This window comes from Pelodiscus sinensis, chromosome 2 (genome assembly GCF_049634645.1).
Source record: "Pelodiscus sinensis isolate JC-2024 chromosome 2, ASM4963464v1, whole genome shotgun sequence".
Lineage (NCBI taxonomy): Eukaryota > Metazoa > Chordata > Testudines > Trionychidae > Pelodiscus > Pelodiscus sinensis.
The window spans coordinates 103,769,924-104,923,356 of record NC_134712.1 but is presented as its reverse complement, the minus strand read 5'-3'; the positions used below and the strand labels follow the sequence as shown (position 1 = coordinate 104,923,356).

General features: G+C 42.0%; 4 protein-coding genes and 2 long non-coding RNA genes across 20 annotated transcripts; 4 read left to right on the top strand and 2 right to left on the bottom strand.

Moving 5' to 3' along the window:
• Positions 1-8,582: 8,582 nt before the first annotated feature.
• LOC142826759 (uncharacterized) lies at positions 8,583-12,297 on the bottom strand. Its single transcript, XR_012900991.1, has 3 exons — positions 10,428-12,297; positions 9,857-9,972; positions 8,583-8,745 (listed from the first exon to the last, which is right to left on the bottom strand). It is a non-coding gene; the product is annotated as an uncharacterized LOC142826759 (long non-coding RNA).
• Positions 12,298-232,499: 220,202 nt separating this feature from the next.
• Positions 232,500-236,190, top strand: ID4 (inhibitor of DNA binding 4). Its single transcript, XM_014572943.3, has 3 exons — positions 232,500-233,184; positions 234,169-234,227; positions 234,788-236,190. Exons 1-2 carry the CDS (start codon positions 232,765-232,767, stop codon positions 234,211-234,213), a joined length of 465 nt encoding a protein of 154 aa, XP_014428429.2. The 5' UTR covers positions 232,500-232,764; the 3' UTR covers positions 234,214-234,227; positions 234,788-236,190.
• Positions 236,191-240,602: 4,412 nt separating this feature from the next.
• Positions 240,603-247,513, top strand: LOC112545571 (uncharacterized). Its single transcript, XR_003089085.2, has 3 exons — positions 240,603-241,247; positions 246,272-246,426; positions 247,153-247,513. It is a non-coding gene; the product is annotated as an uncharacterized LOC112545571 (long non-coding RNA).
• Positions 247,514-405,360: 157,847 nt separating this feature from the next.
• MBOAT1 (membrane bound glycerophospholipid O-acyltransferase 1) lies at positions 405,361-490,916 on the bottom strand. The gene is made up of 13 exons (XM_006121826.3): positions 490,386-490,916; positions 451,047-451,192; positions 450,310-450,387; positions 444,760-444,855; positions 433,058-433,113; positions 432,249-432,303; positions 429,275-429,458; positions 427,218-427,410; positions 420,817-420,920; positions 416,398-416,462; positions 414,300-414,432; positions 411,245-411,396; positions 405,361-405,827 (listed from the first exon to the last, which is right to left on the bottom strand). The coding sequence occupies exons 1-13, from the start codon at positions 490,680-490,682 to the stop codon at positions 405,692-405,694; spliced, it is 1,695 nt and encodes a 564-aa protein (XP_006121888.2). The 5' UTR covers positions 490,683-490,916; the 3' UTR covers positions 405,361-405,691.
• A 27,412-nt stretch (positions 490,917-518,328) lies between these two features.
• Positions 518,329-573,936, top strand: E2F3 (E2F transcription factor 3). Of its 3 annotated transcripts, none has more exons than XM_075921167.1 (7): positions 518,329-518,916; positions 562,852-562,963; positions 567,788-568,007; positions 568,303-568,463; positions 569,647-569,759; positions 569,938-570,073; positions 571,650-573,936. In XM_075921167.1, exons 1-7 carry the CDS (start codon positions 518,620-518,622, stop codon positions 571,913-571,915), a joined length of 1,305 nt encoding a protein of 434 aa, XP_075777282.1. In that variant the 5' UTR covers positions 518,329-518,619; the 3' UTR covers positions 571,916-573,936. The 3 variants fall into 3 exon arrangements, with proteins under 3 accessions (XP_075777282.1, XP_075777281.1, XP_075777283.1); XM_075921166.1 differs by having other exon boundaries at positions 518,330-518,916; positions 569,935-570,073; XM_075921168.1 differs by lacking the exon at positions 518,329-518,916 and adding an exon at positions 519,245-519,680 and having other exon boundaries at positions 569,935-570,073.
• Positions 573,937-578,561: 4,625 nt separating this feature from the next.
• Positions 578,562-1,151,312, top strand: CDKAL1 (CDKAL1 threonylcarbamoyladenosine tRNA methylthiotransferase). Of its 13 annotated transcripts, none has more exons than XM_075921160.1 (18): positions 578,562-578,720; positions 581,050-581,093; positions 585,453-585,566; positions 591,061-591,249; positions 601,258-601,370; positions 694,194-694,278; positions 761,799-761,895; positions 772,747-772,795; positions 789,491-789,611; positions 804,883-804,986; positions 900,555-900,721; positions 943,293-943,438; positions 992,903-993,083; positions 1,018,475-1,018,537; positions 1,107,567-1,107,650; positions 1,110,593-1,110,757; positions 1,125,556-1,125,617; positions 1,149,766-1,150,039. In XM_075921160.1, exons 4-18 carry the CDS (start codon positions 591,071-591,073, stop codon positions 1,149,794-1,149,796), a joined length of 1,647 nt encoding a protein of 548 aa, XP_075777275.1. In that variant the 5' UTR covers positions 578,562-578,720; positions 581,050-581,093; positions 585,453-585,566; positions 591,061-591,070; the 3' UTR covers positions 1,149,797-1,150,039. The 13 variants fall into 13 exon arrangements, with proteins under 13 accessions (XP_075777275.1, XP_075777276.1, XP_075777277.1 ...); XM_075921161.1 differs by lacking the exon at positions 1,149,766-1,150,039 and adding an exon at positions 1,128,832-1,128,847; XM_075921162.1 differs by lacking the exon at positions 1,149,766-1,150,039 and having other exon boundaries at positions 1,125,544-1,125,570.
• Positions 1,151,313-1,153,433: the final 2,121 nt, after the last annotated feature.

Genomic DNA, 1,153,433 nt, shown 5'->3' with positions numbered 1-1,153,433 from the left:
CTAGACGGATCTTTGGTCTGACCCAGTATGGCCGCTCTTATGTTCTTTTGCACATATTCAGTCTGCCAGCTTCTTTTTTCAGTCATCTAGGCACTTTTCAAATAAGATAGGCTACCAGTACTCTTTGCTCAGAGTATCATCCTTAAAAGTCTTCTCCCACTCCTCATTCACACCTCTTATAAAAATCTGTCATGGCACCTACCAGACGAAAGCTAACAATATATAACAATACTCTATCAAGATGTGTACAAGTCTTAGTGAGTGATTACGTGATAGCCCTCCAACCCTTTGTTCCTTCCTCCACATGCAAGGTGGAGTGTGTATGTCTGTTTATAACCCACAGTTGTCAAGCCACATCTAAACTTAGGCCCTGATCACACAATTGGATCCCAACGGTTGAACCTTTGTGCCTACATGGAGTCCCACTGATGACAAGGAAGCTCTGCATCTGTGTTAGTGTTCACAAGAAGGACTGGCTCAGGCCTTCAGTCTCCATGTTAGGAAAAGGAAAATGTTTTTATTTATTTTGGTGCGAGGCCTAGTATGTTTTAGGGCTTTCATAACAAATGAACAACTGTGCTCCTACAGCTTTTTTAGTCTTTGACCTTTTGCAGATTTGTCCCTATTGGAAGATAGTTTTGGGCCAAGAATCCAATGGAAATTTCTGTCTCTCTACACTCAGCAGAGGTATGAGCCCAGGAGCACTTGCATTCAGATCAGGCTCACAGGGCAGCAACAGTCAAGCAAAGGCTGGGACTTGTTCTGTTCTTTAATTGTCATCTCAGAGGCAAAGCACATGAAAAAGTAACTTCAAGCAGATATTCGGATGTCTTCTAGAGTGCACCAGTTATGGCTCACTTAGTTTCCCACCCTGTTGTCCCTGCTCCCATCACAAGACCTCTTCTTATGACATCCAGCCACAATTACTCTTTTATAAATAGCACAGTGTCAAAAACTCTCTGAGCCCCGAGGCTGAAATGATATTTCCTTTGAAAAGGAAAATTCACAGCTACTTTACTCATTTTTACCATGACCACAGAGCAGGAATGCAACCGAGATCTAGAATTGTCCCATCCAGAGGAAGGACCTCAGTCATAACCTACTACTGTGTGGCACATAGTCATGTTAAGTAATCCAGGTCTGAAATAGTATCCATTTGATAGCAAGGTCTTGCTGGTTTTATACCTACAACATTGTTGTGTAAAGAAAAGGAAGGTCAAATAGCTTAACGAAAAATCTTTTGAGACGACGGTGTCGCCACCTGAATTTGAACCTCAGGCCCTGGAACTCTTATAGGACAAAAGAACCCTAAACAAATTAATGATTGTTTATTAATGTATGGATTATATTCATTGCTAGGTGGAAACAGTGCTGTCAGATAGGTAGGTGTAAATGGCTCAAAATGGCTGGATAATTTAAAAACTGGAAAGTAAGAAATAATGAATTGTAGTGACCAGGCAATATTCTAAACAAAAAAGACCTGGGCCTTGGTTCCCTACCACCCCTCCTGGACTGGAGCTGCAAGCACTGGTTCATAGCAATATGGGAAGCTCCACATACTGTCCTCACCTGTGGGCACTGCCCCGACAGGCTAGAAATCGTGGTCAATGGGAGCTGCAAGGGCAACACCTGAAGGCAAGGGCAGTATGTGGGCCACAGGAATGTGCAGGAATGGCACCTGCCTTAGTCCTTATGCACCACTGAACAGAAGTCACCTGAAGTAAGCACCCCACACACTAATCTTCTGCCTCAGCCCACTCCAGCACCCTAACTCCCCCACTCCTGACTCATATCTTAACCCCTGCCTAAACCTACCCCAGCACTCCAAACCCCTTGGCCCCAGCCTGGAGTCCCCTCCTGAACCCCAAACCCTTTATCCCTAGCCCCACCTATAAGCCCACCCCCCAGTCAGAGCCCTCATGCCCTCCAGCACCCCAACCCTCTGCTCCAGCCTGGAGCTCCCGCCTACATCCTGACCCCTCCTTTTTGGCCCACCTCCTCCGGTCCCCCTCTCCGGTAGCCCCTGTGCTGGGCTGCGTTTGAATAAAAACCAGGCTGCTCCCTGTCCCCTCTGCCTCCTTCCCCTCCCAGGCAACCCCTTGTACTGGACTGCTTTGAATATAAGCAGAGGCAGCTCCCTATCCCCTCTATCCCCCCCTCTCAGGCAGCCCTCCCTGGTGCTGGACTGCTTTGCGTAAAAGCAGCACCTCACTTGTCACCTCCACCCTTCTCCTCCGCCTGGTAACTCTGGCTGCTTGGCTGCTCTTCAGAGTACAAGAGGTAGGAACTATCCATAAAACAGAGAATGATCTGAGAATGAGACTCGGCTAAGCTGGTGCTGAAGCTTGCTTTCCACCCCTGCTTATCAGACATTGCTTTGGTGCAGAAACAAAAATAAATTAATAAAATATGCAGAAGGATTTCAATCCTCAATCTTTCCTCAGAGCTGAATCGCACCAGCTTTGATGAAAGGCAAAGCAAATTGCCTGAAAGATTTGAGATATGTAAAGAGAACTGAAATAATAGGGTAATAGGGAACAACACATGCACAAAAAGTGTTCAGAAGTGAGCCCATTAGATAACATTTAGCCAGTGGTCAAAAACAATTCAAAACCTATATTCCAACTGCCCAGCCCAATTCCTGCCAGCTCTGGCCCCTGTGGTGTCTAATTTTCCATTTCCTGGACACCACAGTACAAATCACCAATGGAAAATTAGACACCACTCTCTACAGGAAACCCACTGACTCATACAGTTACCTACATGCCTCCAGCTCCCATCCAAAACACACCATACGCTCCATCGTCTATAGCCAAGCCCTTCGATACAACCGCATCTGCTCTAATCCCACTGACAGAGACCAGAAGCTTCAGGATCTCTACAAAGTATTTATAAACCTCAACTACCCACCTGGAGAAATAAAAAAGCAAATTGAAAGAGCCAGACAAATACCTAGAAACCATCTACTTCAAGACAGACCCAAGAAAACCAACAATAGAACACCACTTGTCATCACCTACAACCCCCAACTTAAACCTGTCCAACACATTATCAATAAACTACAGCCTATACTGGAACAGGATATTAAACCCCGAGAGGCTCTGGGAGACAGACCCATAGTCTCCTATAGACAACCACCTAACATCAAGATGATTCTTACCAACAACCAGAGGACATACCACACTAATACCAACCCTGGTACCTTCCCTTGCAACAAACCCCGTTGCCAGCTTTGTCCACATATTCACTCTGCTGGTACCATTATTAGACCTAACCAAGTGAGTTATAAGATCAAGAACACATATTCCTGCTCATCCAGAAATATAATTTATGCTATCATGTGCCGAAAGTGTCCGTCTGCTATGTACATTGGACAAACGTCTCAAACGCTTCGCCAAAGAATCAATGCCCACAAAACAGATATTAGACAGGATCACAAAGAGAAAACAGTTTCTTGCCACTTCAACCAGAAAGGGCATTGTCTCAACGACTTGATTACCTGCATCCTGCTTCAAAGACCTTTTAAGACTTCACTTGAAAGAGAATCCCCTGAACTGACATCCATGCTTAAATTCGACACTTTATGCCTAAGATTAAACAAAGACATTAATTATCTTACCCATTACAAAGATAGCTTCCTCAGTTATCACCTCTAATATCATTAGCTCACAGACATTTACCTCCCCCCCGCATTCCCCTTCTGTTCTGAAATTTGATTTGTCCTTTTCATATGTTTCTTTTTTTTTATTATTGTATCCTTTGGTATGTATGGTTGTGACAATTTTCTTCCACTATTTGATCTGAGGAAGTGGGTCTGGTCCACGAAAGCTCATCACCTAATAAACCATCTTGTTAGTCTTTAAAGTGCTACATAGTCCTGTTTTTCATAGGTAATCTGTAAGTCTGAATACCTGAGCCAGTCTTTGTTCCAGGCCGGTTTTTGCTGCTAATTGCAATGAGGGACAGCTGTTCACCAGGCTAGGAAATCCGAAGGATGGTGTTAGCCAATTATCTTGGTGTTTTACTAGGCACTAGATGGTGACAGCATCTTTGGACATTGGGAGTATGTGAAAAACTTCAGATTCTGTGCTACTTGCTGAACAAAAGAAAGATAGTTTCACTTCTGAACTCCAAGAGCCTTGAGGCACAAGAATATGGCACATGCTATAGCAAGATGCCCTGAACCACATGTATTCAGTTCATTGGAACAGACAGTAGCATTTTAAGTTTCTTTTTCAATACATAACTAGTTTTGTCCTCACGAATTACAAAAGCTGTAAGAACACATGCTGAAGCCAATTTCTTGACATCATGCACACATGCTTAATGTAGCATTAAATCTGACAAGCGCGAGAAAAATATCTTTATTTCACAACAAAAAACGATGCTACTTTTAACTGTGCTATAACTTCTTAGGTATAAGTAGATACCTTTAAAAATTCCTATTCCCAAGAATACGGTCTTTGCACAGTATAATGCTAATTTCCACTTGCTGATTACTTCATTTTTCATTCCAAAGGATCTTAAATTGCTTTCCGAACTTTATATGCAATATATTATCCCTTTTTTAAAAGTCCATGTATAAATCAAAATGGAATGAACTTCACCCGCGCTACTTTTGTGTGTGTTTTCTGCAAATATATTTTAATGGATATGTTTTCTGGCAGGACTATTTGCAGAAATAGTGAATGATATGTGAATATTAGGGAATGTTTCTGGAAAACAAATTTTGAACTTGCACACATGAGCATATACCCTGGAATCTTGATCCTAAGAACTATGTTTATCCAATCCAAGCTAACCAACAGAGCTTAAACTCTGGCTCCTAAATAATCAGAACATGCTGCTCGAGAACAATTTCCAAACCAACATTCAATTTCAAATCATGAATAAATTCATGAAAACCATAAACTGCTAAGAGACAATCCAAGAACTGAAAAAGGGGATAAATTTATCGAACAGATTATTCCCTACAAATGATTCGCTGAGAGAACAAGTGATTTAAGCATTAATAAAATTGTATAATATAGTTTAAATAATATAAGCACTAAACTCTGGGTAAATGTGAACAATCCCAATAGAAATTTTACCTTTGCCCCTTGAGCTCTTATAAGTTGGAAATCCTCACTCAGACATACAAATGTTAAATCCACTTTCTATGAATCCACAGAAAAAACGAGGCGTTCTATAGCACCTTAAAGGCTAACAGATTTATTTGACCAAAAGCTTATTGTCTGTTAGTCTTTAAGGTGCCACGGGAATCCTTGTTTTTTTTTGCAGAGACAAACTAACACGGCTACCCCTCTGATATACATCCACAGGTACAGTCTAGAAATGTGTGCTGACATAACCTGCACTGCTTTATGTCTGTGATCTGTGGGAGACCTCCACTGTGTATTCTGAGGACAGAGATTAAAGGCTGCTTTTCTTTGGATAATGTTGGAACTAGCTAAAAAGAAAAAAAAAAAGCCTTTCCTGGATGCTGAGCTTGCGAAGGAGCACACACTGGAAAAGTTGGAGCAGCTTTTTGCCGGAGATAACAACAGAGATGATGTTGTGAACCATATAAAGCAAGTCCCCCTGTCTGATTGCATGGCAGGGCACAGACTGGAGGTTATTTACGAGGATTGTTTGTCAGCTCTGCTTTCCAATTTAAAAAATGCCCAATACATGTCTCTTACATTGGCCAAATCAAGCAATTTAAGTGACACTGCTTGACTATCACAGTTTGTTAGATTTTATAATGGTGAAGTTGTCAAGGAAAAATTTTTGGTGCTTACTACCATTAGAAACCTGCACCACAGGAGAGATCTTTTTTGAGAAGGTAAAAGACATTTTTGGAGAAAAAAAATAGATTGCCAAAAGTATACTTGCTTGTTATGGACAGAGGTCTCTCTGTGCCTGGGAAAGAAGGGCTTTGCTTCATGTTTGGTAGTGATACACCCTTCATTAAAAGCACACCACTATATCATTTACCAAACTGTCCTGTGCAGTAAATTGTCTGGGGACTTGAAAAAAACAATGAGCATGTGATGAGATTAGTGAACTACATACACTCAACTTCTAGCTGACGACATTATCTTTTCATGTGACATTTCAGCCAAATACAGTGACCTGTTGCAACGCAATGATGTTTGCTGATTAAGCAAGAGGCGTGAGTTAGAGAGGCTTTGTATGCTTGAAAAAGAAATAGACTTTCTTTCTACAACAAGACCAACACGGCTGGAATGATGAATGATGCCCCCTATATGGGTACGTCTAGACTACAGGCTTTTGTCGACAGAAGTTTTGTCGACAGATACTGTCGACAAAGCTTCTGTCGACAAAGAGCGTCTAGACTACATTCAGTTCTGTCGACAAAGCAAGCTACTTTGTAGACAAAACCCTGTATTCTAGACACAACCCTAGATGCAATAACACCTTCTGTCGACAGAACTCTGTCGAGAGAAGGCGTTATGCCTCGTAAAATGAGGTTTACCAGCGTCGACAAAACTGCTGAGTTCTGTCGACGTTATGTCGACAGAATTCAGCGGTAGTGTAGACACAGGTATAGTTTTGTCGACAAAAGTCCACTTTTGTCGACAAAACTCTGTAGTCTAGACACACCCTATGTCAGAGGTAGTTTTTCTGTGTAGTATTATTGGTCACCTGAATTCCCTTAACTTGGAGCTCCAAGCCCACACTAGTAGTGTCAGGGATCTGTTTGAAAAAATGTGTGCCTGTCAAAGGAATCCTGGAATTTTTCAGTTAAGCTGGGCCAGAAAGACTTTGCACTGTCTGCATGTTGTGACTACTCATGAAACTTCGATGAAAAAAAAATTCAAGAATTCCTAAACAATCTGGTCAAAAAAATTAAAATACTATTTGAGAATTTTAAAATTCCAAAGGATTTGCTTTTGTTTATGATCTGTTTGTTGTCTCTGCTGACAGACCTCACTCTGCTGAAGCAAGGAGCATTCTTGATTCAACTGATGAAGGAGTCTTTCAGTTATAAATTGAAACAGAGGTCTTGAAGGCAAAATTCAGAGAAGTGAGCCTTTGTGTTTCCTGGACTTCAAATGCTGACCAGTTTCAAAATAATCAGAATCTCGCCATGTATCTTTTAATGATATTGAAAGATGCGCATCTGGGTTTTCTACCATTAACATTATAGAAAAACAATATACCACAATCACAGGAAGGAGGGGCATATTCACCAGTGCATATACCTTGCCCAAACCTCTCTGTTCACAAAGTTTGGTAGAGATTGTCTCCTGTTAGAGGTGGCTACAAATACAGGAATAATGTTGATTTATAAACTTTGTTAAAAGATCAAAACATCAATACTTATGCTATAATCAATGTCTTTATCTACTGGCAACGGAAATTGTTTTGTTTTTTTATTTTGTCAGCATTTGTCAGCAAATGGTCCACCTCTTGTCGTAAAATTCTCAAATAGGGCACCACATAGATCTATCACCACCCTAAGACATAAGGACAGTAGAAAGACGTCACTTAGCTGTTGTTGGAGTTATAAGATATCCAAGAAAAGTGAGACTATCTCTGAAAAAGTAAAACCCAAACCAAACAAAAGCACCAACTCCTTCTGAAATTTCAGAAATCCAAAATGTCTTGTATTGATATAGGGTGTCCCTGCTACACGTCCAAGATATATTCCAAAAAATGTAGATGTATAGCGAAACAACATAAAATGGGAAATGCTTTTTCCCACAGCTGACTTCCATTTGAGCGAATTGTTTTTTTTTGTTTGTTTTTTTTTGCATGATGTAAGAGTGGGGAATTGGAAGACTTATAATGTAACAGTTCCTACAAGTGTCAACGATGTTAGTGTAGAACTGACATATACTGAGGCAACATATAGTGGGGACACCCTGTATTCTCAAACCACTCAACATATTCTGCTATGAACAGGGAAAACACATAAGGAGTATAATCATTCGTGTCAGCGGGAGGCCACGCTGAAGCACTACGGGCCTCCAGAGTCTGGGGCCTCAGGTCTGGGTGCAGGCCAAATCTCAGTTCTAGAGGCCTCGCCCTTATGCCGGGCGAGGCAACAAACAAACAGTTGAGCAGTCTCTGATAACCCAGGAGACAGTCTAGAGGCCACGCCCTCGTTCAGGACGGGGCGGTAAATAAATAATCAAACAGTTTTGAATAAGCCAGTTGGCAGTCTATACGCCCTGGCCCTGAGGCAGGGCACGGCAACAAACAGTCTGGCAAACAGGTAAATAGTCCACAAGGTTTAAAGGCACCGACGTATGTGCAGGCGGGGCCAGGCGTTGGGTCTCCTTGTTGGCAGAGAGCCAACAAGTGCAAGGATTTTGCCCCACAGCGGGAACCTGTCACCCAAGGGAAAGAGTGGCAGGGGGGACATAGGCCCGCCCACTCTACTGCATCCCAGCCCAGGGCCCTAATAGTGGCGGCGCCACGGCCACTGGACTGGCGGAGCTCCAAGCGGTAACACGCCGTCTGGGTCTCTGGGTCAGTGGGACTCCAAGATGCAATACACTGCCCAGCTGACCTCCATGTCTTCAGCCTCCCTGGGGTCGGCTGTCCCTGGGCCACTTCCCTGTTTCCCTTGGGGGGCCTACCTGACTCAGGTGCTGCTCCTCGGTGTCGGCTGTGGTCGGCAGCACCGGCAGCATGTCCATAGGCTCAGGGTCTTGTGCAAGTAAGGGTCCAGGAGGTCCAGCCCACTCGGCTGGGCCTAGCAAGGATGATGAACCCCAAAATCAACTTAGCTGTCTGACACAAGATATCAAAGATGCCTTTGAGAAAGCTAAGGAAGTTAGTGCTCTTATGGCAGAGCTTTCAACTCAGTATCACACTGGTTGGCACGGGGAGCTGACTGCCAAGTTGTTGCAGACTATTCCCGGTAAGCTCCTGATATGGTTTATCGTGAAAATGATAATGAATCAGAGCTTCATCTTGTAAGCTAGAGAAAGTCAGCCAGCTTAGGCATCTTCATAATGGACTCCTGCAAGGAGCAGTTCTAGCTCCTTTCCTTTTTGACATACATACTTATGGCCTACCAACAACTGAAGGCCAATAAGTGCTTATGTGGATGACATTTGTTTTGCTGATGTGATAACTGTCTACACAGTACTGAAGGGTAACACAGCCAGGCCATGGGATGCTCTAGCCACATTGTAAATCTCCACTGACAAAAGTAAGCAAATCTAAGAAAGTGGCCACAACTTTACATCTGAACAACCGCTTGGCCAATCAGCCCATTGCAACCTGTACTGAGGCTCAATCAATCCCTTCGTAGCCACTTAATTAAGAATCATACTGGACCGGAATCTAACATACCAGCTCCATCTACAAAACTCCAATAAACAGATTACCTCTCACACTGCCTTGATCCAGAAGCAAGTCTCTATGAACCTCAGTCCTGTCACCACAGAATATTTTTCTGTCATTTGGAGCCAAAGTCAGCACACACGACTCATTGATTCAGATCTGAAAATAGCTGCCTGTATCATTGGCTACATATTAACATCTAATGTATATGTGCTGGTTCATATTGCTCCCCCCGAGTGTTCCCTCTAAGCTGAGGGGCAGCACAGCTGCACAGGTGATTAATCAGCCCCACCCAGTCAGAGGCTCAAGGCTCTGTGCATGGAGCTGGCTGACTGGGCCGGGCTGATTTATCATCTGTGAAGCTGTGCTGCCCCGCAGGTTAGAGGGAACACTGCTCCCTCAGAACTTCTACAAGATGCCATCACCCTGAAAAATGCATGCAGGACTATGGGAGATGAAAACAACCTGCTGTACACAAGTCTGTCAATTATTCCAACAGGTGCATATAAACAACACTCTCTTCCCACACCCAGAAGAAAACTCCTATACCTACCGTTCCTGCTGGCTTGCCACAACCGACTCTGCTCCATCCTTTTGCCACAGACATCCATGCATTCGCATCCCGTGCTGCCTATCCAGTGCTAGTCTCAGATGACAGTGTGACAGCAACTGTGAGTCAGAGAGACAGGCAGGCTGATGAACTTCATAACCTTTTACTTACACCTAGCAGTTTGCAACCTGTGAGGCAGATCCTGGACTAGACTTAACAGGCAGATGGGTAGAACAGCTAGAATTGCTGCCACAATGCAGAAATTTGGCTTAGCCCAATGTTCACAGTATGACTGCGAGACAGTGGAGGAGGAGTGCATAATTAGAAGACTGGAGGGTGGGGGCAACACTTTGCTTCCCTGGATGTAACAGCTAGATGGCTGATTAACCAAAATATAAAGTTGTGAAGACAATGATGACTCAGAAGTGAAGTATAAAGAGATGTAATTTACACATTAGTAAGTATAAAAAATCTGCAAGACTAAGATACATTGGCTTAGATATGTTCACAGGCTGGAAGAAGATTTAAGGAAGTGTAAGTTAAAAAGAAGTGTGGGGGCTATTTTAAGATGTACCTGTTAGATGCTTATTGTATCCTGTTCATGCTTGTCTGGCTACAAACCCCCTCTTCCAGCCCCATGGCAAGCTGGACTGTATTCTCAGTTACCTAAATAGTGGATTTATAAAGTTAATGGAGATACTTTGGATTTGCACCAAAGGAACTGAGATCTGAATTCAGCTCTTATACTCCCAGGTATTTTCTTTGATGCTCTTCCATCCAAGCACTGGGCAGATTTGACTCTTTCTGCTTAGCTTGAAAGATGTGGTCATAGATGTTACCATTACATGTATTTACAAAAGTTCATAAAATGTATAAGAAGAATATTCTACATGATGTTGGTTCATTCTCCTGGAAATTCCATAGGCAGTGTTCTGTATGAATAGCATGACATATTACCCTTTGAACTTTGTTACTGGATGGAAGGCTGATTGAATGTGACTGGTTCTTCTGGCACAATAAGCTACCAGAGAACATACCTGATTAAGTATTCAGTGAAGCAGAATTGCTTGTTATTGACGACATAAATAATATGAATGGCTGTAAAGGGTAACAAGTGACCACTGGAGTCTGAATCACGTGACAGGGTTACTAACTTTTTAAGCCTGATATAACCCTAATCCATATCAGGTGACTAAGACCATCAAATCAAATTCAGTCTCTTACCAGTCACACCTTTTGTTAAATAAAGGAGAGGGTGATTATGCTGTACCTGAAAGAGAATAGGAAACAGACACTCTTTCATCTCATACTGTGCAATATAGAACAAGGTTTGAAAATGGAGGAGAAAGATTGCTGCACACTAATAAGAGAGAAAGAGAAGGGCACTAATATATAAGATCTGTGTGAGAATTCCTGCTGACAAACAATCATACTAAACAGGTATATAGGACAATAGAAACACAAGAACAGACAAGTCAGGGAGCTTAAATTAATAACTTTGCTAGACACTAAAAATCCTGGTCTTAATTAAAACACTGGATTTATGGCTTATTACAATAATTTGTTACCTACTAATCCCTTCCTTTTGTCCTTTGAGTACAGGGATGTTAACAAGATGCTTCACCTTGACTGTTCCCTTAGAATATGCACTAGCTACTTATGCTAAACTATTGGTTTGATCTTGTATTTAACTGAGACACTTTGAGTACCTTTCCCAGTGTAGAAAATAGCTCTGTGTAATTTAAAAGCTTGTTGGTGGGAAAAACATAAGTTGGTCCAATGAAGGATAGTATTTCCCCCACCTTGTCTCACTAGAAAAGTGTGTCAGAATCCTTCTAGGCATATTCTGTATGAGTGAAATTAAATTAACAAAAAATTTGAGATGAAGACATTAACTCCCTGTACAGAAGAAATGTAGCTAGTGATGGCTTATTATTTAGACTTTGATTCTATAACCACTATGCAAGGAGAACTGCCATTAGTTGCTAGTAATGTAGTCAATATTAATAGCTGAACATACCAGATCAGTATTTTTAAATGTTCCCCTTTTATCTACAGGGAGTATCACATGCTCAACTAGAATGAAGGCTACAACTGAGACAAACAACCACCTCTTTATACGCGAAACACAATCTAATTAACCACCAGGGATACTGAATTGGTTTGTGCCACAGAATGATTAAAATACCTGCAACTTTAAAAGGAGGCGTGACAGGGTTACTTTCTCCACCCTCCAAACAGGCTGGATGCTTTCAAGTTTAGAAGCACCACTGTCATTCATTAGGTTCCCCTCCACACGTGCATCAGAACAGCAGCACACAAGTAGACAGGAACTCCTGCTCTAGCCCACTCTCACAGGACAGAGAGGGGAAGATCTCCTCATCCTGAGACACTGTGTTGATTCTTTGGCCCCTGCAAGACTTCTCCTTCATTTCCTTCCTCATAGACTCATAGACTTTAAGGTCAGAAGGGACCATTATGATCATATAGTCTGACCCCTTGCACAATGCAGGCCACAGAATCTCACCCACCCACTACTCACCTATATCTCAGATATTGAAGTCCTCAAACAATGGTTTAAAGACCCCAAGATGCAGAGAATCCTTTCGCAAGTGACCCGTGCCCCATGCTACAGAGGAAGGCAAAAAACCTCCAAGGCCTCTGCCAATCTACTCTTGAGGAAAATTCCTTCCCGACCCCAAATATGGCGATCAGCTGAACTCTGAGCATGTGGGCAAAACTCACCAACCTGACACCCAGAAAAAAGTTCTCTATAGTAACTCCTATCATCCTTCCATTGGCCTATTTACCACTGATAGTGAAAGGTCAATTAATTGCCAAGATCATGTTATCTCATCAAACCATCCCCTTCATAAACCCATCTAGCTTAATCTTGAAGCCAGTTAGGTGTTTTGCCCCCACTACTTCCCTTGGAAGGCCGTTCCAGAACCTCACTCCTCTGATGGTTAGAAACCTTCACCTAATTTCAAGTCTAAACTTCCTAATAGCCAGTTTATATCCATTTGTTCTTGTGTCCACATTGGTACTGAGCTTAAATAATTCCTCTCCCTCCCTGGCATTTATCTCTCTATTATATTTAAAGAGAGCAATCATGTCTCCCCTCAGCCAAGTTCCTTGAGTCTCCTTTCATAAGACAGGTTTTCCATTCCTCAGATCATCCTAGTGGCCCTTCTTTGTACCTGTTCCAGTTTGAATTCATCCTTCTTAAACGTGGGAAACCAGAACTGCACATAGTATTCCAAATGGGGTCTCACCAATGCCTTATATAACGGCACTAACACCTCCTTACGTCTACTGGAAATACCTTGCCTAATGCATCCCAAAACCGTATTAGCCTTTTTCACAGCCATGTCACATTGGTGGCTCATAGTCTTGCTGTGATCAACCAGGACTTCCTGTCTGTAACTGTTCCCAGTTGATGGGTTGCTTGCTCTCTTCAGCTCAGCCACCTCCTGCCTAATTAAGCACTGAGCATCCATCTCCCAATTAAGTCCACTCTGGGTTGAGAATGGGGAGTAACTAGGACTTTGATGACTAGAGTGCTGGGCTAGCTCTGGACCCCTAGCACTCTGTCAAAGGAGGGACAAATGAATTTCCTTTTACTGCAGTAGATGTGGGAGGAGGGGGATCAAGATGACAGGAATAACTATGCAAGTATAGCACAGAAAAAGCACTGTGGAAGAAAATGTATTTAGGCCAACTACATATCATGAAACTCTCTTCTGGCGCATTAGCTCCATTTTACTGTACAGCTGCATTGGTTGAAACTAGAACACCCAACTTGGCTGCAGAGATCATGGAGAACTGGCTGTGTGCAGGGACAGCCAGCTGAACAGAAATCAAAGGGACGATTTTGGTGGCTTTTAGAGAGAATTTAATTTGCGCGAGCTTCACTGAACTCTGCAATTGTTGTGGACCCCTCACCACCGACCTCAGTGGACTGAAGACGAAGAAAGGACTGTGACATTGGCAACTGTGGGGTAGCCAAGCACACTGCAGTGACTCGTCTCTCTGCTCTCCTGGTCTGCTATGCTCTGATGTGTATCTAGCACAACAACACCCTTGTCTGTCCACAAGCATAAGAGGAGGTAGAAATGATACTACTAGACCAAATCTTGCAACCTTTATAGGCAAAACTCTGATTGAATCTGAGTTTTGATGGAGGATGGCAGCATTTCACCCACTTAATTATTGATATAGTACCTGAAATCTTCAAAGCTCAGACCTTAACAAAAGGAAACTGCAAATACATAGGCATATACCAACGAATCAGAATAAGCATACCATTATTTTGGCAGACTCTCTGTAATCCATGCTTTTTAAATACTGGATCAGATGAGAGCCCAGTGATCAAAGGGGTAGCAGTCAGGCAGACTATTGGGCAATCACTAATACGGATTTCATAAAGTTCCTGTGCACCTACTTTGAAACAATGTGGCCTACAGTTCAGAATTCAGAATCTATGAGAATAAGCTCCCAAAAAGTCAAAAGTGTATCTTTCCTATCTGGACTGCGTGAAGTTGCAAAATGAAATATTCTTCTAGCACCTCAGCTCTTCTATTGCTGGCCTCAGCCAGAAACTAGACAAGCAGAAACATGCAAAAACAATTATAATAGGGAGTGAAGAGGGTGGGGGGGGACTTAGCTAAACATTTAGGCTATGTCGACACTGCAGGCTTTTTGCACAAGAACTGTTTTGCACAAGAGTTCTTGTGCAAAAGATCTCGCACAAGAGTGCGTCGACACTGATGTGTGCTTTTGCACAAGAGATGTGCTTTTGCGCAAGAGCGTCCATGGCAGTGTGGATACTCTCTTGTGCAAGAAAGCTCTGAAGTCACACAGCCTTCTTGCGCAAGAGCTCTTGCACAAGAGGGCTTATTCCTCATGGGGAGAGAAATAACTCTTGCCCAAGAAGCCCTCTCTTCCAATGGTTTGCTGTAAATTTACTTGGGCAAGAACACACAGTGTAGACGCTCCGCAAGTTTTTGCACAAGAACAAGTGTTCTTGCACAAAAAGCTTGCAGTGTAGGCGTAGCCTTAGTAAACTTCAGCAAGGTCCATCTGTAGTGGATGGACTCATTTCTGTAAGACAGGGAGTCAATCCTAGGGGACAGACCACTGGGCTGGGACTCCTGACACCTGGGTTCTATATCTGGCACTGGGTGACCTGGGGCAAGTCATTTTGCTTCCAAGTAGTCAGTTTCCCAGTCTATAATATGGGTATAATGATAACACCTTCTTCCTAAAGACTCTGAGAATTAGTATAAACAAGAGTTAAGTATTTATTAATTATTAATTTATTATTATTATTATTATTATTATTATTATTGTGAACCACCAGGTTGTCAGAGTATTGTGGTTATCTTGTCAGATCTGACCATTATCTCCTATGCTGCGATAATACATTTTTCCAACGAATTGGTTAAAACAACGTGAAATGTTGAACTATGTAGATAAATAAATACATGTTAGAGAACAATTGAGCATCACTGAAGCATGGGGAATGGGTGCATTTTCCAGTGTTTCTCTTAAAAACAGGTTTCCGGAGTGTTAATACACCTGGCTATGCCAGGGAGAGTTGGTACTGTGGGTATTTTTCATGCATAAAATCTGAAGCATAAATTCAGCACACAGAAGTAAATGTAGGTGGGTTTTTTTCATGTCTACCCTTTATGTGGTTCTGTTAAGATGTCCAGTTATTGGAACAACAAGTGCAGCCAGTTAGTATCCATTATCGTAGTCCAAAAAATTAGACAGAGTTTATGCCAGCACAGGATTTACTCACAAGCACATTTTTGAACCTGAACCATTTTGAGACAGACTCAGGAAGCTAGGTAACAGTAAAGATAAGGTTTAGTCCTCTCGTTCTTTCATAAAGCGTGTATTATGTCTTTAGTTCTCCCATCTTTCTCTCCTCTAGCACATTCTGGAAATTGTACATTCTGGACCCTAAGCTACAGAAACTCCCTAGGAACAAACTTACAAATAAAAATTGGGGGAAGTATCTGCACTACTAGAAAAACAACACACTTCTAATTCAGAATAATCATAATAAAAGGTGAAAGTCACTTTCCATCCATCACTTGAGTCCAATAACAAAATCTTCCAAACTTTACCAGTCTCCTTTGTCCCACACGTCTACTAATACCAGAAGAGACAAGAATGGATGTAGACAGTGGAGCAGTTCCTATTACCATAGGCACTCCATCATCACTTTCAGTGGCATCAATGTCCTCTGGTCCAAGGTGAAAACCAGACTCATTCCTAATTGTCCTTCATGTGCCAGGTGAATCATACCATACACTTGGAACTGTAGGTACAACATAAGGTCAGTTTCCCCAATCTATTAATTACAAGGGACAGCTCATGTAATATGTGTCTATGTGGTTGCAAATGTTCTAGAATCATTGTCTTGTAAGGCCACGTGTTAGCTATTCAAGTCTTTATGCCCAAAAGTACTTTATCTTCTCTACCACATGGATGATGCAGAGGCCCACCCAAATGGCATCCATTTAAATGACAACAAACCTTTTGGAATGATGAAAGCTGTGTACTTTCGAGATTCTTTTATTAAAAACACCTAGTTGTAAACTGAAGATAAATCAACGCTCATACTTATTCTTGCCTGCTTCAAGGTGAACAGCATTTCATTGACATTGTGTGGTGGATGAAAGTTCATAAAAATGTTGGAGTTTAGATCTCTCACGCTCACACATTAGTCCAAGTCCATACTGGCACAGAAAACTGATGCAAGATATGCTACTCCAGCTACACAAATTAAGTAGCTGGACTCAATGTACCTTGCACTGATTTTCTGGGACAGCTTCATGGTGAGAAGTCAATAAGAGAAACTCTCCTGTTGCCGTCTCTTACTCCTCACAAATGCAAGGAGTTCTGGAGTTGATGGGGTGGCCTCCGAGTTTAACTGAGAGGGTCCTTACTAGACCCCATAAATCAAATGCCGGAAGATTGACTTCCACAGTGTTGATCTTCCCAGAAGTCACAACATGCCTTTAGGCTTCCTAGCGAGAACAGGAGAAATCCATTCTGATGAATCAATCTGTTCAATAATATCTGCTCTGAATAGTTTCAGAATCTCCTCAACAGTTATCTCAGTGACACTGGTACATTTCACAGTTTAGTCTATACAGGTATTACATTGGGGTTTTAGATGTATATTTTATGCAACATCTGTAATACCAGTGAAAACATCTGGGAGTCAGAGACAACTCCTGATTGTAGTCTACTTTCAATTTACAGGATAGGTTCTGTACTATTAGAATCTAATATTGTCTTTGATGATTCCATCCTAAAATAGAAAGTCCCCTTGTGCTATCTCTATTTTTTCCCTTGGGCAATACTACCTTATGACTTGAGGGAAACTGTAAAATAGCCATTGATTGGGATAGGAGATCCACCATACCTTCTAAGATAGGTGTCTGGGGGATCCAAATCAGTTTGGGAGATGGCAAATAGTGTTGAGTTGGTTGGGAATTATAGTGCAAGGCAAACCAGAATCTGCTAACATGATTTCCTGGGATAGGCAGGAAGCACATCAGGGGTGGAACTTGCGTCATGGTAATAATGTGGAAGCAAGCTGAAGACATCTGATGAACTGAGCAAGAAGAATCAGCTGGTTAGAAATTCTGCTTACAAAAAATGGCTGGTTGGCCCTGGGGCTACTATGTTTGTGATGCAGCTGGGATACTCAGAACAGCAGAAGAACGTGCCAGCTGGGAAAAAAGAGCACTATGAGAAAAGAGATATTGCTCCTTTAAATGTCTCTTCTCAGCAAGGTGCAGTTGCAGATAGCAGCAGGCATTCAGGCTGTGAAGCCTCCCTGGGGCAGCAACAGCAGGTCACAGCAGCAGGAATCATGAAGCACTTGGGTTAGTTAGGTATCTGTCTCTCTGCAGTTCTTTTATACTCAGCAACAATTCATTTTGTACTGAACCGCTTGAGGAAGACTCAGGTAGCTTGATAACAGCAAAGGTAAAATGTATTCCTCTCACATTTTCACACTTTCCTTCTCTTCACTCTCCCTTCTCTCACCACCCTGGCACATTCTGGAGATTGTAGTACCTGGATCCAATGCTACAGAAAAAAACATACAAATACAATTTGGAGTAGTGCTCTCTGCACCTAGCTAGATACAACATATCTCCTTAGAAATGCTAGTTAATTGTTTTCAAAATAAACAAAATGTGTCAGAACCAGATAATCCCTGAGGAATGAAAGTGTAAAAAAAATAACATTTTAAGAAGATGGGCATTGTTGTCCTTGATCACACCATTGGTCCATCAAATCCACTCCAGTATCCGGTCTCTGGCAGCGGCAAGTATGGGGTGCTTCCAAAAACAAAGTTCAAGCATATCCCCACTAGTGGAAAGATTTGGGGTAGTATGCCTCTTAAGCTGGTCTTTATTCCTAAAAGTCTGAGACTGGTAAAAACCCTTCTCAAAGTTGTTAACATTAACTGCTGCAATGCTGAATATTCTTGTAATCCAGAAAAATGTGCTGTCCCTATTATAATCCTGTTAAATCCTTGGCCTCAATAGCATCCTGCAGCAATACAGTTTCACAGCCAAATTACAAGTTTCTCTAACTACTGTTACTCAACTCAATAATAATGCAATATGACAAGCAGAGAGTAAGGAAGCATAAGCAGGTTAAACGTTTCCTTTAACATAAATGACTTCCTATCAGAAATGAATGCTGTGTGACTTACACCGTACCTAACGCTTAAATAATGTATTGGTATGGTATCTGTCATTATGTGGCACTGTTATTACACAGGCTTCCAATGCTCAAGAGTGCAGTAAGCTAAGGAAATTCTGTTCTTTCCGGTTTTAGAAACAAAATGCTCAGATTTGGGATCTGAATATTACCCGAGTGACATGTTCCCCACAATATAAATTGTGTCAGTCCAATAATGGGCCAAATATGCTCATCATTGGTTGAAAGTGAGCCCTGGTCTACAACCATGTCAGGATAACTACATTGCGCAGGTTGGGAAAAATCCACACCTCTAAGCAACACCAACTCCAAGTGTAGGCAGCGCTATGTCAACGGGAGGACTCCTTTTGTCAGAATAACAACTGTCTTGCAGGGAAGAGGAGTCCCTGTGCCAATGAGAGAAGCTCTCCAGTAGCATTGGGAGTGTCTTGACTAAGTGCTATAGCAGAGCAGCTGCAGCATCTCCAATGACATCTCTACAAGACTGTAAGCAGAGACAGTCCCTGAGATTAGATATATTAAAATTTCCACCAGAAAGAGAAGTGTTTGAAGCTAGTATTAACAAGACAAAATAAGAGTGGTGATAGGATATACTGTACAGCAACCTGCTGCCCCCCACCATCTGATTATGGGCTGTGAGACATTTTGCTGATGTTGACAGTCTGTAAGCAGAGCCATTCACAATTCCCTGTGGTTCACCATTCCCAGCCAATAGGAGCTGCGGAGAGTGGCGGCCAGCATGTCCTCATGGCCTCTTCTTCTGCAGGCACTGCCCCCACAGCACTCATAGGCCAGGCACAGTGAACGGTGGCCACTGAGAGCTGTGAGTGGCTGTGCCTGCAGATGGTCAACATCAGCAAAATGTCTCATGGGCCACAATCAGATTACCCTGATGGGCTGCATTCGGCCCATGGACTGCAGACTGCCCGTCACTGGCATAGTATCACTATAATTAGACCTCCAGAGTGAAGTTTTCAGTGGGTGCACATAGACTTGTAATAAAATTATACACACAACTGTGCTCTTAAATGAATGCTCATTTACTGAAATAGCACTTACATTTATACACCCCATCCAAAGACCCATCATATGTACAGATGCAAGGACTGTACATATGAACAAGTCACATGCACAACTTACATAAGAAACACAATTGCACTAACATTTGTGCATAGAGGTTTTGGACCACCTTGTTTCAAAATGTAGCTCAAAACGAAAAGCTGTGCACAGTAGAGGTGATGAAACATAGTCCATATGGAAAATGTTTATTTGATTGCAGGTTTGCAATCACCATTGTCTCACAGACGGTTAAAAGCAACGAATCCACTTTGATGTTAGTTTAAAGCTTGCTGCAGAGACTCTGGTGGGCTGTCTGCATAGAAACATCCTCTGCAAACATTATCCGCTCCCTTCAGAAAGCTCCTTTTATACGGGAGACAGGATTGTTTTGCGCTGCCACTACCAACTCTCTCTAACTACAAACAAGTCTCATTTATTAAACAGGCGATTTGAAACCTGGACAGCTTGGGAAAGAGTCTAACTCCCATCAGCATGCTGCCTACACCAACATTATAAAAAAAAAATAGCCCAACCATAGATCAACATTATTGATGATACACAGGAACGGCCTCCATATGTATCTCTGGGCTTGTTTTGAACAGCAGAGTTTGACTCAAAAATAGACCATGGCACAATCTATGCCGTCAAATATTCTTTTTTACCTTTAATAAAATAAAAATAGTAACTAAATCCTAATCTTCCAGGGGATGTTTATGTGTAAACTGAAGAGAATAATGGAAGTGATATGTTGGGCAAATAATTCCTGACATGGCAGAGATTTAGAAAATTACTATACTGATAGCTGAGCTGAGTTTGCAAAACTGCAGATAAGACACCTCCGTTTAAGTATGCATGTGTAGTTTTGCTGATCTGGGCTCATGATTAGGTCTCGGGGAAAGTTTGAAAAGGACAAAATTGGTAAAAAAGAATGAAGTGGAAGAAACAGGATAAATTAAACATGCAGAAAGGTTCAAGAAGAATTAAAATAACATGTGTAAATAGAAGAGAACACTGAGTAAGACAATGGTTGTATCATTCAGACAAAGCAGCAATGTGAGCAGAGCAGTGCAAAAACTTGCAATTTAAAAAAAAAAAATCCTGAATCAGGACTAATGCTCAAGAGAACAGGGTGTGATCAGGAGGTTGTTCAGGGAATTCAGACAACTACTCACTACTGTGGCAGAAGAAGCTACGCTTGCCTATGTTACAGTGGAAAAACTTGAGTTTTAGGTGAGAGACAGACATGTGGAGATTGTTTTAAAATTATGATTTATCATATGTGTTCTTTCTACAGTTAAAATAAGAACTTTAGGTTGAAGAAAGTTGTCTATTCATCACTGGTCAGTCTTCTGAAGGGAAGAAAAAGGTACCAAATCCAGCTGGACCTGCTAGATAACCTTGCTTGATACACAGGGTACTGCAGCCCAGAGCACAATCTAAATGTGGGAGAATGGCAGAATTCCACCGCAGAAAGGTCAAGACACAAGGCCTGACACCTGAGGCAGTATCCTCAGAGAGACCAGCTGCAGTTAACCCTGCCATTGGGATGGCAGCTTATAATTTAATATATAACATTTTATAATGCCTAAGGCTATGTCTGCGCAGCAGTCAGAATAACAGACATTATTCCAAAGTAACATAGTGTGTGTCTACACTGCCAGCATTCATTTAGAAGAATGTCGAGCTGGGGGACTTCTTACTCTGACTCCTGTAACCCTCATTTCACTAGGAGTAAGGGATGTCAAAGGAAGAGTGTTCTTCCTTCAACTTCCCGCTGCGCAGACAGCACCAAAAGCCGAAATAAGCTATTTCAACTTCCGCGACCCAATTGACATAGCTCAAGTTTCATTGCTTATTCCGACTTTAGCCCTGCTGTGTCGACATGCCCTAAGAAAGAGCAAGATTGGTCCTCTGGTTAAATACCAGACTGGGAATCAGTAGATGTAGGGTTAGATCCTACCTCTGCCACAGACTTCTTGTGTGATGGTGGGCCTCAGTTTCCTAAACTCTAAAATAGAAGTAGTAATTTCGCACCTCCCAAGGGAGCTGTGAGATTAAATTCACTAACCTTTTCAGGTGTCCGGACACTGCTATGACATGAACGTAATACAAGCCTATTAACAGAGTTGATATATAATATGCAATATTTCAACCCTTCTTAAAAACTGGAAAATTGCTCTGCCATGTCACAATTTCCCAGGAGATGACCCCACTAAATGTTTATGTTGCTTCCTTAGAGCTCTTCAAAGTTTCCACCTTTTTAGTTGAGTATCTGTGGAACTGACTCCCATATCCCCAAGCTTTGGGATATGCAGCATGCCAACCTTCTTGCCTGTTCAAAGAAATGCATCCACAACGCTCTAATTCTCCAACAGCCAGTGTGGCCAACTCTTGCCATTTTATCACTAGTCTCATGTTATTTGATTTTTTTCTCTTAAATTCCTGGCTTCCAGTGTGGGGTTATTATACAGAATTCCCAGCTTTTATTTTTTTAAAGTTTCAAATCTTCATGATTGCAGAGAATAACTTACAAAGCATAAACCTTAAAGACTCACAAATTAGATGGCAAATAAAAAGCATCTAATGTTTCTTTTTAAAAAATCTTGGAATGTGTAAGCCAATTAATGGGGGGGAACATTTGGTGCTGACAATACTGAACTCCTCTGGCTTTCTGTTTGTCCAAACAGGAACCAGTTCCAGTATGACTTCCTGTTTTAAAAACTCTCCATGAACTTGCTCCCACCCATCTGATGAACTCTGTCCCTTCGTACTCAGCTAGCACTAGCTTCCTTTCTGTCTCTTCACACATTCCTAGGTCTGTTGTTGAAAACGCTCTCTTCTGCTCACTTGCCTGCCTGTATCTTTCTACCTCATCTGCTCTCCATCTTTCCCTATGTTTGCATGTAACTTAATCTGAAAATATCTCTTTTCCCCCTAGGTTATGTCTGGACTGCAAGCTTCTTTCGAAAGAGAGCATCCACACATCAAAACCGGATCAAAAAAGCAATCTACTTTTTTGAAAGAGAGAGTCCAGACAGCATGGACGCTCTCTCGAAAGAAAGCCCTGATTGCTATTCACAGAATGGCCTGCAGGGCACCTGTGCTTTGTTCGATTGCCACTTCTTTCAAAAAATGTCCCTGTTCTGTATCCACACGCGCCTTTTTTCAAAAGAGCTCTTTCAAAAAAGGTGTTCTTCCTCGTCATTTGAGGGTTGCCAATGTCGAAAAAAACCCTGCGTTCTTTCTATTTAATTTCAAAAGAAAGCAATTGCAGTGTGGATGCAGGTGAAGTTTTTTTGAAAAAAGGGCAGGTTTTTTTTTTAAATGTAGTCTAGACATACCCCTAGTGTTTGCATCTCTTAATTTTCCTTTCTCCTCCTACCCCACACTAGTATTTGTTATTTGCCTTTGTAAGATTATTGTTCAACTCTGGAAAGCATTTGGGGACACTTTGTATGAAGGAAGCTATTTTAAAAGGTCTATTATCTAATCGGTACACTGGAATACAGTAGAAAGACACAATAGTGAGAATAGAGAAAACGAAGAAGCAAAGAAAACAACTATAGATACATTTTCATGCTTCCAGAAAATGCTGCTGTAATATCTTCTTCCATTGACAAAATGTCATCAGAAACAAACTTGCAGTATGGGGAAGTAAAAGGTTGGCAGCTCTACTTTGTTAAAAATACTGGACTTTAAACTCCCAACTGAATACTGCTTTGTTTAGCAGCTGAATGAAACCCAGGAAACATTCAATGATGGCAGGTTCCGTATTATTTTACATGCTAACCTGCAAATAATGTATTTTAACTCTAGCAAGTTTAAAATTGTGTGCTGGCTATCTGAAACACCTCCTTGTGGAAACTCAGTGCAGATCAGGCCCAAAACAATAGATTGTTAAGACTGTAGGTGGTGCAGACAGCGTGGAATCTGTAGGATTTGTTAGCAAACAAATATCTGAACTAGCCAGAAAAACATAGGATTGCCTGATGGTTTAACCAAAAATACAGAACACCTCCCCTCCCGCCTCCTCCCAAAAAAACAGAAAAAAATGCTGTTGAGGAAAAAAAAAGGGGGAGACCAAAGTTGTCGAGCAAACTTGTTTTTCTGCTCCAGCCACAAGACAAAACCCTGCGGAACCAGGTAAGTGGGGGTGGGGGCGGGGGGGCGGGTGGGAGGGCATCCGGGAGGGTCTGGCGGGAGTTCCAGGGGGAGGAGTCTGGGATCTGGGCCTGGTTGCTGAGTGTGTGGTAGGGTAGCCAGATGTCCGGTATTTTCACCTCCTGGCAGGGAAAAAAATCAGAAAATACCGGACGCTTTAAGTGTCCGGTATTTTCTGAATTTCTATACCAGACAGGAGATGAAAATACCAGACTGTCCAGGTCAATGCTGGACACCTGGCAACCCTAGAAAGACTCAGTTCATCTACATAAATGTGACATTGGTAGCCAGCTGGTGGTTGGAAGCAGGCTCAGATATTTGGAGAACCATCAAACAAAAGGTCTGATATAGGTTCTGTTACTTCTAGATTTAAGGCTGACAACCCAGAACATGGTGCAAGGCTTTACACTACTCTCGTTTAATAAGCTTTTTTGAACGGCCATAGTAGAGACGGCAGTGTGGCCACCCAAAGACAGACTGGACTGGATGTCTGTTGCAATGGCGCCCATGCTCCCCCAGGGTGCTATGGCAACATAGAAAGCTCTGTGCAGTTCCTGTTATTCTAAGCCAGTGCTTGGTGTGACTTTTCTGATCACGAATCCCTGCTATCCAATGAATCGGGTGTCTAGTGCTTGCCTTCTTTCCCTCATCCCATTTCTCCTGTCTATACAGGCAAGAGCACTTCCTGTATAAAGGGGCTGTGGAGGCAGCTGTGCATTCCTGTGGTGAAAGTGGATTACAGTCATTTCACTGACTTCTTGGAAACAGTGTGCATTTGAACAGCCTTAGGGAATATAAAAGCTGTGCACCGGCTCATCTCTAAACTGAACTGGGCCCAAAGGTCAAAGAAAATAGCCTGCAAGTAATTATCAAAATCCTCTAAACACAGGCGTCTGACTGGTGGTGAATATATATCAGAAGCATTTATTCCTTTCCATCTTCCCTAGAAAAAAGATAATGATAATAAACAGCCAATAATCATCAAAATTAATTATTTGGCAAAAAGAAAGTTATTTTTAAAAATAAAAATAAAAATGCTACATTGTTTTCTGACCTGACTCATGCAGTCTTATTGGAATTATTGTTTGCTACTTCCTTCATTGTTAGGTTTATATATTTTATTTGTAATCAGACAAGTCAATTGTATACATTTAGATACTCTAACTCAAAAAAACCACCAGAACAAATCATTAACTGAGTGCATAGTTAATAGCTTAAGAATATAAAGCATAATATATTGCAAAAGCAATGATAGAAAGAAAAAGATTTAGAGCATGGAACTATTACAACTAGTTTTGAGAGAGCTTGGTGTGAAATCAAGCAGAAAATGATCATTCCACGACTATAAATACCAAGCACTAAAACCAAAACAAAGTCTCTCACATTGTGAAAATCCATAAATTAAAAAAAAAACCTTCCCCAAAAGCATTTTAGGAGAAAGTATTTAATGTGGCTATAAAGTAAAGAATTTGTTTTCTTTATATTAAGTGTAGCTTTGATTGAATCGGTAGAATTAAACACTAATGTTATTGTAAGTAAAACACAAAGAACTGGAATTTGTGTTTGGCATGTAATCAAGAAATAAGTGAGTCACGAAGTCTAAAGATGTGATATGCCTTTATATGGCTTAGTTAGGGTTACTTTTGATACACTGTAAAATGAAAGTATTCCTTACGCAAAGAAACAAAAATCTTTCCTCTTTAAAAACACACAAAGAGAAAGGTCCACACTAGTGATCTGTATACATAAACTCTTTTTACAAGTACAAACAGATTAACATATGTAACACATTTTAGATTGGGGTCAACATTTTGGATGGGCAAGTCTGACTGGTAATTAAGTTCTCAAAAGTTTAATGTAAGAATATATCTCATTTTATGTAGCTTTTTAGAATGAATCAGTTAAAAATGATAGCATGTCTCTAAAACGTGTTGAGAAACTGACAGAACACAACTGGAGAGGGGCAAAAAGCATGTGCCACTACTCACAATTTTACTGTGACTCATTTTATATCATGCTTTAGTTTTCATGAGCTGGGGCATTAAGTAACGATGACACAAAAATCACAGCTTTCATTTAACAGCAATGGTTGCAAAGAAAATCTGGGAAACATTACCCAAGTGCCCCTGGAAAGTTTCAAAAACTGAAAAAGAAGGAAACAGAACTACTAATTTTCCATTTGTAAAGTCTCATGATTTTTAAGCTAATCTCATGCTTTTGGGGGGCCTGATTCATGATTTTTATGGTTTAGGGTTGGCAGTACTGAAACCTATACCAAAAAGAGGAAGCAATAGCAACAGAATTGAATTATCCAATGATCAGATCCAGTGTGGTGATGAGCACAGTCTTTTCCTGTTGAAGGGAACAACAGCTGGGGGCGCTCAGCCGCTTGTAAAGTTGGGCACCAACAATTTACACTGGTAACACTGTACTGACCTTAGCATAACAGCAGCTCACAAATTCCAGATTGTTGAGCCTTTGGAACAGATCCAGTTTAATCTCAGCCATCTAGCCCTCTCCCAAGCCTTGATTCTCATGCAGACATGGGATCATTTGTTCCACCTAAGTAGCAGGATTGAAGCCTTCCTTTGTCAACCACACAGTGTCTAGACTGCCGCGTTGTGCCGGATCAGCTGTGGCGGCCATGTTTATTTTAATGAAGTGGGGATTATTTAAATTCCCGCTTCTTTGACTATGCCGAATAAACTAATTTACATGGCTCCGTCGATGGAGCCATGTAGTCTAGACACACCCTCTGGGTAGTACAGAGGGCTAGCTGCCCCACCCCATCTTCCCAAGGCCCCACCCCTTCCAGGAGAATGAGGTCCTCTTCCCCTCCCCCTTCCCTCCTGCAGCTTGCCCAGGGGCCCGCAGAGGCTGCTGGTGCCCCTGAAGTATAGCATCCAAAGATCAGGTAAAACAAGGACTAGAGCACTAACCACCAAGTTGTAGGTTATTTGGATGATGAAATACTTAAGCAAGCCTAGATATGCGCACATACTATAAATATACATAGAAGTAATCAGGCAGCTAACCAGCTAGATCTCAGAACATTCAACATTTGATAGATCCAGTTTAACACCCAAAAATGACCTGCCTTTTCGGCATTCATGATTAACTCCATTAGCAGGAAGAGAGGGAATTAGAGAGAGGAAGCCAAGAACCATTAAGGAACTAAGATGAAAGAGGAGCTAAAACAGAAAACAAGCATTTTGAGTTTGAGTTGAAGACTTATACTCAGTCTAATGGAACCATCTTTGAACTCGGTTCTAATAATAGACAAGTTGTGATGGATTAGGAGTGGCATACGTAAACAAACATATAATTGTGTTGTACCTACTCTTTGTGGTGTCCTGGTGTTCACATTCATTTTTCATTGCTAGGCATCCAGCAGCTACATTTTTGCTTCAAAAGGAACATTGTCTGCAGCTGTTGGCACTAATTATAATTTGAAATGTAAGTGACAAGGATGTATTGGTGGAAAGCTTGTTGTTAAGACAGTTTGGGTTTGGTGGTGCTATATATGGAGCTTTAGGCATCGAGGTGGATTGTTGTGATGTTGTGAAATCAAACTGATGCTTGAGAAGTCTGGGCAGAGCATGACAGATAATTAAACTATTTTTCTGTTCGATTTAAGGGAGTTGTATCTGACTGTGTTCTCAGTGCAGATAAGTGTAAATGATGGAAAAACAATGAAGTGTCCTGTGGCATCATAAAGACTAACAGATTTATGTGGGCATAAGCTTTTATAGGTCAAAATCACTTTGTCAGATGCATTCAAATGATGTAAATGATGTAATGTATTCAATGAAACATCTTTTCCTCATACAGCTCTAATGCTGAAATAAAATATAATCAAGCCAGGGTGTCCCAGACTACAAACAACAACAACAACAACAAAAAGTTTTGTTTTGTCTTGTTTAAATAGAATAAGTGGAGGAAGGAAAGTGGACCACTCAGGGTTATGAATATTTCTGCTTCTGGTGACCTGATAAAATCCACCTTTTGTAGTGACGAAACTCTTTTTGCTAAGATTTATGAAGACTTGAATTCCTGTTAAAATTCCCTTCAGCAGAAAGGCCACTTCTAGTATTTGATCTGATTTAATCCTTCAGCAACAGCCACTTTCATATCTCTACAATCTGGAGCCTTTCTTCCAAGAGTGCTGGCAGTGGTGGTGATGACGACAGTGGTTATTTTTTTATATCTCTATACACCTGCCTGTTAGGAACTGGATGGAGACCAACTGATTTGCATGAGCCAATAAACTATCATCTGAAGACTCAAATCGATGACCAAGGGAAAAACGGAACCTATTGTGAGTCTCCTGAGCCTTCCAGACAAACAAGAGCTATTTAACACAGGCAACAATTTGCTTTATGTTTATCAGGACCGGAATCACTTAGTCGTGCCACTACCTAAAAAAACGTGCATTCAAACATCATCAGTTTAGCTGTAGTACTATTAACTAAAATTGACAGAATGTAATATAGTCTCATATATAGTGTTGTGCACACCAACTTACTCAAGATATCCACTGGCAAGTAAAGGTGATAAGATATTAGGTATGAGAATATAATTAAACAGATTAGATTAGATCAGTGTTTCTCAAAGTGGTCCATGGACCGACTCTGAGAAAGCTGCTACCGGTTTGTTTACTTACTGCCTCTGCAGCCACGAAGCCTTGCAGCTCCCATTGGCTGTGGTTTGCCATTTGCAGCCAATGGGAGGTGCAGGAAGCAGCGTGGCCTGGGCCGCTGTATCCCGCAGCTCCCCTTGGCCGCAAATGGTGAACCACAGCCAATGGGAACCACAATGTTCCATGGCTGCAGAGGCAGTAAGTAAACAAACCAGAGTGGCCTAGTCGCAGCTTTCTCAGAGTGGGTCCACAGATGACTGAGAAATACTGGATTAGATCAATCCCACCAGAGCTTGAAAAATTCACTGATCCACTTAAGTATGGCAAGTAGGCAGCTTTTCCAGATGACAGGCTTCAACTTCAGCAAAATTTTATCTTTTATTGAAAAAAGACCCACCACCACCTGCCAAAATACCCTGGTTGTAAAGAGAACATTCCACATGTGAACCGATAAAGTGCTGGCTTCGTTAATGTATAAATGCCTCTGCTGCCACTGACAACTTTGGGTTGATCTCTGAACTGCAAGTCCCAAACTCTTGTTGGTATAGTCCCCACCTGTATTAGGTCTCAGAGCAATGGGAGTGGCACAAGAATCCCAGCTGATGTAACGTACATACTGAGTAGTTGAAAGAAGCTGTAAGAAAGAGTGCACTAAAACTGAGGAGACCTACAGTAACTTAGGCACATCTATACTCACCTGCAGATTGATGCTCCAGAGATCGATCTTCTGGTGTTCATTTTAGTGGATCTAGTAAGGACCCACTAAATCTGATGCTGAGGGCACCCCCATTGGCGCCAGGACTCCTACTCTTCATGAGGAGTAAGGAAAGTTGACAGGAGCATTTCTCCTGTCGATCTCTCACAGGAGGGATGGTGTGAAACTTTGAATCAAGATATATCGACTCCCGCTGGAGTTATATATCTTGATTCGAACTTATCCCCTAGTATAGATGTGGCCTTATGTACTCTTAAACCCTAGTAGTTGAAAACTCCCATTTGACTGCCAGTCCACGCTAATCTATTGGGGCATTTATACCATGTTCACCACAGTGGATTCTGGCCTGTTGACTAATAGCTATTCAGTATGTAAGTTCTACTAGCTAGAATTCTTTACATTTACTCATTTTAATATAAGGGTATAATTAGGCTTCAGGGAGTCTAACTCACACAGTGTCTCTGGATTTGGCCCAGTATATTTAAGCTACTAGTTAAAAATATCTAAATACTTAACACATGCATAACTTCACCTTGGTATTCCCTAGAATTCTCTCCATGCCCTAAAGAATACTGATGTTTCAATAGATCCAGAAGTTCATATTTCCTTGGATGAGGAAGATAGGTCTGATCCCCCTGCAGGTAATCCAGTTAAGAGTAGGAATAGTAATGGCATATCACTTTAATGACAGGCACAGAAGCACAGGACAAACAGACATTTCAACACTCTTGCCTAGGGATCCTGCCCTCAACACATATATTTGATGCTCATACATGGTCTCTTGGCTGCTTCTAGTCCTTCCCATCTGTTGGGATGGCATTACGCCAGCTGACAAGGTAGCATGCCAGCTTTGCTAACACAAATGTGCCATATAAAGATAGAGTATTTTAGATGTACTTCATAATTCTCTAAGTCGAGCTTCTTATGAAGAAAGTTCCTATCCATCTCCTTAGCCCCATTCTACAGGAAATATTTTACAATTGATCTTTCCTGTTTGTCATTTGTGAACAAATGAAAATTGAACGCAACATCGATGGGTGTTCAAGGTTGCCATACAAGGCAGGTGGTATTGTAGCAGACACCGTGGCAGGGCTATTAAAAGTCCACAGAAGATCATGACCCAAAGAAATCTAGAGGTGGGGGACAGGTAGTTTTCCTTCCAAATATGCACAATTGTTGCAAAAGGTTTTTCCTTTGTTTGTTCTGCTTTGCTTCCCTCCTTAACATTTAATAGCAGCTCTTATCATAAGACACAACTGAGGTTTTCCAAAATATATTTACAATAAAACTCCAATTGTCCGGCATCCAGTGGTCCGGCGCTCCCGATAGTCCGACACCAACTGGAACCCGGAAGTGCTCCAGCCAGCCGGACAATTGGAGCTGCTGGCGGGAAATGGCGCCGTGAGGGGTGAACCCTCTGTCATTTTGCAGGAAGCCGAGGGAAGCCTCGTGCCACTGCTGAGAGTTTCGGAGAGGGGAGCGGGCTCCCCATCCCCCAGACTGTAGTAGTTATCACCGAGCAGGGGAGTGAGGGGCGGCAGCAGCTGCTCTGCTCCGCCACTTGTCCACCACTCGCCAGTTTCAGCAGCAGCAGTGGCGGACAAGTAGCGGAGCAGAGCAGCTGGGGTGCTGACGGGTTGGTCCCGCAGTGCTGCCCCTTATCGCTGAGCAGGGGGGTAACTACTGCAGTCTGGGGAGTGGGGAGCCTGCTCCCCTCTTGGAAACTCTCGGCGGCGGCACGGGGCTTCCCCCGGCCTTCCTGCAAAACAGCGGAGGGTTCGCCCCTCGCCACACTGTCCCCCACCGGAGTACCTCCCAATACTCTGCATATCCAATAATCCGGCACCACCTAGGTTCCAAAGGTGCCAGATTATCGGAAGTCTACTGTATTAGCTTATTAAATAGAACAGTGATTGCTACTATTGGAATAAGAACATACAGTCCCTCAAAATCCTGCAGTTCCTATCGCGTTTCTACAAATCTCAGTGTAGAATCAGTGCACATGCACAGTGTTATAAACTTTGATATTTTTGTCCTCTAAAGGTCAAGATTTTTTTTCTTCTAGTAAACTAATTTTGAACAACTCTGTAAAAATCTACATTTTTAGAATGTGTGGATTTTCCATGCTTAAACATTATATTCTCAGCTCTTAAAATCAATAACCATGTACAGGGTGTCAAAACATATTTTAGGAATGAATCCATCCTATCCATTGCTCCGTGTGACATTATGTACTGTAAAACCACTAAAATCAAGGGGTGAACCAATTCAAAGTAGTCTAAACGGTAAAGTTTAAACACAAGGTCTGTATCTAGACTGGCCACTTGAATTTCCGCAAGAACACTGACGATCTCATGTAAGATTGTCAGTGTTCTTGCGGAAATGCTATGCTGCTCCCGTTCGGGTAAAAGCCCTCTTGCGCAAATGCTTTTGCGCAAGAGGGCCAGTGTAGACAATGAGTTATTGTTTTGCACAAAAATGGCATGATCACGAAAATGGCGATCGGGGCTTTCTTGCGCAAAGCCGTGTCTAGATTGGCATGGACGCTTTTCCGCAAAAAGTGCTTTTGTGGAAAAGCATCCGTGCCAATCTAGACACTCTTTTCCGCAAATGCTTTTAATGGAAAAACTTTTCCGTTAAAAGCATTTGCGGAAAATCATGCCAGTCTAGACATAGCCAAGTTGTGTGTTTAGACTGTAAGGAGTGTATTTGGCCAAAACTATATTTCACAGAAAAATGAGAATTTGCACAACAAATATCCCTGAGACGAGGTCAGAACACAGAGAAGAAATCAAATAGTATAAACAAAATTTAGTTCTAAATAGAAGTACTGCAGTATAGATTATCAACCCATTGGGTGAACATTATCCCATCTTAAACCAGAGCCTGGATAGGAAAGGCAGACACAAGAATAGACATGTATGTTCTCTTTTCAAGAGTAGAAAACTATGACAGTACTGTCAACCTGACTCTGAGCACCTTTTCCTGTTTCTTCTCGCAACCCATGCTCTGTTTACTGATTAGTACATCATTAGTATGGACCACCTGTTGTGTATTGGCATAAGTGATTGTTTTTACATTCCATAGCACTCTGGTGAGATACTGAAAAGAGAACAGTGTCGGACCCTCACAGCAGCTCAGCTATGCAAGCTGATTCTCCTTTATTCCTGTGTGTTTATGGAGTTCCCAAAAGCTTTCCATCAGCACTAGACAGTGAGTCTTCATCATTTTCTAATGCTTGGAAGTTGTTTTCAGGAGATTGTGCCCTCTGGAGGATTAGTTTTTGTGACCTGAACAGGTGGGGAGGGTGGGTGTTTTAACAGAACGCTATACTCCCCTTACTCTCCCATCTGCCTGGGTCACTCAGATGGCACTCTGTTCCAGATATTGGCACAAAATAAAATTGGGCCCCGCTAAAGCCAGGCTCCGCTAAAGTCAGGCAATGCTGCATGCTTTTCAACCCCAGAAGCCTAAAACAAGCAGTTGTCATCAACTACACACACACACACATACCCCTCATATGTCTGGGATTTTATTTCACTTAATGTCCCAGGAAGGGACTAGACGCTCCAGTCATTCCATGAAGCAAAGTACAGAGAACACGTGCGCATGGGCATGTAGAGCTGGGAAAGGTTTCTGGGACTTATCGCCAAGTTGAAGGTAATCATCTGTTGAAAGGTAATTCAGATAAACAAAATATTCAGCCAATGTGACCAAAGAACTCCATACATTTTTGGTTTGAAAAGGTTCTGTCAGTTGGCTGAACCCAATCAGAAATGACCCCCTAGAAATTTTTATTCCAAATTCTTCTCACTTTTTAATAACCTTTCACTGCACCTTCCAAAAGACAACAGGTTTCATTAAGCCAGCTATCACAACACCAATTTCTCTTCAGACACCAATTTATTTTGATCTTTCAAGAGAAAAATAAATGAAATCAGTCGTTTTGGTTTAGAGAGTGTACAGGGACAAATACTTGATTGGCGTCGCACACCAGTGTGCAAGTCACCAGAACACTCTTGTAGAACAGAACATTTTCCCTGAAGTGTATACATGGATTGACTTTTTTGGGAGGGGTGAAGGGAGGGTGGAATGAACGATACTCTGTAAAATACCAGAGAGAAAAATGTCAGACATACATTGCATAGCAATCGAGGGCTAATGAAGATCCAGGTATTAAATCAATTAAGTAGTATCAAAAGCTACCTAATCATCAAGGAACAAAATTGGCACCACAATATGTAGTGAGTATGGGAAAGCCTAATTTACTAAACATACCCTGCAGTCACATAATTGCATGTAATTTTACCAGCATAATTAACTAATTTAATTACCACTTCTCAAGTGCATCAATTATTGACATTACAGAGTTTTCAGACAGCAGAATTACTGTGTGGTGCATTCAGAGAATGCAAAATGCTTTGTACGCCTATTTTCCAGTCATAGTCAACAACAGAGAGGGAATGTGAACAGCAAAAAGAAAAAAAAATTAAGTGAATCACACAGAGCACAGCTTGGTGGCCAGGTTTAAAAACTGAAACAGAAACCAGTCTGTTTATATAAGACTGAAATGTCAGACAATTGGGCGAAGGTGAAGATTCAAGCAACAAAACTGAACAAGAAACTAGGACAAGAAACTAAGAAACTAAGATAGTGGCTATGGCTGAGTTTCTATAGCTACCACTGTTCTAGCAGAAGTCAGATCAGTAAGTGATGGGCACTGCCAACTCTGCTAGCCACTCTCCCTGGAATTCTACTAACAGAGGGCCTGCCCCTGCAGTGAGATCAGGCAGACAGCCACATGGGTTCAGAGATCCATCCGCACAGAGCTCCAGCCAAGATCAAAGTCAAAGACAGGCCCAAGCTTTTGGGTCCAACTCTAAAGTTCTCCAAACTCAGCCATTTGCATCCTGGACTTTGGATCAAGCCCATCCTATCTTGTAATTATAGAAACACCCAATATAAAAAGATGAAAGAGGACCACATCGTATTAATTAACAATTGAATGTTGTAGCATGGGATCATTATTTCAACATGATAAAACACTCTATATGGACACACAATATGCAAATCTTTGCTCAACCCTGTTGTGTTTGAACGACGAGTTTTTCAAAGTCAAGTGAGATGTCAGCGTCTGCTCCCTGTGGAGTCCTAAGAGACAGCACCAGTTTAAAAAAAAAATGGGCAGCGTCAGTAAAAATTATGCCCTGTGTCAGTAAATTTGTTAACAGGGTGGATGGAAGCCATGGGAGCTGTGGTGCGATTTTCTTTTCAGATTGCCCTCTTGTACTTGACCTTTGCACAGCTGTTTCACAGTAGCTGGAGATGGCTGAACTGTGAAATAGTGATTAGGAGAGAGGGGCATTTTAATGAGACAATGCAACCTAGAACAAGGAGATGAGAGAAGAGGGCATTCTCTCTCGTGTGCCATCTGAGATCTTTAAAAGCCTGTCACGTGAAAATTGCCCGTTTTAAACCTCATTCCAACATTTAATTACCTTTTAAAATAGAAATAAAAGCTTCTAGGGAATTTGTTCTCACTGCTCTTTTGAATGAGTGCACAGGGATGTTAAAAGTTTAAAATAGGTAATTCAACTACATAACAAGTCTGCAAGAAACCTGAAACACATTAGAATTAAGAAAGTGCACACGAAGTGCCAGATCCAGCAGAAGCTGTATGCAGACTCAGTAGAATCCTCCTCCAGTCCAGAGTCTCAATAATCTACTTAGATCCATTTAGGCACAGACTGCCCCCTGTCAGACGGAGCCACAGAGGCAGAATTCCTTCTGAAGTTCTCTGTTGTACAGAAGTGCAGCTGCTGCTATTACACCCTTTCACGGATGTGACAAACTCTCTCTGTACACGCAGCTAGCTCTGCTGACTGCTGTGCTTAGGTATGGGACCATGGCCCTGCCTCTGCCTGCCCCCTTTGAGGTATCTTGCACATAGGTCCCCATTCACGAAAGCATTTCAGCACTTTAGTTTAAAGTCAAGCACATGACTGTGTTGTCCTGAATCAGAGCAGAGGAAAGAACAGTCTTGTGCTCCAAAAAGAACACAAAGGATGTGACTGTACCCAGGAGTATGGTAGAGTGCTCTTTGCACCTTCGCCCCCTGTATGCACCATGGAGCAGTCGGGCACAATATAGACACCATCTGGGGAGAGGATTTGTGCCTGTGGTGTAGAAGATGTAGAGAGATTTCCCGGACCCTGCCATACAAGTTCATGTTGATATATCAAGTTTTTTAAAAAATGCCAACACCATATTTTTATAATAGCAAACAAAGTGTTTTTTCCTGGTTCAACCAAACAAATAGTACTTTTCACACTGCTCATCGGCTATTCATTCTCTGTGCATTCGCTGCCTCTCTCCCCCATTACAACAACCAACCAGAGGTGCTCAAACTAAACGTGTTGCGGGTGAGGTAGCAGCCCTGGTTTGAAGTGGTGCTTCATTATGCACAGGGTTTACTGTTTGGTGCAATGACTCTGAACTCCCCAATTATACAGATTGTTCCAATGCCCTTGTAAACAACCTTCATTATGCAACCAAGGTATGAGATAGCTGAGCCCGGGAGACACTGGGCCAAAAGCACACGTGTTATAAGGAGTGGTGAAAGGCAGAGACCAGTAAGCTGAGTAAGGGTATGTCTACACTACAGAGGTTATTTTGGAAAAACAGCCGTTTTTCCGAAAAAACTTCAATTACGTCCACACTGCAATTGCGTTCTTCCGAAAAAAATTCGAAAGAACAGAGGGTTCTTTACATTGGTAAACCTCTTTTTACAAGGAAGAAGCCTTTTTCTGAAAGAGCTCTTTCGGAAAAAGGCGTGTGTGGACGAGGAAGAGGGAGTTCTTTCACAAGACGAGGAAAGAGGAAAAAGCACAGGTGCCCTGGTGGCCACTCCGTCCATAGTAATCACAGCTGAAATGTGAGATAGCGTCTATTCAGTGTGGATGCTCTCTTTTGAAAAAGCAGAAAGCCCTTGCACAAAAATGGTGGCTCATTAGGTATGCAAATGAGGCATGGCAATATTCACCGCTTTGCCTCATTTGCATATTTTCTTGTGCAAGAGAATGCAGTATAGACGTAGCCATAGATTATAATAGAGAATGACTGAGAAGCACGTAGATATGCAGTCACAAATGCTATAGAAAATCCAGCATTAGACAAATAACCTCCCAATAGGATTTTTTAAAACCAGTCTATTGAATTCTATAATAGAGGCACAACTTATTAAAATTCTTTACAATGGCCCAAAACTCAAGAGAAAAGTTATGACTGTCTATTATATTCACTACAACTTTCCCATAAAGGGATGGTGAGATTCTTTATCGGTCTATAATTATCCTCCTTGCACACTGTAGTTGACACTTTTTCCTATGACTTTTAGACCAGGTTTATGCTCAAAAGTTAAATTTGGCCCACTTATGTCACTCAAGGGAATTAAAAATCCCTACCCTCGAGCAACAAAGTTAAATTGATTTAACTTCTGGCCTAGACAGTGCTAGGAGGAGGCAAGGTCTTCCATTGACCTAGCTGCTGCCTCTTAAGGAGGTGGAATAAGTATTCTGAAAGAAGAGCCCCTTTCGTCACTATGGAAAGTGAATATCTTGAAGTGCAGCTGCACATTGCAGAAGAACAGATCAAATCAAATGCAGAACAGCTCATCAGAAACACTTGTCACGGAACTCTCTTGGACTAGGAATTGGTCAAATCAGCTTGCAAAGAGTAAGACAGGTCTCAGATGTTTTCACATTCTGCCCCTTGAGTCCTCAAAGCAAGTTGCCCTTTCTCCCTGCCCTCTGCCTCTTCTAGTTCTGATTGTATTGGATAAATCCTTCTTCCAAAGCCCACTTACACTTTTGGTAGGGCCTAGGAACTGCAGTGGTCTTTCTCTGGTGAGCTTTACTGGATTTAATGGAAATCTCACACTCTTCCCGCTTAGGGAATTCCCCAGCAGACTGGTCACTTTTTGCCAACACCACACCAGACTGGTCACTATCTGCGGTATTTAGGCTTAATTACACATTTCCTATGACAAATGACACTGATTTTTTTCACTGTTCTGTGTGTGCACCTTGCAGATGCTTGGACATCCATGCACACATAACTACAACTCAATTAGAACTTCACTGTAACTGGGGAGAGCTCTGCAAGGATAGCAAAGCACTGCAGGATCGCTACATGGCCCCAGATAAACCCTGCTGGTTAGAACAAGATGCCCGGGGGCGGGGGGCAAGAAGGAAAGTGTTGCCATGTGTACCTTATTGCTTCTCCTGAAGGGGGGAGTGTGTGCACATGCTTCTGCCAGCTGTAGGCCTAGCTCTGACTCCTAACCAGAATATTATGTCCTTAGAGCCATGATGGTCAACAGTGCTCACCCTAAGTGCTCAACCCCACCTAAGCATTTGCTTAAATCTGTGCTATCCAACATGCTAGCCACTAGTCACATGTGGCTATTTGGCTGGTTGAGAGTGGTGAGTTGGCTTGAACAATGTGGCTACTTGGTTGAGTGTGGCTAGTTCACTACTGCTTCAGAGCTGGTTGGACACCACAGGCTTAAATGCTAGATATACAACTTACCTGCTACCACATGTGTGATGGGGCGTTGGGGGTCCCCCGTCTCCTGCACCCCGAAATGGCACAAACAGACTGCACCAGCCGGTGGAATAGAGGACGTTTATTGCCTCTCCAGGATACAGCACAGCACAGATGTAATCTGGTCCCAGAACTGGGCTAGGATGCCTCAGGCCCCCTTGAGATGGGGGAGACTGGGCCCCTAAACTCCAGCCCCTTTTCCTAGGCTGTCTCCTCCATGCTCCCAGACCACCACTAAACTCACTCTCCTCCAGCCCTGCCCCCCAGCCCGGGCAGCCTCCACCTTCCTTTGTTCCTCTCCATAGGGGGTATCTGGTTCAACCAGTTTGGCATCACCTTTACATAGTGCGGTTTTCCCTGCTGGGTCTTGCTCCAGACAGCAGAGGTCACCACAGCCCAGCAAGTACCCCCACTACAGCCCCGCAAGTACCCCCACTACGTCACAACATGAAAGTGCTGCAGGACTCTTCCTCCCACCCATGAAGCGCAAGGCAGGATTTGGCCCAAACCATACGAGTGGTTAACAGTTCACTGGTGAGCAGGATAACAAAAAGTAACCTGGGCTTCTTTCAATCTCTTCTAAAGAGCAAGGGGTCTTCAAAATGTAACTGCTACCCGCTCACTAGGACAGTGCAGCCGAGTATGACAGGGAATAGCACACTGCCCAACACACAAGTCTGCAATACACAGTAAGTCACAGGAAGAGACAATATTGGGCTTGCGAGCACTGGCAAAGTCTTTCAGCTAACCCAAGCAACTGCAGCACTCCCAGGACAATAAGCATGAAGGACTAGCTAATTTTTTCAGTTGCAAGGGTTAAGTGATGGCTCAAAAGAGTGCACTATTTCAAAATAGATTAGAAATAAGTATCTTATTTTGAGTTTAGGATGCTGTGTAGATGCACCCTAAGATTGCTACCCATCCATTTATGGCTTCTCTGTCCAAATGCCATTTAGCATTTCTAAGTGCTCAGTTTTCAACTGGACAGTCCAGTTAAAACGGAAACCTGGCAGTGTCTAGTCAGATGTACTGACTGGACACCAAGAGGTCAGTTACTGCAGGACAGGGGTGCTGGATCATTAGACAGCACCAGCCCTTGCTCAGCTGGGACTAACTCCAACCTGCAGTCAGGTGCCTTGTCAGGCTGCAGTAGTTCCTATCCCAGCCTGTGAACAGAGACAGCGCCCAGCTGGGATGGGGGAGGGAGGTGGAGACTCTCCAGCGAGTGATGGGGGTAAAAGGAAGAGGAGCAAGCAATGAGGGTGAGGCCTCAAAGGAAAAGACAGGGAAGGGGTGGAGCCTCAAGGGAAGAAGTAAGTCCACAAGGGTCCCAGGACCAGCAATTAAGGTATGTCTAGACTACATGCCTCTGCCAACAGAGGCATGTAAAATAGGCTTCCTGACATAGGCAATGAAACGGGGTTTTAAATTTCCCTGGCTTCATTAAATAAAAATGGCCGCCGCACTGTGCCGGCTCAGCTGATCGTCGGCACAGTGCGGCAGTCAAGACGTGGATCGGTTGACAGGGAATTCCTTTGTCGACCACTCCTGTAAACCTCGTTTCACGAGGCATAAGGGAGCGATCGACAAAGGCGTACCCTGTCAACCGATCCGCGTCTCGACTGTCGCGCTGTGCCGACAATCAGCTGAGCCAGCACAGTGCGGCGGCCATTTTTATTTTAATGAAGCCAGGGATATTTAAATCTCGACTTCATTGACTATGTCGGGTAGTCTAATTTACATGCCTCTGACGACAGAGGCACGTAGTCTAGACATACCCTTAGAGAGGTGGTAACCCTATTTCAGATCCATCTGTATGTAACTTCTGCCTGGTTGGAAGCAGAAGCTCTGGCTGTACCTCTACCTGCCTAGCCTAGGAAAGTTCTCAGTGTAGCCCTCTGAATGGGCCAGAGGACAAAGCCTTTACTTTAATCACCATCTCCCAATTCAGACCCTAAAACTACAGGATGCTTTTGTTCTGTCTTTACTCTCTCTTTTTTTTTTTTAATCCTAGTACTGTAGTTTGCTTTAAAAATGAGCTTTATCTGGCTTTGGCTGAGAAAGTCACAACAAAATCGGCTTTCCCCTTATCCTGTTCTCAAAGTATTTGCTGACTAATGTGGCTCATGGAGAGGCTTTGGCCCTACAGGCTTGGGATCACTGTATTTGATTTCCATTCCTTCTCCCTTACAAAGATGGGGGAGCAGGATGCAGAATTTTTTCCAAAGATGCAGGTGCTCTGTGCAGTGTTGCTAGAGGACGGGCAATATTGGCAGGACCCTCTAACCACAGGTACACCACAGAACACCTTGGCTCACAAACCTACTGCCGGAGAGACCAGCTGCAGGAGAAACAGGCTGCTTCTTGTACGCTAGTCCAGACATTTCCTTTTCACTACCAATTAGCTGCCCACACCACCGAACGCTTATCAGCTACGTCAAAGAATTCATTCCTCACAAACATACTGTATGGCAGATAACATCTCAGCTGCATCAGATTTTCTAATTAAATGTGTGGGGGTGGAGGAGGAAACAAAGCACAGAGAACATTTGGATTTTTGCTAATACTTGGTACTTTAAACTGAAATATGGATGCCATTAGCAATTTGCAGTGTGCTAGGCTGCAAATTGGCTGGGGGCTTCCAATCCACTTTGCCCGTATCTCGCTCCGGTCACATGGAAGGAAGCACTCCACATCTAGAATCTCCTTCACTGACAATGTCAGAGAACAGCCCACAGACGACAGAAAAGTTGCTCTCATTTTGATACCTCCAGTCTCCTGCAAAGATTTTAAAGAGACCAAAAAATGGAGAGATATTGATTCTTGTAATAAATATTGCTTTAAAAACAAAAACCCAGGGGAAATATGAGAAATTAAATCCAGTCAAGTAATAAGCTACACCAGTGGTCCCAACCTGTGGTCCGCAGACCCCTGGTGATCCATGATGGTACTGCATGGGGTCCATGGAAAGTTTAAAAATAAGGATCAGGCCCATTGGGGTGGGTCCAATCCTTACTTTTCTTTTCTTTTTTCTCCCCAGGGAGGGAAGTCGGTGACATTTTAATAGATTGAAAAGGGGTCTGTATGCTCAAAAAGGTTGGGAACCACTGAGTTTTGTTCAGTTCCCAGTCTGATTATGGGAATCAAATGGAGACAGAGATAAGCACCTAACTCTCAATAAGCCATTTACTGGATGAATTTAGCTTCTTCATCTCATGGAACTTCCATGAGCAGGTCACAATTCCTTCAAGTTTTTCTAGAAGCTTTCAACTAATTGTAGAGCAGGGATGGAGAACCGAAGGCCTGGGGGCCGGATGCAGCCCCTGGCTTGCCTGGATCCGGCCCCCAAGGCTTGGGGCTCCCCCGACCTGCATTGGGGAGCCCACACTGATGCTCCAGCTTCCCCTGCCATCCCACTATGGGGCTGGAGCACACACACACACAAATATACTAGCCTGTGCCACCCTAGACTCAGGTGGGCCAGGAGAATCTGGGGAGCGTCTTTCTCCTCAGTTGGGGGCCACATCAGTGAGGGGGGGGTTGGTTGGTTGGTTGGTTTTTTGGGTGTTTTTGCTTCTCATTTGTGTGTGGCGCCCTACTGATTTTTCTGTAGGTCTGTGTTCCCCACCCCTGGTGTAAAGCAACATTTTTTTAACTCTGTTCACTGTCCAATAATTATTATTCTGTTGGGTAATTGAGAGGAGTCCTCTGGTATTATTTCTGTTTCCAGAATGAATGAGTGCACAAACACTTCTGGTATAGATAATTGTGCACGCAGATTTAAAACGTAGCTCCTGAAAAGGCATGTACATCTTTCAAATTTGCTTTCAAATATTTGTGCTGCAAAACTTGATTGCTGGAAAGTTCGCAGAAAGCAAAGACAGAGGACAGGACCATGGATGATGGAAATCAATTAAAAATCTGAATATTTGCAGAAGATTTTGTCCAGTTGTAGCTTGAACATTATGCTGAACTGTAAGAAATGCAATCAAGGCAATCTATGTATTGCTTACATTATACGCCAGATCCTTAGCTCATGTAAATCATTGTAGCTCTCTTGACATTAACAGCTATGTTAATTGCTCAGGCCCAGGGTCCTTAGATTGTAAACTCTTCTGTACTGAGCCTTAGATGTTTCTTATGTCTATACGTCTCAATGAAAACTGATTATACTACATAAATATTAACTAATTGTCATCTTCTCCCACTCTTTCAGTATCATTTCTGTTGAATTTATTTTGGCGCTGATCACTTATTGTTTTGCTGTTAGATGTAGGAGCTCTGGCATGCACTGCTATTTATTATCTTTTTAAAAAAATATGTTAATATTTAACTAATTTGTTTGCATTTGCATACCATTATGTATGTGATGAAAAGAAAATCAACCAGGAGCTGTTAAAAACCTAACCCATGCTCATTAATCTTTTGCCATCTCGGGACTTCCAGCGTTGTGTTCTGTATTACAGCACCGGCTTTCTAAACAGCAGTGGATTTGTAAAGCAAACTTCCCACGACACTGTCATCCAAACACGGAATTGGTTCTATTGCCTCCTCCTGCTGTTGTGATCATCTCATTTTTCGTCTCTCTCTTCAGCCTCCTCTTGGATGCACTCCAGTATCCAGAGATATACACAGGTGGTGCTTAGAATCTGCAGAAGTCTCACATTAAGCTTCAGGATATGTATTTTTCCCAACTCCGGCTGTCAGTTTGCATAGCTTCCTGGGTGGCAGAAGCAGCAAAAAACATGCCTTTTAAGAGCCAGAATACTGCTAGGATCCTCTTAGATGCTGTTTTCCTTTGAATCTTCTTTGATTCTCAGAAATTAAGGCTTTGGGAGTCAAACCCTACACCATTTCTTTGTTAGATCTGTGGTTGAGAGTAATCAGCGGTAAAATATAGATAGTTCCAAAAATCTTTTTTTTTTTTTTTTTTTTACTATAGAAGTGTGCGTTCGGAGTGTAAAGCCACTGATCTGTCAGCACCACAGACTTTGGGCAATTTACATGTTAGCAATGGGTATGGAAGTATCACTCAATCTAGCAGTCCACTGAACCACCCAATCCAAAGGACAATCAGGCCACACGCAAAAGTCTGGCAAAGGGATCAGCCACAGTACTTCCCATCCATTGTCCTGAACTAGCCCTGTATGGATGGTTTCCATGACCCTCTCTCTTTGTTGCCCGCTAACACTATTGAAGGAAAGAGTAAAGGAGTTAGAAAACCTTATGTAATTATAGGGGCTAGAGGGATCCCATCCTTTTCTTGTCAGATAGACAGGGCAGTCTAGAGGAATGATCGATGGGTTGAAAGTAAAGAATTCCTACGTTTTAATCTTGGCCCTACTCATGACTTTCTGTGTGGCTTTGAGCAAGTTATCACACCCTTCTGTTACAGACTCCCCATGTGGATAATGGAGATAATGATAGTTATCTATGTACATCACAGAGTAGTTGTGAGGATTAAGAACAGCCCTTTGAACATTGTGCTATAAAAGTGCTAAGCAATTTTACAATTACTTTGTCTTATGAGGCTCTTTTCTAACACAAAATGTGAAAGGTACTTTCTCCCTGCTCCTGCCCCATGAAAGTCCACTATTCTCCCTTTGGATAAAAGCCCTATTTAGAGCAGCTCATAAGAATGATGTTTTCAGACAGTCTCCATAAGGTTTCCCAGGCTGCCTGTCATTCATGCAAAGGGGGAAAATAGGTCCCATTCCCCAGCAGACCTGCGGAGTACGAGAGTATCCAGAAGACCCCATCTGGTGAGGCAGGTTTTTTTCCCCCAGAAAAGGTGTCTTAGGGTGCATCTACACAGCACCTTAAACTCAAAATAAGATATGCAATTTGCATGGTGCAAATTGCGTATTTTATTTCAAATCTATTTTGAAATGTCGTGTGTCTACATGGTGCCAAATTTCAAAATAACACGCTATTTCGAGCTATCCCTTATCCCTCCATGTCAAGGGATGCTGAAATAGCACGCCCGTTATTTCAAAAAATATTTTGAAATAAGGGGCAGCTTGTGTAGATGCGGGGTAGCTATTTCAGGTTACCTCTGGTATCCCGAAATAGCCGTGCAGTGTGGATGCACCCCTAGTTTTCATGGCTGCAGAGTTCTGATGGATCCAGAGTCCATGCAAGATTCCACACAATGAACACAGATGAGACTACTTCAGAAACTGGGAACCAAGCCCCTATTGACTGGCATGTAGGACTGGTTATGCCATACTCCTGTATGTTGAATGAACCAGGTCTTTGTTGCAAACAAAGAAAATTCTTTAAAAACATGCACTTTTGTTTTCTTTCCTTCTCAAAAAAATTTTGCAGTATGACCCCAACCTGTTATGCTGAGGGGTGTGAAAAGGCAGAGGTGGTGGGACGGGGAGGTTGCAGCTCAGAATCTCCACCCTAAAAATAGTTCCAGAACCACTGTTTGCCCACACATCTTAACACATCATCCCTTCTCTTTAACCCTTGCACTGGCTTCCCATACTCTGTTACATTAATTTAAAGCTTCTTCATTTAAGAGCCTCTCTAATTATCTAGCCTCATTCTTTTCATATCGCCTTCCCATGCGCTCTGTGATGCCCGCATTCATGTTGTCTTTACCACATCTCCTCACAACCACCTTTGTTTCTTCTTGCACTCATGGCTCTTGCTTCCTGTGCTGTTCCACACGGCCACAGTCCTCTCTTCTTAAATCCCCCTGAAAAGCCAATTCTCACATGCCAAAGGGAAAGTCACCAGCTCCGTGTGGTACTTATGTAGTCTATCAATTTACCTCATTACATACATTCTTGTGCCGTCACGCTGTACTTCAACCAAGTTATCTCATCGATGCTATTCCTGTCCAACTACACACCTCATTTAGCCACATTTAGAATTAGTGTGTAAGCTCCTCAGGGTAAGGATTACGTCTCATTTCTCCTGCACTCCTGCCTAGCACATTTTTGGACAGTGTTAAAATAATAAGTACTCTTTTCTTTTATTTGCATACACACAAATACACAAAGAAAGAATTAATTAACCAGAATGAGTCATTCATGTTTGGTACGATTGAATATATGAGTTTTAGCCTAAAACCTCAACTCTACCAAAAAATGCATTACACTTTCAGGGTAATATTTTCACATGTGGTTCTTCTTTTTATTTGGCATACCACTTTGTCATTCATTTTTGTCTTTCCTTATGGAGATCAAAATGCTTGGCATTAAAGAAAGCTCTAATCTGGGGGAGTAAATTTAGACTAGTTTTCACAGTGGGAAAAGAAAAAAAAAGTCTCTGCAATCCAGTATAAAGGGCACCAATATCTTATCACCCTTTGTGTTAAGTGTGCTACTTATGCTTACCTCATCTGCGTTTAATAGGTTGCCTTCATTCTCCCTCCACAGAGCTACAGATTCTCATGTTAAACAAGGGAGTTCTTGACAGCTTCTCCTTCCCCAGGGCAAGATTGCTCAACTAACAATAACTAAGATACCTTTTGACAAGTGAAGCTAAGAGCTGGTAAAGCTTAGTCAATCTCCATCAGCCTGGATGGCACTGTTACATCTGAAACTGAAAGAAACTCTCCTAGATGCCAAAATACACTTGCCATTATCATAGAAAATATACAAAATCCAGTGCAAAGGCAAAATGAATGCAAAAGCAGCAATCATAGCGATCAGTTGAAGGGAAAAATACTTTTTCAACTACAATTGTGGCTGAAACCCATAAATTAGATGACTGAAGTAATAAGACACGTGAAATGGCTTTTAAGTCCACTACCAGCTCTGTGCAATAAATTTCAAATGACATCCAGGCTTTTAGTGGACGGGATGATTTATTGCTGTCTGCAGGAAGAGAGCTTTCATGGATTATCTCTAAAGTGGCAAAACTCCATTCTGAATTTTTCAAAATTAGTGCAGCTCATGAATGTTACTGACAAGCGAGCCCAAGAATCCTTTCAAAAAAAAGACTTCTAACAAAGATAGTGCACGTACTTTGCAATATCCACATGCAGCGATAGCCAAGGGGTACTAGTCTTTTATTTGTTTCTAGAGAAAAGCTTGGTTCAGATCGATGTTTCTTCACCTGGGCTTCCAGTGGCCAGCTGTATTTTACTGGTAAATATTTTAAGGAAGTGATACTCAACCAGGGATTCTCAAGTTCTGTGTAGCAATGTGGCAGAACACATGACGCTCTTGCAAAGTCTACACAATGGATTTCTTTCATGGCACTGGGTCTCAGGAATGGAGTGTTGATTACAGAAGTGCTCCCCATTCTAGTGGGCCCTAAGTAACAAGCTGGAGTCGGTAAGTGATATGATACCTCTCCTTTCAAGCTTTCAGAAATGGATGAGATGGGAGAGACACTAAGGAACATACCCTATTGTCTCTCTAGATAGGAGGAATTAAGGGAGTGGGGAGGGGAGAGGTGTGTCCCAAATGGAGTCACAGAGAACCAAACAATAAGTATAGTGCTTCACTAGGATTGCCAGGTGTCCGGTATTGAACCAGAAAGTCCGGTATTTGGAATTTGTCTCTGGTATTTTCTAATTAAGGAAGTTATTCTGCTTTTCCCGGGCCTGCCTCAGCGCCTGACAGAAGTCCGCTTGGGACACACGGAAATTAAAAGAGGCTGGCGATTGCATTTTGGCGTGAGCTCCCGAATCCCACAATGCCCCCACCCCTCCAGTTTTCTTGGTCACTCAGTGGCGCTTTTTTTTGCTCAACAAATTTCTATCCAGTATTTTTTTAAACCATCTGGCAACCCTATGCTTCATACATCTGGATGTTGTAATGCCAGAGCTATGGCATTGCATCACAGTGACGGCAGGATGTTTCACCCTGTTTACTTTGATCCACTTCCAAAGCGATGCCCAAGTTCAAATTTGCATATTACCTTTCCCTGTTAAAAATAGTAATTAGTGCCTGACACGCCTCCAAATGGGCACTCACATTTCATACCATCATAGACTGTTATTCGCATTCTGAGAAATATTGGTTGTCGCACAGGAAAGACACTTCTGAAGTGCAGGAAGGGAAAAACTGAGGATAAGAGCACCTTCCATCCTGATAAAACAATGGCTTACACATGACAAAAGCTGATATAAGCAACACTCCAGTGAGACCACTACCTGGCCTATTTGCGAAGAGGTGAGTCTAAATCAGGGGGTGGGCAAAGAGGCCTCTGTGCACCGGATGTCACCTGACAAGTGGGTGGATTCTGCCTGCAGACACCCTGCCACGCCCCCGGCGCCAACCCAATCAGAGCCTGGGGGCAGGAAGAGCACGCAAAGTCTCTCACTCCCTGCCACCGCTTTGCAAGTGCCACGTGCCCCTTGCAGGGTGGGGGCAGGGAGCAAGAGACTTCACACACTTCTCCTGCCCCCAAGCCCTGATTGGCCTGGTGGTGGGGGAGCATGCGAAGTCTCCTTCTGCCTTGCAAGGGGGCGGATGCCTAGAGGGAACTGCCAGTTGTTCAGAACAGCTGACAGTTCTCTCTACGTGGAGGGGGCAGAAGCAAAGTCTACACATGCTCCCCCACCCGTAGGCCAATCAGGGTTTATGGGAGGGGGAGCATGGAAGAGTCCTGGCCCCGCCCCTTCCACCAGAGGCCCCACCCCCCTTCTGGGGCACCCTGGGGCCACTTTAAAAATTAGTGAATTGGTCCGCATCTAAAATTATTGCTCACCCCTGGTCTGAATGCATGCATCGTTGCCTTTGTTAATTTCTACAGCAATAGCTTTTAAGTTAGAACACTCTATAACTATGTCTATACTACCAGATTATTTCGAAACAGTAACTCACCAGAGTAGACGTGCCCTATATGAATTAATAAAATCTTTACAGGTATAAAATAAATAGAGTAGCTTACATTTCTGTAGCTCCTTTCATCCAGAATATTCCCAAAGCATATTTCAGAGTAGAGAGAGATGCCCTTGCACCATTGTTTAGGGCAGAAAGTGAAGATTAATGTCACGTCCAATTAAATTACTGAGGAAATATATGCCAGTAAAATTTAATTATCCAAGTTGGAATTTGATGAGGACACAGAGACTACCACTTCTATTTTTAGATGCAAAGCCTGCCACATGATCTTCAGTGACCACAAATGGACGTGGCCTTGATTTGACACCTGTGCCAAAACAGTACCCGCTACTCCTATGATAAGACACTAATTCAGAACAGGCAGTCCCCGACTTACGCGGATCCGACTTATGTCGGATCCGCACTTACGAACGGGGCTCTCTCGCCCCGGAGGTCGAGGTGGCGGATTGCTACCTGCAAGCTCCGGGGCGAGAAAGCCCCGTTCGTAAGCTGCTCTGGTGCCCCTGGTCTGCTGGAGACCGTCTCCAGCAGACCAGGGGCACCGGGCGGGTTCCCGCGCTTCTGAGGCTTTGCCAGAGCAAAGCCTCAGAAGCGCGGGGAACCGCCGCTGCTGCCGCTCCAGTCCCGGTGCCTGTGGTCTGCTGGGGACCGTCCCCAGCAGACCACAGGCACCGGGACTGAAGCAGCAGCCGCGGGGGGGGTCCCGTGCCTCTGAGACTTTGCCAGAGCAAAGCCTCAGAGGTGCGGCACCCCGCTGCGGCTCTGCTCCTGGTGTCCCTGGTCTGCTGGGGGGGGGGGGGGGCGCGGCTAGTGTGCCCCCCCCCCCCAGCAGACCAGGCTTTTGTTTTGGACCCTGGAGCAGAGCAGCTGGGGTGCTGCCGATTGGTCCTGCAGAGCCGCTCTGGGCACTACTGGACCAACCCAGCAGCACCCCAGCTGCTCTGCCCCAGGTCCTGATTCAGCCGCTGCTGGTCAGTTTCAGCAGTGGCTGAATCAGGACGCCTGGGGCAGAGCAGCTGGGGTGCTGCTGGGTTGGTCCAGTAGCGCCGAGGAGCGGTGCTACTGGAGCAACCCAGCAGCACCCCAGCTGCTCTGCCCCAGGCGTCCCCAAGTCAGCCGCTGCTGAAACTTACCAGCGCTGACTACAGGAAGCCCGAGGCAGAGTTGCTCTGCCCCGGGCTTCCTGAAATCAGCCGCTGATCAGTTTCAGCAGCAGCTGACTTGGGGAAGCTTGGGGTTCTTAAGTTGAATCTGTATGTAAGTCAGAACTGGCGGTCAGTTTCAGCAGCAGCGGCTGAATCTGGACGCCAGTTCCGACTTACATACAGATTCAACTTAAGAACAAACCTACAGTCCCTATCTTGTACGTAACCCGGGGACTGCCTGTACTGAGTCAGTAGGAAGAACATCACACTGACCCATCCTCCTGACTTCCTATAGCCCCTATACAGTTTACTACCCAGCCCCAATCTTGCTTAATTTATAAAGTAATAGGGCAAGACCACAGGCAATGGTGAGATGGCTGCAGAAATGTGAATGGAAACTTGTTTTTTAACTGAATTATATCCCACTTTTAAAAAGTAAACTGAAAATTAATAACAACAGCAAAACCACCTTGCTGGTATGAGGCATTTTTTATTAGCTGTTCCCAAAGTGCTTTACAAAGGAGATCAGTATCATTATCCTCTTATTTACCAAAGCACAGAGAGATTAAATGATTTTTTACAGGTTTTCCAGTAGGACAGCAGCATAGCCAGGAATATAACCCAGGTTTCCTAAGTCCCAATCCAGTACCTGCCCCATTAAATACAGTAAGGGATTCTCAAAAAATAATTCACATTCTGGTAGTGGTAAAACAATGCCAGGACTAGAAGGTGATCCAATATAAAAGAGACCTTTGAATTCGACATAGGATTTTTACACTTTCTCTAATTATATTCCAGTGAAACCATTTTTCTTTCCCCCAACCCATCACCAAATCTCTCTAAGCCTGACTTGCTTTGCCCCCAGTAGCACAATCCACACAAACACACTAGGGCTCACTCAAATGATGGCAAATTGCATCATAAATATGGGCCCCAATATTTAGGGCAAAATAACATGTTCTCTCATCAGATTAATGAATACATGTTTATAAATAGTCACACTTCTGTGTAGGACCCATCTCTAGTCCTATATGGTTCATTGCTAGACTGCAGAAAGCATGCAACACAAGATTTACTTTTGCTGCATAAACAAATCTTACGCGTTTGGATATCAAACGATCACTATACAGTCAGTAGCTTGAATACTTCAAGTGTGTTTTCCCCTGGACTGAGACTGCAAGAAATTATTTTTAGTCCCTTAAGCCCCTATTGATCCCACCAGTGATACCAGCCATGAGCACTCATTTGTTCCTTTCTCCCTCCTCAGCGTGCTCTTCATTCTTTCTTCCACACATTCCAGCCATGGACCACACTCCTGGAACAGATCGGCAGTGTCACTACCCTCTCCTCAAGACCCATTTCTCTTCTGTGAGGCCTACAAGAAGCTAAACAACCAATGAAAGATTAGACAGACAGACAGACAGATAGATGGATCCCTTGTAACCTTTTTCACCCCTGCCTGTGGGTGGGTTTCATGCAGGTGAATATCAGATAACTATATGAAGAGATCTGTGCTGGCTAATCAGAAATTTTCAAATACAGCAGAAACATGCACAACTTGCTTGTCTAATCAAAGAGGGTGTTAATGAACGATAGGCAGAGAGATGGAGAAAGTACCTGCTTTAAAGCTTTGGGTGCATTGTTCTGACTATTTATTTAGTTGGTCTGGTAACTAAAGCACATAATATTATTTCCTTTAATGTTATTCATCTAGTCTGAATGTTCCCCAGCAGAACACAGGAGATTAATGTATGAAAAGATCCATCTTTTAGGGATACCCAGAGAAACTAATTGTTACGATTTATTTTTGTAGAGGTCTTGCTACACAGATTTAAATCTGCAAAACTTATTAACAAAATTCGTACCCACCATCTTATTCTGTGGGTAGGACTGCAGTTGCAGAAATATTACTGCAAGCAGACAATGGAGGCTGTTTTGTTTGACACATGCGTAGAACTCCTTTTACAATTAATAGGAGCTATGCCTGCTCCAAAAGGAAAACTATACCTCAAAGTCTGCGATAAATCAGTCAGATGTGATCTAGTCTATGTAAAATGCACTGCCAAGGCTGATTAAATGAGCAGCATGGTGCTCTTTCAATAGTACATCAATGCCTTTCAGCACATAGGCATAGACACACAGCCCTTAGCTCCAGATAAAGGAAAATCCTGACTTACATTTTCAGTCACCAGAAGAATTCATTGTAAAACATTAAAAGAGAGAAGAGGCATCTTTTCCCATTCCAGCAGGTTGTTAGTAATGTGACTGTGTAAAGCTCAGCTGTAGTGAGTTTTACATGCACTTGGTGTGTCATTTTGAAATGCTTTTTCGAAGGAGCCTGGGTTACAGTGTAGTGCTATCATTCATTTTTAATAAAGATAAAAAGTACTTTAAAAATAAGAAGGGGCTCTTTCTGCATGCCATTATTTCCCCCAACAAAAATTATACTTGGTTAAGGTTGCTCAAATGCAACCTTGAAGTTCTGTAAAGTTCAATCAAAGAAAAAGTCAAGACAGTATCCAGCTGAGGTTACATTCACATCCAGACCAACCTTAATTTATAGGTCTGGCCACCCAATCATCATAACGGACAATCCACATGCACCTCACAGACTTTGCTACCACTAACTTATCATCCTTCCCAGCCACGCACCATGCACACATCCATACAGTGTCTCCCCATCTCTCAGGGTACATCTACACTACAGAGAAGATCGACAGCGGCAGCTTCGAAGCTGCTGCTGTCGATCGTGCAGGGTTTGAATTAGTGGGTCTTGTGAAGACAGCTAATTCGAACAGAGAGGGGCACTCCAGTCAATGCCAGTAGTCCTGCTTCCATGAGGAGTAAGGGAAGTCGAAGGGAAAGTGTTCTTTGACTTCCTGCAGTGTGGACAGCGCCAAAAGTCAAGTTAAGGTACTTTGACTTCAACTACACCATTAACATAGCTGAAGTTGTGTATCTTAATTCAACCTTATCCCATAGTGTAGATGTACCCTATTTAGAGCGTGATCATTAAAAGTATTAGTTTGAAAAACCTCCTGTTCTTCTGCTTCATCAGAGCAGAGCTCCCCCTCTAGTAAACAATGGAAAATTCACCAATGGCAAAGTTCAGAGTTCCATCTTTAAGGGAAGTTTCTGTCTCTTTCCCCTGTCCTCACCACCTTCCACAGCTTCTGCTGTTAAAGTCTGGGACACAGGGGATAAAGGAAAAAGGGAAACTTGCAAACAAGCTCCCCTGACAAAAGGGAGTTCTAAGCATCAGGACTAAGGTAGCGTGTGTTTGACAAACATCGCCCACCCCCTACTTTACCGAAGGGGATGCTCTGCTCTGACAAGCCAAAGGAGCGTTTTCTGACAATGACTCTTGGCAAACTTTACCATGGACTCAGCTGGCTAGGGATGGGCATATAGTTATCTATAGCAATAGGCTGGCTGAAAGTCGCTACACAAGGGCTACGTCTACACTGGCATGATTCTCCAGAAATGCTTTTAACGGAAAAGTTTTCCGTTAAAAGCATTTTCGGAAAAGAGCATCTAGATTGGCAGGACGCTTTTCCAGAAAAGCACTTTGTGCGGAAAAGCGTCCGTGGCCAATCTAGACGCGCTTTTCTGCAAAAAAGCCCCGATTGCCATTTTCGCGATTGGGGCTTTTTTGCAGAAAAGAAATCTCTGCTGTCTACACTGGCCCTTTTGTGCAAAAGTCTTTCGGAAAAAGACTTTTGCCCGAATGGGAGCAGCATAGTATTTCCGCAAAAGTACTGACAATCTTACATGAGATCGTCAGTGCTTTTGCGGAAATTCAAGCGGCCAGTGTAGACAGCTGGCAAGTTTTTCCGCAAAAGCAGATGATTGTGCGGAAAAACTTGCCAGTCTAGACACAGCCAAGGAGTACAGGTAGAGAGTCAGCCTGCAGACAAGAAGGCTGCATCAGATAATGGATCTGCATCATTCCACCAGATAATCTTGGAAGAATTCCCTTAACTTACCCTGAATAAGAGAAATGTGTTTCATCTGAAAATTTCAAGAGTGCAGTATTTTTGGGATATTATCACAGGTTCTGTGTACATGTGGAAGAAAGAGAATTTGAGAATTGATTGGGACTGTGTTTAACTAGAGGGTATTACAGAAATGAGAGCAAGTCAGAGCAAAATTTCAAGAGGGAACATTGCATTTTTGTACGTTATTTCTGAAAAAGTTAGCAAATATTACACCCTAGAAAATGCAATTGTCCCTTGAAAAAATACTCTACCAGATTCAGAGATGAATTTCCATCACTAAAAGATTAAAAGAAGGATTTAGTCCCATAAGTGGAAATTGCAATTCAGCCTCCACTACAAAGTTGCTATCAATGCCTCCGTAATTCAAATGCTTTACATTAAGTCTCTAGGAAACAGATAACAGGCAGGGCTGCTGTTAGGCATATACAGCACACACAGAAGCTCAAGGCAATAATAAATTTGGGGTGCCAGACTGGGGCCCAAAATTTAGTGGTGTCCTACGCTACATATGCATATGCAGTGCCCTAGCCCCAGTCTCCCTACTCCACCCATGCTCACCAGGTGGCAGCAAGTGGTGTGAGCTGGAGAACTCAGGAAGAGCGGGGGATGACCAGGCAGTCAACAGCTGGAGAGGAGTGGCGAATTCCCCTTCAAAGCCCAACTTCTCTCCAGCCAACAGCTTGGCAGATCGCTGCTCTTCCTGACTCTGTGTGATGGGGGTGCATCGGTGCTGGGCTGAATAGGGCACCAGCACTGGTAGGAATGGCTGTGGTAGCAAGCAATACCCAAGACACAGTTGCATTATTTTTAACTATTGTGGCAAGGGTTGCTCTTTTCCTGGCCAGTATTTGGGCCAGCAGCCTCCCTCCTTTGCCAGGGTTTGGGGCTTGCAACTGGTTTCTGGGATAGGGGGCCCAACCACCGCTTGTGAGACTCCCTCCCATGCTGTTTCTAGCTCTATTACTACTATAGCTTTGTCTCAAACTTTTGCTCTCTGTCTCTTCTCTCCGCTACCTCTCCTTCCAGCCTCTCACTCTCTCCCCCACCTTCTAACTGGGTAGGCTTTTAAAGGCCTCCAGCAGGTCTGAAGTGGAGTCAGCTGGCCCCAATCTGCCTGGGCCAGCTCCCCGCCAGCTGCTCCTAATTGCCCTGCAGCCCTCTGCCCCTAATTAGCAGGCCTTTTGCCCTTTTTGGGGCTGCCTTTTCCCCACTCTATAGCAGCCCTCTGGCCTGGCCTTGTCACACTATACAATGTGCCCTTCACACAACACCAAATCTGCATGTCCTTTTGTATTCAAATATCCTTGAAAGAAAACACATTTGTTCAGAAGTAAAGTGGGTCTCAACAGTGAAGAAAAGGTGCAACAAGTAAAAAAAATATATATTTAAAACCAAACCAAACCTGACAACTCTAAAAATAAAGCCTACTCACATGAGAAGTACCTCTTTACAGCCAAAGTCGCATGCTTCAATTTATTTGACCAAACAATTAGCCAAGGTTTGCAAACACTGTAAGAAAGTAGACTGAGAGTTTCTTGCATGATCAAGCCCAAAATGGACAAGCCATGAATTACTGCAAACTCTAGGGCTATGTCTAGACTGGCATGATTTTCCGCAAATGCTTTTAACGGAAAAGTTTTCCATTAAAAGCATTTGCAGAAAAGAGCGTCTAGATTGGCATGGATACTTTTCCACAAAAGCACTTTTTGCGGAAAAGCGTCCGTGCCAATCTAGACGTGCTTTTGTGCAAAAAAGCCCTGATCGCCATTTTCGCGATCGGGGCTTTTTTTGCGCAAAACAAATCTGAGCTGTCTACACTGGCCCTTTTGCGCAAAAGCTTTTGCGCAAAAGGACATTTGCCCGAATGGGAGCAGCATAGTATTTCCGCAAGAAGCACTGATTTCTTAAATGAGATCGTCAGTGTTCTTGCGGAAATTCAAACGGCCAGTGTAGACAGCTGGCAAGTTTTTCTGCAAAAGGGTTACATCTAGACTGGCATGATTTTGCAGAAATACTTTTAATGGAAAAGTTTTTCCGTTAAAAGTATTTCCGCAAAAGAGCATCTAGATTGGCAAGGATGCTTTTGCTCAAAAAGTGCTTTTGCGCAAAAGCATCCATGCCAATATTGACGTGCTTTTGCGCAAGAAAGCTCCGATGGCCATTTTAGCCATCGGGCTTTCTTGCACAAAAAATTAAGGTGTCTGTCTACACTGGCCCTCTTGCACAAGTATTCTTGCACAAGAGGGCTTATCCCTGAGCGGGAGCATGAAAGTATTTGCGCAAGAAGCACTGATTTTGTACATTATGAAGTCAGTGCTCTTGCGCAAATTCAAGCGGCCAGTGTAGAATAAGGAAAACAAATGAATTAGTATGGTACAAGAGAAGGTGTAGCTAGGAGTAATGGCGTGGAATTAAGGGGAGGAAAAGTTAGGTTGAATCACCAGAACAAACATCCTGAGAGTAAGGTCTGTGAGCTGGGGAAATAATCTCCCAAGGGAACTAGATGGGAAAGGCCTATCACATGGAACAATTTTGTTCAGACTCTGCTGTGATGAGTGCATTAGAAAAGGGACCACCCTCAAAGCTAACCTGGACAAAAGCACTGGCACATATATTGTAAAGAGCAATACTCCCTTTGACTTTGGATCAAGCCCTGAATGACCATTTTTAGAAAACGAATTGGGAAACGCAAGGGGGGGAAAGGACAGCGAGCAGCAAGAGGAACCCAACTCCTTTTATATGAAGCAACAAGTCTATTTTCCATCGTGCAAATTAAATATTGAAAATCTGTCAGAGCTGGTTAAGTGGCATCCATGGTTAACTCTATTTTCTCTGTTCAAAGAGGTTTAGGTTCCATTTGCAGATTCAGGGTCTTTGTTTCTCATGAGCCTAACTCAAGCGACCACTGAAGACACAAGAAAGACTCCATTGATGTAAATCAAAATTGGCCCCAGTAGAAACTAGAAAAGGAAAGGAGCAATCAAGAGCCTCCTATTACTCTTCATTAACTCCATTCAGTTTTGGAGAAAAGGTGGTGGCCTCCACAGCATCAGATCCAGCTTTCTTTGCCTAAAGAATGGTCATGTAACACAGAGGCTTGATCAAAATGGTGCACGTCAAAGAGGAAGAATTAGGAACCTATGTTGGTTTGGGGGACAGTGACTAGAGCCCTGCAAATCCGCAGCTCTCTGCTCTATATCCTCAGATGCCCTGACTCACGGATAAGGATGCCTGGAGACAATTTTTGTGGGCTGCAGCTCAGATGCAGATACAGCGTTTGTGTCCACATGGAGTGCCACAGCACACGCTCACCGGAACGGAGTGGCTGTCACTAAGCCCTCCGGCTCCAGCTCAGCTCTCTGAATCATACAGCAGTGGCAAGAGCTGGCTGGTGATTCTAGGAGTTGTAGCCCATAGCTTTCTTGGCCAGAAGAGGTCAATAGCAACTCCCAGAAAGCAGCACAACAGTGTACTCCTGAACAGTACCCCAAGTGCTGCATGTGATAGAGCTGCTGCAGCTGCCTCAGGGGCTGTGTCTAGACTGCCCTTCTCTGTCAACAGAGAGATGTAGATTAGGCACATCGAAATTGCTCATGAAGCAGGGATTTAAATACCCCACACTTCATTAGCATAAACATGGCCACCACATTTTTTTCGAAATGGAGCTTTTTCAAAAAAAACCTGACTCTAGACATGGATCTGTCGAAAATAAACCCTTTTTTGACAGATCCTGTATTCCTCAAAAAATGAGGTTTACAGGGTCTGTTGGAAAAGGGTTTATTTTTGACAGATCCGCATCTAGACTGCTGTTTTTTTCGAAAAAGCTCAGTTTTGAAAAAAGCGGTGGCCATATTTATGCTAATGAAGTGCGGGATATTTAAATCCCTGCTTCATTAGCAATTTCGATGTGTCTAATCTACACCTCTTTGTTGACAGAGAGGTGTAGTCTAGACATTGCCAGGTTGTCCAACTCCCCTCACTGGGAGGTCAGTGCTGCTCACAAGGCCACAGGACGGTACCTCTCTGCCTAGACCAGGGAAGGAGGTATGGTAGGGGCAGATCAGGTGTTGGGACTCAGGAGATCTCTGGGAATAAGTGGGGGGCAACTCAGAGTTCAGCTTAGCCCTGCATCACCACTGTGTGATAACCTGAGAAGCTGTTAGTAAAGCCCTCCAAATCTGTGGATATCTACAGATATCCATATTTGTGGAAGCAGATCCCTGCAGATAGTTGTGGATTACATGGAGATACAAATTTTTGTATCCATTCAGGGCTCTAGCACTGACCCTCACAAAAATGAAATCTTAGATTAAGAGCTCCTACCTCCACCCTTCATCAGTCTTGTCCCAGAAAGGGATACTTATCTTTGATGAATTCAAACAGAAGAGCAACAACAGCAGCATAGAGGCCAGTAGACTACAACCACCTTTCTAGTCATGCACTATGTTCACAATCCAAAGTTTGTCACACATCCCATTTTACTTAGTATTCCATTCTAGGGGGAATCCACGCGCCAGACGGCAAATTACCTTGACCTACAGCATAAGAAAAATAGGCCATTTTTCAAATATCCCACCAAATACAAGCATAATAAAATTCAAGAACCCAGTCCACAGGAAAGTAACAATACTCACCGGCTGTACATTAAAAAGACAAAGATAACCCTCAAGAATAAAACACAATGAAAAAACAGAATCCTGGCTGAAGGTGATAAACACAATTATGGATGGTAAAACCAGAATACAATAAAAGCTATTGTGGGATGTGCCAGTTAATCAAATATTTTAGTTAACTGTGAGTTAAATTTTACCATTGGAATACCAATTTTCAAAGAATTAGAATACAATCAAATGAAAGAAGTATAAAATAGAATACAGGTACTCAGAAATCCTGTAGTAGTACTGCACAGAGTGATCGGTTTCTTGAAGCACTTATATGTAAAGAGGTAAAGTTTTCTATATAAGAGGTTATCTCCTGACATTACAAATCACTATGGGTAGTGCATGGTGTACAGCCAGCTAACTAAAAATACACTTAACACTAAAACATTACTGAACATAATTTCATCTTTCTTTGATGATTCAGAAGGCACTTCGGGATCTTGCAGTGCTTCAGACTCATCGTTATCAACATCAATTATCACTGTAGATGTAGAAGGTGTAGAAGATTGGGCTGAAACTATATTGACATTCTGACACATCTCAGTAACTACTTCTTCGGATAAATCCCTGATTTCAGCTTGCCTAATTGTCTTCTCCCTCTTCTGCAAAAAAGCAGAGTGCAGAATGTGCAATTACACAACATGCTGGATAGTATACTAGTCCTGGATACTAGATGGAAGACTTGTATTGTAACCAGAAATGCTGATTAATTGAACGTTCTGGTTAATTGAGCACCAGATAACAGATATTTTACTGTATTATCTAATCACACAATGCTGTCTCAGTTTTCCAAGCACCCAAAAATCAGCATCCTATTCCAAATGAAAGCAACTCATATCAGCATATTCACTGCTACACAGTCATAAACTGAAGGTTTTTAGACTTGACTGAAAAAATTAAAACTAAGTTTCACAAGCTGAAGTTCAAGATGTCATATATTTCAGAAAAGAATAAAATCTTACCGGTTGTTTTGCATTAGATTAAAAAAAAAATCCACCATAGATATTATGCCATATATATTAGTGCTGTTAAGCAATTTAAAAAATTGTGATTAATCAATTGATCAAAAAATAATCATGATTAACTGTGCTGTTAAATAATAATCGAATACTATTATTTAAATATTTTATATGTTTTCTACATTTTCAAATATATTGATTTCAATTACAACACAGAATACAAAGTGTACAGTGCTCACTTTATATTATTTTTATTACAAATACTTGCACTGTAAAACCAAAAGAAAAATTCATGTAATACAAGAACTTTATCATAAAAGTGCAAATGACAAATGTAGATTTTTGTGTTACATAAGTAAATAAAAAAAATGTAAAGCGCTAACACCTACAAGACCACTCAGTCCTATTTCAGCCAATTACTCAGACAAATAAGATTGGTTACCATTTGAAGGAGATAATGCTGCTAAATTTGAAGAAGATAATGCTGCCCACTTCTTGTTTACGACACCTGAAAGTGAGAATAGATATTCACATGGCAGTTTTGTAGTTGGCGATGCAAGATATTCAAATGCCAGATGCATGTGTCCTTTAATGCTTTAATCACCATTTCAGAAGACATGCATCCATGCTGAAGACGGGTTCTGCTCAATAATGCTCCAAAGCAGAGCAGACTGATACATGTTCATTTTCATCATCTGATCTAGATGCCACCAACAGAAGGTTAATTTTCTCTTTTTGGTGGCTTAGGTTCTGTAGTTTCCACATAAGAGTGTTGCTTTTTTAAGACTTCTTAAAGCATACTCCACCTTGTCCCTCTCGGATTTTGGCTGGCACTTCAGATTCTTAAACTTTGGGTTGAGAGCTATAGCTATTTTTAGAAATGTCATATTGGTAACGTCTTTGGGTTTTGTCAAATCTGCTGTGAAAGTGTTCTTAAAACACGTGTTGGATTATCATCCAAGATTGCAATAACATGAACTATATGGCAGAATGCAAGTAAAATACACCAGGAGATACACAATTTTCCCTGAAGGAGTTCAGTCACAAATGAAATTAGCATATTATTTTTAATGAGCATCAGTAGCATGGAAGCATGTCCTCTAGAATGGTGGCTGAAGCATGAAGAGGAATATAAATGTTTAGCACATGGGTTCATAAATACCTTGCAATGCTGGCTACAACAGTGTCATGCAAACACCTGTTCTCACTTTCAGGTGACATAAATAAAAACAGGTAGCCTTGTCTCCCATCAATGTAAATAAACTTTTTTTGTTTTAGTCATTAGCTAAACAAGAAATAGGACTGAGTGGACTTGTAGGCTCTAAAGTTTTACATCTGGTTTAATGAAGTTATATAACAAAACCCATACATTTGTAAGTTATGCTTTCAGGATAAAGAGATTGCACCACAGTACTTGTAAGAGGTGAATTGACAAATATTATTTCTTTTGCTTTTCTTTGTTTTTACAGTGCAAATATTTTAATACAAAATATAAAATGAGTACTATACACTTTGTATTCTCTGCTGTAATATAGAAACGTATCTAAAATATTTAATAAATTTCAATGGGTATTCTATTGTTTAATTGTGCAATTAATTGTGATTAATTTTGAGTTAATTGAGTGAGTTAACAGTGATTAAATCAACAGCCCTAATTGCTATACACTGTATTTATCATTATTTTGTAATTAGTGAATCAGTCCTAATACAGCAGCAATGGAAAAAGAGATGTGCAATGTAACAAGAAGGGTCACGTATGGGTAGGATATTTCCAGTAGCTCCAATTGAGTTATTAGCAATTGCTTTTTCATTCCACTGAAGCCTCAAAACTGCATTGTTTTGGAGAGCTAGAAGAGGAAAGTTATGTGATAAAGGTATCTACTATGTGCTGCAAAGTAAGTTTTTGACTAGGATTAGGGCTACTTTTAACTTATACAACCTTGGACCTTATTCTGGCTTCTCAACATAAATTAGATTAATTTAGACCCCTTAACATGATGACAGAGTGGTTATAATTAGGTTTAAGTAAATCTGAGTGTAAGGGAGTCCAAACCTAGCTTAAAGGGGCCTAACCTCCAACTCCACCCTTAAATTTCACCTAATGTTTCAAGACATGTTTGCACAGTGATATCAATATCTTCAACAATACAATTTAATGGACAAAACAATGTCAGTGTGACTGTTGACTGTTTTTGTCTTGATGGATGAAGGTCTATAAGAAACTGAAAGCAACTGTAGCATCGCATCGTTTTTGATGTGATTTACATTAGCCAAGACATCAGAAGCAAGTCATTTTAGCCAACAGAGATGTAAGAAGTGTCCAGATAGGTTATGTCTTAATGAAGGAATACACTTTTGAAATGAAAATCCTATTGAATATCTTTGAATGACATTGAGTGACCCTTCCTTGGCTTTTAACAAGAAAAAGGAAGGCACAGTAACTGATTTCTTTGCTTCCATTTATTTAACAGCTAACCCTGCAGCTGGAGAAAACTATTGACATTTTTCTCTATTTGAACTTGTTTAGTTTGGCCTTAGTATTAAATGGATTTATTTCATTTTTCCATAAAGAGCTCCTGCACCATGTGATTTAATACCAGGAGGCTTTCTGAAAGGGGAGGAGTGGCCTCAGGCTTTGTCTACACTTTCCAGGAGATCAGCGCTATGGTGCTCAATCTCCCAGGGATTGATTTAGCTGGTCTAGTAGAGATCCACTAAATTGACCACTGATTGTGCACGTCTCAACTCCAGTACTCCAGCCAGTCGAGAAGAGGAAGACGAGTTGAAGGCAGAGTTTCTCCCATCAACCCCCACAGTGGGAATACTGCGGCAATCAAACTAAGGTATGTCAACTCCAGGCACTCTATTCACATAGCTGGAGTTGCGTACCTTAGTTTGACATTGCTTCCTAGTGTAGACTTGGCCTCAGACACAAAGAACTAGTTGTGCTTCCACTGAGTGGAACCCCAGAGGAAGGTTCCCTGTAAGCTATGTGTCCGTGTGGGCACGCAGCCCTTTTCTGAGCTCTCCACACAGGCAGGGAGCTCAGCTGATCACCTGGGGATGGGGCGGTGGGGCACTCGCCTTCTCAGAGGAACAGAAGCAACAGCAGCTGCTGCTGCTGATGCCTGCTATAAATGGAGAAGCTGGTTTCAGCCTCTACTCTGGGGCTGGGTAAAAGATGATCTGCAGACTGGATCCAGCTACTAGTGTCTCAGTTGGCTCCCCCTCGCCCTCCCGGCACTCAGGAAAACCGGGCACAGGGCCACGTGTGTGTCTGTGATTGATGAGAGCCTGCAGGGAGGGGGACAGGCTTCTCATGCTGTCCCCACCCCCAGTAGTTCCCATTGGCTGGTTTCAGCCAATAGCAGCTGCCTGTTTACAGAACAGGCAGCATGTGACATGCCCCTCCTCCCTCACCCCCAGGCTCATACCATTTAGTTTAAAGCAATAAACATGGTTCCTGCAACTCCCCTGAGCACTGTCAGGGGCTGGAAAGCAGGGACCCTAGCTAAGGAACCAGCTGGGCTGCTGGCTTGGAGTCAGATAAGGTCTTCCAGCCAGAGCCTGTCTCCTGCACCCAGCCCCACCCTCTCTCTGTCCCCCTTCTGCCCTCCTACCCCATGTAACCCAAACCTTCTGCGCCCCTGATCCAGCCTCCATACACCTTCCCAGACACTACACCCCCTCCTACACCTCTCCTCAGGTCACAATCCCCTCTCAGACCTTGCCCCCCAAACTGCTATCCCTGGTCACGGCCCAAATCCCTGCACCCCTGCCCCAGGTCACAACCCCCTCCCAGACCCTCATTTTTTTAGGAGTAATGTTAGTTCGAACCAAGGGGTTTGGGTCGAACTAACGCGTCCCAGCGCACACTTCCTGGTTCAAATCAGCAGTTGAGTGGAGTAACGCACCGGCGAGATCATGCTAATGAAGCGCAGGATAATTAAATCCCCGCTTCATTAGCAATTAGCTTCATTAGGGAGCAAATGTAGACATGCCCTCTGTTATAAAGGATGATGATACATGTACTCCAAGGTCTCAGAGGAATAGCCGTGTTAGTCTGAAATGGAAGAAAAAAAAAAACCCTTAAAAATAAACAATGGTCCTGTAGCACCTTAGACTAACAAAAATATATAAATAGTATCATGAGCTTTCATGGGCACAACCACTTCTTCAGCCAAGAGTAGTGTTAATTTCTTTTTATTTGATTTCATATTAAATAATCATAAGCATTGGTCCTTGTTAATTATCCCTTGTTTTAACATATTTTCTTCCATGCCTATGGACTATTTAAAATATATATTTACATCTATGATTTTTGTTTGTACTGGTGAGTGCACATCCACACACTTCCTCAATATTGGAATATTCCTCAGTCATGGAAAGTGTCTGCTTTCCTCTAAATAAAAATAAAAATAGGTTGGAACAATGAAAACCTGAAGCTCAAATTTCAGCTGAAAACCAAAATTTCAGCATTTCAACACAGTCAAATTTTCTCACTGAAATTTTTCATTAAAATGAAAAAAAATTCTTATTTTCAGCAAATTCTCCAAAGGAAAACAAGTTTCTGACCATCTCTTACGACATGACCCATATACCCAATCAATCCAAGATCCAAGTTTCAGATATCTAATGCTTTCAAAGAGCTAGTCTCGTGAAGCCACTGTAGTAAAAATTATTTACTCAAGTTATTATGTGAATACTTTTGATTAAAACATCAGTTAAATAAAAATGTAAACTGTTACTGAAATTTGGCAAACAGAGGAGAAAAAAATTAACCAAATTTGCTAAAGATTATTCTCCAATCTACAAGGACCTATATATGCAGAAGATTTTAAAGCATACCTATGCAATAACTTCAGTTTCACATGATTAATATGAGGAAAAGATTAAGGCTTGCTAAAACTGAAAGTGACAAAATTGCATGGGGTAGAATGATCAGGCTTCCAAAAGGGTGCTACAATTAATGAAGTTTTCAGAAGTCTTTCTTTTTCTTTTATATATATATAACTTTTGCCTATATATACAAATATGTATAGATATTTACATGTCAAGGATGTACTTTAATTTCTAACTGTGGCACCCACAATCCCTCTTATATTTTTCACTGATGTCCGTATATACAATCCACAATCAAAGCTACTGAGAAGGAGATGCTGAGGCATAACTCAAACTTAAAACTTGAAGTTTCTAGTGTACCAGTGATAAAACCATGTATTTCTTAAATGATAAAACTTTATGGTAACCTTATATCCCATAGCACAATGGTATCAAAAAAAGAAGATGCTGGCTCTCACAAAACTGAAGTACACATTTTTTTCCTACCAATCTAACGATATCTATTTAGGAATCACTCTAGAGAACACTCCTGGTTTGGATGGAGTTATATCAGTGTAAAGGTGTTTATTGCCATAAAGCATATTTCCATAAATGTACTGAAATAATGACAATACAAGCTCTTTTATATGACAATAACTGTGTCCACACAGGAAATTACACTGGTTTACCTATAGTGGTTTCTAAATGAAAACATTTAAATCAATACAAAAAACTTTTCAGACAAGCTCTGAGGCAGTATTGGGAGAACCTGAAGTGGGCAGGTGACTAGGCATTAGGCAGCTCAACAAATAATTTCAATTATAACTAACATCTAAAAACTGTCATATGGGAGGTCATATGGCTAAGACAAAGGGCTCCAAGATTGACTATACCCCATGCTTCTATTCTGGAGTTTCTCTTAAGCAGGTCTGCCTATAACTTACTTTGGGAAAGTGCATAGTGAAAACATTAAATGCTAGGATGTGAAAGTGCAGCATGCAAAACTTAGTTTTTAAAACTTCCATCCAAGTTATTCAGTACACTGACCTTTCAAATAAGAGGGCACTCACTGTAATATGGCTGCTTGTAAAGCCATATCATGACCAATAAGACATCCAGGTTATTTGCTGTTGACCAGACAAAATCCTACTGAACTCAGTCATCCTAGCATCTAGGTCAGTCTCTTAGGAGTAATAAAAAGCAGACACATACTAGATCCTCTGATCAGCTTTAAAAAAAAAAAAGAAGAAGGTTAACGGTTTGGATTCCTAGTGTAAATCCACTTTTTCTAGCATTCAGATTAAGCAATGTAGAGCAACTCAGGTATTTTTTAGCACCGCTGATTTCGTCAAGCACTTTACAAATGGATAATAGTGTTATGGGTTTGGTTAAACCTTGAGACTAGTGGATGTAACAGTGCCCTTCATTTGGAAAAACAAAGAAACCATTACATTGCTTTATGTAACCACACAGCTGAAACAATAGCAGCCCCCAACCAAAACACAAGCACTTCATCACCCAAAACAAAAGAGCATGCAAAGCGTATGTGAGTGGAGAGGTTTCACTAGCTATTGTTTTCGCAGATGTATACACAAGACAGAAAGTAGCAGCAAAAACCCACCACAATACAGATATGGAACAGAATGGGAAGGACACAGTCTGGACAAACTCTGGGGGAGGAAGGGCCTTGAGAAAAGTCTCAAGAAAGCAAGCTTTTTGGACTTAATTGTGCTGGCTGATAGAGTCAAACTGTGAGTAAAGAAATTGCGTCATGTTTAGGGAATCAGGAGTTTATATATTCTTTATAAATCAACAGGATTGCATCAAAGAGATACCTGACTCCTACATTCAGGTCTCCTAACGAAAACAAGACCCCAAATGTTGGCTAAATTCACGAGTCAAAAGTATGAACAATAATAGCCATTGTATCAATCAACCACACATTAAGAGAATGTGAAGTTGTGAAAAAATTAAACACTATAGGTAAGCACACTTGCACACCCAGCTCTGCCCTTCTGGTGTGTATACATTACATTATATCTTTTAATTACACCTCACCAACTATAATTACTGCAAAGCCTTCACTTCATTTGCCTTAGGCCCTCCAGACTGTGCACTGATTGAGAAATGGGTTCTACAGAAGTAAGGGTATGTCTACACTACAGCACTAATTTGAACTAACTTAATTCGAATTAGTTAATTCGAACTAAGCTAATTCGAATTAGTGCATCTAGACCTAAAAACTAGTTCGAATTAGCATTTTGCTAATTCGAACTAGCATATCCACATTGAGTGGACCCTGAACCGAGGTTAAGGATAGCCGGAAGTAGTGCTTGCAGGGCATCAGATTAGGACTTAGAGTGTGGAGCTGCTGTCTCAGGCTAGCCGAGGGCTGTGCTTAAAGGGACCCAACCCCTACGCCGGACAGACAGTTCTCAGGGGTTCCCTGCTTGCAAAGCAGTCCTGGCTTGGAGTGCCCTGAGTGCCCACACTCGGCACATCACAGCACTCGGCCATCAGCCCGGCTGCAATTGCCGCAGGCTGCCATCCGGGGGGGGGGTCAATTGGGGGGCTGCAGGAGAGCTTCCACCCCGAGGAGCCCGCAGAGCCACCCCAGTCCTCCCCATTGGGGGCTCGTACCCCATTCCTCCCTCACGCCCTTCCACTTACCCCTCCCTAGCCCCCTTCCTGATGTACAAAATAAAGAACATGTGTGCTCATAAATAGAAACTCTCTTTATTGAACAAAACTCAGGGAGACTGGGAAAAGGAGGTGGGAGGGGGAAGAGAGAGGGTGGGAGAGGGGAGGGCAACTAAAATGATCAGGGGTTTGGAACAGGTCCCATATGAAGAGAGGCTAAAGAGAGTGGGACTTTTCAGCTTAGAAAATAGGAGACGGAGGGGGAATATGATAGAGGTCTATAAAAGCATGAGTGGTGTGAAGAGGGTGCATAAAGAAAAGTTCTTCATTAGTTCCCATAATAGAAGGACTAGAGGACACCAAATGAAATGAATGGGTAGCAGGCTTCAAACTAATAACAGAAAGTTCTTTTTCACAAAGCAAAAGAACTGTGGAACAAAGTCAACCTGTGGAACTCCTTGCTGCAGGAGGCTGTGAAGGCTAGAACTTTAACAGAGTTTAAAGAGAAGTTAGATAAATTCATGGAGGTTGGGTCCATGGAGTGCTATTAGCCAAGGGATAGAAATGGTGTCCCTGGCCTCTGTTTGTGGAAGGGTGGAGATGGATGGCACGAGACAAATGGCTTGGTCATTGTCTTCGGTCCATCCCCTCCAGGGTACCTAGTGTTGGCTGCTGTCGACAGACAGGCTACTGGGCTAGATGGACCTTTGGTCTGACCCAGGACGGCCATTCTAAGCTCAGGGCTCAGGGTCGGGGGTCTCAGTGGACCACCTTGATTTTCATGCACACCTGCTCCTGGGTGACCAGGCTGGCAGCTATCCTGCCCTAGATGGCGACTTTCCTGTGCCTAGTGCGGAGGTCATGGATGAGGTCCACGATGTCCGCACTAGACCAGGCGGGCGCCCGCCTCTTGCGGACCCGGGCTCCCAGGAGCCGCCAGCCTGGTCCCGGGAAGAGGGGGAGGGCTGGGTGGCAGCGGGTGGCTGGCTCAAGCCATGCCAGATGCAGGGTCTGCTGGCTGGGTGCTGGCAGCCTTGCACCTGGCACGGGCACCGTAGCCAGCCCATGCCCCTTTAAGGGCTCCGGGGCCAGGAGGAGGCCAGAAGAGTTTCCCTGGTGTTGGCCAGAGTGGCCACCAGGGAAAGCTGGGGAGGGCTAGCCTCCCACTAGTTTGAATTAAGTGGCTACACATCCCTTAATTCGAACTGCTTAATTCGAACTAGGCGTTAGTCCTCGTAGAATGAGGTTTACCTAGTTCGAATTAAGCGCTCCGCTAGTTCGAATTAAGTTCGAACTAGCGGTTTGTATGTGTAGCGCCTATCAAAGTTAATTCGAACTAACATCTGTTAGTTCGAATTAACTTTGTAGTGTAGACATACCCTAATAGTATCTGATAACATAAAAGACTATTGTAACTTGTGAACAATGGGACATGTGATGCGTTTTGCCTTCCACACCACATTTTCTGACTTTGGAGTGCTCCCATGCTGCATCCCTAACAGTGTCTTTGGGTACTTTTTAAACTGAATTTGTCGAGTCCACTTAAAAAAATGATCACTAGCACAAATGAAGTAAGAGTTAGATCGAGTCCTAAAAGAGGGTGAAAACAGCTGTTGCTGGGCTCTTCTGCTTTTTCAAGTGGGTCCTTTTGCATGCCTTCACAGAGAGTGGGCTGGATGATCCACTTGGAGTGGCTGGTCTCCTTTTCATATGGGGACCCTCCAGGCACAGATGTTGAAAAAATTATACCCCGCAAGCTTGAGGAAAGAGGCCACATTGCTTGACCCCACTAATAGATTTTTCTTGTAAATGTTTGACATGTTTCAGCTTCAGTGCGCATATGCATTTACACAATTGAAGATGGATCTTGCATTCATTCCTGTCATGGATAGAAAAAGGAGCAGTTGCAGGACTGCCCCCTTCTTTCTCCCTACATTTGCTGAGAAAAGTTCAGATTGGGACCAGATCCTGCACAGGCTCAGGTCCTATGAAAGTGACTGACACCATAACCTTTTGCTGCAATTCCATCTTAGCCCCCACATACTTGAAACAGTGCAATCAACAGCATATGAAAAGGGCCATGCAATTTGGTCAAATGTTGCAGGCTTTCTGGTAGTTCTTACAATAGGTTACAATACAGTATCAGGACATTCCCAATTAAGATGTGGCAGATACAGGTTTAGTCTATCAATACAAATATGCTGAGTTCAGACTCCTTGGCTGTGTACTACTTGCAAGAGATCCTCCGGAATAGGGCTTTATTCCGGAGGATCGCGCCAGTCTGGACGCTTTTCTCCGGCTTATCTCCAAGCCGGAAAAAAGCGGCGGCCATGAAAATGCAAATGCCGTGGGGGATATTTAAATCCCCCGCGGATTTGCCTCTTCCAAAGTGCTACATTTGCATGCCTATTCCGTAATAGGGGCCAATGTAGACGTAGCCCCAATGTTTATTTTTGCAAGATTAGAACCATAATAATATAGAAAAAAACAGCCTGTTTGTGAATAGCAAACCAGATACCTGAAGCAATGAGTATGATAATGGCTAATACTGAAGGTCATTAGCACTCAGCAACATTATTCACACACCAAAGTGCTGATTTATGGACATTTAAATCAATGATACTTACAATTTATAACAACAAGCCTTTCATTTTTCTTAACTAGAAAACGCAATTCAGAAATGCTCAGATCCTTCTCCCACACCCAGCCTTATACCATGAATTATTTAATTTCTCAGTTCCCTTTAGCGCCTTTAAAAAAAAAACAAATCACTAGTTTTATTCCAGTTTGACAGCTATATCGTACTGTATTTTTTCCCAAAGCCTTCATGCAGTTCTTGACGTAAAAGCTTAGCTTTTTGTCAACAACTGTTATTCCAAATAAAAAACAGCATGGGTTTTGTCAATATCAGTCTTACTCCATTAAATTTTCACTTCATAGTTCACAAAATGGCTATTTCTAGAATACACTCCATGTTATTTCATAGAGAAGATTGCTTCTGCAGTATATATCCATATAAGTCTTCACTCTCATCAACAAAACAAGTCGCTTGCAGCAGCCACACATCAACAGAACTTCTTCAAGCCTGTGACTGTTGCTTTTTCATAATTATATTTTATAATCCTCCTTTACACACGAGAGCACAATTCACTTCCTTCTACAATGCATTAGCATCCTCTTCAAATCCATTAGCGGTATCACAAGCTTCACAGCATCATTCCCTCTTCAAAATATTTCATTATTAAGTTGCTGTACTGCAAGCTGAAGACTATGAATATTTAAGTGTACTATATGTACCATGTCAGGGAAATCAATCCTACTCTTTTACGACATTGGCAACATTTTAAAAGCTGCTTTGTGCTTTCTTAAATATATATAACTGGCACAGCCGTACACAATACTTTGAACTATAAAGTTTAGCAAGACTTTGCAATGATGACATTGCAATTTCGCCCTTAATATTGAGAACTGTGGTGTCCCAGCACCTCCCACGATCAGACGTATGGTGGGACAAAATGGTATTACCATGAGATCTGAGAAGAGCATACTCTCAATATAATGACATCTTGTGACAATATTATGAAATTCTCCATGTCTCTAATGCAGCCCAGAAATGGACTGATTTATATCCTTTGCAGTCATATTCGCAAACCTATTTCAAAACCCTCAAGATACATAACTTGAATTAGTTTCTAAACACACATAATGATCACTGCTCTGAACATTTTCATTTGTGATATTACCTGCATTCATTTAAAATGAATGGGGCAGAAGCACTCGGAGTTGCACTGACCATGGGTTCCCTGCTGAGAACTAGTCCCAGATTACCCAAGTTCCACGAGGTCATAGGTAGCCCCTGAAGCCATTTCCAATGGATTATCACAGATCTCCCCCTAGGGCCCTTCTGTGGAAGGTGTGATCAAGTCCATTAGATTATTCAAATACAAAATGTTCTGAACAACATAAATAGGGGGGGAGGTAGAGTTGGCCCCTATTAATATAGCACAACATAATGGCTCAATCTTGTAAACATTTACTACAGAACAGAGTGCCTATTACTTCCAGATCCAGTCCCATTTTGGAACAGGGGACTACATTTGGTAGTCAACACTACTCAAGTAGTAAGTGTGTTCAAATCAGGCCCTAGTATTTCTTCCTAAGAAAGGGCAACATTCCTCTTCAGGTTTGCAAGCATGAATCCAAATCCAGACTTTCCCCAGTAAATTGCTTGGGAAAATTTACTGTGATAAATGTCAGGCCCTTTCACTGATGATTACTGAAAGGGAGAAGAAGAAACTAATACAGTGCTTTTGTCATCAAGAATGTGCTTCCCAATAACCATGAAGAACAGCTCATATCACCCACTATGAAAGCCTCTCTACACTATTTCCCATGTTTTCTGCATTGGTGCCCTTACAAATCCATATCAAGATGGAAGCCTTAACAGGAGCATTAATATTCTTAGTTACTATTAATAATAATCTGTTTGAAGGAATAGCTTCTCCTTCCCATCTCCCCAGGATGAAGACAAGAACTTCTCATAGGAACTGTCATTATTCAACCCCTAACATGTTACACAAAAACAAGATGTGGGTGGAGAGTTAGAAGCAGTGGAGACTTTGGTTGTTTATAGCATTGAGTTCTCAAATCCTTCTTAAGAGGTAGCGTGAGAGCCAGGTGACTTTTCAGAGTTTTAGTGCAAGGACTATTATGCTCATTTGGTTTTTACTGATCTGTATGGAATACAGTATACACAGTGCCTTCATACATGCTAATGACTAGTACTCTGTTCACAAAAGAACACCTGTTACTTTTATTTCCCTAATGTTTTTCTTTTATTTACAAACAACCTGCACCATGAGAAGAACTAACTCACCATAGTTTAAAGTGTACAGTCAATATAAGTAATAAGTCAGACAAGATACAGTCTGACAAAACTCCTACTGATTTCAAGGGGAAATTGGCCAGTTAGGCCAATGCTGAATTTAGTTCATATAACACTCAATAGACTGTGTTTCATAATTTCTTAATGCTGCAAGAAGGGGCAACATATTGGAACATCATTTTGCATTTAGCTTTGATCCTTTCATTCTTTGAGGATCTCTTTGCTCTTTATAAAAGCCAGTGAAATAAGCTTCACACCATTGTTTTAGGGTATATATTAACCACATATCACAGAGCAGGAAAACGGGCATGAAATCATTAAAATCACTTTCCCTAAGTCACTACAAGTCAGTTTTAGAGCTGGACGTGGAAGTCAGACATTCTGACACCTTCACCGCCATTTTAACCCATAAATAATACTTTCTCACTACTTTTGTACATTATTATTCCTAAAAAAACTGCAGTAGAATTCTAGCTAGAATTTAAATAATTTTAAATAAAATCGTGCCTGGATCTACGAATTCTTCTTTTGTTTACATTGTAATGCATTTATTTTTATACATATACTCTCCTGTTCTTGTTGCTAAGCACGTGAGCCATATTACTCTGTGACAATTTGCACAATAACTTTTGATAATGACCACAGGTCATGAAAACAGAATTAAAACACATGACACATTGTGCACTTCTCTTTTTCAGGGGAAGTTTTTAGGAATGCAGTAAAATCATGCGCTTTCTGACAGAAATACATATCTTATATTCTATCTTGTAGGCTGAAAAAAAAATTAATTTGTGTGAGACAGCTCAATGGGGTGGGTAGATATTTTAAGTTCCTATCCCTCGGTGACACTCCATAACAGGCAGCAGAACAGTTCCTTTTTCAAAGGTTTAGCACATCCACAGGTCCCTTGTATACTCTCGCTCTCGCTACATTCTGTTTTGCTTGTGGACTCGCCTCAATCTCTCCTTGTAGTCTGGCATGTGCTAAAAGGGGCCTCTTCTTTTTTTTTTACAGATTCGCCACCAGTCATTGTCTGCACCCTGCTGTCCCTCCTCCATTATTGTATTTCCTGTTTTGTTCGATAGCGCTGCTTGGCGATCTACTACAGCAGCTCCCCGAGTTACGAACAAGTTACAGACCAACACTTGGTCCGTAACTCAAAGTGTTTGTAACTCAGATCCCATAGAGTTACATGGTGACTGCTGTTCGTAAGCGCGGATCGCCGTTCGTAACTCAGATCCGCATTTACGACTGCTTTGGTCGTAAGTGCAGATGGTCGTAAGTGGAGATGGTTGTAACTCGGGGAGTGGCTGTACATTCAAATTGGTTCATATTAATAGGCTGTGTCTAAACTGGCAAGTTTTTCTGCTTTTGCGGAAAAACTTGCCAGCTGTCTACACTGGCTGCTTGAATTTGCGCAAGAACACTGACGATCTCATGTAAGATTGTCAGTGTTCTTGCAGAAATACTATGCTGCTCCCATTCGGGCAAAAGCCCTCTTGCACAAATGCTTTTTCACAAGAGGGCCAGTGTAGACAACACGTAGCCATAGAATACAGGAAGTCACTTGTCAATCAAAATGTTTCCCATTTCCAAACTAATCCTGAAAACGGATTCTTAAACATTTCAAATGAGTTTGAAATTTGGAATAAAATTCTCTCTATCCCACAATGCAGAATTTCCACTCATTCAACATATAAAACAAGTGATGTTAGGTGATGAACGGTCTAAAAGTTAGCACTCTAGACAGGATATCAGGAGACCTGGGTCCTATACCCAGTTTTACTCTTGACCTGCTGCTTGGTTGGCTTGACTAACTGTTAGAGCAGATCACTTCACTCTCTGCTTTGCCCAGCATACCCTTTGACTGTCTTGTGTAGACTGTAAGCTCTTCAGAGCAGGGACTGTCTTTTACTGTGGGCACGTCTAGACTACATGGCTCCATCGATGGAGCCATGTAAAGTAGTTTACTCAGCATAGTCAAAGAAGCGGGGATTTAAATAATCCCTGCTTCGTTAAAATAAAAATGGCTGCCGCGTTGTGCCAACGATCAGCTGATCCGGCACAGCGCAGCAGTCTAGGCGCAGCGCGGTCGACAAGGGAAGCCTTTGTCAACTGCTCCGATATGCAGGGGCAGATGACCATTTTGCGGGGCTCCGGGCAGCACAATTACGCAGGGCCCCCTTTGCCATGGCGCATGCGTGGTGGCGCCACGGCGCATGCACGGGGCTTCTTGAAGCGCCAGGCCCGAGGCAACCACCCCGCTTGCCCTGCCCTATATCCACCCCTGCCGATATGCCTCATGAAAGTAGGTTTACCGGAGTGGTCGACAAAGGCTTCCCTTGTCGACCACGCCATATCTAGACTGCCGCGCTGTGCTGGATCAGCTGATCATCAGCACAGCGCAGTGGCCATTTTTATTTTAATGAAGCGGGGATTATTTAAATCCCCGCTTCTTTGACTATGCCAAGTAAACTATTTTACATGGCTCCGTTGACAAAGCCATGTAGTCTAGACATACCCTGTATGTTTATTCAGTGCCTACCAGATGCTGGGTGGGGCATGTAGGCACTACTCTAATGCAAATAATATAAAGAAAGTACAACCCTAACTGTCCATGGGAAAGAAAGAATGAACTTTGACAGATGAAAGAACATCTTTTCTCCCCATGTATTTCAGGACAGGAGAGGTGTGGGATAGCAGAATTCGCATTGGTTTGGAAGTAGTAATTATAAAGTTCTAGTTCTTGCTCTTTAATAAAGAGGCTTTTATAAATCATTTAACTTCTATTTCCATTTGAAAAATAGGAATAATACATATTTGTAGAGGTGTTGGCAGGGGTGACATGTGGGAGGTGGAGGAGCCAGCCGCCAGCCAGCAGCCAGCAGAGGGACTAGCACGGACGTAGGGGCAGCGCCTGCAACAGGGGTCTGGTCCCTCTCCCACACTCACCAGCAGCGGTGGGAAAAAGCATTGCTCCAAGGGAGGGGGCAGGACCACTCTAGCACTCCCAGAGTGTGTCTAGACTACAGAGTTTTGTCGACAAAAGTGGACTTTTGTCGACAAAACTATACCTGCGTCTACACTACCGCTGAGTTCTGTCGACATAACGTCGACAGAACTCAGCAATTTTGTCGACGCTGGTAAACCTCATTTTACGAGGCATAACGCCTTCTGTCGACAGAGTTTCTGTCGACAGAAGGTGTTATTGCATGTAAACTGTCCTTTGCGTCTACACTACCATGTCGACAAAGCAGCTTGCTTTGTCGACAGAACTGAATGTCGTGTAGACGCTCTTTGTCGACAGAAGTTTTGTCGACAGTATCTGTCGACAAAACTTCTGTCGACAAAAGCCTGTAGTCTAGACGTACCCCCAGGTGGGAAGTGGAGCGATATGGTGGCTGGGGAAGCAAAGTAGCAGGACCTCCTTGTTCTGCTTTCTCCCGCTGGTGCCAGGGAGTGCACAAGGAGGGCAGTCCCCTGGGCCGCCTTGGTTGAGGGAAGAGGCAGGGTGGGGGTGGAGAAAGAGCAGGGAAGAGATGGGAAGACAGTGGTGTAAGGGCTGAGAAAAGTGAAGCCTGGGTGGAGGTGGATTGCCCCGGCCCTTCCCCAGGCTGGGGGGGAGTGGTCATGTGGCTGGTGGTCTCCTGCATTCCCTCTTGACCAGCTGCCTCTGGGTGTTGGGATGATCATACAAACAGTGTTTGTAAAGCTCTTTGAAGATTAAGAGAGCTATGCAAGAGTTCAATGCATCTTCTAGTGCTTATTTTCAATCAACCATGGTGATGATATCAAAGCATTTTTATAGCTGACCGCTGAGCACTAAAGAGATATTTCTAGACACAGATTTTCAAAGGTTCTTGTCAGCACTGCATGGACTAACTGACTAAGAGGCCTGAGATTCAATGAAAGTCAAAGGAACTTAGGAGCCCAAGCACTTAAATCACTTTTGAAAAATGAGATTTTGGACCATATTTTTAAAGGCATTTGAAGTGCCTACCTCTCATTGAAGGCAATGGGCCTCTAGGCACTAGTGTAATGAAAAACAAGAGTAAACCGAAAATATTCGAGGAGTGTGTCTAACAGAGTCCATGAAAATGTATTACCATAGAACAGTGGTTTTAACCTGTGATCCATGGACCCCTGGGGAGTCGGTAAACTATGTCTAAGATTTACAAAGGAGCCACGCCTCCATTTGAAAACTGTTAGGGGTCTGCAAATGAAATGGAGTTGAAACCCACTGCCTTAAAAATGCAGTCTCTGATGCTCTAAGAAAAATACAAGGTGCAGGGAGGATGGGAAATGTAACTCTTTTCTAAATGAAATCACAAACCATGTCAAATCATAACTGTAGAAAATGGTAGTGAACACATTTATACCACATTTGCAATGAAAAGTTAAACATTTATAAACCATATTTTGCATGATGAAAAAATCTGGTAAAGAAGAAATGAAAAAGAAAATACAGCCGTCTTCCTCCTCTTCACTTGCCCTTCACTTCTCTTTCTATAAAATAACAAAGCAAAAAACAGGAACTATCAAGTCAAGAAATCCTACATAATAACTGAAGATTTAAGACAGATTATTATTTCTCTTGTAAACATCTGGGTTTAAGGACATATGTTCAATCCAAAATTACTATTCAAAGCTGCCTCATCATATCATCTGAACTTAATTGACACCATAGAATCTATCTACACCAGGGCTGAGCAAGATACAGCCCAACTGCAATATATAACAGGAATTTAAAGGGCTCACAACTCATGGCTGCTGTCCGGCGTTTCTAAGACAATTTAAAATGCTTGAGGCTCCAGCCATTGCCAAGGTAGCACCAGCAACCGGGAGCCACAAGCCCTTTAAATAGAATCCTGCTGTTTGAGCCTCCTCCTGGAAATATGGTGGCACCCGCAGCAGAACATAAATAGTTAGTGGCCAGATGCAGTCTGGGGCCAGATCAAACTGTTAGGTGGGCCAAATCCAGTGGGGACCCTTTGTTGCCCAGCCCTGCAATAGATAGTGACATAATTCCAATAATAAGAAATGTGCAGCCCTGACAGCTTACCCAACTTCATGGAGTGACCCTTGGTGAAAATTATTGCCCACCCCGATCTATATACAACTAGCAGAAATAATCCAGGTGGACTAATTTTCAGTGGGTTTGTTTATTATGTGTACTGCATTTATCAGTGAGATGAATCAATAAGCGTGAAGTACATTGGACTTTGTAGGATTAATATAGAGTAAGTGCCTTGAGCCTAACTGCAAAATAGACACATGATTGCATGCTTCTACTCCTTCCTCAGTTAAGTGCTGAAAAAACAAGTAGTCCTGTAGCACTTTATAGACTAACATATAGCTTGAATAGTAATATTGTGTTGAACATGTTATGTCCTTAAATACAGATGTTTACAAGAGAAATAATAATCTGTCTTAAATCTTCAATTATTATGTAGGATTACTTGACTTGATAGTTCTTATATACAGGGCTCGACAAACGGCTGAATCTACTCGCCTGTGGCAAGTAGATTTCAGTCGGTCGCTCCAGTTGCCCCATGCGCAGTACCAGTCTGGCGCATGCGCAGTGCAGGGCTGGCGAAAAGCTTTTGCCAGCATTTGTCAAGCCCTGCTTATATATATTTCAGACAAGTACTGAAGTGGGTTTTGCCCACAAAAACTCCTGATACATTATATATATTTTTGTTTGTTTCTAAGGTACAACAGGACTACTCTTTGTTTTTAAAGTTACAGACTAACAGGGCTACGCTCCTGAGACTTATAAGTGCTGAAAAAGTCCTCTCTTTTTGCAGAGCTTTAATGACAAAAAATGCAATTGTGAATGCTACATACGTAGTTTATCTGATAAAATTCTAAAGCAGTGCCTAAAGATTTTAGGCCTGATAAAAAAGACCAATGAATTAGATGGGAGTTTCTCCACTGACTTCAATGGGCTTTGTAGCAAGACCTTAATGGGGGACTACATTAAGATGAACTGCTTTCAAATTGTAGCCCGTATGGCTATAATCTATGAGGCATTAACTGACACAAAACTAAGAGCTGATTGATATGGGAATTAAACCATTCTTTTCAAATGACCATGTGTCAAACATAACCTTAGTAAATTTTAGGGGTTTCACTGGTCTAAGATTATGATCTTTTGTTACTTTGAAGTTTTAATTCAGTATATGAATGGAAAAAGATTACCAGTGCATTTAAGAGCATTATTCAATATTTGTGCATTGAAATAGTCTAAAAAATACAGAAAATTAACTTATCTTTGAAACAATGTATTGGAAAGTGTAAATAGAAAAAACACATGAAAATATCATTTAGGATATGTCTACACTACATGCATATTTAGAAATAAGCTATTCCTGAATAGTTATTTCAAAATAGTACATTTACACTGCAAGGAAGCCTCAAAATTAGTCTGAGGCAGACTTCCCTAATGTTGACATGCTATCTTGATTTAGAGCCCCAGGAGGCACTGGGGAGGAATAACTTAGAAGTGCCCTGATAAGGAGCTATTTTGAAATAGCAGCAGTGGAGCATCTACACATGCCTTATTTTGAAACAGCTATTTTGGAACACATGTTATTCTTCATAAAATGAAGTTTACAGGTTTCGTATTAAACCATCCATCATTTGGAAATTATTTTGAAATAACGGAATGGCCGTGTAGACGCTCATTGTTATTTCGAAATAACACTCATTATCTTGAAATAACAGTGCAGTGTAGACGCACCCTTACTAATTATAGTTGTGCCTTACAGTCTGATTTCAATGGTAAAGCTCCCATTGACTTCACTGGAAGGTAGTTTGTGTCTAGTCTTTTTAATTTCAATAAACCCTAGGATTTTGTGGCTTAGTACTATTTTGAAATTTTCAGAATTCATCACGAGAAAATTCAGAAATAGAGAAATGTTTAGAATTCATTAGAATTTTTAAAACAGAATACAATTAAGGTCAGATCATCCCCTCCTTGAGGATTAAACCCTCATGAGAAAACCTCTGTGATAATCCCCCTTCAAATAATAAATAGCAATAAGACTTTCTCTATACCCTAGAGAGGATAAGAGTATGCCAGGGAAAAGATAACACAACCCCAGGCTGTATTATTTTATCCAGCTAATGAACACACAATCAGTAGTGTGAAGAAATGCATTCTCCTCCCCCCGCCCTCCATAGCCCATTACATGAATCCCCAGAGCACCATTTCTGAGGTCAGGGGAAGGAGTGACAATGCCACGGTGGTAGCTCAGCTGCTTTCCACGCAATCAGGCCCTAAAAGTTATCACTCATTAATCCAGGCCAAAGTCACCAGAAGGTGAGTTGTGTGGGCAAACCATCAGGCAATGTAATGTGATGTTGACTCCCTAGGCCAGGTTTGACACTATAAAGTGTTTACAACAGCAATGTCATAGAAACCTGCATTATACTTGAGCCCGGCAACCCAAAATATACAGACTTTGGATTTCTCAACTTAGACATAATAATTAAATATTTAGGTAAATGAATAAATGAATAAAACTAGACTGATTTTCAAAGATATTCAGCAAACACAATGCCAAATGAAGTCAACAAACCCTGTAGGTGCTCCGCTTCCCTGAAAATAATGACACTCCTGTTCTCTGTGTGTGGTACACAATAGTTTAGTCCTCTGAAAGCTGTAATATTTTGGTGTAAATCTGGTTGTCGGTGGCCTGTGATATATAGGTCAGAATAAAAATCTATTTCTGGCAATAAAAAAGTCACTTTATGTGCTAAAAAAGGCGCGGTGATGAATATTGCCGTGCATCATTTGCAAACCTAATGAGCCACCATTTTGCGGAAGGGGCTTTTGCGCAAGAAGGAGCTGTCTACAATGCTTCTTCTTGAGCAAAAAACCACTCTTGCCAGGAGCCGTTCTTCCTGAAAATAAGCGGCAGAACAGCTCCTGCGCAAGAGGGGTTTTTTGCACAAGAAGGAACAGTGTAGACAGCTCCTTCTTGCGCAAAAGTCCCTTCCACAAAAATGGTGGCTCATCTGCATATCTTCTTGCACAACAATGCGCAGTGTAGACGTAGCCTAATTAGAGTTTAGATACCAAAGGATTGGCAACACAGTGATTATTGGGTATGTGGCTGATCCTTTGAGATCAGAAGCACCCTTTTGGTTAATTAAATTGGTTTTAAATACCTACTTATCATTAAGTCTGTTGAATCTAGGACTGGGATACCTAAGGAGGCCGCATTTCTGACTTCCTGTGAGCTAGTGTGGTGAGAGAGAAGTTGACTTTTGTTTTTGGTCTGGTATGTCTCATGGAAGAATAAGCAGCAGCTTTGGGCTGTGTTTGCCCTTTTTCTCGGCAGCTTGTCCTGAAGTTGATATTTTCAGATATGACTCAAGGAGGCATGGTACCAGTGGTGTATTTGGAAGGATTTGGCTCCAGTGGAGCTGTTTGGAATTGTGCCCTCGGTTCTGATTAGTCACATTAAGGGTGAATGGTGAATCAGAATCTTGAACTATTAAAGTAGTAAGGCCTCCATTGTTTTAACAGCCAATATTAGGGTATAGCATTCCTTTTACATGACAGAGTAATTCTGTTCAGACAAGGACAGCTTTTTATTTAGGAAGGCAATGGGATATGCATCTGTTACAGTATGTCTGTTACTATAGCCAGATAAAATCTTACAGTGCCATCCCTTTTGGGGACCAGGACTACAGGGGATGCCCATAAACTCAGATTCCTCAATTACTTCCAGGTTCAACATATTCTGTATCTCTGTGCAAATTGGCTCTTTCACCTTGCTAGCAGCTCTGTAAGAACTGGAAGGGAGGGTTGGATTTCTTTTGTGAGGATTTTATTGGACAGCAAGTGTGTTCTCCCTGGTTTGTTGGAAAACACCTTGTTGGATCTTTGGCACTGAGAACACCTCCTAACTTTTAGCTGGTATTAATTCTGTACAGATTTCAGTGCTTTCCAGAGTTGATCCCTCTCACATAAAACATCTTGGTCATGCCATAGTCATGTTGCAACAATATTTCTATGAAGAATATAAGGCGTAATGTCACAATGGGAATATTACTTGAGCTGATGTACAGGTTAACCAGCCTATGCTCTATTGAAAACTGTAAACATTGTAAACTGACACTTTAAATAGGCAGGGTTTTTCCTTGACTAGTCTGCAAGCTAAAGGACTCCTTAGGAAAGGAAACTAGATCTGGGCTTAGCAACAGTCAGTCTGCAGACAGACAGCCTAGAATAAGATGGGATGGAACTATGCCTCTGTTTCCGGCAGCAACCTGCTTTGTCTCTCTCTGTTGTGGGGTTCCTGAGAGTTTATCCATCTGAGTTCTAAGAAACGAAGTAGTGTTACATTGCAACCTTCCTGCAACCTTCCAGCAAAAGTATTTAATGATTTTATCTAACTTTTGTTTGCAGATTATGAAACATCACAGCCCATATCAGGAATTTTAGAAGGAGAACAGTTGAATCTGCAGGAGATAGTAAAAACATCCATGCAAGTTATTTTTAAATGCCGATTCCCTTATCATACGACAGCTAGCCCCAGAAAAATATTCAGAAAGTAATTCGTTATATAAGACTTGCTTCATTCACTTGTGCCTCAATGATTCACAAGCACTAAAGTCCTAAGCATATAAGAAGCTCTACATCACATATTCTATACAGATCTGTCAGGCAGGTGTAAATACGCAGTGCTGGTGAGAAATCCTATGGCTATCTATGACAGACACTTCAGCAGGCAGTGCTTCATCCTACGGTAGTGTTCCATGCCCCACTGATCAATTTTCAATCCTTAACACTGTATCAATGCCCAGTGTTATTCAGGTGCAATTAATTACTGCATTTTTCACATTGCAATGCAAATTTTGACCTTGACTTGTTCTGAAATGCATACAGTGGCCCATTAGGAATTTCTAACAGAGACTACCAAGTTAAAAAGTGGCCTTGCTTTAATGTTCTAGCACATGAGTCTATCAGCGATGTGCAGTCAGGCAGGCTTAAAAAGAAAAGCAGCAACATTTCTAACGGATGCTGCAATGAGCCCTCTGGGTTGTACCCTTGCTTATCCAAAAGTCACCATTTGAAAGGCCAACACCTTTTAGCAAATTTTGATTGTGCTATGTTTCTAAATATTTATTGCAAAACACTAAAAAAAGCGAAGGCCCAGGTATTCAAGAGGTAGGCACATATGATTCTGTACATATAGGGTGTGTCTATACTGCACCGTTATTTCGATAACTAGTGTTATTTCGAAATAACAATGTGAGCATTTAAACAGCCATTCCGTTATCGTGAAATAATTTTGAAATAATGGGTGGCTTATTCCGATATCTGTAAACCTCATTCTACAAGGAATAACTCCTATTCTGAAATACTTCTTTTGAAATAAGGCGTGTGTAGATGCTCCACTGTTGCTATTTTGAAATAACCCTGCACTAGGGCCATTCTAAATTATTCCTCCCCACTGCCTCCTATGTCTTTAAATCAAGATAGCACGTCTACATTAGGGAAGCCTACCTCAGACTAATTTGGAGGCTTTCCTGCAGTGTAGACATCCTATTTTGAAATAAACTATTCCGGAATAACTATTCTAGAATAGCTAATTTTGAAATAAGCATGCAGTGTAGACGTACCCATATTTGCATGCATCAAAATCTCACATTTGTTTCATATACATGTGGAAATACAAAAACGAAACCCCAAAGTATCTGCACACATCCCAATTGTGCATGCACAACCATTTGGATGCCTAACTCCTAATTTGTAAGCACACATTACATTTTTATTAAAAGAAGATAGGCACATATAAATGAGTGTATGCAGACTGGACTATTTGTAAGATAAGGCTTTCCTAAGGCTTTGTCTACAATTAGAAGTTTAAAGAGCAGCCATGGCAGCACTTTAAACTGAAAGTGTGACCCCGGCCATTGGAGATTTCTCACTCTATGTGAACCACTTCCATGAAGGGAGTAGCAAACAGCACTGGGAGCACAGCTCCTGGAACTGTAGCCTGATTCACACTAGTGCTTTACAGCGCTGTAATTTGCTGTGCTCAGTGGGGTGTTTTTTTAAACACCCCAGAGCTAGAAAGTTACAGCACAGTAAAGTGGCAGTGTAGACTTAGTCAAAGAGTCTAACAACAGTGATCCAGTATTCTGTAGTCCAGCCTGGATTATCCCCAGAATGTAGTGTCAAACTGCAAATGGACGGGGAACTACTTCTGCTGCACTTTATATAAGTTATTTTGATTTCAGTCATCTTCATCAGCTGCTCCAGATCAAAATGTCAGGGCAAGATTAGAAATGAAAATATTCTGATCCAAACCCAGCAGCAACCTCCATGCATGGTTTCAGTTTCCACTGGCTTTTTTGGTATGGAAACATTAGAATAGAAGAGCAAAAAATTCTGAAGGTGCACTAAAGAATTCTGCTACATGCTTGGTGATCACATGGGCACAAAAAACATTGGTGATGCCATCAGACTGACAGTGATAAACAAACTGAATAGACAGCTAAGCCACTTTACAACCTACCCAGCAATTGATCCAGTTGATGCTCATATGGAGGCCACATCCCTTTGGGGCTTGCCATGATGACTATTATGGCCCGTATGAATGAAATATTGTTGTGTGTACGGATCAGGCTGTTCAGAAATTCCAAACTCATGTTCTACTAATCCATGTACAATCAAAAGCATTGATTTTCCATTGATTATGAGGTGGGAAAATAAAAATGATGCATTCCATAGTTAAGTCCATTTGAAAAATTATAAATACATTAAAATATGCCTGATTAACATTATACCACTTGCACATGCTAAGACAGCAAGCTGGTTAATATTTTATTATTTATCTGATGAAGTTAACAAAAGAATTTAGTCAGAGTAGTGCCTTACACTGAATATTTCATCACCTACTTCATTGCAGAACACAGAGAAGATAACTTTTCCCTTTGGGAAAAATAAATATTAAAAGTGATTACTGATGGGAATCAAATTAATTTGGCAATTAGGTTAAATCCAACTGAAACCAACCAGAGTGAAAGCATGGAAAACATCATTGAGCTGAAACGTTCAGCCAACCCTATTCATTTACATGACGAAGCAGAAATGTTGATAGCAAAGCTTGTGTAACTCAGCCAGCAGAGGTTACATTAACACAGAAGAAAACACGGCTTTGTGCTTTTTTCTATAGTTAATTTGCAGTCTTCAGAAGCTGTCACTCTTTTGCCCAGCAGACAATATGATATACCTAAGGCTTTTCATTCTGACTTCTGATTTAAAGGTCTGTAACTTGTGCTGCAGACCTTAGCCTTGAAGCCAAGTGCAAATTAGCTTTAAATCAATGAAACTGATTAAAGCTTCATTGTTGCTGAGCCCTTAATAGGAGAAGAAGGGCAGGGGGGAGGAGACCCACTTGAACATAGCAAAGGACTTGCTTCTCTTAGCTTGGAACATATGTAATGCTTTTCAGCTCTACTTTACCCTGACAAAACCCTGAAGGGTTTAAAACTCTTTACCTCCTGACAGGATGGAGCCAAAATGCCAATTCAGTGAGAGAGAACAAGAATCAAAGATATTGCTGTGCTAGCACAGAAAGTAAAAGGTTTGCTTTTTTTTAAAAAAAGGAGAGGGGGAGGGAAATAGACATCAAAACATCTTGCCAGGATAGAATCAGGGAGCAAAGTTCCCACCCTGCTAAAGCAGAAGGGTTTTTTTCCCTTTTTAATACAGAAGTGCTTATTTGGAGAGAAAAGACTGTAACTTCCCTACAGACTATGAAGTAAATAATTTTTTTCACAGTGATTTGTTATCCAAACAAGCTACTTGCCTCCCTGGTCTCTTCACGTGGAATGCAGATGACATGCCAAAGTTACCTTAAAATGGTCTTTACAGCAGATAGAAGGTCTCTATTCTAGGAATTATTCATATCCCATGCATGCTAGACTAGCTTTCTTTTCAAATCTAGTGGTATTTAATATTACTTGTTTGATATGCAAAAAAGCTCTAGTAAATTGGGTTCTGTTTGATTGAGCATATGTCCTATAGGAGCTTAGAAAAGGTTAAAATATTAAAATAAGGATGTAATGCAGGGGTGCCAGAAGAGGGGATTCAAGGAACCATGGTCACATCACAACCATGGCCATAAGGGTGATTGACAGGGGAGAGGAATGAGGAAGAGGTGGCACAGGGATGAGATGAGCAGTGAGGGCTCTGGGGAAAGGATGGTGTGGAGGGAAGGGCCATGGTTTGGGCACAGGTGCCTCCACACACACCCCATTTAGGGAACTTCCACTGCTCCTTATGTTGCATCTAGAGTTGGCAGAAATACAGAATTTCTAGTTTACAGGAATTTATTTTGATTTTTCATAATTTGCTTTCAATCGAATTTGGAACAAAACCAATTTTTTTGCAATTTCCTACAAACTAGAAATTGAAAAAAAAATCAGAAACATCAACACACAGTATTTCCAAAAGGGAAAGTGCTCCCTAGGACACTTGTAAGGGAATAACTGAAATGGACACAAATCTTGTCAATTTCAGTCCGCAACTATCCAGACTCCTAGGGCATGTGTACACTACGGAAAAGATTGACTCTCCAGAGGTCGAACTTCTAGTATTCAATTTAGCAGGTCTACTGTAAACCCGCCTCCCCCCAAATCAAATGCTGAGGGCAGACCCAGCCGGCATTCTGTACTCTTCATTCTGCAAGGAGTAAGGGAGAGTGTGTGTGCCTGTCAGTCTCCCACAGTGTAGACCAGGAGTGGCCAAACCCTTAGGCTGTGTCTACACTGGCCCCTTCTTCAGAAGGGGCATGCTAATTTTGAACTTGGGAATAGGGAAATCCGCGGGGGATTTAAATAAACATGGCCGCCGCTTTTTTCCCGGCTTGGGGAAAAGCCGGAAAAAAGCGTCTAGCCTGGCGCAATCCTCCGGAATAAAGCCCTTTTCTGGAGGATCTACTTTCAAGTAGGAATAAGAGATCCTCCGGAAAAGGGCTTTATTCCGGAGGATCGCGCCAGTCTAGACGCTTTTTTCCGGCTATTCCCCAAGCCGGAAAAAAGCGGCGGACATGTTTATTTAAATCCCGCGGGGGATATTTAAATCCCCCGTGGATTTCCCTATTCCCAAGTTCAAAATTAGCATGGCCCTTCCGAAGAAGGGGCCAGTGTAGACACAGCCTTACAGATGAAGAGCCAAAATAGCGGTGGATACAGCACAAAGAGCTGAGGGAAAAGATGTTGAAAAAAAAAAAAAGAGCAGAGTAGGTATTGCCCTTTTAAGGTGGCCATTTTGAAGGAGACCATTTTTAAGTCTGCACCGGCATCCCATGCAGACAGAAACACAATGCTCCTTTCAGAGCTGCGAGCCGTGGGTACGGGAACTGCAATTTTTTCTTTGAAGAGCTGCATGTGGCTCGCAAGCCGCAGGTTGGTTACCCCTAGTGTAGACGCTGCAGCGGATTGTCTTAAGGCAAGCCAAATCCAGCTACGCATGTTGCATAGCTGGATGGTGTACCTTAAGCTGACCTGCCTGGTCTAGTGTAGAAGTAGGCCTAGAATCTACTATTCCCAGGCAGCCCTGCCATATGGGCCGCCCTGAGGTCAGGGATCCCAGGTCTTCCAAACAGTCAACACTAGGGCTACGTCTACACTGGCCCCTCTTCCGGAAGGGGCATGTAAATTTCACGAGTCGTCGTAGGGAAATCCGCGGGGGATTTAAATATCCCCCGCGGCATTTAAATAAAAATGTCCGCCGCTTTTTTCCGGCTTTTAAAAAAGCCGGAAAAGAACGTTTAGACTGGCCCCGATCCTCCGGAAAAAGTGCCCTTGAAGTAGGAATAAGACCCTCCGGAAAAGGGCACTTTTTCCAGAGGATCGGGGCCAGTCTAGACGCTCTTTTCTGGCTTTTTTAAAAGCCGGAAAAAAGCGGCGGACATTTTTATTTAAATGCCGCGGGGGATATTTAAATCCCCCGCGGATTTCCCTACGACGACTCGTGAAATTTACATGCCCCTTCCGGAAGAGGGGCCAGTGTAGACGTAGCCTAGAAGTCCCCAGTGTATCATAATAACTGGAGTTAGGCAGTCCATGATCCCTGGAGAGATACCATTTGAACAAAGAACATAGGGAAATAGGCAGAAGGCAACTCAGCCACCCTGACAGTAATGCTGAGGTATTAATAAAGTTCCCCTTGTTCAAACTTAACCTGTGCTCAGCTCCACATTTAGGGCACATCTATACTTACTGGAAGATCGATGCTCCGGAGGTCGATCATCTGGCATTTGTGTTAGAGGATTTAGTATACACTCATAAATTGAATGCTGAGGGCAGCTCCCGCCAGCATCCACGAACCGTCCTTTTTGCATAGCAGGAATAGCCTGCCTTAAGCCAGCCTACCAGGTTTCGTGTAGACCAGGCTGTAGTGAGTGAAACCTTGTGGCAGTATCTGAACTTTGATTTCTGTGCAGTGCTGCAGCTGGCAGCATGAACCATGGAACTTGGTCTGAAGACCTCTGGAGTCTCTGATTTTGCAGACACAAACCTAACCCAGCAAGGGAGCCAGTGGAAGTAAAAATCTGTTACTCTTTTTTACTCATGAAACAAGGTAGAGAGATCTGCAGCACTCTGAAGCTGTACCTGAAGCCTCACAACAGCTCTGCGAGCCCTGGGAACTATTGCTCTACAAAGCAGAACAAAAATGTGAAGTGTCACCAGTTTTTCAGTCAAGTCCAATCCACAGGGGAAGGAATGGACCCTTCTGTGTTACTGGGTTATGCAGATGGCTGCTACATGCAATCGGAGGACTTGAAGGACTCCCTGATTTGGAACAGGAAAGTCTGTAGCCTTTGGGATCACCACCTGCAGAAGTGGCTGTTTTGGTAACATTATTTCATGTTAGACAGGTGCTTGGACACAGGACATGAAATGGAAGCCTCAAGAGAAAGGATGAAAGCCCTTGTAGGCAGAAAACTCCCAGAAGGGAAGAGAAGGGAAGGGAAGGGAAGAGGTGGCCAGGGTTCCATACACATAGCAAGACAGCATAAACAGGTAAGAGAGAAGAGCCCAGCACCAGGAGAGCATAGCAAGGAACGTGGCAAGTTGAAGTATCTGTGCGCAAGAGCCAAGGAAGGTCTGAGAAAGATTCAGCCAGACTTGTACAAGAAGGGGATGGCACATCAGACAGATGAGGTGATGAGATCATAGAGAGGTATGAGATCATGCTTCTCTTCTGGAGTCAAAGAGCACATCAGGTTCAGGGTGTGAAGACAGGCGTGCAACCTAGAGGTTCAATACCATCCTCTAGGCATCCAAGAAACACCCTGTGAGGTTTCAGCTAGAGAGTCAGACCTTTTGCAGTGTGATTCCTCAGATGAATGAGACTTGAACACATCCACTACGAAGAGCAGATGCAATCTAATAAGGTATGAGGACATACTGTAGTGGGTAGGAATATGTGATATAGTAACTAACCCAAAAAATAACTGATGGTGCTAAATAAAATTTGTGGTGGTGGATCATATGCATCACATATCCTTCTTGGGGAATACAGCCCTAACAAGTTATGCATTTGATCAGAGTACAGAGTCCAAATTTTATTGCCTCAGTGAATGATGCAAAAGAGGGAATCCCAATAGAAACTGAGACAGTTTTTAAAAGAGTATGGAAATGTTTTCAAAGGTGACAGACAGAATGCCCTGAATGAAAACTGTGATTGGAAATAGACCCCGTAGTGGAACCTGTGTACTTATGAAGGAAAATCCCAGTGTTGCTATGTCTACCTAGTAATCTAGCAGTCAGACCACAGACATTTAGAGAGAGCTGTGGCCCATGCCCCTTCTTAGCATTCCAAAGAGATTGCAGCACATGTTGATGCACTTTCAGTAGTACCAGGAAGAGACCAGGATGATTATTAATCAATAAAGAATATATTCCCCACATCAGCAAATAGGGTAAGGAGGAGGTGCCTTTGCCACCACAATATTTCACCATGTTAACGGATTCAGTTTCCCAGCTTCAACAGCAAAGCTGATGGGAAAAAATCAAAGTTTTCTACCCAGAAAGCTAAAGGCAACAGAAGAAGACATCTAGCTATATGTAGTAAAGAGAGCCATGCTAGTAGTGTGATCAAAAGACAAAAGCCAAGTATAAATAGGAGAACCACCATATTTTCAAATTAAAGTTAGACAGGGTTCAATCAAAGGCTGCAAAATTATTGTCCTGTTCCCCCGCCTTCATTATCTAAGCACATGTTTTCACTTCCTGGAAGATCAATGCTGTGGCAGTTTATCTTCTGGAGTTCGATTTAGTTGGTCTAAATTGAACGCTGAGGGTTACACCCATCAGTTCCGGTACTCCTCCAATTATGAAAGTAAGGGAAGTTGACAGGAACATTTGCTGCCATTGACCTCCTCCTGTGGAGACAGTGCTGAAGTTCCAATTAAGGTATGTTGAATTACGGAGTTGAGTATCTTAACTCAAACTTCCTCTTAGGTATATATGTGGCGTAAGGAGGTTATGGGAAAAAAATACAGCCTCACACATGGGCATTGATGCCTGTCTTAGTTGGCTCAAAAGAACTTACTGTACGTAAATGAATACATAGTATTGCCAGTCATTTGATAACCATCAGTCAAATGAGCTGCCCACTCAGCCACAGGAAAGGATGGCAACAGACTTATTTACTTTTGAGGAAAATCAATAATAGGTCTTTACTCGAGTTTTTGGGAGGTCAATGTCTGACCTGATACAAGAAGTCAGTGATTGGCAAACAAACTGAGGGCCCATTTTAAGATATGGTATTCCAGACACTATATTCATAGACAACAGGCCTTAAGTTGCCTTAGATTTCAAGGAATTTGCACATAAATGGGAGGTTGACCAATACACTGCTTTCCAGCATACCCAGAGAAACAGCAAGGTGAAATCAGCTGTGAAAACAACCAAGACATTGTTACACCAGGCTGTCTCTTCTGATTCAACCCCCTTGTTAAACATTCTTAGCTGACAAGGTGCCAAAACAGTCCATCACAGTCACTGATGGGACAAATGACCATCACTCTGCTACCAATGAGGAAAGACCTGTTGCAGCTAGAAGGATGGCGAGAAAGGCAACACTGGAGAATAACAGGTCAGTCAACGATGTACCAGCCTTGGAGACAGGCACTCCTATAAGGATCCAGTCATTGAAGAAACACCAGAAGGAATGGACTAAAGGAGCTGGGATGGGGCAGTGGCATCCGGTTCATATGAGGTGACTGCAAGAGGCACAAATCTGAAGTAACAGAGGCACCTACACGCCAGCAGACATAACATCCAGAGAAAGTCCACAGAGATAAACATGTCACCACAGATTCATCTACAGGCCAACCCTACAGGGAAGGAGAAGAGTTCAGAGACTGATAGTTCGCTAGACTCCAAGACAAGTGTCAGAGAGACAGGAGACAAACCACCCAGAATGTTGTTGTCTATTGAGGAGGCCAAACCAGCACAAAGACTATGTAACCAACTGAGCCTCTGGTAAAAACAGACCTGCAACTGGGCTATGTGCTAGCAACCTCTGGCCATCAATTATTTGTGTTTGATGTCATTAATAGCAATGTTTGTAAAAATAGAGAAGCTGTAACACAATCAGTAGAACTGGAATCAGAAAGCCCATGTTCTCTGGAAGGACTGTTATTGAGGGGACACCCGAAAAACAGAACCCAGGCAGATAGGATGAAAACAGCTCAGACACATAGACAGAGGAGACCACAATGTTTAATAAAATTTATCTTGTTCAACTTAAACTGCACTAAGCTTTGCATATTATGATTGAAGCACCCATGATTTTCAGGTTCCCAGCTGTATGGAAGGTAATCTGGAGCCCTTGATATGACACTTCTGCTCTAGAGCTGTGGAATCTGGAAAACCTTGGGTCCCCAGTCCTGAGGCAGTCTGCAAGGCCAGGATGCCCAGGAGACACAGAACCTGGAATCCTGAACCACCTCTCAGTCTCCCAGCTGAGCTGGCAGGAAACCAGGTAGGTTTCTGTTAAAAACCAGTCTGTGATTCCACAAAAAGTTCATGGAACCCAAAACACTTCTGCAAAATATTACGGGTTCAACAAATTGACATTTTCCAATGAAACTCTTGTTTCATTAGAAAATTTCTGACTAGCTCTAGTAGCCTGATCTTCTTTCTCTATATTCTTGTCTCCCATAGGAGTTAAGGTGATCACGGTATTGCAAGATTGGACCCAGAGTGCAAGGAAAATTCTTAAACTCTTACATTTTTCAAACTCCTCCTCCATTCAAGCACATGATGTCATTGCTTCTTCCATACATGTAAATTACAACTTCTATGGAGTGCATCAGTACAGGAACTACATGATTTGAAGAGGAAATATTGGTAGCCTAATTCCCCTACTCCATACCAATTACTTCTTTCCAGGAACTCCAACTTGAAAATAATGCACACCTCCGATTTACTCCTTTAAAATGATCCTTTTAAGGAAATTATTATTACAATACAGACACTCTTAATCCAGCCACAAAATAAAATAGCCTTAGATCCACTAGCTTCAAAAGATTTCACTGTAGTTATTCCAATGATGAATTTGGCCCATGAGTACACATTAAAAACAGAGAGCAATGCTTTTTAAAAATACAGGGGTGGAGCAGGGAACAGTCTAAAGAGCCAGGGACACAGAGTAATGAACACAAGACTGAGAGCCCAACATTCTTGAAAGGATTAGACTGTCAAGAGTGACCAATTTTGGTTGCTATACAAGAGATCTCACCACAGGACCAGCTTTCAAAGGGTGCTGAGCATCTGCCCTCTGAAAGTTAGGCCCAATTAAGGGGTCTTAAACCGGGAACTAAAAAGTCAAAGACACACAAAACCATTAGTCTTTTTTGAAAATCTTGGCCTTGAACGCTAATTCCAGCTCTGATGCTGGTTTATTTTATGACCTGTGGTGAGTCCTTCCACTTCTGTACCTCAGTTTCCTCATATGGGATGAGATCATTCTTATCCTACTTCCATTTAGAAGAGGGCTGAGAGAATTGATCAGTGTGTAACATGCTTTGAAGATTAAAAATCAATATGTACCATATAAGTGCCTCTAGTTATTAACAACATGTTAAGGCAGGCATGAAATTATCTATACAATTCCATGTTTGAAAATCTGATTTTGGAGGGCATGGTGTGAGAGAAGAAGACCTTGTGGGATTTTAAGTAGCTGATTGGTTGTGGAAACATACTCCTATCTAGCACCATTTCACTTCTATTTTACTGACATATTTATTGCAAAATGATTCTGCACTAAATATCAGTTTATCTTCTGACTGCAAAGTGATAACTTAAAACCATAACAGGCCATGATATGCTCTTACAGGTCCTTACAAGAGGACTTTCTTTGTGAGCTTCTCACACTTGTTAAAAGTGCAGGCTCACCCACAACTGGGCATCCAAATATTAGAACTGGGAACTCAGCTCTCTCAGAATACAGTGTGCCAAATGCAGGATGCAGATTTCTGATCTTATCACATATACCTTGCAGATGGAAATCCTCCTAGAGATGTTATGTCATTACACATTGCCATACCATGCCAAAAATATGAATCTTTTGTTTCATTGACTCCATTAAAACTCACCTCTAGTGATTCAGAATAGAAGGGTAATTCATGGGTTTGGAATGTAGGAATTTAGTGACTTTAATGGAAACAACATTTTCATGATGGTTTTGGAGCTAGAAACCTTTCCTTGAGGAGTGTGAGCACTGAGTCTCCAAGCAGCAGTGAGGCAGGAAATAAATGATATTGCCAGACCACAAAGCAAGGAGCTAGTTGTGTGTGAAGCTCATGAAAATGATTGATTTAATAGCAATAATTCCAGGAGCTACTTCTTTCTTAGTAGTGAAAGCTCTACACTTGAGAGAGGAAAAAAGATGTGTTCGACACCCCTATTCAGTGTTCTACTCAGCCTAGTTTCACATCCCTGAGAATACACAAATAAGTCTGTAAACTGGACACATTTTAACACTTTGTAAAAAACAAAAATGCGTAGGTCAAGCCTTGAAACCATGTTGAGATGAAGCAGGAGTTAAAAAGGACAAAGACAGATCAATGCAAACAAGGACCAGTAACAAAGAATACATGGCAACATCACACCCATGGAGAAAAATTAGTGGGTACACAACCTCTCCCCCCCCCCCAGCAGCCAAGCTCTCCACTTCCCCAGTACCTCTCACCCACCAATGGATCCACTGATCAACTGCCCCTCCCCTCCCCAGCACCTCCTGACTGCCACAAAAAACTTTTTCACAGTGGCGCTGGAGAGAGGGGAGAGTGCGGATGGTGTGTGCTTCGGGTAAGGGTGGAAAGAGGTTGCAGCTTAGGGAAGGGGTGGAGCGGAGACAGGTCCTGAGGCAGAAGAGGGGGTTGAACATCTCTCTGACTAGAGGGGAAGTTGGCACCTATGCAAGGTAGAACTGCTCTTGGTATAAAGTGGATTTTCCAAGAGCAGCTCTTGCCGCTTATTGCTGGTTCATATAGTTTGCCTTTTATATTATAAAACCCGTATATTATAACCCGTATATTATAAAAATTGGCGTGCTTTGAAGCAGTTGTGTGTATAAGTTGCACAAAAAATGAATGCTTGTTATGTAACTGTTATTAGCAGACATTTCAAATTCCAGACAAGTTTTGTATTGCCACAAATTTAGAATAACTTTCCCTTCCAGACCAAGTGGAAGGAAGCCCTTGCAAAGATGGCTGTTTCCTGTTTGGGGCCACTTGGCACTTTTACTCCTCTCATGTGGGAGCTCTAGCCTGGATGTTCACTCTAGTTTATTCCTTTTTGTTTCTATCTGCACTGCTTATGTTGCATGGGACACAATTTTTCATACCTTTGTGAACTCTGCCATGTTGCTTTTGTTGCACAAATCTGTTTGCTTCCATGACTGGTATTTATTTCCCTGCCAAAGGACGGAAAGTATTTTGCCATTTCACCAGAGCTGTCAAACTTTTTCTAAATATTAACGTGATATTTGGAAGCCAAGCCATATAAATTAGGAATTTCTCTATTGGTAGAAATGGGATGAGCTAATCAAAATTTAGATTTGAACTATAATTTTAAATAATCGGTAGTGTGAACAGGTCTTGTGTACGGGCACTTTTTATGACTCTCTAAAAATTCTGTACCCACTAGGGGCTCTGAAAGAAATCCTTACCCAACAAAAGTTGCCAACAGGCTAAATTCTCAAGTCTTTGAGGCTACCAAAAATTCTCAAGTCTTAGCCCCTACCTAATGCTCTGTGGAAGTGAGCAGTTGATCAGACAACATGATTTGAGAGATATTTGCTGCTAGTGGCCAATTAAAACATCCCCAAATGAGAACAAAAGCACAGATTTTCACAGGACTAACTCTCAGATCACACCAAGTTGTGCTTGGCACAGGACTCAAAGACCTCATATTAGATCTAGTCAAAATCTGCTTAGCAAAGAGCCAAATGATGTCAAGATGGCTTCTGGTATAACTTTGAGTAACCTAAAGAGTCATTTCAGCAGATGGGTTCAAGCTGCCCTATTCCTGTCACCTCACTCCCAACCTACCCCTCAGTCCACCCAGAATATTCCCCAAAAGCTGGATGCATCTGCTCTACTATCCCCTTAGACCACTAGAGCAATGTAACGGGGTTAAAATATACCAGAGAATCTTTCCTATAAGAACAAAAATAGAAGTATTGTGCAAAGGATGGAAAGTCAGATAACTCCTTGTTAAAAGTCCCAAATAAGGCAACATTGTGGATTTTATTAAAACAAGCCAAGGTAACTAAACAAATGTTAAAGACATGGTACAATTCAGCCATTACTGAAAGTGACTGAACATTTCATCACCACAAATAAACAGAACAAACCTGCCACACAAATACCACCACTGTATCTTACATCTGGTCTTCAGAATGTCCAGAGTAATATGATTACAATACAATCAGGTAGAGTCGAGTCATCACAATGTACCATCAGGGGGGAAAAAAGTGGTCCAAACATGGGTATGGATATACACTTTTCAAACAGTCGCTTAGTCTGTGTCCATTCTAAAGGACACCATAAGTCTGTAAGGGTATGTCTACACTACAAAGTTAATTCGAACTAACAGTTCGAATTAACTTTCATAGCATCTATACATACAAACCACTAGTTTGAACTTAATTCGAACTAGCAGAGCGCTTAATTCGAACTAGGTAAACCTCATTCTACGAGGACTAATGCCTAGTTCGAATTAAGTGGTTCGAATTAAGGGCTGTGTAGCCACTTAATTCGAATTAGTTGGAGGCTAGCCCTTCCCAGCTTGCCCTGGTGGCCACTCTGGGACAAACCAGGGAAACTTTTCTGCCCCCCTCCCAGCCCCGGAGCCCTTAAAGGGGCACAGTCTAGCTATAGTGCTCATGCCAGATGCAAGCCTGCCAGCACCCAGCCAGCAGACCCTGCACCTGGCACGGCATGAGCCAGCCACCCGCTGCCACCCAGTCTTCCGCCTCTTCCCTGGACCAGCCTGGCAGCTCCCAGAAGCCTTCCCGGGCCCACAAGAGGCAGTTGCCTGCCTGGTCTAGTGCGGAGATCGTGGACCTCATCGAGGATTGGGGGGAGGCCTCCAACGTCCACAACCTCCACACTAGGCACAGGAATGCAGCTGTCTAGGGCAGGATAGCTGCCAGCCTGGCCACCAAAGGCCACATGCGAACCCAGGAGCAGGTCTGCATGAAAATCAAGTCGGTCCAGTGAGACCCCTAACCCTGAGCCCTGAGCTTAGAACATAAGAACATAAGAATGGCCGTACTGGATCAGACCAAAGGTCCGTCTAGCCCAGTAGCCTGTCTGCTGACAGCGGCCAGCACCAAGTACCCCAGAAGGGATGGACTGAAGACAATGATCCAGCGATTTGTCTCGTGCCATCCATCTCCAGCCTTCCAAAAACAGAGGCCGGGACACCGTTCCTACCCCCTGGCTAATAGCACTCCATGGACACAATCTCCATGAATTTATCTAACTTCTCTTTAAACTCTGTTATAGTTCTAGCGTTCACAGCCTCCTGTGGCAAGGAGTTCCACAGGTTGACTATGTGCTGTGTGAAGAAGAACTTTCACTTATTAGTTTGAAACCTACTGTCCATTCATTTCATCTGGTGTCCTCTAGTCCTTCAATTATGGGAACTAATGAAGAATTTTTCTTTATTCACCCTCTCCACACCACTTATGCTTTTACAGACCTCTATCATATCCCCCCTCAGTCTCCTCTTTTCTAAGCTGAAAAGTCACAGTCTCTTTAGCCTCTCTTCATATGGGACCTGTTCCAAACCCCTAATCATTTTAGCTGCGCTTTTCTGAACCCTTTCCAAGGCCAAAATATCTTTTTCGAGGTGAGGAGACCACATCTGTACACAGTACCGAAGATATGGCGTACCATGGTTTGATACTTCCCCTCTTCCTTCTTCCCCTGGCTTCCCCCTTCCAGCTCCCTCCTCCCAGGTTTCCCCTCCCCTCTTCCACCCTCTCTTTTCCCCTCTCCCACCTCCTTTTCCCAGTCTCCCCAGAGGATAATCCATTCCCCCCCCCCCCAGTTTTGTTAAATAAAGAGAGTTTCTATTTTTGAACATGTGTCCTTTATTTTTTACATCAGAAAGGGGGACTAGGGAGGGGTAAGTGGAAGGAGGTGAGAGAGGAATGGGGTACGAGCCCCTGATGGGGAGGACTTGGGTGGCTCTGCGGGCTCCTCGGAGTGGAAGCTCTCCTGCAGTGCCTCCTGGATCCTGACAGCCCCCCGATTGACCCTCCCCCCCCGGATGGCAGCCTGTGGCAAGTGAAGCCGGGCTGATGGCCGAGTGCTGTGATGTGCCGAGTGTGGGCATTCAGGGCATTCCAAGAAGGACTGCTTTGCTGTCCCTCATCGAGGTAGACAAGCAAGCGGGGAACCCTGAGAACTATCTGTCTGAGGTGGGGGTCGGGTCCCTTTAAGCACAGCCCTCGGCTAGCCTGAGGCAGCAGCTCCACGCTCTAAGTCCTAACCTGATGCCCTGCCGGCATTGGTTCCGGCAAGCCTTAACTTCGGCTCAGAGTCCACTCAATGTGGACATGCTATTTCGAATTAGCAAAACGCTAATTCGAATTAGTTTTTAGGTCTAGATGCACTAATTCGAATTAAGTTAGTTCGAATTAGTGCTGTAGTGTAGACATACCCTAAATCTGGTCTGCTTCCCAGTCCATGTTCTTTTTCACTATTTTGGTGCCACACAATGTACCAGCTAATTATGCATCCCATTGATCAATTTAGTAAATATTTACCACCAGCAAGGTCCTACCTAAAATTGGCAATGTCCAGATAGGATTTATCTTCAGTAAAACTCATGGGGATGGTGTTATACCATTTCCCACACATAACAAATTAGTTACATGCATAGATGGACTTTGAGTTCAGACTTTTATCCATTTAAAAATATGTATGTATTCCTCATTAACTATAAAATTTTAATCAGGGGTTCCACGTTTTCAGCTAAGGCCTGCTCTTGCACCCCCTGAAGTTAGGACAATTTTCCCAGTGGCCTTGCTAGGTGCAGAAGTCAGCCTCTAAGACCATGATGGCCAACCAGTTTTGAAGCAGTAGCCAATATAGCGGGTACTGCTATAGCGAGCTAGCCACACTCAACAACCCAAATAGCCACGTTGTTCAAGCCAACTAGTCATACTCAACTGGCCAAATAGCCACATGTGGCTAATGGCTAGCGTGTTGGACAGGATGGCTCTAAGAGATCACAGTTTATAGATCAGATACTGCACCCATTCCGGTCAAATGGAAAAATTCTCATTGAATTGTTTGGTCTTGACCATGCCCTGTGTATTCAAGCACAAAGAACTAGAGGAATGGGGATAAATAAATATTCCTCAACACTGCAACATTTAAGCTTCATATGTATCTGAAGATAGAAAAAGTTATTAACCTACCTGAGGCTGGTATTAGTTTTGCCTTATCCTTTTCCCCATTCCAGATAAAATTCACCTCTGTGCCAAAGGTTTGCACATGGTCTATGCACCACTTAAATCACATTTACAAACTCTAAATAGGGCATAAGTGAAATGTATGCAGTGCATAATCCTTTTGTCAGTGCTCGATTGTCTCTACAGCAGGGAATAAAATTCAGCTAAAATTCCTGTGAAATTATCTTTCTGTGTATCAAAATGTCCTAAATAGTCTGACCAAAACCAGGCACCTCTCACAAGACAGAAAATACACCGAGAATTCTCTTTTATTCCTTCTGGTTCCCATTTTATGGCCCTCATGTAATGGCCACTTTTCATGGCTCAGAGCAGCCCTTCTGCCAGAACAGCCAGCCATCGCCTGAAAATTAGGCCCTATGTTTAGGTGCTCATTGGAAAAGGGGTGATTTCACTGGAATTTATATTTGAGTTGTGATTTAACTAAGTGGCAAGGTGCTCGGACATTGTGTATAGAAAGACTCTGTTTCTGATTCTCAGCTGAAATAAAGAGAGGCTGTCATAACGTTTCTTACTCCATCTACATCCATGCAGCTGGCATAGCAACTGTACCAAGGGAAAGAGGCTGGAATTTCCCTGTGCACCAGCAATCCCTAGCTGCCATTACAGTTCCTTGGAGCCCCTGGCAGCTGGTGTAAGCTGCCCAGGATGGGGGGGATGGGGAGGGAGTGTAAAGATGGCTGTGGAACAGGACAGTCTGCTCCTTAAGGGTTAGGGAGCCTGAAGCCACCCAGCTCTGTTCAGTTCTCAGACCCACTGGGAAGGGAGAAAGTGTTTATAAAAATCAGCAACAGGCTCAGCTGAGAAGCATTGCAGATGGGAGATGGTTTCCTGTACTAGACCAAGGAGCCTACATTGAAGGCAACTGAGGCAAGGGTATGGCCTTCTTCCCATGCTGAGAGGCACAAGGGGAAACCCCAAGGTGGGCAGGGGGCTGCTTTTGATTTGATATTTTCCCTATGTTTTATATTTGAAAAATAAATGTGTGTCCTGAAAGAGACTTGGTGGTGCCAGGGAGTGAGTCCTTCCTAGGCTGGGGAGATAAACCAGCAGATTATAGGATCACAGCTACTTTTCAACATACGTTCTCTTGAGAATTGTGCTGTGTTCTCCTGGTCTACGGTAAAGATCTAGGCCTATGAATGAATTTGTTCCTTAACATGTTTTCTTTGGTAGCAAGACAGTGGGAAGACTAGAGGCCAAGGAGACAAGAGGGAAAGTATAATCAGATATTTTCTTATAAAGAAGTAGTAATCAAACAATTTGGCACACCTTCCTTAAGCAATACTGGCACTATGTGAGATGACCATATTAAAATTGGAACAAACTTAAAAAGATGTAAAATGGGTAACATGTCCTCATTCAATGGTCACCGTCAACTACCCCTAGCCTGAGGGGTTTTTTTAACTGTATTTAAAAAGTCTTAGGCAAACAGAAACGTTTTTTGTTTGTTATTTCTCTGAGGGGACTTCTCACACTTTGCCCTGCAGTGTTATCCCAAACACAACTATATGCTAGCACATCAAAACCAAAAAGTATAAATGACTAGAGAGAAAAAGATTCAAGTCAGAGTGAAATGCAAAATGTAATCAGCAAACACAACAAAAAGAAAATGAGTTTTAAAATTTTTCCTGTTTTAATGATTTGTAGTATTATTAACAGAAGACATTTTGACATTTTATATATAATTTCCTCTGTTAATAATATTTCATTTTATATAACATTGTATATATATATATATATATGTGTGTGTGTGTGTGTATATATATATATATATAGGCATTTTTATTGCTTGAAGCAGTGTTTTTCAACCTTTTTTATAAAGTACCATTTTTCAAAAAAAATTAGAAGTAACCCATTCCCCCCCAAAAAAAACTGTAAGTACCCTCAGTACCTACAGTTTTCAGACACAGAAATTTTTTTTCTACTATTGAAACACATTTGTTTAAACAACTTAATGATAGCCGAGCGGGCAATGAAATTTTGGGGTGTAAAAAGTACAAAAATAATAAAGCGCTGTAAAACTTAAACCAAAAATTTCAGTTTTCTCCAAATTTCAGTTGTGTTGATGTACCCCCAGACTTCTCTCAAGTACCCCTAAGGGTACTCGTACCACTGGTTGAGAAACACTGCTTTGAAGTGGTTCAAATCACTGATATCTAAAGTTACATTTCATACTGAATCTAATACATAAAGTTTTCTCTTTGCTTGTTTATTTTGACAATTTCCCTTTAAGTAAGAAAGCAGAGTGAATCAAAAGATGAGCTACTCTACTTTCAACACCAGCCTGGCTGGAATTTGGCTTTTCTGAATATAAGGTACAAGTACTTCAATCCACAAATATGGTTCATTTGATTTTTGAGGGCCTTATAATGGGGCAATTGCATTTTTCCCTCCTGGATAGTAAGTCTCACCGATGAAGAAGTCAGCATTAATTTATGCATGACTTAAGTCCTATATAAACCCTCAAAATTGGGTTGAAATCCAGATGTAAGCAGAACATGGACCTAGTGCTAGCCCTCTGCATATAGGTGAATTTCATTCATAGTACACGAAGCTGTTAAAAAAAAGCCAAATCAGGTTTATAAAGTTTCATCTCAAAATGTGGTTTCAGGATTGTTTTATTATACAGTATAGGATTTTCTGTCACCTATGTACAAACTTACTGACCCTCTGAACTTTAAGGGCTGGAACATATTTGCTGGGGCTCAGGGCTTCAGCCCCATTCCTGCTGAAACCCTGATGCTAGCAGGTATGCTCAACTGGGTTGAAGCTCCAAAGCTCCCATTCCCTGCCAGGTGGAAAACCATCCCTCCTCCATTCTGCTGCAAGACAGAGGGCTTCCCCCAAAAAACTGGTAAAGAGAAGGGGGACAGGGCTTTAAGAACCACACAGAGACATGTGGCTCATGAGTCATGGCAAGTCATTCCTGGAATGGGCTAAAGGGCAACTATCTTAATGTTAAGAAAATACCTCTGAGAAGTAGTAAATGGACTTTCAAACTATATTAGAAGAGACACAAATCACATTTATTAATGTAAGAGTCAATCATTTTGCTCATAGAAGAACCAATGGAAATACAGTATTTAATAAAAAATTTTTACTGTTTTTATTTTATTTTGTTAATATACTAAACACACCAATAGCTTTCTTCATCCAGTCTAGGGGAAAACATGGAAGCAGCTTCCATTTGCTTTGTAATGTTCAAAATTAGGAATTCTAAAACAAAACCATCAAGAAATGTCATGGTCTAAAATGGCCCAGGAAATGAGAAGTTGGCCTTGCTGTTGATAGCAAAATCCACACCCACACAAGAAAAGCAAAGAAATAATGGCACTTATTAAATTCATCAGGGCTTTTACTACTGAGAAACCTAAAAGGGTTATAATATGAATTGCAAGAAAAGTGCAATAAGCCATCTATTTGAAATTTGTTTTTCACATGCTTGGTGCAAAAAACAAGAGTTCTTGCAAGAAAGGTCAATCCACCCACACATTAATCTTCAATCAAGCAGTACTCTAAGAATCAAAATGTGATTGCAAATCTCTCACATGCCAAGATGAAGGTTTTTTTTAAAAAAAAAATTCAATCTATTACTACTAGCATTTTACATTCATTATGGTCAGGAGGTGAACAGAGCTGGTACTTGCTGATACTGAACGCCAGCACTGTCTTGATTTTATCATTACAGAACTAACACACAAAACCTGTATTCAAGTAATACGAAGGGACTCACTTACATCCACATTCATCTTTCACACCAACCTCAAGTGTGCAGGGGTAAAATAAATGAAAATCCCACTGTACTTCTTGTGTGCTGCTGCAAGCAAGGGCACAATGTAGGGATGCCAACTTTCTGACCAAACAAAACCATACACCCTTGCTCTACCCATTCTCAAAGGCCCCGCCATGTTCACTCCATCATCCCTTCTCGCATCACTTGCTCTCTTCCAACCTCACTCACTTGCCCATTTTCCCGAAGGTTGGGAAGAGTCCCTTTTCAACTGGGCATTCTGTCAAAAAATGGACACCTGGTCATCCTGCCCCAATGAGGGAGATTAGGGCAGAAAGACATTGAAAAAGATTGCCCTTGCTTTCACCAATTTAGTCAGACAAAGCATTACTTTAAGATGCATTTTGTATGTACTAGCTTGTTTTGTTTTTCTAAACTTAATCTGACAGAACAAAAGATCACAATAAAACTATAATCATTGACATATTAGGTCACGGCAAGCACATTACAGCCCGTGGCCTGTATCTGGCCTGCCAAACCTTTGGATCCAGCCTGCCATGATCCTCTGGGCCACCAATGTCCTACAGTAAAGTAGGACCCTCAGCCAGTGCCCTCACACCACTCAAAGCAGCTAGCTGCTAGGGCCATGTGCACCTTTACACTGTAGGCCCAATGCAGGGTGCTCTGTGTGGTGCTCTCAACCTCGATACAATCCTTGCAGCTCTCATTTGCCTGAAACTGGCCAATGGGAGCTGCTTGGGCTGTGCTTGCAGGCATGTGCTGCATATAAAGGCCCCCACCCACCCTCAAGGTGTGTGGCACAGAGAAGCACATGGTCCCAGCAGCTGGCTGCTTTCAGTGGCATGTGAGGGAGTGGCAGGCAAGGAGTATCCAGACACTGTGTCTAATTGTCCCACCCATGGGCAATTGCTTCACCCTTACTCTCATACAAATTATGTAAGCAACAGCGTGCAGCCACCCCTTGGGGATATGATTCTCCAAAAGGTCCAGCCTGACTTAAGGACAACTCCATCTCCCTTTCAGTCTGGCAAAGGCACATTCAATAACCATGCGGCATCGGCTTAGCCTGTTGTGGAACCATTCCTCACTGCTGTTGGATACTCCATGTAAGGCTTCATGAGCCAGGGCTGCAAGGGGTAGGCAGCGTCACCTAGGATCACTACTGGATTTTCCACACATCCCTCTAATTTTCTAGTCTGGAAAAAAAGTCCCAGCATGCAGCTTTCTGAACAGGCCACTGTTCCTGAAGATGCATGCATCATGCAACTTTTTAGACCACCCCGCATTTTTGTCTGTGAAATGCCCATTGTGATTCACAAGCACCGGAAGCACCTTGTAGAAGTACCCCTTACGACTGATGAACTATGAGGCAAGGAGAGGTAGTGCTATAATGGGAATATTTGTGCCATTGATTGCCCCTCTACATTTTGGAAAGCCTACGACAGCAAAGCCAGCCACTATGTCATCCACATTTCATGGAGTCACAGTCCTACAATGCAAAATCTGATTTATTGCCCTGCATACAAGTGCTGCCCTCACTGTTGACTTCCCCACTCCAAACCAATTTGCAACTGAACGGTAATAACTCGGAGTTGCTAGTTTCCACAAAGCAATGGCCAAGTGCTTCTCTCATTCGGGTGTCCTTTTGCTGCAGTTCAGGGGCCAGCTCAGCACACAGCTTCAGGAAGGTAGCTTTACTCATCCAAAAGTCCTGTACCCACTGCTCTTTATCCCACACCTGCATGACAATGTGATCCCGTCACAATGTTTTTGCTGAAATAATATGTTGCTTCTGTATTTCCTTGATGGGAGGAATTTTCTTCTTTGCAGACAGAGCACCACAGAGTCCAAATTATACTCAGAATAAAACCATGTGTGACAACTAGAAGACAGATTACCCTCTCCACTGAGAAGTCCACAGAAGAGGGACAAAGGGAACACCATCTGGTTCTCCTTGCAGTCTCCCACTGGCATGGGAAGTTCTGGTATGGGATGGGGAGGGGGGACTGAAGCACCTCCAGGTTTTGCACCTAGCTTCCCTACCCCTGCTGACCCTTCTCCAGCCTTAGGTCTCCAAGAAATGTCACAGAGATACATACTAGCAGGCTGTGCCCTGTGCCACACAGCCTACTCTGCAAGTAAAATTGGTCTAATTATCATTAAAGCACAGTAATGGAAGTTGTGAAATATTCTCCTTTCAGGTCTACTGCCAAGAAATTCTCTTTATATAAAAAAAAAGATAAACCACTTTCCTGCTAACATAGATTCAGTTACAAATGTGCTTATATTGCTATAGCTTGTTAGCAGTGGGAAGGGAAGCAAGCTATACCAGTGTACAGCACCTTTATACCTGTATAACTGCATTCATATGAGGGGTTATACCTTAGGGTAGTGGTTCCCAAGCTCAGGGGTCCACGAGGGCATTGCACGGGGTCTGTGAAAAAAAAAAAGATAAATAAAAATGATAATAGAAAATAAGTTTTAAATAAATTGCAAAGTTACAATCAATTATTATTTTTAAATTAAATATCTTCCAATAGTGTTATTAATTGCTGTCTTAAAATCTATGATGTGGCGCCTTTGTGTGACGAAACAATCGTGACAGTTAGAAACATACAAACGTTAGCCATTCATTCAACATGCATCTGTGGCTGAAATCAGGCTCGCTGAAGAGATAGGAGACTGATGAGCAGAGTGAAGCATCCACAAGTGGAACATCTAATCAAACACATATAAGTAAATGAAAAGTGAGAAAATGCTCCACTGCCTACTTTAAGTTTGGATTTACTTAGTCCAGCAGTGAGAATGAACAGTGACCAATGAGCGTCCTGTGCTACAAGGTGTTAGCAAATGAAAGCGTAAAACCAGCCAACCTTTGCTGCCACCTAACACAGAAGCATGGTAAATATAAGTCCAAGCCTCTTGATTTTTTTCAAAACAAGCTTACTGAGTTCAAGGAAAGTGAAAAGATTATGATGATGATGGTAATGGGTAGTGACCATACAAGGGCAATGGAGGCCTCCTACCAGGTAGCCCAACTACTAGCCAAGACGGGAAAGCCACACACAATAGGCAAAGAGAGAATATTACTGGCAGCCAAGACGAATGTAAATACAATGCTTGGGGAGAGGGCATGCAAACAAGTAAGTCTGATTCCACTGTCAAATAATACAGTTCAGTGCAGAATTGAGGAAATGGCCGAGAACACAAGGGAACAGTTGATGAATAGAGTTCTCCAGAGTCGCTTCTATGCAAATAGATGAAACAACTGACATTGCAAACCTGGCACAACTTCTTGTCTTTGTCAGGTATGAATACAATGGGGAGGTAAACGAGGACTTACTTTTTTGCAAACCACTACTCACACGCACAACTACAGAGGCAATTTTTGATATGCTGACCTGTTTTATTGTTGGGAATAATATTGACTTGAAAAATGCATTGGGGTTAGCACGCATGGGGCTCGTGCTATGACTGGTCAACACCATGGAGTTATATTACTCGTATTAAATCAGTCGCTCCATATTCAATAAGCATCCAACGTAGCATTCACAGGGAGGCCCTAGCCACTAAGAAAATCCCTGCCGACTTAAAGAGCGTATTGTATGAATCTGTGAGAGTTGTTAACCATATCAAGGCCCATCCTCTGAATTCAAGATTGTTTGCAGCTTTATGTGATGAGATGGGCAATGATCACCGTCAACTGCTGCTGCACAAGGAGGTCCGCTGGCTCTCCAAAGGGAAAGTACTGACACGTATTTCTGAGCTGTGAGACGAAGTGAGAATGTTTCTGATGGACACAAAGTTTGAGCTCACCCATTGCTTTCATGATTTGAACTGGTTTGATAAATTGGCTTACTTAGCTGATGTTATTGGTCATCTTAATGGTCTCAGCCTGAGTCTGCAGGGAAAAGCAGTGACACATTTTCAAGTTCAAGACAAAATGGAAGCAATGATAAAGAAATTAGAACTGTGGTCCAGTCAAATTGATCAGTCAAACTACGACTCATTTAGCAATTTTTCTGACTTTTTGATTACATTGGAAATGCAGCTCCTTGGCGATGTTAAACGTACAATCAGGGAGCATCTGCAAAGCCTGAAAACGCAGCTGCAAGAGTACGTTCCAGTTTCAGAGACCAAAAATGACTGGATTAGAAATCCCTTTGAATGTATTAACAGTGACACCCTTGCTAGTTTAACATCAAAAGAGCAAGACAGCCTAATCAAAATGTCTTGTGGCAATGCTTTAAAGCTGGTCGTCTAACAAAAGTTCCTCACTAAGTACTGGCTTCATGTCACCACCGAGTATCCATTGCTGTCCAACGGGGCTACACGATTCTGATTCTCTTTGCCACAACATATATGTGCGAAGCAGCTTTCTTGGTTCTTGTGGCAATAAAGACCAAATACCAGAATAGGCTTTGTGTTGAATCAGACCTACGACTGAGACTGTCATCGATCCAACCTGACATACAGTCTTTGAAGTCAATGAAACAACATCAGGGATCCTATTAGGTTAGCCAAAAGTTTATTATTTGTTGCTATGTAGACCCAATAGTTGTGGTAATTTGTTGTGATGTCAGAAATGAGTATGCATCATTTTAAAGGTTAATTATTTAATGTTTCCTTTTTCATTTAATTAAGTGTACATAGCAGCTAGAATTGGCTTTGATGGGGATCCACGAATGATTTGGGAGGGTAACTGGGAGTTTGCACTAGTGAAAAGGTTGGGAACTCCTGCCTTGGGGTATTTCTTTTTCTCAGTTAATGAATCTTTAGATACTTTATTACAGAATTAGCTACCAGTGTCTTTGATGTAAGATATGAAGGGCAAGTGACTAATCCTTTATGAGTGGGAGTAACCTGAATATTATCGTGGGTTTTGGTGTAAGAGACTAACCATCACAAAGGCAAGCTTTACTAGGTGGCAAGATAGACCAGAATACCCAAGGGACTATCTGTGACTCCATGGTTAGGTTGTTATAGAGCCTAAGTAGTTTACACTTGATACTCAGGTGGTGAAAACTAAATATAGAATTCATAGCCAGGTTAGGGTTTTGCCCTGCTTCTTAACAATCTGCCTTGAAGCTGAGCCATTTCCACACAGTTTAAAAGTGCCTCATTAATCCCATGATTTGTAGAGGCATGTTGTGAGTCTCAATTCATTACTATACGTAAAGCCCAATAAAAAGTACAAAATGATATTTTCCAAGATTCAAGAAATGATGGGAAGGAAGCTATGCCACAAAATACTCATCCCTGACAGAAAAGGGGGGGGGGGGAACCAAGAAGTGTTGTCTTCACTGACACTAGTAATCAAAGTTGTCAAGAGGACTAGGATTTTAGTTCTTAACTGCATGGAGCAAAGCATTGATAACAGACAGTTGAAAGGACACAGAACTTGGGATGATGAACTGGATGAAACCTCCGTGATGAGGCATTCCATATACTTTATGAAAATATGTTAATGAAAAGAATATGACATAACTCAGATATGCTTGATGCAAGATGGCTCATGTAACATATTGGAAAAGTTGTAATTTACGGAATATGACTATCCCATTTGTCTGCCTGTATCATTTTTGTAGATTAAGTTAGGAATATTCATCTGTGTATCTGTAATTTCATATTTGCTGCTTTGGGTTGCACCCACTGCAGATACTTCAGGTCCAAGAATGAATGGTAAAAGAGGTTAACCTTCCTGGGAACATGGGGTTCAGCCCATGAAGAATGGCTACAGACATGTGACCATGTCACCTGATACTAGAACTTTAATGAATTCTACAACTTTCTGTAAGAAACTGCTAGGGTATAGTAAGCTATACTCACCAACTCTGTTTTGCCAGGCAAACTTTCCCTGTTGGCCAGGCAAGGTCAGTCTCATCTGGATTCTGGCTCTTGCATGCCATGGTTGTGCAGAATAATCTTAGCAGTTTTGTCATTAAGCTGTGTTTTAGAGGTGAGTTATTTTTCTTCCAGATCTTTCCTTCTTATCCTTCTGTTCCTTCTCTGCTCATCTCCTTCTTGGACCCAACTTATATAGTGAAACTTGACTCCTGCTTAGCTATATCTTAGCCAATTATTTTACTAAAAAGTTACTAGCCAATTCTGAGAAAATCCTCTAACAAATTCATACTCCATCACCTTAATTAATTTACACCTAGCTAAATTAATTATGTAACAGGCAGACACAAGCAAAGAACCAGAAAGAAATCATAAAGACAAGCAATGGGTAAGTGGGAGGCCATAATGACAGAATAAAGAAATGAGTTTTTCACAATCCCAACTAGTCAGAAGTGATTACATATGAGACAAAATGCTATCAGAGTAAGGTTTTCTTAAACTGTCTTAAGATTTGTTTCTTTATCTGGTGATAGCGAGTACCATTAGGACAGGGTCTCCATCTTAAAAGCCTGATATTACATTGTTCTAAGGTAATTTAGATAGAATAGAAGGCTGTGACTTCCTGCTTCTCAGCTAATGGCTGCTGCTTTTTTTTAAAAAAATCTGGTTGCAGACAAAGGCCATAGGCCTTGCAGTATGACTACAGGAAAAAGGCCTAGTTTGGGGAGATAGAGGGAAGCAAAGGGCAGGAAAAGCTAGCACTAGACTTTGAGCACAAAGTGACCTTGGAAAAAGCTAGAGTGAGCTTTTAGATCTGGTGTTCCCTAGAAAAGCTTGGAGGCTGTAAACTAAGAAACCTTTGTTCTTTGGCCTTCCTTCGGTGTTCCGAGACACTTTGTATATCCCTTGTAAATAACCAAAATTGCATCAAAGAAAATACTAGTCTCCATCAGCTTCTGGAGCATCCCCAACTGGAACATCAACACAGGCCTAATGGCTAATTTTGACTAGCCATTCAGATCAAAACGGGGCAACATACATTTTATATACATGCATATTAATACATAATCCACAATTCTTCTGAGAGGAACAGAGAGAAAAGACAAAGGGGAAAAGATTGTTTTAAACAAGAAAAAGTGCCAAATTTGTAAGATGTTAAAATAATTCCCTCCAATTTTCTTTCAGTCTTTAAAAAAAGAGGAATATGTCAGAATGTTTCTGAAGAACTTACTTCTGGACATGTTAATCACAACACATTCAACAGCACGTTATTCAACACACACATATAAATCGCTAGTCACAGATTAGAATATGTGGTTTAAAACCCAACTCAAGAAACAAATCTACAATTAACCTCTTCGTGCCACGTATCATACACATTTTTTACTCAGAATTAAGCTCCCATTACATATCCTGTTAGCGAAGAAACAGGAGACTCAGGAGTGGTCAGAGTAAACGAACCTCTTTATTGTAGATTCTTGCTCTCTTTGGCCCCCCAACACAACATTCTGAGTGAGCAATGCTTTGGCACCCGTTACATGCCTTTATACATTTTAGTATATTAATTTACATGTTTATTACTACTTCCCCTAAATTTGTATGTAGTAATGTTAACTCCTATACAATGAATATTAATAGGCAGGTGATGAATATTATTATATCTGCCCCTGTTCACTGTTTACAGGATTTTTAGTTAGATCTGCCCTTTTCTACATTACATACTTCCTGAATTACCAGGTTACAGAGATTACAAAGGATGTGACCCTCAAAGTATTTTCACAGAACAAGTGAGATTAGACAAGAGATGAAACAAAGAAAACACTGTTCAGTGCAACTACAAGCTTATTTATTTTTCTAGGCTTCAAGAACGAAGGCAAGAGCATGTTTATACATCAGAAAGAACAATACCTGCTTTGGCCAGACCCTTTATTTATCTTTTTAGGCAGCAAGGACGAAGTGCAAAAAAACAAGTTCAAAGGACAATGCCTGCGCTGGCCAGACCCCTACCACTTTTGTATTGCCTTCCTGGACTCCTATTAATTCTTACATATTCCAACAATCCTAATCTAACATCACACCCCAACCTGTCCCAATCCTGACTCCCACAGATACCAGACATCCAGGCAACATTCTCTACCCCTCTACTAGGTCAGTCCTCCCATTATTCACTAGCATTCACCATCTCCCTCCTGCCATAATTTGAATACTACTGCCGGCCTTCTATTACCTGACAAGGGGATGTGCCTCGCCAACTGCCCAGTGAGCTTAACCCTCCAATCACTATTCATCAGACGTGAGAATGCTCCATCTAATCACCTCCCAAAACAAAACCATGTGTGAAGATGCAAACAAGATTGCAACTGTTTTATGATGACAATGATTGAATGTATTAATTTAATCTTGCCCCAGGAAAGAAGTCTATTTATTGTAAACAAAGAATTATCACAAAATAACTAACTCTGGGGGTAGATGGCATAATAACAGACTTGACTTTTAGATATAAGCTTACGGTTACTCTCCTAAACTTTTACATAGGCATCTAAATAAGTTGCTTTATTTTCAGAAGTGCTGAGTGATTTTGAAAAATCAAGCCATTTATTTACATGCCTAAATAAAGACACATGTTCATCTCTTTAAATATTGGTCTACTCTTTTATTTATAATTGTAGAAATCAGAAGAACAGATGTGACTCTACTAATCATTATACTACAATGAGCTGGAGAATTTAATATTTATTTGTATCAAAGCAGCCAGTTGGACAAATCTATCCACATAGAAAACTCCATGAAATCCATTGATTTAGGATATTCCTTCAGATTTTCTGTTGGGTTTTCCTATGTTTTGATTTTCCTATGTTTTGATTTGCTTGGGGCTTGCATTTAAGAGAAATTGTGTCTGTCCCTTCTTACTCTCTGGCTACGTCTAGACTGGCATGATTTTCCGCAAATGCTTTTAACGGAAAAGTTTTTCCGTTAAAAGCATTTGTGGAAAAGAGTGTCTAGATTGGCACAGACACTTTTGCGCAAAAGCACTTTTTGCGGAAAAGCGTCCGTGCCAATCTAGACGCAGTTTTGCGTAAGAAAGCCCCGATCGCCATTTTCGCCCTTTTGCGCAAAACAGTTCTCAGCTGTCTACACTGGCCCTCTTGCGCAAAAGCATTTGCGCAAGAGGGCTTTTTCCCAAACGGGAGAGTCATTATATTTGTGGAAGAACACTGACAATCTTACGTTAGATCGTCAGTGCTCTTGCGCAAATTCAAAGCGGCCACTGTAGACAGCTGACAGTTGCTTTTGCGGAAAAACTTGCCAGTCTAGACACAGCCTCTGAGTACTGAAACAAAGCACTAAGAATGGAATGAATGCCCCACAATTATTGTAATGGGTTGTTATCAGCAAAACCTAAACATCACAACTTGAATGCCAGCACACTTACCATTTCATTACTAACTGACAAACACCCAGAAAATCATAAACACACCGAAGACATGGGTGGAAAGCGACCTCAGGAGGTCATCCAGTTCAACTTCCTGCTCAAAGCAGGACCAATCCCAATTAAATCATCCCAGCCAGGGCTCTCTCAAGCCTGGCCTTAAGAACCTCACTAGGCATATCTTGTTCCCTCACCCTCTCCTCATAAGTCTTGTGCCCCAGCCCCCTAATCATTTTTGTTGCCCTCTGCTGGATTCTCTCCAATTGGCCCACATCCTTTCTGTAGTGGAGGGGTTCAAAACTGGATGCAATACTCCAGATGTCGCCTCATCAGTGATAAATACAGGGGAATAATTTCTTCCCTTAATCTGCTGGCAATGTTTCTACTTAAGCAGCCCAATATGCCATTAAACTTCGTGGCAACTGAGACACACTGTTGACTCATATCCCACTTCTTGTCTCCTGTAATCCCCAAATCCCTTTCTGCAGAACTGCCACTTAGCCAGTTGATCCCCAGCCTGTAGCAGTGCATGGGTTTCATCTGTCCTAAGTACAAGACTCTGTACTTGTCCTTGTTTAAACTCTGATTCTTTTTTTTTCTTGGCCCAATCCTCCAATTTGTCTGGGTCACTCTGGACTCTAGCCCTATCCTCCAGCACAGTGTTTCTCAACCAGTGGTACGAGTACTCTTAGGGGTACTTGAGAGAAGTCTGGGGGGTACGTCAACACAATTGAAATTTGGAGAAAATTGAGTTTTTGTTTTGAGTTTTACAGCGCTTTATTATTTTTGTATGTTTTAAACCCAAAAATTTCATCACCCACCCAGCTACAATTAAGTTGTTTAAACAAATGTGTTGCAATAGTAGGGGGGAAAAATGTGTGTACAGAAATTATTTTTTTTAAAAGGGGTACTTTATAAAAACAGGTTGGGAAACACTGTTCTAGCATATTTACTGCTCCCCCAGCATGGTGTCATCCATGAAGTTGCTGAGGGTGCAAACCAACCCATCATCCAGATCATTAATGAAGATTTTAAACAAAACTGTCCCCAGGACCAACCCTTAGCACCCCCGCTCATGCCGGTAGCCAACTAGACATTGAACCATTGATCATTACATGTTGAGTCCGATGATCTAGCCAGTCTTTTATCCACCTATAGACCATTCATCCAAGTCATACTTTCTTAACTTGCTGCCAAGAATACTGAGAGAGACCATAACAAAAGCTTTTCTAAAGTTAAGGTAAGTCACATCCACCGCTTGCTTCATATCCACAGAGCCAGTTATCTCATCACAGAAGGCAATTAAGTTGGTCAGGCATGACTTGCCCTTGGTAAATCCATGTTGACTGCTCCTGATCACCTTCCTCTCCTCCAACTGCTTCACAATGGATTCCTTCAGGATCTGCTCTATGATTTGCCTATGGACTGAGGTAAAGCTCCCTGGTCTAGTTTCCTAGATTCTCCTTCTTCCCTTTTTTAAAAGTGGGCACTACATTTGCCTTTTCACACTCATCTGGGATCTCCTCCAATCTCCACAAGTTTTCAAAAATAATGGCTAATGGCTCTGCAATCACATCAGCCAACTCTCTCTGCACTTTTAAATGCATTCGATTCCAGCTTTTCTAAATAGTCCTTAACCTGTTCTTTCTCTGCTAAAGGCTGCTTACGCCCGCCCTATATTGTGCTGCCCAGTGCAGCAGTTTGGGAGCTGAGCTTGTCTGTGAAGACCAAGGCAAAAAAAGCATTGAGTACTTCAGCTTTCTCCACATCATCTGTCACTAGGTTGCCTTCTCCATTCCGTAAGGATCCCACACTTTCCCTGAGTACGTTCTTGTTGCTAACATACCTGTAGAAACCTCTTGTTATCCTTCACATCCCTTACTAGCTGAAACTCCAACTGTACATTAGCCTTCCTGATTACTGCCCTGCATGCTCAATCAATATTTTATACTGCTCCCTAGTCATCTTTCATAGTTTCCACTTCTTGTAAGCTTCCTTTTTGTGTTTAAACTCACTAAAGATTTCTCTGTTAAGCCTAGCTGGTTGCCTGCCATATTTGCTTTTCTTACTGCACATCGGGAAGTTTTGTCCCTGCGTCCCCAATAAGCTTCTGTAAAATACAGCCATCTTTCCTGGACTTCTCCCTTCCCACCTCCCCAACATTAGCCTCCCAAGGGTTTCTGGACGTACTATATCTAGACTTTAGTAAGGCATTTGATACAGTCTTGCATGACCGTCTTATCAATGAACTAGGCAAATACAACTTAGATGGGGCTACTATAAGGTGGGTGCATAACTGGCTGAATAACTGTTCTCAGAGAGTAGTTATTAACGGTTCACAGTCATGCTGCAAAGGTACAACAAGAGGGGTTCCGCAGGGGTCTGTTTTGGGACCGGTTCCATTCAATATCTTCATCAACGATTTAAATACTGGCATAGAGATTACGCTTATTAAGTTTGCAGATGATACCAAGCTGGGAGGGGTTGCAACTGCTTTGGAGGATAGGGTCATAATTCAAAATAAACTGGACAAACTGGAGAAATGGTCTGAGGTAAACAGGATGAAATTTAATAAGGACACATGTAAAGTGCTCCACTTAAGAAGGAACAATCCATTTCACACATACAGAATGGGAAGTGACTGTCTAGGAAGGAGTACTGCAGAAAGGAATCTAGGGGTCATAGTGGACCACAAAATAAATATCAGTCAATAGAGTGATGCTGTAACAAAAAAAGCAAACATGATTCTGGGATGCATTAATAGGAGTGTTGTGAGCAAGACATGAGAAGTCATTCTTCCACTCTACTGTGCACTGATTAGGCCTCAACTGGAGTATTGTGTCCAGTGGTAGGCACCACATTTCAAGAAAGATGTGAAGAGATTGGAGAGGGTCCACAGAAGAGCAACACAAATGATTAAAGGTCTAGAAAACAAGAGCTATGAGGCATGGCTAGAGAAATTTGGCTTATTTAGTTTGGAAAAGAGAAGACTGAGAGGGGACATGATAGTGGTTTTCAGGGAAAAGGGGGGGCAGTTTTCTCCTTGGCCTCTGAGGATAGGACAAGAAGCAATGGGTTTAAACTGCAACAAGGGAGGTTTAGGTTGGACATTAGGAAAAACTTATCAGGGTGGTCAAACTCTGGAATAAATTTCCTAGGGGGGAGTGGAATCTCCATCTCTGGAGATATTTAAGAGCAGGTTAGATAGACATCTCTCAGGGATGATATGGACTGTGCTTGGTCCTGCAGTGAGGACAGGGGACTGGACTTGATGACCTCTTGAGGTCCCTTCCAGTTCTAGTATTCTATGATTCTATGTCCATCAGTTCCCTGAGGGAAACAGAAAAGTCAGCTTTTCTGAAGTCCAGGGTCTGTATTCTTCTGCTCTCCTTTCTTCCTTTTATCAGGAACCTAACCTCAACCATTTTATGGTTGCCCAGGTTGCCACCCACTTCTACTTTCCCTACCAATGCTTTCCTGTTTGTGAGCAACAGATCAAGAGGAGCATGACCCTAAACTGGTTCTTCTATCACTTGCAACTGGAAATTGTCCCCAGTACTCTCCAAAAACTTCCTGGGTTGTCTGTGCACTGCTGTATTGCTCTCCCAGAAGATGTCAGGATGACTGAAGTCCCTCAATTACATACAGTGCAAGTCCCTCACCTTTTCTCCCATTCATGAAGGACAGGAAGGTTTTGTACCCATCAATGACAACACTCCAGTCATGTGAGTTACCCCACCAAGTTTCTGATATTCCAATCACATCATAGTTTCTCGACTATGCCAGGACGTCCATATCTTTCCAGGCTTGTTTTCATGTACAGGCACTGAGAGAACTAGCCAATTGTCCTACTTTCTCTTTGTGAATCAGGAAGCTTCCCCCATTGCACCATCATCCTTGTGTTTCCTCCCAGTATCCCACTTCCCCACTTTCCTCGGGACTTAGGTCACCATCCCTGGAGAACCTAATTTAAAGGCCTTCTCACTAGGTTAGCAAGCCTGCCTGCAAAGGTGCTCTCTTCATTAGGTAGATCCCATCTCTTGCTAGCCATCCTTTTTTCTGGAACAACATCCCGTGGTCGAAGAATCCAAAACCCTCTCTCCACCACCACCTGCACAACCAAGCTTTTACCTCCTGTATTAATACAATCATGCGCCAGGTATCTCTCACATCCAGCTGCTGACTTCATTCAAATTAAAGTGCCATAGGAATACAGCTGCAGGTTTTATATGCAGAGATATTGTATCAAGGAGTCCAAATAGCCACTCCCCTGGTAAGTGACACATCTGCTTAATTGGGATGATTGACAGATCCATCAAGACTACAGACACTGGATAAATGAATAAGCATCAACAAATTCAGCCCTGGGCAACTCACACTAAAATCAATGGGAATTGCACCTGTTTATACCAAGGCAAAATCTGGCCCCTAATGATACCTCTAAGCTTGTCAGTTGTCAACAGGTGTAAACTGGAACAGGTTTGCTAACCACTTTCCCATTGTATTACTTCACTGTTTATTACTCTCTGTTTTCCCGGACTTCTGTGGCCACTACATGAATCAGACTTATCATTACTTTGTATATTGTTTATTTTAAAAGCAACTTATGCAAAAAATGCCATCAAAGCTAAACAGTAGAGTAAAAGAGGAAGATAGAGGTAAAGAGGCATCCTTGAAAAACCTGAAGTCAAATTGTACTGAGGAAAATGGAAAGGAGCATGAACTCTGGCAAGTCAAGTATAATTAGGAAGCCAAAACCAAAAACCAAAAAGAAGAATCCAAAAAGCTGCTAGCAGAAGATACAAACTTGAAGAAAGAAAGAAACAAAGAAAGAAAGAGAAACTATGCATATATGCACATCAGAAGCAGGAAGACTGCCAAACTATTAGTGGAGCTAAAGAAGCACTCCGTGAAAACAAGGTTGTTGCAGAGAAGCTAATTGAATTCTTTGCACCAGTCTTCACTGTAGAGGACATGAGAAAGTTTCTCAAGCATGAGCCATTCCTTTTAAGGAGACAAATTTGAGGAACTTGTCCTAGACTGAGGTGTCAATAGAGGAGGTTTGGAAACAAATAGATAAATTAACCAGTAATCAGTCACCAGATATTCACCCAAGACTTCGGAAGGAACTTCTAAGTGAAATTAGCAGAACTACTAGCTGCGGTTCCCAACTTGTGGTCCATGGACCCCTGGTGGTCTGCGATGGTACTGTAGGGGGTCCATGGAAAGTTGGGAGCTGAGAGGTTCCGTGATGGCAGCCAGAAAGTCCCTCGGCCCACAATGCTTCCCCAGGAGGCTGAGGGATGTGGCTCGGGAAGGAGCATGAGCTGAGGAATGTGCTTGCTGCAAGCACAGCTATATTGTTTGAGGGGGTCTATAAAATTTTAATAGATTGAAAAGGGGCCTGTAGGAGCCACTGACTTAAATGAACCTCTGTACCACACAACTGGAGTAGTATTGTAATGCACATTTCTAAATAAGGATCCAGAAGTGATCCTGGTAGTTACAGGTTGGTAAACCTAACTTAGATAGCAGGCAAATTCATTGACATTCTAATAAAGAACAGACTTATCAGATACATAGAGGAACACAATACATTGAGGAAGAGTCAACGTGACTTTTGTAAAGGGCAATCATGCCCTACTACTACATCGGAATTCTCTGAGGGTGTCAACAACCATGTGAACAAGGGTGATCCAGTGTGCTTGGACTTTCAGAAAGCCTTTGACATGGTCCCTCAACAAAGCTACTTAAACAGCAGTGTTGTCTTCAAGTCGTCATTAACAAGTCCAAGTCGAGTCTCAAGTCACTACAGTTCAAGTCTCAAGTTGAGTCTCGAGTCTTAATTTAAAAAATGTCAAGTCACTTTTGTACAAGCCATCAATATTGGCATTTTCGGACAATTTTTTCACCAAGTCGATTTAACAAAATTAGCAAGTCTCAAGTCAAGTCTCAAGTCACAAACAATAAACATGAGTTGAGTCTCAAGTTGAGTCACCTAGACAACTTAAGTTGGACTCGAGTTCAAGTCATGGGACTCGAGTCAACAACTCTGTTAAACAGTCATGGGATGAGAGAGATTTTGTCATGGATCATTACCTGGTTAAAAGATAAGAAACAAAGGGTAGAAATAAATGTTTTGTTTTCATAATGGAGAGAAGAAATAGTGGAGTCCTCCACAGATCTGCATTAGGACCAGTGCTGTTCAACACATTCATAAATTATCTAGAAAAGAGCAAGGAGTGAAATGCAAAAGTTCTCAGAAAATGCTAAATTCTTTAAGGATATGTCTACACTTGCAACCTAATTCGAAATAGGGCTGCAAATGTAGGCATTCAAAATTGCAAATCAAGCCCGGGATTTAAATAGCCCGTGCTTCATTTGCATGTTCCCGGCCGGACGCCATTTTTTAAATTGACAAGCTCGGAATAACTGCCTGCGTCTACACACGGCTGTGAAACGGGTGTTCGAAATAAAGCCCTAGTTCGAAATACCTGTTAAACATCGTTGCAGGAGGAATAACAGGTATTTCGAACTAGGGCTTTATTTCGAACACCCGTTTCACTGCCGCGTGTAGACGCAGGCAGTTATTCCGGGCTACTCAATTTCAAAAATGGTGTCCGGCTGGGAGTGTCTAAAATAGTTAAGTCCAAAGCAGACTGCAAAAAGTTATAGAAGGATCTCACAAACTTGCATGACAAAATGGCAGATGGGATTATGTTTTCCAATGTGCATTTGTAGGCCACCAGCACAAATGATCAGGGATAGGACTTCCATACAGGGTCAGAGTGAGAAGACTGGCTTTTTTCATCTTAGAAAACAGATGACTAATGGAAGGAGTGAAGGGGGATATGCTAGAGCAGTGGTTCTCTACGGCCGTGTCCACACTCAGGGGTTCTTTCGAAAAAAGTACCCTTTTTTCGAAAGAACTTCCCCTGCATCCAGACTCAAGCCGCGTTCTTTCGAAATTATTTCGAAAGAACGCGGCTTTTCTTTCAATGGCGGTAAACCTCGTTTCACGAGGAAGAACGCCTTCCTTCGAAAGTTCCTCTTTCGAAGGAAGGCGTTCTTCAATGTAAAGAGGCCGTCTTCGAAAGAGAGCATCCAGACTCGCTGGGTGCTCTCTTTCGAAAAAGCAGATTTCCTCTATCGAAAGATCCGCCTGCAGTCTAGACGCGATCTTTCGAAAGAGGCTCTTTCGAAAGATGCTTTCGAAAGAGCCTCTTTCGAAAGAAGCCTGCAGTCTAGACACAGCCTACCAGGGGTATGCAAACCCCTGCAGGGTATGCAGAGATATGCCAGGTGGTTTGTCAACTCATCTAGATATTCGCTTAGTTTTCCAATCGACTGCATTAAAAAAGCACTAGCAAACTCAGTGCAAACTAAAATTTCATACAACCACTGACTTTTTTATACTGCTTTATATAATGAAATGCAAGTACAGTATTTATATTCTAATTGATTTACTTTGTAGGTATATGACAAAAATGAGAAAGTAAGCAGCAGTTTTTAAGTGAGGTGTAATTTGGGGTATGCAAGACAAATCAGTCTCCTAAAAGGAGTTCAGTGATCTGGAAAGATTGAGAGCCACTGTGATAGCAGTCTAGAAAATTATGAATGATGTGGAGAAAGTGTGTAAGGGTTACCCCTTCACATCACACAATAAGCAGAAGTCACCTTATGAAATTAATAGGAAGCAGATTTAAAATAAACATAAGGAAGTACTCTTCCCCACAAACACACAGTGAACCCATGGAAAAAGTTGTCTGAGGATGTTGTGAAGGCCAGATGTATAACCAACTTAAAAAAACCTTAATTAGCTCATGGAGGATAGGTCCCATCAATGGTTGTTATTCAAGATTGTCAGGGACACAATCCCATTCTCTGGGTGTCTCAATCTGTGACTGCCAAAAGCTGGAACTGGACAACAGAATGAATCACTCAATAATTGCCCTGTTTTGTTTATTTTGTGACCCATCTGGCAATGACCACTGTCTGAAGACAGGATACTGGGCTAGATGAATCATAAGAATGGCTATTCTGGGCCAAACCTCTGTTCTTAATAAAAGTGAATACAGGTTAGGGACACATTGTACTATTAACTTTTGGTAGTCAGGGGTTGATTTATTCAACATGGGTCTGCTTCCACAAGAGTGGGCAAGTTGGCCCATCATTTAGGATGAGGACTGCACAGTAGTCAAGTATCATTTCAATTCTTAGCTAGATATCTGAGATACTTGCTACTCTCCTGATAGTTTAGGAAATGTAAATTAATAAGAGTGGCACTCCCATCCTCTGGTTTGTGGCATTCAAAATTTCCTACCGAATTTCAAAGGAGCAAAAGCAGTCTCTAGTAAATAAACAAAATACTTCTTGTATCTTACTACAGTGATAGTTTAAGGGGTGGGGAAAGTTTTTTGGGTTGGGGGCCACTAAGCCACAGAAGAATCAGTTGAAGGCCACACAAAAAAGTGCAAAGAAACAAAAACAAAAAAAAACCTCAACCCTCACTGACATGGCCCCAGACTGAGAAGGAGAAAGACACTCCCCACGTTCCCTCGCACACCAGACTCTTGAATGTCCCAGATTAATAGATTTTGTGTGCTCCATCCCTGCAGGAGGTTGGCGGAGGGGCAGGGGGCTAAAGCCCCAGAGCAGACACCTCAATACAGAGGAGGAGCACCAAGCCTCAGGGGCTGGATCCAGGCAAGCCAGCGGCTGCATCCAGCCCCTGGGCCTTAGGTTCCTCACCTCTGGAAGGGGATGTCCTTGGGTATGTCTAGGCTGATTAGGCAGGTCAACATTGCAAATGAGGCAGGGATTTAAATATCCCGCACCTAATTTGCATAAAAATGGCCACCACGTTTTGCCGAGTCAGCACTTTGTCCGCAAAAAGTGGCAGTCTAGAGGGGGATCTGTCGAGAAAGAAAGCCTTTTTCAACAGATCCCTTATACCTCCTGCCTCATTTGCAATGTTGACATGCCTAATCTGCATCCCTCTGCGGACAGAGGAATGCAGTCTAGACATACCCCTTGTGTCTGGAACATACATTTGGAATATCTAGCTTCCCTGAAACTAGTGATTCAAACCACGGTCATTTTTCATTGTGTTAAATTAATACTAAACAGGCTACTGATGACAAGATATTAAAAAAAAAACCCAGAGATCCTGTCTGATTTCTGTTGTTGAAATCCCATGATACATTTTATAAGAATAGCATTTGCCTAGTTATCTTTGGCCAGAATTGCATCATTCATGTGACAATGGACACTGATTGACAGCTATTGTTTTCTATCTCGGAACTGGCTGCAATTCATATATGTGACAAAGGACAAGATTTTCAAATTTGCCTAATTGATTTAAGTCAATGGGAACTGTGCATCGAAATCCCATAGGTGCTTTTGAAAGTCTCCCATGCAAAGTGCTGTGTGCTGAATGGCACTACGTAATGCACAATTTTAATTTGGCTTCAAGGTTGAGGCATATTGGCAGAACAAGAGTGGAGAAACATGCATGGCTGCTGTCCAGGCTGTACCAGTTCTAAACCTAAAATATAATATTTCCATCTCTAGAGCTGTCACTCTAGCATGCTTCACCAGCACAATTTCACTTAAATGAATTTTCTCACCTAAGCTACGTCTATACTGCACCCTTCTTCCGCAAAAGCTTATGCAAATGAAGCGTGGAGTAGAATATCTCTGCACTTCATTAGCATAATTAATTAGTGGCTGTTTTTGTGCAAGAGGCTTTGCGCAAAAAGGAGCTGTGTAGACGGCTCCTTTTTACACAAAACCCCCCTCTTGTGCAAGAGCCGTTCTTCCTCATTTTTTTCAGGAAGAACAGCTCTTGTGCAAGAGGAGGGTTTATGCAAAAAGGAGTCTACACAGGCTACAAAAAGGAGGCTACAAAGCCCCAAATTAATTATGCAAATGAAGTGCTGCGATATTCTACTCTGTGCTTCATCTGCATACGCTTTTGCGGTAGAAGGATGCAGTATAGACATAGCCTGAAAGAGAGAGAAATGGGAGGAGTGAGTAAACGAGAAAACAAGACTGAAAAAAATTCTCTTTGAAGGATTCTACCAAATGAGGAGGTTTCTCACCTGACACACTCATACCAGCTTTGAAGGAAAATCCACATGCACAATACTAGAGCTACATTGGCTTTGGCTAATTATGAAGGACTTGCTGAATGATCAAAAAAATCAAGGCGCTCAGGAGTCTCATTAAGCATCAAGATGCAATGGGGGAAAAATCACTAGTTTATTTCAGTAACACTTTAAAAAACATCATTATTCATAGAGTACAATTCCCTCCAACATTAGCTTACACAGTGATATAAATTGGTTTTCTTTGTGGTCTAAAATTGACTTGCAGTTCACTACTTAGAAAATAGCTAGTGAAAAGCCCTGGCCTCAGAGCTTTTGGACTGTGGACTCCTTTCATCATGTAAACAAATGCTTCAGATTTAAAGCTTTCCCATAATTGTTATGCTAACCTTGGAGCGAAACCTCTCCATTTGCATTTGAAGGAGCTAAATATTAGGCAGGAAAGAAAGTGCTCTTTTTAAAAGCATGAGAAAATGTTCCTTCCTTTTGGTCCTTAACCATCTGGGCAGGCACTGCTTCTCTCTCTCTCAGTCTCTCTCTCTGGCAAAGGCAGAAAAGAGGAAAAGGGGCAGGGATGGTGATAATCTGGCTGAAAGAGAATTAAGAAATTCCTTCAAAACATGAATGAATGGGACTTCCTATAGGGGAGGGGAAACTGTGTTCCGAGACGTAAGAGAGCAGGGAATAAGGGAGAAGGAGTGGAGACACAAATAAAACTATGGGCCAGTTGAGAAATGCAAGATGCAGTTTGTTGTAATTTTCTCCCAGGACATTCCAATGCTCAAAGCATGATTTCTTCATAGACTCCACACTTGAACCCTGAATCTAAGAACAAGTTAACATTTCTTATTTGGCTATTCTGAAGCTAAAGAAGTGTGTGGGTGAGAGTATACACGAACAAGTGTGCTATGTATACAGGTACACATAAGAAAAAGAGCATTCATGCCCATCCACATGCTCCTGGGAGAGGAGGCTATTGATTTCTGTATTATGGAAACACAAGGTTAAACTTAGTTGATCATTTTCAAAGTTCTTTTTTTTTTCTTATACAAAAAGGGGAGACAATGTTGCATTCACATTTACACCAAAGTTTTTAGACAATAAAAATAGGGACACATATCTCCCCTTCCAAAATACTCATTTTTCAACCAACTCTGCATGAGGTCCAGTTCACATATGACTAGGGTCTATTGATTTCTCAAGTATATTCATATAAAGACAAAGCAGAGTTCGGGGGTGGGGGAAGAGTTGAAATTAAAATGTTAACAAATGTAACTGGGGGAAAAAATTGACAACCTTCCTCAAATAATGTGGGTCAAATTTCTCTGCTGGCTTGAGACCTCATTGGAGTTATGCCAGTGAAGAATTTGGTGCTATATTTTTTAAGGTACTAAAGAAAGGCATCACAATACACTTGCTTCACAGCCAAAATTAATATAAATAACTGCACAAAATTACAAGGAAGCAATTCCAGTGAGGATTTCTAGCTCATCATAAGCCAGTTTATAATGTTACCAGAATCTCAGGATTTCTTTAATAATGTTTTCTTTTTTATTTTCAATAAAATATAAAACTTCAAGAACGATTTTATTAAAATAACTATCACCTTCTGTAGGAGACGATTTTTATTTTCCTATTTTACTCCAGTTTTCCCCATACTCCACTGCTTAGCAGCAAAATAAAGAGACACATTGATAGAAGGCCTCTGAGAAAACTCCCTGTGGCTACTGGAAACCCCAATAGCTACAAATACTCCATTAACATACCAGGAAATCCAGAGCATCAAACAGGTTGATTTGTATTAATCATCCTCTCGGTCTGGGCATACAAAATGAAATTCGGCCCTGTGCAGGGAGCCAAGCCAAGGTCTACATAGCATTTAAATCCCACTTGAACTCTAATGAGAAGGCTTGAGTGGGACATAAGTGATGCACAGATATGGGTTTGCACTCTACATAGGGGAGAAGGTTACCAACAGTGACAAGAAGATACCTGGATCTTGCCTAACCTTGTTTAATATATGAGGAGGGACACCACTCCAACCCTAAGGACAAAATTTAGCTGTTGGCATTGGAGTAAAATTCATTACTTTTTACACACACACGATTCTGACTAGATTTAACTGGCATACAGATTTCCCCTATTTATACACAAAATATAGGGAATTACATGATTTTACCCCTTTTTGGTGAGGAAATACAGGCAGTCCCTGGGTTACGTACAAGATAGGGACTGTAGATTTGTTCTTAAGTTGAATTTGTATGCAAGTTGGAACTGGTACATATTGTAGGGGAAACTCTAGCCAAACATTTCTCCAGAGCTCAGTTTTATTCTCCCACACCTCACTTCCCTCAGTCCTTTATTCTCAAGCTGAGGTGTCTGCTGAGAAAAGCCGCTCCGCGTCTCCCTGGTCTGCTGGGGGGGGGCTCTAGCTTCGTATCTCCCTGGTCTGCTGGGGGGAAGCAGCTAGTGCGGGGTTGCCTCACCCCGTTTGTAAGTAGGGATCCAAAGTAAGTCGGATCCATGTAACCCGGGGACTGCCTGTAATCCTTTCCAACACTCTCTATTAAACACATTATACTCCAGTATCAAGGTCTTCAATTCACCAGAAATTGCATTTAACCCCTGACACTCATGTGCATGATACTTTGAGGGTGATATCATTTATGAATATCATCTTATGTCTTGGATACAAATAAAGAGTACCAGATAGTGTCAAAATATCCACATTACTGATGCTCTTATCATTTGTTTCTTGCTAGTGGGATAAAGAATTTTGGATATGACAGCGTTGTAAAATTATTTCTTTTGGTCTCACACAAACTTTTACTAAGGCATAGGGGAGGGATGGGTGGAAATCAGATCATAATAGGTGGGAACTGTCACGTGGTTAACTGTCACGTGGTTGCAGCTGACAGGATCCAACTTAGAGACAGCTGGACTTTAGAAGTCAAAGGATTTGAGACCCCCAAACCTTACTATAGCTGGCTTGTTGGTTTCAGAGAATCAGCCTCCCCCCTGAAGTATGATACAGGAGTAGGCAATAAAATGGCAATGGTTCACCAGGATATATTTACCCACACCTCCACAGGTACAGGCAATCGCAGCTCCCGTTGGCCTGGAACAGCGATCCATGGCTAAAGGGAACTGCGATCCCCGTACCTGTGGAGGAGCAGTTAATACGTTGGTATGGGTCCCACCAGGGTCTAACCCTGGTGGACTGGATCCAGCCTACAGGCTGGTATTTGCCCACCCCTAGTATGAGAGGTCACCTTCCCTAGGGTTGATTCAAATCCCAGCAGAGACCTCCAAAAGGGTAGGTTTTTCCAAAGAGGTGGACTGTGTGACCTAATATGCATTTTCCATTTCTAACTTTAAACTGAATACTGCAGTTACACAGGAGTTTCTGTGCTTTTACTAGGGTAGATTTTATTGGTTAATAGAGGATCAAACCATGAGTTATTCTTGTGAAGAAGAAGGGGATAAGAACTTGTTTGCTCTCCCGTTCTGACCCTAACTATCTTATCCTTTCTCCCAGCTGTAAGGTGCGATAGGTGTAAGCTATCCATTTGGTTGCTAATAATACTTTTCTTTTTACAGGGTGGCTGTGTCTACTATTTGACAAAAGGGAAACAATTGAGCTTCTGAATCAAATTCAGCTTAGTGCTACTTCACTGGACATAATGTAATGGATCTATGGTTATGTCTATAGAGAAACCGTGGTCACAAGCCAAACTGCAAGGACCTTCAGTCCCAAAAACACAACCACGCAGAGTAGCTCATGCAATAAAGCGATGTCACTGTCACATGCAGCCCTCTTTGTGACCACAGGGTTTCCCAGCTGTTCCCTGGGGTACTGATTTAGAAGATGACCATAGTCTCCTCGATGCCACTGATGTTGTGACATCGGCAGTCACGGACTCTGTTTCCCTTAACGCTTGAGATCAGTTTCCCCCGATGCACTCACCAGCTGTTTACAAACCTAACGAGAGCCCAGTTTGGTTTCTCTTAACCTAAAGACATTGTTATGGTGGCTTTACAGAAACACCAAGAAATAAAAAATAGATAAAGCACAAACATGTTTCAATGAACATGTCATAGAGACTGACACCAAACATACAGAATATTGAAAAAAACTGGAGTTACAGCATGACTGACACTTGTCTAACCCAAAATTCTCTCTCTTCCTATCAACTCTATAAGGAAAGTCAATCAGAGAGAAATGTCCCTCTATGGAGAAGAAAGAGAGATGCTATCGATACAGCCCTAACCTTTAGGGTGTGTCTACACAGCAAAGCTATTTTGGAATAACTGCTGTTATTCTGAAATAACTATGCGAGCGTCCACACAGCAATTCTGTTATTTCGAAATAATTTCGAAATAACAGACAGCTTATTCTGACTTCTGTAAACCTCATTCTACGAAGAATAATGCCTATTCCGAAATAGCTATTTTGAAATAAGGCGTGTGTAGACGCTCCACTTCTGCTATTTCAAAATAGCCCCTCACCAGGACCATTCAAAGTTATTCCTCCTGGGGCTCTAAATCGAGATAGCACATCTACATTAGAGAAGCCTGCCTCGGACTAATTTTGAGGCTTCCCTGCGGTATAGATGTGCTATTTTGAAATAAGCGATTTCAGAATAACTATTCCAGAATAGCTTATTTCGAAATAATTGTGCAGTGTAGATGTAATTAGAGAACCGGCTTTTCTTGAAGAGATGCTTGCCTTTATACGACATGGTTCCTTCCTTTTAGATCAGCTTGTTAGCAGTGAGTTAAAGAATGTGTCAGGTTTCTGATACCAGCTTATTGTAGAATGTCTGTGGCTGTTCCCAAAACATGGGGCCATCTGAATAGGACTTACCTGGCATCACTCATTCCTCCATGTAGTCACTTCTGTATCATTAACAGTTGCAATTCAATCTCTTGTACAGTATGTCAGTGTTCAAACTGCCACAAGCACTTTCGTGAGGAGTAGCTTAAAAACAAGCAAATGGCAGCCAACATTTTCAAACATGGGTGCTTAGAATTAGACTCCTATGTCCATATTTATGCATCTACAGAAAAATATACTGATTTTCAGAGAAGCAGAGTAACCCCAGCTCCCACTGGAGTTAGTGGCAACTGCAGGTCCACCAATGGATGGGGGGAAGGGACAAAGGGGGGCAATTGCCGCCAGGCTCAGCAAGTCAGATGGGCCAGGGGCTCCCAACTGCTCCTGCTACTGAGGCAACAGCCATGGACAAACCCTTTAAATTGCTGCCAGAGCACCACTCTGCACAGGTCTGAGGGGTAGGAGGGAGGGGCAGCACCATGGTCCAAGCAGCTGCATTTACATACTGCCGTTGTATATGGATTTAGGGTTCTTACTTTGGACATCCAGGATAAAACTTTCAAAAATGCACCACCAACATAGGTTTGTAAATACTTGGCCCTAAAGATACATATAGATGCATAATAACATTTTCAAAAGTGTCTTGTTGCTAATCTTTATTTTTAGGTGCCTAAATACCTTTAATAATCTAGCCCTAAAGCTCTAAGGAGTGGACAACATTCAAGCTCCCAAGTCACTTTTAAAATTTTACCCTGTATCTTTAAGGTGCATTTACACAACCAATGAATGTAGACAGACGATAAATTGCATATTACATAGGTTGGATACTTTCTATCACAAGAATCTTCATTAGTTGTCTGGAGTATTTTAGTCACTAGCAGAAGAACATAATCATAATCTCTAAGGTTTGATTCCATCCAGTGATAGCGTGTGTGTACACATCTAACTACCCACCCACCCCGGGCACTGAACAGGATAAACACAAATAGATCTTTACAATGAGATATTGCCATAACAAAATACACACTATTCATTCTACCTCAGATGGCAGCAAATCCACCCAATGGTACGTCTTTTATCAACATTTCAGTTATACCGCCATATACAAGAGAAGCTGCAAATTATATCTGCATTTTCCATGTCTCAGGTTCAGGTCATGTTGTATTACATAACCTGGTCTGATTTTCCACATACACAATAAGGGTCCAAACGCAAAAAAATCAGTTTCTTTACTTTGAAGAGGGAGGCATAATATGTGCACAAGTAATGTAATAGCTGTCATTATGGTGAATTTACCATCATCAAATCCTTCAGAGAAACAGGCAGCATGGTCCAGCAATAGGATGCTATACCAGATATGTCAAGAAACCTAGGTTCTAGACTTGACTCTGCTACTGCCCTATTTGTCCTTGGGAAAGTCACTTTACCTCCGTATTCCCTTCTTCTCTCGTCTGTGTAGGCTGTAAGCTCTTTGGGACAGGGACTGTTTCTCATTAGGTATGTGTTCACACTCCCCATGATAGAAGTCTTAAGAAGGAGGGAGTAGTAATTAGGGAGCTAGTCTGGAGTTTGAAAGAGAACTTCATTCCCGGTCTATCTCAGACTTCAGGGGTGACTGTAAGTGTCTCTCTTGAACATTTTAGAGACAGCACAGAGAGGCTGTTTCTAAAACGCTGTTAATAGCACTTCCCTGCCTCACAAGGGTGTGAGAATAAATGCACTAAAATAATGCAAGTGGATCACATACTATGGAATTGGAGATAAAGTACCCCAAGACTGACTGATCATGCTTGAGACCTCTAGATGCCAATTTAATACAAGCAAAGTCTGGCCCCATTTGTCTCTAATTTCCACCCATTGTCTCAATTTCATTTGGTAGCCCTCAAATTAAATTGTTATGGTCCGTTTCATTAGCTGGCCAGTAGGTATAATAATATACATGAGCAGATATAGCATATAGTTGCCATCTCATTGAAGTAGTCAAAAATGTGGTGAATGGGAAGATGCAGTTAAACTTTATTCTGTGTGCAGAGGTTTTCTGGTTTATAATTTGTTGGCTAGAAATATTTTAGGAACGCATTCATCATTCCACCCAGTGAGTGCTCTAATCTTCCAAAGAGAGGCTTCCTTTCTACAAATCCCACTCTTTGCCAAGTCTGTGTTATAGGAATGATTTCTCTCACTCGCTCATACACACATACAGAGACACAAACATATCAGGACCTCGCCTATCATTTACAACAAAAACTCTAGGTGCTGTTTCCTCTGGATTTTCCATATGAATTATTGGTAAAGTTTGAGGGCAACATGTATTTTACAGGACAGGTTTTTTTTCCTGTTTTCCTCCCTTCTCTATCCACGTTGCTTGTTTCTACAAATGTAGATGAATGCCGCACAAAGCAAAGCCTTTTTGTGGTGATATGGTGTGTATATCATTGCATTAGCCATATTTATGAGGCTATAAGCAAATTACAGTTTGCATCATAGCTGTGAAGACAAATAGTAATGCAATCAGGTACCTTTCCAACCAGATGGAAATTTGCTAATGCAATAGGAAGTTGGTTATTAAATACAATGAATTTTGGTGTCAGGAAATGAAAACAGCCAGCACCACCAAGTGAAGGGGAAATGGTAAATTCAACACCAACCTCCTCTAAAGAAATATTTCTTATGTTTGGGGAAAAATGTCCATTTGTATCTGTTTCAGACAAGCTCCACCTGTTATTTTTTAAAAATCTGTGTTTTTTAATTAAAAATAAACCCCATGGTGGTTTGTTTTTTTTATATTGAAGAAACACTTCATGCAAAGCACAGAAAGTATTGGCTGTACCTTCTATGTATAACATGCTTAAAGTATTGAGAACTTCCTCAACAAAACCGGCATATAAAACCATCCCTCAAGCAATGATAGCACTAGGCTTTCGTGCATACATATCTGAAAGCCAAAAGAAGATCATGGAACAGAAAAATACCTACTGACATACAGCCAATATATTTAAAGGGACTCTCAGACCAATAACAAATATGTGCAATTGGCCTACCTTTAGCCCTTATGTATTAGGGGTGTATGAGCTGCAGACAGGAAGAGGGGTGAGAGACTGAACAGTGTATTTACTGGCATCCCCACTGTACTGAAACAAAACTTTCTCATGTTCAAACCCAGGAGAGATGCAGCACCTCTGAGCAAACAAACATTTCAACTGCTCTGCTGGTTACTTTAGTCTTGAACAGAGGCAGTACAGTGATCATTGATTGTGAAGCAGTGTTCAACCTGCGCCATTCCAAGTGCTTGGAGAGGCGAGGCGCAAAATTCTTAGGTATATTTATGGCTTTTCTCCCTAGGGAAATTGCACCAACTGGCAGTTAATTTTCAAACAATCTGTTGCATTCTATATGAAGAAAAGTTTGCTCTTTAGAAATATATTTTATGAGCCTCTGGTGAGTCATCTCTGGCAGAGATGATTAACCAGTTTAAAGAGAGGAGATGATCATAGTTGGAGGCAGGAAAATCATTTCAATGTGTTATTTAATTTGGAAGTAAAGTTTTGACAAGGGTTTCCCCAAGTGCCCGCTCCAGTACATCACTGAAAACAACAAACCGTTACAGCATGAATATTATTTTTAATATAATGAAATCAATCAGCCAAATCCTATTCACTACAACCACTACTATTTCCATTCTGTTTTCTCTTCTATTTATGTCCTTGATACCATGGTCAGAGTAGCTAAGAACCTAGGACTGTACAATGTATATTGTATGCTTTATTAAATGTTACACAGTTGATAAGCATTGAGGGTGAAATTCCAGCTCCATTGAAATCAATAGCCAATTCTTCCTTGAAATCAATGGAACAGGATTTTACCCTTGAAAACTGGCCTCTTTAATATGGTGTAATAGCATGAAATTATAATTTCAAAAATATATTTTCATCAGCACTATGACACAAGTTATAGGCACAGTGTGTTCGCCACCTCAGAAAAAAAATCAGAATATTGGGCTTTATTTTCTTTGTCCACCAAATATTTGTAAAATTGTTCCAGCACACACCATAGAGAGACACTGAGAAGTGCAACTATTACATGTTTGAAAAGTCCTGTAGGTGTCTGGATGAAAGCTACTATATATGCACCATGTCGCATGGCTCCATAAGTAAGTGTGCTCTGAATGGATGTTCTGCAATTTTTTAGTTCCATTTTGTCTTGAATATTGTTTGAAAAAGTTCCAGAATATCAACTTATCAACTGTGTAACATTTAATCTTCCCATGGTTGAATTTTCTAAAGGGTACATTTGGGTGTCAATGTTACAGTCTTGTGAAAATACTTCATTTAAAAAAAATCACTGTTGCCAGACTTTCAGACACTCAACTCTTTTTTGAACTTTTTCATTTATAAAGCCTGGCACACAGACGTCTAAGAATTCGTGTTTTTCACAAAGACTAGTGTCCTCCTCACAGTTCGTTGAAGATGACAGAACAACATGTGATTGACATCTGAGTGATGCAAAAAAATAAACACATCATTGTATTCAGCGGTTGGTTTTTTTTTGTTAAAAAAAAAGTGCCGGTATTCCAGGGGAAAAGTTGTTGACCAAAAAATGTTGAAAAAGAGAGATGCAGCCCCTTTAAGATATGCGGCCCAGCCGACTGTCAGACATTTGCATACAGAGGTGTCAGTATGCTCCGTTCTTTCTAGGTAAGCTCTGACTGACGGTGCCGGTACTGCGTTCTGGGCAGAACCGTCACAAAAAAAGCATTGATTGTATTTATGGAGGGCAAGGACCTTGATGAAAGCCCAGTTAAGGCATAATCACCCTGCAGAGGGCTGTAACTCCTAGATCAAGTGATTGCATGCAAATCTCAGCTTTCATTAGAGAGTTACTACCATCATATCTGCAAAGAAACCCAAGAAAAAGTGACCTAATGTAACCAAAGCAGAGATGTCAGCCGGTCATGGGGTGGTGAGTGAATGTGTCTTTACGGGAAGCTTGCTTCCAGCTCCTCCTCCTCTGCCTGAGACCATGCCCCTTCTGCCCCATCCTTCCTTGTCATAACATGGAGCACAACTGTGGCAGACATCCAGGGCAGATGAGTGGACGGATAGCGAAGCCAGCATACCCCCAATCTCAACGCTGGGCAGGCGGCACAGATCCAGCATGAGGAAAATGAGCAGCACAACACAATTCCTAATAGAATGTTAGGAATCATTTTTAAAATGGATAGAGAATAAGACAGAGACTTATTGCCGCAATATAAAGCCATGGTACGCCCATGAATAGGGATGTAATAGCTCAGTCCTGACTTGCAATGGGTCCAGAACCTACCCCTGCTGTGGCTCTGCATTTAAATTGTATTAGGAGCTAGGCAGGCATGCAGCCCAGCTCAATCCCAGCTTTTGCCAGGTCTGGGAGCTCAGACCTTCCCTGGACAGAAGCTGCTGCCACCCTGCACTGCTGCCTCTGTGTCAGAGGCAGCAGCACAGAGCGAAAGGCAGTTTGTCCGCAAAGGGAGCTGGTTTTTAAACTGGCTCCCCTCGTGGACCAGTTCCCGCCTGGCAACCCACGCTGCAGGGGGCTTCTTGGGAGTGGGGCCGGAGCACACTGGCTACTGTCCCCTCACGTCCCCGGGCACTATAGAATATTCGAGTAACCGATATGAATTCATGAAGTTAATCAACTATTCAATTAACCGATATTTAACATCCCTAATCTTGAATAGTACATACAGATGTGGTCGCCTCATCTCAAAAAAGGTATATTGGCATTGGAAAAGGTTCAGAAAAGGGCACCAAAAATTAGGGATTTGGAACGGCTCCCATATAATGAGAGATTAAAAACAAGGACTTTTCATCTTAGAAAAGAGGAGACTAAGGTGAGGTATGATCGTGACAGGTGTGGAAAAAGTGAATGAGGAAAAGTTATTTACTTGTTACAACAATATAAGAACTAGGGTCACCAAATGAAATTAATAGGCAGCAGGTTTAAAAGAAACAAAAGGAAGTTTTTCTTTACTCAGCACACAGTCAGCCTGTAGAACTCCTTGCCAACGGATGTGGTGAAGACTAGAACTTTAACAGGGTTCAAAGAGCTAGATTGATTCATGGAGGTTAGGTTCAACAGTGGCTATTAGTCAGGATAGGTAGGAATGGTGTCCCTAGCCTCTATTTATCTAGAAATGGATGACATGAATGTGCTCATGTGAGGATTACCTGCTATGTTTCCTCCCTTTGGGGCATCTGGCATTTGCCACTGTCAGCAGACAGGCTGCTGGGCTAGATGGACCTTTGGTCTGACCCAGTATGGCCATTCTTATATTCCTATGTTCTTACACAGTCCCAGCCCAGGGATCTTGTGCACATGGCAGCCACAAGCCTGCCTGCCCCAGCCTCTGGGCCACAAAGGGAACAGCAGGCAGAAGAGGACCTGTGGGTGGAATGTGGGTGAGGCTAAGTCAGGCTGTTTGCCTACGATACCAGCCTACGATACCACCCTGGGATCCACAGACAGCCTGAAACCACTGCACCAAAAGGTGTGAACACTCCATGCATCTCTGTGTGTATTGATTCCAAGGATCACTGCTCTCTGGGAACCTGCCATCACAGCCTCAGCAGAGGACCAGATGTGCTAGCACACCTGACCCACCTACTCAGCTATGTCACAATAGGTGGGGCCCTACTGATGATGCTACTTCTGTTTTTTTCCACTCCCTTCCCCCCCACCCAAGCTGCTCCTGAGAAAGAAACCAAAACTGATGCTTCCCAGCCATGGTGCAACTAGGGCCAGATGGCTAATTCAGCCCTGCTTATAAGACCAGTTAGAAGCATGAGACGAACCCCACAAAGATTTTGAACAAATCTTCAGCTTGCTCCAGCCCCTACAGGCACAGCTGTGACTTGATGTACCAAAGAACTGCATGTTCTACATCAAGGCAGAGTTATTAGTGTGGCTGGCCCCAGAAGTTTTGCAACTGCAAAGAGGAATGGAGGAGGTCCATATGATTTGGAAGGAAACAGGAAATTCTCCACGGGATTTCGACTGGGGAGGGGACACACAAAAGAGAGCCTCTTACTATCACGTGGCCCACTCTGTGCAAATAAATAAAACGTATGTTTTACTCAGCAACATTTTTATTAAGCTATAGTAAAAGGAACACTAGTATGTCATGACAGAAAAGTGCCATTCGTTCTGTTCTAGAGCCACAGTACAGCATGGCTGTGATGTCATAATAGCAATGGCACTGGAACAATTTCTAGGGTGGGGTGAGATGAGATGCACAACTCCCCCCCTTTCCCCATATGCTCCCCTCACTGCCTGAGGCTGGAGCCAGCTGGAGTTGGTTGCAAAGCCCTGACCACAGGACCAATGTTCAGGACCAGGGGCCTACAGCTGAGCCCTTGGATCTGGCGGCTGGGACCCTGGGTGGTAGTGGAGCCCCCAGAAACCTGGAACCTAGGCAGCAGCAGAGCCCTCAAGTGCAGGCTGGCAGCTGGGATCCCAGGTACAGGATGCAAAATCTACTTCCTGCACCTATGCATAACAATGGCATTCACTGTCAGCCACATTGTACAAAGAGCCTGTCCCTTCTTTACAAAAATATAGAAGGGAGCCATCAGTGGGCTACAGGGCTGTAGCTCTGCCTGCCCAACAGCCCCAGAGATGTCCCGGGGGGGAAGAGCCATGGCACACAAAACATAGCTGAGCTACCTCGTACTGCTAAGGGGGATGACAAGTTGTACTTCCCACCATGCTGTCCTAGCACCCGTGGGAGTCACTGTGCCTTTTAAAGGCACAGATCCACAATTTTCAAAACACTACACAACAATGGTGCATGCATTCATTGCATAGACCTGAATCAGGTACATAGGTGCCCCAATGCCCACAAGGTAGGCAAAATTGCTTGCAAAGTGTGTGTGTGTGTGTGTGTGTGCACGCGCACAGTTTATACAGCCTCTGCCCATGCAGGAGCAGTAGTAAAACAGTGAGTGCACTGCCCCTTTAGATCAAAACACTTCCAAAGGAACCATTGCATTGTACTTCTTTCTCCTTCTTAACATACTATGCCAGGTAGGAAGCATAATGCTGCCCTTTCTTAAACATTATTTAATTTCACTGTCTGGTTGTTATATTTTACTATAAACAGATGTGATTTCACTGTAGTTTAAAAAATATATTTTACATTTATTCTTGAACATGCCCATAAAACATCTAAATACTCTATTTCTGAGGTACAATAAACTGATTCAGTAGAGAGACTTCACCATTAGTGCCACTGAAAGACATACCAGTTTTGATTTAGGAGATGGCTGGTGAAAGTACGTTTTCACTAATGCTGGTTTCTTTGCTTCCAATTACAAAAGCAGCCAAAGATGCAATGATAAAGAAACCAGGAGCCAGTCTCTCATAGGTTAAACTTTTTCCCCATTTGTGATTATTAAAAGATGTAATTATCTAATAATAAAAAGAGTTGCTGCTAATTACTACAATCCTGAATAGATTTATTTCATCTTGTGCCACTTGAAAATTTGACATCATTCTTGGCTCCAGTATCATCCCTCCCCCCCTCCAATTACAGTCCCCTGGAAGAGTGAAAACAACAAGAGCCATTAAATGTGTCACAACACAGAGTGAAGGGAAGAAGTGCTAGAAGTGAAGGGTTTTCAAAGAAAGCAGAGGAAATCGTGCAGCACAATGAGTTCAGAATATGTTTTTTCTTCTCTCCCCCATCCCCTTTTTACGACCTAAGAACTGGCGCAAAAAGGGTGTGTTCTTTCAGGTTTATAGCCTTGACTAATGGAATTGCTCTAAATAACATTTTGATCTTGTAAGGTCACACAGAGTGCTATACCTTTCCTTTAATGATTCAGGTCTGGACCAAGCATTTCCCAGAATTGAGATGGTAATGAAGTCATTAGTTTCTTCCTACTTGAAGCTCTGGTTAGAAAGGGGAATTCTATGGGTAAAGTCTGAGTGGGCTTTTTTCATAAAGCTCATACCCAGCTGAGCTGTAACACCTGTTACATTTTCCCAGGAGCTTGAGATACAGAGCATTTCCAATCTATTTGCTCTTCTTCTTCTACACCACATTGACAAAAGCTGGAGAACGGTTTCTAAGGGAGTGATAATTGAAAATCTGGCTGGTGCAAATGTTAACTCAAGTCCCAAATAAGACATTGATTATTATTTCCTCATTGTTTTTCATAATGCAAGAAATGCAAAACTAAATTTAATCAATAGGTATTTAAGCCTCTCTCCCATCCCAATTAATTGCATTTTTATCCACACTATAAAAGAGGAAAGCCCAAAAACATCTATTTCACAATAATTCTTAGGTAACACCTTTTGATACTAGAAATATAGGTCACTGTTTAGTTCAGAGGCACAGAATCAAGTAAGTGATAATTAACCAGTAGAGTTAACAAGAATATATTATTCTGACAGGAATGCATTAATTTATAAAAGGGAAATGATAAGGAAAATAAAGTTTTCTATAAAAAAAATCTAAAAAAAAGAGAAATATTCATTGCTCAAATGAAGAGCCATAGAAACTCGTTAGAGAACTAAAGAAAATTTGGAAAATATAGTTCTAGATCTTCCATTGATTTTCTGTAATAGATATAGATGCAGCATAAACATATACACAATTTTAAAAAGACTCCCTTTGTCACAAATTACCCTAGGTCATCACTCTCACAAGCACATGTAAATTGTGCAGTAATCATAAATTCATACAAATACCACAGTAACCCATAGGCAACAACTGCCACATATCTTGCTATATCACCCCAGCTCTACCTCTTGCTAGATCTTCCAAAGTTAGTAGATGTGAAAGCTATGTTTTATAGAGCACCAACCCGAGAATGCTGGGCTCTTAAAGCATCTAGCCTTATACTACTACTGCTGAGGTCAGAAAGAACTTGAGCTGGAATTCCATCAGTTCAAGAAACAGGAAGCTGGTGGCAGAGTTATCTTAAGAGGGGGGCTCCTTGACTTTGGAACTTGCTCCCTGCATTATGCCATCATAGGCCAGTCTGATTGACCTTCAAGGCATGCAACAAAACTTATCCCAAAGCCCCAGTGAAAAGGTGAGAGAGTTGCTGAGGAAAGAGTGTTAGTTTAACCTTTTTTGCAGAAGGGTGACTAATGTTGTTGCTATATGCAGCTTTATATCTGAATCAAAAGGTCTTTTTCAAAATTACTAATTCAGTTACACCTCCTTGAAAACAACACGTTATCCTCAGAGCATCTAGAGTCAAAGCCAGAATCTCTATCACCTTGTGCAGTGGGCCATCATTTACATCTGTGAAAAGCAGTTGTAAAAATGCTGCCACATCAGAATTTGGCACAGGTGGAAATGCCTAATCAGGCACTTGGAATGGTACTGACGTTCTTGCACAACTAAGGAATCTACAGATAAGAAGCATCCAGGATAATGCAGCCTATTGCAAAAGCCAATCCTGCATTTGCAGGGAAATGGACTGGACAAAGTCATTTTCCATGTCTAATTTGTATAGTTCTATTATGTGTATGCATATACAACAACATCTCAGGGCTGTTTTAGAGACAGATGAAATGTTCATCACTGCAGTCTAAATTAAGGAAAACACAAACACAAATCTCAAGCTAGCTTGGTATTATTTATACTTATCTGAGCCTGTAATCCTTCCCTGGAACATTTTGCTTTACTAGATGGATGCAAATCATTAGACACAGAGTATAGATTGTGCAGTAATTACTCTTGATCCCTGGTCAAATCTACCCCCATATGATTGGGAGGAGCCACCATACCAATTGCAGGCAAGTATTCACAAAAATCAGCCTCTCCATAAAATTCCAGTTTCCAAATAAAACTACGTAAGTGTACATTTTTAATAAGTCTTCATACACAAAATCATTGTACCGAATTCTTCCCTCAGTTACATATATGTACAACCGATGGCAGATTTTGGCCTACCAGCCTGTGTAGGGATGTGAAGGACTAGTCGACTATCCGATAAGCAGATACTTATCAGATAGTCGACAGGATATTCAACTAGTTGCTTCCCTCCCCCCCTTGCTGCCTCTATCAGATATCAGATAGAGGCAGCAAGGGGGGAAAGAAGAGTGAGGACTTCAAAGTGGCAGCGTCGCTTGAAGCCTGGGGCCAGACCCTGGGCTCGATGCAGCGCTGCCGCTTTGAAAAGCCACGTGCAGCCCAAGGCCAGCTGGGGTGTCCCCAGGCTGCACGCAGCATTTCAAAGTGGCAGCACCATGTGGAGTCCGGGATCAGCTGGGGTAACTCCTCCAGTTACCCCAGGCTCTGTGAAGCACTTTCACCTTCACAGGCTCTGTGAAGCACTTTCACTTCAAAGGTGGAGGCGCCCTATCGACTAATCGAATAGTCAATTCAAAATGCATTGACTAATCAATTAGTCAATTACCCGATACTTACCATCCTTAGCCCTGTGTACTTTGGAAGGAAAACAATGTAGGAATTGAGATAGTATAAATTTGCTTTTTGGTTCCCACAGTTCCCTCTGCTCCCCCACTTTTGCAAGCTTTGTTCCCTCTAACCCACACCTCTGCTCCTCCAATAATTGTCTTCATGTTTTCTTCCACACTACTCTTTTGGCATGGAATACCTTGTTGAAACTAAGGGTATGTCTAAACTACAGTGGTTTTTTCGAAAAAAAGTGACTTTTAAAAAAAAAACTTCACGTGCATCAAAATTAAATCGAAAGAACACAGCAGTTTTTCGACAACAGTAAACCTCATTTTACGAGGAAGAATGCCTTTTTTCAAAAGAACTCTTTTGAAAAAAGATGTTCTTGACCGCAAACAGGGCTTTTTCGAAAGAGAGCATCCAGATTGCCTGGGTGCTCTCTTTTAAAAAGGGCAGGATTGCTTTTTCAAAAAAGTTGCGGTTGTCTAAATGATCTCTTTCAAAAGAAACTTTTTCAAAAGATTTTCGAAAAAGCTTCTTTCGAAAGAAGCATGTAGTCTAGACGTACGGTAACAGGACGCAAGGGGTTCTAAATCCTCCCTGCTTAGCAGACTCTACTAGAAATGCTGCAGTATCTAACCAACTAACAGTGATTTAGGAGGGGGCCGGTTGGGAATGGTTATCATGTATTTATTTAAATAGTGATTGCATGTTTCATTTTTCTCCAGTCTTCATCCATTACTTTTCCTCCCTCTCTCAGTTTTTGGGGTAGAGGCTGTGTCTAACCATGAGTTCAACTGTGGTAGTGGCATCAGTCCCAAGTAAGGTAAGCTGCATAGTTCCCAAGAGAAAACCAGGAACCAGCTCTCTGGGTTCTCAACTTTGCTCTGAGATGGGACAGAGCTGTAGTCTGTTTGGGCACGTCTACACAGCAGGGCAAAAGTTGAATTAAGCTGTGTAACTTCGGCCAAGTCGATTGCGTAGCTGAAATCGAAATAGCTTAAATCACCTTTTGGCACTGTCTACACCGGGGTGGCCAACCCACGGCTCGCGAGCCACATGTGGCTCTTCACCCCTGAAAGTGCGGCTCACGAAACCTCCCCCCTTTCATGGCTCACGAAGAAGCCCCGTGCACCCCTACAAATGGTCCCTGGCTCCCTATGCTCACCGGGTGCAGGGGAGCCATCCGGCATGGCAAAATGGCGGTGGCCGACGGGAGCCTGTTGTGGCCAAAAAGCCTAACCTGCAGTTTTTTTCTTTTTTTGCTCAACAATTCTGGTGCGGCTCTTTGCATTTTTTCCACCGCTATTTCGACTCTCTTCTTTTAATGGGTTGGCCACCCGTGGTCTACACAGCAGGAAGTGAAAGGAAGAACACTCTTCCTCTGATTTCCCTTAGGGTATGTCTACACTAGCCACCTAGTTCGAACTAGGGAGGCTAATGAGGGCGACCGAAATTGCTAATGAAGCACGGGATTTAAATATCCTGCGCTTGATTAGCATATTCCCGGCTGGTCACCATTTTGGAAACTGACTAGCCCGAAGTAACTGCCCGCGTCTACACGCAGCAGACAGACGGGATTCCGAGATAAATCCCTTAGTTCGAATTAACTGTTACTCCTCGTGGAATGAGGTTTAACAGTTAATTTGAACTAAGGGGTTTATCTCGGAATCCCGCCTCTCTGCTGCGAGTAGACGCAGGCAGTTACTTCGGGCTAGTCAGTTTCCAAAATGGCGACCGGCCAGGAATATGCTAATCAAGCGCAGGATATTTAAATCCCGTGCTTCATTAGCAATTTCGGTCGCCCTCATTAGCCTCCCTAGTTCAAACTAGGGGGCTAGTGTAGACATACCCTTACTCCTTATGAGATGAGGGCTACCCTGAGTCAGAATAAGAAGTCCTCCAGCTTGACATTATTTAGAAAGAAAGACTTGCTGTGTAGATGTGCCCCTCCAGCCCTATAACTGGCACAGATTCCTTCCTCCTCTATGCTAGCTCAGTCATGCTGGTTGGCACGTTGTGGAAAATGGAAACAAGCCTCCCTACATTCTTTGTCCATCTATACCAGAAGATAAGAAGCAGTCCTACACAGGCTGCTCTCCCTCCCACTCTCCTATTCCCAACATATGTTACCAACCCCTGCACAGGCATGAACAGCAGGTTGCAATGTGGCCTTTTGAACAACATCTAGCCCAGTCATAATAGAGAACAATAAGAATCTTCAAATTGAAAATATTAACATCATTGTATCTTACCTGTCTCCTCACTGACACCTCCCCCCCCCCCCCCCCCCAAAATAAACAGTCCTAAGAAGATTTCATAGTTCACTATCTGGAGTAAATATTATTTCTTTGCACTTGTCCCCCCAAAATAAGGAGGGCTCAACAGAAACAGCATCGGTGTCCTTTCATCCAATGTTCCCTCTAATCTTTTCCACCCATGTGTAGATTTTTTTCACCCATGTGCAGAATAAATTTTATGTGCACCGAGGCTTGTGTGAACACAAACCTAGCTGTGGGTGCACTGCTAATCAGCTGGGCAACATTTGAATCTCTCCTGAGCAGCCACACAAATGCACAGCTAACAGAGGACACTGGTCTCATTCTAACCCCATTATATTACAGAATTAGTAAAGAGCACAAATATCATTGGCTTCTGCTAGTTAGGGTTTATAAAAATGCATACTGTCTAATGTCACATTTTAATTTCATTATAACTTTTAAAAACAGTTATCGTTCAAGCTGATTATTATTATTACTATTATTATTATAGTAAAATTTTGTCTCTTGCCAAGGTTGCTTTCTTCCAGAAGTATGAGCAAAAAAATGGTTCAATTTTGAGAAAGAGCAAAACAGTTTTCCCCATTATAAAAAAATCTTTCTAATTTTTTTTAACAGATTACAGCTTTCTCAGCCTCCTCTTAAACACAGTACAACAGTAGTTACTTTCCAAACACATCACGTCCCTAGGGTTTGGCTTTATTATAAAAAACAAAAATAGTTTTCTGCCAAAGTTAAGCTGTACTTAAAGTCTTCCCATGGAACTGTTTAGTCCATACCCTAGAGCTTCTCTCCCTTTAAAGAACCACTTTCTCTCCTCCTAGTACGTCTAAAAGAGTTAATGAGTTAGGGTATGTCTACACTAGCTCGTTAGTTCGAGCTAGGTAGGCAAATGAGGGCAACTGGATTTGCAAATGAAGCCCGGAATTTAAATATCCTGGACTTCATTTGCATGTTCCCAGGCGCCGCCATTTTTAAATCCCCCGTAGTCCGAACTCCGTGCCCGCGTGTAGTTCCATGAGGAGTAACGGTAATTCGAATTAGGAGCTCTAATTCGAACTACCTACTCCGTGTTGCATGTAGCCGCAGGCACGGAGTTTGGACTAAGGGGATTTTAAAATGGTGGTGCCTGGGAACATGCAAATGAAGCCCGGGATATTTAAATCCCAGGCTTCATTTGCAACTCTGGTTGCCCTCATTTGCCTACCTAGCTCGAACTAATGAGCTAGTGTAGACATTCCCTTACTGGAGAGTTGTCGTACCCTACCTAACCCTCTCCCAACAGGATTAACACTAGCTAAAAGAGGTTACGGCTACACTGGGGGGGGGGGGGGGGAGAGGTTTCAGAGGACGTATGCAAATAGCGCTCATATTTGCATACCTTCTTCCATTTTTTTTCACCAGAAGAGGCATTTTCACCATTTGGCCCCATCTACACAGGGCCAAGTGTCGGAAAACCCTCCTCTTTTGAAAGCCCCCTTCTTCCTCATAAAATATGGTTTACAAGGACTTTCAAAAGAGGGTTTTTTTTCCGACATTTGGCCCTGTGTTCACAGGGCCAAATGGCAGAAAAGCCTCTTCCAGGAAAAAAAATGGAAGCAGGTATGCAAATGCGAGCACTATTTGCATACCTCTTCTGAACCCCCCCCCCCCCCCCCCCCCACAGTGTCGCCATACCCTGACTGGTGTATTTCAGGCAAGGCAGGTACTACTAACATGTTACACAGAGTAAGTCTACACTGAGAAGGTTTGACAACAAAAGTGTTGTCAACATGCAAAAGTGAAAACCACCCAAACTGGTTTTTCTGCCTCCTATTGTCGACATTTCATGGTGACTCTGCTAGCTCCCCTGATAGAGCAAAGCAATGTGGGTAAGTATCCCACAATGCAATGTTGTGAGAAGGCAGAGCTAATCCTGCACTTCTTGGGGATTCCCTCTGAGTTCTCCCCAGCATCCTAAGCTGCCAGGAGCAGCATCAGGAGAAGCTCTGTGAGCTCTCCATGCTGAGGTATGTCAAAGCAGGACAGCAGTGTCTCCAGCCTTCCCCTTGCAACAGCAATCTACCTGCTGCTATGTTTCTAACAGGGCAGAATGGGAGCATTCCAATGATTTGTTCTTTCTCAAATGGAGCTGCTCACTCAGCTGTCAGGTACTTCCCAGAGTTTTAAAGGGGGAGGAGCACATTCATGCAGGGTAGCAAAGATCACAAAACACTGAGCACAGTCATTAGGGCAGGCTTTGTGGGACACTGGCTAAAGCTAGTTCTCGCCACAAAACAAACAACAGAGTCCACACTGGCTCTTTGTCAACAATAAAGAGAGGGGAAAAGACAAAAGTCTCTCTCAAAGTTGGAAGGTTTTTTTCACCAGAACTGGATGTTTTTCCCTGACAAAAGTTGCATTGCGGTTTTTGGCACCAAAACATAGCAGTGTAGAAAAGGCCACAGTTTCACAGCCAAAATTCCCTATTGACAAATAATTAACATTTAATAAAGCATAAATCAGCCCTGTCCCAATCAGATTTGATTAAAGAAATCAGGAGATTTTGTTTAATAAGTTGTATGTTACTATAATTGTTCTGGTAAGGACTTTAGGATTTATGTTTTTCAAGCATTTCTCCATAACCTTGACAGTCTGAAAACTTTAGAAGCTTATTTTTTAAAAATAAAAGCTAAGATTCTCAAATAATCACATGACTCCAAGTGTTGTGGATTTAACAAAATCACCAGTTGTTTTCAGACTTGTGATAAGAGTCATGAGAGCTGATTGAAATGGATGGAGATCGAAACATGATATAGGAATACCTCTGAATGTACCAGGCAAATATGGTTTTGATATGACCAAATTATGATGCTCTGAATATGCCAACGATATGAATATGCCAAGAATATATAACACATTTTCACAAAACATGAATTGTGCAGCTAAGGAACAGTAAAGGAATGTGAAGTAGTTAGATAGTGCTACTACCCACACTGTAAGCTGTGAAGTGCCTTAGGAACTTCAGGGATTGGGAAGACAAAGGTCCAAATTATCATATAGGCTGCTAATTGTAGGTGCTCCCGTTTCTGACTACCTAGGCCTCATTTTCAGATGTGCTAAGTAATTCCAGTTCCCATTCACTGCAGTTGGAGTTGTGGGTACTCAGCACCTTACAAATCAGGTCCCAGTCTCTGAGGACGCATCTACACTGCACCGTTATTTTGAGATAACAATGTGAGTGTCTACACAGCCATTCCATTTCAAAATTATTTTGAAATAACAGACAAGTTATTCCCAAATCTATAAACCTCGCTGTACGAGGAATAACGCCTATTCCGAAATAGTTATTTCCAAATAAGGCGTGTGTAGACACTCCACTGCTGCTATTTCGAAATAGCCCCTCACTAGGGCCATTCTAAGTTATTCCTCCCCAGCGCCTCAATTGAAATAACACATCTACATTAGGAAAGCCTGCCTTGGACTAATTTTGAGGCTTCCCTGCAGTGTAGATGTGCTACTTCAAAATAAGCTATTTTGGAATAACTATTCCAGAATAGCTTCTTTTGAAATAAGCATGCTGTGTAGACATACCCTAAAAGTGGGAACTCAGAGGTTGTGCCACCCAAAGCCTCCCATTAAAGTTTTGGCCAGGAGCCCAGCTTTCAGACAAGTCAAGTCAGTGGGACCAGTGAGTAATGAGCCTCTCTGAAAATTAAGTCACATATGTCTCAACTGGGTACATTCAGGGGAGCTAACAGATCTGCCAAACACCTGGGCAAGACAGGTGGAGGGCTCGGGCTCCATGTTCACAAAAAGCGTGGGACCTCAGTGGGAAGGGACAGGACAGCAGTGCCCAGAGCACACTGCCCTCCCTCCCCCAGACAGCTCTTAGTGCTGCCCGGAGCATGCCACGCAGGGCTGCATTGAAGATTTAAAGGGCCCATGGCTCCAGCCCCCACCACTGCCGCAGTAGGAGGGACAGTGGCCAAAAGCCATGTGCCCTTTTGAATTGCTGGGCCCCAGGGTAACTGCCCTCTTCACCTTGCTCCCCCATCAGCAGTCGAAGATTAGGAATTACCCAAGATTAGGGACACTTTTAAAAAATACAGTACAAATCATTAGGCACCTAACCTGCTCAGATCTTTTTGAAAGTCCCATTAAGGTGCTTAGTCCTCATCTTCAGGTATCTCTATCTGGTTCATAGCTACTTGTGCAGGTGATGGGGTCCTTTGCTGAGCACTTCTTGAGAAGCATAGGACAGAGACTCCCTCCTATAGACACCTCAAAACCAACTGAATAGTGTGGTCTCATGGTATCTAATGCTAGCTTTCCACTCTGTGGTATTTACAACAGACCACAACATTTCTGGAGCCTGATACACTGAAACTCCTTTTTATGTTTTCTTCTTTATTCCCCTTTATCCTTTTCTTTTAAAGAGACTTAACATAATTCTTTTGTATGAAGTTTCCTAAGAGAAGTTATGGTGACAGTCAAGATTGAGGAAATTATAAAATGAATGTTGCGCACATTATATTAATTCCTCTATCAGACTGGAAATGTATAAGGAGCAGATTTAATTGAATTATCACATAATATTTTTCAAATAAAAACTCATATTATTCAAATTCCTCCAATAAGCTCACCCTGTGTTAGCTAAGAAAAAAAATTTAAAAATAAAAGGCTCAAACCTCAGCACAAAGAAGTGAATAAACTGAAGAGAGTTTACAGGAGAGCAACAAAAATAGGTTTAGAAGAAAAACACAAGGAAAGATTAAAAGAATTGAGGATCTGAAGAATGTGTGGCATGGGGCTCTGGCCAATTGTCCTGCTTGCTACCCCTTTATGTTGAACCATAATCATGGACTGGACCCTGTTGCACTAGATACTTCACCCAAAAATGCTTCCTATCCTAAAGAATCTGTAGTGTAGTTATGTGCCTATGTGACTGATATTACCATAGTACATGAGCCCCTCACTGTTTTTAGTGGATTTATCTTCACAAAATTCCTGTGAGGTAGGGAAGTGCTATGTCCCCATTTTACAGAGGCTCACAACTATTAAAATTGCCCAAGGTCACATGTGCAGGCTGTGACAGAACAGAGAATTGAAACCAGGTGTCCCAAGTTTCAAGCATGTACACTTACCCCATGATAGCTTAATAGTTTTGTGCTTCAGGATATTAGGAAATTCTTAATCAAGAGGAGAGGGGCTGTTAGTATGTTAAGTTAGCCATTAACTTGTGTTTTATCTTTTATTTCTTTTGAAACCAATCCTGGCTTTTATGCATCATTACTTTAAAACACTTAAAATCTGTATTTCCATAGTTAATACACCACTTATTATTTTATCTTGACCAGTATGTGGATTAAGTTGTGGAGGAAACTCCATTTGGGATAATAAGATGGTTGCATAACATTTTCCTTTGATAAATTACGGACTTTCTATGAGCCCGTTCTGTTCAGAAGGGTGTTGAGCAGTGCAAGATGCACATTTCTGGGGAGGGGAACAAGGCTGGGACTAGGAATTTGCAGATGTTGTCCTGTATGTAATTCATTAGCGATTGGTTTAAGCATCTATGTAGCATACCAATTTTGCATTCTGAAGGCTGTAGGAACAGGCCAGTAGCGGATGTTCTGACAGCAAAATAGTGGAAGACGCCCCACACTACAGAATTAAGGGGACACAGCCATGCAGTAGTCCAGATTGTACTCTGGGTAATGTCAAAGTAGGTGCAAGACCATAATGAAATAATAGTCATCAGTGGGGGAACTTATCTAGTGAGGTCCCAAACTGGTCAGTACTGGGTTGAAATGAAAATGAAATTCAATAGAGATAAGTGCAAAATCCTACATTTAGGAGGAAAAAATCAATTTTATAACTACAAAATGGGGAATACCTGGGGAGGTGGTAGTACTGCAGAAAAAGGATCTAGGAGAAGTAATGGGTCACAGATTGGATATAAGTGAACAATGTGATGCAGCAGTGAAAATGGGTGTACCAACAAGAGTGCTGTATGTAAGACACCAGAGGTTACGGTCTTGCTCGACTTGTCACTGGTGAAGCCACAGTTGTCCAGTTCTGGGTAACACAATTTATGAAATGTGGACAAATTGGAAAGATTCTAAAGAAGAGCAACAAAAAAAAAGGATAAAAGAGGTTTAGAAAACTTGATCCATGAGGAAAGGTGTAAAAAAACAGGCACATTTACTCTTGAAGGGTGTGTCTACATAGCAAAATTATTTTGGAATAATGGCCATTATTCCGAAATAATTATGTGAGCATCTACACAGCAATTCAGTTATTTCAAAATAATTTCGAAATAACAGACATCTTATTCTGACTTCAGTAAACCTCATTCTACAAAGAATAACGCCTATTCCAAAATAGCTATTTTGAAATAAGGCATGTGTAGACGCTCCACTTCTGCTATTTTGAAATAGCCCCTCACCAGGGCTATTCTAAGTTATTCCTCGTGGGGTTCTAAATCGAGATAGCATGTCTACATGAGGGAAGCCTGCCTCGGACTAATTTTGAGGCTTCCCTGAAAAGTAGACATGCTATTTCAAAATAAGTTATTTTGGAATAACTATTCTGGAATAGCTTATTCTGAAATAACTGTGCTGTGTAGAGGTAGCTGAAAAAAGATTGGGGAAGAACATGATAACAGTCTTGAAATATGTTAAGGGCTCTTACAAAGTAGATGATGATCAATTGTTTGCCATATCCACTGAAGGCAGGACAAGTAGCAACAGGCTTAATTTGTAGCAAGGTAGATTTTGGTTAGACATGGGGTTCCCAAACTTTTTGACACGGGGACCAGTAAATCCATTCACGAGCTTTTGGAGGACCTGTAAAATTCATTTGCATATTTGCATATTCAATAAGCAAATGATGAATATTCATATAAGTTGTTTCTGGTCCTCCCAAAGCCCCCAGTGCCAGCGTTAGCAAAGCTTTTGATACAGTCACCCACAATATTCTTGCCAGCAAGTTAAGGGAATATGGATTGGATAAATGGACTGTAAGATGGATAGAAAACTGGCTAGATCAGGGTTTCCCAAAATTTTTAATTTAGTTGGAACCCGGGTTTGTTTAGTACTGTTGTTTTCAGCCCAAAAATATAAACGCATATAAAAAAAAAGAATGAAAAATGAATAAATTTTCAATGTTTCACCCAGCTGCATCCTCTACTCAGCCTGGGTCAAGGCTTGGGGGACCCGGTGCCACATGAGCACTTCAGGAGGTGGGAGCAGGAGCAGACTGGGGATAGGGTATCTGGCTAAGAGGGAGGGTGCAAGGAAGGGTAGGGTTGCCAGGTGTCTGGTTTTGTACTAGACATTCCAGTATTTGAAGGTTTTGTCTGGGAAAGAAATTGAGAAATTACCAGACATATAAAATGCCTGGTATTTTCTAATTAGGTAAGTTTTATTATAATTAATAAAATTAATTAATTAGTCCTTAGCTGCCTGGCTGGTAGACGTGCTCACGCTGTCTGAGTGTGTCTACCTACCAGGCAGTTCGCAACTACTCCAGGGAGGGCATGTGGGAGGGGGAAGGGGGAAAAATGGAATCCCTGGCCAGACTCACTCATCTGCCACGGTCTGCAGGGTCTGCATGTGCCCAGGTTAGTCCCGCTCGCTGCCTTTCTCTTCCCGATCTCCCCAGTCCAGCCCTGCTGCCCCCATCCAGCTCTGCTTCCAGTGGCTGGTTCCCCCCGGCCACCCACCTATCTCCCCCAATCACCCCCGCCCCCACCAGCTCCACAGCCCCCATCCAGCCCTGCTTCCGGCAGCTGATTCTCCCATCCTCCTCCTCCTGATCTCCCCCGGCTAGCTCTCCCTCCCCCCGTGCAGCCCTGGTTCCGCCGCCTGCCCTCTCCGATCTCCGCAGCCAGACAGCCCTGCTTCCGCCGCCCGCCTGCCCAGATCTCTGCTGGACAGCCCGCTGCCCCCAGCCCTGCTTTGGCTGCCTGCCCGCCCGCCCGCCCCACTCTTCTCCCCTCCTGGCAGCCATGCTGAGACCCGGTATTTTTTTCCCGTGGCCCGGTACCGAGCCGCGGCCCATAGTTTGGGAAACGCTGGGTTAGACATTAAGGAAAACTTTTTATCCAGAAAGGAAGTTAGACTTTTAAATAGGCTTCTAAGGAGGTTGTAGAATCTCAAACATCAGCTGTTTTTAAGATTAGATAGGGCAACTTGTCAGCGATGGTCTTGGTAATAGTAATAGGGGTCTTGACTTGAAAACCTCTTGAAGGTCTGGAAGGAACCTCAGATCTATGATTTTATGCCGGAGTTAGATGAGATAAGCACTATGGTTTCTGGCCTGAGACCCTATTATTATCTGGGAGTTCATTTAGTCTCTACTTTGGCTCTTCCAAAGTCCTAGAAAAGAATTAGATGCACTAAAGGGAACAACCATATTCCACTTGAGATTTCCTAAGGCTCTGAGGAAAGATGTTCAGATTTTGGAAGTGCATGTAGTATATCTGCAGATTGAGGAATGATCTGGTAATGCTTGGCAGTACAGCCATGATGGGCCAGGCACCAAAGATTACAAAATGTGGAGGAGGGGAAAGTTTGATGGCAGGCCAAAAGAGCCACCATCCGCCCCCAAAAGAGCACAGTGAGGACATACACCGATGTTTCACATGTCCACATTCAAGTCAGCACTTTCAGCAACCAAAACAATACGCTACAGGGAAAAGGACGGGGAGAGAGACAGCAAAAGAGAGAGAGCGAGAGCAAGATTAGTTTTGGATGTCAGAGAAAGTAAAAACAGACATACATATACTTTTCCTATCCTCTTTCACACAGGTGAGAGGAAAAACAAATCTCCCTAAAGGAAAACAAAAGTCCCTTTTTTGTTCTGCTACAGTGCCCCAGGGAAGGGCCTCTAGTACACAGGCTTGCTTTTACAAATGCTTCCCTTTCCTTACATGGTTCTTTTAATACAAAAAAAATTCCACATTCCTCATTTGTTTAGCCTGAAATCCCCTGCATATTCCCACAAACTACTTCCTTTTCTCTCTTTTTAGCAAAACTCCCTCTCTTTTTAATGAAGAGAAGTTCAGAGAGTTTTTCCCATGAATAGATGGCAGGCACCTGGGAGTTATGAATTTTAAAGTGATCATTTTCTTTCAGCCATTCTGGACAATGGGGATCTCCTTTTGACTCACTTTCACAGCTTTGAGAGGCTCTCAGATCAGCCACATTCCAATCAGATTGGAGTCAGATCAGAGCTGTGCTGGACTGCGTCAAGGTCTCTCACAGAAAGACAAGGAGCAGATGGCCAACACTGAGCTCTCCTCCCCTTTTCAAAGTGCAATGGAAGGCAATGTGGGAAAGCATTCCCCCAGCATTGCCTATTGATTTCTGAATAGGACCACCACATGCCACCAGCCTGTAGGTATGAACCTCTGTTAACAGATGGTGAGATCATTATGAGCAATTAATTCCTTTAATGTATCAGTGGGAACATGTTGGAAAGGATGATGCAAGCACAGAATGAATAGTGAACTTCTTGCTGCTGGGGGAGAGAAGCAGCTACCTCGTGAAGGTTAGGAATATTCTTTCAGGAGCTTGTGTAACACACTGAGAACCAGAGATAGCTGTTCGGTCCACAGAAATGAAGCATGTATTTTATTAACTAATCATCCTGTTATGTGATTAACAGATTTCTTTCCAGATCATTCTTAGACACAAACAACTCAAAACAACAGGGGGGAAAAATCTAAGACTTTATACATGTGATAGGGAACATAGGAAGTTAGGACCAACAATTATGAGGGAACAAGGCTATAAATGTTTTATTACACATAATTTCACTTATGATGGTTATGAATTAACATAAAAAATTATTTTAAACACTATGTAACTCCACTATATATATATAGACTATTCATGCTAACTCTTAGCACTAAAAATATATGCATGCAAAATAAACCTTTCACTGTCTTGTCTGAAAGTTAAAAAAAACTTTTGATTGCATAAATTAAAGAAACTATCTACATGCAGAAAAAAACTACACAAACTAGTTATAAACAAAAATTCTGTCTTCATACAACAAACTGTGGTTTGATTACACTGAAATCCACATTGTTCGTCTCTTTAAAGACTGGGACATTTTAAATTTTTCCTCCTTTTTAATGTGTAAAAGAATTATTTAGACACAGAGGGTGCAACATAGATGGCTAGTTAATTTTTGTCTTTAAGATGATAGGAAAATGAACAGGAAATATAGGCAACTTATTCATATTTAAATTACACTTTTTACTTGTAATTAAGACACTCAAGTAGTGTCTCTGTTCATGAAATTTACATAAATGTACAATAGCTTGCCTAAGTGAACAGCAAATGGTAGTTAACCTTGAAGTGTATTATCTTAATTGAATAAAAGTGGCTATCGTTCAATATATTAAAACAGAGAGATAATATATCTTTACACTATTAAAACTATTTTATTTAAAAAATCTCCTTTTGAATGTCAAGATAGTCCACTGTTGCTTTTTCCTCTAGGTTTTTATTTATGCGGTAAGAGTAGTCCTTTAAAAAAATCATAGAACCATAGTGATGCATACATGTTTGCTGCTTTCTCCATATTTTTTGCAGTTAGTGTCAGTCTCACATTCTGGAAAGCATTGATAAGAATATCAGAATATTGAATCAAAATGTATAACTTGCTTGTTTGAGTTATTCCCTCCCCTTCTTCCTCCATCCTTACCGGACTTCTGTCGCTCCCTTCTCCCACTGTGTACCAGCTGAGAATCCCATTGCACAGCAAGTAATCTAGGTGGGAGAATATAGATTTTTGCATAGGTTAAATAGGAAAGCCACATTCCACCACTTTCGCATTTAAATCAGATTTACATGGGGTGTAAATCCCCTCAGAATAGACCCATTCACAAAGAGCTCAGAGTGTTCCCCTTTACAATGTTGATTACATTAAATCAGTAACAATCATGTTTTGGTAATTATATAGTTAAGGCAGGAGAATTGTGCAGCATATTTATATTTGCATGAAATAAGTTAATGAGGAGCCACCTGTGCCTTGTATCAGTTTACAAGAGAAAACAGGAAAACCCAGGTGTTCCAACAATATATCTGTAGGTTTTGTACATTAATTTGCAAACATTGAAACTAACATATTGTAGCTGAATGCAGCAACGCACACTTTAAAAGGACAATATTTTGGATTTTGTTTGGGGGGGTTAAAACCACAAAAGACTATAAGTCCCTTGGCTATCAAAAACAGTTGTAATTCGAGCTTCTCTCATTCTCACAATGTTCACCATTGTACCTTATGCCATATACATTGTACATGCTCCGCTCTAGCCCATACGGGTAGACAAGACGCATTCACACTGTGAATTACCATTTTTTCCCAGCATCTAGTGCTAGTCAAAGACTGCACAATAATAAACTAGCAGTTCCTTTGTCTGTTAAAACATTGTTCTTCATTACTACATAAAAAGCAAATGGCCTTTGTACACACGAAGAGTGGCACACAACTGCTCTGGAAGTAAGGGAAGGAATTTGTATCACAAGCTGACCACCTCATAGATACAGATGCCAGTCATCAATCTTTTTCCTCAGTAGCCCACCAATCTATGCCTTGGAAAAGAGTTCAGGCTTGCATATGTTGGTTATGAGAGTTAATGAAATAAGGGATTAGAAGGACTGCTTGCTTTCATGTCCCAGGGGAACACCCCAAAAGGTCTTAAAATCACTTCATCTGATTCCTTACTGATAACTGGGTAAAATGAGGCAAATCACACCAATTTAGTAAGTATAGTTATTCTAGCAATGTATCATACAAATGTATCATAAATTACCATTGCTTGGCTGGTTTTTATTGCAAAATAAATATAATTCCTTACCTGTTCTATTTAAGTTCTTATATCATGCAATCATTGTAGTACCAAAGCAGACAAGTTATGGACATATCAATCCCTGCAGAAGCAACTCTGGATTCCTCGCAAAATTTTTTTCACATGAATTGTTCTGTTTGAGAACCGAGTTTGTTCTCCTGTAGAACAGCCAGCAACACTGAAAAAACACATATTTTGGGGATCTGTAGAATCAGAAGGCCTCTACTTAGGGCCTTTTGCCTCTGCACTAGCTCTTAACTCCTTTTTGCACCCCTTCTGGGTCCTTGACAGCCTGGCTCTTGCAATATTTGTATTTACAGGGCCCTACCTTGCAAGCCTTGTAATGCCCCTAATAAGTGAGGGTATGTCTACACTACCCCGCTAGTTCGAACTAGCGGGGTAATGTAGGCATACCGCACTTGCAAATGAAGCCCGGGATTTGAATTTCCCGGGCTTCATTTGCATAAGCCGGCCGGCGCCATTTTTAAATGCCGGCTTGTTCGAACCCCGTGCCGCGCGGCTACACGCAGCACGGGCTAGATCAGGCATGTCCAAAGTCCGGCCCGCGGGCCAATTGCGGCCCGTGTTCCAGTTTAATACGGCCCCCCGGGTAATTTGGCAATATCTATCTTTTATGGCCCCCAACGAATCCATATGTATTGAGATGAATACATTGTAAAATCTCAGTTAATGTCAGTTGGTCTAAATCAGTTATAAATATATTTGGACACAACATGTATACTTGGTGTTTTGTTCCTGTTCATATTTTTTGAACTTAAAAGTTGACAGACAACCTTTATTACCAATAATATGTAATGTACTTTACAATGTTCCTGACATATATTTCAGCTTCCTGGATTTTTTTTTTCATCTGGCCTTCAGATATGAAAGGCAGAGAGTGATTTAACACCTGTTTAGATTTGTCATCCATGTGACGAAATGAAAAGTATGCCGTTTGCAATAAACTTTGCATAAAATAGTTAATTTGCATTTAATTTTAATGGTTCAAAGAATGTCAGGCAAAATGGTTGGCCCTCACACATGTTCACTTCATCAAATCTGGCCCTCTTTGAAAAAAGTTTGGACACCCCTGGGCTAGATAGTTCGAGCTAGCAAGCCATTCCGAACTATCTGTACGCCTCGTAGAACGAAGTGTACAGATAGTTCGGAATGGCTTGCTAGTTCGAACTATCTAGCCCGTGCCGCGTGTAGCCACGCGGCACGGGGTTCGAACAAGCCGGCATTTAAAAATGGCGCCGGCCGGCTTATGCAAATGAAGCCCGGGAAATTCAAATCCCGGGCTTCATTTGCAAGTGCGGTATGCCTACATTACCACCCTAGTTCGAACTAGGGTGGTAGTGTAGACATACCCTGAGGTGTTAGGGCAGACATCTTACCCTAGGGTAGCCCCTTGTGTCAAGGCTAATATGCCTCCTCACAGCCTAGTGCAGAACTGTGTGTACACCTCTACTTCAGTTTCCCCTAATAGCTTTTCAGTGAGATCAAGGCATTTTTTATATAGTTAACAATGCCCCCTTCTACCAAAATCCTTCTACCCAATGTCCTAGTTTGAGGGTGGAACAAGGGAAGGCAGAAGTTAAGTTTAGTCCATTCTCTCCATTTGAGTCTATCCATCTCCTTCTCCTCCATCCAGATGCCTTACCGGTGAGGTGCTCTTGACATGGGGACTGCCTTCTCACTGTCACTGGGAGAGGGGAGTGGTTCTGTCTTTAGAGTTCAGGATTCCTGCAAAGATCAAACCACTGCAACTCTTCTCCATAGAATATAGTTCCTCTGGGATCAGGCATGCCTGCTACCATCTGGTAATGTCCATCCAAGGCTCCCTAGGGTTTGAAACTCATAGCTCCTCCTTTTCAGTATCTCCTTCTTGGAGCAGCCTCTATACCTCTCCTTTACTGTTGAGCTCCTCCTCCAGCTTTCCTGAGAAGTCCCTTCCCTCAGGAGCCTCCTGTCTTCCGGGACCACCAATTGAGATCCCATAACTCTCTATAAGGCCCACTTATTCCTTGGCCTTGATACGAGACCTCTCTGCAGAGATGGGAATTAACTTTTGAATGACATATGCCACAATTTTCAATGTATAGTGCTCTAGAACAAGTTCATTTCTGATCTTTTGGTGATTCAGAATGCTCAGCTAATAAGACATAAGAGCCAAGATTTTTCATTGATGGGCTGCTGCTGTATAAGAGGCAGCAGCACAGGGCAATAGGCAGTCAGTCTGTAAGGAGAGCAGGTTTTTAAACTGGCTCCTCTTGCAGACCAGCTCTCGCCTTGCACCTGTGCTGCTGCCTCAGATAAGCAGCAGCCCCTGTCTGGGGGGTGGAGGTGGGTCCTGAGCTTCCAAACCCAGCACTAGCTGGAACTGAGTCAGTTCAAGAGCACATTGGCTGCAGGCTGTGCCCCCAGGGACTACAGAATAGTTGAATAACTGATAAGAATCCATGAGGTCAATCAGCTATTCAGTTAACTGATATTTAACATCCCTAGTAAGTACCATGCCTAATCTCTAGTCCTACCAGCAATATCCAGCTCTCAGCTCAATATTCTGAAGAATTTTGCCCTACTGAAAGTTTACCAGGTGGCAGAAGACATAGAAATACTTGGTATCAACCCAAAGCAAGTCCTCATGTCCAAACTTAAGATCTGAGTTTTCAATTCAAACTACTATAATGGACCAAATCCAAACTCAAATTCTAGGAAAGCTAAGATACACACCTCAATGACTAATGCTCAAGGTCAGGAATGCATGCATGTAGATTTTTGAAGCTGTTCATTATAAAGCTACAAAGTTCAGAGGTGGCTTTTGGATGCAGTGTTTTGGTTTGATACACAAGTTAAATATGGAATAGAAATCTCCCTCTTTCAGACTGCACATGAACAAAGGGTCTATGGAAAGAAAGAATGCTGAGTAAACTCGTCCTCTGTTGCTTACATGGTTCACTTCTACTCATTGCTCCACCAATGTTGCCTACAAAAAGACCTGCACAGTAGCTTTAACAAGCAAATTCAACCTCCCAATCATTGTCCATTACATCCAGCGCCAATCCAAACCAGGGAGAGTGAAGTAGTTATAACAGAAGAGTGGATGAGAACAAATGAAATTCCCTTTGTAAAAACCAAACAGAAAATCCAAATCATTAAGAGGATGATTTCTCTTCCGAGAATCTGTTTAAAGGGATACAATCAACTTGATTTTTAGATTATTTTTGCTTTAAGGTGTCAGAACCTACTAATTAAAAACAGTGTGTTACCATTTCATCTGCATACCAGGACTATGGAGCATGCACCTACTCGCACCTGATTTCCAAAAGGCGCATCTGAACAAAGCAACAGTAGAACAACAGCACATTGAGAAGGAAAAAGCATGCATTTGTCTAGAAGGCCTGCAGCTGTTAAGTTACCATTTTTCCAGGGTTGGCAGAACAACAGGAAGAGCCTGTGAACATGGGGTTTGGTCTTGACCTTTGAGTACCTACCTTCTGATCATGGTTGGACACTTTGCAGAAGGAAGGAAAGAATGGAAAGAGAAATTCAAATCACAGCCTGCAAGTAATATGTCATCTTTCAGCAAATTAATAGCAGCAGTAACAATTCCAAAATAAATCACTTTCTGTCTCATATCCTGCCCAGATGCAAATGACAACAAAACTTCCTCTCACCTTTATGCAGCATACATGAACGGTTTTCTTCTAAGCTACTTCCCTTTAGATTCTGTGAAGACATTCATTTCATTTTCAACATAAACAGCTATGACTATCCACTGGTGTGCTCTGATCACTCAGTTTCTATGCCAATGTCTATCTTTCTATGTATATGCCTGTGCTTCTCTTGTGAATGTACTAGTCCTTTTAATTTTTTTAATTAGAACCCTGCTCTGTTTACTAAAAACCAAAATATATGAGTACATTTCTCAATTAAACTAATTAGGGTAAAAAATGATAGTCTTGTTGGCATTGTTAAAGCCAATGACCCAGTCTATTAGTAATTAAAGTACATTGGAAGTTAACTTAATTTCAATCCCTCCAAAAAATGGAGAATGCATATCAGAATGTCTTTTTTGCTCTAGAACTGCCATTGCTGATACAGTGTCAAAGCCAGGGATTGCTGGAGAAAGGCAGAGAACTCTGTGAGCTTATTCTTACCCATATTACAAAAGTAGATTCTTTTATATCCCCTGACAGACAATGAAAGTGTGAATTTGGGGAGTGGAATGTTCTTCTCACGTTCATGGAAGGATATCTATATAGGGTACGTCTAGACTATATGCCTCTGTCACCACAGGCATGTAGATAAGGCTACCAGACATAGGAAAATGAAGCGGCGATTTAAATAATCGCCGCTTCATTTAAATTTACATGGCTGCCGCGCTCAGCTGACAAACAGCTGATTAGCTGACTCAGCGCGATAGTCTGGACGCGCGGGTGTCGACATCAAAGGTATATGTCGACCACCCAGGTATGCCTCTTGGGATGAGGTAAATACCTTTGATGTCGCCACCCGCGCGTCCAGACTATCACGCTGAGCCGACAAACAGCTAATCAGCTGTTTGTCGGCTCAGCGCAGCAGCCATGTAAATTTAAATGAAGCGGCGATTATTTAAATCACCGCTTCATTTTCCTATGCCTGGTAGCCTAATCTACATGCCTCTGGCGACAGAGGCATGTAGTCTAGACGTACCCAAAGTGCATACTGATATTAAATAACATCTTTATATTGAAATGCACAGGTATTGAAAGATTATTAACAAGCTCCTCTTCTTCACAAGCAGTGGTAACTTCAAACATGTTGCCTATCAAGACATGGGGTGAAATTGTAGCCCCACTGAAGTCGGTGGGAGTTTTGCTACTAACTTCAACTGGGCAAGGATTTCATCCTTGAAGTTTAGCTTCAGGCAGATGGATTTCTGAAGAAAGCTAAAGTTTTCAGCTTCCTAATAGCCTGCAATGCATTTAAATTCCACTGCAATTAAACTGATGGGAGACAAAACTGTAAAACCATTGATGTGAGAATGGCTAATGACTGCTGGTGCACTTGTACCAAGCATTGCTCTTATGTCTTTATAAGAAATAGTCTCTCTCTCTCTCTCTCTCTCTCTCTGTTTATATCACCTGGTCTGAACCAGTTATGCACATTCAGAATGAAAAAGCAAGATGAGCCAGGCACAAACCATGCAATGACTTTCTAGCTAACATCCTATTTGCTAGAGTTGAACCAATGGAAAATATCTCTCACAAAACTCTATGGCTACAGCTACATTGCAGCCTTTTTGCACAAGAACAGCTGTTCTTGCACAAAAACTTGCAGAGTGTCTACACTGCACGTGTGTTCTTGCACAAGTAAATTTACAGTAAAGCGTCAGAAAAGAGAGCTTCTTGCGCAAGAGTTATTCCTCTCCCCATGAGGAATAAGCCCTCTTGCACAAGAGCTCTTTGCTCAAGAAGGCAGTGTGGACGGGCAGTGTGGATGGCTAAAGTGGCCATCAGAGCTTTCTTGCACAAGAGAGCGTCCATACTGCCATGGACACTCTTGCACAAAAGCACATCTCTTGCGCAAAAACACATGGCAGTGTGGATGCGCTCTTGCGCAAGACCTTTTGTGCAAGAACTCTTGCGCAAAATAGTTCTTGTGCAAGAAGTCTGCAGTGTTGACGTAGCATACAGGTTTACTATTGCTTACCTGGCTGTGGTGTTCTTAAAATTAAACGTTGTGTAAAGCCTCAGCCCAGTACAGTATAATGTAAATGTAAGTTTCAGTATACTGTGAATGTAAGTTTTGTAACCTTTGGAGCTCTGTAACTTTCCATTTGTGAGAAAGAGGTCAGAAGGATTCTTGTGATTCAGCATGATCACACTGCTGCTCTTAGAAGTCACTAGAATATAGATTGTGTTATAAAGAAAATATGATGAATGATTAAGTTTGTACTAATAGAAGCTTTATATTGGAATAGATTGATACCTTTTGTATGGACAATTGTATCCCTTTTCCCATGTGCGAAATTATTGTGTAGTTCCTGGGGATGGAGGGTGAATGAGTTTGGAATGTGAGAGTTTGGAAAAGAGGCCATAAGACTCAACGGCATCAAGGTACCATAAATTGAGGCCCAAAACAAAGCAGACCAATGCAGGACATTATAGATAGCCCTGGACTGTTAAGGGCAAGCATCCCATTACAAACTAGACAGCCTTGAAATAATACTGGGAAAGAGGAACCAACATATTGATGTCAAAGTAAAGAATAACTCCCAAATAAACAGATGTTAAATAGAACGGTGATTGATTAAGAACTGACACAGCAAAATGTATAACTTGAATGGGAGAAAAGTCTTATAAAAGATGGGGGGTCTTGCGTGAATCTCCGGGTCTCGTCTTGTCAAGATTGGAGTGTCGGTCCGGACCGAGAGAAGACTCCGCTTCTCCTCTCGCAGTTAACTCGCCTGGCCAGTGAGTTAATGTAATCAACGGACTGGTAACTTTAAGAAAAAGCAAGATGGGGTTTGTTTCTTTGTTTGTATAAGTGCATGGATGTACGTGTGAGACCAAGTTCAATCCCTTTTCCATTTAATTCCACAGCAGCATTTAATAAAAGCAATATTACTGTAACCCTAGCTTGGTCTTTAGTGAAAATAAGGTAACATTAACTATTCAGGGTCAGCTGGGATATTCAGTTTTGGCTGCGTTGGAATGTGTGCGGTGTATATAGTTATGAGCCCATGATGTCCTTTTTTTTCACTGTATTGGAGTTTTAAATTTCTACGCTCTTTTCCTGTGTGAAGATTTCAGCAGCCATTTTGTTTTCTAGGTTCAATGAAGACTGTCAGAAAAGACATATTCTGTACTCTGTCCTGAAAACATTACTTTTATTCTCTCTTGTTCTGGTATTCTCCTAATCTAAAATAAAGGGTTTTCTTCCTGATTGAAAGCATACAATTACAAAGGGCTTTTTAATTAAGCAGATGAAGGCTGGAAGCTGAAACACATACAGACTTATAATAATGTATATATTTTAACGGGAAGGGCAGTTAACTGTTGGAACAACTTACCTACGAATATGGACCCAGATCTTCAAAGGTATATAGGCTCCTAACCTGTGTTCCCTCTAAGGCTGTGTCCAGACTCAGGGTTTTTTTCGAAAAAAGTAGCCTTTTTTCGAAAAAACTTCACCTGCGTCTAGACTGCAGCCACGTTCTTTCGAAATTAAATCGAAAGAACGCGGCTTTTCTTTCGACGGCGGTAAACCTCATTTCAGGAGGAAGAACGCCTTTTTTCGAAAGTGCTCTTTCGAAAAAAGGCATTCTTGAATGCCAACAGGGCTTTTTAGAAAGAGAGCATCCAGACTCACTCGCTGCTTTCTTTCGAAAAAGCGGCTTGCTTTTTCGAAAGTACTGCTTGCAGTCTAGACGCTCTTTTTCGAAAGAGGCTTGCAGTCTAGACATAGCCTTAGGGTATGTCTACACTACAGAGTTTTGTTGGAAAAATGGTAGTTTTTCCAACAAAACTTGAGGAACATCCACACTACAATTGCATTCTTCTGCAAGAAAATCAAAAGAACAGAGGGGTTTTTCCAGCACTGGTAATCCTCATTCTATGAGGAAGAAGTATTTTTGCGACAGAGTTCTTTCGGAAAAAGGCGTGTGTGGACAGTGAAGGAGGAGTTCTTTTGGAAGACAAGGAAAGAGAAAAAAGCACAGGTGCCCTGTTGGCCATTCCATCTATAGCAATCACAGCTTACATGCAAGAGAGCGTCAGTTCAGTCTGGATGCTCTCTTTCGAAAAAGCACATCGCTTTTCTGATGCACTTTTGCAGTGTGAACGCTCTCTTTCGGAAGAAGTTTTTTCAGAAGATCTCTTCTGAATAAAGCTTCTTCCAAAAGAAGCCTGTAGTCTAGACGTAGCATAAGTGTGCATCTTCACTGCACAGCTATTTTGAGATACCTCCAGTATCCCAAAATAGCTACCCTATGTCTACACAAGCCGCCTCATATTTAGAAATATTTTTCAAAATAACAGGCACGCTATTTCGCCATCCCAGTAAACCTCGTTGCATGAAGGATAAGGAATGTTTTGAAATAGTGCATTATTTTGAAATCTGGCACTATGTAGACATGCCAAATTTCAAAATAGCCTATTTTGAAATAAGATACACCTATTGAGCTACGCAAATTGTGTAACATATTTTGAGTTTAGGGTGTTGTGTAGACGCACCCTAGGGTTTTCCACCCATTACTGATGTGAGTTTTGTCTTGGGCACCAATATTGAGGTCATCTTGTTAAGATGAGTGCCACCCTGGCACCCACGTTATTAATAAATATGTAATTAAAATGTTATGGAAGACAGAATACTAAAACAAGGGATAATTAACAAGGGACATGTCTTTAAATGTTTATTTAATATGAAGTCAAATAAAAAGAAAATTAATACTGCACAGTTTTTAGTATAGATTAGCCTCAAGGCTGCTGTAAATCTACACTGTCCACAGTTCCATAGACATCATATGGAGGCCAAGAATAAGCACACTGCTCTAGTTTTTCTCACGAATGCCCCGATTCTAGGAGCTTAAGGGAGGGCACCACAGAGCCATTTCATAGGGTCTAAGCAAGACAGGGAGTCCCCTACTTATATTGGGATAAGACCCAAGTAGTTAAGTGAGATCATTGCATTTAGGGTACCTTTGTGCCACGGGAGTGCAAAATGGTTCTAGGGCATGAGAATCACGCCAATTATTCATTGTTTTATCTATATTGTGAGGCTTCTAAGGATACATAGAGCACTGTCAAATAATAAACAGTATTTGTAAATGCTGTTTTAGAAACTTTAACTGAAATTGCCTGACATTGGAGAATCTCTTTACATATAGTAGAATACTGGTAAGAGAATATCAGAGAGGTCATAATGTTTAAATAGTTGGTATGGCAGAATGTAATAATTTAAATTATATATTTAGGTATGTAGGCAAACTATAACCTCAGTTATTTTAAAATTTTGTGAATTCTAAACACTCTCATTTTACACTTTTTTTTTCTTCAGTTTGGGGGGGAAAAAACTTACATTTTCTTCATTATTCCTTTCACCTAATTTAAAACAAAACACAGAAAACCGAGATATTTTTCTGTTTAGAGGCAAAAATGAACGAATGATTCATCTAGTCTGGCATCCTGCCTCCGGCAGTGGCTAATACCAAATGATTAAGAAAAAGGTGAAAAATTGTCATCATACCTATGATCAAGGAAGTCCCCCAACATGAAAAGGGATATCAGTTGGTACAATTGTGTGAGCATAGAAGTTTCTGCTGGCAGAATTGGGGTCTAAGTAGCCCAGGAACAACCTCTAGCCCACTCACCACGCAGCTACAGCTCTAACCCCCCATGCAGCAACCCACCTGCCCACGGCCCCAACCCCGGGTAGCAGCAACCCACCCGCCCACAGCTCTGACCCCCGGCAGTAGCAACCCACCCGCCCACAGCTCTGACTCCTGGCAGCACCAGCCTACCCTCCCATGGCTCTGACTCCCGGTAGCAGCAACCCACCCACCACGTGGCCCCAGCTGTGGTAGAACCAAACCACTCACCTTCCAGCGTCAACAGGAAGGGGAATGATGCTGCATAGCTCTGTGAATGAGATGGGAGGACTTAGAATTTTTTGTGCCTGGCCACTCAGGCACGCACCTTAGAGGAAACATTGCTCCTAACCACCACTGATGTCAATTGGAAGTAAGGGTATGTCTATACTACCCCGCTAGTTCGAACTAGCGGAGTAATGTAGGCATACCGCACTTGCAAATGAAGCCCGGGATTTGAATTTCCCGGGCTTCATTTGCATAAGCCGGCCGGCGCCATTTTTAAATGCCGGCTTGTTCGAACCCCGTGCCGCGTGGCTACACGCGGCACGGGCTAGATAGTTCGAACTAGCAAGCCATTCCGAACTATCTGTACACCTCGTTCCCCGCGCGGCACGGGGTTCGAACAAGCCGGCATTTAAAAATGGCGCCGGCCGGCTTATGCAAATGAAGCCCGGGAAATTCAAATCCCGGGCTTCATTTGCAAGTGCGGTATGCCTACATTACCCTCCTAGTTCGAACTAGGGTGGTAGTGTAGACATACCCTAGGTGCTTAAACGCCTACTAAGATCTGGGCCATGGCAGATTCTCAGTCACTTAAAGTCTTTACAAATCAAGACTGGATGCCCTTCTAAACTTATGATCTTAGCAGTCAACTAGAAGTTTCAGGCTCAATGCAGTAATTAAATTATATTGTCCGTGTTATAGAAAAGGCCAGATCTTAAAATCTGTTTGCTCTTTAAAATGTGTGAAAATATAATATGGGAATGGAGCTCTCTCTGGTCTCCTGAATTCTAGTATATTAGCAGTTTACCAAATACCTGATGCCCCTTCCGAAGGAAGAATTATATTGAATGCATATTCTGAACTCATGTTAGGTTCCTTTGGAAACAGGAATGAGCCCTCTAGAGGACTGAATTTGATCCACAGGGTTTACTGCAGTGATCCTGCTCCTTTAACAAAAATAATTGATTATCTGCAATTTTTTAACATTGTTTAGAGTTCCAGTTCTTACAACATACGCACTGAAACTACACATTCAGGTTTCTGACTGAGGAACATTAGGTATTCTTCAGTAAGTCAAAGGCTCCATGAATGTCTGGAGGATTAGACCTGCTTAACTATTGATATGTCATGCATGCAAGCGCACCTGGCCGAAAGGTGAAACAGGTGCATGAGCTGCTTCACTGCTACAAAATAATACCCTATCTCCCGTCAAAAAAATAAATGCTCACATGTATTTGAAAATCAAAATCTTTTCATACAGAAAATAGTGAATTCACATTGAGTGGCATCTTATTAAAATCCTGTAATATACTATTGGGAATGGCAGATTTAAATGGTCTGTTTTATTGACATACATCTTCTATGGGGAAAATATGAACAGATACTTTAGAAATGTCTGTGATCTCCTGCTGGTGCAGTATTTAGTTTTCTTGTGTGTATACTATGCTAGTGTGCCTGCCATTATTATGGACATTGTTCTACGCTACCAGTTAAGTTTGCCATTAAGGTTCCATTATACATCTGATTTTGCCCACCCCACCCCAGCATCCCTTCTAAAAATCTATGCACAAAAAGTCACTGTACTTCAATGTTAGATTTGGGCCAAAGCAGAATTTTTCTACAAGATTTGAACTGCTGTTCCTGAATCATGACATCTTAAAACCAGAGGTGTTCACCAGCGAAGATGTCAGATACTGCATCAGATTGTTGTTGATTAAAGTCTACTTTCTGAAGTTATTGACTTGAATTTTAAACATGGCTGGGGATCCTCTTCTCCAGCATGTGGGGAAAAGCCAGGTGCTGTGCTCAGAAACTCCTATCTCGCCCCCCATGGGGTTCTGGCTCATGGATGGGGAAGATCGGGGTCAGAGGACACGAGGGAAGAGGCAGGATGGATGCGCCCCATGGCTGAGGACCAGGGCTGCATTCCCAGGGCTCCGCATCCACCCTGCCTCTTCCCCTTGAGTACATATCCCCCCAGTCTCTGCTCTGTCAATGCCGGCCTCTCTGCTACTACACGAGTGGAGCCCTGCAGATGGCATCAGCAGAAGGGCTGGCATTGACTGCAAGGCCTTGAGAGCACAAAGTTCCTATTAGAGGTGTTCAACATGTGAAGAGTCTCCATGGTTCTGGTTCATGATTCTTAATACTGGTAATATGTATGTATCAAACAATTTATAAATCCGGGTGGTGAACATTTTCTGTACTCTGTGTGCAAAGAAGGGAAGACGGTGAAGTGGCATTTCTAGGGGAAAGAGATAAAATAGGTTGGATGGCTTGTTTGAAAAGTGCAACCTTCAAACTTCATTTTCTTTAACTAGGTGTTGATGGTAGGACAGAGGAGGGTATGATTTTTTTTTTAATTCTAACATTTTAAAGGTACTTTGCTTGCAAACAACTGATATGTACTAGCAATATAACTTTGGTCTCAGATTTCTTTGTAGGGACTCAATGCAGACCTTTGAATGTGGATTCTTTGTAGGTTGTGGTTAATCAGAGGGCAAACAGTACAGTTTGTGAAAGATCAAGTAAACGTCAAGCAGGGTTGTCTGAGACTTTCACGGGACTTGTTTTTCCAATGTGCCTCTGCATGGAGGTCAAATGGACAGCTCAAGTCACCAGGGCATGTTTATTCTTCCAGGGTAAATTACATAATCTCTGTACACTTGATTGCAGGCTCCAGGATTTACATACATTATGCTTTTCTGTAGTTTACACTCTTGCTCTGTTCATGCAGAACAGGTATCTCTGGAGTATATTTCTGTAAGTTCCAGGTGCACTGGGTCATCTTCTGAGCCTTAATACCTGACCTACACTAAATGAATTTTAATAATGGTCTGATTTTTTTCCTTAATAATTTGATGTCTTCGATATATTTGGATGCGTGTTTTGTAGAAGAGGCTTCTCAAGCATCCAATCATGGGTACTCCCTCATCTGCCCATTCCCAGGCACATGACCTCTCTCCAGTTCCAAAGCACAGATTTAGAATGACAGATTCAAGCAAACTGGGAAAGGGGTTAAGGAACATTAATAAGACTTTTACTTTCACTTAGCATAACTCTCTTGTTCTGCGTTGATTTATCAATTCTTCTCCTACACCTCATGAGCCTACAGCTGCCAGGAGATGCTTTGTGGAGTACAAAACATACTTTTTCTCCCTGGACACACAGATTTAAATCTTGAAGCTGCTACCATATCTTTGAGAAGAGCAGGTATTCTGACTTCTGAAGTTGCTCACATACTTGTGTTTTTCTTCATGATAATGTATCCAGTATCTTGATTTCAGTGAGACTTTGCCACCGTAGGACTCTGGCAGTCTCATAAGCAAACTAGGGAAATGTGGACTTGACGGGGTGCATAACTGGTTGAAAGATCATACTGAAGGAACAGTCTTCAGTAGGGATGTAAAAACCTACTAAAATATTTAACTGCGGCTAGGGTTCTGCCAGCCAAGTTGCATGGGCGGTGGGGGCTGCTCCCACTGACCAGGCCTTCTGGTTACCCAGTAAGCATACCGGTAAGGGTTATGTTTACCAGATGACTGGTTAACTCTTTAAGCTTTTACATCCCTAGTTATCAGTGGTTCATTCTCAAAGTAGGAGGGTGTATATCTAGGGGGGTTCCACTGTTGTCAGTCCTGGGTCTAGTACCTAAGTTCCCTAAAAGCTTTGTGGCTGTGCAGTTATCTATCTAGTCCTGTGCAGGCCATGCAGGGCTGAAACATGGGGGAGCAGCTGGGTGAGGGCTGACCCATCCCCGCCTGCCTTCCATCTTGCCACAGCCAGGGCCGCTTGGTCCCATCTCTGCAGTGGCCTGGGCAGCACGGCTCAGCTCCAGTCCAACCCTACAGTGGCCCGGCCCCAGCCCAGCTCTGCTGTAGCCAGGGTAATGTGGACAGCCTGGCCCTGGCCTGCCTCTACAGTGGCTGAGGTCTGACCCTGGACTCCCTCCCCTCACTAAAGCCCAGCCCTGGATCCTCCCCTGCCATGGCCCAGCCCCAGACCTCCCTTGCCTCAGCTTGGTTGACTGTAGACCCCCCACCCCCACTCCACCTGCCACAGCCAGGACACATGCCATGGTGGGAGTGGCCAGGCCCCAGAGCTCCCTGGTCCTAAGCCCTCCCCCCCCCCCCCGAAATCCCTGTACCTCTCCCTTTGCCCCTACCACATCCCAGTTCCTGCACCCCCCAGCTAGAGCCCTTGTACAGCTAGGGTTGCCAACTCTCCCACACCTGAGATCATTTGCAGCAATGGCATTTGGTCCATCCGGTCCAACTGAATTGGCAATACTTATCCCAGTCCTGAGCTTCACATTGTCAGCCCTACTCCAGAGCCAGCACCCCCAGCCAGAGCCCTTGCACCCCAAACCTCTGCTCGAGACCTGGGCCCCCTCCTACATTCAGAACCTCTGGGCCCCACCCCCATCACATAAATTTTGTTATGTGCAACAATATGGAGGTGATGTGTCACACATCGCCTCCATATTGGGTGCACATAACAAAATTAATTCCGCTCAGGGGTGAGAAAAACTAGAGGGAACACTTTGTGGTATTCTTCGGTATATTTTCATTAATGACTTGAGTAATAAAGTGGAGAGTGAGCTTATAAAATTTGCAGCTATTGCCAGTCAGAGAGAGTTTATAAACTCTATGGAGGCCAGGATTAAAATTTAAAATGAACTTGACACATTAGAGAATTGGTCTGAATTCAACAAGATGAAATTCAATAAAGACAAGTGCAAAGTCCTATACTTAGGAAGAGTCAAAAATCAAATGCTCAACTACAAATAACTTGGTATGTGTTAGTACTGCTGGAAAGGATCTGGGTGTAATAATGAATCACTAAGGGTATATCTACACTTGCCCCCTAGTTCACCCCTAGTTTGAACTAGGGGGCAAGTGTAGACATACCCTAACTGAATATGAATGAGTGTAGGGAGCTGCAAAACACGCTAATATTCTGGGGTGTACTAACAGAAGAGTCATATTTAATACCCAGAAGGTAATTGTTCCACTCTACTTGACACTGGTGAGGTCTCAGTTGGACTGCTGTGTCCAATTCTCAGCATCACACTTTAGGGAAGGTGTGGACAAATTGGAGAGAGTCCAGAGGAGGGCAACAAAAATGATAAAAGGTTTTGACAACCTGACTTATGAGGAAAGGCTTAAAAACTGTGCAGGTGCATCTAGACTGGCAAGATTGGGCAAAAACTTGCCTGCTGTCTAAACTGGCCACTTGAATTTGCGCAAGAACACTGACTTTGTAATATACAAAATCAGTGCTTCTTGCGCAAATACTTTCACACTCCCGCTCAGGAAAAAGCCCTCTTGCGCAAGAATACTTGCTCAAGAGGGCCAGTGTAGACAGGGAAGAATTGTTTTGCGCAAAAAAGCCCCGATGGCTAAAATGGCGATCGGGGCTTTCTTGCGCAAAATCGCGTCTAGACTGGCCACGGATGCTTTTGCACAAAAGCACTTTTTGCACAAAAGCATCCTTGCCAGTCTAGATGCGCTTTTGCGAAAATACTTTTAATGGAAAAACTTTTCCGTTAAAAGTATTTCCGCAAAATCATGCCAGTCTAGACGTAGCCGGCATGTTTAGCCTTGGGAAAAGGAGACCTCATAACAATCTCCGAATCATAGAATCATAGGACTGGAAGGGACCTCGAGAGGTCATCGAGTCCAGCCCCCCGCCCTCAAGGCAGGGCCAAAGCTCTGTCTACTCCATCCCTGACAGATGTCTATCTAACCTGTTCTTAAATATCTCCAGAGAGGGAGATTCCACCACCTCCCTTGGCAATTTATTCCAATATTTGACCACCCTGACAGTTAGGAATTTTTTCCTAATGTCCAATCTAAACCTCCCCTGCTGCACTTTAAGCCCATTACTCCTTGTCCTGTCCTCAGAAACCAAGAGGAACAAATTTTCTCCTTCCTCCTTGTGACACCCTTTTAGATATTTGAAAACCGCTATCATGTCCCCCCTTAATCTTCTTTTTTCCAAACTAAACAAGCCCAGTTCATGAAGCCTGGCTTCATAGGTCATGTTCTCTAGACCTTTAATCATTCTTGTCGCTCTTCTCTGTACCCTTTCCAATTTCTCCACATCTTTCTTGAAATGTGGCGCCCAGAACTGGACACAGTACTCCAGCTGAGGCCTAACTAGTGCAGAGTAGAGCGGCAGAATGACTTCAAGAGTTTTGCTTACAACACACCTGTTGATACAACCTAGAATCATATTTGCTTTTTTTGCAGCAGCATCACACTGTTGACTCATATTCAACTTGTGGTCCACTATGACCCCTAGATCCCTTTCCGCCATGCTCCTTCCTAGACAGTCACTTCCCATCTTGTATGTATGGAACTGATTGTTCCTTCTTAAGTGGAAGGAAATACATTAAGGGCTGCTATAAAGAAGATTGTGATCCATTGTTCTCCATGTCCACTGAAGAAGATAGGTGTGATAGGGTGCTTTAGGTTAGAAATTAGGCAGAACTTCCTAACTGTGAGGCCTGGTCTTCACTAAGTGGAAGGTCGAATTAAAAGATGCAACTCTAGCTATGTTAATTATGTTACTGGAGTTGATGTATTTTAAATTGTGTTTCCGTGCTGTCCACACAGCAGGAGGCCGATGGGAGTAAACACTTGGGTTGGCTTCCCTCACTCATCGTGCTGAGCAGGAGTACCGGCACTGATGGGGCACCCTCTGTTTAATGGATCTTCACTGGAACCCACTAAATCAAACCCCGAAAGACTGACTGTGGCAGCGACGATCTTCCACGTAGTGTAGTTGTGCCTTCAGGGTAGTTAAGCTCTGGAATACGTTTCCAAGGGAGAATGTGGAAACCATCATTAGAGGCCTTGTCCAATCTGTTTTTAAAACACTTGCCAGGGATGATCTAGGTTGACTTGTTCCTGCCACAGTACAGAGGCTCTGGCCTTCATCACTTTGGGTATGTCTACCCAGCAACAAAAACTCCATACCTGGAGTTGAAGCAAGCTCACGCTGCTTGGGTTGAAGCCAGGGCTCTACGATCCTGGAGGTGGAAGGGTCTCAGAGCTTGGACTCCATCCCAAACCCACAAGTCTATGCAGCAATGAAATAGCCCTAGAGCCCAAATCCTCCAAGCCCAAGCCAGTTGGCACAGGCCAAGTGTGTGTTTTTCTTTGCTGAATACTATAGGCGTACCCCATGAGGTCTCTTCCACTCCTATAGTTCTGTGATTCCATAAGGTGAACTATGAGACACCAGCAATAGCTACCACCTACCTGAGCCTCTAATTTGTAATTTGTGGCCTGATATTGAAAAGTGCTGAGCAACAGCAATATCCATTGCAGCCTACTGACTTCTATCAGGCAGTTGCCAACATACAGAAACAAATAACCCTCGCCCACTAAGATGTTTTTTCTCCACACATTCAATTAACATTTCCTACTGAAATTTGAATTAGTGATTTTTCTTCAGTGAACTTATTGCATAAAAGGACTGAAATTTTATGTCAGATCACAGACAGCAATTATAGAAGCATTTCTGCCTCTCATAAAAACAAGCATTTGCTATGCTTACCATTTACCAAAAGGGAGATTATCTCCAGACCTCACCTTTCCAACCAGAAATGCAATTACTAAAACTGCAGCTGATATTTGTCATTAATAAATCCCCATATGTGCTGGGAACTGGTTACACAAACTGTCATAAATCCGGATGACAGATGGAAGGAGTGTTCTTGAGGATATTTAAATAAATTCTTAAACGTCAGGGGAATTGGATCTCTCGGAGGATTTGTAATGGAATATGGAGCTTTTCACCTTTAGGTCACTATTCAAATGCAGCCCGGCTCACTAGTAACTGACAGTGTTTGGATGAAATGATGCTTTCATTTACACCTGTACAACTGCGGTGACTTAAGCACACAGCATTTGGGCTATTACTCCAGTATGTGATGGCTATTTGGTAGCAGAAGTGAAATGAACAGTTCCTAGTGGACAAGGCACACACATTATAAGACTATTGGAAGCCTTGCGAGTTTCCAGAAAACTGAACAGAGATGTAAGTGTTCTCCCAATGGGGTACCTCGAAAAAGAGGGCTGACACACATTGGTGGGTGCAGTTCAAGATGCTCGCACTGCCTCTTCCCATTCTACAAAACAGCCAAGGGGGGGGGGGGGGAGAAGAGAAAGGAGGCAGTTACCCTTGGGGCCCAGCGATTCAAAGGGGTCCAGGCTGTTGCATAAAAAAGCCTCTGCCTGAGCTTACTTGATTTTACACATGTATTTTCTGAAACTACACTAACTGCAAGGTCTAAGGTCTTAAACTGCAACTCATTGTGATCTTTGTCAAACCCTGCAACTTGCTGTAATCTTTGTAACTCTCAGAAATTTACTATAAGCTGCAACTTTGTAATCTTTGTAACCAGGGCTCGCCGAACCGTGGCGAGCCCCGCTCGCCAGCCGCGCTGTCCAGCGATCTGCGCATGCACAGATCGCCTGAACCTGGCTCTTCCGGGTTACAATCTACTCGCCACGGGTGAGTATACTGTATTATTTGTCGAGCCCTGTTTGTAACTCTCAGCCACCTTGCTTGGAACTTGCTCTAATCTGCATTCTCTCCTGAGTGAATGGAGAGACAGAGTGAGAGTGTGAGTGTGAGTGTGTTTTTGGAGTTGCTAAAACTGGAGCACATGATGATGAGTGATCACAGACTGCTGCTTTTGCTGGATAAAGAGAAGTCTGGGCATGCTCCCTGATGATGAGGTGAATGAGTCACAAGAGCCATTCAGATACAATATAAGGAGAAGCGACAAGGAGTCCTGTGGCACCTTATAGACTAACAGATCTGATGAAGTAGGTCTTTGCCCATGAAAGCTTATGCTCCAATACATCTGTTAGGGTATGTCTACATTACCCTCCTAGTTCGAACTAGGAGGAGTAACGGTAGTTCGAACTAGGAAGCCTAGTTCGAGCTACCTAGTTCGTGCCCCGTGTAGCCGCGCTGCACGGGGTTCGAACGAGCGGGGTTTTAAAAATGGCGGCGCCCCGCTTATGCAAATGAAGCTCGGGAAATTCAAATCCCGGGCTTCATTTGCAAGTGCGGTATGCCTACATTACCCCGCTAGTTCGAACTAGCGGGGTAGTGTAGACATACCCTTAGTCTGTAAGGTGCCGCAGGACTCCTTGTAGCTTTTGCAGATCCAGACTAACACGGCTACCCCTCTGATACTATATAAGGAGAGGGAGCACATGTGAGACTCTCTCTCTTTCTTCCCTTGCTCCTGAGAAACAACTCTCTACAGCCAGTGTCTCTCCTCCTGACCAGCTTCCCCAGCAATGATGAGCAGACAGACCCTCCAGGATCTACATTCCTTGGCTCCTTCTGCAACCCATATGTCTGTGTAAGTGCCTGAGGGCAGGAATGAATGTGTGTGAATGAGTGAATGGGGGGGGGGGGGTGTTTGTGTGTGTGAGTGAGAGAGAGAGATAGCTTTGTGTCTTCTTTAGTTTAAACTTTTGGTGGCAGCTCTATCTTCTTTGGTTTAACCTTGTAGTACAAAGAGTGGAGTGCTAATTCCTCAAACAATAAACCAATACTAGTGTAACCCTGGGTGGTCTCCAGTGAGAATATTTTTGGGGTAACACAGGCTGCCAGCTGCTCCCTCTGCTACTGGGGCAGTGGTGGCGGCGGGAGTCCTGAGCCCTTTAAATCACTGCCATAAAACTACATAGCGCACTCTGGCAAACACTAAGGGAGAAATACACCTCATTTCAGGTGGCTCTGAGGCTGCTTGGGATGGGGGGCTGCCCCAGCCCCACTCCTTCTGCCTGGAAACGTCATCCGCCAGTACTGTCAAGCAGATCTGATTCATGAGCATGCTATTCAGATTTGTAAAAGGCAGAAGAGGGGAAACCAAAACAAAAAAGAGAAAAGAAATCTTTATATATGCAGGCTGTGTTTCTGAGGAAATCTTGAAGATCAAAGTTACAACTCAGCTGGACTAGTTGGGTAAAGGCACGAAAGATCAGAAGGCTAAAAACTGCACAACTGGAAGCTAAACTCGATTTATTCAGCAGCAATAGGGCTGGGAGGGGTACAGCAGCTTTTCAGTGTTTCACAATAGGGTCTCCTCTTTTTTCATTTTGCCTAATTATATAGCAACACTGGGAAACTATATGAGGACAGTAACTTCTCTCAATTAATTGTCTTTCAAAGCAAATCTGCAAAATTTTGTGATGATTTCCAAAGTAGGCTACTTGAAGAGTGAGGAATATAGTTCATGTCAGCATAACTGGCACATATAAAATAGTCTTAGGAATTTTGTCTAGTTCAGCTTTGCTTTATTAAAAAAACCTGCAACACCTGTTGGCTAAAACAACTTATGTGTTTTATTCATCTTCTTGATCAGCCTCTGGAAACCTGGCACTGACACTAAGATTATAGAAATTGGCTGAAGTTAACTTGCTTGGAGTTACCAGACTGTTTTCTTTGGGTAAGAAACAAGTTGAAAGCTATGTTTCAGGTCTGAAACATAGGAGCCCTATGCTAAAGGATTCTAGCAGAATTAACCTAAAAGTTTCCTGGAAGTCTTTGTGACAGGATTTAGAGATCTGGACATAAAGTGCTGGGAGCCTTTTAGTGAGAGGTAGAATGGAGGAAGAGTGAGTTGTTGAGTGGAGCAGACACTGTCTGCTGATAAAACCTGTCTCTATACTTACATTTGCTCGACAAAACTTTTGTCATTCATGGGTCCTTAACACTCCCCATCTCCCAGACAACAAAATTTAAGGGCAGCAAATTCTGCATGAACGTGAATGTTGCTTTGTTGGCAGGTGTGCTCTCCTAACTACCAAACAAAACCCACTCATTGGGGGTAGAAGTATTTTGTCAGAAAAAGTGTCAACATACAGCAATCACACAAGCTTTTAGTGACAGGGCTGTGTTGGCACAGCCTTGTCGCTAAAAGCCCTGTAGCATAGACACACCTGAAGTGTGGGTGGAGAAAGTGGCAAGATGGGTGGCTAGAGCCTTTAAGCACAAAATAGGTGAATGAAAGAAGCAAAAATGTTTCAGGTTTTAGTTAAACTGAATTTTAGGGTGACTCTGATCTGATCCAAATCTTCTGAGATTCATACATCACTAGACATCACATTCTTTAGTCCTCACACAGGAAAACATGTCAGTCTTGAACACCCATAAATGTTTGAGTGTTATATAATTTTTATGTCACAAGATTTATCCTTCATGAAGAAGAATTTCAGGGATAATTTTAAAACAAATATGAAGATTGGTCACTCACAATCTACCAGTTTAGTAAAAAAACCATAGAATTCCCAAGTCTGATAGCACTGACTGCCTACACACACACACACACACACACACACACACACACACACACACACACACACACACACACACACACACACACACACACACACACACACACACACACACACACCAGGAAATGCCTAGACAATCCAGTGCAGTGGTCCCCAGTGCGGTGCTTGCAGGTGTCATGGCGCCCGCCAGGGCATTTATGTGTGCCCGCGTAGTTGGGGTCGTGACGTGGGATGGCTGGGGGAGGATGGGCCGCATGCACTGCGGGGCCGAACTTGCACCATGACGGGGCGTGGGGAAGCGCTGGCGGCGGGAGAACCTGCCGGGGAGTGCGGGGGGGTTCACAGTCAAGATTATTACACAGAGGTTTGCATTTTACCCTGAATAAAACTCATTCTCTTTTAATCTCTAAATTAGACACCGTAGCTATTTAGAAGATTACAAAAATATGAAAAATGTAGTAAAATATTTGTAAAAAGATAAAATCCTCACTTTTCATATTTTCCTTGTTGTTTCACACTTTGTAGGCTTCCCTTCTGCACCAATTAAAACTTCACTTACATATATTCCGATTACATCTCAAATACAAGTCACTTTGAAATTCAACACATTCAGCATTTACAACAGTTATTTTGAAATTTACAGCAAAAAAATAAAATCCTCACTTTTCATATTTTCCTTGTTGTTTCACACTTTGTAGGCTTCCCTTCTGCACCAATTAAAACTTCTCTTACATATATTCCGATTACATCTCAAATACAAGTCACTTTGAAATTCAACACATTCAGCATTTGCAGCAGTTATTTTGAAATAGCGTCAAATTATTGTCAAGCCGGAGGACTTCTTACTCCGACTCCTGTAACCCTTTGCAATGGGTCCTATGTCAGCAGATGAGGCACCGCTGACTCCCTAGAGTGCCCACAAGTCCATGAGGCATGTCTTGGCCTTGGCCAAGGCAACAGTTTGTGAGGCCCAGCCCGGGGTGAGGGCGGGCGGATAGACACGGGGTTAATACAAACAGTCAACAGTTCACAATTTAAGGCACGGAGCATCAAGTCAGAGCAACAAGTGTCTATCACCAGCTGTCCAGCGATTAAAGCTCTGGCTGGGTCCCCTCAGAGCAGGGGGTCAGGTCTCCTCACTCTGGGACAGCCAACAAGTGCAGAGGGTTTTGCCCCATGGGAGGGACCTGCCACCCTACTCCACCACATCCTGGCCCAGGGCCCTGACAGTGGCAGATCCAGGCCATTACATGCTGACGAGGTCGAGGGGCAGAGGGGGTCCAGGCCACAACACACTGCCCACTCGACCTCCATGTCCTCAGCCACCCCAAGGTCAGCTATGCCTGGGCCACTTTCCAACCCTCCTCCCCCACGGGCCTACCCGATTCTGGCAATATTCCAGTGGATCCATGAGCGACAGCAGGGCTGGCAGGGTATCCATGGGCTCCAGTTCAGACAGCGCTCCAGGTGGGCCGTCCCAGTCATTGGTGCCCCTCAGGCCGGGGGCAGCGCGGCCGAGGCCTTCGCTGCGGGTGCCGGGGCCAGGTGTCTGCTCGACTGCCTGGCTCAGATTGAGCCCGTAGCTCTTATAGTCCCAGACCCACGCTCTGACTTCCTGTGGGCGGGGCTAGGTGTGGCTGGACCTGAGCACCAAGGAATTATATAAAGTGCTTCCTCTTCCAGGTCAATGGCCGGCCATGTTGCTGTCCCAGGCTCACTACACCCTCTCTGTACAAGGAATAAGGGAAGTCAGAGGAAGAGTGCTCTATTTCCAAATAAGTGCTGTGTAGATGCTCCCCTTTTCAAAATAAGCTATTTCTAAATAAAATACGCAGTTGAAGTAGCTCAATTTGTATAGCTTATTTCACATTAAGCCCTGCAGTGTAGATGCACCCAAAATAAGAGAAAATTATTGTTTTGTGCACAGGACCTCACGTATCCTCTAAAAAGGAGGGGGGAAGGGTGAAGCATATTTTAAATTTATTATGTGCTAATTTTTTATTCTGATCATAAGAAGAGCTCTGTCAGCAAAAAAGCTTGTCTTTCTTCACCAAGAAGTCCTTTCATGGATTGAGAACTAGTTAAAAGACAGGAAACAAAGGGTAAGAATAAATGGTAAATTTTCAGAATGGAGAGGGGTAATTAATGGTATTCCCCAAGGGTCAGTCCTCAGACCAATCCTATTCAACACATTCATAAATGATCTGGAGAAAGGAGTAAACAGTGAGATGGCAAAGTCTGCAGACGATACTAAACTGTTCAAGGTAGTTAAGACCAAAGCAGACTGTGAAGAACTTCAAAAAGATCTCACCAAACTAAGTGACTGGGCAACAAAATGGCAAATGAAATTTAATGTGGATAAATGTAAAGTAATGCGCATTGGAAAAAATAACCCCAACTATATATATATATAATATGATGGGGCTAATTTAGTTACAACTAATCAGAAAAGAGATCTTCAAGTCATCATGGATAGTTCTCTGAAGACGTCCACGCAGTGTGCAGCAGCAGTCAAAGAAGCAAACAGGATGTTAGGAATCATTAAAAAAGGGATAGAGAATATCTTATTGCCCTTATATAAATCCATGGTACACCCACATCTTGAATACTGCATGCAGATGTGGTCTCCTCATCTCTAAAAAGATATATTGGTATTAGAAAAGGTTCAAAGAAGGGCAACTAAAATGATTAGGGGTTTGGAACGGGTCCCATATGAGGAGAGATTAAAGAGACTGGGACTTTTCAGCTTGGAAGAGAGGAGACTAAGAGGGGATATGATAGAGGTACATAAAATCATGAGTGGTGTGGAGAAAGTGAATAAGCAAAAGTTATTTACTTGTTCCCATAATATAAGAACTAGGGGTCACCAAATGAAACTAATGGGCAGCAGGTTTAAAACAAATAAAAGGAAGTTCTTCTTCACACAGCGCACAGTCAATCTGTGGAACTCCTTGCCCGAGGAGGTTGTGAAGGCTAGGACTATAACAGGGTTTAAAAGAGAACTAGATAAATTAATGGAGGTTAAGTCCATTAATGGCTATTAGCAAGTATGGGTAAGGAATGGTGTCCCTAGCCTCTGTTTGTCAGAGGGTGGAGATGGATGGCAGGAGAGAGATCGCTTGATCAGTACCTGTTCGCTTCACTCCCTCTGGGACACCTGGCATTGGCCACTGTCGGCAGACAAGGTACTGGGCTGGATGGATCTTTGGTCTGACCCAGTATGGCCATTTTTATGTTCTTATGAGAACCACTGCCTGAGAGCATAATGGTTGTAGACCACCCTTCTTGCAGCCCTTGTCACAGGGGCATATTTGGACTAGGAGGTATGGCCAGACCTAATCAGGTACAAATTAAAGCAGCCCTGAGATAACTCTGACCTGTGCCTGGATCCAAAGTGGCATCTGCACAAGTCCACAGACTGTCCTGATGATGTGACAACACCTTTGCTCTTCCTTCTCCCTCAGAAGAAGCTTAGACAGATTTTGGGAATATTTAAATTCTTGTTTTTAATTATGTTTACTTTTCTTGCTATATATATAAAAAAACCATTTCCTGCAGGATGACAGAGTGACATCAGCACATCATTCTGCATCCCGCCTGCCTCGTCCCTCCTTTCCCCCCTCCCCTTTCCCCAGTACTCAGCTGCTTTCTTCCCCTCCTCCATTTCCCCTGTGGCTGGGGGGAGTGCACAGAGCCTGGAGAGTCCCAGAAGTGGCCTCTTCCCTCCCAGGCAGCTGGGGAGAGAGCACGGGGCTTGGCGAGGCCTCGCAGCAGCTCCCCTCCCCACAGGTGGCTGGAGACCCAAATCCCGCCCCCGCAGCCGGAGGAAGAGAGCAGGGCCAGCTACAGCTTTGGCCCAGCCCAACCCCCTGGTGACCGTAGGGAGAGAGAGCAGGGCCTGCCATAGCTTCAGCCCGGTCCAACCCCCAAGCAGCTGGGAGAGGGGAAGAGCAGGAGCTGGCCTGGCCTCATTGGGGCCAATCAGCTAAGGGAGATAGCCAGGTCAGGCTAGGGCTGCCACACCTCCGCCTATCCCTCCCCAGCAAGGGGGATTAGCAAGTGTAGCAAGCAAGGGGCACAGCCCGCTAATATAAAATTAAAATTACCTTTCTGTGGTATCATCTAGGAGAGGTGTAGTGAATTTTTTGTCATGGTCCAAATTTCTTGCTCAAGGTATAGTCACCATCTAGACTCCAGAGAAAATAAAGATTTTGGAGACAGTTCAAAAGTGTCTGGTGGTCCAGATTTGGCCTATGGTCCACCTGCTCTAGGGATAATGCATGGATTTTATCTTTCTTTAGAGAAGATACTTTTTGATGCCTAGCAAGGTTGACAGCATCGGTTATGTTCTCTGAGATCATACTGATCATTGGTAGACATGAGTAGGATCATGGGAGTTAATAAATGCATGTCCATATGGTGTCTGTCCAAAGGTGTTGGCTTTTTAGACAACTGGAATTGCTCCTTGGGAATAAATCAGTTGTACAGAAGAGTCAGATGCTATTTCACTCAAGCACAAGCAGACGGACTATTAATAGAGATAATTACTTTGCTACTTTTTAAACTAGTAGATGGAGAGGGAGAGAGAGACAGACAAAAGAGGTTCCCTAGGGCTAAAGACAATATTCTTACTTGCAATTTTTTACAGGAAAAATTAAGAATGAACAAACGAGGGAGGGAGTGAAAAGCAAGTGGTAGGTAAAAAGCTTAAAGTTACCAGGATATATAAAAGAGCTGCCAAATTAGATGCTATGTTATAATTAAAATATAACAAGAGGTTTGTCTTCATTACAGAACTTTACCATATCTGAACACAGTTGTGAAGAAGCACATTGGCTGAGATGATACAAATCACTTTGCAATGTGTGTAGTCCAGGACAAATTGTGTCCAGCAGTGTGTAAGGAAAGGGCTAACATGCAGATCCAAAACTGCGATCCACATTATGTCAGATAACTCAGTTCTTCACCATGGTATTCAAACATGGTCAAATGTGTTAATGTAGAGGCAGCCCAAATGATTGACCTACATGGGTACAGTGTTTATAAATGAGACCAAACAAATAAAGCAGCAGGGGAAAGTGTGGCAACATAACTGCAGAAGACGATTATGTCCACAACAATAATAATGGCATGTCTTTAGTTTACAGTAGAGTTTGGAGTAAGATTAAAGGCAAAAATGAAAGTAAGATTATCTTAAGAGAGGACAGACAGTGCAGCAGTTAGGGCACCAGCTTGGGATCCAGATTCAACTTTCCACTCTACCACAGACTTCCTGTATTTCCTTGGGCAAGTCACTTACTTGCTCTGTGCCTCAGTTCTCCATCTATAAAAATGGGAATAAAAACTACACCCCTCTCACATGTGTTGTGGGGAGGATAAAAACATTAAAGACTGTGCTTAGGTATGGTGGTAATGGAGTGGGGCCCTAAAAATAGCTATACCTGTGTAGGTAGCAGTGGGCAAACAAGATAAGGGCCAGCCTGCACCAAAATCTTTCTTCGGGAAGTTTCCTCCGCTTTGCTATGTGCTGTATCTGTATTTCCAGGTATTCTTCAGAAAGGAAGAGTGTCCAGTCCTCCCTTATGGCAAGGAGTCAATAGCAGAGACCAGCAGCCTCTTCGCTTCGCCGCACCCAATACACATTTTGTAGCATTCTGAGACCTTCTTGGTGCCAAAATACATTATACTTCTGAAACTCCCAAATACAAGTTTTCTCCTCTCTAGCCCATGAGAATTTACACAACGCTTATTGTGGCTTTGTTATTGGTAGAAAAATCAGTGAAACCACCAACTTAGCAGTAGCATGTTCCTTCCTCTCTGGTAGCAAGAAATGGCCAGAAGACTCATCACTACTTGGAAAACCCCTGGAAGGGCTGGTTTCTGGGTAAACCACAAGAGTAGACTATCTGGGAATAGCAGCTTATGGAGACAGAAGTTTAATAGCATTTCCTTCAGGTTACTTCAGTACAATATTAGAGTCTAAAAACTGGCTGCAGAGTCTAGTACATTTCAGATTCACATTGCTCCCTATTGCATCATGTATTTAGATTCCCACTTGTGGAGACTAACTACAGCAATATACACATGCTTCTAGGAGAAAGCTCACACACTCTCTCTCCCCCACCACACACACCCTCCAGATAACTTGACAAACGTTCTAACTGCACAATCATTGGAAGGGGTGAAGTTTCAGATTATTTCAAAATCTTAATTTAAAAAGATTTTTTCAATCAGTACAGATGTGATACAAAATATTTTGGTGAATTTTTATAATGCTGATTCTTAAATCTGAAAGCTGTATTGAGAGAAATAATTCTTCTCATATTTATATTCTTGGTCAGGAAACTAGAATTTAGTTTTCAATTCAATCTGCCTTCTGAGTTTCTCATGCAGGATTTATACTAGGAAAACACGGACTATATCATTACTTTGAACCCTCAACTGTGATCATCTATATAAGTTACAACAACAGAAGCATTCTTTGTGTTCTATGCAGGAAACACGTTCTGTTTGTAAAATGCGGGTGATTTCCTATGAACAATGCTGTTTATAAAAACACTGACATACTTTTCCATACATTCATCTCTTGACATGCCTCTCATCATACTATCCCCTTATCTTGTCTATGTAATGACAATCACAGCAGCATAACGATTCAAATATCTAGAGACCCTCAGAGTCAGCATATCAGAAATAATGTATGACTGCATTCATACATTACAAATCTGTGGCCCTCCCAACCCTGACAAATTGAATATATCACATGTTCATTAATATTATCTACACCATTTTAAAAGCTGCTAGCAAACTCATCTGCCATCTCTCTGTTCACAGTTACTTATAAACCTTTCACATACTATATGTCATGACTATTAAAAACCAAAGTACAAGTGTCAGGAAAATATTGCCATGAGTTACTTACAGACAAACATAAAAAGATCAAATAAAAATCCCTGCAGCAAGACCTGTATCCTGTATATCCAAAATCTTTCATATCTTACAGTCCTATTCTCCCGACAAAGAATTCAAGTAACTGAAGAACTCATCATAATACAATGATTTGGAAGAAGATTAGTCCTCTCTGAATTAGATAATATGTTTTCTGTTCCCACTTTCTCTGGAAAACCACGAGGGTCTAAAATATAAGTGCAGCAGGATGGGTTCACCCCCTCTTGGCTGCTTGTGTGTCCAGCACAAACTTTTGATGTGAACATGTAACAATCAACTACACAAGGGGTTTCAAGTATATGCTATTATCTAGTAAAACCTATACTAAGCAACCACTTTAAGAACAAACAGAAGGGGTCTACTGAGGAGGTAGTATTTTAAATAAAAGTGTCCTAGAATTTTATTTGAAATGCTGAATGATTAAATACTTTGTTGATTACAAAACGTATGATAGCATTTATAAAGCACTAAAAATAAAAATATTTAAAGTATAGATCTCTCTTGAAAAGTGACTTTGCAAAGATGGTGTGTACTTGGGATGTGAAGGACTAGTCAACTATATGATAAGCAAATGCTTACCGGATAGTCAACAGGATAGTCAACTGGTCACTTTCCCCTCTACCCTTGCTGCCTCTATCAGATAGAGGCAGCAAGGGGCAGGGGAGAAGAGGGGATACTTCAAAGTGGCAGAGCGACTTAAAGCCCAGGGCCAGACCCCAGGCTCCAGGAAGCACTGCCGCTTTGAAAAGCTGCATGCAGCCCGTGGCCAGCTGGGGTGTCCCCAAGCTCCACATGGCATTTCAAAGCGGCAGCACCGTGTGGAGACCAGATTCAGCTGGGGACTCCCCAGCTGACCCCAGCTCCATGCGGTGCTGCCGCTTTGAAACACTGTGGGGAGCTCTGCATCGGGCTCCTCGCAGTGTTTCAAAGCGGCAGCACCACACGGAGCCCAGGGTCGGCTGGGGAATCCCCAGTTGACCCCGGCCTCACACAGCGCTTTCGCCTTTGAAGTATAGCAACAGCCTTAGAGCTGTTGCTATACTTCAAAGGTGAGGATCCCTATCGACTAATCAGTCAATGAAAAATACATCAACTATTCTATTAGTCAATTATCCAATATTTAATATCCTTAGTGTGTAAGTTAAAAAATTGATATCTCACCTGCAAAGTAATCCATGGAAATCCGTATGCACACCCATGGATGCAGACACCCGTGGATATCTGCAGATTTGCAAGGTTCTATAAAATTTGTATCCACATCCATATCAGCAAAAATGAGCTGCTGATATCTGCATCCACATATGCAAATACTTGCAGATATAACATTGATGTCCTCGGACTTGCAAAGCTCTAGTAATGTGAAATCCTCTGATCACAGTAGCTTTCAATCATTTTTGTAACCTTTGCTTAAAACAGAGTTTTCCCCATCTTGCACATCACTGTAGCCCAACATAGGCTTGTTGCATCGGAGCAATTATTAATCTTCCAATTATTTCCTCAGTACCACCAATGCAAGCAACACTGCCTTCAGTGTCTGCATGGGTACTACTGGATGGAGCATAGCAGTTAGCCCTGTTGGCAGTACATACAATGGGTTAAATAAAAATCACAGCTCAAGCACTTGAAGTTGTGTTGGGCACAGCAGGCGCTATCAAGAGTAAAAAGCAGTGAAATCTTATTTGTCACTAATGTCAGCAACGGTGATTTTCAGCAAACACTTTCAGCAACAAGATGCCATTTTACACACTTTTCAGAGTAGACCCACACTTTATTAATCTAGACACCAATCTGTCTCGGAACTAGAACTTCTACTGTCTTGGATTTAATTCATGAGCATAATATTCAGGAACTTAACTTGCAATTGCTTCAAGTGCTCTTTCGTCTTGTTGACCAGCTTTAGCAGCAATTTGTAAAAAATGAGTGTCATTATAAGCTCATCATATGACTGGGGAATTGCTAACAAGCATTTTAGATAAGTAGTTTGATTTTAGTATACTTCTGGCAGAATGTTGCTCAAGCCACAAGTGATACTTTTAGAACAAAATTAAGGTTTATGTGGTAAACCCACATTACTAATAAATAATAGCTTTTAAAACAGAAAGAGTTGTAGTATTCTTCACTTTACTACACTATTGTTACATATTTCAAAGCCACTAAAACAGTCTAAGGAAAAGGGCTGAATTCACCCCACAGTTTTGTAGAGTGAGGCAATTGTGAATTTAAGGCAGCTTTCTGCTTCCCCGATGAAGAGACTGATAGGTGGCTGAATATGACAATGTAAGTTAGAGCAGCCTAGAGGCTGCTCTAACTTATGCCAACTGGAATATGTAATGATCTTGGGGTTCCTTAAACAAAACCAGTGAACGGGAAAGGAATAAACCTTTAACAAAACAAACTGGAGCACATCTCTAGTGACCTGCCATACACAGCTAGGCTGTATATGCCCTCAGAGAACAGCGCCACATTCCTATGTTCATAAAATTGTCCCTTATGAGAGAACATCTCTAAATTATATTTTTCTACGAAAGTATCTCTATAGAATAATGCCATCCACTAGTCCAGGATCAAAATGCATTCTAGCCCAGTCCCTTCTTGCGCTGGCACAACCCTTTGCCATCCCTTCCTGCCACCAATAGCTCGTGATGTAAAGTTGGCTCCTCTCTCCCTGCTCTTCCTACATTTAAAATGCAGAAGCACAGTGTTCCAGGACCTGGCACAAGCCAGGACTGCTCAGTTCCAGCTCCTGCGAGGTCTTGGACCACTGTGCCTCTGCCTCTCCTCCCGGCCCCCCACCATGGAGATGGTGCTAGGGGGAACCGGCTTTTTGCTAATACGGAGGCAGCAAGGGGTTGGGGGAGGGAAGCAAGTAGTGGCTTGACTAGTCGCTTACATCCCTAAGCAAAATGGCTCAGGAGTAATTATGTAATTAACAGTGAGTTTCCATTAGTACCTGGTGGTCTGTGGAAAGGTTTACATTGAGCCAGGTGGGCCACGGGCCAAAAAGTTTGAGAACCACTGCTCTATGGGGACAAAGATGTAGCTCAAAGTTGGAGCTGATACAAGAGCCCCAAAGGGAAACATTCTGCTTATCCGTTTGTGTATCTCTTTCATCCTGTACAAGAAAGCAATTGTCTATCGTGGTTATCTTTCACTTTGTTGTTTCAAAAGTGAGGAGCAATAACAGCACATGTTGATTTTTTTCTTTCTCACAAGAAACGGTAGCATTGCTTCACAATTTAAAACAGACACCTAACTTAAATCTTACTGGGAAAAGTTCAAGTATTGACTAAAAGTGTTTTGAAGATGTGAGTTTCAGTTAATAAATGGTATATGAATACATGACTTGACACCAGTCATCTAATTTTTCTATGACACATATATCTACTGAATCTTTGATACAATGTATGGCGATCACCAAATTAAATGTCCTGTGGTATGCATGAAATGAGGTGGTTCATCAGTGACAGGATTTCTATTTAACAACATACATTACTATCTTATAATTTGCTGCATTTTGGATTCCAACTTTGATCTAATTTTAGATTTACACAAGAGAAACTCCTGAATTTACAACAGAATAGGTGAGAGCAGGCCTTCTGTCCTCTCAGAACTATTTATGTGCTCAAATGTGCTTTTAAGGTATTAACTAGAAGACTGGACTAGGTGTAAGCCACACCATCACCAGTAATTCTAGGAGACATTCTACCAGAGCAAACACATGCAAGGAGCACACCCCCATTGCTACACTTTCTGGGTTGACTAGCATCATTATCCAAGAACAATCTTTCCACTTAGGGGAGCTACAAAGGCTGCAATTGTCTTTAACTCTTGCGCAGGAGGTAATACAAGAAGCTTTCAGATAAGAAAAGTAGTAACCTATCTGCTGCAATGCATACAGATATCCAGTGCTGCCTTCACTCACCTGGGTGAAAAAAGAATCTATTTCATTTCCCATAGTGCTCCACTAAGAGTTCTCCCATACTACAGATGGATGAAGCAGCTCATTCACATGGTTTGATCTCTATCTCCCATGCCTGAAACATTTGCTATCTGCATGATTTATTTACAACAGATACAAAGACCACAGCAAATTTACATCTGGATTCCTTGCAGCATTTCTGGAAGACTGGTATTTTTTCCACAGTTGGAATCCTGTCAGACTCTGAGGAACAACAAGCCACATTCATCTCCAATACAAATCAAATTTGGTTGTTCAGTGAGTTGTGATTCCTTATTTGTGCCGTGAATTTTAGTCCATTCTATGTTCAGTAGTGTCTTTTCGCTCTTAATATGTGGTGGTCTGTTAGTATTTTACTCTGGACAGGGCAAACAAGAAAAGCCTTTGCTGAGTAGAGAAAAGAGGGCTTTCTTATGAAATGTGGGACACATTCTATTCTTCACTCCAGTCTAATCTATCAAATGTGAGGGTGGGAAGCACACACAGCTAGAAGTAATGACAACATCAACATTCAAATGTTATTCTGGAGCTGTTAACAAAGCTGTTGTACATCACTCATTGAACTAACGGTCAGTGAATCATAAGCTAGTAAGGACAGCTATATACAACACTTCACTAAAGGGGGGAAATTCTGAGAAGCCTTTTGACTTGATGGAATGAAGGGTAGCCTTAGAAATTCTAGAAGAGAAGTAGTAAAAGAAACATATGTATTGCAAAAATCCTGAAATACAATTATATTAATATGTGAGTGACATTTAAGCTTGTCTGGAAAATGAAGTATGTTGAAGTATTTAGTCAGAAAAAGACACACTGGGTCTAGTTCTCTGTGGGTATGTTTACACTACAGAGGTGTTTTTTTTTTTTAAAAAAAACAGCCGTTTTTCTGGGAAAAAACTTCAATTATGTCCACACTGCAATCGCATTCTTTCAAAAGAAAAATCAAAAGAACAGAGGGGTTTTTCCGACATTGGTAACTCTCTTTCTGTGAGGAAGAAGCCTTTTTCTGAAAGAGCTCTTTTGGAAAAAGGAGTGTATGGACAGGGAAGAAGGAGTTCTTTTGAAAGAAGAGGAAAGAAGAAAAAGCACAGGTGCCCTGGTGGCCATTCTGCCCATAGTAATCACAGCTTACATGCAAGATAGCGTCCATTCAGTGTGGACGCTATCTTTCAAAAAAGCAAATCGCTTTTTCAATGCACTTTCGCAGTGTGGACACTCTCTTTCAGAAGAAGTTTTTTTCAGAAGATCTCTTCCGGAAAAGCTTCTTCCAAAAGAAGCCTGCAGTGTAGACATAGCTTAATATAATTATAAATCAAGAAAAGAAAGCAACTGAATGCTGATGCCAAGTAAGCAAGAAAAGGGAGTCAGGACCATTATCAGACCTTCTATTGGGAGGAGATAGTTGAAAACCGAAGATAGACAGAAAATCACAAAGCTAAACAGAAAGACTGAGCTACCTTATTGAGAAATACCTTGATGGTATTTCTCAAATCAGTAAAGACTCTAAATTTATAATCAGAGAAATGAACATGAAGAATAAGGAATGTGACCCAAAATGAAAATGCAAAAAATGAAAAATATTTAATGTAAATGTAGACAAAAAGATCAGTAGAGCAGAAAAGTAGAAATTAGTATGCAATAATCCAATATCCATTTTACACTGCTCAGAGAAAAAAAAAACTGTTAAGAAGTAAGCCAAATAAAATACACCTGCTTAAAGATAAAAATTGGGGGAGGGGGATGAAACTGACCAGCAGCACAAACAGTAAGTCATCAGCTTTTAAAAAATAGTGGGGGGTTTTCCAGAGGTGTCATAGGCATTCAGCAACAGGATGGTGAAAGTTGAATGTTTCGTACCACAGGGTAATAAATAACTTGCTGAAACATCAAACCAAGGTGAAGACATTCTTGAATTATATAAAAAAGCTGGAGGCAATGGACTGGTCGTGGCAAAAGATGACGTGAAGAAAATGAACTATGCAGAATATGGGTCAATGAGAATGATAACTGAAGCAAGAGATATGATGAGGTTGATCTTTTACCTTTTTTCATGGCTTACACACGTACATACGAATGCTAGAGGATACCATGTCTTCTGTGGAAAAAAGGAGAATGTGTTCTTTCGCTGTGTAGTATCCATTGATTTTTCACTGTCCAGCTCCTTCAATTTCATTGACTTAATATTATCCACCTTTAACTGGTGCATTGGAATACGTGGAGTAGATTATGTGAAGCACCTCACAGGAGACAAGCATAGGTGGGAGGGAACCACTTTTGCACCACTGAGTTGCTCTAACTTACAGTGACCTCTATGACAAATAGGACCAAGATACTACAGGGGGAGAGCACAAGGTCTGAACCCCCAAGCATAAGCAATTAAATCAAAAGCGACAAGGAGTCCTGTGGCACCTTATAGACTAACAGATGTATTGGAGCATAAACTTTCGTGGGCAAAGGCCCACTTCGTCAGATGCATGTAGTGGAAATTTTCTAGAGGCAGGTATAAATATGCAGGCCATAATAAGGCTAGATATAACAAGGTTAATTCAGTCAAGGAGGGTGAGGCCCACTTCTAGTAGCTGATGTGGAGGTGTGAATACCAAGAGAGGAGAAACTACTTTTGTAGTTAGCTAGTCAGTCACAGTCTTTGCTTAATCCTAAACTGGGGATGTCAAATTTGCAGGTGAACTGTAGCTCAGCAGTTTCTTTGAAGTCTGGTCTTGAAGTTTTTTTGCTGCAGGATGGCTACCTTTAAATCTGCTACTGTGTGTCCAAGGAGATAGAAGTGTTCTCGTACAGGTTTTTGTATATTGCCATTCCTAATATCTGATTTGTGTCCATTGATTCTTTTACTTAGGGACTGTCCAGTTTGGCCGATGTATATAGCAGAGGGGCATTGCTGGCACATCATGGCATATATTAAATTGGTAGATGTGCAGGTGAATGAACCAGAGCTGGACAGTGCAGCTGGCAAGCGGGGCTCGCTGTGGCTCGGCAAGCCCTGGTCATTGAGATATGGATAGTTCTGAGTTTATATATTTGTGTATATGTAGAGTTTTGCTCATGATTTGTGCTGCAACATTCATCTCTACCACACAGCTCGGCAATGAAATAGGCAGGCAGAGAGGGACTACTTGCCAAACAAATGAGACTAGCTCCAAGCACCTAGCATTATACAACCCAGGAAGAAACAATAGTGAAACATTAAAGTTAATAGAAATATACTAAAAGTTTAAAAAAAAACACACAGTCTTAGCAAACTGAGACAGGAGGGAGATAGTTTTTCCCATTCTGAATAACCATGCATTGTCATACCAGGAGAAAGAGAAGGGGATAAAACCAAAAAATGGTTTTTTTTAAAGCAGACTTGTGTCCAAGGGTCTGTCCTTCAAAGCCTAAGGGCCAGCATCCTGCAGAGACACTGCAAAGCACTTGATCCCCTGTAGGGAAACTATTAAAGGTAATAGGTAACTTGTATTTTAAAAGAGGAAATTATTTAATATATAAATGTCAAACTGAAGATGCAGATCATGTTTATTTCTTGTGTGTTTGCTTTGCTTCCTTTGCTAAGTTATTTGAGTCTGTGATTTTTCTGTTAAATAAACCTTTTGTTTACTTATGCCCCACACAGGCCTCAGTTGTGCAAACTGTGTGGAATATGTGTGCCAAAGTGAACTGATAACTGGAGACAGCTTTCTTTCTGTCTGGGGTGATGATATGGCCCCGCATGACCTTCTTATCAATAAACTAGGGAACTACAAAGTAGATGGGGCAACTATAAGGTTGGTGCATAACTGACTGGATAACTGTTCTCAGAGAGTACTTATTAATGGTTCACAGTCATGCTGGAAGGGCATAACAAGTGGGGTTCCGCAGGGATCTGTTTTGGGACCAGTTCTGTTCAATATCTTCTTCGACAATTTAGATATTGGCATAGAAAGTACTCTTATGAAGTTTGCAGATGATACCAACCCAGGACAGGTTGCAAGTGCTTTGGAGGATAGGGTCATAATTCAAAATGATCTGTACAAAATGCTCTGAGGTGAATAAGTTGAAGTTTAATGAGGACAAATGCACAGTACTCCACTTAGGAAGGAACAATCAATTTCACATACACAGAACAGGAAGTGACTGTCTAGGAAGGAGTATTGCAGAAATTGATCTAGGGGTTATAGTGGACTGCAAGCAAAATGAGGGTATGTCTACACTACCACCCTCGTTCGAACTAGGGTGGTAATGTAGGCAACTGGAGTTGCAAATGAAGCCTGGGATTTGAATTTCCCGGACTTCATTTGCATATTGCCGGGCGCCGCCATTTTTAAATGTCCGCTAGTGCGGACTCCGTGCCCCGCGGCTACATGCGGCACGGACTAGGTAGTTCGGATTAGGCTTCCTATTCCGAACTACCATTACTCCTTGTTCCATGGTAGCCTAATCTGAACTACCTAGTCCGTGCCGCGTGTAGCCGTGGGGCACGGAGTCCGCACTAGCGGACATTTAAAAATGGCGGCGCCCGGCAATATGCAAATGAAGCCCGAGAAATTCAAATCCCGGGCTTCATTTGCAACTGCGGTTGCCTACATTACCACCCTAGTTCGAACTAGGGTGGTAGTGTAGACATACCCTGAGTCAATATTGTGACACTGTTGAAAAAAAAAGCAAACATGATTCTGGGATGTATTAACAGGAGTGTTACAAGCAAAACATGAGAAGTCATTCTTCTGCTCTACTCTGCACTGATTAGGCCTCAGTTGGAGTATTGTGTCTAGTTCTGGGCACCACTTTTCAAGAAAGATGTGGAGAAATTGAAGATGGTCCAGAGAAGAGGAACAAAATGATTAAAGGTTTAGAAAACATGGCCTATAAGGGAAGACAGAAAGAACTGTGTTTGTTTAGTTTAGAAAAGAGGTGACTGAGAGGGGAGATTATATTAATTTTCAAGTATCTAAAAGGATGTTACACGGAGGAGAGAGAAAAATTGTTCTCCTTGGTCTCTGAGGATAGGACAAGAAGCAATGGGCTTAAACTGCAGCAAGGGAGATTTAGGTTGGACATTAGGGGTACGTCTAGACTACATGCCTCTGTAACCAGAGGCATGTAGATTAGGCTACCAGACATAGGAAAATGAAGCAGCGATTTAAATAATCGCCGCTTCATTTAAATTTACATGGCTGCCGCGCTGAGCCGACAAACAGCTGATCAGCTGTTTGTCGGCTCAGCACGATAGTCTGGACGCGCGGGTGTCAACATCAAAGGTATTTGTCGACCTCCCAGGTAAACCTCATCCCAGGAGGCATACCTGGGTGGTCGACAAATACCTTTGATGTCGACACCCGCGCGTCCAGACTATCACGCTGAGCCGACAAACAGCTGATCAGCTGTTTGTCAGCTCAGCGCAGCAGCCATGTAAATTTAAATGAAGCGGCGATTATTTAAATCGCCGCTTCATTTTCCTATGTCTGGTAGCCTAATCTACATGCCTCTGGCAACATAGGCATGTAGTCTAGACGTACCCTAGGAAAAACTTATTATCTGTCAGGGTGGTTAAACACTGCCTAGGGAGGTTGTGGAATCTCCATCATGGGAGATATTTAAGAACAAGTTAGATAGACACCTATCAGGGATGAACTAAATGGTGGTTAGTCCTGCTGTGAGGGCAGGGAACTAGACTTGACGACCTCTCGAGGTCTCTTCCAGTTCTACTATTCTATGCGTCTATGATTCTATGAACCAGAAGGGAAAAGTCGGAGGTTTTGTCGACACTGTATTGTTTTGTCATCAAAGCCTATCTTTTGGTAACAAAACAGTGAGAGCGTACACACTGCAATGGGGCTTTTGTCGCGAAAAATACAATTTCTGTGATAAAAAACTTTCACCCCATGGGTGACTTTTTCTTTTTCCCTTCCCTTGTTGTCAACAAAGAGCCAGTGTAGAATTTGCTGTTTTGTCAACAGAACTAGCTTCCGCCAGTATCCCACAATGCCTGCTATGATGGCTCTTCTCACCTTTGATCTCTGTTGCCCTGTAGACATGTGCCCCGCCCCTTTCAAAGCTCTGGGAAGTGTCAGACAGCTGAGTGAGCTGCTCCTTTTGTGGAGCAAACAAAGAGCAGATCATTGGACTGCTCCTGTTTTGTCCCCCGCGAGGAGCACAGCGGCAGGCAGGCTGCTGCTGCAGGGGAAGGGGGACAGACTGCTGTGCTGCTTTGACATTCTTCAGCCTGGAAAGCTCACAGAGCTACAAGGGAATCGCAAGAAGTGTGGGGATCAGTTCTGTCTTCCCACAATCCTGCACTGTGGGATGCTTACCCAGAGTGCATTGCTCACACTATCGATGATGCGCCCCTGATGTAGACATGACCTGTCGACAGAAGGAGCAAGTGTGAACACCTTCTGACAATTTTTGTTTTGTGGACTTTTGGGTGCTACTTTGTTGACAAAACTTGGTAGTATGGACATACCTCCAGTGTTTGGCAGTTACATATGCAGGCTAGACAGATTTGAGGACACACAGCACTGGAATAGCTGTTAAGTTCACCCTGAAAGGAGCAATTAGTATAGCCAATGATTATAGTTTATTGTTCATTTAATGCATGATTTTATAATTTACTGTTATGTTTATATATAATCATTGTATGCTATACAGAGTTGAGTTGTAGGATGATAGAAGATAACATTGATCAGTAGGTAGAGGGATTAACCATATGTTAGGTATCTAAGCAAGGATGAAGCCAAGGCCTATCAGCTGAGACCTGTAAAATATTAGCCTAGCCATATTCAGAGCTAAGAAATGGAGCTGACATAAGTAAGTGACCAAAGAATACCTTGATGCCCTAAGATGATGGGAAAAGAGGTACCAAGTGGTAATACTCGAGGGGGGGAATAAGCCAGAAAATTAATTTTAAACCATAAAAATGCTGTAAAGGCACATCTGTTTCCAGCATGTGTCTCAATCCCAGGATTCAGGTTTTACATCAGTGTAGAATAAAGAGAGCCTACACAACTTACAGAAATCAGGTACCCTAGGGACATCAGACCAATAAGGAAAAAAAGGGTTGACACTTTTATGGACATGTGCTTTTGTCTAGTAGATTTGGTGCGGAGTTAATCTACAGAAACTAAGCCACTCTGCACTAGAGAGGGAAAGATGGAAGGAAATAGCAAGAGAGGCACTGGACACCAATGGGCGTTGAGCCCATGGTTGTTGATGATGATGACTGAGACAAAGTTCCTTCACTGCCTTGATGGGCCCCGCACATTCAGGCGGATGTCTTGCCTCAGAGGCTCATGGCAGCCCTTGATTTAGGCACTTTCACTGGAGCACAAACTTGCTGTTTATTTAGCTACCCTTATCAAAGGCCACCTTGGGGAAAAAGAGAGGAGACTAAACCCCATAATCTCTGCTGCCCCTCTGAGAGGTTCAGAGACAGGGCAGATCCTTTTCCAAATTAGTCCTTCGTCTATAGTGCGTCACACTGTCCGAATCAACTCTCCTGAGGTAAACAGGGAGTTTGGCTTGGGGTGTGGGGGGGGGGGGGGGGAATTACCCAGGCCTACCCTCTACTCCAGGTTCCAGCCCAGGGATCCTGTGACAGAAATTTCCTGTAAAGTCCCCAGTATTAGCTACCTGACAGCTACGATTCCCTGGGCTACTTCCCCACAGCCGCTTCTAGTACCTTCCTTAGCACAGGCCCTTTCTCCTGATTCCTGATAGCGTTTGTACCTCCAGACCTTCTACAGCACCTTCTAACCCCCCAGCTCCTTACATTCAGTGAGCTACCAGCGGGGGAGTCTTTTTTTAACCAGTACTAACTAGTTCTTAAGTAGTTCCAGTTGTCCTGATCAGCCTGTCTTAACTGGTTCAAGAAACTTCCTGATTGACTTCAGGTCTCTCAATTGGCCTGTCCACCTTAATTGATTCTGGCAAGTTCCCGACTGTTCTGGATTAGCCCTTTTTATTTTACCCAGGGAAAGAAGATTTATTTAATCTGGAGCTAATATACTTGCCTTCTCTTACTGGCCTGTAACCATCTAGCCTGACCCTGTCACATTTTACACATTATAAAATGAGGGTGCCTAGAGCAGGAAAGTTGAGCTTCTTATGGGAAAATTCAGCAGGAACCATCCCTTTACTGATGATCAATCTATCAAAGACCCATCAGACCCTACCAGTACTGTTAAGGATGAAAGTACAACTATATTTGTAACTTGTGCGTAGTTCTGTATAGAATTTCTATAAGCTCTGTATCATAAATTTAATTGTACATTTTATCGAAGTTGTAAAACAGATAGACCTTGCACTTTGGAATGTATTTGTGCTTACTTTCCTTGGTCTTTATGTGTTCCTAGAGACTAACTCTAAAGCAAGCAGCAGAGGTTACTTTCATTCAGTTAATCTTGAAACAGTAGCCCCCAGAGCCTAACCCGTGGTGGTGTAATACCACATTACAAAAATTCATTTTCTACACTAGACTGTTGGAAACCAGGATGAGACCTTTCTGCTTGTAGGCTAGCTAGTAGTGTCAAAACAGTTTTAGTTAGTACAGACTAACATGGCTACCCCTCTAAGGCATCCAAAGATATAAGGCAGGTGGTGAGAACCCCTTATTGGTTTGTGTAATCCCCAAAATAGCACAACTATCCCTACAGCATATGGTAAACAATCTCCAAAAAAAATCAAAAGAGACAAATCTAAGGGCTTCAGAATTATTGGGGGTATACAGGTTAAACCTCTCTAATCCATGACTCTCTGGTCCGGCAACACCCATGGTCCAGTGTTTCTGGATGAGAGAGCTCTGATGGCTGAGAGTGGAGATTAGCCAGGAATCTGTCATCAGGGGAGCCAGTATCTGGGAGCCCCACCAAGGCTGGAAGTAGAGCTGGGCTGCTGGCAAGGGGGTGACAGCTGAGAGCCTGGCTGGGAGCAGAACTGCATAAAACATATTCAAATAACGCATATTCCTATTCAAAAACATAAAGAACATGGAGCTGCAATGTCAAAAGGCCCTTCACAGTTGCCTATCTAGATTGGAAGTATTTTACCTAGTGGGTGTCGCCCAGGTCTGAGCACATGTGAAACACATATATAATCAATACAGTATTCATGAATTCAGATACAAAAATGTCACATGCACACAAAAAAGATCATGTTCAGCAAATCCTAACTTTTCCAATGGCACTTTACATACCCTGCCTTGTACAAAATGCATCGTAATTATGCCATAATCACATAAGAATATCGCTATGAAGAATAAGGGGTGCAGTGTCACACTGGATCTCAGTAAGTACTCAACCATACAAAATAGGGACTAGTATTGTTGACAGCTAGAACTGAAAATGTAATGCAAAACATTGGTCCAAAGCCCCTATAGCCGCAATAATAAGAACGAAAAGAGAGGATGCCTGCATTCCTGTGGGAAAATAACATCCCCAAGATGCCAGGCAACCACAAAACATTCAATAAAATATGCTGAACGATTGCTGAAGTAAAAAAATAACATTCAGCAGCTTCACAGCAGACAGTAAAATACTTTTGTCTCCACAAAAAGTTACTAGACTTTTTAACACTTTTTTGCTTCTTATCACACTCCTCAACCTCCACCAGTAGCAAAGTTGCTATTCCCATAGAGTTAATATGGGAATATATTTCTTCATCTCTAATAATAATATATTGAGGTCCAATTAAGTAATAAGTAATTAATTACTTTTTTCAGGTGCTTGGATGCCATTAACCAAAATATAAGCTACTGTTATTTCAATGTACTGATTCTGTGACTGTTCATTTTGGCACTGATACTTTACTCATGTGAGTTGTTCTGCTGAAGGAAAGTATGTATGTTCAGGACCATGTGTGAGCCAAGAACTCTTCAATGTCAACTGGTAAGGAGGTTACAAGAATATCCTGATTCAAGTATATACATTCTGGTTCACCAAAGAATGTCATGTGAGGTCTTAAATGAAAGCCAGGGTCACACCTGTCATTGTTACTGTTGTGAAGTGTATGTATAGATACTATATAAGGAATGATGTATTAATACTGAAAATACCTTCTTTGGCTTTGTCTATACTGCCGCAACAGCGCTTCAAACTGAAAATGTGGCCACGGCAGGAGTGCTGGGAGAGAGCTCTCTCAGCAATGTATGTAAACTACTCCCACTAGGGGACTAGCTAACAGCACTGGAAGCATGGTCCCCAGCACTATAGCCTAGTTCATGCTGGCGCTTTATAGTGCTGTAACTTACATTCATGATAACAGAATCATAGAAATCAACATTGCAAAATGCTTTGGGTAAGATAATCTTCATTAAGCGGGAAGCTTAATAGTTAAGTTTAGTCTCTAGAAAGCATATTATGATTTTGATTTGCATACAGCCTTTTATTTCTGTTATTTCTATTCACTATCTCTTGAATCTTTGCTAATACTTTTTGTTTTCACTTTAAATATATCTAAGTGCTGTGAGATTAAGCTAGGTGCTGATCATGAGCAGAGTCAAACAGACTGATAGGTGGCCTGTTCCCTTGAAGACAACAAATCTGGTATTTCTGAGCATGTTCAGTAGATAGACGGTAGAACACTATAGGGAAATGCTTCAAAGGCACTCAGTGACTGGGGTGCATCTATTGTTAACCAACCAGAAAGAGACGGGGTTGGCATATAGCCCAGAAGAGAGGGCCTGGGTCACTAACAGGCTGGTAGTGTTGAGAAGCGCACACCCAGTTAAGCACAAGCAAGACTTCCTCCACTGAAAATGGGTTGGGGGGATGAACAAGGTGAGTCCCAGTCCTGGGTAACCTGAAAGAATCACACGGAGGGTCCAGTTTATTTCTTAATCTCTTCCTCCGAGTATATAAGAGACACAAAACTTAATTTATAATTCCTATTTTATTTACAATATTTAGGTCAAATCTTTGGCAAAACAGGCAAATTGTATTTTGGTTTCCACATTTAAACAGCTATGACTCTAATGGAAGTCTGGCTTCTTAGGTACGGATATGGCCCTCATTTCCACCACATCAGAGCACCACAGTCTTAAATGTACATATCCTTCCCTGTGAGATAGGGAAGTTCTCCCATCAGTCCCCTCCCTTCACATACCCCCCTGAGCATATCATACAACAGCATTCCTCTTAGGCTGTCCCAGGGCTGCAGCCTCTCGCTCTGGCCAGAATTAAGTAAAGGAGGCAGTGGTGGCTGTAACTTCCCCTGATTAGTGGGATGATCAGCCTTTCTGCCCCCAAGTCATACTTTCTGTAGTAGGGGAGTGACCAATCCCACACTGCTTTCTGGGGTTCCCTTATTCTAAATGTACTGGTGATAAGGGAATATTTTTCCTTTCAAAATTAGACCCAAGAATTTAAAACAGGCTGTCTTTGTTTAAGGCCAGCTCATCAGATTACAAATAATTTGCATGTATGTGCATCAAAATAGAACAGACTGAAATGGGCTCTCAGGGTGGTACAATTTTAAAAGCAACGGATAGCGGGTCAGTTTGGTTTACATCAGCATTTTTTAAAATCAGCAGGTATTGTTTGATTGTTTACGAGGACAGAATAAACATAGAAGTTAAAGGTTTATTAAAGAAGAATTGGGAGAAAGAGACCAGGTCAGGGATCCAAATGTTAGAGTCCCTAGAAAAAGAAAATGTATTAAACTGCAATGCCAATAGCGAGAAGCAAGCTTTAAGAGGCACTAATAGGAATTAAGGATTCTAACCAAGAGAAAGCAAAGCACCTGATCCTGCAACCTTCACTAACACATTATACACTATTATGTGAATGCATGTATGAGCATAGATGGCAGGATTGAGCCCAAACTCTATAGTGATCTTATCATTCGGCCCCAGTCACGTAGGACGAGCATTTCAGGGGGATAGGCCTTTACTATTTCAAACTCTCTTAAAATACTTGTAGTTCACCTGGACATCGTTGCATGTCCATTTTGAAGAGTTAAAGTCCTACATTTTATTTTTTAGCCTGATTATCATGCTGAGAGGTGAGATAGTTAGTTTTGTTTTTAAAAAGGACTATAGAAGCCAAATCCTCACATTAAAGGGCAAAATCTCCATTGACATCAATCATCCATCTTCCATTATGAGACCTGATTCTCCACTGCCATGCATCTTGTGTAATTATTTACATCTGTGCAAAGTGCATGAAAAATACTATTATGATTGGTACCCTTGGACTCCACAAGGTGCATGGTAGTAGAGAATCACATTTTCAGTGCTTTTAATTTGATCTGACCAAGGACGAAGGGCTAGCTTCTCTCCTCAGTGTCACTATGCAAGCCCATGAATGAATGTGGCATTGTATTAATGTAACAGGACAGAATATGAGTCTGATTGTAAAACTGTATGAGTTCATCTTTTTAAGGTAATAATAGGTTCAAAGTTTTACTAAAATAAGCACATGCAAGAGCAAAAGAACCTGCAGTCCCTTTAAAAAAACTTATTATGTAATAGATGTCATGACAATTACACAATCTACCCAATGAGCTAGCCGTTAATTTGCCGTGTACAGTGCAATACATTGATGTACGTTTCTTGCATGCATTAAGCAATAAACTTCTAAAACGCTTGTTCCCCCCAATATTTACCTTTATAATAGTAAAAATGACTGCAACATTTGGAATTTAGCAAATATATGTTTATAAGAACTTTGGAATTATAGGTACTTTAAATACCAAATCATACAGGACTGCCTTTTGGAACTATCTAATGAGACAAAGTGCTTTATAATATCAGAATAAAAGAAGCAGAAGAGTCCTTTTAAAATATGTTCAGTACCAAAATGCAGACAAAGTTCAAGTGATGAAGTTTAAAGCCAGAAGGAGTCACCAGATAATCTAGTCCAACTTCCTTAATATCACAGGCTGCCACCACCATCACTTAGCACCTTCCATACACTAAACTCAACAACTGAAATTAGGCCCAAGAATTACAGTCAATATGAGACCAGATTCCATTGTAACATGTTATTTGAAAATAAATTTATTTTTATGAGCTTGAAGTAAGCTAGTTTTTTTATGTAAATCTGTCATGAAACATCCTAGATGCTTCTTATCAGTGTCCATACTGCTGCTGCTATAATTCCTGCTCCCATTTCCACATTAAGAACCAAGTCCTACAGTTCTCACTCAGTTGTAACTTAGACAAATCTACCATGAGTTGGAGTTCTGCCTCAGTGAGAACTATAGCACCTAATCCAAAAATTACAGTGCAGGTTCCAATAAATCTCTGAGGAGAATAGGCAGCAGCAAAAAGGATAATTAGAGGATTGGTTTGTCCTTTGCTGTATTTGGTGAGCTGAGTTTCAGTGCTTTATAATAAGGATTAATGACCAGCTGGGGTTAATGGCCCTCAGCCACACCTCAGGCCATTAACTCCTCCCTACCAGTTATTAATCCCCAGGAAATGTCATGCACCTTTATCTTTATTGCTTAATCATAAACAGTGAGGGATGATCAACCAGTCAAATTCCAGGCATGGATGAATATTCTTTGTTCTGTATTGTTATGTTCAACATTGCACAATCTAGAATAAACTGTTTAGATGTATTCTCTTTAAGATCACAGAAGGAAAAGGAAATGTATTTATCTTGAGTAGAAAAAACATTTTGTTCATTAACATTCATATTCCTTCTTTATAATAATGCATGCCATTTATACCTTGTGGTGTCTGAACAACTTACGATGGTATTACACAAATCCATCAGGTAATCCAAATGTCATCAAATTTTGGGTTCTTCTCTCCTTTCTATCCCTGAATGGAGGCATGTAGTTTAGACGTACCCCCAATGTGAAAATTTGGTGTATCACAACTGAAAACTAGAGATCTAGCCTTATTGTAGTGATGTATAGAGCATTAATAAGCAATAGAGAATCACCAAACTGTAATTCAGTTCAGTGGCGCTGTGATAACCCTATGTTCAAAAGACTTGAACTTCCAACGTATAAATGTTTACATTCATTTTGACATTGAAAATATGTATGGTTGCTGCTATCTACACTTGGACTCAAAGAGCTACTTATTTTTAAAGTGTTGTTTCTGAAAGAGAACACATAGATAATACCAGCTATTAAAATGTTCCCACAAAACATACATAAGACAGGCAAGGGCAAGTTTTGTTATGACATCCAACTATTAAGCCTCCATTGTGATGTGGAGAGAGCACATCATCTAAGAGGAAACAAGCCCTTTAGCATTCATGCCCCATATAGCTTATGGTCATTATACTACACTTGTCTTCTGCAAATTAAGCTCCTGAGTAACCATGAAATATGAGCTAGAGGTGCTGGAACAATCTGTATAGTTAGGGTGCTGAAAGATCCTGAATCAAACTGTAAACTCTGTGTCTGATAGAAACCACTTCAAGCCAGGAGATGAACCAACCCTAGTCCCAGCACCTATGTAATGGGCTTGATGCAGGAATTATTGAGTGAATTTGTTTGTCTTATGTTGTACACAAGACAGACTAGATGGTCACTGTGGTCCTGTCTCACCTTAATGCCTAAAATCTGTAAAAAATACTACTCAGACAATAATACAAACAACTTTACTTTTATATAATTGTATTACTATTATTTATTGTTTTGTTTTTTTACATTGAGTGAATTTTGTGATGCATCCATCTGTCTCTTTGACAATGGACCGAGAGCACCAATTCCTTGAATATGCTACCAAAAAGACATATCATATAGCAGCAACATTTGGTCACTACTGTGCATAAGTCACCAGACCAATTAACTAAATTCAAATCAGGGACCTAGAGGAAGCATGTTCTAGAACAGTCACTCTCAACCATTCCAGTCTACTGTACTCCTTTCAGGAGTCTGCATTGTCTTAGCCCCAAGTTTCATTCCATTTAAAAATTACTTGCTTACAAAAATCAGACCTTAAAATACAGCACACTTTTACTGAAAATTTGCTTACTTTCTCATTTTTATCATATAAGTATAAAATAACAACTGGAATATTAAATATTGCCCTTACATTTCAGTACATAATATATAGAGCAGTATAAACAAGTCACTGTCTGTATGAAATTTTAGTTTGTACTGACTAAACTAATACTTCTTACGTAGCCTATTGTAAAACTAGGGAAATCCTCTAGATTAGTTGATGTAATTCCTGGAAGACCTCTTTGAACCCACAGGATTACCATACCCCTGGTTTAAAGCCACTGTGCTAGAAGCTACAGAAGAGAAATTTGAGGAATCAAGAACTCACACTTCTATTCCGATTCATATTACTGATTTGTGATTTCACCAGGTGCAGATCAATAAACCTCGCCATATCTCAGCTTCCCCATATGTAAAATATTAATAATTTTACCTACCTCAAAGGGATCTTGTGCAATTTCATTCATTAATGTTTGTGAAAAATTTTAGTTCCTTGGATTGAAGGCACTATATAGAACTAGCGAGGGAAAGGTTTCATTGCCCATTGCCAATTGCCAATTCCCTGAACTTCATAGCCCGACATCTTAACTTTTGTCTGGCTTTGTGTTTTTGAGGAATTCTGGAGATAACGCTGATAAATATGAAAAATACAGCACTAATAGAAAGCAATATTAGAAATCAGATACAAAAGTTTGTGATCATTTTAACCCCACAAATATGGATGTCTGCAGTTCTTCAGAACCTAACTTCCATTTTCAGTATAAATTTGTCTTCCTTACACACAGAGAAAAAGAAGGAAACTAATCAAATTCTTCTGAGTGTTTTCTCTGCTGTAATTTAGTGGTAAAACTGGCAGGTTGCCTAACCATGTCAAAAAGGGATATATTTGAAATGCTGTAACTATAAAATAACAAGGAAGCTTTTAGCCACATTCATGTAGAGGAGACTATGAAAATGTTTACTTGTAATGTGGTTAGCATATGAAAAGATTAATCTAACAGGAAAATACATTTTGAAGTTGTGAAATTGTCTTGCTTCATGTGTAAATATTTTATGTAAATAAAGCCAGATCTGAGACTCATGTAACATTTAGATATTTTTAAAACTAAAGGCATAGCAACAGAGTGCACATAACATTTTTCAGTAACACTCCTCTTACCCTGCTATCTACACTAACGCCTTTATGTGCTTACATTAGCTTCTACTCCAATAAAGATAGTGCCAGCAGTTCTGCTGGGGTAAGTCAACCACAATAGAAGACACTGAGCGAGAACAGGTGATTGTTCTTCTCAGTGGCTCTCACTGAAGACAATGATGAAAGGGAGTTGATGTCAATGGTTAGTATTAGCCAAGATGGCTTTGCTTGAGAGTATCACTGATGGCTGTTTGAGAATCTTGGGGTGAGTTTTGCCTACCAATTCCTTGAGTAGTCTTCTTTCTTGCCTCTTTGTTAACTAACCAGTTTGTTAGAATGTAAAAACCTATGTTCTTGAATATTGGGGCCTGATTCTTATTTATAAGGTCCTTTACATTGCCAGGGTTATGTAAATTGACCTTACTTTAAATGAAAATCAAGCTGCCTCTGTTTTGGTTTCATTTTTGTAACCTAGTTACAATTTGCTTTTATTATTTGAAGGTATTTGATATGTTGGATCCTTAAAGAAGACAGGAAACTTCCGGGAAGGCTCACAAAGGTACTGATCTATTTTCATGGTTGAGAGACAGCTCGGAGGCAGCTGTTATAACTAGCCATGCTTATGTAGCAGTGGCTTGCGCTTCTTATTGGTCCTCAATTGCTTTTTGTGGAAGGGTTGACACCTACCAAAGTGTGAAGAATCTTTAAAAATTGTATTGAAAGCCATGAACATCAAGTCAAGACACGAAGCAAACAGTGAGGCATTTACCACGTCTGTGTCTCAAACCTTGACTACATAGTCTGCTGCTTTGAACTCTGATCCTGTAGTCTTTAAACAATCTTGGAGAATATTGCTAAGGAAGATGATTATCTTCTTTTTGAAGTTAGATACCCATGTGGCTTAATGAATAAAGCACTGGCCGTAGACCTGGGTCACCTGGACTATATTCCCACCTCTACTTTTGGGTAAACTTAGGCAAATTAAGTAGATTGGATATTAGGAAAAAAATCCCTTCTGTGTAGTTAAGTACTGGAACAAATTACCTACGGGCATGGGTGTCTGGTTTGTAAGGCAGAGAGGCTCAGCCTACCCAAAACTGGAGCCATGCTGGCCCCACCCTGCCCCTCCCTGCCTCCAACTTCCTCGTGGGGTTGCTGTGGAACGTTTAGTGGGGTTCAGGCAGGTTCCAGGGCGGCTGGGAAGGCAGAGTAGCAGGAAGCCTTGAGGAGAACCTGCCCTGTACCTTCATGGAACAGACACAAAGCTCAAATTATAGTCACATAGGCTCTCCCTGCTGCTACTGCAGCAGCCTGCAATTCCATTCATCTCACCAGCTCCAGGAAGACTGCTAGCCCTGCTCTTCAGAGACTACCCCACCCAGCTTGCTGTGTCCCTGCTGCTGCTGCTGCTTGCCAGTTTCTTCTGCTCAGCCCTTCACCCCATCCAGTCGCCCCTTCCTTCACCTTGGCCCAGGGAGGGCAAAATGGGCTTCCTCCTTGCTGACCCCCTTCTCCTCCTTTGCACTCTCCCTGTTCAGTTGTCCTCCCCCCCCCCCCACACACACACACTTTGCTAGTGTGTGGAGTGATGGGGGGGTTGGTTTCACTTTCCCAGCCCAGCTGTGACTGAGCCTGCTACTGGGGGCTCTTCTCCCCTTGCTCTCTCCCCACACTCATTCCCGATGGTCCCCCCCCCCTTGCTAGTGTATGGAGTGGTGGGATGGGGGGGTTGCCTAGCACAACGAGCCCTGCAGAGGTAGCTGCCCAGCTCCCTCCCCTTCTTGTCCTCTGCCCACATGCTTCCTGTTTTCTGTGTCCTGCAGTGGAGTTGAGTAGGGAGGTGGGAATGAGGGAAGAGGGGGCTGAGGAGGTGGGGAGAAGAGAGAGTGGGGAAGGAATGGGGCGTGAGGGGATGGAGAAGAGAAGAAGATGAGGACTCAGGTAGGGGGTGGAGCAGGAGTCCACTCAACACCAGCTGTGGCTCCCTGGTTAAGCAGGCCCATCTAACTCTCAACCTTACAAGCCCTGCTCCCCTAAACCTGGACTCATCCAACAAGCTCCCCACACACAGACCCCCCACCCCACTGAGCCCCAGCAAGCTGTACCTGGACCCCACACCAAGTCCGTCCCCCCTCCTCAACTCTTCTACTGAACTCAACCGGAGTCCCGTTGCCCCTACACCAGAACCTCCCAATGAACCCTTGTACATCCAGATCTCCCACTGAGCCCCTCACACTCAGACTGCTCCCAACCCAGATCCCCCTACCTCCTCCACACTTGGCTCATCCTGGGCTGAACCTGCCCAGCCACATCTGGTATGCCTGGCACAGAGGGTCAGGGGCAGCCCTTATACTGTGTTAGGGTCAGGTGCAGCCTCACTGCCGAGTTCCTATACTGGGGGAAGCTGGAGTTTCAGGGTGATCTCCCCACCTCAATGCAGACAGTGGCCTGTGCTCTTCTCTGCTAGAAATGTAAAGATCAGGGGTTTTCTTAATGGCCTTCCTGTCGCAGACTTCCAGTATGACATTGGACCCATCATTTAGGCTTGGTCTTCAAGGGAGTTTTTCCACTGATTAAAAAAACCCACAGTGGTTAAAGAACTTAATTATCCTATGCCACAGTTTCTCCATCCAAAAAAAAGGGATAATAGTAATATTTGCTTGCCTCACAGGAGTTTGTGTAAATTCATTGGTTTTAGTTATGTGTTTTGATGTCGTCAGATGGAAGGTGCTGAAAAGTGCAATTTTGCAATGTGTTTTTTACAATTTCAAAATCTTTCTGTGTTATTCGCGCAGTAGCCACTGCTCCTGGATTACAGGAGAATTTCAATTTGGGACTTTATGGGATGATTCCTCCTTTCATTGTGTGATGCTGGAGCAATTTGCCAGAAGAGGCAGGTGTAGTGAGAGCAGGACTCCACCAGCCCTCCCCCATCATCACTTTTCAAAGGGCTAGTCAAAGATGCAGGTAGGCCAGCCAGCCTTATGCTGTGTGTGTGTGCAGCAGGGAGGGCTGGACCTTTGCTGGCCTGCAAGTGGAACTGTGCAGAACAATAAATAGCCAGGAAGAATGGATCCCCCTCCGCCTGGGTCAGAGGAGCCCTTCAGAGCTTTTCCACAGATAAGCAGATGCCTGAGGCAGGACAATTTTTTTTACTTGTTCAAATTCTTTGGTGGGTAAGAAAGAGGGAGGCACTTGATTGGGGAGGGCAGTAATCTTGAGCAGTGGGGACTTGAGGAGAAAGGGGTGTGAAGGGAAGAAAGGGGGAGCAGAGGGAGGAGGGACATGGTGGCGAGGATGAGAGAAGTTATTAGTAGGATAGGTCTCAACTCTTTTCAGTCTGAAATCTTTTCAGTGGTTGGAAGATTATGTTTGCCTGGTGAGAACAGGGCTGGGGATTTGGTTCCTTCACCCCTGGGTATACTGGGACTGCCAATCTGATCTATAAAGCTGTCACTATCATGCTGCCTCAGTGGGACATTTTACCTTCTTGGTTCTGGAGCTGAACGGGTACTATTATTGTTAAAGCAGCAACCAGCCTGTATTTTACTGGCACATGCCCTTTGGCAATGCTTACTGCTGTTGAAGCAATCAACATAGGAAGCCCTCAACTTGTTTGTGTGAAGAAGTGAAAGTGAGGTGGCAACTTTTGTGGTCTGATTCTAGTCATTTTCTTCCTGTCAGGGGACAAATGCCAGCTGAGGGCGAGGCCTGACACCTTGTTTGACTGTGTGAAGAAAGAACAGAGATTTCTCAATTAGCTTTAACTGGCGCTTGCCATTATGGGGTCCCCAGGATCAATGAGAGGAATTTGGAGCATTTGCAAGCTGCCTGCATATTAGCTATGAGGGTATATAATAAACCTGTGACTGACATTTCTTATTCCCAAATTTAGAGCTGTTAAATTGGTACCTTCTGCATATCTGGCACATGGTACAAAAAGTGCTCCATTTTATTGAGAAAGAAATTGCAGAAAAGTGGAGGGTTTTTTCAAAAATAATTTGCTTGGGTTCAAGGATCTGACTGGAAGGGGACAAGCACGCGCTGAACAGGAACACAGGATGTGCAGGGAAGAGAGGAGGGAGACAGTGGGAAGGGGTGGGGCCTGCACAGGGAAGGGATGGGGCTTAGGCTGGGAAGGGGGCAGGGCATAGGCTGGAAAGTTACTGCCTCCCCAGATGGAAGCTTCACCAACCGCCCATGCCTACAGGGGCTGTAGAATCTCAGACAATGGAGATTATTAAGAACAAGTGAGAGCTGGGCTGGGCAAAATATGGTCGGTGGGCTGGATTCAGCCCACCGAGCCAATGGATCCCGCCCATGGACACAGTGGGAAGCCCCAGGCAGGCTCCCCTGCATGCCCTTCAGACCCGCACACTGCTCAGAAAAGTGGCTGCCAGGCCGTTTCTCTGATCCTGGAAGGGACAGGGGAAAGCTTCAGGTGCTGCTCTCGCCCCCTGCACAATCCCACTGGCAGGTTTCTGACCAGAAACTGGCCAGTGGGAGCTGCCTGTTTGAAACACAGGCAGCACATGAAGCACCATGCTCTCTGCCCCTCCAGCTCAGTTATTCACACAAGCACATGGCCCTGCAGCCTTTGTAGGCAGGCAGGTAGGTAGACTGGCTGAGAAACATTTTAAGCTCTACAAGCATTTAGCTCGGCCGGCAAGCAGTCTGGTTGGGCTGCTGGCTAGTAAGTCTCCTGGCCAGAGCCTACCTCTGGCACCCCAGCTCCTCTCTTCCCCAACCCTTTGCCGCCAATTCAACATACCCAAGCACTCTGCCCCAATCTTGCCTCTTCTCAGATCTGGCACCCAAATCCCCTGCCCTAGATCACAATCCCCTCCTACCCTATGTCACAACCCTAACTCCTGCATCCCAGACCCCTGCCCTAAGTCTCAACCCTCTCCTGCCCTAGGTCACATTCAAAAATCCTGCACCCCAGTACCCTGCCCTACCCTGCACAATCCCCTCCTTCACCCAAACTCCCTCCCAGACCCCACTCCCCCTTCTGCAACCCAATTCCTTACCCCAAGCTCCCTTCTTCACCTAAACTCCATCCTAGATTCCACACCTCCTCCATGATATCATGGAAGAGTGCGGCCCTTGACCACTTTCCAAAATCTTGGAGTGCCCCCCCCATCAAAAATTATTGCCCACCCCTATGTTAGACAGACACCTGTCAAGAATGGCCTAGTAATTACTTAGCCCTGCACTGAATGCAGGGGACTGGATTACATGATCAACTGAGGTTCCTTCAAGTCCTTACACTTCCAAGATTCTATATGGCATCATATATATAGTAGCCCAGTGTCTGTGTGTCTGTCACGCTGATGTACACGGCCATGCCCCCTGGCCGTGTACGTCAGCGCCCCGCCCCCCTTCCCCTCGCTCCATGGCGGTTCGGGCCGCATGGCCCCCCGGACATCCCCCCCCCACCAGCGCTGCTTCCCTCCCCTCTTCCTCCGGCCACCCCCCTCATACTCCTTTCCAGCCCCACAGCCCCCAACCCCCCCCCAGCTCTGCTTTCCACACCCCTTCCGGCCAGCCCCACCCCCTTCCCCTCCCTGTGTGGTGCGCTGTGGCGCACTGCGCCGCTCCCAGCTGAGTGGTGCTCCCACCGGGCCCCGGCGGGGGAGTAAGCGGCCCCAGGCCCAGGTGGGTACCGCTCAGCTGGGCCTCGTGGGAGCAGCAGTCAGCTGGGCCGAGGGTGGCAAGTGGCTGTTTGGGGTCCGTGCTACCCATGCGGGAGCGCAGACCCCAAAGGGCCGCTTGCCACCGCTTGCTCCCCCACCGGAGCCCGGCGGGAGTGCCGCTTAGCTGGGAGCGGCGCAGCGCGCCACGGAGGAGGGGGGAAGGGAGGAAAGGAGGGCGGGGCACCACGCAGGTAGAGGAAGGGGGCGGGGCTGGCTGGAAGGGGGGTGGGAAGCAGAGCTGGGGGCGGATCGGGGGCTGTAGGGGAAGATGCAGGGGCCGGAGGAAGGGGGGAGGGAAGCAGCGCTGGCGAGGGGGTGTCCAGGGCGGCCGTGGAAGAGGGGGTGGGAAGCAGAGCTGGGGGGAATCGGGGGCCGTGGAGCTGGATGGGAGGAGGGGGGCAGGAAGCAGACCTGGCGGGGGGGGTGCAGCCACTGGCCGCAGCCGGACCCCAAAAGGCCGACTGCGGCCGGTTGCTCCCCCGCCGGGGCCCAGCTGAGCGCCGCTCAGATGGGCCTGGTGGGACAGGAAGGGGGTAGGGGGGCGCGGCTGTGTACATCACCGCCCCCCCCCTTTCTCCTCCTGCCGTGGCGCTGAGTGGTGCGCCCCTCAGCTGGGTCACTGCGGTAGAGGGGAGGGAGGGGCGGTGACGTAGACAGCCCCACCCCCTGGCCGTGTATGTCACCGCCCCGCCCCTCCTCCCCCGCGGCGGCCCGGCTGAGCGTGCAACACTCAGCCGAGCCACCACGGAGGGAGGGGAAGGGGGTGGAGCAGTGACATATACGGCCAGGGGATGGGGCCGTGTACGTCACCACCACCCTTCCCTTCCCACTGTGGCACTCAGTTGAGTGCTGCGCCCCTCAGCCGGGCCGCCTGGGGAGCCAGCAGCGCAAGGGGCCGTTTGGGCTCCCCTGCGGTGGGAGGGGAAGGAAGGGCGGTGACGTACACAGCCCCGCCCCCTGGCCATGTGCGTTCCCGCCCCCCTCCCTCGCGGCAGCCCGCCTGATCAGGCAGCACTCAGCCAAGCACCACGGCGGGAGGGAAGGGGAAGGGGAGAGACGGAGGGAAGAGAGAGGCAGGAGGAGGAGGAGGAGGAGGAGAAGAGAAAGGGAGAGTGAGAGGCAGGAGGGGTAGAAGAGAAAGAAAGAGAGGGACAGAGAGTCAGGAGGCGGAGAAGAGCTGAGAGAGAGGGGAGTAGGCAATAGGAGGGAGGGAGAGAGAGAGAGAGAGAGAGAGAGAGAGAGACAGCGCACTCAGGAGAGAAGACCTGAAAATCCCATCTTATGACGGGCTAATTGGCTAGTAATATAAAGAGTTTACCAGCCAGGTAAGATTTTATCAGAAGGATGTTACCAGAGCCACCTTTCCCTTTAAGTATTTTAAAAAAATAAAAGATCCAATATCCAAGTACACATTTAAATCAATTAAACTAAAGATCATTTTATTATAAAACAAATATTGAAATAATTTAAAATGAGGTAGTTTTTTTTCTAGATATCCAGTGCACTAAAGCAGCAGCCACTATTTATCTTTATGGAGGGTTTTTTATACTATACAGAATACCTATGATTCCACCTATGTTTCTATAAACATAACCATTAGGAAAGTTGTTACATATTTAATTTCATGCTCCACTCAGCATAAAGCAGTTGTGAGGCTGCCAGCCAGAGCAAATTAAGTAACCAGTTAGATAATTTCCTAGTTAATTGAAAGCAGGTAGTTTTTAAAAGTAATAATTGATTTTGCTTCTAATGAATGTGTAGCTATTTCTTCCTTTTTTACTCCTGTTTTTTAAAAAGATTGCACTCAGTCTCTGTAGAAAGCTGATGGCAGGCACATGGAGAACAGAACTGGAAAAATAATGTATATTTGCTGTTCATTATGGATTTAGAGTTGCAGCAGAACTATCACATGCATCATACAGAAGGAGTGTGTGGTGTTTTGAGATTGATCCTTTTACTGATAGGTCAATGCCTCATTCCTAACTGGCATCAGTAGTAGGGATGTAAGTAACTAGCACAAGCTTATTGGATCGTCGAGTAGTGACTTGACTAGTTGCTTCCCTCCTCTTGATACCTCTATTAGAGGCAGCAAGCCGGGGGAGCAGGAGCCGGTGCTGAGGGAGCCGACTTAAAAGCAGAGGAGGCAGAGACATCCTTGGGGACTGGGCACGAGCTGTGAATCAGCTGATTCCCAGCTCACGCCTGGTCCCCCTTGCTGGGCTTCAGCCTTTGAAATGTATTATTAAGAGCTGGACGGCCCAGGAGCTAACCCCGCTGCAGCTCCGCAGTTTCCCCCACTTATCAACTAATCGACTAGTCGATGGAAATTTCATCGACTAGTCAATACATTGATTAAATGCAATTTAACATCCCTAATCAGTAGTGACCTACCATCTGACCATCATTTAATGGTCTATGTAAAATAAGCAAGGAGTCTCACTCCAGTTCTCATAGAACAGGTAAGAAGCCATTACTGCAGCAACAGACAATGATTTGCCTATCTTGGGAGTCTCTGAAGAAGGAATACATTAGTCTGTTTCCTGCAATACCCTCTCAGCCGAAGGGTACATTTATATTGCAGCTGAAGGTGTGATTGCAGCTCAAATAGGCAGACCCAACACTAGCTTTAATCTAGCTACCACATCTAAAAATAGCAGTGAAGATGTAGCAGCATGGGCTACTGACACAAGTACATGCCCTGGGTTCCAGGCAGGCTTCTACAGCCAACTCTATCGTCCATGCTACCACCGTGTCTTCATTGCTATTTTTAGAAGTGCTAGTTTAAAGATAGCTGAAATCACACCTCTGACTGTGCTTTAAACATAGCTTTTGAAAGAGTGATTTCAGGACAGGGTTATGATACACTGGAATGGTGTTGTGGAGAAGCTTCCGTTGCCACTTGTATCTATTTGGTGGATTAAAAAAAAGAGTCTTCGTCTTCCAGGGCTGTCAAAACAGCATCTTTTACAGGCACTTAAATCATTTGGGGGAAAAATTAAAGAATAATTGTTCAGCTAAACTGTTTAAACAAAACTCATGTTCTGATCTAAAGAAATGAAAATGACTCTGTCCATCTTTTTTAACTTCTTTGAAAACTGACAAAAAGGAAAGCACATTCTGTACCTATAGAAAGTATTCACGCAAGCTTTTTATTAATAATTCCATGTTTTGACAAATGAACAGAAAACCCATGACTACTCAGATTCCAGACTTACTCATTTTAGACTGGCTTTTGCTTATTGCTGAGCACCCAGCAAGCCTGATTCACATACTCAGATGTAAATACGGAATAGTTCTCTAAAGTATATGGTGTAAAACTGGTTTGAGACCAGAACCAAGCTCATTATTTCCCAGGACCAAGCAGATGCGGAGGAGCATGGTTGGGACTCGGGTGTTTTTCTCACTGCGCCACACCAGGCGCTTACCAAGGAGCAGGGTGCATGTGCATGCTCTGACCCCACTTCCAGCTTAGTGCCTCGTGGGTTAGCATGGGACAATCACCAGTGCCCTGACCCCGCTTCTCTGTAGGAGCATGCCAACCCTGCTGTCTAGCGGGGCAGAGCAGGACAAGCATCCCAAGCACGCACACATATACATCGACACTCTCCTAAGAGCGAGGCACTATGAGACTGCTTGCTGCTGCCAAGGTGCAAATATGGATGTGGATACTTCTAAGGCAGGGAGCAGATTGCATGCACATTCTTTCCAGCAGATATGAATCAGATGCTGATCTACATTTTATAGTCATGTAGACTCTACTTCAATGGATGATCCTTTTATCTGTTGCTCTGACTCAGTTCCCATACAAGATCTATTTAGGGTAGGCCTAGGCAAAATACAGGCCGCAGGCCGAGTCTGGCTCAGCAAGCCACCAGATCCAGCCCATGGATGCTGTGGGGAGCCCCAGGCAGGCTCCCTGCTTGCCTTGCCCCACCCGCACATTGCTCAGAAACGCAGCTGCAGGGCAGTTTTTCTTTTAAAAAGAGGAAAGGGGAAACTTTAGGAGCTGTTCCCACCCCCAGCACAATCCCATTGGCCAGTTTCTGGCCAGAATCTGTTTCAATAACAGACCACCACAAAGAACAAGGGGCTCCAAAACACTTAGCTGCAGCCTGTGTGCAGGGGCAGGGCAGGGGTGTTCCCTCTAGTTTGCACAGCAGCACAGCTTCACAGGTGATTAATCAGCCCCACCCAGTCAGAGGTTCAGGGCTCTGTGCACAGAGCTGACTGATTGGGTGGGGCTGATCAATCACCTGTGAAGCTGTGCTGCCCCACAGCTTAGAGGGAACACTAGCACACAGGGAGGCTGATTCAGGAACGGCTGTTGGCTGGTAAGTCTTCTGTCCTGAGCCTGTCTCTGGCACCCCAGTCCCTCTGCCCCCTACTCCTACCTCCTACTCCACATACCCAAATCCTCTGCCCCCTCCTGTACCCATATCCCCTCCCAGATCTGGCACCCCAATCCCCTGCTTCAGAGCACAATCCCCTCCTGCCCTAGCTCACAATCCAAATCCCTGCTTCCCCCTCCTGTACCACAATTACATACAGTATGATGGGTGCTAATTTGGCTATGACACATCAGGAAAGAGATCTTGGCATTATCATGGATAGTTCTCTGAAAACTTCCACACAGTGTGCTGCGGCAGTCAAAAAGGCAAAAAGAATATTAGGAATTATTAAGAAAGGGATAGAAAATAAGACACAGAATATCTTACTGCCCCTGTATAAAACTATGGTACGCCCACATTTTGAATACTGTGTACAGATGTGGTCTCCTCACCTCAAAAAAGATATTTTGGCCTTAGAAAGGGTTCAGAAAAGGGCAACTAAAATGATTAGGGGTTTGGAACTGGTCCCATATGAAGAGAGGATAAAGCGACTGGGACTTTTCAGTTTAGAAAAGAGGAGACTGAGGGGGGATATGATAGCGGTCTATAAAATTCATGAGTGGTGTGGAGAGAGTGAATAAAGAAAAGTTATTTATTAGTTCTCATAATAGAAGAACTAGAGGACACCAAATGAAATGAATGGGTATCAAGTTTAAAACTAATAAAAGAACGTTCTTCTTCACACAGCACATAGGCAACCTGTGGAACTTCTCGCCAGAGGAGGCTGTGAAGGCTAGGACTATAACAGAGTTTAAAGAGAAACTAGATAATTTCATGGAGGTTAGGTCCATAAAAGGCTATGAGCCAGGGTGCCCCTGCTCTCTGTCAGAGGCTGGAGATCGATGGCACAAGACAAATCGCTTGATCATTGTCTTTGGTCCACCCCTTCTGGGGCACCTGGCGCAGTCCACTGTCAGCAGACAGGCTACTGGGCTAGACCTTTGGTCTGATCCAGTACGGCCATTCTTATGTTCCTATGTAATTCCCTACCCTAGGTCACAATCCAACCCTCAGCACTCTAGTCCAGTGCCCAAGGTCACAACTGCATCCTTAACCCAAACTCCCTCCCTTACACCCAAGCTCCCTTCTGCACCCAACCTTCATACCAGACTCTGCACCTCCTCCATTAATATCATGGAAGAGTGCAGAGCTTGATCACTTTCCAAATTCTTGGAGTGGCCTCCCCATCAAAAATTATTGCCCACCCCTGCTTTAGGGAGACAGTGGTCTTCCATTCTGATGACATATCTGGTTTACCTAAGTTGTGCATGCAGTAGCATTTCCTCAACGTTGATCATGTTTGCTCTCTCAAGGACCTTAATACTGGTCTCACTCTCCTGCCAGCGAATACTCACTATTGAGCAGAAGGAATGCATGTGAAATTGCTCAAGCTGTTTAATATGACATCTATAAAGAGACCATGTCTCAGATCCATATGGGAGAGATGTCAGAACCACTGCAGTGTAGATTTTCAATATGGTAGAGAGACAGATGTGTTGGTTATGGGCTTTTGTTCAGAACTGGCTAAGGGCCCATCTGCCTTTATTAATTCTGGAGGAAGTTTCCTTATCAAGGGAGCAGTCACTCAAGATGGTGCTTCCCAAATACTTGAATTGATCTACATTTTTCAGCTGTGTACCTTGGAATGAAGTGCTGCTTGGCGCAAGATCTCTGTCTACCCAGGACGGATGGTGAAAGTGAAGAGCTGGGATGCTTCACAAACTCTATCAGTGATGACTTAAAGGTCCTCTTGTCTATGAGCCACCAAGACGCAGTCATCTACAAAGAGTGCCTCTACGAGAAGCCTTTCCAGCATCTTAGTCTTACACTGAGTCTCTGAAAATCAAAAAGGGAGCCATTAAGTCAATAGCAGATGTATTTCCCCGGTCCAAATCTCTTGCAGCACGGCTATGGACACAGACAAAGAACAAGTTTACTTAACCTATAAATACCACCTTGAGAGTGAATTTGAATGTAGAATGATTCTTTGCAAGGACTTAACTGTGGCTATTTCTCCCACAAGCTTTAGACAGAAAAGGAGTAGTTAATGATGGCAAAAGTATAATTCTATATTAAGAGCTAATAAATCAGTCATAGAGAGTAGAAACAGGTATTCAAAAGATGTTCAAAGTTCCTTAGAAAAGGTTAGCTGATAAAAGTTACATGGAGGAGCAAAGTGAGATCTGAAGTTTAAAAGTTTCTGGGGAAAATAAGAAATAAAAATTCTAATCTCCTATCTTCCAAGAAAATGAATGTGCATTAGTCGTTAGTTATACCGAGCATCTCATTTCAAGACCAAACTGAAATTTAGGTAATATGACACTTTGATTCGGGGGGCAACGCAGGGGCTGAAGAAAGAGAAACAGCAGCACAGTCTTGATGCCTGATTCTGCACCACTGAAGTCAAAAGGAGTTTTGCCATACACTTCAATGAGTGCTGGATCAAGTGTCGGTGAATATAAAACCCCTTATACAGAGAACGGTGTACAACACTGTTTTTTTAAGTAGTTTCAGGAGACCACCCTGATCAGAAGAGGGGGAAATAATTCAGCAGAAAAAAATGCATTAAGAATCTTGGCAAAGGAGGACATCCAATCCAACTTTATGAATAAGCTAGCCTTTATAGGAATACATGAAACCCAGAGGAGCAGAGGTTAAGAAACAACTAGAGAAAATACAAAGCCTAGTGAAACTCCCAACCAAGCACAAAATCTTCAGCAAAGGATGAGCATGTTTACAGCCACTATGAGATGAGACTAATGCCAACTCTACACAACACATCTTTATCAGTATAACTGTGTGGCTCAGGAGTGTGAAAAATCCACACACACCTCTGAGTAATGTAATTGCACTGACCTAGTCGCCATTGTAGATAGCACTACATCAACAGCTTCTCCCATTGACATCTCATCTCTCATGGAGGTGGACTAACTATGCAAATAGCAGAAGCTCTCGTATAGGTGTAAAGGTGTCTTCACTAAAGCACTATACTGCACCAGTGCCACTGTACCTCTGTAGCACTGTACATGAAGACAAGCCCTAAGTGTTATCAAGGCTTTCATACCTTTGAATCTACTGATGTGGAACCAGAGCCCTTAAAATGTGAAAGAATTATAAAATGTGAAAAAACAGAGTGATATTACTGCTGATTTAACATAGAACTCATAGGCAGGCCACCCTTCATCAAATCATTGTGGCCACTCTATTTAACAATTTTAAATGGAGTGCCCACAAAATTCAAATGAAATACTACTACTTCTGAAAGAACAAACTCCTTATAAATCCTTGAGTGATGTACAAGATTATATTTAAGGACAGGTGTGAGTTAATAATACTAAGACACATATAAAATTATGCACTATGTGCAGTTCTTGTTGCTGGGTGGTTCTAAGTCTCAAATCATCTGCACTCAGCTCCTTTATGAATCAGTTCACAGGAAAAGAAGAGTGGGGCATGGGTGAAGAATAGATAGATCCATGAAGAAAAATCTTAAAACACAATATTAATCAACCATATAAGATGCCTGTTTACACAAACTTTGATCATCATTATTTACCTGTGCTTATTTGTGCAACAGTTTATACTCTACTGGAAAAGATTATGCCCCAAGTGGCTTATCCCACAGAGCTCTGCTGAAGAAAAGTGTTGAAAATCTCTGGCTGAGCATAGGCTGTCAGCTAGTTCCTGATCAATTAAATAGAGTTGCAGTATGAACATTATTTCCTTCCCTGAATGGGTGGGCCAGATCTGGTGGATGGCAGAAACGCAAGGAAAATAACCAGTGAATACATTATCCTGTGGAAGCTTATGTTTAAAAGTCACCTGGCCCCACAAATTACAACCTTGTTGGCAGTCTCAGCACAGGCCAAGGACTAAATGAGCCTAGAAACTGAATTACCCCTTTCACTCTTAGTCCATTTTGAACAGGATTGAGACACATAGGCATGTTGGTATAGGAAAGCTTATGCTGTTGCTGTATCTTTTCTATAGATAACTGGAGGGCTTCAGTTTCCAGAACAGCCAAGCCACTACATTTCATAGACACACAATTCACCCACACACAAATAGAGGTAAACAAAATGACACTGCGTAACTGTCTGAACCACATCAAGTATGATTCTCCTATCCAGCATGTGAATTTTTATGTATGCCTGCTTGCATTTAACACTCTTTCTTTGATGATATAATAGAAAATAGAAAAGTTTAAAGAGGCCTTTGAAAGACTATAAGGCCTTTGTATTCCTTTTTTCATTCTCTTTTTGGGTCAACAGTTAACATTTGTATATTTAGTATCACTGAAGCAAGGGGTCAGGTTTAAGGTAAGTTTCAAGGATTTTAGGTCAGTCCTGGCCAAAATACAGCCTGTGGGCCAGATCCAACCTGCCAAGCCACCAGATACAACCCATTGAGGCAGCAGGGAGCCCCAGGAAAGCCCCACAGCTTGCCCCTTAACCCTGTGTGCTGTGCACAAATGCACCTGCAGGGCTGGGCTCCGTTTCTGTTTTAAAAGTGGAGGGGGAGGAGGATGTTTAAGGAGCGACCACGCCCCCAGCACATTCCCATTGGCAGGTTTCTGACAGAAACCAGCCAATGGGAGCTGCTTGTAAGAATAACAGGCAGCTAAGAAGAACCACGCCCCTTCTCCTGGGCTCAGTTATTCATGAAGCACATGGCCAGGCAGGCAGGCTGGCTGGCTGGGAAACATTTTAAGCACTGCAGGCATGCTGGCTAGTTTGGCAGCTGATAAATAAGTCTCTTGGCCACAACCTGCTTCTGGCACCCCAGCCCTTTCCTACCTCAACTCTCTGCCTCGCCTTCCCTCCCCCCACACTCAACATACCCAAACCCTCTGTCCCCCTCTTACACTCTCCCAGATCTGGCACCCCAATCTTCTGCCCCAGATCACAATCCCCTCCTACCCTCGGTCAGATCACAAACCCCTGAACTCCAGTCCCCTGCCCTAGGTCACAACCGCCTGCTTCATCCCAACTCCCTCCCAGACTCCAGTCTCCCTCCTGCATCCCAGTCCCTAACCCAAGCTCCCTTCTGTACCCAACCTCCATTCCAGACCCTGCATCTCCTCCATTAATATCATGGAAGAGTGTGGCCCTTGACCACTTTCCAAAATCTTTGAGTGGCCCCCCCATCAAAAATTATTGCACACCCCTGATTTAGGTACAGTCAGATCTAGGATTTAGACCAGAAGAGCTGTTATGAGATTTTGGTTTAGAATTGGCTTCATGGTGATCTCCCAAAAATAGAGTCAAATTTGAACCAGAATCCCAAAGCATATCCAAAACTAAAACTATAGGGAAAAGTTCAGACACTGGGTCTTGCATTCAGCTCTCCATGAGCCTCCAAAGTTCAAAGATATTTGAATTTAAGGTTCTAAATTGGATCTCTGCCATTTTCTCAAGTCTATCTTATAAGTTTATATTACTAGACACTGAGTAACTCTGAGGCTGACTCATCTCTAATTCATGATGACACTGCCTTTTTACGATGGTGCAACTATTACACTATCATAATATGTGAAAATTTTCTCCATAGTCCCATCAGACAAAATTAAAATAATGGCAACCTATGTGAAAAGTAAGTTCTCTTCAGAGCAAGGAGTAGCATTCATCCCAACAAGTAGCCAGACACACTGAAATCATGAAGCTCATAAGCTAATCACTACGGATCTCCATGAAGAAAAGATACCTCCATCACTGCTTGTGGATCAAACCTGAAGCTCTTACATAAACACTAGCACAACCTAAAGTCTACAGAATTCTCAATCATACGCTTTCCTCCTTCCCCCCACCACATACACACATCAAGAATGAGAATGGACCAGAGAGGACCAACATATTGGCAGATCCTCCAACCCTGTCCTTGTCTACATCCAACATGTTCCATCAAATAGGCGTATGATAGCACCGCAGAAGACCTTGGAGAACCAAACTCTTTTCATCAGAGTAGTTGCACATCCCACATACAGCAACGCCAAATCTTTCCCTGCAAGCCCAATAAGCAAATGCCTTCTGCATCCTACAAAATTTGGGGCAAACATATTTTGAAATAAAAACACAACAACAAGGAGTCTTGTGAAACCTTAAACACTAACAAATGTATTGGGAAATATGCTTTCATAGACTGGAACCTTTGGTGGTGTCATTTGGTTAGATGTGTGGACAGAGTTGCAACGGGGTTTGTTACAGGAATCAGTTCCTGGGTTAGTGTTTCTGTTGTGTGGTGTGTAATTGCTGGTGAGTATTTGCTTCAGTTTGTGGGGACTATCTGTAAGGAATGATTGGCCTGTCTCTCAAGGTCTGTGAGAATGAGGAATTTATCTTCCAGGATAGGTTGTAGATTCTTGATGATGTGTTGGAGAGGCGTTAGCTGGAGGCTGAGGGATGCTGGCCAGAGGTATTTTGTTACTTTCCTTGTTGGGTCTGTCTTGTAATAGGTGACTTCTGGATACCTCTCTGGCTCTGTCAATCTATTTCTTCACTTATCCGAGTGGGTACTGTAGTTTTAAGAATGCTTGATAGAGATCCTGTAGCTGTTTGTCTGAAGGACAGGAGCAAATGTGATTGTGTTTTAGGGTTTGAATGTAAACTATGGGATTGTGTGATGTGTTCTGGAGGGAAGCTGGAGGTATGTAGGTAAATACAGAAGTTAGTAGGTTTACATATTCCAGACAAAGATGCATCACTGTTTATATCCTCTCGGGAGGATGGTATATCTGTGACCAACATTTATTTGCAGTGTAGTGGATCTCTTGTGTGGACTGACCCAGGCTGAGGTTGATAGTGGGGAGGAAACTGTTGAAATCCCAGTGGAATTCTTTAAGGGACTCCTTCCTGTAGGTCCAGATGATGATGATGATGATGTCTTTAGTGTAGTTTAAGTAGAGGAGAGGCACTTGAGGACAAGTGCTGAGGAATCATTCTTCTAAAAATGTTGGGTGTACTGTGGGGCCACGCGGGCACCCATGGCAGTGCCACTAACTTGAAATATAAATCATCCCCAAATCTGAAATGGTTTTTGATGAGGACAAAGTCACAAAGCTCAGCCACCAAGTGTGCTGTGGCATCATCAAGGATACTGTTCCTGGTGACTTGTGGTCCTTCTTTGTTTGGAATGTTTGTTCAGAGAGCTTCTACATCCATAATGGCCAGGCTGGTGTTTTCTGGAAGATCACCAATGGATTGTAGCTTTCTCAGAAAGTCAATAGTGTTTCAAAGATAGCTAGGAGGGCTGGTAGTGTAGGGTCTGAGGGGAGAGTCCACGTAGCCACATTTTGGGTGACAGTTACTAATAAACTTCTGGATAGCACTGTATTATCTGTCCTGAATGTGGGACAGCACCTAGCTGCCCTGCCGTATGGGCAAACTATGATTCGGAGTAACACTCTTCTCATTGCTCCTGAGAGGATATAATGGTGATGAATCTTTACCAGGCATATGTAATTTACTTCGTGTGCCAGCACAGGCTATGCTGGCCAACACACTGGGGGACAAAGCCAAAGCCACACCACATTCTGCCCCTCACACCCAGCTGGATGGAGGAAAAAGGATTCAGAGGCTTTGCAGAGCCTGCCTGGAAACCCATGATGTTAAAAGTAGGAGTGTCTTACATCCCTTACTCCCTTGCGTATGCATGTAGGGCTAGTGACAACCTAGCCCAAAATTAAATAATAAATAACTTTGGATTTATTGGCACTCAAGAATGCTTTATACTTTCACAAAAATGAACTAAAAATGCGTATCAGGATAAGACAAAGGTGCTTGAATACATTCCAGTTATCAGATGCATGAGATGTGAAACCCCGCTAATACAAACAATTCAAATTTAAAGAGAGAAAACCCTGAGCCTAGCTCAGACATTCACTCTAAGGTATCAGGGTGACTGTTTAACGTTACTGATGCCTGGGATGAGTGCACAGATCAGTAAAACAATCGTTTTAATGTCTAAGCATTCTTAAATGTAGCTATATTTTATATTTACATTAACAACCGTATCCTGCTCCTTGAAGATAACATAGCCTGTAGGCCATGCTACATTGTATTAAAGCATGTACTCATTGAAAATGACACACCCCATATTTGCTTTTCTGAGTGTTGCCATAATTACAATGTTGTAGCAAATGTTAGCTGTTTCTTAGTGGAAAACATAAGAAAGCCTTAAACATTCCTAACACACCAGATCTTGGCAGTGGAAGTGCTGAGTTCAAATGTGACTCCTGACACTGAGTGACATACATACTTCAGTTCCTGGAGAATGGTTTAGATTGCACTGAGTTACAATTGTTGCTGCCTGGCTATACATCACCATAGGCTACTATAGACCTTAATCTTGAAAGTACTTCCATAGGCACTGATCCAGCAAAGCACTTAAGCATTTAGCAGGTTTCCATATGAAGCTCTCCCCTGTAGAATAGACAACAGTAAAGGCTTGATCATGCACAGTGCAGGTGTCAAGTGCTGTACATTAAAAAAGCGCAAACTAAAAACGTGATGAATGGTACAGGGAGCAAGAGTGTTCCGTATAGAAATTTGCTAAATGGAAATGAAGTTGTTTAGCAGGAAGGGGAAAAGTAAACAATATCAGCTGCAACAGGTAAATACAAGGAGTTTGCTTTTGAATAAATGTTGAATCCTTGTGCTTAAACACAAAATAATGTGGAAAATATAATCATCATTATGCTTAGACCATTTATATAAGGTGCCAACTATGATAGACCAGTTCTTTCTAAAGAATTTGGTATCAATGTTATAAATTAAAGACACAAATGAGTTATTATAATCAAACTTAAATTGTCCATACTATTTTTAAAAGTAACATTTTGCCATGTTCCCATTTTGAGTCAAATGGAATGCAATTATATTTTTTGTAAAGAATTCTCATAGCTTTATTTACTATTGCCCATAACAAACAATTCCATTTGTAATTGTTTTTAGTTATCAAGTGTGAATCGTTAAATTCTAATGCAACAGGTAGCAACTGTTAAATTAAAAGAGTGGTTTTAGACAGCAGTCTGAATCCAATGCTGAGAGCATGGAAACATCTTGATTTGTTCCAGCTGCTGATCTGACATTGGTTCCTTATAATTTGGGAAAAATCACAGTTTTGCTGACTTGAACCTTTTAAAAAATGAAGCATCAGGCACCTAACATCAAGAGAGAGGTTTAAAAATCATGAGAATTTTAGCAATAGTATACTAGGGAGACTTTTCATTTGGGCCCTTGATTTTTGAATCTTAGGTTACAGTGACATCCAATTTACAAGCTTTTCTCCATAACCAGGAAGGCTAGAAAGCTACCTATTTTTCACATGAAAGCTATGGTTCTTAAGTAATCACGTGACTTCAAAAACCTGGGCTTCAACAGAAACACAAAATATCAAAAAAGATTAAATGAAATTGTGAAAGGTGGAAACACTGACATTTTGAAAAGGAGATTTTTCCAAAACTAACTACCTGAGTTTCCATTTAGATTTTACAAGTGTGGTCCAAAGCCTCTAAAGAGCCAGCAGCAGGTGCCTGACGCCAACTCCAAGGTTTTTGTGGTCCTCATTCACCTGGGTGCAACAGAGTCCAAACGTTTGGTGCAGCAGGAACAGCTCCATCTGTTCTCTACTCAGGCCATGGAGCTGTTATGGGAAGAGGGCCAACAATGGGCGGGAGCCAACAGAATCCAAGTAGCACAGGTGGCTTACGTTTTGATTTTGCAATGTTCATGCAGCACTGGGATCGGGATCGTACGTGTTGTGCTTCCTACACAAGGGCAACTAGCCCCAGCATCTATTTTCTTGCTAGGCTTGGGGCTAAAAGCTGGCAAGAACCCTCAGCCTCCAGAGATTCAAGCTTTTGCCTTGGCAGAACATTTTCACTAGAAAACACGCACCAGGCTGCATTTCCAAGGTGCTAGCAGAGCCCCATTCATCTGAATTATTATTATTATTATTAATTATTATTATTATTTATTGCTGCTGCAGAGACCTTTGCCTCGACTCACTCCTTTTCGCCTGACTAGGGCCACCAGATCCGACTCCGCCGCTGGGTGAAGTGGGAGAGGCGCAGCGCAGACACCACCCTAGGGGACTCAGAGCGCGCGCGCAGCCTCAAACCTTCCCACGAGCAGAGCGCGCGCCACCAGCGCCCAGTGGCCGCCGGCGGCCACAGAAGCCTCCTGTCGGCGCCTGCGCTGTGAGCCCGGCGCCGCTCGCTGTGTGCAGCTGGAAATCATTGTCCTGAGATTGGCGTCCGCGTTGCCACGACGACCGCCCTGGCGGCGCCAGCTGGGCCGCAGTGTGAATGGATGATGTCACGCGCTCGGCGCCGGCCAGTCTGGGCAGTCACAGCCAATGAATCAGCTGGGGAGCTAGAGGGGCGGGGGGAGAGTGTCGCGCGCAGAGTGCGCGGCGCGGGTTGGGGAGCCGCACGCGCTGCCCCGCTGCGTTCTCTGGCTGCTGCCAGCTTTCTCCCTGCCGCGGCGCAGCGCAGCTCCCTGTATGGTCCCGTCCCGTTCCCGCAGGGGCTCGCAACTGAGTCCTTTGGGACCCGCAAATTGCAAGCCCGTCGAGATGCCCCTCGCAGGAGGAATCGTTCCGTTGCGTATTTCAAATGAGCGCTTTGCTGTTTTGTATTGTGCTATTAATAGTCCAGCATCGGAGACTTCCCAGCGAAGGCAAATTTCTTTTTACCCCAGGAGCCTCTTGGATTCCTACTGAATTCCTGCTGAAGTCAGCGAACTACTTGACTCAGTAAAGAAATGCAGGATTGGGCACTAAAGTTTGAGCTGCACGTGTAAAAGCATTACTGACTGGGGTTTTCGGTTACAGCCACACAACCTCAGATCGGAATCGCAAACACATAACTGAGCATAACAGGCCCCTTGACAATTCCCCAGTCGTGTAGGTGTAGAGTGTGAACCTACCGAGCTACATCTGGAAGCTTGTGTGAATAGTCATGTGTGCCCCCTCAGTCTTAATGTGCTTGCACATTACCTGGTCCATTGTAATCAATACAAAATAATAAATAATAATTTGCCCTTACATTCACGTTGACCTCTGTTTATGGGTGAAGGAAGGAATCTCTCTCTATCCAATAGCTTCATTGTCTTGCCTTCATTCCCACAGATTAGTTACCCACACCCCCATGTTATTTTTCCCCATTTTAGGTTTTATTTTATATGTGGTGAATGGAGATTGATTTTTTTCCCCTCCTGGTTTATGGTACACTTCATGAAGTGATCACTATCATTTATTGCCCTATAACTCTGTTGCTGAAGTGCTGAGCAGCTGGGTGTTTTGTTCCAAACCAACCAACACTGTATTTTTGATTAATTTAAAACAATTTTCAAAGTATTTCACTCATGGAAGGAAGGATATTTTTCACTGTTTCAATGAGATTTTAAAATTAAGATTTTTAAACTTTATTATTTCAGATTGCCACAGTGTCAGAGCTCTGTTAGCAACAATGTGCACCCATCACTGAAAAAGTGGGAGAAACCCAAAGAAAAGCAAATAATTGATACACCTGGTTTTCAAAATGATATGCTGATTATATTCATTTAGGTAAATTCGGCAAACATGCACAACAGAATGCAACATACTGTTTATTTTGTTTTAGAATAACTTTCATCGCTAATTCTTATTATAATTCTTATTCTTTATGATGGGATACATTTTTAAAGGAACACTTTGCTATCTAGGTCCCTCATTAATCTCAGTCATTTTAGGGTGAGTACCCTAATGCAAAATTTCTGCTAGGTTTTTCATCAACAACAAGGAGACAAGGGCCTGGTCTACACACAAAGCTGCATTGGTTTTAGTCTTTGTCTACACTAGCATTTTCATCATTAAAACTTTTGTGCTTCAGGAGTGTGAGAACAGCCACTGGCCTGAACAACAAAAGTTTTAACACTGAAAAGCACCAATGTGGACAGCTCTTTGTCAGCCAAAGTTACACTCCTGGCGTCGACACTACTACCCCTAGTTGTTCCCCGTAAGCTGTGTGTTCACGCGGTCCCTCAGAAGAGATTCAGATGCCGTCCAGCTGATTAGTAGAGCGCCCACAGCAAGGTTTGTGTTTCTACTGGGGGTGCACATTCACACATGCTTTGGCACACATAAAAAAAAATATTCTGCACATGGATGGAAAAATCCACACATGGTGGGAAACGATTAGAGAGAATATTGTCAGAGGTGATTTTATTGTCACCAGGAGAGCTCTCTCTTGGCAATAAAGAAAGGATACACTGTGCACTTTACAATGGCACAACTGCAGCAGCACAGCCACACCACTGTAAGTTGTGCAGTGTAGACCTAACCTAGGGCAGGGGTGGTCAATAATTTTTTGCTGAGGGCCTCTTCAAAAATTTCTGAGGTGGCCACGGGCCAAACCAGAAGGGGTGGAGCCTTGAGCAGAAGGGGCGGAGCTGGGATACTTCCAGGTTTCCCACTCCCAGACCATGATTGGTCTGGGGGTGGCGGAGCGCCTTTACCCACCTGCTGCCCCTTTCTCCTAGGTGCCCATGCCCCTGGCTGGGAGGAGACTTCCCACACTCCCGTGCCCCCAGGCCAAGCGAGGCCTGGGGGTGGGGGAGCATGCGAATTTTCCTCTGCTCTATCCCCACCCTGCATGGTGCTTAAAAGTGCCACGTGCTTCTGGCAGGGCTGGAGGAGGAGGAGCGCCATGCAGAGCAGGAACAGAGCAGAGGAAACTTCACACACTCCCCTGCCCTCCTCCAGCCCTGTCAGCCAAGCGCTGTGTACTCCTGGCAGAGTGGAGGAAACTTTGCGCAGACCTTTTCTGCTGCGAGCTAGGACTCACCCACGGACAGGGGCTGCTGCTGCGGAACAGCCTCTGTCCGCAGCGGGCCATGGCAGCAAGGCAGTAGCACAGAAGGGGAGGGGCAGGCGGTACTATAGAACCAGTGATGGGGGAAACTGGCTTTCAAGCTGGCTCCTCCCGGTACCGGCTCCTGTCTGCCCCTCCCAGCCCCTGCTACCTCTGTAGGAGGCAGCAAGGGGGGCAGGCAGGTCCACAGAGCCAGCATGTGCAGCGAGCAGGCTTAAAAGCCAGCTTCCTTCATGCATCAGCTTTCACCTGCCCCCCTCACCATCCATACTGTTGCCTCTCTATCAGAGGCAGCACTATGGGTGTGGGGGGGCAGGCGGATGCAGTGCTCATGGGGAGCCAGCTTAAAATCAGCTCCACACGGGCACTAGCTCCTGCCTCCTTCCTCTTGCTGCCTCTGATACAGTAACTTCAGTAAATAGATTTAAGTACTTCAACTTCATCTATGTTATTCATGTAGTTGTAGATCAACAATCTGCAGTACTATACACCAGGTCTAAGAGGGATTATGAGCTGACTTAGTTAAACAAGTACAACTGTGTGTGGACACTCTTAATTCAGTTTAAACATAGTTTATAGCATTTAATGTATAAGCCTATTTTATATAAGGTTTAAGCCAATATAAGAATGGTTACGCTGGTGCAACTTCTGTTTGTATACAAAGACAAAGTTACAGACTTGAAGAGTTTGAAGTCTAAAAGGTGCAGATCCTGCAAACACTTATGCATGTGCTTAACCATGAATAGTATCAATGGTACTATGCACGTGGGTATTTGCAGGATGTGGGTCTGAGGAACTAATCCCGCAGACCCTTGCTTACCTGAGACCATTTGTGTGAGCAAGGTTTTTCAAGACTTAGGGTACGTCTACACTAGCCCCTCGTGGAATGAGGTTTACCACCTAATTCGATTTAGGGGCTTTATTCCAGAATCCCGTTTCACTGCCGTGTGTAGATGCGAGCAGTTACTTCGGGCTAATCAATTTTTAAAATGGCAACCGGCCAGGAACATGCAAATCAAGCATAGGATATTTAAATCCCGGGCTTGATTTGCAATTCCGGTCACCCTCATTAGCCTCCCTAGATCGATCTAAGGAGCTAGTAAGCAAGTAAGCAATTATGGCAAGTAAGCAATTATGTAAACATGATTTCTTTTAATGTGAGAATCAAGTTAGATTACACCAGGAGTCTTGGGTTTTGGGGGGTTTTTTCCCATTAGTGATCAATTTGAAACTTAAAACTAAATGTTTCGTTCATTCAATTTCTAAGGTTTAAAATCGCGTTGATATTTTAACAATGCCCTTTTTAGTGACTGTATTTAAGGAAAATTAATCAAAGCATAATAATTGACAGTCAGCTGTCTCCACCAGGTAACCACAATAAATGAAATAAACTCCTTCTGACGAAGGAGGGTGGAAATGTCCTGAGAAACTCACTTCTCATCTCCCTTTGACCATCACCTACTCTGGACTTCATACAGCCGTTTAATCCTATTCTCTCCCTAAAAGGTTTCTGGTCTCTGCATGATCCTGAGTTGTAGAGAACAAAGAGTGGTATGTGGTTCCCTCAAAGGTCAATCATTAACCTGCCCCAACAACAGTTTTAGGAAGATCAAGGCAATGAAGAAAAACTAAGAAAAAGCACTTTCACTTAGGAATGAATTGTTCAAATGCCCCTATACGCTGGATTTTATTCCCTTTCAGCTAAGCACTTTTTAGTTCCTGCACGTATTTATTTCTCATCAAGAATAATAGCAAGATTTGTTCTCACAGAGATTTGACCTTAAGTTTATTCTAGCCACAACACTGTAGACCATTCCATCAATTATAAATGCACTCATGTATAGAGCATTACTAGGCCAGCACAGTAATACTACCTTATTCTGAACACTTACCCTTATAAATAAATTAGGGACATATCTTTGTGAAATGCCAATGGGGGGAAACAACCACCATCACCTTGCTACTTAGAAGTCACTGTTTTTTAAAAGATAAAAGAAATAACATCACATGTCTTTTCCCTGTGGTTTGCAGTGTATGTGTAACAAAATATTGGATATGCCCTGGGTTAACTATCAATAAGATATTTATTTTCATTAGTTATTGATGACTTGATAGTTCACAAGTGACAGAGCAAAGTGGAGCCATAAGCAAGTTATGAAAGGTCATCAATAATAATTGGAAATAACTGATGTAATCAGAGTCTACACCATTGTGTGTTCTGTTCATGCAACTCCAGTTTTAGTTTCAACTGGCATAAATGGGCTTTTTAAAAATATGTTGTAATAACATAGGTCTCTAGCTGAAGCAAACAACTCTTAAGCAGTGTAGAGAGCAAGAAATAGACACTCACTTTATGAGGTATATTTTGTTACAATATAGGGAGATAATCGTTCATCTCTCTCCATATCAAAATGAACCTGTACAGTAAAGGAGAAAAAGGAATGACAATGTACATTACTAAAACATTAAACACCATAGGGAGTCCTGTCCAGAAACAAAATTCTGTATCGTCACCTGCATCTGTAAATATGAGCCACGGATATCTGCATCCACAGATATAAAATGGATATGCACAAATTTGCAGATTTCTAAATACAAAATTTGTATCTGTGTCTGAATCCAGAAAAATGAGCTGTGGATATCTGCATCCACCTGCAGATATAAAGTGGATATCCGCAGATTTGCAGAGCTCTACCTAACACCATATGTGCAAGAGCATTCATGAAAAGACACTAGGAGGACTGGAAGAATGAGGAGGTGATATTCAAGGTGTAAATAGAACCTAGTGTACTAATGAACTAGTGTATTAATGAACAAATAATTTACATTATACTATGAGGGATATTAATGTATCATATGTTTTCTTTGTTGAAAGAAGAAGAAAGCTCCTTGCAACAATGCAGACTCTACTGTCAAAGGAAACATGCTATGTGGACAGTGGGATACAATTAAGAGAAGACCTATAACCCGGTATTTCCTTGCTTTCAAAAGTGCTCTCTACAGTTTGGCTTAGAGGGCTATCACACTTAACCAAATTTAATCCCTTTTAAATTAAGGGTTGGTTTTTTGTTTTGTATTGTTTTTGTTTGTTTGGGTTTTGGAATGTATGTAAGAAAAATTAAAAAACTGTTCTCAAGTGCTCTTCAGATAATTACAGTTATTTTAAGTGATTAGCTTGAAACAGGCTAATTACTTAGTACAAACCAAGTACTTCTGCAAGCCATTACTCATATATGTATATTCAGGTAAGTAGTTCCATTAAATTAAAGAATTGCCCAACTAATGGTTTGGGCTGCTTCCTCCAGACAACCTCTCCATAGAAGCCAAACTCTCCATTGAGAGCTACTTTAAAGAATCAAAATATCAAGTTAATGGAGTGTAGGTATTGCTGAAACAACACATCATTTAACATTTTCCAGTGATTTAAAAATACTTATGCAGTGGAAATATTCACTGGTATTGAAAATACCTTTTAAATATATAGAGCTTTTAAATATTTAGATAAAGTTATTTTAAATACCAGTGAATATTTCCACTGCATAAGTATTTTTAAATCACCCGAAAGTGTTAAATGACATGTCATTTCAGCAATACCTACACTCCATTAACTTGATATTTTGATTCCCTAAAGTACTGATCTTGCTCTTTCTGGAAAGTAGGCAGTGTGAATATTGACATAGGCAATATGATTATTGACATCTTGTTCCTACATATAATTTAACAATAAGAAAATAAAGTCAACATTGTCAAATGGAGACAGTTTGTATATGGAGGGGGAGGGGGTTTAAGTGGCAAGGAAATTTCAAAAGTATCTTGAAACACATTACAAAATCCTTCATTTCAAAAGGGAAACCATTGAGAACTGTCTTGCATTTAAATTAAAATAACAGAATGCTTCTTCAAATCAGTGAAATTTGGTAAATGTATAAGTTAATTGTGAGGAATCTCAGTTCATAATCCTTATATCATCCTATGTTCTCGCCATACTCTGCTTTCTTTATTATCCCCGTTCTAACACTCCACAGTTGTAATGCACCACTTGATTTTAATCCACTCATTTTTCTACCTCTGCAGCACTCTCAGAGATTTTTATTTGACAATCCGATTGTCACTCCTTAATAAAACAGACCATATGAATGAAACTGTAATGGCAGACATTGAAACCAATGAGGTTGACTCTGCCTACATGAAAGACTCACTCTCTCTCTCTCTCTCTCTCTCTCTCTCTCTCTCTTACACACACACACACACACACACACACACACACACACGAAAGACTCTCTCTCTCTCTCTCACACACACACACACACACACACACACACACACACACAACCTCACACAAATGGGGGAAGTACAGGAGTCAGAACTTTCATGTGAACTGAATCTAGATTATGTATAGTGACCAGAGGACTAAACATTTCTACTAAATGCAAAACTTATATATTGTAGCTTTAGTAATTTCTTCACAAACTGTCTCCTCTATAGGATGGGAAAGAAGAAAGAGAGGGATAGAGATGTTTATTTCTATTTTGAAACACTTGGGAGATCTGCTTATACTATGGTGATGAGACTGTCAGTAGGTAAATACTTTAATAGGTTAATTTGTGCATCTGTTAGAACTGCACAATATGATCCATAAACATGATTAATAAGTGGGTTTGAAGATAAATTAAGAGTTTTTATTTTCCAAGACTTGACTTCCTAATTCTTCTCTTCTTCTCTTGCAGGTGACATCAATACATTTTAGAAATAACAAGCTGTAATCCCTACAGAGCTTTAAATATTAGTGAGGTCGTCCCTTGTTCAAGAGGAAGCAGAATCACAAATTCAGATCTTTGACAGGTAGATAAAATAATTTTATCCTATTTTGTTTTACTTCTTTGTGTTTGTAAGTCTACTAATATATTTTGTTTTAGGTTTACTATGGTTATTTTGTGTCCAACTACTGCAGGTGCATTGATAGCCAATTCATAACAACAGCTAAAATCATTGCACACTTGATTCAACTCACAGTGTGTAATATTTACCCTGCCTGCTTGAAGACAATATTATTTTAATTTCTGGAGATTTTTTTTATAGCTTGAACTTGGTTGCCTACACGGATAAAGCTGTACCTCTCCCATGATATTAGAGTCTGATACACGTGGTGTAGCTATGTCATATGCAGGTGAATATGTACATATCCAAGTACTTAACTAATGTGGAACTATTTGCTGATTCTTTCTATAGACTGATTAAATGTGTAATAAAACAAATCTTAATGCAAACCTATAACAAACATGAAAACAATATGAAACCATACCATGTTACCAATTTATAATCGAATCTTCCTATAGATTTGGTGAGGAGATCTGTTTTAAAAACGATACCATGATATAGCACATTGGCGTGGCATAACCCTACAAGAAATACCCAACTATTCTGTTCAATTCCTTTCCTCTCCCCTTCTTTTAAATTGAATCCCCAAAGTGTATCTGACATTTAGGCTTTGTTTTCTGTACCTTTTCTCAAAAAAAAGTATTTTGATGCTTTATGTTCTACAGATTTTAAGGAAATGTGTACACAATAGTATTGTTTAAATAAATCATGGACCTTCCAAACTAACATCTGTGCAATTATTAGACTAGTGTTCATTCTGTCACATGGAAGGACAAAAAGGGATCTGAGAAAAAGGGAAAGAGAGAAGAAACTAAAAGGAGAAACAAAATATATTACTCTCTCTCTCTCTCTGGATTTTTTTCTCCTCTCCATCCCAACAGCTCATCAGGAATCAACATTTTTAGTCATTTCAATGTATATCCAAAATTTTTCCCAAAAATTCAGCCTAAGGTAGAAAGCCAGCATTGTAAATTTGAGCCCAAATACCTAAAAGTTGGCAAAGTTATAAGCAACTGAAAACAGCATCTTATAATAGGAAGTATCAGGTACCTCTTAACAATAGGTGGTACTGGTAGCCCTACATATTTTTAAAAAATTGACTGTCTAAATATTATGCTGTGAAGGAAACTTCTGCTCACTGAAATGGTCACCCATATTGTACATATTCTGTACTTACCTGCAGAGGACAGAAACTGAAGGGAAAACACATGACAGGGTATATGGTATTTATAAGTTTAGACTGATACCTGTGATGAAGTAGGATGCTTTAAATTGAACAAATACCTCAACATCCAAAGCTTCTGTTGACTTTATTTTGTGTAATTTAAAGAGACATCTGGAGGTCAGAAACTTGCTGGAGATGGTGTTCCAAGGGTTTCTTCTCCTTGGAACATTTAAAACAAAAAACAAAAAAACCTGTCATTTGATGTATCATGGCCCATTCCATAGGCAAAAGACTTACTCATAAGAAGTAGTGTACTGAGCCATAAGGATGAGTCACCTTTCTGAAAGGATGGCAAAACAGTATCCAGAAAAGGGATGAATTCCATTTGACTTAAAAATTGCAGAAGTGGTGAACAATGGCACCGCAAAACATTGTCCTTCTCCTAATTCTATGGACTTTCACTGATCATACCTTGTGAGTGCAGGAGACAGCATGTCGTTCTTACCACTCAACAACATGGGGATGCAAGTGGATATATGCATGTAGAAATAATCATCCAGTAATCTTTTTTTTTTTCATTCCCTCACTCTCCCCATTTTTTTCCTTTTACCTCAGTATCAAAGGAGTCCCCTTTGCCGCCAACAGGGAATTAGCTGTGGGGTTTGGTGGGAGAACACGATACGCATTGTGTTATTATAAATGACATCACAACTAGCTAGATATTTTAATTGAAGTTAAATAACCAACATTATTGCCATTTAAGTGATAGCAATAATATGCAGTAATAGCACCACTGAGGGATCCGTTGCTATTATCCTGATAAGCCATAAACCATTCAGCGATTTATAATACTTTTTTAATGTTCAATGCTGTGAGGTGCTAAGTATTCTCAGCTCCTATTGAAGTCATTGGGAAATATAGGTTGCACAGGAGGTGCTCAGCTCCTTGCAGGATTGTGCACGTCAGGATAAAACTCATTATACCAATTATCAGCCTTATACAAACTAAGTCTAAACAATGTTTTGGATTTTAGAGACATTTAGAGAGCGTGTGTCCAGGAAAAAATTGAAAGATTAACTAAGCCACTTTTTAATGTTCTTAAGTAAGAATTGCATGATTTTCAAAAGCTATAGACCACAACGTCTTGTGTACAGATAGTATTTACTGTGTGTCTATATGGCTCCTTTGCTGTTTAAAAAAAAGTAAATGGGTTAAATTATTTAACTGTTACTGCACAGTATGTGCATAAATGTGAGTTTTTTTAATATTCTATATATGCTGCAAATATTTTCAATAGTATGTTGCAATCCAATCCAGCAATTGGTTCAAAGGCATAGTATTTTGTACAACAGACCTGTGTATTCAGTATGATCTCAGTGGAAATGTCTCATTATTTCTGTCCTTGATGTTCCTTGACACTGTATCAGGTCCTGAAGAGCCATGACCCAGACACACTGTCAATGCAAAGAGTTTATTTTTCTCTTGGAGTGAATCATATGTTCACATATTCAGAAATATGCAGCCAGATTCTGTTTGCTTTGCTCACGAGAGCAGTCTCACTGATTTAAATAGCTCCATTCACAAGGGGAAGATTAGCCAGTAACAATGTTTTCATTTTTAACTTGTTTTTATATTAAAAGCAAAAGAAACTGTTATAGTTAGTATTACTGATCTGACTTGAACCTAGACAGTCTCAGGCTATGTCTACACTACAGAGGTTTTTTTTTGGAAAATCAGCTGTTTTTCCAAATAAACTTCACTTACATCCACACTGCAATCATGTTCTTTAAAAAATTTTTTTGAAAGAACAGAGGGTTTTTCCGACATTGGTAAACCTCTTTCTACAAGGAAGAAGCCTTTTTCCAAAAGAGCTCTTTCAGAAAGGCTACGTCTACACTGGCCCCTTTTCCGAAAGGGGCATGCTAATTTTCAACTTCAGAATAGGGAAATCTGCGGGGGATTTAAATATCCCCCGCGGGATTTAAATAAAGATGTCCGCCGCTTTTTTCCGGCTTGGGGAAAAGCCGGAAAAAAGCATCTAGACTGGCCCGATAATCCGGAATAAAGCCCTATTCCGGAGGATCTCTTATTTCTACTTTGAATAAGAGATCCTCCGGAATAGGGCTTTATTCCGGAGTATCGGGCCAGTCTAGACGCTTTTTTCCGGCTTTTCCCCAAGCCGGAAAAAAAGCGGCGGACATCTTTATTTAAATCCCGCGGGGAATATTTAAATCCCCCGCGGATTTCCCTATTCTGAAGTTGAAAATTAGCATGCCCCTTTCGGAAAAGGGGCCAGTGTAGACATAGCCAAAAAGGCATGTGTGGACTGGGAAGATGGAGTTCTTTCAAAAGACGAGGAAAGAGGAAAAAGCACAGGTGCCCTGGTGGTCACTTCGTCTATAGTAATCACAGCTTAAATGCGAGATAGTGTCCATTCAGGGTGGATACTCTCTTTCAGAGGACATTTTTTCGGAAGACCTCTTCCGGAAAAGATTCTTCCGAAAGAAGCCTGTAGTCTAGACGTAGCCCCAGATAAGGTGATCACTTCAAGCAGGAAGTATCAAAAAACTCATAATAGTATGGCAAGAGTTGGTAACACTGGGAATTGGAATTCTGATGCACAGAGTAACACAGCCAGCAGAGGTGAACTCTTCCAACCCACCTAGAAGGGATCATACATTTTAAGATATCCAGAGGGGGTTTTATAAATCCATAATTGGTCTTGTTCAAAACAGGAGCAGTTAATGCCTATATATTCATATGCTAAAAAACATTGCTTTGAACAGGACTAAGTAATGGAAAGCAACTAATGACCTCTCTTTCTCTCATATGTTTTAATGGATAAAGAGTTTCACTATGCTCATCTCAGATTCCTAACAGATTGAGGTTCCCAATACACTACTAGAGCAATTTAATTAACTTCTGGGGCACATCCAATCTAAACAGAAAAAAAAAAAACATTGGACCCAGCCCTGTTCCCATTGAAGTCAATGGTACAACTGCCAATGACTTCAATGAGAGCAGAAGCAGGCCAATTGTTGACTGGGAACTGCTGCCTGCTTGCTTATCAATGCATGGCAGACTAACATGTATCATTAGTGTTAAAGGGAGTTTTACCAGAGGAAGTCTCTGAATATTTATGGGACAGGAGGGTTTTTTTTCACAGATTTATACTGATAGGTCAGCAATGGGAACACATAACATTTTCCTATACATTTTAGATGAATCCGTGACAATGCACAACACTCAATAGATACCTTTTGACTCCTGAGTTATATAAGTAGACTGATGAAGAAATAGAAACATAACATATCAACATATCATAGAATTCCAAAAATATTGATTAGTCTTTAAGACCCAAATCAGTCTGCATAGAATTTCAGTGATGCCACTGGGGCTTATTATATATACATCTGTTCACATCAGATCAGCTCCATAATTTCCCACAAATTTTCTATGAGGTCAAATCAGCTCTGATTATACACAAATAGACCAATTAAATTATATACTGTATCTAGTTTCACAGAGATTTTAATTAAGGTCCGATCAGCAAGATTTTAGACCACATACTTAACACTATCTACAGATCATTTTGTTAATTTTTAAAAAAAAAAACTTAATTCTGTCCATCTCATCAATAGTCTATGGAATAGGCAAGGTGTACATATACTCAAAGGGTCTTATTCTGATACACCTTTCACTGGTTTCACATTTTGAAACTCCATGAACTTAAGTGAAATTACTCCTGATTTTCATCAGTGTAATACATCAGGCCCTAAAATAACTGATGTCAAAGTGCCTGTCATGACGTGGTCACTGTTTAGTTTATTAATTTAGACCCAGTCCTACAAAGATTTACACAGGTGCTTAATTCTATGCACTGTAAGTAGCCCCATTGTGGACAAGTGCGTAAAGTTAAGAATCTGCATAAGTCTTTGCAAGAGTGGGGACATATATTGTACTTTTTAGAGAATGGAAAAGAGCTAAATATGCACCCTTTATACTGTTACGAAAATATTGTCCAATTCCTCCTCTCATCCAAAGTTCTAGGCTTCACTATTTCCCTCTGTATCCTTTGTACATCCCTCTGTGCATAGGTGTTATGGGGACATACATTCATCAATCACCATCAATTATGAATTTCGTTCCTTTTATTAGATGTTACTTATGGCCTTACAGCCCAGTTTGGTAGCCCTTGCTCATTCACGCAGCCAGTACATAGTTCTATTGAAATCACCCAAGCAGTACATGGGCAAGGAGTAAGGGTTGTTTATAAGAGTTGCAAGACTGTGCTTTTTATTGCTTATGCTAATGTTCAGTTCACCTGCATCTGTTCTGCATCCTCATGAGGAGTTAATAGAAAGTTTAAGCAAGGCATTATTAAATTAAAAGGCTGCAATCCACTACACAAGGACCTAAGTAGGACTCTGGAGTATGTGTCTGTTAATTTTAATGTGCTGTCTCAAAGTACAGAACTCTGGACATTTCTAGCATCATATTTAAAACATGATACATTTACTAATACGTGATCTGATGCATTAATGGACAAAATTAAGTTACAGGTATGAATTTTACATAAAATGGATTAATATTATATGTCATAGAGGAATTTTAAATACTCCATCTCCATAAATTTTTAATAGTTATGTGCTCTAATTTAACGTTCTACAGCAATTGCTTTTCTTGATCTCCTAGCCCCCCTTTGCACTCAAGTTTGGATTTTTTTTCTTTAAATCAACCTCTCTCAAAATACTCCATATGTCTAAGTGTACCGGAAGGGAAGCAGTGAATGGTTTTTAAAACATACATTGAACGAGGCTAGAAATTGCAAACAGCATCCCACCCCTGTCACTGGTAGAAATAGCTGATGATGATGATTAAGCACTCGGAAGAATAAATGGACAGCAAAAAAAAAAAAAGTGTGGACGGTACAATGACATTAATAGTCTCCTATTGCTTCTTGCAAGCTTCAGAGATAGATCAGAGGAGGGCATCATGCCACTGCTCCACAGCAGTAGGGAGTGCTCTGGGTTCCGATGGGAATGGCAGGATTCAGCAGCCTCATTCAGCAGAACAGTGAATTCCATTCGCATTCCCGCAGTTCTCCCTCACTAGGAACTTCTCTCTCCGTCTCCTCCTCCCTCCTCTCCCTTGGGTACAGCAGCAGTCTCCCCCCAACCCTAGACCTCCACAGCATTGACGGAATGGAGCGTCCACGCCATTGGCCAGAGCGGCGTTCCATGGAGGGAGGAGGCGGCAGTGATTGGCTAAGGCGCGGCGCTCTGCACCCCCTCCTCCCCTCGCCTTTGCACACATTTCCCCTCCCCCGCGCGCCTCTTGCCACCTCCTTTCCCCGGCCCCGGCAGCGCGAGCCCCGCCTGTCTGTACCCCGTGCTGCATATATATATAGGGCGGCGCTGCAGCCGGGCTGAGCAGAGGCGGCTCGGGCTGTCGTGGGAGCGAAGGGGAAGGGTAGTGAATGCCTAGCCTAGGTGGCGGGGTTTTCTTTGCACGGTCCGGCATCCCCTCTGGCAAAGCCCGGAGATTGTATCCAGAGACGGGCTGCCCCTCCTTGCTCGCGGTAGGAAGGGATCGCTGCTTTGGCTGAGCGCCGCTTGTTGCATCGCGGGCGGTACGCGGCGCGCCTCGGTGCCCGAGGGGAGCTCTCCCTGTGCACACCATGAAAGCGGTCAGTCCCGTCCGCCACCCCAGCAGGAAGGCGCAGGCTGGCTGCTGCGGCGGCGCTGGGGGAGGCGGCGGAGGAGGCGGCGGCGGCCAGCTGGCGCTGCGCTGCCTGGCCGAGCACGGCTGCAAGGGGGCCCCGTCGGGCGAGGAGCCGGCCTCGCTGTGCTTGCAGTGCGATATGAATGACTGTTACAGCCGGCTCAGGAAGCTCGTGCCCACCATCCCGCCCAACAAGAGGGTCAGCAAAGTGGAGATCCTGCAGCACGTCATCGACTACATCCTCGACCTGCAGCTGGCTCTGGAGACGCACCCGGCTCTGCTCCGGCAGCAGCAACAGCCGCCGCCGCCGCTGCACCCGGGGACCTGTCCCGCGGTCACGCCCCGGACTCCGCTTACAGCCCTTAACACCGACCCGGTAAGCGCCGTGCCTGGGCGAACGCGAGGCGCCGCTCCGGCCGGGCTAGCCCACGTTGGGCGGGCGGGTGCGCGCAGAGCACTGGCCACCCGGCTGGGGAATGCAGGACTCGTGCCGGGCGCTCCCTGCCGGGGTGTGGCCGGGGCAGCCCAGACTCCCTGCAGCCGCGGCCACGGACAGATCGTCCCGTTAGGCGCGGGAGGGGGGGGGGGGGACTCGGGGTGTGCGCGCTCCGCGGGGTGCCTTGGAGAGACCCGATCGCGCCCCACGGGCGTCAGTGGGAGCCTTGCTCTGGGGTGTAGTGCGAGCAGGATCTGGCCCTAGGCACGCACATATAGCCCCCAGGCGGCACACTTCTGTTGCACAATGCAGTCAGTGCGTGCGTGTGTGCACATTACACACCGCCCCCCAATACTGAGCTATGCGCGCGTGTGTGTAGACATAGACACACACGTATCCACTTGCTGTGTAGTTACAGCCTCTCAAGGGAGTACTGTCCAGTCCGTGTGCGCGCACCCAGGGGTGCGTACGATACTCATGTACACACTGGCGGGTACTATAGCTGGTATGGGGGCGTGTACACCTTTAACTATTTCAGTGCTGTATACATAACGTCTGGAGGAAGGAGCTTTCTTCTCCGGGATCCACCCTTAGCAGCAGATCCCGAAGGCCGGAAAGAAACCTGTGACTCTCCCAGCTGGAGAAACGTGGGCGATGGATGGGGGGTGGATGGGGCTGTCGGACTGTGACACAACCTGTCTGCCCGGACCACGCTGAGAATGTAGCCATCAGCTGGCGGGTGCCCTGATCCGTGTTCAGCAGGATTTTGCTGGCCCAGGCTGGCAGTCCTTGCTCTCCCTTGTGGAGTTTGTCACCTAGGTTGGTCTCTGTCCGTGTGTGTGTGCTCGAGACACAAGCACGGTTATCTTGGCCGAGGTAATTATTTACACCCTTTAAAAACAAACCTGGTCTTTTGTTGTGCAGGCTGGCGCTGTTAACAAGCAGGGGGACAGTATTTTGTGCCGCTGAACTGCACTGTCAAGGTGAGTCTCAGTTAATTATTGGGCATCAGAGAAAAGGCTGCATCTCTGCCACCTGTGGTATTTTAACACCAGTGCCCTTTGCACTGTACATGTTTCAGCTGAGCTCTTGTTTTAAACCGGGTTAGAGTCTTGCACATTCCTTCGGAGTTAATTTCTTCTTCATTAAATGCATGAATAATGTATTTATTCAAGAAGCACCAGAGCACCTCTGACCTGAGTGCACCTACATTTTTTTCTAAAGGAAGCTTCTTTTCCTAGCATTGAGACTGGCTTTCCTTTCTGTCTCATCTGGAGTACAGAAATAGGGTCTGGACTGAGTGAACAAGGTTCACAGGGAACCTATTTTATTATTATTTACCCCCCCTGTGTCAAGAGCTTACAACAACGGGGGCTTGCAGCTGTGTATTCCTCTGTTTGGCCTAGCATGGGAGCTCTGGTTGTTGTTTGACCTGGTTTGTTTTGGGTTGTTGATCAAGCATGTCTTGTGTTTTGTTGGTGGCGCCACTCAGTCTGGAGCAAAAACGGTTCACACACCCCCTCTATTCATTCCTCTTCCACAGGTGTGCAGCAGGCAGATCCAGAGCCAGAGGAGCAGAGAAAGACACATTAGAGAGGGAGGGGGAAAAGAAATATCAGCCATCAAATGAGAGGAAAAAATAATTCAACCCCAGAGTCCTTCCATGCTTCCTTCTGAGAGAGAACCTTTCACCGTTTTGCACGTTCATAGCATTTTAAACATGTCTTTTTTCTGTGCATTTTATATCAGATGTGAATTTTATGTTTATTTTGGCGGGAGGAGATTTAAACTTAAGCAGAAAAGTGTGACTCTTCTGTTGGATAAATCAAACTTTAGAAGTATAACTGTAAGGGACCGAGCAGCTGAATTTTGAAGCTTTACTAATTTACCAGAGCATTGTAGATATATTTGACATCTATTGTTTAAAATAGATGATTTTATTGGGGCCCAGGGAACTTTCTTCTCCCTGCAGGAATGTTACATATTGTATAGATAAATGGGTGACATTTCATACTGTGTATATATAGAGATGTTCTATAAGTGTAAGTGAGAAAAGTATATGCTTTAATAGACTACTGTAATTATAAAATATTTTTAATTAAATATTTTTTGTAAATATTATAAAGGTGTGTATGTTTTTTTTAATCTGTGGGAATATTTCTTTAGAACAATATTTACAGCTTGCATACAGAGCTGCTAATATGAAAATATCTTGACAGTGAAGGTTTTTGCCCAGTGTCTTTTTAGACTTGGAAGTTACAGCTATATAGCTAGTGGTCCTGCATGATTGCATGAGATGTCTAATTGCAAATAAACTTGTGCTGAGTCCATACAAATGTGTTTTCTTCAATCTAGATTAAAATGTTGGTAATTGTATTATACATTTTGAAACTACACTTTTGTCAATTAGGCACAAGGGTTTTTAGTGCATTATATACAAGTAGTGTTAAGACTGTTTTTTTACGGAAATTAGAAAAACAAATTCTATCTACTTTTTCATATTGAAGGCAATGCTTTACGTCTTTAATCAGCTTTTATAAAATCTGCTGTTGCATCAAAATCAAGAAACTTACTGTAGAACTTCATTTAACACCAAAAGGTTTATTGTCATAAATTTTCATTCTTCTAGCATATTACAGTAAAGTGAAAACAGTTCTCTGCTTGCAACCAAAGGGCAAACCATTAACAAATGAACAGTTATTGTTTCATCCAAAGAATATTAATATGGGATTGTAGAAAAGCACACAAGCAAAATCATTACGATCACTGATGTAAATCCATCTTAAAATGAACATAAGTAGACCAAAAATTGGATAACTGCATCAAGATTATTTTTCTAATACAAAATTACATTCATTTCATTGCAGCTATGTTACAGTTAAAATCCTGTTTAATCTCTGTGATGTGTAAATTTTACATGTGAACATTAAACTAGATTTACGTGTCTTTGTACTGTGATTCTTCTGCTTATTTCTTCAGTCCTCTACATTGATACAATTTCTTCACTTTCATATACATGTTGCTAAATGAATGAGTTCATTTTATAGCACTCTTTTCTACAATAAAGTTTTACAGTCTGTAAAGAAATGTCCAAGCTATGAGAAAGTTACACATTTTGTGTGATCAGTAGTTCATGCACCAGTGAGGTGGGATTTTCAGAGAGTGGGAGAATTAAGAAGGATTTAATTGGGTGCTTTGTAAATAGTTAGCCAACTGTGTGTGTAACATGGTCTGTTTGATTTAAAAAGTGGGAGGATTTGTTTTAGATTATACAAGTGTCAAAAGTGTTTGAGCCCAAGGGATTTTTTTTAATGTTAAATATTTATAAGGAAATGAACTGTTGTGCTGATTAGCTAACAACTAAAGTGGTAAAATGTTAACAAGATGCATAGTTTCTTAAAATACTTGCATTAAGAGCAAATAAGCCTAAAAATAGCAAACACTTTTCTGCAAACATGCCACTGCAAATCCAGTAACATCAATGAAGTTTCATATATGTAAAACTTGTTTAAGAAACAAGAAACACATTCTGAAACTTCCTCTAGCTTTGAGGATGTAATAGTGTTATTTTAATAAACTAAATACGAGTTCTTGTGATAGCAAGTAATGCTTCCTAGAAATAAAAGCTTTTAATGGTGTTTTCTTCAAATAATGCAATGAACGTAAGTAATAAAAACACTACTACCAGAATTTTGTACTGAAGTCTATTTCTCTTGTTAAAGAAAAAGGAAAATTGAAAAAAAACCCTGTCCCTTCCTCAAGGAGTTTTTTAAAAATATTATTTTTTGGTGGACAGAGCTGTTTTGTTGAATTATTAAAATTTGGCATTTATAGAGCCCACTTATTTTATCTTACCTAAGTTGACTTACGATTTGTGATTTCCCCCCTCACGCCCCCCCCCCCCCCCTCCCCGAAGTCAACAGACTTAATTTCAAGTAATACGTTTTGTTTATACCTGCTGTTGCGGAGTTTATGTTATTCTGATACTACATCGGGGTAGTAGAAAGGAAAAGCAAAACAAGCTCCTTAAAAAATATGAAACCATGTTGAAATGTTTGCACAAATGAGTTTGTTGGAAGACCTCTTGCTGGAATCCGTACCCTTGCATCTATTTAACAAGCTAGAATGCGCACGCTAGGTATCAAATTCTTCTGATACTGATTAAAGCAAATTCCCATAGATTTCAATGGAACAAGACTACAGCCATAGCTTTTTTAAATGCAACAGTTTAGATAATTTAGAAAATTAAATTCTTTTAATAGGCCATGAGAAATCTCATGTTGCTATATAAATATCTCTGACTGATTTAAAGGTTTCAATAAAATATTAAAAAGGAAAAAAAACCAGGAGATGCTGGTTTATTTCTTATGCTATGTGTGAAACCGTAAGCAAAGAAAACAGGTTGTTTATTGATTATTAACATGAGTACATACCCAACTATTGTTATTTTCCCTTATAAAGTTTATTTGTCACCATATTTAGCTTCTTAACTTTTATACAAACTATACATAGTTTCCCTTGTTCCAAATGACAATAAATATTAAAGGATTTTTAAAAATGTTTCCCAAAGTTAAACAGTTCCAAAATCATTTATTGAAGGGAGCCATTTTCTTGACAAAAGTTATAGTTGATCAGTGGAGTTGTTGTCAGATTAGAAATTGAGAATAGTGTGTTCTATTCCCTGCTCTGGAACAAGTTGTTGGCTAACCTCTCTATTTCAGTTTTCCACTTGTAATAGGTCTTTAATGATGTGTGCTTATCTTTGTAAAGCACATTGGGATGAATGGACAAAAGCTCTTAAATATTATTATTTAATTCATCTTGCTGCAAGACAAAAGTTTCAGATATGGGAGGAAATTAACTTTGGGCTGGTTATCAGGATCAGTTAATTGATTCCAGAATAGATTCTTAAGGGAAGTCACAAGACTTTGCTTCTTTGTTGCCTGAGATCAGTTAAAACTACATCAGACAAGGGTCTGGCAAATACATTGTAAGACAGGACAGATGAGGTGACTGAGTAGGTCTTTTCTATCCTTAACGTGTATAATGTCTATTGAATGTCAATGATTAATAGATATGTCATGCTATGTGTGTTTTTAGGTTAGATACAATATTAAAATTCTGATCACTTGGCAATTGCCAGAGATCCCTTTCCAATTTCATAAGAATGGGAGTGTTTACTGCAGTATTCTAGCCAAATTCATTCTGTTTATTAATTATTCTTTGCCATTTCATTTGTTTGCACTTCTGAAATTGTTGTGTGCTGTCGCTGTTAAATAGTTGAGGCATTTTAGTCATAGGAGAAAGGATTATAATACATTCCATAATTACTTAACAGGTGTGTTCTAATGCTATAGATTATGAAGAGTACTTTGAGATCATAGAATGAAAATCATCATGCAAACATAAATATTAGTTAACTATTTTTTCTTGAATGAATGAATGAATGAATGAATATCTGTGTGTATTTAAATTTTACTATTTTACCTACATCTTTATGGTATCAAAAATAGTGGTAAAATATATTTTAGTTACCATCTCATGGTTTGTTCTAAAGGAATCCAAACAACTTTACCTACATTATTGCCAAAGCAATATTACTCATCCTACTGTATAGTATTGTCCAAAACCACATGAGCTAAATTTATGCCTGATGTATAAATACAGATAAATTAACAGAGCTACTCTAGATTTGCACTGCTGAATCAATACTGTTTGGACCATTTAACTGAAAAAGATTCACAAATTCATTTGTGTATATAAAATGTGTTCCTAATTTGTGCTCTCATCTTACACTGAGTGGACCCACATTGTAATAAAGTCACAAGACATTTTAATTTTATAGATTTCTCCTCCATGCATAAAAAGCAAGAAGAGTTAAAAGACTGTCATTTGTGGATACTGCATTCTTACTGTTGCTCTTATGTTGTGCAGTATATACTGAAATCTCTTCTTGCAACCACAAAGATAAGAGTTACATACAGTTTCTAATCCATTGTACTGTTCTTAGATCCTGCAGTTCAGAGGTTCAAGAGGGTGATTTAAGGACAAAAGCCCCACGCTCCAACCAACATCACTGCACCCAATCCATAGGGCAGAATAGATCAAACCAGAGAAAAAGCAGTTTGGGGGGAGAAGGCTGCAATGTAGGATGCTGTCCTCCCACTCCCATGTATAATTAGCTGAATCCCTTCCTCAATAGAGCCATGCGGTGAGCAGAACACACGGACAGGAGCATTATCCTGTGAATGAACTCCACTAAGTGGAATGTTCCTATACCCCAAAATTATGGGCCTGATCCAAAGAGTATTCAAATCAAAGCTAGGAGTCCTGTTTCACTTAATGGGCTTTGGATCATATCCCGTGAGTTGCAAATTAATATTTTCCCCATCAAAGGTGGCACAGTGTGCAACAGCGTGCCATGCAGCCAATAGCAGCAAATTTAGCATGCCAGCTCTGTAGCTATGGTTAGGGGACAATGTGCAAGATGGCACCGCGAGGGGGCCCCCTCTTTTCAGCTGGCAATGATTGACAAAGTTAAGGAATTGTTGCATGGATACTTTACACTCCATGAGTCTTGTAGCTCTTCTGTCTGCTCATAACATACACAAAGAGAAGAAAAAATACATCAGCATAAGGAAAAACAATTCTGTGGCAACTTTTTACGAAGCCAGGAGGTGGCTGGTATTAGGGTCTTCTCTGCACTTTTTGGCTTGATAGGGGAAGATATAGTCCATAGGGCTTGTGTACACAAAGAATTACTAGCAGTTCTTCCCCCTGGTGGTCTAGGACCAATCCTAATAATGGTGGGAGAACTAGTGAAGGCCAGGAACAGAGCCCAGATTCTTGCTTTCTGTGACTATGTCTACACTGCAATTAAAAACCTGTGGCTTGACCGGGCCAGCTCACATGGGCTCACAGGGCTGTTTAATTGAGGTGTAGATGTTCAGGTTCAGGCTGCAGCCCACACTCTGGCCCCTCCCGCCTCGCAGGGTCTGAAAGCTCAGGCTCCAAGCCCAAGTCCAAACATCTACTCCACAGTTACACAGTCCCTAGTCTGAGCCCCACGGCCCCAAGTCAACTGGCATGGACCAACCATGGGGGGATAATTGCACTGTAGACATACCCTGAATTTCCTTGCTTTGATGGGTCAGAAAGACCCTTTGACACATTTGTCTGAATTAACCTCCCTTTCGCCTTGGGTTTCTTTTATTTTTTTTCCCAAAAAGAATGTGTTTATCAGCTGACATGATACACCAGTGCCTGATCAAAGCAAAATGCAGGACAATGTAGCTACATTGTCCTGCATTTTGCTTCAACTACCCCAGACTAACACGGCTACATTTCTATCACTGATCAAAGCAAAGCTTAGACAATTTTTACAGTGCATACCATTTATTTAAAGAAATGTAATGGTTCCTTGTGAATAGTATGTCATCTAAATAAGTATTTCAGTGACTTCTAACATGCATATTATGTACTCCATAGATCAATGGCCCCTTTGAAGCCGTTACACTTTATCTTGTAAATTCATATTTAGACTTTTTTAAAGTGTAGTATGTATTCAACAGGCTACAACTTCATTTGGAAAGAGTACAGTCTATCATTTAAATGTGTATTTACACCATTTAAAATAAATACCGTTCTATGTATTCAACAGATTGGAAGAGCTCCTCTCCAAACATTAAAAAGGAGAAAACTTTCAGATGCATCAGACTAAATCTATTTAACTTTTCGTTTCTTTTTCTTCAGAATTTTTTCCCCGTTGACACTGTATTTTGTACTGGCAGTGGAACTGACTGGCATTTGTGACATCATGTGTAAACACACTGATGTCAGAAATGCAGGGTTAGAGGCTAAATCAAACCCTTTGCTTCCAGAGGATATAGCAGATCCTGGCCTGGAGGGAGCAGAGTGCTGTATTCACATCAGCATCTTTCCCTTTCAGTGTGCTGAAGCCCCTACACAAGAGCTAACTGGAGAATGGGCTTCACATGTTCAAGGTATACAGAGGGCAGCATCACACCTGAGGGCAGCATTATGCTTGCCAGACCTGAGTAACGTTAGTAGCTAAGTTAATGATAACAGTATGAGTGCCAACTTACTACCTCCCCTCTGTTTTGGATGGGGGAAGGATGGGCACTCTGGAGCTAGTGGGGAAGCCCACTGAACTGGAGCTTTCAGAAACTATGGTGATATGGGGCTAGTTTGGCCTGAGAGGAGCCAAGAATCAGTGCACGGACCTAAGACCATCATGTTGATGACTTCATGCATATTCAAATATTAGAAAATAACATAGGGAGCCCACAGCTGTTCTGGGCCCCTGGGCAAGAGAGGGGGGCCCATCTCCATGAAGAGGCAGAGCCTTGGACTGAATGGGTGAAGCCAGGGCAATGAGAGTCTCTCAGAGCATCCCAGAGCACCCCATGCTACTCCTGTAGCGATTTAAAGGTCCTGGGGTTCCAGGTGCCAGAGCCCCCAGGACCTTTAGAATCACCAGGCCCTGGGACAAGTGTCCCCTTTGTCCCCCCTGTCAGCGGTGACTACATCAGGGGCTACATCTCCTCTTTCAAAGGGCTGGTTAGCAGTTCCACCTCAATGGAAGGATATATAAGGAACTGTGAGGGGAACTGAACAGTTTCCAGTTCCTTAAACATGAGAACCCCCTATAATAATAGGATCCTATAGCCTCAAAACAAGATGATGAAGGAGGCAAACCCGGGCTGAGGGAGATAAAGCCCAGGCCTACAACAACAGAGATGGGGATGGTAAAAATTACAGGCAAAGTAATTTACTTGTATGAATGTTCTGCTGCACTTACCCTATGTAAACAGTCCCACTTCTAGGTCTATTGTGTTAATTTCTACTAGCAAGCCATTCCGAACTATCTGTACACCTTGTTCCACGAAGCGCGGCACGGGGTTCGAACAAGCCGGCATTTAAAAATGGTGCCGGCCGGCTTATGCAAATGAAGCCCGGGAAATTCAAATCCTGGGCTTCATTTGCAAGTGCGGTATGACTACATTACCCCCCTAGTTCGAACTAGGGTGGTAGTGTAGACATACCCCTAGAAACTTCATCATTTGCTATAGATGAGCATAATAAAAACAACGAACAAGTTGTGATACATGTGTATGTCTATTTTCAAATCTTTCAAATTCAGCAGGTCAATTCAAGTCCTGAGCTAGACCTTCACCATCAGTAAGCTGTTAGCACAGAATTTTGCAAGACAGACTTGTTTTTCACTACAACAAAATATCTGATCCTGATAAATGTCTAAATGTTTTTTTGCACTATTGAAATTTAGTATGACATTTATTGCACATAAAATTTACGTCCTGCCTGGCTAAAAGTTTTGTATAAGTTGCAGATATGAGGACATTTTTAGAAAGATGTAAATCTCTGGCAAACTGGCGAGCACCAATATAGTACGCATTTTCCCATGAATGTGAGAAAATTAGTTTCCAATATACCCAATTCTGCAGTTCTTTCCGACTTTAGAATGCCTACCGACTTACGCCTGAATCCTCAAAGGTATTTAGGACCTAATTCCCATTGAAATAATGACACGTAGGTTACTAAATACCATACAGGATCTGAGCTTAGAGTTTGTTTCAATGCCCAAACAGCAGGAATCAGGGCCACCCCAGACTCCATCTCTTCCCCTCCTCTTACAGCCCCTGCTTTACCCCCAACTCTCCCCCGCTCCACCCTTCCCGTCTGCTTCCTGCCCCTGCTCTGCCACCTCCCACCCCCATTGCGCCCTTTCCACCATGTTCTCTCCCCCTGAGTGACATGACCTGGGGGGACTACCAGAGCAGATTGGCTCCAGCAGCAGGGGTAGCCCTCCCCGCTGCACTCACTGCAGTGGCGGGAAGTGGAACAACCTGGTCCCAGCCTGCTCTGCTTCCACAAGCCCAGCTCCTAGCTGCGTCATATGGGAAAGCAGAGCAGACTGGGGCCAGGTCGCTCTGCTTTCCTCCACCACGGCAACATGGAGAAGCCCAGCTGAGAGATGGCAGAGCAGAGCAAGCTGGGGCTGGGTGGCTGCACTTCCCATGGCTCCTGCTGCTGGTGGTGAATGCGTGGCTGGGCCCAACCCCTGCTGTCAGCATCAGGCTCCCTGATAATTCCCTATGCTGCTATGGGCCCTGCAGGGAAGCCCAAAGCACAGGGCCTGAGGTTGCCGCCCCTAAACCGTCCTATGTACATGATGGCTCTGGCAGGTGTCTCGCCATTTATTTAAATGGGGTTTCAATCCAGCCATTAAATGGGAAATCCAGACTATGTCTACACTATGGGGCTTTATCGGAAAAAGATACGCAAATTCCGCTCTGCAATTTGTGTACCTTTTTCCGATATTTTTTTCAGAAGAGGCTTTTCTGAAATTTGGCCCATCTACACTGGGCCAAATTTTGGAAAAAATCCCCTCTTTCAGAAAAGCCCTTCTTCCTCACGGGAGGAGGAAGACAGGGATGCCGAAAGAGCGTATCTGCTCTTTCCCAAAAAATGCAGAAGAGCAGACACGTTCCCTGGACATGGTGGAGACATAGCCCCAGAGGGGGTGATTAAATAGCAGGCTCTAAAGGTCTGGACAAAATCCTTCCTTTTTTGCTCATGCCCAGATTCTTATCTCTTTTTCACCATTTAAAATGGTGACACTCCATTAAAGCTTACTTGGATTTACACTGATAAATGGAAATCAAACTCTGAGTCACATTCCTTGCTCAGGTATAACTCCCAATAGAGTCACAAACTTTCGTTTAAGTAAAGATATCAGGATTGTTTGACCTCTATTTATTTTTATCTATTTATCTAGCATTACAATAATTCATTCTGGGTCAGATTTTACATGCAGCAGTGGTGACTCCGCTGATAAGCTACATCAAGAAGAAATGTAAAAGAAATAGAAGGATACAATCTGAGGTTTACTGGCTACTTTTCCGAGGAGTTAGGCTTCCAGTGACTTCAGTGGCTATTTGGATTAGACCCTAGAATGCTTTTCAAATAGGCATTCAACGATAAACACCCACATTTATATGGGCCTGACCTGAGGTACGTCTAGACTACAGGCTTTTGTCGACAGAAGTTTTGTCAACAGATACCGTCGACAAAGCGTCTGTCGACAAAGAGCGTCTAGACTACATCCAGTTCTGTAGACAAAACAAGCCGCTTTGTCGACATGACAGTGTAGACGCAAAGGACAGTGTAGATGCAATAATGCCTTCTGTTGACAGAACTCTGTCGACAAAAGGCATTATTCCTTGTAGAATGAGGTTTACAGCCATTGACAAAACTGCTGAGTTCTGTCGACATTCTGTCGACAGAACTCAGCAGCAGTGTAGGCGCAGGTATAGTTTTGTCAACAAAAGTCCACTTTTGTCGACAAAACCCTGTAGTCTAGACACACCCTTAGATATGCAAACACCCCAACGCACTTATGAAAGTTGGGAGTTGTGTTTGCATACTGCTACGAATGCATGTAAACCTCAACTGGAGTGTTTGCACTTGCTAGTCATGTGCATTTAAATGGCACCCTGTGACGGGGTGTACAGGGCGGGGGTTAACCCAGCCCTGAGGACTGAGAAAGCCACACCCCCTTTGCTTGAGCTGTATCGCTATAAAAGAGAGCAGCTCAGCTCAGCTGAGGCTGGCAGCCGGAGAGAGAGGACATGTATTGCCAGATCAGACAAACCGCAGCAACTACACAAATGCCGAGGTGCTACCATGCTAGCTGGAGGCCAGATGCTCCCAGAGACCGAATGGGTTCCAGAGGCAAGCAGGAGCCGCCAGAGCCCTGACAAAGCAGAGGAGAGGGAGATTCAGGATGAAGCTGAGACAACTGAAGCAGGAAACAGACCAGGGACAGCAACGGCTACATAGTGAGTGAGCCGAAGCTGGGGAATCAGCGTGTTTTCAACAGAGCTTTTCCCTGCTGACTCAGTGGCTAGAGAAAGCCACTAAGGTTACGTCTACGTTGCAATGCTATTTTGGGATACCTGAGTATCCCAAAATAGCTATACTGCATCTTAACAGCAAGCCTGTTATTTCGGGCTCACTATTCTGACATCCCTGTAAACCTCATTCCACAAGGAGTAAGGGATGTTTCAGAATAGCAGGTAATTTCAAAATTTGGTGCTGTGTTGACAGGGCCAAATTATGAAATAAGCTATTTTGAAATAAGATACGCAATTTGTATAGCTCAAATTGTGTATCTTATTTCAAGCTACGGTGCAGTGTAGACGCATCTTAACAGGGACCTGATCTGGGGTCCAGTACAGTGGGAGAGCCTGGACCCCCCCCGCTGGGGGATGTAAACCCTTCCATTACCTCCCATCCCTGAGAGGGGACCACATTACCCCACGAGTAGGGGTGAGCTATTGACTTGGACTATTGAACTGCGCTGCCCTGCAAACAGGGGCAAGGTAAAGACTGAGGCCATTGGGTCGCACTGCCCCACAAGGAGGGGTGAGTTATGGACTGGGACTATTGAACTATGCTGCCCTGCAAATAGAGGAGAGTTAGAGACTCTGACCATTGGCCACCCTGCTTCAGGGACTAAGAGTGGGGCTTCACAGACTTTGGTGGGTGGAGTTAGAGACATGGACTGGGGAGCAAAAGTGGAGAGTATGAGAGTGTCAGGAGTCAGCACCCTCACCCCACACTTGGTGGGGGGTTCTCCCCCTCCATGTTACATACCCATTTGGAAATCTGGCCAATGACGTAGATAACGAACATTTTTAAAGTTGTAATATTCTGTTTCCTTTCAGAAGAGCCATTTAGCGCTTGATTCTGCTCCTATTGAAGTCAATAGGCGTTTGGCCACTCATTCAATGGTAGCAGGATCAGCTTGTTAAATTATGTTAAGCTTAAATGCTAAATATAAACAGAGGTATCATCCTCTGTTTGCTTGGATTCACTGAAATATTACAACAAACACTTGTGTCTACATGGCAGGGTGAGGTTGTCTTTTATTCTGCTAGGGCCATCTCCATATTGAAACAAACCAAATTTTGTTTTTTTTCAGACAGGTGTGAGGAAACACCTGCAGAACTGGAAGTTGAATAGCACCTGGTTAACTTTTGTGGGTGGAGTGGGGGGCAAATCCTGCTTAACAAGGATGTCAAACTGATCTTTGTTCAACTCTTGCTAGAAGTATCTGTGGCAACAAACTGGAGACAGGTAAACAATCAGCTTCTGCTACCACTAGCTTTCAATTTACACGAGCTCACCACGAGCTCTTATTATATGAAAGGAAAGGGTGGACTTGGTGTCAACACAAGGCAATAGTAATATTATTTGAACAGGTGTGTAGGGTGTTGCTAAAGTAAGAGAATGGGAAAGTGGTGGGGAGCAGTTAGAACAGAGCAGTGCATGTAAGAACCAGAGTTCAACAACATTTATTATCAAACCAGTCATAGACAACTAAAAGCTTCACAATGAATGGGTCTGATTTAGCAAATGTGTTAAACCGCTTTTGTTGTTTTCATGCTCTCGGAATAGATCTCCTACAGACAAGAGACAAGAAAATGTGCACATTAAAACCGACATGAGCAGACCCACACACAGTTACTAAAAGCTAAGCTATCAGGGCACAGTTCTCCATCAACTTACACCAGTATCTCTCCATTGGCTTCTTTGAAGTCACTCCTTGACATCAGTTTAGGAAGAGCAAAATAAAGGTTGCCTGTGATAGGAGGGCACTGAATTTGGTGACTTCTAGGTCTGTTCCAGTCATAGGTCCTCAGTTCCTGTAATGGCCTTAGAATCTAATGTGACAGTCAGACAAACACTTTGATATTAAAATCAAGGGGATAATGGGATAGACATAGTATTGTGCATTATCTCTGTGTGTGAGATAATGGGACGGACATGTCAATCAGTGTCTTTGTTTTTTATTTTCAATAGTGATAGCGGGAGTTAAAGCTTATACTTCTTCGTGGACATTTTGGTGGTGCTTTCCATATCTGTCTCATCTGAGGACCAGTGTACTAAAAAGAACGAATTCTGCATTTTTTGCTCTTTACAAACTCCCACTGGTGTACACAAGAGCTTTGCCAGAGAAAGGACTGAAGGTTTATTATCATTGTTATCATTGCATTATTAATTGCTTATTCAATATGCATAGAAAGTTAATATTGAATATGTTATATTTGTCAGCAAGATACAGTATAATGTCTAACCACCCGTTTATTGTCCACAGAAAGAGTCAATATTAGCTTTGTTCACTGGAATCCGTTCCCAGTGTGTAGCATCTCGTAATGTTCAAATAAATGCACCTATGATATTTAAAAAAATCTCTAATGGAATATATCCTTTTAGCAAGAAAACTATATGCCACCACAGGGAATGAAAGCAGTAGAAATAATCTTCTGGAGTCTGCATTTTAAGGACCTACTGGTATCATTTGAGAAAAGATTAGCATGGCACGTCCTTTAGTGAAATATATGTGCCTCCATGATAGGGAGACAAAGGGAAAATATTTCTCTAGCAGGTTTTTGCAGAAGGGAAATCTGTTACGATTCACCAAGGAGAACAGTTAGAACAGGCTACAAAATAGTATTCAGCAGAGGATATAAATTACTTGAATATTTTACAGACAATTAGACAACCCGCCAGTCCATTTATAAAAGTGCTTAAGCTCTACTTTCAAGGCAACTGAAAGAGGTGCAAATTCTAAGTCAGGAAAGTTAGGTCTCTGTCCCATTCCCAACTGAATTCAGTAGCAAAATACTCATTAACTTCAATGAGTATCATGAGCATTTTCATAAAAAGCATCGCAGACCTATTGGCCTTTGCAAACACTAGCTTTATTATAATTAGAAATGAATTAATCTTTCAGGCTTCCATTTGTGTGGGCTGCTCAAAGCAGATCAGGTGAGATTAATTTGTAGGGACTGAACTGAGATCCCTGCAGATTTGCCTGGAGACACTCTACTAGATTCACCCCAGGCATTCAAACTGTGCTTTCCTAGAGCCACAAAGGCAGATACATGGTGGAGGATTTTATCCAAAGGAAGAGCAGGACTGTTTACCAATGGAACCCAACCAGTGAATCCCTGGGTTGCATGAATTCCTTCACAGATTCTCTAACAACTATTTACTGAAGATTATGAAGTTTCACCTCTTTAGGCTACAAATCCATCTGTCCAGATCCTCTGTCATTTAGTGAACGTTAATGCACATTTGAGGTCACACAAGAATCCTACTCCCACTTGATTTCAAACACCATTGATCACATCCCCAATTGTTACACTCATGAACAGAACGGTCAGAAAACTTGTATCCTCCTATGTACTGATTTGGTTCTATTCCATAGTAAATGTTTAGTGTTAAACCTGTTATTGGTTTAGGGTGTATATTTTAGAAATCCCTTCTCAGATGCATCAGATGTGCATCTTCATAGAGCAACATCTGTTATTTGCTAGATGCAAACAGAACAGCAAAATGGGTATTTGTACTGTCCTAGGTTCTTTTAACATTCCAAGCAAGCTGGCTGGTTAAGTGAAGCAAATACAGTGCTTAAAAAAACTATTATATTTTTGGAGAGCAATATTTTATTAAAAATTAAACATGAGGTAACTAGTTGAAATGCATCTGCCTTGTATAAACCCTCATTTTCTATGATCCAGTTCACACTTTAAACAAGACCCTTCCCTAATTTACCCTTCTTTATAAACAGTATGCATTTTTTTAAAAGGGCACAGTAAATATTCTTCTAACCCCTGTACAAATAGAAGGTAAGTGATGGCTGGTCACAAAGAAGTTGCTCTGCTTCAAAATATTCCAGGTTTTTAATTTAAAATTAGAATTTGTATTTTGCTTCCTTTTTGCACATCTGGTTTCTTCCCAGTGAAACTGGTACACTTCTTAGGACCATAGTGCAGGGGTAAGAATGAAAGGAGAGAAGGAAAATTAAATTAATATCAAAAATAGATTCTTTGGCCCTAACTCAGTAAAGTGCCTTAAGCCTATGCTTCAAATGAAGTCAATGGGACTAACGGCATGCTTTATTTAGGCACATGTTCAAGAAGCTTGTTGAGCTGAAGTCTTGACTTAGATTTCATAATTTTTCTTTAGAACAGTTTAACATTTCTTTTCAAATATCATGCCTACTTTTTGTATTTCAGTCCCTTCTTCGTTTGACTATTCTGAGACAATGCTAGACTTGGATTTATAGTCAGTTTAATATGTATGCAGTTAAATGAGAATTATGACTGTGCAACAAGGAGAAATTATATACTCTTCCCATGAAAACGAAGTGTTACATTTGCTAATATCAATGATCAGTTAATAGCCTTTATATGTAAATCTACCATTCTAGGAACAATTTCTTTCCACATTAAATTTAATCTTTCACAACATGATATGTGTATTTCAAAACTGGGGATTTTTTTCAGTATGACATTCTTCTACACACTTGGATTCTTATTTATTTCAAACAGCATAAGTAAAATGCTGCCCTCTTTTGAATTTAGGAATGCACTGCACCCATACATGGGAGTCTTTCCTAAGCCGTTGACTGGTAAGAGGATAATAGAGTATTTTTTTTTTGGGGGGGGGGGGGAGGATTTGATAGTGACAGCAAAGACAGTGTTATTGTTTTGTATTGCTAACTAGAACTAACATAGCATAATTGTTAGAGGACAGTAAATTCTCCAAAATATTGTTTTCCATTTATTTTTAAAATAGTTTATCTTAAAAACGGATCTGTTCCTCCATTCTGTAACACTGTTTTTTGCACCAGTGTGACATCTCTGATGCTGTAATGGAGGGGAGAAGCAGGCCCATTTTATGGGTCTTTACTCATATTACAATAGTTTTTCAGGCGATCTCTGTTCAATTCAAACTGATGTTTGCCATCTCTGGTGAAAGAATAACTTTATCTAGCAACTGGGGGAAACCAAATTTTTGCCTGATAAAATTTCCCTGCTGGAGCCCTTCAGTGGAAGGATGAGGATCAGGCTGAGGCTGGTCCTATCCTGATTCTGTTCTCCAGTGAGGAAAGAATTACGGTCCTTATTCTGCATTTATATTATGATAACTCCCAGAGAGCCCCTAAGCGTATTGAGGGCTCCATTGCCTACGATGCTGTAAAAACCAAAATGAAAATACAGCCCTTCCTTGAGCACTTCAGTGAGCAAGTGTAAAGAGAGATAGAGGGGAAATTCCACTGGAGCTTTGCTCAGCTCACTTCTTTTTTTTTCCAGTAATGGTGTTGAGGAAGTCACATGACTGTACACCCAACCACACATGCTACTTCGCTTTAGAAGAATGGACTCTAGGAGATGTGCAGAAATCTCTCTGCTTGTGGCAATGAGTGGAAAAGGCCACCACTTCATGTGTCATTGGAGGGGTGCATATTAGGAGGTACACAAAAGGCCAGCATCCAGAATGCCGGCACACAGAAGAAGAGAACCAATACATGTGGGGACCAGCTCTTATGTACAGAAAGGTCTATGAGCAACTGGGTGTTTGGTAAGAGGAGTGTGAAAGGGGATATGCATTACGGAGGAATGTTGGGCAAGAGGAGCATGTTTGGGGCAGGTGTCTCACAAGGGAGAGCAGCTGAACAGTGTTTTCACAGTCATGACAATGCTGTCTCAGAGGGTTACTTTTATTCATTATGATTTGTATTACAATGGCACTCAGAATCCCCAGTCCGGATTGGGGCCCCATTTTGCCGGCTACTGTACACACAGATTCTGCTTCACAAACACTGCAATCTAAAGAGACAAAGGTAGGGATAAGGAATACAATACATGCTCAGTGTGACTGGGCTGATAATAGGCATGCATCATATTAGTTACATTAGAGTCATATATACACATATCTGGAGGGGGAAGAGTTCACAATATTTATTTATATTGTTTTACAAGGTATTGGAGAAGAAAAGCTGTTCAATAGCAGCTTTCCTCCAAATACCTTCTAGAATAAGACAGATAGATAATGAGATGAACTGTGCAATGTGCACACACATATAAACCCATGGTGTGTAATCTGGCACATACAAAAATGCATGATGATTTAATAAAACAAAACAATGCATTATTGTTTCAATTGCACTTAATATAGAAATAAAAATACAATCATATTTTCATTTTCCTTGCTGTATGGTTGTTAGAAAGACCTGTAATGCCTATACAACCCTTATCTTCATTCTCTCCCTAAAAAATAATAGATCAGTCAGCTCTCTGATGCTGTTTTAATAATGCAATTTACAATTCATTGGTTACCAAGCACTAACAGTATAATTAATTTCACAGACCTTTTCTACAAATTTACATGGTCTAGCACAATAAGGAAGGAAGGTAGAAAAACAATCTTCTTTCCCACCATCCCATCAAAGTACCTGGGTCCTGCGCCATCTGGGTGGTTTGGCAGGCAGTTGTGTGTTCCTTTACGGGGGATGAGGTTTGATTTCCCAGTCTCTCCCTCACTCTCTCTCCACAGAGCTATATGTAACTCTGAGCCAACCAAGCCTGCAGCACTGTAGACATTGCTTTCAGTGTCCTGGGAAGAGACCTGATCACACCACATTAGTCTGGTGGCCAAATCACAGAGCTACATTAGCATCATTATTTCAACACACAGCTGTTTCACTCCTCCCGGATGCAAGACCACCCTGCTGGTCCCAAGATGTGTGTGGCAAACACTGGAGCACAAGCTGGGGTGAGGGAAGTGGAATTTTAAAAGATAAAAAGCAGGTTGCAACCATTCAGTTTCCCTGACCAATGCCCTCTTTTCAGAATCTGTGCCTGGGATAACAGAGATTCCCAGGGATACATGCCTTGCTTTGGTCAGGATCAACTGGTCAGTGGAGATTTGCCTTGGCCTCCATCAGAAAATCAAATCATCAAAAGGGAAGGAAAAGAATCTGGGAGCTAACAATATAAATGCTCTTTATTTCTCAGCAAAGTTAGTCTGTGAAACACCTTACAGTTATCTTTTTGCCATGAAGAAACATTTAAATGATTTACGCTTTCTCCTAACGATTAGTGAAACTTCGATCCTTGTGACATCCTGTCCATAGATGAGATTTTTTTTAAATCTATTTTTATATTTTCAGCATGTAAAAAGGCAGCCAGGAATTTAGCCATTATACAGTTCTTTGGAGCATGCATAAGCATCTGATGCTTGCTTTCATATGAGGCATATGCACCCATTCATATGATTGTTTATGGTCATGTACTCCACTCTATATTGTCAACCAAGCAGATTTTTCATTTATGGAATATGTAACGTGTCCCACTTTCTTTTAAAACAAATGTTGTGTTGTTGTTGTTGTTGTTTGTTAGTAAAATAATAATTTTGTGTAAGAAAAAAAGAAGGGGTTGTTTCTGAGGAGGAAGAGAGGAGCAAGGAACCATCAGATATCTGAGGATATAGGTCCCAATTCAAGAAGGTTCTGGAGCACATAAGTTGTCTTATTGAAGTCACATGCTTAAAGTTACACGCATGTTGTAGAACCTTGGGCAATCAAGGCCTTAGTTTCTTTCATTGCTGCCCTTTTATAACACCTAGCAAACAGTAACTATTTCTTCACTGACTGAAGACCACTATCAATTACAGCCATGAATATTTGGTTAGCACTTTGACAATATTTGGTTGTCACAAGCCTCTGTGATTTTTACAAGACATTAACTGTTACATGTGTCTCTTTCTCTAGCGTGCTATGGAATGCTCTGTCACCTAGCATACCGACTAGGTTTCCTGTCCGTCTCCTGATCAGTAACCTGCTCCAGGAGAGGCAGAGCTATGGGGCATAGCTACGGTGACCATATTTTCTGAACCAAAATTAGGGACACATTAGTCACACCCCCTAACCTCTGTTAACCACGCCCCTGGCCCTACTAGCCACGCCCCTGACCCCCATTAGCCACGCCTCTGGAGGTAACACTCGCAGGGTCAAGATGAATACATGAACAAGAGTAAAAGGTGTCATGTGACTCCCTCTAAGAACTTTTCCCACCATCCTCCTACCAACAGGGATGAGTTTGGTCCCCACCGAATCCCCCTCATGCAACTATCCTAGAATTGCATTAACCCGATTTGTGTCACAATAACTCGGGGTAGGAGAGGGAGTCTGGGAGAAGTGTTCCCTCTAAGAGTTTCCTCCCATGAGCAGAATGAATTTTGTGTTGTGCACCAGTACTGAGTTCATGTGGCTTGTTTGGATGTGTCACTGTGGCACCCAAGTTATTAATAAATATCTTATAAACCTCTACCTGTTCCCTCTGCTGCCCTGTCTCCTCCCCTTACTCCATCAGCTCCCCTGGTGCCTGCTGCCCCCCAACCCCTCACCCTCCTCTGCTGTCCTGACTCCTGACCTTCTCACTGCCCTCAGCCCTCATGGGACCTGCCCCCCTGCACCAGTCCTTCTCTTCCCCTTGTGCTCAGTCCTCCACTAACCCCACTCTGATCATGTGAGCTACCCCTCCTCATCCCCTCTCCTAACGTCTCCCTCTACAAACCTGCCCTGCCTCTCTCCTCTGGTTTTGGTCCCTCCCCTGCGGGTGTCTGCCCTTCTGCTTCACCCCCAGAATCCTCTGGCACCTGCAGCTTCCTTTACCCCTGCACCCTCCTCATTCCTCCCCCTTCCCTCACTGCCCCTGCTCCCCTTGCCCACTTTTTCCCCGATGCCCACCTCATCACCACCTCTGCCCCAGTTCCCCTCATGCCTCTCTGTGCCCTCACACATTGCTTGCTCCATCCCCGCCTTTCTTATGCCCACCCCTCCTTTCAACCCTTCTCCCAGCAACTCCCCCTCTCCTCTTTTGCCCCCAATGCCTCTCCCCTCTCCGCTCCCAGCATCACCCTGTATCCTCCAGCCTCCCACCCCCATTGACACCTCCTCTCCCGCCTCCTTCCCTTTTCCTCATTGTCTCCACTTGGCCCCCTGGCATTTGTCTCTCCTCCACCCTATCCTTTGGTGCCTTCCCCTTTCTTCTCCTGCCCTGCCCCCTCCCCTAAGCACAAGCCCCTTCCTCTTCCACTCTCTTTCCCCCTTGTTTTCCCCCTGCCCCTCTCCCACCTTTTGCCTTCCAGTTTGAAGAGCTGGAGTCTGTGGTAGGGCCCCAGAAGTCTCCGCAGCCCTAGCCCCAGCGGCTTCCAGGGCAGGACCGCTTGCCGGGCCTGGAGCTGGGCTGCCCATGGTGCTAATTTTAGTGCAGTCCCCGCACCAGCTTTGGCTCACATTAGCAGGAGCATGGGGGGTGGAGCCCCCACCCCTCATCCAGACTCGGCTTGCAGAGCAAGCGGCAAAGTGAGCGGGTCTGTGCACTGCCATTCCCTCAGCGGAGTGGGAAGGGGTAGGGGGAGAGAGGGCTGTGCAGAGAATGCACCAGCAGAGCCCAAACGTACCCCACTCTGCAGTGCTCCAGCCGGGCTCTGCACAGTCTTTGCCAGGACTCTGGAGGCAGCTCCCAGGAGCGGCTCACTGGCTCCAACCAGCGCCCCTCCCCTCCGGCAGTGGTGGCAGCTGCCTGTGGATGGAGAAGGTGGTGTGGCCAGGCTGGTGGCCGCACACGGTGGAGACAGTCCCTCAACGGGAGGGAAGGGCCACGGAAGCGGGGGGTGCCATTGGGCAGCACATGCTGCAGGTTGCTTGGCACTCCAGACACTGCGCGTCAACGGCAGTGGTCCTGGGTGCCCGTGCAAAGCAGCAAGGGAGCCGCTTACAATGCTGGGTGGAGGCAGGGCATTGCTGCTGCACCGTGCTATCACTGGGTGTCTGCGAGGATGTCCCGGAGGGGGCGGGGGGAAATGGCACTGCCATTTGTAGCCGGATCCCAACAGGTTTTCCGGGACGTTTGCTGCCTTTATTGGGACACCAGGACAGAACGCTTAAATCCGGGACTGTCCCGGAAAAAAAGGGATGTATGGTCACCGTAGCATAGCACATACCCCCTGAGCTAGATTCACAGAAGTACTTAGTTACCTATGAAATCCAAGAATCAGGCACCAGTGAGTGTCACAAGATCCCAATTCAACCTCCCCCAAACACTGTGGGCACTTAAACTTGCCTGGGGCCTAAACTTTTGCTGGCTTCCGTGAATCCCCTTCTGAGGCCTCTCTCTCCCCATTCATTGCATAGGGTGCCTGGATGCTGAACTCAGGCTTTGCAAATCCTGGTGATTTTTGTGGCACCTAAAAGTTAGATGTGGCCACATGCCATGGCACCATGACTACATTTCTTTGCAAAGCCCTGTAAGATTTAATGGCCTGATTTTCAGAGGTGCTGATTACCTTCATTGGATATCAGTGGAAGTTGAGGCTTCTCACCCTCTGAAAACCAGGCCCCAAAGCTATATATAAATTGCACCCAGATACTGCAGTGAAGAGCACCTCCTATCAGCTTGTAATAATTAAAAATGCTATCAATATTCATGGTTAATAATAAAAACCATGGTTAATGCTTAAAGCATCCTCGTAGGATGAGGCTTGTAAACCACACTCTGCAGTTCAGTTTATAGGGGATTAAAGTGAATCAGCCCTGCCATTTCACCTTGAGATTCTTAGAATTCCAGCCTTTAAAGACAATGTCCAACCTTCCCCTAACTCCCCAGCGACTTGTGCCATCCAAAAAGACTAGAGGGCAGGCCTACACTACTGCTTGCATTGAACTAAACTATGTTGCTCAGGGATGCGAAAAACCACCTCTCTGAGCAATGCAAGTTACAGCGACCTAAGTGCTGTCCACACCAGTGCTAGGTCAGTGAGAGATGCCCTTCCTCTCACATAGCTCTGCCTCTCCTGGAGCAGGGACAAATTATGCCACTGGGGGAGCTCTCTCCTATGAGCACAGAGTATCTTCACGAAATGTGCTACAGCTGCACCAATGTAGTGCTGTTAGTGTAGTCTAGCCCCCAGGCATCCAAGAAGAGAAGTGAGGGGTTATTGTGTGGAAGAGAGCAGGAAGGAGGTCAAGTTACAAGCAGTGTTTTCAAATTTCATAGCTCATAGACTTTAAAGCCAAAAGAGATCATCACTGATTATCTATTCTGACCTCCTGCATGCTTCAGGCATCACTGAAATATAGTGACCCTTGATACATTTGAGTAGATTCAAGGATCAAAGTAAATGTTTTGCATAACTCTGAATCTGCTATCTTTCCTTCCTTGCCCTGCCCTCATATGCATGTGTCTTTGCGTCATTTCTCCTTACAGTTAAACCACATACAAGTATTTTGCTTTGAATTAACTGGTGGCTCTTCCAAGATACATTCTATTAACCTTCTTTTTTTACCCTCTATATAAACTTCTCTCATACTCCCACAGACTTGACTGCAAAATCAAGACCCTTATGTGGAATCTATATTGAATTTCCAAGACTGAATCTATCTAATTCATCTGAAGGGCATTGTTAGTATAAAGTTATTTTTGTTTTCAGCATGATTGGCAATGTTGAAAAAAAAAGCAAAAGCATGTTTTAAAAGAGAAATTACAGGTGAAAATAATAAAAAACATCTTGGTTGAATAAAATTTTTGAAGTATTAGTGATGGAAATCTCATCTATCAGAAAAACACTGATTACATTCGACTTCTTTTTAGAGAGAAAAAATAGCTCTCCAGCAAATAAGTCTGCTTTTCATTTGCAATCTATCAGTTCTAGTGCTCTCTTATCCCTGGTCTACACTTGGGGATAAGTTTGAATTAAAATACGCAACTTCAGCTACATTAATTGCGTAGCTGAAGTCGAAGTATCTTAACTTGAATTTTGGCACCATTCACACTGCGGGAAGTCGAAGGAAGAACACTCTCCCTTCGACTTCTCTTCTCCCTTTGCCTTCCCTTACTCCTTGTAGAAGCAGGACTGCCAGCATCGACAAAAGCACCCTCTTAATTCAAATTAGCCACTAATTTAGTTCACTAGACCCGCTAATTCGAACCCCAGAAGATTGACTGTGGCTGCTTTGATCTTATCTGCAGTGTAGGCATGGCCTTACAGAGCTATGTCCTGCACGTGCAAAGAGATGGTAACCTCATAGGTTGGATGGTCACCGAAAATGCTTCAAAGACACACAAAAGCAGAATTTTGCCACATGCAATGTAAGTACTGATAACTTCAAAGACACAGCCAAGGACAGACTGAATGGAGAGTAACCGTTAAGACTGTAAATACTTGAAAGAAGACAGAGGCAACAAACAAAGATTTTAAAAAGGGGCCAAACATCATGCTAAGTGTACAGTAGAAGCCTGCATATTCTTCTATGACATCTGTTGCTCCTCATGAGTCAGGTTTCATAGTCACACGAAGAACACATGTGAGGCTGTGATGTCATCATCATATACAATGGACAGCGAGAATATGTACATTGCTATTATTAGGGCCAAAATGTTCTATCCTAAGTTTACCTCACAGGCACCTTCCACACAGTGATCTCATCCTTTTTTTGCAGAAGGGAAGGCTCAGCCAACTCTGCCCACTGCTCTTTTCCCTTCCAAATGCTACAAAGGACTCTCCGCAGGTTTTAAGGCCCATCTTGGGCTAGGAGGAGAAACAGAGTGAGTTGTTGGAGGAGACAGTGGGTCAGAATCATAGTCTAGGTAGATGCATCATCTCCATCTAGCTCTTTGAGATTTCCTTCACTATGAAACCCATCCAAAGGGTCTAAACTAAATGGCTCTATACTGTGCACAATATTCCCACTAAATACTAATATCCATACTCACTGCAGTATTACAGTAGAACATATATGCATTATATCAGCCACTGGAGCCATGATATCTTGCAGTTTCAAGAACCAAATGGAGGCCTGTAGAGAAAGTTTAAAGAGTTGAGCCAAGCATTACCACAAGTAAGCCAGGGAATTTTTAATTGGTTTATTTTTAGCCTTCACTTGCTTGTGCACACTGAACACATCTGCACACGTAGCACAAGACTCCACAGAAGGAATTCAAAGCAACCAAACGGCCTCCATGGTCAAGGAAACTATTATCATGTCATTTAACGATATGGTTGGCAAGCTTATCTAGTTTTGATTTTTCCAATGTAACTAACTGGTACGTTCAGTGATCAAGATAACCACAGCTGTAATCAAATGTGATCTAGAGCTTATTCACTGATCACAGCTGTGTAATTTCAGGTAACGTGCTTCTCTTGTTTAGTTTTGTTTAACATTGTTAAATATATAGTCAGACCATCTGCACAGTATTTTTTTAAATTGAAAATTACTACCATAACTTCCTTTTTATATATCAATAAACTAAACAGCAAAATTTCAAAGGGATCCTTCTCTACCAAATACTGAAGCAGAATGTTTGTCCCACGCCACACCATTGCCTAATTGCACACTAATTGGACAAAAGTGATTAAATATTTCAAGATCTTTACTAATTGCCTCTATTTTAGCTTTAAAATTTGCTTGCCACCAACAAATTTAATGACACTGGTGCCTAGTCATCAGCAAAAAGCCCAAGAGTTGCTCTTTAAAATGTACCTAGTCAGAATATTTACTGATTGTGCATTGTTGTTTCCAATGTAGCTTAATTAGAAATCCAATCAGTTCTCTAAGTCTAATTATACTTGATTTGTAGATTCAGACTATGATACGTAATGAAGCTAAGCAGCCAGCGATAAACGTGCTTGAAATGTAACAATTAGAGAAATATTTTAATACGTCTTACCATTTTAGAAACCCTGAGAAATATATGAGATCAAACACAAAAGGAAATGCAGAGATTTATGACACAATACATTTTTTTAAAAACACGTGTTCAGCGTTTCATCATGGAGTGATATAACTAATGTTAGTTTGGTACCACAAAACATTTCCCTTGTTAGTTAGGGAAAAACAGAAAAAAATAATGTGTAGTTTGTGTAGATTTAGAAATAAAAATGCTTGTCTGTAATTTGAGGTCCACATATTATAGGAATGGTTCCCCATAGGTTTTATCAGCATTATGCTTTAGATCAGGGATGGAGAACCCTAAGACCCAGGGGCCAGATGCAGCCCCCAGCTTGCCTGGATCTGGTCCTTGCGGCTTGGGTGTCCCTGCAGCATTGAAGAGCCCATGCCGGTGAAGGGTGGTTAGTTTGTTTGGTTTGATTTGGTTTGTTTGTTTCTCACTTGTCTGCAGCCCCTGACTGATTTTTCTATGGGTCAGTAGCCCCCAGCTCAAAAAAGGTGCCCCCCCATGTGCCTTAGATTATAGACCCTGATTTAGAGAAGGCTGCAAAGATTGAAGACAGCACCATCAATTAGTTAAATTCCAAAATTTCACCTGTTCTTAACTTGTTCAAATTTTATGAGAAGCATCTAAGGGCCAATCGCTCTCCTCTATTCTGAGCTATGTAGGGGAACAAACATGCACTAATGTTATTTTAGATCACAATCCTTCACTCAGATCCATACAGGTAGATCTTGTACTCAGCAGATCAAATTGCAAGATTAGGGCCTCCCATGGTCCGCTCTTTGGGGCTGGGATAACTTTTGGTTTGTGTATTGTACAGCACTAAATATATTAGATGTTTAACAAATAAGAACTATAACATTTTAAATATATATATATATATATATATATAATAGCAATAATCATCATGCTACATTGATCCAAAAGGTATAGAAGTTGGAGGAGAAGAACAGCATGCCACTGTATCCCAAAGCCCTCCGTATCCCATTTGCGTTTGAGACTGCTAGAGTTTTCACAGCTGGAACCAGGAAGTAGCAGCTCTGTGTGGCCTGCTCCCTTAGTGTTATTATGGAATTCCTCCGTGGATTTCCTCCCCGAAAATAAATTAATCATTTTATTTTCAGTTGCAACCTGTCTTCCTTTCCCTCCCTCTGGAGATAGGGCAGCTACAGACTTCACACCTAACGTATCACAGTCTCACACCTGAGACAGAGAACAAAGCTAGAAGGCAACCAGTCCACTAGTTGCCCTGAGTATAGCCAAGATTCCTTGCAAGGCCTGAATATTAGGTGGTCATGTCCTCTAATGCCTCCATGCCAGGCTGTGAATCCTTCCCTTCTGAAAGGCAAATGCCTTCAGTTTTCTACTGAGACTTTTCCACTTCCCAGCGTTTGGTTTTGCTTTGTTTTTTTTCACTGGGGAGGAACATTTCCAAATACCCGCTTAAATATAAATCCACTGCTTTGTGACAGAGCAAAGGTTCAAATAGCCAATCTCTGTTTATGTGCGGTTGCACAAGATAAATGTTAAGAATTCACTCTGCTAATTACAACAGCTCTAATAGCAACTCATTAATAAACCAATACATAAATAAAAGCTATTCCCAGAGTTCTGGTAACACTGCTAAAAAATATGGCAGGACAAAAAAGAAAGTAAACTAAAAGATTTATGTTAATTTCAGTTCAGTTAGAAACACAGTGGGTAAAAGTAATGGTCATCAAGAAGGAAGGAAAAAAATTGGCAGAGACATAAATACCATTTGAGAATACTTTAAGATAGAGTCACACGGTGGGTAAAACACTGGGCTAACAGTATGTCAATTACTCCCAGTTCATTCTGGACAAATCGCTTCAACATTTTTTTTCTCAATTTTCCCATCTGCAAAATGGTATTTAGTGAAAGTGTACAGCACTTTGAGATCTGTGGTTGAAAAGCACCGAGTAAGAGTTGTGTATTATTATTTTTGAGCTTCCAAGATGGTATTGTGCCCCAATGAGATAAAAAGAAAGAATTATAAAGCACTCTAAAAAGTAATCAATCAGTGATGAAGTGTCCCTTAAAGAATAAATGGCATGACAAGGAACTGTAAAAAACACAGATAATTTTCTGTGCTTTAATGGTGCTAATTTAAATGAGGGCAGGGGGCTAACGCCACCTAAACCAAATGGGTCTGTTTTTTTCTTTCTTTCTTCACTGCCCTTAATATAGATAGCTAGATAGACCAAATTCGAAAAAAACACAGTGAAATATAATATTTCAGATATAGTTCTCCAAACCAGACAATGTTCAATATTTTATCTTTCTTCACTTTTTCAGCGGTATGCAGTCAGCCTTGAACATTTATTTTGCCTTCATTTTTTTTGCCTTTTGAAGCGTCAATCTTGGCCCCCTTATGGCTCCTTCTTCCTGCCAGTGTTCTATTTATTTTATCAAAATGCTGCATAGCTCTTTCGTTTTACTCTGTTTACAGGGCAAGGCTTGTATTGATTAATGTTTCTGACTCAAATAAAATGCTAATCATGCTGAATAAAGAAATGTCTAAGCTCAATACACCGGTCCATGCTGCTAGCCTCAGAAGTTGCTTATTAATTGAGTTCCAATTTAGGTTTAAAATCCTAAGCATTCCACCCCCCCCCCCCCTCCAATGAGGGAGGATCTCTCTATTTGTAACTGGTCAGTGCACAGCAGAGGTTTTCAACCTTTTTTTCATTTGCAGACCCTTAAACATTTCCAAATGGAGGTGTGGACCCCTTTAGAAATTTTTGATGCGGTCTGCAGAGGGGCCTACAGATGACAGGTTGAAAATCACCGTTTTATTGTATCAATAACATTCCATGGACCCCTTAGATATAGTGTATCGATCCCCAAGGATCCATAGACCACTGGTGTAGGCTTCATATGCCCACTGTTCCTAAATCATATCAGACTTAAGACTGCCGCAGCCACCTACTTCTTTATCTTAAGCTGCAGAGGCTCATGCTTTTATCCCAGAGGGTTCCCCAATTCAGTATCAGCCACACTAGTGCTGATCCCATATGAATTTCTGAGAACTAGCCTGGCATCATTAATTGAGTTCCAATTTAGGTTTAAAATCCTAAGCATTCTCCCTCCCCACCCTCCACCCTCCAATGGGGGAGGAGCTCTCTATTTGTAACTGGTCAGTGCACAGCAGAGATTGAAAAGATAAAGGGTGGGTTAGTTCTAAAAATACATTTTCTGTGTAGACAAAATCAGCTGGGGAGCCAGTTCTCCCATTTTACTTAAAGACCCGACTGTGGATTGAACCTCTCTAGTCCGGCACTCCCTGGTCTGGCAACATCTCTGGTCTGGCATGATTTTAGTTAGCTGGATGTCCACTTATCATGGGTATAGCCAAGTTTCCCGTGGTCCCATAAAATTTGTTTACAGTCACCAATCCTGGCTCTCAGTGATCTGTGCTGTTATTTAGCTCTAATTTATCTCTAAGGGTGTGTCTAGACTACATGCCTCCTTCGACGGAGGCATGTAGATTAGCCAGATCGGAAGAGGGAAATGAAGCCGCGATTAAAATAATCGCGGCTTCATTTAAATTTAAATGGCTGCCCCGATCTGCCGATCAGCTGTTTGTCGGCAGATCGGGGGAGTCTGGACGCGATGCCCCGACAAAGAAGCCTTTCTTCATCGACACAGGTAAGCCTGGTTTCACGAGGCTTACCTGTGTCGATGAAGAAAGGCTTCTTTGTCGGGGCATCGCGTCCAGACTCCCCCGATCTGCCGACAAACAGCTGATCGGCAGATCGGGGCAGCCATTTAAATTTAAATGAAGCCGCGATTATTTTAATCGCGGCTTCATTTCCCTCTTCCGATCTGGCTAATCTACATGCCTCCGTCGAAGGAGGCATGTAGTCTAGACACACCCTAAATGTCTTCTAAGAACCCAACAGTGGAAGTGGAAGTGTTGGTGATGCTGCTAAACAATATTGACCTCCCATGGTTCGTCAAATTCTCTGTTTCGTCACCGGTCAAGTCCTGAGGGTGCCAGATTACAGAGGTTCAACCTCTAGTTTCTTAGGGATTATAATGAGGAAGGTTAAAGCTTTCCTCTTCCCAGGATTTACCTATAGGCATAACTTTGTACACGGTGAGAGGTCACACTGAAGTTAAGAAGACTTCAAAGTGATTTAGTAAAATTAATTATGTATCTGATGAAGATGAAGGCCCCAATTGAGATAAACATTGAGCAGGCTCTTAAATCCATCAGGGCAGCAAGTAAGCGCAAGGTTTAATTTAAAGCATGTGCTTAAAATCAACTTGTATTTAAATACTGTGCTGAATAGGAATGCTTTCCTGAACCAGGGGCTGAAAAGGAAACCACATAAACAATGTAATAAATTTCATAATGGAAAATGCCCTTATTGGTACAGAATGATTACCAGATATTTTTAACTTGAATTCTTATTATAAAAATCTATAAATGCAGCAAGAACTGAGCTAAGATTACTTTAGAAATAGTCCAGAGACTGGAACAATGCATTAACCTGTTTTCTGAAAAAGGAAGCTGTGTAGTCATTTAAAAAGACTTTATATATGTGTGCTGATACTTCCCAGTTTTATCTTTTCCTCTTATTAATAAGGTCTGGCCCTCTTTAACATGCAACAAGAGCCTAATGAGCTATGCAGCCTTCTGTAATTTCTTCACTGTTGAAGATGCCTGACACTAATCTATGCCATTTATACTAATAAGAGATGGATCAGCTGATATTTGGTGCAGTGAAAATATGTTAAATATACTTTATTGAATTGCATGTAGCAATTTCTCACGTTTACTGTATTATGGCAACAGATGTGCTATAATGTCACAGAGCTGTGTGTATTGCACAACACATTGAGAAAAATGAAAAAGAAGTCTGACATTCAATGATATATTTGCTTTATATTTTATGCAAACAGTGCGTCAAACAGATAATGCAGGAAAATCATATCCTCGGGGGGGTTTTAGTGTGTAAGTTCAGGATTTACTGTTTATATTAAGAATGAAGTAGTGACCTTAAATATGATGTCACATGTTATACTGAGTGGACTTCAATTAACGCTAAATGGCCAAAAAAATCCATCACAAGTTTGTGTATTACGTATACCTGCATGCCAAAACAACTGAGCATGATTTATGCTTAATAACAAGGCTTTAAATATGGAATAACATATCTGGGGAGCAATTGGGGAGGAAACATTCCTTAGTAGTTTATTTATTTTACAGTTGTAATTGTAATTCTTAATCTGAGTTACATCACCATCTTACATAATACTTAGCTCTCATGTAGCTCTGTTTAGTCAAATGTTTTAAAAGAAAAGTATTCTGTCTGTTTTACAGAGGGGAAAGCATAGGTAGACAGGTGGAGTGACCTTCCCATGGTCTCACAAGTTAGAGGGAGAAAAGGTAAGAGAATGTAGGTCTGTTCACTCCCAGTCTGGGGCCTTGTACATGGGACCATTCTGCTTCTCTGTACATGAAGACACATAACAAGAGAGAACTGCAATGAGAGTGTGCGTCTTTGATGTCAGGAAAGGGCGCTGGATTCAAAAGGAGGAAAGCGGAGCAGACATAGAGGATGCAGAGGAGACAGAGAGGAGAACAGAGGAGGCAGAGGACAGCGAGAGAGAGAGTGAGAGAGACGCAGCAGGAAGAGGAGAAGAGAAACACAGAGTGAGAGGTGGGAGGGGGAGAAGAGAAAGAGAGAGAGAGATGGAGAGAGAAGCAGAAGGTGGAGGAGAGCTGAGAGAGAGAAGGGGAAGCAGTAGGAGGGGGAGAGAGAGATGGAGCAAGAGACTGGAGGCTCGGGAGAAAAAACCGACGTGGAGGAGAGACCTGAAAATCCCATCTTTTGATGGGCTAATTGGCTAGTTATTTAGATTGCCCATCTTTGAAATCCTTCTATTTCTACCATATGTTTTTGAGGAGGGTTGATCAGAACTGAACTCAGCTTTCCATGTTAGCACAAATGAAAATACAATGCATTATCATATTCTCAGTATTGTTTTTATCCCACTCTTTCTGAAGCCTAACATTTTGATTATTCTGCACATTAAGAAGAGATTTAAATGATCTTTCCAAAATGACACCTAGATCATTTTCCTAAGTGATCAAAATTAATTTAGAACCCTGAAATGTTTCTGAGTAATTCAGGATATTCCTTCCAAAATACATTGCCTTGCATTCGTCTAGAGACAATTTTGTCTGCCACTGGACTGCCCATTTATCTAGCTTCATTAGGTCCTTCTGAAACACTCCCTAGTTTTCCCTAGTCTTGGTTATTTAAAATAATTTTATAACATTTGTTAATGTCACCATCCCCCTGTGCACCCCCTTTTCAATAATAAGTATATTAATCATCACTGATTCTAGTCCGGAACCTTGTGGTACCCCACTATTAACCTTTTTCCATGCTGAAAATTGATCCCAGATCCCTATTCTTTGTTCTCTTTCTCTCTCTCTCTCTCTCTTAGTCAGTTTCTAATCCATGGCAGCTTTTAACCTCTCTTCTCAATTATTACTTCATCTCCTAAGAGGGACTTTGTCAAGGCCATTTGAAAGTCCTAATAAATTCTGTCAAGCAATCCCACTGGCACCTGTGTCATAGCCCAGAGCTTCAGGGTGCACCTCAGGTAGGATTCACCACCCGGGCAGGCAGGGCCAATAATAAAGCTCGGGTCCATATGCTGGGGAAACAACTGCACTGGGCTCATGCCGTCCTTGCCCTCTGTTTTCTGTATCCAATCAAACAATTCTAGTAGATTAGGGAGGATGCTTTCCCATTGCAAAAGCCAGGCTCCTTCAACCTTACACCATGTTCAGAGAGATGCTACTCTAGGAATTCTACTCTTAATGATCATTTCATTAATGTATCTGCTACTGAGGTAAGTCTTAATGATCTGTGATTCGCGGGATCACTCCAGAACCACTTTTAAAGACAGCTACATCATTTGCCTCTTGTATAATAGTTGGTTTTAATGAGAGCATGCATATTTTTGTTGTTAGCTTCATTCTGAAACTATTTTGGAGATCTTCATTAGGTACCATCCAGTCCTGGAGACTTATTTTATAGTATATCAGCTTGCTCCAAAACCAGATCACTCTGTCCTTGGCACTGCTTCCCCTTTACTATCTGCAAAAAGGATGTCTGGATATATATTTCTCCAATATCATGTCCTCATCCTCCTTAATATTTTACCATTTATCATTATCATTATAGTTTATTCACACTCCAAAGCCATCACTCAGTTCTGTAGGTACCTTTTCATAAAAGGCTGATTACCAGAAGAGCAATTGTTATAGGTCACTGTTGGAAGCTCTGTAAAGAAACCCGACATAACAACTGCTTGCTTCATCTCTCATTACCTGTGGTCTGTCTCTTTGCTATGCCTATTATTTATTTGTTTGGATACCTAGGATCACATTGTGCAAGATATTGTACAAACACCCAACAAAAAGGAGATTAGAGTTTATGTCTAAGGTAAAAGACAGGATACAGAGAGACCAATGGGGGAACGTAAGGAAACACTAAAAAATATTGGTCAGCATGACTGGCAATAGATTCATGACACCACATACTACTGAGCCCCAACTTACTGCAAAGCTAGACCTGCAAAACTACATCTCTTAAAATGTGATATAGAAGTAAAAGTCATCTGTGATGTTATGGTGCTTTCCCCTTCATTCATGCATGATGTGTCTCTAGCAATGCAGACATTGCAATGACTCTTCCATATAGCTTTGTAGTTTATTTTGAATTCTTCCTTTAGTTGACTTGAATAGCATTTTCCAAATTCCAAGAAAAGTCCTTTGATTTAGCATCTCAGAGCTAGACACCTTAAGGGCAAATTGAATTGTGAGCTGTCTAGATCTGTAACTCACCCCGAGACAATTACTGAGCATCTATGTTCCAGCACCATTCTCCTCTGAACCTTCACCAATGTAAGTGTGTTAACTCCCCAAAGAATTAACAATCTATCTAAAGGTGTGTTTGAAATGAGGTTGGCTTTTCCTTGGAATTCAGTGTCCGATGCACCTAAAGTATGTCCTATGCTTCTGTTCACGACTGTAAAACTAAACAAAATGATCTGCCAGGAAACACTCAGAGTACAATGTCAAATTGAACTATTACTTATTATTACTCAGTTTCATCAATTGAAGGAAACTGCAGTCACTGCTGGACACCAACAATGATTGGAAAGGATTGAGTATAGATGCATGTGTGTAAATATATATACACAGAGAGACATTGTATAGCTGTAATTTAGCTATACATGTACACAAAGCCATGTGTTTGATTACTGACTGGCTTAATTTGCAAGTGTTACTCCATATTCTTGATCTGCTGTTCAGAAACATGTAAGCATATACCCTGTGAGTGTGTGTCTGATTCCTCGCATCGTGACACTTTCTGACAGATGTTAGCTAATGTGGTTGTAGAAGGTTCACTGTGAATGCAGTGAGCCCAATAAATCTTCCTCTTAAATGCAGGCACTCCACCATCCCAGCATCTTATACCTATAATACATTTTAATTACTTGGCTATTTAAATTACACTAAATTAGATCTGCACAAAGCAGCATCATGGATTTCTCAATTTACATTTAATCCACAGCAAAGAAAATAAAAACGGCAAGTCCACTTTTATTGGGACTTGCAGCAGCTACTGAAGTCTGATACCTTTAAAATTATTAAGTGACAAAGATTACTAGCACTAAGGTTCTCCTTTGCTTCCCCATTAGCCATTTAGGTGACAGCTGCTGTATTACACATAAAGATGAACCATTCCTTGAGGGATGAGAGTGGTTCCGCTGTGACACTACTGGCATAAAGCATTATCAGACCATAGCTGTGCTTAGAGCCATCACAGTCTCCTAGGCACCTATCAGTACCCTCATTATCTGCATCACAGAGTGTCTAGAAAGAACACTGCCAGGCTTCACAGCTTTGCAGCTCATTTGAGAAGCGGAAATTAAATGTCCCAGGAGAAAAAACAGGCACATTGTAAAGGCACCAGTGCTATACACCAATAACATGTTGACTGCTGTTGCACTGACTTCTGTCTCATTAATTTAATAGGCTCCTGGAATGGGGATGGGAAGGTAGAGAGGCAGCCTTTACAAGCAGATGACTGAACAGTGCTCTCATTATGTTCTTTGTGAGCTCATACCAGAGCGAGAACTTACGCCATGTATCGCAGCACTTCAGATAGTCATCTGGGCTTTTGGAGCAGCAGCATGGTGAAATAAAACAGAAAGAGACCCTAGAACAGACACAGAATTAGCTGGTCATAAACGTAATCGATGTTCATATTATGCAGATTCCCTATGTGAAGCGAAGAAAGCAGCAACAAGGCTACAGACAAACTAAAAGTGTCCTGTACATACAGCAAATGTAGCAAATGCTGTGCTAGCTAACATGAATTAGAAGTTCATTAAACAAGGACTTGCAACGCTGAATTTCCTTTTGCAGGGCTATCTTATACCCCTAATTTGACTCTGTCGCTCACTGGCTGGCATGTTGGTTTGGTTCTCTGCAAGGCTGAAACTTACTCCTGTGTTGAGGTCAAGCAAAAGGCTCCTGTACCACTTCAGCTTCTGTTAGACTTAACCAGAGCATTATCCTTTCGCTGGGCCTCAGTGCAGGGGAAAATTTCCCCACAAATTAGTGCCTCTCACAGATCTCTCTCCCCCTGAAATCAGTGGGAGTTTTGCCATTGTTTTCAATTGGAGCCAGGCCTCTGTTCTGTTCTCTGTTTTATTTTATGTTTAGATGCCACTGAGGGATCATTGGGCTTTGGGTTTTTTTCCCTTATTTTAACACACTTATTCCATTTCAGCTTTTAATTTACAGAGGTTTCCATGGATTCCTGTCTGTGTCTCAGTTGGCATGGAATTCCTGTAAACTTTCTTGGGAGGGGCAGGATTGGTCCCAAAACATATGTTTTGATAGCTATCCATTTAAGTGACTTCTCTTAATTGTGTGTGTTTGTGGATGTGGGCATATGCGCAAGTCTATGTGCGTTTTCTCTACACAGGATTTCCAGAGAAAAGCTGAAATCAATCCCACTGCCCCACATCTGTGAATCAAGGTGGTTCTGCCCAGACAGTGGCAAGTCACCCACCTTTTCAGTGTTGTCCTTCCCCCTGCCGACCCCACGGAAGCAGTTCAATAGGTCCAGGATCCATATAGAGCCTAAGGGGTAGATAGGGAGGAGCCAATAGGGATGTACATCAGACGCCGTTTTGACCGTCTTAAGCTGAGGGAGATTTTTCTGGAAACCACAAAACAGCCTGGGGCAGCCATATTATCTTTTATCTGAAAACACACGTTCCTGGCAACAATGGGAGCAGCTGGGCCCAGGGCAGTCAATGGGAGAACGTTTCCAAAGGACCATACTACCAAGGAGCTGATGGGAACGAGAGTTCTAAGGCCCAGGTCACCCAAACGCATAATCTGGGCTTCCCTCAGATCCAGATCCATGGGGATCTTGCAGATTTGTGGGCAGGTCCCATGATTTATTGTGTGGAAGGAAAGCCTGCCTCTTCCCCACAGGATTGAATGATCAGGAAGAAACTCTGCAAGGTAGTTCTCTTGTGGGTCTTTTCCCCAGGAGAGAGTCAGAGGGATAATATCTATAACTCTGACACTATGACAGCATTTTCATATAAGTTCTCCCTCCCCTGGGGGCTTTGAGAAGGAGTGCCCCTAATATTTGCATAATTACTTTCTTTATTTATTTTTGTCGCTGAGATTTTCCAAACTAATGAAAAATCTCAAACTAATGATAGCTAATGTGACGCCAATATTTAAAAAGGTGACCCTGGCAATTACAGACCAGTAAGTCTAATGTCAGTACCAGGCAAATTAGTTGAAACTATAGTAAAGAAAAAAATGGTCAGACACGTAGATGAACGTAATTTATTGGGAGACAGTCAACATGGTTTCTGTAAAGGGAAATCATGCCTTACTAATCTACTAGTGTCCTTTGAAGGGATCAACAAACATGTGGACAAGGGGGATCCAGTGGATATAATATACTTAGGCAAGGTCCCTCACCAAAGGCTCTTAAGTAAAGTAAGTTGTCATGGGATAAGAGGGAAGGTCCTCTTATGGAAAGAAAGGGTAGGAATAAATGGTCAGTTTTCAGGATGGAGAGAGGTAACTAATGGTGTCCCCCAAGGGTCCGTACTGGGACCAATCCTATTCAGTCTGTCTATAAATGATCTGGAGAAAGATGTAAACAATGAGGTGGCAAAATTTGCTGATGATACTAAACTGCTCAAGATAGTTAAGATCAAAGCAGACTGTGAAGAACTTCAAAAGGATTTCACAAAACTAGGTGATTGGGCCACAAAATGGCAAATGAAATTTAATGTGGATAAATGTAAAGTAATGCGCATTGGAAAAAATAATCCCAACTATACATACAATATGATGGAGACTAATTTAGTTATAACTACTCAAGAGAGAGATCTTAGAGTCATTGTGGATTGTTCTCTGAAAACATCCACTCAATTTGCAGCAGCAGTCAAAAAAGCAAACAGAATGTTAGGAATCCTTTAAAAAGGGATAGACAATAAGACAGAGAACATCTTTATAGCCTCCATATAAAACCATGGTAAGCCCACATCTCAAATACTGTGTACAGATGTGGTCGACTCATCTCAAAAACATATATTAGCATCGGAAAAGGTTCAGAAAAGGGCAACAAAAATGATTAGGGGCTTGGAATGGGTCCCATATGAAGAGAGATTAAAAAGACTTGGTTTTCAGCTTAGAAAAGAGGAGACTAAGGGGGGATATGACAGAGGTCTATAAAATCATGAGTGGTGTAGAAAAAGAGAATAAGGAAAAGTTATTTACTTGTTCCCGTAACATAAGATATAGGGATCACCAAATGAAATTATTAGGCAGCAGATTTAAAACAAACAGAGGAAGTTTTTCTTCACTCAGTTCATGGTCGGCCTGTGGAACTCCTTGTCAGAGGAGGTTGTGAAGACCAGGACTTTAACAGGGTTCAAATAAGAACGAGATAAATTCATGGAGGATTGATCCATCAATATTTATTAGCCAGGATGGAAAGGAATGGTGTCCCTAGCCTCTGTCAGAGGCTGGGAAAGGGTGACAGGAGAGGGATTACTTGATGATTCCCTGTTCTGTTTACTCCCTTTGGGGCATCTGGCATTGGCCACTGTCGGCAGACAGGATACTGGGCTAGAAGGACCTTTTGTCTGACCCAGTATGGTCATTCTTATGTTCTTAAACTTCTTCTCAGCCAAAGAATGAATTTTTTTAAAATAATGTTTGGCCAATTTTGAGTTGACTAGGCATGGAGAAAGCACTTTTCATAAATGAAGGTATTTTTCAGATGCTGTTCTTATGCTCAGACTTCTCTCTCATCTTGCCCATGACTCAACCCAGGGAACGAAGACCAAAGTGCCTAGCACACATCGGAAGAAATGGTGTAGAAAAAAATTAAATGATAGAAAATGTTTACAACTTCTGCTCTGCATAAGTGTCGTACATGACTTTCCTCTAATCATTCCCCAGCATTTTGAAGAGATGCACTCCAGACATGTGCATACGTAGGGCTTCTGTTTGAATGTGCAATGAGGCAGTCAGTCAGATAAATACATGCAGGACCTGATCCTGTACCACAAAAAGAGATGAAAATTTTCTCATTGATTCTAGTGGGACCAAAGTTGGACTTTTAATGGGCCAAATTTACTCTGGTGTAATTACACTAAAGTTAATGAAGATACACCAGGGATGAATATAATTCCACTGTCTTTAATTTGACTCCAACATCAAACAATCAAAATGAAGAGAGGGAGTATTAACAGGTGTGTTGTGAGCAATACATAAGAAGTCATTCTTTCACTCTACTCTGCACTGATTAGGCCTCAGTGGGAGTATTGTGTCCAGTTCTGGGCACCACATTTCAAGAAAGACGTGGAGAAATTGGAAAAGGTGCAGAGATGAGCAACAAGAATAATTAAAGGTCTAGAGAACCTGACCTGTGAAGGAAGGCTGAAAGAATGTGGCCTGTTTAGTTTGGAAAAGAGAAGATTGAGAGGGGACTTGATAGCGGTTTTCAAGTATCTAAAAGGGTGTCATAAGGAGGAGGGAAAAAAAGTGTTTTTCTTGGCCTCTGAGGATAGGAGAAGAAGCAATGGACTTAAACTGCAGCACGAGAAGTTTAGGTTGGACATTAGAGAAATCGTCCTAACTGTCCAGGTGGTTAAACACTGGAATAAGTTGACAGATACCTGCAGCAGCACAGGAGCCAGCAAACAGAGCCGTAAACAGGGGAGTTTGAGTGGGAGTTCTGTTGAAGAAGAAGTTTGCATTTGGATTTGGATTTGGATTTGGATTTGGATTGTTTGTATGTGTAGAGGTTTGTAGGGGCAGTGTGCTGGGAGAGAAGCTGAGCCCTGTTTAGGGGGCGGGGCTTCACTGATTAGGGGTCCTATAAAGGTAGCCTTCTAGTCAGGCAGTGGCATAGATAGCTGCAGCAGCAAACAAAGCTATAAACAGGGGAGTTTGAGTGGGAGTTTGGATATTGGGACTTGTTTGGGGTTTGTTTTTGCTGTGGAGGGGGTGTTTTGATTTGTTTTTGTGTTCACCGGACTAATAGGATTTTGGTGAGAAAGTAGATAAAACACAGAGGCAGTAGTGGCCATGGCCCAAGTAGTAGAGAACACGAGGAGGAGGAGGATTGGATGTGGTAGCTGCGGTATGTCCATGATTCTGGAGGGGGTACCTGAAAGGAGTTTTGTTTGCATGAAGTGCCGCCTGATAGAGCTGGTGGAAGAAAAGATCCGAGGACTGGAGATGCAGGTGGAAACTCTGGTCGAGTTTAGAAGGGGGTTTGAGCAGATGATGGAGCAAAGGCATGACGTGGCTGAAGGGGAAAGCTTAGATATGCAGATGGAAGCAGGATCAAGGGCCTCAGAGGGGAGAGTGCTGGGCGAAGAAAATGGACAGTGGAAGCACGTGACTAAGAGAACCATGCAGAGGAAAAGATGGGTCAGTGAAGGAAAAATAGAGCTCAAGAACAGGTATGTGGAGTTGGAGAATGAAGAAGGGGTACAGCAGGTAGATAATGAAGATGGAAGGGTAAGGAAGAGGAGAAGAGTGGCTAGTCCCATAGATAAAGGGGAAGAGTTAATGGAGACAACACCAATAATGAGGGTACAGGATGGGTTAAAGAGGATTACAATGGAAAATAGGAATGGCAAGGCTTGCAGCCAGAGGAAGCAAGAGATAGACCAGAAAATCGCACTGTCACTAGGAAAAGGCAGGTCTACGTGATTGGGGACTCCTTATTGAGAAGAATAGATAGGCCTGTAATCAGAGCTGATCCAGAGAATAGAAGGGTGTGCTGTCTGCCAGGTGCCAAGATACGGGATGTGGAACTGAGGTTGAAGAGGATTATTAAGGGAGCAGGAAGGAATCCATTAATCATCCTTCATGTAGGAACAAATGATACGGCTAGATTCTCGCTGGAACGAATTAAGGGAGACTGTGCTAGGCTGGGGAGGACGCTCAAGGAAATTGAGGCTCAGGTGACCTTTAGTGGGATTCTGCCTGTTCCTAGAGAAGGGCAACTAAGATGTGACAGGATTATGATTGTAACCCTTCTGCCGGGTAGGCCTGGCAGTAACCAGGGCTGGGTTCAATATCTTGGGGTCAATCTCACATAGAACCGGTTCGAGCCCCCACCCAGTAATCTGGGAAATTCACGCACCCCTGGGCGCCTCTGAGAAGCAATGCTTCCCCACTCGCAAGCACTGAGTCTGAGTGTGGGAAAGAAACATTTAATGAAACAGAGAGCGAAGTCATACGGCATTAACTTGGGGAAAACACCACAAACAGAGTTCATAACCCAAACATGAGCCAAGCCCCCACCCCAGCCAAGAATCGCCTGAAGTCCAAAGAGTCCAACACCCCAAAAGTCTCTGTCCCTGGTCCGTGCCACCCAGAGTCCCAAAGTTCACCCGAAGAGTTTCACCTCCCAACCTGGGTAGAAATGGGGGTGGGAGGATATATAGGGGGCACCTTATACGAAACTCCGCCACGCTCCACCAGCTGTCTCGTCCCATGCCTCTGGATGCTCCGCTGGGCACCTGCCGCTGCTCCTAGTCTGCTGCCGCCACTGGTTGTGGCTCCTTGCCGGCCGCCGCTCCACCCCACGCCGCTGGTGGCCGCTCCTCACCGGCTGCCATTCCACGCCACGCTGCTGGTCGCCGCCACTTCACTGACTGCAATAGGTCTGGCTCTCAGCCAAACCAGTGATTTCAGCTCTCACTGATTTCAACTCTTTAGCCACCAGCTGGACTGCTAAATGAATCCAGCTTTCACTGGACTAGCAAAAGAAAAGACTCCTCAGGGCGTCTGCTTTAGGTCTGTCCTTAAAACAAAGGGGGAAAGTTGCAGGCTGGGCCAGTCTTATAGCTCACACCTGGCAGGTGTGAAGCAGGCTAACTCAAATCCTTTAACCCTATCCCGCAGCTCTGTTCACTCAACTCTGGAAGGGGGGAGGCTTGTTCTTCCGAGACCTCTTACCATGATGGTGGTGTCTCTCCTGCAAGCACTGGTGACATGTTTGACAGTTCCCACATTTAGGGGTAGCATGTTTAGTTACCCCCACAACAGTCCCAAATTATATACAATTCTCCACATTCCATTGCAACACTGACCTTCCATCAGCCCTGGCTGAATGGGATTTTTACATAGCCACACCTCGGATTCTCTCCTGAGCAGTATTTACATGTCAACAGTTAACAGTTAATTACCTTGCAGAGCTAAACAACTGTAGTGGGCACACCCACCCCTCCTTTTAGCTGGCTGATAGCAAGCAGCAGTTCAGCCCCTGCTTACATGATGATCAATAGATGGCTTAGGCAGTGGTGCTATAAGGAGGGCTTTGGGATATATGGTCACTGGGAGGCATTTATGGACAGAGGACTGTTCTCTCGGGATGGACTTCATCTAAATAGGGAGGGAAATAGACTTCTATGATGGAGGCTGGCTCAACTGATTAAGAGAGCTTTAAACTAGGAATTTGGGGGAAACGGTTGGGAGATGTCCAGGTAATTTCTACGCCAGATTTTAAGACTGAGAGGGAGGAGCATGGCGGAAAGGGATCTAGGGGTCATAGTGGACCACAAGTTGAATATGAGTCAACAGTGTGATGCTGTTGCAAAAAAAGCAAATATGATTCTAGGTTGTATCAACAGGTGTGTTGTAAGCAAAACTCGTGAAGTCATTCTGCCGCTCTACTCTGCACTAGTTAGGCCTCAGCTGGAGTACTGTGTCCAGTTCTGGGCGCCACATTTCAAGAAAGATGTGGAGAAATTGGAAAGGGTACAGAGAAGAGCGACAAGAATGATTAAAGGTCTAGAGAACATGACCTATGAAGCCAGGCTTCATGAACTGGGCTTGTTTAGTTTGGAAAAAAGAAGATTAAGGGGGGACATGATAGCGGTTTTCAAATATCTAAAAGGGTGTCACAAGGAGGAAGGCGAAAATTTGTTCCTCTTGGTTTCTGAGGACAGGACAAGGAGTAATGGGCTTAAAGTGCAGCAGGGGAGGTTTAGATTGGACATTAGGAAAAAATTCCTAACTGTCAGGGTGGTCAAATATTGGAATAAATTGCCAAGGGAGGTGGTGGAATCTCCATCTCTGGAGATATTTAAGAACAGGTTAGATAGACATCTGTCAGGGATGGTGTAGACGGAGCTTGATCCTGCCTTGAGGGCGGGGGGCTGGACTCGATGACCTCTCGAGGTCCCTTCCAGTCCTATTATTCTATGATTCTATGATTCTATGAAAACGAAGTAAGAAAGGATATAGCTTGGGGTAGGAGATTGTACATGAGGAAAGGGTACTGTGGATATTAGTCTAATAGGTCATACTGGAGGTACAACGTCTGTGCCAACTTGGGTAAAGAATGTGAGTGAGGCCAAACAGCAAAAATTAAGATGTTTGTACACCAATGCGAGGAGCCTAGCTAACAAAATGGAGGAACTAGAGCTATTGGTCCAGGAAGTGAAACCAGATATTATAGGAATAACAGAAACATGGTGGAATACTAGGCATGACTGGAGTACAGGTATTGAAGGGTATGTGCTGTTTAGGAGAGACAGAAATAAGGGTAAAGGTAGTGGAGTCGCATTGTATACCAAAGATGAGATAGATTGTAAAGAAATAAAAAGTGATGGAATGGAGAAGACAGAGTCTGTTTGGGCAAAAATCACATTGGGAAAGAAAACTATCAGATCCTCCCCTGGGATAGTGCTTGGGGTGTTTTATAAACCACCAGGATCCAATTTGGATATGGATAGAGACCTCTTTAATGCTTTTAATGAAGTAAATATTCATGGAAACTGCGTAATCATGGGAGATTTCAACTTTCCAGATATAGACTGGAGAACAAGTGCTAGTAATAATAATAGGGCTCAGATTTTCCTAGATGTGATAGCTGATGAATTCCTTCATCAAGTAGTTGCTGAACCAACAAGGAGGGACGCTATTTCAGATTTGGTTTTGGTGAGTAGTGAGGATCTCATAGATGAAATGGTTGTAGGGGACAACCTTGGCTCGAGTGATCATGAGCTAATTCAGTTCAAATTAAATGCAAGGATAAACAAAAATAAATCTGAGACTAGGGTTTTTGATTTCAAAAGGGCTAACTTTAATAAATTAAGGAAATTACTTAGGGAAGTTGATTGGACTAAAGAAATTATGGATCTTGAGGTGGAGGAAGCCTGGGATTATTTTAAGTTAAAGTTGCAGAAACTATCAGAAGCCTATATCCCAAGAAAAGGGAAAAAATGTATAGGCAGATGTGTTAGACCAAGCTGGATGAGCAAGCATCTCAGGGTGTGTCTAGACTACCTAGTTTTGTCGACAAAAGTGGACTTTTGTCGACAAAACTATACCATAACGTCGACAGAACTCAGCAGTTTTGTCGACGCTGGTATACCTCGTTTTACGAGGCATAACACCTTCTGTCGACAGAACTCTGTCGACAGAAGGTGTTATTGCCTGTAACATTGCGTCCAGACTACGGAGTTCTGTCGACAAAGCAGCTTGCTTTGTCGACAGAACTCAATGTGTCTGGATGCTCTTTGTCGACGGAAGTTTTGTCGACAGTATCTGTCGACAAAACTTCCGTCGACAAAACGCGGTAGTCTAGACGTATCCTCAGAGAGGTGATTAAGAAAAAGCAGAAAGCATATAAGGAGTTGAAGATGGGAGGGATCAGTAAAGAAAGCTACCTTATTGAGGTTAGAGCATATAGGGACAAAGTGAGAGAGGCTAAAAGTCAGGTAGAGTTGGACCTTGCAAAGGGAATTAAAACCAATAGTAAAAGGTTTTATAGCCATATAAATAGGAAAAAAACAAAAAAAGAAGAAGTAGGACCGCTAATTACTAAGGATGGAGTGGAGGTTGAGGATAATCTAGGAATGGCCCAATATCTAAACAAATACTTTGCTTCAGTCTTTAATGAGGCTAATGAAGAGCTTAGGGATAATAGTAACATAACAAATGGGATTAAGGATATGGAGGTAGATATTACCATATCTGAGGTAAAAGCCAAACTTGAACAGCTTAATGAGAGTTAATCGGGGGGCCCAGATAATCTTCATCCAAGAATATTAAAGGAACTGGCACATGAAATTTCAAGTCTATTAGCAAAAATTTTTAATACATCTCTAAATTCAGGGGTTGTACATTTGACTGGAGAATTGCTAATATAGTTCCTATTTTTAAGAAAGGGAAAAAAAGCGACCCGGGTAACTATAGGCCTGTTAGTTTGACATCTGTAGTATGTAAGATCCTGGAAAAAGTTTTGAAGGAGAAAGTAGTTAGAGACATTGAGGCTAATGGCAATTGGGACAAATTACAACATGGTTTTACAAAAGGTAGATCGTGCCAAACCAACCTGATCTCCTTTTTTGAGAAAGTAACAGATTTTTTTAGATAAAGGAAATGCAGTGGGTCTAATCTACCTCGATTTTAGTAAGGCATTTGATACAGTACCACATGGGGAATTATTGGTTAAATTGGAAAAGATAGGGATTAATATGAAAGTTGAGAGGTGGATAAGCAACTGGTTAAAGGAGAGACTACAGCGGGTCATACTGAAAGGTGAACTGTCAGGTTGGAGGAAGGTTACTAGCGGAGTTCCTCAGGGATCAGTTTTGGGGCCAATTTTATTTAATCTTTTTATTGCTGACCTTGGCATCAAAAGTGGAAGTGTCCTGATAAAATTTGCGGATGACACAAAGTTGGGAGGAATTGCCAATTCAGAAAAGGATCAGGATATCATACAGGAAGATCTAGATGACCTTGTAAATTGGAGTGATAGCAATAGGATGAAATTTAATAGTGAGAAGTGTAAGGTTATGCATTTAGGGATTAATAACAAGAATTTTAGTTATAAGCTGGGGACACATCAATTGGAAGTAACGGAGGAGGAGAAGGACCTCGGAGTCCTGGTTGATTATAGAATGACTCTGAGCCGCCATTGTGACATGGCCGTGAAAAAGGCTAATACGGTCTTGGGATGTATTAGGCGAGGTATTTCCAGTAGGGATAAGGAGGTGTTAGTGCCATTATACAAGGCATTGGAGAGAATCCATTTGGAATACTGTGTGCAGTTCTGGTCTCCCATGTTTAAGAAGGATGAATTCAAACTGGAACAGGTACAAAGAAGGGCCACTAAGATGATCCGAGGAATGGAAAACCTGTCTTATGAAAAGAGACTTAGGGAACTTGGCTTGTTTACCTTAACCAAAAGAAGGCTGAGGGAGGACATGATTGCACTCTTTAAATATATTAGAGGGATAAATACCAGGGAGGGAGAGGAATTATTTAAGCTTAATACCAATGTGGACACAAGAACAAATGGATATAAGCTGGCTAGTAGGAAATTTAGACTTGAGATTAGACAAAGGTTTCTAACCATTAGAGGAGTGAAGTTCTGGAATGGCCTTCCAAGGAAGTAGTGGGGGCAAAAGATCTATCTGGCTTCAAGATTAAACGAGATGGGTTTATGAAGGGGATGGTCTGATGAGATAACATGATCTTGGTAACTAATTGACCATTCATTATCAGTGGTAAATAGGTCAATGGAGGGATGATAAGAGTTACTATAGAGAACTTTCTGGGTGGCTGGCTGATTAGTCTTGCCCACATGCTCAGGGTTTAGCTGATTGCCATATTTGGGGTTGGGAAGGAATTTTCCTCCAGGGTAGATTGGCAGAGGCCTTGGAGGTTTTTTGACTTCCTCTGTAGCATGGGGTACAGATCACAGCTGGAGGATTTTCTGCATCTTGGGATCTTCAAACTATTTGAAGGTTTCAATATCTGAGATATAGGTGAGAGGATTATTCTAAGAGGGGTGGGTGAGATTCTGTGGCCTGAATTTTGCAAGGGGTCATACTAGATGATCATAATGGTCCCTTCTGATCTTAAAGTCAATGAGTCTAACTTGCCTAGGGAGGTTCTGGAATCTCCATCTCTGGAAATATTTAAGAGTAGGTTAGATAAATGTCTATCAGGGATGGTCTAAACTGTACTGGGTCCTGCCATGATGGCAGAGGACTGGACTCAATGACCTCTTGAGGTCCCTTCCAGTCCTAGTGTTCTATGATTCTATATTTATTTGAATTTGGGATCATTTCAATCTCAAATCCTGGATCTGATTCCTGTCTCAGAGCTGTTTTAGTTCTGTGTAACTCCAATCAACATCAATTGAGTGCTGCTCCTAATGTACACTGGTGTGAATGAGATACAAATATGCCCCCGATTCCACACTTGATTGCGGCTGCCCTCAGTGAGGAGGTACTTCCATATCTTTGTTTGCTCCTTGAATCTCCAGTGGCTTTGTTTGGCTGAAGTGTCTTTTTTCATCTCCCGTGGTTCAACCAACCAAATTCATCCCTTGGTTTAACTCCATTGACTTCCATGACAGAGGTATAAGTGACTGCACAAAATGCCAGGCAGTGAAGAATCCAGCCCAGAATCAATACATCAAAGAGATATTGAAGTCTGCCATCTCCAAAGGCAGGTTCCTTTATAGCTGCAACACACCACATCAGAAAAGTTGCCCATTCTTTATAAGACAGAGGAAGGGAGGATTTCCATTTGTCCACAACAGCCCCTTGATAAGCCTCTGGATTTTGTTATAAATTAAGAACCTGATGTGCCCGTCTGGTTCTGCTGATTGAACAAGTCCTGGGTGGGACTATAGGCTGGAGGAAGCAGTGAGTTCTCAAACACTGCCCCTTTTCTTCATCAGGGGAAGCCTGCAGAAAGGGATCTAGGGGTCATAGTGGGCCACAAGCTAAATATGAGCCATCAGCATGACGCTGTTGTAAAAAAACCCAACATGATTCTGGGATGCATTGACAGGTGTGTTGTGAGCAAGACACAAGAAGTCATTCTTCTGCTCTACTCTGTGCTGATTAGGCCTCAACTGGAGTATTGTGTCCAGTTCTGGGCACCGCATTTCAAGAAAGATGTGGAGAAATTGGAAAAGGTCCAGAGAAGAGCAACAAGAATGATTAAAGGTCTAGAGAACATGACCTATGAAGGAAGACTTAAAGAACTGGGCTTGTTTAGTTTAGAAAAGAGAAGACTGAGAGGGGACACGATAGTGGTTTTCAGGTATCTAAAAGGGTGTCACAAGAAGGAGGGAGAAAAACTGTTCTCCTTGGTGTCTGAGGCTAGAACAAGAAGCAATGGGCTTAAACTGCAGCCAGGGAAGTTTAGATTGGACATTAGGAAAAACTTCCTAACTGTCAGGGTGATTAAACAGTGGAATAAGTTGCCTAGGGAGGTTGTGGAATCTTCATCTCTGGAGATATTTAAGAGCAGATTAGACAGACATCTATCTGGGATGGTCTAGACAGTACGTGGTCCGCCGTGTGTGCAGGGGACTGGACCTGATGACCTCTCAAGGTCCCATCCAGTTCTAGTGTTCTATGATTCTACGATGCTCCAAGACCATGAAATAAGGTTTCCACTAGAGATGTAAAAGAACAGTTTAAAATGTATCCATGTAAGCATTAAAAGTCCTATCGATTACATGGTTACACGTGCTGTGTGCTCTGCATTATAAAGCTTATACTTACACTGCAGAACCTGCAGCGCAGCCAGCTCCCTGAGAGCAGGCTGGCATCTGGGAGCCGGTGCATGCCGGGAGCCAGCAGCCACCCTGTGCCTTGTGCAACTGTCCCTAAGGCTACTAGGACTTCCCTAGTCTGGATGTAAGTTATGGGGAATCTGTGATGATTTCACCAAGCCCTTCATATAGGAAAGAAAACAACCACCTCTCCAAGGTATAGTTGATTTAATTAAATCAGATGCCATTGATTTGCTCTCCCAATATGTCACACTTTTCAGGCAGAAGATTTGGGGATTTGGAAGCAATGGAGGGAAAGGTTTGTTTATCTCTACCCTCTTCTTGTTTACCCACTCAGTTATGGGAGGTGACTGGTAGTAAAAGTCAGTTTCTGATCTGTTACATAGCTGTAAATCTGGAAGAGCTCCATTGACTTACATTGAGTTACTGCAGATTTACACCAATAACTGAGATCAGCATCTGGGATTCTTTTTATTTTAAGACTGGAGGTCAGACCATGGAATAAGATTTGGGGGCATAGATATGCACTAGTCTCTCCTCCTTTAGTTTCCAGTGACTGTCATCTTTACCACGGTTCTGGCATGTTATTATTAATGTTTGGGAAGTCCAGTCCATCCATCTCAGAGATAATTAAGTAACATTTTTTTAACTCTTGGTCACTTAAAGCCCCTAAAGAACTGGGCTGTTCTTTTGTCCACCTTGGCAGAGAAATATTTAGAAATTTTGATAGGGAGGATATTGAAAACACTCCAGGCAACCAGTTTCTATGAAATGCACTTTGCCTGCCTAACCAACCAATATTCAACCTGTTCCAAATAGGAGCTTCACTTTGCAATTTTCACAATAAAGGAAGAAAATTTGCTTCATCTAATCCCTCTATTGAATTTGTCACCTGAATCCCCAGATACTTTCTATTCTTTTCTACCCAAATAAAATGGCTCTCTCTTTGAAGAATCTCTTTTATATTAATTTAATCTCTACTGGGAGAAATTCTGGGTTTTGTAAATTTACTTTATAGACAAAGCCCTTATTAAAACTATTTAATTCACTTATTTTGAGTAATTATATTGGCGGGTTGTAAATACAGAGTAACATCTTTCTCTTATTAGATCAAAACCTGGACCCATCAAAGTCAACTGCAGTGATTCCCACTGTCTTTGCTGGGACCTAGATTGGGTCTATAATGCAATAGTGTTTTTCCTTAATTGTTATGTTGATTCCAGAGATTTTTTAAAAATGATTATTATTGATTATTCCAGCCATATAGTTCATTCCCAAATCAAAACTGTTTCAAGTGTGCTTTCAGTAATATAGGTTGAACCTCCCTAGTCCAGCACTTTCTGTTCTGGCAACATTTGTGGTCCAGCATGATTTTAGTTAGCTAGATGTCCACTTATCCTGAGTGTGGCCAAGTTTCCTGCAGTCCCATAAAGTTTGTTTACAGTCACCAGTCCTGGCTCTCAGCGTTCTGTGATGCTATTTAGCTCTAATTTATCCCTTATTGTCTTCTAAGGGCCCAGCAAGCAGTGGAAGTGTTGGTAATGTTGCTAGACAATTTTGATCTCCCGTGGTGCAGCAAATTCTCTGGTTCGGCATTGGCCAAGTCCCAGTGGTGTCAGACTAAGAGGTTCAACCTGTACTTTAGTACATTAGCCCCTGAAGGCAAATTCTCCACTGTACTGCACTTTGCACAGTCATGTGCAAGGTGAAACTAGGTCAATGTAAATATTAACAGGATTCTTCACTCTCATTGCTGGTAGCATGTTCCACACATTTTACACGGGTGAAGAATCAGGCCTTGAGTCTTAATAATAATAATGCCCAGCTCTCATCATCCAATGAGCTCAGACTGCTTACAAAGACCAACAGTATCAATATCCCCATGCTACAGAACAGGAAACTGAGGTGGAGGGATCTAGTGACTTGCCCAGGGTCAACCAACAGGTTAGTAACAGAGGCAGGAATACAACTCAGATTTCTTCAGTCACAATTCAGTGCGCTATCCACTGAGCCACGCTGTCTCCTTATAGATACTTTTTCCCATCAAAATTTGAATCCCTCTTTTTTTATTCATTCAAGTTTGCTCTGGTTTTAATGTATTAAATCAAATGCAATATTTCCACACAGGGTTTTTTAAATATTAGAAATTCTTGAACTTAAAAGAAATAAAAATGTGATAGCGTGCCGGACATGGAGGCCTGTTCATGGATGCTAGACTCTCCCAGTTTCACAGCTACTAAAACTCCTCCTGTCACTCAGCAAAGAGGTTGTGTCCTATATTCTGTGGTGCCTAAAGCACCTGAAAAATACACTTGCTCCTAACACATCAGCCTACTTTAGCAACAACATGGATCACCAAAATGGCATCGCTCCTCTACTGTGCTCATTCTTCTGGCTCCTGAGTCAAGTGTAAGGTCTTAATCCTTCCCTTCAATGTCTTCAGTGGATGGGGATCCGACAGCCTCCTTTCTCTCTGGGACACTGATTCTCCATAATAGTTCCACTGCTCAGGAAAAAATGGAGCCCTCTACATCAAAATAAACATTTTCACAGAAGCTGGCCAGCATCTATAGAACTCACTTCTACACAAACCTCTCCCTAGTCAGGCTAATATATAAAATTTATTCCCTCAATCTTACTTTCTCAGCTTTCATTTCACTTAGCATTTATGAGAGAGAGGGAGGGAAAGGCATCGTAATTTGTACCCCCTCGAGGGAGGAAAGGAGAAAGCAATATCAAAGCCGAGTCATCTTGCTTAGATTCTTTTTACTCTGTTGAACACTTGAAATAATTCAGTGATGGCAGTAGTATATAAACTAAGATTAAATAAGATTTTTTTCAGCTCTCAAAATGGTTAATCATATTTACAAAAATTCTCACCAATCAATTTTGCCTGCCGACTGAACCTCGTATACCAAGTTTCAGCTCAGCGTATGTGAAAATAGCCACACACATGTGTACACTAGGAAATTATTTTGAAATAATTAACTCCTGAAATAACGAAATCAAAATCACATGTCCCTACTACAGAGGAGCCTTGAAATTAGTCCAAGACAGGCTCCATTATTGTCAATGAACTACCTTGACTTAGAATCCCAAGAAGCACTTCGGAGTAATTACTTTGAATGATTCTGGATGCTTGTGTTGGTTGTTCAGCTGTTCCAGGTCGGAGGGAGGTAGGACTTGAACCCCCCAACCTATAGTCCTCCGGTAAATGTACTATCCCCCATGCCATTCCAGAACCCATGCCAGCTTTGGGGAGTAGTTGTTTTGAAAAAGATGCAGCAGAGCATCCCTATTACCGCTATTTTGAAATAAGCACTATTCCCCAAAGAAAGCAGGAATACGGATTTCAAAATAACCAGCCCATTATTTCGAAATAACGGGTTTGGTAGTGTGGACACTCTGCTTATTATTTCAAAATAAGAGGGATTATTTCAAAATCACTCCTTTGTGTTGATCAGGACCGAGATATTAAATCTTGAAAATCTGGGTCCTCTCCAATCCTCCGTGAACATTGTGATTTCAGAACCCCTTTTTATTCCATTAAAGTCCCATCCATGAGAATTTAGCATGTAGAATGAGTGCAAGATATGCAAAAGTGCTTCACACCGAGAATAGGAGAATAGATTGTAAAGGAAAATTATGTCCTAATAGCAGGTGTACTGGCAGATCCTTAACTCAGTTCACAAACTGTCATATTCCAATAGTATTAATCTGATTCATGTCAAGGAATGCTCATTTTATGCAGAGACTATGTATAAACTTTCTTCAGCTAAAAAGACCATTTGGAAAATACAAGCTTCGGAGGAACCAACAGAATTCAGCCTACATACACACAGTAAGCACATTTTCTAGTTTTCAGTCAAGAAGTCATTGGCAGTGTCAGTGCTTGAAAACTGCATGGCTTAGACATTTCTAAACCCTTTTAATCCATTACAAAGGGCTCCCTTTATTGTTGCTTTGTTCTTCTTCTGCAGCCCCTCAGTATGGCTGCCAGTGTGTACGCCTGATAAGCAGTGAGCCATGCAGATGCTGTTAGGTTTCCCTGCATCCAGCACCACACGCCGTGCCAATGCCCATATGTGGGACACAATGTGTCACAAACAACCAAAAAGGGTGACACTCCCTCCTCCTCTTGCAGCCCAAGAAACTTAAAAGCATACAAGATTAATTTCCAGGGGGCATATTGTACCATCTGTAGAACTCCCTATTGAAATACACACAGAGTTCTGCTGAAAAATTGATAGCACCGTGTGGCCTCACAGTATTAATCACTTTTGTTTAGCTCTTTAAGTTCAGCATTCAGTGCTGTTAATGCAAATCAATAAAAGAGTACCAGATCTGTACATTTGCACATATGTGGGAAAACAGGGTTTAAATCATGAGAAAGAATGTAGAGAGCTATGGTACAGTGTTTTGCAAGAGTTAAAGCCCCAAATGTTCCCTCCCAGTCCAGGAATCCCCACAAAAACTTTGCGAATGACAGATTCAAAACAGTCACTGGACTGGAGAAAAAGAAGAGAGAATATATCAAAGCCTTAGCACAGCAGAAAAGTAACAGCTAAAATAAACTGGGATGTGAAGTCCCATTGCTATATGCAGGCTTGCTATGAGTAAATGTACCTACCACAGGATTAAAAAAGCAAGGAAGAAAAAAGAAACAGAGTTTATGTTTTTATGGTTTTCCTGTCTTCATTCAGGACCTTTCACTCAAAAGCAGAATTTTGACAAGCCCTCCCCTCCCCTTTTTCCCCCATTGTGGCTAGTTTCTTTGTTAGAACTACAGAGCCAAAATGTTAATTTCCTGTATAATAGCTTATCTACCCCTGACAAGGTGGATGCCACCAGCCTTTCAAACACAGGTGGGGAGGAATCATTTACAGCAGGGGTGGGGAACCCAAAGCCAGATCTGGCCCCTGCGGCTCAGGGCTCCGCCCTCCAGCATTGGGGAGTCCACGCTGGCGTTCCAGCCCTCTCCCATCCATTCCCCTGTTGGGCTGGAACACAGAAAATCGACTTGCTTGAGCCCCCTAAGGCTCTGGTGTGCAAGGAGAATGTTATGCTCATATTTGCAGATACAGATGCAGTTACAAGTTTTGTATCTGGAACCCTGCAAATGTGAGGATACCCGCTTTACATCCAGGGGTATCCTTATCCGTGAATGTCAATGCGGACATCTGCAACTCATTTTTGTGGATACAGATACAAAATTTTGTACCTGCATAGGGTTCGAGAGATAAGAAAGTATCATCGGGAGTTGAATTGGAGTTGCCTGTGTTAATACAACATATCAACATATTTCTTGATCTGATGTGTCTTTTTCCCATCCTCATATATGTTTCTACACTCTGAAGATTAGGAAAGCAAATTTACAAAACTAAACTACCCTACGTCTACATGGCAGCATGCTTTCAGAATAACTGCCAGTATTCCAAAATAACAAAGAGTGTATTTACACAGCAAGCCATTATTTTGAAATAATGACAAGCTGGAGGACTTCTTACTCTGACTCCTGTAACCCTCATTTTACGAGGAGTAAGGCAAATCAAAAGAAGAGTGTCCTTCCTTCAACTTCCTGTTGTATAGACAGCGCCAAAAGCCAAATTAAGCTGCTTCAACTTCAGCTACACAATTGATGTAGCTGAAGTTGCATAGCTTATTCTGAATTTTGCTCTGCTGTGTAGACGTACCCCTACTGAAGTAAAATAATGGTGGCATTTCAGAAAAATCTAGTTAACTTCACTTTCTTCTCCTCCATTTTCTATTCCTCACTCCTGATTGGTTTGGTACACTGTGCTTCAAAAACTTAGTTTCACAGAACATCATTTGGGATCAGGAAAGAGCAATACACCAGCATGAACGGGGGAGGGCAGAACTTAGGCACATGAAAAGGGGGATTGAATTAGAAATAAATGGAAACAGAAAATAGAAAAAATAACAAGGCGAGATAAAGTACGAGATGCTGAATAATAAATGTTCAGGCAAGAAAGGAATAAGTAATGAGCATGGGTGTGTACGTGGGGAGGGTGAAAAGCACTGTGAATAAGGATAGAGAGTGAGCAACAAATGAGCATGGATTACATTTAAATAAATTAAAGACATTTTAATTTCACTGTTTTTTCACTGGATTTTATATATCTGACATTAGGAAGGAGAAACAGTCTGTATATCAATTTTTAATAAATACTAATGATCTCTTAAATTAAATTTCTAAATTAAAAATATTACTAACATTAAATATTAAAGAACCACATGAAATCTTTTAAAAATATTTATTAAGCTCTTCAGTTCAGTACTTGTGATATTGAATTTTACATGCATTACCTGTTTACTTTACTCCTCATGTACACAGCCTTACATTGGCTTACTTCTCACCTCCTATCCTTCCCCAATGTGCTTTGCCAGATCAACCCCAGCTTATATCTTATTTCTCAACACAGCTGAAAGACCCTGGGCAACCCCAGCCCACATTTCCATAGTGACATCATAAAGGCGGGGGAAAGTACTCTCAAAATCTGCGCTTTTAAAATATTAGTTTTGTTTAATCAGGGCAGAACTAAGTTTTTTATGTGCCTCCATTGTACATCTCCACAACTCCACAAATTCACATGTTTAATTTCTTTTAAGTGTAAGCTTAACTCTGAATTTCCCTGGTTTGTAATGCTTGGGATAATTAGTTTTTACCCTTATATTATTGATGTATACTCTCAACCTAAATGCTATTTTAATGTCATTTTTTTTGTTTGTCTTAGATCACTATGGTGTGACTGACACTCGGACTGATTCGTCACTGCTGTGTAGCTAATGCAGCCTTTTACACCTGGATATATAGGTGAAAAATGCCCTACCAGCATCACTATTTGAGGCACAATACTATGGAGAATGAGGCCAACTCTCCATTTGTTTTAACCCTTGTCTTTTCCTATCCCTATTCCTCCCTGTTATCTTAATTTCCTGTGTTTGCCTGATTTAGCTTGCAAGCTCTCTGAAAAAGGATTTTTTTATTATTATTTCTGCAAAACACTGTGGTAATGTATGCTGCATTGTAAAGAACTAGAGGATTTACCTGGTGTTGCTCAGGTCCTTAACTCAAATAATTTTTGTTTTTCTTCATTTAAATCATTGCTTTGGGGTGGGTCTGAGGATGAAGGCTTCAGTATGCAGGCTGCCCCAAGGACAACCTCTATCACCACAGCAGCTTAGAGCCAGGTGAGAAATGCCTGTCCACGGCCTTTGTAGCTGCAGTGGGCAGAACCAGGGGAAGGGTGAATGTCATCCCCAGGTCAGGGACAGACACACAAACATAAAACTCTCTCTGAAATATACAGTGGATATTTCTACCCCTTCCTCCTGCTGCCTCAGTGGGTTATAGATGTTCCGGTACCCATCTCTGGCCCCTTGCTGCCCCCTGTGGTCATTCTACAGTATAACTTTTCCTGCTATCCCACCCCTCCCTTTCTGCTTGATGGGAAACAATCACATTCCATGCACATCCCATTGTCCTGACACAATCAAACCTTTACTTTGCTTAAAGTTGTGACAAGAGGAAGAAGAAGACCAAATTTGATAGTTTTAGCTCTTTCCGTTTAAGAGGAATTCTTGAAGAAACAGACACATAAACTCTAAAATATCTAGTAGACAAGTAATTATAATGTGAAACACAGCACACTTTATATAACTAAGCAAACTATAAGGGGACCCAACAAAGCAGAAGCACTGAAAAGAATATGCTAGGACCTTAAGTAGGGCTTGTTGAGCATAATACTGCATCACAATGTTTTTCATCATTCTGATCAATGACTATAAAAATGTAGTGTACTATTTCCCTTTCACAATAATCGGACGAGTCGATGATCTTAAGAACCCTCTGGGCATATTTCTTGAATCAAAAGGAGTCAAAAGGGGTCATGTTGCTGTTTTCATGACCCCTTGCCACCTCTTGAGGAAAAGCAACTAATCCACTTAAACAATTACCTTTTAAAAGAAGAGACTAAAATCTAAGCCCGTGAAATATATGAAAGCCTTGTGTAGTAAGGAAGTAAAATGCAGCCATTATCAGACATGTAATGCCAATGACCAAAATCATCACCCTGCTGAATCTGTTCTGTATTTTTATTCATGTCACTGTTATACAGGGATGAACCCTAAACTTAATGAAGGAAATACTATGCAATTCATCATGGTTTAGAAAGAGAAAGAGAGAACTCTTGGCTCATGTCATATTGGTGCATTTCAAACTTCCCTTTCTTTCAATGAATTATTACACTGACTATGCCACTCACCAGCCTTCTTTCAGCCATCTACAAAGAGCAATATGCAAACGTCCTGTTCTGATTACAAACAGATCAACCCTGCTTTTTATGATTCACCTCACAACAAAACAAAATTTGCCCTTTATAAAAAAATGATCTGCAATCATGTCCGATTTTAAATTAAGGTTAATTTAAAATAATTCTAGTAGTCAACAGAGATGTTTGTACCATGGACACTTTTGATGGAGGCAGTTCTTAAAGAGGCAACAGCACAATGGAATGATGTCTGGATTGCTGAATTGCTGTTAGCTTGTCCTGTATGTTTCTCCTACACAAGAAATACTTTTCTCAGGGGAGCCCAGCTAGTCAATACCCATTACAGATTTTTCATCCCTGCTAATGAGACCTGGTAAAATCTTTTCTCCTGATCTTCCTTACCCAGTGTGTCACCCTTCAGGCACTGTATGCTATAGGAATTATTGTTCTAGCCTAGTGGGGAAAACAAACTCACCCCCCGTGACCTGATCTTTGCTATTCTAGAGTGAGCACCCTCATTTAATTGCCTTGCACCATCAGCTAGTGCCTGCCATGTTACTGAAAATGATTGTAGGACCACCACCTATATAAACAAGTCACTGCTCAGTCTCTAGCACTCCTGCTTTTATTCAGAAATGTACAATTCCTTATTGTCAGACCTTTTTGCAATTATTTAATTAATGGGGCGTCCACAACACACACAACTATTTTGTCCACAGTGTACTTTGTTTGAGGGTACAAATTTGCTCTTTGGATTTTTTTTAAGTCGTGATTTCATTCAAGGTTCATATTGCTGAAATGGAGTAAAAAATCATAAAGCACAGTTCTAATGCATATAATACCAATTTGCTGAATGTCAGTGTATACTGACCTTCTATTACAAACACTGGCAGATGGCCATTGCTTGAGTACTCAAGAGTTGCTTGAATAGAAAATCAAGCAGTGGCTTAGCCTGTGTTTTTGCCGCTGCATCAGTGCCCATAGCAACACTCAGTGGTAGTTGTATGAATTTGATGCCTCTGCTGCTACCAGTTACTTTCCAGCACAGCAAAGCCATTGGTGATCCCAAGGCTACCATATTCTGTTCTGTCAGAACTACAAAATATCCTGGCTGGCCTGCTGGTGAGAAGACAGGAGCACATTGGCTGCTTGGCAGGAAGCCTAGACTTCAGCAGCAGCTGACAGCTCATAGGAGCTGGGGAGATCTTCAAAGAACAGCAGCAGTAGTAGTTATTCTCATAGAAGAGAGAATAACTAGAACCACACCTTTGTGATCCATATGGAGGGAAAGAAAGTCAGCCAGATTCATATAAATTCCATGGAAGAATGAGCATAAAGGCCACATTATCACAAAGGACTCAAATGCTCAGAAGTCAGGAAAATGCAGGAGCAGATGCTGACCCTGCAGTCAAGTATGTGCACCTCCTTCCCCAAGGCTGCCCCATTGACTTCACTGAGGCACTGTGAAGGCACAAACATTAATTATTATTGTCCATACAGTCTGCCATTTTTGTTTTGCAGAGGTTTCCACTGGGCTGTTCTCTGTGAACTGGCCTTTTTCCTGAATATTTACAGTTACATTAGATCCCAATAATGGGTACTAAAATAGTTCAAATTATTCCCTCTAGTGTGCATTACCCAGGATAGCCACTCTTCTGTCATCTCTCTTGGATTGTGTGACAGATAATTTGGGAATTTTGGAAATGAAAAATGCACATTCCTATACGATTGTGAGTGCTGCAGGAAAACAGCAACAGCATGGCAAATTGTGGATGCTGTCGAGTCCAGTATTGACTTCTCATTTTCTCTTGGTCCAAAGTTGAATGGTGGGTATGCTCAGACATATAGTGCAATTCTGCCGAGTCCTTGCACAGGTTACAGTATATGATGTGTAGTTTTAAATATTCTATATATTTTTGTTAGTCTGCAAGGTGGCATGGGACTACTCATTTTTACAGTTACAGACTAATGTGGCAACCCCTCTGAGACTTTTTAGGATATGATGTGTATATTTTAAATTGGGCTAAACACCCACCTCTCTGTTTGTGGGTGCAGCTTGCATTTTTGTACCTGCAAAATAAATTGTTGGGACAGGGGAATGAATCTAAGTAGCTGCCCTACCTATGGATCTGACTTGAACCTGCAAATAAATTCTGACTGCCATGATATGACGTCAACGTTCTTTTTAGCAATGGCTGGTTTTTAAAACTGTTTAGAATCTCAGCCATTCCCTTCCCAAACAGTTAGTTATAGTTAGTTAGTTGAATTAGTTTAGGTTAGTTAGTTAGTTATACAATTTGTGGAGTTTTAGACTATACTCCTTAGATGTGTCTCTGATTGTACACACCTGGAAGTGCCAAACTCCACAACTAACAACACTTTGAAATGGACCCCTCCCTATATAATACAGAACAATTTTAATGCTACCTACAGCCTAATTGGAAAAGCATGCCCCACTCTAAATGCCAAACACTTGCTGAAAGCTTTTCTTTGTCATAGTCTCATCATTTAGTCAGAAACCAGCTTCTAAAAAGAGTCTACACAGTTAATGTTTCCATTTCTTTTAATTTGTTAGTAATGATGACACAGCCATAACACAGCTGTGTTGCAGCTCCAAGGAGTGCAAATGTTGCCCAGTGTTCTTCTAGCTCTGTTCATTCTTTGGCTCGGAAGTGGGGCTGTACAGCGTGTCACTGTTCAAAGGAGATGGTGATATTTTCCTTTCTTTGGGGGAAAACTTCGTTTAAAGGAAGTCGTCTTTTTTTTTTTTTTTTGACATTTTCTCTGCAAAAAGATGACCTAATTTCCTCAGAATAATGTAAATAGTGACACACTTGAAACATTCACCGGTGAATGTATAGATACAGTGGAGCTCTTTTATGGTTCAAATATCCCAACATAGTGGCCGGTCCTTCTTGTGTTGCTACCCCATGCACATAGAGGAACTAGTTCTCCTTATTTGTCCTTTGTCAGTAGAATCTTCATGGCAGTTTTCTTGTTAAGAAAGCATTTAGCATTGTTAATTATAAGAGATACATTTAAGATATCGTCCACGACTACTGTGTCTGGCCTAAATATTCGTAACAGCTATCCCACACTCTATCCATGACTGTCTCGGGAGATCATGTTCCCTAGGAGCTGTGTTCCCTGTAAACCATGTGTTTCTATGGCTGCTCAGGAGACATTCAAATGCCACCCAGCTAATTAGCAGAACATCCACAGTTAGGTTTTGTGTTTCTCCTGGCGGTACACCTTCGCACACGCCTCGGTGCACATACAAATGTATTCGCGTATGCATAGAAAAACTCTGCCCATGAATGGAAAAGATTAGAGGGAACTTTGCCTAGGAGGCATTAACTCTTTCACTCTGATGTAAGAGGATGAGATGGATCAAAGAACTTGGCGGTGGGTCACTTATCACTATTTAAAATCAAGCCTCGCTAAACAGTGACCAAAACTTGTGCCGCCAAACGTCTGCCCAGTGGCCTGTGTGAAGTGGCTATGTCTAACCAGGATATCTGTCCTCATTACAAAATCACAACCACGGGGTATACCTTTACTGGCAGTCTTAGCGACGCCAAGGACTGAACAGGCATGAAAAGTGAGCTCCATTGCCACCCTGGTTCTTCCCCAACTAAGACTAAGACATGTTGGCAGGACGCTGCGAGGGAGCTTATACTGCAGCTACATGTGCTAGGCCTAATTTGTAGATAAAAGACTTTAGGATCTTCTAGTGTAATTATATTTCCTGAGTTATTTACACAGGCATCATTCCACCACTCTCCTTGAATACAAACAAAGCAGAGTAAGACATTGTTGAACTTTGCATTTTATGTACCATGGTGAGGTACTAAATCTACATGACTATCTTAATCAGATTAAATGCTGATGTGACCCATATTAATATGGTATGGGTCTTTGGCCCTCTCCAGTGATCGGACCATGTAATAGGCTTATGGGTCTATCAATGAATATCAGCCAGCAGAAGCAGCCTGTTAGTTTAGCTTGCAAGTTTAGCCCCAGTGCCTGAGGTTCATTCCCCACAAATAGACTCAACCAGCAGTCATAGTTACAAAGCTAATGAAGTAGATTACACTGGGTAGAATCTGACTTCAGAATCTAAGAACCAAAGAAATCAATTACAGGTCTCCTGTAATCATCAGGATGATCTTTGGGTGCATTTATGTGGTTATACAAACAAGTGCAGAATTCAACCATTATTATTCAGGGGCCATGAATCTAAGTCAGATTCCTCAAAAAAGGAGGTATAAGGATCTTGTGCAAAAAGGGTTTTTTGCGCAAAAAGGAAACGTCCACACTGCTTGTTTTGCCCAAAAACCCCTTGTGCAAAAACGTATTGGAAGAGATTATGCAAATGAAGCATGAGAAAATGCTAATCCACGATTCATTTGCATTGCCTCTTCCGGCAGAACTCATAGTGTAGACGTAGCCTGAATGTTTCAACTCTGTAGTGGCTCCAAATACTATACAAGAAATCTGAATTGTATCCATGCTTCTAAACCTGACAAGAGGTAAAAGTTTTACCTTTTTACAGAGTTGGATACAATCACACAATTGCAAAGTGTTCAGGTATTTCTGTAATGAGGGCCATAAGTTATATTTGTAAACAGAACTATTTTTGAGGGTGCAAGGGACAGAGCAGCAGGAGCAGCAGTGGAGTGAGCAGAGGCCATTTCAACTTTATTTTTAATTACATTTCAGTTTAGGAATTTCCCTCTTTCTTTTGAATGGGTGCCTGAAATGTTTAATTGGGTTGGTGTATAAAGTCCACTGCTGACAGCAGTAGAAAACTAGACACAATTTAGGGCACACTGTCTGCCAGGACAGAACGTAGGAAGTTTTGAGAATAAATCCATAGAACTGAATGTAGCAAAAAAAAGCTCATGCAGAATTCTGTCTTTCTAAAGTACTTGTAAGGCTCCCATCAGCACAGAACCTGAGCACCTCGCAGACTTCAGTGTATTTATCCTCAGCAGCATTGTAAGGTAAAGAGGTACTTTCATCCTCATTTTACAGCTTAGAAGTTGAGGCACAGAGAGGCTAAGTTGGAATGAGACTAAGGTCACACAGAAAGCTTGTGGCAAAGCATGGACTTGATTCCAGTTCTCCAGAGCTCTAAACTAGAGCTAAGCCCATCCCTCCTCTCTCTTTCAAATGTCAGATGTCCACGTCTTGCAGAGCAAACTCCAGTGAAAGAACATTAGGTTAGCAGGGGAGTCAGAAGGCTACAAAGTAAAAGGAATATAAAGATTCTCAGAATAAAACAACTTTCTGTAAAAGATTATCAGACAGTGTCTGGCGCCTTGTGCAGTCTTACTGCATTACAGAGTTGTTGGCATGAAGGGGAACTGGCATCGAAATCTGAACACACTTCTCAAACCTCTGGAATATTATTTTAACAAGGCAGCAACCACAGTCTCATTCCAAGTCCAAAGGCATCTGTCAAAGGAAGACTGAACTAGATAGTTCAGAAGCTTACATTGCTATGCACTCTTTTGGAGAAAATGCCTGTTTTTCTCTGCCCCAGGGATGTAATGCTGTCTTTAGACAACAGGAATACTGACAGATTTCCAGCACTGGAAGAGATGAATGCAGAAGTTTCTCATGTTCATATTTTCCATGCCACCTTTGACTGTGATATATGAACTGTCTGCTTTCAGTATTTAGTCTGTCTTGACAATGTTGGACTATAAAAGAGGACTCATGTATTGCCATGAAGCTTTACAATTGTTTTCTTCCTTGAGGAGCCACCTGCCTGGAAAATTACAGTTTACATTTTCTAACTAGCAAATGAGGCTGCTCTCTCCAATTAGCTAACTCCAATGAGAGATGCTACAAAAGGAAATAATATACACAAAATGGTCATAAAAGCTTTGAAGGTGCTTAAGGGTTAGTCTGAAATATTTTGGTGACTGATGTCAGTCTATACAACTTTTCCTTTCCAGAAACAAAAATTCCTTCCCAACTAATTATTGTTTATCAACAGTGCAGCACAGACTTGGTAGTCAGAACAAATGGGTTCTATTTCCATCTTCAGCACTCCCTTGCTCTGCGTCAAGAAACTTAACGTCTTTGTGCCCCAGTTTACCTACCAGTGAAATGGGTACATTGTCTGACACAGCTATTGGGAGGCTGAATTAATGACAATCATAAAGCTCTATAAGATTCGTTAAGTTAAAGGTATAGGACGAGCAATATTGTTCTTTATCATCATTATGAGCAGTACTTGACTCACAAGAGACTGTAAAAGTTGTTGCTTCCACTAGTGGTGATGACCCATATGGTGGAAGCACTGAAGAAGGGAACAATTTTAGTGACCAGTTAAAAAAGTAAGGGATGAAATCTTAGCTGCTTTGAATTGTGCGGGGGAGGGGAGAATACTGTATCAGCAGTTATGCCACTTTAACACTAGCTCAAGATTTCCTCTGCTGCTCATTAAAAGTTGCCTTATACTGATAAGTAACGTTAGTGTGGCCTGGTTATCTGTGCTTTTCAAGTCTTTCCCAGATGTTTCAACATATTTTGTCATGCCTTGTCATACCACTGAATGACAGAAAATACTGGGAAGCAAAGATTTAGACAACCAGGCAGAAAGCAATGGTCCAGAGTGCCAATACCCGCCCACCCCCAGTTTTCCTCCTTTGGATATAACAAAGTGGTTTGGGGGCATAAATATTTATTCTGAACGTAGGAATTAGAATTCATTATCTGCAATTACGCAAATATTTTGGATTCTAGACATCATAACTCACCATAATTAAGTGACACTACATCTCCAAGTGCAACAAAAAAATGTAGACATCCTTGGTTTACTAGCAGTGTCAGTTCCCCAAGAGTGGGGCTGAATAATGTAGGGCAGATGACACAAAGAAAGAGGCTGAGTCTGTAATATTTCTGACCAGGAGAAGCTTGCTTCCTATTCACTCTCCTATGCACACATGACCTATGTTGGTCAGTCAGAGATAGAACTGCCATTGTGTCAGTGTTGGAATGGCCCACATATGCACCTTGCTGCCATTGGTGCAGGTGGTGACAATCATAGGTCACTTCACTTAGGGGATAGAAGACTGCACAAAAATGAATGAACAAATAGCGAGACTGAAAGAGAAAAACAAAAACACTCTCGAGTGGAAAAGCCTAGAGAAAAATTCTTGTAGAAAGTTCAACTCCAATGCTGTTAGGTGCTGGAGACTTTCAGCTTCCACTGATTCCAGTAGCAGCATCTAGCAAGAGCAAGAACTAATTGTGGAAAATACAGTCATGGGATGAAGGCATATTATTGATCAGACAAATCAAATTCAATTATCATATCTATGCTGCTGCTTCTCTATTTCTGTAACAGGAAGGCTATTTTTAGGCTCCATATTTCTCTCTCTTTGTCTCTCTCTTTAATTCATCCCTAAGCAATGCCTCTCTACAACATTTTTTAAAAAGTAAACCTTAACTTTATGCCATTTGATTATCTACTTCCCAGAACCCTATTTTCTACTTATTTTCTATTTGCTGAGGATAATCTGTTCAATATTAAAAACAGAGGATGATTGAAACAAGTTTAATTAATCTGCCCTCTAGAGATTTCCCCTTTCTGTTCCCAGTAATGACTCTGTTACTCAACCTAAGCGGCACTTTGGTGGGCCAAAAACAAGTGGCCTCAGGAGAAAAGAAAAGAAAAGAAAAGAAAAGAAAAGAAAAGAAAAGAAAAGAAAAGAAGCATGGAAAAGTTTCCTTGAAACAGAAACACTTCCCTCACCCATCCTAATTATTAAAAAATTGCTTAGCAAGCCTCCCATCTGCAGCCATGTTAACAATTATTTTATTTTCCATGCGAGATTAGCATCTGAAGTGGGAGGAGAACTGGCGATGAAAGTATCTTTGAACAGGTGAAGTAAACACTGTGCAGGATAAGAAGAAAGTTAGCACATTGCATAGCGTACACTGGCAGGCAGCACCCAGGAAATTTCTTTTGTCTATGTGTCTTTCCTGATACAGACTGTTTCCTTCAAGATGTGTATTCATTCACATGTATTTTCCTTGAAGTTCCAAGAAGGTGACAGTGTGTGTGTGTGTGTGTGTGTGCATGTGTGTGTGTGTGTGTGCACGCGTGCGTGCCCACGCGCGTGCATGCACCTTTGCACACACTAAAGACTATCAAGCGGCAGTGGCGGCCATTTTTATGTTAATGAAGCACAGAGATTTATATCCCTGCTTCATTAGCAATTTCGGTATGTCTAATTTACATCCCTCTGGTGACAGAGGGATTGTAGTCTAGATATACCCTGAGAGTTTATTTATTTTGTCACCTTGGATTAAAAATTTAGCAGGAAGACACAATTTGTACCAGGCACCTGCTTTGAAAGCAATCAGCAGCAAGTGTCCTAGGAACATATGTGGATAGTGTCAGGGCTGAGATGTCAGTAGACAAGCCTAATGGTTAGCATGGGACAGGAAGGCAGATCCGTACGCAAGACAGAGTTGAGAACCAGAGAAAATTAGAAACAGAGACCTGAGACCAGATCAGTCCAAGACAGGAACCAGGACACCACAGTCAGAAGATAAGAGCTGGCAGCACTGGTGCGCAGGTCAAGCCCAAAGCAGGGTGCGACCCAGTTGTATGGACTTCTTATTCATCCTTTTGGTTTAGGTAAGAGGAGTGGACCAATCCATAGCTCTTGTATTCCACCAGTTGGAGCCTTCTTTCTGAGCAGGATTTCAAGGAGTTCTGGTTCTAATGATTCAGTAAGCCATTGGGTAGCATATTAGAGTGTGATTACCCTCCCCCAGAAATCCTGTGGAGCCCGATTTGAAACCTGAAGGTCATAACATAGTCCTTTGGAATATATAGAGAGGTCAGGAACCTCTAGGGTTAGGCCCAGGAAAGAAACACATTAATTTTTACCAACTACAAACAAGAGAGATAGAAGGCTCTGGGGAAAGAAAGAGGGCTACATAGAAATAAAGCATTGTGAACCACAAAGAAAAGAGGGAAAACAACAAAGGGAGAAAAGTAAGATCCAAGTGCATCAGTGAGGGATCCAGAATTAGGAAGATGTTCTAAGCTAGCAACTTGTTTGTGTGAACTTGTATGTTTGTCTCTCAGTGCACATGCTGAGTAACTGAATAGAAAATCTTTTATTGAACCAACGTCAGTTGAGGTGTGACAAATAACTCTTCTTCAAGAACCTGAAGTAAGCCATGTGTAAGCTCAAACTCTTGTCTCTCTCACCAACAGAAATTGCTCCCATATCTCACCCACCTTGTTTCTGGAATAAATAATGGCCTACTTATATTGCACTTATTGAGTTCTCCCATTTATTGCACTGGCACCTATGCTTTCAAAGTTGTGCATTATACACACAGCCCTGCGCTGAAGGTGGCATAGATGGTATGGGAGGGAGAAGTAGTAACTTACCGCTGCCCAGCTGAGGTGTGTAACATGCTGTTGTTAGAATGGCAAAGGAGTTGATCAATAGCTCCACCTTCTCCTTGTACTTTTCTGCTCTTCTCTACCCCATTTCTGCCAGTTTGCTCCAGGAAGTAACATCTCATCAATAGTCCCGATGCTCCCTCATGCTGTGGGAAAGGGATCTGGGGCATATGTTATACATATAATAAAAGGAGGATACAGTTTGGAAGTCTTTATTCCTTCTTCCTCTTTCCCCCCAAACAATGAGTGGCTGTGTAAGAACACAAACTAACCCAAAGAGATTTTCAACATAAAAGCTAAAACAATCTTTTGAGTTAAAATACAGAATAGGCCAGATCCTCAGCTGAGGTAAATCAGTGTAACTCCATTCAAGTCAATTGACCTTTCCTGATTTACACTCACTAAAGCCCTGGCCTAGATGTTGTATTCTGAGTAAATCCTCAATAATGTTTTTGTTTTTGTCTTTGTGCTATTTTCATTACATAAAGCATTAGAACAACAGAAGAGCCATGGGAGCTCTCACATTTTCCCTTCTCAAAGTAGAGGAGATTATCCACAGCAGGAAATATGAACATGCAAAGTAGCTTTATACAGCGACCATGATGTAAAACAGGTGTAAGATCAGAATCAGACCCAATAAGCACAGGGATAAGCAATAGCTTAGAGTTACTTAAAAACATGTACCAAGGTCAGACATACTTAGCACTCTACAGGCAGCTGAGATTGCTGCCGGATAAACATATGTCGCTCTTGTTACTTTGGAGAGTACAAGCTACCTGCAAATCCAAAAAGAAAAAATGGACTCAGCCTGTTGTTTTGCCATTGAGTTTATCATAGTCCCGCTTCCCTGCTGGGAGCTACAAGTAATCATGAAATCAATAGTTCTCAGTGGTATTTTCACATTTTCTGCAGAATGTAAAAAACACTTTTCTTGTAGGCAGATGGACAAAGCCTGCAGGACCATGTTTACTGGAGAGAAATCAGCTTTGAAAAGTTTCAACAGGCAGCATGGTGTCCGGTCCATTTCTACTGAAATGAGTTCATTGTCATTAATTTTTTGCCAACTGCCAATCAATTCTTCAATCGCTTTTTAAATTAGGATGTTACAAACAATCAAAATGTCTCTGCAGAGGGTTTGCCACATTTACAGGAATATTAGAAGCATGGCAAAGAGCTGACACCACATAATTAATGTATATAATAAAGGTCAGACATTTGTGGACTTCTAAGAAACATCCTTTTTCATGTGTTAGACACACAAAGAATGCAGAATAAGAGCTCTGTTCCTTCACCAAATTATTTTCTAATATAGTGTACTTTATGGTAAATGGAAATGTATTCTCTTTAAAGGTTGTTTCTCTATTCACTCTATCTTTTCTTTAATGAGCTACATAGATTTTCCACAAGAGTTCCAGTTTTGTACATAGAAACTTATCCTTTTAACTGTTCTGTTTCTCTTAAACAAGAGTATGTCAATGTATAAATAAGAGACAGGACCAGTGGCGTAGCGAGCAGGGGTGGGGGAGGCAGTTGCCCCTGGGCACCATGCTGGGCGGGGTGCCAATTTAGTCTCTCTTCACTCACCCTGTCATATCTCCGCTCACCAGCTTCTCCTCCGCCCATCACCACCATCTGGAGCCTCCTTCCTGCCTCTCTGCCCCCAGCCTGACCTTCCTCTGTCTCTGCCAGTGGGTTAGTGCATGTGGGGGCCCAACCCCAAACTGGAGGGGATGGGGAAGATGCGGTACAAGCTCCCCCCTTCCTCCCAGGGTCATGTTCAGCTGTGCACCAAGTTCAGGGCCCCACCATGTGGTGGCTGTGGAGGAGGGCGGGCGTAAATTTTGCCTTTGTCCCCAGGCGCATAACACCCTCGCTACACCTCTGGACAGGACTCCAGATTGTCATACTTTCTTCCCAGACTAAGGTATTTGCTTAATTTCCTGCAAATAAATCCATTGTTACAACAAATTAATTTGAAATAAAGGAAAACAAAAGGAAAACATAAGGGAAGCACAGATTTTAGCACGTGAATCTGTGTCTTTCACCTATTGTATAATTGGTCTGGATTTGCTGATTAGTGAGTATGTTAGTGTTAAAACAAGAACTTTTCTCACTTCCTTTCTCACTTCCATAGCAGCAGAAACTCTATTAAAATACAGGTATGCTTGTCACTTTTTAGTACTCGCCATGAAAATAAGTGATGTATACCTGCTCATCTTTCTAAGGTGCCCTGCGTTCTATGGAAGAAAGATACCAAAATGAAGCATACTATTATTATTAGTGTATGATCTCACTGTTCGGTTGAGCAGATGGAAGGAATGGCAAAAAGCACAAAAATATGTATAATCACACTGTGCCTTATGGATGCATTGCATGTGCAATAAAACAGCACACCTATGGACATATAATCTATAGCCTTGTGAAATATAGATACTAATCATGGGTGTATCTGACCAGTATACAATAGAGGAATATTGCTCCCACCAAACTGCAAACTTCAGGCAGGTGTGGATTTTGCCCCCATACACACAGCCCCATTGGCCTGCCTGGAGCTATTCCCGAAATATAGAAGTCAAACTGTGCCTAAGATATTAATGGCCTAAACTTTAAGTGCATGGATCGGGCTTGTTCTTTGTTTGCAAAAAAGAGTAACTCAAAAATAGCTGTATCATGGGATGGTCTATAGGCAGCATAACTATTTCTTTGTAGACATTTGTCATCAGTGCGGTATCGGTGTGCCTTACACCGGATACTGCTCTGTTTGCTTTGGCAGATCCGTGTTTGTGCATCTGGCTCTGGGCTGGGTTTGTAAAACAGGTGCAGAGAAGGGAGTATGCTACCCACACTTCAAGGGAGTGCAACTTCCACATTGGTTTGCACTGCCTGGAAATCTTCCTGACTGGGGATTCTGGCTGTGAAAGATTTCTTGTTGAGGAACGTGGGGTGTCTCCGCACTCCCTCGATGCCCTTTCTAAAGTGCCCCTTGAGCACAATCTAGTAGACAGTGAGGTATTTGCTTATTTCTGTGTCATGGGGGAGTTAGTATCTATTACATTATGGAACACTGTTTCAACAAGTGAAGGTCTGAGGTTTGCATGCACCCACACTCAGGGGCGGCCCGTGTGTATAGGCTGACTCGGCCATCGCCTAGGGTGCCGCGTTAACTGGGGCGCCCAATTATGATGTCACACCATTGAGGGCTATGGAGGCAGGGGTGCCGATCACACGTGCCGCCTGGGGTGCCAGCTGCCGGCAGCCAACCTCAGGCCGCCCCTGCCCACGCTTCCATATACCTCTCAGTTTCCAAGTGTTGATTCACATACGCAAATTCATTCCATAAGTATGTGACCCATGTGTGTGGAGGGTGAGTGGGTGGCTGGTTTTTGCAGCTTCAACCTGCTGAAAACTTGACTTCTCAGCCACAACAGTAGAGTGTTCAACATGGGATTTCTGTTCTTATTTGTGCAACAGCTGAGCCGGATCATTATGGGAAATTAATAATCTTTTACAGAAACATCCGGTTCCTGGTTTTTGAAGGGACAATGCAGAGTTGAAATAAATATTTCTGCCTCTGAAGATAATAGATACCTATTTACTGGCTGAAATTTTTCATTCAGAATAATTTCTTTTCTTTGTTTCTTTCTAATTAAAAATTACTTTTTTTTCAAAACAAGTATTTTTATGGAAAATTTTAATTTTGTCTGAATTTATCCACATTTTTAACAATCTCTACCAACCTTAACAACTTTCCAAGGTTTTTTCTTATCTCCCCTTGACCTATTTGGGTGCATCTATATAGCGGAGCTATTTCAGGATACTTCTGGTATCCCAAAATAGCTATTCCACATCTTTTAAACAAGCCCGTTATTTTGAAATAGCTTTCAAAATAACAGGCTCGCTATTCTGATGTTCCTGTAAACCTCATTCCATGATGATTAAGGGGCATTTTGGAGTTATGCTCTATTTCAAACTATACTTGAAATAAGCTACACAGTTTGCATAGCGTCAGTGTAGATGCGCCCCTTTTCTCTTGTTTTTATCCTTCCCCTCTCTCTTCCATCTCCTCATCCTCCACTTCTTTTTATTTTTCCATTTTGTCTCTGGAAAAAGGAAAGGGAAAGGGACAAGGGGGGAACAGGAAAAAGGGACAAAGGGGAAAATTGGGGTTCTTTTTTCATTAAAAACTCAACACATTGTCAGAATATTTTAAAAGTCTTGTTTAATTTCTGCAAAATATATTATTTTAATCTGCTCTAACATTTACACCAATTAGCAAAAACAGTCAAAGTAGTGTTAAACACATACTGCAAGTTAACATTGTATCTCCATAGTATTATTTCCAAAATTTAAAGTAGAGCCACAGCCTCTTTTCCGCATGTAATTTATGTAACAATGCAAAATAGTTTCACTTGCTTTTTTAAAAATGATCCTATTTCTTTGTTTATCACCACGTGACTTGTGTTTGCCTTGTAAAGTGTAACCTTGGTGCCATCTAAAGCAATTGTGGTAAGAAGAATCATTTAGAAGCTGCTCCTTTTAAGATACTGCATTAATGAAGCCCCGACGTTTGTTAGCAAAGATTTGGTGGTTTTGACAAGTGACTTGATTGATCGCAAATGTGAGGTTGGGTTGGAGGGAACTGGTATTCTCAAAATGTGGGAGGTGAATTATCTCTACATTCAAAAAAACAGAGACAAGTTTGATGAGTTCAAATTCGCAGCAGAGCTTTTTTAATATTTCCTGAGGTCCTAATCAAAGAAGCATCTTAACTGGTCCCAAAGGGAAATGTAAGATGAAAGAAGCTGACATTGATGCCCACTCTACCTTGCCTGGTTGCCACTCCCCCCTCCCTTTTTTCCTTTTGCCTGTTACTAAAAATATCTCAGTGGTTAAGAATAAGTGCTAGGATATTAATGCAAAGTCACAAACAAAAGCCCATCGCAGAATGTACAACACCTTTAAAATTTTAACATCTATTAAATTAAAATCAAGGAAATTGACATAGATCGGATGAAAGAAGATACAGCACCTCTAGCTTATGCCAACTAAAAATAAGAATTATTAATGAAGCTAGGCTTTCTTCTGCTGTGCACATTAATTATTTATGATAATAATACTCCACACTGCCATATTAAAGAATTTTCTACACCCAGCTTCCCAGAAAACTCCATCTTCTGAAACTCTCAACATCTTAAAAACCACAAAAGAATGCCTTCCCTTCAGTGTATTTATTACACTGGAAGATGAATATAGTCTTGGGTTATTAAACTGGAATGAAAAACACATCTTATTAGAACTTACATGGTGATTTTTATTCTCACTAGTTTCATATAAACTTAATGATGCAGACTGCATTTTTATGCTCATCTATTTTAAAATGGTGCCTGGAGCAAAAAAAAAAAAGCTTCCATTAATGCCAGTTTGGTATTTCAAATACAATTTGATGTAATTTACTTCAAATATATGTGAACAGAGAAGTATAATGTCGAGAGCATTTTCTGGATTCATATGTGGATTAGCTTATGGCAGTGATTTTTTAAAACACAAGGGTTTTTTGTAAAAAAAAATTGCTTTTCAAAGAATAAGGCAAATACTGAATATCTCCACACAAAATTTTTATTAATATATATATATATATACAGAGAGAGAGAGAGAGAGAGAGAGAGAGAGAGAATATTAAAGTAAATGGCATTTTACCTCATATGCCAGTTCTAAATTTGGCCTAATATGAGTATTAAATGCATTTCAGAGTATTCCTGACTTATAAATATTAATAATGCTTAATTTAGTCCATAAAAGTGATATTTTTATCTGATATTTTCAAAAATAAAAGCTTTGTATGAAGATACTCAGTTTTTCTCATGATATGAAAAGATACTATACTTGATCATAGCCTTTAATAGTGATAAAATTTACAATATAAAATAAATTTCACATATGGAAATCTTTTATACTATCATAGTAATCTTTCCATAGGCTCAGTTTGGCCTTGATCCTGCAAACACTTTTGTGTTTCATTTTATTCACATGACAAGTCTCACTGAAGTTTACTTTACTTATGCAAACAGTTTCATTGAACAGTGTGATTAATGTTAAACATGTGCATAAACATTCAGAATTGGGACCTAACGTAGGACAAAGAGGTTTATGTCAGCAAGAAGAGAGTAAACATCAGAAGAACTCATAAGCATAAATGAACCTTTTATCATGAAACTATATGTACAGGAGACCCTCGCAATTCACAGAATCACTATTTGTGGTTTTGTGTATTTGTGGGGGTCTCCTGTTCTGGCCTTGGGGGTGGGGACTAGGAGTCACGGGGAACTCACCACAGCTGCAAGGAGCTGTGGTGAGTTTCCAATAGCTCCCAGCAACTGTGGTGAGTTCCCCACGGCTCTTGACAACTGCAGTGAGTTCCCTGTGGGAGCCATGACTCCCAGTATTCATGAATTTTGCCATTTGCAGTGGTGCCAGGAATGCATCCATCACAAATGGTGAGGGTTTCCTGTATGTTGAGGTGTGTGTGTAATATTGTGTGTAAACAAGCACATTCTTTGTTATTGTGTTTGAAATATAGCTATGTAGATATTTCTCAAGGAGTAACACTTTGAAAAATAAAATAATTATGGGTACAATACATCAACTTGGCTTTTTTAGTAAATTCCTATCAGTGTTAGAAAGCTCTTGCTGTTCTGAGGGACATGAACTATATCTTACAAAAAGAAAGAGAACAGTAGACTCCGTTTGTTGCTGTTATTGAATATGTATTTAGTTTCTTGTTTTGAGATCAATAACTGACTCAGAGTGATTCAGGTTGCCTTACAGAATTATATAACTGACTTTTATCATATGGCAGTTGAGTGCCTAAATCCCTTCAGCATATTGAAAATCCCACTGTCAATTCTTCCTTGTAGTGTTTTCAAACATGTTTTTTCCTCCAGTGTGAAATATTACTTCTACCAGGACTGGATACATTAACATATAGACTCAGTCCTGGCTCCTGCTTCCTTATCATAATGTACTGTGGCCATATTTGGAAAGTCCTCTGTTCCCTGAAAGCATATTACTGCAATCAGCATTACACATAGGGGATGAAGTTTAGAAATGTGGTCCCACTGCACAGTTATACTCTGAAACAGGGACATAGTGGGGAACTGAAAATGAGCTAGGATCAAGAACATATTGAGGCACCGTGGAAGAATTATTTAGTTACAATTCTTCTTAGACATTTTCTGTATTTGTGGAGAGGAGGATGTGGATAGTTTAACTGTTGTTCATTTTGTAATTGCAACTATATAGGTTAAGGTTGTATGCTGCACCTCCAGGGGGAGCGTGGCTCTAAAGTACTCCCTCCTCCTCCTCCTAACAAGCTCCTATGTTGAGACTTGTTAGAGGGCCTGCACTGAGATAAGTATCCCCTGCCTGGCTAAGCAACTTATCCTCTGTATGCTGCCACAGCCCTGACAGGAGAGGTTTCAAGATGTAACAGGTGGACACAACAAACAATAGGATGATGGTGGTTTGGGTGAATGAGACAATAACAACACGAACTTTAGCAGGCAAGAAATAGTCAAACTTCACAATGGTGCCAAAACACAGCTTTGCTGACTACCAGCTCAGTATGTACCAGTTTGAAGGGATATCACAACAACAAATATTTGGGCGGTGTCATAGATTGTGCTGGAGGGTGCTTGAAAGAGCGTAGCAACTGCTGCTGCCATGGCTCAGGCTTTTTTGCAGCCTTTGTGGGAATGTAGCAACATACAGCTTGCCATAATGCTGCCAATCTGAATCACCATTTCCCAGCTCTGCTGTACAGAACTGAAACACGGGTGGAGAGGAAGGCTGAAGAATACTGGGCTGACATTTTTGATTCTCATTGTCTTTGTCAGCTGCTCCAGATGACGTGGCAGGACAAGAACAGAAATCAGGATATTTGAAGCCAAACCCAGAGACTGCCTCCATCAGCACTGGGTTTGGTTTAGGCAGCTTTCTTGGTACAGATATATTGGTAGAATGGAAGACTAACAAATTCCAAAGCATGTGTACCAAGGAAAGCCACTAGGTGGCTGGCGATCATATGAATATGAAAAGCTGCTGTGGTGCAATAAGGTTGCCAGTAACAGATACGGACTGAATATTTAGTCAGGAAGCCTTAAGCACCTAGCCAGAGATCAATCTGGGTAACCCTCAATATGCAAGGAGGCTACATGGGAATTTACCATGGGGTACATCTACACTGTATGGCTACCCCACATCTACACAAGCCGCCCATTATTTTGAAATATTTTTTTAAATAAAGGGAGTGCTATTTTGGTATCCTGGTAACCCTCATTCCATGAGGGTTAAGGGAGATCTCAAAATAGCACATTATTTTAAAATTTGGTGCTGTGTAGCTGCACCAAATTTCAAAATAAGTTAATTCAAAATAAGATATGCAATTTGCACTATGCAGTTTAGGGTGCTGTGTAGACACGCTTATAATGATGAAGTGACAGTCTAACCAAGAGTAAGCACCACTTGCCTACCTGACAGGGCCCTCTGGTCAGTTCACAAATATAACTATTATATAATAGTTGCTGAGGAAAAGGCTGCTCTCCCACAAAGGGATCATGACTGCAAGTGAGAATTAGGCAGACAGACTCTAGACTATGAGTTGCCTAGAGCAGGGACTATTTTCAATACTACTTGCCTGCACAATGCAAAGGATGATGGGACTTGATCTTTGATCAATTTACAAGTCACTGCTATATTAAAAATACACAAATAATAACACAACGCAACATCATGGAAACATCTTGAGTCGTTATAAAAATCATAGTTAAACAGGAAATACTAAGAACTCTTTCTAAAAGGAAAGTATTACAAAGTTTTCCTTGAGGACTCTCTGAGATTTGGTTCACAAATGTTGCCTACAAAACCAAATTGTTGTAACAAAGAAAGCAAACAAACATATTCATGAGTCTATTGGCTTTCTCCTTAGTGACTTGTCTCTCTCTGTGCATCGTCTAATGATGAAGAAAACTCAGTGTGTGATGACAGGTACTCTATCACAGCTATACAAACAGATAAAAACTACCAGCATTTATAGTTTTGCCATTAAAAATAGTTTGAATTCTTATTTTGCCCTCCCACAAGCCAACCAATTCAGATGCCTAACAATGTATCAATCTACTTGTTTCTTTATACATTTCTGTGAGTGTCATGTACAGCTTAGTAGATACAAAGGGGAAAGGAATAGTGTATGTAGGAGAGATATATGCTGGGCCTTACAGAAATAAGGAGAGTCCAAGGGAAAAATTAAAGCTGCTGAAGCACAGACAGCAGGGTAATACAGGTAGCAAGTTCAAGAGAAAAAAGAGGGTCTTCAAGTCTTTGAAGCAGAGAAAGGAACCTTGACATTGGCTGAAGGTGGGGAGGATAAATATGGTGTAGAGATCATGTATATTGGACCTCACAGCTACGGATAAAAAATTACTGAGACACGTAGGTTTATGTATATATTTTGTAATTATAAAAACTCTTTCCTGGTCTATCCAAGACTTCCCTTAACATTTCTCATTGTGAAAGAACACACTGCCAAAAACAGGGGACACCATACTGTGTTGTATGATATTTTTGTGTGCACATACTGAAAATGAAGTTAATTCCCAAGTCAACAGACAACCTAGGAACACAGTGGACATTTCCAGCAAAAGAAACCAGATTGTTTCAATAACTGCAGAACTTTTTCAGGTGTAGAAAAAGATGTGGATGAAGTTGTTGGAGTCTGTCTCATGAATGATCTTGTTTTAGTGCCTCACAGCTGCTGTTGAAAATAAGTAATAAGTATGAGGGGAAAGGAGGGATATTGGGCTTTTCCAATCTCATGCTCTGTGTTTCTAATAAAAACAACCATTATGAGGTCAGCAGCAGAAGCCTCCCAATTTGATATTAAATTGATACAATTATCCCTAGAGGGGCATGTCTCCTTTCATCTTCTCTACAACAACCAATTATAACTAGCCCTTCACAACACACTCTTTCTAATGTGTATCAGGTATGTCCATCACCTCAGACTTTGATACTCTGGAAAGAATCAATAAGAAGGAGCAAATTTGCTGAGACCCTCAGCTCCTCTTAGCTTCCCCTCACATCGTTGAAGTCCCAAACTTCGTACAATGTCTGTACTAGGTAAGTGGAGCTGTTTTTTGATCAATAGAATGGGGAACTCCTAAGCTATATAGCAGCACAAACAAAATCTATCATTACAAACACAGCCCAGCTCTGTTCCATATAAGATCAGCCAATGCTATAAACAGAAGGGGTACAATTCTTGGCTGGTGTAACTTAACCACACTACATTGGCTTATGACAGCTGAGGATCTGGCTCAATATCTATATTGATCACATGAATACTGATAATTGTTCCAGATACAGATATGTCAAAATGCCTGCTATGCTGCAGAAGAAAGGAACCAGTCCTTGATACTCAACTGATTTCAGTAGAACAAATTATGACAGAACAAGAGTGACCCAAAAGGCCAGTAGCAAAATAAAATTAAACTGAAAATAATAAACAAAAAGCAAAATCAGGCTTGCTAACAAGAATAAATGTTCATAGTTGCAGAACAATTCTCAATGAGTCTATAGGAATGGATGCAATTGTGGACTGGTTTTCTTCCTGCACCAGATTTAACTCTTTCTTCTGGCCTTTCACAAATGCAAAAAAAGGAAAAAATATCTGAACCTCCCCTCCCCCCAGCCACATATTGCTTCCTCTTAATTTCCAGATCATTTTCTAGTCAAGGAGCCTCCATTAAGCCAAAGCGTAGGAGTTTGTATTGATTTTAACTTGTGTTGGCAAGACCCTAAATCCTGGAACTGAACAACCCTGAACTTTGGGAGATTCCAAATCTATACCCATAACTAAATGCACACATGGCAGCTTAAGATCACATTTAGTTTCAATGCTACATGTTCTCTCTGTGTGATGTTTCTAGAAGAACTAGAGAGTAGAAGGGAGACATACAACAGCTGTCTGTGGCCCCACAAATCCCTCCCCCCTGCACAGATCCCCAGGGAACCCATGTGACAAGGGATGAAAACACTGGTTTCTTCCATGTGGAAAATTCCTAGGAAACTCTAAGGCTGTGTCTACACTGGCCCCTTCTTCGGAATAGCCATGCTAATTTAGAACTTTGGAATAGGGAAATGCGCGGGGGATTTAAATATCCCCCACAGGATTTAAATAAACATGGCCGCCGCTTTTTTTCCGGCTTGGGGTAAAGCCGGAAAAGAGCGTCCAGACTGGCGCGATCCTCCGGAATAAAGCCCTATTACGGAGGATCTCTTATTCCTACTTTTTTTCCCCAAGCCGGAAAAAAAGCGGCGGCCATGTTTATTTAAATCCCGCAGGGGATATTTAAATCCCCCGCGCATTTCCCTATTCCAAAGTTCTAAATTAGCATGGCTATTCCAAAGAAGGGGCCAGTGTAGACCTAGCCTAAGAGCTTTTCCCCATGAGTGTTAATACTGTGCAGTAGCAACTGGGACCTGGTAGCTGGAGGAAACATGGAACTCTGAGCTTATATCCTGTGAGATAAAGAAGGAAATTGTTTTAAATATATTGTTCTACATATGTGTGTGTAATTTAAGGCCGCCATGTGTTCAGTTAATGATTTCTGGTCTAAAACAATGCTTTATTCATTTAAAAAGAAATTTCAGTTTCCCTTTTAGCCTCCAATGTTCCCTGATAGGGCTCATTACTGAGCATGAGCTGGTGAGAATGAAACTCTTGCTGACATAGCCTGACAGGTTAAAAATATGGATGTTCCGTCCACTCCATTTTACTGCTGTGGCGATTTAGCAAAAGACTAGGTGCTGTCAACTCCAGTAATTTGAGACTCATCTTACAACCAAGTATATATGCTGATGAAAAGCTGCTTTAGCAGCAGAGAGACTGCTAATTGTTTGATTATACAGGTCTTCACATTAATGAAGCACTATTCCATGGATTTGGAGCATGGCGTGCAACCAAATTACCACCCCAGCACTCAAGCTGTGAAATCTGATTATTCATTAGCCAGTCAGTGAGTGGTACAAACATCTTTTCTTTTTTCAAACATCGTCAAATGAGAGTGACTGCTTTTTTTTTCTCTTCATGTCAAGAATATGAGGGTTTGGAATTTTTTTAAATCTACAATAATAGCCTACTCAAGAGTTTAAGGGTTAGCATGTTATATAAAAGTGGGTTCCACAAGGACTCATATTTTTCTCTAAACTGTGCCCGTCTCATATTATTTATCCTCTGTGTTTGCTTACTCTTGCCCTCCCCTGAGCCTGTCACTGACTGACAATTGTGGTGCACTTAATGAATTGAAGTAGACTATGTCCTCCCTAATTGACAAGAGTTACTAAAAGATAAGGAATCAAAGTGAGAAAAGGTGATACTGCATCTGCCTTGACAAAATGGAGTGGATTTAAGATGGATAGATTTGAAAAAATGTTTTGGAACTTTTGTAGACTTAATTTATCAGTCTTGTTTTCTATAGCTGGGAAAATATCAAAAAATCCCTCTCTGTCTAAAGTAAATGATGAGTAATTTTACTCGATTTAATTGGCCTTTTTGTTTCCCCTGAGACATTTCTGTGGAGCATAGACAGTCCCAACCTGAGGGAGAATCTAGCTACAGCTGGTCTATTTATGCAGTAAATGTATCTGGGATCAGTTACAAAATGAGATGAGTGGAAATCCGTCCTCACATAGAAGAGAAATACTGACATCTCCAGCAAATGGGATTATCTGTAATGAGATTACACACAAAAAGATTAAGATGTGAACTGACACTCCTAGGAGATACAAAAGAGGCTCCTGAGACAACAGAGAAATGAGGTGTCAGAAGCAGAAGGTGGAATTGCTTCCTTGAGAAGGTTTTTCATGATAATGATAATGATCTTATAGTTATAATGGTGCCTTTCCTCCAGAAGGATTCCCAAAGAACCTTAAACTTGTACACTTGAATCTCTTAGCCCATCACCAACATGCATCCACCTCTGGGTGGAAAGCTGCAGCTGTTTATCAGTGCATAACATCACCATTTAACAGTAAATTAAGATAAATATCATCTGAAGATGAAACTGCAGGGAGAGTTAGGTCATCAGAATGTAATTACTCCAATATGAATTTTGGACACACGGGCATCTTTTGTTATTTTGTAGCTTGTTTGCCACATAAACTGTTATATTAATATTAGTTAAATAAAAGTTCAGGAACAAATGCACATATTTCCCTAAAAAGGAGCACTATAACGAATGCTGTAAAAGCAAATGAGAAGGAAGCAAATGAGAAATGTTGAATGTTCTGCTGTTACAAAGCTTTGATAGCATACTTAGTCACAACCAGAGGCTTTTCCTGAAAGCAGAGAGCATTCACTTCCCTTGCAAAACACACACACAATTTTGAGGGCCTGACCTTGGCTGTTAATTAAAAGTCCATGGCACTTTTCACAAGGATAGTGGTATGACTAATGTAGCCACACACAAATGCCGTTCCATAATGTACACTCACTGTATGAATTTAACCATGACTTGTGATGTGGTGGCAAACTTCACAGTCATTCAAAAGAAAAAGGGTCAGTCTAGCCATTAGACTGCTAAGAATTACCAAGCAAAGAACAAACACGCATCAGAATTCTCTGAAGCAGCACGGGTAGTGCAAGCAACCATTCTTTGTTCATCTTCAACTTAGGCTATGTCTACACAGCAGCGTTATTTCCGAAATAATAGAGAACATGTCTACATGGCAAGCCTTTATTTAGAAATAATGGCAAGCTGGGAGACTTCCTACTCCGACTCCTATTTTACAAGGAGTAAGGGAAGTCAAAGGAAGAGTGTTCTTCCTTCAAGTTCTTGCTGCATAGACTGCACTAAAAGCTGAATTAAGCTATTTCTACTTAATCTACTCAATTGCTATAGCTACAGTTGTTGTGTAGCTTAATTTGATTTTTGCCCTGCTATGTAGACATGCTCTTAGAGAGCATAGTATAAGAGACTTTTTGCACCTCCAATCATTGAAGCTGTACAGCAAAAATGGTGTTTGAATAGTGTTATAAAACAAACAGTAGATTATGCACACACACACACATTAAAAAAAAAGGAGAAAGGAAATCTTCCTTCCAAAGATGTTGTGTGTGAGACTGAAATATCTATACAGATGAAATTTAAGGTGTAGCTGGAAGGTTAGTACTATGTATAAAATCCTCAGATACAAATGTTCTGTCTCAACAAGCTAAATTACCACCTTTGTTCTCAGCAGATTTTATTAGTCATCTTGTCATATAGTTGGAGTATAATAGGAAAAAAAATATAATTCAATCAATATGGCATTGCAACAGAAGTCTACAGGTTGTATCCTTTTAACCATCTACCAGTGAAGATAGTTAAACATTTTGTTCATTCCTCCACTCATGTGTTCATTCTGCCAAGCCAACTATAAGCATCAATGCCCAAAGGGAAACCTGATTTCAGACTTATGTTCCTGTAGGCCTGAGATTCGCATCATACTATTTCTTTTGTTATTTTGCCTTGGTCTAGAAGGCTAATTCAAATTCACTATATTACAGCTATCACAATGTACTATTAAGTAGCTAACTGCCCACTGTAGACCCAAATATAATACCCTCCAACATTACTTTTGTTTTCAACACAGGCTCTCTGGGTTCTAGCCATGTCTCTGTCAATGGTTCACTGTGTGACTCTGAGCAAGTTGTAAACTCTCTGTGGTTCAGTATCCCCATCTGCAGAATGGATAATATTACATCACTTATCCTGGTAGGGGTGAGTTTTATTTTTCTGGAACTCCATGGCGTGAAAAGGGAAAATACAGATCTTCTTAGCATCTCTCAATACTACAGGTTGTTGAAATCTGTACAAATTAGAACCATTTTACCTGCTGTGGCAGTTCAGCAACCCTACTCTTGGCAATCTTTGGAGTGGCACATGCCTACCTTACTAGAAATTCTCTTCTTTGTTTCTCTGCCATGTTTAAAAAGTCTGTTTTCATGTTAGATGCACTGTCAGCAGGCTTGCTTGTTAACAGTGCAAGAATCCCCTCTTTTTCTCTTATTGAACTTTTTAGCCAGTAGGACCAGGTCTACAAAATAAACATTTGCCAGTATAGCTGTGTTGATTAGGGGTATTTTTATTTTATTTTATTTTATTTTATTTTTTGGCTCTGAGACTTGACATAAGCTGTAATGGCAAAAGCCACTTTTTTGTGGGTACAAGTTACACCTACAGTAAGTGGCTTTTAGTTATACTGATATAGCTAGCCCTTCAAAACTTTAAGGAGAGACTATAAGAGTAATGAATTCTAGTTCCAAACAGTCCCAAGTAAATGCTGGACTGCCAGTCTTCGTAAGGAGCCTAACACAGATGCCTACCTCCTCCCTTTAATATTTTTGTGGTTGTTCATGGAGGAAGTTCAATGAACTTAGATGCGTATGAGAGTCAGAGCTTAAGTCAGCAGAGGAAAACCAACAGATTTTAAATGCTGATAAAAGCACTTCCTATGTCATTTTCATGGATATTCTCCACAAATTTCTGCACTGACCTATTATTAATCCTTCTGGGTATGTCTACACTAAAAAGTTAATTCGAACTAACGGATGTTAGTTCGAATTAACTTTGATAGGCGCTACACTAGCGCTCTGCTAGTTCAAACTTAATTCGAACTAGCGGAGCGCTTAGTTCAAACTAGGTAAACCTCATTCTACGAGGACTAAGCCTAGTTCGAACTTAGTAGTTCGAATTAAGGGGTGTGTAGAGACCCTTAATTCGAACTAGTGGGAGGCTAGCCCTCCCCAGGTTTCCCTGGTGGCCACTCTGGCCAACACCAGGGAAACTCTATTGCCCCCCTCCCGGCCCCGGACCCCTTAAAGGGGCACGGGCTGGCTATGATGCCCGTGCCAGGTGCAAGCCTGCCAGCACCCAGCCAGCAGACCCTGCACCTGGCACGGCTTGAGCCAGCCACCCGATGCCCCCCAGCCCTCCCCCTCTTCCCGGGACCAGGCTGGCGGCTCCCGGGAGCTTGCCCGGGACCACAAGAGGCGGGCACCAGCCTGGTCTAGTGCGGACATCGTGGACCTCGTCCACGACCTCCGCACTAGGCACAGGAAAGTGGCCGTCTAGGGCAGGAGAGCTGCCAGCCTGGCCACCCAGGAGCAGGTGTGCATGAAAATCAAGGTGGTCTACTGTGCCCCGACCCTGAGCCCTGAGCTTACAATAGCCGTACTGGGTCAGACCAAAGGTCCATCTAGTCCAGTAGCCTGTCTGCCGACAGCGGCCAACCCTATGGACCCTGGAGGGGATGGACCGAAGACAGTGACCAAGCCATTTGTCTCATGCCATCCCTTTCCAGCCTTCCGCAAACTTTGGGCAGGGACTTCACTCCTATCCCCTGGCTAATACCACTCCATGGACCCAACCCCCATCACTTTATCTCACTTCTCTTTAAACTCTGTTCTAGTTCTAGCCTTCACAGCCTCCTTCCACAGGTTGACTCTTTTCTTTGTGAAGGACTACTTTCTGTTACTAGTTTGAAGCCTGATACCCATTCCTTTCCTTTGGTGTCCTCTAGTCCTTCTATTATGGGAACTAATGAAGAACTTTTCTTGATGCACCCTCTCCACTCCGCTCATGCTTTTATAGACCTCTATCATATCCCCCCTCCGTCTCCTCTTCTCTAAGCTGAAAAGTCCCAGTCTGTTTAGCCTCTCTTCATATGGGACCTGTTCCAAACCTCTGATCATTTTAGTTGCCCTTCCCTCTCCCACCCTCTCTCTTCCCCTCTCCCACCTCCTTTTCCCAGTCTCCCCGAGTTTTGTTCAATAAAGAGAGATTCTGTTTTTGACCACACATTTTCTTTATTTTGTATATCAGGAAGGGGGGCTAGGGAAGGGTAAGTGGAAGGAGGTGAGGGAGGAATGGGGTACGAGCCCCCGATGGGGAGGACTGGGCTGGCTCTGCGGGCTTCTGAGGGTGGAAGCTCTCCTGCAGCCCCCCAATTGCCCTCTCTCCCCAGATGGCAGCCTGCGGCAAGTGCAGCCGGTCTGATGGCCGAGTGCTGTGATGTGCCCAGTGTGGGCACTCAGGGCACTCCAAGCCAGGACTGCTTTGCAAGTGGGGCACCCCTGAGAACTGTCTGTCCGGGGTGGGGGTCGGGTCCCTTTAAGCATAGCCCTCGGCTAGCCTGAGACACCAGCTCCATGCTCTAAGTCCTCATCTGATGCCCTGCCGGCACTGCTTCCGGCCATCCTTAACCCCAGTTTAGGGTCCACTCAATGTGGACATGCTAGTTCGAATTAGCAAAACGCTAATTCGAACTAGTTTTTTAGTCTGGATGCGTTAGTTCGAATTAGCTTAGTTCGAATTAACTAATTCAAACTAAGTTAGTTCGAATTAGCGCAGTAGTGTAGACATACCTTCTGTGTCGTAGCAATTCAATTTTATTGACCCATGGACTCTTTCCAATGCCAGAGGCTCACTAAGCATCTCCAACCAAATGCTGATGTAAAAGCCAATCACAGGGTAAACTTTGATGCCATCAAATTTTGATGCCAATCAGTTATCCTGGGCAAGACCCACTGTGTCTCATTGTGGAGAAGTATCCATTTCCTATTAGAGAAGATCCTAGCTTTTGCCACTGCTCTGCAGCATTCAACAATTTGGATCTCTGGCTAGGCTACCAACAAGTGCTTGTAATCCAAAGCAGAAAGAAATCCAGCCACTTTCATCACCCCCCACACAGGCTTTCACTGAAAAAGTAATGCCTTTCAATGTCAGTGTGGCCACCAGCTGCTTCTAGAATATTAAAGCTTTTCACTGCCTTGGCTGGCAACTGGCATGGATTTGCCTGCCTCGTTTTGCAGGGCAATGTTTACCTATCTGGAAGCATGATCAGTCCGACTTCCAGTATTTCAAAGCCTGTGCCGTCATCATCATCTAACCCTGATTATGAAAAAATCTTCTTCCAAGAAGCCGCAGTTGAATTTCTAAGGTGTGCATGTTGTACCTATGCACCTCATCAGTGAGGTCCATTGTCTCAAAGCTCATGGGACACAGTGCTTCTAAATTAAAACAGAGAACAGTACTTTACCTTATCAATCTAAGGTATTTTGCCATTGTGAAACGGTATCTAAAATGGCACCTATGTATCAAGGTTAGAAATATCTAAGTTGAAGAGAAGTAATGTCTCCTGGTTGACCACATTCCTTGGTATGCCCATCTATTATTTCAGCTTGATCTAACCATCTTCTACTCCCAGGTGGTTGTAGAAAGTAAATTATTGGATATAAATGGCTCAAAAGGAATTAATGAATTGAAAAATCATCCAAATATTATCAGCGACCTTACTATGCTTTAGCTTCACACTCCTCACCAGTGTTATTGGTGCACCACGACCAGCAGCATTGGGGCACTCCTGTCACATCCTCAGGGAGGAGTAGATGAAACAGACTGAGGCATGCAATCTCCCAAACATATGTGCCTAAGTTTAAGCATCAAAATCTGTATTTAGGGTCTGACTGAACTTTAGAACTGCTGAGTACCCATAACTCCTGTGGACTTCACACAGAGCTTCTACACTCTCATATTGCCTGGCTACTTCCCCTAGCCTGTGAGTGTTGACATATGTGTTTATAGAAGGGTCACTTCGCCTTAAGGTAGCCCACCATTCTAGGACACCCTGGCAGAAACATGAAATATGACAAATCGCTGTCACTTTACACTTCGACAAAATACCCACAACAATGCAAGCGTCCCGTGAGTCCAGCCTATGTCACAGAAAAGCTTTAGAGGAAACCCTCTGGCTCACACAAGACTCATTCAAGAAAACATTCCACAGCCTATGGAAAAGGAACTGTATTTCTTTTGTTGAGCATTAATGTCAGAAGATCAGCTTTTCTGTGAGTCTTATAGTTCACCCTCTTTTTGGACAGCCAGTAAATTTGCAAATTTGCAGCTGCAAAAGGAACATTTCCATGCACATGCATACAAAGGACTATCTACTCTGCACATGCAAAGACAAGATGGATGAAAACATTTCCATGCCCACATTTGAAAAACAAGCCCTACAAAGCCCATGTTTTCTTTTTTAGAGAGAAATCAAGTCACATATCAGGGGGACAGTTGTACCACCAGAAGTCATAAGGCTTGTCACTCCATTTTCCTTATGTGGTGTAGTACTGTATGTACTATATGGAGTATGGCTCATGAAGACACCCGGTAAACCATCAGACTCAGACACAAGTGTTGGAAAACTGCAAATCAGCCAAGGTCAGCATTCACCACCTTTAAGGTTAGACTTCTAAAAGCCTATTTCCATCATCCAAAAGCCCCTTTTCGTATCTCCATATCATTTCTGTGGTCGTTTGTTTCCATAGTGACAAGTGCCTTATCAAAAACCAAGGTAGATGGACAGAGCGGAGCTCATTCAGGTAGATCTGTGCATTGCCACCTCCAAGCTCTCTACAGCTTACAGTTCAAAGCAGTGGAAAGAATGAGGGTCTTTTAAACACTTCCTCCAGGAGAGTTTATTTGCATGCTGAGGCCTGTCTCATATTTTCACAACTGACAATTGTTAGGCAATTTTTGAAAGCTAGTTGTTAAAAATTATCAACAACTGACATACCAGGAAGAGGACTGTGATGAGCCAGAATAAAATCAGTGTGATTTATCTGATCTTCTCCATAAGTAAGTAGAGAAACAATATTTATTCCCTAATAAAAATGGACATTACAAAACTGATCCTACTAGTTTAACAAAAGGTGGAAAATTACCAAATAATAACAGGCACACCATGTGTTTGCACGGCAGCTGAGATTTTTCTTGTCCTTGCAGTTACTGCATTTGGAAATGTGTCAAGAGTTTATATAAAATCTAAAATAAGCATTGAAAAGCAGAGAAGCAAATGGTGCCCAGCCCTCTGTCATGTGCTGAAGTAATTGCCAGCACTGGGAAAGAAAAGAGATGGGAGATGGGATGCGAGAACCTGTAGACCACACTGTTTGCTTCTATTCTACTCTGCAGGAGTACATCCGTTTGGTGTTATCTGTGAGATTAAGTGTGCTAATCATTCAGAACCAACCATAGCTTCTCTACAAGTAAACTTGTAAGCTTGTTGATGTCCTAAATATTCAGCCGAAAGTTTATCTAACAACGATTTCACTAATTTGATATTCCGAAGTAAAAATGCAACATGCCTGAGGTAGCCCTTGTCAGTTAGAATCATAGAACCATAGGTTGGAAGACACCCCAGGAGGTCATCTGTAGAAGCAAAGAACACTACTTGTTCACAGAGTTACTATGAATTACTGCATGGTACTGCATGTAACTAGGCTATAAGGTTAAGGCTGTGAAAGACAGTGGCAACTAACTACACAGCTCTGTACAGAAATGCTATTCAGTTATCTCTAAATAGCTATAAATAATGCATGACACCAATATATTGCTAGGAGGCTTCTTCCAGGGCAAAAGTACAATAATTCCTGCCAGACTCAGTGCAGTATCAGAGAGCTCCAAAGATTAATAAAACAGTCAAGTGAGAGGAAGCTCACTGAAAAAGAAGAGCACCCAGCAACAGACTTTGAAGTGTGCTTTACAGCAGACTGCTGCAAATGTATCCACGGTATGGAGAGAGAGCAAGCGTGTTTGAGCTGCAAGACAAGGGGGGAGGAGAAATACACTCTGTCCATCACAAGTCCTTCTACAACTAGGAAATAGCAAATGTGTGTCATTGCAGAGCTCTGTTTCAGAGAGAAGAAAGCTTTGAAAGATGAGTTAGGTCTCGTAGCAGAAAGAGGGAAAGGGTGACACCAGCTATTGGGGGAAAATAACTTTCATAAAAATAACTCCCCTGTTGCATTTATAAGTGTCAATGGATTATGGATAAAGGAATGCTTGCTAAAACAAACAGAACACTTAGAAAACTATAATCCAGATTATAAAACAGCTTCCACAGTAGTCATCTGAAGGGGCACTCCAAGGAACTTGTTGCATCTCCCCGAAGTTAATTCTATGCAGGCCCTAGCATAGATCAGAACAGCCTGGAGACGGCTTTAACGCATGCCATCTGGCAATGGCCCCCATGGGGCTATTCGCCAATTAATAGTGCTCTGACAACATATCCAATGCACTTAGTCATATGTGCTGAGAGCTGAAAGGAAAGAGGTGTAGGAGTCATCTATGTGTGTCCTACACCCACTGGAGACTCAATCACACACCAGTGGCAGCTTTCAACTTCCTTTGTGCCACTGAGGGAGTAGAGCTGGATAGAAGAACTAGCTTTCTGATTCCTAGTACCTAACCAAATCCTCTGAAGTCTAGTTATGCAATGGTACCATCTTGACTCAACAATATACAGTCTTCAGAATTACAGAAGGTGATATCCTCTGTGCTCAGAATGTTTCCTTCACTCCTAACGAGATACGGTCCCCTTTCAATAATTGGGTTTGGTTAGTTTAGAAACGAGAAGACAAAGCGGGGACATGATAGTGGTTTTCAAATACCTAAAAAGGTATTATAAAGAGGAGGGAGAAAAATTGTTCTCTTTGACCTCTGATAATAGGACAAGAAGCAATGGGCTTAAATTACAACATTGGAGGTTTGGGTTGGACATTAGGAAAAATTTCCTGTCAGGGTGGTTAAACACTGGAATAAATTGCCTAAGGAGATTGTGGAATCTCCATCACTGGAGTTATTTAAGAGCAGGTTGGATAGACATCTATCAAGGATGATCTAGATGGTGCTTGGTCCTGCCGTGAGGGCAGGGGACTGGACTTGATGATCTCTCAAAATCCTTTCCAGTTCTAGTGTTCTATGATTCAGGGAATTTGGTTTTGCTGATGAGCAAATAGGCATCCCCACATAGTGAAATAGCTTAGTATTGTAGTAAAAAAAACAGATAGGAAAATGTCCAAGGATTTTAAATTATGCCTGTGAGAATACAAGAAAAAAGTTACTTGAAAAATCTTGACTATCATATGTAAAGAATGAAAGTGGTTGTATAGGATCTAGATATAAGAATGTAGCCTTAACTATACCATATGTGCCCAGTGATCCACTTAGTCCTCTGACAGTGGCCAGTACCAGCTGCTTGAGAGGAAGGTGCGAGGAAGGTAGCAATGAACATTACATCTCTTGTTATCTCCTCTCTTTCACGAGGATAACTATTATGAATAGCCAAAAAGAAAGAAGGGCTGAGGGAAGGGAGAGAACATGTAGGCTATAGGTCAAAAGAGTTAAAAAGTAAACTCCTTTTTTAAGCCACTTAGCTTATGTACTCTAGGAATATCTGGACAACTGATGACTTCACACAGGTTACTGTATGTGTTGAGGCCAAAGTTGCACATAATAATAACAACAGTGTTTCAGCTGTCACTCAGAATAGTTCTGGCTTTTAGTGGTTTAAGACAGGTCTTTAACTTTATTGTAACAGGATTTCTGTATTTAATTGTTACTGTTTTGCAAGACTTTTTTAAAAAGGAAATTAAATTCTCTTATAGAAGTAAATGCAATGTCTCTAAGTGAAGTTTCACGTGTTGACTTTGTTCTCATTTGAAAGTCTTACAAAGAGTTGGACAGTTGGTATTATGTGAGGCTGCCCAGGAATCTCTCTCCAGCTCATGTTGTTAAGTTAAGCTCTTATTAAACTCAGTTGTTATTTTTCTAACGAATTCTTAATTACTATTTTCTGAAGCAACAATCATCCTGCACTTCACATTCACTTTTTCTTCCCCCCCCCCATTCCTGCCACATGTGGGCCAAGCGTGGGAGGCTCTGAGATCTCAAGCAACTGAAAATTTCTGTCACACTTTCAAATAAAAGAGTGATCTCTTAATATCAAGGGGAAAACAAAGTAACATGCTGAGATAAACAAAGAAGCACAAACAATGCAAGGAACCTAATATTAGCGGATGTTGAACTAACCATTAATTCTGTTTTACACTTCAATCCATTGCTGAAAAGCAACTGCTAGAGCACCAAGGAGAAGGAAAGGAAGCAAAGCAGCTTCTAAACATCTTGCATTATTTCACTGTATTATAACTTTTTTAAAGGGAATATAATGCTGGTAGAAATGCTGATTTAATACCTCAAAATTCAAACAGCTCTGTCTCCAGAGCAGGTATGGTGCAGAATTACCAATTTCTCTATGCTGCTCCACAGCAATGTGCCTCAGTTTGAGGCCTGGAAGAAGTGACTTGAGAGAGGAGATGGTATTTCTATCTTTGTCTTTATTCATTCCTTGGCCTTTCTATTGAAAGTGCCATGAAGAAAGAGGTGGGCCCACTGGAGAACTCTGGAGAACTGGACTGAAGCCATCAATTCACAAAAATAGGCCTCTTGTGGTAATTTGTTACTCATTGCTTATTTAAGGCAGATTTAAATTGGGGTAGAGAAGTAAAAATGTTCCATGCCCTGGTTCTAAGCAAACCCAGAGGCCATCAACTCCCCGCTGTTTATCAGAATTTTCAGAGAGGCACCTACAGTGAATACTTTCAGTAATTTCCTGTGAAAATTCATGCTTCTATAGTGCTAACCATGTTTTTATTTCTGAGGGGTGAGATCTCCACTCTGCAGCTAGTGCAATATGCCGAGAGGAAAACTATACTTGTGTCTTGATGTATAGTTATTTGTTTCTCCATTTATATCTAATATGCGTAGGAAGGAAATAGAGAAAGATGCTTTTAAATGTATTACCTATTTTTCCCCTCAGAAAGAGAGATTTTCAGAACTTTGAACTTGAAAATATTCAAATGAAATACATGAGTCAAGCACATCAGGTTCTCTACTGAAGAATAATTTTAATAACACTCGGAGGGATATCTGTGTTAGTCTGTCAGCAAAAACATGAGGAGTCCTGTGGCACCTTAAAGACTAACACATTTATTTGGGCATAAGCTTTCATGGACTGGATGGAGACCACTTCATCAGATGCATCCACAAGAGTTCTGAAAAATCAAATCCGTGGTTACATGGATATATTTCTACAAATATCACTATATGAACAGAAATTCATGTAATGTCAAAGGAAACAGAAAGTAGATATGTGCTTTGAATAGTGCCATCACCATGTTGTAATTGTCTGCAAGCCATAGTTGTGAATGTTAAAATATGGGAGCAAAAGCTAAGATAATAGTGCTATAGCCATGATATATTCTTTACAGGGGCATTTTACAGATCCTTTTTCCCATAATTTTAGAAATAATTAATGAAAGTATAAGCATATTAAAAAATTATAAAAGTGAAAAACTGGTAAAGGCACTTGAAATGATGAAAACACTGATGAATGGTCCAAAATAAAATTTAAAAATCATTGCTTTTGAAGTCTGAAAATGACATAAATTGGTGATGTGGTAACTAACTTAGGATGATCTAGATTGCATGGAAAACTGGGCTCACTTAAACGTGCTTCAAGATAGCAAAATCTGTTTCGGAGCTAAGAATGTAGGTTGTGCATCTAGAGTGATGGACCATATTTTGGACAGTTGTGTCTTGGAAAAGGATATGGTGGGTAATTAACTGTACATGAGCTGCTACTGTGCTGCAGCAGCTGAGACAGCAAATGTAATATTTGGGTATATAAGTAAGGGAATATTGAGCAGAAGTAGGAAGGTATTATTACTATTGTCTACTGCCTTAGCAAGACCATAACTGAATACAATGTATAATTCTGGTCTCCACACTTAAAAAAAAATATGCTAACAAATTAGAAAGGTTTAGAAAAGCCTTACAAGCATAAGCTAAGGCCTGGAAAATATGCCCTCCAGTGACAGACTAAAGGAGTTTGTTGTATTTTGTTTATTCAAGAGAAAGTTAAGTTGTGATTTGACCATGGTCTGTAAGATTTGATCACAATCTGGAGATTTTTATAGCAAGTTAATTTAGCAGAGAAAAGGCTTTACAGGATGCAATGCCTGGAAGCTGATGCTACACAAATTTGTAAGGTGTAAATTGTTAACAGTGAGGCTACATCTAGATTGCTGCTTTTTTTTTTCTTTTTTTTTCTTGGAAAAAGGTACGCAAATTGTGCTCCGCAATTTGCATACCTTTTTCTGATTTTTTTTTTTTTAAAGAGGCTTTTCCGAAATTTGGCCCATCTACACTGATCCACATTGATTGGATTCTATCTCACATTTAAGTTGTGATTACTATGGACGGAGTGGCCACCAGGGCATCTCTGCTTTTTTCTGGAGGCCTCTTCTTTTGGAAAAAAAACCTCTTCCCTGTCCACACACATCTTTTTTTGAAAGAGCTCTTTCAGAAAAAGGCTTCTTCCTCATAGAAGAGGTTTACCGCTGTTGGAAAAACCTCTGTGTTCTGTGGAAATAACACAATTGAACTGTGGACATAAGTGTAGTTTTTCCGGGAAAATGGCCATTTTTTCTGGAAAAATTCTGCAGTGTAAACATACCTTCAGATTAATAAAGCATAGTATTAAAAGATGGAAAAATACCAAAATTACTCAGAAAGATGAAATTTAACTTCCACTGTAAAATTGGGCAATTGAAAGGAATAGTTTTTGTAAAGCTCTGCTATGGTAAGTATTAACCTCTTCTATCTCTCTCCTTTTCCACTGGCCTGTAAACAAATACATACCCCTATATACTTTTTGCTGGCTGAATTCAGGAGCTCCTGGATAAACTGCACATATTAAGGTCTTCAGATCAGTTTAATGAGCAATCATGACTACATTTGGCAAGATTTCCTGTTCTGCTTCTTTTCTGTTTCAAACTGTTTTGATCTGTGTGTCAGAAATTGGATTTTTGGCAATTGAAAGTCCTTTTATCACTTTAACTAATCTTCACACTGACATAGTCATTCAGCCAAAGTAAATACAATATTGACATTTGTATCTTGGGGAAACAGGTTAAGTAGTAGATGTAAAATAAACTCCTGGACCATGCCAAACACTCTACAGTATCTAAATCAAGTACAGGCTTGTTTTATTCTTTGAGAACACAAAGGCTATGTCTACATTCACGGCTTCTTGCGCAAGAACAGTTGTTCTTGTGCAAGAATCCGCAGAGCATCTACACTGTCCACCCGCTCTTGCGCAAGTAAATGTACAGTATGGCGTGGTAAGAGACGGCTCCTTGCACAAGAGCTACGCTGTTTTCTATCAGGTGTAAGCTCTCTTGCACAGGAGCTCTTGCGCTAGAGGGCAGTGTGGACGTTCGGCAAACGCGTACTTGCGCAAGAATTGGCCTCCAGTCAAAAACACAGGTGGCCTCTCCGACACTCTGTACAGGCAATCACCACTCGTTGGTTCCCCCTAGTTGGCCCCCCCCTTAAAGGCATGCAGCACAGCCGTTTGCCACGTGCGGCCTGGGTAGCAGCCGGGGGGGGGGGGGGGGGAAGGGAGCAATGGCAGCTGCCTAGCCTCAGCCACCTCCCTTCCACTGCCCCAGGGGAATTCTCCCTCACCAGCCACACCTGTCCCCGGGCATCATGACGTGCTGGGAGGAGGGCACAGGATGCCAGAACACCATGGGGCAGGGCTCACTGACCATGTTGCTCTCCTCTGCTTCTCCTGCAGTGGGACCCCCTGCCAGCGAGGGACCTTCCAAGCCCATCCCATCGGTGCAAAGGATCCAGGGCCCATTGCAGCGCTCCTGGGACCGCCACCACCTGCTCCGTCACCACATCTGTGTGATTGAGTGCATGGAGCGTGCTCTTACCCAGAAGATCCGTGCAGTTGCGGAGTGGTGGGAGCAGGTGTGGAGCCAGTACCTGGAGCGCTGCAAGCGTGTGTCCTGTATCCTGGGCATGATTGCAGACCGAATGGGCTCTGTGAAGCAGCCCAATGCTGCCAGGCCCCCCTCTGCCACTCCCAGCTCTCCCCCCGCTTCTCCCCCTGCTTTGCCCATACCCCCTCCTGAGGTCCCCCACCTTCGGCATCTCCTGGTGCAGCCTGGCCCAACCCAGCACAAGGGGCAGAGGCACCCCCAAACCTGTGGGGGTGGGAGAGGCCTCCCTTCACACCCATGAGGCCCTCCCAGTTCAGGGCCCCCTCCTCCCACCTCCTCCCAGTTCAGGGCTTCCTCCTACCCCCTCCCCACAGTGCACCTCCTTCCCCATGTAAATAAAAGTGCCTTATATCAAGCAAGTGCATTTCATTTATTGGAAGGTGAGGTAAGGCTGGCGGGAAGGGGAGGTGATGGGAGTGGGAAGTGGGGGCACAGGGGCATCCCTGCAGCCAGAGGTGTAGGGGCGGCCTATTGTGGGGCCTGGTCCAGCATCACCTGGACGCCTTCCCGGACCCGCACCCTGTGGTGATTGGTCCTGCCTCTGGAGCGCAGGGGTGAGCCAGGTGCAGAGCTCATCCCCTGCGCATCCAGAAGTTCTGCACCCATTGCTGGTCACCCATTGTCCCAGCACCAGGTGCTCCCACCAGTACCCACTGATGTCGTAGCTCCAGAGGCGCCTAGCAGTGGTGGGGTGCGGGTGCCCGAGCCCAGCTTCAGCCGTGGTGAGGTCCTGCATGTGCTGCCCAGTCTCAAGCTCCTGCTGGAGTAATGTGGCTCCTTGGTGGAGGAGCTCCACAGCCTCTATAATGGCCATGAGGGGACGTTGCTGGCTGGGGTCTTCCTGAGGCTCCATGGCTGTTCAGGTGGCAGCGAGGGTGCCATGGGGCACTTGCCAGGAAAAGAGGTGACAGGCACTGTTGTGGCTCTCGCTCCCTCGAAAAGGGTGCCTGAGCACGCTGCCACAGGGAAACGGCCGTCCAGGAGTCCCTTTAAGTACGTTTCCCAGTGGGGTCCGGCGCTTGACCACAGACGCTGATGGTAACCTCTTGACATGGCTGAATTTCTTCCAGAGACATCTTCTTGTGCAAGGGCTTCCTGCCAGTGTGGATGCTTTCTTGTTCAAGAGCTCAGCGTTCTTACGATGAGGTTCTGGCCAGTGTGGAAGTTTACTTGCGCAAGATATTGTTGCGCAAGAACCCACCAGTGTAGACAAAGCCAAAGGTTTCTTTATCAAATCTGGATTCCACTATTAGTCCACTCAATCAACCAAATGAAAATTGTTGTTAACATCTATCTATCTATCTAACATCAATTGATAATATTTGTGGTAGGCTAATTCTGACGTTATTCCGAAATAACATAATACGTGACTACACTACAAGCAGTTATTCTGACATAATGTCAAAATAATGTCAAGCTGGAGGACTTCTTACTCTGACTGCTGTAACCCTCATTTTATGAGGACAGAGCGGTAGCTGTCCAGGGTGTCCAGTTTCCATACAGCAATTGCGACCCTCTTCTGCATGGGGATGGAGGGGCGCAGGCGGGTGTCCTGCCTCTGGAGCGCAGGGGTGAGCCAGGTGCAGAGCTCATGGAATGTCCCCCTGCACATCCGGAAGTTCTGCACCCATTGCTGGTCACCCCATTGTCCCAGCACCAGGTGCTCCCACCAGTACCCACTGGTGTCGTAGCTTCAGAGGCGCTATCTATCTATCTATCTATCTATCTATCTAACATCAATTGATAATATCGGTGGTAGCCTAATTCTGACGTTATTCCGAAATAACATAGTCCGTGTCTACACTACAAGCAGTTATTCTGACAATGTCAAAATAATGTCAAGCTGGAGGACTTCTTACTCTGACTGTTGTAACCCTCATTTTATGAGGACTAAGGGAAGTAGAAGGAGGAGTGTTCTTTCTTGGACTTCCTGCTGTGTAGACCACGCTAAAAGCCAAAATAAGCTATTTTGATTTAAACTATACAATTGATGTAGCTCAAGATGCTTAGCTTATTTTGGCTTTTGCCCTACTGTGTAGATGTACTCATACTGTTCTAACACCAAATTTAAGAATGCATTAAGGAATAAATTACCCATGTGCTTTAGATACATATGTATTGGGCATGGGAAATTTTTTAGGGGTTGGTGACAATATTCAGGGCTCGATTCTTCCATTTTTACCCTTCATTATATTTTACTTCATCAGTAGTCCCAACGAAAGTACCAGGACAACTCAAAGAGGATAGTACTTTTCAACAGGAGCCAAGATTGCAGAATACGATGTTCAGTTATTACCAAATTAGGCTAGATTTGAACCGATTACAAAGAAATGTAAAGGTCTTTATTTCACTTCAAAATATTCAAATGACATACACACAAGTATTTTTATGCCTTGTTTGAGGTTAGAAAATAAATATACCTAGGGACTTAGTACTGAAAGAACAGTCACTGCTTCCAATTTAACCAAGTTTTGAAAAATCTGAAAATAAACCAAAGTTGGGGAATATGTCAAGACTCATTATCACAGCTTTTTCTGATGACCTGATGAATAGAAACCAATCATCTGCATATACAGCTGATTTTGCACCATGAAAGCTACCTCTTTCCCATAAACCAAAAAGTTCATCTATCATTAATAAGAGCATTAGATATGCTGTTATATAGATCGTCTTTCCGCAAGTTGAACTATCCACTCACGTTGAGCTTGAACTGATTATCTAATTCCTTTTTTTAACTATTGACATCAGCTGCCCCATGCAGGGATGTAGCCACAGGTGGGCCTGAGTAGGCTGTGGCCTACACCCACCCACTTTGCATCCAGGCCCACCCCCAGGAATTATCCTGCTCCACCTAGCAACCCAACTGGGAACTGGGGCTGAGGCACGAAGGCTTACCCTGCTCTGGCACTCTAGCCGGGGAGTGGGGCTGAAGTTTACCCCTACTCTGCTCTGGTGCTCTAATCAGGAATTGAGGCCAGGACAATGGGTCTTACCCCACTCTGCTCTGGTGCTCTGGGTAGGGAATGGGGCCGGGCTTACTCTGCAGCACTCCAGCCAGGGAACCAGGCCGGGGCTAATCTTGTGGCACTCTGGCTGAGGAGCAAGCCCAGGGTTCACCCTGCTCCACCCTGGTGCTCCAGCCAGGGAGCAAGGTCTGTTCTTACCCTGCCTCCCATCACTCCTGTCCTGTTCCTCTCTATCCCCCATTCTTGCCCACTCACCTAAAGTTGAGGACCACCCAAGTGGGTCCTTCTAGCTATGCCATGGCCCTGTGTGCTATCTACTTTATGGTTTGTCTGTGTATTGGACACAAAGGACTTGTTCTAACAAAATGCTGAAGAAAGTTAAGTTAGTAATGATGTTTTGACCATTATGCCATCTTGAGCAGATAGGAAGCATGGTTAGAGAGAAAACAAAGAAAATAGTGGTGAGTACAAGAAAAGCCATAAGATCAGATGCAGAGCTAATGATAAAGAAAACTAGTACCCTCACATCTGTACATTTGATTTCCACAATTGAGAAAATACTGTCAATATAAATTAGAGCCAGTAGGATGGACTACTTAGTGAGTCTGCATCTGATCCAAAATAGGTAACATATCTGTATTAAAGAAACATTATGCCTAACAAGACATCATAACACCAAGACTCAACAGGAAAAGCTGTTGGTATTATTTACTTAGCCAGAACCACATTAAAGCTTTTGACCCAGTACCACACAAAAGTCTGATTTACAATAAATATTATGACAATTTACAGAAGTGATTTTTTAAAAAAATTCTCATGTGAGAGTGATTTAACGGAGCATGCAAAACATGTGCATGGAGGTCATAGTGTGCATGCCTTTCAACGTGGAAAGAAGTGACAAGTGGATGCCACAATGATTTCTAATAAGACTAGTTTATTACAACTTATTTAAATATATCATGGACAATAGGAATGGGGAGAAAAGTGATTACATTTGTGACACACAAAGAGAGGGGAAATCAAAAATGCAAATGATTCAGATGAAGTACCATGAAGTCCTGTCTGATAAATAGTTCATAGAGATTCATGCAAATTGGTGTGAGGTAATCCTACTAAGAATAAAAAACCAAATACAGAACACACTTCTAAGAGTATTTTATTGCTAAGCACTAGTGAGGAGATGGAATCAAGGTGAAGCTGGACAGCACACTAAAACCTTGGCACAACGCTTAAAAACAGTACAATGTAAAGCATCATACAATATGGTGAATGTGAGTCTGTGAGAGTTTTGCTCCTTGAAGTACCACAGAGATTGGGCCCAAAGGTCTTCTCTTTACAGATACTAACAGTGCCATGAAAAGTCTCATAAGAGCAGACATCTGCCCTGGTGCCAATGGCCATATTTCCCTTTGTCCCACACACAACATTGTGAATCAGTTGATTACCCCATCCACCACACAGGGGGCTACTTTTCAGTTATCACATTATGTTTTGCACATGTGCGTTAATAATTTATTATTATAAAAAGAAACTTGAGTCTAAGTCAAAGGAAATGTTTCTGGCACTATATTAGGGCCCAGGAGCAAAGGAATTGTGTGTGGTACATTATATTTCATACTGGTCTTCTTTAATGTGAAGGATATTCCAGAGAATTATTCTGAGACAAGGCTACTAGAAGTATACTCTTTAGAAAGGATGAGAATAAGGTCTACACTGTCCCAAAATGTCCCTTAAATCAGGAAGCAACTTGCGCTTCTGTCCACTTTTAATCTACCTTTTTTTTTTTTTACAATGCATATTTCCCACTCACAGTGCCTTCAGAATTCTGGAATGTGGCCCATCTGGGCCTACTGCCTTCCCAATCTTCATTAACACTAATGTCATTATCTCCTGTCCTAGAGTGGCTCTGAATTCTCTCAACAATTCATTTCCCGAGGGAATTTTGGTTTCTGGTCACAGCACCTTGTCTACCTTTGTGAGCCCAGAGGCGAAGAATTCATGTCACTAATGTCCTCTTTATCCCTTACCAATCTAGACATCCCACACTGTCTTAAAAGTCTAAGTCCTTCATGAGGATTTTTGTTCCTGATATATATTTTTAAAAGCTCATACATACATATATATATATAGCCTCTGCGCTCTTCATTGTATCCCCCATGCTAGCATTTGTCACATCTATATAACTGCCTAATTTCATCCATTAAACTTCCCTCCTCTTTCTAAGCTGTTGTTTAGTCCCTCTCAGATATCTATTTCATGAAACTACAATGGATTTTCCAGTTAATTATTCAAACCCTTCTCCTTCAAACAAGAACATAATTCTGATGGGCCCAGGATAACAGAATATCACACAAGGCAACAAAAAGACCCTGAACTGAATCTGTTCCAATTTTACAGACGTAGCTATCAAAAAGCTCACAGGCCTCACTAATTGCAAAGAAAAAAAGTTCAAAATGAAGCCTGCTCCTTCCCCTCATCAATAGGGGATGTTGTCTTCTGATAACACAGCAGGGCAATAACATTTTATTTCTGTCCTGTACCTAGCTAAGGGGAGCATTTAGCACTGAGCAGAAACCAACTAAAAAGCAAAAAAGAAAGGGGAAGGAGAATCCTTTCTCTGGCTCTGGGTCTCTGACAAACATCTGAGGTAATAAACAGGGAGTTTTATGGGCTAATTGCATTTTAATCAATTTGAGCTCTTAACTGCATTGGAGAGGCTGCTAACTTACATTAGAATCATGTGCAGTTTTACATGAATCCCCACCAATAACAGGTTTATTATAATGAAGCTACCACTGCTACCATTGACATAGGCCATAAATCCTGAGGAGCGTGCACAAGTGAGAAAAAAAACTCTCCTGATCAAAAGAAAAAAAAAGAAAAGTAGCTCCTTTGCTTAAATAAAATAGAATGATTGTGCTTCTCACCATGAGCTAAGAGGGGAAGCACAGTTGCTGCCAGCAATCCCACTCCCACAGATAACAGGAAAAGAGAACGTGGCAAAACAATTTTAGAAAAATATTTATTTGTTCAACTGTAACTGTCTTCCTATAGAGTCTTCAAGCAGACTCTCTTTCCAGGACTTGTTCTTAAGCAGTAGATGCAGGAAATTCTGTCCTTATGTCTGTGTATATACGTATGCATCCCTCAGAATGTGTTTAGCTTTTAAATGAACAACACTTGGCCATGAAACAGCAGCTATGGCAATAGACAGACATCTATAGATATAAATTTATATACTGTATGTACAAGCATCATAAAATAAAAGCTATCTGTGTCTAAACTGGACTGGCAGCTGCTTGAAATTTTCCCTTCCACTTTCCCTAAGGTCTCAGGTGTGGGATTCATGAGCCAAGGTCTCAGCTAGAACAGGTGTCTATCGCTGTGTAAATAGCAATTAGGCCCAAATTTCAGACTTTTTTCAAATCCCTATCTGAGGAAAAGCCCAGGAATAAATAGTTGCTGTAACGGCCAGGGGTATTGTGTAGCATTATAGCCTCCAGCTGGGCTATTACATACTATAGACGGGTGAAGAATACAAGCACCTGACAGATGTGTTCTGTTAGCTTCATTAGAAAAGAAACAAAGAAACTCCTCAATTAATAGCAGTGGAGCCGAAGGGGGGGGGGGGGAGAGGAATCATAGCCTGTTATTTAAACAGAGTCAGGGAGCCTTTCACTGGTGGCTTAATATGATTCATTAATAAAAACAGCTTTTTGAATGCCCAGTTTAAGTCAAAAGAAATCACTAGCATTTTTTTCCAGAAAAGGAAGGGCACAATGACAATCTCCAGTTGTTAAATTCATTTCATGTGGGGCTGGTCCTTCTCAAAGATTGCTTTGAACAGGAAGGCCGGGTGTTTCTTCAGAGGAAGAGCTGTCCTCAGAAATTGAGTGGGTCACATGAGGCCTTCAGATGATTGGTTTGCAGGGGCAATATAGTCATTTCCCAAGTCTTGACCAGGAAGCATTTATTGTTGCTTATGTGAACAATGATTTGGGATGTACTGAAATGGCACTCGTAATATAATGGAAGTAAATCTGCCCACAGAGTCAGAGACCCCTTTTTTTAAATTGTTGTTATTCCCTCTTTGAGGAGCTGAAATACTGATAAATCAGTATTAACTGTAGTTCTGGTTATCAGCAATAGACTTCTGAATCTCTTCTTTATTTACCACAATTTATGTGAAGATACAGATAGATGTAGAATTCATTATATTCCCTCCTATACACTCAGTCACTTCCCCCCCCCCCCTTATATTAAGTGGAATAGAGTTCTACAGCTAGATATATAAAGTCTCTTTTGTTCTTTTCCAAACATGAAATTGGGTGAAGCAATAATCCTGTGTTTATAATAATGGCCCCAATTTCAAAAGCAGTGTAATTCAGCTACAGGGCTTATGGCTGTCAGTGAGCTGGGAAGAATAATCAATCCCCTATCCATTTGGAATAGAGGAATGCATATGAGCACATCTTGAACCTCTTCAAATGTGGTGGCTCAGAAGTTCAATGCTGACAGCACAAACGATGCTGGAGCATTTTCAATACAGAGTTGTCATCCTAGGATTTCTTTAGGGTTATGTGTAACGAGGGGAAAAGATGAGAAACCGGGGGAGGGGGAGTGATTTCATATCTCAGCACACACAAAAGGACTGTGCCCTGTATGGAGAGAGAGAGCACTAAGGACAAATAACATAATTTAAGACCCAATACTGAGTGCTTAATCCCACCTTCAGAGCCCCATTAAATTTACTGGGACTTCATGAAGGGACAAGGGGATGTTCACATGAATCTCCTTGCAGGATCGCGGTCTTAAAGTATTTAAGGATAAATTTAACCAAATATGCAGCAAATGCAAGGGTGGATTGATTGGCTATTCCACACAGAGAAATGTAAAGCTGGAAATATGAGAAGATAGAAAATACCTATTAAAGGCATCTAGTCCTTTTCCCTACCAGTTGTTCCCTACAGTACATTTATTAATATTTTGTCAAGGCTAGCTCTAAATGTACCAGATGAAGGGTCTTCCATCACTTCCCTTGGGAGATTCCTCCACAACCTAATAGATCTTTCTGTCAGGAAGATTTCCCTTTCATATTCAGCCTAAATTTTTCTATTCTTAATTTCATCTCATTACTCTTTGTTCAGCCCTCTCCTATTATCTTAAATAATTCACTTCCCTCTGGAATTTACACCCTTCACATATTTTTAGGCCTTTATTTTGTTCTTCTGCAGTCTTCACTTTGCTAAGCTATCTATATTTAATTTTTTAAATCTTTTCTCATAAATTAATCCCTCCAGCCAGGAGGAAAAGGACATACTGGAGATGCTGATGCAGGTTAATTAGAATGATTTCTAAAGTATGGCAAATGACTGGATAGAGGCCTAAGCTTTCAGTTAAAAAAACAAGGTCCATAGCCCTTTTCTGTACTATATAGAGTAGTCAGTGAAATTTCTGAAGAAACACATAGAGATAAAATGCACAGTTCATCCAACCCTTTCCCTCCCCACTATTATGCTCATCTACTGTGTTTTTACCCTGTAATCTTATGACACAGAGGCCTCTTGGTGGTTCACAATTCTGTCTTCTCAGGCCTAACATTATCACTACACTTAACACATGGTTATCATGATATATACCCAAAGGTGTCTATCCTCACCAAATGTAATATATCATTGGAAAACTAAAAATTAATAACCAATAAGCATTCTTGAATGATGTATTTACATTCAACCCACAAAGAAATATACAGATGTGATAGAATTATGACTAAAATTGGTCAAACCAGCCATGTCCTCAGAGTCAATAAACAGACAAAGGAATGCAGTGCTGGCTGCTTGCATGTATCTTTCATGTAAATTGAGCAAGGTGTGGCCAAATAAAGAAAAACAGATTTGCATGACAAAGTCCTCAGAAGAACAAGTGGGAGAAAAGTGATCACTCAGCAATCTCAAAGAGGGAAGGAAACTGCAACCCCAGAAAGCCTTCCTACTTCTTGAAGCAGGGTCATTGAACTTTGAGAGAGAGAATTGTCAATGATTTGCTAGTTTAGAGATAGAGAGAGAGGCAGAGAACCCCTAAATGAGTCTTTACATGAGGAGACAAGGCAAACCAAAGCCTGGAATTCTGTGGGGATCCTGATCAAGAGCTACCCAGCCATTGCTAGAAAAGGAAGACTGGGGAGTAAAATGCAGGACAATGTAGCACTTTAAAGACTAACAAGATGGTTTATTAGATGATGAGCTTTCGTGGGCCAGTGGGGAGTAAACTACCTTAAACAAAGATGGTAACTTGTTGAATTAGGTTGGGGTGGGCGATAAGTGGCATGCGGCCCAGATGTAGTTCACCAGGCATCGGATGCTTTATGTACTCACACATCTGCAGGTACAGATGCTCACAAGTCCCATTGCTTTCAATACATCATTCCCAGCCAACGGGAGCTGTAGGAAGTGCTGTTGGCCGGGCAACCATTTACTGCAGCTCCTACTGGCTGGGAATGGCAAACGGCAGCCAACAGGGTCTGCGAGTGGCCATACCTGTTGACTTATGGGTAAATAAAGCATCCAGTGGCCCACCAAGGATTAACTCTTGTGAGCCACGTCCGACCCATAGGCTGATTATTGCCCACCTCTGACGTAGTTCTTAGCTATAAGAAAGCACATTTTTTACTTTCGTTTGTAACCCCTTCTGTCTTTATCCCTTATATTTTAATTCATGTAAATCATATTTCTATTTGATTGAATAAACATCTTTACCTTTTTATCTACAGCAACCCAGTGCTTTGGCTGAATTGATGTTATTGTTAACATCAGTCAAGATCACCTATAGTTTCTATCTTTTAAAAGAAGCAGCAAATGTAATAATCTCTGAGGGCTCCAGAAGAGGACTGGACAATGCAATGCAGGGAGACAGTCTAGGGAAAATTCAGGACTACGGATGGGGAGTTGAGGTCATTCTCCAAACTAGGTGGTGGAAGCCAGGATGCGACCTGCAGGCTGATTGTTAGTATCACAGCAGCAAAGCATTTAAGACACCCAGAGTTTCAGAGCAGGCTGTGACACAACCCCTTCCTGGTCAAGGTGGAACTCCAAAATGCCATAAATCCACAATCATCAGCAGGCAGAGGTCTTCATTCAGTGACCCATTCTGCAATTTTTTTCCTTCTTTCACACCTCATCAAAGTCCCGCATGAAGAATGAGGGATAGGATGCAGACCAGCTACAGTTAAGCTACTTTACGTAATAGGCTATTCTAAACAAAACCCCAACACATCATCCCCTACATGGATTGCTTGTGAAGAGTAGCTTTCCCCACCAACATGTCTTTCCACACCAATGTTATGTGTCAGGTAGCCAGGCTAAATGTTGTTTAGGCTCCATTCACTGCCTGGATTCTCTGTTGAGACAGTTAGTGCTACTTATGACAATGGTTTTTCTAATGTAGATAACTGTCCGTGGATCTGGACTGAGACTTCTTTCACAAAATCTGCTGTACAGGCATCAAGTCTTGGTTATCACCAGCATGAGCCAGAACTAATGAGTTAAAGACAAAATCTTATGCCAGAATCAATCCCTTTAACTGTGTTTTACCCCATATGGAGCTGAATCTTAGGATCCTTACATGATGCTTCATTCATACTGTGTTTTAAACATGTCTGCTAGAAATGAGGATTGCAGGTAACTGATCAGAGACTGTTTGCTCCTATTAAAACTTCTAAAGGACAATGTTAAATATCACAGCATTCCCTAAGATGACTCTGGTTCACTGAACAGTATCCCCCTGGGAACCATATTGGCAGGAACTTTTAAAGTGTGGCAAAGTCCTGCAACAAAAAGGACTAGAACTCAGAGGAACAGGTAGGCTTTTCTTTAGAAGGGAATACAGATTTGGTTCTAGTGAACTACTTAACCAAAAAACCCATCCACCTTCCCATGCATTAATTAGGATCCCAATGGCCTGAAGGGAAATCACCTGGAGTGTGCTCAGCTAACTTTGCAATTACTTTCTAAATTTTTATTATTTAAACATTCCTTTGGCTCAATAGGAATTTGGAGGACAAGTTAGGGGAGACCTCTCTCTTTTAAAGAAACAGAGCATGTTTGCAGTTTGTTTGTTTTTCCTTTACAGTTGTGTGTTGCATAGCATTGTGGGATCTGGAATGTTATAAAGCCCTGTCTCAAAGGCAACTGAACTCATGTGAACTTGGTAGTGCTGAGGGAAGAGTTAATTTACTGCTTTTAAAATGTGCTGTTAGTAATCTTTCTCTATTTCCTCTTCATGGAAAAGCACTTTAGAAATATTCTCTTCAGCAGGTAGTGTTTCATGCAATAGCTACCACAAATTTTATAATGTTACTGTTTATCAAAGTGGTTGAGATGGTACTGCAAAATGAGGGCTTTATGTATATATGTTTCTTCTATGGAAAAAAAAATTGTTTGAAAACCCATTGCTTTATATGTGCCCACGCTGCTGAAATGACTTGGCATAGGCATTAAAAGAACTTAAACAATAAAAGGGAAATGTAGGTACAAAATATTAAATAGCTGATAATTGGTTACACTTCAGCAATTTAACAATTTTCTCTTCAGCTGACAAAAAGTATTACATTATAAATTACTCACTAAAATGCTTTGGTTTTATTTTCATAGAATCATGGAATCATAGAATACTAGGACTGGAAGGGACCTCATGAGGTCATTGAGTCCAGTCCCCTGTCTTCATGGCAGGACCCAGTACTGTCTAGACCATCCCTGATAGACATTATTTAATAATGTTGTGGAATTTCCATCACTGGAAATATTTAAGAGCAGGCTAGACAGACCCCTGTCAGGGATGATCTAGATGGTGCTTGGTCCTGCCATGAGGGCAGGGGCCTGGACTTAATGATCTCTCAAGTCCCTTCCAGTTCTATGATTCTATGGTAAATGAAAAATTGTACTCACAGACTTTATTTAATGGGACCTCTGCTGCTGCACTTTTTTGCACATTTCTTTGATGTTTACATCATAACTGGTCAAATCCAGCTTCATACAGGCATTAGGCATTCAGGCTCTCTTCTGTCAATCTTACGGCAGGGGCTGGGGATTTGCGGGTGCAGAAGTCTGGGTTGGAGTATATGAGGGGATGAGTGCACAGGTTTTGGGTGTGTGGGTGGTACAGGAGTGTTATGGCAGGGGACTGGGAATTTGGGGGTGCAGTAGTCTGGGGTTGTAGGGATATGAGGGGCTCAGGGTAGGGAATTCAAGTGTATGATGGACTCAAGGTTGGTGTAGGGAGGTTCAGGAGTGTTATGATGCTGTGGCCAGATGGGGTCTGGGCTAGAGTTGCCAGGTGTCCGGTTTTGAACCAGACAGTCCAGTATTTGAGCTTTCTGTTCAGGAAACAAATTGAGAAAATATAAATGTCCTGTATTTTCTAAATAAGACGTAAAGTTCATTGTGATGTAATGTCAAGTGTGTCCAGTACTTTTGTTGAAACTATCTGGCAACCCTAGGTTGGGCCCCAACTGGGTTCTTGTTGGCCAGGCTTCATTTTTAAATAAAGTAAAATATTATGTCCAACATGAAAGGTTTCGACACTGTCTTTATTTATGTTAAGAGTGGGGAACCTTTTTTGGGTCAGGAGCCACTAACCCACAAAAAAAATCAGTCAGGGACCACATGTGAGAAGCAAAAAAACCCTATCCAACCCCCCCCCCAATCCTCACTGATGTGGTCCCCCAACTGAAACACCTCACTCCAGCCCCATAGTGGGGGGAGGGGCAGGGAGTACTGAGGTTCAAGGCCTCAGGCCAGATTTACTCTTCTGGGGTTCCAGGATTAGTGGATTTTGTGGGCCCTGCTCGGCTCTGGGGTGGGGCCAAAAATGAGGAATTAAGTGTGCAGGACAGAATGGCCAGTGAGTGGGATAGGGATGGGGGTGCAGGATCTGGGTGGAAGGTGGGGTGCAAAAGCACGCTGGGAGCAGGGTGTCTGGCTGGGTGAGGGGGAAGGAACAAGGGAGGGTGCAGGAGCAGGCTGGGGACAGGGTCTCTGGCCAGGGGAGAGAGGGCAGGAGTAGGCTGGGGTCAGGGTGTCTGGCTGGGGGAGAGGAGACAGGAAGAAGGGAGAGGGCAGGAGCAGGCTGGGGGCAAGGTGTCTGGCCGGGGGGGATGACGGAGGGATCTGCAGGCACGGGGGCTGGGCATGAGGGAGTGGGGGGACACTTGCTTTCAGACCACATCGCAGGCACCATGTTACACGGCCTCCTGCTGCTCCCATTCACCAGAAGGAAGCCTCCAGGAAAGATTCATCGGGGAAGCCTCCAGCAAATGTGTCCCTGCGAGGTTGTCCCCCAGCTGGGGGAAGGAAAATGGCTGTGCACAGAGCCATTTTTGGCTCTGCTTGTTCCCCAAACGCCAGATCTGCCAGGGTGGCTTGGGGATTTCTCCCCCCACACTGCTCTGCCCACAGGAAGCCAGCGCTGGCCCTCCAGTCTTGTGGAGTGCTGTAAGACTGTAGCACCCACGCTGACTCCCTGCTGTAGGGGCAGATTGGGGGGTGGGGAAGCCGAGCTGGGGCTCCAAAAGAACCATATCTGGCCCCCTAGTGAGTTATATTTGGCTTGCGCGCCATAGGTTGCTGACCCCTGCTCCAGAGTCAGTCAACACACGCATTTGAGCCAGAGGACATCCCCCAGTAGCGATGAAGACACCAACCCCTCACATCCAGGGGATGAAGTCTCCATTATAGCACCAGAGTGTTTGAAGATTTTGTTTCAAGAGAAGGGAAAAGGGTTAAGAGATAAATTTTCTGGAAAGGAGCCTTATTTCACTTGGTATGTTTATGGGTCAACTTTCATGCAAAATGAGAATTTATTCAGCCTCAAAAGTCTATTTTAATCTGCAGGTTTTTATACTTGCCTCTTTCATCTTTTTATCTGACTGCATTGCAAATTATTCTAGTTTTATTTCTCTGGTGTATTAAACTAGCACGTTGCCAAGTCTCAGCTCTCCATTCAGATTCTGGCATCAAAGCCTTAGGACAATTTTATTTTATTTGTATTTGTTGTCACAGCAATGTCTTTATTCTAAAATGCTCTTCTCATATCACTTCTCAGATGGCTTGATGAAAGTTGCAAGCAGGGGATGGGAAAAGCCCCTTTTCCCCTTTTAGGAACGTATTGTTGCTTTTATTTTTTCCATCTCTGACTATGAAATGTACATCCCACTTAGTTAAATGGTATCATGACCCCTATTTTACAAATGAAGAGAGTGTTTTCTTTCAAATCTCTGAAACACACCTGACCTCATCTAAGCCTTTGTAAGGAGAGAGAGTGTGTGTGTGTGTGTGTGTGTGTGTGTGTGTGTGTGTGTGTGTGTGTGTGTGTGTGTGTGTGTGTGTGTGTTCACGCTATTTCTCTGCTCTACATTTTTACAGCATCACTTACTTTCACTTACTTCAGGGTATCAGTTGACAATGATTCAATTCTATACAAAATTCTAGCAAAATATAGAGTGAAAATCATTTAGACAGCTGACAACTTTTACAGAATTCCATTATAGGAAATTAACATCGCATTAGTACAGTGAAACTGAGTGTTTTCCTTGTGATTGGCAAAGTGTAAGATCTATATACCAAAGCATTTTTAGTGGGTGGGTGGAAAAGAGGTGATATAAGCTCCCTAGCAAGTAGCTCAAAATATTTTGTCATAATTAATATTGCAAAGAATCCATCTAAGAATTACAATGATCATTTCTAATATAAAGAATTATAAGGAGTAAATCCAGAATTAAGTACGCCACACTGGTAAGGACTAATATAAACTGGAAGTTTAAAGCTAAGGATAAGGGGAAGTATAGAAAAAGTTATATTTTGACATTTTGTGTTAATCAGGAAATGTGACTGATTATTTTGCTATTACTCTAGGAAAATATCAAACAGACCTAGCAATGAACATTAAAATGCTGGCATCTCAGTCTGCCAAACAAAAACAAAGCAAACATGATTTCTAATATATACATATTTATGTAAAATATCACACATTAACTATTCACATTCATATGAATCTGCAGCATCCAGACATCCATGGCACTAGGAACAGTGAAATCTCCATACTGTCTATGGATCATTTTATTATTCCTCAGAAAATCTTTATTACTAATAATACAATTTGTGTAGGGTTTATACTTCTCTAAATCTACAGCTTTTTCAAGCAAGTAATTTATCCTTTTTCCTCTCTGTAAAATTATAATTTAAGCTGCATACTATATATATTGAAACACGAACAGACACTCATACTCTATTCCCTAGAATATTTTTATATATTCCCGAGAAGTTGCTCCTAGATCTCACCCAACGATTTTGAGAATATCCTTCTAAAGATGCTTCTCCAGCCAGCTCCTCACAAATGTAGCACCTTTGGTCATACAAGCTTTGGGCCTGATGGAGAAATTCCTCTGTTCAGTCTCTGGAATTCTCACTTTTCATTGGGAGATATTCTCAAGAGGAAATTTGCATAACTTGAACTGTTTGTGGCCTTTAGAGAGGTATCACCATAAAATTGCCTCAGAAATAAAACTATTGACTACATCAACCATCATTTTCAATAGGTATAATGGATATATTTTACTGACATCATTACATAAATAGGTAGAACCGATATATGGACATATGCAAACTTACTGTTGTTATGCTGCCAGTCAAAAACCTCTTTATGCATAGGCCCAGTTCCATGCCTAGAAACCGTTCCTGTCTTCCAAGCATACTGTTGGACGTTAATTTTATGTACACAGAAATCTAACTGAAAGTTAATAGCAGCCTTCAACTTTCTTCAGGGTGGTTCCAAAGAGCATGGAGAGAGACTGTTCTCAATGGTGACGGATAGATGGCAGAACAAAGAGCAATGGTCTCAAGTTTCAGTGGGAGAGGTATAGGCTGGATATTAAGAAAACCTATTTCACTAGGAGGGTGGTGAAGCACTGGGATGGGTTACCTAGGGAGGTGGTGGAATCTCCATCCCTAGAGGTTTTTAAGTCATGGCTTGACAAGCCTCTGGCTGGGATGATGTAGTTGGGATTGGTTCTGTTTTTAGCAGGGGGTTGGACTCGATGACCTCCTGAGGTTTCCTCCAGCCCTATGATTCTAAGCTGTGAGGAACTTTTTGAAAGCCAGTTAAAAAAATACATTTCTGCTATAGACATGACTTTACTATGAGTCAGTTTTTATTCAGTCCTAAGTGTGGCATTTCTTGGTCAGCATCACCGCATGCTTCCTCTCTCTCTTTCCAGAGGCAAAAAGTCAAGACCAGATCTTGATCAAGCGAAATGCAGAAGTAAATGTGAAGTAAGCTTCAGGCACCACTGCTAACTTACTATCATCCTTCTGTATAACTTACCTTAGGTCTCCATATGCTTGTTAAGTGCTGTGTAGTGGCTATTCAATGATGCCTTATTGCTATAAGAAATGTACACTGAATAATTTTGGGTTCCACAGCAGCTACTGCAGGGCCAAGTCTACATCTATTACAGTATCTGCTGTAAACAGAGAAGAGACTTGCCCCTTAGGGAGCTGATACAGGGGAGATAACCTGCTCTGCTCACCCCACAGTTCACATATAGAGAAAGTTTAGGAGGAATGAGAACATTAAGACCTGCTGTAAAGAGCTGCACAAAGGAAGCTATTTGCAGTGCACAATAACAGTGCACTGTGACAGGGGGTGCCACACAGGACAGACAAAGTCCTACCCCTCCACCCAGACCAGGAATGGTCCAAGTGCTGGGACAGTATGAAAGGGAGCAGCTCAGCTCAGTGTGGGCTGGACGCTGGAGCGGAAGGACCTGCTGCAGGAGCTCCAGAGGTAACCTAGCCAAAAACCCAGACAACAGGAGCCAAACATGAGGGAGACTGTATTGAGCCTTCAGAGCTGGTGGAGCCTCAGGGAGAGACTGGTGCTGCAGAGCCAGAGGACCCTGAAACTATGTTGTCCACCCCAACACCAGTGATGCAGGAAGGGTGTGCAAGTGGTATCTCCCACCCAAATGAGTTCAGCGTGTTGTGGTGGGACTCCCCACTGAGCAGGTGGTAGATCACTCCCCCACTGACAGGGCCCTGGGTCAGGGCCCAGAGGACTAGGGTGGGCCCAGCCCCCTTACTGGCACTGCTATCCCAAACCCCAGGAATTACTGGGCAGTAATTACTTTGAATGACTCTGGGGTGTAGTTATTTCAAAATAGCAGTCATGGAGTGTCCACACTACCGCTATTTTGAAAAAACTATTTCAAAATAGGTGTTATTTCTCATGGAAAGCAGGAGTTATTATTTTGAAATAACCAGCCCCTTGTTTCAAAATAACAGGCTTGGTAGAATGGATGTTCCACTTGTTGTTTTGAAATAAAGAGGAGTTATTTCAGAATAACTCCCAAATGTAGACCAGGGCTATGTATCCACATTGTTTGTGGCTCCCACATGGGTTTTCCCCAAGTAGCTTGATTTGCCAGGAGGCAGGGGTTAACAGCTTCCATCCCAGTTATGTGTGTGTTGCTGTCTGAAAATTACAGATTTCACAGCCGTTCAGTGACTGTAAATTACTACTGATCTTGTGTTAGATTGTGAGCATTTGATGATGTTTAAGATTGTGTAATACATGATATTTTACACATTTCTTCTAAAATTATATATACACAAATCTAGCATTAGATTTCTTGGGACATTTTGTGAACTTGTTGCACTCTGTGGAGTATGATGTGTGTAAACCATTAATAGACAATAATCAGTTATCAGTAAATAATCCATAAACTGATGAGGATGATAATTTTCTTCTAAAAAGAGGTGGTTGTGAAGATTAAATAATTAATATTTTAAATGACTATAATTTACTGAAATAATAGAAGAGTCTGAGTCTCAGATATAACAGTGAGTGGAGCTATGTCATTACTTAGGTAAACTACTCACTCCATATATATAATTTTCCATCTATGACAGATAGAAATCAATCTTTGATTTAATTGTTTCATATATATTTATATTTCTAATGTGCCCTTACCAGGATGTTTGCGCTTCAACGTGCAGATTAATGGTATTATTAATGGGTCCTGAAAATGTTAAATTTTCAATTCATATGGTTTTGTATTCCTTCAGATTCACAATTAATTTCATTTACTAATAAAAATGAACCAAAATCTCAAAGCAAAAATCAGCTAGAACCAATAACGTTTGACTGCTTTGTTACTGGAATGTTTCAAAAAAATCACAGTTTCTCATGATTGCTACCCCAAAATTACAAATTCATCACCAGGTTCACATAGAACTCAGTGGAGTCCCACCAAAAGGCTCATGACACATATAGAATGTTTTGGGGAATCTTGCCTCAGTTAGTTTATATTAAAACCTGAATTTATTAGCTTTTCTGCGTTGATGAAAAATTTACACATTTCTGCTCAAATCAAAAGATGGTCAAGAAAACCTACTTGTCCATAATGTCACAGATGGCCACAGAGCCAAATAAATCAGCATAGATACTAGATCTTCATCAACCGGAGATCATCAGCTGATGAAATTGTTGTACTGTTCCCAGACTGACTGGGTTTGTGGGGGACTGGACAGCTCCAGATATGATCATAGAATCATAGAAAACTAGAAAGGGAAGGGACCTCAAGAGGTCATCAAGTCCAGTCCCCTGCCCTCATGCTAAGACCCAGTACTGTCTAGACCATCCCAGATAAATGTCTGTCTAACTTGCTCTTAAATATCTTCAGAAATGGAAATTCCACAATCTCCCTGGGCAACTTATTCCAGTGTTTAACTACCCTGACAGTTAGGAAGTTTTTCCTAATGTCCAACCTAAACTTCCCTTGCTGTAGTTTAAGCCCATTGCTTCTTGTCCTATTCTTAGGGGCCAAGGAGAACAATTTTTCTCCCTCTTTCTTGTGACACTCTTTTAGATACCTGAAAACCGCTATCATGTCCCCTCTCGGTCTAAACTAAACAAGCCCAATTCTTTCAGTCTTCCTTCATAGGTCATGTTCTCTAGACCTTAATTATTCTTGTTGCTCTTCTCTGGACCTTCTCCAATTTCTCCACATCTTTCTTGAAATGTGGTGCCCAGAACTGGACACAATACTCCAATTGAGGCCTAATCAGTACACAATAAAGCGGAAGAATGACTTCTCGTGTCTTGCTCAGAATCATGTTTTCTTTTTTGCAACAGCATCACCCTATTGACTCATATTTAGCTTGTGGTCCACTATGACCCCTAGATCTCCTTCTGCAGTCGCTTCCCATTCTGTATGTGTGAAACTGATTGTTCCTTCCTAAGTGGAGTGCTTTGCATTTGTCCTTATTAAACTTCATCCTATTTATCTCAGACCATTTCTCCAGTTTGTCCAGATCATTTTGAATTATGACCCTGTCCTCCAAAGCAGTTGCAGCCCCTCCCAGCTTGGTATGATGGTGTTGCCTGCCTACTATATTCCCCCCAAAAGGAAGATTAGAGACAGAGTGATAATTCGGGAGTTTGTCAGCAACAAGAGATAATTTATTGAGAAAGGGTCTAACAATTGCAGCTTTCAAAGAGGCTGGCATCTTGCCCTCCCTAACAGTGAAGCTTACAATCAGCTCCCAAAATAGATGAAGCACATCCCTCCTGGCCTTCATCAGCCAGGAAGAGCAGAGATCTAACACATACATACATCCTGAACCCATGACACTGCATATAAAGTGACAATTGACAGTCAATAGTATTGACAGACCCTCATTGAAAATAATTACTCAACAGGAAACTTCCCATATCAGTGAATCACTACATAACTTCAACTTTATCCTGTACTGAGGCATAGATAAATAACTCATCTGTGGGCTGTTGTTTTTTTCCAGTTAATTAATCTGACCAACTTCTCTCAACACATCTGACTGTTTTAGTCAAACTGACAACCTAAAAATTCAAAACTCATAATTAAACTGCATTTGTTCTGCTATCTATGTGATTCAAATAAGTAATAAATAAACCAGGTGTTTTTTTCTATCCAGCATACTCTGTGGACCTACTTTGCACCTCTCAAACTTAGCTCTCTAAAACCCCTTAGTGAAATCTAAGTTTTCTTAAAAACCATGATTTGCCTAACATTTGACATGCTCTTTCTCCCAGATGAAAAAGCATTGTTTCTTGTATATCAGTTGTATTTATCAAGTGTACACCATAACCATTTACCTAGACTTCAAATTAACCTCCTTTATAGTTACTCGACTTACCACAGAGAAAGCAAATACCTATCTGGCAAATGGACTGGACAGCCCAGTATACTGCTAACACTTCTCCTATCTGATCCTCCAGGAAATGTGGCCAGGCAATTTGCTCCCAGTTTTTGTAAGATTTTATTCTGAGGTTACAGTATCATATAATTCACTGTGTGCATAAATACCAAAAATGCCTAGGCTTGTACAGCAGTGGTCACCAACCAGAAGATCAGGATCTTTTGTTAGATCTTGGAGCCTCTGCAGGGGACCCTGACTGGTCTGGCTGAGAGACTATCAAGTGCCGGCACTTCAGCTGCCCCTCCCCACATTGCCCTGCTGCTCCTGCTCAGAGCCTCAGTGCTGCCCTTTGGGAACCTCCTGCTTGTTGTGCAGGGTTGGGGAGACAGGGGCAGGGGGCACTGATGTTACTCTGTCCCCTTCTCCTGAACCTCAACGTCACAGAGTGAGGAGGGCAGGGCCTTGGCGAAGGGGTGGGGCAGGGGCAGGGCCTTGAAGAAGGGATGGGGCAGGCGTATTTGGGTTTAAGGCAGATCCTGGAATGACTTGTGATCTTGTACTTGAAAAGATTGGAGACCACTGTTGTACAGAAAGTCAACATAATTGTTGTGGTGAGACCCATAAAAGAGGTCATTAGATCCCATCACTAATTTGCTGCCTCCAGAAAATAGGAGGTGATGCAAACAATTCAGGCGATGGTGCTCTGACTTCATTTTCTGTGCCACCGGAGTTTAGAAAAGCTTTGAATTGGACTTTTGGGTGCTGGAGCTTATATTTTCCATCACTATAGCTGTATATCAGCTCACGTCCGAACTCTGCCAGGCATGTGGCCAAATGTATAGCGTCAGCTGGGACCTGAGAAGAGGTGAAAGAAAGTGGGTGTGCCCAGGCCCTGTCAGAAGAGGCACCAGGATGGCCATTTGGCCCAGGCCTTAGGAGACAAAGGGGCCTCAAATTTTGACATTTTTCTACCAAGTCATTTCCATTTATTATACACCTTGCAGTTATAACACAGACAACAAAAGAAGCTATATATACCTGCAAAAAATTGATTTAAATCATTGTGGGACCTAGGTCATTCACCAATTTTTTGGTCACATCTGAGTTTTCATCTACGTGACTGGAGATTGGAGTAGCTTCTGTGATTAGTGATTCTACTTTATGAAATGCTGTTTACAGTCTTTGCATAGTTTAGAGGTTTCTGAAAGACATAATTAATTCCATTACTGCAAAGTGATTTTGCTTGGTCTGCGGGTGAGTTTAACCTTTAAATTAGATGTTTATCTCTGCATAGGAGATTTCTGTATTCCTGTTTTTTCTTATGTGTCTTTGTATACAATAAGCATATCAGGTTCAGCTGTAAGCTACCTCTTTGTCCAGATTTAAATTCACCTTTAAAGTCTTTTTTTGTGATAATTAACTTTTAATTCTAGTTGTTTAATAAACTTTATATCTAATCTGGCAATCGCCACATCTTCATATTCCTAATAACGCACCAGTTATTAGAGGAATTTAATAATGGGAACATGTTAGCAGATGACATTTCAAGATTTTGCAATAAGACTATAAGGGCCATAATAAATAACACCCCCAAACCGTTATTATATAATATTCATTGTGAAGTATATACAATTAAAATTTTGTATAACCAACAGCCTTTAGTGAATTAATTTATTGTGTGTTACTGTGTTTTAAAAGAACACCTTCATAAAAATGTAGTGAAGGTTTGAAAGTGATGCAAGTAAGAGATGGTGAAAGCAACAGAGTGAAACAACAATTAAGTTTTTAAAGCCAATAACATAATTTATCATAGAAAAGACACCTCTGCCATTAGACAGTTACACTTCCATTTCTGATGATGAAAACTTTGTATCCACAAATGACATATCAGTGCCATTGCCTCAAAATAAGAAGGCCATTAATCAAGACGCAGAAATGCCAAAGGTACTGAGAGATGCAGAATCTACACTCGATGTAGAGACCATGCAGGCAGAAAATGAGGACCTCAGAGATGCTGCACTGCAAGAGCAAGAACTTATGACTAACACTGGACACAGTGTAACAACAATGGCATCAGAACCTGATATTTAACTTTTTTATAAGAACAATGTTGGTCAAATGGTCTTCAAAGTTCTTCAAACGTTTTTCAAAGTTCGTTGTTTTCAGATTCCAAGAATTATACCAAAAGATGCTGAAAATCATGCCTTTCTCACTCATCTGCTGACAAAAATTCTTCCAAATGGAAAGAGCTACACAAGAGCCTGACTCTGCTAGAGCATGGAAAAGCAGGCTCTGCACTGTCTACCCTGTTTCATTTTTAACAGTAATACTTCAGTGCATCAATACTGTCTGATCCATCCAGTTGGAGCATCAGTAGAGGTTGGAGGAGGTTAAAAGACTGGCACATGAAACTTTAGTATAACATAAAGATAACTATGTTACATGGAAATCAGCCAATAGAGCAGCATTAGCTGACAGTTCAATTGAAAATTTACTCCTGAATGAAATAAACACAGAAACTGATAACTGCTAAAAACTCTTCAAGTACATATTGAATGTCATTCTTTTTTTTTCTGAATGGGGACTGGCTTTGTTTGGTTTTAGTCAACATATTGGTGACCCTACAAATGAAAACTTTCTTGGTATACTTGAGCTTCTTAGTAGGTACAACCCACTTATATCAGGCCATGTTAAGCATGTTTGTAAATCACAAGGGAGTAGAAAAAGCATGTAAGTCCATTATTTGTCCACCAGAATCCAAAATGAGTTTATTGAGCTGCATGGGACATTTGTCCAAACAACAATTCTTGAAGAGATATGACAAGTAAGGTACTTTTCAATTATTATTGATGCAATTCCAGACTGTTCTCATAAAGAACAGATGACCTTGGTTGTTCAATATATTAAAATTGCAGGAAGTCCAAAAGTTTCAATTGAAGAACTATTCGTTTTGTTTGATTATTTCATGAAAAGAAACAGGAAAAGAAATCACTGCTCTTGTGTTAGAAATTCTGGAAGGCTTCAAATTACATTTTCAAGTCTGCTTTGGCCAAGCCTATGACAATGGATCTAATATGGCTGGGAAGAACAACAATGGAGTACATATGTAACCTTGGGAGGTGTGTGGGTTACATAAGCTAGTCCTTCTTGAGCAAATTCCAAACTGTATTTTTTCCAGTTGTGGCAACCACAAACTAAAACTTGTCAATGTTGATTGTGCTGAATCATGCAAGGAAGCAATCACATACTTTGGAACAATCTAGCAATTGTACAACCTCTTCAGTAGCAGTCCTCAACAGTGGGAAATTCTGAAGCAGCAACTGCCTGTTTCCCTTCACAGCATGTCAACAATAAGATGGTCAGCATGAATTGATGGTGTTAAACTAGTTGCACAGCATTTGGACTCTGTGAGAAAGGCTTTAAGTAATCTTGAATCTCTTACTCTCACAGCAGAGGCTCACACTGAGCTTAAATCGATTCAGAAGTATACAACCAAACTTGAATGCAGATTATTCCAGAGTATGTGATAGTGTTGATATCTTTTTCTTGATACTTAAATCACAATGGTGTGTATGAGTAATTCAGATTATTCCCTGAATTTCATCTGTTCTTGTGTAGCCTATTCACTTAGCATTGTGGTATCCCTCTGGAGTGCCTCACAGTCTTCACTAGCCCTGAATAACCAAGTAATTTGAGTTTATCAAAGAGAGTCTTTTCATTTCCTAGTACAAGAAGACCTGTATAGCACAGGACTCTAACAAGAAGATAGGTTAAGGTGAAACCAACAATCTCAGGCCAAGCTTACTATTGGCATAAATAGGCAAAGTTCAAGTGAAGTCGCTGATGTTGATATTAAGCCCTACAAAGAGGTTGATTTTATATTTACAGGCCTAATTATTATTCCAGTGATATCTTGTTGCATGAATTGCTCTGGGATTTATCTGGCAGATCCATTGAATCCAACAGCTTGTAAAGTTCCTCCCCTTTCAAATTGTTCAAATCTACATAAGGGCTTGTCCAAGTTATGGCTAAGAATAATGGGTGACATGGCCTGCTGAGCCATCCCAAATGATACCACATACAATTCAAGGTCTCGGGCATATCTTCATATGACTCAGTAGTTTGGGCCTGGCTTACCACAAAGATTTTCTACAGCTCCAGGGCAAGACCACACTTGGCAGCTCCACTCCTCAGGCACAATGGAGCTATTCAGCACAAGGGTAAAGTTCATCGGTGTGAGCAACAGAGCTTTCTCAGTGCTGGTGTGAGACTGTGGAATGAACAGGTACAGGAACCACAGAACTCACCGCTTTCCACTTCAGGTGCAAGGCCCACTTCTTTGGCCTTGGCCTTGCTGCTATAAACATAATGTAAACAGTGTGCACATCATATATTATATTATATTATATTATATTATATTATATTATATTATATTATATTATATTATATTATATTATATTATATTATATTATATTAATTTAAAATCACAGTTTCTCCTAGGGGATAAGAAGAGAGAGAAATAACCATGTGTGGCAAACGCTAATCACATCATTTGAGATACATCTGAAAGGTGCTTTGACACTACAGTGATGAGGATGTTACTGGAAGCAGAATAGACTAGAGCTAATGCTAATAGACTAGAGCTAAAGCAGAATAGACCAGTTCCCTTCCCCCTACACAATTGCTAGGCATGGACAAGAGCATGCCAGAGAAACAGATACACTGGACAGACACAGCCTTTAAAATTGGGAACGAAAGAATGGAAACTAAGTGGTGCAAATTGTCACATCTGGACAAACTTGCCAAGTGCCACAGCAGCTCCACACCCCCAGAAAGGCCAGGGCCTGGAGCAGAAGGGCGGGGGCTGAGACTAGCCTTCTCTAGGTGCTGAACTCACTCCAGACAGCCCAATGCACTACCTGAAGCACAGCACAGTAGTGGCGGAAACGGACAGGAGCCCTGGGCCTTTTTGAATTGCCAGGCCCCAGGGCAGTTGCCCACGTTGGCTCCCCCTCCCTGTCAGCAGGCCTGCCTCTGAACAACAAAACAAAAATGAATTGATAGGGGGAAAGTACCAATAGAAGCACCACATCTCTCTCTCTCTCTCTCTCTCTTTTTTTTTTCATCCTACCCCCGGCTTCCAGAAAAATAATTCTATCCTCATTGTTTCCTTGGCAGACGCAACGGGTTCAGTGTGAGCTGCCTGGATATAAATGAGGGCAGAACTTCAACCCACAGGATTTATAAGATGTACTGCATTGCAGGTTATTGCCTTGATTTATTATGGCCCATTACAGGTTTTAGCTTCATCCTCTAGACATTCAAATGGTTTCATAGTCATTAATAAAAAATGGCCACTAGTTGCACAAGTTCTGAGGAAAGTGGGCAAAGGAAGGAGACCAGCAAAGTGTTTCTTTCTCCCCTCCCTTACCCCTCACCTATTTGTCTGAAAGAGGAAAGCAGCAAAGAGAAAGGTAAGAAGATAATTCAAATACTGGGGCTGGAAGCTCCCTTTGAATTACCGAGTGTTCATAGGGATGCAAGTTAAAGCAAAATCAAAAATACTTCCAAGCCTTTTTCATGCAATGTCTCTGAGTCCCAGCCGCAATGGGACTGCAACAGAAAGATTACAGTGTCAGAGGCCACCCTCGGAGTGATAGCACGAGATCACAAAATAGAAATAGGCAATAATAAAGCTGAGCCACACAAAAGCCCTCGTAGAAAAGCCGTCAGAAAAGCCTTTCTTTCACTGTGCATCAGTAGCCGCACAATCCGATGCGGATGTTCTCTTTTTTGTCTGGGTGCGTACATACCCTGACTTTTCCCCCCCTCTCCTCCTGATAGAAGAATGGATTCGGCAGCGGTAGCAGCAGTGTCTGCAACAGCAGCCCGAGGGGCGGAATGATGAATACAGAAATGCAGTATCAGCAGCAAGATTAGGCTGTCAGCCTCCAGAGCACTTCCCTGCAAGAGAGCAGATAAGAAGGAAAAGGTGAATGAGAACACTTGTCACAGCAGATGGTAGGTTCGATTTGAAGAAGAAAGGAACAAATAGGAAAGGGGAAGTCGGAGGGGAGTGGGGGAAGAAGGGAGTGTCACGTTAGACCTGATCTTTGCTGCATCACTGAGTGGTTGAGTCCTTGTCCTTGACCACTTGCATGTTACCTAGTATACTTGCTTCTGACATGAAGCATGCACGTATATTCTGTACAGCACGGGACCTTAGAAAACAACTGGAGTCATTGGAAGTGGGTGTGTTCTGTTGACTACTGTTTAACAGAGAAGTTGGTTCCAGAGCCAGCCCTGGAGCCAGGTGCTGTTTTAAACCAATGGTAACCCCAATTCTGACCTCTCACCACTGCTGGTGCTTCAAAAATATTTGCTGACCTTTCTGTTCATTTATTAAGACAAAGTATAGGATTTTTGTATTGCTGTCAATATTACACATTTTATTAACATTATGCTAATTAACTGAAAAGCCACACATTGATTTTCTTGAAAGGATCAAATATCCATGAACAGAGCTAGCAAAACCTAATCTCCTAATGGATTTAACTTAAGAGAAATAAAAGGAGAAATATGATTGTTTGGGGGCTACTTAACTAGCACTTATCTTTAAAACACTTCTTTAGCATTTCCATATTGTGCTGATGCAAAAGAAACTGTGGCTGTATTTTAAAACACACATTTGGTTAATAGCATCAGTTTTTTTTCCTTTTTTTGGGGGGGGGAATAGTTGATAGAGGCTATTTAGCTCAAATGCTCTTATAATATGTGAATACTGAAGCCCAAAGAAGAGAAGATTGTTACAAGTTGAACCTCTCTAGTCCACAACTCTCTAATCCAGAAACATCCATCATCCAGTATGATTTTAGTTAGCCAGATGTCTACTTTTCATGGGTGTGGCCAAGTTTCCTGCAGTCCTATAAAGTTTGTTTACAGCTACCAGTCCTGGCTCTCAAGGTTCTGTGCAGCTTTTTAGCTCTCATTTACCCCAAATGTCTTCTAACTGCCCAGTAAGGAGTGGAAGTGTTGGCAATGCTGTTACACAATATTGACCTCCTGTGGTCCAGAAAATTCTCTGGTTCAGAACTGGTTAGATCCCGAGGTGCCAGACTAGAGAGGTTCAAATGGTACTAGCATTAGCTACAGGATGTTGCTGTCATGGGTTAGGGGTCAAATTTTCTTTTGATGTAAACAAATCTAGTTCCAGTAGTTTAATAGTACTTTGTCTGTCTACACCAGCAGATATTTGTCCCTTTGTCTTTTTCATGCCCAAAGGCAGCATTTGGTTTCTATCGCACTACTTCAAATTTAGAAATTCCATCTCAAATTCTTATTTTTGTTAGTTATTATTTGTATTGCTGCAGCAACTAGAAGGGAGAACCAGTCCTGGACCAGAACTTTCTTGTGCTAGATGCTGTACATACACAGAAGCAAAACACATTCCCTGCCCCAATATTGGTCAGCATGATAGGCAATGGTCTTAGCACGCCAGCTGCCTATTCAATGCCAATTTTTTGTAGATATCACACCAAAAGAGAGTTTTAATGAGAGATCTTAAGGGAGATAAAGCAGTTTTTCAGATATTTATGGGGAGCTTCTTGCACACATGAAGAGCATTATAAGAGAAAGCACGAGGCCCTGGATGGGCAATGGAGTCTGACATCACTGGCCAATTGGACTTCAGTGCTAACATTTTGAGAGCATACTAAAGATGATTGGTAGGCTGGAGAGAAGCTATAAAGGCCTTGAAAGTTAGGACAAGTAGTTTACATTTGATTCAGTGGAAAAAAGAGAAGCCATTGGAAGGATGGGAAGAGAGGGCTAACATGGGCAAAGCCATGAAAAACTGAAATTCTCATGATTTTCAATTCTGGGGGATCCCATGCTGCTGAATGGATGGGTGATGGAGTGTCCCTCTCAGAAATTCCATGAGGCAGCAAAATCTCTAGATTATCTGAATTCTGGGACAAAGTATGCCAATTTATCTTGGGGAGTAACTCCGCTGCAATTTATTATTTCAGTGAAGTTACCCTGGAAACAGATTTGGCCTACCAATGTATAAAGCCATGTGAGGTATGTGTCAAAGGCACTAAATCAAAGTGAAGAGAGGCTTCAAGTGTGTTTCTACCATAAAAAGTGACTGTAAGGAAATATCTGAACTCCTCATGGAATTGTCTCCATGTCACTTTCTCTCACTGACTCCAGATAGAATGTGCATCATTTACCAGTAAAAAGATAATTCTTCTAACTGCCAGTCCTGCAAACTTGGCCTGGGATCAGAAAGTCACACTGAGTTCTTTCTGGTTCGTGCATCCTCAGCAATTCAAGTTCTGCAATTTGAAATCGACAACATGTTTGTAAAGTGTTAATACATTTCTGGCTAAATAATCTGGATGACTCCTCTTTCTTGCATTGTTCTTCGGTTTCACTCATCTCACAAATGCTGTGTTTCTCATCTCTGCAACTGTTTCTCATCTCAGAACTTCAGTTCTGAACTACCAGTACCTTCCACAGCTCTCCTCTCAGATCCAAAAATGCCTTCACCTCACCCTAAACCTCCTAACCATTTCCCTCCTGGCTTCTGAAACTACATCTTGGGTCAATTCATCCCTTTCCTATATCCTGGTTGCAATTACCCTAACAGGCTTCAAAAGTACTGTCTGTCAATCTTCTCTTTACAAATGACAAGGGATAGACTTTCAAAGTTAAATGTGCACTTTAGGGTATGCACTTACACAGTTTATGCCTGCAAAAATCCAGAGCACACATGCAATTCAGCACAGACATACACACACACACAGACTGCAAAGAGTTTTTCATGTCTCTTTCTGTCTGGAGTGCACGTGATGCTAATGAAGGAAATAATACGACTGTTTGGGGTACAGTGCCATCAGAACACTGAGGATATGTCTAGACTGCATCCCTCTGCCGACAGAGGGATGCAGATTAGGCAGGTCGACATTGCAAATGAGGCAGGGATTTAAATATCCCATGCCTAATTTGCATAAAAATGACCACCACGTTTTGCCCACTCAACACTTTGTCGGCGAAAAGCTGCACTCTAGAGAGGGATCTGTCGAGAAAGAAAGCCTTTTTTGACAGATCCCTTAAGCCTCCTGCAAGGACGTTTACAGGATCTGTCGAAAAAGGCTTTCTTTCTCGACAGATCCCCCTCTAGACTGCCGCTTTTTGCCGACAAAGTGCGGAGTCAGCAAAACACGGCAGCAATTTTTATGCAAATTAGCCACGGGATATTTAAATCCCTGCCTCATTTGCAATGTCGACCTTCCTAATCTACATCCCTCTGCCAACAGAGGGATGCAGTCTAGACATATCCTGAGATACTCATCTCCACAATTCCTATTTCAATTGGACCCAAACTTTATGGACATTTGGCTTTCCCGATAGCTACCTGAAGTCAGGGCTTGATGCACAAGTAGCTGATTAAGGCAACCCAGGTTACATGGAGATGGCAGTAAGACAGGAAAAGCTATCAGCTGGGATGGAAAATATGATTTGATACCCCTGTCATTGAAGGTCTATCCCAGCCCTTTGTTGCCAAGATATGCAGTCTAAAGGTCCTATTGCATTTCAGCCGGTTTTTGGTGTCCTGGTAGCAAAAATGGCTAAGGGTACTTTTTTCATCTCATCTGTCCTTGGTGAGGACATCACAGCCTATCAACAATGTCTATGCTTTTATCAGCTCCAGATTGAATATTGTCATATGGTCTGCTTAGTACTATGTCTGAGGACCAAGCTGAAACTTTGGTTAATAGCAGAGTACAGCTGTCTGCTTTCTTAGCAGTGTTTTCATGCCTAGATCATATGGACACAGATGGCCCATACACTGCACCAGTCTGCAGCTGATTTCCAGGTGCAGTTTCAGTCTTGGATTGGATTTTTAACTCTCCTTATGATGTGAGTCCTCTGTACTGTAGAAATGGCTTCTCTCGGCATAGTCAGAGCAGCAACCATCAGATCTAGTGATCAGGGCAGTGGCAGTGAGAGGCCACCCGCAGCATTAAAGCCAAGAGCCTGGAACCAGGTGTCCAAGTCAGGGTCAGGAACAAGAGCAGAGGCAAGAGTCTGAGCCAGTCAGGAATCAAGCTAAGAGTCAGAGTTAGATGTGGAGGGGAGGCAAGAATCAGACACGAAGCAGGGCAGGAATGTGGAATGAAGGCAGGACTGGGACAGGAATCTGAAACAGGCCAGACTCAGAGCAAAAACCAGGCTCAGAGCTGGATATGTTCACAAGAAACGGGCAAAACACAGGGTCTGATGTATCCTCAACAGAAAGTCTGCACACTTGCTCAAACAGCTCAGCTTTCTCATTTCCTGACTTAAAAAGTAGATGATAGACAGTCAGGTAACCCAAGTCAACTGGGATTCCTGTAGGGCCTGACCCTCCAGGATTAGTGAAGTGCTGTTTTGTCTATCTCCCTGGCAGTACCAGAAACCCAAGGCCCTCACAGAGTCACACTGAAGTAATGCAATAATACTAGGGTCATGGAGTGGTGACTCGTGGCCTGTTTCCTGAAGAAGTGCCTCAGAACTACAATCTTTCTAGTCTATAAGGCACTGGAGGCAACCACACTGTAGACAAAAGTTAAGGATTTTGTACACCACACATTCTTCATGTTCCTGAAATTTGACAGGTAGAGGGGAATATTGAGACTGAAATGGAAAGGGACCCTGTCTGTAATGCTAAAGGAGTGATTCACGGAATACTAGGTGTATGCAGAAGAACTGTAGACATTGCAACTTAAATATGTCTAAGCTGACCTGTTTGTAGATTTGGAAAGGACTAAGAAACTGAGTGTCTAACTTCTGAGAAGGCCTGTTCATCCTGAGGTGTTTTGCAGCAAACCAGACTTTGCCCACACAAAGGGAAACAAGGGATATATTTCAAAAGAAGGGTCTCTGCCTTAGGGATATGTGAGTCTCTCCCCACAAGAAGTGAAACACAAATTGTGGGTCAGAGATGATTTGGTCTGGAAGCCCATGGAGATGGGCAATGTGCATCACCAGTAGCTGGGACATCACTTTGGCCAAAGGCAGATGGTTTCAGGAAATGAAGTGGGCCATCTTGAGTGGCTGTATGAAGTGAGTGTCCAGGATTTGTAGGGTCTCAAGGGGTTTCACGTAAAGTATCTAAGTAAGTGCACATGTGGTACAGAAATCTACATAGGCCCAGACTTCAATAAGAGTATGGGCCCTCCCCCCAAAAAAAACTGATCAACAATGCAAAAATTCTTGAGGAGATCAAAGTGTAGAGGGTCATCCTGGCATATAGTGTCTCTCATGGGCCACACCCTGGTAGACATATATGTGTTGGGAGTTTTGACAAGACCTGGTGTGCTTTTGGAATGGAGGGGGATGTGGGAGGCATGAGCTCCCTTGACAATGATTAAACTGTCTGCAGCTCCAGCATCAATTAGCACCCACTGGAGGGTAATGGGTGTACATCTGTATCAAAACCTTGGGTCTTATGTCCCATATGACCCTGACCTGAAGCCCATGGACACGCTGTTGGCGCCACCATTCCCAGTTGCCTCCGAGGAGAAGAGGCTGCGGCAGATAGGCTCCCAGGGGAAACTAGGAAGCAGCCCAGGGACAGCCAACATTGGGTCAACTAATGAAATAGAGATAAACTGGGTAGCACATTGTGGTCAGTAGGGTTGCCAGGTGTCCAGTATTGACCCTGACAATTCGGTATTTTTGTCTCCTGTCTGGCAAAAAAATTCAGAAAATACCAGACACCTGAAATGCCCTGTATTTTCTGGGGGGGTTTCCCTGCCAGGAGGTAAAAATACCGGACACCTGGCAACCCTAAGACACACTCAGCAACCAGCACCCCGCCCCCAGCCTCTCTGCTTACCTGGGTGGGGGGGCTCGATCAAGAAAACAAAGTGGCTGACAGCAAAAAGACCTGAAGCAAGGGGAAGCAATGCCTTCCCTGGGTCTTAGTGCTCAACCTCTCGCACTTAAAGGGGACATACCGTTTTAATTCTGTTTTATTTTATGTATTTAACTTTTTTTTTTTTTTTTTGCTTAATAACTTTGGGGGTCTTTTTTTTTTGCTCAACAACTTTTGTCTTCCCCCTTTTTTTCATCCCTAGTGGTTGTTTTTTTTGGGAGGGGGGAGTGTTGGGTATTATTGGTTAAACCATCTGGCAACCCTAGTGGCCAGGAGCCCCACTGACCCATTGGCAGCCCCTGTGCCACTGTTAGGGTCCTGGGCTGGGACACAGAGGAGAGGGTAGGCCTGCATTTCCCTCCCCCCACATAGCTCATCAACCCATAGTGTAGTGAGGCAGCCTGGCCTCCCTCCAGCCAGAGACCAGTACACTCTAACCCCAGAAACAGCCTTGAAAGTCCAAATCCGGAGTTGAACCAAAGTTCAGTGCTGGAAGTTAGGAATCAAAGTAAGGGCCAGGAATAAGGCACCAGGCAGAAATCAGAACTGAAGCAAGGATTAGGCATGGAGTAGGAGCAGGGCAGAAGCTGGGAACTGGGGCACAAATGAGACAGGAACCAGAAGTGGGTGTGATAATAGGATAAAGGCAAAGAATTGTGTCTACCACAGCAGCAACAGGGAGTCTGCAGAGTTGCTTAGAAGCCCAACCAGTTCACTTTCTGGCTTAAGTAATAGGTGCGAGCCAATCACTGACCCCACACTGACAGGACTTCCTGTGGGGCCCAAACTTCCAGGAGTAGTGAGATGCTCTGTCATCTTTCTCCCTTGGTGGTGACAAAGACGGATGAAAGACCCAAGGTTCCTGCTGCTCCAAATTCTAGACCCACCCTAATGGATCATTACACCCTTGGTCAACTGTTAACACCAGCTGAGGCATTTGAGCTGACATCCCCCTGAGTAGTATATCTGGGAATGTGGGGCAGTTTTTTCATAGTGGAAGGCTCTTGAAATATTTCTGCTCTGGTCAGCCTCTAGAGTGTTTTCACAGGTATTCTTTTGTGTCAAATGTTAATATATGATACTATGATGGTTTGAGGGGGATTTTTTAGTTTTGTTGTCCTGATGTGTCAATGTAATTTGATAGGAAATATGAGTCTTTAGTTCAATCAAAGATTTGAATCAATACATAGAACAACTTGAGGACACTCTTAGGGTACGTCTACACTACAACGTTAATTCAAACTAACTTAGTTCGAATTAGTTAATTCGAACTAAGCTAATTTGAACTAACGGATCTAGACTAAAAAACTAGTTCGAATTAGCGTTTTGCTAATTCGAACTAGCATGTCCACATTAAGTGGACCCTGAACCAGGCTTAAGGATGGCCGGAAGCAGTGCCGGCAGGGCATCAGAGGAGGACTTAGAGCGTGGAGATGCTGTCTCAGGCTAGCCGAGGGCTGCGCTTAAAGGGTCCCGACCCCCACCCCGGACAGACAGTTCTCAGGGGTGCCCCACTTGCAAAGCAGTCCTGGCTTGGATTGCCCGGCCTACCCACACTGGGCACATCACACCACTCGGCCATCAGCCCGGCTGCACTTGCCGCAGGCTGTCATCTGGGGAGAGAGGGCAATCGGGGGGCTGCAGGAGAGCTTCCACCCCAAAAACCCTCAGAGCCAGCCCAGTCCTCCCCATCGGGGGCTCGTGCCCCATTCCTCCCTCACCTCCTTCCACTTACCCTTCCCTAGTCCCTTTTCTTGATGTACAAAATAAAGGACAATTGTGTTCAAAAATGGAATCTGTCTTTATTGAACAAAACTGGGGGAGACTGGGAAAAGGAGGTGGGAGAGGGGAGGGCAACTAAAATGATCAGGGGTTGGGAACAGGTCCCATATGAAGAGAGGCTAAAGAGACTGGAACTTTTCAGCTTAGAAAAGAGGAGACGGAGGTGGGACAGGATAGAGGTCTCTAAAAGCAGGAGTTGGGTGGAGAGGGTGCATACAGAAAAGTTCTTCATTAGTTCCCATAAAGAAGGACTAGAGGACACCAAAGGAAAGGAATGGGTAGCAGGCTTCAAACTAGTAACAGAAAGTTGTTCTTCACAAAGCAAACAGTCAACCTGTGGAACTCCTTGCTGCAGGAGGCTGTGAAGGCTACAACTAGAACAGAGTTTAAAGGGAAGTGAGATCAAGTCATGGAGGTTGGGTCCATGGAGTGGTATTAGCCAGGGGGTAGGAGTGGTGTCCCTGCCCAAGGTTTGTGGAAGGCTGGAGAGGGATGGCACGAGACAAATGGCTTGGTCACTGTCTTCGGTCCATCCCCTCCAGGATCCCTAGGGTTGGCCGCTGTCAGCAGACAGGCTACTGGGCTAGATGGACCTTTGGTCTGACCCAGGACAGCCATTGTAAGCTCAGGGCTCAGGGTCGGGGGTCTTAGTGGACCACCTTGATTTTCATGCACACCTGCTCCTGGGTGGCCAGGCTGGCAGCTCTCCTGCCCTAGACGGCCACTTTCCTGTGCCTAGTGCGGAGATCGTGGACGAGGTCCACGATGTCCGCACTAACCCAGGAGGGTGCCCGCCTCTTGCGGTCCTGGGCAAGCTCCCGGGAGCCGCCAGCCTGGTCCCAGGAAGAGGGGGAGGGCTGGGGGCCATCGTGTGGGTGGCTCGATCCGTGCCAGGTGCAGGGTCTGCTGGCTGGGTGCTGGCAGGCTTGCACCTGGCACGGGCACCGTAGCCAGCCCGTGCCCCTTTAAGGGGTCCGGGGCCGGGAGGGGGGCAATAGAGTTTCCCTGGTGTTGGCCAGAGTGGCCACCAGGGAAACCTGGGGAGGGCTAGCCTCCCACTAGTTCGAATTAAGGGGCTACACAGCCCTTAATTCGAACTAGTAAGTTCGAACTAGGCTTAATCCTCGTGGAATGAGGATTACCTAGTTCGAATTAAATTCGAACTAATGGAGCGCTAGTGTAGCGCCTATGAAAGTTAGTTCGAACTAACGTTGTAGTGTAGACATACCCTTAGATACTTGAGTACATGATGTAAAAAAAAATTGTTTTCTGTTTTAGAGAACTGACTGTGTAGAGCAGAACTAATGGGAGCGAACTAAGGTAACCTGCAGCATTTCTCCTGTCTATGTGCTTGCTACAGAATGTGAAAGTCTCAGTTTTGTTTCCATGAGAGGGAAACCCTGTGACCTGACATGCTTTTCATGCTTATATTGACAATGCACTGGAGGATGTGAGAGCCACCAGTCTAGAGAGGAAGGAACAGAGATACTGACCAATACCCATGTTGTCAAAAGGGGAAAATAATATGGTAACACAATGCAAACCACAACAGCATTAGATCCAAAAGACCACATTGTCACAGAATTATCTTACCTTTCTTTTTTACTCTCATTTTGGTTCTCCCCCTCCCATTGTGTGGCTGTCTCAGCTCATTTTCTCAGGTTCTTTTCAGCTAGGTTAGTACATTGCGGATTTGAACTCAGCAGTCAAACTGAATAATGCTTGAGGAGGAGAAGAAATGAAAACACCTAAAGAGAAGAGAGACAGATTGCTGGGGAAAAAATATGAAGAATCTCGGATTATATGGATTAAACTTAATTTTCTTTAAAAGCTTTATATTATATATTATATATATATAAAATGGACAGGAAATTCTGCCTAGGCTAGTTGGTTTAAAATACTCCCATTCCTTTTGTGGGCAATTAGATCTTCCAAGCTAGAGGTGTGTTTATATTTTAATGTAGTTATTTCTTATGTCCAACAACTGATATTTAATGCAAGGTTTACTGGTCCTTTTTTGATACCCATGTGTGAAAGTTTACAAAGCTGATTCCTTGCTTAGCACTCACACAGGTGTATATGACTGAACAAGGCAGGCCTATTGATGACACAATGATAGAAGAGTATTATCCTTCCTCTGGGTGTGTCACACTTGGGATGCTATGGAATCAGTTGGTGCAGGGAGATGTACATGGTGAATTTTGCACAAATAGTGATATGGAGAGGGGTTACCTTTTGGAAGCTTCCTAAGCCACGGAGTGGTAACCAAATTTGCAAATATTTCATGTTTATTCCATGGGATCTGGAATTTCTCTCAGGGTATGTCTAGACTACATGGCTCCGTCGACGGAGCCATGTAGATGAGTTTACCAGACATAGGAAAATGAAGCAGCAATGTAAATAATTGCCGCTTCATTTACATCAAAATGGCTGCTGCGCTGTGACGATCAGCTGTTTGGCGGCACATTGGAGCAGTCTGGACATGCCACAGTCAACAAGGGAAGCCTTTGTTGACCGCTCCAGTATGCCTCGTGAAATGAGGTTTACCGAGGTGGTCGACAAAGGCTTCCCTTGTTGACCGCAGCACATCCAAACTGCCCCGCTGTGCCACCAAACAGCTGATCGGCACAGCGCGGTGGCCATTTTGATGTAAATGACGCGGCGATTATTTAAATCGCCGCTTCATTTTCCTAAGTCTAGTAAACTCATGAAAATGAAGCGTCAACAGAGCCATGTAGTCTAGACATACCCTCAGATTGTTTCCACTTCTGTCTGGTCAGATCTGGAAGTAAAGACAATCCAAGCTTTCCCAACTTCCAGGAAGGTTTGGGTTTTTTTTATTCCTTATGTTTCAGGCACTTCTCTTATAACTCATTATTTATATATACAACATCATTTGCCTCCAAAGGCTCTCAGGGGGCTTAACAAAGATACTGCATAGAGGAATATGTACATTTATTACATGCTTGCTTCTCAAATATTCCAAATCCCACAGCAGCCTCAAACAACCACCATTTAAAAAAAATAGTTGCCCCATCAAATAAATGTTTTTCCCTCTATCCCCAAACATTGACTTTTTCCCCAGGCTCAAGAGTCAGTCTTTGGACCAGTAACAGCTTTTCTAGATTTAAAAATGTCACACAGCACTTAATTCCATTATCTCACATCCTTTCTGGTCTCTACATGGGAGCTTTATATGTATGAGCAGGAGAAACAAACATTTATGATGCAGTCCAAATATAATTTTTAAAACATTCTATGAAGAATTCCTCTTTAACATATGTGATATATGCAGTACACTTAACAGTGTGAAGGTTTATACTGGCATTGATTTGGGATGGCCTTACCACTTGTGAGTAAAGCAGTCATCCCAAACTCATGCCAATAACCCTTTATACACTTCATCATGCATTCTCAGTATAAGTAATGTATAATATGTGTGTAAATGTATCCATGTGTGTAAAAATGCATGTAGGGTATATATGTATATATCATATGTTTTTATTCACAGGGTTTCTAACCTCTGTGGGTTTTGGGTAAACCACAGTATTTATTTGAAGAGACTTTTGGCCAAGGCAACTTATCAATCTTTTCAGTTTTGTTTTTAAGTTAATAGTTTGTCTGAGAATTTCCTTAGCTTTCAGTGACAGTGGTCCATGCAGGCTTTGCGTGGTGTGTATGCATTGTGTGGGGCCTTTAAGATATGCAAAGACTCTAACAGACCTTGCAGTCCTCAAAGGTATTGTCAGCCAACGGTCAGGGCAGTGTGTGTGTGTGTGTGTGTGTGTTTTTCCAAGAAAAGGTTTAACGTCTGTGTCTTTACTGCTAGGACCGGGGTCCCGTCGCAGAGGGTAGCCAGCAGGCCAACAGACGCCCCTTTATAGGAAGAGCGTATTACACCTCAGATTTTAGCTGCTAGGATGCAGAATCCCTTCACAGCGGGCAGTCTGGGAAAGACTGAGAGATGCCCCAACGGATCTGTCACCTGGGAGTGACACAAATCCAAATGCCCCAGCTCTTCCTATACCTGTCTTTTATGACCGGCTGAAGTTCTTTTAAATTGTGTTTGGTTCTGTTACAGCAACTGAAGGAGTCAGGTTAAAAACCTGAACAGTTACAGGTTTATTAAAAAGACTTATAAAAGCATATAGTTACAATGGCTATTGCTCTATTTCTTAACTGCTAGCAAATATAGATTTAAAAAAAAAGTTACAAAGAAAATAAAGATAGAAAATAGAAATAATGGTACCAAGTGACAGCTTAATCGTTAAAGAGCTCTAAGTCTATGTGTACACTTAAGACAAAGGACCACATCCAGGTACAATTTTTATCCCCTTCTGTGCCTCTCGACTCCAGCGGGTCAAGCCAGGGCTGGTCTCTCAATTCCTAGGAAAGACGAATACGAGGTGGGCGTCCCCTTGGAACCTCGGGAGGTCAAACACCAAACACCAAACCCGACCAGCAGATAGATTGACACTCAATGTAAATGTGCTGCTGGACCCATATTTATACCCCTGGGGGGCCCGTATCCTCTTTCTTATCTTAAGATGACAAATTGTACTGGTCCATTTTGTGGCGCCAGTTCTTACAAGCAAGTTTCAAGTTAATTTACACTTGCAAGAGAGATAACTAAATTGTGAGTACTAGACATTTTTTTACTGGGCGAGAGATTCCTCCCCCCGCGGATGGATGTGTGTTCGTATCAATATGGGTTAAGTCAAGGGCACTCCTTGGCAGCCTCTTGGTCAGCAATTGGCATATCTCTGTTTACAGCCATTCATGGTCACACAGCCTGGGCCTTCTGCTCTGTGCCCTGTATGCTCCAGGCAAGCAAAAATGGATGTTACAGGGGGGTTCCTGTCTGGCTATAGGTATGGCTCTCACTTTTTTTTTCTTCAGAAAGTCTCTCATGTTTCTGTCTGTCTCTTCATTTCCTGATATTCAAGGCTTTGTTTTATATTGGTGCCAGCTTCTCCCCTATACGGCATTCCCTCTGCTGCTCCTGCCAGGCCAAAACTACATGTTGCTATATATGTGACATTTCCCTCACCATGGTACAGCTGGGGTTTTGCAAAACTTTGTAAAGTTCTCACCAGCTTAGGCAGACTTTGCACACAATGCATCAGACAGATGAGCATATATAATAAACACATCAAAATGATGTAGAATATTATACACAAATATTTGCTAACTACACCATCAGGATTAACTTTTTAAAACTCATGAAAATAACTTCAGGTGACTCCATTTTTCCAACCCATAACCCCTTAGTAAGCTCAGTGAAGGAAGTGCACTTTTTTTTAAGGTGAAGCTCTTTTGGAAATATGAGAACATAAGAACATAAGAATGGACGTACTGGGTCAGACCAAAGGTCCATCTAGCCCAGTAGCCTGTCTGCCAACAGTGGCCAGCACCAGGTGCCCCGAAGGGGGTGAACTGAAGACAATGATCAAGCGATTTGTCTCATGCCGTCCAACTCCAGCCTTTGACAAACAGAGGCCAGGGACACCATTCCTACTCCCTGGCTAATAGCCTTTTATGGACCTAACCTCCATGAATTTATCTAGCTTCTCTTTAAACTCTGTTATAGTTCTAGCCTTCAAAGCCTCCTCTGGCAAGGAGTTCCACAGGTTGACTATGCACTGTGTGAAGAAGAGATAAATCAGCATTAGAAATCACTCAAACAAAATCAAGAGAAATCACTTGATCAAGCTTCTATAGCTCCAAAAAGCTGGCTCTAGTTCATCCAAACCTTTGTAGATGAATTCTGCCCTGGAGTAGGTTAATCAGATGTCCGGATTTTATAAGGACTGTCCCGATATTCAGGGCTTTGTTTTATATAGGTGGCTATTACCTCTCCTCCCTCAGCCCCCGCCCCCCAGGCACCCTTACTGTTCTGATTTTTCACATTTGCTTTCTGGTGTCCCTGCCTGGGAGTGAGATGTGGTTGGTGACATTTTAGGGCAATTGGTTTGGAACTGGGGTGATAGGCCTGCTATGACTGGAGTGGGGAGCAAACAGTATTTTGTAAGCAGGAATCCTATGACCTCTACAGTTCTGTGACCATGCCACTGCACAGCCAGCTACCAAAATAAATGCAGAAAACATTTCCTGCATGGCAGTAAAAATCACAGCCCAGATAACACTCTGACTGCTGCTGCAGCTGCTGTTGTGTGGTACTCTGTGTTCATACCTGACAGGGCTGGTATGACTGCTAGTTTAATCAGACTAATTAGCAAAGCTAAGTCAAAATGGCACATGACCAGCCTAATCAGAAGAGAATGGCTGTCCCAAAATAATTTTGCCATATACATCAAAGATAACAAAGAGCAAGTAAGGAAGCATAACACAGAATGGAGGTTTTCCTTGATGACAAAGCAAACTGTTTCCAGCTTGTATATACACACTTGGATCACCAAACTTGTCAAAGGTGCATTCTGTTGTGTTGGACCCTTGTTGCTTAAATGGAAGAGAATAAACCAAACCCCCCAAAACAAGTGAAATATCACAGCTTTGCCTGCTGAGGACCTTGTCTGGAGGTCAACATATGTGAATCAGAGTTTGGTGTTTGTGTTTGTGTGTATATGTGCATGCGCACGCACACATGTGTGCACACACATGTGTGTGTGTTTGTGTTTGTGCATGTGTGCATTTTAACAGCATAGCCTGTCAGCCCTCGATTTTCAGTGATGCAAGTCTCCCCTAACTGATAACACTCTAAATAACAGGTGAGTGACTCCTGGCAGGAAGGAGATTGTCTGACCTCATTGTTTGCCTTCCCCCCCCCCCCCCCTTTGTTCTTCACAAATAAAGGTTTTTTAATAAACTGAAAGGTCCTCCGCTCCTGCTTGATGATAAAATGAAAGGAACCAGTGAGGTATGGTACAACGTGGCAGCAAAAAAAGAGAAGCTCATCAGAAAATAACAAAGGTGCAAGTTAAAGATAAGGCAGCTGTCAGAGATTAATCCTGCTGGCCTGATTGTTTTCTTTAATACCAAGGCTTGCAATAGCAAGCGATAAGTTTGCTGAGTAATTTGGTTTTTGGTGAGGAAATAAAATTCAGGTAGGCCTCATAATTGATTTCCTTTTCTTTAGGTTTCTAAACATTAAACAAAACAAACAAACAAAAACCAAAAAACCTGCTTTGACTACACTTTCCTTTTTTTCAGGCGGCCGCCCAAGCTGCACACTGCTTTCCTGGCTGGGCCTGAGTGAAGGTTAAGAAGTTAGATTGGCGGGAGAAAGATCCCTCTCTGTCAGCTGCATCAACTTGGGAATTCTTTTGTTTGCTTCTAAAATGAATCCGCAGCTTTTAAACAGAATCTATTCTCCCTGAAGTATGTTTCACTTTAGTGTCCAATATGCTCCTCACGAAATACCAGGCAGAGGAGAGGGTAACAAAGTAAGCACTAAAGAGGAAGCTTTAATTTAGCATACAACATCAGCCAGCTACACATAATTTAGATACTAGGCCCAATCTTGCTCCTAGGAAGTCAATCCAGTTTGCACATTGCCATTAGTGGAAGAGGTACTGCACTCAGCACATACCAAAGAAGCCAGTTGTGCAATCCATATGGAGGTAGTGGAGCAAGTATTCTTGCTGGCAGTCTTATTGAGATCACTAGGATTACCCTCAGATAAGCCACCTAAGTAAAGGTTGCCCAGTCAGGTCCCAAAAACAGCTCAATCTCTCCAGTAGGCTGCAGACAACAGCCATTGGCTCTGCAGAGAGGCAGAGCTTACCCCATGGAATTTTTAAAAGCACCCATAGGAGTAGGCACTCCAGTCTGCTTGAAAGTCCCTAGGACTTCTCCTCCAAATTCACTTAAGAAAATCTGGCCCATTATATGTGACTCTTCAAAAGCGATCTACAATAGAACCTCAGAGATTCAAATACCTCAGCAAAGGAGGTTGCTGATAACCCTGAAATATTCCTAACTCTGAACAAAATATTATGATGGTTGCTTCAAAAATTTACAATGGAATATTGACTTAATACAGTTTTTAAACTTAATTATGCAGAAGAAAAATGCTGCTTTTACCCATCTTAATTTAAATGAAACAGGCACAGAAACAGTTTTCTTCCTGTGCCAAACCTTTTTTTAAAACTTTCCCCCCTTTTTTAGTAATTTATATTTAATACAGTCCTATAAGGTACATTATTTGATTCTTTTTTTAGAGGTCTCTGCTGCCTAACAGCATACTTCCAGTGGTTCCTCATGAGGTATGTGGGTGACCATTCAGTTAGTAATTCTGAGGTTCTGCTGTATTTGATTGCTTGGATTCCTCTTGCATCATATATGCCCACAGAAATTTCAGATGGCTTTACAATTGTCTAGCAGTTGTAACCAACAGAGAAAAGCTTAAACAGGAAAAACCTGATTTTAAATAAGAATCTGTAGCAATGAGGCAGAGCAGCTCTCTGATGGAAAGACTCTGTGTGTGTGTGTGTGTGTGTGTGTGTGTGTGTGTGTGTGTGTGTGTGTGTGTGTGTGTGTGTGTGTGTGTGTGAGAGAGAGAGAGAGAGAGAGAGAAAGAGAGAAAGAGAGAGAGAGAGAGAGAGAATGTGCATGCATGCATGTGTGCATGCGCACGCACATGAGGCAGCAGCAGAGCCTTATTTATTGTGACAAAATGAACAGCCCCCAGGATGCTCATTGAGCAGCTAATTTCTCATCTTATCTATTATGTGAATGAGATGGGAAAACAGTTTCCTGTTTTTCACAGATATCGCTAACATGAAAGATACAGAATGAATTCCCTTGAAAGCCATGCAGTCAGATCCATCCTCAGACTCATTAGCTTCAGTGGGAAGAATTAATGCAGGCAGGGCTGCTCATTGATGGGAAACAGGACTTGAAACCTGTCTATAGAAGCAGACATGTTAACACCATCTCTAAACCAGCGGAAGAACTTGGCAGACACTTCCTTTATATCCATGTACACATATATATGTTCATTTGTTTGGGGACTGAATACTATTGCCATTTCACTTAGGGGAAAAAAGTGTCACAATTCCCCATTAGCAGAGAAGGGGAATTTACAGTAGGGGCGTTCCTCTACTGAAGTAAAGCTTTCTTTCCGTTTTCTCAGGGGCAGGACTGGTCAGGTATAAAACTAAGGAACTCTGGGCACACTGTTATGCAATCTCACCAATCGGTGTATAAGTAGAGCTTAAAAGAAAGCCACATGTCCTGGGCATATTTATAAGCCATCACCTTCTGCAGAAGCTCAGTTTTCATTAAAAAAATCTTTTTCTCTGGTATACAGTTACAAACAAACTCCCTACATCTGTAGATGGGCAGCTGTAATGACTCTGTGGCTACCCACAACAATCCTGAGCTGCAGCAGTATCACAACTAAGAAGAGTCTTGGCAGCTTTTAGGGTATTTCTGTCTGTATTACTCTGCCTTGCAGCTCCTGGAATTTCCCAGAAGAGGGCAGCATTGTAATTTAAAATTATTTGTATTCTCATACTGCCTAGGACCAGTCATGGAGCAGGCCCCCATTTTGCTAGGTGCTGTACAAACGCTGCACAAAAATACAGACCTAGCAGGTATATAAGTGGAAAAGGCATCAATATCCGTGCAGAAAGCAATACAAATGGAAATAGCAGTCTTATGATGACCTCTATACAGTGACACCTTTCCCCAAAATAGATATTTTCAGTGACTCAGAGTAAATTGTCTAATATGAATTACTTTTTTTAAAAAAACTCTGTATGGAGTCGTTCACATACATAAGAACAATAGATCCAGAACAAGTAATGGTAACAGGAGAAGAAAGACAACACTGTTCACTTTAGATCTTTCAGTAAACTTTAGGCCCACTGACTGGGGTGGAGCAAAGGAGGCAGTAGCACAGGGACCCACATTTCAAAGGAGCCTAGAACAGTGGCAGCTGAGCCTCAGGCCCTTTTGAATTGCCATGGGAGCACTGCTCCCCATGTGGCTTTGAGGGCGGGAGGAGGGCCCCAAGCGGTGCACTCCAGGCAGGGGTAAGGACTGACTGCCCTCGGCCCCATCCCTTCCATCCAAGTCTCTGCCTTTTCCACCTGAGGTTCCACCTCTTCCAGGGCACAGAGCTGCTCCCCCCACAAACATACCTTGCCCTAAGGCCTGCAATGGCTGTTGGCCTTGCTGGTAAACTTACAAACTAACATAGTCGGCAACCTATGTATTATTATTTTTCTTTGAGTGGAGCACTGCAGTGCTCCCATCTTACTACAGCTCTCACGTCAGCCATCACAAATAGAGAAGGCCAGATTCTCAGAGAACCCAGTGACCCATGGGCCTTTTCAGATGTTCTTTACCCAAGATCTACAGAGGGGGAATAAATTATCCTTTTGCCTTCTTCCTGCCTCTAACACAACTAGCTGGTATTGGGAAAGATTTAAGGGAAGATTTTTAAAGGCACAAATGGATGCCGGACACACATGTCCTATTGACTTTCAATGGAAGCTGGGCACCTGCCTTTCTTAAACTCCTTTGCAAATCTCAACCTGAAGCAGAGACTACATGAAGGCTGGGACTAAGGTGCTGCAGCTCATTCTTTGCCATATCAGGTCAGAGGTTGCAAGAAAGTGTCTATCCAGGTACATGTTCTATATCATACAGAAATCCACTTCCAGTTCTTTTCCTCAACAATTTCAGGTGGATTCCTAGGGCCAGAGCATGGTCTAGATGGTGGAAATGGCTCTGCTCAGCATCCACATCTAATTCCCACATTTTAAACTTTTGACCCCTCCTCACTCACATTCCTGTCATTTGTTATGCTATGGAATCAGTTGTTTTCTGGACTCTTTTGTCAGAGGTGGATTTAGTCCCACCATTCCCAAATGCAAATAGGCCTGAGGAAATGACAGAACACCAGTGAGATTAGTATTTGACCTATACACTTAAAAAAATCATATTCCAAAGCAATGTTAGTGCAGCACACTTCCTTGGCTGCTACATTTTCATTTGACACCCACCGGATTAATCCCAGGTTATAAACTGTATCTGGTTCTCCTTGGTATCTGGTAAAGATTAGAAACAAACCAAGAAAAAAGGAAGAAGAAAGAGAGAATAGGGGTTAAGAAGATGAAGTGAAAATCTCCATTCTGGGACACTGCAAACAGAAACATGAGTACAATTACAGCAAACACTCTGCAAATGTAGGAGATGTGAAAATAAATACATCTTCAAAGTCTAATGAAGAAATTTCTATAATGTGTTGAGACCATAACTGATATAAATGGGGACCATTATCTCAACTATTCTGCTTAGCATAGGACAAGAAGTGTGGGGAAAGGAGGAGATCAGTACGGATGTAACTGTGTAAGTTCAGCTTTGTCACCAGGAAATTGTCCCTTGGCAAAGAGACTTATTTGAATGTCCAGTAATACAATCCCACATGGACCGTGAAAGCTGGGAGCATCTGCACACCTTAGCATTCCCTGATTTAGCTGACTCAGCCTGAAGAATACCTCAAGCCCAGGTGATGCTTACCTTTGGCTGGTGACTCACCCACTTTGCAGTGCAGCTAAAACTCTCCTGTGCTGACAGTCCTCTGCTGCCATCCCACAATTCCCCTTCCATGCTCAACAGGACAGATAAATTTCCCCACAATTCATTGGCAAAGTATCATAGAGCAATTCAGCTTACTGCAGTGGCAAGGACCATACTTCCGTGCTATGCCCCGAAATGTCTGAGAGATACCTACGTACAGATGCAGTTGAGTGGACACATTCAGTGTTGGCTTTGTAATATTGCTGTTCACCCCAAGCTAGGCCACCCCATTTATCTGCCATGAAGACGTGCCCTTAATCACAGCCAAACATGGGGAATGGGCTTAGAGTGGGGTTCATGCTGGGTTTTGTTTTAAATAAAGTTTTATCAATAGAATCATAACAAGAGTGGCTTTTTGACTTTACAGTACGTATATAGATTTAATTTGGAGTCTGGTGCAGGCTCCTACATTTTACTGGGGTTATATAATTACCCATCCTAGTCAGTCAGATAACTTGGCCAGAGCCAGGTGTGGATCAAACAAGGCCTGTGTAATTTAACTATCGTCAGAGGGATGTAAATAAAGCACATAGAAAGTGCAAATGAAGCGGAGATTTAAATATCCCACGCTTCATTTGCATAATCACGTTCTGGCGCTGTTTTGAACAAATGCCATTTTGAAACTGAACCCATGGTTTAGACGCGGTTTTGACGACAGCGGGGTGATTTTTCAATAGCTCCTGTACTGCTCGTTTTTTGAAAACACTGAGTTTTCAGTAAATGGAAATGTTCAGAAACAATTTGACGCAAATTTCAGTAAAATATTGTGGCAAATGTCAAAGAAAATGGAAAAATAATCCATTCTGAACCTTGTGAAAATGGAAAAAATATCAGCATTTCAAAGGTTTTCACAAAATTGTTTTCCCATTTTTGTCCAGCTCTGTTTTTCTTGTAGTTCAGAGCAGGGTTAGAAGAGAAGGAAATTCGGTTTCCATGATCCATTCAATGGCTGGTCTCTCCAAAAATTAATGAGTGTGCCACTTATAGTAGTATTGAATTGGGACATAACTGTGGTTCTCAACTGGTGGTCCATGGTGACTTTTTCTGTGGTCCACAGGAACATTGTCCAAAGTCACAATGCGTGGGCAGGCACCAAAAGAAATAAATCTATTAATAAGAAATAAATTTCAAACCAAAATGTTTGTTGTCTGCTCTTTTTTTATCATGTCTCAAAAAGGTGGTGGTCCACAAAAATGTTTTGATTAGCTTGGTGGTCCGTGGACTGAAAAGAGTTGAGAACCACTGTAATATAAACATCTGTTCAATAGAAACTAGAATGGAGACTAGCAATGCATTTCATATCCAATCAATAGGCAGCAATTATATAAAGCATGCTGAGTTATATTTGGACCAGTCACTTGATTGTAGAGCTCTGCAAACTAGCAGGACCTGATTATAGGTGTTGGCTTTGGGTAGAAAGACAACCTGACTCAGGCTCCGCTTAGTTTGACTCTTCTTACCTTCTCCTGTCCATGTGATCCACATGGTAGTGGCTGCCTGCCCCACTCTTGTTGACCACTGCCATCTTGCTATGCTGCGTATGCTGCAGAGTGCACATCCTGGAGACTTGCAGTGCTTCTCTCTCTGTAGTACCTACACAGAGCAGCAGGGGGCGGTTAACAATGGCCGTGAGGCACAATGTGCCAACCCCAGAGAGAGGAGGCAACTACACTGACAGGATCAGAGGGAAGAGTCAGGGTCGGGTCAGAAAATGGCTCAAACCCTCTTTAGCTTGGGTCGGGTTGGCTGGGGTCCTGGTTGGGTTTAAAAGTTAGGCCTATGCAGACTTTTCCTCGGAGGTGAAAACTTCCATCACATTATTAACTTCTGGCCCATGTGTACTCTCTTGCCTTTTAAAATCAGTTCTATGAAACTTCCAGGGGTCTGAGCAGGCTTCCAGGCAATGTAATGCAATGTCATTTCAGAGTGAACCCATCACTAATGACAATGGAATTAACCCAGGAGTGAATCTGGCCCTCTCTTTCTACAAAATGCTTTTTTCCAGTGTCAGAAAAAATTGTGGGAGTGAAGTACAATATGTGCTATTTCATTGAGATATCACATTTTATACACATTTTATACAATCAATACAAAAGCCTCTGCATTCTGAAACTACCGATTAATTTCATGTATGTACAAATCCCACCCACATTTCCTGGCTACTTTCCAGAGTACGAAGCTGTCTCACTGTGTATGAGAAGCACAGGATAAACCTAAGTATTGTGTGAAGAATAAGACTAAGACACAGCCCCCAGTTTTAATGTACTCTGTGGGCCTAATCCCCTTAGCCAGTTTCCTCCAGTTTAATACTACACCGCCAGTTGACATTGCTAGCTGTGGTAGCTATTGGACACAGCGTAACAATCAGGGGATTCTAACAAGAAATAAGAGATACCTTCTCATTCTGTTTTCAGCTAGAAAATATCTGCTTGCTTTAACAATCATTGCTGTTGTTTAACCAACTGCTCACCCTTCTCTACTTCCTATCAGCAACACCCACCTCGCTGTTCGTAGAACACAGACATTGCTGAGCAAAATGCAGCATGCATAGACAGAGCCAGCTCACATCTGCAGCTTTTGCCATGTCTCAAAATGACTACCCCAATCAAGAAATACTTAGCCCCAAACTTCTTCCTGGTAAACCAAATCTTTTCTTACTTTAAATATTATATACAGTACCCCGAGAAACGAGAGCAACAGCGGAAAAAGTAAGGGGCTAAATTCAGCTTCTCAAATTCAGATGAATAAGTTTCTCAGCCCATATTGGAATTTCTTAGCATTGTTCTAAATTTGGGTTATTTAAGGGAAGACTGGAGGGCGGAGGCTTGGTAATGAGTGACATGTGAAGGGAACCTTTTATCTCTCACCCCCTGATTGTGTTCAGCCTATAGTGCTAATGAAAAAAAATCATTGTCTTCTGCAGGGCAGGCAACAAACTTCAGGCCCTGGGCAAAGAGGTGGAGGCTAGGCTCCAGAGCCCTCCAAAAGGGGTGGGGCCTCAGGCAAAAGGAGCAGGGCTAGGAGCAGCCAGCCCTTGGAGCCACCTGGACAGCACCACACAGGGCTCCAGCGGTGATTTAAAAAGCCACTGCTGCCATGGGTGCAGCAACAGCAGCCCAGAGCCTGGGATCCTTTTAAATTGCCAGACCCCAGTGCAACTGCCCCTGTCAGCAGCCCTGGTCTTCTGGTGGCTGGTCAGTGACCTGTATGGAAACAATTGGTGGCCTCAGTCCAGTTTCTAAGAGTCAGGTAATTGTATCACCTGGCTACCATTATAATGACACTAACTGGAAACCGTGTCTGCCATCTCAGCAGAGATGTCCAGGAATCAACAATCAGGAAGACAAAACTATTCTCTTGCCATTATATGTGGACCCTTCAGGACTGGGCAAGAGCATATCTGCTATGAAGTGAAGAAGCTAAAATTGCCAATTTGCCAGCTTTAAAAATAAGTAGAGGGCTTTAGTCTCCAGAGCTATCAATCCAATATCTTTCATAAGCTCTGTGTTCGGCAGGGAGAAAACTCCCCCCCCCCCCCCAATGTACTAAATGTAGGTTAGGTGACCAATCCTTTTAGTCTTGTCTCTCGCGGGTGTTTGTCATCTTCATGAAACTTTCTGGAGCAGAATGTACTGTGGTTGCATTACCAAAGGACCTGACATTAAGGAAACAGTCAGAAATTAGGGCATCACCATAGGTGTGCAGAGGAGATTTCACAGCATTGCCCGCTTACATTATACCAGATGCCATTAACAAATACCATTAGCATTTCACTTTAACACCTACATGCTTCTCATACACGTCGGTCCAAAAAAACTGAGGAACAGGAAACTTCCAGGTAAACAATCTTTGATAAAATTCCAATACACTAATATTTTCCAGTGCTCTTGAACAGCCTTGGCATTCGGGTATTGTTTGTATGAAGTATTCAGATGTGTCTTGTAATCTAGACAGTTTTCCCTATCTTTTTTTCTGCTTCATCTTATTGAAATGCCTCTACCCTCTTTAATCTTTCTTCTTAACCTTGACTGCACAAACAAAACAAAAAAGCACCCAATGTGCACAAAAAAATCCTTCCTGCAATATAATAGCATTAGGTTTACAAGGAGCTAAATTATTTCTGTGAGTAGAGGAATTTACAGACGTAAACACAGCAGCCCCAGAAAATTTAGCACTAAATAAGCCTAGACTTACAGTGCAGTACTATAAATACCATCTCCCAAAACCCTTCCAGAAATAGATTAGTTGTATTTTACCTTCCTGCCAGTTTTCAACTCTTAGGCATTTAAATATATTTCATATCTAATTTGTTACTGAACTAAAGATATATTAATTATTTTTACCTGCACATTAAAAAAACACACACAAAAATAGAAAGATGAAAACTCTTCATTTTATCAGTCAAAAAGAATGAGAAGCAAAAATCGGGGTCCCGTGCACGGCCTTTATTGTTTTAAACTCTCTTTTATATGAACTGTCATTTTATTTCTGAATTTTAGTAATATGCAAAATTATTTAGGAAATACTGCCACCTCCTGGACTACCTGCATAGCTGCAGCATCTGGAATTCTATATAGCAGGGGTGGCCAACCATTTAGAGAGGAAGAGCCAAAATAGCTGTGGTTAGAGTACGAAGAGCCATGTATTATATATTTATTTTTATAGATAGATAGACAGATAGATAGATAGATTACATAAAATGTAGTGATAAAAATAATATTACAGGACATTTCGGACAAAAAACAATAAAAACGAGAGCCGCCGATTGGCCAGCCCTGCTATAAAGAACAGTTAGCCCTAGGTGCTGGAATAGGGGTGCTTCCAGACCCTCTGGCTTGAAGTGGTTTACATCATATACAGGGTTTATAGTTTGGTTCACTGGTTGTCAGCACCCCCACTATAGAAATAGTTCCAGCACCCCTTCATGTAGCCAATTTACATTGATTAGTACAGATGCAGGTTTGCTTTGGACTGTGTTTTAATTATGCCTGCACAGCATCAATATGTTACAGATATCTTTTAGCTAGACAGCATCAAAGTATTAATTAGAAAAATAATGATACACCTAATAACTAATAATGGTAATAGCATAATAAGGAACACTTTGACCCAATTACATGAGCCCTTCATTGGGAAAATATTTAATACCCATTGACAAGGATGGCCAGATGTCTGGTGTTGATTTTTTTTTCTGACCACAGACTTCCTAAAGCCCAGAGTAACTGCTCCAGATCTCACAGTAATATAATTACATCTCCCCCCCCCCCCCTTCCTTCAAGAAGAGACATATCTCTTCTATCTTTTCTTTCCTTCCTCTATGTAATACTGATTTTGTTGGGTTACATTTCCCCATATTTGCCTTGTGTTCTATGTTTGTACTTGAAGCGCCTTCCACTGCTGAGAGTAGAACAGATCAGATGGGATCTTGTAAGCACCTAAATAAACAGGTCACCTTGTGTATCTGCTGCTGCTGAATCACAGCACCTATAAAATACCATTGTAGATGTCTTCCCTCCTTCTTTAACCTTTCAGTCTGTAGATGATGGAATGCCCATAATCCTGATTAGTCTTCAGGTTTGAGAACAAAATGTAGGATTGGAAGATTAAGGATTTGTTGGGCCCAAAGAAATTTAGCTCAAGGTGGTGGAGAAATGAAGATAGGTAAGAGCCTCTCTTTTATTTTTATCACTCACTTATTAAGTAACATCTATCTTAGTCATACCTAACGACACTTTGAGCCCCAACTCTGTTTTCCATGCTATCGCATACAATTTTTTTATTGTCTTGAGCAACATTTCTTAGATTAAATAGCGGGTACTTAATTCCCACCCACCCATCCATCTGCTATACTGCTAGCTTTCACATTGCATCCATTGGAGTAGATGATGTAATGTACTGGATTTACACACGTATAAATGGGTAAGAAAATGAAGCTACCCTGTGGTGTCTGGACCACAGAGAGAACACTATACCGCCAAATGCTTTTAGTTCCCTTTTAGTTCTGATAGCAGAGGCTTGTATTACAAGCAGTAGGACAGGAGTTTGAAACCCATCTTCGTGTGTGTGTGTGTGTGTGTGTGTGTGTGTGTGTGTGTGTGTGTGTGTGTGTTCATATACTATTTGTATTTGTTGTTTGCAGAGATTAAGTTATTATAGCGGGTATGTAACAAAACAGTCAGTGACAATATAAATTTCATATTCCTAGCTACACCCATGATTAATAAAGCACAGCCTGAAATAGCAACCAGCTAGCAGCAATTCAGTGGATTAAATATATAACATGATAGCTGAGATGATGGAAAATAAAATGTAAATTTTTTAAAAGCTCTCCTTTCTGGAGTTGCTTAGCCTTTGTTCTACGAAAACACGCACACACGTGCACATGCCCCATCAGCATTGAGCTAATCCAGGCCTGGAGGTGCTAAATTGATTCATAGCACTGCAGGCACCCAGGGGCAGAATATCTAAGAAAGAAATGAATTAATCATTGCTGTGCTGCCATGCTGACCTGCATAACGACTGTTGCTCAGAGCAGCAATGATAACATGAACAATCCTAACCTTTCCACTGACCACACACAAAGAATCCCAGCGATACCTCATGTCATGATGTGCTCTCTGTCTGTATGTGTGGGCGGGTGTATGTGCATACGCATGTGGGTCTTGCAAGAAATCCTGTGTTTTATAATATATTGATAGGGTACATTGAGGAAAGAAAGAGGTCTGCAGTCATTATAAATGGAGCTTCTCAGAGCAACAACAACAAGAAAAAAGCTTTCAGGGAGAAAGAGAAAATAATGTTTTGCAATTACAGTCCACAGCTGCTGCAGTTCCAGTGTTCTTGCTATACACAGGTGCAGCCATTATAACAATGAATAGCACATATTAAAGGTGCCATCCATAGGAGAAATAATATGGGGGCTGAAAAGGTGTTTTCATTTGAAGCCTGATGTTAGGAGAGGAAAAAAGAATCAAATACAACAAGGCATTTCACAGCTGCCAGATAGAAGACCCAGAGCTCAGCCTAATCTCAGGCTCTGGTATATTAGGCGAGCAGGTGAGTGCTGGCAATGGTTCAGAGGTGATTCCTTCAGCATCTGTGGTTTGAAAATTTGTCCTATTTGTCAAAATCAAAAAGTTTGAAATTTGGGGTTTTCTTCCAATCACTTCCCTGAGTCTCTTGTACCTTGCATCAGTGTTACTTCATTCTTAGCAATTGCTCCTGGCTTCCCTGGGGGTGAGTTGGGGGAGAATCAGTCCTAAGTCCACTTAGGGACTGAAGGGAAGAAACTGACTGAAGAAAGGACAGCTGCCTGAAAACTCTACAGGTTTGGATCACCATTCTGTAATCACTGATAGTGGCGCAAAGTGGCTGTGAAACATTCTGGTTTAACACCCATTTGGCTCTGGTGTAAATGCTGACTCCAGTGGCAAAAGCAATGGTGAACGGGGCCTCCTATCTGTGCCATGTTCTCATGCCTCAAACCCCTGCCTCCCTGACAGTGGGACAATCCTTGATACACACACTAAGGCCAAGTCTGCACTTACCCCGAGATCAACACTCTGGACATTGATCTTCCTGAGTTTGATTTAGTGGGTATAGTTGGAGGCTGCAAAATTGACCATTGATAGCACCCTCATTGACCCCCGGTACTCCAGAGGTTACAAGGAGTAAGGGAAGTTGACAGGAGAGTTTCTCCCATTGACCTCCCACAACTGGGATGCTGCAGAAATTCAACATAAGGTAGGTCCACTCCAGCTACACCATTCTCTTAGATGGAGTTGAGTATCTTAGGTTGCCTTTCTCCAGTAGCGTAGACCTGGCCTAAGGAACAGAGAGCCTACGGAGGAAGGGTTTCAGCACCACTCAAAGAATGGTTTCCTCTAGAACAGTTTATCTCCCTCATTGTGGCCTTCATTAGATGCTGGAGACATTAGTAAAGGGCTTTCAATGTAAGCTCTAGTGGTAAAGAAAGGGTTAATCAGCTAATTGTTGAAATCTGCCTCTCCCTTCCCTCTCCCCCCTCCCCCTGCACACACACACACACACACCAAAGCCTTGGTCAGCAGTAACGCAGCTGAGGCTAGCTTTCTGGAAGGGAAAAATAATCAAAGACTTCATTCAACCCCTTACAACTTGTTGAATAAATCAATTGGGTTATGTTGATTATAATCATGAGCACCTCACATTGACAGGTTTCTCTGAATAACAGTCCTGTGAGGTAGGGAGCTATTATTGTCCCCATTTGAGACTTGCTAGTTCTCTAAAGGCACCGAAAGATTAAAGTGACTTGCTCAAAGTCACACAGAAAGTCTGTGGCAGTGCAGAGAAGTGAATGCCAATCTCCAGGATGCTACCCCAGTGTCTGAACTACAAAACCAACCTATCCAAGATACAGTACATACATAATTAGAATTAGCAACTTTCAGAAAAGTGACATTTTAGTACTAACTGTGAAACGCAATGGGGCATTGGATTCCTGTTAGAGAGAAAGAAGGGTTTGGATTTTATTAGACAGATAGTTTCAGAAGTAACAGCTGAAAGCACTGGTTCTGGAAGTGTTGTGTATTAGGTTATAGATACAGATCTTGTTGTTATAGTAACTGAGTAGGTCACTGTTAACCCGGTGTTATGTGCAGAGCAATATCCCCTTCCTCGCATCGATGACATCTTTGCGGGCCTGGCTGGGAGACAAAAGTTTAGCAAGATTGATCTGAGTCAAGCATATTTACAGATGCAAGTTTACGAGGAATCCCAAGAGCTGTTGACTATTATGACACATTAAGGGCTTTATCGTAACTGTTGCCTACCCTTTGGAATAACTTCTGCCCCAACTTTGTTCCAGAGAGCTATAGACCAGATCTTTTGTGGCTTGACAGGAGTCCAGTGCTATCTTGATGACATCCTGGTCACAGGTGGGAACGAGGAGGATCACCTTAAGAACTTAGAGGCTACCCTACAAAGACTGGAAGAGTTTGGCCTACTAGTCCGTAAAGATAAGTGTGCATTCTTTCAGCCCTCTGTTGAATATTTGGGACACATCACTGATGCTACTGGTCTTCATAAGTCCCCTTCAAAAGTTAAGGCTATTGTGGAAGCTCCACCCCCTCAAAATGTTAGTCAGCTTCGCTCAGTTCTAGGACTATTGAACTATTTTGGAAGGTTTATTTCACAGCTAGCCACTCTATTAAAATCAGGAATAAGGGATATTTCGGAAAAGGTTTTATTTTCCGAAAGATTCCCATCTAGACTGGCGCTTTTTTCCGGCAAAGCCCCGAGCCAGAAAAAAGCGGCAGCCATGTTTATACAAATGAAGCGGGGGATATTTAAATCCCCGCTTCATTTGCAATAACGATGTGTCTAATCTGCATCCCTTTTCCGGAAAAGGGGTGCAGTGTAGACACAGCCAGACTGAGTAGCCAATAATGTAGCATTTGATCGGCTCAAAGCTCCTGCTCCACCAGCATAATTGTTCCTGAATATGGAAAAAATTATCTAATGCTGCAAAATACTGGGGCTGCGTCTACACTGGCATGATTTTGCGCAAATACTTTTAACGGAAAAGTTTTTCGATTAAAAGTATTTGTGCAAGAGAGCGTCTACACTGGCATGTGCTTTTGTGCAAGAGCATCCGTGCCAGAGTAGACGCTCTCTTGCGCAAGAAAGCGCCGATGACCATTTTAGCCATTGGGCTTTCTTGTGCAAGAAATTAATGTTGCCTGTCTACACTGGCCTCTTGCGCAAAGATACTTGTGCAAGAGGGCTTATCCCTGAGTGGGAGCATCAGAGTATTTGTGCAAGAAGCACTGGTTTCAAACATTAGAACGTCAGTGTTCTTGCGCAAATACTCGCGGCCAGTGTAGACAAGCGGCAAGATGTTGCGCAAAAGCAGCTGCTTTTGCGCAAAATCTTGCCATTGTAGACACAGCCTGGGAGATTGCATTTCTAACAGACCAGATTTTACTGCCTTCTAATATTTTAAGACCTAACATATAAGTACATTAAATATTTATCATTTGGATATTAGCCAAGAAGCAATCATAACTAACTAAAAACATCTGCATAATCTTATCCTCCTTGTCCTCTCATTCACCTACACTCCTAGGCTGTGTCTACACTGGCCACATAACCCGTAATAGCTATGGAAATGAGAGAAGTCAGAATAGGGAAATGCGCGGGAGATTTAAATAGCCCCCGCGGGATTTAAATAAACATGGCCGCCGCTTTTTTCCGGCTTGGGGAAAAGCTGGAAAAGAGCGTCCAGACTGGCGCGATCCTCCGGAATAAAGCCTTGCAAGTAGGAATAAGAGATCCTCCGGAATAGGGCTTTATTCCGGAGGATCGCGCCAGTCTGGACGCTCTTTTCCGGCTTTTCCCCAAGCCGGAAAAAAGCGGCGGCCATGTTTATTTAAATCCCGCGGGGAATATTTAAATCCCCCGCGCATTTCCCTATTCTGACTTCTCTCATTTCCATAGCTATTACGGGTTATATAGCCAGTGTAGACACAACCCTATTGTCTGTTTAAACATATAAAGGACCCCAAGTCTGTAAATGCTTTCACATGTGGTTAACTTTAAGTATGTGCTAGATTGGCATGATCTTTTTTTTTTTTTTTTTTTTTTTGTCTGAAGTCCAGAGCAGTTGAATTTTATTACCACATCAGATAAGGTTAATCAGAGATAGGACTGGTCAGTCTGTGGATGGCAACACCTCCAAGGAGAAAAACAGGTGCTAAAAGAAAGTGGCAAGTAGACCTGACCTATTCCCTCTGGGTCTTGGACTCAGCCAAAGATCAAACATCATGCTGCTGATGCACTATTCTTTGGATGAACTAAAAACCTAAGATCCTAAGACTATGTGATCGTTAATAATCTCATGGAAGTTTTCTCAAGAGTAGAGGAGCTCTGGTGTCCTAATCAAATTGTAGTTCTTGTAGCTACATTCTACCCGTTCAATTTTTTTCTCCCATAGTTTCATTATACTCCTCACTCCTTGTTTTTCAGTTATATTATAACATTGTAATAGATTCCTACATAGGTGGCTGTCTTTTAGTAATGGGGAAAATAATTTCTGTATATTTGAATTTGGCAATTAAAAGTCCTATATGAATATACAGTAAAATATGCTACAGTAAAGCTATGTCTGTACTTAAAATGCTGCAGCTGCACCTCTGTAGTGTTTCAGGGCATGTCTACACTGGGGAGTTATTTCGAAACAACTCCCCTTATTTCGAAATAACAAGGTGAGCATTCACACTACCAAACCTGTTACTTCAAAATAATTGGCTTGTTATTTTGAAATAACAACTCCTGTTTATGAAGAGGAATAAGCATATTTCAAAATAGTTATTTTGGGAGTTATTCTTTTGAAATAACATATTTTGAAATAACCTGGTAGCGCAGACATAGCCTCAGTGTAGACCCTCACTACAGCAACGAGAGCAAGTTCTCCCATTACTCATCACTTCCCTGAGGGATGGTAGATAGGCCTAGGGAATAAATCTTTGGTTAACCTAGCTCTGTCTACATCAGAGGTTAGGTGAGCTTAACTACATCACTCAGGGTGTTGATTTTTCACACCCCTGAACAATGTAGCTGGGACAATTTAACTTTTGAGTATTGACTGGGCTTAAGATATTATAGTGTTGCTCTGCACTCTTTGGTCTGAGGCTTCTAACAGCACTTGAGGGAAGAAGGTAACACTCATTTTTCTTAAAATTGTCAAACCAAAAACTACATATTGGGACAACATATTACACACAGAATGTTTGAAGTACAAATGGGTTGCCACCCTTGGAGAGTGCTTGTCTAAATACTTCTGAAATCCTCCAATGACAGGGGTTCCACAACCCCCCTGGGTAACCTGTTCCAGTATTTAACTACCCCCATAGTCAGAAAGTTTTTCCTAATAACTAACTAAATCTCATTTGCTACAGATTAGGCCAATTATTTATAGTCTTCCATCAATGAACATGGAGAACAACTGATAACCACCTCCTGCTATATAACAGCCGTAAGTATAATTGAAGATTGCTGTTGAGTTCCCCCTCAGTCTTCTTTCCTCAAGACTAAACAAGCCCAGTTTTTCTTAACCGTTTCCTCATAGGCCAGGTTTTCGAACCCTTTTAGCACAGGTACTCACATGGCTATTTAGTTAGTGCTGCTAGCTAGGAACTTAATTGGCCCTTGTCACAATAGAATCTGACTGCCTCACAATCATGAGTGGAGTTAATACTTACAACAGTCTTGTGAGGTAGAGAAACATTATTCCCATTCTACAGATGGCCAATTAAGGTATAGAATAGGCTAAGACATTTGCCCAAAGTCACAAAGAGACTCTGGTTGAAATTGAATTAAGGTCTCTCTTGAATCTTGGCCATTCCCCATCCACTGAACTGGATTTACAAAGGGATTTAGGCACCTAAAGATGCAGATAAGCACCAAGTGGGACTTTCAAAAGAATGTAAGTGAGCTAGGTACCTAACTCTCTTTGAAGTCCCAATAGCAGTTAGGCACCTTTCCTATTTAGGCACTGTCATAATCCCATTGATTCATTTTAGGTGCCTAAATACCATTGTATATCTGGCCCTATCCCATCCTTCTGTCCAATTCAGCCTTATGCCATGTTTGAAACTGAGGAGAAATCTGAAAAGCACAAGTATGCAAGGCTGTTCCTTTGCCTACACAAAGATGACAAAGTTCTATACCATGATACCGAGACACAAATTTTATATCCACTCTGAGACTATTTTAATATTAAGCTGAGTTCTGGGACTGAAGGAATTAGTCTTCTTGGACCATGTGATTACCAGAGATTAAATGAAGCTCAAGATGTGTTCTTGCTCCTTCTTCTTGTTCCAACCCACCCCTCCTCCCCTGGCCCACTCACACTTTGTATCTATGGAATGCAGTTTTTCAAATAATTTAATAATATTCACTGGGACATTAGATTAATTGGATTTTAATTCCAAATGACTGTGAAAGCAGAGAAACGAGTCACCAGTCCATGCTAATGAGAAGATCTATTAAGGACCCTTCTCTGAGAGCCACATAAAGCAGGGTTATAAATATTTCATATTCAATTAATTGAATTTTGCCCCCATATATGATGCTGCCTTAGAACATTAATCAACGGGGACCAAAGAGAAAGGAAGGAAAAAAAATCTAGAAGACTCTTTACACAACATCACTTTCCACCCCCAGACCCCGAACAAAATCTTTCCAGTTCCCACACTGATTGTGGATACATTGGGGGCTTTAAAACTGGCTGCATCCGGTTCCACACAGTGGACAAATTAATATTAATTAATCAGATGGTAGTTTTATGAAGGGATGTGTGCAGGTTATTTGAATCCAGCTGCAAATAGATTTATAGGCCTAATTGCCACGTTGAATAACCCTGTATATATAGGCTCATTAAATTGGCCATCAGTCAAAAAGCAGGCTATTGGCAAGCAGGCCATTAGGATCATGCGGCTTTCTGAAAACCTAAATACGCCGCAGAAGCTCACTTCCTGAAAGGTTTAGACAGTGTTACTTTCTGTCTATTAAGCCATTTAGATCACACGTTGCTATGCCAGTGTAATAGCCCTTCAGGATGGAAAAAAGCAAAGAAAAGGACTCCTCTGTCAGTCATTTTCCCCCCATCATTTACAAAAAAGAGCAGAAAACGGATCCCCCATCGCCAGTCTCAAAATTTAAAAAAGGCTTCTAGTTCTCATGGTTGAGAAGCTTGAAAATATGAGCCCTAAAGGCAAATAAAATGAAATCAAAGTTTACAATATTTTAAATGTTTAAATTTCAGGCTTTCTAAAATAATCTCATATTTTGGGAGAAAGGGGAGGCTGGCACATGTCTTTCAACACTTAGGGTTAGAAATACTAGAATAGTACACAAATCACTTTTATGGTTCCAGACAGATCTTTCTGTGAGAGCTGGTCTTTTAGCTTAGGTACCAGCCTGGGATCACATTCCATTTCTAGCTCTGCTGAAGATTTTGTGCATGTACGACCCCTTGGGTAAGTCCGCCCTATCACTTTCAGCTTTAAACGTTTGGGTGACGGGAATTGTCTCTTACTCTGTGCAGGTATACCGCCTACTCAGCCCACTATGGCCTCTAGGAGCAAAATCACACAAATAATGTTAATAATAATCCAAATCCTCAGATAATGTAAATCAGCACCATGAAGTCAACAGAGATGCACTGATTTACACAAGCTGAGACTCTGGCCCAAAAGTTTCTAGAATCACTGTCATCGGCAGTGGGTGAAAATAGGGCTGGAGGCTTTCTGCTTCTAGCCCCGTGTCTTCTGCTGAGGCCCCATGCACCATCTTCCCTCCCCATTCTCCAAGGCCAGGCAGGCTGGGGCCAACCCATCTCCACGGGGGCCAAGCTGCCTCCCCGCCCCCACCATCACCCTACAAGAAGGCAGGGCAGTGCTGCACTGGCAGGTGGGTGTGGGGCCCCAGCCTCCCCAGCCCCGGAGCATGAGGAGGGCAGATAATCAGGGGCAGAAACACTTTGTGCACCTACACTAGGCATTCTGGGGACAGAGTGTTGGCGGGGCCAGACTGGCAATTTAGAAAGGCAATGCCTTTCCCTGTCCAGCAAACTAGTCGCCCATGCTCACTAAACACCAAACATGGAAAATGCCAGAGAAAGCACGCGCACAATGATATGGAGAGTAAGAGATACAGCTTTCCAATACAGACCAGCTGAGTAAGAGATCACCAACAGACGCATGGAAATCTCTCAGTGTGTTTTATGTATATGTGCAGTGACTGCTGACTTCTTTCCAGTTATAAAGAACCATTAAAGATACAGTTCCAGGTATATTTCTCTACTGTAAAGAATATTTCCTTATGATTTCCCCAAGGAGCATGTGTTATGACTGAGTTAGAAGGAAAGATTAGAAGAACTAAATGTAGAGTGTATTACTTGTTTTTAAAAGAAATAAGGGGAGGGGAGGATCCAAGAAAGTTCATACTCAAAATCAAGAGTGTCATGATTTTGGGAAGTTTGGGGAGGGCTACTGTGGTCTTGGGCAGCTCGAGGTTTACCAGCGTCGACAAAACTGCTGAGTTCTGTCGACATTATGTCGACAGAACTCAGCAGTAGTGTAGACGCAGGTATAGTTTTGTCGACAAAAGTCCACTTTTGTCGACAAAACTCTGTAGTCTAGACACACTCTCTATATAACAAATTTTCCTGGGGAGCAACAGAGTGACATCATATGTCATTCTGCATCTCCACAACCCCAACTCCAAGCCCAGAACTCACACACTCAGAAATGGCATCTCACCATGCAGGCAGCTTCCCTGCTGACCAGCTTCTTCACCTGCAGCCCTGCTGGCTGCAGCCCCTCCAGGCCCACACACAGGAGGGGTGCGAATGCACCTTCCATGGCCCTCCAAGTAAGGGTGAGGCTGGGCTGGCCCAGCCTCCCTCCCCTGTGATCTGGCTGGGGGGTGGGGTGGAAACCACAAGCTCTAAAGCCCCAAGAGCTGCATGGCCACTCCCTTCCCTTCCCCTGGTGCTTAGGCAGGGTGAAAGCCGCGAGCTGCAGTGCCCCAGTAGCTGCGCAGCCTACCTCCTACCCCTCCCCGCTGCTTCGGTGGATGGAAGCCGTGAGCTGCACGCCCTCCCAGCTCCTTGGTGGGGCGAGGCGGAAGCCATGAGCCACTTGGCCCCGGGAGTCACACAGCCCTCCCTGGTGCTCCAGGGCGTGGGGTGGAGGCTGTGAGGCCTCCCCCTCTCCGGTGCTCCAGAGGGGCAGGAGCTGCCCCCCTTCCTCAGCCCCCTTCACACACACCATAGGTCGGGGGAAGAGCCGAGGCTTGTGCGACGCAGCCTGCCCCTGCCTGTCAGTGGGGTGGGGAGGAGCCAGGGCGGTCTCAGTCCTGGGCCAGGGGAGTTGCAGAGAGAGGAGGGGTGAGAAAGACCCAAGGTGAGCTTGGAGGGGGGAGGAGGAGCAAGAGAGAACTGGGGCTGTGCCCTCAGCAGCAGCTGGCGGGGGAGGGGAAGGGGGAGTGGGAAGATCCAGGGCCCTCCCCAGCCGAGAAGGGGATTGGCAAGCTTAGTGAACAGGGACGCAGCCCCCTACTTGTAATTTAATATGTGAAAGTATGTCTAGACTACCACCCTAGTTCGAATTAGGGTGGTTAATGTAGCCAATCGAAGTTGCAAATGAAGCCCGGGATTTAAATATCCCGGGCTTCATTTGCATCTTGCCGGGCACCGCCATTTTTAAATCCCCGGTAGTTCAGACTCCGTGCCCGCGGCTACACGCGGCACGGAGTAGGTAGTTCGAATTAGGCTTTCTAATTCGAACTACCGTTACACCTCGTTCCACGAGGAGTTCCACGAGGAGTAACGGTAGTTCGAATTAGAAAGCCTAATTCGAACTACCTACTCCATGCCGCGTGTAGCCGCAGGCACGGAGTCCGAACTACCGGGGATTTAAAAATGGCGGCGCCCGGCAAGATGCAAATGAAGCCCGGGATATTTAAATCCCGGGCTTCATTTGCAACTTCGATTGACTACATTAACCACTCTAGTTCGAACTACAGTGGTAGTGTAGACATACCCTAAATGTGGCGCTCTAAGGGTATGTCTACACTACAGAGAAGATCGAAGCTGCTGCTGTTGATCTTCCAGGGTTCGAATTAGTGGGTCTAGTCTAATTTGAACTGAGAGGGGCACTCCAGTCAATGCCAGTAGTCTTGCTTCCACAAGGAGTAAGGGAACTCAAAGGGAGAGAGTACTCCCTTCGACTTCCTGCAGGGTGGACTCACCAAAAGCCAAATTAAGGTACTTTGACTTCAGCTACGCAATTAATATAGCTGAAGTTGCATATCTTAATTTGACCTTATCCCATAGTGTAGACATACCCATAATGTGCTCTGTATTTTATGGCCTGCATATTTATTCCTGCCTCTGGAAATTTCCACTACATGCATCTGACGAAGTGGGTCTTTGCCCACGAAAGCTTATGCTCCTACACTTCAGTTAGTCTATAAGGTGCCACAGGACTCCTCGTCGCTTTTGCAGATTCAGACTAACACGGCTACCCCTCTGATACTTCTGTATTTTATAAGCATTTTGAAAAATATTCACCCAGAGATATGTATGAAGTAGTTTTCCAAAAGAAATAGTACTCCTCATAACGTAAACCACTTAAAACTATACTAGATAAAATACTACAAATCATATGCTAGAAACCAATCCTTCACTGATAGCAGAAATGGCTTAGATGTCAGTCTAACAAAATAGCCCTTTTCCATCCTGAACTTCTACATATTCACCTCTAGATGTCCCTGTTCCATACATTTGCAGACTCACTGGAATAATTAACCTGACTCCCACAACATTAAAGTAATTCAGGGTATCAAGAGCTCTAGTAATCTGCAACGTTTAGATGTATTAAAAGACTAATCCCCCAAGTCAATGGCATGTCTACTGCCAGAAGTACAATCTAAATCACAGTACACATAGAACAGCAGTAAAAAGCACTGGGTCTGGCGGCTGTCAGGGAAGCGTTCAATGTCGCAATGAAAGGCGTGGTGATTGATGAGCTAGAGGAGGAAAATGGCTCTTGATACAGAATGGGGGATCTGAATAAAGGGAGCAGATGTGAGAGAAGATAAGGAGAGAACATAAGAATAAAAGGAATATTTAGGTGAAGGGACAGTCATGATGTATGTGGGGCCAGAGTTATGTGATTTTATTATAAATTGAGTGACTATTTTTTAAATAACCACCATTTTAAATACAAAGTGTAGCATTAATGCAGCAGGATGCAGAGAGGAAGAGAAGTGCTGGACGGCATTTTGGTGGCAGCTAGTGACCTCAGAAGGTGGTAGTGACAGGTCTTGGAAAGGAGATTATGAAGGCTAGGTGCTACCATGGTTAGGTGTGTGAAACTCAAGGTGCCTGGCTGTCCTGCTTCCAAAGCCATTATGCATTTATTGCAGTAGGTCACGCGTGATCTTGTTTCATTTCCCCAATGGTTCAGAATTTTCTCCCTAATGGGCTCGGGAAGCTGTATCACCCCTACAAAGGTGGAAAGTCCTGCCAAGGCAATGAAAGAATAATTTATGGTTTTGACCCTCTAAAGAAATTAAAATCACCCCTTCTACATTCTGCATCACAGCAAGGTCACAAGTTAATACGTTTATGTACTTGGTGTGTCCTTATTTTATCTCAACCTCTTTTTCCTGGTTATAAGCAGCTGCATGCCAGAGACTACAGTAGGTATTTCACATTTTATTTATTTAAAGTATTTTAAGAAAAGATGTGTGAGCCTGGCTGGAGGATTATGATCTTAGTACTATTCCAGGCAGCAGTAGCATTGGACAATTGCAGGAAGACTGCAGAGTGGAAGAAGGAAGAACTTTTCTAGGGTATGGTTTAAAAAAAAATCTAGGAGATATTGATCACTTAGTAACTGATTGACAAATCAATGACTGGAAGCCGTTAGTAAGCTACAAGGACAGGAATGAGAATTTGACCAGCAAACACTGTAATTTCTTCTGAATAAAAAATTCTTGAATACCGTCACCCAGGAGTGAGAAAGATTTTAGGCAAACAACGCTGAACTAGCATGCAAAGAAGATTGGTAACAAGAGATCTGCTTTTCCATACACACAAACATACCTCTGGCCAGTCAGCAAGCTGCTAATCAAAAGCACTAAGAGGCCAAACACAGCTGATACCAACGGTGCAGCTACACAGCACCCTAAACTTGAAATACGATACCTTATCTTATTTTGAATCTATTTTGAAATAGCTTATTTTGAAATTATTGGTGCGTCTACACACGGAACGAAGATTACCGGGATGCTGAAACAGCTCACCCGTTATTTTGAAAAATATTTCAAAATAATGGGTGGCTTGTGTAGATGTGGGGTATCCAGTATCCGGAAATAGCCATGCAGTGTAGACGAACCCTAATGGACGTTTCCACTTAATATAGTCAAGTAGACTGTGTGCGGGAACATGTAGGGATGTGAGTAAAAGTTATGTCTGCATTCATACCTACTAAACCTGGACAAAGGATAATGAAAACAAGAAATCAGAGAGAAAAGGTAAAGAATAATACCTCCGACGCTGGCAACTAAAACCAGACTACATACCACACTTGTAACTAAGGGTACATCTCCACTGCACACTTATTTCAGAATAAGCTATTACGAAAGATATAGTCCGAAATAGCTTATTTTGAATCGAGTGTCCACACTACAGGGAAGCCTCAAAATTAGACTGAGGCAGGCTCCCCTAATGTGGATGCGCTATCTCGATTTAGAGCCCCAGGACACACTGGAGAGAAATTACTTAGCCCTGGTGAGGAGCTATTTTGCAATAGCAGTGGTGGAGCGTCCACACTGAGGCTATTTCAAAATAGCTATTTCAGAAGAAGAGTTATTCCTCGTGGAATGAGGTTTACAGAAGTCGGAATACGCCTCTCGTTATTTCAATATTATTTTGAAATAACGGAATTGCTGTATAGATGCTCGCATTGTTATTTCAGAATTTGTACTCCTGATCTGATAGCTGAAAAAGTAGAGATATATTCTCTCAGCATAGACCTGTGCAACAGGTAACAAATTTTGGCAGCTGAATCAGGAGACTGGTCTATGTGACACAGCATGAAGCATATTTGACAGTGTTATGGGGCTGAATATTTAGGGTAATACAAAAATGCTATTTTTCATCTGAAAATATCATCATCACCAGTATTAATTAATATTTGTAACATGCATTGAAGATGTGGTGTGCTATATAAGTATATGCTAAATATTAACATAATTTTCTCCTCTTCATCCAGCACCATTCATTTCACCCACTAAAGCTGATTGGCTGACTGGGATTGAGTGAAATTAAAAGGGTATGTCTAAACAGCAGAAATTGTCTTGAAACCGGTTCAGCAAAAAAACAAGTCAGACCACTATACATTGCCTAAATGCGTTAAACATTTCCATCCATTTTACATTGTTTCACTCACATTATTACCACACACAACTAACTTTAAAAGTTTTTTTTTTTAAATAGTTGGCTTCAAGCAATTACTTTGGCTTTGCAAGACGGTGTAAATGTCCCACTAGGTCACCTCCCAAGACATACTTGCTGAAAACTGGAGTCATGCTGCTGTTGTTTTTTTTCTGTCAGCAATGTTTATTGACATTCTTCCTGCTACTGTTTTACTCAGCATATTCATTAATAGATGAGTTCAAGGAAGATGAGTGATCACAGCCAGCCAGAATGAAATCACACACCCACACGGAATTGGGAGTGTATTCTCATCTTTCAGCCAACGGATATACAATGTCAGTCCCTAGTTTAGATCTTTCAAGTATCTCTTAGGCGACTGCTTTCTAAAATGCACCATTCCAGGATGACTCATCAGGTGATGAAAAATGAATGGGGCTCAAGTATTATAGAAGGGTGAAAAACATACTGCACAGCATCACATACACTGAAGTGAGCAGCCAAGTGCCTTTGCCTTTAAGAAGCAAAACTGCACCATCTTAATAAGCAATAAAGCATTTACTTAGACTCCCCATTACCTAAAATTGTTCAGCTGTCATTGCAGCTCCCTGTCCTAAGGGCATAACAAGTTTGCCCCATATGAATGAAGAAACACACACAAATATTAGGATATTGATGATAGACAATATCTACAGTGCATCACATTAGAAAATCATACACATACATTGACAAGAGAAGGTTGATTTACAGTTTTGTGTTTTAAAATCTTCTTGAATATATATCCCACATCCAGCAATGGAAGATGTTACTTCAAACACGATATGGCAACAAGACACATGAATCCCCAAGAAAGGTGAAGTAAGGATGGGTGGCAGAAATAAGGAAAATCAGTTATTACTGTTACCTCTTTTTTAACCCAACCAGCTAGTCCAAGTTTAGAACTTCGTAGGTTGGTCCAGTTGAGAATAGGAAATGGCGATATTTTCTTTGATGCAGTCTTGTTCATGAGCAAGGAACATTGAAAGTCCTAATTCTCCATTTGTAGGAGAAACCAAAAACAGGAGAAGTTCTTTGCTTCAGTTCAAAGCCTCTTTAGCAAGCATCTGACCAGAAGACACACATACACATAACCCAATACCCAATGGCAGTCTCTGCTCACCTGGTGCTATTTTCTGAGCATTTTCCCTTGATTTAGTTTGCGTCCCTTCACTGTCTCTTCAGTTGTCTTAAAGGAATGTGTTCACGCCCATCAGTTTAACAAAGTTTAACCTACCCCCAAAACAGGTTTTAGCCATCTCTTAACATACTGTGCAACAGTGAACAGGCCTGTTGACCTGACACACTCAATGCCAATTTATCTTTAATTAGCATCCACTCCCACTGTTAAACTGATAACAGACGGCTGCACAGATGGTTGTTGTTTTTCTGTAGAGAAAAAAAAATAAAGAGCCAAAGCTAAAATTCTACAATATGGAATCAAGTGGATCTCATTGCTTACTCTACTTTCAGAATACCTTTTCCACCTTGTTGAGGGGCAGGACCCCTCCACGGTCTGGAAGCCCCAAAGTCGGGGTCAGTGCTCTCTTTTCGTAGAGCAAATACAGCCCTGCTGGCCTAGTCCGAAAATACAGTTCCCTGTATCAGGGTAAATACAGCCCTGCCGACCTAGCCCCAAACACACTCCTCTCACTCAGGGTCACTCTGGTCTGGAGGCCTAGTCCAAAGGGAAGCCTCCCAAAGTGCCTGGGAGCGGAGTTACCGTAGCAGAGAGGTGGAGGGAGCCAGGCCCTCCTACTCCACTGGGTCCCAGCCCCGGTCCCTGTTGGCAGGGGAGGATTCCGCTGCCTGCTCGGCGGGGATTCCGGCCGCAGCACACCGAGCTCCCGGGGGGCAATCCTGCGCCCTGGGCCACTTCCTACCATCCCCAGTGCGTTGCTGCGTAGTTCTCAGGGTGTTGCTCGGCCAGTCAGCACCTCCTGGACAGCCTCCTTGGCCGGGGCTGCAGCTGCTGCAGTAGAGGCTGTTGCAGCTGCTGCTGCTGCTGCTGCTGCTGCTGAGATCGCTGCTCCCGGGGTGACTGAGGCAGCGGCTGCTGCTCCTGAGGTGGTTGTAGCGGCGGCTGCTGCTGCTAGGGGTGCTGCTTCTGAGGCGGCTGTGGCTGGTGCTTCAAGGGCTGAGCAAGAGCTCCAGCCTGACCTCCTTCCCCTATAGCAATCAGCCCAGACTGAATGCCTCCCTGGGCTTTTATACCTGACCACCCTTGCAAGCATGCCCAGCAAGTTTGTGAAGGTGGGGCCCTTTTGGTCAGTTGGGCCAGAGGCACCCCCTGCTGTTTAGTGCAGGGTAGCCATACCCTGTCACACACCTCAATGAGAGTTTTGCCTGGATAAGGGGTGTGAGATTGGACTCATCTTTGAGCTACCGGGTGACTACTGCTTTTAATTCTGAATTCAGTGATTCTCATGAACCTTGCAAACTCAAGCAGTTGAGCTGGGGTTCTCATACTGTTAGGTTACTACATCGGGGATTGAGAGCTGTCAACCAAACCCTGCTCTGCCCCCAGCATTTAGAATGGTGTGAAATATACACAAGAATGTTTTAAGCTTACGGTACAACCAAACAGCAGGGCAAAAATTGAATTAAGCTACACAACTTGAGCTACATCAATTGCATAGTTTAAGTCAAAAATAGCTTAATTTGGCTTTTGGCTCTGTCTACTCAGCAGGAAGTCGAAGGAAGAAAACTCTTCCTTTGACTTCCCTTATTCCTCATAAAATGAGGGTTACAGGAGTCGAAATAAGAAGTCCTCAAGCTTGACATTATTTCAAAATGACAGCTTGCAATGTAGACATGCTGTTATTTCAGAATAACGTCAGTTATTCTGAAATAAAGCTGCTGTATAGACATACCCCTATGAGGGAGAGACACTCAGGTTTTCTGTGTGAAAGGGCTCACTCGTGCAAGTTTGAGAACCACTACTGAAGAGGAAATAGGTTAACTTTTCCTAACTTCAGGCTGGATTATTTTATCTGATCAAAGCTGCCTAACATTCTACAATAGCATATGTTCCTGGCCAAGGATGCTGCTAGCCTCCTTGCCTAGACAATCTGGGCCATTTTAGATGACCCAGGCTGAATCTTCCTCTTTCCATCAAGCCTCAGTAATGGCTATTTCAAGCTCAAAAGACTCACAGCTCTGTCCCCAGTGGCTCAGAACCCACTGACTCCAATACCAGAATGGTTTTTGAAGTCCAATGAAGCAGAAAATAAACCATGCCACAAGTTTCCAGTACAAACAAAACAAACACACGTATCCCTTTAGATCAATGGATAAGACTGTGGACATATTCCCTTTTGTGATTACTATAGTAGCTTTTACTTCTTACCACCCCCATGGCAAAACATTATAAAAATCCTTCATGTATGAAAACATGTGTGAAAATCACCCTGACTGCACTTTTAACTTGGTTGGACGGCTGCAAAATCATTCCTGCTCCATTTTCTGGGGTCACCACTAATAACCAGCCAGAGTATTTAAGCTTCCAACTTCCATGTTATCCTGACCCACATATACACAGAAGATCCTGTTCATAGAGGTCACTCACAGGCATATTTCCACTTCATATAATTTCAGCATGAGATTAGATGGGCAGTTTTCTCCAAGAACAAATTGAAATACTCATTGCCATTTCTGTGAGGGAAGACAGGAGTTGTCTGATGGATATGTCTGAGAATTCATTTGAAACACATACTGGATTTTTACTGGAATATAACTAGTGCTTCCATTTGAGGGGATTTATTAATTTGAGGGGAGGATTAGCAATTTTTGAGTTTTATGAAGAGGTAAAAATATCAGTGTTTTTCACTCTTCTTTTGTATATACTGTAAAGAAAATATATATTACATACACTACTCATTACAGTTTACAGTAATTCCTCATTTATCACATCCCCGCTTAACACATTTTCGTGGTGGCACGATTTCTTTTTTAAGGAACGTTTTTTGAATTACACAACCGTCCCTGGAATAACACGATTTCCCCAGCTGGCCCGTTGCCAGCAGCCGTGCGGGGCTTCCCCCGCCTCCCTGCAAAGCGGCGGAGGGTTCGCCGCTCACCGCACCGTTCCCCGGCAACCTCCTCTCGCCGGACGTAGTGCAGGTCCCGGCAGGCCCATCACAGGAAGGAACACTTAGGAAGGAACAATCAGTTCCATACATACAAGATGGGAAGCGACTGTCTAGGAAGGAGCATGGCGGAAAGGGATCTAGGGGTCATAGTGGACCACAAGTTGAATATGAGTCAACAGTGTGATGCTGTTGCAAAAAAAGCAAATATGATTCTAGGTTGTATCAACAGGTGTGTTGTAAGCAAAACTCGTGAAGTCATTCTGCCGCTCTACTCTGCACTACTTAGGCCTCAGCTGGAGTACTGTGTCCAGTTCTGGGTGCCACATTTCAAGAAAGATGTGGAGAAATTGGAAAGGGTACAGAGAAGAGCGACAAGAATGATTAAAGGTCTAGAGAACATGACCTATGAAGCCAGGCTTCATGAACTGGGCTTGTTTAGTTTGGAAAAAAGAAGATTAAGGGGGGACATGATAGCGGTTTTCAAATATCTAAAAGGGTGTCACAAGGAGGAAGGAGAAAATTTGTTCCTCTTGGTTTCTGAGGACAGGACAAGGAGTAATGGGCTTAAAGTGCAGCAGGGGAGGTTTAGATTGGACATTAGGAAAAAATTCCTGTCAGGGTGGTCAAATATTGGAATAAATTGCCAAGGGAGGTGGTGGAATCTCCCTCTCTGGAGATATTTAAGAACAGGTTAGATAGACATCTTTCAGGGATGGTGTAGGTGGAGCTTGGTCCTGCCTTGAGGGTGGGGGGCTGGACTCGATGACCTCTTGAGGTCCCTTCCAGTCCTATGATTCTATGATTCTATATTCCCAACCTAATCCCTCTCCCCTCTTTTCCCTTTCCTTTCCCAGAGCCAAACACCTTCCCTTCCTGCTGTAACCCACTTCTCTTTCTCCCCCAACCTTATGTCCCAGTCTCAACAGACACCACCGCTTGAAACACAACCCCCACCTTTTCCATTATTTTCAGTGGGAAAATTGACCCCGCATAACACGTTTTCACTTAACATGATCATTTTCTGAAACATATCTATAGTGTTAAATGAGGAATTACTGTATACAGTAATGAGTCATCTCATGGTAAAGTTTCCTTAAGTGCTTTAACTTAATACTGTTCCAAACAGCCCTAGGTTAAAGCACACCTTTTGTGTGTGCATCAGTGGGAGCTAGCAAAGAGGTGGGTAAACATTTTTAATGGAGGAGCCGCTCCAAGATTTTGGCAAGTTGTCAAGGGCTGCACTTTTATGCAGGGTGTGTGGGATCTGAGATGGAAGTTGGATGCAGAAGGGAGCTTGGAGTAGGGTATCGGAGTGCAAGAAGGGGTGTGGGGTCTGAGAGGAGTTTGGATGAAGGAGCGGGCTGTGATCTGGGGCAGGGGCTTGGGATGCAGGGACCAGGATGGGGTAAGGGTTCAGGGGAGGATTCTGGCCTGGGGGAGGAATTCTAGGAATGGGTGCAGGATCTGGGAGGAAGTTGTGACCTGGGAAAAAAGGGTGCAAAGGGTTTGGATGGTGGCCTGGGGCAGGTAATCAAGAGGAAGGGAGGGAGGGAATGGGGTACCAGAGGCAGGGCCTGGCTGGGAGATGCTTACATAGATGGCTCCCAGCCAGCAGCCCTGCAGGAACCTGAGGCAGGCTGTCTGCTGCAGTCCCAGGCTGGTCAGCTGGCTGCTCCACATGGCTGTGCTCCAGGTATTGGGGTAGGAGGGGAGGGAAGCTTCACACACTGTCCCTCCTCCCAGCAAAATTTCTCAGCTCCTATTGGTCAGAATCCAACAGGTGCGTGAGAGAAGGCTCCCTCTCCCCTCCCCAGCATGCAGAGCAGAGAGCAGCCAGCCATTTAAAGCATGAGCTGCTCTGTGCCACAAGGTCCTGGTGAGGCGCCCACCACAATCTAGTTATTAATGTGCAAGACATCACTTTAGAAACCACACCTTTGTAGGGTGAATGCCTGTTCCGGTTAGACAAGCCCTTGGATACACAACAACTGCTGGTAGTTTTCTGGGATGTGTTAAACAAGCACGGATTTATTTGGTTTTTGTTGCTGTTGTGGGATGTTGTATCAGGGTATGTCTACACTACAGCACTAATTCAAACTAACTTAATTCGAATTAGTTAATTCGAACTAAGCTAATTCGAACTAGTGCATCTAGACCTAAAAACTAGTTCGAATTAGCGTTTTGCTAATTCAAACTAGCATGTCCACATTGAGTGGACCCTGAACCAAAGTTAAGGCTGGCTGGAAGCAGTGCCGGGAGGGCATCAGATTAGGACTTAGAGCGTGGAGATGCTGTCTCAGGCTAGCCGAGGGCTGTGCTTAAAGGGACCCGAACCCCACCCCGGACAGACAGTTCTCAGGGGTTCCCCGCTCGCTTGTCTAACTTGATGAGGGACAGCAAAGCAGTCCTGGCTTGGAGTGCCCTGAGTACCCACACTCGGCACATCAAAGCGCTCGGACATCAGCCCGGCTGCACTTGCAGCAGGCTGCCATCCGGGGAGGAGCGGTCAATTGGGGGGCTGCAGGAGAGCTTCCACCCTGAGGAGCCCGCAGAGCCACCCCAGTCCTCCCCATCAGGGGCTCGTACCCCATTCCTCCCTCACCTCCTTCCACTTACCCCTCCCTAGCCCCCTTCCTCATGTACAAAATAAAGGACATGTGTGTTCAAAAATAGAAACTCTCTTTATTGAACAAAATTCGGGGAGACTAGGAAAAGGAAGTGGGAGAGGGGAAGAGAGAGGCTGGGAGAGGGGAGGGCAACTAAAATGATCAGGGGTTTGGAACAGGTCCCATATGAAGAGAGGCTAAAGAGACTGGGACTTTTCAGCTTAGAAAAGAGGAGCCTGAGGGGGGATATGATAGAGGTCTATAAAAGCATAAGTGGTGTGGAGAGGGTGCATAAAGAAAAGTTCTTCATTACTTCCCATAATAGAAGGACTAGAGGACACCAAAGGAAAGGAATGGGTAGCAGGCTTCAAACTAACAACAGAAAGTTCTTCTTCACAAAGCAAATAGTCAAGCTGTGGAACTCCTTGCTGCAGGAGGCTGTGAAGGCTAGAACTATAATAGAGTTTAAAGAGAAGTGAGATAAAGTCATGGAGGTTGGGTCCATGGAGTGCTATTAGCAAGGGGGTAGAAATGGTGTCCTTGGCCTCTGTTTGCGGAAGGCTGGAGATGGATGGCACGAGACGAATGGCTTGGTCATTGTCTTCGGTCCATCCCCTCCAGGGCACCTAGTGTTGGCCGCTGTCAGCAGACAGGCTACTGAGCTAAATGGACCTTTGGTCTGACCCAATACGGCCATTCTAAGCTCAGGGCTCAGGGTCGGGGGTCTCACTGGACCAACTGATTTTCATGCACACCTGCTCCTGGGTGGCCAGGCTGGCAGCTATCCTGCCCTAGACGGCCACTTTCCTGTGCCTAGTGCGGATGTCATGGATGAGGTCCACGATGTCTCAGGCGCCCGCCTCTTGCGGACCTGGGCAGGCTCCCGGGAGCCGCCAGCCTGGTCCCGGGAAGAGGCAGAGGGCTGGGTGGCAGCGGGTGGCTGGCTCGAGCCGTGCCAGGTGCAGGGTCTGCTGGCTAGGTGCTGGCAGGCTTGCACCTGGCACGGGCTCCATAGCTAGCCTATGCCCCTTTAAGGGCTCCGGGGCTGGGAGGGAGACAGAAGAGTTTTCCTGGTGGTGCCCAGAGTGGCCACAAGGGAAAGCTGGGTGGGGCTAGCCTCCCACTAGTTAGAATTAAGTGGCTGCACAGCCCTTAATTTGAACTACTTAATTCGAACTAGGTGTTAGTCCTTGTGGAATGAGGTTTACCTAGTTCGAATTAAGCGCTCCGCTAGTTCGAATTAAGTTCGAACTAGCGGTTTGCTAGTGTAGCGCCTATCAAAGTTAATTCGAACTAACGTCTGTTAGTTCAAATTAACTTTGTAGTGTAGACATACCCTCAGTGTTTAATGCAGGCCTGGGCAAAATACGGCATGCGGGCCGAATCCAACATGCCAAACCACAGGACACAGCCCACAGACGCAGTGGGGAGCCCCAGAAAGGCTCCCTGCTTGCTCCGCAGCACCACACGCTGCTCAGAAAAGTGGCTGCAAGGCCATTTCTTTTTTAAAACTGCAAGCCCAGAAGGGAGGGGGGAAGGCTTCAGGCATAACTCCCACCCCCAGCACAATCCCATTGACTGGCTTCTGGCCGGAAACTGGTCAATGGGAGCTGCCTGTTTGAATAACCGGCAGCACACAAAGCACCACACCTTCCTCCCCTATGGCTCAGTTATTCATACAAGCACATGGCCATGCAGCCTGTGTAGGCGCGGGGCAGACAGGCAGGCTGAGAAACTTTTTAAGCTCTGCAAGCATTTAGCTCTGCAGGCAGGCAGGATAGTTGGGCTGCTAGCTGGTAAGTCTCCTGTCCAGAGCTTGCCTCTGGTACCCAGTCCCTCTCTTCCCCAATCCTCTGCCTCCCCTCCCCCCCACTCAACATACCCAAACCCTCTGCCCCACTCCTGTACCTCCCAGAGCTGGCATCCCAACCCCTTCCACAGATCACAATCCCTTCCTATCCTAGGTCACAATGCAAATTCCTGCACCCTAGTCTCCTGCCCTGGGTCACAATCTTCTCCTGCCCTAAGTCACATTCCAAAACCCTGGACCCCAGTCCTCTGCTCTAGGTCACAAGTGCCTCCTTCACCCAAAGTCCCTCCAAGACCTCACTCTCCCTCCTGCTCCCCAATTCCTTACCCCAAGCTCCCTTCTGCACCCAACCTACATCCGAGACCGTACACCTCCTCCATTAACATAATGGAAGAGTACAACCCTCAACAACTTTCCAAAATCTTGGAGTGGCTCCCATAAAAAATTATTGCCCACCCCTGGTTTAATGGTTAAAACTGATAACCCAAAGCTCGAACTATGATTGTGGAGAAATTCAGGTAGGACCTACTTTGGCTTTGAATGGAATGGCTTTCTGAACACTATGGCTACGTCTACACTTGCATGATTTTCCGGAAGTGCTTTTAATGGAAAAGTTTTCCGTTAAAAGCATTTTCGGAAAAGCGCGTCTAGATTAGCAGGACGCTTTTCTGCAAAAGCACTTTTTGCGGAAAAGCGTCCGTGGCCAATCTAGACGCGCTTTTCCACAAAAAAGCCCCAATCGCCATTTTCGCGATCGGGGCTTTTTTGCGGAAAAGAAATCTCTGCTGTCTACACTGGCCCTTTTGCGCAAAAGTCTTTCGGAAAAAGACTTTTGCCCAAACGGGAGCAGCATAGTATTTCCGCAAAAAGCACTGATTTCTTACAGTAGGAAGTCAGTGCTTTGCGGAAATTCAAGTGGCCAGTGTAGACATCTGGCAAGTTTTTCCAGAAAAGCTGCTGATTTTCTGGAAAAACTGGCCAGTCTAGACATAGCCTATATGTAAGGGAAAGGTAAACTGTTTCAAGATGCATTTAGGATGTCTTAAATACATGTTCTACCACACTATTCAAGCAAATGCATTTCCTTTTTATCTGGTATTAATTGTTCGTCCAAAAATGGCCAGCAAATGTTGAATTGTGCTCACAAGCGTAAGATACACAAACAGGAAGCTGAAAAGGGCCTCCGGATTGATAAAATCTTGGCCCCCACCAAGTTAATGGGATTAGTGCCAGGATTTAATTTGATAGATCCTACTTGAAGAACACCCAAATAATTGCTGTGTACCACAAGCCCTTATCAATATTTAACCTACAGCTTCCCTTCATTACTACCTCATTTTAAAGAATGCTAAAATCTGAGCTCTGTGCAGCAGAGTACCCATAACAGGAGAGAAATGAGACTAACTTTTCTCCCATGTTATTCTGCCTTCCTGCCATGGCATGCTACAAGAGAGAGCAAACACAAATGTGGAGTGGAAAAAAAGAGCATGCATATTGGATTGTAAATGAAGTATGTTTGTGTCTCTAATATAGTGAGGAATTGCTTCAAAAGAGTTAAATCCTTCCAGAAATGCTAGTCCCACAAGATTTTTATTTATGATGCTAATTTTTAAATGTTTACTTAGCTGAAATGAAATGTCAGTTTCAGCTTCTTCCTCCTCCTCCTAAGCATATCCCAATTTTGTATTTGGTTTTATGTAGAACATGTGCTGATGAACAGAAATTGGAATTTGGGCTCCATATAAGTTATTCCTGGATCTACTTTCTCTTTCTCCATTTCAGGGCTCCATATTTTTCTCTTTCCTACAAGTCTCATCTGGCTCTGTCTTGACGATCTCTTTACAATCTCCACCTCTTTCTGCTTCCAGCACCAAACTAAGACTACTCTCAATTTACATCCTTCTAGTTAGAGACTAATAACTAGGTTCAACAGATTTTGCAGTATGGGGCATTAATGATCTGATTCTCTTTTGCCTTGTATATCAGTAATTTACATATGTTCAAATGGGGCATAAATTACTAATTAAGTGAGAATTCTCCTTTTATTTATTAGCATTGATTTGACACAGATGTAAATGACAACCAAACTTGGCAAAACAATAGAGAATCTGAAATCTGAAATGAAATTAGAAAAGATAGAATGCACTGTATTTATAAGGCTGTTACCAGGGCCAATAAAGGTTCCTTGCACCATGTATTTTAGAAAGACAGATCTTACAGAACTATAAATCCACAACTGGGTTAGCCATATCACATTGGTATACTGAGCTATGTGAGCGGGATAGTCTAGAGAGGATAACATAGCAGAGAAAAAATAGTTTAAATGATTTCTAAGACATCTGCTCACTCCTTTTGTTTTGCAGCTCTTAGACAAAATTCATGCAGCAAGGTTGTCTGCTTATAATTCAAAATTTTGAAAAGAGCAATACACTTCTCATTTAGGATGCATATCTGAGATAATCTCAAACCCACATGAACGTTTCTCAGCAAAAGCTAAAGCCCCAGGGTTCAAGTTTTAGTCATAATGCTGACTCTAAGGATGGACTATGACAGGAGAATGATAATTTGCTCACTAGCAAAAATACCGTGAGAAAGTAGTAGAGGATAAGTGTTAGAGTTCACAAAGTGCTGAGAAAAGCGCAGTGTGATATATATATATAGCATGTATCGAATGATGAACGAGATTAGGAACAGACACAGGGCCCTGAAGAGAAAATCCACTGCAAGAAGCATTGAATCCAAACCAAGTAGTAGGTCTGCTGTTGAACTTATTTGTTTTTGAAGGTGTTTACTCTGATCCAAGCCCCATGCTTCTAAAAACTGTACTGGTTCCGTAAGGATTTGCATTTCTCTCCTCCCCACCCCCCACTTCCCGCACAATTCTGGAACTGAAGTGCAGGCACCTCCTAATTTACTAAAATAGTTTTTAAATAGATGTTACGTTTTAAAATTTCTCAATATGAACATAATGCTTAAAAATGATAGACCCTCATCTAAGTATGTACCTAGGAAGGTCAGACAGGATGGTAAACCCAGGCCACTGCAGCCATGCTGCTATATTTAGCATGCTAGATCAAGCAGAGAGAGCATATGTCTGTCTAGCCATGCTAGGATGCACTCTCCCAGCATCTGTGTAGACATACCCAGACACCTGGATCAATTCTATGTACTTATACCCTCCCTTTCCAGTGGGTCTTGAGGCCACCTGCTGCATTCCTGTCAGTGAACCAAATTTGAAGTCATACAGTCAAGAAGCAGGAAGGTGAGGATCTGCTGGAATCCGGAAACCACATAGAGGCATAAGGCCTCTGTAAGGATTCACCTGGTCTTCCTGCTCATCAGCTCCTAGGGGATCGTAATGGTTTTTGACCAGGATCTTTCTTACTTCCACCTCATCCCCAACAGAAGAATGCAGAGGAGCCCTGACAAGGAGAGGGTCCTAGTTCCTGTATGAGATGAGTAAGGGTTTGATCTGGCTATGTTGGGATAGATTCACACCAGCAAAGAAGTGTCACAGCAAATCCTTAAATAAATAAAAACACTAACCAATGGGACAAAAAAATGGCAACCAAAATAAGGGATGAATCCAACTCCCATTGAAACAAACAGAAGTGTTTAGCATGGATCTGAACCACACTATGTTGGCAAAATGCAAGATTAAGAGATGTGATTAGTTTCCACCATGTGTGTAATGCTCTTTTACCTTGTTCCATGAGACATAGACTCATTTTCTCCAGATTTTCTTCCTTCCCTCCTATTAATAAGGGCGCACGCTGACAAAAAAGTCTGTTTATTCAGACCAATCTTAGTAATCCATCTCTTCTTCAAAAGCAAACACCAAATAAACTCTCTCATGACATATGTACAATACTAAATGGCTGTTGGGGGTGGGATGAGAAAAGCAAAATATTTCCATCAAGAAAAATAAAGTGAAACTGTTTACCTCCTTCAGTTTTGGTTTCTTACATTTCTTTCTGCACTGCAAGGATTCTGCAGAATTTGAATTTCTAATAACAAAATTTAAAACGAAATAAATAGGGTAGAGAGATTTTGTTTACATACACTGAAGAAAGATGAGGAAAATCAATAGTATAGAGAACTGCTTCATTTCTAAGGGTACGTCTAGACTACATGCCTCTGTCGCCAGAGGCATGTAGATTAGGCTACCAGGCATAGGAAAATGAAGCGTCGATTTAAATAATCGCCGCCTCATTTAAATTTACATGGCTGCCGCGCTGAGCCGATCAGCTGTTTGTCGGCTCAGTGCGGTAGTCTGGATGCGCGGGTGTCAACATCAAAGGCATTTGTCGACCACCCAGGTAAACCTCATCCCAGGAGGCATACCTGGGTGGTCGACAAATGCCTTTGATGTCGAAACCCGCGCGTCCAGACTACCGCGCTGAGCCGACAAACAGCTGATCGGCTCAGCGCGGCAGCCATGTAAATTTAAATGAGGCGGCGATTATTTAAATCGACGCTTCATTTTCCTATGCCTGGTAGCCTAATCTACATGCCTCTGGCGACAGAGGCATGTAGTCTAGACGTACCCTAAGTAAGTCTGAGAAAACCGAATGAGACAACATTTAAATGTGTTTTCAGAATTATTTGGTGCACATTTTCATGTGTTCTTTTATGAGATCCTCTCTGACTAAATTCTTTTTAAACTTACAACAGCACTTTTCATCCTGTTATCTCAAAGTGCTTTGTAAACATTAATGGAACCTCACAACAGTCCTGTGAGGTAGGTAAATATTATTATCCCCGTGTTACAGATGGGGGAACTAAACTATAGAAAGGTTAAATGACTTGCCCAAGATCACATAGTGAATCACAAGCAGAGCTGCTGATTCTGTCCCTTGATCACATCACAACCCTTCTCTTTTATAGCACTCTTTTTTAAATAAATTGTTATCTTCTGTGAACAAACCCCTACTTGACAATACAGATGAAAAGCAAGTTGATCAATTCCCAATCTTCTCCATCCTTTGCTCTGTGACTGACAGTTTTAAAGTACTAAATCTGTAAAGTTTCCCTATTCCTACAGTATACTGATCATAAAAGTATCACATGAAAACATATCATTCTAGAGTTGCAAGATAGTGCTGAATTAGTGCCAAACAGCAGTCACATCCCAATTATCTTTGTCTCTCAGGCCTGGTCTAAACATAAACCTCACTATGTCACTCAAGGATGTGAAAAATCCCCACCCTTGAGAGAGATAGTTAAGCTGCCCTGAGCCCTGGTATTGACACCACTATGTTGACAGAAGAATTCTGTGTCTGCCGCTTCTCATGGGGCTGTATTCACCACAGCAATAGAAAAATCCCTTCCATTGCTGCAGCAAGTAGCTACACTACAGCCCTACAAGGGGTAGCTGCATCACTTATAATGAAGACGTAGCCTCAGCTAGAGAAGATTTTATCTGCCCATCATAAAATACTCTAATTTTCCCATTTTTATTATATATATTATATTTAATTTGGCCAATCCAGTGGCCTACTTTCATAGAAGCCTATTTGAATTATTTCCAAGTGACTAATTTGTCTCTCATACCAGCAGGTGTCACTGAGACCAATGAGGAGCCTCGAAGCTGCTGAAATCAGGCAGCAGGTTCCTGCTTTAGAACCCCATGGGGAGTACTTGCATCATACGCTGTGACCTTCCTCCTCTTGCTGGAGTCAATACCAACAGTCCCAGGAGTTAAGGTTCTGTGGTTCTACACCTCAGACCACCTCTGGTCATAGGCAGGATAATACGAAGCCAAAGATTCAGCAGCCCAGAGCACCAGTCTGCTAAGCTGCTGATCTGACGCTTGTTAGGTTTTTTATTATTATTTTCTTAATCTTAAATTTTTGTTTATCAAATGTACATTTCTGTAAAAGATCAAAAATGTCTGTACATGTGAAAAATTAAATATATAAAAGCACATCATAAAAATAGTCCCTGTAGTTATAAAATCAAAATCAAGCCTGTTCATCTTTGTTACTGGAGTCATCTTGAACATAGTCTACTACGCCCCAGTCTGTCCTTTCCAAAGCCTTTTAAATTAAGTAATAACAATGCCACTGTCTTTTTATTTGCGTCCTTTTGGTTTTGGTATGACACTTCATTTCCCCATATGAGTGTTTTTCCTCTGAGGTATCATTTTTCTTTCTTGTTTTTAACAGAGTTGTGTGTGACTTGATTCTGAAGCTGCTTCATGGTGTGGTCTTGAGGTTTGATTGGTAGGACCAGCAACACCAGGAGGCTTAGAATGTGCATGTGGAAGTACAGTGACCTAGAAATGAAAAGAGAAAGAGAGAACATGCTTGTTACAATAACATACAAATGCTGAAAATTGTATTAGTTCAGCACTACAACCAATCCACATGATTCAAGAGGTACAGACATAAAACAGAGCACTTGATAGGTGCTACACTGTGGGGGTTTTCCGGGATACCTCCACCACGTCCAGGGAATGCGTTTGCTCTTCCGCTTTTTTTTGGCAGAAGTGTAATCGCGCTCTTTCGGAAGCCCAGTCTTCCTCATTCCATGAGGAAGAAGGGATCTTCTGAAAGAGGAGGATTTTCCGAAATTTGGCCCAGTGTAGGCGGGCCAAATTTTGGAGAAGCCTCTTCTGGAAAAAAAATTGGAAAAAGCTGTAGCATAGACCTAGCCATAGAGTCTCATAGACTTTAAGGTCAGAAGGGACCATTATGATCATCTAGTCTGACCCCTTGCACAATGCAGGCCACAGAATCTCACCCACCCACTCCTAGAATAATTCTCTCACCTATATCTCAGATATTGAAGTCCTCAAATGGTTTAAAGACCCTAAGATGCAGAGAATCCTTCAGCAGTGATCCGTGCCCCATGCTACAGAGGAAGGCGAAAAACCTGCAGGGCCTCTGCCAATCTACCCTGGAGGAAAATTCCTTAGTCCTATATATGCCAGGCTTTTATGCCCAGGGATTTTACAGCACTATGTCACGCTATACTATGGTGACATCCAAACCCCCTGAACTCAATAGAAGTTAGGCATTGATTTCCCATATACTTTCCCATATTTTGTTACTAGACAAGGTGCCAAATCCAGAAACCTTTCCCCAATCCCCAGCCCCAAACGTTGACAATTCAGGTGAATTGAACTCAGATGTGAACTACCTGTGCTTCTGGTTTTAGGAAACCCAAAACTGGCCTTCTCCCACTGTTAAAGAATACACAGGGATACCTTTCCAGAAAGCCCCCGTTTTGTCAAAGCACAACTTGTGCTTGAAAACATGGCACCAGCAATTGCAGGACAGCTTCCAGAAGAGCTTCCAGCCAATCTTTAGGTTGCTTAACTGAACTTATTTAGAACTCGGAACAGTTTTAAGGTTTGCTGATCATTAATAAAATAGTAAAAACACAAAATGCATCATGATCAGAGAGAGAATGGCACAAGGCTAAACGAGGACATTTTCCATATATTTACTTGATAGTGTTCAGGGCAGATAGATAAAATGGAAAATCAGATGTCTGTTTTGATGGGCACTTACAGCATGGGTTGAGGAAGGCCAGGGAGCTGACCACTTACGCATATCCTGAAATGGCCTAACTTTTCAGTGCTCCTTCATTCATTGTTCTAAAGTCCTTGTAAAGGTATGTCCACAATATCCTGCTCTAAAGGCCCCACACAGTCATCTTGCACTCAACTCAGTGGCCTGGTTTGAAAATCCCACAAATTCACAAATTATCTTTATGTGCTGAGTCAGTGAAACAAAGAAATGACCATCTAGGGGTCAGAGCTGTGCTAAACTTAAACTGACAGTTTTTCTTTTGTGAGTATTGGCATGTTAAGAGCAATCTCTTTACAAGTATTTATTAACAGAATTAGGTTAAGATGTTAGTATTTTGTCATCTCAAATGGACTTTGGTGGCAAAAAGGACAAAATTTTGCCCTTTGAACCAATTTAATGAGTTTGTTCACATTCACTACAGGTTGAACCTCCAGCAGGACCAGGGATGTTGCTGGACCAAAGAGCCCCGGAGCAACGCAAGGGTTGGAGAGCCCCGGCTGGGCCAGCCAGTATCTGGGGAGCCTCCGCTGTGGCCCGGAACCCCCAGCATTAATGGGGCCAGGTGGTAGCTAGGAGCCTTACCCAGGGAATTCCCAGCGTCAGCGGGGCCAGTTGGCAGCTGGGAAGCTCCTGCCTGAGCCAGGGAACCCCTAGTGTTAGGGGGCCACGTGGCTGACATGTCTCAGCCCGGAATCCCCGGCTGCAGCTGGGATGCCTGTGGCTGGGCGACCCTAGCCAGGAACCCCAGGAAACCCCCAGCTGGGGAACCCCAGAGAACACCCTGCAGCAACGGGACCTGCAGCAGCCAAGTGGTCCCCATTGGGGATCCCAGGAGACCATGGGGCAGCAGGTGGGCAGCTAGGTGGGGAGCTGGGCTGGACCAGCTTTAGCAGGGAAGGGAGCCCCAGGGAGAGGAGTCTAGGAGCAGGGCAGCCAGCAGGGGAGCACTGACCTCCCTTAGGGTACGTCTACACTACAGCACTAATTCAAACTAACTTAATTCGAATTAGTAAATTCGAACTAAGCTAATTCGAACTAGTGCATCTAGACCTAAAAACTAGTTTGAATTAGCATTTTGCTAATTCGAACTAACATGTCCACATTGAGTGGACCCTGAACCGGGGTTAATGCTGGCCAGAAGCAGTGCCAGCAGGGCATCAGATGAGGACTTAGAGCGTGGAGCTGCTGCCTCAGGCTAGCCGAGGGCTGTGCTTAAAGGGACCCGACCCCCACCCCGGACAGACAGTTCTCAGGGGTTCCCCGCTCGCTTGTCTAACTTAATGAGGGACAGCAAAGCAGTCCTGGCTTGGAGTGCCCTGAGTGCTCACACTCGGCACATCACAGCACTTGGCCATCAGCCCAGCTGCTCTTGCCGCAGGCTGCCATCCGGGGGGGAGTCAATCGGGGGGCTGCAGGAGAGCTTCCACCCTGAGGAGTCCGCAGAGCCAGCCCAGTCCTCCCCATTGGGGGCTCGTACCCCATTCCTCCCTCACCTCCTTCCACTTACCCCTCCCTAGCCCCCCTTCCAGATGTACAAAATAAAGGACACGTGTTCAAAAACAGAAACTCTCTTTATTGAACAAAACTCGGGGAGACTGGGAAAAGGAGGTGGGAGAGGGGAAGAGAGAGGGTGGGAGAGGGCAGGAGGAAACCTGGGAGGAGGGAGCTGGAAGGGGGAAGCCAGGGGAAAGAGGAGGAGGGGAAGTATCAAACTATGGTACGCCATATCTTCAGAACTGTGTACAGATATGATCTCCTCACCCCAGAAAAGATATTTTGGCCTTGGAAAAGGTTCAGAAAAGGGCAACTAAAATGATCAGGGGTTTAGAATAGGTCCCATATGAAGAGAGGCTAAAGAGACTGGGACTTTTCAGCTTAGAAAAGAGGAGACTGAGGGGGGATATGATAGAGGTCTATAAATGCATGAGTGGTGTGGAGAGGGTGCATAAAGAAAAGTTCTTCATTAGTTCCCATAATAGAAGGACTAGAGGACACCAAATGAAATGAATGGGTAGCAGGCTTCAAACTAATAACAGAAAGTTCTTCTTCACAAAGCAAATAGTCAACCTGTGGAACTCCTTGCTGCAGGAGGCTATGAACGCTAGAACTATAATAGAGTTTAAAGAGAAGTTAGATAAATTCATAGAAGTTGGGTCCATAGAGTGCTATTAGGCAGGGGGTAGGAATGGTGTCCCTGGCCCCTGTTTGTGGAAGGCTGGAGATGGATGGCACAAGACAAATGGCTTGGTCATTGTCTTCGGTCCATCCCCTCCAGGTACCTAGTGTTGGCCGCTGTCAGCAGACAGGCTACTGGGCTAGATGGACCTTTGGGCTGACCCAGTACGGCCATTCTTATGTTTTTATGTTCTAAGCTCAGGTCTCAGGGTCGGGGTCTCACTTGACCACCTTGATTTTCATGCAAACCTGCTCCTGGGTGGCCAGGCTGGCAGCTATCCTGCCCTAGACGGCCACTTTCCTGTGCCTACTGCAGAGGTCGTAGATGAGGTCCACGATGTCCGCACTAGACCAGGCAGGTGCCCGCCTCTTGCGGCCCCGGGCAGGCTCCTGGGAGCCGCCAGCCTGGTCCCGGGAAGAGGCGGAGGGCTGGGTGGCAGCAGGTGGCTGGCTCGTGCCGTGCCAGGTGCAGGGTCTGCTGGCTGGGTGCTGGCAGGCTTGCACCTGGCACGGGCACCGTAGCCAGGCTGTGCCCCTTTAAGGGCTCCGGGGCCGGGAGGGGGGCAGACGAGTTTCCCTGGTGGTGCCCAGAGTGGCCACTAGGGCAAGCTGGGGAGGGCTAGCCTCCCACTAGTTCAAATTAAGTGGCTAAATAGCCCTTAATTCGAACTACTTAATTCGAACTAGGCCTTAGTCCTCATAGAATGAGGTTTACCTTATTCGAATTAAGTGCTCCGCTAGTTCATATTAAGTTCGACCTAGCGGTTTGCCTGTGTAGCGCCTATCAAAGTTAATTCCAACTAATGGCTGTTAGTTCGAATTAACTTTGTAGTGTAGACATACCCTTGGTCCGGCAAACTCCCTGGTCCGGGACAGCTCAGATCCCGAGGGGCTGGACCAGAGAGGTCCAACCTATATTTTTAAACTGAAACAGCCCCTATCTTTTTTATTTGTTATTTCTAAAGAAAGACAGAACAATGAGATATTAAAATGGTAGCCAGGAATGAATCTTGCCTATACTGGTACAGACTTCAGATTGGTGCTGGCATTTTAATAGCTTTGTTTAAGCAAGGAGAAAACTTAGCTAAACATTTTCATTTTTTTAAAAAAGAACAGCCTTCAAGACCCCTCAAACGGACTCACTGACAGCTGCACTTTTGACTAACAGTTTTTAGTCTTTTATGTCAAAAAATTGAAATGTCTCTTTTTTCAGCCAAACTGTTATTCTGTGTTTGACAAGGATTACCACAAAATGAAAGAAAAATAAAGTAATTTAGTCAAGTCTCCTTTTTCAACTCACTTTATGCTTCACTACATAAAATCTTCAGAATTGGGATTCTGCCCACCACCGACAAGAGCTGCTCCAGCACCCACTGTTAACCGTAACAGGTAAGCAATCCCTGTTAAGGGCTTACTGGTTAACCATTCACATTCCTACTTCAGCACCAACTCTCTACCTCATTTTTAAAATACTTACAGAAGTAACTACACATAAAATAACAGGTCAAAATAAATAAAATGATTTTAATACACAATAAATCAGACAGCTATTTTCTCTATATCCTACTGATCAATTCAGAATCCAGTCTCATGAGCATTTTTCAAATGGAAGTTAGTTATTTCACTAGACATTTCCCAATATAAGTTTAAATTCATTACTATGCACCCCATCCTTTGGTCTTAATAGTGGGATACTTTAGATAGGGTAATAGCAGACAGAGGGCAAGTCAGGTCAAATCAGAATAAAAAAAATCCCAAAACTTTAACTAATATGAGAAAGGAAAGGAGGATTATTCTACCATGGTAAAATGAGACCATCAAGTTAAACAGATGAAATCACTCCCGATGTTATTAAATGACCCGCCTCATTTTCTCCGAGTGATGGCAAAATTCTAATAATCTTCCATCACTGGTTGACTTATCAAACAAACCCCCATGGTTAAAGATCTAAGATACAAAGTGTTACAAGGAAGAAACTTACTTGTATAACTTAATGGTGGGCTCAACAGCCAGCATAACAAAAGGTGCCACAGTATAACAGACAGCCAGTTGAGTGACAAACCACGTGACAATGTCATAGATCACCTTGAGCGACTTTGAAGAGAGGAAGTAATGTCTGTAATTGTTCCTTATCTACAAATCAGGGAGAAGAGGGTTAAAAACCCTAAATTTCTTAGAAAACTCATGCAAACTCACTTCACAGCTACTAAATTCCCCATCCATTATTATCTGTAGTGCAGTGATACTTAGAGGCCCAAACTTACCCTTCAAAGTGTAGATGGATGGGACAGATTCAAAATGGGAGAGGAAAAGAAGGCATATGAATGCCCAAATGGCATGCCCAAGGTTCCACAGCAGGTCAGTTATAGAACTGAGAATAGATCCAAGATCTCCTGAATTCCATAACCACTGAACAAGACTGTTTCTCCTATGGGTAATTTTCTTCTTTTTGGTTAAATCAGACTTCTGCTTATAAAAGGTTCAACTGAGAGAGGTGTTGCATTCTCTAGCAGCTGTTTGTGCCTTCAAGTATTTTGGATTTCTACAGATGTTGGTTTCATGGTAAGGTTTTTTTGTTGTTACTGTTTTGGAGATGGAGTTATTTGTTTGGAATGGATCTTCATAGGAAAGGGGCAAATTAAAATGCAAAGTATTATTGTCGTACAGTATTATAGTAACTACTGTGGATTGCCAGCTTTCTTCACGTCAACCTGACAGATATATATCCAAGGTGATCCATTCTCTTCACAATGGATGTTTCTACTAGAATGACCAGCACTGATATAGTTAGTAATGCTAGGAAATTAAATTGTTATCATTGGGATCCAAAGTTAACATTCTACTACAATGAACGGGGTCAGTTCAGAATTTTCAGACATAATATTGTCTCGTGTGAGCTATGCCTGTACAGCCTTCGACCAACTGGTGGCTCAATCCAAACTATGAGGTCAGTACTTTACAAAGTGTTATCACCATACACAGATATAATGGAAGCTCTAGATGACCAGGCAAGTGTACCCTCTAAGATTTTCCATCCGTGAGTGGAGGGAGGGAGTTTTGTCTTGTGCGCCAATACTGAGGTCATGGGTGCTTGTTTGGATGTGCCACTGTGACACCCACCAGTGGCTCTGTTCTCCTGAGAGACTCTCCTAGAATTTGCAGAGAATGAGGGGGCTTGAGCAGTGACGTGGGAAGCGACAGGAGGAAAGCTGGCAAGGGGCTGAAGGGGCAGGGGACTCAGAGCCAGAGGGCAGTAAGGGAGGGATAAGTGTGCAGGTGGAGGGAGAACATAAGAACATAAGAACCCAGTACCCTGTCTGCCGACAGTGGCCAATGCCAGGTGTCCCAGAGGGAGTGAACAGGTAATGATCAAGTGATCTCTCTCCTGCCATCCATCTCCACCCTCTGACAAACAGAGGCTAGGGACACCATTCTTTACCCAGACTGGCTAATAGCCATTTATGGACATAACCTCCATGAATTTATCTAGTTCTCTTTTAAACCCTGTTATAGTCCTAACTTTCACAACCTCCTCAGGCAAGGAGTTCCACAGGTAGACTGTGCGCTATGTGAAGGAGGAGACAGGGATGTTTTTTTAACTGTCTTCCCCATTTTTTGGATAAATTACTGGTATAGTACTATTTCTGCTACTATATGTTGCAATTTCCTTGAAATATACCAGCGATCAGATAGCTTTTTACAATAAAAAGCACATTCCACCACAGACAACTGTGCAGTGCAGGGGTGAGGTTGGCCAAGGGACCAGCAAGGAAGGGGACGCAGGAGGCTGCAACTCTTTAGGGGTGCTCGGGCAGGGGGATGGGGCAGTAGGGGGTGGCATGATGTAGTGGTCAGGCTGCAGCAGGCAGCACAGGCAGAATAAGTGCAGCTTTGGCCACTGGCTCTGGATGTGCTGCCCGCATATGCCACAGGTGACCAACAAGTTGAGCTGGGTTGCCTCCCTGCCGCACTTCGCAAGGCCCTGCCGACACTCGACCTCGTTCTCCCTGCTCCCTGTTCCATGGGGCAGCCCCCCGTCGTCACCAACGCCTCAACTGTCCTTGCGCCGCCAGAGACTCCTCTGCCAGCCGCTCCACATCCGACACCCCCAGCCCAGGAGCAGCACACCACTCACCACAGCTCCAGCTCTGACAGCCACCACGTGGCCCTGGTCCCAGCTCCAGGCGGTTACTCCTGGGGTGGGCAGCTGGGGCTGCAGTGTGGTTGTTCCGCTCTGCCTCTGGCCCCAGGAAGAGCTCCGATCCCCCCACCATGCAGCCCCAGCAGGCCCCAACCGCCTGTAATGCACACTCTGGTTCTGGCCCCAGCCGAGGCCACCGGAGCAGCTGCCGCCCGCCACGCAGCCCATAGCTCCAGCCCTAGGCTGCATGGTGGCTTCCCTGCTGCTCCTGGGATAGAGTAGCCACCTGCCAAGGCCCCTCACCTCCCTCTATGACTGTAGCCAAGTCCTGGTAGGCTGAATCAATAAGAACAATGGTGGGTAGGGATGTTAAAATGTGTCTATTCAGGTAAAACTGAAAATTTCAGAAGTTGCACATTTACACACCAGGGGGAGAAGGGGAAATGGCTCCCTGGGAGCTGGTGAGTGCAGGGAGCTTGCTTTTAAGCCATCTCCTCGACTCCGTTGCTGCTTCTGGTACCTCTTAAAAGCTGGCTCCCCATGTGCACCAGCTCCCCCCATCTGTCCCCCTGCTGTGCTACTGGGGTGGGAAGGAGATGGAAAGGGGGAGGGCCTGTGTGTAACCATGAAGATTAATTGATGCCCAGGCTCGTCGGTTAACCGTTCGCCCATATATACTATCATATCCCTAATGGCTGGTAATAATTATAGGAAGCACCCACATTTCAGTGAGGATCATCTGAAAGGAAAAAGGTATTATGCTCATGAACAGTCAACAGTGTTATATGAGGGATACAAATGGCTCAGTATGTCAAAGGGTACACAAACACCGAGCACTGAAAACTTTACAGTAATCTAATATAAGCCTCTGAAAAGAACAAGAAAGGGTACATACTGCTCTGGATGCTAATGTCATAAGGATTCCGGAAAGGAATGTAAAGTAATATCCAGGATAGATACCATGCCACAGGGCAGACAGGATAAATGTTAAGGCTGTTGGGTACCATGGAGCTCTGTCATAGCAAACACTGGGAAGAAATGAAAAAACAGAAAACAGTATATTGAATAAGTAACAAATATTCACTGCATCTCAGATCTTCTTGAATCTTAAAGACCCCATTCTGATCTACTCTATGTATTGTGGCCCAGTGCATCAAACCTTTGTTTATGTGAGGGTCAATGAGATTACTTGCCTGAGTAAGGCATTCTTTTGTGAATTTATGGTTTGCTAGATTTAGGCACTGAGGTGTCTCCAATTATCATGGATTATTGCATGAATGAGAGATGATATATGAAAGTCTGTCTCTCTCTCTCTTGCTCTCTAATTATTATCAAACTATAAATATAAAATATGGCATAAGGTGGGTTCTCATTTATTATGCCAGCATTTTCTCATCTAGAACTCTCTATGTATCCTTAGAAACTTGATGGATATCAAAGATCAGGTGGGAGGATGGAAGTGGCATACCCACATTTCCTTTTCTATTCAATATTCTTTAGGCAATATACTGCCCTGATTAGTATCACAAAAGGCTAGTTTCTTAGCTAGCATAAAAGAATAATCTAATGATGATTTACAGCAGCTAAGGGTGCTCCTCAGAAGATGTAGGTGGCTGGTTCTGTGTTCATAGTTCAAAAACACAGCAAGTGGACAATATCTGAGTTTTAACTCAAAATGCAACGGCCCTAAGAAATTAACATGGTAGTTTATTTACCAAAAAGACTGTGTTTACTTTACTAATGAAGAACAATAGAAATAGCGTATTCAGATCTGCATTTTACACCAAATACCGTTAGGACAAAAAGCATACAATCTCCTCTATGGGTATGTCTAGACTACATCCCTCTGTTGGCAGAGGGATGCAGATTAGGCAGGTCGACATTGCAAATGAGGCAGGGATTTAAATATCCCATGCCTAATTTGCATAAAAATGGCCACCGCGTTTTGCGGACTCAGCACTATGTCGGCAAAAAGCTGCAGTCTAGAAAGAAAGCCTTTTTTGACAGATCCCTTATGCCTCCTGCAAGGAGGGTTACAGGATCTGTAGAAAAAGGCTTTCTTTCTCAACAGATCCCTCTCTAGACTGCCGCTTTTTGCCAACAAAGTGCTGAGTCGGCAAAACACGGCGGTCATTTTTATGCAAATTAGGCACGGGATATTTAAATCCCTGCCTCCTTTGCAATGTCGACCTGCCTAATCTGCATTCCTCTGCCAGTAGAGGGATGCAGACTAGACATACCCATAGAGGGGATTGTATGCTGTTTGTCCTAATGGTATTTGGTGTAAAATGCACATCACTCAACTTGAACTGGGCTTTTCACCTACCTAAGGCATTGTTTTTCACAGTATCCAAAGACAGGACAGAGCTACAAACTATGGAGAAATGTTATGTACAGTGAACCCTAGTAATGGCAGTCTGAAATCAGATTCCTAAACACATGAGAAATGTACTTTCTGTCTCAAGATGGCATATTATAAAGATAGATCTAAACTGGCACCTGAAGTTTGTGGCGACTGGGGCTCTGCAACACACTGAAACAATAAAGTTTCAATCCGGATCCAAGCTCTTCTAAAGTTCCAATTGGAAAAGGAGTTCAGACTCACAATGTTACAATTCAGGCCCATCTCCAAAAGTAATTAATTGATTTTAAATTCAAGGGAGGCAGAGATAAAAAATGATAAAATTCTACCAAAATGATAAAAGATAGGTAACAAACATAGCACATGGACAGGGAGAGGTGCTATAAAAAGTTATTTAGGAAGAACTGTATAGCTCACTCATGACTTTGCTGCACATGAGTAAATGCAGTAATTCCAAACACATAGCAATAAAAACTTCTGAGCATCAAAAACATTGTAGCACAAAGTCCTTGCAGGGAGAAATGAAAGAGACCAAGAGGTTATTGTATATTTAGCAGATTCACCATTTAGCATTCATAGCTAACATTACTGACTTCCTGAAAGTAATTGGGTCTAACAAGATTTCTCTTACCACTTTAGCCAGGCAGCGGTCTGAATGTTCCAGTTCTCAACGTACATTTTAAAACTCGTTGCAGTCTACGAGAGAAAATAACATAAGAACATAACAACGGCCATGCTGGGTCACACCAAAGATCCATCTAGCCCAATATTCTGTCTTCCAACAGTGGCCAATGCCAGGTGCCCGAGAGGGAATGAACAGAACAGGTAAGAAGAAAGTTAACTTTGAATGTACAGGTACCAGCCTGTACCTGGATTTGAACCTGAAGAGGTTTACATGCAGTATGCTAGTAGTAGTAGTAGCTAGCTATAGTCAAGGTTATGTCAACATTTTCACCATAAACATGGTTTGGGATTTATACGAATTTGCTGATGGCTGACACTTGGCACTCATTTTAAATGTTCACTTTTTATTATAAAAGAAAATAAAAGTGTTTAGCTATATTTCAGATTTATGGAAAAAAAGCCCAAAAGAGGTTTTCTATTTTCAGATATTCACACCACCTCCAACCTTACAAATAACCACTTTTTAATCTTGAAACTTTGTAGTCCATTAGGTGTGTTGGAAATCCCTAGAGTGCTTTTTAAAATGAGATTTTAAAAGGAAATGTGTTATTGGGGAGAACAATAACTTCTCATCAATGAACACTGACAAGTATTTTTAGCACAAATCTTTAGCCAAATCTTTAGCCCAAAGCCCAACATAAGTAACTGAACTGGGCCATAGGAAGATACCAAGGGAGAAAAGGGAGTCAAGCCCATGCAGCAGTTACATAACCACTCAGCAGTGACTGCTTCAACCTGCTGACTCAGTAGACCCTATGTGCCCCTCTCATGGATGGAGGACCGCAGGGTTCTGTCCAACAGCAGATCTAACCCTGTTCAATCCCACATCTGTCCATGCCCTAGCATCATTTGTCCTCTGCTTCCCATCTGAGTGAAGAATTTTCTGAGGAGCTGGACTCTATACGACACAGTGGATGAGTAACAGCAGTGCAGCTCCCCAGTGATGCACTGGATTCATATCTGTTTTGTTAGCTAGGGTTCATTTGTTGCATTGTCTGGGGCTGCGCTGGATTTGTCCATTAGAGCACATACTGTCCCCTCATAGACATGGTTAGCACCCCTGCCCCATTGCACTTTACAATATCAATAACCAAATATTCCCTAAACTACACACTGATAGTAGGCTGCCAAATTTCCAGAAATGTTGACAAGTCTGTAGTGTAGAGAATCTCAACGTGAAGAAAGATGGAATAATTAAGAGATTCCCGAAATGAATTGTGACCCATTAAATCACAATGTATCCAAAGGAGCTTTCTACAATCCATCAGCTCACCAATATATACTTTAAAGAGAGCACCTTAGTGAACATTGCCTTGAGACGAGAGAGCAGCAAAACAGCCTATAGTGAAAATTAAGCAGCAAGATATCATATTAGAATGGGTTTACGGTAAAGAGAATCATTGGGGAAAACCAGGATATTCAGGAGTTAAGCCTGGAAAAAGTCAAACTGCAAGTCAACCTCTTGTGGTTAGATGTCAGAGTTCTCCAAACAATAGGGCTGTGTCTAGACTGGCAAGTTTTTCCGCAAAATCATTTGATTTTGCGGAAAAACTTACCAGCTGTCTAGACTGGCCGCTTGAATTTCCGGAAAAGCACTGACTATCTCATGTAAGATCATCAGTGCTTTTCCGAAAATATTATGCTGCTCCCATTCGGGCAAAAGTCTTTTTCCGAAAGACTTTTGCGCAAAAGGGCCAGTGTAAACAGCACAGTAGTGTTTTCCACAAAAAAGCCCCAATCGCGAAAATGGCGATCAGGGCTTTTTTGCGGAAAACCGCGTCTAGATTGGCCACAGACGCTTTTCCGCAAAAAGTGCTTTTGCGGAAAAGGAGCCTGCCAATCTAGACATGCTTTTCCGAAAATGCTTTTAATGGAAAACTTTTCCGTTAAAAGCATTTTCGGAAAATCATGCCAGTATAGACGTAGCCTGGGTGATCTAATATACCATACAGGCTGTCATACTTTAGCAAAACTGGTTGCGTGAAAAGTGGTATTTCAGCTTTGCTTTGTCGTATAGGTTCCTGTCACAAATTGAAGCTTACTTATTTACTGTTGTTTTCTTATGCCTTATGAAACAACTCTCCAAGTAAATGTTAGCTCATTATAATGTGTACTATATTCTCATTCCAGTTTTTGTAATAAGCAGAAAACCTAACTTCCTAAACAAACCTTGAAGGGGTTTGTTTTGTACTGTTTTTGTTAATGAAAACCAGCAAAACAGTCTCTTTACTGCTCATTGCTTGAAAGCACCTCCACAGTGCAGCCCTAACAAAAAGTAATGAAAGTCTCCCTGGCTATGTCTATACTACTTTATCGGGAAAAGGTATACAAATTATGCTCCACAATTCGCGTACCTTTTTCCGATTTTTTTTCGGAAGAGGCTTTTCCGAAATTTGGCCCATCTATACTGGGAGGCCCATGTGGGAATAGGAAGACAGGGCTTCTGAAAGAGCACGTCTGCTCTTCCGCAAAAAAAAGCATTCCCAGTAGAGCAGACGTGTTCCCAGTAGAACTCAGGCCATAGAATTTCCCCAAAATAATTCCCAGATAAGATCTTTTAGAAAAACATTCAGTCTCGATTTAAAAATCACCAGTGATGAGGAATCCACTATGGCCCTGGTTATTGCTCCAGTGATTAGTACGCTCATCACTAAAAATATGTGCCCTATTTTCAGCCTCAAATTGTACTGCTTCAGTTTCCAGCCTTGGAGTATTTTATACCTTCCTCTAGTAGGTGGAAGAGCTTATTAATATTTGTTCCCCATGTAGGTAATTACAGACTGTAATTAAGTCACCCCTTAACTTTCTCTTTGTTAAGCTAAATAGATTGAGCTCTGTCATTATAAGCCAGGTTTTCTAAGCCTTAATCATTCTTATGACTCCTTTTAACATCCATTTAATCAATTTAATCAACATCCTTTTTGAGTTGTGGCTACAAGAAATGGACATTGTATTCCAGCAGCATTTGCACCAATGCCAGTAGGTGGTCAAAGGGCTCTTCCAAAGCTCACAAGGTCCTCAAAGAAAGTCAAAGAAGAGTGAACTGGAGTAGGGTAGGAGAGGAGCCCCAAAAAAATATTTGAGTGCTTTTGCAAGAGAGCAGCTAGCCAAACTGGTTGTCAAAAATGGAATACTCTCTCTGCCCTATTCTACACTAGGGAGTTTCAAAATAACTCTCCTTCTTTCACAATAAGAAACAGAGCGTCCACACTACCAAGCTCGTTATTTCGAAATAAGGGGCTGGTTACTTTGAAATACCAACTCCTGTTTTCTTTGGAGAGTAAGCTTATTTCACAATAGTTATTTCGGGAGTTATTATTTCTAAATAAGGAAATAAGCTGCTAGGTAGGACCCAGGAGAAGCAGGCTGGGAACATTGCCTAGACTCCCCCGCATCCCAGCAACAGCAGTAAGTGAACTGCACTTCCTGCTACAGTGACTCTAGAGCTGTTGCTGGGGAACCTGGGAGCTATGGCTGCAGTGGGGAGAGACCACTATTGTGGTATTGATAGACCACTAAGATACAATAGAGAGAGCTTCTAATATTGTATGAAAATAAATCTGTAGGAGAAATTAGGAATGGCCTAGTCCAGACACTAAGACATTTTTTCATGCCATTGGCACTCAGAAAACATTTATCCTAGGTGACAACAAAAAGGAAACATGTTGGTCACAGTTTATAGTAAGGGTAACTTAATAAATATTTTGCAAGGGACTAATGGAGATTAAAAGCATGTCACTAGCATGAGGAGCACGTTACAGATGTTCTGAGAAACAGTGTCATCTAAAGGATTAGGGAACTGAGCTAGGAGAAACTCTTAATTCTATTTCTGGGTCTGTCATTGACATATTATGTGGCCCTGGGCAGATAATCTCACATTTCTGTATTTCTTTCATCTTTTGCCCTCTGTCTATCTTTTCTATTTATAATATATGCATGTTGGGGCCTGGACTGTCTCTTACTGTGTATTTGTAAGGATCTAGTACAAATAAGCCCCAATGTCAGGTGGGTCCTCTAGCTGCTACTGAAATACAAATACTAAAAATAAGTAATAATGAATTGTAATAAGTAGATAAGCAGATGATGCCATACATGGTTATGAATCGTTGTATGCAATCTATTGATCTGCTGAACTCTACAATCATTCAGTTTATTAAAACACATTATTAGCACTTTATAAACTATTTACCAATGTAACCTAACATAAAGTATGACCCATACACTGTATCTATCCAGAAAATAAAATTCAAAACCATGCTAATTTGAAATACACCTTTGGCAGGAAAAAATGTACCCCCATTACTAATGAACCGCCTTATAAACACTGTTCCATAATTATACCAAGATATTGTTTCTTTCAACTCACCTCAATGTTCCATATATTTAAGTTGGATAGCAGGTCCCAATGGAAATTGCCTTGCTCATCAACACCACTGAACCCATAGCCAGCTGCATTGTTGACTGCATCAGCTGTAACATCAAAGCAAACTATTCAAATTAGACTGTGGCAAGTGTCATTTCTTTTACATATCTGTAGGACACTGAACACAATGACAATCTCAATAAACATTAATAAGAAAATTATTTAGGTAGAAAATAATCTAGAAAAGGACAATGAACAAAAAGGTTTTTTCTAATTGTTATGAAACTAAAACTACACATACCATAGTTGCATAAAAATGTAGCAATATTTGCCAGATGGTTGTACTGATGATACTGCGCTATTTCCTTGTACCTGTAAGAGGAAATACTGCAGTATCTCAAATTAAAGTTTCTGTTTTTATTAAGATTTGATAAATGTTAAGTTTTAGTGATGACTTTTGAACACCTCATATAGAAAGTTCAGTTTTAATCTCACAACTCAGTGCCTCACTTATTACCAGACTGTCTCTGCACATCAAATACTGAGAGGTACAAATAACCTACATTGCAGAGGCAAATAATTGCAAGAGCAAAAATGGAGGCTTGGAAATGTCACATTGGACATTCATCCAGCCCATTTTAACACACTAGGCTCTTTCTAGAAGCCTCATTGTTCTTTTTTATTCCAGAAGCCCAGTGGAATCCCATGCATTCTTTCCCACAGAGCCCATGAGGGTTGTGTCTTGCTCTGGGTCTCTTTGATAACTGGGTCTGGATTTCAAGGATCCTGATTTTAATCTGCTGTCAAAAGCCCTTTCTCTGTGCTTACTGAGAAGACAGAGGACACTTGTTGCCTCCAGGTTTCTAAATACAGTCAAGCCTACAGATATTGTAAGGGAAAAAATGAAAACACAGATTTTCTGCTAGATTTTTCTGCCCAGTTCCATTATAAATAACAGCCCTAATCAAGAAAACTGAAGATAAAGCTGAGCTTTTCTTTAAAAAAACAACAACATCGGCATCTCTGTCTTGGGATTCAAAATTGGGCTTGGTCTCTCTCATAAAATGTTATGCGATTATGTACAAATTCAGGGAGAATTCAAATGTACAACTCAGGGATGCAGTCTTATTTAAAAGCAGTTTTTTAATCAGAAAAATATGGACCTTTCTCTTAACTTTCCACTTCACTGACAAGCTGCTGGAAACAGAGGCTTCCAAGTCTTGAGTTAGACAAATAAATTTATTTGAGCATAAGCTTTCCATAGGCTGCAGCCCACTTCATCAGATGCATGAAGTGGAAACTTCAGTTTGGCAGGTATATATACACAGGCAAATATGGGAGTGTTACATTACTATGAAGAGGGCCAGTGCTAACAAGGTCAATTCAATCAGGGTGGATGTGGCCCATTCCCAACAGTTGATGGGAATACCAAGAGGGGGTTACTTTTTGTAGTAGGCTAGTTACTCCCAGCTTGTATTCAGGCCCAGTCTGATAATGTCAAGTTTGCTGAAGTCTATTTTTGAAGGTTTTTTGCACAGTAATGTAACCTTCTCATCTTTTCACCTGCCAAACTGAAGTTTCCACTTCAAGCATCTGCTAAAGTGGACTGTAACCCACAAAAGCTTATGCCCAAATAAGCCTGTTAGTCTCTAAGGTTCCACAGGACCCCTCACTGTTTTTTGCTGAAATGGACTAACAGATTGACTGCTCTGAAATTTGCCACCAAGGTACTCGCAAGGGCAATAACTGGGGCATCTGTACAGCCATACATCTTCTGACTCCATCCTGCTACAAGGGAACCCCCTTGAAGAACTGTGTTCCAAGCAGTAGGGAATCAACTCAAACAGCAATCCTACTTCTTCATCCTAGCGGAATGCTGAGACCTTCAGTCTCTACAGGCTGCACCTTCTAATTAAAGGCAAGAGTGGACAATATCTGCATTCCAGTGTCTAATATTAATAGATCTATTAGCTTCAATGCAAAAGCAATTTGAGATTACTGGTATCTAATGAGATGTCTGCCATTAACTTTATTGGGGCCAGAATTTACCCCTTAGTTGGTTAGTTGTTTGGTTGGGATCCCCTCCATCTATCAGAATGTGGAATTCAGTTCTAAATGGTTTTTACTAATAAGCATTTTAAGTCTTAGTCAAGTTTACTGCTAAGTGCCAATGTTTAATACTACCACACTCAGTATTTGAATTTTCTATCTTTTCTTGAATCTGGAGGAATTCTGCAGTGTGGCTCTCGCACAATAGCCTTACTGTCCCTTTCTGGAAACAGCAACTGCTTATTGGCAGTTTTTAGATGATTATATAATGCCCTATTCCACATAACAAACAGCTTAAAAGAAAAGAGGGTGAAAACCATGCCATTTTCTTGCTTGACTCTGCAAGCATAGATAATAGAAGCCTCGCCCACCACTAGCCAGAGAATGCTTTCCCAAAACCTCACAAGATCTTTCCATAGTATACAAGATTAAATAGCATCACAAGCCCAAATGTAGTTTCCCTCTATAATAATGTGTTTCTAGTTTAACACCCTCATCCTTCCAGCTTTCTATGAATCTGGATCTATAGCCAAATAAAATAAAATATTTCTCTGAATGATTTATTATCCAAAAGCCATTTCTATTCCACATATACCAGTCCTAGCTGTTTCATTCCACTTATTTTCCTGTGCTTTATCACAGCCTTGGACTGAATGGTCAGAGTCCCTTTTCTATCCCCTTCCATGATGGTTGTCTTCCAAGTCCAGCAGATTTTGGTGATCTCTATTCAGCAAGCTCAGACTCTCTCACCTGCCAAGAGATCTCCCCTGACACACAGATGATAAGATTTAAGAAAAGTGAATGTGTAGGTAGAGGAAACGGAATGGTAAGTTGGTTTTGGTCACCAGCTGAAATAACTCTCAATATTAAATAAACTGATAGCCAAAGAAAGACATTCTCCACCCTAAAATCCAAGCCATTTACTATTCTCTTTCCTGTAGGCCTCTTTGGACTGCTGCCTTCTGGGAATGTTTGGTCTTCTTTCCTTACAGAAGTGTTTTGGACTTCCTCCCCACAATCCCTCTTAAGATCTCATCTCTACATCTCCACACACCACTGTCCATCCTGTCAACCATCCCATGTCTCCCTTTATGTCCTGCCTCATTTTCACATACATAGTAACAGCACTGAAACCTCTTGTTTGTGCCCCACCCGTGGCCCACTAAGAGCGGAGAATGAAACCCACTAGCTGACATCAGTCTCACTTGGAAGCTGTTGTTCCAGACAATGGACTGAAAAAGAGGTCGTCTATATCCAAAACATGGAAAAAGATGGCATCCATTTTCAGGGAGGGAAAAAAAGAACCCTTATTCCAAGTTCTCACTTAATAAATATGGCCTTAGCAGGTGTAACTATCAGTAGCTTTGGAGGAATGTAAGTGTTATTCAAATATTTTGCAACAGCAGACACTTCTCTTGGGTGAACAGAGATTGTCTTTGCTTTTACTCTGCCTAGGATTTGTTCAAAAGCCAAAAGGCTAATGTCATTTAATAGAAGGAAGTAGTATGTCGCTTAGAACCAAAACTTAGGTTTTGTTAAAGAAAACAATTTAAGGCGTGAGATTTACAAGGGGGTCTTGTGTAGGTAGTTTACTAGGTAACCCCGCAAGCTGCCTTGGGCCCCATGCATAGGACTGTTGATGCAACTGTCACAGGACCTCCTAAAGCATGGGGCTGGGCAGTGCCCCAAACAGTCCTATCGACGGGACAGCTCTGTTGATCAACCACACACTTCATTTGGAACTGGAAGTAGACAGCAGCGGAGACTAGGGATATAAGCGACTAGTCGAGTAATCAACTACCCGATAAACCTAGGCTTATTGGGTAGTCAAGTCACTACTCGACTAGTCAGTTCTCCCCTGTCTTGCTGCCTCTGTATCAGAGGCAGCAAGGGAGGAGCAGAAGCCGGTACTGGGGGGACAGAGGAGGCAGAGGCACAGCAGGGGACCAGGCACCTATCAGCTATCACAACTCGCGCCTGGTCCCGCGCTGCGCCTTTGCCCTTTAAATGTAGTAAGAGCCTCCTGGGGGAGGGAGCTAACTCCACTGCAGCTCTGCAGGTGTCCCTCCACCACCCATTGACTAAAAAAGGAAAAGTGTAAAAGATTTGACAAGATAAAGACACTGTTTCTGTACTTGTTCCATTTAAATTATGATGGTTAAAAGCAGCATAGTAAAGCTTCACAGCTGTATTAAGTCAATATTTAGTTATAAACTTTTGAAAGAATAACCATCATGTTTTGTTCAGAGTTACAAACACTTTAGAGTCACAAAAATTCTTGGGCTGTTTGTAACTCTGAGGTTCTATTCTATCAACATTTATGACCAGCTAAAGCCCTTGACTATCCATTTCCATAGCAGCGACTATCCATTATCACACCAGCGACTGCTGCTAACCTTACAAGTTTATTTGTCCAGAAAAAGTTGCTTGATTCAGGTGAGTGGATGAGAAGATGACTGATTAGCCAGGAAGTTTTACACTTGAGCATCTGACAGTGCTATTCCTCATCCTATGCATGTAGGTGAGCTACATGAGAGAGAGAACTCTTTTTCTGACTTATGGCTGTTCTATACTCATGTGCATGGGGAAGGCAATGCTAATGGTAGATTAGGCCACTCCAAACCATCCTCGTCTCCACCCGCACCCTGCTTCTTTCACCCTTGCAAGTGAGGGTGTGGACTGCCAGGGACAGAAGCTGGAGACTGAATGAGGCTAGGTCAGGAGTGGGCAAGAGGCTGCCAGTGGGCCAGATCTGGCTCGCAGCCACCTCGCCAGAACCCTTAGGCAGAGAACAGCTCATGCTTTAAAAGCCAGCTGTTCTCCATTCCAGACATCTGGGGCGGGAAGAGGGAGACTTCTCATTCTGTTCCCACCCCTCACCAAAATCTCTTAGCTCCTATTGGCCAATCTCTCAGTTTCCGGCCAAAAGGAGCTAAGAATTTTTGCTGGGAGCAGAGACAGTGTAGGAAGCCTTCGCCTACCTCCTTAGCCCCCTCCTCTTTTCCCTCATATCTAGAGCAGAACCACATGGTGCAGCCTGCAGCAGACAGTCTGCCTCAGGTTTCTGCTGGTAAGCGCCTCCCAGTCAGAACCTGCCTCTGGTACTCCAGCTCCCCCCTTCCCTAAATCTCTGCTCCCCCCTCCACATAATCAAACCCTCTGCCTCCTCTTGCACCCAGACACCCTCCCAAATTTGGCACCCCAATCTCCTGCCCCAGACCACAATCCCCTCCTACCCTAGGTCACATCCCAAAATCCTGCATCCCAGTCCCCTGCCCTTGGTGATAACTGCCTCCTTCACCCAAACTCCCTCTCAGACCACATTCTCCTTCCTGCATCCCAATCCCTTAACCCAAGATCACTTTCTGCACCCAATCTCCATCCCAGACTCCGGAATTTCTCCATTAAATATCCTGGAAGTGTGCGGCCCTGAACTACTTTCTAAAATCCTGGATTAGCCCCCTGTCAAAAATTATTGCCCACCTCTGGGCTAGGTCCACATATAAACATTGTACCAGTACATATGGCAGTTAAGGGTTTAATTTTCTACCAATATAATCCCACTGGTACAGCCCTATTATGGATGCAGTTATGCTGGTATAAAGGTACCTCATGCTACCATCACCTATTTCCTAGTATAGTTAAAGCAGGACTACTTTTAGCTATAGACAAGTCCCTAAGCAAGCATTATTGTACAGAGATTCCTATGGCTTCAGATAGGCTGGTTCACTTTTATTAGCTTTGTAACTACGAGGGTGATCACAGGTGCCAAGAGTCCCCATCTGCACCAAAGAAGTAAAGGATTAAGGCCGAGGAATACAAATCAGGACAAAGGGTACAATCTTTTCTTCTTAAGTATTAAGGATACTGATAAAAGTAACTGAGGTACGATTAACAAAGGTCAAGTGCAAGGGGAAGGTGTTACATACACACTCCCGCACTCACACCGGTTATATTACACATCTAGATCCCAGAGGTCACATATTCCTCACTAACTTCAATGAAGCTATGATGACTGACAGCAGCTGAGGATCTGTCCCCAAGTCCTGGAGCGGAACAGTTTGAAAGCAGATAAAATTTCTGGTCTAAACTATTTGATGGTGTCCTTTTGAGACTGATAGTCAATATACTCATAGCATCCCAAATCACTTTCCTTGTGCAACTGGCAGCATACAGTTGGACTGCTGCACCCACACTGCCTTCAGCAGGGCTCTGCACAGATCCAGGTTGCTGTGGAAATTGCAGGATTGGGCCCAAAATATAAAAGAATAATTGTTTCATGACAATTTCATACATCCCACTGTTCATGTATTAAATTTATCTGGACACAAAATAAGCCATTTAGTCATCCTTACCTAATGTCCATGCAAAGTAATATTTTGGCTTCGATGCTTGCATAACGATATACAGGTAGCCAAGTCTTGATAAGAAGGATGTGTTATTGATAAACTGGCTATCAACAATGTATGTGACAGGGTAGGTCTTGGTAAGTGTCAAGAACAAAAGGAGAGATACAAATGTGATACACAGTTTGTATATCACAGCTCCCTGAAAAGCATAATGAATAATAAAACATAGATGTGATCATTTATCAGAATAGACCAAAAGCAAAATAATGCTTCCCCCTTAAGAATAAATTGACTAAAGACCCAACGAGACTGGTAACAGCTAAGAATAGCTTCCTTAGAACATAAGAACAGCCGTACTGGGTCAGACCAAAGATCCATCTAGCCCAGTATCCTGTCTGCTCACAGTGGCCAGCACCAGGTGCCCCATGTGTCCTTTTATCATAATTAATTTGTAACAAGGACCAGCTGGTACAATGAATCAGTAAAAGCCATGCAAAGTTGGCTTTAACATATTTTACTAATTAATTTTACGGAAAGAAATTAATGAATTATTCAGACCCAAAATGGGCCATGTTCTTTCACATAAGTGCCCTACATTCACTTCTGGAAGTGCTCTGAGTGGAAAGAGAAGAAAGCTGGTAAACAGAGGGTTTTCCTGCCTGTGCAGATATGCACAGGAAGTGAATGTTAAATTCCTGCTGGAAGCACCAAATATTTTGATTCCCAGGAAAGTTATATTGATAATGTATCTTGATTCCTACATCACACCTATCAACGTATCTGAAAGTGACCTTCAAACGACTTTGACAGATACTGTCCTGCACCTCACCTACGAAATATATTTTTAAAAAATGTGTAGTCAGTGCCCTTGTACTTCAGAAATCAGAATTACAGGTGTAATCTATGTTAACTGGCTTTCACATATTCATTGTGAGTAAAACAGATTCACTCATATATTCATATTGCAAACAGGTGAATCTGTAGACTCCTGATATCATGAGAATAAAAAAATATACAATGTAGTATGTAAACACTGATAAAACTAACTCGCTTTTAGTCCCTACATACTTTTTTCATATGCACTGCATATACAGTAAATTTTAGTAAGTCATTTTAGAGCTTAACTTTTTACCGAAAAATACGAATTTTTTCTATACTGAATATATATATTTTATTTAAACATAATTGACACAATAGGGGCCTCATTCTGACTTCATTTGCACTGTCAGGAAAATTACACCAGTGAGAAATCAAGAGGAGGTTCTGTATGCATATATACTCCACTTTCAGTGAGAATATGCAGAACCAAAAAAATCTGCTCTCAGTCACGAAGGTATAAATCTAGTCATTCCAATGTCACAACAGAATCTGACCCATGCATTTTTCTGCAATACTTGTGGGAGTTTTACCACTTACGGGAGTATTTGAATTAGTATTTAATAATACAACACAAAACTGATAAAGTCCTTGCAATGGATTTATATTTTTCAGACTTAAAAGATGGCTTCAAAGATACCTTAAGATAATCACCAGATAATCACCAGATTTCCTTGCAATGCAACTGGGCAACTGACAGTAATTAATCAATTATGATTCCTACATCAAATGTGTCCTCTACAATACAATAGCTTTTTCAGCCTTTTTTCTTTCGTCTAAGTCTGAATTACAATTAATTATTGTCAGAATCTACCGGATGTTCCCACTGTGAACGGAGACACTTACACATACGATGTTCACCCAACAATGAATTGTTATGTGCTCCTTCGAACAAAGGGAAGATGCCAACCCCTACTGTCTAGTTTTATTATCAACACAAACTGCAGAAAAAAAGTATATTTGCTGACAGGATAGCACCAAAAGGGTTTAATTGTTTGGTTTTAAACTAGGTGCAGCTTTTAGTCAGACATGGAAAGCAGTATCCTTTAGTCCTTTGCAATAAATAGTATCTGACGAAGGGGGTCTTTGCCCACGAAAGCTTATGCTCCTACACTTCAGTTAGTCTATAAGGTGCCACAGGACTCCTCGCCGCTTTTGCAATAAATACTTGGCTTTTCTCAACTTACAGTTGGAGAAGGATCAGGAAGTCTGTCATAACCCTTTTGCTTCCAGTTCACTTCTAAAAGTTTCATATGCACATGCCTCCCTTCAATGAAGGCTACATAGTCCTTGTAATTGCTGCAAGGTCCAGCTATGATACCCATAAAATTGAGAAGATAGCTCAAATACTCCAGTAAAGAAGGTCTTGTTCTGTCAAAACATCCACACACAAAACAAAATTAGGTAAAATATAGCAAAATGTTTCATGGGTACTTTAGAGAAGCTTTTTTAATTACATTGTGTAATATAACTATTTCACCATCTCTATGAATTATTATTCAAAGTGTATTTTAAACTTTACATACAACTGAACCTCAATCAGGAGTATATTTTTAAATCCAGCACAAAACAATGTGTCACGGTTATATAAACCTCCTTACAGAGAGATGACTATAATAGTTCCATCATCTAATAATTAGGATAAATTTTCCAATAGTTCACAATTAAACCTTGAAAACTGAGGAATGAATTACTTTGCCCCTAAGCAAAGCTTAAAATGTAGTAAGCCCAGGGATCAAAGTTAGTTACTGCTGTAACTTTCAGCCTGCTCAAAAAGGATTTCACTTTCAACCTGCAATTGGAGTGGAACTAAAACCAGATTGGAAAAAAAAATGCTTGTGATAGATAGGCAGCAGCAGTCTTCTCTCGGTAAACAGTGAAATCTGTACTATCAAAATTTGTATTTGGAAGGTGCAGAAATGAAGGAGAAACATACATCAGTATCCAGAAACTACTGGTAATAGGATAATAAAAACAACAGCATTTGAAGTGTCAGAGGCAAACTTCAATCTTGCTGTTTTAACATGGGTTAGTGCTTTGATGTAGGTTTTCGGAAGGGAGGAGTATTCTAATGTGCGAAATAGCAGAACACAGTGAAAAAGCAAACACAAGCCTACAGAACCAAGCAGCACAGCCTTATTAAAAGGCCCGGTTCAGTAAAGTATTTAAGCAATTGGTCTACTCTAGGCCCCTGTGATGGATAGGAATAGTGCTGGCCAGCACCCAGTGACTAAAGGGTTAAACTTAGGCTACGTCTACACTGCACAGTTATTTCGGAATAAACTATTCTGGAATAGTAATTCCGAAATAGTTTATTTCAAAATAGCATGTCAACACTTCAGGGAAGCCTCAAAATTAGTCCAAGGCAGGCTTCCCTGATGTAGATGTGCTATCTCAATTTAGAGTCCCAGGAGAAATGACTTAGAATGGCTCTAGTGAGGGGGCTATTTCGAAATAGCAGAAGAGGAGCATCTACACACGCCTTGTTTCGAAATAGCTATTTTGGAATAGGTATTATGCTTCATAGAAGTCAGAATAAGCTGTCCGTTATTTCGAAATTATTTATTTCGGTGACGGCCGTTATTCCGAAATAATTTTGCTGTGTAAATACACCCTTAGGTAGCTAACGGGAGTGTTGGCAGGGGGCCAGAAGAACCAATGGGATACAGTGCTGAAATCTGAATTGCATACAGATACCTTGCCTGCTCTTTTTGTGTGAAGAAATTCTAAGTTAAGTGCTAGAGGGAAAAGATGCAGTAATCAGTTTTACCATGCCTATAAAAATATTGGACATGGGAGTGAACTGGGCCTTGAAGTACAGATCAGCATGGATCGTGAGTAGGAGGGATAAGGTGTATAGTAAAACTCCAATTGTCCAGCATCCAGTGATCCGGCACTTCTGATAGTCCGGCACCAACTGGAACCCAGAAGTGCTCCGGCCAGCCAGACAATTGGAGCTGCTCTGCCCCCGTCTTCCCCAAGTCTGATGCTGGTCAGTTTCAGCAGCGGTGAACTTGGGGAAGCCGAGGGCAGAGCAGCTGGGGTGCTGCCGGGTTGGTCCCGCAGCGCCACCCTCTCCCACGCTGTGCAGTTCCCCCCTCACCCCCATCCCAGACCCCTCATAGCCCCCCTTCCAGTACTCCGGCATATCTGATAATCCGGCACTTCCTGGGTCCTAAAGGTGCCGGATTATCGGAAGTTTACTATATTTAGTCACGATTAGGGTATTTTTTTTTGTTTTGGCTGTTTGGCTAAACGTCTGAGCAAAATCTATGTGCTTTTCCTCCCCTCCCCCCGCCTCATTCACTATCTAAATTGTACCTAGAAAATCTGCGTGTACTCTGTTTTAATTTGTTTTACTCAGTTGCTCTGTAACAGCTAGCAAAGAAATATGCTTTATCAAGTATATCTTTTTGTTTTATTAATAAAATCACCTTTTTTAAGACAATGATTCTTGTGTCCTGAAAGGAAACAGGAGGTCTCTGTGTGTGTGTATGTATATGCCTGCTAGCCTGAGAGGTCAGCTATCAAAGATACAGTTTGTTTTCTGCACCTTTCGTTTCTTTTTTCAAGATCTCTTGTGGCAGAGGAGCTTGGGGTATCCCTGGGGAAGGAAGCCCAAGTGATTCCTTCCTGGGTTCAAGAAGAAAGGGATTTGTTTCACTTGGTGGTGGCAGCTAACCCCTAAAGTCAATGAATCTGTGATTCTGGGGAGGTTTTGTAAGCAGAAGGTATTTAAGGTCTCTTGCAGGCCCCCATCTTCTGCACTCAGAGACACCCTGACAGCCCCTCATTAAAGCTAATGGGATTTAAGCATGTGCTTAAGCACTTTGCTGAATCTGGTTCTAAACCAGTGTTGGGCTTTCTTGATGCATTGTTCAGTCTGGGGGGTGGAGGGATGAATGAAGAACTGAGGTATGGTGGTTGGGTTGCCAACATCACAAAAGGAATTACCTCAATAAGTACTGAAGTATCCACCCTTAGCACTGCATGGATTGCAGGCAGTACCTACATTAGCAGAGGTGTTTTTCTTTTTAAGTAGCACATGACTGGGGAAAATCTGGCTCCAGACACTGAGTTAGGGATACGTTAAAAACCACACAAACCACTATTACTTTGATGAGGTTAAAGGGATACTGAGTGAAAAAAGTAAATGCTTACTTTATAGCAAGCCGATTTTGCTCAGCAGTGAGGTCCTCCGCTTGTCGACCTAAGCCTAGCAAGATAAATAATAGGCATTACACCACAAAAATCAAATGAGACTCTTCCAAAAATAACCACAGAAAATTATCCCAAGCTCAACCTTCAATGCTATAGGCAACTATTGTAGAATTGAACATCAAAAAGCCTAGTTGTGTTTCATTGTTACCAACAGTAATAACTTGAGTTCATTTTTCCATCCTTTAAGTCAAGCATGCTCATCCTCAGAAAACTACACTGAAGTACTGAAAATAGGCACTTTAGTGTTGGATCCTCCCCCTTTCCCTACAAGGTTGCCCACCCCAGGGATAGATTGACATCCCAGCCGCAAACTTCTATTTTGATTAGTCATGTTTTTAAACTCATGCCTTAGGCTAGCACTGATTCAGGAGTGAACATGTTAAGTCTTTGGGCCTGATTCTGATCTCTCATATCAGTAAGCATCAAGAGTAACTTGCAGAAAGTCAGCTGTATTACACAGGTGTCAAACACATATTAAATGATATCAGAATTAGGCCCATGGACTCCAAACCAGTCTAATTTTCAGTCCACAGAATTAATCTTCTGAGGTGTAAAAGCGTTTTTATTATTTAAAAAAGATTTAGACACAGGAAAAGTAAAGCAAAATCTGTCTGGTCTTCACAAAGCTCTGCCCTTCCTTGCTGAGAGAAACACAGTGAATTAAATTCACCCTTGGCGTAACTCCACTGAAGACAATGGATGGGAATGGAAATGTTGCCTTTAGAATAACGGGAGTTTTGTCTGCTTACCATCATGCAATTGGAATGCAAGAGTTGTGATCTTCTGTGTGATAATCATCAGGGGGCTATAACAAAGATATAGAAAGCGATTAAGATCTTCTCGTAATGTAGTACAAATCCTTCCATCTTATTTTATATGGATTATTGGATTGATTAATACATAATACTCTTATATAACATCTTTCAACTCAAAAGGATCCCAATTCAGTTAATTAGTCAAGGAAATGCAACCACCCGGGGGATCAAAGGCATTGTTGTAACAGCTTAGAACAAAAAGTGGAAAATACTATACAAGAACCAAAACTGCATGAGCAATTCAGCTGGTCAGAACATAACTATCCATGTTAGAAACTGAACCAAAATAGCAACCCTAGAGTACTGTGAAATCTTTAATTACCAAATGCAGTCAGAACCTTATTGTAGGTCTCATCCAAAAGACAGTATCTCAACACAAAGTACACTATGCTAAGTATCTGAGTTAAATAATATAACATCACTCTGATCATTTGTTTTTAATCTCTGGAGGGGGGAATGTGTCTGTTTTAGGCAGAATACAACTACCACCTAGTTCGTATACAGAGCTTAGGAATTCTCAGAGTGATATATTTTAAAAAGACATGTATAATTATTACCATTATCCAAACAGAGAAAGAGGCACAGAGGTGATGTGACGCGCCCAGTAGGCCAATGGCAAGAGTAAAGAATAGAACTCAGGCCTCCTAAGTCCCCGTCCAGTGCTCTATCAGCTAGGCAATACTGCCTTCCCTTGTGATGTTATCACTACTACTTATTACCACTACTACTACTAATAATGGAGGATGTATGTGACAGTGAAAATTACTTTCAAAGCATTTGTTTTATTCTAAGTATACATGGAGTTAATGGTACAGAAGTAGTCTAGATTTAGATAACACTCCTAAATTTTAATCCTAAATTTTAATGACTATTTTCTTCCACTATTTGATCTGAGGAAGTGGGTCTGGCCCACGAAAGCTCATCATCTAATAAACCATCTTGTTAGTCTTTAAAGTGCTACATAGTCCTGTATTTTGTTTCAGCTACACCAGACTAACACGGCTACATTTCTATCAAGTTTTAATCAGTATTTACAAAAGAGTGTTACGAAAGACATGTTTTCAGCCCTATAACAGACTTCTTGCTACTAGAAAATTCAATCTCTCTACACAGTTTCAGAAACCACTGCTATATACATTATGGATGATGTTAATGGTTAATTGCTATTTCCAGATTTTGACTGGCATATAAAACTTTCATACATTTCTTAGAATCCAAACATTTTTGGAAAGGAAAAAAAAATCTACCTCGAGCTAAATGACTACTCTAAATTAAGCTTGTTGCTTAATTAAAATGTTTCACCATATTTAACTGGATGTAATGTAAGAGGGAACAGCTGCCTGCATCTTCCAATCCAATTTCTGCTTGGGATAGGGGAAAAATTATTTTCCAATGATATCTGTGGCTAAAATAATAAGCAAATGTTACCTTTCACAATGAATTTTCCAAGGAATCCTGGAACATACTGGCTCAGTCTATACTTCTAGTTACATTACAAGCTAAATATTTACAAATCTCCCAATTCAAAATCAGACCTAATGTTTAAGATTAACCATTCAATTAATTAGCCTTTTGACTGCCCCATTATAAAAATTTAAGTGATTTCTAAATGCTCAATGTGTTAAAAAAGACGGTACAGTAAAATCCAGATTAACTGAACCACTCAAAAGATTATGTTCAAATAATCAAGGTTCAATAGACCAGAAAATCATGAAGGCAGCTCAGTAGACTAAGGTTTAGATACTGTAAATTCAAATACTGTAATTGGAATTCAATAGTAGTTAAAACCCTAAATATATATCAATATTATTGTAATAATTTTATATGCAAAGAATATGTTTATCCTCATCTTCCACAGACAAACGGAATACACAAGTAGGCACAGTAAGTGTGAATTGTTCAAATTAGTTCAGCAACAATTTTTGGTTTTAAAGGCAAGCTTTTGTTAGGTGTGATTCTTGCTAATGACAAAGCTGATGTATTTTATGCTAATGTTTAAGTATCTTTAAACTAAAGAATCAAACCTAAACTAATTTACTTTTAATTGTTTATATTTAGGCACCTGCATTTGAAAATTGGGCCTCTGCTAAAAGCCAGTGAGCACTGAAATGCATACAATCCAGACGGACTGATTAGAAGTTCGTATACAAAATCAGCCTGCATTAGAACACTGCTATGATAAATGAACAGAGAAAAAAAATAGATTCTTTATATTTATATTTATATTAGGTATTTATAACATACTCATAGTACTCTATAATCAAGTACAATTCTTAAGTCTTGCATACAATTTAATCTGAAAAAACTAACATGCCATCCTCCCCCATTCTCAAATTTGAACTCCAAATAAGACAGAAAAATTATCAGAAATGACAGTCCTGATGCAGAAAAATACAAATTCCCTCTCTCGCTGTCATATATTAAAGATACTAGAGAGGAAAAACAGTGGCATAGAACAATAGCTCAGCTAAAGTTTGCAATATTCAAACAGACTCGCATTCTCTTGTCTATCCTGTAACCATCTTCAGGAAGGAAGAAAATTGTCTTGCAATGTCCCCTAAGTAGAAATCTGCTTATATCCTGACCCAGCCAAGAAATGAATCAGTCATTGTGGACTCTCATAGGATATCAGCCTCTCCCATATAAACTGCTTTGAAAGCACATGCCCATACATCTATAGAGCCTACTACTGTAATCTCTCCTCTAACTGTAAAAGTAGGATGCACCAGTCCATCTCTCCTCTCTCCCTCCCCAGCCACCAACTTCATCTTGCTTCATTTTGTTAGGAAATACACAGTTAGGACAGAGTAACTGAAAATTTGGCATGTTTCCCTTCGTGCCCTGAAACCAAGTGGGTCACCTATATCATGCTAAAAACTCTTCTGGCTTCCAACCCTTGAATCCATATGGTGCTCACTAGGGATGTAATAGTGTAGTCAATTAACCGATTAACCAATAAGTAAAGGCTTATAGGTTAATGCTATAGACTATACACATTTTTCCCCCCTACTCCTGCCAGTAAGGAGGCTGGACAGCGGCCCATCTGCCATTAGCAAGCTGGCCAGCAGCCCATCTCAGTCCTGGCTTGCACTGGGTCCGGGACCTATCCCTGGTGCAGCTCTGCATTTAAAGTGTATTAGGAGCCAGGAGGGCAGGCAGCCCAGCTCAGTTCTAGCCTGAGCCAGGTCCCCAGACAGGGGCTGCTGCCACCCTGTGCTGCTGCCTCTATATCAGAGACAACAGTGCAGGGCAACAGGTAGCTGGTCCGTGAGGGGAGCTGGTTTTTAAACTGACTCCCCTCAGAGACCTGCTCCTACCTGGATCCCCACGCTGCTGCCTCTGATAGGGTATGTCTACACTACAAAGTTAGTTCGAACTAACGGACGTTAGTTCGAACTAACTTTCATAGGCGCTACACTAGCGCTCCGTTAGTTCGAATTTAATTCGAACGGAGCGCTTAGTTTGAACTAGGTAATCCTCATTCCACGAGGATTAAGCCTAGTTCGAACTTACTAGTTCGAATTAAGGGCTGTGTAGACCCTTAATTGAACTAGTGGGAGGCTAGCCCTCCCCAGGTTTCCCTGGTGGCCACTCTGGCCAGCACCAGGGAAACTCGTCTGCCCCCCTCCCAGCGCCGGACCTCTTAAAGGGGCACGGGCTGGCTACGGTGCCCATGCCAGGTGCAAGCCTGCCAGCACCCAGAAAGCAGACCCTGCACCTGGCACGGATCGAGCCACCCACCCGATGCCCCCCAGCCCGCTCCTCTTCCCGGGACCAGGCTGGCGGCTCCCGGGAACTTGCCCGGGACCGCAAGAGGTGGGCACCCACCTGGGCTAGTGCGGACATCGTGGACCTCGTCCACGATCTTCGCACTAGGCACAGGAAAGTGGCCGGCTAGGGCAGGAGAGCTGCCAGCCTGGCCACCCAGGAGCAGGTGTGCAAGAGAATCAAGGGGGTCCACTGAGACCCCCCGACCCTGAGCCCTGAGCTTACAATGGCCGTACTGGGTCAGACCAAAGGTCCATCTAGCCCAGTAGCCTGTCTGCCGACAGCGGCCAACACTAGGGACCCTGGAGGGGATGGACATAAGACAGTGACCAAGCCATTTGTCTCGTGCCATCCCTCTCCAGCCTGCCACAAACAGAGGCCAGGGACACCACTCCTACCCCCTGGCTAATACCACTCCATGGACCCAACCTCCATGACTTGATCTCACTTCCCTTTAAACTCTGTTCTAGTTGTAGCCTTCACAGCCTCATGCAGCAAGGAGTTCCACAGGGTGACTCTTTGCTTTGTGAAGAACAACTTTCTGTTACTAGTTTGAAGCCTGCTACCCATTCCTTTCCTTTGGTGTCCTCTAGTCCTTCTTTATGGGAACTAATGAAGAACTTTTCTGTATGCACCCTCTCCACCCAACTCCTGCTTTTAGAGATCTCTATCCTGTCCCCCCTCCGTCTCCTCTTTTCTAAGCTGAAAAGTCACAGTCTCTTTAGCCTCTCTTCATATGGGACCTGTTCCCAACCCCTGATCATTTTAGTTGCCCTCCCCTCTCCTAGCCTCTCTTTTCCCCTCTCCCACCTCCTTTTCCCAGTCTCCCCCAGTTTTGTTCAATAAAGACAGATTCCATTTTGGAAGACACGTTATCTTTATTTTGTACATCAAGAAGAGGGGCTAGGGAAGGGTAAGTGGAAGGAGGTGAGGGAGGAATGGGGCACGAGCCCCCGATGGGGAGGACTGGGCTGGCTCTGCGGGCTTTTGGGGTGGAAGCTCTCCTGCAGCCCCCCAATTGCCCCCTCTCCCCAGATGGCAGCCTGCGGCAAGTGCAGCCGGGCTGATGGCCGAGTGGTGTGATGTGCCCAGTGTGGGTACTCCGGGCAATCCAAGCCAGGGCTGCTTTGCAAGCGGGGCACCCCTGAGAACTGTCGGTCCGGGGTGGGGGTCGGGACCCTTTAAGCACAGCCCTCGGCTAGCCTGAGACAACATCTCGACGCTCTAAGTCCTCCTCTGATGCCCTGCCGGCACTGCTTCCGGCCATCCTTAACCCCGGTTCAGGGTCCACTTAATGTGGACATGCTAGTTCGAATTAGCAAAACGCTAATTCGAACTAGTTTTTTAGTCTGGATGCGTTAGTTCGAATTAGCTTAGTTCGAATTAACTAATTCGAACTAAGTTAGTTCAAATTAGCGCTGTAGTGTAGACATAACCATAGAGAGGTAGCAGCATAGAGACACAGAGAGCTCCTTCGGAGTGGGGCCAGAGCGCATTGGCTGTTGGCACCACCCCCAGGTACTATAGAATAGTCAAGTAACTGATAAGAATTCATGAGGTTAGTCGACTATTCAATTAACCGATATTTAACATCCCTAGTGCTCACCCAACCTGGTGATGGGTTCCACATAGATTGCCACTCAGTTCACAGAATGAGAAGTCCTAATGAGACACCTACCTTGGCACATGGCAGCACATTATGTAACAGTTTAGCTATATGGGTCCACTATAGCACCTGGACAGACATTTCATACCTTCCTCCCACTTAAAATAGTTCTCTTTTCAAAAGCTGAAATGTTGAGTCAGGAGATGCAGGTACACTGAGATTACAAAACTTGCTATACAATAGGCTTCACAACAGAGAGCAGCAATCTCTGCCTCTTGACAGAGAGAGAACTCATTCAATATGTCCTTGAAGATCACCGTTGTAGGTTAATGCCAGAGCATTGTGTTTAATATCTACCAGTCCCCACGGTCTGTGATTATTTGCCAAGGCAGAAGTCTGGTTTGAATAATGTTGCCAACTGTGAGGATTTTATTACAGGTCTTACAATATTTGATCTTTTTCTTAAAATCTCACTGAGCTCCCAAAATCATGTGATTATACGAGAACCTCAGCTTTTGTTGGTATTTTTCAATAAATTCCTAGTAGAGATGTTAGATAGCATGTAACTGAATAGTTATGTAACCACATCAAGTTTTAGTGGTTATATGACTATTTGATAGTCCACGGGGCGGCAGCTAGTGCGCTCCTGGCTCCGCTCCCGGGGAGCCCCCTGCAACCTTGCAATGCTGCCTCTCTATCAGAGGCACCAGCGTGGGGTGACAGGTGAGAACCGGTCCACGAGGAGAGCCAATTTAAAAACTAGCTCCCCGCGCAGACCAGCTCCCACTTGCCACCCCACACTGCTGCCTCTGACACAGAGGCAGCAGCAAGGGGTGGTAGAAGCCCTTGTGCGCAGGGGTGGGGGACCAACTCCCTGTGGACAGAGACTGCTCAAGCACAGAACAGCCCCTGTCCGTGGGGAGCTTCGATCCTCACGGACAGAGGCTGTTCCATGGGATTCCGGAGCAGCTTCTTTCTGTGGTAAGCCCGGCCCTGCTGCTTATGCCCAGGTTTATAGGTTAATCGTGTAATCGTCTACTCCATGACATGCCCAATTCTTTGCCATACCCGCTGCAGAGACAAGCCTGAAATCATGAAGACTCAAAAACATACAAATACAGCTCAAAAACAGCGCCAAAATGAAAAGAACCCACATCTTATTTTTAAATTCCAAGATTACTAAATTAGGCCTGGGAGTTCTGAATACTTAGGACTGAATGCTTTTTCTTTCTTTTTCTTTCCTTTAGCTTTCAAGTAACATTTAATTATAAGTATGTCAAACAGTGTTCTTGTCATGCGAGGTCAAATGTTTCGAACTTGTAAGTAGCAAAAATGTGATTTAGTTTGAGAAGGCTGCAGAGGTGTGCACAAAAATGAGACATTAAAAGATCGAATGTATACTGACAAAGTCAGAATCTATTACTTTGTTTAGTGCACAGTTTACTGAAAGAAGGCGAAGAAGTACGTAGACGTTAAAAGAAAATCATAGTGTTCTATGGTAATAAAACCCATGAATAATACTTATATTTACAGAGAAAACCTAAAGAAAGACATTTGAAATACAGCCAATTATTCCCCAAACCCAAATCATTTAAGCTTTTTAACTGTGTTTAACTGTGACAAAAAAGAGCTTATCATGCTTTGCAGCTGCAAACTAAAGATACTAGCCCACAATGCCTAATTTGTGAATCTTATACCAACAAACAAAATAAAACATATCAACACTATTGCCAGACCAGAAAAATCAGATCAGTGAAACAGAAACTTAATTTCCCTATGCTAGGATTTATTTCCTGTCTAGTATTTGTGATACTTGTGCATTTATTTCCTTGGTCTGGAAATCAATGTGAAAAACCTCATGAAATTGTCCAGATTGTCTGATTTTTTTTTATTGAACTAGAAACTCAATATCAGCATCTCTTGTTATATTTTGTTACTTCTGTTTTCAAGGGAAACCAGGAAGTGTGGAAGCATTCAGAAGATATTAAACTGAAACTTTCATGCCCCCAAATCAGTTTCCACATTGTTTCGTGTGCAGGCAGAAATTCATTGTCACTTCTAAATAAAAATCAGAACCACTTACTTGACCTATCCCCAATTCTAAGCAATATATTTAGTTGGTGGAGTCTATTAGATAACTATTCATTATGGCTGAAAGTTTTCATTCAAAAAATGTTTCTTTCTGGGGGAAGTGTATGGGATATTAACCAGACATGGAGCTTTTCAACTCTGATTCCCTGGTCTGAATGTAAGCAGCGTGGGAGTTACCGCCCACAGTTCTTTATCAGCTTATGTGAAATCAGTGTGTGGTTTCCAGTTTCTAGTGGACAAATGCTCAGCAGAACAGTTAGGCAATGAATGAGCACAGAGTGAATGAAAAGAGTGCTATCGACACACTATAGAACAGAGACTTATGGGTAGAGCCATGTCTTGCACTGCTAATGCCCATGTTCTACCGGGTCTGTCAATACAAAGAGAACTTCAACCCCTAGAACTATCCACCCATCATTTACAATCATCATCATCATCAACAACAACCATGGGCTCAACGCTCATTGGTGTCCAATGCCTCCCTCACTATTTCCTTCTATCTTTCCCTGTCCAGTGCGGAGCGGCTTAGTTTCTGAAGACTAGCTCCGCACCAATCTATATATCATCTACCCATTCTCTGTGGGATCTGCCTCTCCTATTCGGACCATCCATTATGCTGAATACCAGGGTCTTAACTTTTCACTCGTCGTTCATTCTGCAGATGTGCCCAAATAACTGTAACTTCCATTGTATAGCCTTCTGCAGTAGGTTCTCTTTCGGCTGTATCTTCCTGTATAGTTCCTCGTTGGTGACCTTCTGCATCCATCCTATTCTCAGGATCTTTCTATAACAACTCCTCTCGAATGCCAACATCCTTCTCTTCGAATCTTTCATTATCACCTATGTCTCTCATTTGTACAACTTGCTGCTAAATAAACACATTCGAGACACTCAGCTTTGTTCCTACGCTAATCGGTTTACTTTTCCAGATCTTATCACTTACAATGCCAAAAAAAAACTTCCTTAATATATTTTCAAGAAAAACAAATATTGCTATCCAACTCTTTGCAGTGCTTAATAATTCCATACTTTGTTCTGCAATGGTGTAACAGTAAGGGTAAATCTACACAGCAGCATTATTTCGGAATAACTGATGTTATTTTGAAATAAAGTGTATGTCTACACTCAAGCCATTATTTCAAAATAATTTCAAGATAGAGGACTTCTTAATCTGATTTCTGTAACTCTCATTTCACGAGGAGTAAGGGAAGTCGAAGGAAGAGTGTTCTTCCTTGGACTTCCTACTGTGTAGATAGTGCCAAAACGCCAAATTAAGCTATTTCAACTTCAGCTGTGCAATTGATGAAGCTGAAGTTGCGTATCTTAATTTGACTTTTGCCCTGCAGCATAGAGGTGCCCTAAAAGAATACATCTAGGTCTCTAGGGGCATGTCTACACTATAGTGTTATTTCAAAATAACTCACGTTATTTCAAAACAACAAGGCGAGCGTGCACACAGCAAGCCCGTTATTTCAAAATTATTTTGAAATAACAGACTTCTTATTCCAGAATGATAAACCCTCATTTCACAAGGAACAATACCTATTTAAAAATTGCTATTTCCAAATAGCAGTAGTGTGGACGCTCCCCAGGGCCATTCAAAGTAATCACTCCCACGTACTTCCTGGAGCTCTCAAAAGAGATGGTGCATCTATATTAGGGGAGTGCCTCGGACTAATTTTGAGGCCTCCCTGTAGCATGGAGGTGTTGTTTTGAAATAGTTATTTTGAGATTTATTATTCTGAGATAACTTATTTCAAAATACCTTTGGAGTACAGACATCCCCTATGTCAGTTTCTGTTGTCAAATGTATTTTCTTTTTACAAATTGGCTATTTGACTATTGTTTCTAACTTTGGAGACTGAAATAAAACCACCAAGAGGTAAAAAAACACAGCAATGCATTAAGCATCAGAAGGTAAACCAATGCCTTTAGTGAGGCTCACTGCTAAAAATCTGCTATTAAAGTAAATTTGATTATGCTCATATTTAGGGTGGTTTGCTAGAAATGCTGCTGGTTGTATTTGCTTGTTTGTTTGTTTGCTTGTGTCCTTTGGAGTTAAGTTAGATTAAATATTTTAGCACAACAGCCCTAGTGAATGAAGTCCTCAATTTATCTACAGCAGAAATGTGGCACATGCAGTAACAAGTGCATATCTGTAGATGTGGCATATCAGTGAGACAAAAGGCCTAATTTACACATAAATTGAGGTGAAAAGGGTTCAGTCTTCAAGCTAATTCAAACATTTACCTCTCAGATGAAACTGTTAATAAGGGTGGTAATTAGTGCCAATTTTTTTATGGCGATTTTTGTGTTGTGACTTTTTCCACTCAAAACAGCACAGAGGCCCCTAGCACTTCACATAAGCCATTTCTGTCACCGCAGGCCTTCAATGAATATTTTTCAGATGGTAATGGGTTTTGCTCATAACAAACTGGATCAACTCAAACCTTTGCCTGTAACCAAAAAGTGAGAGGCATCATGGCTCTAGTCCAGCTGGGGCATAATTTAATGCACATGGGTAGTCATACTGATTTCAATCAGATTGTCACATGCACAAAATTAGACATATGTCTGAGTGCTGGATTGGGACCCAGGTCTGTTCCTAGGCTCCTGAACTTTTATAATTCCTTTGATTTTTCATTTTAAACTAATCCCTTTCTGGTGGTAACTATAATATTACTACACTGAATTCCTATGTATGTTATGAAAGGGGATGATATATTATAAGTAGTGCCATTCTTATCAAGTAATATTAAAAATCACCAAAAATCAACTCACCAGCATAATCCTCTTAGCATAAAGAAGGAAAAAATATGTTGTTAAGAAAGAGTTATAAAACCTAAATAATCATAAGAACAGTTTATAAATGCCACAAAGCAAAGCATCCAGAAAAGAACTTCTCATAAAACATGCACGTTTCACTCTTTCAAAAGTGAGAAAAAACAGCTTTGCTGGTAACTGGCCATTTAAAGTGGAAAGAAACAACTCACTACATTACGCAGCTCTCTCCCTTTAAGCAAGAGAGAGGCAGATGACTCATCTCACATTGTTTTCCCAGCTTGGCAAGAAAGGCCTTCAGAATAATCCAAGGACCGTCTACCTTGCTCACTGCTTCATCAGACACTGAGGGATTGGCAGATAACCTCGGACTGACTCCATCCCCATCATCAAAGAGTAACTTTGGAATTTAACTCTCATCCCCTCTCAAGGTGAAAAAGCAGATAACCAGGCCCTCCCTCTTTAGCAAGGGGCTGCTGTGCAAAAAGACATACAAGTACATCTTGCTGGCTAATGGAAATATTGAGTCAGTCTAATATCTTTTAGCATCTTTTAACAAGTATTTCTTGAAAGACTTGAAAGTAAACAAGGTTGCAAGACTCCCTCTGTAGCATTCTTTTAATTGTACTAAATTATCATCATAAAATAATTTAATAAAAAATGATATTGTTATCTAATATATATATGATAAGCTTAGTGTTAATATAAGTATTGAGAAGTTATGTTAACTGAATGTATTGAATTCTTCCTTCAATTCTGTCCAGTGCCCACCCATGTCAAATATCCTATAAGACTTTGCATAAGCTGATGTAAGCTTTGGCTTAAGTAGGTAGGAAAACTGTTTGGATTGGGACATATGAGTATTTAACTATATTAACAGGTAGGGAGCCATTCTCACAAGCTAATACTGGAATGTCCCAAAGGAAAAAGGACAAGACATATGAATATTCTACCCTAGCATAAACCTAAGCAGTGCCTTCATGCACCTGGATACTTGGAATGTATATGATTAAAACAAGAGATAAAGGGTACATATTATCAAAAAAACAAGGTAGAAATCTCATTGGTTAAATCTAGTTTCAGATTATGTGCACAGTACCTTTTACTTGTCAACAGGTAGAATATATAAAAATACTGCTTTATAGGTATAAATTTGGGAAACACACTATGTAAAGTTAAAGAAACAATCATGCACGAAGTGACTTCCCAGAAACTGGTATCATATTGATTGTTTTTTCCTGTTTTATATTATTATTGACATATCAATAAACCTGAGTGATTTTAGTACATTTACTTCTTGAATATATTTCATAATGAACCAAATTGTGATCAAGCAACTAACTGCATAATTTATCAACAGACACATATTATATATGAACTGGATACTCACCCAGAGAAATCTGTAGTGAGAATGCCATAATGAAATATGTATATCCGGCTAATGTGACACAATGTGAGGTATCCCATGGCTACCACAAAGGAGTACCTAAACAGAACATATGAACAGGTCATACAAAACATAACTGTTACAAACTGAAGCAAAGTCAAGATTTTACATTCAGCTCGCAAACAAAAAACAAGGGTAAATGTATACATCAGAATGATAACCAAAACTGAGATGCTCAAAATTACTAGTCACTTTGGAAAATTCTGTCCTAGAATTCAAATGTTTAAAGCCAGATAATGCTTAACCAACAGCTAAGATTATCCTTTCTGTTTTGTGCACATGTACATACACACACAGGAAATATCTGAGACTCTCATATTTCAAGTCTGTAGAAAACAGGGAGAGAGAATATAATTATCCTTTAAGAATACAGAACAGCTGTACACTGTTTTCAGTAACATTTGGAAGACAATTTCTCTTGGCTTTAAATGCTCAAATATGCTACTATGGAAAGTTTTTCCACATACAAAATGTTCTTTAGGGCTAGAGAAATCCATTCTTTGGTTTGTCCTGATGAGTGTAAAATTATATTAGGCAGCATGGCTAAGCAGTAGTCTGTATTCTGACATTCTAATGGTTTAAGACAGTGATACTGAAATCTCAGTAGTTCAGGAGCCAAACAGGCGATCAGCATTACCCAGAAGAGCCACAGTATCACAAATTCATGTTTCATTATACATGGATATACTACAGTACATTTACTACAGTAAAACAATATGAGAAGGGAAATATTAAGTATTTCACATTACCATGGCTTTTTTAGATAAAATTTGGCTCCCAAACCATAGAAGTCAGCTTTAAATTATATATAAAATCACAGCAAATAAATAAATAGCTTAGTGCAAATTGATAAGTTAATTGGTTAATAACACAGCAAAAGCATCCTGATTGGTTAATAATTAAATCACACCATGTTTTAATATCTTGTACTGTAAAGAACCGCTGGCAACACATTAGAGAGCCACGTGTGCCTCATGGGCTACAGTCTGAGTATCACTGGTTTAAGGAAAATGCAGGACTATGTAGCACTTTAAAGACTAACAAGATGGTTTATTAGATGATGAGCTTTCGTGGGCCAGACCCACTTCCTCAGATCAAATAGTGGAAGAAAATAGTCACAACCATATATACCAAAGGAGTATATATGGTTTAAGGAGTTTTTGCAGCATTGCAGATTCGCAACCCTGTTATTTCCTCTCCCTCTCCTCATTATCCCTGTCCATAACAGAACAGGAAAGAGGATGCCAGTAGAGGTAGGTTGCCAATGAGAGAGCCTGGAGAAAAAGAAAAGCAGAGAAGAGACAAACAGAACCAAGACTTGGCAGACCAGAAGGGAGCAGCAGAGCACTAGAAAGCCGAAACACCAACCTGAGAAGAGAAACTGACCCTAAGAGCCAGAGGCAAGGTGGAGGCTTGGGGGCCGACTCTGTGCTTCCAGAAGGAGCAGGGCCAGCTCCATGCTCCTGCAAGGAGTGAGGCCTCAGGTAGAAGGGGTAGGGCTGGGGGCACCCCACCTTCAATGCCGCCCAGAGCGTGCTATGCCCAGTCCCTCCCGCCCCAGCCAGCCCTCAGAGCATCCCAGAGTGCACCAAGCAGAGTTCCAGTGGCAATTTAAAGGGCCTGGGGCTCAGGCCACTGCTGGTCCTGCTGTAGCAGCTGAGAGCCCCAGGCCTTGGAGCAATTGCCCTTTTGCCTCCCCGCTTCCCCCACCCCTTCGGTGGGCCTGCTAAGAGCTCATCCAAAGCAGAGACTATCAAGGGCCAAACACATCAGCAAAACCAGCCAACTGGAGACCAGAACCATAGAGGCCAAACAGAAGGGGGCAGGCGGGAAGCTAATGATTGGGAAATCAAGGCCTTCACACCCAGCACAGCAGTGGCAGAAACTGGCGAACAGAAGACCGGGCAGTCAGACTACCAATTGCAAGGCTGGGGCCACTAGAACCAAGCCAGGACAAATCAGGCTGGGAAACAAAAGATGAAATAGCAAAAGAATGACCAGCAGAGCACAAGCCTGGAGTCGGACTTCTGTCCCTTTCAGAGAGGCAGATTTAGGCCTATCAGTGACTAATTACTACACAGGTGATGGGCTTCACGTGAGGGACCAGACGACAGCCTACAGGGTCATCTAGTTCTCAGATAAAAGGTCAGCAAGTAGCTTGGTTAGGGAGAGCTATCTGCAGATAGCAGGAAGGCTTCTGTAGAAGACCCAGTATTAGGATGAAGGGCCTGAAGGGAAATTCTCCACACCAACTAGCTGTAAAATCTAGCTGGAGACACCTGCTGTATGAGCAGAGCAAGCAACCTTATGTGGAAGAGGCTGCAGGTGGAGCCCGAGAGCAGAACCTTATTTATCTGTTTTGCGTTTGACCCACTATATGCCCTTCTGTGCAAGGGCAGCCAACCCATACAGAGGCTGGAGTAATGGGGAATAGGAAGGGGAATGCAAATTAGATTCTTTAATGTGTTCATACTGTCATTATTTCAGCTACTTTGCTTTTTACCTCACTTCATGAGAAAACTCTCCTCTGAGAAAATATACTTTTTTATATCCATATTATTAATATTCTTGTCCGTTGCTAAAGGAATGGGGATGGCTTGGGGACACAGTGTATTAAAACTGTATGAACAGGCTCAGTCCTTAAGCCAACGGCTTGTTGGTTACATTTTTCAAGCCCCGATTTAATGCATAACATTTATCATTTAAGTTACTTTTCTTGTTGCTTCTGCTAATCTGAACATGCTGTGTTTGAGCCACAAAACTACTGCTAAGAATGGGGATTGGCCCTGTTCCAACCTCCTCAGCTCGGCTAAGACTTTCAGCGTGTTCCATCACAATTTCAAACCAATGAAGTTCAAAGTATGACTCACTATTGCACTCTCTTAGCCAACAACATTTTGTAAACTGGCTACGTTTGTGTTGCAACATATGCTATTTTTTCCATCCTGATTAATTGGCTGAACAGTAAGAGCGAGAGGAAAATCCTTTAACTTGAATATATGCCCATTTCTTCTCATTCTCCTATGCAGGCATGAATAACACTGGGTTTCTAGCTGTAGATTTGGTTTCCACAACTTGAATCACTCATCCAGAAGAACAGATTGTTTCCTACTTTCTCTAAGACACAGGCAACAGTGCTGATCAAGAAAGAAACAAAGCATATTTTAGTCCCTCTGGTCTTTTTTCTCACAGGCAGTTCTGCGCTAGTTATGAACTACATCAGGATTTCTGCGTTTCAGTTCTGGCTCTGCCTCTGGCTGTGCTATGCGACCACCTTAGGAAACCCATTAAGGACCAAATTGTCAAAAGTGCTTCTAGTTATGCCACTTTTCCCTACCCTCTCCATGAAAATCTTGCTTTAGAGCTGCCAGTGCTCACTGAGGCCTGCCCCTGCCTGTTTGTAACATTCTTGGATCCTAGGCTGGAAGTCTTCCCCTTTGCATGTTCTGCACATTATTGGTCAGCAAGTAGCTGGGTTAGGGAGAGCAATTTGCAGATAGTAGGAAGGCTTCTGTAGGAGACCCAGTATTAGGATGAAGGGCCTGAAAGGAAATTCTCCACACCAACTAGCTGTAAAATCTAGCTGGAGACACCTGCTGTATGAGCAGAGCAAGTAACCTTATGTGGAAGAGGCCGTAGGAGAAGCCAGAGAGCAGAACCTTATTTATCTGTTTTGCGTTTGACCCACTATAAGCCCGTTATTGGTTGTTATGTGTGGGGTACTACACGAAAGAGCCACCATATATTGTTGCAAGTCATCCACCTCTAGCAACGAGTAGTTTGCATGCCACTTATTTAATTTTACTGCCTGCCACTGTAAGATATTTATAAATAAATCTTACTGTAAAAAAAAAGTACTAAACCAGACTCTCGATTTCCTGGAGAGAGATGATGTGAAGAACTGACAAGACAATGGTTGATGCATACATAACTATCATAGACCCTCAGAAAGCCCATACGCAATGATAAGCAAGCAAAGGGATTCTGTTTCAGGTACAACTTTAGTAACCACAGGTGTACGCCTAAGCTAATGAAGGTGAGTTCAAAAACTTGTACAAAGAGAGCAGGGCAAAAGGATATGTGTTACAAACCAAAACTAGACCTTAAAGGAGCATTAATCCAATGGTCTACGCCAGTGGCAGGAAACTGAGGCCCACAGGCCGCAGTAGGCCCATCAAGGTAATTCACTGGTATACCAAGAGACATTTTGTTTACATTGACCGTCCATGGGCATGGCCCACTGCAGATCCCAGGGGATGCAGTTTGCCATGCCCAGCCAACGGGAGCCGTGAGGAATGGTGGCCAACATGTCCCTTTGGCTGACACTTCCCACAGCTCTCACTGACTAATAACAGTGAACCACAGCAACTGGGAGCTGCAGGAGGGAATGCCTGCAGATGGTCAATGACAACAAAACGTGTGTCAGCCCACCAGCAAATTATCCAGATGGGCTGCAGATTGCCCACCTCTGGTCTAAGCAATGCCCAAGTCAGCCCAAAACAAAAAAGTGAAGTAACACTCAGACTGCCAACTGGGATAATTCCTCTGGTGTATTATACAGACACCAATTTTCCAGTCAACATTACAACCTCCATATCTTCAACTAAGAGCTCAAAATAACACCAAAAGTAAAAAGCAATTCTATATGCAGAGAAAGAAATGCTCAGCATGCTGAACACTAACAAAGAACTTCTACTTGAACTCTCAGACCATACAATATATTGCAAAGAGGACTATTCTACTGCCCTACAAATCATGTCTACTGATGTTTCTTGTCTTAGTACAAGAATCAGCTATGGTTTCAATGGGGTTTGCCAATTCGGATCAAGTTACCATCTGCCAATAAGATTTAGTGAGACACTAAATGTACACCTGGCTAAGGCATCTACAGTAACTTTAGGTATCTTTCTTTTTGACTCTAGCATAAAGAATAAAATCTGATAGTCCATAACTTTTACATTTGGATGGGGATTTAATGCTTTCCTGTTACCAAGGAAATGGCATCTCCAGTAGAGATGAAATTCTATGAGGCTCAGTGTCCAGTACTGAAATAATGAATTCTTTCACAAAACACAGAGTTTGTGAACTGCCTGTGATCTTATTCTGTCTAACTCAGGGGCAAATGGGAAATGCTTGAAGGCCAGGCATTTTTAAAACCAGGACACAATACTGAAGAGAGAATGTGGCTTGACGTAATCTCCAATAACAATTTCAAGACAAGAGATCTCCATGTAAATTGCTGGAGCAGCCAGAGGCTAAACTGGGCAAAGTAAAACACACCTTTCCCCTTTTTGACAGGCAGATGTGGTACACTAACTAAAAATCCACAAATTTAGACAATGCACTGGCTGCTGTAGTTAAACCCATAAAACTACTGCAAGTGAGTGGAGATTGGGAAGAACAGAGAGATAAAGTACCAAAATGAACTTCTGTATTGCTGCCAATCTCTGGATGGAAGAGGGCAGTTCAATTCTTGGCCCCACATAACTTTACCTGTGGATGTTGGGAATACTCGCAAGGTTCATGATACCATAGCTCATCATCACCAATACAAAAATATGGACTGAGTACCTTGAAAACAAAAAGATATATATTTAGATTGTCTCAGAGTGAGACTTCAGGGCTGATGGGAAAAAAATCCCCCCTCCTTTTTTTGGATATGTAAGTTAACTAACTTAACATGGACCCACCCCATAATGCAGTTTCAAATACAAGTCCTGTCAAACCGTGTGGATCTAAAATGTTTTTTTAAAAATAACCAAATGTAATAGTCAAGAATGGATGCATCTCCTTTAAAGAAGGTACCATAATCCAAGAAGGCATAAAAATATGTCTCTGATGCCTGCCAGTAAACTTGCCGTAGACGAATAAAACATATATCTACAGGAGAGACAAGGTGCATGAAATAATATCTTTTATTGGACTAACAGCCATTGGTGAGAGAAACTTTCAAGCTACATAGAACGCTTTTCATTTTGTCACTCTCACCAACAGAAATTGGATCTAAAAAGGTATTACCCCACCCATGTGGCTACAATAACACTGCAAACATACAACTACAAGTCATTTCAGTTTGTTCTGGGGCTTTGGTGGTGTGGTTCAATGGTGGTTGTTTTGCAACACTGCAATACAAGATGTCTCAGGAGTGAACACAAATAATCTAGGAAAATTGACATGAAACAAAACATAACTGCTAGCATGATTTGTTAATCTGAAAATTAAATACTCACCATCCAAAGCAGAAAACAGCAAAGTATATTCCAAAGAGAGTGGCAAAAGCATGACGAACAATGGAACTGACCTTGCTGGGACTCAAATAAATGCGAAACCAAAAAGCAGCCAACAAGGCAAACAGCTGACAGGCTACAAAATTGACCTAAAACAAAAACAAACAAAAAGAAATGTGGAATGTTATCTGGCCATTCATTGTTGGAGCTTCCATTTGTAATTCTGGAAAAAGTTATACAGAATTTTTCAGCTATGACAAGAAACAAGGTTAGATCCAAGAGGAAAAGAGTTGACCTTGTTTCATGGGCAAAGCTCCCAATAAGTACCCTTTGAAATATGAGCTTTGCTTGACTAAAAACAAAAGGATTAAAACCTCTGGGCCAGAGTGCGGGTCATTTAACAGTGCCATCCAGCAGTAATGGGAATCCCTACATGGCTGTTTTTTACCCTTCCACACAGATGGACAGAGGTGAAAGTGTGTAGAATCTTGGTTCTGCCCACCATTTACCATAATGCACCAGCTTCCTTGAGGCCTCCCTTCCCCATGCTTTACCAAGCAGCAGAGGCTGAAAACAATGCTAAGAAGCTCTGTTAATCAGAACAGAAATTAACCATGGGAATGGAATCTGCCACCCTCAAAAGCAGGCCTGGGCAAAATGCGAGCCGCAGGCCGGATCCAGCCCACCAAGCCACCGGATCCAGCTTGCCTCACCCTCCACCCGCTGCTCAGAAACACAGCTGCGGGGTGGGTTTTCTTTAAAAACTGAGAGTCCGGAGGGGGGAGAGTCGTTCCCACCCACAGAACAATCCCATTGGCTGGTTTTTGGCCAGAAACCAGCAAATGGGAGCTGGCTGTTTCAATAACAGATCGCCAGGAAGCAGAAAGGGTTCCAGAGCACAATGCTACAGCCTGTGTGGGGAACAGGGCAGGCAGCAGTGTTCCCTCAAGCTGAGGGGTGGCACAGCTTCACAGGTGATTAATCAGCCCCACCCAGTCAGAAGCTCAGGGCTCCATGCATGGAGCTGGCTGACTAGGCGGGCTGATTAATCACCTGTGAAGCTGTGCTGCCCTGCAGCTTAAAGGGAACACTGGCTGGCAGGGAGGCCAATTCAGGAACAGGCTGCTGACTAGTAAGACTCCTGGCCAGCCCCTGCCTCTGGCATCCCAGCCCCACCCATCTCCAACCCTCTGCCCCACTCCCCATACCCAAATCCTCTATCCCTCTCCTGCACCTATATCCCCTCCCAGATCTGGCATTCCGGTCTCCTGCCCCAGATCACAATTCCTAAATCCCTGCACCCCCTCATGTACCCCAATTCCCTGCTCCAGGTCACAATCCAACCTCCTGTACTTCAGTCCAGTGCCCCAGGTCACAACTACCTCTTTCACCCACACTCCCTCCCTTACCCCAGGCTCCCTTCCGCACCCAACCTCCATCCCAGACCCTGCACCTCCTCCATTAATATCACAGACGAGTGCAGCTCTCGACCACTTTCCAAAGTCTTGGAGTAGCCCTCCATCAAAAATTATTGCCCACCCCTGCTCAAGAGTGGGGCTAGTGTGTGCAGGAGGCATAGCCCACGAGTGGAATTCACTCCCAGGAGAGCTCAGAATAGCCATAAGCCACAACGCATTCAAAATGAAATATAAAACCTTCTTTCACTGCCCTTCCACTCATAGCCCCACAAAAGCTATAGCTTTAAAAAAATCAAACTCTTTTGTTCTTTCTAAAGAATGTGTAAGGTGCACAGCCTCATCAGTGATGCACAGGATATAAGAACCAAGACTGATACGCTTAGATTTATTGCATTTTGCTGCAGTGCTTTTTTTTTTTTTTTTTTGGCTTTTTTTTTTAACATTCACCTCGAGCTCTTTGACAACATACTAAGCTGTGAATCTGGACCAAGTTAGGATCTCTCATTTGAATTAAGGTTGCCTGAGTACTGTTAAAGTCTGACTTATTTTCACTTATTAAATAAACAGTGAGCAGACCCTGGGTTTGTTAACCTAAGGCTTGAGAACCTACACTCGTTTGTAACTCCAGGTTAAGAGCGGATGAACCCTGGGACCCAAACTGGGGCTCCAAAATCTGTAACTCATTATACATACCCAAGTCCAATTACCCACATCCCAGACTTCCTAGCATACTCCAAAATGTGGCCACCATAGAGGTCTTTTGTCCATGGTACAGTATGGAAAATCCTGACCATCCAGAGAACAAAATTGGCCTGTGTTGTTGTGAAATACTTTTAGCAGACTCCCAGCCTCTGAGGCCAATGGGGTTGCATCTACTTGGCAAAGTCAAGGCTTGAGTCAGGCTCAGACAATCCATCTCAATGGGCTCCTGAGATCTTTGTCCAAGCCCTAAGCTAGCAGTATTTGTAAACAAAAGGGGGTTAGGCCTCCATTTGAATCCTGGGTTTATACCTCAGTATAGATATACCCTAGATCAGAGCTACTCAACATGCAGCACGCGGCCCATTTGTTTAAGGCCCGCCGGGTGGTTTGGGTTTACAGTGCAGTTTGAGTTGATACGTTTTAGTAGTTACATTCCGGGACTGTTGTGAAGCCAAAACAAAAAAGTAGTCAATACAATGGTCTTCTGTGGATATGCATTTTAGTAGCTAAATTCCTAGACAGTCATTGCTCATTAAAAGTGCTGTCATATGGGCAGAAATGGGGTAAATATCGCATTTTATTAATATCAGCAGAATTGACTTAAATGGGGCCTGCGTGTTGTGTAGTCTTGCCTTAATATTTGTATTCATGCCCGCCAGTGTGAAAAAAGCTATTTGCATATATATTTTCATGTATACGCAACCACACTTAAGTTGCAGCCCTTGGCATGTGCTGAGAATATCATTGTGGCCACCAGTGCTTCCAAAGTTGAGTAGCTCTGCCCTAGATCATATTCACATTCAGCATGGTCCTGTTAGAGTGAATGCTTTCTGGAAATATTTGGTGGTTCAACTGTTAATCAAAAGTATTTCAGTACTGATAAAATGGATATTGCTGCAGATCTAAAGTTCAAAATGTGTAGGATTTTAGATTGCGAGCTCTGTGGGACCAAGACTCTATTTGTATCTTGTGCAACTTAATAATATACAGGGAGTCCCCGGGTTACATGGATCCGACTTACATCGGATCCCTACTTACAAACTGGGTGAGGCAACCCCGCACTAGCTGCTTCCCCCCAGCAGACCAGGGAGACACGAAGCTAGTGCCCCCCGCAGCAGACCAGGGAGACGTGGAGCGGCTTTTCTCAGCAGACACCTCAGCTTGAGAATAAAGGACTGAGGGAAGGGAGGTGTGGGAGAATAAAACTGAGCTCTGGAGAAATGTTTGGCTAGAGTTTCCCCTACAATATGTACCAGTTCCGACTTACATACAAATTCAACTTAAGAACAAACCTACAGTCCCTATCTTGTACGTAACCCGGGGACTGCCTGTAGTCAGTATTTAAACAATAAAAGACATCATATGATTATGCCTGAGGAGTAAATAGCCTTCTTCCACCATGGGCAATACTTTAAGCCAGTCTGAATAAGGGAATTACTCCTCCTATATATATATCAAGCATTAAAAAAAAAGCATCTCAGAAGAAGCCATTTGAAGTGCACAACAAGATGACATACCCAGGAACAATTGTACAAATTCTTGAGCACAGGCTGCTGGCACACTATCTAGAACAGATTGCTTACATTTAGAGTACCCTTGAGACATAGTCATGCTTAGCTCAGTGGGGTACTCCAGTGGGATTTGACAGGAGAGGAGGACATTTTCAAATTGGCAGTACAGGCAGTCCCCGGGTTACATACAAGATAGGGACTATAGGTTTGTTCTTAAGTTGAATTTGTATGTAAGTCGGAACTGGCTCCAGATTCAGCCGCTGCTGCTGAAACTGACCAGGGGCTGACTACAGGAAGCTGGAGGCAGAATTGCTCTGCCCCCAGCTTCCTGGAATCAGCTATTGATCAGTTTAAACAGCGGCTGAATCTCCAGCCTGGGACAGAACAGCTGGGCTGCCAGGTAGGTCCCTGCAGGACCAACCCGGCAGCACCCCAGCTGCTCTACCCCAGGGTCCACAACAAAAGCCTGGTCTGCTGGGGGGGGGGGGCACAGCTAGTGCGCCCCCCCCCCCCCCCAGCAGACCAGGGACACGGGGAGCAAAGCCGCAGCAGCGGCGGAGTGCCGCGCCTCTGAGGCTTTGCTCTGGCAAAGCCTCAGAGGCGCGGGACCCTGCCGCCACTGCGGCTTTGCTCCCGGTGTCCCTGTTCTGCTGGAGACGGTCCCCAGCAGACCAGGGGCACCCAGAGCAGCTTTTCTCGCCCCTGAGGTCGAGGTGGCGGGACCGCTGTGCTCTGGGCGGTCCCGCTGCCTGCGAGCTCCGGGGCAAGAAAGCCCCATTCGTAAGTGCGGATCCGACATAAGTCGGATCCACGTTACTCAGGGACTGCCTGTATAGCCCTCCATGGCCACTGCTATAGCCCAAAGGCTCAAGCTGTGCCCCACTTACGTGGGACCATGTAAGCAGTCAATCTGCCTATTTGTTAATGTACTTGCCCCACACCTTCTCTTATGAAGCTGTACATAGGTAAGTTTTGATGGAGCTCACTGCATGGCAGGCTGGAAGGCGAGCCACTATGCAGATTCCTCAAAGCCCAACTCAACTATTCACCACAGACAGAGAGGAAGAGGACATGGACTCTGACCTGCCTACGCGTTTAAAGGACACATTACACACCCTCTTCTGCAGGCGTGTTAGTCATGGGAAACTCACCAGCAATGAGCCACAAGAAAAAACCCCAAAGTGTTTATCTTTACCAACTCACTATTTCATTGACCATTTAATCCGAGATCCTTACACCTTCCAAGTCACAATTCCTTCCTGTGCTCCTTTTGGGGCAGTACACCTAATGTTGCCCCTTACACTGGGCTAAAAGTAAAAGCAAACTGTAACCCTAACTTTCACTCTACTTTTAATGCTTAAAGGCAATTTCTTTATAAGAAGTTCCAATGCCATTGAGCTAATTTACATGGAGAGTGATAATCTTGGAATTGTAATTTTCACTTAACCCTCTTGCCCTGAATTAAATTAACAGTAGCCTGCAGCACCATGGTTACAACATGCCATTAACTTGGCAAATCTAATTTAGAGAGCTAACAATTTAGAAGTAATTTACAGTATTTGAAAAGGAAGGTTAGCATGAGAGATTCAAAGAACAAACTGAAATAGCAGCACCCCTGAAAGTCGTTTTAAAGTAAATGACTAAGCACTAATCTAAAGGGAATGAAAAAATGGTAGTCATGACACAGTTTGCAAGATCAAACACATTTACTGTTTCTAACTGTTTCACAGAGGCAGAAGGATGTGGTTTATAATGCTATGAGACTGCATCTTCACTGGCTATGGGCACACAAACCCCGAAATTGGTCATCTTCTCACCTGCTATGACCCAAACTTTAATGCAGGCATTCAGTATCCTTTGCTTCATATCCTTTGCTTAACCAACTGATAAACCTACACCAGCAAGAATACGTATTTTTGTTTAGTGCCAATGTGCATAATTATCTAAAATCTGTTCCTCCCAGGTTTTGTATCATCAAAAAAACCACTGTGCACAACTTGTTCTTGTACCATTTTCTCCTTCTATATCTTGGGCAATGTGTATTGTGATTCTGTAAATATATGCATGGCTTTTCGCCCCCTCCCTCCATTATACCCTGATTAAACATAACACTTAGCATTGTTTGTTTGTAATTTTATTAGTGAAAAACACAAATGCTATCTATCTAGATCTATATTTAATACAGTAAAATGGAGATTGTTTGTAACTCTGAAACATTTGTAACTGTGACCAATATGTTATGGCTGTTCTTTCAAAAGTTTATAAAAGAGTATTGAAAGTTTATTTTTCAGAAGAAAAATGCTACTCTCCCCTCTCCGTCTCCCACCTTTTCTTTTAGTAGTTTATATTTAATACCGTGCTGGTTTGTATTTGCTCCCCCAGTCCCTCACTCTGCTGCTGTCTGATTGTGTACTTCCAGTTCCAAATGAGAGGTGTGGTTTATTGGTCAGTTCATAACTCTGGTGTTTGTAACTCGGAGGTTCTACGGTACTTACATTGATATGCACCATGTGGTGTGGTATGAAGGTTTTATCCACTTTGTACAATCAGGGCCTTAGTAACCATATGACTGATTTTCAGAGGTCTTTAATGCTCACAGATCCCACTGACAGCAGGAGTTGCAGGTGCCCCACACTTCTACAAATCACTACTCATGATTTCAGCTATGCAAGGCTCAAAAATCTTAAAATTGATCCACAGCTCTTAAAACTGTCACAGATGTAAAGTCTTTTATCATAGGGATTTCCAAGGATTTGAGGCAAATGATGGGCCCCATTAGAAAACTGGGGATCTTTTTTCCAATGATATAAAGTTTCCATTTTTAGCCATGCAGTGTTGGTTTACAGTTTCACCTTTGTATTGTCTAGAAAAATTGGTTTTCATGTCAGACCAATTCTTGTCCATTCTCTGCATCAGGAAGACTAATTCTGAAGGAGGGGAGAATTCTAAATCTCAAGAGAAGAGGAAGTGAAACAGTCAATGATGCATAATGAGTTATCACATGCATAGCACCTGCACATGTGTACTGTATATTTTAGTCACACAGAAAAAGAAAAAGAAAGAGAGAGAGAGACAAAGACAGAGACTGGGGTTATAATACAATAAGCATACGACCGTCTATTATGCAGATTCCTTTAGAATCTTTTACTTGCCATACATATCTGAGATAGTTAACTAAAGTTGCTATGAAGAACAAACATTCCCCATAATATTCAAAACTGAGCACATGCCTATGCTTTAAAGTAGGATATAAATTGCATTCATTCAGTGCTGGATCACAAAGAAGGAAGATTTATTCTTTCTCCCTGACCCCAAAATCGCTGGCTGTGGGAATTACCACATTGGCACAAGCGCATAAACCCCCCTCCTTTTGGTTAATAACATTTCTGTTGTTGGTGTTGCTAACAGCACAGTGGAAATAATGAATTAGCTGATTCTGAATGTTGACGTAAGTGAATAATTATTTCCCTATATTAAAACTGATCCCTTCTGTTTCAAACCTATAATTATTCAAATATTGCATAAACCATCTTTTAGCTGCTCACATCCATTCAATTTTGCCTTTGGATCTTTTCATTTCAAGCTTCTTTAGCCTTGACAACATGAAAGAAATGCATTTGCTTTGTACAAAGCCAATTTCTACTGAATAAAATACAATAAATGAGCCATCACAGCACATAGTATGCCGCCAAGGCAAACCTTGGAAAGATACCACCATCCCTTCAGCTTTCATTATTCAACTTGTCTCTTGGTCCATCCATCAGCTGGTGAAGGCCACAATATAATGCAGCAGCAAGGCATTCTGCCCCTGAAGAAAGAGGGAAGTTGGGGCAACTCCAGTCATGCAGTTAATCAAGGAATGGTACTGGACGGACTGTTATTGAGAGCTCCTCAACCACAGGACAGTAACTGCAAAGTTAGGCCTCGAGACTGGGGAAGCAAGTGGGTACATAAGAAATAACATAAGAACGGCCATCCTAGGTCAGACCAAAGATCCATCTAGCCCAGTATCCTGTCTTCCGACAGTGGTGAATGCCAGGTACTTCACAGGGAATGAACAGAGCAGGTAATAATCCTATGATCCATCCCCTGTGGCCCATTCCCAGCTAGGGACACCATCCCTGCCCTTCCTGGCTAATACCAAGTATGCTTTTATGGACCGGGGGCAGGGAACCAAAAGGAAGACACAAGATCACAATCTGCAGAGACCTCGCACAGGTGTCCCAAGATCTCTACAGATCTCAGGACATTGGAGGGTGTAGTAAACTGAACCTGCTGCCTCTCCCACCAAGAAACAAACCTAGATTGCCCAATGGAATGATGAAGTTGAAACAACGCCAGAAAGAATCCAAAGTTTCCTGGTCCTGGAACAGCTTTTTACTAAATAGTGGACAAACTGGCCCCTATCTGACCAGAATAGTTAGTGATTCATCACATTCCTACAACAGGAGAAAAGCTACAGAAAGGTATCACAGCTCCACAGAGAAGTAAATAATGGGTTGTCATCTCTCTTGAAAATGATTGTGTAAATCATAGAAAAACCTATAAAGGAGAAGAGGAAAAATACTTTCCTTTGCTGGGAAGTTCTTGAACTCAGAAGGACTCAGAAGATTCAAAGCCGCTAATTCCCTGTCTTTGCCCTTATAATAAAATCACCAAAACACTTCTGGTCACTGCTTCACCCAGGCCATTTTGGGTTACTCGTCTCTCACTTCAAAAAATATTTTCTTTCCATCAATCCTGCAATCCTAACACATGCAAATTGCCCACAAGTCTGACCACAAAATAACTTGTTTTTCCTTTATTATTTTTCCCCTTATACTTGCTCAAAAACTGACCTCGTTTGCCAAAATGTAGGACGACAGACTAAATTGACTATAATTCTCTCCAAACTCAAAATGGCAGCATATAGAGGCATGTGTGGATAGAATCTGTGCTCCAGTGATCTCTGACTTCCAAAACAATCCCAGCTAAACAGCATCAATTAACATTCAGGCTGGAGTCTGCTCTGAACCAGACCCAGATTAAAGGAATGCAAAGGTGGCAGAAAGTCACTTTTACTTTTTGCCCTAAGGTCCTGTATTGAGTAGTGTGCAGCCAGACCTGAAGATCAGGGTTTAAATGTATTTTACTTACTAAGCAGGTACAGTATGGTCATAACTGCAGTATAGCTGTCAGTATGTCTTGAACTTTGGGACAGACATGTTAAAGTTGGCCCTGCCTGTAAGTGAGTTATTTAGTTCCAGTTATGATGTTGATACCTGCCAATTGGAACCAACACTCTATCTAGTAATTAATTTATCATAGACCACCAACCAGGTATTCTCAGTGTTCAGAAAAGCATTAGGGATCACTGATAGTGAATAAGACTAAGAGTTGCAGGGGCGCCTTCTTAACTCAAATGCCAGCCAGCCCCTATAGAAACTTTCCCCATTAACCAGAGATGTGTGTTTCTGCAGAGGAAAGGCAATGGATGTGGAAGTGTACTCATTTGTTTTATCCATTTAAAAGAAATGTATTCTTGTTATATACATAACCCAGGGGTCCACTTGGCAAACAAACATAACTAAGTGCACTTTGTTGGAAATGTTTATACCTTGATCCTGAAAATTAAACAGTATTTTGATAGCATTGCACAATGTCCAAAATGTGATATTTGAAATGGGATGCGGTGACATGTGTCTGTGGAATTAGTATGGAGGGGGGGAGAGTTTGGATATTCCTAAAATAAATGTCTTGAATATACTTGACACTTTCTGGAATCTGGTCCATTCCAAAATCAAAATATTTCGCTTTCTGATGCATTTTTATGATCTCAAAGGGCAAACTCTCTCTTACAGGAATGATTTAACTATTTAGAGAGGTGAACGCCACCTAAAGCAGGGAAATCACTACAACTGCCCCTTTTGAGGAGAGGGGAAATTTTAACACGGGGCAGTGTGCACTAACAGGAGCTATACAGCTTCTCTCCATGAACAAATCATACCTCAAGAATTTTGGCCTGTAATGCTGTTTTCATGAGTAAATTCTGCTGATTTCCTACTTACGGGGTCAATAATCTTTGTTATTTAGACTCTAAAGTTGAAACAGATGTTCTTTCTGGATTACCATTAAGAAGCCATTAAAGGAATAATCACAAGAAGGACATGTGATGTAGCTGTGGAATAGATTAAATCCTTGGACACTGGAAATTTAGAAAGGAAAATAACTAAGCAAAAAGTAGTCTTAAAAAGTCTAAACTGTAACAACTTAATCTAAATTAAAAATAATGCAAGTCCATATGCTTACTTTTAACAGCTGATTGATCCATGGCTTTATTTTGCTGTCAACATCTCTTATACTGAATTATTAACTAATCTGTATACTGTACAGACATTTAAGTAATGCTCAGTTATAAGCAATAATGTTCTGCTACAACCTCACAACCCAGTTACTGCAATGGATAACACCAGTAACTATGATTGATACAAAGGAATTTTGAGGTAGCTGCGAGTAATTTTTAAAAAACTTCCACAATTCAGGAGTTTTCTAATCAAGGCACCTTAAGACATTAGCTACCAAGCACATTAGTTGCCCAGACTGTAATACCAAAGTTTTGTACTGACAATATGATCTTTTTTCTTGAAAAGTGTTTTACAAATAAATACATAAATAAATAATATACTACACATCTCTAAAATCTTGTCACCTCTTGTGGTAGAGCATGGAAGATGTTTAAGAGTAATACTACAAGCTAACCTACAACACAGGGCAGAAAATGAAGAATCCTTACTGAAACTGATGAAAAAACAGAAATGAAATATAATTATCCAAAGTGGAATTGTGCCAAGAAAAGAGTAGACTAACACACTTACTTTAGCAAAAAGCGCAATAGGTTTATTAATTGAGCCCGAGTAGTTGGACCTTGATTTCACAAATCACCTGAAAGATGCCATCCCCTGTCTGCATAACTCTGGTGCTGGACCACTGGTTCAACCCTGAATCAAAGAGAAGTGTGCTACCGTCACCAATACCACTTTCTGTGTGAGCCTGGCCTTTCTCTGTGAGTCTTCTTTTGAAGTACTGACCAGACTTACCCTGCCTAACTTATGATGAGTAAACTGAAGCAAAATGGCTTTGGAATTATGAAAAGGAAATGAAAAGTGACAACTCAAGGAGACATACCTGCTTAGAAATGGTTCAAAGACTGTGCCAGTGCTGCTTTCCTGGTACTCACTTCCCCACCTGTTAATTTCAAATTAACAAGCACCCATGCCTAACAACCCAAAGCAATAACACTTATACAACATTTTGTTTTACGACATAGTTTAGGTAGGTCATGAAAGCCCTTTCATCACTAGCAATCCATCTGAATTGCATTAATGGAATTACAATGCCTGCTGAGATAGCCTTTCCATAAATAACATGAAGTACCAAATCTGAGTTTTAGCCCAACTGTCCATGTGGTATTACAGAAATTCAAATTAGAGCCAAAGATTTAGGAGAATATCATAGTAACCAACATATTGCCGAGAGTCAGCATTTTTATCTATCCGATCAGTCCCAGGCCTCCTAATTAACAAGGATTAAAATACTACTACCAGGAAACAAGCAAAAGAAACGCTGGGTGGTTTATTTTGTGGTACACATCCTGTAAATAATCCCTTTAAGGCAGAAAAGCACAGAGCTTGAGTAGTGACAGGGCCTCCCAGCAGGTATGTGGATCCTCATGATTCAGAAGCAAGAAACAGCTACACAACCTGCAATTAATGTGCAGTGTTTGTTGCCTCTCACCACTGGCAACCCAGGATTCCCCCTTCCTGCTCAGCAGCAATGCAGAGAAGCCTTGTTGCAAGCTGTAGCGCAGGTTCTATACATGTCCTGAGAGACATTGGGTAACGGCTACACCAGGGGTGTCCAAACTTTTTTCAAAGAGGGCCAGATTTGAAGAAGTGAACATGCGTGAGGGCCGACCATTTTGCCTGACATTCTTTGAACCATTAAAATTAAATGCAAATTAACTATTTTATGCAAAGTTTATTGCAAACGGCATACTTTTCATTTCGTCACATGGATGACAAATCTAAACAGGTGTTAAATCACTCTGCCTTTCATATCTGAAGGCCAGATGAAAAAAAAATCCAGGAAGCTGAAATATATGTCAGGAACATTGTAAAGTACATTACATATTATCAACTTTTAAGTTCAAAAAATATGAACAGGAACATAACACCAACTATACATGTTGTGTCCAAATATATTTATAACTGATTTAGACCAACTGACATTAACTGAGATTTTACAATGTATTCATCTCAATTGAAAAAAAAAACTTGCCTACACTAATGTGAAGGGTGAAACTGAGATCTGGACTGCAGCACATAGGCTAGGTCTGGTTCAAAGGCAGTGGTTTTGATGCGCAAAATGTCACGCAGGTGAGAGTCACTTAGTCTTGTCCTCACGCGGTTCTTGTTAAAGTTCATAGCAGAGAATGTCTTCTCACACATATATGTTGAGCCAAACAAGCTCAGCATTTTCTTAGCCAATGTTCGAATCTCTTGAAACCGGCTCTTATCCAGTTGGCGGTAAAAGTTCACAAGAGAGAGCTGTTGGTGACGACTGCGTAACTCGCTGTCACAATGCAGCTCAATGAGCTTGAGCTGCAGCTGATCTGGAGCATCATTGGGGTCAACAGAGAATGGAGAGGAGAAAAGGCTGATCTCCTTTTCAATAGCTGCAAAATCCTGAAAGCGACGTTTAAACTCCCCAGCCAGAGATGCAATGTCTGCTGCATACCTGCTCGTTTGCGCACTGATATTGTCCTGTGGAAAACTGTTCATTATTTCCTGTAACGCTGAAAAATGTATGGTATTGGGCTGTGTTTGTGACAACTGCTTTATGAAAAGTTGCAGCTTTGTCCCAAAGGCTTTGAGGTGTGAATAAAGCTGGTTCACCGCTGCATCTTTCCCCTGAAGACTCGTGTTCAGTACATTCAGATGCTTTGTTATGTCAACTAGAAACCCCAAATCAGCCAGCCAAATAGGATCAGATAGTTCTCGCATTGGTTGTCCCTTTGTTTCCAAGAATTCTCCGATTTCCTTTCTGAGAGAGTAGAAACGCTGCTGTGCAGACCCCCGACTGAGCCATCTTACATCGTTGTGATATAAAACATCTTCGTATTCAGCCTGGATGTCCAGTAGAAACTGTTTAAACTGGCGGTGGCACAGGGCTTTAGAGCAAATAAAATTAATAGTCTTTAGCACCGGTTTCATAACATGATCATATTTGAGATGTTTAGCACAGAGAACTTGTTGATGAATGATACAATGGTGTTTAATAGCTTTGCCTCCTTCTTCGATCACCTTGTTACAGATTAGGGTTGATAATCCACTTCGTTCACCAACCATGGCAGGTGCCCAATCAGTAATAATCCCAGTAACTTTGTTCCAAGTCAGTTTCATGTCATCTATGGCGGAACTAACAGAAACAAATAAATCTTTTCCTCTTGTTTGGTCCGTAAGGCTCTGGAGGTCAAGTAGCTCTTCAGTCACATTCATTTCATCGTCCACCACTCTCATAAAAATCAGCAACTGAGCTGTGTCAGATAGGTCCGTGCTTTCATCACAGGCTATAGAAAAGAAGTCAAAATCCACTCCTTTGGATGTCAACTGTCTCTTAATATCTGATGAAATCTCTTCAATTCTCTGTGCTACAGTGTTACGAGCCAGGCAAATGTTGGCAAACTCTTGCTTCTTCTCGGGACAGATATTCTCAACCATTTTCATAACACATTCTTTGATAAAGTCACCCTCAGCAAAAGATTTGCAATTTTTAGCAATTAACGTTGCCACCTCATAGCTCGCCCTTGTGGCATTTTCATTTGACTCACGGGCTCTTATGAAAAATTGCTGTTGTGACATTAAAACAGCTTCAAGTTGCTTCAACTTTTCACTGCGGTCGCGCCCTGTTAGCTTGTCGTATGTGCTATGTCTCGACTGGTAGTGTCTCTTGACATTAAATTCCTTATAAACATCCACAGTCTCTTGGCATATCAGACAAACACAGTGATTCTGTATTTCAGTGAAGAAATATTCCACTTTCCACCTGTCCTGGAAGCGGCGGCCCTCACTGTCAACTTTCCTTCTCTTATTTACAGTCGCCATTTTTTTAAATTGACCAGAAGGGGAAGGGATCATGTGAGCGCAGTGCCAGAGGTTTAATACACTGCCCAAGTAATACACTGCACTAATACACTGCCCAACAAGAATTCTCTTGCCTTTGTGGCTGTTTGTGGTAAAGTGTCTAATGATGAGCTCGGGCGTGTTCGCAGCTCCACGTGCCTGAGCCCGCCAGAAAGCTGACAGTGCGCAGGGCCAGTCACAGATACTGAGATATTTCCTGATCTCAGCAGCTGCGGAGTCCGTCCCCGCACTCTCAGCCCAAAGGCAGAGGGCCCGCAGGGTCGGAGGCGGGCAGAGAGCGCAGGGCACGCCGGCCTCACGGCGGCCCGGGGGCAGGGCGAACCCGCAGCCAAGCGGGGGAGCGGGGCTGCGGACATGCCCTACAGTGCAGGGATTAGGACTGCGGCGGCGGCGCGCTGCGCGCGCCAGTTCAAAGGAACACCGGGGAGCCGGGAGAAGCGGGGGCCGTATTAAATCCGACCGCGGGCCGCAATTGGCCCGCGGGCCGGACTTTGGACATGCCTGGGCTACACTGTGTGGGCTTTTTTTGGGGGGGGGGAGAAGAGGTATGCAAATAGCGCTCACATTTGCATACCTTCTTCCGTTTTTTTTCCCCGGAAGAGGCTTTTCCGCCATTTGGCTCTATCCACATGGGGCCAAATGTCGGGAAAAAACCATCTTTTGAAGGCCCCCTTCTTCTTCATAAAACAAGATTTACGGGGGCTTTTGAAAGAAGGTTTTTTTTCCGACATTTGGCCCCGTATAGGCGGGGCCAAATGGTGGAAAAGCCTCTTCCGGCGGAAAAAAAGGAAGAAGATATGCAAATGTGAGTGCTATTTGCATACCTCTTCCAAAAAAAAATCTCACAGTGTAGCCATACCCACCCGTTGCCCACGTGCAGTGCTGCCAGATTCTGCTGGTTTCCATCCACGTCAGTTTTTTATACCGGTATTACTGAAGTTGAAATGCACTTAAAGCAAGGGCTCGTGAAGTGAGGTGTGTGCTGATTGCACACAACATTGAGCGCGACAGCCTTGCACTCTCTCTGCATCCAATCAGATCACTGTTATGGTTCAGTTGGCGCAGCATGCATGTTCCAGGTACGCAAGTGCAGTTAAAAAAAAACCTATCCTATCCTGGGAAACCTTCCTGGTTACAACAATGTTGCAGCCCACTGAGATGAAGGCAGACCACTCATGTGGCCAACTCACTAGTCTAAATTGCCCATCACTGCTATAACTCCTAATGGAAGAAAATCTAGAGGCTCTTCAAGAGATAGTAACATGAAGACCAGTCAGCTGTCCCTTGTCCCAGCCTGATACCCAAAATTCCGTAGAGCCCCAGCGAATCCCATGTTCAGGAGAAACAGTGTCACCTTGTCCTATCCATGTGGTCAAAGGCAGACTTAGACACACATCTGATGTTCTGACCCTTAGATTCCACAGGTCCTCCTGGTTTATTATAAAATTAAACAGATTTACCTGGCCATTTCCCATAAGTGAATGGCTCATAAATGCAGTGATCTCGTCATACCTGATAATATCTCCAACAAGGCAAAGGGCTTTTATCTTCATAGGAATCCTCAAAAGTATTTACTTAAGTTTCTGTTCCTCCATCATTACTGCCACAAGAGTTATAGCTTCCGGTCAGCACTCCGTTCTACACAGTAAGATCCATGAGTTTACGTCAACCTAATTATGCCAGTGCACACAATATGGGTAAGTGCCCTACTACAACATATCTCCACCACTGTTAGAGGCGTAAGGCTTATGTCCATGCTGTTATGGTAACACAGGGTGACCAGAGGTCCCAATTTTATAGGGACAGTCCTCATATTTGGAGCTTTGTCTTATATAGATGCCTATTATCTTCCACTCCTGTTCTAAAGACCAGGGCAACAACACACAGCACCAGCAGGAGAACAATGCAGCCAAGTGTGGATTTGGGAAGCTCCGACCCTGAGTTTGGTAGGCCTGAATGCTAAGTGTGGGTGTATGCCCCGGGCTTGGATCTCAGCCTACTCCTCCACCTGTCCCTCCTCAGTCAATGGAAGCATTTCTGGTGAGCATGTGTGCCATGGACAGAAAAGAGTGTGGACATCAGCCACTGTAATAATTACTGTGCTGGCTGTAAGTTGTCCTAACATAGGTTGACTTAGGGCTGTAGTATAGACATGACCTCAGTAATGAATAGGAAACAGACATCCATCGATATCTTGGAGAGGTTTTGTCAGGTGAGGGCTTGACACTAGGCATGTTAAAGACTAGTCAAGTCAGTTGACTAGTCGGTTCCCGCCCCCCCCCCCCCCCCGCCCGCCCTTGCTGCCTCTATCAGATAGAGACAGCAAAGGGGGAAGAGAAGGTACTTGAAAGCGGCAACTCTGCACAGCTGATCCCGGGACTCCCCAGCTGATCCTGGGTTCTGCGGAAATGATGCGCTGGAGTCTCCAGCTGACCCTGGTTCTGCATGGCATTTCAAAGCAGCAGCGCAGCATGGAGCCCAGGGTCAGCAGAAGACTCTAGGTCCCGTGCTGACCCCGGGCTCCATGTAGGGTTGCCAGGTGTCCGGTTTTGAACCAGACAGTCCAGTATTTGAACTATCAGTTCGGGAAACAAATTGAGAAAATATAAATGAGAAAATATAAATGTCAGGTATTTTCTAAATAAGATGTAATGTGGAGTTTGCTGTAATGTCAAGTGTGTCCAGTATTTCTGTTGAAACCATCTGGCAACCCTAGCTCCATGCTGCACTGCCGCTCTGAAATGGACAAGAGCCCCTGCTGGGGACTTTTGTTCATTTCAAAGCTGACACCTGCATGCAGCCCGGAGTCAGCGGGATTTCCCACTGGCCCCAGGCTGCACGCGGGAGCTCCATATTCCTCCTCTGAAATGTACAAAAGCCCCAGAGGAAGGAGGAGGAATGCCTATCCACTAGTCGATGGAAATTCCATCAACTACTTGACTAGTCAATTAACTGCTAGTTAACATCCTTACTTGACACAAGACAGACTGAAATTTCTTTAACCTCTGGAATCTAGAACTCCTGCCAGGCACACAAGTCCTTGGAAGGATAATTACCTATATACAGCCTCCAGAGGATTACCCTCTATTCTATGGTGTTTATTTTCTCATTGTTACATTTGTAAGCAGTTATAAGTAACAATGCTCTACAGTAGTAATTCAAAGGAGAGCTGCAGTGTTTACAGTATTAAGGACTTTTAGAAAGCAAGTTGAAGTACAGAAAGTCAAATATTTCCTTGTAATATCTAACTATGCCACTCAAACAAGGATATCGCATATACTTTGATTTTCTTTCATAAATGAACAAACAATATCTATTTGCCCCTCCCAGTTGGGGCGCATTCCTTTAGTCATGACTCATATTAAATTCCCAGGCAACAATTGGGAGGCAGAAGTAAGGACTGCACAATCTTTCAAGTAATATTACCATGGGCCCCACTTCCAAAATATGTCTAATTTTAAGCATTGTGTAGTACAATTGATTTCAATGCAATTATTCACATCCTTAAATATTTAAAACATAAAGTACATTCCTTAGATGGGGTCAAAGTTGCTCTAAACTTTAAAATAATGAAACTGTTGTTATTGTGCAATGTTTAAGCACACTATTCTGGAAAGAAAGATATTAGATAAAAAATAAATGTCTTAGCTGTGTTCAGCCTAGTAAATACAGAATTGTGAATCTAACTTTGGCTCTTATTTCCAAACCCTGGCCACAGTATATCAATAAGAACAATAATGGCATTTAATTACTGTACATTTCTTTGCCAAAGTTCGCTGCTTAGAACACATTTTGAAGGGCTCAAGAGGGCCACCGTTTAGGAAGCTATAATATACTGCATGTGCAAGAGCATTAACAGAGCAAGGGAAGAAGACACATTCTCACTTAAACTGAAGTGGGAGAGCAAACTAGGGTTGCCAGATGGTTGAAATGAAAATACCGAACAGCCCCCCCTCCAAAAAAAAAAACTGGGGGAAAAAAACTGGGAAAAATTCTGTTGAAGGGGAAAAAAGGGGGGGGGAGACCAAAGTTGATGAGGAAAAGAAAAAGGACTCCAAGGACTTCTTAAGCCAAAAAAAGGGGGCTGAGGGTGTTGGGGTTCCAAATGGGAGGTTCGGGGGTGGGGAAGGCCAGGTGCTGAGTGTTTGTAGGGTTGCCAAGTGCCCGGCATTTTCACCTCCTGTCCGGGGAAAAATTCAGAGAATATCAGACATCTCAGGTGTCCGGTATTCTCTGAATTTTTTTACCAGACAGAAGCCGAAAATACCGGTCTGTCGGGGTGAATACCAGATACCTGGCAACCCTAGAGCAAACATGTTCACAAGTGACTAGTGATTTGGGGTCTCTCAATTTTGGGATTACTCAAACTGAGACACCTTAAAAAGGCCTGGTTTTTCAGCAGCTGATACTTTCTAAAAATCAGGCCCATTTAAGGCATCTAAAAGAACACCCAAAATTGAGGAACCAAAATCACTAATCCTGGATAAAGTTTTCAGAAGGGACATCTTTGTCATATGTTTTAAAATGTTATTTTTAAGCAATTAGTGTGCCACTGTTCTGATCTGGTGGGTGTTGTCTACATGACCAACTTCCTGCATCTGCAAAGCAAAGGCTTTGGTAAACCTTATCCTTCCTGTTCTCTTTACCGTTTCACTAGTCTTACTCCCTCAAAGACACAAAACAACAGTTTATGGAAGAAGCAGAGAAGGAGAATTCTCTTAAACAGTGGTTTACAATTGAATTTTAAAGACTGATCCAGAAATATGCAAAAAGAAAGAACCATTCTTGAAAACATTAAATTTTTTATCAAGCTTGTTTCTAGCGTCAGAGAGAAAGCTTCTGGCTAGGAGCACAGATGGACACAAGAACATAGAGGAGCCTCTAGTGAGGGTCAGAGTTAACACTCAAACAAGAAGCTCTGCGGCTGTCCAGCCACAGGTGTAAGAAAGGAAATGGGCATTGGTATTTCTGCCAGTCTTAAGATTCTCTTCTACCCCACAATTCTAGTACATACAGCTCACGAGAGCCTTCCCAAAGCAGCAATGTAAAACTCAAGTGAATCTTGGAAGTTTCAATGAGACCTTCAAAATGACAAATAGCAGCAGTAAAAACTCATGTCAGTCTTATTAACTTCTGTCTGCTGTACATAGCAAAGCTAAGAGCAGAGGCACCTGAGCTGTCTGGCATGCAAACTCCAAAAGACAGCACCACACTTCAGTTAACATTTGTAAAGTTATCTTTGCAAACATAAGGGCTAGCAACTTTTTTTCAGAATGAAAGCTTTCATTATCCCTGAGTAGATGGTGCAGACACTTACGCTCACTAAAGAAAGCTGACTACTCACTGGCAATGTAAAATCCTGGTTAATCAGTTAACCAGTTATATGTTGGATTAACCTAATGTTTAAATGGTTAACCAACCAGCAGGCTCTCACCGCTACAGACCCCCAGCCCACGGGGCTCCCGGCTCCCAGTCCCCATATTGGGCTGGAGCTGGCTCTCCTGGCTCCCTGCTGGGACTGCCGTGGGGGGGGGGGGAGGCGGGGAGGAGCTGCTCCCTGGGGAACTAGTTATCCATTACCCAGTAAGCATCACCTTCTGCTCACTACTGGCAAGTTAATTTTTCCAAGGCCTAGTAGGGATGCCAGGTGTCCAGTATTGGCTTCTGTCCAGTAAAAAAACCCAGGTATTTTCTGTTTCTCAGATGGAAGGCTGCTTGGGACATTCTTCCCCGGCTGCGTCTGGTTGGGATGGGGGGGTGAAAGGCACCATGAGAGAGAAAGAGAGAGAGAGAGTGTTTCCCTCAACAACTTTGTTTCCGGGGTTTTTGTTTTTTTGTTTGCTCAACCAATTTTTTCCCCTGCCATGTTCGGTATTTTGTGAAACTATCTGGCAACTCTACCTAAGTGCAAACTTCTGTCTCAACAATAGACAAACAAAACCATCTTTTGAAGTGCCTCTTACATAACTTTAGCCTGGTCTACACCTAACAATTAGATCAACCTAGCTACACTGCTCAAGGCAGCAAAAAACTTCATGACTGATGTAGTCAAGCTCAGGACTGCTGATAGCAATTCTGGGCCATGGGACAGAACATTCAATGGGCTCCCATGCACACACAAACCATTCCCGCATGGACGGTCCACCTGACATTTGGGTGGTGCTGCGCTGCTAGTCACACTCTTCCTGAACAGCCAACATTTCCACCGACCGTCCAAAAGGCTTGCCACTGCCAATTGTCTAATCACACAGACCCAAAGACACTCGCCATGAACCTGTCCAACCCCAGCTCACTCCATCACGCTCCTCCCCCCACCCCCACTCATTTTGATCAGGCTGAGACAGGGAGTTAAGATGCGGGAGGTGGTGCAGGGTGCAGGCTCTGGGAGGGAATTTGGATATGAGGGGTGCTGGTTCTAAGCTGAGATGAGGGTAGTGGGTTAGGATGCAGGAAAGGATTAGGGAGTTGGTGGTTCTCTCAGGTGGTTCCTACACCCCTCTGCCAGCAGCTCCTAGCTGGTGGAAGGGAACAAGTCTCTGCACACAGCTGCCTGCAAGCACTGCCTCTATAGCTCCCATTGGCCACAATCCCCAGCCAATGGGAGCTGCGGAATCAGCGCTTGGGGCGGGGGAGGCGTGTGGAAACCCCTTGCCTTCCACCTGGCTGCAGCACAGAGCAAGAGCAAGCTGGGAGCCTGCCTTTTCCTCACTATGCTGCTGGTAGTGGCTGAAGGCCTGTGGACCCTTTTAAATCACTCGGGCCCCTGGGCAATTGCCTCTCTCCCACCATGAGGGAGCCTGGTCAGATTGATCTAATCCCCAGGGCAGACACAGCTAGGTTGGTGGAAGAATTCTTGGCAAGATGGATTACTTACATCAAGAGAAAAATCCCTTCCATCAGTGTAGGCCGCAGCTACGCAATGGTGCAACACCAGCACAGCAGCATACACATGGCCTTTCTCTGTTACTCTAGCGGCCAAAGCTTTGTTTCATGCTTCCAATGTGACAGTGACTGTGCAGAACTAGCCAGCATGAGATGTCAGTCATAACTGCTGATATTAAGTAAATGCCTAGACAAATGCTGGCTAGATCATCCAGGGTCTTCAAATACTGCCCTTTCCTGTTGTCCTTTGGCTTAAGGATAAAATTATCTTGCTCCTTCACTTAAAATTACACATCTTTGTCTATGTTTTACTTATGTGTGTACCAGCATTTAACTATTTTTTTAACTCTTTTAGCACCAGAGAAGAAAAAGAAGCCACTACGGAAAATATGAACATCTGCAATACCCTGTTGTGGGTTGCTTTTGTTTTTTCTATTTCTGCTCACAACCTGAAACAGCATACATTTCTCTTCTGGGCCTACTCAGACTTTACAGCAGTTTACGATAGATCTTGGTCTATCTAAGATTCTTCAGCTAAATTCAGTTAATAACTATACACGCATTTTCAATCCACTATTCTTCCAAAAAAAAAAAAAAAACCAAGACCAAAAAATGATTAAAACAAAACAGTATAAAAGAACTTCAGAGGTGAGATGGGTGCATCACTTCTGGGTGCCCAATCTGAGACACCCAGAACCTGACTCTCCAGCAGGGGCTCAGCTCTTTTTTGAAAGGCAGGCCCTTCTTATGTATCTCAACTTGTCAACCTCTAAATTACACATTGCTTTTGATAAATCTTGTCCAGAATGATTTCTAGAACCTTACCCAAAAGATTTGTTGTTGTTGTTTAGGCAAAGAAAAAAATCCACACTAATTTTTTCTGGTTTTCAAACTCCGTTACCAAAATCATAAAGAAAAACAGGAAAGCATACATCATAAGCAATAATCCGTTTGGAGTGCCACTGCATAAAAGGGAAACATGAAGAAAACTACTTAGAAATTCACATTTTAAAGGAAGGGGATTATTTTGCTTGTCACTTCTTCAACTAATTTAAAAATATGTTTGCACCTTGATTATACACTATATCACAATATAGCAATATAGCAAAGGCACAGATTTATAATAAATACAAACAACCACACCTCGCACACAAAACCAATATTCTGTACTTTATATTTGTAATGTGACATAGTTTGAAGATTACAACCTTTACATTGTACTTGTCAATACAGAATTCCAATATCAGTAAAAAAAATTAAAAAAACCAAAAACAAATAAAGGTGTGTATCTTTGCCTTTAGCACAGTGGTATACTTTTTCAAGGAGGCCAGTATCTTTGCCACATTTATCCAGTCAGATATAAATGAAACTATACTCTCTTTTCCTCTGTATATAAGACAATTTCACTGTCTATTTCACAACGACTGAAAAGTAGAAAAAATCCTTTAAGTTGTAGCAGTACTTTTAAAGTGACCGCTCTTAACCTGTCCTGCCATGAATACACTAACAACATACAGGCAGTCCCTGGGTTACATGGATCCGACTTACATCGGATCCCTACTTACAAACGGAGTGAGGCAACCTCGCACTAGCTGCTTCCCCCCAGCAGACCAGGAAGACGCGAAGCTAGCGCTCCCCCCACCCCCAGCAGACCAGGGAGACGCGGAGCAGCTTTTCTCAGCAGACACCTCAGCTTGAGAATAAAGGACTGAGGGAAGGGAGGTGTGGGAGAATAAAACTGAGCTCTGGAGAAATGTTTGGCTAGAGTTTCCCCTACAATATGTACCAGTTCCGACTTACATACAAATTCAACTTAAGAACAAACCTACAGTCCCTATCTTGTACGTAACCCGGGGACTGCCTGTATATATTAAGAGAAGGGCTGTCTGAGAATATATTTTAGAACAAAAAAAATGTTGAGGGTAGTATTAGGATCCAAAACATCACAAACTTGGTACTGTACCTTTCCACTTCTTTCCTCAAAATATGAACAATTTGAAAATATTGGTCAGAAAAAAATATTGGGAGAGGAGTTTGTTATGCTTTAAGTTGCATGAGTGATTTTAATGTTTCCTTCAAATAAGTTTTACCTATGGTCTTAAAATATGTGTTAAAAGAGCTGGAACATCTCTTTTCCAAATACCTGGCTTGCCAACTTCAAATTCTCTTTGTATTCCCTTGTACAATAAGGCTTAGACTAGCAATGTCAATGTGTAGATGACTACACAATTAGCCAATAAGCCTGGGCTTATCAGTTAATCCTGTCGACTACACGCATTCCCCATTCCTTGCTGCCTCTGTATCAAAGGCAGAAGCATGGGGTAGCAGCAGCCCCATCCACAGAGGGTCCGAACTCCCTGCGGACAGTGGCTGCGCCTGTCCACTGGGAGTTCGGACCGTCCTCCCCAGACAGAGGCTGCTGCTGCAGAGAAACCTCTGTTCTGGAGATTTCAGACCCCCTGTAGACATTGGGCTGCTGCCATCCTGCAGGGTGGCAGGCAGAGCCAGTCTGTATGGGAAGCCGTTTTTTAAACTATTGCCCCTCGCAGACTGGCTCCTGCCTCCCACTCCATGTTGCTGCCTCTGATAGAGAGGCAGCAGCTTGCGGTGGCAGGCAGTTCCTTGGGAGGGAGCCGGGAGCACACTGGCTGCTGGCCCCACTCCCATGGACTATCACATATTCATGTAACCGCTAAAATATGATGCAATTACACTATTCAATTACACACTAACATCCCTAGCTTAGACCAATACCATCCAGTTATCTCAAAAATTCCTTTTAATGGAATAATTCAGTTTTGATCTACAGGAATGGTCCTCTAACCATTTCCATTCATGCATGGAATAAATTTAATCATGTGCACCAATGCACATGTGAAAGTACACCACTAATAGAAACAAATAAACTAGCTGTAGGCTAATCAGCTGGGAGACATTTAAATTTCTCCTGAGTGGCCACACAATTGTACAGCTTACAATGAACACTGATCTACAATACAGGAATCTTTTAAGAGAGTCCTAAAATAACATGGACAAAATTATATTGCTCAAAGGCCAGGAACAGAGTGTGGTACAACACTTTTGTTTTTCCTACCATCCCTACAATCAGTCTGAGCTGACTATATAACTAGTAATACAGTTTTTTGTCGTCAGGTGGAGAAAAGGAGTTTGCGAAGTTCCTGGTGCTAGTCCCAGGATGATGAGTTAATTTTTTTTGGTTCTCTCTGGCTTCTCTGGACCATTCCAGTGGCACAAAGTAGCTGAGAATTAGACTGATCTACATAAACTTTGAACTTGAGCTTCCCATCCTGCAATCAATATTCTCCCCCACAGCCAATAAGCAATAGATAAGAGGAGAAGAGGTATAGATCATTGTGAGGGATGTTACTTTACTAGCAGGTAAACGGTTATAGCCACTGTAAGAATATAGGTGCCACCATACTGGATGGACATATGGGCCAATATCCTGTCTCCACCCATAACCAACAGCAAAAGCTTCAGAGGAAGGCACAAGAAATAATCTACCTTTCATTAAGGTCTCAGCCTAGTACCCAATATGAGGTTATGTCCTTCCCAACACTCTTTTTTAGCATTAGCTAATATACTTCTGGATAGTCTTGTTATCCTCTTTGAATCCTGATAAGTACTTAGCTTCAGTGACGCCCTGTGAAAATAAGTTCCACATTCTAATGGAGAGTTGTATGAAAAAAATAACCATTCCTTTTATCATGATTCAATTTGCAATGTTTCAATATCATTAAATATCCCTATGATCTTGTGTTATGAAAAGGAAGAACGGAAGTTCCTGGTCTACTGTCTCTATGCCATTCATTATTTTATATTCTTTCATCCTATCCCATTTCATTAGTCCCCTACCTAATGTAACAATCCCTCAATCCTTTCAATCTTTCTATAGTAAAGTAAAGAAAAAAGTTTCCCATGTAATTGTTCCTCTTTTTGTTTATGATTGGCGTAAAAATAAAAATACAAAATACAAAAAAAGGATGTCCATCATTGTCATCTTTTAATTAGCACTTCTGAGTTGTGGGTGAAAAACAGTGACAGCTAGCAAAAATATCACCTTCTGAATAATAATACGGTTGCCATAACTGGCTGGAATGAAGCTCTCCCTGAATGTAAATAACAAGGATTCAAATCAGCCCTTGTGTACCAGTTACAGTTCTGTTTGCTTTGAATATTACATCTTGACTTGCTCAATCCAATACTTCAAACTACATGAAGAATGGAAAGCCTTCCTGAGCAGATAAGCAAAATCCCCACCCCCTTTCTTCACCCAAAACACTCCGCAAAAACAAGGAGTCCTGTGGCACCTTGGAGACTAACAGATTTATTAGGGCATAAGCTTTTTTCAGTAAAACCCACTTCATCAGATGAATTGGAGTGGAAGTTACAGAGTAAGGAAGAAGTGGCTTGTGTTAATAAAGCTAATCAAGTCAGGGTGAAAGTGGGTCCTACACAGTACTTGATGTGGAAATCCCACATCTTTTGTGATGCCTATAAGAAATTAGATGGCTAACAAAGGTATTGTTATGGAGCAACAGGGCTAATATCCATGTGGCTAAGTGTTTGCTTATACTATACTATATGTGTGACCATGCAAGGTCAAATAGAAAAACAGTATAATCTAGACATGCCTAGAACTCAACTCAACCACTTTCCTTTTCTTACCCTTTGTCTTATGTCTGTCTCCTATTTGCAGTTGTTGCACCAGTGATTCTTTCAAGATCTTTTATTTTCTGAACTGCAAACCCCACTTCCTTCTTTACATCATGGGTCTGCAAGCAGGAAGTGGGGAAAGGTGTAAAAAAGTTGCATGCAAATAAACCTCCACTAATTATTTAATCTCTTGGAAGCCTATTAAAGTTTAACAGTGTAGCTAGGAAATATGATCAAATTCTAATCTATTGCTGCTTAAACTGTTAAATGTACAGAATAACTACTGAGTGTAGCGTGACCAAGTTAATGTGCTTGTAAGAATATTAGGCTGGGTTTTCAAATAAGTGGTCCCAATTTAGCCAGCAAAGATTTATAAGAAAATAGCATGAATGACTTGTGGGTGAAAAATGGTGCCTTTGATTCACTGGGTGCAAAAACTCTGCTACCAAAAATGGAGGCTTGACTAGAAGACTAGGTACTTAACCTTCTAAATCACTTGACTTTTCTGCATATAATTTCCTCATCGTTAGTGCAAAATTAGTATACAGTTTTACAATAAATGCAGTTTGCAGAAAACATTTTGAAAGAATCTTCAGGATGAAAAGTGCTGTGTAAAGGTAGGATAATTTCATAAAGTACCAATGGGAGTTTCAGGGAGGTAAAACAGGAGTGGTAATATATAATTCCCATAGATGAATCACTGCTCCTTACACTAGTATCAATGCTTACTCCCAAGATAGTGAGAAGAAATATCATGCATGTGAGAGATAAGAAAAGTCAACACTGAGCTATTCTTTAACATTCCTTACTTCTATATTGGAGGAAAAAGTTACCTTTTAAAAGTAGAGTTATTTGAAAAGATTTAAACTAATAATTAAATACATACCTCTGTCTACAATTTTTAAGCACAATGGAAAATATATATATGACTGTCAATTCATGAAAGTTATATTAAAAATGGTTCTTAAAATGTCCACTTTCATATCTCCCTACATCTTCCACATTCCTACCCAACAATGCCAAACACAGCCTTAGATAAGAGAACATTAAGGGGGAAAAAAAGAAGTCAGGTACAATTAAAGCTTGCATCATATGTCTTGGACATGCAGCACAGGGCAAATGTATACAACTAGTGTTTGAAGTTCCTTTCTGGGCCTGAACTAGCTACTTTTAATGTTCTGTGTTTAAGCCAAACACTGGGACAACTGCAAACCATGATTATTACATCATTAGTTCAGAGTCTTCAATTTCAATTTCAGCAACTGAATTTCTGATTATATAAATACACTCTTCCTTAAGAAACCTGCCACACAGTTCAGCACTGGTTACATCCAGAGATGGAAATGCTACTGAAGCAGTCTGCCCATTCCCAGGGAAGAAGGAGCACTTTATTTCACACTTCGGAGTCCCTCTCTATTCAGCAGTTAAAGCAGGCTTGGTTCAGAGGAAATCAGCAACCAGTGAAAAAAGGGGAAATGGCCAGGATGTCTTGTCAGAAATACAATACCTATAAGAGTGTCCTCCAGGAAGAAAATCAAGACTTGCCAGAAAAATAAATCCATAATGATGTCACAAAGTTACAAGCCTTCACAAATGGCTTTCAATGTAAAGTTTCCATGTGTCTCTAAGAATTATACTAAGCTGTTGAAGGTCTTAGGGAACCCACGTGTAACAATAAGCTAAACATAAGAACTCAGTGAAAAATGCAGATACGCAGAATAGGGCTACATTTAAAATGGAACTCTATAGTAGGAATGTTAATTAGTAATAAAATAGCTAATTGATTAGTCAATGGAATTTCCATTAACTACTTGATTGGTCAATAAGGGGGGCACTCACGACCCCCACTGCGGCTCTGCACTTTAAATGTATTTGGAGCTGGAAGCGCAGGCAGCCCAGCTCTTATTACATTTAAAATGCAGCGCTGCAGTGGGGGTAGCTCCCGGGGCTGGCACGAGCCAGGACTAAGCAGTTCCAGCTCACACCAGCTCTGGGACTGCTGTGGCTCTGACTCTCCTGCATCTCCCACGCCCTGCACAGTGGAGATGGTGCTGGAGAAAACTGGTTTTTAAGCCAGTTCCCTCCCAGCATCAGCTCCTGCTTCTCCCCCTCCCCCTTGCTGCCTCTAATACAGAGTCTAAGCTTATCAGGTAGTTGATGACTCCAGTAGTCGCTTACATCCCTACTCTATAATCAAAGCCCTCTCTAGGGTTCAGGTCCTCTCCCTCTTCTTAAATCACATGTAAAAATTATAATACACAAGAGCATCATGGGTCACAGAACACCTGGTATAAGTTGGGAACCAGCGAGCATTTTCAGCAGAGATCCCTCCATCTGGCATTATCCTTGTTTCCATTGGCATGAATGTCTATGGACTTTGCTTCTTTTAGGTGCAATGAAAGATAACTGCATGGGCCTCCCTCAAATAGGAAGAAATAATATGGCCAGTGAGTTTCTCTCTCTACCCACCCCTAGATGTCTTCCTCCAAAACAACACACAGATTTATGACATAACTGAGTGAAGACTAGCGAGAATAGTCTGATTCTGAACAACAATAATGCATTTTAAAGTTTCTGTGTTTGGTACCTAAATACTGTGGTGGTAGACATTCTATGTACAGTAAACTTCCGATAATCCGGCACTTTTAGGACCCAGGGGGTGCTGAATTATCAAATATGCCGGACTATCAGAAGGGGGGGCTATGAGGAGTCTGCGGTGGAGTGGGGGGGATGCACCCCTCAGCGCTGCAGGGGCGGCGCTACGGGACCAACCCGGCAGCACCCCAGCTGCTCTGCCCCAGGCATCCCCAAGTCAGCCGCTGCTGAAACTGGCCAGCGGCTGACTCGGTGAAGCTGGGGGCAGAGCAGCTCCAATTGTCTGGCTGCCCGGAGCACTTCCGGTTTCCAGATGGTGCCGGACCATCAGGAATGCTGGACCATTGGATGCTGGACCACTGGAGTTTTACTGTGTAGACCTTCTGATAAGTGTCCAACAGCAAACAGATCAAACTAAGGACTAAAGCTAGTTTTTCAGCTAAATGTTTTTTCATTGGAAAACACCAGTTAGTCAGAATTGAAACTATTTAAGGAAAAGGTAACTTTCTTGGTTCAAAACATTTATGAAAAAAAGTTTTGAAACTGCCAAAACATCCCATATCAACATTTTCAAAATGTCTGGTTTTCTGCATGAAATGACTTTTTATTTTGAAGTTTAATTTAGTTTATAGTACAAAAATGTAAGTAAAGTTTTGGATTTTTGGTTCATGAAGATATTTAAGATTTCAAATTTTCATCCCAATTGAGGATGAAAAAATATTTTAAAACTTTGAAAATTTTTGTAGGATGGGAAATCCATTTTCCATCTAGCTGTAGGAAGGGTCCAATATATTTCACATGAGGAAAAAAGTAGAAAAGGGGGATTTTTTTTAAAGTTCAAGTCTGCCCTTGGATCTCAAAAATGGGAAATTCAAGTTTTTTTCACCTTTGTTTTTGCTTCACATTTCACCTATAATATTGCAGAGCAGTTTAAAATGTCCTAAACCACAAAAGCGAGGATTACAGAAAAGGAGTTTTTCAAACTAAAGTTATCAAGAGCGGAGAAGAGCATGACTGGAATTCCTTTTGCTCTGGGACAGGAAACACCTGATCCAGAGATTTCCCTGCAAATTCACAGTAAATAGCACATGATATGCAGATCAAATGAAACAACTTTCAGACAAGAGACTGAAATTCACATTGACAGAAAAGCAAAGTACAGATCAGCCAGTGAAATATTCTGAAGAAAGAGCTAAATGAATGTCAGCGGCACTGTCGAAGCACAATGGCAGCCTTCGTGCTGGAATGTAATTGAACTTCTAGAATGTCAAGCATGCTCTTACAAATTAAGTATGCTTGTTAGACTAGCTGGGCAACAAGGAGGGGATCTTGTAGCCTCTGCATGTAAATAGTTTTCAGTAATTTTAAAAGCTATTCTTCATATTACATATTACACATTGAATAGGCCTTCAGTTTGAAAAGGAAATCTAATTCATTGACATCAAGTTTGTACCCCACAGCAGATTTTTTCCAATTTAAGATAAGGCTGGAGAGCTGGATTCACTGGTGCAGACCCCGGCACAGGGACCACACTTGCACCTTCTTTATCCTGGGACTACTGGGAACCAGTTGGCTACGAGATCTGCCCACATATATGGATCTTGCAGAACCCGGGGAGTAAGAGCGTAGGAAAGCCACAATCAGGCCTCTTTCTGCACCCAACAAGTCCCCAGTATTAAGCATCTCCTGTTGCAGTGGATTAGGAAGCAGGGCAGGTATAGACAGCTCTGTGCTTCCCATGGAGGTGCCTACACTGGAATAGGCTAGGGAGTGGTTTTGGCGCCACTTTACACTGGGGAAATCAGTCCTACTATGATTAATATAGAGAAAAGACCAAGGATGTTAGATAGTGTGTAATTGAATAGTCATGTAACCACATGAAATCTTAGCAGGTACACAACTATTCGATAATCCCTGGAGGCAGAGCTGGCATCCAGTGCACTCCTGCCATTCCCCGCCATCCCAGCACTGAAGGCCCTCAACCATCCTATGCTGCTGCCTCTGTATCAGAGACAGTAGCAGGGGATGGCAGGCGGGAGCCAGTCCATGAGGGGGCCTGTTTAAAAACCAGCTCCCCACACAAACCGGCTGCCTGCTGCCAATGGGAGAGGCCAGGCTGGTCTACCAAGCTGGCATGCATGGGGAGCCTGCTTGAAAGCCAGCTCCCTGCGTGTATCAGCTTCACCTGCCCCCGCACCCTTCACACTGCTCCCTCTCTACCAGGAGCAGCAGCATGGAGATGGAGATGGAGGTGGGGACAGGCAGATCCAGTGTTTGTTGGGAGCTCGCTTTTAAAAGCCAGCTCCTCATAGGCCCCAGTTCCCCTCTCCCTCCATTGCTGCCTCTGATACAAAGGCAGGAGGAGGGAATGTGTGTAGTTGACAAGCTTAACCGATAAGCCTAAGCTTCTCAGTTAATTGTGTAGTCATCTACATGTTGAAATCCCTAGAGAAGACTTCAGGAAATTTTAAATACTGTAAAAATCCTAACTTTTTTTTTCCAGATCTTGCGTAATACAAATGAGAAGGAAAGTGTACAAAGTAGGAAAATTCATGAAAGGTTATTTCTCAATTGCATTTTTTGTCCTGTACCAAGTGGAAAATGGATCAGACTTTGCTTTCAATGAAGAAGACGACATGCAAATATTTATTTGCATAATATCAAGATAATAGCTAAGAACTCTGAGGCTGAATTGACCATCTGAATGAGGACAATATAGAGATGGGGCACATATTTTTAAGCCAGAGAGATTTTTAATATTATTACATTATTATTCTGACATTTTTCTCAAATTAATATTGATACACAGAGTTCAAGTCAGTCTCTTCCATGCCTCTCCGTCATTTGCTGCTGTTTCCTCCTACTCTACAGTCTTTATATCAACTGTCATGAACTTAGCATCTTCCTAATAAGAGCTCTCCTAAAGGTTTCTTTTAGGTGCCATTGTTTCCCCGTGCCAATTGGATTTCCACTTCACAGCTTCATGCAGGAGTCTCTGAGTATGTCTACACAGCACTTAGACACCTGCCAATGGCCAACTGACAGGCTCACAAGGCTGAGGCTAAGAGGCAATTTAATTACAGTTTAGACAGTTGGGATGGAGCCAAGGCTCTGGGACCCCATGATGGGGGAAGATGGTCCCAGAGCACAGGTTCCAGCCTAGCCCTGTATGTCCATGCCGCAATTAAACAGCCCCTTAGACTCAGCCCTGCAAGCCCACCAGCTGGCACAGGCCAGCCTGGGGTTTTTAATTGCAATGTCAACATGTCCTGTATGTTGGCATACAGAATACTTAGTACAAATTAAGGATGTTAAAAAGCAGGTAATTGGGTAACCATGTAACCGCTGAAATTTTCAGCAGTTACATGCACCCACAATTAGCTTCCCGGGAGCTGAGGCATGCCAGGAACTGGCTTTTAAGCTGGCTCCTGGCGCATATCAGCTCCCAGCTCCCTACCTGCTCTGATACACAGTCCACAGCGTGGGGTGACAACCTAATCCCCGGGAGCAGGGCAGGAGCCTATGTGTCATTGTTCACAGTAACCAATAAACCCAGGTTTACGAGATAACTGTATAAAGGATTATCCTCTTACATGCCTAATCCATAAATCCACTTCTTCTTCCTGATTCTGGTAGAAATGAATGCTGGTTACTGATTTTTTGCATCTCTTCGCTGGTCATTAATTCTTTCCAATAAATGCCCAGAATCTTCCAAAGACATTTATTTGCCAATGCTTCTAGTCTTCTAACGTTTTGTAATGTTACAGAGAATTACATTGGCCTGTATAAAGAATAATGCTCAAGGGGTAACTTCGGTCCCTCAGTCTCCCACATTCTTCCTGTAAAATGTTATATACCTCGATGGCATTGTAAAAATTAAACAATATTTGCATTTAACCACAATAAAATAGCAACAATGCTACAGAGCTGAGCACTCAAAAAGCAGCAAAGTTAAAGTTGTCCTATCTTATGCAAACCTAGCAGTACTCTTCTGTGCGCATACATGCAAGATACAGTCTGCAGATTACATTAGCACATGCTGTTCCTCGAATAATTGAACATTAGACAATTTCTCTATAGCGGGGTGAATGTGAATCTCACAATGAGCCAATAAATACAACAGTGCAATTGCTATTCAAAATAAATCAAGTTTTCATTTTCAGAGTGCAACACATTAAAGAATTAAATGAAATGTAACAATTCAAGACACATATTAACAGTTGTTTCAATAAAAAAAACAGCATGAAAATTTGTGTGGGGGTCAATTATCTCATTTTTATTTTAACTCATTACAAAATTTAATTTCCAGCCACAAAATGTAGTTGCATGTTTCAGATTAAAGTAATTCACTAATTCACTTCTCTATCCAAAAACCTTTGTCTCTTTAGAATCCTTAAGACACCAAGTGTGTGAGATAATATCTTTTATTGGTGAAAGGGAGAATCTTTTGAGCTACATAAAGCTCTTCTTCACCTTATCTCTTCCCCCAACAGAAGTAGGACCAATAAAATAGTATCTTACCCACCTTGTCTGTATAATATCCTGGGACCAACCCTGCTACAAGACTAAAGTCCTAAACTCATTTCATTTGATAGGTACTTAAATTGTTGCATTTTTTTCTCCAATTATAATTATTTTAGACTCATCTGGGCAAAAAGAATCTCTAAGGGGTCATCTTGTCCATTCTTTGGTATTAAGGCAGCATTCATTTCATCCTGCTCTGCACTACACAGCCTGGAAGAAAAAAATCTAAACAAATTAGTGACAAGTGAACCTCAAAATATGGGCAGTTCGGGGCTCAAATTTCAACAAGATTCCAAAGGCCTTGATTCTTACCTAGTCTCTTAGACCTCAAACACTGAACTACAACTATCACATGAACACGCCAGTATGCGTGGTTACACATTTACCCAAATAAACATATTTTAACATCCCTAAAAGGCTACCTCAGAGACCATTTTGCTTTCTTAGTGGTATCACAGCAACTGCAGTCAATGGAGGTACTCAAACTAAAAGCCCCCTAGAATAAATGGGAGGGAAGGTGCAGCAGACCAGTCTCTGTGAAGAGGGCCTTGACTGTAACTCACTTTGCTAAAAGTCAACAAATCCAGGCATTGTCGGACTAAATCGGGGGCACACTGAAAGGCTCCTCAGGGAGGCTTATGATGGGGGGAGTGGGCTGCTGAAAAGGGAATTTGGGTTATCCAAGGGGCTATGCTGAGAAGTAGCATTGAACAATAACATTTTTCTATGAAGATTATTTATCTTTTGCTTCATTTGTAATATTAGTTAATGGACTTAGGTTAGGTTAGACATTTTAGTATCTTTGAATAAAAATACACAATCTAACCCTTGAAGACAAGCATTTAACACACCTTGACAGTGCAGTTAAGCACATCTGCTTATATAATTTAATACTGACTACAAGGTTTCTATTACTTCAAGTCTGCTCTTTAATTTGCTGTATCTGACTCATATTTACACTGAGGGGCTGTGGGAGAACTGGTGACTTTGAGCGTATCTGGTGGAAGTGTTCTTTTTGCCTGATGTTATTGGATGTGTATACTGTTGTGGTGGCCCAACATTTTTAAAACCCAACTCAACTATACTTCAAGTATAACCTTACTAGGATATAATGATGTCCTGAACAATATTTTATTTTAATTCCTTTTGCATCTGGTACTCTTGAAGCTAAAGATCATATTTCAATTCATGAAAGGTTTGTTAACTACAAGGATATTATAGAATAAAAAAAACTTAGGAGTGAAAAAAGAATATATACCAATGTCACTCTTTCACTCTACATACATGCCCCAAGCACTTGTTCAGGATATTTATTTTACTTGCATACACTTTTCCCCTATTGCTGTTACAAAAAAGTCCACACAACTATGAAAGAACATGCCAGATTCTACTCTAACTCAGGCTTCATCAACAGAACTGTCAGCTGAGGGCAGATTGCAGAATCTTTATTACTAGTCATGTGAAAGCTAGAAAACAAAAACATATAGTCCCGTTTTCAGATCCCCAGCTCAGCTTGTGATGCTGGAATTTATCTTAGAATGAAATTCTCCCAGGGGCAGATGGGCAAGGGAAAAGCCCCCATATATAGGAAATGCAAGGGATTCCCAGAGCTCTTTAGTAGCTGTGCTAGGCTTCAGACAGGCACTAGGCAAGCAGGAAGGGTGTGGACAGATTTCAGGATCTTCACTGAACCCATAGCCACAGATGCACGTAGAGGACCCATGAGACTAATTTCCCCTTAGCAGCTAGAAATGTGAAAGTAGAACCTGTTAACCGGTAAACCTCACCCTTAATGGTGGGATGCAGTAGAGAGTACAGGGTCTCAGAGGGAGTTTGAGTGAAGGAAGGGGTTGAAATTAGATACAGAGCTGCAGGTAGGGGGCTGCTCCAGCCCCACGGAGGGAGGAGGGGGTGCCGTGAACATGGGCTGCTCCAGCCCCCCCCGTCCCTCCCTTTAATTGGTTAACCACTTAGCCAATTACACAAGATTTTACATCCCTAATATCAGCCCAGAGTCTGATGTAGAAGCCACTGAGGGACGATTCATCTTTTATTAAAGGATTCCCGCAAGATGTTTCCCTTTCTAAGGATTTCTAATAAATCCTATATTCTTTTAGCCAGAGACACAAGTTCTGCATAAAGGAGGAGTTAAAAACTGAATAATCCAAATTTGGTTTTGGGTTTTTTAATTTCATTTAAACAAAAACCCTCACCCACCCACTTCCCTGCAGCAAAGGAAGGAGGCAACATCACCTGGCAAACAAGCTTATATTTAGCACAAAGTTGGAAGTTTTTGTGCTTTGTTCTTAACTATATTAACAGTATTGCACAGAGTTCAATCTCTGTCATTTGAAGTGAGGCTGGGGGTGTAACTCTCTTGTGTTGAGGTCTGGGCATGTCCTACCTCAGGAAAATCTGAAAAATCTCTGACACTAGGCACAAGCTAGTACATTCCAAAGCAAATTTTTAAAAAATCAGATTTTAGAAGCATTCTTACGAGTAGGATTGCCAGATAGTTTCACAAAAATACCAAACATGGAGGGAAAAAATTTGGTTGAGCGCAAAAAAAAAACAAAAAAACCCCCAACTGCACAAAAAAGAGTCGCTGCTCCTTTAACACTCCCTCCCCCCCAATGTCTGGTATTTTCTGTTTGTTTGGTTTTTTACTGGACAGAAGCCGCGAATAATGGAGTGTCCGGGCCAATACCGAACACCTGGCAATCCTACTTATGAGCCACATGGATCAGTTTTTTCTTGAAGAAATGATTAAACAGATTTCATAGGAAGAAAGCATATCACCCCATTTTTTCTGAAACTGTCTAGAGAAATTATAACATGGGCCTTTCATGAGCCCTCAAGAGCCTCAATCATCACAGCTGCTAGGGGAGGGACGGGCAATAATTATTGATAGGGGGGCCACTCCAAGATTTTGATAAGTGGTCAAGGGCTGCACTTTTCTATGGAGGAGGGGCTGGATCTGGGATGAAGATTAGGTGTGGAAGGGAGCTCAGGGTAAGTCACTGGGGTGCAGGAGAGGGTATAGAGTTTGAGAGTGAGTTTGAGTGAAGGAGGGCATTGATGTTAGGTGCAGAAGGGAGCTTGTGGACTGGTATGCAGGAGAGGGTGTGGGGGCTGAGAGGGAGTTTGAGGGAAGGTACATGTCCCTCAGCTGGGAAACAGATGCACACACAAACAGACTCTCTCAAACATATAATAGCTTGTTGTCTCTTTCTCCGCTCCTGCCCTGTGCTTCCCCAATGGGGTTATAACTGTCCAGGACCCCATCTCTGGTCCCTTGCTGCCCCCCTTCCCCATGGTCATTATACCATATAATTGTTCCTCCTAGCAGACCCCTTTCCTTCCCATTGTATGAGAAACAATTGCATTCCAGGCACATCCCATTGTCCTGATAACCAAACCATTATCTTTCTTTAAGTTATGATAAGAGGAAGCTGCAGACCAAATTTAGTGGTCCTAGTTCTTACCGTTTAGGACAGGGGTGGGCAATAATTTTTTGCCAAGGGCCACTTCAGAAATTTTTTAAGTGGCCCCAGGCCGCAATGGAAGGCGTAGGGCCTCAAGCAGAAGGGCCAAAGCCAGGATACTTCCCTGCTTCCCCATCCACAGACCATGATTGGTTCCACCTAGGCACCCATGCCCCTGGCGGTAGGATTGCCAGGTGTCCGGTATTGTACCGGACAGTCCGGTATTTGCGCTCTGTCCGGTAAAAAATATCAGAAAATACCGAACACGTGTAGTGTCCGGTATTTTCTGATTTTTCCAGCTGCGCACCGGACGGAAGCCTGGCGTGGGTGGGAGGAGCAGCTGGGAGTCCCAGCTAGGAGGCGGGGCCGCGATCGCCGCTGGGAGCCCTCACTTGGTTGAGTGTGAGGAGGAGGGGAAGCCTCCTCCTCGCTTGTGCGTCGCCGGGAGCCTGCACGGGACAGGCAGTGCCCCGGGATCTGCAAGTGCCCAGGTCAGTCCCACTCCATGCCAGCTGATTTGATCACCCCTCCCTCCCTTCCCAGCCGGCCAGTTCTCCCCCACTTCCCCTCCTGATCTTCCCTGGCCAGACCCCCTGCATCTCTCCCCAGCTCTGCTTCCCACCGGCCCGTTCCTCTTCCTGATCTCCCCCGGCCAGCGCCACTGCACCCCCCGCCCGCCAGCTCTGCTCTCCGCCCCCCCCCCGCTCTGCTTCCCGCCCCCCCTTCCTCCCGGCCAGCCCTGTGGCCCCCACCCACCCTTCCTCCTGGCCAGCCCTGTCCCCTCCCAGCCGGTCCCTCCCCCCTCCTCGCCCATGATCAAGTGTGTCCAGTTTTTTTTTGGAGGGGGAGTTTACCTGGTAACCCTACCTGGCGGTGGGAGGAGACTTTGCGTGCTCCCCCTTCTGCCCCCAGGCCAATCGGAGCTTGGGGGCCGGGAAGTGCGCCAATCCTCTCACTCTGCCAGAAGCGCGTGGCACTTCTAAGCGCTGTGTGCTCCTTGCAGGGTGGGGACAGGGCAGAAGAAACTTTGCATGCTCCCATTGCCCCCAGACCCTGATTGGCACCGCAGTCCTTGCAATGTGGGGGCAAGGCAGAGGAAACTTAGCGGGCCAGTCAGGGCTTGGGGAAGGGGCAGCATATGAACTTTCCTCCCGCCCTGCCAGGAACCGTGCACTCCTGGCAGGGTGGAGGAAACTTTGTGCACTTCGTCTTCTCCCCCCATCCCCAGGCCCTAACTGGCCTGGGGGCAGGGGAGCAGCAGGGCTTCCGTGGGCCGGATCAACCTGCTTGGCGAGCCAGATCCGGCCCGCGGAGACCCTTTTGCCCACCCCTGGTTTAGGAGTTCTTGAACAAACAGACTCACAGATGGATGGTCAGACAGACAGACAGACACTCAAAACTCTCTCAAATATATAGTAGATGTTGATTGATGTACGTCATCCTGACCAATGCATAGTCTCTGTAAAAGGTTCCTTTAACATAGTTTTAAAATGTTTCCTGCACATAATACAGTTAAAATTGAAAAAGAAACATTTTCCTGCCTCTAAAGCAAGCATATTGTACTAGAAAATTATTAGATATGTTCATAGATAGGTTTACGGGAAGAATTTACAATAAATTCTATTTTTCATGTAGTTACTAAGTATCAAAAATATCAATCTTTTAAAAACATTTTTTAGTAAAAGTACATTCTCTGTAAGCATACGCTAATTTAAAGTTGCATGTATCACCTTAGGACTTTATGCAGAAAGGGAAGGGAGCAGGAGCTGACAATGTCTTTTTTTATCACTAATTTATAAAAAGAACAGCCAAAACATGGCATGGCTACTAAATGAGTAAAAAGAAAACAAGACAAATCTTAATCGAGAATATCCTGGTTTTTGTTGATTTCAGTCTTTGTTGCTTTGGTTTATCTCACACAACAATCTCAACTACAGAATCCATCAGTAAGGCGCTATAGTGACGTTCTAGGCTGGACTTCCTCATTGCTGAAAGAATGCATAAAGGGCAGTAGGTGTATGTGTCACTGAAAAATGACAAAGAGAACAGGCCAACCAATGTTTTTTCTACCTGTTAGAGAGCAATTTCACAATAAGCCTATAAATGAACATGTGACAGCACAACCTCATATATCATGCATGATGGCTCTGTATACCTTTACATTCCTGTAAAATTCCATTCTATTTTTTATTTTGACAATTTACTACACTTCTCATCACAGATATTTTGATGATAGAGTCCCTTGTTATTACAGAAGCTTTTTTCCCTACTCTCCCTTCCAAGTACGTAATTAAGGAATAACAGTTGAATTAATTGGCATTTTATGAGCTGCAGCACAAATACATTAAAAATAGCTGCTTTGGTCAGTCAGATGCAAAGGGACTGACTACAATTGCCACATCGCTATCCCCCCAAAAAGTTTTAAACTTTCTCTTATTTAGTTCAATATAACTTCTTGCAGCAGCATTAGCCCTAAAAAACTCTATAACTCTGAACAGTGAAAGAACCGTGTGCAACTACCTACATAAATAACAGCTCAAATAAACATTAAGGAAACAGATAACAGAATTTATGTTAAGTATAAACAAAAATTGCAGCACTAACAAGACACCTGTTAAACGTCAATGCTTGATCACTTTACTTTCTATTACACAACCTCCCCATCCTTCGTCTGTACATATCTATTTATGCTGTAAAATCAACAGGGCAAGGAATTTGTCTTCATAAGGTCTGTAACATACCTTTAACACATTCGCTGTTATATAATTATTTCTAACAAATAAAGCACTCAGAGTTCTTTACATTAAAATCTATATAGGTTTAGCCAGGGATTTGAAAGTATGGTTTTTATGCATGGACGAGAAATACCTTTTAAAATATAAGCAGAATTTGAGAATCTAAAGCCGTAAGTGGAGAAAAAGAGTAGTATTTGCTCTGTGCACAGATTGTACCCATTGTCCTTTTTCCTTAAAAAGCAAAACCAAAAACACAAAGGTCCTTAACTTTCTGATCCTGTCTCTTGATACATAGGTCCACTACAAAATATCTGATCTGTGCACTTCGACCCTGTATGTATTTCTTCAGGAACTGATACACACCACCTTTGAAATAACTGATCTGTTGTAAATTGGCTTGTCTCTTATTCAGTATAGAACATCCCAACGTACGGCATCTAATAGGTTGCAAATTACTCTTGCACGCCTTGCTCTGAGCCCCGTGTGCTGATACACATAACCTTGCAACCCGCTTAAGTGAGCCCTCCCCCGCCCAATCCTTGTAGAGCCCAGATCTCCAACAGCATCTTACTGAAGGTTATTAGTCCCTCCTCACGTCTCTCGACCCCGATCCCTCCACCTGTGGGTTTTACCTGGTCCAGCGGGATGCCCAGGAGCTGACTGAGCGGGTGCAGCAAGGTGGATCCCGTGGTTCTGTAGGGGAGGCTGGGACTCTCTGCCATCCTGCATCCCTCCCGCCTGGGCCTCCCTCCGCTCCTAGCCGCGGCGGCGCGGGGGCCAGCAGGGAGCCTCACACACACACACACACACGTGCGCCCGGCCCATGCAGCGGCGGCGCTTAGGCTCTGCCCCTCCGGCGGCCACGATGCCCGCGCCCCGCTTCCTACGCGGCGGGGGAATGTGCAGGGCGGCGGCGCGGCCGGCAGCATCCTCCAGGCGGAGCCTCAGGGCGGCAGCCAGCGGCGGGGGGGGCTGGCTCCCGTCCAGGGGCCGCCGCCGCCGCCTGCCCCAGCGGAAGGTGCCCATAGGCGGAGCAGCCCGCCACTCCCCGCGCTGGGAAGAGGCAGGGCAGGGCGGCAGCGGGCGCGAGCTCTGAGCCACTGGGCCCTGGCTTCCCTGCAGCGCCCGATCTCCTCCTCCTCCTCCTGCTGCTGACACGTAACCACAACCGCCCCAGCCCAGCACACGCCCCTATAGGCAGCTCGTCCGCCCCTCGGCAAAAGGAGCCTTTTCTTGGAGCAGCCCCTGAGGGGTGACCCGCCCCCCGGCGGCCGCAGTGCCCCCTGCACTGGGTCCAGCGTGAAACACTGAGTCAACAGCGGATTCAACCTTTTCTAGGACTAATCATGCACAGGATCATATGGAATAGTGGTAGAGATGTAGCCGTGTTAGTCTGGGGTAGCTGAAGCAAAATGCAGGACAATGTAGCACTTTAAAGACTAACAAGATGGTTTATTAGATGATGAGCTTTCGTGGGCCAGACCCACTTCCTCAGATCATATGGTGTGACACAACTTTGTCAACATACTGGGGGGAGGAGAGGAGAGGGAGTCTCTCTAGTCTACAATTGTCCCATGATGGTCATACAGTTCCCTTGATGGAAAAAACGAGGCGTCCTGGGGCACTTTAGCGATTAATATATTTATTTGGGCATAAGCTTTTTGTGGGTAAAAATCACTTCCTCAAAACTATGGAGTGGATTTTTACCCACAAAAGCTTAAAATAAATTTGTTAGTCTATAAAGGAGCCACAGGACTCCTTGGTATTTTGCAGATACGAACTAATATGAGATATTCTTGAAGGCTAAGTGCTCACTAGGGATGTGAACAACTAGTAGACTATCTGATAAGCAAATGCTTATTGGATAATCCACAGGATAGAGGCAGCAAGGGGGAGGGGGAATGGAGTACTCCAAAGCGGCAGCGCTGCTTGAAGCCTGGGGCCAGACCCCACACTCCATGTGGCACTGCCACTTTGAAAAGTCACGAGCAGCCAGGGCCAGCTGGAGTGTCCCAAGGCTGCAGGTGGCGTTTCAGCGGCAGCGCTTTGTAGAGCCCGGGATCAGCTGGGGACTGCAGGGAGCCCAGGGTCAGCAAGTCCCCAGCTGACCCTGGCCTCCATGCTGTGCTTTCATGTAGCAACAGCCCTAGGGCTGTTGTTACACTTCAAAGGCAGTGGTGCCCTATCAACTAATTGAATACTTGATGTAAAATTGCGAGAGAATAGGACACATTCAAACTGTTACAATTTAGAGATATGGCTGAAGAGTAATTTTTCAACACTGGAACATGCACAGAAATGCCATGGGATTCCATTTTTAAAAAATGGAATGGATAGAATAACTCAAAAAACGTATCTCCCAATTCTGCAGAAGTTAGTCATTGTGGGTGTTTATTCATCCATATGTCTTTTTCAGATTACACTTCTGCTTTATGGGATACAGCTGACAAATTATGTTTTTTCTTCTGCTATTTTATTGTTACCCATGACCTTATTAATGATACCAAGATTGTACTCATAAACACCATGTGATCCACACATTCAACTCAGATTTTAAATAAAAATTTCAGCTTATTTAACCAATACAATACAGAACTAGAAGGACCCTCAAAAGGTTATCTAGTTCACACACATACCAGCTTACTCACCATGGGTATGTCTACACTAGCCCCCTAGTTCGAACTAGGGAGGCTAATGTAGGTATTTGAACTTGCAAATGAAGCCCGGGATTTGCTCCGCCCCGCCGCTTCCCCAAGTCCGCTGCTGCCACTCTCTTCCTATGACAGCTGTTCAAAACCCCGAATCATTTTTACTGCTCTTATCTGAATTTTTTCCAATGCCAAGATATCTTTTTTGAGATGAGGAGACCACATCTGTATGCAGTATTCAAGATGTGGGCATACCAAGGATTTATACAGAGACAATAAAATACTCTCTGTCTTATTCTCTATCCTGGGGTGGGACACCTCAGCCCCTCTTCCCCACTCATTGAGGAGCCTGCATTGGTGCTCTAGTCTCCACCTTCGCCTCCACTGCCCCACGGGGCTGGAGCACACAAAATCTATTGGGCTAGGCCCCCCTAGGCTCTGATGTGCAAGAGGAATGTGGGGAGTGTCTTTCTACTTCTCAGCAGGTGCTGCATCAGTGAGGGTTTTTTATGTGTGGCCCTTGACTGATTTTTCTGTGGGTCGGTCCCCATGATTTTGTACATATAGTTGGGGTTATGTTTTCCAATATGCATTACTTTGCATTTAGCAACATTAACATTCATTTGCCATTTTGTTGCCCAGCTACCTAGTTTTGTGAGATCCTTTTGAAGGATCCACTTTTATCTGAAAATGCTAAAAATTCTCTCTTTAGAATGCAATGATGTATCTGTTTTACTAGTCATTTGTTCTAAAAAGATTTTTAAAGATCCTGGGACAAGCTTGATTTTTACTCTTTGGAATATCTTCCGCAATTTTCTGATATCTTCTGCAATGACTGAACTGGCATGAGCATTGTTATAACAAACTCAAGAAGTTTGTATTTGGAATATAAGAACCATTTTCATGGACTTTTTAAATCAAGTTTTAATCATTCCTACTGATCATTTAGTTTTGCATTTTCTGTTTTGAATTTGCTTTATTGTGTATTTTGTTAATGTATCAAAGTATATAATTCCATATTGTGTGTTATACAGGCTATGATACATTTCAAGCGGGGTAAGGCTCACAAGTAGATGTTCACAACATGCACAATCTTAATTTCAATTAATATTGTAAGTGTGGGAGAACTCCTTCCATAGCTGTATGTGACTATCATTTCATTACAGATCAGGAGATCACTTTCTCAGTGAGAGGAAAAGAAAAGAGTATGCAAAATTAAATCAGACTTCAAGAAGATAGAAGGCCTAATGCTTTTAGAGTGAGTAATATGCTATAAATCTATGGTCTGCTAACTGATTTTGGATTTCTTTAACTTGGTATTAATAAATCCTGATTCCAATTCTGTTTTATTTGAGAGTATTATAGATTATTTTTTAACCAGGATAAACTGAAGGGTGTGATTAACTTTTTACACTAGTGCAGCATGTGTATACTTGGGATTTACAGCAGTGCAGCTACTAATGTCTGGTACAAAAAAAAATACATAAGACCTAAGAATCACTTCCCATCTCAGTTGCTCAACTTTTAGATTCCTGTGAAGTCATGATGTCCCCACAAGTTCTGAGGTCATCCATAAGGCTCCAGGGCCAGAACTTCTATTATTAAAAAAAGAGCAAAACTTAGAAACTAAATAAAAACACAGCTTGCTTCATACATAATAAAGAAGCAATAAAGGACACAATTCTTTGCCTGAACTTGTCTGTGGAAGCACTCATATGTTATAATGCAAGATGTTGAACATTACATATAACCATTTTTAGCTCATTAGTGCAGTTTCAGCTACCACAATTAGTAATTAGAGGGGAAAGGGATAGCCCATTACTGAGCCTAAAACTGAGTCAGTCAAGGTATGTCAGGTTCTGAAAATGTGTCAGTAGAATAAAAAGGAACAGCAAGTTCCCCCTTTCAATACAGTATTGCATTGTCTAGTTACAGAGAAAATACTTCTTGTGACAGTAACAGATGTTCTTAGTAGCAGTATCTGCTGTTGGGTATAAGCCAAGCTTATAAGCCAAACACATCAGTTATTACTTCTCCTCATCATCATACTCTCCCGCTTTTTCCCTATAAATATATATATATATATATATCCCCTGGGCAGCTGTTTCCCAAACCATATGCTATTTTGAGGCTTCCAGGAAATTAGACCTTCTGATTTAATATGGCTATTTTGCATTTATATCAACAAAGCTGAATGTTTTCCTTTAAAGCTAGCTGTCTACAGTGTTAATTAAGTAGCCAAACCCTCACTAGCCGCCTGCAAATCAGAATCACTTGGCAGTAATCTGTAGATGTCCTGCTCAGGGCACATGATCATTTTTACAGCATATGCACCATTGAGGCTGCCCACATTGTCCTACATGGCCATGCCCTTAGATATCATTATCCTACCCTAATGATTTGCATATGCAAATTGTTCCCAAACTTACAAGAGAGGAATGATGGTCTGAGACTTAGGGTCCAATGCCCCGCTCTGCCAAAGATTTTCTGTGCAACCTTGGCAAGCCCCTGAATTGCTGTGGGCCTCAGTTTCCCATCTGCAAAATGAGGATAATAGTACTTCCTTTCTCCTTTTTTGGTCTGTCTTGTCTTATCTCTTCAGGGCAGGGCAGCTAAAGGGCAAGGAACTAGGAAACTGCTCACACTTGGAAATTCATAACTGATGAGGGAAATTCTTTGAGGGATAGCAAAATGCAGAGAAATTTTAAGATAGAAATAAAAAATAACAAATGCACTGTCATGTACAGAACTGATGGTGGCAGCTTCACCCTGGAAAACTGAATCCTGTGGAAGGTGGAATGTATTCTTACTGCATCCCAAGTGACATATCACAACTTTCAACCTTTCTACGTTGTGTTTTCAAGTTATTCTTCCTCCAGTCGCTGCCATCCTTCAGGAAACAGGCACACTAGATTTTGATCTCTTCTACCATCTAGAGGTGGAACTGTAAAACATGCAGGAAATGTCAGAAAGAGAAATAACTCTTGTTCTTTGTAATGTTGTTTATTAAAGTTTTTCTCAAAATGAATAAAAAGAGAGAACTGCATTCATAGAGTTTGTATCTGTGTTTGTGTATTTCTAGTGACTATCCAGAATTAGGGTTGTCTTTTTATTTTCTGCAATATTATTTTCTATTGCTTCCTTTTGCATCAAGACCAATAGCAGTAGCTAAAGAACAGTGGAATGAGTCTAAGCTGTATTTAGCAGAAATGTATACTGTTGGTTTTTTAATATATGTGGTCATGTGGGTTTCCTTTAGAAAGGAAAACTGAAACTTTGGAAAACCAAATAGTAAGAACAGGTCTAACTGATCACCATAGTTAGGGTCATAGAGGAATTTTCCCCCAGATCAAATTGGCAGATTCACTTTTCTCTGAAACATGGGACATGGTCACTTGAAGGTTTAAATTGGTGTAAATGATGGATTCTCTGTAGCTTGAAGTCTTTAAACCACAATCTGAGGATTTCAGTAACTCAGCCAGAAAACAGGGATCTATTTCAGGAGGGATGGGTGCTGGCGTGTGGCCTGCAATGTGCAGGAGACCAGTACAGATCATCATAATGATCCCTTCTGACCTTAACAGTCTATGAGTCTTATTTCCTCACCTCCCTCCCCACTCCCGCAAGCCCTCTCTGGTATCTTCTTTCTTGATCACTGTGACAATATCACCATTCTGTCTATCACTGAGACCTGTTACCTGGCACCTTCAATCTCTTGTCTAGGCATGTACATTGAAACTATGGATAAATTTTGCAGACTTCCTGCATATCCTCTCTAAAATATTGTCTTTACTCTCCATCCACAGAGCTAAAACTCTCATCCAGGCTCCCATCATATCACGTCTCGATTACTGCAACATTCTTTCTCTTCCCTTGATAAATGAAGTCTTGCCCCACCCATAATCCATTCAGAATGGGGATGCAAAGATCATTTTTCCAGCAGTGCCACCTCTCTCTTTGCATGCCACTGCTGGTTCCCTCTTTTTAAAAATCACATCACACACAAGGTTCTTCTCTTCTCTTTGAAGGTCTTTCAGGGCTACCCCAATCTCTCATTCACTGTTAAGAGCTTGATTCCCAGCCTCCATCACCTGCTTACTAACTTTTCAAACAAGCGGGCACCTTCATGCTTTCTCCCAGGCTGCCCTTAAAACTTGGGAGGGGCTCCTAGTAAACACTCACAAAACCTCCTTCATGTCCTTCCCCAAAACTTTTCTTTCACATGATGGCTACATCTACACTGGCTTGATTTTCCGGAAATGCTTTTAACGGAAAAGTTTTCCGTTAAAAGCATTTTCGGAAAAGCGCGTTTAGATTGGCAGGACCCTTTTCCGCAAAAGCACTTTTTGTGGAAAAGCGTCCGGGGCCAATCTAGACGCGCTTTTCCGCAAAAAAGCTCCGATCACCATTTTCATGATCGGGGCTTTTTTGCGGAAAACAAATCTCTGCTGTCTACACTGGCCCTTTGCGTAAAAGTTTTTTGGAAAAAGACTTTTGCCCGAACTGGAGCAGCAATCTTACATGAGATCGTCAGTGCTTTTGCGGAAATTCAAGCGACCAGTGTAGACAGCTGGCAAGTTTTTCCGGAAAAGTGGCCAGTCTAGACACAGCCGATGCCTTTAAAAACACTTGACAAAGTGTAGGCTGCTGGCATACTGAGACCCATGAGTGCCGGATTGACCAATACCATCTCATTTTAATTTGTACTCCCCCATCTATCTGTAATCCTTTGCATTTTGTCTTATACATAGATTGTAAGCTCTTTGAGGTCTTTTTATTCTGTATTTGTGCAGTCCTGGTCTATGACTGGGGCTCCTAAGGTCTATGGCAATATAAATAAGTAAGTACACACATAAATAAAAAAATAAATAAATAATTGAAAGCTTCTAAAGTATACATGAGTGTGGGGATGTCTGGTTTTGTGTGTGTGTATGTGCTCAATAAATACCATTGCTTTACTAAAAACAAAAAAAACACAAACCAATTAATAGCAAGCACTTTAAATGAATTTAAGGTAGTACCTCAGCTTTAAAATAGTACCTGCAAAATGATAATGTTGATTTTATAGAAAACTACTACAGACTGTCCCCAGTGGATCCAATTGTCACCTTTTCTGTTCTTGATCACAATGGACTGGATTATGAGCAGGACAACAGATGGCCATCAATGGGGCGTTCAGTGGACACTTTTCAAACAGCTAGAGGACACTGATTTTGCTGACGATGTTGCCCTCCTTTCACACAGACATGAAAGCATGGAAGAAAAGGTTGCAACACTAGAAAAAACTGCCTCACTGAACATTAACAAGGGAAAGACCAAGACAATGAGGATCAACCAGTCCAACAATAACACCATCTCAGTGGGAGGAGATGACCTGGAAGATGTGGAGCAGTTCATCTACTTGGGGAGTATTATGGGCAGAGATGGAGGAACAAACAAGGATATCAATGCCAGGATAGGGAAAGCAACAACTGCATTCAAGACTCTTTGTCCCATATGGAGTTCACAAATAATATTTGCAAAGATGAAACTGCTAATCTTCAACACAAATGTGAAGAGTGTGTTCCTGTATGGATGCGAGACCTGGCATACTAAAAAGTCTTCAAATCACAAGCTACAGACATTCATAAACAGATGCCTGAGGTACATCCTTCACATCAAATGGCAAGACTTTGTCACAACTGAGGAGCTTTGGAACAGAGAAGGACAAGAACCATTTGATGTTCAAATCAAGAGAAGAAAGTGGGGATGGCTAGGCCACACTCTCAGAAAACCATCATCCAGCATAGTCCGTCAAGCTCTCACATGTAATCCGCAAGGAAAACGCAAAAGAGGAAGACCTCGGACAACATGGAGAAGATCTACTGAGATTGAAGGACAACAACTGGGGCACTCCTGGAGTCAGCTAGAAGTTTTGTCTCAAGACAGTGAAGTGGAGGAGACTTGTAGATGACCTATGCTCCACTTGGAGTACAAAGGTTTTAGAAGAAGAAGAAATCAGTCCGATAGCTAGCTGGCTTAGGGGTCAGGCAGCGGCTTTACAATTCCTTGAAGGTGGCCCTTCTTGGAGAGGGCCCTGCCAGCTTATATACCATAGGACTGGCAGGAACCTTGAGAGGTCATCTAGTCCAGTCTCCTGCAATCATGGCAGAGCTAAGACTAAGGTTATGTCTACACTATAAAGTTTTTGCGGCAGAGAGTATGCTAAGGAGGGACTAATTAGCATGAGTTGTGATGTCATTAGCATATTTTCTGCCGATTCTTTCTGCACAAGGGGTTTTTGCCCAAAAAGAAGCCGTGTAGCCACTTCCATTTTGTGCAAAAAAAACCTTTTGCACAAGATCCTTATGTCCCTCCAGGAGAGGCATAAGGATCTTGTGCACAAGGGGTTTTTGCGCAAAAAGGAAACATCCACACTGCTTGTTTTTGTGAAAAAAACCCTTGCACAAAAACACCTCAAATGGATTATGCAAATGAAGCACGGCAAAATACTAATCATCACTTCATTTGCATATGCTCTGCCGGCAAATGCCGGCAGTATAGACAAAGCCATAGTATAGCCATAGTAGAGAAAGTGCAAAAGGTATCAGCACTACCTGTAGCAATAAGTGAGCTGCTGGAGTCCTATCTTCGAGCAGAGAAGACACATCATTCTTCAGTTTACTTTTTCTGAAGACTGAGCCTGTTTGTAAGAGTCCACCAATAACCAGACAGCAAACTCATCTATCTGTTCCAAGCCTTGAAGCTTCTACACCATTCATTAAACCTGCATTATCCCAGACTGTTATTTGTATAGCAGAGAATGCTTGTAAACCAAAGCGTTCAGAGCTGATTCAAAGAGCTGCACAAAGGAAACCATTTACAGTGCACAACAAGTTGTATTGGTCCTGAAAAACCCAGGAACTACTCTAAGCATACTCACATGCCATCTACTGGCACCTTACCTAGTAACCATTTACATCTATCTCTTGGACACATTGCAAAGTAATTCATTGACCTAAGGGGAAAGCATCACATTTTTAAAAGTGGTACAACAGGCAGGAATAATCTCCTCTTCTCATTATCTAAGATGTCATCCAGGACATTTCACACGTTAAAAACAAAGATGCTAGAAAAAGAAGAGGCAAGCCATGTATTTATGTGATAGCTATAAAAACAGCCAAGTGTTAGCTGTTTACATTCCCCACCAGGGAATTCTCCTTAGATGGGTAAAACCAGTGTGGACAGCTTTGTCCTACCCTGCAATAATTTCCAAAGGAGCCCAGCCCAAGGGAAAGTGTGTGGCCAGAATAACACTGCATCCTGGTTATTTTTGGCTGCTGCAGTGGCCCTTGGAGCCATGGGAAGACACCACATTGCCCTAACTTGTGTTGTGGTGCCAGTAAGCCCCACAGTTGCAGAATACAGGCAAGTGCAAGTATCACTCAAAGCCAAAATATCTCCCTGTCTCCAGATCAGAGTTTGGCTGAAATTGCTGATTGGGCCCCATCAGATTGAGGGATGACTAGTCTATCCTGCTGGTCCTCACCAAAAACAAACAAATAAAAACAAAACAAAAAAAAACAGGATTGAGCATGGCGAAGTGGGTTAGTCATCTGCTCCTTTAAGTTGTTAGGTGAAGGAAAGGGGCCAGCTGACTATGCCTTGAAAACACAAGGAAGGGGGCATTGATGTCACAGAGACTCTTCCCCCTCAAATAGCACCAGAGAGTAGAAATCACAGAGGAGGTCCAGGTGCTCTTGGAAACAGGGATAGGTTGTGGGAATTGCATTATATTTGTGCTCACTATCACCTGACTAAAATGACTCTAACATAGGAATGACATCTGACTAGCAATCTGTCCATTCAGAAACAGCTTATTTTATCAAAAACTAGTTCACTCAACCTTACCCAAAAAGGACCATCCCTCTAACCAAGACAGTAGGAATGTGGTGAGCCTGTTCCACAGTTTATTTTATAGGATGGCCAGAGAAAGGGTTGCTGAGTAGTGACACAGCCTGCTTATTAACTCCAACTTAACAAGTTTCAGCAATGATTGCCTTATTAAAGACATGATGTTATCACACACTTTGCGGATTGGAGACATCCAGTGCATGAGAAAAGGGGATGGAACTGTCAAAATATTGGGAAAGCTGTAATACAGGTATAGCAAAAAAAGATTTGATCTGGAATCGTTCCACCACTCTGCCTTCCTGTGTTAGCATTTTTTAATTAAACCACTTTGGGAATTAAGGTAACTTCTGAGAATGGGTGTTCCTTTTCAAGGCATGAGTTTCAACTGAGCTAGATGTTACTACCCTTGCAGAAGAGGGAAAGTTTTTCAAAACTTTTCAGTCTCTTGTTGTAGCCAGACAGAAACCCCTTCCCTCTTCCCCGCCTCCCTCCAAAATCCTTGGGAGGGAGAATCCGTGGGAACGAAACTCTGTCTTCAAGGCTCCAGGGCCTCCAGAGGTGCTAGAATAACTATGGCCCTGGATGCTAGACAGAAACCAGATAACAGCGGCAGTTGGGCCAGCAGACGATCGGGGCTTCGGGCTGCCCTTGACTGGTACCAGTAATTGATATGCCAACACACTGTCCCAGAAGAGGAATCTGTCGCCCCATCAGGAAAAGAATGTCTGGCCCTAGTGATTTAGTTACCTCCACCTCACAGGTGCAAATTAAGCTTTGGCAACTCCCTGTGGGAACGGGCGTCACAAAGACGTTCCAACTTAACTGGCATTTTATGACAAGAGAAACGTCTACGTGACCACAGGGGTATAAAGTGGGGTCCTATGCCCCACTTTAATTGGAGATCCAACCATATACCTGCTGGTCAGGCAGTCCTGGACCCCCGAGACTTTAGGAATGCCTTCGTCTTGTACCGACTGCTTCCCATTGGGATTGAGAGAAACACTGGCTTCGCCGGAATAAGGATCACAGAGGTGAGAATATACCTGCTAGGTATTTGTTTTGCGCACATTCAATAAGAACTCAGAGAATCAAATAGTGTTATGGTAGCTTTTAAGTGACTTTTATTGTATTTCTGTCTTGTCTTGTCTTTATTATCTGTAACACACCAGTAACATTTAACAGCTAAGTTTGCCTTGTAACAATAAAGTAGAAACTGTTTAAGTTTTATCCTGACTCCTCCTGTTGCTGTAACAGAACCGAACACAAACAAAAGAACTATAGCCGGTTTGGCTATCTTTCCACAGACAGGGGTAAATGCAGTAAGAGCAGACTCTTGTGGCATCCGTCGGCCGTTAAGGTCGACTGCTGTGAAGGGACTCTGTCCTAGCAGTTAAAGACCCGGGTGTGATAGGGCTCACAGACCACTAATTACTCCGGCCACCGGCTAACACCTGTACACATTATTTGGGGAAAACGTCATACATACATGCACAGACCTTATATTTTTATATCTATCACTGACAAGCTATGGAGTTTCAGCACCCAAAAAACCAAAATCCCATCATCTATTTTCTTTATGCAAAGATGGCCAAGTAATGAAGGACATCTCAGTGAGAGCTTTCTACAGCAGAAGTTCTCAGGAAGTTCTGGGGAGCACCTTCTGTTCACACAGGACTAGCCTTCCCTGTTGCCTGCTGAGAAAGTCAGAACAGATTGAATGGGAAATGAACACGAGAAGTAGACAACAGGTGGTCTGATTCTTCTCTCACACTTGCGTAAATCAGGAGCTGATCTACTGAAGTCAACTGAGTTATATCTATGTAAAATCTGAGAAGAGAATCTCTGAACCTGTGGCTATGTCTACACTACATGCTTCTTGCACAAGAAGCCTTTTGCGCAAGAGTTTTTGCACAAAAACTTCTTGAGCAAGAGCATGCTCACACCTCAAAGCACATGTGCTTTTGTGCAAGAGAGCATCCACACTGTATGGAAGTTCTTGCGCAAGAAAGTTCTGATGGCCATTCACAGAATGGCCATCAGAGCACCTGTGCTTTTTCCCATAGGGGTTTCTTGCGCAAGAAACCCCTCTGGAGCGTCCACACTTGCCTTCTTGTGCAATAGCTGTAGCGCTAAAAGCAGTTATGCCTTAGAAAAGGAGGTTTACCTACGGTGGAAAAAGCCCTCTGTTCTGCCGTTTAACTGCCCATTTAATTGTGCAAGGAAGAGCTCATTTGAGGTGTGGACGCTTTGCAGGTTTTTGCGCAAAAACCTTGTAGTGTAGATGTAGTCTGGGTGTTTAACTCTTTTCAGAAAGGATAGGACATTTACAGTGGTAAAAGCCATTAAATTCTATCTCAATATAACTTTTCCATGTAAGTAATTGCTGCAGTTGACACATGGATATTACAGAGGAACATACAAGAAGTGGTCTGAAGAGTTGTGAATAAAAAGTGAGGTGACCCATGAGACTGGCTTTCTAGTAAGATATGATTCACGCTCTGGTTCAGCGTAATTTTTGCTCTCTGTTCAAATTTGCCCATGAGAAATGGCTGACATAATTCTGTCAATTTTAGTCAATTTAATGGTAACAAAAACAAATTTCACTATTAAAAATCTCTGGCTACAAAGAGAAGCAATGCCCTTATATTAAGAAAATCCAGGGCAAAACAGCTTCTTCTGAAGTGGATGACCCAGTTTCACAGTAACAGATGGATACTGCATAGTGCACATGCCAGCTGACTATTAGGAGACAATCTTCTGGGAGATTGGAATGGTCTGGCTTAGAATATAGCTCACAGGTTGTACTGGGACAATGTCTTACAGATCACAGCTGCAACTCACTGTTGTGAGTGCCACCTTGGGCAAAACTCCCTCTGGCTATTTGTATTTTCAAAATGAGAAGTGATTTGGGGTGTCCTTCCCAAATGGTTTTCAAAACATGCTAAGCGCCCTGCCCTGTTCCGAGTTGTCTTAAGCTAAACAGCTCACAAAGGGGCTGATGCCAGTTTAACTATATCAGTATAAATCAACATATTAGTTTATAACAGTGCAACTTTCCCATGTAGACAAGGTGCGTTAACTCTGAGTTTTCCTATTTAGCAGCCTCTATCACTGCTCTTGTCCACTTTTGCCTGCAATTGTCAGGCATTGTCATAAGAAGGGAGTAGAGAGGAGGGAATAGAAGGAGCCCAGCAACTCAGGGCAGCTCCATTCTCTCCTCATCCCAGTACCTGCAATGGAACAGCTCCTCCGCTTCTCTCTGCCACACCTTGGGGGATAAGGGACAGATGGGAGGAAGGTGAAGATCCCCTGGATCTGTCCCCTCAGCCAAGGAGAGGGAGAGCAGAATTCCACTTCTGCTCCTGCCCCCAGGCCTGGGAGAAGAGGGTGAAGGGCCTCAAAGGTGAGGCTGGCAGACAGAACTGATGGGAGCCTGGGAAGATGGGATTGACTAGGAGGCTGAGGGCCACCATTAATTTGCTGGACAGTGGACAGCAGATGTGGGGTGAGAGATCCAGCAGAAGGGACCATAGACAATACATTTGAGAACAAGAGCAGCACAAATTGTGTCTCTCACACACAGGGATAGGCATGGAGAGTTAAAACAAAAAAGACAGATCAAAACCCATCACTTTTTAAATCTCATGATGGGGAGGGGAGGTCTAAGACTCATATTTTTTTAACATCAGCTGTTGAAACAGATACTGAGCTCACAATTCAGTTAACTTGTTTTGCACAGTGCGGGTGGGATGAGAGCTTTCTGCCAAGCTTCCATTGGTAAGAAAGTTTAGCTGCAATCCCCCTCTTGACAGTAACATAATTTGTGTGCTCAGAAGTTCCTCACTTTACAGACAAGCCACCTTGCCCTTAGGAAAGGTCATGCTCTCAGGTAGGCTCTGGCACAGGCAGAGATAGTGTATAGAAAGATACGCAGAGGCCAAACAAGTTAAGAAAAAAGAATGGTCTCTTGTAGAATTATTTGATCCTCTCTTTCGATTTGTACATAACATTTAAACCTGTATCTTCAGCACAGTGCCCCCGAGAACTGGACACTGGCAGATACATAGCTGCAATCAGTCTGGCTCATTGCATAATAACAAAGAAATGTTTAGCATTTAGACTTAATTGAATGCTTGTGAGTTGCTGCATATGCATTAATAATTTTATTTGTAATACTTGTGTTCCATATTGTGATGTAATATTTGAGTGGTTGTATTGTGAGCCTCCATATGAATTGACATGGGGGAGAGGAATGTAATTAGTATAAAGATCTACTCTTCCGCAGAAATTGTTATAGCCCTCCCAAAAGAGCAGACAGGATATGAGGGGATTTTATAACTGGTAACTTCCTAACACTGGACTGAGGAATTGTCAACAAAAGGACTAAACATGCTGGTTGTTGTTCTGCTCTCCTCCTTCTGATGATTATTACAAATGGACTCCTCATATCAGTAAGTTTGTAAGTCAGATCACATGGTAGGAGGAGAATTAAAATTCCACACAAATGGAATTAGGCATGGGCATCCAGTATGCTAGCATTTGCCAGTGTGGCCTCGCCCACATTCCACTCCAAGAACGCCTACTGAAGAAGGCTGGAGCCATGCGCTTCCTGTCCTCCATGTGCTCTGGAGCTGGGGAGACAGGCTACACATCCTCCTCGCTCCTCTTCTCTCCGTGGTGGTGAGGGCATGCACATGCACGGTGCACTGCCCCACCTTCCCGGGGGTGTATGTGTGAGGAGGCAGCTGCTTGGACTCAGGTGAGGAGGAGAAGGTGCAAGGTGTTCCCAGAAGTGTTACCTGTAAGCTGGGTGATTTTCATCGGCTCGGGGGAGATTCAAATGCTGCCCAGCTGATCAGCAGAGCACCACCACTGGGTTTTGTTTCTACTGGTGATGCACATTTGCACATGCCTTGGTACACAAACTATTCTGCACAAGGATGGAAAAGATTAGAGAGAACATTGGTTCACAGGCATGAGTAAAAGATCCCCATCTGCTTAGCCTGGATTAGCCCTAAAGGTCAAAAAGTGCTTGCTAATTATAGAAGCCTACAGTATCTTTTTGAAACCCAAACTATAATTAATTCATGATCCCTGTTCACTTGCTTTAAGCGTGTTAAATTCTCTAATTTACTTTTCCTGTTTAATAAGTTTTCATATAGTTTACCATAATGATTAGCTACATGTGTTGTTTTTTGGTTTGGTATCTAAAGTGCACTTGCCCTGGAGTAAGTGACAGATCCTTTAGGATCAGGAGCAGCCTGAAGATTGCTGTGATTCTTGCTGGAAAGGGTCATCTATCACAGAGAGGCACTCACCTGGGTGGCAAGACAGGCCGGAGTACCCACCTAGGGAGACTGTCTCAGGAGTTTGCTCTTTATGCAGTTGGTTGGTGAAATCTAAGCCCAGAAATCACAATCAATTGTAGTAAGGTGAAGGTCTGAAACATAAGCCCAGATATCACAGGCCGGGTTTGAGGCCTAAGGCCTAGACAGTAATGGTCAAGACTTTGCTAATATAAAGCAAAGTTAAGCTATGAGCAAGAGCTAGGCCCTGCTCACAGATATTGGCAAGAGCAGAGCAGATAGTACAGAAACACCCATACCTAAGAGAACCGAGGCACAGGCTGTAGCACATTCCAGGGGGTTGTAACAGAACACCTCGCTAAGAAACATCTTGGTACCAGTGCGCACCCCAGAAATAACATACATACTGATCCACATTCAGGACCAGGTCTAAATTGACAGCATGATGGATAGTAATGGAAGTAAGGGGTAACTAGCTAACAGAGGGTGGCAACCTGATACGTGACAAGTGATGTGTAACTTGTTTGTACCTGTGTATAAAAGTGTACCCCAAAGGGTGGTCGTCAACTGAGTGTTTAGTTGTGTGTTTTCCCAATGTCACGGCATGCATATGTATAGCAGCGCAGTGGCGAGTCTGTTTGCTGTCAACTATTATTGTACCTCGGTTAGCAATAAACCTACTCGGGTGCTTTCGATACTTATCTGATTTGTGGTCTCTGGAGACTCTCTCAGAGTCTGTCGGGTTGACTAATTGTACATCATTAACACATTAGACAGGGAAAAACACACAGGCATGCAGCTGAAAGTTTATCGTCATTGATGAAATAGAGGAACACAACGAGACAACCCCACTTGACTGGCAACACCAATGAGGGGTTTGTGCCCTGTTTTTTAATAGTCTGCCTTGAGGTTGGTACACGCATTCTTGTGTCATTGTTGGGAGCATCACAGCCCCAAATTCAAACTCCCCATTTACAAATATAAAAAAGGGGCCAATTATTTTTCTTTCTTATTTTTTTTGCTGGTGTAATTAAGATGGGACATCTGGATTATTACTGATTCTCTGTATAACTCTTAATGCTACATACTTAATTCACTTAATTCACTACTAGGGGGTTGTGACCCCTGCTCACTATGCTTGCCAATCCACCACACTGTCCCTGGCTCTCTGCCCTGGCTACCAGGGAGGGGCTGGGGTGGCCCCGGCTCTTCCTACCTGGCCGCTGGGGAGGGTCCAAGGCTCTTGGGCCACTCCCTGGCCGGCCTCAGCTCTTGGGCCCCCATGGCCCCTTGTCCCCTCCCGGGGGCCAGGAGGGGCCAGAGCAAGGCTGGGCCAAGGCTGCACCAGGTCCAGCTCTCCCTCTGCCCCCGCCACCACGGAGGGCTGGGCCAAGGCCGGGGCAGCTGTGGCTCTCCCCCAGGAGGGGTAAAGGAGGCTGCTGGGAGAGGGAAAGGAGGGTCAGGGCCCCAGGTAGCCCCTGCTCTCCACATGGGCCCTGGGGAGGCCAGGCTGGGAGTAGGTGAGACTTGGCTCCTGTGGACACAGAGTGACATGATGACATCACTCTGTAGTCCCACAGGAATTTTTTTTTTATAGATAGAGAGACAAACAGAGGTGAATTTAAGGGTAACAGCCCTTCCTAAGGCAAAGAAACTAAATTATCTCATAGTCAGCAATGCTGAAAATTGAGCTCCCTACTCTAAACACTTTATCTCATTTCTTCCTACTCTGATCCATTTGTCATCACTAAAGTTATGCTCCAGGCCTGCCATTTGAACACATCATCACCATCCTTCTCAAGCCTCTGTAGTAGTTTCCTTGCTTCTTCCACAGCTGCTTCTACATATTACATTTACATGTTAGCACCTCATTGACTTTTACCAAACTGTTGAGGGAGCATCTAGTCTACAAAAAGAGCCTCTCAGCTAACAAAATCCCCTAATTTGAAAACCATATACTTCTCACTAATGCTCCTGATTACAGTGCTACCACTTATGGGAACTTTTTCACAGCATATCCCTCTGGGACTGACCTCTTAAATCTGGTAAAATTAAACACTGTAGCCCTAAAAGGGAGTGATTTTAAAAATAGCTGCTACTTGATACACTGCTTTCTCTTCTAGTTGGTAAGTGTAGCCTTAGTTCTTATGAGTTTTTTCTTCTTATTCTTGAAGTAATGGTACACTTTTGTAAATTTCCTTTTTGAGTTTATTTGCATGCAATTAAAATGCATCTAATCATACCTCTGAGTGTAACAGGTTCTGACTACCTCTTGGAGTCTTCTTTTAATCTATTCTTTAGACTTGGCCTGGTCTTTTCTATATTTTAAGCAATCTCCAACTCTTCTTCAAGTTCATTCTTTGACCAGCTTTCCACCACGAACACTCCTACCATTCTGATCTAGACTTTTGATTTTATTCATTTTATACAATTTACTGTGTATTTTAGAGTTTGAGCAAATGTGCAAGTGCTCAAAGAAGAATAAATATTAGATATCTACTATATATTTTAGAAACATTGTCCATCTGCGTGTCCATCCATCTGTCTGTGAGTCCATTTGTTCAAGAACTCCTCCTAAATGGTAAGAACTAGGACCACCAAATTTGGCATGCAGCTTCCACTTAACACAAACTAAAGCAAGGTCAGGATTTGCTTGTGCCAGGCCAATGGGATGTGCATGGAATGTGATTGTTTCACATCAAACAGAAAGGGAGGGGTGTGAGATCAGAGACAATTATACTCACGAATGATCACAGGGTCATTCCCTGCCCCAGCCCCAGAGAATAGCTCCTGATTGATGCATGGCCCCCGCCACTCCAGAGTGCCCATGGAAGCAATCCCTGCTGTCCTCAACCATCCCCAGGTCACATTGGCCAGACCCAGAGAGAAGCCAGTGGACAATCTGTGCAGTTCCCCCCTCTCCTGAATGGCTCTGAGGAAAAGCCAGTGTGCAGGCTGCATGGCTCCCGTTACCCCAAGCTGGCCCTGGGGAAAGCTGGCAGGCGGCCTTTGCGGCCTCCTCACCCAGGCCAGCCCAGGAGAGATGTCAGTGGGTGGACTACATGGCCCTCCCTCCCCTGCCTCTGACCGGCCCCAGGGAGAAGACAGCCCCCCCACAGGTAAGCCCCAGGGTGAAGCCAGCAGGCAGCCTGTGCAAGCTAGTCCCAGGGAGAAGCGGCAAATAGCCTATGCAACCCCTGCCTGCCTTGAGCTGGCCGTGGACCATACTAGTTAAGTTTTCTAGTCTGCTATATATTTGAGAGAGCTTTTTTCTCTCTCTGTCTATCTGTTTGTTCAAGAACGCCTCCTAAATAGTGAGAGCTAGGACCCCCAAATTTGGTCTGCAGCTTCCTCTAATCATAAAGCAAGATAATGGTTTGGTTGTACCAGGACAATGGGATATGCCTGGAATATGATTGTTTCTCATAAAATGGAAAGGGAGGGCAGTGGTAGCAAGGACAGTTATACATATAATGACAACAGGGAGGGCAGCAAGGGGCCAGAGATGGGGACCAGGATGGCTATAACCCCATTGGGGCAGCAAGGGGCAAGGGTGGAGAAAGGAATAGTTATTACACATTTGAAAGAGTTTGTCTTTTTCTGTGTCTGTCTGCACTCCACCCCGGCTGTGCCTGCTGCAGTTGCAGCAGCCATGGACAGGAACTTCTCACCTGGCTCCAATCTACTGCGGTCAAAAAGGGCTTGGGTAGTCCTGCATGCCCCGCCCCACCAGAGCAATGCCATGTAAATCCTGTAGTAAGCTAATAAAAAACCTTATAGCTAAGGGTAGTCTACACTGGAACACTATTTCAAAATAACTAGCGTTTTTCCGAAATAACAGTCCATGTCTACACAGCAGGCAGTTATTTCAAAATTGTGTCAAAATACTGTCAAGTTGGAGGACTTCTTACTCTGACCCCTGTAACCCTCATTGTACAAGGAATAAGGGAAGTCAGAGGAAGAGTGCTCTATTTCAACATAAGTGCTGTGTAGACGCTCCCTATTTCAAAATAAGATATGCAATGGATGTAGCTCAATTTGTGTAGCTTATTTTTGCTGACATTTTATCTATCCAGACTCTCACCTTTCCAAAAGGACTTCGCGTAGAAGCAGGGTCTATCCTGGCAAAATTAGAGTATTATTTGGTAATCGCCTGGGGGCCAAGAACTTTTCTTCATATGTGTCTGAAAGGTCACCAATTGTGCTTTACAAAGAATAAATAGAGTAAAACTAGGAGCCTGAATCAATCCTGTTGCCCACTTTTCTGTTGATATTGTGTGTGCTCTGCTTTGTTTCAGTTTCATCTGTTGAAGATTTCTCTCCTTTCTATTGCTCCTTTTAATTTCTTTGGGTCCCCCATTCCCTGCCTCCTGGTGTCCCTCTCTATATACCAACTTTCTTTCCTTTGTATGCTTTTCTCTTGTTTGTCCCTTTATCCCACTTTCCTCTACTTTTTAAATTCTCCTACAGAGTAGGGTGACAAAATTTCCCTATGCCAAATATGGGACACCTGGTAAATTGCTTGGATTTATGCAAGTTCAATGGCAATCAAAGGGTATGTCTACACTACAAAGTTAGTTCGAACTAACGGACGTTCGTTCGAACTAACTTTCATAGGCGCTACACTAGCGCTCCGTTAGTTCGAATTTAATTCGAACTAACGGAGCGCTTAGTTCGAACTAGGTAATCCTCATTCCACGAGGATTAAGCCTAGTTTGAACTTACTAGTTCGAATTAAGGGCTGTGTAGACCCTTAATTCGAACTAGTGGGAGGCTTGCCCTCCCTAGGTTTCCCTGGTGGCCACTTTGGCCAACACCAGGGAAACTCTTCTGCCCCCCTCCCGGCCCCGGGCCCCTTAAAAGGGCACGAGCTGGCTACGGTGCCTGTGCCAGGTGCAAGCCTGCCAGCACCCAGCCAGCAGACCCTGCACCTGGCACGGATTGAGCCACCCACCCGATGCCCCCCAGCCCTCCGCCTTTTCCCAGGACCAGGCTGGCGGCTCCCGGGAGCTTGCCCGGGACCGCAGGAGGCGGGCACCCGCCTGGGCTAGTGCAGACATCATGGACCTCGTCCATGATCTCCGCACTAGGCACAGGAAAGTGGCCGTCTAGAGCAGGAGAGCTGCCAGCCTGGCCACCCAGGAGCAGATGTGCAAGAGAATCAAGGGGGTCCAGTGAGACCCCCGCCCCTGAGCCCTGAGCTTACAATGGCCGTCCTGGGTCAGACCAAAGGTCCATCTAGCCCAGTAGCCTGTCTGCCGACAGCAGCCAACCCTAGGAACCATGGAGGAGATGGACCGAAGATAGTGACCAAGCCATTTGACTCGTGCAATCCCTCTCCAGCCTTCCACAAACCTTGGGTAGGGACACCACTCCCACCCCCTGGCTAATACCACCCCATGGACCCAACCTCCATGACTTGATCTCACTTCCCTTTAAACTCTGTTCTAGTTGTAGCCTTCACAGCCTCCTGCAGCAAGGAGTTCCACAGGTTGACTCTGCTTTGTGAAGAACAACTTTCTGTTACTAGTTTGAAGCCTGCTACCCATTCCTTTCCTTTGGTGTCCTCTAGTCCTTCTATTATGGGAACTAATGAAGAACTTTTCTGTGTGCACCCTCTCCACCAACTCCTGCTTTTAGAGACCTCTATCCTGTCCCCCCCCCCCGTCTCCTCTTTTCTAAGCTGAAAAGTCCCAGTCTCTTTAGCCTCTCTTCATATGGGACCTGTTCCCAACCCCTGATCATTGTAGTTGCCCTCCCCTCTCTCACCCTCTCTCTTCCCCTCTCCCACCTTCCCCTCTCCCTCCTTTTCTCAGTCTTCCCCAGTTTTGTTCAATAAAGACAGATTCCATTTTTGAACACAATTGTCCTTTATTTTGTACATCAAGAAGAGGGGCTAGGGAAGGGTAAGTGGAAGGAGGTGAGGGAGGAATGGGGTACGCGCCCCCGATGGGGAGGACTGGGCTGGCTTTGCGGGCTTCTGGGGGTGGAAGCTCTCCTGCAGCCCCCCAATTGGCCCCTCTCCCCAGATGGCAGCCTGCGGCAAGAGCTGCCGGTCTGATGGCCGAGTGGCGTGATGTGCCCAGTGTGGGTAGTCCGGGCACTCCAAGCCAGGACTGCTTTGCAAGCGGGTCACCCCTGAGAACTGTCTGTCCGGGGTGGGGGTCGGGTCCCTTTAAGCACAGCCCTTGGCTAGCCTGAGACAGCATCTCCACGCTCTAAGTCCTCCTCTGATGCCCTGCCGGCACTGCTTCCGGCCATCCTTAACCCCGGTTCAGGGTCCACTTAATGTGGACATGCTAGTTCGAATTAGCAAAACGCTAATTCGAACTAGTTTTTTAGTCTGGCTCCGTTAGTTCGAATTAGCTTAGTTCGAATTAACTAATTCGAACTAAGTTAGTTCGAATTAACGTTGTAGTGTAGACGTACCCAAACAGAACTATGCAATACAAACGTTCAAAATAACATTAAGTTGACTGAGCACCCATTAAAAAGACATATGCATTATTATAACTAATCATAGGTAAAACATTAAAGTATATGTTATAATTAATGGTTACTACTCTTTATAAGTGCCTGCTTTGTCCTCAGCTTGCTGTCCACCACAGGCTGCCTAGGAACGGGGCTGAGCCCCGCGGCAATGAAAGGGCTTCAGCCCTGTGGCAAGGGCCACCCATGAACAGGGCTGCAGCCAGTGTGAAATGTGTGTGTGTGTGCCAGAGAAAGGGATTTCAGCCCTGGGGGAGGTGCTGGCAATTGAGGCTTCAGCCCCATGTTTTGGAAAGGCTGGCAGACTTCCCCCCTTCTTTAGTGTCCACAGGGAGGGAAGATACACACTACTACCTAGTTTCTCCCTCAGCACCCTGCCTGACTCTAGACATCAGGTGCTGGTGTTGGCTTTACCACCAGCCACAAATAGGAGGCTGCTGCACCTGCGCTGACCAGGCATTCAGGGACCAGCAGGGGGCGTGCAAATATGGGACATTTTGCCCGCTTTTTAAAAAAAGTTGGGACACCTAGAAGACAGCTTTAAAAATGGGGCAGACCCAGTAAAAATAGGATGGATGGTCACCCTTAAGCATTGCTTTTCCCTTTTCCCTTTTGCAGAAGTCTTTCTTCAAGCCCTCATATCCATTCAACTCCTCTGATTCTGTGACAGGGCAATACTATGGACAGTGCCTCTTCTTAGGTTTTAAAGCCATCTTCATACATACCCATATGCTCCAACCTCATTTGTGTCTGGGCTTGTTCCCTACATCCACATCCACATCTCCCCTTCTACTGCTGGACTTTCCCTTCACACACACCCATTCTCAATTCATCCCTCTTGGGAGTCTTCATTCATCAATTTCTGCTCCCATTTCTTTCCTCAACATACATAAGAATGGCCAGACTGGGGCAGGCAAATGGTCTAGCTAGCTCAGTATCCTGTCTTCCAATAGTGGCCAATGCCAGGCGTCCCAGAGGGAATAGCTAATCGCCACGTGATCCATTCCCTGTGTCATCCATTCTTACACTAAAACCTCCAACTTTTGCTCCACCTACCCCCATTTTCTGGGCTCTCACTTTGGCCACCCTTGTTCTCTGCTCCACCAACTCACTTCTCTTTACGTGGCACCTTAGATCTGCTCCCCTAGATGAAGCTATTTCATTGAATTGCAAAGGTTTAGCAGGATGTACAGCAATGACAATGCAGAAATAACATTCGCTATTATCCAAATAAAAACCTGATTAACTTATTGTTAAAGTTGCTCATGTGCTTTTCCTATCAAGCCAACAACTAATAATCAAAGAAAAAACTAGTTTTGGCAACATTAACATGCAGATTAACCACAATTAAGCACAATGCTCAAAACACAGTCACACTGCTCATTTCTACAAAATACTCTCCAGTTTAAGTGGGGGGAACTGGAACTTTTTACTGTCTGTATGGTGTTTAACAAAATTTGGCCCTAGTCCTTTATTAGTGCTATTGCAGTAAAACAAAATAAATAGAAATTGTGGGTATGTTGATGTTGTAGAAGGTAAGACATGTGACAGATTTTGGTCTGTCTGTTAGCATTGGATTAACTGGCAATTTCCTTCATTTCTAATAGTTACATTGACAGGAAATGCAGCTTGAGCAGTGTGAGCTCTACATTAACCAAGTGTGGTTAGTCAATCTGACTGCTTTTAAAAAAAACATTGGTGTAATTTGGCATGTTTGAAGGATGTGGAAGAGACGGGGAGATACCAGTGGCTGGTGAGCAATGGTGGGGATGGTAGATGTGGAGACCTATAGTAGCAGGAGATTATGCATAGAGGACGGTTAGCAGGGGGTGTATAGTGGAGGAATATGAAAGAAGCATGGCTATACAGGGAACAAGAGAGGTATGATGGAGGGAGGAGGTTCATGGGTGGGATCAGTGCTTTTTGATGTGAGGTGTAGAGAAGAAACAACAGGGTGGGAGTATTGGGGTGAGAAGCAGTCTTCTGCTGGCCAGAAGCCTAACAGGAGATAGGAGCTTCAGAGGGGTAGCCGAGTTAGTCTGTAACTGGAAAAACTTAAAAAACAACAAATAATCTAGCAGCACCTTAAACACTAACAAAACATATAGATGGTACCATGAGCTTTTGGAGGTTTATGCTGCAGGAACCAGAAATAACCTGGCTTTCCTCTAGTGCAGTGGTGCACAACCCGTGAGTCACGACCCCCAAGGGAGTTGCAAACGTCTTCCTGGGGGGTTGCTGCGCTGTACAGCCGCCAACAGCCAAGCCCAACCTCCGGCCGCTTGGGTCTAAGTGCTGTGCAGCTGCCAATGGCCAGGCCTAGCCCCCGGCTGTCTGGGTCTAAGTGCTGCGCCGTGCAGTTGCCAATGGCTGGGCCCATCCCTTAGCTGCCTGGATCTGAGCCCCACGCCGCATGGCTGCCAACGGCCGGGCCCAGCCATGTGGGTTGCGGTGGAAAAAAGGTTGCACACCACTGCTCTAGTGGACCTTCTACAGCAGTGGTCCCCAATGTTTTGGGGCTGCCGGGCGCCTGGGGGCGGGGCCGCTCACACGCTGCACGTATGGGGGCGTGGCCAAGCATGCGCCGCACGCCCGAGGTCGGCACCGGCATGTGCCGCGATCCCAGGCAGGGGCTGCCCAGGTTCCGCGCGGCACCCCCGGGGCTGGGGCTGGGGCTGGAGCCAGGGCTGGGGCTGGCGCGGCGCCCCCGGGGGCGGGGCCAAGGCCAGGCCCGGGGCTGGCAAGGGCAAGCATGGGGGCCGGGGCTCGCGCGGCGCACCCGGGGGCGGGGGTCAGGGTCGGCACCGGCACACGCGGCGCACCCAGGGCCGGGGACGGCCATGCACCCGGGGCTGGCACCTGCCGCACGCCTGGGGGTGGGACCAGCCCAGATTGCTCCGCGGGCGCATGTAAAGGGCCCGGCGGGCACCATGGCACCCGCGGGCACCGGGTTGGGGACCACGGTTCTACAGCTTGTCCAAGAGGAGGCCCATTCCTATGGAACTTTCTTTTTTCATCAGTGTGAGTTTCAGTGGTGGAGCTAATGAAGAGTAGAGAGGAATGCGAGGCTGTGTGAGAAGAAGATATGTGGGAGTGGAAACAGATTCCCAGGCTGCCTCCTTAGCCCCTGAGGTCTAGCCCCACTGTCTGAGACCTACTGCCTTACCCGTTTTTTAGTCCTTGCTGGATAAACTTCCCCAATGACTACCTTAGTTGGTCCTTGGTTCCATTGCCTCCTTAACCTCCTTCCTCACTGAATACAGAAAAAAGGTTTTCATTTGTATGTCTGCAATTGGGCAAGGGGCTGGGAGCCAGGCAGGGTACTGCAGCTGGAGAAATGCACTAGACAAAGGGGCTCTAGGACTTAACGGGGACAACTGTTGCCCAATCCTTGTGTGTGTTGCATCCTTGACTTCCTAATCCTGTTGCTCTCTGATTCTACTTCTGAGAGTACCTCACCCTATCAGTTTCCCCATCTCCCCCTCACAAGTTAACCTAGGTACAAGGACCTCTGGTCCAACAGACCTGGAGTCTATGCTGGCCACGGCTTGAATTAGAACATGGAAGCTTTATTCAATAGATATGGCAAAATGACATACCACTCATAACAGATTGTGTACCTGTTCAACATGTATTCTGCTGGCTTGGTTGCCCCTTGCTGAGACCCAGATACACCATAGTTACAATAGATTTGTGTCTAGAGTCCTGGATCCTAAAGTGTAGTGTTGACATCAAAATCTCATTTGAAATAATAGTTTTAAATCGCCATGGTTGCAGAGAAAAGCTTGAAAAGGTGAATGGGGGCGTAACTGATGCGGTGATACTGTATGTAGCTGGGCCTTCAGAAATTCTTCAACAGGGGGAGATGCAGCAGCAATTAAAGTCAAGGATGAAACTGTCTGGTCCCTATACCCATCATCAGACCCCTCCTGATCTGTGGTGGAGGAGGAAACTGCCTGGTTGGGGTATTGGGTATTTTACTAGGCTGTGTGGGATGTGCTCCCCCTTACCAAGGGTTGAATTGCTTACTGTGAGATTAGTTTTCCTAGTACAGAGGGACTCCGATGTCTTTGGGCTCCACTTCTCCATCTGGCCTTTTACCTTCTTGGGTCAGTGTGTGTGTGAGAGAGAGAAGTAATGCTCATCCCTTTGTGGCTCCACAATGATGCCATTTATACTAGAACATGCAGATCTGAAATCCTCCTCCATTAGTACATGCTATGACCACAGTGAAATAAACAATGTTGTTCTTTAACTCAGCATGAGACATCTGAGTTTCCCATTATTGGGCACTGAGAAGAACACAGTATTCCCACCTCTGAGTTACTGTTTTAGATTTTAATAGACACTGCTTTATTGGTTTTTTAGTTTTTTTCCACAATCATAAATGAAAGCTGAGATTCTGTGGCACAAGATGGCAGCCTTCTATCCCCCCAAAAGTGCTTCTTTGCCACCCAGTCCAGTTTCAGTTCCTGTTTGGAATGAACCACAAAGGATTCACCAGAGGAAGAAACTAATCTGCCATCATACCATACCACGATCCAGACTTTTAACTGAGAAAAATCTTGTGTGTACAATGTCTAGTAGAATGAGGCCCTTATTGGGGACTCTAGCCACTGCTGTAATAAAATTAGAAAGGCAATATAAATAGGGCCCCTGCTCACTGTATATGCCAGTTATTGATAGAGACTAAAGTAGGGATGTAAAAAATGTACAAAATTAGTTAAATGTTTTACTTGGGGATGTAGCGGTTGGGAGAGAATGGTCGTGGAGGTCTCTTGGCTGCCAGCCTCACACTCCTCAGCAGAATTTAACCCTTAACAGGAACTGATAAACTGATGCTTATCAGTCAACTGTTTTAACTCTTACATTCCTAGTCTAAAGTGTGGGCAGGATGAAAATTGCTTGAAAAGCCAAACTATCAGTTTCCAAGAGGTTTTCCAAGAGTGTCATCCTGGCCTGACAGACTTCACCAGGTCTCTTGGAATGCAATTTCTGTTCTTAAAGATTGACATGTCAGGGAACATGATGTTTTAATGTATGATGATTAACTCAGTGGGAAGCATGGAGATACAAATCAGATTTGGGGACCAGTAAATACAGCAGCTAGCATCTTGAGAAGAGACAGGGTAGAGCAGGAGGATTAGTAGTTCATATTTGACTGATCAGATTTCCCTTTTTTAAGTTAAACTGGAGCATGGTAAATAAAAGGAATTTTTGTTGTGTAAAATTTAGAATGTTGCCAGTTCCTGAGACATTAGGAGATTATTATAGATGTGTGAAGTTTGGAGAAAATGGGAACTGTTTCTTTAGCAATGGGAGTCTGAAACCCCCCCCCCCCCCCCACTGTTTGAAAAAAATATTTTAAAGGGGTTCCCATTTAAAATGTAAAAATGTAAACAGTTAACTGCATAAAGAAGGAAAGTCACTTGGCTTCTGATAAAAATGTGAGTTTCAATCCAGATGCCAAATTGAATCAGCGTGAAAGAAGGCAGTTTTAGTCCCGTTTTCAGTGCAAACCTGAACAGTTAATAGCAATGGCTCCATCACCGGATTTTCTTACTGCTTTTCTTTTCGCCACCCCACTGAGCCCAGATGAAAGAATCCCCTTCCAACCGCGTTACTCTGTTCTTCACAAGGATGCTCATGGTACCACCATCCGCTTTGTCCTCTGCTCTCATGTATTCCTGCCTGTACTCGCTGGACAGGTCTGGCGGGATTTCTCATCCCTATGTGTTAGGTCACCGAAAGCATCCAGCGTTCATCTGCTTCTCTTCCTTGAGTTTAGCGCTCGCCCCGCCCTTATGCCCCCTTCCAGCCGGCCGGACCAAGCCGCTCCCCTGGCCGGGCAGGGTCTCTCTGTACTGCAGCAGCTGCACTCGCACTGGCAGTGGGGAGGGGAACGGAACCTCCCTGGCTCCCGGGCACGTCCCGGAACGCGCCGACGCCGGCTGTCACTGTCACTGAGCCGGCGCGCCGGGATCCCGGCTGCTCGGATGGGAATCCCCGGCCTCGCCTCCACAGCCAATCAACCGACTCTATGCAAATAGGGCAACCCCGCACCGCAGCGGGCCAATGGGAAACAGGCAGGGCGCCCACAGGGTTGGGCATTGGATGGGAGTGAGGAAGCGGCGGGCCAATGGGGAGGGCAGCTGCACAGGACGTACTAGCTGGGCGGAGCTATGCAAATCTAGTTTGAAAAGCGGGCGGGAAATCCGAGTTTCGCGGGAGGCCCTTGGCGCGTAACCCGTCTCCCTTCCCTTCATTCATTGTCAGCAGCCGCCGCTTCCTGGAGCCATTTTCCAGCCGGCCCCACACAGCGGGAGCGGCCCCGCTCCATCCGCCGCATCTGCACATCCCGCCGCTTTCATCCCCCCCCGGGACCCCGAATCCTGCAGCCGGATCCCCCCCGGTACCTGCCGCCCCCAGTATTTTGAGCCGGGGCTCGGTATCCAGGAGGAAAGGAGCCGGGAAGGCCGGGGGGGGAGGGAGGGAGAGACTCGGCTACGGGGACAGACCCAGAGGGAAGGATGAGAAGGGGACTCCAGCCGGCGGCCCCAGCAGCGCAGCCACCCGCACCTTCCATGGACTCCCGGGTGACCCCCGCCAGCTTCCCAGCCCACTTCGCCGCCGGCACCTTCATCCAGATCCGCAGCGGCGCGTCGGCGGCGTCCTGTGTCTCCTCCTCCCAGGCTCCCAGTGTCTTTGCCCTCACTGCGGAGGGGGGTCAGCCCGCTGGCGGCTCCCTGTACTGCACCCCGCACGGACCCGCCGGCAGGACGGCGCTGCTGCAGCCTGCACTAGGAGGAGGCGGAGGCCGCCCCCCGGTAATTCTCCTCCCCCCCCCCAATCTCCGCGGGAGGGTGAAGGGGACACTCTGGTTAAGCCCCAGGAAGGGCCCCGTTGCCCCTTCTCCAGCCGGGGTTGGGGGGGCAGGAAGGGCTGGGAGTGCATCATGTTGCAATAAACTTTTCTGTCTCTTTCCCTCCCCCGCCAACTCAGGCCCGGGTCGGTCCAGCCCGCGCCTCCTCTCTGCAACCGGGGCCGCGGGGCCCCCTCACCCCGTTGCAGAGAATAAAGGGCAGGAGGGGCTGTTGCAGCCTGTCCCCCTCTCACCAGCACAGCCAGCGCCCCCGTCTCCCCACTGATATTTGTGGTTCTAACAAAGAGCCCGCTGAGGCCGGTGCCTGGTGCTGCAGGGAGACCGCGGCGCTGGGGCATCCCGGCTGGGGGTGTCCTGGGATGGGGGCGGCTGCGGCGACCGCTCCTCCCGGGGCTGGGTAGATGTGGGCCCCGCTGCTCCCCTGCCCGGACCTGGGGGAGCGGGGGGCTCTGCCCAGCTGGTGTCTCCGCTTCACCCCCGGACTCGCCGGTGACGTTTCGCACACGTGCGCGGAGGCCGCGTCTGTGACTGGGAGCCGGGCAGGAGGGAGGGGGCGCTGATCCGAGTGGGGGGAGGGGGACACCCGTTTCCTCCTCCTGCCTCTGGCCTGGGACGGTCCTTGTCCCCCCCCTCACACGCGCGCGCGGCCTCTTCGCCTCCCCGAGGCTGCCCGGGGCTCTGCTGGACTCGGAAATGCCCCTACAGCAGGTTAGTGACCGGGCACGCAGGGGCCAGCACCAGGAACAAGCCTCCTTTCTTCCCCCCCGCCCCATAGTGAGGAACGTGGGAAGCATCCACACCCCCCTCATAGCCTGGGCGTCCCCCCTCGCCTGCCCCTAGGCTCTGACACTCCCCGAGCTGCAGTGGCCCGGGTGGGGACAGCATAGTGGGAAATAGTTAAGAAATAAAATTTCTCTTCCACCCTCCCCCGCCTTCTTCCTGAGTTGAGCTCCCCTCTTTTATTCTCCCAGTCTCTTTCCCCCACTAGCTTTTTCAGCCAGGGCCTGATCTCCCAGTCCTCTGCCCGCCTTCTGATGACCCCCTGGAAGTGATTGGTCAGGTTCCTGTTTCAGGCCACGGGGTGCCTGGCCTGTCCCGTTTAATTTTTAAATCGCTTCATCTGCTGGTGAATTGGGGGCGCTTAGTACTTTTTCATCCCCCTCCCCCCTCCTTGCCTTGCTCTAAAGGCAGTTTTCCTCTTTCACAGCTAACCCCCTTTCTGGAGGAAACTTCACCCCTGCATTTCTAGTACTTGGGGCTGTCATTTGAGATGCAGGGAAGGGGGGGGGGAATTCTGGAGAACTCTGCATAGACAACTAAAAGTGTGGGAAGGTGAGTGTTCGGTGTTTTGGAATAATTAAATATACTGGGCCCTCCTTGCTGTCTACTGAAGCTCTTCCTGGAGGCAAGTCTCACCTGCTTGTTACAACGAAGATGGGTGCTGTAGAGGGAGCCAAGATGAAAAAGTTCAGATAACATAAAGAGGGTCTGCAGTGGGGGGGGGGGGGGGGTGAAGTATTCTCTGCTTCCGTAGCTATAAGGGGACTGATGTCCTGAACTGGCTTGATCTAGGCATAAAATGGACAAGCAGGTGTGGTAGAGGTGCAAGTTTAACCTACACGGTTTTGCTAAGGGATTTTAATAGCCATGGCCCCGCAGACATTCCAACACTGGACCTTGCTTGAGCTGAGACTTTTTTGGCATTGTGATGTGGGCCACCTTCCACTAAGGTCTCTAAAATGAGATGACCAAACTCACTTTTTTTCACATGCTTCAGAGCAGTAGCTGAGTTAGTCTGTAACAGGAAAAACTTAAAAAACAGCAATAGTCTAGTAGCACCTTAAAGACTAACAAAACATGTAGATGCCCACAAAAGCTCATACCACCAACTACATGTTTTGTTACTCTTTAAGGTGCTACTAGTCTATTGTTTTATTCTTTTCACGTGTTCTGAAACAGCAAACTTCATTTGCACTGTGATTCCTCTCCTGACAAAGAAAATTACTAAATGACACCAGTGCCCTGTGTCACTCTAGTACAGTAAATATTTTAAATAAAAAATGCAATGCAAGTAGCACAATTGCCTCAGCCACAGGGGGCCCCATGAAGCTAAATTGATTGGGCTAAAATAACACTTGAGCTTAGCATATCACTAGCTATGCACAAACTCCATGCCGCAGATTGTATCTGCTTGCCCATGTTTTTAAAAGAGTTTTCTATTAAATTTATTTGCAGGCTGTTTAAAAAAAAAATCTAGACCCTTTTAAAACTGATAATTTATGAGATTTGCAATAAAAGCTAAAGGAAAAAATGTGGATTTTGGTGGCATTAAGATATTCATATTTTGTACTGTGAAATGATCTAGAAACCTTTTAAGCATTGGTCAAATGTAGCAGTTTTTAAATTAATAAGCTGTTCATGTCACTTTAGTGCTGCTGACAAACCACAATGATGACATAAGCTTCCTTTTTATACAATTGTTGCAGGTGTTCATTGCTGACATGGCCGTGGAGGTTTCAGGAAAGCGTGGCATAGTGTCATCAAAATATTATAATAATGAAAGTTACATCCTAGGTTAAAAAGGACATCTTCACTAAAAAAGACAAACTTGATTTGCTGCTGTCATGCTTGTAAATGTTACTGTAATTTTTAACCCACTAGTTAAGCATGTGGTATGGTCCAGATTGCTCTGGAAACAGGATATCCAGTCCAATGCTTTTGTTTTTCAGCATGACTTTGTTAGAACGAATTCACTAGCAGACATATCTACAAGCATGATTGCAAGGGAACAACTCTGTGGGGCTTACCATGTAGTTTGGGGGAAAAAGGGGGCAGTTTTTCACTTCTTGATTAGTATTACCCCTGTTCAAACTTCAGTGTATAGAGTTCTTCTAGTTCCATTTATAAACATACCCCAAAAGTTAACAATATAGAGTGTTCCCTGAAAGCTGAGTATTTGGGCAGCCACCCAAAAGAGATTCAGGTGCTGCCCAGCTGATTAGCACTCACAGCCTGCAAAATGTGTTTCTACTGGTGGTTCACATTCGCACATGCCTTGATGCACACAACAAAACTTATTCTGCATATGGATGGAAAAATTAGAGGGAACATCGCTCACCATCCCAAACAAATTGCTCAGTTGGTTGTGTCCAGTGGGTCTGTTTCTTAAGCCCAGCCCTTGTTACATGGACTTTCTATCACCTGAGCTCTAGGTTATAGAATAATTGGAGGGCGCACTGCTATACCTTTGCAAACAGCCACACTCTATTGTAGAGGGGCCTGGCTTGGAGATGCTGATCACTCATTATGAAACAATGTGAATGGAAGCTGTGGCTGCTCAGCACTTGAAAATCAGGGTTTGGATTTGCACAACTCCTGTGGATTGTGAGAGGACAGAAATTAACCTTATAGTGGTTTAATTCCATAGTTAGTAAAGATTTAAATCTTCAGAAGAAGCTGTTAAGGCTCCTACATTAATAGGGAAGATTGTGCCAGGAGGAGAAGGGAGAAGATGGTCATGCACCCATCTTACAATTAATGTGCTGTCTAAGGCTATCTTTCTTTTACTTTATATATTAGAAAGTCACTACTCCGTGTAAATCGCAGTGCTGGAGGACTGAATTACCAGGAGAGGCAGACGCTCAAAATATTTCCAGTGAAAACAGTGCAGAAATTCTTAGTGTCTTTTCATTGCAGTGAGAAGCCTTTAAATAGAGGGCCATTTTTTTTTAAGCCATGGGAAAATGCTTACATGGAGACACCACACACATGTTAAGTACCCTTTAAAAGAGGCTAAATCCTCTTAAGAATATTTTGAGAGGACTCCTGTGGCCTTTTGATGACAGGAACTCTAGGGAGTCTGGTTCAGCATGCTTGCATGCTTCAGAAGTGGGTGGGAGGATTTACATTTCCATACTCAGTGCATACCACTTCTTTCCCCTTCTTGTAGTTAAGAACACCCTTGGAAAGTGTGTCTGGAATTGGAATAAAATGAAATAATTGCTTAATTTTACTAGTAGATGCTAGGTAAAGGAAAAGGCCAGATAGGACACAGTTGACAGCGAGATGAGGAGTAGCAGAATATGGAAGAAATACCTAAAAGATTGCTAAGTGACAAAAAGGAAGTGCCAGTAAACTAACTAGTAACTTTTTTTTATAAAAAGCAAAATACTGAATATATTCAGTGAAGTACTTCAAAGATTCTCCCAGGTTAGGACTCTAGAGTTAAGTCAGATCTTTTCCCTCTTCCTCAAGAATCCTTTATCTTTGCTACCAGCTTGCTTTCTAAAGAGGACTGGATGTGTTTCACTTTAGAGCCAGTCGGTGCCTTTCCTTGTTTGACCCCCCTCTTGCTGATCAAGCAACAAAAGGCATGTTCTTTCTCTTCACTGTGCCCAGAGTTGAACATGCTGCTGCAGAACTGTTAACCTCTAGGGAGAAATCAATTGGCTTTTTGGATTTAAAAAAATTAAATGATTAAAAGGATTGTTTATTAAAATATAGCTTTCTTTTAAATAATCTGGTGATGTTACCAGTGTCTTAAATCTTGAAAATATTAATTTTGACCCTAACCGAAGCAACAAAAGGGCGCTGAAGGGCCTAATAGAGAGTCCCTTGATTGAGAAAATCCATTTGCTGCTTCAAAAAAGGGCTGGATTTTTCTCGCAGAGTGCTGTTTCTAGTGAAGGGCTCCATTTGTCACATCTGCATAGGCTTGTAGGTGCAAAAGAAGTGATCCAACCTTTTCAACCTGCTTTACATATTTGGTTGGGTATGGGGCAGACATTCAGCCCCTAGGAGGGGTTAGAGACCACTACAATGGAAGAGTCTGGTTCTATAGGTCTTAAACTCCCTCAGAGGCAACTTGGAAAAGATGGGATTGGGTAGGGGGTTGATTGTTCCAAAGTACTGTGCTGTGGACTCTTTAGAAATGCTTAGTGAAATGGAGTAAATCAAAGAAAGGCAGAAAAGCCCTTGACACTTCTTGTCTCCAGGAGTGTGAGAGGCTTATGACAAAAGTAAACATATAAGCCCCCTCACCTTTTCAGAGGCATCCATTTCCTCAGAAGTAGTATGCTCAAAAGTATAACACGCCATAGGTCTTTAAATCACATGTTTGGAAGTTTGCATAACATTTCAATCATCTGAGTTCCTTCATATCCTAGCCTGTACTTCCCACATTACATAGATCATGTCTGCAAGGGGAAATTGAGTGGGATAGCTATAGCTGCAATACTTATTTTCCTGAGCAGTCCATGTACTAGTCCAGGTCAATTTTCCTGAGCAGTCCATGTACTAGAAAGCTGACATTTTGAGTCTTGCAGTCTGAAATCTATGAAGGTAAAAACAAACTCTGAAATTTGTTAAAAGTAAAGGGTGAGTGAGCAGGAATGAATCATGGAAGTTGACAGCCTAGGAGACTGAAGTCCACAAGAATTGTTATTACAGAGATGGCAGCACTGCGTGCCACCTCAGATGTGTCTCAAGGTGTGTCTATGCTACAGGTTGAACCTCTCTAGTTTGGGACTCTTTGGTCCAGCAACATCCGTGGTCCAACTATATTTCTGCTATAGCTAGCTCATGGATGTTGCTGGACCAGAGAGCCCCAATCGAAGAGGTTGCCAGTGGCTGGGCACAATTGGTCTGCCAGGCTGACGGCCTGCAAGGAGCCGTGGCTGGCAGTTAGCAGCAGAGCCCTAGACAGCAGCATGGACAGGGAGCCCTGCTGGCAGCCCACATGACCAACAGCGGTGAGTGGGGCCTGGGAGCCAGAACATAGTCTCTGCAGAGGGTAGGCAGGTCACAGGGCTGCTGTGTGTGGTCGGAGCCCCGCCAACACATCAGGAACAATGGAACCTGGCAGGCAGGCTGGGGGCAGCAGCACTGGCTGGAACTGGCAGGCTAGGAGGGAAGGCCTGACCTCCCTGGTTCAGTATGCTCCTGAGCAGTCCCGAGGTTGCTGGACCATGGAGGTCCAACCTGTACAAATACTATGGTGATATAACTGGCATGGGGCAGCCATACTGTTATTGCTGTAGCAAGTGTTTATGCAACAGAATGGGGTTTTCTGTTGCTGTAGTAAATTCATGCTCTTGAGAGGCAATAGCTAGTAGAATTCTTTAGTTGACCTAACTACCTCTGTGGTGAGAGTTATATTAACTTACCTACATGGAACAGGATGTGATTTTTTTTTTTAAAGACCTGAGCAACATAGGTAGGTTAACTGAAGTTTTAGATGTAGACCAGGCCTCAGTTTTGAGCTGAAAGAATTACCTCTAGCATAAGAGGGTGGATTATGCTCTGTGTCCATATAATTTTTGGCTATCGTGTTGGTTCTCTGTCTGCAGGTATCTAGTCTGAAACTGCAAAATCACTTAGGCTTCTAAGCACCTTCAGATGGTAATAACTTAATGCCAGCGTGGGCCAGATTAAAACCAGCATCAAATGGAAAGTTCCATATTCTGTTTCTTACGAAATCCCTGAGCCTTCTAGCTCCTGAACATAATTTTATTTACAACTGGCATTTCTGAACCTAATGCACGTGGCAGCCCCTTATACTTACAAATTACTCCAGGCTTTTGTTTTGGGTGGCAAGTTTAATGCTTTATAGCTTCCTGTATTGCTTTCTAGAGCAGCATTAGGCTTGCCAGAATACTACCCACTTGTGAAAAAACCGCAGTAGATAGGTGCAGTGGGAAGAAAAGGTCTAGTGGGAGGAGGGAGATGGTCTGTACTTAAAATAGCCAACTTCTCACAGACGGAGGTGCTGGCACACTAACTACCAATTTGGTTCTAATTTCAGATTTGTATGAAGACAAAGTTTGTAAAATTGTCTGCTGTCTCATATCTAAAAGGGAACTGATTCACTTCTGTTTTCTTTAATCTGGTTAGTCCAAAGCCAAACTTGGAAATGTTCTGTCTAGTGAAGAAATCTTCTGATGTGTTGCAGTAGAACATTTGGATAGTTGCTGGGTCTTGTGGTATTCATGGACTTTTTTTCTGCCTTTTTTGGTGCACCATAAGCTATAACAAATATCAATGCAAATATTTCTTCAGAAGTCCTGTAAAGAGATAAGTAGAGGTCAGCTTCAGTAGGTGGTAATTGGATTATTTTTTTTAGCTAAAGTGTAGGTGAGGAGATAGTTTTATAGTAGTGGTTCAAGGATACACATACCTTTGGGGATACAGAGAGGTCTTCAGGATATTTGCCTACTTTAACGTAAAAAGCATTAGCAAAGTCAGTATCAACAACAATTGCATACAATGATTTGTTTATACTTCACTGTATACTATACGCTGAAATGTAAGGACACTATTTATATTTCAGTTGTTTCATCTTATAGTGATATGGTAAAATTAGAATGAGCAATTTTTCAGTAATAGTATTCTGTGACACTTTTGTACTTTTATGTCTGATCTTGTAAATGAGTAGTTTTTAGGTGAGATCAAACTTGGGGGTATGTAAGACAAATCAAACTCTGAAAGCCATTACAGTATTATGGAAAGGTCGAGCCAATGGTTTACAGTAGGGCTGGGCAAAATATGGCCCGGGGACCAGATCCAGCCCTCCAAGACACTGGATCTGGCCTGTGGATCACCCTGCTGAGACCGTCAGGTATGCAGCTGCCGTGGTTTAAAGCACGGTCCTTGTGGCTCTCTGCTCTGCAGGCGGGGGGGGGGGGGGGGGGGAAGGGGGGGGCGGAGAGAGAGAAGGGGAGGCGTTGTGTGACTTCCCCACCCCCAGCCAAATCCCCAGCCAAATCGTCAGCTCCTATTGGCTAGAAACAACCAGCCAATAGGAGCTGAGAGATCAGACTGGGGGATGGGGGCAACGCAAGCCTCTTCTCCCGCCCCCGCCCCCCCCCCCGAGCTGAGAGCCAAATGGAGGGAACAACCTGCAGTTTCAAGCAGTCTGGGGTTGCAGCAGGCAGGGAGTCCAGCCTGCCTTGGAGGTGCTGCAAGGCTGCTGTCCAGGAGACACTTAGATAAGTGCCTCCCAGCCAGAGCCTGCCTCTGGCACCCCTACCCCTCTTGCACCCCAACTCCCTCCTTCAGGTCACCATCCAAACCCTCTGCACTCCCTTGCCCCAGGTCACAACTCCCTCCCATACACTGTACCCCCTCCACCCCTCCCCCAAGCCAGAATCTTCTCCTGCACCCAGGGCCGGATTAAGGGGAGGGGCTAGCTGGGCAGCTGCCCGGGGAGCCAACCTATGGGGGACGCCTGATGGCAGCTGTAAGGGGCGCCATGTGCCCGGCCGTGCGATCCCCTTAGAGCTGCCGTCAGGCACCGGGGGCTGCGCGGCGCCCCTTAGAGCTGCCATCAGGCACCACGCACCCGGGGCCGCACGGCGCCTGATGGCAGTTCTAAGGGGTGCTGCGAGCCCGGGCACTGCGTGCCCAATTGCAGCTGTAAGGTGCGCAGTGTGCACGGGGGCAAAGCCGCGCATGCGTTGCGTGCCCGGGGCGCAGGAATGGCTCGAGCCGGCCCTGCCTGCACCCCATTCCTCTGCCCCAGGTCACCCTCTGCGGTCTGCACCCCTTTTACTACTCACAAATCACAGGTCCCTCCCAGACTTTGTACCCCATCCTAGAGCCTCTCCCCCAGGCCAGAATCCTTTCTTTCACCCTACACCCTCCCTGACCCTAAACGCCAATCCCCTGAACCAGATCACAACTGCCTCCTTCACCCAAACTCCCTCTCAGACCTCACACTGTTTTCTGTACCCTACTCCCTTACCCCGTGAACCCTTCTGCACCCAGTCTCCATCCTAAACCCCACCTCTCCTCTACAGAAAAGTGTGGCCCTTGACCACTTTCCAAAATCTTTTAGTGGCCCCCCACCAAAAATTATTGCCCACCCCTGGTTTACAGTATACTCAAAATGACTTCTGCCACATGAACCATTCAGTCATTGTATTTATATTCTTCCTTTTTTGGTTTATAGGAACGCACCATACACAGCAGTAATTGTTTTCTAGTGGAACATGAAAATAATTAATTACTTCTGTCTGTTTTGACTTTTTTCTTTTGTCTTGCAGATTAAAATGAGAAGTTATTTAGTGATCAAACATATTTTAGTAGCACTGAGATTAAGTCTGGAACTCTTTCTTGCTCTTCAGTTTTCTTATTTTGTGTAGGGAAAGTGTTTTATCCAGAACCATATTGGCAAGGAAGCTTAGAACATGGAAGATAACCTGAGAATCTTTTATCTTTCTGCATTATAGGGTGAGCAGTGGGTGGATTTTTGTTGATTTTGCTGGAATATTGCTAATTTTCAGATGCAGGTAGAATCATTGTTTTCAAACATACAAGAGTGTATGAAACTGTTTAGTGACTGAGGTGGGACTCAAGCATGGCACTGTCATGTGTTTTTATTAGATTTATTTGGATTTGTTGAATGACAATGTATAAGTCACTTAGGCGCACACACATATTAACTGTCCATTAGCTTTGATTGCCTCAATTTCTGGGTGGCCAACTTGTGGCACCTCCAGGGCCTGATCTTTAGAGAGATGCTATGCATCTATATTTCCCATTAACTTCATGTGGAGTACATGTTGAACCTTTCTGGTCTGGCAATATCCATGGTCCAGCATGATTTTAGTTAGCTGCATGTCCACTTATCATGGATGTGGCCAAATGTCCTCTGGTCTCATAAACTTTGTTTACAGCCACCAGTCCTGGCTCTCAGTGTTCTGTGCTGTTGTTTCGCTCTAATTTACTCCTAAATGTCTTCTAAGTGCCCAAGAAGCAATGGAAGCGTTGGTAATGCTGCTGCACGACAATACTGACTTCTCGTGGTTTGGGAAATTCTCTGGTTCGGCACTGGTCAGGAACTGAGGGTGCCAGACTAGAGAGGTTCAACCTGTGGTGACTCTTAGTTGTCTTGATTTGGTTATCCAAGATTAGCTAACATTTTTGAAAATCTTCAGGGGGTAGCTGAGTTAGTCTGTACAGGATAAACTTAAAGCTCGTGATACCATCTACATGTTTTGTTAGTCTTTAAAGTGCTACCAGAATATATGTTGTTTTTTAAGTTAATTTTTGAAAATGTGAGCCTTGTTCTTTATAGCTGTGTTTACGTCTGTAAAATGGGTCTTCACATGAGTGTTGCAAGGCTTTATGTTGTAAATCTCTAACATTTTGTAAAAATTTTGTAAGAATAATATCAGTGACATCTTAGATCAGAGGGGTCCATTTTAATCTTGATTTTTTTCAGCTTTAACATTGTCTTATTGAAGAGGTACTGAATGTGTGTGTGTATGTATGCAAAAAGTTTTTTGCACTATCCCCCTTAATGTCCTATCAAGGAAATAGGATTTGCTTCCTTGTCTTATCTTTAATATTGGTTCAAAGGTCTTTTCAGGTTTATATTGCGCCGTTTACAACCAGAAGAAACCAATTGAACATCAGAAAATTTCCTTTCTGCTTGATGATGATGATCTCAGTAAGAAGATGTCAAGAAATGGGGGGGGGGGGATGTTTAGGAATGTAAAATCCTGCTTAATTAGTTAACTAATTTAACAGGTTCAAGCTGGAGTGGTTCCCATTCCTGCACACGGAGGCTGCTCTGGCCGCCACAGGTGGGGGTTTGCTCCAGCCCTCATTGGTTAAAATGATAAGTCTCATCCATTTAGGGTGCCATTAAAGGTGAGGCTTACCAGTTAACCATTCACATCCCTAGTGGTGTTGCTTGCTGCTGCTTTATTTAGGGTTGTTGGAAGTGAGTAGTTCTTTAAGATTCTGATTCTTGGCCATCACCATAGTATCTGAGGGTATGTCTAGACTACATGGCTCCATCAATGGAGCATGTAAATGAGGTTTCTAGACATAGGGAAATGAAGCGGCGATTTAAATAATTGCCGCTTCATTTACATCAAAATGGCTGCCGCGCTGTGCCGATCAGCTGTTTGGCGGCATAACGCGGTATTCTGGACGCTCTGCGGTCGACAAGGGAAGCCCTTGTCGACCGCGGAGTGTCCAGACTACCGCGCTGTGCCACCAAACAGCTGATTGGCACAGCGCGGCAGCCATTTTGATGTAAATGAAGCGGCGATTATTTAAATCGCTGCTTCATTTCCCTTTTTCGAGTACACTAATGTACATGGCTCCATTGAGCCATGTAGTCTAGATGTACCCTGAGTGTCTAACTCTCATCTTTCATGAGTAAAATAATGGAACAAAAATATATAGAGAGAGGAAGTGAATTGGGCAATAGGGTTTTTAAACAAAAAAAATGGTTTTTTTTAATTTTACTTTTGCTGGAGTTAAAAAAAAGTAGAAATTAATGTAAGCTCTTTAAAGCAGGGGCTAACATTGTACAGTGCCTTGCACAATGAAGTCCTTCTTAGTCTGTAGTTGCTATGACAATGCCAATAATCAAGTGTCTGGCTTTTTACAATCTGTTCAACCTGAGGAAATCCTGCTCCTTCATATTATCTGTCAAGTGCATCATGAAGCTGCTAAATTAGACTGTCATGTAAATTATATTTTTAATATGGACATCAGGCTCATCAAGTAGATGTGTAATTTTGAAGCATCAGAGTGATAAGATGACATCTAAGGGCTTTGTTCATAGTTAGACTGAGCAGCTATATTGGAAGGAAGAAAGACTAGCTACATAAAAAGTATAGGACAGATCTGCTTATGAGGGACATCCCCCTACACTACATTGTGGTCACATGATACATTCATCCACTGCTAACTAATAATGGATGCCAGGCATTGGATACTAAACTCTTTAAAAATTAAATATTATCAAGAAATACTAAACATTAAAATACTTTCCTTAGAATCACTCTACCTTGCATGTGTTCTAAACAGATTGTTTTGCTGTTACTGTGGAGAGGAAATATTTGAGCAAAATTAGAAGAAGCATAGCAAAAAGGTGCTGCTTATTCATTGACTCCTTGCCATTTAGACAAGACAGTTCTAGTGTATTCTTTGCTCTGGGATGATATTTCTTATTTGGGGGCATGTTCTCTTAGTAATCAGAGGGGTAGCCGTGTTAGTGCATAAACAATGAGAAGTCCTGTGGCACCTTAGGGTTTTGTCTACACTACCACCGTAGTTCAAACTAGGGTGGTAATGTAGGCAACCGGAGTTGCAAATGAAGCCTGGGATTTGAATTTCCCGGGCTTCATTTGCATAAAGCCAGACGCCGCCATTTTTAAATGTCCGCTAGTGCGGATTCCGTGCCGCGCGGCCACACGCAGCACGGACTAGGTAGTTCGGACTAGGCTTCCTAGTTTCACGAGGAGTAACGGTAGTTCAGACTAGGAAGCCTAGTCCGAACTACCTAGTCTGTGCCGCGTGTAGCTGCGCGGCACGGAGTCCGCACTAGCGGACATTTAAAAATGGCGGCGCCCGGCTTTATGCAAATGAAGCCCGGGAAATTCAAATCCCGGGCTTCATTTGCAACTCCGGTTGCCTACATTACCACCCTAGTTCGAACTAGGGTGGTAGTGTAGACATACCCTTATAGACTAACAGATTTATTGGAGCATAAGCTTTCGTGGGCAAATATCCACTTCATCAGATATATGCATCTGATGAAGTGGGCCTTTGCCCACGAAGGCTTATGCTCCAATAAATCTGTTAGTCTATAAGGTGCCACAGGACTTCTTGTTGTTCTTTGTTAAATTGGTGTATGAGAGAGCAAATATTCTAGGAGTGGCTCTGGAGTGACCAAAGAATTTAGGAAAGGTCTGTGAAATGTGCCTTGTGAATCAAAAGCTCCAGGTCAGTCTTTGAATTAGTGTCATTTAGCACATCTATTAGTTGTAAAGCTATTTTTTTCTAATCAGAGGCACTGCAAATTGAATTACAATACCTTAAGTGTTGCCAGCAGCCCAATATTCTATTTTTTTCCTGTTGTAACTCTTGAATGCAATTGCAACTAGCATGCATATTTAATGGCTTGCCATTGCTGTAGACAGCTTTGGTCTCCCACATTGAGAGAGTCAGTTTTTGTCTCGAAGCTCCGAATTTAGCATAATTAATCTTTTTGCTTTGCAGGAACTGACCTTACAGTTTCAGCTCTCACTATTAAACTAAAGCCTACTTTATCTTAAAGTTGTCTTGGTAGAACACGCAACTAGTCTAATCAAGACTGTTGCAGTGGAGGCTTTTATCCTTGCAATATGATGGACATAGATATGCTTTGTAACATTATAATATTGCTTAGTAAGTGTGTCACTCTGGTAGAGAAGCACAATGCCTGAATTATACAGAAATGATGCCAGAGATGACACTCATATTTGTCGTGTACTAGAAGTACTTTATCTCTAGTTACCACACTTTTTAAAAACATAAGGGCTAGGACAGTTGAGATTATCAGAAAACAGGACTAGTGTCCTGGTGTAAAATCAGCATGGGAAAGCTTCACCTTCCATGACTTCCATACTATATAATAAAGGTTAAAGCTTTCCAGTCTGGCAATATCTAAGTAATGTTTTAGTAAGCGAGATGTCCACTTATCATGGGTGTGGGCCAAGTTCCCCAATGGTCCCATTAGGGATATTTTTAAAAAGTGTATTTTGTTTTGCAAACATGTAATCGCTGAATTTTCAGCGGTTACACATTTACATGCAGGTAGGGGGAGGTGGCTCCATGGGAGCTGGTACGTGAGGGAGCCAGCTTAAATGGGGGCTCCTGCTTGTCCCCTCCTGCCCTGCAGGGAGGGAGGGCTTGCATGTAACTGTGAAAGGCTCATAAGTTAACGGTTTAACCATGAATCCTAACACATCCCTAGGTCCCATAAAGTTTGTTTACAGCCACCAGTCTTGGCTCTCAGTGTTCTGTGTGGCTGTTGAGCTCTAATGTCTTCTAAAAGCTCAGGGTATGTCTACACTACCACCCTAGTTCGAACTAGGGTGGTTAATGTAGGCAACCGGAGTTGCAAATGAAGCCCGGGATTTGAATTTCCCGGGCTTCATTTGCATATTGCCGGGCGCCGCCATTTTTAAATGTCCGCTAGTTCGGACTCCGTGCCCGCGCGGCTACACGCGGCATGAACTAGGTAGTTTGGATTAGGCTTCCTATTCCGAACTACTGGTACACCTTGTTCCACGAGGAGTAACGGTAGTTCAGAATAGGAAGCCTAATCCGAACTACCTAGTTCGTGCCGCGTGTAGCCGCGGGCATGGAGTCCGAACTAGCGGACATTTAAAAATGGCGGTGACCGGCAATATGCAAATGAAGCCCGGGAAATTCAAATCCCGGGCTTCATTTGCAACTCCGGTTGCCTATATTAACCACCCTAGTTCGAACTAGGGTGGTAGAGTAGACATACCCTCAGTGAGCAGTGGAAGTGTTGGTAATGCTGCTAGACAATATTGACCTCCTGCAGTTTGGCAAATTCTCTGGTTTGGCACCAGTCAGGTCCTGAGGGTGCTGGACTAGAAAGGTTCAGCCTGTGTAGGGTGATCTCTTATTTCCTTGTTTCATCCCTTTTTTATGTGACATTGGATATGCAGAGGATGTCCTATGTCAGGCATGTCCAAAGTCCGGCCCGCGGGCCAATTGCGGCCCGCGGTCGGATTTAATACGGCCCCCGCTTCTCCCGGCTCCCCGGTGTTCCTTTGAACTGGCGCGCGCAGCGCGCCGCCGCCACAGTCCTAATCCCTGCACTGTAGGGCATGTCCGCAGCCCCGCTCCCCCGCTTGGCTGCGGGTTCGCCCTGCCCCCGGGCCGCCGTGAGGCCGGCGTGCCCTGCGCTCTCTGCCCGCCTCCGACCCTGCGGGCCCTCTGCCTTGGGGCTGAGAGTGCGGGGACGGACTCCGCAGCTGCTGAGATCAGGAAATATCTCAGTATCTGTGACTGGCCCTGCGCACTGTCAGCTTCCTGGCGGGCTCAGGCACGTGGAGCTGCGAACACGCCCGAGCTCATCATTAGACACTTTACCACAAACAGCCACAAAGGCAAGAGAATTCTTGTTGGGCAGTGTATTAGTGCAGTGTATTACTTGGGCAGTGTATTAAACCTCTGGCACTGCGCTCACATGATCCCTTCCCCTTCTGGTCAATTTAAAAAAATGGCGACTGTAAATAAGAGAAGGAAAGTTGACAGTGAGGGCCGCCGCTTCCAGGACAGGTGGAAAGTGGAATATTTCTTCACTGAAATACAGAATCACTGTGTTTGTCTGATATGCCAAGAGACTGTGGATGTTTATAAGGAATTTAATGTCAAGAGACACTACCAGTCGAGACATAGCACATACAACAAGCTAACAGGGCGCGACCGCAGTGAAAAGTTGAAGCAACTTGAAGCTGTTTTAATGTCACAACAGCAATTTTTCATAAGAGCCCGTGAGTCAAATGAAAATGCCACAAGGGCGAGCTATGAGGTGGCAACGTTAATTGCTAAAAATTGCAAATCTTTTGCTGAGGGTGACTTTATCAAAGAATGTGTTATGAAAATGGTTGAGAATATCTGTCCCGAGAAGAAGCAAGAGTTTGCCAACATTTGCCTGGCTCGTAACACTGTAGCACAGAGAATTGAAGAGATTTCATCAGATATTAAGAGACAGTTGACATCCAAAGGAGTGGATTTTGACTTCTTTTCTATAGCCTGTGATGAAAGCACGGACCTATCTGACACAGCTCAGTTGCTGATTTTTATGAGAGTGGTGGACGATGAAATGAATGTGACTGAAGAGCTACTTGACCTCCAGAGCCTTACGGACCAAACAAGAGGAAAAGATTTATTTGTTTCTGTTAGTTCCGCCATAGATGACATGAAACTGCCTTGGAACAAAGTTACTGGGATTATTACTGATTGGGCACCTGCCATGGTTGGTGAACGAAGTGGATTATCAACCCTAATCTGTAACAAGGTGATCGAAGAAGGAGGCAAAGCTATTAAACACCATTGTATCATTCATCAACAAGTTCTCTGTGCTAAACATCTCAAATATGATCATGTTATGAAACCGGTGCTAAAGACTATTAATTTTATTTGCTCTAAAGCCCTGTGCCACCGCCAGTTTAAACAGTTTCTACTGGACATCCAGGCTGAATACGAAGATGTTTTATATCACAACGATGTAAGATGGCTCAGTCGGGGGTCTGCACAGCAGCGTTTCTACTCTCTCAGAAAGGAAATCGGAGAATTCTTGGAAACAAAGGGACAACCAATGCGAGAACTATCTGATCCTATTTGGCTGGCTGATTTGGGGTTTCTAGTTGACATAACAAAGCATCTGAATGTACTGAACACGAGTCTTCAGGGGAAAGATGCAGCGGTGAACCAGCTTTATTCACACCTCAAAGCCTTTGGGACAAAGCTGCAACTTTTCATAAAGCAGTTGTCACAAACACAGCCCAATACCATACATTTTTCAGCGTTACAGGAAATAATGAACAGTTTTCCACAGGACAATATCAGTGCGCAAACGAGCAGGTATGCAGCAGACATTGCATCTCTGGCTGGGGAGTTTAAACGTCGCTTTCAGGATTTTGCAGCTATTGAAAAGGAGATCAGCCTTTTCTCCTCTCCATTCTCTGTTGACCCCGATGATGCTCCAGATCAGCTGCAGCTCAAGCTCATTGAGCTGCATTGTGACAGCGAGTTACGCAGTCGTCACCAACAGCTCTCTCTTGTGAACTTTTACCGCCAACTGGATAAGAGCCGGTTTCAAGAGATTCGAACATTGGCTAAGAAAATGCTGAGCTTGTTTGGCTCAACATATATGTGTGAGAAGACATTCTCTGCTATGAACTTTAACAAGAACCGCGTGAGGACAAGACTAAGTGACTCTCACCTGCGTGACATTTTGCGCATCAAAACCACTGCCTTTGAACCAGACCTAGCCTATGTGCTGCAGTCCAGATCTCAGTTTCACCCTTCACATTAGTGTAGGCAAGTTTTTTTTTCAATTGAGATGAATACATTGTAAAATCTCAGTTAATGTCAGTTGGTCTAAATCAGTTATAAATATATTTGGACACAACATGTATAGTTGGTGTTATGTTCCTGTTCATATTTTTTGAACTTAAAAGTTGATAATATGTAATGTACTTTACAATGTTCCTGACATATATTTCAGCTTCCTGGATTTTTTTTTCATCTGGCCTTCAGATATGAAAGGCAGAGTGATTTAACACCTGTTTAGATTTGTCATCCATGTGACGAAATGAAAAGTATGCCGTTTGCAATAAACTTTGCATAAAATAGTTAATTTGCATTTAATTTTAATGGTTCAAAGAATGTCAGGCAAAATGGTCGGCCCTCACGCATGTTCACTTCTTCAAATCTGGCCCTCTTTGAAAAAAGTTTGGACACCCCTGTCCTATGTTGATGATTGAGGCTTCATACCTATAAAAGACGCTTTGAAGTATATAGCCTCATTAACCAATGGGAAATACAGCCTTCTGATCAACATGTGGGCCATAGAGAAATCTTCAGTTTCAGCTGTGTCAATAGGAGGAATCTCAGACTGGTCTTCAGGTACATTTTAGGAAAAGGAGGTGAAGAAAGGTGAGGTAGTTATCAGCGTTAGAGAAAATCACGACATGTTAGTGGGAAAAATTAAATACTCCTAATTGCAGAGCTGCTATGTAAGAGCAGCTTTGAATTTAATTGTATTCTGGTAGGTGATTCCTCCCATTCACATTAGAATTGTATTGCTACACCTGTATTATGGTAGTGTCCAATTCCCCATCAATTGGGGACTCCCCAGTTGATCCTGGGTTCTGTGGAAATGCCGCGCTGGAGCCTGGGATCAGCTGGGGAGTCCCCAGATGACCCCGGGCTCCATGTGCGCAGTGCCACACAGCTGACCTTGGGTTCAGCTGTGTGGTGCTGCCACTTTGAAATGATGAGGCAGCGTTTCAAAGGGACAGCGCCACACAGCTGAGCCGGGGATCAGCTGTGCGGCGCTGCCGCTTTAAAGTACCCCCTTTTCCTCTTCATTTGCTGCCTCTATCTGGTAGAGGCAGCAAGGGCAGGGAAATAGACTAGTCGACTGACTATCCAAAAAGCATGACTATTCTTTAGGATCCCTACTTCGGACCTCTTCTGTCTCTAACCATCTTTTCCCGCTGATGAAGATTCCATTGGCTTCAGCATTTCTTCATTCTCACTCCAAAATTCTCTTTGCTGTAGAACTAGCAGATGAAAAGAAAGGAACTTCTTCAGATGCTCCAAGAATGTTTAGAGGGGGGACTCTTAAACCCCTATAATGTTAGTACACATCCAGGTATTTTTAGCTAGCTTATCTGATGAACTGTTACATCAGTGTTAGTACCTTGGTGATGTGAAGAAAGTTAATGGCACTATGTTTCTTAAACTTTGCATCAATGGCCTTGTGAAGGAAGGTACCAGACCCTTTGATGCCCCACTGGTCTGATGCAATTCATAATTTCTTCTTCAGGTGTTTTCATTTCCATTAGCATTACTCTTATTCCACAAGTCCATAGAGCTGTCTTTTAATGTACTTCCTATGTCTTGTTTGAGTTTCTCAAATAACACCAGGAAGTAGGGATGTTAAATTGTGAGTAATCAGCTAATTATGTAGTTGATGGAATTTCTGTCGACGACTTGATTAGTAGATAAGGGGGGAAACTGCAGAGCCATAGTGGGGTTAGCTCCCAGTCCAGGAGCTAACTCCAGTATGGCTCTGCCTTTTAAATCAGCTTTCCCGGCTCACTCCTGGTGTCTCTTGCTACGCCTCTATTTTTTAAATGTATTAGGAGCTGCCTGGACAACTGTTTCCCGGCTCGCTCCTGGTCCCCTCCCTGTGCCTCTGCTTTTTAAATGTACAGGTTGGCCCTCCCTTGTCTGGCACTCTCGGGACCTAGCCATTCCTGAAAGAGAGGATTTGCCAGACCAGTGGAGGTCCCTCTCTCATGGCTCATGCTGCCCTGCTGCCATCAGACTAGGGCAGCCTGGCCCCACTGGTGCCCCTGACCCAGGGCTTTCTAGCTGCCGTTGGCCCCACTGCTGCAAGGGCTGGAGTGGCACAGCCAGAGCTCCGCAGCTGGGGCCAGAGCTCCGCATCTGGGGCCAGAGCTCTGCAACCGCTTGGCCGGGACTGGAGCTCTGCAGCTGCTACTGGGGTCGCAGCTCCCTGGCCATGGTTGGAGCTCTCTGGCCACTGGGGCTAGAACTCCCTGCCATGCCATCTCCCACCCTTGCTGGGCTCCTGGTTGAGTTGCTGGTCCCCGCTACCATGCTCCTGCCCTGCTGCCAGACCTCCTTGTTCCTGGGCTATGTGGTCCAGGAATATCCATGGTCGTGCCGGACCATGGATGTTGCCAGACCAGAGAGTCCCAGTTAAGGGAGGTACAACCTGTATTAAGAGCCAGGTAGCTCTTAATGCATATAAAAAGTAGAGGTGCAGTATCTGGGACCAGGCGTGAGCGCCTGTCCCCTGCTACACCTCTTTTGCCCCCTCAGACGGTGCTGAGGGAAACCGAACTTTAAGCCATCTCCCCCCAGCACTATCTCCTGCTCCCCCTCCACCCCCTTTGCTGCCTCTCTCTGATAGAGGTAGCAAGGCGGGGAGAAAGCGACTAGTCAAGTCACTACTTGACTACCCGATAAGCATATGCTTATTGGGTAGTCAACTAATCGTTTACATCCCTACCAGGAAGCAAGCCTCAATCTTGAATTGATAGGATACATTTTCAGGTTTCATAACCCACATTTTGTTCACATTTTAAAACTAAAGAGTACAGTTTAGTTTGTTTTGAAGTGTATATATAAGTAATGGCAGTAGTTGTAGGTGAGGGTAATAAACTGGCAGAGTTGTGAGAGGAAGTTCTAGTCCCCACTTCCATGAACATTGAATTGATGTTTCAAGAGTGTGGAAGTTCTTGTGCAAATCATTTTCATTTGGAGATGCAAGTTGCATAGAACATTCTGTGTTAATATGAAGGGAGGTGTGGAAACAAGAAGGTTCTTATTAAGGTCCTTTAGAGTAGCAATATAGAACTTGTGCTTTAAAGAGCTATTCTAGTGGTTCAAATATAAACCATATGCATTTCCATGGCTTTGATGCTGCTGAACCACAGTGGCAATCTGGAACCTTAACTACACCACTCATAGGAAGTTTGACTCCTGCAATTAACCACAATTGTGGTCAATCTTTGGAAAGGCAGTAACAAAAAGGAAGAAAGATGGTGATATTTGATCAAATTTATTTATTTCATTTGTATACATGGTAGGCAAAGCTCTGACTGAAATAATAATATGATGATAATAGTGACTACTATTTCACTGAGGAACTATGCTTGTATAAGAATGAACAATTTGGAATTTAGGGTAGGAACAGAAAGGGATACTGAGGACTGTATTTAATATTGTTTAAAAATGCCAAAATACTCAAATAAATAAATAAGTTGACAAACTTTAAATTAAATATTATTGGATTAATAGACATCAAAATATGAAGCTAGTATGTTTTGGATCCACCAGATTCAAACAAGATTCTTGCTCAAACCTGTTGAGCTGTGCAGCCAGTCCCTCCTCAGATTATATGCCCTGACAACTAAACTTCAAAAAGGCCTCCAGTATTGCCAGTACAGTTTTGCATGCATAATTTATGGGCATGATTTGTGTTCATGCCTGTACCTATTTAAGTACAAGCTACTTGATCAAACCCTCTGCTCAGGTGGTGAGGGATTTCACCTGTGGGAATAAAAATTACACCTAAACATTGTGTCTGCACTTAATTACAGGCACAAAACTGCATCTAAAATAATGAAGCTAAAAATTGTGAGGCCTTAGTGAGTCAGCTTCAGTCCTTGTACACTCCTAGTTAGACATTAGCAGCTGCTCAGTAACCCAAGCAGGCAGCTTTTGTGCTAGTGCTTGCTAGTTCTTATACAGCCATCTGTTAGGTTTTTGTTACAGTGAACCCCACACGTTTCTGAGATATTTTAGTGCCATACTGTCAGTACGGTTTTTCTACAGTTTTCAGAGAGTCATCAAACATCCTGCTCGTCAGTGTCATGAGAGAAAAGTACACTCAGCAACAGGCTCCATCTCTGCACTTGTAACTTAAAGTACCCATGAAACTTTCATAATTCTGTTCCAGGAAATCCTTTCCTGCAAAGGAAATCTTATCCAGAGTACACATTTGGTGGAACACTTGTAGCTAGCCATTTTATTTATCTCTTCTTCCTACCCGAGTAAGTACTTAGGTAGGCTGTGTCTACACTGCAGCCTTTTGTTGGCAGAGACAATGCAAATGAATCGCTTATTAGCATTTGTTGTGCTGTCATTTGCATATTCTCTGTCGATGCTTTTTGCGGAAGAGATTTTTGCGCAAAAACGAGCAGTGTAGACGGGACACTTTTGTGCAAAAAAAACCCCTTTTGAGCAAGATCCCTAATGCCTCAAAATCTTTCTCCTTGTGCTAGGAACACCCATACTACCTCCTAATAATGGATATTTTCTTGGAGTGGTCTGAAGGGACAGAGCTCAGGTACTATGCAAAGAAAAGTCACTTAACCTGACGTTAAGATTGTTCTTCATATCAAAATATAGCTCTCTCAGCTGAGGAAGAGGAATGGGAAATCATGACCTACAAAGAAGGTGAAAGGAAAACACACTTAACATTGGGAACTAACTATCAGAGTACCCCGACTGGCAATGAAGAGAGCTCAGTATTGGTGATAAAGGCAATATGAGAACCTAATAAATGCCCAGTTTTCTCTTGGTCAGATCAAAGTGCAGTATTGAAGATCCATAAGGTAGCCATAACCAATTCATGAGTAAGTTGCCAAATGTTAAGATATAGAAGACTTTTCCACTTTAGCCCATTGTTAGATATCCATTAAAGTACTAGACCAGGGCTACTCAACACGCGGCCCATGGGCTGCCTGTGGTCCATTTGTTTGCGGCCCACAAGGCGGTTTGGGTTTACAGCAGGGCTCAACACGTGACCCGCAGGTGGGATCCTTTGAGCATGGTCTCCACTGGGAATATGCTCCACAATGGCACGTCAATATAATGGTCTTCTGTCGATATGCGTTGTAGTAGTTAAATTCCTGGACTGTCATTGCTCATTAAAAGTGCTGTCGTATGGGTGGAAATGGGGTAAGTATTGCATTTTATTCATATCAGCAGAACTGACTTAAATGGGGCCTGCGTGTTGTATAGTCTTGCCTTAATCTTTGTATTCATACCTGTCAGTGTGATAGAAGCTATTTGCATGTATATGAAACCACACTTAAGTTGTGGCCCTCAGCATGTGCTGTGAGTATCATTGTGGCCCCCGAGACTTCTAAAGTTGAGTAGCCTGAGCTAGACCCTTGTCTGAGAGAGTGGTTAGTTTTTGCTTCTATAGGAAGCTCTAGTAACATTGCAAGACACAGAACAGAAAGGGGATAACTATGCTTTGCACATGGCTGCTCAGAGTGATGTTTTTTTTGTTTTATTTTGGTTTGGGCTGAAATTTAGCTACAAAGAGTAAACATTAGCTAATGAGTCCCTCTGTTTCCCCCTGTCCCTACACTTTCTTTCGGAGTATTTCCTCTTTCACTTTTCCACAGGCAAATACCTGTCAGCAATTATGTCTGGAACAATATAGACACGCACAAAATTCCTCCATGAGCAGCGAGGTAAAGAAATCCCTACAACAAACCAGTTCCTGTTTCTCTGCCCCCTCCACTCTATAGCCTACCTGAAGGGCCAAACACCCATGCTGTCTATCCCCTAGGGCAGGGGGTGGACAATCATTTTTGATGGGACGGGGGGTCACTTCAAGATTTTGATAAGGAAGGGAGTTGTGACCTGAGATGGGTTTGGGATGCAGGGTCCAGGAGGGGGTATTGGTGCAGGAGAGGGTTGTGGCCTGGGGGAGGGGTGTAAGAGGGTGTGCAGGATCTGGGAAGGAGTTGTATTCTGGAAGGGGGAGTGCAGAGGATTTGGGTGATGACCTGGGGCAGGGGAATGGGGTGCAGGGTCTGGGAGGGGGGTATGGGTGTAGGACAGTGCTCTGGCCTGGGAGAGGGGTATAGGAGGGGATGCAGGATCTGGGAGGGAGTTGTTACCTGTGAGAGGGGATACAGAGGGCTTGGGTGGTGACCCAGGGCAGGGAGCTGGGGTTTCAGAGGGGGTGAGGTGCCTGAGGCAGACTCTAGCTGGTAGGTACTTATGTACGTGGTTCCCATCCAGCAGCCCTGCAGGTGAGGCGGACTCCCTGCCTCCCACAGCCCCAGATTATTCAAAATGGCTGGCTGCTCACAGGGGTTCTGCTCTGAGTGCCAGGGGGTAGAGGGAGACTTCATGTGCTGCTCCCGTTCCCCAGCAAAATCTCTCAGCTCCTATTGGTGGAAACTGACCAGAAACTCTTTCCCTGGCCGGCCCTACTCTTCCCTCCCAAGCAGCCAGAGGAGAGCCCTAGCTGCTGTGGCTGGCTCAGCCCCAGCCTTCTTCTGGTGGCTGAGAGACCACGGCCTGTGCGTCCCTAACCCTCCTCCAGTGACTGGAGGGGGGCCAAGAGACTGTGGCAGGTGAGGAGTGGGAGGGTGAATAGGCCTGGGTTGGCTGTGGCTGGGTGGTGGGGCGAGGGCGGGGGGCTGTCTGTGGCCCCGGCTTCCCCTCTCCAGTGGACAGAGGGTAGGCAGACCTGGCTCTCCCCACAAGATAGGGGGGTTAGCAAGCATAGCAAGCAGGGAGCACAGACCCCTTAGTGGTCTTGTGAATAAGTCCATCCACATCAGTTACTGAAACAGCTTTCTCAATAGGATGTCAGACTATACTCCAACGTAGCACACCTGCTCACTTTCTGATAAACTACCATGTTATATTTGTTTAGTTCTTTTCTTGTTTGCTCTTTCCATTGTTGGGGTGACTACAATTATTTCCAGCTAACTAAAATATTTTACTTTATTTTGTTAGGTTCCTAAAGCAATTCAGCTATTTGTCCTGCCTAGTAGAATGATAAGACTATTGGATTAGAACAGCACTAGGCAACCTAGGCTAGCGAGTGGGCTGCATGAGTGGCCCTCCTTCATCTTTATTGGCTGCAAGATTGTCATAACCAAGATGGTCTCCCAAGATAGGGTAGTTTTGCTAACTGCGCTCGAATACCTAGAATTTGTGGGGTGTGCTGATTGAACCGTAACAGCAGTTTGATCGAATGCAGAGGGAGCGCACGGCTCTCACAGTCCATGCTCAGTGCATTCAGCATGCACCTCACTTCACATTCCTTTGCTTTACATGTGTGCCACTTTAGTAATACCAGTAGGGAAAAAATGATATGGATGTAAACCAGCAGAATCTGACACCGCTGCTTGTGGGCAACAGTAAACAAAATGTCTGACAGGCCACACAGAGAACCCCAGTGGGCCGCAGGTTGCCCACCAATGTGCATCATAGTGAAAACTTGGTGCCAACTGTGTTCTGTATGCAGCAATTTAACACAGCTATTGTCAAACTACTCAGTAAAACAAAGTTACAGAGACACTGTTTATTTTGAAGCAGGAAAAAAAAATGAATTCCTGTCGTCAGTCCCAAAGTTGTTAGCCTCTCACATAACTACCAAAAGGGATTAAGGGCATTCGGTAAGATCAAGTTAATGTTGTGGTCAAAGAAATATTACAAAGAAATCTGCTGGTTAGCAACATGGCTGTTTTGTTGATGACACAAGGTGGGATGTGGCTGTTAGCCAAAACTATTTTCAGGGTTACAAGTTCTACTCTCTAGAGTTCTGATTTAATGTGCTTTACAGGTGAAAACTTTATATTCCCTTATTCCCTGTCATCATTAACTTCTAGACTGATGATTGCCGAGCCTGCTATTTGGCTTATTTGTGTAATAGCTTCTCTAAGATACATAAATCGTATTTTTCTTAGTCCATGGGCCAGTAATGTATCCTTTGTTTCTCTAGGGTTTGACTTTGAGCAAGTGGATTAGGATGGTTTAGCTCCTGTAAGTTTGTATAGTTTCAGATCTTCCTGAATGCAACACTGCAGTAGTTTTTAATTTTTAAAATTGCACCCACTGAATGATCCAAGAAGCATGAAGCTATCTTGGCAAATCCAAGAGTACAGTTATAGGGCTGGCAAATATGGCTTCTCAGTTGTAGGTTGTAATGACATGGCTTTCTTGAGGCAAGATAACGAATCAGAAACTGAGCTATAACTTGTATAAAACTTTTCCTACAGCAATTACGTCTCAACAACCCTCCACTCTGTCTTCTCTTCTTGTTTAGCTCTATATGTGAAGTGTGAATCACTGTCCTCTGTGCCTAGTCTTCCTCCTATACGTTTTTTATAATTTGCTAAATGTCCTTTGGAATCTGTAATCTTTTATTACTCTACATGGATTCAAAGTACCTTTATTACTTTTGTGGAATAGCTGTACATCTTTCCACTCTTGTGGATGTAGCTGAAGGTGATATCTCAAAACAAAAAACCACACTGCTTGGGCTCTGACTTCCGACAATTAGAGCAGTTGCACAGGCAGTCAGCTATCAGAGCTCTCATGCCTATGAAAAGGAATTAAAAAAAAACACCTTGTTAAATCAGGAGTGCAAGAAATCATTTTAAAGGGAAGGATTCTTTTCCTGTGTAGGCATCAATGTATGATTCTAATGTTAATGCACACTTTAATGTCTGAAACTTAGTAGTATTCTTGTAGCTTTGCATGAGTTCCTCAGTTCTTTCAGGGATAAACTTATTTGGCTCTCTATAAGCTATTTGTGTGCCTCAGGTAATACATTCTGTGATCACAGCTTTGACAAGAGTATTGTATTTTGACTCTTGGCTAGTCTGGAAATTTGTAACTTCTCTTAAAAAAAGAAAACCCATTCAACTGTGGTCTTACCTAGACTAAGGAAACCCTTGCATTTGTGTTAATCGCATCAATGTTCAACAATGGTTCCAACCTTTGCACCAGTGTAAAATGGAATTGGTGCCAGTGTGGCTTATCCTGGCAATGTCAATTGAACTGATGCAGATTCTGTCTTGCACTATTGTAGTGCCTCTACAATAATGGTTCTCAAACTTTTCGGCATCACACCCCCTTCCTGACTTTTGAGAAACCCTCACTCCTTCCCAACTCCCCACAAATAGCAGCAAAACTTGTTGAGAAAAAAAAAAAAAGGAAAGAAACTGACTGGGGTCAAAAAACAGTTGCGGCCCCTTTAATTCCTGGGACCACTGTTTTTAAAAAAAAAAAAAAAAAAAAAAAGGGTGCTGATACTCCAGCGGAAAAGGAGAACAGACATTGCCCTTTTCAGGTGGCCATTTTGAAGTCTGCCCGGGATGCTCCATCCTCCTCCTGCCTTAGCCAGCCCGAGCTGCATGTATTCCGGTGGACGCCCAAGCCAGGAAAAACAGAAAATACCAGACATTTCACATGGTATTTTCTGAATTGTTTTTACCGGATGGACTGGGCTCTTTCTTAGGGGGGAATTAATGAGGGGCGCTGGGTTGCCTTGCACCCCCCCATGAATTTCTTCACCCCCCCTCCCCCAGTTTGGGAATCTGTGCTCTACAGTATGTTTACCCTGGTACAGCTATGAGAGTGCAAAAGTCCTAGGTGACAGTTTGCAGATGATACCAAACTGTTTAGGATAGTCAAGACAGAAGCAGACTGTGAGGGACTCCAAGAAGATCTCACCAAACTGAGTGATTGGGCAACAAAATGGCAAATTAAATTTAATGTGGATAAGTGTAAAGTAATGCACATCGGGGAAAAATAACCCCAACTATACGTACAGTATGATGGGGGCTAATTTGGCTACAACAAATCAGGAAAGAGATCTTGGAGTTATTGTGGACAGTTCTCTGAAAACTTCCACACAGTGTGCAGCAGCGGTCAAAAAGGCAAATAGGATGCTAGGAATTATTAAGAAAGGGATAGAAAATAAGACCCAGAATATCTTACTGCCCCTGTATAAAACTATGGTACGCCCACATCATGAATACTGTGTACAGATGTGGTCTCCTCACCTCAAAAAAGATATTTTGGCCTTGGAAAGAGTTCAGAAAAGGGCAACTAAAATGATTAGGGGTTTGGAACGGGTCCCATATGAGGAGAGGTTAAAGTGACTGGGACTTTTCAGTTCAGAAAAGAGGAGACTGAGGGGGGATATGATAGAGGTATATAAAATCATGAGTGGTGTGGAGAGGGCCGATAAAGAAAAGTTATTTATTAGTTCCCTAAATAGAAGAACTAGAGGACACCAAATGAAATTAATGGGTAGCAGGTTTAAAACTAATAAAAGAAAGTTCTTCTTCACACAGCATGTAGTCAACCTGTGGAACTCCTTGCCAGAGGAGGCTGTGAAAGCTAGGACTATAATAGCGTTTAAAGAGAAGCTAGATAATTTCATGGAGGTTAGGTCCATTAAAGGCTATTAGCCAGGGGATAAAATGGTGTCCTTGGCCTCTGTTTGTCAGAGGCTGGAGAGGGATGGCAGGAGACAAATCGCTTGATCATTGTCTTTGGTCCACCCTCTCTGGGGCACCTAGTGCTGGCCACTGTCGGCAGACAGGATACTGGGCTGGATGGACTTTTAGTCTGACCCAGTAAGGCCGTTCTTACGTTCTTATGACGAGGCATATATCTTGTAAGTATTGACTGTTGTTACTTCCATCTCTTTTAGTTTTCTGACTTCTTTTCGAATGGTATTCCCCAGGCAATAGCCAGCAAGCTAATGAATATCTTTATTGAGTTCTACCGATATAATTAAGCAAGGTCTGAAAGGGACAAATTCCTACCTTCAGACCTATCAACTGACTTCAGTAGGAGTTGTGGGTTCACATAATTGACCAGCCGGTCCTCCAGGGCCTCTCACCATCTTCACAGCATTCCCCTGTTTGAGGATTGTCATCCTAGAAAAAAATTTTGTAGGCAAGTGTGGCACTGTTTTTTTTTTTTTAACTACTCTTTACAGAATGGTGCTAATTTTTATTAATTTGGATAGAAGTCACATAATGAAACAGATCAAGTTCACAAACTTATTGTGAGTTTACAAGTCCAAGAGGCAAAATTAAATTTACAAACTACTATTTTGAAAAGGACTACTTCATCATTACAGTTCTTTACTCGGGGCAAAATGAGTTGATTAAAATTATGAGATTAGTTTCCCTTTTTGGATTGGAGGAAATGTTAGTTGATGATGAATTTTAAAATGAAACATTGCAAGCAGTTAACCAATTGAGGGGATAGACACCATCTCCATAAAATATGTAAATTAGCTCAACTATCACTTTCATATTGGGTGAACTTTGATGTAATTAGATGGTTTAAATTTAAACTAAACGATGTCTTTCTTTGATAGTTACATATCTCTAGAGTAATCAAATAAACTGCACCCAGTTTTTTTTTCTCATGCCATCAGATTGAAGGTTCACAGGTCGGGCATGTTTGTTTCAGGATTGATTCATGGCGACACATTTCTGACAGTAATACATTTGACACTCCTGAGCTATGTCTGGAGGTAGCTGTCTTTCTGAAGTGGTGTCATTTGGCTGTTGCAGCATGGGAGCTAATAAAAGATAAGCATTGTTCGTTATTGGCTTAACTGTTGGAAGAAAAACGTCAATGTTAGTCAGTTCCATCATGCTCAATGATTTAACAGTGTACTAGGCGTAGCTCCACCTGCCAGTCATGAACAGGACTTTGAATCCTACCCTGTGTCTGTGCTGCACTGTAAGCTTGAGTTCAGACTCGTGTTTGAGCCTTACTGCTCGTGTTCTCTCTCTCTCTCTCTCACACACTCACTCACTCACTCACTCACTCACTCACTCACTCACTCACTCACTCACTGTCTCTCTCTCCAGGGAATAGCCGACCACATAGTTTCCCTCCTTCCCAAATTGTTTTGCTGCATTCTTGTTGCCCTGCCCTCAACAATGCTTGATGGGGAGTGGAAGGAGGATCAGCAGTGCTGCTTTTTCCTCTCCTGTCATCAACCCAAAATGTCTTAGTAAGGGGCTGGCTGCTGGCTCTCCTTTATACTCCTTACTGTTCTCTATCAGTCAACTTCCTGACAGCTCTTTCTCTAGGGTTCCCACTTTAATGGTGTCAAACATGATTTCGTTGTTAGCAAGATGGTTGGCAATAGAACTAGGTCAATCATGGTTATCCAGGGTGACACCTGCTTCTCACCTTGGGCTATTAGATAATTGAGAACTGTGTGCAGTTTCCTGAAAGCCACGTTTCAAATTTCAATTCAGGGTGCTAACTGAAGTCTCTACATTTAGTACAGTGGAATGACAGGGCTTCCTGTAAGAATTGTAATGCATTGTGTGTGAGAAAAAATGCAGTAGAGACCAGACTTTGGATGACACATTTCCCGTGCAGCACAGGGGCAAGTCTGTATGTGGGCTAGAAACATAACCAGTATTTTGGTTTATTTTTTGCATGACTGTAGACTGATAAGCTACATTGTCCCTCTTATTCTAGTGCTAATCATATTTCAGTTGTTTTACACACTTCCAATGCAAGAAGGTGCAATATAAATTTTAATAGTTATTAAAGCTTGGTTTACAGTAGAAAATAAGGTTGGGTTGGTTTAACTACTTTGGTCAGGAATGTGAAAAATCTGCAACCATGAATGATGTAATTAAGATTTAACTACCTATGTAGACAGAACTAGGGTAATGGAAGAACTATTCCATCTCTTAGCTACCACCTCTTGGGGCCATGGATTAATGCCATTGGGAGAAACTCTTTCATCTGCATAGGTTGTGTCTACACTGAAGTTCTGCAGTGGTGCAACTGTGTCACTGTGATATTGTAAGTGTAAACAAGGCCTAACATTAGCTAGCATATTAGGGCATAGCTTGCTTCCATGAACATCAGGACTGTTTTGACCCATAAGTCAAAAAGTGTGTGACTTCCAGTGAGTTTTCTGGCTACCTAAAAGTTTGAGCTTTAGTTGTTGGCATGATCATGGGCGTTAAAGTAAGGGGAAACCCAATTAAAAGAAGCAGGAGAACTTTTTGTTTTAGCTTAGGTATCAGAGCTTCTTGGCAACTGAAAGTAAGGACTCATGAGGCAGGAGAATCAGAAGTGAGAAAAGCTGGTGAGAGGGGTTTCTGGAGCTTCCATCATTTCATGCCAGCTACAGGAGTTGATAGCAGAAGTGTCCAATACAGGGAAGAAATAGTTACTCTTATAGAAACAAAGGATAGTCCTAGGTGCTCATGTCAAGCTGATGGTCCTTTGCTCCAGGAGGCACATTAGGCTAGTAATCCAGTGTTTTTAAGGAGCCTCAGATTACCGATCTATCCATGAAATACGTCAATTACAAATCTAAAGTAAATGTAATCTTTTAAAAACATTCTTCACTACTATATATCCATTTTAGTTTGCAGAATATTCATCCCTATTGAAAAACTCAAATTCCTTTTTAGGCTGTCTTGTGATGTGAAAAGTATAGTTTACCACATCAAGTCGAGAGGCATATTGATGATGTACAATAGAGACGATTACTGTAACTTTCTAGATATGAGCAATCTGTACTGTATTATAACAGCTATTTGACAGGTGGTCATGTCTGAAGCTAAGTTGTTCACTACTTTAGCGAGTATGAAATGGCATGGTCAGGTTCCATGGTATCTATCTGGAGATAATCATACCAAACTTACTCGTTTTGGAAGTCTAATGTTTTTTCGGATATCTACCTCTGTAAATTCAGTCTGCGAACAGAATGCAGTTGTTGGGTTCTTATGATTTATGCCTCGTTGCCATGAAGATTCTTTAGCTGAAATTAGAACAAAATTTTCACACCTGTTTGCCAGAGTTAGATGACTAATTCCATATTTAGGCTCCAATGTGGCCTCATTTTCAGAGGTATTGTACCGTCTTAGTTACCATTGATTTCTAAGAGAATTACAGGTGTTAAAACTATGAAAATCAGGCCATTTTACCAGTGTGACTTCTTCCATGAGAGCAATTGCTAATGAAAATGGGTTGCAGTTGTTCAATGTGGAATTTTTACCAGTGTAGCTTAATTTTGTAAATTACATGTGGTGCCTCCATATGGAATTCAGAGTTTAATTTAGATGCACATGTTTGAAAAGTTTGGCCTGAATTAACAACTCTTTATGTGCAAGCTACAAAAGAATTCAGTTCAGCCAAAGCTGTAGTGCCTCCGCAGTATCAAAGTAACTGCTTTTTTTTGTTAGAAATAGCAATGGCTTGGGAATTACAGAAAGGAGTTGTTGGAAGTGCCATTTTTATGTCGGCAGGTCTCTGACCACAGTTTTACTTTGAAACACAAGGTTTTGAGGGGGTTTTATTACTAATTAAAAAGATCTTGACAATTTTGTAACCTACAACTCTCAAAGTATTTATCTTTAAATGCCTAGTGTTTGTCATTAAAACTGTCAGGAAAATCAGGTAGTTTGACTAACTTGTAGTGATATTAGCCTGGCTGAGCAATCTTTCCTGCTTCTTGTCTTACAAGGCATTTAATTTTAAAGGCACTCATTTTCTGTGGTTACCATAAATATCACTGCCTCATAGACATGTTCATAGCTGGACTAGCTGCAAAACTTGATTATCAGTATGTGATCTTTTTCCTAACTGAAGAGCTATTTCTAGTTCCTTCCTTAATATAACTGTATCTAGCAAATATGTTTGGTAAATATCCCTTTCTCCCTATGCAATGCTTGGGCTCTAAATAAATGCATGTTAGGACACGTAATTTAGTTTATGGAGTTTCAGGTGAAAATAATTGAGAAGCATCCCAGCCAATTACATTTTATTTTCTCATTTTCTTGAGAATCTTCTTTCTTCCATTATCAGAATTGAAATTTAGGATACTGTTGTAAGATTTATTTGTTGTACCTGTGACCATACCTAAACCTGTGACTGTACATGGATTTAAGAAAAAAATGTTTCCGTAGGAGAATTGAAATAAAAATTCCCTCTCCCTTCCAAGAGTTTGGAGCATGAGATTTCAAATATATTTCATACCTTCTGAACAAAGGCTGATACAGAATATGGAGCCACCACTCAAAGTTAGTAACTTGGTAATCTCCCATTTCTTCACTAGCCCCACAATATCTTTTAACAGTTTTCCACTGGAGCTCTGCTCATATTTTTTGGACTGTGTAGCCAATGCATCACCTTAACTTCTTCTGGCAAAGACTTCTTTCTCTCTCTCCTACCTCCCAGTGAGTTCCTCAGCACGTTTGCAGGTAATTCTTGTTCCTCTCACTTCTGCTTTTGTCTGTTTAATCAGCCTTGCTGTGTGTGGCAGTGATGGTCCTGCCTTTGTACAGGATCTTTTCTGAATCTTTCCCAGAAAACTTTATTCTAAACCCTCTATTCCCTCCATTTTTCCTGCCTTCCCCCCATTTTATTTTCCTCTGTCCTCTTATTTGTTTTATGATGCTGTCCAGCTTCAGCCTTTCTTTTTCTTTTTCTTTCTCATTTGCAAGGTGAGCAAAGTCTTTCAGTTGTGTCTGTGAAAGTTCTGAAGGCAGACATAACGTTTTTGACATGTCTTAGGGCATGTCTACACTAGAAAATTATTTCAAAAATAGCCAATAGTCCGTCATAAGACGGGATTTGGCAAGGAACCTGGAAATCATAAGACGGGTGTGTCTTGGTGGGGACAGACTGTCTCCCTGCCCCACCTCTTCGCCCTACCCTCAGGTCTCTCCTCCACGTCCTTATTCCCTTTCTATCTCGGTCTTCTCTCCCGAGCCGCCGGTCTCTCGCTCTGTCTCTCTCTCTCTCTTTCCTCCTCCAAAATGGCCGCCGCGCTGTGCTGATCATCTGATTGTTGGCACAGTGTGGTAGTCTAGACGGGGATCAGCTGACCCCAGAACCCTTTGTCGTCAGATCCTGTAAGCCTCATTTCAGCTGCTCTCAGTTTCAGCAGCGGCTGAATTGGGGAAGCCGGGCGCAGAGCAGCTCCAATTGTCCGGCTGGCCCAGCACTTCTTGGTTCCTGATGGTGCCGGACCATCAGGAGTGACGGAGCATGGGATGCCGGACCAATGGGGTTTTATTGTAGTTCTGGACTCCCGAGTGGTAAACTGGGCATCTCTGTGTCCTTTGCAAAAGAATACATCTCGAGAGACATCATTTTGTGAACCAAGTCTAAAGAAAAATGATTTTATCACACATTTTAAGTACTTACTCTTTTGACTCTTGTAAAATTATACTTTGAGATTAGCTGGATGGAGGAAACCACATAGCAGACACCTCCTGGAATCCCTCACACAAAACTGAATCTTAAAAGTGACTAATCAGATGGGAACTTCAAACATATTTCAGCAGGAAGACTGCTTTGACATGCTTTGTTGTTCACCTGCTCATATAGAGGACCTTTAGTTTTGTTCCTTTCAAGTTCATCTGTAGTGTCTTGGGGGGGGGGGAGGGGGGTTGTAGTAAGATCATCTAGGTCTTTCTGGCTTTGTTGTTTTGTAGCTCATCTACAGGTCTACAGGGTCTTCAGTTGTGCTGATTTCAAGCAAAGTTTCTCTGGAAATATCATCAGGTACCTACTACAGGTTCAACTTCAGTGGTATGTACAAATCATTTCCCTGACTTAAATCATCACAGACTCAGGTTTACAAAACTAAGGTGTAATTCTTGAATTTTTTTTTTTTTTACATCACACGTCAAGAGTTGATCAGGAAGTCTACAGAATGGTAGCTTCTGCTGCTTAGGATCTTTGGAGGCAGTGTGTTGTTAACCATCTTTTTCTTTTCATTTTCTGAAACCAGACTCCTATTTGTATTTATGGTTTTCATTTTCAGACACCTTCCAGTATGAGAATAAGTGGGTTGGAAGCAAAGGCCTAAATAAAGTGCATTTTTGTGCTGCTTAATTTTATTCTTCAGCTGTGGAGGTAATTCTAAAAATGTTGATTTGTGTGTGCGTAGAATTTATAGGATAGACAGAACTAGAGTGGAATGGACTAGGGTAGAGGAGGGCAAATACCAACCTAGCAATTCGTGGTCCATGGGAGCTTCAATCACCCGTACCTGTGGAGGCATAGGTAAATATAGTGGAGGTGGCCCACCAGGGGCTAACTGGTGAACTGCCATCATCTTATTGCCAACCGCCGGGCAGAGGAGTAGCTGCAGCAGGTGGATGTATATCTCAATGTCCCACAGCAAGAGGAGGCTATGGAAACAAACTACATTTCCCAATAGCTGTCCCTGCGGGACTGGAGCATGACTAGTGGGTAAGAAATTCCTGCAGCTACCAGACACCAGGATTTTGCAAAGGGACTGCAGGATAGATGTGTGTCTGTCCTCTGAAACTCCTATAAAAATGGGGGCTGATGGTGAAGGGTGGTGGTAGACACATGCAGCCAATGCAATTGCATCAAACCTGAAACAGCGAGAGGACCCTTTGCCATGGTGACTCTTTCAGTTATTGGTGGTTAAGGAGGCTGGGAGTGGGGAAAGTAAACTAGGAACATGACTTATTAAGGGAAATTGGAAGTGGAGTAGCAGCCAGTTGATTGTGGGCTGGGATAATACATGAGAGTGATTCCGTGAGGTGAGGCCCCAGCATCAAGTGGGGAAGGAGAGGGCGGTAGCAGAGGAATAGCTGGAGCAGCAGTCAAGGGGCCCCTACTGGCTCAGAGCTGCTCAGACACACAACAGACTGCTGCCACCATTGTTTGCAGCCTGCTACAAAATGCTGATCCACACTGCTCACATTAGAATTTGCCTGGGGCAGAGTGTGTGCGTATGTGTGAGGAGGAAGTGTGTGAGGGGGGGAGCTCCAAAACAGTCATTCTGCCATGAATTGTTTAGTGAGACCACCAATGACAGTTTTCATTTTGGTTGGAGGCCCCTTCCCACTGCCCAGGAAAATTCAAATTGCAACAGCAGGAATTGGCTCGCAGCTCTTCCTGCAGCCCTGACTCTAGCTCTGGTGGCAACAACATTTCCGACTTTTGAGGGAGCAGTGGTGATGCTCAAGGGCTCAGAGGGAGCAGACGCTAGGGTGTAGAGTTGGACTGGTGGGGAGGAGGTTTAAAGGAATGTGTTACACTTGAGAGAGCCCAAAAGTAACACCTGCACGAGGGCCCATCTTTTGTTCTTCTGCTCCTGGGAGAAGATGGCAGCAGTGTGTGTGGGAACCAGATGGAACCCCAGTCAGCATTTTCTGATCCTGCTGGCTATTACGTTTTCCACTGCACAGTAGCTCCTCGTTGAATCACTGTCTTCTGGTTTTCTTCCAGAAACCAATTGGCTTCTGTTCTACTCCCCATTTCCCTTGCTAAGTCCTGTTCCCAGCCTTTGCTCCTACCTCCCAGTTTTCTTGCTCAGGCAATCCAAGGATTTTTCCTTGCATCTGTCTTGCGATACTTCTTGTCCTAGTACTCTTTTTCCTTTCCTTAACCTGGCTTTGTTCCTTTTTCAGTGAAATCAGACTTCTGATTTGCTGTCAAACTTGGGGGATGTAGCTAGTGGGGTTTTGCAGGACTCTGTCCTGAGTTTGGTACTATTCAATGGTTTCATTAAGGACTTGGGTAATGGTTTGGGGGGTATGCTTATAAAATATACATTGCACACGACAACAAAGGGTTGCTCCTCTGGAGGACGGGATTAGATACTTTTAAAATAACCTTGGTAAATTGGAGAATTAGCCTGAAATAAGCAAGATGAAATTCAGTAAAGACAAGTGTACACAACTTAGGAAGTACACAACTACAAAATGGGTAATAACTGGCTAGGCAGTACTGTAGATTGAATCTTGGTAACATGGAATTCTATCATCTGGCAACTGTGTGGTCCAGCATCATCAGTGCTTCCATAGGTGCTCCAGGAGTGGAGCACTCACAGGAAAAACCCCAACTCCAAGCTCCCTCCATGTGCTGGCGGTTCCACGCTTAGCAACTCCTCCCCCTGACCTTCCGGAGCATCACAAATCATCTGATTTGTGGCATTCAAGCTAAGGGAGGGAGGTGGAAATGGAGCACACTGCGGGGAAGAAGGTGAGGAAGAGGCAATGTGGGGCCAGCGGCTGGGACCCCGGATGGCAGCAGAGGGGGTAACAGCTGGGAACAGAGGCCAGTGTCTGGGACCCTAAATGTGGGGGCTGTGGGTGCCAAGCCTAGAAGTGCTGCAGCTCCTCCTACATCCCTACTTTCCTGTGCCTATGAAGACCACTCTGCATTGACTTCCTCTGGTTAGGAAACTTCTCTAGTTTGGCACGGGTCAGGTCTCAAAGGTGCTGGACTAGAGAGAGGTTCAATCTGTACTGCTGAAAAGGATGTGGGAGTTGTAATGATTCACAAAGAGTCAGTAATGAGATGTAGTCCCTGAAAAGGTTAATAACATTCTGGGTTCAATTAATAAGACTGTCATATGTAAGACACAGAAAGTAATTGCCTCATTCTACTCAGCCCTGGGGAGGCCAATATTGGAGTACTGTTACAGTTCTGAGCACCATTTCTGAAGACTGATTTGGACAGAAAGGGCATGGCTGGGGACTAGCTTCCCCTTAGAGTTGTCTGAGGCCGGAGGCTCTGAATTAAAAACACAGCAAAAGGCTTGTGGCTTCCAGCCCTGCTGCTACTGTGTTGCCTAGCAGCTGCCCAGGTTGCAATGGCTATTTAAAGTGCTCCAGCCTCTGCTGGGATAGTGCCGCAACCAGCAGCCGTGAGCTATTTAAATGGGATCCTGCTGCCTGAGCCACCACTTGGAAATTGGGTGGGACGGGCAGCAGGATATAAATAGAAAGCGCCCAGGTGCAGTCTGCGGGCCGGACCCAAGTGGTAAGTGGACTGGATCTGGCCTGCGGTTTGCATCTTGCCCAGCCCCGGTGTAGCTGCTAAAATCTAAAGTCTGTACTTAGTGTACGTGAACTGCAGTTTTCAGAGGTTTATAAGGTAGCCACATTTGGGTGGATTTTCACAAGGATGGCAAAAGGGATGCCACTCCTTGCCAAATTTCGTGTCCCTGCTTGAAAGCATGGTGTCATTAGAGCCCCTGCCTTTCTTTTTAACATGGGTAAAACATATTTTTCCCTTAGCTTGGTTCTTGGAAAATGCTCGATTGCTTTGACTGAAATTTTCCAAAATAATCCAACCCGAGGCAGAAATCCCACATGTAAAATTTCAGACCAAATGGCTAAAATGTGGCAAAATTATAAATAACAGAAAACAGGGGCTTATAATGGAAGTCTAAGGCAGTTTTAATAATAGATGCTATTTGAGGGCCTGGCTATAATCTGCAGCACAACACTAGGGCTGTGTCTACACTGGCATGAATTTCTGGAAATGCTTAAAACGGAATACTATTCCGTTTTCAGTTTTTCTGGAAAAGGAGCATCTACATTGGCAGGCTGCTTTTCCGGAAAAGCCCTTTTTCCGGAAAAGCGTCTGTGGCCAATGTAGACGCTCTTTTCTGGAAAAGACTACTGGGCTGTCTACACTGGCCCTTTTCCGGAACAGTGTTCCGGAATAAGGATTTATGCCCGAGCGGGAGCAGAATAGTTTTTCCGGAATAGCGGCTGATTTTGTACAGTAGAGCATTGTTGCTTTTCCGGAAATTCAAGGGCCAGTGTAGACAGCTCGCAGCTTATTCCGGAAAAGCGGCTGATTTTCCGGAATAAGTGGCCCAGTGTAGACACAGCCAAGGAGTTTGTCTTTCAGCGTGGAGTGTTCATTGTTTTTTACTAGGGATACATTACTTGATTATGTCTAACCAGTGGATGCTGCTAATTTGTTTTATTTGTTTGCTTTGTAAAGGGACTATAATTCCCCTTGCTCTACCAGAGGCAGCATAGCCACTTTCACATATATTAAGGCAGTCTGCTTTAAAAATAAATCAACACCATTAACTCATTATGGTAGATCTTTCTATGAGAGAACTCCATGTAATCTCAGAACCTAATGCACTATTCCTTTCTGATTGGAAGGGCTCTGCTGATCATTTAGGACCCCACAGTGTAATAACTCAGTACTGCAGTGAGCCACAGGTGGGAAAATATAATTTTCTTTGTTACAGGCAGTCCCCGACTTAGGCGGATCCGACTTATGTCGGATCCACAGTTACGAACGGGGCTGCCCCGGAGTACACGGGCGGCGGGACCTCGTGGTCCCGCCGCCCATGTACTCCGGGCGAGAAAAGCTGCTCCGCTTCTCCCTGGTCTGCAGACCAGGAAGACGCGGAGCAAAGCTGCTGCCCTCCCCCCCTCCCCCCCCCCGCGGCTTTGCAAAGCCTCGGGGAAGCCGGCAGCAGAGCAGCCCAGGCGCGCCTAGGCTGCCTCGCTGCCCGAGCCCCCCCGCCGCTGTGCAAAGCCGTGGGGGGGCTCGGGCAGCGAGGCAACCCAGGCGCGCCTGGGCTGCTCCGCTGCCGGCTTCCCCAGGCTTTGCAAAGCCGCAGGGAAAGCCGGCAGCGGGACAGGCCAGACGCCCCGCGGCTGTCCCGCTGCCGGCGTCCTCAGAGGCTTTGCTCCCCGTCTCCCTGGTCTGCTGGTCTCCAGCAGACCAGGGAGACTGGGAGCAAAGCTGCGGAGGACCCAGGCGGCGGGACCGCGGTGCGTCTCGGTCCGCCGCCTGTGTCTTCCTGGTCTGCTGGGGTGGGGGGGGGGGGGGCGCAGCTAGTAGGCCCCCCCCCCCGGCAGACTAGGCTTTTCTCCGGACGCCTGTGGCAGAGCAGCTGGGGCGCTGCCGGTTGGTCCTGCAGCGCCGCTCTGGGCGCTACTGGACCAACCCAGCAGCACCCCAGCTGCTCTGGTCCTGATTCAGCCGCTGCTGGTCAGTTTCATCAGCGGCTGAATCAGGACGCCTGGGGCAGAGCAGATGGGGTGCTGCTGGGTTGGTCCAGTAGCGCCGAGGAGCGGCGCTACTGGAGCAACCCAGCAGCACCCCATCTGCTCTGCCACAGGCGTCCTGATTTAGCCGCTGCTGAAACTGACCAGCGCTGACTACAGGAAGCCCGAGGCAGAGTTGCTCTGCCCCGGGCTTCCTGGAATCAGCTGCTGATCAGTTTCAGCAGCAGCTGACTTGGGGACGCTTGGAGTTCTTAAGTTGATTCTGTATGTAAGTCAGAACTGGCGGTCAGTTTCAGCAGCGGCTGAATCTGGACGCCAGTTCCGACTTACATACAGATTCAACTTAAGAACAAACCTACAGTCCCTATCTTGTACGTAACCCGGGGACTGCCTGTACTAGGAAAAAGGATACACCCTTAGCTATTAATATCTGTTCCCAACCTTAAAAGATCTCTATGATGATAGTAACATCCGGAGTTTCTTTATCTACTATCTTCCATCAGTTCTTTAACATTTTATATATTTTAATAATAGCTAATATACAGCTACAGGTTGGACCTCACTGGTCCTGCACCCTCGGGACCTGACCTCCCTGCTGCCGCTGGGGCTGGGGCTGGAGTTCGAGTTCCCTTGCTCATCCTTTCTCTTCTTCACCTCTCCCTTAGTGTAATGGAACATTAGAGATCCCAGGACTCTTTGGAGCTTGTATGCCCATGAAAGGATGGCAAGATTTGCCTGCAAACAAGATGAGTGACACGAGCCACTTTTTTTTTTTTTCAAATAGTTATAGAGGTGTCACATTCTGAGGTACAATCCAGACCAGTGAAAGGTTGTTTCTCTGCCAGCCTTGAGTGCCTCACAGTGCTTTGCTGTTGTAACTCCCAATGTAGACCATTTCTTATTTGCCAAAGAACAGTCAGTTGACAGTGATTGCCAATTAATTTTAATGCCCAACTAGGGGCATCAGCTTGTCCCTTTTGTTGAGAAATTGGTTTAACTACTCACCAGACTTGTCCAGTAAACATGCTGTAGTCATAATTTCATCTTATGTTTATAACTCTTAGTATGCATTTTACACATACACTGTACAAGAATATTGATGATCCATGTGTTTAGTTTTTAAACCATACTTTACAAGACATATTTTGCACAGAGATTTTTTACAATAATGCACAGGGTTTGACTACAGTGATGCTTTGGGTCACAATAGGTTTAATATTAAAAAAAATTAAACACAAGGGAGTCTCTAAATGCTTAAGAAAATAGAATTTTTTATATGGGACCAGCTGAGTGTCAAACTAATTATTAAAATGGTCTCAGTTTCTGGTCTAGAAAAATATATGAAGATTATGATTTTCAAAAGCAACTTCTGAATTCATCTGCTTCAGTTGTTGAATCCAGATCTTGAAATCCCTCCAATAAGGGCTTGATCTCAAGCAGAGCTGAACACTGATACCCCTGAATATTAGACTCCTTTGGGGTGTCTCAGGTAAGGGGAACAAAATTGAAGGCATCCAAAGACATTATTCAAATGAAATGAGCAATGAAATCTTTGGTTTATAGAATTACTACGGTAGAAGAAACTACTACTCTGCTACCATTTCTGGATCTTTTTCAAATATGGAATGTGCAAACATACGGTTCCCATCTGAAGTGAAATGTGTCTGGCTAGCAATTCAAACTGTCAAAAGTATCTATTTACCAAGCTGTTTCAAACTTCTGAAAATCCAGAAAATGTTATTTAAATGTCTTATTCCATATCCTGCACAAATATTTTGTGTTGTCTGCAATAATTTTCTGAAGTAGTATCCATGCCAATTACCAGAGTTCCATAGTCCTGCTCTGCCTGTGTATACAAACAGTCCGGCTTAATGGAACTGACAAGACCATTTTGCTGCTTTAAACACCTCCTGAAAAACATAGACATAAAGTACAGGTTACACCTCTCTAAACTAGGACTCTCTGGTCCTGATGGACCATGGATGTTCCTGAACCAGAGAGCCCTGGACACTGAGGCTGTGTCCAGACTCCATGCCTCCGTCGACGGAGGCATGTAGATTAGCCAGATCGGAAGAGGGAAATGAAGCCGCGATTAAAATAATCGCGGCTTCATTTAAATTTAAATGGCTGCCCCGATCTGCCGATCAGCTGTTTGTCGGCAGATCGGGAGAGTCTGGACGCGATGCCCCGACAAAGAAGCCTTTCTTCATCGACACAGGTAAGCCTCGTGAAACCAGGTTTACCTGTGTCGATGAAGAAAGGCTTCTTTGTCGGGGCATCGCGTCCAGACTCTCCCGATCTGCCGACAAACAGCTGATCGGCAGATCGGGGCAGCCATTTAAATTTAAATGAAGCCGCGATTATTTTAATCGCGGCTTCATTTCCCTCTTCCGATCTGGCTAATCTACATGCCTCCGTCGACGGAGGCATGGAGTCTGGACACAGCCTGAGAGTCTGCCAGCAGGAGGGCTGGGGCCAGGAACCATGCCAGGCTGGCAGCCCTACTGGGGCAGTGGCAGTGGGGCTGGCAACCCTCCTGAGGCTGGGAGTCCTGCTCTGTCAATGGTGACAGGGCCAAAGGCTGGCAGCCCTTCTGGGCCAGCAGTTGTAGAGCCAGGAGTCCTGTTGAGGTGGTGACAGCAGGGCCAGGAGTTCTGATAGGTCAGTGGCAGTAGGGTTGGCAGCATGGGGGGCTGGCATTAACCTCCCCTGGTCCGGCAAAATCCCTTGTTTAGGACCAGTCAGGTCCCGAGAGTGCTAGACTCGAGAGGCTCTACCTGTACTATTAGAAGCCGTTAAAAGATGCTATTTGAATTACTGTGGTACGTACTTAGTACTATAAAGTTTATAAAAGAAGGTTGCAGAGTGTTAGCAGTCAAGACCTTACAGAAGCCTATTTGCTATATATTCTTAGATTTGCTTATGTAAACCTTCTGGTGACTACAGCCACAATTCATTTCTGAATTGTTTGTCCTAAAATATTTGTGAAATCTGAGGGGCTAGGGAAGGAGAGAGAGGAGGCTTAGTTAGCAAAACATGATGTTTAAAACAATTAATTAATATAATTACATTATTTCATGATTTCTTTTGTCTAAAAAAAAAAAATCTTCCCACCACATATTCCTGAGATCTTTCACTCTTCTATTAACATAATCCCTGTGAGCTGGGTTTCCTGTTATCCTGAAGTGTCTCTCTTTATCTCCCTGCCTGGCTCCCTCCATCCCAGAATCCTCAGATGAAGAACCAAAACATTTTAAAAAATAAGTGAGTTTCATGTCATTCTTGTGTACTCTGTCAAATTCATCCAGTCATGTAGGCTAAAGTGCAATAGTGGATGTCTGTATTAACGACACCTTGATTGGCCAGCAGGACCCTAGGTTCCACGCTGTGCCTCTGCCTTTTAAATGTAGCAAGAGGTCCCATGGGAATCTTGCTACATTTAAAAGGCTATGGCGCAGCAGTCAGACCCACTGCGAGCGGGGACTACTTGAGTCCTCGCTCTTGCTGTTTCCCCCACTGCGCCTCTGCCTCCCCTGTCTGCCCCCATGGATACAGTGCTGTGCAGAGCCAGCTTTTAAGCTGGCTCCCACTCTCCTGCCCCCCCCTTGCTGCCTCTCATCCAGAGGCAGCAAAGTGGGGGGAAGCGACTAGTGGAGTAGTGATTCGTTTACCTGATAAGCCTAGGCTTATCAGGTAGTTGACTAGTCGCTTACATCACTACTCTGAGGCTATGTCTACACTACCAGGTTATTTCAAAATAAGCTTATTCCTCTTAACAAGCAGGAGTTGTTATTTCAAAATAACAAGCCCACTATTTTGCAATAACAGAGTTAGCAGTGTGGATGCTTTCCTTATTTTGAAATAAGGGGTGTTATTTCATAATAACCCCCCAGTGTAGACATGCCCTGAGACAAACCAGTAGTAAAATGCACACATTAAAAATAATAGAAGAAAAATATTATGCCATGCCTTGGGCCCATAATAGATCCTACTAGGATATAGCTCTCTGGTGTGTGTTTGGTTTAAATAAATAAAATATTCTGAATCATAGAATCTAGTTATGTTAATACCATTTTTTGGAAACAGCTATGCAGGCAAATGTTGTTAAATTACAGGTTTTATCTTCTCCTTTGTGTGTCTTCAGGTAATGCTTTTTTATCATTAGGATAATGAATCAACTATTTCCAGGTCCAATTTCAGTGGCTAATAACATGACATGGAATTGTTTCAAAAATTAATAGTTGAGGTATCTAGGAACAGGATTCTCACTGACGATAATGTTTTTCTAATTCTACATTGCTATTTAATTTAGTGGATCAGTCTTGTCAGAGTTTTAGCCATCTTTCATTTCATTTCTTGCAAGGTTATACAAAGCTTTACTACTTCAGAAGTGAACAAATGGGGTAGGTAGTCTTTAAACAGCCTTTGCTATTTTCTCCAGCTTAGGTTTATTCATAAAGTTTCAGAATAATTTTTTGTATTTTTTAGTCCACTTGGTAGTCTAAACCGAATGCGTGTCTTCTGGATGAAGACAAAAATTATCTAAGGTGTTGGCCAGACTTGTCCAAGATGGCCCGATTTTCTTCTTTCTCTCATGCGTGGACATTTTTCTTCTTGGTGCCCTATTCATTGTAGCATAGCTGATGAATTTACAATTGATATTTATGAACTTCTCCTGACTACCAAATTAGATGATGGAAGTAAAATCTAATTTACATAATACAACTTACACTGTACCCTGAAAAAACATTTTACTAAAAATATAGCTCTACACGTAAGTCATTGCATGCCTTTGAGAGTTCACCCTTAATGTTACAGTGAGTGCTATAACTAGGACTATTAATACGGTGGTAGGTAGAAAGATTTTTTTTAGATCTTTGATATATTGCAAGAAAGTCAGAATCGCTGGATATGCTGTCTTAGAAATATGTCCCTAATGCAGTTTTCTTTTAAAATTAAAAGATCTACTTGATTATTCAATTGTAGCTATCGTTTGTGACCTTTAACTAAAATATTAAAGTCATTTTAAGGTGTCAGTAGACAATCCTATACTACAGTGTAGAGTGTGGAGTAAGAATCTAAATAGATAGTTTGCTGTGTAAAGTTCTCTTTTGTCTGTTCTCTTTCCACTTCCCCTTTATTCTGTGCTTTGTAAAGTGCAATTTACTTTTATGACAATCATCAATACCAAATTTGCTTTTTAACAGGCAAAGCGAAGGCTGGAACTAGGAGAAAGTGGTCACCAATATCTTGCTGAAGGATTAAAAACCCCAAAAGGAAAAGGAAGAGCTGCAACAAGAAGTCCAGATAGTCCAAAAAGTAAGGAAACTTGTTATATTCTGTGGTGTGATATCTAAAGCTATTTTGGACTTTCTTTATGATGCCCTTTCCTGAAAACCAAACAGCCAAAGGCCATGGCTGTAGAGGAACATTCAGGAAAATTAATCCAAATTAACTAAAAGTGTGCATTTAAAGCAGGCTAGTTAAAACAGTGGCTCTCAAACTTTCCAGACTAATGTACCCAAAATCAGGAGTCTGATTTGTTTTGCATACACTCCCAAGTTTCACCTCTCTTAAAAACTACTTGCTTACAAAATGCAAAAATGTCATAGGACACTATTGCTGACAAATTGCTTTTTTTTTCATTTTTACAATATAATTCTAAAATAAAGCAACTTAAAATATAAATGTTGTACAGTAAAAACTGCGTTAACTGGCCTGTACCAATTGGAAAGCTCTATAAACCTGCATTTCTGATCTTCATACAAAGTCTGGTTTGTGGTCTGGTTGGTGTGGGGCCAGCAGGCACTCCCTACTTGGCTCTGCGTGGCTCCCTGGAAGCAGTGATATGTTGCTGCTACTCCTAGGTGGAGGAACGGCCACGAAGGTTTGGAGTGTGGGAGGGAGATGCAGGGTGCTGGCTTTAGGAGGGAATTTAGATATGGGACAGCGCTCGGTGTTGGAGGTTGGGGCATGGGAGGGGTTTCAAGGTGCCAGATGTGGAGGGGCACTCACCTCAGGTGGCTCCCTGCAAGAGGCAACCTATCCCTGCTGCTCTTGGCAGAGGTGCAGACAGGCTGTTCTATGTGCTTCCTGTGGCTAGGAGCACTGCCCGAGGCACCCGTTAGCCATGGCTATGTCTACACTACCCCCTAGTTCGAACTGGGGGAGTAATGTAGTCATACGGAGTTGCAAATGAAGCCCGGGATTTGAATTTTCCGGGCTTCATTTGCATAAAGCCGGCCGGCGCCATTTTTAAATGCCGGCTAGTTCGGACCCCATGCCGCGCGGCTACACGCGGCACGGACTAGCTAGTTCGGATTAGGCTTCCTAGTCCGAACTAGCTAGTCCGTGCCACGTGTAGCCGCGCGGCACGGGGTCCGAACTAGCCGGCATTTAAAAATGGCGCCAGCCGGCTTTATGCAAATGAAGCCCGGAAAATTCAAATCCCGGGCTTCATTTGCAACTCCGTATGACTACATTACCCCCCCTAGTTTGAACTACGGGGGTAGTGTAGACATACCCCATGATTCCCAGTCAGTGGGCAGTGTGGAGCCAATGCTTTGGGAGGGGCCAGGCAGTGGCAGTGTGCAGAGCTTCCTAGCTGTACCTTCACCAGGAGCAGCAGGGACAGGTTGCCATTTATGGGTATCTGTCAGAGGTAAGCATCCCCTGCATCTGGCACACTGATACCCCTCCTGCACTCCAACTTCTTGCCCCAAGCTGCCTCCTGCACCCTAACTCCCTCCAGATCCCACACCCTGCATCTGCCACAGCACGCCAACCCCATGTCCAGGGCCCTCTCCCAATCTTTCTCCTTCGTTGTTAACTGGAATTTTTCACTTACCTGCACCCCCCCATTCCCAGAATGTACCAGATAAAAAAGCTTTTACTATACTTATATTTAGGCCCTACCAAATTCATGGACATTAAAAACATGTTACAAACTGTGAAATCTGGTCCTTTGTATGCTTTTATCCTATACTATACAGATTTCACAGGGAAGATCAGTGTTGCCCAAAATAGGGGTCCTAACCCAAAAGGGAGCTTCATGAAGACTGTCATATTGCCACCCTTCTGCGCTGCCTTCAGAGCTGGGCAGCCAGAGAGCCGTGGGAGTTTGCCTTGCACCAACTCTGAAGGCAGGTCTGTACCAGCAGCAGCACACAAGTAAGAGTGGCAATATCATACCACGTCACCCTTACTTCTGCACTGCTGTTGGTGATGCCTATACATTCAGAGCCGGGCTCCCAGCCAGCAGCCAGTACTCTCCAGCTGCCTAGCTTTGAAGATAGCACCACTGCCAGCAGCAGCACAGAAATAACGGTGGTAGTACTACAGCCCCCGTCCCAAAATAACCTTGCCAGTACCCCACAACTCCTTTTTTGGTTAGGCTTTTTACAATTACAGTACTATGGAATTTTAAATTTAAATAGCTAAAATAATGAAATTTACAATTTTTAAACCCCTATAACTGTGAAGTTGGCCAAAATTTCAGTGTATAAAATATAGAGAATTATAAACGAGTCACTGTATGAAATTTTAGTTTATGCTAATTTTAGTACAGGCACTCCCCGAGTTACATGGATCCGACTTACATCGGATCCCTACTTACAAACGGGGTGAGGCAACCCAGCACTAGCTGCTTCCTCCCAGCAGACCAGGGAGACGCGAAGCTAGCGCCCCTTCCCCCCCTAGCACACCAGGGAGACGCGGAGCGGCTTTTCTCAGCAGACACCTCAGCTTGAGAATAAAGGACTGAGGGAAGTGAGGTGTGGGAGAATAAAACTGAGCTCTGGAGAAATGTTTGGCTAGAGTTTCCCCTACAATATGTACCAGTTCCGACTTGCATACAAATTCAACTTAAGAACAAACCTACAGTCCCTATCTTGTACGTAACCTGGGGACTGCTTGTATATGCTAGTGCTTTTTACATAGCCTGTTGTAAAACTAGGCAAATATGTAGATGAGTTTATGTACCCCCTGGAAGACCTCTGTGCATCCTTAGATGAGAGCCATATTAAACCTGTTTATCTATACCAAAAGAAAGCCTCTTTCATTCTGAATGAGACTGTCTACAAAATGGTTTAATGTGTCTTAACTAATCTGCTTTAAATTCACATCTTTAGTTAATTTGGATTAGGTTTCCTTTAGGGAAATAAAATTTTGATTAATCAGCTAATTAAGTAGTTGATGGAATTTCCATTTGCAGTCCATGGCTCTTACTACATTTAAAAGGCAGAGGCGCAGTGGGGAACCTGGGGTGAGCAGGGACTTAAGCAGTCCCCACTTGCACCAAGTCCCGACTAAGGATGTTAAGGACTAGTCGACTAGTCGATTCCTGCCCCCCCCTTTGCTACCTCTATCAGATAGAGGCAGCACATAGAGGCAGCAAAGGGTGGGGGAAAGGGAGTACTTCAAAGGGACAGCACTGCATAGCTGAGCCTGGGTTCAGCTGTGTGGGCTGCCCCTTGGAAACGCCGAGATGGCGTTCAAAGGGCAGTGTCGCATAGCTGATTCCCAGCGGCTCAGCTGTGTGATGCTGCCCTTTGAACTCCGCCTTGGTGTTTCAAAGGGGTAGCCCTGCACAGCTGAGCCCAGGCTTAGTTATGTGGCGCTGCTTGCATTTCAAAGTGGCAGAGTCCCCAGCTGACCCCGGGTTCTGGGGTCCCCCACTGACACCGGACTCCAGGCTGCACTGTGGATTTGAAATGCCACATGGAGCCGGAGTCAGCTGGGGATCCCGCAGCTGACCCCGGGTTCTGTGTGACATTTTCCCAGAACCCAAGTTCAGCTGGGGACCAGTAGTGTATAGGGATGTTAAAATGTGTTTAATTCTGTAAATGTGTAACCACTGTAAATTGCAGCAGTTACATGTTTACACACAGGGGAGCAGGCAGGAGCCAATGCTCACGGTGAGCCAGCTTAAAAGCCTGCTTCCCACGAGTACCTGCTCCTGTCTGCCCCTCCCAGATGTTGCCTTTGGGGGAGATAATGGAGGTCGGGGGGGGAGGCTCTGCAGAAACTGGCACATGCTTTAAGCTGGCTCCCTGCATGTACCGACTCCCTAAGCCTTCTTCCCACATGTACAGAGGCTGTGTGTGTGTGTGTGTGTGTGTGTGTGTGTGTGTGTGTGTGTGTGTGTGTGTGTGTGAAAGATGATACAGAGACTGTGTGTGTATATGGGTGTGTGTGTAAGATGCGTGTAACCATTAGGATTAACTGATGAGCCTGGGCTCGTCGGTTAATCATGTAAATAGCTACACATTCACATGCATGGTGATAGTAGTGAGGGCAAATTGGGGGAAACTGTACTATATTGGTTTGAAGCATTTATTATAAAGTTACAGAGAAATATTATATAGTTTTGAATGCATTAACTGTCTGTCTTGTAAATTCGGTGTAAATCTTATTGATTCATTTGAGTTGTCGGTATGCTAGGGAAACTGTCCTTTGGTTCACCTACTTATAGTATACACCTACTATAAGCACCAAAGGTATAGTTGCTTTAAGTTAACTGTTACCCTAAAAGAGGGACAATCAATTCATGAAGAAAATTAGCTAGTAGCATGATAAGATGTAAGCAATTGGTATTGCTGCCAAGATAAAAGTCTATTGAAATATTGTTAAAAATGATTCAGAGGGGTAGCTGTGTTAGTCTATACCTGAAAAACTTAAAAACCAACATATGGTCCTGCAGCACCTTAGAGACTAACAAAAAATCTAGATGGTATCATGAGCTTTTATGGGCATTTCTGAATAAGTGGGTTGTGCCCACAAAACCTCATGATACTATCTATATTTTAGCTTCCCATACTAAATTAGCTTCCCATACTTTGCACAGCCTTAAACTTTCATTGTGTCTTATCTGTTAAGCTAATGGGAAGTGTGGGAGTGTGTTTTAATTAAGTCCATGTGTGTTGATCCTATGAAAATCCATATAAATATCCAATGGTAGGTTTTGTGCCAAGGAGGAAGTTTAAGAGCTCTCTCTAATAACATATGTAGGAAGCTTCTGCAAAACATATATGTTGCTTCAAATACCCATTTTAGAACTGAAGTGGGCAAACTGATTTGAACAGCAGCTAACTAAATTCATTTCTTTCTTCCTCCTTCCATTTTTATTTTCATTTTTCTTTCAAGCTCCAAAATCTCCTTCAGAAAAGACTCGGTATGATACATCACTTGGTCTTCTCACAAAGAAGTTCATTCAGCTGCTGAGCCAGTCCCCTGATGGAGTCGTGGATTTGAACAAAGCAGCAGAGGTCCTCAAGGTGCAAAAACGGAGGATTTATGATATTACTAATGTACTGGAAGGCATCCATCTCATTAAAAAGAAATCCAAAAACAACATTCAGTGGATGTGAGTATTCACCTTCCTTCTCCAGTCCTGCTAGCTGACTGCACAGTTATAAAGCGCCAGTGTTTCCCCGTTTCTGCTTCCAGCCTCACGCTTCTGCTCCCAGGCATAATACAAGGTGCCACCTTTGAGAAACTTGGTTTAAATTGACTGCTTTAAGATGTTTTAGGGGATGAAAGCTTCAGTAATCAAGTCTTGTAATTTAAACACCCTTTTCTTCCCCTTACCACCTCCTTCTACAGTGCAGTTTTGAGTTTTAATTATGATTATGAAGACTTTGCTTTCTTTGGATTTGTAGGGGCTGCAGTCTATCTGATGATGGGGGCATGCTGGCGCAGTGTCAAGGTCTGTCAAAGGAAGTGACTGAACTCAGTCAGGAAGAGAAAAAATTGGATGAATTGATCCAAAGTTGCACCCTGGACCTCAAGTTGCTAACAGAGGATTCGGAGAATCAGAGATATCCTTTATGCCATCATTTTCAAAGGTGGTTAACTCCTTGCTGCTAGGGAAAATTGTCAAAATAGAGATCAGTGTCACGCAACACTGAAAATTCCTTCCAAAAGATAACAGTTTGTGGTGATGGAATGCAGATGTAGCTAAGAAGGCACTTATACCAATTATAAAATTGTACATTTAACATTTCTGGAGCATATAAAAATGTTAATGTATGAAGAAGTCCCAAAATATCCATCTTTAGATAAAGTATAGGACAAAGAGTTCAGCAGTTTCATTACAGTGCAGTGAAGAAAAAACTTTTCACCAAGTTCAACAATGTCTTTTAAAACATTATGCTCAGATCAAAACCCATTTTTTGCAAAAATAAGCCAAGATTGTGTGTAGGTATTTGTATAATAATACTTAGATCTTGTGTGTGTGTGTGTGTGTGTGTGTGTGTGTGTGTGTGTATGCACATATTTATTGTTTGATATGTGAAGCACCTAGCACACTCTTTGCACTGCAGAAATGAAGACTTATGATGACAGTTACTATTAAGTGTTAATTTTTGATAGACCTGAACTTTAAATTATGACAGCTGTGGAGCCCGGTGGACCAGTACTAATTACCCCAACTGCATCCTACCTATGTATCTCAAAACTTTAGACTGCACACCTGTAGAAAGGAGATGGCAGTTCAGCCATCTTGCTCATTCAAATCCTTTGCCTCTCTACTGAGATTTCCCATAAAGGTAGAGTGCATAGTGGCTTTTTATCAGATGCAAATTTAAATAGAAGCACCAAATCAACTTTCTTTTGCAATGGATTTGGATTGGAACTGCTTCCTGTAGGTTACATTATCCAGTTTTCTAAACCATCTAGTCCCTCTTAATGCTTTCAAGATCTGAACATTATTACAGTTTGGACAGTTGACAAGTGAGAATGCAATTTCCTCTGTTGGAGAAATAAAAGTAAGGCTGGTCTTATTCCAATATACCTAAGGTAATAATATTACTCTCCAAATCTACTGCCATCATCAGTACAGGAGTATAGAACCCATGCAGACTGGACTTAAACAGTGTCCAGATACCACCTCACAGGGGAAGAAAATACAAATAGTAACATTAATTTTTTTCAAAAGCATTTTTTTATTTTAATGTGAATATGCTGCCTTTTTGATTGGAAGGACTCCTTAGCACTGATTACATTAGCTTATGTTACGTATCAAGATATTCGAAAAATTAATGGCCTTAAAGACCAGACTGTTATAGTTGTGAAAGCACCTCCAGAAACAAGACTTGAAGTGCCTGACCCAATGGAGGTAAGAGCACCATATTATACATCTCTTATAATGTAATTTTTACATTTCATGTTACAAAAATAAGGTGAAATGTAAATACAGGGATCAATGTGGAATTACACACTTGTGACAGAAAGGTCACCATTGTAATGCTTGCTACTATAGAACTTTGCTGAAATTTGAAATCTTCTTTTAGCAGAGTGCATTGATACATTTATCTAGTACCGGAGGACCTATTGAGGTTTATCTATGTCCAGAAGAGAATGACAGCCTCAGTCCTATGAAAACATGCAATCAAGACCACAACGGAAATATCTCAAAAACAATTTCCAAAGGTAAAATTAAACAGTTGTCTGGCTTTTTGGTTTGTTTTTGTGTGTGTATGGTTTCGAGACTGCATATTAGAAAATGTATTCCCCCCCATTTCTCATTTGCTTATCATCACGGTTGGTATTCATGTAAGGCAGTGGTCCCCAACCTTTGGAGGTTGCCGGGCGCCAGGGGGGGTGGCCGTTCGCCCGCTGGGCACCAGGGAGCGGGGCCCCCCCATAGCCGCGCGCCCAGGGGCGGGGCCTCCTCCAAGAGCCGCACGCCCGGGGCCGCTGTCCTCCCCCCCCCCAAGCGCCGCACGCCCGGGGCCGGCGCCCCCCCCCCAAGCGCTGCACGCCCGGGGCCGGCCCCCCCCCAAGCGTCGCACTCCCGGAGCCGGAGCTCCCCCCCAAGTGCCACGCGCCTGGGGCCGGAGCTCCCCCCCAAGTGTCGCGCGCCTGGGGCCGGCGCCTCCTCCAAGCGCCGCGCACCCAGAGCGCGGGCTGCCAATTTGCGGCGCTCCTGGGGCCGGCGCTCACCTTGCTCCTGGGGCCGGCGCTCACCTTGCGCCCGGGGCCGGCTCCGGCACCATGCATGCGCCACGTACCCAGGGCCAGGCCAGCCCCGAGCACTTGGCGGGCGCACACGAATGCCCCCCGCGGGCACCGTGTTGGGGACCACTGATGTAAGGTATGAAACTACATGTCCAAAGTGTAACATAAATATGTGCAACATTGAAAATATATCTAGATTCTTATTTGCTGACCTCCAACAATAGGCAATGAACAAATAAAATGTTTCTCATAATCAGAGGCAGAATTTGAAATTCACTTATTGTCGTCTGCAGATAACCAATGTAAGTCATTGATGACATTTTATATTTATTTAGAGAGCCTTAAATGTATTAACTTTGAAACAGTGTGAGTCATTCTCTGTGGCCTACTAATACTTTAATACAGTAATAACAGGCTTTACTTAGTGGGTCCTATTGAAGAATTAGTGTTTTTTTAATTTAATTTAATTATAAATAATTGCTCACAGATATCACTTTTCGCATCATGATTTTGGTAAATAGTTGAATGAATTTTAAACTGTCGTGGTCAGTTTGTTACCAGTGTTAGTAATATTTTTCCTGATAGCCTACCTATACAGAATAAACAGCATATGTCTACACAGCAGCATTATTTCGGATTAACTGACATTATTCTGAAACGACATAGTTCAGGTCTACACAGCAAGCAGTTATTTCAACATAATGTTGAAATAATGTCAAGCTGCAGGACTTATTACTCCAATTCCTGTAACCCTCATGTTACAAGGAGTAAGGGAAGTCAGAGGAAGAATGCTCTAACTCAGTCTTCCTGCTGTGTAGACTGCACAAAAAGCTGAAATAAGCTATTTCAACTTAAGCTACGCAATTGACGTAGCCCTTCTGTGTAGATGTGCTTGTAGAAATAAACAGAAAAAGAGAGGCACTTTTTATTTGCTGTGTGTTTAAATAACATGGTGAAAAATACTCTTTTGCAGCATTTAGCAAGTTTATCTCAGCTCTGCATAATATTTCAAATAGGATAAATTATCTTTTATTTTCACATCTTCCAGATCTGGCTTCTGGTAACTCAGGACAAGGGGACTGCTCAGTAAATATGGCAAACCTCTCTCCATTGGCCTCTCCAACCAACCTTTTGCAGCAAACAGAGGACCAAATACCCTCAAACTTTGAAGGGCCGTTTGTGAACTTGTTGCCTCCTCTGCTTCAGGAAGATTACCTGCTGAGCCTTGGGGAAGAAGAGGGCATCAGTGATCTCTTTGAAGCTTATGATTTAGAAAAGCTTCCCTCACTGGTGGATGAATTTATATACAGCTGATTATATTTTGTCAATAATTTTCCATATAAACAATTTTTTAAAAATGGAACCAGAACTCTGTGTCCCCCCACCCTCCCTCCATCCTTCCTACTGCTGCAAGTAGCATTACAGAGTTAACCACAGACTCCTGAACAATGCTGACATTTTAATGATATACTTCCTAGAATGGTAGGAACGCAACTGTAGGCTCTTGCAACAAAGCCTTGTTTGACCCTAGGCTCCAGTGCCTTGTGCATCAATGAGTGGCACAGCATGCAGGCAAGTGATCATAAATGATTCCTCTTTTTATCCCCTCATCCCCCAGTTTCTGCTTACTGTATACAGTGGGCTTGTGGAGAAGGGCTAAATAAACTGGTTTAGTTGCAAATAGCAATTTTAAAATTGTATTTCAAGCTGTGCCTTCTGTGGAAAATGCATGTCTTCTGAGTCTCACAACATGGATTGTACCTGAAGTAATTGTATGTAGGAAGTAATGCAAGAGTGTGAAATGAGTTTCTTGAGCTCTTCCTGGAATGTTTAAATTGCTCTAATTCATTGCTCAAACTGAGCATTATGTGTCTCAGTATGAAGTCGGATACTGATGTCCTTAACTTTTTAATAAAAAATAACCTTTCAATTTAGTCTATATTACAAGTATGGACAAAGGATACAGTTCTGCCACTTCTCATAGTAACCAGAGATTTTAAAATGCTTACATATGTGTGTGAAAGTGTTTCTCATTTTAAAATGGAAGAAAGATGCACAGTTCAATTTTACGGCCCCCAGTGTGCACACTAGACCTGGTACATAATTTTTGTGGTACTAAGTGGGGCTTTGTGTTAAGTGCCTACTAGATATGCACTGTGTTTTTCTCTCTGTGGAAAATAATTTATACCAAGCTTTGTTTGTTCAGTATACCATATTTATGTCAGTGGGTAAGCTGCCTCTGCTTCCGGCTTCTATAATTCTTCCCTCCAGCAACACAGAGCTTTTTTCCCCAAAGCAAGAACTACATAACTGTAAGTACCACATTAACTGAATTATGTTTATTTTTCTGAAACTCTTTGGTAGTATAGTAAAGCACCAATATTTATTTTTGAAAGCGAGAGGAATTCTAATAAGTCTTAAATATACCTTCTGTTTTTGTTTAAAATGTTGCCACTTTATGGGCTAAGTATTGGTTTAGATGATGCCCCATATAATCTTTTTTTGTTTGCATTACTGTTGTGATTATCTGACATACATAGTAAATTAATAATATTTTGTATTGTAGTTTGAGTATTATGTATGCAGGTTTTCTGGTACCCTTGAGTTGCTGCTATAAAAGCTCACACATGAAATGGCTAAAAGTAACAGTACTAGAATAAAAACTATATGACTGAGTGAGCCTTAGAAAATAACAATGTATAAAGTGCAACACATTAAGAACTGTTAAACAGTGTTAAGTATGTGTTTATGTGTACAAATGTGTGCATAGTTCATTAAGTGGTTATATTTAAGTTGCTATATGTTCTATACTCACACTTTAGTTAGTTAGCAGATTTGTACAATAGGAATTAATTTGTAAACACTGCCAGAATACTTTCTAGCTTGTTTGTAATTTTTAAGAGTTTTTTTTTTTAAATGATGTGGATCTGTAAATAAAATTACAGTATTTAAATTTTAGTTGTGTGGAAGAGGAAAGTAGAAGTTGTGTAAGCATGACATTTTCTGAGAGACAAGGGGGCACTTTTTTGGGAAGGATAAAATTAAGACTAATAGATTATATTATTGTCTTTTTTGTTATGCTGTTTGTGTAAATTAAACACTTGTCCCAATGTGTGTGGGCAAAATACTAATCTAATTTAGCTTTGCATTGTATGCTAGTTGAGAGTGGAAAAAAACTGTAAAATAATGTGTTTTAAAAAAAGCTTTTATGAGTTTTGTAAATAGATTTATTAAAGGGTGACCTATTCTCTAGCTGTGATCTTACCACTTTAAATGGATGTAATTTGAATAAATTTTGTATGGTAATGAATCAATAAAAAAGATTTTTTTAAAGAGTTTTGATTTGTATACAGGTGTTTCTTTTAAAATATTTAAATATTTGTTACTCTTGGTACTTTTAGATAAATAGAATTTGTCTTTAAAAGATCCTTCCTTCATTAGGTATAGCTGTTGTTTTTTTCTCTTTTATTTAAAAGAGAAACTTCTTCTGTTTATGTAGAATTGCTTATTAGCCAGTCAGGTTTTACCATTCAACACCATAACTATTCTAATAGATTACTTGTCTATTTAGTACTGACAGTATGCTCAGTACTAAACAAGACAGAAAAATAAAGACAGATTCTTACAAGATATGACACATTAGGAAAACAAGTAGTGGGTTGACAACATTTTATTTAACTTTAAGTATTATGAATACCTACTTATGGCCTTCACAGAAGAAATGGTTTTAGGAGTGGCGTTGAGTATAGATTGGTAGGTTAAGGAACTGATGTGAAGATTCCCCATTTGAATGACTATTAATTATATTGAAGACATTGAAGGATGTCTACCCTACTATGCAAACCCAGGGTTAGTAGAACTTGAGTTAGCAGACCCAGATGCTTGAGCATCTATTCTCACTTGTGTCCGAGACAGAACATCAGGAATGACTGCCCGTCGCAGGGAGCCATAGCCTGTAATACCTCTGAGGCTGGTATAGGGGGCTCTGTCTGTGAGGTGGAGTGTTTTCCATATAAGGGCATGTAAATTAATAATCTTCCCCTGCTCGCTCCACCCATTGCAGTAACAGATCAGCCAGTGGGCTGACTGGTGCTCAGGCCTGCTACTCCACCCACTGCAGCAAAAACCAACCTATGGGGTGATAAGTTCACAGGCAATAAAACAGGCAGGCAGCCCCTCTCTCACTGGGGATTCGCATTGAGTGAACGCCTGGCCTGATCACCCAGACGCCTTGCACCCCCCGCTCTTGAGTCTTACTGAGCGTACTCCGAGTTGGTCGACCCGAGTGGAGACAGTTTATGAGCGTGTGACCGGTACTTGTGTTCCTGCTGTCTCCAGAACTGGTATAACACCCCTTCCCCCCCACCATCATCCCTATCCTAATTGATTTTTTAGTTGTCCTTATTGCTTACCAAGTGACAGTGGCTAAAAAGTTACTAAGTTAGTTTATAAATAGTTGTGGTTTAGGTTTTTTACTGTTTCCTTGTATAAAGTTGTGTAAATAGTCAGCCCTATGGATAATACCAGTGTTAATTCAACTGTTCCTAACCCCTGGGCAGTTATTGGGAATTATTGTGATTTAGAAAAGCCTCAGGGAATTGTTTTGTGTTGTCTGGCAATCTGTTTAATTTTTGTTCTGATGATTGTCTGGCGCCATCAAAATAAAATCAGTTTGTGCTTTTTGAAACCCCCAGTTGTGGTCTCATCCTTTCCGGCATCCCTTCGAACCTCGTGTATTACGGGGACTGACAACTTGTATCCCTGGTTATGATTTGTTGAACCCTGGGTCACAACCTAGTCTCTAGCATCCACACTGCATTATTGAGGTTGGAGTCCAACCATCCATATCCCAGACTTCCTAGTGCCTTCCTTCCAAAGTGTGCCCTTTGTTCATGGTGCAGTATAGGAGAAATTGATGGTCCATCAACTTGAGTATCAGAGAACAGAAGGAAAGTTGACCCATGGGATTGTGGAATACTTTGGTGGACTTCCAGAGCACAAGTCCACTGGTGCTACTGCTATAGTGCACAGGAATAGGGCTTGAAGCCTGAATTCCAGCTTTATTCAAGCTCAGCCTCTCCATTCCTATGGGGTCTTAGGACCTTGGCTCATAGCTCTGGGTTAGCAAGATTTGTGTGTAGACAGAAGGTGGGTTAGCTCTGAGCCTGAGTTCAAACCCTAGATCTACACTGCACTGTAGACATATGCTAGAGCGACACTGTCATAAAAACAGTAACTTAGATGAGAATTGGGGTCTCTACCTTACCTCCCTGGTCAAGGCAGGATCTGACGGGATGCTAGACTTGCACCCAGATAGCTGATGGATAGAATCCTATGCTAAGGCTCTACCTGTGTGAAACACATCTTTTTGCCTTCCCCTTCTGAGGCTCCAGCATGGTGGGCAACAATGGAAAACTGAGCTTATTGCCAGGGGAGATTGTCTTGTTGACCAAAAGGGACTGCTGACAACCATGAACAGAGTTGAATACTTATGATAATGGCCTACTGTTTCTCTACAGCTGCAGAAAAATGGAGGAAGAATCCTTTCATTCTTTCAGGGTATGGGTTTAGGGCAGGGGTGGGGAAACTGAGGCCTGGGGGCTGGATGTGGCCCCTGGCTTGACTGGATCCGGTCCCCATGGCTCAGGGTCCACCCAGCATTAGGGAGCCGCCACAGGCACATCAACCCCCCTTATCCGTATTAGTAGACCCATGGCTTTGACACACTTTTCTACTTGGTATAGGGAGAAAATCGGTTGTTCCTAGAAAAAAGGATTCAAAGGGTACTGCAAAATGGCTTATGATGACATCCTTCATGCAGCTATAAAAAGCTGTGTTTTTTAAGCCATTGAGGAGAAACAGGCTGCTCCAAAATAAAACTGTGAATATCTGCACTTTGAGATGTTTCAGATATGTGATCATTCTCTCTTCAGGTGAGATATTGTTGCAAGTTAAACATCAGTTTTGTTGTTTATTCTCTCTGGTATCAGTAAGACTTATTAGAAACCCAATGTTGCTGCTATTTAAGTCCAGGGGAGATTGGGCACAAGTTGGCTTAATTTTAAATGTGTAATTTTGAATGAGTATTGCAAAAACAAATGTAAAACAGTGTATGTTGGGAATGCAACATGATTTTAAGTAAGGTAAATTAAACCAAATGTCCCAAGTTTTGAAACTAAGTCTCAATAATTTTAATAGGATAACCGCAGGTGGCTTTGTAAAATCTCAGCCATAGATTCCTGCAGGAACAGCATCCAGTGAGCCTCCACAGATGCAGGAATATAAAGCATGACTGGATGAAGAGAACAGGTCTAAGCTGATATTGAGGGAATGTTGTCGTATTGGTATTACAGTTGGTCCTTTTTGACCTGAGCACTAGTCAAAGTTTGGGATCCTGGAGATGTTCCAGAACTGTTGACTAGCATTTTTTTTAATGCAATATTCCTTGTTGATGTGGAATGTACATTGTCTTGTGTTTGCTCACAGCACCAAGAAGATTCTTTTATCTCTGACCTAGAAATCTCTCCTCAGGTTTGTTCAGGGCCAAACACCAGGCTTTCAGGTCCTTCTTCAGGCTTTTGTTGCTCTGCCCCTTGGAATTCTCCCTTCCCTCATATACATTTCACTTAAATAATACTTACCTAATGCTCCTGGGTAAATTTACACACTCCTTATGCATTAACTGGGGGCCTAGCTTTGAACAGCTATTTTAACTGAAGGCAGTGTTCACACTCATCAGTCTCAATTAATTTTTAACTTAACGGGTAACAAAGTTTCACTCAACTCATAACATTGCAAAACCACCTTCTAGCATCACTGGAGGAAGTTCTAGTGTTGCCAACACTTCCAGTTCTACCTTGAGTCTTGCATTATTTTATTGTAGAAAAGCTCCAGCACATGAACTGCATGATTATGTAAGAATACGAGTTCTGTTTTTTTCAGAGAAATGTTCTCACACCACTGGTTGTGGAGAGAAGCTTGCAAATGGGACCTGATTGTACTTTAAGGACTGAGGTACAGAACCCAAAATATTTTAAATATTTTAAACCAACAGCCTCATAATTCTCCTGATGTCTGGGGACCTGATTCCTTCATTTTTGAAGCCTGAAGGTTGGCATTATTGAAATACACATTTGCATCAAACATCAATAAAAGGGCTTATGGCTGTGCAACACAACCTAGGCTCATGAATGGGCCACACGAGTGACCCTCCTTCATCTCAGTGAACTATAAGGTTGTCAGAACCAAGATGGTCTCCTGGGATAGGGTAGTTTTGCTACCTGCTTGCATATCTAGAATTTTCTGGGTGTGCTGTTTGAACTGTAGCAGTGCTTTGAGAGGATGTAGGGGGAGTGCCCAGCTCTCTCTGCCAGTGATGTGTACAATCAACCTGCACCTCATTTCATATGTGTGTGTTATGTTAGTAATACTGGTAGCAAAAAAAAACAAACAACCCCCCCCACACACACACACCCCACAAACAACCCTAGTAGGGGAAACTGGCATCCCTGCACCGGGCACCAATAATCCCAATGCACCACAGCTTGCATTATGCAACCATTAGCTTATGTTTCTAGGGGCCATAAGCAGTATCTTGTTCTGGGCTTTGAGACAGATTTTGGTGTGATCTATCCTGGTGGCTGCACGTGAGCTGAAGTCGTGTCACCCTTCACAATGTCCCAGAACAGGGGCCTCTGCAGCCCCAAGGCGGCCGTGCTGTGTCCTCAGCATCCCAAGGCGCGTGCTGCTAGCTGCGGTGCTTTCAGCGGGAGCCTCCCAAGAGCCGGGACTCTGTCCCCCGGCAGTCCTGGGGACGCTGCTGCGCACGCGCAGCCGGCAGGCAGGTGGCAGCCCCCTGGCGGCAGAGAAAGGCAGCGCCCCAGGCAGCCCTAGCTTCGCCTCCCTCCCCCCTCCCGTCCTGTGAGCGCCGCGGCGGACTTGGGGGCGGAGCTAGCCTCGCTTTGGGAGCCGGGTGCGTGGAGCCGGGGCCCGAGGTGCGCCGGGACTTAGTTTGGCCGCTCTGGGAGCCCGTCTCGGCTGCGACTGTTTTTGACGTGAGAAGGGGCGGGGCACCGGATCGGCATGATGGTGGGCTCCAGCTGAGCGCGCGGGCTGGCAGGTAATGCGCAACGGCCACTCTCGTGTCGCCCAGCGGCCCCTTCTGCACCGGGGGGGCGCGAGCTGCTCTCTAGAGCGCAGCGCGAGGCGGTGACACCTCCCGCCCGGGAGCGGCCCCTCCCACGGCCCTGCGCAGAGAGCGCGGCTCTGCCCTGTCCCCCAGCCCGGGCAGCCCCTCGGCTGCAAGCGGCCCCCGGCGCTGCTGGTGCGCAGCTCTCCACGTGTGTGTGTGGGGGGGGGCGGCTCGCTCCTCCCTCCTCCCTCCCCCGCTTTTTACAGCTGCAGGAGACCGGGGGGGGGGCACTGGCTCCCCTAACGGGCTACAGCCTGTGCTGTCCTGGTTTCCCTGCTGCCGGCGGCTGCACGCGAGCTGCTAGTGGCACGCGCCCCGGGGTGCAGCGCAGCCAAGCCCTGAAGCGCGGAGGCAAAATTCGTGGGTCCCCCAATAGGCTGGAGGCTGCTGGGAATAAACCCGAGTCCCCGTCGGTTGTTCTAGTCGTTAGGCCACACGTGGACTCAGCCCGTGTTAGCGAAAACTCCGCATCTTGTGTGGTCTCAGCTCAGCTGATGCCAAAACACTCTCCTGTTAATTTGGTGAGCATCCTGGAGCTAATGTTGAATGGTCAATAAAAGAAAAATAGTGACTCAATCCCGAGATGTGGCCCGTCTAGACCAGTTGCCACATGGGGAGGTCAGTGTGTTCAGGAACGTGCTTTAATACTGTCTGCTGTAGGGGTTGGCAACCTTGAAGAAGTGGCATGCCAATATTTAAACAGATTAAGTGTGTTAACTTTCTCATGTTAGTGTATCAAACTTTGTTTTAAATATGTCCAATGCAAAAGGTTTCAATGTTTTATTTATGGCAGGAGTGGGGAACCTTTTTTGGATTGGGGGTTACGGGCCCACAGAAAAGTCAGTTGTGACCAGGGGCCACAAAAGTGAGAAGCAAAGAAACTCAAAAATCATCCCTGATGTGGCCCCCCAACTGAGACACCTCACTGCTCTGGTGCTCCAGCCTCATGGGGTGAGGTTCAGGGTTTCCCATAGGCCAGATTTACTTTTCTGCTGTGCCAGAAATGCTGTGGATTTTATGGACTCGCTTAGGCTCTGCAGTAGGGCAGAAATGAGGAGTTCAGCGCTGCCAGCGAGTGGGATAGAGATAGGGGTGCAGAAGGGGGAGAGGTTGCAAGGTTTGGGTGGGAGGTAAGGTGCGAAGCATGCTGGGAGTAGGGTATCTGGCCAGATACAGAGAGCAAGAGCAAGGGAGGGTGCAGTGTGTGGCCAGGAAAGAGGGTGCAGGAGTAACAGTGGATGCAGGAGCAGGGTCCGGGTATGTGTCTGGCAAGGCTGGGGGGAGGATGCAGAAGCAGGGTGTGGGAAGAGTGTCTGGCCAGGAGCATGCAAGAACAAATGAGGGTGTCAGAACAAACTGGGAGTGCAGGATCTTGGCCGGAGGAGGGAAGTGAATGAGGGAGATTGAGGTGTGGAGGTCTGGGCATGAGGTGGGATGCTTAACTAGTTTTGCGCCCCCTTGCAGCAACGGTTGTGGGCTGGCCCCAAATGTGAAGCTGCTGCAGCCACGCAGTCCTGGGCTGGCCTGGAAGCACTGCTGCCGAGGCCACGTGGTCCCGGGCTGGCCAAAAGGTGCTGAGGCTAGAGGTGCCACTGCTGTGGCCACCCAGTCCCAGGCTCATCCTGGGGGCCGGAGGTGACGCTGCTACAGCCATCTGGTCTCAGGTCAGACCTGGAGGCACCATTGGGGAGCCTCAGCCCCAGTGCTGCCTCCTCCCACCACAGTCTAACTTGCTGTAGGAAAGAGGGAGGGCTCTCCAGCGGCTGCACAGGGGAGGAGAAGCGGGGCTGAGCTCCTATGTGCTGCTGAAATTTGGCTCGTGTGCCACTTGCGGTGTGTGCCGTAGGTTACCGACTCCTGTACTGTATTCATTTATAGAGCTCTCAGATTAGTACCTTTTCTAACCGCTTCTCTCAAAGAAGATAATGGACTCCAGAGTCAACATATAGCTTATCATGCTCATATTATGTAAATTCATTAATAAACCAAATTTAAAAAAAATATCATCACACTTCTAGACTTTTTTACTCTGAATTTTTACCATTATCCGGAATAGTTGCCTTGCTGAGGAAGTCTGTAAACATGCTCCTTAGGTATCAAATACAGAGTTCATGTACACAGCCAAAGTTGAAGTGGCTTCTAAGTTATGTATTTAAGAGTACTTAATCAAATTAAAAACTGATATTCCATCTATTGAAACCTATTAATATGTTTATACATATCTTGTTTCTAATTAAGAATCTTTTCTACTTTTCAGATACTTACATTCAAGAGAATTGAAGACAAATTGCATAAATCAAGGTATGTTTTAGTTTGCTCATGGTGTTTTAGTATGATTCTTTAGAACCATCTAATTAATTGGTTTCATGTCATGAACCTGAAAATAAGGTTTGTCTAATTTTAAAATGTTTTTGTTCCATAGCTGGCTTCACACTTTGCCTCCTAGAGTAGTGTCTCTAAAGAGTAGCGGTGTCTCAGAGCAATTATTTTTTCCATGCGTATATCACTTTTAGCATAGATCATGCAAGATAAATTCATTTAACTAAATCAAGGCTGTGTTGTGAGGGATGACACCATGTTTCTAGAGGAAAAAAATGAATAATATAAACTTCAATAGTTCTTATAACTTTTCTAGTGTTTCAATCATGGTTGGTTATATTCTCAGATTAGCAGTATCAGTGGACTGAAATTCTTTTCTTCTTGCTTTATCAGTTCATTGGCTTGAAAGCTCTAAATATACCTATACAGGCAGTCCCCGGGTTAAGTACAAGATAGGGACTCTAGGTTTGTTCTTAAGTTGAATTTGTATGTAAGTCGTAACTGGCGTCCAGATTCAGCCGCTGCTGAAACTGACCAGCGGCTGACTACAGGAAGCCCGAGGCAGAGTTGCTCTGCCCTGGGCTGCCTGGAATCAGCCGCTGATCAGTTTCAACAGCAGCTGAATCTGGATGCCTAGGACAGAGCAGCTGGGGCGCTGCCGGGTAGGTCCCCGCAGGGGCGGCGCTGCGGGGACCAACCGGGCAGCACTCCAGCTGCTCTGCCCCAGGTGTCCCCAAGTCAGCCGCTGCTGAAACTGATCAGCGGCTGATTCCAGGAAGCCCGGGGCAGAGCAACTCTGCCTCGGGCTTCCTGTAGTCAGCCGCTGATCAGTTTCAGCAGCGGCTGACTTGGGGACACCTGGGGAAGAGCAGCTGGGGTGCTTCCCGGTTGGTTCAGTAGTGCCGAGGAGCGGCGCTGCAGGATCAACCCAGCAGCCCCAGCTGCTCTACCCCAGGTGAGAAAAGCCTGGTCTGCTGGGGGGTGCACTAGCTGCGCCCCCCAGCAGACCAGGGAAACCCGGACGGCGGGACCGCGGATATGCGCCGCGGTCCCGCCCGCATCCTCCCCAGCTTTGCTCTGTGTCTCCCTGGTCTGCTGGGGGGTCTCCAGGAAGACGAGGAGCAAAGCCGCGGAGGGGCTCGGGCAGCAGGGCAGCCCAGGCGCTTCTGGGCTGTCCCGCTGCCGGCTTCCGCCGAGGCTTTGCAAAGCCGCGGAGGGGCTGGGACTGCGGGGCAGCCCAGGTGCGCCTGGGCTGTCCCGCTGCTGGCTTCCCTCGAGGCTTTGCAAAGCCTCAGGGGAAGCCGGCAGCGGGACAGCCCAGGCGCGCCTGGGCTGCCCCGCAGTCCCAGCCCCTCCGCGGCTTTGCAAAGCCTCGGCGGAAGCCGGCAGCGGGACAGCCCAGGCGCGCCTGGGCTGCCCGAGCCCCTCCGTGGCTTTGCTCCGCGGCTTCCTGGTTTGCAGACCAGGGAGACGCGGAGCAGCTTTTCTCGCCCCGGAGTACACGGGCGGCGGGACCGCGAGGTCCCGCAGTCCGTGTCCTCCGGGGCGAGAAAAGCCCCGTTCATAACTGCGGATCCGACATAAGTCGGATCCGCGTAAGTCGGGGACTGTCTGTACATGTCTATGTGCATGTAATTGAGGTTTTCAAAGGACTGAGGCATTGTTGATTAAACTTTCTCTTGAAGCTGGAAAGTCTCAAATTTTAAAGTGAACTTCACTTACTATGTGTTGTCTACTTTGTGGAGCCGTGAATAGTGCATATTAGAGTACTGGGCTGGTTGTAAAAGTAAATAAGATTACTGAGTCAAAAACTTTAAAGGTGACTTGCAAAGGGGAATCTCCCCCTCCCCCAAAGATTTTGGCCCCATTTAAACTTCATTGTAATTTAACACATATGCATACAGTATATCTGAAAGGTTAGTGTTTTCTCTATTTGATTTTTGTATCTTAGAAATTCAGATATTAACTGTCACTGGTAACTTGGAAACCTAGCAAAATGGGCATGAGGGTAGATTTAAAGGTCAGCATCTCAGACAATGTCTACACTACAGCAAGTTAGCATAATTCATGTTACTCGGGGAGGTGAATAAGCCGCTCTGTTGAGCAATGTAAAATATACTGTTGTAAGTGTCTGTGTGCTTAGAGTTATGTCTATGGGAGAAGTTCTCCTGTTGACATGGCTTCTATCCCTTGGGGAGGCGTTCCTTTTTTATGCTCTCTTCTCTTGATATAGAGCATCTTGATCAGATGTTTTGCACCAGCACAGCTGCATCTGTATGTATAGACATGGCATGAATGGGAAAGGACCTTTAGTCAAATGGTTAGAACTTTGGGAGCTTTACAACTGTAATTCCAGTGACTAATGAACTCTCTGGAAAAAGAACCTCATATGTTTAGAAATATTCTAAGTCCTCTTGGCAAAGCCAAAGAAAAGCAAACTTGATGCCTCTGAATTTTGTCTTTTTTTTTTTTTTTTTTTTTTTTTACCTTTAGAAATAAGATTGAGGGTTGTAAACAAGGCCTTGGAATAAGTTTATTACAAATTAAAATTTCCAACTCGGACCTTTAAGTGACTTGTATCTGAGAAATGGATTAGTTTGTTTTGTCTCCAAAACCAGCAACTTTTTCAATTATTTTCAAATAACTTTAGCTTTTTCTTCATCTCCAAATATTTAGTAGGTCAAAACTGATTTCAAAATTCTATAGTCATTGACTGACTAGCATGTCTGACATGAAGCAAAAAATATCTGGATACTATCTTAATTCCTTTTGGGGAATTTAATTGAATAATTGATAATGTGCTTTTGGTGAGTGCATTGTGGCTACATGCACTCTATCCAGAGGTTCAATCAAGGTGAGGGGGCATAACTAGTACTAGTAGAATAATGTATTAAGAAGGAAGATGGTAAAGCGCATAATCGAGTTTCTTTTTGTTATTTAGTAGTATGAAAGATTTTGTCACAGATACCTTTTAGTAGAGATGTTAAAATACATTTATTTTTGTAAAAGTGTAACCTCTGAAATTTTTAGTGGTTACACGTTTATACAAAGGAGGGCAGGCAGGAGCCTGCCTGTCCCCTACCTTACCCAGTACTGCTTCCTCTGTATCAGAGGCAGCAGCGATAGGAGGTGGCTCTGTGGGCTTAAAAGCTGGTTTCCTCTAAGGATGTTAAATATCGACTAACTGACTAATTGAATAGTCGATGGTTGCTACACGTCCAAGGCAAAAGCGCTACGTGGAGCCCAGGGTCAGCTGGGGACTCCAGCTGATCCCAGGCTCCACGTGGTGCTGATGCTTTGAAATGCCACGAGCATCCCAACGGTGGGCTCCACACGGCGTTTCGAAATGGCAGCACTGTACAGAGGCTGGGGTCAGCGGGGGAGTCCCCAGCTTATCCTAGGCTCTGAATGCAGCCTGGGGACACCCCCCACTGGCCTTGGGCTGCATGCGACATTTCAAAGTGGCAGTGCTGCGTGGAACCTGGGGTCTGACCCCAGGCTTCAAGCGGCGCTGCCTTTTTGAAGTACCCCCTTCTCCTTCCCCCCCCTTTCTGCCTCTTTCTGAAAGAGGCAGCAGAGGGCTGGGCTGGGGGGCGGGGGGAGTGGAAGAGTCAACTATCCTGTTGACTATCTGATACGTATTTGCTTATCGGATAGTCGACTAGTCCGTCACATCCCTAGTTCCCTCTGAGCACCAGCTTCTGCTTGCCCTCCTGCGTTACTGCCTCTGTGAGAGGCAGACGGAGGGGGGGCCCAGACAGCTCCCTCCTGCCACCCCGTGCTGCTGCTTCTGATACAGAGGCAGCCGCACAGGAGCCTGGGGCAATTGACTGGGAAGTGTGGGCTAACTGCCTGCACTGGCTGGGTACTGTGTGGGTGTCTGCACTGTCTGGAAACTGTGGGGGTACCTATGTTTCGTGCAACTCTGGAAGCTTGGGGGGTTCCCCAGTTGTCCTAGGTAGCCAGGAGCTGCGGGTTTCCTCCATCACTTGGGGGTTTGCCTGTGACGGCTGGAAGCTCAGGGATTCACATAAAAGTTAGGAGCTCCGGGGGCTACCAGAAGTAGCCGGGGTATCTTGCAGCTCCCTGCCTTTGTGGGAGCTTGGGGAGCCGGCATCTCCTGACGGTTGCAAATTGAATTCACGGAGATTTTTGGAAGTCAGGGATTCTGTGACTTCCTCAACCTCAGACTAAATTGTAGCTTAAAGTATGAAGAAGAAAATGGGGAACCAGTTTAGTATACAAACTTAGGTAGGATTTATTGAATTTATGCAGTCAGGATTTTTAAGTATGGCTTGTATTCTCCATTATTCACCTCATGTTCATAATGTCCCTTTACAGGGAAATGTACTGAAGTTGCCTTAGAAGAGCCAGTTGTGATGCTGAGGGTTTGAGTCTCTGTGACTGGTGGTAGTTCAGTAGATAAAAGATCCATCTCCAGTTTTCCACCAAAAGGTAATTGGTCTAATGTGGGTTTTACTTAGAGTATGTCTACACTTAAACCCTATAATGGCACAGCTGTAACACTGCAGTGTGTCACTATCTATGCTAACAGCATAGACTCTTCCATTGACATAGATAATCCACCTCCCTGAGAGGTGATACCTAGGTTGTGGAAGGATTCTTAAGTCACCCTGAATGAAGGATGTTAGAATGGTTATTTAATCATGTAGTCGATAGAATTTGTATCGACTACACAGTTAGTTGATAAGGGCCACTCTGCAGAGCTGCACCAGGGGTAGCTCCTGGAGCTGGCTCAAGCCAGGACTGAGCAGTCCCAACTCACACTGGCTCTGGATTGCTGTGGCTCTGCATTTTAAATGTTATAAATGCCTGTCAGCTGTTATAACTACATTTAAAATGCAAAGCCACAGTGGTCTGATGACGGCATGAGCCAGGACTGCTTAGTCCCAGCTTGTGCAGAGTCCAGCAGCCCTGTTCACACCATTCAGACAGGAACTGCTGCTGGAGCAGCCTCTGCTTGCAGTGGTCAGGGCTAGCCGTAGACAAGGGCTGCTTGGCAGCAGCACCTCCTATCTGCTCTGGGGCCCAGCTCCCTGCTGGGACCCCCATGGACAGGGGCTGCTTTGAAGCAGCCTCCCGTATCCCCTTTCCAGCTGCCTCTGATAGAGGCAGCTGGGGGGAGGGTGGAAACAGGTGGCACCACAGAGACGGTGCTGTGGGAAACTGGCTTTTAAGTTGTCAGTGTGCAGCAAGCCAGATATTCTGCAGGGACTGGGTATGTATGGGGAGAAAAGACAGCGCAGCAGGCAGGCGGCACAGGGAGGGGCTAGCAGTTCGTAGAAGAGGGGGGCACTGCGTTGGCTGGCAGGGCATGGGGAGGGGATGGTGGGATGCAGATGGGGGGGTGTTGCAGGGGCTGGGCACGAGGAGAGGCTGTCAGGGCAGGGAGTGCTGCAGGGGTCAGGCATGGGGAGGGCGCTCTGCCCCTTGCCCGCCCAGCTCCTGTAGCTCACCCCAACTGCTTCATCCCCTGCCCCTCCCTGTGTCTGGGCCCTGCAGCTTCCCCCACTTGCTGCACCCTGCCAGCCCCATTCTGTGCCTGCCTGCCAGAGTGGGTAGGGGGCTCAGCCTCCAGTATAGTTTTAAAGGTTATTTTGTAGTATGTAAATATGCATGCTCTGCTCTCCTCATTACTTCATATGTTACTTTCCTGTACTGTTCATCAGTCAGAAGGTGGAGATAGGTCAGATGAAATTATTTGAAAATAATACTTGCTCTTACAGTACAGTATAATTTCAGATAACGAGCACTTTCAGATAAAAAGAATTAGGCTATATGAATCCAAAGTGCATCCCACCGGAGCAGCCCCCCTCTGCTGGGGTCAGGGCTAGAGCAGCCACATGGTAAAACAAATTGTTTAACTGGTTAAATATTTTTGCCCATTTTTACATCCCTGCTGGATTCTATATCATTGTTTATACATTAGCAGCACTACAGCTGAATGTTATATTTCTAATGGTGATGTTCATGATAAGTACAAGACTTTTAAGGTACCAGGTTGAGTTTTCAGTGGTGTCAGAAAAAAATCTTTTTACTTTTTTTAAAATATGAGCAAATTTGATGTAGAATCATTGAAACCCAATGAATATGGAACCTTACAAAGCTATTTTTTAATCTCTTTGCCCCAGCTCCCCAAACTCTGGCTCTAAAAGTCTTAGATTTAAAGGCGACAATACTAATCTTATTGTGGAATTATGGAGCTTAATGTTTATAAAATGCATTGTTATCCTTAGACATTTTAGAAGTCCTAAGGATAACTCAATTAAAGAAATAGGGAGGCTGAAAAAGTATTCAAACTGAAATGTGGGCTTTTTAAGATGAAATTCTTTTAACTTTTCTTGCCCAGATGAGAGTTTTGGTTGTGCAGGGCTAATACAGTAAGGCTGTGTCTGCACTATAGCCTGTGTCGCCTCCCCTTCCCCGCTCCCAAACAAGCAATGTTACATGGACATAAGTGTGTGCATAGCACTATGTCAGAAGGAAGCAGCTGTTATCAACATACTCATGTCGCTCATGGAGGTGGGTGGTGAGGGGATGACTCTCTTTTCACCAGATGCCTTCCAGCAGTGCAACTGTATTGGCACAACTGCACTGCTGCAGTGCTCAGTGTATAGAATAATAGAATACTAGAACTGGAAGGCACCTTGAGAGGTCATCAAGTCCAGTCCCCTGTCTGGATCCAGGCTACTCAACACGTGGCCTGTGGGCCGCATGCGGCCCACGGCCCATTTGTTTGCAGCCCACGGATGGGAGACAAAATAAAAAAAGCAGTCAATAAAATGGTCTTCAGTTGATATGTGTTTTAGTCGTTAAATTCCTCAACTGTCATTGCTCATTAAAAGTGCTGTCATATGGGTGGAAATTAGGTAAATATTGCATTTTATTAATATCAGCAGAACTGACTTAAATAGGGCTTATGTAGTCTTGCCTTAATCGTTGTATTCATGCCCGTCAGTGTGAAAGAAGCTATTTGCATATATATTTGCATGTATATGCAACCACACTTAAGTTGCAGCCCTTGGCATGTGCTGTATCACTGTGGCCTTCAGGGCATCCAAAGTTGAGTACCCAAGAATAACCCGCACCCGAATATACACCGCGGTTTTTGCAGTTTGAGTAAAAAAAATCTTGTATACCCGCTGGGTATACAAGACTTTTTTTCCAAACTGTGAGGGGAAGGGGGGCTTCTATGGGTCGGGGAGGAGGGGGAATTAGCCACCCTCCAGATGGGGGAGCACTCACCCCGCCTGGTTCCCACGCGGCCGCACTACCTCCAAGCGGGGGAATGAGAGTGTTCCTCTGCCCCTTCCTACGGCTGTGCAGCCTCCAGCCTCCGGGTGGGGGAGCACTCATCCGCCGGTTCCTGCGCAGGAGTGTTCCCCCTGCCCCTTCCTGCGGCTGCGCAGCCTCAAGCCTCCGAGTGGGGGAGCACTCATCTCCCGGTTCCTACGCAGCCGCAGGGAGGGGCGGGGGGAGTGTTCCTGCACAGGAATCGGGAGATGAGCGCTCCCCAGGCTGGAGGCTGGCAACTGCGCAGTGGGGCAAGGGGCGGGGGAGCGCACCGCTCACCACCAGGTGAGTAAAAAAATGTTTGTATACCCTGCACCCGAGTATACCCTGCATGGGGTGTGTGGGGTTTGTAAAAACGAATATGACCCGTGAGTTTTATTCGCTAAAATACGGTAGCCCTAGATCATCTCTGACAGGTGTCTATCCAACCTGCTCTTAAATATCTCCAGTGATGGAGATTCCACCACCTTCCTAGGCAGTTTATTCCAGTGTTTTACCACTCTGACAGGAAGTTTTTCGTAATGTCCTAAGACGTGGCCTAAGAGAGTTGTTATCCTGCTGTGCATCTGTTGAGGATATTTAAGTGTTGTTAGGATGTATGCTAATTTGTCGGCTGCAACTGGTGTATAATATTATAAGCAATAAAGTTTGACCCTGTGGAATGTTGCTGTTGCTGAAACAGTTGCTGAGTATCACAGGATAAGTGGCATTATAAAATTATAGTTATCTTTTGAATATGTATGTAGACTAGGTTTAAATCTGCTAGTCTAAAATCTTGCTTCCCCAAAGTGCAGGTCTCCCCCACCCAAACCTGTTTAATCAGTTAACCACTTAAACATAATGTTTAACCGGTTAACTAATTAAATGGGATTTTACATCCCTACACTTCACTCTGCATCCCTCTTGAACTGGGTACAGGAGTGGGGCCATAGCTCTGGGAGAGGGGATGTGGACAGGTTAAGGGGACCAAGGCTAAGGCTACAGTAGGGCGTGGCGTTAGCAATAGGCTGAAGCAAGGAGAGGAACTGGGTGGTGCCACCTTGGCCCCTGTTGTGGGGCTGTCTGTGCCCCTGCTATGCCCATCCATATGTTCCTTTGCAAACCTCTAGGGGTTGAACCCCTCACGTGGGGACCTCTGTAATAGATTGATTTGTTTGTTGTATGTAATTTGGTCTTTGTAAACTATATTGAGAAATATTTATAAAACATATTTGTAAGGTGTAAACTAACTAGGAACAGTTACTAAAAGTAAAGCATTTCTTTTTAGAGGCACTTGAATATAGTGATGGGAACAGTGTAAGATTTTGTATTGGACAGAATGAAAGAGCAACCTTGGATTGCTGCGATTAATGTGAAATACTTTTTTTCCAGGGGAATATATAGAATTTGCTTATTGTTTATACTAATTCAGTAGATTAAATTATATTAAGATACTAGATTGTTATTCAATTTTGATACTAGATTATTATTCAGTTTTTTAAAAAATGGATGAATATTGAGCTTCCAGTATTTGTTTGTGTTTGAAACAGGTCAAACCAAATTTACTTCAGGTTGAGGCCTTGTAACAAGATCATGACTGAGGCCTTTATCTTGGAAAAGATCTCACATGCACTAAATTTACATATATGAATAATCCCAGTGAAGCCAGTTCAACTGTGTATTTGTCTGTTTGTAGAACTCCAGGCTGAGTTTTCATTTTCCTGAGACTGGTACTCATAAGAGATTTTTGTGGAACTGACAGATGGTTAAAGTACAGGTTGAACCTCTCTAGTCTGGAAACATCCATTGTCCAGAATGATTTTAGTTAGCTGGATGTCCACTTCTCATGGGTGGACACGGCCAAGTTTCTCACGGTCCCATAAAGTTTGTTTACAGCAACCAGTTCTAGCTCTTAGTGCTCTGTGCTGTTATTTAGCTCTAATTTATCCATGAATGTCCTCTTAACAGCCCAGTAAGCTGTGTCAGTGTTGATCATGCTGCTAGACAATACTGACCTCTCGTGGTCTGGAAAATTCTCTAGTTTGGAACCAGTCACGTCCTGAGGGTGCCGGTCTGGAGAGGTTCAACCTGTACTTACAATGAATAATAAGCAAAAATAAATTTTTCTTTACATGTGTATCTTTATAATTGTAAACTCAAGGATGTGGTTCATCCCTTTGTTTTAATTTTGGGAAATTGTTTTTGTGTTGATATTCATGGTAAACTCCTCAGTGTGGCATTTCAAATGTAAGATATATGTGGGAAGAAAAAATGTAAAAGTCCTCATCTACTCTTTCTGCTGTCTGAAAAAAATTAGTTTAATTTAGCTTATAATTAGTTATTTTCCTAGTATAAATTCATGATTGTGATTCTAGTTTCAGATGACTAGTGCATCTTATTGTGTTAACTTAGTCCAATTCTTCAAATTCTTTTACCTGAGAACAGTTTCCCTTTGACTTAATTGGAATTATTTCATTCAGAAAATGTCTGTAGCAAAATCGTGGATTTTGAGGTGCACAGTGAGTTGATGTATATCTCAAGCTATTGCATATATATCTAGAAACGTTAGCAGATGTTTCTTCATAGAATGCACACGATCAACACTAATATCTGAGAATAGAATTTAATTTTTATATTTAATTTTCTGTCATTGAAGACTCTTTTAAATGTTCTTGAAGATGCCTGCTGCTTGTGATTCGCTGCTTGAAGATATTGAGGATATTGTGTCAGCACAAGATGTGAAACCACATGACCGACAGTTTGTACGAAAGAGCGTTGTTCCTAAAGTGCGAAAACGCGGTTCACAAAAACATGTACAGGAAGATGACGATCCACCAAGTGATAGGTAAGTTGTTCTTTCAAAAAAAGTCCTTTGCATGTATATCATTCCAGTTTTCTAAAATAAAATGGAATGTGGCATTGCCACGTTACTTTTAAGTTGTCTTCAGATTTGCTTGTAATAAAAATGTTACTGCTTTTGATAAGCACACTTATAATTTGGGGCCAGACTTTCAAAAATACTCAGTACTTTCTATTGTGGCCTAATTGCTAAAAACTGAGTAGCTCCCGCTGAAACGCCTGATTGAAGTTACCAGAGTTACAGAATTGCCCAGCATCTCCTATTATTTTCAGAGACAATTACTGGGTTCTGAGAAGATTTGACAATTGAAACTTTTTAGTTAGGGTGCCTAAATGGGAGCTGAGCTCTTGAAAATCTCTCTACATGGGGGGAAATCATTTTTGATGTGGGGCAGGGGGCAGTTCCTAAGAATTTGGTAAGTGATCAAGGGCTGCACTTTTCCATGATATTAATGGAGGAGGTGCAGGGTCTGAGATGGAGATTGGGGTAAGGGATTTGGATGTGGTAGAGGGTTTGGAATCTGGGCGGCAGTTGGGGTGAAGGAGGTGGGTTATGATCTGAGGCAGGGCACTGAGGAGTGCAGGAGGGAGTACAGAGAGTTTGGGTTATGTGGGGTAGGAATGCAGGAGGGGGGATGGGATTGGGGTTCAGGGCCGGGGAGTGTGTATGTGTGGAGCAAGGGTGCAGAGGGTTTGGGTTACATGGGGTATGGGTGTAGGAATGGCTGTAGAGGGTTGGGGTACAGGATCTGGAAGGGGATTGTGACCTGGGGCAAGCATGCAGGAGGGGGTGCAGGGTCTGGGATGGGATAGGGGGTGTAGGAATGTGGCAGAGGGTTGAGGGGAAGGAGGGGTTGGGTTGCCAGAGGCAGGTTCTGTCCAGGAGATGCTTACCTGGGTGATATGTGGCCAGCAGTCCAGCAGGTTCCTCAGCCAGGCTCCCTCCCAAAACTTGCACCCTTACCCCATGTAACCCAAACTGTGTCTGCACCCTTGCTTCACCCATGCTGCCTCCTAGATACTGAACCCCAATCCCCTGCTGCCCCTTCTGCATTGCTACCCCACGTAACCCAAACCCTCTGTACCCTGTCCTGCACTTCAGTCCTCTGTCCCAGGTCACAGCCCTCTCTTCCCACTCTCCCTCCTGCTCCCCAATCCCTTATCCCACGCTCCCTTCTGCACTCAACCTCCATCCCAGACTCTGCACCTTCTCCATTAATATCATGGAACAGTGCAGCCTTTGACTACTTACCAAATTCTTGAGAATGGCCCCTATCAAAAATGTTTGCCCTGGTCTCAACTTTCGTGTGTGTGTGTTAACTTTAACCCGAGGCCTTGTCTATAATACAAAGTTTTGTCAGCTAAGATTGGTGTGTGGAGCAGAGATGAGGCTGATGTGTGTGGGGGTATTCCCCTCCCCTGCCCTCAGGACAAATTGTTTCAGCCTGCTGTCTCTCCATCCCTCCTACATAGTCTTGTATTTTAGTTGAAAAGCCACTAACAATCAACAAGGATGCCCCATGAATGATGAGATTGAGAAACCTGCATTATGTGATCGTGTGCTTGCCCATGAATCATTGCACATCCTTGCCTGCAGACAACTGCATAGTGGTATAACTGCTAGTATGATGTACTGTACTGATCCAGGGAGCATAGTGCGGACATGCAACAGCAGATTTCATTAAAACACTTTAATTAAAGCAGAATAATTTTTGCTGACAAAACTTTGTAGTATAGACAAAGCTGTACTGCTTTTCTGCAAAATTACGTGATTCTTATTCATTGGTCATTCTTGACTAGTTAGTATCTCTTAGGGCAGGGGTTCTCAACCTTTTTTCTTTGAGACCCCCTTCAGCATGCTATAAAGACTACATCACCCACTTATGACACAATAACTGGTTCTTCTTCGAGTGACCCCATGGGTGCTCCACTCCAGGTGTGTCGGGTTCATCCCGGCGCCACTGATCGGAAGATTTCATAGCCATACAAGGCCGGGCCGCGCATGCACCCTGTGCCGCTGGTCATTTTCGCCCTTTCTAACGAGCACGGCTCGGCCCCCCCGCCAGTTCCTCTCAACCGTCCTCAGTTGCTGACGGAAACTGCGATCTCTCTTCGGTCGCTTGCCTTTCTCTGAAAAAACAAAAACAAAACGCTAGTTCTGTAAATAGTTGATCTTTACTGTTAGTTATTAGTCTTTCTTTAGTTAGTTTAAAAAAAAAAAGGAAAAAAGACTAAAAGAAGATCATTTTAGTCAGTTGTGCGCTGAAGCGCTTTCCTTGTCAGTTTAACCGCCATGTCCGGATCACCCAGCTTTAAGCGGTGTGGGCAATGTAAAGAGGCTATGCATGCTTCTGATGGGCATACTCTCTGTTTTCGCTGCCTCGGGGAGTCTCGTGTCACAAGCAAATGTGCCCACTGCTCTAAACTGACTCCGAGGGCAAGAAGAAACAGAGACCTCCGCCTCAAACTCCTGCTTTGTGATAAGGCTCTTCAGCCATCAAATCCTCTGCAGCAGGAGTCTCATCAAACCCCGAAAAGAAGGGCATTATCCCCTGCAGCAGCCGGAGCTAAAAAGAAAAAAGCCTCCCCTGCCTGCTCCCTGACAGCGGTACACCCTCTTCCTCCGGTGAATCAGGGAGACCGGGGATTGGACAACAGCCGCTCCGCGGCTAAGTCAATTTCGCAGCCGCGATCCTCAAAACTGGGCAAGCAATGCACTGCTTCTGCCCCACCGGCAGCCTTCCCTCTCCATGGGGAGCACAAGCGGACTCTGACCCCTTTGGGGAGCAAGCGGCCCCGGCTAACGGCGCCGCTGGAGAAATCATTGTCTCCGGAACGGCGGGACATGCAGGGGTCGGCACCGGAGTCGGCTGTCCAAGCGGTCATGGAAGCGGTGCCACTTAGGGCTCCGCGAGACCGGGCGCCTTCGGCACCAGACAGACGGCACTGGGAGAGCCCGGCACCGCAAAGCGAGGACCCGGCACCGTCAGTGCAGCCGGCGCCGGCAGCTATCAGCTGTTCCGCTGCACACCCGGTGCCGCGGGAATTACCTGCATCGGCACTGAGAAAGTCCTCGCAATCTGCTCAGCAGCCTACGTCCAGACTGCAAACAGGCTCTCCCTCCTCCCATGAATCAGGCGCCCCATCTGTCAAAGAGATTTATCGCAGCACAGCAGGGCACTCTTCAAGTGTTAAAGGGCACTCATCATCAGCCCATACAAAGGCATCTGAGAAGTCGATCCCTAGGGATCATTCACTGTCTCCCTCTCCTGTGCTTTCAACATACCCTTTCCCACCCCATTATTTGGGACCGGGAATGGAACCTTACTATCCAAGGCATAGGTCTTCGTGTTCCCCGCAACGAAGATCTCGCCATTATTACAGACACATATCTCGCTCTCCGAGTTACTCTCCTCCAAGATCTCACCATACTAGACATGGCAGTAGATATGCGTCCAGACGACCATCTCCTGATTCAGACTACCGTTACCACAGGAGTTATTACACGGGGAGGCAGGGCAGATCACCGTCCCACTCGTATTCGTGTTGTTGCCGTCAGTCATCTTACAGACGCCACTCGCCAGTGGTCTCTGATCATCGACTGTTGCAGTCACCCAGACCACCTCCTAGTGCCCCCTCAATTTCGGTCCTGTCGGAGCCTGAAGAGGGCCAGATATCGGACACAGATAAGCGGGCGCCACAAGCTTCCCCACAGGATGCTCAATCATCTTCCCCCGATGACGCAGTTTTTGCAATGGACTCCTTACCACCAGATGACACCAGAGTATTTCAAGACCTCTTTAAGAGGGTAGCACAATCACAGGAGGTTCAGTTAGCGGAGGTGAAAGCGAAGCAATATAAGTTACTGAAGAATTTACACCCTAGACAGCAATCTAAGGTGGCTCTACCGCTGGATGAGGCAATCCTGGAGCCAGCCACAGAAATTTGGAATACGCCGGCTTCCACTACTCCATCATGCAAGCGAGCAGAGAAGAGATACTTTATATCTTCAAAGGGTGCTGAGTTCCTTTTTACTCACCCTCAGCCAAACTCGTTGGTTGTGGATGCAGCTCTGCAAAGAACAAAGAACCCGCAAGTAAGAAACTCGGCAGCAGACAAGGACGCAAAGAGACTGGACATATTCGGGAGGAAAGTGTACTCCTCTTCAACACTTCTCCTCCGAATCACAAATTACTCAGCGTTGCTTTCCAATCATAGTTTTGACAACATTGCAAAATTATCGGAAATTGCTCAGAGAATTTCCGAAACCGACAAAGTACTTCTCCGATCTATACTGCAGGAAGGCTATGCATGTGCCAGAGCCGGTTTGCAAATCACCATGGATGTGGCAGACACAGCGGCTCGAACAATTGCAACAGCAGTTTCCATGAGAAGAGCTTCATGGCTTGCAACCGCTGCCATACCGAAAGAGTTGCAATCTAAGGTCGAGGATCTTCCATTCGACAGAATCAAGCTGTTTGCGGAGAAGACGGACGAAGTGCTCCACACAGGTAAAGATTCCCAGGCTACCTTACATACCCTCGGGATGTATGTTCCACCTTTCCGTCGTAAGCGCTATTTCCCATTCCAAAGACGTTACGATTACCAGTTTCGCAGACAACAAAACCGTCCATATGATCAGAACCAGTCCAAGCAGAGGACACAGCGCAGATGCCCTCAGACAGCTAGGGCAAATAATGCAGTAGCACCCAAGCAGCAAGTTTGACTTTCAGGTCGAGGGCACGCCGGACATTCCGGTATCAGTCAGAGACACCACTCCCATTTTCAAACATCGGTTGCGACCCTACTATCATCAGTGGGTGGCCATATCATCGGACAGATGGGTGTTGGAAGTGATAAAATCCGGACTCACCATTCCATTCACATCCCTTCCTCCCCCTACCCCTCCCACCCCATCCCTTTTCAGGGACCCTTCTCACGAGACCCTCCTAAAACAGGAGGCTTATCGCCTGTTAGAAATCAGAGCGATAGAAAGGGTCCCAGACTGCTTCAGGGGAAAAGGATTTTATTCAAGGTACTTCCTGACTCAAAAGAAAACAGGGGGTTGGAGACCCATACTCGATCTAAGGGAGTTAAACCGTTATCTGCAAAAGCAGCGGTTCAAGATGGTGATTCTGACTACGATAATCCCTTCTCTCGACACCGACGACTGGTTCGTGGCCCTTGACCTCCAAGATGCCTACTTTCATGTGGCCATACATCCGGCGCACAGACGTTTCCTGCGATTTGTTATAAACAACGAGCACTTTCAATATTGTGTCCTTCCGTTCGGGCTGGCTTCAGCTCCAAGAGTTTTTTCAAAGACCCTTGCCGTTGTCGCCGCCCATCTTCGTCGTCTCGGAGTCATCATATTCCCTTATCTGGACGACTGTCTCATAAAGGGAAGGATGGCACAGGAGACGACTCGGATGCTTTCAACAGTCAGAGAGACTTTCAACTCACTCGGGCTGATAGTAAATGAACAAAAGTCCACGTTAATTCCAACGCGAAACATAAAGTTTATAGGAGCGGTTCTCGACTCCTGTACGGCGAGAGCATATCTGCCCATGGACAGATTCCAGGCAATAAAAGACCTGGTCAATCTTCTCCAAAGAACCACAACAATCTCAGCACATACTTGCCTGCGATTGCTCGGCCACATGGCGGCAGCCACCTTTGTTGTCCCACACGCACGTCTCCATTAAAGAAATTTACAGCACTGGCTGTCAACGGTGTATGTCCCCATGAGACACGACATACGCAAGTTGGTTACTCCTCCATCCCACGTGCACAGGTCCCTCCGATGGTGGACGAACCCATTAAATATTCTCACGGGAGTACCGTTTAATCAACCTCAGCCATCTTTTCAATTAACATCAGACGCTTCACTCATCGGATGGGGTGCGCGCATCCAGGGACGATGGTCTCACCCCGAGAGATGCCTTCACATCGACCAGCTAGAGTTGCGAGTGATCTTTCTAGCATGCAAACACTTCCTCCCCAGTCTGAGGGGCAAAACAGTCAGGGTGTTGACAGACAACGTAGCGGCGATGTATTTTATAAACAGGCAGGGAGGGGCAAGATCACGCTCCCTATGCGCCGAAGCGGTACGGTACTGGAATTGGTGCATACAGAACAACATAATCATAACAGCATCGTACTTACCTGGCATAGCCAATGTCATTGCCGATTCCCTCAGCAGAAGCTTCCCCACGGACCATGAGTGGGAGGTGAGGCTGGACGTACTTCAGAGCATCTTCTGCAGATGGGGAACGCCCCTGGTAGACCTCTTTGCGATGTCTGTCAACAAAAAGTGCCGCCTTTTTTGCTCCAGCGCGGGGATCGGCAAAGGATCTCTCGGCGATGCACTCCTGACCAATTGGAAAAAGTCGCTACTGTACGCTTTTCCACCAACAGTCCTCATTCCCAGAGTAATAGAGAAAATCAGGACGGAGAGAGCGACAGTAATTTTAATAGCACCAGTTTGGCCGAGGCAAGCATGGTACCCGTTCTTACACAAGATGTCACTTCGACCGCCATGGCCTCTGCCCTTGTATCGAGATCTCCTCTCTCAAGACCGGGGGTCTCTCCTTCACCCCAAACTAGAAACATTGCACTTGACAGCGTGGCTCCTGACTGGCTCACACTAGACGAAAAGCTTTGTTCACGTCAGGTCAGGTCCATATTGATACATAGCAGAAAGACATCTACGCGAAATACTTACCTGGCTAAATGGCGCAGATATTCCTGCTGGTGCCTCCAGAATAACGTTCAACCGTTGACTTCTCCACACCAAATTCTCGATTACATTCTTCATCTACGAAATGCTAAGCTTTCTCTGGCATCCCTCAGAGTTCACCTGGCAGCCATCAGTGCCTTCCATTACCCAATACAGGGTTATTCGGTGTTCTCTCACCTGATGTTGAAACGATTCCTGAAAGGTCTGACCAATATGAGCCCACCTCGAAGGCCGCCTCCCCCGTCGTGGAACCTCGACCTGGTACTCGATACAATTATGCATCCCTATTCGAGCTTCTAGCATCTGTACCTTTGCAGATGTTAACCATGAAGACCGTTTTCTTGCTCGCAAGTACGTCAGCTCGTAGAGTTAGCGAGTTAGGGGCGATAATGGCAACCCCCCCCTTTACTTCTTTCTTGAAGGACTTGGTAACGTTACGATTACACCCAGCGTTCATACCCAAAGTATCTTCATCATTTCATATCAATGAACCGATCATCCTTCCATCCTTTTACCCTAAGCCACACGCCTCAACGAGGGAGGCCCTGCTACATACGCTGGACGTTAGGCGGGCTCTTTCCTTTTATATAGACAGAACCTGCCAGTGGAGACGAACAGATAGACTTCTAATATCGACAGCGAACTGATCTAAGGGTGCTGCACTCTCCACTCAGCGCATTGCCAAGCTTATCACCTTGTGCATTACCACATGCAATTCCATTCGGGATAGACCCTTGTCTTCTCAGCCGCGAGCGCGCTCGACTAGATCAGTGGCGACATCTACCGCCTTTGCCAGAGGAGTTCCTTTAGCCGATATTTGCAGGGCAGCCACTTGGGCTTCCAGCTCTACATTTATGAGGCATTACGCTATAGTGCAGAAGTGGGAGGCGGACCATTCAGTGGCTTCTGCAGTCCTTTCAACAGTAAAACCTAAGTAACCCGGAGCGCGCTTAGTTCCGACTACTGCTATATAGTCACCTGGAGTGGAGCACCCACGGGGCCACTCGAAGAAGAAGGGGAAGTTACTCACCTTGTGTAGTAACGATGGTTCTTCGAGATGTGCCCCGTGGGTGCTCCACGTCTCACCCTCCTCCCCGCTCCGGGTTGTTTTCTTTCTTTCTCTTCCAGAGACCGAGCGGTGAGAGGAACTGGAGGGGGGGGCCGAGCCGCGCTCGTTAGAAAGGGCACAGGGAGCATGCGCGGCCCGGCCCGGTATGGCTATGAAATCTTCCGATCAGTGGCACCGGGATGGACCCGACACACCTGGAGTGGAGCACCCACGGGGCACATCTCGAAGAACCATTGTTACTACACAAGGTGAGTAACTTTCCCTTTTCTGCACATAAAAACTAGGGCTGGCATTCTGGGGTAGCTAACAGGACATATGCCTAGCGTCTTGTGTGATGGGGCTCCTGCAAAGTTATAGTGCTAAGGGTTTGGTTTCATCATCATGTGGTGGGGCAAGTCTAATGCTGGCCCTGCTTGGCAGCCCCCTGAAACCTGCTCATGGGCCGCAGGGGTCCTCGAACCCCTGATTGAGAAACACTGTCTTAAGACTTGTCTACACTTAGTGATGCAGAGGTGCAGCTGCAGTACATAGTGAAGATTCTACCTGTGCCCACAGGACAGCTTCTTCTCAGGATAGGCACTCCACATCCTCAAGCGGTGGTATCTTTGGTGACCGAAGAAGCCCATCCCTGAGTGATGCACAATAAATCCTCAGAGTTATGTGGCCTTTAACCATTTCACATTTTAAATGAAACAAGCACAAAAACAGGGTCCTTATCTTGTAAAATCTTTTTTTACACTTTCCCTTTTTTAGTAGTTTATATCCAACACAGTACTGTACTTTTTTTTTTCTGTTGCCTGAATGCATTTTTACAGTTCCAAATGAGCTGTGTGATTGATTGGTCAGTTTGTAACTCTGGTGTTTGTAACTCCAAGATCTGCTGTACTTATACTGACCTAATGTGGTAGTTTGCAGAGGTGAAAGTAAGTGGGTGCATCCTGGTGTGCAGCTCTGGCAAGAGCTGGCTGAACTGTGGCAAAAGGCAGCAGGGGGCTATTTAAAGAGCTGGCAGGAACCCAGGTTGCAATGGGACAGTACCTGTAAGAAATTTTAAGTTACTTTCACTGTTGGTAGTTTGTCAAGCCTTAGAACAGAAATATTTCTTGTAATTATCATGGCTGTAGTTTGGAGCAACCTTTTGTAGTCAAATTATCAATTTTCAACTAAAATGGCATGCCCTGTGTAGCAATAGTGCACATTTCTGCCACAATAATACTTTGGTAGCTCAAAGAGGTTGGGTTACAAAGCTTTTCATCCCTATCTCACTGGTCAATAGCAGGTTTGGATTAGTAGTGATGTTTAATAGCTGGCCTGTATGAATTAAGTTGAAAGTATATAGGTGAGGCAGCATGAAATGCTTGCAATTTAATTATACCTATTTCATGGATAGCTGACTTATTTTTAGTGCTTTCAATCTTTTATTGTGTAGGAATAATGAAATCTGGCTCTTAAAAAATTAGGTTTTCATTTTAAGTTTTTGTTTCCATATAGCTACAGAGTATAGTCTTCTCTTTCTCTATACTCTTTATTCTGAGGCTATCCTGTCTGTCTTTCTCTTTTCCCCCTGCACCCTAAAAATGTTGAATCTTTTCTTCCTTCTCTACCTCACAGAAGCTGGATGGAGGTTTACATGTGTGAGTCCCTTAACATACCGAAAGGGGGATTATAATTATGTGATTCGAGTGTATGATAGAGATGTAAGAGAGTAGTTGATTAGTTGACTACTCACATTCTTATCTCCCCCGCCCCCTCTTACTGCCTCAATATAGAGGCAGCAAGGGTTGGAACAGGAGCTGGTGTTGGGGTGAGCTGGCTTAAAAGCTATTTCCACCCAGCACTGTCTCTGCTCCCCATCCCCGCTGCCTCAATCAGAGGCAGTAGAAGAAGGGGGCAGGGGAGGCTGCACCGGCAGCAGCCCTTGGTTGCGGGGGGTCCCAGCAGGAAGTTGGGTCCTCCTGAAGCCAGGACTGAGTAGGGCTGGTGTGAGCCAGGACTGAGTGGAGCTGCCTTCCCTTATCAAGTAATCAAGTAGTCAATAAAAATTCTGTGGACTACTTGATTACTAAAACAACCTCAAGTTAACATCCCTAGTATATGGTGATCAAAACCTTATGTCCCTGAGTGTCTTTCATGTTTTACTTTGTTTTTATCTCTAACTTGCTTTCCTGATTTTATTTATTCAACAGCATTATTCCCGGTGCACAAAAAATCTGGATACGCACATGGGGGTGTTCTCATAATAATTCGGATGGAGAATATATGGCTGGACAGTTGGCTGCATATGGCTACAAAATTACAGGTAATGATCTCAGTCAAGCTACTTTCAGATTTTGTAGCTGATTTGTTTGAATATTTAGATTGAACCACAAGTGTAAAAAAGCTCTCTTTTGTCTTTTAATTAGAATTTACTTCACCCCCTTTAGCCTGAGCATGTTAGTTTGCTTTTTTGGATTGATGAAGTATGTTTTAGCTCACAAAAGCTTGTGCCCAAGTAAATCTGTTAGGGTTTGCCTACGCTTGCACCCTCTTTCGATAGAGGGATGCAAATGAAGGCATTCAGAATTGTAAATTAAGCCAGGATTTAAATATCCCACGCTTCATTTGCATGATTGTATTATGGCACTATTTCGAAATAGTGCTATTTCAAAATAAAAACGTTGTAGATGCAGTTATTTCGAAGGAAAACCCTTCTTCCGAAATAACCCTTTTCGAAAGAGAGTGCAAGTTTAGACGTACCCTCAGGTTTTAAGGTGTTATAGGACTCCGTGTTTTTATATTTAGAAGTCCATTCAGTAGTGTGAGCCATATTTATGGACCTCAAGAACTGCAGGAGTAGAAGGGACCTCAAACGGTCATCTAATCCAGTCCTCTGTATCCATTGATGCGTGAACTCTTGCTGCTTCACTCTAGGCTTTGCCTACACTCAGAAACTGTTAGTGAATTCCTAGCAAAGACCATGTAAACATAAAAACCAGGACTGTATAGCACTTTAAAGACTAACAAGATGGTTTAATAGGTGATGAGCTTTCGTGGGCCAGACCCACTTCCTCAGATCAAATAGTGGAAGAAAATTGTCACAACCATATATGCCAAAGGTTACAATTAAAAAAAATGAACACACATGAAAAGGACAAATCAAATTTCAGAACAGAAGGGGGATGAAGGGGGGGGGGGAAGGAGCGGAGGTAAATGTCTGTGAGCTAATGATATTAGAGGTGATAATTGGGGAATATCATTAGCTCACAGACATTTACCTCCTCCCCTTCCCCCCCTCCATCTCCCTTCTGTTCTGTTTTTTTAATTGTATCCTTTGGCATATATGGTTGTGACAATTTTCTTCCACTATTTGATCTGAGGAAGTGGGTCTGGCCCATGAAAGCTCATCACCTATTAAACCATCTTGTTAGTCTTTAAAGTGCTATACAGTCCTGTTTTTTGTTTCAGCTGCACCAGACTAACACGGCTACATTTCTACCACATGCAAACATAGTTCTAGATACGAAGGTACTCCTATTTTCTCAATCTTGAGTAGATTGAGACTTTTTGTACAAGCTAAATTAACTTTTTTCCCACATAAGGTGTACATTGTTTCCCATCTAGCCAATGTGAAGTGGGTCCAATTGTTCAGTAATGTGAATTAGCTGAAACAGAGCCTGCCTGGGTTGTTCGTTTGTTGTCATGAATCTTCACTCCAAGGAAAATGTGTGCCATTTTGAAGTGTTGGAGAGGTATTTTGAGCAGTAAGAGGTGTCTGTCGTGTATTCTTAGTGTACTTTGTATAGATTGGATTAAAGAACATATCTCAAAAATAATATGTTTCATGCAGGACCAATCTCTGATTGGTGCCACCTGATCCCAGGATATACTATTAGTGGCAGATCTGGGCAAAAGTATTTTAAAATGTGCTCTGAAAGTGGCTTAATTTGAAACATTTTTGACAAATTGATTTTTATCAAAATATGCTGTTTTGTGGAAGCTGGGGGGCAACTTCATTTCATGGAAGTAAGTGTGTGTGAGTGTGAGTGAGAGAGTGTGATTGATTGATTGATTCAAAACCTCTAAAGTTGTCGCGAAATGGAATTGTTTTCAGGCAGGTGGGAGAGCTCATGTATCTCCAGTGAGCAAATTGCTGAGTAGAGGACCTGCTTCGGTGAATACATAGCCTCCAGTTTCCTTGAGCTTTAACGATAGGCAAACGGTATTCTCAAGATGCTATAACATGCTACATTCTGCAATATGGTGTATTATCTATCCTATTGTAACTACCTAACCAGTCTTGCCATTCTTAAATTAGGGCATGGCAATTCTGCTGCCCTGCATGCTGGAATGGAGTGCACTCTATTTGCTAATTAATCATATTGTTGACTTGTTTTTAAAAATTTGTTTAAATATTAAAAAGCTTGCCAGTGCAAGTTTCTGAAATTTAAGTGACTTTAAATCACAGTTGATTCTTGGATTGTATGTGAAATCATGGAGTTATAAGCAGTGCTCAGCAAAATGAAAAATTGCCATACAATTCATTGTAATCTTTTAAATTGAAGGACCCATTAAGAGTGAAATATTGGAATACCAGAATAGTTTAGCAATTTGGAGGTAAGTATCTTATGAGGTTATTTTTGGCACACCATACAGTAATAAAACTGGCAGACTTTGCAAAAGAACATTTAACTTTTACATACAACTTTGGTCCTCTGTAAAATATTTAGCATTGCAGAGAAGTCCTAACTATTTGCAGGAGGTCTTAGTGAGCTGGGGCACTATCTACTTAACTTTCAATAGAGGTGCAAACAGCTCTTTGTGTAGATTCTTATTTCAGGAAGGATAGTATCAATTGACTTTGATTCTTATCTGCTTTGTTTTAACTACTCAATCTTCAGATACTCACTGATTCCCTTAATCCCCCTATTTTCTGTACCCTCTGCTCCCTGTCTCCCACCTCCCTTCTTTTTTTCCTCTCTCCCTTCCTATTTATTTTGGGTCTGCACATCCTAAACTCAGAACTCCAGTCATCTGAAGAAGTGGGCTGTGCCCACGAAAGCTCATGATACCATCTACATGTTTTGTTAGTCTATAAAATGCTATCAGACCATTTGTTGTTTTTTTTCTGTACAGACTAACTCAGCTACCCCCTGAAGCTTCAAAAATACCTCTGTTCACAGTTTGTTTATTAGACATGCACACTCTGATTATGTAGTGGTTCAAAGTTGCCAATACATATCTGAAAGAGAGTGATCCACCTGACTTTAAATTTAAAGGATTTTATTCTTTTGTGTTCATCCCTAGCAACTAGACTTCAAGGGAAGGTGAAGATATGCAAACCTATGGTGGGGAAATCCACTGCTCATAGGGAACATACTATGGGATTTCTTTCTAGTAAAGGACAACTTAAATAATATGGGTCACTCCTCTGCTCAGTTTCCTTTGAAGTAGCCAGATGGAGGCTTCAAAGGAACAAGATTCTGTGCCTCCATCTAATTGTGCTGTTTCTTATCGAGCCTCTGCTTTCTGGAGTAAATCCTGGTGATTTATGCTTGGGATATTGGTAGGTTGAATGTTAAACATTTTAAAAATTAAGGGGCAGAAACTCCTTTTTGCCTGAAGTGTTTCAGGCCCGAAGTGAATATTTTTAGAGATGTTTGAAACAAATTGCCAGGCTGCATTTGTCATAAAGCCATGGAGATGTACCTTGTGGGACTATTTTTGGAAGCTGGGGATGAAAGGAGTTGTTCAAAATTTCTCTAACACTTAATACTTCCCTAGGAACTAGTGCATAGATTTAATATGTAATTTTTCATAGAGCTAGTTCATAAATTGTATTTGCAAGGTGATTGGTTCTGTGCCAGTTTCTATGGTGATTGATAGAATTTGCCTTAACCTTGTATATAACTGAATTTAGGATATAAGCGACTAATTGACTAGTCAACTATCTGATAAGCAGAACTTATCGGATAGTCGACATGCTAGTTGACTAGTTGCCCCCCCATCTTGCTCCCTCTATCAGAAAGAGGCAGAAAGGGGCAGGGGGAAAGAAAGGGTACTGGTGTGAGCCAGCTTAAAAAACTGGTCCCCCAGCTGCAGCTCCATGGTAGGGGGCAGGGGCACAGCAGTGGTGTTCCACCTTTGAAATGTACAAGGGTCCCTGCTGGGGCTCTGGTACATTCAAAGTGGAAGTGCCACATGGAGCCTGGGGTCAGGCTCCCTGCTGTGTTTCAATCTTTGAGCTGCACAAGAGCTCCTGCAATAGCCCTTGTACATTTCAAAGGTGGAACACTGTGGGGCATTTCCACCTTTGAAATGTAGCAACAGCCCAGTGTGCTCTTGCTACCTTTCAAAGTGAAAGCATCCTTATCGACTATCGAATATTCGATGGAAATTCCATCGACTAGTCAATTAGTTGATTAATCTAATTTTAACATCCCTAACTGAATATCAGCAAATTAGGGAAACCTACTCTCACCGTTTTCACATAAGAATAGCCATACTGGGTCAGACCAAAGGTGCATCTAGCCCAGTATCCTGTCTTCCGACCGTGGCCAATGCCAGATGCCCCAGAAGGAGTGAAAAGAGCAGGGAATCTTCAAGCAATCTCTCTCCCTCACCCATTCCCAGCCTCTGTCAGAGGTTAGGGACACTGTTCCTACCCATCCTGGCTAACAGCCATTGGTGGACCTAATTTCCATTAATTTATCTAACTCTTTCTTGAACCCTGTTAAAGTCCTGGTCTTCACAACCTCCTCTGGCAAGGAGTTCCACATGCTGACTATGTACTGTGTGAAGAAAAACTTGCTTTTGTTTATTTTAAACCTGCTGCCTATTAATTTCATTTAGTGACCCCTAATTCTTATATTGTGGGAACAAGTAAATAACTTTTCCTTATTCACTTTTCCCACACCAGTCATGATTTTATAGACCTCTTTCATACCCGCTCTTAGTTTCCTCTTTTCAAAGCTGAAAAGTCCAAGTCTTTTTAATCTCTCTTCATATGGGACCCATTCCAAACCCCTAATAGTTTTTGATGCCCTTTTCTGAACCTCTTCCAATGCCAGCATATCTTTTTTGAAATGAGGCGACCACATCTGTACACAGTATTCAAAATGTGGGTGCGCCATAGTTTTATATAGAATCAATAAGATGTTCTCTTTCTTATTCTCTACCCCTTTTTTAATGATTCCTAACATTGTTTGCTTTTTTGACTGCTGCTTCACATTGAGTGGATGTTTTCAGATAAATATTCATAATGACTCCAGGATATCTTTCTTCAGTGGTTATAGCTAAATTAGTCCCATCATATTGTATGTATAGTTGGGATTATTTTTTCCAATGTGCATTACTTTACATGTACCATTTTGTTGCCTAGTCACTTAGTTTTGTGAGATGTTTTTGAAACTCTTCACAGTCTGCTTTGGTCTTAACTATCTTGAGCAGGTTAGTATCAACTGTAAATTTTGCCACCTCATTGTTTATCTCTTTCTCTGTGTTCTCTAGGTTTATCTTTATAAATAGGTTAAATAGGATTTGTTTCAGTAAAAGCCCTTGGGAGACATCCCTAGTTACCTCTCTCCATTTATTCCTACCCTTTGTTTCTTGTCTTTTAACCAGTTACCAATCAACGAGAGGACCTTCCCTCTTATCCCATGAGAACTTACTTTACTTAAGAGCCTTTGGTGAGGAACCTGTCAAAGGCTTTCTGGAAATCTAATCTGAAAATTTTACTGGGTCCTCCTTGTTGACATGTTTGTTGAGATTCCCTCAAAGAACTCTAGTAGATTAGTAAGACATGATTTCCCTTTACAGAAGCCATGTTGACTTTTCCCAACAAATTATGGTCAGCTATGTGTCACATCTGTCTAATTATAGTATACACCATACTTTGGCCCTACTGTTAGAGACATTTTCTCTTATCTTGGAGGAAAGTTCTAGGCAGTCTGGTATTCCATTTAAAGCAATTGCAGAGGCCATGGAATATGTGTAATCTAGAAAGCAAAATCTGAGCTCCCTCACTCCATTCTTAGATTTTGCTTTTGCATGAGGAATCAGGGAATATTAATTTCTGCCATCCTTCATTTCCAGAAAATCGTGAGGAAAAACTTTTATGAAGAGGAAGAAAGAAAAGCCTCATAATAATGACAGAAGTGTATATATTTATAAGCCTTCCACCTTTAGTGCTGGCTTGCACTAATGTAGGAGGCAACATTTGTTTCAAACAATTTGTCCTGATGCAGCCTTTTCATCACCGAGTTTTTGTTTTTATCAGGCAGTGTTCCCTGTTAGCTGTTTGCTTGTGTAGCCTCTCAGGAGAGATTCATATGCTGCCCAGCTGATTAGCAGAGTGCCCACAGCTAGTTCTTTTTTGTTTCTCATATTGGTGCACATTCATCATGCTGTGGCGCACATAAAACATTAATTCCACACATGGAAGGAAAAAAGTAAAGGGAACATTGCTATTGTAAAATCCTATTTTAATTAGTTAATCGCTTAAACATTATGGTTAAAGCGGAGAGTGGGTGGAAGGACCACTCAGAGCAGCTGCTGCCTTTGGTGGGCCCATGGGGTTGGAGCAGCTCCCTGCCTGTGTGGGTGGGAACTGCTCCAGCTCCTATGGTCAACTGTTCACATCCGTACAGTGCTAGCAGGCAAAGTGAGCCTTTTAGGTACAGGCAAGCCCGCTTATTTCCTTAAGGAATTCATCATTTGCTTAGTTCTCAATCTGGGACATATTCTTATTTATAATGGGAAATAGACAAGTTTTGGATTTTTTTATCATAGCTGCACCTCATGACCTTATTGCCAATATCTTTATGATGATAAAATTCTGCTTTTCTAAATTGGGATAACACATTTCCCTGCCTTAATTGACTCAGGACATGGGTGAGTCTGCTTTCTCTTTGAAGCCTACCTTAACCGGACCTATATCTTTCTCTGTTATGTTCTATATTACTTTCATAGTTGCAGTCCTGATGTTTCTGAGACTTTGGAAGCTGGCCTGAGGGACTGAAAAATCTCACAAACCCATTATCCTCACTGACAGTAGGGAAATGATTGTAAAACCAGGCATGCACACGTGTTTGGGGTTTAATTCTTTTGTAGTAGCAGAAATCTATTAGTCTGTTCCATACTCGAATGCTTTTGTGCATTAGACTAAATTTAAATACGGTAATATTAAAAAAATTCTTCTCAAAATTGACAATGAATGCAACCATAGTTTAAATGCTAGGAATTCATGATTGTAAAATTGAAATGTTTAATTTACAAAGTAAAGTTTTCAATCACATTGCAGTTGGTAGTTGGTTTTGTGTGCAAGTTCTGAATGGTGGTGTTTTGTGATATATAGGAGGTCAGAGAGATGATGTAGCTAGCTTTGAACTTCAATTAGAGTGCTGTATCTCTTGCAGCCCAAAGGTGGCAGCATTGTATAACTAATACAGTATTTTCAGAGTACCTGTATGGTATATATGTTACCAGCTGTGTTTGACTCATCAGCTTGGCTGCACAATTTATTAGTGTCAGGTTTGATATCAATTGAAATTGGATTACTTGAATCTTTGAATGAAAATTGTAATATTTGTTATCAGAATAGTAGTTATAACCTACAAATTTTGTTTTGAGTTCCTGGAAGAACTAATTAAAAGCTTATCTGAAATTAAACAGATACTTAGTTTCTCCATGTAGAAATCCTTCCCTATTTTTTTAGATTAAGGTTACAAAGGAGTTGGCCTAAGCCTATGTCCAGGGGTAGGCATACTCCTAGAGGAGAACCACTTCAGTAGTTCATTCTGAACGTTCCATAATTGATGAGAAAACACTTACCTTTCAGACAACAACATATGCTGCTGTTGGGATTACAGGTCTCAAAGCACACTTGTCACAAAAGAGTCCCTGGCATTTTTGTAAGAGCCAGTGCTAGCGACCACATTAAAATAGAGTTGTGATCACAGTTGGAGAACCACTGCCATACACTCATGTTGGGGCTTTGGTTTAGTATAGATTCAGAAAGATGCTTGCCACCTACTGAATTGTCAGTGCCATTTTCCTCATCTTTTTAGGTTTTTCCTGGAGGGACCCCATCCAAGAACTGACTAATCCTGATGCTGCTTACCTTGTGAGACATGAATGCTGAAGTCAGGTTTTAAACAAATCCACTTTCTCCTTGCTGTTGGTGAATAGGAAACTTTCCTTGGGGCTGTTAGGCTTACCTTGCCTTTCAGTAGGTAGTGTTCCTTAAATAATAGTCAAGTCTATATAGTTGCACAGAACCCTGCATATGTGAAGAGAACAGAAACTAATACATATTATTTTTCATTTTGCAGAAGACTGTTTGAAAGAGCAGAGAGGTGCATACTGTTCAAAGCCCTAATTTGCACTTGGATCCCTAAGCCACTCTAGTGTTGGAGGGGAAGGAATTTAAGTATAGCTGAGCTATTCTGAGTCGGATATTCCAGCCATAACTAGAATAAACTCCTGTGTTACTTGTGTCCACCCTCATGTGTGATACAATGACCTGTGATTTTTCAGTTCTTCCACAACTCCCTGCTAGACAGCAATGCTCAAGAGCCCACTTCCAAATTCAGGCAGTCCCCGGGTTATGTGGATCTGACTTAAGTCGGATCCCTAGATCCGAAAGGCGGGGGTCCCCAAGATCTGAAGGGGGGGACCCCTAGATACGAATGGGGGGCGCAGCTAGTGCAGGTTGCCTCCCCCACTGTCGCCACCTCCGGCGGCGCGGGGGGCGCTTCCCCCCAGCAGGCCAGGGAGACGGGGAGCAGCTTTTCTCGCCGCGGAGGAAGCGGGCGGCGGGACCGCGGTGCATCTGGGTGGTCCCGCCGCCCGCGTCCTCTGCGGTGAGAAAAGCCGCTCCGTGTCTCCCTGGTCTGCTGCCCCCCTCCCCCCCAGCAGACCAGGGAGATGCGGAGCAAAGGCGCGGAGGACGTGGGTGGCGGGACCGCCGAGACGCGCCGCTGGTCCCACCGCCCACGTCCTCCGTGGCGAGAAAAGTCGCTCCGCGTCTCCCTGGTCTGCTGTGGGGGGGAAGGGGGAGCGTAGCTAGTGCTCCCCCCCCAGCAGACCAGGCTTTTCTCGCCGATGCCTGGGGTAGAGCAGCTGGGGCGCTGCCGGGTTGGTCCCGCAGCGCCGCTCCTCGGTGCTACTGGACCACCCGGCAGCACCCCAGCTGCTCTGCCCCAGGCGTCCTGATTTAGCCACTGCTGAAACTGACCAGCGGCGGCTGAATCAGGACGCCTGGGGCAGAGCAGTGGGGTGCTGCCAGGTTGGTCCAGTAGCGCCTAGGACTGCTCTGCCTCGGGCTTCCTGGAGTCAGCCGCTGGTCAGTTTCAACAGTGGCTGACTTGGGAACACCTGGGGTAGAGCAGCTGGGGTGCTGCCGGGTTGGTCCCTGCAGCGCCCAGGCGTCCAGATTCATCCACTGTTGAAACTGACCAGTGGCTGATTCCAGGAAGCCCGGGGCAGAGCGGCTGAATCTGGACGCCAGTTCCGACTTACATACAAATTCAACTTAAGAACAAACCTACAGTCTCTATCTTGTACGTAACCCGGGGACTGCCTGTTTATAGATAGAGCACTGTTTTCAAATCTTGTGCATCCCTGCACAATATAAGCCCTCTTGTTTTGCTATGATAGCCTTCTACTGGTGCAGAGGTAGGGACCCCATAGTCTCCAAAGAGATGTGAAATGTTTTTGCTCATTTCAGTGAAGTTTTTTTTTAAACAGCAAAACACTGTGTGTATATGTCTTTTACCTGTCATGAGTTATGTATCTGGAATGTTTCGTATATTTCATCCATCTCCCTCATAGTACTCCAAATCCATACTAGTGGCAAGTAGGATAAATATTGTGGTTAATGAATGACTGACAAGTGGTGAGCAAGGACTATAGTTGCTTTTACAGTCCATATTTGTTTGGAGGCTTACCTATAGTGGTATACCTCTGTGGAAAATGCACATCTGTGAATCTCTTTAGCATTTATATGCTATCATTTGGAGTCACTTTTAGTTTACAGCTGAAATGGAGGCTTCTACTTTGTGAAAGACACTAACATTTGTTTTGTATATCAAATCTTTGGCATAGAAATCTGCTTACAGAGAGAAACTGAAGCAACATTTTTGGCTAGCAGTTTAATGGAACTGCTCACTTCAGTGTTGTTAAATGCAAAGTTATATATATTGGAAAACATAATCTTAAGTATACATATAAAATAACGGGGACTAAATTAGCTGTTACCACTCAAGAGACAGATCTTGGAATTGTTGTGGATAATTCTCTGAAAACATCCACTGAGTCTGCAGTGGTAGTCAAAAAAGCAAACAGAATTCTGGGAATCATTAAGAAAGGGGTATAGAATAACACAGAACTTCTTATTGCCTATATATAAATCTGTGGTATGTTCACGTCTTGAATACTGCGTGCAGTTGTGGTCACCTCATCTCAAAAAAGATATATTGGCATTAGAAAAGGTTCAGAAAAGGGCAACAAAAATAAATAGGCATATGGAACTGCCATTTGAGGAGAGATTAATAAGATTGGGACTTTTCAGCTCGGAAAAGAGATGACGAAGGGGGAATATGATAAAAGTCTATAAAATCATGACCAATGTGGAGAAAGTAAATAAGGCAATGCTATTTACTTTTTCCCATAACACAAGAACTAGAACTTAATTTCACAAGAACCAAATGAAATTAATATGTAGCAGGATTAAAACAAACAAAAGGAAGTATTTCTTCACCAAACGCATAGTCAACCTATGGAACTCTTTGCAAAAGGATGTTGTGAAGGTCATGGCTGTAATAGGGTTAAAAAAAGAGCTAGATAAATTAATTGAGGATAGGTCTATCAATGGCTATCCTTTGGCCAGGATGGGCGGAGGTGGTGTCCCTAGCCTCCCTTCTGTTTGTCAGAAGCTGGGGACGGGGAATGGATCACTTGTTGATAACTTGTTCTGTTCATTCCTTCTGGGACACCTTGGCATTGGCCACTGTTGGAAGACAGGATACTGGATAGATGGACCTTTGGTCTGATTCAGTATGAGCCATTCTTACGTTTGCTTGGCTGTTGATTTCATTAGGAATTTTGGATCTTGAGCATCATTAGTCATTTTTAGGGGCAAAAATGTGCATAATTTAGTTGCTTGCCATACTCATTCCCTAATAGACTTTTGAAATGCTGCTTCTTTATGAGCTGGCATCATTCTGTTTGCATTTCCGTAGGGGTTTGAAAAATCCACTTCCCCTAGTTAATGTAGACATATTAAATTGTCAGTTTGCATGGAACATAATCTTCTGATTATTATTTTTTTAAATAGAGGTTTTAGTCTTTCTGGTTGCAAAGATAAAGGGATACTGTCAATTGAAAAAAAAAACTTTTTACTTAAAAAAATTCCAAGTTGAGTCATTGTGATTTGTCCTGAATATTTTACAATATTCCTTTACATTATTTATAAGAGTTTTCTTGTCCTATGTAGTTAAAAGGATCTTTTCCATAAAGGAAAAACTGACTATGCAAGGGAAAGCTTGAAACTTATTTTACACAATGCTGTTAAGTGCAGAATGAAAACAAAAGTGGAAATCTAGGCAAATATTTTCTACTAACTTTTTTGTTATAGTTTAGATTTTACTTATTAACTGTGGAAGGTGAGCTGTTTTCAGATAGGAATATGAATTTGCAAGTTGACTCAGGACCTGTAAATTGGTACAAAAGTATTGTCTTCCTGAATTGGCATACAGCTCTGGTGCCTGTGTTGTTGGCTGCTTCTACTTCAAAAAAGCAGAAACAGGCTGAAATTAGTAAGACCAGTGGCCAATTTCACATATGCTGTTTGTAGCTGTGGGCAGTAATTTAAACTACCATGAAACTGTTAGATTGACACTATTCTTGGGAAGGTCTGAGGAACAGAGCCAGAAAGTAGAGTTATTCATGGGAGAGGAGGGGCCTAAGGAAGGATCAACACTCTAACTTCATTCTTTATGTTGGCTCTGTTTTGCTAAGTAATTTAATTTGAAGCAGGTTTTCTGCCTTTGCATACAAGTACATTACCTCTAGGTAATAAAGATCACTTCCTTACATATTTGTGTTCCTCGTATCTCTTTTTTTACACTCAAAGCATCCATCTTGGTTTTTGTTCAGTGATTCATACGTTTCATAATTTCTTTGAGCTTGTTGTGGATGATATCCATGTAGTCCTGTAACTTTATGGCTGCAGAAGAGACGTCAGCTTGACCATGTAGTCCTCATCTCTCAAAAAAAGGATCTTGTAACATTAGTTCTTGCATATCAGCAATCTCAGGTTTACTAATGAATAATATGGTATATGTCTGAGTAGTTTAGGGTAAGAGGCAAACAATGGAATGGATTGCCTATGAAGTTCCGTTGACCTCTGAAGAAGAACATGTGGCTAAAGGTTGATTAAAATTTGAAGTCACTGGTAATTTAGTCACAATAAAAATATTTTATTTAGTGTACTATGCAATTTTATTATTTGGGTATTTGATTTTAACATTATTAATAACTTTCAATTTATCTAAACAGAATTCCTTAGGACTATAAATCAACTTTCAATAAATACCAGTGCCAATAATGTTTGAATATTTCTAAGTTGTGGTTAGAGGCTGTATATGCTTAGACTGTGTTAACTGAATATAATTTAATTTTCAGTAAAACTTTTCAGATTTTTAATAGCAAGCATAAAACTGTTTTAAGGCCCCACCAACCCTGACATGAGCACTACGGGGAGCTTCATTTTCCATCACTGAAAAAATTTATTACTGATTCGTACTTGCTGTCTCAGTATAAATGACAGCAATACTAAGAACAGCCTTTCAGTTTCTTGACAATCTTTTATTCCTTGTTTACCCCAAATTTTTTTCAGAAGTTCTGCTGCTGCTAATCTGACGACAACAGTGCTTATGGTGGTGGATGCAGAAATGTCATATGATGTGATAGAAAGGCCTATGCCCTGTGTACAGTGGTGCTTTCACCATTGCCAGTATAGATTAAGGGTAGGAGAACTGCAGATGAGTTTGTGTGGACCCAGCCTATACATGAAAACCATAAGATACAATTGTAGAATCTTTAGTCGTTGAGTGTTTACTCATGCCAGTATTTTATTGGCTTAATTGGGATTACTAGTGAGTAAAAATTGTAGAATTGAACCATTCATGTTTAAAATGCCACATTTAATTTTTTTGTATTAATTTGAAAGTAGTATCTAAGCATGTCTTTGAATTGCCAAAAGATGGCACTGTTTAACTATCCTGACAGCAAATACTCTGAAGATATTTTTTCTGAAGTCAGCTTAAATATATTAATATATAAGGTTAAAAAATACATAGTGTTAGATTTAATTTTGTCACCTAATAGATCACACTACAAATGGCTTTGTGGCTTAGGGACTCATTTTTTTGCTTTATGGACTCAAAATTTCAAAGACAACACCTATTATGTGGAAGTAAGTTTCCCACACAATTATTAATAAAACAGAAGCATTTCTATACATTAAGCTTGTATAAATATCCTGGAAGATATTGTTGCTTTCTTAAAAAACAACTGAGCTATTGTTAGTTTAAATATAGTCACCAAGAAAATGAACCCAATGATTAATATAGAATGTCTTCTGAGAGTAGAGACACTTGGCTATGACCTTGCTTAGTTACTGATCTATGTCAATATATTTTCATGCCTGTACCTTGACATCTGATTTTTAGACCCTGGATAAACATTTAAATTGCAGTGGTTACTGTATTTTTATTTTTGTTTTTAAAGAACTGTATATTGAGGTGCGGAGAGCATGATGGCTGCCACGTGTTACGTGCAAGCTCAATAATTGTTCATTCATGAAAAAGATGATATCCAAATAAAGCTTATTGGTGTTAAGACGTTAGCAACGCGAATCAGCTAGGGCTTTGTATCCAATCAGAGAGGCATAAGTTTTTTTTCATAATCATCAGCGTTAGCTAGTGGTTTTCACTGGCGTACTAGAAGTAGAAACTACTAAACAGTTTGGTTTTACAAACCATAATGGTTTGGTGTCTTTTAAATTTTTTTGGCAAGGCAGATTTTCATAATTCTCAGGTACGTACATTGTGAAATTTGCGTCTGTTAAGGATATGGTTTCTTCCAGCCAAGAGAGGAAGAAAAAGCTGTTCAGCTGCAGCTGCTGCTATTTTTCAGTTTTAAAAATTACTCTCTAAAGAGGCTATGTATTGCAAAGACGGAGTTTATGCATTTTGTTACCAGATGCATGATTTTGGTGGGCATGTTTGAATATTTTGGCATTGTTAAATATATTCTACTTGTTTGCGGGAAGATCCCAGTTGACAAATTTATTTTTTTACTTAATGTAATTTGTATATGAATTTGTGTCAGACGTTCTTGTTTTCCTTATTCAGTACTGCTTGTTTGAATAGCTTTATTCATATCTGTAGTTCATATAACAGTGCGTTCATGATTGAATTTGGACTTCAGGGGATTCACCCCCTACGCATTAGTTGACTTAAAGGTAACTAAATGCTATCACTTGAAAGATAGCTAACATGTAAAATTATGAATCTCCACTTAAAGTTCCAAATAATATCCATTTGGAATGGAGAGTAAAAAGTTTAACATGGCATTTGATTTTTCAACAACTTAAAGTCCATGGCAGTTGTACAGGTGGGTTTTTTTAATGGGAATTTACTCTTTCTAAAGAGGGCTCAGTGATTCACTATAATAAAATAACAATTGCTGTTTGGAGCTCTCAGTTGTAGAGGACAATAAAGATAGCTGTTTTCAGTAGGTTTGGGAAAACTTTCCCCGTATTGAAGAACTACTCTTACAGTGTTTTCTAGTAAGAGAGGGGAAAAAAAAGTATATGTAGCACTAAATGATTTCAGACATGGGATTACATTGGGCTAAATTCAGCTTTGTTACTTAACCCTTGATGGCAAAAGTAAAAGGTTCAAAATGTGTAAATTATGTTCTAAAATTAAGGAAACTTGCTGTTTAAAAATCTCATTTATTTACCTCTCTCAATCATAGGGTGACAATACAGGACATTTTAATAACTGCTGCTTGTATAGCAAAAGGTCCTGATCCCTATTCATGATGATCCAGTGACTCTTCAATCTTGAGTTTAAAATTTAAACGCATTGATTTATTGCAGTGTTTTTTGCTTTTACAGGTTTTCACAGCCTTTGTGTTTGAAAAAGTAAGGCAGCTTCTAGGACATTAATAACCTGTAGCTGAGTCAAGTTGAGAACAATTTTTTCATGGCGTATCTGGATTTGTACAGTTTTACAGGAAAATGGTTTTGTGTCCGGAATTTCATCTTTCCTTTGGATTGATTTGGCAGTTTTCTATTCCTTCTTGGTCTACAACACTGGCCACCAAACTACAGAAACTGAGAGGCCTGCAGAAGAACAATCCATAAATGGGTCAACATCTTTTTCTCTGGAGAAAAATCATGTTTTAAGAAAATGTTAGTGATTAAAGGATTTCCATTCTCCTTGGTGTGCCTATACAATGCTAATGAGACACTAAGGGAAAGAGAGTGGACTTCAGTGCTTTTAATATTTAAAAAGAAAACTCTTCAGTAAGAAAAAATGTTAATCATCTGCTCATGCAGACAGATTTGTTTTGTTTTTTAAATATCGTAGTACATTGAAAAGTGCATGCTAACTAGCAACATTTTACTTGCCTGTCTTTCAGTTTGCATTTGATTAATGGTTGCTACACAAAAATGTGAGATCATCACAGAATTGGAAACTGGAAAAGGAACATACATCCATTGTCTTACTGAATAAGTGTACAAAAAACCTTTTTAGACATGAGCCTTTTGTTTAAAATGTTAATAGAAACTGAATCATTTTCTTATTTTACAGTTAATAATAGTTTGTCTTTCTAAAAAACAGTACATCTAACAAGTCAGTTCAGTTACTTAAACCTTATGTCAGACCCCCAAGGTTTGAATATTATCTATCAGGAGAATTATTTCTATTGCTTATCTCTTGGAATTGTTCAGTCTCTCCCAGAGTCCAGGGAGTGGGAATTTCAGAAGCACATTTTCTGTAGTACTGTAGTTGGTATCAAGTTGGACTCTGTCACTTTATAGTCATGGTAATACTTCCTTCTTGTAGAAAATGGTCATCACCTGTATAAACTTCCAGCAAGGTTGGTTCAACCCTTAGCTTTACTAAACAGATTCCTAAAATGAGAGGGAGAGAAGGGTTTTCAGAAATGTAAGAGATACAAAGTGGGATTCTTCTGATTACATTGAAGTAGCAATTTTATAATGCCTTTTACATGCTACAACAGTCTCCTTAATCCTCACACTACAGAAATAGAGTATATACTGATTACACTCTTCAACAGTGGTCTAGTATACTATTTCCCAAATTTTGTCACAATCATATCTTGAATATGAAAATATTGTCTCTCTAAAGAGAGACTCGGGAATAAACTGGGGATGTAAAGGACTAGTTGACTATCCGATAAGCAAATGCTTATTGGGTAGTCAACAGGATAGTCGACTAGTTGCTCTCCCCCTCCCCCCTTGCTGCCTCTGTCAGATAGAGGCAGCAAGGGGGGAGGAGAAGATGGGGGGACTTAAAAGCAGCAGCACCACATGGAGCCCAGGGTCAGTTGCTTCATGCGGTGCTGCTGCTTTGAATGCCACGGGGAGCCCAGCGTCAGGATCCTCGCAGCATTTCAGAGTGGCAGTACTGACTGGAGCCTGGGATCAGCTGAGGACTCCAGCTGATCCCTGGCTCCATGAGGCTCCATGAGATGTGCCAGCTTTGAAATGTACAAGAGTCCCCAGAGGAAGCACAGCATGAAGCCTGGGGCCAGTGTGAGACTCTTTGAGTCCCCTGCTGACCCCAGGCTCCATGTGGCGCTTCCACTTTGAATGCACAAGAGCCCCCGCTGGGGACTCTTGTGTATTTCAAAGCAGAAATGCCTGCGTGGAGCCCAGAGTCAGCCCGATGTCATCTTTGGCAAAGCCAACTAAATGCATTATCAAAAGTATATTGATAAACACAAATGAAAGGTAGTATGCTGTTGTTGTTTTTTGCCTAGATCATTTACTGCTTTGGTGCAATAAATAAGACGCCATCTACAGAATACTGAATATTCACTACTAAACTAGATATTTATTTAAAACCATAAGCATACATTCCTGTGTTACCCTACTTTTCTTGAACTTGCTCAAGTCCTTCCTAAGTAAATTAGCCTTGCAGTTGTTGAGTATATAGTGACTAATGGTGAGTGCATAAGATATATTTTAAGAAATTTTATACAATTAATATTTAATGTATTTAAAATCAGGCTAGGTTAACAGCTGACCTTTCATGTCTGTACCTCTGTTGCTTTACTGCCTGTAGTTGGATTTGTTGGGAGGTCTCAAGGTGGCAAAAAAATTATTTTAAAATTAGTTCACTGACGACACTGGACCTTTTTTACATTTGTAAAGAATGCTTTCCATCACGAACTATGAAAAGTCACTCTGGTTCTCAACTGTATTGTAGCACATTAAAACACTTCTATCCAGCACGTGCTACAGTAAGAATAACAATCTAATGTTTGGATATCCAGAACCACAAAACAGGTGTATTATTCTTTGTTGGTTTAATTTGCTGCTGATTCCTTAAGGCATCTCATCCTATGCACTAGCCGTCTAATCAACTACTGTTGTAGTGTGCTGCCTATATTTAGAGAGTCGTTGCTTTAGTGGGATCCCATAGTGCTACCTGCAAACTGAGTGACTTTTTTTCCTGGAAAGGAAGCACAGTGAGATTTATGTTAAGTTTGCTAGTCTTTTTTCCTGTCTCTAGCGCAATAGTGCTATTGTATAGTGGTGCTCTTAACGTACCACTTTATCTGACTGTGGATGCTCTGTCATTGCTCAGTGTCACATTTAAATGTACTGGTGATGTCACACCCCATATGTACCTGCTTTTTGTGTCTCATTTTAATGAAAAAAAATCTGTTACGCTCCCAAAAATTACAACTGCACAGACCTTAAATGACAGTTGTATACTTCAGGAAGTATATTGATTTGACATTTCACTTGGGTGGATAAGAGAAAGCAATTACTCTGTTTTATTTTAATCTTTGGTGGATATACTGTGCAGATACAACTCATTTTCATGCTGTTTTTCTCTCTAGTTTCACAAAGGGGAGACTTAAACATGGTCTGGAGCATTTTTTTATCAAATAAACTAAGATCCTACATTTGTTGGAAAAGATGCTCATCTACCTAATTAAATATTTGTTTAAATAATTTTAATGTTGGAGTTTTTGCAACAAGCCCTGCATTAGGAAATAGATATCTGTCCTGTCTCATTCATAATTAATTTAAATTACATTTATATTGCTGCTGCAGTGAGAGTGAGGGGGAAAAAACCACAAATCAAATTCAAAGAAAACACAATATTAAAAAATAATTTTCTTTTGCTTGTACTTGTCAAAACCAGTTCCATTGGCAAGAACTGATAACCTGACAAATATCTACCAGTGAGTAGGTGGTTACATTCCTTGTGCTGTCCAAATGATTTGTGACACCATCAACCGTTGCAGTAGAAATGCAGAAGCTTACTTCAGATCCCAGCTGGTGGTCTTTTTTTTTCCTTTAAAGTCTTTTCTCTTCAAAGCCTTACTTTAAATTTAAATTTGAAAGCTGAACATGTGATACTTCAGTAGATGCAGTGGCATTACTAATTTTGCTTTGGTAATTCATGCATCTGCAGCTCTTCCTTAAAAGTGCATTAGAAGATCTGCAGTTCACTGGAGAAGAAATCAGTAAAATGGTCTTATAGGACGTTGAGAACAGTGCTGGTAAGATCACATTTCCTGTAGGGCACTCTGGAGTGCCATGTCTACTTGGTCTTATCCCAGTGAGAGGAATAACCTGAAAAAGGTCTAGGGTGCTTGCCAATGGATGAGATTGCATGGGCAGGAGGGATGGGCCAGTTTCTGTAAGTTCACATAGTGGCTGTGCAAGGGCAGCCTTATGAGTAAAGAGGAATGGATGAACTTGAGCAGAGAGAGAAGCCTTTGAAGATAGTTACCACATTCTTCTCTTCATGGGTATCTCTTAAGCTTGCTGCTGCTGCTTCTCTGCTTATCTAAGGAAGTGGGTTTTGCCGACAACAGTTCATTAAGCTATATATATATTTTTTGGTCTCTAAGGTGCTACAGAAATATGCGTTGCTTTCTCTAGGTAAGTTCAGTGCATGTAATGGGATGATATTAAAGTGATTCATTGACATTTCTGTGGTGACAGTAATAGGCTGTCCCACTATTCTATTCCCTCCCATTTCTTATCCTGTCACTCTTAATACTGTATAAGGAACTAACAGAGGTTTGCTTCAGTGTCTTTGTTGTGGATATAGTGAACTCAGCTATGGGTCATAAGAGTAGCCTGGAAGCCACTGTTATGGAGTAGCTTCTCTTTCAGGCCTGTTCTTTCTCTTCTATAGAGCTGTCCATTTCTCTTCACTCCAGCAGCCATAGCAAATAACCACTTGGGTGCAGTAATCCTGGCAACTGGTCACAACTCTTCTAACATCAACTAGGAGGAGGAACAATGCTTCATAAGCAGTCTAGAGTTTTAGGCTATTATTGATTTCTGGTGATCTCTCATTGTTTTGCAAGGAATGACAACACTACACAGACACTTGATCCAAAAACAACACTGATCTTTGCTGGGTCTCTGTTTAATATTTTAAATCTAGTCTATTGTCAGGAGCTCTAATTATGAATAAATCCTATTTTGGTACTTGTTGCTGAGTGAACTGTATGTTAAACCCCTTTTTGTCCCTCTTGATTTCTCTTTGAGGTGACAGGCCTGGCTTTTTGCACCTCTGGATGAAACCCCATGGTCGAGCTACTTTTAACACAGATTAGGGTTGCCAGATGGTTTCAACAAAAATACTGGACACACTTGACATTAAATCACACAATCTACATTACATCTTATTTAGAAAATACTGGACATTTATATTTTCTCATTTATATTTTCTCAATTTGTTTCCCGAACAGAAAGCTCAAATACTGTACGGCCCTGTTCAAAACCGGACACTTGGCACCCCTAAACACAGTATTTGGTGCTTGTAGGCTTGTTTCCCCTTGGGGAGTTGTGACAACAGCTGATTAAAATGACTTGAAAACAGCATCTTTAAAATAAAGTAGCAGTTAATTGTCAAAGGGAACAATTGAGGGAAATGTTTTAATTCAGCTTTTACCTGACGTAAGCCTTTCTAACTAGTTTAGGTAGGATCAGTTTATTTCCATTGCTGACTTGCCAGGGCCAATGTGCTTACTACAGTCTCTGTGTTTTTGGCATGACAAACATACTAGAAAATTAAGTCTGTTAAATACATCACTTTGGAGCGTGAAATATCCATGCTGCTGAGCAGTTCAGTTAAGACAACCTAACCACCAGTGGGTGCTGCTAACCCCCTGGACAGTGCTAGGACAACAGAAGAATCTGTCAACCTAGCTACCTCCTCTGAGGGAGATGTATTACCTACACCAGGCATGTCCAAAGTCCGGCCCGCGGGCCAATTGCGGCCCGTGTTCCGGTTTAATATGGCCCCACAGGTAATTTGGCAATATCTATCTTTTATGGCCCCCAACGAATCCATATGTATTGAGATGAATACATTGTAAAATCTCAGTTAATGTCAGTTGGTCTAAATCAGTTATAAATATATTTGGACACAACATGTATACTTGGTGTTATGTTCCTGTTCATATTTTTTGAACTTAAAAGTTGACAGACAACCTTTATTACCAATAATATGTAATGTACTTTACAATGTTCCTGACATATATTTCAGCTTCCTGGATTTTTTTTTTCATCTGGCCTTCAGATATGAAAGGCAGAGTGATTTAACACCTGTTTAGATTTGTCATCCATGTGATGAAATGAAAAGTATGCCGTTTGCAATAACCTTCGCATAAAATAGTTAATTTGCATTTAATTTTAATGGTTCAAAGAACGTCAGGCAAAATGGTCGGCCCTCACGCATGTTCATTTAATCAAATCTGGCCCTCTTTGAAAAAAGTTTGGACACCCCTGACCTACACTAATGGAAGGGGTGGTACAGCTCTAGTGTTTTAGGTGTCGGTATCAGTGTCAGCCCCAGTCTGCTGACAACCCCTCAGCTCTCCTTCCTGAAGCCAACATTTTAGTGTTTTAGGATCTCCTTCTATCCTAAGTTTTGGTCTGGGAAAGAATACTCGTTGACAGACTATCTGGAGCCAGACCAGTGGGTGTTGTGGTAAATCCCCAATCAGTAGTTTCTCCATTGTTTCCCCTAAGAAGTCTTATCTTTTGTCTGTTTTGTTTCCTGTTGTTTTCTCTTCTTTGCTGACTCCTATGATTTAACTCCTGGCAGTCAGACAGGTTAAGAACAACAAAAGCAAGGGACTCCAAAACCTTACATAAAGTCCCTTATTCTTCACGGGCACAAAATGGTTGGTGTGCCTAGGCCTTTTTGTAGTGTGAAAGTTCAATCAAACATAGTGCAAAGTGAGATGGGGTGAAATTGTTAATGATCTTGAGACAATATATAAAGATTGTTTGAAGAAATGTAATGTTCAGAGCTTCTTAATTTAAGTGAGTTAAGCTGCCTTGAAAATTGTTGGTAGCAGTCAAATACTTTGTAGGAGTCAAACGTTACCAGTGCTTCCAAGATGATGTTGCTAAATTAGTTTGTTCTTAGTCTGAGGCTTAGGAGATTGGAGGTTGGGTCTAGCATATCTAATATTTACATTGCAAGGCTATCTCTGAGTGCTGTTTTGGGGAGATAATCCATACTGAGCCTTCTAGCACATACATTTTAATAAGTACATTACTTTTACCACCTGCTGAAGTAGAGTTGGAATAACTACTGACCTGAAATGAATGCATGCGCTTGGTATTAATACTGCATGTCTAGATACAGACAGCACTCTTTCATTTTGACATGCACATAGTCAAAGTAAATTAATGTTTAAACCCTGAACACTTTAAGTTCAGCCAGAGTGTGCATTCATAATAATCCTTCAGTAGCAGTTTAAATAGAAATGCAGAGTACTTTTTTTATCCTATATTTACAATATCTATAGGTAGTTTTTAATAATATTTATTGAAAACTTACTTAAATTGGCAATATCCTTCCTTCCCCCCCCCCCCCCCGCTTTCCTGAAATTTCTTTGAGAAGGGTATTTTGTGAGGGATTTTAGGAATAACCCAATCACTAAAGGACATATGGATTTTGCATGGGACAATTTAGCATCCACATTGTGTACATTTTTATGCATCTCAGATAACTGTTGCAGGAAGTCTGAGGTTTATTTTCCTTTTACCACAACATGTGAGGCTGCATGGTCTAAAGTAGGGGTAGGCAATAATTTTTGTAGGGGGGTCAATTAATACATTTTGGTATGTGGTTATGGGCCGGCTCCACCCCTGGAAGGGGAGGAACCTGGGATGGAAGGGACAGGGCTGGTCCAGAGGGCTTTGAATTAAAAACACAGCAAAAGGCTCTTGGTTCCTGGCACTGCCGCTACCATGTTGCCTGGCAGCCTCCTGGGATTGCTGTAGCTATTTAAAAGGTGCCGCGACTGGGAGCTGGAAGCCTTTTTAATAGGATTCTGCTGCCTGAACCAGTGCCTGGAAATTCAGTACTACTGACATCAAGGTATAAATAGAAAGCGGCCAGATGCAGTCTGCGGGACGGATCAAAGTGTTTGGCGGGCTGGATCCAATCCCCAGGCCACATTTTGCCCAGCCCTGGTGTAGAGTCACTGTAGCGGGAAATGGCATTGCTCTACCTTGCTTGTTGTTCAGCAACCTGGAATTAATTCCCTTTCATTCTCTGTTCCCCTTCCCATGATTTTATTCTTCTTTGAATTGGAACAGCGGATTCTTCCAGGCAGATTGATGTATATGTAACCTGTGTTTGGGCCTTAAGAAGATGATGGAATGCTATGTTTTGATCTTGATCAAAATTCACCCCAGTGGTCACTATTTAATGGAGATGCATTAAATGGGGAGCTGATGGTTACCTGATGGGAAGTGGCAGGTAATTATTTTGAGTCTGTAGCTGGCACTTCTGCTGTCACCTGACCACTTACACATGCTTTTATTTTCAGAGAATAATTCATAACCAAATCAAAAGAAAGTAGCCTTTGAGTCACAATTTCTACTACTTTATTGCGATACTGAGATCTGTTTAAAGACTGAGCCCACCACAAACTTTGTATTTTTTTTCTGCATTGTGGTGTTTTTGTAGCATTTCATCAGACACCTACTGTTCATGAAGACTCAATCTAGGGAGAGCTGTACCTTAATTCTTCATAATCTTGTCTCATTTTAGGTTGTCATCATTGTAGGATGGGGAAGATGCATTTTTTTTTTACATTGTTAGGTTTCTTGATATAAAATTGTAGTGGAGACAAAGCATATGCAGTTATTACTTTGACTTAAGCTAGTTCAAGTTAACTTGATCACCTTCATCTGGGATTGACCTGAATTAGCTACATCGAGGTAAAAGCTTACATTGGTTTATCTCTCCTGAGACTTTACATCGTTAGCTATCTCAGTGTAAAAACACATATTTTGCAGTGAACAAAAATACTTTCACTGTAGTCTTTCTGTTAAGATTGAAGAGGGCTTCCCATTCTAAGATTGATTTCTAAAACACTTATCTATAGTGAGGGTTGAGGTTATTGGGAGGAGTAAACAGCAGGAGACCTGCAAGACATGGAGAGGGAATGAAGAAAGTGATGGGAGAGTTGAGGTAAAAAAGGATGGGAGTAGGGAACTGTGGTAAGAATACAGGAATTGGGGAAAGAAATACAATTTCTTAAAAAATTTGTAGTAAACTTCAGCCTTTTTTATCTGGAAACTTCAAATATTTAAACTTTTCAGGTGAAATTCTGGCCTAAGTACCTTCATGCTTTCTCTCATGCTGCCACTCGAACTCGGGAGGAGCTCCCCATAAACATCAGCAAGACTAACACATTATCCTCCTTTTAAACCCTCATTTCCTATTAAGTCTTCAAAAATGTTGACCAATTTGGCCACCAATGTGCTAAGACTACTTCTGAAAATGCTGACCAATACTGCCTCATTCTCTTGTGTTCCCCATCTGTCTGTCTATCAGTGTGGCTTGTAAGATCTGGGGAGGGAGTGTCTTGTTTTATGTTTATGCAGTAACTAGCATGGTAATATAAATATTGAAGTCAATAGAAGTTTTGTTGTTTAATTCAATGGACTCAAGTTTTCTGTGTGTATTAAAGCTTCTCCCCTTTCCTTTTATTCCCCATTCACTCTTCGTGACTTTGACTTCCAATCCATATTACACTTCCTTCTCCATGACGCCTACCCTCACAATGAAGTCTGTAGTGCTTCAGTCTTCTCTGATAAACTTGTATATAATCTATTGGAGTTTATACTCTAATTTAAACTTCTGATGCTTATTAAAAATCTGGGAAATCGACCAACTGTTAAATTGAAAATGTTCACTGTGTGGGTGGATGTTCATCATTCAGTTAACAGCCCAAAGTATCTCATTTTCTGTACCAGAAAAGTACACTTTTAAAACATATGCTGAGAAATCTGGAAATAAACAGTTAGAGAACTGAGTTAGTCTCTCACTTCCCCATCATTCTTCTTCACTCATTGTTCTTGTATTGGACTTAAATGCCCATCCAATTAAGGTTTCTCCATAAAATTTGCAGCAATTTAGTCATGGACCAAAGATCAAGATAACAGATTACCAGAAGTATCAGAGGGGTAGCCGTGTTAGTCTGAATCTGCAAAAGCGACGAGGAGTCCTGTGGCACCTTATAGACTAACTGAAGTGTAGGAGCATAAGCTTTCGTGGGCAAAGACCCACTTCGTCAGATGCATGTGACATGCATCTGACGAAGTGGGTCTTTGCCCACGAAAGCTTATGCTCCTACACTTCAGTTAGTCTATAAGGTGCCACAGGACTCCGTCGCTTTTCCAGATTACCAGAAGATGTCACTTTTTATTCACAAGACCATGCAAGAATTAGGGATACTAAAAAGAGGGTAATTTGTGTAACTGCTAAAAATCTCAGTGGTTACACAGTTACCTGCACTTTCAGCATGATATTCTAATTTTAGGGATCCTGACCTGTAAAGGGTTTGTGGCTGGGTAGGTGAGGGGATGGCAGTTGCAAGGTTATTGTCAGCGTGCAATACTGCTATCCTTACTTCTATGTGGGTGCTGTAATAGAGCTGCCTTCAGACCTGGGCAGCTGGAAAGTGGTGGCTGTTGACCGAGATCCCAGCTCTGAAGGCAGTGCCCCTCTAGTAGTGGTGCAGAAGTAGGGATGGCACGGTATGGTTTTGCCACCCTTAATTCTGCACCACTACTAACAGGGCGGCACCTTCAGTATTGGTCCTTGTCTGCCACTGTCTAGCCGCCCAGATCTGAAAGCAGCACAGAAGTAAGGGTAGCAATACTATGACCCCTTGTACTCTCTTTTGGGTCAGGACCTGCAGTTTGAGAAACTGTGATCTTCCCTGTGAAATCCATATAGTGTAGGGCACCAAAAGACCAGATTTTACAGAGGAAGACCAGAGTTCGTGGTCAGTGATGATTTTTTGTGAGAGTTTCTTAGGGCCCCTAATTATATTTGCGAGCAAGTTAATCTGTGAGGTTGGTGGTGGTTGTTTGTGGGATTTTTTTTTTTGTATAGTACTTTTGTTAGGGTATTTCTTTGAAATGAACCAACTATTTTATTTTAATTTTATGTGTAATGTCAGAAGGAAGTAAACTACATCTGTTTATGGAAAATAGGTTGCATTTAATTCAGACTGTAATGCCTTCTGAACGTGGGAAAAAAGTAGACATGTATCTTGAGTTTAGTAAAGCTTTTGTTACTGTCTCACATGATCCTAAATGCCACCTAAATTGAGCAAAACTCATTGGAAACCCATTCTTAAAGTAGTTATTATTGGTGCCCAGTCATGCTGGAAGGACATAATGATTGGAGTACCACAGAGATCAGTTCTGGGTCTAGTTCTGTTCAATATCTTCATCAATGGTCTAGATAATGACAGAGAGAGAACATTTACATTTTTTTAACAATACCAAGCTGTGGGGGGTTGCAAGCAGTGTTCCCTCTAAGATGAGCGCTTGGGTAGCCACCAGGAGAGATTCAAATGCTGCCGAATTGATTAGTACAGTGCCCACAGCTGACAGCATGCTTCTCTATTGCTGGTGCACATTCACACATGCCTGGGTGCACATAACAAAATTTATGCTGCACATGGATGAAAAAAATTAGAGGTAACATTGGTTGTAAGTGCTTTGGAAGATAGGATTAAAATTCAAAATGATCTGGACAAACTGGAGAAATGGTCTGAAACAAATAAGATGAAATTCAGTGCACGGGGGGAGGGGGAGGAGAAAGCAAAGTACTCCACTTAAGGAAATAATCAGTTGCACACATACAAAATCGAAAATGACAGCCTAGGAAAAGGGATCTGGAAGCCATAGTGGACCACAAGTTACATATTCATCAAGAGTAACACTGTTGCAAGAAAAGCAAACATCTTTGTATGAACAGGAATGTTGTATGCAAGTGTGGTGGTGTATGCACACCCCATCACAGGTATGAGGATGTTCCTGAGCGTGGACGTGGTCTGCTCGGCCGCAAGGCTGCCAGCTATCTCTATAATCCATGTATATCCCCTTTTCTCAGGATAACCCAGAGTCCGTAAGCAGCCCTGCTTGCAGGGCAGTAAGACCCATTGGCCAAAAGTCAGTAAATAGTCCCTATCTTGGGGTACCACAGAGAGTCCGTTAGTGGCCCCTATAATGCAGGGGTAGTATGGCCTACCGGCCCGAGTCAGTAAGTGGCCCTTGGCTCAGGGCATTGTGGCCTGAGAGGCAGAGTCAATAAGATTGGGGTTTGTAAATAAACACTCCCGTCGCCTTCCCTTAGTCCTTTAGGGTATGTCTACACTACAATGTTAGTTCGAACTAACGGACGTTAGTTCGAACTAACATTCATAGCCGCTACACTAGCGCTCCGCTAGTTCGAATTTGAATCGAACTAGCGGAGCGCTTAGTTCGAACTAGGTAAACCTCATTTTACGAGGACTAACGCCTAGTTCGAACTAGCTAGTTCGAACTAAGGGCTGTGTAGCCCTTTAGTTCGAACTAGTGGGAGGCTAGCCCTCCCCAGGTTTCCCTGGTGGCCACTCTGGCCAACACCAGGGAAATTCTATGCCCCCCTCCCGGCCCCGGACCCCTTAAAGGGGGCTAAGAATTCAGATCTGGCTTTGTCACGTGTAAATAAATCTTTGTATTAGTCATTTTATAGTACAGGAACTTTGTAAGTCTTTTAACTTTGTATTAAGTCCTTTCATAATGTCTTACAGGAACTTTGTATTTGCCTTATAATGTAGTCTTTTTATAATGCTTTATATTGTAGAAACTTTGAATTAAGTCTTTTTATAATGTTATAGTCCTTAGGAATAATTATGGTAAACAAAATGTCTTTGTATTAGAAGTAGAATAGATATCTCACCTTTGACTTGAATGTGGCCCGGTTGAATGAATGAGGTGTGAATGAATGAGGCATGAAAGGCAAGTATGTACTTTTGAACAGCTGCAACTGTTGGAGAGGGGAATAGGAGCCAAACCCAAGGACACTAAGACCTGTCAAGTGGGCTCATTGAGAAAAGATCAGTCATATTGATGGCTTTGGGAGTCAGAAGCAAGCACCTTCTTCTGAATCAAATTAAAAAATGCTCTTCGAAGATGAATGTGGCAGCATGAGGACAACCCCCAGAAGAAGGCGCCACAGATGATTGACTGACACAGCTAGAGTGCATGGATTTGCATAAGATGACCAACTGATAGAGTTTAAGTGTATAGATTTGCATGAGAGGGAAGCTACTATAAATGTAGGGTGTCTTGCAGGGGACCCTGGGTCTCATCAACATTAGAGCATGGATCTGGATCAACAGAAGCCTGGTTCCTCCCCTCCCCCATCTAACTTACCTGGTCAGTGAAGTTAAGGGGAGCAACTAGTTAGTAACAACAAAATGGCGTGTGTTTGTGTGTATGCGTGAGTGTCGTGTATCATAAATGTGATGTTTTGCCTTATCCCCCTGAAGAAGATCCCATGCAGTTCTTTAAGTACAACACACGGACTCCTAGCTGAGGGCCTTGTCCTAAGGGCGCAACACATTGGAAATGATTTTGTTATAGTACCATAAACATTAATTTTAAATGTTGATTTTAAGTCCTCTGTTAATGTATCTGAAAATATTGTTTTAAAAGTAAATTTCAACTTGCTTGCATTTGTATGATCTTTTCTTATAGTGGTTTCTACTTGGACTCGAATTTCTTTGGTTCTAATTTGCTTCAAGGAGCCATCTGTCATTCAGTTTATAAATATTGGTTTATTTACATGTTGTAGTGACTTACCTGATCACCATTGTGGGGGCTTATGACTCTGGGGCTCCGTTTAGGAACAGGGTCCAGGCATGCAAAGTTAATTGGAATATTGAACTTGTACTATTTTAGTAATTGGATGTAGTGGTTAGTATATCTTGCAAACAACATTTCTGTTTTCCTTTATGCTCCGTTTGCTTGTGTAATCCAAATACAGTTGCTTGCCTCAGAGTTGTTGAGAGGATTAATTAGCTAATATTTGTATCGTGCTTTGAAAAATATACCAAGTACTTGGTATTAGAAATATATACACAGTCTAGGTCTTTTAAATAGGAGAGTTTAACATATTTTGTATCCCCCCCCCAAAACCTCAGGATCTTGAGCCAATTTCTTCTTTGTCCTTGACATCAAATATATTCTGAATTTAAGTGATTATTTTTCTTTTGTGTAGTTTTAGAAAGTATTGCTATAATGAAGAATATAAACCAAGTATTGCTAACCAATTTTTCTCATGCTATTTTCAGGTTCACCATGACTGTTTTCTATACCTTTTCTGAAATTCCTGATGATGGCCTTCAGAAATAATACATAATTGTTTAGTATCTGCCTATGGAATAACATTTCTGCACAATAGGAACTCAGAGTTCTCTGTTTAGTAAAAATACCACTCACTCTGCCTTTGCCATGGTCTCGCAAGCATGACCTACATTGAAAGAGCCCTGTGGGTCAGTCTGTGGTACAACATTGTCTGCTTAGTTTCTTTGTAGCTGTTTGTGTTAGATTCTCCAATTTTTTTGGGAAAGTTTTAGTACCATTATAGTTTGCAAATGAATGGTGGCCAGCTGGAGTAGAATGAAGGAATTAGCTTCCAGTGAAAGGTTCATCGATGGTCCATTTTTATAATTTTATTTTACTAAGGGTAAGCATGCTATTGATTATTTTAATAGAGCCCCACATGACTGTTCCTGTCCCCAGTTCACATTCTAAATTCAGTTTAGGGAGTCCAGTGTCAGTGATTTATTAGAAACTCTGTTTCTTCCCAGGTCAGCCAGGTGAATATTTTCCTAGGTTCAGGAACATCATTCTCACATTTTCTTCTTCAATGACAGTTTATAAAAAGCTAGTGATTTAAAAGACTCCCCCCTCAAGTTTTGGCAGTTCCTGAACTAACTAATACTCCTGAATTTGGAATACTGCTGAAACCGACTGTGCAATTTTTCTCCTGCTGCATAATTTATATTTACTTTTCATATCTAATTTGCTGCTTAGTTAAAAGATTAAGTAGTTCAAACAATAAGAAAAAACAGTGTGTTGTCAATTTGCAACTTCTGCTATCAATAAATCATTGCTGCAGCCAGTTTATCAGTTGTTTTCACCAAAAAATAAAGCCTATTAGAATTATGTCTGAGGGGACCATCTGCTCCAGTTCCCAGTGTTGTCAGTGTGATAAGGGATAAGCTGTGTAAACATTGGTACCACAGAAAAGCAGGCCTGTTTAGGGAGGGAAAAATGAGTTGGATTTGTGTTGATAATTGCCATAGAAAGTAAGGAGAGTTTGAGAAAATGTCAGAGCTGAGGAGCAATATTATTGACCTGAAAACCCCAGAAGTAGGATTATTAGGTTGTTGATCTTCAGACTAGCTTTTGCTGCTGTCTTGGTGGTTTGAATGTCTGCACATAGATAATATACCTCTTCTACAGTAGTATTACAAAGTGTCAGCGATTCATCATATAGTGCAGGGGTGTCCAAACTTTTTTCAAAGAGGGCCAGATTTGATGAAGTGAACATGCATGAGGGCCGACCATTTTGCCTGACATTCTTTGAACCATTAAAATTAAATGCAAATTAACTATTTTATGCAAAGTTTATTGCAAACGGCATACTTTTCATTTCGTCACATGGAGGACAAATCTAAACAGGTGTTAAATCACTCTGCCTTTCATATCTGAAGGCCAGATGAAAAAAAAATCCAGGAAGCTGAAATATATGTCAGGAACATTGTAAAGTACATTACATATTATTGGTAATAAAGGTTGTCTGTCAACTTTTAAGTTCAAAAAATATGAACAGGAACATAACACCAAGTATACATGTTGTGTCCAAATATATTTATAACTGATTTAGACCAACTGACATTAACTTAGATTTTACAATGTATTCATCTCAATACATATGGATTCGTTGGGGGCCATAAAAGATAGATATTGCCAAATTACCTGTGGGGCCGTATTAAACCGGAACACGGGCTGCAATTGGCCCACGGGCCGGACTTTGGACATGCCTGATATAGTGGAAACCTTTAAAATTTTGTTTCAATTCAACTCATCTCTTTTTGCTGATTAAAAGCCAGTTGAATGATTTTATGCATGTTAAATGTCAGGTTTTTTTGTACCAAAAGCTTCAGAGGGGTAGCCGAGTTAGTCTGTAACTGGAAAAACTTAAAAAAACAACAAATAGTCTAGTAGCACCTTAAAGACTAACAAAACATGTAGATGGTATCATGAGCGTTCATGGGTACAGCCCATTTCAGCCACCTTTGCTTAGATGACTACCAGTTGTTGGCACTGGGAGACGAAATGAGTTACTTGAAGATTAGCCTGTTCTGATCATGCCCTTTGAATAATCTGGCATTGGCCACTGTCAGAAGACAGGATACTGATTTAGATGGAGCATTGCTGTGACCCATTATGGCCATTCTTATGCTCTGATTGAAGTCTGAAACATTTGGAGAAGGTCATGCTTCTGGATGTAGTTAATTATCACTGTTTTTCATTGAATTTATGCAGAAAGGGAAGGTTACTGAGCAGTAGTTGGAAGTCCCAGACTGTCTCCACAGCTTCTAATAATCTGTGAGGGATAAGGCTTCATTTTACAGGTAGTTAGGTTCATTTCTTCTAGGGCATCCAGAACCTGTAATTATTAAATTTGATTGCATTAGTAGGGAGTCATTGGCTCATTCCACAGTCGACACTGCTGCTTTAGTTTCAACAGACTTATTCCAAATGTGATGGATCTTTCCTGAGATAATGTTGAAAGCTCCATGCATTCAGAGACATTTGTCTCTGAAATGTAGAAAATAGGATCTGGGTTAGCCATGCTGCCCATTCAGAGTTGTTCCACTAGTTTGAAGCTTTACCTTTTTATTAGGAATGTGAACGGTTTACTGGCAGGGGCTGGAGCAGCCTCCCATCTGCTGTGGGCAAGGGGCTGTCCAGCCCGGCAGGACCCACCCTGGGCAGAGAGCGTTACAGCCTGGCTGGAGTGGCCCATGACTGTGGTGGGCTTGGCTTGGCACGCCACGGATAGGAACATACTGTCCCAGGTGGAGAGCCTGCTCTGGTCCCACTGGTTTCCCCCCCCCCCCCCCCGTCTACCTCTGTTTAATCGGTTAGCCAGTTAAACATTAACTAAATGAGATTTTACATCCCTACTTCTTATAGATTCTTTGTCCTCAGAGCTGTGGCATAGGATTGCACACACTCACTGTGATGCAGCTGATGGAATCATCATCTGTCATTTGCCTGTGGGTTTCTGATCTCCTCTCATTGTGCAGGTCATCTATACATCCAAGGTGTGTGTGAGGTTTATACAAAGGGCGAGGGTATTCATAATCAATTGTTACTACTCACTGAACAGTATGATGAATGTAGTATTTCTCAAAGACATTTATCTCGCTCTAGTAATTGAATTGTAATATCCCACAGAGCCATCTGGAATCTTGCTAGGTAAGTTGGTGAGAGCAGACCCTCTTTATGGATTCTTTGCCTAGTTGTGAGGATTGAAATCCTGTGGCATAGACCATTGGTATGGTGTGTCTGTTACACCCTAGTCTTGTTTTCCATGCCAAAGATAGGTTCTTGTGAGTTCACATGAATGTGGAAGAGGCAGATATATGTGACTCATTTTGGCTCCCTGACATTACTGAAGATGTTCCCAGTGGAGCAGGGTAGGGCAATTGGGAAGAAAAAAAGAGGCAGATAAATCAAAAAAGAGGCAGATAAATCTTTTCAGGTGTTTCTTCTCGTAATGAAACTCTGAACCTAGCACTGAGACACATATTATTAAAACTTGTCTTAGTGTTTGTGCCTCTTTTTTTTTTTTTTTTTTTTTTTCTGTCAGTGGTTGTGTTTGTTGCTGTCACTAGTTAATAGCTGGTCTCAACTCATTTGAAGGGGGAGATCTGATTTTTTTTTTTTTCCCCCTGAGTGTATTTTCTTAGTTATAATCCTTTTTATGCAGCCCTTCATCTAATGCAGTAGAGGGCTACATTAACCCAAATTCCATCATACAAAAGTTCTTGAATAAATCTGATTTCAGTCCAGTTAATAGACTGTAGCAAAAACTAGGCGCGTCTGACATATTTCATGGAAACTAAAATCAGGACCTAGGAAAAGTGACGGATCAATTGGGGAAGTTGGATAAGAAACAAGAAAATTGCTATTCTGGCTGAAGCTGAAACACTAATTATATACAGTATGCAACTGGCAGACAAGAAAACTTGGCAAGTGTACATAAATATTGTAATTATAAAGTTAGTGAACTTTTCAAGAGTTTGAGAGTGATAGTTACTGTTGGGGCGAGCTCAATTTAATTTTTTTTCTAAGTGTATGGAGATAGGTTCTTCATAGGAAGATGAAAGCATTCTCCTTATTTGTTTGGAGACCTTCGTGATTTATACACTTGCTGCTGGGCTGGACTAGTTGACATTTGTCATCTTACATGCTTTCACACTGCTAAAGCATTATTAAAACTTCTTTGTGGGGAAGGAAATTGAGACCCATGTTATACTACATATAACATTAATTTCAATCTGAATGGAATTGGTTAATAGGACTCTCTGCAGTGAAATATATATATATATATATATATGTATGTATGTATTGCTTTTGATGGTCATTGCCAGGAGATATCTAGCTTATAAAAAGCTAGTGTTTGTTGTAGGGCAAAAAGTATGTATGTGTAGAAAGCAGTGACAAGTTCATATTTGGTCTAATTCCACTAACATGAAGGAATTTTTTAGATGAAGTGCAGAGAAACTGGTCCAGAGAATTTAAGCTTTTCGACCTCATCAGCACATGAGCTTAGATTTGTGTATGGAGAGGAGGAGCGGTGTTGAATTTCTCTTTCAAGCCTGTCTTTGGTGCTGCTGCATTGCTCAAGACATGTATCATGATTTCAGGTTGGAGAGCGAAAAGTTGTAATATAAGGACAGTCCCATTCAAAAGTAATAAATGAAAAATAAAAGATCTCTGAAAAAAAGGCAAAGGCATTATAACTACATAAAAGGAACAGATTCCACAGTTGCTGTTGCTTAGACACTGATATAGACAGAGATGAGGATTACCAAATCTGAAAAAAGCTTTTTCTGAACATGGAGCGTGTCTACATTCTAAATGTTAAATTTAGATTAGTTAGTTAATTGAATATTGGATGGGATTTCCATTGACTATTTGATTAGTCTATAAGAGTGCCTCTGTCTTTGAACTGTAGCAAGAGCCCTGCTAGGCTCTTGATACAGTTCAGGGGTGGAGGCCCCACAGGGGGCAGGGTTCAAACCCACCACCCTGTGCTCCCCAGGCGAATGCCCTATTCCTTAGGCCACTCCAGAGCCCACCTCACCTCCCTCCCTTCAGGGCATCCTGCATGCTGCCTTACCAATGCAGGAGCCAGCTCCATCTCTGGGGCAACTGGTGTTGGCCCCCCCCAACCAGCTGCCTCGCGGGGCAGTGTGGGGATGGGACTCGAGCCCACCGTCCTGTGATCCCTAGGCAAATGCCCTAGCCCCTAAGCCACTCCAGAACCCACCCTGCCTCCCTACCTTCAGGGCATCCTGTATGCTGCCTAACTAATCCTCCCAGGATGTCAACTGGCCCCCTAGTTCAAAGTAGGGAGGCTAATGAGGGTGACCGAAATTGCAAATGAAGTGCGGGATTTAAACATCCCATTCTTCATTAGCATGTTCCCAGGCGGTCGCAATTTTGGAAATTGACTAGCCTGGAATAACTGCCCGTGTCTACACGCGCCAGTGAAACGGGAGTGCGAAGTAAAGTCCTTAATTCGAATTAGCTGTTAAACCTCATTCTAGGAAGAATAACAGCTAATTCAAGTTAGGGCTTTACTTCGAACTCCCGTTTCACTGCTGCGTGTAGACGCGGGCAGTTATTCCGGGCTAGTCAATTTCCAAAATGGCGACCGCCTGGGAACATGCTAATGAAGCATGGGATATTTAAATCCCGCGCTTCATTTGCAATTTCAGTTGCTCTTATTAGCCTCCCTACTTCGAACTAGGGAGCTAGTGTAAACATACCCCCAGTGATGATCTTGTACATTTCAAAAGGAAGCCCTACAGGGAGTGTGGGACCCTTCTGGCCCCACGCTCCCTGCAGCACCTCAGCCTTTGAAATGAATAAGAACCACGCTGGGGCTCTTGTACATTTCAAAAGCAGAATCACAACAGAAGCGGTGCAAGTGGAGACTGCTTCAGACCCCACTCATGCTGTTTCCACTGTGCCTCTATCTTCCCTGCTCCCCGCAGAGACGGTGCTAGGGGAACCGGATTTTAAGCCAGCTCTCCCCAGCTCCTGCTCCCCCCCCCCCTTGCTACGTCTCTCTGATAGAGGCAGCAAGAGTGGGGCGAGAAGAAGTGACTAGTTGCATCACTACTTGACTAGTCTCTTACATACCTAGTCTACAATACAAAAGTATGCCAACCTAAGTAATGTTGATTTAGAGCTGATGCGGTAATTAAATTGCTTTTGCATATCCACACTACAGACCTTTGTGTTGGGATACATGTCCTTACAAGTTGCACTTGCATCAATCCAGAGAGTAATGCACAGTTGGTAGTTATCCCACTGTGCAACTCTTCACCATCTGGCACAAGGTGTTTTGAGAACGGTTTGCAAAGCCTCATGGGAGCAATGGCAGGAGAGAGAACGCTTGCTCATTACCTTTTCACTCCCTCTGGGACACCTGGCATTGGCCACTGTCGGCAGACAGGATACTGGGCTGGATGGACCTTTGGTCTGACCCAGTCTGGCCGTTCTTATGTTCACACATCCACCGTCTCTGAGAACCCTGGAGAAGCCAGCACAAAACTGCTCTTCAGTATTATGCTGACTATGCCTTGCAGGCTGCCTTGCTGAGGGCCTCAGAAAAAAAAATGCAAAGTTGTTGATAGTATTTACAGAGTAATTGCAAATTCTGGAACACCCATTCTGGGTCCAAGTAATGAGCACAGAGTAGCAAGTTTGCATTGTTATGCAGATTTGGAGTGATGAGATCTGGCTGCAGATCTTTTGGATGCACAATGCTACATTCATGGAATCATGTGCAGAGCTTACACCAGCCCTCTAGCACAGTGAACTAAAATGAAAGTTGTATTCAGGGTGAAGAAGTGGTCGCTCCAGATTGTTACTGATCAGTTGGGAATCAATTTTGAATTGGGAAATCAATACTGGGGGTTGCTGTCATGCAAGAGTGCAGGACCATTAATTATATCATGCTACGAAGGACTGTGAATCTTGGCAACGTGCAAGTCATTGTGAATGGTTTTGCAGCAATGGGGCTCCTGCGTTGGGACGGTAGATGGTATGTATATCCCTATTTTGGCACTAGACTATCTTGCTTAGAGGTACCTCAATAGAAAGAGCTACTTTTCTATGTTGTTGCAAGCACTGGTGGATTATTGGGGACATTTCATTGACATCAGTGTGGGCAGGTCAGTAAAGCTGCACATGATGTGCACATCTTTAAAAACACAGCCTTGTTTTGAAAGCTGCAAGTGAGGACTTTCTTTCCAGACTTGCAGATTACTATTCAGGATATGGTAATGCCAATAGCGATCCTTGGAGACACAGCCTTTCCCTTACTTCTGTGGCTCAAAGCTATACACTGAGTACCTCGAAAGCAGCAAAGAGCATTTGAGCGACAGGCTCAGAATTTGCACACTGACCGTTGAGTGTGCTTTGGGTGTTTAGAAAGGATGGTGATGCTATCTACTCATGGACTTAGACTTCAGTGAAAAAGATATCACCATGGTTTAGTTGCCTCCGGTGTACTTCATATTTGTGAAGCGAAGGAGGAAAGTTTCTGCAGGGGCAGAGCGCAGAGGTGGAATGTCTGGCTTCTGATTTTCAGCAGCCAGATACCAGGGCTTTAAGAAGAGCTCATTGGCAAGCTAAATTTGACAGAGATGCTTTGATAACCCATTTCAGTAGTGAGCCACAGTAAAGTGTGGTGGTGTAGTATTATCTGACTACCTTTGTTTTTTAGCACCCCAGTAGGACCCTTGTAATGTGTGCTGTATGTGTGAAAATTTAACATAATGAATGCACTTATTTCTGTTATCTTTCAGTGATGTCAGCCACCACATGTTGAGAAATAATAATGACGAATTAAGTTTCCATGAATAATTTTGATCACAAACGCATGCCAACAAAAATAATTTTAAGTGCATGAAATTGTAACTACAGGGAAAGGGCTTTCATTGACAGTTCAAAGCTAGAATGTTTTGGATAGTTCATCAACTGTGCCCTGATTAGGTAAGCAGCATCTTTAGACCTCTGAAAGTAAAAAGGCAGAAAATGTGACATGAAGTAGATGCGCAATACAAGTTTTACTTCAATAGTATTTGGAAAATAATGTCCTTCTTTTAGACTTACTCATTGTGGGTAAGAGGAAGAGAGAATTTACTTCAGCACAAGAAAAACTCAAGTTGGCACTTGGGAAGTAAAATCCCAGTTAATCAGTTCACATGTTAACCAACAAAGAGGGATCTCACTGCTTTCAGTTCTGGTGGCTCCCTGCCCCAGCCTGTGGCAGGCTGCTCTTAGCACATGGTTAACCTAACGGTGGGCAATAAAATGGCGCCAGTTCACCAGGGTTACCTCTGGTGGGCTGCTGCTACTGTATTTACCTGTACCTCCACAGTTCCTGTTGGCTGGGAACAGTGATCCGTGGTCAACAGGAACTGTAATCTCCTGTACCTGCCGGAAAAATAGGGTGGCGTGAGGGCTCTCCAGGAGCTAACCCTGTCAGACTGAATCTGGCCCATGGGCCAGTATTTGCCCAGCCTGGATTAATTGTTATCTAGTAAGCATCACCTGGTAAGTTAACCGGTTAACTATTCTTATCCCTAGTTGACTGGATGTCAGAAGCATGTGGTAGGCTTAAGAGTTGAATGATTCAATTTGCTCTTTATTTTCAATGTTCGTATGCAGTACCAGCCTAGGGAGGACATACAATTCTGGTAGCAGCAGATTATAATAAATAGATTCCCCTCCCCCTCCCCGATCAATCTCTTGTTCTGAATATTCTAAAATTCCTATGAGCCAGCTTGGATTTGGATTTGAGTCCTAATTCTGCTAGGGCTACTTCAGCATTCTGTGGTTTTGTGGCTAACTCCTTCCTCTGCCCCCCCCCACCCGTGGGACTATGCTCAGCTATTTCAAAGCTGAAATGGAGCTGTCCTCTCCATTTCTAGCCCAGTCCCTAGTGTTTCCAGCCTCCTAAGCTAAGTGAAATGCTATTGCTGTACCTCAAAGATACACTTTTGTCCTAGAAGTCAGGAGTTCTTTATGCCCAATCCTGTTAAGGCACAAAGACCATGAGGACCAAGGTGTTCTCAGTATCCTGGCTAAAGTCAGGCAGTGCCCAAAAAGAAAACTTCAAAAGATTTGACTAGAATAGATTGGACCTGGTCCAGCACTCTGGGACCTGCGCGGTCCCAAACAAGAGTGTGTTCCAGACCAGCAGAGGCCGGGCCTCCCTGCCCCTGGCTGCTGGCCCTTCCAGCTGGCGGAGCCCTCTGGCCACTCTGGCTCGCCAGTGGAGCTCCCAACCACTAGCAACCTCTGTGGCTGGGGCGCTCTGCCAGACCAGATAGTCCCAGACCTAAGAGATTCAACCTATATTGATACCGCATTTAAAGCCCAGTCAACCAAATGAATTGGATCTTTATAAGAAAAAAGACCAAAGATCTCTTTGTAAATGTATAAAGAACCCACAAGGCATCAGTGCATATCTTTACAAAGAACTCTTGCATAAGCATCATTGGACACACAAGAGCAGAGAGCTGTGATGTGCTCAGTTTTTTTAGTATATTTTAGTGCTGCTTTCAGAGATTCAGACATCTGTATGAAGAAGATCAAAATATAAAGAGGAAATTTTCTGTATTTGTTGTTTCCTTTTTGTTTTTGTTTTTAAGATTTCCGTACCAGTACAGACCTTTCTTTCAAAGTTATGGACTAGAAGATTACATAGAAATGTTATGGGTAATGGCAATTTATCATTTTTATTTGAAAGGAGGGATAAAATTGTTAACTGAAAGTGTCTTAGAAATTGTGGGTAGTGTTTGGATTTAAGTTCAAATGTTTTTTAAAAATAAAGCTAAGATGATAAATCATTAAATATATTTAGTTAAACCTGTTTGGTTACATAGCTTTACATTTTCATAATAGAAAGCAAATCTCAATTTGCACAACAGTACTGTGGCTAAGTTTACACTGGCACTTTATAGCACTGTAACTTTCTGGCTCAGATGTGTGATACCAATCCTCCCTTCTGAGCACAGCAAGCAGGAATGCTGTGAAGCACCAGTGTAAACCAGGCTGTAGTGGTGGGAACAGTGCTTCCAGAACTGTTGGTTACTTCCCTCGTGGAGGTGATTTACCAAAAGCTCTGGAGCTACGTCTAAACTACACCCCTCCATCGGCAGAGGGATGTAAATTAGACACATCAAAAGTGCAAATGAAGTGAGGATTTAAATATCTTGTGCTTCATTTGCATAATCACGTCCTGGCGCTGTTTCGAACAATCGCCATTTTGAAACTGAAACCATGGTTTTGACACGGTTTTTCCGACATCAGGGGAGTACAGGATCTTTCGAAAAATCGCCCCATTGTCAGAAAAACCACGCCTAAACCGTGGTTTCAGTTTCGAAATGATGCTTGTTTGAAACAGCGCCAGGATGCGATTATGCAAATGAAATGCGGGATATTTAAATCCCCACTTCATTTGCACTTTCAATGTGTCTAATTTACATCCCTCTGCCGACAGAGGGGTGTAGTTTAGACACACCCTGGGAGATAATCTGTCCATATGCTTGTGCCATAGACACTCTTTCAGTTTAAAGTGCTGCCACAGCTTCTCTTTGAAGTTTGAAGTGTAGACAAAGTCTGTGATACAGGTTAGTATTTGTCCTAGTTTTAGGGATGAGCACATGGTGGCATGGAGAGATTGATATGCCAATGTCATGCAGAAAGTCATAGCATATGAGGTTTAGTATATAAGTTCCTGTCTTCTAGCCCATGCTCAGCACACTTTACTGTTGCCGTTTAAATACTTTAATAAAAAAGTCTGAATTATTTTAAAACAGGAAGTAGAAAAACAATTTCTCTTTCATTTGCTATGAAGTGATTACAGTGTTGTATTTCATCTGCTTTAGTGTATTACAGCTGAATTGGTGGGTTGTGGTGATGGATCATTCTTTAACATAACGTTATAATGAATGACAAAAATAGTCAAAATCATGGGACATTTTAAACAGTAGTCTCACCAAAGCAACTCAGTGTATTAATAGATTTACTTAAACACATTGATTCTTCTTTATTCTTCTTTTATCCATCCCTCAATATAAAATATGCTTACAAATTACTCAGCTCTATTCCTGGAACATGAAAACTACTACTGAAACTCAACGTGGTCACTTTAATACAGTGGTTTTCAAACTTTTTTTTACTCATGACCCAGTTGAAGAAAATTGTTGATGCCTGTGACCCAACAAAATTTGACTGAAGTGTGGGCTCCGGGTTGAGGCTGAGGATGAGAGCTTCGGGTGGGGGTAGGCAACGCGGGGGCAGGAGGGGCTTACCTTGCGCGGCTCCGGTCAATGGTCCAGCGGGAAGGCAAGTAGGGAAGCCTGCCTGGGCTCCCAACTGCCTCTGCAGGCTAGATCTGGCCCACAGGCTGTATTTTGCCCAGGCCTGGCTTAGAGGGAACATGTTTAGAAGTACATAGAAGTTCAAAAAAGCCTTATAGCATGACATTTTAGTACTCATTTATTTATATTGTGATTTATACTGCTTGTTTACAACCATGCCTGAAATTTGTGGTCTAGACTTTTAACATACACTCTTTGTACAGATTTCATGTCATTTTTTGTGATCTAATGCTGTTTATATAATGATTTATATAATGATTTAAAACTTGAATCAGATGTGGTTTCAGCTAAAATAATGTAAGCATACTTTTAGCTTCCCACATTGGCTAGTGTTTAAACCAATTTGCTGGAACCACAGAATTTCAAGTAAAATCAACAGTCCTCCAGAATTGGTAGAAATCACTTGAACATCCCTGATTTACAAGAAGAAACAAATTACATCAAGATACGTTTCCTAAACTCTAGGCTTAAATATATCATTTTTAATGCACAGATGGTGGATAAACATAACCAGCTTCAAAATTGTTGCCAAAATAGGCTGATTAGATTGACTTTGTATGCACAGATCATAGTAAGAGGTGGTAGTCTTTTTTACACTAGACTGGAAAAAGAGGCCTGTGACGGACCAGGGTAGGTCTGGGCACTGCTGAGAGTGTCTGCTCAGGGTGAATTTCTCAAAACCAGGGTTGCTTACAGCCCTCGACTGGAGACCTTTCCCAAAATAGGCCAGCAACCAGTCACACACAGCACTTCAGCTGCCAATCTGGCCAGCAGGAAACCTCATGAGAAAAACCACTCAAGCACCCCAGCTCTCCCTGTGCCACAATCAGCCCCGGGCCTTACACACAGGTGAGGGGTTATAAAAACTGATCTCACCAACTCCAAACAGATCCTCTCAGTCCCAAAGAACCAGCCACAGTCCCCGGTCAATTTACACTTCAGATCTTATCCACAAGAGCACGCTGAGCTAATCCTTTAGACTCTAAAATCTAAAGGGTTTATTAATAAAAGAAAGAAAAGGTTGAGAGCAAGATTGTTAAGGAGAGTACATTACATACATCAATTACCAAGTACTTGATACAGGCACTTAGCAGAGGTGTTACAAACTGCTAGCTTAAAAGTCTCTGGCATACATCCTATGTCAGGATGGGTCACCAATCTTTGCCGACTCTGTCCCTTTTAAGGATGCATCTGGAATCAGTAGCAAGAGAAAGACAAGATGGAGACACTCTCCTGGGATTTTTATATTCCTGGTGTCTCCTAAACTGGAGCTGGTCACATGATCAAGTGATCTATCTCTGTTTCACAAGCAAGTAGCCATTATGCACTGGCCAGTCTGCAGGTTTCCAGACACATTCCTCAGGTGTCTATTGGCCACTCCAAGAGCCAGTGTCCATGAAGCATTGCTAGTTAGCATAGCCATTTACTGAACAATCCTTCCTCACAATAGGCAGTCCAGGTCCATTGCGCTCTCACAGACAGAAAACATTTACAATACAAGAACAGAGCCCATATTCATAACTTCATATACAAAAAATCATACAAGTACATGAGTATCATACATAGAATCAGTAGAGCATAAGCTTTCATTTGGCACCTCACATTGCCCACTTTGTAGAGAATTTGGGGCACACACCCCTCTGTGGGTGCACCAGTGATCTGTCTGCTCACTTTAAAATCCAATGTGACATGGCCTTTTAAAAATCAGTTAAAAATATGAGTATGAGTTCCCTCTTAACCATCTGTTTTGGAGTATTAAGCCCACAACGCACTAAAGCTAGTTGATTTGCAGACTCCTCCTAAAAGAGAACCTTGTTAATGAACCTTGTTGTTAATTTAGAATTTGTAGGGGAAAATCTGCCTCTCATGTGAGTTCCAGCAGTGATGTACAAGCTATAGATGAGACATTGTCTCTCACCTAAGGTGCACAGAAGACGACATCATCCCACATATGTGGATGGGGGTTGACAAGGAATGAATCTATATATACAGTGAAACAGTTATGGGCACTTTTAAAAATTCAGTAAGGGGAAAGGTATAACAAATATTAAGTAGTAAAAAAGTGAAAAGGTTTTGATTACACTTAAAAAAATTGTATGGCTGCGAAAGCATTGAGACACGCATCCTAATATGGTTAAATGTGGAGACTGTATATTTTTAACAACTAATAACAAACTGGGTCAAATCACCTCATACTGCCTCAGAAAGCTTTTCCTATCCTGTTCTCAGCTGGCACCCAGTGACTGTAAATGTACATTAAACTTCAGAGTGGATGTGAAGGCTCTGCTCTCTACCCACTCAGGCTTGCCACAGGTTCCTCAGACAAAGCCATCTCGTGTGAGGAGAGAGATGAGATCATGGGAGCTGCAAGCTTCCCCAGCTATAGATTATCCCCTCACCATGCCATGTGAGTGCCCAATGCTTAAGCAACCCACTGGGGTTTAGTATGTTCATTTGTACCTTCCAAATCCACAAACCACACTATAATTTACCAGTGTTGGGACAATTGCAATTTAACCTACCCCTTGTCAGCACTAGACTTCTTGAATACCAAGTGGATGGTGAGAAAAACCAGCACACTAACAGCAGTTTTCCAGTTTTGTCATGTTGCAGGGGGGAGGAGAATAATTCCTTCCAAACCCCAAACTATGTTGGTCAGGAGAACCGACTGCAAATCTAGCAGCACAAGAATTTTGAAAGATTAAGTTGAGAAATTTGTTAATTGTATTTTTATTTCCCAAATACATTTAATGTTTTTTTCCTTCTATGTCTATTAAAATATACTATTTAATGAGGGGTGTGGGAAGTGTTCAGAAATAAAATTATTTTGTTAATCTTCATGATAGGAAATTTAAAATATTTGTTTAGGAGCAGAGACCTCAATTTTGGAACTTGTGCTTAATGTCTTTTCTATTTTCATGACACGGGTTTTTTTGAAATGACAGTTTTTATCAATTATGCGTTAAACAGATTATGCCCAAGGACTTACTCCCTTCCAGTAAATGCCTCAGGCAGCTTAATGTGGAGTCTCTCTTCAGCAGCCCTACACAAAGGATTAAGTGTGGTTTTTATAAATATATAATAAATTAGCCTTCTTCTTTGAAAAGTGCCATTACCTAAATAACAAATCATTCATGGAGAGTTCATTTTTAGTGCAACTTGTCTGGGTAGTTATTTAAGCTCTTGTAGTAACTACAGTTTATTTCCCACTCCAAACGGTTACCTAGCATGTACAACCAGCCATTCCCCAGTTCCTTTTGGACCACCATTGTCTTTGGTTGGAACAACAGCAGTGCCCTCACAAACCTTGATATTGCTTTAAATGAACCCTCATAGTTTTATTCCTTCTCTTTTATTTATTATCTTCGTTTTTCTTTAAAAACAAACTCTTTTCCCACCCTCCTCCACCTAACAATCCAGAAGCATTCAGAACAGACTATTCCCGTTCCTTCTTTGCAAATAGCCTCCTTGACATGTTTGACTTTCCACATTTTAAACACTTCCTAACCTGTATACCATCAATGCATATCATGGTTTCGATAGGATAATCATATACAGTTAGATGTCCTTTTAGTGAGTCTCTGTTTGGAAATGGTTTGTTCTTGGGAATGTTCTGTTGTGGACACAAATAATGTGGATGATTTTTTTGACTGTCTTTCTATATGAAATGCATGTTCTCTGCAGAAATCCAGTGTGTGAAGGGATGCCTCTCTGTTGTCAGTGTGCGGCTTAGGGGAAAAAACAGTAATTGGTTTTATTAAGATGGAAGGAGAAGGCAACCTTGGATTTAAATTTGAAATGTGGATGTAGAATTACTTTGTCTTTGAGGAATGTGGTATAAGGTGCATTTATCATTAGGGCATCAAACTCTCCCAACCTCTTTGCCAATGTGATCACCAATAGGAAGGTGACTTGCATGGATAAGTGGAAGATCAAGCAGGTAGCTAGAGGTTCAAAGGATTTGCCCATGAGGGAATGGAGAACAAGACTGAGGTCTGTCATAGGAATTTGGTCTCCTACGATGGGTGTAAGTTTTCTTTATACCTTTGAGAGAGCATTTTCTTCAAGAGTGGTTGAATACAGTGAGTCAGTATACCTTAAAGAGGTAATGTCAGATAAGTGCACTCTTCATGATGTAATGGAAAGGCCCAATTTTTTGATCATCCATATGTATTCAAGGATTGTGCATCTGATTGTTGGGTAATTTGTTCAAGCACCATATGCAGAAATGTTTCCACTTGTGCACAAATGTTTTTTCCCGTAGTGAGTTAGCTGTCAACTGTTCAGTAGGATTTTCTGTACTTCTCTGGAATAGCGTGCCTCTGCGTTCCTCATCCATGGATTAGCCGAGCCTGGAAATGAAGAAATGGATTATTGGGGTGGCAGAGGTATCTTGCATCAGCAGGTGAGGTATGAGGGGAAGGGTCTGTGATGGTCTTTGCACACACTCTACCAGAGCTGTCTCCACATCCATAGCCTTTCTCAAAGTTGTGTTTGTAACTGACATTTGTAAAGCAACTACCTGGACATCAATCCATATCTTACACCCCAGATCAACAGTCAACTGCAGATGCTCACTTCGGACGATTGGCACTGTCCACTTATAACAGAGTGGCACCCAGCTCCTGTGAGCACTCCATCTGGCTGAGTGCATATGCCTACACTCTCTCTGTTCTTCAGACTTTTTGGCTACTCAGCCCTGCAGCCAAAGGAGTCACTCGGAATCCCTTCCAAGGTACACCTTTACCAGGGGCCCATCTCAGTGCCCTCTGAATGGTCTCTTACTCTATTCCTCCCTCTGAGAGAGAGAGGTGCCTCCTGGGTTTTCCCTCCTGGAGGCCATGTCTTCACCCTTACCTCAGGGCTTTATCACTGTTCATTATATAGTCCATAATAGCACCCCACATGGAGCTCTCCATGGTGCTGCCACTCCCTCAGCCAGCCAGTTACCCCTGGTCTTCTCTCCTTGGGATCTCCAGCTGCTCCCTTCATCTGGCTCTCAGCTCAGGGAAGGGGAGAGGCTTGCCCACCCCATATCCATAGCTAGAATGATTCACAGCAGTATTGGTGACTTAGCTCAAATATGGGCCAATTTTACCCAGTATTAGTCAAAGTTCTTATGAGAAAATAGCTGCCTCTTTGTGAAGTAAAGGAAGTTACAGACTGCCGATACTCTGTGAGGCAGCTGCCGACAAGCAAGTCCTCATTCCTTTACACAGCAATAAACTTACCTTGGATCAACTATGCTGTGTTTGGAAGGTGGTTTGAATATAACAGTTCACTAAATGGTACTTCCTTCAGTCTTGGCTCTGACTTACTTCCTGTAAATGCTACTGCCTTTTAATCCAGCTTGCTAGAACAGAATGAATGGTGAGAATTTTTCTATCTCTAAAAATGGATTTCTGTGATTTAGCTACAACAGTCTTAACCCAAATAAATTTTTAAATTCTGGTTCTTAATACATTTTTAATTTCACTTCTGGGAAATGCAGTAGGGCTTGCATACTCCTCCAGGAATTTTAGTTGGGGAAATCAATTGACTCGTCTCTTCAATTAATAGTGATTTATCAGTGACCTCTGCAGAGTGGAAGGCTTATTAGGGTATTTCTGCACAGCAAAATAAGATCCATGGCAACAAGTTTCAAACTGCAGTCAGCTGATTGAGGCTGGGGAGGGAAAGGGGGCGGGTTCTTTTTTTTTAATTTTAATGTTTAATTTTTTTAATTTTTAATTATTATTTTAATTTTTATTCCTGAGTAGACATTCAAACCCTTATTTTGAATTATTGGAGCTGAACAGCAGGGAGTTATTTTATATGTGCAGTAGGAATAGGCTCCTTTCTCTCTTCCTCTTTCTCTCTAGTTATAGCTCTTTTGTTCATCAGGCACAAAGAAGCAATTTTTTAAAATTTCATGACTGGCACAATCTGAAATCCTTTGAGGGCCTGATAGTACTAATATTGTTGTAAAAGTATGTAAAAATTCTCTTCTGTCTTAACTTTTGATAATCTTGTTTAGAGTTTAAGCTGTTCGGAGGAGGCCAGTTTTCATTGTATGTGTACGGTACCTAGTGCAATGAGACCACACATAGTGTTTGGGCCCCCTAGGTGTTACCACAATAGAAAAAATAAGTTGAATATTTCATAGTAATTAAGTAGTTTGCACTTTTGATTGCTCTGAAATGGTGGGTTGGATTTTAAATTGAGTTTCAAAATATTTTCTGTTTTAAAAAATTAAATAAGTGTCCAATGCAACAATTATAACAACCCATAATTGAATATATATCCTGGATATTGACTCCTCTTATAGCAAAAAAGTAAAACAAAAGTGTGACACACATCATATTTGAAAATGAAACTATACTCACCTCTGGTCTGTTTTGTGACACTATGCAATGATAACAGAAAGTAAAGCATTAAAATATGGCTATATATTTGTACATTTTAGTGTTTTTTGACCATAGGAACTCTGAAATAACAAAAAATGTAACAGGATGCAAGAGAGCCTTTGAGCCATAGATTATAGAATGGGAAGAGACTGTCTTGAAAGGAGTACTGTAGAAAGAGATCTAGGAGTCATAGTGGACCATGTGCTAAATATGAACCAACAGTGTGACACAATTGCAAAAAAAAGCAAACATGATTCTGAGATGCATTTACAGGAGTGTTGTGAGCAAGACACACAAAGTATTTCTTCCGTTCCACTCTGTGTTGATTAGGCCTCAGTTAGAGTATTGTGTCCAGTTCTGGGCACAACCTTTCAAGAAAGATGTGAATAAATTGGAGAAGATCCAGAGAAGAGCAACAAAAAATATTAAAGATCTAGAAAACTTGTCCTACAAGGGAAGACTGAAACAACTGGATTTGTTTAGTTTGGAAGAGAGAAGACCAAGAAGGGACATGATTGCAATTTTCAAGTACCTAAAAGGATGTTACAAAGAGGAGGGATAAAAATCATTGTCCTATTATCAGGTCAAGGAGAAGAAGCAATGGGCATAAATTGCAGCAAAGGACACTTAGGTTGCACATCAGGAAAATCTTCCTTATTATCAGGGTGGTTAAACACAGGAATAAATTGCCTTTGGAGGTTGTGGAATCTCCATCACTGGAGATACTTAAGAGCAGGTTAGATAGACATCTATCAGGGATCATCTAGATTAGGGATGTTAGTTTATAGGCATTTAAATAGGGCTATATAAACCTAGGCTTATTGGTTAATCCAAATGACTACACGCAGCCTCCCCTGCAAATACCCACAATTCTGCTCAGGAGCAGGTCTGGGTCACCATTTCTTGGGGATGCCTTCCTCATTATGTGGAATACATGTTCTATGATTTCCCACCCTTTCCCCTGCTATTCAAAGTACACTTAAATCTCCATGCTCTGGGTGTCTCTAGTTCAGGAACATCTGTGGTACAGACCCAGGCATTGTACCAAAATAGCCACAAGAGATTTGGCATTCTTACATCTTGCTCATGATAGTTTGTCCACTGATGACTCTGTACTGAATTCCACATCTCCCCCAGGAGTCTGGTCAGATTCTCAGACTCAGTGTAGAACTTATCCATATACAGGCTTGGCTCCTTCATGGTTCCAGGATCTAGAGTTGACTTCAGGAATAAAGGAGATGTAGCAGACAGACATTTAACATGTAGCAGACTTTTAAATAACAAACATTCAAGAACAAGCTGCCTGTATTTACAAAAATGGAAATGTTTCTGGACTTGATGAGACACCAAATATGTTTAATCAATTACTGTTCCTTTATCACTCATTTTGGATTTCATCCCAGAACTCAGAAATTAAGCATCTATCCATAAACTCTGTTCATATAGATACAGCTGCCGTTACTGCATTGCACTCCAAGCTAAAAGGGTCAGTCAGCATTTACCCACCCAATGGCAAAAAAATTCCTTAAAGGTCTTCAAAAGCTTTACCTGAAGTATGAAATCTCAGCTTTGTTCTATGCTGCCTCACTAGCCTTTGTTTGAATCAGTGGCAACCTGCTACTACATTTATCTATCCATGAAATTCCTTTTTTATGGTAATTACATCCACTTGACAGGCAGGAGGAAAATGTGCTTTCAAGGAATATACCCTGTATAGCAGGCCTGGGGAAAATATGGCCTACAGGGTGGATGCGTCCTGTCAAGCCACAGGATCCGGCCCGCGGAGGCAGCGGGAAGCCTCAGGCAGGCTCTCCTGCAGCCCCGTGCAGAAACAGAGCTGTTGGTTGGGCTTCCTTTCGTGTTTCAAAACTGGAGGAGAGAAGAGAAGTTTCAGGAGTCTCCCTGTCTCCAGCACAATCCCATTGGCTGGTTTCTGGCCAGGAACCAGCCAATGGGAGGTGTTTGTTTGAATAACAGGCAGCCAAAAAGAACCACACCCACTCTCCTTGGCTCAGTTATTCAATGAAGCACATGGCCAGGCAGGCTGGCTGGTTGGGAAATGTGTTAAGCTCTGAAAGCCTTAACTCTGCAGGTGGGTAGGCTGGTTTGGTTGCTAACTGGTAAGTCTCCTGGCCACAGCCTGCCTGTGGCACCCTAGCTCCTCCCTGTCCCCACTCTCTGTGCCCCCCCACTCAATATACCCAAATCCTCTGTCCTCCTCTTGTAGCCATACCCCCTCCCATAGCTGGCACCCCAATCTCCTGCCCCATATCACAATCCCCTTCTATCTTACGTCACATCCCAAACCCCTGCACTCCAGTCCCCTGCTCTAGGTCACAACCTCCTCCTTCACCTAATCTACCTCCCAGACTCCAGTCTCCCCACTGTACCCCAGTCCCTTACTCCAAGTTCCCCCTCTGTACCCAACCTCCATCCCAGATCCTGCATCTCCTCCATTAATATCATGGAAGAGTGTGGTCCTCAAGCATTTTCCAAAAATCTTTGAGTGGCCCCCCTGTCAAAAATTGTCCACCCCTGCTCTATATACAACTCTTTACAAAGATTGACCACACCCACAGTTCTTATCAAAGGTACCATCTCCTTTTCATCTAAACCAACTATCCATCTTCCTTTTTTCATAAAATCACATGGTAGCCATAATGAGACCATGCTATGCACGCTGGATGTTAGACAGGAACTAGTTATTTAACTTGACTAAATTAAATCATTTAGGTAGTCACTATGCTTATTCCTCTCTTGCTGGAAGATCAAAGGGATCATCTGTATTCAAGTGTCTATAAAAATGGATTTCTAAATGGGTACGCCTTTGCTATCAGACAGGAACTTCAACCTCCAGTTGGAATTTGGACACATTTCACTTGCTGCCTGCCTCAGTAGCCCTTTTTTATAGAATGTTCTGATTACTGACATTTGTAAGGCATGTCCACAGACATCTTAAGTCATTATTACGCAAACACCATGGCATGGAATCAGAGGACCTCCTAGGATGCATGATCCTATCCTCTTCTGTACTGATTACTCTGAAACTCAAGCTTTTCAAGTACAGTAAAACTCCAATGGTCCGGCACTCCTGATAGTCCAGCACCAACTGGAGCCCAGAAGTGCTCCAGCTAGCTGGACAATTGGAGCTCCTGTGAGCCTTATGCACGCTCATGGGCCGGGAAAGGGAAGGTGAGGAGAGGGGAACGGGATTATACCCCTGTGATGGGTCTGCTGGACCACACTCGTCTGGCGGGGGGGGGGGGGGCGAACCTTCCGCCGTTTTGCAGGGAGGCGGGGGAAGCCCTGCGCAGCCGCCTGCTAAAGGCCAGCTGGGGCTCCAAGCGGCAACGGCGGACTTGGGGAAGCGGCGGGGCAGAGCAGCTTGGGTGCTGCCGGGTTGGTCCCGCAGTGCCGCTCAGGTGAGGGGCAGCGCTGCGGGACCAACCCGGCAGCACCCCAGCTGCTCTGCCTCGCTGCTTCCTCAAGTCCGCAGCTGCCGCTTGCAGCCCCAGCTGGCCTGTCGCCGGCAGTTGCGCAGGGCTTCCCCCGCCTCCCTGCAAAACGGCGGAGGGTTCGCCCCTCGCCCTGCCGTTCCCCACTTGCCCCCTCTCTCCCCGGCAGACCCGTCACAGCACCCCCGCCAGAGTACCTCCTGACACTCCAGCATATCGGATAATCTGGCACCCCCTGGGTCCCAAAGGTGCAGGATTATTGGAAGTCTACTGTATATCCACTGTTCCAGAGTCACCTATAGGACGCCATTCAAAGAAAAGAAGGCTAATGACCATGTCCAGTAACTGAAATTCTTTGAGATGTATTCCCTTCTGGGTGCTTCTCCTCCCCTCTTCTGAGGAGTTTATCCATTAACTTTTCTGTAGGGAAAGAACTGTGGCCCTCATACAGTATATAGATGCCACTTATAGTGAAATGGGGAGGACGTTCTAGTGTGTGGTCCAGCAAACACTGCTATCAAAGATCTCTGATTCCACGGGCAGGGACACTACCAAACCTACAGTGGAGCACAAATAGGGACACAATTTTGAAAGATTCTGTTACAATATGTCATGATTAACCATCTCTCTTGTTTAGAAACTAGCCTAATAGATTTTTCCAAAGGGTGATGGTGTCTTCTATACTGAAGCTTCACCTTGCTGTACTTCACATTAGGTTTTATGGTTTTTACACCGGGGACTAAAAGTAGGGCATCATTTTAAAAACAGCAATATACTTGCATCCTACATTATTTATAACTTCACAGAACTGCATGCGTGACATGTCTAGGCAAAACAAAAGCCAGTAATGACGGATCACTAATGTTATGCAGCCAGACAAATATAAAGTGAATTTTAAATATCTAAAGAAGGTGGCCTAATAGAAAATGTATAATGCTTTTATTTTAAAATATTTTTGAGACAACTTGAGCTGAATGTATCTAAATGGTTCTAAATGATTTTATATAAAGTTAGGGTGTGTCTAGACTACCTCCCTCTGTCGGCAGGGATGTAAATGAAGGACTTTGAAAGTGCAAATGAAGCCGGGATTTAAATATCCCACACTTCATTTGCATAATCATGTAATGGTACTCTTTTGAAAAAGCGCTATTTCGAAATTGAAACCTCAGTCTAGACGCAGTTCTTTCGAATACTGGGTTCTTTCGAAAACCTAAATGAGGTTTACAGGATCTTTTAAAAAAGTGCCCCGTTTTCGAAAGAGCCGCCTCTAGACTGCGGTTTCAGTTTCGAAATAGCGCTTTTACGAAAGTGCCATTATGTGATTATGCAAATGAAATGTGGGATATTTAAATCCCGGCTTCATTTGCACTTTCAAAGTGCTTCATTTACATCCCTTTGCCGACAGAGATGTAGTCTAGACACAGCCATAGTGTGTTTAGATTTCATTGATCAGCAGTTTTACACCAAACTTAGTACATTCATAAATGCCATCGCAATGAAATAGAAACTAAAGTAGGCAATTACAACTATAAGGCAGTATTGGTAATAAAGTTCTGAAATTCCTCTCTCCCCTAGTCTGTAATCATGCTACCAGTTGTACGTATAAAAATCTAGTTGAACTATCATTTCTGCAATCATAAAGTGAAGGTAAAATGTTTACTGGAGGATGTCCTAGTCAGTGTGTTAGACCACTATTAAACATTCCTGTCTCGGTGCACACATTCTTCTTACCTTCCTCTATGTTCTTCTTATCTTCCTCTGTACCTCATGAAGACTCCTCAATTATGATTTCATAGATAGTAAACGACAAAAGAAAAAAAATATGGTCTTTTCTTCTTTTTCTTTCTATTAAGTTACTATACATGCTGATGTGTATTACTAAGTGTAAAATAAAAATATTGACTCTTGAGCAGTCTCTCTGTGCATATGTTATTTTACTGGTAAGTACTATTGAGATACTTTGCAGAGATACTTCAGCTTTTCTACTTCTGACATGTTGGTAGCTATGAAATGCTACATGATTTTATGGTAAAGTACCTCTGTTTTGAAATGTTCATAGAATTTAATTGTCCAATGTATTTCTCTCTTCTCTCATGTTGTTCTATAGAATATATATTTTCTCCTAAAGACAGAACACTGAAATGGGGGTAATAGGACAATTGCTTCCTAAAAGCCCCCTAAACCTTCTGTATATTAAAAGCAGGAAAGCAACCCTTGCTCTTGATTTGAAAATACTCCTATTTTCATCAAAGGATTTTTAAGTTTGAGAAGAACCAACCATTCTAATTGTTTGTCTGACCCATCCCATGCAAATGTATGTTCACATGCAAACATTCAGTCCTATATACAAATGTGACCTTTTGTACTTTTCTATTTGATGTGCTTTTCAAAGCATTTTTATGTATGATTTGCATAATGACTTGGCTTACCTAGCATTTTGTATTGTTAAAGTTCAGATGTTATGGATATGAAAAAGATTATAATGTGTACAAATTAAAAAGATTCTGAGACAGCCAGTGTTTCCAGATGAAAGTCTTTTACAGATATTTACATGCAGTTTGCATATTGAATTTATTCATACACTTATTAACCTTACACTGTATTTGCAGTTAAGAAATTTGCATTAAATTTGCTTTTTCGCTTGGTGAAAAGAGCTTTATCTATAAAAAATTCAACTTGTGAACTTTTATGCGTAATTAGTGGTTGGTGAGAAAGCACTTAGAAAACTAGAATAAAAATTATCAGCATTTTTTTGTATTATAATACAATATTTAAGGTTCAAAAAGGAAATAAAAGCATTAAATATTTCTGACAATATGACCTTCCCATAACACATGTGCATGTTGGATGGCATGTTTCCAAATGTAACATAACATCTATACCCTAGAAATGACTTTAACTTTGAAGCTTATTCTTGCTGGCAGAGAAGCACAGGGCTTGCAATTCCCCCCACCCCCCGGCCCAGTCAGTTCTTTTTCTGCAAATTATATATTTTCTTTTGTGGAGGAAATGTTTTGCTTCATTATAAAATGATTGTGTATGGTGGTGGGGGGGGGGGGGGGGCGGGGGCGGAAGAGGAGAGGATTGTCCTCTTCTCACTCCCCCAGTGCATTTATTTGTTGCTATTCATGGAAATTCTATTTCACCATCTGGTGCCTGGGATACCATGGCCTGTTTGGATTGCTTTATTCCTAACAATTATTTGCCATTTGTTTCTCAAGTAGTTGCTACTGTGTCCTACTAAATGTTTTCCTTTTGAAAATGCTGCATATATTCATTAATGTCTCGTGTCTTTACTCAGATGATATACCTCTGCAGCTAATTCATAAATCCTGTGCTTTTATAGAAGCTACAGTACTTAAAGATTCACTGTACTGTGGACACTAAGGATGTGTCTAGACTACAGGTTTTTTTTTTTTTTTTAAAGGAGCCTTTTTTCGAAAAAACTTTACCTGAGTCTAGACTATCGCTGCATTCTTTTGAAATTGAATTGAAAGAACGTGGCAGTTTTTCTCGACAGTGGTAAACCTAGTTTTACAAGGAAGAACGCCTTTTTTGACAGATCAGTCGAAAAAAGGCTTTGAGGATGCAGAGAGCCAGTTTTTTCGGGGGGGGGGGGGGGGGGGGGGGAAACGGCCTCCAGGAAAAGCCCTGGTGGACAGACCATCTGCATGCCTTGCACCTCTATTGTTCCTGTCTGCAGCCATGTTTTAAAGGGACAGGCATCCTGCCAGCCATTTGTGGCAGGAAGCCAGCCAGAGCACACAACTCTTCCTGTCCCACAGGATCCCAGCCATGTCACAGCTCCAAGACCCTCTTGGCCCTTCTAGGGAGACTTCTGAGGACCCACTCGGGCTCCAAATGCCAGGCATTGGCATGGTCAGGGCCAGAAATCAAGAGTCTCTTTGAGCTGTGGTCCAAGGAGGAATCCTTGCAAGCCCTCCACTCACACCGCAGGAATGTGGAAATTTATGGCTTCATGGCCCAAGGACTGGCCAGGAGAGGCCACCTTCCCCACACCTAGGACCGGGTGCGGGCCAAAGTTAAAGAATTGTGTCAGGGATATGCAAAGGCCCAAGATGAGAGCTCTCGCTCTGGGGTAGCCCTACGCTACTGTCTGTACTATGTGGAGCTGGCGCACATTCTTGGTGGTGGGGAAGCCCGGACTCCACTGTATCTCGTGAGTCTTGGTTATCAGACCCTGTCATGGAGGAACCAGAACAGGAACACGAGCAGTCCAGGGAATCTGAAGAGTGAGACCTAGTACTAGAGGAGGAGGAGGAGAATGACAACACTGATCCTGACCCTGGAGCCGGTGACCCAGACCTCAGAGGCCTCCGAAGTGTCTTCGGACATTGGGGAAGAACCAGTAGGTGAGTGCTATGAGGTTGTGCCACACACAGGGTGCGGGAGGTGGGTGCACAATGGCTGATGCACAAGGGAAATGTGTAATGCTCAGCCTGGACATCATGCAGCTGGCCATGCATGTGCAAACATGTGCAGCAGTAACGTCTAACATGTGGGTGTGCGCCACGTGGTGCCAGGATCCATTTCCAGAACACACACGTGTGGGTTGGCAGTGCGGGGGGAGGGTATATTGTCCCATTGGCAGTTTGGGGCCCCTGTGATGTTCAGGCTACTGCCCAGCTCACACATGGTGTTACTTTCAGAACCTCTGAGTCCCCTGTCTGAAGGAGAGACCCTTACAGTGAGGGCATGCCCTCATGGACAGTGGTTGCATGCATGACTGATTGTCTCTTCTTCTTTTCCTCCACAGCTGGACCACCCGTGCAAGAGAGCTGCAGCACCCTAGCCCCACCTCTGTTCCGGGTACATGGGAGCCGCAGGCACTGGCGTGTCTATACTGACATTTTGAAGCAGCATGTGGCGGCCCTGCAGGATCTCAACAAGACCCTGAAAGAGAGGACAGAGGCAGAGGCTCTGTGGAACAACTGCCTGCTGGAAGAGCTCGTCCAGCAGCGCACTTCCATTTGTGCAGGAGGTCTGTGGCTTGCCTGCTCCTGTCCTTGGTACCGCTCCTCTGGCATGCCATGACTCTGCCCCACCAAACCCCCCTATTTGTCTCTTTTCCAGACTAAACAAACCCAGTTTTTTCAATCTTCCCTAATAGGTCATGTTTTCTAGACCTTTAATAACTTTTTTTGGCTCTTCTCTGGACCTTCTTCAATTTTTTCACATTCTTCCTGCAATGTGATGCCCAGAACTGGACATAGTACTCCCGCATAGGCCTAATCAGTGCAGAGTTAAGCAGAAGAATTACTGCTCATGTCCTGTTTACAACACTCCTGTTAATGCATCCTGTCCTGACAGTTGCTTGTGCCATATGCTTCAGATGGAATGAACAGAACAGAGGAATTATTGAGTGATCCCTCCTTTATAATCTAGGCCCAACTTCTTGCAGTCCAAAACTTAGAGGAACATCCAGAATCTGGGGTTGCATCGTTGAGCATCTTGCCTAATAATGATTGATGTGAATGAACCTGAATAAACTTACATAAGTTATTGGATAAATAAAATCTTTCCAATATATAGGTTTCAACTTGTGTAACGCACTCAAATCTCTGCTGAAGTGGTCTGCCAGGCAATATTGTGGATTCCTTAATACAGATTGAACTTCTCTGCTCTGGTAATATCTGTGATCTGGCAGATTAATTCATTCTAGCAACATTTTCTAGTTCCGTTTCTCCAGCACGTTGCACTTTTGAGATCCCACATACAGGCAGTCCCCGACTTACGCGGATCCGACTTATGTCGGATCCGCACTTAAGAACGGGGCTTTTCTCGCCCCGGAGCTCGCGGGCGGCGGGACCGCCCAGAGTGCAGCGGTCCCAGCACCGCGTCCTCTGGGGCGAGAAAAGCTGCTCCGGGTCTCCCTGGTGTGCTGGGGGGGACTCCCCAGCACAGCAGGGAGACCCGAGCAAAGCCGCACAGGCGGCGGGACCCCGCTGCCCGTGCGGCTTTGCTCCTTTGCCCTGGGGGGCGGCGGGACCTCTGCGCCTCTGCGGCTTTGCTCAGGTCTCCCTGGTCTGCTGGGGGGGGAGGGGGCGCAGCTAGTGCGCCCCTCCCCCCCAGCAGACCAGGCTTTTGTTGCGGGACGCCTGGGGTAGAGCAGCTGGGGTGCTGCTGGGTTGGTCCTGCGGGGACCTCCCCGGCAGCGCCCCAGCTGTTCTGTCCCAGGAGTCCAGATTCAGCCGCTGTTGAAACTGATCAGCGGCTGATTCCAGGAAGCCGGGGGCAGAGCAACTCTGCCTAGGGCTTCCTGTAGTCAGCGCTGGTCAGTTTCAGCAGCGGCTGAATCTGGAGCCAGTTCCGACTTACATACAAATTCAACTTAAGAACAAACCTATAGTCCCTATCTTGTACGTAACACGGGGACTGCCTGTATTGAACAAATAAACCGAGTGAAAATATTGGCATAGTGGACTGTACCTTCTGTAGTGATGGGCATTCAAAAATTGTCCTTTCAGAAACCAAGTTTTTTCTTTTAAAAGTGAATTCTGCACTCGCTACACTGTTTGGGAGAGGTTTGTGTCATCTAAGACAAACTGCAGTTACCAATCGCTTCCTTAACATTCTGGTGCTGGTTCCTTAATTGCTTACTGGTTGTTCTTTCTTCAGTGGTATGCAGTCATGCCTGTGTAACACATCAGGTTACCTGCAGGGATGTTCTTGATTTAAGGGACAGAACTGGAAGTGCTTTTTGCCTATATCAATAGTCATGTGAAGAGAGAAGCTCTTACCCGTAACTGTGTGCCTATGTTCTGCTACTGTGCCAGTGTTGGAAGCCTGTTAAGTCTCTGCAAAAAGGGTGTGGCATATTGTAATAGTTACAGTGAACAAAGGAGAAAAACACGTGACTGGCCAGGAATGCTCAGTCCTCGGACAGAGATCTAGAATTTGTTCACTAAGCAAACGGGTATGAGTCCAACGATTTTAAACCTTTTTCCTTGACCTCTTTTGCATTTTGTTTTAATGTAGGTTAATCAGGGTATATGAAATGTAGCACTGTTTCTTTTAAAAAAAATAAGTTTTTGGTCATAAGTATATTTTTCTAATCTTATCACTTTCACCCTTTCATTTCAGGGGGCAGAAATACAAACATTTTGTTCTTCTTCGAGTGGCCCCGTGGGTGCTCCACTCTAGGTGTCGGGTCCGTCCCGGCGCCACTGATCGGAAGATTTCAGAGCCATACCGGGCCGGGCCGCGCATGCTCTCTGCGCTGCTGGTCGTTCGCGCCCTTTCCAACGATCGCGGCTCGGCCCCCCCGCCAGTTCCTCTCAACCGTCCTCGGTTGCTGACGGAAAAGGCGATCTCTCTGCGGTCGCTTGCCTTGTTCTCCTAAAAAAAACAAAAAAACAACCACTAGTCTGTAAATAGTTTGACTTTTCCTGTAGTTTAGTTAGTTATTAGTCTTTGTTAGTTAATTAGAAAGGAAACAGAACATAGTTAGTCAGTTGCGCGCTGAAGCGCTTTTTACTGGTCAGTTTCACCGCCATGTCCGGATCACCCGGCTTCAAGCGGTGCGGACAATGTAAAGAGGCAATGCCTGCGTCTGATGGGCATAGTCTCTGTTTTCGTTGCTTGGGGGAGTCTCATATCCCAAGCAAGTGTGCCCACTGTTCTAAATTGACTCCGAGGGCAAGACGAGACAGGGATCTCCGCCTCAAACTCCTGCTCTGCGACAAGGCTCTTCAGCCATCAAACCCTCTGCAGCAGGAGTCCTCACAAACCCCAAAAAGAAGGGCAATATCTCCTGCAGCAGCCGGAGCGAAAAAGAAAAAAGCCTCCCCTGCCCGATCCCTGCCAGCGGTCCCTCTCCCCCCGGTGAATCAGGGAGACCGGGGATCGGACAACAGCCGCTCCGCGGCTAAGTCAATTTCTCAGCCGCGCTCTGCAAAACAGGGCAAGCATCGCACTGCGTCTGCCCCACCGCCAGTCTCCCCTCTCCATAGGGAGCACGAGCGGGATCCGACTCCTTCGGGGAGTAAGCGGCCTCGGCTAACAGCGCCGCCGGATAAGTCATCGTCCCCGGAACGGCGGGACATGCTGGGGTCAGCAACGGAGTCGGCTGCCCAAGCGGTTAACGAAGCGGTGCCGCTTGCCGTTCCGCGGGAACGCGCTCCTTCGGCACCAGACAGACGGCACCGGGAGAACCCGGCACCGCAGAGCGAGGACCCGGTTCCGTCAAGGCAGCCGGCACCGGAACCTGTCAGCGGCCCCGCAACACACCCGGTGCCGCAGGAGTCATCTGCATCGGCACCGAGAGAGTCATCGCAATCAGCTAGACTGCAAACAGCCTCTCCTTCTTCTCATGAGTCACGCTCCCCACCTGTTAGGGAGGTTTATCGCAGCACAGCACGACACTCTGCAAGTGCTAAAGGGCATTCATCAGTCCATGCACGGGCATCTGGGAAGTCGATCCCTAGGGATCATTCCTTGTCTCCCTCTCCTGTGCATTCAACATACCCTTCCCCACCTCAGTATTCGGGATCGGGGAGAGTACCTTACTACCCAAGACATAGGTCCTCACGGTCCCCGCAACGAAGATCTTCCCACTATTACAGAAACACATCTCGTTCTCCAAGTTACTCTCCTCCAAGGTCTCACCATACTAGACATGGTAGCAGATATGCATCCAGGAGACCATCCCCTGATTCTGTTTATCGTTACCACAGGGGTTATTACACGGGTAGGCAGGACAGATCACCGTCCCACTCGTGTTCCTGTTGTTGCCGTCAATCATCTTACAGGCGCCATTCACAACCGGCCTCTGAGCATCGGCGCTCGCAGTCACCCAGACCACCTCCTAGTGCCACCTCAATTTCGGTCCTGTCGGAGCCTGAAGAGGGCCAGATATCGGACACAGATGATCGGCCTCCACAAGCTTCGTCGCAGGATGCCCAGTCTTCTTTCCCCGACGACGCGGTTTTTGCTATGGACTCCTCACCACCAGATGACACCAGAGAGTTTCAGGACCTCTTTAAAAGGGTAGCACAAACGCAGGAGGTTCAGTTAGCGGACGTGAACGTGAAGCAATACAAGTTACTGAAGAATTTACACCCTAGACAGCAATCTAAGGTGGCTTTACCGCTGGACGAGGCTATCCTGGAACCAGCCACAGAAATTTGGAAGACGCCGGCTTCCACTACTCCATCCTGCAAGCGAGCAGAAAAGAGATACTTCATATCTTCGAAGGGTGCTGAGTTCCTTTTCACTCACCCTCAGCCAAACTCGTTGGTTGTGGATGCAGCTCTTCAAAGAGCTAAGAACCCGCAAGTAAGAAACTCGGCAGCAGACAAGGACGCAAAGAGATTGGACGTATTCGGCAGGAAAGTGTACTCCTCTTCAACACTTCTCCTCCGAATCACAAATTACTCAGCGTTGCTTTCCAATCATAGTTTTGACAACATTGCAAAATTATCGGAAATTGCTCAGAGAATTTCCGAAACCGACAAAGTACTTCTCCGATCTATACTGCAGGAAGGCTATGCATGTGCCAGAGCCGGTTTGCAAATCACCATGGATGTGGCAGACACAGCGGCTCGAACAATTGCAACAGCAGTTTCCATGAGAAGAGCTTCATGGCTTGCGACCGCTGCCGTACCGAAAGAACTACAGTCTAAGGTCGAGGATCTGCCGTTCGACAGAATCAAGCTGTTTGCGGAGAAGACGGACGAGGTGCTCCACACGGGTAAAGATTCCCGGGCTACCTTACGTACCCTCGGGATGTATGTTCCACCTTTCCGTCGTAAACGCTATTTCCCATTCCAAAGACGTTACGATTACCAGTTCCGCAGACAACAAAACTGTCCATACGATCAGAACCGGTCCAAGCAAAGGACACAGCGCAGACGCCCTCAGCCACCCAGGGTGAATAACGCAGGAGCACCCAAGCAGCAAGTTTGACTTTCAGGTCAAGGGCACGCCGGACATTCCGGTATCAGTCAGAGACACCACTCCCATTTTCAAACATCGGTTGCGACCCTACTACCATCAGTGGGTGGCCATATCATCGGACAGATGGGTGTTGGAAGTGATAAAATTCGGACTCACCATCCCATTTACATCCCTCCCTCCTCCTACCCCTCCCACCCCGTCCCTTTTCAGGGACCCTTCTCACGAGGCCCTCCTAAAACAGGAGGCCTATCGCCTGTTGGAAATCGGAGCAATAGAAAGGGTCCCAGACCAATTCAGGGGAAAAGGATTTTATTCAAGGTACTTCCTGACTCAAAAGAAAACAGGGGGTTGGAGACCCATACTCGATCTACGGGAGTTAAACCGTTATCTGCGAAAGCAGCGGTTCAAGATGGTGACTCTGACTACAATAATCCCTTCTCTAGACACCGACGACTGGTTCGTAGCCCTCGACCTCCAAGACGCCTACTTTCATGTGGCCATACACCCGGCGCACAGACGTTTCCTGCGATTTGTTATAAACAACGAGCACTTTCAATACTGTGTCCTCCCGTTCGGGCTGGCTTCAGCTCCAAGAGTCTTTTCAAAGACGCTTGCCGTTGTCGCCGCCCATCTTCGTCGTCTCGGAGTCATCATATTCCCTTACCTGGACGACTGTCTCATAAAGGGAAGGACGGCACAAGAGACAACTCAAATGCTTTCAAAAGTCATAGAGACTTTCAACTCACTCGGGTTGATAATAAACGAACAAAAGTCCACGCTAATTCCAACACAAAACATAAAGTTCATAGGAGCGATTCTCGACTCCCGCACGGCGAGAGCATACCTGCCCACGGACAGATTCCAGGCAATAAAAGACCTGGTCAATCTTCTCCAAAAGACCACAACAATCTCAGCACATACTTGCCTGCGATTGCTCGGCCACATGGCGGCGGCCACCTTTGTAGTCCCGCACGCACGTCTCCATTTAAGGAACTTACAGCACTGGCTGTCAACGGTGTATGTCCCCATGAGACACGACATACGCAAGTTGGTTACTCCTCCATCCCACGTACACAGGTCCCTCCGATGGTGGACGAGCCCATTAAACATCCTCACGGGAGTACCGTTTCACCAACCTCAGCCATCGGTTCAATTAACATCGGACGCTTCTCTCATCGGATGGGGTGCTCACATGAACGGAGAGCGCATCCAGGGGCAATGGTCTCACACCGAGAGGCGTCTTCATATCAACCAGCTAGAGTTGAGGGCGATCTTTTTGGCATGCAGACACTTCCTCCCCAATCTGAGAGGCAAAACAGTCAGGGTGCTGACAGACAACGTAGCGGCGATGTACTATATAAACAGGCAGGGAGGGGCAAGATCACGTTCCCTATGCGCAGAAGCGGTACGATATTGGAACTGGTGCATACAGAACAACATAAGCATAACAGCGTCATACTTACCTGGCATAGCCAATGTCATTGCCGATTCCCTCAGCAGATGCTTTCCCACGGACCACGAGTGGGAGCTGAGGCTGGACGTACTTCAGGGAATCTTCTGCAGATGGGGAACACCCCTGGTAGACCTTTTTGCGACGTCTGTCAACAAAAAGTGCCGCCTCTTCTGCTCCAGGGCGGGGATCGGCAAAGGATCCCTCGGCGATGCGCTCCTGACCAATTGGAAAAAGTCGCTACTGTACGCTTTTCCACCAACAGTCCTCATTCCCAGAGTGATAGAGAAAATCAGGACGGAGAGCGCGACAGTAATTTTAATGGCACCAGCCTGGCCGAGGCAGGCATGGTACCCATTCCTACACAGGATGTCACTTCGACAGCCATGGCCTCTGCCCTTGTATCGAGACCTCCTCTCTCAAGATCGGGGGGCTCTTCTTCACCCCAAACTAGAAACATTGCACTTGACAGCGTGGCTCCTAACTGGCTTACGCTAGATGAAAACCTCTGTTCAAGCCAGGTCAGGTCCATATTGATACATAGCAGGAGGACATCTACGCGAAATACTTACCTGGCAAAATGGCGTAGATACTCTCTCTGGTGTCTCCAGAATGACGTTCAACCATTGACTGCTCCTCCACAACACATCCTCGAGTACATCCTTCATCTCCGAAATGCTAAGCTTTCTCTGGCATCCCTCAGAGTTCACCTAGCAGCCATCAGTGCCTTCCATCGCCCGATACAGGGTTATTCGGTGTTCTCTCACCCGATGTTAAAACGATTTCTAAAAGGTCTAGCCAATATGAGCCCACCTCGAAGACCGCCTCCTCCGTCGTGGAACCTCGACCTGGTTCTCGATACAATTATGTATCCCCCATTCGAGCCTCTGGCATCTGTATCTTTACAGATGCTAACCATGAAGACCGTCTTCTTGCTCGCTATGACTTCAGCTCGTAGAGTTAGTGAGTTAGGGGCGATAATGGCAAACCCTCCCTTTACTTCTTTCTCGAAGGACTTGGTAACGTTACGTTTACACCCAGCGTTCATACCCAAAGTAGCTTCATCTTTTCATATCAATGAACCGATCGTCCTTCCTTCCTTTTACCCTAAGCCACACTCCTCAACGAGGGAAGCCCTGCTACATACACTGGACGTTAGACGGGCTCTTTCATTTTACATAGACAGAACCCGTCAGTGGAGACGAACAGATAGACTTCTAATATCGACAGCGAACCGATCTAAGGGTACTGCACTTTCCACTCAGCGCATTGCCAAGCTTATCACTCTGTGCATTACCACATGCCACTCCATTCGGGATAAACCCTTGTCTTCGCAGCCGCGAGCACACTCGACTAGAGCAGTGGCGACATCTACAGCCTTTGCCAGAGGAGTTCCTTTAGCCGATATCTGCAGGGCAGCCACTTGGGCATCCAGCTCGACATTTATGAGGCATTATGCTATAGTTCAGAAGTGGGGGGCGGACCATTCAGTAGCTTCCGCTGTCCTTTCAACAGTAGATCCTAAGTAACCCGGAGCGCTCTTAGTTCCGACTACTGCTTTATAGTCACCTAGAGTGGAGCACCCACGGGGCCACTCGAAGAAGAAGGGGAAGTTACTCACCTTGTGTAGTAACGCTGGTTCTTCGAGATGTGCCCCGTGGGTGCTCCACGTCCCGCCCTCCTCCCCGCTCCGGGTTGTTTTCTGTCTTTCTCTTCCAGAGACCGAGCGGTGAGAGGAACTGGCGGGGGGGCCGAGCCGCGATCGTTGGAAAGGGCGCGAACGACCAGCAGCGCAGAGAGCATGCGCGGCCCGGCCCGGTATGGCTCTGAAATCTTCCGATCAGTGGCGCCGGGACAGACCCGACACCTAGAGTGGAGCACCCACGGGGCACATCTCGAAGAACCATCGTTACTACACAAGGTGAGTAACTTCCCCTTTTCAGGATTTAAGGAGATACTTACACTGCCAAAAGCTATATCCAGTCAAATTGTGAGATGCCAAGCAATTAACAGGCCCCGGCATATGTGTGACATAACATTATATGATGTGATACAATCTAATGTGTCAAACATTTAAAAAAATAGATTAGAGCAAATGCCAAACTGCTTCTGGTGTTCATGAGCTGGTGAACCCCATTGGTTTATTGATCAGCCAAACTGCATTATGGTACTCAGCTATTTCCAGAGTAAATTTCAAAATGCACAGTAGCAGCATGGATGGTGGTGCAATGGTAATCTCTTTGCCTGCTGAGACAGAAAACCATTTTAAAGCACATATTGATCCTTGTTCTTAAACAGTTGTGTTGTGTACATTTCTAGAATACTTTTTACATGCTGTGTACCACAGATAATTATTACCTTTGTGATGCTATCCTCCCCCTCAAACTGCCTTTTGCCTTGTGAAGACTCATTAAGCTAGTTACCATTTTTGCATTGGCTCTGAGCTTGGTAGCTTCTTCTAAAGTGATACTTCTCTGTGGGTAAAGGCTTTCTAATCAAAAAGTTGTAGCCAGTGGCAGTGATTCCTTCCTCTCTAGAAAGGACATAGTAGTCTGGGCAGGTTCTAGTAGTGATAGAACATATTTTTCTTTTCTAACTTTGGTACTGAGTTATCTTATCTGGCTTAAGTTAATGAGCTCGTTCAACTTAAGAACAGAGTGTAGGGCTTTACCGATTTTGTTCTCTTTGATGTATGGGTCCTTCTACCAGTTTGGCCTCATTGTACCTCATTTCTTCATAAAATTGCTGCTGGAAGGGAGTGGTAGTATAGTTATATGCTGGGTAATCCAAGCTAAAATAGGCAGTTGGCTTTGGGGGATGAGTTTGACAGAATCTGCTAGTCTGTAAAGTGGCAGAACTGATACAGACTTGTTTTCATACTGAGACTTTTCCTGGTAATTGTATTTTTTCTTTTAAACAACCATACCAGTTATTGTCAACCTCCTCCTTACTCCTTGGGGAGTGTTTCTGTTCATGGTATAATGGACTAAAATATCTTTTACAACACATGCTCCAGATGGTAGGGGCAGAAGCAACTAACGGATGGACTGTTGTGCTGGTAGTGGGGATAAAATGGGCTCCACCCAGGATCATCCCTCTCCGCACCTCCCTTAAAACCTGGGCGGTGCAAAGGAGAGCCCTGTACTTTCAGAGTTCTAGTGTAGTGGTTTTAAATGGATTTTTATTTATGGATCTTAAACAATCTGAAATGGAGATTTTCCTTTGGAAATCTTTGACATCATCTTGGACGTCCAGAGGTCCACGGACTGCAGGTTGAAAATCATTGCTCAAGGATCCAGGCGGTGCTACCTCTTCTTCCTCAACCTCCTACCCCAATTCCTAACTCCCCACTATGCAGCCAGGGGGAAAACTACCCAGAGGAACCAGCCCAAGATTTCAGATGGTAGAGGCAGAAGAAGGCAAAGCGTATGTGTAGACTACATACCTCTGCCAACAGAGGCATGTAAAATAGGCTACCCGACATAGTCAATGAAGCGGGGATTTAAATATCCCTGGCTTCATTAAAATAAAAATGGCTGCCACGCTGTGCCGGCTCAGCTGATCGTCGGCACAGCACGCGAGTCAAGATGCGAATCAGTCGACAGGGGAAGCCTGTGTCAACCGCTCCAGTAAACCTCGTTTCACGAGGCATAGGAGAGCAGTCGACAAAGTCTTCCCTTGTCGACCGATCCGTGTCTTGACTCATGTGCTGTGCCGATGATCAGCTGAGCCGACTATCAGCTGTGCTGGCACAGCGCGGTGGCCATTTTTATTTTAATGAAGCCGGGGATATTTAAATCCCTGCTTCATTGACTGTCGGGTAGCCTATTTTACATGCCTCTGTCAGCAGAGCATGTAGTCTAGACATACCCAAAGTAGGGCCTTTATTTCTTTTGATAGTCAAAGAACTGTCTGTGGGTTTGTTTAGATTTTCTTTACCCTGTACTGTTAGGCTCCAGACCTCCTCCTCTGTCCCATCCCTCAGAGTCTCTTCACCTCAAGTTTGCTCCACTCCTACCCTTCTTATCCTGTTGTCCTTCTCCTGCCCCTTTCCTTTCTGCCTGTCTTATGCCCACCTAATTAATCCCTCCCAGATGTGAAACTAACTTGATAGTTGCTGCCATCACCCAGTTAACAATGCTGGTGTGGTCTACATTTCCACACTTTGTCTGATCTGTTTAGATGGTATACTCTTTAGAGCAGGAACTGTCTACTATGTGTTTCTACAGGGTCTGGCACTTGGGACTTTGTTATTGGTTGGCCCCTGGTACCAGTTTAATCAACATGATTAATCATACTTGTGTGCATCTTAAATAATGGATCCCACTGCCATCTTACCTGAGCACTTCAGTCTTCGGTACAGTTACCCTCACAGCAAAACTTTTAGTGACATAGCAAAATAACTGTACTGTTATCTCCACTTTATAAATTGTAAAATGAGGCATAAGGGCCCAGATTTTTAAAGATTCTTATGCGTTGCTGCACTTGGCATTGTAATCCCTTAGAGTGTGTCTACACAGCAGCATTATTTTGGAATAATGGTCGTTATGCCAAAATTACAATGCGAGTGTCTACACAGAAATTCCATTATTATGAAATAAATAAAAAATAATGGACGGCTTATTCTGACTTAAACCTCGTTCCACGAGGAATAATGCCTCTTTCAAAATTACTATTTTGTAATAGCTGTAGTGTGGCTGCACCACTGCTGCTATTTCAAAATAGCTCCTCCCCAGCGCTATTCAAATTAATTCCTTTCTGGGGCTCTAAATCAAGGTAGTGCATCAACATTAGCAGAGCCTGCCTCTGACTAATTTTGAGGCTTCCCTGTAGTGTAGGCGCACTATTTCAAAATACAGGCAGTCCCCGGGTTACCTACAAGATAGGGACTGTAGGTTTGTTCTTAAGTTGAATCTGTATGTAAGTCGGAACTGGCGTCCAGATTCAGACACTGCTGAAACTGACCGCCAGTTCTGACTTACATACAGAATCAACTTAAGAACTCCAGGCATCCCCAAGTCAGCTGCTGCTGAAACTGATCAGCAGCTGATTCCAGGAAGCCCGGGGCAGAGCAACTCTGCCTGGGGCTTCCTGTAGTCAGCGCTGGTCAGTTTCAGCAGAAGCTGACTTGGGGACGCCTGGGGCAGAGCAGCTGGGGTGCTGCTGGGTTGCTCCAGGAGCGGCGCTACTGGGTGCTACTGGACCAACCTAGCAGCACCCCATCTGCTCTGCCCCAGGGTCCTGATTCAGCCGCTGCTGAAACTGACCAGCAGCGGCTGAATCAGGACCTGGGGCAGAGCAGCTGGGGTGCTGCCGGGTTGGTCCAGTAGTGCCCAGAGCGGGCGCTGCAGGACCAATCGGCAGCGCCCCAGCTGCTCTGCCCCAGAGTCCAAAACAAAAGCCTGGTCTGCTGGGGGGGGGGGGGGAGCACACTAGCTGCGCCCCCCCCCCCCTCCCCAGCAGACCAGGGACACGGGGAGCAGAGCCTCTGAGGCTTTGCTCTGGCAAAGCCTCAGAGGGAGGGACCCTGCCGCTGCTGCCGCTTCAATCTGGGTGCCTGTGGTCTGCTGGGGACCGTCCCCAGCAGACCACAGGCTCCCGGACTGAAGCCGCAGCTGCGGGGGGGTCCCGCGCCTCTGAGGCTTTGCCAGAGCAAAGCCTCAGAGGCGCGGGACCCCCCCGCGGCTGCGGCTTCAGTCCGGGAGCCTGTGGTCTGCTGGGGACGGTCCCCAGCAGACCACAGGCACCCAGATTGAAGCGGCAGCAGCGGCGGTTCCCCGCGCCTCTGAGGCTTTGCTCTGGCAAAGCCTCAGAAGCGCGGGAACCCGCCCGGTGCCCCTGGTCTGCTGGAGACGGTCTCCAGCAGACCAGGGGCACCGGAGCAGCTTACGAACGGGGCTTTCTCGCCCCGACTTCCGGGGCGAGAAAGCCCCGTTCGTAAGTGCGGATCCGACGTAAGTCGGATCCGCGTAAGTCGGGGACTGCCTGTAAGCTATTTTGGAGTATTTCTTCCAGAATAGTTTATTCTGAAATAAGTGTGTAGTGTTAGATGTACCCCTAAATGATTTAGGAGTGAAGATCATTTTCAAAAGCAAGTTAGGCACTTAGGATCCAACATCCTTTTGATAGTCTATTGAATTTAGACTAAGTGCCTAAATCCCTTTTGAAAATGAGACATAGGCTCCTAAATAAGTTAAGCATCGCAATGCTACGCACAGCCATGCCTACTGCTTTTAAATATCTGTGTCTGAGAGACTAAGTTTCTCATCCAAGGTCACCCAAAATCTTTTGTCAAGTAGGAAAGTGAACCTGAGACTGACTATTGCCCTGACCACTGGACCATTTTTACTCAAGCCATTAAAATTCACAATCCTTTGGATGCGATAGTGATAAGTCTGTCTTATTTTTAGCTCAGTGTTTTCTCCCTATCATTAAGACAGTGCCCTTTCAGGCCCTTTGATAATACATGAGCTGATGTTGGCTGTACATAAGGGGAGAATGCAAGATATCCTGACATGCAGTTAAATTGGAGAAAACAGTTGTAAGTAGCAAAGAGCCCTCTGGATTGACTCTTAGCTGACCTCCCTATTTAAACATATATGTGACTTTTGTCTAGTCTCTTGAGACCTCATCTTTCACTGTAGTTTTTTCAGTTTTTTTTCCCCTGACAGTTTTACCCTTTGAGGCATTTAACGACTTATGTTGTGGGGAATTTTTGCTTAAATGAATTGCATGTTTCACATCTAAAACAATTAAATGTAAAGAAATGTTAGTACTAAAGCTTTCTCAATCCCAGTACAATTGCATGTAAAGTGTTTTCAAATGTCCATGTATTGGATTTACGCTATCTTTTTTACTCAGTGTTTAGTTACCGTGTCTGTTCTCTTGGATATATGTGAGCTTTATGTGCTTAACACGGTCTAAATACAGTCATCAGAAGGAAAGTAGACTCATTAGGTATTAATGATGGCCCTGAAGATAATGTTTTGCAGTATTAGTCAAAGACTAAAACGAAAGTACTTAGTTCTTGCATCTTTTGAAACTATCAGCCCTCTGAAAGGCATAACGTAACATGCTTCACATAGTGTGGGAACCTGAAAATTTTGTAGGAAAATTGTGTGAATTTATCCTGCTTCTGAGATTCCTGGTTTGCAAAGCAATAATTACTTAGAGCAGTGGTCTTAACCCTTTTCCACCACAAGATCACTTTTTCAATTTAAGTGCAATCCAAGATCTACCTCAAACCCATGTATCCTTGCTCCACCTCCTTTGTGTTCCTTCCCCAGCCTCTCTCTGAGGCCCCTCCCCTGCTCACTCCATCTTGCCTCCTTCCCCCATCCTCACTCACTTTCACCAGGCTGGGGCAGAGGGTTGGGATGCCGGTTCTGGTTTTGGTTTAAGGGATTTAAAGTGTGAGGGGCTCTGAGCTGAGCTTGGGGCAGGCAGTTGGGATGCCAGAGGGTTCTAGGTGCAAGCCCTGAGAGGGTGTTTGGATGCATGGGGGCTCAGGGCTAGGGCAGGAGCTTGAAATATAGGAGGTGGTTCAAGACGGGTGGTAGGGTTTCAGGATGTGGGCTCCAGTTAGACACTGTTACCTCAGGTGACTCCTGGGTGATGGTGCAGTGGGGCTAAGACAGGCTCACCCCTGCCCTAGCCCTGTACAATTCCCAAAAGCAGCCAGAAAACTTGCTTTAACCCTAGTTCTGTTGTGTCCCCTCTCTGCTCTGTGGAGATAAGATACAGGGTGGGTGAAGGGGGCACCTTGACATCAGCACCCTTCTCTCCGTCCCTTGCCCTGCACAGAAAACAAGAGGCTCCTGGGGGAACAGTGCCAAGGCAAAGGGATGGAGATGCACAACAGTGGGAGGATGAGAAGTTGAAGTGCGGCCCTTGATAGCCACGTGGCCAAACAGTTAGGATCACTTGCCAGATGCTACAAGATCTACCAGATCCAGATCTACTGCTTGGTGACCACTGACTTAGAGTGAACATGACTGCCTGTAATCCATCTTCACATCTATTTTAAAAAAGATTGTACAACTTTTTTATTTTTTTTAACAACATCATTTTAACAAATATGCTGTTAATCATTAGCTGGGTTCAGTGCCCATTTTAACAGTGCCATCTGTTAATTTAAAACCGTGGTTTGATAGCAGCCTAGAAAAAGGATCTTATTTCACTTCAGTGAGAAACTGCCAGTAGTTGACAGTAGATATGTACTTTGCAGCTAGGCAAATTGTTCGTGCTGGTTTTTTTTTTTTTTTTTTTTTTTTTTTTTGAGAGAGAGACAGAACAAGAATGAAATTGGTGTTGCTGGTTAAACTTTATGTATTCTGAATAAGAACAATACACTATAAAATAGAAAACATAATTACTGTAAGTTATTAAAAAGGTTTGCATATATATATATATATATATATATATATATATATATATATATATATATATATATATATATATATATAATAAAAACTCTGTACATAGTGATTATTTCCAATGTGGTAATATTTGTATGATGGATCATTTGGGAATTCTTAGTTTTTGCTAAATATTGTGTCTGGTATAGGAAACTAAAGTTCAATTGATCTTGAAATATTGTGATTATGATGACTGAAAATTTCACGTTTTTTCATAGCTGAGGCTTAAAATGATTCTGTGGGTTTCAATTTTATTAACAAGATTTTAACTCTTCATATTCAAACTCTAATTACCATGTTACTGAGAAATACAAATTATATATGTAGCTTTCACATAATGTCGACAAATTTAACTAATTTACTAATTTAACTAATTTAATTTAGTACTTATTCCACCAATTAATATTCATGTTTTTCACCTTATAATTAATTCTGTAGAATTTATTTGAACATACAGCCATGTAAATTTATCAGTTTGTACATTTGTTGTACTTTGTGCTAGATTTTGTAGAGATATGCCATTCCTGTAATTGATTTGTTCAGTTCTGACTGAAGGTAATATAAATGGCATGTATGTTTGGAGAAGAAATTTTACCTTTCTGTTCTATTTTGTTTGTAATCTTTCCTCTAAAGCTTTGTGTAAACTTAATAAAGTCTGCCCACTTGAGTTTCATACTTGGAAAAAGGGCTACATATGAAAATTCTGAATTTGTTTCGGAGACTGCCTCTGTCTGTGACCAATGTCACATTTGTTGCTGCTGTGAATTGTGAGTCAAATATATTAAATTAGTTCCTTTAGTGTGAAAACTACAAAAATTATACCCTGTTGGATGTTTTAAACTCCTTGAGTGATAAATGCTGGCTTATAATTATAGAATATATGCTCTTGTGACCTTCCTTTTTATATAAAACAAATCTAAAACAACTTGGGCTTGTATGTATAACTTGAGTTTAGAATTTTTGACTGAGCGTTGAGCCCCTAAAAATGTTCAGTAGTGGAAAGGCTGGTGAGCTGTAATGAACGTTGCAGAATACTACAACAGAACTAGTAAAAGGGCCTATCATCAACCATAAAACCCCTCTTAAACCCCTCTTGCTTTGACTTTTTTCCCCCACAAAGTACTAGTGATTTTAGTTTTTTTTTGTATTTTGTGCTAGAATTGAACTAGTGTGTAATTTAATAATTTTCAATTTAATGCTAAAGGTGCTATCATCTCTGTCCTAACATGCACGGAAATCCAGATGTAAATCATACAGTAAAATCTTGGTTTTGAACACTACGATTACAGACTGACCAGTCAACCACATACTTCATTTGGAACCAGAAGTGTGTATTCAGGCAGGAGCCGAGATAAATAAATGAATGAATGAATAAATAAATAGGCAGCAAACCTACTATAGTGCTGTGTTAAAAGAAATTTCAAAACTATATTAAGTCAATGTTCAGTCAATGTAAACTTTCGAAGAAAAACCATAATGTTTTATTGAGTTATGAACAGCCTCCATTCCTGAGGCATTTGTAACTCTGAGGTTCTACGGTAGTTCAAAAAGACAGTGGTTGTTGTGACTGTATATATGGTTGAATAGACAGACAAGACTTGCACCAGTGTTTAGTGATAAGCATTGAGACATCTTAAAGCAGGCATGTCCAAAGTCTGGCCCGCGGGCCAATTGCGGCCCGTGTTCCGGTTTAATACGGCCCCACAGGTAATTTGGCAATATCTATCTTTTATGGCCCCCAACGAATCCATATGTATTGAGATGAATACATTGTAAAATCTCAGTTAATGTCAGTTGGTCTAAATCAGTTATAAATATATTTGGACACAACATGTATACTTGGTGTTATGTTCCTGTTCATATTTTTTGAACTTAAAAGTTGACAGACAACCTTTATTACCAAAAATATGTAATGTACTTTACAATGTTCCTGACATATATTTCAGCTTCTTGGATTTTTTTTTTCATCTGGCCTTCAGATATGAAAGGCAGAGTGATTTAACACCTGTTTAGATTTGTCATCCATGTGACAAAATGAAAAGTATGCCGTTTGCAATAAACTTTGCATAAAATAGTTAATTTGCATTTAATTTTAATGGTTCAAAGAATGTCAGGCAAAATGGTCGGCCATCACGCATGTTCACTTCATCAAATCTGGCCCTTTTTGAAAAAAGTTTGGACACCCCTGTCTTAAAGGAACATAATTCTCATAACATGCTGAGGAGTTTCTGTTTTTAAGGTCCCTGCAGATGGTGATTTCTGGAGTAAAGTGTTAGGTGGTCTGTGTGTGTGATCTAAGGTTAGCTACATCACAACAGAGTGTTTAGGATTGCCAGGTGTCTGGTTTTGAACCGGACAGTCCTGTACTTAAGTGTTCTCTTTGGGAAACAAATTGAGGACATATAAATGTCTGGTATTTTCTAAATAAGATGTACAGTAATTCCTCATTTAACATGTACCTACTTAACACGTTTTCGCGATGGCACGATTTTTTTTTAGGGAACGTTTTTTGAATTACACGACCGTCCCCGGAATAACACAATTTCCCCAACCGGCCTGTCGCCAGTGGCTGCGCAGGGCTTCCACCGCCCCCCTGCAAAGTGGCGGAGGGTTCACTGCTAGCCGCGCTGTTCCCCAGTGACCCCCCCCCCACTGGACGCAGTGCAGATCGCAGCAGACCTATCACAGGGGCATACTCCCAATCCAATCCCCCTCCCTTTTCCTCCCCTTCCCTTCCCTAGTGCCAAACACCTCCCCTCCCTGCTGTAACCCAGTCTCCTTTGTCCTCCAACCTTATGTCCCGGTCCCACCAGACACTCCCGCTTGAAACGCAACCCCCACCTTTTCCATTATTTTCAATGGTAAACACGTTTTCACTTGACACGATTATTTTCTGAAACATATCTATAGTTTTAAATGAGGAATTACTGTAATGTAGTTTGTGATGTAATGTCAAGTGTGTTCGCCAGAGCAGTCCAAAAGGTCGGCAATTAGCAGCTTGCGTCTTTAGCTACACCAATGCCTGGGCCTTCACCACAACTCAGGAACCTGGACAGCTGAAATTTGAGATGTCAGCATTTTCAAACATGGATAGATTGAAAACTGAAGTCTTTATCATACCTTCTTCTGTAAGATATCCCTGGCTAGAAAGTGCATTGAGGTTAACCTGTCTTCGATAGTGATTTTATTTCATGACGTGAGCCTAGTGCTTCTGATCAACAGATATGTTTCAAAAGAGCATAATACAACGCTTTTGCTTTTTTTATCCATATCCACAGAATGGAGGTAGAATAGAAAATTACATTGTGTCCGTTTGTGTAAATTTGGAATTCAGTGTTTAAAGTATTAATATTTGATATGTGAAATACATAGCTAGCCTTTTTTGAGTGTTTGCAATCAAAACTGACTATAAATATGCCTCAAGGCAAGTTTCACCACTATGCCTAATTACTTTTGAATTCTGCTTGATGTTTTTTTCTATGCTCCTTTTATTACATGGGCATACGCTCACTGTACATAACTCTCATAACTTTGATCTTTTTGAGAAATCTGTTTTTGTGACGGAGAGAAGCATTATCTGTAATTGTATGCAGAGTCACGGACAGGGTGGGAGCAAAAGAGGACCCAGCAAAACAAATGAGCCTATATCTCCAAGCTCTTTAAATTGCTGCCGCAGTGCCACATGGCTACTCTGGGCAGCAGTGGCAGGGCGCGGGAGGGCACCACTCTTGGGATGGTACTGAGGGTTGCTTTAGCCCAAGCCCTGCCCCTTCTGTCCGGAAGACCCCGCTAATTGTTTGTATCTGAAACCATTACAGTGTTCCTTTAATCAGCAGCTGTTAAGGAAAAATGTGTAATGCCACATTGGTAAACAGGTTCTGTTACACAGATGCACGAAAGTTCTATGAAGTCAAAATTAAGTTAGGATTCATGTCACTGGTTGTCTAATTTTTTCTAAAACAGACTGAGAGGTTGCAGGAGTCTTGCTTTTGGGTATCTAGAAGACTCACCAAAAACATGTATATATTTTTTTGCTTTAGTAACATCTAAGGTGCTTATTCTGCTCACAGCCCTTAAAGTAAAAGAGAGAGAAATGCCATAGGCAGTTTTTCACAGCTGGTAAGTGGATTGTTGCTGACTGTTAAAAAGATCTATAATTTTACAGTTATTTATTTTTAATTAAAGTAGGACTATTGCAAGGGCAGGCAGCCTTAAGGTATCACAGCTATATAATGTGGATTTCTATGGAGACTTGATACTGAAAGGAGAAGTTATTGGCATAACTGTTTTCATAGTATGAAAACTGAGTGCATAAAAGACAAGAGTGAGAGGTGCATTTTAGTTATTTCATTGCATGCAATCAATGTTGAAAAGGATCTGCTTATAAAGATTCTGTTCTACTCAGAGACTTAGGCTATACAGTAACCTTCCGATCATCCGGCACCTTTAGGACCCAGGGGGTGCCGGATTATCAGATATGCCGGACTATCGGAAAGGGGGGCTATGAGGAGTCTGGGGTGGAGTGGGGGGGATGCGCCCCTCGGTGCTGCAGGACCAACCCGGCAGCACCCTAGCTGCTCTGCCCCGGGCGTTCCCAAGTCAGCGCCTGCTGAAACTGACCAGCGGCTGACTCCGGGAAGCAGGGGGCAGAGCAGCTCCAATTGTCCGGCTGCCTGGAGCACTTCTGGGTTCCAGATGGTGCCAGACCATCAGGAGTGCCAGACCATTGGATGCCGGACCACTGGAGTTTTACCGTAGTTAGATTCCTGACTTCTAAGCAAGTTATCAGCATTGGTCGTTAGTTATGTGCATAAGACAGGGTCTCTTGTGGGGGACAGGGAAATATTATTTGACCATTTAATTAAAGACTGTACCATAATGTGTATAGCTGAAGTAAGATGCATTTTCTAACTTTTGAACGGTTAACTTTTGCAACCTTAATGTTTCACATAGTTTTATAATTATAAGAATTAAGTCTCTTTATTTGTGTATAACATCTGTGATCTCTTTTTACACTGCATATTTAATAGCTCTTATGTGGGGAGGTACAATGTGGCAGGATGCAATAAATAAAAAAAGCCTTAATTTTATTGCTCCATTTTGAAAGAGAAAGTAAACTAATTATGAATAAAATGCATCAGCAATATGTTTCTCCCAACTTTAAGTTTAGCTTGAAATAATGAAGCATAAGCCTCTGGCTTAACGGTAAAGATGAATGTTTATTTGATTGTGGCAATGACTTGCTAGTAGAGAGGACCAAAACTGAGACCTGAAGAATCTGAAAGAGTAGATGGAGTTCTTTAAAATGGTAATCTTGTCTTTCATGTTCCTGGGATAATTTAGTGATTTTATGTTCTTTGTATTTATGGAATTCCTATGTATATGATTTATTTTCAGAGATTTTATATTCTTTTACTTTGGGGTTAGCATTTCATTTACAGGTCAGTGTTGTTCAGATTAGCAAGTACATTCCAGCCTTGAGAAACATACCATCCACTTGCATTGTTCAGCTAAAGAGACAGAAATATATTTCCATGCTCAGGTAATATCCTGACCAAGGTTCCAATTCATGAAGAAGGCAGTCTTTATGTTTAGTTGTGCAGTTATTTTCCTGGAATGAGATACTTCCAATGTCTGCATCCTAGGCTTTGGGCCTAGAAGCATAAGAGATCAAAGGCTGTTTCTGAACCTATTATGCCCATTTAAGGGTTTTCTGTGGAAACCACTGTTTTACCCATCTGTGCTGCGTCTGTCGTCTTGTTCTTAAATTTTGAAAGGGCTAGTTCTAGCTGCAGAACTGGGAAGTAGAGAGAGGTTTTGTGTCTTCCTGTTGAAAGTAGGGATGTTAGATAGCGGGTATTACAATAGTCGAGTAACTGCATGAATTTGTATTGGTTATTTGACTATTCTATAATCCTTGGGAGTGGGGTGGGGCTAGCAGCCTGTGCACTTCCTGTCCCAGTCTCAGGGAGTCCCCTGCCATTCTGTGCTGCTGCTTCTGTATTAGAGGGTTGATGCCTCTCTGATGCAGAGGTAGCAGTGCGGGGTGACAACAACCCCTGTCTGGGGGGGGTCTGAGCTTTCAAAGAATTTCAATGGAGAGTTGTTGCAAGTGGATAATGTGGCAGGCCAAGTGCTGGACTTGCAAGGACTTGACTTGCTATTTTAATATTGTTTCTGAAGGTAGAGAAATATAAATGACAGAAGATGTGTTAGGTGGCAACAGCTGCAAAGACAGTGAAGTCATGAAAAATGAATATATACAATTAGATGGATATCATTGGATACGCGTGATTAAATTTTAGCAATCAACATCAAAGGAGGGTTTGCAGCAGGCTCCTTTTTCTCCATGGATGGTTTAAAATATGTCCTGTGTAACCAGACTAATAAATTTCAAGTAAAATAGTGTAAGTAAAAATTCTATTAGGAATAAAAAGAAAGTAAAAAATGACTTGTAAAATGTCTGAAGCTATTCAGATAATATAAATTAAACTCATTACAGTTGTAACAATACAGCATAAAAAAGGAGTTTCAAGCAAATGACTTCAGGGAATACAGCTAAAGTACACTAGTCAAAACAAAGTTCAAAGAAGTAGAGACACCTTGTTACTTTTGAGAGAGAGCTTATATTGTTTAAATGTTTTTTTTAATGTTTTTAAGGGTATAAACCTACATAGTCTTGTGTTCTGCTTGTGGAGAGACTTGTGCGCACACAAGTAAGGCCATTGAAATCAGTGAGGTTCCATGCAGACAGATCAACTTTTAGGGAAAGTGTTTAGAATTCACTGATTGCTGTGATAACCGTCTTGTGTGACATTAGTAAAATTTTCACCATACCTATGATCAATTTAAGATTGTAGAGGTAGAAGAATAGCTTATCCTCCAAATGTCTTAATTGTTTTGAGATTGAAATACTTAGTTTTAGATGTGCTGTTTCTCCCCCTACCAATGAAGTCCAAAAGCGGACTGGGTGTATTTCAGAGTTCCCAGCTAGCTAGCTTCTTCACTAATGTATCTTTGATGCATGCAGTACAGTAGTCAGTTCCTTCCCATTTGTATGTTGTGAAGCAGACAGCATACAACTGCAGTCAGTTATAATGGAAAATCACATTGCAACTTCCTGTTAAACTGTACCTCTCCTTTCCTGAGATCACTCCAGATTGAACCATTCTCTGATCTCATCTACCTTCTTGTGCCCATCTATAAAAAGGGGAATAAGAACAACCCAGGAAACTACAGACCGGTCAGTTTAACGTCTGTCCCAGGGAAGATAATGGAGCAGGTAATTAAGGAAATCATATGCAAACACTTGGAAGGTAATAAAGTGATAGGAATAGCCAGCATGGGTTTGTGAAGAACAAGTCATGCCAAACTAATCTGATAGCTTTCTTTGATAGGATAACGAGCCTTGTGGATAAGGGAGAAGCGGTGGATGTCATATACCTAGATTTTAGTAAGACATTTGATACGGTCTCGCATGATATTCTTATTGATAAACTAGGCAAATATAACTTAGATAGGGCCACAATAAGGTGGGTGCATAATTGGCTGGATAACCGTAGTCAGAGAGTTTTTGTTAATGGTTCTAAATCCTGCTGGAAAGGGATAGCAAGTGGAGTTCCGCCAAGGGTCTGTTTTTGGGACCCGTACTGTTCAATATCTTCATCAATGATGTAGATATTGGGATAGAGAGTACGCTTATTAAGTTTGCAGATGATACCAAACTGGGTGGGGTTGCAACTTCTTTGGAGGATAGGGACATAATTCAAAATGACCTTAGCAATTTAGAGAAATGGTCAGAGGTAAACAGGATGAAGTTTAATAAAGAGAAATGCAAAGTGCTCCACTTAGGAAGGAACAATCAGTTCCATACATACAAGATGGGAAGCGACTGTCTAGGAAGGAGCATGGCGGAAAGGGATCTAGGGGTCATAGTGGACCACAAGTTGAATATGAGTCAACAGTGTGATGCTGTTGCAAAAAAAGCAAATATGATTCTAGGTTGTATCAACAGGTGTGTTGTAAGCAAAACTCGTGAAGTCTTTCTGCCGCTCTACTCTGCACTAGTTAGGCCTCAGCTGGAGTACTGTGTCCAGTTCTGGGCGCCACATTTCAAGAAAGATGTGGAGAAATTGGAAAGGGTACAGAGAAGAGCGACAAGAATGATTATAGGTTTAGAGAACATTACCTATGAAGCCAGGCTTCACGAACTGGGCTTGTTTAGTTTGGAAAAAAGAAGATTAAGGGGGGACATGATAGCGGTTTTCAAATATCTAAAAGGGTGTCACAAGGAGGAAGGCGAAAATTTGTTCCTCTTGGTTTCTGAGGACAGGACAAGGAGTAATGGTCTTAAAGTGCAGCAGGGGAGGTTTAGATTGGACATTAGGAAAAAATTCCTAACTGTCAGGGTGGTCAAATATTGGAATAAATTGCCAAGGGAGGTGGTGGAATCTCCCTCTCTGGAGATATTTAAGAACAGGTTAGATAGACATCTGTCAGGGATGGTGTAGACGGAGCTTGGTCCTGCCTTGAGGGCGGGGGGCTGGACTTGATGACCTCTCGAGGTCCCTTCCAGTCCTATTATTCTATGATTCTATGATTCTTGGATTCATTCTCAGTTGAGGTGCAGAGGTCTTATTCTCTACGCTGGGCTTAAGTTTTAAGTTGTCTAAAATGGGAGGTGGGATGGAATGTGGCAGAAAACGTGGCAGGTGAGAGTTGTCTTCAGCACAACAACCTAGTTCATCACCATGGGTGCTTCCATCTCCATCATCACCATGCTAACAGGGCTTTCAAAGGACTTACCATTATGTTTTGAGACTTTTCCATGATTCTGAAAGATTGTTTTTCCAGATCCAGAAATGTAAAGCTGGTGTCTCAGAGGATTATACCCAAGTGGGAGAAGAACCAAAGTAACGTTGGTCAGCTGTGCCTGTGGTCTTCCAACAATTAAACTACAACCATCATCTTTGGAAAATCATGGGAGACCAGTTACACTCGAAAAATCTAGTCCAATTTTCATAACAGGCTGTTGGCCTTGTGTGACAATGTTACTTGTGGGATCACGTTGATTGTTAAAGACTTTAGTGCCTGTGTGTACTCCCTTTTTTACAGCTCTATATATGTTCCTCTTCTGCCCTTCCTCCTTTTGTCTGTTCCTGTAGCTGGGAAGTGGCGGGGTGAGAATTGAGAAAGGACAGTGAGCTTTTCAGCAGCCAGAATGCTCAGCATTGCCTGCTGGTTTCCCTTGGGAATTCAGTCTGCCTTCTCAGTGCCAGAAAACTGCCACTTTAAAGTTCCTGATGGTTTCGTAAAACCCAAGGCGGTACCAATCAAACTCTTTGGCTATTATTAGCATTTATTGAAAGGATCAGACATAGATAGAAGCTTCAGGGGACAGCCGAGTTAGTCTGTACAGGAAAAAAACAACAAATGGTCTGGTAGCACTTCATAGACTAATAAAAAATGTAGATGATATCATGAGCTTTCGTGTGCACAGCCCACTTCTTCAGATGACCGGAGTCATCTATCTTGTACAGTTGTATTGAAAGAATTCTTCTGCTTGGCTTTGTCTCTCAGAACTGCTGAGGATCCCAGTAAACCTTACAGACAAAGGCTTTTCCCATTCTCTGAGCATTAAAAAAAGCAGTAGAAATTTGGTGAGAGAGTGGGAGGGTGGCTGTAGTGCATATCTCTGTGTTATTTACATACCAACTACCAGGATTTTGGGTAATAAATAGGGATACTGTTGTTTGTAGATAATAGTAGCATCCTGTTATTTTCCTCTTGTCTTCTGTAGTCTGTTGTGCAAAATAAGATGTTGGGTTCCAGGCATGTTACTGTAATTTGGGTAACATGTGAAGGCATCTTGGATTTACACAATCTGGTGGCTACAAGGGGATTCTCAAACACTTTTTTTCAGCTAGATGAGTTGAGTTTTGAGTATTCCACAAAAGATTTGGCAGCTGGGAGGAGAGGCAGAATTAGGGTGTACTGCTTGTTATTGTTTAAATGACTGAACATTCCTTATTGGTGCACTGGATAAACCTCCATTTTTCTCCACCTCCAGGCTTGTGCTTTAACTCTTTCCTTCTCCCATGAATTGACTGTCATCTCCCCTCTCCTGACCTTGGTAAATAGGTGTGGAGACTGAGAAACTTTTGCCAGTAAGGGTTGAAGACAAGACATAACTGAAGCTTATTAGTGGGGTTGCTTCTAGTATAATATCCATCATAATTATCAATAGTAAACCTTAATTTCCAGTGCTCTCATTCTATACATTTTCCAGGCAGTAAATGCATCTAATACTGCAGATTACAGGGTGGGAATTGACCATTGTCAAACTTATTGTGGCTGTTGGGCATGGTACCTTAAGCCCGTATCTTGGGCTTTGCAGAAGATTGATATACTAACAAATGGATAAAGTAGGAAAGCGGTTTTGTGAAAGTCAATAAATAGCTGGAAGCTACAATTTAATAAGTATTTGGATATATCTGGCTCAGCTTCTATATATTTTAGCTGTCTTAAAAGTGATAAAAGGAGTTTAATTCCAGACTCCGTGGGACATTAGATGTCAGGAGAAATAAGTGAAAGCAAGGCATTTGAAATCAATAAATTGCTTCTGGGTATGACTTAATACAATCCGAATTTAAAGAAATAATGATCCTGAAAAAGATTTTGGAATAAAATACAGTTTTAAATTACACACTGCACTGAAAACCTGGCTCTGACTCTTGTGGAAATAAACATATGGAAATTAGCTAGAATGTAAGCACTGCAAATCACCTTCTGACTAGTAGGCACAAAAGAGTTGATGAAAAAATTGTAAATTCATGAAGAATAGCTTAGGGATGTGAGCGACTAGTTGACTAGTCGACTGCCTGATAAGCATATGCTTATTAGGTAGTTGAGTAGTGAGTCGACTAGTCACCCTCCCCCTTCCTGCCTCTATCAGAGAGAAGCAGTGGGAGGCTGAGGGGGGGAGGGGGGAAGAGAAGCAGGAGCCGGTGCTGGGGGGGAGCCAGCTTAAAAGTCAGTTCCCCCAAGCACCATCTCTGGGGGTGGCAGAGGCGCAGCAAGGGGGATCAGGCGCAAACTGGGAATCAGCTGATTCCCGGCTTGCACCTGGTCCCCCAACATTGTGCATCTGCTTTTAAAGTGTATTAAGAGCTGCCAGGGTGCTCTTAATACATTTAAAAGGCAGAGCCACAGCAGGGAATTCCATTGACTACTCGATTAGCTGATTACCTGCAATTTAACATCCCTAGAATAGCTGTACTTTGCTGCACCAGAGAACCCCAGCAACAAAGGTTGAGAGCAGGTGGGAGTAGAGCTGGTTTGATGGGCGGTAGCCTCGGGACCTGCGTGATGTCAGATCAGGAGAGGTCAAGCCACTGGATTCTCCTGGGGTTCCCCTCCTGGCTGCTGCTCTGGGAGAAACCTGAGGTCTGGCCTCCCCTGGCCTATCTGCCTGTCTCTGCTGCCCCAGCTTACTCGCAGGGCTCTGCTCCCAGACCCCTAGGTCCATGGGCTACTGGCCTTGCACCCAGGGTTTTTCCTCTGACTGACTGGCTCCACTCCCACTGCCCTCCCCTCCCCTTACCCCATCTCTCAAGCCACTGGCCCTGCAAACAAGCTTTGCTCCTAGATGCTCTCAACATCTGTGGCTAGGATTGTAGAATGAGAGCACTGGAAATTAAAGTTTTCTATTTACAGTCATGATGGATACTATACGAGAAGCAACACCCCAACAATACGCTTTAGTTATGCCTTGTCATTTTTGTGTTAATATTCTTGTATTGGTTTAATTTTGTCATCTTTGGTTTAGGTGTAAAATATGCCAGTTTAAACTGATATGAGCATTCAAACACAAAATTGCTCCAGTTTAACTAAATGAGTATAAAATCGCATTGTCGGTTAAGCTGATGAAAGTTTGTGTGTAGAACAGGCCTTAGACACCCATCTGCTGTGGCTAGGCCCTTGAGCGTTTTCATGGAATGAATGATAATTGGTTATATTTCATCAGATATATTTCTTCTGGGTGTAACAAGAATGGGGAAAAACAATCAACTTTGTTAACTGGGGTCTTGTCTATACTATGAGATAAGGTTGAATTTATTAAGGTTGCACTTATTTGCGTGTGGCTTGTCAAATGCCTTACACAATAGAGGCTTAAAGTGATCTTCTTGATGCACATTATAGGAAGGTATTCTTTCATAATTTTTAATAACTCTTCTTAGTATTTACAACTTTGTGGAAGAATGCAAATGAAATGTGCATCCTTACAGACTCTTTTTCCTTCATTCTCTATATCATGGGTTCCCAGACTGGGGGGCGTGAAGAAATTCTGGAGGGGGGGGCACAAGGCGACGCAGCCTCTCCCCCCTCCCCATCAAGTTTTGCTGCCCTGTTCAGTTCCTTTTTTCCTTTTTTTGTTTTGCTCAACAAGTATTGCTGTTATTTCGGGGGGAGGGAGGGTCAAAAATCAAAAAGGGAGGCGTGATGCCGAAAAGTTTGGGAACCACTGCTCTACAAACTGGTAAATGTAGGGTTGCTTTTGACTCGGCTACTGATTGGGGTTTTTAAAGCCTCTAGTCTGAGAAAAATGTGTGCCTATACAATTACATGAAGTTTGCAGGCAAATTGGATTTATTTGCTCAAATGATGGGCATGCCAGCTTCAATAGTGTAAATTTAAAGAGTGTTTTGAGCAGTCTCTTTAGAATTCTGATGTGTAAAATGTCACAGAAAAAGTAGAATCATAAGCAGTTTTAAGAGAATTTTGTTAATAAGAAGAGTCCTTCTTATGCAAATCAAGCATGTAATTCCAATTCACATATCAACAGTCAGATCCAGTTGCTGTTCAAGTATGGCATTGTTAAACTGTGGAGAGGTTTCCAGGATTATCAACAGTTACAGCATATTACAAGCGCTGCATCAAGGCTGACAGCTTTTTCACCTGATCTGTTATAATATCAGTAGGTTTTGTATGACTCTTAGCTTCATTCTGAGTCACATTTTTGTATTCATAAGAGCTTGTTGAAGTTAATTTTTCACTTATTCTGGAGAAAATGTTTAAAGTATTTAACTTTGATTCACAGTACTGCTGAGATGGCCAGATTGAAGAGCCAATGTACAATAGTGCTCTAAAATTGTATTATAAATTTTGGTAGCTATTGGACATCATTGATGTGACCTGGAAATTACATTATTAAAATGTGTCCATATGGATCTCTAAGGAATGGCTTTCTGTTTAAGGAACAGGTTTGGGAATTGGGAGATCAAGATTAGAGCTACAGCTTCCCTTTACAGTGACTTCCTCTGTGACCTCTGGCAAGTAACTTCATGCTGTGCCACACTTTCTAGGTTTGTAAGATGAGGCAAAGGGGAAGTGAAGATAAAATACACGAATACGTGTAAAGTACTTTAACTGTAAAATATTTTACAAGATTGAAATTTAATTTTAGATATTTGATTTCAGTCTTACCTGTAACAGATCAAATAAAGGGACTTATATTTTAGACCTAAATGACTAAATTTTTAATTTATAACTAAGTTTGAGCAGAGTAGACTAGAATCTGGAGAAAAAGAACATAAAATCATATTGTAACTGTATTTTTCCTGGAAATCTGAATAGGGTTCAGATTAGGGGAGAAAGGTAGACATGCTTTTCCAGACTCTGCTTGTGAAAATATCCAAAATGCTGTGCTGCACACAATAGATTGTGAAGATGGAAGAGGTGAAGCAGACCTTCTTTTTTTTTCAGTGGCAGGCCCATGCTAGATCTTGCTTCTACATTCTTTGTAGTGATGGGTTCAAGTTTTATTTTGGTGGGCTGTACTTTTAAATACCCTTTTATTGTATGCCTAGTTACCTCTTTAGGCCCAAGCAGTTGATTTGGTACCCACACCTTTATTTTCAACTTAAGATAATTGTGCTGATTTATAGTTTATAAGTGATCAATAATATAAACAAATGATAGAAAAAATTGTAATTATTTTTGTGTTGTCTTTTGGTGTATTAATGTTTAAGATTTTTACCCTGTTACCCTTTTTATATTGCATAATCCTGTCAATTTACATTTTCCAGAATGTCCCAATTATGTTAGATGTATTCAGAGGTTTCCATGACCTTTAGTACTCTATGTACTCTGTGTTGTTTTGCAAAGTGTGTGATAGATTTTTGTGGTTTACTTTAGTTCATGGAAAAGATGTCACAATGCAAAAAAACAAAACAAAATAAGCATTTAACTGTGGTTTAGAGTAATGCTTATTAGCTTAAAAATATTGGTCATTTGACGTTGGTGAGTTATTTGTTACTATCAAAACATAAAGAAGACTGTTTTTAGGTAGCCAATTACCTAAATGTGATCAACACTGAAATATTAATGGTCTGAACTTATTAAAAATAATTAAAACTTGGAAAGGTTTAACTTCTTTTTCCCTCCCAGCCTAGGGTAAAGCAGGATTGTGTTGGAGACATGACAGGTCAGGTAACTCTCCTCAACCCCCCCCAAAAAATCCATGATAGATCATCATCCGCCTCTTCTTTTTAATGAGCCAGCAAGAAAGCATGGAATGAAAAGCCAAAGAAAGTTCCAGTTCTTTCAGTAATTCTCCATAGTTATTTCACTCTTGATACACATGGGCTTCTTGCACTCAAGAATGGAATTTTTGGGTCAGCAGCTAGGACTGTAGCTACGCTTTGAGTATCCTCACCCCTCCTCTGCAGTGCATGAAGGGCAGAGTGGTCTACTCCTGAGGGAATTGCGTGTCAATGCATGCACACAAAATTCATGGCCCCTACTGATTTCTTTGTTTCCTCTCAGAAAAATGACTTCTGATGGGGAAATAAAGGGAAGTCACAAGAGCTGCCACAAGTACCTCCCTAGCAGTGGTGGCAGTTCAGTTTGTCAGAGCAACTGGTAGAAAGATAAAATCACTGCCAGTTGGGGGGGCTATGCTGTGTGTGAAAGAGAGAGACAGACACAGAGGGTAAGGCTTTGGGGTGTTTGAGGTGTGGGGTAGGCTCTGTCCCCTCAGGCAGAACAGAATGTAAAAGCCTGCCTGCTTAAGTGTATTGTTCCCTCAGGACTATAGAACAGGTGTAAAAACTTTAAGGCTTCTTTACATTGCCAGAGTGGTTAAAAGTAACCTTATTGTAATGGACAGTATGGCCTTATAAATGCTTATAGTACTTCAATTAGAAGAACTGGTCTACATTTTTTGATTGAAAAAAATTCCTATCAAAATATGGTCCATGAATGGCTTGCTACTGACCTTTCTGGCAATGGTCAGTAGTAAATGCAAATTCTGAGTCCTCACCCTCGCTTTTCAGTTGCCTATGATGTAACTCTGAGCATACGGCTGCATATATTTATTAACTAATAATTAGAATTATAGGGTCCTGACAGTTTCCTAGCACAAAAGGAAAAGTTTCCATCCAGACTCGGCCTTTTGCTATCTCAGAGCCTGCATGCTGGCTGGTTAACATGGAACTTATTCAACAGATCTGCAGAATATTCTGATGAAACATAGAAAGGACTCTACAAAACTAGTCCAGCCAAGTGGAAAAGATTTTCTGTTTAGGCAGAACAGAGCAACATCTCTCCCATATTTGTGTCATTTTAGACTACTGGTCATTGAAACGCACAGTGCTTTCTATGAGCTCTACTAGAGTTCACCTAAGCAGCTATATCAGCACACCGTCCACCCATGTAGGATCACGCTATACTTTCGCACTCTACAGTAGCTAAATTCCTGGAAGGCCTGTTGTATGCTTTCACTGTTAAGGGAACTCCTTCTGTACTGGCCATCTAGTGTGGGCCTAATTGTGTTGATAGCCTATGAGGGTACTCTTTTTTTAGGAAAACATACAGGCTAATTGACAGCTAGGGAGATATTTATAAATATAATATTTGAAAATTTATTTGTATAGGTAAATTTTGCGAGTTTTTAGTTACTTGACACAGGCATGCACACAATGAGTTTCTTCAATATGTATGTGCCGTAGAGGGGAAAATATAACAGTGGCAAAAGATTGTTGTTTTGATGAGAAATAGCCTCCACTATTTGATTAGTATGTAAATATAACTTAGTTACATTGCTTAACATGAGAGTTAACAAGAAATAAGTAAGAGTAAGAGACAAAAGTATTGAAAAGTATGATAAAATAGTAGTACATAGTGTTGTAGGAAAAGGAAAGGCCAAAAACTTCACCTTCTTAAATCTCTTTTTAGGCACCTAAATTAGTGGACCTCATCTTCACAGGAGCTACTGATTCTGCACTGGTAGAATCTGAGACATACATAAGAATGAAGCTGAATATTATTTTTAAATATACAAATCAAAATAACTGTTCACATTTTCAAAACACAAACTGCAGTATTCCCTTGTATAGTTAGTTGTAAAAGTCCGCAAACTCAGCGGTAATAACAATCCCAGGCCTGTACTTCAGGCCTTATGATTTTTAATGCATTTATCCTCACAACATGGATTATCCACCATTTTATAGATGGGGAATTGAGTCACAGAGAAACTACATCACTTGTTCAGTCACATAGGAGTTTGAATCCTAGTGCCCCAAGTCCCACCAGGAGCCCTAACCAGTGGTCCATCCAGTGCTTTTTTTGTGACGATACTGTCCTGTACGCAGTATCGGCATCTCCAGACGCAGTTCCAGCACCTCCAGTCAGAGCTCAACAACTTTTCCCCTGGAGTACCAGCACCTTTTTTTTTCTTTTTTTTAAACAAAAAAAAGCACTGGGTCCATCCTTCTTGTGAGTGAAGAGTGCTCACATTTTTTTGCCATGAAATACCATTGTATAAGATTTCTCTTCTGACAGTGTTAGTCATTTATCTCCCAAGTGCCTTTGTATCTAATTGGTTTGGTGTTTATTTTGTCAACCTCTTGTTAAACAATACCCAGTAGTTCTCAAGTTTAGAGAAAATTGTTCTGAGGCTGGAGATGACTTATAGTCATGGTTTGTACTATTAAAAGTAAGCACACTTAAAGTACTTTGAAACACAGTTGTGGCAACATTTTATTGCATAAAAATTCATTTTTTAATTCATTTTTAACCCACTCAAAGCATAACATTTTAAAATAACAAAACACTGTTTATTGGTCATTGTAGCTTATGACCTAAAAATGTCTTTGACGTTTGTGGCGACTACTAAATAAATTATATACATTGCTGTGGATTAGTTTTGAAAATTATTTTGTGTTTTTTATATACTCTCTTCAGTTGAGAAGGTGTTGTTCATCTTTCCTTGCTTTTAAAAGCCAGTCATTCTCCTCCTTATTTTGTTTGTTTTCATACAATTGCAAATGTACTGATATTTACATTGAAGGCAAAGAGAGCATGCTTATTAGCACTGAACTTCTGCTCACAGAACAAGTTTAAATGTAAATATTGTGTAAATCAGAAGCTCCCTGAGGGTTTGTCTTCACTGAAAAGTATAAAGCTTAGCGGCAGCAGCGCTGCTTTGGCAGTGCTTTAAACTGAAAGTGTGGCCATGGCACAAGTGCAGGGGGAGAGATCTCCCAGCGCTCTATGTAAACCATCTGCACAAGAAGAGTAACTAACAGCACTGGGAGCAGAACTCCAAGCACTATAGCCTAATTCACACTGGCACTTGATAGCACTGTAACTTTCTGTGTTCGGGAGGGTGTATTTTCACACTCCTGGGTCAGAAAGCAAACGCGCTGTAAAGTACCAGTGTCAACTTAACCCTAAAGCAGTGGTCACCAACCAGTAGATCAGAATCTACTGGTAGATCTTGGAGCCTCTGACAGGTGATCCTGACCGGTTTGGCCAAGAGGCTATCAAGTGCGGGCACTTCAGCTGCCTCTACCCCCACTGCTGTGCACCTCCTGCCCTTTGCCTTGGAGCTGCCTCTCCCCGTCCCTGGGAGCCTCCTGCTTGCTGTGCAGGGCAGGGCAGGGGAGGGAGAAGAGGGGCACTGAGGTCAAGTTGCCCCCTCTCCCATCCCGTATATTATTTCCACAGACCAGAGTGAGGAGCACAACAGGTCTTGGGAGAGAGTTTGTTGGCTGCCTTTCGAAGTGGTGCAGGGCCAGGGCAGCAGTGAGCCTGCCTTAGCCCCACTGCACCACCACCCAAGAGTCACCTGATGTAAGCAGTGTCCAGTCAGAGCCCACATCCTGAAACCCTACCCCAGTCATGACCCCCCTCCTGCACTCCAAGCCCCTACCCTAGCCTCGAGCCCCCCCAGGATCCAAACACCCTCCCAGAGCCTGCACCTAGAAACCCCTCCAGCCTCCAACTGCCTGCCCCATGCTCAGCTCAGAGCCCCTCTGACACTCCAAATCCCTTAATCCAAGACCACAGCTTGCTCCCCAAACCTCTGCCCCTGCCTGGTGAAAGCGAGGGAGTATGGGGGAGGGAGGGAGGATGGAGAAAGCGGGGCGGAGCCTCAGAGAAGGGGCACAAAGGAGACAGGGCAAAGGTATTTGGGTCTGAGGTAGATCTCGGAATGCACTTCAATTCAAAAAGTGATCTCATGCTTTCAAAGGTTGGAGACCACTGCCCTAAAGGATCTTTCAAACTTAGGCTATCCCCAGTGTGTTTTTACTTCAATACCTAATAATTATTTCCAATGTATTCATTGATAGAATAAATACTTGCTGCTGAGGCATTTGTTTAAGCCTTCACAGATTTCAAGCAAGCAAATCTCTCCCCTCCCATTGTTACTGTCCCTTTAGAGATGACTTTGAAAGGGTTAGCCTGTGGCCATTTGTTTGGTTCCTTGGAATATGTTGCATTTAAATCTGGAAAGGATTTTAACATCTCAGAATAAGTTAACTATGGAACCTCTATTACTAACACTGTTTAAATAAAAATCTCTTCGAAAAAGTTGTTAGTTCCTATTTTACATATCATTTGCATTTCAGCTCCTTCCTGAGATTGGATGAGTGACAATTAACTGAAAAGTGGGAAACTTTTTAAGAGGCAAAGACAAGATTGCAGATACCTACGTATATCTATCTAGAGCTTGAGATTGTATTTCATGTAGCTATGGGAAGTAAGCTTTTTATATATTAGGGGTGGGCAATAATTTTTAATAGGGGGCACTCCAAGATTTTGGTAAGTGGTCACGGGCCGCTGTGAAGGAGGTGTTGGGGTCTGGGATGGCAGGTGGGGTGTAGAAGGGAGCCTGGGATAGAGGGCTAAGGTGCAGGAGAGGGAGTGTGAAGTCTGAAAAGGAGTTCTGATGAAGGAAAGGGTTATAATCTGAGGCAGAGGATTGGAGTGCAGGGGTCCAGGAGAAGATTTTGGCCTGGAGGAGGGGTGTAAAGGGAGGTGCAAGGTCTGGGTGGGAGCTGGGACCTGGAAGAAGGGGGAAAAAGGGGTGCAGCGGGCTTGGGTGGTGACGTGGGGCAAGGGAATGGAGTGCAGGGTCGGGGGAGGGGGAATATGTGTACAGGAAAGGATTCTGGCGAGGAGGAGGATACAGAAGGGGTGTAGGGTCTGGGAGGGAGTTGTGACCTGGAGAAGGTGGGGAGAGGGACTACAGAAGGTTTGGCAGGTAGTTGAGGGGAGAGTGGGTTTGGGGTGCCAGAGGCAGACTTTGGCTGGGAGGCACTTACCTAGGCAACTCCTTACCAGTAGCGCTGCATGAACCTGAGACAGGCTCTGTGTGTGGGGCGGAGGAGAGGGGGCACGGGCTACTCCAAGTGGCTCTGCTCCAGCACAGGGAGTGAGGATGCTTTATTTGCTGTCCCTACCTGCAGAAACGTTTCTCAGCTTCTATTGGAAGAAGCAAGCCCATGGGAGCTTGGGACAGCACACAAAGCTTTCTTCTCCGTGCTCCGCTTCCAGAGCAAACAGCAGCCCGCTGTTTAAAGCAGCTGTAGATGCTCTGTAGTAAGGGTGCTGGCGAGGCAGCCGTGAGCTGGATCCAGCAGCTTAGCGGGCTGGATGCGGCCCTCTAGCCGCCGCTTGCCCTTCCCTGTTATGTATGGACAGGTAGTCACAGATTATACATATATAGACACACACTATTTTAAAATTATTGCAGTGATTAATTTTATGTTTTTTCTTTCGTGAGCTGTCACTTTAATTAGGTATCTAAATTACATTTTGACATAAAATAATTTTGTTCCGTTTATTACTTTTATAATTGTAAATCAGTTTACAATACTTCATTTTGCTCAATATTTGCTAAAAGCTACTATCAGAATGTAACTGGCACAACAATAAGCAGTCCTGATTAGTGTCAGAGCATTGAAAATGTGAAATGGCTCTTCTAGTGCTCCTTAGGGCTTGCTCAAGGACTATGACATGTTACTCTTCTAGGAGAGTGACCTCAAATAATTTGGATTCTGTGGTATTTGCCAATCAGTTGAAAAGCAGGTGGAGAGAAAAGATTCACTGGGTAGTATTTGGAAACCACTTTCTTAGAAATACGGAGTATTTTTCATGTCCTGTATTTGTTTTGGAAGTCTAAATTTTATATTAGATGACAAGCTAATTTTCCTTATTAAAATTAGTTTTAATCTTTCTATTAATTAGAGTAAAAATGCTCTGTTCATGCCACATTGTAGACTGCCTCTGAGGATAACTTCATGATCCAACACAATTAATGTGTTTAGCTATCACAAGTTTTTAAAGAATGTACTAAGAAACTTAGCTCTGAAAATTATTGGCATAACTAAGGGTATGTTCTTAAACCTTGCTTCTAAAAACTGCTGAATGTTAATGGTAAAATAGTTAAAACATAGCCAATGCTAATAACCATTGGATGTTTTTTCCTAAATAACTCATCTTGGTTTTCTTTCTACAGTAAATATTTATGCTTGCGTAAGCCTCTGTTGTTTACTTTATTACACAATAAAATTGAGATGACAACTTTTGCCTTCATGCTAGTGATGCCAGCCTCTATCAGCCATTTGTTTATATTTTCAAACAAGCACCTTCCTGCTTTTTCCTCGTGCACAAGAAGTGTTTCCAATAAACATCTATAAAACGACCTCATTTTCTGCCTTCAACTCCCTGCTTTTAAACTTTCCCCTGATGTGATTACTACAAAAATACTGATAGTGGTTAGGTAGATGATATATTTAGACCACGCTGCCTATCATGTTAGTCAGTGTTGTCTCATATTTTGCTTGTGTTCCCACTGTGTATATCTACATGCTGTGGGTTTTTTTTTAACTTGGATTTGTAAGCTCTTTGAGAGAGGGAATTTTATTTTTGATACTACATAGTTAGGGTCCTCACAAATTCACAGCCAGGAAAAGTATGTCATGGACCTTGAAATCTGGTCTCTCCATGAAATCTTTTTTTTGGTATGCTTTTACTAGGGATGTTAAATAGCAGTTAGTAATCTAATCGAACATCGACTACTCGATTAGTTGATAAGGCAGTCTGTTGCAGCTCTGCTTTTTACTACATTTAAAAAGCCACTCTTACTACATTTAAAAAGCAAAGGTTTAGTGTCTGGGACCCGGTGTGACTGGGACTGCTTTGTCCTGGGTTGTACCAGGTCCCTCTCAGCACCTTTGCCCCCCTGTGGAGACAGTGCTGTGGGGAAATGGCTTTTAAGCCAGCTCCTGCTCCCCCTCCCGGTGCCTCTGATACAGAGGCAGAATGGGGGCAGGAGGAGAAGCGACTAGTTGAGTAGTGACTTGACTACCCCAATAAGCCTAAGCTTATCGGATAGTTGACTAGTTGCTTACATCCGTAACTTTTATCCTATAGAGTTCATGGGTGAGACAGACATTGCCCAAATTAGGGGATCTGACATGATAGGGAGTTTTAAGGGCATTGCCATCTATACTTTGTGCTGCCTTCAAAGCTGGGTGGCTGCAGCGGGATGGCTGTTGGCCAGATGCACAGCTCTGAAGGCAGTGCTATGCCAGCAGCAGCACAGAAGTAAGGATGGCAATACCATATCATGCTACCCATAGTTTTATGCTGCTGCCTTCAGAGCTGGACAGCTGGAGTGTGGTGTCTGCTGACTGAGGGCCCTGATCTGCAGGCATCCGCTCAGAAATAAGGGTGGCCAGAGCTGGCCCAAGGTGTGGGCCAGCTGGGCTACCGCTGGGGCACCCCATCGTAGGAGCACGCGAATGGCTCGGGCCAGCCCTGAGGGTGGCAACACCATCCCATGCCATTCTTACTTCTGCATTGGTGCCTGGTGGTGGCTCTGCCTTGAGAGCTGGGCTTTCAGCCAGAAAGCCCAGCAGCACCTGCTCTCTGGCTGCTCAGCTCAGAAGACAACGCCACTGCCAGCAGCAGTACAGAAACATGAGTAGTAGGGATGTGACTAGTTAACTGATAAGCCTAGGCTTATTGGGTAGTCGAGTCACTACTTGACTAGTCACTTTCCCCCATCACTGCCTCTGTATCAGAGGCACCAATGGGGGGAGCAGGAGCTGGTTCTGGGGGGGAGCTGGCTTAAAAGCCAGTTCCCCTCAGCACTCTTTCCACGGGGCATGGGAGGCAGACGTGCAGCGGGGGAAACGGCGCAAGCGGGTACCAAAGCAGTCCCATTCATGCGGGTTCCCTGCTACGCCTTCTCCTTTGAAATGTACAAGAGCCAACCGTGGCCCTTGTACATTTCAAAGGCAGAGGCGCAAGCACCCCCCCCCCCATCAACTAATTGAATAGTTGATGGAAATTCCATCAACTACTCGATTAGCTGATTAATCAAAATTGAGCATCCCTAATGGGTAGATGTATCACAACCTTCCCTGCAGTAACCTTGTGACCAATTCACAGCTCTTTTTTTAAAAATCAAGATCCCTACAATTACAACACTCTGAGATTTCAGAATTAAATGGCTGAAATAATGAAATTTATGATTTTTAAAAGTACAATGACTAAAATTGACCAGAATGGGCCAGGAATTTTGGATGGACCCTGTAGTACAGTAGTGTTCTGGTTTATGACCGCAGCACCTAGGTTGTATTACATTCCAAGTAATTAACAAGGGTAAAAGTGTGCTTTCATAAACAGTGTTCATGAAATTTCAAAAAGTATGTTTAAGGCTTGATTATTGAAAACTTATGAGAACAATGTGCTTCTTAACAAAAGTTTAAATCTAATTTCTTTATTGTGCATAGTTCCAGATATAGTTCTTTAATGCACCTATCTATCTCTTCTGTCTTCCAGAGAATGCTGCAGAAGCAGACTTGTGGCTTTTGAACAGTTGCACGGTAAAAAGCCCAGCTGAAGATCACTTCAGAAACTCAATTAAGTAAGTTGCAGTCTTTTATCTCCCCCAAAGAAGCCCAGTAATATCTAAAAAGTCTTTAGTTTTAAAGGATATCTATTTTCAGTTGAGTTTTCTTATGATCTGCACTCATCTAGCTGGAATAGATTGTGAATGGTAATGTAGTCATTGTCTAATAGCTTGTTTTGGGGATTTGTAGTTGTTCAGTCCAGGGCATCTCTGCTATAAGTCTCCCTGGTATGCATCTGTTCCGCACTAAAGTTGTTAACGCTTGTAGGAGCTGATGCGTTATAAATCCTCCCATTCTCCGCTCTTAAGTCGTGCAAACCCCCCCACCAATTTGCACAAATGGAAGTCAGCAGCAGAAAAAAAATTCCCCACTTTGAGTTATTTCACCATAAGTCCCAAGTTTTTTGGAATGTATCTTAGACTTATAGCAAGGATGGCCTGTAGTACACTCACCAGGCAGGAGACAGCTCTCCTGTTACTGCAAAATCTAGGAGTTTCCATATTTTTCTAAGGAAGGTTTTACTGCAGCAATGGGTAATCTAGGTTAGTGAGTGGGCCTCATGAGATGCCTTCCTTCATTTCAGTGAGCCGCAAGATTGTCATAACTAAGACGGTCTCCTGGAATAGGGTAGTTTTGCTCACTACACTTATGAACCTAAAATTTGCAGGGTGTGCTGATTGAACTGTAGCAGTGTTTTAATTGGATGCAGAGGGAGCACACAGCTCTCACAGTCAGTGTTGTGTATAATCAGCACACACCACACTTCACGTGCCCTTATTTAATGTGCATTTCACTTTAGTAATATCAGCAGGAAAAATCCTATGTGGATGGAAACCAGCAGAATCTAGAAACTCTGTGTATGGGCAATGGTAAACAAAATGTCTCATGGGCCATGCATAGAACCCAGTGGGACACAGTCTACAGGTTGCCTACCACTGTCTTACAGTGTTTTCTTAAATAATTATTTTTTGTAAAGGTACTGTGAATGACCAACCATCTTCTTCCACCCCCATATATTTAAAAGTGACCATCAGTGGATCCCTTTAGTTAATTTAAAAATGTTTGCTGCAAAGTATTTAGAACTATAAATATAATACTTGCATGTGGAGATGGTGGTATATTCTGGGTCATGTCCATCCCAGATTTGCTGCTTGGCTTATATTGAACATGATTTCATGGACTGAGCATGCTCAGTAATACTGCTGAAACCAGCTGCCCTCACTATGTACTGTTGCTATTAGCAGGGATATCTTCGCTTACATATAATTATTATTGAAAAGGGTAAAGTGAGAACCTGTCTTCACATTCAGAGCCACAGTGACATGAATGCAGCTGTACCGCTGTAGTGACGATTCTCCTCTAAGCTGATGGGAGAGCTTCTTCCATTGGCGTAGTTGATCTTCCTTCTGTACTGACAGTAGTTAGTAAGAGGGGAGAAGATGCACAGCAGTATTTATGCTGGAGCTTAAGTTGGTATAACTACATCACTTAAGAGTGTGAAAAATCCACACTCCTTAGTAATGTAGTTACATTATGTTGGTTTCTAATGTAGACTTAGCTTGAGTATATTATAGTTAAAATAGAACTAGTCTTCTGGAAGTATATTGTGTGGTTGTGTGTTGATTTCCAGATAAGGTTAAGCCTAGGATTTTAAATGTCTTAACTTTACTAGATGCCTAAAACCAGAGACTGGATTTACAGGCAGTCCCCGGATTACGTACAAGATAGGGACTGTAGGTTTGTTCTTAAGTTGAATCTGTATGTAAGTCGGAACTGGCGTCCAGATTCAGCTGCTGCTGAAACTGACCAGCGGCTGACTACAGGAAGCCCGAGGCAGAGTTGCTCTGCCCCGGGCTTCCTGGAATCAGCCTCTGATCAGTTTCAACAGGCTGAATCTGGATGCCAGTTCCCACTTACATACAGATTCAACTTAAGAACCCCAGGCGTCCCCAGGTCAGCTGCTGCTGACACTGATCAGCAGTAGATTCCAAGAAGCCCGGGGCAGAGCAATTCTGCCTCGGGCTTTCTGTAGTCAGCGCTGGTCAGTTTCAGCAGCGGCTGACTTGGGGACTCCTGGGGCAGAGCAGCGGGGGTGCTGCTGGGTTGCTCCAGTAGCGCCGCTCCTGGGCACTACTGGACCAATCCAGCAGCACCCCAGCTGCTCTGCCCCAGGCGCCCTGATTCAGCAGCGGCTGAATCAGGATGCCTGGGGCAGAGCAGCTGGGGTGCTGCCGGGTTGGTCCAGTAGCGCCCAGAGTGGCGCTGCGGGACCAACCGGCAGCGCCCCAGCTGCTCTACCACAGGCATCCGGAGAAAAGCCTGTACTAGCTGCGCCCCCCCTCCCCCCCAGCAGACCAGGGAGACGCGGGCGGGGGACCGAGACGCACCGCGGTCCCGCCGCCCGGGTCCTCCGCGGCTTTGCTCCACGTCTTGCTGGTCTGCTCGAGACCAGCAGACCAGGGAGACGGGGAGCAAAGCCGCGGAGCACGCCGGCAGCGGGACAGCCGCGGCACGTCTGGGCTGTCCGTTGCCCGCGTGCTCCCCGGCTTTGCTCCCCATCTCCCTGGTCTTGGGAGATGTGGAGCAAAGCCGCGGAGCACGCGGGCAGCGGACAGACCAGACGCGCCACGGCTGTCCCGCTGACGGTGTCCTCAGAGGCTTTGCTTCCCGTCTCCCTGGTCTGCTGGTCTTCAGCAGACCAGGGAGACGGGCAGCAAACCCGTTCGTAACTGCGGATCCGACATAAGTCGGATCTGCGTAACTCGGGGACTGCCTGTATAGTGTATTACAACAATCTATAACCTGTTTAAACCTCAACTGCCATCCTTTTTTTCCTTCTATCCTATGACTGGAGAAGTGTTAAGAAGCCACTGAATGGTTCTTTGAAATTAGTGTAAGTAGTTAACACCTAACATTCTGCTCTGCCTTGTATTTAGCTGTCACACTGGTATTACCCAGACTGCAGGAAGCTCTGTGTAAGCTCAAAAGTCTGTCTTCTCACCAACAGATATTGGTCCAATGAAAGATAAGATCTTGCCCACTTTGCCTCTTTACTCTTCTGAAAGACTTTTTATTTAAATATATAGCATGTCCTGCAGAAAAATATGGAATACTTGTTACCTTATGAGTGCCCAGTGCCCAGCAAAAGTATAGCTTTGATAAAAATAAATGGAAAACTTGAACAGTCATAATTGTGTATCCAGTATGAGTACAATGTGTTGTCCTCTATTACTCATAGATCTTACCTTTACTAAACACTCATGGACGCTTATGCAATGTTTTGTGACGTAGCTGATGATTTGTTTGGCAGAACACATTTAATTCCCACCAAGTAGCTTGCATGTTTTGGGGAAGAGAGAGAGAGCTATATTGAAACTCTCTGCTAGTAGCAGCAGCTTCACAGTAATATATCCTGGAACAGAAACAATTTGCCCATAGATGAAACAATTAAAATAAAAAAAAAATTACCCAACAGAGAAGTTCCTTTCCTGGTTGCCAACACTGCACACAGACCCACTGACACTGAGCTATCACCGTTCCCAGATCTCTTTCTTCAGTGGTAACAGCATATATATATATATATATATATATATAATATACACATACACACACACACACACACACACACACACGAACTATATATATGTATATATAATATGTAAACTTTTAAACTTTTCATGTGGGATGATGGAGTGATGTCATGTATCTCTCTGCGTCCTGCAGCCCCTTTCTCTGCCCTCAGCCATATGGCCTCCTCCAGAGAGCTGCAGGCCATGTGGCCTCCCCCTTCTCCTGTACTTGGAGTGGGGAAATGGGAGCCACATGGCCTACAGCTGGGCCTGGCTGCAGTGAGGTCTTGGGCCCAGTCCAACCCCCCAGCGGCTGGGGCGGGGGAGAGCTGGGCCTGGTGAGGCTGTGGGGAAAGGGAGGAAAACCAGGGATGGTGCAGCCTCAGCTGTGCCTAGCAGCCAGGTGGGGGAAGAGCTGGAGCTAAGATGGCCTTGGCTTTACTTGGCACCTGGGGGTGGTGGAGGGGAGGGCAGAGCTGGAGCTGGCCAGGACACGCCTTCGTCCTGCCCTTCTTGGTGGCCATGGGGAGAACCGGGGCTTGCCTGCCCATGGGGTGGGGGGGTTGGCGAGTGTAGCCCGTGTGTGTGTGTGTGTGTATTAGTCTCTAAGGTGCCACAGGACTACTCATTGTTTTTAAAGTTACAGACTAATATGGCTATCCCACTGAGGCTTTTAAAGTTCTAGTTTAGTGAGTCTGTTATTCTCTAAAGACATAATGATCATCAAAAAGCTTCCTCCTTCTGAACTGTTAAGAAAATGATTCATTAAATGACGTTTCTTACTTCAGGAATTTTTTATCACATACCATTATCTCAATAGTTCTAAAATGAGTAATCAAAGCCGTCAGCCTCTATTAATATTTTCAAATGTTGAAAGTTAATTCTGTGGAGTGATTTTTCACAATGTAGTTACTGTTGAACCTACTGACGCAAGTGAGAGTACTTTTCTGAATGCTTAGTAGGAAAGATTGCCCAGCACACCCATGCATCAGATTGCAAATAGGGATGTGAATGGTCAATTGGCAATCAGCAAGCATAACCAGTAAGCATTATTACATTCTCTCTTGTCCCATTTTCAGACATGGCCCAATAAAAACATAATTAAGACTCCATATTTGTCACTGAGGTCACACAAGTCACAGATTCCATGTCTTTCTGTGACTTCCTATGACTTCAGCAGTGGTTGATGTGCCTGGCCTTGGGTCTGCCTGAGCACCTTTGGTGGTCCCCGGGCTAGGTACATTGGCCACTAGTGGGGCAGTCCTGGGGACTCCTATCTTCCAGCAGCAAGTGTTTGAATGTTGGGGGAGCTCAGGGCTGTGGTTGGGTGCAGGGTGGTGCTTACCGGAGGCCTGGGGGGACTTGGTGGAAAGGCAACAGCAACTCCCCTCCATCTGCTCTTAGTTTTATGTATTGACTTTGCCTGCACTCTCTCAGTGGAAGCTGTAGAACCAGGCTTGGGGACAGAACGGAGACAGCATGTGGAGCTAGCAGCTGGAGGTCACCGTTCCCTAGGAGCTGGGTATGGAGCATGACTGAGCCCCTCCAGCCTCTCTGTGGAAACCCCCAACACCTGCAGTGCCCTCCCAAACTTTAGTCCAGGATTCATTATAAAATCCATGGACAGGTTACAGGCAGTGAATTTGTATTTACTCCCTGTGACCTGTCCATGATTTTTACTAAAAATACTCATGACTGAAGCTATGTCTACACTGGGGGGCCAATGATGAACTAAGCTACACAACTCTTGCTATGTGACTAGTGTATCTGGAGTTGACGTACCTTAGTTCTAATTACTGCAGCATCCCCGCTTGCCTTACTCTTCTCAACCTGGTGGAGTACCAGAGTAGACGGCAGTATGATCAGCGGTCAATAGAGGCAACTGGTGACAGGGAAAGAGGGGGGCACCAGCCCTGCCTCTCCCCTTTCCCTTGCTCAACCTCTTCCCTCAGCATTCCCTGGAGTGCCTCCCCACTGCTGGTGAGAGGATGGAGTGGGGGCTATGCTGCGAAGACTACTGCTGCCAACGCCGTTTCCTCCCACCTTGGAGGGTATATGTGGCCCCTGCTTGCACCACCACATGTCATGTAGGCTACGTCTACACTGGCCCCTTCTCCAGAAGAGGCATGCTAATTTACAACTTTGGAATAGGGAAATCCGCGGGGGATTTAAATATCCCCCGCGGGATTTAAATAAATATGGCCGCCGCTTTTTTTCCGGCTTTGAAGTAGGAATAAGAGATCCTCCGGAAAAGAGCTTTATTCCGGAGGATCGCGCCAGTCTAGACGCTCTTTTCCGGCTTTTCCCCAAGCCGGAAAAAAAGCGGCGGCCATGTTTATTTAAATCCCGCGGGGGATATTTAAATCCCCCGCGGATTTCCCTATTCCAAAGTTGTAAATTAGCATGCCTCTTCCAGAGAAGGGGCCAGTGTAGACGTAGCCCAATACCAGTTGATTTAGTGGGTCTTTACTAGACGAGCTAAAATGACTCTGGGAGTTGGATACCTGCAGTCTGATCTCCTGGTAAGCCTAAAACATAGCCTTAAAATGGATTATCTTGCCAGACTGGGACAAATCATTTTATAGACTGTAGGTTATCTGATTGGAGACAGTACCATTGATAGTCTTTTTTTTCAACGTCTAGGGGTCTAGAGCAGGGGTTGGAAACATTTTTTGGGATTTGGGGGGCTGCATACAAGTGAGAAACAACAACAGCAACAACAAAAATAAATAGAATACAATAATTCTGATCCCCTCTTGATTTGTACTTACATTGTGCCTGTATTCACAGAATAGATTTCGTTTTGTGGAAAAAAATGAAGTAGATGAAATGTGTTTACATGCAATGTAAAATTAAGATTGACTGGGTTGAAAGTCAGGCAATTCAGAGTAAAAGCTGAAATCATCCTTAATTAGACTAGCATATGGCATATGATAGCCATTATTTTCCTCCTGCCAATCTTAGAGATGTATCTGGATACTCTTTCTTCTGATTGTCACTTTGACATGTTTTGGGAGTAAAGATGGATCAGCACTAATGTTACTGGTATTTTCTCTTTTCTTCATAAAAGTTTTTACTTTTAAAAATATTATGTTCGTTTGTGTTATACTGTGATGCTTGCTTGCTAGTTCTTTCAGAATTAGCCACTTGCAACCAGCCAAATAGCCACGTGTGGCTAGTGTGTTGGACCGCACGGGTGTACGTGGTTACACGCAGGTTCCTGGTACGTGCGAGGAGCCAACTTAAAAACCATCTCCTGTGCTGCTGCCTCTGTATCAGAAGCAGCAGCACTGGGGTAGGGGTTGGAGGGAGCCTGTGGGCAGTTCGGAGCAGGAGCCTGCACATGCTGACTCCCGGGAGCAGATCCCCCGCATGTGTAACTGCTGAAATTTTCAGTGGTTACATGTTTATTTAATTAAACACATTTCAGCATCTCTAGTATACATTCTATGTGGCTCCACTAAGAAAAAAAGACCCCACATTGATTTAAAATAGCATTTCTAATTCTTTTAAAAAGCTTTTAAAGACTGTTTTATTAATAAGTTGAGTCTAATAATAGTATTTTGATTTACATTTATTTATATGGAAAATTGTAAACAGTGGAGAATCATTAGAGAAAGGAGCAAAAGCCTTTCATAGCTTGGATCCTGCTTATGTTATATCTCACTTGAGCACAAAAAGGGTTATTTCCTTTGCGTTTTCATGAGACAAGTTCCAAGCATGCTTTTATCATATTTTGTAGGGATGCAAAATTGCCTTGAGGCTCAGGGTAAAGATAAACGTTTATCTTGATAGAATAGCTGCAAGGCTGAGTTGTAGTAATTAGTACTTAAGACTCCTCATTCCCATTCTCCCATCTCAAGGAAAAAAAGTTCCTCTTTAGAAGTAAAAAAAAAACCAAAACACACAGTTGGAGGCTTTAAAATTGAAAAAAATCTTCAGGATGAGTTTTTTGGAACAGTAGTAAATTTTAAATGTTTATTTTAATTGAAGTTACTGGCAATATTGTTACTAGTTCTACCCTCTCATTATTGTTTAAAATCTTTGATCCTCCTCCCACTATTAAAAGCACAGGCACTCTCCCACAAAGAATGTGGTGTTGGACAAAAAGAGAGAGACTCTCTCCTAGTGTACAGGAGGAGTTGACATATATCTTGGAGTGCATCATTGAGCCAATTAATTGGAACCCCCATAGTGTCTCTATATGCAAAGTTCAGATCTCAGCACATCCTAAGAAACCTTGAAACACATCACTAGAAAAGCTTGTTTGAGTCTTCCCTTGTTTGATGACTTATGAAAGTCTTGCTTGTGGGATATAATTTACTTTCAGTAGTTTTAATTTTACTTCAGAAAAGACTGTAGAGACTTAAGCACTTGCATGTTAATTAGCTAAAATTTACTTTTGGGATGAAATTCATAATTTAATATGATTTTAACAGTTTTTAAAAGGTAAGTTTTAAAAGTTTTGGTCTCTATACATATGTCAGCTGCTTTTTAACTCTTGAATATTCTCTCGGTTACGATATGTATTACCATACATTAAAGATGTTTCTTACAAACTTCTCCAGGAAAAAAAAATTGTTTTATGCTTGAATTTTCCATCTAAAATAGTTATGATTATCCATACTACAGACAAAGATAAGGTGAATACTTGTAAATATTTTATGCTGTTTGTTTATTATTTGTATGTTTTTCAATTTGGACATTGACACTGGACTAGTCTGTTTCAGTGTACGGAGCTGATTTCTATCTTATTTCTTAAGCTTTTGTGAAATACTGCCATGCATGGATTGCAAAAGCTGCTGGGAAAGTTTGTTTTAAAACAAATTTCCATTGGACCAAAAAACATCATAGAAATATTTGTATTGATCCTGTGAAAAGTTTGTAAATAAAAAAAAGTTTTCATGGGACCTCAAGGTTGTAGATCTTCATGTTTAATTCAGAGGGAAAAACATGTTTAGCTTCATGTTGAAGCAGAATGTAGAATACTTTTCATGATAACTAAAGCAGGTCATTGAGAGGCCAGCGAAAACAAACAAAAACCATGTGTTCTGCTGCACAAATGATGATGAAAGAGAATGCAGAGTGAGTTTTCATCCTAAATACAGTAAATCCTTGTTACTAAATAGACAGTTGTCCAAACCGGTCAGTTTTATCTTTTGGCTGTTGTAGATGCAGTTATTCATCTTAATTTTCTCATATGTTCACTATATACAGGAAAAGCAAGATGTTAAGGTGCTGAAACTCCTGGAAAATATATAGTTAAGTTCATTAGATATGTATGGTACCCTGAAGGACTTTGTTGCATTCCAAAGGAAATTTTTTTAGCTGGGACGGTTTGGCAATGCCTAGAATTGTCATAGCTACTTTCCAAATAAATAAGGATCTCTGGTTTGCTATCATCACAATTGATGAGTACGAAGAGGTTTGTCTCTTTACATTGCATAAATAAAGGAAGGGAAGCTAGGGAAGAAAACTGAAATTTATATTATACTAGAAGATTTACCTGGCATTGCTTGGGTCCTTAATTCAATTAATTTTTGTTTTTTGGAGAATAAAATTAAAATGTTCATGCTTCATTTAAATCATTGCTCTGGGGCGGGGCTCGATATGCAGGCTGCCCTGGGGAGAGAGGACTATCTCAGCCCTCTCACCAAAGCAGCTTGGATCCAGGTGAGAAGTGCCTCTCTGTGGCCACTGTAGCTCCAGCAGGCCCAGCCAGGGGAGGGTGCATGTCACCCAATTAGGGCAGGTCCAGATTCATCTGTTCCCGGCACTCTCCAGACAGCATGAGGAATGTAGCAAACTGTGCATTTTCCCCTTACTTCCTGATAAAGGGGAACAGCCAGCAGTGTCCCATACAAATTATAGGGGGGAGCTTCAGTCTCCCCCCCACATTCCATAAAGGACACCTGGGGGGTGAGGCTTGGGGATGGGGCATTGCTGGATAGGGAGAGTGCACCCCCAGCCAGCCCCTTTCACCTGCCTGATGATTCTTTCTTCTGTATGGTGGTATGAAAAGCAATCCCATTCCAGATATGTGACTAGTTGACTACCTGATAAGCCTAGGCCCTAGGTTGTATCAGAGGCACCAAAGCGTGGGAGCAGGAGCTTGTTAAAAACCAGTTTCCCCAGCACTGTCTCCTTGGTGAGTGGAAGAGGGGCAGCGGCAACAGAGGCACAGTGGTTGAAATGGCGAGAGCGGGGACCGAAGCAGTCCCTGCTCACATGGTGGTCCCAACTGCAGCACCTCTCCCTTTGAAATGTATAAGAGCCTCACACTCTTGATTAGCTGATTAATCAAAATGTAACAACCCTACCAGATACATACCATTTTCCTGGTGCAACCAAACCATTACCTTGCTTTGTTATGGTAAGAGGAAGCTGAATGCAGAATTTGGTGGCCCTAGTTCACACCATTTGAGTTCTTGAACAGACTCTCAGACAAATTCTCTCAAAGACATAGAAGGTTTTGATTAAATGAATGTTATATATATCACTGTATTCCATGGATTTCTGAAGAGCTATGTTAATCAATAAACAATATTATCATCCAGAAATGAAGTTTTTGGGGGTTGTTAGATTATTTTGGATCATTCCTTCTCTTCAGCCATATCCAAAAATGAAAAAAAAAAAAAAGTTAAAGGTTGCTGTAATGAGATTCCAAAATTCATGGAAGTGCTTTAAGAGAAGAAAGTAAAAGATTGTATCCCCCTCCCCCTTTATCTTTTGAACAATTAAATTAAGATGATGATGGACTGCATGATTAAATGTATCATAGGACTGCCTTTTGAAAAGTAGGTTTGAGCCTAGTTACAGACTTGTGCACTTCTGTTTAATGTTTAACAGAAAAAATAACTGGGTGGGTTACAAGAATAGGTCCTTTTAAAACTAGATTTTAAACTCTGTTTTTAGGTATGGTAATCTTTAACATGAACACACTGAGTGCTGCTTTTAATGGCTAATGTTATTGCTGAAGTAATGAGCTGTTGGTGGTAATGCTGTGGTCTTAAATTTTAATTCCTCATGCTATTGACACTTTAGATTAGAAGAACTTGGATTAATCAATAGAGTTTTCCAGATTTTCTTTCAGCCACCTGTCTGATTTTTAAAGGCTAAAGATTTTTCTGACATTCTTCATGAAAAAAGAAAAATACAGAGACATCAGAGATTAATTCCATCCCATGACCTTGTATGACACAGTCAGAACTTACAGAGCTAGTGAGCTGTGATTGTGGTTTCTTAGTTACATAAAGGTTGTTAGAGCATCAGTGTGTGGCAAACTTTGTTTACAGACCCTGCAAGTCACATAAGTTTCTCTTATATACAAAATATACTTTTCTTTGAAAATAAATTAACATCCAATGATTAACTAGTGCACAATAACTCTAAACTTCTCACTCTGAAATTGTGGATTGTTGAGTGTGAATGACTTATGTATATAATACTTGATCCTTGTTTCCTTTTCAATCCAAATGAAGATAGAAATGAACTAATGTTTTCTACGAAGTACTAAAACAAAAGTAACAATGCTACTCTTCATTCTTAAAATTGCATGTTCATAAAATAAATTACAATAAATGAAAAAGTAACACTCTTTCTGAATTAATTACTGTTATTTTACTGTTAAAAGACAGACCCCCACCCCCTATCATTAGGCACAATTCAGTTATTTATGGAATCCTTCGAATAGCAATCAACTTCAAGAACAACAAAAGTAAGTTTAAGATTTCCTCAGTGTTTCTTAAATCATGCTCTGCCAAGCACTTACTGGCCATTTTTGTGGAGTCCATGATAGTCATATATGGTGCTGGTTGGTTACTCCTTTTTTCTCAAAGCAGTGAGAAGTTTCACCAGGAATTGCTGGCTGAGTCAGAGCCAGAAGATGCGAAAGAGTTGAGAGCCAGCATTGTTACTTACGTGCTTTGAGGCAGCCAATTCAGAAAATGCCAATTCTCAGAACTTGACGGACTAAGAGAAAGCAATGGATGGCGTCTCACTCTGGTTTTCAATCTTTGAATCCGTTCCTCTAAGCTTTAGAAAACAGCTAAAGAAAGAGCCAAAATGCAGACTGTTGCTCATACGATATGGCTGCAGCTGTTAAAAGAAATCTTTTATACCCAATAGCATGTAATGCACCCCTTTGAGAACTTTATGTAATAGTGTTTATTCAATATCAGACACGTTGGTTTGCTTCCTGCTTTTTTTTTAAACATCCCTTTTTGTTATTGTGAGGCCTGTGAGGAACTATTATAGGAAAATATGGTTGAGATCAGCTCTGACACATGGTCTCAATATATCTAGCTGGTAACCATCCTAAGAGTTAAGTCATCTTGGAAAACAGCTTTGTTGATGGTGAAGTACTATGATGATGAGAATACTGACTGCTTTATCTTGTCAGCATTGTTTACCCCACTAGCTGGTTGCTAAATTTCTGACATACAGCAGAGCCCTTCCACCCAGCATTCCACCCCAGTTTTGAGTTCTCATTATGTTACTGGGAATCACATGTGGTGTCTTCTGTGGCAGGCTCCTTATGCTTCCCTTGCCTCATAGAGATTTCTTTAATTCCAAGAGGGATGGGAAACCTCCCCTGCCTCCCTTAAGACGTGGGCAGGTGACTTGACTCGCATGGAAAGTGACAAAGCTTGAGAAATGAGGTATGGGTTTCCCAATTTAATATTGCTTTGATGGCCTTGCTAATTCTGAGCAGTTTAAGGGAGAACCATCTCTATCTTTCTATTTATACTTGAATGCCATTTAAACAGAAGGCACACGCAGTAGGGGAAATAATAAAACAGTGATAAAAACTAGTGCCTTCTTAAACCAAGAAGGTTATTCCCCAGATTGACTGCTTGAAGGTGTTAATTAAATACTCAAGCAAGTAAAAGGCTCTGAGAGCAAAAGTTGTTCTCTCCAAAAGGAAAATCAACTGGGGCGGGACTTCTCTGTTAAGTGGCCAGCAAGAACATGGAGAGAGGAGGAACTTTTCTTTGAGCTCTCAGATAGTGCTCCCAGTGACAGCGTGACCATTGAAAAGGCCACAGAAAATTTGTTTTAAATACAATTTAAAAATAATTTTACAGATTACCAAATACTATATAAAAACAACAGGGATTATTTTGTTTTTCCAAAGCAAAAAGTAATTATACAAGAATAAAAGCAGCAAGTAGTATTTAGAAAGAGAATGACCTTTAGAATGATCCTCCCTGCACATCCTAACATATGTTGTTTAAGATTGTTTTCTTAAACTGAAATACAACTTTGCATTTAAGCAGATATGCTTCGGTTTGTTAATACAGGCAGTATCCGGGTTACGTACAAGATAGGGACTATAGGTTTGTTCTTAAATTGAATTTGTATGCAAGTCGGAACTGGCTCCAGATTCAGCCGCTGCTGAAACTGATCAGCGGCTGACTACAGGAAGCCCGAGGCAGAGTTGCTCTGCCCCCGGCTTCCTGGAATCAGCCGCTGATCAGTTTCAACAGCGGCTGAATCTGGACTCCTGGGACAGAACAGCTGGGGTGCTGCCGGGTATGTCCCCGCAGGACCAACCCGGCAGCACCCCAGCTGCTCTACCCCAGGCGTCCTGCAAAAAAAGCCTGGTCTGCTGGGGGGATGGGGTGCACTAGCTGCGCGCCCCCCCTCCCCCCCCAGCAGACCAGGGAGACCCGAGCAAAGCCGCGGAGGCGCAGAGGTCCCGCCGCCTCTGCGGCTTTGCTCCTGTCTCCCTGCTGTGCTGGGGGAATCTCCCCCAGCACAGCAGGGAGACCCGAGCAAAGCCGCACAGGTGGCGGGACCCTGCTGCCTGTGCGGCTTTGCTCGGGTCTCCCTGCTGTGCCGGGGAGTCCCCCCCAGCAAACCAGGGAGACCCGGAGCAGCTTTTCTCGCCCCGGATGACGCGGTGGCGGGACCGCTGCGCTCTGGGCGGTCCTGCCGCCCGCTAGCTCTGGGGCGAGAAAAGCCCCGTTTGTAAGTGCGGATCCGACATAAGTCGGATCCATGTAAGTCGGGGACTGCCTGTATATCATTCCCATTTATGTTCAAACTGTTCCTTTAAAGTCATTAGCTGTTTAGTTTAACTGGCATTTCATGAAATTTTCCTCTTTATGATGAAATAAAATCTGATAGTATCACAGTTTAAGGCAGCTACACCTGTATATTTTTATGAGTGGTCCAGTAAGGCACCCAATGTTGGGTTCCAGATCCCCAGTCATTGCTTTTTTTGGGTGGAAACCCACATCTAACTCCCCTGTGACAGATTCCTGCCTTCATTGTAGCAATCCCAGCACGGATAGGTAGGTTGCTGAAGGACACCTGCTTGCATTCTCATTAACAAGTACCATTGCTACAACTATAAATTGTCTCAGTCTTTTTATGCAAACCTATTTTAGGCAATACAGAGAAAACATACTAAAAACATGCATGCTAATAAGCTTACCAGACCTCAGTTCTTAAGATGAGTTCTGGCAGAAGCAGTCCTTCAGTATCCCTCAGAGAGGTTTCCTTTGTGGTCACTGGTTCATCAAATTCTCAGCTCAGAACTAGCACACAGTCTTAGGGGACCTCAGTAGGTCATGCATGCCCTTCCAATCTTTTCCAAATGATTGGGAACTTCCATGAACTCAGGTCTTATCCATTTTCCCAAATCAGGAAAACCAGGCTATTTAGCCAAAAGTTTTTTTTTGTTCATCCCAGAACCAGATATGTGTATTTCTGTGGGGGGTAGACAAGGAGGGGAAAATTGCTTGAGAGGATATTAATCCTCTCAAGCAATTTTCCCCTCCTACTAAAGAAGATACATGAAATTCTACAATAATAAATTACATTTTAAATTACATTTTAATACAATGGACCCCCAATACTATTCACACTAATGTAATAAAGTTTAACTTAATTCAGTTAAATTCATTCCATATATTGTGGGAAATTATCAGTCTGTCATAGTGAGATTCATCTGTTGATGCCTTCATTTTTCTCAACCAGTGTCTGATAACCGAGCCATACTTCTTTTCACATGCCTAAACTATTCAAGTGAATACCATATCAAGGTGAAATTCTGATTGTCTGCTGCTAACATGAACCTTGAGTAGTAGTTCTATTTAAGAGGCAGGATAGTCTATTGGATAGCATGAAGACATGTTACTCAGATTACATGGGTTCTTTCCCGATGACCTGCATTGTATGACTGATCCATGACTTTCCTGTGACTCCCCCATTCCCATTTCGTCTTTCTTTCTTTTTTTTTTTAAGACCATAAGCTCCCATGAGTAAGATCTTTTTCTTATTACGTATTTTCTTAATGTCTTTAATTTCTTGCATAACAGGACAGTGATTTTTGGTTAGCCCCTCCTGGCCCTGTTATCATACAAATAACAGTAATATCAAGCCACTGTGCTCTTCATTGAAGGGAATATTTGGGTCAAGAGTCCACAATTTTAGGTTAATTAATATTCACTTTGATTTAACAAAAGATAAATTGCATTATAATTGTATTATAATGTTAAAATCCCATCTCCTGTTTTACTAGTACATAAAGTTATATTTTAAGGCTATAGTCTTTCATTGCTGACAGAAATGTTTGTGTAATGTTTTGGCACTTAACCACAAAAATCAAATACAGAGCTAGCTCACGTCTTGCTTGGTTGAGGTAGGGTCTATGTTCCTGGCAAAGAGTCATTCATGAAGAGATATTCCACTACCTTTTAAATTAAATTTCATAAAAGGAATCAACTATAAAAACTGCATAAAAGCATTGTGGACTGTGTTTTTCAAGAAGGCAGATTATACTGGGTGTAATAATATCTCTATGGCTCCTGCAGACCACTACTGAAGGCTGACTATGAAGAAATGACATTAGATTATTTTATTGCTTAAAATGAAATGGAAACAATGGGCTCACAATGCATTGTTTTTATAGCTTATGTAAGGATAGGGCCAGAATTATGTTGCTGCATTTATAAGGAGCTGTTTTATAAGAGCCTCCTGCTTGCTTGGATGCCAGTAATGACATTTCTATTGAGTTTAAAAAGAATATTGAGTCCTAAATGAGTTTTCCATCATTTGTAGATGTAACTGCCTGAGTGAGAAATCTTAAGGAAAATAGCAACTTTATACTGTTGTTGGAAGAATCAAGGAAAGGACAGTACGTCTTTTCTGAAATCCAACTAAGTTGTGATTGGACATGTGAGCTGAAGAGTAGAAAGGGTAGATGGTTTTTAGTTCAGAAAACCATTGCTTTAAGTAGTTGTCAGCTACCTGAACTTGTAATATCTTTCAAACCATTTTGGCAAATGGTAGTGTCATTCCTCTTTTCTCCTTTAAAGTAATCATCTTGCTGTTCATATTCATTATTGTACTGGCATTGGATAAAGATGGTAAATGGAGGGTAGCTCACAAATTTTGGTGGTAGTACAAAGTAATTTTTTGGGTTTTTCTGGGTTTATAAGATCATTAGTGAAATTAAGCTAGCAACAGGTGGAAAATACTCATTGCAACCCATGCGACGTTTAAAATAAAATTTGTTAAAAGAGTGAGTGAAAAGCTGAGAGAGGCCAAGTGTTTCTCAACAAAGAAACTGCTGAAATTGCTTGTAAGAACTTTTGAGGTCAGAGTGTCATGAAAGTGGAAATGGAAGGCAGTGTCTTTGCAACACTGAATTTTGCATCATTTGAAATTATAGGGTTGGTAGAAAGTAGTACAGGTCCATTTTTTGGTAGTGGCATCTTTGGGATCTTTGGGATATTGCTAATACATATAGGTTCTTGTTTCATCCTAAGAAATTATATTATGCTTGTGGGCACTGGAAAATACTTGTGTATATCTAGGCCATAACGAGACCAATGACAAGGTTGAACCGCCGCAACTGGACTTTCTACATGCAAGTAAAAGTTACTTAGAAATGAGCTGAAAAAGTAAATTATTGAGGATTATCAGAATTGTATCAAGAATCCAAACTACTTTTGAATCCATGAGTACAAGGAATGTAAGTGTTAGAACAGGGTTAGAATATTGAGAGATTTGTGATTCAGTAATGTGGAGATCAAGAAAAGAGTAAGAGGTTTTAAGAAGCTGTTCTTATTTGATATGTAAACTTCAGTTTTAAGATTTTGTAATCTTTACAAAATCAGTGTTTTGCATATTATATGATTCTTTCACTGTTAACCTTTGTTTTGCTGATTTAAGCCAGCTGAGTGAACATAAGAGGTCAGTGTTGTGAGCACTGGCAACAGGTGGCTGTTAGCTTTCAATATTTACCTAATTAAATATATGTTGGCTTTTGTCCTAGCAGCTCTGAATTGTTGTAGGTGGAGGGCCCAGGAAAGCATGTAGAAACTTGCTGTAGCAGGATTAATGCAGAAGTCAATGTGAGCTGAACGTGCCCTTATAAACTAGAGCGGTTTCTTTTTGTTTTACTGAAAAAGTCAGTCTATTAATATTCAATAGGAGTATTTATCCCATAACAAAAACCTTTGTTTATTTGAGTGTTCATATCTACAAAAAGAATCTTCTTTCATGTATCTGAAAATGTCATTACTGTATTAAAAATTAAGTTAGGGACAACTTATGGTAACTTGAGAAATATTATTTTATCCTCCACACAGTAAAACCTTTACTTCATTTAGATAATACATTTTGTTATGATTCATCACTGTTTCAGTGAACACTTTTAAGGAGGCTTAAATATATTAAAACAGAATGTCATACTATCAGAGTACAGGAAAACGGGGAGAATGCAGATTGCATTTAATAGTTCAAGTTTGTCAGACAATACTGTGTATTACAGTATGAGTTGTCTAACGATCTTGTAATAGGCCTTTAGCGGAGAGGACATTAACTTCTTTTAATAAGAGCTTAGAGAACATTGTTTTAGGTAGTAATACTATCACTAGTTTTAAATTTTCTTCCAAGATTTCCCTTAATGGAAAACTTCAAACTCAAGAAAACAATACAAACACAAATACTTCAAAAGGAAAGTTAGCTGTGGAAATATCTTCATTATAGATATGCACATGAATTTAAAGTCTTCCTTCAGAACTAGCTTTAAGTACTTCAAGCATGATGAACTATAAACTTTTTTCTTCCTACCTTTGTACAGCTCCCAACACAGTGGGATCTGATCCTCATGGGTACCTCTGGGCAATGTGTACCCACACACGTGAATGTACACCACCAACAGAAACCTATCTGTGGGTGACATTTGAATCTCTCCAGACCAACTGGACAAGTGTACAGCTTACAGCAAAATCTGCATACAGCAGATACATAATAGCAATGATTAGCAGAGGCTCTTTAAATTCCTAAAGGAAACAAAATATTTGGCAGAAGCAGCTCATAATCCCACAAAAAAGTATTCCTTTTCAGACCCCATAATGTATGTCTTGCAAAAAAAAAAAAATCAAACACTCCCCAGCTTGCCCCTTCATTTTTGACTATGCTTTGTTCCCTGGGAAAATAGGTATTAAGGTCGTCCCATGGATATAAAGAAAAACAAGAACTAATTAAAAAGTATCCTAGTTCATGCTTTGTGTCATCTAAGAAGCCTGTTTTACAAAAAGCTAAACAGAAAACCTCTCATTTGGAGGTGGGCTATAACTCATCTCTGCATCTGTAGTACTGTTTTGACTTTTCATCCAGTTAAATCTAGGAAAGCACAGTATGTAGTTCTATTAGAAGACTGAATACTTTTTTATAATGGAGATTGCCTATCTTCTAGAATTGGAAGGGACCTTGAAAGGTCATCGAGTCCAGTCCCCTGCCTTCACAGCAGGACCAAGTACCATCCTTGGTGAATTTTTGCCCCAAATCCCTAAATGGCCTCCACAAGGATTGAACTCACAACCTTGGGTTTAGCAGGCCAATGCTCAAACCACTGAGCTATCTCTCCCCCTAGATGTTATATGTTTAATTTAAAGCCTGAATTAAAACTTTTAATCCATGACTTCCCTGTACAAGTTCACAAATAAATCCCTGAAAAGTTAAATTCTTAGTCCAGTCTCTAGCCTTCAGGTTGGCCTTTGTTCCAGCTCCCACTACTAGATTTTTGGAATCTGAATCCTTTCTTAATTTTGTCCCTGTGAGATTTTCTATCTGTTATGTATTACTTCTCCCTGTTAGGGTGCCACTTGCCTGTTTTTTAAACACCTTCATGTTACCTCAGCTGTGCAAATTGTATTGCATTTAATCAGTTAAAGTAGCTGGTATGGGGAACCATTTCAAAATTAGGACAATTTGTACAACACTGATTAAAATGGTTTAACTGTTATATTGCAAATGAAGAATTATGGTTTAAGCCTTTTTTCATTTTTATGTGTGTAAATCTGAAATGCATAAGCAAATGTTGTGTGGCCTTTTCTGCATCTACTGCATCTAGTGGCCACTTACTACAATGAGCAAAAAAAAAAAAAAAAATTGTGGAAAGTCTGAGGTGGCATATGGCAGGTTTTACTACAGAACTAAAAATAAATTCATTTTTGTCCATTTCCCACACACCTTGAAGTAAATCTAAACTCTGTTTCTTTTGCTAGGAACACTATGAATAATAATTACTTATTTGCACTGTGGTATTGCCCAGTGTTGTCTTCAAAGAATCATTGTCAAGTCCAAGTCAAGTCTCAAGTCACTACAGTTCAAGTCTCAAGTCGAGTCTCGAGTCCCTAAAGTCACTTTCGATTCTAATCCAAAGTCGAGTCTCAAGTCTTAATTTAAAAAATGTCAAGTCACTTTTGTACACACCATCAATATCGGCATTTTCGGACAATTTTTTCACCAAGTCGATTTAACAAAATTAGCAAGTCTCAAGTCGAGTCTCCAGTCACAAAGAATGAACCTGAGTCAAGTCTCAAGTCGAGTCACCTAGGCGACTTAAGTCGGACTCGAGCTCAAGTCGTGGGACTCTAGTCAACAACTCTAGTATTGCCTCAATGCCCCATTCAGATCTTACAATCTAAATAATGGATCTTGCCTTTGTCCTCTGCCATTATTAATGCAGGGGATCAGTTAAGGTGAGATTGGTATTAATCTGCAGTGAATGAAGGTCCATATTCTAGTCTTGATCAGTAGAGCAAAGCGTTTGCTACAGCTATCATATCTATGTATGCTTACTTCTATTTGCATCTGGCCTTTATAGGGGAATATTTGGTTCTGCGGGGGTGGAGACGGGTGCCCCCTCAAGCATGTAGAAAGCACTGCATTCTTTGGAGTAAAAAATATTTATATATTTTTCTCAAACCTTATGCTGATCTCTTTTCCTCTTATGTAACTTACAAGCAGGCTGGAATTACCCTAGTTTAAATTGGTCTGAGATTGAATAAATCATTGAAACTGTAATAGCTCCTTAAGCTTTATTGATAGTTTTAAATGTATATCAGAATTGTATCCATTGTAGTATGGATGAGTGAAATCTTAATTTGGAGGATAGAAAAGTTATGAAAAACATGCGTGGGGTAGTAGCTGATACTTAGAAATACTGAATTGTATGTGTAGGAGAAGCCCAACTGATATTGCATATTAAGGTCTTTAGAACATTAGATTTTATAAAAGTGTTGTTATAATTTATAATCACTTTAGACAGGATGGAGGTGGAGAAAAAGCTCTTGGCGGTAGACATAGTATGTCTGGAGTGAAGTGGTGTTGCCATGAGGGTGGGGAAAAAGTTTTTGGATTTATTATGGAAATACTGAACAGTCATAAAACTGTTGAAGGCCCTGCTATAAATTAGATACAAATCTTTAAGAGTTCATAAGACATACTGTAGGTCTTCTTGACCTCCAGAGGATATATAAGATCTGTTGCCAATCTTGTGTCAGAAGCCTACATGAAATTTATTTGTTTTATTAATACTGCTAATTCTTTTGTTATAATGTAGAGATTGAAATGACAGCTCAGTTTTTACTGGCTTTGTTTCTTTATTCCACTGACTAAAGAAACACCGATGTATTTGTATGAAATAAATGTATTCCTTTTGGACTGAAGGATATTGATATACAGTATTTATGGCATAACATGAATTAAATGCAGCATTAAAATATCTCATGAACAAAGTGTTTTTTAAATCAACAGTTCCTAGTTTTATAGCAACTAGTTGCATGTTCTCCAGTTTGTGGTTTCAATCTCTGCTTCATGAAAAACCTCAGTTAAACATGTTTGTTCCAATACTTCAAAATTAAATGCTTGTGAAATGCCTCAACATTTGTACTACATTTGGAGTAAAATGTGCTAGGTCTTCCGTACATATCTTCTTCATCCCTGAATGACACTTAGGTTAAGATGCTGTATGCTTTGATTGAATTTTCTGACAGGATTTCTGAGCAATAATCATAATATGATGACACTGTTAAATTTAAGAAAATTGCTACATTATGAGTGATTTGTTATGGAATAGATAGGGCAGAACTGATTTAACCTAATCAAAATTATATTACTTAGCAAATAAGGGTACACTGGGGTCCCTTGCTTGGTGAATTCTTCCCATGTGAAAAGACGAAAATAGGTCAGATTACCCCATTTCTTTTTTCTTCCTCTAGTCTGTGCTGTAAACCTTCTAATAAAGCAGCTGTCATCAGCTTGATCACATGCCAAAGGTTTTGTGTTGCTCTGTAACTTTAGACATAACTGATAGGTGAGAGGATGGAGAGTGGGACATCATATTATCTTTGTAAAATGCAGCATTACTTTTGTATGTCATGCTACCCTCCTCCCTTTGTTTGCCACAAAAGGAGCAAACTGTCAGAATAATCCAGAACGATTTTGTGCAATGATCATCCTGAGGTTTTTGAACATCTAGGTCATCTGATTGAGATAGACTTGGTTGCATTTGCTTTTTCGTTGAGGTTCTGTAGCTCTTTTCTTTTTTTAAAATGTTCTAGACCCTGATTTTATTCTGTTTACTGCCAGCAGGTGAAACAGACGTTCTCAAAGTGAAAGTTTTCCTCTGTTTTTGCCTCAGTTATATGATAGTCAGCAACTTTTCTGGATGTGTTTGAAGAATTACTTTTTCTGGGTTTAACTCTTAGAGTAGATAACAGAGTTTTTGTTCCTGTTCTTTGGTAAACTTGCTTTTTATAGTTATAAAGAAAATCCCTTGCAATCACTGTGGCATTCTGATGTATCCTCAATTCAAACCATCAATGGAGGCTGTCATCCAAGCGATACACAGCTTTAGTTTTAACTTATTAAGGAACATAACTGTTTTGGAGTTTTCGTTCAGCATATGAGACTATAAAGGGTTTATTTATTGTATAGTCCCTCTTTTCTCTTCCAGGTTGGCAAACATTTTATGTTGGCTACTTCCTATGAGCAGTGCAGATTACTTGATTGTAGTTAGTGGATTCTTACTTGAGGGAATGAATGGTGAGATATTGTTTAGAGATACATGGCAAGTGTTTACTTGGACAGAAAATAACTTGTGTGATTCCACATAGCAAAAAAGAATGAGGAAGATTACTGGAAGAAGAAAAGATTGGTTACTTCTATCTATATTCTCTTCCCTTAATCTGTAATAGTAGGGAACTGAGTTTCTTATAGCCCCTGGTGTTATAAATGAGTGAGTGCTAGCAAGCCCAAAGAAGGAACAGCTCCACATATGCATCTCATTGGCACTTCCTGAATATAAAAGAGCATTCAAATGGGTCATAGCTAATGTAATTTATTTGTGATTTTGTAAGATAGCTGTAAAACTTCCTCTACTTCTCATGCTTTCAGTTGCAAAGATTAGGAGTGGTATAGAACAGTGGTTCTCAACCTTTCCCGACTACAGTATCCCTTTCACAAGTCTGATTTCCTTTGCAATCACCCACAAGTTTCACCTCACTTACAAACTATTTGCTTACAAAATCAGACATAAAAATACAAAGTGTCCTAACACATTCCTACTTAAAAAATGCTATTTTCTCCTTTTTATAATATACTTAATTGGAATATAAATATTGTACTTACACTTCCATGTATATGCTATATGCATATAAAGTAGTATAAACAAGTCATTGTCTGTATGAAATTTTAGTTTATAGTTACTTTGCTAGTGCTTTTAATGTAGCCTGTTGTAAAACTAGGCAAATATATAGATGAGTTGACATACTCCCTGGAAGACCTCTGTTATACCCACCAGGTGCACGTGCCTGGTTGAAAACCACTGATTTAGAATCAGTAGAATGCGGCATTGACTTTTAAATATTCTGTTAGCTTTCAAGTGGAAACCATATGTATTATGATTTTAGAACAATGCTTATAAAGTGAGAACTGTGTACTGCTATATGCATATATGCAATTGCAAACATATGATAACTGACGTCTTAACATTGCAAGCTTTCAGTCTTCTTTTTTTCACCCCCTCTCCTGGCAAATGCCTGCAATAAACTGAGGTCTGAGCTGTGGGTATCATTGTGGCCCCTGGGGCTTCCAAAGTTGAGTAGCCCTGGTCTAGAGTGATTCCATTACTGTGTAGAAGGACAAGTCCTCCTTCAATTGAAAATGTTTGTTTAATTAATAATAGAGTGGATTACTGCTAAGGAAGAAAATGTTCACAGAGATTGTCACCTAGAAATCCTCTAGAAAGTAAAGAGCCAAGACATCTGGCCAGTCATTACAGTTATCTTACTGAACTCCTGCTTAGCAGCTGTGGAGAAACTCCTTTACATTAACTTTACTGTCAGTGGTATCAATAAGTCCTACTTTTGAGGAGAAACAAAAGAATGTTCATCTATTTCAGTTCAGTTTAGACCAATTGAAAGTTATTACTCTCTCAGGATGAATTCCTCAGGGTGAAGTCCCAATATTGTAGAAGAGGCTAATCCTCTGCAACTCTTGTAGAAAAAAGTGGCGTTTCTCCTGGAGTTGAATGTAATTTTATTGGGAAGTGAGTGATATGTTGGAAATTTTGTATCAGTACTCTATGCTTCTTTCCGTTGGCTTCATTACTCCCCCTCATACCATCATCCCATTTACCATTCATAATAAACTGCATTTGTTGCCTTGATAGTAATTTCAAAACAACAGTTAAGTATATTTCAATCTTTTCAAATATATCAACAAGCAAAACTTGTTGCTTTCATTAGAATATAACAAGTTTTGCCTTCTAGTCACATATTTTCCTTTGATGAATATAATGTAAAGTCTCACTTCATGCGGAAGAACAAAATCTGTTTCTTTCTATCCTCAGCATGTATACTAACATTGGGGTTGGGGTATCTGGGAGAAAAGGAGGATGCAGGATCAGGCTGAGAGTGGGGGGTGGGGGTCTTGGCAGGAAGGTGGTGCATGAGGACACTGGAGGGCACTTATCTTGCTTTGTGCTTACCGCTGCTCCCAGGCACCACCCCTGTTGCTCCCATTGGCCATGATTCTAGTCAGTGGAAGCAGTGGGGGACAGTCTCCAACCAGGAGGAAGGGGAGCGGCAGGATATGGAGTCTCTCCCTCCCCCCACAAGCCAGACCCACGAGGCTCACCTACTCCTTGCAGTGGGAAGCTACCACTGGAGCTCCAATCTTATAGGGTGGGAGGAGAGGGACGCACAGGACTTGAGTGCCAGCACAGGCTCCCTGCTGCAGGACGGGGTGAGCCCTGAGCTCAAGGCCCACCTGCAAGATAGTCACAGATCACTAGTGGTTCACGGACCGCATTTAGCGAACCGCTGATCTATTCTGTAGCCTAGATCGACATTCTGAGATCAATCCATCGACAGTCAATTGAGCAGATCTAGTGAAGACTTGCTAAATGGACCAGAGACTGCTCTCCCATCGACCCTGTTACTCTACTCTGGACAAGAAGAGTGAAGGAAGTAAATGGGAGTGTTTCTCGTGTAGATCTCCTGCAGTAACTCAACTTCAGGAACGTCAGTTGCTTAGCTTAAGTTGACTTTCTGCAATAGTATTGATGAAGCCTTGAATATTAAGTCTTTGTGTGGCTTCTTGGAATCATGATAAACTCAGGTAATTTCAAACCTCATTTGGAGTGAACAGATTTATACTGAGGAGGTTTAAATCTTTCCTGTCAGGCTAATCCCAAAGGGTTGTAATGAACAGCTTGACATATGCATCTTAATGTGGATTTTCGCTGTCCTATATAATATTTTAGTAAAGCTACAGGGGAAAGTGAAATAGCATGGATCAGCACTCAGACAACATGGAACATTGAATATTCTTAACAGCAAATTCAAACATCATTACCTTGGAATGGTCCCAGTCTTTTAGTGAGTTCAATGCCTGGTTGAGGAGCATAAGAATGGATTTAAATATGGTTTGTATGGATATGATATTGGGAAAGGATACTACAAAAAAGAAAACAAAAGATAATTTAAAAAGTATAACTCAGGCCTTTTTTACACACATTATATAGTGTTTCACACAGATAGGTTTAGTTAAACCTCATCACTGCTATGTGAATAATTTTTTTTAAAAAAATCTGTTTGTACCAAATTTGTATCAGTTTAGTTTAATTTGGCAACCAGTCAGTTAACTTACCCAATTATCTCCTGTAAGGAGTCTAGGCCAGGAATATGGCCGCCCTCTGACTCGGAAGGGGAAGGACCCTCTAAGAACCTTTGCTGGGCGGGCACAGCCTCACCCAGCTCCGCCCACAGGAAGCAGGGAGGCAAGTCTCAGGATATAAGAGCTCAGCCCTCAGTTGGAGCCCGGTGGCTGAACAGGCTGGACGCTTGGTCCCAGCTCCCATAGTGAAGGGCCCAACCAGGCTGTGCCTGACGGGAGAACTGGGTTGGACACCAGGACCCATGCCAGCCCCCAAGGACTGGCCCAGCCCCAGAGGCCACTGCCATGGTCTGAAGACCCACCAAGGCCTCCAGGATCCCCTCTGGGACCCGATAGCTGGACTGGACTTCCTGTGCCCCTGGCTGAGCCGGAACTGATGGACACAGTGCCTCCATCCCCAGCTGACCTTGTGCCTCCATCCAGTGCCTCCATCCCCAGCTGACCCTGAAGAGCAGCACGTGAGCCAGGTAGGCCCCCAAGGGGAACTAGGAAGTGGGCCAGGGACTGCGGACCCGAGGTAGCTGAGGAGATGGTGGTCGGATGGGCATCATGTTGTGGCTTGGATCCTCGCTGACCCACAGACCAGGTCAGCGTGTTGTGGTCCGGATTCCTGCCGACCCAGGCCACTGTGCTGCACTGCCACTTCCCCTTGTGGAGGCAAAACCCCTGCGCTTGTCGGCTCTCCACCAGCTAGGAGGCCTAACTCCCGCCTGGCTGAGACTTGACAGGAACCTTAAACTGTTACCAAACCCCCCATGTAAACGTTTGTCTTTCTGCCCCGCCCTGTCCCAGGGCTGGGCCTTATAAACTGCTTAGTAATAGACTGTGACATTGCAATTGTCGTTTAACAGACAATAGCGTGAGTCAGCGCTGCTTCCTGCTGACGTGGACCTTTTACAGCAACTTTGATACAGACTTGGCATAAGCAGATTTAAGAGTGTGCTAACAGTGGATGTTGAGAACCACTGGTCTGTACACACACAAACTGTGATCCGTGGACCACCAGTTGTCTGTGAGCTCCATTCATGTGGTCTGTGGATAGTTCCCTCTAAGGTGTACACCTGAGCAGCCACACACAAGAGAATGAAGAGCTCTCAGGTGTGGCTCCACTAATCAGGTGCCTGGACTCTGGACCTTTGCATGTAATGTGAGGTCAGTGGGGTGAGGAAAGGTGTAGGGGAATTTGGGATGTGCAGGGCTGTGGTGGTCAGAGAAAGGCAACTTTCCCCAGTTGTAGCTGCTGGGGAGAGATGGACCTCTCCTGGTGGGTGGCTGCTATGGTGAGAGAGATACCTTCTCCTTCTCAGTCCCAGGTTGGTGGCTGCTGTGGTGAAGCACTGATATTAAAATAGGAGTAGTATAGTTGTATTTGTTAAACAAAAGAGAGTTCATTCTTATCAATATTTTTTCTATTTAACTCTTTTCCCTTAGTGCTTTACAATAATTAGCTAATGGTACAAACATTTGGAAAAACCAAAAGACAGGACTATGCAGCAGTCTTTTAGTCTTTAAAGACTAACAGGATGGTTTATTAGGTGATGAGCTTTCGTGGGCCAGACCCACTTCCTCAGATCAAATTGTGGAAGAAAATTGGCATGACCATATATACCAAAGGGATACAATCAAAAAAAAAATTGAACACATATAAAATTGACAAATTTTAAAACGGGGGGGGGGAAGGTTAGTGTCTATGAGATACTGTCTACTTCTGTCTTTTATTTCAGCAAGACTAGACTAACACAGCTACATCTCTATTACTATTCTACTTATCTCATAGACACTAACCTTCCCCTCCCCCCCCCACCCTCCTCTGATCTAAAATCTGATTCGTCAGTTTTATGCGTGTTAACTTTTTTTTGATTGTATCCCTTTGGTATATATGGTCATGCCAATTTTCTTCCACAATTTGATTTGAGGAAGTGGGTCTGGCCCACGAAAGCTCATCACCTAATAAACCATCTTGTTAGTCTTTAAAGTGCTGTATAGTCCTGTTTTTTGTTTCAACAAGACCAGACTAACACGACTACATCTCTACTATTATTGGAAAAATCAGTAAGTGCTCTGCCAAGACCTTCAGTAATTTTCCAGTGGTCCATGAAAAAAAAAGTTTGAGAACCACTAATGGTGACTAGGATTAATTTACATCAGCTGTCATTTGATCCCATCATACTACTATGGGATTGTACTTTCTCCCTTCCTTTTTTGTGAACTCTTTGGGACTATGAAGCTTTACATAGTTTTAAGGCAGTCTGATTCAATAGTGGCATGGATACTATTAAAAAAAACCTTGGGTGTCTCAAGTGTGTTGACTGTAATTGTGATTATAGTACTTTATGGCAATTTTTAGAGGGAGCCATACAGAGAAGGGTCAATCATAAATTGAGTCTCAGTGTAATACTCAAAATATCCTTATTTTTCCGTGACCATGTATATGTGGTCTGTTAACCATAAACAATTTTAAATTTTAATTTGATGTTTTATAATATATTTGAAGTAGAGCCTGGGGGGAAAAATTAAAAAGCTTTTTTACCTAAAAACAGGTGAGAACCATTGGAAAAATAGCTGAAATTGGAGGGAAGAGCTAAAATCATGGGGAACTGGAGTTCTAAATTTGTGTTGGTCTACTCTGATATGTCTACAGAGTTATCACTAACGTCTACTGTTCTGTTAGCCACCTCTGGAATGACCTATAGTATAATTGTTTTCTATCCTGTACGTTCACCTATGAAAAAAATCCCCAAATAACAATTCATGCATTTAACACCTCCTGTTCCCAAAAAAACAAACAAGCCAAGAAACAAAATCTGAGGCAAGAGTCTTGTGGAAAATATCATGTTATCTTGTAATTAAAGACTATATTGTAAAGATTATGAAGGAGCTGAAATAAGGTTGCATAAGCAACCTTAATTCTGTCATTTCCTAACTTTTGGCAGTCAGGGCAGTTCACATTATAGTATGTGGTTCTCTGAGTCCTGTCTCTTAATTCTAGGACATTTTCACAATAGGAGATAAGTGCGCTGAGAAGTTCTGCTGCTGAATAATATCTACGGTAACCTTGTTACTTTCAAACTATTTTAATTTAAAAGAATGTCAAGGAAGTGAATAGTAATCCCTGCATCTGCATGTGTGTTAAAAGTACAGAGTCCTACTTCTTCTGTTGTTTTTGTACACAAAAGAAAAGAAAAGATAAGATCATGGTCTTAAGTGATTCAGACTCAATGGAATAAAAGAGGAAATTTTGGAAAAAAAGTTCCCATATATATACTTGGTAAACCAAATGGTGTAGGTATGTCTAGTATTGTAAGCTACAGAGTTAATGGGGCAACTGTATAAGGTGTGCCTGTGAGCTAAAGGCAGAGTTAGAGATTTCAAATGTGTTTAGTCTTACCACTAACTGTCTTAAGCAGATGTTGTGCAGAGTATGGAGACTTAAACATTACCTCAGGCCTTTTTCTCTTCCTCTTACCTGCACCCTTGTGAATGAATTTTGAACTATCTGCATGACAGATGGTGTGGGAAGGTAATCACAGGAATCATGTGTTTTCTTGCAGATGGAGAGGTAGTTACCAGATGCACTTTGTTTACCAAATGGTAATGGTTTCTTGAAGAAATTAGTTTGTACCTTCTGGAGTGGAATTTCATAACTTAGGTAATAGTTAAAGTTCAACAAACTGTATTTTTAAGTGGTTATTTACTGGATCAGTTACAACTAGTTGATAGTCTGAATAATTCATATTTCACAATAATAGGTGCAACCTCAAGTGCTTGAAGCATGCATACAGAGCTTGTTTTTGAAAGTTCTTGAGTTTACAAAATACCTTAAAAAGTTATGATAGATTTTGTTTATACCATTAATGTTTTCAAAATGTTAATAATCAAGATTAAATTATTTTCAGAAGTAGATAGACTACTATACAAATATGGTGCTGCCACAGCTTTTTAATAAAATTAGCTATTCCAATTGTGCTGTAACTAAGAACATGGCCTTTTTTAAATAAACTTTATATTAGCAATAGGTGCACCCTTTAGTCCATTTCATTCTGTTTTGACTTCATTTGAAAAAATTTTTTGTATGTTGAAGGCTGACTGAATTTAAAGGGAAAAAAATGAGAGTTTTCTGATGCTAGTGCTTAAACTGAAAGGGTTAACTGTCTATAAACCATGCAGACAAAGGAGGTTTTCTTGAGAGTTTAGACAGGTGCAAAGCTGCAAATAATTACAATCCTAAACAAAACCATAACAGCAGTTGTACAGCAGCTGTCAGGCTTGACCTGTGACAGGTATATCCTGATAATGAGACTGAGCAACTTGAGTTTATGGCACATGAAGTTTAGACTTGTTTGTAGTGTGAAAACTACCTCATGTAAAAGGGGTCAGTTTCCTCCACTTAAGAATAAATCTGAACAAATTACAAATTTCAAAATATATTTGGAGTGAATATTGGTATAAGAGTAGAATGATCCTCACTGCAGTAGTCTTCAATAACTGTTTAATGGCTATAATGGACTTAGGCTAAATAAAATGTTGTCATACACTGGTAGTAAGAAATGTACTCACCTTTGTCACCTAGAACAGCTATTGAATAGATATGTGAATGGTAGCCACTATATCAGCACTCAGGTACCCTCAAAGTAAGCTGTAACATTCAGCCTTTCAAAGGGAAAGCCAAAGGCAAACAAGCAAACAACATTTGCACAATGGCAGAGAACATAAGAATGGCCATACTGAGTCTGAACAAAAGGTCCATCTAGGCAAGTAGCCTCCAGAGAGTGGCCAATGCTAGATATTTCAGAGCAAATTGATAGAACAGATAATCATCAAGTGATGCATCTACTCTTGCCCATTCCCAGCTTCTGGCAGAGGCTAGGAACATATCCCTAATAAAGTGAGGTACTCTGGGAAGTAAAGGCCTATATAAGAGGATAAATTCAAATCAAGCTAGGCAACTCTAGCTATATTAATTGTGTAGTAGGAGTCAATGTACCTTGATTCAAACTTTTGTGTTGACTTCCCTTACTCCTCGCAAAGGAGAAATGTTGCGGTCAACTTCCCTTACTCCTTGCAAGGAGTAAGAGTACGGATGCCCTCAACATTCCATTTAGCATCTCCTTACTAAAATCCCATGTAATTAGTAAAATGTGCAGTTTACTTCATGTTTAATCAGTTAACCAATTAAGGGGGCTGCCCCTCTGCTACCTCTATCAGAGGCAGCAGCATGGAAATAGGGAAAGCTGCTGCTAAGTAGCCTTTGTCTGGAGCGGTCCCGAGCTCCCCACAGACAGAGGCTGCTATTCATCCCATGGAGGAACCTCTGTCCACGGGAACCTGGGAAGTCTGAGAGAGAGGCAGCAGTGTTGGATGGCAAGGGGGCCTCCGGGAGTGGGGCCAGGAGCACACTGGCTGCCAGCCTTGTCCCTGGCAACTATCGAATAGTCATGTAACCTATAAAATTTCATGAGATTACATGACTATTCAGTTACCCAATAGCTGACATTCCTCGTATAGGTATGCAATACCAGTGATAACTGATAATCACTGTTAGGCCTATCTGCCCAAATAAATTCAAAGTAGGAATGAAATAAACTAGCCCCCATCACATAGGAGATATAATAAACTGGCTTCCAATAAACATATTTCATATCCATTCTGTGTTTTTTTGTAAATTATTCTTGTCTTAAAATCTATCTGGTGGCTGTGATACTGGCAAAACAGGCTGTCTCTTCGATTAAACCTACGGTACATAGTGGTAGAGTTGTGCAAATAATTTTTCGGTTCATTCGCTAAACAAACAATATAATAATAATATTTTAGTTCAGATGGATCCAAAACTAATTTACCTTGTTAAAACAAAACCTTGTTTTGGATTGAACAACATGTTTTGTTTTCAGACATTTGCAATGGTGAGGCTGTGTTGATGCCAAACTACCTCCACCTTACCCACTCACTCATGGTTCAAGTCCCTGCCACACATCAAGCTGAGGAGGGATTATAACCAAAGGCTCATGCATCCTGGTTGAATGCTCCAATGACTAGACTATTGGTAAAAAGGGGGACACTGGCATCATCTTCTCCTTCATTTTGTGAATGGCACCAATGTTCCCTTGCAAATGTGAATGCAGCTCCAAAAATATTTGGGGACCATAAACTATTTGGGGAATTCATGCAAAATTCCACATGTGTGTCAATGATTTAGAAATGTAATGTGATTAATTTATGAGTAAAAATGTATTCTCTTAATTGCTAGACCCTATATTTAAACAGTAAATCTAAAATCAAGAGTCCTACCCCACTCTGCAAAATCATGAGATGATTTTAAAAAATCATTATATTTGTTTTGAAACAAACTTAAGTTCTTTTTACTTACCTTCTCATTTTTGAGCCTTTGTATTACTCAGATGACCTATTTCAGGCTTTTCTCCACAACCATGAAGTTTAGAAACATTGTTGTTAGGTTGTTTTAAATTAAATCTAGCATTCTGAAGTAACCTGAAAAATGGTAATTTTAAGAAAAGCACCAAATATTGTGAGATTTGTGGTAAAACCACAAAGTACATCCCTAAAAGCTTCCTCTGAAAAGTGAAAAGGAAGGAAGGAAGGAAGTGCTATCTTTCTTGTGCTGCATCACTAATATTAGATTCTGGTGGTCATATTAACCCTGTTATAACTTGTGCAACCGAAATAATGCATTTTTACATTATTGAAACTGCCTTTCGATGCAGTTGAAATTGATTGGAATTATATCAACAATTTTGTTATGATCCAGAACAGCAGTTCTCAACTGCCGGTCCGCAAATGATGTCATGCCATGAGCCTCTGGCTGCTGGAGCTGAAGCTGGATGTTCGTGGTGGCTTTGGGGGCCAGGGCTCACTCCAGCCCTCCTGAGCTGCTGTACAGCAGCCAGCTTCAGCTCTGGCAGCCATGGTAGCTGATTTTGTACCTCCCTCCCTCCTCTCCCCTCCCACCCAGGTAAGATGGCGGCTTGGCCGGGGATCCGTGCTCCTCCCCCGACCTCTACCTATGGGGGCACGAAACATGGTTGGGGTGGGGGAGGGCACAAAGGAGGAGGGAGCGCGTGTGCCACCAACGGCCACTACCCCTGTCAGTGCAGCTGTATTAGCCACGCTCCCTAGAGGGGGCATCCTTGTTCTGGGAAATGTGGGGGTGGGGTCAAAGGGCAAAGGGGTGTTGGGTGTGGTGGGGTCACGGCACAAGATGGTGTTGGCATGGGTTCTATGGGTCAGAGGTTAAAGGGTCAATGGGCACAGGATGTAGGGGTGGAGGTCAAAGGGTGTTAAGCACTGGGAAGCAACGCATTGAGGGAGGGCTGGGGGTGGGCAGGGGTTAGAGGTCAAAGGGCAAGAGGGGGTGGGTTGCAGTAGGTCATGGTTATGGAGCCAGGTGTGGTGCAACTCATGCTTCTGTCTCAGGGCAGCAGATCTGAGCAGGGACGGGGGGGTCCTCAGAGCTTGTGGAACAGGCAGTTGCAGGATTAGTGGTACAGGATCAAGGTTTGGCACAACAGCCATGGAGTTTGTGGAGCAGGGGCACCGGGTTAGTGGGGCAGGATCCAGGGAAATGGGAGGTTGTCAATTTTAAGTCAGGGGTCACTGGGGCACAGTGTGCTAAGGTTGGAAGTGAGAGTGGATTCAGAACAGGCTCCAGGCAAGACAGAGGTGATTGACAAAAGGAATTGGCAGCAGGGGGTGTTGGGAAGTGGGAGACAGTGGCTACTGGGGTGACAGGCTTGGCAAGACAGACTTGTAAGGTAATGGGGTGTCAGCCGACGGTCAGGGCAGTGAGTCCCTTATGACCGGCTGAAATTCTTTTAAATTGTGCTTGGTTCTGTTACAGCAACTGAAGGAGTCAGGTTAAAGCTTAAACAGTTACTATTTTATTGTTACAGGGTAAACTTAGCTGTTAAATGCTACTACTGTGTTACAGATAACACAGCCACTACAAAGGACAGGACAGAAATTACACTAATAAGTCACTTACAGGTACCATGAAACCCTTTGGTTCTCTGAGCTCTTATTTAAATGCATGCAAAATAGACACATAGCAGGTATATATTCTCACCCCTGCGTTCCAGACTTGGCGTGGCCAGCATCTTTCTCTCAATCCTTCGGGAAGAAGTAGGGCGAGGTTGGGCGTCCCACAGACCTCGGGAGACAATCAATACCTGCCAGCAGGTATAGATGATTGGAGCTCAAATTGGGCGGGCTGCTGAACCTCTTTTTATACCCCTTGGGTCATGTAGGCTTCTTCCTGGTTTCAAGTGGCCAATTAGGAAAAATGGCTTTGAATGCCAAGTTTCCCACGAAGGGTGCAAAGCATAATTTACACCTGGGAAAATGCAGACAATGGGCACCTCTGGTATGTGATGGGCGAAGATTCCTCTCCTGGGACAGTGCAGGCGTGTCAATTACTGGTACTAGCCATCAGGGCGACGGGAGGCCCCGGGTCGTCAGCTAGCCCATTTACTGTCTGGTTTCTGTTTATGGTAGAGTCAGGGACAGGCAGCAAACCTGTGTTCCCAGGGCATCAAAGGCTGACTGCCTTTCTCTTGCTCTCTGGGGGGGGGGGGGGGGAAACAAGATGGGGCTCGTGGAAAAACAAGATGGGGTTTTTGTGTCTGGCTACATGGGGTTAGTGGGATATAGGGGATATCAGATGATGGGTTTGGCAGGTTTAATAATACAGAGATACAGAGTACCAGGGTTAGCTTGATGGGGTCAGAGGGTTTTGGGGTTCGAGATAGAGGGGTGTACAGTGACAAGACTGGGTGAGTGGTTTGGTGGATAGGGAACATTGTATTTCCATATTTGCATACTCATTATTTGCACAATGAATATGCAAGTATACAAATAAAATGTTACAAGTCCGCCAAAAGTTTGTTAATGGGTTTGCCGGTCTGCAGTATAAAGAAGGTTGGGAACCACAGCTCCAGAAGGAAAATCATTCACCTTCTCTATTCACTGTATTGACTCTGCAGGGCTAAAGAGGAATAAAAAGAAACAAATTATTGTTGTCAGTCACCTCCATATATATAGCCTCCTTGATTATTGGCTTTAAAGTATTTAATATCTTATTTTTTCATACGGAAACTATAGTAGGCAATTGACTTACCAAACACTTAGGCCTTAGTTCTTCCCTGTCTTGCATCTTTTGGCATCACTTACACCATTGCAAAGTGGGCATAACATGCTACAAAATCAGAATTATAGCATTTTGCATTCAGATGGACAGTTACCTTGTACAGTCATTTACAAGAGCATAACAGACAATAAGGGACATATTGTATTGTATACTAAGCTATAAATTAAATAGGACTGAAGTAGTATGTTGGCTCTGAGGGACAATTTGAAACCTACATGTACAGAGTTAGTGCTAATTGCTAATATATCAGTGTTCATCCTGAGAGTATGCTCAGCACTCCAACTTTATTGATGCCTGAATAGTGTTGTTCTAAGTTCTTGGGCAGTTCATACAGTGCTTGCTTGACTCATCCAACTTCAGTGTGCTTGTTAAATAGTACAAAATTGACTACAAACAAAGGTGGAACTGAGTGTGTAGTGTATTTTCACTGGCCATATTGAGAGAAGCAATACTAAAACCTTAAAATAATCAGAAGGAATTTAGATGTTATATACTTTATTTCTGTGATGTAATAATTAAGATGTTGCCACTAAGCTGTTGTAAGTAAAGATATTTGTAAATGATTTGAAGCATTGAAATGTCTTGAGAAATGTTACAAAGGTGCCTGCAATGAGACTCACGTTGCAGCAATTTGTAGCTAGAAAATTAAATTATTCAACATCATATTTAACTCTTGCTCTATGATATGTAATTTATGATGTTCCAGGATGGGCAAGTCAAAGATTTAACCCAATACATATGTCTTATAGAGGAGCTTCAAACTCAGCATACTTTCACTCTAGTGAACCCCTAGAAGGAGGGGTATCCAAGAGGTTACTCTGAAATTCTGATTGTAGTCTTAAAATTCTGTAAAATGGTACATATTTTGTCAAAATATCTTAATATAATCACGCTATTTTCAATTTGTTGTCAAGTATTTTTTAAATAACTAAAATAATTGAAAATTGTGTGATTATTTTGTTGTTGTGTTTGTGTTGTTTTGACATTTAAAGTAGGCAGAACTTTTCAGAAGCAGAGCAACCTGGCTGGTAGATGACAGTGGAATGGAAGAGACTGCTGGGTCACTCTAATTCCTGAGGTTCCCACTGCTGTGGTGAATGCAGGGGACTTAATCCCTATTACCGCCCCACACCAGGTCTTCTGGTAATCCTACAGCCTGCTCTGGGCCCAACAGGCTACCATCAGTACGGGGGACTATCCCATCTATAGGATGGTTGGGTGGCTGCTGCAGGGCCCACTGAAGTGTGGGGTCTGGGGCGGTTGCTCTGAACTGTCCTATGGACAGGATGACTCTGGTCTACACTGTAAAGTTAGCATTAGCTTTGACTTCACTGTAAAAAATTTCACTCTGCAATGTGGTTAAGTTGATCTAAAACCTAGTGTAATTCTGCAGTCGACCTGAATACTGGAGAGTTTACTATAGCAATGGAGGAACTCCTTCTGTCACTATAGTTAAGTAATTATACTTCATCAGTGATGCTGCAGAATTTCTAGTGTACATATAGCCTTACATTTACTTCTGTTATTTTAGTTGCACCAATTTAACTAAACTGATGAAAACCCCTGTGCTAACAGTACGGTTATGTTAGTCCAAAACTGGATGTACTGGCTTAGCTTGCACCTGCACATTTTATAGAGATACGGTTAAGCTGATGTGGTCTACATATAAATTTATTTATACACATTCACACTCAAAAATACATCAATTTAACTGAAGTAATTTAAAAATGCATCTTTAGATAAAATAATATTACTTCTATGTGTTGACCAGGACTTGGACTACACAGATTTGCAGTATAGTTAGTCTGTGTAACCATGTGTTCCTATCATTATTATTCTCCTCTGCCCCGACTCCCATTCCTTCCCACTCTTTTATATCAACTTGTTTTTATTTGAAATTATGCTATACATTTGCCAAAGCATGGGGGCTCTGTTTCTATATTTCTATATATTTTCTGGCACTCTGGGTGCTTAAGATAGCTAGCTAGCTAACTTTTCTTAGAGAAAAATAATCAGTACTGTAATTGCAATGTCTGGATGTGCAAAACTATACAACTCTGTTGCCATCCATAACCTTCATTGACTGTCTCAGCAATTCAAGCAAATTCACTTAACATGGGACAAAATACAGTTCTTTATTTTTTCCATATGTAAGTAGCTATTTGATTATGGTGGTAGGCACTATGGTAATATGAATAATAAATAATGATTTAATCTACAAAATAGATTTGTACTTTAGAAAGAATAATTCATGTTTAACTATTGTTAGATGAATTTGTTTAAATTTAAAATGTAATGAGACCATCTAACGACAGCATAAAACAGGCATTCTTGTTATAGGGGCTCCCAACACTATGCCTAGTTAATAATGTCAGATTATGAACAGTCTCCATAGCCTGCTTCTTAATAAGTTATACAAATAACTGTTTCTTCTCTGAGACAAACTTGCTCTCAAAAAAATATAAGTGACTCAAATATGCTTTTAGTCATTTACTTAATCAGTCGAGGCCCATTTAAAGTTTTGATTACTAGTGAATGAAACTATGATGTACATATGTGGTACTCTAGTAATACAGTATTTGTTTTATCAGTTGTCCAAAATAATTTATTTAAAGTGTGTCAAGTCTGCAGAATTATCAGGTCTGTTAAAACCTTATGTTGTGCTGGGCAATGTTTAGAATATTTGTGTATCTAGGCCTATACAGTTTGCCTGTTAATGACGGTTGATTGGAAATAAATTTCATGTAACTCTATTAACCATTCTTGTACATCTGCTATATAATGGCTGATTTCTATCAAATTAGATGCACCCTGTTATGATTTGATTTTAGACCAGGAAAATCTTTTTGAAGGTGCTAATCTAAGAACAGCTTAATTTTCAAAAGTGCTTCTCCCAGGTTTTTTGTAATAAAAGTAATTTTAAAAATAACCCAAGTTGTACTGTATGTATGTTGTGTACTCCTTCCTTAAAGGCAAGCTGCAAATCTGATTTGACATGCACTTAATGTTCTAGATGCATTGACTGACTGGCAAGTCTGACCACACGCTGAAAAATGAAAGCTGGCCTCCCACTTAAGTTTTCTTGTAAACACTTCCAAACTGCAGCTGTGCCCCATGTTGCACTGTGGAATGAGCACACACATAGTTAGCCATGCGTACACTCCCCAATGTGCAGCAGGGCCACAAATCACTGAGCAAAGCCAGAGAAGCAATTGAACAAAGATGTCAAGGTGAATTTGCAAATAGTTCTTTTCTGTTTTCCTAACCTGACTAAACATTATTAGAGACACTATCAAATAGTTTATTTTATTGTTCAGTTTACAAAAATGTTCCACCACAAACACCACTATGCGCACATATGACTTCTTAAAACAAATCCCCAAATATCAGTTAATTTCAGAAACATGTGAAGATGATAGCCAGGTGACCCTCAGGCTACAGACTTGGAAAAGGGTTTGTTTCAAATTTTACATGCCTTGAAAGCAGTATTTTTTATGAACAAATGTCCTGTTTTTGTCTAGTTAATGCCTTTTTAGTCCCCCAGCCTTGAATTATAAAAGGCTTGATTGTGCTTATCCTGCCCAGGTGTTCAAGCATGGGAGAAAGCTGCATATGTCATCCTTTGTCCCCTTTTGCTTCACTGTAGCCACAGTGCTAGTCCTTGCATTCCAAGTATTTAGTGTCATAACAGGTATGAATTAACATAATGTTAAACATTTTCATTGTAAGTCTTTGCAGAAAGAATAGGAGTATTTTTACACCTAGATAATTAATTTGATCTAAACTCCAGTGGAGACGTGTGGTTCTGTCACTTCTACTTGCCAGCACCCTGGGCAGTTCTTCATGGCTGTGCCACCACCAGTGGGGTTGTACAACCCCAGGCAGGAGACACCACAGATTGGGGTGGGGCTCAGAGTGGTAAACTTCACTGCCTAGAAGAGAGTTGAAACAACGGCAGAAAAAATGTGAATAGCTGCACCATAATTGTTAAGCAAAAAAAAAAAAAAAAAGATCCTGCCCCTTTAAAACTGTGGGTTAGGCTTTTTGGTCACATCAAGCTGCCACCGCCATTTTGCTGTGCTGGATGGCTCCCCTACACCCAGTGAGCCCAGGGGCCTTTTGTAGGGGTGCATGGGGTGGCTTCATGAGCCATGGAGGGGCTTCGTGAGCTGCACTTTCAGGGGGTGAAGAGCCACATGTGGCTCACGAGCTGCAGATTAGCCACTCCTGGCCTAAAAGGAGATACTGGTGTGGGGCACTGGCTTCCAGGAGAGACAGGACCACACTTCTCTCTGTTGGCCTCAGTGTTTCTTGGGAGCAAAGCCATGCGGATCAGCAGATACAGATGTTTATCCGAGGATAGCCACATCCCTGGGTAGACCTTTGTATCTGCTCAGGGCTCTACTGTGTTTACCCATAGGGGTCACTAAAGCCAGCTAACACCATGTTAAACAGAACAATTTTTGTCAGTACTGTTTACCACCTGTTAATTATAACGTAATTTCCCACTGAAGATGAGGCTTGAGCTGAGAAATCTCACACCAGTAGATACCACAGCAAGGGAGCAGAACCACCCTGTTTGTTTGCATTCATCCAGGCCAGTAGATTTGTCATAGTGGGAGGCTGTAGAAGACTCAGATGCTTAGTGTGCAACACCACAAATCTTTAGTAACATTGCTTCCAGTTTTTCCCATTAGTGCTGATTTCATTCTTCCTCCCATGCCCTGCCCATCAAGGTTGTGGATATGAGTTTTAAAAGCTGATGAGTGCTGTCTTTAAATACCGTATTTTTTAAGGCTTTTGTGACATATGTCATGTTGTGGCATTTTAAATGTTAATGCGGAACAGAAATCAAAACATAAACAAACACTCAGCTATAACCATAAATGTAGCTGGTAACACAACATGCTAAATTTTGGAGAGATAGTTATACTCACAGTTATGTGAATGGCTCCAGACCCACATATGCAACCACTATTAACCAAAAGAGCCTCATGACTACTTTGTGCCCTGTGTACCACCCACCAATCAGACACATGAAATAGTACATCTATAACTATAATTATAATCAAATACTGTAAAATGTTCAAGTACGTTTTCAATACAATGAAAACTAAATTAAGCTAATTTAGTTACAGCATGCATTTAATTGCCTGGCTGTTAGTTTGATGTATGGTTCTTCTGAGACATAAGTTGGATAAAGTTGGGTTCTGAGTTTGTGGAAATTTGAAGGGACACTTTTGTGTGTGCTGCAGAATGAGAGGATTTTGCGTTTTGCTTTTAATCTTTGAAAGTTCAGAGAAGGATGCTTCACATCTGTAAGTTGAGATGAACATTGAAATAAACCTTCAGACTAATTTTGAGATTTTTGGAAGATGGCTTTCTAACTTCCAGAAGTTCACACTTGTATTTTGACAGAATTCTAAGATAACATCCTTCATCATATAAGTATTGTCTGTGTTCTTTGTTTCTAAATGTATTTGTTCTAGTTTAGTTGCATTTATATCTTCCCACCCCCCAATACAGAAGAGAAATATTTATTGAATACTTCTGCCCTTTTTTGTATTATTGATAATCCTACCATTCCCATCTATGAACGGAATTCTTAGGATTCTTTTTTTTCCTAGTATACATGATTTTCTATGTCAGATCTCCCAAATTATCCCAGGATAAACCAGTTAATTATATTTGTAGGGGAGGAAGCAGAGTATTTTTCTTTGCCTCTTGATTTCCATTCTTTGTTCTGCATGTTTGCTATATTGTGAGCTCTATAGGACAGTGTCTATCTATTTTTGTGACTTGTAGAGTCATGAGGACTGACAGTGCTAAACCAGCAGAATCAGCACCCAGTAAAATTGTGAATTAAGAATGTTTTAGTCTTTGGTATTTCATATTAGATTTTCTATTATACTGATTTGATATTAAAGTATTTCTGGTAACATCACAATGCTAACCCTTACCAAATGAGTCTACAACACATCCCTAAACGCTACATAACTACCAATGGGCAGAATTCAAACATAATTTGAACATGAAGTGTCATTTGAGTGCTCTTAAAAATTGTTCTGAGTTAAACGTAGAAATGTAGAATTTTATTTCAGTATATTTTGCAGATTCAGATCTAGTTTATTTGGATCTTTCCCCCTCTTTCTCCTGCCTCCCCCTCCCTGGATTAATGCAAAATGTTAAGGAGTTTACTTGTTTGGTTTTTATTTGCTAGTGGAACTGAAAATGTTGTATAGTATTGAATAAATGTTTGTCCTAGAACAGTAATTATTTTGCATTGACTTCTTTGTCTTGAAGTTTTTAAGATTCTTACTTAAAACATGTACAGGCGAGAAAATTGAGGTAAATGTCTTTGAAAGTCATAAAGACAGGAAGGGTAATATTTAAAGGAATATATGCATCAATTTTCTACACTCTCATTAAAGGCTCCAATAAAATAGGGGGTCTTGGACGTGTGCCTTGCCATCCTTTTTTTTTGCAAGTGACAGTTTTAAAAGGTTGCTAATTGTTAGTTAGTTAGTAACTTGGAAATTATTTTAACTGCACTAATTAAAAATGTGGGTAATATGAAGATGATATGGGATTCTGTCTGTTTTTATTGTTAGCAAAGTAGCTATCGTTTTATCCTTAAGATTCCACCCAACTCGAAACCAAGTGGAATGTCTTAGTTTTTCCAAAAGGAACCAGATAATCTTACTTTATAGTGTGCAGTCTGGTATAAACACCCGAGAAGTCCTACCTTGTTTAGGGATATAGTCAAACTGTTATGATTACGTCAAAAGTTCTGAATTTCTTCTAAACTAAATTTCTGCAATACGTCTGTTACGAGATGTAACTTGATTTTCTGTAGAAATATCATTTCCAGATGTCCGTGTCTGAGGCGGTCTACATTGGGAAGGTTTGGTGACAGTGCTGTTGACATACAAAAGTCACCAAAAGTGAAAACTGGTCAAATCAGTTTTTCTGTCTCCCATTGTTGATATTTCACTGCAAAATTGCTAGCACCCTGATGACAGAGCAATGTGGGTAAGTATTCCACAGTGCAGTATTGTGGGAAGGCAGAGTTGATCCCTGCACTTCTTGGGATTCCCTCGTAGCTCTGTGAATTCTCCGTGTGAAGGAGTGTCAAAGCAGCACAGCAGTCTCTCCAGCTTTCCCCCTGCAGCAGCAGTCCGTCTGCTGCTGTGCTCCTTCTACAGAGAAGAACAAAAGCATTCCAGTTATTTGCTTTTTGTTCCCCAAAGGAAGCAGCTCACTCAAGTGTCAGATACTTCCTGGAGCTTTCAAAGAGGTAGAGCACATGCCTTCAGGGCAGCAGAGATCACAAAACACTGAGCACAGCCATCAGGGCAGGCATTGTGGGATAGTGGCAGAAGTCAATTCCCTTAACAAAACAAACAGCAGAGTCCATGCTGGCTCTTTGCCAACAGTGAAGAGAGGGGAAAAGATAGAAGTCTCTTGTAGGGGTGGAAATTTTTTGTTGCCAAAACTGGGTGTTTTTCCCAACAAGTCACACTGCAGTATAAACACACTCAAGGTGACAAAAAAATGACTGTATAGACAAGGCCTAAGACACCAAGAGTTTTCTGCCACTGTTCATATCAGGCTACGTCTAGACTGCACTGCTTTTCCCGGATACTTCCAGTATCCGGGAAAAGCCATGCCGCATCCAAGAAACGTGTCATATTTTTTTTGGAAAAAATTCGAAAAAGCAGACAAGCTCTTTCGCCATGACTGTAATCCTTGTTTTATAAGGAATAAGGGATGTGTCAAAAGAGCAAATAAGGCACGCCAAATTTCAGAAAAGCCTCTTTTGACAGTAAAGTGGAAAAAGATACTCAATTCATGTACCGCAAATTGTGTTTCTTTTTCTGATTTATCATTGCAGTGTAGATAGACCTAGCCTCAGTTTCTGCTGCAAAAATTGCATTTTATAAAAAGAAATGGAAAAAAAAATTAAAAAAAATAATAATCCAGAAATCCTGCAGCTCTCTACTTCTATGTTTGCTAGGTGAAGTGTTGCCTCAGATGAGAGATTGTCATGATTTTACTAAGAATTGGTGGTTAATATATAAAGAATTACCCGAAAGACTGTCTTGCTAGTAATAGTCCTATGTTATAAAGATGAAAGTTTGTGCCATCTGTTGCTAGAAAAATTACCACAGTATACCACCTGGTGTTTCATTGCTCACAAGGATTTCATCCAGATAAACACTGGTTTCCTTAATAAATATTGAAGGAGAAAAAGAAAGCAGGAAGAAGATAAGGGGCAAAGGCATTTTTTCTTTACTGAATAAAACTATTCAGATCATTGTTGTTTCGTTTAGTTCATCTGTCACTGAAAACAATTTTCTTTTCATTTTGAAAATTGGAGATGGGGAGTAACATTAAACAAAAACATTACTCAGTGATTGGTATAATGTTCTGAGCAGTATATGATTTAATTTAGAGCAGTGGATGGCCACCTGCTGTACTTTTGTTCTAGTGACAGTCTGGCAAGTGGTTACATGTTTTAGTTCTTTTTAATTTGTCATGTGTATTTGGAGCCACCTGAGTGAGCTGAAAACTATTAATCCAGTACAGAATGATAGAACATTTGGATGTTGGGTGTTGAATGGAGAAAACAGCCCCTTTTTTACAGTCACTTTTTGAATAATGACAAAACATTTTTACCATGTTGATATAACATCTGAACATTTTAACTTTATCTGAGTTAATCTTCTTTTCTTATCTAAATAATTAAAATAAAGTAAAAAGGACTCTGATACTGTTTGGTATTGTGATTACTAACTATAATCCAGCACCTGCCTCTTGTACTTGTTGCGATGATTTTGGCAGGGTAATTGATGATTGGGGGAAATTACCAACTTCAATTAATTAATTAAATCAGAATTGACCAGATTGTGGCCTGTGGACCAAAGATAACTTACGGCATTGTATAGTATCACTTTTAACAAATGAGATATAACCCTTGGGTGTCTGCCAATTTAACATCAGGATTCACATTTGGGCACATTTTGTGCCACTAATAATACTAGTTATGGTGAAAATGGAAGCAATTTCAAAGTTGGTAAGCCTAAAATCTACCCATTTTGCATTTTTCTTTTAATTCAATCAATATATATTATGTGTTGAGGGCTTGGGAGAAAGGGAGGAGAGGGGTGGAGTTGTAAGTTATATGACTTGATGTAAAATTTACAACAAACAATCTGTGAAATATTGGTTCATAGTACATATGTGTCTCCCAGTAAACTTGCTATAGGAATGAAAAAAGATTTCCAGTAGAAATCTTTTGGAGTAGAAAATACACACCTGAAATATAAGACAATGTGGGCGCAATATTTTTGCCTTAAACACGGCAGTGTCCTTCAGTCTATAGTTAAAATCTTGGTAATATAACTCTTGATGATACTCTTGGTGATAATTCAAATTCTGCTAAATCTGGGAATAATCCAGTTTTTACTTAATGATTTAGGTCCCTCTCAGCAGAGCTGCTATCACAGGTAATGAGAGGTGGAATGGACAGTGATGCAGTTTTAGGTATGAGAAGAGGAATGTTCTAAACTTGATTTGATAACTAATATGAACATATCCTGGAAGAAAAAGTTTTGTTGTTGTTATTCCCCTTATTTTAAAATTGGCAGCAAGAACAACGGTTAACTGGTTATCAGGTGCTTAGGCAGTGTGTTAACTGAAACATTTTCTTGCCTATTATGTATAACTAGCTGGAGTTACCCGGCGTTGCTCGGGAAACCGGAGGGACAAAATGTAGAAAAATAGTAGTCCACTATCTTTTTTTGAAAGGTAGAAAAGTTGCACTGATTTCTATAGGGATTAAAATATAGGTCTGTGTCATCCCTAGAAGGGGGTGGAGCGTGAGGGGAGGTTACATGAGGGAGGGGTGCCCCAGCTCGTGCCTGGGGCTGCAGGTGAGGCAGGGGGCAGGGAGGGTGTCCAAGCCGTTGTGCACGTTGGGGTCAGGGCACTGTGTGCCAGCGCGGGGGGGCGGGGAGGGAGAGGGTCACTTATGTAACCTCGCGGGCGGGAGGGGGCGAGTCCCGGATGGCACTGAAGACCGCAGGTGGCGGGCACGGGACCTAGGGTGGGCAGGGCAGCCCCTGCAACGTGGCGGGTTACTTCTTGGTTTTTACAGTTTGAGCTCGGGCCCAATTGGGTCCAAAAATACCTTAAAACCTTCTCCTGGATGAAAGGTTATCCCATGCAAAGTTTGGTTGCGGTAGCTCTTATAGTGTCCAAGTTATTAGCACACAAACTTACAAACATTCTCCTTTATATATTAGATTAAGAAGAGTAGAGATTTATCTGAAAACTGTCAAGAGTGCAGTCCATCTACACTCCCATTAATTCATAAATGGTAAATGTTTAAGAACTTTCTTTTGTATTCCTTATATCTGAATTATCAAACAAAACATAGATGGTTCTTTGAGTGATATGTAATGTTCATTCCAATGTGTGGGGCTGCGCCATGTGCTTGTTTGTTGGAAGACTTTTCTGTAGCGGTACAGGCAGTCCCCGGGTTACGTACAAGATAGGGACTGTAGGTTTGTTCTTAAGTTGAATCTGTATGTAAGTCGGAACTGGCGTCAGTTGCTGCTGAAACTGATCAGTTTCAACAGCGGCTGAATCTGGACACCAGTTCTGACTTACATACGGATTCAACTTAAGAACCCCAGGCATCCCCAAGTCAGCTGCTGCTGAAACTGATCAGCGGCTGATTCCAGGAAGCCCGGGGCAGAGCAATTCTGCCTCGGGCTTCCTGTAGTCAGCGCTGGTCAGTTTCAGCAGTGGCTGACTTGGGGACGCCTGGGGCAGAGCAGCTGGGGTGCTGCCGGGTTGGTACAGTAGCGCCGGGGAGCGGCGCTGCGGGACCAACCCGGCAGCGCCCCAGCTGCTCTACCTCAGGCGTAGGCAAGAAAAGCCTGGCCTGCTGGGAGGAAAGGGGGGCACTAGCTGCACCCCCCCCCCCAGCAGACCAGGGAGACGCGGGTGCGTCCTCCACGGCTTTGCTCCGTCTCCCTGGTCTGCTGACCAGGGAGACGGGGAGCAAAGCTTTGGAGCACGCCTGCAGCGGGACAGCCCAGGCGCACCCGGGCTGTCCCGCTGTGGGTGTGCTCCAAGGCTTTGCTCCCGGTCTCCCTGCAGACCAGAGAGACAGGGAGCAAAGCCGCGGAGCACTCCCACAGCGGGACAGCCCGGGCGCGCCTGGGCTGTCCCGCTGCGGGCGTGCTCCAAGGCTTTGCTCCCCGTCTCTCTTGTCTGCAGGGAGATAGGGAGCAAAGCCATGGAGCACGCCCGCAGCGGGACAGCCCAGGCGCGCCCGGGCTGTCCCGCTGCGGGCGTGCTCCAAGGCTTTGCTCCCGGTCTCCCTGCAGAGCAGGGAGACGGGGAGCAGCTTTTCTCGCCCTGGAGGACAGGGGTGGCGGGACTGCAGCGCATCTGGGTGTCCCGCCGCTCCAGTCCTCTGGGGCGAGAAAAGCCCCGTTCGTGACTGCGGATCTGACGTAAGTCGGATCCGCGTAACTCGGGGACTGCCTGTACCTGTCAGGTCAGCTGTAGTGCCCTCTGTGGTGTGATGCCTCAAAGTGTTGAATATATTTACCCCCTGTCAATTCAAATCCCATTCTAGTTCCTTCTTTCCTCCAATTATGGTTTTTGGAGCTTCGGACTTCTTGCATAGCAAGTAGTTCTTTGCTAGTGCATAGCTAGAGTGCTTTGTTGTGCAGATACAATTGTTATCAGATAGTCATATAATGTTTCTGTGGCGGTTTCCCTCCCACTGTCTGTGAAGCCTGTGTGGCGTGCATGCAGTGGCCCCAAGGGTTTAAACAATGTGTTAAGTTCAAGAAGGTTATACCTACAGGCGACCTACATGCTGAATTTTTGCAGTGTCTTGGAGTAGGCCATCTTCAAGACACATATAACATCTGTAGGGATTTCAAGTCCCTCGCAAGAGACCAGAGACTTAAATTGCTGCTAATGGAGTCGGCACTTAGGCCCCATGGCTCAGCTTCCACTTGATCAGTACGTAGCATACTGGCCTTAGTACAGGACACATTGGCACCGAGACAGGAGGCACGTCAGGACTATAGGCACTGATCCCTAACATGTAAGATGATCTCCTTGGCATGGCACTGTTCCCATTCACTGGTACGTAAGGAAAAGAAATGCCCCCTTGGCACCAGGCCCCTTTTCTGTGCTGCCAGCACTGAGGCACTGTGGCGAGCCAGCTTCCATAAGCTGACATGGAAGTTCATTGTGGCACCATTCACTGGCACTTTTTCTGCTCCCCTGTGGTTGGTGTCCAATTACACATTGGGTTCAGAGGCTGAGTCCTTTGTGTCCTGGAGCTCCAGAAACCACTCTTGCTGCAGGCTGTCAGCCGACGGCCAGGGCAGTGTGTGTGTGTATGTTTCCGAGAAAAGGTTTAACGTCCGTGCCTTTACTGCTAGGACCGGGGTCCCATCGCAGAGGGTGGCCAGCAGGCCAACAGACGCCCCGTTATATAGGAAGAGCTTATTACATCTTAGATTTCAGCTGCTAGAATTTCATAATTCCTTCGCAGCGGGCAGCCTTGAGGAAAGACTGAAAGATGCCCCAGTGGGTCCTGTCACCTGGGAGTGACACAGATCCAAACGCCCAAGCTCTTCCTATAACTGTCCCTTTAGACCGGCTGAAGTTCTTTTAAATTGTGCTTGGTTCTGTTACAGCAACTGAAGGAGGCAGGTTAAAACTTAAACAGTTACAGGTTTATTTGAGGAAACTTATAAATCATATGGTTACAATGGCTATTGCTCTATTTCTTAACTATTAGCAAAATATAGGTCTTAAAAATGGTTACAAAGAAGATAAAGATAGAAAAATAGAAATAATGGTACCAAGTAACAGCTTACTCTTTCTATGTGTACACTTAAGACAGAGGACCACATCCAGGTACCATTTTTACCCCCTTCTGTGCCTCTCGACTCCAGCATGTCAGGCCAGGGCCGGTCCCTCAATTCCTAGGAAAGACAAAAATACGAGGTGGGCGTCCCCATAGAACCTCGGGAGGTCAAACACCTAACCCGACCAGCAGGTAGAGGGTAGAATGACACTCAAAGTGAGTGTGTGCTGGGCCCATCTTATATAATCATGGGGTCACGTATTTCTCTTTCTTATCTGTCATGCCAATTGATGCTGGTCTGTCTGCTGTGAGACCAGTTCTTACAAGGGAGTTGTGAACTTAATTTACACTTGTAAGAGAGAATTGAGATGATTAAATTTTGAAGTACTGGACATTGTTTTCTCAGTGGGAAATTCCTCTTCCTGGGACTGTGTGTTCGAATCAACATAGGTGCCAGCCGCAGCCTCGAGGCCAGCTTATTGACTTAGCTGCTCTCTATCCACATATCTGTGTTTCAGCTTCTCAGGATCAGATGAGCCAGCATAGACTATGCTGATATTATTGCTCCTTCTCTGCCCTGTGCTTCAGAGAGGCAAATAAGATGGATGATATGGAGGCAGGCTGTCTGGCCACACAGGCACTTCCCGGCATCTTTCTTGGCACCAAGACTTTTCGTCGGCTAGCTCTGGTGCTGGCTTGACCAACCTAGTGGCAGGCGCCGATGCAGTGTTCCTTCTGGACTCCATGGGCATACCACCAGAGCCAAGGGTCAGGCCCATCTTCCAGGGGGCTGCCTTGGTGACCCCATCAGTCTGTGCAGCACTGTCAGCAGCAGCTTCGACTACAGCTCCCTGTCCCATGCTGAAAATGTAGGCCAGGTCAGGTGATGGGTCAGTGAAGGGTCCCATGCTTGCATGACCCAGCAGATCCTGCTGTAGGAGGGGGAAGCGTGGCTCCTAATGGCTCACGAAGACCCCACACTCCCTGTGGGATTATTGTTGTCATTGCTGGAAGAGGCAGTCACGGGCATGTCCCTGTCCCCACCTTCGATGGACTCTTGTGCCCATCAGGAACTTCTCTGGTGTGTGGCCAAAAATCTGAACCTTCAGGGGAAGGAGGTGATGGAAGAGACAGACCCCATCATCGATGCTCTTTTGCCTGAGGATCCAGAAAGAGTCACCCTTCCTATTATCAAGACTCTCCAGAGGACCACAAAGGTCTTGTGGCAGTAACCCACATCCATTGTTCCCCTTGGCAAAGGATGTGGAAAAGCGATACTACGAACAACTTTTCACCCACTCCTAGCCAGAATCTCTGGTGGTGGACGCTGAGAACCACGGGGAGACCAGCTGGGGTCCACCCGCAAAAATAAGGAGTCTAATGTGTGGACCTGTTTGAGTGTAAGGAGTATTCTACCGGGGCCTCCAGCTCAGGGTCTCAAACTATGCCACCCGAATGTAGCATCACTCCAGCTCACAGTGTGGATGCTCTATGGCTGAACCACCTCAAGCTTCAGTGTTTGGACTTGGCCAGGGAGGTTCTAATGGATAGTTGCAAGCCTTCCACCAGAGCAAAATATCTAGGTAAATGGAAGCGGTTCTCCATGTGGTGCCTTGCTAGGCATATGCCCCTCCAACAGGCCTCGGTTCTGCTACTCCTAAACTACCTCCTTTTCTTAAAGTAGCAGGGTTTGGCTGGTTTGGCCATTAAGGTACACATGACATTTATCTCTGCCTTCCACCCAGGATCCAGACAGATGTCCATCTTCTGCTTGAGCTCATCAGTTAATGTGCACAGTTACACAAAGGGCCCCCTTCCATGCTGCTGCCTCTGTATCAGCGGCAGCAGAGTGGGATGACAGGTGGGAACTGCCTGTCCCCCCTCTCTGTATGTAACCAGTGAAATTTTCAGCAGTTATGTAATCAGCAGTGACACACATTTTATCATCCCTAGGAATGAATTGGTTCCTGCATACTCTAGATATAACAGACATGCCCTTGCTTTTTATCTGGAGCATACAAAACCATTCCAGTGGTCGACGCAGCTTTTTATTTCCATTGCGGACCTCATGAAGTGACTCCTGATTATGTCACAGTGCCAAGAGGTTTAGAAAAAATGACCTATGAGGAATGGTTGAAAGAATTGGGCATGTTTAGCTTAGAGAAGGCGGAGAGAGGGAATACTTGAAAAGTCTTCAAATACGTTTATATATAAAAATTAGAGCATTTGTGTGTCTATCTGCATGTCCGTCCATGTGTCTGAGTCCATTTGTTCAAAACTCATCCTAAATGGTAAGAGTGGTTGACTCTAAGAGCCGGGTGCCCAAGGGCAGGGAGCGAGAGAGACTTCGCATGTTTCCCCTGTCCCTGGTCCAATCAGGGCTTGGGGGCGGGAGGAACATGTGAGGTCTCCTCCCGCCCTGCTCCAGTCCTGCAAGGAGCACACGCTCTTTGCAGGAAGGGGACAGGGCGGGAAGAGACTTTGTATGTTTCCTCTGCCCCAGCACAAAGTCTCCTCCTGCCCTGCAAGGGCCGTGGCACTTCTAAACACCGCGTGCTCCTTGCAAGACAGGGACAGGAGGAGACTTTGGGTGCTTTCCCCTACCTCAAACCCTGACTGGCCTGGGGTAGCGGTGTGGGGTGAACGTGTGAAATCTCCTCTCACCTCCAGCGGCACGGGCACCTAGAGGGAACTGCCAGCTGTTCAGAATAGCTGGTGGCTCTCTGTTGGAGAGCGGGGACAAAGACTTCATGCACTCCCCTATTGCCAGACCAGTCAGGGTCTGTGGGTGGGAAAGCACGGAAATGTCCTGGCCCAGCCCCATCCACCTGAGGCTCCACCTCTTCTGGTGCAGCCCGGGGTCACTTCAAAAATTTCTGAAATGGCCCCCGGTCAAAAATTATTGCCCACCCTTGTTCTGCTGCATAACTTGCTGATTAAAAACATAGCACTATGCAATATCAGTCACATGTGTTCAATGTACGAGCATCTGGCTAGCTCACAGATTTCAAAAAATGGTCATATGGACATCAGATTTGAGTTTTTATAGTGGGGCTTCTCAGAAATCAGTACTAAACTTGAGGTTATTCAATATTTTCATCTGTGATGAGGAAATAAATAGAAAATTACTGCTGATCATTACAGATTTATAAAACTAGGTGGTAAGAGTCCTTGCCCTGGAGAGTTATAATGAGAAAAGTAATATTATCATCTCTGTTGTACAGGTTGGGAATTGAGACACAGAAGATGGACTTTTCTTACAGAGTGTCTGAGGCATTTTTGGGAAGAAGCCTACTTGAATCCCAGTCCAGTATTTTAACCATTCAACCTTTTCTTTCAGGTTGTGTAGGGTCCAGAAAAATAGTAGAAATCAAAGTCATGAAAAGGCAAATTCTGGTAGTCTCAGTTTACAGACCAAGAGATATTGCGACTAAGAGGTATTTACAGTAGACTTCCGATAATCCGGAACCTATGGGACCTAGGTGGTGCCGGATTATCAGATATGCTGGACTATCAGGAGGTACTATAAAATAGTTATATATATATATATACTGTATACATTATTTACTGTATATAAAGTGTTCTTAACCCTTTTTATTGTACATACTGTATACAGTATACTGTAATGTTTTAAGTATCAGAGGGGTAGCCGTGTTAGTCTGAATCTGCAAAAGCGACGAGGAGTCCTGTGGCACCTTATAGACTAACTGAAGTGTAGGAGCATAAGCTTTCGTGGGCAAAGACCCACTTCGTCAGATGCATCTGACGAAGTGGGTCTTTGCCCACGAAAGCTTATGCTCCTACACTTCAGTTAGCCTATAAGGTGCCACAGGACTCCTCGTCGCTTTTGTAATGTTTTAGTTTTTTTTAAGCCTTTTTTAACCCTTTTTGCTCAGTTCAGCTGCTGCTGATGTTACATTGTGACTCATTTTTTGCCGAAGCTCACTCACTAGGCTCTTGCCATTTTGATGACGGACTATCAGGAGTGCCAGACTATTGGATGCCGGACTATTGGAGCTTTACTGTATTTGACACCAGAAAGGGAGGCAAGGGGAGGGTGCAGAGCTAAAGTGTAAGAGAAACAGGAAATGGTGTTACAGGAGTTCTTGGGATATAACAAAAAGTAAGCCTAAGCTAATGCATAGGAAATCTTGATTTGAACTTCTGCAAAAATTCTAGTGATATGAAAAATTAGGGAATAAGGTAAGATAGCAGTGAAAATTGCTGAGTCCAGGTCAGACTGGACTGCTGTCTATCAGAGATGCTTTTTTGTTAACTCACCACATTAGGGAGGGAACAGATAACACACTAAAAGTTGATTAAAGAGTATTTTAAAATTTACTGACTCATCTTTCTCACATGTGTGTGACTTAAAACTTCAAGGAAGTGTGCTTTATTATTATATCCTTGTAAAAATTACCAGAGGCCTTGTAAATTTGTCTGAAGTGTTGCAATATTTCAAAAACAAAAGAAACAGGAAAACCCTTGCTATAGAGGTGGTTATTTTGGCGAAACTACAATTAGGACAGTTAAATGAGAAATGACTGTTTGCTCTAGTTAAAAATGATTCTTGGCTCTTCAAGTAATAAACCATGGGCAGGATGTGGATGGTGATACTGGTGCTGATTTTTAGGGCTGATTCCTTCTCCCTCCTCCCCCAATGTTTTCCCTAGTCTTATACATCTGAAGTCTTTTAAATCTAAAACAGCACTGCAGACAGAGTAATGTACGAATTGGGTAGTGACTTGAGCAGATGTAGCTGTGCTCATCAGAGTCCCACTTCACAGTGTGAGTACATTAAGTCATCTTACAGTGCTTCATGCACTTTTGAGCTTTATACTTTTTAATGGCACTGTGTCCCATTGTATGCTTAAGCATCACAGTGACAATGACTAGGTCAAGGATTTTTCCTGCACTGTACTAAGAAAAGCAAAATACAACTCTCCATGCTCATCTCCTGGGAATTTTTCTTCTGTTTTGTTTTGGACAATGTAACAAAAAATGATGGTTTGAAAGGAAGAAAAATAGACAATAAGGTTACTTTTGCTCAGAATTAGAATTAGCTATATTGATTATTCCCAATAATTCTTTGTGCCACTATACATGTAACTTGTGACTCTAAAGCATTAGTGTTCTAAAAAACATGAGTAATATTGAGCTGTATTTTACATTCGTTAATATACAAAAAGTAATGTATAAAATAAGCTAGGTTTTGCTGAAGGATTTGTCTGGTGTATTCTGAGGTCAGTGTACCTCAATCTTTCCAGACTATTGTGCCCCTTTCAGGAGTCTGATTCATTTTGTGTACCCCACGTCACCTCACTTAAACTACTTGCTTTATAAAATCACACACAAAAATACCAAAGTGTCAGAGCACAGCTAGTCCTGAAAAAAATGCGTTTTCATTTTTACAATATAACTATAAAATAAATCAACTGGAACGTAAATATTATGCTTACATTTCAGTGTATGATATATAGAGCAGTATAAAGAAGTCATTGTATGAAATTTTAGTTTGTACTGACTTCATTAGCAATTTTTTGTAGCACATTTTAAAACTAGCAAAATATGTAAATGAGTTGATGTGCCCCCTGGAAGACCTCTGCATACCCCCGGGGGATACACGTACTCCTGGTTGAGAAGCACTGTATTGGGTAAACAGCAGGGTTGGTTAATTTTGCTCCATAATGTTTTGAGTCATGTTTTCATAGTGGATTAGAAGTTTGGTTGGTCAGAGAACATTGATTTGAGTGAAACTTTTATATCCTAGAAGTAATTAAAAACACATTAATTGCACATACATGATTGTTTGGAAGCTGTGTAATAATTTACATGGTGTAATTTAAAACTATTTTCTCAAAACATGCTTTTAAAAATCCTCAATTTGATTTTTTTTAAATTCACATTTAGATATTTTGCATTAATTCTTTTTTATGGGTTTGGTTATTTCCATTTGTCAAACCTAATTTTCTTTACAATTTTTATGACCTAGACATTAATTTGGCATATGAGTTTTTACAGTAGTGAGGGTTGGGTTCATAGTTTGTGGTTGAACTGGTTAAAATCATTCTTTGGAACCTCCCCAAGGATGACAGGAATTAAAAAAAATCAGACAAATCAAAGGGGGGTAAGAAGTAGGTGTACTGATACATTACTGTCACAGGTCTGTCCTCCTATTATCTTTTAGATACCATGGTGATGGATGTGATTTAAGAACTTAATAAAATAGAATTTCTCTTGAAAGAGCAGTTAACCATGCTCAGTTTTTCCCAGGAAGGTATAAGAAGGATAATCAATGGAAATGCCCTCATCTCTATATAAGAGGATATGTCTACACTGCATTCCTCTTTCGAGAGAGTAATGCAAATGCAGACGAATGAAATTGCAAATGATTTGAATTTCCCATGCTTCGTTTTCATAATCGCATCCAGGCACTATTTTGAAATACCCTATTTCGAAAAAAGAAACACTGTCTAGATGCGGTTATTTTGAAAGAAAACTTTTCTTCGAAATTACCCTTAAACCTCATTTTATAAGCGTCTACTACACCTTACGTGAAATTAATGTCTTTGTTCCTAACTTCCTGCATTATCTTTCCTATATATTGAATCATTTCTATAAAAATTTAACACTGCATTTTCTCACCTGCAACTTCAATAAAGTAAAAAATGCATGTGGCTTCCTTAATTCTTAACATAATTCTGCTTCCTGATTAAAATGATTATTATATATAATTTATTTTACTCCCATTAAGTCCAGGATAACTTGACTATACATATTTTTTAGGACCTTCTATTTAGAATAATCTTGTATTTCTTCCAAGAACATCTTCCTGTCTTTGGCTTTTGCCATAGTACTTACAGCCATTTCTGAGCAATTAAAATGTTCAGTGTTCAAAGTTTTGGCCATCTTCCAGTCCAGTAAAATCACTTTCTGATTCACTCTGTCCATCCTACCCCCACAACTGCACTGCAAGTATCCAATGATTAACTGACTGTCTTGGTTGTTCCAAACTTTCAGCCATCTTGTCTGTTGTAGTGAGTCAGCATGGCCACCCACTGACCCGGAAGGGGAAGCCCTCCATAATACCCCTTGGTGCGCGGGGCCAGAGCCACATAGTCATCCCCCCCCAAGAAGCAGAAGAGCGGGGCTCGGACTATAAAGGGAGAGGCAGAGAGCTCAGTTAGAGCCCAGCGGGAGAACAGGCCAGACGTTCTCCCTGGCCTCCCCAAGAGAGAGGCACAGTGGCCGCACCATTCAAAGAATGACTAGATTGAGCCCCCGGGACCGCTGCCTGACATCGGGGATGCACCCCTGCTAGCCCGACCATCGCCAGGCTCCAAGGATGGCAGGAGACGACTAGAGGCCATGCCTGGCTCTGGAGACTGGGCTGTGCCGCTGGGGCCAGTGGGTGACCCAGACCCTGAGCCTATGGACACCCTGCCAGTGTCGTCATCCACAGAGGACTCCGAGAACCAGCAGGTGCACCAACTAGGCTCTCAAGGAGAACTAGGACACGCCCCAGGGATAGTGGACCCAGTGCAGGCTGATGAAATGCAGGTCAGGTGGGGCAGTGTGTTTGGACCCCGCTGACTCATCCCTGACCTGTATTGCATGCAGGATCCCCACTTACCCAGCGGCAGCCCATGCTGAGACTGTTAGGGGTCTGGGCTGGGACGCAGTGGAGTGGGTGGGCCTGCGTTCTCCGCCCCCCCCATCCGCCATACCCCTTCTTGAGGCGGCAGGTTCCCCCTGTAGGGGGAAAAACCCCTGCACTTGTTGGCTCTCTGCCGAAACTAGGAGAGCTGACCCCAACTCAGCCTGCAGACAGGCCTGAGCTCAAACTATAGACATGTTTGTTTGGTGCCCTGACCCAGAACTGTGGCCACTGGATTATAGACTTCCTTGTTTATTTGCTGCCGCCCTGACCCAGGGCTGTGGCTGCCAAATTGTATAACCACCTGGCTTTTTGTTGCCCATCCTGACCCAGAAATGAGGAATTCCTATTATGCTTAGCCCGTAGAGTAAGTCAGCAGGTCTGCCCGCTGACTCGGACTGGTACAGTAATGTTCTATAAATTCTGTGTCCTGTTTTTAAAACCTCCATATTCTGACTTGGAAGAGATCTCTTTGGTATACATGGAATCATGCTGTTTCACTGAAGTTGTTATGGATATTCTTGTTTGAATTAATATAAAATATATATCAGTTTCTTAGCTCTTCTTCATTAGTGGGGTACTAGCAAGCTACTGTTCTCCAATTAGATTCATATATTCAGTTTAGCACAATTTCGTGTTTTAGCCCTAAACCAGCTTGCAAAAACAGTTTCAGGAATTTACTAGCCTGAACACAAAAATCTAGTCAACATTTTAATGGATAGGCTTAAATTATTGATATTGCGTTTGCTCATCCAAAACAAGATTACTTGCCCTGACTGATGATGAATTGAATTTTTCAGGGCTTCCTGCAATAATTGCTATAATAATAGTTGCTATAATTATTTATGGGCATCATGCTTCAAGTATTTGTCAGCTTGAAAGATTTAACCATATAATAGGGGACAGCAACAGAAACAAATAAAACTTTTAAACTGGTAGAAATATTTTAAGTGCAACCTTTTTACACACATCTAATGAAAGAAACTCTTCTAACTAGGGATCATAATTTTTGGCCTAGAGTTATTTCAGTTAAGCTCCTTAAAAACACATTTATGGTACATTTTCACCTTATATTCATATAATAAGCACTTAAGGGCAAACTTTTCCCATACCTGAACTATACCTGTGAATCGAGGCTCAGAAAGCAGAAGAACTGCAACAATTCTAGTAAGACACACAGTGCAGGAAAGACTGTGTAAAGCCTTGCAAGAAGAATATGGTTAACTATTTTTTACAGGGGCCTGTGAAAAACACGGCTTCAAGGTTTTTGTTTGATTTTTTTTTTTTTTTAAGTAGGACATAAAGTGTGTGGGGGTGCGGGTGTTTTCATCTAGCCTGCCTTAGGGAAGCTTCGGGGTTTTGTTCTGTTTTAGAGTTAATGGAAACATACACCAAATCTTTGTGTTGAACTCTCCTATGTATTGTATAATTTAGTTACTAAACCTCTATTCTGTCATAGAATCCTAGGGACTGAAAGGGACATTGAGAGGTCATCTAATCCAGTTCCCTGCATTCATGACAGGACTAATTATGCAGACCAGCCCTGACAGGTGTCTGTTTAATCTGCTCTTAAGATCTCTGGTGATGGAGATTCCACAGCCTTCTTGGGGCATTTTATTTCACTGCTTAACCCCCCGATAGTTAGGATTTTTTTTCTTAATGTTCCTAATCCAGATGTACACTAGAACCTTTTGATGCCTGATGTGTGTGATTATTTTCTCTTTAATGGCATTTCTATGTTAGCAAAAACCCTAGTGTAGCAGCACTTACGGTACAAAAATGCTTTATCAGCATAGCTTATTTTGCTTAGGCAACCAGTATAAATTTTATTGTTAAAATCACTTTTCTGGCACTTTTACTTTTAGGAGGGTTTAATCTACAGACTTTTCCCAGGATAGAGCTGGCCTTGATCGTCTGGTTCTGCAATTTCAGCATATTGTCATGCGCCTGGTAATATTCCCTTAACCACAACCTTCTTCCCAGCTCCTGTTCCTGAAAACAAAAATATTTCCTGACTTTTTATCAATAGCTGTATTCCTCTTACTCCTATTTTATAAGTGTTTTTTCTGTGAAAAGGTATCTGCTTTCCCTGTTTTTCAAAGATGATTTTTGCTCATCTCAGACTCATTTTTTTTGATACATTGTTTCCTAGCCTTTCTCCATAGCCAGACTTTGCTGGCTTCCTCTTAGCCTGGCATCTGTCTTGCTATGATTTCACTTATGTCTATCTGATTTTATTCCCCATGAATTGGAATGCATTCTGTTCATTATAAGAGCTTCTCTTATGCTACTTAGGTTTTTTCATGCTCCATTGTTGCTAAATCTTTCTATATTTCTGTGATAACAGCTTTTATCAAGTTATGAATATTCACATCAGTTATTAGTGGCCCAGAAGTGGTAATAACTGATTAATTCGTGATGAAGATTTGCGAATAGCATGATAGCTTAACATCTTCAGTTTAACATAGGAACACTTTTGAAGTTAGCTGCCTGTTTCATGCTGAACAGGCTGTAGTTTACCGACCTTCTCTTCCCTGTGGTGCAATCTGCTTTTTATTTCAGATATTTGGCATGCATTATTGTGCAACTGTGCACACTTGGGCTGTGTCCAGACTCAGGGGTTTTTTCGAAAAAAGTAGCCTTTTTTCGAAAAAACTTCACCTGAGTCTAGACTGCAGCCGCGTTCTTTCGAAATTAAATCGAAAGAATGCGGCTTTTCTTTCGACGGTGGTAAACCTAATTCCACGAGGAAGAACGCCTTCTTTCGAAAGTGCTCTTTCGAAAGAAGGCGTTCTTGAAAGCAAACAGGCTTTTTAGAAAGAGAGCATCCAGACTCACTGGGTGCTTTCTTTCGAAATAGCAGCTTGCTTTTTTGAAATTCCGCGTGCAGTCTAGACGCTCTCTTTTGAAAGAGGCTTGCAGTCTAGACATAGCCTTGGTAATAGTATAATGGGTCTCTTTATGGCAGAGGTTCCTAAACTTGTTTTTACTGTGCTGCCCTTTGGATATTCATGTTATATTCATATCAACTCAGCACAGGGGAAGAAAGTACTTTGGTGCTGAGTTTTGAGCTATTAGGACAGGGGTTGGCAATAATTTTTGATGGGGGCCACTCCAAGATTTTGGAAAGTGGTTGAGGGCCGCACTCTTCCATGATACTAATGGAGGAGGTGTGGGATCTGGGATGGAGATGGGGGTAAAGAAGAGAACTTGGGGTAAGGGTTTGAGGTACAGGTGGGAGAGTGGAGCCTGGGAGGGTGTTTGGGTAAAGGAGGCAGTTGTAACCTAGGGCAGAGGACGGGGGTGCAGGAGTTTTGTTTGTGACCTCGGAGGATTGTGATCTGGGCAGGGGATTTTGGAACAATATGGATGCAGGAGGGAGGCAGAGGGTTTGGGTGTGTTGAGTGGGGGGCAGAGGACTGGGGAAGAGAGGGGCTGGGGTGCCAGAGGCAAGTTCTGGCCAGGAGACTTACTATCCAGTAGCTCAATTAGTCTGCCTGCTTGTCTATAGAATTAAATGCTTGAAGAGCTTAAAAAGTTTCTCAGCCAGCCTGCCTACACAGGCTGCCCAGCCATGTGCTTCTGTGAATAACTGAGCTGGGGGGAAGGGAGCTAGTGCTTTGTGGCTGCTTGTTATTCAAACAGGCCACCCCCAGTTTCTGGCCAGAAGCTGGCCAATAGGATTGTTCTGGGGGTGGGAGTTATGCTTGAAGCCTTCCCCTTCTCAGTTTTTAAAGAGAAACGGCCCCACAGCCATTTTTCTGAGCTGTGTGCAGGGTTGCTGGACAAGCAGGGGAGCCTGCTTAGGGCTCCCAACTGCTTTCACACAGTGGATCCGATCCAATGGCTTGGCGGGCTGTATTTTGCCCTGGTCTGTATTAGGGGGAGGAAGGGAGAAAACCCCATGTGACCTGCTATGTGGAAAGGAAGATTCCATGCCCTGTTTAGAACTCAGTTGCTGAAAGTGGCCAAATTTGTCTGTCACATGGTGGTTGCACTTTACCCTTCTTAGCCCACTTTCAAGTGTTTTCAGGGTCTGGGCACAAGGCCATTGCCGTGGGTTCAGGAAACATTAGCATTGCCAGTGCAATGTTGATTCCCAGTACGTCTGATGAAAGGTGGAGTATGAGAGATGGGTAGGTAGGAATAAATTCTTATGAGCCTGCATGGTTTGGTGGGGTAGGGGCTGGCTGGCTGGCAGCAAGATGGTGGCACTGTGCTGGGCAAAGGCTAATTCTTAACTACTTAGGTCCTAGGGCCCTGTGATAACCTCATTGTGCCCCACTGGAAAGGGTGAACACCACAGTTTGAAAACCAGTGCTCAAGTCTGAGTTAAGAAATTGTTTACTTTAGTACTGCAAATTTTTTCAAATGCACCAATGTGTTATTAAATAACACAAATCTGGAGACAGTGTATACAGGTGGCCCCAACTTGCGACGCGATTGGTTCCTGGGGAAGCGTCGCAAGTCGGGGGCGTCGTAACTTGAACCCTCATTTACGATAGTCACCATGCGCCATCGTAAATGCGGGCCAAGGATGTAAGTTGGGGTTTTTTGGCCCCTTCCGCACTTACAAAAATGGTTGTACGTGCGGGGGGTTGGAACTCGGGCGGTCGCAAGTCGGGGGTTTCCTGTAGGTACAAATGTCAAAGTCAAGTGATTGTAGTGGTTCTCAGCCATCCATACCAAGATGCTCATTTATATAGTTAGATCACCCCAGAGTCCCCATATTAATCTAGTTATTACCCATCGTGGCCACATCCTGTGGATTTTGCAGTACCCCACAACTCTTTATATTCTTGAGTCCTTTGAGGAAGTCTCGAATGAAGGACCTGAGCATGCTGGGTGATACAGAGATCACCATTACCACAGCAACCAGAAGCTCCATAGGCAACTTAAAAAAATAATAAAGTGTCCAATTCAGCTTTGGTTGGACAGCCGTTCTCCATCTTAATGTTCAGCTGTCTACAGTATATGTGTATCACCACCTTGGATTATTGGGCTATTATTGGAAGTGAATGTTTCAGTAAATGTCAAAGCTGTATATATAAAAACATTTTAAATAAGAATTAGAAATGACATGATGTTGCAGCCAATAAGATTACATTATGCAATGGAAGGGAGGAAAAAAAGCAGAGGAGAAAGAAATTAACGGATGTATCCCTGACCTGCTTGCTCCTGAGTAGAAAAATGGAGCAATTGCCAGCTGTGCTTTTGATGTCTATCTTGTTTTCCATCAAATTCAGAAGATCCACTCTGCTGTCTCATTTTAAAATTGCCTTCCCATGTCTTGAAACTTGAAGAAAGGCCACCGCCTTTTCTCTTTTTGTGACTTTACCTGACCAGCTATAGATGATTCATTCAGAGGAAAGGTGTAATTACAACTTCCTGCACCAGTTCTGATGATTTTTACCAAAGCTGGTTCCACTGCACTGGTACTACAACAGTATCAGGGTAGTGACTGTCTTCATTTATGTCTAGTTCAGGAGCGAACTTACTGGAGCCTAGTAAAAAATAATGACCTTTATGAGCAGGTTCACAGTTATATAAACAGGGTATAATCGAGACAGCTTTGTTTATTTCCTAAGCTAGCTATTCTTATAGGTTTTCAACACGGAAAAGGAGAATACAGTCTAATATTTATATTATAATTTCTGGATTTGGCTGACTTTTATACTTAATATTTTTAATCTCTAAAGTACTGTATTGTGTACTCTCTCTCCCCTTCCCCTCCCCCTGACTTGGAAGAGTGTTTTCCAGAATTCTACCCTTTAAAAGAAAATTGAACTTAATTACATGTCTGCTCAGATGTATGTCTTATAAACCATCTTCAGATAAGAGTGCATTTTTAGAAAATGTCATAATGCATTTAAAGTGAAGGTTCAAGGGTAAGGTTCATTTAATTGAAGAATATAAAGGATATCTAAAAAAGATGTTTATTCATGCCACTTTTAGATTCAATGAAGTATTATTTTCATTAGCATTCATGTATCTGAAGGATAAAAGCTTTTCTAATGCTGTTCTAGTGCTAGATAGGTTTCTAAAGAAAAAATGTTTAAGGCTTTTGTTAGTCAGAATAGAGCTCATTAAACAGTATTTGAAGAGGATAACCATGTAGGGGTTTAGTGCATATTTTCAGCAAGCAGTTCCTAAAAAACTATAAAGTAAGTATTTAATATATCATTCTTTGTCACATTTGTGCTGGATTTCATGGCTAGTGCAATATGTTATGGCTTTTAATGAAAATAGATTGATCGACAATTTAGTGCAGGCATTAGTGCTTAATTACATTTTGAAGCAAAAATTCTTGGAGTATAAACAATTATGTAGAGATCTATAAATACAAAGTTATATGAAGCTAATATGCTTACCATGAAATGTATTCCATCTAACTTTACTCCTCCTCTATTTACATTCCAAGAAGAACTGGTAAAATGTGTAACTGTGAAATAACATTAAAATACTATTTACTGTATCATGGGAAATTCTTGTTTATTTTTTCCCAAATGAAAAGACTTTTTTCGATGCAGTCCTTCAGTGGTGATAGGGACTATTTCTAGCAATAGCTTACACCAGATGTAGAGTTGCCTAGGGATATATACTCTGGTTACAAAGGACAGGTCTCATTGCCTTTCCTTGAGGCATGAGGTTTGAGTCACTTAGGTCATGTGAATAGTGATTTTTATCCTTCAGGGTTGCAGAGCTTCAAAAGGAGGGTATATGATATTTTTGCAGGAAGTACAAGAAACAGAAATGATTTTAACTTGGATATGGGGGCATAAGTGGCTTCTGCTCAAGTTTTTCAAATAGAAAACTTTCTTACTTTAGAAAGACAAAACCTTTCTGATTTCACAAGCATGCTTCTGGGTATAGCTCCCTTTTAAGAAATATACTTAATTAGCATTTGAACAACATTTCATATTCATTTTTTGAATAAGACAAGAGTATGGTATTTTCATAGAGTGGAAGCAACTGTTTCCCTCTCAAGTTGGTGAATCCATTCCTGATTGACATCTGTAGCTTTCCTGTGATTGCTGCTGCAAGATAAATTGACATTTATATGACCAATGGGAGCATCCACTGTTACATTAGCTAGATGAAAAGTAGGCATTTCAAACTCTTACTGCATAATTGTCCATAGGGGATCTTTAGTCACTTCTGAAACAATTGGTGCCAGGCACAATTTAAAAACAAGATTTTGCATGAGATGGCCAGTGACCTGATTTGGTATGAAAATTCCTATGTTATTTAAAAGACAAATGAATTTATTCCCTAAAGGTGACCTACAAATAAGAAAAGCAAAAGTGTTAATTTTTCTATTCTGAGGTGAATTCCAACGGTTACCCAGTAAGAAAAGGGGGGTAATAAATATATTTGACTTCCAACCTAATTTTTTTTTATTTTCTTTATTTCCAGACCTGTCATGAAATTTCAGCTTCATAAATGCTAGTTTTCGCTTTTGTGGTAATATCACTTCTTCTAAAGTAACCTACTAGAGCTAGCTTCTTGAGGTCAAATAAGCCTGTATTTCTGAAACAGTTTGTGATTTTGTAAATTGTACATTCTCTTAGTAAGAAGTACATTTCAAAATAAGTGTCATGAAAATAGAGCTTTATCCTCAGACTATAAAATAATAGTAATCACTATACAACTCTGTACGTTGTTAGAGAAAATACTGACTCACGACAGGATGGCTCCAGCTTGCAATAAGTGTCCATAGAATGTGTGATGGATCCAGCAGTGTATATTGTGGGACATAAATCTGAGCCACCCATTGGATATTGGGACCAAAGGAATCTGATAAAAAGTTGAATTTCCTCCTTTCTCTGGCTGTTTGGGGGGTATTTAAATTGTTATTTCAAAATGAGAGATCTTCTAATTAAGTTTACTAATTATAAACGAGGGCTTGAATTCCACTTTGTTGTTTTCAGTACAGTTGGCTATAGCAGATGTGTTAGTTCAGTACTTCCTGTATTTTTAAGTTTGAAGAATGGCCTAACATTCAATGCTGTGTCTAGAATTAATTATACTTGTAAGAATGAAAGGATTTAGCCCTATTTGATCTTTAATTTTCAGTTTTCCACTAGATAGCAAGATCGTGCCTGACCTAAGGAATTGTATCAATTAATATTCACATAAATATTTAATATGGCAAAGGTAAACAGTTCAAGCTTGAAAATGTTCAATCCAATCTTAATAATAGTTGTAAAAACTGATGCAATTTAGCATTTCAGGCTGGCTTTAAGTAGCTGTTAAATTGTCAAGTGTAGCCTTTGTTTTAAATGACTTGTCATGAATCAGATTTTAGATGTGTGCCTCAACTGCCTCAACCACATATTCTTCGAGTGATTGCTCATGTCCATTCAACATAGGTGTGTGTGCCTGCCACATGCACTGCTGTCAGAAGATTTTCACCTAAGCAGTACTTCCAAGGGCCCAGGGCCCCAGCAGCCCCTGGAGTGGCGCACCCATGCCGTGCCATATAGGGCTTGCTCCTGCCCCTCCCTCCTCAGTTCCTTCTTACCACCAGTAATGGTGCTTGGAACAGCTGTGCTCCAGCATAGGATGTGGCATGCATTCTCTTTGTAGTGTAGTTCCCCAGCGAAGTACATGTTGATATTCAACCTGTTGAAAGACTCTGCTTGGGAGACCAGGCATGCCCCACTTCCCCTCCCCCCACCACCCCGCACTCCCTCCCCACAGCTTCAAAGCCTGTATTCGACCAACAGGCTGAATGTTTACATTTCCTAGGGGAAGGAGACATGTTGGACAAGTGTCACATTTGCAGCTCTTTCCATTGCAGAACTATTAAGGAGCATAGCTTTCATCTCAAAGTGCTCTTAATGGAGTCTGCACTAGCTCCATTGGACCAGTGGCCGGACTTGGCGTCAGGTCCTGGTGCTTTGGTGTGCAGTGCACCTCTGGCATCGATGATGGACACCATTTGCTGCTCCCGTCCCAGCTAGGCCTCCTAGGAAGCCAGGCAAAGACAAGTCCCCTCACAAGGATAAGGGGAAGAAAGGTTACCGAGCCCTGTGTCTGGGTTGCCAGTGTTAGTGTTGGAAATCTGTATTACCTCCACACCCAAAGACTTTCCCAGCCACTCAGGACATAGGTGCCATGCCGGTACTGCCCCCGACACCCACGGGGCTCCAGCACTGGGGTAAACTGCTGTTTGGTTCCAATTGCCCGTCATGGTCCAATCCTGCTCTCCTCTGGTGTCTGAGAAGACAATGCTACGAAGTTCCCATAGGTCTGCATGTGAGAGAACTGAGTATGACACATGATCTTCCACTTCTCAGGAGTCGGTGCGCAGACCTGTGCAGGCCTGTGCCCCCTGTACCAGAGGTGTCAAGGAGATAGCGACTGTCCCTTCTCATCACACTGCTGAAGGGACCCTCTCACCACGGCACCAGCACCATTCACCACTCTGTAGGTACTTGCTAGCACCAAGCCTGACCAGCCATAGAGGTGCATCCCGATTCTCCCAGTCCTTGTCTTGGCACCGTGGAGCCTCCATTGGGCACTGTTTGCCAGACTCAAGGAGTGGATCATCAGGCCGTCAAAGTTCCCGCTGATGCTCCAGATGCTTCCGATCACCACGGCCTCTGTCGGTGACAAGAGCCCAGCACCGGATAAGCCACCTCTTCTATTTGTCTTGGTGAGTGCTGGCAAGCATCCATTCCTGCATTATGGTGTCGGAAGTGACCTCCATCCCCCAGGTACAGCAGATGGTTCAACAGCTGGCACTGCCGTCCTTGGCATCACAGGCACTGATGATCCAAGGCATGCTGTGGTCTCAGTGGTGCCCTGGGACTCCCTGGGGCTTCCTGTCTTAGCCCCAGCTTACCCGCTTGGTTGCTGGCACATCCCAGGCCCTTTTGGTGCCACCAGAGCCTCTTGGACCCCCAGGGGACATGGGCATGCCTGCCTCCCCTCAACAGGTGGTGGGCACAGATGACCAGCCCCCTCAGGGTGAAGAAGCCCAGCCAGCCTTGGCCTCTTCCTCATCGTTGCTAGACAAGGTGATTGTGTCTTTCTTCCCGGCGGTACCCCAGGAATACTTGAGGGTCCACCAGGCCCTCCTAAGGAGGAGGGTGGCCAACGGCTTGGCCTACAAGCCAAGGAGGTGCAAGAATCCTTGCACTTGTTGTTTGGGGTCCTGGGTGAAGTGGGCCTGGGCAAGGTGGTATTACCGCTGCAAGAGGCAGTTGTCAAAATTGCTAAGGCACTCTGGTAGACACCCTTCTCCATGGAGGCTATATTTGTGGGGACAAGTGTAAGCTGATGAATGAGGGCAGAGAGAGTCTCGAGTCTCTCCTGGGGGAGCAATGATCTGGCTGTAGTGGAGTCCAGGACCGCTCCTATGAACTCTGTTCTCTGGATGGGCGGGCACCAAGAGAGATTTCTTTTCATTTATTAGGGTGTGTTTACAGATTCTGGGCCATATGACAGCTTTTATCTATGTGGTGCCCTAGGCTAGGCTCAGGTTGATGCCCCTCCAGTTGTGGTTGGCCTCAGTTTACACTCTGGCAAGACATTCCCTCGAGTGAGTGGTGACAGTGATGTCCTGTCTGCCCTGGCCTGGTGGATGAACTCAACACAGGTTCTGTCAGGCATGTCATGTCACCCTCAACTGCACTCCAGGGAGCTGGTAACTGACACGTTAGACTGCAGTTGGAGAGCCCACATGAGGACGTTTTGCATCCAAGGCATGTGGTTCCCCCAAGAAAGGGTGTTCCACATAAACATGAAAAAACTACGGGCAGTCAGGAATGCGTGCAAGGCATCTAAAGGGCAGGGTGGTGCTTATACTCAGGGCTTGACAAACTATAGAATCTACTCGACAGTGGCAAGTAGATTTCAGACGCATGCCCCATTTACCAGTGGCGCGCGCATGCGCAATGAGGATCTTGCTCATGTGCAATGCGGGGCTGGCGAGTGGCTTTCGCCGCCATTTGTCAAGCCCCGCTTATACTTGTGGACAACACAGCTACCAAGTATTACATAAACAGACAAGGTGGGGCCCAGTCTCCAGAGCTCTGTGTGGACATGATGAGGTTTTGGGAGTTTTGTCTCCTTCATGGCATCGTTTTGGAAGCCTGTCACCTCCCAGCAGTCCGAAACACAATCACAGATCATCTCAGCAGAGACGTCTCCTCTCACCATGAGTGGACACTCCACCCTGAGGTGAGTGCCTCCCTCTCCAAGACTGGGTCTGTCCCGTAGTAGATCTCTTCGCAAGAGACAACACAAAGTGCAGACGGTTCTGTTCCAGATTCGGCCTCGTGCAGGCTCTCCTCCAGATGCGTTCCTGTACGAGTGGTCAGAAGGCGTGCTTTGTGCCTTCCCTCTGTTTCCTCTCATCGGCAGGGTCCTACTGAAGGTCAAAAGGGACAAAGCAATGGTCATCCTTGTGTCAGCCTGGCCTTGTCAGCACTGGTTTGGGGCACTGATGAACCTGGTGTCCTGTGTGTTCAGGAGGCTGCCTCTGAGGCCAGATCTGCCCTCCAAGGACCCACGTTGCTTTCTCCACCTGAGCCTCAGCTCGCTCCACCTGTTGGTGTGGTTCATCCGTGATTGAACCTGCAGGAGCGGGCATGTCTGGGTGACATGCAGTGGGTCCCCCTTGAGAGCCATAAGCCCTTAACGTGATCCACCTATACTGCTAAATTAACTCGTTTCTCTGTTTGGGTCCAGCTGAGTCCTCCCTTCAGGAGATCCTGGGCTACTTGCTATCCCTGAAGTGGCAGGGTCTGACCTTGGTCAATGTCCACTTGGTAGCCATCTCTGCCTTTCACCCACTACTACACGGTTGCTCAGTATTCTCATGGGATTACCTCTCTGTTCCTAAGGGGCCTGTAGTGGCTCTACCCCCAGATCAGGGACCCTCTTCCACAGTGAGACCTGAACCTGTCCCTGTCAACACTTACGGGTCCCCTATTTGATCCATTAGCCATGTGCCCCTGTTGCTACTCTTCTTCAAGGTGCCTTTTCTGGTTGCTATCATAACTCGTACCCACCTCCGCAGACACTGCTTGTGAGCAATCACTTGAAGAAGAAAAGACAGTTACCTGTGTCTGTAACTGGTATTCTTGGAGATGTGTTGCTCATGTCCAATCAACCTTCCACACTCCTCCCCTCTGTCGGAGTTCTGTCAAGAAGGAACTGAAGGAGGAGTGGCTGGGGGTACCCTACGTAGCACGGCATGTGTGTGCCACTCCATGAGGCACTGGGGACCCTGGCCCATTCAGCTACTTCTTAGGGAAAAACTTCTAGCACCGGTGCATGTGGCAGGCACACATACATATTTTTAATGGACTTGAGCAAAACATTTCGAAGAACAGCAGTTACAGGACAAGTAACTGTCTTTTTCTCTCCCACACTACTGGTAAAAATAAAGCGTAGCTATTAGGATTTTCAGGATTATCCAATGTGAACATCATTGGCCTGTCCCTCAGATGAAGGCACAAACTAGGAAGCGTGATGTCTGTTGTATTCTCATTGTTTTAAAAGGAAAATGTAGCTCAAATATCTGATTTGTCAAGATTTTCATTAGCATAGGTTCAAACATGGACCCATCCTATAACTATGGAATTATTTGCAGCAGTGTTTGATTTTCTGTGAACAAATAAATAGTTTACCTTATTTGATGATGAATGCTATTTCAGTACCTGGAGATACTATGTAGCTACTTTACAATTCACAGGGATTGGCTTTCAGAAAAAATAATTCTCACTTTTAAAAATTATTTTTAGGAAAGCGCAAGAAGACGACAAGAAAGTGGTTTTAGCTGGATGTGTTCCACAAGCCCAGCCACGTCAAGATTACCTCAAAGGCTTGAGCATTATAGGGGTAAGAATGTTTGTCAAATAGAAAAGACTTTCTCATATTTATTTTCTTGCCAAAAAGAGACTTACAGTATTGGTGTCTAAAGTTTTATATTAACTTGTTGGCTAGATGGGCCAAATCTATGGGCCATATGTTTGTGTTATACCCGTGTCTTTTCACACAAGTTTTTGGTGCCAGCAGTTAGACTTTCCTCCTTTCTTTTATTAGGGAGGCCTTGAGTTCAGTCCCTCACTATAAGGGTATGTCTACACTGCATGGCTATTTTGGGATACCTGTGGTATACCGAAATAGCTACCCCGCATCTTAACAAGCCGCCCGTTATTTTATAATATTTTTCAAAATACGGGCGTGCTATTTTGGCATCCCTGTAACCCTCGTTCCACACGCCAAATTTCAGAATAAGCTATTTCAAAATGAAATTGAAATAAGATACACAACTTGTATAGCACAAATTGCGTATCTTATTTTGAGTTTAGGGTGCTGTGTATATGCAGCCTAACTCTTTTTGCTTTGTGGTTACATTTCATTGTGGTTCAATGGATGCTTTGTATCAAATGCATTCTTATAAATAATTGAAGTTTTGTCTGTTCGCAGAATTTAGTGTCATTCCTTATGCAGCCTAAAGTGGGAGGCAGCAACGATTAACTCCCCTACTTTAAATATAATCTTGTAAGTCGTTGTTAGAAAGAAATGTAATTAGATAACGTCAAAATGCAAAAATGGACAACTAAAGTGTTAATTAAACAGCTAGCACATGTTTTTCATCACGTTTAGTTTTTTATACTACTTGGCTCTGGACAGAGTAGCTGGGGAACATGACAATTTTACTCTGCTCAAGGCAACAAAAAGAGTTAATGCCTCAGCGCCTGTGAGCTATTAAACAGTTGGCATGCTTCAGCCTGGTTGTAAGCAGTGGGGATCATGTGAATTGTAGTTTTTCAAGTGCTTTTGTATCCTTTGGGATGAAAAATACTGTGTAACTGCATCAGCACTGAAAAACTGTCATGAAAATCAATGATCTCTGGCACAAAATACTAAGGATTCTTCATCAATTAAGTCTTTTTTAGAAAGACATCTAGTCTTTACATATGCTTTTGTTGGATCTGATGCCGTAATTGTAGGCTGAAGAGCTACGACTTGAATTATGTAGATCAGAGCAAATACTAAGGGTTTCTTCTGGCATTAAAATGTATGAAAAATATACTCATTACTACTTAGTGATCATTAAGTTAAAACCAAAACTAATCTTTTAAATTCCATGTGGTTTTTTTTTTAAATCATGTAAGGTGAGTAGAAAGAGTTCTTGAAAAGCCAAGTAGAACATACATTATGGAAGTAGCCAACTTATAATAATTTTTTGTTAATATAATTTTCCATCAAGATAGTTTCTGTTCTTATTGTAAAATATAGGTTAAAACTCTCTTAACCAGGACTCTCTAGTCCAGCAACATCTGTGATGTTCTAGGACCAGAGTGTCCCGTTGGAGAGAGAGCTTCTGGGAGCCCTGCAGGCTGTCAGGACAGCGGGAGCCCGAGGCACGGTTCCCTCATTTTAAACCTGTGGCCAGCACCCCTTGACCCTGTTTTTTCATTATTTGTCCCCCAACATTAGTTGGGCCCTGGGTCTAGTCATCCCTCCTGCAAGGGTGGGGGAAGGGCTTTGAGAAGTGGGTGGGCTGATGCCCGCCCACCCCTAGGGCTTAAATAGGACAGTATTGGGGCTTCCTGGCAGGGCAGAGGAAGCCTGGAGTGCAGAGGCGACGAGATTGCCTGGTGGAATAGGGTCACAGAGGTGGCAGGGCTGCCAGGAACTGCAGCAGGAGCCTGGTGCATACAGAGGCAGCAGGGCTGCTGGGTGCTGCAGCAGGAGCCCAGTGCACATGAAGGTGGTGAAGCTTCCCAGCAGGACAGCAGGGGCTAGTGGGGGGGGGGGGGGGAGAGTGGGCAGCTGAGAGGCCAGTGGTGGGGCCAAGGATGAAGGGGCTTGGTGGCAGGGGGGCCAGAAATGACCTCCTCTGGTCCAGCAAAATCCATCATCCGGTACTGGTCAGGCCCCGAGGTTGCTGGACCAGAAAGGTCCAACCTGTAGTTGTCTCAAATAGTACAACTTCCCTCATATTACTGTTTATACTCAAAACATTTTAATCAACCATCTTATCACAGACATTTAGAGTTAAAAGCAGTGTTCCCCCTAAACTGCAGGGCAGCACAGCTTCACAGGTGATTAATCAACCCCGCCCAGTCAGTCAGCTCCATGCACAGAGTCCTGAGCCTCTGACTGGGTGGGGCTGATTAATCACCTGTGAAACTGTGTTACCACACAGCTTAGAGGGAACACTGATTAAAAGGGACCTCAAGGTCATCTACTCCATCCCCTGCACATATATAAAGGGCTCAACTGAGTGTGCATATGATTCTACACAGTAGGTCAAGAAGATGTGAAGTGCCTTAGGGATCTTAAATTTAGACTAATTAGATAATATTTGATTAGTCGATACGGGCATCTCCGCCTTTGAAGTGTAATAACAGGCCCAGGGCCATTGCTACACTTGAAAGGTGAAAGTACTGTGGGAGGCATGCGGCCAGTGGGGGACTCGAGTAGTCTTGTGCTGGCCCCATGCTCCCCGCGGTGTTTCAAAGCAGCAGCACTGCATGGAGCCCAGGATCAGTGGGGGACCCTGAGCTCCATGTGGTACTGTCGCTTTGAAGCAACCCCTCTTCTTCTCCCCTCCCCCACTGCGTCTTTCTGATAGAGGCACCAAGGGCGGTGGGGAAGTGACTAGTGTGTTGACTATCCAATAAGCATTTGCTTATCAGATAGTTGACTAGTTGTTCACATCCCTAAAGTGCCTCCTTACTTTTTATAGGTTAGTGGCATTGTGGACACAATTTGATAGGGAGAACCTCTTCAGGGCTAGGGATGTGAATGACTAGTGGACTATCCAATAAGCAAATGCTAATCAGATAGTCAACTAGTCGCTTCCACACCCACCCTTGCTGCATCTATCTGAGAGGGGATGGGGTGTACTTCAAAGCGAAAGCACCATGTGGTGCCTGGAGCCAGACCCCAGGCTCCATGTGGTGCTGCTGCTTTGAAACACTGTGTGCAGTCCAGTCCCCAGCTAGGAAGTCCCCAGTCTGCACATGGCATTTCAAAGCAGCACTGCTGCGTGGAGCCTGAGGTCATCTGGGGACTCCCCTGCTGACCCTGGGCTCCGTGCGACATTGCCGCTTTGAAACGCAGTGTGGAGCCTGATGCTGGGCTGTTGCTACATTTCAAAGGTGGAGGTGCCCTATCGACTAATTTGATTAGTCAATTACTCGATATTTAACATCCCTATTCAGAGCCACTGTTCTCATACCTGTGCAAATGGATGAGAATGAAGCAAGCTTTAGCTCTTTCACCCTCAGTGCAGCAGCCGTTTGGTAAGCTTGCTTCCTCCATGCAGCAAAGGAGCAGCAAGGAATGAATTGGGACTAAGTGTCTACTCTATCCCTGAAGTGCCTAACTGTGATCGTGTCAATCTAGTCTATTAAATGTTCAAAATTGGGACATAAAAAGACATAGATAGTAATGACAGCATATTCTTGATTTTAAAAAATGTGTCTATATCCTCTGACCTAGGTTTTCAAAGAGGACTTGTGATAATTGACTTAGTAAATTTTTGATCATCCAACCTGAGGCACTGATTTCCAGAGGCTAAGCACTTTTCTGAAAATCAGACCGGTACATTTCATCTTAAGTTGTGTTCTCAGAATTAATGCTTACTAATTAAAATCTTTCGCATTTGGATTGAAACAGACCAAAGTCTAGTAAAAGTTTACTAAAGTGATTAACCCAGTGCCTCCTCCCCCCCCCCCCCCCCCCCCAAGTCATTGGAATTCTACCTGGAAATGTTGAGTTCATGTTCACAGTAAAGATAAGTATAAAGATAAGAGCAGTGTGCAGGAAAGTTGTAGTAGAGGGTGGGCAATAAAGGGTGTATGGTCCGTATGTGGTTCGCCAGGATCAGGTTGGTCGCTGCCACTGAATTTACCTGTGCCTCAGTGGGTATGGACATTTGCAGTTCCTGTTGGCTGCAGATCACAATGCCACTAGGGTTGGTGATCCACAATCAACAGGAGCTCCAAGCATCCATACCTGTGGAAGCACAGGTAAATAAAGTGGTGGTGGCTTGCCAAAGCTCTTTGTGCTCCTTGTGCTGCTCTGAAAATGTAAATATTATAAGGCAGCAGTTGTGAAATCTTTGCTCTACCACCAAGTATTTTTGTTGGTGTCATTCATATGTTGAGTAATAGAAATTTGATTTGTCATCAGTGACATAAGCTGGACTATATTTTAAGCAATGTTGTCTGAGAATGTGGTTTCTTGCTAACAATTGTAATACTCTTGGGATAACTTTGTAGAGGCATAGTATGTCAGAGTAGAGTTCCCTCGGAAAATATTGGTCTGCATATGACGAAGGTTGAAGGGGGAGTTGCGGTATTTGTGTAACTACCAGTAAGACTATGCCTGTTTTTAATCAGTACCTTGAATATACAGTACTAGACTTCAAAGTTATTTCTTTTGGCTAACATATTGTGTACACACATGCGTGCACATGTTGCATTTTCAATTGCTTGCTCTCTCTCTCGCTCTCTCTCACACAGACACACACACACACACACACACACTTGTATTTTCAACTTCTGTCTTACAACACCCTTTGAAATAGTGTAAACAGTCTAAACCAGCATGATTCATTGGATTATATTTGTATGAGAAAATTTAAAGTCATATAGCAATTAGAGTGGATTGGACTTAATAGCAATCTGATAGTAGCATCTTCTGACTAATGGCAACATAGTGTCAGAATCCCATCCCATTAATATACCATCTCAATAATAGCAAAGTTAATAAAATTTGTATATTAGCAACACTCATGTCACTTAACCTTTTTTAAAGGGGAGGTCCTGACTCTGAGCATGCATAGCTGAGCACTTCCACTGTATGTGCTATGGCTTCCAAACACATGGTCCGGTCTCATTGATAAAATGTTGGTGCTGGAAGCTCAGTGTGAGCCCAGTGCTAAGCAATGAGTTTGTTTTCTCAGTGTCTATTTTGTGTTTTCAGAAGATCACTCATAACATTTTATAGTCTCACATGAACAACACAGAAAGGGGTTGTGAGAGCCAAAGTGAGGTAGAGGTGGTGGAGGTTGGTTCTGATTTCAGCATACACTTAGGCATGGTGTTTGACTCTATGGGCCAGTGCTGAAACAGAAAGTGAGTCACCTAACAATAGAGCCTATGAAGGATATTAACTCTGCACATGGCTGACTCACTCAATGGAAAGCCCAGCACAGCATGTTTCAGCACAAGGAGCATGGCAAGAAAGAAGATGCTGACCTTTCAGCAACCATTGAATGGTGGGCAGATGCCCTACCCAGCATTCTAGAGCAGTACCAGCCATGTAATATTTTAATTGCTGGGGACATTGGTCTCTTCTACTGGTGCTTTCCTTACAGAGACTTTGGCATGCTGACAGGGCCGGCCCACAACATTTTGGCACCTGAGGCGGGGAGCTCAAATGATGCCCCCATGCCCCCTCACTTGGGCCAAAACTTTGAAAGGTCTCAATTCTGCCTTCTTCCTGTTCTACTCCATTCATGGTACTGCTCTGATACCTACATATGCACCAGCAGCAGACACAATTTTCTACACTCTGGGTTCTAGTGGCGCCTCCCCACAGTCTGGCAGCTCAGGCGGCCACCTCAGTTCTCCTCATGGTAAGGCCAGCCCTGCATGCTGAACAAAGGGTTTGCAGGAAGAAAAAACCCCCTGTGGACTGCATTACATTGCCATTAATTGTAAGTTCTGCAAATGTGGATGACAAGGAGAAACAGCCTTGCAGGGTGACCAAAAAGAGTGGGTGCCCTTGTTGATTTCCTGAGGACCACTCAGATCTGTCTGTGATCTACAAAACTCAGCCAGTGCATGAATGACACGTTGTGTTGTTTGAAGAGTTGCTTAAGAACTGGAATACAAAGCTGTGGCTACAAGACCAACCTATATCCCTTTAATTTGACAATTAGCCATGTCATTCAGCTCAGGTAGAGCTGTTTCACATGGTGTTAAAATTCTTCCTCTGAACACAGTGTCAGCCATACAGCCAATGACATGGGTGTCATTAAAGACTTCAGAGATCACTACTGTGCACCTCTTGATGCTCTGTGCCATTCTCAGAGTCTTCTGAGGGGCGGTCAGGTGACTCTGTGCAGTGTGCACCACCTGCACCCACAGGCACTGCCCTCACAAATCCCATTGACTGCAGCTTTCCTGATTATCCATCCCTGTGCCTAGGGGCTGCATGGACGCCTAACCAGCTTGGTGTCCTAGCTTTCTCCATACCGGCAATGAGGTGAGGTGGCTTTTCCAGTTCCAGCCTTGCAGGGTGGGCAGGGGGCACCAAGGCTCAGGGCTTCCAGCCCATGGCACAGAGACTTGCTCCAGGCTGAATCAAATCAGATCCGGCTCACAGGCTGGAGTTTGCCCTCCCCTGGTTTAAACTGTGTCTTTTAGGGTAGCTATCCCCAATAGTGGTCCCCTATATGTAGTGTTTGTTGGGAATATAAAAGATGCTTTATATAGAAGTTGTTCAAGGAGAGGACATAGCTGATGATAAACTACCAGCTGAAACAGAATCCTGGCGGTCCAATCAGGTTATCCAGGTCTGTGCTTTTCTTTGGCACCTACATGGAATGTGGCTCTTGACACAAGATCCATGACTTTTCCTTAGAATTAAGAGGGATTGTTCTCCTCCTTCGGGTCTTCTGAGGAAGAAGTGCCGTAAGCGCAGTCGGGCCATTCCAGGACTCAGATGGACTCCTCCTGTTCATTATCTCAGAGGATAGTGCTGACTGGCACTGAGAGTCTTCTGCTATTCATGATGGAGCTAGCTCATCTAACTGCTCCTTGTATTGTGCTCAGATCAGTTGGAGTCTGTAATGTTGACTATGGTTCCCCCCATGTGATGTCCATTGAGACTGGTAACAATGATGGAAGCATTGGCACTGGCTATCTCCACACTCTTGGCATTTCTGGTAGCATGAGACCTGTTCTGCCTTTGTGGCCCTGATTTTCCTGTAGTTCAGAGTCTGTCTGTTGTAGTATCTGGATAGTGGAGCTGCCTTCCTTATCTCCATTGCATTCTGCACTGTCTGGGGCTCAGCTTGCAGAGTTGCAATCAAGGTCCTTTGTGGTACTCATTGGTACAGATTTTGTCTTTGATACTGCTGGTGTATGTGTCGCAGATCCCCTTGTTGAATTCAGTGATGACCTTGGTTTCAGCACTCTCTTTTGCTCCAATGCTGGCTTCCACAGTGATGTCTCTTCAGGTACAAACAGTATCAACTGGGTTCCAAAAGAGGCTGAGTGTTTGCTTGCTTCCTCAAGCATGGCTCCTCCATTCCCACAGGATGCTTCCCAGAGCTCCTCAAGATCTTGTATGGGGACTTCTTCCTCTTCCTCCTCAATTTCAAAGCATTGTCCTTGATCCTTGGATCATCGTTGGTACTGGCATCAGCACCATTGCAGCAATAGAAATTGCAGTCTCTGCTCTGCTTCCTATTGGAAGCTACCAATACCTTATCACTTTTCCCAGTGCCTTCTTTGGAGAGTGACTCAGTCTGGGAATTCCGGTTCTGGAATGATCCCAGGGGAAGATAACTGATTCCTGTTCCCTCTACTATACTGGCAGTCAGAGGTTATTCTTCCTGAGCCTGTCTAGTCTGACCCTTTCATGTAGGTTCCGGAATCTCTCCCTTTCCCCTCTCCCTCAGCCTCCATTGGTCCTCCTTTCTTTTCAGATGATACTGCAATACCGGATTTTCCTTCAACAGGGCTCCTGACTGCTATACCAGACCTTCTCAGGTATCGGTCTCAGACTTTTGGGATCCAGGCTGAGTATGTGCAAGAGAACATCCATCAGTTGCAGGATATCCACCATTCGCAGCCTTAGGGGGTGTGACTATCCAGATAAGTGAAGCCCTTTTGGAGCCTGCTAAGTTCTTTGGAAAATCTGATTTATTATTACTTATTACAGCTAAGTGGTCTGAAAAGGGGTGTTATGTTCTCATGCAGGGCTTCAAGACATTAGGTGTCAGTGCTACACCTACGGGTATTGCTAGGCAGAGATCTCTGGCTTTGTTCTCTGGGCATGTACACACCCAGTGGAATACTAATCTGCAGTCACATCTCAAAGAGCAACAGTTATGATACAGATGAGTAATAATCTTTTACATTCCAATTTTGAAGCAAATCTGAGGATTAATTTGGTAGAAGACAAAAGTTTTCTTTTAAACTGAACATTATGTAAAAGAGTCGGACCTCTTTTAAAAATGCTGTCTGGGATATTAGTAGCAGAGAAATGTTATATGAAGAAGTAGTGTGTGCCTTAATATGAAGTTGTCTCCTCATGGAGACAAATCAATCACACAGCAGAACATGTTTGTTTGATTGATTGACTGACTTTTGGTGTGCAGATTGTCATACGTGCAAGTGAGTAGAAGAAACAAAATTGATGTTTGAGTAATTACAATATTAATGATTACAAAATGTATAGTGTTGAAATTACAGGTGTATTAATAATTCTCTTATTTTGTGTGACAACATAAAACATATTCCAGTGTTAGATATATTTTTCTAGACAAGATAAAATGTTTTGTTCAGCAGATTTTAAAATGGAAAGTCAACAGCATTTTATACTGAAATATATGGGGCTGCAGCCAAGCAACTCCCTTGAATTTTATATTGGAACTGTATAGCGTGATTTGCACTTTCAGTTTTGCCTCCCTGGTATATCACTTCTCATCATTGAAGAGTTGAAGTTCCAGTAATGTACATAAATCCTCTGAACACAAACTTTTAAGAAATATATTTCATGACCATATTCTAAGGAAATGAAAATGGAATGCTGTCAGCCGACGGTCAGGGCAGTGACTGGTGTGTGTGTGTGTGTGTGTGTGTGTGTGTGTGTGTGTGTATGTGTGTGCTATACACCCGAGACTTCAACGGCTGAGACCGGGGTCCCTTGCAGAGGGCAACCTGGAGGAGGTTGACGAGCGCCCCAATAAGTTTGCAGGGAGATCTTATTACACTTCAGATTTTAGCTGCTAGAATCTGTGATTCCTTCGCAGCGGGCAGCCTGGGGGAGGCTGAGAAGTGCCCCAACGGATCTGCCACCTGGGAGTGACACAAATCCAAACGCCCAAGCTCTCCCTATATCTGTCCCTTAAGACCAGATGAAGTTCTTTTAAATTGTGCCTGGTTCTGTTACAGCAACTGAAGGAGTCAGGTTAAAGCTTAAACAGTTACAGGTTTATTGAGGAAGCTTATAAATCATATGGTTGCAATGGCTATTGTTCTATTTCTTAACTGCTAGCAAAATATAGATCTTAAAAATGGTTACAAAGAAGATAGATAGGAAAACAGAAATAATAGTACCAAGTAACAGCTTAATCTTTAAAGAGCTCTAAGTCTGTGTACACTTAAGACAGAGGACCACATCCAGGTACAATTTTTACCCCCTTCTGTACCTCTCGACTCCAGCGTGTAAGGCCAGGACCGGTCCCTCAATTCCTAGTAAAGACGAAAATACGAGGTGGGCGTCCTCATAAAACCTCGGGAGGTCAAACACCTAACCCGACCAGCAGGTAGAGGGTAGAATGACACTCAAAAGTGAGTGTGCTGCTGTACCCACCTTTATACTCATGGGGTCACGTATTTCTCTTTCTTATCTGTGATGCCAAATAGTGCTGGTCTGCCTTTTGTGAGACCAGCTCTTACAAGGGAGTTGTGAACTTAATTTACACTTGTAAGAGAGAGTTGAGAGGATTAAATTGGAAGTACTGAAGATTCTTTTCTCAGTGGGGGATTCCTGTCCCAGGGACGGCTGTGTGTTCGTATTAACATGGGTGCCAGCCGGGCACTTCTCGCAGCCTCGAGGCCAGCTTATCGCCTTAATCGTTCTCTCCTCATATCTATGTTTTCAGCTTCTCAGGATCAGATGAGCCAGCATAGACTATGCTGATTTTATTGCTCCTTCTCTGTCCTGTATGCTTCAGGAACCTCAGAGAAGCAAATAAGATGGATGAGATGGGGAGGGAGAGGGGGGACTGTCTGGCTACAAATGCACTGTGATTTTCCTTTCAGCTCAGTATATTGATTTTAAAAAGATTTAAGAACTTTGTAAGTGCATTTCCCCATTACAGAGTAACTTAAGGGTAGTGCTCACAAATGTTTTCAGTTAGGAATGCAACCAAGCTTGTGTTTTAATACCCACTGTTTTAAAATTATCACAATTTCCTAAAATCTTTAACAAATGAGAAAATTTCCAATTTTTGATCAGTATTCAACAATTAATTATAAATGGTTAAAATTCATTTTGTTCCTTTGAGAGGTATGGTTATGAAACCTAAATTAAAATTTATTGAGCTTTGACTGTGATCTTAATTTTTGGACTTTATTGCCTTCTCTTGCACTCTTTATCCCACTACTGTCCTGGCCTGACCTAGCTTAGCTTACTAGAGCTGATAGGTTTCCCTATGTAACATTTCTGCAGACCATAAAGACTGTGTAAAAGAGAAATTATTTTTTCTTCTGGGAAATAGAAACCGAATGTTTCATTATAGGTGAATAGAATCATGTGTGCTTTGCTCAAGATAAAATAACAGTACACACCAAACACTACCTTAAATGAAAATATAACCAAAAACTATTTTAGTTTCTTCTCCACTGCTGAATGAAACGCACACAGAATTTTTGTTCAAATATATCAAAACAGCTTCGTTTATTGATCTTCTGGTTCTTTTTTCAGGTTCAGCAAATAGATCGTGTAGTAGAAGTTGTAGAGGAAACTATTAAAGGTAAGCTTTATAATTGAATAACTGCTGTTATGATGAATGCTGTTAACTTTATCTAGTAGACACACTACAACATGTTCCCAATCTTCTATGGTTGTGTTGATCAGATAAGTAAATGAAGGACTTTCTGTTCATGTAATGCCACACTATACAACATATGCATTACAAAAGTACTGGTTGCAAAGATAAAATATGACGGAAGATTTTGTGGTCACATTATAAAAATTCTTTTTACTGGTCTAAAAAGAATAGATGGATTGTATTTGTGTTTTTTCTGATCCCTTGTTTTGAGTTGATCATCTCACTTATGCTGTGAACTAATTTTTATATCATGCAAATTGTCACACTTTCTGATTTTTAGGTATTTCATCCCATTTCCATAATCTTTCTTCCGCCGGTCAGCTACTGGTTTAGTGGTTCTTTTGTAACCATGTTGGTTGTTCATTCTTGCTGTTTTCATAGATATACACGCACAGTATTTTGCAATGAGGTATTGTGAAAAGTGCATTGTTTTTTCAGTCTGACATTCATTATGTAATAAATCAATATGGCTGGTTCTTTCTGGCCTATGTGACATTGTCTCCATTACCAATCAGATTGTAAAATTACTATTCCATGAAACTTTCAAACTACATGGCTCAACCTGTGTCCTTGCTCTTAATGTAATCAAGCCACTAGTGTATGAAATATTGTCTCTGACTTTTGTTGTTAAGTATGAAAAGTTTTTAGAGTAGACCATTAAAAATGTACAACAAACTAAATACAAAATCTGCTTCTATTAAGAGATTATGAAATGTGATTTACAAGTTCATAAAATGACAATCTTGCTTTTAAAATGAAAACTGCCTCTTTCCTACTCCCAACCAAAACATTATACGGTTTGCTGTTAAAGGACAGTATGTCAGATGCAGCCATCTGGAAATATTTTGCATACAGTTCTCCGAGAGATTGTCCCAGCACTAGTTTCTAGAATAGTACTCTTCATAGACTGAGTCCATGCTTGCTTAGGTTTCATTGTGAATGAGTTATTTCTGAGATTTCTCTTTGACTTCTGAGCTGAAATAGTGGAACATACATGGGTCCTGAATGTTATATGAAAAAGTAAACCTGATAAAATTTAAGCAGTGCATGTGTGTGTGTTGTTGAGGGAGGGTTAGTGTATTGGTACACTCTCTTTAGGTTCAGATAGCAACCAAAAGCAACTTGTCCTGTGACGGGGGAGAGGGACGCTCCTGATGGCATCCCCTGGCTCTGCTAAGCACAGCACAGCCATCTCGCATCCCCAGCAGCAGCTCACCCTTTCTACCAGCCAGTGCACTGCTAGTGCTAGGGAGAGCAGGAATCCAAGTTCATATTTTGATTCTTTGATACCCTGTGAGTTCTTCCAGAGCTTCCCCTCCTCACAGATCAATGATCCAGCCCTCATCTGTAGTAAAGCCTACTGCCGGGGGTGAGTCAGTGATAGCCCCATGGCCTAGTGATTCAAAGGGGCTTAGGACTCCTGGATAGTACAGTGGCTGCAGCTGGAGCCCCGGGTCCTTTAAATGATCACCAGAGCCCTGTGCAGTGCACTGACGAGCACTAGGTAGTGTGCTTAGGACTGCTCTGGGGGGGCATGGTCCCCAAGCCCCATCCCTTCCAGGAGCACAGAGCCAGCCATCCCCCCCACCTTGGCCAGGGGCCCGGTGAGAATGTCAGCTCGCCTGCCTGTAGTCCAGTTTGGAGTGTGTTCACTCATCTGGGCAGTGGCTTTGTGACCACTTTGTGAGAACTTCCTGGAGCTTAAAGGGGAGGGGGATATGCCTGTGTAGCTGAATGCAGGACAGAAGAATTCAAAATACGAAGAGTCACATTTGTCATCATATCAACAACCTATGCTATGTTAAAAAATCAACAAATGGTCTGGTAGCACTTTATAGACTAACAAAACATGTAGTTTTTTACTCTGGTCATCTGAAGATGTGGGCTGTGCCCACAAAAGCTCATGATACCATCTACATGTTTTGTTAGTCTATAAAGTGCTACCAGACCATTTGTTGTTTTTTCCTGTACAGACTAACTCGGCTACCCCCTGAAGCTATGCTATGTTGACAGAGTTGCCTTCAACTCTTCCCTCACCATAGTTTTTATCACAGACCTTGAGTTCCTTTATTCCTTCTATTATCTCTTATAACTCTGTGAAATTTCTTCTCTCTCATAGTTTTAGTCTGTTGTGTTGGATAACTTTTAGAAAATATACCATGCAAAGTACCATTTCCAAAGCATTCAATTAATAATGATATAAATATAGCTTCTTGGAATCCACTTGTTCTGTGTGGATACTGTGCAATAGAATACATTTAAGTTTTGGCAACTTCTTGTTTATGTATTTCAGAATTGTAATTTTATCTCCAATACTTGTATCTAATGCTGTTTGTACTCAAGCAAAAACCACTCCTCATGAATTTATTCTTATCCTGTAAGTGTTAGAAAATTTGTCAGTGACTAGTTTTTAAGAAGATGTAACTAAGATTCATCAGGCTGCCAGGTTCCAGAAATGGTTCAAGACCATGCAGATTCAATTTTGAAGGAAATAAAGTATTTTTTGTCTCTACCAAAGTTGTATCCTGTCAAAAGACTTTGTATACTCTCTGCTCTACAGCAGTTGGACTTGGACTACTTTTTATACCTAATTATTCTACAGTATTTATATTCTAAATTCCTTCCCATATATTTAATCTGCCATGAGTCAGTTTTTGAAGGTGATCTGTGATGCTCATATACGGAGTAAGGAAAAGGGTGGCATTATGGTGTCAATGGCATAGTACAGAATATAGTCATATTATGTTAATACTTCGTGATTGAAATGTCTGTGTTTGCAGGTATTCACCTCGTAGAGAAATGTTTGAAATCTATTTAATATAATCATAGAATACTAGGACTGGAAGGAACCTCAAAAGGTTAAATCCAGTCCCCTCTACTCATGGCAGGACCAAGCACCATCTAGACCATTCCAGATAGGTGTTTGTCTAACCTGCTCTTAAAAATATACAGTGATAGAGATTTGGGGTCATTAGTCTTAGCTGGTAGACCAATAAATTAGGCCTTCCACATTGATGGGAGCCACATGATATCTGTGTTTATGCTAGTCACATTTACAAGTCAAAATTTTCCGTATATTTTTGGAAGAGAATGTGAGTATATACCATTGTTTTAAGAAGCATATACAAAGGAATAAGCCTTACTTTCATTGTGGACTTGAAGGAGGGGCTATAATTGCTAATGCTTACCATATTCTTTAATTTTGAATTTCCACTTTGCATTAATTCAAACCTTAAAGTCATTATAGATGTTAGAATTTGGCGGGTTTTTTTCTTAGACATCAGCTTACTTTTAAATTGCCTCTTGAAGTTAAATCATTCTGTAGGGGATATTTTTCTTTTCTATAGGGACTTGAACTGGAGTCTTCATACACAATTTATTCCACTCTTTGGGCATGGGTAGACTGAATTACATTGTCTGACGTATTCACAAAATACGGTGTTATAATGGGTCACTGGACTTGATTGTTGAAAACAAGCAAAGGAAATTACTTCAGGCTTGAACCTTTCATACTTCACATAACCTTTCTAGATTTCAGTCACATTGACCTGTCTGGTGAAGTAGCCCATCCGTTCCTAGTTTAAATATTAACCAATGTTTGCCAAATATTTAATTGACCTCATATATTAACTAATTATGAATCACTGAGAGTATTTTAGTAGTTCATCTAAAGGTGAGCATATAAATGGAATGTATATTACATGTGCTAAAATACAGTTTTATTACTGATAAGATTACCTATATAATAAGTGTATTTCTTTTGCTAATGCATTAAATAATAATTGCATGCATGTTCTGATTTCACTGTTTTGATATTGTTTCAAGACTAAAATAGCCTCACCTTTCTACATCTCAATAATTGTTGAGGACAAGCAGCCTCACTTTAAATGAAACATGCTGAAGGAATAAAAGCCACAATAAAGGATTAAAAACTATAGGAGTCAGGCTAGGTTAAATGTAATATTTGGTGTACTGTCTGGAAAATTGACAATTTGTTGACTGAACTTCAGCTTGAGGGGAAATGGAAGTTGTTAGAGGAAAGAGGGTGGGAACTCTGCCAGCCCCCTAGAGAAAAAAGAGAAATAGTGTTGAGAGTAGATGAAGATGGGGAGAAACAGAGAATAATTGTAGAGAGGAACAAATTGAGAGGAATTAGAGAGACACGGGGGAGGAAGGAAGAGGGACAAAGAAAAGGAGGTGAGGGCGGTGAGTAGTATGAAAGGAGGAATTTTTGCTTAGAGCACAAACATAGAGGAGACTGGAAAAATAGAGTAGTGAAGCAGACAATAGATTAAAAGAGAGAGACCACCTCAGGAAAGATAGAGGAGGAGATATAACATAGGAGAGAAAAATAGAAACCAAAAAGGAGAGGGGGAGAGAGATGAGGGAAAATTCTTTCTGGCAGAAATAGCAAGTCTTGTCAATCACTAGTAGTAGGTTCTGCTTCAATAAGATTTGATCCAGGAATTATTTCAAGGGGGAAATTTAATATAAAATAGTGAGAAATATAAGTGGAGGGCAGGATCATGTCATAACGTTTACAACTTAAAATTTTCAGATATAAAATAGATATTATGGGGAAGCCCCTGCCTTTGTGTCCCAGATTAGGAGTTCTGAAAATGTTCAGCAAAATTTTCCATGTTCTCTCTCCCTTTGAAAGAGCAGAATTGTATTGAAGTGCTGATCAGTGCTTAAGACGAGTCAACCTCTCATATTGCTTCTTTCAGCATCTCTTCTTACCTCTCATTTATTTCATAAGATGGTCAGTTTTTTAGAGGTTCTGAACTTACGCTGTTATTACTGTTGTGGACTTTCTATTCACCTAGCATCCCCCAGCTGGCCAGAAGTGCAACATGTCTCATCATTCTAGCCTTTGATGCAGTTTCCTCCATCTGCCACCTTATCTGCTTCTCCTGCTCATCTGCTTGCCTCTGCAATCAGTATGAATCTCTATTGTGGAGCCTCCCCCCCTTGCTGCCTCAGTGGGAGGTGGCTCTGCAGAAACTGGCATGCGTCCCATGGGCACCAGATCCCACGTTCCCCCCCTTGCTGTAATCCTAAATCATGATGGTACATGTAATCCTAAATCTCTGGGGCATCTGGTGCTGGCCACTGTCGGTAGACAGGATACTGGGCTAGATGGACCTTTGGTCTGACCCAGTACGGCCGTTCTTATGTTCTTATGATTTATAAGGGAACTGATTAATAGCCATCTTGTTCTTCTAAAATTAATATTACAGAAAAGAACAGGTAGGTGGATGCTCTTCTCTCAGCAAAATGACTGGCCAAGTATTTTCTGTTATTATTTTATTAACTGGAAATGGTTAATAACATAGTACATGCATCCTGATTAGTTAATAACTTAGATTGGTTAATTATGATATCACACAGTGTTTTAATATTATGTTCTGTGAAGAGCTGTAGGAAACACACATTAAAGAGCCACTTGTGGCTTGTGAGCCTTAGTCTGAGTGTTACTGTTGTAAAATGAACAATGGCTTATATTTTCTATTCACATTTCCAGAAGTTTAGGGAGACAATGAAGTATTGCAAGGGGAATATTAAGAGCAGGAATTTGTACCAAGTCCTATCCAATGCTACTGGAAGAGTATCTTATTGTCTACACTATGATCAACTCTTCAGGTGGTCAGTTTTTCAGTCTGTGAGAGATTTAAAGAAGTGTATGCTAACAAAAGGCAGTACAAGTCAAACCTCTCTAGTCTGGCAACCTCAGGACTTGACTATTGCCGAATTAATCCAGATGTTGATATCAAATAACACAAAAAAATGGATGTTAAATATTTTTTTTCTTAACATTCAAGGCAAATTCAAGGCAAAACGTGACATGGGTCGTGAAATCTGTTATCCTCCCATCAAATCTGGCCTTTTGTGTTCTTTTATCCTATACTATACAGGTTTCACTGGGGAAGCCAACTTTCTTCTTTGAGTGCTGTCCCTGTAGGTGCTCCATCTCAGGTGCTGGTGCATCTATGTGCTAGCAATCAGAGATTTTTTTCTAGCAGTGCCCTGCTGCACCGCACATGCGCAGTAGTGTTCCCTTACATGAATAGTATCTGTTGACTGTGCGTGCAGTGCCTCAGTTCCTTCACTACCGTCCTTGTCAGCAGATGAAGCTCCTCGCAGTCTCCCTCCTTTGACCTAAAAAACCAAAACAGGTAAAAAATTACTTCAGTTTTTACCCTTATCCAAGTTTTTCAAACCCTTTGTCCCTATTCTCTCTCCCCTCCCCGCCCCAAACTGTTAAAAAAAAAAAGGGGGGGGGGGAGAATGTTTGCTTCTCGCTGTTTTTCCCCTTGTTCAATATGCCTGGTTCCCCAGACTTCAAAAGGCATGACTCTTGCAGGGACCCTATACCTGTCTGTGACTCCTCATGTATAAAATGCCTGTCAGAAGGCCATCTCTCTCAAGTGCCCGCGCTGCTCTAATCTCACAGTGCAGGCAAAGCGCGATCGAGAAAATTGCCTTAAGACCTTCCTCTGTGAAAGGTCTCTTCTGACACCTTGCGAGGACTCTCCCTCCTCAGCAAAGGTCGCAGGCAGGAGAAAAACTCTTGAAATGTTCCTCTTCATATTTGGACAAGACAACAGCAAAGGCCAGGACATCCCCATCCAGATCCCTGCTTCTGGTACTGAGCTCTTCTAGAGCCAGCACCGTCGATAAGCTTAGCAACTCCGGCACGATGCCAACAAAGGACAGCATGACACACAAGCGTGCACATTCTGAACGGAGGCAGAAGTCTTTGGCTTTGACTCCGGCACTGATGCCTGACATGGCACAGAAGACCGCGCCAAAACCTGCAACAAAGACTTCACCGAAGATGTCCTGTGCCAACATGTCACCTCCGACAGCACCAGTGTTGACGCTGTCTTCGGCGCTGACGCTGTCTTCGGCACTGACAGCCCAACCACTGGCACCTATCAGAACAGTACTGCACAAGAGCGTACCGAGACATGCCTTGGCACCATCACAACAAGTGGAAACTGGAACACATTCAGTGCCACATTCACTAGTTTCACCGGTGTGTTCAAACTACTCTCCCAGATCCCAGCATTGTCCATATCCGGAGCCGCACAGTAGATACTCTTCCGAGCACTCTTCTCCAATTCAAAGACATCTTCCCTAGGAATCACGCTGCATGAGATCCACCCAAGTGCTTCCTTTGCCATGCTGGTATGGGCATCACTGGCCATACCCAACACCCTCATACCCAGCACCAAGAGTCTTCTCCAAGTTGTGTAGTACCAGTTCACCTCTGCGAGTGATCACTTTCTACCTCGACAGGACCAAGTCCTGAAGAAAGTCCACAAGACTCTTCAGAATGATCCAAAGGACTAAGAGATTAAACTAAGGTAGGTAGCAAGGGAGTTGGCAGGGGGCCAGAAAAACCAGTGGGGATACATTGCTGAAATTTGAATTGTATTTAGATATCTTGCCTGCTCTCTTTGGAGGAAAAATTCTAAGTTTAGGGCTAGAGAAAGCAGACGAGGTCATCAGAATTACCATGCCTATAAGAAATATTGGACATAGGAGTGAACTGGTCCTTGAAATATGAATCAGCGCGGATCGTGAGTAGAGGGAAAACATGCATTTAGTCCCGACCAGGGTATTTTTCTTTATTTTGGTTGTTTGGTTAAACTCTGTGTGAATCTATGCCTTCCCTCCCCCACTCACCATTTAAGTTACAGCCTGAAGAACTATGAATCTTTGTGGTTTTGATCTGTTCTTTTCTTAGTTGCGCTGTAACACCTAGCAACCAAGTATGCTTTATCAAGTATATTTTTTGTTTTGTTAATAAAATCACCTTTTTAAGGCAATGATTTGATTATTGTGTCCTGCAAGGTAACCTGAGGTCTGTATGTGTCTGCCTAGCCTTGGAGATGAGCTATCAGAGATACAGTTTATTTTTCTGTGCGTTTTACGTCTTTTTTTCAAGTAGTCTTGGGGCAAAAGCCCTTTTGTTAGCTCTGGGAAAGGAATTCAAGTGTTCCTTCCTGTTTTTTCAGGGTTAAATCACTTGATGGTGGCAGCTAGCCCCCAAAGTCAGTAAATCTGTTACTGGGGAGTTTTTGTAAGTAGAGCCTATTTAATTAAGTAGAGCCTATTTTTGTAAGTAGAGCCTTAAATACAAGGTATTTAAGATCCTTTGCGAGTCCCCATCTTCTGCACTCCGAGTGCTGGAGTGGGGAACTGCCCTGACACATGCCTTCTCAACAACTGTCAAAATGTATTTTCTCTTGCATGCATATATGCTGTACTATCCATAAGAGGCAACCATCTCCTGTTATTATGGCTCATTCCACCAGGGCAGTGGTGTCAACCGTAGCTTTCCTCAAAAATATCCCACTTTTGGACATTTGCAGAGCAGCAACCTGGTCCTCAGAACACATGTTTTCCAGACATTATGCTTTAACATCTGGTGGAATCCCAACTACATCAGTGGGCCAGGCTGTCCTCTCCACTATCTCGAGGACTTGGCTCCAAAGCCCACCTCCATGAGACGGACACTGCTCTTCAAACACCTGAAGTGGAGCACCCATGGGGACAGCACTCGAAGAAGAGAAAGTTGCTCAACTTGTGCAGTAATGATGGCTCTTCGATATGTGTGTCCCTGTGGTTGCTCCAATACCTTCCCTCCTCCCCTACTTTGGAGCCTCCTCAGGGCTATATCCAAGGTAGAGAAGGAACATAGGTGCCACGCAGCACTCATAGTCAGCGGACACTAATGTTGTGAGGGAACACTACTGTTCATGTGCAGCGGGCAGGGCACTGCTAAGAAAAATCTCGGATCGCCAGCACAAGGACGCACCAGCACCTGAGGTATAGCACTCACAGGAACATCCATAGACTCATAGACTTTAAGGTCAGAAGGGACCATTATGATAATCTAGTCTGACCCCCTGCACAGTGCAGGCCACAAAATCTCACCCATCCCTCCTAGAATAATCCTCTCACCTATATCTCAGATATTGAAGCCTTCAAATACTTTGAAGACCCCAAGATGCAGAGAATCCTCCAGCTGTGATCTGTACCCCATGCTACAGAGGAAGGCGAAAAACCTCCAGGGCCTCTGCCAATCTACCCTGGAGGAAAATTCCTTCCCGACCCCAAATATGGCAGTCAGCTAAACCCTGAGCATGTGGGCAAGACTCATCAGCCAGACACCCAGAAAGTTCTCTATAGTAACTCCTATCATCCCTTCATTGACCTATTTCCCACTGATAATGAATGGTCAATTAGCTACCAAGATCATGTTAGCTCATCAAACCATCCCCTTCATAAACCCATCTAGTTTAATCTTGAAACCAGATAGATCTTTTGCCCCCACTACTTCCCTTGGAAGGCTGTTCCAGAACCTCACTCCTCTAATGGTTAGAAACCTTCATCTAATCTCATGTCTAAACTTCCTACCAGCCAGCTTATATCCATTTGTTCTTGTGTCCACATTGGTATTAAACTTAAATAATTCCTCTCCCTCCCTGGTATTTATCCCTCTAATATATTTAAAAAGTGCAATCATGTCCCCCCTCAGCCTTCTTTTGGTTAAAGTAAACAAGCCAAGCTCCTTGAGTCTCCTTTCATAAGACAGGTTTTCCATTCCTCGGATCATCCTAGTGGCCCTTCTTTGTACCTGTTCCAGTTTGAATTCATCCTTCTTATACATGGGAGACCAGAACTGCACACAGTATTCCAAATGGGGTCTCACCAATGCCTTGTATAATGGCACTAACACCTCCTTATCCCTACTGGAAATACCTTGCCTAATACATCCCAAGATCGTATTAGCCTTTTTCACGGCCATGTCACAGTGGCGGCTCATAGTCATTCTATAATCAACCAGGACTCCAAGGTCCTTCTCCTCCTCTGTTACTTCCAACTGATGTGTCCCCAACTTATAACTAAAATTCTTGTTATTAATTCCTAAATGCATAACCTTACATTTCTCACTATTAAATTTCATCCTATTGCTATCACTCCAATTTACAAGATCATCCAGATCTTCCTGTATGATATCCCGATCCTTTTCTGAATTGGCAATAGCTCCCAACTTTGTGTCATCCGCAAATTTTATTAGAACACTTCCACTTTTGGTGCCAAGATCAGCAATAAAAAGATGAAATAAAATTGGCCCCAAAACTGATCCCTGAGGAACTCCGCTAGTAACCTTCCTCCAACCTGACAGTTCACCTTTCAATATGACCCGCTGTAGTCTCCCCTTTAACCAGTTGCTTATCCACCTCTCAACTTTCATATTAATCCCTATCTTTTCCAATTTAACCAGTAATTCCCCATGTGGTACTGTATCAAATGCCTTACTAAAGTCGAGGTAGATTAGATCCACTGCATTTCCTTTATCTAAAAAATCTGTTACTTTCTCAAAAAAGGAGATCAGGTTGGTTTGGCACGATCTACCTTTTGTAAAACCATGTTGTAATTTGTCCCAATTGCCATTAGCCTCAATGTCTCTAACTACTTTCTCCTTCAAAATTTTTTCCAGGATCTTACATACTACAGATGTCAAACTAACAGGCCTATAGTTACCTGGGTCGCTTTTTTTCCCTTTCTTAAAAATCGGAACTATATTAGCAATTCTCCAGTCAAATGGTACAACCCCTGAGTTTAGAGATTTATTAAAAATTTTTGCTAATGGATTTGCAAGTTCATGTGCCAGGTCCTTTAATATTCTTGAATGAAGATTATCTGGGCCCCCCGATTTACTCCCATTAAGCTGTTCAAGTTTGGCTTTTACCTCAGATATGGTAATATCTACCTCCTTATCTTTAGTCCCATTTGTTAACTTACCATTATCCCTAAGCTCTTCATTAGCCTCATTAAAGACTGAAGCAAAGTATTTGCTCAAATATTGGGTCATTCCTAGATTATCCTTAACCTCCACTCCATCCTTAGTAATTAGTGGTCCTACTTCTTTTTTTTTTCCCCCCTATTTATATGGCTATAAAACCTTTTACTTTTTGTTTTAATTCCCTTTGCAAGGTCCAACTCTACCTGACTTTTAGCCTCTCTCACTTTATCCCTACAAGCTCTAACCTCAATAAGGTAGCTTTCTTTACTAATCCCTCCCATTTTCCACTCCTTGTATGCTTTATGCTTTTTCTTAATCACCTCTCTGAGATGCTTGCTCATCCAGCTTGGTCTAACACACCTGCCTATAAATTTTTTCCCTTTTCTAGGGATACAGGCTTCTGACAGCTTCTGCAACTTTAACTTAAAATAATTCCAGGCCTCCTCCACTTTAAGATCCATAATTTCTTTAGTCCAATCAACTTCCCTAACTAATTTCCTTAATTTACTAAAGTTAGCTCTTTTGAAATCAAAAACCCTAGTCTCAGATTTATTTTTGTTTATCCTTCCATTTAATTTAAACTGGATTAGCTCATGATCACTCGAGCCAAGGTTGTCCCCTACAACCATTTCATCTATGAGGTCCTCGCTACTCACCAAAACCAAATCTAAAATAGCATCCCCCCTTGTTGGTTCAGCAACTACTTGATGAAGGAATTCATCAGCTATCACATCTAGGAAAATCTGAGCCCTATTATTATTACTAGCACTTGTTCTCCAGTCTATATCTGGAAAGTTGAAATCTCCCATGATTACGCAGTTTCCATGAGTATTTACTTCATTAAAAACATTAAAGAGGTCTCTGTCCATATCCAAATTGGATCCTGGTGGTCTATAACACACCCCAAACACTATCCCAGGGGAGGATCTGATAGTTTTCTTTCCCAATGTGATTTTTGCCCAAACGGACTCTGTCTTCTCCATTCCATCACTTTTTATTTCTTTACAATCTACCTCATCTTTGATATACAATGCGACTCCACCACTTTTACCCTTATTTATATCTTTCCTAAACAGCACATACCCTTCAATACCTGTACTCCAGTCATGCCTAGTATTCCACCATGTTTCTGTTATTCCTATAATATCTGGTTTCACTTCCCGGACCAATAACTCTAGTTCCTCCTTTTTGTTACCTAGGCTCCTCGCATTGGTGTACAAACATCTTAATTTTTGCTGTTTGGCCTCATTCACATTCTTTACCCAATTTGGCACGGACGTTATACCTCCAATATGACCTATTAGACTAGTATCTACCCCACCCTTCCTCATGTTCATTCTCCTACCCCCAGCTATATCCTTTCTTACTTCGTTTTCCTTCCTCTCAGTGTTAAAATCTGGCGTAGAGATTACCTGGGCATCTCCCAACCGTCTCCCCCAAATTCCTAGTTTAAAGCTCTCTTAATAAGTTGAGCCAGCCTCCATCCTAGAAGTCTATTTCCCTCCCTGCTTAGGTGAAGTCCATCTCTAGAGAACAGTCCTCTGTCCATAAATGCCTCCCAGTGACCATACATCCCAAAGCCCTCCTTATAGCACCACTGCCTAAGCCATCTATTGATCATCATAATCCTGTCACATCTTAGTTGCCCTTCTCTAGGAACAGGCAGAATCCCACTAAAGATCACCTGAGCCTCAATTTTCTTGAGCATCCTCCCCAGCCTAGCATAGTCTCCCTTAATTCGTTCCAGCGAGAATCTAGCCGTATCATTTGTTCCTACATGAAGGATGATCAATGGATTCCTTCCTGCTCCCTTAATAATTCTCTTCAACCTCAGTTCCACATCTCTTATCTTAGCACCTGGCAGACAGCACAGCCTTCTATTCTCAGGATCAGCTCTGGTTACAGGCCTATCTATTCTTCTCAATAAGGAGTCCCCAATCACATAGACCTGCCTTTTCCTAGTGACAGTGAAATTCTCTGGTCTATCTCTAGCTTCCTCTGGCTGCAAGTCCTTGCCGTTCCTATTTTCCCTTGTAATCCTAATGCTCATTATTGGTGTTGTCTCCATTAAGTCTTCCCCTTTATCTATGGGACTAGCCACTCTTCTCTTCTTCCTTACCCTTCCATCTTCATTATCTACCTGCTGTACCCCTTCTACATTTTCCAGCTCCACATACCTGTTCTTGAGCTCTATTTTTCCTTCACTGACCCATCTTTTCCTCTGCCTGGTCCTCTGAGTCACATGCTTCCACTGTCCATTTTCTTCGCCCAGCAGTCCCTCCTCTGAGGCCCTTGATCCTGCTTCCATCTGCTTATCTAAGCTTTCCCCTTCAGCCACGTCATGCCTTTGCCCCATCATCTGCTCAAACCCCCTTCTAAACTCGACCAGAGTTTCCACCTGCATCTCCAGTCCTCGGATCTTTTCTTCCATCAGCTCTATCAGGCGGCACTTCATGCAAACAAAACTCCTTTCAGGTACCCCCTCCAGAATCATGTACATACCGCAGCTACTCATGCAATCATCCTCCTTGGCTACGTCTAGACTGGCCCCTTCTTCGGAAGAGGCATGCTAATTTCTAACTTTGGAATAGGGAAATCCGCGGGGGATTTAAATATCCCCCGCGGGATTTAAATAAACATGGCCACCGCTTTTTTTCCGGCTTGGGGAAAAGCCGGAAAAGAGCGTCCAGACTGGTGCAATCCTCCGGAATAAAGCCCTTTTCCTGAGGATCTCTTATTCCTACTTTCAAGGAATAGGGCTTTATTCCGGAGGATCGCGCCAGTCTGGACGCTCTTTTCCGGCTTTTCCCCAAGCCGGAAAAAAAGCGGTGGCCATGTTTATTTAAATCCCGCGGGGGATATTTAAATCCCCCGCGGATTTCCCTATTCTAAAGTTAGAAATTAGCATGCCTCTGCCGAAGAAGGGGCCAGTCTAGACGTAGCCCTTGTGTTCTTTACTACTTGGGCCATGGCCACTAATGCCTCTGTGTTTTATCTACTTTCTCACCAAAATCCTATTAGTCCGGTGAACACAAAAACAAACCAAAACACCCTCTCTACAGCAAAAACAAACTCCAAACAAGTCCCACAATCCAAATTCCCTTTACAAACTCCCACTCATACTCCCCTGTTTACAGCTCTGTTTGCTTGGCTCCTGTGCTGCTGCAGCTATCTTGAACCATCGTTACTACACAAAGTGAGTAACTTTTCTCTTTCTGAAATTGGATGTCCTGACCAAAAAGGGAGTTTAAGGGGGATAATGAGGTTATTTTAGGAGGGGTCACTGTATTGCCACCCTTACTTCTGCATTTCTACCTTTAGAGCTGGTCAGCTGGAGAACAGTAGTTGTAATCTGTCTGGGTGGCCAGCCCTGAAGGCAGCAGCAGCACCACAGAAGGGGAGTAATACCATACCCCTTTCACCCTTACTTCTGTAATATTGCTTTCAGAGCTGAGTGGTCAGAGAGTGGTGGCTGCTAAGGGCCTGGCTCTATAGGCAGCAGCACAGAAGGAAGGGTGGTAATACCGTACTATGCAATCCGTCTTTCTGTGCAGCTGCTGGTGGTAGTAGCTCTGGATTAGAAGCTGGGCTCATGGCCAACAGCCCAGCTCTGATGGCAATGCTGCTGCCAGCAGCTGCACAGAAATAAGGGCAGCAGTACCACAACCTTATACAATAACCGTGTGATCCCCACACAACTCTTTTTGGGTCAGGACCCCTACAATTTAAACATCATGAAATTTCAGATTTAAATATCTGATATTTACCATATTAAAGATCATGTGTTAACTGTGAACCATGAATTTGGTAGAGCCCTAAAATAATAGTTGGTACCTACCTTCATATGAAAGCCTTATGTGTACATTAATTTTCCTTCACTTTCTCCTTGTGTAATTAGTAGGTATCTGTAGACTACTGCTGTACTCATCCTATCACTGAAGTGTCCCTTCTTGGCATAGTACTTGCAAAGATTATTATGTTTTCCATCTCAAGCACATCCAGCAATTATTTTTCCTTGGTTAACACTCCTGTCTCACTTTAGGCTTGTGGAGATGACTCATAAGTGCTCTGTTTGTAACTCTGGGGCATTACATCTAACCTCTCGCTATTGTAAACGCATTTGTGCTTTGCATTGCAATATTTTGCTTCTGAAGATAAGTGATAAGTAAGTCCATAGGCAGGCGATGTGGAGGCAGTAGTGAAATTTATACACATCTGTACACTACATAAAAATGTCCATTGTAGATAGCACTTCCTGTGCCCAACTGGCCTTAAAAAGTAAGTTATGAAGTTGATTCTCTGACCTGGGGTGTGGAGTGTCCTCTTTTGAGTCTATTCATCACATTGTCACCCTGCCAGTGGAGACTTAGTTAGCATTTTGGCTTTAATTTGTCACAGCCAGAATAAATTAGACTCAGAATTTAGCATTTGTTATGTAATAAGACAGTGGTTTTCAACCTGTGATCTGCATGTGGACTCTGGGTGGGTCCACATAATAGGACTAAGGTTACCAAAGACCCACACCTCTGTTGAAATATTTTAGGGGTCTCCAAGTAAAAAAGGTTGAAAACCACTGTATCACACTTTAAGACCAATTAATTAAAATGTTAATTATTGTAAAAATATTTCTATTAATTTGTTTAAAGTCAAAATAGTTTTAAACTTTGTCATGTTACCGCTGAAGCATTGTAGTGGTTGAGAGTATGAAGTGAATGTGTTTAGCTCATTTTCATTGAATAGGCTGAGAAAAGTAAATTAGATTTTATGGCAAAGTCAGGCTAGAAGGCTGCATAGAGGAGGAAAAGGCAACCCTAGAAGGATAAAAGGCCCATTCCCCTGTTATATAGAAATGGGTTACTGTAGGTCAGTCAGGATCAACTGACAAAAGGGTTGTCTCAAGCAGAGCAGGATCAGCTGAGACAGGGCTACCATGGACCAATTAGGGTCAGCTGCTTCTACTTCAGGTCTTCGTGAGACCTTTTTAAAGCCTCCTCTGGTGGGTGGGTGGAGAGAGGAGAGAAAGAGAGGTGCACACGCTCTCTCTCCCTCTCCCTCTTTCTCTGTTATTAAGCCAGAGACAGCAAGGGAATGAGCAGCTTCAGGACGTGAGGCTCTGCTCCCTATCCCAGGGAAGGTCCACAAACCTTAACTCTCGGGTGAGGGTGAGGCTGACTGCCTGGACATGGCAGATAGGGGGTGCTGTACCTGAGGCCCATCTTGCCAAGGAGTACAGAGGCAGGCAAGGGGAAGAATGGCCCTTGCCAAAATTTTTAATATGATTTATTTTAAATGTTAGTATTCCTTTATACATTACTCTGATGGTGGGCAAATGATTACTTTTTCTTTTCTTTTTTCAGTTTTTTTTAAATTGCAAACACTTGACATGTGTAGAACAATAAATTAAAGCAGGGGTGGGGATCCTAAGGCCCCAGGAGCAGGGTGTAGTCCCCAGCTTGCTTGGATATAGTCCCCCCAGGCTCAGGGCTCCTGCCAGCTCCTGTTATCCCCCCCCCCATGGGGCTGGAGCACACAGAATCTACTGGCCTGGGCCCCCTGGGCTCTGGTGTACGAGGGGAATGTGGAGAATGTCTTTTTCCTTCTCAATTGGGGGTCACCTCAGTAAGGGGTAGTGAGTTTTGTTTTCTTTTCACATGTGTGCTGCCTTCCCCCTCCCCAACTGATATTTTTCTGTAGGTCAACAGCCTCCGACCCAAAAAAGGTTCTCCACATATGCATTAAAGTAACATGATGGAATTCTTGTTTAATATATACTGCATTTTTGTGCTTCATTGAAGGTCACTCGGTGAGACTTCTGGGTCAGAAAAAGGATAATGGAAAACGGCTGGGGGGAGCTCGATTGGATTTGCCAAAGATTAGGAAGAATCCACTGATAGAAATCATTTCCATCAATACAGGGTAAGTATCTTCCAAACTTACTTATAAAATATTCAGCACTGCCTAGGGAATTAAATTCCATTTTTCTCCAGGCCTGGAATGCCCTCCTTTGAGTCATGTAGTGAGGAGGAAAAAAAATTGTAAACAATAAGGATTTAAATGGTGTCCTTTCTTTAAAAAGAACAGAAATCTTCATGTGACTGTACATTCTTATAACTTGGCTGCCAGAAAGACTTATGAGTTTTTAAATTATTTTCTATAATGTCAATTTATTATACTACTTAAAGATTTCTTGCACCACTGCACCCTCAGGTAAGTATTTTTAAGAAGATTGTGGTTTATTTTATGGATATGAAAACCCCTTCTCTTTGTTTTAAAGTGTAGCTAGCATTTAGTACTATATCTTTTTACTGTTCTTGCCTCATGTTTTATATAATTAACTGAAAGTGCATTCTAAAAAGCTACAATGGAGGCCTGATTTTTAAACTGACAGAAGTAACTTTATTACAGTAAAATGGGATATGATAATAAGGAAAAGATTGTATGTCTCAAATATATATTCTTCTCATCATTTCCACTGAAGTCTGCATTTATTGTATGTATGTATGTATCCTAATGCCCACTGTGGGCCTTAATCATAGCATCAGAATAGTAGAACTGGAAAAGATTTTGAGAGACCATCAAGTTCAGTCCCCTGTCCTCACAGCAGGAATGATACTTAGGTCTCCATTTTGACGGTTTTTATGTCGTATCTCTGTAAATATAGAACTATTAACTGTAGCAAACATCCTTTACAGCCATGAAATATTATGCACTGATCTCAGCCTATGTCTAGGAATAATAGTATGAGTCAAGCATTAGATTTAAAATGAAATATTTAATATCTAGCTTTTATCGGTATTTGTCATAGTGCTTAGTACAGGTTGAACCTCTCTAATCTAGCATTCTCTGGTTCGGCAACATCTGTGATGCAGCACCATTTTAGTTAGCCAGATGTCTGCATATCATAGGTGTGGCCAAGATTCCCATAATCCCATAAAGTTTGTTTACAGCCACCAGTCCTGTCTCTAATTAACCCCTAAATGTCTTCTTTTAGCCTAGTAAGCAGTAGAAATGTTGATAATGATATGCTGTGATCTGGCATATTCTCTGGTTTGGCATGGATCAGGTTCTGAGAATGCTGGACTATGGAGGTTCAACCTGTGTTAATGTAGCAGTCCATTTGTAACAACTGTTGAGGTAGTAAAACCAGTTCTCCAGTAACTTCTTTTTCATATGCTTCTATTTTCTGATGATGACCTACAAGTGGTAGAATGGATGCTATTTCCAGTGGTAGATTATTTTTAGGATAATTGTCAACCTTACAAAAAGTGTTAGCTTAATCTTAACTTAAACCCAATTAAGGCCATTTTAATGCACTTTGATATATCTTGTTTAAAATCACACCTTTACTTAATTTGGATTATTTTTCCTGCATATCGCCATGTAGAGGAGCTCTTAATCTTACTCTTCAAGTCTAAATAAAACGTGTGATTATTTTACACATGCAGGGACAGTATGCTCAGTAAAATAGTTCATTGTAGATAAAAACAGACAATTTTGAAGGCAAAAGCAAATAAATCAGTTGTATATAGGCTACAGAATTTTCCAAGGTCATTTTATTACTAGAGTGACAGTTGGAAGATGCTGTGTTGCACAGGCATAACCTCTGTCTTTTGTGATTTAGATTACTGCCTTTCTTGGGGTGATTTTTTTAAACTTGTCTTTCTACTAGTGTACTATTGATGACTCCTGGTATTTGCTATCATTTTCAAGGGTGTAAAGTAGTTCTTTAGTGACTATACACAGTAGTTTTCTCAGAATGTAAATATCATATAATCAATGAAGTAAGGAGCACAATCTTTGACTTTTTATGTTTGAACTGTGTTCATTTTATCTCTCTTGCTTTAGAAGGCTCTTTAAGAGGTTTATTTTCATCAGTTCCTTATTTGATTTCACTTCCTTGTTCAAAAGTGGATTGGAAAAAGTTTTGAAATTAAATTTTTTGGAACAGTATTCTTCACTGAAAATGTAATTTGTGCCAGATGCATTGTAAAAGAAAGAAGTGTTACAATTGTTGCAATTTTTTTTAACTGAACATTTGTGATTCTATATATTGGAAGGAGCTTTAAGAAGTTTACTATTTCAAATTATCAATTAAATTGATCCTATTTTTATGTTATACTGTAGTTTAGAAATGGGGTTCAGATTAACTTTTACACTTTCCATTCTCAGCACATGTAATTTTTCTATATCAATGAGGGCAGGCCTCAAGTATGCATTCCTTTGCTTTAAAAAAAACCCAAATTAAAAATCCAAAGTAAATTTATCCTATTTTTCATATGAAAAAACACTATCCATTTTCAAAAGAGAGAGCTTCATTACTTGTAAAACTAGAGTTGTTGATGATTCAACTACCATTTGCCTCCAGCAGTCTGAAACTGTAATGCAAGTGATGTTTACTTGCTGCAAGGTACTCTTCTTAGCAGCCACCAGGAACAATTTAACTTCTATAAACTTAATGAAGTATGTTGAGGTTTAAGGCATCTCCAGTTCTTATGCAATAATGACTGAAAAACTTTAGGCAGCTACTATGTAAAACTGGACACCGTAATATTCTTACTATATAATTTAGAAATGTGCATCTGTCTGTCAGTTTGTGAGTCCTTTTATTCAAGTACAGGCAGTCCCTGGGTTACGTACAAGATAGGGACTGTAGGTTTGTTCTTAAGTTGAATTTGTATGTAAGTCGGAACTGGTACATATTGTAGGGGAAACTCTAGCCAAACATTTCTCCAGAGCTCAGTTTTATTCTCCCACACCTCACTTCCCTCAGTCCTTTATTCTCAAGCTGAGGTGTCTGCTGAGAAAAGCCCCTCCGCATCTCCCTGGTCTGCTGGCGGGGGCGCTAGCTTCGCGTCTCCCTGGTCTGCTGGGGGGAAGCAGCTAGTGCGGGGTTGCCTCACCCCGTTTGTAAGTAGGGATCCGATATAAGTCGGATCCATGTAACCCGGGGACTGCCTGTACGCTGTTGTGCAAGGATAATGCGGTGTGCATGTAATTTGATTGTTTCCCATCCTGTGGAAAGGGAAGTGCCTGACAGATGGGAGTTATACTGCAGAATGGTAACATGGAGCAGTACAAAGCCAGAGATGAGGACTGGGACAGCTATAATCCCATTGGACCAGTAGGGAGTCGGGGTGTGGAGAAAAGGACAGCTATCTCCTGTATATTTCAGAAAGTTTTCCTGTTTTTTGTGTCGGTTTGTCTGTGTGTGTTTGTCCCGCAGCCAGGGGACATGCATGCCTCCCCCAACTATGCCTGCTGAAGCTGCAGTGGCCATAGATAGTCACTTTTTGCTTGGCCCCAAGCTGCTGTGGTTAGAGGCTCTGGTTGTTCTCTCTCCCCAGGCAGTCTCTATACTGAACCCCTTATCTCCAGCCCCATTCCAGAGCAATGATTTAAATGGAAAAAATAAAACGTATTGGAGTTGAGGACCTGAGCAATGCCAGGTAAATCTTATAGTAAAACCATAGATAGGCACTTGATGTGTTGACTTTTAAGGCAGGATGGTGTCAAATTCTCCCTAGCAGTTCTGACTCTGCTGGTGGAAGCAACTTATGTCGTGTTTGCCCTTCAATTATGAAAAGATAGTTTCCTGTCCTGAAGGGTGTATTTCTAGAAAGTGACCAGCTTCTTCCTCCTTTTTGTCCCTCAGTCCACAACCTTTATCTGGCTCCAAACTCCTGTCTGTACTAGGGATACAAGCCACTAATCGACTAGTTAACTATCCAATAAGCAAAAGCTTATTGGCTAGTCGACACACTAGGCGACTAGTCGCTCCCCTCCCCCCCCACACACACACCTTGCTGCCTCTATCAGAAAGGCAGCAAGGAGGGGAAGAGGAAGGGTTCTTGGGGGAGCTGGCTTCAATCCGTTCACCCCAGCACCAGCTTCGTGGGAGGGGGCAGGAGCACAGTGGCAGCATTCCACCTTTGAAATGTACAAGAAGTCCCCACTGGGGCTCTTGTACATTTCAAAGTGGAAGCGCCATATGGAGCCTGGGGGGTAGCGAGGGACTTGGCCCCAGGCTCCATGCGGTGTTTCAATCTTTGAAATGCACAGTAGCCCCTGCTGGGGCTCTTATACATTTCAAAGGCAGAATGTGTGTGGCACTCCTGCCTTTGAAATGTAGCAACAGCCGGGTAGGCTCTTGCTACATTTCAAAGTGGAAGCGCCCTTATCGACTAATCACATAGTTGATGGAAATTAATCAACTAATTAGTCAATGGAATCTAATTTTAATATCCCTAGTCTGTACCATTGGTGTATTCAATCCAGTCTAGCCTGCCTCTATCCCTTTGACTCCTCTAATAGATTAGCCCAGTATGCCCTATCTAGCCACACATTTTTCTGAATCTCCTTTTCATATTTGGTCATAGAACGAGAAGTGATTAGCTAGAGTGTGGAGCATCTATGATGACAGCTTCCACTTGTACTTCTAAGGATCAACCCATAACACTATCATAGCAGTACATCTCCTTCTCAAGAGGTGCTGCCTCGTCCTTATTTGGCCCAAAGCTCCTTTTTTTTCCTAATGTTGCTTCTTATGCTAATAACTTCACTGTGGTCCAATGTTTCCACCTTTGCAGTCCCTAATATTGCCCCCACTCCCATGTTCACTGCTGGTTCATTTAAATCCCTAATTAGTTCTTTCTTGTGATCTTACTAATTTCTGTATTTTCAGTGTAGTTACTCAGTGCTTCTACAAGCAAGAGAATTTAAACTCCAAAAGAAAATATTTCCAGTCCAGGGTCAAGTGTTTTCAGGGTTCCAGAATAAGATCACAGAAACAAGCCTTAGTGCAGCGGTCAGCAACTTTTTCAAACCATAGAGCCCAACTAAGTCAAAATTGAGAACAAGTGGTCAGCAAAGAGCCGTATAAGAATGTCCATTAACATGACTGAAAATATACAGTTTAATATTATTGATAATTGATGTGATGCTTAATAATAGCATAACAGAAACCTTGTACTCATAGACTTTATTTAATGGGACTTCTTCTGCTGCATCATTTTGCACAATTCTTTGATGTTTACATCATAATTGGTCAAATCCAGCTTCATGCGTGCATTCAGGCTGTCTTCTGTCAATCTTAAGCGCGAAGTACCTTTGATGTGATTCAAGAGTGTTCGGTGTATGATGGGCTTAGGGCTCAGGGTTGGGTCACATTTTATGACCATCTTATATCCAAGATATACATGACTTTCAAGTTAAAGCACTTCTGAATTTGTCAGAGACTTCTATGGAAATTTGCATTTGGCCCACAGTTTGTAGAAGTTGTCCACTGTAGCAGCAATGCCCCTCTGCAATGTATATTGGCCAAACTGCACAGTCTCTGTGACAGAGGTTTAATGGACACAAATCAGCAGTGTTGTCTTCAAGTCGTCATTGTCAAGACCAAGTCGAGTCTCACATCACTACAGTTCAAGTCTCAAGTCGAGTCCCTAAAGTCACTTTCGAGTCAAGTCCTAAGTTGAGTTTCAAGTCTTAATTTAAAAAATGTCAAGTCACTTTTGTACAAGCCATCAATATCGGCATTTTCGGACAATTTTTTCACCAAGTCGATTTAACAAAATTAGCAAGTTTCAAGTCACAAACAATGAACCCCAGTCGAGTCTCAAGTCAAGTCACCTAGGCGACTTAAATTGGACTCGAGTTCAAGTCGTGGGACTCGAGTCAACAACTCTGCAAATCAGACATTAGAAATGATAACACACGTAAATCTGTCGGACAGGGGTGGGGAATCTAAGGCTGGGGTGCCAGATGCAACCCCCAGCTTGCCTGGATCTGCTAGGCTGGGCCCCCTCTAGGCTATGGCATGAGGAGTATCTGTGTCCTCAGTCAGGGGCAATGGCAGTGAGAGTTTGGTTGTGGGCTTTTTTTTTCCTTCTCACTTGTATACAGCCCCAACTGATTTTTCTGTGGGTCATCGGCCCCTAACCCAAAAAAGCTTCCCCGACCCTGCTGTAGGGGAAGCTTTTTACCTCCCTGGACATTCAATAATGGATTTAAAAGTAGCCATTCTTGTACAAAGAAATTTTATCACCCAATTTCAGAGCAAGATAGCTGAACTGGAATTCATTTGCAAGTTTGACAGTATCAACTTGGGCTTGAATAAGGCTATTAACTGGCTAACATACTACAAAGGCAATTTCCCCTACCTTTGGTATTTGAATGTACACATCAAAAGCTGAGCGGGACACATCCATCCTGACTCAATTAGCATCATTAACACTGTCCCTACAATTGACAGGTAATTGCTTTTGCTGTAATTTTCACTCCAACTCATCCGATAAAATGGGTTTTACCTAAGAAAATTCATAATATATTTGTTAATCTCTGAAGTGCCACAGGACTGCTTGTTCTTTTAAAGTTACAGACTAACATGGCTACCCTTCTGAGCCTTTTTGTGTGTGTCATTCATCACTGGGTCTAGCCAATTAATTTTTTATTTTCCTTTGTGTTTAGTTCCTTGCACTCTAGGATGTATCCCCATGTGTGGTATTCTTTCTGGCCCCTTTCCATCACCATTCTTTTTTGATTTACATAATAGTTTTATTTCTTGCCCTAGCCATTTTCTTATCTCTTCTGTTTTTATATTCTTTAGTATTGACATTTTCAGTATTCCCCTCAGCCGGTTCATTTCTGCAGTCAATGTCTCATATATTGACTTTTCTCATACTGCAGCAATTTCAGCTTGACGGTTCTCTCATATAGGCTGATTTTTATTTTTATTGAAACATCTTTAGCCTTCCTGATGTTACAGTTTTTCAAACGTGTGAGTGGCTATTTCTGTTCACCTTTTCATGTCATCTTCCCCTTCCTCGATACTAGTTCTCCAAGATATACGCATTTTTTACTTGTTCTAATTTTGTCTCTGATCTTCACCTCTTGTTTATGTTTTCCATTTGCCGTAGTTCTTTTTTTCTCCATGTTAATCTTGGGTCCAAATTTTACTGCTTTCCTGGTCCACCTTAGCAATTGTTCTCTGTAAATCCTCACTGGTCAGTGCTCAAAGGTCAATAGCAACTGCAAATCTAAAATGATTCACTGTTCTTCCATGCAACATAACTCTTTTTGTTTCATCTTTGTGCTACATCTATTAATATTGCATCAAGTTGAACAAATCTGGCGATAGCGTGCCTCTTTGTGTCACTCTCATGGAAAAGAATGTCTCCAACCTGTCCACTAAATTTCAGAAAGAATAAGAGTGTTCTTGCTCAGAAGTGGAGTGTAGGAAGTAGATATATGGTATGTTATATAAAAACAGGGATGGAATACAAAGAACTAGAATAGGACTTGCTTTTGATCTCTTTCTAACGGTACATCTACAGTGCACCGTAACTTGAAATAAGATACACCATTTGAGCTATGGAAACTGCATATCTTATTTCAGTGCTATTTTGAAATAGTTTATTTTTGTCATTTGGCACTGCCTACACAGCACCAAATTTCCTTGTAGAATGAGATTTACGGGGACAATGAAATAGCAAGCCTCAAATAACAGGCTTGCTGTGAAGACACAGGATAGCTATTTCGGAATACTCCCGTATTCTGAAGTAGTGTTGCAGTGTAGACATACCCTACGTGTGGGGTAGACTACAGCTGCTCCCTGAGTTGCAAATGGTCGAGTTATGACCATTTGCACTTATGACCAAAGCTCCAATGGAGCGGTCGTAAAGGCGGTCCCCGAGTTACCAACAGCGTGGTCGCTATGTAAATCAATGGGGTCCGAGTTACGTACAAATTGTGTTACGGCCAAGTGTTTGGTCCGTAACTCGTTCGTAACTCAGGGAGAGGCTGTATATCTTTAGAAGAGAAAAAAAAATCATGTTCTCAATCAACAAGTGCTGGGTTTGAGATTTTGGCTGTTTAACATTTGTGATGACGTGTATTTGAGAGCCATTGACTGTATTTGTGCTTTGACCCAACTTATGTTTTATGGTTTCTACCACCTTAGGTTGGTCCCGCATATAAGGAAAGAGAAAGCTCTCATGCCTGTTCATAAGTACTTCAGTAAAAAAAATGCGGAAGGCAAGATTTTATTGTCTTCATAGTTCTGATTTAAAACTGGGAAGAAGGGGAAAGAAGTTAACTTTGAAGCTTTCTTTTTATAAGAAACAAAAAAAATCACAAGCAAAACTTTTATTTTACTTTCTATATTTTTTAAAAAAAATCCAAAACCTTTTAAATATTTTTATGAATAATACTGTAACCTCTGTATTTAGAAACGTATACCTTCCCCTTTTCCTATTTATGACCAACCCATCTCCTTTTTTTCATTTTGCCTTTAGTAGTCTATAGGTATACTGCTAGTTGTATGTTCTTTTACGAATGTATTATGAATTACTCTCTTGTTATGAGCCCATTGGTGAGGGAATGATGGACTGTGGAAATAATAGTGCTTTTTATTTATGGAGTAATGTTATACATATTTGGAATTTACAGGGGGTAAATCTTTAGCTATATAGATCACATTAAACCTGTTTTTATGTTTATCTTCTGACTTAAAATATGCATTTCTCAAAAGGTAAATATAATGGAATAGACCTTGCCTCTGTGCATTTCACTGAGATCAAAACTCAAAGCTACCAGTTTTATAATCTTCTTTAGGCAGTCGATTGTACTTGTATATCCATATAATAGCCTTTATCTTCTTAAACAAACTACAGGACTATGTAGCACTTTAAAGACTAACAAGATGGTTTATTAGATGATGAGCTTTCGTGGGCCAGACTCACTTCCTCAGATCAAATAGTGGAAGAAAATAGTCACAACCATATATACCAAAGGATACAATTAAAAAAAAATTGTATCCTTTGGTATATATGGTTGTGACTATTTTCTTCCACTATTTGATCTGAGGAAGTGGGTCTGGCCCACGAAAGCTCATCATCTAATAAACCATCTTGTTAGTCTTCAAAGTGCTACATAGTCCTGTATTTTGTTTCAGCTACACCAGACTAACACGGCTACATTTCTATCACTTTATCTTCTTAATATTGAGACAGACGTGATAGCTGACTTGCTCCACATCCCTTTTGTCAGACGTACGCAATTTAGTTTTTTCTCCTTTTTAATTCCTGCTTCAAATGTGCCAGCTTCAAATGTGGGTTTGTTTCCCTAATGTTAGCAGTGAATTTTAGATTCAAAAGTATCTAAGTATGACCAAGGAAAATTTCATAACAGAACTTATTTACTTTGCTAACTTCTTAGTGAAATCTGTTTGGACTTTGGGTTGTCATAGACACAATTCCTCGGAAACCTTAAGGTATACAAACCTGCCAAGATTGGCTGACCAAAGTCTGTTGGTTTCACACAGTTTTAGTTACCAGCATAACCTTGATCGTAAACCCTTGGAGAAAAGTTAATGGTTTCTGTAAAAGCATTTTTCCTGCCCTGGGAAGGAGCCCTGCCTGGTTTATTGAGCAAAGTGATTTCTTGCCTAATTTGCTTATACATTTTGTAAGACATAGTGAAATGGTGAGTTTTGAAATCAGTGTCAAAACTTCCATTTACTTCTGCCATTTTTAAAAGAAGAACATTATCTAATACATATTTGTTAAAAAGACTGTCAAAAGAGAATTAAAATGACAAGGTAAACACTTAAGATATGATAAGGCAAAGGTAATTATGCTTGAGAACAACCTTAGCTAGGCTCCCATTTGCTTAGTGTGGGTTGAGCTGGCCCCAAAGTAATTAAACTACTTTACATTAGTACTTCTATTTTTATATGTACTCATATTTCTTAATATTCAGGAGCAAGATCTTTTCTGTATTTTCCAGACTGTGATGCCTACAGTGTCTGATAGAGCTTGAATCCCCATAGGACTTTTTGTCCTGTTTTTTATGCTCCAGTTTGCACATGAAATAAATGTACATTGTACATTTCAGGTCTCCTTTTTTTTTCCGTTTAAATGTCTGACCCTATCTATAGCTAATCCTGCAAAGAAAACATAAATTAAAAACAACAGATTCCGTGATAATTGGATGCATTTTTAAATTTAATTGTAAATATATAAAAACTGTGGTGGTGTTTTATAAAATAAAAAAGGAAAAAAGCAGCAGCAAGCAAGCAAGCCATAAATTCTTTTATAATTGGCACTAATTGAGATGAAGTAGTTTCAGACTTGCCACAGTCTTAAGTGGTTAAAGAGAAAATTAAATCCTAAAAAGCTGATAGTAACTTGGAAGCAATTAGGCCATTCCTGTCATGCAGAGACTATACACTTCAAGAGAGGTGCAGATAGACTGCATGAATGTAAAACAAAAGGCAGACTTTTTTTTTTTTTTTTTTTTTTTTTTTTTTTAGTGGGAAAGAAGACATCTCAGATCAGGAGTCAGTAGAGCAGGAAAATCAGAGAAAGATGGAGCAGTTCAGAATGATTTAGTAGCAAAACACTTCAATTTCTTTTTCTGATGTGGTCCAAATACTTTTCACCCTTGGTACCGGTAGAGCTGAACAAATGGTAGCAGTAGTGGGAAAGATTTTTTTGGGGGGTGGGGGGGAGAAGGGGAACCTACATAGACAAAATAATTAGGGAGGGCCTTTTTTCAAGAGAGAAAGGTTGCATTTCTGTTTTTATTATGCAATTACTTCCTTTATTATTTTACCCAGACAATTCAGTCCCATTTTCCCACAGACATTTTACAAATGCTCTTTTGGGAAATATGTCCGATAGCTATCTCAAAGTGTCTAAATTAAGCTTTCTAGTTTCAATACTGCTGAAATATAATGTCCCCCCCGGATGTTTTGACCAGTGCTAAAACAATACCTTTTATCCCAAGAATCAGAGTATGGTACCTGTTGTATGTTACTGAATTGACTATAACCTAATGTTTCCTGTGAGATTTCACCACGATATAAGGTACTATCCCAAAAGCCATTCAGGAAGTGAAAACAATAGCTCTTATCACAAGCTGTGATCTACTTTTTAATTGTTTTCGATATAGCTGGCTCAGTCGCTGCTAATTTTTTGCTAATCCATGATATTCTAAGTGCATTACTTTTATTCAAGTTTTACTGATTGTTTTGCCTTTGCATGCCCCTGCCATTGACAAAGGATTTCTGAGGCACTTTTTGTCTCTTAAAATACTGTAATACTGACTTTAGAAAGTGGTGAAATATGTGTTCTTTTAGTTTATTTTTTCCTTGAATACTGTTTGATTTCAGTGTACTCATGAATTTTAAAAAAAACCATTAGTTTAATTTTAAAATTGAGTTTAATCATTAATTGTAATTGTCAGAAAAATCAACATTTCATTATATAAACAAAGAAATATCACAGCTTCTCCTTAAACACTCCTCTGGAAAGCCCTAACCTGTGATTAAAGCTCAAATTCATAATAAAATGTGTACAAGGCTGATATATATAGTTATACAACTATATATCAAGTTCATTATTTCATTTTTCAATTGCCTTAAAAAGGTAAATAATATAACCTCAGGATTTGTGGTATTCCGTATATACTGGGAAATATACTGAATACTGCACCCTCAGAGGAAACATGATAGAGTCAGGTAAGACGAGCTTACTGAGGCTGCATCTCTGCCTATTCCATGCTTGAACAGTCAAGTACATATGTGATATGATGAGAGTCACTGGACTTGAATGGCTGCTAGCAGACTGAACTCAGTATGAGAAAGAAGTCTTCAACTTGTTTTCCTCATTCTTCTAACTGGATCAAAATTGTGACTCTTCAGGGTGCTGTGCAAAGCCTGTCTGTTTATCAAGGCCTATGCCTGGAGAGGGATCTGGAGAAATTCAGAAACTAATCGGTCTCTATGCTAGGAATGTCTGAACTCCTGGCTTCCCCACAGCTCCTAGCCCCTCTGGTGAGTTCCCTGTGAGTTCAGAAGGCACAGAGAGCTCACTATGAGGGCTGGAAGTTGTGGCTCCCAGTACATGCAAAATTCGCTATTCGCGGTGGTACTGAGAATGTGTCTGCTGGCAAATGTTGAGCGTTTCTTGTATTTCAAGGGACCGTTCAAGGTGATGTGTCCAGTTAACTCCTTGCTAGTCATTGGGAAATGGGAGAAGGGTGAGGAGAGAACAAAACAGCTGGGAGAGGAGGTTAGTGAGTTGTAGATGGTGGAAGAAGCTGAAAATTCGGTGCGTCTATTCAGTTCGTGATGTTTTTCTTAGAAAGTTATTAAGTGCCCAAGCTTGTCTTTTGAAGGTTCTAGCAACCTCTCAGTCATCCACTTCAAAAGGAGACATGTACAGCAGGTTCCAAAGATGAGCATGCCAGTTTAAATTAAATTTTTAAAAAAATACTGGATCTTTCCCAAATCCTTCTGAGGCCTATAATTGGGCAGGAGTTGTTGCTGCAGTTCCTCTTGGAGGCTGTTCTGGGAATTAGCTCACAGTCACTTGTGCTCTTTGTTCTAGTGGTGTTTCCCCGTCATTGTTTCCCCGCCATTGTTTCTGCTATTTCCACCATTTCCATCATCTGAACCTGCGTCACTTCTAGATCGTGGCATCCTCTTCAGTGCCCAGCCTGCTTTCTCCTACCTTCCATGAGACTGGTGGTCTTCAGTCCCACCACTTGTCTCAGCAGTCAACTGCAGTGTTTAGTCCAGCTCCTTATTTTAGGGGCAAACTGCACTTTGGATTTAAGCTACTCCACATTGGCAAGTTTGAGCAAAGGGTGAGGAGAGAACCAAGCCCACCTGTCACTCTGGGTCTTGGCTCAGGTACCCTAGAGCTGGCTCCCACTTTCTGCCCTTCCTTCTACTTCTACTGTCCACTTTCCCTGGACCACTTTGCATGCAGCCTTAGCACCTTCTCTGTCATTTCCTCAGGGCCTCAATCTGGCCACGGTCTGCCCAGACCTCCCCTGTTTTGCCACTGTCCTGTTCAGCACTGTGGGTATTTCAGGTGTTCCTTGATAGCCAATCTTTCTCCTGTGCTCTCCAGCGAGAGACTGCCTTCTGCTTTGCTGAGCAGCCCTTTCTATATAGGCTGCCTTAGCAAGCCTTCTCTTGATTGGCTTTCCCAAGTAAGCCCTTTCCTACTTGGTTGGGGTTCTGCACAGCCTTTCCAAGGCTACCCTACCCATTCTTCTGCCTATGTGGGGCAGCCCAACAACTCCCCAACCCCCTCCAAAGCCCTGATTATCAAATTCTCAAATCAGTTTCACTGAGGTAAATACAGTCATGTCTGGTGTCTGCTCCCTGGTTGCCAAAATGTATACTAGGGCCATTAGCTGGTCCCAGAGCATGGCCCTACTTCTTTGCCACCTCAAAATTGCCTTGCCACTGAGACCTAGCTGTAAACCTCCAGAAGGCATGGCATCCTATATGCCTGGTTTTTGTCATTTTGCTTCCATATACATGCCACTCCTCACATGACCTGTTTGCTTGGTCATGAAATTGACACACTCTGATTTTTCTTCTGGGATCCCATATGAATCCTGTATGCTATTTGAATGGCATCATTCAACCACTTGAATTCCCTGTGTCCCTAGTCCTACTTGGGGCATCAACAACTGCAGCCCAACTCTGAGTAAGTGTGCACCAAAGACGTGATATTGTTAAGTCCTTTTTTATAAACTGCCACCAGCAACTAGTTTCCCAGTGATGGTGTTGCACGCATCCTGACAGATGTGTTTCTTTATCTTTGTGTGCTTCAGAAAACTCTTCTGGGCCCTACTACATTTTGTTAGTTATTGTTTAAAAACATTTCTATATTCATACTACTCATTCTGGCATCCGAATGCTTTATGACAGGGGTGGGCAATAATTTTTGACCAGGGGCCATTTCAGAAATTTTTTAGAGTCAACCCCGCCAGGGTTGACTCTTAAGTGTCATGCGCTCCCTGGTCCCGGGCCCTGATTGATCTGCGGGTGGCTGGATCAGCTCGCTTGGCAGGCTGGATCTGGCCCATGGGAGCCCTTTTGCCCACCCCTTTATAATATTGAAAGTAGTGACTTTGTGTTTGTGGTAATGAACATTATTCATTTTTAACCAAGGACAAGAATAACATTTCCCTTTTTAAAAATCAATCTTGATACTTCTTCCTACTAAATGGCTATGGAGAAATAAGTCAGCTTAAAAAAAAGTGCTGTTAACTTTCTGCCTTTGTAAGTTCATGGCATTGCCAAGACTAATCCCAAAAAGCTTGCAATGAGTATTTAATGATCCTCCTATCTTTGCTTCAAGAAACTAATGTGGGTTTAATATATTGTCAAATAAACTAGACATGTTGAAGTTGTTCGAGTTTCTTTTGGGTCTTTTACTTAATGCTTCCCGTCCCCCAATTGGTCATCCCAAACTCTCTTCTCATTCAGTGGTTCTGCCTTTGATATTTGATACATAAATATTGTTAAGCCAAATAAGACACAGGAGAAGGTAAGGGTGACGCTCAAACTTCTGTGTTTTTCAAGATTTCTAAAGTGTACTATTACTAACTGGTTGTAAGTCCATTGTAAGAATCTATAATATTAAATGTTTTTCTAAATTTATGAAAGCTTAGATGAGTATTTGAATATCTTAAGAGATGATAGAATTGTAATTCTGCCTGTGGAACTCATGTTTAATTTCTAGAATCAAGAGTTGGAGATTTTGGCTTAGTCCTTAGATTCTCAGGCATTTCTGTGGTTTGTCTTTTTTGGGGGGCAGAGAGTGGGGGAGAGGAAAGAAATACTGTCTGAGTAAGTCTGCACTTGGATTTTTTACTAAAATTGCTCACCTTTTGCTACTACCAGAAACAGTGGGAGCACTAATGTGGGCAATTCTACATAAAAAGGCTTATGTCATCCCTGCCATCATGACAGCTGAACCTGGTGGTGGCAGTGGTGGGAAATATAGCCAAAAATGAAACTGTACAAAAGGCTTTCATATGAAGATCTCTTGATCCTATTACTTTCTAGAAAGACTTTGGTTCTTGATGTGCAGTCTTTGCAGAAAATTTCCACTGGTTGTAGTGTTTTAACTCTTTGGTTTGTAAAGTCTGAATAAACTACTTTGATTATCTCTTTAAAATAGGGTGGAAGAATAAACTTCAAACCAATGTATACAGTGTACTTACTGGCATGAAAATATTTTTAATGAAGCTAGCAGTACTCTATATTTCTACATATAGAAGGTGTATTTTGCTGATTTTGGTTTTGCTACATTTGTGTGTATTACAAGATTGGAGAGGGTATTTTTGACAGTAAACTAATGTATTGAAAACTTCTAAATAGGTGTCTCAATGCATGTACCTACTGCAAAACCAAGCATGCCAGAGGAGACCTAGCAAGTTATTCAATTGAAGAACTAGTGAACAGAGCCAAACAGTCTTTTCAAGGTAAGGTTAATCTTTTTAACTGAATCAGCTTTAAGATTACAAGATTTAACTCCCACAGGTAATTTCCTTTATATAAATTTAGGAGGTTGATGCACTACTTGTATTCCAAATATGTTGTTAAGTGTGCTTGCTAGTGCCTTTTGTAGTTAATTCCTGTATTCATTACATTATGCACCAGTGTTTCAGGAATAAGTATTTCCACAGAAATATTTCATTGGTCATAATCTTGTGTCCAAAGGTCCATCTGAAGATTTATTGATGGGTTATTTGAATTTGTTTTGCCCTTTGTAAAAATAGGAAGGAAGAAATTTTTCTGATATCAAATTCGTTTATGAAGAGGATAAAACACAGACAAAAATTTTAGTGGCTCTTAATCCTTCACTTGGGGTATTGTAAAGTAATAAGAACAACAGTTATTTTACATAGAATGCATCCTTGCAAGAGCATATTTCATTAAAACCTAGTTAAGTGTTCTTATGATGCTGCGATTTTAAGATACAGTGCTGCTGTTCCAAAAATGGCTCTTTTGCAGTTCCTCTGGGATGTTTCTATCAATGATGTTGGGTTGAAGGGTTCATTTTGAAGAAATTAAAATCGATAGAATCTCTTAACTATAAATTATTATATGCTTACAATCCAAATGGAAAAATTGTAATGACGTATTTTGATATATTGGGTATGTGAATGTGTAATTGGGTTTAAATGGCTATTAAGTTGCCATTTTCTAGGATTTTATCCACCCGTAGCTTATACACTTGCTTGGGAAGCATTACATTCTTCATGGAAGAATGGTAATGTTTATAGTTTGTCTCTGGACAGATCTCTAACTTTATCCTTCTGTGAAATACATACAAACACAGTTATTGTGCCAACTCCATCTCTTGTGTAGACTCACTAAAATAAATGGCATGGTTCCATGGATTAATTTGTCCACTATGTTGAAGTAGCACAAATGTTCTAATGTAAACCTAGGGAAATGAAATTGAATGGCTTCTCTCTGCATTCTTAAAACTTGTTGTGGTGTCTAAATGTAGTGATAGGTATGGTGTGATAGGTATGATATGGTATCACATTTCTTTGTAGACACCCGCTGTGTATATGAAAAAGTAGTAAGGGTTATTCTTTACTTAACTATAAATGTTCTTCTTTCTGTGAGTTAATGTTGGAGCTTAGATATTATTGTAATACTAGCCAATTAGCCCGTCATAAGATGGGATTTTCAGGTCTCTCCTCCACGTCGGTCTTCTCTCCTGAGCCTCCGGTCTCTCACTCCGTCTCTCTCTCTCCTCCTACTGTCTCCCCCCCTCTCTCTCAGAGCTCTCCTCTGCCTCCTGTCTCTCTCTCTGTCTCCTCTCCCTCCCTCTGCTCCTCTCACTCAGGGGACTGCGGAACCCAAATGGCCTTTTGGGCGCCGCACTCCCCGTGCTGCATGGGGCATGTGGAGCCCAAACGATCGCTTGCGCCGCTTGCTCCCACGCGGCGGCCTGGCTGAGCGGCACAGAAGTCAGCCGAGCGCCATGGCGGGAGGCGAAGGGGGATGGGGCAGTGACGTTCACGGCCAGAGGGCAGGGCCTGGAGCCGCTGTCATGCCGCACGTCACTGCCCTGTCCCCCTTCGCCTCCCGCCATGGCACTCGGCTGACTTCTGCGCCGCTCAGCCGGGCCGCCGCGTGGTAGCAAGCGGCGCAAGTGGTTGTTTGGGCCCCGCACTCCCCATGCAGCACGGGCCGCCCAGAGGGAACAGCCAGCATTTCAGCAACAGCGCCCCTCAGAGGGAACAGCCTGCATTTCAGCGTTAGACTCACCGACACTGGGCTACTTTATTGTAATATGTTTATATTGTTTGACTATAAAACCTAAATGGATGCTATATAATAAGGCCACAGCACTTAAGCAAGTTCTAAGACCATCTTTATTTAAAGAACTACTTATGCCCAGATATTTAATGGGTCTTAACCGTTCTTTGTGAATAGGAATGTTTATTATCAAGGCCTCAGCGTACATGTGTTTATTTCAACGCACATTATCAGAACACTAAACAGAAGACAAAGCAGTAATGGAATTGGCATAAATACACACATTTTTTTTCCTGATCAGCGTAGTTAGTATTATCTAGATGTTGTATATGTTTTGACTCCTAATACTTAATATGTTTGCAGTTGTTTTCTAACTTTGAATTACAGATGAGTTGTGCCTATATTTTGTAGCTGAAATTTCCTCTTTGTTTAAAGAATTCAGTTGCAAGGTATTGTAAACTGGGGGTTCTAAAATAGTTGCTTCTTTAAATATTTCTAATTTCTTCTGGAAACATAGAATTTATCAGACCATTTGACTGTCAAATCTAACATACTCTTACACTGACTACAAATTGGGGATCTTCAGGAGATGGTGAAATCTCCCATAATCCATCCTAACTGCTGTGCAATGCTGAATACACAAGCAAAACATTTCTAACCCATAAAAATTGTCAGTTAATTTAAAGTGCAGGATTACTCTCAGCTAAGCCTACTTTGACCCAGGGAACTCTTTATGCCAACTAGCAGGGGGTACAAGAATACGTAAGGCTTAATGGAATCCCCTGGGTCAAGTGTCTACATACTGGTCTTCCAAAGAATGATATGAAATGCATCTAATGAAGGCCTGTGTCATAATGCTAATAATCATCATGGGGTATATTTGTAGATAATACGGAAGAGGATCTATGTATGTATATATTGGAAGTTATATTCTTGAGGCCTTGTAGTTTAAGGCAGATCTCCCAAAGGTGGCATCAGACATGCTAGGAGACAAACTTCTTCAGACAGGAGGTGAGATATTTATCTCCCTAGCCAACCATAGTGGATTGTGTGTCTTACAGTAAAAGCGTTCCTACATAAGAACGGCCGTACTGGGTCAGACCAAAGGTCCATCTAGCCCAGTATCCTGTCTACCGACAGTGGCCAGCACCAGGTGCCTCAGAGAGGGTGGACCGAAGACAATGATCAAGCGATTTGTCTCCTGCCATCCCTCTCCAGCCTCTGACAAACAGAGGCCAAGGACACCATTTTATCCCCTGGTTAATAGCCTTTTCTAGTAGTTGCAGATTGGCGTTTTCATGAGAAGTGGACATCTGGACTGCACATGCGTGGCACACGCTTGGAGCTGTTCATGCCTTTGGATCTCTCTCGCAGTCCAGTTCCTCCTTTGCCACCCCAAGTCACAGACAGAACAAGACCTCTTTCCTCAACGACTCTAGTCAGAGAAAAAAAAATTCATTTTACATTAATTTCTGCACATAGTTCAGTCAGATTCATGTTGTTAGTTCTAGAATAGCTATAGTTAATTTGTTTACAAAAATATTTTCTGTGTTAAACGTTAACATAGAGATAACATTACATAAATCAAAAAGAAAAGTGAGCGAAAGTCTGCTTCTCTACTATCAAGGCAACTGACTGGCTCCTCGGCCATGCCAGGCTCGCTGGGGTTTAAAAAGTGTGTCACATGTCGAGAGCTTATGCCGGCTTCCGACAGCCACTCAGACTGTATTAAATGTCTGGGTGATTTTCATGTGCCTCAAAAGTGCGCACACTGCAAAACTGACAGTGAGAGCGTGGTGTGATAGGGAAATAAGGCTCAGGATGTTCTTGCTTGATAAGGCCCTGCAGCCCTCAGATTCTTACTCGCTTAGGAGAGAAAAACGGAGAGCTTCTTCTTCAGCTGCTCCCGTTCAAAAAGGGCCTCACCAGCACGCTCTTTATCGCCGGCCTCCACAAGCAGAATAAGTACTGGAAAGAAGCTGGGAACATCTGGCGCCACGAAACTGAGCCTTAAAATGGCCTCAGAGCCAAAAACTCGGCACGCAAGATCTGCGGCACTGTTAGCTATGGCACCAGCAAGACAATCAGCACTGTCAGCCTTTGCACCACGGGAGGTGGCACCATCTTCTGCTTCAACAACCCAGTCGGCACTGGGCCAATCAGTGCAGACATCGGTACCGAGCCATATACTACAGGCACCGGCACTGTGTACAGTGCAAACATCAACACCGAATATGGTGCAAGTATCGGCACCAGTTATAATACAGACTCGGCACCGGCGTAAGCGGTGCAGACCCCGGCACCAACACGTTCAGCACGATAGTTTGGCTCTAGAAGTCAATGGTACCACCTCGGCACTGAGAGCATGGTTCAGAACCACTCACTTCCTCACCTGCATTTCAGCTATATTCTTCCTACATTTGGAGAAATCACAGTTTTAATTTTTAATATTTTGCTGCATGCCTAAAGCAGTTTTGTAAAATTATAATAAAATATCCTACCAGTAATAAAGTTAAAACAAAAGCAAAAATCACACCAACTTTTATAACTTAGTTGATAATAAATTTTAATTTAAAGTTGCAATGGCATAAATTTTCAAATTAGTTTTACAAAACCTCATCGTGATTTAAATCAGCGAAGAAAATGAACTGATTTAAGTGGTCTTCAATTACTGCATTTATCATTTTCCCCAGGCCTTTAAAGAAAACCAGTGTATGCTTTTTGCTATTATATATTGCTTATACAAAGATGTGTTTAATTATAATTATTGCATATGAACATTTTATAATTTAGCCAAAATTGTATATTATATAAATATAAGAATTTCATATGAACAATTGCATCTGCCCTTTTCAATAACACATTTCATAGTTTCATAATTATAATAGTATATTTAAGTTATATGAAATTTAAATATTTGAAGGTATGTAAACAGTGATTCATGCAGTGATTTTGTATGCCTTTATGTGACTGGACTGATTCTTTTCAAATTTTGTAGTTGAAATTTACCTTGATTTAGATATAGTGTTTGGTAAAGTAGATCACAGTTGAGTTACAAATAAGAAATTTATATTTTGCCTGGCTTTAAGCACTATATTGACTGAAAACCACGGCCGATACACTAAGCAGGTCAGTGCCCCAACAGTATGAGTAGCGGTTCATGATATTCTATACTTGATCGTTTGCATTGTAATCGCCCTCTAATAGACCTTTTTGCAACCATTTCCAACAAGAAATACTCCCCTATCCTGCTCCAAGGCAGGCATTAGAAAAGGCTCGGAGATGCCCTCATCATAAAATGGGACTGCCAATTTTAATATGCCTTTCCTCCCATTTCCCTTCTATTCCGCACAATACTCAAGATAAGGCGGGACAAAGCCAGAGTCATTCTAATAACCCCATTCTGGCCCAGACATCCTTGGTTTCTCTTCCTCAGCAGAATGGCGCTCTATCCACCGATCTCCTTACCACGCAACCCCAGGTTGATATACCAACTGGGTGCACAAAACCAACACCCATAGTTCACCAGACTCTACCTGAAGGTTTGGTACCTGGATGGCTCTCGGTCGTAGAGCTACAGTACTCAGATGAAGTGCGCAATGTACTTTTACACAGCTGAGCTGCCTCAACGTGCAAAACCTTCTTCTTCAATAAATGGATGCACTTCACACACTGGGCCAACTCTCATAACTCTTCCCCAGAGACTGCCTCACTACCTATTATACTTGACTGCCTCCTGCATTTCAAATAATCCAGCCTTTCTATAAGCTCTATTAGAATTCACCTAGCCGCAATAACTATACGCCATACAAAAATAGACAATACCACAGTTGTTGTGTACCTGATGATGAAGTGATTCCTCAAAGGCCTTCAGTTGTTATACCCTGACGTAACTGCCCTAAGAGAACCAGAGGATCTTCACCTAGTTCTCGTGGTGCTTACCAAAATCTCCTTTGAACCAATGGACACCTGCACACTTCTTCATCTTTCCATGAAGATGGCATTCCTGGTTGTGATCACATCTTCCAGACGCGTCAGAGAAATCTTCTATACACCATCTTTTTTTAAGATAATATCACACTACATACCCATCTAAAATTCCTTCCCAAGAGCCGCTCTTCCTTCTACATGAACTGGACCATCCACTCACCTGTTTTTTTTCCATAAGGCTCATGCCAATTTCTGTGAGGCAAAGATGCATACACTGAAGGGCCTCAAAGCTCTTTCATTTTACATCCACCAAATGAGACCTTTTTGGGCTTCGCCCATGCTCATTATATCCATTGCTGAATGTAGTAAAGGACAAAGGGTATCTTCCCAAAGTCTGTCACACTGGATTTCAAACTACATAGCCTTTATGTTATCAGCACAATCACATTACTCCACCTACCTCCCTTCGGGCCCATTCCACAAGAGCCATGGCCACTACCATAGTTTACCTTCGCATGATCCCTCTCAAGGACACGTGCTTCAGCAACCAGGGCCTCTGACCAAACCTTTTACATTTCTTTCCTTTCTCATAGACTTCTTTTGTCAATGAAGGTCGCCAAGGCGGTGTGGTTTACTGCTCACCTGCCAGGTCCTAAGTACCTGCCTCCTTAGTTCAGTACCTGCTGTGGACTACCCCCAGGGACATCTCTTTCTCAAAAAGGAAGTTACTCACCTTTAGCAGTAAATTACTTTCTTTGAGATGAGTGTCCCTGGAGGTGCTTCACTGCCCTCCCTTTCTCCCCCCCACCCCCCTATTTCAGAGACTCTTTGTATAGCACAAGCCAGGTTTCCGGGTAGAGAGGAAACTGAGGGGAGGGTGGCCACGCATGCAGGGTTGCACCGTGCAGCGCTCACATGCTTTTTTGCTGTGCATGCATGGCCCCATAGACATTGCTTTGAAGAGTCTGCTCTGTGGCTCTGGGACACTGCTGTGGAGAACCCCAGGGAGGCTCATCTTGAAGAACATCAGTTACTGCTAAAGGTGAGTAACCTCCTCTTTTTAAAGAAAACAAATGTTAATTTTTCCTTTTTTCAAAATACCACTATAAATTAAAATGTGTAACTGCTTGGCAGGTTATAAATTCATGCACTGGCTTGCCACATATGAACCAGCCATGAAAACAAGCCCCAAAGCTTTGTAAGAAAAGATTAACAATCAAATAAAGGGTAGTAAGTATATCGGCCTTTGTTTTCACCCTGTGCTCTGTGTGCTGTGTTCTTCTGAGGGAAAGAATAATGCATTGTTTATTATTAAAAAAAAATTGTTGAGTCATTTTCATCAGCTGCTGTGAAAAGCACCCAAAGAAAGATTGCAAGTGCCAAACATGTTTGGTAGTGTTTTGCTTCCTCCCTGAAGCTGAAGCTTTTCCCCATGTAGAAAAAAAGAATCCAACAGGGAGGGTGGAGGTGGTAGGAAAAGGCTCTGCCAGCCACCCGCTATTGAAGCCTTCTCATCCCAGGGAAAGGCTCCAGCATTGGGGTTGATGCAGCCATTTCCTGCTGCTTGTTCTCTGCCAGACCCTCTCTCATACAGGGGGAGCTATACACTGCAGTGTAGAAGTAGTCTGCTTTTTCACTGTGGCAGTAGCTACATGTTCACTATATGCTGCAACTAATGCTGTGGAAAAATTCAAGATTAGATCTACTGCTTGCTCTCAGGGTCTCTATCCATCAGCCAGGGGGCCTTCTATGCCATCTTTTCAAAACTGGAGACATTGGTTCCTGCAGTCTGTTGTCTCATTTTCCCTCTAGCCAGGGGAAACATCACAGGTAACCACAAACTTCATTTCAGTCTCAGCAGAAGAAGAGGTCTTTCAGGTCTAGACCTAGGCTAAAGCAGTCAGCTCCCTATTCTTCATTTTCAACAAACACTAGCCTGCAGATTGTGGACTGATCAGTGACGTGTTGACAGGAAGCCCTGATAACCAATGAAGGCTAGTGGAACTTCAGAAAACGGCTATGCAGTTCAGTTTGAATGACTGCCCCCTTCCTAATCTCTCTACTCTTTTCAGGACCCTGCTCACAAGCTAATTTTTTTAAGAGATAGGAGCGATTGAGGAGGTGTCCCAACACCTTTGGGGTTAGAGGATCTATGGACAATATTTTCTAGTGTAGAAAAAAGAAAAGGTTTACATCGTATCTTACATTTTAAGGAATATGAACAAATATGTCTGAAAATTCCATTTGCCAATGTTGGCCTCCATAATTTCCTTGCTCTTGGTGTGGGATGGTTTGCCACTCTTAAAGGATGCATATTTTTATATTGCTGTCCAGTGTAGTCATCAAAATATCTGATGATTGTAGTGCAAGGCACCATTTCCAATACCAGATACTTCCATTTGATCTGTGAACAGCATAATGCTTTTAAAAGTGCCTTTCTGTGTTAAGAGCACAGCTGAGAGAGCAGCTTACCCATACTTGACAAGTGTCCATTAAAAGCAGGTACATAAGAGTGTTCAGGTGTATCACATCAGTGTTGCAGTCTCCTTCTTCTTGAGCCAGTGGCTACTTCTAAAGTATAAAAACATAAAAGCTGCCTAATTCGGAGGATTCCCTTCATACTGAACTCAGTGTTAGACCTTTTCTTCCAGAAGACAGGTTTCTAAAAATACATGTGATTTCCTGAATTCAAGCCTGTCAATACCATAAGGTGAGCCTCCTCTTGTAACTTATGGGGTTGATGGCAGCTATCAATTGTGTAACCCCCATTACTCATGTCAGAGCATTGGACGTCATGAGATTACTTGGCCACATATTTGTCTCAGTATGTTGAGTTGTGGACAAACAGAATATTTCTGAGGTGTGGTGTTCAATTTATTATCCCATTGGTGGTGGTAATATCAGAAATAACAAACACAAGCCAGAGTGTCCTTTTGGCTCAGTTTACAACTGGGGTCATTAAGTTGTCCAAGAAAAGAGCTTACACATCAATGAGTTAAAATTAATAGCCATCCATCTGGCTCTCTAGATTGTTCCTCCCTCATGAACAAGGGAGTGTCACTGAGGTAGCAATGATGAATCAGACTGCTATGGATTATGGGAGCTCACTCATTCCAGTTATGTACCAAAGTGGTTAGACTATGACATTTAGATCTATTTTGTGCAGCATCTATTCAGTTGCCCTGCATTTAACAAGGGAAAGCAGTCTGCTAGCAGACCATCACAGCTGGGACAGTTCTCAAATTTACAAGTGGTCTCTGAAGGACAGAGTAGTGCAAGGCATCTTTCCCCTTTGTGGTCAACTGTGGCTAAACATGTTTACAATGGAAATCAACAAAAATCATCCCAACTTCATTTGACAAGTAGGAACAGCCTGTCAGTTTCTTTTTGATGCCTTCTTTCTCCATAGACACAAGGGTTTTCCTCTCATTTCCATTAATTCAGAAAGTGGTCGAAAAATCTGGCAGGACAGGGCATAATTCATTTTGATCGCTCCAGTATGACTGAGACAGCAATGGTGTGCAAACCTATGTCAGCTGTCGGATGGATCGTTCGTGTGTCTTCCGCTGTCAATATTACATATTTGTCATAGAAACCATTCTCCAGGAAGACCTCAGTCTCTTCATCTGACAGTGCCAACCATCAGACTTCAACAAGTCTTGAGCAGTAATGTTCTTCCTTATTTAGTTCTATAAAATTATGAATGAGAAAGTGTTACCAATTAAAATTAAATAGATTTATCAATTGGATGGAAGGAAAATCTAATTTTCTAAGGGCAACTACTATATTCTGTGTTCTGGAACATTTAATGTACATAAAGTTTGAAGGATAATCAAATTCTTCTTTAAAAGTTCACTCAACTGTGGATTTAGTTTATCGTGATTTGGTTGAGTTCAGATCATGACTCTGTAAAAAGGCTTATGAAGGGGTTATCTAACATGTGCTCCTTTAACATTTCCAGTCCTATCTTGGGACCTTAATATGGTATTACCAATGCTTTTTGAGGTCAGCTTTTGAACCCAAGTTAAAGTGTTCCTTCTTTTACATAACTTTTATTTCTTTAACTATTAAATGGTCTTCATCATTACAGCCAGAAGGGTGAGTGACACTGATGGCTGACACAGTATTTACTAATTCTCACAAAGATAAAATGATCCTTAGATCTGATCCCATTCTCCCCCCCCCCCCAAAAAAAAAATAGTGTTTCCTATCAGTCAGACAATTAGTCGGCCAGTTTTCTTTCTCAAACCTCATGCTAGTAAAATAGAGTCTGCATTACATATTTAGGATTCTAGAACAGCTCTTACTTACTACAGGTTGAACCTTTCTAGTCTGGCACTCGTGGGAGCTGAATAGTGCCAAACCAGAGAACTTGCAAGGCTTCTACTCGGAAGTCAGTGCTTGCAGTCATTAAACAGTACACGCTGGATCTTATTTCTAGAGCAGTTGCCACATTTGTCAGAGCAGACTTAAAAGTATTTATCAGTTAGGATTCTGTTCTCATCTCCAGGCGTTTGAAATGATCAAACTACCCATAAGTGGGTGCATATAGATGCTTACTTGTAATCAGAATTCTTTGGGATAATGTTGCATATTCACACTTCCTCCCACCTTTCCTTCTTTGTCAAGCCTATCATGGTTTTCTGGTTTAGCAGTGGAAGGAACTGAAGTAGTAGAGGACACAGCATCATTTTATAATCTCACCCTCATAACATGAGGCCATCTCTACAGGAGCAATAGAAGGGGCTGCACCTGCACTCCAGCGGGTATTGTTTGGTGAAATTTCTACTGTAAAGCAACACCAGCTGGTACATTATCTATAAGTGTGGTTGTTCAGAGTCATCTTGAAGAATTCAATTACAATTTCAGAAAGGTAGAATGTAACATTTCAATTTGTAATTAATGGAACATTTCAATTTTCTATTACAAAGTAAATTTTCATTTCAATTTTCCTTTTCATAACAACTTTAAAGATGTTATGTTGCTTATTTTAAGTTTATATAATGTGAAATCAGAATGAAACATTTTGATTAATACAACTGTCTTTTTCTAGGATTTGTTTCCTGAGAAATTTTGAAAAAGTTTGTTTCTGTTCTGTTACAAAACACAACATTTTTCAAAATCACAGTATTTTGCCTGAAAAAAATTGAGTTCACACTTCACTTGGATTATTGTACTATATCTTGTCTTTTTCAATCCAGGAGCAATATTTTTCTAAGTTAAACCTTCACACTGGTCAGAATCCTAAAAACAATATACTCTCTTCTAATACTTCTGCAGTCGATTTTTGAGCTGCACTCCCAGTGATCTTGGGTTGTTCTGGTTCCATTGTACTTCAATATACATTATAAAAAAAAAGCCGTGTTATATCATGTGTGTGTGTGTGTGTGTGTTCGCGTGTGCACGTGTTTGGCCATAACTAAAACTAAAGTGAACTGTAATTTCTTCTATTAAGATGGTTAGATATTGTCTTGGATGCTGCTGCCTCTAATGTACAAAATGCTTAGACAAAGATAAATATTTTGGTACCAACCTGTTATATGGGGTGCCATGACAAATTAGTATTTTATGACCCTATGTAATGTTTTGTAATGACTCTTTAAAGGAAAAAAGGGTAAATGCTACTATACAAGAGAAGTATAAAAACACAGACACACCAACCCAGAAAAGAAGCAAAGAGTGTCAGTTTAAAAGGAGCAAAAAGGTCTATTTTCATTAACATAGTAAATTAATATTAAACTTAATTGTTTTTAAGGTTTATCTGAGAAAAATGAACACTATACTTGTTTCTTATGTCCTAAAATGAGGGAATGTCTAGCTTTTTGCTTTGTTTTTCTTTCATACAGCATAGTTTTGCAAAATGTTTTATAATGGGTTGCTTTATTCATGACATGTTAATTTCCATAAAAACCATCTTTAGTAAAGAATTTGGTCTTCCAAAAATGCATGAGATGTTGTGACTCTAGGGCGTTAACATTTCATTTGTTAAATTTATTGTATGCTAAACTCAAATATTAGAGTAGTTTAGCCAGTTCTTTGCATATATAATAGTTTTCAGATCTTTTCATATCTTTGTTGTAATATTTTAGATGACTGTAATTTGACAGTAAATAATTTACTATCTAAAAATAATTTGGTGACTTTCTGTATTGGACCAAGGTGATTCTTCTGGCCTGACTCAGGGTATTCTTTCTGGGTTTTAATTTCCTGGAACTGCATTCATCTAAGAAGGGTAGTAAAATTTCTCCTTTTAAAATTTTGATAGTTATTCTATTTGCATATGTTTTTCAAATTGTTTCATATCTGTGGTTGAATTACTGGGCTTCCATTCAAACTTATTCCGCAGTTTCCAATCTGGACTTAACATCAGCATTGGGAGAATTTTCTTTGCCAGCTGTGCTGTTTGGTTTTGATTCAGTTTAAAATGTATGTATGGAGTATGCATAACTGTTCTTTATTTTGTTAGTTTAACACCAGTTCTCATTACTTCTCTGTCTTGAGGCACAAAAAAGAAATTATGTACTAAAAGAAAAGGGTTCATTAGACTTCAAAAGGATTTCTACTTTTTTATTTGGTGTTCTACTTAGTATCATACCAAAGAAAAAGACAGGCAAACAGGAAAGAAATAATACTTAATTACTCCACTCCCTCCACTGACATTGGTACAGATACAAATTGTTTTGTTTATAATCTAATTTCAAGCTGGTGAAACTGATTTCAACATTGACAGCTTTGGGGCTCGCATGAAATGACTGCTGGAGACGTAAATTTTCATTGGGGTTTGGAGTAGAGATGAAACTAATTTATTGACAAAACAGTTCTTGAGTTTCATAAAATAAACTTTCGCATCATAGACTATAAATAACTCTTGCAAACCTGGATTTTATTTTGTTGGTGGTATATCTTTTGCTTAATATATCTACAAATGTGGTACAGACAGATAATAACTAAGGCCACATCTTCACTTCCCAAAAGATCAACACTGGTGTTCGATCTAGCGGGTCTAGTAAAGACCCACTAAACTGAATGCTGAGGCCCTGTTGATGCTAGAACTTCTACCCCTTGTGAAGACTAACAGAAGTTGATGGGAGCAGTTCTCCCATTGATCTCCTGGTGTGAGGATGGTGCCAGACCTCGTCTGAAGGTACGTCAACTCCAGCTATGTTTTTTTAGTAGCTGAAATTGTGTACCTTAAGCCAGCCTTTGGCTGAAGTGTGGACCTGGACTAAATCACAGAATTTTTAGTTAACTGCTGGCATAAATTCTGCATTTGTCCTTCACTCAGAGGATGCCTAACCTGACATGACTTTTAACAAGTTGGTGGCTCGGTGGCAGAGGTGTCATGTGCTGGGGACTAAGGGTTAGCTGCCCCCTTCCAGCTTGATTTGTGCCCCCATCCCCTTATTTTTCATAGCTTCTCCCCACCAGAGCTGCAGCGTCTTCCTTGGGCTTACAAGGTCTGCTATGTGCTGAGTCAGGTTGGGCCTCATAATTAGGACTTGTGCCTGTTAAAAATAAAGTATTCAATTTTTGTGATGGGAGGCTCAAGTGCTACTATCCTTTGAAATTTAGCAGGAGGTTTCTTAGAACTCTGGGATAGGTGTTTTCCCCCGGTAGCCAATTTATAAGACTCTGAAAATTCTGTTAACACATGCTCACTATAGATTTAATAGAATTTGGCAGGTCAATTCTCTGAAGGTTCTGATTGCACTCAGCATGCGCCATCTCAGAGCTTCAGTGGCTAAGCAAGATTTACACTGCAGTTGCTTCTTCCAGCTGCTATAGTGTCAGGCACCAGAACAGAAAGCAGAGAGTTCCTTCTTGGCTTTCTCTGGTTTGCCTGCTGTCAGACAGACAGTGTGAAGGACTGGACAGTAGAGGGGATAGGAGTGGGAGGAACATTAGAAATCAGGGTGGGAAGTAGCAAGGAAGAGGGAGTCAGGTGCAGTTCTCCATCTTTCCTTTTTATTGGCCCATTTCTCGTTTTGAAGTTGCCACATAAACTTTGGTCACTCTTGGTAAATGACTCAGGAAGCAGTTACTTCAGCTGCTAGGTTTCCAACATACCTCCATTTATCTTTCTGTGCATTGCTTTTCCTCTGCTTTCTTTGGTTACTTGTATTCTCCTTTGCTTTTTCTAATATGTCATTAGTGTTAGCATTCAGCATCCACAATAAGATGTCACGTCTCTTCACTTATGCCGTGCTTGCTCAGTCTGTACTGATAGCAAATTGAAATGGCTGCAGCTTGAATCAGATTATTTCTGAAGACAGCCCAGTTTCATGGGAGGAGTTCATTTCCAGTTTACCATTCTATCCTTTGGTCTGTCCTCAGCACTGGGGGTTTTCACCAAGTGTATGGCAGTGGTAGCAGTCCGTCTTTGCCTTTGTGACGTACACATGTATCCTTACCTGAACAACTGATTGGTATGGAGTTGCTCCTGTCACTAGGTGGAAAACAGTATATATCAGACTCTGTATCTGTTCAGCTTCTTAGGCCTGAAAAATAAACAAACAAACAAACAAACAAAATCAATCTCATTGTCACACCAAAGAATAGACTTCATTGGGATTTGACCTCAGACAGGTTTCTGGCTCTTAACGATGCACAAAGGTTTCATAATCAGACACAAGCTACTTTGCAAAAGTGCGTCAGGTTTCTGAGGTGCATAGCTGTTTGTACAAATGTTACATCTTTGTGGTGTGCAGGATGTATTGGTAATAAATGGGTGTATTGGTAATAAATGTTCTCAAGTTGTGTACAATATCCAGAGCATGTCATCAGGTTCTGCAGATTGGGACCATCCAGGTTCTCATTGACACGACCAAGCCAGGGGCTGCCAGATCAGATTGCTTGTGTCAGGAGGCAGTGAGGTTGTGGAATTTCTACATATGGAACTTGTTAATTCTCAAGACACCATACTGGCTGGAAGTCCAGAATTGCTTGGTAGGCCACCTGAACTGTTGTTGTTAAGTATGCATCACAAATGGTCTCTCAGCACAACTATTGTAAGAGCGGTGGGGAGAGTTCTAGCAATGGATTTATTTGTAACTTAGCAGAACAGAAAAAATGTCCCTGATGCTATATCAAATTTCCACCCCATTCAGTCAGTATACCTATCATTTTTTCACAAAGCCACATGGTTGCAAGGATTAATTGTATTTTACTCTACACTTCAGAAACGCACCAAGTCCTACCCTTTCACCTATGTAGAACAAAGCCTCATTGGGTTTCTTCTCAGCTCTTTATATCCTATGCAGAATGAATGAAAAGTCATCCTGTTCCTTCACAGTGGCTCTCCACATAGATTGCTAGCTGCATTGTTATATACTGTATTGCTAACAGTATCTCACCCTCTGAGAAATTCAGAGCACTCAAGTATAGTGGCTTTTAACTTTACTGCATTTATGGCAAATGCATCTATAGAGCAGCAATGTGGTCACTGTTTCATATGTTTGCCAAGCACTATGCAGTTACTACTGTATCAAGGGAAAGCACAAACACGGGAAAAGTTCTCCTTCTGAAGAGAATCCTAGCTCAGCCTCTATCAAAAAGAGCTTGAGAGTCCCCTGTAACATAATGGATACATGCAGTTGCTCAAAGAAGAAGAAATGGTTTCTTGCTTTCTTATAATTGGTTCTTCAAGATGTTACATGTTTTTGCTGCTTGACTCATCCTCCTTCCCCAATGCATCTGAGCCTCTTATCTTCAGTCCAGTATGAAGGAACTGAAAATGAGTGGGGCTTGGAGCACAAGTAAGGCCAGAGCACAGACTTGAGGCTACTCCTACTGGTACTGCAAGGGAAAACTCTCTGGCACCAGTGCATGAGCCGCACACACAGCTGCATTGTAAGAGACTATACAACACATCTTGAAGAAAAACAGTTACAAGACATTGAATAACTGTTTATTTCCGGTCTGAATGTCTCTAGTTTCAGTGTCCAGCCACTGGATCTCATTGTGCCTTTAATCTAGAAAACAATATATTCTCCACTATGAGAACTCATCTTTTTGTGTGGGCACTTAGGGTGCGTCTACACAACACCCGAAACTCGAAATAAGATATGCAGTTTGCCCAGCTTATTTTGTGTCTAATTGAAAATAGCTTATTTTGTCATTTGGTGCTGATTGGCTTGAGGGTGGGGGAGCATGCGAAGCCTCCCTCTCACCCCCCCCCCCCCCCCGCCTTGCGACCAGCGCATGGCACTTCAAAGCACCACGTGCTTCTAGCAGGGCAGGAGGAGGCTTCGTAGCAATTCAAAGGGGGGCAGAGCAGAGAAGGCTTAGGGTTTGGGGGCGGGGAGTGCCCTAATTGTCCTGGGGGTGGGAAGCAGCAGGCCACTTGGCAGACTGGATTCGGCCCACGGAGACCCTTTTGCCCACCCCTGGTGTAGTTGATGGATTTCCACTCCATATGTCTAGATGCAGTGTTTTGCATTTTTAAAAGCTTTGGAGGGGTAGCCGAGTTAGTCTGTAACAGGAAAAACTTAGAAAACAACAAATAGTCTAGTAGCACCTTAAAGACTAACACAACATGTAGATGGTATCATGAGCTTTTGTGCGCACAACCCACTTATATTCTATAGAGTTTGTTCTAATTATGTTGGGGTTAATTGTTTTTGATTGTCATTGATGCATTTCAAAATGTAAATCCATTTAGAATAATATGCATATAACCTGAAAATCCTGAATATTTTCAGTATGGGTTGCTAACTTTCTACATTATCACAAGGAATTTGCCACAGTGCCACGGGATTTTAATTAACTCAAAAAAAATCTGTTCAAATTAACCTCATTAAGCTTCAAAAGCAGTCTCCGGGTCACTTCTTAAGCTAAGGGAAAGCAAAAAAGCAACCAAATGTAAATACTACATTTAAGCATTTCAAAGTAAAAGCAAAACTAAAGTTTCCAAAATAATTGTAACTGTGTTCCTGGTTGCCTTTGGTTTTTATATTTCAGCTTGTGTGTACTTAACAGTAGGTCAGCAAGTCCTATGAAACTACCTAAAAATCATTGTTGACTTCTTGATATTAGAAACTCAAAAGCTGAAACCAGTTATATATCCATTTTATTCATATTCTCGTTGTTACTCACGAAGTCATGTTTCAGTCCACTACGCAATGAAGTAGTATTAGCTGTGAAAAATGAAATTTATAATTAAAGTGGCAGATGTCCCACTATTACTGCTAAGGGCTAGGGCTCAGTTATAATGATGGGCTCTGTGAGGGACCGACTTACCGCCATGGCACCACCAGCCGGGTGTCCTGGGAATTAGCTCTTCTGGCCCTGATGGATGCCTTTCTCTAGATGTTGTAGCCCCTTGTTTCTCTTCAGGTCACAGTGTCCTCTTCCAGACACTGCCCTCCGGCAGTGCCCACACCTGTGACTGAGCCCCCCTTCCGGGGAAGGTGGTTGTTCCCTCTGCTCACATCCCAAGATCCTCTCTTTCTCAGAGCACCCTGATCTCCTCCTTAGGAGCTAAAGCCTAGGAGCTTGTCTGGCCAGAGTTCTCCTAGCCTAGCCCAGCTCTGCCTTGCCTTGCCTTGCCTCCCCAGCACTGCTCTAGCTCCAGGGAGCCTCCTGCTTCCTTCTCTAGAGCAGCTGTCACTTCCCCCTTATATCACTCCCAGCTGGGCCCTCATCAGCTAGAACTGCCTCAGCTGGGGCTTTGCTCCTAGCCCCTGCTCCGAGCTGGGGTTTTGCCCTTAAAGGGCCAGTGCAGGGCAAGCGCCCTGTCACAGGCTCCAAGATATGCTAACAGATATTTTTAAAATGCAGAATAACTTGCATGAGTCCTTGCAATCTGTTATAAAGAAATCTTTAGACAAGCTTTCACGAAATAAACCTATGCATAAAAATGAGCTTTCCTAATTTAATCTATATTGTGATGAAGATTTTTTGAATCACTCTATTGCCATCCCTGCAAAAGCTGATGCCAATGGAACAACACTGCTAAGCAGTGTTACCTCTAAGCTGAGGGGCAGCACAGCTTCACGGGTGATTAATTAGCCCCAACCAGTCAGCTCCCTGCACCTCTGACTAGATGGAGCTGATTAATCACCTATGACACTAAATGTGACTATATTGCCTAGCAAAATGGAGCTTTGATCCATGATTGGGGCACTACGATGCTGTCAAAATAGAAATAATGAAAGCAAAATTGTTTTTCATACACAAGTCCCCTGGAAGACGTTTATTTACAAGGCAAGACCATTTCACAAATATCCTCTGGTAAAGAAGAGACAGTATTTATAATGAGAGGAAAATGAGGTGTTTTGGCAGAAGTAGGATAGAAGCATCTTTTGAACACCTACCCGTAATATACTTTTCTCCATCTAGCCCTTATTTAACAGACCATTTACATGAACTCTGGTTCACTTGAAAATAGTGAAAATAAGTGTTATGTACAATTTTATTTTAAGATGTACATCTGTGAAGAACAGGTTAATTAATCAAATTTAGTACTGTGCCATGTATAGGGACCAAGTTCAGGGCCCCATTGTGCTATGCAGCGTATAGAGTCGTAGATAGTCTGTATGTTTTGTTTATAATCTCACTATTGTACATACAAAAAGTTCTTCTCAATTTTTGTCTATGATTACGTTGTACACACATGACGCATGATATTTATTCTGAAAGTTATGTCAGTTTGACCTTTACTTGGAATTGCATCAACTGAATCACCTTGAAAATGTAATTCATTGTGTAGTTAGATTAAGGAAAAAAGGGGAAAACATTTGGTACTGTGTAAAGTTGGCAACAAATCAAAGATTTTTAATACTTCCTATTTGAATGCTTTTTGAGTGTTTCCAGAATCTGAGTTTTGCTTTAAAATTGTTTGAAATGTTGTGGCAAGGTATTACATACTCCTTGACATAGATATTCAGTGGATCAGACACTCAGAAGAGTTGCTTAGTATTTCTCTTGTTTGTCATATGTATTTTGCTTAGTTTGCATTATTTGATAATGCTCAAAGTTGAGAGATGCCACAGCCAGTGGCTAAAGTCTTTACGAGGCAGATTAACCTTGGTATGTTTTGTGTGCAGAGGTTTTTTCCCCCCCCCCCCCCACTTCCTCTATGCCCTCCCCTTCATGGAGTGTGTGCTGTGATTGGCAGGTGGAAACTGTTGGCTTCTAATTAAAGTTTGAATTCTAGAAGCATCTGCTGATTGTCTGAGCCTTGTTAGGGTGAGGGACTTTCAGGCACTCCAGGTCTTTATAAGGCAGTGGGCAAGGGACCAAGGAGCTTGCGAACAGGTGAGTGCTAACAGGGAGTTTAGAGAGGGAGTTTAGAAGGGGAGAGGGAAGGGCATGATGGTCTCTTGCCTGTCTTTCTTTTTAAATCCCTTCTCCAGGACAACGGCGATGGATGGTGTTAGGTCTGCTGTTGTTACCTGCACGGAGTGTGCCATGTTTGTCTTCCTCCCGGAAGAAAGAACGGATTTCATCTGCACTAAGTGAAAGCTGGTCACCATTTTGGAAGAAAAAATTAGAGGACTGGAGGCCTAAGTGTCGACCCTACGCTTGATCAGAGAGGATGAAGACTTCCTCGATAGAAGGCAGCGTTTAAACCTTCAAGTACGGCAGGCGGAAGAGCCAGAGAGGGCAGTACGGGACCAGGAAGAGAACTGGCAGCATGTGACTTCTAGAAGGGGAAAAAGGCCAGCATGGGAATCCCCCAATGCTATAAAGGTAAGTAATTGCTTTCAGGCTCTCTCCACAGGCTCTGCAGAGCTGAATGCTTAGGAAGGGACCTCACAAGTAAGAAATCGGAAGGGAACACCATCTACTGGAAGGCATGGGATGCGTAGTCCTAGGTATGGGGGTTACACGGCCACCACCCCCAAAAGAAAACGATGGGTGGTGGTGGTCGGGGACTCCCTCCTAAGAGGGACTGAGCCATCCATCTGCCATCCGGACCTGGAATCTCGAGAGGTGTTCTGCTTACCGGGAGCTCGCATTCAGGATGTGACTGAGAGGCTTACCAAACTGGTCAAACCTTCGGATCACTACCCCTTCCTGCTTCTCCACGTGGGAACTAATGATACGGCCAAGAATGACCTTGAGCGGGTTACTGCGGATTATGTAGCGGTGGGAAGAAGGATCCAAGAACTTAGAGTGCAAGCGGTGTTCTCGTCCATCCTTCCTGTTGAAGGGAAAGGACTGGGCAGGGGAGAAAAGGAGGAGGAGTTGCACTATATGTAAGAGAGCACTATGATTGCTCTGAACTCCGGGAATTGCCAAGTGCAGGAACTACTGTTCCCTGCTGGGATTGGGGAAATATTCTCGGGGGGATGCCCTGACGACCATGTGGCCAGAGGGCATTCTCTATGCTTTTCCCCCGTTTCCCCTAATCTCCAGGGTACTGACCAGGGCGAGGACGTTTCAGTCCTCGATCATCCTCATAGCCCTCAGGTGGACCAGACAATTCTGGGTCCCCATCCTGGTGGACATGCTTGTCCAGGACCCAATAGCACTCCCTCCAGTCTGGGATCTCCTAACTCAACCCTGGGGTAAGGGGGTCATGGTTCACCCGGATCTCCGGTCTCTCCATCTAACGGCATGGTTTATCCATGGTTGAACCAACCAGAAAGGGAATGTTCCCGACAGGTTCAGATGGTTCTCCTCAGTAGTAGGAAACCCTCTACTAGACGGTCGTACGCGGCCAAGTGGCGGCGCTTCTTGTCTTGAGCGTCCTGGAGAGGAGTGCACCCGTCCTCGGCTCCTATCCCAACTATTCTTGACTACCTTTTCCAGCTTCGGTCTAGTGGCCTATCTTTCTCTTCTATCAAAGTCCATGTGGCATCTCTCTCCGCCTTCCATGTTGGTATGGCAGGAGTCTCCCTTTTTTCTAACCCAGTGGTTAAACGGTTTCTTACTGGCCTGGAAAAGCTGTACCCCTCGGTGAGGGCCCCGCTTCCCGCCTGGGACCTTAACGTGGTCCTCCACAGGCTTATGCTACCTCCCTTTGAACCGCTGGCCACATGTTCCCTGCTGCACCTTTCATTGAAGGTTGCCTTTATCGTGGCCATTACATCGGCTCAAAGGGTGTCGGAACTAAGGGCGTTAACTATAGATCCGCCCTCCCTTGTCTTTTCCAGTAACAACGTAAGGCTACGGCCTCATCCAGCCTTCCTTCCACAGGTAGTATCACCATTCCACCTGTCCCAGGAGATTTATCTCCCGGTGTTTTTTCCAAAGCCCCATGCCTCCTCTAAGGAGCGGGCACTGCACTCCTTGGACGCTAAGCGGGTGCTGGAATTCTACATTGATAGGACCAGGCCGTTCCGTAAATCACAACAGTTGTTTATTGCATTCGGGGACAGGGTCAAAGGGTCGCCTATTTCCACGCAAAGGCTATCAAGATGGGTGGTGCAATGCATCACAGAATGCTATCACCTGGCTGGTAAAACCCCACCCAAGGTGAAGGCACACTCCACCAGGGCACAGGCATCCTCGGTGGCCTTTGGTGCCCAGGTACCAATCACAGAAATTTGCAGGGCAGCCACCTGGTCTTCCCTTCACACGTTTGCAACACATTGGCTACGTCTACACTGGCCCCTTTTCCGGAAGGGGCATGTAAATTTCATGAGTCGTCGTAGGGAAATCCGCGGGGGATTTAAATATCCCCCGCGGCATTTAAATAAAAATGTCCGCCGCTTTTTTCCGGCTTTTAAAAAAGCCGGAAAAGAGCGTCTACACTGGCCCCGATCCTCCGGAAAAAGCGCCCTTTTCCGGAGGCTCTTATTCCTTCAAAGTAGGAATAAGAGCCTCCGGAAAAGGGTGCTTTTTCCGGAGGATCGGGGCCAGTGTAGACGGTCTTTTCCGGCTTTTTTAAAAGCCGGAAAAAAGCGGCGGACATTTTTATTTAAATGCCGCGGGGGATATTTAAATCCCCCGCGGATTTCCCTACGACGACTCATGAAATTTACATGCCCCTTCTGGAAAAGGGGCCAGTGTAGACGAGCCCATTATGTGCTACCTCAACAGGCCAGGGAGGATGCAAGGGTGGGCTCCGCAGTCCTTGAAACTGTGATGTAAATATGTAAATATATAGATCTGGTTGTCTTGTTCTGGGTTGGTGACTTGTCACTGTTTATTGTTCAAATAAATCTGTTTATTGTTCACCTTCCTTTATGACTCTGGTGCTATGACTGTTCCGACCCCTCCTCCTTGGGGTTAGCTTGGTAGTTACCTACTTCGAATGGACATGAGCAACCACTCGAAGAAGAAAAGAACGGTTACTTACCTGTAACTGTTGTTCTTCGAGATGTGTTGCTCATGTCCATTCAACTCCCACCCTACCTCCCCTTCGTCGGAATATCCGGCAAGAAGGAACTGTGGTGGGGCAGCGCTGGCTGGGGTACTTATGCCCCGCCATGGCAGCGCCACTCCAGAGGGCACCCTGCTGGCTCTATGGGTACCGCTAGGGAAAACGCTCCAGAAGACGCGGTGCACGCGGTGCGCACGCCTACTTCGAATTGACATGAGCAACACATCTCGAAGAACAACAGTTACAGGTAAGTGACCGTTCTTTTCTTCCTCTCCTCACTGTCTGGAGACTGGATGAGGCTGCTCCTGGGTAACAGTTAACCATTACCCAGTAAGCATCACCAGGCTCATCAAAGGTTTAATGAACGTGTATTTACAGTGACACAAGTTAGGGAACTCTGTGGTTTCCTCCTCCCAGATTCCAACAAAATAATTTTAGAACCTAATCTATTCCCAATACTCATAGCACATTTTTTTTCTAGAACTGAAGAACTCTGAAGTCCAGACAAAGATTATTTTTCCAAAATCAGGCTATGTATAAAAATGAATGCATAACAATTATAATGAATACTGCCGAAATACTAGTTTTGTTACATCTACCCATTCACATAGGACCTGAGACTTGTAGTTCCTTGAAGTTCCTGATGCACATACTAGGATGGCATAATTGCTTAAATTGAAGCTTCTTTAAATGCTATATATTTGCATTAAATTAGCTGAAAATTTTAATTTGAAATGTGCTTTATAAATCAGATGCTAAAAAACTGAATATATATCAGGGTCCAATGTGCTGAAAAAATGGGCCCAGCGACATCTAGTTCATCTGCATTTGCAAGCTGTGCCTACTTTTAATTTACATTAATTGTATTTGTGACCTAATCTTCCTTTGCTTTTCATTTACAGACCCAGTGCCCCAATGAAAACAATAAATCCACTTTTGTTCCTAGTTTATTTGCAAACCTGGTCAGACGCCCTTGATTAGCTCTCAGCTGGAGCATAATTTGAATCTTGACAGATTGAACCTAAACAGCAGGCTTTCTCCAGTTCAGCCAAAAGTTTGAAGGGTGGGGGGGTAGGGGTAAGAATAAACGCTAATTCCAGTTCACAGTAAGTACAACAGTGCAGAATAAATGTGCAACTGTTAATGAATAGCTATTTCAAATATTTACAGAAGGCAAAAGAAAAGAAGATTGGCATCCTACGCAGCTGTTCCAGCGAAAAATCTATTAAAAATAAATATGATAAATGATGTTCAAGTACTAATATATCTGTCAAATATCAGATACATTCAAAAAAGATAACTGTTTAGAAGAAAATATTTAGGCTGCATCAGGTATGCTTTTCCAGATCGGAATATATTTTTCTCAGTTTCACAAACCTAAGATTTAGCAGATCATAAAGGAGGTGAATATAGAACTGTGTTGTACATAAATGGCTGGAATATTTTGGACTTTCTATTACATATTTTTAATCTGGCCATAGTGTCATAAATGTCATTTTAAAGCATTTTGGATAAAGTAATGGTTTGATTTTTGTATGATATTAGTTGAATAAATATGCCTCCCTTAAAATAGTATATATTTTGGGTGGCAACCAGAAATTGTTAGCTAGATATAAAATTATCTCTCTCCAAATCCTCACATTGACATTTCATTAGTGCCAGATAAATGTTTAAGCAATTCAAAAATGAACTGTGCGCTAATTTCATTATTAAAGAAAAAGTAATATTGAAAACATTTATTTGATTAACATGATAGGACAAGAAGAAATGGGCTTTAAAATTTGCAACCTGGGAGGCGTAGGGTTGGACATTAGGAAAAATTTCCTAACTGTTAGGGTTCTTAAGCACTGGAATAAATTGCCAAGGGAGGTTGTGAAATCTCCATCACTGGAAATATTTAAGAGCAGGTTAGACAAACATCTGTCAGGGATTGTCTATTATTCTTGGCCTGGCTGTGAGTGCAGGAGACTGAACTTGATGACTTCTTGAGGCCTCTTCCAGTGGGTTAACCCATTTAATTATTTAAATATTCTAAAAATATCCTCCAAAGTTTTTAGCCAAACTGCAAGTTCTATTTCTTGTCCAATTGCATTGGGGAAAAGGAGGTAGTGTTGATGGCAAAGGAGCTAGGAAAAACAATAGCTGTGTAGCTTCATGATACATCTGAAAGATTATATTGAATGTATATTGGTTTCTCCCCAGGTATTGTGGCTGCCATTTGATATAGGTGAATACATTGGTGTATTAGATCATGGGCTGCTCCTGGAGGCTATGAGTAAGGGCGCTTTTTAAAATCTGTAGCTGAAGTATGCTACCTTTTCTCTCCTGTATGGATCTTGCCATAGTTATCCAAGCTTTTGTTACCTCAGGATTGTTATGCCGTAATGTGCTCTTCTGTGGTTTCAGAAACAAGCTGATGTGGACTATTACAGCCTTCTGAAGTGGAGTTTTACTGTGGGAAAATGTTGAACCAGTGCTATGAAATTTACAGTGCTTGTCAATACAGTTTCAAGAATTCAAGGTGTTGTGCTGCCGTCAACCTTTAAAAGACCAAATGATTTGTGACCTGGTAATCTGAGAAATTGCCTCTCTCCCTGAGCTATACTGTGCAATTGAGATAAGGGGAGGAGTTTACACTGGAACCTCCTCTTCAAAAGGGGAGGCCTTTGGCAGGATATTCTCTTTTTTAGTGACTGTTCTTTGTAACTCATTCTCCTAATTGCTCACCACTATCTGGTGCAAAGTTCATAGTTTTTCCAAGGTTTTGGGAGGAAAGGTGTGAGATGGGGTGGAAGATGGGGTGAGATGGATATTTATGTATGAGTTTTTTATATTGCACTCTACTACATAAGGTATTTCAGTTAATGGGATGATGTCCAGAACTTGAGATGGCCACCTGTGGAGTTAATAATTTCTTAAGGCTTCTGGCAATATAAATATAATCAACATTGGTTAAAAATAACTGTCAGCTGTGTTCAGCTGCCCATAGCAAATAAATTGCCACCTCACTGTAGCAGGAAGCCTGACTTGTGCTTTCATGACAAGCACATTTTATTTGTTACCTTTTTCCATGCACCGTTAAGATGAGTGTATGATATTGTTGTTTCTTTTTGCCCAAAGAAGGCCTAATATTAAGGAAATTAAATGGTAAAAGCAGAGAACTCTTTCTGCGTTTAAGATCTTCAACTTGGATACATGCTGGGGAAGGGATGAGCAGGTATGCATCATCCAATCTCAGACCTTACAGAGAAACTGCAGAAAAATTAATGCAGACTGAGACGGTGTTAAACTTTCCAGAGCCCCTTTTCACAGTGTGGAACTTTCTTCCCATTCATAGGGTATGGGTTTCCAGGGCAACTATTAGCTGGAGAAGTTTATGCTGCCTAAGAACTGGAGTACAGGAGACAGGGCTATCAGATCAAGTGCAGATGCATAGCACATCTAATATTTCAGTGTCTTCAGTGGGTTCGTACTGAAAGTTGGCATGCAAATTGCTAGAACAGATCTAGGTTTTTTAAAATTATGCAGTTTTTAATCCACAAAAATAGTTTTGATTAGTGGAACAGGAAAATCCAGTATTCAAACTTTATGGCTACTTCTCAACCACACATCAAGAGTACCTTTTTATTATGGGCTGAATCCTTTTATTTGGGGTGGGAGGATAAAGTGTTTTGTAATGGTTTCAGCAAAAGAATAACATATCAAATATAAGATTTCTGTGCAAGCATAATTTTCTTTTCTGCAAAAATCTCAGTGGAATTAGTAGGATCTTTGCACTGCTGATTTCAATGGGCATTTGCATATTGAAAATCATGTGTAATAAATAGTGTTCTGAGAGAGAGTGCTTATTATGAATAAAGAAATGGCTTGTACATCCTATCTGAATGTAGGTAAAGCTACATTTTGTGACTAATTTGGCGAGTGTTTTCACCAATGATTACATTGTAATGCATTTTTGTTTTAACTGTGTATTATAGAAATGAATGAAACACTTGCTCAATTAATGAAGTTTTGAATACTATAAATTTTTCAATATATCAGGGCTGAAAATAATTAACTAGACATCTGCTAGATGTTCTTAGAAGTGTGAAGTAAATGCAAAAGACAAAGGCCAGCTGGGAAAGAGGAACCACCAACAAGGTTCAGAGGCAGTACCAAGGCTGAGCAGTGAGGGCAAACCTAGTTTAAGATTGGTAGAAAGACCATGCTCAAAGGCTCCATGTTTTGTATCTGCCTCCAGTCAGTTCACATGTGATATATTTCAAGGTTCATGTGTGCACATGCACTTTCGAGTTTTTTAGTTAGTAACTGGGAACAAATAAATTGTCTACTGTGTTTCTCCTCTATGGAGTATACTCACATGCTAAACAGAAGATGGAATTTTGTCTCTTTCCCCTTTTCAGTGCCTCCTAGCTGCATCAAGTAGAAGTAGATTTCTTTGTTACCCCACCCCTCTTCCTTATGCTTGCAAAAGGGAGAAGAAACTTTTTTTCTGCTTATTACTTAGACCCTGCAGTTACTGTGATTGCCTCAGCATTTGAATCTTGTGCTGTTCATAGTTTTCCTAGAAGCAATAGTGAAGTTGTATGTTTAGTCTTGTAAAATTCACTGTTGGTCATAGGTCTCGCGGGGTAGCCATGTTAGTCTGTAACGGAAAAAATTAAAAAGCAGCTAACTGTCCTGCAGCACCTTAGAGACTAACAAAAAATGTAGATAGTATCATAAGCCTTCATGGGTTCTCTTTAGATGAATTGAGAAAGGGGTCCCAGAGGTACAAATAAACAGCAGGAAAAGAGGGGATGGGGAGGGAAAGAGAAGGAAAAGAAATCTTGTCAGTTAGAGTGTCCATGCTAAATGAGGCTAATAGAGTGGTCTGTAAGTGTCCAATACTTAACTTTTGATGTCATTAGGTGTTGAACCCAGCTGCCCATCTATTTCAGGTCTTTGGTCAAACCTTGATTAAAGGTATCAGATTCGCAAATAAAGGCAAGTTCTATAGCTTTTCTCTCCAGCTGGTTTTTGAAATTGCTTTGTAATAGTATAGACACTTTTAGATCCATTAGGGAGTGCCTGCACAAGTTAAAATGTTCCACAACAGATTTCTCTGTGTTACCATTTTGAATATCTGATTTGTGTCCATTAATCCTTTGTCATATAGACTGTCCATTTTGTCCTTTCACATGGCAGAGAGCATTGCTGGCACCTGATGACACATATCATATTAGTTGATGTGCAATTGTATGAGCCTCTGATGTGGTGGCTTATGTGGTTAGGCCTAGGGATATTAAATACTGTTTAATTGAAACAGTTGAATAACCTCATGAATTTTTATTGGTTAGTTGACTATTCTAACACTCCAGCTTCACTCCTGAGGAGCCCCCTGCCACTCTGTGCTGCTGCCCCTGTATCTGAGGCAGCAGCACAGGGTGCCTAGCAGGAGCTGGTCCGCGAAGGGAGCCAATTTAAAAAACAATTCCCCTTGAGAACTGGGACTGCCTGTCGCCCTGCCTCTAATAAAGAGGCAGCAGAACCTGTCTAGGGAGTGTCTGAGCTCCTGGACCCAGCACAAGCTAGAACTGAGCCAGGCTGCCTGTCCACTTGGCTCCTAATACAGTTTAAAGGCAGAGCCACAGCGGGGGTAGGTCCTGAACCAACCCGGCATGAGCCAAGACTGAGCTGGGCTGCTGGCCAGCCTGCTAAAAAAATTATTGGCCAGGGCAGGAGAGAGGGAAATGCGCATAGTCTGTAGTATCAACCCATAAGCTTCTGCTTATCATTTAATCAGCTACTTGACTACGCTATTACATCCTTAGTTAAGTCCTGTAATGATGTAACTTGTATAGACGTGTGGTCAAAGTTGGCACCAGAGTTTATTGCAGCAGTGGGTTCCTGGGTGAGTATGATAGAGGTATGCTGTGTGATTGCTGGAAAAAAATTGTTTCAGGTTAGGGGGTTGTCTGTAGGCTAAGATTGGCATGTCCCCCAAGGTCTGTGAGATCAAGGGGTCATTTTCCATGGCAGGTTGTAGATTGCTAATGATGCACTGGAGGGGTTTAAGTTGGGGGCTGGAGGTGATGACCAATGATGTTCTGTTGCTCATGGGATGCTGAACAGAAGCAAGGGAACTGAGAAGAATAATGTTAAATTTCCTGAACCTGCAGCAGAGAGAAATTATGAGCAGCAGTAGAGGCAGTGAAGGAGTATGTGGATTCAGGAAGACAACCTTCATCAGTATGCACTTATTAGATATTTGGAAGGTTGTCTTTTAGCCATTTCTCTGCAGAAATTAAGGGCTTAGATGCCTGAGCTTGTGAGAAAATTTCCTGGGCAAGAAGCTTGAGTGTGAGATTTTTTTCAAAACTGATTAGACAACAATGTTAACATGAGTTTTGATTCTTTAAAAGATGGGTAGAAAGAATATACTTAATGTTATATCTTGAATGTTTGGCCCTTAATGGTCCAAGCAAGTTATGATGCCATAAAATATAAGAAATGAAATGTTTAATTTTTTGGATACTGCAAAGAATCTGCTTTAACCTCATAAAAACAAGAAGCCAAAGGAATACGGCTCTGTAACCTAAGTGTCTTTGGCTCATTCAGTCAGGCTTTGATTATATAACTCATAAGATCCTTTGTTAGATCCTGATCTTGAAATCACTTGAGCTTATGTATAGCTTTATGCATATGACTAAGCATAAGCACACTTTGAAGGACTGGTAACTTAGAAAGACAGGGAAAACAAGAGGAGTCCTCTGTCATCTTAAAGACTAACAGATTTATTTGGGCATAAGCTTTCATGGGCAATAACCCACTTCATTAGATGCAAGAAAGATAGGCTATCTTAGATGTCATAAAAATTCTATTAACTAGGCACAATACAAAATCTAGAAAATAAGTTAAAATAATCCCTTTTTCTGAGACCCTTCTAATAAACAGACTCTTCATTCTTAACTTTCATTTTCTGCTCTAGATGAGGATATGTTAGACTCCTAATGTATTTTAATTTTTTGTATTTAATTATTTTAATTTATATGTTGGGTTGGCATAATCGTTATGGTCTCCTCAAGATAGTTTTGTTTTATGCGTCCAGCTGCTCCCAAACAGCCATTGTGCTGAACAAGCACTTGTTTCAGTGTGTCCTTGATAAAATTAATGAAAGCATCTGTAGAAGCGGCAGCAGCAGCTGCACTGCCTTATGGAAGCCAACTTCTACTTAACATTGTGATAAAAGAAATAGTTTTTTGCTGGAAGCTAATGTTGGCGTACTTTTAGCATAAAAAGAGTTGCACCTGCCACAGCTAGACCAAGCACTGAGGTTTGTTGATTACATGTTCTTATTAGTGTCATTGTTATTGGTAAAATGGGGGTGATGTCATCCTTATCAAACCCAATTGGCACCCTGTAGAGTGAGAAATAATTTGCCCACTGCTGTTTATCAGCATGGGCCTTGTTTTAGAAGTGAAGAGAAGGCTGAGTTTTCACAGTTGAATGGTGTAGAACTGCAGAGGTGTATGAAAATGAAAGGGATTGATACTTGTAATCAGCGTGCATAGTAATGGCTAAGGTGTAATGAAACATAAGTGCACAATTAGGGTAATTATACTGCTACCAGGTGGGGCCCTCGGGCTTTGCATGTATAGAAACTGCTTGAGGTGGCAGATATGCAGCAAGAAGTACTGCAGCACCATCTGCCACTTTCTCATTTTCTCATTAATTTTTGTGTCCCCTAAGCCTAGACTATATTGACTTTGAACAACGGCACTTCATCTGTTCAGTGTCTCATCTCCTCCTAGTTGGGTCTAACTCAAAACAGAGCTGTTTATGTCATGCAGTACAACAGCTTTTCTAAGTAGAATATATTATCACATTGTTCCTTTTTATTGCTCTTTGGATATTCTATTTAGTTTCTGGCTCAAATAATAGTGTGGTAAGATTTTTGTTAAGGAAATAATGATTCAAGTCCTTCTTAAAAGCATCTCCTAGCAATGGCTGATTTTGTGTTTGGAAAATCTCAAAAGCAGTGATTTCAAAGAACAATTTCAAGCATTTAGGTTTTCAGCCCCTTGAGTTGCTGAGCTGCTTCACTTTCTACTGAAGTCAATAGAAATTGTGGGTGCTCAGGGTTTAGAATTAGGCCTTTAAGGGTAGAGAGCAATTTAAAATGTATCATGAGAGAAAATAATTTAATAAGTAAAATTACTATAGGTCATTTTTGCTATTCAAAATGATTGAGCTACAGATCAAAACTGAATTTTGAATAAATTCATCTGCACTTATTAATACGGGCAAAATGGGGATTATAGAAATAGGAGTACATGTCAGCTTTGCTTCTTTCCCAAAGTGTAGTCAATAAGGTTGAATGTTAGCACTAGATACTATCTAAGACAACTCTTCCAAGCTTATTTCACTGGTTCTTAATGGAGAGTTAGGGACAGGTAGATGATCATAACTGCATGATATAGTATGCAGTACGTTGTATAGTCAAGGTTGCAGTAGGAATGGTACTGTAAATTTCAATGACAGCATAAGTGTTCTTTTATAAATGATGGAAAAGAAATAAAGATTTAAACACGGTAACTTAGCTTTAGACAATTGTATAGTGATTATTTGATTACCCTCCTCTGAACCATTACAAGCACTTTGCATGTTCATTCAACCAAACTTTTAGTTACATTGTCAAGAGATCAATTTCATAAGATAAAAGGGTAATAACTATGTAATAAGAGCCTGTCAGTTTTTTGTTTTGTTTTAGTGTATTTGCAGTTAGAAATCTGTCTTGCCCTTTCTTACCACACATGTTTTGTACTAGTCAATATGAATATTTCCCATACTAATTTACTCATAAGGATGTGCAACTGTACACGTTCAAGATTTGATTTCCCCTGCTTTTAAAATGAGTTTTAAAAGCTACATTTTACATGCAGCAAGACTCTGCCATTAGAATGAATGAAAGTTCAGATCAGTAGCAATAGAAAGTGGAGTTAGTCCTCAAACTTAAGGTTTTCTTTTCTCTTGGGCCATTACAAAAGTTCATACCCTAATTCAGTTACAAAGTCTGCTTCAGAAATGTCTATCATTTTCGTGCACAATGTCATTTAAAAAATAAGTGCATAGGAAAACTGAGCAAATAGTAAGAGAATGTTTTGTGACGTGTAGGTTTTCAAAAAAGTAGTTGTCTAAGTATTCAGAGGGAGTTAAAACAAAAGCATTTAATTTCTGTAAAATATAATATTTTTATAATGTCTGCAATCCTTACTTGTTCCCTGCTGCACCTTTTTACTGGCATTCTTGGCATTTTCATGCATCCCAAAATTTCCTCAGAGCAGACAACTTGCACAATTTAGTCTTTAATTACCAACAGACTCCAACCCCAATGAATTTAAGCTCCCAGGCTTTTCTTCTGAAGGCGCTGTGCAGGTTTCCTTAAAGGATGATTACTGAAAGGTCAGAAAATTGTGAAAATTGTTTTCCTATGGCCATATGCTGTTTTTGTCTTTTATCATTTTTCTGTGAGATCTCGATAGCGTGTTGTTTAACTGTTTTCACCCACAATATAGTGATTGACTGGTTTCACCTGCATAACTGCCATTGAGGTATTGAGTGCATTTAATGAGGTAGGTTGTTATGGCAAGGTCTTATGCCACTTTGATTTGATAAGTTCTGATCTGTGGGGAGGTTGCTTCCTGATAATGATCTTGGGAAGGCTGGAGGGTTGTTTAAAGGCCAGGAGAAGGGGTGTTCAGGAAAGATTTATTTCACAATGTGGTCCCTTTCTTGAGTACAGGTTGTAATTATTTAATCATACCCTGAATGAGTATCACCTATCATCTAGGGTAGGATGATAGGTGACAATTAGAGGTGTGTGGTCACAGGTGGTTTTTTTTCTCTCCTATATTGAAGCAGATTCTGTGGAGTATTTGGGTGGCCCATTCCATGCTGCAATCTACTTCTCTGGTGGAGTGTCCTTGTTTTATGAAGATGGTTTACATATATTAACATACATATCCCATACTTTCTTCTCAGAGCCTATTGTGTGGTTTCTGAGTGCCAAACTGACACCTATTTCATTTTCCCATAATCCCCATTTTGTCCCTTTTAATGAGTGCAAATGAACTTATTCAAAATTTATTTTTGATTTGTAGTTCACATAATCGTTTTTGCTGTATTTGGGGCAGTTATTGGATCTGAGACCACTATAACAAAAACACTGCAAATAGTATTTGGGACGTGTGGTAGAGATAATTTGTGTATGCAGACATTGGAAATGTATGCTGGCTATGTATGTCAGAAAAGATTTGTTACCCTAAATTTGGGATGAAATTAATGCATGAATATTATGTCAGAAGAGTGTTGCTAAGATTTTTGTATCATTTTTAGAAATGTTTTCAGACCAAAGTCAGTGACAATCCTTTATTAGATGAATGCATCAAGCAGGACTCTTCTGGGGCCAAAGCAATCTGAATACTTCCCAACTTTCAGGTTTTTGGGCTTTGTTTTGTTTGTGCTGGCCCTTTTGGCTGAGTAGAGCCTCAAGACTAGTGATATCTGAGCCCATTTTATCTGGAAGAGAGTTTGAACTGTCATGGATGTCCTTCATTACACCTAAGGAAAACAATGACTTACAACATTGTTCTCTAGCTTATTCAGTTGATATATTTTTCTCTTTCAACTCAAAGCACTTGGTTCTGGGTAATTAAGAGTATATGCCTGACATTGTGCATAGATCTTTTCTAGCATTCAAGAACCACATAACCCGTTATCCTGTGTTAATCTACGTGGACATCCTAGTTTCATATGTGCGTTCATACACCTCAAGAGGGAGGTATCCATCTTTTATTATGAGAACAATTAAAGGACAGCACACATGCCTTACATTGATAGACTCAATCTATTTAGACTAATTAGACAATTAATGGGTGACATGATTACAGTATACCATTAGCTATGTGGTGCAAATTTCTTAATAGTGGGCTCTTCAGTCTGATAGAGAAAGGTATAACATAGTCCAGTGGCAGGATGTTGATGCTAGCCAAATCCAGAGTGGAAATAATGGGTAAATTTGGGTAAATAATGGGTAAATGGTGTTTGGGAAGAAATCCTGTCTTTGTATCTTACTATCTTTAAGGGTCAGGAGACTTGCAGAGAGAGCAGGACAAGACTCCCCTCTTACCCAACCAATTGGAATGTGCTGAGAGTAGATGACCAGCATAAATGTTGTCCCTTCCCTTATAGTATGGTAGACACAAATCAGAGAATCCATTCTGAAGATTGAGGGAGAAATTGCCGTAAGCCCTACATCTGTCTAAAGCATGACTTAGCTCCAGGGAGATGTGAGGACTCTTGTTTAAGGAGAGAGGTAATAATGATCTGAATTAGCCAGCTCCAGGAAGGAAGACTGAGGCTCCTGCCATAAGGAGAGACAGAGTAACTATTTCATTAATATGTCAAGAAACAAGAGATGGGGGACTTTTGTTTAAAGAACTGTCCATTTGAAACTCACCCCCAGCTCCAGGAAGGGAGATACAGGGGTATCTTGAACTGAGGCAAATAGCTGACCAAGGCTCTCTTATAGCAGGGAAACCTAGGGCATCTAACGAAGAAAAGTTACCTGTTGTAGAAAAGACTTAATAAATTGGACCCCAAGAAGAGGTGCATGGTTTGAACCAATGTATGTCTGGTAATTAATTGAAAGAATCTGATGGGGCTTTGAGTGCAACATACCAACAGTGCCACGAAAGGGCTATAAGGGGCATGCTGTAGAGGCTCACCTATTGACAGGCCTGTAGAGTGATAACCCCAAAATACAACAGCAGCAACCAAACACTGTTCCAGATATGCTTGTGTCTGAACTATATGGTATAAAATCATTATTTGGGATACAAATAGTTGTACTGAAAGCTTTTGACATAAACATGTCTCCAATTCCAACCAAGAAAAAGAATTTGTTATTTGTAGTCTGAATCTATGCATTACCACAATGAAGGAGAAAAAGCTGTTACTGTGCCCCTTCCTTGTATAAATAATGGGTTGATTGCTTATAAATACAGGGTAGAGATTAGAAATAAAAGTATATGGGTTTTCTTGCTTTTATATAGTTGTGCAAAAACATGTGCATTTGCAGTCTTGAAATCTGATAGTTCAGTGAACTGATGATCGATTTGGACAATGAACTAAATCATCATTACATTACAAGTAACATTCTCCACCTCCCCATTAGGCTGATGAAAAGCACTAGAACAAAGGTGGCCTTAATTCTGAAATAGGCCTTCTCTTCAAGTGTGCATGTGTGCGCGCGCATGCATATATGTAAAAAGAAAAAAAGGAAGAAAAAAAAGGAGAGGGAAAAAAAAGAGAGGAGCTGCAGCTGTTCTTGCTATTGGAAGCTTATTCTTCACTGGTGGAAGGTGAAAGATTAGATATGTGCGTGCCAAGTCAGTGAGAGGCGAAATGTGAGTGGGAGCTGGAGAGCCAGTGTCAATGCTAGTGCATCAGGAAAACAAAACATACTGAATTTCTTGAGCCCTTGAACAGTACATGAACTTCTAGTCAGTGTTTTTCTTCTTGGAAATTTAGCACTAGTGCTTCGGCAAAGGAAGGTGTGGTTGATTTTAAGCCTGCCTGACTGATTCTGTTTTTATACTTGCTGGTATGAAAAACTAATTTACTTAATTCAGAGAAAAGGCACTACTCTCTGTAATTTTGATACATGGTTTGTTAATTATTTCTCTTATCACATTCATTACTGTGATATGAGAGCTGTGTGTTGGAGTAATTGTAAGGTTGATTTTATTACCCTCCCTTTCCTCTTTGAGTGTTCTAAGGAGAGCATTTACTTTTCAGGCTTTCTTACTCTAGTATTTGACTCTAGTATTTTTCTTAAGATTGACATGAACTGTTGCTCCTCTCCTTACCAGATCAACAGTTCTTTTTTTTTTAATGATCACCATTATTTGGTAGATTTAATTTTCATCTCTTATATTGTAATTCTGAAACTCAAACATCCATCTCTCTTACCCTTCTGGAAATCAGTGTGCACTTTGTAAAATTCCTTTAATAATTTTGAACATTTCAGTATGTTGTGTGCTCCAGTGCTCTAGTGATTAATGAATGAATTTGTTAGTGTGGAGTATGGAGGTTGGGAGTTTTTATGCCAGAAGAGGGCAGCAACACTATAAAAAATTGTTTTAGATTGGGTATTTTGTTTCCTTTTTCGCTTTGCCAATAATTCATGTATATGTGTTCTGCTTGTTTCTTGGACTGACTTTGTGTAACCTGTAAAAAGTGTCCGAATAGTATTTCAGCAGTTGTCAGTTCAGTAATATTTTCTTGAATAACTTCCCCCTTCTAAAACGTATAAAAGTGACAGGCAGCACACACAGGGAACCTATAGATTTTCTTTCTTAATGTTCAGTTCTACTATGAAAAATAGTTTTGTGATATCATTGTGAGTTTCCATATTTATTCTGTGTCAAAGATTCCAGGTTAAAATAATGGTTTTTGTAACCACCATTGTGCAGATTCCTACAAGGATCTGAATGTCAAGCTGAGTACATTTGGGATTGTAGAGCATCATAAGTAATAAATTGTGTTTGCCAAAACTCTCCTTGGATTCACCTGAGCAACCATTTTGTTATCAGTAGGTACTCACAGCTATACCTGAGTGCATAATTTGGGGATTCAGTATTTAAATGTGACTATGAAGCAGGCATATTAGACCCTTGGTAAGCACATTTCAAGACTAGGTGCATAACTGCACTGTGGGTTTTTCTGAATCCTTAATGTTGAACCCTGTTCTATTGAGTATACATAGTTATTGAATCAGAAATATGCTCAAGTACTTTCCCCTCACTTCCTTAGTGTCCTGGGAAATGGGATGAAAAGCAAGCCTCATCCTGGAGCACATGGCTGCTGCTCCCCCCCCCCCCCCCCTTCCAAAATTCTGCCATTGCACCATATTCTCTATGGATGGGCAGGAGATAGCGGGGGCAGAAGCTGAGGAAGCAGGGTGAGCAGAGGAAGCAGCGTGGGCCAAGGGACATGCTGGCTGCTGCTTCCCACTGCTCCCCTTGGCCCAGAATGGTGAAAGGCAGGGGCTGGTTCCAAATCTGCAGACACTCCATGTGGCTAAAACATCCAGCGCACCAGCGGTTTGCCCTGCTGGACTGGGAAATGGCCCTGGGAAGTGCTGCGGACTCTACTGTACTCTGCTAGGACATTTGTTTGCTTGCAGGCACAGTGTGTCTTTCAGCTCCCATTGGCTGAGAACAGCAAATAGCAGCCAATGGGAGCTGAGAAGCTCCATGCCCTGCAATGTGTACGTCCCTTAGCCCGTGATGAACCTGACAAGCTGCGACTGTATCCTGGAGTCAGCTTATAAATGGGTCAGTCACTGTTTACCATTTTTTCTCTTTTTTTAAATGATCATGTTACATGAATACATCACCCCACTCTAACCATTCAAAAGCTTATTGGAGTGGAGGGAAGAGCTTAGACGGGCTGCTAGCAAAAATGGATCGGTGGATCCAATAAAATTGTATTCAGTAAATATATATGGCACCTCAAATTCGTTAAATTTCAATGTGGGTACCTTGTATTATCTCTCAATACTACTATATTAGTTTAGATAACATGAGCTATTATACATTTCAAATGATTATCCAGTAATGGAATGTTTGAAAACAGCTATATTGTTTGGGGGAGCGGGGTTGTGAAATTTTAATAGATTGAAAAGGAGTCCCTACACTTGAAAAGTTTGGGAACCACTGAACCATATAGTAGGTATACCTTCACTATCTGTAAGTAAACAATTAGCATTTCATTTTTATTCATGACTGTTGCTCTTGCCCTGGCTTTACAAGTTGACTCACTCTCTGAACACACTGGACAGCTTTTTGGAGCTAGGTTGCTGACTGCTATGGAAACCACTGTGATTACATTAACAGCTTCCTGAACTTTGTATACAGTGCAGAGGTATAGCTTCTAAGAACAAAAGTGCTTTGAACAATACAATTAATTATAAGAATGGGCATATTAATGTGCCAGTGCTTAGTATAATCCTTATTGTGTCATGCTGCTATTAGTTGAACAAAGATAAACCAGATATGGCTTTTCCTGGGCTAGACATTCCTAAGAGAAGTTGATATGTAAAATCTGACTGAGGCTTTGTCTTCATTATTCAGCTTTGAGCCACACAGCCATGTCACCAAAAGTCAAGCAGTATAAATGCTGTTCGTCGGCACTTTTGTGGAGAAAATACTTCCCCTTAGAGTGGTATTCATGTTGTCGACAGGAGACCACTCCAGACAACAATAAACCATTTATGCTGCTACTTGCCACTGCAAAACTTGGGGGAAGGATTAACTACCTGCGAATGACAAAAATTTTGTTGCTAAGTTGGACGTGTAGACAAAACCTAACTCATAACGAAGGGAAGAACCATATATGACTTGTGGGAGGGAAGACATGGGGACACATACACCCCCTAAGGCGGAAGGGCTTGGCTAGTGGCCAGAGAGCTGGTGCTAGTAGGAGGAGTCCATACCCCCCACCTCCCCAGTCACCTACAGCAGCAGTGGGGAAAGTTCAGGCCAGGTGGCTCCAGCTCACACAGTGCCGCTTCGCAATGGGTGCTGCTTCAGGGCAGGAGCGGGACCGCCCCAGCACTCACTGGAAGTGGTGCTGCTTCCAATTTTGGAGAGCACCAAGGCAGTTCATCCCATCCCCTGGAGCGATGCATTTGGGAAGCGGCACTGCGTGAGCTGCAGCCCATGCCCTTCCCACTGCTGCCGGTAACTGCAAAAGTGGAGGTATGACATGGACTCACAGGGGGACCAGTGAGGCTGCACCAACAGCAGGAGACTGCCTATAGTAGCGGCAGAGAAGGTGCAGGCAGCCCGGTCCGTGCTCTCCCACCTGCCATCGGTAAGAGCAGGAGACGCGGCACAGTGTGGTTCTGGCTCCGGTCCGCTGTGGGTGGAGCTAGGGCAGAGCAGGGACAGGAAGAGGCAGAGCCTGGGGCAGAAGGGAATTCTCAGCCCTTCCTTCATCTGAGGAAGTGGGTTTTGCCCACAAAAGCTCATGTTACTAGATATGTATTTTTGTTAATCTCTAAGGTGCTACAGAACTACTCATTTTTTAAAGCTATAGACTAACATAGCCATTGCTCTGAGACTTTATTTCATGAGGTATTAATACATGTTTTGAACAGTTGAGGCTTCATGTCTCGGAACATGCCCAAGTGTGTAAATATAATTGTTTAATAAGACACATCCTTTCTTGACTTAATATAAACCTGAAAAATCTCACCGAGAGACACACAAATGGCTTCACAAGAGTTTTATTGCTCCATGAATTCTGGTCTCTGATCAGTGGATATGTTCTGAATCTTAAGGTTCAAACGACTTCATGAGATATTAAATTACCCAAGATAAAGCTGAGAAAAAAAAAAGTTGAATCAGGAAGATAAAATCTCATGTTAACAGTAGGACCAGCATTGTAAGTTCATGGGAACATATGGATTTATTGGTAAGAGTTGCAAGCTACAGGAATGCTACTGAATAGATTTATATGTATTTATGTCCACATTTTGTGAATATTTTTTCTGATACTTCTGAGTCTTTATTAAAAATTTCAGAAAAATCACACAATAAAACAAGACATTTCAAACAGTTGCTGGATTTCGGAAGAGATATTTGTAGTTGACTTTTTTCAAATAAGGTACTCTCTCACTTGATGATGATTGAGGGCAAGGAGAATCTCTTGCTAGCTCCATTTAGCATAACTATGGGCTCAGGTTAACTGTCCAGAACACATAATAAAGGCAATAAACTTTTTTGGTATCAATTTAGAGATAAAAGAATCAGAATAGTGCTTCAGAATAAAATGTTTGTCATTGAAAAGAATTGCTCCAGATTGTTTACCCACTCTTAACACAGTAAGTTCTTAATGGCCTGGGATCTACTTGTCAGAAAGAACGTCCTTCTTGCTAAATATATTACTACAGTTGGGTTAAGCTCGGGCGCCTTAGATCTTGTTCTGTATATGGATGGAGCAGCTGACAGGACGTTCTAATATTCCTCCATGTTTTGGAACTTATGCCCTTTCCTTGGTCTGAGGAGTCCTGTTTTGTGGACCTGCAAAACCCATTTCTTTTCCCAAGCTGTGAGGTATTGAGAAGACTGGTTGGAAATGATAAAAGCTCTTAAATATGTGTTTAGTTTCTAGGTTTGACGTATGTTATGCTGGTGAAAGGGGGAATTGTGATAGTCTGTTATAGTTGTGTTTTAAACTGTATTAAGCAAAGAATAAACACTTCTTATTATAGTATGAGTGTATAAATTAAAATAAATACATTTTCCCCTAAAGTACTTGTCTCTCCTCTTCGTATGCCTTCTCTCTCCCAAATAGATTTCTGTATGTATTCTATATTTTTAATTGAGTAACTTCTGAGCTGTGGTATTAGGATGGACATTTTGTACCTCTTCCTCTCTTCTCCCTGACCAAGTACAGATTATTTCAGTTAATTACTGTGTAGCCAACATGTTTCAGAACACAGATTGATTAAAATAGGCTCTTTAGCTGAAGTTGGTTATAGGGATAGGAAAGTAACCACATACACGGTTAACTGATGAGCATTACATGCAGCCCCTCTTCCCCCCTGCACTGCTGTCCCTGTATCAGAGGCAGCAACGTGAGGCAGCAGGCAGGAGTCACCTGCTTTCTACGTGTAACCACTGAAATTTTCAGCAGTTACATGATGACTTAATTAAATGCATTTTAACATCCCTAGTTGGTTACTTTAGTCATTAGCAATTGTTGTTGTTATTGTGACCACTTTAGTGCTTTCTATAATTTTTGTATCAATGCTGAATTTTATGTGTAGCGTTTTAAGATAATTGGTCAGCACATTTTATAACGTATCAATCAAGACAGTCCATGAATATTCAGAATAGTCTCCCAAGTAAAATCTTACACTTTTAACATCAAGATCTAGCATGATGTGCTACATCAGGTTCCAAATACTCCTTAGGTAAAGCCTGAGCCAAAGCCTGTTGAAATAAATGGTGGTCTTTCTGTTGACTTCAGAGAGCTTTTAATTAGACCTGTGCTTAATAGAAGTCGAACCTCTCTAATCCAGAACACTGTCATCCAGAAACATCCATCTAGAATAATTTTAGTTAGCTGGATATCCACTTTTTTTGGGTATGTCCAAGATTCCCATTGTCCCATAAAGTTTGTTTACAGCCACCAGTCCTGGCTCTCAGTGTTCTGTGCTGCAGTATAGCTCTAATTTACCCCTACATGTCCTCTAATAGCAAAATAAGCAGTGGAAGTGTTGATAATGCTGTTGGACAATAGTGACCTCCCGTGGGCCAGAAAATTCTCTAGTTCGGAACCGGTCAGATCCTGAAGGTTTCGGACTAGAGAGGTTCAATCTGTAGTATCAGTTTTCTGTAACTTTGCATGGCGTTTTTCTCTGCCCACGTCAAGTAGTTACATGTTTACGCAAATTATCAGGAGGTTTCTTGCTGATTTTGTTTATAATAATTAATAATTAATAATTAATTTTGTTTATTAATAATTAACAATCGATCCATTCCTTTTCTTGTGACGCTCAAAAGTGCTTCCTTTATCTTGAGACAGAGAACACAGAAAAACCCTTCCCTCCTATCTTTGTGTAATTCAGTGTAACCCAGTGTGGAACTTTTCCCCCTCTCACTTAGACCACATATAAATATGAGTTTGCTGCTGTCTCCATGCTAATGCAAATAGTCCTTAAGATCAAATGGCAAATGCTTGATTTTGGATCTAGAAATTTCAGGTTCATTCTCTGGGAATGGGAAATTCCCTTTGCTACTGTCCTGTGGATAAACAGAGGGCTTCATTCACCAGGGCTCCAATTAGTAGTAAATGTACAATTTACAGTTATATATTAATAAATTGTTAAACCAATGCATGTTTTGCAACATGCAAACCATACAAAATGGTTTGTATTAAATGTCACCAGTGGAACGTCACCCAATTTTGGCAGCTGTACCTCAGGCCCTAATCTGTGTCACATGTCTGGTTGCTCTCTCCCCTGTGTCTGCTTACCACAATTTTTAAAATTAATGATTCACTCATTCTCCTTTTCCTGTTTTTTCTTCCTCTTTTAGTATGAATGGAAGGATGAAAATCAGATTGCAAGCTCATAAGAACAAGAGCCTTGGTTGGCTAAAAATGCTTAGAATACAGTAGGCTCTAAAATAAACAAATACTACTGCTACTAATACTGAACAAAATACGCAGTGAAAGGCTAGATCAGAAAAAATAAATTTCTTGGAGAAAGAGTTCTTTAGAGTGGGGCAAAATGAAAAAAACATTAGTACCAAAATGGATTAAAAATTGTAGCAAATGTTGGAAGAAGAGATTAATCAGGCTATCAAAGGCAAAGTGAAAAATAGAAAGAAAATGGGAATGGAATAGGAAAATCAATGGAATATTTTACTTTACACAAAATGTCAAATATAAATCAATAGGTAGCTTGGGTGTTTATAGCCAAACAAAAAACCCCAAATGTTCTTGGTTTTGAATGAGAAGCAGCAGCACCTTTACCCCTGCCCCTTTGGAAGACTGTAAATCACCCTAATCTGTATTTTCTGGTGAAAAGCTGAGAGATACACTTCCATTGTTGTGCTCTCTTTTGGGCATGGGCATATCCATTAATCGTTTTTCTGTCTCAAATTGTGACTGAAGAAACTTACTCTCCAACTGCTTATTTTCCTTGACTTGCTGAGGTTTGGGGATGAAACCCAAGCCCCACTTCCTGGGAGCAAAGCTGAAGCCCATGCCCCATTGCCCAGGGCCAAGGGCTTTAACCCTGGGTGACCAGGTCCAGGTTATATGCTCCCTACCTGGGGCTGAAGCCCTTTTGTTTTGCCCTCCTTCTCTCCCCTCCCCCCTCCCGCACAGGGTGGTGGGGTTTGGTCTTTGGCCTCCCTACCTGGGGTGGTGGAGCTCAGGCTTTGACCCTGTGTTGTCAGAACGGGGTCACAGTACAGTGACTTTTGAGAATCCCTGGATTAGACAGGCTGTGTAATATTTGTACTTCAGTTCCAAATGAAAAGTGTGTGCAAGTTCTGCCAGTTACATAGATACAGAAGTCTTCAAGGTTAAGAGACTTATACACGATCAGAATTCTGATGGCAAGAATCAGCAAACTTTTGACTGACCATCTTCATCTGATTTTCATAATGTTCTACTGCATCTCTACTTTATTTGACAAGAAAATTGCATCCAACTGTTGCCTTTGTGTCACTCGGTTCAGCTTGTCTAATCAGATTGACTAAGTGGGGCAAAGACCGAGCAAAAGGCAGGTAGGTGTGACCATCTTGGCCTTCCATTGAACATCTGTTGTGGTGACAGACACAAAAAGGTCATTTCTACTGATTTACCTGGTAGAGTTTGAGGCAGCAGGTGCAGAGTTGTTTGAATCTTTTGTCCTGCACCTGCTTCACCTCAGGTAAGTGTAAACAGCTGTTGCAAGTAGAATAGCATTACCCTGTAGGTGGGCCTGGAATGGTCCCAAATATGTTGCTCTTTGTGCAGCTTCACGTTTAATAGCTGTTTTAGACCACAGTTCATAAAAGCAATCCATATTAGGTCCTATTGGGGGCAGGAGAAGTAATAAAATCTTTTAGACTTTGACTAGAAGTTGTAGGACTTCTTTCAGGCTCATATCTGGGATGCAACTTAAAACCTAATGTCGTCAGGTTGGAAGATTACTAGGTTTTATATGTGCTTCAGAATAAACAAATAATGTATTGCATTTAAGTTTTCTTTCTAGATAAGCAGACGGCACTTTGTTTAAATTGTACAGCATTAACTTCTGCCTATAGTGTGAAGCAGCTGCATTTTAATGAGTTGAAAAAGGTAGAGAACAGAATTATAAAGTTAACATTGATTGTTTAAAGGGACTGTTATCACTGTACTGACAGTACTGTCAATATTTGATTATGAAAGGAGATTTCTTTATACCTTCCTATATGTAAATGAGCATTAACAGTAAACATATGCAATGGGCAATGTAAGTAAATATTTAAAGTACTTCATGGTATGCATACTAAGTGTAGGAAATACCGTAGTAAGCTCAATATGATAGCCTGGTAAATATTTACTTCTAAAAAGTACCCATTTTCTATCACTTATTTTTCAAAAAAGTAATAGTTCTGTACAAAGTGTTTATATATAAAAATAGTGTTTTAAGGCAGAGCTTAGTGCTGAGAGCAGAGGCACCACAACAGAACTCAGGTACACCAAGTTCCTGGTTTCTTTTTTTATTATTAAATTTGTGGCATTTTGTGCATCATCAGTATCGTAAAGAACTAGGATTTTCTCTCACTATATCCATAGAATTTATCAAACTACAGTCTGAGAATTTTAGAGGCAAGCTGGACTGTCCCTAAATCTAGGCTGCTATGTATGTGTAGGGTCTCCTTCATGACTTAAAACCACTAGATCTCAAACTTTTACATGACAGGTTGAACCTCTGTGGTCCAGGATACTTGGGTCCAGCAACATATGTGATTCACAGAGGTTGCCAGAGGTTGGGAGCTCAGGTGGCAGGCAGCCTTCAGGGCCAATGTTCTGGGGGCATGAAGCCCAGCCAATGGCTGGCAGCTGGAGCAGGGCTGGGCTGGAAGCCCTGGCAGCTGGGAGTGGAAATCTGCCAGCTGGGGGCAGAGGAACCGCTGGGGGTAGGGGAGCCGCCAGTGCCCGGGAGTATGAAGCCCATGCGGGCCAGAGCCAGGTGGCAGCCAGGAGTGGGGCCTGCCGGGGGCAGTGTACTGGCTGTGCTGTTGGCCAGGAGCGAGCCCCAGGTGAGCCAAGGCCTGACCTCCCTTGATCCAGCAAACTTCCTCCTTCGAGACCACTCAATTCCTGAAGGTTCCAGACCGGGGAGGTCCAACTTGTAATGATCCCTTTCACATAGTAAGCCTGTGTGTGGTGCCCTCCTATAAATTAAAATACTTGGTTATATATTTAACACTGTAATAAAGGTGGGATGCAAAGTGGGGCTTGAGATGGGAGCTGATGATTTGGAACCCTCTGAGGAGCCCTGACCCCCAGTATGAGAATCCCTGACTTAGGCTTTGTCTACACTACAAGATTTGTCACCAAAAACTGCCTTTTGGCGACAAAACAGTCAGAGTGTACACACTGCAATGTGACTTTTGTCAGGGGAAAACTGATGGTGGGCCCCCCTATATACAATTTTTCACTTCTGTACACACGCCATGTTTTTCCCAAAGGTACTTACATCATTCCATTGCAATGAGCCCAGATACATCCCCGTCTTCTTCACAAAACCCCACAAGGATCATGGGGAGATGGCGCTGCACACTCTGGACGTCTGCAGGGCAGTTGCTATTTACTTATAACGCATGAAACCCTTCCGCAGAACTCCACAGCTCTTCCATCTCATCTACAGAGATCGCAAGGGGTACTCATTTCAAAACAAAGACTATCTAAATGGATTTCAGGCTGTATACACCTAGCCTATTCTGTATTTCAGAAGGAGCCCATCTAACATATAGGCTCACTCCACAGGAGCAATGGCTGCATCAACAGCATTCCTCCGGGGTGTACCAACAGAGGAAAGCTGCAAGGTTGCCACATGGGCCTCAGTGCGCACTTTCATGCAGCATTATGCCATTCAGACCTTTTCGGGCTCTGATACACATTTCGGCCAAACAATACTCTCGGTCACTGATTCACACCTCCAAGGTACCCACCACAGAGCACAACTACTGCTTTGTAATCACCTAAGGTGGAGCACCCATGGGGACGCTCCTCAAAGAAAGGAAGGTTACTCCCCTGGTGCAGTAACTGAGTTCTTTGATATGATTGTCCCTGTGGATGCTCCACTACCCACCCTTCTTCCCCTCTGCTTCAGACTCATCTACACCCGGTCAGAGAAGGAGCTGAAGAGACAGTTGGCTGCGCATGTAAGATAGCCATTTCAAATGTCGCACGCCAGCGTCCAGCATGCACAGGCAACTGGGGGTATTGCTACCTAAATTCTCCAATTAGAGGATCAGTGGCACACAAGCACCTAAGGTGGAGCACCCACAAGGACAATCATCTTGAAGAACTCCAGTTACTGCACCAGGTGAGTAACCTTCCCTTCTGTTATTTATTTTGCCCACAGATTAGGCTTCTGTCAGTATCCCATAATGCCTGCCCTGATGGCTCTGCTCAGCGTTTTGATTTCTGTTTCCCTACACGCATGTGACCCTCCACTTTCATTCTTGGAAGTATCTAACATCTGTGTGTGCTGCTTCATTTGAGGAATGAGGAGCAATCATTGAACTGCACATTTTCTGCCCTGCACTAGGAACACAAGCTCTGGCAGGCAGACTACTGCTGCAGGGGGAGGGGAAAGGCTGCTGTGTTGCTTTGACATGCTTCAGAAAAGAGAGCCACAGAGCTATCATGATGCTGCTCCTGGATGCTGAGGAGGCTGTGGGAGAACTCGGAGGGAATCTCAGTGTGCAGCAGTCAGCTCTGCCTTTCCACAATACTGCATTGTAGGGTACATGCCCATCATGCGTTGCTCACACTGTCGATGTTGGTGCCCCCAGTGTGAATATGATCTGCCAACAGAAAGAGCAAATCTGGTAATATCTGTTTTGTCAACTTTTAGATGTCAACATAAGTTTCTGGTTTTTTTAAACTTGGTAATGTAGACATGCCTTTAAACAAGAGAGAGCTTGCAGTACTGTGGGAAGGAAGAATAGTGTGGTTACAACAGGCCAGTTCATGAATCTGAGCAGCCAAACTACTACACTGAAATTTGAAATTAGAGTACTAACATCAAAACTTTGCCACTGTTGAAGGATGACTGGAATTTGTCAAAAATCAGATCAGATCTCAGAAAATCCATATGATAGCCTTACTGGCTGAAAAGGCAGGTAAAGAATCCTATTCTCTTAGTTGAAAAGCTCCTTGAAAGCACACCAAATATAGGCTTGAGAAACCAATATGTAACAAAAAATGTGTAGAGATCTCTAAGACATTCAGTGACCCTCCAGCCCTCCCTCCAAGTATAGTGCTTTGATATTTACTTTATCAGTGCCTGTGTCAGAGACAGAAACCTGAGGTGGCCTGGGAAAAAAATGAGAGGGAGAAATAAGAGGCTAAACTTTTCCCCTTGGTCATCTATAAAGTTACTCAAATTAAAAAGGAGAGAACTATCTGAAGTTAAACTGGGTTTTATGAACAGAAAGGAAGGTGTATTTTATACACAATTCAGATCACATGCAAACTCTGTAGAAAAGCTTTATTTTTTTTCCTTACTCAAAGTTTCATGTACACAGTCACAGATGGTCCTCCATTTGGTCAGAGAGAAAGTAAAATATTAACCACAGATGATATATGTATATGTCTGAAGAGACTTAAATGGTTCCATAAACTTTAGCAAATGAACATTAACATTTAAAAATATGTTCAAATTGTGCTCATGGAAATTTCCAAAGTGACAGCCGGGAAGATTGGAGTTCTCTTATTACTCTCATCTTAACTTTCTCTACACTGCTTTACCCATATGTCTAAAATTTTATCTCAAAGAGTTAGAGAAGATCAGTCTTCATGCCCATTTAATTCTTGTCTGCTAAAACCACCAACAAAGGGCCAGATCTTCAACTAGTATAAGTCAATGGAGCTATGTTAATTTAAGGTACTTTGAGCCCAGGTTCCCACTTAGAATGTTGTGTTGTGTTGATGGATTTTGTGATACAAAAGCTGGTTGGTTGTAATGTGAATGCTTGACTGAGATCACCGGTATAATTTACATGTACCTATGAATGGTTGTCTCAGGATAACTTTTGGTCACTCCTCACCTGGCTGGATATGAACTTGTCTTTTAGAAGGAATAAATTTCAACTTTGTATACTTTTTGGCTTTGCAGGACTAACAGGAGTAAAAAGGAACCTCTTCACAGATTTTCCTCTAACAATCTTATGTAGCTGCAGAGTGTTAGTTGTAGTTTTGAGAAGACAAGTTTTTGTCAATGTATTACAAAATATTTAAAAATAGTAAAAGATCAGCTTTCATTCTACTGTACTCAGTTTAGTGTTTAAGTTTTCAGCTGTTAGGATTGGGGGGAAAAAAGTCTAAATAGCAAAGCTGATTAAAAACAATTTTCAGGTGAAGTCCCATGGTTTTCTAGGACCAGAAGTATGAATTAATCACCATCACCTTGTGGTTTTTCATTTCTTACTGCTTTAAAATGCACATGGCAAATATTTTATATAGAATATGTTTAAGCATGTGAAAGCACAATACGCAGGTAATGGCAATAACAAAATAACTTGCATATTTAAGTGTGGGGGGGGGGGGCGGGCTTGAAGCAGCTGTTAAATGCCATGGTAGAGAATTATGGTACTATGTGCTTACTTGAATAGTTTATAAACATCTGCTCTCTTACTGAAAATGAATTTTTGGACACCTGCAGAGCAGAGCCATTTCCCACTTTTTTGTCATATAATGAACTTGTACTTGCAAATGGTTAAGGATCCTGCATGACCCTTGGGAGAAGGGGAAAGCACACTTTGTTTTTTATCTTTGTGAGCAGTGCTATTATAAGGATCACACTGTGCTAAATTCCCTGTGTAAATGCTAAGACTCTTTGTGAGATACATGTGGGAGGTATCTACAAGGGTTAGCATCTAAAACATTCCATTTGTAGGCGTAAATTTATTTTTCTCTAAACCTTACAAATATTAAAACCACCTCAGGATGTAAACCAGCAAGGTATTTATTGTTTGCAGTATATTAAGTTTCATTGCATTGAGTGGGAAATGTCTCCCAGAAACAAATAAGCCCACTTATTGAAAGGAAGGAATTACACTTACAGTTGTAACTGTAATTGAATTATGTAAGTATTGAAAAGCACATAGCTAATCAACTGGTTTCCTTTTTGATTTAATAGGGAATTCCAGTACCATGACGAGATTCTGTATTTCATAAGGATTAGTTGGGAATAACTTGATAATTAGTATAGCTCAAGTGGCAATAATATTTTACTAGCTTGATTCATGGCTTGTCATTATTAAATTAAGCTGCTATATGTTTCACAAAGTAGGGATGTGAAAGTGTAAACATGTAAATGGTTCACCAATAAACCTGGAGAGGTGGCTGCCATCTATATCAGAAGCAGCAGATTGGGGACTGGCTGCCATCTATATCAGAGGCTGCAGGTGGGAGCCAATGTATGCCATGAGCTGATTTAGCAGCAGTGGCGCAGGGATGGCAGCTGACTCCATGGGAGCAGGGCAGCAGGTGGGAACCAGCACTGTGCAAGTAACTGTAACAGCTAAAATTTTCAGCAGTTATACATTTACGCAGTTACCTGCTTTTTAACATCCCTACTACAAAGTTCTTAATAGTTATTTGGCCCTGCTGCCATTTTGAGCCAAACAATAGGCTATAAGGCAGGCAACTGAACTAATGCAGCATTGCTCTTGTATCATCTTTTGAGTCTTGATTTTAGCAGTATGAAACTTTATCTGTGTCCCTAGTCTTACATGTGTTATATATTATATTGCTTTCAGTGTTTGTAAATTGTATCTCACAATGTGTAATTTGTTACCGTTATATAGGGGCATTTTGAGACGCAGGGGCCTTTTCAATATGGGGTTTGTGTATATGTGCATGTGCAGGAGTATATATATTAAGGGGCTAAAAGATGTTTATTTTTGTAAACATGTAACTGCTGACATTTTCAGCAGTTACATGTTTACACTCAGGAGAGGGGGCTGGTGCCTATGGGGCGATGGAGCTGGCTCCCTGTGAGCAGAGGCTCCTCTGCTCCACTCCCCCCTCCACTGCACTGCTGCGTCTGTATCAGAGGCAGCAGCGTGGAGGCACAGGTGGCTCCACAGAAAATTTCCAGCTGTTACACGTTTACACATGGCGAGGGTGGGGAGGGGAGGAAGGGGGAGAGCACTGGTTCCCCCCTCCCTCGCTGCTGCTGCTGATAAAAGCTATTTACCACAGGCTGTGACTGCTTACCTTGCTTAAAAAACAAAACACTAAAAATTGAAATCTTTTGACTCAGAGAGAGAGAGCTCCCTACTTTGATCATAAAGCTCTTTTGAAGACATTAACCACTGAATGGTACATCCTTTCATCTTTTCCAAGTGTTTATAGTTGAAGGCATTTCAAAGAAAGACAGCTCAGAAGCTGTTCTTCAGCAAGAAAAGCCAGAATTGGTAAAGGAACATATGGTATTTAATACGTAATGCTTTTGTTCAGGATCCACTCTCTTTAACAAAATACATTTTTAGAAGTAACTTGTTTTTTTTTTTCAAAGTGCTTTTTAGTCCCTCCATGAAATTTTGTCTTTACCTACCTTTAGTTTGCAGGTTTTATGGTGTACTGTAGGCAGGTATAATGATGCTTCTCAATCCATGTTATCTCATTTTATTTGCCAGAAATATTTGCCATGACTATGAATGCAGTTTTAATTTCATAATATAGCTAGGAAGAAAAAAAATGTTTAAAATATCAAGAATATTAATTAGTTTACTGGAGATGGGGCAATTATTATCACAAATGTATAAGTAAAATAAAAATGAGAATATTTTCATTGCAATAGAAACAAGATGTGTTAAAGATGATGCAATAGGCATGTAGAGAAGACAGAAAATATGAATGTTTAACTGGTTAACTGTTAAACAGGATTTTACATCCCTAAACTAAAGCCAGAATAGTTTCTAAGGTAATCAGTACTTTGAAATATCTAATAGCATTAAATATAGGCAAATAGAAGAAAAAAGTGGCCACAATGTAAATTAAATCTTTCGATGGCAGTTTTCCTATATTGCATTCTTTGTATTTAATTAAGTTATGTAAAGATAAGTACAGGCCTTAATATTATATTTTATATTTTGTAACATTTCTTTTAACCGTAGAAAGGTGATTTCAGTTAATGGCTCTTAAACTGCAAATAGTAATCATCTTGATTACTTACAATGGAAAAACTAGCTTCAGTTTTAATTTTGAAGCATCTCTCTATAATATGGTTCTGAAACGGTAGGCTGGAACACTAAAGTGGGTCAAGCATGACCCCCTTTTAATGGGATCACCTGAGCTGGCTTAGATTTGCTGGAACCCAGGGCTAAAGCCTGAACCCTTCTGCCCAGAACTGAAGCCAAAGCCTGAGGGCTTCAGCATTAAGGTTTTAGGTCTCATGCAGCCCTTGAACTTCAGCTTTGGTCCCTCCCATCCAGAGCAGTGACTCTTGGGCATTGGCCCGCACACCTGGGGCAGGGAGTCTCAGGCAGGCTCAGGCTTGGGTCCTTCATCCTGGGTTCATGAAGTAATTTTTGTTGTCATAAAGGGGGTTGCGGCACAATGAAGTTTGAGGACCCCAGATATAGAGTAAAAATTCTTGTAGCCGTATATTGCATTAAACATGGATTGAAACATATTGCATTTTTAGAGAGGTTGCCTTTTCTGGTTACCTTATTGATATTTGGCAGCATAGTTTGTCTTTGGAAAAGGAAACTTAATAGATGATCTGTAAGCTATCAGAATTTATTTTTATTGGCAGCATTAATGCAACATGTCCATGAGTAACTTCCAGTAAAATCCATAAGGCTTCACCAGAGGGTGTGTCTCTTCCCTAACAAAAACAAACAAACAACAAAATCATCTTGATTTTCTGGAAATAATATAACTTTTCATGTAAATGTTCCCCTATGGGACTGGGTGCAGAAGTAATGCTTCTTTTTTATTAGGAATCTATTCCTGTTAAAGGTATGGATCACTTTTTGTTTACTGTTGTGATGACAAGCAGTAGATCAACTGGTTCTATTTTTTTAGAAAAAATTTCAAAAGTAAAGACATTTGAAAATGTTATCCATCCCTCTTTTCCTCCCCCTCTTCATAATGGGCTACTTTTTAGCACTTTCTTCTAGTGAACTAGATGTATTGCAGTCAAACTGTTTCACAGTCTTCTGCTTTCACACTCACAATCAGTGATTCCTCTGGAATTCTCCCCTAGAGCTCTTCCTGTACAGGCAAATTTTTCTCTCCTCTTCTCCCTTGGTTTGTGTATGGCAGGGAGCACTTTGTGCAAGTTTGATGACTCCTTTAGTTTAAGAACAGGTCTCTAGTCTCTTATCAGTGTTAACAGTGGTTGTCAGAATTTCAGTAGCTACATCCAAGTGCTCCCACCTTGAGTGCTCAAAACCAGTGTTTCTCAACCAGTGGTACGAATACCCTTAGGGATACTTGTGAGAAATCTGAGAGGTGGGGTACTTCAACACAACTGAAATTTGGAGAAAACTGAATTTTTGTTTTAAGTTTTACAGCGCTTTATTATTTTTATACTTTTTACACCCAAAAATTTCATCACCCACCCAGCTACAATTAAGTTGTTTAACCGTATGTGTTGCAATGGTAGAAAAAAAATTTGTGTCTGAAAACTGTAGGTACTGGAAGTACTTATTTTTTTTAAAAGGGGTACTTTATAAAAAAAGATTAAGAAAACTGCTCAAAACCAGAGACTTGACACCCTCACCCACAGCTCAACTTATGCAGAAGTGTTTCAGGGCTTCTTGATCAGGTACAGTAAAACCTGTGTTATCCTGAACGTAAGCATCTGGAAAACTGTAGAAACCGGCAAATTTCTGATGCCAGGAAAAGCAAAGAAAAAAGGAAACTGGCCCTTTAAGTGCTGGCCACTCATCAGACGAGCGTGCAGCACGTACCTGGGGTGGGGCGAACAGCAGCTGGAGGCAAGCATCTCAGCTCCCCCTGCAGCTCCTGGCACCTCCGGCAGGCCAGCCCCACAGCAGGCTGCCCCCATCATCTCAGCCTCCCACCCCCCAGTTTCCATCCCCCCCCACTAGGCTCCCTCCCCTCCCCCGCAGCTCATGGCCAAAAGCACCTGCTATTTCCCGAAATAGTGAGCACGCTATTGTGGCATCCCTGTAGCCCTCGTTCCACAAGGGTTAAGGGATTTGTCGGAATAGTGCCTCATTTTGAAATTGTAGTTCCATATTTCAAAATAAGCTCTTTCAATTTAGACAGAAGGGAATAGTAGTAAGCTCAGTCTTTAAAAATAGTCATTGTGACTGGATTGTTGACTTTATCATATTTCCACAGCACCTGGAAGAATGGACCACAGCCCATAGATACCACAATAATAAAAATAAATTCTCTTGCTTGGTTCTTCCTAATCATCTTGTCCGGTGAAGTCTAACATAGGAAATCCATACTGAAACAGATTAGTTGTTCATCTAGTCCATTATCCTAGCAATGGCTAGTACCTGCTGCTTCAGAAGAAGGTCCAATGAACCTTGAAGTGGACGAATAGGAGAAATTTCTTCCTAACTAGAACCTGCTGCTCTGTCAGGACCCTCCCTCTATGCTGTGCTCTCAGTAAATCCCTAATCTGCTGCTATTTGTGGATGGTGATTGGTCAGTAACAGCAGGGGAATACAAATAAAAATCATTAATTGTCACATTATATATATATAAAAACTTGGATTCTGTTCCTATAAAATAATGAAACAGTACAGAAATTGTCATTAAAATTACTGTGTGTACTTGTATGCTTTGGGTAAATAGCCTAGGAATATAAATTACTTTGTATATATTTGAATAATCTTTTCCAAAATGTTTTATTCATTCAGAATGAAACTATTTAAGAAATAAGTGATGTGATCTTACTTTAAGCTGCTTGCAGTTTCAGTTCGTATATATACCACCAGAGAATCAGTGATTTTACATGCTCAAAAATGGTCTTAAGAAATTGATTGTCTATGTTTATAAACAAATCTACTACACAGACCCAAGAGGGTAATTTAATTATAACTATACAGGCAGTCCCCGGGTTACGTACAAGATAGGGACTGTAGGTTTGTTCTTAAGTTGAATCTGTATGTAAGTCGGAACTGGCGTCCAGATTCAGCCGCTGCTGAAACTGACCGCCAGTTCTGACTTACATACAGATTCAACTTAAGAACCCCAAGCGTCCCCAAGTCAGCTGCTGCTGAAACTGATCAGCGGCTGATTCCAGGAAGCCTGGGGCAGAGCAACTCTGCCTCGGGCTTCCTGTAGTCAGCGCTGGTCAGTTTCAGCAGCGGCTGACTTGGGGACGCCTGGGGCAGAGCAGCTGGGGTGCTGCTGGGTTGCTCCAGTAGCACCGCTCCTCGCTCCTTGGCGCTACTGGACCAACCCAGCAGCACCCCAGCTGCTCTGCCCCAGGCGTCCTGATTCAGCCACTGCTGAAACTGACCAGCAGCGGCTGCATCAGGACCTGGGGCAGAGCAGCTGGGGTGCTGCCGGGTTGGTCCAGTAGTGCCCAGAGCGGCGCTGCAGGACCAATCGGCAGCGCCCCAGCTGCTCTGCCCCAGGGTCCACAACAAAAGCCTGGTCTGCTGGGGGGGGGCACACTAGCTGCGCCCCCCCCCCAGCAGACCAGGGACACGGGGAGCAGAGCCGCAGCGGCAGCGGGGTGCCGCGCCTCTGAGGCTTTGCTCTGCCAAAGTCTCAGAGGCGCGGGACCCGCCGCGGCTGCGGCTTCAGTCCCGGTGCCCCTGGTCTGCTGGAGACGGTCCCCAGCAGACCAGGGGCACCGGGAGCAAAGCCGCAGCAGCGGCGGGTTCCTGCGCTTCTGAGGCTTTGCTCTGGCAAAGCCTCAGAAGCGCAGGAACCCACCGCTGCTGCGGCTTCAGTCCCGGTGCCCCTGGTCTGCTGGAGACGGTCTCCAGCAGACCAGGGGCACCGGGAGCAGCTTACGAACGGGGCTTTCTCGCCCCGGAGCTCGCAGGCAGCAATCTGCCACCTCGACCTCCGGGGCGAGAAAGCCCCGTTCGTAAGTGCGGATCCGACGTAAGTCGGATCCGCGTAAGTCGGGGACTGCCTGTATAAATCTTTGTCTTTAACATCCATCATAGAGTGGTTGATTGGAGGGAAGACTGTGAGCAGCACCAGCTGCATCAAGTCAGCTGCCTTATAAAAAAAAGCAAACGATTACAAACCAAGTGAGCAGCGAAGAGAGGTCAGGCAAATGGAGGGAGTGGTCTCGGGAGTTCCCACAGAGATATGTGCCTTTCAGGCGTCTGTGAACAGTAAATACAAACATCTAAAGAGGCTCTTAGGAGGATGACAATATGAAGTTTGAGGCGCAAGTTATGTTCTCGTCCATCCTCTCTGTTGAAGGAAAAGGCCCAAGAAGAGACCATCGAATCATGGAGGTAAACACATTATTACACAGGTGGTGTTGGAGAAAGGGAATGGGATTCTCTGACCAAGAGATTTTGTTCCAAGATGAAGGATTGCTAGGAAAAGATGGGAGCTGCCTAATGAAGAGAGGATTTTTGCAGGCAGGCTTGCTAATATAGTGAGCAGGGCTTTAAACTAGTTTTATTCGGGGATGGTGACTTAAACCCTGAGGTCAGTGGAGAAGGGGGATGCCAGAAGGAAACACAAGAAGGTGCCATAAAGGAAGCTTCCTGAATCATCCTGAAAAAGGAGGGCAATTATGTTAGGCACCTATATACGTGTGAAAGAAACCTGGGAAGCAAATGTGAAGAATTGGAAGTCCTGAGCCTGTCAAGGAACTATGATGGGATTGGAATAACAGAGACTTGAGGTGGGGAGATAACTCATATGACTGGAGCACTGCATGGTCACAAACAGGGAAAAATTGGTAGGGGAAGTGGGTGTGACCATGAGATGGTTTAGTTCAGGATCCTAAGAAAGGACAGCAGCAAAATATGAATCCTGGACTTCAGAAAAGCAGACTTTGACTCCTTGAGTGAACTGATGGGCAGGATGCCATGGAGGCTAATATGAAGGGGAAAGGAATCCCAATATGTGAAAGAATAGCAAATATGGCAAGCGATCAGCTTGGCTTAACGAATAAGTCTTTGGTGAGCTTAAACACAAAAGGGAAGCTTACAAGAAGTGGAAACTTGGACAGATGACAAGGGAGGAATATAAAAATATTGTTTGAGTGTGCAGAGGTGTTAGCAGGAAGGCTAAAGCACAACTGGAGTTTCAGTTAGCAAGGGATATAACACATAACAATAAGGGTTTGCATAGGTATGTTGGCATCTACAATGTGGTCAGGGAACGTGTGAGATCCTTACTGAATGGAGAAGACAACCTAGTAACATACGATGTGGAAAAAGCTGAAGAACTCAATGGCTTTTTTGTGTGTGTGTTTGCTTTGGTTTAACAGGCAAGGTCAGCACCTAGTCTACTGCATTGGGAAGCACAGAATGGGGAGGAGGTGAGCAAAAGAACAGATTAAGGATTATATAAAAAAATCTGGACATGGACAAGTCCATGGCACAAGTGATCAAGGGAAGTCCTTGGATGATTGTAAAAAGGAAAATATAGTGCCCATCTTTACAAAGGGGAAGAAGGAGAGTCTGTGAAACTACAGACCAGTCAGCCTCATCTCAGTCCCTGGAAAAATCATGGAATAGCTCCTCAAGGAATCCATTGTGAAACATTGGAAGAGAGGAAGGTCATCCAGAACAGTCAGTGTGGATTCACCAAGGGCAAGTCACGCCTGACCAACCTAATTGCCTTCTATGATATAGCTGGCATTGTGTATATGGGGAAAGCAGTGGATGTGATATACCTTGACTTTAGCAAAGCTTTTGATACAGACTTCCACAGTATTCTTGCCAGCAATTTAAAGAAGTAAGGCATGGATAAATGGAATATAAGGTGGATAGAAAGCTGCCTAGATCATTGGCCTCAATGGGTGGTGATCAACAATGGCTCGATATCTAGTTGGCAGCCGATATCAAGTGAAGTACCCCAGGGTCAGTCTTGGAGCTGGTTTTGAGGACTGGGCCAAAAGAAATGTGATGAGGTTCAACAAGGACAAATTCTGCACTCAGTGCATGGGATTCTTCTGTCCTGCTACAGCCTGGGCTATGTGGTAGACCTGGGAAATACAGCAGATGAGAAGCTGGATATGAGTCAACAGTCTACCTTTGTTGTCAAGAAGGCTAACAGCATATTGGTCTGCAGTAGTAGGGGCATGGCCAGCAGATCAAGTAAAGTGATTATTCTCCTCTATTTGGTATTGGTGAAGATGTGTCTAGAGTATTGTGTCCAGTTTTGCATCCCCACCCTCCCCTTGAAAGAATGTGAGCACATTGGAGAGAGTCCAGCAGAGGGGAATGAAATTGATCAGGAGACTGGGGTTCATGACTTTATGAGGTGAGGCTGAGGGAATTGGATTGAGTCTGCAGAAGAGAGGAATTTAAGGAGAGATTTAATAGCTTCAACCACCTGAAGGATTCCAAAGAGGACGGAGCTAAGCTATTCTCAATGGTGGCGGATGATCGAATAAGAGCAGTGGTCTCAAATTACAGCGGGGAAGGCCTCGGTTAGATATTAGGGGAAACTATTGCATTAGGAGGATGGTGACGCATATGGGTTAACTATGAAGGTGATGGAATCTCCATATTTAGAGGTTTTTAAGTCCAGACTTGACACAGCCCTGCCTTGAATGATTTAGAAGCTTCAGGGGGTAGCCGAGATAGTCTGTTACAGGAAAAAAAAGACCAAATGGTCTGGTAGCACTTTATAGACTAACAAAACATGTAGATGGGATCATGAACTTTCATGGGCACAGCCCACTTCTTCAGATGACTGGAGTTATGAGTTTAGGATGTGCGGGTACCATCTACATGTTTTGTTAGTCTATAAAGTGCTGCCAGACCATTTGTTGTTTTGAATAATTTAGTTAGGGTTGATTCTGCTTTGAGCAGGGGGTTGGACTAGATGGCCTCTGAGGTCTCTTAAATGCAACCTTAAACTTCTATGGTTCTATTCTATTATTATTAGATTTATTATTCTTTAAAATATTCCTTCCAGATATCTTTAGTAATTGCACAGTATGGAACACTTTAAATGGAGGCTATATGTGAAATACAGAATTTTCATTCAGTAACATTACTATGTAACTATGCTCAGTTTCACTGACTTCACTTAGGTTATCCTTTTGCTAAAATAAAACATAGTGACCTACTGTGTCAACACTTCTGTTTTTTCTATGTGTTTTTTTTTATGTGGGACAGAAAGCTAACATGGGTGTGAAATACTTAACTGTGTAGTTCTGGGCATATTGGGTCTTATAAAAACTTTACAGTTATAACATTTGTGTTTATTTCCACATTTTGTGTAGTATTTTTAAAGGAAAGGAAGTAGGTTTTATAAAATTAAAGCAATATAAACACAAACTGTTTTAAGTAAGATGGCAGAAGTAGCATTAAGCCTTGATTTTCAAAGCGGTATCAATTTTTAAATATTTGGAGTAATCAAACTTTCATATTTTCATTCACAGTGAAGTATTGTTTGATACACATGGAACAGTTTGATTTATAGCTACCTGTTTGCATGTTGACAACCAACTACTATTTGCTCTTGCAGTTCATTGTAGGCATAAAAGTTCAAGCATGGTTTTTGTGTGTTAGGTAGGTGCCTAGCTAAAAAGCAGTCTCTCAAAGGCTGAAAACTAAACTAAGTTGCATAAAATCCCCAAGGAAGTTTGCTCTCTTAGCATGCATTGAAAAGTCTGCAGTTCTGGAAAAGCCATATTACAGGCATGAACAAATGAGTTGCTTTTTAAAACTTAATCATGGAGATGTTTGTACAGTAGTGCCTATTTACATGTCTAATTTGAGAAAAGTACAAACAGCATTTATGGTGGAATTGTATACATTTTCACCCAGTCCATAATTCAGAGCATCTGATTTTTCTTTCATCACACTGAAAAAATATTAACCTCACTGGGTACGGATGAAACAGAGATAAAGCATCCACTCTCTTTTTTTTCCTGATGGTTCTGAGATGCAGTGTATCTTGGGTGGAGAACCTACAGCCTGAGGGGCAATCTTGTCTGACACTGGCCCACAAGGCTTGGGGCTCCCTGATCCAACCCATGGGCTCTACCTGATGGGCAAGAAGAGGTTCTGCGCGCTGTGGCTCCCCCTTCCCCTGGCGGGGGAAACCACAGAATAGCAAATCACTGCTTGGGGGCATTTACCCTGCCATGCTCCAATTGGCCATAATTACAGCTATCTGTGTCCCTGGGGAACTGCATCAGGTAAGCATCACCCAGACCCAACTCCCTCTCCCATTCCTGCTCCCCTCTGGCCTAGACCCCCAGCTCCAGCCTGCTCCTATACTCCCCTCCCATGCAAACTCACCAACCTCACTTCACTCCTGCACCCTACCTCCTGCCCAGATCCCCTACCCTTAGCCCACTCCGGCACCCCCTCTGTTGTTGCATCCTACCTTCTTCCCTCCTGCACTCTACCTCCCACATGCACCCCCTGCCCAAATCCTTAGCCTGCACCCCCTCCTGTCCAGACCCTGCTTCCCCACTTCACTCCTCCACCCTACCTCCACCTAGCCCTCCCACCCCCCAGCCCACTCTTGAACCTTATCAACATACCACCCTCCCAGTCTCACTTACCCACTTCTGCACCCTTCCTTCCACCCAGACCCCATGCCCCAAGCCCACATCCTGGCAACTTCCTCCCACACACTGACCCCCTAATTTTTGGTCCTACCCCACAGCCTTGGGGCCCACAAAATCTATTGGACCTGCCTAGGCTCTGGTGTACAAGGTGAATGTGGGGAGTATCTTTCTGCCTCTCAGTCGGGGGCTATGTCAGTGAGGTGGGGGAGAGGGGTTGCTCCTCACTTTTGTGTGGCACCTGACTGATTTTTCTGTGGTCAGTGGCCCTGACCCCCTCCCCCCCAAAAAAAACAGTTATCCCACTGGAGTATATAAACCTCACATAGGTCAGCAAATGATTAATGGGAGCCTGAAATTCCAGGTAGCGCACCTTGCACTTGTGAGAGAAGGATAGATGGGTCAGGCTCAGTTCAGAATCACGCCCAGCTGGGGAGGAGCATGGCGATTGACATAAAGGAAGTAGTTCAATGAGGAGAGGAGATGCAAAAGTAAGGAGGTCCTGTGTCATCTTCTGAGGAGAAGGTCCAGGGGAGAAGCAGGATAAAAACCTTTTTTTGGCCAGAGAGGCTGAAGAAGTTGAGGAGAAGACAAATAAGATGAGAACGCTAGGATTAGGGTACTGTTTAGGATGTTGAGGATATTGAGGCCCAAGTAGGGATTGGTATTCGAGAGGGATTCAGTTAGAGGACCAAGTACCTTACATGAGACAGACAACCGTGACACTAGTTTATGAGGAAGGGAAGGCAAACTATTATAATGAAATTATTTTGCAACATTAACTACAGTATTTGCTGCCAAGTTGTGACGTAGTGGGGGTACTTGCTGGGCTGTGGTGACCTCTGCTGTCTGGAGCAAGACCCAGCAGGGAAAACCTTATTATGCAAAGGTGACTCCATACCGGTTGAACCAGCCAACCCCCCATGGGGAGAAACAAAGGGAGGTGGAATGCTGCCCTGGCTGGGGGCAGGGCTTGGAGAGGGGGAGTTAGTGCCTGTCTGGGAGGATAGAGGAAGCAGCCTCAGCTACAGGCTGGGGGGTTTAGAAGCCGAGACCCCCTTCCATATCAAGGGGGGCTGAGGCATCCTAGGCCTGCCCTGTAGCCTGATGACATCTGTGCTGTGCTGTATCCTGAAGAAGCAATAAACCACCTCTATTCTACCGGCTGGTTGAGTCCGTTCATGCCATTACGGGGGTGCAGGAGGCGGGGGCCCCCAACGCGTTGTCACTCAAGTGAATGCTGTTTAAATATGTAAACAGCCAGATATGTACAGTAAAACTCCATTAGTCCGGCATTTAATGCTTCGGCACTCCTGATGGTCCGGCACCATCAGGAACCCGGAAGTGCTCGGAGCAGCTGGACAATTGGAGCTGCTCTGCACCCGGCTTCCCTGATTCAGCTGCTGCTGAAACCGACCAGCAGCTGAATTGGGGAAGCCGGGGGCAGAGCAGCTGGGGTGCTGCTGGGTTGGTCCCGTAGCATTGCCCCTCGGCGCTGCGGGACCAACCCTGCAGCACCCATGCTGCTCTTGGGGACACCTGGAGCAGAGTAGCCAGAGTGCTGCCGGGTTGGTCCTGCAGTGCCGAGGAGTGGCGCTACTGGACCAACCTGGCAGCACCCCAGCTGCTCTGCCACAGGCATCCCCGATTCAGCCACTGCTGAAACTGACCAGCGGCTGATTCCGGGAAGCCCAGGGCAGAGCACCTCTTCCTCGGGCTTCCCAGAGTCAGCCGCTGATCAGTTTCAGCAGCGGCTGATTCGGGGATGCCTGGGACAGAGCAGCTAGGGCGCTGCCGGGTTGGTCTCGCAGCGCCGAGGGGCGGCGCTATTGGACCAACCCGGCAGCACCCCAGCTGCTCTGCTCCAGGCGTCCCCGATTCAGCCGCTGCTGAAACTGACCAGCAGCAGCTAAATTGGGGACGCCTGGGGCAGAGCCGGACTATCGGAAGGGGGGGCTAAGAGGGGTCTGGGGTCGCATCCTCTCTTACCCCACCCCAGACCCCCATAGCTCCTTCTTCTGATAGTCCTGCATATCTGATAATCCGGCACTCACTGGGTCCTAAAGGTGCCGGATTATCGGAAGTTTACTGTACAAATGAAACTTGTCACTGTTTAGAAACTGGAAATTACAGAGACCTAGTATATTGGTTAGTTTCATTTTTAAAACATATTTCTGTTTGTTTCCTTAGTCAGATACTATTGTGTAAGAACAGTGGGATAGAGGGGTTGTTTGTTTTTTTTGCTTTGTAGTGGTCTTGCCGAATTTATGATCTTGCATTTAGTAAGTTGTGTGCCCACCCTCTATCTGTGAAATTGAATATTTTTCACCAGAGATTATTTTCTATCCTGGAAAGTTGTGTGGCCTTGTAATTTATTATTTTGATAGGGTGGAGTAGTTTTCCTGGGCAGTTCCTATAAAAGAGATCAAAGTAAAATTGATTGGACGTTTTTCCTGAGAGAGAGACCACCCTACAGTTGATAGGCTTTATGTTTTTGTACTGTTTGATGATTAATGCTTCAGTGACACACTATGAAGCCTTGGATTAAAAAAAAGAGGACAGTACTACAACTAAATAGAATTTGAAATAACATTGACTAGTCATTTTATTATAGTTTTACTTTTATTACCCCAATTTACAATATCCTTTTCTACTTGAACATAACCTTCTTCCCTTGTATTTTAATACATTTTGAACACACATGCTAGATTTTTCAGAAATCTGTTTCTTTAACTTTGTTTCTAAAGTTTTTCTTGGTGCTCCAGTAGAAATATTTGTTACCTGCTACCAATGAAATAATCAGAGGGAGTATTTAAGATATATACTGTGAACCTATAAAACCGATGGCTATTTTTTTCCTCGTACGAGGAGTTGTGGTTTTAATATAATAAAATTAAGAGAAGTAAGTTTTAAAAAACATTTTCAAAAGTTCCCTTTCATAAAGTCCCTAAATCCCATTACCAAAAATCACATATGTGCTTCGGAACCCAAGTCATTTAGGCACTTTTGAAAATCAAAATGAGAGGTGTTAAAGATAAAGTCTCAGCTCATCTTTCCCTAAGTGTAAACATTGAACTAACAATAGGACTGAAAGAAAAGGAGGCTCTTGCTCTACACCCAGACCACTGGGTAGTACTAAGAGAACCACAAATGCAAACAATTGCCAAATGACAAATGATGAGTACAGAATTGCATACTTCTCCTGAAGATGACATATAGTTGCCATTTAGTGTGGTTACAGATCCTGACTGTGATATCTGAGCTTGGTATTCTATCAGTGCCATTCCCAAACATTTTTAAATAAGATGGTATGTGAACTGGTAAAGCTTGAAATTTGCTAGTTTAGTGATCTAAACTCAGCATAAGAAATCAGGAACACCTATTTGCTCATCTCAGATGTGTCATTAACACCGTCCTCTTAATTTCTCCCTCAGTTCCTTGTATGTAAAATGGAGAATTCCTCTGTCTCGTATGCGCTGACATGTTTGATGTTTGTAAAGTACTCTGTATAGACTTATAAAAATGCTAAGGAATGTTCTGCATTCAGATATGGACAATGGATTCCTTATGTATCTAACAGTCAGCTTCAACAAAATTACAGGACATCACTTATCACATACAACCCCCAATTTAAACTCCTCCGGAGCATCATTAACAGTTTTGTGGTGATTTGGAAGCCTATTTTTGCCACCACTGTCTAAAGGAATATTTCTAACATACCACTGAGTAATGCACTGACCCTCAGTATCCCCCCCTGCCAACTCCACAAAAGGAAGGCCTCTATGTGGGCCCCTCCTGATGGTCATAATGAGAGTCTTGACTTCTACATCGATTGCTTCCGTAAACACGCATGGGCTGACATTGTTAACAACAACATGTGTCATATAATCTCAGCCATGCAGAACGCAATGCTATACACAGCATCAAAAAGAATTCTAACGTTATAATCAAAGAGGCTGACAAAGGGACCCTTTAGTCACCATGAACAGAACAGATTACAAACAGGAAGCTGCCAGGCAACTCACCAACACCTGATTTAACAGGCTTTTTCCCTCTGATCCCACTAAAGAATACCAAAAAGAAACTACACCATCTGCTCATGAAACTCCCTGCTTCAGCTTGGGACCAAATCTTTACAAACACCCCTCCCCTCTCCCCCGCCCAAATACCAGACCAGGAGTTTTCTATCTGCTACGCAAGATCCACAAACCTGAAATCCCAGACATCCCATCATCTCAGGTATTGACACACTTACAGCAGGATTATCTGGTTGTGTTGACTCTCTCTCCTCAGACCCTATGCTACCAGCACTCTTGCTACCTTTGATATACCACTGACTTCCTGAGGAGACTACAGAACACCAGTAATCTTCCTGAAAACACCATCCTGGCCACCATGGATGTAGAAGCTCTTTACACCAACATTCCACATGATGAGGGATTTCTGTCCATCAGGAATACTATCCCTGATGATGCCGCTGCACACGTGGTGACTGAGCTTTGTGTCTTTCTCCTCACCCACAACTGTTTCCAATTTGGGGACAATTTATAATCTTCAAGTCAGCAGCACAGCTATTGGCACCCGCCTGACCTCACAATATGCAACATTTTTATAGCTGACCTTGAACTACATTTACTTAGCTTTTATCCTCTAGCACCATTACTCTGCTTGTGCTACATTGATGACACCATCATATGGACCCATAGGAAAAAGACCCTTGAAGAATTCCACAGGGATTTCAACAACTTCCACTCCACCACCAACCTTAGCCTGGACCAGTCCACACAGGAGATCCACTTCCTTGACATTACAGTACAATTAAATGATGGCCACATTTCCAATACCTCATACTGGAAACCTACCGACCATTATACTTACCTACATTCCTTTAGCTTCCATCCAGGACACATGATCTGATCAATTGTTTACAGCCAAGTCCTACGACATAACCAGTTTTGCTCCAGTCCCTCAGACAACACCTATAGGATTTCTAACGGGCATTCTTAAAACTTAAATGCCCACTCAGGGAAGTGAAAAAACAGGTTGACAGAGCCAGACAAATACCCAGGCACCAGCTTCTTCAAGATAGGTCCCACAAGCAAAATAACAGAACACCACTTGTCATCACCTACAGCCCCCATCTTAAACCCCTCCAGTGCATCATTAACAATTACAACCTATTATGGAAAATGATTCCTCATAGGCCTTGAGAGACAGGCCAATTCTCGCCTACAGACAACCCTGTAACCTGAAACAAATTCTTTCCAGCAACCACACATCACATCTCAAACGTACTCACTTGGGAACCCTTGCAATAAACTCTGGTGCCAACATTGTCCACACATCTGTACAAGCGGCATCATTACAGGACCTAACCACATAAATCACCACATCAGAGGTTCATACAACTGCGCATCCACTATTGTGATCTATTCCATCAAGTGCCAACAATGCCCCTCTGCTGTGTATATTGGCCAAACTGGACAGCCTCTACAACAAAGGATTAATGGGCACAAAATCAGATATTCGAAATGGTAACAGACAGAAACCTGTTGGGGAACATGTTTACTTGCCCAGGCACTCATTAATGGATCTAAAAGTGGCCATCCACTTTCAGAGTGATTTTAGGAACCAACTAGAGAGAGTCTGCGGAACTGGCCTGCATATACAAATTTGTCACATTTACCCAGGGATTGAACAAAGACTTTTTCTGGATGGACTGTTATATTCAACACCCAAATGACATCAAAAGCTAAGTATCAGACACTTACAGCCTACTCTTTTAGCCTCATTTAGCATGGACACTGTAATTGGCAGTGTGTTTCCCTTCCTCCTCCTCCCCCCCCTCTTTTTCTGCTATATATTTGTACATTGCAACATTCATTTTTAAGAAATGGGTTGTGTCCACAAAAGCTCATGATACTACCTCACACACTTTTCTGGGCATAAACCCAGTGCTTTTTTTGTGACAGTATGCACCGGGACACATGGGCAAGTAAAGGGGCCGCAACTGCATTTCAGCTCCGATCTCTGAACTTTTGCTCAACAGGTTTTCTCCGGTTTTATTTTTTTTAAATGTTGGATCACCAGTTCCAAACCACATGAGCCTTTGAGTACTAAAACCTAACAGTTACCATGACAGCAGTATAGATAGTGGTAAGTGAAAGGGCTTGAAGAGATCATTTTGGCTTTCGTGATTAGGACATAAAGAATAAAGTGATAAAGGAAAAAAGTCAACATATACCCTATTTAAAAATAATCTGAGCTTCTATGGCAATTATTTTTTTTCTGCCATGTTTGAGAATAGGCATTGAAAAGGAAAGAAGGCATAAATGATTTTTGAAAGACATTTTTAATTCTTGCATAAATGTATTTGTATCACATATGAAAAAAGATGCCTATAGCTGCAGTTAGGGAAAAAAAGACATATTTTTAAAGTTGTAGCAGGTACATATCAAGTGAGTCTGGATAGATTCTTTAGTTGCATCAGGTCATTTTGTTTGAATGATTAATAATCCATCAAGGCTCCTACTCTGATGCAGGATAGAAGACTTCAAGTTGAAAACCTTCTTAGAAAAGTGTTGAGTTGAGTTGTTTTGGGACAATTTAGTGGTAAGATAATGAGTTGGCTGGATTCCTGATGCTTGCTCTGATTGTCAAAAATGCAGATTAAGCCATTGTTATCTAAAATGTAATTTTTCCCCAAAAAAGCAATTATCTCCAAGTGTATGGACTCTCTTGAAGCAGTCTGTATTAATGTCAGAGAACGATGACCAAATTATGTTATAAAAGTAGTAGTCTCTCCAGGGATCTTAATTTTTAAGGTAAGCTTGATGGCTTTGAGCAGTGATGGGGAGAGGCTTTTTACTCTCAAAGGTCAACAGTAAAATCAGATTTACTCTACAGGCCAATCGGAAACACCAGCATAAATTTCTTCATTACACTGGTGATATTCACTCTTATCCTCTCAAATTCTCTGCTGTTCCCTGGTTCTCCCTTACTCGCTTATCTCCTTCCAGACTTTTCTGCTTCTTCTCCCTTTCCACCACCTACTAATGTGATCTTCTGACTTACTGTCAGAACAGACTTCACACTCTTCCCTGATTATCAGCATGATGACATAAATGTGTTGCATGATTAACCAATATCCTCTACTGCTCCTGCTGTCTTGAATCAACACCTGGAAATTATTTTTGAATATCTGCTACATTATCAGTTTTGTCAGTTGTGAACAAGTATGCCACTGATCATTGGCCTAGAGATAGCATTGTTTTTAGATATATCTAGAAAATCTACAGGAAGAAGTAACTTTAAAATATGTTACAAAATACGGGTTACAGGCTCAAATCCCCAAACTGATCCCATCTTCCTCACTTACCTTGAGCTAGCAGAAGCTGTGAAGTCTGCTAAGTGATCCACTCAATTTCCAAAGATTGAGTTAGATTTGTATCATTGCACAGAGACAATTATTGGAAAAATCAAGGGAATTAGGAAATGGTCAGTAAGAGCTAGAAGGAAACTTCTCTCTTCAGGGAAAGAAGAGGAATATATTAAATTCGAAAATGGGATTCATGAACGTTTTAGATCTGATCTTTCCAAATGCCTAGATGCTGGATTTTGTGATTCAGCTGCAGATAAAATTGTATATAAAATAGAGTATAATGATTTATGGATCGTGGCTACAACCATGTGGGGTTAGGAACACTTCAGTTCTGTGACATGTAATTTGTTCTTTTTCATTTTTGCCTTTTTATTTTCTTCTGTCAGCTGACTTACAGAGCATCAATGTTCTGATAACATATGTTGTTTTGGTTTTGATGTTGATATTAGAACTGAAAAATAGCTCTACTCTGATTTTGTATCAACACTGAAAATGAGATGCAATTGGGATTCAAATTAAAACCTTCCTCATCCCAAAATTCAAACGGGTTCCGTTTCCAAACTTCATTTTGGCCCATTTGAAATACAGATATATAATGTTGAATTAAAACAACAAAAACAGTAATTTGAACTTACTTCCCAGGGTGTTTGTGATTTTAATAATGCCCTTTGTAAATTGTGTGGTAATGAGCTATGAATCACTTTCAGAAATGTACAAGGTAGTTTTTCTTGGTATCTGATCATTCCTTCTATAAATAGCATTTTCCTCTTCTCATAGCTGTGTTCTGTTTATTTTTTTAATCATCGGTTAAGGTTAAGAAATGTTTGCAAATATGTCTTGTGGCCTGCTTCTTGTGCCAGAGGCATTAATATTGTCAAAATAAAAGATGTAATCTCTATGTAAAGCATGTTTTTACTGAGCAATTAACTGAGCCATTGTGTAAAATGTTAATACTGTATTACAAGAGGGCTGTACCCCCTCTTCACTATGCTCGCCAACTCCTCTCTTGCGAGAGGTAAGCAACCCCAGCCCTTCCCCCCGGCCATCGAGGAGGGCTGAGCTGCGGCTGTGCCAGCCTGGGTCCCTTCTCCTTCCACCTTCTCCCTCCTCCACCTAGCCACACCATCCTGGGCCCTTTCTCCCTTCCCTACCAGCCCAGGCCCTTCCGCCCCCCTGGCTGTGCCAGCCTGGGCCCTTGCTCCCTCCCCAGCCACACCACCCCAGGCCCCATCTCTCCCTTCCCATCCTCCTGCTGCCTAACACACACTAACCCCCGCCCTGGCAGCTGGGGAAGGTCAGGCCGCGATGCACCAGGCCAGCTCTCCATGTGGCCACCAGAGTGGGACTGGGCCGTGGGTGGGACTTGGCTCCAGGAATGGAGCTGGGACTGGAGGCGGGGCTTTACCCACTCATGCCTACTCCCCACTTTGTCGTCCCACAGGAGAACATTTTTTATATATAGCGAGAGATTTTTAAGTGAAGATGTGTTGTGGTGTTATGTACTAAAGCTTATCTTTAAAAAAATAAATCCTAAATGTGTAATATATAAGGAAGTGGAAATCAAGCCATATTCATCCCTTTATGTTTAAATTCAGGTTTTATAAAAGGTCAAAGGAGGCATTTTTTGCTAGTGGAAAAATTATAATAAACATAACCAAAAGACACAAAGGTTGGACTTTCATAATAAACATCATAATTTGTCTTTGAATCTGCAAATTTCCTGCACTCCAGCCAAGTGCCCCTGTCATTAAGCCACAGCTGTATACAAAACTTGCATGTGAAGAATTTGTCAATGTAGTGTGATGACAGATTTGTGTGCATAATACAACTGTCACAAGATAGATTGGTTTCATTCTGTAACTTTTTCATGGCTAGTTTAAGAATGCTTAACAACCTGCAGAGTACTTGCCATATTTCTAGTTCTACGAGAACTTTAATTTTTTAATTTTTTTTTCAAAATTGGGTCACTTAAAGTGCTTCAGTATGGGTTTTTTGACCCAAACTTTAGTTACCCAATTTTATAAATAAGGCTATGAATTTTTACAGTCCTTGCTTTATCATTGTAGCTACCTGAGTCCTACAGGTGTCTTTACTATTTTGTTAACAACAACAAAATTATTATAAAGATTCTGTGTGTATTCTCTTCATCTGAAAAGATCATGATACAAGCATTTGTGGTATGTTCTTGCCTCTTATCAAGAGGGCCCATACGTTGTGTAATGAAGCTGTCCTTTGTGTTCTTTCAGGTCCTTCTAGCAGAAAAGCAGATAAAAAGTGTGTAATGTTGTACTTATGCCTTCTTCACAATTGTTTACAATGTATTATATAGTGTAATCCATCAGCCAACTTTAATTTCACAAGCTATTAGTTGTGTTTAAACAGTGCCTTTCTAATATTAAATATTTATGGTAGTATTTGGGAAGAATACATTAAAATGGCAGATTGGGGTCATTTCAAGCATTTTCTTGATTGAAGATTAGGGACCTCTGTGAATTTGTAATCTGCTTTCAAGGGAAGTTCACAACATCTGATAACCCAAGGAGGCAAGAATTCCACCAATTCCCAGCACTGTGATTTCAAAAAGAAATGCTTTCCTGCTATCTTCATGCTTCAGCACCTTTCATTTTGAAATCATTTGCAAATGCAGTGAAGAATGGTGAACAAAAACACTTACTGCTCTATTGCTTATTAATAATTCAGTGGACTAACAACTTTTGAACAGTAAGATTAGTTTACTCATCGATTTTTTTTTTTAAGCTAGTAAAGCTAAGTGGATAATCAAATCTCTGATATCAGTCCAATTGAGAGATGCACATTCAGGAGCACTCTGATGACTTGGGTCTCCTTCTATGGGGCTGTGAATGTACCTTGTGAAAGCATGAGTTTACAGATTGGTGGTATATAAGATGTCTCATTAGTGGGGAGAAATGAAGGGGGATGGCTGTTTTATTTTGTTGTCATGTTTTCAAGTGTTTGATGCAAGAGGAAAAATAATTAAGATGTGGTGTTTACCTCAGTGCAAAACATTCATGTTTTTCATCATGTTTTTCATAAAGTGTGTCATGGAAAATTGGACCTTTTCACTGAAAGAGATGTAAATACGTATATATGTTAGTCAGCCAGAAGAGATCTGTGCTTTTATTTTGTTTTTTGTTTTTAAATTACTCAAGGTTAATTCCCTTTGCTAGGCATATTTAGATCATTTTGACTTCAACATTTTTTCCATTTAAACAATATGTTGCTCTTATTTAATATCAGTGAATGACAGGGGTTTTGGTGATAGTATTTTCAAGCTTAACATTATATGTAATGCATGTGAGTGGTTATTTATTATTTTATATCTCATTGACTTCAACGGGTTAGAAGGCACTTCTGCGTCAAAGAGCTTGCAGTCTGAATGGACATCATTTGGAACTGGTATAGAGTGCAAAAATATGATGTATTTAAACATTGAAGGCTGTATGGAAGAATGCTGAAGAATGATGTTGCTGCTAAGCTGTGAAGGCTGTTTAAGCTCTTACAACTGCTCAGTGCTTCTGTTCTTCGCGTTCTAGTGTTATCAACAGTAGCAGAAAGCATATCTGGCTAATTCAGCAGACCTCAGAGAGAGAGAGAGAGAGAGAGAGAGAGAGAGGGTCCCATGGCATAGTTTGGTGACAAAGTCACTCAGCCAGTTTATTGCCCTGAACTCATGTGTTAATGTAGTTTTGCCTGTTGGCAAGTAGTGGCTAAGTCAGAAACTAGAGTTTCTGCTGTCCCATCTGCCACACCAATACTTAAGGAAAGATATCTTGCCATTTCTAGACAGAGACAAATAACTGGGATAAACAACCTTCAATCTCTCTTAGTATTCCTGACACTTGTTTGTTACTTCTCCTTGTTCCTGGTACGGCATCTTGAACACAACATCCCTATTCAATGTTCTATTAAGCCATTTTATCATATAGTGGATTTGGGGTGAAGCTAACTTTTTGACGTATATTTACATAAATATCCAATGCCTAGTATTACTTAGAAATGTCTATATTTTAACAACGCTAGCAGAAAATGTGACAAGTTTATGAATTGGGCAGAGAACTTGTAAGCATCTGCTTTCAATACAAGACTTGACTTGATTCACAGCCTCTGGTTCAGGCATTATGTCTTGCACCAGGCTCCAGGTTTTCTCTGTACTACAGGCCAGTGGACACATTTTGTTATTTCCACAGATTTGTTTTGATTTGTTTTTCGTTAAAATAAAAGTTTTCTTTCATCTTAGTTTAACGCTTCTCTGGGGGTTCAAGAAGTAATTTTGAAGGGACATGAAGGGAAAAAGAAGTGGAGTCATGCTGCACAAGGGCAGGAGTGTGTTTCAAATACAGGAGTTGCACAGAAGATGGTTCAGAGCTGAGTGGGAGTTGGGCGGTCATGGAAATAAATACTAAGATTAGTGTGCATTGATTACATCGTATACTCTCTTAAAATTTGCCGCACTGACACTATATTGTTTAGGAGATAATTAGGGTTGGAATTGATTTGTTGATCCCGTGCTTATCCCTGAAATGAAGTTCTAGCATAAGATCTAGGGGTCACCAAATGAAATTAATAGGTAGCAGGTTTAAAACAAACAAAAGGAAGTTTTTCTTCACACAGTGCACAGTTAACCTGTGGAACTTCTTACCAGAGGATGTTGTGAAGACTAGGACTTTAACAGGGTTCGACAAAGAATTAGATAAATTCATGGAGGATAGGGCCATCATTAGCTATTAGCCAGGATGAGTATGAATGATGTCCCTAGTAGGGTTGCCAGATATCCGGTTTTGAACCGGACGTCCAGTATTTGAACTTTCTGTTCAGGAAACAAATTGAGAAAATATAAATGAGGAAATATAAATGTCCGGTATTTATAAATGTCTGGTATTTTTCTACATTACATCACAAATAAGATGTAATGTAGATTGTGATATAATGTTAAGTGTGTCTGGTATTTTTGTTGAAACCATCTGGCAACCCTAATCCTTGGCCTCTGTCTGTCGGGGGCCGGAAAAGGATGACAGGAGAGGGATCACTTGATTGCCTGTTCTGTTCACTCCCTCTAAGGCATCTGGCATTGGCCACTGTCAGAAGACAGGATACTGGGCTAGACGGACCTTTGGTCTCACCCAGTATGATTGTTCTTATGTTCTTATATTTGTGTAGCTGTTACAGGCATACGCCTATAAAGTCTCACATGGGTAACCATGTTAGTCTGTAATTTTAAAAACGAGTAGTTCTGTGGCACCTTACAGACTAACGAAAACTCATGATCTAATAAACTTGTTAGTCTCTAGGGTGCCACAGGACTGCTTGTTGTTTTTTTTAAGGTATATGCCTAGTTGTGCATTTACATGGATTATCCATACTCGGGGGGAAATCATGGCCCACCAGTCATTCCACATAGGTTTGGAAATCCCAACAGACAGAAAATGGGGACAGTTTCTTTTCTATACCAAAAGAAAGGAATAAGAAGGAAACTAAAAAAGCAAAAGCGACGAGGAGTCCTGTGGCACCTTATAGACTAACTGAAGTGTAGGAGCATAAGCTTTCGTGGGCAAAGACCCACTTCGTCAGATGCATGTAGTGGAAATTTCCAGAGGCAGGAATAAATATGCAGGCCAGGATCAGGCTGGAGATGACGAGGTGGATCTAATCAAGGAGGATGAGGCCCACTTCTAGCAGCTGATCTGGAGGTGTGAATTCCCAGAGAGCAGAAGCTGCTTTTGTAGTTAGCAAGCCTTCACAGTCTTTGTTTAATCCAGAGTTGATTGTGTCAAACTTAAAGATGAACTGTAGCTCAGCAGTTTCTCTTTGAAGTCTGGTCCTGAAGTTTTTTTGCTGCAGGATGGCTACTTTTACATCTGCAATTGTGAGTCCAGGAAAAAAGCAAAGAGTTCATGCAGAGTGAGGGGTACTTATCCCTGATGTTCCATGGGTTTCTGTCTCCAGTACCATGGGTGATTGTGTTAGGAATAGGGGTATGAATAGCAGTGTTCAATGTGTTTCTGATAGAAAAAAATTTTAAATGTCAAGAGTGGATATTCTTGAAAGTGTTTTTAGGCTGAGATCAAGCCTCAGAAAAATCATCCTCAGAGGAAAATTTTGGAGGAAAATTGTTCAGAATTAACTCATTTTTCAACCATAATTCTGTCATTGTTATGTTGCTATAATATATTCAGCTATAAAATGTAGAAGTACTACAAATAAGTGACTGGCAGTTGCCTTAGGCTGAAATTTTTACTGATGCAATGAGATAAAAGTAATTAAGAAACATGTAGACTGATGGGTAATTAAATCCATGGGACACATTTTGTAACTAATTACAATGTTCTAATCACAGATTGCTTTCTATTTGTCAAGGTAAGTGTATATAATTATACAGTTCCTATTTTTCTTTCATCTAAAATCATCCCGGTTGGGTGAATATTTTTTAAGCCAACTAAAGCCTCTGAATTTTTGGCAATGCGTTTTATTGAATCAAGTTGTCAAGATAGTGGTCATTTTGTTCATGATTCCAGGTGGCATAACTGCTTGTATCTATTTGTACCTTTTTCTCCTGTGCTTGTTGGAGTTAATTCTGTGGAATAGATCATTCTTATGGGAGTTTTATCACATTCATACCTTTTAGATACCCAACTTGTATTTTGATAAATACCACCATATTGAATATTTCAATCACGAGTGTTGTCTCAACTGTTTCTGTATAGTCATTTTCAGAGTTGATAGGGATTTATTTTTAACTAGAAAAAGTGTTTGATGGATTTATAGATAAACTAGATAAACTTAATCTATCCTCAACCTTTTTTCTATTATAACACTTCAGCTTGCTTTTATTTGGTCATAGTTGAGCTCTGGAGGGAGCATAGTCTAAAACTTGACCAGCTAAATCAAGCTACAAAATATTATTCTGAGTGTACAGTATGAAAACATCATATCGAGCTTGGGTTTACTTTACTTTATCTAAGCTCAACCAAAAAATAACCATTTTCTAGTTAGCAAAATGCAGAACACTTGCTATCTGGAGGAAATCCTGTCTACTTATGGAATTCCTGCTATGTATGTTACCATTTTATTACAAGTTCCTGAAGTTTATGTAAAATTATCCCTGTTACCTTCATAATTTCAATGTTTTCCCACCTAAGTGCAAAAGGATTTGTGGCTTTTGAAGTAGCTTTTCTCATTTTTTTTAACTAGAAAACTTACGGGGTAGTCAGATTTTTTTATCTTTCCCCTAACACTGTGACAAACTGTTAAGTGTATTGCTGAAAGTCATGTAGGTGTAAGGAGAAGTAATTATAGTTAAGCTTTTGCCAATATTATATCTATATTTTGTCAATAGAAATCCTAAACATGGAAATTATTTTTATTAACTATTGGTGAGTACAGTGTAAACAAGTTTTTTTGTAACCATTGTGAAATCCATTAGGGTTCCACTACACACACAATATGTAAGTTAATATTTGTGTGATATTTAAACTTGTACATAATTCTGTACTGACTTGTTTCTTTTGATCCATATTTGATGTTATTCTTGCCTGTTTATTTTAGTACTCCCATTTAAGATGGATTTAGCATGCAGCGTTATTGCAAATCTTCTTTCTAATTTTATTTTTTCCCTTTGCATCCCGTTAAAACACACTTTTAAAATACTGTGATAGCTGCCATTTTTGAGGAAGTGAACTGGACAGATGTAAGTGTTTTGTGGCTTCATTCAATCTGAAATAAAATTCTAGTTGGATTTATTGGTAGGAAAGTGAATAAACAAAATGAGACTGAGGCTACGTCTACGCTGCACTTTCGTCAACACAACTTTTTGTCACCCAGGGTGCGAGAAAAACTTTCCCCAGTCTGACAAGCTGTACTGATGAAAAGTGCTGGTGTCCATCAGAGAGCATCACCTACCAGCAAAGATTGGTGGTGGTAGTTTTGTTTTGTCAGCAGAAGAGCTCTCTCATACCTTACAGTGTCACTGCTGTGGTTGTAAGCAGCACAGCATAGACAAAGCCTAATTCAGTACTTTGGCTAGTTATGGGAAGGAGAAACAGCACTGAAGTTCATTGGGACTGTGACAGGGCGCTCCAGCCCTGTACTCCGGAGAGCTGGGGCGAACTCCCCAGAGATGGCAGGGAGCATGTAGAGGCCGGGCGAGCTGCTGCATGGCCGGCGTCTGCTGACTCGGTTGTGCCGGGAGGTAGTGCACGGCTAGGGGCAGCTCGCGATGACGTCACTGGAAGCGCGGGCGGATGACGTCACCCGCCGATTCGGCAGGATAATTGAAAAGCGGCGGGCAGAGGCTGAGGAGGGCGAGTGGTACAGAATGGGTCGGGGGTGAGTAGGGGACCCACCTCAGTGAAGGAGGCTGGAGAAGGTGTCGCGGAGGCGAAGTAGGAAGTGGCCCAGGGCGGGGCCATGGTACCCGAGAACGGGTGGGTTTAGGGGCAACTATCCCGTCCGCTGTGCAGGGAGACTCCCTCCCTGCCTTAGGGCCCTGGGCTGGAGCTCGGAGAGGGTGGGCCTGAGCCCCCCTACTCCGCTACCGTGGAGAAATTGCGGAGTAGCTGGGGTGGGAGCCTTGAAGCGCGAGTTCCCCATCCGGAGTACTGGAGGGATTCCGTCATGTTTGTTTTGTGTTGGGGACATGGGAACGGGGAGGATTGTGGAGATGCCCAATAAATAGTGTCCGCACAGGGAGGAACCTGTGAGATGAGTCAGTTAGGGTATGTCTACACTACAAAGTTAGTTCGAACTAACGGACGTTAGTTCGAACTAACTTTCATAGGCGCTACACTAGCGCTCCGTTAGTTCGAATTTAATTTGAACTAACGGAGCGCTTAGTTCGAATTAGGTAATCCTCATTCCACGAGGATTAAGCCTAGTTAGAACTTACTAGTTCGAATTAAGGGGTGTGTAGCCCCTTAATTCGAACTAGTGGGAGGCTAACCCGCCCCAGGTTTCCCTGGTGGCCACTCTGGCCAACACCAAGGAAACTCTACTGCCCCCCTCCCGGCCCCGGACCCCTTAAAGGGGCATGGGCTGGCTACGGTGCCCGTGCCAGGTGCAAGCCTGCCAGCACCCAGCCAGCAGACCCTGCACCTGGCACGGATTGAGCCACCCACCCGATGCCCCCAGCCCTCCCCCTCTTCCCGGGACCAGGCTGGCGGCTCCCGGGAGCTTGCCCGGGACCGCAAGAGGCGGGCACCCACCTGGGCTAGTGCGGAGATCGTGGACCTTGTCCACGATCTCCGCACTAGGCACAGGAAAGTGGCCGGCTTGGGCAGGATAGCTGCCAGCCTGGCCACCCAGGAGCAGGTGTGCAAGAGAATCAAGGGGGTCCAGTGAGACCCCCAACCCTGAGCCCTGAGCTTACAATGGCCGTCCTGGGTCAGACCAAAGGTCCATCTAGCCCAGTAGCCTGTCTGCCGACAGTGTCCAACCCTAGGAACTCTGGAGGGGATGGACCGAAGACAGTGACCAAGCCATTTGTCTCGTGCCATCCCTCTCCAGCCTTCCACAAACCTTGGGCAGGGACACCACTCCTACCCCCTGGCTAATAGCACTCCATGGACCCAACCTCCATGACTTGATCTCACTTCCTTTTAAACTCTGTTCTAGTTCTAGACTTCACAGCCTCCTGCAGCAAGGAGTTCCACAGGTTGACTCTTTGCTTTGTGAAGAAGAACTTTCTGTTACTAGTTTGAAGCCTGCTACCCATTCCTTTCCTTTGGTGTCCTCTAGTCCTTCTTTATGGGAACTAATGAAGAACTTTTCTGTATGCACTGTCTCCACCCAACTCCTGCTTTTAGAGACCTCTATCCTGTCCCCCCTCCGTCTCCTCTTTTCTAAGCTGAAAAGTCCCAGTCTCTTTAGCCTCTCTTCATATGGGACCTGTTCCCAACCCCTGATCATTTTAGTTGCCCTCCCCTCTCCCAGCCTCTCTCTTCCCCTCTCCCACCTCCTTTTCCCAGTCTCCCCCAGTTTTGTTCAATAAAGACAGATTCCATTTTGGAAGACACGTTATCTTTATTTTGTACATCAAGAAGAGGGGCTAGGAAAGGGTAAGTGGAAGGAGGGGAGGGAGGAATGGGGCACGAGCCCCCGATGGGGAGGACTGGGCTGGCTCTGCAGGCTTCTGGGGGTGGAAGCTCTCCTGCAGCCCCCCCAATTGCTCCCTCTCCCCAGATGGCAGCCTGTGGCAAGTGCAGCCGGTCTGATGGCCGAGTGCTGTGATGTGCCCAGTGTGGGCACTCAGGGCACTCCAAGCCAGGACTGCTTTGCAAGCGAGGCACCCCTGAGAACTGTCTGTCCAGGGTGGGGGTCGGGACCCTTTAAGCGCAGCCCTCGGCTAGCCTGAGACAGCATCTCCACGCTCTAAGTCCTCCTCTGATGCCCTGCCGGCACTGCTTCCGGCCATCCTTAAGCCCGCTTCAGGGTCCACTTAATGTGGACGCGCTAGTTCGAATTAGGAAACGCTAATTCGAACTAGTTTTTAGTTCTAGATGCGTTAGTTCGAATTAGCGCTGTAGTGTAGACATACCCTTACTTTACAGGGACTACTTGGAGGAGCAAAAAGATGGGGAGAAGCATAGGCTGACCTAGTACTGCTGCTGCAATTAATTGTCTGGTTTTCAAGGAGCAACTGTGTCAGTCTGTAACTGAAAAAAAAAACTTTAAAAAATAACTAATAGTCTTGCAGTACCTTAGACACTAACAAAAGTGTAGATGATATCATGAGCTTTTGTGGGCATAACCCACTTCAGATAAAACTTCTGGTTTACATTCTGCAGTGGGAAATTGATTGTTAATAAAGAAATTTTCTGTTAGTGGTATAATTCCCACCTTCAGGGTGAAGTGATACCAAGAGAGAGAATTATTATTTCAGAATTTTGTTCTAAAAGATAACATCTTAAGAACGAAGAGACCTCATAGGGAGCAACTAGTCCGTTTTAATGTCAAAATCTGTGGCTTAGAAGTGTGATTTAAGATCATGCATAAAGGAGATGCTTTAAAAGATTTTGTGTTAGAATGATCAAATGCTCTCCAATTAAGTCACAAGCAAATATGTAAATGAGTAATTTGTCTGTGTTTTCGGCATTCAAAATAGAAACAAGGCAGAGTCAGTCTATTTTGAAATTTAATTTACTGTTAGATCCCTTTGTAAATGGAAAAAATAGATTAAAAACGTATTTTCTTGTTTTTAAAATGTATGTAGGCATTTGATATGTTGCAGTGTATCTCCCGTTCATGATGTAGCTATTAAGGATTTTTAAATTGGAACAAAGCTAATTAAATGCACCTTCTAGCATGAGAAAGTATATTTATTCTGATCATTCAAGCATCAACAAGTAATACTTGTGCAACATAATGTGACTTGACTCATCTTAGTGCAGCACAGATGTAGGGAGTGATTTTTCAAATGTTCCTTAATGACCTCTGAGCACAAGCCCTTTTGAGCTTCACAGATCTGTGCTCCTAAATCAGTATGTTGAGTATGTAGCATTTGAAAATCCTCCTTGGTGATGGATAGAAAGAGGAATGAAAAATACCTATCATAGGCCTGCTCTGGCATGCAGTGGCTGCCTAGAAATTAGTTTCAAGTAGTTCCACCTGTATCTTTGATAGGCATGCAAAATGCATAACTACCAGGAAAAAACAGAGTTGGAATATGTTGTTTGGCATAAATATAAACTTTGTTTTTAATTTTTTTTGGTAGCATGTGCCAGAAGCCAATTCTAGAGAATAAAGTTCTGTTTTGCCCCAGAACAGATGCAATATAGTAGAGTGGCAGCAGTGCAAACTTCCTCTCTCTGTTGCATTATCATGCCACAAGAGTCGTCTTCAACAACTGAAGAGAGGGTGGTTTAACCTCTGTTTGGCTTCTCGTATCTCTTCCAAAAAGGTTCCAGTCACTGATATTTGTTTGTTGAGAATTTGATGCAGACTACCGGATGGTTTAAGACCAGTGGTGCTCAACCATTTTTCATTCATGACCCCCAGAGCCGGGAAAATTTTGGAGGAAAAAAAAACCCCCACGGGGAACATTTTATTGCGGCCCCTTTAATTTAAAGTGCCTGTCCCCTCCCCTGCCACTCCCTCCCGCCGCTGCATGTACATTGGGCGCCGAGCTGGGTAAAAAAATGCCGGCCTGCCAGGATCAGAGCGCTGCGACCCCTCGGGAAGACGGCTTCACACCATTGATACAGACCACCAAAAACCTTCTTAATTACATACAGTCATTTCTATACTGAACTGAATTTAGACTCTTGATTTTGAGGTCAAAGGCCAGTCTGTCCCCTAGTTATAACACTGCCTACAAGTAAAGCATTCACATTCTTTCCTATTGATTTAATTAAGATTGAATTTTCCCTTTCTGACTATGGTGCAGTCTTGTGGAAATAATGTGCAGGCTGAACTCTTTTTTCAATTTCTTTAAGCCATCAGGCCAAAAGTGGGTAGCTGTAGTTAGACTCCTAAATCCTTATTTAGGCATCTGATTTTTCAGAAGTCCCAGGTTCTCTGCAATTCCCACTCTTGCCAGTGAGAGACCTTGGAAGATCAATGGCTTGATATAGGATCTACAGTCTGTACAGTATGTTGGTGATATATAGAGCTTTTTATGTGTTGAGGATTTTTTTAATATTATTCCAGGGTATTTGTCCTGGTTGGTTCAGTAATACCCTGCAACCCATATGAAGTGTTGTACAAAATGTCACTAATATTGCTAGATTTGCTCAGTGAATTGCTATATTAAGTTTCTAATTTTTTAAACAAAATTTTAACTTGCAGTATAGGAAACATGTATGTCTTTTAAAATCTTTCTTTCAATAAAAGCCTTTCAAATGTAAAAAAATGTATTACCTTGCTGTGTTTATTATGAGGATGAAATCTATATTGAAAGGTGTCTGTGCTAGCTGATGAGTTCTTTCTCTCACATTGATAACATAGGTGGTCCTAAATATTTCCATTATCCCCATAAACAAGTATTAATGGCAGAAAATACTCTGACCAGACAGCTGATAGTCAGCACTTTGGCTAATTGGTTTTGAGGATGGCAAAAGTTAGGTCAGATCAGTATACCACTGCTAGTTTTCGACATTAAAAATCAGAATTATAGGCTCGCAGCCAGCCTAATGCACTTAGCAAATGGTTAGTAGTAAGGCACCAAGTCTATATGACACCTAATCATCTTACCTAAGGATCTCTTAGGCCAAGTCACGTGGTACTCAACTATGAAGTTGCTATCTATTCTAAAAAATTTTTTTTTAAATAATGCTTTTCTTACAGATTACTTTGTATTTATATGTATCTGATATGGCTGGCAACATTGCAGAAACTGGACTTTTGTGAATACTTGACTCTTATGTATGACTCAGTGCAGTTTGTGTCTTGCATCTGTGGCATTTCTGTTTTGGGAGCCTATTTTTAAATAAGCAAATACAGGTTGAACCTCTCTAATTCGGCACTCTCAGGACCTGACCAGTTCCAAACCAGATACTTTTCCAGACCATGGGAGGTTAGTATTGTCTGGCAGCATTACCGATACTCCCACTTCTTCCTGGGTTGTTAGAGGACATTTAGGGGTAAATTATAGCTAAATAACAGCACAGAGTACTGAGGGGTAGGACCGGTGCCCTATAAACAAACATCATGGAACCGCTGGAAACTTGCAACCTCATGAAAAGTGGACATCTGACTCACTAGAATAATTCTGGATGATGGATATTTCTGGACCAGAGAGTTCTGGACTAGAAAGTTTCAACTTGTACTTGAATATAAATTCACCTTCTCTGAATCAGTATCAATTTTTCATTTTAGTGGATGGTGTTTCCTTCTTTATCAACACTTCAGTGGAGTGGGTTTTTCTTTTCTTATTTTACATCAGATTACGTTGAAGTCAACAGGAGTGTTTCCTAAACTCCCTGTCCACCCTAATATTGTTTAAACATTTTTTACACTTAAAAATAGTGAACTGGAGACTCTGGTTCTTTTACAACCATGAACAAATGATTGCATATACTATATAATTTCAGCTGTATTATTAATCAGGAATTTGTTGCAATTATAGTCTATTATGTAAAACTATATTTAGATTCCTTACATAGAGGTGGTACACTTGATGATCATTAATATAGATGCATGCACTACAATGGTCTTAAGGATTTAATCATAATTTCTTATGTTAATAACCCTTTCATATATGCAAAGATTCACCCCTTGAAGCCATCAGATCATATACCCTTTTAAAAATGCACGATTGTTTTTGAATGTAAGTATCTGATTTTGACACTTTTTAAAAGTTCATGCGTTTTTTGCTTAAACTTTCTCAGAAAGTTACACTGATTATTTTAAAACTAGGTTATTTGAAGAGTTCATTCACAGAGCTGTGACTGCTCCATTTCAACTATGAATTAATTTTAATTGCTAATTTACAAAACCACTAAAGGGGATTGACCACAGTAATGCTACTATTAATTACTGTTAAATACTGTTAATGTTGAAAGGACCAAAAATGTGAATCTCTGAAAAATTATCTCTTAGAAAAATTACCAGTGAGAGGGGGAAGGGAGAGGCCTATAATCCAAAAAAGTCAATCCATATTATTGACTTGTCAACATCATACTCTTTTCCATTTAGTCTCCCTAATGTTCTTTAGCCTTCCTTCCAGCTCCAGTCTTTGGATTGGAGAGAACTGAACAGAATCCTGCTCTATGTATAGTACGTATCAGGAACAGAATTCATGTTACACCATCCTTGCTGCCCGCAAAGAGCAGAGGTACATCTACTAGGCTCTTTTAACATGTTTCTAAAATCTCCGTGCTTAAGGTTATCTATGTCTAAGCTGGCTACTAGCTTCTGGGAGTAAGAAACGTCCTCATTTCTGTTGTTGTCTAATGTAAAGTGTCTTGCATGTTTCCCTGAAACATCTATTGGACAGAAATCACTGACAAAGATAGATGCTGGTCTAAATAAGCCATTGATCTGACTCAATATATTTCATATTCCTGTGTCAGACTCATGCATGCGGCCACAATAAACTCAGCCACCTCAGAAACTGGGAGTTACTTTTTTTCTCACTGACTCGCTAGTCACTTATAAATTGGTGTCTGTTACCCTGGTCATGGGAGCCTTTACCTAAAAAAGGGTCACTGTCAAGCATGAGGTGCTTTTGGTAGCTCAGGAAGCAATAGAGAAGGTAATGGTATCCTGTTTCTGTGCTGGGAAGTGGCATGTGCTGTGTTAAGACCTGGTTTGGAAGAGGATCTTTCAGCATTAGGAATTTCTTTTAAAAAGCATGTGTTACTTTGTTGTCTTGTCTTCTTTAATGGTGTTCCTGTGGTTGCAATAATGAAAATGTGCTGCTGTTACAAAATTAGAATAGCATAATATCTTCTAAATGTTTTTTTCAAAATGTAAGTTTTAATGATAATGCAAAGGTTCATGTCTACTGTGATTACCTTTCACAGCAAATTGGATGTTGAAAGTATTAATAATGGAGGTAAGAAACAGATTATAATTAACACAGTGAGGTGGACCTATATATCATTGGAAAATGCATATAGATAATATAAAAACAGGCCAACAAAGAAACAGGTCTATTTTTCCAAGCAATATTATGCTCTTGAGACTTAACTTTATTGTATAAAATAAACAGGTATTTTTGTCAGTGATTGAATTATTGTTTGAATTCCACTTTTGGACAGATGAAGATCTACACTGTGGATTTTTGTTTAAGATTTCCAGGTAGACATTAATCTCTTTAATTTTGGATTAATTTGTATTACTATGTTAACATACAACCATTTTTTCAAAAAAAGTACATTAAAATGAAGAATGAGAATTGGTGTCTAAGAGAAAATTACATTAACATGGACAAGACAGTTCCCCAGTCTAGCACTTAGAGTGCAGAAGGTGGGGGCCCTCAAGAAACCTTAAAATATTTTGCCACTAAAGGCTTCTGTTTAAAAAAAACTCCCCAAGGTCATAGACTCCCTGACCTTGGGCAGTATGGTCAGGGTTCCAGACCACATACTATTGTTGCTCACCAGACTCCTGCCTCAGTGTTAGAGGGAGTCCCGTTTGCAGCTCCATTCTCATTGGTGACCTGATGCATACCTGTGATAGGGAGCACACATGGGCACGGTCAGCATACAAGGTCATCGGCCCAATCATGATCATTCCCTACACATCAACATCAAGGAGCTCAGAGCGGTTCACCTTCCCTACCTCACATATAAAAGCAAGGTGGTTCAGGAGCTCACCAACAATACAATGGCTATGTTCTATATCGACAAGCAAGGCAACGTCAGATCATGTGCCCTTTGCTATCAAGCCCTCAGGCTCTGTGGTTCTGTTTCCAGGGACCAGGAACACTGGCAGATTGCCTCAGCAGGTCCTTTCTTCTCACCATGAGTGGCTCTTCCACCTGGAAGTGGTTGGTTTCCTTTTCCATATTTGGGGAACTCCCCAGGTGGACTTGTTCACATCCAAACAGAATAGGAATTGTCACATTTTGTACTCACTTTGCCCATGCACATGGTTGCCAGATTCCGTTGGTTTCCACCTGTATCGTTTTTTGTATTGATATTACTAAAGCAACATGCCCATAAAGCAAGGGCATGTGAAGTGTGGTGATTACACACAACACTGACTGTGAAAGCCGTGCTCTCACTCTGCATCCAATCAGAACGCTGCTATGATTCAATCAGCACATCCCACAAATTCCAGGTACACAAGCACAGTTAACAAAACTACCCTATCCCAGGAGGCCTTCTTGGTTATGACAGTCTTGCAGTTCAATGAGATGGAGGGCCAGTCTTTAGCCTAGGTTGCCCATCACTGTGTTACATGAATGTAAACAGTGATCTTTTTAAAAAAAAATTCTTGCAAACATCACCAATTACCTATAACAGGTGTCAACTCTACAAAAAGATATGTAGTTTCTGGAAGTTGTTTCCTTATGAATAATTAAAGAGTGTCCATCACAACATTTTAAACAACATAGTACATGACTGGTCCCGAAGGAGGGAGTTTGCCAGACCCAGGGAGGTCAATTCCATCCCTCTGCTTGTAGGATTCTGGGCTCTCCTGGGGTCCATCAGCAGACCTAGTGGAGCTCCCTTACTCCCAGGCCACTGGCTCCCAGCTTTGCTGGACAGTTCCAGACACCACAGAGGGGGACATCAGGCTCTGGTCACCCTAGGACTGCCACAGCTCCAATACTCAGGAACTGCCGGGACTCCAGTGTCCCAGAGCTTCTGCAGCTGGGCTGCCGTGGCTCTCAGGCATCGACACTGCCACAGCTCCAGGATGCTGGGACTGCTATAGCTCTGGGGCCGCTGGGGCTCCGCTTCCTGGGCTGTCGGACTCTGTTATCCCAGGGCCACTGCGGCTTCCTGGCTCCAGTGCAGCCAGGGCTCAGAGCATTGGGACTGTCATGGCAGTTGTGGCTCCATTCTCCAGAGATGCTAGTGCTCCGCTTCTTGGGACTGCCAGGGTTTCCACAGTTTTGCTACCCTGTGGCCGCTTGAGCTACCGTGAATCCGCTGCTCCTCAGGGCCACAAGGGCTGCCGTGACTCTGGTATCCCAGGGCTGCCATGGCTCTGATGTCCCAGGGTTGCTGCGGCCAACCCCATGGCCACCCAGCCATGGTCCAGGGGTTCTCTGGTTCAGCAATATCCGTGGTCTTGGCAGCCTACAGATGTTTCCAGACTAGAGAGTCCCAGACAAGAGAGATTCAACCTGTACAGGATTACAGATAATGAATCCAAACCAAAACATCCCATCACCCAAGACATAAAAGGGATGTTGAAAATCTGACCCTAGATTTGAATTTTACATGTGGGCCCACCAAAAATTATAGATCCAAATTCAGGAGTTTTCAGGGTGAACTATGTTCTTGTATTATCCACAATAATTCACAGTTTGTGTGGGGTAAGAGTGGGGTGTGTGTGCAGTAGGGTACTTTATGGTAAAGAGAAGTTTTCTTTCTGTAATTCTCTTAGTTTTATATTGGGAGGTAATAGGTTCCAGTGAAACGGGCCTTTTAAAATATGTTGTGAATAAGCTGGATCCAATTCAATAACCACGGAGAGCTACTTAATTTTAATCCATTTACTTTGCAGGTTAATTCTGCCTGCCATGAGAGATCGTTGTACTTCTTAAAAAAAAATTATGTGCAGTAAACCAAATGAAATATTGGGACTCTACATCACCTAGACTTAAATCATAATAGTGACAGCATTATATATGTGCTGTACATATGAGAGTTCTAAGTTATGTATTTACCCAGCTGTTGCAACTAACTTACAAGAGAAGTAATTGTGTTCTTACGACAACTGAAAAGATATATGATATTTTTTTCTGTTCTTTCTCTTTTTTAAAAAACCATAAATAATATTTGGGTTCATGCCTTCTGGCTAATTGATAAGTCTTGTAGGTTCACATCTCCCCTTCACAGAAACAACAAGAGCAATGACAGCATAGTGTACTGTATATTGTCCCCAAAGTATCATTGGCAATAGTGGATTGGTGGACAGTAGCTAAGAACAGGATTGATGACAACCAAAACATTTCATATAGAAAGAACTATCTATAAATTAATAACTGCCATTGTTGAGCTGAAATGGGTTTAAACCAGTGAAAGAAAGTTAACTCTGCATATCCATTACTTATAGCCATCCACTCACATCTGCTGCATCACTAAACTAGCTTCTTGAAAGATGGTTTTGATTTAGTGAAGAACTGTAAGCACATGAATTCTGCAGGGCACTTGAATTCAGTGAGAGCTGCAGGTAATCAGCACCTTTTGAGACTCAGATCATTTAGAATCTGTCTTCAGGAAATTAGATAATTTTGGCATTTGTCAACATAATAATAGAGTTGAATAATTTTCTGTACATTGGAACAGAATGGACTTTGAAAGGGGGCTAATGAGCATGTCACTTACCCAGCAACAATAGGGTCACAGTCAGGTAGCCAAAGGACAAGCAGAACTCTGTCTTCTTCCTTTACCCTTGTTTTCTGATACACCTAGACCAACTCATGAAAATCAGACACGTCTCCTCTACTCCCCCTGAAATCTCTCTCCCCTGTTTTTTTTACACTGTCTACAAAATCCAGTTAATCATTAAGATATATGATATTGTTAATCCACCTTGAGAGCATAATGCTTAAAGCTGTGATGTTGGTTCTGAACAGACTTGTGTGTAACCTGATTCTTTCCTGGTTCCTTTTAGAGTCTTCTCTTATTTTTGCAGAGCAAAGATAGACTCATACAGGAGACCCTTGTGGTTCTGCATATTCACAGGATCTCCTATCCTGGGGGAACTCATCATGGGCAGCTGTAGTAAGTTCAGCACTGCTCCCATGACTCCCAGTATGTGCTGGTATCACCATTTGCGGTGGATGCATTGCCACATCCGCTGTGAATGGTGAGGTTCATGAGCGTAGGCATAATACTGCCTGCAGCTAGCAACAACCTAGTATAGTGTTCTCTCCTCTCTTCTGTTAATGTACTTTAGCTCCAAACTGTACAGGACAGGGCATTTAGTTTATGCTCTTGCATTAGTCTACAGAATTGGAGGTCTTTAAAGTAAGCATAAGGGTTTTCATTGTAGGGGAAAGAAATCTATTATGCTCCATTTGGCATCCTAACTGCTGCACAAGTGGAAAATATAGCAAACTTTTTAAAGGGCATTGTGTAATTTTTTTAAACGTTCCCTTATTGTTCATTTCTTAGAAACATCAAAATTAGTAAAAACTGTTTTAATCTTCTCTATTAGGCAACTTTTTTCCTGCTGCTTGAATGAAAGTGAAATTAATATGATAGTAGTTATTATTTTTTGTCTAAGATCAGCAGTTTAATATGATAAATTGATCATGCCAAAACATTTTGGTTTGTTCGCCAGTACAGCTACAGATGCCATATAGCTATAGAAACAGTAGAGCTTTAAAAGTGTAAAGTGAATATATAAAAGTTTTATATTTATAAATTTTACAAAAGCAGCTCTCTTTTTTTTAAAATCTGGTGGTGGAGCAATTGGTTTGCAAAACGAACAGTTGTGTATTAAATACTAGAAGATTTACCAAGAGTTGTTCAGGTCCTTAACTCAATTTTTAATTTTTTGGAAAAAATAAAATGAAAATGTACATTTTTCATTTGACTCATTGCTCTGGGGTGGGGCTGGGCATGAGGGGTTCAGTATATAGTCTGCCTTGGGGAAAGAAGACTACCCCAGCCCTCTCCAACCACTGCAGGTTGGGGACAGGTAAGAAGCGATTCTCACTGAACACTGCAGCTAAAGCAGGCACAACTGGGGGAGGGTTGCATGTTCCCCAGCTGAGGCAGGTATAGGTTTTATGAAAAACAATCCCATTTCCTGGCACAAGCAACTCTTACTCTTACAGAATGCTATACCCTCTGGCTCTTATCGTTTAGGAGGAGTTCTTGTACGGACATACACAAAGACAAACTCTTTTGAATATATAGTAGATTAATTCCCAAATTTTTGAAACACTTACAGCTCTCATATTTGATGTAAAAATAATGTCTGTTACATCATACATTTAAATGGATGCGTTCAAGTGACCTTTTTTCTGAATTAGGTGTTTGTTTGTTTGTTTGTTTGTTTGTTTGTTTGTTTGTTTGTTTGTTTGTAAAATGACATCTCTTACATGGGACAGCACACACATTGCTCATTTTCCAAAAAAATATTTGCTGAAGATTTTGTTTTTCACTGTTGGGGAAGATGAATTAAAAATAGAACCAGAAGTTGGAGGGCATGCATTACTGATACAGTTACAGGGACAGAAGCTGTGATTAATATTTCCATCTGAAGCATGTTTTGATGGTGTATTTCTTAACCTATCAAAGACTAAAAACATGGGGTGCTGTCGCTCTTTTGAAATATATAAAAAATTAACTAATTGTCAGAATAGTTATTAATCAGAAACTGTAAATTACTCCTTAAATCTGAGTTTTTTCAATCTGTTTTTGTATTCTGAATTTGAAGATCCTGTCATGTGCAATGTCATAACTGTAGGTCTAGAGTCAGATAAAGGAATTGGACAAAACAACCATTTCCAACACTGAACTGGAATCCTTTTTAACAAAAATGTTTGTTAATCATAACTTACACAAATCCAAAGCAAAATTATAAAGAAGAGGGGAGACTCCAACTGAAACTTGCTTGAATGAAAATGGAATTAACAAACAGTAAGATCATAAGACAAAACAAGTACAAAAAATAGTTTCACAAAATTGTGAGGAAATACTACTTTCTCTCGCAGATTCAAATATGTTATTAATTCTAACTAAAAATGTAAATGTAACATAAATATCCATATTGTCTTCCAATAATATTTTGATAAATACAAGCATTAGTTGTTAGAAGCCCGTGAGTGATGTGACTTTCATTTATCTTCAATAACAAGATCATTTAAAGTAAATAACTGCACAAACCAGTCTGTACAAGAAATCTTCCACTTATAAACTGAAGTATGCCTTCTTATGAGGAAAGCATGCCTTAGAATAAACTAAAAACAGGACTATGTAGCACTTTAAAGACTAACAAAATGGTTTATTAGGTGATGAGCTTTCATGGGTCAGACCCACTTCCTCAGATCAAATTGTGGAAGAAAATTGACACAACCATATATACCAAAGGATACAATCAAAAAAATGAACACACATGAAAAGGACAAATCAAATTTCAGAACAGAAGGGTGATGTGCGGGAGAGGTAAATGTCTGTGAGCTAATGATATTAGATATTATTACCTCTAATATCTTTAGCTCACAGATATTTACCTCCCCCCCACATCACCCTTCTGTTCTGAAATTTGATTTGTCCTTTTCATGTGTGTTTATTTTTTTGATTGTATCCTTTGGTATATATGGTTGTGCCAATTTTCTTCCACAATTTGATCTGAGGAAGTGGGTCTGGCCCACAAAAGCTCATCACCTAATAAACCATCTTGTTAGTCTTTAAAGTGCTGCATAGTCCTGTCTTTTGTTTCATTTAGAGCAGACTAACACTGCTACATATCTAATACTATTCAGAAATAATAACTTCTAAAGTGACCGTTTCAGATATAATAACGTTTCTGCTGTCCTCAATAACTACTGGATGAAAGGAAGCTTTTTAGGAATTTTGCCAAAATCATTGTCTTTAGTTAGGGTTTATGTTGTACTACCTAAACCTTCAAAGACATGTACATTCTTAAAAGATACTTAAACTACTGTGGTGATGCTTCAGAGAGGTTTTTTTTATTAGTATGCATTAATATTTATTGTTTAATATTAATTACTGTTCCTTTCTTTCTAATTTTCCTCAGTCCATTTTGATGAATAACAGTATTCACCCAACTATTCACCCATCCACAGCTCCTTCCTGCAGTAGAGGATCTTGATGAATGAATCACTAAACCAGTCTTTTCATTCTTGCTTCTCTTCAAGAGAAAGGACCTGAAAATCCCTTTCAGCATCAGGTTTCTTTTATGAAGCAGCCTATGCACATGCGATGGTGTATTCAAATCAATATTGGACAGGGCAAAGCTGCCAAACATTCAAACCATGCACAGGGTTTCAATGGAGAACCCTCATAGTGGTATCAGCAGTCTGACAGCCTGGACTGGTGCCTGTTGGGAAATCCTGGTTTCTTAGACCCCAGTCTGAGAGAGGTCCCTAGGACTCCTGCCGTCACTGAACAGAACATGGGGAACTTGTCTTGGTGAGCCCACAGGCATCCCCAACAAAATGCAGAATGCTATGAAATAAGAGATTGGTGCCATGTTGGAAGCAGGAAGAATCCTGAAGCAAGACGGGTGAAGTCTGGTTGTATTGGTCCCAAAACTAGACAGAACTACATGTCGAACCTCCCTTGTCCATCACCTTCAGGACTGAGTGGTCCCAAACCGTGTTCCCACTAAGGTGCATGCCTGCACGGCCATGAACAAAAAATTATTCCTCCACCCACCTCCTCTGGAGAGCCGTGCAGCAGCACTCGTGCAGCTGGTGACTGCTACGGTGGGCGGGACTGTCTGAGATGGCATGGTGAAGGAACCGCTGGGGCTGGGGGCCGGGACTTGCCATGGCTGTGTGGCAGGGGGGAGAGGCCTGCTCCGGAGGCCGGAGCTGCCACATGGCAGGGAAGCAGGGCCCTGTTCTTGTGGCTGGGGCCGGTAATGGGACCTGCCACTTGGGGGGCGGTGTCTGCTCCGTCAGCCAGGAACATGTGTGTGTGAATAAATTGAGTGCCACGGTGGCACACATTCAAACCAGCGCACATGCCCACCTATGCAAAGACCCCCATCCTGTTCAGTCCTAACTATTTAAAAGGATTCACTTTGCAAACCAGTACCTCAGAAGTGGGACTAGACAGGAAACAGTGTAACACACTGTATTCTGACCTGCAAACTGTTCCCACAAGAACAGGCCTACCGTGATAGAAAAGGAGTGACTGGCCATGAAATGGGCTGTGAAGTCTCTCTGATATTACCTACTGGGAAATCCATTTTCATTAGTCACTAATCATGCCTTTTTGGGGTGATTAAGCACCATGAAAGACATGAACCCCTAGCTTATGCAGTGGTATGTGTCCCTCTAGCCTGTGCTTTCTGAATCCAGCATAAAGTGGGAAAAGCTCACCAAATGTTAATTATTCCCTCTCGCTTCTTTCCTCTCCAAAAAACAAAATGTCTGGCCTTTGTTCCCTACATGCCATTTTGAGGGTCCCCCATACGAATGTTCAGCCCTCAGCTTTTGAGAAAAAGGATTTACAAACAGCTGCTGACAGATGACCCCTCTATGAGGGAAGGGAGGTGCAGTTTCTGAAACTATACAGTGTTTGGCTATTATTTAGCGTGAGTCTCATTTTTTTAATAGAAAAATAGGTTGTGATAGTCTACTGACAAAATAACTGTCATACATTATGAGCAAGCTTTCAGTAATATGAAGTGTATAAAGATATCATTACGTTTTCTATATTGAGGTCTTGATTCAACAAGGTACATTAGCACAGGGCTACTCATCACACGGCCCACGGCCCGTTTGTTTGTGGCGCACGGTGCAGTTTGGGTTTACGCAGGGCTCAACACACGGCCCACGGGAGGGATCCTTTGAACATGGCCTCCACTGGGAACACACACCACAACGGCGAGTCAATATAATGGTTTTCTGTTGATATGCGTTTTAGTAGTTAAATTCCTGGACTGTCATTGCTCATTAAAAGTGCTGTCATATGGATGGAAATGGGATAAATAGTGCATTTTATTAATATCAGCAGAACTGACTTAAATGGGGTCTGTGTGTTGTGTAGTCTTGTCTTAATCTTTGTATTCATGCCTGTCAGTGGGAAAGAAGCTAGTTGCATATATTTACATATATTTTTGCATGTATATGCAACCACACGTAAGTTGCGGCCCTCTGAGAGTATCATTGTAGCCCCTGGGGCTTCCAAAGTTGAGTAGTCTTTCTTTAGCACATTCATAGCCTTAAATCCATGTGTAACCCCAGACTATGTCTACACTGCCCCAGTTTTGTGCAAAAAATATGCAAATGAGGCTGTGTGGAATATCGCCGAGCCTCATTTGCATAAGTAACGACACTCCGTTTTTGCGCAAGAGGCTTTTGCACAAAAACCCCCTCTTGCGCAAAAGCCATTCTTCCTGAAAAAAAGTGGAAGAACGGCTCTTGCGCAAGAGGAGTTTTTTGTGCAAAAAGGAGCCGTGTAGGTGGCTGCTTTTTGTGCAAAAGCCTCTTGTGCAAAAACGGAGCCTCGTTAATTATGCAAATGAGGCATGGAGATATTCCCCCCAGCATTGTCAGTGAAAGAAGGGTATAAGAGAGAATCTATGTGGTGTAAAATCATCCTAAATAATTCACATTTAAAGTAAATTTCATTTCACAAGGCTTCCTGTCCATTTCTGGCTATATAAAGGCTGCAATTCAGCCAGCAATGAATTTTAAAGGGGTGAGCAGGAATGGCAGCTTCAGTTTGATTGATTTTCCTTAAATCTGCAGGCAATTTTTTAACAAACACTTAAGTCAGTCCTCTTCTTGGTAGATGGCCTTTGAGATTTCTGTGGTACAGTGAGAGAAGTATTTCTGTGGTCTGGACAACACTGCAGGCTGCTAAAAGAATTCTCTGTTGGAAAAGGAAGTACAAGGCCAGGCAGTTACTGAGAAAGGTATGAGGGCTACTAAGGTCAGTGCTGGGGTCTCCCGCTGTGACAACCTGCAGAGAATCACACTACTGGAAAAACTCTATGGTTTAAATTAGAAAAATCTCTCAGGAAAGGTTTTTAAAAAGAAAAGTGAATGTTTTTGGTACTCTGTATTTTTCTTACCAGATTACAAAGTAAATTACCATGAGATTAATTGAAGACTAGTTAATTGATAGCTATAATTTTAGAGATCTAATTTTAAGAATGTATGTTTTCAGTTTGAACCTGTTTTGGATGGGGCGGGGCTTTGCTAACTATATACAATTAGGATTGCCAGATAGTTTCAGCAAAAATACCGGACACAGTTGACATTACATCACAATCTACATTACATCTGATTTAAAAATACTGGACATTTATATTTTCTCATTTATATTTTTTCAATTTGTTTCCCAAACAGAAAGGTCAAATACTGAACTGTCCAGTTCAAAACCGGACACCTGGCAACCCTATATACAATTAGACTAATATTTAGATATCCTTACATGACAAAAGAAATTATTAGCAAGATATTTTTCAGTTTAGCCAAATTAGTATAGTGGGAGCAGATGCATTCATTCCACTTCAAAATATATAATATACACATAGAGAGAGATTTAGGTGTCATTTATTCAAATTTATAATGCTGTATATAGCAATCAGTACAAAAAAGCAAAGTGATGTGTTCAGATCTGGAAAATATGCTGAAGACAGCCCAACTTGTATTATTGGGGAAAGAAGTTTCCTAGAAATAAATATATAACATGGAAATATATGGCTTAGAACAATAATACCGTTAGCTGTAACAAGAGGTCATTTGGATTATTCTACAGAAAGCAAAATCAAAATTAATGGAAGATGTTTCTTCAGTGCTTATTCTTTATACTAGTGAAATATCTGGTAGGGTGCAAAGCATCTTTCATTTAGTATTAACCTTTTATGTCCTCAAACATTTTTCCATTCTCAGTTATCTCCACTTACAGGAGAGCAGAGATATAATCCAGCTGTTAAAAGTTACAATTTGTGCTAGGGCTGGGTACTTGGGGAGGAGAACAGAAAGAGTTGTGACCAAAGACTGATTTATGCTTCTTTGAGTGCAACAGTAATGGAGTTTAATATCTGCAATGTATTCAAAGTGCAGAAAAAAAAATTCTTTGGATCACATTTCTTTCTGGGAGGTTAGTTTGCATCTATTAGCACTAAAATTACCCAGGTAACAGCATGATAGATGACCTAATGAAGTGAGTATTCAGTAGGGGGAAAAAATGCACATGATGAGTCAATGTGTTTAAAAAAGAGATCCTGAGCAATACTGGGGAATGTTGCTTTCACAGAAGAATTGTTTTCTTTGGGGAAAAAAGTGTAAGAAAATAATAAATAAGAAGTGATCATATTCTCCATTTTCCCATTTGCCTTAAGATGGGAGACCTGCTGTGGCTGTTTTTTTAAATGGACCTCGCATCTGAGTCCAGGGGACTAGAATGAACATTTTAACAGATCTTTTTTTTGTATTAACACCAAAGCTGTAATTTGCGAGCTGGGGTCTAGGGTGATTTATCCAGTTTCTATAGATTTCAAGACTTGGGGCTTATAATGCCCTTCAGAATTTGCTTATCCCTTTTGAAAGCTGAAATTAGGGGAAGGTTTTCCTAGAGTACAGTGTTGTTTTCTGCATTCTGTACTTGTTTTTTGCCTGTCTGAGCTTGGATTATACCCATTGCCTTTTATTCAGCACCCTGATCACAGAGCAGTTGTGACAGTTATTCCAGTTGTTACTGATTTAATTTTACAGCTGTTTCCTTTTGGTGTGATTTAATTCAAAGTTTCAGCTCACCAGGAGGGTAATAATCCCACCTATGCAGCTTTAAGAGCTGGTCATTGTTTTCCACCTGAATGTTATTTCCATTCCTATTCATAGACATTCTTCACATTCATCTGGCAACAGCAAGGCAAGGTTCCAAAAGCCCTCTTCAGAGGGTAAAAACATGGAACAATTTGGATGGAAAAATTATAAATTAAAATCAGTCTGTTCACTTCAAAATGTTCACGTTGTTGTTTTGGTGAATGCCAGCAACTGGAAAATAATGGCTAATGTCCTGTTTTTGTATCTCATTTAAGATTTTTATTTATTTATGTAATGATACTTGATCCATTTTTTCCATTGAGTGCACAATACATTATTGTGGGTTTTTTTTTTTAAGTCAACCAAACCTCGGCAATTGCTTTGCATTACTTGATGTGAAATATAATGCTATAATATTAGCAACTTGTGTAAAACAAGAAGTGAGTGTGTATAATATAGGTATACTGTGAAACTCTCCAGAGATGTGACAATACGGTAATTCTTAACAGTATAACACCATTGTGCTTTACACTATGCCAAATACATCTAATGGAATGTTAGCAGGTGATAGCTACTAGGAATGTAAGAGTATAGCCATTTAAACGGTTGATAACCCTGGGCTTATCGGTTACCGTTAACAGTTACATGCAGTCTCCTGGCCCTGTTTCCAGGGAGCTGGCTGCCACCCTGTGCTGCTGGCTCTGTATCAGAGCCTGCAGTGCGGGATGGCAGCTGGTGCTATAGGAACGGAGTGGGTATGCTCCAAGAGCCAGCTTAAAAGCCAACCTCCAGCATGCACCGGCTCGTGGGGAGCTTGCTGCTGCCCTGCAGCTAAAAGGCTTATACTGCAAAGCCTGCAGCACAGCCGGTTCCCCAGGAGTGGGGCCAGCCAGCTCTGTTCCCAAGGATCTGGCTGCACTGTTGGCTCTGCAGTATAAGCGTTATACTACGGAACCCACAGCATATAACTGGCGAATTTTTCAGCAGCTACACAGTTCCCTAATTAAATGTTGAACATCCCTAAATGGCTACATAGCCATTGCAAATGAGTTAATCAAACTTTTAATACCTGACGTGGAACTTTTAAAGGTGGGCTGTGAACATGTGCAGATACTATTCAGACTGATGTTTTATAGGATTTTATCTAAGTGCATAATTGTATATTTGTTTAGAGCCCATTTCAGTATTGTTATCTGGTAGTTTTGAATGTGTCCTACATTATAAAACATTGTTTATGTTAAACTGAAGTATGCTGGAGAGAACCATCTCAATGTTGCTATCCACCAGGACACTCACAAAAACAAGTCCAGTTCATGAAGCTATCCCAGTGGTCAAAATTTTAAATAAAATATTTTGGTTTATATTGTAAATGGTTTTAGTTTTAAGTATTGAATAGCTCTAAAATGTTTTTTAAAGAATCAAAGTTCAGTTTGACACTCAACAAAGTCTGTTTTACCTCCCTTTCAACATAGCATGACTTAGAGTATTTGCTTTTTCCATTTGCCTCATAGTTTTAACATTATTTAAACCAATGTTTTTGTTTGTAGTTTCCAAATTAAAATGATTAAAACATTTACATTTTATGAGGCTTAGCTTCCTCTGCCAGTCCAGTTGGAGCCACTTTGAAACCACAGTCATGTGGCTTCTAACAAATGGAATGGTAGATGTGATTTCTTTTTCTTTTCTTTCTGGTTCATTTCCTGTAGTAGAAACTTAACTTTGCACTGAGCTAAGCATAGTCATCTAATTGAATCATAATAAATTCTTCCCCCTTTTTAGTTGTCTTATTTCTTCAGCAGCTTCATTTCTATATTATGAAAAAGTTGAGGTCAAAGGCAGACTTATACTAGTGAAGTCTTTTTCATTTCAACTCTTATTAACAGGTGACACAATCTTTGCTTTCTTTGGACAGAAAGATGTCACAAGATTTCAGTGTTAAAGGGCAAGCATTTTTACAATGCAAATCGACTACACTACTTCCTAAGATCTGATTGATGGAAAATAAAAGTATTAACTGCCAGGAAACATGTTTTCCAACATTACTATTTAGGCATCCTGCACTGGTCCTACCTTTTTAATGGAATAATTTAATATCTCATTGCTAACAGTGTAATTTAAAAGGTACAGTTGTAATAGTTATTCCAGGATACATGATAATTACCACATTCTGCAGTTGGCTTGTTTGATCTTTAACTACCCCTGGAGTTAACTGACTAACTGGTTAGTTAACAGACTGCTAACTTCTAGTAATGGTCATTAGCGAGGACTGATAGCTTGAGCAGCACTGGTTGCCCTGTTTAATAAACTAGATAGCTTCAAAGATGGGAGTGCAGTAAAAATCCAGATTAAGTTGCTTTAGAGGCAGCACAGTATTAATCACTGGCTGTAAATGTTAATCACCGCACAGCAATGATAATTTACAGCATTGGTGTAGCACTCTGGTGCTCATAAAATGAACTTAATAACCCACCACTACCCATGGGATAAGCCTCTTTTTTCTGCGACTGAATACTCAGTCTGGTTGCATAATAGCCTCGTGAAATACTGCATTAAAAAGGGTGAGCAGCTGTATGATAAAATAAACAGCTCCAAAACAGATTTGTTAATTATCTCTTTCTTTTATTCACAGAGGGTGTTTGTGAGATATGGCTGACCAGCGAAGACACAGGAGCTTATGGCAGAGACATAGGCACAGACCTTCCTACACTTCTGTGGAAACTGGTTGAAGTTATTCCCGAGGGAGCTATGCTGAGACTTGGCATGACAAATCCTCCCTATATTTTAGAGCATCTGGAGGTAAGGGGGGAAAAAAGAATAATTTACATACTGACATAGATGTTAACAAATCAAGTCAGTGCAGTGTCATATGTAGAATGATAAGTGTTTCATTTAAGACTGTTAGTAACTTTTTGTAGTCCCAGATTATTAAAAAGTAAATTTGGTAGAATTAGGCTTTAAAATTTAAATCATTTGTCTGTTATAGGAGATTGTCCAATTTAATCAAATATCCAAATCTTCTTGAGTGTGATATATTATTCTGAACTCTAACCTGTGCAACTTGAGTGTAATGATGCTTGGCTTTTACTTAATCAGCCATTTCAATTGCTAGTTGAAAAGCTTATAGCAGACTGTGGATCCTGGGTCAAAATCTTGCGCTCTTTTGTAAACTCTGTCTTCCCAGACATGCACCCAAAAAACTTAGTATTACTCTGTCTCAGCATTGTGTTCATAAAATGACAAACATTGGGATGAAGAATAAAGGTGAAAATTCTGCCCTATGAATGTTCAGGGCTTTTACAGAGAGCTGTGCAGACAGAATGAAAGTGAACTACAAATATACGAATATCATGAATTGAGATAATTATCTAAAAGAATTATTTGGTTAGTCCCCATGACAAAATACATTTCCTGACTCTTTTGTGAATTGATGATGGGGAAAACCTAACCTAACAGAGAAAAAGCAGTGACTTAGAAGTCTTCTGCAGTCTGTATCTCATCAATACCCAGATAAAACTACACATATATGAAAATAAATAGTAGCTGAACAACATCTAGAGCTACCTAGCATATTATACATTGTTTTTCCACTTGTAGTTCCTTAAATCATTGAAGTCCATGTGAAATAATCCTTGTGACTAGTCACATCTTCAGAGTTCTAAGAAAAGAGTGAGCCTACCTGCCTTGATGTCTAAAGAAATTATATACTAGTATGTAGGCTCTTTCAAGAAGTGTCTGTTGCCACTAGGAAAAAGGGATGGCTTTGTGGTAGTGATTGATTCAGAAAGGTTGATAGACTCAGTTTAAAGTAATGAGTAAAGATACTACTGTATCACTCTTAATAGTATAATGCCTATCTTGAGGAGCCTCCGCTGTCTAAGCATCACCTTGGGAATGAACAAAACTCTATAATTACAAGTTTTATCCTTCTAATGTGTATAGGTTGCTAGGTGTCCGGTTTTGAACTGGATAGTCCAATATTTGAGCTTTCTGTTCAGGAAACAAATTGAGAAAATATAAATTTTCTAAATAAGATGTAATGTAGATTGTGATGCAATGTCGAGTGTGTCCAGTATTTTTGTTGAAACCATCTAGCAACCCTAAATGTGTACTATGCAAGTGTAGCATAAGACCATAAAAAGAGTGATTTGTTCATCACCTCAAAGATACATTGTCACTTTTCATAGGAGCTGGAACTTGCATTGTTGTTTCTGGCCAAAATCTTTTGGCTTTAGTCACATTTGTATAGTTCTGTGTATGCTGGTGATTGCCACCCACTCCACTAGTTAGGTAGCTAGCTATGTTAAGTGCTCATATAAGTATAGTATTTGCCCAGTTATCTGAATTTCTTTTATCCAAAAATCTTAATTATTCAAATCCACTTTGTGCCCCCCATGTAGCTCTACAAATTACAAGCAACACATTCACATGAACTTCATGATACACTATACTCATAAAAAATCACCATACACTGGACAAGCTATGTACTCACTCAATGGCTGCAACAATGTGTCTAGTTCTAAGTGCATTAGTTGTATGCCTAGCAGGATCTATGGTCAATGCTCCTTTCCCATTGTGGAACCTGAGACATGGTTTCTTAGTGATCAGTGTGACAGGGATCTCACTGACACCACAATCATCACTGAGATGCCGCATGCAGCCACAGCTCAAAACAGGCAATGCAAACATGAAGGTGTGTAGGGGAGGGGCGGACACACAAAGTGCCATAATTCCTAGCTCTCGTGGATGCTTTACTGCCTTCCAACCTGAAGTTAGAACACAGCACAAAATAACACTTCTATTTTATCTAAATACCCAATTTATTTATCTGAAGGATATTTGGATAAATGAGGGTGTAATGTATAATACTTCTGAAAAACTTTGGAATAATCCAAGATGAAATATTCCATTAATATTACTTTATGATTTTATCTTTATTTCAGTATTTCAGATTTATTAAATCTGTTGATTGCATTTGTAGAAGATATGGTCAAGATGCCATAGATTTAGAACATCAAAGCTAATAATAAAAGCATTGTATTTGATACAAACAAATCAAAGTTATAATACTTCAGATTTGTATGCTGAATGAGCACAGTTTCTAACAGTACACATTTAACATTTATCAGGTACACTGATAACTTCTGGCTTACACATTCAGCTTGTAACATGCTATAGGTGTATAGCTAGAAATGACTCAATGGCAGCTGCTCACTGTAAGTCAAATGCAGCTTCAGGCAGTTTTGAACCTTTTTTACCCTAGGTATCCCTGAGAGGACAGTTCACTACATATATCAATGCTAGTAATTATAAATATAATATATTTATAATTAAATAGATGAATAAATGTTGGTAAATGGAAAGCAGTGACATTGGAGGGAAACCTTTAAACTACTTACACACTTCATAAATTATAAATTTAACTGTATCAACTCAAGAAGAGAGATCTGACTGTCACTGTAGACAGCTCAATTAAAACGTCTAAACAGTGTATCAGAAAAGTAAATACGTTCAAATAAATAAGAAATGGGATGGATAATAATACAGAAAATAATATATTGCCATTTTATGAATTACTGTCTCACAAAAGTGTTGGCTGCTTTTGGAGAGACCAGACATGGAACTATCTAGACCACAATTCTAATCAAGTATGGCAATTACTGTCTTTCTGTCACACACTTTTTAAGTCCTTTCTTGAGGAGGAAGGCAAAAGTGCTTGCATACACCCAACCTAGTTTCCTGAGGAAAAATATTGGTCTTAATGTAGAGAGATCCTGAATTACAACAAACGGTGGGTACATAATTATCCAAGGTAGAATAAAAAGACACTCTTGGCCTGTATTTCAATTAAAACTTGCATTCTTTTGTGTAAGTTATGTTGACTTGTAATCCATATGATTCAGTTTAGCACTTCAATATCAGAAGTAATATTGGGAGGGAAGGGCAGTCTTTTCCAGTACTGCTGTAAAGCATCTTGTATCTATGGGTATGTCTACACTTGCCCCCTACTTTGAATTAGCTGGTAAACCTCATTGTAGGAGCGGCGAGGAGTCCTGTGGCACCTTATAGACTAACTGAAGTGTTGGAGCATAAGCTTTCGTGGGCAAAGACCCACTTCGTCAGATGCATGTAGTGGAAATTTCCAGAGGCAGGTATAAATATGCAGGCCAGAATCAGGCTGCAGATGACGAGGTGGATCCAATCAGGGAGGATGAGGCCCACTTCTAGTAGCTGATCTGGAGGTGTGAATTCCAAGAGAGGAGAAGCTGCTTTTGTAGTTAGCGAGTCATTCACAGTCTTTGTTTAATCCTGAGTTGATTGTGTCAAATTTGAAGATGAACTGTAGCTCAGCAGCTTCTCTTTGAAGTCTGGTTGTGAAGTTTTTTGTTGCAGGATGGCTACCTTTAGATCTGCAATAGTGTGTCCAGGGAGATTGAAGTGTTCCCCTATAGGCTTTTGTATGTTTCCATTCCTAATATCTGATTTGTGTCCATTGATTCTTTTACGTAGGGACTGTCCAGTTTTTGTCCCCAAAGGGGTAGCCTTTTGACCTCTGAGCCACCAATGGAAAGGTCCTCCTAACCTAGGTCTAGGGAACCCAGAAGATTTGCTTGGGGAAACCATTGGCTTGGCAAGCTGCTTTACATCTATAGAATACACTTGTGGAAATGGCCATGTCACAGACATTGTTAAAGAAAATTGACAATTATTCATCTAACAAGGCTGGAACATTTGAGTATGTGAACTCTTTTTTTCAGTTGACTAAGCAGCATCACAAATATTTTTGCTGAAAGCAAGTGCTAGCTGGCTTACTGAGCAAGATGATTATGCATTAAACAAACCAGCCTGGTTTCAGTTTGGTACAGTTGCATGTTGCAGCTTTTCTGATGACTATGAAAGTCACTTCTGAACAAACAAATTTTATCGCATCAAGTGCAAAGAAAGGTTTCATCCTGTTGATCATGGGAAGGTGCTCGTTTTTTACTCTGGAGTGGTTTTATCCCACTAAAGCTTATGCAGAAATAAATCTGTTAGGGTATGTCTACACTACCCCCCTAGTTCGAACTAGGGGGGTAATGTATGCATACCGAACTTGCTAATGAAGCCCGGGATTTGAATTTCCCGGGCTTCATTAGCATAAAGCCGGCGCCGCCATTTTTAAAAGCCGGCTAGTGCGAACCCCGTGCCGCGCGGCTACACGCGGCACGGGCTAGATAATTCGGACTAGCAAGCCATTCCGAACTATCTGTACACCTCGTTCCACGAGGCGTACAGATAGTTCGGAATAGCTTGCTAGTCCGAACTATCTAGCCCGTGCCGCGTGTAGCCGCGCGGCACGGGGTTCGCACTAGCCGGCTTTTAAAAATGGCGGCGCCGGCTTTATGCTAATGAAGCCCGGGAAATTCAAATCCCGGGCTTCATTACCAAGTTCGGTATGCATACCTTACCCCCCTAGTTCGAACTAGGGGGGTAGTGTAGACATACCCTTAGTCTTTAAGATGCCACAGAACTCCTCGTTGTTTTAGTTTTGACCATAGAGACCACTATTTATCATATTCTGTGATGCCTATCCTCTGACTGGATTGCCAACTGGAATGATCATTTGCTTGGGCTTACCAAGTCTGTGGCTCAACACCTAAAGCATTGTAGATCTGTCTTGCAGGTGTCTTAAAGTGTACTTTTTGGGTATCCTGTCTGTTTTTGACCCTTCTTTAACTCATCATGTAAGATATCTTTAGGAATTCTTCCACGTTGCATCCTATGCACATGACCTTAATCGATGATGGTTGTGCTTGATAATAGCTATTAGGTTGGAGTTTTCTGCCCTTACTAACACTTTTTTGTTGGTTTTATCTTGCTAGGTAATGGCTGAAATCCCTAGGAATGCTAGATGGAAGCTATTGAGCTTCCCCACTAGATGAAGTACATGTTTCACTACCATAAAGAAGGAATCTAGCTATGCAGGCTTTATAAATCAATAGTTTAGTCTTTGTCATAAGCTTCTTGTTTTTCCAAGTTCGTTTTGTGAGGTGACCAAAGTTGGTGGCAGCCTTCCCAATGCATATGTCCAGCTCCTCATCCAATGACAAGTTCTTGTTAATAGTTGTTCCAAAATAACAAAATGAGTTCACAGTTTGGAGAATGGTATTGCTGAGTGTAATGAAAGGCTGTCATTCTATGCTGTGTCCTATGGTTATTGTCTTTTTCACTATAATGGTGAATAAGAAAGTTTGACATGCATCTTAGAGACAATTTACAAGCTCTTGTAGGTCAGAAACATGAACATTAGCAACATATAGGAATTCTCTCAGAACAACTTTTCACACCTGAGTCTTTGCTTTCAGACTAGTAAGGTTGAACAGCCTGCCATCAGATTGTGTATAAACATCATCTTCTGCATTTTAAATACATAGCTAAAAAATACTGACAAGAATATTCCAAACAGTGTATTTGCCAAGACACATCCTGGGTTTTCTCCACTTTTTATCTCAAAACTTTCAGAGGAATTTCTTTCAAATTACACTGTGCTCTGCGTATTTTCATGGAAAGATTGTCTGACTTCTCCCACTGACAGAAGTTACCTATCGTGCCGTGTTCTGTGCCAATTGAGCTGGCTTATAACTGGTAAACTGCAACTTTGCATGTTTTATTGCTGGACTGAGATAATTGATACAAATGTTTTTTGCAATATACAACAGTAATAAATACATAAATATGCCTCTAAGATTGAAAGAGAAGATTGGTGGGAGGTTAACTAAAGCTTTTAAAAATATATTAATGCGAAAGCACCTCAAAGGTACAGATTAATTGGAATAAAATAATTTTAAATGCCCCTAAGGTCTATAAAGGCAATCAACTGGCCAGCCATCAGCACGGGACCCAGGGGAGGTTAAGTGGAGATCTCTTAGAGGAGGAGGGAGGCAAGCATTAATGGTAGAGTGGATATTAAAGATAAGTATTACCCTAAAGCTAAATAAATACTTTGCTCAGTAAAGGATAATGAAGAGCTTGAGAGCTGTGATATGGTGACTAATTTCTTCAGGAAGTAGAAATTACCACAGCTGAGGTGGTTTTGTCCTCAGTTGTATGAAAGGCCTTAGAATAAAATTTTGAATGTGAGAATAAAGGATATAAAGATACATGGCATCAGGGTCTTTGGTACCTGGCTCTAAGGTCCTCCTAGCATCTGACAGAACCACCAGTGTGGCTGTATTTAAAATCATATCTCTAGTATCTACTATTGGAACCTTCCTGCTTTGCTTGTGAAGAGTCTCCCATCTTCCCTTTCCAGCCATAATCCAGCAGGTGTTCTGATCTACATTTAGAAGATATGCTGCGTAGTGATACTCTGACAGTACCGCCGAAAACTGAGCACTTCCCTTTCTTGTGCTTACATATCACAGTATCCTCAACTCCCGCCTTACCTCTGAGGGATGACTACCAACAATTCCAACTTCATATGGTGACTGACTGCTCTTAACGTCTCACTGGAAGAAGTGCAAGACAAACAACAACAACTATGTGACATCTTGCATGCCTTAGTACCAACCCAAGTGGCCCTACTAATCAATGAGGCCATCTCTGAACTGGTCCAGAGTGACACACCCTAGCCACTTGTACCTCTTCCTCCAGGTGGCAGGAAAAAGAGGTATGAAATGCCTCCAAAGGGGGATGAGTTTCTCTTCTCATCCTCTACTCGAGTTCCTTGTCATCCAGGCAACAATGGACTGGTCCCATTGGCAGCCTCCACATTCCATCTGTGCAGATAAGGAGGGCTGCAAGGTCTTTTCCCCTGCCAGTCTCCAGTTCTAATTATCTCAGTTTGCAAAATACAACTTCCTTATCCTCCAGTAAGCATATGGATTTCACAAACTGTCCCAGCAGGAGCAAGCCCAGTTCCTGACTATACTAGAGGAAAGGAAGCTGGTTTTGAGGATAATGCAACAAGTTGTGTTGAATGCAGCATGGTTTCACATACGAGGGCTACCTCGATGAGGGACAGGAAAGCAGTCCTGTCTTGGAGTGCCCTGAGAGCCCATACTTGGGACACCACAGCACTCGGCTACATGGAGCCTGAGCTGCCCCAAGGGCATGCCGGTGCATCTCGTGGAGTCGTTGCCACCAGCCCGGCTGCACTTGTTGCAGGCTGCTATCCGGGAGGTCCATCTGGGGGCTGTCAGGATCCAGGAGGCCCTGCGGGAGAGCGTCCACCCCTCAAAGCCCTCAGAGCCACCCCGGTCCTCCCCGCCATGGGCTTGTGCCCCATTCCTTCCTCACGTCCTTTCACTTACTCCTCCCTAGCCCCCCTTCCTGATGTCAAACAAAAGACACGTATGTTCAAAAATAGAAACTAGGTTTATAGAACAAAACTGGGGGGGGGGGAGGGAATGAACCTCTGGGGAGACTGGGAAAAGGAGGTGGGAGAGGGGAAGAGAAAGGGTGGGAGAGGGGAGGGAGAAACCTGGGAGGAGGGAGCTGGAAGGGGGAAGCAAGGGGAAGAAGGGGGAGGGGAAGCTCAGGGCCCAGGGTTGGGGGGGTCTCACCAGACCAAATTGATTGTCATGAAAACCTGCTCCTGGGTTCACATGTGGCCTTTGGTGGCCAGGCTGGCATCTATCCTGCCATAGACAGCTGCATTCTTCCGTCTAGTACAAAGTTCATGGATATTGGGGGCATCCCCCCAAGCCTGAATAAGGTCCATGATCTTCACCCTGGACCAGGAAGGCACCCGCCTTCTCCAGCCCCTGTCAGGCTCCTGGGAGCTGGCAGACTGCTCCTGGGGAGTGGTGAAGGGCTGGCTGCCAGTGGCTTGTTGGCTCATGTTTTGGTGCCACTGGGCCAGGGGCCCCGGTGGCCACTGCTAGCTCTGGGCTGGCAGGCTTGGAGCTAGCACAGGCAATGTGGCTTGGAGGCCCCCTATTTTAAATTAAGTGTCTACACAGCACTTAATTCGAAATAGCTATTTCGAATTTGGCGTTACTCCTTGTAGAATGAGGTTTACCAAATTCAAATTAAGTGCCTTGCTATTTCGAATTAATTTTGAAATAGCGGTTTGCATGTATAGACACTATTAAAGTTAATTCGAAATAACGGCTGTTATTTCGAATCAACTTTGCAGTGTAGACATACCCTCAGAGACTCTATAGCTATCCTCTCATCACTGTGCTTTTACACACTGGCACCCAAGTGCAAGCTCTACTGCCCACTGCTGACTCAGTGGTTCAAAGCTCTCCCCAGTTCTTTCAACAACAGTTCTGTAAGTCTCTTGCAAATGGTAGAGGACCTAGGAAATCATTGTCACAACCTTTTGCTTCCCATGCCCTGTCTACACAAACGTTATTTCTCAGTACATTTAGAGAGCTCTCAACCACCATTCCTTATACTATGCACCTGATCTAACTCTTTTTGAGGGTGCATAGCACTTTTCTTACCCACCTAGAATGCAATGATAATGTGCAAGTGGGTCCTGGATGCCATTCTATATTACTGTGCAGTTGAATTCAGAATTCTAGCTTCTTCTCTTCCCTGATCCCACCTCGGGGATTGAGTTCACAACAATATCCTCGTCCTAGAAGTGGACTCCTTGCTGTAAGGGGGGGGGGGTTGGATTTGTTCCCACAATCAGGAAGCGGGGTTCTATTCCACCTATTTCCTAGTCCCCAAAAGGAGGACAGGAGATAATCAATCATAGACCTCTGCTATCTGAACTGCTTTATGCAAAAGCCAAAATTTAATTTGGTTACCCTTGCAGTCATCATTTTTTCCTTAAAAAGAGGCATATGGTTTAAGTTTCTGGATATGCACGACTTTATGTGGATTTCCATCCTCCTCTCAGACATTGCCTGAGATTCACAGCAGGTCATCATCATCTTTCAGTACAGTGTTCTTCCATTCACCACTGCTCAATGAATCTTTACCAAAGTCTTCTCGGTAGTGATGACCCACCTCCAGCATCAATAATTCCTTATATTCCCTTATCTTGATTAATGGCTTCTGGCAGCCTGAGCAAGAAAAGAAGCCTCATCCTCCAATGCTGCTCACACTCCTCTCCTTCCTGTGGTAAATGTTTAAAAATTGACTTTGAACCCTACTCAGTCTCTAGAACTCATTGGAGCACACACTGATGCAATATCAGCTTGTGCATCCCTAGTAGAGGATTGATTCCATACCCTAGAGGAACTAATTTCCAAGATGATATCCAGTCCTTTTGTCCCAGTCGGCATGTGCCTTTCCCTTCTTGGCCACATCGCAGCTTGCCCTTACATGACTGCCTTCACTCATCTATGCTTTCTCTGCCTGTAACTCTCCCATGCAACATTCTTTGGACTTTCTACTCACTGTTCCCGGTAAGGTTTTCTCCTCCCACCAGTTCTGGACATAGATTGTATTGTGCATCTCGTTCCTTCTGTCTTCCACCTGCCCAACAATTATCAGGAACACATTGTTCATTAGCTAGGGGAATCCCTATGGGCAGCTGGCTCAAGGGTCTTGGACAGCTCTGGAGTCCCAGATGCACAACATCATCTTGGATCTTTGAGCTTTGTGGAGAATGTATCATGTGTTTCCCTCATTCATCCATTCCTGTCATGTCAGACAACACTACAGCCATCTACTACATCAACGAGCAAGGGGGCAGAAGGTCTCCTGAACTCTGTGCAGAAGCAATTGCCTTTGGGGATTGGTGCATTATACACAATATCCTGTTTTCTGCAGCATGCCTTCCTGGAACTCAGAACATGATTGCAGACTCTCTTAGCAGGAAGTTTGTGACTGACCATGAATGGGAGCTTCATAACACTGTGGTTACCAGTGTTTCCAAGCAACTAGGGACCTCTTTGCCTCCCACACCAATAGCAAATGCACCCAAAACTGCTCCAGGAGTGGTGTGGGTTGGTACCCTTCCCAGTGCAGTTCTTTAGTCCTCCACCTGTACGATCAGTTCAATTACATCTTTGCCCCTTCACTGCTTCTGCCATGAGTCTTGCTCAAGGAGAGAGCATTGGTCAGTCTGATGGTTCTTTTTAGTTTCCCCTTTTCTGGATGTCAGTGTACTCCACATTTCTACTTCCACCTCTCCCAAAACAAGAGTGGACAGATCCAGCATCCCAATCCCCAGACTCTTCATTTCCTACCTTGATTTTTGGGTAGGCTCTTCATTAGAGTAGGAATGTTTGTCAGCAGTATCAAACATCCTCTCGAGTAAGAGGAAGGAGTTCACACGGTGGGTCTATGAGCAAATGGAAGCGTGTGACACTTGTTAATGACCCTCAGTGGAATACAGTAGGAACCATCCCTTGAAGAGGAGGAGGCTCTTCAAGATGCTTCATCTCCATTTGGATTCCAGCTTGTCCTCTTTCATCTCTGCTGTGGATGTCAGGTTTGTGGTGGTGAAGGAACTGTGGGCATGGCTGGTCCACTCTGCCCTTCATCATGTTGCGTGAAACTGAGGCAGAGCAAGCATGTATGCACAGACCAATAGATACTACAAGTTTCAAGAGCTCTGGCTTCAGACATATGGCACATTTGTATAACCCTCATTGGAATATGCATATGGACCGCACAGGTAAGTAATTTCCTCTTATAGTAGTGGCAGGAGCAAATACAGTGAATAAGCTCTCCAGATGTTTTTGTGATCTGTTCCATTTTTCCATTTTTGAGTTTTTTATACTCAACTGTTATTTTGTTAACGGAGTCAGTGTTTTAAACTTAATCTGTGTTAACAGTGCTTTTTAATTACACTATGCAAAGAAGTTTTGGCTAATATCGTTAAGGAGTCTGAAAGCCACACAAATACCCTGTTGGCAATCTGAGCACATTTGCTTGACAAGTAATTTGGTCAGTTTTATTTCTTTGTGTCTCAAATATTTGTTTTTGTTAGGTTTTCTATAAAGGCCTTCCAAATCAATTTTAAATGCATCTGGCTATTTGCCAATGTGTGTATGCATACCTCCATGTGTTTATGCTTTAAAAAGTAGGAAGGCTCTATGAAAACCCCTGTAAGTGGAGACAGAGGTGAGAGCTTGTATAACTAGTGCTTTTTCTCTACACTTCTTTTAATAAAATTGTCCTGCTTCTTTGCTTGATTCTCAAAATAAAATAGTTTCTAGATTTTTAATCTTCATGTAATTAGAGGGTTATACACTTTGTTGCTCCTTTAGACCAAGGATATTGCACCCACCGGGGTGCCTTGCATCTCTCAGTTCCTGTAAGATCCCTGTGTGCCACCTCCAATTTTTCAGGAACTCTGGCTGTAGAGTAGACATAACCTATGATAGCAAAAGGTATATCGCTCTTGGGTGTGACTGTTTCATCCTCCTGAGCAACACAAGTTACACTCTGACGTGCTCATGGATGTGTCAGTGATAGAGCTTCTTCTGCCAACATGAATTTTGTCACTGGCAGAGCTGGGTTTTTTATGCTGATGGGAGAGATCTTTCTGTCAGCATAGTGTGTCTTCATCCAGCACACTGCAACAGTGCAGCATTATCCATGCAACTTTCGTGTGTGTATATATACATACTCTCTCTGCAATCCCTACTTTTCCCTGGTGCCCTGGCTTCTATGTGCTTGGTTCCCCAAACCAGATTTCCTCACTCTCCTTGCTTAGCAAACTATTTTTTTTTCTTCAATTCTGCATTTATTAGCAATAATTATATTTATTTATTTTACATGATATATCAGTGAAATAATTGGCTTTGTGTAACCAGAGATGTGCTGTCCTAAACACAACACTAACCATGTTGGAACACTTTGTTAAGAAATGGCAGCTTGATTCCTGTAGACTCCGGCAAGAATGCTCTTTTAAAATGATTTTAACAGCATTTTGTTTTTAAACTATGCTATAAGTAATAATGGATTTCATATTTGCAAGCAGATGTAGGCCTAATTAATGAATTAGGAAGCCTCATAAATTTAGGAAACCTCATAAAAGGATTGTGTTAATCCTTCCACAATTTTTCAGGTTCCCTTACTCAGAAGTGCCTTTATTTTTTATGGTTGAATGTGAATTTTGAGGGGAAAGAGGAAATGTATTGTTTTAGAGGTTTATCCTTGAATCTCTTTAGGGATTGGCAAAAACCAATATAAATTGTCATAATATAGAATCAGTGTTACTGGATTGTCCTTACCCTAAGTATTAGGCTAGTAATGTTAATTAAGCAAAGTTTTAAATTATTTATGATAAACAGTAAAATAGGTCTTGTCTACAAGAGGAAATTAACAGATACTGGTATAGTTGTGTGACTTCCTATGTAGACACTCTTAGTCTGAAAAAATGTGTGTGCAGATAGGGAGTTACACCTGTATTATTGTATCTGAACATTTCTCTCTGAAGACGAGCCCTTAATCTCATTTCAGTTGTCATCAAATTTTCAAGTCGAATTTCTAATGAAATAAATATTTCATTTTAATCTTAGAGAGCTCCTGTTTCAGACTGTCAGTCTGCAGACTTGGGAAGACAATACTGTATCTGTTCACACTTCAGCCTTATTTAGATGAATGTTGAAACTATAAAAAGATGTAAACTTTGTTTTTATTTTTGAGTATGTGGGTTTTTTAATGGTAGCTTAGATTTGGGTTTACAATTTTGCAGTTATTTCTTTAGCTGTAATAATCAGAAAGGAGCCCATAGCATTAGTTCCAAATTCAGTTTTTTCTGAATTAAAATAGGCATGTGTAGGTGTGTATTTGAAATAAAAAGGATTTTATTTTTGATGTCCCTCAAATAAGTTGGTTGCTCCAAAATTGAGAGAACTAAAATTAGATGTCCCTTTTGAAAATGTGTGCTGTAAATTTTTTTTATCACTTTCCAATGTTCAGTATAGGTATATCAACACCTCCTCACAGGAGTGTTATGAGGTTTAATAAATTAAATGTAAACTAAGTTGAGATTTCTAGCAAGATATTATAAAATTATTCTTTTTCATAGTGGCTATTTTGGTTGCAAAACTAGCCATAATTATACATCTTGATGCACCATTTGTCTGCTGAAAACAGAGGAATTCCTCATTTTTTTTCATGGCCCTCTTTTTAATATTTCAGTGACATTTGGTTTAAGATGAAGTTTATTTGTGCTTTCCATCACATCTTCTGGCTTCCCAATGGTTATACCAAAGGCACAGTGCTCTCAGATTTTTTTTGTGTTGTGTAAATGAAATTGAATGTAATCGAATCACTGTTTCCACCGAGGTCATGACTTCACTTAAATTCATAAAGAATTTGTGTACAGACATGAGCTAGGAAAAGGAGAGAATTGAGTCTTAAATAATCATTCAAGGTTCCAGCAAACAATGGCAGTTGAAGTGGGACACTTTGTTAATAAAGATACAGTAGTAATGAGATTATTAGTTCTTGTCCCCACTATATTGTCCAAGAGATTCCACTGACTTCAGTCAGTAAACCTTTTTGAACATCTTATATAGATTCTGGCTTGTCAGATATGCTTCATTAAGTGACCTTTGACAGAAACTGTTGAATTTATTCTGTATTTCCAACTAGAAAAGAGGCTCAGAAGTAGACACATTTCTTAATTAACATTTTTTTGTCCTTGGATGTAGAGCTAACCCAGAGAGATTCCTAATAATATTCTTCATTAAGAAACATAGTTACATTTCATAGTATTTTCCATCCCAATTCAAACTCTAATATTTGCTTGTTACTAATCCTCTCTCTCTCCTGTTTGTCATTTTGACTCTCAGAATTTTCTTATCCGTAGCAAATCAGGTTTCTACCAATTTATAATCGTCTTTGTTTTCATTATCAGGCTTCTATGTAAATGTTGTTTGAACATAAGCTTTTATCACTTCTGTACATCTTATGAACTGCAGAGATTTTTATCAGTTTCTGAAAATCACCACATCCCAGCTAAAGGGCACCTGAATCTTCTCAAACTGATGTGATTATGTGATTGGAGAAATGATGAAAGGTCTAAGGAGTGGTGCAATCGTCATTACCTTCTTTCAGTCTGAAACAGTGTTAGCAGGCACAAGCATGTCAACTCTGACTTTTTAATTATTTTAATTTGTGTGTAATCTTCCTGTTCTCACATTTTCTTCTGCCGCTTTAGATAATTTTGTACTTGAAATAATGTCCACAGCTGGTTCATTTGCAGGGTTACAGTGTTGTCTTTTCTTTTTATAAACTTCTATCTAATCAGAAAAGAATCCTCAAGATGTGATAAGACCAATTCCCCATCCAGAAGTCACGAAGTATTCTGTTAAGCCCCGTTTTTCTCCTACATCTGCACATCCTTTGTGCTGTTAATAGAAAACAGACTTGTTCATGCACAGAACCTGTCAAATATGCATGTAAGTGAAGGATTACATCAATGATAATTTACAAAAAACACTCATAGGGTGGAGGCCGTGTTGAAGCCCCTATTCAAAACTGGTCTCTAACTTGTCATCCTGGTCCTTATTTGCCCTCCAATGACTGTTCTTTTCAAAGATGCATGGGCCTCTGTTTTAAACAAATAGTTTATATTTTTGCTGTGCTTCCCTATTCAGTATTTCAAAGGATTTCCAGTTTACAGATGATTTTCCAATTGACAACTGAATCATATTTGAAGCAGTAAAGGTTGAACCTCTCTAGTCTGGCATCTTTGGGACCTGACCGGTGCCAAATGAGAGAATTTGCCAAATCCTGGGAGGTCAGTATTGTTTAGCAGCATTATCAACACTTCCACTGCTTAGTGGGCTCTCAGAAGACATTTGGGGTAAATTGGAGCTAAATAACAACACAGAACGCTGTTCTGTGTCCTGTGGCACCTTAGAGACTAACTCAGGCCTGCACAACTCGGAAAGTGGCGAGGGCCATATTACTTCAAAGAAAACAGCTGTGGGCCGCAAGAGTAGGTTTTTTTTGGGGGGGGAGGGGGAGAGGTGATACTTTATTAAGAATGTTTCAATTAAATCAACCAAATAATTTTTTAATTATTTTAATTTTTATTTATGAATCATGGAAACATGAAAAACATCTGTTCCATTGAAAGAAAACATTTGTACTTTTCCTAATTACCTTGCAAACTTAATGAGAGCTATTACATCTCTTTCAGCAACAAGCTTGTTGTATTCGGAGGTCATATTTGAGGTGGATATTTTCATAATATTACTACTAATATTAAAAGCTCCTGCGGCGTCTGTTCCTCTCCTCCCCTGACACGCCGCCTGCCCTATGGAGCTGCAAGGTCCTCTGGGATAAGGGGGGTCGGTCTGCCCAGCTCTCCATCTCACAGCTGGTGCAGCGCCCTCTTCCCCTGGGGCCATCCTTTGGGACCTCCCAGGAGCGCGCCACCTGAGCCTCACCGTTTACAGCCAGTCTGGCGGCTCCCACCCCGGAGGGATGCCCCGCTGGGCTTTTGAACTGCCCTCTTGCTGGCTGGTCTGCCGTGGGGTGCTTCTCCCACCTGTTTGGCCGGAGGCCTGGCTGTCTCCAGCTTCCGGCATCCTCCACCGGCCTCCCGAAGCCGCGCTCTGCCCCCCTTCCCAGCTGCGCAGCTCTGGCCTTTGAAATGCCTGCGGGGCCGCCAGAGCATGCACAGCAGCACCAGAGCATGCCAGGCAGTGCAGCCTCTGACGCCGCAGTCACCGGCATCTGCAGGCGTGGGTGAGGGGATGGGCTTGCCCCATCACAACTGTTTACGGGCTACACAGTAAGCCCCTGCGGGCTGCATGCAGCCCTCGGGCCGTATGTTGTGCAGGCCTGGACTAACTAATATGTGTGTGCGTGCCTGCACACGTGTATTTATTTTTGTTAGTCTTTAAGATGCAGTAGGAGTACTCGTTCTTTTTAAAGTTACAGGCTAACATGGCTCCCCCTGAGACTTTTAAGCACAGAACACTGAGAGGCAGGACTGGTAGCTATAAATAAACTTTATGAGATAATGGGAAACTTGGCCACACCCATGATAAATGGACTTCCAGTTAACAAAAATCATGACAGACCACTGATGTTGCCAAACCAGAGGTTGCTAGACTTGAGAGGTTCATCCTGTGTTACGGTTTGTGTCCGAGAATTTTCAAGCATGTATTGCAGTGGTTTGGGGGGGAAAAATGGGTGAATTGTCAAACAGGATTGTCAAACTCTTTTCCTGCCCTACCCACATTTTATCTCTAGTGGCTAAGGCACTCATCTGAAATGAGGCAGATTCCAGTTCAAGTCCCATTTTAAGAGGGAACACTTTAACTAGGAGTCCTCTACATCCATGGTCAGGGTTAAACCCCAGCCATTGGGCTAAAAGTTATGAGGGAGGTCCTATTTCTCCACACTTGTCCCCCATTTTGTGATATCTGAGTGTTTACCAGATCACATCCCTCAGGAGTTAGGCAAAGGAACAATTATTTTTCACCAGATATGTGTATCACTCTTGGCCATAGGTGTCCAGACAGCTGGCATGGAACTGCAGCATGCATGCTCCCTGGCAGAAACAGAAGCACCTAAGAAAATTTTATTGCAAAAATGTAGGTGCCAAGTGAGTTTAGGCATCTATAGCATGAAATGGGGACCTGTGACTCCTACTGGAGTCTGATTCTGGGATTTAGGTGTACCTAAAGTCCTATTATGACATTAGTCCTTGGTTGAGTACAAATAAGATTCAGTTCCAAACAGTAACAAAATTATTCTTCATGTACAGTTTTTGCAGTATAATTGTGTAATTATTTGCACACTATTTAAATGAATAATAGTCACCTATAAAGTCTACTAAACATTTGTATAGAAACACTCATTTGTGTCCTGTATAATGATGCATTTGATTAATTTCTTTGATTAAATAGCAGGGTTGATAATTTTGAAGACCTCCTGAAATGCTATGGCTTTCTGTGAAGAATTATGATCAGATGAAAATTTCTCTGATCTTAAGTCATTAATCATTTCAACGTTAAAATAAAAAAATGGAACGAATTTTGATTTTTCTTTAAAGTCAAAACCCATCTGTATTTAGAGACAAATATATGAACATGGTAACTGGGCATCTTTCAGCTTGTAGATGCACCTGTTTCTCGTAAGCAGCAATCCTGTGAAATTGCAGAGTAGTTTTATGATGTGGACAAAGGTTCTTTAGGGTCGGAGACTGTGAGCAACAAATTTATTTCATTTGTCATATTGGCTGTATTTTAACAAAGCTTGTGAAAATCTGGTGCATACAAGTTCTTTGTGTATTTACTGGCTTCCTCAACACAGTTTTGGCACTTCTGTGGTTGTTTAATTCAGTGTTGTCCTTAATGATAATACCAAAAAAATTCATATGAACTTTGCACTTCAGTTTGCTTTCCCTGTTAAAGTGCTTCATTATAGGGAGAGATTTTAAAAAGTCAAATTCTGCTAAAATGTCATTTTCTTCCACCTTATTGTGTCAGTTCCTCTATTAGTGGATCCAATTGCAGGAACGCTACAAAAGATAAGCTTTTAATTTTAAAAAAATTAGTAATGATATTTTTCTTACAGTGGCTTTAATCCAAGTTTGATAGATAATGGCATAAGTCCAGTGGTTGGAATCTTGCTCCTTGATAGCTTTCAAGTGTTTGTTCTGTTCCATCTAACATTTCGTTCCCTCACATAGGCCATAAGTACACTACTCTGCTTTTTCTGCAAGAGTTTTCTACTTTGGCAACAACTCATTGCAGGAGATGAAATTAAAAAGAAGAATAGGAACATATAGACTGATGTTGAGACTTTGTTCAAGCCATGTGCTACAAGTGCTACAGGAGTGTTGGGGCCTGAAATGAAGATGGGGACTATAGTGACAGAAGGGGCTTTTCTGTTGGGCTAGTTTTGCCTATGCATGGAGTTAAATTGTCATGGTTATGACACTCAGGATTTTTCATGCTCCTTAGTATTGTAGCTGTGTTCACCTACGTTGTAATTGTAGACCAGGTCTCCAGTAAAAACCAGGACCTCACCCACAGTCTCGATATTGCTGCCATCATTAATGGTGCACATGAATAGAACTATAGCACAACATTACAACTGCAATATAAGTTATGAATACAGCTCTAATGTCATAAATGGTTGTTTTTTCTTCCCTGGCCCTTTGAAATGTGCACAGTTTATACTGTACCTGTTGGTCATATAGGTCTTTAACAAGTAAACATAGAGGCACTTGTGATATGTATTATTTGACTGCATTGTAATGAGTATTGTGGTGGTTCTAAAGAGTGTGGGTTCTCAAGCATCTGACCGTGTGTGATGCTTTTGTTTATACAACTCAAACAGCTGATTTCTTCACTGAAATGTTTTAAGACTGTTAGCACTTTGCAAGTTCAGAAAACCCAACTTTAACTCCTGGAAAATACTCAAATTCTCTATGAAAGTGAAAGTTTGTGCCACATCTAATGTGTGGCTAATAGAGTGTTCAGTTTGACAAAGAGAGCATCGTAAATCTCATCTTTATGGATATTTTATAGTTAGAAAATGTAGATTAGATGTGGTTGTGATTAAAGGTCCATCTAAGAACTATTTCCAGCCGGATGCTTGTGAAAGTTCCATTCTCACCCCTTACTGTCTCTGACCTTTCTTGCCTAAGAAAATCTCTTTCAAATATTACATTAAAATGAATGTGACTCTGTGCCTCAGAAAATGGTTCTCATTGCACCAAGACTGTTTATATCATGAAATGTATCTTTTTGGTCAGCATAACATAGTAAAGTGAAGAGTCACTATGGGGGCTGGCCTGGCCTCGCTGCAATGCCGACGTTCCTTGATGCTTCCCTAAGGGCTGCATCCCACAGAGTGCGGACCTCTGATCTAGGGTATCACTGTGAAACACATTGTCACACTGATCCTTGTTTGTGAAACATTTGCACATCTCTGTACGAACCAGGCTGCCGACCAAACATTTGTGTGGTGGTGAACATCTGATCTTTGCACGCAAGCATTTGATTAGCTAAAGATTGATTCAGAATTCACCCAAATGGAGTATGAACAGTTCGTTTTTCAAGATCCAGCCTTACTTTATAGGGAAGGGTAGTTTTGGACGCTGTTGATCATCTTGGAGCAATTCTATTGCTTGATAATTTCCCCCTGGAGAGTATGTATAAATACATGCTTTTGCAGAACAAGTTTTTCTCCGTTTGTCGGCTTCCTGGAAAATGTATACCAATGTTAGTCTACAAATGGTAAATTCAGCAGATAAATGCCTCTATTACATTTATGACTTCTTCAGGGACTGTCTCAGGTGTTCAGAGCACCTTCAAAGAGAGAAGAGAGGCTTTGGAGATTGAATCAATGCCTTCCAGTAGGATAATTTGTTTTTTTCCAGCTAACCATCCATTAGTGTAACATCCTATAGGGCATGGAAAGCTGGCAATGAGGCAGCTTTTACTGGTTGGAGTGATAGGAATACATCTTTGAGGAGGTATACAGCAATTCTGTTCTCCAACAGCAGGCACAAAAGAGAATCTTGAGGCAGACTTGGTTAGTGTTTTGTATTGTGCAAAAAATCCAAAGATTCATAACACTTCTTTCTGTGGCATTGATAATGTGCAATATCATTTTGGTGTCAGCTTCCTCATGGGAACTACAAAGATACTCTATTGAACAGTACAAGACAACAGCTTCATTACATCATGTGTTGATGAAATTCTTAGAGCTATGCTTCATATGTTGTAGCAGACCCGTACGCAGGAATTTCTGGGGGTTGGTGGTGCTTTTTTTGTAAATGTGGACTGCAATATTTTTAAATATAAGAGTTCAAAGTAGTCATGCAATGAGTGTGCATAAGAGAGGCTAATGAAAAATTTGAGTGGAAACAGTGAGTGGTAAAATGATTTTGTTATAACATACTAAAAATATACACAATAATAAGGGTTTTATAAAAACAAAGCCACCATGGCCCCCCCACTCCCTCGGACACCTCTGCCTGCTGTTGCTCTATCTGCTTGGTGAGGCCAGTGCCGGGTGATTGCGGGCGAGGTTACCTGCCTGTGGTGCTGGGTCCAGGCCACTTCTTGCAGGTGGGAGGTGCCATTTCCCCAGCCCTGACGACCCCCCGCAACACAGCACTCTCCCATCCCCCTAACAGAGCCTCCTCGTGCTTGCTTAGGGGAATCATGGGAAGTGGGTTCACATCCTTTGCACCCCCCTGCATGTGTGCCTGCATAGGGTTGAAAGAGATTTCAGGAGGTCATCGAGTCTGATCCCTTTCAAAAAGCAGGACTGATTCCAACTGCATCATACCAGCCAGGGCTTTGTCAAGATGGGACTTAAAAACCTCTAGGGATGGAGATTCCACCACCTCCCTAGGTAACTCATTCCAGTGCTTCATCACCCTCCTAGTGAAATAGTTTTTCCTAATATCCAACCTAGATCTCCCCCACTGCAACTAAAGACCATTGCTTCTCCTGTCACCACTGAGAACAGCCTCTCTCTGTCTTCTTTGGACCCCCTCCTGTTGGTTGAAGACTGCTGTCAAATCCCCCCTTCACTCTTCTTTTCTATAGATTAAATAAACCCAAATCTTCTCATAAGCCATGTGCTCTAGTCTCCTAATCATTTTCATTGCCTTCCTTTCTCCAGTGCATCCACATCCTTTCTGTCATGTGAGAGTGGGGGGCAGAATTGGATGTAATACTCCTGATATGTCCTCACCAGTGCCGAATAAAGGGAAATAATCACTTCCCTAGATCTGCGGGCAATGATCCTCCGAATGCACCCCAATGTGCAATTAGCCTTTTTGGTTACAAGGGCACACTGTTGACTCATATCCAGTTTGTCATCCACTATAATCCCCAGGTCCTTTTCTGCTGAACTGCTGCTTAGCTAGTTGGTCCTCAGCCTATGGCAATGCTTGAGGTTCTTTCATCTGAAGAGCAGGACTCTGCTCTTGTGCTTGTTGAACTTAATCAGATTTCTTTTGGCCCAATTGTCCAATTTGTCTTGGTCACCCTGGACCCTATCCCTGCCCTGCAGTGTAACTGCAACAGCAGTGTAAGATGCTTACTCTCCCCCTAGCTTACTCATATCTGCAAATTTGCTGAAGGTGCAATCCATCCCCTCATTCCAGGTCATCAATAAAGATGTTGACCAAAACCGGGGAAGATGTTGAAACAAAAAGATGTTTCAGCTCAGAGGCTGCAGAAGTGGATCTCTGACTATGGTGTGTAACTAAGCGAACACAGGTGTTCATGCCCTTTGCAGAAGGATTTGGTCTACTCTGGGGCTGAAATGTGTAAGAAAAGATACTCTTTCATTTTACTGAACCCCAGCACAGTTTCCCTGTGCAATTCCCAGTTAGAGCTAGTTTTCATGGAGCTAGCATGCTAAAATCAGAGAATAGCATGGCACCCAGGCTAGCCACCTAGAGATAGACAGGCTAGTAGCTGTACTCATAGGCTCATACTGAGAATAGCTAGTCCCCCATCTTACACTGCTGTTGCAGCTACCATGCTTATCTCTCTAACTCCATGAGATAAAGCTCAAATATGTCACCTTCTTTTGGGAATCACACATCCCCAGCTCCAAGTGTCCACTTCCCCTCAGGTTCGTTGGGAGCGCACTCTGCCTCAAGAAACCCACTTCACTTTGCTGCCCTCTGCCCCAGTTTTCCCATCTGTAAAAGTGAAGTTCCCAAGGTTGCTCAGTGGCACATCTGCGAAGTCTTGCGTCTCCCCTGCTCTGACAGCTGGACACTGTGCTCCTGGGTTCATGTGGGGAGGAGAAGAAGCTACATGGATCTGTTGTCTCTGAGCAAACATGAGGCGCTCCACGGGGACAGGACCCAGCAGTGGGTAGGTGTGGGGTGTGAATTACTTGAAGCTGTTGCACTAGGGGTCAGGCTGAAAGATTTCCTGGTGCAGCAGGAGTAGCCATCCTTGCTCTGTCTCCCCCAATGTGAGGGGCCAGGGCGGGGGTCAATAATCAGCAGGCTCCAGCTTTAGCCCCAGCCCATTGTTCCCCACAGCCATTGCTGCTGTGGCAGCCAACCTGAGCCCTCCCCTCCCTCATACCCACCAGCCCTGTCCCTGTTGCCCCCCCTTACCCACTTTTTCACAGGTGCACATGCTTCCCCCAGTGCTGCTGCAGCCGCCGCCAGCCATGGCAAAATCATCACCCCAGCAAGGCTGCCCTCCCCTATGCTCCAGCTGCCGAGGGAAGGCTGGGGCTGACTCCACCCCCCCCATCACCAGAAGTGAGGCCCCACCACCGGCCTCACTCCGGGGGGGGGGGTGGGGCGAATTCAGCCCCAGCCTTCCCCCAACAGCCAGAGCGTGGAGGAGGAAGGCTGGCTCAGCCCATCGCCCCAGTCTTTCCCCAGTGGCTGGAGCACAGGAGAGGGAGACTGGGGGCAATGTTGCCCCAGCCCGGCCAGAATTGGGACCATGGGGAACCATGTGGTGAGGGGTGTTTTCACCCTTCACACCTCCCCCCACCTCCGTATACAGACCTGTGTAATGATTTTCCTGCAAGGGCATGGGGTTATTTCATCCTTCATGTAAATGTGCAACAGTAGCTTCTTCTTTAGAACATTGGATATGTACATGAAGTCCAAAATTTTGTGTGGCGCTGTAGGATCATCTTTGTGGTTAAATTTTCTTGATTTTAAAACAAGCAAAAACTTGCCTGTGCTTAATTGCATTTGAATTGCCCTGATTGAGTATTCAAATTGCCCCACTCGTATTCAGCTGAACGTGCTTTAGGATGGATAAGTTTTTCTAATTTTCCCATCTGATTTTTTTTCATTGATTAAAGATTAATCTTTAGTATCGCTGCCGGAGCACTGTGTGACATGCTTCAGAGCCCCACGCTGCACACTCTGGCTGGTTCTGAAGTGTGTGCAGCATGGGGCTCTGGAGTGGCAGGGGGAGTGGACCTGGGCCATCTGGGCAGCTCTGGGGGCTGGCTGCCACAGCCCCACATCTTCTGCCCAAGCCCTGCCCTTCCAGGAGTGCAAAGCTGCCCCCTTTCATTGACCAGGGGCCCGGCGATCCTGTCACCTCCCCGATCTCTACTGCATGTTCATCAGGACTGTCACAATATTCCTCATACAAATTGTCTCAAGAAAAGCCTAAGACCAGCAAACTCTACCTTGCCTATCCTTGTACTGATGTGTGTGAGTGGTAACTCACTGAAACGGAGTGTTTATTGTCAGTTTCAGCAGCGGCAGCGGCGGACTTGGGGAAGCGGCAGAGCAGAGCAGCTGGGGTGCTGCCGGGTTGGTCCTCACCCCCCTGCTAGGCGATAACTACTGCAGTCTGGGGGGTGGGGAGCCTGCTCCCCTCCCAGAAACTCTCGGCAGCAGCGCAGGGCTGAGCGCAGCCAGAATGGGGCAAGGTCGAGGACTTAGCTCTCGCCCCTCTCCTCCACTGCCGCTTGCAGGCCGGCAACTGGGTTTCCCCAGCTGGCCTGTCACCGGCGGCTGAACGGGGCTTCCCTCGCCTTCCTGCAAAACGGCGGAGGGGTCGCCCCTCGCCGCGCCGCTCCTCACTCACCCCTCGGCCGGATGCAGTGCGGGTCCCAGCAGACCCGTCACAGGGGTATAATCTCCTTCCCCTTTTCTCCCCTTCCCTTTCCCAGCCGCGACCACTCATGGCGCTCACAGCAGCTCCAATTATCCGGCTGGCCAGAGCACTTCCAAGTTCCAGTTGGTGCCGGACTATTGGAAGTGCCGGACTATTGGAAGTGCCGGACCACTGGATGCCGGACAATTGGAGTTTTACTGTAAATAAATAAATAAATACAAACTTTGTGAAGAAACAAAGCATGAAACATTTTAGCTCCAAACTTTTAAAATTTCATGCACTGGTGTTTGTAAAAACAAGAAGTAATAACAGAAGCTCTTTTGCAGCCCATAAGTATTCAGGGTGCTTAACTTAAACTACCTGTAGTACATGCACTGGTGTATGGTTTATTTGTCACTTCCTACATTGACATGGGAGGATTGTGTCCTGGAGATATTGGACTTAGTCTCTAGAGAATTGTGTTTTGTTCCACTCTTAGAGACTCCTCTGATGTCTAATTAATGTGGTGTTACAGATAGTAACCCACAAGGAAGCCTGTGAGTTCTGTTCTTTCAGAAGAAAAAACATGGTACCACAGGTGACTGTTTCAAGATGGAGATATTGGGATTTCTATAGTTAAATGGGACTTAGAGGATGGGTGAAGCAGAAGCAATCCCATTTTTAAAAATCTCAATGGTTGACTATTGGGTGACAGGAGGTCAGCCAAAAAGTTTTCTTATTCTTTTTCCTGATACCACAAATAAATGTGAAATATGCAGTAAATGCCTGCGTACTTTAAAAGCTTAAAACCAAATTTGTCTGATTAACTTAATCAAAGTCTCACTAGAGTTACACTAGACATTAATTTTGTTCTATAAGCTTAAATATTTCACTTGTTCAGAAATTATTTTACTTTTTAAATGTTTGTTTTGCATTAAGATTTGTCTAGCTTTTCAGGACAGCATATTTTAAGTGTGAAGGGATGCTTCCAAATCTGCATTTAAAGACAGCAGATCACACCTGCCATTCTCTTACATACTTAATTTAACATGACCAGATGAGTAGTGTTCCTTGTCACCTGTCAAAATGAGTCTATTTCAGACTCCATTGTACATCGTCTGTGGGTCTTCGTTACTAATTCAGAACATTTCAGTGATGCATCAGCCATTGAGAGGGACCTGTATGATGATGTTGGTTTCAGTGCATAGGGATTTCCAAGTATGCTATGAGCTACAATAGTATTTCCTTGCTTTTTCACTTTGATTCTTTGTCATCTCAGTGTTTGTGTTCTTTACCCTTGTTGAAGCTGATATCCTACAGATGGCTTCCCTAGGCATACCATGATGCACCACATGAAAATGTACCACAGTACAACTGTCAGTTTACTTTTCTTTGTTTTTCATTGTTTTTCTACTTGTGGTTCATTAAATATTTTTGAACATTGTGCATAAACTAAAGTTTTCAATAAACTCTGATGTCAGTTGTTTTGAAATGCATTTTTGAAGACTTAATGCATATCTTCTCAGAAACAAATGAAAAAGGCAGCAGGATTTCAGGAACTGAACACCTTTAGAAAATGTATTTGGTTGGTTTTGTCTTATTATTGTACTATTATTTTCTGTAGCTGAATTGTTTTCTTCTAATGCAGAAAATCTATTGATACAACCAGAGAAATGAAAACCTTAATACTTTTAATTACATGAATAGTTAAGCCTTTGACCTTCAGTGCCATGAATTGCATAATATTTTGCAATGAGTGGGTGTCTGTCACTGGAATCATAGAATTGTCTAAAATAGATTTTGTTTTGTGGTTACAGTTAATTGAAAGACCTCTCAGAAAAATAAAATGATCAGAGAATATCGCAATAGACATTTGATTATGGGGTGTGTGGAAAAACAATTTAAAGATGCTTAACTTGTGAAATTTCTTGTCTTCTGTGTGATGATCAAACACTTGTTTTCATCTTCAGTGCTCTGTATACATCTTCACACTCACTCCAATTACTTTGGCCCATTATCCTTTGCCTACGCCACTCTGGTTTGATGCCTTGTTTCCTGCTGCCCTTTCTCTTTCAGTACCAAACAGATCATTCTTCACCTAGTCACTATGGATATTAACCTAGTCACTGTGGAATATCCTGAGGAGGCTAAAAGCTTTATAAATTGTTGGAGTGTGTCTTCACTTGCATATTGCCACAAAAGCATCACCGGTAATACCTGTGCATCTCTCATGGTTTTCTTTTTGTGGTGGAACTGGTGAGTTTCACTGCAGAAAATCATTGGCAAGGGTAGAAGCTCCCACGGTTTTTGTGCAAAAAGGGACTTTTTCTACTTTAAATGACAAGTGTAGGCAAGCCCTTTGACTCCATTATAACTACACTGATTAAAATTACAAAGGTGGTATGCTAAGTACTTTTCACTGTAAGATGGTTCTAAAGTCCAACTGCTGAATCTATCTCTTTAATGGTTCTAAATAAAATACCTGTCTAGAGATAATATACAAACATACATTTCTGGAGTAGTGAGAGAAGCACTTTTACATTTATTTTTAAAAATGCCAGAACATAATTTTTATTTATATATAACACGTTACAAAAAATTCCATGGATTCAAAAGTCATTTCTTCTGTAAGACAAAAGACAAGGTATATTTTATGCATAAATCTGGGGACAACCCAGTACAATGGTGTAGTCAAGAAACTATACACATTCTTATTACAGAGAAAGTGTGAGCATAAACTAGCACTTTTCTTGACTAGTCAAAACTATGGATATTAACTTCAGTTTAAATAATGAATTTACTAATGTGCATTCTCATTTTCCCCCTTGTTATATGGCAGGAGAGTGCAGAATATTTGAATGCAGACAGATGCACTCTTAATTTTGTGTTCTGTGTCAAGTCTCCGTCAATCACACGTAATACCATCTGCCCACACTAAACCTTTTGAGATGGGGCTCATTTCATTGGTCGATTAGTAGCAGAGAGAAAAAAGGCAGCAGTTAATTCAGTCTTTCTAGCTTCTAATCCAAGTCTTACCACTTCAGGAAAATACAGTTTTGCTAAATAAAATGCATATTTTAATACTTGTTGGCTTCAGGGCCCAGAGCAGAAGAATATCCATGAAACACCAAATCTGTACTTTATATGATGAAATTACTGCCCTTTTTCTTTTAATATTTGCGCTTTCATTAATAACCAAATGAAGTCTCACATTCCGAGTTATTTATATTCTAACAGGTAATTAAAGTTCTACCAGACACCATCCATGCTGTTTCAAAAGCTTCTATTTGGTTTAGATGTATAAAATCCTTTGTTTTCTTTGATAGATGGGCTGTCACATTCTTTCTGTGCTTTGCCACCATCATCTGCATAATCTTCAGTAAGACTGCTTGCTTCATTAGGCTTTGGCATTTGTTTAAAAAAGAGGCGTTTTTTTGGTGATCATTCTTTAATTTAGAAAATGAGAAGAAAGAAATTAATGGTAATAAATTTTAAAAACTTCAATAAAACTGCACAGGAATATTGATTCTTGGACATCTGCAATATTGTGAATTGAGGGGAAAAATTAAAATCTCTTTTTCAGACCTCTGCATTAAATGAGCTCCTTTGTATTAAATTGAGGAAAGTGAAGTATTGAAGTACTGAAATTATGCTACATAAGTCTGTGCCATTATAGCTTAGATATTTTTTTTTTAATTATGAACTTCTGGTCAGTTCAGTGACTTGAGAATCTCGATACACTACACTTAGTTACTCCACTGTAGCTCTTCTGCAATGAAAGTCACTTTTTAAACCAATGTAATCAAAATTATCAAAAGCCGAGTTAGTCTGTAACTGGAAAAACTTTAAAAACAATGAACAGTCCTGCAGCACCTTAGAGACTACTGATACATGAAGATGGAATCACGAGCTTTTGTGGGCACAACCCCCTTTTTTTCATCTGTGCCCACGAAAGCTCATGCCACCATCTACATGCTTTGTTAGTCTCTAAGGTGCTGCAAGACTATTCATTGTTTTTTAAATAGTCAGAATCAGACCTGTGAAAGTAGAAAGAATTATAATGTAAGAGAAAGATGAATTGTGCTGTAATAATTGAATAAGTTGAAGGAATACTGTTTGTCTCTGAACAGGAAGAAGAAAAGTATGTTAATGTTGTTTGTAGGTATGCAGATCAATGAGCCTAAATATTCCATAGAATCTCTATGGAGAGTAATTCTGTGCTCCAGTAATAAGCATATAGCAGTAGGGACATATCAACCACCTGATAAGGACAGCGATGGTGACTAGGAAATGTTAAGGGAGATTAGAGAGGCTATCAAAATAAAAAACTCAATAATAGTGGGGGATTTCAACTATCCCCATATTGACTGGGTACACATCACCTCAGGACAGGATACAGAGATACATTTTTTGATACCTTAAATGACTGCTTCTTGGAGCAACTGCTTCTGGACCTCACAGGAGAGATGCTATTATTGATTTAGTTCTAAGTGGAGTGCAGGATCTGGTTCAAGAGGTAAATATAACTGGACCACTTAGAAATAGTGACCATAACATAATAAAATATAACATCCCCGTTGTGGCAAAAACAGATCAGCAATCCAACACTGTAGCATATAATTTCAGAAAGAGGAACTACACAGGAATGAGGAAGATAGTTAAAACAGAAATTAAAAGGTACAGTGACAAAAGTAAAATCTCTGCAAGCTGCATGGAAAATTTTCAAAGACTCCATAATAGAGGCCCAACTTAAACGTATAACCCAAATTAAAAAATACAGTAAGAGAACCAAAAAAAGTGTCATCATGGCTTAACAACCAAGTAAAAAAAGAAGTGAGAGATAAAAAGACATCTATTAAAAAGTGGAAGTCAAATCCTAGTGAGGAAAATAGAAAGGAGCATAAACTTTGTCAAATTAAGTGTAAAAATATAATAAGAAAAGCCAAAAAGGAGTTTGAAGAACAGCTAGATAAAAACTTAAAAAGTAATAGCAAAATGTTTTTTTAAATACATCAGAAGTAGGAAGCCTGCTAAATGACAAGTGGGGCCCTTGGACAATCAAGAAGCTAAAGAAGCACTGAAAGATGATAAAGTCATTGCAGAGAAGCTAAATGAATTCTTTGCTTTAGTCTTCAGAGCTGAGGGTATTGGGGAGATTCCCAAACCCGAGCCATTGTCTTTAGGTGACAAATCTGAGGAATTGTCCCATATTGAGGTACATTAGAGGAGGTTTTGGAACAAATTGGTAAACTTAACAGTAACAAGTCACCAGGACCAGATGGCATTCACCCAAGAGTTCTGAAAGAACTCAAATGGGAAATTGCAGAACTATTAACTGTGGTTTGTAACCTATCCTTTAAATCCACTTCCGTACCTAATGTCTGGAAGATAGCTAACATGATGCAAATATTTTAAAAGGGCTCTAAAGGTGATCCTGGCAATTACAGACCGGTAAGTATAACATCAGAACTGGGCAAATTAGTTGAAACTATAGTAAATAATAAAATTGTCAGACACATAGATTAACATACTTTGTTGGGGGAAAGTCAACATGGTTTCTGTAAAGGGAAATGATGTCTTACTAATCTGCTAGAGTTCTTTGAGGGGGTCAACAAACATATGGACAAGGGGGATCCAGTGGATATCGTATACTTAGATTTCTAGAAAGCCTTTGACAAGGTTCCTCACCAAAGACTCTTAAGTAAAGTAAGTTCTCTTGGGATAAGAGGAAAGGTTCTTTCATGTATTGCTAATTGGTTAAAAGACGGGAAACAAAGGGTGGGAATAAATGGTAAGTTTTCAGAGTGGATAGCGATAACTAATGGTGTCCCCTGACGGTCGGTCCAGGGACCCATCCTAGTCAAGCAATTTATAAATGATCTAGAGAAAGGGGTAAACAGTGAGGTGGCAAAATTTGCTGCTGCTACCAGCCTGCTCAAGATAGTTAAGACCACAGCAGATTGTGAAGAACTTCAAAAAGATCTCACCAAACTCAAGTGATTGGGCAACAAAATGGCAAATGAAATTTAATGTTGATAAATGTAAAGTAATGCATATTGGAGAAAATAATTCCAACTATACATACAATATGATGGGGACTAATTTAGCCACAGCTACTCAAGAGAGAGATCTTGGAGTCATGGTGGATAGTTCTCTGAAAACATCCACTGAGTATGTAGTGGCCGTCAAAAAAGCAAATAGAATGTTAGAAATCATTTTAAAAGGGATAGAGAATAATACAGAAAATATCTTAATGCCTTTATATAAAACCATGGTATGCCCACATCTCAAATACTGCATTCAGATGTGGCCGCCTCATCTCAAAAAAAAAGATATATTGGCATTGGAAAATATTCAAAAAAGGGCAACAAAAATTATTAGGGGGTTGGAACACATCCCATATGAAGAGAGATTAAAAAGACTTGGACTTTTCAGCTGAGAAAAGAGGCGACATGGGGGTATATGATAGAGGTCTATAAAATCATGACTGGTAGAAGTCTATAAAATCATGACTGGTGTGGAAAAAGCGAATATGGAAAGTTATTTACTTATTCCCGTAATATAATAACCAGGGGTCACCAAATGAAATTAATAAACAGCAGGTTTAAAACAAAGAAAGGGAAGTTTTTGTTTACTCAGTGCACAGTCAACCACTAGAACTCCTTGCCAGAGAATGTGGTGAAGGCTAGGACTTGAACAGGGTTCAAAAAGATAGTTTCATGGAGGTTAGGTCCATGAATGGCTATTATCAAGAGTGGGTAGCAATGGTGTCCCTAACCTCTGTTTGTCTGGAAATGGATGACTGGAGAGGGATAAAGTGAGTATTATGTGTTGTGATCTCTCCCTTTGGGGCATCTGATATTGCGCACTGTTGGCAGACAAGATACTGGGCTGATTGGACCTTTCTTCTGACCTAGTATGGCCATTTTTATGATAGAACAGAAGGTGTATTAGGTGACAGGGACACAGCTAAGACAGACTTGTCAGCACAGAAACCAGAAGCAGTTGATACAATCCTTGGGGATAGAGGGCTCAGAGCGCGGGGTGACAGTAGAAATCACACGCAGCATCACAATGGGAATAAAATCCCCACTTTGTCACAAGGTGTCTTGACACTGATCTGATAGGGAAACTGGATTCTGATGAGGTGTTTCATTCCTGGCCATCTTTTGAGCAAAGGTCATCAATTTTGTAATAATGTGCAGACTCTGGAGTTCTAGGCAGTGGTGGGCTACATCTACACTGGCAGCTTCTTGTGCAAAAACTCTTCCTGAAGAGAACATCTACACTGGCATGTGCTTTTGAGCAAGAGATGTGCTTTGGCGCAAGAGCATCCTTGCCAGTGTAGATGCTCTCTTGCGCAAGAAAGCTCTGATGGCCTTTTTAACCATAGAGCTTTCTTGCGCAAGAAATTCATGTTGCTTGTCTACACTGGCCTCTTACACAAGAACAGTTGCGTAAAAGGACTTATTCCTGAGTGGGAGCGTCAGAATTCTGGCGCAAGAAGCCCTGATTTCATACATTAAAACGTCAGTTTACTTGTGCAAGAACACATGGCCAGTGTAGACAGGCAGCAAGTTTTTGTGCAAGAGCGGCCGCTTTTGCGCAAGATTGCGCCAGTGTAGACACAGCCGTGGTGTATCCATGTTGCTCCCAGGATGTTAGAACTGAAAAAGGACTCTGTATAAGCTTGAAAGCTTGTATCTCCCACCAACAGAAAATAGGTTCAATAAAAGACATTACCTCACCCACTCTGTCTCTCCATAATTTTATAATTGTGAAGAAATGTAGAGTATAAGCTAGGTTAGCACTACCAAACTCATTTTATTTGTGACCTGCTTCATGTTTCTGAAGACAAGAGCTATTTTGTTAAGCCTTTTTGTGCCATCTAGTCCTTGCCACTGAAGTACTTTTGTCTAGAAATGGTTTAATTTTAAATTAAACATTCTTAATTCCTCTGTGTAGTTTTGCTTATTGCAAGGGTTGCTATTATACATTAGCCAACATATTTTAACATGTAGATTATGGCAATACTTTTTACTTATAGAAAAGGATAGTTTTGAAACTTGGTATTCATTACTAAATGTACTTTATATATTTTATTCATAAAGCCTTTTTTAGTTATGTGAATTATGATAGAGACATGTTAGAGCAGCACTGTACTTGTCACGGTAAATGACCCTTTGGGAAACTTCATTATATTGTTAATTATATTTGTGTTTCTAATATACTCTGTAAATGAGGTGTATTGATTCAGATATAGGAGAATTGTTTTTCAGTATTGCAGTGTTTAAGGATGAAAAGTGAGATTTGCTTGAAATAGGGTAATAATTTTTACAGCAAAACAATAACCTCTGCACAAAGCATTTCAAAGAGATTGAAGGCAGGTTGAGAGTAACTGATTATTCAAGGGGCAGATGAGGGACTGCAGCAATCGGTAGTCCCTATGAAATGCTCTGTACCCAGCTACTATTACGTTTAGAAGGGCATTTTGAAAATCAAATTGAAAAGTGTATATGTTTGATGTAGACCGAAGGATAAGCCATTTAACAGAGAACAAGTGTGGTGACTATTCAGATTGCTGGATATAATCTAGTCATGTTAGCTGTCATGCTACATAAATGCCTACTATACCATAAGGTGGTTCAGTTAATAAGTCTGGGCAAATATATCTCCAGAGTTTCACAAAGAAATCTCTTCACAGAAATGATTAATAATAATGGGTTATGTCTTCCAAGATGATAAGCACATCCTGCATGCTTTCAAGCACACTGAACTTCCATTGGAGTTGAAGATAGGTCACAGGAATTGAGTTAGTCTTACATTGCCAGTACTGAATGTCTCCTGATGACAGCTGGATAGGTGACACATTTATGTACTGAAACTGGAATGTTGTAATCCCTGGCCCTGTTCAAGTGATACGATCCTCCCAACATAAACATTTAAGCCAGAAAATCCTATTTTGTTTTTGGATGAGGGAGAGGGATTTTTTCATTTGATGGAGTGTTTCAGAAATCCTTGTTCAAAGATCTGCAATTAGGAGTTATTCTTTATTCTAAATATAAAAACAATACTTTGTTGAGACTTCTCATTCTATTCTTGCTATACCTTAAGCACATCCAAGTACAAAAATCACATATTAGAGTTGTCAGTGGCAAGAGAATTACTAGTTTTCTTGTATACCCCCCACCTCCCTAGAAAAACTCAAGTTGCTACTTGCTACCATATTTGTTTGTTTGGTTTATGGAAAGAAGTGCAGCCAGCTTCAAGAACAGCTTTTAGTTGAGAATTTTAGTGAGAATTTATTCTTCTGTATAGAGATGCTATTGCAAAAATCCAAAATTAGCCAGCCTAATTTTTTTCATCAGAGTAGACCGTGACAAGATTTTTTAATTAAAAAGGGAAAAGAGAGTCAGATGTGATGCTTAATATACTGCTTGCTGAAGAACAAATATTCACCTTACTATTGTCCAAGGTGCATCTTTGATGGGCTAGGAACAATGGAGACACTATTCCAGGGTAGAAGGAGATATCAGCTGGAAGCAGCAAGGATGGTGCTACACAAACTTCCCTTGGTTCCCACTTCCCCTACTATAAAGGTATGCAATGAGTGTTCATGGCAGGAGCTTCGGCCAGTGTTCGCTGTAAGCTGTGTATATGTCGGAGAAATTCAGGTGCTATCCAGCTGATTAGCAAAGCGCCCACAGCTGGCAGCTTGTGTTTCTACTGGTGGTGCATGTCCTCACATGCCTCTGCACACATAACAAAATTAATTCCACGTATGGATTGAAAAAATTAGAGGGAACATTGGCTACAGCTGCCTTTTTAATTTTTTTTTTTTTTAGAGAAAGAAAAGCTAGGATGATCAGCAATCTTTCGGTTGGGGCTTGAAAGGAATTTTTACCATATGGCAACATTGACAAGCTGTATGAGATTTTTCACCTTATATGTGGCATCTTGGAGGTCTGTTTTGTTGTTTAAATAGCATTTGTCACCATACATTTGGGGTTAAAACGTGTCCCTGTAACCAAATGAGCTGGTTGTGTACATTGTGTCCCAAGCATGACACTGCATGGTGAGGAGTAAGTATGCCTCCATGTCTCATGCAGCATGTTGCCCCCAGTCTCCTTCTGCATGGAGGAGAGAAATATGTTGGGACTCTGGCTTCCAGCCTGGGTCCCTGAGCAGGCCTGAGGGTGTAGAGGAGGTTCTGCCCTCATACTTGCTCTCAGATTTGTAGAACCAGAGCCACTAGTCTCCTGTTCTTTCTGCACTAGAACAGCCCTCCTGGATAGCATAAGAACAGGGGTTCCCTATTGGTGAATGGATTTATTAAAGTTGTAGCCTCTTTATTTAACCATATGATGGTGTACATGTCTCATTGTTTCCATGTCTGCAACACATCTGTTCCTGGACTGCATTACAGCAGCAATGTTTAAATAATAGACCACAGCCACTTGATTTTCATTCAGATTCTGCTGGTGTTGCTGTTCACCAGCTACTTTAATGTGCCTCTGAAAGGCAACTGTCAGCAGAGACCCTTCATTATGTGACCCAATCTAACGTATCAGAAGGCAAAACATTGAAAGATTGTCCATATGGGAACACGACAAATAAAACAGCAAGTGTTTCTTTAGATCTGAGTGTTTGAGGATGTGCTATATACATGGCAGTTATTAATATCAGTATTCCCAACATGTGACATAGGACTAGACTAATTGATTATTTCCAGGCTAGGATAGTAGGGGAAAAGTCTACCGATTATCATACAGGCATTTATACCAGAGCATGAATATTAATTTTTTTACTGTCTCATTCATATATGAGAGTTCTTATTACAGGTTAATGGATTGATTTGATTTTTAGGTGATTAGCTTAGTGAAATTTCTGTGGTGTACATATGGCAAAATACTGACCTGAAAAAAAATCTTTGTCATTATCCATTGATTTTAAATTTACTGCATCTGTTAAGAACCAAATAAAAAATGGAAGGACATCCTAAGTACGTTACCAAATTCCAACTTTAGAACAATTTTTGTAAAGTTAGAGTAAAATAAATTTGTCTCTTTTGTGAACCTTTACATCATACATTGAAAATCTCTCTCTCGTATGTAGCAAAGATTTTTATGTAGATGTTAGCAGATGACACACTGGAGCGGAAAAGGTAGTCAGCTGTTTCTACTAAGATTAAAGACAGAAGTTTCCAAACGTGGTTCCTTTAGTACATTCAAATAGGAATCAAATAAGTTTTATGTTACTTTATTTTTCTCCTGGTGGAAATATATAACTTAAGTAATGTACAATGCTGTGTGAAAATATAAACAGGAAACAGATGTAGAGATGCTGTGAGTAGAACTCTGTGAATCCATGGTGCATGCCCTTTTACATCTTCTCTTGGCTACTAATGGTTTTATTTAGTGATGAAATCTAATATTTTGTATTCAGTGTGTGCTGTGGGAATGTCTGTAAGGATTAGCTAAGTATGATTGTTCAATTCAAAGCCGAACCTAGTACCTGAAAGATGAGACTTGATAAGACTTGGAAATCTTGTTTATCTTTAATTGAGACAGCAATTTCAAGTAACAACTGAACACATGTAAGTTTTGAAAATTGACTTAACCAGGTTTAAGTAGTCAAACAAAGCATTCTTTTCGTACATATGTTCCAGCTCCTTATGGACAACTACATACTCCTGAATAGTGATAGAAATGTAGCCGTGTTAGTCTGGGGTAGCTGAAGCAAAATGCAGGACAATGTAGCACTTTAAAGACTAACAAGATGGTTTATTAGATGATGAGCTTTCGTGGGCCAGACCCACTTCCTTTTCTTCCACTATTTGATCTGAGGAAGTGGGTCTGGCCCACGAAAGCTCATCATCTAATAAACCATCTTGTTAGTCTTTAAAGTGCTACATTGTCCTGCATTTTGCTACATACTCCTGGTATGTAGTGCTAATGGCACAGAGAAGTAGTGCGAATGGCACTTAAAAGACAAGAGACATAGAAGATAATCTACAGAGCTGCTGAGAGTATGTTTCCCAGCACAGGTTGGCATGCAGTAGTTCTGTTTGGGTTAGTGATCTAAAAATAGTGCTATGGCATGTTGTCATTGGTAGTGGTGTACCCAGAGAAATGCCTGACTGGCCGGTATTTGTTTTACCAGTTAGTTCCACAGTTCTTTTTTAAATGCATTGGAGTTAAGAGGCATGACTTCTGTAGTGATTGTTATGGGAAATCACAATATCAATGAAGATTGGCATCTGAAACTATATAAGTAATCCCAATAGTGTTGTTGGTATTTTCTTTCAACATGATCTTTCTTCTTCTCTTGCTTTCTTTTTTTGAATTTTTTGCAAATCAAGGGACAGCACTGTCTGTACTATACCAACTGTCTATGGTGAATGTGTAAGCATTTAATAGTGCAATAAGAGGACAAATAGGCCCAGGAAATCAGCCTAAATTGGAATTTAGCTTTTTTACTTTGCTGGCCCAGCTATAGGCTATTCATTGTTTTAATATTTCAGGTTGCAGTCCTTATTCAGTTTAAAGCATATATATACACATTATGCTTACACAGCTTTTAGAAAGTTAATCACATATATAGATGGTACCACCTTCTAAAACTCATCATTAGTTTGTTAGGAAAACAATGTAGCTTGTATGCCTGTTTGCAAGACACACACAATATTTTACCTGCATACTGTTTGATCGGACAACTCTCACTCCAATATCAAATCAACATTTATGATGGTTCGTTTTTCTTGATAGATGGGGAAAGAGAATAGCATGGGGAATAGGACATTTAAATCAGATTACTATTCATACTTGGAATCAAAATCTTAAGGAAATCATATTTGTCTTCACTGGTTGGCTACCATAGCACTTTGGGTAATTAAACTAGAAGTCTTTGATTTTTGAGAATTAATAAACCCTTTCAATAAACATATTTCAGAAAATTTGCACAGGACCCCTTAAAACATTTCAACATTGAAAGTTAACCCTGGAAGTAAACTGTGGTAGATGGCTCCAGAGGTGGACGGAGTACAGAGAAGTGAGGTTTCAGTGACAAAAAGTTGTTGTACAGTGTACTCTTCTCTGTGGGAGGCTAAAAAAGGCCAGCATAAACCAAAAATTGGGTGATTTTGACTGTGAAGAAGCTGAAATTGAGCTAAGTACATAGTATGTACTGGTTAACCATGAAAAAACTTAAAAGACAATGAATAGTCTTGCAGCACCTTAGAGACTAACAAAAAAATATAGATTGTATCATGTGCTTTTGTGGGCACAACCTACTTACTCAGATGAATGGTGTTTAAGGGATCCATGTTCCGAAGAAATAGAAAAAGAGAGGGTACTGGGAGGGAAAGGAAAGGAGAAAAAAATGGGGAAAGAATAGTCAGTTAGAGTGTCCATGATAAATTAAACTGATAGAGTGGGTTCTAAGTACTCTTAAGTACCTGGTGTTTGGCTTTTTATGTCATTAGGATGTGGAATGTAATGGGTAATCCAGTTCAGGTCTTTGATACCTACAATAGAGGTTTAAACAAACTTGTAATTTGAGTTTTAAGGCTCTCTTCTTTTCACTGTGATTTCCCTAATAAACTGGTCTGTCAAAAGACCAGCACCTGTGCTTTGATTTCTCTCTGAGTACTGTGACCAGTATATCATAGCTCTTTCTGAACAAGCACATTTATTCCTAAGGTAAAAGCATTACAGAGAAAATGTTAAAACAATCAAAAAAATGCATGTATGCTTAAAAGGTTACCAGATCACTGCCATCTTCTGCCTATGGCTCAGGTAGCTTTTAGTCCTTCAAAATCCACAGCTGGGTTTTCCCCTGGTTGCAGTTTATTTGTTGTAAATGCAGAATAAAAGCCCAAAATCAGTGTACATGTATGCTGTTTATTCAAAAGTACATTTTTTGTCTGTTGGTCTCTGGAGAATCCAGTTTCAACAGGGAATCCACTGATTCCTCTTCGGGCAGGGGTGCAGGGAGAAGAGGAGGGTTACAAGACTGGCTGGTTTGTCTTAATCGCCTCTCATTGTTTTTTAGTTCCTGGAGGAGCTGTGGGAGCCCTCTCTCTCATAGAGTAGAAAGCAATCATATATAAACCATTAATTTAAAACAGTGGACCCCCAAAGATACTTCATGAAATTGCAGTAGTACAGAGATGGGCAATAATTTTTGCCTGGAGGCCACTTCAAAATTTTTTGAAGTAGTCCCGGGCCACACAGGAAGGGGCAGGGCCTAAATGGGAAGGGGTGGGGCTACTCCCTCCCAGACCATGATTGGTCTGAGGGCAATGGAGCCCCTTTACCCCCCCCTTCCCACTATGCACCCACGCCCTGGAAGAGGCTTGGCACGCTCCCCCAAACCCAGGCCAATCAGGGCCTGGGGATGGGGGAGCATGGGAAGCCTTCTCCCGCCCTGCGAGGAGCACGTGGCACTTTGAAGTGCCGTGGGTTCCTCACAGGGCTAGAGCAGGGCAGGGCAGGGCAGGGCAGGGCGAAGGAAACTTCATGCAGCAGCCCCATTCCCAGGCCCTGATTAGTCTGGGGGCGGGGGAGTGCGCGAAGCCTTCTCCGCTCTCCCCACCCTCTCCTTCCCCGCGAGCAGCGTGAGGCGCTTCAAAGCACCACAATCTCCTGGTTGGGCGGGAGGAGGCACTGTGCGCTCCCCCTTCCCCCTGGCTCTAATTGGCTGGGGGGCGGGGGAGCAGCAGGGCCTCTGTGGGCCAGATCCACCCACTTGGCGGGCCAGATGTGGCCCACAGAGGCCCTTTTGCCCACCCCTGCAGTATTATCACTGTCTGTGCCCATCTGGATTCACTATGAGGAGAGCAAAGTGAGATGTAAATTGTATTCCTTCTCTGAACCTAGCCTTATTTGTGTGTATATAATGGGTATATAATATGTACATGTTGTATACATCTGTCTGTCTCTCACATTTTCTTTATCTCTTTCTCTCCCTCTCTCTCTCTCTCTCATATGACACAATTAACTTTTTTTAAAAGATGCTTTTGGTTTCATATTGAGACCCCTGTGATTTATCCAAATATAAACCAGTTCTGTGGAAATGTCAGTGACATTATTAGCACATAGGTGACCATATCATGCATTCCCTCAGGGTTTTTTACCTTCCTGATCTTACACTTATGGTTCTTTCTGTGAAAAGTCAGGGGCCAGTAATGACAGTTGAAGAGCACTTCAGTTAATTAAAGCGGGGAATCCTCTGACACATTAGCACAGAGTGGAGCAAAATGAGTTTATTAACTGAATATAGTCATGTTCTTGATCCTAATACAAGTCTACAATTATGAAGGCGATATCATAGAAGCGCCTGTGTGATTTCCACAAAAGCTTATTAGAACAAGCAGTTTTGGCTAGGGATTTTCTAAAATACAGCAGCTGAATGTATTTCATATTACCTCTTATTCTCTTACTATGAACAAAGTTGGGTATTTTGTAAGTAGGCAGTGCTGCAGTAGATCAAATGCAAATTGCATTGTTTTGCTGCAAATTACTGTGAGTTAATAGTTATTAGGTTGCTCTTATTTGCAGTGGTCATTGCAGAAAAAGATCTCATTTTAGAGTCTTTGAAGTTCATATTTTCTGCAATCTTGGGAGCTGGAATCTTCCTTTAGCAAAGCAAATGTAACCTACATACCTTCTGGGATTGTCCCATGTAGTGGCACTGAGACCACGTACAGAGAGAATAATTAGTCTGCACTACAAACTTAGCTGAGAGCCAGCTGACTTTTAGCTCATGTGGTAGAGGCTCACGTGCTAAGTTGCAGAGGTCCCACATTCGGTTCCACTTGTTGGTATTACACTAACAAGCAATCCGAGTTCCTCACATGGTCACAGAATTCGAGGAGCAAAGGCGTTAAAAACAATAAATATGTGTAACTAATCGTGGAAATGAGAGTTGGCAACACTGAATGTATTCTCCCATACTCTCAAGTATTAAAAAGAGCAATAAGTAGTCCGGTAGCAACTTTGAGACTAAAGTTAAGTTTTGTTAGTCTCTAAGGTGCTACAGGACTGCTAGGTTTTTTTTTTAAAGTTACAAACTAACATGCCGACCCCTCTGGGACTTATAAATGTTTCCAGTGTTCAGTATATCGTTACCAAATGCAGTTACACATCCTATTTCTTTAATATTTATTTATTTGTTTAATATAATCCCTCAAGCTATACAAAAGTTAAAAGCAACGTTTGATATAAAGCTGGGGTCTGTATTGCAATGAGAAATGTGTACTACGCTGAAAAAAGGCAAAAAAATATAATGTCAGAAATGGATGACTTAAAGAGGGAGCAACAAAGGACCAAGTGCACTGCTTAACACAATAAGTACTGGATTTAATTGGGATCTGTGGGTGGTGTCATACTGTAAATATAAAATAATGATTAAGTAATTGACAAGAATCTACTCAAATATAACAGCTTTATTCTGAGCCTTAGAACATCTAGAGGAAAAATGGTAGTTTTTTAAATATGTGAGGGCTAGAGAATATGAGTGGAAGCTGAAAACCTTTTTTTCTTTAATTATTTAGCAGTCACCACAAACAGATGTAAGTATTGTACAAAGGGAGCTGAATAGGATGATAGCAAAATGAAGTTAACAAATGTCACTACAGGCAGTCCCTGGGTTACGTACAAGATAAGGACTGTAGGTTTGTTCTTAAGTTGAATTTGTATGTAAGTCGGAACTGGTACATATTGTAGGGGAAACTCTAGCCAAACATTTCTCCAGAGCTCAGTTTTATTCTCCCACACTTCACTTCCCTCAGTCCTTTATTCTCAAGCTGAGGTGTCTGCTGAGAAAAGCCGCTCCGTGTCTTCCTGGTCTGCTGGGGGGAAGCAGCTAGTGCGGGGTTGCCTTACCCCGTTTGTAAGTAGGGATCCGATGTAAGTCGGATCCATGTAATCCAGGGACTGCCTGTAGTTGTATAGTGAGGTGATTGATTGATTTGAAATCTGAAAAGGGACATATTTTAAGAAAAATTTGGAAAATGCTGAGGTAAATTAGTCATTTTTACCCTCCTCCTTAGGAACACAAAGGAGTGCAAAGGAACTATGTACTGGAACACTATTCAATTAACCACTCATATTGGAGCTCTTTTGCCGTGTTTCCCTTAATTAATAAAGGAGAAATATTTTTATTATTCATAGGCAAAATAAGGTAGTTGGTTTTGTAAAACCTGGATGGTTCATACAGAATTTTTTATGCAGATTCTCAGAATTTGGGAGGAAGAGGTAAAAGACAAAACTGGTAGTGGTTTTAATTAACAAAACTTTATTTGCTAAGCTTTTGTTCTGAAAAATTTGTTGGGGAGAGGATTGAATGCAAGTCTTGCATTAACTGAATATCTAAAGTTTAGATAAAAGGTTTTTGGTTATTGTTTTTTAAAATGGAGGTCCACCATGGCACTTTGTCATCTGTGAATGCGCTTGATGTATCTTGAGCTGATGTGTTAGCATGATTTAGTTGCATATATGACTTGTGCATGAATTGCATTAATTTGCATTTATTAATATTTGTAATAATCTAAAGTTTTAAATGTGGTTTATCTGCTTAAGGTAGGAGCAAGATGTTTTCACCAAATAATGTAACTATTCTTTCATTTATGCACTTCTTTTTGGGCCAAGATTTCCAAAAGTGACTATAGAGTTTTCAATTCTTGAGAGCCCAATTTGTGACATATTAAAGATGTCCCTTTTTAGAGAGTTGTACAGGGGGTGGCTTAGTGCTCTCTAAAAATCATAACCTTTAAGGCACATCAAATTGGGCAGCCCAAAAGTTTACCTTAGATTGCATATCCTTCCCCTGTAAATAGCAGGGAAATAAACAGTTAAATCAGGCTCTTCCTATATACCAGTGGTGGGCAACCAATGGCCCAAGAGTCACATGCAACTCATCGAGGTTCTGTGTATGGCCCGCAAGACATTTTGTTTGTTGCCCACATGCAGGGTTGTTTTTTCCTACCGGTATTGTTAAAGTGACACACACTTAATACAAGGGCACATGAAGTGACGTATGTGGTAATTGTTCAACATAAGCTGTCTGTGAGAGCCACATGCTCCCTCTGCATCAATCAAAGTGTTGCTATGGTTCAGTTGGCACACCCTACAAATTCTAGGTATGCAAGCGCAGTTAGCAAAACTAACTTATCCTGGGAGGCTGCCTTGGTTAGAACAATTTTGTGGCTCACTGAGATGGAGGGACACTCATGTGGTCCACTCGCTAGCTTAGGTTTCCTGTCGCTACTATATACTTTCCATTCCATTCCATTCCCCACCCTGCTCAGTTGCCATTCTGTTTCCCCAAGGTCCCGTGTCATGTACCTTCTGCTCATCCCATTATATCTCCCATCTCCCTTCAAACTTGCCCTTGTGCTCCGAACTAGTTAATAAATGTATTTACTCTTATCCTTTTTAAAACTCACCTCGTGGAGGAGCAATTCTGCACTCATTGGCTCTTTCTTAATTAGCAAATGGGCAGTATTAAAGATGCTCAGTACAGATACCAAACGGAATGGGCTTAGATGCTGGTTTGTCTCCTACAACAAAAGAGCTATTCATTGCTTCTTCATGAAAGTCAAAGAGGGCGCTTCCTGAGGGAAAGACTCAAGATTTTAATCACACTAAGGCAGAGTTCTGGAATTCTGTGATTCAGGTGTTTGCACTTAAATTATATTCATGTCTCTATCAAACAATGCTAGTTATAGGATGGCACTCTTTTTATACGTTCTATTTGAAGTGAAGTGTAATCCTAAATCTTTCGTCTTATTGCTGAAAAATCCTTGCTAACCTCTCATGTGCCTGCTGATTCATTTGAGTTTGTTTGGGTATTAGAAGCAAGTGTGATTTTTATGGGATTTCTGTGCATTGACTTTATGATTGGCTAAAAACAATTTTCTTCTCACTAATTTTTAGGAAATGGCAAAGATTCTCAATCATCCAAGGGTATATGCTTTTCTTCACATACCAGTCCAGTCTGCTTCTGACAGCATACTCATGGACATGAAAAGAGAATACTGTGTTGCAGACTTCAAACGGGTAGTGGATTTCCTTAAAGAAAAGTAAGTCTGTTAATACTCAAGAAAATGCCAGTGTCTTTTTTTGGTTTTTGTTGGGGTTTTTTTCAATGTCAAGAACATGTGGCTGAAAATGCAGTTACTTGCAACCTCATAATTAAGGTATGAAAAAGCTTTCAAAGTCTGTGTTTCCTATAAACCTCTTGATGTGGTTTGCCCATTTGCCTGAGTTCCATAAATATTGTCCATCTCTCCGTGACATGCTTTTAATTTGTCAATAGATTTCTAATCTTTTTCAAATAATACAATTTTAGATTATTTTTATGCTTGAACTACTATATATAGGCTGCTTGAAGTTCACTTTGCTGAAATCTTTAACTTTAATGTGGCTTTTCAGCATCGTATAATCTGCATACTGGAGATGGTCCAATTTATGATAACATAAATGGATTTTTTTTTTAACTAAGTAGCCTAACTAGAATAAATTGGCTTTTGTATGTTAATCCCCTGAGTAGGTCTTAAAGAATTGCAATGATTTATGGAAAGACTTTTTTCCTACAGCAGTCTGTATGTTGACATAAGTAGAAAGTATGTCTAAACATGTGTAATGATACTTTTAGCATTTTATGAAGAAAGTTAGAGGAGCTTGGCTTTTTAGGGTTTATTTTTTTAACCTGTGACATCAGGTACTAAGATTGAAGTGCAAAATGTGGAACTAGATATTTAAGGTCTTGTCTACACTTACCTGTACCGTCAGTCTACCTTAGCTCTGCAAATAATGTACCTGAAATAATGTAGCTGAAGTACACAAGTAGACATCTTGTGTGCACTAACGTCGGCAAGGGCTGCTCTCCCATCGATGCAGGCTACTCTTCTCATTTTGGTGGAGCACCAGAGAGGACAAGAGTGTGCTTGAGGATCAATTATCACATGCAGCAGATATGATAGATTGAGGGCCAGTGGATTGATCAGTGTAGCATCAATCCACTGTGTCGTGTTGACAAGGCATTACTTACAATTACTTTGAAACTTCTTGGCCTATTTTGAATTAATATTCTTCTGCGGAATAACAGAAAACTCAATACTCCGAAATAATTATTTCTCTCTGTTTATCTGTGTCTGTTTATAAAAATGTGAGTATTTGTGTTAGTGCTTGACTTAGCTTGGATGTAGTGTGTTTTTTCTTCTTTTTTTTTAATGAGTTCAGGTTTTACACTTTACACTCTATACTTGGGATTTCACTTACTTGCGCATAGTTTATTTAGAGTACCAATTTTTCTTATCAGAATAACTGTAAAATACAGTGTTTTAATTACACAAAACATGAAATGCAAAAAGCTGCATGGTAGGTAGGAGGCATACCAAAAAATAATCATTAAAAAATTGAAGGACCCTCTCCTGTAGACTTCATTCAGGTGAGTGGATATTTTTATGCACTCATGGAAATTGAGTGTAATGGGATTGTTTCCATTCATTATTTTTATTATTATATTTACTTGTTCTAAACAATGCATGTGGATGTCTATTAATTATTATTATTATTATTATTATTATTATGAAGATATGTTGGCACACACCTAAGCCAGGGAACTATGTCAATTTATATCTGAATTGACGTGAAGCTGAATCATTATTCTCTTCTGTAGTTTGAAAGTTGGCAGCTATTGCCATAACAGCGGCTGGATTTCAGATAACCTAGTAGAGCTGGCACATGTTGGGGCATATGGGAATTTTTTAAATCATGCAGGCCTTGCACAAAAAAAGTGTGTGAATGACTTAATATCCAAATTTGTAGCAGCTGGTCATTGAGAATACAGTAATCTGTGATGTTAAGTCATTTTCTACAGACAGTTACTACTTATGTAATAAATTCAGTTTTTAAAAAGTTATTGATTTGATGTCTTAATTTTTAACAATAATAAAAATTATATATTATTACAAATCTACCTGATTATCTAGTGGTTCCCAGTAGGGAACAGACTTCATTTAGCACAATGAAACATTCTTTACAGCACGTGGCAGTAGGGTGAGGTAGCTATGCAAGACACAGATATTTTGGATATTTGAATGTGTGCACATCTGCTAAACTCATTTGGTTTTTCTTTTGTGCTCAGGAGCATGTGGTCTTTATTTGTAGTCTTTCCTCTCTTGGTAGCAGCCAGCTATGATGTTGCCATGTAGACATTCCCATACAGATTTCTCACACAAGAATTGCTGAGAGATAACATTACCACAGTCTGTACCCAAATAGCTGGTATTAACTATGTGTTTGTTGAACTTTTTTAGCAGCACAATGAGTGATGACTCTCTTCCATGTCACAAAACAGATCAAACACAGCTGTAAAGTTTGGACCCACTCATTGCAAACACTAGCATAAGATTGAGCCAGGAGATTCAGAATGCACATACTTCCATAAACTCAGGCATCTGCCAAATAAGCATTTATTCTTAGTCTCCAATTAGCACCATGAAAGTCTAGCCCCTTGTCTCAGAGGCTAGCCATACTCAGTATAGGCTACGTTTCAGTGTGGCAAAATGTGGTGCAAGAGAGAAGGGGAGGACCTAGGCCCCGCATCACAGCCCAGGGACACTCTGGAGGAAGCCATGTCCTGCCTTCCTTCATTTACCCTTGACTGCCGTCAGTGTTCCCCAATCTTCAATATGACATCTCAAAAATAAGAATGCCCTCACAAGTCATCACTTACATAAACCATACGGATTCTGCCATGTTTAATTTTAATTAAAATATAATAGAACGAGTATTTGTTCTTCAATAATTACTCTTTCTAATAGCCAGTCTTCGTAATAATATGGTGCTATCACTAATATACCTATGCTTTGTTCCCCTTTACTTTCATTTGTTATATATCCACTTAATGAATTTTGTCTTGAATTAAATTGTAAGCTCTTTGGAGCATACATATCTCTTTATGTTTGTGGAGAGTTCAGGAAATGGTTCTGTAATCTGACTTTGAGGCATCTTAATGCTACTGTAGTGTAAACAACAATTATTGTGAAGAATTAGTGAGGACAGAAATGTTTCTTAATAAGGTAAGAGTGTGAGCTTCATTTTGATAGTCTCAGAAGCTGTTGTGGTGTTCTCTTTTTGAAGAGTCATCTTTCTTAATAAAGATCATATATTGTTTGAGCATGTGAAAAGTGGTTTTCATCTATGACTTCATAACAGTCCACTCTCCAATGAAATTGCCTTTCTTTTTCCTGTATACTGTACATACAGCTGTATTATTGCACCCAATTTCACATTAAGAGTATTGGTTGTTATCCTCCTCTCTTTATGTCCCAGAGTATTACTGTTACACCTACCAGTCTCTTACTTTACTGTGACAATAGGGTTGCCAGGTGTCCGGTTTTGAACCAGACAGTCCAGTATTTGAGCTTTCTGTTTGGGAAACAAATTGAGAAAACATGAATGTCCAGTATTTTCTAAATAAGATGTAATGTAGATTGTGATGTAATGTCAAGTGTGTCTGGTATTTTTGTTGAAACCATCTGGCAACCCTATGTGCCTATGATGTGGGTGAGTAAAATAATCCTTCAATCTGAGCCTGCTTTTGAAGGTTAAATGGCATGGGAGAAAATTATCACATTAACTTCCCACACGCAGCATCCACAAATTATCTTAGTATTTTTAGAAATAAATTCTACTTCAGCCTCTGTAATAGCTCAGTTCTGCAGCACTACGTTAACAGCCATGTGGTTATGCAAGAGTTGTGCATTACTGAGATTTTAGGGAACTTTTTTCTACCCAAATTACATTTTCCTGAAAATCAGAGTATCTAGCTGAAATTTCTTCAAAGTGGGGATAGTCTTTTTGTTCTGTGTTTCTACAGCATCCAGCACAGTTAATAATTACTGATCCTATTTGCTACAGTAATACAAGTAATAAGCAACACTCTTTCTACACTTCATGAAAGTTCTAGTGTGCTATAACTGTAATTGTAGAATGAATCGAACAATACGCAGGCCTACCACTCTTTCCAAACTACTGTATGTAGACACAGTACTTTGGTGTGAACTCAAAAAAGGATAGCTGTTGTTGACACAAGGTGCTTTTACAACAGTGTAACATTCTACTATAAACTGGATCTTAGAAAAGTGGGTATTTTTCCCAATGGTTCCTAAAATAAAACTTTTTTGAGCACCATGTTTTCAGGAATAAAATTATTTTTCATGGTTACAAATTTCTGCAGTTCAACTTTTTAATGTTATTTTCAAAGGAAATATTTTATACAATATTTTAAAACAAAGCAATAATCAGAATAGTAGTTCTATTCTTTATAAATAAGTTTCATCTAGTTCTGTTGTCATTATGCTCTGTTGACAAGGGCAGAGCTTTAAGTCCATGTTACAATGGGATGTTAGTTTTCCTATCCTAGATTAGCTTTAAAATAGTGACAGTTGTTTAAGTGATTGTTGTTAGGATTGTTTAGTTCTTTATTCAATGCTCTTAACTTTATTATGTGTATCCAACTATATGCTCATATATTTAAATGTTTAATTGCATTTGTATGTCCAGTCATTTACAGTAACATTAAGCATGTCACATATATCTTACACTGTTTATACATAAAAATTCTGGTGAATATAGCAATTTTTAATGAAAGGAAAACATGACCGTTATGTATGCATATACGTACATGCATGTTTTTCACATTTGTTTCATTGTGTAGATGATAAATCAGCTTGATAAGCCACGTTATTTTTCAGAGATGAAGCAATATTCTGTGTGTCATGTTTTTAATGAAAAAAATGGCAGTTGGCACTCTAATAGCAGAAATAGTAATTGAAGTCACATTTACATTAGTGCCCTCAGAGAAAATAAATTTAAAATAATAATTTTAAAAATTAGAAATATTTCTGTAGCTAATCATTACTTTTAAAGAGAAATTCTTATATTAAGCTATTTAAGGTAAGATTAAAAACGAATAACTGGAGTATATGTACAGGTTGTTAAACCTTATTTACACATAATCCTATAATTAAAACATCATTACTCATAAGAGACATAACAGTTATGTCTTTAGTATGGAAATGTTCTGTGTGTGCTCACTTGGATACTATAATATAGGTTACTTATGGCTGGGAGAAGGAGCTTGAGATTTGTTTTGTAAGCCATCTGTATCTTATATTGGTTGTACTTTATATGTGTTACTCTTGAGTTGGTGTTCTCTCCATTTTACATGGGAATTAAATTTACAATAATGAATGTTTCATTTGTTGCATTTTATTATATTAAGAACAGATTTTTTAAAACCTTCTGCATAGGGTTTGTGTGATTGAAGCCCCTAGAAGATTCAGTAATGTTTTTCATGTCTCTATTGCTTTTATATTTTAAATACTTCTTTGTTTTAAATTTTTTCAACCTTTTTGTTTTTATATTTTGCTTGCCTTAATGATCAGAGGCTTAGGCATTTCTCAGGGAGAAAATGGCAGAATGCTATATGGCCCTCATGTACAGTATCTGTACTGATATAAACAGGAAGATAGCAATACTGAAAGAAGCAGGGAGCAATATAAATTCTGTTCTTGATTCATTTAGTTGAAAATTGAAATTCAGGTGCAACCCCAAGGTAAAGATGAATTCCTGACAGCAAATACTTTGCAGGTTCCATGCATGAGAGAGTAGAGCCAGAGCTCCTCCCATTTTTGTAATTTTGGAGAAAATATTCATGACGCATCCCCAAATTGTCCCTTTAGGAAGCCTTTTCTATGCAGGCAGGAGAATCTCTAAAGCAGTGGCTTCTGCTTCCTCCTTCCAGCCCAGACCCCCACTCCCACTCTGCTCCTGCACCCTACTTCTTCCCAGTCCTGCCATCCTCATCCCTTTCCTGCACCCTACCATCCTCTCAGACCTCCCAACCCACTCTTGTACCCTCTCTCCTGTATCCCACACCTCAAGCCTACTTCCTGGCAGCCCCTTGCCGTGCATTGAAACACTTATTTTTTGTCCCAGAGGCTAAGGGGCCCCATAAAATCTACTCGTTTGGACACCCTTCCCTCTCCCCCCCAGTTTCTGGTGTGCAAGGGGAATGTGGGGTGTATCTTTCTGCTTCACAGTGAGGGTTATTTTTCCTTCTCATTTTTTTGTGTGGCCCCAACTGATTTTTCTGTGGGTCAGCAGCCCCCAACCCAAAAAAGGTTCCCTGTCACAGTCCTTAGAGCAGTGGTAGGTTTGAATTAATGTCCTAGTAGTAAAAGACTGAGTACAGCAATATAAATTCTCTCAGCCACCTATTCTCTCCTCTTTATAACTTTTATTGACTATAATTTCAGCACAGCTACTTCAGTTAATAAAGGAAGCGAAATGCTCTATCTCAGAAGTACTCTGTCCTGTTTGGGGAAAGGGGGGGGGGTGGGAAATTAGCTAGTTGGTTGGTTGCAACAGTGCTGCAGGACCGTGTGTGTGTGTGTGTGTGTGTGTGTGTGTGTGTGTGTGTTTGCTCACATGTGTGCCTAATCTTAGTTATTTGTTAGCATTAGTTGAAGTGGGTCTGTTCTCTTTAAAGACTTGCAGTGATTGTCTATTTTCCCAGAGAGTCTTAAGAGATGCAATCAGTTTCATTTGTTCTGAACAATAGATTATGGCGGGAATTCTGTGCAGTGGCGGGACGGCTGCACCCACATTGTTGATTTATGCTGTCAGGAGAACTTGACTCATGTACTTCATACTAACAACTGCTGGGGCCAGACAATTCTTTCATAAATTGGCTAGCAAACTATTATGTCCTCTTAGCTTATTTTCCTAAAGTACTTCTCCCATCGTCATTGGTCCCTAGTAGGGATGTTAGCAAACGTTTATTTTTATAAACATGTAATTGCTGAATTTTTCAGTGGTTACACATTTACGAACAAGGGGGAGGGCAGGGGGGAGCCAATGCGTGCAGGGCAGAAAGGGGGAGGGCAGGCTGCTATGCAGGAGCTAGCAGACATGGAGTCCCTATACCCAAGTTCTATGTATTATTTTAAAAGCCATCAGATTCCTGCTTCTTCATTCCCATCATTTATTATCTAGCCACCTTCCTGAGGGACAGCGGGGACTGTTAATGACTCCATGGAAAATACAATCTGTGCTTTACTGTTAATTTCAAGCATATAACTGTTTATCTCAGTTGTCATTATTAGTAAAGTAATGTACCTACTTGTGATCCTTATTTTCTTTATTCTGTTATGTCTAATATTACTTATTTGTAAAACTACTCTTATACCAGAGATCTAGGAAATGGATAACTAATACTGGAAGGAACGGCTCTCTTTTATAGTATAAATATTTAAAATAATTCATTGTTGAAACCTGGACAAATAAACACCCCCACACCCACCAGCAAAAATCCCTTTTGAGAGATATGGTTAATCTTTACTTCCCCATAGTTTCTTCCTTGAAGTAGTTTGGGCAGTAATAGAGTATAACCTCAGTATTCTGCTGTTATCTATTTATAGGGTGAACATGTTTTCCTGTACTGAATATGGGACACCTGATAAAATTACTTGTATTGAAGTGAGTTCAATAGCAATCAATCATACTGACTTTCAAATTAACATCAAATTGACTGAACCCATTAGAAATACTGTGTAGCTGAATTCTTGTTTACCTTATCTTCAGGGCTTTAAGGTTCACATAGAGAGGGGTGATATACCTACACCCACTCTCTCGCACCACATAGGGAGAGGTCACATGCCCCATACACCTCTAAAACACCCAGGGTGTGTGTGACAAGTCATCGATTGACAGAGCCCTCTTTGCCCAGCATACTCCTCCATCCAGGCCCGACTGGGCGCCCAGGATGGACCTACCGCTTCTGGTACCGGCACTTAATTTTCCCAAGGCAATATGTTGGGGGTCTCATAGGCTCACATGCCCACCCACTGCAGATTTATTCCACGGTTCATTCTAGCATGTGGCCATCAGCAGCCTTTCAGCATTGTGCAGGAGGGAAGGGATGAGAGTTGCTTCCAGCAGCAGGCAGGCTTGGGTACAGGGCGGATGGCATGGCTTGTGTCTTTACAGAGCTCTCCTCCCCCTTTTGTGTCCCTCCCCCCCCCCAACATGTCTGAAAACAGCTTTTCCCTTCCTGCCTGTACAAGATTGAAAGCCAGCTAAACCCTCCAGGTTGGTCCTGGCCACTGACATAACCCAGCTATCTCCTATCTACCATCTACAGCACTGGCAGGATGCATTGTGCCTCAGGGCCTAGGGAACCTAACTGCAGGGGTTTCAGTGAACATGGCCAGGAAGTTGGTTCAGTGGAGAATGGTGCCCACACAATGGAGCAGCCCTGCATTCCCTGGGGGCAGGACTCGGTGTGCAGGTATGGAAGAGGCCTGGGTGTAGAGGATACTAAAACACCTGCCTCAGGGGTTGCTTTGGAGCCTGCAGCTTTGGGGCATGAACTGATTGGAACTTGTTTCCCCTGTCCCTGGCTACTCAACGCTTAGCTGAGGCACAGAGAGGCTTTCTCATGCCACCACTGTACCAGACTTTGGTACCCTCAGGGGCTTGGCTCCTCTTGGCCAGCACCCTGGGCTGGAGGGTCTTGGTTTTTCCTGGGGCCCAGCCAGAGGCAGTTTGTGAGCTGAATGCTCTGACTGGGGTAGCTCTCCACATTGCACTGGAAGTGAAATACCATGCTGGGGAAGATGGAAGAGCTGCAGAGATGGGGATAGGGGAGATGGGGCAAAGCAGGGAGAGGACAGCAGGAGGAGGAGCATGTAAAGAATTGATGGGTGAGCAGCAGAGGGAATGAGTAGCTGGCTGCCACCTGACATCTGTCATCATAGCTCATAGTCAGTGCTAGCTGGAAACAGGATGGGAAGGGTTTGGCCTGCTGGCCAAGAGCAAGCACACAGCAGGGACTGCATTTCATTTTGCCTCACAACCAGCCATGCATGCCCATCTCTGTCATCAGTGACTGAACCGTCCCCTGCTCACAACTGGTGGGTGGCTAGCAAGCAGGTATCCAGCTAACAGCAGGATCCCCCAGTACTGATGTGGGAGGGAGGGGGGGAGAGGGAGACAGAAAATACTGGATAATTTACCCATTTTAAAGAAACAGTTGGGCAACTGTAGGAGGGCTTAAATAGGGGATTGTCCCTCTAAAAATGAGACATCTGGTCAGCTTACCTCCTTACATTTTTGTTAAGAATTCTGGCTTGGAAGTTTTGCCAAAATCTTGTTTTAAACAGTACTGCAGATGAGTAGCGTTTCTGAGGCTTATTTTTACATGGAGTTTATTAAGATCATGTGCAGATTGTTAGACCAGCTAACAGAATATAGGCAAAGAAAAACTGGAATCTAATGAAAATTAATAAAGGCACAGTGAAGATGATGGACTGTCTATCCAACTGCAATTTATCAGGCAAAATAAATATATTCACAATTTTTGTATATACCAAATATATACAATTAATGAATAATGCATAGGTTAAGTGCAGCATTAAACTGTAGTTTAAATGTTGGTTTTCTGTATTAGAGATGTTACCAGAAAGATGTTTGAATTTTTAAACATGGCATTTGAGGGTAATGATTTAAGGAACAAAACTAAGTTACAGATATGATTCTGAGTGTGGTTTTTATCTGGCCTTCAGCACCTGCAATTTTGTCAGTGTAGTTAAGATTATTTAAACAAATAACAAAGTAGTCACAAATTGAGGATTTACATCCAAATTATATTAATTGTGCCTGCAATTATTTGCAAGCTATTCGAGAGAGGACAACATTTATAAAACTGCTCCCATATGTTTAATTTATGGCCTCTTTCATAACAAACAACACAACTTGATAAGCAATGTTGAACGGTCATTGCTCTTCCTTTGACTTTTGTATCTAAGTGAGTTGCATGTGTTTCTAAGACAAAATAAAAAGCTGCAATAGTATACCCATCAGATAAAACATGTATGTCACACGAAAGAGGTTCACTTTCACTTTTTACTTCTCATCAGCACTGGACAGTGATCTTCAGGAAATTTTGCATTAATCTCAAAGGTTAATGGGTAGCAGTTTCTTGCCTGAGGGCTCATTTTGGCTAACTATATTTTAGTGGTTACTAATATAGTAACCATATATTTTTCCCTCCAAATGCTTGTCTAACTCTTCCACAAAATGATTTCTATAAGCTCTGTTTGATTGATCCATTTTGCATAGTTTATTCCCTATGTAAATTACTCTTTAAAAACAAAAACAGTCCCGCTATCACTAAATGATTTAGTCATCTGTCATAGCGTTATAAGAAGGACATGGGATCTTTTTCAGGGGGAAAAGGCAATGCACCATGTTTATTGCAAATACAGCATGTGCATTCTCTCTCTCACACACACACACGCATGCACACACATGCACATGCGCGCACACACACACGCGCACACACACACACACACAGAGTGCGCTGGTATTATAGTTGCCACTTTTATTGATGCTCATGCCAGACTAGTGATCAGCTGGACAATAGGAAGGAGCTGGGCTCAGCCGCTGTCCAATGATTTTAAGTTGTCTTCATGGGGCTAACCCAAAGCTTCATAGCTATACACCACACTTTTATGGTTGTAAATCCCAACTTTTGTCTATGGCTTTTTGCACTGTCATGCTGAAGTCATCTAATTGTTTTACCTGAAGGCTGCTTCCATTGTCATGCTTCAGTACTTACTTTGATAAATGTCCTGGGAGTGATTGCAGCTGGTATATCTCCTTCACAGATCTGGTTCAGGTGTAAGCCATTGCTTTAGAACAGTGGTTCCCAGTGCAGTGCCCGCGGGCACCATGGCACCTGCCGGGGCATTTATGTGTGTCCGCTGAAACATCTGGGCTGCCCCTCCTTCCCCCGGCACATGCTTAGTGCCGGCCCCGGGCACGTGGCACATGGGCGGTCCCTGCCCCGGGCGTGCGGCACATGTGTGGTGCTGGCCCTGTGCCTCAGAGCACGTAGGCTGCCCCTGCCCTGGCTGCGCGGCACATGCGCGGTTCCAGCCCTGGGCTCAAGGCGCGTGGGCGGCCCCCACCCCTGGAAGCGCAGCGTGTGAGCGGCCCTGCCCCCAGACGCCCGGCACATGAGCGGCCCCGCCCCTGGGCGCCTGGCAGCCATGAAAGGTTGGGGACCACTGCTTTAGAGTAGTAGTTCCTCACCTTTTCTATACCACGGACCGGCAAGCCCATTCACAAACTTGAATGGGTGGACCGGTAATAGTGTATTTGCACATTTGCGTATTCATTATGCTAATTAATTTAATTTAGTTTTACATTGCATCTGTACACACAAAATACATGTCATTGTAACGGATCAGAGTTTGCAGATATCTACAATTCTAAAAATATTCTCTTAAAATAATCCTTTCCTTTCTTTTCTTGAGCCATCAACACCTAAGTAAACTTTGTTTGAAATGTAATCATACAAATGTCATGGGAAAGGCCTTTTGTTCTACCTGCAGCCCAGAGGGAAACAAGTTAGACACCTCCAACTCCCCTCTGTCCCCACCTCACTGCACTAGTCTTTACTCCTAGAGAGAGGGAGATGCACACAGCTCGGCTCCCTAGCCTGCACACCCCATATGTGAACTGGGCAGAGCGGCTCCAGCCTACCTAGTGCCCCTGAGGAAGTCAGGAGCATCTGCAGCACGAGAAGCTAAGATGCTCCCACCCGCCTCCAGAACTGGGGGAGGCACATGGGGCAGGCAAGAAGGTCTCACATCTCCGCAAGTCACCTCTGTCAGCAGCCATGGTCCCCAGGCAGTTGCTCTGCAGCTCCCCCAGCAACTGTTGGGTCTGTCCTGCCCTGGCCGTGCCACTGCTCCGTGCTGGGAGAGAGGAGTCGGAGTAAACACTCAACCGCAGGGTAGAGTCACAGCAGCTAGTGCTCCTCAGGGCAAGTGAGGTGCTGCAAGTCGGCGTACTGCTCAGTCCCCCTGAAGGCTCTTGCCCCCTGCTGAGCTGGGCAAAAGGAGGAGGGTGACTAAAGGCCTGGCACCCCCGTCAGGCCACAGGAGAGAGTAGCACAGGGACTCTGTGTGTGGGGGGGGGTGCATTTGCGCCCTTTGCACTCACCTAGCGTACAGGCCAGAGGCATGGGTGTGGCCTGGCAGCGTGCTGCGGCCTGACATCCAGCAGTTCGCAGCCAAGCACCTATCCGCAGACTGGCAGTTGGGAACCATTGATTTAGAGTTGTCAGTTCTACCCCTCTTTGGTCATCCTGAAGGACGCCTTGAGGGACACCAAAGTTCACATCACCTTGCTGACCATCTGGTGCTAGAGTCTTCTGTCTCTTTCTGCATTCACACATTTCTCATTCACAGAAAGGGCAGTTAATTTCAGAGAAATCCATTTCTCTTACAAAGGAGCAGGCAGGAATTCTTACAGATTTACAAAATTATAAAGACATTTTAAAACAATTTCTTACTAACTTATAATACAGAATACAGAATATATTTTGAAATACAGTATATACCTAGCAACTGCTATAAAACAAAGCTTCTAAAACAAAATCTATGTAACCACATACAACAAAGCTATAAAATAAAGCCTACATAACTACTACTATGTGTCAGGCCCACACTATAATATTGGCTACTCTGTAGACAAATACGTGCCAGAGAATGTGCTTTAATTTTACTCTTCTTGTGTTTGCTTGTTTTTTGTTTTTTTTCCTGTCCTAAAACAGTGGTTTGACCTTGGATCTGACTATCAGTTTGGGGTCAGAGTGCTGTACTGTGTTGTTTCCATTTACTGTATATCAAAGCTGCTGTATCTACTCAATACATGGTGACATTTAAGGGGCTCACAACAGAAGCTTACCTTCTGTACTGTATTACATTTTGTTTGTAATTTGAGTCATGGTGATGGTATGTGAGTGGAGCGGAAGAAAATTAGAATTAGAAGTGGAAAAACAGTTCACAAGATCTGAAGTGTTTCCCACACTTTTGCAATCCTAATGGAAATAAGAATTACATACAGAGAAAGAACTTGATAATTGAGATTTTATGTCCTTTCCAGATTACTACAAGTTAACAACCAAGCGCGTACACATTTTGAAAAACACATTTTTAATGACCGTCATCATAAAAGTAACTTTGCATATAACTATAGCATGGCAGCTCATAGCTTTGCAACAGAAAGAATGTTTGAGTGTCTGATTATTGTATCCTATAAAATGTTTCAGCATGATGTAAGGTTATGCTACTCATTATATTGAAGTAAGTACACCTGATTAGATTACTGTCTGAGGAAATCAGTACAGTTAAATATTAATAGGAAGAAATTATGGTTTATTATGATTTGTTCTACTAGCTAGATAAGAACACTTACTATGCTTTTAGTAGACTACACAATTACATGAAAAGTGTTATCAGGCTTTCATTATACAGGGCACGATAAAAGTTTAAATCTTTTTTCCATTTTCATACACATTTCTTCTGCTGGGACGTATTAAAATAAAATATAGCCATTCTCAAATGTAGCAGAGGTATGATCCTTTTTACAAAATTGACATTGACTAATAATGCAAATAAGATTCCCCCAAGCATTGATTTGAAGATTTTAAAACAAAAAGCTGCCTGGTCATTTTCATGGAGGAAAGGAGGGGGAAAGGGAGGGCTACACTTCTAGTCTTGCTCCACCCAAGACCAACTCTGGCCCCAGCCTCCTTCCGCCCCCCCCCCCACAACACATACTTGTTTAGTCCCGGTCCTGCTCTGCTTTCCGATCTGAACCAGCACCCATGGAAGGTGGGCAGGCATGTCACACTTCCAGCCCTGCTCCTTCCCCAGCCTAGCTCCACCCCTAGACTAGCTCCACCTCTAGCCCCATCTCCTTTTCCATTCTCAGCTCCACTTTCAGCCCCAGCTCCACTGCTAAGGAAGCCTTGTCTGTGCAATAGTGGAGGGAGAGGAGGGAAAAGTTTGCTCATTGCTGTTCTAGGTTATATTATATTCTGTTGCTGCTGTTTTATTACAGACAAAACAACACAACCAACAGTTTTGTGTTCTTGCTCTTTTAAAAATGCCAATTTTCTCTGTTAGTTACAATAGTAGTAGGACAATCATTAAAAAAATTTGAAAAACTGGGCCAACTTCAGCAAGAAAGAAGCACAGTTGTCACTGGAATTAGTGATTGTTAATCCGAATACCTGTCTTATTAAATTCCTCTTGGCCAGGAACTTCTTCCATTTGATAATTTTTCGATCAAAGCTTAAGTAATAAAATAGTGTATATAAAAGGTAAAAAATAGTTTTAGACCATGTGGACATCCCTTTAGAACCTGGACTAAAACCACAAATTCATGTTACCGAACTATCGAACACCCATCAGACTGAGAAGACATTCTGAGACTATGCATATGGGAAGCATTAAAGTTGATGACCTCTAGTAGAAAATATTGCATCCCATTATCAATCTCCTGATCATTTAATCTATTGACTTTTAAAAACATTATTCTATTTAAATATTTGGGAGCAGCAGGATATGCTGTTGTACTACTAACTAAATTTTAAAATATATTGATTGTAAGTTTTAAGGTACCTACAGTTTAGTAAACCATAAAAAGTGACACAGCTCACTGAACAGAAGAGCAAACAACATTGGTAAAAAGCATCCCTGGGATAACAGCTTTTACTGAGTTTATATTGTTTATCACGCCTAGCACATGTAATTATTGAAAAATTAACCCTTTGCATTTTTGCTCTTTTCCTTTTCTGATTTTGCTGAGGAAGAATCTCTGTGGGATATACTCTGTATTTTAGAGTTGCTTATTTATTGGTTTGAATGTCCTTCATTATAATTTTGCAAGGAATACTTGAATCTTTGGGTAAATAAATCTTTGGGTTATTGATACTATGCCTCAGTGTGTCACAGCTGAGAATATCAGATTCAACACAAACTACTGAGAAATGGGATCAGTAACAAAATCAACTTGTGTCTCACCACACTGGCTAACAAGAAGTCAGAAATGCACTTTTGTTAGATATCACAGGCCTTCTTCCACCACCCAAACAATAGACATAATAGTGATTGATCATTTAAAACCAATTTCATCAAATGAAGTGTTCTTCTAATCTCAAGAGATAGGTTAATATATATCTCAGCTCTTACCAAATAACTGTGTTGTTACCAGTCCTTTAGTATCTAACTAGAAAATGTACCCTGTGTTGCTCGGGTCCTTAATTCAAATAAGTGTTGTTTTTCTTCATTAAAATCATTCTTCTGGAGTGGGGCTGGGGATGAAGAATTCAGTATGCAGGCTGCCCCGGGGAGAGGGGAAAACCCCAGCCCTTTCTCTCCGTATCAGCTTGGAGGCCAGTGAGAAGTGCCCATCAATGGTTGCTGCTGGCACAGCTGGGAAAAGGATGCATGTCCTCCAACCGAGAAACAGACAGACACACAAATAGACAAACTCTCTGAAATATAGAGTATATAGCTATTCCTTTCTCCACCTTTGCTGGCCCAATGGGGGTATGGCTGTCCCAGTCCTCATCTTTGGCTCCTTGCTTCTCCCCTGTGGTCATTCTACAGTATAACTGTCCCTCCTACCAGACCTCTTCTTTTCCTTTTAATGAGAAACAATCAGATTGCAAGCACATCCCATTGTCCTGGCACAACTAAACCCTGATCTTGCTTTAAGTTATGATAAGAGGAAGTTTCATACCAAATTTGGTGGTCCTAACTCTTCCCATTCAGGAAGAGTTCTTGAACAAACAGACTCTCAGATGGATGGACGGACACTCAGATGGATAAAGTTTCTAAAATATGTAGTAGACATCTAATGGTTTATTCCTCCTTGAGTGATTGCTCATGCACATTCCAATGTGTGTGTGTGCCACGTGCATGATCATTGGAATATTTTCCCTAACAGCACCTGTCAGGTTGGATGTGGTGCCATCACTGGGGATGCCTCCCTGCATTGTATATATAACCCTACCAATCCGACTCCCACTTTGTTTCTTCTTTCTGCCAGTGATGGTCGTCAGAGCTTCTGATTTCTCCCTAGCATTGTTTGTGCTCCTGGGGCATGCAGCGGCTCCATTATTTCAAGCAGTATGTGAATTGCGGCAAGCATATGCCCAGAGCGAATTCTCACACTTCTTGCCTGAAGTGTCTCAGAGAGGGTTACCTGCAAGGTAAGTGTAGTATCTGCACGAGGATGTGTGTGTGTGCAGTTAAGCAACAGACTAAGGAGAAGAGAGACCAACTTATCCTCCTGAGGCCTCAGCCAGCCACTCTGACTTCATGAGTGCACAGTGCGCCAGCCTCAGTGTGGGAGGCTTTGGCACAGTCCCCAAAAGACTGCAGAGACCATCAGCTCCAATCTCTGGTGCAAAAGACTCGCTTGTATTCCTGGCACCAGTCCCATTCCCCTGTGCCGCAGAAGGTGGTGATAGACCTGGGTTGATTCCTCTCCAGGATATCTAGTAAGGCCCTGGACTCAGTCTGCACCATGTCCAATCTACTCTGGCCAGGTACTTCAGTCCTGGCACTGCTGACTCCAGCCACAAGAATAAGTCTGCTGAGTCTGGTGTTGGTGGACTCTCTGGTGCCAGTGGTGGTGGAAGAGGACTTTGACCTTCCCTACACGCCAGAAACGTTTGAGGCTGCACAGGATCTCATTGAACTTCTAGCATTGGCTCCCTTCGAGGCACGTCTGCCCCTTTCTTTAGCAACATTGGCAGCACCAGCTACTGTGATGTTGGCAGCCCCTCCTTCCACACCTTCATTTCTCGCTCTGGTGGCTATGACTCAGTTGGCCCATCCAGCACACACAATACTGCATCAGGCACTGCTTATGCCTCCATTGCTTGTCCTGGCACCTGGAGTATCTTTGGCACCACTGCACACTCGCCTCAGTACCCATCGCCACACCGTCTGCCTCAGCTCCTCCCTGGTTGGTGTCAGAGTACACGCTGCAGTGGAAGGCAGAGTCCCTTGTGACCCAGAGCTCTTGGCAGAATGGATTTGATTTAAATCATGATTTAAATCACTAGTCAGGAAGACTTGATTTAATCATGGCTTTTTCATAAAAGTGTACAGGCAGTCCCCAGGCGTACAAGATAGGGACTGTAGGTTTGTACTTAAGTCGAATTTGTACTTAAGTCGGAACTGGCGTCCAGATTCAGCCGCTGCTGAAACTGGCCAGCGGCTGACTACAGGAAGCCTGAGGCAGAAACTGACCAGCAGCGGCTGAATCAGGACGCCTGGGGCAGAGCAGCTGGGGTGCTGCTGGGTTGGTCCAGTAGCGCCGAGGAGCGGCGCTGCGGGACTAACCGGCAGCGCCCCAGATGCTCTATCACAGGCGTCCTCGAGAAAAGCCTGGTCTGCTGGGGGGGGCGCACTAGCTGCGCCCCTTCTACCCCCCCGAGCAGACCATGGAGACGCGGGCGGCGGGACCGAGACGCACCGCGGTGTTGCCGCCTGGGTCCTCCACGGCTTTTCTCGCCCCGGAGGACGCGGGCGGCAGGACCGCAGCGCGTCTGGGCAGTCTCGCCGCCTGCATCCTCCGGGGCGAGAAAAGCCCCGTTCGTAAGTACGGATCCAACGTAAGTCAGATCCGCGTAACTCGGGGACTGCCTGTATTCTCGTTGGTTGTTATAACCTTAATACATATTATTCACAACTCACAGATAGATGTAAGTTTCATTTTTGGATGGTACACACTATACAATTTTAAACAGTAATTTATTTTGAACATTTTTCAGGTTTTACAGCTATATCAGAAAACAAATGATTGTGTTTGGTTATTTCATTTACTAACTAAAGGGTAATTGAAGAAATAACTTATGAAAACATTGGGAGGTGAACAGATCTCCAATTCAACAGGTGAATCATTAATATTTGGAGGATTTTCTTGCCCCGCTGTATTAGGAGGAGAACATCACCAGACAGTCACTTAAATTGTTTTATTTAACTAGAACAACAACAACATGCATACTGGATTTTTTTTCCTTCAACAGCAAACATATAATATTTTAACAAAACAAGTATATGAATTTTTGAATTTAGTTAAACATTCAAGTTTTTTTAAATCTGCTTTGTGTTAAAAATATTTTAACTAAAATAGCTAATGAAATTTTAAAACAAAAAAACAAAAATTAAATCTATTCTGTCAGCTATGTCAACATGAGAAATTTAAAATATTGGCTTCTGCAGTTCACTCAGTCGTTTTCCTGTTTGTTCATAATCTGGAAAAGAAAAACAAGCTTTCCTGCTTTTTCAGGTCAGGTCCCAAACAATTTCTCAATTTGGAATTAATTAGTCCAAAGGAAGAAAATATTCTTTCTATACCAGCAGAAGATGCTACTGCTATTAAAAATGAGATTATCACTTCAACGGTACAGTCTCTGAATCCAAGCATTTGCATGATTTCTGCCAATTTACTGATTTGACTTTCTTTAAAACATCAGCAAACATATATTTCTTGAACTGTTCACTCTTAGCTCTGAAGTTTATTATAGTGGACATTATGGAGAGGTGATTTCTGGATGCCAATGTCATAGCCAACTCCTCTTCTTCGGCAATTAAGGTTTGACCTTGGTACCAAGAATTGAGAATATTTGCAAAACAATCAGCTGGAGATAGTGGTTGTCCCATTTGTTTTGTTTTTTTTAATGCTTGTAGTTTAATTCTATCATTGCATATTTCTCTTTTAAAGCTCTCACTCAGTTCCTTCCAAATTTTAACAGTAACAGCAATAAAACAGCTATTTCCCTGCATTTTGTTCAAGGCTACAGAAGTAGGCTTCAGGGTACTACTCAGCATGTGTTCAGCAATTCTCTTAAGCCCAATGCTGAGAACTCTGGCTGTGCAAGTGTCATCTATTTTTTTTCACAATTTTGTTCACAAACTGTCATCAGATTACGTCAGTTCTTGATATAGTGCTCAAAATCCACTACTGAGTTCTAAGGCATGTCTTGTGGGAGAGTTAGCTTGGTTCCTCCCACTTTTTTCAGAACAGCTGAGGTTGGTAGGGAAGTATTTTGCAATTTCAACATTAGCCTTTATTTCTGGAACATGGAAGTCTTTGGATAGGAGATGCATCAAATGAGTACTGCTACTATATGTTATTAACTTGGGACTCTCTTCTAAATTTATACAGTAAATAGGTCAGTGCAGCTATTTAATTATTATTACCATTCTGCTCATTGAGTATTACCCATTACATTAATTGACACTCAGTACTACTTTAAAGGTGAAATAGTAAAAGAAAGAGCTGCCTATTTCAGCTATTTATTTTTTATCACAACTGCATAAAAATGATAGTAACACAGTCACAACTATATTTTTTGTCCAAACATGAAAATTCAAGAATAGTCCAGAAGAAAGACGGGCAGTCCTTAAGAAAGAACTGTGAAATATAAAGGTTTACCAATTGGAAGATCCTGCATGTTCAGACATGTTCCTTTCATCATCTTCAAAGCAACTTTCTCTTGAGAAGGAATATTTTTCATTACAGTGTTTCAGTCAGGCAACAAGACCTTGCATTTCTTTGTTGCACTGTTCGCATTTTGCATGCGTGCCTGTGTTCCCTACAGGTAGAAGAACTTTATTAAAATATTCTCAAACAGGGTCTCTCTTATGGCCTGCTTCCAGTATCAGTTTTCCCTTCAATGAGAGAATGGTGTGGTCGATCTCAAATCAACGATGGCTACACTCCGACACACCTCAAGTCTTCTGGAATATGCTGCTTAAATAGATTCACTTGTGTTTCTACTGCTTGTCCCTCACTTCTCACGTTTATCTGCAAATTTCTTCTTGTCTGGATCTATTCCACACCTAACAATTTTCTATTTGTTGAACTTTTTGAAATTTTACACTTTGAGAAGAGAGATAAAGGATTGACTCTGTACACAAATTTGCAGAGGGACAGTGAGGTTGAGGTCTGTAATTTCTCACCTCTACATATAATTGATTTAAAACATTTTTGCTGTTTAACAAACATGTTATCTCTGAGGACACAAATACACAGTTTGATAACTGCAAAACTAAACATCTCTGATGGTTTCTTCTAGACTGAGCACTGAGTCCCATTGGATAAATAGAAAGATTAACCTACATAACTATATAGAACCCTTTGGATCACCATAAGATTGGGTCTCTAATCTATGAACTGTTGAAACTCATTTACAAAACTTTTCTTAAACATTACATGAATATATTTGTCTCATACTATAGAATTAGAAGTTATAATCCCTATTCCATGATGAGATATCTTTGAGCTATAATGTATCTTAATTAAAATTATCTTTTTCAAAAAGCATTTTATCAAAAAAATCAGATTTTTTACCTTTGTTGATTTTTTTTTTTTTTTTTTTATCCACCCTGGTCCTGGATATGTTACAGGGAGAATGACTGCACTGCCACTTTTTTCTCTAGTACATACTCAGATTAGGACATCATTATCGTGTATCTGCTGTTTTGGCCATTTTTTTATGTACTTTTGGTTTGGCGATGGGTTTCTGTTTTTTGTTTGTTTTGTTTTCCTTAGGAAGGGCATTCAGCAACACAGTTCAGTGCCATCTCTTTTCAATCTCTCTTCTCCCTGGCTACGTCTAGACTGGCCCCTTCTTCGGAAGAGGCATGCTAATTTCTAACTTTGGAATAGGGAAATCCGCGGGGGATTTAAATAAACATGGCTGCCGCTTTTTTTCCGGCTTGGGGAAAAGCTGGAAAAGAGTGTCCAGACTGGCACGATCCTCCGGAATAAAGCCCTTTTCCGGAGGATCTCTTATTCCTACTTTATTCCGGAGGATCGCGCCAGTCCGGACGCTCTTTTCCCCAAGCCAGAAAAAAGCGGCGGCCATGTTTATTTAAATCCCGCGGGGGATATTTAAATCCCCCGCGGATTTCCCTATTCCAAAGTTAGAAATTAGCATGCCTCTTCCGAAGAAGGGGCCAGTCTAGACACAGCCCCTGAGTACCAAGGCTGGAAAAGCTAACAGGACTTGAGAAATAAGTATCAGCCTAATATCAGAAAATCAAGTTGATGAGGCTGTCAAAGAGCCAGAAAACTCATTTACATGCTGCCAGTTTTTTTCCTCAAAACTCTGGAAGACAGAAGTGGCAAAACTATATCCCAGTTTCTTGCCTATGTCCCAAGCCAAATGCATCAGTTTCTAGAAGTTTGAGACTGAATTGTCTTCTAGACCTGGGTACGCTAGTCTGTCTTTTTTAGCAATGAATCCATTAACTGTTGGAGACCTATGCAGCTCCTATGCTTCCTGAAAAAATACCCTTTTTCCCCCCTCTTTATCCTAGTACCTATGTTTCATCATCATTTTCTGTCATACTAGAAGGAAGAAGAAGATAGGACTGAAAGGAATAGTGGGCAGGTAGGGAAACTGGTGCAGAAGGCAAAGAGCTAATAGGAAGTAGGCAGGCTTACTTGCTTCCTGTGATTTACAATTTTTTGTCTTGTGTTCATGATTGGTAGAGTCAGAATGATCTATGTAAGATCAATTACTGAGTAGCATATAATTAGGTTTCATTTAAAACAATTTTTATGATAGTTTTGTTTTCTATAACCAACATCCTCAGCTGGTTACTAAATCAAGTGCACTAACATCCCTCTAGTTTGACAGGGACCTCAGATTATTCAGCCTTGATTTGTTTTTTAATTCCAGCCCTCAATAGATGTATGTCCCTTCATGTAAATCAGTTATGTTAGCTACGATAAGATGAGCAGCTCTATACTTGAACAAAAGGCTGAACTAATCCTGTCCATTTAAACAAGCCTTTTATATGCTGAACTCATAAGCTGCTTGTGTAGGCTTGATGATAAAACAGTTGCTTTCCTTAGCGAATCTGATAATTTACCTTCCGTATCATAGGTGCTCATTTTTCACTTCTCCTCTAACTCTTCTCATATTTGGTACACAAACACACCATCGATCAGTCTGTTTACAAAATAATATATTGATATTTGGTATTTTACAAGAGTAATGCAGGCACTTTCTTTTTATTCCTATAAATCTCTGGCATTTCCCCCTCACAGTTGTTATATGCATAATAAAGTAAATCATTTAGGCCTATCAGAATTATGTTTGATATCATGATTGAAATTACTGGAAGCCAGCTTATTGTTAAAATTAGGAGAAATATATGACACAACATTATCATAAGGTTGAATGTAATGATTTCTTTTCAGAACAAAAACCTATATTTTCCAGTACATTTATTTTTATATTATCGAGTAATACCTTAAATGAAATCACTGGAAGCCAGCTTATTGTTAAAATTAGGAGAAATATATGACACAACATTATCATAAGGTAGAATGTAATGATTTCTTTTCATAACAAAAAAACCTATATTTTCCAGTACATTTATTTTTATATTATCGAGTAATACCTTAAATGAAACTATGTGGCAGTTATTTTAAAAATGGAAAAGTGATGTGTAGTGATACATCATCCCTTTTTAATGTTTGCTTTTATTACTCAATAATTTCCAAAACTGAGTTATTTGAAATGGGTTACCCATATTTACAAGGACTGGACTTCAAGAACTATTCCTTTTGTTTCTCTTCCTCTGTCCTTCTCATTGCACCACAATCTCCCTCATTCCATCTGTCTCTCCTCCTTTTTCCTCTCATGTCCAGTTTCTCAGCTACTTAGGAAGAGTAACATCAAACTTTTACGCCCAGGGCTCGACAAATAATACAATCTACTCACCACAGGCGAGTAGATTGTAACCCGGAAGAGCCGGGTTCGGGCGATCTGCACGTGCGCAGAACGCCGGATGCCACGGCTGGCGAGCAGGGCTCACTGCGGTTCGGCGAGCCCTGTCTACACCTATGTATTTTATTCATAGGACTGGTGAAATTTTACACACAATTGTAAGCTAAGCAAATCTCAAATGTCTGTGAAAGTAGCTTGCCTCTGTGTCCTAACAAATATATGGCAAAATTTAGTCTAGCAACCCATTACTGAATGTCCCTTGTTTTACACTACTTTCAGCCTGATTCTGGCCATTGTCATCCAATCTTTAGCGAACACAATACCAATTTCTGTTGAAATGTCCACAGAACAAAAAACATGGACTATACAACAATATTGCTACTCTTTTGAGGGTTGTGATGTCACAGCTAAGGTACACAGTTTCTACATGACATAGTGTTATACTTATAAGAAGCACACAAGATCTTTTTCAGGGGGATAAGGCAACATGCCGCATTTATTGATAATATAACAAAGTAGCATATGCATTTACCCCCCCACACACACATCTTTCTGATGGAATAGTTACCAGTCTGTTACCTATTGGCCAGATAGGTCAGGTGAGAGGTAGGAGCCGGGTTCATGTCAGTCTAGACTATGCCCCTCCTGGTCTTGATCTTTGCAGGACAGAACCCAAAGAATCATACAAGACATCCCATCCTTCATAGTACTTTCCTTTCATACAAGTCTATGCATTTTGCCTCCTCAGGCTTTAGTCAGTCATCCAGCATCACAATCACTCTTCCTACGACATATGCTTGTTGGGAAGAAGTTGTTCTCACACTCATATGATACTACAGTAGACTTCCGATAATCCGGAACCTATGGGACCTAGGTGGTGCCGGATTATCAGATATGCCGGACTATCAGGTGGTACTATAAGCTGGTTATATATATACTGTATACATTATATACTATATATAAAGTGTTCTTAACTCTTTTTATTGTACATACTGTATACAGTATACTGTAATGTTTTAGTTTTTTTAAGCCTTTTTTACCATTTTTGCTCAATTCAGCTGCTGCCGCTGTTAACTTGTGACTCATTTTTTGCCAAAGCTCACTCACTAGGCTCTTGCCATTTTGATGCCGGACTATCAGGAGTGCCGGACTATTGGATGCCGGACTATTGGAGTTTTACTGTATTATGCTGATGACCCCTCGGGGTGTCATCTGTCCGGAAAAAGTTGTGATTGGTTCCCTATCAAGGGGTGCTTGTCCAGGGCAGGAAGGAGGCATGGGCGGTGTCCCTTTCAGCTGCCATCAGGCACCATTCGCCCGGCTACCGCAGCGCCAGTCCACCCGCATCCCCACGGCGCTGGCCAGCAATGTCCTTCCTCCCACAGCCGCGGGGCCCTACCTGGCCTGGCGCGCACGCCAGCAGCAACAACTGGGCTGGACTGGGCCACGCTTGCGCCGTGCACACTAGGGGTGGGCCCCGGGCTGCACGCCAGCGGCTGTAGCCAGGCCACACATGCGCCGTGCACCCCGGGGCGGGCCCGCTTCCCACGGGTGGGCCTGCGCATGCGCTGTGTGCGCGGGAGTGGCGCCACGCACCCGTGCCCGGGGCGCCAAAATACCTTGGGTCTGCCCTGTGCTTGCCTCTAGCTTCAGGGTTCGTCCAGTCTGCGTTTTCAGTGTGCTTTGATTATTATTTGGTGCTTCTGAGTCTTCAGCCCCTCCTCTGACCATTTGAGCATGCAGTGGCCTTCACACTTATCTCTCCTAAAACATTCTCTCTCTCATTCACACAAGCAATACATTTACAGAATTGCAGCATGGAACAAAGGGGTACTTTTAAGTCGCTTTAACAAAGTTACAAAGACTTTCAACATTAAACCTCTTTCTGTCTACTACAAGACCTTATCTAACACTAACATCACTATGTATTACAGTATTCCATCCCTTTACTTTAACATGCTAACATCAAACCGAGCTGGAGCTAAGATAACAAAGCTGTCTAAACCTGTCTGTGGTCTACCTCTTATATTTAAGTTTAATCCAAACCTTTGCTATAACATATATTTGTTACAACTGACTTATTAGTTACAAAATTCCATTCCAGTGCTACAATACAAATTCTTTTAGAAATGAACTGACCTGAGGAGGTGTAACACTTATTTTTTACCTACTGCACACTTGTAATACAAACTGAATGCAATCCTCAAATAGGTTTGTAACAAAGTTTATATGTTACCATAAAAAAAGATTGAATGATATCAGCACAAAAATTACACATAACTAAAGAATGGATTTGATGGATTTTTACATTTTAGTAAAAGTTTTAAAGAGGAAAAAAATGTGTGTTGTGGAGATCACCCTTCTTTGCTTTCTTCATTTTATATATAACTAGCAGATGTATCCAGCATTGTTCAGGTCTGTAGCTGAAGGAAAACAATTTTTTTTAAATAAATGAAAAAGATACATGTGTTATTTCAATGACTGTATTTTTCGAAAATGAAGGCTAGAGTTAGAGGGGGTGAGGTGGGGAAAGGGATAGGTGGCTTAGGGCAGAGAGGTGTAGTGGTGTTGCAGGTAGGGGTGTGCTGGCTCAAGGCAGGTGGGATGTGCAGGACTCAGGGCAGGAGGCTCAAGACAAGGGGGGGCTTACTAGAGCCACCTGTGGTAGAGAGGATGGTGCTTCTCCAGTGGCGATTGCTCCTGTGCCAGCGGGACCCCACTCCAGTTGCCCTCTCCTGTGTCTTGCAGGCTGTCTGGACATGGTGAGTGTCTGAAAACTGCCCCCTCCTGCATCACCCTGCCCGGGCAGCCTGCAGGCTGTCTAAGGGGGCAAGGCTACAAGAGCTTCCCCCCACAGCGGTCTCCCCTGCAGGCTGTCTGGGAGGAGGCCAGGCTCTGGGGGCTGCCTTCCAGTGGCCCCCCGCGACCTGCAGGCTGTCTGAAGAGGGGCCAGGCTCTGGGGGCTGCCTTCCCCTCCAGCGCCCCTCCCCCCACAGCCTGCAGGCTCTCCATAGAGTGGGAGGGCAGGCTCTAGGTTTGGGGCAGGGTCCTCCTTATCCAGTCTGGAGACAGGCTAGATGGCAGAGCCCCAGCCATGCTGGCCACTCTCTTGGCGCTGCAGCTGCCCTTCCCTTTCACCTTCCTCCTCTCTCTAGCCCTTCCGTTTCCATGTTATAGGAAACAGTTCCAATCCTGCCACTTAACGTTTTCCAGCACAACCAAATCCTGACCTTGGTTTAAGTTAGGGTAAGAGGAAGCTGTATATAAAATTTGGTGGTCCTATCTCTTCAACTTTAGGAGGAGTTCTTGCACAAATGGACAGACAGACGCACAGACACATTCACTCTAAAATATATCGAGAGATAATATTCATATTTGTTGATATTTATAATATAATACAATTCCTGATTATATAATTAATTTCATGAAACTAGAAAATGCTCACAAACTTAGAATTCTGCAAACACTTACGCCTGTTTTTAGGTATGTGAATATTCCCTTTGAAGTTGAGCTTGTATATAAATATTTTCAGCATGAGGTCTTAGATTTTTTTTTATTGTTAAACTGAAGTACTTCTAAAAACATGTGTTTTGTGTGTGTGTGTGTGTGTGTGTGTGTGTGTGTGTGTGTATATATATATATAATGTTAAATTTAATCAACTAATTGACTATTCACTGGATTTTCCATCCATTAGTCAATAAGCAGGGATGGGGAGAACCTGGCACAAGCTGGGACAGCTGATTCATTACCAGGGCCTTCAGAACTGTAGACTCTAGGCCAGGACTGCTCAACTTTAGAAGCCTTGGGGGCCACAACAATATTCACAGCAAATGCTGAGGGCTGCAACTTAAGTGTGGTTGCATATACATGCAAATAGCTTCTTTCACACTTCAGGGGGCTAGCGGAGTTAGTCTGTAACAGGAAAAACTTAAAAAACAAATATTCTAGTAACACCTTAAAGACTAACAAAACATGTAGATGGTATCATGAGCTTTCGAGAGCAAAACCCACTTCTTCAGATGACAGGCACAAATACAAAGATTAAGGCAAGATGACACAACAACATGCAGACCCCATTTAAGTCAGTTCTGCTTATATTAGTAAAATGCAATTTCTACCTATATGACAGCACTTTTAATAAGCAATGACAGTCCAGGAATTTAACTACTAAAACGCATATCAACAGAAGACTTTTATATTGACTCACCATTGTGGAGCGTGTTTCCAGTGGAGGCCATGCTCAAAGGATCCCACCCGCAGACCACATGTTGAGCCTCGCGTAAACCCAAACTGCCCCTCAGGCCGCAAACAAACGGCTATCTGTAGTTGAAAATTACTTGAGAACATACCTTGTGCTGTTTTCTATTGGAGACATCCATGTCAAATACTTCGACCTCCTCTTTAGGTGCAAATGTGTCAAACAAGCCTGACTAATTAACTATTTTTAAAATGTACTCATTTTTACAATTAATTTTAACAAGCTTGGACCAGAACAGTGGTCTAAATCTCAGATACGGTTATTTTTACATAAAAATATGTCTTGTTTAGTTGTTTCGTTTATGGTATGTCTATAAAATGGGATTTGCTTATGGCTGATTTTGATCATATTGCTAGGTTTATGGTTTGGAAAAATGAAGGTGTCAGCTGTATAGTGTGTTTGAGGGATTTGTCAAAAAGCAGATGGTGGATTAAATGAAGCTCATAGGGTACAGTACTTGAAATAGTTTGAGTCTGGCTGCAGAATAATGTTGCCAATATTTGCAAATAAAGAGAGTAAAAATATTAATTTAAATTAAAATAGTAGGAGATATATCTATCTATCTATCTATCTATCTATCTATCTATCTATCTATCTATCTATCTATCTATCTATATCCTCAGTATTTATCAAGAAGACAACTGTGTAAAGAAACTATAAGATGGATCAGTTCTTCTTTCCAACTCTTTACTTAGCCACTTTTCCTTTCCTTTCCTTTCCTTTCCTTTCCTTTCCTTTCCTTTCCTTTCCTTTCCTTTTTCTGTAAGTACTTTTAATCTGTTAGTAAGTAAGACACCAAAGAGCAGCAATGAACACAAAAACTTGAGTGCACACATAATGGGTGAAATATTCAAAAGATGCTCAGGGTTAGCCAGAATATTTAAACCGGAGCAGAGTTATGCCAACATTCAGCAGTTCTGAAAATCTTATCGTTTCTCTAATGTGTTAATCTGAGTTACCTTTTGTTTCTGTACAAGACCTATTTTATCCTTCCACTATGTTAAGAATGAACTTCGCTTGCTATTAAACATTACTACTGTACCCGTAACTTATTAAAATTATACTTAAAATTAAGAAAAAATTCTATGATAATACTAAGTGATGTCAAAAACACGTTCATGAAGAAGGTAAAACAGAGCAGTTCAAGGTTGGTTTTGGTTATGTAATATTTCTAAATCAGCCTTATAATATAGTAGAACTCTAATGGCATGAATGTAACAACGAGACACAGTACTCCATTCATTGTTTACAGGAGCGGAATTGCTGATTTCTTGTACACATTCACTGCTGACAATTTTTCAAATCATTTTAAAATTCATTTTATGAAGGTGAGTTCTTAGTCTCTCAGGGTGCCTCTACACAGCACCCTTACCTCAAAATACCTTGAAATTTGGCATTGTCTACACTATAAATAAAACACTATTCCAATAAGTCCCTTAATCCTTGTGGAATAATAAATACCAGACACATTTAAAGATATGGAATTGCTATTTCGGGATTCTTCCAGTAGCCCTGCTGTCTAGACGTAGCCCCAGTGAGCTGAGTTTTATTCCATTGGGTTTTTTAGGAGACATAATTTATATCATGTTATATTCGCGTGATTGTAAGTAAAACATACTTTTGTGTTTCACTGAAGTTAAACTCATGGGCTTTGTTTAATGTGGATATAGCCTTGTTAGAGAATCTGAAATTATCTGTGTGAAAATTTCATCCCTAGAGCAAACTAATCTGTGCTTCAGGCATATCACTATGCTCTTTTGTGCTACTTTTGTTCTGAAGATTTAGGACCACATTCTCCTTTTCTCTTACTTGGCATAGAGGGGAGCTGCAGTCATGGAATACAAGCTCAGGAGAGAAAGTTATCTTGTTTACTGAGAGCACATTATTTCATACCATCTATTATGACTTTTGCCTTAGCTGAACACAGTCATCTTCATAAGCTGTCTCTTTAGCAAACAAAGTTAGTTTCTTTAAAGTATGATTGGCTGTGTTTTCATTTTCATCTATAGTAATTATTTAATTTATTAAACTCTTTTTCACCCAGTTAATGTTCTTCAGTCCTGACCTGTCTGGCAAGGTTATTCATGGACTCTGGCCATTAATAGATAAAAGTTCAAAGCACATTTGAATTTTACCTTGTGTGCAGTTGACTTGAGTATATACCATATAAGTAAAACAGTTTATTCTAGTAAGTGGCTTTTTATAATTCTCTCTCATATTTAAAAATCCTCTAGGTTTGTGTCCTGAGTATTATTTAAAACATATCTTGATTTTTTTTCATACAGTTTTGTTGCCTTCTGGCTTCTCTATATTAGAGCTGTGAAAACTGCATTATGCTAATATAAAAAGAAGTTGAAAAGTGAAGATAGCCCTCTTGACTTGCATTCTCATCCCATACTTCAGTTGAATCTGTGTAGTGAATTATGTTTTTAATATTGCGGTTTCATTAAATGTGGAGCTTTAAAAAGAATGTTCAGTAGTTGAAAGGCAGTACGGTCAATTGTTATCACCTTATTTTGTGCTTTCCTGAGGGTCTACATTCTCCTTTATTTTCTTTTTTTTAAGTGACTTTACCTTAATAGTATCCTTCCTGCCTTATCCATCCACTGACTTTGATCTTTATCTACTGAGGTTTAGCATCCTTTCTCCTGACACTTTATGCATAGAACTAGGGGGGTGGTGACAGAACATCTTTCTTCCTCCCCCCCTTTCCCTTCTCTTATTTATTTCGAGTTTCCTTATCCCCTAATCATAACTCCAGTCATCTGAAGAAGTGGGCTGTGCCCACGAAAGCTCATGATACCACCTACATGTTTTGTTAGTCTATAAAGTGCTACCAGACCATTTGCTTGCTGTTTTTTAGGTGCAGACAGGAAGAGCAGGAGGGAAAGAGGACTATGACACTTCTGTTTTCTTTCATCTTTTGATGTCAGCTGTAGGAATTGTACAATTTTTTTCACCCAGAGCCCTAACTTACTTTTGTTTTTTGTGGTTACACTTTCACTTCAGTGGAAACTATAGATTTCTCAGTTTTTTATAAAAGTTCAGTGCTGATATCAGTTTGAACAAAATGTATAGATTTACTGATAATTCTAATTACTATATGATACCTTGTAAATAGAGACTTCATAGTTTATTGATGCTGACTAGAATAGTATGAAGTTTTCAGTACAAATTCTGATCTGGTTAGTATTCTGTTCCTAAATGTAGCATAAATGCAGTTAGAGCAACTAAAATAGATGGTCATTGCACTGAAGTGTCTCAATAGAAGTTTTGAGAGGCTACATACTCTGCTCTATTCAGGAATTCATGTGTTTTTTAGCGTCCAAAAGGAACACAAGACATTTTACTGGATCAAATTGATTAGCGATTTTTGCAGTTTAGCGTATTTTGCATAATTAAGGGTCTGTGCTCTCAATTAAAACAGAATTTCCAAACATAACGATTTAAAAGTAGCATATTTTCGCAATCCCTTGTGGCTGTTGAATTTGTGTAGCTGTGGTATATTTTTCATATCCTTCCTTTCATGGACTGTCAGCTTGGATTGACAGTTTTCTATTATCCCTTACATTTGCCTGAAAAAATCATTCTAAAAACACTGGGTTTCTTGCTTGCTAGTAAGGGCATAGCAGTGACATTAGTTACAGAGATAATTACTGAGATAACTACTCACTTATCTTTCTGTCTGGTTGACTGTCCTCCCTGAGGTATTAACAGTGAACAAGTCATAGCAAAACCAAAATCACTGCATATTGCAATCTGCCAAAATGCTAAATGTCAAAATAGGTAACATTTATTCTATTAACAAGAGAACTTCTTAAAGTTCATCAATTAACTTAATCATAATACGAAATAAATGTGTTCATTATTCCTTTTGTATGTGACTCCCCTGACTTTGATGTCAATTAGAAGAAGCAAATGACTCTTTTTGAAGCAGTCAGGGCTGGACATTAGAGCCAAGACACTTAGTTTTAGGGATCTGAAAAGTGCCTGTTTTGTAGCAAAACCATATAATGTTCATAGCTGCTGGTAATGGAGATCCTATTATTTCTGATCATACCTGACAGTTCTAATGTTAAATACTGAGGGATTGTTGAAAATTAGTGTAGTTTCAGTGGCTGTTTCAGTGGTACAGTCATTAAGTCAGTTCTCATGAACTGTTCCCTGGTGCAACCCTTAATAAATGCAAGCTTTATTTTTAGTGATGACCTTTAATAAAGTGAGCCTTGATCCACAGAGATGCTGTTCACTTTTGATGCATCTCCAAATCCCTTTTTTATGCATTTTAAATCAACACACACTTGCTCTGAATTTATGCATGTGGATAGACGGAGATGTAATTTAAACACATCTGTTCAAATATGCATTTCAGATCAACTTGGTGCTGGTTCTCATAATGTGGCTGAGTTTTTGACGGGTATTATATCCCTAAAGTACACACCAGATGGTATTTATTAGAGACTGAATAGAAATGAAGTGTAAGGATGTTGAGCTTTTTGTCTTAAGTCATTTATTTTTAAGTCATAAAACAATAATGATTTATAATTATAAATCTCCAATGAAGTTCTGTAAAATGTTTCATTTTTATGGGACGTGTATGATACCTTAAAAGATTAAGAAATTTAGTGGGAGTCCAAGCCTACACTGTTCCTTCAAGGTAATTAGACCAGGAAACATTCAGACTACAACAGATAGGAGGAAAATGTGTATCTAACAACCTATGCTATAATTGTTAAAACATAATAAAATGATTCTTTTACTATGGCAATTTCAAGTAGAGAATTACATTAATCATAAAGTGCACCAGATTTATTAGATCAATATTGAAAAAGGCGCTTCAGAATCAAAATGGCCAATCCCGATCCCTGGTCAAATAAAATTCCACCCAACCCAATCTCAATTTGCACCATCAGCTTGCCTTCAGAGATAGCTTTGGAAATAGGGCATTGTAGCTGCATCTGAATGTCAGCCAATCCAGATTCTGAAAGGTCAAACTGGAAACAAGTTGCAAACCCTTCATGGAAAATATTGTGCTGCCAGCCCTTCTCATTTAAACTTAGAGGGCTATTAGCTTATGTGCCTCAGCTAGCCACAACTGCTGCGATGTCACTTTTCTAAGTTAACTTGTTTCAAAACTATTTAGTACTCTAATGGTCGAAACTAACACCCTAAACTGCATCCATAAATCAGTTGGAAGATAGTGCAGGGCACAGGTGTACTGTGTTTCCTATGAGACTCACTATCAAACATGTTGTTGGCAGGATTCTTTACCAAGTCAAATGTATAATCCCTTATACAACTCTTCTAGTGACTCCGTAGTTCTGAGACAGAATTAATATGTAGTTTCTGCTTACCATGATGTCTGAAGTGTTTAACTATAAATCACTACCAAATTAAACAGTATGATTTATGGTATTGCAGGTTATTCTCCCATCCATATACATTCACACCATTCCTGGTGATAACTCAGGGAAACACAGAATAGTATATATCTGAATACTATGAGAACTGCAATGCAATCATCTGTAAAATGCATAGAGTAAGTATGTCATTATTTCCTCCCCCACTCCCACATGTGGTGTTTTGAGAATCTGTTCTGAAGAGGGAAGGCTAGTGAAAAGAAGAAAAAAAAAATCTGGATGCAAAAATGTTATTTTATTTAGATTTTTAAATGACCCATTAAAAAGTCTTTTAGTATTCAGTGTTTCTAGAGTCAAATGAAAAACACTGATGAACCCACTTGTAAATAAACCATCATAGACATTTCCAAACCACAATGTAGAGTCTTTTCCATATTTCTGTTGACAGAGAGCATGAACTGAAGGAAAGCAGTGATTTGTGAGGCAACCTGCAGTTATGTTGGGCAATAATAGAAAACATTTTAAAGTATTTTAAATAATATAATTTCTTTGCACTGAGAACACATACATGAATAAAAGATGTTAGCAGGTGTCCTGCCCGTCTGGAATCTCATGCTGGTATATTTATTGGAAATATGTACAACATCAGCTGATTTAAATTTGCTAAAAGTAATTGAAACAGAAGATTTGAATAATGGCCATGTTGCACAGCTTAAAACAATGAAGTTTAAGAATTATTATAGTTCCCATAAATTGAATTTTAATTTTAACTTGCTATAGAATGTTAGTTTATAGCTTTGAAGCTTTTTCTTCCAAGTTATCTTTAATTTTACACACGTCTGACGCTGCTTTGCAACTGGATTTAATGCTCATTTTATTTTCTCAGATGAAGTTTATAGTTACAGTTTTAAAAAAAATCAGCTAAAGACAGTGAATTCATCTGTATCTCTTACTAGCCTGGTCTGAAAGAGACTTTGATAAGAGCTACACACAACATCCCTTACAGAGGCTGATATGGATGAATGTTTCCTCAGGCCAAATATATTAACAGTTTAATTATTGAGCATCTTCATAATTAAGAGATCTTACCTGGGTGCTTCTCTTATATTTTGTTTATTTTTACCATTAGTCCATGGAGTATTTTGTGTTCGCTTAACAAACTGTTAACGTAGATCATGCACTGCCACGTCCATTCCTAGGCATTTAGCTACTAAGGGTTTGCTAGAAGAGGTTCAAATATTCCAGGACAGAAGCTACAAAAGAACCCCATGCACCAGCTGTCCCTCAGTTCTTGTTTTTCTCTCTTTGTGAGCTACTGTACCTCTGTCTTTTCTGGCACATTTATTTATAAATTTGTGGTTTTTCTCTAAGTTCTTATTTATGTTTTCAATAATTTAGTAAAAATAAGTGCATTTTAATTTTTAAAAACTTTTTCCTGTAGAGTATAGATGCTGATAATCTCCACTTGCCTCCCATGCTTTTGTGGTTAAAAGTCCCAGCCACCATCTACTTGACTGCAAAAATCTTCCAGTTGTCTTTCCTGTCAACCTCTAGTTATGTTGTCAATGTAAAAATTTGTAACATACTGAAAAGATAGGACAACAATAATAATATTTAGCCTAAACATAGCTCTTTTTTTAATGTATAAGACTCAAAGTGCCTTACAAAAAGGTAAGTATCATCATCCCCATTTTATAGTTTGGGAAACTCAAGATCACCTCACAGTACATTGGCAGAGCTGGAAATTGCTCCCAGATGGAATTCAGAACAGAAATAACCAAAGGACTGCTATCATGGTTGTATTATTAATTTTCTTAAATTAATTCCTTCTACCCTCAGTTCCTACTTTATATATAGCTGCCTCTGGCTTTCTTGGTGTGCTGCACCCATGACTGCAGAATTTAGGTGTGGCTTTCCAAAGAGATCTTTGTTGTTCTTGGATCCAAGTGCTTTTCAGTTCTATTTTTATTATGAATCAGTTGCATAGCTGATCCTGACAGGCTAAAAGAGTTCTTTCCTCCAGAGCGTACTCTCATATTTGATTCAAAGGCTATATTGTGGGTTATGTTTGTTCTTTATCAACTTGTAGGAATAGGGTTGGTGCAATAGCTCTACCTGCTTGCCGTTTCAGTGTGTGACTGAGTCAGTAGCAAGGAAATCTCAATCAGTCTTTAAAATGCAATGATGGCCATAACATGCTCACCCCAAAAGAAGTCTCTAATAGAAATATTTCTTGAAATCACAAGGAGAAGGTGCAACCAGGTAGGACCCCTGATTCATATGGAGAAGGTAGGGCAATCAGCTAGTTATCTAAGGCAGCACTGCACAACCCGTGGGTCGCGACCCCAAGGGGGTCACAGCTGTCTTCTGTGGGGGTCGCAGCACCGGGCCAGCCGCCATTTTTTCCCTTCTCAGTGTACATGCAGTGGGGGTGGGAGAGCGGCATTTAAAAGGGATGCAGATTTTTTTCTCAACCAAAATTTTCCTGGGGGTTGCTCCAGGAAAAAGGTTGCTCACCACTGATCTAAGTTGTCTGTACACGAAGGCAAGAAGCCTTGGAAACAAGCAGGAAGCATTAGAACTCTTGGCACAGTCAAAGAACTGTAATTTGATTGGAATAATAGAGACTTGGTGGGACGACTCACATGATTGGAGCACTGTCATGGAAGGGTATAAACTGTTCAGGAAGAACAGGAGGGGAAGAAAAGGTGGAGGAGTTGCACTCTATGTAAGAGAGCAGTGTGATTGCTCAGAGCTCCAGTATATAGAGGAACAAAAGCCTGTTGAGTCTTTCAGTTAAGCTTGGAGATGGGAGCAACAGAGGTGATGTTGTAGTTGGTGTCTGCTATAGATCACCAGATCAGGATGGTGGTAGACAATCAGACAATTAACAGACGATTCCAGATCACAGGTCCTGGTTCTTTAATGGGAGACTTGAATCACCCTGACATCTGTTGGGAGACCAATACAACAGTACACAAACAACCCAGGAAGTTTTTGGAGAATGTTACGGATAACTCCCTGGTACAAGTGCTGAAGGAACCAACCAAGGGTCATGCACAAATTGATCTGCTGCTCAAAAAGAGGGAGGAGCGAGTAGGGGAAGTAGATGTAGGTGGCAACCTGGCAAGCAGTGATCGTGAGATGGTCAATTTCAGGATCCTGACAAAAGGAAGAAAGGAGAGCAGCAAAATACACACCCTGGACTTCAGAAAAGCAGACTTTGATTCTCTCAGATAAGTGGTGGGCAGGATCCCATGGGATGCTAACATGCAGGGGAAAGGAGTCTAGGAGAGCTGGCAGTAATTTAAAGAATCCTTATTGAAGGCACAGGAACAAACCATCCTGATGCACAGTATGAAAAGCAAATATGGTAGGCGACAAGCTTGGCTTAGCAGTGAAATCCTTGGCGAGCTTAAAAACAAAAAAGAAGCTTTACAAGAACTGGAAGCTTGGACAGATGACCAGGTAGAAGTATAAATATATTGTTCGAGAATGACACGGTGTAATCAGGAAGGGCAACGTGCAATTGGACTTGCAGCTAGCAAGGGATATGAAAGGTAACAAGAAAGGTTTCTACAGGCATGTTAGCAATAAGAGGGTGATCAGGGAGGGTGTGGGACCCTTACTGGATGAGGGAGGTAAACTAGTGACATGATGTGGGAAAAGCTGAAGTACTCAATGCTTTTTTTGCCTCTGTCTTCACAGACAAGGTTAGCTCCCAGATTACTACACTAGGCAACACAGTATGGGAAGGAGGTGGGAAGCCCTCAGTGGAGAAAGAAAAGCTTAAGAAGTATTTAGAAAAGTTAGACATGCACAGATTCATGGGGCGGGATTTAATACATCCAAGGGTGCTGAGGGAGTTTTCAGATGTCATTGCAGAGCCATTGGCCATTATCTTTGAAAACTTCTGGAAATCGGGGGAAGCCCTGGACCAATGGAAAAAGGCAAATGTAGTGCCCATCTTTAAAAATGGGTAGAAGGACAATTTAGGGAACTACAGATTAGTCAGCCTAACCTTAGTCCCTGGAAAAATCATGGGGAGGATCCTCAAGGAATCCATTTTGAAGCACTTGGAAGAGGGGAAAGTGATCAGGAATAGTCAACATGGATTCACCAAGGGCAAGTCGTGCCTGATCAACTTGATTGCCTTCTGTAACGAGGTAACTGACTCCATGGATATGGGGAAGTCGATGGATGTGATATACCTTGACTTTAGCAAAGTTTTGATACGGTGTCCCACAGTATTCTTGCCAGCAAGTTAAGGAAATATGGACTGGATAAATGACTGTAAGGTGGATAGAAAGCTGGTTAAATTGTCAGGCCCAGTGGGTACTGATCAATGGCTCGATATCTGGTTGGCAGTCAGTATCAAGCAGAGTGCCCCAAGGGTCGGTTCTAGGGCCAATTTTGTTCAACATCTTTATTAAGGACCTGGATGAGGGGATGGATTGTACCCTCAGCAGATTTGCAGATGAGAATAAGCTAGGAGGAGAGCAGGGATAAGGCCCAGAGTGACCAAAACAAATTGGAGGATTGGGCCAAAAGAAGTCCGATGAGTTTCAACAAGGATAAGTGCAGAATCCTGCACTTGAGATGGAAGAATGCCAAGCCCTTGTACAGGCTGGGGACAGACTGGCTAAGCAGCAGATCGGCAGAAAAGGACCTGGGGATTACAGTGGATGAGAAGCTGGATATGAGTGAACAGTGTGGCCTTGTAGCCAAGAATGCTAATGGAATATTAAGGTGCATTAGCAGGAGCATTGCCAGCATATCTAGGGAAGTGATTATTCCCTTTTATTCGGCACTAGTGAGGCCACATCTGGAGTATTGTGTTCAATTCTGGGCTCCCTATTACAGAAAGGATGTGGATGCTTTGGAGAGGGTCCAGAGGAGGGCAACGAAAATGATTGGGGGGGCTGGAGCGCATGACTTATGAGGAGAGGTTTAAGGATTTGGGCTTGTTTAGTCTGCAGAAAAGAAGAGCGAGGGGGAGATTTGATAGCAGACTTAAACTTCCTGAATGGAGGTTCCCAAGAGGATTGGAGAGAGACTGTTCTCAGTAGTGACAGATGGCAGAATGAGGAGCAATGGTCTCAGGTTGCAGTGGGGGGGATCTAGGTTGAATATTAAGAAAAACTACCTTACTAGGAGGGTGGTGAAGCACTAGGGAGGTGGTAGAATCCATCCCTACAGGTTTTTAAATCCCAACTTGACACAGCTTTGGCTGGGATAATTTAGTAGCTTTGGGCAGGGGGTTGGACTTGATGACCTCCTGGTGTGTCTCTTCCAGCCCTATGATTCTAAATAACATTTGGAGCTAAAATAAGGCAAAAACCTTAGGAGTTTCCCCATCCTTTCGCTGAAGAGATCTATGCTTTGAGTAATACTATAGCCTTCCAGAATGTCTATTGCCTATCTAAAATATTGGACATACCATTCTCAGCTCTTCATATAAAGAAACACAAGTTATTTCACATCATAGAATTTGAAAAGGAAGGGTAAATAGCAACACACCCATATGAAGCTTTGCAAAGGATTTTTTGATAACTGCGAGGAGACTCATGCAAATTATTAATATCTGAGAGTGTGTAGCAGCAGGAATTTGGGATACTTTTTGTTTATTTGATTGCTTCCTTTAACCAGATTGTTTGGTTCCAATAGCCAAGGGAGGAAGTTCTTCAGATACTCTCCTCTGAACCTGAATTTGGACCAAAGTGCTGGAAAATTATATGCAGCCTTGACTCCTGTATCTGAAAATTTGCCAAATTAGGATTTGTAGATTTGGTTTGACATACTTCCAAAACTACTGGTCTAAAGCCATCACTTGGAAATGACTGAGAGTGACTAAAGACACTCTGAAACATCTTTTGTGTTTATACTTTAGTGTATTTTAGAACCAAGATGATACACTGAAAATTTTGGGAGAGTTATCCGCTCTTGATATTTCTCTCAGCTATCCTTTCAGACAAAGACTGTCTTATAAATGCCTTCAAATGATTTCATCTGTGACACCAATTGCATAGGGAGGATTTTACTGGTTACCAAAATACTACAATGAAGATTTCAGAATGCAAGGACATGAATGAGATTGAAATTTATATGGTTAAAGACATTTCTCAGAAGATTTTTTTCATAACATTAACATTTTTCTGTCTGGCAACAAATATCTCTGTGACTTTTTAATTCTGCAATTCTCCTTTTTGCATTTAACTTTGACATGATGCATCTCAGGAAAAAAATCCTATAACCCATCCTGATTGGCAGCACTGAGAGTTCCTATGGTCCTAGGCCATCTTTACTGTCTTATTCTACGAATGGGTTTGTTTGTTTATCATTTTGGTGCTTTATAGATGTGATTTTTTTAAAAAAGGTTTTTCCTGTCATATCCTAATATATCTTGTTTAAAAACTCTTGGAGAATGTTAAATTATTGGCAGCGTTAGCAAGTTAAGTATGAGGTACCGAATAGGACCTGGAGGGATACCTTTATTGTGCAAAGTAGCTTCAGGGAATCACAGGAAATGGTGATGAAGCTGTTAATGATTTGCATTTTATCTCCTAGTTTCTCTTCTTTTAATTTCTTGACTGTATGTGGGTTTTGTGAAAACTGTTTACTGAAGGAAATGTTTGCTGTAATTAAAGCTGCATGAAATGATTCTTGTGGAATCTGAACCTGGAAAATGTCACACATTTTCTGATGTGAAAATTGGCTTGTTTTTGGCAACCTAAAGTTACATGCTGTCCATCTTCTTCCCAGTCAGATCACTCAGGGGCCTGTACTTCTTTCAGGATATCTTTCTAGGTGGGTTTTTTTTTCCCACAGTGTCCCTCATTGTAGTAACTAAATGACTACTGTGCTTTTTGTGGTGTTGTCTCCCAAAAGGTGAGGCATTCACCTCTGATGACAATGACAGAGGTGTCGGAAGTGATCAGGCTTCAAGAACCTGAACTGCTCAGTAAAGGGGCCAGTCAGCGCCTGAAATCAGTTTCATCGCATTGTTCTCTGAGGTGTTAGAAAAATACCACATGTGTTATGAACACAAAACACCCAACTAGTTTTTGCAGCGTGTTTATCTTCTACTGTAATGTTAGCAATGTGGAATTATTACAGATTTTCAAGTGCAGCTGTGTTCTTTTGTTAAGTGAACTCTCATCTTTGATAACAGTCAATGTTAAGATAAGTGGCCAAAAGTTAATCTGGAATGTTAAGAGATCCTTTCTTCAGTCTTCCTTTTCACAGGTAGACCCACCTTACTTTGTGCTCGCATGGATTTGTAGCATCAATAAGAATCTGGATCAGATTTAACAGCAGTTCCTGCTTTAAGAGAAACACCACCAAAGAAAGGAAAGCATCTATACCCCCAAAGAATCTTTGAGCAGCCTTGATGGACCTAAATCAAAACAGTTGCCTAAAGGGAGAAGTAAAAGGAGTAACACCCCTCCCCAAAATTTAGCAAGGGCAAAGGAAACCCCCCAACCTTACAAAGACAAAGGAGAATTAGTAGAATCAGGAGCAGTATGGGCCCAAAAACCGTGCCATAGACATGCATAGTAGGCTGGTTAGAGTGACTGGTAGCTAGTGTAGCACTCCCTTCTGCTACTGCTGCCTGAGAGTAGGGTTGTTAGGTATTGGGTTTTAAACCAGATCACCACTGTGGCTATTAAAAGTATGTTTGGTGGCACAGCGGAGCAAAGGTCTCTCTGCTTGCTTTGGCTTCATGCAGCTCCTGGAACCAACAGCATGCCCCCCTCTTCTTCTCTTAGACACAGGGAGCCAAAAGACTCCACACTCTGCCTATATCCCAAGCACCATTTGCATTACAAATCTCACATTCCTGTCCCCACCCCAGGATGTTCCTCACACACACACAGCTCTGAATCCTAACCCCCTTCTGATGAAAATGTGCAAGTGAGGCTGAAGAGAGTGAGCAACGGTGAGAGGGGGGATAGAGTAGGTGGGGAGTAGGGATGTTTAAAAGTTAACCATTTAAATGGTGTGCTTAACCCTGACACAGTACCGTGCTGGTCCTGGCTAAACTGCTCCAGCCCAGCCGGGCCCACTGCGATGCATGCTGCTCTGGCTGGGCTAAGCCTGCCACACTGCGGGCAAGGTGCTGCTCAGGCTGGATCGAGCTAGTCACGCTGCAGGCGAGGGTCTGCTCTGGCTGGGCTAAGTCGCTGGTTAGCTCTTTACATCCCTAGTGGAGGGCAGGGCCTTGTATGATGGGGCGGGAGAGGGGTAGGGCAAGGCTGTTCAGTTTTGTGTGAGTGGAAATTTGGGAACCCTACATGAGAGCCTGAGCAGCCCATCTCTCCTCTTTCAGCAGTCTTTTGACATCCTGCTGGGAGGGAGAAGAAAACAACACATCCTGTGTTCTCCTCTCCCAAGTTCTTTGTGGTCGGTCCCTTCCTTCACATCACTTCGTATTAGGAGACAGAAGGTCAAGCAGGTCTAGTTTCTTTTTTGTTTTCCTCCATCCTGGCTGCAACTTGCATCCAGACAAAGAGAAGCAGTTGTCTGGATCTCTCCAACAAACGAGAGTGGGAAGTTCAGTGCTTGAAGTCATTTCATTGTAATTGGCCTACTTCAGGATTTATCCATACCCTGTTCCTATTGCCCCTGCCTGCTCCTATTCTTTTCCTCCCTTTGTGGGAGGTGAAAGGCATTTCTGTCTCTGTCCCTGCAGTCTGAAAGGTGTTCCCTGCAGTTGAAGGATAAGGCACTTCTATTTCTTCCACACCTTTGCTCTCCCACACATCCCTCCACCTCCTTTTCTCTTTCGATGGATGTTCTCCTTGGCTCCATGATGACGGCTTCCAGATTCTTCACCGGCCACAGATACTCTCACATCAGTATAATGGTCTTTGGGCTCCTGCTCGTGAAAACAGCAACTGTAACCTCTACTCTTCTGGAAGATGCACGTGCCCCAAGTGATGTTGCTATTTACAAACCTACACAAGCAAGTGGAAGAGGTTTAGCTGTGGGGAAGAAAGAAAAGAGTTCATTAAGAAAACCAAAATTAGCAAATTCCCATAGACACACATACATTTTTTTATGCATAAAGTTGGTCATTCCTCAACTTTTCCTGAATTCTGTAAGAAGTACGTTTTCAATATAAATTCTTACAGTAGAGATCCTTTTATAAATAACTGTTTCTCTTTGTTTCTTGAGTCAAAGTTGAGTGTAAAAAGACAATAGTGTGCTATTTTCATAGCCAAAATATTGCAGTGCTTTAAAGATGTGTGATTGCAAGCACTGTTCCCTCTAATATTTTCTGTTCTTGGGCGAGTTGAATTTTCTTATGTGCACTGCCAATACTGAGCTTGTATGTGGATGTACAGTGTGTTCTAGTACAAACAAAATTTTTTGTTATAAGTATATATTTTAAATAGTCCATGGAAGACAGTATATTAAAACAAGGGATAATTATCAAGGAGCAATTCCTAAGATGTTTGTTTAATATAAAATGAAATTAAAAGAAAATTAACACCGAACTTGGAGTACATGTATTATCATCCTTTCTAACAATTCAAGCTATTGTAAATACCAAAATGGGGCATACTGAAAATAGCTATATAAATAAATCAAAGACATAACCATTAAGTAAAAAAAAACAAAAAAACACAACTTTAAGATGCTAAAAAAATCTGTAAGTCAACTAGATGCAGGCAGTCCCCGGGTTACGTACAAGATAGGGACTGAAGGTTTGTTCTTAAGTTGAATCTGTATGTAAGTCGGAACTGGCGTCCAGATTCAGCCGCTGCTGAAACTGATCAGTTTCAACAGCGGCTGAATCTGGACGCCAGTTCTGACTTACATACAGATTCAACTTAAGAACCCCAGGCATCCCCAAGTCAGCTGCTGCTGAAACTGATCAGCTGCTGATTCCAGGAAGCCCAGGGCAGGGGCTTCCTGTAGTCAGCCACTGGTCAGTTTCAGCAGCGGCTGAATCAGGACTCCTGGGGCAGAGCAGCTGGGGTGCTGCTGGGTTGGTCCAGTACCGCCAAGGAGCGGTGCTGTGGGACCAACCGGCAGCGCCCCACCTGCTCTAACACAGGCCCGGGGCTTTGCTCCATGTCTCCCTGGTCTGCTGGGGGGGGGGGGCACTAGCTGCGCCCTCCCCCCCCCAGCAGACCAGGGACACGGGGAGCAAAGCCGCAGCGGCGGCGGGGTGCCGCGCCTCTGAGGCTTTGCTCTGGCAAAGCCTCAGAGGCATGGGATCCCTCCACCTCCCGGCTTTGCTCCAGGTGTCCCTGGTCTGCTGGAGACGGTCCCCAGCAGACCAGAGGCACCGGGAGCAAAGCAGCAGCGGCGGCGGAGTCCCGTGCCTCTGAGGCTTTGCTCTGGCAAAGCCTCAGAGGCGCGGGACTCCACCGCCACTGCCGCTTCGCTCCCGGTGCCTCTGGTCGACTGGGGACCGTCTCCAGCAGACCAGGGACAGCGGGAGCAAAGCGGCAGCGGTGGGGGAGTGCCATGCCTCCGAGGCTTTGCTCTGGCAAAGCCTCAGAGGCACGGGACTCCGCCGCTGCTGCCGCTGCTGCCACTTTGCTCCCGGTGCCTCTGGTCTACTGGGGACTGTCTCTGCCTCCCCGGCTTTGCTACAGGTGTCCCTGGTCTGCTGGAGATGGTCCCCAGCAGACCAGGGGCACCCGGAGCAGCTTTTCTCACCCCGGAGGTCGAGGTGGCGGGACCGCTGCACTCTGGGCGAGAAAGCCCCGTTCGTAAGTGCGGATCCGACATAAGTCGGATCCGCGTAACTCGGGGACTGCCTGTATAGTCATTCTCTCCAAAGCCAAACAAATTAAACAGGTTCCATGGTAGAGTTCTTGCAGTTTCTAGTAACACACGTTTTTTTAAAAAAATCATTAGTTTGCAGATATCTACAACACTCAAAAAAATCTGTTAAAAGAATCCTTTTCTTTCTTACCTTGAGCCATTAACACCGAGGTAAACTTTGTTTGAAATGAAATCATGCAAATGTCATGTGGTAGACCTCTTGCTCCAGTATACAAAAGCAGCCTAAAAGCTTTTAACCTTCATGAAAAGTTGATACCACCTGATACATACAGCCTGCCCCAGCCCAGGAAAGAGTCCTATGTCTGCAGCCCAACTAGGGCCGCTGTGCTGAGATGTGATGCAGTCCAGATGGGAGCAAGTTAGGATACCCCAAACTCCCCTCCACTCCCATCTCAGTGCACAGGTGCTGGCACCTACTCACCCCTTCTTTCGACCCCCACCCTCATGCAATCTCTCCCTTTCCCCTCCCCCCCCAACCCAGCTCAGGGGTCAGGAGACAGTCCTATGACTGTAGCCCATCTTAGGAATTGCTCCTTGATAATTATCCCTTGTTTTAATATACTGTCTTCCATGGACTATTTAAAATATATACTATAACAAAAAATTTTGTTTGTACTAGGACTCACTGCACATTCACAGACATAGGACTGGGGCTAAGGCTGCTGTGTGAGACAGACAGGGTCTGACTTTTGCTGTCTGCAGCCCAGATGGCAGCAAGTTAAGCCACCCCAAACAAACTCCCCTCTGCCTCAGCCATGTACTTACTCATTCCCTCCTCTTTATGTCCCCTTCTCTACCAGCTCACTTGTTACCTGGAGCAGGAGCTTCTGCTGTTGAGGGAGTCAGGAAGCTCTCCCTGTGACAGCCCTAAGTCTCTGCGTGGGGCTCATTAAGCAGCTGTGCTGCTGCCTTGCCCCATATCTTGCCAGGATTAAGACAGCTTTTAAATGAACTGGAAAGTCTTGTGTCATTTTGAGAACAGTACAGAAATACTGGTACAGGTTGAAGCTCCCTGGTCTGGCACCCTCGAGACCTGAGTAGTTCCGAACAAGGGAATTTCCTGGACATAGGGAAGTCAGGCCTCAGGTTCTCCCCGGGCTCTGCTGCCCCCAGCCCACTCCCAGGACTCTCTGCCCCATACCCTGTGGGCTGCTGGCAGCGCTCCCTAGGCTTCCTGCCCCCAACCCTGCATGGGATCCCTGACCGTGGGCCATAGCTGCTCTCAACCTCTGTGGGTGAGGTTCTTTCATCCAGCAATATACATGGTCCTGCCAGACCATGGATGTTGCCAGACCGGAGTGTCCCGGACCAGAGAGGTTCAACCTGTATGTGCCAAGTGCTACCAATAACCAGTCTGCAAGGCGCATTCAGTGCAGAAATACATTTACAAGTGGTCTTATTTATGTTAAAAAATTCTTTTTAGCCTTCATAAAAATGACTGTATATTCTGGCTTCACTGATGATGTATTCTGGAGCAGCTGCACTGACCTTAAAAAGACCCAGCAGATATCTGAGACAATAAAGAATTTTTAAAAACTTACTAAAACTTATGTATGTATTAAAATGCTTATTTCTCCATAATGATGAATACTGACATTCAGCATTTATTTCTGTTTAACTTAAAACATGCTATCCTTAAAAGCAGTTTATTTAATATTGGCTGATACGCTTGTGAGCAGAAACTGATCTGTGTTGTTTTGTTTAATTTTACAGTTTTTTCAGGCAGATATTTATTTTCAAGTAAAAAAAATTTTTGTTGCTTTGTTTGACTCAGACACCAGCATACCTTCTTAGTCTTCAAATTAATTTTTTAGCTATACCCTTGTTGTTCTTCGCTTCTGCTCTGTCATTATGAAAATGATTCTGTGCCTGTGGAATAAATTCAATTTACTTGTGTTTGTATATCTTTGAGGAAGACAGGAAGTTTGATTGTTTCAGTAATTGGATTTTCTCTTGAGTTTTTACACATTGTATATTTTCTTCTTTTTAAAAAACCTTTTTTCTTTAACAGTGTAGTCAAAAGTGGCACAGAGCAATGTCATATTTTAAACAGGCATATTGGACTGGACTGTAATTAATTGATGTTGCTCAAGACTCTAGTTTTTACTCCACTTCACAAACCTAGTTTTTCCATTGTTTGTGGAATAAGCCCATCCAGGAAGAAATCTAATTACTAAAATAATTAGCACCTTCTCACCAAACAGAATTCAGATTTTCCCAGTTTATTAATTTAAAAAACATTTAATTTCTTTTTCACTCAGGGAGGCAAGGTAGAACACATTTTACTGAATCTAGCTTGATTGTACCTTATAATTCATGTTGCCTTAGAAACAGGCAAGCTCATATAAAGGATGGTATCACCAGTACCATAGGCAGTAAATGCTTATACTGTTGCCAACAATACCATTAAAATGGCTAAAATAACTTACATATAATGGTTTTGTCAAACTTAATGAGTATTTTATTAATGTTACGAGAAATGTCAGCTGGTGCTATTTGATATTAATTTGTAAAGTAATATATTTTGTCTCATGTAATCCTGCAATTATAGATAAAATATGTGCTGTGTGAACAGGGGAAGTGTCATACAATGCAAAATTCCTCTTTATTTATTCAGTTCTTTGCTACTATGATTGTTTACATTACTTCATTTCAAGCAGAACTTTATATCCCCGCTGCTTATGTCAGGCTTCGTAAATCAGTGGGAGCCACTCCAGGCCCTTTGGTCCCCACAGTATCAGATTTTTTCATATTATATTTACATTTCAAAAGGTTCCCTTTTACTTTTATTTAGTAACCTTTAAGTCTTTCCTATCTATTGGGACAAGTCTCTCTCCCCTTTCCCCCCCCCAAAAAAAGGTCTGCTCTATGTGTTAAGTCAAATAAATGTTGAGGGCTTTTTAATCTGTCATATTTTGACTTCAGTCTTAAACCTTAAGTTCTGAACTCATAAATGTGATACAGAATGGAGAAAAGATTTTTATGTTTTTGTAGAAACCTAAGAAAAGGAATAGTGTGACATTAGTATCTTTGTGACTTCCGTGCAGCTAACTAAACTAAAAATAATATCATTTGAAAAAGAGAAAGCAAGCAACATGGCTTAATATAGTCTTACCATCAGGATTTAAACACAAATAATAACTATGCATTTTCCCCATGTTATACCTCCCACTCAGCTGCTTTGCATCAAAGCTGCTATCATGGCTGAGAAATGTACCTTACTTTTCTTTTTCTTATTCATTGGTTTTTTAATAGTTCTCATAATATCTTTCAGGCATTAATGAATTTAGGCTCGCAAACACACCTTCGGGAATATAATTATCCCCCTTTTACAGATAGCAAATGGGGAGACAGAAAATCTAAGTGACTTACCAAAGGTAACGCGCACAGTCTTGTAGCAGTGTTCGCATTAGGAATCAGCTCTCCTGACTCGCTGTTCTGTTTTCTGACTACAAGATCAAACTTCCCTTCCTGTCTTGAATTGGCCCTTATGTCTGTGGTACATTAGTGCAACTTAATTTGCTGGGGAGATGTCTCTTGGTTCAATGTCTGACATTTTTTTGTCATACAGTCATTGTCTTTGAATTACTACAAGCAAATGCCATAGTCAATGGAAGAGACAGGGAATAAGACCAGAGTCTTGTGAAAGACAACAGAGAATAGTCCCTTTACTGGTTTCATTAAGCTCATATCCCTTTCTATTACCCTGGAACAAATAATAGTTCTCTTTTTAATACTACACAGATGGTATTCAGATGATAAGTATTTGTTCAACTCTGCTACTAGATACCTGGATAGGGAGAATGAGAGAACCCAGAACCGCCACTGTCCTGCCTAGGGAATTCATCCCAGGTTTTGGGAGGAAGCATTCAAAAAGAAGGAAGTTGAGTGGGTTTAGGGAGCAGATCTACATCTGCATGCTTGGGGGCTATAGAGCAACAGAATGCTCTTCAACTAAGCACCAAATATCCCGTCTTTTTTTTTAACTCGAGGGAATCAGATAGAAACAGTTTCTACACTACAGTATTCACATACTTAGGGTTGTTGATTTTTTTCATGTCCCAGCCTTTGCTTTAATATAAAGAAATATGCTTATTTAGCTCTTACATTCCCTTAACATTGAAATTCCTTCCAGTTTGCCAAGATGTTTGGAATTGGGGTTCCAAGAAAGCAGCTTAGTATTGTAAGGCTGTCTCACTAGTGTCTTACTGTTGGTGGTGATGATACTTACACAGCACTTTTCATTGTAGATTTCAAATGGAGGTCAGTACTCTTATCCCCCTTTTACAGATGGGGAAACTCAGGCACTGAAAGGTGAAGTAACTTGTCCAGGTCATCCAGCAGGCCAGTAGCAGAGCTGAGAAAAGAATCTAAATCAAATCTAAATCTCCTCACTCCCAGGTCAAGTTCTTCTTTGAGTGCTTGCTCATGTTGATTCCATTTTAGATGTGTGCACGATCACATGCACTGTTGCTGGAAGTTTCTGTCTTAGCGGTATCTGTCAATCTGTGTGTGGTGCGTCTCTGTGGCGGTATATTTGAAGATATGGGCCGTACATCCTTTCAGTTCCTCCTTTGCACTGTTGGTTGTTAGGTGGAGGGCCTTTCCTGGCTTATCGAGAGCTAGCAGTTTCTTCTTGTCTTGACGGACTTGGTGCCCTTCAGCCTTTGTAAATATTTTGTTGATTGTGTGAATTAAGTAGTAGTTAAGTATAGTTGTGAAATGAGTCCCATCAGGGAGTTTGCCACAGATAGGACATGCCCCACTCACCTGGTTTCAAATTGTGTTTTGCATGCAGCAGGCCTATACCTATCAGTGATCCAATGACATTTGTCTAAAGTGTCTGAGAGAAAGCCACGGGAAGGACAAGTGCTGTATTTGTAAAAACGTTTCCCCTCGTACTCAGAAATAGCCGGATATCCACTTGAGGGTTCTCCTAATTCAAATGGCTCTTTGTACTGTGCCGGAGTTCTCTAATTCTGACCTTGTGCCGTGTGGGTTGGCTTTGGTGCGGCGCACGTCACTGGCAAATAGGAATTGCGTCAGAATGCTGGTCTGACTGAAAGAAGATTTTGTTTATACAAAAGCCAAATTGGACTGGTATTTGTAAGCTCCTCAGGATGTCAGGCGCACATCTTTGCCCTACCCTCTCTGCTTGCACAAAACCAAACACCCTAGCCCTGCTCCTTCCCCGAGGCCTCACCTCCCAGTCACTATATTCCCCCTACCTCAGTGGCTTGCTTTCCCCCCTTCCTCACTCACTTTGACTGAACTGGGGCAGAGGACTGTGGTGTGGGTTCTGGGTTCTGGCCAGAAATGATGGGTTTGGGATGTAGGAAAGGGCTCTGGGCTGGAGAAGAGGTACAGGAATGGGGAGGGCTGCTCTAGCTGTGGGGTGCAGGCTCTGGGGTGGGGCTGGGAATGAGTGCTTGGGGTGCAGGAGTGAGCTCCAGGTTAGGAAATGGGTCTGAGGCAGTTGAAGTGCGAGAGGATATGATTTGAGGCCAGAGATTGAGGTGCAAGAGGGGGTGAGGGCTCAGTCTGGGGTTTCAGGCTCAGGGATAGCGCCAGGGATAAGGGGTTCAGGGAGACTCTGGGCTGGGGCAGGGGGTTGGAGTGTAAGAGGGATAAGGGCTTTAGCTGGGGGTGCTAGCTCTGGGTTGGAGCTGGGGATGAGGGCACTGGGATGCAGGAGGGGAGCCTGTGTTTTGGGTATCTCAGAAGGTTTGTGGTCAGCCTAGTGAGGCTAAGGCAGGCTTCCTGCCTGTCCTGGCTCTATATAGTGCCCCAGAATTAGCTGGCCACAGTTTCCAACCAATGGGAGTGAGGAGCCTCACACCTAAGAGCCAGACCTGCTGGTTGCTTCTGGAGCACAGCGCAGAGCCAAGACAATTAAGGACTAGACTTTTTACAGCCCAATTGGCAGTGCTGACCACAGGGTCCCTTTTTGACAGGGCATCCAGAGGCCTGACAATCCTAACCCTGTCTGTAGAGTTACAGTAGTGCAAGGAATTTACAAATTCTAGTAATAAAGCCCTGGAGCTTATACATTTTACAGCCTGAGTAAATACAATTCAATTAATTTACAGGCTTTTTGGTAATATGTGGTTTCAAGTGCCTGGGGAGTTAGTCCAGAAGTTTTTCATTCATCTCTTTCAGTTCTGGGTCAAATATTTACTGTAGCTTCTCTCTTGTTGTCTATTCTTTGGGTTCCCACCCAGGTATCATGTTTTTCATGATCAGAGAAGTGACCATTAAAAACTTCATTGTCTATTTTCTAGAATTGGTCTTAGGTCTCAACTCTTGAGCCAAAGGTAAAAGTTGAGTAATTATTTCTTTCATTTTCAAGGAAATAAGATTTTTATATGAGGAGAGACTTGGTGTACCCAGTCTGCAGTTTAATTTTTTTTTCCACTTCCATTGCAGAGTGCCTGGAATAACAATTGCTACAGACATCATCTGCGGTTTTCCAGGAGAGACAGATGAAGATTTTCAAGACACCATGAAACTTGTAGAAGAGTACAGGTTTCCAAGCCTCTTTATTAATCAGTTTTACCCACGCCCCGGGACTCCTGCTGCAAAAATGCATCAAGTTCCAGCCGCAGTGGTAAGATATATTTGCTTGCACTATTGTACTTGATATCTCATTTTATATGGCTTTCTTGTTGTGCCAAATGTGAATGTACAGTATGCAACGTATTGAAACATAAGAAATGTATATTGGAGAATAGGTTTTGCTGTGGAATTATGCCATAATTAAAATGCAGTTTTTTATATTTCCTTAAAGAGCCTAGACCACAGGATGCCTTGCTAGATCTGAAGTTTAGATCTGCTCAAATTGTTAATTGAGGAAAATAGCATCTATAGCAGGTTCAAGGTTCACTTTGACTTTATAGCTCTATATTCTTCCTAATGTGTTTTCTGGGTGAATCTCTTATTCCCCCAAAAGGACAAATGTTACATTTCATATATTCATCCCATTTTTGAAGACTTGTGTGAATCTAGTGATGATAAAAACATTGAAAATGATTCTGTGCAAAATAGTATGAACTAACTGATAGTAATGATAGTAACCTTGGAGTTATATATATATATATATATAAAGGTCACATTTGCATATGACTAATTCCATTCAGTTGACAACTACTTCATAAATGTTTTTCATGATTCTGCACTGTTCTGAAATCTAGATCCTGCCTTCAGCCTATATGATAAATGTCACTGGTAAAATTTGTGTATATTTAGTTAATTTCCCCAATCTTCTATATTTGGCCATTGTAGTATAACATTTTCCAATTAACATCTCATCTCAAAATCCCCAGAAGGATAAAAGCCACATTTTAATATGAGGTAGTTAGCTATCAATTGAATTCTAATTAATATAGATAATTTAAATTCTCTTTTTGTCATAAATGATAATAATGACAATTATGTTTTAAAGATTTGGGTTGATTAAAAATATGTTTTGAATTTGCAATAGTGTAAATGTGCAAACTTGCCTAACCTGAATCTTTGAACAAGAAAATATACCATGTTGAGACGTATGAAACCATTTTAACTTTTCATTGGTGTTTGTACCAGTACAAATACAATTTATATGTACTGCATTTCCAATCAAGGTAAAATCAGAGCTGGCTAATGCTGTAGGTAGATAAGAATATGTCATACTTCATTTGTGGGTCATCATGGTTCACCAACCTGCAGGCACACTCTGAATAATGTCAAAAGCTATGCAAATGTACTCTCTACTTAATGTCAATATATGAACTACTTTTAGTGAAAATGGAAGAGAGGGTTAAATTTGATTTCTTTATGTTATTGTTCAAAGTAGTAAGCTTTGAGCCACTATTAATACTTTTCTGTAGAGCAACTTATATAGCAAAGTGTAGAGCAGGGGTTGGCAACCTATGGCACGCGAGCCAATTTTGAGTGTCACATGCCGCATGAGCTCAGGCCTTTCCCCCACACAGCAGCTGAAGCCTTGTGGTCGCCATGCAGCTGCAGGCTGGCGAACCAGCTCCGACTTCCTGCTGGAAGGACAAGCGAGGGTGGGAGAGGCGTGGGTGTTTAGGGGCAGCAAGCAGAGCGGGTGGCATGACCCCGCACTGGGCTCCACGCCCCTGGCGCTGCCCCTGTCCAGCCTGCGCATTCGGCTCTCAGGAGCTAAGAGTTTAACACCACTCGCCTTGCTACAGGCTTTGCTCCCTGCTCTGGGAGGGGCTGGGGCTGGAGCTGCTGTGCAGATCCAGGGCGGAGCAGCCAGTCACAAGCTGCTGCAGCCTCCATGGGGCTCCACAGCTCAGGCTGTGCCACACTGCTCCCTGCGGAGTGTGTAGGGGGTGAGGGAGACCCTTCCCCAGCTCCCTGCTGTGCCCAGCTGGGCTGGAACCAGCCCTGAGAACCCCTGGGCTCTGCCCTCCCCAGCCCCAGAACCACAGCCTGCAGGTGAGGGGTGAGCCCCACCAAAGGGCTGGGTTGGGCAGGGAAGTGACTCTGTTCCCCCACACTGTCCCTCCTTGCCCCCAGTGCTGCTCCCAGGGGCTTGTGAGTCCCAGCACTGCTGCCCTACCGGTGTGCATACTGGAGGCACAGGAATGTGCAGGTGGCGGGGGGGGGGGGGGGGGGAAGGGAGAGGGAATGCAGGGGCAGAATGGGAGGGACAAGGGTTGCTCCGAAGGGGATGGGGCGATGCAGGGCATCAGGCTGTAGGAGTGGGATCATGAGGGGAGTGAGGCTGGAGCAGAGGGAAGATGCAAGGGGGGATACAATTTTACTTTGCAGAAGCTGCCCTTTCCTTTACTCCTCACTTCTTTGCTTCCCTCCACAAAATCTTGTATTCTCACCCCCTCACCTTTTCTGCGTTACTCCCCCAGCCTCCTTCTGCTCCCAAACTTCCTCTCATATCCCCACCCCACACCCTCTCCTGCCACCAGACCCTGCCCTCTTCACCTTCTTCTTCTTCCATACCCTGCCCTCCTCACTCCCTCCTTCACCCCACCGCCTGCACAGATCCTGCATCCCCATCCCACTTGCTGGCAGCCCTGTTCTGCACATTCAACCCTTCATTTTTGCCATCACCCCAGAGCCTAAGGGGGCCTCAAAATCCACTAACTCTGGAACCCTAGAAAAATAAATCGGTCTTATGGGAAGCCCTGAACCTCAGTCCTCCCTGGCTTTTCCCCTCACTCCATGGGGCTGGACCCCAATAAAGATTTCCCACCCCCGCCATAAATAAAAAAAACATTGAAACCTTTTGTGTTGGACATAAATTAATATTTTACTTTATTTAAAATGAAGTTTGATAAACTAACTTGAGAAATTTAAAACACCTAACCTGTTCAGTAATTTAAATTATACCATTCTCCCTAGCTGCAGCTGGTTCAGAAAATATGGTCACCGTACCCAGCCTGCCCTTGCCCTCTCCTCCCCCTGGCATGCAGATTTGTCAATAGAAGTGAATAAGTTAAATTTTGGCACATCACTTCTGAAAGGTAGCTGACCACTGGTATAGAGGATTTGGGTACAAAAGATGCCATTGTGGTGTGATAATGTAAATAATTAAGCTCACATTACTGATTTTTTTTCTTTCTAAAATGCCCCTTACATTATCAGTGTGGGTGCCTATATTTAAAATAAAGCTGAGTAAATTTGGAGGTACAGGCAGGTTACGAATTTATACATCTGGATTAATTTCTGGGTTTGGTCACAGAGATAAAACTCCATTATTATCAGTGGATTCCACATCAGTAGAGGAATTTGGCCTCTTGGAGTTTTCCCCCCCTGCAAAGTGGTGTTAAATACACTTATACTGACACTAAATATTAATCAAGTAAGAATTTTTTTTTCAAAGCTAACTTTAAATTTGGGGGTTAAATTTTAGTGAAGCTTAACATTTTCACTTTGCTCTTCTTTCTATAATTTACTGCTTCTGGAGAATTAGAACCGTCAAAGAAGTTATGGATTATGTTTTAGGGCTGATAAAAACTAATTAACATATATTCTTTTTCTCTCCCATCTTGTTTCTCTTTTTGTAACCTTCTGCAAATCTGAGTTATATATTCTTTCATCTCTTTCTGGAAATGAAAGGTAAACTATCATCTGAAGCAGGAATAGTTTATGCTAATATCTTGCCTTTTATATTCACAATGCCTCTGAATAGTATTTAATGGCCCTCCTTGCTATATCAAGAATGCATAGGCATTTTGTTTTCTATTCCTTGTCCAGAGCACTTTATAACTACATATCTTTCTCAGCTGAGAGAAGAGACTATTACATAGCCATGTACTATTATGTTATGTACTCCCATCCTTTTCCCATTTTGTACTGTACACGTCATCTTTTTGTTAATGAACTGACTTCACATAGGAACAAGCAGTGCATGAACCTATAACAGCAAAAGAAAATAACCCATATAGTACATGATAGCTCCAGTCTAATCTCATACTCCTTTTCAAGTAGTTCATATGCTGTGAGCTGCAAGATGTATAGGTGTCTTTCACCACTAATTTTTCTTATAAAGAAATTTTGGAAACATTACTTAAATAGGGGTACCAAACCTGTGGCTAACAATGATATTACGTGACAGTAGGTACCCTTCTCTTCTTGCTCAAAATTGGCTATGTTAGCTGTTCATTTTAGCATTGCAGATATCTGCAGTGGGAAAGATGTATTGCCATTTGCAATCTGCTTCCCTCCTGTACATTGAATTCAAGAAACCTTAGTGTTCCCAACCAAGTGATATCTGTAGTGACCAGTCAGTCCTTTAAGTTCCCTTTTTTCTAGAGGACTACCTTTCTTCTAGACACAATCCATGAAGTAGGCATAGTAAAGTTAGCACATCTTTATTTGGTGTAGGTGGTAAATTTGATAACTTTTTGGGAGGAAAATCTCAGTTGGGTTTCACATGGAATATTCAATAAACTTGAGATGGATTTTTTTTCTGCATAAAATTATATGTTGCTTTTGAAATCCAAAGGGGCAGGTGACAGAAATCCACTACTTTTTATGATCAGAACAGTTTACAGAACTGAAACATTCCAAGATTGCTCAGTGTCACACAAGTAAGAGCTCCTGAATTCCAGTCCAGTGCTTTAACCATTAGACCATCTCTCCTCCCACATCCTCTGACAAAAAGCTAAATAGTTATTTATTATTGTATTTTATTATTTTTATTAAAAAAGCCCCAACTGAGTTCTAGGCAGAACTAGGTACCATGAAAACACTGAGGCAATTACTTTATGTATATATTCATACATCCTTTAGATTTCCCAGAGGCTTACCAAAGATTAGTCAAAATACAGCTCAAAAAATCCCTATTGATACTCTGACTTCCTGTCCTCATTGGCAAAAATAAAAATTAAAAATTGCCATTAAGCCTAAAATTTTGTTTTCAACCCCCCCTGGTGTACCAGTTCTACTCAAAAAGAGGCTGGATGGGAAAACTCAAGTGTGGGACACTAGAGGATGAGAGGGACGAGACTCAGGGGAAAACAAGTGTGTGTGCGTGCGTGCATGCATGCATGCAGAGGGAAGTAGAGGTTAGGTGCAAAGGAAAATTGGTCAGTATTCACTGGTTGCTTTTTACACTTCTCCATAGTAAAGTCTGGCAGTCAGAATATACTACTAAATCTGGCCCTTTTAAAGCTAAAAGAGTAAGAATAAATAATAACAAGATTTAAGGTTGATACTAACGTATCTTTAAACCATGAAAACTATTAGAGGATAAAAGTTTCTGTGTAGAGGCACCCAAACTACTTTAACTCTGCAGAGACATGGGGAGGGAAAGTGAAATGAAAAATTGCAGTGTGTCTTTAAAATTCACTTAAATTTAATTTGGGACTACAAATGCTATTTTCCACTACTGTGAATTTCCTGTATTTCTGATGCTTAATTTAAGTATAATTACAACATCCTTGTAATGTTTGTACTCTTAAGTAACTGGTGTTTGCAGCCTTAACTCCAGTTTAACATAGTTTTTTCTGGGAATATTATCTCTCACAGAAATGTAAATAGTAATTCAGCATCTTTTTTCTTCCGTCTTAGTAATAAACAGTTACCTATAATCATGGAATTAAGGAAAGGAGCAGGAGGGTTCTTTCTTCTTTTTAAATTAAATTTGAAATGAATATGCTGACCACTCAAAATGTGATACACTGGGGAAAGGCTGTGAATAAACAAATCACCCCCAAAGTAATGGACTTTTGCAGATCAAAGAGGACCATTCACTTCAATCTGTACCACAATATAAGAATTTTTTTTTAAGATGCTGTTTCTGTTGTATCATCATTTTTGGTTCAAAACTATAGAGAGATTGAATGGGAATAAATGTTGGAGAAGTTGTAGTGCAAGAGGAGATTTTATGCATATGTGGTGGATGTGTCCAATTAGTGAGTATTGGGAGGCTATCCATAACTAAATATCACAAACTGCTGAATATTCAATACCATTGTTACATTTCCTGGGGCTTCCTAGTGGAAATAGTCACACAAAAGGAAATTAAGAATTAATGTCTCGTTGGCTATTGGTAGCCTTTCACTGGAAAAAGAAACATAGCCCAGTCATTGAGGAATGGTTCAAAAGAATGAGAGGTTGTAATTCTAGAAAAATGAACATACCAATTATGTACCCAGCAAACTAGATCAAGGACAGGTACTTAGACATTTGGTTACCTTTTATATAATACTCAGAACGAAATATATTCACATACATATAACAAAATATATGTCACCGTGCCTCAGTGGGTCGCTGCTGAGGATGCCAGATTCAGGACATACTGCTGAGAAATAGGGAAGACTCACCCCAAACAGATGATTGTTTTATTATTAGATATACCAAGCCAGTAATGAAAATAAAATTGTCTCACCACATCGGTTGCAGGCTCCTTAGACATTCCAGTTCTTATTTCACACCCAGATGCTGAAGTCTAGGAAAAAGTAAATTTTATCTGCTAACTAATGTTCTTTTGGTCAAATCTCATATATTACCATGCATTCATGTAACCCTATTATTCCTGCTTAGAACTGAACTTGAGTTGCAGAAGGTTTCTGTCTCAATACCAATAGACGCCGATGCGGTATTTAGGGTTAATTTTAAAACCTATTAAAGAACTCCAGAATACTCACAGTTCAGAATGCACCCAAAGATCACTTATGTGATAAAGTCAAAAAAGTTACCTGTGGGTAACCTCAGTCTGCAATTAAAATGTTGTTATTGAATTCTCCCTAAGCTTTCAAAAGGTAGTTATTTTAAAGCCAGTACCTGCTTCAGGTCATATCACTTTGCTTTGTTTGACCAGGTGCTGAAGTGAAAAACGTGTGTTTGTTGTGGAGACAGTTAAGCTAGTGTTGTAAAGCCAGTTTTATTCTATATGAAAGCAATGAATGGTCTGGCTCTTAAAGTTGCTGACAGCTTAGTTCAGGGCTGAATCTGTGGAATGAGTTAAACTCCACAGTCACAGCTGGACTTTCCAGAGTCAGACTTATAGAAAGGAAAAAGAATATTTTGACTCTGGCTTGGAGCCGTATCCCTTGAAATTCTTGCATTGGTGAGGTTCAGAGCAAGAGGCAGAATGTGAGTGTCTGACTTCTAAAGAGTTTGGGTTGCGACTGTCCTACTGAAAAAGCAAGTCAAGAGTTCAAAGCCGGAGTAGAAATACACCAAGGAAGAAACCCAGACTGACACTATACTGCTTTGATTTCAACTTTGTTCTTACAGCAGCAGTCTTCAGAGCATTGACCAAAATGAAAATTACCGACTTTAAATTACTTTTACACAAAATGTGGCTACAGATTTTAGCTTCCCAAAGAAAATGTACAGTTTCAGATTTAGATTGGACTGGACTGTCAGTAATAGTACATAACACGATATAACAGTTGAGGAAAATACACACCTTCTTTGTTTCTTGGTCATTTTTAAATGTCACTGTAATGCCAAAACCACACTCCTCTGTACTACAGGTAATATTACTGTAGTAAGTCAATACTACAGGTAATATTACTGACTTAACCACTGATATAACCGTTGATTTTAGCTGCACAGTTATTTTCCCAGAAGAACTAAAAAAGAAACAAAACCAGGAACTTAACTTTATCCTTTGACAAATCTCTTTACATGCCATTACAGATTTGTTGTACACTTTTCCTCCCCATCTCCATACCCTTTGTGATAGGTATACAAGTTACTGAAATGGCTCAAAGGAAGAGATATTCAAACAGGAGTTTATAAAAAAATGTCTACATTACTATTCCATATCTAACTTTTTTCATTTCTGTTTGCAAGATTATAGTGATGTTTTTCAAACTAAACTTACTCCCAAGAAAGATGTACAACTAGAAAAGTGGTTGAAGGGGCTGGCAGTTTCTAAAAGATGTAATACTAGAAGCTCAACATCCAGGTAGTCTGACATAGAAGAAAAATAAGATGAGCCAAAGGTGACCAAAATGGCTGCACAAAGAGCTTTTATGCTATCTCAAAATCAAAAGGGATACATACATTAAATTAATGGAGGGGCATGTGATCAAGGAACTATACTGGGAATAGCACAAGCATGTATAGATAAAATCACCAAAGCCAAGGCAAAAGATGTTTTACAGCTAGGAAGGAATGTTGAAGATAAAATGGAATTCTTCAAATACATCAGACAAAAAAGAAAATGCTCAATGGAGAAGGAAAACTGGTAACAGAAGACAATAGTAAGACAGAGCTGCTCAATGCCTACTTTGCTTCTGTCTCCTAAAAAGAAGTGTGACCAGATGACTAGTAAAGTTACTACACACAGTAAAATGGAAAGGATGCAAATTGGGATAAGTAAAAAACACATCAGAGATCTTCTGACCAATCTGAATGAATAGAAATCAGTAGGTCTGGGTGGTATTCTCCCCAGGGTACAGAAGGAATTAGCTGAATAAATCTTGGCATCACTGTCAATAATAGTTACAAACTCCTAGGTAACAGGAAAGGTTCCAGAAGACTAAAAAAAAGGCTAATGTGTCAATCATTAAAGGGGTGGTAGTGGAGGAGTCAAAATTATAGACCAATCAGCCTGACTTTGATAGCTGGAAAGCTGCTAGAACATTGTAAAAAGCATTTAATTTGAAAGTACATGGAGGTTTGGGTAATCATTAGCAGTCAGCATGGATTTTTTAAGAACAAATTATGCCTTTTTCTTTAACAGAGTAACTCATTTGGTGGATAGGAAAAATGTGGTGGACATAATATACCACGACTTTAACAAGGCTTTTGACACAGTCCCACATGACATTCTGATAGGTGAAATAGAGAGCTGTGGGCTTGGTGGAGCTACTATTAAGTAGATACATAATTGGTTAAATAGTCACAAAGAGTAACTATTAGTGGAATGATGTCAGATTTGAGAGGGGTTTCAGATGAGGTTCCACAGGGATATGTCCTGGATCTGGTGCTGTTTAACTTTATTTTTTATTTTATTTTTTTTAGTGACTTGGTGTAGAAATAGAGAGCATACTGATCTAAGTAACAGCTGATACAAGGCTGGGGAAGGGAGATGTCTACTCAACAGAGGATAGAGCAAAAATTCAGACAGATTTTAATAAATTGGAGAACTGAGCTGAAATTCAACAGACAAATTCAAGGTGGAAAGAAAACCCACCAAATGCATATATACAGTCTGGCAGCCACATAGTCATAGTCTGAGCACATCACAACTTCAATGTGAGTCAGCAATGCGATCTGTGGCAATTTTAGGTTGCATTAACAGGCATCACATGCAAGTCATTGGAGGCAATAGCATTGTTCTACTTGGCACTGGTTAGGCCTCAGGTTGAAGAACTGTCTCTAATTTTGGTCACCAATGTATAGAAAGGATGTAAAGAAACTGGAAAGGATCCGGAGACCAGCGACAAAGATGATCAAAGTAGTGGAGTGCAAGCCAGATGAGCAAAAGCTGACAGAACTGGATACATTTGGAGACTGGGGGGGGGAGCATGACAGCAGTCTTCAAACTTGAAAGGCTACCATATGAAAGAAAGGTGGTTCTCTCTCTTGCCACAGAGGGCAGGACAAGACGCAATGGGTTCAAACCACAGCCTAGCAAATTTATATTAAATCTTCGGAAAAAATTCATAACTGAATGAAAGAACAGTAGAACAATGCAACAGACTACCTAGGGGGATTGTGGAAACTCCTTCATTGAAGGTTTTTCAAGGAAGGCTTGAGAGACATTTGTCTTGGATAGTTTAGACACAATAAATCCTGCATCTTGGCAGAAGTTTAGACTAGATGGAGCTTGTGATCCCTTCTAACACTATGATTTAAATAAAATTGGGAGAGAGCGAGAGGGACTAGGCCCTGAAGTTGCTATGAGCTACACGCACATCAGACATAGCCTCGTGCCTGCATGAAGTTCTTTTGAAGTAAATGCAGCTTATTCCTAGATTGAGACTTTAAGGGGGACATCAACGTGACAGTATAAAGTTGAGAGTTGTACTTACAGCCTTGTGTTTGGCAGCGTGTTCAAATATAAGGGATTCAGTTCATACCATAGAAGAGATTTGAGTCCGGATGTTAAACACAGATTTCATTTGGCCCATCTCTAGCTTTTACTCACTTTAATTACAGTCACTTCCTAACACTACAGTACAATTAAATGATGGACAAATTTCCACCGCCTTTACCGGAAACCCACCGACTGCTACACTTACCTTCATGCCTATAGCTTCCATCCCAGACACATTTCCCAATCTATTGTATACAGCCAACCCCTAAAATACAACCGGATTTGCTCCAATTCCACAGACAGAGACAAACACCTACTGGATCTATATAGAGCATTCGTAAAACTGAAATATCCACCTGGAGAAGTGAAAAAACAGATCGACAGAGCCAAAAAAGTACCCAGACATGAACAACTTCAAGACAGACCCAAAACAGAAAATAATAGAATTCCACGTGTCATTATCTACAGTCCACAACTTAAATCCCTCCCACACATTATCCACAGTCTACAACCTATTTTGCTTTATCTGTTACAGTCCTAACACACACAAAAACATACTACAGGTTGGACCTCCCTGGTTCAGCACCCTCGGGACCTGACCAGTCCGGATGAGGGATTTCACCAGACCAGGGAAAGTCATTTCTGGACCCTCCAGGCTGACCCTCACCTACTAGCCACTCCTCTGTCAACCCTGCTGGGCATCCATCGCTGCCTAGCTCTGGGACCCAACGGACAGCCGCTCATGGGCTCCAGGTCTGGCAGGCAGCTACGTGAGTGATCTGGGACCACAGGGCAGCCACATGCCGCAGCTCCCTGCCCCAGCAAGTTACTGTAGCTCTCAGCCCCGCTGGACATGTGTGTCTCCTGATCCTGCTAGGTAGACCTGCTGCCACACACTGACAGTGGGCTTGCTTCAGGCACCCCACTGCACTGCCGGCGCTGCAGGGATCCGTGCCACTGGCCCGCTACCGGTACTCTCTGGTCCTGCAACATCCATGCCAGGCTATGGATGTTGCCAGACCAGAGAATTCTGGTTAAGAGAGTTTCAATCTGTTGTCAAATACACTTCATTCAACCAAACAGTGAGACAAATTTTCCATTTAGTTACAACATCATGTTGGGAAGATACCCTCTTCCAGCAGTCTGAGGTATTCCAACTGCTTTTTGTATTGAATTTGTTTGAAAAAAATCCTATGTACATCAGGCATATTACACAAAAACAGGAAGCGCAAAAATTGTCAGACTACTCAAAACCCATGATTTACCATTTATTAATTGAAAGGCTATATTACTGTATGTAAAGTATGATAGTGTTTGTGGATTCAAATTAAACAAAATAGATTTTTTTCATACTCCTCCTTCCCCCTCCATTGTGCCACAACATAGCAGAGTTAAGATTTCTGTTGAAAGATAATCTTAAAATTTTGAAACATTATTGCTAGAAAGACTATTAATCCTAAAATATAGCCAATGCTCAGGATTTTGGTGAGTCTTAATTAAATAGAAAGTTAAAAGAGGTTGTGACAAAGCAGAGTTAAGTGTTTAACTGATGTAACAGCATTTTCACACTTTAACATGTTTGGATTGTCTCTTAAGTGTAACCTTAGTATTGAATTTCTTTTGTTTATAATGTTTAGTTTTGGGATAATTGCAACATCCCTTGCCCATAGTTTGCTCTAAATTGCTGATATGTTTTCTCAACCTTAACTTCATTCCTTTTGTCTGAGAAAGTCCTCAATGTTCTTTTAAATTAAAAAATTAATATATGAATTAAACTAAACCAGAAACTTAAAAGAGAGTGCTATCATATTTCTAATGTTTTGAAGATACAAAGTACCAACCTTAAATCATTTTTTAAAAATTGGAACTGTCATGATCAGATTTACTAGTACATGCTGGTTACTTGCTCCCACTCTCAAGGAGCACAAAACAGCCAAATTGTTTGGGTGTGTTAAAGTTTACTACTGTTTTGTTTTACCAGAACATGATAGAACAGCTAGAATGTAACTGGGAGTATTCCGCTCTCTCCTGTCCTTCAAGTTATTTCTGCCTCTTGCTCCTCCCTCTTGTTATATTGTGTGCACACACTCACATGTTCCCACCCACCGGAGCTTTTATACATTACCCAGAATAAACATATACATATATCCTAATTCCTTTCTCTGCTGGCCTACCTGTTAAATAGAGCTGGTGCAAAAGGTAGCTTTTGAAAGAAATACAGGATAAATGGTCATTTTTTTCACTTGTTTTTCATAACTGAAACTTTACCTGTCATGTAGAATTTCTCCCTTTTACAAAACCCACCATTTTTCATTGCTCTTAATGGGACTGAAGCCACAGTGGCCCTCAGGGAAGAAGATGGCTATGGATGGTGTGAGGAGGCGTAGGCACACAATTCCATTAAAATATGTATGTGCACATCAAGTTAGTAAGAGTGAGTGTGCATGCAAGACCCTCCTCAAGATGGTCACCAGTTAAGAGCGATTGTGGCGTCAGTTGTACTGGGAATACTATGAAATGGAAGCCACTTTGAAACAGGGCACTTTTTCATGAAATTTGCTGCAGGATATTATTGTATCCTCCAACCTCTTCTAGGGAGAAATGTATAGTTATGAAGACTAGTAGGAAAAATTACCATTAACCTTAAATTTAAAATACCCAGTGTCACACATGCATGAGACTTCAGTGACTTTTAACTATGAAAGGTTTGAAGAGCATATTGGTCTGTTATTGAGAGGAGAGGAATTTCTTAAAGGACTCATTTTTAATTAATGTTACTTCATGAACTAATTAATAGATTTATATATTCTCAGAAAATTAATTCTGTACTCAGAGTAAGTGTGGTAATTTTGGGGAGTAAAGGCTGTAATTTTAAATAAAGAAGATAAATCCCTGCTTTCAGTTTAAAACTCAGCCTTAACTATAGAGTCACAGATGTTGCCATAATCATGAATGCATTTTAGTACTTGTGGTCCCAGATTAGATCAATGTGATTTATTTAAAGACACATTACTGATTTTTATCTGCCTTTCCCTTTTACCGCCCACCCCTCCCCGTGATGCTGTGACTACATTACCTGCATCTTGTTGAAACAATAAACTTAAAATTGAGAGGAAAAAAGTGTATGTAAAAGTAAAAATTATAGTACTGAAAGAACACAAGACGTACACCGTGCAGCTATATAGCTTTATATTAACTGGTATGTTGTGAGTTGGAAAAATTTCAATCTGATATATGAAAAAGTTCAGTTGAGATACACACATGCACACACAAAAATTGTATGTTGTTGCTTGTCTTGTTATGAGAGCAAGCATTTTGAGAATGTTCTCTGAAAGTCAAAGATGAATAATGACATTTATATATATATATATCAATAAATAAACCAGAACAATAATAAGTATTTTGACAAAGTAATTCAGGAGTAGATAGATTAGGTCAAGTATTCTAGCCACCCCTGAAATGAACTTTAGTCTATTTCATTAGAGGTGTCATCACACAGGCTGAGATAATAGCAATAGTAGTAATGTTGATAAAAATGATTTCTTAAGTGGTGTCAGAATTGTCTGTAGAAAGTAAGTGGCATTGTCATGTCTTCTCTTTCAGACTTGCAGGGTACAGTCCTGGGATTATGGTAGAAATAAATTAAGGATTATAAAAAACTTCTGTAATCTGATTGGGGTAGAACAGTTTTCTAACCTCTTTTCTACTAGTATGACATACAGAATAATTCAAGGTCAGAAAGTTGTTTCATTGTTTTTGATCAAATATCTTGTTCTGTTCTTCAGAACAACTGATTATCTGTAGACCAAAGTAACTGTTGTTTCAGTGATTTAATGCATACTTGTGGAATAATGTAAGTACAGAGTTGGAAGGAATAAAAATTTGATTAAAAATATGTTCTGTCTGAAGTAGTTCCAAATAGGGATTAAAATCCTATGTAATTGGTTAACCAGTTAAACGTGAAGTTTACTTCATGTTTAACTGGTTAACCAATCCCCCCCTCCGCTGCCGCAGATGGGCTGGAGTGGTCCTCTATCCCAGGCAGGGGCAGCAGGAGCAACCCCTGCCTACTGTCCCTCACGATGCTTGGTGCAGCTCCTACTGCAGCGTTCTGGGCCCACCATGGACAGGACTGCTCTGGACATCTGGAGCAGCCCCTGTCTGTGGAGGGCCAAGCAGAGCTGGAGCAACGTTGGAACCGGTGAGCATCACCCATTAAGGGTGATAATTACTGGTTTACTAACTTCACATCACATCCAAAGTTTCTGGGTTACTTTGTCAAGTTACTACTTCTATTTACTACTGGGATTTTGCATGGAGTGTCAGCATGTATAACTTGCAGTGGATCTCAGGCTGCTCCACACTCCACTCTTATCAGCTGTTATGTTGGAGTATGGAACTGTAGAAAGTCCTTTGCAGTTATGGGTATATGGGGTAAATTAGGAGGTGGAGCAGCAATACAGCAATCCATCCCGGCATAAGCTACTTATGAATCTAAGAATATACCAATCAAACTAAAGCTGAAAGAATAGTATTTACTTTGTTTTGAACCTCTACTGACTTTTTAAAAATATTTTTCTCATGCAAAATGAATTGTTCAGATGAAACAAAATCTTTTGAATGTTGATTTGACACAACACTTTTAAATGAAATGTCTATACAAATAAATATAACAATGTCTAAATGAAGCATTTTGAAATTTCCTATGTTTTTTTCATTTCTTCTCTCTCCACCCCCATCTCCCAAGTTGAAACCTGTTCCCCAAATTCACAGATAGCTTAGGTGTGCTGAAAAATGCATTTTCGGTATATTTACTGTTTGCAGAAAAAAATGAACTCGGCTCTAATCAATGAGTCTTGTGTACTAGTGCTCTGGGGAAACCGTAACAGAATATGAAGTTCTCTTTACTAGTTGGTGCTTGGAAACAAGAATTATCTGTCTCAGAAGTCATATTGATATTTAGTCCAGTCTTTTTTAAAATGTATTAAAACCTTTCATCAGTTACATGCTGCCTTGACTCACACAGTTAAAGTGGGTTTTAATTATAAATATTGAACTCATTCTGTACTTATTACTGTGCTGCGATGGAAAATGTGGTTTTCCAATCCTGTGTGAAAGAAAGCAGACATTGCTGTTGTTATTACTATGTACTGGTTGCTAGGTGTTTTACAGAACAACTAAAACATGTATTTTCTGTTTCAAGAATCTTACAATTTCAATCTAGGTGTGTCCATTTTGTGAGAGTAACAGAAAAATTGGGACATTGCCATCCCTGGGGCATGTGGAACTTAAGACATAAGCTTAATTTCTAATCTTTTGGGCAGTGTTGCCCATGCCCTACCCCAACTCTGCCTCCTCCCCCAAAGGAGGGAGGCCCACTGGTGCACAGGTGATGCTGGAGGGAGGGGAAGGTTCTGGTAAAAGTGTTGCCGGTGGGTGCTCCAGTTCCAGAGTGCAGGGCCCAGAGTGGTTGCCCGGATTTGTTCTACCCTAGGGTTGGCTCTGAATTTGGGGAGTAAAGAGAAAGGAATGAGGATGACAATAAAACCATTCATGTGATTATTGTATTCTAACTTATTGCTCTTATTGCTTCCTTTTACTTTGTGAGTGAGCCCTGAAGAAGAATTGAGTCTGAGAGTGATTCAGACAGGTACAGCAAAGGAGCCTGGTCACTGGAGAAATAAGCTATTTTGACTTAAGCTACGGAATTAGCATAGCTCAAGTTCCGTAGCTTATTTCGAGTTTAGCCCTGCTACGTAAACATGCCCAAACTGTCGGGACCCAAAAGTGAGTTGCAACCCTTTTTTTTAATAGGGTTTGTGGTAGACTTAATGGGGTCTGGGGCTGAAGCCAAAAGTCCATGCCCCACTGCCCAGGGCTGAAGAAGCAGCCCGACAGCTTCATCCCTGTGCAACATGTCCCCACTTCCTAGGGCTGAAGCCCTCAAGTGTCCACTTTGTGCCCCTCTCCCCCTAGGGGCTCAAGCTTCAGCCCTGCATGAGCTGGAGGGGCTTGGGCTTCAGTGCCTCCTCCCAAGTCCATATGCTGCGTTTTATGGTCAGAAGTGGGTCACAATGCAATGAAGTTCGAGAAACCCTGCTTGGAAAGCAGGATCCTTGTTGAGTAGGGGAGTCCAGGCTTCCCTCTCACCCAGCCAGCACAGGTGGGTGTTGGGAGTTATTAGACATACCTGGCGATGATTAATTGATTATTTTCATCATAATGCAGCCTTGCTGTGGTTGTGTACATATGATTTTAATGCACAGTAAATTTGACCTAAGAGAATCTATCTAAATGATTTAGATTTGTATAGATATTTCTCAAAATGTTTCACAGATACCTTACTCTTATAGTATAGCATTTATATTTTTAATTTACTGCTTTAGGAAAAAGGCATGCTTTCAAATAATTATCAAGTACCTTCGGTATGTTTCTTGTTACTCTCTCTGTTTTGTTCTGTAATAACATGATGTTTCCCATTTTTTAAAAAATGAGTATGTAGGACTCAATGCCTTCAGAACTGGGCATTACAAAGTGTTTCACTGTTGCTCAAAAATGAATATGGAGGGGTGGGGAGGAAGTATAACAAATGAGGATGAAAATTTCTGGAAGGAATCACCAGGATCTTTCCCTAAATATTAAACTTACTGTGTGTGGGCTACTGGTGCAATCTATAGTCATTGTAAAAATATTAAGTTCAGGTTGCTTTGTAGTTCTTGTCAGTTCTCTATGATCTTTGTTGAAAATAGCTGGGTTTTTTTTTTGGAAAATGCTAGTTCCTTCAGCTAGCATGGATATGGACTGGTCTACACTGTAAGTTTAGGTCAGACTTAACCGCATTAAGATGATTTTCTGAACGAGTCCACAGCACCAAGCCTGGGACTTTAAGGGCCATTACAATTGACTTTGGTCTTCCAGCTTTTTATGAGGAATAACATTAAATTTGACCTGCATAGCCAACTTTACAGTCGTGCAGAGGCAGTGCTGTGAAAGTCAAAGTTCTTCGCCTGCAGGCAATATCCCCTGATACAGAAGCAGCAAGCGGTGGGGAGGAAATGAGAGAAGTTGACAAGATTAATCGATAAGCCTACTCTTATCAGTTTATCATATACTCGACTACTCGTTGACATCCCTATTTCCTGGATGGCTAGCATGGCAAGCAGACCTGAGAGCAGAAGGCACACTTGAGCAGCACATCTTACGATGAGTTGCCAGGGTCACAGACAAGCATCAGCATAGAGTTTGCAGGAGATCCTGAACTCTGTTGCTGTGTGGGGAGAGGAATATGTTCTCGCAGAACTATGAACCACCAAAAGGAACGCAGATACCAGTGCCAAGATGACAAAGGGCACGGAGAAGAAAGAATATGCCAGGGATGCCCAGCAGTGCTGCATGAATATAAAGGAGCTGAGGCAGTCGTACCAGAAGGTAAAGAAAGCAAACGGATGGTCTGGATCACCACTACAAACATTCCGCTTCTTTGAGCACCTCCTCCCAAGACACTCCCTGTGACAGTCTTGGGCAGCAGCATGGAGGACAGTGTGAATGAGGAAGAGGAGAAGAGTGCTCAGCAGTCAAGCGGGGTAACCAATGTCACCGACAGCCAAGAACTTTTTATGACTTTGGAGACAATCCCCTCCTCCTATGATGTCTCGCAGCCAGACACTGATCCCAGGAAGGGCACTACTGGTGAATTCACATTTTTTTATCATGCTGAAAGTAGATTAAGGCAGTTAGGTGTGATCTGCGGTGGCCACTGTGCCTACACAGTGGAGGGTCCCCAGAACAGCTTTTTAACATGTCTAGAGACGGAGCAGGAATCCTCCCTGCACTTCTCCATAAAGCTCTCAAAGAGGAACTCTTTAATTTTTCTCACAAGGGTTCTGGGGACTCTAGCCATATTCCATCCTCCACAGTAGGACACCATTTCATGCCAAGCCAGCAGTAAGTAATCTGGCATCGTTGCAGCACAAGCATTGCAGCATAAGGTCCAGGTTTCTGGCCATAGTCAGCATCTGCTCCCTATCACTCTGTGTGATTCAGAGAAGACTAATAACTTAAATGGCAATCTGAATGAAACGGGGGAAGGCTATTAACCGATGCCTCTGCAATAAACCTTGTTTGCTTCTCCCCAGTGAAGCATGCCCTGTCCTGCTGTTTATGCTAAAAGATAAGGTTTTATGCTCTACAATGTATGTCCTGTAAAGTCTGCCCTTCACTTTTCATTACAGTGGGAACAACAGCAAGCATGCTGCACACCCTGGCTCTACCCAACTGTCTGGCTGGCACAAATTCGCAAGCAAAAACAGACTAGGGATGACACGTTCAATGAGCAAATGTAATCCACCCACTTGGACAGGGAGCACTTAAGCAAGTGGAGGAATACACTGTTGCTGGAGATGAGAGCAGAGCATGAGGACAGGCGAGCACACGGGGAGAGAGCTGGAAGTGAAGAACTTTTTGAAGATAATGGTGGATGTGATAAACCACATGGTGGCCTTCCAGGAAAGCTACATGCACAGGCATCTCCTACAGTTTTTGTGGGACTATATTCACTCCTCACCGAGTTCCATAGGGGAGGGAAGGGGAAAGAGGTCAAGGGCAGCCTCACACTCAGCCTCCAGGGATGTGTCCCAAAGCAAAAGGCTGTCTTCACAACTGGGCATGACATCCCTCCCCACGAGCTCCCACCATAAACTCCTTTTCCTGTCCCTGCTGTGTTCAGAAATAATGCGTTTTTGTTCAGGAAACAACAATCTGTTTATTGCTTGTGTTGAAAGGAGCTTACAGGCAATCCCACCGAATGCAGGGGCACCTCGTGAAGAGCAACATGCATGACTCTCAAATCTGGTCATTTATAAAACTATCTTTCAAAGCCTGTCAGTTTCGCAGTGTCCCTCGTTATGCTCTCCATATTACCCTGGTCTGGCTGCTCATAATCACTGACTAGGCTCTGTGCCTCGACCCTTTACCCTACCATATAACTTCCCCCTTACTCTCTCAAATATTATGGAGCACATAGCAGGTTGCCACCACAATGGGAATGTTGGGTTTGTTGAGGTCTAACCTACTCAGTAGACTGAAGAACCTTCCTTTTAAATGCCCAAAATCACAATCAGTCACAGTTCTGCTCTTGCTCAGCCTGTAGTTGAACTGCTCCTTACTGCGGTCCAGGCTGCCCGTGTACAGCTTCATGAGCCATGAGCGCAAGGGGTAGGCAAGGATCACTATTGGCATTTATTGCCTCAGATGGAAATTTTTCAGACTGGGCAGAAAGTTCTAGCTTGCAGCTTTCTGAAGAGGCAGGAGTTCCTAAAGATGTGCAAATCATGCACCTTTCCTAACCACCTAACCATGTTGATGTCGGCAAAACTGTCCTTGGGATACACCAGCCCCTGCAACACCATTGAGAAGTACCCCTTGTGGTTTATGTACTCTTTGGCAAGATGGTTGCGTGTTCAAATAGGGATGTGTGTTCTCTGTATCGCCCCACCACAGTTAGGGAATCCCATCGCAGCAAAGCCCTCCACCATGTCTTCCACGTTTCCCAGAGTCACTACCTTCCATAGCAGAAGGATATTGATTGCCTTGATCACGTGGATCACAACAGCCCCCATATTAAATTTCCCCACTCTGAATTAATTCCCAACTGACCAGTAGCTTTCTGGCTTTGCAAACTTTTTAGGGCAATTGCCACTCACTTCTCCCCTGTCAGCATGGGTTTCATTTTGGTATTCTTGTGCTACAGGGTAGGAGAAAGCAATTTGCAAACATCCATGGAAGTGGCCTTACTCATGTGAAAGTTTTGCAGCCACTGCTGATCATCCTGCATCACAGTGCTGTCCCACCAGTCTGTGTTAGTCTGTCAACACCAAAACCGGCGTTCCATTGTGTCCAGAGGATCGAATGCCAACAGCATTTGCTGGCTCTCACCTCAGGTGCTTCACAAAAGAGTATGTTCAGGGTCTCCTGAGATCTTCCTCGTTCTGGCGGATCCTGGATACGCTCTGGATATATTCCAGCATAAGGCTCACCATGTCTAATATGATTGCCATAATGCTTTCATGATCAGTGGGATCCCCAATGGGTTCCATGCTTCTTGCTGCTACGTGCAGCTATGAGAAGGGGGGAAGGGTGCAAAGAGACAGTTTGCCATTGCTTTCAAGCAGAGGGAAGGGAGGAGATGAGCGCATTATGGGATGCTGACAACATGTACCCAGAACCACTCACTTCACAATTTTGGTCCAGCGTGCACTGAAAGCATAACCCAGAATGCAAAGGGGTACAGGAGCTGTGGAATAGCAACCCACAGTGCATTGCTTACAAAGTTGACAGTGGCCACCGTGCTGGGGACGTGCTACTTCAAACTGCATTGAATTCATGAGGACACTGGGGACGTGCACCTTCGACTTTACAAAATTGGGTGCTAAATTGTCAACTTTTATAAATTCGACCTTATTTCGTAGCATAGACGTAGCCTGTTTTAGTGAGAAGGTTGCAGTGGTAAAGCTGATTGCAATAGCACTAGATGGTCTTTCTGTGAAGGAATCCCTCCTTCTCTACCACATCCATGCTGACAATTTCCAGTACATATATCAGTGTTGCAGCAATGTTTTAATCCATTTCACAGCAGGTGCCTGCATATTTTGCCAGCTGAAGAATGTGATGAAACATAGGTCAGGTGCAGCTGCCAAATAACATGAAGTTTACAATTTGTAGTAAAAGAATTACTCCCCTCCACTTGGTTTAAAATGGTGCACATTACCATTGTGTCTTAATACCTCAGTATCTGTACTTTGAAAAGGCATATTGAGTTTAACTCCTCGCCTCCATAAAAATTGATCCTTTGAGTATTGACAACTAAGGACTAAAGGATTAAAATTAAATTTGTCCAGGATGCATAGGAATTTCACAACGCACCAAAACCACTGCTTCCCCAGTGAAGCGTACTTCTTAGGGTCATGTTTGATTGTGAAGTTGGGGAGCAGGATCTTAGCAGTTGTGTGTGCCTCTAAAATACTAACCATTTGCACAGCACTGAGGCAAGACAGCTCCACAGAGTGAGTTCTTGCTTCCATGCTGAGGGAGGCATTTCCTCTGTGATCCTCAGAGGGGTATATCCTAATCCACCACCATGTGCGTTTCTCTCTGAAAGAAGATAGCACTAGGTGTGTATGGAGTACCTATTTTTATATGATGAAAATAGATTTTGAGAATTTATGGGAGCGAAAAGACTGGATTTTTATGAGACAGGGAAGTGTTTGATACAATATAATTGATGTCTAGATGTTTTAATATAGCATCCAGTGACAAAGACATGTAAAGAGAGTATATTTCTTCATGCTAATGTTGTAAATGGCTCCTTGATCTCAAACAACTGCAATTGTACCTTAATTTCTCATATTGAAGAGAGCTGTAAACTATACCATTGAACAGAATTTGGGCAATTATATTGTTTAATCCTCATAATATAAGGTCATAGGAGATGTATTATTATTCCCTGCTGTGCTGATTCTTTTACTGCAGCTCTTACACTGCTGGAATAACCTGAATAAATGGACATTAGTAGGATTAAACCAAAAATATGGTTTCATCTAGAGCACCAATGATGCCTGGAAGTGGGGGGAAAGATATTAATAAATATATGCTAATTGCATTTTGATCTATAAAATGGCCTGCATTAAAATGAAGTTTCATATCTAATTTATGTAATAAATAGATACTTTTAGAAGCTGCAGAAATATCTGGGAGCTGCCTATCATGTTTTTCATTTGGTTTGGAGGGAGGCTAAATACAATCAGAATTTCAGTTTGAACAATAATATCTGCTTTAGGTCTGACACATCAGCTATATTAGGACAAATATTCACATAGCCACTGAGTATCTCTGAGAATGTGTAGTAATTTGCATATTTGGGAAATATTTAAAAGTTGCAATATTAAATTAATTCTTTCGTTTTATAATATATGCTATCAGGAATTTATGGTCCCTAAAAATGTTTCTGAGTGTATAAGGCCCATTGAGCACTGATGAAATATGATAGAGATCATTATGTATTTTGTACATATTCTATTCTTTTCTGTTCTGGTTCTTATACTACCTTTATCACCAAAGTATCTGAGGGTATGTCTACACTATAGCCCCCTAGTTCGAATTAGGGAGGCTAATGAGGGCGACTGAAATTGCAAATGAAGCGCGGGATTTAAGTATACCGCACTTCATTAGCATATTCCTGGGCGGTCGCCATTTTGGAAATTGACTAGCCCGGAATAATTGCCCGCGTCTACATGCGGCAGTGAAACAGGAGTTCGAAGTAAAGCCCTAACTCGAATTAGCTGTTATTCCTCCTGGAATGAGGTTTAACAGCTAATTCAAATTAAAGGCTTTACTTCGAACTCCCATTTCACTGCCGCGTGTAGACGTGGGCAGTTATTCCGGGCTAGTCAATTTCCAAAATGGCGATCGCCCGGAAACATGCTAATGAAGCATGGGATATTTAAATCCCGCGCTTCATTTGCAATTTCAGTCGCCCTTATTAGCCTCCCTAGTTCGAACTAGGATGGGGAAAAAACACAGGGGAAAAAAATTCTGTTGGGGAAAGGGAGAGACCAAAGTTGTTGAGAGAGGAAAAAAAAGGACCCTGAGAGTTAAGCAAAAAAAAATAAAACAGCATTAAAACAGCATGGCCCCATTAAGTGCGTGCAGAGTCAGAATAGGGATAGGAAGAGGGGAGAGGTTGAGTACTAAGACCCAGGGAAGGCATTGCTTCCCCTTGCTTCAGGTCTTTAGTCTTTTTGCCGGTGGCCATCTTGTTTTCTTGGTCGAGCCGGAAGGCAGCTTCCCTGCGGAACCAGGTAAGCAGGGGGCCCGGGGACTGGGCCCAGTTGCTGAGTGTGGTAGGGTTGCCAGGTCTCTGGTATTTTTGTCTCCTGGCAGGGGGGAAAAAAACAGAAAATACTGGATATTTTAGGTATCCAGTATTTTCTGAATTTTTTTTTACCGGACAGGAGGCAGAAATACCACACTGTCCGGGTCAATACCGGACACCTGGCAACCCTATTACAGGGTAGCACACACCAGTGTTCTGTAGGTCAAGCACATTGTGCACAGAAGGCCCTGTTTCATTTCTCCATCCTTCTGACCCCCAAACTCCTGTGTGTCACCATTCCTTGCCCCTCTCTTGTAGAGACTAGGCAGCTCTCTTTATCCTTTTTGTAATAACCTTTTTGTTTGTTTACATTTTGTGAAGGAGGAAAGTACCTTTTGTATATTCTCTAATGGAAGAGTGCAAGACAGCATGCATACAGGGTATAAAAGATGGTATCCATGCTTTGCCTAACTGAAGGAGACATGGCAGTTTGCCAGGAGTCAAGGGGCTGCTTCTGACTTTTCTGTTATAATGTTACTGGTTTACTTAAAGCAGTTACAATAGTATGATGAAAAGCACGGAATGAACTTTAGAAAATAAAGGGTAAGAAGTGGGGTGGAAAGGGCTATCGAGAATAAGGGGAAATAAAAATACGTTTTCCAGAAAATTCTATGAGATCTGATAGAAATTTCCAAGTTGACTAATCTTTTTTTGTTTACTGTTTTCATACTTACATACTGAGATTTTTAAGGGACTTGGTAAATGATAATGTACTTACAGTTTTACAATTTATCATGAGTTTTCCCTGAATAACGGACAGAGATTTGGAATACCAGGTAATCCAGATCAGCGGATTTGATTAGTTGAAATACCTGAGAGAACCAATTTTTTTTGTTTAATAATTTTTTTGGGGGGGGGAGGGGGATCTGGGACCATTGGTATCCCTAATGCTAAAGATACCATGCTAAGGAGATCTTTTCTTTGGCAAAGACATATTAGATTGCTATACAGCTAGAAGAAGAAACTACAATTACAAAACAGTATCTTAGAGATCACTAATCTTGGTGATAGAGAACCCAATTAGCTTATTAGCGGTCTCAGAGGAACAACTCTTCTTATTAGATATTTCCTATGCTAATCAGTATCAGTTATAGAGCTCAGCTATAGAGTATCAGCTCTTTTATACTGAAAACCATTATTTGTCCTGCTTATTTAAAGAAGGAGAACTTATTATTCACTTCAGTCTTTAGTGCTGGTAACTAAAACAAAACTGCTGACTTCACAGAAAAAATTATTCAGCTGATAATTTAGTAACCCTAACTAGCCTTGCTGCAGTTACCTTTCATAGGTTTGGACTGGACTGGCAACTAGAATTACAGCATGCAGTATAAAGCCATTGTATTTGCATTTTTAAATGAAAATAAAAGTGGTGCCTAGATGAGAAATAATTAGGGATTTTCCTGTTGCATCATCAAAGATAAAATAAATTACCTACTACATTCTAGATGCTTAAAATAAACATTGCAGTCATGAAGCCACCTGTTTAGTGTCCAAAGTTCTATAAACATTAATAGATCTGTCTAATTAGATGCCAAACTTGTCTGATTTCAGTGTAGCCTAAAGGCCAAAATTCAGCCTAAAGAATTCAAGAATGTAGCACGTAGATGCCCTGGTTTAGCTAAGTTTACAGTGCACAATAATCCATCTTTTTCTAAGCAGCAAGGTTGATCCTTTAGTCAAAATGAAACTTTGCATAACGGGATTTGTAACCTCAGTGAGGCACATTTCTATACTAAATGTGAAGGCAGCTGCGATCTGAAGCATTTTGTCAAGTCAGACGCAGTTGAAAGGTTGCATTTAATTTTCTCTACAAAGGGTCTGATTAACTTTCCTTGAGCTTAGTAGAAAGTCTTTCATTGATTTCAGTAGAAGTTGGATTTAGGCCACAGTGACACTTCTCTTCCCATCTCTCCTTGCACCATATCTTCAATTAGATTTTGTTAGGAGCATTAATTATGAACCCTCTGTCCAGAGATCCCTGGCACTTCCACCCTCTGGCCAGACTCCTGCACTCACCACCCCCAAAGGCCCTCTGTCTTCAGCTCCTCCATACCCACACACATCCCAACCGCCTGGCCTAAGCCCCCCCCTCCCCCCACACACACACCATCTCACATCTAAATTTCTTACAGGTACTGTCTTATCACAACCCTCCCCCACTTTGACCCCACCAAAGGGGGGTCGGGATAGGACAATAGGGGTAAGAAATTTAAGTTACTTTCACCCCTACTTTAATCTCTTTATATAAGTAAATCCTTGCTGGTTTGAGGCCTAATTTAGAATATGTTCCAAAACATTACAGGTGATTTCTTGTAAATAATTTATAATGCATCTCAGGTATTCACCGATTGTATTGATACAGATGTCTTATTTTTATTTATGGTAATGCCCTTAAAATTATTAATGATTAATATATTGGCTCTTTCTTGTGATATTAAATATTCTTACCATGTATAATCTGTAATTCATACCTGCTGTTCCATTTACAAGTCTGTAGATCATTCATATCTATACTTATATAAAGCATTTTAAAATCTGCACTTTCTTTGTGCCATTTAATTTCTCTAATACATTTATTATTATTGCTGTTATTCTGCAGAAAAAGCAAAGAACAAAGGATCTATCCCAACTGTTTCATTCATACAATCCTTATGATCATAAGGTAAGAAAAAATATACATTGGCAGTGTTTTTTGTTTAGAACAATTTCATACATTTAAGATAACTTTTTGTTCTGATTAGTATAAAGATGAAAGGGAATGATGAAGGTCTAGAAGTGGCTCTAAGGTATCTTAACTTCCTTTTAATTGTAATATGCTAAGGTATAATGATACATATGTTCATGTCTAAATTTGAAACTGTATTCCTGGATTTAGTATTATAGCTCTCACTCACCTCTTACAAATATAATTATGAGAGGTGAATCTTATAAATTGACAGTGAATCTTATAAAATCGACACGTGGTAAGTTTTTTAAAGCTTGTTCCTCTTGAATACATTGGTTAGCTTGTAATACACATTAAGTTTTGAAAAATGTGATTACTAATGGATTATCTGTTGATTCTGGAGGTTTCATAGCAGGAGGTTTCTTTGTTAACAGAAAGCTTGATGGGTATTCTGAGGAAGAAAAAAATACCCAATAATTCAAGAGTTTGTTCCTTTAAGCAAGCACAAGTGATTTGTTACAGTTTTTCTGCAATCTGTGGTTTGCTTTTCTGGCACTCCTGTTTTGTGAAGCTCTAAGTATTTGTGCAGTTGGAAAACATGGAATTTTTAACAAGTAATAGTGAGATGTCTGTCTTGTCATTCTTACTAGTATTTTATGACCCCGTGTGGAACACAGAAATGTGTGTCAGAAATAGGGATTTAAGCGACTAAGCAACTAGTCGAGTAGTGACTTGACAACCTGATAAACCTACGCTTATTGGCTAGTCAAGTCATTACTCAACTTAGTTGCTTTCCCCCTCCCCTGCCTTGCTACCTCTGTATCAGAGGCAGTAAGGTGGGGAACAGGAGCCAGTGTTGGGAGAGTCAGCTTGAAAGCCGGTTCTCCCCAGCACTGTCTCTACAGGGGAGGCACAGGCGCAGCAGAAGACCAGGCGCAAGCTGGGACTGTGCAATCCCGGCTTGCACTGGGTCCCAGACGCTGTGTTCTGCTTTTTAAATGTAGTAAGAGCCTGAAGTTCCAACTAGGGATGTTAAATACTCGATGGAGAGCTCTTTTCTTGAATATATTTTAATGTATTGAATAATTTCATGCCATTTGTTACTATGGTATTTCCATACCAACCAGTTTCTTGTGCATTGGCAAATTTTCAAAAGCATCAAAAATAGGTATATGCTTGTTAAAGTTATGTATGTTACATCCCTCATTTTGAAATGCCTTTTTTTACAGATAGTCTTCTATCACTTGTGTTTCTGATAATGCAGGTGTTATGTTCTGGTGGAAATTGGCAAATGTTATAAGTAAAAAATTAGTGACAGGATTTCTCATGAGAATATTGCATTTTGAAGCGGTTTAAGGTAAATGTAATGGTAGATCAATTAAGATCTAATAAAGACAATCAACTGAAGAGCCCAAAGCTTTGATACTCTTCTTTTCTAAATTTTCCTGTGCTAAACACTTCTTTTTATTCATAGCACAAGGAAATTCCATTATTCTTTTATTAGCACTCTTAATGGAGCTTGGCCATTTGTAACTCCTGCTGCCTTCCTGTTCATATCCTTTGTGGCATTATATCAAAGTATCCTCAAATGATTTTGGCTTCAGTTGTGAAGACTTATACCCTCCGTTACAAATTAGTCATCAGACAATGTGGAACTGAATATAAATGCTTAGATATATTTCCTTTTGAACTTTGTTTTTGGACCTTTAATAAATTATTAAAAGTAATAGAATTGCTTCATGAGTGATTTTTAAACCTCACAGGGTTTACTCTTTTGGCACCTTCATGCATGGCTCATGTATACGAGTGTGTGTGCATGAAAGAGTAAAAAGCTACAAGAGAAGAAATGGAAGTGTAAGGGGAGACTTTTCCCTTCCCATTTTTTAAAATTTCTGCCTAGGCAGGTTTTCCCCAGTGCAATTCTCTCCCCATTGGCAGTGGGCCTAGAGAACCAGCTGCCAGTGTTCTGTCTGCATGCACTTAGTTTCCAGGAGCCTTTTGTTCTAATATTGACAACAATAAAATTCCTAATTTTTCATTTTAATCACATCAATCGAAATTGTATGGATAGTTCACATAAATGTCATAGTTCACAGCCAGAAGGCACTGCCAGATCATTTAGTCTGACCTCTTGTGTATCCCAGGCCACCAACACTATCCAACACACACATACTAAATGCAACAACCAACTGCAATGAGATTAAAACCTGTACTTTGTAAATTAAGATTTCTGTTTTACAAACAAAGACTAATTGCTGCATTTAAACGAGTATTGCATAAAATCTGACTTATGCAACGTGTATTTTTAATTATTACCACATTTAAATGTTATATGACCCCACTCTACAGACACTCTGACTCCTGGCTGCTGAGGAATCAGTGAATATATTGGTTTTAACATGGCTCTGTTTTTGCTGTTTTTATTTATTGGTCAACTGATGTGTGCAATGTGTTTTTAGAGATTTACCAGTGTGCCTTCATTATGGTTTTGCAAAACCACAAGTTGTTCGGATACACTACAGTACTGATTTATTTGAAACACCAAAGTTCAAGGTTTATGGACAAGTTGGCTAAAAGGTTTAGCTCTCTAAAGTAGAACAAAGTGATGATCAAAAAGGGATGAATAGGAGCTGGAAGATAGGAGGAAAGACCACCAGCTTTGGAGGTTTTCACAAGACAGCCTTATGGGGTAATGCAGCATTGTTTCATTCTTTTGTGAAGGGATACACAATAGCAAGAAAAGAAATGTATATGAAAAAAGTTCATATCTGCAAGCAGGCCTTTAACCAGCCAAAGCAAGAGATGTCTATGCAATATGTTGTACCTCCTTCTGATTCAACATACCTATTCTTCTGTTTAAAAAACATTTAAAAACTAGATTTAAAAAAGTTAAAACAGCTGTTCCACAGGATTTTGCATCTCAAAATGTGTACACATTCATGCACTTTCCTGCACTGTAAAAGATTTACAGACATTTCAAAGTCAGCTCATATATTAACTGTCTTTCTCCCTAAAGGGGAGAGGCTGTTGAACTGTAGCACTTGCCTTTTGCAGGTGAGGGGAGTCCATTCTCATTTAGAAAATATAATAGAGAATTCTCAGTTGGGACATGTTATCTTTCCCAAAAAATTGCTATTGCTGCTTTCATTTTCCTCAGTTAAATAGATAGACCAGAGAGGGACCAAGGATCCCCCATGCATAATGAGGAGTGGAGGGAGAGTCCTTCCTCTTACTTTAGCAAAGGAAAGGGTTTTGTACTCCTGTCTTTAAGCCACTACTATTCATAATGAAAAAATTGATTAATTCCTGCCCCCCGTTATTGTGTACCTGAATCTAGATACACACTTGACTGTGACTTGCTCCTGCTCTATTCTACTTAGTGGCATTAACACTCTTACAGAGCTTTGCGGCTCTCTTAACTACTGTTTCACTGAAAGCTAGATTTGTAGCAGCCATCCTGAATACATGAGGGCTACGTCTACACTGGCCACAATTTCCGGAAAAGGGATGCAAATCAGGTAAGTCAGGATAGGGAAATCCGCGGGGGATTTAAATATCCCCCGCGGATTTAAATAAACATGTCCGCCGCTTTTTTTCCGGCTTGGGGAAAAGCCGGAAAAAAAGCGTCTAGACTGGCGCGATCCTCCGGAATAAAGCCCTTTTCCGGAGGATCTCTTATTCCTTTGAAGTAGGAATAAGAGATCCTCCGGAAAAGGGCTTTATTCCGGAGGATCGCGCCAGTCTAGACGCTTTTTTTCCGGCTTTTCCCCAAGCCGGAAAAAAAGCGGCGGACATGTTTATTTAAATCCGCGGGGGATATTTAAATCCCCCGCGGATTTCCCTATCCTGACTTACCTGATTTGCATCCCTTTTCCGGAAATTGTGGCCAGTGTAGACGTAGCCGAGAAGTCACTCAAAAACCTGAACCTGAAATCAGATGTATATGGCATGCTACCACCTTTCAAGTGAAAATGTAACATGTAAAATGTATCATTTGGTTAAAAAAATCAAATAATTTTATGTGTAGAACCCCCCAAAACTTTACTTATTAAAATGCCACTGAATGATCCTGTCATTGACATAAATGCTTAACCCTCTTCTGAATTTACAGTTTTGCATAGCTTTTCTAGAAATAGATTCCACCAAACTCTCCTTTTTAAGTGTTTTTATAATCCTCTGTGGAGAAATACAAAGGTCCATTTCTGGGCAATTTATTTCTATTTCTGAAATACATTTGTGCCTATGTTTATATAGGGCAAGGTCTTAAAGATTTAAAATCAGCATTCTTGGGGACTAAACACTCTGGTATGTCACTCTTTTTTAGTTACATTATCCTGTTACAGCACTATTTCTGTAGTAAGAGATCATCTGTTCTCATGAGACCCTCATAGATATGAGATGTACTTCTCAGAAGTATCACAAATGAGCAAAACTTTAAATAAATTTAACTTAAAAAAATAGGGTTTTTTCTTTTTTCCTTCAGCTACACCCTGATAACTTACAATATTTTATTTAATTTAAAAGCATGTGCTGACACCAAAAAAGACCATTGAAGTCTTTAAACTCTGCATTTTAATGATTCAGTATTGTACTGAGAGAAATGTTGACTCTCCTGTCTGTAGAGAATGCTTTCTAATGTTTTTCTCCCGAATCATACTTGTCCTTTAAAACCCGTGTCCTTGTTGTTAAAACTTGCCAAAACAGTTCTTACAACATTTTAGTGGGTCAGAACTACTTACATTTGGGGATCTTTATATGTGCTTTGGAGCCCAATACACACAAAGTGTACAGGTTCAGCACAACAGAGCCTAGCATAGCCTGTGTCATTTTTTGTTGTTGGAGGGTTAGCCCTAGTTTCATGTGTTTACACTAGCAACATTTATCCCCTCATTCGAAGGAGGCATGTGATTTATGGGTGGATGCAGGATGTCTATTTTCACATCGACATTGTTCTAGCCCTGTCAGGGCTGTTCCCCACTTTGGCACTCCAAGTGCAAAAGATGGGGGCCCGCAAAGAGCTCAAAAGAGAAAAATAAAACCCTTTGCCTCTACAGGCACTGATTACAAAAACCTTCCCCCCAGAATCACAATGCACAGATTTTGGGGGATCACTGCTACCATCAAGTGATTTTGATCCCTAAAAACCAGGGGTGAACACTTGAACCTACCCCTAGAGGTACCCTGAGCTCTTTTGCCCCAAAAGAGCTTGAAAAAAGAAAATCAAAAAACACAAGCAGCAGCCTCTAGTACAGTGTTTCTTAAACTGTGTTCCATGGCACACCAGTGTGCCGCAAGGCAATCAGAGGTGTGCCGTGGAAAGAACAGAAAAAAATCTGTTCCCCCGCCCCCCTGCAAAGCCTATAGACAGCTCCCGCTGCAGCTGTCCCCCCGATAGAATACTATCAGTATTCTTCTTATTGCCTTCCTTTCTTTCTGCTTCAGATCTACTGAATTTGCAGTGGGGCAGGAACTGGAGGCCTGGTTGGTCTGCCCTATATTTTCTCACCTTGGATAAAACCGTGATGCATAGAGCAAAGGACACTACTTCATTTTTGCTTCCTCTTACCAGTTTACATGCCTAATCATCACATCATGGACCTCAGGGTAACAGTTCCTCCCCCCATTAAATGTTCTGTCTGTGGACACATGTTGCACCTACATAATCCCTTCAGTGGAATACAGAGACCCACACAACTTGAAGAACCTTCAATTAGTAATTTCCTCTGACTCTGTGCATCTATCTAATCTATTTCTCCTAATCATGTTTTTAATAATGCCCCAACTGACCATTTATATAGGATTATAACTAAGCCATTTGAAGTCACATGAACTTTTCTCATTAGCTTGTTTAGCTCTCTATAGGCCTGATTCGGAACCTCATGAAATCAGTGAGAAATCTTCCCTTTTTGTCAGTGGACTGTAGATCAGTGCCTGTGGCTAGGATCCTGCAAACACTTAGCAACGTATCTTTAATTTACTTATGTAATATTAAAAACATTTATAATAAAATGATATGTATTGGTATGCTAGAAGATGGTAAAAGGCTATTATGAACACAGACCTAATAGAAGCTCCTGAAGGTACTAAGCACCCTTCATTTGGAGCAAATGGAGGGACCGGTTAAAAGGTTTTTTTTGTTTTGTGATAGCTGAAACAGTAGAAGCCAACGCCCAAGGCATGATTCATCATGGCAAGACTTGAATAAAGCTAAGCTATGTTACCCTGTGGATTTCCCCAGATGCTGTTTGTACATACAGGGATTAGATGGAGAATTGTTTGGTGATAATGATATGAGTCTGTGCATCAGTGAGAAGCACACAGAGATGTTGTATTTGAGTATGACCCAAGGAGGGAGCCAAGAGACAGGAAGTCAAGTAAACTGCTTCCTGTTGTTTGCTTTCATTTTGTTCAAGCAATTTGTTTATTTCTTTATACAGAAACAGGACTGCACCAAAGAAACACCTGACTCTGTCATAAGTTTCACCTCCTAACAGAAACAAACCAGCAGGGCTCCAAATCCTGGCTCACCTCTTAGGATGCAAAGGGCAACACCATAATACCACGTTGAACACCTTTAAAATTTGTGGTTCAAAAATCTGTAACTTTGATTTGTCTGTTCTTTAGTATGACTTGATTACATAGGAGAAAATGCCTAAGTACTAAGAGAATAAGTTAATGTAAGAAAACGTTTTCACAAGCATCTTACTGAAAAAGTAACCTCCAATATAGTTTCCTTACAAACTGATGCCCAGAGTATCAAGTTAGTCCCAGAAGCAATCTTTTTATTTAAAAAATAAAATGTTATATCTGACATTACTGAAAATAATAACACCACACTTAATTTTTGAAAGAAGCTTGTGGAAAATAGGAATGTAGGGTTACAGTATTATATAAAGCTAACAAGTGAAGCTTGCATCTTGTAATAATCTGCACAGTGCTACAGTTGTAGCATACCCTGATTTCTCAAGGTTCTCTCTCCTCTGCCTTATTGTTAATTAGGGCATGTCTTTACTACCCATTGGATTGAGAGGCAGCAGTTGGTCTAGCGGGAGTTTTTTTATTGTTTCTAGTATAGACATGATAAATTGACCACTTAGCATTCTCCAGTTGACTCCAGTACTCCACCAGAACAAGAATAATAAAAGGAGTCGACAGGACATCTGTCAACTTACCACTGTGAAGATACAGCAGAAAGTCGATCTGAGTACATTGACTTTAGCCATGTTATTCACATAACTGAAGTTGTGCAACTAAGATCAATGGCCCATAGCAGTGTGGACTAGGCACAGAGTTAGGATTTCCACAGCTACGGGCCTTAAAGAGTTCTCTGTTTTACACATGACCACAAGAAAAGAAATAATAGTCATAGCTTGAATAACCTCAATCAGATACTAACATGTTTTAAATGTTAAAAAAGCCCCCTTTCAAAATTGCTAAAATAGGAGAGAAAGTAGGAGCGAATTGGTTTTTGTGAGGTTAATTGTTTGTCTGTGAGTATGCATATGCAGCACAAGCAATGATCACTTTTCCTGTCTTCCATTAACTCCAAAAACAAGCACTGTATAGTATCAGAAGGCTACCACAATTTGTCAGGGCTACATTACAAGATGTAATTCAAGATTCCTAATCCTGGAGCACAGGTGCTTTGAAGTGTTTTTCTGGGAAATGAGACAAGCTACCCAGGTTATTGTCAACTGGCTTGCGCAGAGCATTGCATTGATGCCTGAAAAGAGAGTTCCCATTTAATGTAATTGATCATATGTCAGCTATGACAAAATGTTTGTGGAAATTATGATTTGTTTATTGTAACATCAAAAACAAGGCTCTGGATTTTACTCATGTGTTTTGCATGCCCAGCACTGCTCCCTGGAGCAGCTTACATAAGGCTCAGAGGTGTAGCCGTGTTAGTCTGAATCTGCAAAAGCGGCGAGGAGTCCTGTGGCACCTTATAGACTAACAGAAGTGTTGGAGCATAAGCTTTCGTGGGCAAAGACCCACTTCATCGGTCTTTGCCCACGAAAGCTTATACTCCAACACTTCTGTTAGTCTATAATGTGCCACAGGACTCTCGCCGCTTTTACATAAGGCTATTTATTCACTTGTGGTTTGTCGTGATACTTGAAAGAAGAATGAAGGAGGAACATTTGAATGATCTTATGCTACTGGCACACCTGAACACTGCTTAATGGAAAAGAAAATATTAAGATCTGAAAAGCTGCTTTTTCTTCACTTAACTTATCCACTATATTCAAGTTCATTCCCTCTTTAACATCCGAAACTGAAAATAGCAGGCGACTATTTGGGTGCGTAGGGCTGTTCAGTTTCTAAAAGCATACACAGTTTGAGGTAATAAAAAAGGTAACAAAATATTACAATGGAGATATTTGCTGAAAGGCTTGCTTTGAAAGAAGAAGGCTTATGCTGCCCTTAATTGGGTAATCAAGATGTCAAGAAGTGAACACTTAGGTAACCCAGTTACAGATATGTCTTGCATCCTAAATTAATGGGAAAAATACTGATTACCTGTCATAAAATCAGTGGTTGTTTTTGTTTTGCACCACCGATGAATACAAATATATCAAAATATTTAATATATCATTGTTTAATGTTCTAGTTTAAGACTTTAACAATTGTTAATTCTTAATTATAGAACATTAAGAAATGACTCCACTACATCCTGATAACCGAGTTGTTTGGGATTGCTCCCTCAGTTTTCAGAATAAAAAGTGGTTGCACTTCATTCAAGAATGACAGATTTGTATTATAGAAACAGTGAAACCTTTCTAAAAACTGTCTTGTCACTAGACATGCATTAAAACTAGGCAAGACTATAAGCATAGATACACGCCCACCAACAGGGGGGCTACAGAGGATCCGGAGAGTTAAAAGGGCCTGAAGCTCCCAGCTGCCACTACTCTGGCAGCAGCGGTGTCTGGTGCCCTGGGCCCCTTTGAATTCCCACCAGAGTGTGGTGCCCTGTGGCTCCAAGGGTTGGGCAGGTATGGGCGGCATTAAGACTTGACTTCCCTCGGCCCCAGCCTTTCTGCCCGAAGCCCCGCTAACCCACTTTGCCCTGGGGCCTGTGGAGGCTGTGGGCCCTGCTGCAAAGGTAACAAAATGACAGTGTATTGACTTTGAAGGTGCCTAGTGAGCTACCACAGTTAATGTTGTCATATTGTTAATGTTGTTACATAAGTATTCATTTCTTGACGTCTCTATTACTGAATTAAGGGCAGCACAAGCCCTCTTTTTTTCAAGCAATAATTTAACTAAATTAATTTGAAAAAGTATAAGTAATATTCAAATAAAATTCACAGATGTTACTAAATTGGGACTTCCCCCTCCCATCCTCAATCCAATCCCTACCGAATGAGAAATAACATAGGGAAATCTAAAACCAATAATACTAAGGGTAAAATATACATCATGAAGATCAACACAGAAAAATATGTGGAAAAATAACCAAGAACACACCTTCTTATGGGGTGGGAAAACCTCAGAGGTAGTAATACGAAAGGAGATCACCATAAATGTGTCTATGTTCTTGTGGAAGGTCACATTGCATGTCAAGTGCACTGATGTTACCAGGTTTTGTATTCCTCCATTGCCAAAGTATGTTCAGAAGTGATTTTACATCTTACACTGAATCCACACACTCCATTAATTTTCTAGCTCACATGTTAATTCCTTGTTTTTAATATTGTATCACTTTTTCTTTTCTAATGCATGCTTTAAAAAACAGGTGTTTTTCCTCTGACTTTGTGTCTCAGTAATAGAAGTATTCGACTAGGGAATCTCCTCCCCTCTCTGAGCTCTTCAGAAAACCAGGCCTTTTTGCATAAACCCTGGCTGATATCAAGTAGCAGCACAGAAAATGTCTTGCAGGGGCTTGGGATGTTTATAAAATAAGACAAATTTTTTTGCCACGTAGGTTAGCTCAAGCTCCAGCAGCATATAATAAACCCTGTGGCGAACCAGATGTCATAGTTTAACAAATGACTAAACCTTGTGGGGCTTATTTAAACATTTAAAGTCTTTCCATATGAAATAGAAAACCTTTGAATTGAGAATTTTCTTCTGTGTTATGTTGCTATAGGACTTCATCCAAGAAAAGGGTCAAACATATTTCAGGTGAAGGCCCTGATCAGATTTTCCCAAGCTGTAAACGGTCAAAGTTGGGTTCAATTACATCTTCCACTTTTATACTTTGTATTCTTGGCAATGAATGCATTTTTACAATTTTGATATTTGTTTTAACCTCCGCTATGTGATGTATTCCATTGTGCACATGAGGAGAAGGTAGAAGAAAGTGTTCATTATCAAACAGTAAAAAAACAAAATGATTATGAGAAGCTATTGGGTCAGTTTGTTTCAGTTAATCTGTGAAAGGAATTCAGATAAAAACTCTTCGGGTACGTATATGCTACAACACTATTTCAAAATAACTAGCGCTATTCCGAAATGACTTAATCCGCATCTACACAGCAGTTATTTCAAAATAGTGTCAAAAGAGTGTCAAGCTGGAGGACTTTTTACTCCTCCGACTCCTGTAACCCTCATTGTACGAGGAATAAGGAAAGTCTGACGAAGAGTGCTCTATTTCAAAATAAGTACTGTGTAGACACTCCCTATTTTCAAATGAACTATTTTGAAATAAAATGTGCAATTGATGTAGTTCAATTTGCATAGCTTATTTCAAGTTAAGCCTTGCAGTGTAGACACACCCTTCTACACAAAAAATAAAGTTGTTACCCCTTTGCTTTACCTCCTCACATTGTTTAGTCCGTAAACTTAACATAAGATCAAATGCTAGACATTAAAAGACAGCGGAAGCTATAATGCCTCAATATTCCTGTTAGGTAAAGATTTCAAAAAGTCATTTAGTCCATCTCCCTGTACTGAGATAGGATTATACATATCTGAGCCTTCTTTGACAGGTGCTTATCTAACCTGTTCTGAAAAAGCTGTAGGGATGAGGATTTTACAACCTTTCTTGGCAATTAATTCCATTGTTCATCTGTCTTTGTAATTAGAAAGTTTTCGCTAATATCCAATCTAAATCTCCTTTTTACTGCAAATTAAGCTGATTATTTCTTGTCTTATCCTGTAAACATGGAGAACAATTGACCACTCTCCTCTTTGTAATAAACCTTTATGTGTTTAAAGGCTGCTATGTCTTCCCTTTGCCTTCTTTTCACTAGACTATGCATGCTCAATTCTTTCAACCTTTCCTACTGGTCATGTTTTCTAAACCTCGTATCATTGTTGTTGCTCTCCTTGGAATTCTTTCCAGTTTGTTCACATCTGTCTTGTGAACAAGAATTGGACACAGTACTCCCGCTGAGGCTTCACCTATTCCCAGTTAATACTTCCTAGAATGGCATTTGTTTTTTCCTCAGCAGCATTACACTGTTGACTCTTATTCAATTTGTGAGCCATTATAATCCCTAGTTCCTTTTCTACAATACTGATGCCTAGCCAGTTACTCCCTATTTTGTATTTGTGTATTTGGGTGTGTTTTTTTTTCCTTTCTAAGTGTAGTACTTTATACTCGTCTTTGAAAAATTGGTCTGATATCAATAAGAAATTTAATAATTTATCAGGATCGGTGTATTCTAATTCTGTCCTCCAAAGTGCTAGCCACCCCTCCCCAGTTTGGTATCAACTACACATCTGAATGCTTTCGTCTAAATCATAAATAAAAATAGTTGAGCACATACTTAAATTCTTTACTCCATTGGGGCCTCAGATTGTGACTAGGTTGAACAGGTTTTATTGTCACTCGCTAAGAGATGCAAAGCTGGTATGTGTTTTAATTTAAACATAAAATGACAAAACTCATTTACATTTTTCAGATGCATATGCCATCCATTTAAAAAAAATACTCTCTTGCATTCGAGTATCTTAACCTTACCTTTCACCACAAACGCCTGTACAAATTATCTGTCTGTACATACACAGAAAATTTCAACTGAAATGCATCCTTCTCTGGAGCAGAAGGTAACAACTGAACAAGAGCTAACAGCAAACATTCTGGAGAGGAATTTAGGAATACTCTATTTCAAACTGCAGGGCACACAGAATATAATTTACCCAGCTTGACCAGGGCTTATGCCTCTGAAAAATACCACAAGATCTTTAACAATCATGATTGGTCAGTGTGTTATTCAAAAGATGGAACACTACCCAGGCCCTTAATATAGCTGGGTAGTTTGCTACCATTGTTGCTTAGAAGGAAGCATGCTATTTACTGAAACCACTTCCTTCAGCAGCCTTGTTATTTCTTGGAAGCCTTCTGTTCAAGCCATGACCAAGCCTAACCCTGCTTTGTTTTTTAATCTGATAAGATAGACAAGGTGAATGAAGTAATGTATTTTATTGGATCAGCTTCTGGTAGTGAGAGAGACAGTCTTTTGAACAACACAGAGCTCTTTTTCAGGTCCAAGCTCAAAAGCTTTTCTGTTTCACCAACAGAAGTTGGTCCAATAAAAGATCTATGTCACCCTCCTTGCCTATCTGATATCCTGAGACCAACACAGTTATAAAAATGCTGCAAATAACAAATCTGAACTACTTCAGTTCTGTTTTGACTGAAACATCAGCAATTCCAGATATCGGGATCTAGTATTTATTCATAAGACAGCATCTAACTTCCATCTTTCTTTCCTTAGAAATCAAAACTATATTTGTCATCATTTTAATACTGTCTATGCAAAGATCTTATTTGTTTTACCCAAGCCTGAGGTTAAACTTGGCTCGTAGAGTCCAAAATTATCTGCTCTGCCTGCTAATTTATTTATTTCTATGTTAAGTCTTACATCACTGATAAGGCAGCAAGTTCTGTTTTGTTGTCAGAGAAAGTTGAAGAATAAACTTGAGGGAGGCATCACAGGAAGCCCAGCTCTGGTCAGAGCCAAAGAATTTATTGCTACATGATTGCTCTGATCCTGTTTTTCTCCACTCAACCCACCACACCTCTAACTATCTATAGAGTATAGCACTAGAGCTGTGGAGGAATTACTGACTTTAGAACAAGCTTTTCTCTTGATCCAGGACCTATCCTTTCCAGTTACTTCTGCTGGCCTGGGAAGATGATTTGACCTATTAGAGGAGGATTATAGTAATTTCATGAACTATCGGTGAACGAGGGGACTAGTTTATTACAATTATTTTCTTCATGGAAATACTGTTTTATTGCTTTTGTAAGGATTTTTAGAAATACTCAATTGTTCCAATATTGTACTAAAAAAAACCATTTCAATTAATTGAAGATGCTTGGTCTTCAGCCTCTAGTCTTGTGTCTCACAACAAGCTGCAGGTTTTAATATCATGTTGCATGTAAACTCTGGGGGTATTCTGTTGCTTAATTGTGTGCTTGTGGTGGTGATATCCAGACATACATTCTCAAATCTGGGAACTCCCATAGGTACCTGCTATGGAAAGTATCATTCTGTAGCGAAGTATATACAGCCTTAACATAAAAGATGAATATCTTACTGTTACCAGCATTTTGGGGAGCTTGATTTTTTTATCATCTGAAAATGAATTTAGAATAATCTCTGTTATTGTGGGGAACAAGTTTGTGTGTATTTGCTTTCCAGTGCAGCCCTGAAAAGCTCTTGCTTTTTAAATGTAGTGCTTGTTTACATCTGTTTATTTTTTGTTTGTAATATCTCTTCTCTTGGTTTGAATTGAGCTAGTCCAGCATGATTATTCATAGTTTGTACATAAAACATGCAGTTCATGGTTGTCTATCTAAACTGTCTGTGTAGGTGATGCACACAATATACTATATTATATATGCTCACCATTAATGGATTCCAATTGTTGGCCTCACCTGCTCTATGTCTGCTAATCTGTCCTTTCCTGGGCTACTTATAATATTTCAAATGTCCAAATATTTAAAAAATGTAAACCATCAGCCTTCCATAAAATTTATTCTTGTTTAATCTAAATGTAGATGGTCTCTCCCACAGTTACACTGTACTGAGTTCCATAGTGGGAGTTCTGGACCTGTGGCAGGTTTAAATCCAATATTTTCTGTGACCCCCTCAGGACTAGAAATGGGAGCACTGTATCATTTTAAAGGGGAGAAAGGAAGGTTACCAGCTTCTCAGAGGCAGGCATGCATTTTCTAATATCTGTGAGATATTGATCTTTAAAGATGAGACATTTTAATGTAGAGAATGTTGTTTCAGGTACCTTTTGAAGTATTTTAAATTTATTAGCTTTAGTTTTTCTCTCGCTCTTTGGGTTTACAGAGAAAGAAAGCTAGGGAAATAAATTACTAAGATTTTTTTAAAACTCTCAGAAGCATTTTTCTGAAACATATTTTTGTGTAAAATGTGATATATGCAGAATGCAAAATAGCGGTGGTGTGATGTAAAGTTTGTCAGCATACATGAATAACTCAGCCATGCTAAAGTTCTGCTGACAAAAACTTAAAATCTTTATTTCACACTGTCATGTATTTCTGAGAAAGGGTATGTGTATATGTGTTGAGGGCTGTTGTACATTCTCACACAAACTGCATTATTTAAGAAGCTCACTTATGCTAAATTATTCTCTTTAAGTGCCTTTTATTTTTACAAAATTATTCTTCATTGTAAAACTTTCTCGTTATAGAAACTCATCAGATATAAGTCATCTTTATTGTAGGTAGCAGGCTCCAAACTTGTTTTTCTTGGCATGCTTATAGAAAGTGTACATTATAAAATCAAAAATTTGAGGTTATTCATAAAACCTGTTCAGGTGAAGACATTAGATGCCAATTCACGTGTCAGAAAGACAGTGGCAGCTGCTTTGTAAATGTATGGCAATATCCCATATTAAATCAAATGGGAAATGGACAGTTTGACAGATACTGTCATCAGTGTATACATTATTAAATTCTTTGAAGAACCCACTTTTAATTTTTTATCCAACATGCATTAGGTTTGCCTTACAGAGTCCTCTACAGTCTGAGCCCACGGCAATGAATATTATTTCTCCAATTTTTGCCTAACAAAGCATGAGTCGTGTCTGCCAGTTCCTTGGGGACAGCACAGCCATGTTTATGGCTTCCTCTATATATTATGGGCTAGAATCTGTGAACAGAATTTCCATTTGTGCGCACATCATTGTAGCTAGCACTCAGCGGTCTTTTCATTTTGATTGATGGTTCTGGTTTTGCACCATCTGGCTTCTGATAGGCTGCATTAATCATATCCTGAACTGAGAAAGGATAGGCATAATTATTTAGTGTGTATATTGTAACACCTGTTGTTAATACACCCTGCAGAAAACAACAGATATCCATACCTGATTTTTTTTCTATACATGTGTATTTCAGTACTTATTATTGTTAAATCCTATTGTTTTAATTTTGTTTTGCTTTCTAAAATAGAGTCTCATAGTACTTGCCTTTCTGCAACTGAACATCCATACAATTTTGGACATCTGGGCTGCATTCCTGAGTCCATACCTCATGAAGGTGGACCATTGTTTTGACACTACATGGTCTAGCCACACCCATTTTGTCTCTGCTTCCAGAGCCTCTGCAGCAGCAGAAGTGGTGGTTTCTTTTGCTCCCACACTTACTCCTTGTCTCTTAACTTTTTTTGCCTCCTTCATAGTTAACCCATGGAGTTTAATCCTCCCTGAATCTCTCCTACAATTGCCTGTCCCTCATACTGGCATGGCAATGTGGCCATGAAAGCACCATGTCAAATCCAAATGATACTCTGTATAGCAGCTCTCCCAGATGGTGAGTTGTTTCCAGCCTGCACTGGAAACAGGCCCGAGAGAGAGAGAGAGGGGGAGATTCCTTTCACTCTTCATTCTCAAAGAGGCACCAGCAAAGGGACAAGAGATTGCTGAAGGCAAAAGGGGAAAATTTAGAGCCATAGAAAGTTTCTATATCAAAATGATGGGCAAGCTGGGGCTCCATCTGTGGTCTGCAGACCCCTTGTATGCCTCCTCCCTCACTCACCTCTTGTGCACTTGGGTACTGGAGCCCATACTTCCTACTTCTCCTTCTCTCTCTCAGCACTTTCACAGTGCCATGAATCCACTGATTTGCACTCCATCCCTACTCCTCACCCTCCCACGTTTCCTCCCTCCTTCCCTCCCTGAGCTTGAATTCTGTGAATCAGTTGATCCCAGTGGATCATAGCCTGCAGGTCACCACTGGTGATGGAGGGCCACTTATGCAGCCCTCTCACTATTCTTGGTTGGCCAGCACTGGTCCAGAAGGCCTGCAGCTTCCTTTAATTCCAACACTTGTTATGACAAAGATTGCATAGTTCTGAAACTAGGGATGTTTCCCATTCCCTAGAGGAATGATTTTCATCATCAGATAAGTGGATCAGGTAAATAGTGAAACAGGGATACTCTCGAACTACATGCTCTACTTCATCTAGTCTTCATCCAGTCACCCAGCTCCAATGACCCGTAAAAGGCAATCTGAACCAGAATGAAATATCTCATCTTCTGGATATGAAAGTGATGGAGAACATTCCCTCAGAAGAAAGATTATCTTGTTCTACTCCATCTTCTTCATGGTATAAAGGGCGTAGAGGTAGGCATGTAAGAGTTTAGCTGGTAAACTGATAAGCATCAGTTAATCATTAAACTGCATGGTGAGCAGCCAGGATCCTCACAGTTATCCATGTAACTGATATAATTGGTATCGGTTACATGGTTACAAATTTTTAATTTTTTTATATCCCTATACAGAGGGTATCAAGTCATTCTTGAATTCAAAAGGCTCATCAAGTAGAAGAAGAAAAAAACCATTTTGTATGGAGACCCTGGGCTTTACTGTGTCATCCCTCCCTATCTTTGGCTCCTTGACTTCAGTAAATCTAATGGACGCATATCTACATATCCCCATCTGACTGCACACAGGGCCGTATCTTGGAGAGTGAATCACTTACAGGTACATGACTTCATCCTCAGTACCAAGAAAAGTTATCTGGTTCCATCCAGAAAGTTTATTATCTTGCTCCAGATCTGCAAGGGGCCCACCATAACCATATGCCTCTAACTTCTAGGACTTCCACTGCTGTGCACAGGAATGCATGGGCATACTCATGCATCAGAAGTCTTCAAGCCTTCATAATAAAGGTATGGTACCACGCCCCAGTACACATGAAAGATCTGTTATGGGTCTGAATTCCTTACAGTGCTGATTAGACCACAACATCATCCACAAAGTCTTGACCCATCTGCTTTACAGATCCTTTAATATTCACAACTAATGCCAGGCAAGATGATCACTTGGAGACCCAAAGAGCCATGAAGATGAAGCATAAATCTCCACTAGCTCTGTGAAGGTTCTAGTTCATCCATAGGAAGACCTACATCTTTGTTCAGTCAGATGGTAAGACTAATGCTGTATATTGAAACAGTCAAGCAGAAACCAAGGGGTCTGGTAATAAAAATAATGAGGTAAATGGAACCATTTCTCCTTTCTCTCAGGGATCCCCATCAAAAGGGACCAAAAGGAAGACTGGCTCAGCAAGTGCAGGATTAACAGCTCCTAGAGATGTCTGAATGAGGAGGATTTTTATCTCATTGTTCCAGTGTTTAACATTTCTTCAACTTATATGTTCACAAATCATATGACTGCAGAGGCCAAAACACTTAAATAGGGAAGCAAATCCTGGATCCCTGGGAACAGATTCCTTATCACACAGTTGATGGTAGAGGATTTTGTATATGTGTGTGTTTCCACTGTTTCCATTACTGAAAAAGTTGGTCCAGAAAATAAAACAAGAACAGGCAACAGTAATAGAGATTAACTCCTTAGTGGCTGAGGAGACCTTGATTCCTGAGGATACCTAAGAGGGCTGATGTTCAATGCTTGGCTTGATGGAGTTAAGGGCCTTATTGTCAATCATGAATGGCTCCAGCTGGCTCCTCCCAATATTTTGGTGTCAAATAGTGGTCACCGCTCATTATGTACTTTGTTTTTAAATCGCTTCTCCAGTGTGACCTTTGTTATGTGCAGTAGATGGCTTGCAACCTCATTGGGCTTAACCAGTGGGCACTCTTGACTTGGAGGTTCTTGAGCAGTGCCCATCTGGTGGATCAGGTTCCAGCAATTCCAGCTAGAATAGGTGAAGTCAAGCTTTTCTGTAGATTCTTTCCACTGAGTGAGTCTGGCAGTGTCCAGAGACATACACAGGTGGTCAGAGAGGTCTGGGTTTCCAGATAATTCAGATTTCCTGAATAAAACTTGGCATTTAGCACTCAGGCAGGTGTGTAAATAGTTCACCCTGAGGCATAGCTGAGTATGCAGCTTTGAAAATAGCTCCTTGGAATTTATGGTAGGCGTTATCAACTGGGATACGACATGATCAAATGATAACTACATTTTCAGTGCATTGGAGAACTTTTCCCAGTCTGCCTTAGGGAAATTGCACCAGCACTTGATGGAGCTCCGAATGATGGATAGCTGGAACTTGACATGAATGAGTGACAGTCTATGCTGGCTATGAAGGAAGTTATCAAGTGCTGTATAACTCACTGGTTGTGAACAGCCATCCAGCAAAGTGACCCAGCAAATACTCAACCATCTGGATGACAGAAATGTGATGCATTGTTTTGCATCTTGAATCCACACACAGTTGTTGTTGCCCAGTCTATTATTTGTTCTTTGTCTCTACCCCCACACAGAGTGGAACCATCCAGTTGGAGTCCAGCAAAAATTATAGCCATTCTGAAGCTGGGCATGTGTGTCAACTTACTGCCTTTGCTGTCGGTATGTTTCATGGTTTGATCCTTCAATGAATCACTCTAGATTTGGACAACGTCTTGCAGGTCGAGCAGACAGAGTTCAGAAATGGACACTACCCCTGTGATCAAGTCCTAGCTATGGCCATCTTTACTGAAAATGGTTTTCAACAAAATATAAATATGGGAGTCATCTTTTAGGATTTGACAGCTACTTATGACACAGCTTGGCACAGAGGCCGTTTGTTTCAACTCTCTTGAGTTACCTCGCATTGGGTGGTTGGATAGTAGAGCTCCTTCTCCCAAATAGGCAGTTTAAGAGCACACATGGGCAACCACAGTAGCTCTTGGAAGTATCAGATTAACTGCTTTCCTCAAGGATCAGTAGTTTCACCAATACTGTTCAGTGTGTACATCAACAACCTGTCAGCTATGCTTTTACACAAGTTTATCTGTGCTAACTAGCAACATCTGCTGCAGCTGCTAAACTCAGTCCTCCTCAGAAACTGACGAGGTCTTGAATGATAATATGACATTTATGGCAGACTATTGTAGTCAATGGTACCTGTAGCTGAGATTTTCCGAGATGGTGGATTTCATCTGCATAATGCAAGCACAAGCCACAAATTAAATGTTTTCTCAAAAGCCAATGACTACAGCAGGGCTACTCAACATGTGGCCCACAGCCCGTTTGTTTGCGGCCCATGGGGGGATTTGGGTATATGCGGGGCTCAACATGCAGCCTGCAGGTAGGATCCTTTGAGCATAGCTTCCACTGGAAACACGCTCCACAACGACGAGTCAATATAATGGTCTTCTGTTGATATGCGTTTTAGTAGTTAAATTCCTGGACTGTCATTGCTCATTGAACGTGCTATCACATGGGTAGAAATCAGGCAAATATTGCATTTTATTAATAACAGCTGAACTGACTTAAATGGGGCCTGTGTTTTGTGTCGTCTTGCCTTAATCTTTGTATTCATGCCCGTCATCTGAAGAGTGGGTTTTGCCCATGAAAGTTCACGATACCATCTACATGTTTTGTTAGTCTGTAACAGGAAAAACTTTAAAAAAACCAAATAGTCTAGTAACACCTCAAAGACTAACTCGGCTACCCCTTCTGAGATGTGAAAGAAACTATTTGCATATACTTGCATGTATATACAGCTGGTCCCCGAGTTGCGAACGGTCAACTTACAACCGTTCACAGTTATGACCCAAGCTGCCATAAATAGTGGACCCCGAGTTACAAATTGCTTGGTCCTTAACTGGTTCATAAGTCGGGAAGAGGCTGTACAACCACACTTAAATTACCGCCCTCAGCATGTGCTGTGACTATCATTGTGGCCCCCGATGTTTCTAAAGTTGAGTAGCCCTGGTCTACAGCATGATCTAAATCCCATTTACATCCGTGTGACACTGGACAGGTCAGTGGTGTACTACAGTCACTTGAAGATGGTAGCCAAAATCAGCACTCAAAAAAAACAAAACCTCAGAAAATTGTCCAGTTCAACCTGGAGTGCAAGCATCCAGATGCATAGAAATCAGCCTCTACTATTGCAATGGCAGAATATTACACTCCTTGTGGGTGTCACTTGTCTAACATGAGACTGATCAATGTAGAGCAGTGGTCCCCAATATGGTGCCCGCGAGTGCCATGGCGCCTGCGGGGGCTTTTGTGTGCGCCCGTCAAGTGCTCGGGGCTGGCCTGGCCCCGGGCACGTGGCACATGCATGGTGCCGGAGGCAGCCCCGGGCTCATGGCGCATGGTGAGCGCCGGCCCCATGAGCGCCGCGGATTGGCCGCCCGCGCTCTGGGCGCACGGTGCATGGGGGGAGCACCAGCCCCGGGCACGGCGCTTGGGGGGGGGGGCGCCGGCCCTGGGCGTGCGGCGCTTGCGGGGGGGCACTGGCCCCGGGTGCATGGTGCATGGGGGGCCCCGCCCCCAGGCACGCGGCTATGGGAGGCCCCGCCCCCGGGTGCGCAAGCGTCCCCGCCCTCTGGCGCCCGGCGGGCGAACAGCCACACCCCCTGGCGCCTGGCAACCTCAAATGGTTGGGGACCACTGATATAGAGCTTAACAAAGCCGTGCACACTGTTACCAGTACAAATGCAACTCCATTGCTATGGCTGCCAGTACTTTATAACATAGTACCCTATATTCACTGTGAGGAGACTTCTGTGATGCTGCTGGCCAAGATCCTTAACAGAAATGATCTGTCTTTGTATTCAGTCCTCGTCAACCACCTGCCTGTTCAACTGACTTCTACACACCCTTTATGGTCACTTAGACCACTACAGGACATGCCACTACAGGATGGTGAAATCTACTTGACACGAGTGGTCAGCAATGATGATTATTAATCACTGTCTTATCATTGCCCCAACAATCTGTCTGCTGGGTTTTGATTTGCCAAGGCAACTGTGGGCATCTCTGAATCAGTTTCAAGCAGGAGAGGGCAACAGTACAGCTAATCTCTGTAAATGGGGTTTTTCTAATGATCCATGATGCAGCTGCAGTCAAATGTCAGGCTGTCTCATAACTTTGACAAGTGCCCACTGACTTACTTTGACAGTGGGTTACCAGCTCTTTACCTGGTTGATGATGATGCCATCATTTATTGGACACATTGCACGTACTCTGAGAGACTAGAAGGTCTTGGTCCAGCCTCCCTAGTCATTTGGACATAGCTTTCATTTAAGGCTGTATCCATAGTAAAAATATCTTCCATCTAGTCCAGATTCATCAAGCTATGCTAAGAATACAATGCAATTCCCATAAATCCTGGAATTCCAACCCTTCTGGACTGTCTCTAAGAAGGCATAGAGAGGAGGCCTTCTGCCTAGTATAATTGTGTGACAGGTGTCTGTTCTTAGTAGTATGCTATTCACAGGAGCCTCTGGCTCCCTGTCAGATAATACTCAGATTATTTTGAGTAGTCCAATTAGCAAGACCAATACGGGACCTTCTGCTAGTTTTAAGCGCCCTAATAAGCAGTCCAACTGGGCTTCTGACTTCAGAGTCAAGTGTTTCATTTTCCACTGAGACTTATTTCTGAGAGGTAGTCATGTCTACCAAGCTAGTGTTGAAACTTGCAGCCTAATCTCTAGAGGAGTTCCACAAGATCAAGGTTGGGTTTAGGACACCGCAATCCTTCTTAAGGTAAATTCTTCCTTCCTTCAAGACAGGTTGTGCTTCTTTCATTCTGTCCAAAACTACAACATCTGTCTGAACCACACTTCAGATGTCAGAAAACCATTGAAAATCTATTTCAAGCATATAAAAGCTATGAGAATATCAAATTCCTTAATTTATGTGTTTCTACTCAAATGCCAGGGACTTAAAGCTTCTAAGTTCTCCATTGCTAAATGATATATTGCGGAAGCCTACAAATCATTAGAGCTTCCTATCCTAGAATGGATCAAGATGCCCTCCATGAGATCTTTATCAGCCTCATTGGAAGAATGAGCAAATATATCCATTTTGGAAATTTGAAAAGTAGTAATATAGTCTACAGTAAATACCTTAATTGAGCACTGCAAAGTGGGGCTTCTATCTTCTGCAGAGGCGTCCTTTTGCAGGAAGATGCTGGAGCTGACGGTGCAGAAATAATACACACTTTTGACAAAAAGAGGGTACTACTTTCCTACTAAACTGTTTCATAATCCTCCCAGTATCACTATTCGCTACTTTCCAAACATTCAGAATAGTGGCAGATGCTGGTCTGCAGAAAGGAAAATTTCTTACCAATACTTTTCTTCCTGCTAGCAACGTCTCCCACAATTCTGCCCATCCTAGACAGCTCAGAACCAAGGATCAGATATTAAGTGGAATTATCACCATTTGACTTTCTTCTTTGGTCTAATTTTCACAATTATTTTGTTATCTCTGGAATATTTGTTAATAATTTTATGCAAATGGGAATTATTCATCTGGCATAAAAAAGGAGCAGAGTGGGTATGGGAGACCATGTGACACCAAAATATTAATCCATCTCTGTGAGCTACAGAGAGAAGAAAGCAGCCCAGATGTGACACTGCTAGCAGAAAGGAAATTACTGGTAAGAAATGTTCCTTTTGTAGTCACAACTGTCTTTTAGCTATTCCAGACTTGACTTAACATCTTTTTTTAAAATCTTAGTACGTTTTATATACCTCTATTTCTGCTGCTCTAGTAACTGTGTGAAAGAATTGTAAAGCGAAATGCTTGCCTTTGCTCTCAGTAAATCTATTCACCATGCAGCTAAATATTATGGTTTAACAGACAATAGTTTCTGAAGTGGTGTGCAACTACCTGGATGTTCAATATTTTCAATTTGTGTTGCATTCTGGAATATGTTTCAAATGATTACATGTAAACTCACATTTTTGGGAAGCCTGGAAGTATAAATTATATACAAAGATGTACAAAAATGAGCAATTCATCATTTTCAGGATTTTTTATTTTGTATCTGACAACAGCACAGTTTAGTTGCAGTTATAGTTGTAGTTGTTGTTGTTGTATATTATTATTATTATTTTAACAACAACAAGTGAATAAAACATTGCTTTTGTTAATGCTAATAACTGATATAGTGCTTAACATGAACTTTAAAAATATATGGTTTTAACACTACAGTCTGTAAATAGCTACAGGACTAAAAGACACATGTCTGCAGATAGAGGTATGAAGCAGGTAGCTGTCAAGCCATTGTTGGAAGTTTGTTCCCTATCACATATAAAGTTACACAGTAAAAATAATTTATGTTCAGGATTTATAGTATACAATTAGTTGTGTCCTGCATCCCTTCCAACTCTGTCTCCTCCTGGATCTGTAGGCTTCTCTCCCATGTTTACCTGCTGCAACCCTTTTCAATACACTTTAATGAGAGATAACATCCCATCCCATGCACTGACCAATGGAGACCATGGGTTGGGGGGTAGACTTCAGAAACTCCTTATTCCAGCATATTTTCTTGGAGGCTGAAGGGGTCTCCTCTTTCTGAGGCCACCTGCTGCACGTTGATTTTCCTTTCATCTCTCTCTACATATATATAAATACAATTTTCCTGCTGGATGATAGAGTCACGTTAGCATGTCACTCTGCATACACAGGAACAAGTCCTACCCACTCCCAGCCTGGCTGCTGCGGCCCCAGCCTGACCAGTCCTCCTCTTCCCTCCCCAGTGGCTGGGGAGAGCCCTAGCTACTGCAGCTGGCTCAGCCCAGCTCTCCTCTAGTGGCTGGAGGGGGGGGCTAAGAGACTGCAGCGTGGGAAGGGTGGAGGGCCAAAAGGCTCGGGCTGTATGCAACTGGGACGGGGCAAGAGGCCAAGCTGACTGCAACCCCAGCCTACCCCTCCCTGGCCTGGGGGGGTGGGAGCGAGAGGCATGGGGCGGGCCAAGGAGCTGGTGGTGGGAGGGCAGAGGCTGCGGTTAGCTGTGGCCTTGACCCTCCCCTCCCCAGTGGTTGGAGGGAGGCAAGATGGCCACCAGCTGCTGGCAGCCTATTAGAGCCCAGCCCTTCCTGTTCTTAAAGGGGCCATGCTGGTTTTTTAAATTTTTTTTCTTAATAACTCTCTGGGTCTTTTTTTTTCCCCCAACGACTTTGGTCCTCCCCCCCTTTTTACAACAAATATTTTCCCTGTTTTTTTTTTTTTTGCGGGGGGGGGGGGATTTGATATTTTTGGTTAAATCATCTGGCAACCCTAGGAAGCACAGCCTCCTAGTGTCTTTTAAGACAAGATTTATGTAAATAGAGAAAGAACAAAATAAAATGTCTGCATGATTTTAGAAATGTAGCCGTGTTAGTCTGGGGTAGCTGAAGCAAAATGCAGGACAATGTAGCACTTTAAAGACTAACAAGATGGTTTATTAGATGATGAGCTTTCGTGGGCCAGACCCACTTCCTCAGATCAAATAGTGGAAGAAAATAGTCACAACCATATATACCAAAGGATACAATTAAAAAAAGTGAACACATATGAAAAGGACAAATCACATTTCAGAACAGGAGGAGGATGCAGGAGGGGGGGAAGGAAGGAAGGTAAGTGTCTGTGAATTGATGATATTAGAGGTGGGGAGAGTAGGATGTCTGTGAGCTAATGGTATTAGAGGTGATAATTGGGGAAGCTATCTTGGTAATGGGTAAGATAGTTTGAGTATTTGTTCATTCCTTCCCTGAGAGTGTCGAATTTTAACATGAATGACAGTTCAGAGAATTCCCTTTCAAGTGCAGATGTAAAAGTTCTTTGTAGCAGAATGCAGGTGGTTAAGTCATGGAGAGAGTGTCCTTTCTGGTTAAAATGGCAAGAAACTGTTTTTTCTTTGTGATCTTGTCTGATATCTGTTTTGTGGGCATTAATCCTTTGGCGAAGTGTCTGAGATGTTTGTCCAATGTACATAGCAGACGGACACTTTCGGCACATGATAGCATAGATTATATTTCTGGATGCGCAGGAATATGTGTTCTTGATCTTATAACTCACTTGGTTAGGTCCAATAATGGTATCAGCAGAATGAATATGTGGACAAAGCTGGCAATGGGGTTTGTTGCAAGGGAAGGTACCAGGGTTGGTATTAGTGTGGTATGTCCTGTGGTTGTTGGTAAGAATCATCTTGAGGTTAGGTGGTTGTCTATAGGAGACTATGGGTCTGTCTCCCAGAGCCTCTTGGAGTATGGTATCCTGTTCCAGTATAGGTTGTAGTTTATTGATAATGTGTTGGACAGGTTTAAGTTGGGGGTTGTAGGTGATGACAAGTGGTGTTCTATTGTTGGTTTTCTTGGGTCTGTCTTGAAGTAGATCGTTTCTAGGTATTCGTCTGGCTCTTTCAATTTGATCTGAGGAAGTGGGTCTGGCCCATGAAAGCTCATCATCTAATAAACCATCTTGTTAGTCTTTAAAGTGCTATATTGTCCTGCATTTTGCTTCAGCTACCCCAGACTAACACGGCTACATTTCTATCACTATTCTACATGCAAGGCACTACATTTAGCCGTTTGGAATGGAAATCCATCAACCATACGAAGAAACTTGCACAGATACAGACAGACATCATCTTTCTGTCCAAGTGCAAGAAGATGGACATCGTACCCAAAGGACTGAAAGTGAACAATCTATTAAGATCAACATACTGCACTGACTACAGTGAAAGACTCTGCCTCACACTATCCAAGAAATTAAGAAATCACCTAAGTATTTTATACAAGAAACAGAAAACCATCAAGAATGACATTTCTAACTTAGATCGTCTCATCTCAAGACAAACATCCACACCGACTGACACCTTGCAAGACTTTTGTTCCACCTGACAAGAAATCTACTACACACACTTCTATTCCCTACAACAAAGAAAAGACAATAAATTTTCTAACCTGCTCCATACCACTGGCTACAACAGCAACTGCCTCAACCCACTGGATAATGTTGTTAACCTCTCCAGCTACAAACTCAATCCAGCAGAAGAGTCTGTCTTGTCCCGGGGTCTCTCTTTCTGCCCCACATCCCCCACAAACTGGATACAATTTTGTGGTGACCTTGAGGCTTTTTTTCGCCGCCTCCGCCTCCGAGAATATTTCCAAACCACCAATGAACATCAATCTGACCTACCAGATCCCCCCTATCAACACCAAAGGAAAAATAATTCTATATGGACTCCTCCTGACGGTCGGAATTACAATCTGGATTTCTATATACAAAGCTTCCGCAACAACGCACAGACTGACATTATTCGCAAACGACAACAAGCGACACACAATCTTAGCTGCGCTGAACACCATGCCATCCAGAGTCTCAAAAACAACCTGGACATTATAATCAAACCAGCTGACAAAGGGGGTGCTGTGGTCATTATGAATAAGGCCTACTATAACCAGGAGGCAACCAGACAACTCTCGAATACCAAATTTTCAAACCTCTCCCCTCTGATCCCACCTTGGAATACCAAAAGAAACTATACTGTCTCCTTAAAAGCCTCCCCACAGCTACTCGGGAACAAATCCACACAGAAACACCTTCTGACCCCCGACCAGGATTGTTCTATCTGCTTCCCAAGATCCATAAACCTGGGCACCCCGGACGTCCCATCATCTCTGGTATTGGCACACTCACTACTGGTCTATCCAGCTAAGTAGACTCTTTTCTCAAACCCTTCGCAACCAACACCCCCAGCTATCTCCGAGACACTACTGACTTCCTAAGGAAACTACAAAACATCGATAACCTCCCCAATAACACCATCCTTGCCACCATGGATGTAGAAGCTCTATATACCAACATCCCACATGAAGACGGATTACAAGCAATTAGAAACACTATCCCAGAGGACACCACTGCCAACCTGATAGCAGACCTATGTAACTTTGTTCTCACCCACAATTATTTCCAGTTTGAGAACAACTTATACCTCCAGATCAGCGGCACAGCCATGGGTACACGCATGGCCCCACAGTATGCTAACATCTTTATGGCTGACCTAGAACAACGTTTACTCAACTCCCATCCCCTTTCACCCCTTCTCTACCTACGGTACATCGATGACATCTTTATGATCTGGACGCATGGCCAAGAAACACTGGAGATATTCCACAGAGATTTCAACAACCTACACCCCACCATCAACCTCAGTCTGGACCATTCTACATGAGAGATCCACTTCCTGGACACCACAGTACAAATCAACAATGGAAAATTAGACACCACTCTCTACAGAAAACCCACCGACTCATACAGTTACCTACATGCTTTCAGCTCCCATCCAGAACACACCACACGATGCATCGTCTGTAGCCAAGCCCTTCGATACAACCGCATCTGCTCTAATCCCACTGACAGAGACCAGAAGCTTCAGGATCTCTATCAAGAATTTATAAACCTCAACTACCCACCCGGAGAAATAAAAAAGCAAATTGAAAGAGCCAGACGAATACCTAGAAACCATGTACTTCAAGACAGACCCAAGAAAACCAACAATAGAACACCACTTGTCATCACCTACAACCCCCAACTTAAACCTGTCCAACACATTATTAATAAATTACAACCTATACTGGAACAGGATACCATATTCCAAGAGGCTCTGGGAGACAGACCCATAGTCTCCTATAGACAACCACCTAACCTCAAGATGATTCTTACCAACAACCACAGGACATACCACACTAATACCAACCCTGGTACCTTCCCTTGCAACAAACCCCGTTGCCAGCTTTGTCCACATATTCATTCTGCTGATACCATTATTGGACCTAACCAAGTGAGTTATAAGATGAAGAACACATATTCCTGCGCATCCAGAAATATAATCTATGCTATCATGTGCCGAAAGTGTCCGTCTGCTATGTACATTGGACAAACATCTCAGACACTTCGCCAAAGGATTAATGCCCACAAAACAGATATCAGACAAGATCACAAAGAAAAAACAGTTTCTTGCCATTTTAACCAGAAAGGACACTCTCTCCATGACTTAACCACCTGCATTCTGCTACAAAGAACTTTTACATCTGCACTTGAAAGGGAATCCTCTGAACTGTCATTCATGTTAAAATTCGACACCCTCCAAAAAGGAATGAACAAACACTCAAACTATCTTACCCATTACCAAGATAGCTTCCCCAATTATCACCTCTAATACCATTAGCTCACAAACATCCCACTCTCCCCACCTCTAATATCATCAATTCACAGACAATTACCTTCCTTCCTTCCCCCCCCCCGCATTCCCCTCCTGTTCTGAAATGTGATTTGTCCATTTCATATGTGTTCACTTTTTTTAATTGTATCCTTTGGTATATATGGTTGTGACTATTTTCTTCCACTATTTGATCTGAGGAAGTGGGTCTGGCCCATGAAAGCTCATAATCTAATAAACCATCTTGTTAGTCTTTAAAGTGCTACATTGTCCTGCATTTTGCTTCTGCATGATATATCACACCTCAATACTTTCCTAAGCCTAGTGAGGTAGGTTTTCCTACGCTTGGTTGCAGAGAATAGATTAAATAGATACCAGTTCCTTATCTTTTTTTCTGATAGTCCCATATACAACCTCCTTTTCCTATATCCAGAAAGTCTCTCTCTGCCCCCTAGTCAGTTTATCAAGACCCAGGTGATAGAGAGACCATTTTGTCAGATCAGGATGAGGTTACATCAGCATTTCCAAAAATGAGTATTGGGTCAGGAGTGCCAATCTGGAGTTGTTGTTTTGTATTTCTATAGCACTCAGGAATGCCAAACATGTACCAGGAAAATAAACAGCAGGTATTTCTGACTCCCCTGTAAACTAAAATGAAGGTGGCACATGCATACTATTTGTTAATGACCAGTGTATGCTTAGACACTCACAGTAGCGTTTAAATGTTGCCACTTCCAAGTCCTTCCATAGCAGGACTGATCATAGTAGTATTAATTTGCAATTGTTTATAGCTGTATTTATCTTTGTTATTTTTCTAGGGAAGGGTATAATTAGGCATTTTTGGTTTGCCCCAGTTGCTTATGAATTTCCTCAGATAACAGTCCTTTATATAGATTTGTAGATATTTTGAAGATCTTTGCATTGTCCCTCTACTCGTGAAAAGATAAAATATTAAAGCATCTAAGAAACCTATTTGGAACATGGCAGACAAGTAAACTGGAAACAAGTAGACTCAAAAAGGGGCAATATGCATATGTCCCCATTAATTAAAACAAAACCTCCTGTTTTAATTTTAGTTCTACCAGCCTTGACTGTGTCTCTAGAGTAAATATTTTTGAGGTTTATTTTGGGACTTTTGGCACAGGTTCCTTATAATTAAATGCAGTAGTTGGGGACAAAATTAATGCTGTACTATGAAGTTGTTTGGCATAAAATTGCAAGAACCCGTTTCTGGGAAGCAAAACTTAGCTCAGACTGTTTAATCGTTACCCAAAAAAACTCTACAGTACCAATTCTAGTACTGCACTGATGCTAACAGACTTCTCCCAATCTTGCATTTGTCTTTCAGTTGTTTACCTCAAATACTAATGATATCTTCATTTAACATATTGGAGGTCTCCTTATTTACTTATTTTTGGAGACACTTTTTGTTCAATTCATAATACTGTACAGTTTGTGAGTGACGGGAGCATGATTCATTGACAGTCTATGATAATAAGTGTACAGAATGCCTGTGGAACAAAACTCATTTAATTGAGTGTGTTCAAGACAGCTGTTCAAGACCCGCCTTCAGATGTGTGCCATAGCCATGTGGGTACCAAAAACAACATAGCCACAACACTGACCACTAAGAAAGTCTGGCCTGGTATTGTGTACTGCGGGTAGTAACCAGCTCTTGGCTGATCCTGAATACTTTCATCCATCCTTGCTTCTAAGACCCTCCCACCAATTTGTAAGAAGACTGTTTTAAACATCTTACACACTGCTGTCCTGTGTAATTGAAAAGGCCGTAGCAAACTCTTGCAACATCCAGTTCTCACAGGCTATGAGAGGCATGGCATAGACAGCCTTCCTTGAAGCAATTTATATGTGAGGAACAGGTCACAGAAGGAAAGAGAATCTGGGCAGGGTTGAGGGATAAGAACCACCATTATTATTACGAAATTATAAAAATAGAAGAAATTATATAAAAATACCACCAACAAAAAAAATCTACATTGTATTCATAACTTCAGTGTGAATATTGCTTGCTTGTCAGTTTTCTTGTTGAATGCATCTTTTTTTAGATCTTTACAAAATGTAAAGTATTTTCCAATATGTGAACCTCCATTGAGTATATTCTCTGAATGTAAACCTTACATATTGATATTTTATTGGTTGGCAGCGATCTATATATTATACAAGATCTGTAGTCAATAATAATATTGTCAAAATATCTCATAGGAGTCGGGAAGCTTATTGTGGAACCTTTATGATTCATTGTATATTATCATAGGAACATAATTATTCATATTTGAATACAGGAAATTGTTATTTCTGATAAATTATTTTGTCTTTAATAATAATTGATGCATCAGTATATTACCACATTTGAGTTATTTCTGTTGAGAATACCCTTCACACACATTCATTGCCTGAGGCAAAATTATCTTTATAATGAAAGAGAGAGGCTGTTTTTAATTTGTTTTCTTTTCTAGAACCTAACGTAGTTCTGAAAATTGTTACGTGAAAAAAACCAGGAACAATGAAGGGATTGAAACTCATAATAAATGTATAGGGTTTTTTATCATGTGGAACACTCTCTCCTCTTGTGACCTTGCAAAAATCCTGCATATAAGAAAACATTGTAAAGAAAATGTCAGTTACTTTTCTTTTCCAAAAGTGGGAAGTTTATTATGAGGTAAATTAAAGTTTTAAATTTATTGGAAGAGAAATATGACAGGCAATTAATTTCTAAAACGTGGGGGTGCTCATTTCAAAAGAAGAACGTCAGACTTACGTGACTGTATAGACATGTGGATAAGAATTAGCTGTCATGGAGTATGTGTCTTTATATATATTTATAAAAATCAGTCAAACATCATTGTTCTGCTGTATTTCCTCAGCAGTGAACCACTAAATGACAACTGCTCACATACAAGCACCATCTGTCTCATGAACCCTGCTATGCTGCTTCTCTTTTAAATCAATAGTATCTCCCCTTTCTTTACTTTTTAACTAAATATAGTATTTAATATACAATACCCAGGCTGGTAGTATTCCAAGTCAAACAAGCATCTTTGCAGTCTTTCTATGTGTGTCTACACTGCACCTTAACCTTGCGTAACCTTAAGGTACACAACTTGTGCTATGCAAATTGCATAACTTATTTTGAGGTAATTTTGAAATAAAGCGCTAATCCAAAACGTCCCTTAACCCTCGTGGAATGAGGTTTACAGGGATGTCAGAATAGTGAGCCCATTTTATTTTGAAATGATGGATTCACTCAAAAGATACGGAATAGCTATTTCGAGATTCTTCCAGTATCCTGAAGTATCTCTGCAGTGTAAACGTAGCCTTAATGGTACTAATCTCTGAGGAAAAGAATTCATGCTAAAAGCTAAATGTGTGTATGTATATAAATATTACACATTTATAGCTATGGATGCTGTGTAGATACAAATACATCATATGTATGTACTGATTTATCTGAATATTACAGATAGATTTCTCAGCAACGCAAAATTAAAGTTATTTTCACTTCATATGTATATGAAATTTGTTACTGAGTAATTATGAACTTGTATTGGTTGTGATATTTACTGTTTTGAACTGATCCTTCCTGCTTTTGAGACATGTTCTGTATATTCAGGTACCTTTATGATTTTGATTTCAAAATAAAATGTATTGAGAGATCAGAAGTCAAAGTAATTTCTTAAATGTAATACTAAGTTAAATTTTCCTCTGTGCGTAAGAATTCATATAAGTAGATTTTTCAATTTCCATAATGTTTCAGTTAAGTAGTTGCTTTCCTGACTCTAACATGGACCACCATATGCTGCCAGTGATCCTTCATGCACTTTTCCCATTTTCAGTTTCCTTACTTTTAAATACAATTATTTGCAGATTTAGACCCTGAATTAATCTTGTGCTCCATCTCTTTCACAGTAAAACATTGGACAGCCACAAAAATTACATGTATGCCAGCTGGCTCTGCTCGGTGATTTGTATTCTGAAGAGTCTAATGAATAGACATGTAAAAATTGTAACCCAGAGGCCCATGTCACAGCTAAAGATTGAAGCACCTGCATCTTTAACAATTTTAGCATTTTAAAAAATCTGACATATTCATAGACTTTATCGAGACCAAAAGAATAAGTCATACAATATTAATGTTAAGTTGTATTGTATTCTGAAGAAAAATGAACCTATATGAAAGATTTAATTCTTTTTAAACACTTTAAGTGATATCTACATTAAGGCTGTTATGAATGAGTGTGCATAATGAAAGCACAGAGTATGAAATCGTGAATCCCAATTATATGGTGTTTGGTTTTATGCACAGAATAAACAGCAAACTGTAACTAAAAGCAAACTATCATATTCAATGGGATATCCTTCATAACTATGGCAAAGGCAGCTTCACACATTTCCAAGATATTCCATTTTTTGCCATAGCAGCGAGGATTCCTGTGGCACCTTAGGATATGTCTACACTACAAAGTTAATTCGAACTAACAGCCGTTAGTTCGAATTAACTTTAATAGGCACTACACAGGCAAACCGTTAGTTCGAACTTAATTCGAACTAGCGGAGCGCTTAATTCAAACTAGGTAAACCTCATTCTACGAGGACTAACGCCTAGTTTGAATTAAGTAGTTCGAATTAAGGGCTGTGTAGCCACTTAATTCGAACTAGTGGGAGGCTAGCCCTTCCCTGCTTGCCCTGGTGGCCACTCTGGGCACAACCAGGGAAACTCGTCTGCCCCCCTCCCGGCCCCGGAGCCCTTAAAGGGGCACGGTCTGGCTACAGTGCCCGTGCCAGGTGCAAGCCTGCCAGCACCCAGCCAGCAGACCCTGCACCTGGCACGGCACGAGCCAGCCACCCGGTCCACCCAGCCCTCCGCCTCTTCCCGGGACCAGGCTGGCGGCTCCCAGGAGCCTGCCCGGGGCTGCAAGAGGCGGGCGCCCGCCTGGTCTAGTGCGGAGATCGTGGACCTCATCAAGGTTTGGGGGGAAGCCTCCAACGTCCACGACCTCCGCACTAGGCAAAGGAAAGTGGCCATCTAGAGCAGGATAGCTGCCAGCCTGGCCACCCAGGAGCAGGTTTGCATGAAAATCAAGGTGGTCGAGTGAGACCTCGACCCTGAGCCCTGAGCTTAGAACATAAAAACATAAGAATGGCCGTACTGGGTCAGACCAAAGGTCCATCTAGCCCAGTAGCCTGTCTGCCGACAGCGGCCAACACTAGGTACCCTGGAGGGGATGGACTGAAGACAATGACCAAGCCATTTGTCTCGTGCCATCCATCTCCAGCCTTCCACAAACAGAGGCCAGGGACACCATTTCTACCCTCTGGCTAATACCATTCCATGGACCCAGCCTCCATGAATTTATCTAACTTCTCTTTAAACTCTATTATAGTTCTAGCCTTCACAGCCTCCTGCAGCAAGGAGTTCCACAGGTTGACTATTTGCTTTGTGAAGAAGAACTTTCTGTTATTAGTTTGAAGCCTGCTACCCATTCATTTCATTTGGTGTCCTCTAGTCCTTCTATTATGGGAACTAATGAAGAACTTTTCTTTATGCACCCTCTCCACACCACTCATGATTTTATAGACCTCTATCATATCCCCCCTCAGTCTCCTCTTTTCTAAGCTGAAAAGTCCCAGTCTCTTTAGCCTCTCTTCATATGGGACCTGTTCCAAATCCCTGATCATTTTAGTTGCCCTTTTCTGAACCTTTTCCAAGGCCAAAATATCTTTTCTGGGGTGAGGAGATCACATCTGTACACAGTACTGAAGATATGGTGTACCATAGTTTGATACTTCCCCTCCTCCTTCTTCCCCTGGCTACCCCCTTCCAGCTCCCTCCTCCCAGGTTTCCTCCTCCCCTCTCCCACCCTCTCTTCTCTTCCCCTCTCCCACCTCTTTTTCCCAGTCTCCCCGAGTTTTGTTCAATAAAGAGAGTTTCTATTTTTGAACACACGTGTCATTTATTTTGTACATCAGGAAGGAGGGGTAAGTGGAAGGAGGTGAGGGAGGAATGGGGTACGAGCCCCAGATGGGGAGGACTAGGGTGGCTCTGCAGGCTCCTCGGGGTGGAAGCCCCCCGATTGACCACCCCTTCCCCCCCCCGGATGGCAGCCTGCGGCAAGTGCAGCCGGGCTGATGGCCGAGTGCTGTGATGTGCCGAGTGTGGGCATTCAGGGCATTCCAAGAAGGACTGCTTTGCTGTCCCTCATCGAGTTAGACAAGCGAGCGGGGAACCCCTGAGAACTGTCTGTCCGGGGTGGGGGTCGGGTCCCTTTAAGCACAGCCCTCGGCTAGCCTGAGGCAGCAGCTCCACGCTCTAAGTCCTAATCTGATGCCCTGCCGGCACTGCTTCCGGCCATCCTTAACCTCGGTTCAGGGTCCACTCAATGTGGACATGTTAGTTCGAATTAGCAAAATGCTAATTCGAACTAGTTTTTAGGTCTAGTTCACTAGTTCGAATTAGCTTAGTTCGAATTAACTAATTCGAATTAAGTTAGTTCGAATTAGTGCGGTAGTGTAGACATACCCTTATAGAATAACTGAAGTGTAGGAGCATAAGCTTTCGTGGGCAAAGACCCACTTCGTCAGGCAACATTAAGGGTTTTAAATATAAAGCTGCTCTAAAATCTATTGACGAAGTGTGTCTTTGCCCACGAAAGCTTATGCTCCTACACTTCAGTTAGTCTATAAGGTGCCACAGGACTCCTTGCCGCTTTTGCAGATTCAGACTAACACGGCTACCCCTCTGATACTTGACATTTTTTGCCATGTCAACCATTTAGAATGTTTTCTTTGTCAGCGTTTTCAAGATAGTATTTTTGTCTTTAAAATATCCAGTTCTTCAGTCCAGTTAACCACACATTTTGCCAAAATGTATCTAACAATTCAATGAATAAAATTTCTTAATTGTTTTGAGGATTTGCAGAAAAAGGGGTTTCTCTCTGATTCCCACAAATAAATGATGAAACATAAAATTATTATTTTATAGACACAGAACAAAAAGAGTTCCTGCACCAATAATTATATATCAGAATTGCATGGAGAGAAAGAGTTTGAAAAGAAAAGGGAACGTGTCTTTGGAATTGATTTGCTTGAATGCTCATTTAGATTATTACTGCAGGTTACTGATGGCAACATTAAGGGTTTTAAATATAAAGCTGCTCTAAAATCTACTAGATCTCACTTAACGGCATTGTGGTAGTGATGTGATATTGGTACTACTTCCGTTCCTTGAAATTATTTCATAAGCTCCAATAATTTATTAAAAGTGTCATCAATCTAGTGTCAATAAGGTGTGCAGTGTAATGGAATGTGAAAAATAGCTATAGGGGTGAGGGAGAGAGCTCTACAACTTGAAGTTAAAAGGCAGCTTTTAAGAATAGTGGTAGCAGTAGCAGACAATAAACTTTAATGCCATTTTTATGTCTGACCCCTCTTCCAGAAAAACGGGACAAGTGGGGAGTGATAGCAAGTTTATATTTATTTTTTAAAACAAAAAGCTGAGTGTCCCCTGTAAACATTGTTTATGTATCTCAGGTTGCATATGCCTCCTGATATCATTTGAGTAATGTATTTAGGTGAAAACCAGTATATGAGGAGGTAAAAATCCTGCCAGATAGCACGTCTGCTTCATTTGGAGAAGAGAAATAAATATTTAATTTGCCATGTAACACAGAAAAATTTGTGATGTATGTTGCAAATGAAAATCCTCATTGTTTTTCCCTCTAAAACAACTTCTGTCTCATCCTAAATATAAAAAAGATTAAGCACTGTTATGAATAAGACTTCAAAAAGATCTTGATTTTTTTTTTGGTTAAAAAATGGAGGCCACAATTTGTTCAAGTTGTGGTTCGTCAGCACGTGGGCATGGTCCTCAGCAGACACTCACTAGAGAGCCTAGTCTCAGGCTTCCCCTCAACTTGTTTCCTGATGAAGAATGAAGATCCCTTTTGGGTACTCCTACTAGGATCACCAGGCTAATGTATGTATCATCGCACCTTTGTCTAAGGCAGTCAGTCTGCTTTCCAAAGCAGGCCAGCAGCTTAAAAGAGATGCCATGTTTCCTTCTTGGCTCTCAAAGGCAAGCATGACAGAGATGAGGAGGTAGGCCATATTTGTGTGCACCGAGCTGCAATGCCACTCACTCAAATTTGAATGAGTGGCACAGCATCACAAAACCACTTACATTTGCTAAAAGTGTAAAAGTTGTATGTATTAAAAGTTGTGGTTCCCACAACAAAATTGTGGCCTTTGATTGAATTATAGCCTTAATGATTAATGTAATTTCTCTCAGATGTTTATTTCAGATACTTACATAGGCATATTTCAGTTATTCTCAACTATCTACTTGCATGTTCACACACAACCAAAGCTTCATTTAGAGACAGAAAAACAGTTACATTAGCACAGCATACTGCATTAAGATAGTTAGAGAGAGACTTTTGATTTGTTTGGTTGGCATAAAGAATATATGAGCTGTAACAGTGAATTTCTGGACTTTTATAGGTTTTTGTCACACCCTTTAACTTTCTCTTAATGTGGGTTTTTTATGGATGAGCTTCCATTTTAATTTTTGATTTTCTTTTGTGTTTATGTTGTGAGTTCTAAAGTAATTTGTATTCTGTGAAATAAAATGCAACCAAAGTAAGATAGCATTCAGGGTAAAAATATATGGCTGTCACGCATATAATTTGAGACCATTTTTGTGGATACACAGTAACTATCGTTTAAAACAGAATAACTCAGTTTTACTCTGTGTATGAGAGAGAGATACAGCCAGAGGAATTGTATTAAGTACTAATATCCCATATAATTTTGTTTTAAAAAGGAAAAATTCTTATGCAAAGAGTCTTGAAAATGTTTGGGAAAACATTTGGGACATAAATTTAGACAGAAAAGGGAGAAATAGTAATTTAATAATTTTATTAGATGTTTTCCAAAAGGCTGTTTCTGTTCAATCTAAATAAAAGCAGAAGGCATATAGGCATAACTACAAGTTTACTATATATTTCAGAGAGTTTGTCTGTCTGTCTGTGTACAAGAATTCCCCCTAAACAGTAAGAGATAGGACCACCAAATTTCATATGCAACTTCCTCTTATCATAACTTAAACCAAGGTAAGGGTTTGGTTGAGCCAGAAAAATGGGATGTGCCTGGCATGAGAAAACCAAACATCAAAAAAGAGACAATCAACAGGTGGGTCAGGGGGGCATCATCTCATCCGGGACTGCCCAGCCCCAAGCCTCCCACCCTTCAGGCACCCTTTAAGGAGGGCTGGGGGGTTGCAGCTTCCCCTCCCCCTGATTCATATTGGGAAACATAAAACCATATAGAAAAGACACAGAATCATCAGGCAGGTGACAGGGGTTGGCTGACGGAGCTCCTTTCCCCCCTTCCCATCCAGGACTGCCCCAGCCCTGAGCCTGTCCCCACCAGGCTCCCGTTAGGGTGAAGGGGGAGGGGCTGAAGCTTCCCACCCCATTCATACAGGAAAATTCCCCCTTTGTCAGGGAGCAAGGGGAAAGCTGCATTCCTCACTCTGCCTGGGGGTACAAGGGACAGAAGAATCTGGACCTGCCCCAGCCAAGGAATATGCGCCCCAGCCGAGGAATATGCACCCCTTCCCTGGTTGTGCTGCTAGAGCTGCGGCGGCCACGGAGAGGCACTTCTCACCTGGCTCCACACTATTGAATTGAGAGAGAGCCGGGGTAGTCCTTTCTCCCTGGGGCAGCCTGCACACTGACCCCATCCCCAGACACCTACCCCAGAGCAATAATTTAAATGAAAACCAAAAATCAATTGAATTAAGGACCTGAGCAATGCCAGATAAGTCATCTAGTATGTAAAAAATTTAAATATTCTTATTACCATGTACTGCAAAGTTGTTTACACTTATTCAAGTATACAAATAAATACTCTGTTTTGTTAGGCTTGAGCACTATGTGACTATATTCCTTGAGTCAAGCTAAATCAATGAGTATGTTAATATTTTACATATGGTCTTTAGAGGTCCCAGCAGCTGGGTGGCATGGTGTTAACTTAGTGGCATGATTCACAACCTCTGATTCTGTGCAATCACATTTTCCTTTTGAAATGGATGGATGCTGGATTAATTCAATTGGAATCTAGGTTTTCTGTTTACTATAGCACTAGTATTGTTTGTTTATAGCAAAGATCAAAGGATGTGTGAATGTTTCAAAATAAAATGAGAACCATAGTGAGAACCATAGATCCTAACTCACTAAAGTGAGTTTTTCTGGTACTGTTGTTCAGTATTTATTGTGTAATATAAATGTCACTGAGAACACTTACCTTGATTCAATATGGCTGTTCATATACATTTTCAGAAGTATAAATGACCTCATTTAATTAAAGTCCATATATGAGACCAGGTCTTTCCCGATATGAGGAAAAAAACATATCTGAATCAGAAACCTTCTTAGCGTTCCATTTGTGAAATTGTCTCTGTTGTCCAATTTGTGGAGTGGATGGGGCAGTGGACTCTACAAAAAACACACAAAGAGAGACTTGCCAAGCTCACTAATGCCCCGAGATCTATTGAGATAACCCAAGAAAATTGTTTTGGTGCCATGATCTCCATCAGTGGTTCCCATGTAATGCCTTCCTGCCCCTTGCAGTGGATTTCACTGTGCTGAGAAAAAAACACTGAAGCTTATGCTGACTTTGGAGGTAGCATTGTCTCCTGTGAGGAAATCCTCGCACCTTTTAGGGCTGTAACAATGTGGACAGTAGCTATCTGTGTCCTCTGCAGCTGTGAAGGTATGGACCTTACACTGTCAGACCCCTAATCCTAAACCCTAATATGGAGATCTGATCATCCTTTTGCACACTTTCACCTCCCTTAAAAGTTAGCTTCCACCACATAGTGCTTCTTCTACACTCAAAGCATCTGGCTATATACTGTATCACCTTACAATTGAAATTGGTGGTCTTTGTCTTCTGCCTGGCATCAGCCTCACAAAAGCATCTCGCCATTCCAGTCACTGCCCATGGAATAACTGGAATAAATTGGTGACCAGAGTGTTAGGGTAGAATTATATTGTCCAAGTAGACTGAAGCATTAGCCCTTATTGTCCTGGGCTGTTACCTAATTAGTCTGCCCTTAGTATTGGATAATATGAGTCCACTTATGCGGGCTGCCTCTTGCCCACTTTCAGTGAAAGGAGAGTAGCAATCCTGTGGCTATCGTAGTGTGTCCCATAAAGTTTATAACCCATACAGATGATTCAGGACTCCTGACACTTTTGCCTGGTAGGGTTGCCAGGTTTTGAACTGGACAGTTCAGTATTTGAGCTTTCTCTTCGGGAAACAAAGTGAAAAAATATAAATGAGAAAATATAAATGTTCGGTATTTTCTAAATAAGATGTAATGTAGATTGTGATGCAATGTCAAGTGTGTCCGGAATTTTTGTTGAAACCATCTGTCAACCCTATTGCCTGTATGTATATGAGCATTGGTTTTCCACCCAGTCTCAGGTCATCTTTGACAGAGAAACACCAAAGTTGATTAATTTCTATATATTATTGCACATGCCCTAAATTCTTTTAATAGATGTATTTACCGTTGGGCTGTTAGGAATAGAACTATTTATTATTATTATATAATCATATTTTTAAAGAGCAGGACACATTTCACACCTTCTAAACAAGATGTTTCCTTGGCACTTCGTTGATGTAGAATTAACTTTGATCCTGGTTTAAAATCAAGGTAGGCAAAGAGTCAGGACAGCTAAAATTCTCTTACCAATCATTGGTTGCTCAGGCCTAGTTGATTGGCATTTCCTACTAAGGCATAAATTCAGCCTTGTTTCTAGTCAAGAGAATGCCTTTGTGGCAACAAGTGGAATTATGATTTACAAAATCAAGGATTTGTTTTATAAAATGAGCATTGGGGTGTAAGAGAGATTGCTGTATAATAATCTGTGATGCTGCACTACACAGCGTTAGGCTTACCACATTGAGGCCGAGTTCAAAAAATGTTTCAAAAGGAAGGGATCTTAACAGTTTGGGGAAGTTTAATAATCTTTACTTCGGTGTAAATTAGGAGTATAATTCTTTTAAAGTCAATAGCACTCCATTAGCATAAAACCAGTGAGAGAGCTAGCAGACTCAGGCTCTCTGAATTTAAGGCAAGTGCCATATATAACTGTGCTGCCTAGCATAGTTGTTTACATTTATATGATGTAAAAGTTTCTTTACTATGGCTTTCTTTATTTACAACATCAGCAGGGATGCTTCTTTAGGACAGGAAATTCATAGCTCTGTAAAACAGGGATTTTTCTTGTCTTTTTATTGTTACTACTTTGTTTCTGTGAAATTGTAGGTTTGACAGCACAGGAAACTGGAACTCTCAATTAACCTTGAGGTCAGGCATCCAGGGTAAAAAACTTGACACACTCTTCTATCATTTCACCTCAGTTGTAGAAGGGCAGTTCATTTTTCATCTATATTTATTCCCGTTTCTTTATAAGGACATGTAAAGGTAGTCTTACTAAAAGACATCAGATAGGTCTTTTAGGGGATCTCTAGTCTTTATAATAAACCAGATCATAAAACCAATTTCTTTTGAGCATGAAGCACCTTTTTATTTAAATGTATAGGTGAAGGCTGAAACTGTAGATGTACTAAACATTGTTAGCAGCCATTTTACTTATGTATTAAGGGCAAACTACCATTCTGGACAAATTTTAAAGGACAATTCATAGTGCAAGACTGTGGCAATGTGCAGCTACTGGAAACCGACATCCTTTATTTAATCCACAGTGCACAGGCAATGATATCACATACAGTATTCCTTCAAAGTGCCATCCATCCAGAGTGCCTTTGTAGTCCCCAAGATAAAACTTCTAATCACCCACTTGCCTGAGGCAAGTATTTTATTTTTTTACCAGAGTAGGTAAAGTGTCCGTGTATTTTCCCTTATTACTCTCATTGAAAAGATAGGTAGACATGATGTATGTATCCTATGCCTGTGCTAGTACAGTTTTGTGATACTTCAGCAAGTCTAATAAATTAACACATATATTTGTAAGGTAACAGTAATATGAATTAAAATTATATACAGAATAGGACAAAGATGACTTTTGCAAGGCCTAGTCCTACACTAATTATCTTTCCTTTTTAACTTAATTACTGAACATTAATGACACTTTTTACATTTGCAGATTAAAACATTAGCACAGTGTTTCAATTGCTAATCAAGCTTCTCAATTCTGAAGTGAATTAATATGGTTCACTATTTGTCATGACTTACCCAGTCTTTCACAAAGGAAAACAGGTCAAATATATAAATTGTAACTAAGAGAGAGGGAGTGGCATACCTTTAAATGCCACTCTTCATTTCAGCATGTGCAATACATACATACTGTGGCAGGGTTAGAACAGAAGGCTATAAAAAAAAGTAGTGGAGGGGAGCTATACAAGCCTCAGACTGAGGAGATCCCTACTCCCAGAGTAAAAGGAAGGGGCTGGTTTAGAACCAGCAGAGGCAATCAGGGGCAGTGGAACACCTGGGGCTAATTGAGCAGGTCTGCAGAGTCAGGCCAGTCTAAGCCAATTAGGACACCTGGGGATAATTAAAAGAACCAGTTCAGACTGACTATAAAAGAATCTGGCTTGCAGTTGTAGGGTGCCTGTAGCTGGGTGGAAGGAGGAGAGTACTACTGGGAGTAGGCAGAAAGGAAATCACAACTAAGAGGATGAACTAGAGAGAAGAAAAGTAGCCCAAGGGTCTTGGAGCTGTATTCTAGTAGGTGTTGGGAATTCACATAAGCAGCTACTGTCACGGGGTCCTGGGCTGGAACCCAGAGTAGAGGGTGTGCCCGGGTTTCCCCAACACACCCCTACCCATTTCCACTGTGGGAAAAGGACTGTGGAGTTTATTCTCTGTTTTACCATATGCTAGCCAATGATGAAAAGAGCTCAACAAACAGCAAATTTAAAGCCCGGGGACTGTGTCTACACTGGCATAAATTTCCGGAAATGCTTAAAACGGAATACTATTCCGTTTTCAGTTTTTCCGGAAAAGGAGCATCTACATTGGCAGGCTGCTTTTCCAGAAAAGCCCTTTTTCCAGAAAAGCATCTGTGGCCAATATAGACGCGCTTTTCCGGAAAAGAGCCCCGATCGCCATTTTCGCGATCAGGGCTTTTTTTCCGGAAAAGACTACTGGGCTGTCTACACTGGCCCTTTTCCGGAACAGTGTTCCGGAATAAGGACTTATGCCCGAGCGGGAGCAGAATAGTTTTTCCGGAATAGCGGCTGATTTTGTACAGTAGAGCATCGTTGCTTTTCCGGAAATTCAAGGGCCAGTGTAGACAGCTCGCAGCTTATTCCGGAAAAGCGGCTGATTTTCCGGAATAAGTGGCCCAGTGTAGACACAGCCGGGGTGTGGTGCCTAAAATTGTGGGCTGCTGTGAGCCTCGGAGGCAAGCAAATCTGCCAGGAAGCACAGGACCTGCTGAGTTTTCATAAGAGCTTTGTCACAAAACTTAACATTAATATGATTAATTTGTAAACCTCAGAGTGCTCTGAAAAGATAGGTGGGCATGATTATCTCCATATTTACAGAAAGAGAAACTGAAGCACAGAAGTTTGAAATGACTTCCCGTAGGTCTCTCAGTGTGTTAATGGCAAAGTAGTGGTACTAGTACCCAGGTGTCCTGATTCCCAATTGACATCACACTTATGCGCATACACATGTTTAAATGTCCAGTATGCAAGGCTGTAATTAGAGTATGGATCCCAAGCTCCTCAAGCCTGTAGGGAGTAAGTAGTCTTGCTGAATTTGTACTTTCAGTTCTGGCATAGTAAGGAGAACTGAAAACTTCTCCTTTGGAACATCATAGATGACTGGAAAAAAATAACATGGGATGGACTTTAGAGGGGGCCATATTCAACCCTCCTTACTGGAATAGAGATTGCAGTGATACATGGAACCTTTGGGGACGCAACAGGTTTATGGAGGATGTCCTTTCCCACAGGCTTCAGTGGAGCCACCCTAAGGAGTTCATCCTGAGTGTGCTGTATTTAAGATCATGTCCATGTCTTCTAGAGATTGTTCTAATCTTACTGTGTTAGTTATTAGCTATTTACTTTTAATGAGTTATATGCCAAGCTTCATAGGGTCAGGAGAATGGATTGAAAAGTAAACCCCTTGTACTCTGTGGATGTAAATCTGGTTATTCAGTTCACTGGGATCATGCTATTACAAAACTCTCTTTTTGAAATAATGGAACCACATTATATGCAGTATTTGGAAAATGAAGGGAAGAATAGTCTCAATATGCTCCAAAATCTACAAGGACTAGAAAGACATTTGCATCCAGGTCTGATTTTTTTTAAATAAAATCATACTAGTTTTGTTAATATTCATGTTTAACTAATTTATTCTTCATCATAAGATCATCCAGAAGCTCTGTTAAATTTAATGACTCTTTCATGAGTAAGGGGGAGTGACGGGTCTTTTTAATTGAAAGATAAAAAGCAAACTAATTAACCCAAAATGTGTTTCTTTAGAGTCATCCAAATAGCCATTTTCAAGATGAACTTGGGTTACTCAGCTTTTGAGTTTTTAATCATCTTTTGAAATTGCAGTTTTACACCATCTGTATAACAAAAATGACTGTAATTTCTGTCACAGTTGGAAGCACAAGTTAATAAATGTTTTCTGTTTTGGTTGGGGGAGAAGAAATATTCTTAAATTAATTGGACTATTTTACAGCATTTTGAGGTGTACGGGTGGGACTGGCTTACTTCTCCCCCCATCCCCTCTTTTGCTGACCCTCACTCAATTCTGTGCCTCTCTTCTTTAGAATGATTTGGTTCTATTCTCTAATATTCAGTCTAAAACACTGCACTCTCAGGCAAATCAACAACTGGGTGCACTGATAGCAGATTTTATAAGATGCACAGCAATGTAGACCATTTATTAAAGATGGATTCAAATAATATAATAGCATTGGGCACAGGTATATTAAAGATCAATATATAATACTGGATATTGCATGTGCATTCTGTGTTAGCACTTCATGTTAGGATGAGGAATGAAAATGGTGCTAAAAGCTGCATTACAGCACACTATTTGCTCTCTGCAAAACTGACTGCAAAAATCACTTTCATATGAAAAATACACTTCAAATAAAACACATGTATGTATTACAGTAAGATGCCACCACAGATAGAGACCCTTAAGCTACAGTCATAACACTGTACAAGCAATACAGTATATAGGTGGATGAATGTATAGAGGTTTTGTTAATGTTAAAGACATCTCAGGGATACTACATAGTACTAACTTATTTTCCATTATTGAAATAAAAAATGTTGGTCCTCAACAAGTTGACATTACATTAAGCGCTTAAATATTTTATTTTTTACCATTTATTTTATTATCTAGACCTATTTTGTTTGTCCTACAAGATGCTAATAGTTGTTAGTGAATTTATACTTTTCATGAAGTAGTCACCAGTATACGCGCACACCTTTTGTTTCATATATACATTATTTTTATTTTGTATATAATTCAATGAGTGGTTAAGTCCTTTTCTATTATCAAAAAAATCCCTTGTTTCTATTCATATAATAGATGTAGCACAAGTATTTTCTTAATGTTAAATTCACATTTTCATGAGGGTGTGTGTGTGTGTGTGTGTGTGTGTGTGTGTGTGTGTGTGTGTGTGTGTGTGTGTGTTTTGAAGAGCTATCATCTAAACAGTAATCCAATAGGTCAGCTGAAGAATTTGTGTATAATTGCAATTTATCATGATGACATCATCAGACCTTTTCTTGCTATATGATAAGGGCAAATCTGCTGATTTTGTAATACCAATGAGATTGAAAGAAAAATAGTTTGTCAGCCTCTGGCGAATGCACATGATAGCAGCTGATCAACACTGCAGACGAGGAGAAGAGAGAGAAAAAGTAGGCCTAAAAAGGAGTCAGTTATATAACTGTACCTGCACAGATGTGCAGAGCTCTTCTCTCATCTTCATACTGATGATTATGAACATCAACTATGAACCAAAATATTTAAGTATATTTTATTCTTATTGGAGTGACCTAGCCAGGCCGTACTGTTCATTAGAAGAGAAGACTAGTCACTAGTGGTGTGTCTACACAGCAAAATTATTTTGGAATAACAGCTATTATTCCCAAAATAACTATGTGAGCATCTACACAGAAATTCCATTATTTCAAAATAATTTTGAAATAATGGACAGCTTATTCTGACTTTTGCAAACCTCATTCTATGAAGAATAATGCCTATTCTGAAATAGCTATTTCAAAATAAGGCATGTGCAGATGTTTCACTTCTGCTATTTTGAAATAGCCCCTCTCCAGGGCCATTCTGTGTTATTCCTAAATCGAGATAGCACATCTACCTTAGGGAAGCCTGCCTCAGACTAATGTTGAGGCTTCTCTGCAGTATAGGCGTGCTATTTCGAAATAAGCTATTTCGGAATAACTATTCCCAAATAGCTTATTCCGAAATAACTGTGCAGTGTAGATGTAGCCTAGAATTAATATGTGACTTTAAAAAAAGAAAAGAAAATAATAAAGAAATAGCAGCCAAAGAAGCATTCCTTTAAAGGTCATTCATTAAAGTCCATATTGGATAGATTGATCTAAGGAATGTATCTTCAGAAATAAAATTGCATGGTTTCCATTAAAAAGCTCAAATTATAAAACAATGAAATTAAATCAGAAAAATAATTCTGATGTGTGCTTCACAATTACAATGTTTAACTATTTCTGTTGATCAGAAAAGTAGTTCTGCCATTTTTTTATACTACAGATCACTTAGGTGGTGATCCTATTTGAAGTCAATGCAAGGATTGATGTTGATTTCAGTAGAAGAGAGTGTATGGATTCTTGTTAACATCGGAGTTTTTTAATCAGGACTTTCGTGAAAAACATGCTTTCTTGTCCAGCTCCCTTTCAGTGCCACAGACAACCAAAGGCTTTGCAGATCATTGATGGCCCCTGGACACTACTTAGAGAACCACTGGCTTAAAAGATTGATAGAAGACTAACAGTGAGAGCTGATGTTCCATCACCCTAGCCAAAATGATCCACATTAGTCAGTGGCACGTAGGAGGTGTCTAATAAAGGAGACTGTATAATTGAAATATTACAGCTCATATTTCTGTCCCTTTTAAGAGCACCTATTTATTTTCTGGACACAATACAAACATATCCTATGTTCTTTAATTCTACCTCTAAAGAAACATACTGTTTTCTTTAACTTTTTGTTGTTCTCCTTAACTTTATTTAGCAAATGAATTGATTCTGGAAATATATCTTCTCCTTCATGGGTGCATCAGTAATCTGATTCCTGTTGTAACCATGAAAACCATGATTAATGCACCTACAGAAATGAATTTTGCATTTTAAGTTTGCTTTAACTAGCTTTCCTTACCCCGAAACATGTATTCTTGCACATCATCACCCCTTCATAGCAAAATGCCATCTCTGAATGCTGAATTGATATTAGTATGTTTTCCAATGTCTTTTTATCATGTTCAATTTACAGTAAAACTCCAATAGTCCGGCATCCAATAGTCCGGCACTCCTGATAGTCCGGCATCAAAATGGCAAGAGCCTAGTGAGTGAGCTTCAGCAAAAAATGAGTCACAAGGTAACAGCGGCAGCAGCTGAACTGAGCAAAAAGGGTAAAAAAGGCTTAAAAAAACTAAAACATTACAGTATACTGTATACAGCATGTACAATAAAAAGGGTTAAGAACACTTTATATACAGTATATAATGTATACAGTATATATAACCTGCTTATAGTACTTCCTGCTAGTCCGGCATATTTGATAATCCGGCACCACCTAGGTCCCAGATTATCGGAAGTCTACTGTAGTTATTAATAAATTGTATAAGATTAACTTAATACCATATGTTTTATTTATATAAACAAAAAACAAATATTAGTGCTAAAGGGGAAAAATCAAACCCACAAAAGGCAGGAAATTTCAGAAGTCAGATTCTGCTGTCATGTTAACTAGGTCACATTGAATATGCTATATCGTCTATGGTATAAAAGAAATAACGAACAGGAATTTTTTAAGATTTGTAGTTAAGGAAAACAACAATGGACAATATATCCCTCTGATAGATCCATGCTCTTGGAATGCACATGTATGATGGGTATCCAGTCAAATTACATAGAACGTACTGGACAGGACACCAAAGGAGGTTTTGGAATCCTTGTCCTTGGAGGTTTATAGAAACAGGTTAGACAAATATGAAGCTGGCTACATCAACAAGTTCACCAGGTAGTTATCAATGGCTTGCTTTCTGGTTGGCAGTCAATATCAAGCAGAGTTCTGGGGCTGGTTTTGTTCATCTTTATTAATGATCCCTCAGCAAGTTCATGGATGATGCTAAGCTAGGGGGAGAGGTAGATATCCTGGAGGGTAGGAATGGGGGCCAGAGTGACCTAGATAAACTGGAAGATTTGGCCAAAAGAAATCTAATGTGGTTAAACAAGGGCAAGTATAGAAACCTGCACTATGAATGGAAGAATCCTAAGCAATGCTATAGGATGGGAACCGACTAGCTAAGCAGCAGTTCCTCAGAAAATACCCTGAGGATTACAGTGGATGAGATGTTGGATATGAGTCAACAGTGTGTCCTTGTAGCCCAGAAGGCTAACTGTATATTGGAGTGCATTAGTAGGAGCATTACCAGCAAATCTAGGGAAGTGATTATTCCCCTTTATTTGTCATTGATGAGGCCACATCTAGAGTATTGCATCCAATTTTGGGGCCCCTGTTACAGAAAGGATGTAGACACACTGGAGAAAGTCCAGCGGAGGGCTACAAAGTGATATACGGGGCTGGAGCACATGACTTATGAGAGACTGAGGGATTGGGGCTTATTTAGTCTACAGAAGAGAAGCGTGAGGGGGGGATTTGATAGCAGCCTTCCACTGGGGTTGGCTCCTGTATCCCAGCCTCACACCTCTGCACCTGGTTGAGTATGGTATGGATGTTCTGAGGTTGAGTGCGGAGGAATGTACATCTTCAGAGTAAGTCTAGGAGGTCCTGCTGGAAAGCAGAAACCATTCTCAAGGCTGATCTATCAAGCAAAGTGAATAAGGTTTTCCCATGGGGCATCGGATTGAGGGTACATCTAGACTACATGCCTCTGTCGCCAGAGGCATGTAGATTAGGCTACCGGACATAGGAAAATGAAGTGGCGATTTAAATAATCGCCGCTTCATTTAAATTTACATGGCTGCCGCACTGAGCCGACAAACAGCTGATCAGCTGTTTGTCGGCTCAGAGCGATAGTCTGGACACGCGGGTGTCGACATCAAAGGTATTTGTCGACCACCCAGGTATGCCTCCTGGGATGAGGTTTACTGTCGGCTCAGCGTGGCAGCCATGTAAATTTAAATGAAGCGGCGATTATTTAAATCGCCGCTTCATTTTCCTATGTCTGGTAGCCTAATCTACATGCCTCTGGCGACAGAGGCATGTAGTCTAGACGTACCCTGAGTTCCCTCTCCAAGGCATGTTCCATTGAAGTCTGTTCTGGAATGCTTGCTACAGCTTAGGAGCCAGAGTCTGGCACATTCTTCCATCAGAGTTCATCTTGCATTTTATGACCTTATCTGGGGGGCAGACGGTGTTCTCCCATGACATGATGGTGAGACACCTCTGGGGCCTCGAGTGACTCTGTCCACAGCTGTGAAATCCTATCCCACAGTGGGACCTCAACCTGGTCCTCTCCTGACTAACTGGGCCGTCCTTTGAACCACTTGAATCCTGCTCTTTTTCCTACATGTCCTGAAATGTTCTGTTCCTGGTGGCAGTGATATCAGTGAAGTGTGTTTTATAAATCAGAGCTCTCACCTCAGAGCCTCCATACATGGTCTTCTACAAGAACTAGTCCAGCTGCAGCCTCACCTAGCCTTCCTGCTGAAGATGGCTTCCTCTTTCCACGTGAGCCAGGACATATTCCCGCCTGTATTCTGCCCCAGACAGAAGATGGCAGAAGAGAGGCATCTACTTGCTCTGAACATGCAAAGGGCCTTCGGTTTTTAACCTACAACTCATTAAGCCCTTCTGTAGGTCAACACAGGTCTTCATTGCAACAGGTTATAGATTGAAAAGTCTGCCATTCTTCACCCATCGGTTTCCAACTGGATCACTTAATGCATACAGACCTTTCATGAGCCGTCCAAGATCCCTCTTCCGCAGATCATCCGAGTACATTCAACCAGAGCTCAGGTGTCTGTGTTTTCCTGGCACACATCCCAATCCAGGACATATGTAGAGCCATGATGTGGCCCTCGGTCCACATGTTTTCATCTCAATATGCCATTGCTCAGCAGGCCAGAGATGATGCTAGGTTTGGCAGAGCAGCGCTGCAATCAACATGGCTGTGAACTCCTACTGCTTGGAATCAACTCATGTGGAATGCACACAAGAAATTACTCGAAGAAAAGGATGTGTGGTGCCCCATATACTGTGCCATAGTGGCGCCACTTCAGGGGTTGCCAGAGCCTCTCCCCTTCAGATACTGCTGGGGGAAAAGCTTTTGGCACCTGTGCATATGATGGGCATACACATCTAATTTTGAATGGACTTGAGCAGTACATCTCAAAGAATACTGGTTACAGAACAGTTTTATTTTTTTATATGAGCTTACATTTCACTTTTTCTTACATGTTAAACTATAAAATAAAGCAGGCAAACTATGTATATACACAGTGGTACTGTCATTGTATTCCTTACTTACACTGTAAAAGTGCGCATGAGGAACGATAAGATCCTGTTCTGCATAAATGAATGTGGCTTTGTTGTCCTTCAGCTTGCTATCTATAAGTTGATACACCCCCAGATGCAACTGAATGCAGTGCCATGTGTATCTGTGCTGCTAGGCTAATACAAAGAGAAAATAGTTTATACTTGCCATTTAGCCCTCAATGGAATAATAAATCCTGGAAGATTCTGAAGTGCCTTCCTTAGCCATCTGGTTCATTTGTGATTTTGTGGAGATGCTGGTTTAAGCTTTTTAAGTCGTTTTTTGAAAACTGTGGTTAGATATAAAACCACAATTCTTGAGCAGTTATGATAAAATTAAACCTCTTTAGAAAATTCCTGGATATGGAATTGAGAATATTAATCGCCAAACTATATATATGACAAAATAATCAGTGTAGTTTTGAACTTACAGCAGACAAGAAATTGGAATTCAGTTCATTTTAGTTACATCATCGTTTGCTTTTCTAAAGCATTTTTTTAAAAGGTTTCAAACATGCAGTTGACAGAATGGATTTCTATTGAAGAAATACAGTGGCATTTGTTAAAATTGTCAGATTTCTCGCCCACAGTGTAAAACTACATCTCCTTACCCCCACCTCAGATAAACTGTTCATTGGTAAATGACACTGACAAAGTCACCTTTTCTCCCTTTTCCCTTTTTCTGTAAATGTTTTATTCATCCTCAAGTTACACTGGTGTCTCTAGCAAAATAAGATTAAAGGGACAAATCAGTACATTTTATTACTGAAGCAATCTAACAATATGGCATTTCATTTTTTTCCAGAAGCATGTTTGCCTGGTGGTGCTGTCATTTCAACAGTGTTCCTCTGACTGACAGTATACTATCTGGGAAATGATGTGCATTCTCATAGTAATGTGACATTTTACGAACAGTTTGACTGTTTTCATTACTTGGATTTATACTTTGATTTCTGTGTGCTGAAGAATAAATGGGCAAGGCAGTAGTGGGAAATAGAAAAGATGTCAGAATAAAGTTGATAGGACAACCTTGAAATTGTGCTATTGTGTATAATAAGACATAGTGACTATTATCTCCAACCTATTAGATTTTATATGTAAAAGGAAGGTCAGTTTATTTCCAAGTACATTGATTCTGCAGTGGAAGAAAATACATTAAATTTGAGATGCTCAGGAAAAAACGGAGCATACTTTTAAAAGTCTTGTAATTGGGATACCCGTTATGATCCTCTATACTACTTCATAATCAGTGCTATTTTATTTATAATAGCACTGGGAGCTAGCATTTCTGCATTTGCTTGCTAACTGTGCATCCCCAGCAGCAGGTTTCATGGAAAATCCAGTTTTTAATATATTGGAGTGAAGCATTTGGAAACAGGCGGTTGTGTTTCTAATTATGAGTTGTGCTATGGTTCATTTACAGCTGAACACTGATACATTGTTTCTCTTATGTCCAATGTTTCATATTACAATTAAAAACTTGGCTTGTCCTTTCAGTTCAACAGTTCTCATCTTTATGTATTTAAATAGAACTGCTTGTATACCTTTCAGCCATTCTGGATTTCTGTTTCTCTTCCCTAATTTTGTAAGTGAGAATTGTTGTTAAAAATTCCAGGCTTCAAATACTAGGCATTCAAAAACTGGGACCTTTGTCATGCTGACAGAATCTGCAGTAGTGCGAAATTCAGTCATTCTGCAGTTTTCATTACTTGTGAGGTTACAAATATAAAATAATGATAACTTCTAGACTTCTTATTGTAAAATATTATAATCCAATAAGGAAATTCTCCTAGAGTATAACTAAACTGAGATTTTTCATCAGCATTCAGCATGAACAGCTTAACGGCTGTTCATTGATATCAATGATAAAACTCCACTGGCGTCTTCAATGGGAACAGGTAGAATGAATCTGAGCACTTTTAAAAACATTCTATCCCACTTTCATCCTACAAAGATTTGTGAACTGCAAATGCATTGAAGCTCTTAGTAATATAAATTTGGGGGAAAGGTTACTGTAACTATCAGGTAAAATTCAGGCTACACTAATAGGGTGCAACTCCTCTGAAAGGCTCTTAGGAAAATTCTGCATGAGATACATAGTGATGTCAGTTAAACTTGGGATGTAAACTGGTGATGAAGTGATAATTGGTAAATAACATAATTCACATTGTTTTGGCTTCCAGGAAATAAATTAGACACAGAGGAGGCATGTGGCAGGAAAAGCAATCTATACTCTTGTTCCTAGCCCATTCTGTCAAATGAGTGCAAATTGCACTGCTTAACAAATAACAGACTTTGCATCTCCATTTAGCTAGCAAATTTGAGCCATGATTTTTAACCTGATAATGTCACTTTATAATATTCTAATTGTGTAGACTTCACTGATACACAGTGGTTTGTGAATCTCCTCCTGCAGTTATCAGTCCTGAGTCCAAAGCTATGAGGACATCCATGTTGACATTAGGCACAAATACACATGCTTTAGCAAGATACAATGCTGTATAAATTAAATACTGTATAACAGAGAGAGCTGTCCAAATTTCAGGATAAAGAAAGAAAACAAAGCATTCTGTGATAGAAAAGGAGCAAATATCTCTAGCTTGTAACATTTGGGGAATGTAGTGTTTCACCACCTTCGTGCCATCTTTTTTAACATGGTAAGCTGTGACCCAAGGACCTCTTGATGCCATCTGCAAGAGGGCACAAAGATATATAAAGTTTACAAGAATCCTTCAGGGAATCCATCCTCAAAAAACGATGAGTAGTTCTGTGGCACCTCAGAGAATAACTCAAATATATAGAAAAAACTTTTAAAAAGTGAATGGTCTAGAAGCACCTTAAAGACTAACAAAACATGTAGATGGTGTCATGAACTTTTGTTGGTAATACCCACTTCATCTTACCCATGGCAGCTCATGATCCTGCATATTTGTGTTAGTCACAGAACTACTTGTTGTTTTTAAAGTTACAGACTAACATGGCTATTCCTCCGAGACTATCTATCATCTAGTCAGCCAAAGGACATCATGACAGGTCTCTAATGAAACATTGTGTCACACTCCAACACTTCAGTTAGTCTGTAAGGTGCTACAGGACTCCTCGCCGCTTTTGCAGATTCAGACTAACACGGCTATCCCTCTGATAAGTGTCACACTAATCATCAAACATTGTGTCACACTAGTCATCATAGTCATTTTGAGATGTATGGATGAAAAATATGTGAAGCGTTGTGTGTTTACTAAAAATTATGTTTTTTAGGTCTATGAGTTAAGGCAGGGCATTGAAAGGTGATTTGCATTTCTCATACAGTGGAAGGGGGGTAGAGGGTTCTCTTGCCCCAGGCATGTGAAAATTAGGTATTTTATAAAAGCGACGAGGAGTCCTGTGGCACCTTATAGACTAACTGAAGTGTAGGAGCATAAGCTTTCGTGGGCAAAGGCCCACTTCGTCAGATGCATATAGTGAAAATTTCCAGAGGCAGGTATAAATATGCAGGCCAGGATCAGGCTGGAGATGACGAGGTGGATCCAATCAAGGAGGATGAGGCCCACTTCTAGCAGCTGATCTGGAGGTGTGAATTCCAAGAGAGCAGAAGCTGCTTTTGTAGTTAGCGAGCCATTCACAGTCTTTGTTTAATCCAGAGTTGATTGTGTCAAACTTAAAGATGAACTGTAGCTCAGCAGTTTCTCTTTGAAGTCTGGTCCTGAAGTTTTTTTGCTGCAGGATGGCTACTTTTAGATCTGCAATTGTGTGTCCAGGAAGATTGAAGTGTTCCCCTACAGGTTTTTGTATGTTGCCATTCCTAATATCAGATTTGTGTCCATTGATTCTTTTACGTAGGGACTGTCCAGTTTGGCCGATGTATATAGCAGTGGGGCATTGTTGGCACATGATGGCATATATTACGTTGGTAGCTGTGCAGGAGAATGTACCAGTGACAGTATGGCTGATCTGGTTAGGTCCTGTGATGGTGTTGCTGGTGTATAGATGTGGGCAGAGTTGGCACCGAGGTTTGTTGCAAGGATTGGTTCCTGAGTTCGAGTTATTTTGGTGCGGTGTGTAGTTGCTGGTGAGAATATGCTTCAGGTTGGCGGGTTGTCTGTGGGCAAGGACCGGCCTACCTCCCAAGGCCTGTGAAAGCGAGGGATCATTGTCCAGGATGGGTTGTAGATCACTAATGATGAGTTGGAGAGGTTTTAGCTGGGGACTGTAGGTGATGGCCAGTGGTGTTCTGTTTCGTCATCTCCAGCCTGATCCTGGCCTGCATATTTATACCTGCCTCTGGAAATTTCTACTACATGCATCTGACGAAGTGGGTCTTTGCCCACGAAAGCTTATGCTCCTACACTTCAGTTAGTCTATAAGGTGCCACAGGACTCCTTGTCGCTTTTGCAGATTCAGACTAACACAGCTACCCCTCTGATACTTGACACCATGCAAGGTATTTTATAGTTCTCAGTCTAGCAAAATGCCAGTCAATAGAGTGAAGAGGCTCCATGGAAAAGTATAACAGAAGTGTTTAGGAGTAATGCAATGAACTTTTGAGATTACACCTTGGGTGCAAATGAATCCCTCTTACTCATTCAGCAGATAAGGACAAGCCAGCAGCAGGTTTGATCATATGTGAAGGGATCTGAACCAAACTGGCTCAGAATTCTGGAAAAAGGACTGTAGAATAAGCTGTCTTCTAGGAGATAGAAAAATGCCTTGTTAGCTCTATTTAAATTCTAGAAAGTGTGTTATGATTTTGATATGTATATATAATCATTTGTTTCCAATATTCTCATGCTGTCACTTGAATCTCTATTCTTGTATTCACTGTAAATATATGTGCAGTGTGTTAAGTCGTGTGGTGATCTTGAGTGGAATCTTACACATTGACATTTGGCACCTGGAAATGGTCTGAGTATCTTCAAAAGTCTTTTTTAATGTTTGTCAAACTGAGTCTAATAACACTCAGGCCTACTGATGGAGTGGGGGAGCAGCACAGGGGACAACTGCCCTGGGGCCTGGCAATTCTAAAGGACCCAGGGCCTCCCGGCTGCCACCACTGCTACTGCATTAGTGGCAGTGGCCAGAACCCCTGTTCCTTTAAGTCATCACCCTGGGCAGCACTAAGGGCTGGTTGGGGCGCGGGTGATGCAGTGTGGGCGGCTGACGGCCTCAACCTCGCCCCTTCTGTCCAAAGCCCACCCCTTCTGGGAATGCAGAGCTGGGTCCCCTCCACATCTTGTCATGGGCCCAGCAATTCCCTTGCCCCCGCTGATAGCACTAACCTAAACCTTGCATATTTCCATTGGCCCATGGAAGTAGAATATCACCTCATGTGAGACAAAATCTGATTGCATTGTTCGTGTCATAACATGGCCACACCGTCAGTGTTTTTGGCTGGAAGTAGCTTTGAAAGGTATTTTTAATGCTTCAAAAGACACAGAGCAGACCTATAAAAACTGAACATTTTACAAAAGGCCACTATAGGTGACCCCTGTCTTACGACCGCCTGACTTACAACCCCCAGCATTTACGACCATTTTTTTCATGCAAGATAGCTCCTACAATCCCCCAATTTACATCCACAGCTTGCATTTACAATGGTGTACAATGCAGACTCCACGCATCATCCCAAAACAGGAAATGCACATGGTCAATCAGACTCGCCAGTCTTCAGCTGCTGCTTGAACTGTGCATGTCTCTGCTACATAGGTCTTCAATTTTTAAGTTATTTTTGTGCATTATTTGAACTATTTAGTTTAGTTTTCCTCCATTTCCGTAGTCAGTCTTGGTGTTTTTGGGATATGAAATGAGATTCCAGGAATGGAACTGCCATTTATAACATTGAGCCTATGGGAAATAAGGGTTTGACTTACGATGGCTTGACTTACGACAGTTCTCCAGGAACCAATTAGGTCATAAGGGCAAGGGTCGCTTGTATGATCTCCTGTATTGGAAGTCAGTCTGATAGTGTAAGATGATCTGTGTTCTCACTGGTTAATCTGTACTAATGGGACATGGTCAGGGCTTGAATGTTGTTCCCTATGAGTAGTTTTTACAGCTATGGAATTTTATATTAAGATAATGAAAGAAATGTATCCAGAAAATTATTTCTCCTGTGGAAATGAAGTCTCAACATGTTTCTGACAAATGAGGTGTAAAATTTATTGTCAAAATAGTACACTGCTCAGAATGCTGTGGCCCTAAATATTTTATCTCTCTGTCAATGTTAACTCATCGCTAACACAGCTTGAAATAAAGATTGTGGATGGATTTCTGATGATACTGCCCTCATGTCAGTTGTATAGTTTAATATTTATGCTTTCTTGCCATCATGCTTCACAGATGAAAATTTGGATTCTCTCCAGCCTGCAGCCACATACCAGTTTGTGTTTTGATTCCATCAGTTCTCACATTATACATAGGGTTGGGCTTTGATGTGTTTGGATGGTGTATCTCTATGAGTACCAGGTTGTTACCACCATAAGTGCCACTGTGTCTTGTATGTCAATACTGAACTAATACCTAACAGAACGGCATTAGTGATAATTTTGCTACTAGTGGTGAAAAATAAGTGGTCCTTATCACTAGTGATTATTAATGATTGCATTATTCTCTCTAAAAGAGTGAGTACAGTATTCTGGCCAAATTTAAATTGATGTAATATCATTTTGCCTACTGAAATTGTTTAAACTGAATGTGGCGTTCTCCACTTCCTCTCCTAAACATCTTTGATTGTAATCATCAGAGAATGATGCAATCAAACCAGCTAGCAGAGTGCAGGGAGTAAGTCAGGGATACTCCATGCACCCACTAGACTAAACAGACCTGACCAGTCCACATGGGTAAAAGCAAGAGCTTGGGAAAAGTCTCCAGGGCTATAGAAATCCTAGGCCACCATGGTTCATCCCTGAAAGCAGACAATACAGCAGTGGTCACCAACCAATAGATTGGGATCTACTGGTAGATCTTGGAGCCTCTGAGAGGTGATCCTGACTGGTTTGACCAAGAAGCTATCAAGCACGGCACTTCAGCTGTCTCCCCCCCACTGCTGTGCAACTTCTGCCCTTTGCCTTGGAGTTGTTCCCCTCTCCCACCCTGTATTCTATATCCACAGTCCCTGCCCCACGCTCAGCTCAGAGCCCTTCTCATACTCCAAATCCCTTAGCCCAAGACCAAAGCCTGCTCCCCAAACCTCTGCCCCTGCCTGATGAAAGGGAGAAAGGATGGAGTGAGCAGGGGCGGGGCCTTGGAAAAGGGGCATGAAGGAGGTGGGTCAAAGGTACTGGGGTTTGAGGTAGATCCTGGATTGCACTTAAATTCAAAAAGAGATCTCATAGTTTAAAAGGTTAGAGACTGCTGCAATACAGTGTACACTGGAGAGAAAAAGGGAGAAGTTAGAGACTCTGGCTATGTCTAGACTGCAGGCTTCTTTCGAAAGAGGCTCTTTCGAAAGCATCTTTCGAAAGAGCCTCTTTCGAAAGATCGCGTCTAGACTGCAGGCGGATCTTTCGAAAGAGAAATCTGCTTTTTCGAAAGAGAGCACCCAGCGAGTCTGGATGCTCTCTTTCGAAGACGGCCTCTTTACATTGAAGAACGCCTTCTTTCGAAAGAGGAACTTTCGAAGGAAGGCGTTCTTCCTCGTGAAACGAGGTTTACCGCCATCGAAAGAAAAGCCGCGTTCTTTCGAAATAATTTCGAAAGAACGTGGCTTGAGTCTGGACGCAGGGGAAGTTTTTTCGGGAAAAGGCTACTTTTCCCGAAAAAACCCTGAGTCTGGACACGGCCTCTGTGTGGATCCAGAAAATGTGCTCATTTCAAAGCAACCTTAATTACTCTTTTAAAATTATGTTTATGATATTATGACTGTGCAGACAAATGCCTGACTATCAAATTGACACAGACTAATGTAGCATTTGTACAAGTTCAAAAATGTGCACACAGTCTAAGAGGCCCCTTTTGATAATTTAATCTTCAGAGGAAAGTAAAATGAAAAAACGGGATTACAACTACATTTTACACGTTTGTAGGTTATTTTATCTTTTCATTATCAGGCCAGTCACATAATAGTGAGTACAAACTGATTAGAAACATTGATTTCAATCTTAAGGATATCTTACTACTGCATGAATAGCCATTAGAGCTGCTGATTAAGAGGAGATAAAAAAAGCACATTTTATGGAGCAGGTGGATTATATTTTCTGCGTGCAGAGAGGTTCCTTTTTCTTGATTTCACAGACCTCACTCTGTTCAGTGAAATAAATGCTATCCCCTTATCTTGAATTCCAAGCTGAGTTCAGCATCTGGAGAAGCTTAAGAACTCAGTGCATCAAATTACCCTGCTCAAACTGTTGTTTATTGCAGGCCATTTTGTCCTGTCATCTCCATGACAGAATGTCAAAGCTTTTCTTTCCATTCCCTTCAGCTTGCAGCATCTGCAGGGATCTGATATGCTACCTCTGTATTACACAGGGGAGAAACGTCAAACAGTTGTGATTAAAGCAGCAAACCAGACAAGTTGCAGGCATTGGTGACTTCTGCTACTGAACGGCAGAGATGCCTTATGTTAGAAACAGAGTTTTGCTCCCTATGCTTTCAATCACTTCTTTTGGTTCTTAGACCTTCTGATTTGCCATTAAAATGAACTGGGTTTAAGAAATGTTTTCCCATTTTACTAAAATATTCCAAAACAAGTACAGTAGCATGTGAACAAAATTAATATCATAAAAATATTAAAATGTGCCCATTAGGTACAGTCCAATGCATGTGTGTGCGCACAGGGATTTCGTTTGGATAAGTGTTTCTCAACAAGTGGTACGAGTACCCATAGGGGTACGCGAGAGAAGTCTGGGGGGTATGTCAACAACTGAAATTTGGAGAAAACTAAATTTTTGTTTTAAGTTTTATAGCGCTTTGTTATTTTTGTACTTTTTACACCCAAAAATTTAATTGCACGCCAGGATACAATTAAGTTGTTTAAATAGGTAGAAAAAAATATTGTGTGTCTGAAAACTGTAGATACTAGAGGTACTTATAATTTTTAAGGGTACTTTTCTCAAGTGTTAGGGCTGTAGAAAGCCTTTTCAGACAAACCAAATATAAACTTAAACTCTTCAGGAACAAAATATCTGTTTGGACATAAATAGTATTGTATTCTTCTGTTCTTCCATTTTGTATTTTAAAGGGCAAATTTTTAAAAAACTGAAAAGGAAGTAAAAGATAAACCAACTGCATTTCTCTCAGGATACCACATGCACAGGATTCTGAAAGCTGGGTCTCAGATTCCAGGACAGTGCTAGGCACTTTGTCCAGTTGTTTAGTCTTCTGCTTGAAGCTGAGACCCAGCAATTGTATCTTCAGAGAATGATCATCACAGCTGAGTAACTTCCTTTTGTCCATTTAGGACCTAGTGCTGTTTTATTTATCTTGTAGGTAAAAGCACATTTTTATTTGTCAGAGCTTATCATGACATGTCCTTTTATAAATGTTTGAAGCTAAAGACAAATATTTTGGGAGCACATACTTTGTATTTATAAACCAAGTCTCTACCTATATGCATCTCTCTCTAATTAAACAGACCCTGTATCAAGGCATTTTAATGAAGAAATACAAATTACAATCTCTTCGTATTCATTCTAATGTCATGTTCACAGCATGTGTGTTTGAGTTGAGATACTTTAATCTGGTGAATCTGAGTATCGTAACTTAACTGAAGTTCTGTTTAAATTCATCCCTTACTCTGTTTCTCTGAAAAGTATCAAATTGCCTTTGATTCTTCAGATAAAGGCAAAATTATCAAACTCCAAAGTTTTTCACAAAAGATGTTGCCATCTTTGTCAGACTGATTTGTACCAAGTTGTACATGAGTCAGATGTAACTAATTTTTAAGGAACTATATGAGTGTTTAATAACATATGTACTAAGAAAGATTGCTTTGGGATATAAATAAATCTGACGACCTTCAAAACCTCAATAAATGTGCCTTTAAATATCCAAATATATTTGACATATAACCATGTTTAGTTTGCTGGTTGATCATGATTTAGTTATGCGGGAAGTGTTCATTAAGGTTGTTAGATGGGATATTTATGAGAGGCAGAGTAGTATAACTAAAGAGTTCTGTCTGTATGTCCTTTTCTGTAATGTGACAATCCATCTATTTATTAAACAAAGTAGACTAAAGTAGGTAATATGGAAAATAGTTGCATAATCATATAGAATTTAGGGGAGTATTGTAAAATTGATCTGACAATGTCTCTTGTGTGGATCTTATTTTCAAAAGAATTGAGCATACCCATTCAGCACCTTTAAAAGTTTCACTTCCAATTGCACATGATGACTTAGCACACAACTTCATCCTGAAGCTGATTTAAGATTCAAACTCAAAATGAAGACTAAAGTCTCTATTATAGATTTGCGAGATACCCTTACGGCTTTAAGGTCTAGATTATCTCCAACCATTAATATAGTAGTTTCAATTTAGAGGAAATCTTGATTATGAGTTCCCTATATTTAGTTTCTTAGTCTGCAACTTTTTAAAGAACGCATCAGAATGGGAAATTAAATCATAGAAATGCTGCAATAAATATTTAACATTTAATACAGATGAGGTATATTAATTTTGTATTCTAAAAGTTTAAGAATTGGATGTGAGATCATACAATGAGATTACATTTCATAGTAATGTATATTTTGGCTCCAAAATTAAATGGCTCATATTAGTCTTTTACTTTCTACAGCCATTAGAAAGTGTTTCATCTAGATAAAACAAATACCTATTAGTGCTCTGATTATTCTGAGAATTATTTCATTTATTAACATCCAAAAATCAATGTTCTGATTAACATGCAAGATTCTTATGCCTCTTTCTAATGCAACAAAGAGCCCTTGGCTAGATTTACCTTTTATGTTCAATTTTAAAAGCAAAATTTATTCTAGACATTCTCAATTAATGAATTAGCTTTTGGGAACTTCAGTATTTCAAATGAACATACAGTATTTCTGGATTAGTATACATTAAGATTGCCTACTGTTGGTGAAGAAATGGAAAGGAAGTCTATTTTATAACTGAGAGCCAAAGTAATATGCATTGGAAGAATGAAAACATGCAAGAATAGAACCATATTAAGAGCAATGAGTGAAATTCACCTCATGTAAAAGACAAATATGAGACTTAAGTAATATATCATCCTTTTGCATACCCTCGTCAGAGTATAAATTTCATTCAGAATGCACATTGATTGAAAACCCTGCTCAAAGTAAGATGTGACATTGATAGCTTTTTTATAAGGAAGGGCAGCATGCACAGACAAATTTGAGAATTTTACACTTACTTGAAGAGTTTACCTCATGTAAGCTCTACACCACTGGTGGCCAACCAGTTAGAGACTAAGGGTATGTCTAGACTACATCCCTCTGTCACTAGTGGAATATAAATTAGACATACTGAAATTGCTAATGAAATGGGGATTTAAATATCCCATGCTTCATTAGCATAAAAATGGCCGCCGGTTGGCCACCCCTGCTCTACACAGTCAGGCTATGTCTATATTGCAGGCTTCTTTTGGAAGAAGCTTTTCCAGAATTGATCTTCGAAAAAACTTCTTCCGAAAGAGAAAGTGCATCGAAAAAAGCCATCTGCTTTTTTGACAGATTGTGTCCACGCTGATTGGATGCTATATCGCATGTAAACTGGGATTACTATGGGAGGAATGGCCACCAGGGCACCTGTTTTTTTTCCTCTTTCCTCTTTTTTCAAAAGAACTGCCTCTTCCGTGTCCACACAGGCTTTTTTCCGAAAGAGCTCTTTTGGAAAAAAGGCATCTTCCTCATAGAAAGAGGATTACCGATGCCGGAAAAACTCCTCTGTTCTTTCGATTTACTTTTGAAAGAACATGATTGCAGTTAGGACATTACTCAGGTTTTGTCGAAAAAATAGTCATTTTTTTTGTCAAAACTCTATAGTGTAGACATACCTTCTGAGAGTAAATAGTTTGTATGCAGAAGAGACCCATGATGTTCAGGGAGGAGGAATACTCTCAGTCCATGTGCACACCAGGTTTCTTGGCCAGACTGAAATAGTCTCCTCAGCATTTATACCTCCAGAGTGTGTGAAATAGTAGTGGGATCTGTGAATTAAACTCATAATGGCCTCAGACCATTACACTCTTGCACTATGATGGACTGAGTCCAGATGGATCCATGAAGTAGTGCAGACTTCTACAAAACCAAATTCCACTAAAACCTTGTGCAGTAGAACTGAACTAATTCCTCTGCTGTTTGAGCTTTTGTTATGCTCACCACAGATTCTGTAGGGTTCAAGACATTATTTGAATGAGAAAAGCCTGACAAGCCTGCATCATTAACAAGTTGAAGTCACAATGAAGTTATAAGAAGTACCATGTGACATTACTGCCTTTACTCTTCAAAACTGGTCTTTTTAAAATAGAAATGGAAACACTGTGTTTTTACCAACAATCGTAACTTTTCCAAAAGAATGGAGAGCCATTGTACGTGGCTCTAAAAGTCGCATTTTAAATATGTATTCTTGAGCAATCTGCAATGGACAATTTTTTTACACTTTTGGAAGGAGAAGAAAGCCTGGTGAGATGCTGTCATATTGTGCATTTGGATAGAATTTAAAATTAAACCTTTGTGTGCATACGTGTGAATCTGTATGTATATACATATAAATTATGATTATCCTTATGTTCACTGTGGAGGTAAGGCAATCTTTAAAAGAAAACTTGTATAGAGCTAAGTTAAAACAGCTTCAGGGATAGCCAAGTGACTCTGTAACTAGAAAAACTTAAAAAACAGCAAGTAGTCTTGCAATAATTTAAAGTCGAACAAAACATGTAGATGGTATCATGAGCTTTTGTGGGCACAACTCACTACTTCAGATAAATGGAATTACTAAAGGTCTAGTTTCTAAATAAATAGAGTATGGGAGGAGAGTAGGGGAGGAGGGAAAAGTGGCGGGGGGAGGGGAGGGATTATGTCGTCATGATGTGGAATGTAGCAGGCCATCCAGCCAATATCTTATTCATACCTTCAGATACTCTAGTCATCTGAAGAAGTGGGCTGTGCCCACGAAATCTCATGATACCATCTGCATGTTTTGTTAGTCTATAAAGTGCTACCAGACCATTTGTTGTTGTTAAAGTTTATCCTGTACAGACTAACTCAGCTACCCCCTGAAGCTTCATACCGTTGTGATAGGAATCTAACCTTTAAATAAAATTAAGTTCCAAGGCTTTCCCTGTGTTTTTGGCTTGTGAAATTGGCCTAAAACAGTACGGTAACTTTGAGATCCACTAATGAGTGCTCAGACAAGTTAAAATGTTCCCCGACAGTTTTCTGTGTGTTACCTTTTCAGATATCTGATTTGTGCCTATTAATTCTTTCCTTTAGAGACTGTCCAGTTTGGTCAATATACACAGCAGAGGGGCATTGCTGGCATTTGATGGCATAGATCATGTTAGTGTATGTGCAGTTAAATGAGAGCCTCTGATGTGGTAGCTGATGTAGTTAGGTCCTGTGATGATATCGCTTGTATAGACGTGTGGACAGAGTTTTGGCACCAGGGTTGATTGCAGGGGTGGGTTCCTGGATGATTATGATGGAGGTGTGCTGCGTGATTACTGGAAAGAATTCGTTTGAGGTTAATTGTACATAGATTTCTTTATGCACCTAAAGTAATTAAATAGACATAATATAACACACAAAAGCATTTTAGGTTTTTATTATGGCTTGATAATTTGATTTTCACATTTTAAATCTCACATATCTCATAACTATTGTCATTTTATAGTAAAAGCTACTTTTAGAGGAAAAACGGTAAATGTAGAACTAAAGAAAAGAGGCCTTTGAATTTGGAAGCAAAGTATGAAATGCCTCTCACTAATCAAGCACATGAATGCAAGTGTCTTTCCTGCCTAGCATGAAGCTTTTAATAAGTCAGAAAAGTACTGCTTGCAAAGATTAATTTATGATGATGTTTTCTTGAAGTACTGTTAATTGTGTATTTTTTGTTTCATGCTCTAAATGGCTCCAATTTAATAGACTACTTCAGTTCCTTGCAGTCATGCTTTTGACTTTGCACTCAAAACAAATATTAAGTGTTTGTTATTGAATTGTGACCTGGTGATTGGAGAAAGCCTTACAGTGTGTTAGCTAGAACTGAACAGTTTGCTGAAAAATTTCATGATAAATAGTATCTGGTTCAGACTGATTTTAAGATGGCATTTGCTAGATGAAAGTTTGAAGGTAGAGGGAAACTTTGTTAAATCATAATACAAGGCTGATGCCAACATGTCAGTTTTCTGTCAACTAAAAGATCATTTAGAAAGAAAAAGAACAATACATGTACATACACACAGCCAGAATGTCCAAGATATTGCATTACCTCGGAGAGGCACGTGCCCTATATGTAAATCACTAGTAGTCATTAATTTCCAGCAGTCTAACCTGGGATAAATCCAATAATCTTCCAGACCCTGCCAAATCAAACTGTTGACAGAATAATTGTACATTTTTGCCTGCCGGGGAACTATCTTCTCCTCACACTCCTAATTGCAAATGCTTACTCTACCATTCTAAAAATCCAAAAATATTTGGCACTGTTTACTAAGAACCAAATTTCTGTTAGTTCCAGCTGTTACATTTACTAAGATAGAGTTAAGGTGGTGGTGTCCAACACACTAGCCATATGTGGCTATCTGGCCAGCTATGTGTGGCTGGTTCGCCACTACAGTGGCGACTGCTTAAGAACTTGTTGGACACCAGGGCTATGTCTACACTCGTGACTTCTTGCGCAAGTATGGCTATTGTTGCGCAAGAATCCACAGAGCGTCCACACTGCCTGCCCACTCTTGCGCAAGAAAATTTGCAGTACAGCGTGGTAAGAGAAGGCTTCTTGCGCAACAGCAACACACTTTTTTAACAGGTGTAAGCCCTCTTGCGCAGGAGCTCTTGCACAAGAGGGCAGTATGGACACTCTGCAGGGATTTCTTGCGCAAGAAAGTCCTATGGCTAAAATAGCCATCACAGCTTTCTTGCACAAGAGAGCATCCACACTGCCATGGATGCTCTTGCGCAAAAGCACAGCTCCCACGTGGAAATGTGGCCGTTTTCTTGCGCAAGATGTTCTTGCACAAGAAGCCGCCAGTGTAGACATATCTCAAAGGTTTAAGGGAATTATAGTCTTCAAAGATTTTAATACTTTTGGAGGATGATAGGGGCCTGTCCATTTCTAAGTCACAGGGATTGTTAAAGTTTAATACCACCTGCTGTTGTATTCTAATGAAGAAAAGGATATCAGACAAGTCATCAAAATAAATGTACATGGAAAAGAAAAAGCCCTGGCTATTCAAATCTAGTCAGATTTTTGAGGTTACAGGACAGGCATATTTTGGAAAGACTGAGTATAAAGTAGCATTAAACCCTCTGTGTCAGCCACAAGTTGGGGGAACCTCAGTTGTTAATCCTTGTATTATTGAAGCATCTAGAAGTAACAAATAATTAACTTGAGACCATGTTGTGCAAGGCACTGTACAGATCGAGAACAAAAATACGATCCCTGTATGGAACGAAGCTGAGCATCTTGCAGACATGTGTATTTAGCAGCTTGTTGTATGGATGTGAGAGATGGGTGATAACAAAAGATTCTAAGAGAAGGATATTGGCATTCGAGAGGAGTTGTTACAGAAAGATCCTGAGAATAGGATGGGTGCAGAAGGTCACCAATGAGGAATTATATAGGAAGATACAGCTGAAAGAGAACCTATTACAGAAGGTAATGCAACAGAAGTTACAGCTATTTGAGCATATCTGCAGAATGAACGATGAGCGAAATGTTAAGACCTTGGAATTTGGCATAATGGATGGTCCGAATAGGAGAAACAGACCCCACAGAGAATGGGTAGATGATATAGTAGACTGGTGCGGATCTTGTCTACAGAAACTAAGCCACTCCGCACTGGACAGGGAAAGATGGAAGGAAATAGTGAGGGAGGCATCGGACACCAACAGGCATTGAGCCCATGGTGGTTGATGATGATGATGATGATGATGAACCAAAGACTTTCTAAGTAATAAGACAAGAGACACAACAGACAGATAAAAGGAAACGAAACAGCATTGATCATCGTAATAAGCAGTGGTCTCAGAACATTACCCATCATGTCATGAAAAAAACAGCAAGCAAATGGTCTGGTAGCACTTTATAGACTAACAAAACATGTAGATGGTATGAGCTTTCGTGGGCACAGCCCACTTCTTCAGATGACCGGAGTTATGATTATGGGATAAGAAAACTCGAAATAAATAGGAGAAGGGTGGTGGGGGGAGAGAAAGATGCTCTGTAATGGACTTTTTAATGCAGAGAGAGAAATAATATGGTGGAAATATTAACCTAAAAACCACTCTTTTCAGCAGCATCCTGAACAGTTATGAGCAGGACAAGATTGCATTTGCCGAGGCTGCAGTTGGCATTCAGATGACATCTTATAATTAACCTTTTAAATTATATGTTGGCTGTAGGCCTGCTCGCTCAAAACCAAAATCTGAGAAAGAGAAATGCATACCCTCAGGTGATGTCTTATTCTGTCGCTACCAATCCCTTTTTTTCTAAATTGTGTTTTGTACACTCCAAGACTTACACTCATATGGCTGCTGTGAAAGGTAGAACATTTACTACAGCCTCAGTCAGGCACTGTGGTAGTTTTATGTGTTGCAGTACAGGAGAGGATTCGTATTGAACTAGGTGGAGTAAGGATTGGTGTTGCAGGATGCTCAGGAAAGCTTTGATTATTTTTCATGAGTTTCTTTGGGGCAGTGATTTGTGCCTTTTGTCCCAGCAGTAAGTTATTATTTAAGAAATTTCCTCTGTAACTTTAGGTGTATCCTTAACACATTATGGAATATGTTAAAGTTGTAAATTAAGATAGGTGACTTCTTAGTGGAGGTAGCTCTTGCGACATTCTTCAGCTTTATTTCTTTATAGATTTCCCAGGGAGCATCTAAGGCCAGGTCTACACTTGGCAAAAAAAAAAAATAAACAAAAAGTAGTAGTAGTAAGATATGCAATTCCAGCTACGACAATTGCGTAACTGAAGCTGATGTATCTTACATCAATTTTCTGGAGCTGCCCCTCAGTAGGAGGTCAACTGCAAGGAGTACTGCAGTCTTCAGGGGCACCATCAGCGTTTGATTTAGTGGGTCTTTACTAGACCCACTAAATCAAATCAGAAGCTCAACTGCCGCAGCTTTGATCTCCATGGCAGTGAAGACATGTCCTAAGTTTCAGATTTTTTTTTCTGTATAGATTAGCCTGGCATTTTGAGGAAATGAATTATATTTTCATTACATTCTGTTCATACTTCTAAACTATGTAGGCTATATTGATTTATTTTACTAGCATTTGTATTTCTCCCCTAATTCACCTGGACATTTTTGACGTGTTATTTACATCCTTTTTCATATTGTGTGTGAAAATGTTGAATAAACCTGGATTTAATGTTGATGCTTCCAGTTTCCTAATTGTTACCTCCGTGCAATTCAAAATATTGCAAGTTATCATTTTTTTTCTTAGCAGCCCTTCAGCTATTTTTTCAGTTTTTAAGCCAGTGTTCTTGTCCAAGTCTAGTGAAATTATCATGGGAAAGATTTCATAATATACTATCACAAATCCACCATTATCTCCTTTTTCCAATGTCAGGTTTGAGTGGGACCATCTGGTTTCTTGATTTAAGGTATGCATCTAGACTGCCAAATGTAGGCCCATTTTACAGATGTGGAACTGAGACACAGAGAAGCTGAGTGGCTTGTCCAAAATCACACAGGAAGTCTGAGGCTAACCTGGAACAATCTATCAAATGCTTTACTAAAATCGAGTTACTACATCTGTCATTTCCCCCTGGTTTTGTAAACTTATCAAAAAAATCAAATTTGCTTTTCAATATCTCTTCATCTAAATGTAGAGATGCCTCCATCATCCTATAACCTTACTGATATATCTCTCAAGAAGTTTTCCATTATTTTATTTCAGATTGAAGTTTGATTTAAAAGAGAGAGAGGGAGAGACTTTTTTTTTCTTTTGTAAAACAGTATATGTTGAATCTCTCTAGGCTGGCATCCTGGGGAACTGACCAGACAATCTGCTATACCACAGGAGGTCAGTATTGTCTAGCAGCATTACCAAAACTGCGTACTGGGCTCTTGAAGACATTTTAGTGTAAATTAGAGCTAAATAACAGCACAGAATACTAAGAGCCAGGACTGGTGGCTGTAAACAAATTTATGGGATAATGGGAAGTTTGGCCACACCTATAAGTGGACATCTAGCTAACTAAAATCATACTGGACCATGGATGTTGCCAGACCAGAGAGTGCTAGACTTACTACTTTTTGATTTCTCCTTTCTTCCATTACCTTTCAAGTCCTTTAGAGCTTGTTTTAAAAGTTGAGTCATTAGATAGAAATCTACTGCTTTAGCATCCTAGGGAGTGTGTCATTGCATATTACTGTTTTACACGTTTGAATTTTCCAAGTTGAAATGTTTCAAGTTTTGCAAATCTTTCATTTCTTCCAAATTATCCAATCTTATTTTTTAAGATTAACTATTTTGAACTGCATGACAAGTTGTGTGCAGGTTCAGATATTGGCATGGTTTGAGTGCTGAAGACATTTTCCACCTTCGTATGTTTTTTTAGCTGCTCACGTGAGGTATGCCAATACATCATGAATTATGCATTTTATCCTATGGCATATGTAGTAACCACATGACATATATATAATCCAAAGGGCTGGTCAGGCTAATCTAGAGAGTCACTGCTTATGCTAGTGGCTGAATAAGACAAAGAAATGGTTATGAAATCCATAAATGTTTGTCATTTAAACAAGTGACTCAAATAATCACCTCCTTTTTTCTCCACGTGGGCTGCCATTCCCCAATATGAAAACTTTTTGCAGTTTTTCCGGTGTGGTTGTATAATTCACTTCGTTCAGCACGAACATGGTATCCCTGTTAAGCATGAAGCAGGCTTTTCAGGCGTCAAATACATGTGAAATTTGTTATTTAGAGAAAATCAAGTCCATAGCAGTCACATCATTAGTTGCTTCAGATAGGTCTTTGAAAGGCTGCCATTTCACATAGGATTAATCGGAGCATATTTCTCTACTCAACACCACCAGAGCTATATCAGGTAAATTAAGACCGTTATTATGCAGTCATGAAAAGCATCTGAAATAGTCTGTTCTATTCATAAAGTGAAAAATGTCATTTTGTCTACCCAATTTACCTGGCAAATTAGAAATAAAAAGTGAATGCCAGATTAGTGACATCTCAGTATGAGATGCTTTATATGACATTTCTGTGGAAATTGTATGAAAATCCAAGAACTGTTTGAGATCTTGATGGTGCTTATAACTTATATCTGTCCAATTACTCCCAGAGCCAAATTAACATCTCAAATGAATCCACCTACAGATTTTATAACCCACCGTAGTTTAAGTTACTTCACAGTGAGTGGTTCTGCTTAATCTTTTTAAAGGACCAAAAACTATTAATTACTTGGAAAAATAACTTCTAGCAAAGTACGGATGGCTCCTATTCCATATGACTATTCTTCAAATAATCGGCTCTATGGGTCAATTAAATGCTTTGAGATTTACTAAGCAAGCAGGGACCCATCATTGAGGCAATATACTTAGATGGAATGGAAGTTATTGCTTAATTATTCTATTTAAGACTAGAAGGAAGAGGGGTCATTAAAGGATTAAAGCTTTAGTTTAGATTTATAAGACTCGCAAGTATGCTTATGAAAGACAAGAGCTTTACTCTTTGCATAAATTAATTTAAAATCATAGATTTTTGAGTGCTCTTCAGAAGGTAAATGAGTTCCTGATTAATTTTAGTTCTACATTTTTAGGACGTAATAGTGAACTAAATGTAGATTGAAATCATGAGTAAGTTGAGAGAACCATGATCTGAGAGTTATGTGAATATGTAAGATGAACCTGCTGAGCGTGTGTTTTTCATGATTTTGCAGGCAAATGTTTAGGGGTCCAGTCCATATAATAAATTGTAGATGTTGTCCATTCTGCCTCCTGCAGAACGTGTTCGAAGTGTGAAACCATCATTTTAAAAGCTTTAAGTAGTCAGTGGAATTCAAAGAAAGCAGGGAAATGTGGTGATATTTTTTGTACAAGGATAATCTCTCACTTTAAAATGTCACATTCTTATGTCTGATTTATTGCCATTACATTAATGTATAGAGCTCATTGACAGACATAGTTCCTCTAATCAGTACACCTCCAGAATTCTTTTTATTAGATATAAAGCTAATTTAACCTTCCAGTTTAATACAGTTCTTTTGAGATAATTTTTAAAAATCTAAATGTAAAGAATGCCAGCTGAGTCTGGTGTAAAATAATGAATGACCGGATTTCTGATATTAATCTAAGTGTTCCCCATGTTTCCTTATTAATATTTTTGTGTATGTGTCCCACTTTCCTTTGTGGAGCATGCTTACTGTGGAAAAATGCATCATCTTGAAGGAAAAGAACTCTCTCAAAGTTTATTTGGAAAGCTTTTTTCCTCCCTGAAAATTTATAATGTACTCAGTTAAATCCCTTTTTGACTGTTAGAAAAAAGTTGAAATTCCAAATTTGTAGCTACTTTGAATTTTCCCCTTAAAAGGTTTAATGAAACTAATCATTTATTTTTAAACCACCTTAAACTAATTCATGAGGAAAACTCCTCAACCTAAGGCAGAACCTCAGCCATGTTGCACATTGTTTTTTTAGTTTATATGTTACCACTATATTGTACATTAAGCTTTAGATTAGTTAACAGGGAAAACAAGAATTGAAAATTCTACACGTCTAAAACTTGCCTGAACGAATATTGTAGGAATAATTTTGATCTTCTGAAATTCTTAATTTTAATTGCTGGCTAGTTCAGTTTTACCATTGCATTAGCAATATGGGTTTTTTAAATCATAGAGTCATAGAATCCTAGAACTGGAAGGGACCTCGAGAGGTCATCAAGACCACAGTCCCCTGCCCTCACTGCAGGACCAAGCACCGTCTAGATCATCTCTGATAGATGTCTGTCTAACTTGTTCTTAAATATCTCCAGAGATGGGGATTCCACAACTTCCCTAGGCAACTTATTCCAGTGTTTAACCACCCTGACAGTTAGGAAGTTTTTCCTAATGTCCAACCTAAACCTCCCTTGTTGCAGTTTAAGCCCATTGCTTCTTGTCCTATCATCAGAGGCTAAGGAGAACAATTTTTCCCCCTCTTCCCTGTGACACTCTTTTAGATACCTGAAAACCGCTATCATCTCCCCTCTCGATCTCTTTTCCAAACTAAACAAGCCCAATTCCTTAAGCCTTGCCTCATGGCTCATGTTTTCTAGACCTTTAATCATTTTTGTCACTCTTCACTAAATCATTTAAATAAATCATTTGTTTGTTTATTTAAAAGGGAAAAGAAATCATAGTTGATTGTTTTCAACATACCAATATGCGTGATATGGTGCAGTGGCAAAAAATATTTGTTTACTTTTTTCTGGTTATAAATGTAAAACTAATTTATGACTTCTAATCTGTGTTCTTCGCTAACAAATCTGAACTCTACATTATTTTTGATTAGGGATTGTTCAGTAGGAGGAGTGAAAATGTTACAGCATTTATTACTGAATTTGTTTATGGGAATTTTTTCAGTACAAAAAATTGTACTAACATTCTAACTTTCAGTAGCTTTTTCGCAGTGGAATTAGAACAATTTTTAGGGTTAAAGTGCTAAACTGAGCCCCATTTACCTGGTTGCATCCCTTACCTTATTAGCTGATAACTTTTTTGTTCAGGCATCTTTCTGGCCTAAGTTATTTCATAAGCCTTGTTTGTGTGTGTTTCAGAAACCAGAATGTGAAATCACATATCCAGTAAAAGAACAGTTCATAGGTCAAATACAAGAATTGAATTTTCAAAACCAAGGAATAAGTCAATTGCACTAATTGAAATTGTGTATTTCCACAAACCTCTGTGCACATAATTCTAGCAAGAAGGAACAGTATGTTCCAGATTATACCACAATAACTCCTCTGAGGTCAGAGTTACTAGGATTTTGTATAGATTTTAGTGTAATCAGAATCAGGCCCATTAAGCGAGCTTTGATTTTGTTTACAGTATATTTTCACAGTGAAGTTCTAATCCAGTTATGTCTGAATGCTATGGGAATATAGATTCTTTGAGCAATCCAGTTTAATTGTTCTCTCTCAATTTGGAATGGAAGGAGAAAAGATTGAGGCAATGAAGTCTTACAGTTAATAAACTGACCTAGGATTCAGGAGACAGCTTCTGTTCCTGTTTTGGTATAAACTTTATTCTATAATCTTGGACATGTCAGATCCTCTCTCCCTCCTTGTGCACCCCATGTGAATAATAGTACTTTATGTGGAATTAAGACATATTTAGACTGGAAAGAAGATTCTAACTAACAGTGAGAGTAATTAACATTGAAAAAATGACTGAGACATGTGACAGTTTCTCCGTCATTCAAAAACTTTCAATAAAAAGTAGATGCCATAGGCTATGTCTACTCCAGTGGTCACCAACCGGTCAATCAGGATCTACTGGTAGATCTTGGTGCCTGACAGGTAACTCTTACTGGTTTAGTCAGGAAGCTATCAAACGCTGGCTCTTCAGTTGTTGCTACACCTCATGCCTCTCCTGCCTTCTGCTTTGGAGCTGCCATCCTGAGAGCCTCCTACTTGCTGTGCAGGGTCTAGGAGGGAGAAGATGCGGGGGGAGCTCATGTCAGGGTGTCCCTTCTCCCCCCACTTCTGTACCCTATCCCCACACAGAGAGAAGGGGATGCAGGAAGCTTGGCAATGCAAATATCTGACACACACACACACACACACACACACTGTGGCTACGTCTTCACTCCAAGTTCTTCTTGCAGAAAATATTCTAATGAGGGACTCATTATCATAAGTTGCAATCTCATTAGCATATTTTCTGCCATTTCTTTTTGTGCAAGGGGTTTTTGCGCAAAAAGAATCCATGTGGATTTTTGGGGGGGTGTGCAAAAACCCTGTTTGTGCAAAATCCTTATGCCTCTCTGGGACATTGTCATTCTCACAAACATGCACTGTCCTTCACACTCATCTCCCAACCCAGCACACATGGGCTACGTCTACACTGGCCCCTTTTCCGAAAGGGGCATGTTAATTTCACAGGTCGTAATAGGGAAATCCGCGGGGGATTTAAATATCCCCCGCGGCATTTAAATAAAGATGTCCGCCGCTTTTTTCCGGCTTTGAAGTAGGAATAAGATCCTCCGAAAAAGGGCTTTTTTTCCGGAGGATTGGGGCCAGTGTAGACGCTCTTTTCCGGCTTTTCTAAAAGCCCCCGCGGATTTCCCTATTACAGCCTGTGAAATTAACATGCCTCTTTTGGAAAAGGGGCCAGTGTAGACGAGCCCATGGGGGGGTTGTTGTTACTTCTTTTACTGCTTGCAAAGTCTGTTATTTTGGTTTTTGACTGGTCTGTGCATTTCATAAATTTCATTTCTCTCTTACGCTTAAATTTAATTATTTGAGCAGTGAGTTCTAAAATGCCTAACATTTTGTGGCTGGAGTAATTCTCCCTGTGGTAATTGCTGCTCTTGGAAGTGGCTGGCATGTCCCTGCAGCCCATGAGAAAGGCAGAGCAGGGGATCACCACATTCTGTCCTTGCCTGCAGACACCACTCCTGCAGCTCCCAGTGATCAGTAATGGGCAATAGAAGCTGTGGGCTCAGTGCCTGTAGATAAGGGGCAGCACATGGCGCCATGGAGCCATTGTACATGCTAGCTGCTTTCAGGAGTGGTGCAAGGCCACAGCAGGAGTAAGCCTGCCTTAACCCCACTGCTCTACCACCCAGAAGCTGTCTCAGTTAAATGGTGCCCAGCCAGAGCCTGCATCCTGAACCTCTGTCCCAGCCCTGAACCTCCTCCTACACCTCCTGCCCTAGACGTGAGTCCCCTTGCACCCAAACTCCTTCCCAGAGCTTGCACCCTGAAATACCTCCTGGGCCCTAATCCCCTATCTTGGGCTAAGTCCCTCCCACACTCCAAACCCTTTGGCCCAAGACCAGAGCCTGCACTACAACCCGCTACCCCAGCCTGATGAAAGTGAATGAGGTTTGGGAGGAAGGCGGATGGAGTGAGCAGGGTGAGGCCTCAGAGAAAGGGTGGAAAGGAAGCAGGGTAATGGTATTTGTGGTCTGAGGTAGATCTGACATTGCACTTAAATTGAAAAAGTGATCTTGTGGTTAGAAAGATTGGAGACCACTGGTCTACTCTATAGCTTATGTCAACATAGTTTGTGTCGCTCAGGGGAGGTGAATAAACTACTCCCCTGAGTAACATGAAATACACCAATATAAGTATTGGTGTGGACAGTGCTAAGTTGCCAGATAGCTCTGTCCTGTCAGCATAATGTATCTTCCCCAGATGCACTGCAGTAGTGTAGACATACAGTGACTTGGACTTGATGCTGGAATTCCTATGTGAAATTTTATGGCCTGTGTTGTGCAGGGGGTCAGACAAGATAATCATAATGTTTCCTTCTGATCTTAAAATGTATGGAAATTGAGTGGTTTCATACAGATAGCAGCGATATGTTTGAAATAGCGGGCGGCTTATTCTGACTTCTGTAAATCTCATCCCATGAGGAATAATGCCTATTCTGAAATAGCTATTTCGAAATAGCAGTAGTATGGATACTCCATAGCTGCTTTTTTGAAATAGCCCCTCCCCAGGGCCATTCAGAGTAAGTACTCCCCAGTGCCTCCTGGAGCTCTAAATTGAGGTAGTATGTCCACAATAGGGAAGCCTGACCAGGACTAATTTTGAGGCTTCCCTTTAGTGTAGAGGCGCTATTTTGAAAGAAGCTATTTCAGAGTATTTCTTCCAGAATAGCCTATTTTGAAATAAGAATGCACTGTAGAAGTACCCAAATTTATTCACATTTTTCATGTAAATTTGGGGCAATGTTTTATATTTGTTTAGCTTATGTAATACAATACCTGACTAGTCTCAAACGAGGTAGTTTGCTGGACCAGGGGATGTCAGTTTTGGCCCCCCTGCCACCAGCCCCCACAGCTTAGCTTGGCTCCGCTCCGGGCCTAGCCGCCAGCTCTGCTGGCTTCACAGCCACAGTAAGGCTGCTGGCCCCCTGATGCCAGACCAAGTGGGTTGCTGACCCCCTTGCCACCAGCCCCACTGGGGCCATTCCCACACTGGCCTGGCCAAGCTCCAAGCCACCAACTCCCATTGCCTCGCCAGACTCAAAGCTACCAGCCCCGCCGGAGCCTGCTGCCATGCGAGCCATGCTGGGGCCCATTGCTCCATTGACTCCCATTAGAGCTAGGGTTGCCAGGTGTCCAGTTTTGAACCGGACAGTCCAGTATTTGAGCTTTCTGTTCGGGAAACAAATTGAGAAAATATAAATGTCCGGTATTTTCTAAATAAGATGTAATGTCGATTGTGCTATAATGTCAAGTGTGTCCAGTATTTTTGTTGAAACCATTTGGCAACCCTAATTAGTGCCTGTCCCTGGACGGAGCCCACTGCCCCTCCTCGCTTACAGCTGTTTAACCCCACTAGAGCCCTTGGCCCTGCCTGGGTCAGAACTACTGGCTGTCCCGCTGAAAAATATTTAAAACATGGCAGGAGTGGAATCAGTCCTTAATTACATCACTATCCATCAAGTAAGGGACAAAGGAAGAGGCAGATCAGATGACAGAATAGGAAGACTCTTTCAGCTGTGGCCATCCATCTCATTCTCCCAGCCTTTTGTTTAAGAAGCAGGTGCCACATTTCACAGTGAAATGGGTATTTTTTGGTTTTACTTTAAAACATTTTGTTTACTGTGTTGTTACCAGCCTCGTACATTTATTTCTGATACTAAGGTGTCAGACGTTGAATAAACAGAAGCTCTCCTACAGACATCCTTAGATAACCTGATCTTATTTCTGCAGTTTTTTAACCTATTACATCATTTATAAATGAAGTGTATTATAAAACAGAGAGGCTAAGAACTTATTATAATAATAACAAGATTTGAGCAATTACTCCTGTAGTGACTACAAAGAAAACTAAAATCTACAATCTTGTTTTATTTATTTATTTTAGTTCTCTCAATCAAGAGGCTATCTATTTTGAATCTGTCCATATTAGCATAGGACAGAGTACCATTGCCCCAGGACAATATTCTCCTCTTCCATATAAAATACCCCAAAGATGTTAATCTACACACTCCTGCAGACATGTACATGTTTTGCTCTGTGAACACCAGCAGAGAAATTTTAAAAATCAATGCAATAAATAGATCAAGTACAACTCCGATTCCTCGGGTGTCTAAATAAATTAGTTTGTATCATGCCATAATCATTTTTTCTAGAAGCTTATGCAGTCTTCAAAATATCTGTTAGTTGCAGAAATGCCATGTAACAACAATTTTAACAGAAAATAATTAGCCACATTTCAGAGCTGTTATTCAGGCATCTGAGTATATCCTATATATGTGTAGCTTTTTTGAGCACCTTTGTGTCCCGAGATAATATATATTTTCTTCACACTGCATCATACTTCTAGCTTTTCAGATTAATGGTGATGACTCTGGTTTAAAAAAAAAATCATGTTATTTGTGAACTCTCACAAAAACAACACAGGTAAAATTAAATGGAAAAGAAATATATGCTATGCTTTCCCACCAAAATCAACCTTTTTCTCAAAAAGTGAATCTATACAAAGTTAATATATACAAAGCAGATAAAACTGAATTGTGAAGTCTTAGGTTGCTATGCTAGCATAAAAAAACATATATGGCATGGTTGTAAAATATTTAATATGAAAGCAACAAGGTTCTGAAATGGGGAACTGAGACATAGATACACACCAGTTAGCTTCCCTGAGCTCACACTGTAAATCACTGAATTGGCAGGAAACACCCATGATTCTCAGTTGAATATTGTCCTTTCTAACAGAGTTGTATTCCTAAATGTTTATTTTGTCACTTCTCAATAAAACAGTTCGAAAATGTGTTGTGTCTCATATAATAATTTATATAAACAACAGCATTGGCTCAATTGAGGAATCTAAAGTAAATGCTGATGCATAATACTATTTGATTGTACTGTGTATTGTACTTGGGGGGGGGGGAATCATCCAGATAGTCTATTCCCACTCTTAGAACTGGGACCTTACATGCCCTTTTTTCTTTAAGGGTTGTGATTTGTGATCTCTGGACTAGGTTTGCCTTTGAGGCCATTTTCACCTTTTCCCAGCAGCACTCCCTTTGGTATCTTATCAGGAAAAGACCTCCTTCCATCTGCCAATTGGGTTTTTTGTATTTTCGCAGGCAACCATTTTCTCTGTATCTATAAAAGGAACATGTTGAGCAAAAGAAGGCACTCATTAAATTACCATTTCCACTTATAAAACCGAGACACTGGAATTTAGAATGTAATCAGCTCCTCCCACCATGGCATTTCAGAATACAATAAAGGGATCGTTCCATTTCCATAGTTGTATGAAGAGATTCAGAAAGGAAACTGAGTTACTCCGTAACTGGAAAAACTTAAAAAACAACAAATGGTATAACAGCATTTTAAAGACTAACAAAACATGTAGATGAAGAGATGCATTTTTCTTCTACTATGCATCTTCTGATATTTAGGACTTTCTTCCCTTTTAATTGAAGGCCTGTCTTAGATGTTGTGATTTTCTTAATCTGTATTCGACATCACAGAATTTCTGAGAGAACATTTTAGTTGGTTATTTAGCCAACATTTTAAATGCTGGTTTTGATACCTTTCATAAATATTAAGGTCATACGAGACCATTGTGATCAGATAGACTGAAATCCTACTTAACACATGACACAGAATTTCACCCACTAATTCCTGAGTCTAGCCCAATGACGTGTGGTTGAAGTAGTGCACATCTTTTAGGAAAATGTTCCATTTTGTTGAAAAGACTTCATATGATGAAGAATCGCCAATATCCATTTGATGGGCTGATTCAGCGGCTAATTATACTTGTTGTTAAATATTTGTACCTTATTTTAATTCACATTTCAGCTTTGAGCCACTGGATCTTATGTCTTTGTCCACTAGATAATAGCAGATATTATCATCCTGTGTTAATTATTTATAGACCTTATTTAACTGCTGAGGATTTATTTCTAGAAGGAAACGTGTACTATGAAGGTGGTATAGGATGAAATGTATAGGGTAAATATAGTAAACATTCAGATATATCATACTGAGAAAACAACAATGGGAGCAAAGTTCTAAATAATTTAGCAGTTGCAAAATGCTCAGTGCGCTTAACCACAAATGATGGGACATAAATGAAATTTGTATGAGAATTTTGCATACAGTCTATGACTGTTGGTAGCTCAACTTTATCTTACCATAAATTTTGTAATCATGGACCATTAATTATTAAGTAAATACGTACTAAGGTGAATTATTTTTCTTTTTTACAGTAGTGGCATACTGTTTGTCATTTGTTTTTAACTTTAGCCACTCCACAATGTAATATGTTTTGATTGGTAACACAGAATTGTTAAGAATTATTATTTTGGAATGTTAATGAAAAAGTGCTCATTTGCAAATAACAATTTAGTCTATGATTACAATCTGGCAGCTTGTTTTAAAAAGATTTTAAAATGCATAGCCACTGATGTGCTATATTGAATGTGCAGTTGCATAAAAACATTAAGTAGTCGTATCACATTTATCATTTTTAATGAATCTTTCACTTTGGTCCCCCTATAAACCCTTGATGATATTCTTGTCATTCAACCATATGCCTTCAAAAGCATCAACTGTTCTGGGGTCTTAACATACCTTAGAAAAGAAAAAACCCAAATCAGTGTCTAATTTTTGATCATCTATAAACTGCCTTTAAAATAAAAGAAAATTATATCATTACCATATCCTCATTAACATTATCACCCTCTGACCATGTTCTGATGTTTGTGTTAGCAATCTTGGATTCATGTATTCAGAGGGAGTTCTACTTATCCTTTTGAAAAAAAGGCTGATAAATATTTATACATTTTAACTCTTTTGGACAGCATTGTAATTTTCTTTTTAAAGGCATGAAACTACTTTTTTGGGGAAATTATTTGATAATTTTATACAGTGGTAATTTCCCAGTTTCTGATGTGCTAAATAAATGAATTCTCAGCATATTTTGCCTTAAAGTTTTTCTCTCTGTGTTATCCATTTTGCTCTGTTCTTCTCTTCTGTTCCTCCCATCTAAAATGGGGACATAATTTTTTATACCCTTTCATTACATCAAACTGTTATTTACTAATTCATGTTGCCTCTTTTCCCATGTAAGTGGGAATGAAGGTGCTCCATTATTTTAGTTTGTGCATTCTCCTGTCGAACCTCCCCATACCTTTGGATTTGCCCTCCTTTTCACCATCTAAAAGTTAACCAATAATATGTTTTCCTGTCTCCGATGCACAGAAGCCATGTCTACAGTAGGGACATGAAATCCCATTTAATCAGTTAACTGGTTAAACTCTACGTATAACCAGTTAACCAATTTAGCGGGGTCCCATGGGAGAGCTGCCCTCCTCACCTCATGAGGTTGCTGCTTGCCTACTTCCAGTCCAGAGCAGGGGGCTGCTCCTGGCACCGGTTACCTGTAAGGGTGATCCTTACTATGTAACCAATTAACTGGTTACCTGTTCACATCCCTAGTATACATTAAGTTTGGCTGTGTCTTACAAAAAAAATCAGTAAAACCAAATGTAGTATAGTTGCTTTTGCAATTGTCACATCATATTACATCATCTCTAGAATATTTATTACATCTTTAAGAATTGCATCCCCTAATACAAATCATGAAGTTGTGCAGTTTACATATTTTAGTATGGGGAAGTTAAAGGGATATAGAATTTTAAAAGATTGAATTATCTCCAAGTTTAGTAAGTTCACTCCACCACAGGTTAAACTCTTTAAAATAATTGGAGGGTTTGTTTAAAATAAAATTGAAATATCATACAAAAGAATATGTGTTCACCATATAGCTGGAATGCATGTGAAACTGAAGAATGGGATTCATTAAAACTCTGTCATGTGCCCCTGGAAATTCACAGAAATGGAAGGCTTCCTAAACTTACTTTTTATCACAAAACTGACATTTCCCCAAAGGCTGCCTGTTTACCAAAGCACACCCTTATCATGTCTGATTTTTCTGTTTGTAAATCATGCATCCAAATTTCAAGCATGAAGAGTGGTGGGGGAGAAATGCAAGACTACACAACTTCCTTCCCTTTTCTTTCATGTATTTTTCCTCTGTAGAGATTTATACATGGCTTGGTTGGTGTCTTTTCTATCAGATAACACATAGAAAAGAATTGGTTGATTTTAATCAGAATGCCATTAATGCCATTTAATCAGAATGGCTGAGTCGTCACAGACTACATCTACACTGCACATCAATTTCAAAATAAGCAATCTCAGAATAGTTGTTCCAAAATAGCTTATTTCAAAATAACATGTCTATACTGCAGGGAAGCCTCAAAATTAATCCCAAGCAGGCTTCTCTAATGTAGATGATTTAGAGCCCCAGGAGGCACTGGGGAGGAATAACTTAGAATGCCCCTGGTGAGGGGCTATTTCAAAATAGCAGCAGTGGAGCATCTGCACATGCCTTATTTTGAAATAGCTATTTCGGAATAGGCGTCCTTCTTCCTAGAATGTAGTTTACAGATTTTGGAATAAGGTGCCTGTTATTTTGAAATAACAGAATGGCTGTGTTATGTTATGTTATGTGATGCTCGCATAGTTATTTTAGAATAATGGCCGTTATTCCTAAGTAACTTTGCTGTATAGACGAACCCACAGAGAGGATGTTCTAAACATTAATTCTATACATAATATTTTGTATTTCTCTAAAAACTTTTGTGTTAGTATTCAGTATACTTTAAGAGCCATAGAAGTATTATAATCCACCTTTATACAGCCACATTGAGGTGAAGAGAATATCTAATCTAACCAATGTCCCATACAAATCAGTGGCAGAGCTGAGTACAGAACCCAGATATCCTGCCTCCCAGTCCTGATCTTTAACCACATAGACCAGGCTTATAATAGAATGAGCTGAACAAGAGAGACCAAAGTAAATTCCACATCTTTGAAGACTTTTTTGCGTAAGGTCATTTCTTATGTGGTTAATCGGACTTGAAAATATAATTCAACAGAACTGATATAAACAAACTAAAATTCTGATTTCTTTCTAGAACAGAAGAGCAATGAAAAGGAAAAAAGAGTAAAACATAAACTTACAGAATTTAAAAGGAAGCAGTTATTTTGAGGACTAGTTGTCGTTTTTAGGTCACCGCTGACATCTCTGAATATAATTTTCATGTGAAGTGCATGGCAAGGCTTGTATGTGCTTGAAGAAGCTACATTTTCACAGCAGGAGACCAAATCAAAATGAAGCAGTCAGATGCAGGTGCACAGTAATAGAAACAGGCTATTTACCCTGAAGCTTGAGCACTGGGCCAAGAAAGCAGACACTCTAGTTCCAGCTCTCTCTCTCTCTCTGGTAGCTGTGCCAAAACTATTCACAAGGGGACCAAATAATTGTTGTTCAGTTGTGTTTAATGAGATGCATTGCCCACTGCTGAACGACTGAGGCACTTTCTTTTGTTGTGCTAATTAGGTACTATTAGAGTTGGCAGACTTTAACTTATGCCTAATCCTTCCTGCTTGCTCATCCTCAAGCCAGGCTGGCAAAAAGTCAAAAGATGGAGGTTTATACTGTGTGTGTATGTGTTACGTAAACCTATTTTAAAATCTTACATGGTAAGATGTGTAACATGTATATACATCACTGAAAATAAACATTGCATCTTAATGTTTAGAGGATCAGTCTAACAAAATTTGCCTAAAAGTACCTTAGGTTTGGATCCTAAATGTAAATAAGGAAAAATACTAGCCGATGCGAAGCATAAAATGGAAGTAGTTAGTGCAGGCGCTAAACTGTCAAAATGATCTTACTAGTTTGGTTAGCTCAGTAGTGTCCAGTGTCTCTTGTTTTTTAAATTCATTTAATGACTTGATTTGAAATTTTGCTTCCAAATATAGCTTCATAATCTGTGTAAGAGGTTGATAGTCCGTTTCCCTCAATAACCAAATTGTTTTAGGACATAAAGCAGCAAGGTCTAGAGGACTATTTATGGGACTAGGAAACTCCTGAATTCTGGTCTTGAGTCTAATGAAACTTGTTTATTGTGTGGCCTTGGAAGTTTCACTTAATTGTTTAAAGTCTTCAATTTTAAAATGGGCACGGAGATGTCACTAGAATTAATAGTTTAATATTTGCATGATTCTGAATCTATAAAATCCTATGTGGTGCTATTATATTGTTATGCAGATACAATGCAAATATTATTTATAATACAATATAATATAAAACAAATATGTAGAATACAACAAAGAGAAAATCCATCTATTTTGATTTCTGGAAATGGCCAGCATTGATAACACCTCCCCCACATGCCAATCCCAGGATGACTCAGGTCATTTTATAAGAGTTTTGAAAGGGAGGAAGTAGACATTTTTCGATCAGGTCAGATTTTTACAGGTTTTGTACTACTTTAACTGTGGTGGTGAGGAGTGTAATTTTATCAAAACAGTCACATCTGCATAGCCCCAGCTGTTGTCACAGTTGTATTGACTGTGTATAGCTTTCCATACGGATTAGCTGTTCTGTTATAAAGCATCTTTATTCTGATATAATTGCATCCACGGTAGGAGGTTGCAACATTTGAACAATTCTATTTTCAGACTGGGAGAGTTACAGCAGTACAAAAATTATGTGCTGACAAGCCCCAGGAAATATACTGATGGTCCCTCTGTTGAAGATCAGTTTTACAAATGGAGATGCTGATGCCGTGTAAATTGGAGGAGCAGCATTGGATTGGAAAAAATAGAGAGAGTGTGGGGGAAACATGGACTGAAGGAAAAAGGAAATTAATATGTTTGGCCCCATATTTTATGGAGAGAAACTGTTAAGAAATCTTTGACATGTTGCTTTCATTCCTCAGAGTTTTGCGCACATACTATTCACACTTTTTTTTCTCTCTTGTCCCTCTATCCCCCATCTGCTGTAATGGGAAGATGGCTAAGATGCCTAAATGAATACCACAAAAATGCTAAATGATGCAGGTTGCACTTCCCTAAACTGGGGCACTCAGGCAGGCCCACAAATGTTCCCAGTAGGTATGTGAGCATGTAACCGTGTATTAGAGATATTAGCTATTGGGTAATTGAATAGTCATATAACTGCATGAAATCTTAGCAGTTACACGACTATTCGATTGTCTCCTGGGGCGGGACCAGCAGCAGAAGCAGTAGCATACGGTGGCAGGTGGAGCCAGTCCGCAAGGGGAGCCAGTTTGAAAACCAGCTCCCCAGGCATACCAGCTGCCTGCCGCCCTGCGCTGCTGCCTCTGTATAAGAGGCAGCAGGGTGGGGTAGCAGCAGACCCTGCCCCTGCCCCTGCCCCTGCCGGGTCTGAGCTCCCCAGGACAGAGGTTGCTGCACAGGATGCGGAGCTTCCTCTATCCGCTGGGACCTCGGACCCCCTGTGGACAGGGGCTACTGCCACAAAGCAGCCTCTGCGGGGTGCTAGGCCCACCACAGACAGCGGCTGCTTTGTGACAGCCTCCCCTATCGTCCCTGCCTTCCCCCCCACCCCGATAGAGGTGGCACCACAGAGCCAATGCTGTGGGGAACCAGTTTTTAAGCCATCTCTCCGCAGCACCATCAGCATGGGGGGGGAGGGGTGCAGGTGGGAGCCAATATGTGTAGGGAACCATTTTTTAAGCCAGCTCCCTGCGCATATCAGCTCCCACATAGTCACCTGCCCCTCTCTGCTGCTGTCTCCGATAAAGAGGCAACAACATGGAGTGGGGGGGGCAAGCAGGAGCCGCTGTACCCTTTAAGCTGGCTTCTCATGCATACTGGCTCCCGTGGAGGGGAGGAGGGCTAGGAGTGGGACAGAAGCAGCTCAGTGGTGGCAACTGTTGGACTAGTGTTGCAGCAGCCCAATCAGTGGAACTAGATTGCAGCAGCCCAGCAGAGCATTGGAAGCCCACCTGTGGCCGTGGTAGTGCAGTCAGGCCTGGGGGCAGCTCAATCAGCGCTGTGTGCCAGCCCAGCAGCGGGGCTGGTGATGCGGCAACCTGGTTGGAGCCAGGGCAGCATAGACAGGGCCACGAGCCACCCACTAGCGGGGCTGGTGCCACAGTAGCAGGGCTAGGGCTGCTGTGCCATGGTGCCAGCGGTGGTACTAGGGCAGCCATTCTGGCAATGGGGCTGATGCAGCCATGTTGTCCGGCTGGCAGCGGAGCTGAAGGAGCCAGCAACGGGGAGGGGCCAGTGGCAAGGCACCTCCCCTTATCAAACAAATTCCCTCATCTGGGAAGAATTAGGTTCCGAGGGTGCCAGACCAGGGAGGTTTCTGGTAAACAGCACTAAAAATATCTATGTATCAGAATAATCTGTTACCATAACAAAAGCTTGCAGTATAATGTATTACTGCTGACTTTCAGTATTCCAAAATACCAGCAAACAAAGGAAGCAGTTTTTTTCAGTAAGGTCTAAACTTTCCCAGAGCCAGTGCTCTGTAATTTTTGGGTCAAAGGGCCTGATCCAACCTCCACTGAAGGCAACAGAGACACATTCATTGACTTCAGTGGAAATTGGAGATTTTGTCAGCCTAAGTCACTGGAGATAGCTATCAATAACTTACTTCGCAGTATATTATAAAGCCTTGTTTTATAAAAGCATTGTACAAAGTACAAAAAATTCAGGTGGTCTTAAAACTTTTCTAGAAGCTGTTTGCAGCCCAAGAGGGGTTGAAACATCCCCACCCTCCACTTTGCATGAGCCTGAGAAATGAAGAGTGCATAAACAGTCAGGAAAATTACTATATTCCCTAAAGAGCATGCATCACATGCTTTAGTTGTTGTGAGTGATTAATCAAAATGGAAAGGTTATAATTTTCATTAACTAAATAAGAATAGGACCATATTTTTTTCCATGTGTAATTATAGATCTTCATTGGTGACATTACATGATAGTAATTAGTCTAAAGGAGTATCTGGGGTCAATCTTTTTGCAGTGACACTAGAAATATTATTTCATAGTTTAAGGTCAGACCTTGTGTTTAATGTATTCCAAGCAACTTTGATAAAAAACTAATTTGACTAAAGTGAAAAAAAAAACCTTTTCCCACCATTTATTCCCTTTAGAAAATTAGCTGAAATGCATTTTATGATATTCAAAAAAAGTAAAAACTGATTTACAAAACAATCATGTCACAATATATTCTAGGAGTAACACAAATTTACTGAAATAATTTGGCTACCTGTTATAAGATAACTACCGGGCAACTGATGTGTGTAGAAGGAGATTGGAGGAGTAGTTAGTGCTTGTTGCCCTCATTTTGCACACAGTGTGACTGAGAAATTAGTGTTTGTCTGGCAGGTCTGCCACTGCTGCTATTTTTCAAATTGTCTGCGGGAAACAGTGAAATCCTGCTCCAGTAAGATTTCTAAAGTCTCTCTAAGACAAAATTCCAGAGCAGACTCAATATGTGGAATTAACTGAAGTAAGAATTTTTCCTAAGTTGCAGAGTCATATTATAGAATCCAAAAATCAGCTTTCACTATACTTAAAAAAATAGTTGAGGAGAAAAACAATAATAAAAATTACTCCGCAAAGATGACTGTTGTGACTTCTAGCGTGTTATCCACATATTTAACTCCTCTGAAGTAAAATTGAGGTGAAATTGAGTATTCACTGTATGTTAGACAAATTTTAATTTGGTAGCTACATTCTGCTTGCTTATATTTCTCTTCTATTATAATTGGAATACTCTGTGCTTATTTTCTGTTTTAAAATATGTGACCATTTAATGCGTAGTTCCAATGTCCCCAGCAACATAATTGATTAAATACAACTTTGTGTTTTCTTATTTTCTCCATTTTCACTAGAACATTGAAAGTATTAATTCTATGGCTACCCAGTGGATTAAAAAGGTCTATCTGTGTCCACTGTGCCCATGTATGCTCTTAAAGACATTGGCCTGAACAGTTGGTAATGCATGTATGAAAAAGCCACTGCTTATTTCAAATGATCAAAACTCAGGTGTTCTCTACAGTTATTTTTCACATATGAATGGTGATGGGTTTTCCCCTCCAAACTAACAGTCTAATTTTGCCTTATAAACTTTTGAAGTTAATATAACCATTCTTAACTATAGCAACAAAGATGACTTTCAGTTCCTTCATTCCTCTGCATTTATTCCCAATAAGTCACCCACTTAACAATAGCTGCCATCCTGAGGTTTTGGCTTTCCTTTTGGATGATGTTATCCACAAACATTATCCTTTGACTACAGTCCCTTGTCCAGTTTATCCTCCATTGCTGTCCTTTTTGCACTGCACTTTCAGTCCCATTGAGGTGTGGTAAGAGAGTCCCAGAAGCATCATTCATAGGCTGCAGCTGTAACTTTCTCTGTTAAGCCTTGTTTGGACCGAAGGAAACAGAATGCTTACTAAACCACCTGATATATGGGAGACAGTATGGAGAATGTTAAGCAATTGAACTAGAACTGCCAGTATCTAACAGAAGTTGGACCAGGTTGATGTTGCTGAGGTGACGCATCAGTATATTTTGACATTGTTAAGATGTTGGCAAACATTGCAGTATAGTGTCAGGATATGAGTGATTGGTCATTTTGTCCTTCTTCAGTGTCATACAGTGACAAAAAGTTGCTTCAAAAATTAGCACTGCTGCTGGTCGGAAGCTTGCTCCCACTCTTAGCAAAAAAATGGACCATGGGGCACGGGCTCGCTTCCTGCTGTCATACCTGAAACCCATTCTTGGTTCTCTCAAAGTCTAAAACTTATTTCCAGAAAAGTAACGAAAACAACACTAGAAAGCTCACTCACTGTTCAGGGGAAGTTTTCCCTATAATCTTCTTACACTGAGGGTTGCCAGATGGTTTAAACAAAAATACTGGACAAACTTGACATTACATCACAATCTACATTACATCATATTTAGAAAATACCGGACATTTATATTTTCTCATTTGTATTTTCTCAATTGGTTTCCCAAACAGAAAGCTCAAATACTGGACTGTCTGGTTCAAAACCGGACACCTGGCAACCCTAACACTAACTGTTGTTTCCAGTTGTTTCTGGACATGCACTTGAATCCCCTCTGGGGATTTAATTTGCATAATTGTTACATGAAGAGAAAAATAGCATGGAAAATTTGGGGACATAGTATATTTACATTAGATCTGTTTTACTAAAACTTTAATATATGTTATCTATCATTATTTGTAATTACAGACTTCCCTGAGAGCCATTGATAGATACTTATACTGTGTAATAAATAACTCTCAAACATTAAAATGTGTGCAAACAAGCACACTTTTCTTCTTGTGGGAGTCTCGCTATGTAGTCTCTAACAGCTCTTAATTCATGATTATTTCTACTAATTTTTTAAAGAAGATATCACAGTTATGGTTAGTGTGGGTTTTTTCACTGCTTACTACTTGAACTGTGTACATTCAGTCTGATCTGGGTCTTTCTAGCTTTCCAAGAGGAATTGTTTCATAGAAGGGCCTCTCTGTGTTTTGTGTAACAGCCATGTCTCAGATGTATTAGAAGTGATTTTTCTTTTTTCAAGTGACAGTTGGTCTTTAATGCACCTTTGTTTACATATACTAAATGCTTAAAAGCTAGGACATGTTCACAAGTCCCTAAATGGGGATAAGAATAAAAGCAATAAACAAATTCAGTTTGCTGAGCAGCTGTAATTTGAAGAATGGATTTGTCAAACAAGTCAGAAAAAATCCAGTCAATGTTCAGATAAAACATTGAACTACAGTTTCAACTAAAAACTTGGATATGAATATCCCTGAGCTATGGAAAAGTCCAGATCTGAAGGTAGTGCAGTATAAGAATGCATCAAACCAAAACCACTCATTAAAACACCTCTGAACTTTGAGAAAATTTAGGTCTTGATCTATGCTTGACTAGTTGCATCAATTTCTAATTACATCTAGCTCCTCATGCTCAACCTTTTGGCAATGTCAAATGACTCATTACTTTTAAAAAATATTTACAATGGACCATGTTTGGAGATAGTAAATATGCAGTAACTATTTTGTCCAGTGTTTATGCTCCCTGGAATGTTTCTTAATCCCACAGTGAAAATCCTGGGATGACATATTGCTATGGGAACAAATGTGATGTCACAGTTCAGCATTATGATATCACCGAAGAAGGAGGAGAAAGCTGGGCATACAGGAATAAACCATTTTTGTTTACAATACTAACCTATGTAGAAAACATGGAGAAAGAATTCTGAAAAAATGTGAAAAGTGACTGGTCTTGTTTCATCCTGCTCCATCTGGAGGTTTTCACGGAAGGCTATTACTGTTTCACTGTGTTTCATTTCATTATGAAATTTCTACAAATTTGGATTTGGTGGTAGCCTGTATTTAGTTTACTTTAACAAATTATTGCAAAATACAAAAAAAGTTGGGGTTTTGTTTGGTTTTTACGGTTGTGGACAAATATTTTAATTTCTGAAAGTGTTCATAATGAATGAAAAAAATCAGACTGACTTTTTGCATTGAAGTTTCATATTTGAACATACCTTGCCATTTCAAACTATGCTAGTTTCATGTAATCAAATAGTTGATATTATCTTATCGACAGTTTAGTTTAATATCCTCTTTGGGGAATCTTTTATGGGTTTTATTCTTTACTCACTTCTTTACCTTTCTATTTTTCAGGTTGGTGAGAGACAAAGTGTTCTGGTAACAGAAGAATCTTTTGATTCCCAGTTTTATGTTGCTCATAATCAATTCTACGAGCAGGTACTATAAAATAAATTAAATTAAAATCTCAGTAATTTTCTCTTTACTTTCTAGTGATCTCCCTAAATCAGGCCAACAGTAAAAGTGCTACAGGCAAAAGGAAAAAATGCTGCCTGCCAAGAAGAGTACACTAGTCTCATTAATAGAAGATTCTGATTCTAATGTTCTGTAGCTGCCAAAATACCATAAATGAATTTTAAAATATGTAATGGATATTTGTATACATTAATACACATAAGAAACTGATGATTTCCAATAATCTTTCAGATAGCATTTCTCGACAACGCAATTTGCCAAAGTGTTTGTAAAACAATAATTTTAAAAAAGGCAAAAAAAACTTGATTCAGAAGGAGCTTTTGCCTCTCGTATTTAGATTCATAGCACTTCAGTCTTAAATTTATCAAATTTGTTTTTAAGTATTTGTTGGCAAATGTACTTCTTTCTCATATAAAATAATCCTTCTGAACTGCAATGTCCATCTCACAAAATTATCACCTCCCTTGAACACCTCGGAAATAACAGCTTATTAACGTAAGGGGGGTAAAATACAACCTTTTCTCTGTCCACAGAGAGCCCAAGAACCCCGCAGGCAGGGGCTGCTCTGGTGGGAGCTGGGAAGCTGACGGCAGCACCAGCATAGAGCTAGGAGCTGGCAGCCAGCCCCAATGTGAAGCTGGGAGCAGGATACCTGTGGGCTGGTGGCTGCTCGAGCCGGCTGGAGCAGTCCCCAGCCCGGATCCCACTTTGTCGGTTAAAGGTTGTGTCAGCCTAACCAGTTAATTGATTAACGAGGATTTTACATCCCCAGTCTGCAGCAGCTGTCAAAAAAGGTAGCAATGATGGGAACCATTAGGAAAGGGATAGATAAGACAGAAAATACCATAATGGCACTATATAAATTCATACTATGCCTATACTTTGACTACAACAAGCAGTTGCGGTCACCCTATCACAAAAAAGATATACATGAGACCTTTGCAATTCATGGAATTGCTATTCATGGTTTCACATATCCGGGGGGGGGGGGGGGGGGTCTCCTGTTCCGGATGGGGAAGGAGCGGTGAGGGCTGAGAGCCATGAGAAATTCACTGTGGCTCCTGGCCCCCATGGAGAGTTCCCCACAGCTCCCAGCAATTGCAGTGAGTTCCCTGCAGTGAGTTCAGGATCCACAGGAACCAGCCTTGTATTTGCAAATTTTGCCCTTTGCCTTAGTGCCAGGAACTCATCTACCGCAAATGGCGAGGGTTTCCTGTATTAGGATGGAGAAAGTATAAAAAAGGACAGCAAAAATAATTAGGGGATATGGAAACAGTTTCCATGTGAGGAGAGATTTAAAAGAATAGAACTTTTCATCTTGAAGATGAGATGACTGAGGGAAGATATGCTAGAGATCTACAAAATCATGAATGGTGTAGGAAAGTGAATAATGAAGTGTTATTTTTTCCCTTCATTTACCACATGATCCAGGGGTCACCTAATGTAATTAACTGGCAACAGGATTAAAACAAACAGAAGGACTACTACTTTACCAACACACAGCCAAACTGCAGGACTCGTCAGAGGATGTTATTAAGACCAAAATTATAATTAGATTCACTAAGGAACTAGATAAATTCATTGGAGGATAGATCCATCAGTAATGACTAGCAAAGGTGGTCAGGCACATAGCCCCATTTTAAAAGCTGGGACTCAATAAATTCCCCCGTTCTATTCACACTTTCTGAAGCATTTGGCATAGCCACTGTTAGAAGAGAGGATACTGGGCTAGATGGACCCTAACTTCTTACACAAGAATATTAATGGTCATTGAGTTATTGGTTTTCCAATGACACATTACATAACATAATTTAGATACTGATTATAACAGTAGTGTGTTGGGTGTAACGAGTATGTCAGGCCTCTCAGTCAAAAGCACTTTGGGAAATTAGGGTTACATGTTTAACAATTTGAATAAGCAGTTAAGTAAATATCTGTAAATACATTTTTGTTCCTGACTTCTTCCTGAAACACTTTAGCTCAATCCTAAGGTCCCTGTTATTAAAGTATTCCTGTCTGGGCTGGCCATAGACAGAGACTGCTCTGGCAGCAGCCCCTGTCTGCGAGGAGTTTGGACCCCCGTGGATAGGGGCTGCTGCTGCAAAGCAGCCTCTGCTTGTGTCAGACCCAGGCTTGCCACAGGCAGAGGCTGCTTTGTGGGAGCCACCCCTGACCCCTACCCCTGCACTGCTGCCTCTGATAGAAGCAGCACTGTGGTGGGGGGCAGGTGGCACCATGGAGCTGGTGCTGGTGGGAACCAGCTTTTAAGCTGCTCCCCTCAGCTCCTGCTCCCCCCCTTGCTGCCTCTGATACAGAGATCAGGGGATGGGGGGCAATGTTAGTAGTGAAGAAGATTAACCTCCCTAGGCTTACCGGTTAATTGTCTACTTGACTACTTGTTCACATCCCCAGTTTGAACATAACCCAAGAGACCACAGTCAGTACAAGGACAAAGCTCTCACATGGACATTGTTTTTACCCTGAAGATCTTACAGACGAAGAACCAATAGGTTGTGTCTCTAAATCTTTCTGTTTTCATCTCTTTATTACATCTAGTAGAGTTATCTTGAGCAAGTAACCTGAGGAGGTGTTTGGATCTGCTTCATGTTATAAATTTTGCAGCTCACACCCACCTCTTTTTCTGCCAGAGATATTACTCAGACAGTTAAGCAGAGCTGAAAAGAGCAGATCTAATGGTGAATAGCTTCTTGTGGTTACAAATAGGAGATATTATCCAACAGGTATTTTAGGGAGAAGTAGGGCATATAGGTGAACAAGATTTGAGTTTTTCAGGTTTCACACTGATCTTTCACCAGAATTCTGGTTTCTGAATGAAATCTGTTGTGACTTGAGTCCTACTCAACATAGGAAATATGTCTGTACCATTTGAACAATTTCTTTTAAAGGTTCTCGTGCCAAAGGACCCTGAATTCATGGGTAAAATGGTAGAAGTGGACATTTACGAAGCAGGAAAACATTTTATGAAGGGGCGGCCAGTGTCAGATGCCAATGTGTTCACTCCATCCATCACCAAACCATTAGAAAAAGGAGAGGTTTCTGGTATAACAGAGGTGAGTATAAGACATTTTCTGCTTTAGTACACTAGTAAAACAGCAGCTGTTCAAGCATAATGATTCCAGACTATGTTTCTGTTTTCATTTATAGATCACTTTTTATGTATGCATGAAGTTTTAATCTGACAGTTTGAAATCTGAATTTTAAAGATGTTTTTGCTGATGCACATTGCTTTTTTTTTCCCTGTAAAGACAATAAGTTTGTTTCTTGTTTCTGGATGTAAGATAAGGAAAGAAATTATTAGCAGTGAAAAGATTTTTAACACCAGTGATTATATAATCCAGTATATTTCTAGCCTAGTAAACTTTAGGAAGGAACTGAATATTTTTCTTTACCAAAATATTTGTAATATATAATACATTAATTTTAAGTGGGTATTAAAATACCTCCATGTATATCTTTCCAGAAGTTCAAATTTCACCAGGGGAGAGAAGTATTGTATACTTCTAACATACTCGATAGAGGCAAGACTGCTGATTTAGTCATGCAGAGAAAATAAAACTTTTTTTCTTTTCTTAAAGGTAACTTGATCCTGTATTTTATACTTTGGCAAATACGGCAGCTTGCCAAGTTTTCTCTTACATCTCATGGAGCTCCTGTTGTAAAAGTTGATGGAGTGTGAAATGAAAATGTGTATCACATTTCTAGGCATAATTTGATGTCCTTTATTCAGCACAGTTGTTAGGAGCTCCAAAAATATATGTAGCAGCAGTTTAGTATGGAAGAAAAATACTTGACAATTTATGTAGTCACTTTGCTGCTTTTTCCTTTTTACAGTAAATTGTAGGTAAGTATTAATGAGAGACCATTTCAGTCATTGTTACAGTCTGAGATTTTTTTAAATGGACACTTGTGGACTAGTGCTCAAATAAGTTAAAACGGTATCCTGAAAAGGTATAGAGTGTAATAAATCGGTACACACAGTAATGTGTTTGGCACATTGTGAAACATAAGTATTAACTACATTTGTGTGTGTATGTGTGTTTGTTTTTGCCAACCATGGGACTGTAAAATGAGGAAGCAGCCAAAATCTCAAAAGTGCCTGATTGGATGTTATAACTACTTAAACACAGCTGTTTTATCATCACAGGTTTTTTTTTTTAAATAATCCACTGGAACAGACCCAGAGCTGTCATTAATCTCTGTATGTGCTGCCAAAAGCCTATAGCATGGGAATAAGAACATTAATGCTGATTGATATTTTATATATTAAAATAGAGAGAAAAATATTAAAAGCAACATGATTCAAGTGGTCTCAAAACAACTACATGGGTGCAGGCAAGGTGCCAAGTTCTCAAGTGATGTGATGCTGCCATTTGACCAGTTCCTGTACTGTCCAAATGTAAGGCTGTGTCCAGACTCCATGCCTCCGTCGACGGAGGCATGTAGATTAGCCAGCTCGGAAGAGGGAAATGAAGCCGCGATTAAAATAATCGCGGCTTCATTTAAATTTAAATGGCTGCCCCGATCTGCCGATCAGCTGTTTGTCGGCAGATCGGGAGAGTCTGGACGCGATGCCCCGACAAAGAAGCCTTTCTTCATCGACACAGGTAAACCTGGTTTCACGAGGCTTACCTGTGTCGATGAAGAAAGGCTTCTTTGTCGGGGCATCGCGTCCAGACTCTCCCGATCTGCCGACAAACAGCTGATCGGCAGATCGGGGCAGCCATTTAAATTTAAATGAAGCCGCGATTATTTTAATCGCGGCTTCATTTCCCTCTTCCGAGCTGGCTAATCTACATGCCTCCGTCGACGGAGGCATGGAGTCTGGACACAGCCTAAGGCAACAACAGTAGTATGAAATCCTAAATGGCTTTCAAAACTTATTTTGGCTGATTCTGAGTTTGTTCCTTTAAGGAGTCGTATTATGTTTAGTTTGTTTATTGGACATGTGACGGAAATACTGCAGGGCCCCTAGACTGCAGTCATCTTAAATAATAGGAAGCTAAATCTGAAGATTCTGAACAAATCTTGTTATTTTATACTTACTACAGTTAGTTTCCCACTGACAGATATTTCTCTAATACTCAGGAGCTGCTTCTGGTACTTTATTTATATACTCTCCTAGGAAATACATAAAATGGCACTCTGGCTTTTTTCTCTGTTGCTTTTACATGGAAGAAAGGACACACTAAATATTTCGGGTTGGGTGTCTGACAAAATTTTGAGGAACAATGCTTCCCCTCCCACCCCCCAGATCAGCTTGAGAAAACCAATTCTAGCTGAGAATTTGTGTAAAAACTGCATGGCAACCATCTTTGTCTTTGGCTTATGGAAAGAAAACTGGAAAATGTAAAGAGCAACATGCAGTCACCCTTACATTTATAATGTGTTACATTCATATGCATTCACACACAACAGAGTGAGAAGATGGAGACATCTTGGAAAATATATATATATTTTCCTTCTGCCTCTGGAAGTGGAACTGGGCTCTGAAGTATTGCCACCCTCAGGATGATCAAAAATCATGAGATTGAAAAAAAGACCAACTCGGATTTTGGAGAACAATCAGGTCATGTTTTTAGTGTCGTCTCATGTCTCCTCTATTTCTCTACCAAAGTCTGTGATGATTTCCAGATGAAAAGAGCCTTTAATGCACACAAAAATGGACACCTCTCTCTGACTTGGACACAACCTTAAGATAGAGGAACTGACATTCATTTCCTATTATTATTCTGTTTCTCTCCCCTTCGAGTTTATTTTCTTTGATAAAAGAAAGACTGGCTGGCAAGTAGCTTGAGAATCATTGAACTAATTGTATCACGTATAATGTATAAGGTTGCCAGGTGTCCGGTATTCTACTGGACAGTCTGGTTTTTGGGCCCTCTGTCCGGTAAAAAAAATCCAGAAAATACTGGACATGTGCAGTGTCGGGTGTTTCCTGGATTTCTGGCTGGGCGCCAGACGGAAGCCTGGTGGGGGGAGGGGAAGTGGCTGGGAGGCAGGGCACAATCGGCGCTGGGAGCTCTGGCTGCGTCTTACGCCTTGGGGAGGAGGAAAAGCCCCGTCCCTGTTCCTGAGCGCGTGGTGGAGCCGCAGCTGGACTCATTTGCGTTTCTCCGGATTCTGCGCGGGACTGACAGCACCCCGGGATCTGTATGTGCCCGGGTCAGTCTTGCCCCCTCCACCCCCGCTTCCCCCAACCCTTCCTGAGCAGCTCCACTGCCCCCAACCCCCTCCTGACCATCCCTGCTTCCTGCTGGTTCTTCTCCTCCCCATCTCCCTGGGCCAGCCACGCTGCCCCGACCCTCCCGCCCGCCAGTCCCGCCCCCCGGCCCCTCCCATGTCCCCCAGCTAGCTGCGCTGCCCCAACCCCCCCCCCATCTCCTCTGGCCAGCCATGCTGCCCTGCCCACCAGCCCCACCCCCCGCCCCCACTCCTGTGGCCAGCTGTGCTGCCCCACCACTTCCGGTCTCCTCCCCGCCCCCCCAAATCAAGTGTGTCCGGTATTTTTTCTAAACCTACCTGGTAACCCTAATAATGTATCATGACTCACACTGACATATAGAACTTATAATACTGTTTAGGGTTGATGAGTCACTGATTTTATATATATATATATATATATATATATATATATATATATATATATATATATATATATATATATATATATATATATATATTAAAGATCTTTAATTTCTGCTTTCTGAAGTTAGCTGAACAGTGTGCAGATGAATGTGTCAGGAGAAGGAGAAGGGGGGGTCTTAAACAAAAATTAACATTATACATTGTTTACAAGAGGAGAGAGAAATATGCATCTCCTTATCTGGTAATGCAATAAGAGGTCATATTTACAAATAAGTATGAAATAACTCAATGTTAACTAACAAGCAGCAGACCAGTAACCAGAATCCTTGGGAAGCACGGTGTTACATAATCTCTCTTGATTAAATATTTTTAAAATAAATATTGTAAGTACTCGTAATATTCCATAACTGACAGTGTTCTAATGCAAAGATCTATACATATAAGCGATAATGTCACAGTGAAATGCAAGAAGCAGCACTTCCCAGACTTCTCTCACAAACTTTTCTGACTGAGACTGGATTATCCACCCCATGCTGGTCCTACTTCCCCCTGCTCCAGACCCCTTCAGCCATAACCCCTTCTTCATGCCTGCACATATCCCACTTTACCCCATTCCCTAAATCTGCTTCCTGCTCCCTCCCACCCTGTCGCCTTCCCCTCCCCTACACCTTTGAGGATCTTAGCTGCTCCTCACAAGTCCCTGTGTCCTGTCTAGCCTCCTGAACCAGACAGTGGCAGCTATTTTATTTGTGGCCTGGATTCAGTCTGGAAACAGTGGGAGGTGACAGCCCACTTTATTAGGGACAGGCTTGTTTTCATATGCAGCTAGACTATAGACCTGACAGACATCTTGCTGGCTTCAGCCCCATTCACAGTAATGGGAGATAATCACCATACTGAAGATGAGAAAATTCATGGGTGCACAGATTTTCATTGTTTTCATGATACAATTTAAAAAAAACCACGACCTCAGAAACTCTACAGTTGTATTAACATTATGAGGGTTGGCCAGTTTTTTGAAAGAGGAAATGCAAAACTCATGTATTTTATTAGCTGTTTCACAGTTAAAAGAAATTAACAGTATGTGGGATAGAGGAATAATTTTAAATGATGCTTGTACAAAAATTCAAACATACAGACTCCCTCTCTCTTGCCAACCTATATCCTTCAGCACACAAACAGGGAAGGTTTAGAGTCAGTTTTGAGGTTCCAAGGAGCTGGCAGCTGTAAGATGGTAACCAACTGCCAGATGGCTCTTATGAGCTATCTGACTGCTGTCACTCAGTGTAACCATCTCTTAGACAGCCAGAAGCTCTTGTAGTTAGAAGCCAGTATCTTGCAGCTGGCAACACAAGCGAGAGATAACTAGGGGATTTGAGATACACTTACATACAGTGTCACCAGTAATGGGCCCTCTTCTGCTTCTGTTGGTGACCCTCTTGTTGCAAATTTCTCTTCTACTCATCCTTTCACCATCTGGTGTGATGGAGCAGGTTTTCAAGATGGCAGCCATTTGGAAGGGCATTTGAATTTGAATATAAGCAGTCTGGAGCAAGAGGAGCAAGTAAGAAGTGAGATAGCAGCCTTCAGCTAGCTGAAGGGGAGTTCCAGAAAGGATGGAGAGAGGCTGTTCTCAGTAGGGACAGATCAGATGACAGAACAGGAAGCAATGGTCTCAAGTAGCAATGGGAGAGGTCTAGGTTGGATATTATGAAAAACTATTTTATAAGGAAGGTGGTAAAGCACTAGAATGGGTTACCTAGGGAGGTGGTAGAATCTCCATCCATAATGATTTTTAAGTCCCAGCTTGACAAAGCCCTGGCATCGATAAATTAGTTGGAGTTAGTTCTGCTTTGGGCAGGAGGTTGGACTCGATGACCTCTTGAGGTGTCTTCCAACCTTTTGAGTCTACAATTCTAAGAAGCAATGGGCTTAAATTGCAGGAAGTGAGGTTTAGGTTGGACATTAGGAAAAACTTCCTAACTGTCAGTGTGGTTAAACACTGGAATAAATTGCCTAGGGAGGCTGTGGAATCTCCATCACTGGAGATATTTAAGAGCAGCTTTCATAGACATCTATCAGGGATGATCTAGACAGTGCTTGGTCCTGGCAGGGGACTTGACTTGATGATCTCTCGAGGTCCCTTCCAGTTCTAGTGTTCTATGATTCTTCTTCAAGAGGTCCCCGGGGATGCTCCACGCTTGTTCTTGGTGCCGTCCCAGCGCCTGGATTAGAGATTTTGCAGCAGTCTCTGCCAGGCCACGCATGGGCAGCACAAACCAGCACACACTATGCCAGTCGGCACCGGACATGCAAAGTCCGAACCCTCCAGGTCCTTCTCAGCCGCCCAGGCTGAGATGGAGCTCCTCAGGCTGTGTCCAGACTCAGGGGTTTTTTCGGGAAAAGTAGCCTTTTCCCGAAAAAACTTCCCCTACGTCCAGACTCAAGCCGCGTTCTTTCGAAATTATTTTGAAAGAACGCGGCTTTTCTTTCGATGGCGGTAAACCTCGTTTCACGAGGAAGAACGCCTTCTTTCGAAAGTTCCTCTTTCGAAAGAAGGCGTTCTTCAATGTAAATAGGGCTTCCTCGAAAGAGAGCATCCAGTCTCGCTGGGTGCTCTCTTTCGAAAAAGCGGATTGCTCTTTCGAAAGATCCGCCTGCAGTCTAGACGCGATCTTTCGAAAGAGGCTCTTTCGAAAGATGCTTTCGAAAGAGCCTCTTTCGAAAGAAGCCTGCAGTCTAGACATAGCCTCGGTTCTCTGCCTTACTCTCACTCTGCAACTGTTATTAGCTGTTAATTGTTGTTATTTTCACATTGTTGGTAGTTAGTTGTAGTTTAAAAAAAAAAAGATTTTTGTCATGCCCGGCTTTCCGGGTTTTAAACGGTGCACCTCTTGCAAAGATGCAATACCTAAATCTGATGGTCACTCGCAATGCATCAGATGTTTAGGAGAGCACCATTCATTGCAAGATTGTCCTCACTGTGCGAAACTCAAGGCCAGGACTCGCAGGGACAGGGCCCTTCACCTGAAATGGATCTTGATGGAAAAAAAGGCACACCTGGCTTCAGATCCAGGAAGGTAGCCCAGGGAGGGCTCACATCCAGGCTCCCCTAAGGGCAAGAAGGCCCAAACCATCGGCACCGAGGTCCCTGGCACTTACGACATGCCAGGTACCTCAGGCATTTAGGCACCATTAGCTGCCGGCAGCATCAACAGCAAAGGGCTGTAACATCGCCCTAAGACTGTACCAGTACAAACCATCTTCTACATCGGTACCAGCTCTAGCACTACCAGTACCAACAACTCCATTGGTTCTGATGACTACAGCACCAACACCACTTTTGGCACCACACTCTATGGCACCAACCACTTCCTCCGCACCTACCAGAGCAGCAGCACTGGTCATATACTTGGTACTGCCAACATACCAGTGATCTCTGCCATTCATGCTGAACACACCGTTAGTACCGTACAGACATACTCTACAAACTCCAGCACCAATCCTAGTGGCACCATTACCATACATGTAAAATGCTGACTTGGCAGTCACATCTGCCCCTCAGTCACCACTTTTCGGCACCAATGCTTTGCCAGTACCGACGACATCACATCCTCTATCCCCGGTGCCATCGCAGTACTCCAGCAACTACGACGAAGGGGTACAAGCCTTCTCTCTGCAACGCAGCCCTCCAATATTACAAGCCACAATATGATCCAAGGACAATTCCTTCTTGGTATGGGCACCACTGGATGCCTCCTCCATTACCACATCCGGCACAATGATCTTATTGGAGTCCTTGGGGCTCATACAGGAGACATCACTGCCTGCAACCGAGCCCTTATAAACACGCTGCCTCCCTTATACCTCACACAACCTCATTGATGCAGCAATTAGAACCTCAGGCCCCCAACCAATGGAGTAGTCACCCCCAGATTCATTATTGCCCACTAACTCTTCTTCATCACCAGACAAGGCAGTGAAGCCTCCTCCACTGTCAGCCATTGATGATTTTGAGCATTTTAATGAACTCTTTAAGAGAGTTGCAGCCCAACTCAAAATTGCCACGGAGGAGGTGGCGCAACCCCAGCATGAGCTCACCGATATACTCTAGGCTGCTCCCTCCTACAAAGTTGCCCTTCCCATTAATGCCGCCATTTTGGACCCAGCCAACACAATTTGGCAAATGTCTGCATCGATCCCACCTACGTGCAAGTGTGTAGACAAAAAATACTATGTACCCACTGATACCTCACAATTCCTTTTTACTCATCCTACACCAAACTCTCTGTTGATGAAAGCTGCACACCAGCAGGCGAAACAACATTGCTTTTGCACCACTCCACTAGATAAGGACACAAAGAGGCTTAACTTATTTGAGTGCAACTTTACAGTTCAGAATCTCGAACTATTCAGCCTTACTAGCGAAATACAACTTTGGCAGTTACTCCAAATTCATGGAGTTTGCCGATGATATCTCTAAGGCAAAGAGTCCTCAATTCACCGCCATACCATTTCTAAAGCTGCCGACACTGCCGCTAGAACAACAGCCACTGCCATTGTGAAGCACAGACCCCCCTAGCTACATTCCTACCCTGAGAATCATAAAATCATAGAGTGGGAAGTCATCAAGTCCCAGCCTCCTGCCCAAGGCAGGACCAATCCCAACTAAATCAACCCAGCCAGGGCTTTGTCAAGACGAGATTTAAAAACCTCTAGGGATGGAGATTCTACCACCTCCCTAGGTAACCCATTCCAGTGCTTCACTACCCTCCTAGTGAAATAGTTTTTCCTAATATCCAACCTAGATCTCTCCCACTGTAACTTGAGACAATTGCTCCTTGTTCTGCTGTCTGTCACTACTATGAACAACCTTTCTCCGTCCTCTTTGGAACTTCCCTTCAGGAAGTTGAAGGCTGCTATCCAATCCCCCCTCACTCTTCTCTTCTGCAGACTAAACAAACCCAAATCCCTCAGTCTCTCCTCATAGGTCATGTCCTCCAGCCCCCAAATCATTTTGGTCGCCCTCCACTGGACTCTCTCTAATGCGTCCACATCCTTTCTATAGTGGGGCCCAGAACTGGACACAATACTCCAGATGTGGCCTCACCAAAGCCGAATAAAGGAGAATAATCACTTCTCTGGATCTGCTGGCAGTGCTCCTCCTAATGCACCCTAATATGCCATTAGCCTTCTTGGCTACAAGGGCACACTGTTGACTCATATCCAGCTTCTCATCCAATGTAATCGCTAGGTCCTTTTCTGCAGAACTGCTACCTAGCCATTCGGTCCCCAGCCTGTAACAATGCTTGGGATTCTTCCATCCCAAGTGCAGGACTCTATACTTGTCCTTGTTGAACCTCATCAGATTTCTTTTGGCCTAATCCTCTAATCTGTCCAGGTCACTCTGGACCCTATCGCTGTCCTCCAGCGTATCTACCTCTCCCTTGAGATCTAATCCATGGTAAAAGACCTGCCGTGTGATTAAGAAAAGCTGTTTGCGGCCAAGATCAATGAAGTCCTCAGCACAATGAAAGATTCCTGTGCCACTCTCCGCACATTGGGCATACATACGCCTGCCAACAGTCAGCGACAGTATTGGTATCAACCATACCAGTGGCCACGCTTCCCATCTTAATCAATGGCAGGATAACAATCCTAATAGAATTAGAGCCCAGCCTCAGAGACTAAAACAGTCTTCGGGCTCAGCCCCTCAGCCCTCCTCCCCTCTTCCCCCCGGCCAACAAGAGAATTTGAACGCTTGGTCGATTGCCTAGAAAATCCCCTACAAATTTAAATGCAGAGAATGACCATACAAACCTTCCAAAATGGGCTTCGCCCATTCTACCACCAATGGGCTTACATCACCTCAGACAGATGGGTGCTTGACATTATCCTGTCTGATTACACCATCCCATTCCTCCCCAAGACTCTTATCCACCCACCTACCCTGTCCCTCTTCAGGGATCCCTTCCATGACGCTCTGCTACGACAAGAGATGCTTCATCTATTGGATCTAGGAGCCATAGAGCCAGGAGCACAGAGGCATGGATTTCTATTCCCACTACCTTCTAATTCAAAAGAAATCAGGAGGCTGAAGGCTGATTCTGGATCTATGCAAACTGAACAGATTCTTCAAAATGCACCATTTTCGCATGGTTACTCTATCCACCATTATCCCAGCATTGCAATGAGGCAATTGGTTTTTAGCCCTCGACCTCCAGGATGCATACTTTCATATCCTGATCCACCCTGCTCACAGAAAATTCCTGAGATTCATGGTAGGTCAGGACCACTACCAGTACTGAGTACTGCCCGTTGGTCTGTCCACAGCCCCTCAGGTTTTCTCCAAGGTTCTCACCGTAGTCACATGGCATCTTCACTCCATGGGAATAATCATATTCCCCTATCTCAACAACTGCCTTCTCAAGGCGTCGCTGCAGACGGAATCAGCACGTGTAACAGCAAGGACCATACAATGCTTTCAAAATTTATGCCTTCAAATAAACTGGGAAAAGTCTTCCATTCACCCTTCCCAGAACATACAATTCATCATGGCACACCTAGATTCCACGACTGCTCGAGCCTATCTACCTCAAGAAAGATTCCTCGTCATTCAGACTCTAGCCACAAAAATCTACCTTGCCTCTCGTACTACAGCCAAGAATTGTCTACAACTTCTTGGCCACATGGTGGCCACAACATTCGTAGTACTGCATGCTTGACTTCACATGTGCTACCAAGTTTAGTTTTCCAGAGCCATCCGAGTCTCAGAAATACCCTATGTCACTGTCGCTCACAATACCACATGAGGTCAAAACATCACTCCTTTGGTGGACCACATCAGCCAATCTTTTCACAGGTGTCACCTTCCTCCAGCCTTTTCCCTTATACACGATTACAGTGATGCCTCCCTCACCAGATGGGGTGCTCATTTCCGAGATCAGACTGCCCAAGTCCTCTGGTCAACCCCAGAGATGTCTTTACACATATATCATAAGAATTACACACACCCACACACGCACACAAGAATTGTGTCCCGTACACAATGCTTGGAGACATTTCCTGCCTTCCTTTGCCAACAATTATGTCCATGTTCCCAGCGACAGCATTGCCTGTGTCTTCTACATCAACAGACAGGGAGGGACCAGATCTCCATCCCTTTGCACTGAAGACCCAATATCCACCTCTCTGCAGTTCACATACTAGGTGTCTCAGTTTGCTCAAGAGTGGGCATAGGGACAGGGTCTCTTGGGGATGCCTTCCTGATCCAATAGACTCAGGACCTCACTTATGCCTTACTGCCCCCTCCCCCCATACCATTTCTGGTCAGGGTCATTCAGAAGATCAGGACAGACAGTCCACAGTCATCCTGATCGCCTCCGCCCGGCTAAGACAACTGTGGTATCCCTTCCTGCTCAGGATGTCGATCTGCAAACTAATCAATCTCCCTCTCCAACTCAATCTAATCATTCTGGGGCAGACAATGCAATCCTACCCGGATCAATGCAAGCTACATCTAACAGCATAGCTCCTTTGTGGCTCTCCCACCTAGAACTAGACTTCCCAGAACAGGTTCAAACAGTCCTCATCCACAGCCATAAGGACTCTACCCATGCCTCCTACACTTACAAGTGGAAGTGATTCTCAACATGATGTACATCAAAGGGGCAGGAGGAAAGCTGAACACCCATGTCCTTCATCCTTGATTATCTACTTATCTTAAAGCAATCATCGCTCTCCTTTAGTTCCATCAAGGTACACCTAGCAGCCATTACAGCCTTCCATTGCAAAATTGACGGCCGCTCCATATTTACTCACCCTATCTCCAAAAGGTTTCTCAAAGGAATGCATCTTTTACATCCTGATATTATACAACCAGTGCCTGCCTGGGATCTTGGGCTAGTACTGCAAGCCTTGACCAGGCTGCCTTTTGAGCCCCTTGTCTCTTGCTCCCTTTCAGGCCTCTCCATGAAGGTTGCATTCCTGGTTGCCGTGCGTCAGGGACATAGCTGCATTCATGGCTGACCCACCCTTCATAGTATTTCACGATGACGGGGTTACCCTTCATACACATCCAAAATACCTACCAAATGTTCCTTCATCATTCCATATAAACAAATCAGTAAACCTACCTGTGTTCTTCCCAAAGCCACATGGAAACAAACGCACTGGAGTCTGCCATGCATGCCCTCCATGGTTGACGAATGTTGTCTTTTTATCTAGAAAGAACTAGGCCCTTCAGACAACCACCTCGCCTATTCCTCGCCTTTGCCAACCAAGTTAAGGGGCACCACATATCGAAACTGAGGCTGTGGAAATGCATCACAGACTGAATAAAAATTGCTTACACACTCAAGGGCCTACAGCCACCATTACGCTTGACAGCTCATTCCACCAGGGCCATATCTGCTTCCACAGTGTTCCTATGCAACGTGCCACTAACATTTGCAAGGCAGCCACTCGAGCATCGCAAATTACTTTTGCCAAGCACTATGCACTTCCCTCTGCAGTCAGCACTGGCACACCGCAGCGGGCTCAGCAGTACAATCATCTGCTTTCCATAACATTCTAACGCCCCAGCCATGAAAGGGCAAAACCGCTTGTTAATCACCAAGTGTGGAGCATCCACGGGGGCCTCTCAAAGAAGAAACGAAGGATACTCACCTTGTGCACCAACTGTAGTTCTTCGAGATGGTGTCCCCATGGATGCTCCATGACCCACCCTCCTCCCCTCTGCTTCGTACCTGGGGACCTGCGGGGTGGAGAAGGAACTGGAGGGTTCAAGCTGCGCATGCGCGGTGATGACTGGCACGGTGCGCGCTGGTTCGTGCTGTGCATGCATGGCCCATTAGGGACTGCTGCAAAATCTCCGATCCAGGTGCCGGGACGGCACCAAGACCAAGCGTGGCGCATCCCTGGAGACACCATTTCGAAGAACTCCAGTTACTGCACTAGGTGAGTAACCTTCGTTTCTATGAAGGTTGTAGGCCCTATCTCAGTGAAGCTTTTTAAGAGTAGGCTTACGTCCATTCCTGTTGAGCAAAGCATTTAAACACATGCTAAAATCCCAATGAATTCAGTGAGACTTCAGTACCTGTCTTAAAGTTAAGGCACATGCATCGTGCTTTGCTGAATAGGATGGATTGCTGACTTAGGGTCATGGCTGTGGTGATTGATGGCTATGGATATTACACTGCAGCAGCAAAGTGGATATATTCTTCTTAGTGTGCCATAAGCATTATTTAGAGTTATAGTCACTGGTTTAGTGGACCCACTAAAACTATTTACCATTTTGAAAGATGTTACCATTTCCAGCAATACTCCTTCTGCCTGAGGAATACTGCTAAAAAAGAAGACAAGGACAGGGGGTTGGGGTGGCGGAGGGGATGAGGACTCAGAAAGTGGGGTGTGGGCTCTGGGTTGGGGCAGGGTACGAGGAGCTTAGAGTGTAGGAGTGGCCTCTGGGCTGGAGCTAAGGGTTTCAAGCTGCAGGAATGGGCTTCAGGGCTGGGGCAGGGTCTAGAAGAGAGTTGCAGTGTGGGGGAGAGATGGGGTCTGTGAGGAAGTTTGGGTGAGGGAGGAATTTCTGACCTGGGGCAGGAAGTTTGGGTGTAGCCTCTGGCTGGGTGGCATTTACTTAGTGGCTCCCAGTCAACAGCTCAGCAGGACCAAGGCAAGCTCTCTGCATGCTCTGGCCCCAGTCTTATTGTCTGCAGTCTTTTTTTAAAGTCAGATAATGCAAATGTGTGCTTCCTAAATAAAATAACTATCAGGAATACACTATATGAAAATGGTCCAAATGCTGTTCATCTTAAGTACAGGTTGCACCTCTCAAAACTCGAATTGTCTGGTCCAGCAACATCAGAACTACAGATGTTCCTTGATCAGAGAACCCCGGTAGCCTAGTGGTAGGAGGGCCATTCAGGAGGGTTTGGGTTGAAGCAGCAGGACGAGGCAGGAGCTGGTTACCGCCCCCAACAGCCTGCAGCACTGGGATCAGGTCAGGGCAGCCCCCAGCAGTGCAGGATCGGGCCGGAAACAGCCCATGGCAGTGCAGGGCAGGGGCCAGAGCCCCGGGCAGCCTGTGGAAGTAGGACCAAGGCTGGGACTGGCAGCAGCCCCGAGCAGCATGGATTAGAGCCCCAGGCAGCCCCTGGATGCAGGGCCAGGGTCTGTGGGCTGCCATTGGGCAGGAGCCCACACACTCGGCAGCCTGCAGCTAAGGGACTGGGTCCAGGACTCCAGAAAGCTCCAGCAGGCCACGTCAGCATGGAGCCGGAGCCCCAAACAGCCCGTGAAAGCAGGGCTGGAGCCCACAGGCTGCCACAGAGCTGGGACCGGAGCCAAGACCCTGGCAGCCTGACCAAGGCCAGAGCCAGCCCTCGGCAGACTGTGGTGGCGCGGGGCAGGAGCCTATGGGAGCACAGGCTGTTGGGGCCCAGCAGGCAGTCTGGGTGGGGCAGCAGCAGCGGGATCAGCGACTCAGCAGGAAGCCCAGCAGGGGCTGGAGGGAGTCCCTTTGTCTCCCCCCCGCCCTTCCCCTCAGCTGGAAGAGTCGGTGGCTGGGGGTTATGGCAGGGAACCATCTCTAGTCTGGCATATTCCCTGGCTTGGAACTAGTCAGGGTGCCAGATAATAGATGTCCAACCTATAGTGATTTATGTGCTTCATTAAATTGCATAAAGCAAGGATGGGTTAAATCTTGACTTAGAATGGCTCCTACTTACGGAGAAGGATTAACAGAAACTTAAATAGGATGAGTTAAGACGTAGGCACTAGAAAAATTATTCCACTTGTTTACATAAGCTCTGTGTCATGAGGAAGACAAATAAATCAGATAAGTTACAAGCTTATAAAGAACACTTATAAAGAACAGTGTTTATGATCTCAGGGAGAAACTGGAGGCAAGGCTGTCAGTCATATTTGAATTATCACTATACACAGATCTGATGAGCTTAAGATGCCTTTGAAAGGAAAATTTCATCATATGACAAAACGGTAGAAAGAAAAAAAATAATTTTTAACAGAAAAAAGCCATCCGAGTGTACAGGCATGCTGATTGGGGTTTCTCATATTTCTGGTTTCCTTAATATGCCTCAGTTCCCTTTCCTTTTGATACAGATTTAAATATCTATTCAGCTAATTTATACTCTGTTTCAATTGCTCTCTGTGGTAATTTGTTCCACATGTTTCATTACCCTTTGTGTGAACCAGTTCCGACAGAGTTCCATATTTATAATCTCTCTAGCTTGTTCCCTAGGTTAAGGAGAAGCCAGTAGCAGCCAGCCGAGAAATCCAGGGAAGGAGCTTCCCCCGTGCTTGGTCAGTCAGTCTATCTGAATAACTTTTCACTCGTATAACTGTTCATAAGCTAAACTTGAAAAAGAATTGTTTTGGTGCTATGAGCTCTACTAGGGAGTATAATTGTTAAGGCACGTCTGTACTGACAAACCTATTTAAATGCACACAAGGCCTTGGAAAGAGACATGGAAGAACTGTCTGACCAAGTGTAACAGGATGAGCTTCCCCGTCTGGTCAAATGAGTGTGCCTGCACGCTCCTTTATAAGGTTTTTGGCCACGCAGTCTTCCAGCCAAGTCACACCTCGTCAGAATCACAACAACCTTAATGGGGCCCATCTCGATGCCCTCTGTGTAGTCTCTGTTTTTCCCACTTGGAGGGAATGGTGCCTCCAAGGCTTCCTCTCCTGGAGGCAGCTTTCTCATCCTTAACTTAGGGTACGTCTAGACTACATGCCTCTGGCGACAGAGGCATGTAGATTAGGCATAGGAAAATGAGGCGGTGATTTAAATAATCGCCGCTTCATTTAAATTTAAATGGCTGCTGCGCTGAGCCAATCATCTGTTTGTCAGCTCAGCGTGGTAGTCTGGACGCTCCGCAGTCGACATCAAAGGCATTTGTCGACCTCCCAGGTATGCCTCCTGGGTGAGGTTTACCTGGGAGGTTGACAAATGCCTTTGATGTCTACCGCGGAGCATCCAGACTACCACGCTGAGCCGACAAACAGCTGATCGGCTCAGCGTGGCAGCCATTTAAATGTAAATAAAGCTGCGATTATTTAAATTATGATTAGATTATTTAAATCACCGCTTCATTTTCCTATGCCGGGTAGCCTAATCTACATGCCTCTGTCACAAGAGGCATGTAGTCTAGACGTACCCCTAGGGTCTTATCTCAGTTTCAACATCAGTCCACAATAGCTCTACACACAGAGCTGTCTGAGGTACTGCTGCCCCCAAGCCAGCCAGTAACCCAGTCTTTACTCCTTCAAGGCTCCAGAGACACTGACTGTAGCTCTGTTCTTCAGCTTTCTGGCCTCTGATTGGCTGGTTCCACCTCCGCTGCTCTAGCCTCCTTGGAGAACTTCTCTATTGTCCTTTTCTTCTAGGGTGGGGTATGGCAAGGCCACAAGCTTTCAGAAGGGGGTTATGGGGGTTGGTCCACCCAGTCCCACCAATAAACTGAAATAGAATCTGGTCAAGCACCATTTTTGTAACAGAGAAAAGTTTTGAAATAGTTGAAAATGGAAAACTATCTAAAACTGAAGTTTAATGATTTAAAGAGAAAATAAGAACAAGAAAACAAATTAAGGATCAAAGGAGTCCCAGAGTGGAATGAGAACCTAAAATAATCTGTAGAAACCCTATTTAGAGACATTCTAAGAAAGAATGACAATTCTTGCATACTAATCAGTAGAGCTCCCAAAACTCTGATACCACTAACCATTGTCAGAAATGGAGCAGACTCATTTCACTGTCTGGGGCAAAACTTTGGGCTATCATGTGATTTAAAAATTAATTGTAATATTAAAAATATTAATCACACGATCAACTATGCTATTAATAGAATATCATTTACTTAAATATTTTGGAGGTTTTCTATATTTTCAATATATTGATTTCAGAATATAATACAAAATGTTCAGTGCTTACTTTAATTTTTATTACAAATACCTGCACTGTAAAAACAAAAGAAATAGTATTTTTCAATTAATTTAATACAAGTACTGTAGTGCAATCTCTTTATCATGAAAGTTGAACTTACAAATGTTAAATTATGTGCAAATCCTCCCTCCCCCTAACTCAGAAGTAAAACAATGTAAAACTTTAAAACCTACAAGGCCATATGGTCCTATTTCTTGTTTGGCCAATTGCTCAGAAAATCAAGTTTGGTTACAATTTGCAGGAGGGAATGCTTCTCTCCTTGTTTACAATGTCATCTGAAAGTGAGAACAGGCATTTGTATGGCACTGTTGTATAGCCACTGTCGCAAGACATTTACCTGTCAGATGCATTAAAGATTAATGTGTTCCTTCATGCTTCAACCACCACTTCAGAGAACATACATACGTGCTGATGATGGGTTCTACTCAAAAATCCAAAGCAGAGCAGACTAACATATGTTCATTATCATCATCTGGGTCAGATGCCACCAGCAGAGGGTTGATTTTCTTTTTGCGTGGTTTGCTTCTATAATTTCTGCATTAGAGTATTGATCTTTTATGACTTCTGAAAGCCTGTTCCACACTCAGCTGTCTCAGATTTTGGATGGCACTTCAGATTCTTAAACCTATACTATAGCTATTTTTACAAATCTCACATTGATACCTTCTTTGCATTTTGTAAAATCTTCTGTTTAAGTGTTCTTAAAATGACCATGTGCTGGGTCATTATCCAAAATTGCTAGCACATGATATATATGGCAGAATCTAGGGGGAAGAATTGTATTACCTACGAGTTGAATCAGAAATGTAATTAACACTTTTTTTTTTAACAAGCATATCAGCATGAAGGCATGTTCTCTGGAATAGTGTCCGTAGCGTGAATGGACATGTGAATATTTAACACATCATGCACGTAAATATCTTGCAATGCCAGCTATAAAAGTGCCATGCAAACACCTGTTCTCACTTTCAAGTGACACTGTAAATAAGAAACGGGCAACATTATCTCCTGTAAATGCAAACAAACTTGTTTGTCTTAGCAATAGGCTGAACAAAAAGTAGGACTGAGTTGAGTTAAGGCTCTAAAGTTTTAAATTGTTTTGTTTTGATGTGCAACTAGGAAACAAAAACAATTCTACATTTTTAAGTAGCACCTTCATGATAAAGAATTCACACTACAGTACTTGTATGAGGTGAACTAAAAGATACTTTTTATTATTTTTACAGTACAAATATTTGTAATAACAAATATTAAGTACTGTACACTTTATATTCTGTGTTGATATAAATCAATATATTTGAAAATGTAAAAATCATCCAAAATAGTTAATACATTTCAATTGGTATTCTGTTGTTTAATAGTATGATTAATCATATTTAATTTTTTGAATTAATTGAGTCAACATGAGTTAAGTGTGATTAATCGACAGCCCTAGAAAAAATGTAACATTTATCAAGACTTTTCTTCTCTCATCTTGAAGAAAAGGAAGAAGCTAAATTAGACTCTTAAGGCTACTATAGAAAATCATTGTGGTCTTCCCCTTTATGCTATGCTTTCTTTCTAAATAAATAGAGACAAAGAGATTGGTGAAGGATCTGAAAATAGAATTTCATCAGGAAGATTTAAAACAAAATAGCCATGGTGAGAGATGGAGGCCTATGAGCACATGAAACCTGGTAAAACTGAAACTGGCACAGAACCTTCTGTTGTATATATCAGATTATAAATCAGAAAAGCGTGTTGTAAGGTATTGAAGGAGGTTGTCTTTGTCTTTGTTTTTTTTTTAAATTTATTTATGAGTAAATAAATAGGAAGATGAGGGAGATGGCTAAAAGAAAAACAGAAAAGACATATCAGACGCAATACCTCTTAACCCTAAGTGGAGGAATACAATATGTAAAAAGCAAACAGAGCTGTTTTAAAAATAGTTAAGAAAGTATAAGTCTTATCTGTGAATAGAATTTTTAATATTGTAGTTTAATGTGGGGTTATAATCTTGCAGACAATATGGGTGGGTAATTTACCCTTGTTGCGGGGTTATCTTTTTTTTAAGCTTTCTATTCTTCACTTTCTCCCCCTTGTGGATGCTGTTGTTCTGATTAATTGGTAACCTTTTAAACTGGAGGAGCAGGAAGGAAGATAATCCGTGAAGCCAAATAACAATCTTCTCAAAGAATCTATAATGGTTACATAATATCTTTAAATTTCTGGTTATGCACAGATTGGTTCTAAACATGTGGTACTAAAGGTTGTAACTGTGTGCTTACATTTGATTATATTCTGAGAATTTAGTCGGATAGATAAGGAATATGCAGGCTTTCAGATGTTTGCTGTATGAAAAAATATCACATTCTCACATTCTCTTAATAGATTATTGGAATCTTTACTCCAGGTTAATTAAATTTGCTTGTGACTATAGTAGAATAGGTTGTTCAAAAAGCCTATGTGGAGCTTGGAAGACCTCATTGCTGTAGCAATCAGCAAAGCTCTCTGTTACAATGAGGAGCTTCATTTCTCACTTATCTTATTGACTTTTCTCCATTCCCTTTTCCATCCAAGTCTGATATTCTTTGGCTGTGACTAGCATTCAAATCTGTTAACCTTATCAGCTTGGATAGGTTACAGACTGCTGGTTCGGACTCCAATTTGGCAAAATTCCTTGACATCTTACTACCCAAGAATGGATGGTTTCCAGCATAACTTTAAAAAAATAAATAAGTAGGGAAAATTTCTTTTTCTAGTTAAAATAAAGGCACTGAAGATGATGTAAACTAGCATTTTCTGTATAAAATGATTATTCAGTGAATTGCATTATATGTATTTAATAAAAATCTGGTGCAATATTAAAAAATGTTTGCATTGAGCAGTGTAAAACATATCAGTCTTCTGTTTGCTCACTCGCTCTTGTGCTGTCTCCCTCTTTCTGTACAACAATCTAGTGTAGTACAAGGCATCCAGCTGGTTATTGCTTTTACGTGTATTAATCAGCTTTATTTAATGTGTTACTCTTGTTCCCTGCTGATTGTAAATAGAGGTCATGTTCCATGGTATTAAATCCCTATTAATTAATCCTTTTGTCTTTTTGTCTTCCAAATACTGGAACAAAGCCATCTGTGTGTATTTAGAAAAATATGTTGCCTCAAATCTTAAAATGTGGTTCTACTTAAATGGCATCCCAGTGTATGGTCTCTCTTTCTCTGTATACTTTCTATCTATCTATCTATCTATCTATCTATCTATCTATCTATCTATCTATCTATCTATCTATCTATCTATCTATCTATCTATCTATCTATCTATCAATATAGATAGATATAATGTGTGTGAGAGTTTTCAGTGACCTATAGATTAGTTGCTCTTGGAGAGGAGGAAGGAAGAATGCAGTTGGTGTGTTTGGGATTTTGTTTTTTAAATTAGAAGTCTAGCAGAACTCAATCTGGGATCTGAAAGTCAAGGTGGATTATTTTTGGCTAACTTGTCACCAGCAGAATAGATTTTTCTATCAGAATGTAGCTAACAGTTCTCTTGTTGATGCACAGGATGGAATAGAAAATGTCTCACTGCCTCAGAACTGGAGAAGTCCTGCAATGCTATAAGGAATAAAAAGTGGTAGCAACTTATTGTAGGCTGTAAAGCAAATGGTGCACACATGGTGAAATTCATAGAATCATAGAATACTAGAACTGGAAGGGACCTCAAGAGGTCATTGAGTCCAGTCCCCTGCCCTCATAGGAGGACCAAGCACTATCTAGATCATCCATGATAGATGTCTATCTAACCCAGTGTTTCTGAAAGTGTACCGTGGAAACAGTTTCGGAAACACTTTAACTGGCCGCCCCAGTTTGTTTATTTACCGGTGCTCACAGCTCCCATTGGCTCCGTTTAGTCCTTTGCAGCCTAAGGGAGCCGCGGGAAGCGTTGTGGGCCGGGCCACCACTTCCCGCAGCTCCCTTTGGCTACAAAGGACTAATGGGAGCCACGAGGCTCCGTGGCCGTGGCACAGATACATAAACCAGAGGCCAAAGAGAACAATTTTTCTCCCTCTTCTTTGTAACACCTTTTTAGATACTTGAAAACTGCCATTGTGTTCCATGTCAGTCATCTCTTTTCTAAACTAAACAAGCCCAGTTCTTTCAGTCTTCTCTCATAGCTCATATTTTCTAGACCTTTAATCATTTTTGTTGCTCTTCTCTGTACCTTCTCAAATTTTTCCACATCTTTCTTGAAATGTGGTGCCCGACCTGGACACAATACTCCAACTGAGGCCTAATCAGCACAGAGTAGAGCAGAAGAACAACTTCTTATGTCTTGCTCATAACATTCCTGTTAATGCATCCCAGAATCATGTTGTTGTTTGGTTTTTTTTCAACCGTCTCACACTGTTGACTCGTGTTTAGCTTGTGGTCCACTATAACCCCTAAATCACTTTCCCATTCCGTATGTGTGAGACTGATTGTTCCTTCCGAAGTGGAGTACTTTGTATTTGTCCTTATTAAACTTCATTCTATTTACCTCAGACGATTTCTCTAGTTTGTCCAGATCAGTTTGAATTTTGACCCTATTCTCCAAAGCACTTGCAACCCTTCCCAGCTTGGTATCATTTGCAAACTTAATAAGCGTACTCTCTATGCCAATATCTAAATTGTTGTTGAAGATATTGAACAGAACTGGTCCCAAAACTGACCCCTGCGAAACCCCACTAGTTATACCCTTCCAGCATGATTGTGAACCATTAATAACTACTCTCTAGGAACAGTTATCCAGCCAGTTATGCACCCACCTAATAGTAGCCCCATCTAGGTTGTATTTCACTATATTATTGATAAGGTCATGTGAGACCATCAGATTCCTTACTAAAGTCTAGGTATACCACGTCCACCACTTCTCCCTTATCCACAAGGCTTTGATATTATCCTATCAAAGAAAGCTGTCAGATTGGTTTGACATGATTTGTTCTTTACAAATCCATGCTGGCTGTTACCTATCACCTTATTATCTTCCAGATGTTTGTAGATGGATTCCTTATGTTGAATGCCCCCACAAGGCCAGTGGATCACCATGTTCTATTTTGAGGGCTTAAATAGGATTTATTTATGTGATGCCTTAGCCCACTGCATCTTCTGAATTTTATCCACAATGAACAAATTCATACATTTTTATATACTCATTTTCAGAGTGCTTTAAAGTATTTTTACTAACTCTTCTTTCTTGTGTAGTGCCCTCATCCTGCAAGTCTTATTCAGAACTCCTAATGCAGTGTTCCCCAAACTTTTCAGTGTCAAAAAGCTTCAGAAAGGTAGCTGTTAGTCAGTCTGTAACAGGAAAAATTTAAAAAACAACAAATAGTCTAGTAGCACCTTAAAGACTAACAAAACATGTAGATGGTATCATGAGCTTTTGTGGGCACAACCCACTACTTCAGATGACAGGGGTGTTGGAAGTCCAGATCCAAGAATAAAAAAGGGAAGGAGGAAGGGGGGGGGAAACAGAAACAGTGAGTAGATAAGCTTCAGAGGGGTAGCTGAGTTAGTCTGTAACAGGAGAAACTTAAAAAACAACAAATAGTCTAGTTGCACCTTAAAGACTAAATAATTACAAGAGGCTGATAAGAACCTTTAGTTTGCACCTGGAAAGGAAGATGACCAACACCAAATTCTAAACAGACATCAAGAACCATTAACACCTTCATTGTTTGGTTGATTGGTTGGTTAAGTCATTGAGGTGTGAAAGATAATTTGTGAGCCATCTGATATCCCAATTCATACCATATTCATAAGAATTAAACTTGTGAATTAAGTTAAATTCCAACCATTCTCTGTGTATTTGGCTTATGGAATTGGTCTCAAACAAACCAGTGACTTGGAGATCCATTAATGAGTGTCCAGGAAGATTAAAGTGTTCTCCAACAGGTTTTTGTGTATTGCCTTTTCGGATGTCTGATTTTTGTCCATTAATTCTTTCTCGTAGAGACTGTCCAGTTTGGCCAGTATACATTGCAGTGGGGTATTGCTGGCATTTGATGGCATAGATCACATTACTGGATGTGCAGTTAAATGAGCCTCTGATTTGGTGGATGATGTGGTTGGGTCCAGTGATGAAATCGCTTGTGTAGAGGTGTGAGCAGAGTTGGCACTAGGGCTGTCTGCAGAGGTGGGGTCCTGGATGATTATGATGGACGTGTGTTGCATGGTTGTTGGAAAGAATTTGTTTGAGGTTAGGGGGGTTGTTTGTAGGTGAGAATTGGCCTTTCCCCCAAGGCCTCTGAACAGGAGGGGTCATTTTCCAGAACAGACTGTAGATTGTTGATAATGAATTGGAGGGGTTTAAGTTGTGGACTGTAGGTAATGACAAGTGGAATTGTGTTGTTTTCTCTTTTGGGCCTGTCTTGAAGTAGTTCACGTCTGGGTACTTTTTTGGCTCTGTCGATCTGTTTTTTCACTTCTCTGAGTGGGTATTTCAGTTTTAAGAATGCTCTATATAGATCCTGTAGGTGTTTGTCTCTGTCTGTGGGATTGGAGCAAATCCGGTTGTATCTTAGGACTTGGCTGTACACAACAGATTGGGAAATGTGTCTGGGATGGACACTAGAGGCATGCAGGTAAGTGTAGCGGTCAGTAGGTTTCTGGTATAGAGTGGTGGAAATTTGTCCACACACACCTCTTACCCCTGTCCATGACCCTCCTCTAACTGGGAAGAAGAATGTGGCTAGTAAGGTGTGGACATAGACAGGGGTGATGTGACTGGGGCCAGTGGCTATAGTCCTGGGCTCTCCCTCCCTGCACTCTGTGGGAGCTGGCTCCGATTCCAGCTACTTCCCCCTCCCCCCCCACCTTGAAGTTCCTCCTTACACACATACGTAAGGCAAGTCAGTTTCAGATGACAGTAAGTACATTTTGGTTGGTTTCCTCTTTATTTGCTGAAGGATAATGTTATTTGGCTGAATGTCCATATGTAATCTGTTCAGCTGAGGTAATTATTTTAATCCTGCACTGCCCATGCAATTAATAAGAATAGAATATGAATTGGAGGTGATGATTCAGCTGTGGATCTACTTACAGAATATGGAAGGATATGAACACAACAGTCTTTTTTTTCCCCTCCCACCTCAAGGAAAGGCCTCAGGGCTAAATGTCACTTCTAATTTTACATTTTATTTCTGTTGCTTGAATGTATGTTTCATTTTTAGCTTTGTAGCCTACACAAATTCAGTGCTAATTGTATTTTCACTTCAAATGCCTATGATGCATAGCTGCTTTGTGCCTGCTGCAGCAGAGCACTTCGGGTGGGTGGAGTGGAGGCAGAGGGCAGAGTCTGTCCTTTTCTTCACACACACATACAATTAGAAATTATGTAGCAATGTATTATCAATTCCACAATACACTTCAGCTCTCCTGCTGACTTGCAAGCATAATTTTTAGGATTTTTTTCCAGTAAGAGTTTTAACTGGGCAACTCTTTAGAAAGAATACAAAAGGTCTTTTTTTCCCCCAATAGTGCTTTACTACTAAATATTCCATTGTATGCTTTCACCAAGTCTTAATTAGCTTTTAGCATCAAAAATAAAAAGGCAACAGTCACTAATTTTCTCACTCTGGCTGCTCCTTTTAGAGGTCAGCTATTTCTACCAGCTGTGCCAGAGAAAGGCAGTACAGATTTGACATCTATACCTCTCCAAGGAATAGGATTGGTGCTGGTGGAAGAGAGCGCTTGACCAAGACATTCAGCAGATGTTTATAGTACAGTGTCATTCATAGAGTACATTCATACCCTCTCCTTTCTCTCTGCTTACTGGTTGTAGTCTCAAAATAAGATCTTATAACTCCTGTTGCACCTTTTTTTAAAAAAACTTTAATATGCCCATTGCATATAATAGGAACTGCAGTGTGAACGGTGTTTCCACCTTGTCCTCATCCATCCAGGGCATTGACCCTAATAATTGCTTCACGTGAACACTTAAGCAGTGCAGTACACACAAAAAAGCTGCGTGATCTTTTGAAAGAAAACCGAGGTTTAAGGGGGTTATATAGCTTTCTTTCTTAGCTGCCAAAATGTCAACAGGAAATTCAGGTGTGCTGAATATTTTGCACACTTACTGCTGCTTAGGTGAAGTTCTGCCCCTTATCATATCTTCAGAATTTTCCTCTCCATTTATTATTAATTTCCTAAACCATTGAAGTGAAAGGGTTTATTAGTTTGGCAGATAGTCTTGAAAGCAGATAAAAATTGCATTCCTGACGTTAAGAAACAGTTTGAGGGAAGGTCCTCTCATGGACTGATAACTGGTTAAAAGAAAGGAAACAAAGGGTAGGAATAAATGGTCAGTTAACTAATGATGTCCCCCAGGGGTCTGTACTGGGTCCCATCCTATTCAACATATTCATAAATTATCTGGAGAAAGGAGTAAACTGTGATGTGGCAAAATTTGCAGATGATACTGAACTATTCAAGATAGTGAAGTCCAAAGCAGACTGTGAAGAGCTTCAAAAGAATCTAACGAAAGTAGGTGACTGGACAATAAAATGGCAGGTGATTTTTTAATGTTGATGAATGCAAAGTAGTGCATATTGGAAAACATAACCCCAGCCATACCTATAAAATTTCAAGGACTAAATTAGCTATTGCCATTCAAGAGAGATCTTGGAATCATTGTGGGTAGTTTTCTGAAAACACCCACTCAGTGTGCAGCTGCAGTCAAAAAAGCAATCAGAATACTGTATTAGGAATAATTAAAAAGGGGATAGAGAATAAGACAAAACATTTTATTGCCTCGACATAAATCCATGGTACTCCCGCATCTTGAATGCTGCATGCAGATGTGGTTGCCTCATCTCAAAAAAGATATCTTGGCATTGGAAAAAGTTCAGAAATGGGCCACAAAAAAGATTAGGTGTTCGGAGCAGCTACTATATCAGGAATGATTAATAAAACTGGGACTTTTCATCTTATAAGAGAAGAAACTAAGGGGGTGGGGGAGAATATGATAGAGATCTATAAAATCATGACCAGTGTGGAAAAAGTAGATAAGGAAAAATTATTTACATGCTCCCATAACACAAGAATAAGGGGTCACCCAATGAAATTAATAGGTAGCAGGTTTAAAACAAAAGGAAGTATTTCTTCACACAACATACAGTCAACCTGTGGAACTCCTTATTAGAGGATATTGTGAAGACCAAGACTATAATAGGGTTCAAGAATGAACTAGATACATTCATGGCGGATAGGTCCATCAACAGCTATTAACCAGGATGGGTAAGAATAGTGCCCATAGTCTCTGTTTGTTAGAAGCTGGGAATGGATGACAAGGGAGGGATCATTTGATGATTATCTGCTCTCTTCATTCCTTCTGAGACACCTGGCTTTGGCTACTGTCAGAAAACAGGATGCTGGGCAAGATGGACCTTTGGTCTGACCCAGTATGGACATTCTTATGTTAGATCTACTTTCAATAGTTTAAAATTAATTTCAAACAGGTTAACAAACCATATTAGAAGCAAATTAGGGTGTCCCTCAATTCTATTACACCCTGAAGTCATTTGATAAAATGATCAGTAGAGTGCTAACAAATATTTTAATACTCTATTTTTATAGCACTGTGGCCCGTTGTTGCCTCTTTTGAAAGGTGACTATAAGTATTATAAATAAGACACTGCAATTAACATGTACATTATTTTTGTAAATCTGGTATAATTTTGCTCGGACAAATCTGTTAAAATCGTTCTGATCTAAGATTATAATTATCTTTGTTTTATGGGATTCTTTATACTTTAGTCTCTATAATTTTTCTTGTTACAGTGATGAAACAATTTAGCTCTTACATGCTGACTGGTGTTCCCATAATACTTTACTGTGTGTGTGTGTGTGTGTGTGTGTGTGTGTGTGTGTGTGTGTGTGTGTGTGTGTGTGTGTGTGTGGCCTTTTGATAGTGACTTATTCAGGTACAAACTAAAGTAGGATTAGTTTATTCTGATGGCTGGATATAAGTTTTTGTTTTAATTGTATCATTAATTTTACCATGACTTGCATATCCTAATTATTTCACATGGCGTATTAATTTACATAGCCCACAGAGCTTCATAGTGACAATGATATTTTCAAAGCAGAATGACTTCTTTCACATTCTCTCTATCATTATACTGTATCATCATAACTAATTCACTGAATGCATGCCTTATCCCATAATGAGTAATCTGATGGTCACATCATTGTATCCTTGTAAGTCAGAATTCAGCTCTGACCAAAACATTTTCGGAAGCATAAAGTTCCTCTGCAAGTCATTTGGTTTGGGTGCTCTAGGTCTGGGTTTTAAATTTTGTTACCAACAGCTTTAGATAAGAGATCTTTGATTTTGTTAGGAATGAGAAGGAGACTTCATGAAAACAAAAGAGCCTTTTTCCATAGAAGATAGAAATAGATTTCAAAACAAAGTAGTATTTGCTTTAATTGAGTGATTAAGAAAATTTTGGTTCCATGTCATCAAAATAGCATCCTTTGGGGTGGCTCTCTGGAAACTGGAGATTTAACTCTAGTTTTTGAGATATACACTCTTAAATTCAGTGGGAACATTAAACTAGATATGGCCTAAATAAACGTATTAGTTATCCATTAATATTAGACATTTCCAAAGTAAACAAGCACATTTACTAATCCACAGCTCATGTCAAAAGGTTATTTTTACATATAATAGCTAGGTATATTCACTGTATATAATGTAATACTATATTAAACTTTCATGCAACATCCTCCATCATGTAATTAAACATATTAAATCATTGCTGTTATAGGTTAATCAGAAGTATGAAAATACTTCTGTGCCTTCTGAAAATGAATCTCTGTCTGAGATCTCTTGAAAATATTTCTCTCAAACTACAGAATGAGAGAATTACTTAGGTATGTGTTCTATCTCTGAGAACTTTGGGTGTTCATGAAGCCTGACACTTGCTTTTGACTTCATATTTAGTTCCTCTCTCTAGTTGGTTCCAACAAAAACAGTTCCGGTTAATTTTTTAATGGAGAACTGTAAAAGAAAATAGACATGTTTGTATATTTTTAATTGTTTTAACATCTAATCAAAGACAGAACACTTTTCCTTGAGATAATACATCAGTCTTGTTATCTTATTCCTAACTTTTCTTCATTCTCTGTAAATGTGTGGCGGGATTTCTTTTTCCTTGATACACTCCTTCGGATCCTTCACTCTGATGCCAGGAGAGGTGGCTCCTGTTAGCTTCAATCCAAGAATATAATGAGTTGGAGTGAGCAACTAAGCAGAGGGAATTAAGGAGAGAGGAGTCTTGCACTGAAAACGCTAGGAAGAGTCACACTCCAAAGAAAACTTAGGTGGAGATTTGATTGTTGTTGTTGGTTGCTAACAATAAAGGGATATATTTGGACCATATTAAGTGTGAAGTTACACTAGAGCAGGGTGGGAACTCTATCTGCTTACCAGGTCTTTTAGGTAATTGTTGGATGGGTGATCTTTCATCACAAAGGATCAGAAAGCACTTTATAAATTACTGTATCGTACAGTTAGTTTGTGATATCTTCTAAGATCTGTTCAAAACAGATTCTCAGGTTTACATGTCTTAACACATATGTTAATTTCTAGGCCCAGATATTCAAAAGGGATTGGCTCAAAATGAACATGATTTTCCTGTGTTGAATATTGGCCTTCTCTAAGATTCCATTCTATTCTAAGTTCACAGGAAGCTCCAAGTTCAATGTGTTTATGCTTCTTTGCTTTGGTTCCCTGGAAATTGGAGTAAGCCTCAGTTTTCATCAACAACAGAATTATGACCCTGGGAAAATATATTTATTTCCCATATAAAAGTAGATATAAAATATGAGTGAAAATTTAAAATCAGACACTTTCCAGTAACAGGGAATTACAGAGGGTATTATTATATTAGGCTGTGGCCTGCCAGAGTCTGATAGACACATGGACTAAGAGAAAAGGATTTTGCATGAGAGCTCAATTAAAATGCAGCTCCTCTGTCTGAGAAACCAAGTGAAAATGATTATGCCAGGGTGACCCATCCAATGATGTGGCAAACATCAGGGTGCAGGGACATAAGAAGTTATGCCATTTGATTTGCTTTCTGAACTCAGTGTAAACAAACACATACTCCAACTGAACCTTGAACCATAGTCTCAAATAGTTCAGAGAGAGTAAAAAAGCTTGAAAAATACTTTGTAGTAAAAAATATTCTAAGAAAAGTAAACACAAGTCAATCTCAAACTGTAGCACTGAGAACATTTGCAGTTATCTACAGCTCCTATTGCCTTGCAGTACAATATAGACTAGTAAACATAGTTTTAATGTAAACAAATGTAAACATGACTTCTATATCATGAATAACATGTATTTTTCTCTAATGCCTCTGATGTTCAGATTACAAGAACAAGAATATTAATTCTATTCAGTATTTATATTCATGTACATCATCCCTGTTAGTGAAGTAATGTTAGCCCACTGTATACCAGAAAATTGTGTCTCGCTACTCCCCCACGCATAATTATGAACCTGGGATTTTAGAATTACAGAGATAAGGGTTATAAACCTTCCAGCTAAAACATGTTATTCTGAGAGAGTATAAAGGATGCAAGTAAAACAGCAGTCTGAACACATAAGTACTTCTTCCCAAAATTAACTAACTATGTAAGATATTTTCAGTAGTTAATGAAGAACATTGAAGATTCCCTTGGAAGAGGTCTGAACATCCTCTACCTCAGTTACCCTGCCTGTTAAAAAGCTCCTTCTGGATCCTGTAAAATCTATCTGGCAGATCCCTGTGATGATACTGCCAACCTATATAGCAGGTGTAGGGAACCTTTTTTGGATTGGGGACCACCGACCCACAGAAAAATCAGTCCAGGGCTGCACACAAATGAGAAGCAAAATAAAATTTAAAAAATCCCAAACCTTCACTGATGTGTCCCTGACTGAGAAGACACTCCCCACATTCTCCTCACACACCAGAGCCTTGAGGGGGCCCACCCTAGTAGATTTTCTGTGCTTCAGCACTACAGGGGGGCAGTGGGGAGGGGCTGGAGCACCAGCGTGAGCTCCCCAATGCTGAGGGGAGCTCTGAGCCTCGGTGGCCAGATCCCTGCTATCAAGGGTCCTGGCAAAGGTCTCTAAATTTTTGTTCATCCATCCAGCACCAAACTCCCTGTTTGTGGAGGCAAATGAGCCTGCCCATGTCACAATTGTTTAGTCTCCTGAGGGCATGGGCAGTCGCTGCACCGAGGGCTGGGGGAAGGCAGGGTCCAGTCCCACCTACAGAGCTCCCCTCTACCCCCCGCTGAGGCCCTGCCCTCCCCACCATGGGAAGGGGAAGGGACAAGTGTACGCGCCCCAACCCAGAGCACCAGGGAAGGAGGAGACTGCGAGACTCGAGCCTCCTGGTCCCAGAGTATGAGGAAGGCCAACAGCAGGTGTTCTGGGGGCAGAGTGTAGGCAGGGCCATGTCTCGTGCTTTGGGAAGGCAAAGCCTTCCTCCACCGAGGCTACCAGATTCCCATGCCTGAGGACTTTAATACCGTGGTCTAATTCCAGGCTTGGGCTGGAGGTGTCTGGGGGTGTTGGGGCCCATGATATACAGGAGGGCATATTAGATGATCTGGTGATCCTTTCTGGGCTAGTCTCTGTGACTCGATATTTCACACCAGGTGGTAAGCAGATGTTCCCTGTAAGCTGAGTGCTTGGGAAACCACCCAGGAGAGATTCAGGTGCTTCCCAGCTGATTAGCTGAGTGCCCACAACAAGCAGCATATGTTTCTACAGGTGGTGCACATCTGCACATGTTTTGGTGCGCATAACAAAATGTAGTCCGCACATGGATGGAAAAGATTAGAAGAAACATTGCCAGTAAGGTAATTTTCCTACTTCCTTTTCCAAATGAAGTGTGTCCATTAGAACTTAATCTTCTCCTAGGCTACGTCTAGACTACAAAGTTTTTCCGGTATCCTGGAAAAACTCCGGAGCATCCAGGGAGTGCGTCTGCTCTTCCAACATTTTTTGTGCAAGAGCAGACGTGCTCTTTCAGAAGCCCTATATTCCTCTTTTTATGAGGAACGAAGGGCTCTTCTGAAAGAGGAGGTTTTTTCAAAATTTGGCCCAGTGTAGAGGGGCCAAATTTTGGAAAAGCCTCTTCCAAAAAAAATCGGTAATTTTTTTTCCAAAAAAAGCAGCAGTCTAGATGTAGCCTTAAGGATAAAATACCTCAAGCAAAGGGATATTACTAAAGCATTGTAAATACTAAATCGAAACACAGGAAAACTGGGTACGGTACATGTGTATGACACCTGCTGGAAAGAGTATAGATCATCAAGAAAGGAGCTTTGTTTTGAGGTAAACCACAGGACTAAGAGTTAGGTAACCTAAGTCTTAGTCCTAGTTTTGACACAGACTTCCTGCATAACCTAGGGCAAGTCAATTAACCTCACTGTGCAACAATTTACTTACATTTTAAATGGGGATAATACTTCACAAAGGTGTTGTGCGGGTTACTTTATTCATGTTTTGTAAAGTGCTTTGAACTCCTCAAATGTGTATTGCCAGATCGGTGCAAATAAGTAGCGTTGCCATGTAGCAAGACCATTTTACAAAAAGGATCTGAATGTCTGTCAGACTGATAATTCAGTTATGAATATCTATCGATCAGACTGATAATACTTTTAGAGTCTTCTCTCCGTGCCTGGGAAAGGGGTAGAAATGATGTCTTGATTATCAGGAATTCTTTAACCACATGAACCAGTCAACAAGACACCTATTTTTTCTCACTAGAAGGAGCATCCAGGATGCTGTAACACAATCAGAGGTTTTGTCACAGGACAGGTGGAGGGAAGGGCCAGAGTATAATTTTCCATAACTTGAAAGAAACAAGTTATACCACTTTTTCTCAAAGCACCTATGAAAAGTGAAAAGAGAAGTGGATACTTAATTTTAATGAAGTAACACAGAGAGGTTTTTAATACAAAATTACCAATTTCTGAAAGATTATTTCAGCCAAGATGACAAGGTTGTAATACTCCTTTTCCCTACAAACACCTTATATGTGTGTCCTTTTGTTTGTGTCTTGTGTTTTTTCTCTTGCATTCTTATATTCTGCTCCTGATGAGAAACTTCAGTATTGACTAATTTTATTAAGACTTCTTCATAGCAGTTCAAAAAGGTGAGAGAAATGGATTGAAATGAAGAAGTCTCAGAATCCCTGTTAAATTGTAAAATAACAGGAGAGACTCTCATTGATCCAGTTCTCTGATTTTACAAGGAATGATGTTTCCTAGGACTAGTGAGCTTATGTGGGTGTTTGACAAGAACTGATAATGTTTGCACTATGACTTTTTCTTAAAAGGTATAATGAGGGCAGCCTACAGAGTGAAAGGATTACCTATGGTAGTCTTAGCAACATATTGATATTAAAAACATTTTTGCAGAGCTTAAGTCTGTTCACTGACTCCTACATTATGATAGACCATGCCACTGTGAGAAAATTCTTCTGCAGTGGAAGAGGCTGTGTGGAATGCGACATAGCTTTTTTTCACAGTGGCAGCCTGTTTGTTGTGAGCACTGATTTCTGTCCTAACAGCATCTCACTGTTTCCTTAAGCTCCTCCTGATTGTGGTTTATCCATCTCTAGTTTATAGTCTTATACTTGGATAGTAAGTGCTATAGAGCAGGGACCATATATTTGAGCTTGTCTGCACATCGACCTGCAGTTGCAAATTCTACCCTAAGGAAACTTACCCATTAGCTGTGATTGTGACAGAGCTCTAAAAATAGTGTAGCCATAGTGGTGCGAGTGGGACTAGATGCCCTAAACAAATACCTATGTGAGATTCTAGGTTCATTCTTAGGGCTGCTAGTCCCTCTTGTCACCACAGCTATCCTCTATTTTTATACAGTAGCTTGATCAAAATTGGGACAGGTATGTCTCCTCAAGTTGGAATTTATACCTTCAGCTTGAAATGAAGACATACCCTTTGTTACGTTTGTATAGTGAAGCTGCAGCTTCTAGCCACTACCATAATACAAATAAGAGTAGAAACAAGAATGATAAGCTTAAGTATTATAGATTTTGCAGTTTCATTGTCACTATTCACAGGAAGTTCAAGATTGAGATGAAAAGATCTGAACTAAAGGTCTGTCCCACCTTGTGAACCCTAGTATGTGTAAAAAACATCAAAGAATTTAAAATCCTCACTATATGTACCATAAAAGATTGAGTGAAAAAGTGAATATGGGGGATCACATAAAGGTCAGCACAGAAATAAAACTGCATATGGGGAGAGAAGACGTGGTTGAAGGTGAAACACTTCCATTCTCTGTGAAAGTAAACAGAACTAGAGTCATAATTTTATTGACGTAATTAGGTCTTTAGGGACAAATCATCCCAGAATGATACTTACATGATCCAAAGGGAGCCATGGCACATCCAAGATGGGAAGTGATGAAAGACCACTGTGCACTATGAAAGTAAACAGATGGCTTCCATCACCATTTAATGACAGCAGTTAGGACTTTAAAGACCAATAATGCTGGAATGACTCTCGTGATCCAGAGGACCGAGTGCCAGATGGGAAATCTTTTATGGAGACACAAGATGGGGGCCTGGACAAACCAGTGCAGAGCAAAAACAGCAGTGAAACCAGAGATTCTAGAGTAAATTAAGTGAAATGGAAACCCTTGCATCAGGATAAGGATAACTATTCATAAAGGTCAATGACCTGAAGTGAAGAGTAAACACCAGAATGGAAAATTGCAAAATATGTGACTGCCTTAGGTTATACACACCCACCCCAACATCCTGTTCCATATGGAGAATAGTCTGGAGACATTGCTAAACAATGAAGAACTATTCTGTGTGAAGCTCATAAGCTAAATAGAAACTAAGGCAATCTCTCTCTCTCAAATGACCTTAAGATTGCAAAGTGCGCTCAAAAGTTAGGCAATGCCAGAGTTAAGGCTGCCTGAGCAACTTTATTTCATCCCGCTTGTGTGTATACATTCCCAAAACAAATGGTTGAACAGCTTGTTAATTGAGTATTATCCATTCTGTGCTCTGAATTAGTTGAGTTCATGTGGGGGAAAAAAGATATGTGATCATGTCATTAAAAACTCTTATCTCATGCCAATGTATAAGTAAGCCAAAATTAGTTTGGGCATTTCCTAAATTAACAAAGCTCAGCTCTCTCTCTGTTTGTATGCATGTGTAACATTTCTTAGGGTTTTAGAAAAGCAAACTTAAAACACAGAAATTCTATATTGATACCCACATGGGTCTTCAATGTTGCAATATTTAGAGTCACTTGATGAACCTCTGCTACTTTTGCCAATAAAGCAGTTAGTAGCAGTAGTAGGTTGTTATCCTTTATGTGGAGCAGAATTAGAGAGGGATAAGAAACATGCTTTGCCAGTGGGTTTCACAGATCCTCTCTGACAGCAATGATGAATGGTGACACTTGAGAATCTTGGGTTTCATTCCATACTGCAGAGTGGGGGAGTATACTCTAATTGCCACTGCATCGTCTGCTTATGTCTCCCAACTGTAACCTCTTTTGCCTCATCTCCACCAACAAATCCCAAATCCCAGTCCTTTCTCACATTGCCAGTCCCAGCATTCATTGCTGCAGCTTCTCATCCCAGTTCCAGTCTCCTTGCTTAGTCTTACTCCTCCAAACTCCCATTCTGATCTCCTTGTCCAGGCAGTCCCCAATTCCTTGCCTTCCAGATTCTTATCCATTATGTATTTCTGACCCACTCCCCATTCACATTACTGTTTCCACTGCTTCTAGGCCCAACCTACCTACTGAGCTCCTTGTTCTGTTACAATTTTCCACTCTCTTTACCCCACATGTCCCAGTTCTCTCTTAGCTCCTTCTCAGATCTTTTAATTTATTCATAAAAATTCAGCCTGAAGCAGACAGCTAGCATGGAAAATTTCAGAGAAGAGCAGGTTGATGGAAGTTGAGATCTTGGGAGTATTGACAGAAAGAAAAGATCCTGGAAATTTATGGAAGAAGAAGCATCAAGATGTAGTTGCAGTCTTGAAGTGTGGGGCTAGGGCAGGGCAGAGCGATAGATGATCTTCCTAATGGACAATGAATCTCAGAGAAACTCTTTGATTTGAGAAAAACTGACACACACTGTAACTTAAAGTCAGTCTCTGCATGACCCTTCATTATCAAATAAACATGTCATTTGTGTTTGTCCGTAGGCAAACTTCAAGTGGTAGTCATGACCTCACTTGACAGGGTCAGATTCAGTGATTTGGCTGTAAACTACACATAGTAAGACAGGTTTACAGATTTCAGTCTCTCTGTGAGGTGCTTTCATGAATGTATTTTCCTTGCTGTAACTTCAGTAATGATTGGAACTGAGTAAGAATCTGTTCCTTTTACTGACAACAAATTTTAATTATGTACTTAGCCCTGAGTCCAGTTCTCTTCCCCTGCCCTTCCTGCGTACATAATTTAAAAGAACAAAGTGAAACACCTCTTTCAAAAGTGCCTTGTTGTTTTGATTATTTTTCAAGATTTCCCATTTATTGTAATGAATAAGCAAACTTTAACCTAGCTTTGAATAAGCATCTGGAATCAGTCAGTTCTTAGACTAGAGGATGGTGAGATTTTACAGATGGAAACATAAGGCACGTCAGCTGCACCAAACACACGTAAGTTAGGGAACTGAAAAGTTGCATCAGAAACTACTTCTTTTGCATTCCTCTGTTCCACACTGCACGTTACTTCAGATGCATTATGGCAAGGATACCACATGTTGTTAGCATTGTGAGGATTATGTAATGACATTTGGAAAAGATAATGTATTTGTATGCAAATTCTTTTGACTCTTAAGATCATATCCTGCCCTTATGGAAAAAGCCTATATAAATTGATAGAGATTAAACATAGAGGGCTCTAAAAATGTGTAATGAGTTTCTATACATATTGCTTCTATAAGCCTATAGACTAAAACACCCTTTTATAATATTCATAATTATACAGTAGAATTTGCTAGCAGAGAGATAATTTTCTTATATATTCTTTAGGACCTTTTTGTAAGTGTATGCTTTGAAAATCATGAAAATGCTTCCAAGATACAAGAGCCCCAGAGTTTGTTTCAAATAGCACAATATTATATATAATGCATATTTTAATGTTTTTTTAAATTGTTCACATATGCTTGTTGTGCATGATTATATAAGATCAGTGTTTTTTATAGTAATACAAGCATGTATGTAGTGAAGTACTATATGATTGGAATAAAAGATCGAGAAGTCTAATTTATCTTGAGATATATGCAGTCAAAGTTAACTAACACTTCAAGCTCTAATATTGCCCCTGAATCATAAAAGAAATTTGAATATAAGAAATGTTTTGAATCCATTAAAACCTCAGCTCAGAGCTGTAGAATAGCTATTATGTCACTGTTCACAAACATGCAGTGAGAGCTTATTAAAAAAAAAAAGCTAAGCTGTGATTGACAGATGCCAAACCTCAGGTTTTGATTTATGTATTTCTTTCATGCACTTCAGTTTAAGCCAGGGACTGGAGCATCAGAAAAACACCAATCAATGAGGAACTACAAGCGCTCACAAAATATATTACTTCTGGCAGTTGTCAGGACAGAATTATTCAGAAAATAATCTGAAATGCATTTGATCATATGTTAGACGGTTTAATAATTTATATTATACCTTATTAGCAAAGTCTTGTGTTTACTTTGCTGTGGCCAAAATAAGATGAAAGCCTGATTCTGTGGAAATAAGAGATTCTGGACTCAAAGTGGCTGTTTTTGCATTTGCGTTTGATAATTACTCCCCATTTTTCCCCTTCTCTCTGTCATTAGTGGGGGCAATGTTTCTATTAATAATGAGGTTACCAGCAGTTTTAATTCTAAATTACTTACATCTGGAAAAAAATATAAAGACTGAGTCATAGCTCACATCTTCTTATGCTGGCTGATTTTAGAACAGGCTTGGGAAAAATACAGCCTGTTGTTAGGATGCAGCCTGCAAGCCACCAGATCTGGCTTGCGGACACTGCGGGAAGCCCTAGGCAGGCTCCCTGCTTGCCTCACCCCACCCGCACGCCATTCAGAAATGCAGCTGCCGGACGGTTTCACTTTAAAATCTGAGAGCCCAGAGGGGAGAGGGGAAGGCTTTAGGAGCTGCTCCGGCCCCCAGCACAATCCCATTGGCTGGTTTTTTACCAGAAACTGGCCAGTGGGAGCTGCCTGTTTCAATAACAGGTAGCCAAGAAGTGCCACGCCCCCTCTCTTCTGGAGCTGATAGTTATTCACAGAGCACATGGGTTCAGCCTTTGTGTGCATGAGGAGTAACAGTTAATTCGAGGGAAGGGTTTTAAATCGGACTACCACATCTACACGCGGCAAGTTAAATTGGGCGACCAGCATTTTAAAATGGCGACCAGCCGCGAATATGCTAATCAAGCGTGGGATATTTAAATCCTGCGCTTGATTTGCAACTTCGGTATGCTTCATTTACCTCCCTAGTTCGAACTAGGGAGCAAGTGTAGACATACCCTTAGTTAGCATATCTTTCCGGAATGCACTGTAACCCAATATAGTTGTCCATTTATTTCTCTTCCTCTCATCCAGTGGACAGTATTTTACCTACAGTACGTTTAGCAAATCATCTTCATTTCGTAAGTTACATGTTCGGTAATCCTCCAGCTGCTTTGTGTGCTCTCTTACGGCAGATCTACACTACAAGGACAGGTTGATCTAAGCAGTGCAATTTGAGTTACTTTAGTAGTGTAGCTTAGATCAGTGGTACTCAACCTTTTTTAATTCACGGCCCCCAGTTGAGCAAAAAAAAAAATAGCTGTCTGGAAAATTTTGTTGCGGCCCCTTTGATTTCAAGTGCTGGACTGCTCCTATGCCACTCTCCTGGCTGCGTGCATGTCGAACAACAAGCCGGGAAAACAAAATGGCAGTCGGCCCAGCGCTGCAACCCCCTCCCCCCCCCAGAAAGACAGTCATGACCCCCTCAGGGGTCGCGATCCACGGGTTGCACACCCCTGGCCTATATCTACTTAGCACAGGGTCCATGCTGGAGGGTGTCAACAGGAGAGCAATTAATGATTGATTTAGTGGGTCTTTACTAAACTTGCTAAATCGACCACCGGTGGATCAGTTGCTCCCATCAATTGCTGCAGTGTTGATCCACCCCATACCAGAGACAAGCCCTAAATTAACAACACCTCTGATGTTAACACTGCACTTATCTAAAGTTGTAATTTTGCTCCTTTGATATATGTTTATCTAAGCAATTATGATAATTCTCTCTGCTTAAATGCTATAACAGTATTTAATCCTGGAAATCAACAGTTTAGATTATGCTGCCATACTTTCACATGGGCGGGCATCTTCAAATGTTTATATTTGTTGTATTCAGTCAGGAGCTACACTAGCAATGGACAGATATGCACCCATTCCTGTTACAGATGCTTAGGAATGTAAGGTTGTTCAGACAGACACTTTGTATTATAACTGGAAAGCAAAGGTGATGCACAGGTAGAAAAAGGGAGGGGCAAAAAGTGACTCAAAAATATTTTAAAAAGAGAGATTTCAAGAAGTTAAAAATACAAGTGGTTCAGTCCGACTTATTAAATAAATTATTGAAAGAAAAGTGGTATAGGAAAAAGACTAATGTAAACCAGGCATAACCCAAAATAAACAGAACGATAAAAGTTGTGACAACATATTAGTAAATCTTTTTTGTTATGCTCTATTCCATTATTTATATCTTCTTGCATTTGTACTCTAATGGCATTTAAGCAGACGCTGGGATTTTTAACCATAAACCTCTGTTGAAATAGGTATGTGTTGTAGTAGAGAACAGTTTCATTAGGGTTAGTTTACCATTCAGATTTTAAGCTGATGTGGCAACTCAGCATGCAGAATAGATCCTGCTGCTCTCGAGGACGGTTGGTGTTTTTAACCAGGTTGAGAGTAGTAATAGTAGCCCTTGCAGGGGACCTTGAGACTCAATATGCTGACCAAGGTGAGTGTTCAGCACAGCTGCCTCCTGAGGGTCGGGGAAAAGTGCTATGGGAGGATTTTGGAGCAACATTGAGCTGGCACTCCAGGAGATACAGTGATTGACATTGGCAGGGTCTGGTGTGCAAAAGGTGGCAGTGTTGTTGGTCCCCTATTTTGGTCCTATTTTGAAGGAACCAATGAGGGGGAGGGTAGTGAAATAGAAAAAAAAAAAGCCCTTCCCCCCAAAATCCTCTTCTCTTTAACCAGACTGTTGCCAAGCCAAGCAATGGCTGTACTGTTTTTACAATGGATTTCAGTGAAGAAACTGACTCAGTATGGCATCAGCACAAATTCTTCATCATGTATGAGAAACAAATGACATAAATAAGAAGAATTCATGATGGACATTATTATGAAGGGGAAAATTTCTTTGCACTTGGTGTACATCATCAGATGTAATTAGTGTGTAGTCAATCTAATTCCTGCATTTTTCCACAGGAGTTCAGATATGTGCTGGAAAATGGCTTGAATTTGAAAGCATGCCCTTCTGCTGGGATCCGAGAAAAAGCATCGAGTTCCAGGATGGTGGTGCAACTTCTTTGGCAGCAAGGAGGAAGTGGACTGAAGATCATGTCTGTCAGCCTGGCTTTACTGGCAATTCTTGTTACTTTTTTTACAGAGGTGTTTAAATAGAACTCTAAACGGAATGAAGCTTTTTTGAAGACAAATAAAGTGTGGATTAAAATCTTCTGAGGGAATCCATTTAAGAACAGATGTAAATTGAGCAATAATTTGTATTCACCCTGAGCTTTTCCTTTCATCCAGTGTGAGTGAGACCCATCCTCCCCCTATTTTCATTCTGTGGGTTATTTTATCAAGAGCAGGAAAATGGTGGGTCACATCAGACTCTTATTTGTTTTCATTTTTAAAGAAATACAGGTGTTTGCTTATTTGTTTTTACAGAGCTGCAGGGAAATGTGTGTGCAGGAAACCCATTGAATAATTAAGGAATCTTTTTTCATGCAAAAGTATTGGTTATTTCTTGAGATGATGAATGTTTGAAGCGGCCTTGAACATCTTTATAGATACATGTCCTTTTATATTAAAATGAAATATTCAATAATAGGACTGCTAAACCATTGCAATTTGTCATTTGTCAGTGCTGGTGTCACAGCCAGCTTTCAAGTAACTTTGACATACCAAAACCAATCATCAATAACTCAGCCTCTCAACTAGGAGCATTACAGAACATACTTACTTTGTTCTAAATATATCAAAAAATTATTGTTTCATAGAAATAATTTGAACCCTTTTTTTCCTGATCACTGAGTAGGGAATTTATCTATTTCTTCAAAAGGCAAATGTAATGTAATCAGCATGGGCCTGATCCAACAGGTATTGAAGTCTCTATAAATCTTCCTACTCACTTCAGTGGGATTTGGATCGAGCCTTAATTTAAGCAGAATGAGAAAACTAAGTTATAGCGGAAATTACATTTCATATACACCACAAATTGTCTTTTTAATCATATTTTTTTCCAGGAGGTAGCATTGTCTATGTCAGGGCTGGTCAAAATACAGCCCTGGCGCTGGATCTGGCCCGCCAAGTCACCGAATCCAGTCTGCGGACCACCCTGTCGGGATCCTCAGGCATGCAGCTTCCACGTTTTAAAGTGCAGTCCATGTGGCTCTCTGCTCTGCAGGGAGAGGGAGGCTTTGTGTGATCTCTCCCCAGTCCAATCTTCAGCTACTATCAGCTGCAAACAACCAGCCAATAGGAACTGATCCCAGCCAATTTCTCCGCTCCTATTGGCTAGAAACAACTAGCTAATAGGTTCTGAGAAATTGGCCTGGGGGATGGGAGCATTGCAAGAGCATTGCTATCTTCAATAATCCAGGCAAAATGTAATTTTGTACAAATAAGATACATGGATAAGTTCTTCACTTCTACCTTTAATGAGTCCATTGTATCCATCTTTTCTCTCCAGCTCTCTAACGGAGTATCTTGTAAATAAACAGTTATCTGTAAAGGTTTCCAAAATTGCACACCCATTGTCCACACTAGCTTGTTTGTTTGGGGGTTTAGTTAGTGAGGGAGTTAGGACATGTTTGTAAAGGAGCTGTGATACACAAAGGTCCCCTCTGCCCTAACCCATGAGTCACAACACTGAGGGTACATCTACACTGCGGTGTTTGATATCCCGGAAAAACTCTGCTGCATCCAGGGAACATGTTTGCTCTTCCGCTTTTTTTTGCGGCAGTGCAAATACGCTCTTTTGGAAGCCCAGTGCAGAAGGGCCAAATTTCGGAAAAGCCTCTTCCAAAAAAAAATCGGAAAAAGGTATGAAAAATGCGGAGTGCATTTTGCATAGCTTTTTCCGAAAGAAAAAAAAAAGGTGTCGTGTAGACCTAGCCTGACTGAAGGCAGGAGGCTTACAATGCTTGTAGATAAGTTAGCAGGATGGATTTCTGGCCACATTAGCTTAAATGCAGCCAGAATGTCACCCACAACTCTTTATGATCTCAGAATTTCAAAACAAAACAAGCCAAAATTAATCTCAGCAGAAAGTAGGAGAAATTGCTTATGTATACTGTGGGCCACAAATCAAGTATTCCAAAGGTATTTAAATGTCCTTAGATCACCAGTTTGTTACTGTCTTCCTTTTCACTTTGAGGTTGTTCTTACACATTCTGTTATAGAGCATTCTTTATTTTCCTGTTTTGTCCCTGGTAAAGCTTTGAGTATAAATCAAGGATGGATAAACCAATTCTAATCAAATAAGAACCCAATAGGGCCTTCAGGCCCAATCCCCATTTGCTACTTGAGACTACCGTTGTAGACTAGCGATAAGCTTCAACTTGTCACTCTAGTTTACGGAGCAGGTCAGCATGCGTACATTTTATCTGTGTTTTGTGTTCCCAGTAGCTTCTCAGTGCCATTCAAGGTGTTTATTTTTAAATTGCACATCATCATCATGTTACAAAAAAGAGCATCCCTCTATGCATCATTACAGTCTGAGCAATCTCAGACATAGAGTCTGCTCTGAATTTGTTTCAGAGCACAGAACAAAAAAGTAGCCTTTTCCCCACAGAGCATACCTTTTGCAGTGTTTCCCTACAGCCCCTGCATCCCCATTCCCTCACAATGAGTATGTGTTTCACTATTTAGTAATTAACATTTTTTTTAACAAAAAGAAAGAAGAAACTGTTTTCTTCTTGTTACCAAAGGAGTATCAAATTTGTGTTTTTTAAATAACTGTGGTAGATTTGCAGTCTCTACTTCAAACTCTTTTCAATGGGGAATCTATTAGATCACAAAACTTGAATGGCAACGGCATCTTAAATCTGCTCTAAACACCAACCTGGTAATTTTTTTTCCTGCTGCTGTTCAGATAGGATTGACATTGAATCCTTTCATTATACAACATTCTTTTAGTGATGACATCTTCATTTAGCAATGAGCATAAAACATGCATTGTCTTTTTGCATAAGTCTTATTTATAAAGGAGAGAAAAAGAGAAAAGGTACCTCTGGAAGAGAGTTCATACACCTCTGTCACATCGCTGCCTGCATATTTCAGAACATGTGACAGCTTCTGTTAATTTAGTTTCGCTCCCTAGTTCAACTTCCCATATGGAAAGCTGGAATGATTTTTGAATAACAGCAAGTAATATCTGAAGTGGCAGCAATTGGCAACTTTGACACTGAGCTTGGCTATGGCCATTACCCAGAATCCTTCTGTTCTTCTTGGGATGCAATTACAATTTCACAGGTTGGAATTAAAATTCCCTGTGGTATGCAATAGAGTAACTGAAACTGTCAAACTGATTTCAAGCTGCTAATCTTTCACTGTGATATGAGTGAAAATAGACTCTGTCTTACCCATGCACAGTCTGACAACTTAAAAGCTCCAATCTTCCAATTCATTGGAATACATATGGAGAGCGGCTTGCTCTGCCCACACACAGGATGTCTATAAATATGTCTATAAAAATGTGTGTTAATATCAAGCTTATATTTAAAAATAGCTTGTCATGATATGTGTTATTTCAGGAACTGTGTAAGATAAAGATAAAAGAACATGCAAGAGTTCTAGGGATGTGGAGGAATGGGTATGGTTTTGCTACATCACTATATATAAAATATATTTTTTTCTGAATATGTGAT

Bases quoted from the DNA above. Each gene is read 5' to 3' on its own strand.
- ID4 (XM_014572943.3), top strand. From the start codon at position 232,765: ATGAAAGCGGTCAGTCCCGTCCGCCACCCCAGCAGGAAGGCGCAGGCT. The intron at 233,185-234,168 runs GTAAGCGCCGTG...TTTGTTGTGCAG, and splicing joins CAGCCCTTAACACCGACCCG to GCTGGCGCTGTTAACAAGCA.
- MBOAT1 (XM_006121826.3), bottom strand. From the start codon at position 490,682: ATGCTGCCGGCCGCGCCGCCGCCCTGCACATTCCCCCGCCGCGTAGGA. The intron at 420,921-427,217 runs GTAAGGATGACT...TTGATGTTACAG, and splicing joins TTACTTTGCATGGACATTAG to CTGATGCAGTCAACAATGCA. The intron at 411,397-414,299 runs GTATGTACCCTT...CCTGATTTGTAG, and splicing joins TGACATTAGCATCCAGAGCA to ATAAGGAACAATTACAGACA.
- E2F3 (XM_075921166.1), top strand. From the start codon at position 518,620: ATGAGAAGGGGACTCCAGCCGGCGGCCCCAGCAGCGCAGCCACCCGCA. The intron at 562,964-567,787 runs GTAAGGAAACTT...TTTTCTTTCAAG, and splicing joins AAGTCCAGATAGTCCAAAAA to CTCCAAAATCTCCTTCAGAA. The intron at 569,760-569,934 runs GTAAGAGCACCA...ATCTTCTTTTAG, and splicing joins AAGTGCCTGACCCAATGGAG to CAGAGTGCATTGATACATTT.
- CDKAL1 (XM_006121831.4), top strand. From the start codon at position 591,071: ATGTTCTTGAAGATGCCTGCTGCTTGTGATTCGCTGCTTGAAGATATT. The intron at 943,439-992,902 runs GTAAGTCTGTTA...CTTCCATTGCAG, and splicing joins GTGGATTTCCTTAAAGAAAA to AGTGCCTGGAATAACAATTG. The intron at 1,018,538-1,107,566 runs GTAAGAAAAAAT...TCTATTTTTCAG, and splicing joins ACAATCCTTATGATCATAAG to GTTGGTGAGAGACAAAGTGT.